General features: G+C 36.3%; 10 protein-coding genes across 26 annotated transcripts; 5 read left to right on the top strand and 5 right to left on the bottom strand.

Annotated features, from left to right (window-relative positions):
- Positions 1-15,294: 15,294 nt before the first annotated feature.
- On the top strand, positions 15,295-15,803 carry LOC129756091 (cytochrome c oxidase assembly factor 6 homolog). Its single transcript, XM_055752842.1, has one exon. It carries the CDS (start codon positions 15,435-15,437, stop codon positions 15,693-15,695), a length of 261 nt encoding a protein of 86 aa, XP_055608817.1. The 5' UTR covers positions 15,295-15,434; the 3' UTR covers positions 15,696-15,803.
- Positions 15,712-16,407, bottom strand: LOC129756090 (N-alpha-acetyltransferase 38, NatC auxiliary subunit). Its single transcript, XM_055752841.1, has 3 exons — positions 16,322-16,407; positions 16,167-16,255; positions 15,712-16,111 (listed from the first exon to the last, which is right to left on the bottom strand). Exons 2-3 carry the CDS (start codon positions 16,221-16,223, stop codon positions 15,821-15,823), a joined length of 348 nt encoding a protein of 115 aa, XP_055608816.1. The 5' UTR covers positions 16,224-16,255; positions 16,322-16,407; the 3' UTR covers positions 15,712-15,820.
- Positions 16,408-17,023: 616 nt separating this feature from the next.
- On the bottom strand, positions 17,024-162,639 carry LOC129754443 (uncharacterized). Of its 9 annotated transcripts, none has more exons than XM_055750523.1 (5): positions 162,584-162,639; positions 161,327-161,609; positions 23,356-23,595; positions 22,728-23,295; positions 17,024-18,155 (listed from the first exon to the last, which is right to left on the bottom strand). In XM_055750523.1, exons 3-5 carry the CDS (start codon positions 23,533-23,535, stop codon positions 17,902-17,904), a joined length of 1,002 nt encoding a protein of 333 aa, XP_055606498.1. In that variant the 5' UTR covers positions 23,536-23,595; positions 161,327-161,609; positions 162,584-162,639; the 3' UTR covers positions 17,024-17,901. The 9 variants fall into 9 exon arrangements, with proteins under 9 accessions (XP_055606498.1, XP_055606497.1, XP_055606501.1 ...); XM_055750522.1 differs by having other exon boundaries at positions 162,479-162,617; XM_055750526.1 differs by having other exon boundaries at positions 161,327-161,597; positions 162,584-162,616.
- Positions 51,610-77,090, top strand: LOC129753665 (uncharacterized). Its single transcript, XM_055749508.1, has 2 exons — positions 51,610-55,072; positions 76,864-77,090. Exons 1-2 carry the CDS (start codon positions 51,610-51,612, stop codon positions 77,088-77,090), a joined length of 3,690 nt encoding a protein of 1,229 aa, XP_055605483.1.
- Positions 162,640-186,775: 24,136 nt separating the features above from the next.
- On the top strand, positions 186,776-188,905 carry LOC129755501 (phospholipase A1-like). The gene is made up of 3 exons (XM_055752025.1): positions 186,776-186,905; positions 186,969-187,715; positions 187,778-188,905. Exons 1-3 carry the CDS (start codon positions 186,845-186,847, stop codon positions 188,101-188,103), a joined length of 1,134 nt encoding a protein of 377 aa, XP_055608000.1. The 5' UTR covers positions 186,776-186,844; the 3' UTR covers positions 188,104-188,905.
- Positions 188,906-195,724: 6,819 nt separating this feature from the next.
- Positions 195,725-216,894, top strand: LOC129751661 (segment polarity protein dishevelled). 7 transcript variants are annotated; one of them, XM_055747303.1, is made up of 4 exons: positions 195,725-196,097; positions 198,400-199,164; positions 202,441-203,551; positions 212,193-212,723. In XM_055747303.1, the coding sequence occupies exons 2-4, from the start codon at positions 198,592-198,594 to the stop codon at positions 212,207-212,209; spliced, it is 1,701 nt and encodes a 566-aa protein (XP_055603278.1). In that variant the 5' UTR covers positions 195,725-196,097; positions 198,400-198,591; the 3' UTR covers positions 212,210-212,723. The 7 variants fall into 7 exon arrangements, with proteins under 7 accessions (XP_055603278.1, XP_055603276.1, XP_055603279.1 ...); XM_055747301.1 differs by having other exon boundaries at positions 202,441-203,572; XM_055747304.1 differs by having other exon boundaries at positions 212,580-212,720.
- A 7,777-nt stretch (positions 216,895-224,671) lies between these two features.
- LOC129755856 (titin-like) lies at positions 224,672-726,874 on the top strand. Its single transcript, XM_055752546.1, has 12 exons — positions 224,672-225,764; positions 258,353-261,584; positions 261,658-261,772; positions 270,159-270,923; positions 271,009-271,237; positions 279,011-279,160; positions 700,281-700,478; positions 708,529-709,008; positions 710,674-713,075; positions 713,138-713,300; positions 713,365-713,533; positions 722,918-726,874. Exons 2-12 carry the CDS (start codon positions 258,361-258,363, stop codon positions 723,093-723,095), a joined length of 8,073 nt encoding a protein of 2,690 aa, XP_055608521.1. The 5' UTR covers positions 224,672-225,764; positions 258,353-258,360; the 3' UTR covers positions 723,096-726,874.
- Positions 300,910-306,417, bottom strand: LOC129755857 (uncharacterized). 3 transcript variants are annotated; one of them, XR_008739339.1, is made up of 3 exons: positions 306,228-306,417; positions 305,391-306,005; positions 300,910-301,469 (listed from the first exon to the last, which is right to left on the bottom strand). XR_008739339.1 is itself a non-coding variant. In XM_055752547.1 (2 exons), the coding sequence occupies exons 1-2, from the start codon at positions 305,316-305,318 to the stop codon at positions 301,194-301,196; spliced, it is 1,878 nt and encodes a 625-aa protein (XP_055608522.1). In that variant the 5' UTR covers positions 305,319-305,347; the 3' UTR covers positions 300,910-301,193. The 3 variants fall into 3 exon arrangements, 1 of the variants encoding a protein (XP_055608522.1); XR_008739340.1 differs by having other exon boundaries at positions 305,414-306,005; XM_055752547.1 differs by lacking the exons at positions 305,391-306,005; positions 306,228-306,417 and adding an exon at positions 303,717-305,347.
- Positions 726,875-745,174: 18,300 nt separating the features above from the next.
- Positions 745,175-746,637, bottom strand: LOC129755858 (uncharacterized). The gene is made up of 2 exons (XM_055752548.1): positions 745,510-746,637; positions 745,175-745,451 (listed from the first exon to the last, which is right to left on the bottom strand). The coding sequence occupies exon 1, from the start codon at positions 746,475-746,477 to the stop codon at positions 745,650-745,652; it is 828 nt and encodes a 275-aa protein (XP_055608523.1). The 5' UTR covers positions 746,478-746,637; the 3' UTR covers positions 745,175-745,451; positions 745,510-745,649.
- Positions 746,638-746,644: 7 nt separating this feature from the next.
- LOC129753664 (uncharacterized) lies at positions 746,645-751,784 on the bottom strand. Its single transcript, XM_055749507.1, has 2 exons — positions 751,707-751,784; positions 746,645-751,648 (listed from the first exon to the last, which is right to left on the bottom strand). The coding sequence occupies exon 2, from the start codon at positions 751,268-751,270 to the stop codon at positions 746,645-746,647; it is 4,626 nt and encodes a 1,541-aa protein (XP_055605482.1). The 5' UTR covers positions 751,271-751,648; positions 751,707-751,784.
- Between the last annotated feature and the right edge of the window lie 92,186 nt (positions 751,785-843,970).

Below are 843,970 nucleotides of genomic sequence, written 5' to 3'. Positions count from 1 at the left end.
ATACGTTCTGAAATATGTTATCAGTATGCTAGAAAGCTCAGAATTTCAAGAATTGTAGTATAAACAATGACAAACAAGTTTTTAGAAAATTATGACGCAATACGAGTTGACTGTGATGAGTTATCCGCAATTGAATGTGTGATTTTTTTCTCATTTCATTGATATATCGTGAACGGTGTATGGGCTAATAATCGCACTAACTTGACCGCGTCGTCGCACAATGCAGCAGTTTATAGTTTTTCAAACCTTTCTTTCATTTATTGCAAAGATATTTGTTATAAAATAAGCTACAACTTTGACGAAGACTCAAACTTTCAATCTGTAATTCTCATTGTGTGTGATCGCTTATGATATATATATACTGCTTTATGAATGTTACTTTCCAAAGTTATTAACTTTTGCATGGTTTTGTTTGCATAATTTTTATATTCACAAAAAAACTAAGTGTTACACAAATATTTTAACAGTTTGGCGGAAAGAAATTTTTAGCCGAAATGTTGCCGTGACCCACTAGCGGCTGCGTCTGATCCTTCAATCATAATATCGAATTGATTAATCACTCTGTTAAATATAAAAACCCGTTAGATTATTTATTAGTCAGTATTAGAGCACCGGAAGTATCCCCGAAATTGAGTCGTTCTATTTTTACTCAATTGAATTTTGCCTTAAAAAAGAAACAAGTTCCGAATCTGAAAGATCGATTGCTGTTTTTCCAACAATTCGGATCGTTCGCTGGAAAACCAGCAAAATAAATAATGTTTGCTATGATTTCAAAGTAGTCGAAGATTCCTTTGAATTCAGCTACAGTATTTGAACGACCCAAATACTAGTATTTCACTAGCTACTTGCTAGCATCCTCAGTGGGTTATCGACTCAAGAAAGTGTATCATTTCCCTCCCTTAAATTGTCCAAGCTAGGTAGCTCTGAATTATTTGTAGGTAAAAAGAACCTTCGAATACTCGGCAAATGTGCCGTTGTCAGTTTCTTGGGCCTACCTTCCCTTTTCTGGGTGTTGTCAGGTAGATTATTATTGTTACCCGCCCTATTTTGGGCGTTGTCAGGTAAATTATATTTCTTCTTACCTAAGAACTTGAACAGCCAACTATGGCCTGGTCCGTTGTCTCCGTTCAACAGATTGGCTGAATTTTGATTGAAAATTTCAATGCTTTCCGCTACATCTAACTTCAGCGAATTGCTGTTCAACGATCGAAGTAAAGAAATATTTTCTTGATCGATCAAATGGCCTGTTTCACAGATGTGTAATGCTACTGAAGATCTAGGATTCTGTGAAGGAAGAACTTTTTTCTTCGAATCAGATTTGGCAATTGCCAAATGTTCTTCGAATCTATCTATTAACTTCCTTTTTGTTTGTCCAATGTATACCTTATCACAGTCAGAACAACTGATCTTGTACACACCGGATCTATGCAGAAGTTCCACCGGATCTTTTGTTGATCCTAAAATGGATTTCAATTGATTGTTGGAACTACTAAAAACCAATTCAATATCAAATTTTGTTAACTTGGATCGTAATTCAAGAGCATTAAAGCTATTAAATTCCATCGATCTCCGTTGAAACTCGTTTTGAATTGGAGTTAAAGTAGTGAAGGATTTTCACTGAAGAATTTTTTGCATTTTGTTGATGATGGCTTGAATAGAACTGGATTGATATCCATTCTTATTAGCCGTTTGGAAGATATATTGTAGTTCCTTTTCTTCCCCTTCTTATGAGAGAGGGATCGAATTCATTCTGTGGATCATATGATGGAAAGCGGCCATCTTATGTCCAAATGAATGATTAGAGGTGCTCGGGATAACCCTCATAGTATTGGTGGCTTTCCTGTAAATCTCAAAATTGAAAAGATTTTCTTCTCTCTTTATAAGAACGTCCAGGAAAGGGATTTTCTTATCCTCTTCCACTTCACAAGTGAACTTGATATTCTTATATAAACCATTTATGGCTGTCAGAAGTTCATCAAGAAAATCTTTGTTTACTACACAGAAAATATCGTCGACGTATCTCCACCATTTTTCGGGAAGTAAATCCTGCTTTTCAAGAGTTTTCTCCAAATGAGCCATAAACAGTTCACAAAGAAACGGAGACAACGGGTTTCCCATTGGAGCCCCTTTTGTCTGTCTATAGAACAGATCCCTAAACTTGAAATACTATGTCTGTCCCATACACAAGTCAACAAGTTTCTTGTAGTTTCGCACTTTGAGTCTCCAAGCGCTGCCACTATGTTGTTGAAGCAACCAATCCTCTAACAGATTAGAAGCTTCTTTAACTGGGACGCTTGGAAATAGTGCTGAAACATCAAATGAAACCATGATATCATCCTCATCTATGTTGCCTGAGGCTTGAAGTCTCTTGACAAATTCCAGAGTGTTGGTTACCGATCTAGTTCTAAATGCTGAGGATGCTAGCAAGTAGCTAGTGAAATACTAGTATTTAGGTCGTTCAAATACTGTAGCTGAATTCAAAGGAATCTTCGACTTCTTTGAAATCATAGTTTCATTCAGCTAAGAGGTTCTTCAAACCTTTGATTATAAGTAATGTTTGCTGGTTTCACGCATTGGTGATGCTAAATTCGCTTTCATCGATGGTTAAAATCATTGAATTTGTTTTAGAGTCTTGTTGATCAAACTTAGTTGACTCTGGGCATTAAGTAAGCTAAGTCTACCATTTCCAAAAAAAACTTATTCTGAACTCAAATCAAACAATCCCAATCTTCCAAACTATTCTGTAGGGGAAATAAGGGCATAACGAGCACCCGAGGCATAATGAGAACTGCGCTTTTCTACGAAAGTGCGTATTTTCTTAAATAAATTTTCATGAGGATTTGTTTCGTACTTCCTATAGTATTAATTTTTCACCAAAAAAGAAATATCCTTTTCATATTTACAGAGATATTTAAAAAAAAACTAGCTTGGTTCTCAAGTTACGAAAATATTATAATTTTTGAGCACCACGAAATAAGCTCTTATGATCTTAAAATAACCTTGATCTATAATGTACGCACTGCAACATGATGTACACATTCCCAAGCAACATTTTAAACTCTGAATGGTTTTATAAAAAAAATTAGCTGTTGTAAAAGGGATTTATAAAGTATTGTTTGCTTTGTAACGTAATTTATTAAGATCTCTATATGAATGCCCTTTAAGATAGCTTAAAAGCAACTATATAATCTTTTTATAGAACTCCTGTGTTAGTATTAAGACAAATTCGATGGTTGCAAACTGAGCGTGAAGATAATCAGCTGTTATGGCTCAACATAAACAGCCAGTCTAGAAAAACCAGAAAAGGTTTCGCACGCTCCTTGTTTCAAACTCAAAATTAAGTAGTTTTGGTTCAAAACAGCACTTCAGTTGCAGCCCTCAACTTTGAGTAAGATTGAGCAAACGCAAAAACTAAGTTCTGACTGGCATACTCAAACCTAAGTTCGAAAGCGAGTTCCATTTTTTGAACTTTCTTTATGCCTTTATTCGTAGCTACCCAAAATGCAGTTCTCGCAGCCGAACTCGCTAAGTGCTTTCAGTTCAACACACGCGAGGAGGGTTCAATTTTTAGTTCATTAGATCGATCTCAGTTTTGCTCCTTCGCCGAAAGAAAAATGGGATTAGTTTGAGTTCGCAGTTCGAACTTCCTTTTGAACCATCGCAAGGAGGGAAAAAGGAACTCAACTTTAGTTCATACAATCGAACTATGATTTGACCACGGTCAAACAGCACTTCAGTGGCAGCCCTCAGCTTTGAGTTTGATTGGGTAATAGCGAAACTAAGTTCTGACAAGCATACTCAAAACTAAGTTCAAAAGCGAGTACCATTTTTTGAACTGTTTTTTATGCCCTTGTTCGTAGCTACCTGAAATGCGGCTCGGCAAAAGTGGCACGAATGGGATTAGTTTTGAGTTCGCAGTTCGAACTCCATTTTGAACAATCGCGAGGAGGAAAAAGGGTACTTAACTTTAAGTTTATAGAATCGAACTATGTTTTGAACCTCGGTCGTACTTAATTTTGAGTTTAAAAAAAGGAGCGTGCGTGTGATCTGGAGAATAAAGATTCTGTCTCTTTGGATTCAGACCTCAAACTAATCAGAAGTGTTTTAAGTTAACATAGAGAAAACTACCTAAACTTACAGTGGCGAACGAGGAGAATTTGGTAAGTTCGAAACAGTGGAAGAAAGTTTAATTTGTAAAAGTGGTGTTACGCTGTTAGCGCTAATTGTTTACTACGAACCAACAAGACGCCAAAGTGTTTTGGACGTTTTTTTTTATACATTCAGTGTTTACTGTTTTGGGCAGTTTGTGCCAACAGATTGGATAATTGATATTGAATACGGGTTCTGAGGAGTGTATACAATTTTTAATTGTGTTCTTTAATACGAAAAGTGTCATAATTATTGTTTTCTTGAACTGATTATTTTATTGGCAGAGTAGCCGGTCAATTTAGACGCTACCCGAGGCTTTTGTGTTTGGAAGCTTTGTCGACGCCACCCATCGCCATTTCTGACGCCGCCATTCGCCATTAGCGACGCCGTTCACCATAAAGGGACGCTGGTGTTATCGTATTTTAGAATTGGAATTTTGTTTATCGCCGCGCCGAATTGGGGTGCCGGAAGTTCGTGGTGTTGTTTTTCGATTTATTCGACGTTGGATTTTGAGAACATAGAATCGGGTAACGATTCGTTGGTGAGTGCACATTTAGCTTTTCTTGTATTTTATTGAGGTATCACAGAAGTCAGTTATTGACTACATTTTGACTACATTATTGATTGATTTCTTTGTGTTTTTTTTTTTATTATTTCTTTTTGGGCCTTGTAGTAAAACACAATGGCTATGTTTGGAACAATCGACCCGTACGTTCCGGGAACCTCCTTTTCAAACTACATTGAGAGGCTGGAGTATTTTTTCTCTTGCAACAATGTCGCAGATGATAAGAAAAAAGATCTTTTTCTTAGCTTCTGCGGCATGGTGGTTTTTGATGAAATCAAATTGTTGTTTCCGGCAGTCGATTTGAAAACGTTATCTTACGAGGATATTTCAAAAAAACTTAAGGAACGCTACGATAAAAAGGACTCCGAGTTGCATGCTTATTGTCGGTTCATAAACCGAAAGCAAGGGCCGAATGAATCTAACGAGAATTTTATTTTGGCGGTCAAATTGTTAGCAGAGGCGTGCGAATTCGATGGCTATCGTGACAGAGCCATACGCAATAAGTTAGTCACGGGAATTCAAGATAGGGAGTTGAGGCGCAGGCTCTTTAATGAGGAAAATTTGACGCTGAAGACAACAGAGAGGATGCTTAAAAGTTCAGAGCGGACTTTCGATAATGATAAATTTATGGAGGCGGAAAACATAAACTCGGTTAAATTCAGATTAGGCGAAAGATATGAAAGACGATATTCGAGAGGACCAGAAAGGAGATCGAGATTTGATGGCAGGTCTCAGAGTCGGGATCATGGTCGTTTTCACAGTTCTCATCGCAACAGATCTCCTTCAGGAAGTCAGTCTAAGACTAGAGGACGTTATGCTAACTTTAAATGCAACTATTGTGGAGAAATGGGGCATGTTTGGAAATCCTGTTTTGAAAGGAAAAGAAACCATAGAAGTATGGTGAACTTTGTGGACGATAAAACCAAAGATAAACCTAAAGAAAATGTCCACGACTATTTCAAACGTCTCAGAGTAGATTACAGTAGCAGTGATGAATCAGGTGACTATTATTGCATGATGATTAAATCAATTACTGACATAAGTGAACCTTGTCTTCTAAATATTCAAATTAATAAGAGATTTATTAGGATGGAAATTGATAGTGGTTCAGCAGTTTCTGTAATGAGCAAAACAGATTTATTAAAGAAATTCAAAAATCTTCGTGTAGAAAAAAGTGACAAAAAGCTTATGGTTATAAATGGTTCTACTTTGAACATTTATGGAAAAGTTTCGGTTGATGTCACGTTTCAAGGAAAAACCGTTTGTTTAAATTTGGTAATTTTGGATGGGGATCATCAATTCATACCACTGGTTGGCCGTAACTGGCTTGATATTTTGTGTCATGGTTGGAGAAGAAGAATTTTGAATTTTGGTGATATTAATAAAATTGAATTGGGTAATAATGGAGAAAAATGTATAGCGGAGGTCAAATTGAAGTATCCGAACGTTTTTGATAACAATTTTTCTTCTGCCATACAAGGTTTTGAAGCTGATTTAGTGCTCCGGGAAGACAAGCCAATTTTTAGGAAGGCATACGATGTTCCTTATCGGTTTAGAGACAAGGTTATCGAGCATTTAGAGAAACTAGAAAAGGATGATATAATATCACCTATTAAGACTAGCTTATGGGCCTCACCGGTTGTCGTGGTAATTAAGAAGGATAACGAAATCAGACTTGTGATTGATTGTAAGGTGTCAATTAATAAGGTGCTTATTCGGGACACCTACCCTTTACCGACTGCTCAGGATTTATTTGCTTCATTGGTGGGCAAAAAAATGTTTTGTGCTTTGGATTTAGCGACAGCTTACACCCAGTTAAGCCTTTCTGAAAGGTCTAGAAAATTTGTAGTTATAAACACTATTCGTGGACTTTACAGTTATAATCGTCTTCCCCAGGGAGCCTCGTCAAGTGCTAGCATTTTTCAGCAGATTATGGAAACAATTTTACAAGGAATTGAGCATGTTTTTGTTTATTTAGACGATGTATTGATAGCTGGGAAAGATGAAGAGGAATGTCAGATGAAATTATGGCTGGTAATTGAAAAGCTTTCTAAGGCAAATATCAAAATAAACTTCAAAAAATGTAAATTTTTCGTGTCTGAGCTACCTTATCTGGGACACATTATCAGTGAACAAGGGCTTAAACCAAATCCGGAAAAGGTTGCAACAATACAACAGGCTAAAGTGCCAAAAAATGTGTCGGAGCTAAAAGCTTTCTTAGGACTCATAAATTATTATGGAAAATTTCTAGCAAAGTTGTCGATTCATCTAAGTCCGTTGTATAATTTATTAAAAAAGGATTCTAAGTTTATTTGGGATTCTAATTGTGAAAATGCCTTCAAAAATTGTAAAGCTCAATTACTTAAAGCTGACATTTTAATATTCTATGATCCTAATTTGCCAATAATAGTTTCAGCGGACGCTTGCTCTTATGGTCTTGGAGGAGTTATTTCTCACGTTATTGATGGAGTTGAAAAACCAATATGGTTTACTTCCTTTTCACTGAATTCAGCTCAGAAGGGATATCCGATTTTGCACCTGGAAGCAATGGCAATAGTCTCAACTGTAAAAAAATTTCATAAATTTTTGTTTGGTAAGAAGTTTACAATTTATACAGACCACAAACCTTTGTTGGGAATATTAGGAAAAAATGGTAGAAATACAATATTTGTTACAAGGCTTCAAAGGTTCATTATGGAGTTATCAATTTATGAGTTTGATATTTTATATAGACCTTCAGAAAGAATGGGAAACGCAGATTTCTGCTCGAGATTTCCTTTGGAAGAAGGAGTGTCTAAAAAGATTGACAATCAGTTTATCAAAAGTCTAAATTTTTCAAATGAATTTCCAATCGACTTTTCAATGGTGGCTGCTGAGACAAATAATGATAGAGTTTTGCAAAACATTAAACTGTATTTAAAAAATGGCTGGCCCGATAGAATTGATAAAGAACTGAAGGACTTATATTCTCAGCATCATGATTTAGAAGAAGTAGATGGCGTTTTGCTTTTTCAAGAAAGGGTTTTCATACCTGAAGTTCTTAAACAGAAAATTATCAAACTTTTACATTCTAACCATGTTGGTATTGTTAAAATGAAGCAATTGGCTAGAAAAAGTGTTTACTGGATTGGAATAAATAGAGACTTGGAAAGATTTGCGGAAAGTTGTGAAGTTTGTGCGAAAATGGCGGTAGTTCCTGGAAAAAATGAAACGTATAGCTGGATACCAACTGCTAGACCGTTTAGTAGAATTCACACAGATTTTTTTTATTTTGAAAGACAATATTTTCTTCTTATTATTGATAGCTTTTCTAAGTGGCTTGAAGTTTACTTAATGAATTTTGGAACAGACTCAAATAAAGTTTTAAAAAAGTTTACGGATTTTTTTGCGAGATTCGGGTTACCGGATGTAATTGTTTCTGATAATGGGCCACCTTATAATTCGCAACAGTTCATTTCTTTCATGGAAAGACAAGGAATAAAAGTGTATAAAAGCCCTCCTTATCATCCACAGAGTAATGGACAGGCCGAAAGGCTAGTGAGAGTAGCCAAAGAAGTACTAAAAAAGTTTTGGTTGGATTCGGATATGAGGAATATGGATATACAAGATAGACTTGATTATTTTCTTTTTAACTACAGAAACAGTTGCCTATCAGAAGGGGAAGATTTCCCATCAGAACGAATATTTAGGTTCAAACCGAAAACGTTGTTGGATTTGACAAATCCTAAAAATGATTTTAAAAATCAACTTGCTCCGATTTCTGATAACAGAAGCAAAATAGTGGAACGGCCACAAAGAACTGAAGATGATTTTGGCTACACTAATTACGAGAAAGAAAAGTTAGATCCTATTTCTAATTTGAAAAGAGGAGACAAGGTTTTTTACAGAAATCCGAATGCTCGAGAGATTGAAAAATGGTTAAATGCAATTTTTATTAAGAGACTTTCTTACAATGTTTTCCAGATCGCTCTGGGAGCACATGTGATCTCGGCTCACAGGGGGCAGATCAAAAAGGCGCAAAATGAACATAGGCGCAATGCGGCGCTTCAATTTCCGAATCCTTCATCGACGGACAGTCAAAACGGAAAGAATTCACAGAAAAGACGTCGAGAGGATTCAGATGAGGAAGTCTTCTATGGGTTTTCTCCTTCTCAGCAGCGACCCTCTACATCAAGAGCAACGGTTCAATCCAACGGGAGCGACGTTTCTCTGGGCCCTAACGTGTCATCATCGGAGCCTAAGGCCATCAGGAGATCTGAAAGAAGAAGAAAATTGTTGAAAGCTAATGACTTTGTTTACTTCTAAAGGCAGTTTTAAATAATTTATGATTATTAGTTAAGAGTAAGGTGAAATGAATTGAAATTTATAAAGTTTATTCTAAAAGAGGGAGAATTGTTAGTATTAAGACAAATTCGATGGTTGCAAACTGAGCGTGAAGATAATCAGCTGTTATGGCTCAACATAAACAGCCAGTCTAGAAAAACCAGAAAAGGTTTCGTGTGATCTGGAGAATAAAGATTCTGTCTCTTTGGATTCAGACCTCAAACTAATCAGAAGTGTTTTAAGTTAACATAGAGAAAACTACCTAAACTTACATCCTGTCAAATTTTGTGTTGGTTTTATAACCATTTATTTTTTTGGTTCAGAAGAGTGCTAAAAAGCAATTATTAAACCTCTCTAGAAAACCAACCTTGGAGAAAACCACAACAAAGAATGTTTTATAACCATCAATTTTTTTGGTTTAGTAGAGCACTACAAAGCAATTATTAAACCTCTCTAGAAAACCAACAAAGAATGACAGATGACAGTCCGATCGAAATGTAAACAAAAATGTGCGTGTGTGCCATCGTCTCAAAGCTTTACTACCAAATGGAGTTTTTGAGCTATTATTTCCCCCGCCCCGATGATGGAAAAAGCTGTTCCGGGAGACAACTGAGATCGAGTTTTGGTCACCGAGCACCACAGTTATATCATCTAATTTTCTCCTGGAAGTAGCTTCGTCATCAGCTTCAACGTGTGCCACTATGATTAGGAATCAATCCATGGCAAATCAGAATGTATGAGATACTAAGCCAGCGAAAGTTCCTTTACTTTTCCGTTCTTTCAAACTCTTTCCATCTTAATAAGCTTTGGAAACATTTCTACAAAGGGTGTGCTGGCTCTTGCTATTGAATTGAAACAAACATGTACAGACCCAATTAACATTTTAAATTCTTGATGGTGTTGCTTGCTTTTGATTAGTAATTATACATTCTTTTTGTGTTTCATCGCTATCCGAAAACCCATAGAATCCTTGATGAACAACTTTCAGAAACAATTTACGTAGTATTCAAAAGGAACATATATTCATTTTTTTTGTTTTATTACTACATAGCACTTCTTTAAATTAAATTACATTCCATACACTTCATCATCATTTCCGCTTGATGTTCTCCGACTGCTTTAAGCGTCAACGTTTTTCCGTCAGAATTTGACGATGCTAGTAGCGGATTTTAAGCACTATAATTTCCAATAACAGTCACTTTGTTGCTGCCTCGAATAGACTGCTTCCGGCTTGTTCCACACAACCAATTAGGGATCTCTCTGCCGGTTTTAAATACATCACCTTTTGGAAGTTGTGTTGCTCCATCAACAGCCGAACCTACAAACAAATTAAATCATGTTCCTGTCCTCCATTACATCTCATTTCAGCATATTTACCTGTGGTTTTAGAATCTTAAGATGACAATTGTCATTCATATTCGCAGCTTCCTGGTCCTGGCCGTCACCTATAGAAAAAATATTCCACAGAAACGGCATTTTCGGATAGAGGATTTTTGTTCGTGAAATTTTAACCTGTTCTGCAGAATTTTGATTGAATGTTTTGTATGTATGTATGTATTGGTTTGGCATTATTTTTGGCCCAGAGTATTATACTCTATATAACCACTTTCGTCCTATAGTATTTTTCGAAAGACACAGTGTGTCGATGATGAACTTATGTTCAAATATTAAATCTGGCTTTTTCTAGGAAACTGAGAACTTCCTTTATTTTATCTTCGTCAAAGTTCTTTATGAGTTCGAGTAGATTTGTAGATCTCTCCCAATCGTAATGGTTTCGAATATGATTGAATTGTATGCAATCAAACAGAGCGTGTTCGGTCGTAAAGTTCACCGAGCACATTCCGCATAGTTTCGATTCGTTTATCCGCATAAGGCCAAGATAATATGGCGAGTAATCGTGTCCGCTTAACAGTCTGTTTGCTTTTCGGATTTGGACATTATTCATTTCTGTATTAAAATACCATGGTTTTGTTACAAAGTTATTTTGAAAATGATAAAATTTCAATCCCTTGAGTTTGTTTGTGGCTATATCTTTGTACCATTCATTAATTTTTTTGATGTGGTCTATTTTATACCGCCTGATTGCGTCGTCTAGTCGCAGTTTGTTCTCTAGAATGGCCGGGGAAACTGTTCCTTGTTTGGCTAGTTGATCTGCATTCTCATTTCCATCTATTCCAACGTGTGAAGGTAGCCATTGGATGGTCGCATTTTTGCTTGTTGCTAGTGTGCAGATGTCATAGGTTACGTTGTCAAAGATTTTGGCTTTTTTATCCCTTTTTAAAATTTTGCAAGCTGCTTGTGAGTCAGTGAATATAACTGCCCTCCTTGTACTGTTTTCCGCTATTTGTTCGAGTGCAACTCTTATTGCTAAGAGTTCAGCCGAAGTTATACTTACTTCCTGTGCTAAGGCAAGGCTTATACTTATATTTGTAGTATTGCTAAAAATGCCAATGCCGCAATTGGTTCCAGATTTTGAAGCATCAGTGAACCAATGGTCATGAAGAGGATATTTTGTTCTTATCATTTCTTCAGTAAGTATTTTCAACACACTTGGAGACGTTATTTTTTTCCTCAGAGAGGATCCTGTGATTTGTTCTTCAACTGTGAGTTCAATTATGCTACAAGCCCTTGTTTGAATGTATAGTTTTTGAAATTCATCGAAATTTTTTATATAGGTTTTTTCAATGAAGGAGTATTGTGTTTCTTTTTTAAGAGATTCCATATCGAGTGAATATAACTGTTGTGCAATAAGATCGTTTTTAAAGATGTGATGGATTGAATGTTTTGTTCGTTTTGTTGTTGTTTCGATCTGTCATCCTGCACTGAAATAAATACTCTTAAAGAGATCCGACAAAAGATCATTTGGTTCTATAAGTTGTAAAACTGTTTTCCAAAAGAATATCTGCTCCTGGAATGACATTCCTTCAGAACAGTTGGTTTTATAAATGGTTTCTTCAAGCTAAATTGGAATTTTTAATAGGAAGCCATTTTTTTAAAAGAAATAATGGAAATATTAGAAAATTCTTCATAAAATATTATGGTGCATATGCATTAATTACCAAGAAAGTATTTGAAATACATGTTATTCAAACTAATTATTATAAAAAAAATCGGACATTGGGCAGTAAAATATAGATATTGAATTTCATCTTAATTACCTTATAACAAAAAGAAACCATTTGTGCTCCTTTATTATGTAAAGTTCGAGGGGGGCTCTGTTTATTTGTCACTATCTTGAAAAATTAATCGAAAAATTTAAAAGCGCAACAACTTTATCGATTAATATGGTGAAAAAATAATTAAGATGCAATAATATATATCAGTATGAATAATGTCATCCCTGAATCCTGACCGAAAAAATTCTAAAATTTATTTGTAATTGCGTCAGATTATTTTATTTTGAAAAAAGCATTTAAAAAACTCTTCTCAGAGTTTAGTTTTTCCATGTGTCATTTTTTTATCTGCCTCTAGGATTGATTGTCTTGTAACGGCTCTAAGCAAAACCCTTTTGAGTCCATATGGTTGTATAAGGTACTGATAATGTTTTCTTCAGGACCTTCTGTAGGTGGGCCTTTTTACACTTATAGGTGTTTTATAAATGTTTTAATGCGGTTTATAAAACTAATCGTTGTTTTATAACCAAGCATTGAGGCTCCCTTCCAGATTTTTATAAACTAAAATTGTTACTTGGGATTGTTTCTCAATTTTTACCATCAAAAAATTTTTGATTTTTCACTTTTATCAATTTTAAAACACGTTTTTACTTAAATTTGTTGACTTGGGGCATATAGAGCACCATATTATCGAGGCATAATGAGCCTTTTCTGCCGTAGAATCTAGCAGCGAATTAAAATTGATTTATAGCGCCACACCTTGACTAGTTTTCATCCGACAATTTAGCCTATTGGTAAGGTGTCGGAGAGGTTATCAAAAGACTACACGCAAAATAATCTGTGCGTAGCTGCTACGTGAAACCAACATAATTTTTATCCAATTGATTTTCACGTAATTTGTACGAATAAATTAAGTAAACGCTCCCCCAATAGGAATTTTGCTTTTTGAACATCATGTGCAACTTACGTGAATTTTTAGTGCGTTCAATATGTTATGAGGATGAAAGCTACGTAAAATGTGTTTAGTATAGAAATGATATTTGGATCCTTTCTACAATTTTTTCGTATTTTTCTTTTAATAATAAAATTAAAACAAATAAAATTTCATCAAAGATCAAATTTATTTTCACTATTATTTGTCACACTGTCACTACACTGATTAAAAAAAACAATAGCGAGTTGGTTTCCAGCGAGTTGGTTTGTTGAATCCTGTAAAAATGGGAAAATATTTATTTATTAAAAATAGAATCATCACAATGATTAATGATTTACCTTGTTAGAATCAGCAGACACTAACTTCCAACCAAGCCGCTTGACTAGATACAGATGTGGTAAATTTCCTTCTCGCCGGGTGTCTTGAAGCTTTCCCCTAAGCTGGAAACAACACATACCAAAGCTTTAATTGTATTAAATTCCAACAGGGTAAAGAATTTACTCTTACCACCTTGCTCCCGAGGCTCAGATTTGTATTTCTCATGTTTGGAACCCGAAAGGACGTCCTATGTACTGCTCGTTTTCCGGTACGAATGCTCTTGAGCTGCCACATCCGAGAAAAATCAAGTTAGCTAACTGACAAATACCCCCTTTTCTAATAGGAATATACTACCACAGGCTTGAGAAAATTGCAAAAAAAGTGTTCAAACTCATCCACCTAGACTTTACGTGAAAATCATTTGCAAGTTGCATGGAAGTACAGTATCTACTACAAAGCACACGTAGAATCGATGGGATGCCACAAAGACTTAGTTTACGTGAAAAATCCCGTATTAATAATTTCTAAATTATTTTGGGTGTAGAGTTAGATTTCTGTTCGAGGTGATTTTTTTCCATTCACAATTCATGATCGATTTTTTTATTGTTACATTATACGGCTAGTAGCATCATCCTCCGAACAAAGCACTTAATGTATGAGCATGCGTGAATTGTTTGTATTCTACAAACAGACCTAGATTATATTGTTATTGCTTTGTTTGATGAATCTACGACTCACCTGACTTCATCGAATTGAATTCGCTGCTAGATTCCCCGGCAAAAACGCACATCTTGCTCTGATTAATGGTGCTCATACTGCCTCAGGGGGGGTTCTCATTATGCCTCCACAGTGGCTGGTTTTCAGCTTTTGGCAAAAAATTTCAAAATGCATTTTTTAACGTTTTCATCTAGTTTTTCACGTTTCAGCCCGTTAGGGAATAGGCTTTTCAAGTGTCTGAACACGAAACAATAATGTAACCTCCATATTATAGCTATTTTCTATGGTTAAATAACCGTTTTCCTTAAGGTGGCCATTATGCCCCCATCTCCCCTAAATTCAAAGATTTTAACCTTTAATGTAAGTTAATCAAATATTTTAATTTAATGATTAATGGCATTTCGGTGAATTATACATTCTAATAGGAAGAATTTAAAATGAAGGTAATGAAAATTATAGACGGATAGATTAGATTAGGAAGCATGAAAAGTGTTGAAAATGAGCCAAGAGCGTGATTTGAGAAAACTTCTTGCCGCACAAGACCATTTGTCCCACATCGTATTATTGTCTAGAAGAAGCAAAGTCGATAGGCTGACTTTGTATTGATCTATACAATGATACATGGATGGATCGAAGCACGTGTTTTTCGTACCCCGATCGCTTCTTCTAGACAATAATACGGTGTGGGACAAATGGTCTTGTGCGGCAAGAAGTTTTCTCAAATCACGCTCTTGGTTCATTTTCAACACCTTTCATGCTTCCTAATCTAATCTATCCGTCTATAATTTTCATTACCTTCATTTGAAATTCTTCCTATTAGAATGTATAATTCACAAATAGGAGTTTCCAAAGATCTGAATCTGACTTTTCAATTCTGCATTAGTGTGAAAGTTTGGATCGATTTCAAAGTTATGAATTCTCAGATTGAAGTTGTATCAAAAGATATCAAATAAAATTTATATAGAAAATTGGTCGGAAAAGTTATAATTGAATCTTGTGCTACTTTTATTCTAATCCCCTCATATTTCAGAAAGGCTCCTAGCGCCTCTAGTGTTCAGTATTGTAAACTGCATAAGGTTGTTATCTTTGCTACTTTCTCCGTCCCCCTTGCTCCTTATAAACCAACCATGGTTTAAAGCTGGAATGACAGCAACAAAATTCCCGCACGCGATGTAAACAAATTTCTGTCCGGCAAGTTTGTGATGACATAAGACCATCGCATTTCAAATTTGGCCAATAGTTTTTTAAATTAATGGTAAATTAAACACGATAAGTTTCTTTTCATCGATCGCGCATTTCGAAACCTGTAAGTAGAATGTCCTACCCAGACAAGGAATCGAGAGCCGCCTGTTGGGCCGCCCGGGACCAATATTGGAGCTGTCTGGACGAAAAAGCTCCCCAACATTGCTCCACTAGTGGTCAACCGGAACCAAAAGAATGCCTTGCTCTGCGAAAGTTGTTCGAGAAAGGATGCCCTGGCCAATGGGTGAAACATTTCGATCGGAAGCGAACATTCGAACAGTTCAAAGCGAAAATGGCCAAAGGTTACGAGCCGGTGGAAGCACAGCAGAAATAATTGGAACTGAAACATATTTAGATTGCTTGAGTTTAACATTTAATCTTAATCATTAAAACTACCGATGTACAGTTGTTGAAATAAATAAGAATTCCTTACATTTAAAAGTATTCCCTAGTATAAAATTAGTTCCAACCACTAGCAGCAGTATTTGGCTCGTTAATTTCAATAGAAACGATATATCTTCCGGGGATCATGACCAGCCCCAACACTCTTTCCTCGCCACCGTTTTCGGTAAACTCACTCGTCAACGTCAGAATGACATTGGCATCGGAATCGGTACACACAAACAACCCGATCAGAATCCGCCCATCGGTCATCTTCACTCGGAAAGTGTTGTTCAGCCATGATTTTAGCTTTTTCCGGCTAGGATTCGTCTCTTGTGCTACCTCCACTTGTTGGATGTTACGGTTTTCCTACGAGGGAAAAATAAGATAAAATCTTCAAAGTTTGAATTTGGTGATATTATACCTGAATCTTTTCCCAAAACTCATCGGAGCTGTCCTTTTCATCGGTGCTCATGTTCATTATAGGTTTCCTGTTGTCTCCGGGGGATAAACCTTAAAAATGAATGGAACATACGAGAATATTTCAATATTCACACCACTTTTGTTATAATAACTTACCAAGGTTGAATTTAGCTGATTGTAAATAAATTTCGATTTCTTGAACTCACACAAGATTGGATTGTTTTCTAAGGAACTGTAATTCAAAAAGACGAATTCATAAAAAAAATCATTTGTTTCGAAATGGTTCCTATCATTTCATTGCATCATTTTGATTTATTTTGAAATTATCGAGCTTATTGTTGAAAATATTTTTATCCCTTGTTTCAGAGAATTGTGAGCATGCTAATGATTTTATTTTAATTCAATATTTTGTATTTTCGCCCCTATGATTTCGAACCATAATGTTCAAAATATGTAAACAAATATGTACGCTAGCGCCAAAAATTCAACAGTGGTCAGTTTATGTACCATTTTTTCAGAAGGTTTAGAAAACCATCAGGCGTTAAGAAAGTGGCAGTTAATACGCCACCCGAAAGGTTTTTGAATTAGAGGATCAAGTTTTAATTTACCAACTTCTCACAGAATCTCTTATCGAAATTGATCCTTTCATTTATGAGAGTGAGAGAACATGTCCCGCTTTTGCGGGACGGATTCAAAATGTACGCTTTTCGCTTCTTAGTGAAACTTCGCTTCCGTGACTTCAAAACATTGCAACTAATCCTAAACTGGAATATGTTACTTTTACATAATAATCTAGAGTTAATAATCGTGATCGGAATTTCTTTTCATTCTATTCAATCAAAACAGAAAACACACAAGTTCTTCAAATAGAAATCTAATACGGTTTTAATCTTAGCAATTCAAATCTTTCTTTTTTTTTTATTCATATAAAGTGGCGCTCGATAGAACTAATGAAAAACAAATCTTTACAAGGAAATTGCATTTATCTGCATATTCATCCACACGAAATCTCTGTTCTCCACAAATCGATCCCGAACGTGTGTCGTCCAATAGTTTAGGGGTTCCAGTCGAGGAGTTGTCAAGGGGGATACGATTTAAAAAAAAAATATAGGCACAAGTTGAAATCTCTCTTTCGTCCGTTTGCTTCTATCCTAATTGTTCGACGCTGCGAGAATATTGTTTGATTTTGTAAAAATAAGCCAGAAAGCGACATAAACTTTTTTTTTCCAAATTTCGTTGTGACTTGAGCGGTTGTCCAATGGCTGGCAGCCATTTTGGAAAACTAAGAAAAGCAGACTTTCCTCTCTGGTTTTCGTTTTTTTAAGTAAATTCAGCAAAGATTGCTCTACGTTTCGGTCACAAAACAATGAGCAACGAGATAAGTTAAGAATTGATTTGTTTGAGTCTTTTTGCTTTTTGCTGAACATAATTCATGCGTGTGGCGCATTCTCTCGAACACAACCTGCCAATATGGTAGATTTGCTCAAGCATTTTCCTGCCATCAATCTTAGAAGAAAACGAGAAAACCCTGCTTTTGACATCATTTCCAATCGGCTGCCATTTTGTGTTGACTTCCACTTTCATAGTTAACTTTTATTTTTGTTTGCACTTTAGAAAAAAACAGCGTAGGAAGAAGAAAAGGCACAATGCCCTCATGAATCTCTAGGAGGAAAAGGAAATGGGGCACAATTTTATGAAATAAATTTTTACATTGAGCAATTGAGCTTTGCACAGATTTAAACGTTCTGAATCGGTTTGGGTCCGGTTGTTTGCGGTTGGTCCTGTTTCGTTTGCGCGTTTTGGCCACCGGTGATGGCCTTGAAGGACGATCGACATGGCAGCTTGACCTGGAACTTGTTGGCGGGAACCGAAAGGCAGTAGGTTTCAGCCGGACGATTGTCGTACAGGGCCCGTTCGATGACCCCGAGGGCAGAGTTGGTGAGCACCTCGGCGCTGTACTGCGTCGGGACGCCCTCTTCGTCCGAGATGGCTGAAAGATGAATTAAATGTTAAAAGAAATACATGCATATGAACGTATAGTTCCTGATTCAAAACTCAGAATGTCTTACATTTTTTATTTATACTGCAGGGAAACATTCTTGGATGCTGAGAGGATTTTAAGAACGTTTGAAGTAAATTGTAGAAATGAATCAAATGGAAATCCTGCAAAGTTTTGAAATCAAAAATTGAAAAAAATCTATGCCCACGCAGAATTAAAAATATGGGTTTCAAAATTCGCAATACTAATGCTTAAACAAAGTTTTCAATGGTATTTCGGACTCTAAAATGATAATTTCAATAATTAATGGAACTCAGCCTGAAACTATCTGGATCTAAATTGATTTAAATCTGGATCTGGATCTAAATTAAAATATTTAAATTAAAAATTTAAAACAAACAACAAAATATGATTTAGAAATAAAAACTATTGAAAATTGAATTTTACAAAACGTGGGAAAAAACATCCTGAGTTTTTTACCCAAGCAACCGAAAGTCTCGTTTAAAACGTCGAACACAACTTAATCAGCATAATCAATGTGCTGAAGTTCGTTTTATTCAGTCCAAAATTTAAGTTTCATTACAGATTTGAACGGATTAGGAGTTTAAATACCCCTTTCCCGCTCGGAGATGTTTTCCAAGAAAAAATTTCAGGTCACAAAATTAATACAACGTGATAAAGGGAAAACACTTGATCGCAAAAGATATTTATATATAAGTATTAACACATTGCGGGCTAACTACGAGATATATCTCGTTTTTTCGCTTTACGCGAATCCTCTTCACTGAACAGCATAACTCAAATGTGTACATCGCTTTCGATAACTCAATGATATTAAAATTGAAGAATTTGGTTCAGTCGTTTCTGAGATGAAGAATGCAAAATTTTGATGTTTTCGGCCTTAGATTTCTGCGCGGCCTTAATGTGTCAACAAACATATCAGAAAATCGGCTCGCCTCCTGCAAAGTTTAATCCTATATCGCTCAAAACCGAAGGCATTTCATTCAACGACACTAAATGACTTTCACGAATTGAAACTTATTTCTTGTAAATATCAAACTTTTATTTATATTGTAAATTAACTTAATTTTTTGTTAAGAAATAAAGATTAAATTTGTTAAATTGCAATAAATTTTTTATCAGTTCTTGGTAAGAGGTTAAAAATAATTTAAGAAATTTCTGCACATTTTTGCACATAACCAAAATTTTTAAAATAAAGTGTTTAATTCAAAAAGTGCAAAATGCGAAATTTTTAGGAGTTTATAACCAAATTGAATTTAAAGTATTATTAAGCATCAAATCAAATCATTTTCCGGGTTTTAACAAATTTGTTAAACGAAATAAAACCTTTTGATTTCTTTCTCCGGTAATGTTAGAGATACTTGTAATGATATCTTTATAAATTTTAAGATAACTGTATTCCCGAAATTAGAGTATCTAGGCAAAATACTATTTCTTGATATATAAACATAATTCAGAAAAAATATATTTTTTTCATGTTGGTTTGTTTCTTCATCAGTTATCAGTTATCAATAAATGATTTCACTTATATCTGATTCATTTTTAAGCTGATAACCTCCATACCATCAAAATAAGAGGAGATTCAGAATGTCTTACAAAGATTCTCGTTCAGGACGCCAAAATCTTCCAAATCCATCATCAAAATATAGGCACAAAAAATGTCAATCTCTTGAGTTATCAATTAAATTCTACAAATAAGAGTTTTAAACGACAATTAGATTGAAAAAAATCCTTTGAAATGTTAAAAAACCAACCTTTTCCATTTTTCTATGTCGTTTTAATTTTCAAACAAATGTTCCGAAATTGCTGGTTTAGTTTTTTCATATTTTCGAATATATTTACCAAATGTTATAGTCGAACTACTTAAATTTAAAAAAAAATTAAAATGAGTTCGAAAATAATTTTTAAGGTTCATCGTAACACTAGTCAAAAGTGTCTCCCAATCAATTCCTTCAACCCCTCTCCCAGCCAAAATTGTTTTGCTAGGATGCAGAGGTAACCTCGGTCCTAAAGCACAAAATAGATCTTTCATCCTTTTCTCTTTCTTCCAATCTATCCATTGACTACTAGGACGTAGCCGGCGCCGTTATTGACGTTAAAAGAGAGAGCATCAGTTTTGTGCAGAGTGAATGAGCTGTTAATCCCAAGCATCATTCATTTGACCTCTGATCAAAATTGATGGCCTCGGTCAATCACGGAGTAGCAACCATTGGCAATGTGGAACTAGTTCTACTGAGCCACGCCAGCGATCGTGGACCTCGAAGTGATTGTTATCATATGTTTTTGGAACCAGCAATGCATACATTTTCTACAACCATGCACTTCGGGTTTTACGGTTTAAGGTGGATGTGAGTAGTTAATCAAGCTAAGCTAAGCTAAGCTTAAAAAAAATTAAAATGAGTTCGTCTTAGTTTTCCATTTCTTTTCTAAACACAAACATCTTTGGAATCCTATAATGCTGTATTTAATACCTAATTAAATCAAAGTTTAAAACTAGTCTGGCTTTCAATGATGAATCGAACATGTTGTATTAAATATATATCTAGTTCAGATTGTGTTATCTTGAAGCCTTTTATTTTGATTTCTGGAAGAATATGAATATTTTTTTTATCTTTAACTTTGATCACTGCCATTCTTGAAATAATATATTTTTCTTTTTGTTTAAATTAAATAAAATTGTTCCGGATCGTCCCAAGAAAATCAAATTGTTCATCAGAGTGAACTGTATTTTCACTCTTGGGAACGACCTGGGGAACACTTCACAAACTAACACTTAATTTTGTCCACCGTGGGTGCAATTAAGGCTGCCCAATCAAGTAAGTTCTTTTAAGCACAGTTAAAGTGCTGTGATATTTATCACCATGAACTATTTCTTCCACTAATAAGTACGAACCGATATGGGATAATTCAGCTTTCATTCCCAAATTAAACCGAGCCGATGGGGGTAAATTAATTAGCCAATGTTGTCTTGTTGTCGAACTGATTTTATTGACCATAGTAAAGGGCGTTATTTCTTTCGGATTCCGTAACAATTTCAAATCGGGAGCAGTAGGTTGTTAGCCTAAAGTCCCTATCCCGCGATAGTAAAGGGTGATACAGTAAAATTTTTGTCAATATCAACTTGACGTATTTCTTTCAATTTTGCATTTAAAAAACTTAAACACCCCTCATTTTGAAGGTGTGTGTGTAGAATGTTGCTCCTATTTTGATTTTGGAATTCACTCTTCAGTTGTCAAAATGCCGTCCAAGGAAGAAGAGCAGCGTATCAAAATTTTGCTCGCGCATCGCGAAAATCCGAGCTACACGCACGCAAAGCTGGCAAAATCGCTAAAAGTTGCCAACTCAACCGTTACAAATGTAATTAAAGTGTTTGGGGAACGTTTGTCGACAGCCAGGAAGTCTGGATCGGGGGGAAATCGAAAACCGGAAGCCGCTGAGACGACAAAGAGAGTTGCCGGTAGTTTCAAGCGAAACCCTAACCTCTCTCTCCGAGATGCCGCAAATAAGCTGGGTGTATCGTCTACAACCGTGCATCGAGCCGAAAAAACGAGCCGGACTATCGACTTACAAGAAGGTAGTGACTCCAAATCTCCATGATAAACAATATCCGACGGCCAAAGCGTGATCCCGGAGGCTGTACACGACGATGCTGACGAAGTTTGACTGCGTGGTAATGGACGACGAAACCTACGTCAAAGCCGACTACAAGCAGCTTCCGGGACAGGAGTTTTATACGGCAAAAGGAAGGGGAAAGGTAGCAGATATTTTCAAGCACATGAAACTGTCAAAGTTCGCGAAGAAATATCTGGTTTGTCAAGCCATCTGTACCTGTGGCTTGAAAAGCAGCATTTTCATAGCTTCCGGGACTGTCAACCAAGAAATTTACGTGAAAGAGTGTTTGAATAAACGTCTGCTGCCTTTCCTGAAGAAACACGGTTGTTCCGTACTGTTTTGGCCGGATTTAGCATCTTGCCATTACGGTAAAAAGGCCATGGAGTGGTTCGCCGCCAACAACGTGCAGGTGGTTCCCAAGGACAAGAACCCTCCCAACACGCCAGAGCTTAACCCAATTGAAAAATACTGGGCTATTGCCAAGCGGAACCTAAAGAAGACCAAAAAAACTGCTAAGGACGAGCAGCAGTTCAAGGCAAACTGGCTTTCTGCGGCGAAGAAGGTGGACAAGGTGGCTGTACAAAATCTGATGGCAGGAGTTTAGCGTAAGGCCCGGCAATTCGGATTTGGAAAAGCGGAAGCCTTACTGAATATTTTTCCTGAATTTTATACTAATTAAACTTGAAAAAGAAATTTAAATTTAATTTTTTAAATAAACGATTTCACCGATTTACACGCGTTTTCCCTTGACCAAATTTTGACCGTATCACCCTTTAAGCCAGTTGATCTTTCCAAACATAATACTGCAGGGAAGTATTTTTGACATTTATGAAATATTGGTCGACCTGAAGTCGTACGTTAGTTCTTGTTATGGCTGAAAACTTTCTAAAATTCTTAAAAAACATTAACGATAAACAAATTTATACGTACTGTAAGGAGTCGGTGCCTTAAACAACGCTTCAGCCGGAACTCCTCGAGAGTCCAGCGTCACAACATTAACTCCGTATGGCTTCAATTCCTTGCGCAGCGCATCGGCACATCCCTGCACCGCATTCCGAGTAGCCGTAAATACCGTCAATCCATCGTCCTCGTTACCGGATCCCAGCAGGATCAACCGACCCCGAGTTGGTCGCAACAGTCCAATGAAAGCACGAGCCGTCCGGAGGCATCCCATAACGTTGTTCTTGAACATGTTTTCCCACTGAAGTGAGTCCTGGGAATCGATCCGTCCACGATACACCGAACCTGCGGTGTTAATCACGGCCAGGATGCCTCGCTCTCCGGCATTCAAATGGATACCCATTGCTTCGGCTGCTTCCCTAAGGATGTCCTCCCGGGTGACGTCAATTCGCAGTGGGACTACCGATCCCGCTATCGGAGCTTCCGAACTCTCGCGCATTTTCATCCATCCCCTGATCAGCTTAGCCGGAAGTGACTCGACCGGATCCTTCATACCGGCAAACACCCGATGGCCTTTACTCGCGAAGAAGGTGCATATCTAAAGAAAACAATCAACATATGTAAACTTCCTCTCAAAATTAGAGAACACCAATCGAACCTGAAGTCCCAGGGCGGTATCGGCACAGGTCACCAGAATCGAACCCTTCTGGGGTCCTCCGAAAGCACCATCATTGCGGGTGCCGCGAACCTTGCACAGCAAATACAGCAGCAGAGCGCCAGCAATCGAGAACAGCGCAATCAGCTGAATCGTTAGCACCAAGGCCGTTTGGGCCTCCATGGTGGGTGGCCACTAGAGCACGTAGAAGACCTCAGCAGCTCTCTGGTTAGAAAATTGAATCTGGAAAATCAAAACAAAATAAACATTGTTAATGTAATGTTTTATCTCAGGTTATTTGTAGTAATTGTTATTAGGGAAAATTCAAGCATTTGGATTTTGCATAGATATTCTAGATTCATAAATACAACGCACTTAAAAATAAATTATTTATTTTTTTAATACAAAATGGCAAACTTTGCTGGAATCACTTAAGAAAGTCTTTGGAAATTTAAAATTAAAGATTTCATTTCATTTCATAATTTTGTTGAAGACTGTGTAACGATTTGAGTTCCACTTTAAAAAATATTAAAGTTTCAATTTTGTTTGTCAACTTCTATATTTTTTTTCCACCGGATTAGTTGTTTTGAGAATAAAATAAGCTTTTTTAGGTCCATTAAAACAAAAAACTTTTTCTATATTCTTATCAAACAATCCCAATCTTCAAAACTATTTTTCAAATACAAATTTAACCTGTAATGCAAATAAATCAAATTTTCAAAAAAAAAGTAACAGATAAAAACCATCAGATTTTTGGATCAAATTTGATTAATGCAAACTTGCACCAAATCAATGATATTAGGTTGAAATTTGGCTTTAAAAATATGCAATATTACTACATTTCGAAGGGTCAGGAGTCGACCAAAGAGGACGTCTATGTTAACTATTCACTGTTTTTTTTGCGATATTGACGTCATTATGCAAAGGATCCGTTTGAAAATTGGCACACGGGAGTTTTGAAGGAAGGGCAAACGATTTCAGAGATCAAAGTTCGGAAAAGAGGCAACCGATCTGCAATGATCGAGTCGAAATTTATACACGGTTTATTGGGGTTGGGACGGTCATTTGATTTCTGATTTCAATATTTGTATCAAACGACAAAAAAGGGGTCTTATTAACCGTCAAATTTGATTTGCAATAATTACGTGAGTTTGTATCGCATCGAAACGAAAATTCATAAACGGGGGTGTTTTGGCATGGTCAATTGATTCCTGATTTCAAATTTAGTAGCAAACGACAGAAAAAGTTATCGTACATATAACGTGTTCAACATTTTTGCAAATTATTGCTTAAAAATGCATTCCGAATTGCATCTGGAAAATGCCTGTAAATTGACATTCATTCGAACTGTTAATGACATATTCTAAATTGAAAGCGGAACCACAATTGGCAAAAGGTTAGCTGAGGAAATTCCAATTGACTCTGGCTCTGACCATTTATCCTGTATTGAACATGTACAAAAAAAAATAAAAAATTCTACATCCAGCTACTGTGAATGAGGTAAGGGTAGTCATTCTATCCCTTTAAAATAAGAAGGGCTGTGGACCTGATAATTTCCCAGTGGGTGTCTTGAAAAATTACCATGAAAAATTCTCTATCATACTTAAGGAATATTTTAATTACATTTAAGAGACTGGAATTTATCCTGAATGCCTCAAAATCGCAAAAGTTATTCTTGTTTTTAAGGCTGGCGATTCCCATGATGCAAACAACTACCGTCCAATATCTACTTTAAGTGGTTTTAGTAAAGTGTTTGAAAAACTTCTTGTGACCAGAATTGTAAATTTCCTGAACCACCATGACATACTTTATAAGCTGCAATATGGTTTCAGATCCGGCTCGAGCACACTAATTGCCATCTCAGAACTAGTCGACTCCATTATATCTAAAATTGATTCCAAAAATATTGTGGGAGCATTGTTTTTGGACCTTAAAAAAGCTTTCGATACATTGAATCACGAAATATTACTATCCAAACTAGACAAATATGGAATAAGAGGAACAGCTAATAATATCCTTCGCAGTTACTTAGAGGGGCGGAAGCAATTTGTAGTGATTGAAAATACCAAAAGCATGTTAAGAAATATTGATATTGGTGTACCACAAGGTAGCAATATAGGTCCGTTACTTTTTTTGTTGAATGTTAATTATCTCTGCACACAAAAAATCTGAGTTTTACATTTGATGTAAAATTTGATTTCATGTTAAAATCAGTCAGATCTGTTGTATATTATAACGCAGCCCTGAAAAAAACCATGCGTTTCCTCATTCGGGTCATTTTGTTGTAATTTTACATGACTTTTGCTTGAAACGATGTTTGGAATCAGAAACGATGCTTTAACGCACAGGGTGTGTCTTATTGTTTGCCAATTTTAATAAATATAAAAAAGTGAAATCCTTTTAACAACTTTCACCAAAAACAAATTATGTTTTATTGCTTATTGCAAGAATAAAAAAACCCTTTAAAAATAGTATATTACTCGATAGAATTTTGTAGACTTTATTGGAGAAGTGATATTTCGTTCTAAGCAACAGTTCACCTCTTGTCTTAGATTCTTATTTTTTTTAAATATAGTAATAACTCTAACTGATAACATTGATACGAAATCTAACAATTAAAAATAAATGACAACAAAAAGTAAACAACCTTGTGATTAAAATAAATATTGCACAAAAAGGTCAGCAATATTTCAATTTGTTGTTACAAAAGATTCAGCACAATAAAACTTTTTTTCTCTATACTCTTCGATTTAAGTATAAACTTGTGAATTAAAAAAATCAGGTTCTTGGATTTATATACAAATGAATCGTTTTGAATTGTTTAATATTCAGTGTTCGGCATCGCTAACTGAAAAATTAGCGCCGCTAATTAAATCGCTAACTCAAACAAAGTTAGCGATCGCTAATTAAATACGCTAAAAGTGCCAAAAAAGTTATCGCTTTAAGCTTAAAGCGCTAATCGCTAATCGCTAACTGTTTACCAACATGAAGGCTGGAACAAATATCAAATTTTTCTTTAGTCAGACACTTCCCCCTTTCGATTTTTCCCCAAGGAGGAATTAATGAAGTTTCAAGTATTTAATTTAAAATTAGATAAATTGATCGTATTTTCTAATTTTATGAACAAAACCAAAACTGCCAAAGATTGGAGTTTTAACGAGTCTCTGTGTTCTATAAATAAAAACAAACGATTTTCGAACAATTAAAGAAAGAGCAAAAGAACAGAATGTGGAAAATGGGAGCTATATCTTTCTTTTTTTAAATTTAAATTTTGGTTTAAAATTCACTCGATTTATCGGTTTTGTGCAAAGTAGATTGTATGCATTTTTGTTGCAAATATTATTGTGTGTTATTCATTTGCTTTGTTTTGGCATTATTTTACAGAACCTTCATTTAAAATCTTTAACCTGTTTTCCTCTTTTTCAAATTTGCAGGAGCATTGTCAAACGTGAACATTTATACAATTCCTATTTTTTCCTTCGTTCTAAGGCTACAATAGTGATTTTATCTTATTTTTATATGAACTAATCTGTAAAATCTCTAAAAAACTGTATTGTGAAAAGTAAATAGCTCAACCACTTGAAAACAAATGCTGATGAAGAGATGCTGTAAATAGTTTTATACTATTTAACACCTTTTATTGTTATCTTCCTCTGTAAAAGTTCCTAAAAAAGTGCTTAAAGGGAGAAAAATGACTCTAAATACATTTTTTCTCTAACTCTAGCACGCTTTCCTCCAATGAATCTAATTAAGCAATCAGAATGATGCACAATGTCACTTTGACTTGATTAATGAAAAAAAGTTTATTCTATCACTAAGAATTCGAAAGAATGATACAAATATATGGGAGTTAGCGATCTTTACTTAGCGGAACCAAAAAATAGCGGAACTTTTAAATTCGCTAAACCAATGCAAACTTAGCGGCAAAATTCAACCGCTAACAAAAAGTTAGCGGACTAACTAGCGAATAGCGGATTAGCGCTTTCGTGCCGAACACTGTTAATATTTATACAAACAAATTACAAGCTTCATTACCCCTTCCTCATATTCCATCATTTAGCAAAGGACATTTCAATGTACAACGAACAAATTACAAGTATTATTAATCAAAAAACATTCTAGATAAACTAAGTGCTACCTATTTTGAATAGTAATGAAAAATTATTTTCAAAATCATCCATCCAAAAAGTATTAACGAAACTATAAGAAAATTCAGATACACCCTGTAGCAGGATCGTTTCACAAACAAACACCGGACGGCCGAACTTGCTGCTTGTTCGATTTGATGCGCGAAGAAAATGCTGTTTCAAATCTGGAGCTCGTGGAATTCAAGTTATCATAAACATTATGAACATCTTTTAAACGATAGATATGCTTTGTTATTAAGCTGATGGCAAGAATTTGATAAAAAATCATTCAAAAACTAAAAAGGGATAATGAGCCGGTACGGTTTCATTGTTATGGTCATGTAAATTCACAATAGCATTTTTTTCTTTACGGGAATTTACATTACATCATAAATCATGTAAATTTAGTAGAAATAACTTGTTCCAATTATTTGCAGGTTAAAACATGTAAAAATTTAATACTGTGTGTAACTTACTATTAAAAGGCACAGCACGCCTATTCGCTGATGATACAGCAATTTTCTACTCAGCAGCATCTGCTGATATTATCATTCAACAAATTGAAAATGACTTGAAATTGTTATCTAAATATTTTAATATTATATTCAAATTATGCTGTAGGTATTTAAGTAATCCATATGAAGCGTTTGGTAGGGAACTCCACGCTTTATTCCTCCCCTTGCTATACACAGTATTAAATAATTACATGTTATAACCTGCAAATAAATGGAACAAGTTATTTCTACTAAATTTACATGACTTATGACGTAATGTAAATTCCCGAAACGAAAAGAATGACATTGTGGATTTACATGACAATAACAATGAAACCGTTCCGGCTCATTATTCCTTTTTAGTTTTTGAATTATTGTTTTATCAACTACTAGCCATCAGCCTTGTAACAAAACATGCCCATCATTTAAAAGATACTCATAATGGTTTACACAACCGAAATCCACGAGCTCCAGATTTGAAACGGCATTTTCTAGGCGCATCAAATCGAACTTGCTTCTTACCGGTCGGCCGTTCGGTGTTTGTTTGTGAAACGATCCTGCTACAGGGTGTATCTAAATTTTCTGTTAGTTTCGTTAATACTTTTTGGATGGATGATTTTGAAAAAAGTTTTTCATTACCGTCAACTGGGGCAACATGCAACAATTTTCAACTTCAATGGCTTCTAAAAAACTTATGTTCACAATTAATCCTACCCCTTATGCATCAAAAGTTTTAAGGATGCTAGGGCATCAAATTGGCGTAGTTAGAAAAATTATAGGTTTCTTCAGTTTTATTAAATTTTCTAAAAACATGCGATTTTCACCCTCCTTAGAAAATGGGGTAACTTGCAACAAACTTTGTTTTTAATGAAAAATCTTATGAACATGTAAGAAAATTTATAGTTTTTAATATATTAGCGATGCCTAAAAGATCATTACGCATGACAACACCAATTGCAGTAGTTTTTGGGTCTGTAATTACTAATTTTCACATTTTTTCTGAAAATATCGATGCTGCATACATTTAGGGGTTAAATGACACTACGAAAAATTCTAAAAGCTGAAATCATTAAAATAAAAGTTTGTATGAATGAAATTCCAATGTTTACAAACGCGTGATGCGAAACATTCATATTCCAACACATGGAAACGAGATTTGCAAGGTATTTCTTTGATTTGCATTTTGTTGCATTTAACCCCAGACATCTAACGGAATTTTAAAAATATTTATTTAAAAAAAATGGGTGATTCTTCGAAAAATATTTTTACACCAACAATGTTGGTATAACATGAGGAAACCAGCTAAAAGTTTGTAGGTAATATTATCAAGCCGATCCGTCATACTGGGTAAAGTTTTTTTCGGCATAAAAAATGTTAAAATTTGTACATTTATTGCTCGATTTTTCAAATTTCACATAAAAATAAAAAACTTAAGAAAACTAGCTTAAGATGTGAGAAATTATGTCATCATCATTTTGTGATCATTAAAAGATAACTTTATTACAATACATTAAATAAAAATCTGATTTAATGTAGTGTTATATAAATGTTGCATCGAACCCCGCTCTTGCATGATGCCCCGTTTGACGGTACTTTTCAAAATAGGTAGCACTAAGTTAATCTAGAATGTTTTTTGATTAATAATACTTGTTATTTGTTCGTTGTACTTTGAAATGTCCTTGGCAAAATGATGGAATGTGAGGGAGGGTAATGAAGCTTGTAATTTGTTTGTATAAATATTAAACAATTCAAAATGATTTACTTGTATATAAATCCAAGAACTTGATTTTTTTGAATTCACATATTTATACTTATATCGAAGAATAAAGAGAAAAAAGCTTTATTGTGCTGAATCTTTTGTAACAACAAATTGAGAATATTTTTGACATTTTCGTGCAATATTTATTTGAACCAAAAGTTTGACTATTTTTTGTGCTATTCATTTTTGATTGTCAGATTTTGTATCAATGTTATCGGTTAGAGTTATTTCTATTTTTTTTTAAATATTAAGAATCAAACTGTTGCTTAGAACAAAATATCACTTCTCCAATAAAGTTTACAAAATTCTATCGAGTAATATACTATTTTGAAAGTGTGCTTTTTTACAATAAGCAATAAAACATAATTTGTTTTTGGTGAGAACTGCTAAAAGGATTTCACTTTTCTACATTCATTGAAATTGGCAAACAATAAGACACACCCTGTGCGCGATAGCAACGTGTCAGATTCCAAACATCGTTTCAAGCAGAAGTCATGTAAAATTACAACAAAATGACCCGAATGAGGAAACGCATGGTTTTTTCAGGGCTGCTTTATTATATACAACACATCTGACCGAATTTTACATGAAATCAAATTTTACATCAAATGTAAAACTCAGATTTTTTTTGTGTGTAGAATCTTTTGCGGTAGTTACACAGTAAACGAAAATTACCGAGTTCGGTAATTTTTTTACCGAAATCCTAACATGTGTAAATCGTTAAACTGTTCGGTAATTTTTTCGGTAAAAAATAAACGAACATCGGTAAATCGATTCTTCATTTACCGATGTTCGTTTATTTTTTACCGAAAAAATTACCGAACAGTTTAACGATTTATACATGTCAGGATTTCGGTAAAAAAATTACCGAACTCGGTAATTTTCATTTACTGTGTACCACATGGTTGGCCTGGCCGTAGTTATCTTTGCAATGCATGTTTTATGTAACAGAGATAACGTTGAAAAGAAAAATGAAGGACGCAAGTCTTTTCATTTTCCAAGATGCTTACACGTTTTGGCTATGTTGGTAAAAGAAGAAGTAGAAGAAGAAGAAGAAGAAGAAGAAGAAGAAGAAGAAGAAGAAGAAGAAGAAGAAGAAGAAGAAATTGTTATCTAAATATTTTAATACCAACTTGCTCTCACTCAACTAACGAAAACCAAATACATGTTATTTCATTCTTCACATAAAAGATTACCTCCGAATATTGACCCAACGATAAATGGAAATCTTATTGAGAGGAAAAAATGCTTTAAATATTTAGGAATCTTCCTAGATGAAACTCTTTCTTGGAGTCGTCACACAGAATATCTAGAGAAAAAAGTTTCTCCTCTTTGTGGTATGCAATGGAAATTGAGAAATTTTGTGCCTCAACATGTTTTATTGAAATATTACTTTGCGTTTATTCACTCTCATATTAACTATCTTATTATGATATGGGGAAGAGCTTCCTTGTCAAATTTACAAAAACTTCAAACTCTCCAGAATAGATGCTTGAAAAATATTTGTAGACTCCCGTTGCTCTTTCCTACCCAACAGCTCTACACTTTAAGAGCCCATAAAATTCTTCCATTAAAAGACCGTTGTGATTTACAAACTATAATATATGTCTACGACAATTTACACACAAGTTGCAGTAATCAAAACATCCATTTTACAACGGGATTGCGTACTTATAACACTCGCCAGTCAGATATTCTACAACGAAGCCGACCCGTGACATCCTTAGGTCAAAAAAGAATATAATTTATTGGTCCAACTAAGTACAATGCCTTGCCTAATGAAATAAAAACCATCAACAACCGTTCCACGTTCAAAATCGAAGTAATACGGCTATTAAAAGAAAAAATGAGTCGTTAAAAACCGTCGATCAGTGAACAGTTTTCTTCTTTTATAATTAATTTTTTGTGAATTTTTGTAGCAATTTAGTTTCTTTGTGCGTTCCTTTTTTTATTAATTATTTAAATTATAATGTCTTATTTTATTAAATGTTTGCTTAGTAGTATTAATATCAAATAGTGGATCTCTTTAAAGGAAATCTGTTTTCCATTGAGATCCATGTAGTTTTTAACTTAGTATTATCATTACATTCCCTCGCACTAAATTTAAAAATTTCAGTTCTCAGCATGAGTAAAATTGTGCTCGCGTTTTTTATTATTTTTTGTTGCTGCCAGACATGCTGAGAACAGTAGCGTCCATTACCAGGGGGCTCTAATGAGCTTTTTGGTGTGGGGAAGCGTGGTGGGCCGCTACATTATAAAAAAAAAACGAAGTTTGTATGGAATCAGCTAGTACATATATAATTTAGCATGATTCATTTGATCTCAAATTTCTATTCTTAAAGAAAATGAATAATTTCGAGAAATTCAATTCAGAAAACGGAATTTTTCAATCTAACTACAACATTTTACTTTGAAAAAATGTGAAAACCACGACGACTCCAAAGATTTTTGGAGGGGACAAATATTTACGAATTGGCGCTCGGGAGGAAGAATTGAGTTGCTTTGATTGAAAAATGTGAGAAGAACGTACCGCAACGGATGACAAATCGTGTGTGTTATGTCATATACAACACTCCTGGACGACGAGGGACTTTTGGTGAGATTGTTTCATGTTTCATTCATTCTATCATTCATCAATCCTATCTGCCAAGTAGGATTTCCTCAATTGATCCTTCCGATTCCTATCTGAAACAGCTTCATGGGTCGTATGAGTTCTCTGCACCTAAAGAGTTATTTTGCTGTTTCAGATGTTTCCTACCATGATTACATTGACTTGTCACGGTACAACACTAATCTTCAAAATCAACATTTGAAATGAGAATTGAATCCAGATTCTCATTTTGGCATCTTATGCTGGTTTTGATTATTAGTTGTACCATGTGTATCAGCCAATGCAAGATGTGTGTAGTCACCTCATGCTATGCTATTTATGCTATGCTATGCTAACTGCGACATTTTACTTTGAAGTGCTTGAAATGCAATTTGGTTTCATACATTTATTTCAAATGGAAAAAAAAATTAAAAAAATATACGAGTTGTTCCTTTTGAACTACGTTAATTGTTAGATGATTATTTTTTCCATTCAAATCGAAACAGATTTGAATCTGTATAAGGCATCATGCTTTCTTATTTATAACCCCCTGTCAGCTCGTGCATCGGACTCCATAGCACAAAAAAAATAATTACCATCAACTGGGGCATCATGCAAAACTTTCCAACATCAATGGCTTCAAAAAACTTTAAGTCCACAGACAATCATATCTCTTGTACATCAAAAATTGAACTAATTCTAAAAAATTGTTGGATTAACCAGTTATTTTTAAATTTTAAGAAACATGCGATTTTAACCCTACTAAGAAAAAGTGGTAAGTAGCAACAAACTTTGTTTATTTTGAATCGTCAAATGAAGTCGTTAGAAAATTTAAAGGTTTTGATATATTTGTAATGTCATAACGCATAAAGCACCAATTGAAGTATTTTTGTTTGTGCTCGAATTAGATTTAAATTTTTCTGTAAAAAATAGAAAACGAATAGATTTAGGGGTAAAAATGGTGAATCTTTGATTTGCATTTGGGTGCATTATGGGCTGAGAACTGAATTATAAAAATATTTATTTAAAATCATTTGGTAATTGTCCAAAAAATATGTTTACACCAGCAGTACCGTGAAGGACCCAAGGACCGCGCATTTAAGCAATGATTTTTTTTTTTTTTTCAGGGATTTTCATCCTATTGGATGATTCATCCCATAAGCCCATTTAAGCAGTGATGAATGTTCTCTGTGCCGTACAAAAATCGTTTTTTGTGCGATTCCGAAAAGAAAAACACTGACACGTAGTAAAACTTACGTTCTTTAAGGGAAAAATTTAAAAGTGAGAGATTTTTCATTGTAACGTCACAAAAAAAGCGAATTTGTAAAAAGTGTTTGTGTACCAATGGCCGCGCACGCTTATGATGCTTGTTCCAATCGCCGCTCACAAGTGTACCAATGGCCGCGCACTTCTTAATTTGGTTTAAACAGTGAATAAGGTATCCAAACAGTTCAAAATGCTGTTTAAATGGCTCTCAGGCTCATTGCGATTATTCTCAGGTAAGGATTTTAAAGATTCACACATCAAATACTGATTTGTCGTAATTGTTTTGTGATACAAGTCTAGTGCAAAATTAGTATGAGGCGCCATTTTTACTAAGCATTATTTTGCTGGAAGATATATTGGAACAATGTTTTTGGTCCCGATTTCGGTGAATCATCACAAATTCGGCGAGCTGTCTGAAAATCCACGAGGAAACTGACCAACTAAAACGTAAACAGATCCGAATTGCTATCTAACCTCAAATTTCCAACACTTTGTAGCAATTTTTATTAGATAATCCTTTCTTCTGACACTGTTTCAAAGAAATGTGTTTTTTCAGCCGGTTTTATGATGGAAAACATTGATTCGAAAACTTGCCTGTGAATCTTATATAACCTTTGTGAAATTCCGAAGAAGTTCTCTAAGATTAACTGCTTATAAATACTAGAATACTTTCCGTGCGCGGCAATAGAAACATTCAAAAATCAAGTGTACCAATGGCCGTGCACAAAAATATTGTCATTTTTGTCAGCCACAAATAACTTACGTTCGAAATTTTTTGCCAAGGTGCTCGAACTAAACACAAAAAACTGAATTTCAAAAAGGGACCCGTTTAGCTCACTTGCTAAGGACAACAGAAAAAATGGCATCCGACAAAAACGATGTTTGTTTTTATTTTTTCCTGACCTCAAAAAGCAGAATAAATTTATTTCTAGTATGGCAAGTGAAAGATACCTAGCGGAGGTATCCGAAAATGCGAAACATAGAAATTTTCGTTGTTGAGATTCGGAGAAAATAAAGATTAAAGTTGAAAGTGCGCGGCCATTGGTACTGCGCGGCCATTGGTGCTTTCACGGTATTAAGTTTGTAGGAAATATCATTAAGCCAATGCGTCAGACTGAGTTGAGTTTTTACGGCATCGAATAATATGTAAAAATTAGTACATCTATTGCTCGATTTTTTTAAATTTTCTATGAGAATCAAAAATAAAAAAAAACTCACAATGTTAGAAATTATGTGATCATCATTTCGTCATCATCAAATGATCATTTTATAACATTATATTAAAATAAACTTGAATAAGTGTTATGTTATAAAAATGTTGCATCTAACCCTGTTGTTGCATGATGCCCCTTTTTACGGTTCAGTTCAGCACAATTTAAATATTTTTTTACAGACACTGCAAACTTGTTTTTTCCCAATTCAATATCAACGGAATGCCTGATCAGTCCAACAGGTTCAATGTTTGACTAATTGAAGCCACTGCAATTGATCCATTCGATACTTTCTGCGGTATAAAACGTGCGTGAAAATCGCATTTTTCTATCGAAAACAAACCAAACAAAAGTCATTTGCTTTAGCAGCGGTTGGACAATCGTAACTGCTGCCTTCTGATACCGAATCGTTCCAGCTGCTCGAACCATTTAATTGTCGATTCACTCCACCTGGCGAGTTCGTGAAGGCATCTTGTACCAAACCTAGTAATGTATGGAGGTATTGGATTACACCTCAATAAATAACTACACTACAACGCCGTTTAGCTTCGCTAATCCAGCTAATCCAACGCCAATTGTCCACAAAGTTTGTACGATTCCTCGAGGGTATTGAAGGCAATTTGTCTAACTGGGTATTTATGTGCCTTCCTTCATATATGAATCATAAGTTAATGACATCCGTTCGGTTTTCCGTTTGAGCCATTAAGCACAAAAATAATTTGTGCTCCTAATAAGTTAGTTCAATGTTCTGCCGATATACTCATTAACTCTAAAAAAGTGGTAAAATTGCAGTATCTCACGTCAGTCGGGCGTCATTAAACGATCGTGATTGGTTAAAAAAATAGTTTAAACCGAAAACCTGTCATCGAGTCAGACATGTGACGGGCAATGGAAGTGGGTTCGTTGTTTTTTTGCTACTAAAATAAAAATCACTCAGCCTCGCTGCAATTCACGACTTTTTTTTTATCTGTGTGCTACTTGCATGGTGATAAAATAAAACTAGCTAGTCGAAAACTATCTTGAAGCACTCCGTCTTGACAGAGAGATGCTATTTCGTAATAGCCGCCTAAAAATGTGGTAATAGTTAACTTCTCGTGAGGCGAAAATCGCGTCACTTTTTGCGGTGAGTGGTGAAGATGAGCGCTCAAAGTAATTTCGTTTTATGGAATCGACCACTTGAAGGTGAAGTAATCAAGTGCAGAAACGACAAACGGCAGGGAAATAAACTCATAAGTGGACAGTTAGGGTTGATTTTCTAGTTGAGAGCGATGAAACTTCAAAACGATTTTCCGACTTTACATGGGTCTGACACAAGTTGGTTCTTCACATGCAATAAATTGACATATTAGATGTTGTACTAGTATTCAGAATCTAAACACATAAATTGTAATTACGAAAAGAAACATTCATAAAAAAAGACTAGATTGACATAATTCAATGGATTTTTATATACTAATAAAAAATTATTAAGGAGGTATGTCAATTAAAATTCTGCCACACAAATTCACCTATCAGAACACCTAGAAGAATTTCAATTAGTTTCAACAATGGAACAACACAGCAAAAGTTCCCATAAACTAATAAACGGCGGAAAACGAAATCGCTAACGATGATTATAATCGGTTGAGACGTTTGTTGCCGGCCATATCGTCTAGGTAGGTATATGAATTCATATTTGCTTTAAAAGCTGTTGTTGAATGACAATCACCGGCAGCGCGGGAATCTCAAGTTAGAGCCGCCTAGATGACGTGAGCTGTCATCAAGACGGTGACTTCTCAGGAACCGCACCCTTTTTTGTTTATCTGGATCCGCATGATGGCCTTGACAATGAAGTCGCGTTACCGACATTGATGCCTGTTTTGGTTGTGTGAACAATTTTTTTTTAAATGAATCTATGGGTCAACTGAAATTTAAAATTTTCAAATATCAAGCACAGTTTGAACTCAATTCTACGTTCATTCCAATTTTTATTCCGTACGAATAATCGAATCCGACCGAAATAAGTCATAAAATTTTACCAGCGGAATCTTTTTTTTTACTTTTTCTGAATCAGAAAAAGGCTGCGTTTCAAAAGTACACCTACAGTATCTCCGCAGGATTGGATTTTGAATCATCTTACAAATATTAATCTCCCAAAATATGACGTTCCTAAAATATTTGTGAGCTAAATGAGATACAACAACTCTTCGAGAATCGAACTTTTCGGCCTCTACCATTCAGACTACAATATATCAAAAATCGGGCTACTGATAGAGTTAAAAAAAATAATTCATAAAGCTTCGTTACTCAAAAATTATCATGGAAATTGCTTCACAAAGAGACTTATTTCGACGACGAGGACGAAATCAGATGATGGTTATGAGAGAGCGATTAATATCAATTTCACAAAAGTTGATGGAGCAGACAAAGTAAAACAAATAGACGCCCAGATATTGCCCTGGGTCGGAAAGAGATAATATTTTTCAAAACATACATCCTTTTTTGCGTACTGATCTCTCAGTTCATTTCGATCATTTTCTTTTACTGAATTCTGGCTGATTCCTCTCAAGTTCTCTTTAAACTTTTTAAAGCTTCAAGTTATTTTTTTCCATTGAAAAAGGGTTTAAATTTATTGAATTTTATAATTTCAGTAACATTTTTTTAGTTTTTTTTTATTTCAGTTATCGATTTTTTAAATTTTTTGATTTGTTATTTGACATATTAGGTAGTCATTATTCTATTTCTTTCTACGGTTAATAGTTTCACGCTAAACAGTTTCAAAAAAGTTGTTCCAAGATTCCGTAATGATGACAGCTGTTTGACATGCGTGTGGCATTTGCTATAGCTAAGAGAAGCTTTAAAAGCAATACAAACGAGAAACATAAAGTTTTCGTTATTAAAATAATATGTAGCCTTAAATGTAGCAAACGTGCTGGATTGATTTTTTTAATTTGAAATTAAACAAAAGTTGGTTAAAAATTATGAAATAAATATTTGCCTACAAATATTTTTCTCTTCATTCTCTTCATTCTCTTCATTCTCTTCATTCTCTTCATTCTCTTCATTCTCTTCATTCTCTTCATTCTCTTCATTCTCTCCATTCTCTTCACTCTCTTCATTCTCTTCATTCTCTCCATTCTCTTCACTCTCTTCATTCTCTTCATTATGTAGAATATCTTAATTCTCTACATCTTCTTCTTCCTTTCCATTTTCGTGATTATCTTCATTCTCTTAATTCTTTCATTCTCTTCATTCTTTTCATTCTTTAGATGTATTTTTCCTATTATGTTTATCTGCTGTATCAATGGTACCTTTATATTCTTTGTTTTCTACAGTTTCCCTATGCGTTTGAGTTTGTTATTTTTTAACTTCTCCATTCCTTGAGTTCAATACACTTATTCCTTTGTTTTTTTTTGTCAGTAATGTTCTCGACATTTTACAAATAAAAAAAATTTTTTTTTGTCATTTTCTTCAACTTCTATGTCAATCTAACCTTTCCTGATGGAATCATTAAAAATTATTAATTATTTAACTTTATACTATTTTTCACATTGAAAAGATCCGCACGATTAAAAGTTTTCCAGGGAATCGTCCATTTTAAGAATAGCAACTAGCGTCCGAGTGCTTAGGATATCCGATTTAAAGTGTCTGAATGACTAGCGACTGTTATACTTCAAAACCAAAATAGTACGACCATATTATTTGCTTCACCCTTATCCGTCCCTGAAATTTACTCGTTACAGTCCCTGAAGTGTCAATTTGGCACTCCCGATTAAAACCAACAGAGATTGTTTCTCAATCGCTTCTTTAATTTATAGCTTTAGGAACCTCGTATTGCAACTCAAAATGCTTACCAGACAATAACCAGCTTTAACACTCCAGTTTTCCGTTTTCAAAGTCTAAAAACAAATCCGAAAACATGCTTCGGAAAAAAAACTGTAGATCAGATAAGGAATGCTTGAAAAAATCACTTAGTGTCCAAGAAAGCTGAAGTTAGAAGCTATACGTTGCACATAAGGATATAGTTTTTGAAATTTTTTGAGACCATGTCCACAAAATGTGTAAAAAGTGGTATAAAAACCTTACTTTTTATTCAATGAATCGTCAAAATTGTTTAAGATACACCAGATAAATTTTGAAAAAAGGATTGAAATGTTGACGTTGTTTGGCACATTTTTTGCATTTTTTTATTTTCAAAATACGAAACACAGAATTTTTGACGAACTTTCAAAAGTAGTTGTTTTCCGGACCTTTTGGATTGGGAAAAAGGTTTACATCTTTGAAAAAAGGTATGAATTTGTTCGAGCCCAACAAATTGCAAGATTGGAAATGCCGAAACTTAATTCAAATTGTGATTGGAACAATTCATACAAAGTCAAAAATATACAGTTCTACTTGATTCAAGTTTAATTTTGAAAAAAAAAGGAATCTGATGATTCTAAATTCCTTCACACATTCCACGCGCTCACACAGCTCACAACTGATTTTTGTCCGTTCTAGAATCAAAAAATCTCAAAACAATAAATGAGTTTGATGATAAAAATCACAAAAAAAACCATCGGAAAAAGAGAAAATAAGTTTTAACATGTTTTGCATAGTTTTGAATATCATAATCCAGGGTAAGATTCATCACTTTTTTCGATTTTTATCGATTATTTTTTTCTGTTAAGGCGAAGTGGCATGTTTCATGTTTTCAAACCATTACTGGACTTCTATGAACGTAAAACATGGTTGCAGAAAATTTTTAGACTACTTTAAATATTGAGCAGTCTCCATTTGAACGGTTTTAATGAGTTTCCTTGATCGTAAAGGATACAAAACACCTTCTGAATTTCTGTGTTTCTTGCTTAAGATTTCTTTGAAATCCAAAAAAAAACAACATCGTGGTCCTTCATGTGTTAAGGCCGAACAACAATTAAAATCGAAAGATGGACAATAATGTTACATAAATTTAGGGGCTATATGTTTAACATTGCTAATAAAATTTTAGTAGAATTTTAAATCTGGCTTTTTTCGGTCTTGGATGTAGATCAAACAACTATTGTTTTTGAAATACCCGACGTTTCGACCAGTTTTGTTGGTCCAAATTTAAAATTCTATACAGCATCTACGGTCGAAAACATAAACCTAACCATAAAATTTTAACTACAATAACAAATGAAATTTTGCCTTCATTCAATTCCCTAGGCCCTTGCACTATTCCCCACTTACTTTTTCTTTAAACTTCAAGATTTGATAAAGTTTCTAGCCTTTTGTCCTAGATTGGCTAACTCTTGAAAAATTTCCTTATTTTTTAAATATCAAAAATTCACCTCAAACTACAACAAAAACTATACATTTACTTTGAAAAAAAAAATGAACTCTCTCATAAATCAAGCTGTTTGCTTCAAAAAACTTTAATTTTATAAGGAAGGGTGCTTGTTTGGGAGCCTTCCAAAAATATATATTTCAAGCATATAAAATTACATTTTACTTGCAGCTGAAATTTTCAAAAACAAACCAAGTTTTTCTCAAATTGAAACTCAACTTAACCCTTCGATTCACAAAGTAACAAATTTGCAACAATTAATGTATGAAAAAAGTGAAAAATCGTATTTTATTTTAATTTTTTTTATGTACTCTAAATGATGAGTTGTTGTTAAAAATGATTTTGAAGGAAAAATAAAAAACCATGAAGTGAAGGTTTTAGGTTTTAAAACGTAGAAAAAAGTTTTGAGATATTTTAACTTTAGATTTAGTTATTGATTAGAGTTCGGATAAAGGTGGTCAAAGGTGGGGTAAAAGTACGAGTCGGGTAAAAGTACGTTTTGAGATTATCGCAAACCGAGAACAGTAAAATTCAAAACTCTGGCGTGGATTGATAGAGATTTGGACTGCCTACATCCAGACATAATTTGTTTTCGTAGAAGTTAAAAATACTCCGAAAAATGAGGTAAAGTAGTTTTTTTGTATAAATGATGTAATATTTAAAATAACTGCAACTATGTTTGAGCAATCAAAATTCTGGCTTTCAATGAAAGTTTTAATGTGTCTGTTTAGTTGTTTTCAACCACTATCAAATGCCGAAGAAAGAATTTCATCAATATGTCTCTATTTTGCACAATAAACTGTGAATCACAAGAAACCTTGAAGGGGGAAAAGTACGAACTGCAAATGGGGCAAAAGTACGAATGATATAAAGGGGCTACTGAAATAAATCTGACTGGAAAGTTTTAACTTCGTTTTAAAATGCATTGGGGACATCAGCGCATATTTTCGTTTCTACAAAGACTTGCTCGCACAAAAAATTCCTCAAATACGATGAGAACTGTATTTCGTTAACCTGTTGAATATGGACAATTAGTGGAGAACTCCAAATTTGCGCACGCTGTTCGCCTATGTATAGAATTTGTATAAGAAGTGAATACAGAAACTGCTGCTGTAAGTAAAGATTGTAGGATGATTTGCCAATCGTTGTCCTCTACCCCATCGTTGCACAGGATGACTTAAATTGTTAATATTTCAGCCGGCTTTCAAAATTTACCCAAAAATAATACTGAATCATTTTAATTGGAATGTTTACTGATAAACTTAGGCTTTTTACGATATTTTCTGCTGAAAATTAGGCACATAACGACTTTTTCTTGTTTTTTTCGCGCGGTTTTTGTGCAAATTGTTAACCGAAACCTTTAAATTCCTTCAATGGCAAATAAGGTTTTTTGTCAGAACAAAACTTTTTTCGCATGGGTTTTCTTTATGAATCGTATGGTTGGACTATTTTAAAGCCGTGATTTAAAAAATCCCGATCCCTATAAAAATAAAGAAAATATCGGATTGTGCAACAATTGGTTCGCTTAATCTTCTCTTGTCCAATTATTGAACATCACATCATTCTTTAGCTGGCTGCATAACTAATACCAACGCTTGCAATAATTGACTTATTACATGATACTGATAAAATTCGATTTAAATCCATTTAAAATGTAACACTTCAAGGGGGGGGGGGGGGGGTACGGGTTTTTTGGAGGTAAGGTGAATAGCTTGTTACTATTGGTTGATTTTGGTTATAAAATCTCAAACGGATTCGTTACGTAGGTAGGAAAGGGATCGAAAATGATCAAGGATTGTGTTACGTAATATTTGAACGGCCGCTTAATATGACATGTTTTCTTTTTCTGCTAAATAAGCTGAAAACTACGCTTAAGAAGTGATTTAAGTGATTTCCGTGCTCTGCTCAACCGTTTTTCACTTAGAAATTTCATATTATTTTCACGTTATGTTGTTTTACAATAACTTAACTTGATTTAAAGACACTTTAAATACGATTTTAAAAAAATCAGTGATATTTTACAAATTCTTTTATTTTAAAATTAATTATGACGAATATTTCTTCATAGTTCAAAAACTATATTTTTCTTATCGTCAAATCTTCAATTGGAAGTATAGAGTTTATTAAACTGTATGAAAAATTTAAAAGTAACCTTAAGGCAATTAAACTGCCTTGGTTTTGAGGGACTACTTTTATATCAGATTTATTTTGAAGCTCTTCGTCCTGACCGATTACTCAAAATTTCATGCAAATAATTTTAAGATTGTTCTGCATAACCAATTTTTCTCACAATTTGGGATTGCCTGCTGCATCTACAGATTGGACGATCTGAAATGCCTTTTTATCTCATGGAATATTTTCTCTGAAGTTCAAATCTGTCGTCGGGTAAGACTCACTACTCAAAAACACAGTCATAACTTCGAGAAACTGAATTTTATCAAAACTGTTTTTTCAGCTGAAATGTTATTGGGAAACATTTCAATGTGATGTACATCTTATATATAAAAATGAAGGCGTTTTCTTTGTAATACCATCACGTATTAACGATCGGGCTGAATGAAGTGAATTTTGGTATCTGAGGGTTTTCCGGGTCAAAGATGGTTTGTATAATAGTTTCAAGAATGTGTATATTTTTATGGCAGGGGACCAAACAAAATCAATTTTAAGTGGGACAGAAGACATAAAATTTTGTAACGATTTTCATAAAAATCGATTCGCGAGCCCGATGAAGTTAAGGACGTTTAAATGAAAATAAAACATTAAAATATTACGTTAGTTTATTGAAAGGTAAAAAGAAGTTTACCGGGTCAGCTAGTGTTTTATGAAGATTGATGAAATGCTACAGGAGTTACATTCATTACAAATTATCCCATTTTTGCGTTGTAAATATTTTAATCAATAAATTTTTTCTTATTCAAAACTGCATATCTTGGTCATAAATCAGTCGAATGGTTTGAAGCTTTGGGCGTTGCTGAGAGCATTTCTAAGCTTTAAATTGATATTCAGTATGTTGAAATAAATAAACTTCTTAGTGAGATAACAAACAATTTAAAAAAAAATTACATTTTCTTCAGGGATAAAGGGGGGCAAAACAGATCTTGTCCTTTTATCCTTTCATCAACAAATTGTCCTTTTAAAATATATAACACGTTCGAAATCCTTTTAGTTCGTTTTATGGAAAGGATTTAAATTTCATGTTGCAAGAAGATATAAATAAATAGCTAATTAGAGGGTAAACAAGGTCAAAAAAACACTCTACTCAGATAACTACGGTCTAGTCTGACGGCAGATTTGAATTTTTGAGAAAATTTCACATAAGAAAGGTACTTTTCCATGCTCAAAAACTCGTGGCTTCGATTTTTTTTGGATTATGGGTCCAAATTTCCCCAATGGGCATCGGACGGTTCTTATGGACGAACTTCTTCAAAAGGGGCCATCTCCAAATCGGATTGCATTTGAACTAGAAGTTCTCATAAAAAGCTTTCATTTCAAATATCAGCTACTTAGACTACATGGTACATGGTACCTGATACCTGATACATGGTGGCTGAGCCTTTGAAAGCCTTTTAAGATGTGCAACCATTTGAAAAAATCGGACAACATTAGGAACGACATCAGATTTGCCTGTGCAACTATTGGACGAAAACAGCATGTTTTAAATGATTTTTTAAATTTCGATGTCACTTTTTTCGTTTCACTTTCTTGGTTTTTTGGAAAAACAACTGCTAATTTCTCTAAAAATAAAATAGCCCCAAGGTCGTACTTTTACCCCACCATACTCTATGTGTAAAAATTTCATGTTGATCAAAGCTACCCCGGTGATCAATGTTACCCCGTTTTACGGTATCAATTTTTTTTTATGGATAATGAGTTTATTTGATCATTTTTTGAAAAATAATGGACTAAAAATATATGAATTAATTTTTACACTATTTGCATAATATGTTTTGAAGCCAACAAATCCCGTTAATTTGCATAAAAAAACATTGCATTTTTAATGTTCAAGGGAGTTGTTTTAAAAAGCGATCACAACAGTCGCAAATGAGTGAATTCACGTCACAAAAAAAAAACCTTTTAAACTTCACGGGGAAATTTAAATTTTTTCTAACAAAAAACAAAAGAGATCATAATTGAAAATGACGAGACAATTCTGAAACACTAAATTTTATAGAAATCAGTTGAAATCCAGCTGAGTTACAACAGTGCGAATAAGTCAATGCACGTCAAAAAATTTTATAATTTGTAAAAATTTCTCAAGAAGGTATGTGAATTTTGAAAGAATTCACGTCACAACTTTAAAAGAAGCATCACTTTGTGTGTTTTTGTTCAATCGAAAGCTACGTTTATCAATTTGTGGGTATTAAATTCGTTTACAACTTGCTCTAAGAGCTGAATATTCTATTTTTTCAGATGGAACACGAAATTTAGATGATATGTACTGAAATCCAAAATCATCAATTTTAACGTGAATTCGAGTCACAAAAGTAATCGATCACAACTCAAACACTTTAAAGTTTTTAGTGAAAAAATCATACTCATTTCATAGTAAATTTATTTTGTGTCCGTTTTTAACTATTTTTTTATAATGGAATAAGTTGGTGGATTTCTAGAATGATAACAGCTCAGAAAAGTCCGGAAATGTGAATTTACGTCAGGATGGAATATGCCTTAATATTTCTTGGAAAAGATAAAGAATAATTAGCTCCATTTATATTAATAACTTTTTTTACATATTTTTGTCAAGCATTGCACCGCCCATGTAATTATATCACTATAACCGGTATGAAATTACCTTTCTTGTTTTATTGCCTAAATCTTGCGTTAACATACTCAAAATCCAGTGCAAAGCCGAATAAAGGTGTAAGAATAGTCTCAGAAAATGCAGATTGATGAACCTTTGAATTGTTGTCAAAAATTCTGTGTTTTGCGATTTATAAGATGCCAAAATGTCACAAATTAAGTCATATTTTCTATTGTGAATGGAATAGCCTTGGCGGATGATTTTGTAGCACGGTTTTAAACCACTTTTTTACATTTTTGTGACCATGATCTTAAGAAAGTATAAAAAATATTTCCATATGTGCAACATATAGAATCGAGTTTCAGCTTTCTTAGGCACTATTTAGGCGAGTTTTTTTTTCGAACACCTAATAACTGACTGACACTGAATAACTGAGTAAGTTTATTTACATTTTTGTAGCTGAATATTGTCTGAAAATCATATTTGAGTCACGATACAAGCTTTCTAAAACTATACATTTTATAAAAATTTTTTGGGAAACAAGAGAGTTTAAGCAGAAAAGGTGCTGCATTTGACCCCCGGAGGTATAAATAGGTATAGAAAGTGTTATGTATAGTGTTAAAAATCCTAAAAAGAATCTGTCATTTGTTTTGACCTAAGAGTTTCAATTCAATGTGCAATATTATAAATTCGAGATAACAAAAAATCTGTATATATTTCAGAATTGAACGAGATGAGGTTTAATAACAAAAAACGATTTCTGTGTGTATCCAAATAATTGTTGACCGCCAAAGTTCACAAGTTTCAATATTGTAGGTAGTGGTTGGAACTAAGTAGATACTTTGTTATTGTAAAAAGTAAAAACTAAGAGATAAAAATTAAAAAATAAGCCATCATTCTTTGTGTGGTTCTTTTAAAAAATATCAGCAATGTACCAAAACATTGCTCAAATGTTTAAATTGCACCAATAGTTCTACCACAATTATCTAAAGCATTTGAATGCGTAACTTCATAGTTTCCTCATTCGTGAAATGATCCCTATCAGACACCACCTGAAGGTGTAAAACACACGTGTTTAACTCAAAAAAAAAAAATAGAGTTTCTCATTTTAACCTTACAAATGAACAGTAGCGGCAGCTCACTCGAGACGTCCAGCTCTAAGTAGCTCTGAAAGCATGCCAATGCCAATAAACACGTCAGAACTGATCGCTGCTGATGACCCTCCATGGCAAATATGAAGCTAAGCATTGAGTTTCTGTTTCTTCTGCTCAGGTGTGAAACGACTGGAGTGTGGAATTTTAATTTGCATTTTTTGTTTCAGAACTCAATTAAGCTGTTGGTTTTACAATGTCGAAAAGTTTTACGATCTTATGAGAACTAATTAACATATTATTCTTTAAAAATTTTGCTTAAAGCTTGAATATGAGTTCAACTTTTAAGCTCTTAAAAAGGAAGTCAGTAGGAGATTCTTATTATTTAAACAAAAATTTGAATTCAAATCATATCAGAACTTCAGGTATAATAGAAACAAAATTTAATTCAACGTTGACATTTTGTTTTCTGAACCGTCATCGCCATCAACTCATTTCCATTTTTATTCCGCTGAGAATCGAGCTGATACAAAGGATGATATCACTTTGGTTGGAGATATTTATTACGCTCGTTACTCATCTCTGTTTATGTTCCTGCAAAGTTTCCCCGAAGGTGTTTCGATTCGTTGCGTTTCAATTTTGTCATTCATAACTTAATAACTTCATCGATTGAAAAATTGAATTTAAAAATGCACATATCAATAAGGGACTCGATGTTGGTGTAACATGTTGTCGAAAAACTTATCACGTCGTTTCCGGTTTTATATTTCGAAGCAAAAAACCATCTTCACTCATCCATAACAGGAGTAGTTGCTTCCAAATTGTCGGCTATTAGAAGCTCAGCCAGCTGTAACAGAAAACATTATAAATACGACCTGATGAGAACCTTGAAGGTGATCGCTTGCCTCCTCTCGAAGCGCGTAATTCTTCACGGTAGCTCTCAGCGAGTACGCTGAACGAATCCCATCATTAGTATTATTTCCGCACATAAATGTCAAGCCCTGTACTTGGCATTGAGGCACTTTTGATGGGAAACTTTGGTTTTTGTCATTTTAGCATTTGAAAGGACCAGAGACTTCTAACTAAAACATGGATTACGATAATGTTTTTTTTTAAATAATTTGAAACGCTTTGTATTCTATTCCTTACTAAAATAAAATTATGACTGACATTTTTTCAAGCATCATTATTGGCTGAAACATTAACATTAAAAACAATTGCAGAGGGCGTAAAAAACTCAGCAATACTGGTTTGAAGATTCGTGCCATGCTGTAGGACATGCGAATGAATATTCACATCGGAATGGCCTCAATATGTAGTTGTTGGTTTGACTCGCCTGAGAGTAAACCGCGAACAGGTTCAACTAACTATCATTAAACTACATTCCGCCGGGCCGGGCACACTTCGCATTCTTAGCATCTTAGCAGGAAGGAGCTTGGATGGGTCTAGCCCGAAACCTACTTTGAGATTAAATGGCACCGCAAATGATGGGTCTGAGAGCACCATGGTATGTTACGGGCATCAGTTATATGGGCGCCTAGGATGGAAAGAAGTATTAAGATTGGTAAATATTTTTGAAGCACTTCATTGTATTCAAATGAAATAAAATGTGGAGAATATAAAAAATCTTGAATCACAAATTTTAAGATATGATTTTTTGATTTGTTTTTCTGTAAGTGCGATTCAAAACAAAGGAAATTCAAAATTTAATCTGTTAGAAGAAAAGGATGTTCTGTAAAGAAGTGTACGCTAAGTTTAAAACTTTTTAATTCAATAAAACTTTAATTTTTTTTTTGAAATCCAGTAAATAACAGTTATAACAGTCACATCAAATCGTTATTATTAATAGAGACATCCATACTGAATGTGTATCGAAAGTTTTCTTGGTAATGTTTTAACAGCAACATTCACGAAGCGATTAAATCAAAAAGTTATTCTTTCTCTCCTTAATACATTGCGGATCAAATACGAGATATATCAAGCATAATTCAAATGTTATAAATTTAACAAAGAAACTTTAATCGGTAAAACTAAACACAAAATTTTGGATAACTCAATGATGCTAAGTTTGTACAATTTAGTCCTGTGATTTTTGATATATTGGGTGAAATTGTAGCTGCATCCCTATTGCACGAAGAGACCGCATTCTGCAGCACTTCCATCGCTTACGGGTAATTCTTAAGGAGAGAAAAATAACTTTTCGCTTCTATCGCCCATTTGATTTAAAATTCGTTTGTTTTTTTAAAGGTGCCATGCGCAATTCCGATTAGCAACCTCAACACTCAAATGAAACTACCTTTTTTTCATTTTCTGAATTCTACAACAATGCCAATAATGTGCGGTTCCAAAACTTTAAGGTTTCCATAACTATTGGTTTTGTGCATTCCTAAGCCTCACGCCTTATTAAAATCGATGATAAAAAAAACCCGAAAAACCATTATAAGTGTATATATGTAAATGAATACTTGTAGTTTTCGCCTTTTCATGGATTAGGTGCGTTAAAATCATTATAATTTAAATATAGGTACTTTCTTTTGAATTAAGCTTCAACATAATTTAAAGCGAACTACTTTTCATCGCACCTGAGCTTCTAGATTGTTTTGAGTCTAATCATAACTTTATAGTTTGAAAGTTGAAGGAACCACCCTTAAAAAAATAGGAGAGATCTATAATACAATATTACTAAGACACTAAATGCTGAAGCATTAATACATTGTTTTTGTTTATAATATGTATGTTACATTTATTGAATATGAGTGTTGGAAACTGGTTGCACTGGAGTTTGGCGGCGACGCTTCATCGGTGTTGCGGATTCTTCAGCGTCGCGACATATGAGATTTTGACGTCTCTTCAAGACATTTCACATCCGGTTGTAAACTAGATTAGAAGCTAGAGTTCCTGAAATTAGAAAGCCTAAAATTATTATTATCCTTCCACAAAGTTATACTTACCTTCAAGTTATACTTACCTTCAAGTTATACTTACTCCTAGTTATACTTACCTCCAAGTTGTTGTGCTAAGATAGCTACTCGTAGCTTATTTATCCGGGACTGAACCAGCAAATATTCCGCGAGCAGTATACCAGGTTTGACTCATACTTACCACATGTAAACGTAGAGATTTATTCGTAATTCTAATCTATAGCCACTGGAAAGTTCGGATAAAACCGTTAGGAGAAAACCCGTTTCGGTAGTTGAAAAGAACAAGCGATATAAGCGCACTAAATTTGTAAGTGTTAAATAGTACTTTCTGCTTAAACCTACTTTACTTAAAATAACCTTAAAATAAATTGCAGCTTGAAGCTGTCGTTGACAAGCTATCTAGATTGGTGAACCTTTTTTTTCAATACCGGAACATTCTTCAAGAAATTTACTTTCGACACCGCGAGAATGGCAGCTGTTGACAAAAACGCGCCTTCGCCTGCGACAGATACCGAAGGAACATCTAGCTGTGTAGCTTGCGATAAGCCGGACGGCGCTGGGAACCTTGTCCAGTGTGACCAATGCGACGATTGGTGGCATCAATCTTGCGCTGGTGTCACGGGGTCCATCAAAAGCAAGCCGTGGACTTGCCGTAAGTGTGTTCCAGCTCCTAGTATCGCGAGTAGCACCACCACAACCAGTTCACACAAACGCATTCAACTAAAACTAGAGAAGCTGGCTGAAAAGCGCGCTCTAGAGCAAAAAGCTCTAAAGGTTAAACTGGATGCAATCCATGCCGAACAGCAGATGGTTGATGAGAAGTACAAACTTCTCCAAGCAGCTGTCGAAGATCCGGAAGAAAACGGCAGCCATCGAAGTCGGGTAACTAAAAGAAGCAGTCTTCAACGAACCAATGATTGGCTCGACCAAATCTCAGAGCCCGAGAACGACGTGTGCGATGTCATTGGGCTCGAATCCGAAATCAGTCCTACGATTCCACAACATCCACCAAATTCTTTTGCCACTCTTCCACCCGTCCGAGCAGCAGGAATGCATTCCGGAACCACGCCCAAACTAAATCCAACCAACAAAAGCGGAAGGGGAGGACATTCGAGGAAATTGATATCAACATCGAATGCTGACGTGCAACACATCGAGCAGCTGCAGAAAAAACGCGCCGGTTTAAAACAGCATCCGAACGCTGGGTTACCATCTGCCTTTCCTCTCCCGGAGTTCAGAGCAGATCAACAGGAAAATTATTTTGTCCCCAACGTCATCATCGAAGACGGAGAAACCGAACAGCCTTCCCCTCCGACCAAGTATACCTCCAACCAACACCAACAAGGTAAGCCCGTTCCATCTACTGATTTGAATTGCCAACCAATGTCTCCCATAACAAATATAGACCATTATGAGTCCCTGATAAGCCAATTTGGACACATGTCGCCAAGTGAATCAAATATAGCCCAATTTATGACTGACTATAAACCCACTCCCTCTCAACTTGCTGCTCGCCAGACCATGAATCGTGACCTCCCTACCTTCACTGGGAACCCGGCAGAATGGCCTATGTTTATAAGCATTTTCACAACCACAACATTGGCCTGTGGTTTCAATAAAGCCGAAAATCTTTTACGCCTTCAGCGATGCTTAAAAGGCGCAGCTCTTGACTCGGTCCGGAGTCGCCTTATGATGCCGAATTCCGTTCCGAGTATTATTGATACACTCCGAAGCTTTTATGGAAGGCCTGAGTTATTAATTAACGATATGCTAGCCAAAATTCGTTCTATTCCCCCACCTAAAAATGAGAAACTTGAATCGTTAATTGAATTCGGCATTATCGTCCAGGGTTTTTGTGATCACCTCAAAGCTGCGAATCAAGAGAATCACCTGTCAAATCCGTCACTACTTTCTGAATTAGTACAACGTTTACCTGATAATTACAAGATGCAGTGGGCGGATTATAGTGTAGTGAAAAGTGATGTTGATTTGCATGATTTTGGAGAATTTATGAATAAATTGATTACCTCCGCCAGTCGTGTTACCTTGTACACGGGACCAACCGGTAGATCGGAAGATCGTAGCAAACCGAAGCGCGGTTTGCTTCATGCGCACGTGGACGTCGGTCAAACAACTAGCCGAGTTCTGACATGCGTTGCATGTGATGGGGATCATCGTCTCAAGGATTGTGCGGAATTTGCATCGTTCAACATAAACAACCGTTGGCAGCTGGTACTCAAAGAAGGACTTTGCAGGAACTGTCTTAATTTCCCATGGTCGTCGTTCCTGTCGAGTGCGTGGTCAATGTGATGTGAACGGTTGCCAGCAGCGACATCATCCTCTTCTACATTCCCCTCGAACCCCTCCTCCTTCTAGTGATGCTTCGAATAATTTTGTAAACCATCATACCGTTACGTCAGCTGAAAATCACTCACATCGGAGTTCGACCTCATCTCATCTTTTCCGTATTTTGCCGATCACGGTGTATGGAAGCGGAAACCGAAAGCTAGATACTTATGCCTTTTTGGATGAGGGCTCATCTCTTACACTCATGGAAGAGGCGTTAGCTCATGAGCTTGGAATCCAAGGTGATCCTCAAGTTCTCTGCTTAAAATGGACTGGAAACGTGACCCGAACCGAACGCAGTTCACAAAAAATTGAATTAAAAATATCCGGAATTAATCTTGCTAAATATCAATTACAAGATACCAGAACGGTAAAAGCTTTGACACTTCCGCAACAGTCATTGCAATTTGATTCACTGTCAACAATGTTCCACCATCTACAAGGTCTACCAATCTCAAGCTATACTCATGCAGTGCCCCGAATTTTAATTGGAGTCAATAATATCCGGTTGACAGTTCCTCTTCGAGTTAAAGAAGGCAAGCTCAACGAACCAGTTGCTACCAAGACACGCCTTGGTTGGTGTGTTTATGGGGGAACAGTCGATGTAATAGAAAAATCAACAGTGAATCTTCATACATGCGTGTGCATAACCGATCGAACACTCCATGATACGGTAAAAGATTACTTCGCATTAGAAGATACTGGTATTGCGGCTTCAAAAATGTTAGAATCGGCAGATGATATCAGAGCAAATAAGATTCTGGAAGAATCAACTATTCGCGTTGGCCAACGTTTTCAGACCGGTCTACTATGGAAATACGATCCTGACCTAATTGAGTTTCCGGACAGTTTTCCTATGGCCATGAAACGATTCGAATGTCTCGAAAGAAAGCTGGAAAAAAACCTGAAAATAAAACAAACAATTGAACAACAAATTAAAGATTATGTAGCAAAAGGATACGCTCGTCGAGCTACTACAGATGAACTTGAAAATAGCGATCCTCGGAAAGTATGGTACTTACCGTTGGGTGTAGTAGTGAATCCCAAGAAACCGGGAAAAGTACGTATGGTTTGGGATGCATCTGCCATGGTAAAAGGAGTGTCGTTAAATACAATGTTGTTAAAGGGACCTGATCAGCTCGTTGCATTACCAAGAGTTCATTTTCGATTTCGCCAGTTCGCTATTGCAGTAACGGGCGATATAGCAGAAATGTATCACCAGATTCTTATCCGCCCCCAAGATCAACAATCTCAACGATTTCTTTGGCGATCAGTCCCGAACAAAAATCTAGAAGTTTTCGTTATGCAGGTAGCGACGTTTGGATCCACTTGTTCTCCTGCATCCGCCCAATACGTCAAAAACCGGAATGCCATGGAGTTTTCTGAGAAATATCCCCGAGCTGCAGAAGAGATTATAGATGGTCACTATGTAGATGACTATATGGGAAGCTTCGCCAGTAAAGAAGAAGCCAAAAAAGTTGCTGTTGAAATACGTGATGTTCATGCTCATGGTGGATTCAAAATACGAGACTGGAAGTCAAACTGCCCCGAAGTTATCGATGTACTGGAGAAACAAACAATCAGCAATCCGTCGTGCATTGGGATCAACTCGACAAGTAGCGAGAAGGTGTTAGGCATGCAATGGTTCTCCGGAGAAGATCTCCTAGCCTACAGCACCTCTTTTCAACAAGATTTGCAGAAGCTTATCACTAGCAAAAATAGACCTACAAAGCGTCAAGTTCTCAAATTTCTGATGAGTGTGTTTGATCCTCTGGGGCTTTTAGCAGCGTTCGTGGTGCAAGGGAAAGTGTTGTTGCAAGACATCTGGCGTGCTGGGACCAAATGGGATGAAGAAATCGACGACCAAGGTTATGCGAAGTGGATACGATGGACTGACCTCTTCAAAGTGATAGCGGACCTAAGAATCCCCAGGTGTTATTATCCCGGTGCAACAGCTCAACAGTACAAGTATTTAGAACTCCACGTATTTGCTGATGCAAGCGAAGACGCTTATGCTGCAGTTGCCTTCTTCCGTATTCCTGTTTCCGACGAATCTTTCCAGTGCTCCTTGGTTGCGGCTAAGACAAAAGTAGCCCCTCTGAAACACTGCTCCATCCCTCGTTTAGAACTGCAGGCGGCCGTTCTCGCAACACGTTTAGCAACATTCATCAAAGAGGGGCATACTTTGACAATACACAAAACAGTCTTCTGGTCAGATTCAAGCACAGTTTTGGCATGGATACGCTCCGATCATCGGCGTTATAAACAGTTTGTTGCCTGTCGTGTTTCTGAGGTCTTAACAACAACTACGATCTCTGACTGGCGGTGGATATCGACGAAACTAAACGTAGCAGATCTAGCGACAAAATGGGGTCAAGGAGGCCAACTGAATACAAACAGCTCATGGTTTCAGGGTCCCGAGTTCTTGAAATTAGGTGAAAAGTATTGGCCTAGACCAAAATCAATCTTAGCTACCAACGAAGAGATGAAACTTTGTGGAATACATCATGGTATTACTGTTCCGGTACCGGTGATTGACCCTTCACGTTTTTCACGGTGGACTAGGATGGTAAGAGTGACGGCGTACGTTTTACGGTACTTTAACAACGTTCAAAAGAAAAGATCAAAGCTGAATAGTTCTTATCTCACTCAAGATGAATTGCAGGAGGCTGAAAATTACCTTTTTCGCATTTCACAATGGGAGGCTTTTCCAGAAGATATGTCAGTACTGCTGTCGACTACCAATGTTGGTGTAGAAAAGAACAGTCCTTTGTACAAGTTATCCCCTTACTTAGATGAGCACGGAGTGCTCAGAGTGGACGGTCGAATAGGAGCGGCTAGGAACGTTGAAGAGAGAACCAAGTTTCCAGTAATCCTGTGCAAGCAACATCGGGTTACCGATCTCCTGATCGATTACTATCATAGTAAATATCATCACGCAAACTTTGAAACTGTAGTGAACGAAATAAGACAATTTTTCTACATCCCTCAAATACGATCGCGAGCCAAGAAAATCGTAAAACATTGTCAATGGTGCAAAGTGTACAAAGCACGCCCTCAAGTTCCCAGAATGGCACCGCTTCCTGAAGCAAGATTAGCATCATTTACCCGACCCTTTAGCTATGTTGGGCTAGATCTTTTCGGACCGGTTTCTGTTAAAGTTGGTAGAAGCGCAGTGAAGCGATGGGTAGCCTTGTTCACGTGCTTAACCATACGCGCAGTACATGTGGAGGTTGTGTACGGTCTGGACACTCAATCGTGCATCATGAGTATCCGTCGGTTTGTCGCTCGTCGTGGCTCTCCGCTAGAATTTCATTCAGATAACGGCACAAACTTTCGAGGTGCAGATAACATACTACAGAATCAGATACGTAACATTCAAGAAGGACTGGCGTCAACGTTCACAAATACCGTAACGAAGTGGATTTTTATTCCTCCTGGAACCCCGCACATGGGAGGCTCCTGGGAGCGTATGGTGCGCTCGGTAAAAACAGCGATGTACTCAAGTATTGAAGCCGGACGGAAGTTGACCGACGAAGCTCTATTGACCCTGCTGGTTGAAGCCGAAAGCATAGTAAACTCAAGACCACTGACGTATCTTCCGTTGGAGGCTCCAGAGAGTGAAGCTCTTACTCCAAATCACCTTTTGCTTGGTAGCTCTAGCGGCATAAAACAACCTGGAATAGAACCGGTGGATGAAAGATTGGCGCTCAAGAACTCCTGGTATCAAATTCAACATCAAGCTGATATCTTCTGGCGTCGTTGGACTCGTGAATATCTTCCGGAACTGACTCGCCGAACAAAATGGCTGGGAGAATCGCGTCCAGTTATTGAAGGAGATTTGGTCATAATCGTAGACGATGGAAAAAGAAATGGTTGGATACGGGGTAAAGTCATAAAGGTCATATCCGGGCAAGACGGGCGAGTTAGAAGGGCTTTGATTCATACTCATAAAGGGATCTCTAAACAATCAGTCTCAAAGTTGGCAATTCTAGATGTGGCTCCAGAGAGTAACACAGGATCTGCTTGACCTGTGTTACGGGGGGGAGGCTGTTGGAAACTGGTTGCACTGGAGTTTGGCGGCGACGCTTCATCGGTGTTGCGGATTCTTCAGCGTCGCGACATATGAGATTTTGACGTCTCTTCAAGACATTTCACATCCGGTTGTAAACTAGATTAGAAGCTAGAGTTCCTGAAATTAGAAAGCCTAAAATTATTATTATCCTTCCACAAAGTTATACTTACCTTCAAGTTATACTTACCTCAAGTTATACTTACTCCTAGTTATACTTACCTCCAAGTTGTTGTGCTAAGATAGCTACTCGTAGCTTATTTATCCGGGACTGAACCAGCAAATATTCCGCGAGCAGTATACCAGGTTTGACTCATACTTACCACATGTAAACGTAGAGATTTATTCGTAATTCTAATCTATAGCCACTGGAAAGTTCGGATAAAACCGTTAGGAGAAAACCCGTTTCGGTAGTTGAAAAGAACAAGCGATATAAGCGCACTAAATTTGTAAGTGTTAAATAGTACTTTCTGCTTAAACCTACTTTACTTAAAATAACCTTAAAATAAATTGCAGCTTGAAGCTGTCGTTGACAAGCTATCTAGATTGGTGAACCTTTTTTTTCAATACCGGAACAATGAGGGTCTTCTTTTATTAAAATAAAAGCGTCTACCAATACAATATATTATTCAATTTAGTTAAAACTTGTATGTTAATTCATTCAATCGTCTCATTAAGTCAAAACGCTTATGTTTATCAATTTTTAACAATAATCCTCGAGGATTGGTAAAATGTTGTCAATTTTTTATTAATTTTGTATTAGAGCCCCCTCCCTCCCCCCTCTTTTTGGATTTGGAGGGGTTTGAAACTATTATAAAACCCATTCTCGGTCTCGAAAACGGCTACACACAAAATTTCACATTGATCGGTTCAGAAGTTTCCGAAAACTGTTCGAATTGTGTAAAATTTCTGGTTATTTTGTATGGGAGCCCCTCTTTTTAGGATTCGGAGGGGTTTGAAAGTATTATAGAGACCATTCCTGGTCTCGAAAATGGCTAGACATCAAATTTTACGTTGATCGGTTCAGAAGTTCACAAAAATTGTTTGAATTGTGTCAAATTTATTATTAAAACCATTTCCGGTCTCGAAAATGGATACATATCAAATTTCAAGTTGAACGAAATTGTCTCTAATGCAGGAACGCTCGGTCATTACAATCGGTTCAGTAGTTTACGAATATTGTTCGAACTATGTAAAATTTTTGTTAACTTTGTATAGGAGCCCCCTATTTTTGGATTCGGAGGGGTTTGAAAGTATTTTGAAAACCATCCCCAATCTTGGAAACGACTACACACCAAGTTTCACGTTGATCGGTTCAGTTGTTTCTGTAAATTGGTCGAATTATGTCATACTTTTATTAATTTTGTATGGGAGCTCCCCTTCCTCAAAGTAGAAACCAATGCCGGTCTCGAAAATGGCTACACACAAATTTCACGTTGATCCCCAGTCACTACAATCGGTTTAGTAGTTTACGAATATTGTTCGAATTGTGTAAAATTTTTGATAATTTTGTATAGGAGCCCCTATTTTGGATTTGAAGGTATTTTGAAAACCATCCCCAGTCTTGGAAACAGCAACACACCAAGCTTCACGTTGAAACCGATCAACGTAGTTTCTGTAAATTGTTCGAATGATGTCATATTTTTATTAATTTTATTTGGGAGCCCCCCTTTCTTTAACTCGGAGCCATTAGAAAAAAACCTATAAATACAAATTTGCACAATGATTGGTTCATTAGTTTCCGAGTCTATAGGGGACAGACGGACAGACAAACATTCATTTTTAAATATAGATTACATCATAAGGTAGAGAGCTTATTCCAATCTTTTTATTAACAAACCGTTCCCTCTTAAAAACTCAGAGCGTGTACACGAAGAAAAAGTGAACACCTCTTGTTGTGAAGCAACAAACAAAAACATTAATAAACAAAGGAAACAAAATTTCACTTTGGCAAAGTTGGCTGCTGTGGAGCTGTCAATAAATTTATTTCCGGAAAAAGAGTTGAATAAATCGGTGGTGGAAGCAGCTCGTCGGCAATCGAGCTTTCTGTCTCCGACGGAAATGTGGGAAAAACGTACGGTAAGCGAAAACAAAATAGCGTCACTGAGCGCGTACTCATCGATCTATTTTTACAGATTGCGCTACAGGACCATTTGAAACTTGCCAAAGGGGCCGTGAACACACGTGAGTAACTAGATCCCTCAAAACTGAAACTGTTTTCTGACCGGAAGTTTGTTTTCCCGTCAGGGCCCCTTTCGTTTGCCGCTTCGGCTTGACATCTGACTTCCTTGCAGACTCTTGGGAAGATTTTGATTTTTATTCCGGTTCCGCACGAGGTGGAGAGGATTTGTTTTCCCAGATGAGGGAGCAGCATTATCGAGAGCCAGAAATTCTAGATGGTCTGCCTCGCTGGCTGTCCTCATTTACAGCTCTTTGGTACTGATGACAAGGCGTTCACGAGGATTCTTCTCTCCACGATCAATTGGTTGTAAAACGTCGATTGTCGGAGTGGCGAGAAACAAAAGCTGTCGGAGTTACATCCAGTCGCAACCACAGGATGATACGAGTTTGGCGGTCGCTGGGCGAGTCCATCCGGAGTGCAGTCGTGTGGGTTTTCCCGTGTTCAACCAAAATGTATTCGACGGAGTATATCTGGAAAAAGGTATTGTGGGCAGCTGTCAGTCAGCGCATCTAGCGCTCACAGGGCATCATATTCCTGGACCGGATAGCAGCAGAAATGAAGGGGATGAGTACGGTTCTTATCGGGCTTGATCAAGGAGCGTCCACTGATTGGAACCGGAATCGAAGAGGATGTAGTGGTCGTAGCTTTGAACGACTACTGCCTACAGAGAATCGTGTGTTCTTCCATCTTTAGGTGGATCATTCGCTTAGTTCGTTTAGTTCGAATCACATCCACAGGTACCATAACAACTCCCCGGAACATCGGACAAGACAATACGACAAAAAAAAGGATGGAACCCACATAAGTCACACAATGCTTTGTTCTAAGGGGGGCAATAAAATGGGTCAAACCTAACTGTGCAACATTTTGTTCCCATAATAATGTTCACGTTGTCTTTAATTCCGGGCACCAAAAGCCTAAGTCCTTTTAGCTATACCGCATATGTGCACCAAGTTTCGCACCCGTATGACAATACGGATTTGACGTTGAGTTGAAGATTCGGATTTTCGTTCGTGACCTCCAAATGTTTCGAAGACTCGTAAAAGCAAATCGGGCTTTTCTGATACGGGTTTCGATGTTTCCTTGGTACCACCCAGCAAACATAAAATCGTATCAGAAATGATAGCTTAAGTCGTTTACAATGGTACTGCGAATCGCAGTTCCAACTGAATAGTGGAATAGTGGTCTTATTCTCAGTGTGCAACCAGATGACTAAAAATCAATAGTGGATTGACTAATATTGACAAATAAAAGAAGTGATTAATCAATTGATTAATTGATTAACTGGTTTATCGTCGTGATGATTTGTTTGTTGTTTCTATCGACCTTTTTCGGCGGAAAATTATGAAAATTTGGTTTTGTTTTGAATAAAAATCTCATTTATTCAATTAAAAAAACGTTATTTGAAGTTAAATACAAATTTCGGTTTTAAAACATAGGAACATTCTTTATTATTTTAACCCATGATTTAATTCCTGAATCGTCCAACTTCAAACACTTTTTATTTGAACGTCTAACATAAAACTTGAGACGAAGATTTTTCGTCTTTAAAATTTTGTTTTTTTTTTTGCAGCATACAACTTCGCGAGTTTGAACCCAATAATTTTCTTATTTTGATCCACTTTTGAACTCGATATTAAACTTCACTTATTGCTTTAAACGATAGTTCGCAGCATCAGACTCGCGTTTGACAGTCCATAGAAAAAATATGTTGGATCGAAAACGAGAATGCAATATTTGTTCGTTAGAACGATGTTCGAAAGACCGAACTGTTCTCTTTCGTTCGAACGAAAACAAGAATACGAAATTGCAAAACTTTCTAAGGAATGTCATTCGATCGAAAACAAGAATAAGGATGATAGATTCTTGAATAAATAAACGCTATATTTTTTATAGAATTCTCACGGGACTTTTCTGTACTCTTTTTACGACCGACTCGAATATAAACTAACATCAAGTTTTCTGTAAATCAATCGAAATGCTTTGAACAAGTTTTGTTTTGTTATACATTGATTTTTTCTTTTCATTGTGTTTTTTCAAAACTTTTGGAACAGAAATCGAGGAAAATTCATATTTCGTTGCTTTAATTTGCGAGGCTTCAGTCCACGTTTAGTGAATTTTGAGGGAAAAAAAAATCACTCGCCTTATTAGTCCCAGTGCTAAATTAAACGTCATTAAACCTAATCAAGATTGAAAGTAGGGAATTAAAGTTCTTTAAATCAAACTAAATGTAAGGAATTTTTTTAATTCTTAAGTTCCAAATTATGCATTATTTTAAGACAATATTTTTACTTGAACTAAAATCGTGACCCTGATTGATTTTAATTTCATGCAGATTTCTGTTCACATACAAGATCACACACACACACACACACACACACACACACACACACACACACACACACACACACACACACACACACACACACACACACACACACACACACACACACACACACACACACACACACACACACACACACACACACACACACACACACACACACACACACACACACACACACACACACACACACACACACACACACACACACACACACACACACACACACACACACACACACACACACACACACACACACACACACACACAAAATCTTACAGATATTTTTATTGTGTCGGTCATACAATTGTTTTCTTAACTTAACACTTGTTTATTTGAAGTTTAATGGAATAAAATGGAAATTAAGCCAAGTCATGCTGGTTTTCAAATATTTTAATATTAATGCTTATTCAGGAAAATTAACACTTTTAAAGATATAAATACAATAGGGTGGCCCCTAACGACATCTTGTCCGGGATTTTGAGGCTTTACTTTGAAATGCTCTTGTAAGATTTTTGGAAAAAGGTCATTTTCCCGATACATTTTTCAAATCAAATCAACATTTTGTAAATCTAACAAAACGTGTTCTAAATTTTCTTCGTTAAGTGAGTTTTTTCTGTGTCGCTGAAGTATAAAAGTTTGTTTTTTTCTCCCCAAGCTATGATTTCAAATTTGAGCCCTCAGATTTCCAAACATAATGTTAAGTTAGATCATCCTTACACTTAAGTTGGATTTAAAAAAACTTGTTCTAGTGCAACTAATAAAAAAACATCGTATGTCCGCAGACTACTCTACTTATGTAAAAGAAGCTGTTGCAAAAAATTACCACAAGGTTTAAAAATGTATTATATTAAAAAAAAAGTAAATTGAACATTTTATTCATTTGAGTGATAAATAACTGTCCTATTTTCAAGCATTCGACTAAGAAAAGTCTTCCAAACTATTCATCAACCGTTCCAGAACTCATCAATGGGTTCCGCTATTTGACTCATAAACCGCGGGTAAAGAGTTAAGAAAAAGCAAGCAAAAAAAATGGAACCGTCAATCACCTGGAGGAACTCTAAACGTTTCCCAGCGTACCAAAGAAAGATTGCACGCAGCATCTCATCTCATCTCAGTACATCAGCTGATGCGCATAAGTTCCCTCCCATCTAAGTATTTAGGGGTAGACATGCTCATGCTCAGCACACGGACATCAAAGCAAATAACTAAGCCGGAGGGCAATGCTTTGAGTTTAAGATGAGGGAAGAATGGTTGGCTGGCTGGCTGCTGATGGAAAGATGAATGGCATCCTCCTATCCTAGGTTTCGAGTGAATAAGAAATAATAATATAACGCTAAGCTCGTTTGTTGGGGCGTTTAGCGTTTCGTGACGATGGCAAAAGCTGCGAAGTTAGGGAAGAGGAACGTCGGCTTAATCTCCGTTGCGGAAAAGATTATCCCGTCGTTTACGAGGGGAAAATAAAGTAAAAGGCCGTTGGCGCGTTTAAGAGTAAGAAATAGCACAAATTAGCAGTTGAATCTATTTATGTAAAGCGATTAAGTGTATGACTCTGATTCAACAATAATGCCTGCAAAAAATGTTTTGTAAATACTACTGTGCAAAAACAAATTTTAATTGAACGATAACTATTACAAGATTAAGCATGCCCTTAGTTTGCTCCAATCTACTGATAGTTATTTTGTTTTTCTCATTCCATAAAAACTCATCTGCAAAGCTTTTGTTGAGTCACCAGGTGATGCTCGTGTTTAGTTTCGCCCAAAACTGTTCCTCCAAACGGTTTCTTTCGGTTGCCGAATCAAAGATGATCCAAGCCAAGGTGTAAATGGAAACGGATTTTAGCATACCGAAAAATAAATATTGACCCACCTCTGAATAGCCATCAAACTTGAACCGTTACTTTGAGAGCATTCTTGTTAGGATGAAATGTTTTTAAGTTTTTTAGGTCATTTCTGTTGGGAGAGCTTTCGAAAACGAATGATAATTTAAAAGAGTATAGTCAACCGAAAACTGTTCACGATAAGCAATTTTAATCCGCGTGGAACTCAAATGATATATGAGAATTTTTAATTTTTACCGCAACAATCTTACAATGTTAATCGAAGGAAATTTCGGGTTTTTTTATTGTAACATTTAAAAAAAAATAGAAAACATTCAATCTGAACAGGAAAATATGATTTTCCATTCTCTTTTCTGTTCAGTGATTATCTAAATAAATAAAAATTATATTTGCTCCAAACTCTACAGCCGACGGTCCATAAAATTGCTGCTAGCTGGTAGAGCGAATTTCAAATTAATTAATTTTTACACAAAGTTGTTTAACAGGGGTATGTCTTTTGGCATTGAAAAACAATAAATTAAATTCATATCACCGATGATGCCTCGCGAAGTATTGCATGAAAATTTGTGATGCAGTACCTCGCTAGGCACCCAGCAGTGATGTCAATTGATTTTATTGTTTTTCAATGCCAAAAGACATACCCCTGTTAAACAGCTAATATAAAGATTTTTGCCTAATAAGATACGAAGTTATTGTTTTGATCAAAGTTTTTTAACGGAAAATTTTCTTGAGAGAATTTAAAAATTGGCACAAAAACCATAAGCAGGCATGGTTTCACAAAAGAAATAAAAATTATGTTGAATTTTCAGTACAAAATATTCAATTTTCCCATACAAAACTATAAGCAACTATAAGTTAAAATTTAAACTTGTAAACGTTACTTAAAAATTCTGCAGAAAATCATTGACGAGTTTAGAACCAAAACCTAGCTTTTCAGACCCCAGGGTTTGACAAATTCAAAAATAACCCCCCGTCGACTCAGTCGACTGGGTATAGCAATAAATCATAATAAAAAAAATTAAATACATACATTTAAACACAATCTTAAAAAAAACGATTATTTCAGAATCTGTGAAACTCATCACAGACTATTCGATAACAAATCAATCAAACAATCGATAACATCTTATTAAAAATAACTTGATCAATATAACCACTAGAAATTCTTGATTCACTTCTTGTTTATACAAATTTTATATTTTTTACAGAATTCGTCACAAATTAAATAACAAAACTAAAGAAATTTATGATGGAAAACATAGTTTTGAGCAACCTCAACTGGAAGTCTAATTTCATCACATAAATACGCTATAAAAATTACCTAGTAAACTGATTTTTTCCAAACTTTCAGACAATAAACTTTTAACTATTTGTGTTTTGTTTTTGGTATTTTGACTTGGTTTTAGTTTAATATCATATTCGTATAATCGTAAATTAGGCCAAACTATACCCAAAAAATGCGCAACATCTGAAAGCAGTTTATTTTTTACGGAAACCTACTTTTTCGTCAATTGTTCCTGAAATTCAACCTCTTTGAGCCGCTCACTGAGTGTCTGCTTGAAAATAGCACGTTATTTTTCAATGAGTCTCAGTTCGGGTGCTTAAGAAGAATTTATGTTTTTGGATACAACATTTACTTTTTGGCCTTATATCACTTCAGGGCATCCCTTGAATAATGGAACGATAAAAAATAAGTCGTAATGGTATAGAAGACCACTTTTCAACTGGCCGAAGAATGAAAATCCAGCTGTAGAGAGCTTTGGAAGAAAATTTCACAGTAAATCGAGTTTTTGTTAAAAACAAACATTATATTCGGACCATTTTGAAATATTCTTAAATTTTGCGATCCTTTTAACATCATAACAACAAAGTAGCTATAAAGACGACTTCAAAATGCTGATTGTGATGAAAATCGGTTCAGTAGTTTTGCAGATGAAGCCAAAAGTGTAATACGTTTTGAAGTCGTTATTTTGAGTACATATTATAAAAGTTATAGCCCATCAAAGTTGAAAAATAATTTTCGAGGTTTCTTATTCATTTCAAGACGATTTTGCGATTTTCTTCAAAACCTTGTTAATTGGGTGCAGGAAGGTGTTTGTAATTGATGGAGATTAAAAAATTTGTTAGACTTCGCAAATCTGAAGCATTAACACCGATTTTTCAAAATCTACTTTTTTCAAAAAAAAAAAAAAAATAATAATAATTTGATTTTTGCAATTTTTCCACATTTTTTGTTTGATATCTTTCATATAAATAATAATTCTGTGATAAAAATACCTTGGGCTAATCCTTTTATTCTCTAGAAAAAAAAATTGTCAATACATTATTGAAAAATATCCACGCGTATCCGAGATATTTGGATTTTGATTAATGTTGTTTTAAAACAACACTATGCATTAAAAGGTTTAATCGCTTTCAAATGCTGTTAAAATTATATTTATGACAAATTTTATCAATAATCTGACGAAATATGTATTATCAAAAATGAAAAAAAAGTTGGAAAATTGTTTTTTCCTGTTAAAATTATATTTATGACAAAATTTATCAATAAGCTGAAGGAAAATCATCAAAAATGCGAAAAAAAGTTGGAAAACAGTTTTGGTCAAAACATTGTATGGAGCGGTTTTGTAGTTTCCTGCGCAAAGTATAGAGATTCTGCCTAAAACTGTATACACTCGTTTGGAGTTACTAGCAACTTGTAAAAAAACCTTTCTAACCCCTTATCTTCTTCTGTTGATTTTTAGAATTTTCTAGAAACATTTAAACAAAAAATTCACAATTGCAGTACCACTACAAGTTGATTTTGAACGTCACGTTTGAAGAATTAAGTTTTTTTAGTGCAAAATTAATTTGCCTCAATGCTCTTTGATTGGCTATTTTTTCATTAAAAAAAAAAAAAATAAAAAATACCTTGTAAATTATACTCTTTCTGTTTCTTTGTGCAAATTTTAAAGCACAAATGCCAAATGAGTGATTTCCTGCAGCATTTGTAAATCGATGCATTTTGATGGGTAACAACCCTCCTTTTCCACACACTTACTTACTATTTGAGATTTTCGACTTGTCATACCTGTAACGAAAAAAATTAAAATACAAATATTAGTTAATTTTTACACTAGACATTCAAAAATATCTCAAGAATATTACAGAAAATTTAATGCTTGAGTGAATTATTATTAACGTTTTTGAAAACAAAATGAATATCTAAATCGATAGGCAAAAATCTTAATTTTGGTTATAATAAGGTAATTTTAAAGGCTGCGATTAAAATGCAACTTTAGTCGAGATTTTATATGTGCAATTTAAAATCAGTATTTGAAATTGTATCGATACAAAAACCCTTTAGGGCCGAATTTTTCCTGTTGAAACCAAAATCTAAGTAATCAAAAAATATTTTCTTTTAATGGGGAAATAATGGCATAATGGCTGATTAGACTGATCAAGGCGACGATGGATGGAACGCAGTGCTGTGTGCGGATTTCGGGTGAATTGTCGAGTTCATTCTAATCGCGCAGGGGGCTTCGACAAGGTGATGGTCTATCCTGCATGATGTTCAACGTGGCGCTAGAAGGTGTTATTCGACGAGCGGTGGGCGAAATGCGGGGCACGATTTTCAACAGATCCAGTCAACTTATCTGCTTTGCCGATGACATTGATATAGTCGGCAGATCATCTGCGGGGTGGAGGAGATCTACCGCAAACTGAAACGTGAAGCAGGAAGGATTGGGTTGATGATTAATGCGTCCAAGACGAAGTACATGCTGGCCTGCGGATTCGAGACCGACCGAACCCGCTTGTCCAGTAATAACAAGGTCACGATCGACGGCGACGAGCTGGAGATAGTCGAAGACTTTGTCTATCTCGGCTCACTGGTGACCGCAGACAATGACACCAGCCGTGAGATCCGGAGGAGAATTATCAGCGGAAGTCGTGCCTACTATGGACTCCACATGCAACTGCGGTCGAGTAGCCTTAGCCCTCGCACGAAGTGTAACCTGTATATGACGCTCATTAGACCGGTTGTTCTCTACGGGCACGAGACATGGATATTGCTCGAAGAGGACCTGCGTACACTCGGAGTATTTGAGCGAAGAGTGTTAAGAACCATCTTTGGCGGCGTACAGGAGAACGGAGTGTGGAGGCGAAGGATGAACCACGAGCTGAAAATCTGTTACTGTAGGAGCGTAATCAGAACCCCCACTAGGGCACGATGAGCATTCTCTACCGTAGAATCTAGCAGCGAATTCAACTCGATGAAGTTAACTGAATTCTAGAGCTACTGCTTAACTTGTTTTTTGTGACGATTTGGCCTATTGGACTATTGGTTAGGTGTAGGAGAACTTGGTATTCAGAAGACTTGAGAACCTGGTTGGTTTATTTTGAATATTTTTGTAAAGATGAGTAAGAGATTTCTTTTTTGCGGAAAAATTAATACTATAGGAACTACAAAACAGTTCCTAGTGAAAATTTATTTGAGAAAATTCGTGCTTTCTTCGAAAAATGGAGTGCCTAATATGCCCCGGGTTCTCGTTATGCCCTTATCTACCCTTCAACTTATTTGTTTGGAAGATGAACAAGTTGATCTTTTTAAAACTTAAATCTCCTGTTACAAGTAAAAGCGGGTTCGGGTGAATGTGTAGAATGATGCTTCTACTCGGATTAGGCATTTCCCAGCTTGTCAAACGGACAGCTGATTGGTTACAAGTATTTCGGCAACTTCTGGTCCGCTGAATAACAACAACATTAAGCATGTTCAGTAATGTGCTGAATTTAAACGTGTTTCACGCACGTGCCACAAGAACGTTATTTTTCTGGTAGATATGAGTTTCTATAGATTCATCACATTTAAAACTGACAAAAAATGAAATGTTTACTGATAACGAGGATGAAATTTAATCAAAATAAAATTTATTTCGAAAAATCGTTGAACAAACCTAATCTTCACATTTCAAAATAAAAATCAACTGTGATGTTATTTTTTTTCGTTGTAAACTTAAGTGAAAGAGTGTCTTCAAAAGCGTTTACTGCCTTTCCTGAAGAAATATGTCTTTTCTGTGCTCTTTTGGTTGGATTTGGCATCCTGCCATTATGGAAAAAGGCAATGGAGTGGTATGCCGCTGACAATCTTCAGGTTGTGCCAAAGGATAAGAACCCTCTCAATTCACTAGAACTTCACCTAATCGAAAAATATTGCGCGATAGTTAAGCAGAACCTTAAGAAGACCCGAAAAACTGTTAGCAGCTGTAGAGAATAAAAGTAAATAGTAGATACATAAGAAAATAATATCGAGAAATTGAAATAACAATTATTTACAAAAAAAGAGATTTAGTCAAATTCCTAACATAGAATCAGTACGATGCGAGAGACATTCATTTTCCATCTTATTCACAAAAATCAGGGAAAATCTATCTTATTTCCGAAAATCAGGGTAAAACGGAGATCAGGTTATCAGCTTTGGCTTTAAAAATCAGGCAAATCCTGAAAAATCAGTCACATTGGCAACCCTGATTGTGAGTGTGATGCCCGATAAGAGAACGAACACTCTCATCTCTTCGAGAAAAAAAAAGCCAACGGATTTCGGCTGATATACTATAGTTGTGACGGACGGTCGATCATTTTAATCAACTATATTTGAAGAACAAATCAATCGAGTCCGATAAAAAAAAAGGTTTCTTGTGATCCACCGGACTCGACAACAGTAAGATGCAGTTCAAAGCAAATTAATGTTCTACGGCGAAAAAAAAATTTACGGGACTACCTTCACTACGAAAAATTGTAGGTCAGCTTTAAGTGGTGTTTCAAAAGTACCGTTTGCATCACTGAATAATCTGCAAAAATACCATAGAATAGCCCAACTAATGATACAAGTTTATTCTGAAGACACCAAAATGAGTCAACAACTCCTCTAGAAGTTATGAAAAAAAATATGACAATAAATCTCTTTTTAAAGACATTTATTGTCATTATTTCTTTAAAAACTCTTGAAGGAGTTGATGGCTGATTTATATGTCTTGGGATGGAAGTTGCATCATAAATAAGACTACTAAACAGTATTTTTTTGCAGAATATTCAGTGATGCAGACGGTCCTTCTGGACACCATTTAAGGCTTATTTTCAATTTTTCATGTTCAAGGTTATTACCCTTTTTTTTAAATATTTTATTTAGAAAGCTGATAACTGTTGAAAAATAACAGAGTATATAATGTAGTTTTGAAATATGGTTTCATTTCAAGGGAATTATCTGCTTGCTGTTATTGTCAGCAGACAGTAATTCCCTTGAGAAAAACCACACAAATGGTCGAAACGTCGGGGTTTTCAAGTGAAGATTTGTTCGATTGAAATCTCATACCGTAAAAAGCCCAAAAACTATAAGTTAAAACATCTTCCAGGTCGAAAGAATAAATCTTACCTAAGTGTTATGCTATTGACAAAAAAAAATATTTTTAAGTCGTTAAAATGAGCCAAATTTTCAATTTCAGAGAGAATCTGACCCATGGCGCAAATCCGTCTGATAATTAAAAAAAATCCCATAAAAAATTGATAAATAATTGAGGAACGCTTCAAATTCAAGAACTTAACTGATATCAGCTAAATTGCTGAAAAATGAGCTTAAAAATGAAGGACCTTTTGAATTTTTTTAAATGTATCAATAATCCCAAATCCCCCATTTTATTTTAACCTATGTTAATTTTGACATTCTGCTCCAGTATTTGAATATCTTGAAATTTATCTATATTAATTTAAAATAAACTTAACATTAATGTATTTCATCTACAACATATCCCTGACGTTGACTGTATTTCGCTGGTCAATAATTTTATTTCACTAAAATTGTTATTGACCGAGAAACATCAGCTTCGTGAAGAGCTTTCTGGATTTTATTGGACAATTATTTCCATATTCTCTGTCAAGGCAATCGCAAATATTTGGAGATCGTGATTTCAGTAACTTCTACCGACCACAATTTCTGTCCAGCCCAATCTTTTGTCATTGAAAAAAATTCTCAATTACATCAGTTTTTTTTTTGCTATTTTCGAATGACCAAATTTTCAGTTCCAAATTGAGCTATCCTCGCCGCAGGTTATCGGAAGACCACTTTCCTTTTTCGGTTCCCCAGAGCGCATTCATTCACTCACGACGATCATTAACATTCTGATCATTAATGGTCCAAAAGGCCGCGTTGCCGATTTTTTTGTTTGTTTTGGGCACGCAAAGAAGTAGGTTTACTTTTGGAGAGTAGTTTTTTTTCGTTTCTTGCAATGCCGACGCATTCTGTTTGCATGGGTGGCAGTATTTGGGTATTGAGTGTGACCTTCATGCCCAAAAAAATCGGCACATTTCGTGAATGAGTTGCAAATTGCAATTCGTTAAAGCTTTCAGAATGAAAAGAACTTTTTTGGTAAACGGCCATTACCAGCCTGTTAATGAGTTGACTTTTTGAGAAGTAAATTGGCTTGAGTCTTAAGAGAAAAAGAATGATAGAGTTATTATAAAACCATTATAAAATCATACTAAGTTCGGAACATGGTCTAATGACTGAATCTTTAATCCAGTCTGAACATGGATTATTTGGTTGTCGATATCTCTTTTCAATTTTCTTTGACCCTACAGCATTACATTCAATGATAAAATTTGGGCTTGTGATATAGTTCAGTTGGCAAGTCAGTTGCCTCCTAAGCCGATGTCTGTGAGTTCGAGCCCAAGAGTTTTTGCAATAACTGTCCGCCAACTGCAACGTTGATAAAACGTTGATAAAAAGTCGCGAATGCCATAAAGAAGGTAAAACGACTTTAATCGAAAATAAAATCAATGAGAAACGATATTCAAATAAACTTATACTTCCTTACGCATTCAATTCGCTCAAAAAATATCACAGCTGATGGCTATTTCCTTCCCTGTGGGGAGTTTTTTTTTATCCGCATTCATTATTGGTGTTTATAGGCTAAACAGCGCGGAAAGATGCACTGCACTTGTCCGAAATGGTGAGATGTAAGCAACAAAAATAATACCTAATAAAAAATCAACAAAAAAGTAATTAAACTTTATGCGAATCAAAAAGACCCGAAGATTGCTCATACCGTGTCAAGTTATGTAACTCTACTCGATCATAAACAGCTGGTCTAGAGAAAGAGCCTACAGAAGGAAAAAAAACCTGCGGAATCGCAAACACCTCAAAAGTGGAGTGTATCGAATTAATCTTCCTCTTTGCTCGTTTCTTCGAATTTGGTCATTACTTTGCCCATGTATCTCATCTTTACCCCGGAGAGCTGAGGTGAGGATAATTATTGGGTTTTATTTTGATTTTTGTGCTCTCTGAATGAGCCGTTCGTACCGAGTCATGATCATCTTCAGCAGCAAACTCGAGGAGGTCAGTTGGTTTTGCTGGTCTTTTCGCCAGCAAACTCGAATCATCAAGAAGACACACCCGCCAAAAGTGAAAGGTGTGAACTGAACCATAAACGATTGCAGATTCAGGAAACCACTTGCAGATACTTGAATCGAAAAGCGAAGAAGTTTATGTCTTTTCCTATGAAGCGTGATAAGATTCACCCTCCTTTTTCTGGGGCCACAGCCGATTCAAGATTCTAGTAATTTCGATTTCAACCTGTCCAATAAAATCAAAACAACTTGAAAAAATACTTTCGATTTTTACCTTCGGTAGCTACCATACTTAAAATTTGAGACCCGAATCAAAACCGGTCAATAAAATCGGGGGATATAAACCACCCCTTCTAGCTCGTTCGACTTTTTTTTTCTTTCATCGATGCGGAAAGGTCAATTTGTTGCTGGACAGGTTGTTGTTCGGTGTTCGGTGGGTTGTTTTCGTTGTCATTCGTTTGTCAATACACGGCCTCTTCGAGTGGAACAAGGTGTTGTAGTTCAAGTTGTTTATTTGGAATTCTTAGTTGGTTAAAAAAATGAATATAAACACTACTACGGAAAGCATAAACCAGTCTGTTGAGATAAGTCGCGAACTTGTTTGAATAATTTTTGCTGTCAAACCTGTTGCATATTGACAAAATCCTGCCTTGGCGATAAGATATAATTTGGCTTGAATATATTTATTCAAACATTTAAAGTTGAGATTCAACCGACGCAGTCTCAATGTTATCGTTCATGCATTGAGAATTTTATGAATCTTTGAGTTATCCATTCAAAAGAAATAACAATATATTCCTATCTACCCTATTTCAGAGAAAGCCAGCTTGACACAATTATCCACCAATATTCAAAACAAAGGCTAGTGATTCAAACCGCGTTTTACAATGTGACCAGCAACTTTAATAGCGCCATTAAAAACCACAAAATCAATAATTTTCTTAATCACGTTCCCATGAGAGGCCCCGCCAGCAGCCAAGTGTGAGAGCCAAATTTGTGCCAAATGTGCAAATAGCTACCTAGCTTCGAGCAATGGAAAAAGCCTTGTTTTGCATTCGATACACTTAACGGTTCCATGAATCGTCTTCGGGTAGCATAGCATAGTATGGCGTGGCGAGGTGTTTGCTAAGGTTGCAATTCACATTTTAAAAATAAAAATTCTTCATCAACAAAGGTTCCAACGGAATAAAAAAAAAGTCAAAAAGAAATTGTTCGGATAGAAATCAAACTATTCCTTGAATCAGCGTTTACGTTGCAGATCAAAGCTAGAATATATTTTCGGTTAACATTAATTGGCATTTTTAAAATATATTGTAGATATGAAGCTTACAATTTTAGTTTCTCCTACGCGCTATCTCTCGCAGACTACCTGACCTTCGTGGTGGGTGCCGAAACTTCAACTAAATTACCAAATACTTAGTCAGTGACGATAATTTTATCCAGCATATTAAGCAAATACTTACATAGTTTTTTAGTAAACTAGCTCTAAACGATTATTTCGCGCACCCGCGTGTTATGTGAGCTTTGAATAATGTAAGTATTCCTGCAAATTAGACAATATACTATTTGCCACGTATTCTTATAATCCATTACGAAAATACCTCTTCAACTCCACTATTTTCAACTTTGACCAAACTGTAACTTCTATCTAATTTTCTATTTTCAGTATTTCAACTATCAAAAACACGTTTTTCCAATACACTTCAACTAGGAAATTTTTCTCTTCTTAAACTTTCCTCTACTTCCTTTAACAACTGGCCTTAGAATGACATCAATTTTCCTACTCTCTCTTTTTCTTCCGATTTACTGCTTTTCTTCCTCTCTTATGCCATTCGGCTGACATTTCATCTTTTCGACAGGGCCGTCCGTCGTACCCAGCGGTGTTGATCGTAACAGAAATAAAATTACAAAAATATTTCAAAATCATGTTACAACGAATAATATCTCTTAAAGTTAATAATGCTGTGTATAAACAAAGCTTGCCACATTGGTCGGTTTTACTCGGACTTGTCCGGATATTTGATATAAAATTTGGGTAAAATCCGGTTCCGCCCGGATTTTGCCCGGACATACACTTTATTCGCAAAATGATAAAAAAAAAACTCAAAAAAAGTAACTATAATTTTTGAATTTTGTTTTGGAAGTTTTGAGAGAAGGTTAAATTTAAAATAATACTGACCGGTTTTTAACAAGCTCAAAATACTATTTGAAATCTGCTGATGTGTTTCGAAAAAAAAAGGTTTTAAGTGTTTTCCTTCTAAGTTTTTGTTTCATAGTTCCTGGGTTTTGACCAAATTTTTCTGGATACTGCCCGGTTTTTGGGTTGCAAATTTTTAAATCCAATGCTCGGATTCTGCCAGGTTTAACGATAAAATTTCCCAGATTGGCGCGGCCCGGATGCGTGTATGAAAAATTCAGGCAACCTAAATATGAACGCATTTACTAGCACTAGTTTTATGTACATTTTAGAATCAGATTTGCCTACAACAAAACCCCTCTAATGAAACAGTTCTCCGCATGACGAGCAAGTTTGTCGTATTAACAAGCTGTGATTTATTCACAAACTTGAGTTGCCAATATTGAGGATCATCGAAGGAGCGTGGGCAGTTTTGAAGTAAAATTGTGCCGGAATTTTATTTGAAGTCCCTGTTGGTGATCGAAAACAAATATTATTCGATGATTTTTTCCGCATATACTAAAGATCGAAAAGTGAAAGTAATACTAAACAATCGATGCGCTGGAAGAAAGTAACTAAATGTACAGCTACTGTGAAGAAGTTTTGAAAAATTTATACATTAGTTTGATTATCCAAATCGTGTGGAAAAGAGTTTGATGATCGATATGGTTTATATTCCTGCGAGTAAGCAGATTGACTTTCCGAGGGTCGAGTCGCTAATTGGAAAGAAATTTGGAAAAAATTTCTAAGGATTTGTTTGTTCTGGTTCTGAGTTTAGAACGAAAAAGATGGTTTTGGTAAAAGTGATGACGTGACGATTTCAAAATATGTGTCCGGATGGAATCATCATCCAATGTAAGCAGAAAGTTTATGAGTTTTCCATGAAGTTAAAAGAGTGTGAGGAAAAAGGGGCGGCTTTAAAGCGGTTCTCTATTCCCTGTTGTAATTCTCGTCTTACGAGCTGCATGGCAGAAGGATAGATAGAATTGCAGTTAGAATGGATCGGTTGCTGCGATTGACAGAAATTTTATGGTAAAACGGAAGTGCGGTATAGTCATTTCAAATATAGAATTTATAAAACAAAGGAAGTGCGGTAGTTAAGAGGAATTAGTGTTAATGAAAATATTCAGTAGCAACCCAATTCAAGATTACCAGTACCAGGAAGAACTGGGAGATAACAACGGCGGAAACCTAGCACCTTTTGATGAAATTTGGTGAGATCGTTTCTTTATTAAAATTTATGCTTTTACATAATTATGTTTAATTTTTACTGGTTACAAAAAGTGTTTTTTTAGTAGTTCAATTATTAGATTTGGTGAATTATTTCTTTTATAAATGCTAAATTCTTTAAAAAAAACCTTTCGAGTTCTAAACAGGACCCGAAAGGTTTCATGTTCTTTTAATGTTTCCCGTTTCCCTTTTTATTTTCAAGATCGAGTAAAGGCGCTTTATCCTTGGTCGATGACCAGAAATGATTGTGCATTGAAATTCAAAACAGTTGAACGAAGAATAATAATTCTTAGATTTTTTAAATCATTATATTTATAACATCCCATTCTGTAAAATGACTCTATTCTCAAGATTTCGTGATTTCTATGTACAAAATAAGTCATTTTCAGCCACTGACGAATGGTCCTTGCGATTGGTGGAGCTACTTTGCATAGCGCATAGTCATCATCATCATCATCATCAAGGAGCATTTTTCTTAGCATGCTTTCAACGATATTGCCCATTTGAAACGTATGGTACTTGTGGTCCACGTTTCTTCCTGTTCCTGTGTTCCAGATATCTCTGCGTTCTTTGCTCCATGGTAGGCCCAACCACTTTATGTTTTTGATCATTTTAATATTTTTATTTATGTTAAAATGGTTGAAAGCATGAACATAGACAAGATGAACAATTATTAGCTTTTATTGTTCTTTGGAACTCAGACATAAGTTCTGGCTGTGGAAGTATGATTAGTGATTAGTGATTAGTGAAACTTGAGTTGCCAGTATTGAACTCAGGTTTTGGGCTGGGAGACTGGGTATTTTCAATTTTCAGTGTAAGGTCGTATATCGAAACTGTGCCATAGTTAAGGCCGTTAAAGTAAAAGACCGTATAACGAGGAATGAGTGTATTGAAATAAGTTCGGGAAATTTGAAATGAATCAATGATTAATTCGATTTCATTATTTTTGATTTGTTCAGTAACTTTTTTATAATTATAAATGGGGTGCAGTTGTTTTCTCGTTTGAATTTTCATTTAATTTGAATGAATTGAATAGTTTTGTTTCCAATTCTTCTGATATATATCATTTAAATTAATATATTTATTTCAAAGTTTGTTCAATCTAGACAAAAAAGCTATCACATATAAAAATAACTTCATCAAACCTCGCCGTTCTAAAAGATTCTTCTTAATTTTATATTTTTGAGACAACCTTAGCCAAAATGTCAAAATATGCTATTCCGTAACACAAACCCAAATATCATTCGAATAAGAAGAAAATTGAAAGAATTGAAAGAAAATTTGGTTGTTGGCCCGCTTGCATATCTCATTACTAAAATGAGGCCCGCCTGTTGAAAATCTTGGCTTCCCATGGTTTTAAGTGTTCTATTTCTAAGCCCCAATTTTCTAGGGTTTCTAGGGTTCATATTAATTTTATTTCATTTTAGGAAAAAAAAAACCCTTTAAATGTTGGCTTCAATAGTTAAAAACGTGATCTTATTTTTTTTCATTTTGATTAATTGGAAAGTTTTGGATCTATCGAGCTCGATTCAAAATAATGTTACGGCCAAGGATATCGAAGAGCTCGTAATGGAATGTGTCCAATGCGAATCAGCTGAAGTTCATGCCCTGATCCGAAAGGATGTTAATGTTTCTACGCTTAGATTAATTTCTTTCAAAGTTGGGGTGGATCTTAAGTTGAAAGACACTGCGCTTTCCCCAAAGACTTGGCCTTCTGTAATATTATTTCGAGAATTCGAGGATTTTGGTTAAAAAATTTCTTTGACACATGCTGTCACTTTCTCACCAGTTGCGTCATCCACGAAGACTCCCGGCTTTTCTACATCTCGTGTGGCCCCAATTCAGTGAACACCTCTACTGATGGTTCACCGAGAATGGACAACGAGTCTTCCATAGCCTCGACTTCAAGCAAACACACATACTATCGAGTTTCTCGTCGTCCGAACCTTCCAACAGAGCCCTCCGCTACTACATGAGGCACAAGTCTCTTCACGCCAAAAACCAATATCGCAAATTTAACTCAGCTTAAAAAAAAGTATGCACGCGCAGTATGAAGTATGCAGGGATACCTTTTCCGGATACAGCGTGGTTTTAAAACTAGACCCAAATCACTTTGGCAGTACATTAAGAACCAAGGAAAATAATCCGGCTTACCGTCCTATATGTTTGTAACCTCTTCGCTTACAAATTCTGTAGTAGGACTTTTGATTCTGGTTCAATATCTTCGGACCAGTTGACTATTGCGGCTAGTAACGTCCCACTTCAGAGTACTTCCTTCCATCATATCGTAATCGATGACGATACCATCTTGAAGGCGACTGCTAAGCTGAAATCCAGTCTTTCTGCAGGTCCGGATGGCATTCCAGCGATTTCCTAAAACGATATATATCACATATGCTGACTCCTATAAAATGAATCTTCCAAGCATCGTTCACGGAATCAACGTTCCTTCCATTTGGAAAGAAGCTTACATGTTTCCGGTCTACAAAATGGTGGTAGGAAAAATGTTAACAATTATAGCGGTTTTTCTGTCTCATGTGCGATTGCCAAACTGTTTGAGCTAGTTTTATTAGATTCATTTGTCTCGTATTGCAAATTTTATTTCTCTAACGAACGACATGGATTCATGCCTAAGCGCTCTACGACAACAAACCTGTCGACGTTCACATCTTCCGTGCAAGACAGCTTTGCCAGAGGATCTCAAACCGACGTAATCTACACCTACCTTTCCGCGGCTTTCGACACCACGAAACCACGAAATAGCCATAGCCAAACTAGATCGTATCGGTATTTGCGGCTCTCTACTGGAATGGTTCCATAGCTACCTCGTAGGACGGAAACTTATTGTACGAAAAGGTGAATCATTTTCCAATCAATTCCTTGCCTCTCTTGGAGTACCTCAAGGGAGCCACCTGGGACCCATAATATTCCTAATCTACTTCAACGATGTGCTTTTGCTTCTCGATGGACCAAAACTGGAGAATGCCAACGACTTAAAGTTGTTATAACCCATCAACAGCGCCGAAGATGTCAACGTCTAGTAGAGCCAGTTTAACATCTTCGCCGCCTGGTGTGATATCAATTGTCTTCCCTTGAATCGCAACAAATGCACGGTAATTTCGTTTTCACGCAAGCGGCTCCCGCTAACGGCTGATTATTTTCTTGGAGTTGCGTGAGTTGAGCATGTGAAAGAACTTGGTGTGATCTTGGACAAACGGCTGGGTTTCAAGATCCACACAAACTACATCGTTGATAAAGCTTCCAGATGCCTGGGTCCTCTATTCCGCATGGCAAAAGAGTTTTAAGGATTATTATTGTCTCCAGAATCTATAGTGCAGCTTGGTTCGAGCGTGCCTCGAATACGCCTCGGCTGTATGGTGCCCCTTCTACCGAAATGGCTCGGAGCGTTTTGCTCTCCGGAACCTGAACTGGCAAGACCCGTTACGACTTCCCAGCTACGAAAACCGCTGCCGCCTACATCGACACGCTGCAGACACGCCGGGCCGCAACATGGGCCTCTATTGTCGCCGATCTGCTTTCGTCGAGAACCGACTGCCCCGTACTGTTAGAAGCACTCCAATTCAGCGTGCCATCTCGAGGCTTGAGGAATCGTGGTCTTCAGCCCTTTGCTCCTCTTCGACAGAAAAACTACGAAGCTAATTGGTGCAATAAGGACATTTAACTGCTTCCCTGATCATTTGGATTTTTATGTTTGGAGGGAATTATTCCGAAGAAGAACTCTTAATGTTTCAAGTACAGTGAAGGGAAAATTCCGTGTAATTGTAGTTTGTCTTTAGTTTGATAGGTTATATCATTTGGATCAATAGCATTACATTTTATAAAAAAAAATAGCAGTATGATAGGGTTAAGGAAGAATTAGGAATCCTTGTACGCATAAAAATATCTCAAATCTATGAAAAATGAATAATGAATTATTCAGAACTTTCGACATTTTAGGCCTAAACTGCCGTTTCATGCCTTAGTGACGTATATGCCATTCCCAGATTTTGCTAATAAGAGTGTCGTTCTCCCTTTCTCCACCCTCCATATCTCTGGGACCCTTCATGAAATGTGATACTGTATTAACTGTGAGAGAAATGACACTCCGTCAAAGTTGGCAGCGCTGCTCTGCGCGTTTTATTTCTTTTTAAATGCATCTGTACATAACATCTCATTATTAACATTATTTGTTGTTCTTTATTTAATCTGGTTCAAATTGACTTTTAACGAAAATGAATTCACACGCTTTCTGCTTCAACAGTTCTTGCTAACGCTCTTCTGATGGCTTATGGTTGTGTGAGGTGTTATAAATTTAATCTTGAACATGTTTTACGATGTGTTTCTACAAAGATTTAAAGCGTTTTTTTTAGATTTTCACAGAATCACGGTACTTGGTATAATGAATGCGTCAAACTAACCATCTACGTTCTACCATCTTTATTGCACTCGCGACTTTATATTATCGTTGCAGTTGGCGGACAGTTATTGAAAAACTTATCTGGTACAACTGTGTTTGATGTTCACTCTTGGGCTCATCACACAGATGGGCACAGATTGATCATTTTTTTTCTATTTTTTTCGATTATTGTTTCTGTTAAGAGGAATGTGGCATGTTTCATATTTTAAAAACCAGTACTGGACTCCTAAATATGAACGTAAAACATTTATTAGACTACTTTAAATTTGATTTAAATATCGATTTTGTCTTTGTTCAGAATTTGATGCTTTAGGGTTACATTGATCAGTCTCTGTTTTGACGGTTTTATTGAGTTTTCTTGATCATAACGGTTACGAAACACCTTCATAATATTTACAAATGCTAGTTTATCAATTTTACTTTGCTTTTTATCGTTTTCTTTAAAAAAAATTTAAAATCGAAAAAAGAACAATGATCCTGCATACATTTAGTGGCAAAAATTATAACAATTGGTAAATAGTTTTAGCTTCAAAATACAAATAAAACTTTGCCTCCAGGCATTCTCCTAGGCCCTCCCACTATTTTCATTTTCATTTTTTCTTCAAAGTTATTGATTTGATAGGGTTCCTATTCATTTTTCCCATGCTCAGGAGAGGTGTTTGTTTGCGATCCTTGGAGATAATAGATATTTTAAGATTTTGAAATTATATTTTTACTAACAGAAAAAAAAATTCAAATACAAACCAAATTTGAAACTCAATTAATAGGCTTCAAACGTAGAAAAATGTTTTCAAAAATTCAAACTATAGACTGAGATATTGATCATAATGTGTGAAAATTTATTGTTGGTTAAATTTACTCCGTTTTACGGTATTCGTTTTTTTAATTCATATTTAACGATAACGCCTTCAATCGTAAGTCATTTTAAAAAAAATCATTCTTTCAAACCAGAACCTATGGATTCAAAGTAGCAATCGAACCTTTCAATCAGCACTGCCCCCCGCAGCAACGATTCGGACCGCATTAACATGGACAACTTGCTCAATGGTGTTGTTGTGATCGTGTCGTCGCCGATTGGCCACTCATAAAAGATGCAGCCAGGTAGGTATGCACAATCACTGACGATTTCGTCGCGGTGGATTTCATCGAATGCAGCATTGCATAGAAGCACGCTGACAATAGTGCCATGGTTTATAAGAAGGCATACGGAATCTGATCGCGAACTATGGATTCGGAATGAAATTTGATTTGACTGCTTGTGAGTGGAAAAAATTAGTAGTGGTTTTACTGCTAAATCGTGGGTACTTCTCCTTAGCTATTCAAGACCGGTGTTCTCCTCGTGACTGACTCGTGTTGTCCTCCACAATCATAAGGGGGAGGTTTTCTGAATCTATAGAGCAGAGGGTACCGGAATCGTGTAGACGAGGAGCTTCGGTATGCTGAAGTTGGTATGCGAGAGATTGTCACATGGTGCTTGTTATTATTGCTATTTTTTCATATTCAATACAATTGTTTATTAGGAGCCATTGGAGGTGAACGAATCAGGTGTTGCACAATAACGTAAGCAGGTTCATGTATCTACTAAGACTTCGAATGGACAGGTCGTTGGACAGCATATTAAATTTCTTAACACTGTGTCAAATATGGTGGAAGGGACGGTGTTTCCTCGGTGTTTATGTAACGTCTAAGTTTAAGCAATGATGTGATTATCACCTACTTCCACATTCCAAAACAAATATCTCAATAGCAAACGTCACAAAGTGAGATGGAATCCCTACGATGAAAAAGTAATTAACGAGCTACTCACGCAATTACTTAATCCGTAGGTACCACATTTCATATCAATTACAGGGCAATCAACGGATGAACAACCCACCGAGAGGAAAAATAGCTAATGATCACATTAATGGACACACATCTAAGCACAACCTTTCCAGAATCAATTTTCTCAGCCATCCCCCAAATTAGCCCGCACACTCAAAACTCCGAAGAAACCACCAATTCTCCACCAATCAAACGGATCGTTCACGCTTCGAACTTCACATTCTGATGTTGTTGTCTGCAAGGCAAGTTAAAATGACCCGCATGATCTGTGAACTCTAGAAAAAAAAACATGGGTTTCGGTTTTCGGTTGTCGGACTGTAATGATCTCTCTGCAACTTGTTTTGTAGCGGCTTCATTTCTACTGGTTGGTACGGCCGGCGGTCGGGCAACAACCTTGAGGTCGACCTTTATTTACTAGTAGGTAGAGGCAAAGGCCCAAAGGTGAGCATGGCTAGGCTTCAAACGTGCAGGAGAATGTTTCTGTTCGACGCCGACAAGCGCTAACCTTAGCTTTAAAGTGGCAAAGGGATGTATTTATGCAGTTAAGAAGCATTAGCAAAACAGGTTTCGGTCGTGTTACATCATGTGCGAGAAGCTGTCGTTTTGCGCTCTTATCGGGGAATCCGTGCAAAAGTTGTTATTGAAATAATGAATATTCCTATGGAAGTAAACATTAATTTGATTATTTATAAAATTATATTGCCAAAATATTGCGATTTGTTTTTTGCTTTTTCTCTGCAAAGTGTTCACAAAATTTATTTTTCACAAATTTCCCCCTTAAATTTCACCCTTTTTTCATCGTAATATCATTTGAAGAGCGTTCTATTTGTTCATGTTGAACAAACTGATTGGTTATAAGAATTATTCAATAATAATACGTTAAGAATTACACAGGGGGAACAATTTTTTGTGCTGATCCATTGATACTGAGTTGCTCGAAATTTTCCAGCAATGGCATACATATGTTTGTTAACCTAATATGTCCCAATCTTTTCTCAAATAAGGAACTTTTCCAAAAATCCGCACTCAAAATTCAAACCCGTTCATCTCAATGCGCACATCAATTTTATTCGAAACTAGCTGAACCGGTATGTATTGCAACACCTTCCAAAAGTAAATCAAATTTTAAGAAATTATTTAAATAGATATTATAAGTGCATGGTTTAGGTCTAAAAACTTGTATAACGCTCTCTTTCCCCTTCTCATCCGCAAAAGCTAGAAGGAAGTTGGGATCCAGTTTTTTCGTAATCAAAAACTCTCATATCAAATTTGGTTGTATTGGTTGATAGGTTTTAAGTAATACATCAACATTTATATGGAACATCCTCCGCTCCTCACCTCTCCCCTCTGCAAGGCAAAACGGTCTTTAAAATTCCATACAAACACATTTGGGTCTCAAATACCTTCCTAGGTCAAATTTGATTTTTTTTTGCTTTATTACTTCCCAGATAATCAGAAATCGTAAAGTAGTGTTCATTGTTGATTGAATAAGCATACAGTTTAGATTGGAATTGTATAAACGTCATGTTGTAGCTAAACCAAGTTATATTTTATCGTTTATGGTTTGTATAGCTCATTATATTCAATAACATTTTGTAAATCGTATAGAAAGATTAATAAAGTTGTTTTGAATCGCAGTAGCATTGTGTAAAGCTCAATATTTGATCCCACAGTACAATTAAGCAATCTTTCATGCTTGCGATCTATGATGACATATTATTTCCATGAAAGGTCGTACAGTAATTATAAGAACATCGTAAAATGGAATTTAAACAATCTATTCGTACTTGTCTTTCAAAGTCGCTTATTGAGAAAAACTTAATCGGTAAATAATTGTTAATAATGCAATTCCAATTCTAAGTAATATCGTAATCATCTTATGTCAACAATTGTAAAAATTGGAAATCCTTGACGAATTTTGTTGCAAAAATGATAGCAGTTTTAATTAAGAAAAAAATTATAAAAATGAAAAAAGTGGAACATTCAGTCAGCGTTTACAAAAACACTGGCGACGCTTCAAAATATCCGGTTCTGTTATAAACGATTCCTTAAAATCAGATGCTGCTTCTAAGACATCTCCGACAGAAAAACATTCACTGTTGTCCCACAAAGTGTCCCATGGCATCTATGTATTGCAGATTGTCGAATCGTTTAACAGTACAGTAAATAGCTAGGTAAGATCGCACAACGCTGAATACTATTATTGATTGTAATAGAATCGTCTATAAGATAGGTTAAAGTTGTATATCAAAAAACGCCATCTATAAATAGATTTGGAGTCCGAAATGATGCAGTCAGTGGTATTTTATACGATAAACTGATTTTTAAACGGAATTCTCAACTGTACATGAACAAATTTGCTTGTTCGTATCAACATGAAATGGCGCCGAGTAAGCATCGAAGGACAGGGATCGGAACGTTGGGATTTCGAGACTGAGGGAAAAGAGACCCATAAAGTTGTATATGGTTCCTTTTTTTTCGCAGTAAACATTATATTCTATTGTATTTATGTTCACGGCGATTCATAGTAAAATCGTAATAAGCGAAAAAGAAAAAGTAACAATAAATTGTATTAAATTGTGAAGAAAGTTGTACAAACCTCAGGCTACCTGCAAAAGGAAATTGTAATCAAATTGAAAGACAGGCAATAGAAAGTACCCAAACAATTTTATGTGAGCCCCTCAGTTCCCCAACTTTATCCCCAATTGAAGAAAAAAGGCGTCTCGAATAAGCATGTTACCATTTATCGATTCCAAATGCCCTCCCATATAAAATTTGTTTCCATTTGCTTGATAAGCTCTCGAGTTATGCGAAAAGTTGTAATGGAGTCCCCTTCTCTCCTTCAAATCACCCCACTGCACTGGGAGGAGGCAGTGGTACCAAATATTCATAGAAACATCCCTTCCAAATTTGGTTCCAATATTTCTATTATTTTTCGAGTTATGTTAAAAATTGTAAGGTAGGCCCCCTCCCCCCTTCCTATCTCCTTACAAAAAGAGGGGGGGTATCTTATATTCGAAAAAAAAAACATTCCTCGTACCCAAATACCACCACATGCCAAATTTGATACCATTTGCTTGATTGGTTCTCGAGTTATGCAATCATTTTTCTTTGGTTTGGGAGGCCCCTACCCCCGTTCATGAGAGAGGGAGGGGTCTCAAGCCATAAAAAGAACCCTCCCCTGCCCTCAATACTCCCACCTGCCAAGTTTCACGCAAATCGGTTCAGTAGTTCCCGAGACTATAGGGAACAGACAGTCTGACAGAAATTCTTTTATATATTTTGTATAACTAGATATATTTGTTCGATCACGTGAATAAATAATTAATACTAGGAAAAATTTCTTCGTAAAAGCGCTTTAATGGGTTTCTGAAAATTTTTAATATTGAATTGCAAAGGAAAGGAAAAATACATGATAATTTTGAAGGCCTTCGATCTCTTAAAAGTTTGTTAATGGACACTAGAGTGCCCAAATCAACCGACTTATGTAAATCTTATAAGTTGCAAGCTAATATTGATCCTGAGCCTAGCACAAGGTCCAATTCTAAATTTGAAGGGTCAGACCACGGGAAAAGATGAGCCTGGAATTTGTAAGGAATTATAGAAAATTTTGGTTGGAAGGAACATGTTAACCCAGTTTTGCACCAACTTCTAAACTCTATAGGCCGATTTCCACGAAGCTGAAGTTATGACAAATATTTCATCCCAGGTCCCATTTCGATAAGGGTACGATAAAAAAAAAAGATATTGAGTTTCAAAAATTAGCTCTTGAATGGCCAATTAACCAAAAATACATGAATGGTCATTAATCGACGCTTATGAACCAGTGTTTAGAGCTTGAAAATTGTTTAATGATAATTTTATTCGAAACGCTTTCGCCAGTTGGTATAATGTCATAATTAAAGCTTTAAAAACACTCAAACGACTGACAAAGACCAAAATTATTGATGAAAAACTGTTTTCTTTTGTTCATCCCGAACCAAATGCACACTATTCCACACAAACTTCAGGTTTATTGCGCGACCCCTTTCCGTAGTATTATTTTTATTTTTTATTTTTTTAATTTTGCATGGGACCTTGTGCTAGTTTACATATTTTAAATTGCTTAATTACATAATTTTGTAAAACGTCTCTTTTGAAGGATTTTATGTGAGTTTGAATCTTCCAGTAACATTCTGTAAAGTGGAATTTTCAATAAAGGGCAGTCTATGAAAGTCTTATGAATTTGTTTGATAAAAAATGTTAATCGTTCAAGTATACCATATTCGAAGATTTTTTAAATCTCATTTCATTTATTTCTTGGAAACTTATTTTCTTTGAACATAATGCCAGCAAGTAAAAGAAGCTATTGACGGTTTTTTTTTATTCTAATATTGATATATAAAGAACTTGATCTTTTCGCAAGATTTATATTAAAATCACATATAACTACCTGTTCTAAGATTCACAAAGATTCTTTTAAAACATCGATGGGGATTTCATTTCTATGAAAGTTTGTTAGTTCTTGAATCAAGTGTTCAACAAGCATTATTTGAACAACTTCGTTTAAGCAAAAAAAGTTTGTTAGTTTTGTTAAACAATTTTTCATAACTAGATTTTTGACAATGTTTCAAATAAAAAAAAACTGTTTGAATCAATTTATTTTTAAATTTTTTTTTTTTTAATTTCATCGATTACATAGTCAATTCTTAGAAAAAGGTAACTAAAAATCTAATAAAGGAAAATAAAGCTCAAGATATAACTTTTTGAATGGTGTGAAATTTATTATGAAATAATTAAAAATGATAATCGGTTCTCTTGTTGAGAAGTGCTTGGAATGGGTATTTTTCAGATAAACTTCTTTAAAATTTTAGCTAAAGTTCGATCATTTCCTGATGTTCACCAAATAGTCCAGCCGTTCAAAAACTACATGCAATCTTTTTTCGATCATAACTGTGTTATCAAACAAGTTAGTGCAGATCGGTTTGGCTTACGAAATGCACCTAATTCATAAATTTAGGTTGAAAAAATATCATCTATATATATAAAAAGCAATTTCTGTATGTTTGTTTGTTTGTTTGTTTGTTTGTTTGTTTGTTTGTTTGTTTGTTTGTTTGTCCTCTATAGACTCAGCCGTCTTAAGAGCTAGAGAGGTGAAATTTGGCATGGATACTCATTAGGACCAGGAAGGATGAAAAAAGTTTTCAGATTTTTGGATAACCCCTTCTGAAGGGGGTCGTCCATACAAGACAAATATTGTTTTCGCGATATTGACGTTATTTTTCGTCGGATTGTGTTGAAAATTTGCACATGGATGTTTTAAAAGATGAGCAATTGATTTCAGGTGTTAAATTTTGCGTAAGGGGTCAGCCAAAGGGGTCGTCCATATTAACTGTTAGCTGTTTTTGCGATATTGACGTTATTATACATCGGATTCAGATGAAAATTGGTACACGATAGTTTTGAGTGACGTGCAATCGATTTGAGGTATCAAATTTAGTGTAAGGGGTCGGCAAAAGGGGTCGTCCATATTAAATTTTCAGTATCTTAGTGATATTGTCGTTTTTATACATCGGATTGAGATGAAAATTTTCACATAGCAGTTATTAGGGACAACCAACTGATTTCACTTATCCAAACTAAAATCATGGGTCGACCAAAGGGGTCGTCCATATTACCTATTCACTGTTAATGTGATATTGTCGTTATTGTACATCAGATTCAGATGAAAATTTGTACACGAGAGTTTTGAAGGACGAGCAATGAATTTCAGGTATTAAATTCAGTGTAAGGGGTCTTCGAAGGGGGTCGCCCATATTAACCTTGCAATATTTTTACAATTTCGTCGTTATTTGACATCGGATTTAGATGAAAATTTACACACGGTAGTTTTCGGGGAAGGGCAATCGATTTCAGATGTCCAATGTTTTGCCAGGGGTCGACGAAAGGGGTCGTCCATATTAATTAATTTTTCACTGTTTTTAGCAATATTTACGTTATTATGCAATGGATTGCTTTGAAAATTTTCACACGGGAGTTTTGTGGGAAGGGCTATCAATTTCAGATACCAAAGATTGTACAAGAGGCCACCGTAAGGGGTTAAACTTTTTGGCAACAATTGCGTTGTTATGCAACGGTCGAGTCGAAATTTATACACGGGGTTTTTTGGCACGGTCAATTAATTCCTGAATTTAATTTTAGTAGCAGACGACAGAAAAAGTGATCGTCCAATAGTTTTGCGATTATTACTGAACAATGGATTCGGAAGTGCATCTGGAAAAAGCTTGGAAATTGACTTTCATACTTTCATGTTCATGACATATTCCAAGTTGAAAGCGAAACGGAGTTCGTATGGGATCAGCTAGTAGTTTATAATCACTAGACGTCTGATTATGGTAAGAACATTAGTGTATGACAAAAAATAAAGTTTTAATTATATTGTTCTTATGATTTTCAGATGCTTTATATGCAATAACCATAACCACTGTCTAGACAAGTTCACTTTTCGGCTTTTTTGCATCGGTTTGTTCCTCAGGCATTTGCAAATATTTCTGCCAAATTTGAGATCTTTTGAACTGATCCCTGTTCTTCGGATTCGCAGAAATACTTCAAAAGACATGAAGAACAACCCATATGAGTCCAGCTTTGATCGACAAAAAAAAACGAAAATGAACTTGTCTAAGTACACCCATAGAAGAGGTTTCATAAATCCAATGCCTATTAAGCAAATATTTTTGCAGAAAATGCCCTGCAGAGTGTACTGTATCAAAGATGATAAGATTGGAAAAGCACTAGTGGCATTAAGACTCGAGCTCCCAAGCTAAAGATGCATGACCACTACATTCAAGCGAAATAAGAAAAACATGTAATGGGATTTTTACGCTTTTGGATAATTAATCCCAAAAAAATAGAGAGAATTTAACTCACTGCAACATCTCATCTCGGCTTGCAAGTCCGATTTCTTACCCAGTTTACCATCCGAGTAGGTTAGCAAATGATAGTTTATTGTCATAGTCTTTCTGCCACCGCCGATTATCAAAAAATACACTGTATTTGACGTATGTCGTTTGGTCGGTGTTTTTTTCCTCATCCTTCTCCTTTTATTGGTAAGGGATAAGAAGAGGATGGGAATGGGATGGGAGCAGGAAACTAGAAACTGATTTCTATTGCCGGTCGGTTAACATATATACGGACAGCTCATCTTGGCCACATCCCGGCAATATCATTCAAACCGGGAGCACATCTCTCAGATTTCCCTTTTTTTGACAGATTTAAGCTTTTTTCCTCAGATTTAAGCTTTCATTCATCTCCTATGCTCTCAAGGCAAAAAAAGCTTAAATCTGAGGAAAAAAATGTTTGAAAACTAGATTCACGACCACTTATTTAAAAGATGTTCGTCACGCGATACATAGACAAATCGTGTAACGTTGACGGGATCTGGATGGGATATGGAATGTATTATTTGGTTTCTTTCAGACAGATGCAATGCGGTTGCACTGGGACAATACCAGTCATTAGAAAGTTTGTTAATGCCAGCCCGGCATAGAATCTTATGCCGATAATTCCACCTCCAAGGAAGTTCATCATTGGAGTATAGTCTGATTTGTAAGTGTGGACAGATAATGCTGACGGCTTGAAAAATCGACTTTCTGCCAGCTTTTCTGGGTTTTGACGACTGTGTGATGGTACAGCTACATCACATGCCTCCAAGGTAGGAACTCTAGGAATTAGCCTTTTTTAACCGACACCTAGTCCGTGGTACAGCTTAGTAATATAGAAAGCCGTACCCTCAGGAAAGTTATGTTGCGGAAAAAACAACATGAACATAGGTAAAAACAGCACCTTGTAGCCTAGCAGCTGAAACCAGACAGTAGTATGCGTGTGTGTTAAATGTTCAAGTAGCCAGTTACGTTGATTTCTTTTATTGCTCTGATTTTTTTTAATACCCTCATACGGGGCTTCACAGCCTGTAAGGGCATGGTTTTTTCAGTGGGTACAATTTTTTTCTTGCGCTTCATCCAACACTTTTCTGGGTAACCGAGTGTCGTTCCTTTGGCATTCATAAATATGTAAGATAGAAGAGTCTTGTCGAACGGGTTATGTCTTGAGCATGGTAGAGCTCTCTTGATATAATCATTATCGTCGAACAGGTTTCAACTAGATGTGGTCACTGGTCAGCTTCCATTTTTTTTCTGTGAGCAAATGATAAAGATATTATAACTTTTTGAAGTCATACATCAGGTGAGTTGGACATCTTTAATTTTATTATGAACTTCGAAGGTTTATTTATTTTATGACTAGAATTGAAACACTTGATTTATACAAACATTTCAATCATTCCGAATTTTTATGCTTGAGAATGAGTTCAACTATTTGCCTAATTATTTAGTCACTGTTTGAACAAAGCACTTCTGTGTGTTTGCCTATTTGCACGTCAATTTGCCAATAAAACAACCCGACGTTCAATGACAGAAGTATGCCCACAGTGTGCAGTATCGAGCCGGTCGACTAGCTATTTGTGTTTACCGAATCCGCGAAATCACATTTGTTATGTTTGCAAGTTTTGTGGTTGTTGGTTTAGCTGATTTTTTTTTATTTTGCCCGGTCTTTGCCGTGGTCGTTAGAGTCAAGTTATTTTTTGCTCTACATATCGATGCTTTGGACCAACTAACTAACCAAAGAAAGTGAAAGGTTTCGGTTTCGATGTTTTGTTTTGAATCATATCTTTACGGTTCCGTTTTCGTAAATCAACATTCCAAATAGGTTTATACCTCGAACAATGGGAAAGGTGACCTGAAATTTTTTTTCAAAAATTGTACTACCTCTTCGACGTTTTTTTCCATTAAAACTCTTTTTGTTTACTTTTAACAAAAAAAAAAAAAAAAAAAACAATGTAACCAAAATTAGGATCGCACCCACTGTTTTTGAATCGACTATCAAAGCCGATTTGGCATAAATGGTATCAAGCTTTGGGTAGGAATGCAACGGTTAGCAATTTTCGCTACGTCTAGCAGACTTCATGTACCATGTGCTATGGTAAAAATTCAACCTGTATTTTTTTTATGTTTACTCATATAGGTGCAGTACCTGTTTGGCTAGGGTTTTGTTTTGTTTGTGTTTCGAAAAACAAAATTTGCACGCAATCAAACGCCAATTTTATCGATACTTCGACTGCAACCAATCGTTCGATATCGGTACTGCAAATACCTTCTGCTCGATTAGTTCTTTGATGGCTGTGAAAGTGATTGATAAGCCTTTTTTTATTTAGAACATGTTTGTTTTAAAAAAAAAAAGATGAAACTTTTATTCAAGGCTTCGAAGAATTACAGAAAGATGTTCAAAAAGTCAACTTCATTAATTGAGATTTAAATATTTGTTGATATACTAATGAACGAGACATCCAAGGAAAACTGTCTTTTTTTTAACTTCTCTAAATCAAGGTGTCTACTTTCCAAAAAAAATATATAAAATAAATAATATTGGTGACAATCACTTTCCCGGTTGTTGTCCTCCTTATCTCCCCTGAAGGTATGTTGATATACGGAAGTAAGTAGGTAACCAGGTTCCGATCCTATGACTTATAAAACAGGATTAGTTTTAAGCTTCCTATATCTCGATCACCGCATATCATATTCATGTACTCTTATTATCACGTTATCATATTTCAAAGTCTTCAAAGCACATAATGGACAGTCTCTTCCATGAATCATCGGCCAAGGAAGTCTTTTGCATATGATTGAAATTCCAGTCGGTCATAAAATTTATAGGTTCAGGCATGCATTACCGGTAAATTACAGTGGTGGCATATCATCGGGTTCTCACATGATCATGAAACCATACTATTAAACAGGTTGACATCCGACTGCAGTATGACTATAATCTAAAATACGGTCACAGCATAGGTTATGCTGAAAAACTAGTGTGTGAGTAGTGGTTAAAAAAATGTTCCTTATTTTGGTGTTGAAAACTTCTGATAAATAAATAACATTGAAAAAAAAATTCTTCAAATATTTCAATTTAATCGGAAGAAAGTTCTATTCTGAAGTTAAAGTAGACAAATCTTTCTCATTGTAAGTTATAAAAAATTAAATTTGACAGCAGCAGTATTCTGGATGGCGTTTTCAATGCCAGAAAGCAAAGAAACATGTCTTCAACAATGAGCTGTTGTTTGCCTGATAACAGACTTACTTATATTCTTGGAGTAAGTTGTTCAGCAAAATAATTCTCTTTAGGAATTTATGAAATTCTGAAAATAAAAAAAAAGGTGGAATTATACGAATTTAAAACAAAACAGTGCGCTTTATAGCACAATACGTCTTAAAAATTTTGGAATAGAATTTTGAGCTAAGAATTTGGGAAGATTTTCTAAATTTAATTAAAAAATTTCAATAAATTGTTAGAGTTATGTTGGCTGAGATTTATTTTTATTATTATTCATAACTTTACAGATTTTTGTTCAATAAATTTGTTAATTTATCTTGATTTTAAGGTTTCTAAGAAGTTTAAGATCTATAGAGATTTTGACATAAGAAGTTTAAAAAAAATAAAATTTTGATCCTGTTTGTAAGGCAGAACAGAGTTCATTACAGCAGATGAACTGATTAAAAAGCACCATTGTAATCAATTGAAAAACATAAAAATAACATAAGCCAAAGAATTAGATAAGAAAATCTAGAATAGACACCTGTCATGGCGTGGGGGATCAGCTCGTGCGAAGGACTCGTCTAAGGAGGGCAGGTTTCGAATTTGAAATTTAGTGAGCAAAAATAGCATTATCCAAAATGCTCAATGAAAATGGAAATCAATTCCAAAACAATTCTTCTACTTGAAACCATCAGACAAATTGGATAAAAAAAGATTTAAATGATATAATAGAAAAAAAAACCAAGTGGAGCGTTGTCTGGCGAACGTGGGGTGCCCGAGGAATTGGAGAACGGTTGCCATGGACCGAGTGAATTTTAGGAATTATGTTCGTCAAGTTATGTCGTGAGACGGAATACTATGTTAATAAATAATAGAAAAAAAATTAAGTAATTGAAAAAAATATAGTTAATAAATTTAAACAAAAAACAGCGACTCATGTTTCAAATCAATTTTTATATTTGTCAATTCATTTTAAACTATGCAAATTTATATTCCTTATTCTTAAATAGAAAATTCCAGTATAAATAATTTAAAGCAGCATATATCCAAATATATCAGGAACACCATAAAAGAGTTCAAAATTATTATCAAAAACTTAAGTTTTGAACAAACCAAAATTGTTACATAATGCAGGCAATTTAGTGCACAAAAATGAAATAAACTTTGCAAATTTCAGCAGTAATAAAAATAATTTATATCAAAATTTTCTTGTTTAAAAAAAAGAATTCCCTGTTTTGGTTTAAATATCAAATTAAGAAATTGATCAGTTTAGAGTAGAATTTTTCGTTGATAACTAATAAACAAAACAATATGCGTGAAAAATAAAAACAAATTATGATTTTTTTTAAATATCTTTTAGCTTTTCAAGAATTCAGATCTCGTTTAGATATTGTAGTTTTCGAAATTCAACGCTTTGAAAAAATTGAACACTGCAATTTGAAGAGATAAGATTACAACTATTTCTGACACCATTCAAGAAAGTTTTCAAGTACCTATTTGATAACTCTATTAAAAACTTTATTCAACACACTCCCCGATAGGACTTATGCTTTAAGAAACATCAAGAATTCTAGTCGAATAAAACCTTTAAAATCGTCAAACCTTTCGAATTTTGCAGAATTGAGAAAAAATGATATAAAAAAAACTTTATCTTATTTTTTTCTCAGAAGTCAAAATTCGAGAAACTTGATCATTAGATTAAAATCATCATTTTCAAAATCTTTGTAATAATCACGTATTTATATCTATGGGATAAACGCCATGAAATTATTCAAAATAGGCTCTTATATTCATTGACTTATTAAGTTGATTTTAATGTTGTTACCTTAGAAAATCTAATTTTGTTTAGTATCAAGAAGAAAGAAGACTATTCTATACTTAGAGTGCTCTTTCTAATGATTTAAGTCGGAGTTGATTTATTTTATCATCAAACCCTTACTGAAATTAAAATAAAGTATTGAAATTTTTTTTTACATTTTAAATACATGTTATTTGTTGAAATCATAATTGTAACTTATTTAGAAAAATACCTACATGTTTTAAAATTTGAATTGAAATTTTATGAACAATAAAAAATTGGTAAGACATAATTAATTGAGGAAATGTGACCGATCCAATTTGAACACTGTACTTCGAATCATTTTTCGCTATTTTGGTTAATGAATTCCAAGATTATGTTAGATTCGATAAACGAAGATTTAAACAAAAAATTAATTTATTAACCTTTGATTTGAAACTCAGGTTCATAACTTAATCTTCTTAAATTTAGATTTTTTAAAGATTTTATCTGAATATGAGTCATTTTGTCTTTGGAACAAAAAAAAGGCCCCCTTGAAATAATATCTCGAAGAGTTTCACTCTAGTATAAGTTAAGGGAGCCCTTAGTGCAGTGGTTTTCAAAGTGGTCCCTACAGGGGGGCGGTGAGGTCGTAAATCACATTTTCACAAATCACGAAAAAAAAGTTGATTTGAAATAACATCGAGTAAGTTCGATGCAAAACAATTGAAACTAGGCCTTCGGCTAGCTCAGGACTCCAGCCAATCTCAGGGTCGGCTCGTCGTAACTAGGAAATCACTCACTTACCTGTTCGATATTCGTTTCCTCCCACCCCTGTTACTACCCGTATTTCAGATATTTCGGTGCACGCAATAAAGTAAACAAAGATCTTTAAAGGGCAATTAAACTTTTTATATTAAAGAAATTTAAGAGAACTAAATAAGGAACAAATTCTAATTTATTTACAAAAACCCTTTTTTTTGACTCACTGCTTTTCTGCTACTGCTGCTGCTGCTGCGGGTCCCCGTCGACGCTGCCAGACACTACGGTGCTGGATCTCGCTGCCGTGGTACCACGTGGGCTCGGTTGTGGTTTGCCGGGTCGACCGGGTTTCGGCCGGGATAGCGGACGCACTGGTGTGGGCCGGCGTTTCTAGCCTGCCTTAGGCTTTCAGGTTGGGCCTCGGATTCCTTCCGACGGCTCTTAGAGAGTTTAGCTCTGAGAACCGCAGTTCTCAATGGTTTCCTGAACTGTTTGTTGTCGTGGTTCAGGAAACGTCCTTGCCGTATGGTGACGAACGGCGTGTCCTGGAAGCCGTATGTTGACGGACGGCTGTTCGGTCTTCTTGGGACGCGGGCACTGATAATGGCTACTGTGCCTTGCACTAAACGCACTTATAGCAACAACCAAGGTCCAAATAAGAACCGACACTTGGTTGGCGGAAACTGTGTTGGCGGATAAAAAAGGCGCGCACAACTACCGAACGACACACGGACGCGTTCCCAAGGGATAAGAGGCCGGCCCATTGGTGCGTCGGTCTTTTATCACCTCCTTCGGTAGGACCAATCGGTGACGTCGACGCTTGTGATTGGGCCACGTATTCTCCACAGTGTTTCCGCATGTGGCGCGGATTCCGTCTGGCGCGGTTTGTGTCTCGGCTACATAAATTTTCTAGCAGTGAAGTCAACCTACACTAAAAAAATTCTCTATTCTCCTATTCAAATTTCAAAGCCCAATTTATTTGAAATATTAATCTAATTTAATATAAAACAACATCTTTACTGCGTGTAAATTTACATTTACTGTCATTTTGTATTCAGGGCAAAACTGCCACCGAAATACCCAAAATGCCAGTTGTAACCGAGTAGGAGGTTACAATATCCACCTCTCCGGGAGAAAAAGGGGCATAAATTATTATGAACCCTTTTTCTGTTCATCAGTGATAACACAAGAACTCAAAAATAATTCGTTTGTTTCCAAAGCCATAGATATCTGGAATTGCGAAACGTAGTTTTTCATTTATCCTGATTTTAAAGTTTGAAGCTCATGATGTGGCTACATCTTTGCCCTCTTTTATTTACTTTTCAAATACGCTCATTTTATTTCATTGGTGTAATTTTTTTGTTTCTTTTTTTTTGGTTGCTCTAGAACAAACAAGAGTTAGGCAAGACTTCAGTAGTTCGGGGTCATATATGTTCATCGTCATTTCTGACTCCATATCTATTTGGAGGGTCAAAACAAAGTTTGATACCTTTACTGACCATCAGCGGCGCTGGGCCTCCGGTCTCCAGCGAACACGTCGGTCAAGTCAACTTTGTTGTCTAGAGATAGGATACTTATGAGTCAATATGAACTAGCGGCAATTTAAAAGAGAAAAAACAGTTATAACCAGGATATGCGTGATGTGGAATTGTGGCGGATTGTTTACTCCCTCTCTTATAATTACTCGAGTTACCCTTAAATCTACAAAGTTGTCCTTATCCTATCCTACGACTATTTGTTTTTCTTATCCTATCAGTATTTACAAAAGAAGTTGCAGTAATGAATAAATTCAGCAACAAAATTTCTCATAATTATAAAATATAAGAAAAAATCACAAATTAAAGTAATATGTACAACTTAAACAAAATAAAACAATAGAAAATATAAAAAAAATAAATTGTAGAAAAAAAGTTAAAAAATGGAAATAATATTAAAGCTTCAAATTCAATACAGCTTTAAATAAAATATGATAGTGAAACTAAATTTATTTACAAAGATATGAAAAAAAGATTTTAATTTCCTAAGCTTAACCTGGCTTGAGGTGAGCTGCTGGCCACACCCCTAAGGACTTTCCTTGAGGGTCCTCAATTTCGTACGAAGAGGATCCGACTTTGGAAAGGATTTTCGCGGGAAGATACATTGATCCGTATTTCGCATTGTAATTCTGAGCTGCATTTGACTGTCTCATATTCCGATAATAGACCGCTTGTCCTACCTGAAACGCATTTGCGTGGACGCGATGACGAAGGTTGTATTGAGTTTTGCGAACTTCATGTGCTGCCTTAAGATTTTTCTGAACGAGTTCGAAGATACGATCGAACATTTCTTTTTGCTCGTTTGAACGAACCTCCTGTGATTTTTCGGATTCTTCTGACCCTACCTTGTGATCTGACCCTGTAACGAACATTTCGTGACCGTGCGTGACGAAAAAGGGAGTGAATTTTGTCACCGTGTGAACGGAATTATTGATGATTGTTTCAATCTCTGCTAACCTGCTGTCCCAGATTTTCTGGTCATCCTTGACATACGTCCTAATAGCCGCATTCACAGTGCGATTCACTCGCTCGACAGGATTTGCCTGCGAGTGGTACTTGGAATTCAACCAGTGTCTTATTTTAAAGCGATCAAGTAAAGTTTTAAATTCCTTCGATAAAAAGCATGAGCCATTATCTGTGATGATAACCTCGGGAGTAGAATTGCGGAAGAACCATTGGTTTCGAATAATCTCACAAAGAGAGCTACTGTCAGTTCTACGCATGGGGCTTAACATAATCCACTTGCTAAAAAGATCCAACACTACCAATATGTATTGGTAACCCTTTTTACTTCGGGGAAGGGGTCCTATAAAATCAATTGCTATAATCTGCCACGGATGCGTAGTGATCCTTTGCTCACCCATCAGCGGAACTACCGGTACACATGCTGCCTTAACCTCTTTACAAGTGGTGCAGCGACTGACATAGTCTTTGACTTCGATTGCTAATCGTGGCCAGAAATAACGTTGTTTGATGCGTTCCGTAGTTTTATCTACGCCTAAGTGCATCGCTTCGTCGTGATTCTGACGAATAATTTGCTCACGATCATCAGGGGAGGGAACAAGTTTCCACTCGAACCGGTGGTCGAAGGGTAAGTTAGGGGTAGATACAAATTTGAGAAGCTGACCGTTTTCTATGCGAAAGTCCACGTAGTCATCTGGTGACTCTGAAACCTTCTGCAACATTTCCGTGTACCACTGAGAAGTCTTTCGAGTAGACACTACTGCGACGCTTCTCGACAAAGCGTCGGCCACAACGTTCTCCTTTCCCTTTCGATGGCGTATAGTAACATCGTATTGTTGTAGCGTCAAGCACCAACGACTACAACGCGACGCAGTTTTCCACTTAGTGGTCATTATGTGTGAAAGAGCTGACGAGTCAGTTATTAGGGTGAAATGACTTCCCTCGACATAGCATCTTAATGCTTCTATTGCGAGAAGAGCAGCTAACGTCTCTTTCTCGCACGCGTGGTAGTTACGTTGAGGCGTAGTCAACTTATGGGAAAAGTAAGCCACGACGCGTTCTGTACCGTCGTGCTCTTGGGTGAGTATCCCTGCAACAGCGACGTCGCTAGCGTCGGTCTGTATGCAAAATTCTCGAGAGAAGTCAGGGCTAACAAGGATTGGGGCGGAAATGAGTTTCTCTTTAATTGAACTGAAAGCTTCTTCTGCGCTTTCGTTCCACGCTAGTGTTTTACTTTTTGTTTTTAGCAAATCTGTGAGGGATGAAGTAATACCACTAAAATCGTCTATAAAACGACGATAATAATTACACATGCCAAGAAAACGGCGCAATTTGGTAAGTGTGGTCGGTCGTTCATATTCTACGATCGCTCTAACCTTTTCGGGGTTGGGACGTAGACCATGAGTCGACAATAGATAACCAAGAAAAGGCAATTCTTGCACTCCGAACATGGATTTTTGAATGTTAATGGCTAAATTTGCTGCTGATAATCTGCGCGCTACTTCTTTGAGTAGCCTCACGTGCTCGTCGAATGTCTCACTTACGATGACTATATCATCTAAGTAGACGAACACGTGAGGTTCTAACTCGCCGTGTCCTAGAATAGTGTCCATAAGATACGATAAAACCATGGGTGAATTTACTAAACCGTAAATAAGGCGTGTAAACCTAAACATTCCAAGACCCTGAACGCAAAACGCGGTATAACGTCGAGACTCGGGGTGCAGTGGTATTTGGAGGAAAGCTTCTGAGAGGTCGATGGTACTCAGAAATTGAGCTCGCGGCAACTGTCCTAATATTCGACCGGGATGCGGTAACGGATACGCGTCGCGAACTATGCGCTCGTTCAATTTTCGCGCGTCGAGACATAGGCGGACCTTACCGCTCGGCTTGATGACGGGGACAATATTTAGAGACCAATCTGAGTGGCATCTCTCAATTATTCCGATTTGAAGTAACCGATTAACTTCGTCGTGCACTTTTTGCTGAACTTTCGGCGATAGGGGGTACGGATATTGACGGATCGCGGGTTTATCCTTCCAAATTTCCTGAATCTCGATTTTATGCTCGAGTAAGTGTGTATGCGTAATTTCGTCCGGAACTGCAATTTTAAAATAAGATTTGACCGATTCTAATTCATTTAATTCGGTTTCCGATAATGTACACGGTATTTCATTCAACGACGCGGAGTTGGATTCGAGAGCAGCGCATTGATTTACGGTTGGGATAATATTGAACTTTTTCCAAAAGTCCATTCCTAATATACAATCTAAAAATAAATCTTCCACAACGAGCGTGGGCAAAATTTTCATTTTTCCGTCGAATGAATACGGTATATAAATTTTTCCTAAAATAGTTAATGGGGTTCCACCGGCGGTCTTTAATTGAATGGGAGTACTCAAAGGTTGGAGTTTAGGGTGATTCAATTTATCGTAGATTTTCCGATTGATCAGGGACAAATTACTCCCTGAATCAAGTAAACCTTTGACCGGAAGGTCATAGAGTTTCACGTAACCGTAGGGACGATTATCTTCGGGTTCGGATAGCGAGATTTCTGAAACGTTTTCATTTATGTACATTTGAACGCGAGTGGGTTCCCAAAATTCGAATGGGGTGGTTAATATATCGGATAAATTTACGCGCGTGTCGACGATCTGCGGTTTTAAATCGTCTGCAACCCGTTTTTTCGACAGAAGGGACAGTTTTGTGTGTCGAATCCTCTAAATCCGCAAACGCGACAAATTAAACCGCGACTCGAACGACATTCTTCCAGAGAATGATTTTTGCTTCGACAATAAAGACATTCATCGGAATCTGGGGGATTGTGTGCGGAAATAAGGTCGGCGAAAGATCGTGGTTTCTTAGAAGAACCTTCGCGCGGGTTTTCCGAACCAGGGACGGTCTTGGATTGTTTAAGATTACCGGAAGTTTCTGTTTTAGGCTTAAAAGGGTTAGTTCGATTTGGGTTATTTACAGATCTATTCACAAAATTGTTGTCCTTTTGTTGCCGTTGATTCTGATTATTGTTACTAGGAATATTAATTTTGGGGTTCGATGTGGGTGGACTTTCCGAAATCGCATTGGTGAATTTTTCGGAACCAAACATTTTATTGTAAAGAGAGAAATTTGAAGCATCCATTTTTCTACCTGCTTCAACTAAATCTTCAATTGTATCGATAACTTGCCATAAAATTTGCTTTTTATAATCCCCTCGCATATTATGTTTAATAACGTTCAATTTTTCCGGTTCACTCATTTGAAAAGTCATAGACCTTAAAAGTTTTTCCATATCAAAGAAATAATCTTGAAACGTTTCGTTTCGCTGTTGACGTCTTAGATACACCCTAGAACGGACAAGAGAATCCAGTTCGGGGTGAACAAATGCTCTTCGCAATTCATTCACTAAATGTGGCCAATCTCTGAGCTGACCTTTAGAGCTTAACGACATGAACCAATTTAATGCGGGGCCTGTGAAAAGGTGAAAAGCAGAGTCGAATAATTCCTGTTCGGAGATCCTCTCCGCAAGCGAAAGTTGCTGAACTAGCACCAAGAACTCATTCAAGTTGCTACCCTGATCGTTCCCTGAGTACTTGTTGATCTTCCATTTAGATACTGGGAGAGATTTGTGGCTATAAACAGGCCTCGGTGCCTGCGATTGCTCCTGAAAATTATTCGGGTTCAGAGCAGCGGATGGAAAAAACGATGGATATCCGGTGGGATGAACGGTCGAGGTTGTAGGGGCAAAAGATGGAATTTGCTGGTAGACTGAGTGAGCAGGTGCAAACGGATCATTAGGGTGTAAAATGTTCTGAACAGAACTGCTGGGATAGATTTGACCATACGGTAGACTATGTGCTGGTAGTGCACCTGGATTACTAAAATGAGGTATTGGAAATGTCGGGTTCGAATACGTTGATAAGGGCCATGCTCCAGTTGAATTGCGAGTACACGCACTACAACTTGCTGGATAGTTATCTGGGAGAGTTGTCTGTCGGGTAGGTAAATACGCACTAGATGTGGGAATAGGTAAAATAGAACTGACAGTGGTCACCACTCGGGGGACTGACACTGAGTTCGTAACCGAGGTTGGTGGATGAAAGCTTTCGCTAGAGATACCAAAATACGGCATGCTTGCTGATGTTGATTGGGGTATGGGAACTCTGGGAACCAATTTCTGAGGGTTATTCTCGACAGAACTCTTAAATTGTCTGAGAGCGTAAAGTTCATGTTCAAGAGTTAACATGGTTTCTCGAAGTTCTTGTTTGGGATTTTCAAAATACGCGCTAGTGTCACATCCTAATCTCAACAAACACTGGGTTATATCATTCTCGATCTCATCGTCTTCTTCTACTTTAGCTTGTTCTTGTTCGGTGTTTACGTTTAATGTGATATTATCAAGTGAAGTTGTTGGTGTCGCAAACAGTGAAGTAAGCGTGATTTTTCCCGGTAGTAGTTTCGTGACGTCGTGATCTTTATAGAAGAACCGGTTTAATAAGTCTATCACTTCGGTAAATAATCTTTTCGCGTCGTTTTGAATTTGTTCTTCGGGTACTGGAAGTAATCGCGAAAATCTGACGGCCAAGTGGAGCAATGATGTTTGGTACCGAGCGAGTTGTGCTGGTTGGCAATTTTTGGCTAAGCTGTCTTTTAAAAAGGTAAGTTTCTCTGAACAAATCTGAAAATCAATTAGTGGATCATAGTTATATTTGATCGTTACAAGTGTGTTTTGTGATTTTTCTCGTTTCAGGGTTTCTCGTAAGATAGTTTTCTTTCGAGAGGTTTGGGCGCCTTCTTCGATTTGGATTTCCCTAACGTCAAGCTCATAGTCGAGCTCTTCGTCGCTGAGGAAGTCAACGCGAAGATCATAGAATCTTTGATGAAGTGATTCCATCCTGGTTATAGCCTGTGTGTTGCTAGTGGTGCTCATTGTGTGAGCGATATATGAGTGTTTTATGAATGAAATGGGTTTGCTTTAATAAATACACGTATGATGGATAAAAAAGTTTACACCATGAAAATAAATGAGCGTTTAAATTATTTAATTTTTTTTTTTCGAAAATCAATCACTTCAAACAATAAAACCAAAATAAAAGAAATTAACTTCGAATCAAGAAATCGAATAGAGATAAATATCACATCCGTTTCTTTTATCACTAATTCGCAGAACAAACTATTAACAGTGAAAGTTAGCGAATTTTTCTCAAATTAATGGTTAATCACTGTAACGGAAGGAGATCAGTGAGTCTCCCCTAGCTACGAAGAAAATGTGAAACTAGTTCGCATTTTCTTTTTACGAGTGGGCGCCAATTGAAACTAGGCCTTCGGCTAGCTCAGGACTCCAGCCAATCTCAGGGTCGGCTCGTCGTAACTAGGAAATCACTCACTTACCTGTTCGATATTCGTTTCCTCCCACCCCTGTTACTACCCGTATTTCAGATATTTCGGTGCACGCAATAAAGTAAACAAAGATCTTTAAAGGGCAATTAAACTTTTTATATTAAAGAAATTTAAGAGAACTAAATAAGGAACAAATTCTAATTTATTTACAAAAACCCTTTTTTTTGACTCACTGCTTTTCTGCTACTGCTGCTGCTGCTGCGGGTCCCCGTCGACGCTGCCAGACACTACGGTGCTGGATCTCGCTGCCGTGGTACCACGTGGGCTCGGTTGTGGTTTGCCGGGTCGACCGGGTTTCGGCCGGGATAGCGGACGCACTGGTGTGGGCCGGCGTTTCTAGCCTGCCTTAGGCTTTCAGGTTGGGCCTCGGATTCCTTCCGACGGCTCTTAGAGAGTTTAGCTCTGAGAACCGCAGTTCTCAATGGTTTCCTGAACTGTTTGTTGTCGTGGTTCAGGAAACGTCCTTGCCGTATGGTGACGAACGGCGTGTCCTGGAAGCCGTATGTTGACGGACGGCTGTTCGGTCTTCTTGGGACGCGGGCACTGATAATGGCTACTGTGCCTTGCACTAAACGCACTTATAGCAACAACCAAGGTCCAAATAAGAACCGACACTTGGTTGGCGGAAACTGTGTTGGCGGATAAAAAAGGCGCGCACAACTACCGAACGACACACGGACGCGTTCCCAAGGGATAAGAGGCCGGCCCATTGGTGCGTCGGTCTTTTATCACCTCCTTCGGTAGGACCAATCGGTGACGTCGACGCTTGTGATTGGGCCACGTATTCTCCACAGTGTTTCCGCATGTGGCGCGGATTCCGTCTGGCGCGGTTTGTGTCTCGGCTACATAAATTTTCTAGCAGTGAAGTCAACCTACACTAAAAAAATTCTCTATTCTCCTATTCAAATTTCAAAGCCCAATTTATTTGAAATATTAATCTAATTTAATATAAAACAACATCTTTACTGCGTGTAAATTTACATTTACTGTCATTTTGTATTCAGGGCAAAACTGCCACCGAAATACCCAAAATGCCAGTTGTAACCGAGTAGGAGGTTACACAATGGAATTACGTTACAGAACTAAACATCAGGTTCAAAACCAAAATATCTATAATTTCACAGAGCTGCAAGCAAATTTTTGTTCCAGTATCTCAATTTTTCTTCTTCTAAAAATGTATCTAAATGATTTTTTAAAATTGTCATACATTTTTTAAACGCTTTACATGTTGATCTTGTTTTGCAAGATTATTTTGGGTTATGCTAAATAGGATTAACTTTAGGTGGCTTGATTTTGAATAGATTTTAGAATGCTTGATGATATTTACAATTTACTGTTTCAAATAATCTGCTAACAGAAAAATCCTTCGAAAAATTACGAAGGCGTCTTCTGTGATTTATTGATTGATTTTTGATAAGAAAATATGAAAGATTGTTTTTAGTTGAGAGAATTTTTATTTTAAGTTCTTATTTATTTCATCTATTTAAAAAAAATCGATTGCGCCATTTGCCATGGAAAAACTTTCAATCTATTCGGATATCACTTACATTGCTGAAATTCAGTTTTTAGAATCTAATTTAAACTGTAAGACTCGTGAATGCTGCATAACTTTGAACAGGACTCAAATGCAAGAAATGATACATATTTTTACGTTTTTTCACTGGCTTGACAGTAACCAGTTTTTATCCTATGATGCAAATTATTGGTCAATATTGAATTTTGTTTACCAAAATTTAAGATTTATGATTTAACATCAAAACAAACTAATCAATCAGTTTAAGTAGTTGTACCGGAAATTTTACATAGAATTAAGTGTTTACTGGAGGTATGAAGCAATATGAGGCCTTGGAGCCAAAATGGTATAAATGCATAAAAGCAAATTTCGAGCAAACACGCTTTTGTTATGTTTCGTAATTTTCCATATATTTTTCGATTATTTGAATTTTGCATTCGAACGAAATAATATGTAAATAAAACTCAAAAAATCTGAAAAATCACGAAATAAAGTTTTAAGACTAAAGCATCGTATGACATTATTAAATCAAAATCGAGTATTTTTACTCTTTAAAACCCCCCTACCCTTTGAACCTCATATGAATTATAATTAATTTTGAGTTAAGACTTACAACAGCATAAAGCCAAAAGCAAATGGTTTTCTCAACGATTCAGATTATTATATTTTGAAAGATTTTCTAAAAATTCACCCAGGAGGGCGCTGAGCTCGAAAATTTTGCAAAAGAGGGCGGTGGGTGAAATAAGTTTGAAAACCCACTGCCTTACTGCCTGCCACTACTTGCAGATTTTTTTTTCGCGCATTTTTTTGCTGAACAAATTTGCATATATTATTGACATTACCGGGCAATATCTGGGCATTTGATCACGAATTTTTCAACGAACAATCCGGACAAATTAAGCAGAATTTGGTGATAATGCAAAAAAAAAATCTTTTAGAAATTTACTAAACCACCTCAAATTAGGTATCAATTTTTTTTCAATAAAATTTGTTTCAACAGCATTCAAATTTCTTTTCAAACTAAAAAAAACAACTTTAATAATAAAAGCACAAAAATAATAAGACTAATTGAGACCTTATGAAAATTAAACTGTTAAACTGTCTGTATTTCCATGGAATTTAAATTATTTAAATTCTGTTTTTATTATTATGGATTTTTTGTTTGAAGTTTTAATTTTACTTCCCAACAGTCATTAGGGAAATATTTATTCTGTTTCCAATGAACTGATTAATGATCAAAAGAAAAGAGTTTGAATATATAAATTATTCAATTTATTAAATGTGGAGATTTCTGGTTGATGATAAAGTTTTTGAACTTTGCATTTAACAGCTCTAATTGGCATTTTTTTCTCGATTAGTTGATTAGTGCTTCCGCTTTGTTTGAATGTGATAGATTCACAATTATTGTTTAAAGATATCAGACAAGAGATGTTATTCATTTCTACCAAATTCAACTTATTAGTTCCAGTAATTGTTTTCCTAGTTTGAATAATTTGAAAAATTGAATTTGAATAAATTAAAAAAAAACTCTAACACTTAATCAATAAATTAAATACTTTTAGCGTTATGTAGAAAAAGTAATTTTTATAAAAAGAAGAGTATTTTCAAGCATTCAAAACTCTGTTAGTTCCACCGATTCCACCTCTAATTTTCAATGGAAATGGTTCCGCTTATCATAAAAATATTCTCAAAAAAGGCCAAAAAATTCAATAAAGCATGTGTGGCCAAAATTTCAACAGGCGGGTCAAACTTCAGAAATGAGATTGGCTAGCGGGCCAATTCTTCTGGAGTGTTCAAAGAAAACAATTTTGTTTGGTTTTTTTATGACACTTTACCCTTCTGTGGCACTCGTGTCTAAAACAATATAAATAATAACAGATGTTTGGAAACGCTTTAAAATCATGTTTCTAGTTCACATCCAGAATAGACTTATCTTTATAAATTATGTTTGTTACTTAAATATTTTAAAAATTTTGCGCCATTTGAAAAATAGTAAAAATATTACGCCATGCAAAATGAATTATCCCTCCCAGTTTTTGTATGTACGTCAATCTTTTCAAGGAATTTAAAACCTCTTCGGTTTATCCAACCCAGAAATGAAAAAAAAGGCATGATTTCAATGAACATTAAGCCAATTTTATGGTCTTCAAATATTAAAATTGACCGCCCATTTTTCCAAAGTTTTCAAGTACACCATTCTCCTTAGAAAAAACTGATAGATAAATAAAAAAAAAACCGTTGAATGAAATTGTTGCAAAAAAGTAACGTTCACAAGCTTTTGACATTTAAAAGAATAATTTTTTTTAACGAACTTTAATTATATCATAAATACTGTAGATTAAAAAATATATATTAAATAAAAGAGATTTAACCTCAACTCAATCCAACTCTTTTCACATTTTCCACTATCTCGATTTGACAAGTGTATTGAGAATGCCTTCTATAAACAGGATGAAGAAGAATCTGATTGTTTTATAATCATTTCACTTTTTTAAGTAAAAATTTTGCCAAAAAAGTGCTTCTTCTGGGAGATTTATCAGTACCAAACCGGTTCTAATTGAGTTATACTACTCAACTGTAAATTCTGCCTAGACTTACATTATTGATACAAAAATACAGAGCACGTTACCAACTAAAATATATTTGAATTTGGTATAATTTTCATAAATATATCTTTTTTCTGTTTATGCTTAGCAAAAAAAAACAAATTAGAAATAATTACAGAGCAAGCTTTCGATAATTTACATAATTTATTTACAAACGTTACTGTAATTTGATGAACGAAGTTGTAGAAAAAGAATTCAACTAACAAATAGTTGAAATTGTTGTAAAAGTATAATTTTTATTGTGATGTTCATATGATTCGGTTTGTGTGATGAAATTTACAAAAGATGTTTCAAATACCGTACAATTATGAAAAATGAAATATTGTGATTGTAAATGTTTTTTTGATCAGTAAAATTATATGAGGTCCTCAGAGCTAAAGAGGTAGAAGTGCAAAAATGATGAGTAAATAATGCTAAACGATTGTCCATGTTCCAAATTATATTTATTGAGTGTTTCTGATTTTTTAAATTATATTAGTATACTTTAACGTTCGAAAGAAAATTGCAAATGTTCGGAAAAAATAATGGAAAATGGACAAAAACAAAAATTTGTTTTCTCGAAATAAGTTTTATACTCTTTTACCCCATTGAGTCATATCAATCAAAGAGATTTTCAGATCTTTGTTTTGAATTAAGTTAGTGTAAATTCATATATATATATTTATCCAAATGATATATGCAGACAAAGAAAAATGTCCAATTCTAAGACTATGGATTTTCCGAAAAGAGCTTTGCGGGCCACAAAAAGTCGGTAGCTGGTCACATGTGGTAACAGATGCTTTCTATGTAGCTTTAGAAGCTTTCAAAACCATCACGATGTATAAGACAATTGTAGATCTTGGCTTGTTACAGCGTTGTTTCGAACACAGCGAACCATTTTATCCAATCTACAACTTGTCAGATTCAAAAAAACTGTTTTTTCAAGTTATTTTTTTAACTATAACTGTAACTCCTGAGGGTGATGTAAAATGACTTTGGGACCATTCAAATATTACGTAACGCTTTAGGGGGAGGGGGGGGGGACAGGGGGTATAGCAGTTTTTTACGATTTAACCCTCATCCGCATTAGATTTCATTACCCTAATCAGCACTTGTGGTGTCAATTTGACACCATAAGCTCAAATCGTTATAACTTTTGGCGTGTTAGACCGATTTAAACAAAACTTACATCAAAAGAAACCTTGTAATGTCAGTAAAATATGTTTAGAACATTATATACAGCTAAAGTTACAAGTTTTCTCATTATTCAGCATGAAAGAAAAAAAATCCGAAAAAACATGCCTCACGAAAACTGCTGTAGTTCATATGTTACACGTCCAAAAAAATATTTGCCTTATGCATATGAAAGCTGAAGTTAATGCCTACATCATGGAGACAAGAAATATTTTTTTAAATTTTTTTTAATGAAATGGTCACAAAAAGTTTAAAAAAGTGGTCTAAAAAACCTACTTTTCATTCGATTGCTAGTAAATACTGTTTGAGCGATGGTAGAGTTTTGAAAAAAATATAACTACAAAATGTATTAAAGTTCCAACATTTTGCTGTCTTTAGATTTTGGATGCAACAAAAATTGAATTAACTGGAATTTTTCAAAGTTCACTACTTTGCGCGATTTTTTTACAAATTGAAATTTCATCTGTTTTTGTGGTCCACTGTCAGGTTGTACCCAGATTATCAGTGCTATTACTTTGTTTGGACCAATCAAGAGTATATTCATTGGAAAGCACATTTAATCTACATTCTAGTGAGGTGCTACAATTCACGCTGTGAGATTTCACAAAAATATGAAAATTATAAACGTAAAATCATTCCTGAATTTCTAGAACTACAAGCACCGCGTCCAGCAAATCGTGTTTGTTTGCTCTCCGAGTAGGTACGGTGGGTGGTGATTTGGTCAGAGAGCGAAGCCGACAGACGAAATAATGATGCGTATCGTGACAAGCAAACGTGAACTACTATCAATAGAAAATTTCCAACCAAGAAACGTACGACACGCATCATTATTTCGTCTGTCGGCTTCGCTCTCTGCCCAAATCACCACCCACCGTACCTACTCGGAGAGCAAACAAACACGATTTGCTGGACGCGGTGCTTGTAGTTCTTGAAATTCAGGAATGATTTTACATTTATAATTTTCATATTTTTGTGAAATCTCACAGCGTGAATTGTAGCACCTCACTAGAATGTAGATTAAATGTGCTTTCCAATGAATATACTCTTGATTGGTCCAAACAAAGTAAAAGCACTGATAATCTGGGTACAACCTGACAGTGGACCACAAAAACAGATGAAATTTCAATTTGTAAAAAAATCGCGCAAAGTAGTGAACTTTGAAAAATTCCAGTTAATTCAATTTTTGTTGCATCCAAAATCTAAAGACAGCAAAATGTTGGAATTTTAATACATTTTGTAGTCATATTTTTTTCAAAACTCTACCATCGCTCAAACAGTATTTACTAGCAATCGAATGAAAAGTAGGTTTTTTAGACCACTTTTTTAAACTTTTTGTGACCATTTCATTGAAAAAAATTTAAAAAAATATTTCTTATCTCCATGATGTAGGCATTAACTTCAGCTTTCATATGCATAAGGCAAATATTTTTTTGGACGTGTAACATATGAACTACAGCAGTTTTCGTGAGGCATGTTTTTTCGGATTTTTTTTCTTTCATGCTGAATAACGAGAAAACTAGTAACTTTAGCTGTATATAATGTTCTAAACATATTTTACTGACTATACAAGGTTTCTATTGATATAAGTTTTATATGAAGTTCATAATAATTCAAACGACTTAAATAGATTTTACTTTTGTGGTGTCAAAATGACACCAAAAGTCGGAAAAGGGAGTTTTTTTGTCCAGGCTTCCAGGGTTCGTCCATAAAAAAAGTAAAGATGCAATATTGAAGAACTTTTGAATTCATTTAGGGTCCCCGAAGAAATTTTTGTATTTTGAAGCTTCTGAAAGAAGTTACAAGCCTTCAAACTTGCAATGGTGTCAAAATGACACCCTAATGCGGATGAGGGTTAAGGATTTTCTTTCGAATTTGGCGACGAATGTGTTTCGTAGGGGGGATGGTCGTGGGGGGTTGAAAATGCTCGAAAATTGCGTTACGTAATATTTGAACGGCCCCTTTGCAATATTAGACAAATTTATGTATATTGATCAGATAATCAACTTTGTTGACATCAAAGCCTTAATTTGAATAACAAAAAAGTTAGCATTATTATCTTGCTATCGGTGGACCCCTCGGCAAAAATTTTACACAAGAATATGCTTTATGTAAAACTGAACAATTTTGCTAAAGGCATCAAAATGTCTAACTTTTCATCCCTAGGCGCTATTAATTTCGTACAGCTAGAAAGATGTTCTGGAGCACTGTGCAGTTCGATCATAAATATTAATTCAAAGAAGAAAATATTGTAGCAGAATTGAATTTCATCTAGTTCTATGCGAAACTGTCCCATATAAAAACTGTGTATGTAGTTAATAAACATTTCTACTCTGAAATTTATATAGATATATTAAAGATGCCCACGATCCCCCGCTCTCATCACAATATAGCTTTAAAAAAAAACAACTAGGTATTCTTCGAAAGTGTTTATAAATCAAGTTATCTCAATAAACGATAAGAAACAAGGGTGATCGTTTGAAGTTTGTTCACGCCCATGTAAAAATAAATTGCGCTAGTTAATCCGCTCCGATGGGGGGTGGATTTTTTTTTCAACTTCACTAATGCCTAATGTAGGGCTTCTTTCTCCTGATCTGCACGCATGAGGTGCAAAAATAACTGCCTACAAGATTAATTTTGCTTTGAAAAGACATTGGTTATTGGCCTACCGGCCCGGCAACTTATAATGGTTTTCCGAAATGCCTAGCTGTTGCCTTTACTTAAATCATGCCGCAATTGCACCCTGCACGTAAGGAAAGTTTGCCACGTTCAGATAAACGAGAAAGATACATGAAGGTTCTTGCGCTCGGGAAGGATGTAAATTTTGTGGAATTTATATTCAAAGCTGCTACTTTCTATTTCATATGTTTCTACCCCAGAGGGAAACTTCAAGGTTGAAATAATTCCCATTAATCGAACCGATTGTACGAAAGTTCCGCCCAATCAATAATGGTACCCCTCAATAAAAGCTCTGTCAATTTTAATGGCATTTTCACCGATTGGTCGCGGTTCGAAAGCTCCCAAACAAATGACTATTGAAATCGATTGGAGAGCACAATATCTAAACACCAAAAAAAACTCCACCTTAATACGTGATTATGATCGAAAGACCTTCGCTAAGCTAATGTGTTAAGCCGTAATGAAGACACCTTCCTGAGTAAGTTTTTCCATTCGGTATACAAATGTCCAACCATTTTTCGGCGTCTATTTACTAAACGGCATCATTTGGCTGATTTTTTTTTCTTCTGTTCATTCATTCAGACTGTCTTTCTTTCTTTAGGAAGGTCTTCTGCGGGCAACAAAAGAAAACTTTTTCGAGTGTCTCGTGACTTAATCGTTTCCGGCACTTGGCTTAGTTCGTGTGGCTCGTGAATTCTCCCTTGGAGATTCGGCAGATAGTTGTATATATATAGTCGGTTAGGTTGATATTGTTTTGCTTTAAGGCCTTTGGCGGCTTCGAAGTCGTCAAAGCATTTAGTGAGACCAATTTGGATGTTTGGCTATGCGTAGCCGATTCGAGAAGCAGTAGTCGTCGACTGCAGGGTTTAGCCAAAAGGGGACTTCTTCGGAGATATTGAGAGTACAGGGTTCTTATCTTCTTTTCCATCTTCGAAAATGTTTAATGGGTGCTGTTACGTTTGATCGTCGATAAAGATCGATTATTTGAATGAAGGTCCACAGTGAATAGATTTGCTGTGAATTAACGAATCACGATTACTGAATATGTATTTGGATCACTTGATTTTTTTTGTTTCGATTATAGTCGTTTTACCATCTTTATGGCATTCGCGACTTTATCAACGTTGCAGTTGGCGGGTCGTTATTGAAAAACTATCCGGTACAACTGTGTTCGATGTTTACTCTTGGACTCGAACTCACGGACATCGGCTCAGGAGATGACAGACTTGCCAACTGAGCTATATCAAAAGCCCTTGATCGCTTGATGCTAAGTAATTGGCCTATATTATAAATCAGGAAAAAAGGAACAAAAAAAAAACATCGAAAAGACCGTGCATTATCTACACCAAAATTAATGGCGATTCTTTATGTGTAAACAACATTAAAAACAATTTTTTATAAATTTTATAAAGAATTTAATCATCGTTACTAACATTTGTTAATTAGTTTATCAGCCTTATCGATGAAAGTGATGTCTTTTCAAGGTTTCTTCGCACAGCAAGTTTTTGTTTGTGGGGCGAACCACGCTTGGCCTTCTAATATGTGGCGGTAAATTCAACTCTATCTATTTCTACCATTTCACAGTAGTTGGTCCGTGCCGAACAAACATTTGGTATGTGATGAAAATGTTTCTAAATAAATTCTACCCACTTATTTTCATTATCTTTCATTTTTTCTAACTTTCTATCCGTCTATGAAATTTCATGATCTTGAAATGTTCTTAATAAAAAGGATATCACTTTCACCAATAAGGCCGATAAATAAATTGACAATATTAAAAGTCGTCATTCCAAAACGAAATGATATACTGCGCGCAGCAGTCTTCTACATTTAATTGACCTTCCTTCTCGGTTAGGGTCTGTATTACCCGAACAGTACATACTTGAAATGTACTTTTCCTGAAATGGGAAGCTTCACATTTCCTCATTTTTAGATTTTTCAATAGGGTTACCGGAGTCACTTTGCAAAAACAACGGACACATTCCACATGCTTGTACCGCTCACAAGTGATTTTTATCCGTTCGCGTATAAAAAATCTCAAACTTGTCAATAGTTTTGATAATTCAAATTTAACAAAACCAATGGAAGAATATGCAAATAGTTTTCGGGGTGGGGTTGGGTTCGAATTCCATAAGTGGCCGACAGATAAGATTTCCTCTTATAACTTAGTATTTAATAAGAATGTTCAATCAGTTTCCAGCTGGCCAGGTATATATACGGATGCCGGAATACCTGTAAGTAAATTAGCCCACTCGTTCATCCAAAATAAACCTACATCAACACAATTCATTCACTCCATAACAGTTCATACGAAGCCATGGGGTCCGGGTATGGTGTACGCGTTGCATTGGAAATTTGTCGAACATAATTATCTAAGAATGCATGTGAGCACATACATTCTTAGGCAGAATCTGCGGTTAATCCGTGCACCCATCGTGGATAACCAACATACATACATACATACATACATATTTTATATAAATTTATTTTGGAATTTTTTTTATACGTTTTGAAGCCAACAAATATCTCGTCATTGTGTGGGAAAAATAATTTGTTTATACCCAATGGAATTGTTTTAAAGGCGAACAAAAGCAGTCACAAATAAGGTAATTCACGTCACAAAAAAATGAAAACTTTTTAATGTTACGAAAAATCTTTGAAATTTCATAACAAAAAAAAAATATAAATCTTCTTTGAAAATGATGAGAATCTTAGAAGCCTAGAGAGCCTAGAGAAGCTTAGAGTTACAACAGCGCCAATGAGTGATGGTCGGATTCATACAAATCAAATAAATTTAGTTGATTTTTTAAATAAGTTCGTATTTTTAAATAAAAAACTAAAAAAAATTTTTTTGTTGCTGAATCTTTAATTAAAGATTGTGGGAACAGTAGTCATTTTAACATACGATTCCTCAATATTTTGATATTCAAGTGCCAGTCAAAATGAAAAAAAATAAGGAAAAGATACTTAAAATTTATGATCGTACAAGTCGGAATAGTAAAATATCGTTATTAAAAGTGTACATAAATTTTGAAGGCTCTCAAGAATGGTTCAGAATAGCATGAAATTTCGTGACATAGATTTAGTCCACAACCCAGCTAAAACTGAGTGAATTCACTTCAAAACTTTTAAGAGGCATTACTTTGTTCTCTATTGCTCAGTTAAGAAACTCATGTTGTGCGTAATTGTTTTCTCTACAACTTATTTGATGACACCGAAATTTTATTTCCATAGAGATAACAGGAAATCAAAGTGGTATGTACTGAAGTCAAATACGGTCAATTCTAGTGTGAATGCACGCCATAAAAGTAATCGATCACAGTACACACAGCGCAAATTTTTAATGACCAAATAATATGTACACAGCAAAAAAAGTGTTGCGATATTACATCGAAAACGTGCACATAACTTGAGTCGCCAATGCTATCTAATATTACATTTTTTTTATGTACAAGTTGGCTACGTATATTTGATGTAAAATTTTACACTAAATATATGTATCGCAGTAAACGATTACGAAAATGAAGGCGACGCAGTGCTGTTAATGTTGTTCAAGAGCCATATTTTAAACAATTTTTGCTTAAAAACTTCCTCATGTTAAAAACATAATCGTTATTATCAATCAACATTTAAGGGTACAATAATCTCACATTTAGATTTAATATTCAGAATAGGGGACTCTAATTCAAGGAGATTATATTTTCTTTATTCGGTCTATATTTCATTGAAAGCTCTCAACATTTCAATATCTTATCAGCATAAAAAGATTATTGTCATATTTTTTAATTGAATAAAATTCAGCGACCTCATGGGTTGAACTAATTTTAATGAAAAAAAACTTGTTCGTACATTGACAACATAAAAATTTTTTTTAACAAGACTTGTTTCTAGTAAACGTTAAAGGCATCTCACATCTTACATCTTACATCTTACATCACAACACATTTGAATCTATTATAAAAGCGATCCTTTCTTTTCCTTTCCCAAAAACCATCTGATCTGGAAGTAAGGGACTTTTTCGCAAACAACTTTTCTCCAGAAGTTGGTCAGCGACAATCTTCTTATTAGTTCTTCAGTGCATCTAACTTGGTGACTCATTTTTGGGATGTCCTATTTCGAGAACGCGGACTTGCTCTCAAATTTCTTTCTCGAAATTTCCGAAATTCAGCTACCTTTCCGAAACAATATTGAACTCTCATCGCGATGCATCGGCTTCATCATCGGACGGTAGCCGGATCACTTATATTTACGTTCCTCCGTTAATTCCTGAAAGGATTTATAAAAAAATCGTAAATGGGAGAAAGATTCCAACACAAAAACCTACCTTCACATTAGTTTGTTTTGATTACTTCGAATATTTTCTTCGCTCAAGACTACGGGCAAAATTTCCTAAAAATGGAAATGTGATTAAAAATAACATCACCGATGGTTTTGCTTACGTTTAAATTGAACATCAATCGCGCTTACCTGCAAAACAAATCCTCCAGAGCTTCGCAATTCGTTTTCAACTTTTCCACATGATTACACTATTGAACGTCAAAAAAATCAACAAGGGCTGCTTTGCTGGAATATCACGTTAGCAGGTTGTGATATTACACTACACGACATATTCGCATTGCGTACATCGTTCAGATGTAATAATAAGCATAGACCAATAATATTAGCATCAGTCTGTCATATAATGGCGATCATCTTCAATAATACATCCGATGCCTTACATCTGCTTAAATTACATCGTCCAGCCTTACATTTTTTTTTGCTGTGTACACATTTTGAAAGAAACTCAATTTAAGACCGTTTGCTGCTATTTTTTTTTTCAATTAAATTGGTTGACTTCTAGAATGATAACAGTTCAGAAAAGTCCGGAAAAGCGATTTCACGTCACGGTGGAAATCGTAGTAAACAAAATTTTAATTTTGATGCCAAATTTTTTGGGCCAACCTAAGAAATTTATATGGTCGGTTTTTTAAATTAGACATGGCTTATTTGGCTGCCACCAAGGCCGTATTATAAGGGAGGCAAATGCACGTGGCCTCCCGAACTAAAGGGACCCGAGTGAAAAGATTAAAATTATTTTGAGCATACCAAGTACTATAAATCTAGGAAGGGGAATAGACACTAGTCAATTGGAATCAAATTCCAGAGTACGCATCGATCGATTTGAAGAAATGGTATCCCAGTTAGGAAATGCCACCCAGCTTTAAAAAAACAGGCAATTTCTACGATAAAATCGGGCTAAACAGGTACGTTTTTCCTACAGGGCATTTTTTGTCAGATTTTTAAGGCTCGCCACCTGCCTTCGGTCTTGCGAACCTACAAAATCTGACAAAAAAATGATTGAATTTTTGTTCGATGTGTCATGTCAGTGTGATCAGTGGTATAACAGCTATAACGTAAAACAAGCTAATAGCTTGAATAGTTTCACTCAAATATAAGCTAAAAGGGCCTCCTAGAGTGAATATTGCAATATTTTTTTCCGAATTTATGAAGTCTGAGGAAATCAGAATTATTTCTATTAAAACTTGGTAAAATTTGAACTTATGATTTGGATTTGTTTTTAAACAAAATCCGAAAAATTCTAGGCAGAATTTAGTGATAAATCGAAAAAAAATAAAGCATTCTCGATTGTAAAGTAAAATACTACAAATTTAAATTGTTTTATCGAAACACGTCAGCAACGTAAAAATATTTTTCCAATCTTCCAAATAAAAACTCATTTAGATAAAACTATTTAAAAAAAATTCAGCCCAACTTGAGTTTCAATTTTTTCCTGTGCATAAATCCTGGAAAATAAGGACTAGTTTATACAATATTATGGCAACCAGCCAGGCCGTTTTTGGCTTTACTCGTTGCCTTTACTTTAAAAAACCGGGTTTGTACGAAAAAAAATCTGGAAAATCTTGAGTGTCTGCCCACAATAAATAATATTTCACGAATCTTTATTGAATAATGAATATTTTTAGGAGTTCCTAGCGAATGAAGCATTATGTTTTGAATATGAAATATTTTCACAACAGTAAAAAAAAATGTTAAGGCTATTACGGCAACTGGAATTACTTTTTGTTAGCTGTGTCGAGATTTAAACAAAAAAACAGTACCTAATTATTAATTTTTCAATGAAGACTTGGTAGAACAAAGAAAAACATCACCTATTTTGATTAAGTTCGAATGTCTTGCACAATTGTAAGGTAAATTGCTTTTAATTAAAACTTTACCGTTATTTCAGAGAAATTTATAATTCATGTTTACCTAAATTGATTTTAAGGCTTCACAAAAAATATTCCTGAATTTTATCCGGACAAAATCTGAGCAAATACCGGAAATAAGTGAAATTTAAAAAAAAAATCTTGAACAGAAAAATTGAAAATCGATGGGAATTAAATATATAAAACTGGGCAATCTAGAATGCTTACTCAATAAGCATGAGTATGAGTATCAACATTGCAAAATTATTGTTAGCTATTTTACTATCCTTGAAAATTGCGAAAATCAACTCAACCGATTAAAATCATATATCAGAAAATCAATTAAATCAAATAGTTTAAAATGGTCCCATCGACCATACTGAGATTTTTTGTATTGAATTTTCATTCTAATTTCTATATTTGTTTGGAAATTCAAATTGAAACTTTTTCAACTGAAGTTTTCTTATAAAAATTTTATTTACTGATGTAAATGTCCTGAATTCAGCATATTATTTTCAGATTGGAAATTCTCAAGTTTTTTTTTCAATACAAATAGACATTCATTTTATTGGCATTTTCAAGTCTTGTGTTGTTATTTTAAGTTGCAGGGTTTCTAAAATATTTTGAACCCATGATCTCAAATTGAAACTCTTAGGAGAGAAACCCTGAGAGAAAAGCATTTTTTCTAAACCGAGAAGAATGGTTTAGTTATTAATCCCAATTAATTTTGTTTATTTCATCTTTACACTATTGGAATCAAAGACTCATAAAATTTTCAATTCCTGAAAACAGTACGTCATGTAGTAAAACTTAAACTAGGGAACGAGCAACTAGTTATAGATTCGTTTTAATACTTACTTACTAAGGTTTCTGAATAGAGATCCACATACCTGGAATGATAATAAAACAATCAAAACATGTGTACACTATTGGAAAAATGATATTTCTGTAACTGTGAATGAAAAAAAATGATTTCGATAAAATTAGAAAGGAAAGGAAAAAAAAATAAAATTTTTTTTGTATGATAGACGAAAGTTTTGACAAATGTTCTTAAGTTCTTTTTTTCTGCAAACAAATGAGAAGTCGGTTTGAATTGTTTAATCGATTATTCTGTGTTATATGGAACTGAGGAGTTCCAGTTGGTTTCAGCTCAACTCGTATTTCAATTTTCCAAAATTTATTGAACCATATTAGGCTGGAACAATTATAAATTTCTTCTTTTGTCACCCCCCCCTCCCCCCCCCCCTTCGAAATTTCCAAAAACCCGAAAGAGAAAATAAATAAAGTTTAAAGTAATTTATGAAAATTTCGATAAAAATTTCCAATATCTGAAAGATTACAAGACCAAAAAACAAATTTCAGAAGATGGGAGTTATTCCACCTTTTGTTTTCTTGATTTGATTGAGTTATATGATAAAAATTTACTTGATATAGAGGTTTCGTGCAACAATATAGTATGTAATTTTTGTTGCATACAAGCTTCCGTGCAATTTATTCCAATTTATTTGTTTTTCGCTTTATTTTTTATTGTACCCCCCCCCCCCCCCTCCCTCGCGATGTTGCAACTCCGAGTGACAAAAGAAGGATTTGAAATTTGTTCCGGCCTTATTTGATAAATTATTTCATTTTGTCAATTTAAATTAAGATTACAAAACCGGTATTTGAGCTCTTTTATCGAAAATTATTTACTTTACAAGTAGAGGCAAGCTCATGAATATTCAATATCAGCAATAACAGCCCATTCGATAAAAAAAATTATTTCCGATTTCGGAGTTATCAGTTTTCTGTACATGTGTCAAAACTTATCGGGTACAATTTGGAAGAGTTCGGTTGAGAAAAAACAAAAAAATCAACCTATTGAGAGTAAGGTAATTGTTATCAAGTTTTTAAGGCTTTCCAGATATATTCCAGCATTTGTTTTGAATTTAGCAAGAGCTAGATTAGATTTTTTATCTAATTAGAATTAATTACATGACATTTTTTTCTTACTAGTGATTCTCGTTTTGATTGTGAACTTCATTCATTATTGAAGAATAATATTCTGGATTTAGAAAAAACTATGATTGCACACATCAATTTTTAAAGAAAAGATCTTCAAATTCGAATTCTTAACGTTTTTTTTTATTCTGCGAATATCTAAGACGTGAGTCTTAAATTAAAATTTGTTATAGGTCTTACCAGTTTTTGAATTACTGGATCTATTTCCTGAAGTCCTAAATTGATGTATTAAATAAAAGTATTGTACCAATTATGTTTCTTTATACAAACATAAATGTTTGAAAATCTAATACAATCTTAAAAATCTAAGTGACATAAAATTAAAGATGGAATGTGTAAACAGTTTTCTGAAAAAGAAACGAAAAACTTGTTCAAAATAAATGTTTCTAGGAATAGTATGGGAAAATCGTTTATTTTCCGAAGTGAAGTTCTGTTTTGATATTTTTTCCGAAATTTAAAATCAAATTAATAATTCGTAAAGATATATTTCTTTAAATAAATTTCTTCATTTTATCTAAATATATTTGAAAAAAAAATTGAAAAAGTAAACATTTGTTGCTTAAGTGTTGAGAAAAGTCCGGAAAAACTGAAGAGTGAAGAGTGGGGAAACGTGGGCCACTCTAAATATCTCAGCTGTTTGTAGGAATAAAGGAAAGATAATTAAACTAGCATCCACAAATGGCATCCGGTGGACATCTTGAGAACATAACTAAAATATGATCATACGCTTATGATCTTAGTTTTTTCATGTTCTTTCACGTGGAAAAGGAATTTTTGATCAAACATAAATAAGTCACACAAACGCAACCAATTTGCAAATCATAGCTTGTGGAGAATCGTGGGCCACATTTTGTGGGGTATCTAGGGCCACCTATTATTGGATGTTTTTATACACATTCAGAACTTTACATACGTTATTCCTCTTTTGTCCATTTTTTCCAGTGCGATAGAGACGAAAATAAAGCCTATAACTATAGGGGAGAATGAGGATACTTGATCCCTGAGGATACTTGATTCCTTAGCTATATCTCGAAACTGGATTGTCTTACAAAGATCAAATGTTCTAGAAAAATGTGCCAAAATGAGCAAAATAACAATGCTTGTAGTTTAAAAAATTTTAACAAAATTATTGTTTGACTAATTGAACTTTGTTTGAAAAATTTCACAAAATATAACTTGAAGATCTTTTTCCATCTCTTTAAAATGTCCCTTACATGGGAAAATTATGAAAAAAATATTTGTTCCAATGTATCAATCGTTTGAGCGTAAAATGACTTCATAATGCCATATTTTCAAAGCAATGGAAAACTCTCAACTTTTTTTCAGAAAATGTTTTCTAGAATGTTGATTATGGGTACAATTGATCCTCTAGAGTTGGGTACAATTGATCCCCCTTAGAAACGGCATATTTCTCTTCTGAATTGATCGTTATGATTGCTGATTACGAAATTACTAATATTTATCCAAAAACTAATATTTATCAAACAATTGTCTGAAGAAAAGAGCAAAAATAATTATTTTTCTCATAATTATAAAAAATAGCGCCTTTAAGTATGCAATATTATTAGCGTTGAGACAAAGTTATAGAATTTTCTTTTTATGTCTGCTATAAATTGTGAAATGAGAACAAACATGACCAAAATAGTCTATTAACATTCTATCTTGGGGTTTTGTTTTATATTTAATACAAGGATTAGAGCTTCCTGAATAAAAGATCAAGTCTCCATAAATAGGGGATCAAGTCTCCCCTAACTTCAGAAAAATCGCAATTTTTTTACTCCCACGAAAATGCTTCTAGTTCATCAACGGGTTCAAGTATCGTTCTAATTTTTGAAGCATAGAAACTTGAAGTTACAAGCTGTTAGAAAATGTCAAAGACGGCGAGTTGCTAAATTTTGCCAAAAAGATATGGTGGAAATAAGAAAAGGGGATCAAGTATCCCCACTCTTCCCTAAGGAAGATTGCCGAAACGTTCGCGAGCCAGAAATTAAGAACTATTCATGCATACAAAACTCTCTTTTAAATACCCTCATCTGAAATTGCTTTAAAATAACTAAATGAATTATGAAATTTCAGTTTTGGGCCAACTCATGAACTTTGAACGTTTTCTAGTCAATTTGGATTTGGTGGCCCACGATATCCCACAGTTTTTCCAAATTTAAAAAAAAACCTCTTTAAAACAGTCAAAATTTGAGAAATTAATGTAGGTTAAAAAAAAAAATGTCTAATGATACCTTAAAAATGTAGAAAACTTTTCCATATATTTTTTTCTTTTATCTTTTGTAATAAAGAAGTTATGAAGCAATGCAAAAAGGTGGCCCATGATACCCCATTCTCCACTAGATATGATACCAAACATCCCCAACTGAGCAAATTCTGAAGAAACTTATTTTAATTAAGTATAAAATATTACATGAAAAATACTAAAATACTTGAATAATTAAAAATTGTACCACCTCCAACTCATAACGATGAAAGGAAATTGGTCGACCAAACCTTGTTATTAAACATGGAACCAATTGAACTGTTACAGTTCGCATCGCTTAGCGCATTGGCACACCACACGATGATCGTTTGCCCACCATCTAAGTATTTTCCTACGAGAGCAGAATTGTCATGCTCGATGCATCCGAAAGGGGTGCAGTTTTCTTTCGCAATTTCAGGGGATTCATGAAAGCGAAAAAGAAAACTGCAACCAACATCATCAAACATTGATTACATGCATTATTCAATAGGTTCTTTTTCTCTCAATGGTATCTTTTCGGTCCTTCTTAGATACCGATTTGTGTTGAATCGAATCTATCTGAAGCAATCTATCTTAAACGGCAAGTTGGAAGATTGTTTCCATTTCATCTTCATTGTGTCATGCGATCATCGATCCAATATGACTTTCCTTTGGACTTGCAGTTTGTTGCAGTTACTTTAGTCAAATTAGCATAGCGCAAATGTACTCTTTGGTGCATGAAACAGTACGTTTGTTTGGAAAGAAATGGTACATTATGCAACTCGTCTTGATTGAAGAACCTAAGTTCAAATTTCAGTTCAATCATTCTTGTTCTTTAACCGCTCGTAAAAGTTTGCGCAGTTTTCAAATTTGCAGAAATAAATTAACCATTGAACCTTTTGAGCAGCAGTTCATCAAGATACAACCAAAGGTTGCAAAAAAACTGTTGCTGCCCCATAATGGCCTAATATTTGTCATGGATTGGAAGATTGATCGAGCATAAAAGATCGTGAACTAGCATTAACGAATGGAAGTTTGCTGCAGCATTGTGCTGTCCATTAATGAACAGAAAGAAAAAGGGAAAATGGGTACAATACCTAGTCTAGTCTAGTAACTCCTGCTCCGATCTTAATATGGTTATGTCTTGAACTGAAACGTTGCGCTCTTTTAGATATGGAAAGACTTGCGACATTTAAAATTGCCCTTATTTGCTACCGATAGTTGTCCCTAGACTTTCAATCGTTGGTTCAGAAGTTCTGCTTTATTTCTTTAAAGAGGCTAAGTTTGATAAAGTATGTAAAATTTTACGTTGTATTCGCATTTTTATTCTGAAATTTTAACTTATTTTTTATAAAAATAATTCAAACTTAGACTAAATTTTCAAAGTATTTCTTGGATATTAGGGCATCACGAAAAATGCATAATGTTTAAGATACAGAAGGCTCAAACTTTTAATAACAACATGAGGTGTAATAAACAAACATTAGAATGACATTCTAAATTTTTGTGTCATTTTTGAGCCATTTTTGAGCCATTTTTGTGTCTTCTTGTGTCCTCTTTGTGTCATTTTTGTGTCATTTTTGGGTCATTTTTTGTGTCATTTTTGTGCCATTTTTGTGTCGTTTTTGTGTCATTTTTGTGTCATTTTTGTTTCATTTTTGTGTCATTAAATGTAACTTTTGTGTCATAATTGTGTTATTTTTGTGTCGTTTTTGTGAAATTTTTGTGATATTTTTGTGTCATTTTTGTGCAATTTTTGTGACATTTTGTGACATTTTTGTGCAATTTTTGTGTCATTTTTGTCGTTTCTGTCGTTTTTGCCATTTTTGTCATTTTTGTCATTTTTGTCATTTTTGTCATTTTTGTCATTTTTGTCATTTTTGTCATTTTTGTCATTTTTGTCATTTTTGTCATTTTTGTCATTTTTGTCATTTTTGTCATTTTTGTCATTTTTGTCATTTTTGTCATTTTTGTCATTTTTGTCATTTTTGTCATTTTTGTCATTTTTGTCATTTTTGTCATTTTTGTCATTTTTGTCATTTTTGTCATTTTTGTCATTTTTGTCATTTTTGTCATTTTTGTCATTTTTGTCATTTTTGTCATTTTTGTCATTTTTGTCATTTTTGTCATTTTTGTCATTTTTGTCATTTTTGTCATTTTTGTCATTTTTGTCATTTTGTCATTTTTGTCATTTTTGTCATTTTTGTCATTTTTGTCATTTTTGTCATTTTTGTCATTTTTGTCATTTTTGTCATTTTTGTCATTTTTGTCATTTTTGTCATTTTTGTCATTTTTGTCATTTTTGTCATTTTTGTCATTTTTGTCATTTTTGTCATTTTTGTCATTTTTGTCATTTTTGTCATTTTTGTCATTTTTGTCATTTTTGTCATTTTTGTCATTTTTGTCATTTTTGTCATTTTTGTCATTTTTGTCATTTTTGTCATTTTTGTCATTTTTGTCATTTTTGTCATTTTTGTCATTTTTGTCATTTTTGTCATTTTTGTCATTTTTTTTTTCATTTTTGTCATTTTTGTCATTTTTGTGCCATTTTTGTGCCATTTTTGTGTCATTCTTGTGTCATTTTTATGTCATTTTTATGTCATTTTTGTAACATTTTTGTGTCATTTTTGTGCCATTTTTGTGTAATTTTTGTGTCGTTTTTGTGTCATTTATGTGTCATTTTTGAGTCATTTTTGTGCCATTTTTGTATCATTTTTGTGTCATTTTTGGGTCATTTTTGTGTCATTTTTGTGTTATTTTTGTGACATTTTTGTGTCATTTTTGTGTCATTTTTGTGTCATTTTTGTGTCATTTTTGAGTCATTTTTGTGCCATTTTTGTGTCATTTTTGTCTATTTTGTGTTATTATTCTGTAATTTCTGCGTTATTTTTGTGTTATTTTTGTGCTATTTTTGTGTCATTTTTGTGTCATTTTTGTGTCATTTTTGTGTCATTTTTGTGTCATTTTTGTGTCATTTTTGTGTCATTTTTGTGTCATTTTTGTGTCATTTTTGAGCCATTTTTGTGTAATTTTTGTGTCATTTTTGTGTCTTTTTGTGTCATTCCTATGTCATTTTTCTGTCATTTTTAAGTCATTTTTGTGCAATTTTTGTAACATTTATTGTATAATTTTTGTGTTTTTTTCGTGTCATTTTTGTGTAATTTTTGTGTCATTTTTGTGTTATTTTTGTATTATTTTTGTGTTATTATTGTGTTTTTTGTGTGTTATTTTTGTTTCTTTTCTGGGTCATTTTGGTGTCATTTTTCAATCATTTTCGAATTATTTTTGTGCCATTTTAGTGCCATTTTTGTGCAATTTTAGTGCCATTTTTGTGCAATTTTTGTGCAATTTTTGTGTCATTTTTGTATAATTTTTGTGTATTTTTCGTGTCATTTTTGGTTAATTTTTATGTAATTGTTGTGTAACTGTTGTGTCATCATTTTTGTGCAATTTTTATGTCATTTTTGTGTCATCTTTGTGTCATTTTTGTGTCATTTTTGTGTCATTTTTGTGTCATTTTTGTGTCATTTTTGTGTCATTTTTGTGTCATTTTTGTGTCATTTTTGTGTTGTTATTTTGTCATTTTGTGCCATTTTTGTCATTTTTGTCTTTTTGGTCATTTTTGTCATTTTTGTCATTTTTGTCATTTTTGTCATTTTTGTCATTTTTGTCATTTTTGTCATTTTTGTCATTTTTATGTCATTTTTGTCATTTTTGTCATTTTTGTCATTTTTGTCATTTTTGTCATTTTTGTCATTTTTGTCATTTTTGTCATTTTTGTCATTTTTGTCATTTTTGTCATTTTTGTCATTTTTGTCATTTTTGTCATTTTTGTCATTTTTGTCATTTTTGTCATTTTTGTCATTTTTGTCATTTTTGTCATTTTTGTCATTTTTGTCATTTTTGTCATTTTTGTCATTTTTGTCATTTTTGTCATTTTGGTCATTTTTGTCATTTTTTGTCATTTTTGTCATTTTTGTCATTTTTGTCATTTTTGTCATTTTTGTCATTTTTGTCATTTTTGTCATTTTTGTCATTTTTGTCATTTTTGTCATTTTTGTCATTTTTGTCATTTTTGTCATTTTTGTCATTTTTGTCATTTTTGTCATTTTTGTCATTTTTGTCATTTTTGTCATTTTTGTCATTTTTGTCATTTTTGTCATTTTTGTCATTTTTGTCATTTTTGTCATTTTTGTCATTTTTGTCATTTTTGTCATTTTTGTCATTTTTGTCATTTTTGTCATTTTTGTCATTTTTGTCATTTTTGTCATTTTTGTCATTTTTGTCATTTTTGTCATTTTTGTCATTTTTGTCATTTTTGTCATTTTTGTCATTTTTGTCATTTTTGTCATTTTTGTCATTTTTGTCATTTTTGTCATTTTTGTCATTTTTGTCATTTTTGTCATTTTTGTCATTTTTGTCATTTTTGTCATTTTTGTCATTTTTGTCATTTTTGTCATTTTTGTCATTTTTGTCATTTTTGTCATTTTTGTCATTTTTGTCATTTTTGTCATTTTTGTCATTTTTGTCATTTTTGTCATTTTTGTCATTTTTGTCATTTTTGTCATTTTTGTCATTTTTGTCATTTTTGTCATTTTTGTCATTTTTGTCATTTTTGTCATTTTTGTCATTTTTGTCATTTTTGTCATTTTTGTCATTTTTGTCATTTTTGTCATTTTTGTCATTTTTGTCATTTTTGTCATTTTTGTCATTTTTGTCATTTTTGTCATTTTTGTCATTTTTGTCATTTTTGTCATTTTTGTCATTTTTGTCATTTTTGTCATTTTTGTCATTTTTGTCATTTTTGTCATTTTTGTCATTTTTGTCATTTTTGTCATTTTTGTCATTTTTGTCATTTTTGTCATTTTTGTCATTTTTGTCATTTTTGTCATTTTTGTCATTTTTGTCATTTTTGTCATTTTTGTCATTTTTGTCATTTTTGTCATTTTTGTCATTTTTGTCATTTTTGTCATTTTTGTCATTTTTTGTCATTTTTTTTATTTTTTTCAGTTTTTTCATTTTTGTTATTTTTGTTATTTTTGTTATTTTTGTTATTTTTGTTTTTTTTGTTATTTTTGTTATTTTTGTTATTTTTGTTATTCTTGTTATTTTTGTTATTTATGTTATTTTTGTTTTTTTTTATATTTTTGTTATTTTTGTTATTTTTGTTTTTTTTTTTGTTATTTTTGTTATTTTTCTTATTTTTGTTATTTTTGTTATTTTTGTTATTTTTGTTATTTTTGCTATTTTTGTTATTTTTGTTATTTTTTGTTATTTTTGTCATTTTTGTCATTTTTGTAATTTTTGTCATTTTTTTAAAAAAATTTTATTTTCGTCATTTTTGTTATTTTTGTTATTTTTGTTATTTTTGTTATTTTTGTTATTTTTGTTATTTTTGTTATTTTTGTTATTTTTGTTATTTTTGTTATTTTTGTTATTTTTGTTATTTTTGTTATTTTTGTTATTTTTGTTATTTTTGTTATTTTTGTTATTTTTGTTATTTTTGTTATTTTTGTTATTTTTGTTATTTTTGTTATTTTTGTTATTTTTGTTATTTTTGTTATTTTTGTTATCTTTGTTATTTTTGTTATTTTTGTTATTTTTGTTATTTTTGTTACTATTGTTATTTTTGTTATTTCTGTTATTTTTGTTATTTTTGTCATTTTTGTTAGTTTTGTTATTTTTGTTATTTTTGTTATTTTTGTTATTTTTGTTATTTTTGTTATTTTTGTTATTTTTGTTTTTTTTTGTTATTTTTGGTATTTTTGTTATTTTTGTTATTTTTGTTATTTTTGTTATTTTTGTTATTTTTTTGTCATTTCTGTCATTTTTGTCATTTTTGTCATTTTTTTAAAAAAATTTCATTTTCGTCATTTTTGTTATTTTTGTTATTTTTGTTATTTTTGTTATTTTTGTTATTTTTGTTATTTTTGTTATTTTTGTTATTTTTGTTATTTTTGTTATTTTTGTTATTTTTGTTATTTTTGTTATTTTTGTTATTTTTGGTATTTTTGTTATTTTTGTTATTTTTGTTATTTTTGTTATACATTAAATTAAGTAATTTGGCATTAAAAAAAAATCAATTTCCTAGATTTTCCATTGGTGATTTTTCAGGGTATTCAATTTCATTCTAAAGCACTCTTTGGCACCTATAATTATGGTAAGATCAAGCTTAAATTTGCTCGAAGGAGGATTTTGGGCAAATCAACAGAGTGTATAAGTTAGCTTATGTAAATTGTCATAAGTTTTGCTGCTGCTAATTTGCCAAAAATGTTGATTGAGGTCAACATTTTAGACAAATTTGAACACTAATTCCTTTTTGAAATATTTTATTGGATACTGGAGTTCATTGACCCAATGCACCGTGCTTGTAAATGAAGCACGAATTTTCGAAGACGCAATCAAGCTTCTGCATTACCAGGTGGCTCATTCAATGGCTCTCTCTTTTATTCCGACTCACGCACAATTTAACGTGCACCTCAGCTCCACCCAGGGGGCATACCCTCAACCTCTGATGTGCATTGTAGGAAAAAAAAAACGATCCCAATCTTAGCAGGGTCCGATGCTTAAATGTCAAAGAAATCGCTTCCCTGCTGCTTTGCGCATCGGATCCATTTGGACCCGAAAACGGCGTTTTTTTTTCTTCTAAATAAAGAGGCAGCGCGCAAAAATGCTGCCAAACGGGTTTCTGTTTTATTTTTGTCGCTGACTTGCCAAAAAACGGCACACCTGCGAAATTTGTCATCTCGCGCTGTTAGCATAAGATAAACCCAAATTGAGGAAGATGTTTTTTCGTTTGTCCCCCTGAAGGCAATCAAACGATGGACAGATGTTTATAAACTGATTTGCATTCCAAACAAAAAAAAAACAAAAAACAAGACGCTAAGGCTTTCTTTATTTCAACATTTTTGGGGAACTTGTTTCGAAGCTTCGAGGCATCGGAATCAGTTCTTCAGCCGCCATAAAATGTTCAACCTAAACGTTCTTCTTGTTCCATGTTTTTTGCACACTTGTTCGACAAAACTTCGTTGGATCGCATGTCATGGAACGAAATCGAGCGAAAAATTTGATTCAAAAGATAAAGATCTGCCTGCGCTAGTTTCTCATCGCCCAAGGACGACTAGTGGTGGGTTGGATCGTTGCAACGCGTTGGTTCGATTGGCTGGAACAATTTGGATTACAAGAGTTTGAAAATGGACATCGGAACTGAACTAAAATGCAAAACACAGAATGTATTTCGTAAAATCGGTTGAGCCATTTATTTTCTTAAAAATAAATGTTTTTTGTTTTTTTTATATTTTACACCGAAGTTGTACCAGATAAGTTTTTCAATAACTTTCCGCAAACTGGAACGTTGATAAAGTCGCGAATGCCACAAAGACGGTTAAACGACTACAAACAAAAGAAAAGTAATTAACTGGGCGTGAGGTTTCAGATTTTTTTACTGAAAGATTCTGTTATCTATTTATTTATTTATTTATTTATTTATTTATTTATTTATTTATTTATTTATTTATTTATTTATTTATTTGAAGTCTTTGACTCCTGTCATACAGACCGAATACATAACGTAAAACATAACGTATAACCGTCATACGGGGCATCATGCAACAATGGGGTTAGATTCAACATTTGGATCAATGGATCAATTGTTTACAAAATTATAATGACATAGTTTCATACATCTTAGACTAGTAATTTGATTTTTTTTTTAAATCGAGCATTAGATGCACAAATTTTAACATTTTTCGATGTAGTTAAAAAAAATTTCGCAGTATGACGGCTTGGTTTAATGATAGCATCTATAAATATTCTATATTGGCTTTCCTATCCTTTACCAATACTGCTGGTATAAAAATATTTTTTGGACAATCACTAATTAAAAAAAATCAGTTACCTAATTTATGAGGCTAAGATGCAATAAAAGCAAATCAAAGAGCATCTTGTAAATCTCGTTTTCTTCTGCTGAAAAATGATTGATCTTCATTGCGCGTTTGTTTCCATTTGAATTTCATCCATCCAAAAATTGGGTCTTCCGGAGATATATGCATCTGCTAAGGGAAATGAACGAGTAAACAGAATACATAAGCCGAAAACCCGAACGTATTGTAACATTAGACTGAGTCGATTTGACGTCATTTTTGAATTTCTCGAAGCCTGGGCTCTAAAATGCTTCGATTTGGTTTACTCATCCATAATTTTTTGCAGAATAATTAAGTAACGTTAACAAGAGTAAATTTGAACTTCACTCAAATGTTAAATTCAAATATTTTAAAGGATAAAATGTCCCTCCCACTTCTAAAGAAGCGTATGGTGTGGAGAAAGGACCCAAATGGGAATAAAGAACCATCACAAAAAAAAGTTGAACTATTAGGTTTGTATGAGAATATTGAATATTTTGTACTGAAAAATCAACATCATTATTGTTTATTCTGTGGAACCTAGCCTGCGAATGGTTTATGTGCCAATTCATGAATTCTCTGAAGAAAATTTTCTGCAGAACAACTTTTACGAAGACCATAACTTCGTATCTCATTAGGCAAAAAAGTTAAAAGCTGTTCAACAACGAAATGTAAACGTGACTTCAAAATTTTGCAAAAAATCATGGGTGTGTTTTGAAACAAAACGAAGCTTTTTAGACCAAAGACTTTGAGAAATTAAAAAATGACCCCAAATCGACTCAATCTTTTACAACATGCTCTTCGTATTTCTATCTTCTACAACAAAGGTTCTGTAAACAAAAGTTATTTGTTTAAAAATTTCAAGTCCGAACATGCTTTTCCCTGAATTGATTGAAAAAAATTTAGGGGAATTGAGGTTTAGGCCATATCTCCAACTTTTCGAAGCGTAATGCTATTTATATTTACATTAGAAGATACTTATTTTAAAGTCACATTTATGTAAGAAGAATTCCCTTAAAAACATTACAAATCCTTAAAATTCATTTCAAAACACATAAAAAATTACTAAAATTGGTGTTTGTTATGCCCTATGACCTAAAGGGCGTAACAAATTTATCGAAAGCTATTAAATTTCATACGTTTACATTATATTTTTCATGAGTAGAATGAAAATCGCATGTTTTTAGAAAACTTAAAATAACTGAAGAAATTGATACATTTTCTGATTACGTCAATTTGATGTCCCATTATGTCATGTCCGGTATATGTCATCATATGTGGATATAATTGTTTAGAAACCATTGAAGTTGAAAAGTGTTGCATGTTACCCAAATTGACGTTATTTATTGAAAACTCCATTGGTAAATGTGAATCAAATCTATAAGAATTTTTTTACATTTCAGGTTAAGGTCCATAAATCGCCTCCTTTTGAAATATCTGAAAACTCTAAAATTATATCAACTTCATTATTTGTAGGAGTTTTCTCTTTCTGTGCTTGAAAAATATTGTGTTAAGGGTACCGGTGTTTCATGCATTCGACCCGATTATTCATGACTTGAAAATCCGTGTAGCAACAAAAAAAAGTGTTTTCGAGTGTTCATCTGCTATTCGTAAAGGCAGGGTTAGCTGCCCCACATTGGACCCCTTAAACGGTGGTTTATGTATACCCATGTTTTTCTCAGACATGAACGGGTGTTTTGTGGTTTTTAGAAATCCCATTCGTAGTTAATGTTACGAGTTACGAGTTTAAATGAGAATTTATGTCCTTAATTTTGCCGTTTTTGATAGATTCACAATGATTTGGATGATTACTTTGAACTTGAATCATGTGAGAGCAAAAAGTCATTTTTAGCAACGGTCTAATGTATTAACTATGTTATATGTAAAATGCAATATGTATTATGTATAATGTAATACGTGAAAGTACGAGTTAAATTTTAAGAAGGATTAATCACCGTAATTTATACTTGTAGATTTAATTTATCGGCCTAGCGGTGAAAAGTGATGTCCTTTTTAGTAGGCCCGCGAGGAACAAAAATTTGATATGTGATGATATGCTTTATTTTATTTAAATTCTACCCGCTCATTTTCAACATCTTCCATTTCATCTAACCTTCTATCCACCTATATAAAAACACTTCATAATCTTTAGATGTCCCTACTAAAAAGGACATCACTTTTCACCGCTAGGCCGATAAATTAAATCTACAAGTACGAGTTAAATTCATGTAAAAGAATAAACAATATAAAGTAAAATGTTTATACAAAACTCGAACGAAATCAATTGTCTTTTTCGGCTTTTGATAAAAAATAGCCCAATATATTAAAAATTGAATACCATGAAGACAGTCTTCAAATCATGTGGTAAGTTTGGTATAAATAACTTTTATATCATAAGTCAAATTTAAATGCAGTCTTCAGATGAAATATTTGTAATAGTTTAGGTTTAAAGAAAACCCGTTTTCAAAAGAAATCGGCCGAAAGGGACCAAAGTTATTCATGAAAAACTGAATTTTCATTTTCCTCCCGAACAAAATTTCTCAAAATCCTATACAAACTTAAGGCTTGTTGAGCGACCCCTTCCCGTGATCCGATTTGGCCCAAATTTGGCATGAGACCTTGTACTATGCCTAGGATCAATTGAAACCTGCAGCGCATAACATTTCACAAGTTTGAAATCTCCCATACAAATTTGGGGCAGTCTACTGAATATGAAATTTTTTCATCATAACTTCTTTATACGTAAGATATTTACAAAAACTAAAATCAACATTCTATGCGATTTAAATCAAACATTACATTTATTTTCATTGCCAAAAAATTAATCATACGAAAAATGCTATTTAAGCGTTGATTAGTTTTCTTAAATGAAAACTATGTGTTTTTCGATTCCACTTGATTATTTAAATATTGTTAAATCTTATTTTTTCAAATAACAGAAATTAAATTCGATTTTATCCATGCTTGCTTGCAGTTTTGGCATTTAATCCGTCAGTGTTGAAATCTTGAAGATATAATTTTAGCATTCTTCTGTTTCGAGTTTTAGAGACTCCTGTATTTTTGAATTAAAAAATACTTTGCTTTAAGTTTTGGTTTATTCAGTTATAACTACCCAGTTATTAAAAATTCTTCGAAAGAAAAGAATGGGTTCCACTATTTCATATCAGATCACCATCATCAAATCATAGCATTCCAAAATTGTATAATTTTCAAATTATGCATTGGAGTGAATAAGAGGTGAATTACTTTGGAAAAGACTTTCCCGTGCTTTCTAATAATTATCAATTTATCAGGATACGTAATGTATCCTGTAGCATCTCATTATAATCCTGACATTTTTTTTTTTAATAATTCACACTCACTTACACTGTGTACGTTTATTCAGGTGGTTCGTAAATAGAGGTATCAAAACCTCGAGGGGCTAAAACAAATTTTTGGCCTGCCAAAAAACTTCATGGAAAATTTCAGTTAATTTCCGTCAATTTCGGTTAATTTCAAGGCTCACTCAAGTTTGAAGGGAATTTTGAACTGATATGTTTTAGCATAACTTCGAAATCCACTTGTTTGGCTCTAACTTGTATCCATATGCGTTTGTTGTTCTATACATTAGGTTAATCTTATCATAATTAAAGTTTATTTAAGGTAATTTTTTTATTTCTTGGGCCCTTACTCATTCATGATTTTATGCAACCAAATTTGGAACCAAATCATCTTGGAGCCAATTAAGTTAAGGGAGCATTCAAATTCTACGAACCACTTTTAAGAGAGAGGGGGTATAACGCTTTGTAGATTTTGCTTAAAAAATCTGATAAGAAATTTTACGTAGGGAGGAGGGGGTCGAAAATGATCGAAAATCGCGTTGCCTAATATTTGAATGGCCCCTAACCAATCTTAGCAACTAAGCAGTGTAGTGAGTATAAATTGATTTTTTTTATGTCAAAAGGCTCATCCCCCATTCGCTTATATGTTAGTAGTTTTCCTGAATAGATACGAAGTCACGTTATTCAGCAAAAAATTTATAAATTGCCTTAAAAATTATAAAATGGTTTGTTTTCAGAGTACAAAGAAAAACCATCTTCGGTTTTCCGATTTTTTGTATCGTGTAAACGTCTTTTTAAAAAAATCTCAATTCTTTTATTATAGGTGAGTTTTGAACTAAAACGAAATTCATTGGACTTCAGGCGTTTAGAAATTCAAAAATGAACCTAAAACAATGCGATTTCATTTTCAGATCCATCCACAGTTTTTAACGAATACTCTTAATATGTTCAATTATTTATAGTCTTTGGCGTTTGGTATGATTGGCGTTTGGAGTGATGTTCTTTTAGGTGATGTTTTCAATAAAAACATATAAATTTCTCACTCTCAATTTTTTGTTTGTTAATTGTATAGAGTAAGAATGTTTAAAACATGTATTTTTAAAGCATGACGATGCAATTAAGTATTATTCTTCCCCACTGGTAAGCTATAATCTACACCTCATTTACAGTGAATCATCGATCATCCAGTTCCTTCTAATTGGTGATTCAAAGACCGCATGCCTTAGTTTCAGGTAAAGATAGGTATACCTTTACTCAACAATTCAAGCCTGGCAGACAGCAAACGCACATGTGCAACTCAAGAAGCCGTGCAGCAGGCGCCCATCCAAGAAAGGTACTTGGCCTTATCGGCGGCGGTCCCAAGCCCTGGCCCAAGTAACGCAACTGCAATCCAATGACCAGTAATCGATGGTCGTTAATTAAAAATCGATTTCCTTTTTCGAGCCTCTAAAACATGAAAGCCGTTTTTCAGCCGATCAGACGGGCCATATGGGCTGATTCACTAGAAAAGGGTACCCGGTTTGCGTAGTTTTACGTGAGTCCGAGCAAACTTTCGGTTGTAGGGGAAAAGTTCATATAACGCCCCATTTGGCTAATACGCGCCACCTTTGTTTTGAAGAATCTGAAACATTTGAAGCCTGCAAAATATTACCAATTTGTTCTAAATGCTGTGATTGGTCATGGCAAGTATGAATTTTTCCTTAAAATGCCCCTGTGTCATGATAATTTCACAATTTAGGTTTTTTGTCATTTTGATCTAAATTTTAAAACACTTTCAATAAGGTGTCATCAAGCAGAGAAAAACGAATAAGACAATATTTTCTGACACATCGATAGAGGAGAATCTAAACTATGATTTTATGCTAAAAAATCATACTGAACTCGCAAAGGTATACTTTTTGTGGGTATGTTCTATCACGGCCCATGCGCTCGTTATAACGCGCCAATCGTAGTAGGCTGAAAATAGCATGAATTTTTCAAAATGGCCAATTTTCATTGAAAATGAACAAAAAGTCTAAAACCATATTTTGAGCGTTAATTCAGCCCAAAAAATCTACTTTTCATTTTTTTCAAAATTTTGATTAGTCCATTTTGATTTTCTTTTCAGTCAAAGTGTCTGTAAGTATTGGTGTGTTTTCGGTCTTCGGCTGCTTTCGGGTGTGTTCGGCTGCTAGGCGCATATTGAATACACAGCGGCGCGTATTTGCAACACAGTTTTGTTCTGTGGCTTTGAATATGGTTTTTAAATATAAAGTTTTTGAAGCAACTATAGCAATTTGAGCAATAAAATATCATAGGCATTTGTAGAAAACACTTTTCTTCAACGATTGCACCCATTTTCAACACAATTTGTACGTGGAATACATAGAAAATCAGCGATTCGCTTAGGTGGCGCATAATAGGGCATGTTCCCCTACTTCGATTGGGTTCCTAATTGTGAGGCGTGCGCATGACTCCGAGGGTCTCCATATTGGGTGGTCAGCTCAGGTGCAATTATCTAATTCGGTAAATGCTATTGGGAAAACTAAAAGTAATGGTCTACGGTTCTTGGGCATGCGGCTATTCGTTGGTTTTTCTAATTGGGAAATAATTCCCTAATGACCATTCGGTTTTAAGGCATTCTAATTGCGTTTAGTTCAGTGTTTAAATACATACAACCTTTTATTTAGGAATGAGTTTATAGTTACAGTTAAATTTGTTTTTAATTTAGCGCACGCGTGAGGGTTTATTATATAATAATAATAAACCTAAACCTAAAAACTATCCTGAAATAAAACTAATTATAGAGAGAGCGAATCTCTACGATGGAAGACTGCATCGATTTGCCTCTTAAGTTGGAGATGATTTTGTTGGTCTGAATCGAGGTCCGCATGAGTAACTAATTGACTACAATGCTCGCCTAAATCCGTTTGAACCAAATCAATCGTGAAGGGATTTCAAGTTGAAGAAAAACAAGTATGTCCATTAGGATATTCAACAGTATAATAACCTGCAGAGCAGTCATTAAATAAAACATTTCCATTAGAATTCGATGAAGTATTATTCCAATATCGGTGTTTTGCTTTAAAGTCACCAATAATAAAAAATAAGATTTATTTCTGGTGAGTTTTTGTAAATCTCCCTTCAAAAAATTTTTCTGTTCACCGCTACATTGGAAAGGCAAGTATGCAGCAACAATTATAATTTTCCCCATAGACGTTTCTAATTCAATTCCAATTATTTCCAAGACTTTTGTATTGAAAGTAGGAAGAAGTCTAAATTTGAGACGACGATTGACGAAAATAGCCACCCTCACCTTGTTGATCAAGTTGATAATTTCGTAAAATTTTAAAGAAAGCATTGCTTTTCAAGTATTTGTCTGGCTTTATAAAAGTTTCAGTGATGGCAGCAATATGTATGTTTTGAGATTTCAAAACAAAATGAATTCATCTTGGTTAGCCAGCAAAGATCTAGCGTTCCAATTCATAATATTTAAACATCTATTTGGATCCATGAGGTAATCGTCAAGTCATAATAGTTCTGTTAGCATAATTAAAAAAAGTTTGGAAAGCTTCAAACATTGAATTTGCTTTCAACATAAGTTGCATCATTTCCATTAAATTTTGATGCAGCATTTTTGATTTTTCGTCAGTAAGCTCACCCAAATCAACAAAATTGTTAGGATGAGAAAATGAAGGAGATGAAATGGTATTTGTATTTGAATTTCGGGGATTTTCGCAAGCCTTCGCATGAACGCTGGGACTTTGTTTTTTCCCAGTAGTTATACCCGAAGCAGGCAACCTATTTTCAACCACCTCTGAGAACGTTAAACAACGAGTCTGTGGCGCTGAATCAGCACAGGTAACATTAAAATCTTCGAGCATTACCAAGACATGATTCCAAGGTTGACCGAGGCTGACCACGAACAGACAGATTATTTGTCGGCCTTACGTGTGAAGACGAGAAAGAGAAAGGACAACTTTGGGAATTTTCCTGGAAGCAATAGTTTTTTTCCTAAAGGGACATTCTATTGAATTGGAGTAATGATTACCTGCGCAATTCGCACACTTGAATAATTCTGTTTTTGGTTTATCACCACCAAAAAGGCATTTAGATTTTTCATGATTGAATGACCCGAAAAGCATGCATCTGGCATTCATTCTACAATTTTTAGTGCCGTGACAAAAAGCTTGACAACGACGACATTGCGTGATATTTTTTAGAAAATTGGTAGAATATTTTCGAAAAGGTTCAAATTTGACTCGACAATGAAACATAAGACGAGCATTTTCAAGAATTTGCAGATTACTCACCTGATCGTTTTTAAAATGGATCAAATGAAGCTCAGGAGCAAAACAAACACTACTATGGTATTATTCGTGTTGGCTTTTTTTTCCTCATTTGAATAACTTATATCGGAGAAAACCCTAACAAAGAAATTGATTCAGTTGTGATTTCATCCGGTGTCAGATTGCCGGTGAGACCACGAAGTACAACTTTGAAAGGACGATCACTTTAAGTGTCGTAAGTAAAAAATTGATGTTTTGATTAAAATTTTTTTGAAAATCGAACAGAAATACGATCAGTTTCCCTTCGTCAAGCGATCTAAAAAGAAATCTTCACATCCTTGACGGAAGTGACGATTTCTTTTCGAAAGGCATTGAAGTCTGAAATCGTGACCGTAATTGGTGGAACCTTTTCGTTTTTAAGAGTATAAGAAGAAGAAGGTTTCTTAATACTCTTATCAGAATTGAATATGAATATCAAGCTTAGTTCTTTTAGAAATGGGACAGTTACAAATGTTTGTATCTCAAAACCCATTCGTTCGATCTTAATACTTTCTATGAAGGAAATGAAGTTAATCTTATGATAATTCATGAAAAAAATTGAAAAAAAATATTTATCTTTTTTGTAAGAAAAATTTCAACTTTATTCTTGGTACCCCCCATCGACCGGCGCACACGTTTTTCAGCCATGATATTGATCAGTTTTTCAAACTTATTCTTTGTCTAATCTGTATTTTAGATGGCTACATCCTCTTCCTTCGATTTATGCTACTTTTCGGTCCAATACTATTTTTTAAAAGAAACTGAGGCCAATTTAGTGGATACAGCTGTTTCGAAATTGACAAAACTTGATTATTTTTGAGCTACTTTAAAGCGTTTTCAATGGAATTTCTGCTGGCAAAACCAGACAATAACGAAGTAAAACCATCATGAGATTGAAATTCTTGTATAATCGGTTAGTATAGATCGTAGGTTGCGAAGGGTTCATACAAAATTACTCTTTTTAAGCTTTTGAAAATAGCGAAAATCGTAATTTTTGTTTAGAAAATTGTTGTTTTTTCCACAGGAGCAGAATTTTAGCAAATCATCACATTTTATAAAAAAACAACCAACAAATATATACTTTAATATGCTAGGGACCTTGCCACGAGCAGACATGTTATAGGATTCAGACGCTGGAATTTGTTTGTAATAGAATATTTCTAAAGTTTTGTCGTTCATCAGGAATCATCTGTCCCATAGTCTCGATACAGGATTTACAGCTTACGAGCTCTGGACCTAGCAAAAAATTGTTGTGTGAGGTTAGGTTTGAATGACTCATCATCAGGCAACACTGTTAGTTTACCGGAGAATTTTTTTTTGGAAATTACAGCGATCTACACTTAGTTTTTCGCTTATTAATCAATAAAAAATGCTGGTATAAGCTTTGACTTCCCTGATGACCCTTAACCGTAGTTGCCGATCATGTGCTTCACTCTAATGCTTGATTTGAACTTTGTGGACATTTTTTGACAGTGTTTGCATACTTTTCCATCACTCACACACAGTAATTCCTTGAATCATCGACGTTTTTGTCAGCTATGAATATGATAATGATGGATTTTGAAGGAAATTGTGCAAAATTATTTTTTCCTTTTTCTCTTGCATCGTGAATATCTCAAAAACGTGTAAATTTAAAATTTTGAAAAAAATAGATGGGATAGTACTTTTCACAGGCAACAAAATGCTGTCAAAATTTTGAATGTCCGATCACTAGTAAACGAGTTATTAATTAACAAAAGAAAGTGTCCCATTTCAAAAGAACTAAGCTTTATCCTCATCACCGATGTTAATGAAGGACATCGAATGAGTTGGAAATTTCAACTTTTTTGGGCGATGGACCTGAATTAGGTTCGGCAATCCGTTTCCTTCCGACTTTGACGCCGGTCGATGACTTCCCTATGCTGGAAAGAATAGGGAAAAATATGAATAAACAGACAGGTAGATACAGATGGAAGTGTGGATATCGATTATAATTATAGATGTTACTCTTGTTCAGCTTCTGAAAATCAGCTTCAACGCATTTTTTAAAGAAAGAAATGATTCACTCTATTATTCTGCAATCCGAAGATTTTCAATTTCTATCTTGTTCAACTCGAGCTTAATGAAGATATTTTCAGTATCTTAAAGAAAAAATCTTTCCACCTTTCTTTCATGACGAAAATTATACCCAGAGAATTTTGCTGTCTATCGAATAAATCTTAATTGATTACCTTCTAAACGTTATGTAAGGGCATTTGGCAGTCAACTTGTAATATACAAAATCAATCAAGATACATATGTATTTTGAAAGATAATTAAGGTTTTATTATGAAGTGTCAAATTAGTTTTTTGGAGCTTCAAAATAGAATCTTAAGAGAAATATCAGCATCAAGAGATTCTTAGGAATCAATAAATGATAAGAGATATCAGCAAAAGCAGATCCTTTTATCGAATTTTTATTTTCTTCTTCTTTTGGCTCTTTGGTTCGTTGCACTTTTTGAGTTGTAGCTTGTAGTTTTTTCACCAAACACCATTTTTGCGCTTTTTTTTCTTCAGCAGTATGTTTCTTGATCAGTAGACCAATTACAGATTACGCGATGTCTGCTGACCGTAGGGTGCACTACTGTTGAATGGCTGTGTTGTATATCTACATTGGCTTTGGTTTTCTATTATTTTTTTTCGTTCATCTTTTCCTTCGAATGAGTTCGGCATGAGGGGTCGAAATTTCATCACACACCCCAGTAGGACATCGCGTGGATGCTCATCAGTTAGATAAACTTTTGTGTATCGGGTTGGAGTTTTTTTCATCTACTCTCGTTTATCGATAAATGATTTGAGCTGCGCTCATCTGATTGAACCGAAACTGGGTTATCGGTTGCAACATCGACGATTGGTATCATTATGATTGAAAATTGAAAAATGAGTTTAAAATGCATTTAGTTATTTTCTCATAAGAATAATAAAGTTTTAAAGAACCCCGATGTTCACACAAAGACAATCGCTTTCAAAATAGATAGAATCATGCAGAAAATCTTTTAGAAATTTAAGTTGTATGAATTTAAATTTCAAAATATTCAATTAAAATTCATAACTTTTTAAGCAAAATAAATGCACCATAAAGATTGAATTTTCAAACAGCGGAGCTTGGAAAAGCTCTCAGCTAAATTAATTCTTGTTTAGTTCAATTTTCAGTTGCATGTTAAATTTCCCCGGCTTGCACCACAACATTGATTCGTTTAATCCGTTAATTGATTCAATTATCCAAACACACCCATCCATCATATCATTTTCGTGATAAAATCGTTCGGTCCATGAATTTTCCTCTTGCATACTTGTGTGTAGCGCTGTCTGTCGTTTGGCATTAGTATCGAAAGTGGAAAACTGATTTTCCATCTAGATGATCTCGACGAGGACCGAATAGCAGCTAGCTGCTGCAGTCAGTGAAACTTTACTTAATGTGGGGGTGGTTGATTCAATTTCAGTGCGGAAAATCATAGTAGCAAAAGTCTTGCTGCCGATGGAAAACAAACTTTTCCTTTCGAAATCATCTATTTAGGGTTGATTTTTCTTATCGAAAATATTCAAGATTTACGAAATTTTTCAACCATATTATCTCCTTAGATTTTGAATCGAAAAAAAAAAATTTAAAAGAATTGATTTTATATTTGTGTCAATACGACTTTTTGAGATCTATCATTCGAATTCTTTCTCTCATAAAACGAATCAGTTCTGGTTTTCTACACATTCGTTTGGATCGACTTAAACAGCTTTTAGTCAGCTCACAAACGATTCGTTTCACTTGAAGGGGATCAGAAAAGTGGCTAGACGGCTATGGAGTTTCATACTATAGATACATCATTTTGATTCGATCATGTAACTCTGAAATACCTACTTGAAGATAAAAGCATTTTTGGCACGGGATTGAAGGTATGATTCACTTTTGAAATGTCCTTTACAGAAATCAAATCCATCATTTGAATCAGGGATTCCAAACTCTTACCTTAAAATCTTTCATCTCTAGTAAAAAATCCTGATTAAAAAAATGAAAATCGAGATTTTTTGTTCAAACCTCTTAGCTTTCAATTTTTATTCTATTAACAGCAGCACACAGGATGATCTCAGCTCAGCTCACCGAAGCTGTCAGTTTATTGAATTCAATCCGTGTCAACAACTTGTCAAAGTATATCCGAATCGTGTCACCGGCATCATTAAGTGGCCATCCCCTCGACGACGACGGCAACAACGATTTTGTTTGATCGTCCGCGCCATCATCATCCCACGAAGAACATTTTTGTAGGTTGGGTTGTTGGACATGTTAACTTATTAGGGTGGCAGCCAAATGGGTCATGTCGAATTTTGCAACCATATACACTTTGTAGATTCGCTCCAAACAACTAACCTGTGCAAAATTTCAGCTCAATCTGACTAGATTTAAGGGTGTCGCGAAGCGCTCAAATTTTCGAGTTTTTGACCCTATAAAATCACTGAAGGGGGGATCAAAGGAAATCGGAATAATCGTAGTTTTAATTCTGATACCAAATAACTAAGAAATGCATGAAATGTTGAAATCTGTTATCTTAAAACAAAATTTTGGTCAAAAACCGATTTTCTGGGACATTTTGTTTTCCAAAGGACGAGTAAGTTTCAGACATTCTTTTTTTGACAAAAAAAATTTTTTTCGAGATAACACTAGATTTTGAAATTTCAAGCATTTATAAGTAATTTGGCTTCAAAATTAAAGTTTCGATTTTTCTGATTCCCTCTATCCCCACTTTGGTGATTTTTGAGGCTCAAAAATCGAAACTTTGAGCGCTTTGAGGCACCCTTATGTCAAGTACGATTAACCTAAAATTTTGCATAGGTCAGTTTCTTGGGCCACTCTAAAAACTAAATATAGCAGGTTTCCAAAATTCCATTTTAAAATTTTCCCCATACATCCATTGCCACCCTAATGTTTATCTCAGCTGCCGCGCTGAAACCTAACGAGCGACCATTGGCACACTTTTCTATTCACGATCGCACCTTTTGGGAGCCACGGCCTGATGTCACTGATGTCTTATGGCAAGCACATTGGGTCATGTAAAAGTACTCAAAATTAAAACCTTCTGTATAACTACACAACAGGTTAAAACAATGTGTATTCGTATCTACGATTTTGGAATTTTAGAATTCTGAAGTCTGAAGTCTGAAATCTGAAATTTCCCTTCAAATACTGAATTCTCAATTTTAAATTCTTAATTCTGAATTCCATAACCTGAATTCTGTTTTCTGAAACTCACTGTGCCAAAGCCTGGACTCGATAATGTATTCGTGGTTGACATACATCTTGCCCATCAAAGCGGACGTATGCACTTGGATTTGTTTTTATTTTGTCCATTGAACCACCTTCCCTAACCTTCTTCTTCGACTGGCACTCGGACCCCAATCCCTACTTCCTCTCTACTCGGGAGATCATCTGGAGGCTCAGTTGGATCAAAGAAACAAGCACCCGGGCAGCTAACTAATGGCACCTGAATGTGAATGAGTTGGATAAAGCTTCGGTTTTCTTACTTCCACACTTAGTTCCCCACTCTAATCCCATTTCAAATGTTTGTACCCCTTGAATCGACTTTCCTTTGATTATTTATTCGAGTTTCATATTAGAAATAGTTCCTGAGGCAATCGGCTGAGATACCTGCCTCAGTCTGTTGAGCCTACGGGGTGAGAAAGTTGCCTGTTTCTAGAAACACACGTAGAATAATATAGAGACCCAATAATAGCGTGTTCCATTATGTTTAAAATGAACAGTATAAAAATACATGTTAGGTGCCAATTAAATTGTTTTTCACTTTTATTTTCTCTATGGTCATATTTTACAGTAAATTAATACAAAATTAGATTCCAGTCAATCGTAGACCAGTGATCGAACTTTTGATCGAAGACTGCTCATTAGCTTCAGCACAGACTGATTTGCGATGATTCTGGCCACTTTGTTCCAGTCTTTTGCGAAATTTTCGGCGAAATTTTCCGGCCAAAACAGTGCTGTTTGATCGTGTGTGAGGATCGTAGGGAGCAGGTGTGGCAAATTGATTTTTATTTTTATTTTTTTTAAATTAATTCTTGGTTTCCACTATATAGAAAATATTCTCAAAAGAACGATTCACGTATTCCATCAAACCTTTCTGGGTCAAAGTATGTGAAATGAAGTTTTGAAAAGAAAATGTTTAAAAAAAATTATTGAGAAGGAAAATATTTCATAAAGGAACATCAACACAAGAAATTTTTCCCTATTTTTCGATTAGATAATATTTTCTAGAACCAAAATTAACTTCGGCTCTGGAAAAACAAAATTGTTTCAGTTGAGATTTCTTAACAATACTAGACATTCTCAAAATGTCTTCAATTTTTCTGACATTTGAATGTGGTTAGTTATGTTCAATTTATTTTGTACCCCGAAGATGCGAGAAGGCAGATTTGCTCATTCTGCCACCGATAAATATTTTATTGTTAACAATTTCATTTATTGCTAGACGGTTATTCGACCGAAAAGTCTTATAGATGCATATGTTTCTTTTAAACGAACGCATCTTTAAGTTATTCACTTGAATTTTTAAAACTTAAGCGACTTGTAATGACTGAATTAGAACACTAATGAATGCTACGAGGTTGTTTGAAAGGGTTTTCATGATTTGTACAGATTCACAGGAAGATATTCAATCATGCCTTTAAATCATTTTTTTTTTTCAAACATGGAAGTAAAGTGGGCACTCTAAGTGCCTATTGAAAATCAATGAACTTTTTTGGTGTTGTTTTATAAGTAGGAATAGCAATATGCATGTGTATAAACCTAAAACTAGTTGTTAAAATTTTTGAGACCTTTGGTTTCAAAGGGGTTTAAGTGCATAAAAGCTTATTTTGAGAAAACACGTCTTTAAGCTGTTGTTTGGCAATTTTCCATACATTTTTTGAAAGTTTAGTAGTATGTTAATAAAATTTAATAAATCTGAAAAAAATCAACAAATATAAGGAGATTTTTTTGAAATCATTAACAAGAAATCGACCATTTTTATCACTTATAACCCTTAGGCTCTGAGGGCCTCGTTTATAAAAATTTATAAAAAAAAAAAAACAAATGGAATTTCGAATGTTACTTGGGTAATAATACGATTATCGGCTAAAAATAAGATAAAATATACAACACAATATAAGATAAAACAATTTTTACTGTGAAAGGGTTATTAAGATATATTTTTTTAAAAATTCAACATTTGAAGGTTATAGGCACATTTGGTGCCTTTCCTATTCAAGAAAAATTAAACATTTTTTGTTGGGCATAAACTTGTAATATGAGGAAATAGGGTGCGTGCTCCTACTTTGAACCAAGAGCCTACTTTGGACCTAAAATGCCGAAAATCGGAAATTACTCATTTTGTTGGCATGTATTTAAGACACTCTTACGCCAATAAGGAACTCTTATTCTGCCTTTATCCTATCATATTGCTATTTGCTTTTAAAAGTAATTCTAATCAAGTTTGCAACGTTTTTAAAAATGTACTTTCTATTCAGCGGTAAAACAGACAGCTCAATAAGTGGAATACTTTTGAGAAATCATAGAGATTCAGAATAAATCACATTTTTGAACAGGCCAAGCCTAAGTTTAAAGCTGTGATCAATGTAAAGTAAACTACCTTTATTTTTTTACTGGAATAATAGGAAATCAAAAAATGTAAAGGATAGGACACTTTTGACCATGATGATCCATGTTTAGACCTGACATAATTTTTTTCTATACTAACCAATCAATCAAGGTGCAAATTTTTCAAGAATAAGGTGCATAATCAAGAATCTATACTGAGCTTCCCTTCATTTTTGGACAGTTTTAGGAAAAAAGCTGCAACAAGTAAACACAAAATAACCTTCTTAGTATGATCCTTTTGTGAAATGTACCGATGAGGAAAAAGTTTGAGATATTTATAACAGAAATGAAGGTGGTTATTTTAATCGTTCAAAATCTTAAATATTAGTGTTTATTAATTTAAAATAAAATATTTTCTTAGGTTTTTGATGAATTTTTTCGACAAATCTAACTTTTTACTGGCATTTTAGATCTAAGTCCAATGAAGGGTACCTACCATAACAGGAACAGTAAGTTCAAAGTAGGAATAAAGTAATCATTCATGTATTTCGATACCTTTTGGGTCACCATGCATCAGTGTAAAATTTGAGATGATTTGCTAGATTCTTGAGTAAGCGCAACGCGATTTTTGAATAAAAAATTTTGTTTTCTCATTCCAATTTTCATACATATTGCTATTCGTGGTAACCACATAAAAAAGTTATGGGAGGTGTTTTAACTTTCCATACAAAGCTTGCAGCAGTCTTATATAACATATTACATATTATATATGTTATTTACATATGTAATTCACATATTTCTTCCAGACTCAATTGAATTTCGATTGGATTCAAGATAACCTCTATAACGAATAGGATTGTTCCAGAACATCTATAAACGAAACTTGGATAAGTGGGAAACCTCTATAAGCGAGAAAAAAAGTTCGATCCCCTGTACTCTCACTCATTTAAATTCGACTATATCTAAAATTGAACACATTTTTGTTTCTGAAGTGTAACTAATTTAAAAAAAAATCAGCTTATGTTGTCTGAAATTAAAAAAAAAAAAGTTGAGAGAAGAAGCTCAACAATTCTTAAATCAATATTCAATGTTTATTTACTTATCTATAAACTGATGGAAGATGAGAAAATCCATTGTTTGAGAATCACGCTCTTGATGAAAAATGCCATTTTTTTGACGGCTTAGTGTTTTGGTTCAATTTTCAGACGCTACTGAATCTTGTATATATAAATTGAATATCTCTCTGTCTGTCTGTATGTCTCCTCCCTGTAGACTCAAAAACTACTGAACCGATTTACGTTAAACTTTGTATATGAGGGTATTGGATGCCGGAGAAGGTTCCATAAAGGTTTGGGACCTTCCCTCTTCCTGGAAGGGGGGAGGAGGTCCCTCATATAAATGTAATAAATCTTCATAACTCGATAACAGATCAAGCAAGTCAAACCAAACTTGGCATGGGTGAGTACTTGGGTACAAGGAATGTTTCTAAGAATATTTGGAACCTCTCCCTCCTTCCAGTTGGGAGATAGGAAAGGAGAAAGGGGCCTACCGTCCAATTTTTTACATAACTAGAGAACTACTCAAGCTAATGGAACTTGGCATGGGATGATAGTGGAATACGAGAAATGGTTCTATGTTTATTTCAGACCTATCTCTCCTTCCAGTGGAGATACAGGGTGGAAAGAAGGGAGCTTTCATAGCTTTCATTTGACGTGGAAAGATATTTGATTACGAGAAATGTTTTTTTGATATTTTGAGAACCCTCCTTCTTCCAGTCGGACAAACATAAGGGAGAAGGGTGCTCCAATACAATTTTTACATCGCTTGGGAACTTACCATGCAAATAGAACGAAATTTGGCTTGAGAGGGTATTTGGGCAAAAGGAATATTTCTGTGAAAATTTGGTACCACTGGCACTGTCTGCTTCCAGTCGGGTGATAGCAAGGAGAGAGGGGGGCTTGTTTTCAATTTTTTGCATAACTCGAGAACAAATCGAGCAAATGGAAACAATTTTGGCGTGAGAAAGCATTTGGTACGTAGAATGGTTATTTGATTTTTTAAGACTTCTTTCTCCTTCAATTTGGGATTAAGTTAGGGAAGACGGGAGTTCACATACAATTATTTTGCATGAATCAAGAACTTATCTAACAAATGGAACCAAATATGACATGGGAACAATAATACAATCGAGTATATGGAAAAGAATTTGGCATATGAGTGTATATAAAAATTTTCATGTTTTTTAAGGGGTGATCTCAAACTTTTGGCCGGCAGTGTATTTCAATTCAGATTTAAAAGATGGATTGAAAATGAATTGAAACAATGAACTCCGATTGAAATCCAAAACTTCAACATTTAAACTATAGATTCTGATTGAAGGCTCTGAAATAAATCATGGCTCATATTTAAAATTCTGATCTGGAATTTAGATGAATGGTATAGAAATTCGGAAACAAATTTGAAATTCGAATTTTATTGAAGAATTCGAAATACAAGAGACTTATAATTTTTATTGTTTATTCAATTCCGAAATTTCAGCTGAAAATCACGACTTGTTAGTAAAATATATTTTATAAGCTGTTTTGTACATATGTAAAAGCCAAAAGGTTATGGTAAAAGTATCCTTTTTCATATGTGATGAAAGAAATTAGAGAAACATGAACTATCAAAGAACGAAAGAACATAAGCCGTAAATATCATGAAAATTTCGAAAAAGATACAACGGCTCACCGACAGGACTTGAACCTGCAATCTCCGCTTCGGTACAACGGCGCGTTAGCCAATTCCACCACGGTGAACGTGATGGAACCGGCGAACACGAGCAATCGAGCTCTGCCGATCAACTGCTGGACCTTCTATCGAAACACCATGTATATCCCGCATGTGATCTTTCCCTCTATTGATCTCTCTTGTTTCTCTAACCCCACCCCAGCGATGCCACACATACCGATTTTCCGGTATTTATACCGATTTTTGAGCAAAATTTTGACCAAGAATCGGTATATACCGATTACAGATTTTTGGCAAAACATACCGATTTCATACCGATTTTAACTCAAAATTCATTCCACTTCAACATTTCCACTTCATTCAAACTATCCTCGTAAATGTCCGGTAGAAAGAAGACAAATTACGGGATTAAGAACCCACAATACCCGTCAAAATAATTACTTGCAACGATGCCGATCCATGACATCTTTAGGGCAAAAAAGAATTTCTTTTATAGGACCTACAATATACAACGCTTTACCTACTGAAATAAAGACCATCAACAACCGTTCCATGTTTAAAGTCAAAGTAGTCCAGTTATTAAAAGAAAAATTGAATCGTTAAAAAAGTCGATCAACAACCAGTTTTTTTAAATCAAATTTTGTTTGTTTTTGTAGCATCGTAGTTTTCTTTTGTCGTATTTTTAACTATTAATAAGTAAACTTAAGTAAATGTAGCATAATATTTGATTAGTTAACATTATTAAAAAAAAGAAATGGATCTCTTTAAAGGAAATTTTCTTCCATTGAGATCCTTATCGTAATATTGTTTAATTATAGCATACATTTCCTCGCAGTAAATAATAAACTTTTGTGTTCTCAGCATGATTAAAATTTTGTTCGCGTTGAAATTTCTTTGTTTTGCTGCCAGACGTGCTGAGAACAGTAGCGTCCATTACCAGGGGGCTCAATTGAGCCTCTTGGTGTGGGGGAGTGTGGTGGGCCGCTACAAAAAAAAAAAAAAAAAAAAAATTGCAATAGCTGGCGTGGCGTAACTTTAATCTGTAAAACTTTTAAAGTATTCTGCAAAGATCTCCACGGCTCACTCTCATAATTCGTTCACTTGTTCGCGCTGTTTTGTTCCTTTGTTCTGTCAAATGATGCACTATTATGGTACTCAACCTCAAAGTCAATGGACTAAGCTCAAGGCTGATATTTGACCTTCTGCGACTGCCAATAGAAGTTCATTTAAAGGTCAATCTCAATTGACGATCGCATTAAAGCTCTTGTCTCGTGAGATGCTAACTTTTCAAGGAAATACATACACCGTATGAATATAATCATAATCCTTGTTCAACTCGTCGCCAGATGGGGTATGTCGAGATTTGAAGTGCAATCAGATACACGGTATGTAATATCATCGGTATAATCTTCAATCCTTCTGCATCTTGTTAGCCAAATAAATTATATCATAAGTACCTAAACTGCAGAGGTCGCAGAATTAAAGACCACGCCAGGCAAAATGGGATTCAGTTATAGTAAAACCACTGAACATACTGACTGGACACTCGACACTCGTTAATTTTTCCAACAGTACGCAATATCGATTCCAGAGTGCGCATCGATCAATTTGAAGAAATGCTATCCCAGCTAGAAAGTTCCACCCAACTTTCGAAAAAAAAATTGTTAATTGAGACAAAATCTGGCTAAACAGGTACAATTTTCCTACAGGGCATTTGTATCGGAAAAAATGGTAGGTTCGCCACCTACCGTCGGTATTGCGAACCTGCTAAATGTGACGAAAAAAATTAGCCAGAAAATGATCGAATTTTTGTTCTAAGTGTCCTGTCAGTATGATCAGTGGTAAAACTATGTGTTTTTTAACACACACCTTCTTTTAGAGCACATTTCTCATTTATTTTCGCCTAAAATTCTTGGATTTTCATATGACTAATGCGTGATTTTTCATAAAATAAAATTAATTTTTTATTGGCTATTAAAAATTGAAGCAACAACTCTCTCAACTTTCTGCAATCATTTCTTTTTCTAATCGCTAGAACTCATATCTAATACTTAAAGCTGAATTGGCCATATTGGCAAAAAATCCATCAATAAAACGAAGAACATCAACTTGGGCCCATATTTACCTCAAACGTCAAAAAGCCGTTGGGTTTGAAAGTGCTCACTAAATTAAAATTTCCTTTAGGATGACCTGGTTGTATTATTGCCTTATCGAATTTATCAAATTTACATCCCACTTTAGCCAAACATCAAAGTCTCAAGTTTTTACTTAATTTATATGCTTAACCAACGTTTCTTATCAAACGGTAGCTTTTAAAATAAATTTCCATTCAGGGATAAGTACTGGAAAGAAACACTTATTTCGGGTTTTCTGCTGAATTTTCATTTGTGATTTATGCTTTCGTCAGCAAAAGCAGATAGTTTTAAAATTGAAAAAAAAATGTACAAGTCATGGCAAATATAAAGTTCTGTTAAAATTTCAAAACCGTCACTTAGTGTAAACTAGTGTTACTTAAAACCAAGTTACGGAGAAAATGCAATAATATATACTTAAACACATTTAGTCAGTTTTGAACTAAAAATGAACATTCATAAGAGTTCTTTGACTTGCTGTTTATTGCAAGTTTCTATTTAAAGAAAAATACGTTAGGAAGTTGAAAATGTAAGCATTTTTTAATATCCTCGTCAAATACCGATTTTCATACCGATTTTTAGGATTTACATACCGATAAAAGATTTTTTTGGGTTTCAAAATACCGATAGAAATGTGGCATCACTGCCCCACCCATCGACTCGGGATTTTAGCCGAGCGAGCACATGGTCGATTGCTTCGGGTTTGCCGCAACTTACGGTCAGATGAAGAAGCAATCAGTGCCGCTCAAGGTTCCGAGCAGACCAGTTACACAGGGAGGTGTTGCTCTGTTGAAATCAATACTGATGTTATGAAATCGCTTGGTACATCTTTGTACCTGAAAATGATCACATTTTCATATGTGATGAAAGAAATTAGAGAAACATGAACTATCAAAGAACGAAAGAACATAAGCCGTAAATATCATGAAAATTGAAATTTTCATGATATTTACGGCTTATGTTCTTTCGTTCTTTGATAGTTCATGTTTCTCTAATTTCTTTCATCACATATGAAAATGTGATCATTTTCAGGTACAAAGATGTACCAAGCGATTTCATAACATCAGTATTGAAAAGTATCCTTACCCGGATATAAATTTTTGAGCTGATTTTTAAATAAAAATATTTGCTGATAAAGAAACATGTAATCTCCACGAACAAGAATACAAAGAATTTTACATTTTTTGGTGTATTGTTTAACATAATTTATATTTCAGTTTAAAAATTATCAAATTTCAAACTTAAATTTCAAATTTGAATCGAGTTTGCAAGAATTTCCAACCGCAACATATTAATCTCTTACTTATACTTTTCAAATTTGATAATTTCAAAGTCGATGGTTGATATCTTAGAATTTGCTTAAGAGTTTGGTAGATTCAGCTGATTAGATTAAGACATAGATTCATTTTTTCTTAAATTGGAGGCTTTCTGAAAAAAAAAACCTATTTGATGGTCGAATTAAATAAACTAAATCTTCGAGAATCTTCAACCAATTCAAAGATTCTTATTGTTTAAAATTTTATTTTTATTCACACATTGTTTAGGCAAAAATATCATAAAAATATCAGTGACCCGTTGAAGGTTCTTCCTACGGTTCTATTTAGGGTTTAAGTCTTACTTTTCTTAACCCAAAAGTAGGGTAAACATATTCAATCTGTCAAAGAGAAACACCAACTATCTCCTCTCAAAGTACGTTCTTTATTCCCTTGGAAGATTTATATTTGTTTTATTCAAGCAGTTTTTCTATAAACACGTGCCGACTTGTGGCTTTAAATCAATTATAAGTTTAAATTTCATAACTAAACCGGTAGTGTGTGCTTGAGCCAACACGACACGGGCACCACGCAGACTTCCGTGCGTTCTCAAGCATAAGCCAAGGCGCAAGCCGTTTGACGCGTTTTCGACTGTTTTCCTTCAATGATTCCATAAACGACAACACCTAGCAATTGGTTAACCATAAACATACCTAAGTTATTATAATAACGTTTTCGTTCGGATTCACTTTCAATTGGTCAGCAGTTTGTTCGCACTTGGGCTAAGAGTCAGGAAAAAAACAAAAGGGAAACCATTTTTGTTAGCAAAGGTTTTTTTTCTTGTCAGACATACATATATGTCAATGTTACTCGGTGTCAGCTCAAAACAGAAAACTTATGGGCTTGCATAAATTAAACGCATCACATGACTGAAGGTCGTTTCGATGTTTTTTACACCATAAAGGTTGTCCTTTTGAAGGAAATCGGTAGCAGAACAGAAATTTCTACTAATACCGAATGGAATTTTGGAAAATTAGGAGAAAAATCAAAATTAAGTCGTTTTGATTTTCTTTTTTTCCTTTGGTTCGGCTGAGCAAATAAATTCCATTCGAAATACTTAAAGTTTGCCGAATGACCGACTGAAGGCAGAAAAAAATCCCATTCAGAAACCATGTTTACGACTAGCAACTGACAGCAAGCAAACTGAAAGTGATCGCGCCTTCGTACAGGCACTTGACTACTCCATCCCTGAAGGTATGTTAAGTAAATAATATAGGTAGGCACGACCAGCTAACGTGGTACAACTTCAAGAGACACGTTCGGTTTTGTGGGAAAGAAAATCAACTGACACACATTTATTTCTGCCGATGGTCATAAACATCAGTAGGTAAGTCAAGCCTCCGGACTTAAGCTGGGTCTTCTCATAAAAACCAACCATACCTACTGGATGAAGATTCGTCGAATGGCCACCGGTTGAGCAGACATTTTCCCATTCGCTACCCATTCTGGCCGAGAAACATGCGAAAATGACAAGATTGTACCCAGTGATTTAAGAAACGACTTACATTCACGCTTGGAGACATTTTTGTCTTCAACAAAAAAATGCTTAAGTTTTTTGAAGAAGTTTAAAATTAGGTCTAGTGAATGAAGGAAAACAATAATTCAAAACGAATATCTGAACTGATTCAAAATTCCTCAGAAAAACTTTGTTTCTGTTCATTTGCATAGAACTGTACACGATCACTTGACACGTCGCCTCCAGCAAATATGCCTTCACAATAATAATGATGTGCGGAACTTGCTCAGTTGCTTGCGCTAAGCGTAGATATACGCAAAAGTCCTTGTACGAGTTGGATCATTCGATTTTTTTCGCTGTCAATCTTGGTTGTTACTAAAAGTATTTTCTAGGGTATCTGATTCTGTACTTCACGCAAAAGTTAACTACATGGATTTCAAAGCTACGATGATGTCCCTTCTCTTCGTATTAAGCGTTTAAAAAACAAACTTCATCACATTGTATTGTATTTTCAAAAATTATTAAATGGGACGGAATTCCGAAAGTACTTGGACAACTGCAGGAATTCAAACCAGTAGACTGCAGAATGCTGAAGGTGAAACTCAAGAGCAACCTGATTCCTGTACCTACAGCAGAAAGAAGAGAATGGATTCCGACGATCGCCATTGAGACAGAAAGGTATTTACCTCGCAATGGATGGAATTTGTTAATCGATCAAGTGCTAACAATATTGCTCCGGGCGTTGAAAAACGGAAAGGTGCAGGTTGATCCAAACAGTCAGATTGCAGGTGAATTATAGAATGTTCGAACTAATTTTCGACAACTGTGCTGATACAGTCAATCAGAGGAAAATGATAGCTTGATGCAATCGATATCGAATAATTTGGTCGATTGGAAAACGAGCAATCAACAAAATGAATAAATTTTTGCTTGTATGTTGAAATGAGTGAAGGATAAATTGCAAAGTAAATTGGGTATGAATTTGATCAATAAATTATTAGTTCATAAACTATTTTCTTGTTCCGGTAACTACATCAGATAAGAAAATAGTCATATTTATTCCCGAAATTCAATTAAAAGTATTTGTGAACATGAACAAGAAATAGACTTTTTCCGTTATATATCACGACAATGAAACATAGCTTAGTTTAATAAAACTTAAATTATAACCGGACTTGTAAGTTCACGAAATGTTTTGAGTTATCACGCAATAAGATTGTTGACGTTAATTCTCATAAAAAACTGTAAACGAGAATTAACTTACGGAGGTGTTTAAATAAAATTTTATTAGTTTCGCAAACATTTTAAAACTTTTACACTTCAAGAAAAACAGAATAATTCAAAAACCTTTTGAAATATTATTTTTTTATCTCGATTTTCAGATGGCTCTCCCAATTAACAAAAGATCGTATTAGAAATGATAATCCAAATCGGCAATAATACTTTTTTGGTAACACGTGAGTGTCTCAAAAATGGGTAGTTGAGTGTTGTGTGATTTTCAATCGTTCATTCACGACACGCTTAGCCCAAAACAAAGTGTTTGAATACGTTAAATGTTTCTAGGATTGTTTGAGAACGCCTGAGGTTTTATTATAATATATTAAAGTTATCAATTAATGCTAACAATATGATGATAAAGTTTTTGGTTCTCATAAAAATTATCACAAATCGAGCAATAGATATACATTTATTTTTACATTTTTCGATACCGTAGAAATCTTTTTCCAGTATGACGGATTGGCTTAATGAATCATATTAATAATGATATCACCAACAAACTTGATATTGCTTGCATTATCCTTTATTTTTCATTTCTTCATATTTTTCGGACAATCACCTATTATTTTAAAAAAGAAATATTTTTATAATTCAGTTACCAGTCTAGACTTAAATGCATTAAAAAGCAAATCAAAGATTCACCATTCAAATCTGAAATTTTTTGAAGTATTTTTTTCCCCTCAATGTATGCAGCACCGAAACATTCTTGACAGAAAAAATGTAAAATTTGATTCAATCAAAACCAAAAATTGCAATCGATGCTTTAAACGTTATGACATCACAAATATATCAAAAACTATAAATTTTCAAACGTTTCGTTTTTGTTTTTAGAAGCCAATGAAGTTTAAAGTGTTGCATGATGCATAGGAAACTAAAAATATAAGAACTTATCAAGCATTAAAAAAATCCATTTATATTTTATTTGAACTGTCAATTCAAAACCATAATTTAATTTTTTTTTTCGATTTACATGATTTCGAATATTAAATATTGCAGATTTATAAATTCACACAAGAATAAGGTTGCCAGAAGTTTTCGTGAGCCGGACAAATCCGGGCTATTTTGACAAAATCAGGGCATTTGATTTAAAAAATTCAAACAAAAAATTTGGAAAATAGGCGAATTTGGTCAAAACCTAGGATTCACCTAACAAAAACGAAAAAAATACAAAACATCTTTTTTTCGTCTTAACATATCAGCTGATCGTTAATCGTACCGTTTATGGTAATTCTCTATGGCTCAAAAACTTTCGTTTCTGGATGCAAAAATCAAAATTTTTAATTAGGTTAATGAGTTTTTTGTTTAGTTTTGCGGGCCTTTTTTTCAAAAAAAAATCCTGGCAACTGGGCCAGACCGGGCTAGACCGGGCCATTCCATAATTTTGTATCAAATATTCAGACAAGTCCGAATAAAACCGAGCAATCTGGCAAGCTTAAGCCAAGACAGAATCTCTATAAAATTCCAGCAACTATAATATGATTGTGTGTTTTATAACTATTGTGAACATTCACAGTCAAGAAGGGATAGTCAGTATTAAATACTGACGCTAATTTAATTGCAAGAAATTAGTGCTTTATGATAGACATTAATATTCCCCTCCAGAATTTAAAATACTCACTAACAATAATAAATTAAACTAGACACCCAGTGATCAATCGACTATTATCTCGAATATGATTTTTGATTTATGATTTTCGATAAACTCCGATTGGTTTGAAGTTTCACATCAATCATATCGTCAATATTGTTTCCAGATCATTCACTAAATGATAATTAAAATTTAGTAAAAAAAATATAATTCAGTTTTACATTTGACAAAAATTTTGTGTTACTTTAAAGAATAGTAGATATTAACTACACTAGAGAACATAAGTTTTGGTGCCTATATTTTATACACTGATTTTAAAAGATTTTGGCGTCATGAATTCGAATATTTCGTCGCATTGTGTCTATCACCTCTTGTTTTGGTGCATTGGTTCGTAAAAAATTTAAAATTTACCAATAAACAAACTGATAAACTAGCTATCCTACATAAAAACTAAAAACTGATTTTAGTTTTTTTATTATCTAAATCCAGGTTTTCTAATTTCAGAGATACGATAGTTTACAAAATAAATGTAACCCTACCATTTTTTGAAAATTCAAATGAAAAAAAATATTTCTGAGATAACAAAAAGTTTTCTGAAGTGTTTGATATAAAAGATTTCAATTTTTTGGCAACTTTTTTGAAGATTGCAAACGTCTTTCTGATTTAAAATTTTTCTTAAATTTCATAAATTTCTTTTAACTTCTTAGCATCAAAAATCAAAACGAAAACTTATAACTACATGTAACTTTTTCTCTTACTCGCATTCATCGAGAAAGTTGGTCATTAATTTAAAACCATTATTTTCAATATCTTTGAAGCATTTTTCATTTTTTATTTAAAAAAAAGTGCACAATAAAATTCTATCATTTTTTACCTATATCCAATGTTATCTTTGAAACTCAGAAACGAGAAAAGATATTCAAAGTTAAATGCATATTAGCATATTGATCTATCATTTCATGATTTATTATTCTTTCATAAAAATCGTTTAATAAATAGGAAACAATCTGCCCTTGAAGGATTAAAAAAACAATTTTTCACTTTATTCATACTTTTTTTGATGCAAATTTATTACTATTTGAAATGTAGAGTAAAAATTTCAATTGTTTTGTTTCAGTTAAGTTAAAGTTAAAAATCTGGAATGAGTGCTCAAAATTCAAAAGCAAATCAATGAAGGTAGTGTTCAAAATGCTCCAGAATTCAGAATATTTAAAATTATTTCATTTAAGAAATAAACTTTCTTTTATAAATAAAATGCTTTGACCACAATTTACAATGAGAAAAAAATTTAAGAATTGATAAAAACAACACGATGTTTCCGATTCACTATTCAGAAAATGATAACAGAATAATAAAAAATACCAAATTATTAAATCGCTTTCAAATTTATAGTAACTATAATCAAAAACGGGGGGCGGACATTCGGCCGAAGGCCGATAGGCCGAAAGATGTTAGGCCGAAGGTCGCTAGGCCGAATGGGTTGAAAGGCCGACGGATGTTCGGCCGAATAGGACAATAGGCCGAATGCGACATTAGGCCGAAGGTTATTTGGCCGAATATTATTTGGCCGAATGGTCATCAGGCCGAATGGGCGATAGGCCGAATGGTCATTAGGCCGAATAATCACTAGGCCGAATGGTCGTTAGGCCGAATGGTCATTCGGCCGAAAGGTCACTAAGCCGAATGGTCATTCGGCCAAATGGTCGTTAGGCCGAATGGTCATTAGGCCGAATGGTCATTAGGCCGAATGGTCACTAGGCCGAATGGTCATTAGGCCGAATGGTCACAAGGCCGAATGGTCGTTAGGCCGAATGGATGCTAGGCCGAAAAATCGTTAGGTCGAATGGTCATTAGGCCGAATTATCGTCGGGCCGAATGGATGCTAGAAGGTCGTTAAGCCGAATAGACACTAGGCTGAATGGTTGTTAGGCTGAATGGTCGTTGGACCGAATTTATGCTAGGCCTATAAGACATATTATCGCTTTCTTGCATGTCGGGCCGCCCAGTAGTTAGGCCGATCAGTAGTTAGGCCGAATGGTCGTTAGGCCGAATAATCATCAAGCCGAATGGTCATCAGGCCTAATGGATTGCCTTGTGATCATTCGACCTAATGACCATTCGGCCTTATGAACATTCGGCCTAACAGCCATTCGGCCAAACGACCATTCGGCCTAACAGCCATTCGGCCTTACGACCTTTCGGCCTAGCATGCCGACATGTGTAAAAGATTTCTTATTGACCTAGCAACCATTCATGACAATCATTCATCCTTATGGCCATTCGGCCTTACGACCATTCGGCCTTACGACCTTTCGACCTAGCATCCATTCGGCCTTACGACCATTCGGCCTTGCGACCATTCGGCCTTGCGACCATTCGGCCTTGCGACCATTCGGCCTTGCGTCCATTCGGCCTTACGACCATTCGGGCTTTCGACCATTCGGCCTTACGACCATTCGGCCTAATGACCATTCGGCCTAATGACCATTCGGCCTAATGACCATTCGGCCTAATGACCATTCGGCCTAATAACCATTCGGCTTTATGACCTTTCGGTCTAGTGATCATTCGGCCGAACATCCTTTCGGCCTAACAACATTCGGCTGGATAACCGTCGGCCGAATAACCCATTCGGCCTAGTGGCCTGTTCGGCCAGATAGCCCATTCGGCCTAACGTCCATCGGCTGAATGACCTTCGGCCGAATGGCTTTCGGCCTCCTTACTTTCGGCCGAATGACCCAGCCTCATCAAAAACATATCAAATATCATACCGTCCAAAACCGTTAAGCCGAATATTCGGCTCACCGAATAGTTGAGCTAAGTATTCGGCCGAATAGTCCGAATATATTATATCTTTAAAATTTATGAAATTACAGTTTTGTTATTTTTTTCAAATGATTTTGGATAATTTACAAAATATCCAACATTAATATTGAAAAAACTACACAATCATCAAAAACTTATGGATTCAGTAAAACATCCAAGTTGTATCCGGGTTTCTTTCACTGTAGATCGTACAAGAGAAGTATCGTTTCATACTTTGATTATCGTTTATTTTCTTGATATGTCCAGGCTTGCCCAGAAATCAAATAAAGAATTTGAAATAAGTCAAACCTCACCGGAATGCCAAGATATTCTTTAAAACTTCCAGAATTTTTACCCGATCATTGGCTTTATTCCAATGCTTGATTTGAACGTTGTGGACATTTTTGACAGTATTTGCATACTTTTCCACCACTCACACACAGTAATTCCTTGAATAATCAACGGTTTTGTCAGCTATTAATATGATAATGATGGATTTTGAAGCAACCTTTGCAATTCGTATCGTAAATATCTCAAAAACGCGTTAATTTTAAATTTTGAAAACCAAAAATAGGTCAGCTAGTACTTTTCAATGGCAGCAAAATGTTGTCAAAATTTGGAAAGTCCGATTTCTAGGAGTAAGCCAGATTAGGACAAAAGGCCCTATCAAATGGTAAAGCTTGAAAGAAAAAATCAAAGGGAAATATTTCGAGGACCTAGAGAATATTATGAAGGCCAAATTTAATTTTTTTAGTTAAAATTTTATAAGTAATGTAAAAAAATTAGCCCCTTAATTTATGCAGCATCATTGTCCATCTTTTGAATTTAATTGTTATTTGGTCTAAACACCAGGGTCGGATTTAGCCATCGGGAGGCCCGGGGCAATTTTACTCGGGGGCCCCAATAATCCGATTTTTTTTTCAAATGCTATCCAGAAAAAACAAAACCTTTCAAACGTGTAAAAAAAACTGGAGATTAATGCAGTATACTATCTTCAAATACCCATGCTGTCTGCGTAGAACATAGCTTCTGGTATCTTCAAATAAAAATTAGAAATCAATTACAGTAAACATTGGGGAAGAGTTCAGAAATTTCTAAGAAATGAAAACTCTGATTAAAGCTGCAAAATTTATTTCTCATTTTTTTAAACCCTTATCACTAACTAAAATTCTCTAATTTAAAAAAATTACCGGATGTATATTTTAAATGATTTTCATATCATCATTGATCGTTTGGTTTGTGCTTATTCGAGAAATATTTTCCTAGTAACAATTAGGAACTATCATGAAGATTCGAAACATAGAAAACAAAATTTAAAAAAAATAAACAAAATAATTAAATTCACATTCCATAGAGATACAGATATAAGAGTTTAAGAATTCTGAACTTTAAATCACGTAATATTATGAACCAAAATTAAATGTTTCAAATCTTAATCATAATTTCAAATAAAGTTTTGAGAAATTGAATATGAATTAAATTTAAAAAAAGATACAAAGTTACAATCAGAGCAAAAGCAGAAATTTCACCAAATGTTAATTTCAATTTTATGTCTTCGAAATACAAGAAAAATCTTTTCTTGAGATGTTTTTGAATAGGATTCTCATCAGATAAATTTTTTTTTATAAAATTTTTATTCTAAATGAGACGAAAGTTTCATTCGATGCCCTCAAAGCCAAAGGGGTATTAGTGCAAAAAAGATCGGTTGAAGAAAAATTGAAAATAAAGATTAAATGTTTAAAACACAGAATCAGTTATCATTGAGAAAAAATCAGATAAAGAATCCAAATGAGTTTAGTACCTTAACTCAGAATTCAGGATATTCACTTCAGTAGATGATAAAATTTTGGTTGAATCAGTTGAATATGTTCCAATACAAATTTCAAGTCTAAGACAGAAATTGGGATGGAAATTCAATAAAGAAATGGTCCAATTTAAGCAACTACAGTTTTTTTTAATACATTACTTTCAAAAATAGGTAGGGAAAAGGGTTTAGAATTTATAAAGCAATGAAAATTTCAATAATAATGATTGAAAGTTGAAAAGTTATTATAATACGCGGCAAAATTAGCTGCTATTTTAGTGCAGTAAACCTTTACTTGGAAACTTAACCTAACAACAAACTTTATTGTTGTGCAGAACGTTTGAATGTAATGAAAATGAGAAGATATTTTTTCTTTATTTTACCTGTTCTGTACAGAATATCGTAACTGATATGTTTCGAAAAAAAAAATGAAAATTTGAGGTGTTTTGCATCATATTTTTCTTAGTTTTTATTTCGAATTCGGTTTTGTCCAGGAGGTTTTGAAATTCTCAGCTTGCAAAATGTGGGAGAGCTTCTTCACTGCTTAAATACTCTAGGAGTCCCCCTTAAATTTATTAAGACAAAAACTAATCTATATATTATTTCACGGGGGCTCTTTAGTTTTTATATTTCAAGTTTTCATCCAGATTTTCTAGTTTTGATTTCTTTTCATGGATCTGTAGTAGTATGATTAAAGTAATGTTAAAACATTTTTCCCTAGGGGGCCCCCTGAGCCGGGCAATTGCCCGGGGCCGGGGAAATTGCCCCTTTCGCCCCCCCCTTTAATCCGGCCTTGCTAAACACACGAACTGCCTTAGTTTATCAATGACTCATATAATCATCATATAATTTTTGGCATTTCGGCAAATTATGAAAATCACAGTGAATTCGTTAGATAGTAATGAAATCATTTATAAGGGAAATAAATCTTTGTGCGCTTTGGGCAGAAGAAATCTATTTCTTTTTTACAAAAGAAAGGAGTTTTGATACGCTTTCTGCCTAAAATCTGTGCTAGCAATGAAAAAAAGTATCATTTGAAATATTATTTATTCAACAGTTATCTTAAAAAAACAAATTGAATCTCTTAATTCATTTTTTTTTTCAATTTTCTCTAATTAATTTATGTTTGAAAAGATTAACGTTAATATATTAAAAAAAAATGAAATAGCCTTTCTGTGTTATATACAAGTCAATTTAAAATTTATCACTTAAAAATAAAAAAAAGAAAAAATTCAATTTTATTTATTTTCTAAAAACTAAACCTGCCTTTAGACGAAGTTAAGTGAAATTAGCAAAAAACCAATTCATCTTGGCCTTGTATTTTGCGATCAAAAACAGCTATTGATAGTTATCAAACAATTTTGTTATTCTCTTCTGATCGTGGAATGTTTCGATGATTATTTGGTACCCTTCTTCCCTCCTTTCCCGTGATAAGATAGAAAGGGAAGAGGGGCCTTTCATACAATTTTTGCTTATTTCAAAAAAATAATAGAACAAATACAATCAAATTTTTCTTGGGGTATTTTTAGGTACGAGGAATGTTTTTGTATAAGTTGGTATCCCTCCTTCATTTAATGACAATATAGAAAAGGTAGAATAAATTCTCTTATATCTTTCTACATTACTCGAGAATTATTCGAGCAAATGGATCGAAATTTGACATGGGAGAGTATTTTGATACACGAAATGTTTCAATGAATGTTTAAGACCCTTCCCTCTTTCCAGTGCGGCAAAAGGAAGAAGAGAGGGGGATTTTAATACATTTTTTTTGCGTAACTAGAGAACTGACCAAGCCAAGGGAGCCAATTTGGCATGGTAGAGTATTTGGATACAAGAAATATTTATACGATTTCCTTTCCGTTCTCCCAGTGAAAAGAAAGAAAGGAGAGGGTCTTTCATACATTTGTGCAGGACTCTAGTAATTATAGGGCAAATTGAACCAAATTCGGCATTTGCGGGTGTTTGTTTACGAGAAAAAGTTTGATGCCCCTTCTTCTAAATATCCAAAAGAGTGATGATAAGGAAGGAAGGGGACTTTCATACAATATTTGTTTAATGTTCCTAGAAATTTGCAATCAAAAGGATTCAAACTTGATTGGGGAGGATGTTTGGCTACGAGAAAGGTTTCCATGAAACATGAGGAGATAGGACGGAGAAGGACAAACATTTTTTTTCAAAAACCAAAAACTTAACTAGTAGTTTGGTACTGGAAGGAGAGGAAGTAAATAAGCGAATGGAACAAAATGATTAAATTGTATCTCAACAAAAAACTACATTCTGTCTTTCGATCTTTTTAGAATTTACCATTTTTGCCTTATTCATTTATTAAAAATCATTTTTACCAAAAAAAAAATTAGTTCTTATTTATTTTTCAAGGAATCTCAACACATCTTAGCTAAAAAATGTGAAATTTGAAAGTTTCAGGAACCATTATTCGACAAAGTTATAAATTTGTTTGGTGTTTTTTGTTTGCAAGTCTTCAATAAATAAAGTTGTTCTAGATCTCCGATCGATTATTTTCCCGAATAGTGCGTTGGATAGGGGAAAGTTTTTTCTATAATGTGGCAAGTTTTGAGTGTTTTCTTGAAATTATTCTGAAAACAATCCGGAATAACAATCATTTTGCAACAACAGATGTTGATCCTCACCAAGGTTTTGAGTAAAGGAGGAAAATATACTTATTTTTTCAAATTTCCTTGCATATCTTGATGAATTTGTCAAACTTTGTTTCAATGTTTATTAAAACAATTCTCACACTCTTTTCAAAGATTATATAAAAGAAATCAAAAAACAAATTTTGCGGCATATTTGTTCAGTTTTATTCTGCGCTGCTAACAGCAGTTGAAAAAATTACCTTCAACCCTTTACACATGCATAACCATACAAAATAAGTCTTATATATTCTTTTTTTTTACTACACATCTACAGTAGTTTCTCGATTTTATCACTATTCGATTTTATCAATACTCGCCAAATTCACGCTCGATTTTATCACGGTTATTGTTTCGATTTTATCACGCTTTTTAAGAAATCATTCAGAAACCATTTCCAGGTCCTTTATTTTTATTCAAAAGCATAGAGCGTCTTTGTTTATGATATTTTTTATGGTTTATGTTATAGTATATAGGTATCCAATAATATGAAAATACCATTGAACTGCTTATTTTATCTGTATAGTGTTTAAAATCGTCATTTGGATTTTAAAAACGTTTGTAATAATCGACATAAGTATTTTAACGTCACTCTGATGCTAGTGTTGTTACTTGTTTTGGTTAGTCGCTTTAAAAAATTTAACTTGTTTGGTTATGCGAATCATATAAAAATGTGGGTGAATTTAAGCGTTTTTGAAAAGAGATAAGTGTCTCTGATTTCTTTGATGAATTTGTTTATTTTAAAGGGTGGCTTGCGTAATCCGTTAGTATTGTCTGAATGGATAATTTTGGAAGACCAAAATGAAATTCTGCAAGCTTTGTCTGAAAATATGACTAAGATTTCTGTTTTTCTACATATAAAGACAAAAGACTATCTGCCCATAAAGCAAATTTCGAAAAACACACTGTGAAAGTCTTAGTTGAGAAAACTTTAAAATCTTTTCCGAATAAATATACTTTTTAGTTCATCAAAGGTGTTAAGATTAAAATATTGAAATTTGAAATTAGCAGAAAAAATTTTCTGATGCTTATTTTTTTGAACTTTTTTTCAAAATCGAAGAAGAGATAACGACTGTTAAATTTCCATCAAACCAAAATAATTCACTTTAATTAGATGTAGACTATCAAATGGATATACAACACGGTTTCATTTAAAGAAAAAACCTAAAAATTTGCTTTAGTGAAGAATAATTTCAACTGAAAACGATCCTTTTTGTTTAGTAATCTTTGATAATTACGCCCTATGATCAAAATTTATTGATACAAAACGTTTCCACTACTGAAAAAATTATAAATTATTGATTAAAGACAGAAAAATACTTTTTTCTACTTCAATTTTTAGTTTCGCCAAATTCACGGTTTCGCCATATTCACGGTGAAATTTTTTTTGACCGTGATAAAATCGAAAAACTACTGTATATAGAATGTTTTGCTAATGAATCAAATTTGTGTAATAGCACTGTTATAGTCTTTCTTAAGGTTGATTTTTTTTTAGCACGTATCCGGGCCGGACAAATCCGGGCAATTTTATATAAAAACTTGGCAAAATTCGGGAATTTCAGAATTGCAAAATTTATAATTATTTATATTCCAGTGTACAAAAAAAAATCAATTACCCTTTTCCTTAGAAAACTTATTTGTGCCTCAACAAAGATATGGATTGTTGTACATTCGTAAAATTGCACACCTTCCGCTGCTTTTCGAAGTAGGTTCCTAACTTATTATCCTATCATTTCAGGGAGAGGAAATGGCACAAACAAAACATTAATCAGATTATTTTAAGTTTGCAGTTCACCCAACCCAACCCAAAAATTTAATTGCCAAAACGAAAAAAAATACAAAACAAAACAAAAAACGCAAGGCTTACCTTCAAGCTAACTTTTGCAATTCACCGTAATCCAGGGGTCGGTGTTTATGATTATTGCTCAGCTGTTGGCTCGTTAAACCCTCGAGTAAGATTTGCTCTCCCTCCGAAGTTGGTTGGTAAGTCACCGATTATCACTGTTTCCGTCACGTGGTTTCTTCACTCGAACAAACATTCATAAACACACTATTCACCAAACACTAGAGGAAAAAAGCTTCGCCTTGATTAAATTGAGCGATTATATCATTCACATAAGACCTCTACAACACATGCGCTGAAAGAAAAACTGACATTTTTTTCGATGGTTTCATTATTATTTTCCCTTAACTAAACAAAAACTTTTTCCTATCTACTGTTTGCGCCAAAACAATTTGAAATTTAAAGAGCGACAACGTGGAAAAAAGTAAACACATGACTTGTAACGCGATAGGAAACTTTTCTCCGAAATCAAGACGATTTTTTCGCGCTTTTCTGCGCACACATCAGTGATTTTGTTAGGCCTTGGGCGCGCCTTTTTCTGCTTTGATTTGCGGCTCTCCTTGAAAAATCTTTTATTTTCCATTCACTGATCACGGGGTGTGTGTTTGATAAAATTCGACATAATCAATTTTTCTCGGATTTGGCGCTGGTTGTTTTTCACATTGGTATTATAATTTATAAGCGATTTTGAGTGATGTTTTTATTTTTGGTTTCACCAGTAGTAGCAGATATCGGGATGCCAAATGGCTGTTGAAACATCACTTGAGTTGTTAAAATAATCAAACTTTTATCAAACTTTCCCCCGGGTGGTGATGAAGCAAGTTTAAATTTCTGCACTCTTCAAAGCAAATTTCGCGGACATTCCAAGTGATCCAGGAAACCAGTTTTCGAACTCCTAAGATCGACTTAAACCAAACTCACATTCACACACTCATCCTCAAACAGGCTCTTGCATTCCTCCTGAGGTCTCAAAACCCAATATCATTTGGACCTCAAGAGCCTCCTCGCACACACCAGAAGAGCGCCCCACGAAACAGGAAAAAAGATTCAAATCCGTAGGCTCCATAAACGTAATCATAACACATAACACAAACGCGATCGCGAACACAGGTAACGAAACGAAAGACCCACCAGGAAGCCTAGTCGGTCCTCCGAAACGAGCAAGAGACCACAAACCGGTCGGTGGAACCTCCTCCACCTCTTTTGGCCCTTAAAAATGACGTCGGCAGCGGCGTGACGACGAAGACGCAAACAAATCAACTGATGCCTCTTGGAAACTACCACAATCTTGGAGCAATCCAGCCACACGAATCGGTCCGATCGGCACGAACGTTCAGGCACTACTGACGAATGGAGTCATCATGTGCCAAGATCGTTTCGCTTACTGTTGACGATCGCGACGTCGACGTCGCGATGTTGGCGTCGTCGTGGAAGCCTTCGGTTGTGCCTGAGGATTTCGCGAATGTCCAGTTTTTGTGCGTGTTCGGTCTCGGACGATTGCAAACTCCATTCGGAGATCACGCGACGTCCTTAAACCACTCGGGGCGTCTAGCTTAAACGACGCTTTCTAGAGCAACCAGATTTCAAAATTTAAGCAAACGGCAAAAAAATTAACAATGTCTTCAAAAAATATCTGTCTGTCTGTCTGTCTGTCTGTCTGTCTGTCTGTCTGTCTGTCTGTCTGTCTGTCTGTCTGTCTGTCTGTCTGTCTGTCTGTCTGTCTGTCTGTCTGTCTGTCTGTCTGTCTGTCTGTCTGTCTGTCTGTCTGTCTGTCTGTCTGTCTGTCTGTCTGTCTGTCTGTCTGTCTGTCTGTCTGTCTGTCTGTCTGTCTGTCTGTCTGTCTGTCTGTCTGTCTGTCTGTCTGTCTGTCTGTCTGTCTGTCTGTCTGTCTGTCTGTCTGTCTGTCTGTCTGTCTGTCTGTCTGTCTGTCTGTCTGTCTGTCTGTCTGTCTGTCTGTCTGTCTGTCTGTCTGTCTGTCTGTCTGTCTGTCTGTCTGTCTGTCTGTCTGTCTGTCTGTCTGTCTGTCTGTCTGTCTGTCTGTCTGTCTGTCTGTCTGTCTGTCTGTCTGTCTGTCTGTCTGTCTGTCTGTCTGTCTGTCTGTCTGTCTGTCTGTCTGTCTGTCTGTCTGTCTGTCTGTCTGTCTGTCTGTCTGTCTGTCTGTCTGTCTGTCTGTCTGTCTGTCTGTCTGTCTGTCTGTCTGTCTGTCTGTCTGTCTGTCTGTCTGTCTGTCTGTCTGTCTGTCTGTCTGTCTGTCTGTCTGTCTGTCTGTCTGTCTGTCTGTCTGTCTGTCTGTCTGTCTGTCTGTCTGTCTGTCTGTCTGTCTGTCTGTCTGTCTGTCTGTCTGTCTGTCTGTCTGTCTGTCTGTCTGTCTGTCTGTCTGTCTGTCTGTCTGTCTGTCTGTCTGTCTGTCTGTCTGTCTGTCTGTCTGTCTGTCTGTCTGTCTGTCTGTCTGTCTGTCTGTCTGTCTGTCTGTCTGTCTGTCTGTCTGTCTGTCTGTCTGTCTGTCTGTCTGTCTGTCTGTCTGTCTGTCTGTCTGTCTGTCTGTCTGTCTGTCTGTCTGTCTGTCTGTCTGTCTGTCTGTCTGTCTGTCTGTCTGTCTGTCTGTCTGTCTGTCTGTCTGTCTGTCTGTCTGTCTGTCTGTCTGTCTGTCTGTCTGTCTGTCTGTCTGTCTGTCTGTCTGTCTGTCTGTCTGTCTGTCTGTCTGTCTGTCTGTCTGTCTGTCTGTCTGTCTGTCTGTCTGTCTGTCTGTCTGTCTGTCTGTCTGTCTGTCTGTCTGTCTGTCTGTCTGTCTGTCTGTCTGTCTGTCTGTCTGTCTGTCTGTCTGTCTGTCTGTCTGTCTGTCTGTCTGTCTGTCTGTCTGTCTGTCTGTCTGTCTGTCTGTCTGTCTGTCTGTCTGTCTGTCTGTCTGTCTGTCTGTCTGTCTGTCTGTCTGTCTGTCTGTCTGTCTGTCTGTCTGTCTGTCTGTCTGTCTGTCTGTCTGTCTGTCTGTCTGTCTGTCTGTCTGTCTGTCTGTCTGTCTGTCTGTCTGTCTGTCTGTCTGTCTGTCTGTCTGTCTGTCTGTCTGTCTGTCTGTCTGTCTGTCTGTCTGTCTGTCTGTCTGTCTGTCTGTCTGTCTGTCTGTCTGTCTGTCTGTCTGTCTGTCTGTCTGTCTGTCTGTCTGTCTGTCTGTCTGTCTGTCTGTCTGTCTGTCTGTCTGTCTGTCTGTCTGTCTGTCTGTCTGTCTGTCTGTCTGTCTGTCTGTCTGTCTGTCTGTCTGTCTGTCTGTCTGTCTGTCTGTCTGTCTGTCTGTCTGTCTGTCTGTCTGTCTGTCTGTCTGTCTGTCTGTCTGTCTGTCTGTCTGTCTGTCTGTCTGTCTGTCTGTCTGTCTGTCTGTCTGTCTGTCTGTCTGTCTGTCTGTCTGTCTGTCTGTCTGTCTGTCTGTCTGTCTGTCTGTCTGTCTGTCTGTCTGTCTGTCTGTCTGTCTGTCTGTCTGTCTGTCTGTCTGTCTGTCTGTCTGTCTGTCTGTCTGTCTGTCTGTCTGTCTGTCTGTCTGTCTGTCTGTCTGTCTGTCTGTCTGTCTGTCTGTCTGTCTGTCTGTCTGTCTGTCTGTCTGTCTGTCTGTCTGTCTGTCTGTCTGTCTGTCTGTCTGTCTGTCTGTCTGTCTGTCTGTCTGTCTGTCTGTCTGTCTGTCTGTCTGTCTGTCTGTCTGTCTGTCTGTCTGTCTGTCTGTCTGTCTGTCTGTCTGTCTGTCTGTCTGTCTGTCTGTCTGTCTGTCTGTCTGTCTGTCTGTCTGTCTGTCTGTCTGTCTGTCTGTCTGTCTGTCTGTCTGTCTGTCTGTCTGTCTGTCTGTCTGTCTGTCTGTCTGTCTGTCTGTCTGTCTGTCTGTCTGTCTGTCTGTCTGTCTGTCTGTCTGTCTGTCTGTCTGTCTGTCTGTCTGTCTGTCTGTCTGTCTGTCTGTCTGTCTGTCTGTCTGTCTGTCTGTCTGTCTGTCTGTCTGTCTGTCTGTCTGTCTGTCTGTCTGTCTGTCTGTCTGTCTGTCTGTCTGTCTGTCTGTCTGTCTGTCTGTCTGTCTGTCTGTCTGTCTGTCTGTCTGTCTGTCTGTCTGTCTGTCTGTCTGTCTGTCTGTCTGTCTGTCTGTCTGTCTGTCTGTCTGTCTGTCTGTCTGTCTGTCTGTCTGTCTGTCTGTCTGTCTGTCTGTCTGTCTGTCTGTCTGTCTGTCTGTCTGTCTGTCTGTCTGTCTGTCTGTCTGTCTGTCTGTCTGTCTGTCTGTCTGTCTGTCTGTCTGTCTGTCTGTCTGTCTGTCTGTCTGTCTGTCTGTCTGTCTGTCTGTCTGTCTGTCTGTCTGTCTGTCTGTCTGTCTGTCTGTCTGTCTGTCTGTCTGTCTGTCTGTCTGTCTGTCTGTCTGTCTGTCTGTCTGTCTGTCTGTCTGTCTGTCTGTCTGTCTGTCTGTCTGTCTGTCTGTCTGTCTGTCTGTCTGTCTGTCTGTCTGTCTGTCTGTCTGTCTGTCTGTCTGTCTGTCTGTCTGTCTGTCTGTCTGTCTGTCTGTCTGTCTGTCTGTCTGTCTGTCTGTCTGTCTGTCTGTCTGTCTGTCTGTCTGTCTGTCTGTCTGTCTGTCTGTCTGTCTGTCTGTCTGTCTGTCTGTCTGTCTGTCTGTCTGTCTGTCTGTCTGTCTGTCTGTCTGTCTGTCTGTCTGTCTGTCTGTCTGTCTGTCTGTCTGTCTGTCTGTCTGTCTGTCTGTCTGTCTGTCTGTCTGTCTGTCTGTCTGTCTGTCTGTCTGTCTGTCTGTCTGTCTGTCTGTCTGTCTGTCTGTCTGTCTGTCTGTCTGTCTGTCTGTCTGTCTGTCTGTCTGTCTGTCTGTCTGTCTGTCTGTCTGTCTGTCTGTCTGTCTGTCTGTCTGTCTGTCTGTCTGTCTGTCTGTCTGTCTGTCTGTCTGTCTGTCTGTCTGTCTGTCTGTCTGTCTGTCTGTCTGTCTGTCTGTCTGTCTGTCTGTCTGTCTGTCTGTCTGTCTGTCTGTCTGTCTGTCTGTCTGTCTGTCTGTCTGTCTGTCTGTCTGTCTGTCTGTCTGTCTGTCTGTCTGTCTGTCTGTCTGTCTGTCTGTCTGTCTGTCTGTCTGTCTGTCTGTCTGTCTGTCTGTCTGTCTGTCTGTCTGTCTGTCTGTCTGTCTGTCTGTCTGTCTGTCTGTCTGTCTGTCTGTCTGTCTGTCTGTCTGTCTGTCTGTCTGTCTGTCTGTCTGTCTGTCTGTCTGTCTGTCTGTCTGTCTGTCTGTCTGTCTGTCTGTCTGTCTGTCTGTCTGTCTGTCTGTCTGTCTGTCTGTCTGTCTGTCTGTCTGTCTGTCTGTCTGTCTGTCTGTCTGTCTGTCTGTCTGTCTGTCTGTCTGTCTGTCTGTCTGTCTGTCTGTCTGTCTGTCTGTCTGTCTGTCTGTCTGTCTGTCTGTCTGTCTGTCTGTCTGTCTGTCTGTCTGTCTGTCTGTCTGTCTGTCTGTCTGTCTGTCTGTCTGTCTGTCTGTCTGTCTGTCTGTCTGTCTGTCTGTCTGTCTGTCTGTCTGTCTGTCTGTCTGTCTGTCTGTCTGTCTGTCTGTCTGTCTGTCTGTCTGTCTGTCTGTCTGTCTGTCTGTCTGTCTGTCTGTCTGTCTGTCTGTCTGTCTGTCTGTCTGTCTGTCTGTCTGTCTGTCTGTCTGTCTGTCTGTCTGTCTGTCTGTCTGTCTGTCTGTCTGTCTGTCTGTCTGTCTGTCTGTCTGTCTGTCTGTCTGTCTGTCTGTCTGTCTGTCTGTCTGTCTGTCTGTCTGTCTGTCTGTCTGTCTGTCTGTCTGTCTGTCTGTCTGTCTGTCTGTCTGTCTGTCTGTCTGTCTGTCTGTCTGTCTGTCTGTCTGTCTGTCTGTCTGTCTGTCTGTCTGTCTGTCTGTCTGTCTGTCTGTCTGTCTGTCTGTCTGTCTGTCTGTCTGTCTGTCTGTCTGTCTGTCTGTCTGTCTGTCTGTCTGTCTGTCTGTCTGTCTGTCTGTCTGTCTGTCTGTCTGTCTGTCTGTCTGTCTGTCTGTCTGTCTGTCTGTCTGTCTGTCTGTCTGTCTGTCTGTCTGTCTGTCTGTCTGTCTGTCTGTCTGTCTGTCTGTCTGTCTGTCTGTCTGTCTGTCTGTCTGTCTGTCTGTCTGTCTGTCTGTCTGTCTGTCTGTCTGTCTGTCTGTCTGTCTGTCTGTCTGTCTGTCTGTCTGTCTGTCTGTCTGTCTGTCTGTCTGTCTGTCTGCCTTTTTAAAACCATAACGAAGTTTTTTAGACCCCAGGTTTTGGGAAATTCAAAAATGACCATAAATCGACTCAGTCTACTGTAATAATATAAAAACTAGCCTGAAGTTAAATGTTTTTCATTTGAAATTAATTAATCAATAACATCGCTTCGACTAAATGAAAGCTGCTCAAATTTCAACACTTTAGAGGGATCTCTTCCAATTTGCCCAGGAAGGCAGGGGTTATTCATAACGTGTCAATGAATCTGTTTCAAAACAGATCTCTTGGGGTAGGTATTATTTTTCATCTCACGCATCACGTATAAATTACTTTGAAAGTGGAACTTGTTTCTCTAAAGTAACTTGTCTCAACTCAAGCGCCTGCCATGCGTAGAAAATGCGTAGGATTGAACAGATTGAACTGCTTTGAACCGACCGATCGGTCGTAAAGAAAATATGGGAAGGTGTGAAAGAATCGTTGCTCGGGTCGAAACCGGAGGCTCGTAGTGTGTCTGTGAATGGAAGTGTTGCAACTTTCCGTAGGACGACTGGTTTTTCCTTTTCAGGCGAATGAATATGGGTCAACGACACCCCTTTCAACCCGCGACTCCGTAGATGGGTCAATAGGAATCGAAAGTGGTTTGGAATTATCATTTTACTCTTGAGTTGTGCAAATTTTTGATTAAAAAATAATAATAACAAGCTTTTTTTAAGCAAAATGGAATGAAATGATCATAAATCCCAACCATCATCAATTTAGCAATAATTGCACTGTGGAACATACATTAAGAGTTAAATAAAAAATATAACTCCAAAATTTAAAAAAAAAAATGGAAAAATACTGTATCTTGGTTTTAGAAAATCACTTGACTTATCATAACTCTTCGAAAAAAAATCGCAAAAATTCGATTTCAAAAACCTCTCTGGGGAATGACAAAATACACATCTTTCTGTGAAAAACAGGAAAAGCTTCATAAAATAAAATCGGAATCAGGCTGGTTGGGTCAATAAAACCGTTCCAAAATACACCAAAATTCTCAAACTTTTATAAAAATTCAAACCTTTTCCTAGTCGGTAAACCCTTCATTTTTCAAAATTTTCCACTTCGTGGTAAACATGTTTAAACTGTAGTTAAATTTTCTTTTGGGGCAATCATTTTTTCAATGAGCGCTTCAGAAGTGTAGGACTTCTACTGCCAATCATCAAATATATTGATTTATCAAACATGGGCTTAAGAACATAAATTCATTTATATTAAATACTTTGTCGCTTGTTTAATGTTTAATGTTTAATGTTTAATGTTTAATGTTTAATGTTTAATGTTTAATGTTTAATGTTTAATGTTTAATGTTTAATGTTTAATGTTTAATGTTTAATGTTTAATGTTTAATGTTAAATGTTAAATGTTAAATGTTAAATGTTTAATGTTTAATGTTTAATGTTTAATGTTTAATGTTTAATGTTAAATGTTAAATGTTAAATGTTAAATGTTAAATGTTAAATGTTAAATGTTAAATGTTAAATGTTTAATGTTTAATGTTTAATGTTTAATGTTTAATGTTTAATGTTTAATGTTTAATGTTTAATGTTTAATGTTTAATGTTTAATGTTTAATGTTTAATGTTTAATGTTTAATGTTTAATGTTTAATGTTTAATGTTTAATGTTTAATGTTTAATGTTTAATGTTTAATGTTTAATGTTTAATGTTTAATGTTTAATGTTTAATGTTTAATGTTTAATGTTTAATGTTTAATGTTTAATGTTTAATGTTTAATGTTTAATGTTTAATGTTTAATGTTTAATGTTTAATGTTTAATGTTTAATGTTTAATATTTAATGTTTAATGTTTAATGTTTAATGTTTAATGTTTAATGTTTAATGTTTAATGTTTAATGTTTAATGTTTAATGTTTAATGTTTAATGTTTAATGTTTAATGTTTAATGTTTAATGTTTAATGTTTAATGTTTGTTCTGGAACGAACGGGTCAACATGAACCACCCTAAGAAGCGAAATGACCCAGTAGCAACATGGCGATGCTGCGCGCATTAACGGCGGTAATGCGCGCCAAAATCATCGGTTTTCCTCGGACACGAAGAGGTTTTTCCGAAGGATCGAGCCACCGTCGATCCTTGAATCGGTCTCTTTTCTCGACCAACCACCAGCGAAGACAGATCACGGTAACAAGTTAGAGGCCCTTGTGGCCAGAGTCAGAGGCCTGAATGGCCAGAGTCGGAAGCCCAAAGCGGCCAGAGTTTTGCTTGTTTGTCGGTCTATAATTGTTAGTAGTTTAAGTCTATCGGAGTAAAATACAGTCCACTAAAGTTGTTGTAATGTTTTGAGAATGAGTGAGTTTATTCTACAAAGAAAATTCTGATGCTATCGATCCAGCCATCAGGGGCGATCCTGATCATGGTCCTATCGAGCCGGATCATCAATCAGCAGATAGCATCAGATGGTATGTATGAGCGTTTGAGCGTGTGTGAAAATAGTGATATCCAATTCAATCGTTGATCGAGAAATCTCATCCACCCTACGTTCAAATCAAGACGTGTGAAAAGCATTCCCAATATTAAAGTAAATTTCGATGAGTATGAGAGAGTGGAGATGTGCGTGAAATTATGTGCTGAAAACAATACCAGCATTCCTCCAAAAATCGATTCTATAATCGTGCGTATGTGTTATAAATCGCCATTGCCTTTCCACCAAGCCTACGAAATTCCAAATCTGCTGAAAATCAGTTGCAACAGTCGTCCTATCAAAGAATAAGTTTATGTTCACGAATATGTTTATGTTGCTCAGTTATTCCATTCATTTCATAATAATGACATCTAATCCAATTCCACTCGCGTCAATGGCACTCACTTCACCTGCTGGTTGAAAATACAATATACCCGAATACTTCATTGTCATCTTGATATTTATGTTGTGTGCAGGCAAATATATCGGCAACGTTATGATTAATAAACTTCGTTAATCGGCTACCAGCAAAACAACAACAGTTGATAGAAAATGACAAATCAGAAATTCACCACAAGTTACTATAATTGATCAGCCATGGTCAGTTACCCAATAGTAGCCCTAATCCCTAAATACGTTTCAAGTTTGAAACAATAATGTGTTCGTATGCCTAACAGTTATTGTGTGGTTTATTACTTGGTTTTTTCAAGAATTGAATTGCCATTCATCCATCTCGGTGATCAGTTTCCGCCTGAAAAATTGCATCTCCACATTGGTCCAGTCTTCAGAGATCGACAGTCTATGATTGATTCACCACTCTCATCAATTTTGCAGAATCCATCTACTATGATATAAAAATTGGAACTAAATGGTAGACGGAAACTGTCAAAACTATCTAAACAAACTTCGTCGTGTTCGGTCCCAGCATGTTTGGCAAGTTTTTTCCCAAAAACCCGGTATTCAGCTCTACGGTCGACAGTCTAATACGGTTTGGACTTGAAGAATTCATTCCCAGTGTAATTTCCCATGTGTTCGGAATGAAACATAAAACAGCGGACATGGAATCAAAACGAAAACCATCGTGTTCAGCTTTCGGCAAGTTTTCTCTGAATCCCCGCCCGAATACGGTATTCAGCGTTTACGGTTTGTTCTCAAAGAAACAAATTTCCCTTGTTCGTTCGTTCAAGTTTGCCTTGTTTTTGTTGAATTTGTTCGAAGATCAATTGAGAAAGTGAATTAAAGTAAGAAAAAAACACTGATGTTTCGGATGTTTTAGTTGTCTGGAGTCATGGATCATTCCACACTTTTTCGTTGGCGCAACCATTTTTGACCAGGGCTGTCCATAGAGGAAGTGGTGATAAGGGAACCATCATAATTTAACTTTGGAAAGTTTAACTGGACATCACTGATTGTGGAGAGAATTCATGACATATCATTTCTAATGAGATTCCAAGGTAGGTGCCTTTTTTCACGCTTATCAGATGCACTCGCTTTTTTTTTAAATTGTGTTATGACTATTGCTAAAAACAGTAGCATATTTCGATCGATGGTTGTTCAATGATAAACTTTCCGAAACAAAAGCGTGAATGAGAAGACACCATAGGTGGTGACGTCATGAATATTCAAATCTAAATGCTTCACAATCCGCATTGTTTGCAAAACCAAGACTTACTACATCGGTTTTGAAACCTAAGAAAATCCGTGGATTGTATTATGAAGATGATGTGCTGATGTTTGCCTGTTACGTTTCATGATATTCAAAGAATTGTCCGAGTTAGTGTGGTTCACACAATGAGAATTATTTTCATTTGAGGTTTGAAAAACAGTTAATTGAAAGGTTGGAGAATCTTATTTGTACGATTTTGCAATTGGATGCTAGTCATCGTTGTTTTTTATTTTAATGTGCTTTTCCGGAAATTTACATGGACTTAGATCAAGCGGCCAGGTCAGTGCAAACCAGGTGTGCCTTGAATACTTCAGAGCAACATCTTTTAATCGATTTTTAAGTTTTCTACTCCAATTACGTTCAGTCGCTCATTCAGAAAATCGTTCAGTCGCTCATTCAGAAAATCGTTCAGTCGCTCATTCAGAAAATCGTTCAGTCGCTCATTCAGATAATCGTTCAGTCGCTCATTCAGAAAATGGTTCAGTTGCTCATTCAGATAATCTTTCAGTCGCTCATTCAGAAGATCAGTCAGTGTCAGTGGGCTTCTGATTCAATCATTCAGATGTAACAATTCGTTTCATCACTGGTACTTATTCCTGTATACAGCTCATTTTTCGGAGTGCAACAGCAAGACCATGCGGCCAATCTTGAAAACAAACTTGGGATCGAACGGGCAGGTCGGAAAACAAAACGGTGGGATTAAGAAAAGGACTGTAACTTTTAGCAATGCGAACGGTCGCTTTCGCCATTTTGCACACGAGTCCCGGCAGCCGAGAGACAACAACATGGAGCGGTTTCACCAATGCCTCTTCGAAGCATCTCAAGCTGCAGCAAGTGTGGCAGCAATCGACAGAACTCTTTACAACTTTTTGCTCGCAACAAAAGAACTGTTGTGCGAGCAAATGGTTGCAAGCAATCGTGCAGGGAATAACATTGGCGGGTATCGGACGGCACTTGAAAAAATCAATATGAAAATTTTATGTTTCGAGTCTCACCACAACTCCAACCGGATGAACGATTTACGGATAACAGTGGGTAACCAGGCAAAATGCCACTTTTGCAAAGGACAGCATTACTTGTTCGAGTGTGCTTCCTTTAAGGCCAAAACTGGATCCGAACGGTTGGAGTTTGTTAAGGCAAGACGACTATGCTTTAATTGCTTCAGTTCAAAACATGGCATGAGAGTGTGTGAGCAAAAGGGCCGTTGCATGTTCTGTTCGGCTACCCACAATAGCCTTTTGCATGCGGGAATTATAGCCTAAATGAATAATTTTGAACAAGCTTTTTGAATTGAAAACAAACCTATATATTTTATTTTGAAAAGAAACTCAGTTGATCATTTTGTCAGTTTGTTGGAAAAATGGTTAGTAAATCATTTAGCAAATCATTCAGACTATGTCACACAACCATTCAGTATAGAGGGGCCTGAATCAGGTTCGCCTCGAATATGTCAGTAAATCCTTCAGAGTTTTTTTTTCGGGTATCAATGAGATTCAAATCGGTTTCATTCACACAATCATTCAGATCCAAAAATATGTTGGAAATCGGTTGGATTTATAGTCAGAAAATCATTCGGAGACCCAGTCAGATAACCTGAAAATTCGGTATTCAGCAAATCATTTCATACACTTACAATTTACACTGGACATCATTGGGTAAAAATCATAAAGGGAACCAAACGGGGTTCCATTCGGTAATAATTCAATTCGGAAAATCAATCATTTGGTCATCAATCGGTATTTACATTCGGAAATGTTCGGAGTAGGCGTTGGAATTCGTTTTTCGGTTAACCTGATCGCGGGATCAGGACATTTATGTGACGGTTTTTTTTTTTTTTTTTTGCTGTGTCATTTCTGCTGCAATCGGGCATGGCAATACCAGGGCTTTCCAGCGCGCCTCCGAACACACAAAAAACTTTCGAAAGTTTTTTTGTGCAGTCACTCCGCCATCAGGAGTTATCGGGAATCAAAGGGATTCAATAATTCGGTATCAGTCGGTTATATCATTCGGTACATTTCAGAGTTGCGTTGGATTTCGGTTTACGGATAGTCTGATCGACGGGATCAGGACTAGCATTTGGCGGTTTTTCATCAAGCATCATCCTGGATTAAGTACCAGGACTCTCTAACGCAACTCTGCATCACACATACACACAAACACTCACACATACAATCAATCAATAGGAATGAAGCTAGCGGAGTATGAGTCAGTGACGATACGGTTTGACTTTTGGACAGAAGTCACTTGGACATGTGTCTGTTTTTTTTTGAGTCTGACTTTGTCAGAGAACATTTGGTATTTTGTCGGAAATCCATTCAGTTATTCAGTCAGAAAGCCATTCAGCTACCCATAAAGAAAAATGGTCTGTGAAAATTGTCAGAAATCCATTCAGAAACACGTTCAGAAAAACATTAAGAAAAATTGGACAGAAAAACAGTCTGAGAATATTGTTGGAAAATCATTCAGAATTGGTTGTTGGATAAACATTTTGAGAAAGGGTCAGCAATTCATTCAGAAAACCTGTCAGAAATGAGTCGGAAAGAAATGTATGTTGAGTCAGCTTTCATGTTAGTTGTATGTTGGTTATAAAGTCTGAGTATGTGTCAGAAGAGCTTGGGAACTTGGTTGTTCGGCTCATGTCAGTTTTTTGAAAGTCAGAGAGCTTGGACAGCTCAGAGGTTGAACAGTCAGAAAGGCATTCGGAATCAAGTCAGAGCATGAGTTGGAATCACAACGCTGGTCGTGGCAAAGGCCAGCGCACGCTCAGAAAGTTAAGTATACTGAAATATCAGGCAAAATTAGAAGAGTGATACTTCCTTTCCCAAGCTATCAGGCACCTACCAGGACTACTATCGGACGAAGGCGGACAACCAGAGAGGTTGCAATCAAAAAGGGCAAAAGGCAACGGCATAGGCGAGGTCGAGAGCGACGTGGGTCAACGGCGGGCGGCAAGCAACGAGCGCAGGTCGTCGATGTGCCAACAGCGAGAAATACAACAACGGGAATTTTGAAATGCCTACGTTCCGTCGCCTTTCAAGGCGGGCGGCATGTTCTGGAACGAACGGGTCAACATGAACCACCCTAAGAAGCGAAATGACCCAGTAGCAACATGGCGATGCTGCGCGCATTAACGGCGGTAATGCGCGCCAAAATCATCGGTTTTCCTCGGACACGAAGAGGTTTTTCCGAAGGATCGAGCCACCGTCGATCCTTGAATCGGTCTCTTTTCTCGACCAACCACCAGCGAAGACAGATCACGGTAACAAGTTAGAGGCCCTTGTGGCCAGAGTCAGAGGCCTGAATGGCCAGAGTCGGAAGCCCAAAGCGGCCAGAGTTTTGCTTGTTTGTCGGTCTATAATTGTTAGTAGTTTAAGTCTATCGGAGTAAAATACAGTCCACTAAAGTTGTTGTAATGTTTTGAGAATGAGTGCGTTTTTTTTATTCGGTAAAGAAATTCTGATGCTATCGATCCAGCCATCAGGGGCGATCCTGAACAATGTTTAATGTTTAATGTTTAATGTTTAATGTTTAATGTTTAATGTTTAATGTTTAATGTTTAATGTTTAATGTTTAATGTTTAATGTTTAATGTTTAATGTTTAATGTTTAATGTTTAATGTTTAATGTTTAATGTTTAATGTTTAATGTTTAATGTTTAATGTTTAATGTTTAATGTTTAATGTTTAATGTTTAATGTTTAATGTTTAATGTTTAATGTTTAATGTTTAATGTTTAATGTTTAATGTTTAATGTTTAATGTTTAATGTTTAATGTTTAATGTTTAATGTTTAATGTTTAATGTTTAATGTTTAATGTTTAATGTTTAATGTTTAATGTTTAATGTTTAATGTTTAATGTTTAATGTTTAATGTTTAATGTTTAATGTTTAATGTTTAATGTTTAATGTTTAATGTTTAATGTTTAATGTTTAATGTTTAATGTTTAATGTTTAATGTTTAATGTTTAATGTTTAATGTTTAATGTTTAATGTTTAATGTTTAATGTTTAATGTTTAATGTTTAATGTTTAATGTTTAATGTTTAATGTTTAATGTTTAATGTTTAATGTTTAATGTTTAATGTTTAATGTTTAATGTTTAATGTTTAATGTTTAATGTTTAATGTTTAATGTTTAATGTTTAATGTTTAATGTTTAATGTTTAATGTTTAATGTTTAATGTTTAATGTTTAATGTTTAATGTTTAATGTTTAATGTTTAATGTTTAATGTTTAATGTTTAATGTTTAATGTTTGATGTTTAATGTTTAATGTTTAATGTTTAATGTTTAATGTTCAATGTTTAATATTAATGTTTGATGTACATGAGGCTTAGAAAGGCCCGAAATTGCATAATGTCTGGGAATCTGGGGGCTAACCCTCCAAATGGTAGTTCAGGTTGTGGAGAACAAACTTTTGTAAGGGGCCAACTAAAAATATCATGTTAAGAGATTTCGCAAACGCGATCTTTGAAAAAGTCCACTTTTTGAAGATTTGGTTTTAAATAAATTCTGGTTCTGAAAATTATCATAAATTTTGAAAATTTAAAATTTTCATACTATTTTCTTGATTTAAAAACTAAACGTGAAAAATAAAAAATGGACTGAATTTTTATCAAAGTTTAAAGTGAGCGAGAAAAGAAATCCCAGTAAACATTTGCGTAGGTACATATGTTTCTCAATAACCTTATTATACGTTTCATATACTTTATAGAATGATCGTATGAAACTCGAAAAAATAGCATTAACCTTCCAAAGTGGAGGCAATATTGTGGTTCCACTCTTTTTTTCTATTTCTACGATAGCTGATTTGGGTTCCCGGAGGGTACCAGTAAAAAGAATTACAGTATTCATGAAAAAAGTAAGCATTGTTCTTCATAAGGATTATTTATCGACTGAAATTAAATCGGCTGAACAAACGAGAAACATTGAAAGATGATTTAATATTGTGGTTACTGGGATAATTTCTAACCGCGCGACCGGTAGCCTACCGTGCGGTTGGCTAACCGGAGCTGTAAACACAGTTAAAAAATTCACTTTCACTCACTAATTTTATTGAAGAGTTTAGAAGTAAATTTTTGAATAACAAATATGTATTTATTTTGCAAGAGAGGACAAAACATGAAGTCATCGGAATGAAATATTATTATTCTTAATATTCACTGAGATTGAATTAATTACGGGCGCGCCGAGAAAAACAGCATAAGCACACAGATTTTTGTATTTATTTCCAAGTTTCATTTCATTCAAGGTTATCCATTATCTGCATTCATAAACACACACATGCGCGTGCGATGGCTACGTGTGTTGCGAATGGAGAAAAGCTTGATTTGCACACAAAGAAATGGAAATTTTCCATTCATCGTTTATCGGTGAATTATTGCATGTTCTATTATAGGAAATATAATTGTGGCATCCCGAATTGAGTATATCCTTAACGTAGCATGAGTTCTTGGAGTTCAGAGTGTAGTAGAGTCTAATAAAGAGGAGGTCTGTTTAACGGAGTGAGTTTGATCTTATTAAAAGTGATTTAGGTGAAATATTACATTGGCGATCCTGCCAGGAGAAATAGGAAATCATGGAGAAATGGTATGTTGCCCCAAAACTTCTTGAGAAAAGGGTATTTACGCGGAAACAATCAGGGAAAACTATGCTGGGGATTTTGATGACACTGATCAAAATATCAGGTACCGTTTCTATTTGTTTTGAGTTGGAATAAATTTAATGCACCTGACATAATCAACGTTTAGCATTCTAATGTAAGATGCGATATTGCTATTCTAAAGAAAATTAGTTTTTAGTTGATTTGATAGGAAAATATTTTATATAACCAGTTAAAAGTTCATTTAGTCTACCATTGAATATTTAAGCAGATGTATAAAATATTATTTTTTTTTCTATTTGAATTGTTTATATGAGTTTTAGAGATGGAAAAAACAAACAAATAAAATTTTATTTTCATACACATGGTTGCTATTGAATTGGAAATAATTGTGATTATTTATATACGATAGTTATACGATAGTAATAACTATTTGTTAACGTTAAAAATGTCCATGATTTTTAATCAAAGTCAAATGTCAAATTTGACTGAATTTGAAAAACAGGCAATTAAAGAGCTCAACTTGCGCGGATTTTGTTTCCTGTAAAAAAACGGAATATCGAATAATAAATTGAATATAACAGAAAACCTTGCATAATTAAATCGTATTGCCAACCTGAGTAGAGATTTACTCATAAACAAATTCATCACAGTATCATAACCATATGGTTTCTTGAGTAGAGTTCAGTTCCTTGCCAAGAAATATATGTAACACTTGAATGAAGTTCAGTCTATATAACATAACAAGCCTTGAGTAGAGTTAAGCTCCTTGCCAAGGACTTGATAACAATTGTTTGAAACTAATGAAGGTAACGAAAACTGTTTAATGCCTTGAGTAGAGTAAAGCTCATTGCCAAGGATATGTCGCTTATCAAAACAGATCATTAAACATCTTGAGTAGAGTTTAGCTCCTTGCCAAGAAAAATGCTTAATACCTTGAGTAGAGTTAAGCTCATTGCCAAGAATATTTAACTGATCAAAACAAACAATTAAACATCTTGAGTAGAGTTCCGCTCCTTGCCAAGAAAAATGTGATACCTTGAGTAGAGTTAAGCTCATTGCCAAGGATATTTAACTGATCAAAACAAACGATTAAACATCTTGAGTAGAGTTCAGCTCCTTGCCAAGAAAAATGTGATACCTTGAGTAGAGTTAAGCTCATTGCCAAGGATATTCAACTGATCAAAACAAACGATTAAACATCTTGAGTAGAGTTCAGCTCCTTGCCAAGAAAAATGTGATACCTTGAGTAGAGTTAAGCTCATTGCCAAGGATATTTAACTGATCAAAACAAACGATTAAACATCTTGAGTAGAGTTCAGCTCCTTGCCAAGAAAAATGTGATACCTTGAGTAGAGTTAAGCTCATTGCCAAGGATATTCAACTGATCAAAACAAACGATTAAACATCTTGAGTAGAGTTTAGCTCCTTGCCAAGAAAAATGTGCTCAAGCTCATTGCCACGGATATATTGCTGATCGAAACAGTTAATTAAACATCTTGAGCAGAGTTTAGCTCCTTGTAAAGAAACGTGTTGAAAATCTTTGAGTAGAGCTCATTACCAAGAAATAATTGTGCATTCAAATCAAATTTTTAGAAGCGTCTTTGGCAAACGGCATCAAAACAAAGACTTCATGCAATCTAGTACATCGTTATTGTTTGTCGGAAGTCGAAATTCCGGACTTCCGAAGTAAAGTTTAGAGGTGGTGCGATTATATTACTAGAATTGTTAAAACCCTTGTAAACATTGTCAAAAAACTAAAAGGTTATGGAAATCGTTTAAAAATAAACTGATCAATGAGTATGGAAATGAATTTCCTCAGTCGATGCTTTTACGTTCCAAAGTACATATTGTTTCAGTGTACAGTTCAGAGTGCAGAAAAACAAAGCACAAAACAGCCGATATTTTCGGAAGAAGAGTTCTCTTAAACGAATTCAAGAAAACATTGTCGAAAATTTGCTCTGCTCTGATGATGTTTGATAGATGAAGTAAAAGGCAGAGCAAGTTGCAAATAAATGTGTTTTGACATCTTCATGAGCGGTAGGGTCACTCCATATCAGCAGACCGATGTACTGATTCCCAGATGGAGTAAGGATCCGCGGAATCTTATTCGTCACCAAAATATTGCGACTCGCGCAGGCAGGCTGAATCGTCGGGACACTCCGCATAGCAGTTAAAAAAAATAAAAGGGATGAGCATGTTATGTTGTAAAGAAACTTTGATTCAAATGGTTGTAAAACAGTGTGGTGGTTTGTGGATTTAATCATCACATTTGTGGGAGAGGGGTGGTTGCCGTGCTTCTCTCTCTATTTCTTATTTGTTTTACTGGACATACGATATGATTTTGAAGTTTTGTTTTTGAGTTTCAATCGGAACAGAAATAGCTAGTAAATGTTTAACTGAATGTTTTGTACAACTGTAATTTAAAGTCATGAAAATCTCATTATAATTAGGAGGGGTGGTTTGAATTAAATTTATTGGACTTTGGTTGATTATCCTGGAGAACTTTAAAGATTTGTATGAGTAAGCAAACCTTAGACATATAAATAGAAGAAAGCGTACAATATAAATGTTTAAAAAAAATCTTAAGTTTACCACATTTAATTATCCTTAGTTTTGTCTGGTTTTGAAACAGTATTCATTATTTACCTGTCAGAAACTACAGGATCAAAACATAAATATCACTGAAGTAGAATCGGTGGGTATATAGGTGCATCACACATGTTTTGAAGACTGGTTGAAGACTGTGGTGAGCTGGATTGTCGAAAGTACCAATTTCAAATCTCTTTGCTATCCACAAATATTCTACCGACTGAGTAGTTTGTGAATGAAGATGAGGGTTAAAAGGGAATAACAGATTTTTTAAGCAACGAGGAGATCGGGTGCATGAGTTGTAAGCTTCGTAGAATCGATATGTAGAACCATGACCTGATTTAGATTACCAAAAAAGTACAAAGTATTAGAGAACTGAAAGAAAACTATTATGGATTTGAAAACAACGCAGATGATGTATGATTGCATTCTCAGACATTTCTCGAGCGGGAGTTATGAACCATTAGCCTATAACGAACGAACGCAAGTTTATTGAAGGTAACCTGTTTAAGAGTGAACTGTTAGAGGTCGTGATACAGTGTAGACTTTTGTTTAAACCGTTCGGGTACAGCAGTCTAGTTTTTAGAGGTGAATACTGTTACTTTTGCATTGCGGGGAGGATGTGGCATCCCGAATTGAGTATATCCTTAACGTAGCATGAGTTCTTGGAGTTCAGAGTGTAGTAGAGTCTAATAAAGAGGAGGTCTGTTTAACGGAGTGAGTTTGATCTTATTAAAAGTGATTTAGGTGAAATATTACAATAATATCATACGAATCGCAAAAAATTGGACTGCGTACTCATAACTGCGAAATTTGTGCGATCTGTCAAATCGGTATAAAATCTGTCAGATTTCTACACGCTAACCGCTTTTCAGTTAAATTTTATACGGATAACTGGAACTGCAAAACATTGCACGAAATCCAACTTTCAATGAAAGGGACAATATTCTTGAATACATATTTTTATCGCCTCGTGTTCAGCAGACAATTTAATTTGTAATTGATGTGGTGAATGAAAAAGAAACATAAAACAAAATTCTACCACTTATTGCATTAGATCACTACCGTGCCGTCAAACTCTTAAATTATTTAAACAACTTCAGGTTTTTATTTTTTTCGTGATTTTGTTCACTGATTGACTAATCCCATCGCACACATTTTTTTTTATAAACAATAGATGGCCGTGCTTCGACCAGACCGAACTGAGCTCCATGAAGAAATTTAAAAACAACAGAAATGAGATTTCGTGTTATTTATATTGTAGATCCATAAAACTAATATGGTTGACTGGAATGAATTCCTTGGATTATAAACTGTTGTTTCTGGGTCATAAACACAAAAAAATTCACCTCTCGATGAAAATATTTTCACATAAAGTTCAAGAGTTTCGAAAAAATGCAGATGGCGTTCAGTTCGGTCTGGTCGAATCCCTACCAGATCGGATAATAATGTGTAGCGTATATGTTTATTTTGACATTTTTTTGTTATTCATTTTTTCCATGATTTTGACCGCTGATTGACCAATCTCAATGCAAACACAATTTTTTTTTTATAAACAATAGATAATCTGATACTTGGTATATATGTTTGTTTTGAAAACTTTTCATTAAATCATCTTTCAATGTTTTTCGTTTGATCAGCCGATTTAATTTCAGTTGATAAATAATTCTAATGAAGAACAAAGCTTACTTTTTTCTTGAATACTGTATTTTTTTTCACAGTGGTACCCTCCGGGAGCCCAAATCAGCTATCGCTGAAATAGAAAAAAAAAGAGTGGAACAACAATAAAAAGTTGTCAAAACAAACATATACGCTACACATTACTATCCGATTATCTGGAAGGGATTCGGCCAGACCGAACTGAACGCCATCTGCATTTTTTCGAAACTCTTGAACTTTATGTGAAAATATTTTCATCGAGAGGTGAAATATTTTATGTTTATGAACCAGAAACGACAATTTCTGGTTCCAATCTACAATATAAATAACACGAACTCAGTTCGGTCTGGTCGAAGCTCGGCCATCTATTGTTTATAAAAAAAAATTGTTTGCGATGGGATTAGTCAATCAGTGAATAAAATCACGAAAAAAATAAAAACCTGAAGTTGTTTAAATAAGTTAAGAGTTTGACGACACGGTAGCGATCTAATGCAATAAGTGGTAGATTTTTTTTTGTGTTTCTTTTTCATGCACCACTGCAATTACAAATTAAATTGTCTGCTGAACACGAGTTTATAAAAATATGTATTCAAGAATATTGTCCCTTTCATTGAAAGTTGGATTTCGTGCAATGTTTTGCAGTTCCAGTTATCCGTATAAAATTTAACTGAAAAGTGGTTAGAGTGCAGAAATCCGACAGATTTTATACTGATTTGACAGATCGCACAAATTTCGCAGTTATGAGTGCGCAGTCCAATAATCAAATAATAGAACTTGCAATAACTCACCGATAAACGATGAATGGAAAATTTCCATTTCTTTGTGTGCAAAACAAGCTTTTCTCCATTCGCAACACACGTAGTCATCGCACAAGCATGTGTGTGTTTATGAATGCAGATAACGAATAACCTTGAATGAATTGAAACTTGTTAATAAATACAAAAATCTGCTGTTGCAAAAATGCTGTTTTTCTAGGCGCGCCCGTAATTAATTCAATCTCAATGAATATTTAGAATAATAATATTTCATTCCGATGACTTCATGTTTTGTTCTCTTTTGCAAAATGATTATTTGTTATTCAAGAATTTACTTCTAAACTCTTCAATAAAATTAGTGAGTGAAAGTGGATTTTTTAACTGTGTTTACTGCTCTGGTTAGCCAACCGCACGGTAGGCTACCGGTCGCGCGGTTAGAAATTATCCCAGTAACCGCAATATACATACAAATTTTCAACTTCTGGCTTAAGCGATAAGAGTATACGATTTCGACACCATATTCATACATACTGAAAAAATGCAAGAGAGCATAAATTTTCCTCTCAACGCATGCGAACCGTTGCCAGCGACAATATTTGCTGCTTCTGCCATTGGGCAATTCTTGCAAATACACCATCTGATTTTTAGCAGGCTTCTTCGATTCTCTTAATTTTTGCTCACTTTTTCTCATCTGCTTGTTAAACGCCTAAGAGAAACATGCTTTCTCACATTGAAACTGATCAAGCAGTCCACGTTTTGTTGCAGAGCATTTCAAAAACGCAGTCACCCAATTTCATTCTCGAAGGGAGAAATGTTCATCAGCTTCTCAGTTACTGGCTGAGAAATCAACGACCGAACAGAGATGGACGCTTCGGTTGTGGTTTATTTCAGCACTTGCTGGGGCCAATGTTCCATAATTTCATATAGAAAGAGGACGGTTCAATCCCACATTAAAGCTGTCCACGTGATTTGGTGAAACGATCAAATTTCATATGCGATTTGCATTTCTTTTTCTCTAAGGAGCGATGAGAATAGTAAAACTATGCCCTTGCCTTCACTGAGCAATTCATTTCACTGATCACACGTAGCGCTGATGAGGTGTTTTCAGAGTCACAAACCAACAGTGCTCTGACAGTAGAAGAGTGATCATTCGTTAGAGAAAAAATTTCTCTTGGCTCTCTCAGCAGCAGATGATGAAATGCTCATTTAAAATCTCCTCACAAATATTAGGAGCGAAAAAGTTCACCGTCTCCTTTTGGGCAAGATGAGCAAAATGAAGCCTGATTTTTAGCAATCTGGTTGCACTGCTGGTCGCAAAGAGAACAACAAAGCTGTGCTCTTTTTTAACCCACGCGGGAGAAAAAAAAGGAACGAAATCGCCTTCCAAATCTGCAAACATGGCGGACTTTTAATCATATCTACTCAAACCATCTAATCCGACTTCGAGTAACGATTTTTACGACCTTTAATTTGTATTAGTTGGAATTACGATTCGCAGTAACGTTTTTAATGACTTGAGTTATCATTTTTAATGCGATTTAATGTTTGCTGGGATTGTATTTGTTTTCCAAAAAAAAATTTTTAACTGCCAACGAAAGATGCAGATTTATAGGCACCTAGACTTTGTTGAACATAATATGTAGTTTTTATTATCGTGTGAAGAGCTATTTACGGTTCAATCCTTATTAAAAATCACAATTTTGGATATTTTTAATTTAATTTAATAAATTCGCTCCGCAAACGCGATATTTGGAAAAAGTTGGAATGAATTGATTTTAAATAAATTCTGGGTCCGAAAATTTTCATAAAATTTGTAACAAAATTTAAAACCAGCATGTTATTTTCTAGAATCACTCAAGACTGCAACTCGATTAAATTTAAAACAAAAAAGTTTTTGCGATTTAAAGATTGTGTTTTGGTCGCAAATAGTTGTATAAAATGCAATGTGTAAAACGTACTCATTGAATGTTAAACGCCAATTTGCGACCAAACTACAATCTTTGGACCGCAATCAATCGAGTTTCAGTCTTCAGTAATTCTAGGAAATAGCATGCTGGTTTCAAATTTTGTTACAGATTTGGTTCAATTTTTATTTTTAACTTTTAACATTTAATTCAAACAAAATTTAAAAAAATAGAAAATATGGAAATGTTGTGAAAATTTTTGGACCGGGAATTTATTTCAAACCAATTCTTCTAAACTTTTTCCAAATATTGCGTTTGCGGAGCCTCTAAACATGATTTTTTTAGGTCGCCCCGTACAAAAATTTGTTCTCCACATCCTAATCTACCTTTTGGAGGGTGAGTCCCCAGCTTTTCAGACATTTTGCAATTTTGGTCTCCCTGCGGTAAGTTTTAAAAATAATTATAATTCATCCTGAATCAGAATCCTAAGAACTAGAGATGTACCGAATATTCGGTTGGCCGAATATTCGTCGCCGAATACCGCCAAAAAACCGTTAAGCCGAATATTCGGCTCACCGAATAGTTGAGCTAAGTATTCGGCCGAATAGGCCGAATATTTGTTATTTAAAATTTATACAAAAACACACTTCTTAAATTTTTCAACTGATGTTGGATAATTTATTAAATATCCAAAGGTTTTGTTGAAAAACCTTCAAAATCATCAAAAACTTATGGTTTGAGTAAAAAATTTTAGATAAATCCGTGTATTTTTCACTGTAGATAGCTTTATACTTTGGTTATCGCTTATTCCATATTTTCTAGATATATCCATGCTTGCCCATAAACCAAATAAAGCATTCGAGAAAAGTTGAATTTGACCGGAATGACCACATATTTTTTTAAACTTTCCTCAAACTTTAATTTGTTTCCTAAATAAAATTTAAAAAATCAAATTGCTCTTTGAAATTTTGGTAAATTTTCTGTTACAAAACGATTTTTAGAGTAAATTGATTCGTAGGATACGATTCGAACACTACTGTTGTAATTCGATAAGAACTTTAAATTTAAAGTAATTGTATTTCTTTTTCCTCTTGAATGTTTAAGAATAATGCCTAGTTTCTATTCTAATGTTCCCTTTTTTTACAAGTTGTTCAAAAAAATCGTTCCTAGGCCGTGTGGATACGTGTCGTAGAAAGTATTGTATGCTTAAGGTTAAAGATCATCGTTCTTTTTGGCAACTCTTTTGATGACATCAACCAAAAATTAGACATTCATCCAATTCGACTTAAAAAAAGCAATTTCAAATAGCTCAACACCGATTTTGACATGTTTTGTCCCAAATTTCACTGGAATTCAATCTCTTTTGTGATAAACGTCCTAGAAGCGACAAGTCATCTGATGTCCTTTCAGCTAATGGTGACATTTTGAAAATCAAAATACCTCTACTTTAAAAAAGATCTGATACATCTGGTTGGAAATAATCGACTTTAAAACATGAGGGGCATTAAGACGGCAGAAATAGAAGATTTTTATTAGAAATAGCAGTAAAAATAGAAGTATTTCTATTGAAAACTCAACAGATTATTCGACCGAATATTCGGCCGAATATTCGGCCGAATATTCGTTTGGTCGAATAGTTGAAAAGGTCAATATTCGGTATTCGGCCGTTCGCCGAATACCACTATTCGGTACATCTCTACTAAGAACCATATTGATTTTGATCGCCGGATATTGATTGTGATCGTGAAATTCTATTCCGAGGTACAGGTATTCAGACCCAAAGTTTTCAGTTCGGAATAAAAATTCAGATTCCGGTATTTTTCCTATCCACTGAGATTTTTTATTTTCAACTCCAAAGTCTTAATTCTATATTTAAATTTAAAACTTATCCTGTTCAATTGACTTATTGAGCTATAACATGTATTTGAATACCTCGAGGACAGCGAAAAATTTCCAGAATAGTAACAGAATACTGTACTTTTCAAATTAATTCTCAATCACAGGCGTTTTAAAACTAGAGAAAAGTTGTAATTTGAAACACCCTATCGCATAGTAAATTAATATCAATAAAAACCAGAACGAATCATTAAAAATTGATTCCAGGGCAAAAGATATTAAAATATCAGCATGAACATGAGATATATTTTCTTACTTAGATTATAAAGTTGATTGGCGTTAAATTTTTTTTTTTGAAAATTAGCTCATCCGAAATCTTCTCAGAAATAATATTCAGACGTATAAGGGTTGATTGAACATTTTATCGGATTTTTTTATTGCATCGGAACTTATTCGATCCTCTGATCTCTATTTTAAGTTCGACGTTGACCCCAAATTAAAAAATAAACTTCCTGTGGCAGAAATCCTTGCGAAAATGAGTCATAGCGTGAATACTTGATCAGTTCCATTTCATCCTTCACTAGATACAAACCGATAGCGGCGAGAGGAAATCCCCGACTTCTGGTTGACCGGCTCCGTTTTTCAGCACCGTATATTTAGCTGGACGAATGAGTGAATGAATGAATCCTCGATTGGGAGTCCGGGGATTTACCCGTCACCGTTTGAGTTCATTTTTTCTTACCGTTCGCGAATTTTCTTCTGTAAGCCATCCAGTCTTAAAACGCAGACGGTTTGGAACGGCGTGCAGCGAATAAATGTTTAAATAAAACTGCCTCCTTTTGAAAGTCCAAGTCTCAGAGTGGTTCTAGAATTGGTGGAATGAAGAAGTTGATTGTGATTGGCACTTTGTTTTTGGCGGCTTGCGTAGCGGCCAGAGAAGGTAAACAAAAGTTTGGATGATAAAATTTTGATTAGTAACTAATTTGAGTGATGTGCTTTATAGAACATTTCAGTAGCAATGAGGTGGGAATGGATTACGAATTCGGTTGCGATCGGCACTATCTTCGAGCAATGGAAGAACACATCAGAAATCCGATTAGGCAGAAGCGTAACGTGCAGATAGATCCTTTAAACGCTTCCTTCCATCTCAATACGAGATTGAACGTGCACGAGACTCAAGTCCTGAACATAGGAGACATTCAGTCGGTGATGTCCTCCAACTTCAACGCCTCGATTCCGACTAGGATCATTGTCCATGGATTCTGCAACTGCCGGCATTCGGATTTCTGTCTCACAACCAAGGATGCGTTCCTGGAACGTGCTGAGTACAACGTGATCACGGTAAACTGGCAAAGCGGCAAACAACTCAACGACTATTGGATAGCTCGAAAAAGGATCCACCCGACGGCCGAGAAGTTGGCAAAGCTGATCGACTTTCTGAACGAAAAGGCCGGCCTGCGGTTTGAGGATCTGTACCTGGTGGGCCACAGTTTAGGGGCTCATCTTTCCGGACTAACCGGGAAGGCAGTTCGGCGGGGTAAAATCAACACGATCATTGCGTTGGACCCTGCAAAGCCCATGTTTGACATGGGCAAACCTACTGATCGACTTGCTGAAACGGACGCAAACTACGTCGAAGTGATTCACACCAACGGAGGAAAATTGGGTCTATTCGATCCAGTGGGACATACGGACTTCTACCCGAATGGTGGCCAGAAGCAACCCGGTTGTTGGGGTTGGTGGTTTGGATGTGAGTAAAATATCTTAAAATACTTATTTTCAACCTCTAAACCGAGCTTAATCTGTTCACAGCTTCCTGTTCCCACGGTCGGGCTTGGGAGTTCTATGCGGAATCAATAGTGTCGATGGTGGGTTTTTGGTCGACCCGGTGTGATAGTTTGAACCAGGTTAGTCCGGCCGGATGTCGAAGTCCGAAGGCTAAGCTCAAGATGGGTGGGGAGCCGATTGTGGCGCAGAATCGAGGAATCCTGACGGTTGAGACGCATGCTGATGCTCCGTATGCACGGGGTAAGCTGGACATAGGGAGCAAGCGATGGCGGTTGGAAAAAAAGAGAGCGCAGTTCTATGCCGACAAGAAGAGAAGCAAAAAGCTGAAGATGATCAATGAGATTTATTAGTAGTGGCGTTCTTCAAATTGACTTTTTAATCAATATTTCTTCATGACTTTAAGAATAGCATTTTTTGCGTGTGCTACAGTGTTCAAGATTATAGTGCTAAGTAGTTCGCTCTGAAAACACAATATTTGTGTCGAAAATTATTCAGTTTTTATCGTAATACAACGAAAATGATAAGCCTAAGACAGCAGTGGAATCAAAATCTCGCAAATTTCACCGAATGTTTCTAAAATTATATCGAGATAGAGAGGCACTGAGTGAAAAAAAGTTTCAAAACCACTGAATTAGATACTATCCAGTTATGAACAACTGGACTAAATATAAGGGAAGCCCATAATAGCATTACGTCTGGGATTCTAAGGGCTCAAAACATTTTTTCGCTTTATTCATACATCCGTTGTTTGTAAATTTGGAACGAACAGCTAAATTTCATTCAATTCATTACTGATTAAATCCAGTAAAGATGAGAGCTTGAACCTCAAGAGCAAATCAATGGATGTAGAGTTCCTAAAGCTCCAGAGTTCAGAATCATATTTCATTATTTTATTTTAGAATTAACTTGTGATTTGTAAAAAATAATTTTTTAACATAATTCACCATGAGAAATAAATTTCAGAATGAATCACGATATTTCCGAAATAGTCTTCAGAAAAATATAGCCGAATTATAAAAAAAAATCAAAGATTTGAAATCAGCCATTACTTCATAGAAATTTCTATCAAAAATTTAACTCAAATATTTGTTTTCTGATCGTTTGCAAAATTAGAATCATTTAAATTTTGTTGTTAAACTTGCGCGAATACGGTGAAGCTCAGAAAAAAAGATGATTAAAAAGTTTATTAAAGTTTTATTATACAGGCCCCTTTCGTTTTGGCAACAATCTCGAGAATTTTGTGTTGTCAAAATCGAACCGTGCCAAAATCGAACGGATTTTTCCATCAACATTTTTTTTACCCTATTAATAAATATAAACTATTGTTATTATTATAAACTCAATTTTTCATCTTTTTTTTTTTGATAATTTTCAAGTCATTTGTTGTTATTTTGACGTAGAATTACGTCTTACGGCAACACTATAGGGGGGCAAATTGAAATTCGCGAACCGATCTCGCGTCACGAAAAACGCCTCTTTCAAAGACATCTCTCTTAAAAGACATACCAAGGCTGCTCAACGTTGATTGGCTATTCGATAATGGAAAAAAAATTAGACGCCCCGCCCCTTCATGAGTTTTGTTATTTCCAGCCTACGAAAGGTATAAAACAAGGGGTCAACTGACGGTTTGGTTCATTGTATCAGAGAAATTGAAACTAGGGAAGCGGGCAGTAGCAGAGCTGACCAACAGCGGCGGAAGCAAGATGTGTTGTGACAGCTCAGAACCTCACAAACCCACCTCACTAACCCATCACACACACACACACACCCCCTACACACACACACACACACACGCACACACACATACACACACACACACACACACACACACACACACACACACACACACACACACACACACACACACACACACACACACACACACACACACACACACACACACACACACACACACACACACACACACACACACACACACACACACACACACACACACACACACACACACACACACACACACACACACACACACACACACACACACACACACACACACACACACACACACACACACACACACACACACACACACACACACACACACACACACACACACACACACACACACACACACACACACACACACACACACACACACACACACACACACACACACACACACACACACACACACACACACACACACACACACACACACACACACACACACACACACACACACACACACACACACACACACACACACACACACACACACACACACACACACACACACACACACACACACACACACACACACACACACACACACACACACACACACACACACACACACACACACACACACACACACACACACACACACACACACACACACACACACAGCCGCAACCCCCTTACCACCTTCACCCACCGCACTCCCCATCCCCACCCTTCGCTTAACACCCACCATCGCACACCACCCGCACGTAACACACCACCCGCCCATCAAATACCACCACCACCCATCCATCACACACCACCCACCCATCACGCACCACCCACCCATCACGCACCACCCACCCATCACACACCATCCACCCATCACACACCACCCACCCATCACGCACCACCAACACAACGCACTCGTCATCCACCTATTGTAAAAGAAAAGTCAAGCGCAACTCTCTTTAAGATTTTGGCCCTGAAAAGGGCCTTTTTTTGTTATTTGTAGATATGAAAACATGATGGTCAATCTAACGCTTCCTCGGGAATCTCGTGTTTAAGCAACAGTTTAAGCTAGTGATTGCTATGTGATCTTAAGGGAAATGAAAACATGATACTGATTCCAATCCAACGAGACGCATGAGACTAAAAACAGTTTAGAGCTTTTGCCCTGAGTCAAGCGTTTAGATCAAAGCAGTCATTGTAGGCTTTTCTCGCAAGCGTTTGATACAAAGCTCATGTGTTTATCACATTATTTGCATAACTGCCGGGCGCATAATTTCGACGACATCGGCCTTGTTTCTGCTTATACTTATATTTAATTCGCCTTTTGTTATGCAGTTGAAAAAGCTGCATACTATCTTTATGGGTCGATTTAGACCATTAATAGTTATTAAAACGACAATTTATGGAAGAATGATTTTTTTCGAAGTTAAGTTCCTTTAAAAAATTCGACATACTTTATTCAAGAATGCTTATTTGAAACGAAAAACACATTGATCGGGATAGGCTGTAGTAATTCTACGTGAACTTCTCGGTCGTTTCATATATACAACCACTGTAACTTTTTTTTAACATGTTTTAGACACATTTAGAACTTTTTTGTTATGTTTATAATGTTTGTTATTTTTGTTATTTTGCTCCTTTTTTAGATATTTTGTGTCATTTCTATTCTTTTGTTTGTATTTGTTTTTGAGTTTTTTTTAAATTTTTATGTTTTTCGTCATTTTTGAGTGTTTAATAATTTTTTTTTTAAATAATTTGTAATTGTTGTTGTCATGGCCGTATGAATGGGGGTTTGGGAGTTAAGTTCAAGTTCATAGAAAGCTGTTTGAGGAACCTCTTGTATCTTTCATGCTCACATTCGAGAACTTCGGTCACTTTCAAATTAGATGATTCTCTTGTTTTATCCCGACCATTTTGAATCAATTTTATGTTTTCTGGTTAAACCACCAGATTGTAGTGAATAGAATCGAATGTGAAGAAATTAAAAGAAAGATATAATTGAATCATGCTAGTAAATAATATTAATGAATTTATTCTAAGAGTTGAACTTCAAAATCTTTTAAGCGTGTAGAAGCTTGAAAATGAGAAAGTGAGAAAGCATTAAGGCGCCCGCACAATAGCACGTCGGACGTCGCGTCGCGTCAGCTGTCAACGCTGTCGTTGAGTACTAAAACGCTGACGCGACGCACTGGGAATTTTTTGCAGCACAATACAGCGTTCACTGACAAGGCTTTCCAGAATTTTTGAGACATAATACGGGGTGCCTAACATTACAAAACACAGAAATATGACGATTATTTTATTTTTGAGTATATTTGTGTCACACTTTGACAAAAAAGCATAAACAAGGAATATTCAAAACCCTGCTGACGCGCTGGAATTTTGATTTATTTCAAAACAAAAACGTCGACGCTAGAGAACGCTGCTGTTTAGAACAAGTTCAGCGTTTTAGAACAACGCTGTCACTGATGCGACGCACCATTGTGGTGGCTCAAACGGAAAACGGTATCCCCAAAATGAAATGTCAACGCGACGCTGACGCGACGCGACGTCCGACGGGCGGGCACCTTTAGAATGAAAGAGAGCGACGTCGGAACGCGTGAGAACGGAAAAGGTTACGTTCGTCATTCTGTTAACGAATGTTGCGACGAAAGGTAATGGCAAGCAGGGTTGTTATACTCCTCAAAAAACACACACTGTGTTCTAAAAGCACAATGTGAATGCAAGCTTTCTAGAACTGCGAGCTCGGCGATAGAATATCTACTGCTCGCTCTCTTACTGCGCGCCGATAATCCAATTTTCTGAGAGGTTTCTCACAATGATGAAAAACACAATGAGCTGATCCACTCTGCTCAATGTGCAGCTCAATGTGAACTCTAGCTTTAGAAATTTGCCAAGCACTCTTCTTTGTTATATTTTTCCTTCTCAACAAAAGAAAATAAAAACGACCATCGTTCGTCCAGCCCGGGACGAAGGCACACCGGCTGCTTGCAAGAGAGAAAATAACTCATAAACAAGCAACAGCAACAACACAAACGAAATTCGGTCGGGCTCGGCCTGCCGGCGCCGAGCAGCGATGCCACGAAAATCTGTACCATCCGTGTATTTATTTCTGTTAAATTGGGACACGTATGGACGAACATCAGACTCATTTATGATACAGATTTTTTTGTGGCAACGGTGTTCGGCAGCCGGCAGGCCGAGCCCGCCTAAATTTCGGCTGTGTTGTTGCTGTTGCTTGTTTATTGGGAAAGAATTAGCTTTCGTTTGTTGACTTTAGCGTTGTGGTGGTGGTGGTGGTATACTGGTGCACATTGTGCAGCTCAATGTGCTAAGGTCTACCGCTGCGTAGCTCAGTGATTTGCTTCGATGTGGCACATTGATGGACAGCTAGCTCAGGCAGTGCTCGGATTTGCTCTCTCAATGTGCTATGAAAAAAATGCACATTGAGCTCATTGTGTGAGCGAATGACACCCCTGATGGCAAGTGATTGTTGGCATCAGCGAAAAAAAAATGATAAACGGAATTTGAAGAAATGGCTTTTAAGTACGACACAGATGTCTAGAAGGAAACCAGAGAGAACTGTCAAGAAGATAGTGCCATGTTAACAAAACAAAATAACAAACTCTTAGTCAGTTATGTGAAGTAACTCATCATTACTAGGATTTATCACTTATTATTAGGGACACATTCAAAGGGGTTTCTTGTATTTTAAATAAATGAGACGACACTGAGACGACGGATAGCATTTGATATTTTGCACCGATTTCTAGAATATAATCCAAGCTCGACATCTGTTTGTTATTTCGACAGTCATTGCAGTAAAAAAAATGTTTCTATTTTCCTCAGCTTAGTTATTCGTGGTTTATCTAACTGTAGAGAAAATTCATCTTATTGTATTTGAATTTATTTATTTTCGAGTTCAAATACCATTGCGCCTTTTCGAAAAATTGTAACTTTAAAAAGAGCTACCTAGAAACAGTGCCATCTATTGCATCGTTCAAAAGTTACAAATCAAGCAAGAGATAGCACTGTTTTTCGTCATTTATCAATGGCTTCTTTAAAATAGAGCACTGGAAATTTTACTCAAGTTTCGAAAGATTTTTGTTCGAGCTTGTACATCTGTTCATCTGTGATTTAACTTCCATTTGAAGTTGCATATGAAATTCACATTATGTTATTTTTCTGTCCTGAAATTAAAATGATACAATGAGCAATAAGTCAACAACTTTTTTTAAATAACCCATCCCACACTAAAGCTACATCACCGTGCAAAACATTGAACAGGCTTACGTAAAACAGGTCATAGACTACACAAACGGCATGTGCAAATTCGATGATTCCACGGCGATTGTTTGATTCTATGCACGCCCACACACGATACAAACATATTTCACGCGAACACTAACGATTGCTGGCGACAACAGCAAAAGCTTCAACAAAAACTCTCTCCACCTCATCTGGGGTTTAGTAAATGGCCTGAGTTTTGTACAAGCAGCACCATACACCATGTCACAGAGGGTTGCTTGTGCAAAAAAATTTCGATCCCGATTGATTTTACTCAAACCGTTTGCGCGATCATTCAAGCAGTAGTCTATGGCCCACTTAAGAAACAAACCCATGCAGAAAATATTCAGCACACAATGGATAGAAAGAATTCCAGTTAGGATTGAAAAATGTTAAGCGTGTATCAGAGAAACTGTCATCGATCATTCCCGCGTGGCAGTGGAACAGAAAAGGAACCGCGAAGTGAAACACCATTTGCAAAGTGCGCGCAGGTTACTTTTCCGGACTCTTCCGGTGTGACGAATTTCCGCCTCATCCGAATCGGGATTTCGTTTAGAAAAATAAGAGTTGCGTCGCAAGCTTCGCGTTTTCCGATAACATCCGGACAGCAAGAGGAGGCTACTTCGGAAGGCAAAAGGGAGACAACTTAGCACCTCGGGCCTCGGAGTACTTCAGTCGGAAGGCCACCAAAAGGAACGGCCGGAAGGAAGACAAGCTGCCTTGAAAGGCATTAGCAAAGCCACTAAGTACCACAGGCAACTTCAGTCGGAAGACCACCAAAAAGAACGGGCGAAAGGTAGTACAAGCTCAAGGAAAAGGGTCGCATTGCGGCCCTTTCTTGTTATCTGTGTTTAAATCATCAGCACGACATTGCTTTTCCGGCACAAAGCATCCAGGTAGCTTCATTCGAACAAGTCTGGCCAAAATTTGTTCATCGTTTCGTATTGGTTCCACGAATCCGGTGAACTCCACGGCGCGAAATCAACGACAGTTCCACAACAATAGCAGGAGCGACGGAGTCGGGCACCACGAGTGCTACGATCGGCAGCACTAGCGCAAACGAGACGCGACAAGGTTGCGTATGGAAAAGCGGTACGTGCAAGAGGCGTTATCAGCACGACAGGCGCTCAAAGATAGAGTGCTGCGACCGACAGCACCAGCTACTCTCAAGCGAGACGCGACGAAGTGTCCAAAAGAGGCACCATCAGCAACAAGAAGCGCTAACGGAGAGGAGCTTTCGGAGCGCTGCACTCAGCTATATCAGTTGCGCTCCGATGAGGCGCGACAGGGTTGCGTGTAGCGGCCACCGCCTCCTACGGGAAAGCAGCACCGCTGATTATGAGTGAGGGAGTCAGTGGTAAAGCTGGATACGGAATCTTCAGTTCGCCAGAATTCGTGGAAACAGGAGCTAATACAGTGCCCGGCGCCGCTCAAGGTCGTCGGCAGCGTCGGCAGAAGACTCAACCGGTCGCGTAAACATGAGACGATACTGTGAGATTCACGACAGGTCCCGGCTGATAACCCCAACGAAGCGTAAGTGAAAAGTCTTTGTGAAAGGAGACACATATGTTGTAGCTAAGAAAAAGGGGATTTAAACATATTGCCAAAATTGAAAATTTAGTTCAATTTTTCAATTATTTATTTATGTGTCTTTGACCACGGATCCGCCCTCACAATATTGATTTTGGCGTCAAACTCATTTCAATACTTTAGTGATGTTATTATTCCAGCGGGCCAAAATATGACAAAAAATGTGTAAACAATCCGAAATCAGCTGTTCGTTTCAAAAATGAGGATATAGCTGATTCCAACTGACCTAGTGGCAAGTTTTGGCACCAGTCCTCCACCGACAGATGTCTCTACCGACGACAACAGGCGAAAACCCGTGTAGGACTTATACGAAACGTCAAAAACCTGCTCTCTGCTCCAGCCACAGTCGGAGTTCTCGAACGCAGCAGCGAAAGAAACAGGGCGAGCCATCAATCATCGCTCGGTCGGGTAGCAGTAAAAGAAACAGAGCGCTGGCGACGACGAACGAACGGGAGAGTTCCGTAGAAGAAGAAAGATTGATTTAACTTAGCTGACGAGTGGTGTGTAAAATTTCGCAAAAATAGGGTTGAAATTTAGTGAATTTGGACCTGGAAGTAGTCGAAAAGAGTGGCGAAAGGTTATCTGCAGTGGATGCGCTAGTTTTCCGGTTGCCATGGGCCGGGTCCAGGCCGGAAAAAGCGTTTTCCCCTGAGGAGGAAAATGTTCCAGAGGAACCTGACGTCAAGCTGTAGCAGCATCAGCCTCTTTTCTTGGTCGTCTTGGTTTTCGTCGCAGTCGTCGTTGTCGTAGTTGTCGACGTCGTTGTTCTCGAAAGGTGTGTATTGTGTGTTGAGCTCCATCCATGTTGTGTGTTTGGTACCTACATCGATATATGGCCGCCTGCGATCCACACCGGAGTATATTTTGTACACACTCCCGGAGGACGGTGCTCTTATTTTTCCACGTCCCGGAGTCGGATGCCTGTGGGTGTATGGGTGCGCGTATTTTGGTGTTTCCTCTCAGTTCAGAAGCAGCAAAATCTAGAGGAAAAGAAGATGAGATCGAAAAATAAGTGTACACCGAGAGGCAGTCTTTTTTTGCTCTGCTGCCATCAATTATAATACTTGTATTTTTCTTTTTGGAGTTGTCTCATTCGGTCCGGAACTATCCGTGGTAATTTTTTTTTCCTCTGGTAGTGATATTCTGTGTAAGACAATTTTCTGTCAAAAATGAGTGAACTTATGCCTATGAGGTCCCCGGACTTTAAAGGGACTAGACAAATTTGTTTGTCGTTTGTTAGCAGGTTATCACTAATTTTTTATTACTATTTTGGACGTTCCTTTCTTGATAGCTTCCGTGATTATCGTTCCAAAATCAGACGGCAAACGACGACGAAGACTACGTAGTCTCAGTGCGAGGGTGTTAGTGTGCATGGGCCAGCATTAACTTTTGAGTGTGAAGTAATCTGACCTCGATGGTAGTCTAGTGAAAGAATCATAATCTAATCAATGTGCGAAGAAGTCTATTGTTACAAATTTACAAAGTGTTAATAAGCACCGGGGTCAAAAATCACAACAAACAACAAAAACCTTTATAGAAAAATAGTGGAAGGTCGAATCAATCCAGTGACGATGGCACAACTACATACATCCACGCCGAACCAGATACGGATACACTTCTAAGTACCTACACTTAATGGGTATTTACTGGGAAACAAAAAAAAAGTTCACTGCTGCTGCATCTGGCGAATGACAGCGAATGGTCGGTCGGCTCCATTTCCACAGAATGTAATCAAACGAAAGCTGCTGCATTGCACATGAATATCTCAAGCCCCACAATAATGTAAATTTAGTTCGACTCCAGATATGGCTAAAGGTTTTGAATATCATTTATCACCGAGAGCAATTATGGGCTTTTTAAAGCAATTTGTTATTCAAAGTTATGGGATGTTTGCCATTGAAATTATGGATCAAAGAAAAAATTAGGGAAGGGGAGCTTACAATCCCCATTTTATGATTTGTCATCGGAACGATTACTGGGCTGACTGGATTAACAGAAACATTCCCAACAAATTTTCAACAGGGAAACAACTTAACAATAGTTTGTTTTCTTCACAAATTTATTGATGCTAACACATTCTTGTAAACTAATCACCAAAGTGCTTTATAATGTCAGTGATTTCCTAAAAAATACTTCAAAACAATTGATGATTTATCGGATAGTGATAAATATCATTGACATTTAATCATATTGTTAATCTTGCTTTTCTCTAGGAATGTTGATACAGTACAGAGTAAAATTTTGTTCCAATTTTAAGATTATTGCTCAATTTATATTACTTAAGCCTGACTCGAGTTTTGCTCATCAGGTCAGGCACTGTAAATGTGTCTCTAACACTAATTCTGAGAACAGCACAATATTTTCTGAAAAGCTGTCAAATAAGAGCAATTTGTGTATACCGAACGTATCAACATCAACAAACAGCTCCGCATACGAAAGCGCTAAAAAAAGTCTCTGATGCCGTCAAAATGCATCGATTGATCCAAATAAGCACAAAGTTTGCCTGCAGCGCTGAAAAAATACAGAGCAGAAGAAATTAGCACGCGATAGCAGAAGAAGGAAATATGCAAAGCTTCAGTCCGGAGGAAAGACGAACGAGATGATAATTGCATCTCGATGGGTAGTGCAGTCCGGTGTTATTTTGTTTTACCTATCTCTTTACTTTTTGCTTCATTTTTTTCCTGTTTTGCTAATGGTACTCGCAACAGCCGGGCTGTTTTCATTTTTTTTTCATCTGTCTCTTGTGAATCAAAGATCCAGTTAGCTTTTTTTTTCTTTTTTCATTGCATATGAATTGCTCTCTCCAGGTATCGGCAGATTAGCTTTTGAACCGGATTTACTTAGATACCATCATTGGTTGATACTGCGCTACAAACAAGCAACCAAGCTAACTAATCTCGTAAATATGCCTCCCGGTATTGATTAGATTTTCTACATCCTGCCCCAAGTGGCAACTCAAAAACAACTTGGCTAGGTCATCTATGGTTGTGGTCTGTTTTGATATATATTTATTTTTCATTTTATTTTGAGAAATTATTATTCATTTGACTAATGATCAATTTTTTATTTCATTCCAGATTCAACTAAACACCGGCTTCAAAATGACTCGAAAATTTTAGAATAAACAGTAAAAGTTCAATGGGACATTAAAGTTTAGGGAAAGAGTGAAGTCCAATCTTCCAGTAGTGTATTGATCAGTGTTTTATCCTATATACGTAAAAGTTGTGTGACTGATTTTAAACGTAAAGTTAAAGAAAGAATATCTCGCAATGTATTCCATGGACGATAAAAATTCAACCGGAAGTGGCGGGGGAGGTAGCAATAGTGGAGGTGGTGGGGGAGGAGGGGAAACGAAGGTCATCTATCACATCGACGACGAATCAACACCATACCTGGTGAAGATTCCGCTTCCGTCCTCACAGGTCACCCTGAAGGACTTCAAGCTGGTGCTGAACAAACAGAACATGAACTACAAATACTTCTTCAAATCGATGGACGCGGACTTCGGGGTGGTGAAGGAGGAAATTGCCGACGAGTGCACAATTCTGCCCTGCTTCAATGGAAAGGTTGTGTCCTGGCTGGTGACGGCCGATGGATCCAATCAATCCGATTGTTCCGAGATGCAGCCTACGGAGATGATCGACGGTAGACCGACCCTTGCTCAGCTTCGAACCATGAACAAACCTATGAATAACATGATGAACATCCCGATGAATCCTCTGACCTACCAGTCGGCGTCGGTCGTTTCGAGCGATCTGGATTCGACCAGCCTCTTCGAGACGGAGAGCGAAATCACCCTAGATAGAGATATGACTGAATGTAGCAGCGTACAACGATTACAGGTAATTATTAAAACATTCGTTTTAGGACCCTCGACATTAACGATCCTTGAACATAACGATCTGTAGATCCTCGGTTTGGCGATACTCGGCTTTAACGATCATCGGTATAGACGATGATCGTCTTTGATGATCTTCGACCTTGATGACCTTCGACCTTGTTGATCGTCAACCTTGAAGATTCTCGGCCTTAACGATTATCGTTGATCTACAGCCCTGACGATGCTTAGGATTGACGATCCTCAGCCTTGACAATCCTCAGTCTTGACGATTTTCAGCCTTGACAATTCTCACCATTGACGTTCCTCGTTCTTGATGATACGCAGCCTTGACGATCTTCAACCTTGACGTTCCCCAGCTTTGACGATCCTCAACCTTGACAATCTTCCACCTTGATAATCCTCAGCCTTTACGATCATAGGTTTAGACGATGCTCGTGCTACTCGTCATCAACGATCATCGTTGATCTACAGCCTTGACAATTCTTAGCCTTGACGATCTTTAGGCTTGACGATCATCAGCCTTGACGATCCTCAGCACTGAAGTTCCTTGCCCTTGACGATCTTCAATCTTGACGATCCTCAGCCTTGAAGATCCTCAGCCATGAAGATCTTCAGCTTTGACGATCCTCAGCGATGTCGATCCTCAGCTTTGACGATCCTCAGCCTTGACGATCCTCAGTCTTAACGATCATCGGTATAGACGATGCTCGTCCTTGATGATCTTCGACCTTGATGATCGTTAGCCTTGAAGATTTTCGGCCTCAACAATCATCGTTGATCTACAGCCTTAACAATTCTCAGCCATGACGATCCTTAGGCTTGACAATCCTCAGTCTCGACAATCCTCAGTCTTGACGATCTACAGCCTTGACAATCCTCAGCATTGACGTTTCTCGCCCTTGACGATCTTCAACCTTGACGATTCTCAGCCAAGACGATCTTCAGCATTGACGATCCTCAGCCTTAACGATCATCGGTATAGACAATGTCCGTCCTTGATGATCTTCGACCGTGATGATCTTCGACCGTGATGATCTTCGACCTTGATGATCGTAAGCCTTGAAGATTCTCGACCTAGGTGATTCTTGGCCTCAACGATCATCGTTGATCTACAGTCTTGACAATTCTCAGCCTTGACGATCTTTAGGCTTGTAGATCATCAGCCTTGACGATCCTCAGTCTTGACAATCTTCAGTCTTGACAATCCTCAGCCTTGACAATCCTCAGCTCTGAAGTTCCTTGGCCTTGACGATCTTCAACCTTGACGATCCTCAGCCTTGATGATCCTCAGACATGACGATCTTTTGCATCGAAGATCTTAAACCTTGACGATCCTCAGCCTTAACGATCATCGGTGTAGACAATGCTCGTCCTTGATGATCTTCGACCGTGATGATCTTCGACTTTGATGATCGTTAGCCTTGACAATTCTCGTTCTAGGTGATACTCGGCCTCAACGATCATCGCTGATTTACAACAGCCTTGACAATTCTCAGACTTGACGATCCTTAGGCTTGACGATCCTCATATTTGACGATTCTAAGCCTTGAAGATTCACGGTTTTTTAGATCCACGGCTTTGACTATTCTGGGCTTTAAATATTCTCGCCCTTACTTTCTCGATGATCATCCGTATAAATGATTCTCGTTGTTGATAATCCTCGACCATCATGATCTCTTGAAGATTCTCGGCCTAGGCGATACTCGGCCTCAACGACCATCGGCCGCGATTACCTTCAGCTTTGACGGTTTTCAGCCTTGACAATCCTCAGTTTCGACGATCATCAGCCTTGACGATCCTCAGCATTGACCTTCCTCGGCCTTAATGATACTCAGCCTGGACGATATTCAATCTTGATGATTCGCAACTTTGACGAGCATCGGCCTTGACGATCCTCAGTCTTTAAGATCCTCAGCCTTGATGATCTACGACTTTGACTATTCTAGGCTTTGGAAATTCTCGACCTTGACGATCCTTTGAAATGACGATCCACTGCCTTGACGATCCTCAGCTTGGACGATCATTGGCTTTGACAAACCCAGGCCTTGACAGTCCATGGCCTTGACTGCCCTCAACCTTGACAATCCTCATCCTTGTGGTTTTATGGCTTTGACTATTCTAGGCCTTTAAAATTTCCGACCTTGACGATCCTCAATCTTGACGATCATTGGCTTTGACAAGACTTATTTAAACCTTAACAATCCTTGACCTAAACGGTTTTCGGGCTTAGGGTCCTTATCCTTAAAGATACTCGGCTTTGACGATCATCGGACTTGTCGATTCTTGACATTGACGGACCTCAACCTTGACAATCCTCGGCCTTGATTAATTTCATCATTTCATATTCTTGGCTTTGATGATTCTTGGCCCTGATGATCCTTTGCGTTGATTATTATCGGCCTTAACGATCTTTCTGATCAATCCTCGGCATAAACGATCCTCAGCCTCCATTACTCTCGGCTTGAACAATCTAAGTAATTAACGATCCTCAGCCTTAGCGACCCTCGACATTACTACCCTCTACCTCACGATCGCTTCTTCAACGGCACTCAGCGTTGAAGACCATTAGCTCGCTTTCTAATCAGTCCTTGGCATTAATGGCTATCAGTTCTAACATTTCTCGGCCCCAACAATCCTCGGTTCTGAGAATCCTCGACTTTGATGATCATCGGCCTTAAAGATCCTCGACCTTGATAATTCCCGCCCTTGACGATCCTCGGCTTGAGCGACCGTCGCACTCTTACAGTCTTAGGTCAATCCTCGTTATTCGATATCCTTTGCCTTAACACTCTCTACCTTATCGACAGCTTCCTCATGGAAGTTGACCCTAAGGACCCTGCGCCTTAACAATCTTCTCGAGGACCGTCGACTTCGATGATTCTATGCCTTGAAGATCTTCTGCTTTTAAGATCTTAAGTCCTGAAGACCCCTTCGCTCTCACAATCCTCGTTGGGGGTAATCTTCCGCCTTAAAACCCTCTACCTTACGACCTATTTCTTTAAGGACCATCGCTCTTTACAACCCTTGACTTTGGCAAACTTCTATCTCTACTTCTACAAACCCTCTTCCTAACAACTCTCTACCTGACGACTCTCAATTATAACAAACCTGGGAATGAAAAACTCTGGACCCATTGGTCTTCTTGCCTTTATAACCTTTTAGCTTACCTAAATCTTTTAATTCTGGATGTTTGACTAGATAACTTGACTTGTCAACCCAACCATTTCGAACTACATTTATCCTTATGTTTGGTTCATTTAGCACTGAAAGTTCACAGCATTCCTATTTGCAGGTACGGAAAAAGCCACAACGACGCAAGAAGCGAGCCCCCACCATGTCCCGAACATCCTCGTACAGTTCCATCACAGACTCCACCATGTCCCTGAACATCATCACGGTTCAGATCAACATGGATACGGTCAACTTCCTGGGGATATCGATCGTAGGACAGTCGAATCGGGGAGGTGATGGAGGAATCTACGTGGGCAGTATAATGAAGGGCGGCGCGGTGGCACTGGATGGACGCATCGAACCCGGTGATATGATTCTTCAGGTGAACGACGTGAACTTTGAGAACATGACCAATGACGAGGCCGTTCGAGTGCTACGGGAGGTGGTTCAGAAACCGGGCCCCATTAAACTAGTTGTAGCCAAATGCTGGGATCCCAACCCCAAGGGATACTTCACGATTCCTCGCACCGAACCCGTTCGACCAATCGATCCGGGAGCATGGGTTGCCCACACCGCAGCCCTCCGTTCCCAGGACACCATCAATACCGAGCTTCCAGAGTCCGTCATCGAAAGGCTACACATAGACATGGACATGAAGGACATCGTACGTGCAATGACCAAACCCGACAGTGGTCTCGAGATTCGAGATCGGATGTGGCTGAAGATCACCATTCCGAACGCGTTCATCGGTGCCGATGTCGTTAGTTGGATCCTGGAGAATGTGGACGGTATCGGAGATCGGCGGGATGCTCGCAAGTACGTTTCGCTGATGCTGAGGAGAGGTTACATCAAGCACACCGTCAACAAGCTCACCTTCTCAGAACAGTGCTACTACGTCATTGGGAACGGCATCCGGCAGGACATCTCCAACATGTCCCTGGACGATACGGAAAGCATGCTCAGCGATATCGCCCCACTGCCAAACCCGCCCATCTACATGACCTATTCGGGCAATTACAACCCGTCGCTTGGCTACCAACCGATCCAGTATGGCTGCACCGGAGAGCGGCATCCGTCGTCCGGCTCTAGCAGCTCGGACATCTTGACCAGCAAGGACACCTCGGCTTCGCAGAGTGACATCGCGGCCGTGATCCAGCAGACGGGCCAGATGACCCTGGCCAATGCGTCCAACAAGTCGTCCGGATCCTCGAACCGCGGTAATGAGCAAGATATGTCAGGTACATTGTTTTTGACGATTCATTCGCTTGTGGATGTGGATTTAGACGAATTCGGTTCCTTATCGTAGCTGTGGTGGTTTGTTTACTTTCGGTTCGATTCGTTAAGTTTTTCTTACCTTTCATTTAAGAAATAGTAGAATACAGAACGACTTCAAAGTGATTTTTTTCTAAATGTTATGTGTATTTTGGTAACAATATTTATTATTTTAATTTTTGTCTCAGAAAGGCGAAGCCAGAAGTTAGTGGAGACACTATCAGACTTTTGTGTTATTTTTTTCAATTGAAATCTACCATTGATTTGATTATGTCTTTTTCTGCGAGTCTAGTTGATCCTAATTCAAGTGATTGACAAACAGATTTATGTATGTTGCAAAGTAAAATTTGTGAAAAGAATTGATATTTTATCTGTAATTTAGATTCAGTTAAACATCAACCAATTATTACCGGTCAAAACCGAAATTCTCCAAAAGATAAGCCATGAGTTGAGTAAAGATTTGATCCAAGGCAATCAATGGTGGTGGCAAGATGAAAAGTAAATCGAGGAGGACAAACAGCTTACTGAATAAATCTTGCTCCGAGCATAGACGTAATAACTAAACTTTCTATTTTCTACTCATTCAATTTTAAAGCTTTACTGCTATAAAGCTGCAAATTCGAACGGGTATTTGGCCCAAGAAGCAGTTGAACACTTTTAAGAAGTGAGAAGCACAATAATTTTCATCAAATTCCCTCGGCGAAAAAACCTTAAAATTTTACAAAAAAAATGGATTTTACAAATTTTAATAAATCGGCCAATGAACAGTAGTTAAAAATCTTGTGAAAAAATGTTCATTTTTGAAGACTGAAGAGAGCTCTTCTCCAATAAGATCTCATTGAACTTATTCAAAAAAAAAGAAGAAATTGAAACTTTTTCAACCCAATTCTACAGAAACTTTTTTCGATATCAATGATACAACTTCAGAATACGAATCTATAATTTTTCATACGAAAAAATGTTGATAAAACGAATATTTTCGTATGTCGTATGATTAAGTTAGAGATACAAAAAAAAATATCGACTTGTGACCTCATTAAAAAATCTCTGATTTAAAATGTCATTGATAAAATAACAAAAGTACACTTGTTGTTGTTGAAGTTATTTTTCAATCATTTATTTTTCTAGATATCAGCGCTAGGTAACCAAGGTTGTCGAAAAAAATTCTGTGTTTTGACGAAAAAAAGTTCTGACTTTCTGTGATTTTTCCCAATATTTCTGTGACGATTTTCTGTGATGCTTTTTCCATTAATTTCATTCAAAAGTCATGTCAAATTGCGTCTTTTTAACATTTCAATTCAAAGATAATTTTCCAAAATTTGAATTGACATAAAAGAATTAATTTTGAAAAATTGTCCAAAATTTTAAAATTCTGTGAAATCTGTGAATATTCCAAAAACTCTGTGTTCTGTGACACAGATTTTGTGATAAAATTTGGCTCAAAATACTGTGAAATTATAGATTTTTCTGTGATTTCGGCAACTTCGTAGGTAACCACAAAGAAATTTATCCATTTCATTTTGCGTTCGATAATGCAAATATTTGGGTAAACTTTTTGACCTAATAATTTTTATGAATTTCAAACTAATGTTGAAATTCCGATTTTTTTCTTATTGTTTTATGTTTTTCTGAATAGTGATTTTTAAATATCAGGTTGATTTTATCAAATCTGCAATTCATTTCTTATTGCGAATTGCCGTCAAAGAATTTTATTTCTAAATCGAATAAAGTGATGCAATTTGATTCTTAACTCTGGAGTCGTTAGATTTTTTACTTTTTAAGCTGTTACAAATTTAATGAAATTTAAAATTTTTCAAATCGAATAGCACAAATTGGCATCAAAGAATGTTTGAATATAGTGATGTTTTTATTCCTTAAAGGACGCATTATTCCCATTTATTTTTAAAAAATAACTCAGAGAAGCAGCATTTTGTGCCTAAGCTTAAATAGCTAATTTTAGAAGATTCGGTTTTCCTGTATTCAAAACATTTGTGAGATTTGACTTATGATGTCTAATTTTGATGATATGGCGTGTGAAAATTTAAAAATTGGTTAATTTTGGATTAATTCGATCTTTGGTATAACTGATAAACTTTTAAATCTACATGAAAACTGAAAGCTGATATCTATTTACTGCATCATTCAATCGATGATTCAGATCTCGCCGAGTTAATTTTGTTTCGGAAATATTTACATCGATTAAAAAATATGTTACTTTTTTTTTTAGTTAGAATAGATAAGGTTACAACTTTTTCTGACATCATTTATGAAAGCCACCCGAATAACCCGGGTGGTTAAAAGGTCTCAAATAAATTATAAATATTTTTGGCTTTTTCGGTCTTTTTAGTATATCAAACAACTTTGTTTTGAAATACCCGACGTTTCGACCAGTTTTGGTGGTCTTTTTCAAGGGAACTAGAAATTTATTATAGATTTACAAATTTGTTACGGAGCGTTGTTAATTAATAAATTATGTAGTGTGTAACTCACTTATCAGTCTGTTGTTCTTGTCAGTGTCGTTTTTATCCAACGGTTAGGAGTCCAGAATTTGCTGCTCGTCTGTGGTAGACAACATGTTATTTTAGTACAATAGATTAATTTTAACTATCTTACATTTTTGCACGGATAAAAAGTAATAAATTTCATCCGTTTTTCTACGGTCCCACTGCACATCAACGTTAGAATTTAAAATGGTGTCTGAGATGTGTGGGACGTGTGGGTATAATCATATGTTGAATTTTCTGGTTCGGATCTTAGGTGTGGAAATGATTGGTTGTGTACAGTGTGTGGGCTAAGTGTGTTTGTACTATTTCTATTGCTGTTTTTTGTTTTGGTGTGTGTTTTAACTGAGTGTAGAATTCCTGCGTATGTAGCACTAAGTCTGGCGGTGTCGGTTCTAAAGTTTACGGCATTCTCGGTGTTGGTTATATGGCAGAATGCCGTAAACTTTAGAACCGACACCGCCAGACTTAGTGCTACATACGCAGGAATTCTACACTCAGTTAAAACACACACCAAAACAAAAAACAGCAATAGAAATAGTACAAACACACTTAGCCCACACACTGTACACAACCAATCATTTCCACACCTAAGATCCGAACCAGAAAATTCAACATATGATTATACCCACACGTCCCACACATCTCAGACACCATTTTAAATTCTAACGTTGATGTGCAGTGGGACCGTAGAAAAACGGATGAAATTTATTACTTTTTATCCGTGCAAAAATGTAAGATAGTTAAAATTAATCTATTGTACTAAAATAACATGTTGTCTACCACAGACGAGCAGCAAATTCTGGACTCCTAACCGTTGGATAAAAACGACACTGACAAGAACAACAGACTGATAAGTGAGTTACACACTACATAATTTATTAATTAACAACGCTCCGTAACAAATTTGTAAATCTATAATAAATTTCTAGTTCCCTTGAAAAAGACCACCAAAACTGGTCGAAACGTCGGGTATTTCAAAACAAAGTTGTTTGATATACTAAAAAGACCGAAAAAGCCAAAAATATTTAATGAAAAACATCCGGTCGTAGCATAAAAATAAATTATAAATTATAATTTAAGAAAGCCCTTGAGTATTTGATAATATAGATTTAAATTCAATCAACAGCTTGGTTGACGGCTGCGGAATTATTTGACACTTAAAAAGCAAAGCATCAATTCTCAGATGAGCTGTCATTACGTCGTATGAAACATCTTAAAAACTCACAGAAAATTGCTGCAAAAGTTATCCAAATAGCTATGAAATTTGTATTTGACATATAGAATATGTTGTCCAGACTACAAATATTTTTAATGGAAAGAAGTTGCGTTAGTGTGGCTAGTTTATGTCAGTTTTTGTATTACTTTGTAATAAAACGGTTTGTTTACATTTTGTAACATACGACGCAATGAAAGCTCACGCGAGGATTTAGTTTTAATTTTGTATAAAATTCCAGCAAAATTCCCGTTTTTCACATATTTGGAAAAAACTAACATGAAAAAATCTTTAACAAATTTTTCCTTAATAGGGAATCTATCGCAGTCGAAAAATTTATTCTAGAGTTAAAACCTCTATTTTAAAAATAACTGCCGAAACAGTTTTCTTAAAAAAGTGCGAAAATCTACCTTTTTTCGCTTAGATAACAAGACCTAATAGAAAAGACATAAAAATTTGGAATCAGCGCCCAAAAATTATTCTAATATGACTTTTATATTCTTTGCACGTCTGAAAATGTGAATTTTGTTCCTTTGTGAAGTTTAAAACACATGAATCAACTTTTGATGACACGAGACATAAAAATCACATTTTTTCAAGGTGCAAAAAACTCAAAAGCTGATTTCGGAATGTTGAATTCAAATATGCATTTAATTTTATTATCTCAGCTTTCATTTCTGAGATTCAAGGATAACATTTGAAAATGCTGTAAATATTTGAAAATTAAACTTTTGATATCACTGGCAACTTTCTCGATGACTGCGAGTAATTTGGACATCTGAGAAAAATTACATTAGGTAGTTTTCTTTTTTTCCGATAATCCAGGAACTTGATAAAATTTCAAAGATGTTTCAAATCGAAATTATATTTGTAGACTTCAATGAAGATGTTAAATAACTTAAATTCTTCATATCAAATATTTTTAAACGTCCTTATGTATCGTCAAAAATAGTTTTTCAATTAATTTTTAAAATAAATTAATGCAAGATTACAATTATTTTCTGAATTATTGCAATGCATTGTATCTCTGAAACAACTTTGGAGGCACGCGATTAAGTAGATATGGGACTTTACGTTGCTTGGGTAATATCTATCGCCAAAGCACTTATTTCTTGATATTAAAAAAAGTTAGTTTTTAAACTAACGAATCCCACTTGACTTGAAAACTTTAAATGAACACAATAGTTCTTACGCTCACAATCAAATTATTGTTGCAAAAATCTCTAGAGGATCAACGTTCTTATCTCTTTTTGTAAATCCTTAGTATTTTTTATTTTATTTCTGTTTTACAATACTGTCATATAAAAAAATGTGGTAGATTTAAAACGGTAAAATGTTAAATGCAAACTTAAATGCATCTTTTTAGTTAAAATTATCTAGTGAGTCAAATTTCCTTTTATTTTCAAATAGAATAAGATTTATGTACACATGCCATCTGTCAAAATCTTGTAAAAAGTTTATTATGAAATTCATAATTGAACTTTATTTTAAGGTTATAACGAAACAAACAAATTGAATCTCTTCATTACAAACCTTTTGAATTTTATTTTTCTATCATATTTACCATGAAATGATTTACATTAACGAAAAAATAATTGAAAAACTTTTGTTGCCTTTCCATGCTAACATGTCTGTTTCAAATTTGTTTTTATTTTATTAACCCTTTAAAAACGAACCCCGACTTAAGACGGGATTTTTGAAAATCATCAGAAAATCAAAGCTATCATTATTTAAAATTATTTTTTGAGTTGCATGTTTCAAATTATGTAAAATTGGCTATCCATTCTAATGGCCGCTGTTTGACTGTTTGAGCAGTTGTCAAAAACTACATCTAAGAAAAACATGAGAAAACTGGAAATTTTAGCGCCAAAAATCTTTGGTCCCTGTGTTTTTTAATGCCAAATTACCACATATTGACAGTAAGGTCTAAAACTTACCATCATTCTGAATTAATTTTAAAAAATGATCGTAGATTAGGTAGAAAAGAAGAAATATAAGGGCCGTCTTAAAAAGGGATTTGAAAAACCGACAACAAACTGACACTTATGTTCAATATTTGAAACTTAAAAGAAATCTGAAATTAAGTAATTCAGTCCATGTGGTAAGCAATTTTCGTAGAACTAAACTGCCGTTGGACGCATAATTGTCACATGTGACATTTCGACGTTTTTCACTTTTTGATGCCAATCGTTTCATTGAGATTTCATATTGTAGTCAATTTAGTTAAATAATACATTTCCTCGCACGACATTATAAATATTTGTGTTCTCAGCATGATTAAAATTTGCTCGCGTTTACTTTTATTATCATTTTGCTGCCAGACATGCTGAGAACAGTAGCGTCCATTACCAGGGGGCTCAATTGAGCCTTTTGGTGTGGGGGAGTGTGGTGGGCCGCTAAAAAAAATCGTCATAATTTGATACGTATTATTGAAGTTCTTTGTCGAAACATAAAGTTTATTCTAGAAATTTCAAGAAAAATTCAAAGTCAATTTGTCACACTGGGACAAATGGACGCATAACTGTCACACTGAGACGATTGGACGCATATTTGTCACACTCAAGAAATGAACGTGTTATAACTTCGGAACGTCTAAATAGAATTTCACCAAACTTGGCATACGAGTCCTTGATAGTCGGGAAGGGATCGCGTAGATATGAAGAGGGGGAGGGTCACTGTTATCGCGACATCCCAGCATGTGCAAGAAAAACTCTGCAAACTGCTTCGGGTTCGTTGCTGGCGCTTGGAATAGTGTATGTAAACATTGTATTAGTCAAATTATTACTCTTCCGGCGCCGTGTAACTGTAATCCACAATTATCCAGGATGGCCATATGTGGTTGTCGGTGGTTTTAGCAGACCATTTTTTTTGTTTTGCTTTGAGTTTTAGATTTTGGCGCACTTCGCAAAAAAACCCGAAGACGTCTGTTTTTAATGTTTACGAATTATTCCGCCAGAGTTACTTCATCCGGAACTTGTCCCAGGACCGTATTCACTTCAAACGGATTGATTGTCCTCTTCTGGTATCGCTTCTCTCGTGGTTGCGACATTTTCAACACGGCAGGTTACAATTAGTTGAAGAAATGTTGCTTCCTGTTAAGTTAGTGAGCTGCCGCAAATTGCTCCTCCGACCCGTTTTATTGATCGAACACGTTAAAGACTTCATGTTTGTCACTAGATAATGTTCGCTTTTAAATAATCCGATTCAGACATGATTTTTTCAATTTAAGCTTCCATTCACAAATAAAACACAAGAGCCACACACGAAATACCAAACCAAACAACTACTGGGAAAATGTTCGTGGTGTGACAAATATGCGTCCATTTTTCGACTTTTCATAGAATTCCGCGGCATAAATGTCACACAAGGATTTTCATTGAAAAAACAGTTCATTTTCGAAAAATTTGATCGAGGCTCATATGATAGGAGTGTACTTTAGAGATCAACGGCATTGGAGTCAACTAAAATTGCGAAACTGTGCGATAACAGCGAAGTGTTTTTGTGAAACTTTGATTGCGTTTTTCTCGCTTTGCCTTTTTGTAACATGTGACAATTATGCTTCCAACGGCAGTAAAGTGGTATGTAATCAGAAAAACAACACTTCTGTGAATTTATTAGCAAAAAAAAATGGTTATTCAATGTTTAACTTTCAATCATGGTTACAATGATGAAAGAGAGATAAGAAAGTTGGACTGCCAATAGAAGTCCAACGTCTCAGAAGCGCCTGTTGGAAAATTGATCACCCCTATGGAACAGAACTTCTTTTGTTGAAATTTTGAAAATAAAAAAGTCAACCGACTAGGAAAAGTTCTAAATTTTAATAGAAATTCTAGAGTGTTTGTGTACTTTGTACCATTTTTTGTTCACTTAGAGGGAGGGGGTGGGATCACTTCGATCTCCCTCTCGATAGGACCGCGCATACAATCATATCGGTTGCCATGAGCGGCTTTTGATTTTTTGCTCTTATTCTAAAATAAGTTTAAATGTTATAATTTCCATTAAAGACGATCGAACAGCTCTTGCTTCCTTCAAGGCCTTTCAAATCCCTTTTGCACTCTTAGAATACCTACTTATCTCTCCCAAAAACTGGAACTTTTTGAATACGTCTACTGACAATTGACACTCTTTGAACACATCTGTGCAAAGGTCATTTTGAGATACTAGGACTAGACACCTAAGGCTTCCCAGGCAAGAATCGCCAATGTGGAGTTTCAATAGCGGACCTTAAATCAGGTTCACTTTCTCCTATTACCCGATGGTATAAATCATCCAATAGGATGAAAATCCCTGAAAAAAAAATCCTATTACACAGTTGGAATCAACGATGATCATGAGGGGTCAGTGGTGCTAGCAATTGCTACAGCCTATGTTGAAGCATGTTCTCCATAATTTCTCATATGGATGTTAGAGCCACAGAAACTTCGCATCAGAACTCCATATCAAAACCTGAATAACTTTTTTTTATAAAAAAGGAAACTTGTTAGATCCAAATAAATTCTGAATTTAACATACTCTTTTCTAAACAATCTTCTTTAAACACTCATTTGGGAAAAATCGTATGGCAAAGTTATCGTTCTGGATTACCAAAATACACATAACTGTCTTAAATGATTACAAAAGTCAGCTCAATATTTCAAATTATTATTATTTCGTCTTGCACCAATGTATCCCTCTCGCAATCATTCTCATTAGACTAAGTTGTCGTAGTATATAGATGTAGTGTAGAATCCTTATAGCTACAGTTGGTAATATTCAAATATGTACAAGATTACTCATCACTAGTCACTAACTCGTCGTAAAAACGGCATGCAAGTACACACTCACATCCCCACATTCACACCGAGTTTATATTTCTTTGTTTACTTTCAGTTTTGAGCTATTTATGAGTTGTTTTAACCCTAGTTCTCTTTGTACTTCCCCGACTCCTCCAAACTACCCTCTCGAAAAACAAAATTGACACGTACCGAAAAAAAATCCTGAAACTTCAACTACAACATGCTTACCAATCTATCGCCAACAACTATCATCACCACCACCAAAACCACCATCATCATCACGAATCAACAACTATCTACAACAACCGGGAATCCGTGAATACCTACCTTGGTCACGTGACACAATACCCTTATATGTATGCACACCCATCTTTACGAAACACACACACACATCTCGATGTTCAAACCGTGTATATGTATCTCTATGATTGTGTGTAATACGTGTGTATGTGTGGACACTGACGTTCCCGTTCCCACCAAGGCAGAGTTTAAGTTTGGTGGTGGCCGCGGCGGTGGTACCATCGGATCCGGCGGCGGCGGCAACGGACTCGGCAAGCTGCAGTACCCGGCGGCTCCGGGACAGCTCCAACAACACCAGATGAACCTTCAGCAGCTTCGCGGTGAAACGATGAACAACAGTGCCAACGACGACGAGGGCTACGAGGAGAGCCTGTACTTCCAGCCGGTTATGACCACCCAGCAGACCCTGAGCAGCCGGGCTGCCCTCGGGAAGAAGCAACAGCAGCAGCAGCAGCTGGACCAACAACAATTGGCACCGATCTACTACAACAGCAAGTAGGTATGTACTGTAGGCTGGGATGGGTTTCCTGAGGTCATGACCTTACGGCTTCGGGAGGTAGTTTCTGGTTGAGTTTTGTTTTGCTTAGAGAGGGGTGACACTAGGGAAATGAGGGGTTGGGTGGATCGTACTAGGGGCTAAGAACGAACACTGTTATATTGAATCGCTTCTCGAGCAAACAGTTTTTACTGGAAAGTGATCGAAAAAAAAAATCATTTCAGCCTGTTTAATGCTCTTTTGCTGTATATTTTTGTTCTAAACAGCCTTATCTATGTTGCAAGTATTGCTAATGTTAAATGAAACACGCGATTAAAACGTTAAAAAATGACGGGATTATGCTTTGCAAGTCTCAAATGTCAATTTTATTGACTTCTATTCAACTGGCGGTGTCTCCTGGTTGTGTTTGAGAACAGAGAGTTAATGAGCAGAAAAAGAGAGAGACGAGAAAGCTCGGAAAAACCTATCGGGTAGGCCGTAGATGGTGTGTTCGTTGACATTCGCAATTATCTGCTACACATCTCCCCTCTACACAAAAAAATTAAAAACAGAAACAAAAGCTTTTGGTTGCAAGATTCCAAGCTGGAACATGCAAAGACACGGGTATATGGTTTTTTCTTTAATGCCTTGGCTAAGGCATATTCCACAAACATCATGGGTGGAGGTGTCAGCGGACAAAATCGAAATCCCACGTTGTGTCTTCCATACTCAATGTCCCTTTCGATAGAGCAAAGAAAAATGACGTGGCAATCGGCATATTTTGCGTCGATAACCCTGCGAGAGCGGTATCTTTCAGGAATCTGCAAAACGGCCATGACGGTTGCAAATGGGTAAGCTCGAAGTGAAAAATTTCCATTGAGGGAAGAAAGCTGGGGCGTTCTCAGAATGGGGCACAAATTTTTCCTTCGCGATCAAGCTGTCTGGAACTATGCAGAGCTCCTGACCGGCTGGTCCCACTTCTTTTATATAAAATAGCACTGTTATATAAACTGGACAAACATCCGTGGCAACAATTCTGGCACAAGAGTGCCAGGCGAAAAATATTTGGGAGTAAAATCCAATGGAGGGCTAATGAATTTAGGTGTTTGATCGACAAACACTAGATATTACAGGGTCCGGCAATTGAAGTGCTACATTGAAATAAACATATAAATTGATCAAAATAACAACTTTTTATATATAATTCGTTCAATTCTCTTGAAAACAAATTACTTTTTCAAAATTCACTGGTAAAGTTCGACTTGTTCGCCCTTGAGTTTAACCACTCGCCACAGACAGTCGAGGAACGCATGGTATGAGGCTCGCATTTGCTTTTGTGGTATTATATCACAGGCTGCACGAGATGTCGCTTCAGGATCTCCACACCTTCATGTTTCTTAGAGACTTCAGCCTCCAACATACTCCCAACAGCGAAGTCCATAGGGTTCAGGTCTGGCGAACTCGCCGGCCACTCGGAGCTCGAAATGAACCCTGGAAAATGTTGCGCAATCCAAAGTTGGGTTTTCTTCGCTTTGTGAGCCGGCGCCGAGTCCTGTTGGAAAACCCAATCCCTGGAACCAAAATGTCGACGTGCCCAAGGTTCGACGACATTCTGTAGAACTAGTTCCCGATATGTATTTTGGTTGATCTTCACTCCTTCAGGGACAAAAACCAGCAGAGTCCGGCCATCACGGGTGATTTCGGCCAAACCATCACCGATGCTGGTTTCTGTCGCCTGGTGGCCATCAGCAAGTCAGCATGGCTTCGTGATCTGTCTGCCAACTAACTCTGTTGTTCTGCTTATTCACGAACCGTACAGCAGGGTTAAGAGTTTCTCGTCGGTAAACACGATATTCTTCAACATTCCTTCCGCGGCCCTCTTCAGCAGCGCCTTCGCTCTTTTTACCCGTTCTTGTTTCTGCTTCACCGTAAGGTCTAGAACCTTTTTGATCTTGTTTACCTTTCAGGATCCGACGGAGACTTTGATCCGATATGTTGAGATCCTCTGCCAACACGACGAGGATTTCTCTTAAGGCGCTTCTTGACGATCTTAGCCATGGCAGGTGTCACCACAGTAGGTCGGCGTCCCCCACCATACCGTTTATTGGCACTTCCGGTCTCCAGATATCTTTTGACTGTACGGTATACAAAACTTCTGCACACACTTATATCGGACAGCTCACGAATTATGTCCTTCTGCCATTTGCCATATAGGAACAAGTCAACCACATCGCTACGTTTCTGGTCGAGATCAATTTTTCCGGATAATATCTGACTACAAAAGTAACACTTACATCCAATGATAGCTAAGACTTAATGTAAACAAAGCGACGAGGAGTCGTTCAATACTGTTTCGTGTGCAACGAAATAATTACTGTTGAAGTAATGTAGCAGTTCAATTGCCGGACACTGTATTCCTCAGACCAACCTGTCGGAACAGACGCGTTGGAAATCTTTTCCGGGGCTTCAAAGCTTCATTTTCAAAGCTGTGAGAGCTTCGTAATCCAAAAATCGATTCATGGGTGTTGGAGAGTTCTAATTTTGTTCTTCCAGAGTGTAACCAACGGGCTAGCCTGCTGCTTAGTCGAGCAAGAACCTCCCCTCTAGGCCTCAGGGACGCGACTTTATTTTCCGTAGTACTTTAAGGTCGCGACACTGTTTTTTTGGTCCTACCTTATAAGCTAACGTACTGTGTGCAACAAATACTGTTTTTTCATTAATAACTTTTTTCTTCACCTGCCGATTGCTTTCTTACTTTCTTAAAGCCTTAATCAAGTCAATACCTTGGTCAAAACGGCGGTTTGGTGTGGCATTTAGGCGGTGGTGGGCTAGGTGGAGGGGCGAGAACGAAAAAGTTTATTTTTGCAAAGTAGGTTACTTTTTCCCGTATTCCGTCCTTACTCGGGACAGGCGGAGATGATTTTCATTTCTGGACAAACGGTGGGACGTCATTCTCTCGAGGCGCAAATTGTGGTGGGCTTCTCTGCTTGTCAGGAGTTTGTGGGTAAACATTAGAGTTTGGAACTCCTGGGCACCTGAAGACAATCTTGAGGACACGGTTTTGCATGGTTTGCAGTTCCCTAAGGCGGCTTATATATGCTTTGCCCCACAGCGATATTAGGTATTGTAACTGTGCAATAGCTAATTAACTACGAGAAATCACCCGAATCACGAGACCACAATACACCGCGTACACATGACTAGCTCGTTCAACTGCTGACATACGAAACGAGGAGGCGACGCTGACGAGAGAGACAAGAAGCAAACGTCAGAATGTATTTGCACGCGCCACTCACGGTTATTGCGATCTATGCAGTATATGTCTGCTGTTAACTCGTGCATCGCACAGTAACCTCGAGAGAAACAGCGCAAAATAAACGTTTTTCAGCCAGTGAGTAGGAATAAACGCTGATATTTTCCATATTGCACCACAGACCGCAGCGAGTGTTCTTTTCAGTTGCTCTATATGGGCTGACCAGAAGTAATCCCAAATATTTGAACTGGCGCACTCGTTCAATTATCTTATTGCCTACTCGGATTAATGGCAGCAGTGGTATGGAGCGACGACCGGAGCTGAACAACATGTACGAAGTATTTGATAGGTTCAGCGAAAGCAGGTTACATTCGAAGTATTGCTGAAGGACTTGCAGGTCGTTACCAATCCATTCCATTATCTGGAGGGGGTTGGAGTGACTATATGAGATCATGGTGTCATCGGATAAGAGCCGAACTTTGCCAAGTAGGTTTATTTGTGGAAGAACGTTGATAAAAACTAGTAACATTAGCGGCCCTAGGTTACTTTCTTGTGGTACTCCCGTTGTAATGATTTTTTTGCCATTTGAGTATCCTTTCAGAGGCACGAATTGCTGTCGATCTGTTATGTAGCTTTCAATTAACCGATGAGGTTGACCTCGTACACCATACCATTCCAATTTTTGCTACAGAAAAGCGTGGTTTATTGTGTCGAATGCTTTTCTCAGGTCCAAAAACAGGGCACCAGCGTAGTTACGATTGTCCAGGTCATCATATACATCTTCCAAGAGTTCAGTAGTTGCTGTTAAAGTACTGCATCCCTTTCGGAATCCATATTGGCGTGGACTTCTAAGGTCGTACTTCGATAGGTAGTCACGCTTATTCTAGTGACGAGAAGAGTTTCCAGTATTTTTTTCAAACTGAGAGCGTTGAGATTGGGCGGTAGTTTGAAACGTCTGAGTTGTCTCCAGACTTGAAAATTGGAGTTACTCGGGCTAGTTTCATAAACTCATAAACTCCGGTCCCGACTATTTCATTGAAAATATCTGTCAGGATATTGGAGAGCGCCAAGTGATGTGTTTTTAGTGTTTGTTGGAGTCGAGATAGCTAATTTCTAACAGTACCTCTGAGACGGATGCCGGTCTCAGAAACAAAGAAGGCGATGGATGCGAACGAAGTGAATTGTATAGTTGAATGTCACGATTACTTACGATGTTAGTAGCCAATTGGGGGCCAATATTGCCGAAGTAGTGTTTAATGCTGTTTGATACTTGTGCTGGATCCATCTGAAATTCATTTCCAATCTTGAGCGTAATATTTTCATGCGATTTGGACTTATGACCAAGGGCGTCATTAAAGTATTTCCAAAATTACTTTGGTGTTGCTGTTTGCAGAAGTTGAAGAAAGTGACTACAGTGACTTTTAAGCTTTGCCAGTCTTCAGAAGATGTCTTTTAGAATTGCTTGGAGTGTCATCCGAAGGATAACGCTTGCAAAACTTCCAAATCTTGCCTTTTGTTGACATTAGTTTCCTGAATGTCTGAATGTGAATCTTCAGAATGTGAGGGGATGAATAACACGAGAGTGTTAAAATCCCAGAAAAACAAAAAACAAAAAAAAAACGTGAATCTTCAATGATTGGTAGATAAGTTCAGATGTTCAAGACTAACTTCTTTAAGCAAGACAGCATGGTTGGGTATCACAGATTTGGGAGGCTATTGAAATTTCCGGACGATTTTTTTTAGTTATTACAGGAGTCAACTCGATTGAATATACTTTTGTGGGATGAAACAGTCAGGTATATCTACCAAAAATCCATCTAAATCAGATCGACATATAAGTGAAACGGTGAAAAATTTATGAGAAAATGACCCAACTTTTAATTTTAGTATGAGGTATCTTGGTTGGGCGAGGCTCATTGTACGATCCATAAAACCCATTTTGTCACGATGAACAGTATCTGCATTTGAATAATTTTTGCCATAAAGATATAATAAAAACTAAATATTAAAAAAAAGAGAACAGCAAAACAAACAAAACCAAAACTACCATGGGGAAGAGTAGAAGCTTTTGCTTAGACTTGAGTATTTGTAAAGAAGAAAGCTTACAACAAAACAACATGTTCAACAAAGATAGAAAAAAACGGAAACCTACAAAAACAAACAAAAAACTCTAAGGGAGAGAGAAACACCCAGAAAACGATTCATCCTCCTGATTTATTTTATTTTTTATATACAAACATATTTTATTTTATGTTTTTATATGTATAGTTTTAACGCAAAGCAGCTGGAGCTAAATAATAAAATGTGTATTCAATTGCAAATGATAAAACGAAACATGATGAGAGGAGTAAAGCATAAAAAACCTATACGAATGCTATATTCTAATATTTTTACGGAACCATTGTAAATGCGTTTTTTTAAAAGCTACTATTTATACAAGCAATCGACTTTCGACTGTTTATCTCCAAGACTATTGAATATGATAAGAAGTGCGAACTGAAAGAATGAATAAAATTCTAACTGGAAAAGTAATAATCAATCAATTGAATGTAAAAACGCAAAAACAAAAGTATTAGCAACATAAAATTATTCTCTGACCTAATTCGTTTTGTTCTGTTTGAATCCGAAGATAAGAAAAAAAAATTTAAATTTTTTTTTAAATATGCCAGCCTTTAGCTGAGGCGATTGTGTATAGGTGTAAAAGTGTAAGAAATTGGAAGATAAAAATCGCGTGAGAATAGACGTAATCAAACAATACAGGTACCGTTTTATCGAAACTAATCTTTTGGTTGAAATCGAATGTTTTCGTTGGCTTTTTTAGGTATGGATCATAGAAACTTCAAACGGTGTGTGCGTTGTGCGACGGGAAAACTTAACCTATAATAAATGAAAGTATTTCTCGGAGCAGCGCAGGAAAGTCGTGTAGAAAACACTGAATATCTGAGTAAATCATTCAGAGAGATCACTGTTAGACAAATTAAAAGCAGCTTAACGGAGCTAAAAACGAATTTATACGAATGTCAAAAATTTGAACCCTGGCAGCAGGGTTTGAGCATGCATGCATAAAATGAACATGATACAAAAAGAAAATCAACTATGCTGTATGATGTAAAAGTGAATGGAATAAGCGGCACTTCACGGCAGCAAAAACAAATACAAATCTGTAAAACCTAACTATACAAGTAAAGTATATTAACTAAAACAAAAATCTTAAAGGAAACAAATTTCTGAACGATCTATTTAAAGAAAGAAACAGAAACGAATGGGATTATCTGAAGGGAAAAGAAGGCAGGCGAAGTGAAAACAAAAACGAAGAAGGAGATAATTTGAAATAAACAAAAAAATATAACATTCTACTGCTGATATAATTGAAGAGTATCCGAAAGTCCGTGTTGCGATCTTATTTTTCATAATCCTTTTTTCTAAGGTAAGGTTTCTCGTGACAAAATTTACATTGTTTTTGGTTAAAAACATTTTGTACTCTTCACATGATTTGGTCTCTTAGAAAATTCATAAAAAGGGTATCAAGACTTTCAATTACTTTGATTGATTGAGCATATTGACTCTTCATCTAAAAAAATGTGCAAAAAAAATATTGGAACTCCTGTCCTGAATCCAGAACTTCTATTTTAAATTAAAGTACCTATGCATTCTTTTGCTGATAACTTTTGATCTCATGAATGGGATTTTTAAGCATAATTAGTAAGCTATGTGGTGTTTAAATATAAAAAAAAAGGGAGACATCTAGTGTCAAGTAGTTTTGAGATAGCTAAGAAATATGAAGAACGAAAACATCAAATCATCTTCAAAATGTAACTCAGACATTTTACTGAGGCATAAGATTGATTATTTATGATTTTGTTTATGATTGGGCATGTTTAAAATTTTACTCTTAAAAGTTGATTGATAATTTCAGAACGACGCAATATAAGGAATGTTTCAAGACAATTTTTATCATATTTTTTGTATTATAAGCATTTGAAATTTTACAAACTTTTCTGAAGATTTTTTGTTCGAGATTGTACGTCTCTGTACCTTAAATACGCTGATGTGTTTTGGTGGAGAAAAAAGTACTTATAGTGATTTTTATTGATTAATTCCGTATTTTTTTTACAAATTTTCCCAGATATTGCCCGGGATTTTTGTTCAATATTTTGAAATCAAATGCTGGTTGTTTTTTGGTTGTTTTTGCTAGTAATAGAAATAAAATTTTTGGAAGCGATTGATTCAGTCCTAAATTAACGCAACGAGTTTTAGTTTTATATGGAAATTTGAATGAAAAAACAAAATTTTTCATTCAAAAATCGTCAGAGATGGGAACAAAAAGTCATTTTTTGCAGGGCGGGACATATCACGAAAACAGCGGGACATTGTAGCGACTTTGAAAAACCCGTATTTTAATAGCTAATTATACACAGTACAGTTAATAAAAATAAAATGCAAACGCACTTTACATTAAATTTGAACTTCCATGTCTTTTTAGTTCACTTCATCTACTAATGGTAGTTCAACTATTATCACAAGAAATTTGTAGCCTCTAAAATATTTGTGTTCGAATCTACAAATCAAACCGTAATATCTCAGGCTATCTTCCTATAATATTGTTAAAATTTTGCAGAACGATTTTTAAAAATCAATTAAACATAAGTAGTGTTTTTAAAGATCTATCGACTCGATCAAAAGTTTCGCGAAGTACAATATTTCAGGCTTAAAAAAACATACGATTTCTATTTAAATTTGGACAAATGACTTTTGCAAAGCATATTTCTATCTAAAAGTTGGTAAATTTTGTTCATTTTTTTTAAATATAGGATTTTGCTTTTCAACTCAAATCAATCATACATTCCTTCTTTCCTTTTAGTTGTAGTTTTAAATAGAAATTTATTGATTGAATAGTGGATGGAAAAAATGTTATTCTGATAAACCGGTCAGAATTCTATGGAAATCGCATTCCTCAGTTCAAGCCTAAAATATTGTACCTCGCGTACCTTCCCAGCTAACATGAAATCGTAATAGAAATGATAATCCAAATCGAATATTAAGACATTTTCAATAACTATCGTAAACACGTTGGTATTGAGTGATTTTCTATCATTCATTTACGACAAGCATTGCCCAAAACAAATTGAATCGGATAGCAGTGTAATCAATTCGTAAATATGTCTCCAAAAAGTTAAGAATATGCTAATTCGACATTTACGATTTGAGTGAACTGATTTACGATAAATGGGCGGTGCTTCAATTGATACTCTCTGGTTTCTTCCTTTGACCGGTTGGTAGAAAAAAAAATCTCACCTATAGAGCTGTAGCGTGTACAAAACCAACTGATGAGTTGGTGTCGTGGTAAGATACCGGACTGCGAACTCGGAGGACTGGAGTTCAAATCTCGGTCGAGGAAATTTTTTTTTTCGTTTATTTTGTTTTTCTTTTTGGAAAATCGAATCGCTGGAATCTTGCCAATGTAGATATATCGCCTCCACTTTTGTAGCTATATGCTATTTTGGTAAGTTTAATACAATCTTTTTATCTGGTATATTTGTTTGAATAATTTTGTTGTTCCTGCGTTATACCTTCATAAATGTTTGCTGGGTTTAGATTCAACTGATAGAACTTTTCATAAATTTATTCCATGTTCGCTTTATTTTTGAACAATCATTCTGCAAAATTTCGAAAATATGCGTTACGTTATTTTTTAAATATTGCAGTTTGAGTTGAAAAAAACTGATTTTCGAAGAATTTCTGTACCTCAGGTCAAAAATAACTTCAATTTTCGTAAGACAATAGTTAAACTTCATTGAAAAAATTAAAGTTGAACTTAAAACATTACCAGAGTAAAAAGTTGAAGTTACAGTGCGCATTCATTCCGTTTTTAATGAATTATGAACTATATTGTAAACCTTCAGCCATACTTGTTAAGATCTAGTAATAATATCCGAATATTCAAAAACAGTTTAAACAAATTCAATACTCAATTAAACTTCCACCTTTGAATGCTTAAGGCTCTGGAGTCGTAAATGTCGTAGTTGAGAGAAATTGTAAAGAGAAATACCGATTTTTATGAACAATTTTTAACAGCCATTTTGGATAATCTACCTGGTAGGATATAAGCTTATTAATTAAAAATCGTTAAATCCTATTCAAAACCGAATAACTCTCAACTTTTTATACATACATTTGTTTATTGTACGGTTGAAAAAATAACAATTGTCCTGTTTTTTATACAGAATTTTAATCTTTTCTTGAATTAAAATTCGAGAAAATTTAAAATGTATTGTGAAATTTCATGAGATACTTTAAGATTTTTCCGGCGAATTTTAATAGTGCTCAAGTCACCTGGAAGTAACTCAAAGCATAATTTCTTCAATCGAAAGTAATTAGAAGCGGTTGAATAACTCAAAGAACATTGAACAGAACCAGAATCTTAATGGAGTGCTAAGATTAACTCGAGTTGTCTAATCTCGTGTTAAAAAAACGATGAAAAAAATGTTTTAAATTTTAAAAAAAGTTCCAAAAAACATCATATTTGAATGATTTTAATTTGGATTTTTAATTTTTACCAATAAACTGAGTAAAATTTGGAAAAAATTTCTTAAAAAATCGGGATATTTTGTGAAAAATGCGGGACGGATGGCAACCCTTGATTCGTTTTTCGTCATTTGCATAAAAAAAAACTTCAGTAATAAGTGTAAAACAGGGGTGAACAACCTTTTGAAGCAACGGGCCACTTATAATTTGAAATACTTTCGGCGGGCCGCATTAAAATTAAATTCAGGTAACGCTTAACGTAATTTTTTATAACGACAAATTTTTGACAAAAAACTGAAAAAGGATAATTAAACGAATTCATGTACTTGCATAAACTATTTTTTAATTAAAGGCGATTAAGCCAGCCGAAATTGAATAAGTTCATTACTTAAGCTTGATCATTTTTCAATAATTGAAATGTTTATTTTTTTTGGAATGTTTAGTAAATATTCTGTTTTGGACAAAGAGAAAACATCATTTGCTTCCCTTTTATTCATTAAAAACTAAAAAATTTGAAAATTCTTCTATAGTTCGTAAAAAGATTTGAACCATTTTCTGAGAAAACCCCTTTTTTGTTCAAACCAGTGCGATGATATTTTTCATCATCACTTTTCTTTAAAGTTTCATGAAGCTTAACCAAAGCGATTTTTTCCTGTGCCCATTTTCAAAAAGTTTTTTCATCATTCATTTAAATTTTGTCGTACAGCCTCAATTTTATTTCTATAAACTGAAATTTTACTTAAATTTGAAGTTCCGTATGAAATCATTGTATTGAGATGTTGAGCAAGGTTTCAAAATCATGAAAAATTCCAAATTTCACGAATTTTTAACCAGTTTTGTCAATGTTACAGTTTTTATTTTTGATTCTAGAAATTTTTTAAATATTTCAAAAATCTTATTAACTTAATTTAGATACCTCTGGGATAGGCTTTCCCACGCCAAGTCATGATAATCTTATGATTTTACTAATGTGGATTGCTAATTTTGAAGTAAAATTACTCAATTTAATCAATTTTTTGCATGATTGGCTATGAAATTTTCTGAAAATTGCATCAAACATAACACCAAGATTCAAATTTTTCCGAGGACCCAGGAATCTTAGAACTGATATTGACTTATTCGGGCGCGCTGAATCCAAATATTCAATTTTTTTTTTGTCAGCTCTGGTTTTCGAGATTACTTTTAAAAATAGGTAAAAAATTGGTTATTCAATTGGATTACTTTTTTGACAAAACTTTAAAATACAAACACTTATTGGCTCAATAATCAACTTTCCCAAAGACCGCGAGTTATTTTGAATTCTGAGAAAAAAAGTTATGAAAGTTTTTTCTAAACTTGCAAAAACCGGGAATTAAGACGAAATTTTGAAGACAATTAAACTGAATTGAATCTTAAATATTTAAAAAAAACCGTAAGTCTTCAACAAAGTTGTTGAATGAATTAAAATCTATAATATCCAATATTAGACAACTTTCTAATCAACGTTTTTAAATTTTAATGTCCCGAAAGAAAAAAAGTGATATTCAAGGAATTAATGACAAATACCAGGTAAAAAAGTTATCCAATTGCGTTTTACAGTTGAACCACTTTTTTTTTTAATTATGAAAATTCGATCTGAGGTCGATTTTCAGTTCCTCCGAGATACATTTATTTTTTCGATAATCACCTATTCCAGTGCCTATTTCTGTTTTTCTTTTTTTTTTTTTTGTATAGAGCAATGTTTTAAGTAAAATCTGACGTGAAGACATTTACAAATCAACGATAATGATCGTTCGGTTTTTTATTTTAACAATTTGAAACATAACTCAAACTCCTTCGATACACGTCCCTATTCCGTAGCCAGGACGCAAACCTTCAGCCTAACCCCGACCCGCAGGCTTTCTCCAGTGCCGACTCGGCTAAGTTCTGCCAAAAAGATTCGACCAGCGAAAAAACGCGCTCACGCACACATCCACACCTTCCGTTGCGCACCCGAGAAAAGCCCTTCTCAACCAATCTTCGGCAGAAGTGTATTGTTCCCATTGTCGAGGGCAGATCCGTGCTCGTTTGGTCCGCGAAATTTTCGAAATTGTGCAATTTTGGACCATCGGACAGGCCAATACGGTGCTTCCGGGCCCATCGGAACCGTTTCCGCGTCGGTACGCCATCGAGTACCCGGTTGTGGTGCGCTCGGAAAGAAAATTTCAGTGAAAAACAGTGAAAAGTTTGCGTAGCTGTCAAAGGTTTTTCGAGTTTTCCACCTTCTTTTTCTCCAATCCGAGGGCCACGGATCCGTGTTGTTGCGGTGTGTGCGTGTGACGTTGGACGCCTGCTTCTCGCGTCGTTCGTCGTCGGGTCAGACTCGTCTAAATTCGTCGTTCGCGGTCGTGTTGCGGCTTGTTCGCGGGTGTGTGTGCGGTCGTGCTGCCGAGTGGTGCAATTTGTTTACAATTTTTTGCTTCGTGTGGGCGAAACGAGACAACATCGGTTGTTTATTGGCGTTCGGGTGGTGCTCGGCTCACCCGAGCCAGTTTCGGTTGAACCGAAGTAGTTGAAAACAAACTCCCGAACAGGGTTCGGGTTCTGGTGTTCGGCTTTCATTCGGGATTGTTCGGATAAACGAAGTTAACCATCCATGCAAAACTCTGTAAACAGTGTGAGATAAGTGATTTAAACGATTTTGGCACCAGGGGTGCCTACGTGTGAGTTTGTTTGTTTCCATTTGGCTTGATGTGATTGTGTTGTTATTTCGGTGGTTGACGGATTTGTGAGGGTAAATACCGAACTTTCCGTTCATCTCGAGATTGCGTTCCATCGTCGCCGAGGGAGAAGAAGAAAAAGAAGATAAATAAAAACATCTCAATCTCTACAAGATTCATCAACGGAAGCCATCGAAATTTAACCTTTTCGGACAAGTGGAAAAGGTCGTTGGGAAATCCCTTTCGGTTAAGACCCGTTTCGCAGAAACCGACACCTGGGGGCAGAGCAAAGAATCTTCTTCGCGCAGCATATTGTCAACTTCTCTCGCTCCCCGTTCAAGGACGGTCATTCAACGGGTTCGTTCGTTGAGATTCATTCATTCGAAGACGACCAAAATGGATGTCATCATTATCAGCACCGACACATAATTCTAGGTACGACTATAGTGGATAACTTTTTTGTTCCCTCAACAGAAGAAAAATATATTCTCCCGATAGATACCATCTCGTGACTACACAACGGCAGCACCAGAATGAACGAAAACTGCCAGCGGGAAAATCAATAACACCTTTTCTTTGCTGTCACCGATGTCACACGGGGACTTATGTTGGAGAGCTGGAGTAAAAAAATCGGGGACATTTGACCGCAAAAACAGATAGCTACTTTGTCCTCTGGGAGGGCGAACAATGGGGCGAGAGATAGAGAAAAGCTAGCTAGCTATTCAGAAACGAAATGAATCATCAACACTGCTTTGTGATTATCAATTAGTACTAAATTTGGCTTTTGCTGCTCTGAGATGAAGTTTCAACCTTTTGTAGGTTACGCTACTAGGAGCGAAAAACTGAATTATAACAAGATGAGATAATTTTAAATTTAATTTTATGAAGGGATAATCACCGTAATTTATATTTGTAGATTTAATTTTAGCGGCCTAGCGGTGAAAAGTGATGTCCTTTTTAGTAGGGACATCTAAAGATTATGAAGTGTTTTTTATATAGGTGGATAGAGGGTTAGATGAAATGAAAGATGTTGAAAATGAGCGGGTAGAATTTATTTAGAAGCATATCATCACATATCAAATTTTTGTTCCTCACGGGCCTACTATTATGAAGCGGTAGATACAGATAGAGTTGCATCTACCACCACACATTAGTAGGCCAAGCGTGGTCCGCCCCATAAGGGAAAACTTGCAGTGCGGACGATCAAAAAGATGATATGTAATCGCTCAGATATACACCCTTTAACTCAGAAACGCATCTATCGATGTATAGTCTTCTCAGTTTGTTATCATCGCGTTTTTGTTACATCCGGGGTTTGAATGCGAAACAGTACGGTCGATAGTCTGATAGTGACCTATCACCGATGCTATGGTGTCGTGTATTTTATTTCTTTTTTGCCAAAGTTATTTTAATTTTATGAAGGATTAATCACCGTAATTTATATTTATAAATTTAATTTTATCGGCCCAGTGATGTCCTTTTTAGTAGGGACATCTAAAGATTATGAAACTTGTCACAAAAACCAAAGTTTTTCGTCCGCAGCTGCAAATACTTTACCAGATCGAACACTTTCACAGTTTGCAAACTTATCGGCAAATACGAATTTGAACTTGCCGAGGACATCACCCCGACTAGTGGCTTTATAAAATTGTTGGCCAGGAAGCTGCCCCAAATCCATATTCGCGTGCGTTTCGTCATCCATGAGAATGAATCCGTTTTACTTCGTTAGAACCTTGTTGTATAACTTCCGGGCCCGTCCATTGGCTTCTACATTCTTCTTCAATGTCCGGTTTGATTGCTTACTGGCCCGATAAGATCGTTTTCCTTCGAGCAGATGAATCCTTCTGACGGTTCACCGGTCGGCATTGAATTTCTTGGCGATGTCATAGTCCGACTGCCCTAGGTTTACCTTGATCGTTCTCAACACCTTCAAATGCAGTTCCCAACCCTACCCCTACGCTTGGTATGAACCTGCCGATCATTAGTTTGCATCTCACGGAACCATTTAAGAACGCTGCATACGGTCGATTGGACCATTTTTAACGATTACGCGATTTTAGAACCCGACCACGCCGGCTTTTTGAAGCAGGTGTCCAAAATAAATTTTCGTCTCGCGGCTTCCATCACATGTAACTTTATGGAAACAAAACGATTCGTAATGATAGAGAAAACATTCCAAAAACAAAGTACTGTTAAAACATTCCAGATCCGACAATTAGGAGCGATATGGTATAATAAACAGTGCGTCCAGATTTAAGATGATTCATGCTTTTATTGTTAAAAACTCCACCGGAAGGAAATAAGGTGACCTCTTGTTTGGCTTCTTCCGGAGATTTCCACACATTCGGATCGATGTCCAAATGGTCAAAACTGACAAGTAACAGGTTCCCAACGATGCTCACGAAACTTTACACGATTTATCGTTTTTTCCACAATTTATAACAATTATATTTGATTTTTTTTTAGAAATTTTGGCAGGAGAAAAATTTTTCGTTGCTTATTTCCATAGCGGATGAGGGTTAACAAGCATAGATATACTCATAATAAACGATGAATACCTGTGAACAAATTATTTACAGTTTGCTAACTGCTAGAAAGAAATCTGGATTGATGTGAACTTCAATAGTGATGATCAGAAAACTTTGTGATATCAGACATTTGTTAAGTTTGTTAAAAATTATAAAATTGCAATCCGATAAATTGATCGAATGTCAATATAATTTTACGTTGAAACTTTTTCCAAAACTTCTAAAATAAAAATTATAGAATATGTAATGAATAAGGAGGGGTAGGGGGATGTATCCTACAGACATATTCCTTGCGCTTGTACCGCACACAAGTGATTTTTATCCTTTAGCGTATCAAAAAATCTCGAACTCTTATGTAATATCAATAGAATACGCTTTGAAGCCCTCAAATACTGCCTTATTGTGTACAAAAAAGATTTTATTTTATTTCCTATGAGGGTTGTTTTAAAAAGAGAAAAAAAACAGTCGCAAATGAGCGAATTCAGGTCACAAAAAAAGGAAACTTTTTAATTTTACGAGAAAACATTAACATTATTTAGTAATAAAAAATATGACCTTCTTTGAAAATGCTGAGATAATTCAGAAATACTAAATTTTATAAAAGTCGGTTTTAATCCAGCTGGGTAACAACAGCGCGAATGAGTGAATTCACGTCACAAAATTTGATTTTTTGTATAATTTTATAAGCAAAATATGCTCTTAAAGCTGTTTTGACCCTCCAGATGGTCGGATTTTTATAAATCAAACATAATTTAATTGATTTTTGAATTTTTTCGTTATTTTCAAGTAAAAAACAAAAATATTGAAAAATTTGAATTTTTCTGGTGAATCTTTAAATAAAGACTGTGAGAAACACTAGTAATGTAAACGTATGATTCCTCAATACATTGCTTTTAAAGTGCCTTTTAAAATAAGGAAAATGTTAGGAAAAGATACTGAATATTTGTGATTGAACATGTCGGAATAACAAAATATCTTTTTTAAAAGTGTACGTATAATTTGAAGGCTCTAAAGAATGGTGAATGATTCAGAATAACTTCATGTATCCTGACGTTTATTCAGTCCACTACCCTGTTCTGTTTAAACTGCGTGCCTTTTGGTAGAAATTCAATTTGCGACCTTTTCCATTTTTTTTATTTTCATATAAATTGGTTGACTTCTAGAATGATACCGGTTTCAAAAAGTCCGGAAAAGAGATTTCACGTCACGATGGAATGTGTCTATGGATTTTTTTTAGCAGAAATCTAAATTACTTGCGGTCATTGGGAAAGTCGCTAATTGATTTAAACATTTATTTTCAAATATTATTATTGTTTCATAGTTTTTTCAAGAATAGCGCAGAAAATTTATTAAACTATCTAAACCTATTTTTAAAAGTTTATTTTGAAATAAATGCTGATAGAATAAAATAAGTTCATATATTTCAAATCAGCGCCCCCAAATTAATCAAAATTGGGGCTTGTGATATAGCTCAGCTTACACCATTTGGAGCTACCATTTGGAGGTTGAGCCCCTAGAATTCCAAACCAAAGCCAATTTTGGGCCACCCTAGTGTCCATTACCGGGAATCTCGAGCGGGAAATTCCGGGAATCAAGGATTAGCGGCGTTCAACCATATATTGCACCTCCTTGTAAAACAGAAAACCAAAATTCATACATATTTGCTAAGTGTCATTTCCAGATATTTACACGACTTTCATAGGAAAAATGTGTTAGATCCAGCAAGGAAATGATTGTTCTACCTTGATATATGGATAATATTTTGAAGAATATAAAACAAATAGTTTTGTTCGCCCAAAAACTGAGTATGTTAAGTGAAAAACGACCAATGGTTTCAAATAACAAAACACAATTGAAATGGTCCGTTTTGCAATACTCATCGTTTAATATTTTCGATTTGGTAAAAATTATTGGCAAAAAATTACACTATTCGTAACAAATGGGCATTTACCGAAGAAATTAACGAGATTTAATGGATAACCTTAAGTTTACCCAACCAACTTCTTCCGTTATTAAAAATATTTCTCAATTTTGTCAATTTCTTGCAACAAGAAGCAGTCAGTTTTGTAGGTTGATTAACTCCTAAACTTAATTTATTTTTTGGATTTTTACTTTTCTTACTACATTAATTAACTTTTTTTTGTAGAGAAATGAATCCAACTGTAAGTTGAAATTTCAGGGACTAAACAAGATGAAAATTAATGTTGAAAAACATGCGAAAAAAATTCGCCTTGTCTTCCGGTAGGACTTGAACCCACATCTTGCGCCTCAGTTGAATTCATTTCACTACAAAAAAAGTTTCGCTGACTGAATGTTTGAGTCAAGACCCATCTCTGGGTCACAGTTTAAAAAAACACTGATTAACTTTCTGCACTTTTTTCGAATAAAAAGCCTGTAACTTAGCCGTTATTGGATTTGACGGTTACAGCATGAATTATGACAGAAGTTTAAACTTGTTCGGTGCAAATACCTTTATCCTTTAACCCTCATCCGCATTAGAGTGTCATTTTGACACTATTTCAAGTTTGAATGCTTGTCACTTTTTTCAGAAGCTTCAAAAAATAAAAATTTCTTCTGGGACCCTAAATGAATTCAAAAGTTCTTTAATTTTGCATCTTTACTTTATTCATGGACGAACCCTGGAAGCCTGGACAAAAAAACTCCCTTTTCCGACTTAGAGTGTCATTTTGACACTCCAAAAGTAAAATCCATTTAAGTCGTTTGAATTATTATGAACTTCATATAAAACTAATATCAATAGAAACCTTGTAATGTCAGTAAAATATGTTAAGAACATTATATATAGCTAAAGCTTCTAGTTTTCTCGTTATTCAGCATGAAAGAAAAAAATCCGAAAAAACATGCCTCAGGAAAACTGCTGTAGTTCATATATTACACGTCCGAAAAATATTTGCCTTATACATATGAAAGCTGAAGTTAATTTCTACATCGTGGAACAAAGAAATATTTTTTAAAATTTTTTTAAATGAAATGGTCACAAAAAGTTCAAAAAAGTGGTCTGAAAAACCTACTTTTCATTCGATTGCTAGTAAATACTGTTTGAGCGATGGTAGAGTGTTTTAATAAAAATGACTACAAACTTTATTGAAATTCTAACATTTTGCTGTCTTTAGATTTTCGATGCAACAAAAATTGAATTTACTGGAATTTTTCAAAGTTGACTACTTTGCGCGATTTTTTCACTAATTGAAATTTTATCAGTTTTTGTGGTCCACCGTCACGTTGTACCCGGATTTTCAGTGCTTTCTCGCCGTTTGAAGCAATCAAAACTATATCCATTGAAAAGGGAATTTAATCTACATTCTAGTGAGGTGCAACAATTTACGCTGTGAGATTTCACAAAAATATGAAAATTATAAACGTAAAATCATTCCTGAATTTCTAGAACTACAAGCAGCGCGTCCAGCAGAACGTGTTTAATTGCTCTCCGAGAAGGTACGGTGGGTGGTGATTTGGGCAGAGAGCGAAGCAGACATACGAAATAATGATGCGTGTCGTGACAAGCAAACGTGAACTCCTGTCAATAGAAAATTTCCAACCAAGAAACGCCCGACACGCATCATTATTTCGTCTGTCGGCTTCGCTCTCTGCCCAAATCACCACCCACCGTACCTACTCGGAGAGCAAACAAACACGTTCTGCTGGATGCGCTGCTTGTGGTTCTAGAAACTCAGGAATGATTTTACGTTTATAATTTTCATATTTTTGTGAAATCTCACAGCGTAAATTGTTGCACCTCACTAGAATGTAGATTAAATTCCCTTTTCAATGGATATAGTTTTGATTGCTTCAAACGGCGAGAAAGCACTGAAAATCCGGGTACAACGTGACGGTGGACCACAAAAACTGATAAAATTTCAATTAGTGAAAAAATCGCGCAAAGTAGTCAACTTTGAAAAATTCCAGTAAATTCAATTTTTGTTGCATCGAAAATCTAAAGACAGCAAAATGTTAGAATTTCAATAAAGTTTGTAGTCATTTTTATTAAAACACTCTACCATCGCTCAAACAGTATTTACTAGCAATCGAATGAAAAGTAGGTTTTTCAGACCACTTTTTTGAACTTTTTGTGACCATTTCATTAAAAAAAATTTTAAAAAATATTTCTTTGTTCCACGATGTAGAAATTAACTTCAGCTTTCATATGTATAAGGCAAATATTTTTCGGACGTGTAATATATGAACTACAGCAGTTTTCCTGAGGCATGTTTTTTCGGATTTTTTTTCTTTCATGCTGAATAACGAGAAAACTAGAAGCTTTAGCTATATATAATGTTCTAAACATATTTTACTGACATTACAAGGTTTCTAGTGATATAAGTTTTATTGTAATCGGTTAGATATAAAAAGAGTTATGACGATTTTAGCTTGGAGTGTCAAATTGACACTCCTAGTGCTGATTAGGGTAATGAAATCTAATGCGGATGAGGGTTAAGAAGTTTATGTAAGAAAAAAAAACGATATCAAAATCATAAGTTTTAGTATTTGAATGGTTTTAAATTATTCTAAATTTTTCATTATACGTAATCAGGGTAAAACATCTAAAAAAACTAAAAACATAGATACATTTGAATTTTTTTTGGTTTATTTATTACACTTTACCACCTTGTGGCAATCGTGTCTAAAAATACAGTGAGCGAAATAAGAATAGCACCACTATGTGTTTTGCTTGTTAAAATGTGAATCATTGAAAATTACGAAAATTTTCTTCCAGAGATTGTTCTGCATTGCTTAACGGATAAATCAAGCATAAGTTTACTTTTTTTGGACGTAGCAATTGGCGTTGAGAACCAAAAATGTGGAAAAAGGGTGCGAAATACGAATAGAACCACTTAAGTTTTTCCAACAAAAACTAGATTAGGGTAAGTGAGCCCTATTTTGGCATGGTCCTTTTCTTGGCATGCCAACATGTCTTTTCATGTTTTCAGGTCCAAATTGAGCTTGAAAAATTTTGAATATGTTTTCATTGCGAAGAGAATAATTTGTTTCAAATCTGTGCATACCGAATTTTTTGATTCTTTGTACTTCAATAAAGAAGTTAATTTTTTTCGATCTGCATCCGAGGAAATTATGTTGAAAATCATCGTATGAAAATCAGATGAACTCACCTTTCTAGTGCAACTGTTAAATTCACATGCGATTTCAAACGCGGACATTCATTTGAAAAATTTGCAATAAATACTCATGCTTACAGTTAAACTCGGCAAAAAATCAAAAAATACTAGAAAGACCAAAGAGTGAATATTTATTGAGGTTTTAAATAAAAATTTGAAACTAATTTTGTTCCTTTTCTTGGCATGCAACTTCAATAGAAATACACCACCAGTGTTGGAAGCTGGGAAAAATACATGTTCATTAAAGAGGTTTTTTGGGCTGATGTTTTCCCCAAAACTTCATTTAAAACTACGCATAAATGTTTTCATACTAATTGGGTTGTATGATAAGACCGTTTCTATCAACTTAAGCTTTGAAATAAGCTGGAGAACATAAGTAATTCGACTACCTAAAAGTCATATCCAAGCATTGAAAATGCAAAAATCGCTATTTGGGAACCATGAATCGAAGGTACATTGGTATGCGTGCTAACAGCATTTGCATTGCAGTCTGCCGAGCAAAAGCCACGTGGTCTCCTACAGAACACAGTGGTTTGAAGTATAAAAAAAAACTAAGTTAAATTAAGCATATCACAAGACTAAAGATGTTTTTCTTATCCAAAAATTGTTAGACGGATGGCAATTTATGACTTTAGTATATAAAATACACAATTAATTGAGTTTTGGAATCGTTTTCTATTGCTCGGGAACCATATACTCAGAATTTATTTTTTGGATTTTTGTTCTATTTTTTTCTTGGAAACAGAAGCTGGAAATTCAGGAAAATATCGTTTTCTATCCAATTATTCCTTAAAATATGCGAGTCGATTTAAAAAATGTTTTAGCAAGGTTTACATTATAACATCTTTTTGGCGTATCAATCCACTGCGCAACGCCCCGGGCATTCGAGATGGCTCTTGCCAGAAGCTCATAATCTCAGCTAACAAATTCAAAAGGGCAAAATTTTAAAATATCATTCAAGGAATTTTTCAATTTCTTACTTTATGGAGTCAAACTCCACAATATGAAGACAGTTGTTTGGTAGTGAAAATAACCCTATGTGCGGAATTTCTGGACTTCCGACTTTTTGAAATGAAAGCTTATTTTGTGCTTCCCTTCCAACCAAGTTCATCAATGTTTTCAAAAGCCTTTTTGTTGTATGAGTGGCGCCCGGTGTTCATCGTCGCATAGAACTTTACGTCCAGCTGACGTCATTCTGTCAGTGGCCTTATATTCAGAATAGCCAACGATTCTGTTAACTGTCAATTGAGCCTTGTTGGTAAAGATCTATTGCACTCTGCTGGTGGCCAAGAATCGGATCATAGAAACGGAAAACAATTGGTACGGCGGCCAAGTAATTGGAGCACCGCAGTGAGTACTTTGCATGCATTTTGCTCACATTAATGAAAGTTCCATAGAGAACACATATTTTTGTTGAACTCTGAGCAAGTTAGCAAGTAAATTCTTCAAAGGATGTTCTATAGTACACTCAACAGGAAGGTTGGAATGTCGAAAAAAAGGGTAAACCATGCCTTAGGTGCCAAGGTCGGGTACGTTTACCCTAGTTTCAAAAATTTACTGTGTAAAAGTGAATAATAATGCTTCTACGAGTTATTTGAATAGATAACTGCATTTAAGGAGTTTCCAGAATTCCAAAGGTTTTCCAAGGTTTTAAAACGGGGTTTTTAAGAGATGCTCCTCTAGCGTTAAGGAACTAGATATTTGAGCTATAAAACTTTATCAAACTGCTTGATTTCTTCATTTAAATTCATAAACATGATGCAAAATGATGAAACATAGATTTGAGGCTGAGTTTGAATCCAAAAAGCAGGTTGGAATTCCAAAATACTAATGTATTTTTAATAATCAAACTCTATTTCTCTAGTTTTAAGTCATAGATGGCAGCACTATCTTGTAATTTAACCAAATTCATGCCCATTTTCGAATATCCGGGATTAATTAGTGATAGTTGGATGATTTTGGTCAAGAAATAAATACATGTACCGTGTGAACGCTATGGAAATTCTAAGATCACTAAATCCAAAAAAAATAGAATTGCGTCAAGGTCACTAAAAGTGAATTTTTTGGACCGATAATCAGAATAAAGTTATACTTTGGGATGCAGATTGATGGACCAGACGGCTAACAGTATTATTGGTATGATTAGCAATTGAATGGGAAGTTGAGATGAGCAGGAATTTTGGCGGTTGTTCATTTATGTGCTGGTGATTCTTTTGGAAATCCGGAAAAACTTTCTGCAGCGTAAACTTCCACAAAACTGTAATGGGAAAATACCTCAAAATGATGAATATGGGCTTAAATAAACCTAGAAAATCAATATTGAGACAAAATTTGGTTTTAACTGCAAGATAGTGCTGCCATCTACGACTTGAAACTGGAAAAAAGTGTGGTTTACTGAACAAAAACAAAGTTTTTGATTTCCAACCTATTTTTTCTGATTAAAAATTAATCTCGAATGTTTGTTTCATCATTTCTCGTCATTTAAATGAAGAAAGTTAGTAATTTGATAAAGAATTACTGCTCAAATATTTAATTCCTTAACGCTAGAGGAGCATCTCTTAAAACCCCCATTTTAAAACCTTTGAAATCCTTTGGAATTCTGGAAAATTCCTAAAATGCAGTTATCTATTCAAATAACTCGAAGAAGCATTATTATTCACTTTTACACAGTAAATTTTTGAAAATAATCTAGTTTTTGTTGGAAAAACTAAAGTGGTTCTATTCTTATTTCGCTCCCCTTTTTCACATTATTGGTCCTCAACGCCATTTGCTACTTCCAAAGAAAGTAAACTTATGCATGATTTATCCGTTAAGCAATTCAGAACCATCTGTGGAAGAAAATTTTCGTAATTTTCAATCATTCATATTTTAACAAGCAAAACACGTAGTGGTGCTATTCTTATTTCGCTCACTGTACATATGTTTGGTTTCATTTGCTTTCGAAGAGGGTCAAATATCCTTGTCCATTTATCACGGAATCTCGGGAATTCTCGGGTAAAGGATGCTCAGATTTCCCGATTCCCGGGAACACAAAAATGGTAGGGAACTGGACACTCTCAAGTAATTCCCGCTACTTCAATTCTTGATCTGAAAATCTTATATCATCAAAGAAAAAGTAGGTATAGGGTTTGTCAATGCCCATCGTGAAGGGGTTTAATTCGGTTCGAAGGGCTGAATGATTGATGATTCATCTTCAACATCATTGATTCCAATTATCAATTAGTGGTAACGTTAACTCATCTGTTTCAATTTCATTATCCATTGCTTCTTCCGGGCTTATGGAAAACCCGATGAAACAAATCCGTTTACAACATGAATCAAAAGCTCCCTGCAGAATGGTAGCAATTTTTCATTTCCGATCTGTTTTACTCCTCATTTTACGATTCCTCCCTCAATTCCGTCCCGTTTCCAAAAGTGGTCACAATAATTAAAAGCCATCGGATTTTTTATGTGCGATAATTATTCAATTATTCATCCAATATGTATCCGGATGGGGTGTCTCCAAGAATCAGAAGCCATGTTGACATCGATACATTTTAACCGTCGTTTTAATTTTGTTAAAAGCTACTTGCTTTACATTTCGTAATGATTCATACCTTCAAAGCATTAACAGAACACTGAGAAACAAAAAAAAAAACTGTTTGACTCCAATTGCAATGGGTTTCAAAATAAGTAAATTTTTGTATGAGCTATGTATATGTTTAAATTTTGCCTGACAAAATCGTGATTTCAGAATTTGAAAGGAAACGGTTTTACGAATCTTCAAAATCTGCAAACAAATTATAAATAATTAAACAATCTATATCAATTGGAAACGCATGTTCTTGTAAATAAAATCGAAATTTATGTCTGAATAACCGTAACTCAAATAAAACTTCCTCAATATTTCATAAATAAAATAATAACTGATCTTCACCATTTCCAGTAATTAATATAGTCCTACTTAAATTAAACTAAGTGCCCCGATTCCGTTAGGCACGCCAAAGGTCCACAATCATGACTGCGGCTGTCAACAGACACCGGAAAAGCTACTTGCTGTGGTGACTTCTCCATCAAGCGATGAAAACATGTTTGCAATTTTGGGGTTTCACGCCAGAGGCTATAAATCAACATTTTACCAAGCACACATACACGGTACGCAAACACACCCACGCACAACCATCGATAGATACACGAGCAAGCAAGTGGCGACCACGCAACAGACGGTTTTCCGGATCGCGTAAGCGTATGCATAGTCAAACACGCACGGACACACGCACAGACACACAGGTCACATGTGGACACGTGTGCAAAATCCACCGGCAACTGCCGGAAAATCCGGGCCAAAGTTGGCGGACTTAATCCTCTTTATTGGAAGGTAGAAAAAGAGATTGGCGGTGGCACTTTTCAGTTACTGACTTCCCACTCACAGATATGCATGTTTGGTGGGAAAATCGGTGCGTCATTTTGCGTCGCCGGAAAATATCTCCATATACAGTTAAGCCAAGTGCCACCCCCATCGAGGAATATTGAATGGTTCGAATCGAATGAAAATATGCACATAACTGAACCAATAAAGGAAGCGGCCATTCTATGACGATGGTAGGAGATGTGAAAATTTTATTGGCATAAGGAAAATGATACGATTGTCGCGCTCGGTTCCAGGTTTTCGGAATGAAATGAGTTAATATTCATTTCTGCGAATTTTACGTCAATAAATCCAATGAATGTTTGGGCTTCGGAAGGGAGTGATGACCATGACCTCGTATGAAAAAAAGAGTAATCTAATAATTTAGAGAAAGGCATTAAAAGGCAACAATAAATAGGGGAGAATGAGGATACTTGATCCCTGGGGATACTTGATTCCTTAGCTATATCTCGAAACTGGAATGTCTTACAATGATCATATGTTCTAGAAAAATGTACCAAAATGAGCAAAATAACAATGCTTGTAGTTTAAAAAATTTTAACAAAATAATTGTTTGAGTAATTGAACTTTGTTTGAAAAATTTCACAAAATGTAACTCGAAGATCTTTTTTCATTACTTTAAAAGGTTCCTTACATGGGAAAATTATGAAAAAAGTATTTGTTCCAATGTATCAATCGTTCGAGCGTAAAATGAACTTCATAATGCCATATTTTCAAAGTAATGGAAAACTCTCAACTTTTTTCAGAAAAAGTTTTCTAAAATGTTGATTATGGGTACTATTGATCCCCTAGAGTTGAGTACAATTGATCCCCCTTCCAAACGGCATATTTTTCTTCTGAATTGATCGTTATGATTGCTGATTACGAAATTACTAATATTTATCCAAAATCTAATATTTATCAAACATTTGTCTAAAGAAAAGAGCAAAAATAATTAATTTTATTTTAATTATAAAAAATAGCGCCTTTAAGTATGCAATGTTATTAGCGTTGAGACAAAGTTATAGAATTTTCTTCTTATGTCTGCTATAAATTGTGAAATGAGAACAAACATGACTAAAATAGTCAATTAACATTCTATCTTGGGGTTTTGTATAATTTTTATACAAGGATTAGGGCTTACTGAATAAAAGATCAAGTCTCCTTCAATAGGGGATCAAGTCTCCCCTAACTTCAGAAAAATCTCAATTTTTTACTCCCACGAAAATGCTTCTTGTTCATCAACGGGTCAAGTATCGTTCTAATTTTTGGAGCATAGAAACTTGAAGTTACAAGCTGTCAGAAAATGTCAAAGACGGCGAGTTGCTAAATTTTTCCAAAAAGATATGGTGAAAATAAGAAAAGGGGATCAAGTATCCCCACTCTCCCCTAAATAAAACAAAATAGACAAAAAACATTTGAAATAAAAATAAACGAACAAAGAAAGATGATAAAACTTTAAAAATACATCGACAAAACTTCTTAATTGTTTTTAAATCTTAATTGAAAGACAAAAAAAGGAGGACAGAAACTTATAGAAAATCATAGTCATACAAAAAACGACAACCAGATGAAAAAACGCAAAAATTAGAATACAAATTAAGGTGAACAAATAGTATTGAGAAACAAACAAACCAGACCAATGAAACAAAACAATTAGGAACCAATTAGATAAGTATGTTTAAAGAAAACAAAAGTCAATAAATACTGAAAAAAGGCAATGCAAAAATAGAAAAAAATGCATATATAAAACAGAATAAACCCGAAAATAAAGCAAAACTAAAAACAATTAAATAAATTAATGATGAGTACGTTCGTCTAAATAACCAAAACTATATATTGTTGTTGTTTCAATATCACCTTTTCTTTGGGTTTATAAGCTTAAAAGGATTAAAAATTCCTCTACAAATCTACCAATTTTGTTTTTTTATCATTGATGTATGCTCCTTTCACTCAGGTAACAAAAGGTTAGTTAAAAAACGGCAAAAAAATACAAAAAGATAGTATAGTTTATTCTGCAAGTCACGTGACGTGAGTCCAGTAATCATTTCAGACACAATTTTTTTTAGCTCGAATGAGCTGCGATCAGCCTTCGGAGTTCATCCTGAATTAGGCTCAGCCGAAAAAAGCGAGACATTTGAGAAACACTTGATAAGCTTAATTCTGAATTGTAAAACCAAACTTAGTTGCCATCAGCCAGAGTAGATCATAGAAAGTACACTAACTTTTTTTATGCGGATTGATTTTGCTAAGTTTTTTTTTTACTTGACTTCTATTTGCACAGGTTTTGACATAAGCATGTTTTTAATCCACGGCTCTCAAGAATAAACACGTTATTTGAGAGAAAATATTTCAAGTCCTACATGTAAAAAGCGGATTTAATATCGGGTATAGCACCTTTGTGTAATTGCAAATATATTTCAAATTTGTTTTAAAAATTTGAAAACTTTGATCATTGTCACTTTAGAAAATTGAATCTAAAAAAGTCGTGTATAATATAAGGCAATTTATTTGAGATTTCGGCGAAAAATTGAGATTTATGATCATTTGAAAGCACTTTAAACGATATTTTCTTCTTACCAAAGTTATTTACATTGAATTGGTTGAACGTGCTCTAAGAACAATTAACTGAAACAAAATCATTCTGTTGTTAAGAAAATTAGAGTTATTCAGCATTGTCTTATACAAACTTTAAAAATTACTGCTTATTTTGGGAAAAAATACGAATTTGAAAGATTTCCTGTTTAGAAACAATGAATTAAAATTGAGACTAAAGCTTATTTTCTTCTAATGTAAATCAGTGAACTTTGTAAAAGTTTTCCAAAAAAGCGGAACATTTTGAGGAAAACCCAGGAACTTTCCTTTCTTCTCTGAAGCAATTACTGAAGTCAGCACGAAGTGAAATTGCGAGAGTCATATCATTCAACTCGCAGAATAAGTTCCAGTATGACAAACAATAAAAAAATAGCTGGGATAAAAAATGAAAAAAATAGATATTTGAAAACAATTATGATCATAAATATTATCGAATTCATGAAAGATGCAAAAACGGTTTCATTTCATTTCATTTTCATTTATTGATAGCGTAAGGTTCTACATCTTTTTAATGCTACAACGCGTAGTATTGTGTATCATTAATATGCACCTCAAGAAAAAAAAAGTTTATCTCGCATTACACTATTTGTTCAAAAAAGAAAAATTTTAATTACGATTAAAACTAACCAAACATTGCTTCTTAAATGTATTCAAATTCATATTAGATTTTAAGTGACTGGGTAATGAATTCCAATTTACAACAACTCTAACAAAAAAAGAACTAACGTATGACGCAGTCGTGTAAGAAGGAATCAAAAAATTTCTAACATGCGAACTTCGGAAAGGCTGCAATTTTGAATGCAAATATTTGGGACATTTTGTAGTTATTATTTGTTTGAAAATTATACACGATCGAGCTTTTATGAAATCGTAAAAAAGGAAACCCAAAAGTTTATGTTGCAGATGTGAGACTCTATCATATCGAGAAAGGTTGTAAACAAAACGCACACAGTTATTTAAAGCAACTTTAATTCTATCAAGTGTTTGCGCTGTAACGGAAGGCAGAAGAAAATCGATGGATATAAAGTATGGTAATATAAACGATTTAAAAAGTTTTAGCTTAACATTCTCATTTAACAGATCTGCTTTTAGTCGTAAGTTTCTCAACGTGCCGTAAACTTTTCCGCACTGAACAAGAGCATGGTTATCCCATGAGAACTTTTTGTTTATTGTAAACCCTAAGCTGATTGCTTTTTCGACGTACGATCATTTCCAAGTTTTATGATTGGGCTTTCTGATGCGTTTCCACGCGAGATAAATAAGGCATTAGATTTGGAGGCATGTAATGTTAAGAAATGAGCTGATGCCCAAGAACGCAATGATTCTAAATCGTTATTTACAAGACGACTTATATCATGCATATTCGCATCTTTGCAAGAAATATAAAGCTGAATATCGTCTGCAACAATTTGGATGGAACAAAACTGGATTATGTTAGGAAGATCGTTGATGTATAGGCTGAATAAAATTGGTCCTAGAACAGAGCCCTGACACTCCGGAACTCACTGATAGAAAACTAGATAATTTGTTGTTACATATGACTGCTTGTTGTCTGTTTTCTAAATAGGAAGAGATCAATTTAGAGAGAAAAAAAAATCAGAAATACGGGAAAACGAAAAGACAGGAAGGCAAAAAGGCAAACGGATTTTTTATGAAAAATGGATAAAAAAAAATTATGAATAAACGCAATATTACATTTTAAAATAACAGAAAACCACAAAAGATTGCATTTTGTCATCCCCGCCTCTCCTTCGAATTTTCGAAAATCCCGATGGGGGGATTGAATAAAGTTGAAGATATATTAATGAAAAATAAGATAAATTCTTCGATAATTCAAACAAGTGTAAGAGCGAAAGTCAAACAGTAGAAGTTGGAAATTGTATCAACTTTTGCATTTGAGATTTTAAGCCTAATTCAAAACGGTTTTCCGATTTTGTGCAATATAGATTATTTGCTAGTTTGTTGCATGCAAGCTTTTGTCCAATTTATTAAAAATTTGGATTATTATTTATCATCGCCTTCGTCGTGTTTGAACTTCCAATGACACAATAAGAATAAATAATTTGTTCCGGTGTAACTGATTTTAGAAGATTTTGGAGTTCTCAACTAGAATCATTTGTCAGATATTGTCAAACAGCTCTCGTTTTGGTGAAATACCATGTGAAAATTTAGTAGTTAGTAGTTAGCCAGTTTTGAGTAGCCGTTCTTTGATAACTGACAAATTAATAATTCTTCAAGAACACTAAAAGATGATTTTTAATCAATTTACTTATCTTCATTCAATCAAGGATTAAAGTCATGCCCTGATATTCTAATTAGTTTCAGAGATACAACGCTGTAAAAATATAATGTTCATATGTTCTAGAAATAAGAATTGAAAAGTTGACAACTATTTTCTGACATCATTCAAGAAAGTCTTTAAGTAGCACAAATTACAGATTTATAGTCATCAGCAACTTTGATGAAGACAGCAAAACGATTTTACGCGTAGGTTCTTTTAACTTTTATTTTTAAAATTTTGTAATGATCTTTGGTTTTGCTTAAAAATTTCACAAATTTAACAAATGAATTAGGTTATCTCGAAAACAGCAGCTAATAAAAAAAAAAACTAATTACAATAATGAAATCAGCTTCTAAAAGGTAGACAATATCAGCTCTTAAATGTTTTGTTCCTCGGATAGATGTGAATTTTGTGGCCTTGTGTTATATAAAAAACCAAGGTTTGCACACAATTACAAGAAATTACAAAACTTTACAGAAACTTACAGGAAATCATAATGAAATGATATTAATAAACGTTGAAAAAATTAACCGTTGAAAACAACTTCATAACGATAACAAAACAGAAAATTGTACATCATTTAAATTTAATATAGGATTGAAGATTAAACAGAAAACTCTAGTACGGTAAAGAATACAACAGAATTATTCAAAAAGAACAACAGAAAATATTAAATCTAGCGAAAAATTTGCGATAAATTAAAAGTAAACTAAATGCAAGAACCTAACAAAAGAATTTTGAAACATTGACGAAGAATAGGAGAAACTGGCTCAAAATACTAAAAACGACAAAAATGAAGAGCATGACAGATAATGGTTAAAAACGACCAAAAAAAGCAAAATCATAAAAATAATGACAGTGATTTACTGAAAATTACTAAAAATTATATGAAATAACAACAAATTGCTGCTAAAAACGACAAAAATCTCGAGTTCTTCTTTAGCAACCACCCCTCCCCCCTCGTTTTCGATTTTCCCGAAAAATTCTAAGGAAAATATAAATAAAGGGTGATACGGTTAAAATTTGGTCAATATCAACTTGACCTATTTCTTTCAATTTTGCATTTAAAAAACCTGAACACCCCTCATTTTGAAGGTGTATGTGTGTAGAATGTTGCTCCTATTTTGATTTTGGAATTCACTCTTCAGTTGTCAAAATGCCGTCCAAGGAAGAAGAGCAGCGTATCAAAATTTTGCTCGCGCATCGCAAAAATCCGAGCTACTCGCACGCAAAGCTGGCAAAATCGCGAAAAGTTGCCAAATCAACCGTTACAAATGTAATTAAAGTGTTTGGGGAACGTTTGTCGATAGCCAGGAATTCTGGATCGGGGGGAATCGAAAACCGGAAGCCGCTGAGACGACAAAGAGAGTTGCCGGTAGTTTCAAGCGAAACCCTAACCTCTCTCTCTCTCTCTCTCTCTCCGAGATGCCGCTAATAAGCTGAGTGCATGCCAAAAAACGAGCCGGACTATCGACTTACAAGAAGGTAGTGACTCCAAACCGCGATGATAAACAAAATACGACGGCCAAAGCGCGATTCCGGAGGCTGTACACGACGATGCTGTCGAAGTTTGACTGCGTGGTAATGGACGACGAAACTTACTTTTTTTTTCCTTTTTTATAGGAATTTAACCCATTAAGGTCATTCTTCCTCGCCGAAACCAACGTCAAAGCCGACTACAAGCACCTTCCGGGACAAGAGTTTTATACGGCAAAAGGAAGTGGAAAGGTAGCAGATATTTTCAAGCACATGGAACTGCCAAAGTTCGCGAAGAAATATCTGTTTTGGCAAGCCATCTGTACCTGTGGCTTGAAAAGCAGCATTTTCATAGCTTCCGGGACTGTCAACCAAGAAATTTACGTGAAAGAGTGTTTGAATAAACGTCTGCTGCCTTTCCTGAAAAAACACGGTTGTTCCGTACTGTTTTGGCCGGATTTGGCATCTTGCCATTACGGTAAAAAGGCCATGGAGTGGTACGCCACAAACAACGTGCAGGTGGTTCCCAAGGACAAGAACCCTCACAACACGCCAGAGCTCCGCCCAATTGAGAAATACTGGGCTATTGTCAAGCGGAACCTAAAGAAGACCAAAAAAACTGCTAAGGACGAGCAGCAGTTCAATTCAAACTGGCTTTCTGCGGTGAAGAAGGTGGACAAGGTGGCTGTACAAAATCTAATGGCAGGGGTTAAGCGTAAGGCCCGGCAATTCGGATTTGGAAAAGCGGAAGCCTAACTGATTATTTTTCCTGAATTTTATACTTATTAAACTTCAAAAAGGAATTTTTTTTTTTTTTTTTTTTTTTTTATATGTAGCGGCCCACCACACTCCCCCACACCAAAAGGCTCAATTGAGCCCCCTGGTAATGGACGCTACTGTTCTCAGCATGTCTGGCAGCAAGGAATAATAAAAGTTAACGCGAGCAAATTTTAATCATGCTGAGAACACAAAATTGTTTAATGTCGTGCGAGGAAATGTATTATTTAACTAAATTGACAACAATATGAATCTCAATGGAAAATAATTTCCTTTGAAGAGATTCATTATACTATATTTACTATTACACTAATTATATTTACTAATTTTATCAAGTTACGTTCAATAATTTAATAAGATAAAAATACAAACTACAATTTTTTAAAGAATAATAATATTAGAAATTAACGCTACAAATATGCAAAAGGTAAGCAAAACAAAGACTGGTTGATGATCGACTGTTTTAATGGTTCAATTTTTCTTTCAAAAGCTGTATCACTTTGGTTTTGAACATGGAACGATTGGTTATGTTTTTAATATCAGTTGGTAAGGTGTTGTATTTAGTAGGTCCAATAAACGAAATTCTTTTTTGCCCTAATGATGTTGTGGATCGGCTTCGTTGCAAGAAATCTGACTGGCGAGTGTTATGAGTTCGCAACCCCGTAGTAAAATGGAGGTTTTGAATATTTTCAGTTGAGTGTAGATTATCATAGATATATATAACAGTTTGCAAATCACAGAGTTCAGATATTGGAAGAACGTTATGCGTTCTTAAAGAGTATAGCTGAAAGGTAGGGAATAACAAAGGGAGTTTTAAGATGTTTTTCAAGCATCTATTCTGGAGCGTTTGAAGTTTCTGTAAGTGAGACAAAGAAGCTCTTCCCCATATCATAACAAGGTAGTTCAAATGAGAGTGAATAAGCGCAAAATAAAATTTAAAGAGAACATGTTGGGGAACAAAATTTCTCAGTTTCCAAAGAACACCGCAAAGAGGAGTAATTTTTTTTTCCAGGTGTTCAATTTGACGATTCCATGAAAGAGTTTCATCTAAGTAAATTCCTAAGTATTTGAAACAACTAACTCTCTCAATCGTATTACCATTCATAGCTGGGTCATTAGTACGAGGCAGTTTTTTATGTGAAGAACGAAACAACATGTATTTGGTTTTTGTATAATTTAGTGAAAGTAGGTTTGAATTGAAATATTTTGAAAGCAGTTTTAGGTCGTCTTCAATGTGCTGAATTATAATATCAGGTGAAGTTTCTGAATAAAAAATTGCTGTATCATCGGCAAATAAACGTGCTGTGCCTTTAAGTTGAAGGTTACATAAATCATTTACATATAAGAGGAAAAGTAATGGCCCGATATTACTCCCTTGTGGTACACCGATATCAATATTTCTTAATTCGCTTCTTGTATTTTCAATAGCCACAAACTGCTTGCGATCTTCTAGGTAGCTACGAAGGATATTATTTGCTGTTCCTCTTATCCCGTATTTATGCAATTTGGACAATAATATGTCATGATTTAGAGTGTCGAAAGCTTTTTTGAGATCCAAAAACAATGCCCCAACAACATTTTTTGACTCTATTTTACATATGATAGATTCCACTAATTCTGAGATGGCAATTTGAGTGCTCGAGCCTGATCTAAATCCATATTGCAGTTTATAGAGTATATTGTTCTGATTTAGAAAGTCTACAATCCTATTAACAAGAAGCTTCTCGAACACTTTACTAAAAACGCTTAAGGTCGAGATAGGACGATAGTTATTGACGTCAAGCGAATCGCCAGCCTTAAAAACAGGGATAACTTTCGCAATTTTTAGACAGTTCGGGAAAACTCCTGACTCTAATATTTGGTTAAAATATTGTGTGAGTATGTACGAGAATGTTTCATGGTTGTTTTTTAGGACATTAACAGGGAAGCCATCTGGTCCATGACCCTTTTTATTTTTAAGTGAAAAAATAACTAATCGAACCTCGTTTACATTAGCGGGTCGTAAGAAGATTGTATTTTCTACCTGTGCGATATGAGACAAATGATCATTTTCAGTGTCTATTGGAATCTCTTTAGCCAGGTTCTTTCCAATTGTGGAAAAATGTTTGTTAAATTTCTCACAAATCTGTGTACTATTGGTTATAACACCTCTTTCATCTGAAAGGTTGATTGAGGAAGTCGTTTTAGATTTACCTAAGAGCGTATTTATGTTTTTCCAGAGCTTAGAATGCGGAGAATTATTTAATAAGCGCTCGTAATAGAGCCTTTTACATTCTTGTTTTTTTGCACTCACTTTTTTATTTAAATGAATTAACATCTCTTTCAAATTGTTATCATTAGGATGCTTTTTTGATCGTTTTAAATAATTATCTTTTATTTTGATGAGTGTCCACAGGTCAAATGTCATCCACGGACAGCAATTACCTTTAAGTTTTACCCTTTTATTAAGTGTACGAGTAGAAACTTTCACAAAACGATTGTAAGTTGATGTGATTTCTTGTAGGCCTTCATCAACACTTTCTGGTAGTTGAATACTGTTTAAATAATTCACAAATAAGCTGTTTAGTTTAGCGTAGTCAACTATCTCTTTTCTTAGAATTGTTACATTTTTATCACCTAATAAATTGAAGGACGTGAGTATTTGTAGATGGTCACTAACATCAGAAAAGATTGTATCATTTTTCAATCGATCTAAGTCAATTTGCTTCGATATTACGTGATCTAGAATATTCCGAGTTGTTGGCCTAGTAGGAAATGTGTTTGTACAAGCGTATCCAAAAGATTCTAAGATAGATCTATATTTTGCTACGGTATTCAAATTAACCAGATTCACAGGAACGTTTAAATCACCTACAATAAAGCAGGAGTGATTATCAGCAACAGACGTTAGAAGAGATTCAATTTGATCACAAAACTTGTTAAACGAAAATGCAGGGGGTCTATATACGCCATGAACACAAATTACTTGACCACTTGTACAGATTTCGACACTTATTCGGTGAAAGCCATCAAAAGTTATATTTTCAGTAGTTTTAAAATTCAAATTTGTTTTTATATACATAGCTAGGCCTCCATATGGTTGATCACGGCAAGAGAAAATAGATGTATATCCCGGAATGTTGTAAATACAACAGTTATCTTTACCAAGCCAAGTTTCACAAATAACAATAACATCGATACAAACATTAAAATGATCAATAGTTTGTAATATGCAATCAAATTTATCTAAATTATTCATACTACGTACATTCCATTGCAAAATTCTAAAGGATCTTGAATCATTATTAAAACTACTTAAATTAAAATCTTCTACATTTTCGTGGTATCTATTAATTAAACTATCCATTGAATAAAATATATAAAAGTTTCAAACAGTTGTAGATTTAAGATCTTATTTTGATCGTGGATCAGCATTGTTCCTTTTTCGTTTGGGTGAAGGACTTTCATTTGGAATCGTAGATGTGTTATTTCCTTGCTGAGTGACATGCATGCTCATATAACGATTCATTTCGAGTTTAGTTTTAATTATATCAGGTTTTGAATTTTCTGTTTGTTTGACCAGAATGGCACCATTTCTTCCGGGCCAGATGTATTTGGCTCCAATTAAATCTTGATATTCGCGCAATTCAGTTAGAATTTACATAGATAAGGGCGTCAATTCATCCCTTATTGTGACGTTAAGCGCTTTACCATCAACTACTAATAAAGGATCTATTGAAGAAGAGGCAAGTTTCCCAAAAATTTTTTTTTTTACTAAAAATTTCTTCTTTTATGACTGTATCTTTTAATAAAACTTTGATCGGTGGACACTTTTCATTGGGTTTGTTCGAGGATATTAACCTAACAGCGTTTAAAATGGACTCAGTTTTAAGCTCGTAGCCAAAAGTGCCACATGTTTTGCGTACAAGTTCTTGTGTATTTTCTCCATTTTTGTATGGCATTCCGAAGATCATGAGGTTTTTAGAAACAGCTTCCCGGTTAAATCGGTCGAGGTTTACTTCTAATTTAAGGACCTGATTAGAAAGATTTGAATGCTTAGATTTGAGGTCAGTTACTTCTTTTTCAAGAGCATCGTTTCGGAGTTTTATGTCTTTGAAATCAGTCTGAATTTCATCGAATTTCGTGGACAAAAATTCCTGCGAAGCCTCTATCGCAGTAGTAACTGATCTCATATCTGTTTTGATTGAGGTCAATTCATGTGAAACCACATTATAAACGGTCGTTTCAATTTTAGTATGGATATTTTCGATAATAGTTTCATGATCTTTCCGTAAACTTATTATTTTGGCGTAAATACATGCACAGTTGGCATCGCAAAAGTATTGCTGCGCTTTCATTTTGCGAGCTGCACTGCCAATCAAATTTTTGCACCGAAGATGAACGCTCTTGAAACAATATGCACAAGTAAGTATTTTATCAAGATTATTTTCAGTATTATTACACTCTATACAGATAACTTCGTCATCACATTCCATGTTCGCCATCGCCATAATACAACGATTAAAAGCTAAAAGGAACTAACTCGTTTGATGAAACGCACAACTAAAGCTAGAAATTATTAAAATTAAGAAATAAGAGACTTATAAATTTATTTTTAATAAATGCACAACTAAAACTAGGATTATTTAAGAAAACAACACAATAAATATTAAAAAGGAAAGACTGTTATGAAAAGAGGAACAAAAATTTAATTAAAAAAAACCCTAAGCTATCTTAAATTATATGTATGTACGGAGATGAGAACTATTTAATTAAAAGCGTTATTTAAAAGGGTTCAATGTCAAAATCGCAACTCAAATTAAATTTTAAGGACAAAGACAAACCTAAATAATGTGTGTGTACGAAATTAAAGATAATGTAATTTAAAGCGCTTGAAATAAAAAAAAATTGATTACATAATATTAAACGCACAAAAAAAAAAATCTAATAAAAATCTAATTTTAAAACAAAAGAAAAATCATTGCTTTCCAAAAAGAACAATTTTCAAGTTTATGTTGCACTGTGTACGACTATCAAGAATACAAGTGACGAGTCACCATTAAAACCAGCACACGCTAGTTCCAACAATGTGTGCTACTGACGGAAGCAACAATACTTTCGTACCTACTCATGTGCGCTGGCTGCGTTTGCCTAATCTTCACCGCTAGCGATCGAGATTGACTAACAAGCTAGCAAGTGTAAGAACACAACCCTTTGAAGTGCGCTAATAACAGAGACACACACTTTCGCACTACTTGCAAGTGCCCCGAGGTTGGCCAAATACTACACCGCTCAGCGACGAGATTTACTAACAGCTGAGCAAATGATAGAACCACAAGAAGTTGAACAGCGGCAGTTTTTTTTACTCAGATAGACCGACAAACGGTGGACGCATGCAGATACGGTTGAGATATATGCTTGGTCAACGATTTGTTGCTGTGCAATATACTCTTGAGAATGTTAGTTGTGAAAAGTAATAAGAAAGAAAGTTCACTTTACTCACCAACCTAGAGGAGTGACTTTCAATACACAGCTCACTACACGAATGCTTGGGGTATGTTTTTTTTTTTACGTGTTACGGCACAAAGGAAAACTCAATTTTAACACATTTAGGACAATTTAAAGTAGAAAATCATAGTACGGTTTTGCACACTGAACACTAAATAACGCCACTTAAACTCATCACAGATTAAAAAATACGTATTTCTAGTAAATATTTCAATAAAACTGCGGGACAATAAAACAAGACGGTCGATCAAAAACCAGCGCTGCCAGAAGAGTGGATTTTTTGATAATTTGATTTTTTAAATAAACGATTTTACCGATTTACACGCGTTTTCCCTTGACCAAATTTTGACCGTATCACCCTTTTATGTTTTAAGTATTTTGTTTAAAGTTCGTTAAATTCAAACTGTTACAAGAACGAAAATCAAATTTTGGAAGCTTGAAATTTGAAAACCATATTTATTCCAGAATATTTCAGATTTTCGATCCAAAATACTTCGATTTTGCAAAATGAATAGAATGCAATTTTGTGGCATGCAAGCATTGGTACAATTTATTCACGTTTTGCAAATATTTTTATTATCTTTCTTCTCGAGATGTTTCAACTACGAGTTACAAAAAAAGGATTTAAAATTGGTTCCGGCTCAAATAATATTTCAAATCAAAACTTATTAAGAATAAGAAAACGTTACACAAAATTCCAGGAATAAACAGCTGATTACGAAATAATATCAGAATAGAAAGAAAGTGTTTAAAAAAAAAGTAATAAAATAAATTCAAAATTTTATGAAATGCTATAAACAACAGCAAGAATTGTCATTGATAATATGGGGAAAAAATCCGAAACAAAAGCCACAAATTATAGTTTTTATTTTACACTAGCTGACTCGTTCAACTTCATTTTACCTCTCATTAAACAAATTAAATGTTTAACTTTATCTAAACGTCCTCAAATTCTTTGCTATAGGAAACTTAGAGGTAGCATTCCATGTTTATGACCGTTGAAAAACGAGACCACGTAAACTTTTGGAAGCTGAAGAGGTTTTTCAATACAGATTTTTTTCGATATTTCAAAACCGAACCGAGTTTCATGGAATTCAATGATTGAGTTCAAACATATTTGAACTTGTTTTTAGTATAAACTCGGGCTGAATTAAGCTATAGGGGGCCCTATAAATTGATTTTTTTTTACAAATTCCATCCCAGAAAAAAAAATTAAAACATTGAAAGAAACTGGAAATATTCGATATATTGCTTTCATATAATCATTATATCTGAAATTAGTTTCTGAGGGGTGCATGCAAAATGCGCAATGTATCTGTTACTAAAACTTGCTTGTCTAAATAGAAAAAATCAAGAAAAGATTATTAAAGATTAAGATTATTTCAGCATTAATCGTATAGTTTGAACTTCATCGAAAGCAGCGTGAATATTTTCCTACAGACAATTGGGAAGAATTTTGCAAGAAACCTTAATTAAAAACTTAAACAAATGTTTTGAAATCAAATTTCACAGAGACACAGATATAAAATTTCAAGAGTAAATTCAAAAGTAAAATCCCGATTATATTCAGAACCACAATTCAGTGTCTCAAATCACAAAATTTGAGAAACAAATTAGGAATGATATTCAATTACAAAACTGGAGTCAAAGGTACAAATTGAAAACAGGAATTGAACATTTTAAAATTCACATTTCATAACTTTGAAAAACACAAAAATTGTGTTTATGTAATATGCTAAAAATTTCAAAATGTAATGTAGATTACAATTTCGAATTAAGAATGAGATTATCATCAGATCGAATATAAAAAACAGAAACTTTTGTGGAATATTTGTTACTGAATTTATCAACGTTATCGGTGAATAGTGATGACCTTTTTAGAAGGGACATCATAAAATTGAGATCATGCTTCTAAATAATTTCTACCCGTTTATTTTTACCTTATTTCATTTCTTCTAGCTATCTATCTATCTATAAAAATTTCATAATCTTAAGATGTCCCTACTAAAAAGGACATCACTTTCCACCAATAAGGCCGGTAAATTGTAAAGCATCTTGTAATGCCAAAACTAGCATGTTTACCAAAGTTCATGAACATTGTCTGAAAATTGCAGGGTGGCCGTTTCACAACTGTGAAGTTTTAATACGTTAAGTCTTGGTAGTTAACTTTTGTAGCGTTAAGGGGGAGGGGTATAGGTTCTAACGGGTAAAAAAAACACCATTTTCACGATTTTTTTCCATAGCTATCGTTCAAACAAATGTATTCAAAATTTTACATTATAAAAAGCATTGTTAAAAGAACATTTAGTAATTTTTTCGTAGAAAAATATTGAAAAATGAACCGGTGACTGAGCATTTTCGAGGATGCCTTTTAGAAAACAGGATTTGCGGTGGACACTGTATCTCAGCACAGAATCATCTGAAGTCACAAAATCAGAGCAAAATATTTTTAATAGATGTTTTTCTGGACACCAACGTTTTTATTTAACTTAAAAAAAAATTTTATAACATTTTTATGGCTGTTTGAAGTAAAAACTACGATTTTTCACGAAAACATCCGCCATTTTTTATCTGTGAAATCTCCCAAAGGTAAAAATAAAAAAAACGTTGGGGTCTGGTATTTTATATGTAGAAAATATGTTCCAAATTTGAAAAGAATCGGATAAGTAGTTTTCAAATGACGATGTCCACGGACTTTATAAATGTGCTTTCGAGAAAAACGCGTTTGAAGTTTCTGCTCTTGATTTCTTGCAGTATTAGATAGGAGGAGATAAAGGCGTATAATTTCTACAGTTTTGCTTCAATTGACTTGAAAATTTGGCGCAACATTCTTGAAATGTTTTACAATAAGAAAATAAAAAAATAAAAAAATCGATTTTTTGAAAGTGTTCGAACCTATCGCCCCCCCTCCTTAATTAATTAAAGATTTTTACCATTGTGCACTTTTTTGCAAATATCTAGAAAAAATAGAACTTAAAAGCTGAATGAAGAAATATAAAAATTCAATTCAAAATAAAAAAAAAATGAATTGTGATGTGAATTCATATGTTGAAATCAGAAATCAATTGAATCCACATTTAAAAAACTAAGATTTAAGCTTATCATCAATCTTATAACTGGAATTATACACTAGTCCAGAATTGACGAAGTTCGAATCGGAATCAGGAGCTCATTATTGTTTACAGAAAAACACGTTATTCTGAAAAGAAACTTGGAAAAATTAGCAGAAATCTATCAAACACATCATCAAACACATCTATCACACACTGGGGGAGTTATTTTGAAGAGTCCGACTAAAATATCGGATTATTTAATTTATATTATTATTTAAATTATTATGATTATTTAAATTTAATTTTCATAGAACATTAAACGGTCGACAAATTTACTGAAAAGCTATTTTTACAAAAATCTAATGATCAATGGTAGTTTTTAAATAGATTGAACAATGAGTTTTTTTTACGTGACTTTACTTATTTTCAGCTGTTTTCAATTACGTTTACATTACATCTAAAATCAAAAATAATCATAACCATACTTCAAATTTTCATTTGATGAATAAAACATAAAAAAAATAAAAAAAAAATCAAATATTTTGTTTGCGTCGAAAACCTGTCAAAAATGTAAGTTCAAAAATCAAATTTCTGACAAACGACATGACCTCAAAGAACTTATTTTATTTGGTTGCGAAAATAGTTTCTTTAAATATTTAGCTCAATTTTAACTTTTAAAAACCGGAATTGTCCCATGCGGGAAAAATGATTTAAAAAAGATGTCACCATTGTATTTGGTTTATTGATAAACGCACAGAAGACAGAAGATCTAACAACAAGAACAAGTTTTTGTGTGATTCTTGTATACATTACATAAAAAATCGAATAAAAACATGCATTTTTGAGACAGGACATATATAATCTAGAACTCAGCGCATTCTAATAAAAATGTTAAAGGTATCCAATTGATTCAGTATTCAATATGAGAACCGAAATAAAATATCAGATAGCTTATCATGAATAAGGTTCATCTGAATCTGTTTTAAGAGCTTTAAAAGAAAATAATATCAGAATGTCAGTCAGTAGATTTCAATAGAAAAAATTTAAGTTTCAACTTGAAATTTTAAAAGTATTTAATGGCATCATATAAAAACTATGATTTATCATTGCGAATAATAAAAATATTGCAGTTTCTTTAATAAAAAACGAAGATGGTATGAAAGACTGAAAAAAGTAACAATTTTCGGTTAAGGTTCGGACAACAAATTTTATTTTTCTTACCGTATTACAATCACCATAACTCGAATAACTTTTGAGTTTCAAGATTGAACTAAGTCCTCTCAAACTTTTACATTCAACTTGCATAAACATATCTTCAGTTTTGGTCAAATGGACTTATTTATTAGCGCATTTTGAAACGAAGAAAACCATAAAATTTCATTCGAGAAAACCGGGATAGAACCGGGAATTTGAAAATGGAAACTCGCTGGCCACCCTGAAATTGTATGAAATAATGTCTCAAGTAATGCTTCTACACTAAGGTTGCCAGATTGCTCGGTTTTATCCGGGTTGTCTGAATATTTAATACAAAATTTAGTAACAGTCCGGCCCGGCTCTGGTGCCTAGATTTCATTGAAAAAAGCCCGCATTTTGCACGGATTTATTCACTTTATTGGACAAATTAAAATTATTAAACAAACGTATTACCAAGTATAACTTTTCTTCGACAGCTGTTAAAATGATTCAATCGTACCTTCATGGCCGATCGCAAACAGTTTTTTTTGAACGACTGTTTTTCTGATTTCACTAATATTGGCTCTGGAGTTCCTCAAGGATTAATTCTTGGACCTTTATTTTTATCACTGTTCATAAATGATCTTCCATCAGTTCTACAAATTTTTGCAGACAATGTTCAAGTATATCTTTGCCAGAAAAATGATGTTAATCTTAATGAATTCCTTACGAAAATAAATGGAGATCTTGCAAAAATAAATGAATGGTCCGATTCTAACCTCCTACCAATAAATCCCTCCAAAACAAAGGCTCTGTTCTCTGGAAGACTGCTACCCTTCTCAAATTTACAACCATTAGTTCTCAATAGTACGGTCATTCAGTTCGTCGATTATGCTGAAAATCTAAGATTATTTTTTTATGGGGATCTCTCCTGGAACCGTCAAGTCAATGTTCAATGCTGCAAAATTTATGGTTCGATAAAAAGGTTAAATTTAACAACCCATCATTTGGACGCACAAACAAAACTTAAACTTTTTAAGACTTAGGGGAAAGTCGGGTAAAACGGACACCCTAAGGTAGAATCGCATTAGAAAATCAGTTATTGCCTATTTCATCGCAGTCTTCGGTCAGATGGGTAGTTTAGGTTGTTTGCTATCACATTAACCATTGCCATTAGTAAATTTCTTTCATCAAGACTGTTTTTATAGCAATCTAAAACATGCTTGCTAATTACAGTTTTTCAAAATGATCGGGTAAAACGGACACTGCGTAGAAAAGGTAGATATTGCCGGATAAAATTGTGTTCTAGTACATTTTTTGTGAAACAAGCATTTGACAATGTTTTTTAACCAAAATGGAGCCAACTGGTCTGAATCCGGTAGCGGAACAGTGAGGTTTTCGTAATTCCGTTTTTAACAGGGCTGTTTTCACCAGGGATCAATTTTAAGCAGTTTTAATGGCCTATTTGAGATACTGAGTACTTTTTGACAGACAATTTCACTTCTCAAAGGTCTTTTGAAAGCATATGGAAGCTCAAACCGATAAAAATTTTGAAATATCTGGAGAAACTTCTGTGTCCGTTTTACCCGAGCTTGAAGTGTTCGTTTTACCCGAAGAAGCAACTTTTTTTTCAAGCCGTTTGTAGTTCAAGCCCATCGTCCAAAATTCGATGGTTTTCCTCCAGATGGCCAATGAGAAGCCTAATAAAGATTCCACCGTTGAAAACGCTTTAAAATTCCGAAAATGTTGCGAGTTATGGACTATTTTCTGAGTACAAAAAATTACATCGAGTGGTGCAGCATGAAAGTTTTTGTTTGTTTTGTTTACTATTATGAGACCTTGCTAGCTACAAATCAACAAAGGGTGTCGAAAGTATTAATACACCTAAAAAAACATATTCCCATCATTAGATTTTTTCCAAACATTGTAATTTCCGAAATACTGAAAGTGTCCGTTTTACCCGCTGTGTCCGTTTTACCCGACTTTCTACGTATACCCTCTATTTTTATATGGTGATTTTCTGTATTCGAATGCCTCTGAAAGATCCTTGAACAAAATACGCATAGCCCTCTATTCTTGTGTACGATATGTTTTCAAACTATCTCGATTTTCTCGAGTGTCACATCTACAAAAACTTCTCATCGTTTGTTCATTTGAAAGCTTTTATAAATATTGCTCTTGTGTAGAATCTTGAAAACTGGTAAACCTAATTATTTGAAAACTTTGCTCACGCCACTAAAAAACTCAAGAACCAGGAATATCTTGATCCCTTCGCATAGTTCGTCTTACTATGGAAGAACATTTTTCGTCAGAGGTATTGTCAATTGGAATAATCTTCCCAACAATTTGAAAATAATTATTAATATATCAGAGTTCAAGAAAAGGTTGCTTGAAGAATTCATGGAGTAAAACGAAATAGAAAGAAAATTTATACTAGAACAAATTGATGGAACAATTAGTTGTTAAGAAGAAGAAGAAATTCAAGTTAAATATGTACCCGCAAATTGTGACAAATTAAAAGATTGAAATCTTACGTTGCAAGAATAAACAAATCTACAAATCTACTAAAAAATACAAATTGTGATGTAAAAAATTTCTGTTTCTGCGTCCAAAACGGAATATTTTTGGGTGGGTTTTACAAAAATAGTCATAAGATGTTTTTTTAAGCTTAAAATACGATTTAAAATCTGTCAAAAGATAATTTTGGAAAAATTTATTTTTTCAATTTTCTATCTTGATTTTTGTTGGGTTTTGACAAAATTGGCTCGGTTATTGCCCAATTTTTTGTCCAGGTTTTTATATAAAATTGCCGGGATTTACCCGGTCCGGCTACGTGCTGAGAAAATTCTGGCAACCTAATTCTACACTCATTTTTATGAAAGGCACCTGAAAATTGTTCGAGCCATGCATGTCATATATTTCAAGTTGGAAGTCTCTTTAATGATTGAATTCATCGAGAAGAAGATTTTTCTTTTTTTTGTCACTTTGAATTTTTATTTTTTTGTTTCGATTATAGTCTTTTTAACATCTTTATTTCATTCGCTACTTATATCTACGATGCAGTTGGCGGACAGCCAATGAAAAACTTTTCCGGTACAACTGTGATCGATGTGTACTCTTGGGCTCGAACTCACGGATATCGGCTCAGGAAGCAACTGACTTGCCAGCTGAGCTAAAACACTTTTCCCAAATTCTTGAAATGCCGTAAATTCTTGAAACAACAAAAATTAAACTTAAATCATAATAGTTTTCATCTAGAGCAATACCGTTTACTATATTTTGCCAACGAGTCTTCGTGAACGTTAAAATTGTTGTTGTTTGCATGAATTGCAACTAGTTAAAAGGACCGGAAACATATCACACTCAATAAATGCACAAATGGATCGATCTATTTCTCCTACTGCATCCTATTCCTGGAGCCCCAGTAAAAAGCAAACTTCTCTTCTCCGGACCAGTTGTTGAACTCAACAGGCATACATAGGTACAACAAACATTCAGCCAGTAGTTTTTGATGGGCTTTCGCTTCAAAGGGGTGCGCGATGAAATGGAATATGATTTGCAACAATTCCATTGAAAACTGTAAATATGCAGTCGGAGCTCTTTTGAAGCCTCCCTGGAGAATCGATGGAATTGACACTGAATGGTGTATGACTTTTTTTTCCCTCCCCCCTCCGGTTCATCCTTTTTCACATTTATGGTGGGCGGAAATCGGAAATACCTTCTCTGAAGCTATGGGTGTGTTGCTGTTGCTGTAATTAATTTCAATTATCTGAATCGGATTGAATTGACATACGCACTCATTCGATTATGAAAACAATCATCAATATTGATTCGTCGGTATTTGTTGAAACTTGGATAAAAACTCAGTTTCAGGGTTCATTAGATTTCAATATAGAATTCTTTGATAAATTAACATATCCTGATTGCATTAAAGTAGGTGAAAGAAAATTGAAAAAATATTCGCTACCTAAATATGTATGGGATATTTTATCTTTAAAATAAAAGAAGAACCCTTATCCGGGTTTCCGCGTTATCCGAGCAAAAATTTTCATACATAAACCACGTAAAGATGTACAACAAAAAAAACCTTTTTTTATACAATGTTTGTTTTATTCTATATTTCGGTTACAGATAATCGCATGAAGACGAAGAAACAGTTGGCAGCGGCCGCAGCCGCTGCAGCAGCTGCCGACAAGATAACCCCTGGGGTCTCGACTTCAGCATCCTCGACATCCGGTACGACAACATCCACTACTTCTGTTACAACACCAACCCGATCGCTACCCCTCAAAAAGGCAATTAAACGTTTACAACCAAAGGGCAAAGAAAGTCCTCCGAAGGCAGTAAGTGGCCTACAATTGCCCGGAACTACTCCTAAGGCAAAAACCGGTGGTAATCCAAAGTCTCCTCCACCAAGTAAGACAAGTGACAATGCTCGAAGTGACTCATCGACTGCCGCTGGTGCTAGCGGTGGCTCCAAAGCCAAAAAATCGACCCCAACTAGGAAGGTTACTCCTTCCAGTTCCAGTGGCAGCAATGCTGCCGCCGCCGGAGAACGGCTCAAAATTCAGAAGGAACTCAAAAGTCTCGGTCTAACGGCCATCAATCAAATCGGCACCCTCGCCTCGCTGGTCGAGTGTAAACCATCAATCAGCGAAATGGTGAAAACCAAGTCGCGTGCCACGGTTAGCGCCGCCCAAAAGGATGGATCAACGACGGCAGCAGCGTCCTCAACGGCCGGTTCTAGTGCCGGCGGTGGTACCCCGACCAAAAAGAAACCGACTGGTGGCGGTTCTCAGAAGCCATCTCAAAAGGTGCAAGAAGAATGTGGTGCGAAAAACAAAACAACTCCGGTCACGGTTTCGGCACCCATGGTGCCGTCGTCATCTGGATCAGCTCAGGTGGCGCCCTCTTCTTCGGTCGGGAATAAAGAAGACGTCAAAATCCCGGCTACGAAAAGTTCTCCCACCGAGGCCAAAGTGCCGCGGACGAAAAAGATCGAAAACAAAAACCAAGATAATGAAGGATCCACTGCTACTGGAGCAACAAAAACGACGGCGACGGCAGAACAGAAGCCTCAGCCCGCGAAAAAGGTTCCCGGGTCGGCGGTTGTCGTGAAGCCTAAATCGAAAAAGGCCCTCCTGTTGGAGGAGCAGAAGATGGCGGCGACGGCGGCGGCAAAAGCTGAGGAAGCCCTGGCTAAGCAGATCTTGGCCCAAAAGCTTAAGGAGCAGCAGCAGCAAGAACAAGAGAACGACAAATCGTGCCCACTCGAGTTGGAGGCCGATCATGATAAAAGTGATGACTCGGAGGAGGTCCAGAGTCGCATAGAAGATATTATGAAGACGCTGGAAGAGGACGACGATGATGAGATGATGGGGGATTCGAGTGTAGTTAAGATTTTGGAAGTCAAGCTACCGGTCAAAGATCAACCCGAGGAAAAGAAACCGCCAATGGCAAAGGTTGAAAAACCTAAAACGATCGCCAAATCAAGAAAATCTCCTCCTAAGAAGCCCGTTGTTAAAAAATTAAATACAAAATCAACGGTTGAAGAAAAAATTGATACTAATGAGACAGGTGAAACAAGCGATACGACCAAACGAAAAAGTAATTTAAAGGATCAAGAAAGTTCTAAAATTTTAACAGAAGACATTAAAACGAATGTTCCTACAAATAAAAAGAAAAAATCTGAAACTAAGCCTAATAATCAAGTTAAACCTAATCCTGTGGAGACACTTTCACTTGAAGTATCTACGAGTAAGGATTCCACTATTGAAGAAGCTATTGACTCATCAGATCCCGTTAAAACAATTCGATCGTCTACCGAAAACGATGATGATCTTCCGCTAAATTGCTTGAAAACAGATCAAACTACTGATAATCTCGATGGTTTTGCGATTCCAAAAACTCCAGCATCCGCCAAATCAACTGGAACTCCTTCAACTACTCCTCAGCAAACTACACCCAAAAGTAAGAAAAAATATGTTCGCAAACCTGCCGGATCAATACCTCGAAAAAAGGCTCCTACCAAATCAAAATCGGTCTCCAGTGCCTCCCCGAAATCTCTCGACAGCGACATCAAACCAGAGAAAAAAGACATCTATGATTTCGATGACTCTGAAGACGATTCCGATAGCTCACTAAAGCCGGGAAAACCGAGCTTCAAACGGAAACTTACGGAATCCTCAACATCTTCCAAAGCTGACGAAGAAAAGCCGGAACCATCCGAACCTGGAAAGTCTCCAGTAGTTCCTCAAGAAAAAGTTCCTTCGAGCGAATCTGAAAGCGAAGAACCAATTAAAAAACCACCCACCAAGAAAGCTCAACCCAAACAAATTTCCAAAAGTAAGTCTCCTGCTACAAAAGACAATCAGACGGAGGTTAAGGAAAAGTCCGACTCAACCGACTCCGAGGATCATGAACCCATAAAGCCTAAAAAGTCCCCAGCCAAACAAAAGCCTCCATCACCGAAAAAGGAAACTCCTCAACCGCGAAATACTCGCAAAATTCGCTTTGAAGAAGGCTCCGAAGATGATGAAGACGAGGAAGACGACGACGACAAAGACCTTGATCCGGACGAGCGTCGTCCAACCCCGATCAGCAAACGCATCAAGCAGGAAGTTCGGGACACTTCATCTTCTTCCGAAAATGAAGACGAAGACGAGGACGACGATGACCCGAACAACGAGGAACCTCTCGGCTCAGATTCCTCTCAAGATTCCGTAAGAACCCGAATCGTTAAAAAGCGCCTTACGGCCAAAACAAGGCACCTCAAGCTGTATGGATTCTGGTCCGGTCCGAAACGGCATCGGGTGGCCTCTCTCAATGCCATCGCCAAGGTGCACTGTTTGTACGAAAACGAAACCCGATCGGCGCTGGAAGCGAATCTGAAGCCGGTGCCGCCGAAGGCCGCCAGGATCATCGTTATTAAGAAGGAGGAAAGGGTTGAGGAAGCTGTCGTCGAGAAGAAACCAGCGGAACGGAAGGAAACTGCAAGTGTGGAATCGGTTGAAGCGGGCCCTTCGAAACCTATCGAGTCTAAGGAGAAGGTGGATGAGAAGAAGGTTGAAGAGAAGAAGAAGATTGATGAGAAGAAAGTTGACGAAAAGAAAAAGGTTGAGGAGAAATCTGATAAGAAAACCTCAGATGATAAACCGAAAGTTAAGGACGAAAAGAAAAAGGTCGTCAAAAAGGTTGAGTTCAAGGAAGATGTTAAGAAGAAGGAGAGCAAAAAGGTTCAGATAAAAACTGAAAACTTTGAAGAAAAGAGAAAAGCAGATCGCATGAAGGAGAGAGAATTGCTCCGGGAAGGAACCGAATCAGAGAGTGAGAGTGAAGAATCGGAAGAAGAAGTTATCACCAGGTAATTTTTTTAAACAGACTGATCATCTTAAAGTTATTAACAAATATTCACTTTTTTTCAATTTTCTACACAGAACTCTCCGATGTGTACCGGGTCTGCGGGGGGCTGGAAAGCATTGGGACCCGAATGCCTCCAGCATGGAATCGGAGGGCGATGAGTTGCCCGACTCAGATGATACATACGCTCACGTAAGTTAAAATTTACATTTAAAATCCTAGTTTATGGCACACAGATTTCAAATATCAGCCCAAGCAACCAAAAGTTTCTTAAACAGTTCCAAGAGAGCTTAATCAGCCAATTCAGGGAGTTGAAGTGTATTTAATATAGCCCAAAATTGAAGTTCTTATTGATGCTTTAGGTTACAAAATCAAGCTGAAGAGAACGCTATTCACCTCCCATAGAGCATACAAGAAACCTTGAATTTAATTTTAAAAAAATCTTAACGAAGGTTTAAAACTATTTTACTCCTTTAATATCAGTTCTAAATATGAATATCTACCTCTGATCCTATCTGTATAATTTAGGTGTGTGGAATCAGTAGGTTATGATTTCCCAAATGAAAGTTGCTAGTAAAGCGCATTAAAATTGGCAAGGTGTTTGATTTTGTAAACATATTTTTCAAATTTAAGCAGTTCGCACGAAGTGTAACCTGTATATGACGCTCATTAGACCGGTTGTTCTCTACGGGCACGAGACGAATCATACCTAAGTAGCTTGCCGAATCGTGACTTCAACCTTCCTGTGCTGAATTTCTCCTCGAGCGACGTCTTCACTCCAATCCTCAAATCTGGCGACTTGCATCAAGTGGAAAACTACCGAGGGATTTCGATTCTAAGCTGTTTGTCTAAGGTATTCGAGGGCCTCGTTTATGACGTGCTTTATCAATCGGTGCATCACTGTATTTCTAAAGATCAACATTCATGAAACGTAGATCTACGACCACCAATCTCATGACACACGTTTCGAAGTTGGTTACTAGGCTGGGTAAACGACATCAAGTCGATGCAGTTTATGTAGACTTGAGCAAATTTGTCATCGAAAAAATGCGTCGGGTAGGACTACCTGATTGGCTTTGCATATGGATCAACTCTTATATCGTAGACCGGACTGCTTACGTACGACTGAACAACGTGAACTCGACACCTTTTCGAATCACTTCTGGAGTTCCACAAGGAAGTCATCTGGGACCTTTGATCTTCGGTCTTTTTTTGAACGATCTATGCACTATTATTGAATCGGAAAAGCTGTTGTACGCCGACGATCTCAAAATTTTTCGTACCATAGATTCACTAGTTGACTGCTGTGTCCTCCAAAAAGATATCGATTTAAATCTAACATGGAGTCATCAGAATGGTATGGCTCCTAATGTTTCCAAATGCGTCATATCTTTCACTCGTAAACGTCAACCTTTGAATTTCGAGTACAAAATATCATCGACTACCTTAAGCCGCAATTCCATCGTCAAGGACCTTGGCATAATGTTGGACACCAAGCTCACTTTCTTGCAGCATCTCAACTACAACAGCTTAAGGGCTTTGCGGTTCTTGGCTTTATACGACGAAACACGTAATTTTTCAACGACTACTAGGGGAAAGGTTTCCTAAATGGGCCTATTGGGTTAAATGACCCTACGGCTGTTTGATGAAATGGCTGACTAGACAGCTGATCTGACCAATGTATTTTGAGGGTGATACGCTTAGAACATAAGGCAAGAAAGAATTTTATGAATTTACAAACTCAAAAAATTTTAAAAAATCGTACAAGGTTTTGAAACAATTTGATGTAATATTTCGACTTTTAAAAATTATACGTAAAGAAGCTTAAAACAAAAACTAGGATGGTTTTTGTTTCTTATTCAAATGAACTTAAGAAATTAAACATATTTCAGCTTTTGTGGAAGTTTAATAATGATTATATAGTGGAATAATAGAGTGTTTTTGTATGCCCCCATCATGTTTGTAAAATGCCCACATCCTAAAATAACAGGTTAAATAGAATAAATAAATGATTTTTATCATTAAAACTTAAAATCTAAGCTCTGAAAAACGTCTTAAGAGAGAATTGACGATCTAAAAACAGATTTGATAAAGTTTTTCTCATGGATGAACTGCCCCCATAGTATGGCAACACTAACTTTTGTTTTATTCCATAAAATTATAATATACATAGATTTTTATGAAATTTTAGCTTTGTCGTACGGAAATTATTACTTTCTAGCAGTTTCAATGGAATTATACGGAAATATTGCCCAAAAAACAGAAATTTTGTTCAAAACATAAATAGGCGCATTTAGCCCGCACGGTTTGAGGTTCGGAATTTTAGACAACACTTATAATAAAATCATTTTCTTGGAAACAGAAGAAAATTTTAACATAAAAATTACTCCAATGTATAGAAAACAGATGCCTGCACACGTGTATATAGTTTTTGTACACATATTCGATGTGATATTTGATTTAATCAGTGTTCTGCTTAATAGGCGCATATAGCCCGCTCCTCCCCTACAGCCTAAAAGCACTTCATTGCGCTCTTGTACGCAGCATTGTCGAATATGGAGTGCAAATCTGGGCTCCATATAAGGTTGTACAGGCAAACCGGATCGAAAGAGTACAACGATGCTTCCTCAGATACGCTTTGCGTCAGATACCATGGAACGACGCCTTGAACCTCCCGCCCTACGAACAGCGCTGGTTGCTGCTGAATTTACCGACGCTGGCATCAAGACGCATTCTCCTACAACGGCTCTTCGTCTTCGATATTCTACAGAATAATGTGGACTGCCCAGAAATGTTGTCGTAACTTCCGTTTAACACTCATGCAAGATCAACTCGGACGCATGAATTCCTCAGACATACTACTAGACGAACCCGATACGGACAAAACAACTCTTTGGATACATGTTGTGCTCGTTTCAATGAAATAGTTAGTAACTTTGATGTTGATATTTCTAAGGCTGTGTTCAAAAGTGTAATAAGATAGTATCTTTTTGTTTTGTGTAAATATCTCAAAATACCTGCATAGATCAAATAAATAAAAATGTACGACATGGGTATTGCTCGAGGAGAACCTGCGGACTCTCGGAGTATTCGAGCGACGAGTGTTAAGAACCATCTTTGGCGGCGAGCAGTATAACGAAGTGTGGAGGAAAAGGATAACGAGCTCGCGCGACTCTACGGAGATCCCAGTACTCAGAGGTGGCGAAGGCTGGATGGATACGCTGGACTGGACATGTTGCGAGAATGCCTGTCCTTCAAAACAGGTGTTCGCTACGGTTCCAGTAGCAACTAGACGAGCAGAGGCGCAAGGAGCGAAGTGGTTAGAACAAGTGGAGCGTGATCTGGCGCATGTAAAACGCCAGAGAAGTTGGAGAACGGTTTAATAGCATGCAACAACTCGGACGATCTACTCGAGAATAATCAGAGATGCCAATTGCTTGGCATGGAAACCCTCCAGGAACGCCATATTATAGGACGGGCCTTATTTGTGAAAAACATTCTGGATGGCGAAGCCACTTCCCCCGCCCTCCTTCGTCGAATAAACATCAACGTTAGTCCACAGATATAAAGAGGCCGAGAGTTCATCCGTATCGATTTCCAACGAACGAATTATGATCAATGTGAACCACTTCGGATGATGTGCAGAATCTAGAAACAGTTTTTTTTAAGATAGTAGAAATATCTGCAACAGTATTTAGACGGCGCCACCAAAGGGCCTCTTGGATGGTTTTGGACAGCGCAAGATACTCCGCCTCGCATGGAGACAACGCAACAGTTGCTTGCTGCTTCACATTCCTCGACACAGCTCCTCCCATCATGGTGAAAACATAGCCAGTTGTGGATTTCAGGCTTTCTGGATCTCCTCCCCAATCCGCATCTGCGTATTCAACTAGATGAGCTTCTGCTCGGCTTCAGATACTTGAATATCTTCTTCTCAGCTTCCCAGCGTTGAAGACCAGGGTTACTGCAGAATTGCCTTACCTGATCCAATCCGAGACAAAGTTGTGCTTCTCCAAAATCCTATATTTTTGAACCACCTGACAAAGAAATTCCTCCAGCTTCTTCTTCAGGCTGGAGAAATCGTCAACGTAAACTGTGACGAAAAGCATTTTGCCACACGCCAGCTGGTAGTACAGGCAATTGTCCACCTTCGATTGCGCTAAGCCAAACTCCTTCAGTGCTCCATCCAGTTGTGCTTTCCTCACTCGTCCGAATTGCTTCAAACCATAAAGCGCCTTCTTGAGCAAACAGATCTTACCGCTCGTATGGCCGAATCTTTCTGGAAGATCCATGAAGATTACTTCATCTCCGAGACTTCCTTGTAGATACGCACTCAGATCTGCTCGATTTAAATTTCGCGCTCCTCTGCAAGGCCCAATAGATATCGGATCGTTGAATATATCGAACCACCGGTGAATAGACCTCGTAGTAGTCGGTTCCTGAACTTTGCGAACACCCCATTGTGGAGAATATGAGGAAAGGAAACCAAGAACACGACACCCATCACGACAAGACGCATTTTGTACTTGTCGATTCGTCCGTCAGCATCCCGTTTAGTCCTAAACACCCACTTGTTGCGTATCTGTTTTCGGTTTTTCGGCAAATCAGCTAACTTTCAAGTTTGATTCTCCTCCAAAGATCGAATCTCCTCTCGCATGGCGGCCAACCATCAACCTAGGTCCGGCCTCGCCATGGCTTCAGCGTAACCCACGGGATCGTCAGTAGCACCCAAGAATGTCTGTAGGGAATTTTGCAGAACAGTAAAAGGCGTAAAAGTAACGATATCGGAATATTTGCCTGGATGTCGACGCTCCCGACCGCTGCGCCTAAAGTCTATCTGCTGATCATCCGGTCTACTAAGTTGCGGTGGAAACGCAGAGTCAGCATCCTCAGATTGAGTAACAGGTTCTTCCATCCGCATCGTTGTCAATTCCATGAAATTGACAAGATCTGGCTTGAAGAATTGACCAAAGCTGTCGGCTTTCCCTCTTCTACCAAAATGACAACACGGCTGATGAACACTTCGTTGCGGACCGATTCGTAAAACCTGTATGCCTTGGATTCTTCAGCACACCCAACGAAAATGCATGCCTGGGACCTTGGATCCAGCATCTTGCGTTTTTGTTTCACCACATGGGTTATCGCACGTGAACCAAAGACCTTTAGATGATGCAAGTTCGCATGTTTTCCGCACCATGGTTCCTTGGGTTTGATGTTCTCCAACGCTCTTGATGAACACCGATTCGTGATGTAAGCTACCGTCAAAATCGCTTCAGTCCCAAAACTTCTTCGGCAATTTGGAATCGTTCAGCATCGCAAGGGCCTTATCCAGAAGAGTGCGCTCTCCACCAACCCATTTTGTTGCGGAGTGTATTGGCAGGTTTTCTGGTATATTACTCTTTCTTTCTCGAAACTTTTTCGCATCTCTCCGTTGACGTACTCGGCTCCGTTGTCGGTTCTCAACACCTTAAGTTTTCGTCCAGCTTGCCGCCGTTCGTAGGCTTTCTTCACCTTACTTTTCATTCCCAGGAAATATAGGAAAACCTTCCTAAAGGATTTGGAAACTTTTTTCACTCACGTGTCGGGAAATTCATTACCTTTCACCGTGTATTTATGTCATAACACCAAACGATAGCATTTTGTAAACAACCGCCATGGAAGCCGAACGGAGAGATCAAATTGTGCACAGTTTTCTTGAAAATCCATTGTTGTCGGCATCGAAGCTAGCTAAACAGCTTAAAATGCCCAGAAATACCGTATGGCGTGTTATCAAGCAGTACAAGGAAACATTGACGACGGCTCGGAAGCCGCATTCGAAGCGTCGGAGTGGAACTGTTGACCGGAAACTGCGTGGGAAAGTCATCAAGGCCGTCAAGAGGAATCCCAATCTTTCAGACCGCGATTTGGCCAATAAGTTCCAGGCCGCTCACAGTACGGTGCGACGAATTCGTCTCCGGGAAGGAATAAGGTCATTCCGAGCCAGCAAACAGCCAAATCGGACGCTGAAGCAGAACAATGTGGCCAGAATCCGTGCACGAAAGCTGTACGACCAAGTGCTGACCAAGTTCGACGGATGTATTCTGATGGACGATGAGACCTACGTGAAGGCGGACTTTGGGCAAATCCCAGGTCAAAAATTTTATTTGGCGACGGCTCGGGGGGATGTACCTGCAAAATTTAAGTTCGTGTTTGCGAATAAATTCGCCCGCAAGTACATGATTTGGCAGGGGATATGCAGTTGTGGACAGAAAACCAAAGTCTTTCTCACTGACAAGACAATGACATCAGAAGTCTACAAAAAAGAGTGCCTACAGAAACGGATTCTGCCGTTTATTCGTGCCCACGACCGTCCAGTAATGTTTTGGCCGGACCTCGCAAGCTGCCATTACAGCAAAACGGTTATGGAATGGTACGCAACGAACGGAGTCAGCGTAATACCGAAGGACCTCAACCCCCCAAACTGCCCCCAGTTCCGGCCGATAGGGAAATATTGGGCAATCACGAAGCGGAGGCTTAAGGCAAAGGGAAAACTTGTTAGGAACATGACTCAAATGAAGAACTGGTGGAATCAAATCGCCAAAACGGTGGACGAAAAGGGTGTGCGCCGCCTAATGTGCCATATTACGGGAAAAGTACGAGAATTTCTTCGAAACAGCAATGAATAATTTTTTTAATTTTTTTTATGAAAGAGTAAAGAAAATGCTACATTTGTATGAAAAACAAATTATGAATTCGTTAATAAATGACTGAACTACACGCAATTGTTTGTGTTCCAATATTAAATGAAGCAGACTTTACTGGCGTCGTCTATGAAAGTGATGACATAACGACTTCCACCCAGTGGAGGAACCTCGATCGGGTTTTACAAGTCTGAGTGCACCAGATCCAGCAAACCTTTCACCTTGAAACAACTTGAAGGAAACGGATTTTGGATGTGCTTCCCATTCGGGTATCGTTCCGGACCATATGAAACCGGCGATCAGCGATTGCAGTTTCGTCATGTTCTGCTGACCGAGATGAGCTAAGCGTTTGTGCCACACTTTTGTGCTTACCGTCAGCAACGAACCATCTATCTTGCGGTTGAGTTGATATAGACCTTCTTGATGAGTTCCAGAAGCTGTTGCCGCTCCTCTCGCGAAACTTACAGCCTTCTGCATCAAACAAAACCGTTAGTCCTTTCTGTCCTATTTTGCTCACCGACAGCCGATTTGCTGCCAGTTCAGGAATCTGCAACACCTCTTGAATCTCGATAGAACCTTCGTTGACTTCCAGCTTGACGAAACCTTAGGACACAGACATCATTGAATCATTGTTCACTGTTCCGAGCGGGTGAGAAAGAAGTTGCTGCTTCACGAAACTCGTACCACTCAGCCAATCGAAAACACGATGCACATTGCCTTGTTGTCCGTCATCTTCTGTATCTTGCAGTATCTTAGTCTTTACCGCATCCGCCGTCAGTGCTGCTCCCGAAGCCTCCAATCCCATGATCATCGGATCGTTATCGCGGAGAGTCCCATCAACAAACATGCCGCCAGCCACGAGTCGTCTACTCGAAATCCAATCCCAAGCATATGGACTGTAAACGTCAAACTATCGACATATGATTCCACGCTTCCGCATTCCACCAGCCGTACCGATGTCAGTTTCCGCAGCAGACCGATTTTCCTCGTCAGACTGTCGCCCTGAAAAGCTTTTCGTAGCTTCTCCCAATCGTGCGTCCTGTACTGACTACAGTTCACCGACTTCAAACTCAGTCAAATTGTAGCGAGTGCCCAAGCTCACTTCCTCGTCGACTCGTTGACCTTCTCCGGGACAAGAAGCGAACCACGTGCCTTCTCGAATCAGTATCATTTGCTTGCCAAACGCCCACATTGAGTAAATCTCGCGACCTTTAAGTTTTCCAGCGTCGGGAGACTGACTTGTCCGAGAACTTGAACGTTTCCGCCTGCGAACCATCGCCAAACCCGCTGTTGATTTGCGAAAGATTTTGACTGCGCACTCCGCTAGCACCGCCTTGTGCTGCTGGACCGCTGGAGGAATCTCTTTCCACAACCATGACTCCTTGAAAACTACTTGTAGAATCTTTCGGGTTTCAGTTATTCAGCTGGGCTCATAACCAATTGAGCAGAGTAAAACAGAACTGAACCAACTTGCTCAAGTCCTCGTAAAAAAGTGATAAGTTTTATTTTCCTAACAAACTAGGTAACTAGGGATACAGAGGTTACTATGCTTCGCACCATAGGAGTCGCTGATTACTACGTCCCATGAAAAGTTAACTTTTCACTCCTCATAAGATCTGTCAAAAGTTGGGTGAACTTTTATCTGCATCTCACCTGGGCCAGTACAAAACCATCACCCAAACTGATTAGCGATTCTATCTCCTTCTGCTTTTCTTTTGGCATAAACTTTAAAACGCCATGATCGAATTGGCACCTGATTGAATAAGAGGTCAGATCTTTTCTTGCCGTAAAGACGCTAACTATGAAGTCATTAAGTTTTCTTATTCCGACAATCTTGCAATTTGATGATCTCAATAACTTTAGTTAACTAATTACAACATTTTTTTCTCCCTTCACAGGGAAAGGATACCGATCCAGCTTCGGTGAAGAAGCGCAAAGTCAAACGGAAAGTCATCAAGAAAACAAAACCAAAACACGAAAAAACCGAAAAGTCTGAAAAATCAGAAAATCCGGATGAAAAGGAAGAAGGTCCTCCCGACAAGCCACGCAAACCACCCGCTAAGAAGATTAAAAAGGAAGCCAAACCTTCCGGCTCGGATGGGGAAAAGAAAGGTGAAGAGGCCAGCTCCTCCTCAAATGAATCGGGTGAAAAGACTTCCGTTACTCCAAAGGAGGAAAAATCGGAACAACCGGCTCCGGTCAAGAAAAGGCGCAAGCGGAAACCGAAAGAGAAAAAAGAGTTGCTGGAACCACTAGGGAAGAAACGAATGGCCAGCCTGAATGCCACTGCTATGATGGCTGCAACTTATGAGGTGCAGCGGATTCTGTATCGTAATACCGATTCGGACTCGGATGCTGAAAAACCGGCCGAGAAAGTTCCGAAGACAGCTAAGAAGGTTAAGGAACCGAAAGCTCCCAAAGAGAAGGGAGAGAGTGAAAAGAAAGAGCCTAAAGAGAAGAAGGAACCGAAAGCTAAAGCCGAAGGGGAAAAGTCTGCTGAGAAAGAACCTAAAGAAAAGTCTAAGAAGGCGAAGGACAAAGAGAAGGAGAAAGAGAAGAAGCAAGATGACGAGAAAGTTCAAGAGACTCCTGTAATAATTAAGAATGAACCGATGCGAGAGAGGAGAGAAGAGACAACCGAAGTCAAGCGGGAGATTGAAGAGGTGAGTTTGAATCTTTCCTTGAAAATGGTGGCTTCTATTGTTGAAACGTTGAAATTTTATTTTTTTTATTTTTTTTTACCAACAGCCTCGACCGATGTCCAGCAATTTGGTCATCGCTCAGGACACCGAAGTGACCATAACTGGAGTTTACGTAAACTCCGCACTCGGTACCAATCAGGAGGCATACTGCAAGATGCAGTATCGCGTCCAGCAGAGCGTAACCGAGGAGCGAGTAGTGCGACCGGGGGAAGCTCCGCCCAAATCCTACACTCCTCTGACGGCGCTCTCCAGCATGCGGCCACCAAACGATCAAGGTAAGTTAACACCTTCTGTTGTTGTATTCCTATTTCCACCCAGTTGCTAATGAAATTGAACCATCAATCACACCATTCGGCGTTCAATGACAAAGTAAAAAATTAACACCGTCCGGAATCAACTGCAGCCACCCAAAACTGCATCACTCGACAAATTGAGCATTCAGCTCAAATCGAGTGCTGTGAACAACCATAACAACAACTTTGGTCGGCTCTATTATGTGCTACGGAAATAAATTTTAACCAATATTGTTTCGGTTAGCCAAACAGCAGAAAGCCAAAGAGATTAGGTTGTTTTTTTTTTTGTGTGTGATTCCATTCCGTTCCAGAGCACATGTTTCTATCGGAAAGAGTCAGTTCCGGCCACACTTTCATTCTATTTTATACCGACAGGCTCAAATATCTACTAACTATTGCACCATTTATCGGGGCCTCTATTCATTCGATTCGACTGCAATTGAATGCAGGAAGCTTTTCGAGATAAAAAAAATACGTTATTGTTGAAGGCTTTGTTCGGCTTTTCCGATTTGTAGTTTCATGTTTCATTTTTTTTTAAATTCATTTTGTTCTTAGGAAGAAAGATTATTTAAACTGATCCATTTTACAACTGATTCATCATATCATTTATTGGTTTATGAAGATTAAATTGAAAACCTTTGAAACTTGTTTTAAGGTAAGCTACACTTCAGTAATACAGTTCATATCTCGGATTTGATTTCATTATATACTTTCGTATATGAATCTACTGTCAAAAACGAATTTCTGTAATGGTTGGTATCGTAAAACGAGGTAACATTGATCACCGAGGAAACTTTGATCAACATGAAATTTTTCCTCATAATCATAAATAACTGAGTCTAAAGATAAAATATCTCAAAACTTTTTTCTACGTTTAAAAACCCTTAAGTTGAGTTTCAAATTGGGAAAAACTTGGTTTGTTTTTGAAAATTTCCAATGTAAGTGAAAATGTTATTTCAAAATCTTGAAATATTTATCTTTTCTAAGGCTCGCAAACAAACACCCTTCCGGATAAAATCAAATTGATTAAAAGAAGCAGGATGATTTATGTGAGAGTTCAACTTTTTCCTTAGTAAATTTATAGTTTTGGTGTAGTTTTTTGTCGTAGTTTGAGGTAAATTTAAAAAAATAGGGACATTTTCCAAGAGTAAGCCATCTGGACCAAAAGCTACAAATTTACAAGTATCTTTGAGCCATCGAAAGTGTTTTGTTAAATTTTGTAGAATTTCATGATTAATTTAATATGATTTGAGTATGCTCCGAGTTGCCTAAGCAATTGATAAACTAGCATTTGTAAATATTATGAAGGTGTTTTGTATCCTTTATGCTCAAGAAAACTTGTTGAAACCGTCAAAATAGAGACTGATCAATGTTACCCATCAAATTCTTAATAAGGACGAAATTGATTTTCAAATAAAATTCAAAGTAGTCTAATAAATTTTTGCAACCCTATTTTACGTTCATATGAGCCCAGTTCTGGTTTTAAAAATATGAAACATGCCACATTCCCTTTAACCTTCCAAAGCTGTTCGCAAAATATGCGTTTCGGGGAAATTTGACTTGTAATTTGTTGTTATTCCCGTGGCCGCAAACGTTAACCAATTTTTATGATATTGGATACATTGTTTAGTTTATTCATTCTGATTTTCAAATATTTTAAAATAAAGTGAATTTGTTCTCTTATGTTGTCTGTTCTTAATTCCGAATGAAAAAAGTCCCAAAAATCAATTTTATTTTTAAATTGTTATAATTTCTAACAATTTGCAATATTTGGGTGCTTCTTTGATTTCTGGAATTGTTAAGAATACATCTATCCGACAATGTATAGATGTGTGGGAGTCCAATGAATACTTTGACCGCAATTTCGGATTTTCCGGTAGAAAAAAATCTAACTGAAAACAAAGACATCCAATTTTGTCTTGGCATCGCTGTATCTCATTTCTCAATGAACCGATTTCACAAATCTAATTTTAGTTTTTTCACGTTAATTTGATTAACATTTTCATAGAACATATTTGGTCTCTCAAAATTCTCAGTTCCTCAGTACATTGGAATGATGATTGAGATGCTTTGAATCTGCGCTTCGGGTCATATTGACCCGAACGGCTTTGGAGGGTTAACAGAAAAAATAATCATAAAAAATTGAAAAAAGTGATCAACCTTACCCCGTTTTACGGTAATCATTTTATCAATGATCAAACATAAAATATGTTTTAAATGTAATGATAATCCAAAAATTTTGCTTGTAAGAGACTAGAGCAAACAAATTGACGCCATCTTATCCCTTTCAAAACAACAAATTCAGCAACCATGCTGCAGTGTTTCAAGATTGTCATTTATAAAGCATCTCTTGATTGTGTTTCTGGATTAGCAGCAAATTTGATCAATAGCCTTTGCTTATTTTAGTCTGTTTACCTTTATCTAAAAAAAACCTTTAAAATCAGTTCATAGCTCTCGTGTCCTCAGAATGTCAAAACAAAATGTATTTTGGATTGGTAAATGTACAAAAATAAAACAGTTAATAAGAAACGGAGAATTTTGAGACTATACGAGTTTAATGAAAGGTTATTGTTCGAGAAAATAGTTTTCAAAAAAAGTATTCCTTATAGGACAGATTGATGCAATGCTATTGATTTCTTTTGGAAGTAAATAAAGTTCAGTTATATTTTACGGGATCAGTTGTTAATTTTGTTTCTTTTCTTTTCTTGATAACTGCCTAAAATTATTCTGTTTAATAATTATATTAAAAAATCTAAATGTTTTTATTTTTAATTTAACTGAACGTTTGTGCTGGGTGTATCTTAAAACAGGGCCATAGGGAGTACAGGGGGTGGTGTTGAATTTTTTTTTTACTATAACATTTTTGCTTGAACAATATTTACATACACAAATGATAAAATTTATATGTACTAAGTACAACTTATTCAGGTTAAAGTTGTTTTACATTAACAGTTATTGATTTTTGTAAAGGACTTGTAAATCACAAGTTGTGATATCGGTCAGTTGGTAAGTCTGTTGCCTCTTGAGCTGATGTCCGTGAGTTCGAGCTCAAGAGTAAACATCGAACACGGTTGTTTCAGATAAGTTTTTCAATGATGAATCACTGATAAAAGTCGTAAATGATGTAGAAACGACTTTAAACTGAACAAAAAAAAAGAATTTTGACCGCTTTATTATAATAAAAATTTTTTACTCACTTAAATTAGCAAGTTAATTCTTTTTAACCATTTTAAGCATGGGTGAAAAAGTATCAAATATTTAGAAATAAAAGTAAAAAATTAGGTTAACGGTTCAAATGAGAATAATTTTCTTTTCTTGAAAACTTGATTGAAATTTAAGATTTTAGTAAGAACATTTGATTTTAAAGAATCTTCAGAAAAAATAATGTAAAATAATTCCAGCTGAGGATAAAAAACAAGCTAAAAAGCTATCATCTATTATTTTATATTTCATAATTTAAATCCTGCGATTAGAGTTTTCCAAATTAAAATCTATATTCCCAAAAAACAAATTCTTTAAGATGAATCCAGGTTTGTGTTTCTAAACTTCCTTTGATTAATTTCAAAATTTTATTTTTAAATCAAAGTTATGAAACTGCGATCTCTCTCAGTTAAAATCCTTAATGAAATATCAACATTGATATTTTAATATTGATAATGAAACTTAAATTTGAGCTCAATCTGAGTACGAACCTTGGATTTTATTTCCAAGTCTGAATTCTGCATTATGAACCTAAATTCGAAACCTGAATCAAAATTCCAGATAAGAACAACTATGAATTAGAAACCAAAAAGTGAAATTTGTATCAGAATCCTCAACCAGAAATCTCCAATTTCTCCATATTCCGAAATTATGAGTTTCGAATATGGAAAAATCATCATAGTTTGGATCCAAATGTCACACCAAGGTTAGAAGCAGGATTCTGTACCATCCAATGATAATTCAAACTGAAAATCAAGAATTATAAACTGGATACTTATTAGATATTCAAATTATAACACTTAAACACATGGAAAACTGTTTTTATTTTATCGAAACACATTATCCGATTCAGAATCATATTTAGGGCTTCCAAAAAATCGTTCATGTTAAATTTGACAAAATTCCTTTAAAAAAATTAATTCGACGCAAGACACATAAATCTGAGAACTCAATTGAAATTTTCGTATGATTTTTCAAATATAGTGAAAAAAAGGTCATAATTCGAACAATCTGGTAAACTTAGTCTAACTTTATTGGGGCTCAATTACTATCAACAAGTGAGACTTTTTTTTTGAAAAACTGTTGTACAATTGTGCTCCTGGAAAGTTTTGGGGTTGAGATTGTCCCACTTTATTTCTCAAATTTTACTAAGCATTTTTGAACTTTAATAAGGTGGTTTAACTCCCAAACTTAGCCCCCCCCCCCCCCCCCCCCGTTCCTATAGACATGTTTTCACATCATAATCATAATAAATAAAGTTCTGTGATTTCCTTTTTACGTATTTGTTTGCAGTGAAATTGATCTATCTTTAAAATTACAGCCCTAATGGATTAAAACAGGATGCTAAAGCGATTCAAAGCATTGTTGAACCTAGAAGATCAAACGTGGTTTTATCTCTTGAGTAAATTGTAGATGTGAACTTTAAAAAACAAAAATAACTGAATTGTTCTTTTGGAAAATAACTTTTTATTGAATACGAATTTTTGTAAAAAAAATTAACCAAGTTAAAAAATTGTTTTTTTCTTTAAATTTAGCTTTTTTTTAGTTGTAATTTTCAAGAATAGACAAGAAAAAATTTAGACTGGCAAACGGCTAATTCAAAGCTGAGATTAAAATTTAAAATTATGTCTTGGAAATTGAATATTTTCGAATAAAATACTAGAAAACCTGAATAACAAAGGAAGAAGTTTTGTTTGAACTGAGCTACGTTTTAAATTTCGAATTGAATTAAACCCATTTCGATGGTTCTGATTCCATAATTCCTAACACCAAAATTGTATTCTTTTTTTTCGTATTAAGGCTTCTGATCCAGTTCAGGATTCTTGGTTTTCAGTTCGAATAATCATAATAAATTAGAAATGAGAAGCTGCTTTGAAATTTTCGTTCAAATTAGGTTTTGCATTTCATATCAAATTTGAGCCATTTTTATCGGGATCATATGCATTTTCACTGTTTTGATAATAGTTTTCCTAATATGGAAAAAATTGTTTTATATGCAAATTCGAAGTTCTTGAACTTAATTTTTACACAAAATTAAAGAATTGAAAGCTTCGAAATGGCAATATAAAATTGAAAAATAAGATGCAGCTCGTTGTAAATTTATATTTTAATTCTTATTCACAATACAGACCAAAAATAAATATCCACATGATTTTCATTATGGAAGTGATTCTTTATCAAAAATATCTACTGATAAAGAAAAATCTTAACCTGCACAAAATTTCATATTTTCCCAGTGTATTGTTTGACATTATTCACACATTAAGGACACCAAAATTTGGCATTTTATGTTTCAGAAACCAATAGACAAAATTATGCTTTGTTAATATAGATATTTGAGTAACGGAAGTGTTGTGTTACATTTTATGGAATGATGTTTAATTATTAGATTCATAACATTTGAATTATGCTTTTTAATGGAGCATACTAGCGGTTAGCAAAAAAAAAGAGAAATATCGTGTTTGGTCCGCAACGTGTTATTATTGCAGTTTTTCCAAAGCCAAATTTCATACTAGCTCATTTTATGCCCAAATCAACAAAGTTTGATTTACCAGACTCTTAAACAAATTCAAAGATTTTAACCATCGGTGAAAGCGAATTTAGCTCACCTTTTAGGTTTAGGACCAATTTTCTAAAGTTACGATTAAGAACAAAAACTTTTAATGTCAAAGGACTTAAAAATAAATAATCATATAGTAACAAACATAATTTGTATTAATTTGTTTGTATTCGTGCATTATTGTTCAAAAAATCATAGGTAAAAATCAGTCAACAACGGCCGAATACCGAATATCAACCTTTTCAACTATTCAGCCAAACAAAACATTCAGCTGAATATTCGGTCGAAAGTTCTATTGAGTTTTTAAAAGGGATGAAAAAGCGATAATTTCATTTTTCTTCTATTTCTTCCATCTTAATGCTCCTGAGGTTTATGAATCGGTTATTTTCAACCAGATGTATCAGATCTTCTTGAAGTAAGAGCCTCTTTGATTTTCAAAATGTCACCAATACCAAGATGGACATTAGGTGACTTATCGCTTCTATAGGACGTTTATCACCAAAGAGATTGGGTTCCAGTGAAATCTGGGATAAACCATGTAAAAACAGGTGCCAAGCTATTTGAAATTTTTTATTGAATCAGATAAATATCGAATTTTAGCTAGATGTCTTCAAAAAAAAATGTCAAAAATGATGATCTTTAACCTTAAGCACACCACACTTTCTCTCTGGACGATTTTTTGACAAATTTGAAAAAATAAACCATATTTGAACAGAATCTAGGCATTATTCTCAAACACACAAGAGGAAAAAGAAAAAAAATACTTAAAATTTAATGTATTCATCGAATCACAGCTGCAACAGTGTTAAAAAAATTTCTAATCTTTTGAAAAAATAATTTTTTTTTTTATTTACTTTAAAAATCGTTTTGAACGCAAAATCTACAATTTTTTAAAGAAAAATTTGAATTTTCATTTCATTGAGCAAACAACCTGAATAAACCCGGGTAAAATCTGGAAAGTTTCAAACAATATCTGGTATCCACGTTCAGATTTGACTTTATTAGAGTTCTTTATTGGATCTATGAGCAAGCTTGGATACATCAAGAAAATCTGGAATAAACAGTAATCTAAGTATAAAGCTATCTAAAGTGAAATATACACGGATAAACCTAAGATGTTTCAGTGTAACTATAATTTTTTGATGATTTTGTAGCTTTTCCAATATTAAATTTGGATATTTTACAAATTACCTAACAGACTTATTGTATAAAATTTAAAAAATAAATATTATGCTCAACTATTCGAATATTCGGCTTAACGGTTTTTTGGCGGTATTTGGGACCGAATATTTGGTAAATCTCTAGTTGTAGAGAACGCGATGATAATAAATTGAGAAGGCTACATCGATAGATCCGTTTCTAAATTAAAGTGAGCTTATTTGAGCAAAAAAAAATCAATCAAACACTGTCTTAGAGCTAAATCAACTTAGCTATTTTGAACCTACTACACATGAGTCTTTCACTTTTCTCATAAGTGCATAGATGCTCTTTCTTAAAAATCACGCATGAAATTTTTCATTATTCCTTATACCTTATTTTAACGTGAAACGTGAGGAGATTAAGTTTTTGTAATTGAACCAGATAACCTCTCTTGAGTCCTAAATTCGTTTGCATAACACAAGGGGTTAAGTGTCTATGTTTTGATAACTGATTTTAGAAGATTTTGGGGCCCCGAACTCGAATCTCAGACTTTGTCTATCACCTCTAGTTACACCATACAAATTAAGTTTATACAAATCCAAAACAACAACTTGAATTGTCAAAATTCGACAAAATAACTTGATTCTCAAAAATATTTAACACCTTCGAACTCGAACCGCCAAGAAGGATAGCATTATAAGTTTGTCTTGAAACAATGTTTCGATTTACTGATTCTTGGGTTAAACAGATTTCATTTTTTTTATAAACTCATCATTTAAGCCCTTTTCTAATATTGTCACATATCTATGTACATGATCCTGTAACTAACAGCGTATCCTTTTCCGTTTCAACAGTTCTCACCACGCCCCCACTATTCGGATCCCAACCCTCTGGTTGCGATTCACCGCTTGGGCTGGGACCTCCACGTTCGTTTTACCCACCGCCCACATCGTCCTCGGGCAGTTCCAGCGCATTCTGTGCCCCGATTCCTCACGATAGTCCAGGTAAGTTTGACTTTGATATATATTTTTTGTGTATGTTTATTTTCAAAATGTTTTAAAATTTACTTCATTTTGTAATACAAAAGATTTTTTTTTAAATATATACCATCATTAAGTAGAGAATAAAAAAAAAATATTAGAAATTATCAAGGTTTACCACTGCTCGGCTACAAATGCAGTGACATAAACCTGAATCACATCTTGTAAAGTACAATTTTGCTGCCTCGTTCAAAGGATATCGGCAGTGGTTGTTGGGCTTGTTAATACAGCAGGAATCCTTACCTCGAATTATGGCACCCGCAAAAATATGTCACTTTTCATCGATTTGAGCACATGCAAAAATATGTCACTGAACATACTCTAGTCGTATGTATATTAATGGCATGTGTTTGGTTGCTTCGAAGGAAACCCCTCATCATCGTTTGCCTGTTACAGGGCAAGTGAGTTCAGCCCCATATAAGAGCGTCTCTTTTCTATCTAGACTTCATGAAGACGCCACCAACCGCCACGAAGCAATAAGCTCGAATGTACCAAAGTTTATCTCCTCAAGCGGTTTTCCGTGGCCTCGGCGTATAATGAAGGATGTGCCAGGTTTTCCGGTGCTTGTGGAAATTAAGCGACAGTCCAGTGAAGACGAAACGAGTTTTAAATTTTCCATCATCTGTATGTATCTTGAAAAACAAAAAACAACTAACATTTATAGTTGAAATAACTATAAATCATAGTCGATACAAACCATTTCGTAATCTCAACCCATTTCATTCAATAAGCAAGGAAGTCGCACTTCATTCAATTCCATTCAATTTTCTATGCTTCCATGGCAAAAGTAGAAGAAGTGCACAACGCCCACCGAGTGAAGGAGCTTCTTCAAAATCGGTGACACATTTTCCCCCCACGAGGAAGTGGGCTGCTAAATTATGCTGCACTTTTGCTACAGTTCTCGTCTTGGCTGCTGCTGCTTCAAGCGATAGCGATTTTCCTGGTGGCCCAGATTAGTCACAGGAAAAGGCTGACAATAATCCCCGAGGATATTGGAACCGCTGTTCTCTAGACATTGCTTCACAAAGTGAGAAAATTGTGTTTCATTTTTTAGTAGTTGATGTTGCATTTTTCTTGGAAACGATTTTGTTTCCTCTTATTTAAGTAGGAAATTTGGAAAAAAAACATTAAAGGGACATATGACTTTTTATATGAACCACCTTTAATTTTTAATCAAATTATCAGACCTTCATCAACACATTGCAATAAATCGAGCAGCAGCAAGGTTACTCCATAAAAGTTCTTGCTTCATTTGGTTAGATATTCACGTAGGAAGTTCGAAAGGTAAGGAACAGACCATGGCCTATAGAGGATAGGTTACTTACGTCTCATTAATCGTAATTAACGGAACTCAATGAATTTTTAATTCCCACTGGTCATTGTGTGAAAAATGTCTTATTAAAGTGGTCAAAATTTTAATGATGAAAATTTTCAGTAAACAAAAATTCTTCCCAGGATTATTTGAAAATTTAAATCGGGATTCTTTTATCAAAATTATACCAGAACTATTTGTTATTTAAAGCTTTGAAATTTTTTTCGAAGCGTGAAAAACATTTAAATGTACAATATTATGACATCAAGCAGCAAATAAACCCTCTCACGATAATTTTTTATAGTCAGAACCCTGATTGGTTTGAATATTTGATACCTTTGTATTAAAGAACTAACTGTTCAATGTTTCAGTTTGAAATATAATTATATTTATTCAATTCAGTAGCATCAGAAGAATGCCGGGCAAATACTTATTGCCATTTTCTTTCCAATTTTCGCAAAACAATTTTGACAATAAAATTTTCGTTTAGTGCGCAAAGATGAGCTAATTTAAGTATGAGACTAACGGCAATAATTTTATTTTATATTTTCTGCGAAAATACCATTCCTTCAAGCTCAAAACTTTTTCAAATCATCATACGGTTTTGACGGACTTGATTCGAGTTCTGTATAGTTTTAGTCAACCATATTTTGAGATTTGTTAAAGCATTCGCACATAAATAAGAAGCATAAATTTGGTTTGTTGAGAATTCGATTGAAGGGTTTATAAAACCACATGTTCGATTCGTCATTGAAAGCTTAAACTGATAATGTACAGGATGTAAAGATTTAAAATTAGGGTTCCCAGTTTTTTTTAATATATTGAAGGCACGAAACGTATACTAATTCAGTGAACGTTGGAATGGAAATTGTATCACCTTTTGTATTGGAGATTTTTCCAAGTCTTCGATTTAAAATAACTAGATTTTTTGATGTTGTGTGATGAATATTGTATGCAAGTTTTTTGCATGCTAGCTTTTATTAAATTTGTTCCAATTTATTGAAAATTTTGATTAGTTTTTTATTATCCCTCACTTGGTGATGTTTCAACTCCAAATGACAAAAGAAGGATTTCAAATTTGTTCCCGGCTTATAAAAATTAGTAAAACATTTTTTATTTTCCTGCGCAAATTTTGTCGTTTGAAATTTTTAAGCTCTGAATACTTTGTCGCTGTCTCTTGTAATATAAGACCCTAGATAGTACAAAATGTAGAGACAATGTCATCAATTCCGATTTAAAGATTACTTTTTCAAATAAACAAATTTAAGGATTGATATAAAGATGAAAAAGGTAAGTTATTTTTCAAAAATTTAGATGAATATTTTTCAATAAAAATAATTTACCATTAGAATTTAAAATATTTGAAGAATTTAATTGGTTACTCAAGAAAACAGCGTATCGGCGTAACAGCGTATGTTTAACCCTTTCCTTCCCATGGTAGCACAGGTGATCCACAACTTTGCACAGCTCGCAATTGAACTGGGCGCTTTGGATCAACACCATTTTTTCATCGAATGTGTAGATATGAGTGAAGAAACATTGCACAAAATTTGAAGAAAATCGGTTCGCTAGGTTTTGCTTGGCAGATCAAAAGCTGCAAAAAAGTCGCATTTTTTCGAATTTAAATCAAGTCGTCATTTGTTGCTCAATAATTTGATAAGTTTTTATAATTTCCTCCAAATAAAAATACTGACGTGCAGAAGGTTGCTTATGCTAGCAGAATCAAATGATGGTTTGTTAGATTTCAACTAAAACATATAAATTTTTGAGTAAGTAAGGTGGATCACTGGTGATACACTGGGAACAAAACGTACTTTTCTTCTTGTGAAGCTTCTTATCAATACTCAAGAAAATCATTTCGTCAACAAAAACAATCGCTCCAGGATAGTTATTTCATCTGCTTAAATGACCACATGTCTCAAAATATTTGTAAAAGTTCGAGATTTTCTCGAAAAACGGCATGTTTTGTTTCCCTTGCGCAAAGTGTCATGGCGGCCAATTGTTCAAGGCAAAATTAAAATTTCAGATATTTCAATAAATAGACTTTCGAGGGATGTGTATACCAAAGAAGTTTTTCATCAAATAGGATCGCTTTAGTTTGTGAACAATGAAGTGATGAAATTCCATTTTTTTTGCAATTATTTCCTGTTTTTCATTTGCACCCTTTGTTTTGTTATCTTCCCATTGGGCACATATGATCCACCTCAAAACCCAAATTTATCAAATGGATCATTAAAGTAGGTTTAAATTATGCATCTTTTGTTCTAGAACTTTAACTGTAAATCAATATTCCTATTTCTAAAACGTGAAAAACCTCGTGGGAAGGAAAGGGTTAAAAATTTGCAAAAGAAAAGTATGTTTTCATAGATTTGGTTGATGTAGGAAGGAAGATATTGCAGTTCTTCGCTGTTTTTACATTGTTTTCCCCTTTGGGCAATGGTCGTGAGATCAAATCTCGGTCACGGCATAAATAGTATTCTTTCTGGGGGTTGGTGATTTTAGCATTTGTTAGATGCTAGCCATCATATCATCGAAAGATGTAAGCTGAGAGTTAAGCAAAAAGAATTAAATAAAATTAAATAAAAAAAAATCGAGGGAACATCAAGTTGCATTGCGATCCCGTATATAATTGTGTTCGTTTTTTTATGACACGATATATTGACATAAGAGACCTTTTACTCTTTTCAAACGAGGAAGTCCCATACAAAATTAACGGGTTTTACGACACAACTCGAACAATCTTTGAAGGATTCTGATTAAATTCGTTTCTCAACCATGTTTTGACGTTAAATAAGATGTAATGAATGACTAAAGTGTCCCACCCAGGATTTTTCAAGAATAAAAATAAATTAAATAAAAATAAATAAAATTTTTGAGGCATTAAAGAAGTTTGAAATGTTTTGCAATGCTACTAGCTTAGCTTAGCTTGGTTGACAACTCACATCCACCATAAATCATTGAACTCGAAACTATTTTTATATGTTTTTGAAATTGATACACATAGATATTCGTACAATTCAGTTTAAATCCTATATTTAAATTTCTGTTACATTTCTTAATCTGAATTTAATAATTTCGAATTCCATGATCTCAGGCGTGGCTCAGTAGAACGAGTTCAACATCGCCAATGGTTGCTCCTCCGTGATTGACCGAGGCCACCTATTTTGTACAAGGGTCAAAAGAATGGTTCTTGGGATTAAAAGCTTATTCTCAATGTACAAAACTGATGCTCTCTCTTTGAACATCAATAACGGCGCCAGCCACGTCCTTGTAGTCAATAGATAGTGAGGAAAAATAGAGAAAAGGATGAAAGATATAAAATTGCGCTTTAGGACCGAGGTCACCTCTGCATCCTAGCAAAAAAAAATTTTTGGGTGTGTGAGTGAAAGGATAAGATCTGGAAACACTTTTGGCAAGTGCATGGATCTTTTTATTTCAACCTGTTTTGTTAACTCCTACCGTTTTACTAGAAAATTTTAAGTAATGATTTTACCGAAATTCTCCAAATTTCCTTAAGAATGAGGTCGTTATCATATTTTTAGCTATGAAAAAATAAAATAAAATCGGAAATAACATACTTAACAAATAGCTCAAGAATTACCATTAACCGATATTTTACTGTAGGAAAGCCTGAGTTTCAGTGTTCTGAAAAACTACTGTTGTGAGAAAGATTTTTTTATGTTGTCTATTAAGGGGAATATATCTGAAACATGATCAAATAGAATATGAAAAAAAAACAGAAAATGTTTGTGTTCTTTTAGAATCGATGAAAAGCCATGAATTTCAGTATTTATCTGCATTACTTGTCTCAATTAAATTTGCGAACAAATGTTTAAAATTGCAAATACCTATGATTAAAAAAATATATGAAACGAATTAAAGATTTTCGAAATGTAAGTAGATTTGTAAATGTTAGTTTCAGGTTTCAGATTCACATGGTTCTAATTAACCCGTCTCCTTCAGCAAAATGAGGTCAAAATATGATAATTTTGATTTACTAAAGTATCGTACTCAATGAATAACGATATGACAGAAGAATTTACACCACTTCAGATAAACGAGAAAGTTTCCTTGGCAGTGAATTTAGCTGAAAGTGCTTTTGAAAGCTTTTTCTAGCGTGATCTGATGTGAGCTGAATATTCTTGGCGAAATATTTTATGAGTTGCTATAAAGCATTTTTAAATAAAAATTAAATGAAATTCTTCGATAAAGTAAGGGGTGTGAACAAAATATAACAATATAAGATAAAACAATTTTTATCCACTTATCTTGAAATCCATTGCGATGCTTCCTGGCTGGACCTCAGCTTGATCGAGCAATATACTTGCGATCCAGTCAATTTTTCAGATCACATCTAACCACTTTTAACTGATTGATATCACATTTCTAAATCTTGTAGCGATAAAAAAAATCGTGCAGTTTCGATAAAAAAAAACTTTTTTCACGACAACGATTTTGACACACGCAAGAAAAAAATTCTTCGTCCTGTTCGTTCCAGTTTGAAATGTTTTGCAATGCTACTACATAAAAATTAAAAAAAATACCATATAGATTGGGTCGTCTCTTGATATTTTAAATCGACGTCAAGAAGATGCTTCTGGTCAGCCGTCGTCTCGATGTGCTCCAGATTCGTTCGTCGTCGGCTTGATTGTTGGTTGGATCGTTTTCTTGAATTCGGCCGTCCCTCTCAGCTGTTTATCGAGAGCGTTGTGTATGCTTGAGATTTCCATGACATCCAGTGTTGCCAACATTGTTTTACCAAAATCAGAGTAACCAAAATGATGTTTTACCAAAATGATCGAAATTAGTGCCTTTTTGGTCACCGTTGTAAAATGTACACAGTACCGCAAATTTTTTTTTGTTCAAATTATAGTGAATACTCACTGTCATTTCAACCATTAAACGCGATATTTTTTGTGTTCATGCCTTTTATTCACGTTTCCTATCAATGAATTACCAGCTATCACACGTTTAAATGATGAAATATAACGTTGTTCAAATATGTGATTCAGCAGTTGTTTGAAAATGTATCTTTTAGGACTTGTTTTATTCAAACTGTAATATTTGGGATACTTATCAATTCCTTTTGCAAAAGTTCTTCATACATGTTCTCGCGAAGTTAAGCTTCAATGTGGCAAATTTCAAAAGTTTTCGTAACAAAAGATATGCAAGATCAGTTTTATAAACAAAAATTCAGATTTCTAGAAAAATGTGAATGAATGTTAATCAGAAGTCAATTAATTTTTAAAGAAAGTACATTTGTCTAAGTTTCTGACTTTGAAACCCCAATGAATTATTCATTCCGTTTCTACTTATTATTTTGAACGTTATGCAATTGACTGAGTGTTGGGCAAAAACATGATATGTTCTCCGTAAAACGTCCAGCTTTTACGGAGTTTTGCAATATCTAAGATAAATATTGTAGCTTGAATCAATTATAATTAACTTACAAGTATTGTAACAAATAAAGTCATATATACTTTAGAACTGTCAAATTGACTCAGATAAAAGTGTGATAACACCAAGCAACAAAATTTTAATTTTCCCGAGGTGCCAAAACTGGGAAAATAGGTTTTGGCTAATTTGGATTAAATATCCAAATATCAATTATGTATTTTGTTTTTCTATCAGCTCTGGTTTTCGAAATAACTTTTGAAAGTAGGTGAAAAATTTATTCAACCCTTAATTTCATAAAGTAACATATTTGCTACAATTAAAGTATGGAAAATGTGAAAAGTCGTATTTTTTTCTTGATGTGCACATCATTTCCAACTGATTAAAACAACTTTTTAAGAAAATTAAAAATTCATGAAATGAAGGGTTTAGAAATAGTGCACTTTTTTGGCAAATCTGTAAAATAAAACACGTTTTTCAAAATTAAAGTTTTTACGCAATAATCAGCTTTCCAGAAGACCGCAAGTCATTTTGATTTTGAAGTTTTAGAAATGTAATTAATTTTTTTGTTTTTCCGGAACGGAATTGAAATGAAATTTCAAACCAATTTTTTTCAGATATTTTTCAAATAATAAGTTAAAACGATTTGCAGTCTTTAACAACGAAGTAAAAAAATAATAAAAAGATATTATTGATTGATTTACCTTAAAACTGTTTTTTAACCGCCTTATCAAAAAGACTGGATGCGATAGGCATATTCGCGAAAAGATTCGATTTCAGGTCACCAAAATATTTTTAATCCAGTTATAAAACATTGATAGAAGATGATTTGAATCCAACAAAGTGGAGTTATTGAGTTCAAGGTTGGAGTGACGACTAGCAAGTACTGAATTTCTATTGAGTTTTCAACGGTTCTGTACAAAGTTCTGCATACAGTAACATTCAATTTTTGTAAAAACCGAAAAATAACCCTCAAAATCAGGATTATTTTCAAAAATAAAGGAAAAACGAGGCTATAAGTTATCTGGATGGACCTTCAAAAATAAAGCAAATCCTGAAAAATCATTTCATCATCGTTGAATTTGACACAACATGAACAAATTTCAAGTGATTTTCATAATTTATGTAACGAAAGCAATTTTTGACTAGATTATTTGTTGTAAAAAACTCGATAAAAAATTCGTCATGATTTGAGCAAATCGCAAGTTATTTCCATAAAAATTGAAGTAAAGGTCATTTTGACAAATCGAGATTAATTTTTTTTACTAAACGGCCCTCTATCTTTTAAAACAAGGGACATCCATGTAAAGTAAAAATAACAATTTTAAAAGAATTTCATCAAATTTGGTGCGCAAGCAGTTGTGAACATTATATGAAAGTTTATTGTATTGAATGACTTCTCCTCTCTTCAAATAAACATTTGCAGTATTTTTTAACAAATTCGAAGTTAAAAATATTTTGAGTTTGATTTTAGCTTAATTTTTATGCGAATTTTCCATAAAAAAACAAATACTATAAAACAGCAAGGAAATTTTACAATTTATTTTTATTGGATTTGGTATATGTACCAGTTTTGACATGCAAGATAATCTTGACCGATCTGAAAATTGAACTAAAATTAAGTTCATTTTGCGATTTTTTTTCCTCTAGATCACTGTTCATTGAGGTGATTAAGTTTCACTGTTCCTTTGTCCATGAACGAAAACTTCTTCAGCAATGTTCTCCTGACAGGAGAAAAAGAAAAAAAAAACATTTCAAGAAAAAGTAATTTTCATCACAAAATATGTACAGCATAGGATACATGTGTATATCTTCCCACTTCAAGGCTCGGTCTATGTACTTAGTTCTGCCAACCCAAAGTCGAGCATGTAATTATGCAAAGTTGGCGCTTCGATAATAAGCAAAAGACTTGAAAAGATGGAGCCGAGTGAAATTAAACGAAAAGCGGCAAAAAAACGGTGGATAGGAAAACGGCAGCGAAAAAACCCCTGCTCTGTTTGAAATGACCAACTGCTGCCGGGCACGGTGGCGGTGAGAATCACAAAACTAGAGAGGAACAGGAGAATTATAATCCGGAACTGAACCGAAACAACAGCCAAACCAAGCCAAGTCGCTGTGAGGAAAAAGCTGCGGAATGAACTCATTTCTGGTGCTAGATTTGCATAAATGTGGCTTTCAGACAATCGTTACGGAGGAGTTATCTCGGAAGGTTTTCTTTTCTTTTTTTGGGTTGTCTCCCCTCAAAAAACTGACAAGGCTCAACTGAAAATCAGGTCAACGTTTGCATGATTTTACATTAAGATGAAATTAATTTAAGCTCAAATTAAAATATTCATCTGATCCATGAAAGTTAAACAGCTCAAACGATAACTAGAACATATTACAGACAGCAAACAATAATAAACCAGCAAATGATGAACATTCAAAAGTTGTCAAATCAACCCAAGAATAGTGAGCAATCATACTGACACCCTCACTCGAGTTTGTATAACCATCTGAACTCCCGGAGCACGTTCTAAATATAAATCAAAACTCCCACGCTTTTCGTCAACGCAAAACAACGACGCTACTCTAAATACTGCCCAGATTAGCTATCCCTCACGTCAACGGAAAACGGAAAGTCCCGTAAATAAACAAGCCCAAAATTAAGGGGAAAGGTTCCTAATGTTTGCCTGGAAACAGTGTCTCGTTAATATTAAAAAATTTAATCGATTTGGAAAACATTTTTTTTTTATCATTTTTGTCATTTTTGTCATTTTAACGTTTTAGTCTTTTTTGTAATTTTTTATCATTTTTTTTTGTCATTTTTGTTATTTTTGTCATTTTTGTCATTTTTGTCATTTTTGTCATTTTTGTCATTTTTGTCATTTTTGTCATTTTTGTCATTTTTGTCATTTTTGTCATTTTTGTCATTTTTGTCATTTTTGTCATTTTTGTCATTTTTGTCATTTTTGTCATTTTTGTCATTTTTGTCATTTTTGTCATTTTTGTCATTTTTGTCATTTTTGTCATTTTTGTCATTTTTGTCATTTTTGTCATTTTTGTCATTTTTGTCATTTTTGTCATTTTTGTCATTTTTGTCATTTTTGTCATTTTTGTCATTTTTGTCATTTTTGTCATTTTTGTCATTTTTGTCATTTTTGTCATTTTTGTCATTTTTGTCATTTTTGTCATTTTTGTCATTTTTGTCATTTTTGTCATTTTTGTCATTTTTGTCATTTTTGTCATTTTTGTCATTTTTGTCATTTTTGTCATTTTTGTCATTTTTGTCATTTTTGTCATTTTTGTCATTTTTGTCATTTTTGTCATTTTTGTCATTTTTGTCATTTTTGTCATTTTTGTCATTTTTGTCATTTTTGTCATTTTTGTCATTTTTGTCATTTTTGTCATTTTTGTCATTTTTGTCATTTTTGTCATTTTTGTCATTTTTGTCATTTTTGTCATTTTTGTCATTTTTGTCATTTTTGTCATTTTTGTCATTTTTGTCATTTTTGTCATTTTTGTCATTTTTGTTATTTTTGTCATTTTTGTCATTTTTGTCATTTTTGTCATTTTTGTCATTTTTGTCATTTTTGTCATTTTTGTCATTTTTGTCATTTTTGTCATTTTTGTCATTTTTGTCATTTTTGTCATTTTTGTCATTTTTGTCATTTTTGTCATTTTTGTCATTTTTGTCATTTTTGTCATTTTTGTCATTTTTGTCATTTTTGTCATTTTTGTCATTTTTGTCATTTTTGTCATTTTTGTCATTTTTGTCATTTTTGTCATTTTTGTCTTTTTGTCATTTTTGTCATTTTTGTCATTTTTGTCATTTTTGTCATTTTTGTCATTTTTGTCATTTTTGTCATTTTTGTCATTTTTGTCATTTTTGTCATTTTTGTCATTTTTGTCATTTTTGTCATTTTTGTCATTTTTGTCATTTTTGTCATTTTTGTCATTTTTGTCATTTTTGTCATTTTTGTCATTTTTGTCATTTTTGTCATTTTTGTCATTTTTGTCATTTTTGTCATTTTTGTCATTTTTGTCATTTTTGTCATTTTTGTCATTTTTGTCATTTTTGTCATTTTTGTCATTTTTGTCATTTTTGTCATTTTTGTCATTTTTGTCATTTTTGTCATTTTTGTCATTTTTGTCATTTTTGTCATTTTTGTCATTTTTGTCATTTTTGTCATTTTTGTCATTTTTGTCATTTTTGTCATTTTTGTCATTTTTGTCATTTTTGTCATTTTTGTCATTTTTGTCATTTTTGTCATTTTTGTCATTTTTGTCATTTTTGTCATTTTTGTCATTTTTGTCATTTTTGTCATTTTTGTCATTTTTGTCATTTTTGTCATTTTTGTCATTTTTGTCATTTTTGTCATTTTTGTCATTTTTGTCATTTTTGTCATTTTTGTCATTTTTGTCATTTTTGTCATTTTTGTCATTTTTGTCATTTTTGTCATTTTTGTAATTTTTGTAATTTTTGTAATTTTTGTCATTTTTGTCATTTTTGTCATTTTTGTCATTTTTGTCATTTTTGTCATTTTTGTCATTTTTGTCATTTTTGTCATTTTTGTAATTTTTGTAATTTTTATAATTTTTGTCATTTTTGTCATTTTTGTCATTTTTGTCATTTTTGTCATTTTTGTCATTTTTGTCATTTTTGTCATTTTTGTCATTTTTGTCATTTTTGTCATTTTTGTCATTTTTGTCATTTTTGTCATTTTTGTCATTTTTGTCATTTTTGTCATTTTTGTCATTTTTGTCATTTTTGTCATTTTTGTCATTTTTGTCATTTTTGTCATTTTTGTCATTTTTGTCATTTTTGTCATTTTTGTCATTTTTGTCATTTTTGTCATTTTTGTCATTTTTGTCATTTTTGTCATTTTTGTCATTTTTGTCATTTTTGTCATTTTTGTCATTTTTGTCATTTTTGTCATTTTTGTCATTTTTGTCATTTTTGTCATTTTTGTCATTTTTGTCATTTTTGTCATTTTTGTCATTTTTGTCATTTTTGTCATTTTTGTCATTTTTGTCATTTTTGTCATTTTTGTCATTTTTGTCATTTTTGTCATTTTTGTCATTTTTGTCATTTTTGTCATTTTTGTCATTTTTGTCATTTTTGTCATTTTTGTCATTTTTGTCATTTTTGTCATTTTTGTCATTTTTGTCATTTTTGTCATTTTTGTCATTTTTGTCATTTTTGTCATTTTTGTCATTTTTGTCATTTTTGTCATTTTTGTCATTTTTGTCATTTTTGTCATTTTTGTCATTTTTGTCATTTTTGTCATTTTTGTCATTTTTGTCATTTTTGTCATTTTTGTCATTTTTGTCATTTTTGTCATTTTTGTCATTTTTGTCATTTTTGTCATTTTTGTCATTTTTGTCATTTTTGTCATTTTTGTCATTTTTGTCATTTTTGTCATTTTTGTCATTTTTGTCATTTTTGTCATTTTTGTCATTTTTGTCATTTTTGTCATTTTTGTCATTTTTGTCATTTTTGTCATTTTTGTCATTTTTGTCATTTTTGTCATTTTTGTCATTTTTGTCATTTTTGTCATTTTTGTCATTTTTGTCATTTTTGTCATTTTTGTCATTTTTGTCATTTTTGTCATTTTTGTCATTTTTGTCATTTTTGTCATTTTTGTCATTTTTGTCATTTTTGTCATTTTTGTCATTTTTGTCATTTTTGTCATTTTTGTCATTTTTGTCATTTTTGAATTTTTTGAAATTTTTGTATTTTTTTTGTCATTTTTGAATTTTTTGAAATTTTTGTATTTTTTTGTCATTTTGGTTATTTTTGTAATTTTTGTAGTTATTGTCCATTTTGTTATTTTTGTCATTTCAGACATTTTGTCGTTTGTGACATTTTGGACATTTTGGACATTTTGGACATTTTTGACATTTTTGACACTTTTGACGTTTTTGACATTTTTGACATTTTTGACATTTTTGACATTTTTGACATTTTTGACATTTTTGACATTTTTGACATATTTGACATTTTTGACATATTTGTCATTTTTGTCATTTTTGTAATTTTTGTCATTTTTGACATTTTTGACATTTTTGACATTTTTGACATTTTTGACATTTTTGACATTTTTGACATTTTTGACATTTTTGACATTTTTGACATTTTTGACATTTTTGACATTTTTGACATTTTTGACATTTTTGACATTTTTGACATTTTTGACATTTATGACATTTTTGACATTTTTGACATTTTTGACATTTTTGACATTTTTGACATTTTTGACATTTTTGACATTTTTGACATTTTTGACATTTTTGACATTTTTGACATTTTTGACATTTTTGACATTTTTGAAACTTTTGACAATTTTGACATTTTTGACATTTTTGACATTTTTGACATTTTTGACATTTGTGACATTTTTTACATTTTTGGCATTTTTGACATTTTTGACATTTTTGACATATTTGACATTTTTGACATTTTTGACATTTTTGACATTTTTGACATTTTTGACATTTTTGACATTTTTGACATTTTTGACATTTTTGACATTTTTGACATTTTTGACATTTTTGACATTTTTGACATTTTTGACATTTTTGACATTTTTGACATTTTTGACATTTTTGACATTTTTGACATTTTTGACATTTTTGACATTTTTGACATTTTTGACATTTTTGACATTTTTGACATTTTTGACATTTTTGATATTTTTGACATTTTTGACATTTTTGACATTTTTGACATTTTTGACATTTCTGACATTTCTGACATTTTTGACATTTTGTACATTTTTGACACTTTTGACTTTTTTGGCATTTTTGACATTTTTGACATTTTTGACATTTTTGACATTTTTGACATTTTTGACATTTTTGACATTTTTGACATTTTTGACATTTTTGACATTTTTGACATTTTTGACATATTTGACATTTTAGACAATTTTGACATTTTGACATTTATGACATTTTTGACAATTTTGACATTTTTGACATTTTTAAAATTTTAAACACATTTTTAACACATTTTTGACATTTTTGACATTTTTGACATTTTTGACATTTTTGACATTTTTGACATTTTTGACATTTTTGACATTTTTGACATTTTTGACATTTTTGACATTTTTGACATTTTTGACATTTTTGACATTTTTGACATTTTTGACATTTTTTTACATTTTTGATATTTTTGACATTTTCGACATTTCTGACATTTTTGACATTTTTGACAGTTTTGACTTTTTTGACATTTTTGACATTTTTGACATTTTTGACATTTTTGACATTTTTGACATTTTTGACATTTTTGACATTTTTGACATTTTTGACATTTTTGACATTTTTGACATTTTTGACATTTTTGACATTTTTGACATTTTTGACATTTTTGACATTTTTGACATTTTTGACATTTTTTACATTTTTGACATTTTCAACATTTCTGACATTTTTGACACTTTGGACATTTTTGGTATTTTTGACATTTTTGACATTTTTGACATTTTTGACATTTTTGACATTTTTGACATTTTTGACATTTTTGACATTTTTGACATTTTTGACATTTTTGACATTTTTGACATTTTCGACATTTTTGACATTTTTGACATTTTTGACATTTTTGACATTTTTGACATTTTTGACATTTTTGACATTTTTGACATTTTTGACATTTTTGATATTTTTGACATTTTTGACATTTTTGACATTTTTGACATTTTTGACATTTTTGACATTTTTGTCATTTTTGTCATTTTTGTCATTTTTGTCATTTTTGTCATTTTTGTCATTTTTGTCATTTTTGTCATTTTTGTCATTTTTGTCATTTTTGTCATTTTTGTCATTTTTGTCATTTTTGTCATTTTTGTCATTTTTGTCATTTTTGTCATTTTTGTCATTTTTGTCATTTTTGTCATTTTTGTCATTTTTGTCATTTTTGTCATTTTTGTCATTTTTGTCATTTTTGTCATTTTTGTCATTTTTGTCATTTTTGTCATTTTTGTCATTTTTGTCATTTTTGTCATTTTTGTCATTTTTGTCATTTTTGTCATTTTTGTCATTTTTGTCATTTTTGTCATTTTTGTCATTTTTGTCATTTTTGTCATTTTTGTCATTTTTGTCATTTTTGTCATTTTTGTCATTTTTGTCATTGTACGGACGCAGGATTCCGTTCTTAGTGTCCCACGAATTGGGTCCCAAACGGCTGACGAAAACGGGTGAGCAGGAAGCAACAATGGGTCATCAACTTGACCAGCGATGGCGGAGCGAAACAAGACCAAGAACGAACGAACTTTCGGGTGGTAAAACACGTCCGTTGCGCGCGAGTAGGTTTGAAAAGTGATTTTATTGTTGCAAATAAATATTTGACATGTCACTTAAATTATAGCGTTTCACTTCACGTATCACTTTTTCGTCAAGGTATTCTCACTACTTATTCTATATTGTGAGTGTGCAGTGTTGGTAATTCATTTTCGTTTTATAATGTGTGTTGTGTGAAGTAGTGTAATGTGGAATTTATGTTTGTGTATGATAATTACATCGTATTTCTTCTCTTACAGACTATTTCACTTAACATTCGTAATTAGTAAATTTCATTTCTTCGTCAAATTTTATGTATTTCATTTTGTGTCGATGCCGAATCGCTGCAATGTGACTGCGTCGGAACATGCCGCCCCCCTTGAAATGTCCATTTCAACATGACCTCGAACGGATGGAACGGTTGTTACACGATGGCTGCGATGAATGACCGATGGTAATCTGGTTCGCCACCGATTTGTAGCCGTCGCCGTCGGAACCAATCGTGTTGTCGGAAGAAGCACGCATTGAGCTGCAGCCGGAAGTGTAGATGATGCCTGAAGATCAATTGTGGGAGATGGTTGGGGAGTGCAACTCGGAGCGGAAGGCTGACGCTCGGATTCCGTGACTGTGGAGGATTCGGAGGCTTCGCAATGTGGGAGCGGGCACATTTTGCGGATTGAGCAACGGCGGATTTGATTTCCATCACACAGCACGTCTGCAACTCTGCCACACGCATCGTCGCCAACAATCGTCTTCAGGACTCGAGCGATGGACCATTTTATTGGAGGCAAGGTGTCGTCTTCTACCAGAACCATGTCACCGACGGATGGATTCGGATATTGAGCGGGCCATTTTTGAGAACGCTGTAGAATGGGCAGGTAATCGTACCAGCGATCCCAAAGCGTTTGGAGAACACGCTGTTGGTCTTGCCAGTGGAAAGGGTGATTGGATGGTAACAAGGTAAGGTTTGGATCGGAAAGAGCTTGGATTGGACCAGCGATGCGGAAATGGCCTGGAGGTAGGGCCTCGAGGTCCGTAGGATTATTGGAGCGGGAAGTAAGCGGCCGGGGTTTGAGGCACGCTTCGATTCGTGTGACCTTAGTGGCCATTTCATCTAGCGTCTGAAGGACAACAAGATTCGGATGCGGGTGATGTTCGACGATGTATTTGTGGACTGTATTTCGGGGTCTGTACGGACCATCTATCGACCAATCAAAACGACGAACTACAGTCAATAGATGCGGAGGTCCAGCGTTAGGCATTTCTTCGTGAGCTGTGCAGGAGAGATTTTGAAGGCAACTGGAGAAACTACCGAGGTAGCCAAACGTTTCTAGGATCCAATACTGGTGGGTGCAGAATGCAACGATGTATTCTGGAGACAGACTACGCGAAACTTGTGTAGCCAGATTATGTTCCGTACGCAAATCCAGCCACGCAGCGTTTTCAGTAAAGAGGCTAATAGTTATCCGGGGATAAGTTATCCTGCAAGTGTACTAAAAATATTTAGTACAACTGGTGCCATCCTGCGCATTTAGTACAAGGCCATGTCCCGGCACATTTAGTGCACTTCACTCGAATGTTTTGGTTTTTAATTGCTTTGTTGTCGTTTTCACAACATTTCGATTTGGGAGATCCATAGAACCCGTCAAATCTGAGCACAACGTACGTTCAGTTCGAAAATATAAGCTGTCGTTCCCAAAAATTCTTTTCAGTCAAACGTTATCAGCGAAGAAAATCAACAGGAAATTATTGGGTCAATCGGCAGGAGAGAACCCCGTTAGGGAGCACTAGCAGAAAAAAATACGTTCGAAGTCCTAAATTTATTTTTTGTGCCATTGCAAAACCCTTCTATCTATTAACTTGCATCCCCTGAAAACAAAATATTATCGTTAATGTTCACCTTTTTTTTTTAATTCGGATGTCGGTTCATTTTGAAAATTTTTTGAAGCTTCAACCGACTTCCATCAAGTCGTCTTTCACTACCTAGACACCATTTACCACCCAAAAAACTTGAATATTGATTTTGAAAACATGAGATTCAAATACCTCTTTTGAATTAAATGAAAAAAAAAAAGATTTTTAAATGAGCAATTGTTTTTTTAATGTTTCAACAATTTTCCCAAACAAAACAGATTCTAGGTTTCTTCTTATTTTTTGAACATTCAAATGTTGGCCTTATAATAGAGTTGAATAAGTGATATCTGAAATTGCACAACTACCTGGTAATGTTGTCTAGTTTCAGTACGCTAGTTTAAAATAAAACAATAACTTCTCTTCATTACATGCGAAATATGATTTTGATTTGAATCAGGGTTATCGATTTTGGCTTCTTGCCACATACGAGTGTCGATTTCTTTGGTTGGAATGTAGAGGTATTCTTTCAACTAGTTCTCCTCTGGTAAGACGAGAGCGACAGCGACAACTGATTCAACACCAATCGTGAAGAGTTGTGGTCGATTGATTAATACAGTCCGATATCTCCGCGACACGTTTTATATCGTTGGTAGTGATAGATTTTTTCTCAACATACATAATGCTCTGACCCTGACCCTTGTTTTATTCCAAAGATTGAGTTTATTGCCGAAAATTTGACCCAAACTGGTGACAAAATGCAGCTGCCGATCCTTTATTTATCCTGCGGATAAACTCGTGGTGAGTCCAATTCCAGGCTAGTTTTGTTTTCCTCACCGGGTAGCATTGGTTTAGAAACAACAAAAGTTGTAACTAGGTGTGATGTCCTCCGGTGAATTGGTGGGCGATTAAAACTTTCTCGGTGCCCAGCATGGCGTGCAAATAATTCCAGTTAACGAAGAGCGAAGATCGAAACATTGAAAATCGGTTGGACCAAAGCTTCTTTTTTCAGATTTAGAGAGTGCTGACACTAAAACGTTAGCACGATATCTATCCATTTTCTGCCGGTTGTTACGCGAAAGTTCCCGCTCCGAAGGAGCTACTAAATTCTTCAAAACCGGTGTTGGTAAAAGTATTAATATGCTCGAACGGGAACGGCAGCCAACTGCTTCTGATTGTTCTTTCCGGATCCTCCGATTGCATCAAAAGAAGGAGCTACAAACAAAAGGCGTCGTTAGCAATATAAGGAAAAAATTAATATTTTTATTGCATTACCCAAGTGGCGGGCGTTGTCCCGAAACCTCCGAAACCCGCTGCAGCCAAAGTGGCAGCTATAGCACCAAATCCTCCGAATCCAGCCGTGTCCGCCTTTGAGGTTGCAGCCGTTCCGAATCCCTCGAAAACCAGATCTGCAGCTGCTACTTGTGCTGTGTTGGTTCTGCTCCCTCCAAACCATCGAAAATCGTGTTGGTTGTGGTGTTGGCAGCATATCCATGGCTCGTCACCGTCTGGGTTGTACTGAAAGCCGGAGTCGACGTGGGCGAGTAAAGTCTTTCTCGGTGCCCAGCATGGCGTGCAAATAATTCCAATTAGCGATGAGCAAAGATCGCAACATGAAGATCGGTTAGGCGAAAGCTTCTTATGCCAGAATTAGAATCGGTTGTTGCTACGCGAAAGATCCCGCTCCGAAGGAGCTACTAAATTCTTCAAAATCCGTGTTGGTAAAAGTATTAGTATGCTCGAACGGGAACGGAAGCGAACTGCTTCCGATTGTCCTTTCCGAATCCTCCGATTCCTTCAAAAGTGGGAGATACAAACAAAGGGCGTCGTTAGCAATATGAGGAAAAAATTATTTTTTTTATTGCATTACCCAAGCGGTGGGCACTGTCCCGAAACCTCCGAATACCGCTGCAACAATCGCACCAAATCCTCCGAAACCAGCCGTGCCCGCCTTTGAGGTTGCAGCCGTTCCGAATCCCTCGAGAACCAGTGCAGCTGCTACTTGTGCTGTGTTGGTTCCGCCTGATTGTCCTTTCCGAATCCTCCGATTCCATCAAAAGCGGGAGCTACAAACAACGGGCGTCGTTAGCAATATGAGGAAAAACATATTTTTTTATTGCATTACCCAAGTGGCGGGCGTTGTCTCGAAACCTCCGAAACCCGCTGCAGCCAAAGTGGTAGCTATCGCACCAAATCCTCTGAAGCCAGCCGTGTCCGCCTTTGAGGTTGCAGCCGTTCCGAATCCCTCGAAAACCAGATCTGCAGCTGCTACTTGTGCTGTGTTGGTTCTGCTCCCTCCTAACCATCTCGGGAGTTAAAATTTCCGAAACCAGCTGCGAATCTGACAGGCGATGCAGGATGACACCGATCCGTACTAAATAAACAAATTCTCGCTCACACGCTTACACTGGACTAGGCTAAAATGACGCATGGTAGAGTCTTTTTTTACATAATTTTCACCGCATTTCGTGGTACCCGTTAGGCGTTTTAGAACATTTGCAGGATGGCATGGATTTATAAATCCATGCCATCCTGCAAATGTTCTAAAATCAGTTAGTACAGATATGCCATCCTGCAACTGTACTAAATATTTTCCATACGTTTGTTTTGATTTTGAAATTCGTATTGCTTTCGGTTATACGACATGTGCGGCCAATTTGAACTCCGTCGGAAGCCGTTAAGTTAATTTTATTGGTTTCTTCGGGACTTGGTGCGGTATTTCGGTCAAACCCCGGGTGTTTGCGCGACCATCGTTACCGGTTTGTTGGGCCGCCTCGGTCGCTGTAGTGGATTGGATCACGCGAGGTTGATCATGGTTATGCCTTTTCGGAGGATCGGGAAGGCTCACAAGGGGCACAAAAAGTGAACCCAAAAAGAAAATGAAAATAGTTGTTGGCCATTAAGCGGTGTAAAATGCCTTAAAGTTCCGGGAGTTAATTTCCCGCACCGGTGCGATGAAAATCTTCGTTGTACAGGAAGAAAAAGAGGAAACCATCAGCAACACCAGCATAGCAAGCTTTTCTAGTTTTAAGTTTGGCCGAATAGGCAAAGTGTAGGGGTTTCTCCACAAAATATATCGGGGTGCTCTCGCAACTATCGTTGCTGGTTCGTTTGGTTGCCTCGTTCCTGAGTATGGTGCGGTTGATCGGGGGAAAAGGGTGAGGGTAGGATTTGATAACTGGTCGGGTGTGAGTGATTCTGCCGCTCGTAAAGAACCGGAATGGCACTGAATGAAGCAGCTTCCGGAAGGAAAAGTAAAAAAACCGAAATAAAAAAGTGAAAGAAGACAAGTGTTTCTGGTGTTTTGGCAAAAGTTTCCAGGTGGCATACGAATCGCTGACTGTCCAGACCGAATTGGAATCACGGCAAGTATTTGTAATTTATTAACTTTAACGTCTGAAGTTACAATCACCTATTAGTTCAGGTTATGGAAAAAACTTATGTTAAAAAACGTAAGAGTATTAATAAATATTTTGTTTGTCTTGTCGCTTCCAACAGGAGGCGCCATACAGGATGCTCTTCCTTGAGGTTGTGGTATGGTTGATGGAGATGATGAAGCGTTTCGCTCGATCGTTCCTTATTTTGAAGCAATGTTCAAGCCGTAGCTCAAAACTAAAAGGATATTTATTCATGAGTTTTAAGAAAGAGATTGTAGAGGTAATTTGTTCGGCTTTTAATGGTTTTTTTTCAATCCGAACACGCTGCAAAGAGTGCCTTCGGCTAGGCTGGCCTGAGTAACAGTATAGTTTTTATTATTATTATTATTATTATTTTTTTTGAGAAAGTTAGATATTCGCACTTGTTACTCCTACTACTACTGTTTGTATTTTCTTGCATCAGGAACGGCCGCCAAGAGCACTAGTCGAAAAATCGATAAATGCTGCAGTCTGGCCACCTTCGCCTTTGCAGCAACAATAGCACAATGTTCTTGACCGTTGATTTTGATCCGAAATCATGTTGCGCTTCCATATGCGTTTTCACTAGCAACTGAGAAGATGTGTAATTAAATTGGTTTCCAATCTTGGGCAGCCGCTGAGAAGAAGTAGCACTATTGAATCTTGAGCGCCTCAACTTCTGGCAGTCCTTTGTTATACCCTTTTGGCTGGAATTCGATCGCTAATAACATCGTCCCAACCACAGTTTTCATGTCACCACAAGACTGGCGTCCATGAACGGCTCCAGATCATTGTAGAGTTTGTCAAAAACATCCTAGCCTGGAATTCGCTTAATGGAGATTTTCATCTAGGAAAAGTACCCTGATTTATTTATTTATTTATTTTATTTATTTATTTATTTATTTGTTGTTTTTATCATCTGACATTAATGTCTCCATGACAGCAATTGAAAATAATTTAAACAATTAAAATCAGACTATTCATCAAAGAGATAAGTTCTCGTAATCTTACAGATTTTCTAATTTTTGATTTGTATGCAGCAGTGGACGTGTCAAAAATCATAATCTTCATAAAAGCAATTAAAGATTCTGCACATCATTCGAAGCAGTTCGCCTTGACCATAATTCGTTCGTTGGAAATCAATACGGATGAACTCTCGGCCTCTTAATATCCGTGGACTGACGTTGATATTTATTCGTCGAAGCAAGGCGGGGTAATCGGCTTCGCAATCCAGAATTTTCTTCACAAATACGGCTCGTGCTATTATACGGCGTTCCTGAAGGGTTTCCATGCCAAGCAGTTGGCATCTCTAGTGATACTCGAGGAGATCGTATGGACGGCTTCGATTCGATTAGACCAAAACTTGGAATTTGGACTCCAAACTATTGTGTATTCACTTTAATTACTTTTAGGAAAATTATTAATATGAAACGATAAAAATACTTTTGAACTATTAGGGGTTTCCGACACTTGCTAGGAATAAAACTCTTAAGTTTGTTCGCCTCCACCTTGACTGATGGCTAGACTTAGACTGATCTTCAATGATCGTTTATTCTTTTCGTTCTCGTTCGAGTTCTCTCTCGAGATGATTCACGCTTATTATTATTTATGTACAATTGGGTAAGTATAGGGATACTAAAGTTCTCCCTTTTTTTAGAAAATTCTTACAGGAATTGTAATCATGATAATATTAAACTTGAAAGCATAACATGCTGAATATTTGAATATAGTTTCGAACACTCGAAATACTTTCGAGTACAACTTTTCGATTGCAGGTTTAATCAATGAGTCTTGTTTTCCTGGACCTCGTCACGATCGGACTCCTTTCGTGAACAAACCGTCGATCTGTGGTCGGGGCCCCCGCGTCATGCACAAATCGTCCATCCGGAAAGCCTCGGAATGCTGGTTCCTCGTCGCAAGAATCTCGCCTTCGCTTTTTGTTGTCATTCTGATTGTCAGAACTTGGTAGAAACAGCCGACTCATTCTCCTCGGTTTGTAGGCCATTTTCAGCTGATGCCTATGTGCTGTAGTTACGTGCCTCCCCAACGCAATCTGGAAAATATTCCTTGTTAGTTTCTTGATGAAAATTGCGTCCAACCATCTAGGCACATCATGTAGATGATTGTTCTTGTAATACAGCTTATCCCCTTGCCTCAAGTTGTCAAATTGATCTGGAGGGATGACTTTTTCATTATTTAAAACCTTTTGTTCAACAAAGGATTTTTCTAAATGTTGCTTATATGTTTTTGTTGGATTAATTAAATCCATCAGCATTTTAGGTCTATACGAAAATACTCGCTCAGATGGAAAATTTGCTTCTGTTCCGTTGCAAGTATTCCTATAGTTAATTAGGAACAAACTCAATCTATCGTCAATGTCCAAAGATTTTGTTTCATCATCAAGCAGAAATTTCTTTAAAACATCCTTCACTACTCTGACTAGACGTTCAGCTTGACCATTGCTACTAGGATGATATGGTGGGCTTTTTAATACAAGAATTCCTTGCCTTTTAAGAAAATCCGTAAAATCATAGGAATTGAAAGGAGGACCACCATCAGTAACCACCACATCCGGAAGTCCAAAACGAGCAAACATGGTTATAAATTTTTTTATGACAGTTTTGGCAGTAGTCCCATAACGCATATGCTCTACCTCAAGCCATTTCGTATGACTGTCTATTATCAGTAAGAATACATTTCCATTATAATGGAAAAAATCCGCATGTATCCTACTGAAAGGACGTACAGTAGGAATCCATGATGATTTTTCTTCTGGGTTTTTAACATTTTCCATCCTAGTGCAAATATTACAACTTTTAACGAAATCCTCAATATCTGGATTTATCCCTGGCCAATAAACTGTCCGCCTGGCCAGTTGTTTCATTTTTATCATACCTCCGTGGTTCCTGTGCAGCATATGCAGAACTTTTGGCCTCAACAGTGAGGGAATTACTACTCTCTCATCCAACAGTAACACTTCGTCAACTATTTGTAATTTCTCCTTTTGAGAATAATAATCTTTAAATTTGTTGTTCACATTTCTTGGCCAACCTTCAACAATATATTTAAAAATTTCCAACATAAACTTATCATTTTTTGTTTCTTTTGAAACCAAAGCGAAATCTAAAGGAAATTCTGTCGAAAAATTTATGCTATTGACATTTTCTCCGTCAAGGCTCCTGGGGACCGATTGTTGCAATGGAAATCGGCTACAAAAATCCGCGTTTGCCAATTTCGATGCAGGTCGATATTCAATCTCAAAATTATAAATTGAGAGCTCCATGATATATCTTTGGAGTCTTGTAACATATATTGCATTTCTACCCTCTTTTCCAAATATTCCCAAAAGAGGCTTATGGTCAGTGAATACCTTAAAAGGTTGTCCAAAAAGAAATTTGTGAAATTTTTTAATAGTGCACACCAGAGCCAAAGCTTCTAGGTGCAGTATTGGATACCTCTTTTGTGCAGAGTTGAGAGAGAATGACGTGAAACATATTGGCTTTTCCAGACCATCTTCTATCTGTGCCAAAACTCCCCCCAAGCCGTAGCACGAAGCATCAGTTACCACGACAAGTGGTTTACTAGGATCGTAGAAAGTCAACAACTTAGCATTTAATAAACTTTTCTTGCTATCTTGAAAAGCATTTTCACATTGTTGAGTCCATTTGAAACTTACATCTTTCCTAAGCAGCTCGTACAAATATTTTAAATTAGCAGACATGTGAGGTATGAATTTATTGTAGTAATTTATGAGTCCAAGGTATGCTTTTAACTCCGTAGTGTTTTCTGGAACTTTAGCTTCGGATATTGTCGATAGTTTTTCAGGAGAAGGTAATAAACCTTTATCGGTAACTAAATGTCCAAGGTATTGTAAAGATTTAACGAAAAATTTACATTTTTTAAAATTAACACGAATATTAGCCTTGTCAAGTCGTCCAAGGACTTGAACCAATTTGTCTTTACAATCTTGAAAGTTTTTTCCTGCTATCAGCAAGTCGTCCAAATAACAACAAACATTATTTAATCCCTTAAGAATTTGGTCCATACAACATTGGAATAAGGAGGCAGAAGAAGAAGCTCCCTGTGGAAGTCGATTGTAAGTATATAAACCTTTCAGTGTGTTTATGACTACATATTTCCTTGAACGTTTTGATAATTGCAGCTGAGTGTAAGCACCAGCTAAGTCCAAACAGCAAAAAACTTGACAACCGGCCAAAGACGCAAAGATATCCTGCGCCAATGGAAGAGGATAAGTGTTTGGAATTAAAATTTTATTCAAAGAAACTTTGCAGTCAATTACCATTCTTATGTTACCATCTTTTTTAATAACCGCAATCACTGGTGACGCCCACTCGCTGGCGCCTACGGGAGTAATCACCCCCAGTTCTTCCAACATATCCAAATGTGAATTAAATTTATCTCTAATCTTGTAAGGAACTTCGTATGCACGACGAAATATTGGTTGATATGATTTGAATGTTAAATCTGCTTCGTACCCTACAATCGGTGTAGAAAAATCTTCTGTGAATACTTTTAAAAATTGTTGTTTTAACATACATACTGTAGAATTGTGTTGATCTTCAGAGTTTAAGTTATTGATGCATGCTGATCCTACAAAACTGGATTTCCAATTTGGAAAAAAGAAATCAATCCAGTCTCTGCCGAACAACGGTGTGAAATCAACATCACTTTGCAAAATAATCAAATTAAGATTTGCATTGATGTTGTTAATTTGAACTTCCACCCAAATCTGTCCGAAAATAGTCAACTTTGCCCCATTTACGACAACCAGTTTCTTTGAGCAATGATTAATTGTGGAAGTATTAAAAAACCTTTTATACAAAGGAACGCTTATGACTGACGCTGCCGATCCTGTGTCAACTTCCATTGATAGATTTTTGCCCTCAATTGAAACTTGAATCATGCATGGTTCATTAAAATTGCTTTCAATTTTCATACAATTTATGTCTGAATCGTCACTTGAAGCATGCAAATTCAGTCGATTGAATTTGTCAAATGGAACAACAGATTGTTGCTGAACCTCTTGTTCCACAAATTTAACTGCTTTTGTGTTGTATCTAGTTCCGTTAATAAGTAAAGGACAGTTCTTTCGTATATGTCCCCTTTCTCTGCAATTGTTACAAATCGCGTTGTTGTGCCCGTTCCATTCCCTCTTATCACGTCTCGAATTGTAACCATGTCTATCCTTACTATCTTCTCGAGGTCGACTACCCGGAACAAAGCGGTAATTATCTCCCCGATCCCGACTTCTGCTTCTAGAATCTGACCGATATCTACCCGCAACATCTCTCCGGTATGGATAACGCTCATCCTTTCTTCCCAAACGATGCTTTATCGAAAATACATTGCCTCCTGAACTTTCCCCAATCACCTTGGCCCTTTCTACGGCTAACTCGTTGCTGACTACCATCTTTTCCGCAGCCTCTAAGGTCACATCATCTTCCATTAACAACTTATGCTGAAGCTCTTTATCCCGCAAACCAAAAATTAACCGATCGCGAATAGCCTCATCCTTGAATTCGCGAAAGTTACAATTTTCAGCAAGCATTTTAATCGCTAAAATAAAGTTCTCGGCAGATTCCGTGTGACCTTGGTCCCGTTTACTGAATCTGTAACGATTCATTAACGCCGGCTCAGATTTGTCAAAACGCGATTTCAGTTTTTTAATTATTTCTTCATACGTCAAATCATTCACGTCTTTTTTAGGGAAAAGTAGCTTTATCTCGTCGAACACATCGTCCCCGCTCAACGAGATAAACCACGACTTTTTAACTTCTGGCTTAACAACATTCAATTGGCAAAGTATTTCGAATCGTTCTACATAATTGGCAAACGGTCTGCCAACCCTGTAGTGGTCTATAGAACCGATGATTCCAGCCATTATCAAGTATCGCGTAAAGTTTACTAAAATTGTCAATGCACAATGCAATCAATTCAGGTTAAGTATACTCACGGTTTTTCTTTTTCAGCACAAACCTTTCTCCTTAGCAGCCTATACCAGACCACAACAACAGCAACGTTAATCGATTGGAGCAGCAGCAGCAAAAAACAACAGCAAACAGCAGCAACAGTCTGTCCCAGACCTTTCCAGCAACAATAAAATTTACACCAGCGAGGCAGCAATCCCGGCGGTAATTTAACAGCAGTCTGTACCAGACAACTTCAGCAACAACTTAATCCGCAACAGCAGCAAAAAAAAATCAACAGCAGCAATCCTCTGATGCAAAATAGATATGCAGTATCACACCGGTACTCGTCATCAATAAAACCAAATATCGTCTGAACCTCGATCCGCGTCTCACAACAGCCAACAAGAAATGATTTTTTTGCTCACTCCTCACCAACTCCGGCTGTCAGTTGTCGTGCTCTCTCACCGGTTATTTTCTCGGAGCTTTTTATTGTTCGGTGATGAGGATCCAGCGCTAGATCAGGATGACACTCACTCACTTCTCTCCCGCAGGTGACTCCCACTTTCAAACGTTAGCGTTTGATGAGATGGAGATTAAACCGATTCGGCTCCAGTGATGCCGAGAAAGCGGAAGCTCGAAGCAAGGAAGAAAATAAAGAACTGTGGAAGAAAAAAACAAAAGGAATTAGAACAAAGCAACCATGCGGTGAAATTTAAGCCGCTTCAATTGATTTTAAACATCAATTTCAACACAAAATTGGCTGTATTTTATGTCTCCTTCCAAGAAACCAATATTCGTTATGCGCAGTTTTACGCTTCAACAGCAACTCTAACCTTTATAACTTTTTCTTTTCAGGTTTTCAAGTACGCCGTCTTACTTACACTTGCTCACTCTTAAAATCCGACGGATTTTGTTTGAGCTCCCGTTTTCCTCGTCACCACTATTGTGTATTCACTTTAATTACTTTTAGGAAAATTATTAATATGAAACGATAAAAATACTTTTGAACTATTAGGGGTTTCCGACACTTGCTAGGAATAAAACTCTTAAGTTTGTTCGCCTCCACCTTGACTGATGGCTAGACTTAGACTGATCTTCAATGATCGTTTATTCTTTTCGTTCTCGTTCGAGTTCTCTCTCGAGATGATTCACGCTTATTATTATTTATGTACAATTGGGTAAGTATAGGGATACTAAACAAACGACAGAGGCCGTTTCCAGAATAGAACGGACTAACGAACAGTAGAGGGATCGCAAACAATAGGGGTCACGAAATTGCTTAGAAATTCTTGTGATGAAGCCGAGGTTTCTATTGGCTTTCGCAATGATGGTCGAATAATGTTCAAGAAATGTTAGTTTTTCATCTAGAACCTAAATCGTTGAAAGACGTGCAGCGTTCAATAGGTGACCCAGATATGTTGTAGGGCCAGCTGATGGTTTTAATCTTGCGGCTGAAGGAAATGATAGCACATTTTGGAATACTGATAGCTAGGCAGTTCATGTAACACCAATCGCTGAATTTGTTAATATAACGTTGTAAGTCCTGACAGTCGGTGCTCGTTTTTATCTTGCTATAGATTTTAGGGTCATCCGAATATGCCAGCCGACACCCTTCGGGGAGTGCTAACAGGATATCGTTGAAGAAAATAGAGAAAAGAAGCGGACCAAGGTTGCTCCCCTGTGGGACGCCTGAGTTGTTCTGGAATTCCTTAGATTCATGAGACCCAATTTTCACTGATACTCTTCTGCCGGTTAGGTATGATTCCATCCACTTTACCATAACGTCTGCTACACCTAATTTGTCTAGCTTAGCTAGCAAAATTTTGTAGTTGACGCGGTCGAAAGCTGCTTTCAAATCGGTGTAAATGGTATCGATTTGATAACCTTTTTCGATGCATTTTAGAGAAAAAGATATAAAGTGCGTCAGATTCGTGCTAATAGATCTTCCGGGGAAAACCCCATGCTGGTCAACTGATATGTGAGTCTTTGCTTTGTACATTAAGTCCTTCGATACAAGAATTTCAAGGAGTTTTGATCCTGCACATAACGAAGTTACCCCCCTGTAGTTCGTTATATCCTGCTTGTTTCCTTTTTTGAATGCGGGAAACATGACTGATTTTTTCCAAAGGGTCGGGCAGCAGGCAGTCGACAGAGATAGATTGATTAAGTAAGTCAGTGTTCTACATAAACTTTTTGCACATCTTTTAAGCACCAGTGTCACAACCGTTCGGAGTGAAGCACCTTTCACTAATAGCCACCTTGCCACTTGCCGTCACTTAGAATTTGAATCACGAAATGTGATCAAAGTAACCACAGGTCTTTTCAAACGAAAAATCAGAAGCAGAGCAGTGTGCTAGTGAATTGTGTGCCGAGGTAAAATTGTAAATCTTTTAAACAAATATTGTATTCAAATCCTAATTTTCCTAATTTAGTGAGTTAGTTTAGTGAGCTTCAAGCAGTTGTGAGTGGTAGGAACATTTGTTAAACCATAATTATTATATGTACTACCAATCAGGTAAATTCATGCAATAGCATATAGATAAATTATAACCTAACCTAAAAAACCTTCCCAGCTCACGTGCTGCGAAAGCATACATAGTTGCGAGCACAGATTAGGCAGAAGGAAACTAAACGTAAGTCATCCATTTTACTATACTAAATTATAAACAAAACGTATTTATCTACATGAAATCCTAGATAATGTGGCAGTTAATGTAGGAGCTTTTCTTTGCAATTCTATCATTTAAGGAATTTATTAACGCCATCGAATAAACATACATACTGTTAAATAAAGGTCGTTTTAACAAATCGGATAATTCTATTCCTCTGTCTGTCGCTCACGCAACAATTTTAATAAATTCGTTCACGATCGGGGCTCATTCTGTCGGTATGACTAACAAGCAGGGAACTGTGGAAGTGAGTTGCAATGTGTGCCGTCAGCCGGACGATAGTCGCATGGTAGCATGCGCTTCCTGTGAACTGTGGTTTCACTTCGCGTGTGTAAAAAAGGATTCAAGTGTTCAGGATCGGGAGTGGAACTGTGAAAAATGTCTTGTCGCAGCTAATCAAGTCCCAGCCGGCACATCATCACCAACTAACAACACCGGAGCGATTCCAAAGTCGGGGAACATGCCAACGGATTCGAGGCTGGAGGAATATTTGCAGCAGCAACTATCCAAGCAGTTAGCGGTCATGCAGGAGATGTTCGACCGAATGATGCGTGAAAAGGAAGAGCAACAGGCGAAAGAGCTCAACGATCAGCGAAACATGTATGAGCAAAGGTTGAAGGATGCGGAGCGTAGAGTGATGGACCAAGTTTCTTCGAGGCCATTTGGTGGATCAGCAGCGGGTTCCAGGGTAGAACAAACATCGCAAATGGCCAACGCTGGACCGATAAGAGGAGATGTTCGTAGTCCGTCATCTGTATGGCCCCTAGGGTGCGCATCGGCGGTGAGTGCATCAGCCTATCAACAAGCCATCAGAGATGAAGCATTGCCATGGCCAATAGGAGTTGGTCCTACGGCAAGCTCGACGACAAATCCACTACCACAGGTGAATGTAGCTGAGTCAAGCCACGGATACGATGTGCTCGCGCATGAGCTAAAGTTGCTGGAGGACAAACAAGCTTTGGAGAGAAAGCATGTGGAGGAGCGTCGTCAACTTTTGAATGTCTAATGTCTAAGGGTCCAGCGCCGATTGACCGGTGCATAGGGCTGAGATAAAAGATCTCCACTGCTGGCGATCCGGAGCCAGCGTCTTCACTTGCTGCCAGCCAAGGTTCTCGTCAACTGTGCGGATTTCAGCGGCTAGACTTCGCCGCCACGAGCTTTTGGGCCTGCCTCTTCTTCGATGCCCATCTGGATTCCAGTCAAGCGCTTCTCTGCAAATCTCGTTTTCATCTCTTCGCAGCGTGTGCCCAATCCATCTCCACTTACGTTCCCGAATCTCGATTTCTAGCGCCTTTTGATGACACCGGCGATGAAGTTCAACGTTTGAAATCCAGTTGCCAGGCCACCAAGCGCGGATGATGTTCCGCAGGCAGCGATTCACAAAAACTTGCAGTTTTCGCGTCGTCACCGCATATGTGCACCAAGTTTCACACCCGTACAGCAATACGGATTTGACGTTTGAGTTGAAGATTCGGATCTTAGTTCGTAGAGAGATCTGGCGTGACCGCCAGATGTTTCGGAGACTCGCAAACGCAAATCGGGCTTTTCTGATCTGGGTTTCGATGTCCTTCTTGGTACCACCATCAGGCGTAATCTGGCTACCAAGATACTGGAAGCACTCCACTGTCTCAAATTGTTGTCCAGCTACCACGAAATTGGAACGATTTTCTGTATTGATTTCCATCGACTTGGTCTTTCCGACATTGATTTTGAGACCTGCTGCCTTGGAGCTTTCGGTGAGGTCGTCGAGTTTGCTCTGCATGTCTTGTTGTGTTTGGGCGAGCAAAACAATATCGTCTGCCAGGTCAAGGTCGTTCAGTTGCTCCATGGTTGAAGGATTCCACGGCAATCCTCGGTTTGGTCTACAGTCAATCGATCCAGTCAAGATCTCATCCATTACGATGGGAAAAAGCAGCGGTCACAAAATACATCCTTGTCTCACTCCAGCAGTTACCGGGATTGGTTCGGACAAGACACCGTCGTGCAAGACCTTGCACGAAAATGCCTCGTACTGTGCTCCGATGAGATGGACTAGTTTCTCTGGGACCCCTCGTCGTCTAAGAGCAGCCCAGATGTTTTCGTGGTTCAGTCGGTCAAATGCTTTTTCTAAATCAACGAACACCAGCAGAAGAGAGTCCTGGAATTCGTTGATTTTTTCCAGTATGATTCGTAGCGTTGTGATGTGGTCCACACATGATCGTCCGGATCGGAATCCAGGTTGTTGCCGTCGGAGTGTAGCGTCGATTTTCTCCTGGATCCTGTTCAGGATCACTTTGCAGAGTACTTTGAGGGTTGTACAGATTAAAGTTATGCCACGCCAGTTACCGCACTCTGTTAGGTCTCCTTTCTTTGGGACCTTTACGAGGATAACCTGCATCCAGTCGGCCGGGAATGTTGCAGTATCCCAAATGTCAGCGAAAAGACGGTGCAACATTTGTGCTGACAAGGCAGGGTCGGCTTTGAGCATTTCAGCAGGAATGCAATCGATTCCAGGCGCTTTGTTGGATTTTATGTTTTTGATTGCCGCTTCTATTTCAGCCAGCGAGGGCGCTTCCGAGTTGACGCCATCAATGCGACTTACTGTGGGCGCCTCGAGCTGCGGGTTCTGTTGACCATTGCTATTTGTAACTCGGAAAAGTTTATCAAAATGCTCAGTCCAACGCTTGAGCTGATCTGTTCGATCTGTCAGCAGCTGACCTGCTCGGTTTTTCAGCGGCTTTCTTGCATTAGTCCTTGCACCACTAAGGCGGCGAGAAATATCATATAATAATCGGATATCTCCAATGGCAGCGGCTCTTTCTCCCTCTTCGGCTAGGGAGTTTGGCTCTCTTGTCTCGTCTACAAGCTCGTTTAACTGCCTTTTCCAGCTCCGCATATCGTAAGCGGGCGGCTGCTTTGGTTGGCTGACCCGGTACATGCCTGCTCAATTCCGACTTTCGCCTTTCTCCGATCATCGATCATCCTCCAGGTTTCATCCGAGATCCATTCACTTCTTCTTCCACGAACTTTACCGAGAGCACCATGGCTCGTCGTGATAAAGGCATTCTTGATTCCACACCACTGTTCTTCGACTGTTCCGTCTGTCGGCAATTCCGAGGCTCGGGATTCTAGCTGTTCAACGTATGCCCTTTTCACCTCTGGATTCTCCAACCGGCGGACGTCGTATCGACACCCGACTTTCTCCTCGCGCCGTTGGACACGCGCAACTCTCAGTCGTATCTCGCCAAGGACGAGGTGATGGTCAGATGCAATGTCTGCGCTTCGTTTGTTGCAGACATCAAGAAGGCTCCTTCTCCATTTTCGACTGATGCAGATGTGGTCAATTTGATTTTCTGTTCGGCCATCTCGGGATACCCAAGTGACCTTATGTGCTGGTCGATGGGGGAAGAGCGATCCACCGATCACCATGTTGTTGTTGCCACAAAATTCTACAAACAACTCTCCATTTTCACTCATCTGTCCTAGGCCATGGCGCCCCATGATGCGCTCAAAGTCCTGATTATCGGAGCCAATCTTTGCGTTGAAGTCGCCTAAGTAAATTTGAATGTCACCCTTCGGAATTCTCTTAACCACGCTGTTCAATTGACTGTAAAACTGCTCTTTCTCCTGCAAATCGGCAACGTCAGTTGGCGCATAACACTGGACCATTGTAAGGTTTCTAACCCGTGTTCTGAATCTGCCTACGATTATTCTTTCGTTTATCGGTTCCTATCTTATGAGGGCCGCATGGGCCTGCGGGCTTAACAGGAAACCAACTCCTCGTTCCCGAGTAGCATGTTCTCCTCGTATGCCAGAGTAAAGCAGTACTTGCCCGGACTGTGTCTTGTGTTCTCCAGTGTTAGGCCAACGGACTTCGCTCAGTCCCAATATCTCTAGCTTGAGGCGGCTAGCTTCTCTAGCAACTTGAGCCAGCTTTCCTGGCTGGGCAAGGGTCAAAACATTCCAAGTTCCAATTCTAGTCCGTGTTTTCATGCTAAAAGTCGTTGCCAAAGTTCCAATTCGGTTATTTCTTCTCTCAGTTTCTGTAACAATACAAGATATCAGGAGCCAAGATATCTTGGCCTTAGCTGGCGGGAGCCGCATTTCATAAATTCAGCCGCTCGCTGCGAGACAGACGCTGCTTGAGCCGCCCCTGACCTGGAGAACAGACGCTCGGTTGTTGTTGCACGCCGCCCCTGACCTGGGGAACAGACGCGTGCGGCCACCTTCTCAGTCTGCATGCGACCAAAGCATCCACCGGGGTTGGGTACCCGATCTCCGCTTAGGTTACTCGCATCCCAGCCGATACCACGGGGAGGTAGAGATAGGAGTTGTGAATAAGAGGTGATATGACCACTATGGGGTCTCGAGTTGCACATTATCCACCGTTTACCAGCCAATTGAATCGGCAATCAGTAATCGACGGAAGCGCGATTGGCGGTGGTGCCGGTTTGAATTCACAACCAACAACATTCCAGCCGAATGTTAGCAGCTTCAGTGGTACGATTGGTGGTGGTGCAGACCGCATGCTCAAGCAACGGCGTTCCAGTCAAACTATGGTGGTTCCTTCGGAACGAATAGTTTCGGAATTGGAATTCATCCTCAAGCCAGGAGTGCTGGTGGTTTTGGTGGATTTCCCATGTTGAACCAGAATCAGATTTCAGCGCGTCAAGTTTTGAATAAGGAGCTTCCCGTGTTCACCGGAAATACAGAAGAGTGGCTTCTTTTCATTGCGAGCTTCGAGAGTTCAAGTCGAATATGCGGATTCAGCGAGGAGGAAAATATGCTGCGGCTCCAGCGAAGGTTGAAAGGCAAGGCTTTGGAAGCGGTACGATGCCGTTTGTTGCATCCTCAAAATTTGGCAGGTGTGATCGAGACTCTTAGAACTCTTTTTGGAAGGCCCGAAGCTATCGTCTACACGTTCATACGCAAAATCCGAGAAATGCCAGCACCCAAGGAGGATAAGTTACAGACAGTCATCGACTTCGGCGTGGCTGTCCAAAACGTCTGTTCAGCCATTTCAGCTTCAGGTCTCGACGAGTATATGTTCGACGTAGCTCTCCTACAGGAACTAATAAGTAAACTGCCGACATCCATACGAATGAACTGGGCGTTCTATCGACAAGGACTGGCGAGAGTTACTCTTTGGGAATTCAGCGATTGGTTAGGAAAGGTGGCTACAGCGGCGAGCACCATAACGTTGCCATCGATTAATCCACCTAAAATTGAAAAGCGTGAAAGAAAGAATGAGAATTTTATTAATGTGCATACGGAACCCAGTGGAGGTTTTGAGAATCCTGTAAAAGAACGTTCGGTTACTGTTTCGAAGGCGAAAGGTTGCGTCGCGTGTTCAGGTGAATGCAGTGGTCTTGAACAGTGCCGGAAATTCCTTAAATTGGACATCGGGTCTCGTTGGACGATCGTCAAAGAGCAGAATTTGTGCAGGAAGTGTCTGCGGAAGCATTTTGGTGCTTGTAAGGTGAAAGAACCATGCGGAAGAAACGGTTGCACGCTCAAGCACAACAAGCTACTCCATGACGATAAGCACTACAGCAAGCCAGCGGCTTCTGAGTCAACAAAGTTAAGCAACGATAACTCGCCCTCGAATTCTACAACGCAGAGCTGCAACACCATTCAAAGGCTACTCGGAGAGTTCTGTTTTGGTATGTGCCTGTGACAATCTACGGGAAGGGAATGTTGCAGCGTGTAAGCGTCTGTTAGGTTTGCGACATCATTTGTGTCGCGCAACAAAGCAGCTGAACTGAATTCAAGTCCGTTCATATATAAAAGCAAGCTGAAATAAATTTTATGTCATTTATAGTTGTATCGTCAAACAGATTGGTTGTTGTTATTTAGCCCTGAAGTATTCCCATTGCACCTGAACCTCTATCAGGTTATGGGCCCAGGTGGAAACTTCTCAGGAATCAGAAAGAGTTTAGTCATTTTTCCGAGAAGCGATGGAGTGGGCAAAAATTGTCAAGTTGAGCAATTCGAACTACCAATCATGGTCGTTCTCCGTGAAAGCGTTGTTGCGGCGGGAGCAGCTCTGGAAACACGTAGAACCAGGAATTCCCCCACAACCGATGACCGAAGCGTGGGAGGACGGCGACGAGCGAACATTGGCCACGATTCAGCTGATGCTGGATGAGAGCCAATATGCGCTGATTCGTGACAAGTTGACGGCGAGGGAAACGTGGATGGCGCTCAAGGCGCATCACGAGAAAACCACGCTGGGGCAGCGCGTGACTCTTCTCCGGCAGATTACGAACCAGAATTTTAAGATAGGTGACAACATGGAGACCTATCTGGCTGAAATCGAGAAACAGTATGTTCGATTGGAGAATTCCGGATTTGAAATGCAAGAGTGCCTCAAAGTTGCCTTGATATTGAGGGGTCTTCCGGAGGCGTTCAATCCTCTGACAACGGCCTTGGAAGCGAGGAACGAGGAGGAACGAGTGCAGAACCTACCGCTGGATCCTCGCATTCTTGAAGCAGCTTGGTTTTGATGAGATCGCCTTTGATCTCGATGCCGGAATTTGAAATCGGGCGGTATTCGGAGGAAAGGCCAGCAAGCAGCAATGCTCCAACTTATTCGTCGCTGACGTTGAATCCTATGCCTCTCAGTTGGTGGGACGTTGACATGATTCGATTAACGTACTCAGCCATCGAACCACAGTTCTCAAGCTGAATGAATTTTTGTCTGGATCTCATGCATAATAAAACAATTATTGCAAAAGCATTAAACAGTAAATGTGGACAACCCCTTTTTCTGTCGTCTAATAGAAAATTTGTTATCAGGAATCGATTCCGCGTCCTGCAAAACTCTTGTGTTTAAATTTGTGCCTCGATATGTTGCCTAGCAACGTAATTATTGCAAAAAAAAAATCGAAAATATTAAGGCGAACCCTTTTACTGACTCCTCGTCAAAATTTGACACGTGAAATCAATTACCTGTGCTGTAAAACTGCCATGTACAAATTTTCATTAAAACCCGATGTATAATGAAGACAATGGGGCTTATTCTGAGAGTCACGTGACGTGATGTGCCAAATCGTTGTGCCTACTCCAGAAACCACTCTAAGCTAGAAGTTTCAGCTCAAATGTTCTGTGATTGATTTTTGGAGCTCATTCATACTTTTTGGGCGACTTCAACGCAAAGATTGGCTCCGACAATCAGGACCTTGAGCGCATCATGGGGCACCATGGCCTAGGACAGATGAGCGAAAACGGAGAGCTGTTTGTAGAATTTAGTGGCAACAACAACATGGTGATCGGTGGATCGCTCTTCCCCCATCGACCAGCACATAAGGTCACTTGGGTATCCCGAGATGGCCGAACAGAAAATCAAATTGACCACATCTGCATCAGTCGAAAATGGAGAAGGAGCCTTCTTGATGTCCGCAACAAACGAAGCGCAGACATTGCATCTGACCATCACCTCGTCCTTGGCGAGATACGACTGAGAGTTGCACGTGTCCAACGGCGCGAGGAGAAAGTCGGGTGTCGATACGACGTCCGCCGGTTGGAGAATCCAGAGGTGAAAAGGGCATACATTGAACAGCTAGAATCCCGAGCCTCGGAGCTGCCGACAGACGGAACAGTCGAAGAACAGTGGTGTGGAATCAAGAATGCCTTTATCACGACGAGCCATGGTACTCTCGGTAAAGTTTGTGGAAGAAGGAGTGAATGGATCTCGGATGAAACCTGGAGGATGGTCGACGATCGGAGAAAGGCGAAAGTCGGAATTGAGCAGGCAAGTACCGGGTCAGCCAAAACAGGAAAGGAAAAGGCAGTTAAACGAGCTTGTAGACGAGACAAGAGAGCCTGGACAAACTCCCTAGCCGAAGAGGGAGAAAGAGCCGCCGCCAATGGAGATATCCGATTACTTTATGACATTTCTCGCCGCCTCAGTGGTGCAAGGACTAATGCAAGAATGCCGCTAAAAGACCGAGCAGGTCAGTTATTGACCGATCGAACAGATCAGCTCAAACGATGGACTGAGCACTTCGAACAACTCTTCCGAGTCACGAATAGCGATGGCCAACAGAACCCGCAGCTCGAAGCGCCAACAGTAAGCCGCATAAATGGCGTCAACTCGGAAGCGCCCTCGCTGGCTGAAATAGAAGCGGCAATCAAAAACATGAAATCCAACAAAGCACCTGGGATCGATTGCATCCCTGCTGAAATGCTGAAAGCCGACCCTGCCCTATCAGCACAAATGTTGCACCGTCTTTTCGCTGACATTTGGGATACTGCAACATTCCCGGCCGACTGGATGCAGGGTATCCTCGTAAAGGTCCCAAAGAAAGGAGACCTGACAGAGTGCGGTAACTGGCGAGGCATAACGTTGATCTGTACAACCCTCGAAGTACTCTGCAAAGTGATTCTGAACAGGATCCAGGAGAAAATAGACGCTACACTCCGACGGCAACAAGCTGGATTCCGATCTCGACGATCATGTGTGGACCACATCACAACGCTACGAATCATACTGGAACAAATCAACGAATTCCAGGACTCTCTTCTGCTGGTGTTCGTTGATTTCGAAAAAGCATTCGAACGACTTAACCATGAAAACATCTGGGCGGCTCTAAGGCGACGAGGGGTCCCAGAGAAACTAGTCCATCTCATCGAAGCACAGTATGAGGCATTTTCGTGCAAGGTCTTGCACGACGGTGTCTTGTCCGAACCAATCCCGGTAACTGCTGGAGTGAGACAAGGATGTATTCTATCACCGCTACTTTTTCTAATCGTAATGGATGAGATTCTGATTGAATCGATTGACTGTGCACCGAACCGAGGATTGCCGTGGAATCCTTCAACCATGGAGCAACTGAACGACCTTGACCTGGCAGACGATATTGTTTTGCTCGCCCAAACACAACAAGACATGCAGAGCAAACTCGACGACCTCACCGAAAGCTCCAAGGCAGCAGGTCTCAAAATCAATGTCGGAAAGACCAAGTCGATGGAAATCAATACAGAAAATCGTTCCAATTTCGTGGTAGCTGGACAACAATTTGAGACAGTGGAGTGCTTCCAGTATCTTGGTAGCCAGATTACGCCTGATGGTGGTACCAAGAAGGACATCGAAACCCAGATCAGAAAAGCCCGATTTGCGTTTGCGAGTCTCCGAAACATCTGGCGGTCACGCCAGATCTCTCTACGAACTAAGATCCGAATCTTCAACTCAAACGTCAAATCCGTATTGCTGTACGGGTGTGAAACTTGGTGCACATATGCGGTGACGACGCGAAAACTGCAAGTTTTTGTGAATCGCTGCCTGCGGAACATCATCCGCGCTTGGTGGCCTGGCAACTGGATTTCAAACGTTGAACTTCATCGCCGGTGTCATCAAAAGGCGCTAGAAATCGAGATTCGGGAACGTAAGTGGAGATGGATTGGGCACACGCTGCGAAGAGATGAAAACGAGATTTGCAGAGAAGCGCTTGACTGGAATCCAGATGGGCATCGAAGAAGAGGCAGGCCCAAAAGCTCGTGGCGGCGAAGTCTAGCCGCTGAAATCCGCACAGTTGACGAGAACCTTGGCTGGCAGCAAGTGAAGACGCTGGCTCCGGATCGCCAGCAGTGGAGATCTTTTATCTCAGCCCTATGCACCGGTCAATCGGCGCTGGACCCTTAGACATTAGACATTCAAAAGTTGACGACGCTCCTCCACATGCTTTCTCTCCAAAGCTTGTTTGTCCTCCAGCAACTTTAGCTCATGCGCGAGCACATCGTATCCGTGGCTTGACTCAGCTACATTCACCTGTGGTAGTGGATTTGTCGTCGAGCTTGCCGTAGGACCAACTCCTATTGGCCATGGCAATGCTTCATCTCTGATGGCTTGTTGATAGGCTGATGCACTCACCGCCGATGCGCACCCTAGGGGCCATACAGATGACGGACTACGAACATCTCCTCTTATCGGTCCAGCGTTGGCCATTTGCGATGTTTGTTCTACCCTGGAACCCGCTGCTGATCCACCAAATGGCCTCGAAGAAACTTGGTCCATCACTCTACGCTCCGCATCCTTCAACCTTTGCTCATACATGTTTCGCTGATCGTTGAGCTCTTTCGCCTGTTGCTCTTCCTTTTCACGCATCATTCGGTCGAACATCTCCTGCATGACCGCTAACTGCTTGGATAGTTGCTGCTGCAAATATTCCTCCAGCCTCGAATCCGTTGGCATGTTCCCCGACTTTGGAATCGCTCCGGTGTTGTTAGTTGGTGATGATGTGCCGGCTGGGACTTGATTAGCTGCGACAAGACATTTTTCACAGTTCCACTCCCGATCCTGAACACTTGAATCCTTTTTTACACACGCGAAGTGAAACCACAGTTCACAGGAAGCGCATGCTACCATGCGACTATCGTCCGGCTGACGGCACACATTGCAACTCACTTCCACAGTTCCCTGCTTGTTAGTCATACCGACAGAATGAGCCCCGATCGTGAACGAATTTATTAAAATTGTTGCGTGAGCGACAGACAGAGGAATAGAATTATCCGATTTGTTAAAACGACCTTTATTTAACAGTATGTATGTTTATTCGATGGCGTTAATAAATTCCTTAAATGATAGAATTGCAAAGAAAAGCTCCTACATTAACTGCCACATTATCTAGGATTTCATGTAGATAAATACGTTTTGTTTATAATTTAGTATAGTAAAATGGATGACTTACGTTTAGTTTCCTTCTGCCTAATCTGTGCTCGCAACTATGTATGCTTTCGCAGCACGTGAGCTGGGAAGGTTTTTTAGGTTAGGTTATAATTTATCTATATGCTATTGCATGAATTTACCTGATTGGTAGTACATATAATAATTATGGTTTAACAAATGTTCCTACCACTCACAACTGCTTGAAGCTCACTAAACTAACTCACTAAATTAGGAAAATTAGGATTTGAATACAATATTTGTTTAAAAGATTTACAATTTTACCTCGGCACACAATTCACTAGCACACTGCTCTGCTTCTGATTTTTCGTTTGAAAAGACCTGTGGTTACTTTGATCACATTTCGTGATTCAAATTCTAAGTGACGGCAAGTGGCAAGGTGGCTATTAGTGAAAGGTGCTTCACTCCGAACGGTTGTGACACTGGTGCTTAAAAGATGTGCAAAAAGTTTATGTAGAACACTGACTTACTTAATCAATCTATCTCTGTCGACTGCCTGCTGCCCGACCCTTTGGAAAAAATCAGTCATGTTTCCCGCATTCAAAAAAGGAAACAAGCAGGATATAACGAACTACAGGGGGGTAACTTCGTTATGTGCAGGATCAAAACTCCTTGAAATTCTTGTATCGAAGGACTTAATGTACAAAGCAAAGACTCACATATCAGTTGACCAGCATGGGGTTTTCCCCGGAAGATCTATTAGCACGAATCTGACGCACTTTATATCTTTTTCTCTAAAATGCATCGAAAAAGGTTATCAAATCGATACCATTTACACCGATTTGAAAGCAGCTTTCGACCGCGTCAACTACAAAATTTTGCTAGCTAAGCTAGACAAATTAGGTGTAGCAGACGTTATGGTAAAGTGGATGGAATCATACCTAACCGGCAGAAGAGTATCAGTGAAAATTGGGTCTCATGAATCTAAGGAATTCCAGAACAACTCAGGCGTCCCACAGGGGAGCAACCTTGGTCCGCTTCTTTTCTCTATTTTCTTCAACGATATCCTGTTAGCACTCCCCGAAGGGTGTCGGCTGGCATATTCGGATGACCCTAAAATCTATAGCAAGATAAAAACGAGCACCGACTGTCAGGACTTACAACGTTATATTAACAAATTCAGCGATTGGTGTTACATGAACTGCCTAGCTATCAGTATTCCAAAATGTGCTATCATTTCCTTCAGCCGCAAGATTAAAACCATCAGCTGGCCCTACAACATATCTGGGTCACCTATTGAACGCTGCACGTCTTTCAACGATTTAGGTTCTAGATGAAAAACTAACATTTCTTGAACATTATTCGACCATCATTGCGAAAGCCAATAGAAACCTCGGCTTCATCACAAGAATTTCTAAGCAATTTCGTGACCCCTATTGTTTGCGATCCCTCTACTGTTCGTTAGTCCGTTCTATTCTGGAAACGGCCTCTGTCGTTTGGAGTCCAAATTCCAAGTTTTGGTCTAATCGAATCGAAGCCGTCCATACGATCTCCTCGAGTATCACTAGAGATGCCAACTGCTTGGCATGGAAACCCTTCAGGAACGCCGTATAATAGCACGAGCCGTATTTGTGAAGAAAATTCTGGATTGCGAAGCCGATTACCCCGCCTTGCTTCGACGAATAAATATTAACGTCAGTCCACGGATATTAAGAGGCCGAGAGTTCATCCGTATTGATTTCCAACGAACGAATTATGGTCAAGGCGAACTGCTTCGAATGATGTGCAGAATCTTTAATTGCTTTTATGAAGATTATGATTTTTGACACGTCCACTGCTGCATACAAATCAAAAATTAGAAAATCTGTAAGATTACGAGAACTTATCTCTTTGATGAATAGTCTGATTTTAATTGTTTAAATTATTTTCAATTGCTGTCATGGAGACATTAATGTCAGATGATAAAAACAACAAATAAATAAATAAATAAATAAAATAAATAAATAAATAAATCAGGGTACTTTTCCTAGATGAAAATCTCCATTAAGCGAATTCCAGGCTAGGATGTTTTTGACAAACTCTACAATGATCTGGAGCCGTTCATGGACGCCAGTCTTGTGGTGACATGAAAACTGTGGTTGGGACGATGTTATTAGCGATCGAATTCCAGCCAAAAGGGTATAACAAAGGACTGCCAGAAGTTGAGGCGCTCAAGATTCAATAGTGCTACTTCTTCTCAGCGGCTGCCCAAGATTGGAAACCAATTTAATTACACATCTTCTCAGTTGCTAGTGAAAACGCATATGGAAGCGCAACATGATTTCGGATCAAAATCAACGGTCAAGAACATTGTGCTATTGTTGCTGCAAAGGCGAAGGTGGCCAGACTGCAGCATTTATCGATTTTTCGACTAGTGCTCTTGGCGGCCGTTCCTGATGCAAGAAAATACAAACAGTAGTAGTAGGAGTAACAAGTGCGAATATCTAACTTTCTCAAAAAAAATAATAATAATACACGCAGAGAAAACTAGTGCCATTAAAACAAAAGAAATTCGTTTTTGAATCAAAGTTCTAGTGTTATTTGAATCTAAATCTTATTTTTTTGATTTAATTTTTTTTTCTATCAAAAGGAAAGAAAATTATTTTGAGTTGGTGTACAGGAATTTTGAATTGATGTACTGTACTTGAAATCAAAAGACAATAAATTCGTGCTACAATCAATGAAAAAATTCTTTGATTTTGATTAATTTTTCTTCGAAACCAACAACGATGGAAAACATTGTGGCGGAAAGTTCTCAATGCCGTGGAGGATTTTTGGTGAGTTTTTTCAAATATATCTGGAGTGAATTATTAAATTTTTGGATTAGTTTTAGGTCAACTATTCAGCCGACGAAGACTAGTTCTAAAGAAGGAACGAATTGAAAGCTGCGAAATTCCAAGTTGCCCAGTTTATAATATGATCCGCTTGTTTGCCAAAAAGTCGTCTACAGATCAATGTTAGCATGTTGAAAAGTGAGTACCTTCAATATTATATATTGTCAAACTACGATCTTTAAATTGCTAGTGCTTAACTTCCTTCCCCACATTTCATTCAATGTTTTTAAGGAACATATTTTTGTCATTCATTTGTGTTTTATTAATTTGAATTTTTTCTATTTTCCTCTCTTCTTTACAGGTAGACTTCCGGAAACAAAACTTTAAATAAATAAATTATTTGAAAAATAAAATGTATTACCCATTATTCTTCGAAATGAAACATTTGTGGTACCTACTATTTTGGTAGAAAGGAAAGTAAATAATAAGAACAAAGAAAAAATGTTTTCGAATTAAAATCAAAATAACTTGGAAATAAAGGAAAATGTTATAGCATCAAACGGAAATGCTATAGGTTCAAGGGATTTAAGATTTTGAATCAAAGTATTTCAGATTTTGAATCAAGAGACATTCTTTGACTCAAAGGAAAACATTTCTTTGAAACAAAGGAAAATGTTTTTGAAACTAAGTAATTTTTATTTGTCCCAAAATCAAAGGAAAAAATCCTTTGTTTTCGTGGCACTTTCCTTTGAAACTAATTTCTATTTTTCTGCGTGTAATAATAATAAAAACTATACTGTTACTCAGGCCAGCCTAGCCGAAGGCACTCTTTGCAGCGTGTTCGGATTGAAAAAAAACCATTAAAAGCCGAACAAATTACCTCTACAATCTCTTTCTTAAAACTCATGAATAAATATCCTTTTAGTTTTGAGCTACGGCTTGAACATTGCTTCAAAATAAGGAACGATCGAGCGAAACGCTTCATCATCTCCATCAACCATACCACAACCTCAAGGAAGAGCATCCTGTATGGCGCCTCCTGTTGGAAGCGACAAGACAAACAAAATATTTATTAATACTCTTACGTTTTTTAACATAAGTTTTTTCCATAACCTGAACTAATAGGTGATTGTAACTTCAGACGTTAAAGTTAATAAATTACAAATACTTGCCGTGATTCCAATTCGGTCTGGACAGTCAGCGATTCGTATGCCACCTGGAAACTTTTGCCAAAACACCAGAAACACTTGTCTTCTTTCACTTTTTTATTTCGGTTTTTTTACTTTTCCTTCCGGAAGCTGCTTCATTCAGTGCCATTCCGGTTCTTTACGAGCGGCAGAATCACTCACACCCGACCAGTTATCAAATCCTACCCTCACCCTTTTCCCCCGATCAACCGCACCATACTCAGGAACGAGGCAACCAAACGAACCAGCAACGATAGTTGCGAGAGCACCCCGATATATTTTGTGGAGAAACCCCTACACTTTGCCTATTCGGCCAAACTTAAAACTAGAAAAGCTTGCTATGCTGGTGTTGCTGATGGTTTCCTCTTTTTCTTCCTGTACAACGAAGATTTTCATCGCACCGGTGCGGGAAATTAACTCCCGGAACTTTAAGGCATTTTACACCGCTTAATGGCCAACAACTATTTTCATTTTCTTTTTGGGTTCACTTTTTGTGCCCCTTGTGAGCCTTCCCGATCCTCCGAAAAGGCATAACCATGATCAACCTCGCGTGATCCAATCCACTACAGCGACCGAGGCGGCCCAACAAACCGGTAACGATGGTCGCGCAAACACCCGGGGTTTGACCGAAATACCGCACCAAGTCCCGAAGAAACCAATAAAATTAACTTAACGGCTTCCGACGGAGTTCAAATTGGCCGCACATGTCGTATAACCGAAAGCAATACGAATTTCAAAATCAAAACAAACGTATGGAAAATATTTAGTACAGTTGCAGGATGGCATATCTGTACTAACTGATTTTAGAACATTTGCAGGATGGCATGGATTTATAAATCCATGCCATCCTGCAAATGTTCTAAAACGCCTAACGGGTACCACGAAATGCGGTGAAAATTATGTAAAAAAAGACTCTACCATGCGTCATTTTAGCCTAGTCCAGTGTAAGCGTGTGAGCGAGAATTTGTTTATTTAGTACGGATCGGTGTCATCCTGCATCGCCTGTCAGATTCGCAGCTGGTTTCGGAAATTTTAACTCCCGAGATGGTTAGGAGGGAGCAGAACCAACACAGCACAAGTAGCAGCTGCAGATCTGGTTTTCGAGGGATTCGGAACGGCTGCAACCTCAAAGGCGGACACGGCTGGCTTCAGAGGATTTGGTGCGATAGCTACCACTTTGGCTGCAGCGGGTTTCGGAGGTTTCGAGACAACGCCCGCCACTTGGGTAATGCAATAAAAAAATATGTTTTTCCTCATATTGCTAACGACGCCCGTTGTTTGTAGCTCCCGCTTTTGATGGAATCGGAGGATTCGGAAAGGACAATCAGGCGGAACCAACACAGCACAAGTAGCAGCTGCACTGGTTCTCGAGGGATTCGGAACGGCTGCAACCTCAAAGGCGGGCACGGCTGGTTTCGGAGGATTTGGTGCGATTGTTGCAGCGGTATTCGGAGGTTTCGGGACAGTGCCCACCGCTTGGGTAATGCAATAAAAGAAATAATTTTTTCCTCATATTGCTAACGACGCCCTTTGTTTGTATCTCCCACTTTTGAAGGAATCGGAGGATTCGGAAAGGACAATCGGAAGCAGTTCGCTTCCGTTCCCGTTCGAGCATACTAATACTTTTACCAACACGGATTTTGAAGAATTTAGTAGCTCCTTCGGAGCGGGATCTTTCGCGTAGCAACAACCGATTCTAATTCTGGCATAAGAAGCTTTCGCCTAACCGATCTTCATGTTGCGATCTTTGCTCATCGCTAATTGGAATTATTTGCACGCCATGCTGGGCACCGAGAAAGACTTTACTCGCCCACGTCGACTCCGGCTTTCAGTACAACCCAGACGGTGACGAGCCATGGATATGCTGCCAACACCACAACCAACACGATTTTCGATGGTTTGGAGGGAGCAGAACCAACACAGCACAAGTAGCAGCTGCAGATCTGGTTTTCGAGGGATTCGGAACGGCTGCAACCTCAAAGGCGGACACGGCTGGATTCGGAGGATTTGGTGCTATAGCTGCCACTTTGGCTGCAGCGGGTTTCGGAGGTTTCGGGACAACGCCCGCCACTTGGGTAATGCAATAAAAATATTAATTTTTTCCTTATATTGCTAACGACGCCTTTTGTTTGTAGCTCCTTCTTTTGATGCAATCGGAGGATCCGGAAAGAACAATCAGAAGCAGTTGGCTGCCGTTCCCGTTCGAGCATATTAATACTTTTACCAACACCGGTTTTGAAGAATTTAGTAGCTCCTTCGGAGCGGGAACTTTCGCGTAACAACCGGCAGAAAATGGATAGATATCGTGCTAACGTTTTAGTGTCAGCACTCTCTAAATCTGAAAAAAGAAGCTTTGGTCCAACCGATTTTCAATGTTTCGATCTTCGCTCTTCGTTAACTGGAATTATTTGCACGCCATGCTGGGCACCGAGAAAGTTTTAATCGCCCACCAATTCACCGGAGGACATCACACCTAGTTACAACTTTTGTTGTTTCTAAACCAATGCTACCCGGTGAGGAAAACAAAACTAGCCTGGAATTGGACTCACCACGAGTTTATCCGCAGGATAAATAAAGGATCGGCAGCTGCATTTTGTCACCAGTTTGGGTCAAATTTTCGGCAATAAACTCAATCTTTGGAATAAAACAAGGGTCAGGGTCAGAGCATTATGTATGTTGAGAAAAAATCTATCACTACCAACGATATAAAACGTGTCGCGGAGATATCGGACTGTATTAATCAATCGACCACAACTCTTCACGATTGGTGTTGAATCAGTTGTCGCTGTCGCTCTCGTCTTACCAGAGGAGAACTAGTTGAAAGAATACCTCTACATTCCAACCAAAGAAATCGACACTCGTATGTGGCAAGAAGCCAAAATCGATAACCCTGATTCAAATCAAAATCATATTTCGCATGTAATGAAGAGAAGTTATTGTTTTATTTTAAACTAGCGTACTGAAACTAGACAACATTACCAGGTAGTTGTGCAATTTCAGATATCACTTATTCAACTCTATTATAAGGCCAACATTTGAATGTTCAAAAAATAAGAAGAAACCTAGAATCTGTTTTGTTTGGGAAAATTGTTGAAACATTAAAAAAACAATTGCTCATTTAAAAATCTTTTTTTTTTTCATTTAATTCAAAAGAGGTATTTGAATCTCATGTTTTCAAAATCAATATTCAAGTTTTTTGGGTGGTAAATGGTGTCTAGGTAGTGAAAGACGACTTGATGGAAGTCGGTTGAAGCTTCAAAAAATTTTCAAAATGAACCGACATCCGAATTAAAAAAAAAAGGTGAACATTAACGATAATATTTTGTTTTCAGGGGATGCAAGTTAATAGATAGAAGGGTTTTGCAATGGCACAAAAAATAAATTTAGGACTTCGAACGTATTTTTTTCTGCTAGTGCTCCCTAACGGGGTTCTCTCCTGCCGATTGACCCAATAATTTCCTGTTGATTTTCTTCGCTGATAACGTTTGACTGAAAAGAATTTTTGGGAACGACAGCTTATATTTTCGAACTGAACGTACGTTGTGCTCAGATTTGACGGGTTCTATGGATCTCCCAAATCGAAATGTTGTGAAAACGACAACAAAGCAATTAAAAACCAAAACATTCGAGTGAAGTGCACTAAATGTGCCGGGACATGGCCTTGTACTAAATGCGCAGGATGGCACCAGTTGTACTAAATATTTTTAGTACACTTGCAGGATAACTTATCCCCGGATAACTATTAGCCTCTTTTCAGTAAGCTGCTGAATCTGTGAAACCCGAATGGCGACGAAAGAATTGGCCGCGTGACTGGCGCACAACTCAAGACGCGCAATGGTCGCGCATCTGGATTTCTTCGTAAGGGCGATGCTGGATGTAGCTGTCGTCAGGTAGACCGTGAATGCACCCGATGTTAAAGTCGAACTATGGCAGGCATCGTAGACACGCAGCGACGAATAAGCAAGTTCATTTTCCGGCAACACGAAACGAGCAATCGAAGGCAAAGTCGGCTGACCGATCATTTCCGGTTTTTTGGGCAGGCTGACGTTGTATTGCGCGGAAACATCCTTTCGTGTAGCTGATTCTAAATAATTCTTACAAAAGCGCCCCTCTGGTGATGATGAATTAGTCTGCCCCTTTCCACTTACATTATGTTCGGAATCGTGAAATCTTGAAACATTGCAATGGACTCGAACTGTATTCTTACTGGAACCGCAGTCGTGAATACCGGATACGAGCCAACCAAACACAGAATTCTGGAGCATCGGTTTTCCTTCGCCAAGTTTGAAATGGCCGCTTCGCAAGAGCTCGAAGAAAACTTGAGCACCAATCACCATATCGATAGGAGCACGTGTAGCAAACGATGGATCAGCGAGACGAACGTTCTTCGGAATCATCCAATCGCTTACATCAGCGGTGATTGTTGGAAGATCGCTTGTAACCTTCTCCAAAACAATAAACTCCAACGGAACTCGATACAGATCCCGTTCGATTTTGGCAACATTCGATTTTGGCAACATCCGAGCAAAAACCGTTCGATTTTGGCAACATCAAAAAAATACGGTTTTTTTTGTCACTTGTTTATTTTTTATTTTCATTTCAAATTAATCATAATATATGTAAAACGTAATATTAGCATGAAATTTTTCAATCCGGCTTATTTATAATAGTTTTAAACTGTAAAAACACGAATTTTTCCATGTTTTACTGCTAAAAACTAATATAATTGAGCCAAATTGAAAAATTTCATGCTAATATAAGGTTTTACATCAATTTTGACTAATCTATATATATAAAAATGAATTTCTGTCTGTCTGTCTGTCTGTCTGTCTGTCTGTCTGTCTGTCTGTTCCCTATAGACTCGGAAACTACTGAACCGATTTGCGCGAAACTTGGCAGGTGGGGGTATTGGAGGCAGGGGAAGGTTCCTATTGTGGTTCGAGACCCCTCCCTCTCTCATGAAGGGGGGGAGGGGCCTCCCAAACAAAAGAATTTTTTTTGCATAACTCGAGAACCTATCAAGCAAATGGTATCATATTTGGCATGGGGTGGTATTTGGGAACAAGGAATATTTCTATGAATATTTGGTACCCCTCCCCCTTTCAGTGGCGTGATAGGAAGGGGGAAGGGGGGCTACCTTACAATTTTTCATATAACTCGAGAACTAATCAAGATATTTTATCCAAATTTGGCATGGGAAGGTATTTGGATACGAAAAATATTTTAATGATTATTTGAGACCCCTCCCTCTTTCCAGTTGAAAGGGGGAGGGGCCTCTTTCATATTTTTTTACATAGTTCAAAAACTAATGAAGCAATTGGAATCAAATTTGGCATGGGAGGGTATTTGGATACTAACAATATTTCTATGATTATTTGAGACCCCTCCCTCTTTCCAGTAGGGAGATATAAAGGGGGGAGGGGCCTCTTTTATAGTTTTTGACATAACTAAGAAAGTAATTAAGCAAATGGAACCAAACTTGGCATGGGCGGGTATTTGGGAACGTGACATGTTCTAATGATTGTTTGAGACCCCTTCCTTCTTACAGCGGGGAGGAAGGAAAGAGGGAGGGGAGTTTCATACAATTTTTACTGCATAACTCAAGAACTACAACAGCAACTGGAACCAAATTTGGCATGGAACGATATTTGGGTACGAGAAATGCTTCTATGAATATTTGGTATCCCTCACTCTTTCGAAGAAGTGGATGAAAAGGGGGAGGCGAGGTCTCCCTTACATTTTTCAGTATAACTGGAGAGCTGATCAAGCAAATTGAACCATATTTGACATGTGAGTGTATTTGGACACGAGAAATGTTTCTATTATAATTTGAAGCCGTACCTTTTAAGCTGTAAAATATAAAGGAATAAGGAGAGGTCTCCATTTTTTTTTGCATAACTCGAGAATTAATCGAGCAAATGAAACCAAATTTGGCATCAAAAAGTATTTGAGTACGAAAAATACTTTTATGAATATTAAGTTATCATCCCTCTTTTGAAAGAAGAGAACGGAAAGGGGGATGGTACTCCCTTTCAAGTTTATACATAACTCAAAAATTTACTACGTAAATAAAACCAAATTTGGTATGGCATGGAATATAGGAAGGGAAGAGGGAAGCTTACATTTAACTTTTATTTTACAAAATCCGAGAAATGGACAATACTTAACATGGAAAATCATGTTGGTATGACTCTATGATTATTTGACACATCATCCTCCTTTCAGTGAGAAGGTACATGGGATGAGGGAGGTAAGCCCAATACAATTTTGTTAGCATATGTTCTCAATTTATGCTAACGAAGCCAACAAATGGAAACAAATATGGCATGGAAAGGTACTTGGTTACGAGATATGTTTCTACGATTGTTATAGACTCTTACGATTTACAGTGTAGAGAGGGGAAGAAAGGAAGGGGCTCCATATAAATTTTGTTGTAAAGCTCAAAAACTGATCAACCAATGGAACTATATTTGATATAAGAGGTTTTTTTGAAACAAAAAAAAATGGATATGATTATTAAAGATCACGATCTCCATTCAGCAGGGGGTTAAGGGAAGGACAGGGAGGGGCTCTCTAATCAGTTTTTTAGCATAAATCCAGAACATTTCAAGCAACAACAACCATACTTTATAAGTTAGATTATTTGCGAACGATTAATTTGGGACCCTTCTTTTTTAGGGCGAAACTTAAGGAAACAGATGAAAATTATCAGATCTTTAAAACAAATTTATAGATCAAGATTCAGAATGTAAGTTATGGTTTGTGTTGCAATTTGAAACTCCAGCTAAAGCTCTCATTTTATAGTGGTTGCTTATTAATTTCGTCATAATTTGATTTAAAATAATACCAAAAACAATAAAAATTTGAATGATTTCTGAAAACATCATTTGATTCTGAAAGGTGTAGCAAAGCACACCGGGTCAGCTAGTTTGAAATAAAAATAAAAAATAAAAAAATGACAAAAAAAACCGTTCGATTTTGGCAACATTCGATTTTGGCAACATAAAATTTACGGGCGTGTTGCCAAAAACGAACGGGGTCTGTATTTGTTGAACCGTGAGACAACCGTGGCGGTAGTTGAATATAGCGAAACTGCAGAAATATTTCCTCCTATTCCAGCAATCTCCGTGTTACCAGGAGTCTTTCGCGAATTGAGAAGACGATGAAATCTTTCGGTCATGAGATTCGGCTGCGAAGCGCTATCAAGCAGCACCCGGGCGGAGAACGAAGTACCCATTGGGCCGAGAACTTTCACTACAGCAGTGGCGAGAAACACTTGATTCGAAGGGGAGAGGTCGAGACGTTTGGTCCCCGAGTGCGTATGGGCGGAAAGGCTGAGCGGAACAGGAACAGAAAGCGAACGATCAATACCATCGAAATTCAAAACGGATGACTGCTCCTCGCTGCGATTTGTGCCGGATCCTCGAGCTAAGTCCGAATCTGGATTGTGTAGGAGGGTGTGATGCTTGGAATCGCATACTCGACAGGTTCCGTACTTGCAAGTGGCGGACGAATGTTTTCCGAAGAGGCAATTTACGCACAATCCAGCATCGTTCACGATCGCAGCTCGTTGAGTAACCGGCATTTGTTTGAACTGGGCGCAAAAATATAGGCGATGTCCCATACCGCACGCCACACAGTTGTCTTGGGATTTGATGGTGGTTCCAGCATTCATGATCAAGGGAGCAGGTCTGGAGTCACACACAGGTCGATCTGGCTGCAAAGTCTCCAACTCCATCACGTATTCACGGATAAACGTAATCAGCTCATCGTAAGTAGGCATCCTTTTCTTGTCCGCAGCTCGCTGCCACTCGCGAAGTGTATTGTGATCCAAGCGCGCTGATACCATACACACCAGTAGTGAACTCCAGCCTTTTGTGTTTTCACCCAGCTTCTCCAGAATTCCCAAGTTGTTTTCAAAGTCACCAAGCAAACTGGTTAATTCCCGAGGACACTCATTCTGCACCTTTTCTACCTTGAATAAAGCTTCGATGTGACTGCGTACCAGGATGTTGAAGTTCTGATACCGATCAGTCAGTAATTTCAGCGCCACAGAGTAATTACTTCCCGTAACAGACATTTTTTCCACTAATTTTAACGCCTCTCCTCGAAGAGTCGACTTGAGGTAGTGAAACTTTTGTACTTCCGATAGTTCTGCATTGTTATGTACTAATGAGTCGAACGTGTCGTAATACGAAAACCAACGTAAAATATCACCACTGAACTCCGGCAATTGAATATCCGGCAATTTCAGGGCCTGAAAAGGTTGACCCGTTGTCCCTGACGATGGTGCTGGCGTGCGGGGTACCTCTAGCGATGCGTAAAACGCTTTAAGCGTGAAGTAATCCTCCTCGAAAGCAGCCATATCCTTTGCGAAATCTGTCCCAGTATTTTCCTCCTCCTCAAGGCTCTCAAGATTCAATGAGGCTTGGCAAAATTTCTTATAATTACTCTCAAGAGCATTTTTCCGAGCTAAAGCTTGCTCAACTTGCGTATCCGGGTCGAAATTTTGCATGAAATTCATGGCTCGTTCCATTGAATCTCGAGCCTGGCGATAAATCACCAAGTTTTTCTTAAACTCCACTTCTTTTTTCATAGCTTAGCGGAAAAAATTTAAAAAAAACCGCGAAATACCGAAAAAATATTTTTTTTTGTTTTCAAATATTTTTCAGTGGTACTGAGAGGGTTAAAATACCCGAAAAATCAATAATCGCAATCGATTCGCAAAAATTCAAAAATAAAAAAAACTTTCAAAAATATTTTTGAATTAGGCACTTTTTGTGCTACTGGGACTTGAAGGGTTAATAGTGAGCTCCAAATTGATCTTCTATGGCCTACAGCAATGGCCGACGAACAATGTTCGATGATAAAAAAAATATCCGAAATATGCACCAATTGTGCAAACTTTTTACATGGAACCGTTTCCGGCGAAAGAATAGTGGGCATATGACTTACCGGACCGGTCCAACCTACGGTTTGTTGATGTTGACAAATCGGAAAAAAATCACCCGGGAAGTTTCCAGCGAAGTTGAAAATGTTCCGTCGGACGTCGAATATTACGAAGAAGCCTCAATCACGCACTCGGGACCGATGACCAACCCCCCTGGAAGTCGAAAACAAGTAAGTATTTTTGAATTTGAACTACCACAATGTACTGGAACGACGATTCCTTTCAGGATTGCTGTTGATTCCACGGTGATTGATTGCTGCTGCTGCTGGTGCTGATGAGCAAATTAATTGCTTCTGCTGCTGCTGATCGAAGTGCACTTTCTGCTTCTGATGCTGGTGGTGAATGCCGAAGATGATTCCCCAGGCCTGGCAGGTACGTGCGCAATTCAATCCGGGATGAAGGACCATGTACGGACGCAGGATTCCGTTCTTAGTGTCCCACGAATTGGGTCCCAAACGGCTGACGAAAACGGGTGAGCAGGAAGCAACAATGGGTCATCAACTTGACCAGCGATGGCGGAGCGAAACAAGACCAAGAACGAACGAACTTTCGGGTGGTAAAACACGTCCGTTGCGCGCGAGTAGGTTTGAAAAGTGATTTTATTGTTGCAAATAAATATTTGACATGTCACTTAAATTATAGCGTTTCACTTCACGTATCACTTTTTCGTCAAGGTATTCTCACTACTTATTCTATATTGTGAGTGTGCAGTGTTGGTAATTCATTTTCGTTTTATAATGTGTGTTGTGTGAAGTAGTGTAATGTGGAATTTATGTTTGTGTATGAAAATTACATCGTATTTCTTCTCTTAGAGACTATTTCACTTAACATTCGTAATTAGTAAATTTCATTTCTTCGTCAAATTTTATGTATTTCATTTTGTGTCGATGCCGAATCGCTGCGATGTGACTGCGTCGGAACAGTCATTTTTGTCATTTTTGTCATTTTTGTCATTTTTGTCATTTTTGTCATTTTTGTCATTTTTGTCATTTTTGTCATTTTTGTCATTTTTGTCATTTTTGTCATTTTTGTCATTTTTGTCATTTTTGTCATTTTTGTCATTTTTGTCATTTTTGTCATTTTTGTCATTTTTGTCATTTTTGTCATTTTTGTCATTTTTGTTATTTTTGTCATTTTTGTCATTTTTGTCATTTTTGTCATTTTTGTCATTTTTGTCATTTTTGTCATTTTTGTCATTTTTGTCATTTTTGTCATTTTTGTCATTTTTGTCATTTTTGTCATTTTTGTCATTTTTGTCATTTTTGTCATTTTTGTCATTTTTGTCATTTTTGTCATTTTTGTCATTTTTGTCATTTTTGTCATTTTTGTCATTTTTGTCATTTTTGTCATTTTTGTCATTTTTGAATTTTTTGAAATTTTTGTATTTTTTTTTGTCATTTTTGAATTTTTTGAAATTTTTGTATTTTTTTGTCATTTTGGTTATTTTTGTAATTTTTGTAGTTATTGTCCATTTTGTTATTTTTGTCATTTCAGACATTTTTGACATTTTGTCGTTTGTGACATTTTGGACATTTTGGACATTTTGGACATTTTTGACATTTTTGACATTTTTGACATTTTTGACATTTTTGACATTTTTGACATTTTTGAAATATTTGTCATTTTTGTAATTTTTGTCATTTTTGTCATTTTTGACATTTTTGACATTTTTGACATTTTTGTCAGTTTTGACATTTTTGACATTTTTGACATTTTTGACATTTTTGACATTTTTGACATTTTTGACATTTTTGACATTTTTGACATTTTTGACATTTTTGACATTTTTGACATTTATGACATTTTTGACATTTTTGACATTTTTGACATTTTTGACATTTTTGACATTTTTGACATTTTTGACATTTTTGACATTTTTGACATTTTTGACATTTTTGACATTTTTGACATTTTTGACATTTTTGACATTTTTGACATTTTTGACATTTTTGACATTTTTGACATTTTTGACATTTTTGACATTTTTGACATTTTTGACATTTTTGACATTTTTGAAACTTTTGACAATTTTGACATTTTTGACATTTTTGACATTTTTGACATTTTTGACATTTTTGACATTTGTGACATTTTTGACATTTTTGACATTTTTGACATTTTTGACATTTTTGACATTTTTGACATTTTTGACATTTTTGACATTTTTGACATTTTTGACATTTTTGACATTTTTGACATTTTTGACATTTTTGACATTTTTGACATTTTTGACATTTTTGACATTTTTGACATTTTTGACATTTTTGACATTTTTGACATTTTTGACATTTTTGACATTTTTGACATTTTTGACATTTTTGACATTTTTGACATTTTTGACATTTTTGACATATTTGACATTTTAGACAATTTTGACATTTTTGACATTTATGACATTTTTGACAATTTTGACATTTTTGACATTTTTAAAATTTTAAACACATTTTTAACACATTTTTGACATTTTTGACATTTTTGATATTTTTGACATTTTTGACATTTTTGACATTTTTGACATTTCTGACATTTCTGACATTTTTGACATTTTGTACATTTTTGACACTTTTGACTTTTTTGGCATTTTTGACATTTTTGACATTTTTGACATTTTTGACATTTTTGACATTTTTGACATTTTTGACATTTTTGACATTTTTGACATTTTTGACATTTTTGACATTTTTGACATTTTTGACATTTTTGACATTTTTGACATTTTTGACATTTTTGACATTTTTGACATTTTTGACATTTTTGACATATTTGACATTTTAGACAATTTTGACATTTTTGACATTTATGACATTTTTGACAATTTTGACATTTTTGACATTTTTAAAATTTTAAACACATTTTTAACACATTTTTGACATTTTTGACATTTTTGACATTTTTGACATTTTTGACATTTTTGACATTTTTGACATTTTTGACATTTTTGACATTTTTGACATTTTTGACATTTTTTTACATTTTTGATATTTTTGACATTTTTGACATTTCTGACATTTTTGACATTTTTGACAGTTTTGACTTTTTTGACATTTTTGACATTTTTGACATTTTTGACATTTTTGACATTTTTGACATTTTTGAAATTTTTGACATTTTTGACATTTTTGACATTTTTGACATTTTTGACATTTTTGACATTTTTGACATTTTTGACAATTTTGACATTTTTGACATTTTCAACATTTCTGACATTTTTGACACTTTGGACATTTTTGACATTTTTGACATTTTTGACATTTTTGACATTTTTGACATTTTTGACATTTTTGACATTTTTGACATTTTTGACATTTTTGACATTTTTGACATTTTTGACATTTTTGACATTTTTGACATTTTTGACATTTTCGACATTTTTGACATTTTTGACATTTTTGACATTTTTGACATTTTTGACATTTTTGACATTTTTGACATTTTTGACATTTTTGACATTTTTGACATTTTTGACATTTTTGACATTTTTGACATTTTTGACATTTTTGACATTTTTGACATTTTTGACATTTTTGACATTTTTGACATTTTTGACATTTTTGACATTTTTGACATTTTTGACATTTTTGACATTTTTGACATTTTTGACATTTTTGACATTTTTGACATTTTTGACATTTTTGACATTTTTGACATTTTTGACATTTTTGACATTTTTGACATTTTTGACATTTTTGACATTTTTGACATTTTTGACATTTTTGACATTTTTGACATTTTTGACATTTTTGACATTTTTGACATTTTTGACATTTTTGACATTTTTGACATTTTTGACATTTTTGACATTTTTGACATTTTTGACATTTTTGACATTTTTGACATTTTTGACATTTTTGAAATTTTTGACATTTTTGACATTTTTGACATTTTTGACATTTTTGACAGTTTTGACATTTTTGACATTTTTGACATTTTTGACAATTTTGACATTTTTGACATTTTTGACATTTTTGACATTTTTGACATTTTTGACATTTTTGACATTTTTGACATTTTTGACATTTTTGACATTTTTGACATTTTTGACATTTTTGACATTTTTGACATTTTTGACATTTTTGACATTTTTGACATTTTTGACATTTTTGACATTTTTGACATTTTTGACATTTTTGACATTTTTGACATTTTTGACATTTTTGACATTTTTGACATTTTTGACATTTTTGACATTTTTGACATTTTTGACATTTTTGACATTTTTGACATTTTTGACATTTTTTACATTTTTGACATTTTCAACATTTCTGACATTTTTGACATTTTTGACATTTTCTACATTTTTGACATTTTTGACATTTTTGACATTTTTGACATTTTTGACATTTTTGACATTTTTGACATTTTTGACATTTTTGACATTTTTTTCAATTTTTACATTTTTTACATTTTTGACATTTTTTACATTTTTTACATTTTTGACATTTATGACATTTTTGACATTTTTGACATTTTTGACATTTTTGACATTTTTGACATTTTTGACATTTTTGACATTTTTGACATTTTTGACATTTTTGACATTTTTGAAACTTTTGACATTTTTGAAATTTTTGACATTTTTGACATTTTTGACATTTTTGTCATTTTTGACATTTTTGACATTTTTGACATTTTTGACATTTTTGACATTTTTAACATTTTTGACATTTTTGACATTTTTGACATTTTTTACATTTTTCACATTTTTGACATTTTTGACATTTTTGACATTTTTGACGATTTTGTCAATTTTGTCAATTTTCTCAAATTTGTCAATTTTGTCATTTTTGTCAATTTTGTCAATTTTGTCAATTTTGTCAATTTTGTCAATTTTTTTCAATTTTGTCATTTTTTTTTCAGCTTTGTCAATTTTTTCAGTTTTGTTAATTTTGTCATTTTTTTCATTTTTGTCAATTTTGCTTTATTTTATCGTTTTTGTCATTTTTTTTGTTGATCAGGCTTCTTTCAATTTATTTTTACCTAACACTTTTTATTATGGAATATGAATGTTTAGAATTTTTGTTATTACCTACTATATTTTAACTTTGAAATTGTTTCAATTCAAACTTTTCAATGACGATTTTTATGCTTTTACCCTACCATGAAAATGTAGCCGAATTGAAAAAAAACCCTGTACCAGTTGCGCTCATTTTCAAAGTAGCGCGTTTTGGATCAGGAGGCGAAATAGTGGAGTAAAACGGTGGATGGATGGGCAAACGCCAACAACAACCGTGTCATCATCCGGAGTTTTGTCGTAAAATGGGTTTATGATTTGTGGTAATTGCCATGCGACGGAACATTACAATCTCATTAATTTTCCACACACTCACTCCGATTCACTTGGGTGGTGGTGGTGTTTTGGATGGAAAATATAAGGAGAGAGAAAAACGTTGTTTGGGGCTTGTCAGAATACAAATATGAACATTCTGTGGCATTTAGTGAGTTGAAGAATGCATTTCCGTAGCGGAAATCTTCTTCTGGGAGATGGACATGTGATGCTGATTCTGCAAATACGTGCTGTAGGATAAATTTTTCACATCTTACTACAGGTGTAGATAAGTTTCAGAATATATGTACCTATAAATTTTAATTTCATTTTCATCCAAGAATTACGATGATGATGATGATGATAAATGTCATCCTAAAACAGGGATCACACAAAAAGGAACAAACTATAGAATGCCAAATTAAATTTCCCAGGAGGAAATGATAACTCTATACCTATATATAGAACGAAAAGTTCTTTCCGGGTGACTGAACATTTATTTACGCAACCTTCTGGATCTGCCCGGCCCGGTTTAAGTTGTTTGCTCTTGAGGGTTCCGGAAGGAATAACAGGAGAATTTAATAACAGCAATTTACAGGCGATTATAATATTAATTATTTGCACGACGGAGTTTTGTCCCTACCTTTCTTTGGGTTGGATTATTCCTTTTTGTAGAAGATCCGAATGATTCTACCAACCCATTGTAAATGTTTAAAAATAGTTAAAGAAAAATTTCAAACATTTCTTCAGTGTCTCACGATTTTCAAATTATTTTAAATGACACTAACGATTACTCAAACAAGCTACATATAAACATATGTTGACAAATAAATTTGTAAAACCCATGCTCATAACCCCTAAATTGGGCGTTGAAGTGTTCGTTTATGCTAATTACGTCCTGCAGCAATTCACTACTCATCTTGTGCTTAACGTAATTTAATACCCGTAAAATATAAGCCACGATGTTAGTGGCGTTAGCGCAAAACGCTCGCTTGAGTTAAGAAGTCTCGTCTCGCGATGAAGTTGCTCAGTGGGTGGTTACGTTTTTTCAATCGGTAGATGATCATCAGTCTTACTTTTATGTCTTTCGGAGTCGATCATAAACGGAGAAGATTATTATTTTTTATTGAGATAGCCATAAGCTTCGGTTGAAGGCTAATACTTTACCTAAGCTCAGAAGAATCATGTTCCAACGACAGTACCGTAAACTGAGCCAAGGTTCCATATATTAATTCAATTTCACGCGGGAGCGGCTTGCAATTACAAATTTAGACATCATAACACGTGCTCACATTCTCACATACCTACACACATGCTCGCAAAAGCATCGAGAAGTCGATCCGGAATATGAACGAACGCCATCGGGAGGGTTTATTTCGCCTCCCTCGGGTAAAACAGACTTACGATTTGTGGAATGACATTTTCATACTTCTGTTTCTACACATGTTTTCACTTATGTTTGGCTGGTGTTTGCCAATTATTATTATTGTTGTTGGTGCCAAATCACGACTTTGTTCCCATCTATTAGCATCTGTTTGTGTGTTTTTGCTGAGGACTAAGTTGTTATTTTTATCAGATGATTTTATAACCACTTTCGTTCTTAACAAAAGTTGTTCTGCTGAAAATAAATTAAAAGATATGATTTGAGAAAAATATAGTTAATTTTCACAGAACATGACATTCTTGAATTAAGTTGATTGTTATAAATGGTAAAAAAAAGAGTCTAAGACCTTCTCGGAATTTTCCATGATCCAAAATTAGTCCATGCTGACTACATTACCCGAATGGAACGATATGTTTGTCACGGTCGTATCGGACTGGGGGAGGAAGACTGAATAAAAAGGAGAAAAAAAAATCAAACGTCAAATTCCTCTCACCATCTACCGACCAGTGCGAAAGTTCAAAATTTTACTTTCTTATTCAGAGATTTTCAATAAAACTTTTTTGATGCTGAAAAGCACTTGTTTTGCATTAAACTATCATTTAATTAGGTTTTGTTTAACTCAAATTTTTGCTTTGTTTCGCTCAAATTTTGTTGAAGTTTTTGAAGCTGATAAATAAAAATTGTTTGATTAATTGTTGTTCTTGAAAATAGCTTAAATAACAAATGGGAATCATTTGTTATTCGTATGCAAAATCTCAAGTTCTAAAAAAAAACAAATATAATTTCCTTAATTCCTTATCATTGTTCAATTAGGTAAAGTCTGTTTCACATAGAATCTGGTCGGATAAAATAGATCATTTCTCCGCAAAAAAATAACGTACAACAAAAGTAAAAATGTCATTTTGTAGCGTTTTATTGCACTTTAAGGAGAAAAATACATAAAATCATTTGTTAGCTTTTCGGATAAATTTTCGAACTTTTTTTGTAATACCATCAATAATTTTCTGCACAGTACTGCTGGTAACCTCATTCGCCATCTTGTTCCACCACTTTTCCATTTGAGCGGGGTTTTTCATGGTTCTGCCACATTTCTTCAGTTTGCTCTTAACTATTGCCCAATAATTCTCGATGGGACGAAAATCCCAACAGTTTGGTGGATTGATACTTTTTTCAACAAAATCGATCTTGTTCTCCTTATACCACTTAACGACATCCCGGCTGTAGGGGCAGATAGCCAGACCCGGCCAGAACTTCACCGGACCTTTGTGGGACCCAATGAATGGCAAAACCCTCTTCTGGAGACATTCTTATTTGTAAACATTTCCATTCCCCAATGATGAAAATCTTAGTCTTCTTCTCACAACTACAGATCCCTTGCCAAATCATCAACTTACGAGCAAATTTATCTGCGAAAACAAACTTGAATCTACCCGCAACATTCCCTTTACGCTTCGCAAGGTGAAATTTGTTAGCGGGTATTTGTCCAAAATCAATTTTCACGTAAGTTTCGTCGTCGATCAAAATGCATCCGTTGTACTTGGTCAACACTTTCTCGTACAACTTCCTTGCCCTGGTTTTGGCAACCAGGTTTTGTTTTAGCGTCCTGTTGAGGTGTTTGCTTGCATGATACGACCGCAAGCCTTCTCGCAAACAAATTCGTCGAGCTATACTGTGGTTCGTCTTGAACTTTTTCGCCAAATCACGCAAAGAGATTCCTGGATTATTGTGAACTGATCGAATTACTTTTGCTCGCAGCTTCCGGTTCCACTTTTACACCTTGTTTGTTTTGCTCGATCCACCGTAAGGGTCTCCCGGTAACATTGTAGCACCGAATTTACAGTTGATTTTGGATATTTCAGGAATTTCGCGATCTTTACCTCTGACCACGTCGGTTTCTCTACGTGAGTGTGCAGAATTTTCTCTCGCCTTTCGCGTTCCATCGTCGATAACTTTTGACTGACTGCTTCAATCTTGATGAAATTTTCACCACTAAGACCAAGCCCACCGGACGGTGCTATGTCGATTGGTATTTGAGATGTTTTGATTGGTTGCGTTTTTATCTACCTTCTGATTTTCGAACCCATTGTTGCGATCCAGGTTGGTATTTGTGTTTGTTGATTTTCTGATAGCGACGACTGACTGCGTTGCTACCGGGTTGCTACATAAACGCATCCTGTAACAACCTACTGCTCGAATGCTATTTCTCGAATCAAGTTAACAACTGTTGGTGCGATGATGGGTTGATAGATATGTTGCTGAATGTACTCGATTCGAGGTTTAGCAACCATTGGTGGGCCTGGTCTAATTAAACAAACCATCTGGATCAAAACACTGTCAATATATTCGCAAAGTGACAACTGAGGCGCTGCAGTAAATGAAAGGATGCGACCAGATTCTATGTGAAACAGACTTTAGGGACATTATTTCTTCTAAGACAAAACCTTCCTCTTTTAAAAACCAATCGTTCCCTTGATTCTTTGGGTTGAAGTTTATATGAATTTTATTTACATTTCTGGCTCGAATAAATAAATTGAAAAGAAGTAATTTTCACTGGATAAAATCACCAGTTTTCATACCATAACAAGTGCTGTTTGGGAGCACTTCAAGTAGTAATGTCTCATGTCTACAAGTTTGACATATTGCGAAACATTTTTTAACATGTTTTTGGTGAAATAAAGTACTTTTAATTAAACAGTTTCGACGGGCGAGGATGATGAAAAAACTGTTTGAAAATGATTAATAATCTTCTTCACCGTTTTTTCTGTTTCTATAACTTATTTGTTAAGCTAAAAAAACACCATCTCCGGATCACCTATTGTATGTATACAAAAATGGATTTCGGTCTGTCTGTCTATCTGCCTTCTATTAACTCGGACACGACTGAACCGAATTTCTTGAAACTTGGCAGAGTCAAATATTAGAGGCCTTGAAAGGTTCCTTTTATGATTTGAAACCCCTCCCCCTCGCATGAAGGGGGAAGGAGACCTCCCAAGAAAAGCTTGCGTAACTCGAGATCCGATTAAGCAAATGGTATTAAATTAAACATGGGAGGGTATTTGGGTACGGGAAATATTTCTATTATTATTTGAGACCCCTATCTTTTTCCAGTGAGGATATAGGGAGAGCAGGATAAGGGCTACAAGTTTTTTTCATAACGCAAGAACTAATCTAGCAAATAGAACAAAATTTGGCATAGGATAAGGGTACCAAAAATGTTCCAATGAATAATGCATGGATCTTCTTAAATCTGGACGCACTGTTTATTATACCATAGCGCTCCTAGTTTTCGGTTCTGGAATGTTTTAACAGTACTTTGTTTGGAATATTTCCTCTACCAGTGCTCAAAATTTCATTACCATTCGTTTTGTTTCAAAAAAATTGTACGTGATGGAAGCCGCGAGCCGAAAATTAATTTTGAAAGCCCACGTCAAAACCCCGACGCCAAAGGACATGCCCGGTAGTTACACAACTAGGTTCTAACGAAGTACGACGGATGCATCCTTATGGATGACAAAACGTACGTGGATGGATGGATTTTGAGGGGCTCCCTGGCCAAAAATTTTATGAAGCCATTGGTCGGAGTGATGTCCCCGGCAAGTTCAAATTCGTTTTTGCCGATAAGTTTGCCAGTTTGATCTGGCAAGGTATTTGCAGCTGCGAACGAAAAACCCCGATTTTTGTGACAAACAAGTCCGTGGACTCCAAAGATGTACAAGGAGGAGTGCCTGAAAAAACGTACTCTTCCGTACATTAGAGCTCACAAAGGACCAGTAAAGTTTTGACCAGATTTGGCAAGCTGCCACTACAGCAAAGAGGTACTACAGTGATATCGGGCCAAAACGGGTAGATTTTGTCGAAAAGGACATCAACCCACCCAACTGCCTACTATGGGGAAAGTGGTGGCCAAAAATTGAAAAATTTACTTGCTTTTAATGACGTGTCGATTGCCAGAGAATTCAAACCTAGATTCCCAAAATTTCGGCTGTCTGTGATGAAAACTCATTGCGCCACCTAGCACAGACCTAGCAAAATTGTGAAAATTGTACAAAAAAATGCATTTTAAACAAATGCAATTTTCTCAGCGAATAATGGTCCAATTTTTAGATGTAACACACCGTTGGAAAGGTAATTGTCTGAACTTTGAAATGGTTTTGATTTAAAGGATACATGGTTAATTTAAATTAACAAAAAAATGGGTAATTATTGAAATAAATGTATTTTTTGGCTTAAGTTGGTCTATATCTAACGAGCAGTCTCAAGAGACCACCATCACAGTTTAGTTTGGAATCTAAACTAACTGCGGAACGTTAGTCCAGCTGCGGATAGCTGCGGATGAGCATTTGGCACAAAGTCAAAAAAATGTTGTTTTTCTTTTGTTTTTTTTTTGTCAGTTATGATTATCGATTATCCAAGCATAAACCTAAAAAAAATCGAAACTACTAATTGTTACGACCGTTTTTGTAATTAAACTACCTAAAGGAAATGTGCCTATTTACATTTTCTACCAACTAAACTCAGGTATATTTATTATGCTAAAAACTGCACTGCACTGTACTAGATGAATTAATTGATGATGTTGAACAACTGGATTTAGCTCTTGCTGAAGATGTAGAAAATGAATATAATTGGTGGGAGGGTCAGATCTGGGCTTGAGGGGAGGGGGTGTTCAGATAGTATTCGACATCCCAAGCAACTTTGCCGAGGACAATAACCCTCTAGGATTTCAATTGGCGGAGATATATTTTTGGCCACCAGTTTTCATGGAGATACCCCATAGTGGCTGCCCTCAACACCACCCTATCGAAAAAATGGGCAATTGTCAAGCAGAAGATGAAGAAGAATGGTAGGACGACTCGGGATGCAACAGAGATGAACAGATGGTGGCAAAAAAAAAATGGCCGCTGAGGTCAGCGAACAGGGTGTCCAAACTATGATGAGTGGTATTCGACGAAAGTTCAAAACTTCATCAAAACCACATATGAATATTTCTCTTATTTTTTCCCCTAATTGCAGTAAAAAATCTACGTTTTGAGTACAAAACATTTTAATTTCGTTTACGTAGCTCTGAAATAGACCCTTTTTAATGCGTCCAGATTTAAGAAGATCCATGATTTATTTAGAACCCCTCTCTCCTTCCAGTGAGGACACAGGAAGAGGGATAAGGGGCTTCTTTATAGTTTTTGCATAACTGGGAAATATATCGAACAAACGAAACCAAATGTTATATGAGATGCGACAGCGTGAAGAACAAAATGTCTCTCATGACAAAATTTTTTCAGGAGTCGAATACTAAAAAGGTTTTTTAAAGGACCATGGTTAGCATTAACTCAATTATTTAAAGTACCCAAAACCATAAACAAAGCACAATATTGGTTCTAAAATAAGTTTAGTTGGAAAATTTCAAACCTGTAGTTTCATTTAAAAAATCATTTTGAAAAAATAAATTTCGAATCATATGAAATTGACAAGAATTCATTTAAAAAAAACAAATAAAAATACTAGAGGAAAAAATCTGAGATTTGTGCCATTCTGGGAAATGTTCCATTCTGGGGGAAAAATCTGGGAAATGGTTCATTCTGGGAAACAAATTTCTGGTAAATGGTGCGTTCTGGGGAATTTATTTTCTGGGAAATGGTTCATTCTGGGGTTTGATTTCGGGTATTTGTCATTCTGGAAAAAAAACCATTCTGGGCAAAAGTTTTCAGGTAAATGGTATACAATCGTTTACAGGTGAAGGAAAAAATTATAAGAGATCCCCTCTTATTTACTATCCCTCTACAGGAAGCCTGAAGTGGTACCAAATATCAATAGAAATCTTTTTCGTGCTCAAAAACTCCTCCATGTCAAACTAGGTATCATTTGCTCGAAAATCTCTCCAGTAATGCATTTTAAAAATGGTATGGGAATCGTACTCCTCTCTTTCTGTCTTCCCAATGGAAGAACCTGGAATAACTTATCAAGCAAATAGAACCGAATTCGGCATGGAAGATAATGTGTTATGAGACCACTAATGTGTTTCGAGACCATAATGGTTGAGACAACTCCATTTTTTTTATGGGACATAGAAAGAGGGAGCTTTCCATTTAATTTTTTTGCACAATTGAATATAATTTTCTTGAGCTCGCCTTGTATAATTTTGTTGTTTATTATATCTATCATCCAATGGTACCAAATTTGTTACCAGAAGGTTTTTGAGAACAAAAAAATGGGTATGGTTGTAAGATATGCTTTCTTGTTTCAAGCAATGAAGCATGGATAAAGAATGGGGGAAGGGTTGCTCCTAAGTAAGTTGCTTTGGTTCTCATCGAGAACTTATCGAACAAGTTGAGCAAAAAAGCCAAGTGACGTTATTTTGATATCATCAATGTTATTATGGTAGTTCGTAGCCTTTTCCACTTTGGTAGAGAACCCATACCAGTTAAATATACTTTTTGGCATAATCTCATCAAATTTCAGTAAATAATATGAAACCGTTTTTGTGTTGCAAATCTTAATTCCAGCTGCAATTCTTATTAAAGAGTTGTTGCTTCTGAATTATTTTTTAATTTGGTTTAAATTACGCCTACAAAAATAACCATTTTTAAAACTTTCTTTTTTATATATATTAGGAAATGGAAATCTTTCATATTGCATTTTTCCATTACTTTGTTTCCCTTCAGTGTTCCGAAAATCATTCATTTTCAATGAATGTTCCTGATTGCACTTCGCAACTGAACGTACAGCGATCGGGTTTTGTTATTGATTGCTACTGGACTTATCCGATAATTGATCGTTCTATTAATCGCTAAAATAAAGATCACCTCGCACGATGTTTGCTGTCAAAACAGTGCAGCACTTTCATCAAATTGGAATCTCACCATTGAGCGATGCATACGGCGAATCATGTTGGGCTAGGATCAGGAGTGAATGGTTCAGGCAGTGAGCGAGTGATACATGTAACCGATCATTAGCAAATGTTGTTTGATTTTAAACATAGCCAATTAATAAATTTATTTGATTTTACAGCTTTTTTTTACTACAGGAAGAATAAAATCAAACTGTAGTTGTGTTTGTGATGGAAAGATAGTCACTTCCGCCGTCTTTTCAATTTCTAATCAGCCAGGCGGATACTTAGTGAGAGACATTCAGAATGGATCAGTTGGTATCTCACTCATCTCCGAAATTCGATGTTTGCAAACCCGATGATTCTGAATGATGGGACTCGGTTGGCATTGCTGAGTAGAGCGCTGATCGAGATTGCATACCAGTCGGGCGAAGCAGTTGCGAGAGGCGCTATCCCATTATACAATCAGAATGTATCCAACAGGAAACGCATCCTGAGTGTTTATTTTGATTGATTTTCGGAACATTGTTTCCCGTGATAATTTTTTCTTTTGTTTGCAATTTCCAATAACCAATATGGAATTATAAACACTCTAATAAAAAAAAACTTTTACTCACCTCGAATGAGAACCAAAAGGTTCTAAATAGTTTGCTCTCCTCTCCATGCACCTGTTGACGAATGCAAAGTGTTTCAGGTTCATTGAGCAGTGTACCACCCCAAAACCACCCATCCACCCTCAGCCAAATTGTTAAGCTCCACCCGGTCATAATACGTTACACGTCGTCGTTAATGATGTTTTTACTGCAAATGATAGGGTGTATGTTTCCCAAATCCATCATTACCTGACTGCTGTTGGCCGACAAAGTGTAGAACCTAAGTGTTTGTTTCTGGCTGCTCATTTAGATTCCACTTTGTTGTCGTGGCTTCAACGATGGCGCGAAAATGGTGTTTGAAAGTTGTAAATTATTCAGCTTAATTGGCCGGTGATTAGGTATTTGCATAATGTGTTACTGTATGGCGACCGTGATAAAGTTTCGTGCTTAAAGAGGGAAGGTGTTTACAGATTGAATTTTTTTCTCCAATGTTTAGTTACCCCTTACCAGACAAGTGAAATTCTTTCAACTTTTCTTTTTATTTCTCTCTCTTTTCTAGGTAAGTACAGGTTCCGGCAATCTGTCACAACCACTCGGCTGGGTTGACTTTCATCGACCGGAAGGATAACTCCGGGACCGAGAAAAGAGCAAATGTAAGCATCAAGTCAGAATAACTTTGGATTTCATAGTTATGCAAAGAAGGAAGAGAGGAATGCAAGCATGAGTAAGTACATATTCCTGGGATCAGTTTTCACCTTTCCGAAAGTAGGTAAAATGTATGAAGGTGAACAGCATTCTGTTGAATATTCTATCGTCACAAAACAGACACAACCCGGAATTAATCTTTGTGACCCACCCAAGATGTGTTTTTGGGGGCGAGGGAAAATCTTTCAACAACACCCACTCACACATAAGGATTGGAAAAACATACAAATGGTTCTGTCCAAATGTTCTGATCTGTTCCATTCTGGGTTGGCTTCTGAGTGAAAGAGCCGAAGTGGGGCAAACAATTTTCCCAGGAAAATGGATTTACCATGTGGGTGCCCTGGAAGTTTCTAAACTCAATTTCCACCTTTCCTGCATCAACAATTTGGGACCGACACCAAATGGAAGCAGCTGCCAGTGGCTTTGCAGGAGCAAGAAGTTTTTCCCTGTACCGAAACGCACTGAAACGTTAGAGAGATTTTGCTTGAGGTGCAAAAGTGAAGGAATTTCCGAGCTGAATGTTGTACCTATGTTTTGCCACAGCACTCACTGTTTTTCCAGGGTAATGTATGAAGATTAAGTTCTTTCGAGGCGATCACTTCAGCAACTTGTTGTTGACGAAAGTAAACTGTGTAAATTGAGGGGTTAATCCAGGTTAAGGGAATCAGCATAATGGTACGGAATTGTGTTACTGCTTGATGTTTTTGTTTGGATTCCTAATAGCCTAATTTATGATGGTGCACGTTTGAGGGGGAAAACATTTCAATATTTCTCTCAAATTTGGTAGAAAATTTCGAATCTGATGACACTTTCAAAGATAATGTATTAATCTTGGGAATATTCAAACTGAAAAACATAAAAATCGTATTTAATTTTGATAAAGACTTCTTCATAATACTTCTAATTTGACAACACTTCCTCTTAAAAATAGTGAAAATCGAAAAGATTCAGTAGCATCTGCTAAACTTGTTGCTGATTATTAAGCGATAACTTCCGAATCCAACTGCAACTGCACTTTCTCGGAAACTGTTGTCCAGAAGCTTCAACTCCGGAAAGCAAACATTCGGCCGAAGAATCCACAAATCCACAAAAAGTTCTTCCTTCTTCAACAACATCCCTCATCTATTTATTGGCTGCAAATAACCACCGTCTTATCTGCTAGTATCTTGTTCCGGAAATAAACTTCCGGGGCAAAACTAACAAATTACTGGCGCTGCTCTTTTGAAGTTAGAAGCCGGCGTTCATTCGACGAACTGATGTACTTTTCAGAAAGGTTACTCGGCAAGAAGATTGTTTGTCGAATGAGCAGAGGATAATTTCTGCTTGATCGCTTGTTTGAAAGCCTCTTCCAATTTTATGTCAACATATTGAGTAATTATTTCCTCATTTGTATATAGTTCTATAAAAAGCCACAAACGCTTTTAGTTTTGCACAATGACAGATTTTTTCATGTTACGCTTCCGAATTGTTTGTATTATTATAAAAGTGTTAATACATTTCACAACTCAAATATATAATATTGTGAATATTGGAATCCTACATAAGTTACGGTCTTCGACAAAGTTGTTCAGAGAAAAATTTCCTTTGATGAATATAAAATTTTGCGCAAATACCATATGCAGGCTCGGTTCCACAGAAGAAACAAAAATGATGTTGATTTTTCAGTACAAAATATTCAATTTTCCCATACAAACCTAAAAGTTCAAATTTACTCATGTAAACGTCTTTAAAAATTCTGAAATTTTTTTTTTGATGAATTATTAATCAAAACAAAGCTTTTCATGTCCCAGGGTTTGAGAAATTCGAAAACGACCAAAATCGACTCATTCTAATGATCAGTTCGGTAGCAATATAATCGACAACTTTTCAAACTTGTTTTTTTTTTTAATATTTTGCAAAAGATTTAGGATTTAGTTTTGCAGTGAAAATCTTAAAAAAAAACCATCACTCAAATTTCAACAAAATATTCAAACATTTGAAATAATGAATCGAAATACATTGGTTAAGTTAGATTTCCATGGATAATCAAAATAACATCAAATGACACATTCTTGAAACAAAAAGGTTACAACGTTTCAAAAGAACAATAAAAGACTCTCGATTTGAATCCGAGTCCCAAATTCTCAACCTGAGCTTCTGACTTGTAATAACTAGTTCAAATTGAAAATTTCAACCTGAAATCGCAAATCGCAGATAGCAAGTCTGCATTTTGAATGATAATTCATACAATTTTAATCTAAATTTTATGATGAGCCTCCTGGGTTGATTAATTTGCAATTTAATTTTCGATTTTTTTTCAAAAGAGATAGAAAAATAAAAAACTTAAATCCTTTTGGAATTTGTTTTGTTTACTCTTTAAAATTTTCATTCAATGGAGTGTTCTCATCTCTAAAAAATACAATATTTTATTAATAAAAATTATGTATTTCACTTTGGGGCATACAATTTTCTTGGTCTCACATATTTGTTATCATTCACTTTTTTACCTTTTGCTTCTTCCATAGTACCGGATCCAAAGCATAGTCATTCATTCACTGCCTCTAATTCTCGGAAATCTCCATGATCCAGCTGATAAAATTGCTTCCTCAAATCTTACAGCAACCCACTTTGATACACGATTTTACTGAACTTTTTGTTTACATTTGTCTTGTCCTGAACTTGACAGTCTGTAATTTCTGCATCTGATCTTGACAGTCTGTAATTATACATGACATTTTCACGTTCAGTGTTTTGTCCTATTTATTGAATTCAAATTCAAAGTCTTTATAATATTTCATGTCTTGTAATCTAAAATTAAATCGCATATGATGGAATTTTCGGAGCGAGTTGAAATTACACGCCTGTATCCTTCAACAAACGTATAAAATTTAAAATATTTAATATTTATTTAATTTAATTTATACAGAATATTTCATCATATATAATGCTTTTTTTACATCATATGTGATGTAAATGTACATCCAATTCTCGCGTTCCGATTCAAGCAATTTTTGTGTCGTTAGAGTTCAGTGCTGTCAAGGATTCAACTTTTTTCAATCTGTGAATTGAAATTACTTAATCGCGTTCGACGTCAGGTAATGTTAATGGTTTTCAATTTCAGTGTTGTTAAGGATTCATTTATCTTTGTGGCCATCATTTATTATTAACATATGTACTGTTTAATCATAAAATATTTAGATCTCTGATCTCATTGATCTATAACAGGGGTGAACAACCTTTTGCAGCAAAACGGGCCAAATTGAATTTGAGTATAACGCCATTTCATTTAACGACAACTTTTTGATGATAAATACTGAAAATAAAACGAATTTATGTTATAAAAGAGAACAGAAATTTTATATCGTTTGTTTTTAATACAAGGTGAATAATATCAGCCAAAATTCAGCAAGTACCTGCATAACTAAATCTTGGTATTATTTTTTTATTAGTTTTAATCTTTTGATCGATTAAAACTTTTTCACTGATCTTTGAACAAACAAAAACATCGCATATTTTCTTTTTTTTTTAATAGAAAAAAAATTCTTATCTTTTTCTTTTCTTAGTTGTGTTTCTGTGGTTTGAAAATGGGTTTAAACCCTTTTCTATCTGTCATCACTTCAGTTCAAACTGGAAATATGAAGCTAAATCACAGCGAGAGAGAGAGATGAGAATTTTTTTTTTCAGTGATTAACTGCCTTCCCAGCGTTGGACGTTGAATCACTATAAAATTGGAAGACCTAGAATACTTCTTCTGTTCCCATTTTCGAAAAGTTTTTTTTTTCAATTCAAATTTTGTCTTCGATAAAAGTTTCTTTTCTACAAACGATGAAAAAACCTGCTCCGCATAAGATATTACATTGCTCCATTTTGAACAATATTATTGAAATCACAGAAAACTTCAAAAATTCACAAATTTTTAAACAGAGAATTTTTTTAACAGATTTTATGGATTGTCATAAGTTTAATTTAGATGCCAGATTTTAAAGCTGATTCATTAAAATCTGATGAGTATGGTAATGTCGATTGCCTTTTTTCAAGAAAAAAAAAGACTCAATTTATCGATACTCGGCATAATTTTTCTATGAAATTTCTGAAAAAAAAACATCTCAGATAATCGTCACAAAATTTTTGGGTCGAATCACAGAATTACAAATGTTGTTTTTGGCGAGAATTCAGAATTTTTGCCGGAGACTTTGATGCTTAGTCATGTTGTGAAGAAATCTGAAATCGTTCTCCAAGTCTTTATTATTCAAAAATAAAAACGAATCACTTTGATATGGTTTTATTTTTATTTTTCCAGTATTTGCGTGCTAACAGAACATTTCTGTTTTTTTTCATTTTTCCGATTTAAATGAAAAAATTCAAATTTGAAAAAAATATCTCCTGAGCATATTAATCATAAATCATTATTTTATATTGAAACGAAAAAATTAGAATCTCAACAACGGACTTATAAATGCCGGTTGTGATCATCTGTAGCCTAGCATTTTTTGATAACTCTCCCGATCCGCTTGCATGGATTTGAGTTATAAAGTGGTAGTTAAATAATTAGGAAAAATGCAATCTGAACAATAAAAACTCCAATATTACTTTTTTCCAATAGATTAATAAGATTACATCAATGCCTTTACTAGAACATAATAAATGCTTAAAATTATAGGCAAAGTTAACAATCTGAGTGATTTTTGGGCAAATGCAACTGCAAACAAAAGATGTTACATATCACATTTTTTTGAATTGGTATGGACCAGGTGTTCTATATTAAGTTAGCTCTAATTAATGATCCAAACTTTAATTTAAAAACTTAATCTAAATTCAAAATCTTTATGGAATCACTTTTTTCTGGAGATATGAAAATGCTTTATTGCTGATTTTAGAATACAAGAATGAGAATAATTAAGGATTCTTTTCCCAACATTGCAAAATTAATTTAAAACTTTTTAGAACGACATCTGAATGTTTGTATTCAGAAGGTTAAAATAAAAAAGACCTTTTTAAAACCTTAAAAGAATTACATGAAAACTAACCCAACACTTTTAAAAAATCTGAAATAATTTGTAAAAATAATAAAAAATCAGCTTTCTTCCCCAATTCAACTAAAAGTTTAACCATTTAATTTGTTTCACGCTCTTTGGAAACAAAAGGCCATTTAACAATATAACAGAACACAACATAGTTACAGATTTGTGTTACTAATTGCAAATTTTGATAATCGAATAAAAAATTAAAAAAAAAGTCCCTAAAGAGTAGTCGTTGTATGAAGAAAAGGCTATCAAAATTATCAATAAGATTTAAAAACTTTTACATGCCGAGGTCACAAAAATGAGTTATGCTCTTTAATTGTGAAAAAATGACTTTTTTCCAAGGAATCTTTAAAGTTGCACACAGAATCTTTAAAGTTAGATCCCAAAAAAAAATCCAAATACAAATAAATAAAAAAAAATCCAACTGGTTCAAAATTTATCATTCTATAGATTTAAAGCTTGGTGAATTAAAATATTTCATGAAATTTGTGTACTATTGGGTCATTCCATACTAAATGACCATGAAAATGCATCAACCCTTTCCGATTTGAGAAGGATGACTTACTGTGATGTAAATAAGAAAAATCTCAAGCTTTGTGTGAATCGGATCACCCCCTCCTTTTTTTCCTTTTTTCCCAATAAACAGCAATTTTCTTTTTTAAACATTTCAGAAACCCTTGTTTCGAAGAAACAGCTATTTTCAATCAAATTCTACTATTCGCCGATGTCCGCGAGTTCGAGCCCAAGAGTAAACATCGAACACAGTTGTACCGGATAAGTTTTTCAATAACGATTCGCCAACTGCAACGTTGATAAAGTCGCGAATGCCATAAAGATGGTAAAACGACTATAATCGAAACAAAAAAAAAAATCAAATTCTACAAAACAGAGTTGCCTGACTCAAGATTTATGCGTTTTAGAACTTAGAAAGCGATGATCTCGGAATGCCTCACTTTTGTTTATTTTTTTAAGGTGCCATTGTGTTTAGCGTAAAATTTTACATAAGAATCACTTATTAATGGTACAGTTATAAATTGATTTTTTTTTCTTGAATTGATTTCTCGATTAACAAAAAAAAAACGATACTAGAGGGACAAAGCCAAGCCATATTTTTTCATGCGTTTTCATAGGGAAAACAGTGAAATTTCTCGAACTTTTCAGCTTAAAAGTTGAATAATTCAAGACCGGCGAATATTGTTTTGAGTGATTCTTGTGTAAAATTTTCAGCTAAAAACACGGCGCCGGTCTGGCCACACTGTACATTAAATTCAACAATGACCTTCGATTAACAATAACTTAATCATCAAAACAAGGGTCTTACCTCATCTGTAGCCTCTATGTCATCTGAGATGTTTACCTAAGTAAATTGCTGTTTTTGGGAAAAAAGGTATAATTATTAAGAAAAGGGGAGAGGTGCCCAGTGGTTTAAAACTCGAAAAAAGTGATCATGGGCTTTTGAAAGTTTAAATGTCAAAAAAACATCATGATATGTTCTACAATTTTTCATTATTTAAATTACGCATATTTTATTGAAAATTATTTTCTGATCAATTCACCTATGAGTGAGATAATATTTCTTTTTTTTGTGTTTATCATTTTATCACTATGACACCTTCATAAAAGTGGTAGACCATCAAATTAAAAAAAACTTTTATCAAGAACGTTGAAGCTCTGTCTTTCGAAACATTATGTTTTAAAGACATTTTTTTCAAAATCTAACCTCAAAAAATGAAAAATACTTTAAACTTTTTTCGAAGCGAGTTTTCAAACCAACTTTGTATGAAAGAGTTGTGAAAATTTTAGAACTACACAACTTCATTGAAGGTGTCTACCCAAGTAACAATTTTAGCTTTATTATGGTCAGCAAAATTTCGTTTGGACTATCGCATTAATCTTCATAAAAAGCTAAAGCGCATTCTATAACATCACCTGGACTCTAATGAAGCCAAAATCAGGCTATTTGGCCCTACCCTAGAAACGTCATTAAGACGTATCATTGTTGGTCATCAATGTTGGTCACCAAAGCTTTTAAAAAGCTATTATTAAACATGTTAGAAATTTTTGTTTTTTTCGATTCTGTGAGTTCTCGGAGTTTTTTTTTTTTATTTTTTCCAGCAACCATAATGGTTGATGAATGATGATTGCATTATTCAGATATGGTCTATTAAAATTAATAGCTAAAAAACCAATGTTTCAACCATATAATGAGCGTCTTTTCTACTGCCAGTCAAGATTTTAGGTAAAATGTATATGAAATAGTATCTTAAAATAAATGCGCCTCGTCAAATTTGATGGTCAATAATGATGGAATTGATGAAAAAAGGCCTGAAAAAATATTTTCCAATGCTTGCATTGTGAATCCATCAACATGGCGTCATTTTGTGCCCTTCGATTTTGCAACCAACATGGCGTGAGTCAATTCATAGTTTTATTATGGTTTAATGATGACCCCAAAAAAAGCTACGATTTGACGTTTCTCTCGCAAGCCAACCAATTACACGCTAAGGTTGAGTTCCTCATTTCTGAGTTGTTAATCATTAGTACAGTAAATGAGGACAGACTTTTTGAATGAAAAGGGATTGGTTTTGAATGACCCGTGGAATAAATCATGAGTTGAATTCAAATTTCGTTGTCTGACGCCATCTTGAAATCCAAGATGGCGGCTTCCGCTGAACTTTAAAATGGTGTAAATGACTTGAAATCGCATGAAACCCCAACAAAATGGGTATCGGGTGAAAGGGGTAAACGAGTAGAAGTTGAATTTCGCTATCAGACGCCATCTTGAAGTCCAAGATGGCGGCATCCGCTCTACTTTTAATGCTTAATGCTGACAAAAAGTCGCATTAAACCACCACTATACGGGTATTGAATGAAAAGGCTAAGCTAGAAGATGTCGATTTTTTTTCTTTCCGACGCCATCTTGGAATCCAAGATGGCAGCTTCCACTGAATTTGAAATGCTGTTAATGAATGAAAATCGCTTGAACACAACTTTTTTTCATGTAATACTACACTAAAACTACTATTTTAAGACAATTTAGATCATTTTAAATCACTTTTATTATTTTTTCATTATGTGTCTAATGCATTTAGAACTTTTCTTGTTTTGTTTATAGTTTTTGATTTTTTTGCCATTTATGTAATTCTATTATGTCTAAATTGTATTGGTCTTATTCTAGCGAAAACTATAAGGTTATGTTGTTTCTGTTAACCGTCTGATTTAGGCACATGTGCCAAATTCGATGTTGCCAAAAACGAACGGGTCTGTATTGTGGTGGTTTTTGTGGGATTTTCAGTCACTTACAGATGTTCAGAGAAACGCGAAAAGAGATATTTGACTTCTATCATTTAGCCTTAGCACCCAATACAATATATTTTGGAGTTTCATGCTATTTTCATTCATTTACAGTATTTTTAAGTTCAGCTGAAGCCACCATCCTGGATTTCAAAATAGCGTCAGAATGCAAAAATAAACTTTTTTTTAGCTTATCCCAATTGACAAACACCCATATTTTGGAGGTTTCATGCGATATTCAATGATTTAGAGCATTTTTAAAGTTTATAGAAAGCTACCATCTTGGATTTCAAGATGGCGTAAGATAGCAATACTCGACTTCTACTCGTTAAGCCCTTTCACCCACTACCAATTTGGGTTTCATGTCATTTTAAGTCATTCACTACATTTTAAAGTTTAGCGGAAGCCGCCATCTTGGATTTCAAGATGGCGTCAGATAGCGAAATTCAACTTCTACCGGTTGATTTCTTTCAACTTATACCCCTATAATATAGGTTTTATGCGATTTTCAGTCATTTACAGTATTTTCAAGTTGAGTGGTGTGTAGCATCATAATCCACGGGAAACCACCCATCGAGTTATGCCGCCTACAAACCACATCACTAGACCGTCGCGTCTTGACTGGCTCACTCACTTACAGCGGCACTCAAGCTGCTCGACTTGGCTGGCTGGTGAGTGGTGAGGTAATGTGCAATCGTACTCACTTACACATTCATCCATCCCATATGTACTCCACACATCCTCCTTCTTCTCGGGAATAAAAAAAAATTGGAAGACAAAATCAGATAAATCCTGAATCCCTAAGCTGCAATGAAAATGAGAAATTTTCGACCTAGTTTATAAGTAGCAAATAATTGAATAGGGGGGGAAAGGAGAAATTGTACAATAATACTCCATTTATCTGTAAATCGAATCTGTTTTTATTCAATCTACTGACATAATTCGAATGGTGCTATAAAATGGAGTTCTATCGGGAAACTCAACATAACAATTCTAGGAATAGATTCTAAACCATCAGAAATAAAACTATCCCTTTTGTTTAGGGATTTCTCATCATTAGTCCAATCGTTTGCATTAATCCACCCGAGTTTCTACTGTCATTAAATTCTTTAAACGCCGGATTTTCCATTTTGTGAATTTCAAATCCGCCTAAAATGGCGTAAATTAATTCAGCGGAGTCTTATTCCGAATGCATCCTGATAGATTCTTTTCGATCTACAATTATACGTTTTATGATAAAAAGGGAGCGAACTATTACACGTATTGTCATCCTTGTTAAGCTTTCTGGATCACCAACCATACTGTAACAGGATACCGAAACAAGAGACCATGCGTCCGTAGTGGTGTGGTGACCGCTAAGTTTTTTTCCCTTTTTAATTTGTAGCTCACGCACGACAAGGAAATGACCGTTACTTTTCCCAGTTTGCTATTGCTGTAGTCGTGTTACCTGCACTCACGCTCTTTCCATAAATAACTCACAATACACACACTACAATAATTAACGCAACTTTTGACTTTCCGCGCATTTTGCAGACACGAATACATTCCCGTAACATCTAATGCTTATCGAATATTGAGGCAAGCTCTAGAGTGATGCCAAACCTAATTTTCTTACTCGTTTGTTGAAATTCTATCATAATTCAGGTTTAGCATAGCAGTTGTTTTTTTTTCGCGCGCCCTGTTCCCGTCTATCGTTTATGTTCATGTAGTGGCTTTTGAATAGGGGAAAGGTTTCCTAAATGGGCCTATCGGGTTAAATGACCCTACGGCTGTTTGGCGCAATGGTTGACTAGACAGCTTATCTGACCAATGCATTTTGAGGGTGATACGCTTAGAACATAAGGCAAGAAAGAATTTTAGGAATTTATAAACTCAAAAAAATTAAAAAAAACATACAAAGTTTTGATACATTTTGATGTAATATTTCGACTTTTAAAAATTATTCGTAAGGAAGTTTAAAACAAAAACTAGGATGGTTTTTGTTTCTTACTCAAATGAACTTAAGAAATTGAACATATTTCAGCTTTTGTGGACGTTTAATAATGATTATTTAGTGGAATAATAAAGTGTTTTTGTATGCCCCCATAATGTTTGTAAAATGCCTCCATCCTAAAATAACAGGTTAAATAGAATAAATAAATGATTTTTATCACTGAACCTTCAAATATAAGCTCTGAATGATATCTCAAGAATGAATTGAAGATCTAAAGACAGATTTGATAAAGTTTTTCTCATGGATGAACTGCCTCCATAGTATGGCAACCCTAACTTTTGTTTTATTCCACAAAATTATAATATACATAGATTTTTATAAAACTTCAGCTTTGTCGTACGGAAATTATAACTTTCTAGCAGTTTCAATGAAATTATACGGAAATATTGCCCAAAAATCAGAAATTTTGTTCAAAACATAAATAGGCGCATTTAGCCCGCACGGTTTGAGATTCGTCATTTTAGACAACACTTACAATAAAATCGATTTCTTGGAAACAGAAGAAAATATTAACATAAAAATTACTCCATTGTATAGAAAACAGATGCCTGCATACGTGTATATAGTTTTTGTACACATATTCGACGTGCTATTTGATTAAATCGGTGTCTGCTTAATAGGCGCATATAGCCCGCTCCTCCCCTACCTAAAATCTCATTCTGAAATTTTACCTGAAGTCCAACCAACCATTTCGAAATTTCAAGAGCCGATATTCATATGAATAATGTAAGATAATCAGTCACAGTTACCACTTGAACCAACTAATATTTTTCTAGATTCTATTAGATTCCTCCATGCAGAAATATAGTTCGCTCGTAATCTTCCTTACTCCTTATGAAAACGATATATTTTTTTTCGACTCGCTTTTTTGTTATTTTAATCAAGTGTTTCCAACAATACTTCTCTTTTGACTCATTTGTAAATGTTTTAATTTTCGACAAACAATTTGTTCTTCAGGCAGAACATTTATCATCCCTTTTTAAACTGACAGAGTCACTCTTCATACATTCGTCATAATTCTATCAAACTCGCCTTTTTGTGTTCTCAGTGCGCTTCCATTCCAACGCTTTTATTAACAATATCTTCCCGACTCGTTACACTATCACTCTTTTCAACGAACAGATTCTTCACTCAAAATTTATCCTCAAAAATCCATGATTAAAGTGGTTCTCTCAGTAAACTCATAAAGCAATTATTGCGACTAGCTTTCCTTTAATGCTAAGATTAAGTAGTCCTTTCAACACAGTTTTGTTTGCAATAAGCTATTTTCCCTTCCGAGAAGAGTGTTCGTTCCAACACACTCAATTTTAAGCTGTACTGCCGACTGGCTTTTCTTTAGTACATAGAATAAGTGGTCCTCCCAACACACTTTTCTTAACAAAGCAGTTTCATCATTCTCTAGTGTAGTTCTCTCAACACATCCGAAATTTTAGCTGTTCTCCCGACTCGCTGTTTTTCTTCCTTAAAATAAGTGGTCCTCCCAACACACTTTCTATCGATGTAGCACAAGCTATTATCTTTTCAAAAAGAGTGGTCCTCCCAACACACTCATATTCTAGCTGTCCTCCCGACTCGCTATTATTTCATACTTAGAGTAAGTGGTCCTCCCAACACACTTACATTCTAGCTGTCCTCCCGACTCGCTATTATTTCATACTTAGAGTAAGTGGTCCTCCCAACACACTTACATTAACAATCAGCAGTTCCATTATTCTCTAGAGTGGTCCTCCCAACACACTCAATTTTAAGCTGTCCTCCTGACGCGCTTTTAAATGTTCCTTGCGGTCCTCCCAACACGCATCTTTCATAAGGCTTTCGAATTCTTCCATCTGCGTAAACTTTCATAGCTCACATAATTGCACACTGAAATGATTTTTTTTAATTAAGATTCTCTGTGAATTTCACCATTCTGTATCAATTAGAAAATTCTCACCTAATTTTCACTCTCATCTTCTATCATTCACATCTGCCTACTTGGCAACACTTGTCACTTTTTGGTTTCTTTGCAATTCTAAGGCCTGTTTTTTATTTCACGTTCACATTTTCCAGCCAAATCTTTTGGATGGGTGGTTTCCCTACTAGGTTCGCTATTTCCTAAAATTAGAATCACCTGTCGGTCGCCAAATGTGTAGCATCATAATCCACGGGAAACCACCCATCGAGTTATGCCGCCTACAAACCGCATCACTAGACCGTCGCGTCTTGACTGGCTCACTCACTTACAGCGGCACTCAAGCTGCTCGACTTGGCTGGCTGGTGAGTGGTGAGGTAATGTGCAATCGTACTCACTTACACATTCATCCATCCCATATGTACTCCACACAAGTGGTAGCCGTCATCTTGGATTTAAGATGGCGACGGGCAACGAAATTTGACTTCTACTCGTTTATTACTTTCACCTAATAACCATGTTGAGAAGGTTTCACGATATTTTCAGTAATTTACAGCTTTGAAAATAAAAGCGGAAGCCGCCATCTTGAATTAATGATGGCGTCAAGCAACATTTTTTTTCCTACTATTTGGACCCTTTCACTCAATACTCATATTGTAAAGATATTCATACCACTTTCGGTGATTTCAAGTTTTCAAAGATGTATTTTTTTAATTTTAACTCAAAACCAACACGCATAACTTACCAAAAATGTGTAAAAATGGGAGTTCCAATTCAAATATGTGCTATCTAATCTGAGCGTGTCCTGTTCTGACATCTTGATCGAGAACTGTCGATAAGTTATATGGCGGTTTAATAATCAGGCACTGAGTGCTATTATAGAACATGCAAAAGAAAGCTTGGAGCAAACTTCTAAGTTTGTGTTTTATTATAGTTTAAAAAGAGCATTCATAACTCTTTCAAAATAACTAAAACAGTATGTTTAATAAAAGTTTTATTAGCGTTTTCAAAACCATCTGAAAACATATGGTCGAAAAAAAATATAAGCATTCTGCATGACCATAATAAAACCGTCATAAAACGAGCTGCACAAAAAATGCCATAATTAAACCATAATAAAACTTCCTAATGCTAGTTGGCACAATCTGTGTTACTTGGGTAGTCACTATTTTGAATTTTAATGATACTTTTAGGTGATTTTTAATTAACCTTCCGGAGCTGTTGGTAAAAACATCCGTTTCTGGGAAATTTGAGGTTGCAGTTTGATGACGTTCCCTGGCAGTAAATGTTATCCGATGTTTATGATATTATATTCATTGTGTAGGTTATTTATTCAAGCGACTCAACGTTTCAAAATTAAGGCGATATGTATTACCAGCTTTAAAGAAACTGGTTCAGAAAAAAAGGAAACAAAAATTATATTTTTGAAACACTAATAACTTCTGACAGCTTTTCTGTATTTGAATGTTTAATTGATGTTTGGACTTGTCAAGAGTACACCTATCCGACAATGTTTGGATATGTTAGGATCCAATGAAAAACGACATCCAATTTGGCTTTGCTTGCCTGTATTTCTTTTTTGAGGAACCGATTTTGTTGAATTAAATTTTAGTTTTTTGTCGTTAATTTGATTATCATTTTTAAAGAACCTATTTGGTCTTTCAATAATCCCACTTCTTGGGATGATGTTCAAGATGTTTAAAATATGCACCTCGGGTTATTTTGACCCGATTAACTTTGGAGGGTTAAAATTGCATGTTTTCATTGTTCAATATCTCTGAAAGTTACAAACTATCAAAACAAAAGTAAATGCAATAGAAAGGGCCATCTTTCAACATTTATCGACATATAGTTTCATTTATTTGCATGAAGTGAAACAGAGTGATTTCGACAAGAAATTATATCAGCAAAATTTACTTCTACAAATAATTATAGAATTTATCCGATAATATTCGATAGTTTTTTTTAAACTCGTCAAAAATTATCGCGAGCTGCCTCGAAAGTTAATGCCAATAAACAAAAAAAAAATCAATAACCATCCTGGATGACTAACTTCGAATCGAAATAAAAATTGAATTTATAATGATTTAATAATGATTAAGTCTTGATAGGACTAAATTGGTTTGTTTTTGAAAGTTTATGGATAACGCCAGGGAACAGATTTTTTACGTAATATCTCCGAAAAGATTTTTTTCTAAATACAGAAATAAATTCTTCAACTTTGGCTGGAAGTTTTATTTCATTAAAATAATTTCGGGTTGAAGTCTCTAAACTTCATCTTTCAAGATTTCTGGAAAGTCTTCTCAATCCTGATTACTTCAAATTGTTATGTTCGAAAATTAAAGCACAGTTCTCTTCTAAATTTGAGAAAACAGCTTTTTTATTTGTATAGCGTACTAAAATGGTGTTACTCAATATCTGAAAACATCAGAAACTTATAAAGAAACTTAATTGTTTAATGTTTCAAGCAGAAAATATAATCATTGTTGTTTTTTTTATTATAGAAACAAAATTATTTTTTTATGAAAGTTTAATGGCATTGCGGTGAACTTGATACTACGAAAATTCTTGATAGAAGAATTAAAGATTGAAATTAAATGACGGATAGACAAAGCAGATGCTTAATAGAAGAAAATTGAAAGATGTTGAAAATGAGCCAAGAGCATATTTTATGGAAAGCTTCAAAGGTGCGTTCTAGACCCTTTGTCCCACATCAATTGAATGGCTGAGAGAAGTAATAGCGAGAGGCGCAATTACGTTCACCCATACATCCAACCCGATGGATTGGTAAAGCACGTGCTTCCCAATCGGACAAAAAGTCTAGACCGCATGGCTCTGGTGAAGCTTCCCTTTTGCTGAACCAGTTCAAGCGATGTGTTATTGGTTGTTTCGGATTCCGTTTTTATCGGCAGCGCTACTTATTGTTTTCACGCAAGTACCGTAAACGTCCCTACTTTTTAATAACCAACGGTGACTATTCGTTAAAAAGAATAAAATCATTTGGCTTTGGGGGGTTTAAATAAGGGGTAAATATTTCGAAATACAGTTCAAAAAATTAAATAGTTGGCAAAAGTAGGGACGTTTACGGTACTTGCGTGAAAACAATAAGTAGCGCTGCCGATAAAAACGGAATCCGAAACAACCAATAACACATCGCTTGAACTGGTTCAGCAAAAGGGAAGCTTCACCAGAGCCATGCGGTCTAGACTTTTTGTCCGATTGGGAAGCACGTGCTTTACCAATCCATCGGGTTGGATGTATGGGTGAACGTAATTGCGCCTCTCGCTATTACTTCTCTCAGCCATTCAATTGATGTGGGACAAAGGGTCTAGAACGCACCTTTGAAGCATTCCATAAAATATGCTCTTGGCTCATTTTCAACATCTTTCAATTTTCTTCTATTAAGCATCTGCTTTCCACTAATCCACTAATTATGGCATTTGGTAAAAGTTTTTTTTTCCGGAGATTGGTTTGCTCCGCTCAAAAAAAAAATCTCCATCGGCAACATGCAAGAAATGCAATTAACTATAAATGTCCATTTTCCGGAATTTGGTGTATGCGGGTGGGTGGAGAAATTGGGGTGGTTTTGAACAAACATTGAAGAATCATAAAATCCCTTCAAACTAGCGTGCGAACAAACGAAAGAACCGCAAGCTAGAAAGAAGGCTCCTCAAAAGTTGGTTGGTTTCGAAATTTGATTCCGGGGGAAAACTTTTGGCTCCAGGCAGTCAACCCACCATTCTATGCGTTCCGTTTTTCCATGTGCCCATTTTTGGGGAGGGAAAGCTTAACACCCCTTGTCCTGGAATGATCTGTTGGTGGTTAGGGGGGATGTATGTGCGGATTCATCCCCCCATACCACCATACCTCATCGGGTCTTTTTTTGTGGAACATTTCAGAAAAGCACTTTGTTGGTTTGGAAGCTGATGGAATTGGATTTTCAAATCTTTTCACCGGAGTTTTCCCCCGGTTTGGGGATCTTCGGCTTGGAAGGGCGGGTCGGGATTTTTCACCACGACGCAGTCGGATTTCGAGTATGGCGGTGTGGATCGTATTTCAAAGTTGAGTGGATTTTCATTTGCATAGCTTACAGACGTTCGTTGGGATTGATTTTTTTTCCCCTGCCTCTTGTACGAGTGCTTGAGATTCGAACTCCCGAACGGAGAATATTTTCACACAAAGACGTGCCGGGAATGAATTTTATTAAAATGTACTTTTACTTGACTGGAATTGGTTCGGGATTTGTTGATGTTGTTTTTTCCCGTGACAGTTGGGGAAAGCTGATTAGGCGGGTTAAATCAAAAACGAAGGAACGCCGTGATGTTTTCGATAAACGGCTAGCGTTGAAAATTTGCTGTCGATTAGCAGCGGATTACGTTTGAACGCAGATAAAGATTTATTATAAACATCATTTAAAGGTTATAAAAAACGAAGCGGATTGTTTTATATCAGTTATCTGAAATCAGTTCAAAATAAAGAATTTTATTTAACAGAATATCGGAAACCAAATTTCGAAAATTGGTTTTTTAATCTTATAAATCAACTCAAAAAAAAATTATCAGATCTAATCTAGCATATTTTAGTGAAAGTTCAAGATAGTTCCAATTTTTTTCCCATAAACAAAAATTCCCCCTGGCGATCGGTTCGGAAAGCTCTGGATCGCTTCCAGTCAAGTGGGTCTACCAACTGCGCTCTGTTGCCGGGCAGATGACTTTTGAAGAACCGCATAATGCGCAATAGTTTTAAATTACCAACCTACCGCAGCAGTTCTCCTCCACAGATCGAGTTCGCAAGCTGACTCGCTACTACTCGAAAACTACTCATCACAACAACGTTGTCTTCCTGGAGTCTTGTTTGGGTGCGAGAGTCCAACATGAGAAAAATGTGCAAAAAACAAGATAAAATAAAATTAAAGTATTGCTCCACTGCACAGGAGCAGCGAACCCTGTTTGATAGTGGGTGAAAGTATAAATTTTGATGCTTTATTGATTCTTTAATTATGCCAAAATGTATGTTTTACTGGTATGGATTTCTCATCCTTCCCCCCTTTCGATGCGGGAGGGGCTCACTAACTTCTTTTATTTCTTAATAACGTCACATTTTGCTACATTCGTTCGATCAGTCTTCGAGAGTCTTACATATTTAATATGGTCTCTATTGCATGAAAAGTACTTAATTAATGCCAAAAAACTGGTTTCGAGGCCTCCCTTTCTCCTGCTCATTCTCCACTGCTGGAAGGATGTAGGGATCCCATTTTTTCGTAATCAAAATCTCTCTCAAATCAAATTTGTTTCAAATGGTTGATATATTCTTAAGCGATACAACGACATTTATATCAAGCATGTCGAACTGGGGCCCACGGCCTAGGTCAATGCGGCCCGCGTAGCCCCGTCTTAAATTGTCACAAAAAAAGCACCACTGATTTTTATGTAAAATATTACTGCAAAAAAAAACTAAAGCTGAATGTACCAATTTAACTGATTTTGGCTGCGGCCCTCTACGTCATAGAAAATTTTTAATGCGGCCCGCACACCTAAACGAGTTTGACATGCCTGATTTACATGGAACCCCGTCTGTCCCTCCCCTACCCATACTTCATGACAGAAGGGTTTGTAACATTCATAGAAACATATCTCGTGCTCAAATACCTTCCCATGTCAAATTTAATACTATTTGCTTAATTACTACTCCAGTTATAACAACAAAATTGTATTGTGCTCCCTTCCCACTTCCTACGAACCTTCAGGCTGTTTAAAATAATCATAGAACCATTTCTCGTACTCAGATGATTTCCCATGTCACATTTGATTCCATTTATTCGATAAGCTCTTGGTTTATGCAAAAATATTGTATGGGAGCTCCCCTCTTACTCAACTATTTTGCCAATTGAAGAAGAAAGGAGTCTCAAATAAACATATGTTTAACCATTTCTCGTATCCAAATACCCTCTCATGCCAAATTTGGTTCCATTTGCTCGATTAGTTCTCGAGTTATACGAAAAATTATAAAGGGGCCCCCCTCACTTCCTTTACCCCACTGGCAGGAGGCAGTAGAATTAAATATTCATAGAAAAATTCATCGTTATCAAATATTCCTCGCACTTAAATACCCTGGGAAAGGAGGAAGAAGTATCAAATATTCATAGAACCATTTCTTGTACCCAAAAATATCCTAACAAGCCAAATTTGGTTTTATTTGCTCGAATAGTTCTCAAGTTATGCAATGTTAAATTAAATGTTAAATCGACTTTTTATAGTCTTCGATTCTTGAAGCAAGTGTTTTGTTATAACTTTTGCGAAATTTGTTGATTGAACAGTGAATGGAAAACATGTTGTCCCCATCGTCAAAAATTCTTTAAAAAAACTCATTTTTTGTTAAGTTCAAATGGAAATATAGCTCGCGTCATATTTGATTGAACTAAAAAAAAACTTTTCAATAACTTAACGCATGTTAGTTTTTTATTTCAAAAATCATCTAGAAAGTTTCGATACTATGATTTTCGTAATTTCTGAGATATGGTTTTGTGAATGATAAATGTTGAAAGAGTTCGATTTTCGTAGAATTGCTGTTTCTCAGGTCACAAATATATTAAAAAAAAACTTCAAGTTTAGTGAGATTATAGCGTGAATGGGCTGCTGATCATTACTAAAGGTTGGTCAGAGAAAAGCGCAAACCGGGAAACACGGGAATTCAAAAATAGCACCGGAAAACTCGGAAATAACCAGAATTTTCAATCAAAACCAGGAAGAATTTTATAGAATTTTCTTTTTCATCAAGAGAAAGCCATTACTCAAAAGTTTGTCATGACCGTTATTTGTTCTTCTTTGATGAACATACGGGAAGTTGAAGTGAATGTTTTTGCAAGATTTCGTTCCCCAATTAGCGTTTGTTGAACAAATTTGAGAAATAATTAGCCATATTCGAATCAATGAATCGCATTTTCAAATAATAAAATGGTATATAGAATTAAAAACTCAAATTAAAAATTTTAATTCAAGATTCAGTTTCAATATCGTAAATTTGAATTTGTATTTCGATCTTACTTATTTTAATCTATTGAACAACTTTGTTGGAGACCGCGGAAATTGGCAAATCATAAGTTTTGGTTATTAATTAACTTAAAATTTCTTTAAAACTCTTTTATTTTACCGAACGGGGAAAAAATAAAATTTATATAATTAATATCCTAAGAAGTTGAAATTCTCGCATACCTTGAGGTCTTAGATATAGTTGGTTATTAGTTTAAATCTTTAATTTGAATTTTTTAAATATATTTTTCAGAATTTATTTAAAAAAACTAACAGTTTTTTTTAAATGAAATAAACCCTTGATCACAAAAACAAAACAGTTAGAGAAAAGAAGTCAAATTTCCTTTTTTTTTGTTATGATTTATTTGTAATAGAGAGAACATGGGTGCCTTTTTTTCTAATGCTAATTGAAAGAGTTCAGTAAGTTAACAAAACATTTACTTTATAATGTGGAATTAAAGTGATTGAAAAATTCCCTTTAATTCAATCACGGTATCAGAAAAGTTCAGATACCGGTATTTCGGTAGCACCATACTATCTTCTTCATTGAGTGTTTTCGAAAACGCTCTCTGAAGAAAATATTAAGTTTCAATCGAAATACCGGTATCTGAACTTTTCTATTACAAGAGGATATTAAGGGTTTGAATAAAGGTTAATTGAACTGAAATATATCTAAAATTATTTTTTGCTCTTTATTCGCAGCATGATGATACTTGATTTTCTACATCAGATAAAAAACAAATGTCGCGTGAGCTTCCATTATGTCGTATGAGACAAAATTTAAACAAAAAGTTATACCTTTATGTGCAATAAAATTTTTAAAGTTGATTTGATAACTTTCGCGGCAGTTTTTGTGAATTCCTAAGATGTTTCATTCGACGTACTGAAAGCTCACGCGAGAAATATCGCTGTATTTTTGAAAATTTGCATACTATTTCAACCCCATTTCGCTGACAAATTTGAGTCATTGCACACTCTCTTATGAAATTTTTATAAAATGACATGGTTTTATTTTCGAAAAAAAAAGCAACACTTTGTTTGGTGAATAGCTTTTGAGTGCATGGATGTAAATTGATGAAATTTTCAGTAAAGCTACCTAGTAAAGTAATGTGTATGTGCACAACATTTGGTGACAATATTTCAAGTGGTTTATGAGAGAGGATCAAATACTGGAGTTCAATGACATAATTTTTTGGGCAGGATCGAAAAAAATCCCAAAAAGTCCCATTGGGAAACAGCTGGAAATCAACTATTTGACCAAAATTTACATGGAAAATTGTTTAAGAAGTCCTAGAGGATCCAATAGGCAGCCAAAATTTGAATAAAAGGGAAGATAGTTGGTTCCATGAAGCGAGAGGTATGTATAAGGTTTTTTCAAGCTCAATCCGAAAATATGAATGAGGAAGTGATGAAAAAGTTAATATATTTCTGACTGATTCGTCTAGTTGACTTATAAATAGGCTAAACTTCATTTCTACAAGGTAGAAAAGCTGTCCACCGGTAAAATAAAAAAAAAATACGGTGGTAAAAACGTGCGCAAAATATTTGGACTGCTTGTGAAGAGATATTTTGAATAAACTTCGTAATGAACAGCAAAACGAACTCTTTAGCGAACACCTCGCAGGTTTCGAACCATAAACTTTTCGTCGACAAGTTTCGTCTATATTTTCCCAAGATAAACAAGAATTAAAAGTGCTTGAGGAGGCTTACGATCTGCGGAAACTGCAAATTACTCATTCTTTCACAACGGTTGACAGGATGAAGACTGCCTCCAAATGCAACCGTTTTCTTTGCAAAGCTCTTCAATAGGTCCGACAATGTTTAAACTCTGTTTAAATTGGATCTGGATTCGTGCCATTACGCAAAAATGGTGGTGGAGCGATAAAAAGTCAAATATTTTGTTTTTGTGCCGAAGGAGAAAAATCGGCTTAATTTGTTATAGCTTCGACCAAATTGAAAATTTTGAGTTATTTTGAAGGTCAAGCTTCAGGAAACAGCAAACGTAATAAAAAATTGCCTTGATTTTAAAAAAAGGTGGTTTATAGCATGCATTAAAGATGGCGCACGTGTTGCCCAAAAATTAAAGTCGGAAAATTTCTTCATCGGACGCTAACTCAAAAACAACTAGACAGAACATCCAAAAAATTCGCAAATGTAAACATGACATTACCAAGTAGCTTAGCTGAAAGTTTCATCAATTTCCATCCATGCAAAAGTTATTCACAAAACCAAGTGTTGCATTTTTTTACGAATACACTTTTTATAGGTATGTTGAAACCGGAAAAAATTAAAAGGTCGGTAGAAAAACCGAGAAAAAACTGAGTATTTAAAAATGACGATCTGCGGGTACCCTGTTGTTAGTACAATTTTATGCAAAAATTTCATCAGAATGAAAAGTTATGGAAGTTTTTAGTTGCAGTGACATTTCATTTCTTTAGAATTATGAACGGTACTGGTTGTATATACTAGAAATTATTGAGACATTTAAAAATAAATCTTGACTTTATTATTTGTGTGTCAAATAGGCAAAACAATAAGGCCACTTGTTGCAGAAAACGTTTTAAGTTCAAAATCACATCACATGGCGACCGTGAAAAATGCAAAATGAAGCTATAAAATTTCATCAGCATTATTGCTTTCGAAAACCCGATGTTCAACTAGTGGGAGCTAAACCAAACAATGTTTTAGTTTCGAAGACGGAGCAGCAGAATCTTCTGCTGCCCGGAAAACATTTGCTTACCTCCGGATGATCCGAACCAAACGATGAGTTTCAACAGTTTTCTATGCAATCATATAGGTAAGAGATAAGCTTATGTGAGCGAAATCACGGAGAAAAAATATAATTAACCCAACAATATTCCGCCTTTATTCAACTTTATTTCTGGTTGAATCTCAATCTCAAGTTGAAAATTTCAACTTGATATACAAAAGATAATGTAAACATATAATAGATTCAACTAGAGTTGTATGGTTGATATTAGGCATTCAACTATAAATATATATTCAACTATAATCATATGATTGATGATGTGCATTCAACAATAAATAAAGTAAATTCAACTTTGCTGGTATAGTTCATTAATATTTCTATAATTGATTTTATGAGATCAACTATAGATATTGTAGATTCAACATATGTTTTTATATTTTAGAAGTCATAATATTTATTGTTGAAGATTTTCTTTCTTGTGGGTAGAATTTTTTTTTTCAATTTTTGTAATTAATATTGATTATTTATTAAAACTCTCTATTATAAACACTCGTATTATGACTAACTTCCTCCAGAAACTGTCTATTACTACTATTAAGGGGTCCGATTAGAATGTACAGGAACGTTTTCTCAATGCCGGGCACTCGCTTCTATGTGATAGATCGGGTTGATCGGAAACATACCATGCAGAAAAAAATCTTGTTATAATTGTAGAAACATTAAAAAAGAACATAATTCACCACATTTAGAAGGGTGTCATCGTTGGGAACATGTCGATTGAGTCGCGATTCTAGTCAGACTCTGTTCACGAAAATAAAAATGGCTTTTTGCTGGGCACTTGGTTGCAATTTTTGTTGACACTCGCCGATCCCCGGTTCCGGTTGATTGATCGAAGTCTCGAGGGAAAGAAACTTCCTCCTAGGGATGTCTTCGGAAATCTGCTACAGGGGAATGACCTAGAAAAGAGAAAAAGTAAAGTAATTGATAGACTAAATCTTTGTAAATTCTACAATTTTACCTGCCCATTCGTGCCGATTTTTTCTGTTGTGAAAACTTGTTACACGCTTACCTGAAAATACTCAATGTTTTGTTAAAAAATAGTTCGTCAGAAAAAAAAAACAGTCAAGTCTCTGAGAATCAATCATAGATATAAAGTTTAATTTACTTTGTTCATAGTTCAATGCCAACATGTAGTTGAATCTAACATATTTACAGCTAAATCAAATATACCATTACAGTTGAATCTATCATATTTTTTATTGAACTGTAAGAGATCAATCAGAAATGTATAGATGAATGTATAATTCCTTCGTTGGAAATTTTCTATAGATAGTATTTCGCGTTTGGTAGTCACGACACGCATCATTATTTCGGCTCTCGGCTTGGTTCTCGGCTTGGCTCTCGGCTTGTTTCTCTGCCCAAATCACCGTACCTATTCGGATAGCAAACAAACACGTTCTGCTGGACGCGCTGCTTGTGGTTCTAGAAATTCAGGGATTGATTTTACGTTTATAATTTTCATATTTTTGTGAAATCTCACAGCATGAATTGTTGCACCTCACTAGAATGAAGATTAAATTTGCTTTCCAATGAATATACTTTTGATTGGTCCAAACAAAGTAAAAGCACTGAAAATCCGGGTACAACCTGACGGTGGACCACAAAAACAGATGAAATTTCAATTTGTAAAAAAATCGCGCAAAGTAGTGAACTTTGAAAAAATCCAGTAAATTCAATTTTTGTTGCATCGAAAATCTAAAGACAGCAAAATGTTATAATTTCAATAAATTTTGTAGTTATATTTTATTTAAAAACTCTGCCATCGCTCAAACAGTTTTTACAAGCAATCGAATGAATAGCAGGTTTTCCAGACAACTTTTTTCAACTTTTTGTGACCCTTTCATTAAAAAAAATTCAAAAAAAAATATTTCTTGATTCCATGATGAAGACATTAAATTCAGCTTTCATATGTATAAGGCAAATATTTTTTTGGGCGTGTAATATATGAACTACAGCAGTTTTCCTGAGGCATGTTTTTTCGGATTTTTTTCTTTCATGCTGAATAATGAAAAAACTAGTTGCTTAAGGTTTATATAATGTTCTAAACATGTTTTACTAACATTACAAGGTTTCTATTGTTATAAGTTTTGTTCAGATCGGTTGAACACGCCAAAAGTTGTAATGATTTGAGCTTGTAGTGTCTAATTGACACTCCTAGTGCTGATTAGGGTAACGAAAAATCTAATGCGGATGAGGCGAGGGTTAATGTAAGTTAACAATTATGAGCGAATTTATAACAAAAAATTAAAAATAACAAACGATTAAATTGACGTATGTTTTTTTTAATTGTCGAATGGTTTTGACTGTTGATCCAAACTTTTCCTTCATGCTGGTGATATCAAAGTTTCTATTATGTTGATTCCTCGAAATTTGCCAGTCAAATTTCGACCACCAACTCCCACTGTCTGGTCGCCTCCGAACAACGACGACCGGAGGCCCCCGCAGGTGTTGACCCTCGACTTTCGCGGCTCACGGTGTGGTGGCACCAAGATCGCAAAGATAAACAATTTCGCCGGGAATAAATTTCGCATTCATTTTCATTTATACCGTTTTAATCTCATCTTTCCACAAGTCTCTTATTTTTTTGCGTTTCGTCTTTTTTTTTTAACTCCCGCCCCACCATCTCGATTGGTGAGGAAGGTACCTCTGATTCGTCTCCAAGTTAAGAGTTTCATTTCATTTCCAGCGAGCCGAGATTTCGCTCGGTCTGGTCGGGCCAATCCATGGTTCAGTCGTTGTTGTTTGGCGGCGCGGGTTTGCAAATAGCCATTCATGATGATTTTTTTTTGCTTCATTTTACCTACTTCAATGTTTAATTCGTTCCTTCACGCTTGGTTTTTGGAGTGACCTCAACTTGCTGGCACTAAAGCAAACGGATCTCGGTTTAATGTATCCTCAACCTGGGTAAAGCTAAGCCAATGCATACACGAAACGAAACTTGTAATTTTTCCTGCAACGTTTATTTACTTTTTGTTTTGGTAAGGTTTGCAACAAAACAAAAAATTAACACCATTTTCATGCGTTTCGTAACGGTGATATTTTGGATGCAGAGGGCCAAAAAAATTTGATTCAGAAGGCAGAAGTGGTTTTTATTTGCTTTGGTTCAGTCAAAAATCAGTGAACTAGTTTCCTTATTTGATCAGCACTTTGTCCTTGTTCAGTCAATTCAGTCTCATTTTCATGGTTGAATTTGATCTGCCATAGCAATAAGTTGAATTTTTGAAAATGTTTGGGCACTTCCTCAGTTTGATAAATGACGATATTAGAAAATAAATTCAAATCTACTAAAAATCATCTTCGAGATTTATGATAAATTCAGTATTCTAATGAAATATTTCGAAGAAATGAACCTTTCCAATTCGCACCCATTGAGAATATACAATCCGAGTGACTGAGAAATGCAATCGCTTGTTAAGTTTCCCATTCAGCTGTTTGATTTTCAAACATCTATATGGAAGTAACATCTGGAAAATGCCACAAAATCACCAATAAAATTCCTACTTTCATGAAATGGAAAAGGGCAATCGACAAACCGGATGTTGTCCGATTTGTTTAGGGCACATTGTGTTTCGAAATCCAATAGAAATACGAATCCCTTTGCAACCATGACGATTCGAAATTCACCCCCACACAACAACCATGTTCTTCTTTCTGTTGTCACTTGATATCGATGAGCTTGTAAATGATCTGTTTGCGATTTTGGAAACCGATTATATCGGTAACTACACCCTGCTGATATTATTATTATAAGAATCGGAATGGATTTGGATGGTTGTGGAATTGTTTATCAAAACAAAGCTGTTTGAGGTCTTATGTGTGAGTTCACTTGTAGGTGGGATTATTTCACAAATTGAATCATCCTTGAATGAGCCTTGAATCAGTTAATTTGGAGCTTCTTCACAACTTAGCACTTGAAATTATGGTTTTGAAAAAGAAGCGGTTTAGCTTTCTTTTTTAACATTCAATGCATATGCAAGCCAACAGTTTTGTAGGTTTGTAGGGCGTCCTCGACCTTAACTTCAAAAGTTAACATTTGAAAAGAGAACTCTCATCTTAATGACTCGAATATTTTCTGAATTTCAATCGTCATATTTCATTATGAGACTATTGTCGATCTTCACTCCGAGGTCGAGAATAGACTTCACATTCTCCAGCCTAACTTCGGTTAATTGGTAATCAAAATGGATCGTTGTTCTTGCACGGGAAAGGTTTATAATCTTTAATTTAACGTTTACTAGTATTCCTTTTAAGCGGCACTACAAATCTTGTCTTGCGAAGTCAGAAGGGCCAGACAGTCAACGATGTTATGGACCTTTCGAAGAATTTTCAGATTTTTGGCATGAGAGAGTGTATCGGACTGAAGTGTTAAACACAGGTCATTCAAGAATATTATAAACAGCAGTGGTCCGAGATGGCTTCCTTGAGTAGCTCGAGACGGTGTAGCAAACATTCGTGAGCGCGTGTTTCGTATTCTAGTAAAGGCCTGAAATGTTAAGCAATCCACTCGAGTGCCCTAATCGGAAATCCTAGTCGATTCATTTAACTATGAATTAACTAATAAATATTAACTGAATCCACCTGGCTCCACCATAATTTGTAACTGTTGACCTTTTCTCGACGAGTCCATGTTGATGTTCCGAGATCAAAGGTTCGTGCATAAGGATTTCGAAGATCAACTTTATTGAATTTAAAATCGATATTGACCGGTAGTTTCCACGCTGTGAGCATTTCCAGATTTGTATATCGGAGAAATTGCCGCAACTTAACAGGGAAGGAAGACGATTGTTCAGTAATTAAAATTATCTATTCAACATTAAAGTGGAAAGCTACCATTATAATTTTGCAATTTTACATTAATAAGTTTTATTTCGCATTGTATTTAATGTTTTTTATAGCAAATTTTTAACAGTTCAAGTGTTCTGCGGATAGGTAACTCATCTTTCGTGTTTTTCAGTTACATACATTTAGTTATGCCTCTGCAAGTAGCAATAGGATGGCATATAGGCATCCTATTGCTCCAGATAGGCATTGAATTACCATAATGTTATTTTGAATTATTTAAATATTGCTACCTACTTAACCTAATTAATTTACCTAAGGTTTCCAGTTCTCGGTTGATAGCATGTTGAGAGGCGAGGCACCTCTTTCCAAATATTGCGTTGTAATTTTGAAAATTCGTCTGTAGGGTATCCAGGCATTCCTTACTTTCTATAAACAACTTTGGCAAACTGTGACTTTGGCTACGTAAAAGTTTAGCTACACAACTAATCTTTTGAAAAAAATTCTTAAATGTCCCGCTTTTTTCAACTGTGTCCCGCTTTTTTTCGTGAAAGTCCCGTTTTTTTCTGAAAGTAGCTGGCAAGTCTACCATAGCAGCTTTGCTACTAGCTACACGTCGCATAGACGTTGCTACGTTGAAAATCATAACGACGCATCGATTGATGCGATTGATGGCCTATGAAATGAACAGTCGTCAGCGAATAGAGGGAACACGCAACCATCAGGAATCGTCGGGATGTCAACAGTGTATATATTATACAAAATGGGTCCCAAAATGTTTCCTTGGAGGATACCAGCCGCAATTTTGTATTTCTCTAAACAGGCTCGATGAAGACTCTGAATGCTCGACTAGATCTGTAACTTTGGATTATCTTGATAAGATAGACCGAAAAATTGTATCGCTTCCGTTTAAAGATCAACACTTCATGTCAGGCCCGTGCGAAGGACCCGTCCATGGGGGGGGGGGTTTCGAATTTCAAATTTAGCTAAAAATAATGGCAATGCCAATAATAAACAATAAAAAAAAGAAATTTCTAACACCGTTTTTCACATAAGACTCACCACACAAACTAAAAATAAATTGGACTGATAAAAAAACAAATTTTCAAATCATACCAGAATGGCAGTTTTAAATTTTTGGAATTTTTTTCTTAAAATTATGTTCTTTATTCTGAACTATAAATTAGTTTTAAAAGAATTTCTAAGCTAATTTAAAATAAACGTTTTCAAAACACAGAGCTTAAAAGAAATCTGGATTCTAAAATAAATATCCAATCAGGTAAAAAACTAACCATGATTAGTTTTTAAGAAAATGATAATAATTGTTAATTTTTATTCATCTTTATTAAAATTTTGTTCTTTATTTTCAACTGAAAGGTGATTGAAAAAAATTCACTGTAGTGTTTTCAATTTGAACCAAAAATATTCAATCGCGATTAAAAATGGGAATTTTCGATTACTAAAAAAACTAGTTTAAATTTGGAGAATTTATTCAATGATTGATGGTTTAATTTAATTCGATAAAAGGAAGAATAGAAAACCTATTTATAGCAAAAATAAAAGGCTTAAATTGTTCATTTTGGAAGTTCAAAATAATAACTTAATGTTCATTTGTTGCTTACAAGGAAATGTATTGATAAAAATTGAAAGATAAGGAGTTCCAAGATACAACAATACAAAGTTGGTTAAAATTTTGCATTGAAATTAAGTTTAAAGTTGCTACCTACTTCAAATCATGTTTCAAACTTTTAAAGATTAATTCAAAAATCATGATTGATTCATAATAAACGATTTTATCTAAAAAAAAAACTATTAAAAGTTTTTAAATTTTCAATCACCAGTTTTAAAGTTTAAAATTACAAGCTTTGAGTATTTGGTCACTTTTGATCAGTGATTGAAATCCTCACCAATTTTCTCATCAGAGGCATTCAAAATACACACTTTGAGGCCTCGCATAGCTATACAGGAGACGATACATATACATTCATTCAAACCTCCCCCCATGAGGAGGATCTGCTCTGAGAGACACTATCCGTTTGCTGCCCCGAACGAACTCTCTCAACGTTCGGTTGCTACATGATGCATGAAGAAGACGAGGCACACATACTCATTTACGTTGTTGAATTTGAATAACTCGAGCCGACCGCAAAGGTTGAGGCAACAACAAAAACAACCGAACTTATTGCGTTGCACGGCCCGCAACGTATGGTGAAAGAGGGGGGAAGAAAAAGAAATGAAAAAACTAGCTGCCTGCGTGCGGTTGCTGTGCAATAATAGCAATAGCAAAAAAACCTCACGCATTCGATCCAGGCACAAACGAGGAGACTCGGGTTTGTTCTGCCTTTTGAATTCGGTTCCCTCAAGGTTGTGACAGGAGATGAGTGAGAGCCATTCGTTTGGTTTTTTGGATTCGCTGCCTCGAATGTATATTGCTTCATGAAGGCGGCCATGTTGAGAGCGTATACATCATCGGTTTTGTCGTTTTCGCTGCCTCAAAGCAACCTTTGCTTCCGAGTAAAGCGTTGAGCGAGAGATGGTTGATCAACTCATGCTCAGCAAAATTCAATCACTGCTTTTGATTGAAATATTGGGTCCTGGAAAGAACAGAAGATTGAAACTTTGTTTTTCTTACTAAGAATTAAGACTTAAGGGCTTATGTGTCAAGTACACAAAAATTCAGAATTAAAAAAAAAACAAATTTGTACAAATTTTTTCTAAAATTTAAATATTTCGACTAAAAAATTCGGCAATTTAAAAAAAAGAATTGGAAAAAAAACTATACTTTTAAATTCCGTTAATTTATTTGAAAATTTGAACAAAATATAAATTGAATAAGATAAGTTTTTTTTAAACATTTCAGGAGGTATTTTTTAATAAACACGTTTCACCATAAGAATTTACATAATTTTTTTGATGACGCAAGACAACAGCATTTTGATGCTTTTTTAATGATTGATTTGGTAGATTTTAGCGTTATGAACTCGAATTTTTTATCAAATTTGGTCGAACACTTTGAGTTTTGGTGTTAAGGAGTTTTAAAATGTATCAGTTTGAAGTTAAATCAAACATAGAAAACTGATAAACTAACAAACCTACATATACGAAAAAATCTGATTCTGATTCTGTTTATCATACTTCATCCAATTAAGGGATATTATTATGATGAAAATGATGCATGATCTAAAAAATGTAAATTCAACAATTTAAAAAAGTTGGAAAGATATCAAGTTCTTTTGACATAACTGTAGAAAGTGTAAAAAAAAAACTTGATTTTATTTAAGACATTTGTTGAAACCTGCAAAAAAATTACATGTTTTCAGAAAAATGTCTAAAATTTAGTTTAGTTTACTTCTTTAAAAATTGATAAATGAAAAAAAGTAAAAAAAAAATAAAACTTCTTTAACTTTTTGAGTTTCTATAAAAAAGATTAATTGAATTGTAATTTAGAAACAAAGTTATTTTCAATTCGTAAACGTCGAATAGTATCGTAGATCGAAATGTCTCAAGCCAAAGGTGATTAAAGACTAAAATTTCTGACTTTCTTGTTAACACTCATTTTCAAATACATTTTAACATCAAGTAATTTTCCGTTACTCCGGTGAAAACTTTACTTGGAAAAAATCTTCATGGGGGGGGGGGTTTAACCCCTAAAACCCCCCCCGTTCGCACGGCCTTGCTTCATGTCACACATTGTCGATTGGAAGGATCTTTCCCTGGTTTCAGAACTGAAATTACTTTAGCCAACTTCCCCTCTGAAGGAAAGAAGGAAAGTTCCCAACACCGGCTATATATTTTGGAAACGAAAGCGAATAAGTCACGGCTTAAATATTTGAGTTCGATGTTGAATGTATTGTCAAAACCAGGGGCTTCATATTCTTAAACATTTTCACAATCCCATAAATTCTTCTGCAGCGAATAGAGATCCCTGGGAAACTAAACTGTGCCATAGGTCGGCGAAGAAGTCCCCTTCAGCAACGTCCCATTCGTGAGGACAAGAGATGTGTTGTTCTAGGTTGTGCGACGAGACAAACTGTTGTGACAATGCATTTGCTTTTTCTTAAGGGAATACTAAAAGATAACCTTCACCAGAGTCTCCAGACGACACCAGAGGAGAGACTGGTTTTCGTTTCTTTTTATAGATCTTTGTAAGCATCCATAAGGGCGTAGAAAACGGGTGAATTTGGCGAATTTTTTGTTGGAACTGCTTATTAAGAAGATCTTTGATCCTCACTTGGATGACTTTTGTAAGCTTACGAGTCCGGATATTTTTATGAAGGTCACCAGATCTCTGGTACTGACGCCGATAAATTTTACGCAATCGAATAAGGTGTTTCGGTGTGCTACCGATTTCGAGAAATGTAATCCCATGGGCCTGTTCTGCTGGAATCGTCCTATTCTGGGCTCATAGGACACTGCTGGATGGATTCCAGTTAGTTAAGAAGATATTCAAGGTACTGCGGATCCTTGATCTAGAAATCCCGGTTGGGTTTTCAGGTGCCGAGATGTTGTAGTGACCAATTACAAAATCCTCCGCTAAAACTAGGCCATTTTAATTTCGACGATGGATGCCCCAAACTTCGAATCGAGCATTGAAATCTCCTGCTATGATGAACTTCGATCTACGTCAAGCCAGGTTGGCCAAATCGTTGCGTAACAGAAAAGAAGAGCCGTCTCTGGTTCTGGCTTGCTTGAGATAGTATGTTCTGATGATTGTGATCGAACTAAGCGATGTTGATACTTCCACTCCGATGGCTTAAATAATTTTAAGATTGAAGCTTGAGAATAAGCGGCAGTCGATATAGCGCCCAGCGATGCCACACATATCAATTTTCCGGTATTTATACCGATTTTTGACGAAGTTTTTGACTAAGAATCTCTATTCACCGAATACCGATTTTTGGCAATACATACCGATTTTTGAAAAATTCTTTTAGAAAGAAAAATAATTTCCAAAATATAACTACATATAACTATTGTTTTTTTCATGTTTTTTTTTCAATTTCAACCAATGTTACCCTTAAGTTATATTGCCAGCAAGTCTGAGCGTAGTCGATAGCATCTTTGTCTTCTATGCCAAATTGATTATAGTAGTTTTATTTAAAGATTGATAGATCATATCTTAAATTTGTATGTATATATATCTTTGGAACCAAAATAAGTGCATGCACGTGATAAATAGTACATGTCAAAAAAATTTAAAAAAAAAATCTAAAGGGCAAAGAATACAAGAAGTAACTTTGATCAATTTTGAGGCGCTGATTCCAAATATTCATCTTTTTTCAATTGTCTGCTCTTGTTTTCGAGATAACTTTTGAAAAAAAGGTAAAAAAAAATCTTTAAAAAAGTTGTGTTTCATTTACCGTGGTTGAATTAAAAGGAATCTTTCGATTGCTTTGATTCAGTTGAATCATTCAACCAAGTAGGCTCACAACAAAACAGACTTGAATGCTTATTTTTATGAAACTAGATAAAAAAAAATAATTTTGGAGGCGTAAATAAGAAATTTTAAACACACAATTTTATTTTTTATGTTAAGTTTGCCAAATAAGGTGAACAAATCCGGGCACAATCCGGGCATTTCATTGAAAATCCGGACATCCGGACCGGGCCGTACTGCTCCTAAATTTCGTATTAAATATTCGAGCAAACCCGGATAAAACCGGGCAATCTGACAACCTTATTAAAGCCACAGTGCATTGTCTCTTTAACATAAAATATGATGTTTTATAATCACATACTAGCAAAAAAAGCAATTTGTCAATATTCTCTCAATAAACTTGGTTCAGACAGCTTCGGAAAAAACGGTATTTATACCAATTTTTTTAAATTTCGTACCGAATACCGTTTTTTTTCAGGCTTGAACATACCTATTGAAATGAAGCATCCCTGGTTGCGCCTCACTGCAACAGCTATCCCTCCACCCCCGGAGCTAGTTCGATCAAGCCTGACGAGCCGATAATCCGGAGGAAAGATGTTAATATTGGGTTTGAGATGCGTTTCGGTGATGGCAACAATGGAACTTCCTTTTCCATGAAGAAGTCGAGATGCTCAAATTTGCTGGCACATTTCGTTCCACTGTCTTGCTCAGGTTGACAATTAGCAAGAAAGGAATGTAAAAACCACTCTTCTTTCGATCCGGACTGGTAATGAACGAGAAAATTTATAGCATGAATTGCCTCCCAGAAGTTGCGTAGTTCATCAAGCAAACAATTCATAGAAATTTCTGGGCAAACCGGCCGTTACGTAATTTTTGGATGCCACCTAAGTAATTTTCTGTTTTGAAACTAATACAATTAATCGCTGGTAGGGATTACTTGAAGTATAGAAACTTCAGAAGAGAAAACAGAAATCAACTCGATGAAGCTGTCCGATCAAACCATTCGAAAACCGCGTCAAAGAAATTGTTCCGCTTACACAACAACCGACCTTTTCTGGAGAACGATTCACCGCGTCGAGGTCGGCTGATTTCCGGAATAATGGATATGTTATAATCATAATATTTTATTATCCTTGGCTCACACACACACGAAGTGGTAAACACAAACAAGGTGGTCACACATACATCTAGGCGCACACACGAAAATCCGGATCGCTTGCCCCCAGAAAGCAGCAGCTCTGATGAAAGGTTATGTTTTTCTTCTGCTTATGGTAATGTGTACTTTTCGGTTATTACACCACTGAGTACCTCTACTCAAACCTCAACGCAATACATATGTTGGCAAGCCTGGTTTTGATAGACAGGCGGCCTTCCTTCCTTCGGGTTTTTTTCTCTTCATGGGAAGAGGGGAGGTTGGAGAGCCGTATCAAGGTTATTCCTTGCCCGGGAGATGAGATCTTGTCGCTTCATTTCATATCCCAATTTTTTTTTACTCTTGTTGCCGCTTTCCGCTTTCTTCGGTCCCGCGATACTTTCCTATCTGATGGGGACAAGGAGCAGAAGGAAGACAACTGGATCGAAATAACCAACGAATCAACCAACCAACACGTTACACGTTGATGATGACGATGACGATGACGACGACGACAACGCATCTGACAATTTGATCTTCTGATGTTTGCGGTTCCGGATGGTTGAGGTAAAGCGCTTGCTGTGAAGCATTTACCTCCATGTATGTATGTGCAAGTTTGTTGGTGTGCTGCGGAAACCGACAATGTTCTGCATTGATTCGCACGCTATTTTTTTCTGTTGTGGCTCCTTCTCCACCATATCGCTGGAGCAAATTGAAGCGTGTTAAATCATTCAGAACAAAGCCTTTGCCTGTTAGAGTTGTTCCGTTTCGGCTATTAAAGTTTTATGCTTTTATTTGCATTTCGTTGTTGTGGTCATGATTTTCACACCATCTCTCCGTTTTATGGAGTATTTTCGAGTAGTTTTTATTCTGTGGGAAACGAATGTTTTTTAGGCATATGAAGTGGTCGGAGATAATTAAAATCCTCTGAAAACGCCTTCGCTACATAATGGATGAAACAATATACAACAAAAATGATCCAGACCGGTTTCTTAATGATTGGCCAACAATGATTATGATGGTTTAATAAAGCTACAGAAAATGTTGAGATCAAGATTTAACAAAATAATCCTAACATTTAAGGTGACTAGCTCTGTCTACATTCTCAATAACAGAGAAAATGGCCCACACTGTAATGCAATCTTTTCAAACTGTTCATCGGCGACGAAAGTCCATATTAACTTTCCAAATAGGCACAGTGTCGACACCCACAAATCAGACTCTACTCCAATAATGATCTTCCTTGGATGTGAAATTATCGGTCTATGATTATATGCCGGACCGGCATAAACAAGCTTTCTAATAACTGGCATTGTCCTCTCAGCGCAACCGCATTGCATATGAACCAAATTACCAAAAACCAAATTAAACATATCCCATATTCTATCACAAGACAAAGCAGGATGGAAACAATCAACCAGCAAGGATATTGTCGAATGATGACCAACCGCTGTGTGTGTATGTAAACCGTCATTAGGAAAAAAACAATCTTTGTTTCCAACTGACCGCAAAAAATCACCAACCAAGATAAGCTGTGCTTGTGTATGTAAACCGGCCGAGAAAAAAAACATTTTCTGGTTTCTGGTTTCATTAGGTTGAAGGTTCACTTCATGCATTTTCGTTGGATCGGAAGGACTGACATGCAGCGTGTTCTGAAGGTTCAAAAGGTCATCACTTCAAAAAGTAAGCTATCCAGACATTTCCAAACATTTCCAGACAATTTTCAACATCTTCCAGACAGTTGACAACACTGCGGGGGATTGCAATAGAGAGAGAGAATTCTCTGCATTTGAAATGTTAAAGATAAAAATCTCGCAATTGCTCCACAAATGGCAACAATTCGCACATTTTCTCTGTTAATGAACACTGGTTTCTCTCATTTCAACTCAAACCTTCTCATTTTTCCTCACAAATTGCCACAAATTACCACAATTTCAATCATTGGCTGCACAACTTTTGTGATCATTGACGCACTTTCTCCTCATATCGCTTTAAAAAAAGTATAACAAACAGTGCTAATTATGGTGATCAAAAGTAAGATCGCAAATTATTTCTACATAGTTCAAAACTTGTAGGTATAAGAAAAAATGTCAACACAAAGGAAGAAGAATATTGACTGTGATTGTTTTTTATAAAATGAAATAAATATTCCCGTGTTCAAATGAATCACATGAAACCTTCAATTTGAAGACTTTTCTTCTTGTCCTACCTTGTGTGTAGAGGGGAGATGTTTTTTTTTTAGTTGGTAACCACAGGTGGTAAATCCCGGTTTACGGATTGTATTCCAAGACACGGCGAGCCACCGCGTCCCCCCAGTTTGCTACTCTGGGTCCACGGGTACAATGGGAAGACTCATGATATACTCCGTGTATACTGTATACCCCCTACTCCCTAAACTCCAGGATGACCACACCGCACTCGCAGACCTGGTTCCCACCTCGAACTGTTTAGTACACTATACTTCAATAGTGGGAGGTCTATTCGCGCTAATGCGCTCCAAGGCAATACTCATTAACGAGACCACTTTCAGCAAAACCTCTCATCCTTACGACTCGACGCCTGAACTCTCCTCTAACGACTTGAGAACCGACATCTCCTCGCAATGACTCGAGATTTCCACACAAACCTCTCCTCTTCGCGACTTGAGGCCTGATCTCTCCTCTAACGACTTGAGATCCGACCCCTCCTCGCATTAACTCGAGGTTAACCTCTCCTCTGCACGATTTAAGGCCCGATCTCTCCTCTAACGACTTGACATCTGACCTCTCCTCGTAATGACTCGAGGTGACCACTTGTACCCCTCCTCTTGTTGATAAGGGGCCTGATCCCTCCTCTTACGACTCGAGACCCGACCCCTTATCATAAAGACTCGGGGTTGACCACACAAACCTCTCCGCCTGAAGGTTTGAGACCTGACCTCTCCTCTAAAGACTCGAAGCCCAACCTCTTATCTTCAGGGTTCGAAGTTTGCCACCTTGCCCGTCGTGTGCCAGATCGAGAGCAGCTTATCCTAGACTCGCGCCTGTCCCGGCACACGCGCGGGACTTAACGCAACGATTCGGATGATTCCCGACGAAGACGTCATCCTACTCCGACTCGAATGGCTCACCCGGCGTCGAGAGCCACTCTACCCGTGTGTATTCCCCGAACGTGGAATAACCCTTTCCCAACAATTTCCACTGCGAAGAAGGTCATGTCTTATCTCCGCAGCTTTTGTCGTTGAGAACCGCTCTACTCGGATACTCCCCGAAGGTGGAGCATCCTACGCACGAACGCGGCGCTCCCACGGCATCCGCTACGCAGAAGGTATTGTCTTATCTTTGTAACTTCAAACCGCGGGGTCGGACGCACTCTACTCGACAGCCCCCCGTCGATGGGGTCAGTCTACTCCGACCGTTGTCCGGTCTTCTTTATCCCCCTTGGCCGGCAACCCTAGGATTTTTGGCCCGCGGATTATTCCTGCCCGTTGTGTGCCAGATCGAGAGCAGCTTATCGTAGACTCGCGCCTGTCACGGCACACATTCGGGACTTGGAACGCTACGACTCGGATGTTTCCCGACGGTGACGACATCCTACACCGACTCGAGAGGCTCGCCCGGCGTCGAGAGCCTCTTTACCCGTGGGTATCCCCCGACAGTGGTTAACCCTCTTCCCTCGAGATCTGCTACGAGGAAGGTAAAGTCTTATCCCCGCAGTTTCCCTCTTAGGAAGCGGCACTACTCGGATACCCCCCGACATTGGGGTATCCTACACACGTTCGCGGCGCACCCCTGACCTCCGCTACGCAGAAGATGTTGCCTTATCTTTGTAGCTTCGAGCAGGGGATCGGACGCACACTATTCAGATGCTCCCCGCCGATGGAGTCATCCTAAACCGTTCGCGAACTGCCGTTGGTTCCAGCTCCTCTGCAGGGCAGTCATGATCCGGGTGAACCCATCGCTGATCGCATGCCAAGTGTTGGAATCCGCACACATCCTCTGTACAACGTTAAATATCTGCTGTCGTGTCGGGCCCACAGGCGGCAAATATGGAAGTACGTACCGCCGCAAACCTCGGACAGACAAACACCACATGCTCAGGTGTTTCCTCTTCTCCACCACAATCTGGGCAATATGGCGAAGCCACATGTCCAAACCGGTAGTGGTACTTCATGAAGCATCCATGACCAGTCAGGAATTGCGTCATATAGAAGTCCACTTCATCGTGCCTTCTTCCGATCCAGCTCCCGATGTGCGGGATCAGACGATGGGTCCACCTTCCTCTCGTTGAGCTGTCCCACAGCTGCTGCCAGTTGGACAATGTCTTCTTGTGTTTGCCAATACTTTTCAATCAGGGATAATGTCTTTGTCTACTTATCATAACACCAACCATCCTAACGAATGTTTAATGCACTTCAGATAATGAAAATGTTCTTCTTTTGACAGTATCTAGACTATAACAACTCGTAACTAACGCCTCTGATGTTATTGTTTGTCATCATCGATTAATTCGTTACTACAAATTTTATCACTCCTCCTCAACACACGCATTCGCAGTTCTACGACTGCATCCGATAACTCCTCTTTAGAAGTACTACTTTGTCCCGAAGATCTTCCCTTCAAGAAAACCTCAATTATGGCTGCCGATTCCAAGTTCTTCCAGAAGGCAACATCCCAAGAGCTTCAGCCGAACGACCTTCGCGGCTTCACGACATCCCCATAACTTTAAGTTCAACTACTTTTCACTGGTCGTTGACTTTCGATTGGTTGCTTATTGATTTTGCACTTGTAGTTCTACTTTTCTTATCACCCCGTAACCAGTTCAAAGCAACTAGAATGGTAAAACCCGTTCTTCGTTTGATGGTAGAAACTGTAATTATTTTATAAACACAATTCTTTTTGTGGTAGAAAAATTCGACTGGAAATATGTTTTTCGGGGAGTTTTGTCGGCTTGCAGTCTTGTTTTAGCAAGAACGACGTATTGATTTACGTTTCCAACGTTTCGATCCTTATTGCTTCTTCTTCAGGGACTAAAATAGTGTTAATTTAGTAAGTTCTGCTGATTATATTTTATGCTTTCTAACCGAAAAGATGCCGTTTTCTTGTGAGTGTCGACTCGGTTGGTCATGTATAGCTGTCTTTTGATTTGTTTTCCGAATAATTTAATTTAATTCGTGTTTTTAGATATAAAATGTAGTGTATCGACTAACTGCGTACCGATGTTTGCGGATAAAAATCCGTTTTCTAGTGATTAATTTTCCACAGCATCGAACTTTTAGCACAGTCTTCACTTTTCATTCATTTTGTTATGATCAAAAATCAGTTGTTGTTTATGTGAGGCAAGAGAGCGTATGTTTTCGCTCTCGACGCATAGAAACCGCCAGCGACAGTTTTTGCTGTTTCTTTCATTGGTAAACTCATGCAAACACACCATCTGATTTCTAGCAATCTGGTTGCACAGCTGGTCGCAGAGAGAACAAAAAAGCTGTTTCCTCACATGAAGCCCGCGCGGGAGAACAAATTGAGCAAAATAGTTTTCAGTATCGGCGAACGACTTCAAGTAACCATTTCTACGATCGTTTACTTGTTCAGTGGGAATTGCGATCCGCTTTAACATTGTTAACGACTTGAGCTATCATTTCTAATGATTTCTAGTGCGATTTCATGTTTGCTGGGGTGGCATCTTAGAATATACGACCAAAGTTCTCTCAACATGAGAATAATATATGAGAGACAAACGACGTTAAGCCAGTGTAAGTTGCTCCCCCCGGTGGGGGAGCAAACTTAGTTAAACGGGGTCACCAAAATGTAAGTTGTTCCCCCCGGTGGGGGAACAAACTTAGTTAAACGTCCCGATCATCACGTCGGGTCACCAAGATGTAAGTTGTTCCCCCCGGTGGGGGAACAAACTTAGTTAAACGTCCCGATCATCACGTCGGGTCACCAAGATGTAAGTTGCTCCCCCCGGTGGGGGAGCAAACTTAGTTGAACTATTAAAATGTAAGTGGAGCAACTTCTTTAAACTACACTGGGCTGTGATACTTTCTTTCGGCTGACAACCGAACACACTCGATTCTAACTTGCAACTGAACTATATTTTCTGAAATATTATTAACACTTACTTTTCACACAGTTTACTGCTGCTGACATCAGCAGTAAATGTGCGGCCCGCGTCAGCACTAAATGTGCGCGGGCTCCTTATACTTGAGCCAAGCCAAGCTTCGCGCGCTTGGCCTGCTCCTCTAGTTGGCGCAGCCGGCGTTGGCTGCGCCGCCAATGAAAGATGATCGCCGCGATGATAAGGGCCACGATGAAGGCCCCATCCATCGAGTACGATGCCACATCGTGCATCGTAATGGAATTTTCCACGTTGGTGTCGCCTCCGAATGGCCACATGCTTCGTCTGGGTGTCGAATAACTGACCAATAAATCGAGTGATCAATTCGATTTATTGGATCAATTTGCTGATATGGTCATTCTGGTGCTCCTCGTATCCATTCCCTAAGGAGTCACCAGGCGGATGTTACACCAACCACTTTTGTGAGATTGGGCCAGCGTTGCCCAATCTTTATGAAACTTCCATTTTTCTCCCCCCTTTGGGGCGCAGTCTGCCGCCCCAAATCGAATCAGTAGACCTTGGGGGTGGATCCTCTTCAAACTCAGCTGCTTGCTCGCAGTCTCATAGGTAAAAAATTGTCCATGGCTCTGCGTAGCCATGCAAAATGCCGTCGGGTTTTTTCAAACGAATTGTGGTATTTATACGCAAGAATGAAGTCTTCGTGTATTTCTGGTATTGCCATGAAGATGCTTATCTTTTTAGTTTGTTCCTCATTGGTGTGATACTCTGGAGTATTGGGCCAATTAGTATGGCGTCCTAAGAATTCCGGACCATGTGTCCAGAATTTTCCTTTCTTTTCAACGAGCAGGCGCGTTGTGATTCCTCGAGAGATCATGTCCGCAGGATTTATCTCCGACGGCACATATCCCCATTGCTTTGGTGTAGTGTGCTGCAGAATTGCGATTACTCTGTTTTTCACAAACTGCTTCCAACGATCTGGCGATCCGTGTATCCACGCGATTACAACTTGTGAGTCACTCCAATAATACTCTTTGGATATACGTTCTCCGAAAAGTTTCTTGGCACGATGACCCAGCTCTGCCATAAGCAGTGCTCCTTTGAGTTCGAGTCGAGGTAGCGATATCTCCTTTAGTGGCGCCACTCGAGATTTTGCACAAAGCAAGTTCGTGGTAATGTTTCCTTCTGAGTCAATGTGGCGCATGTAAATGCATGCTCCATAAGCCTTGGTTGAGGCGTCCGAAAAGCCGTGGAGCTCTAGATAATGCGGCTTGCTCGGAATCGCCCTTCTAGGAAATTCCATTTCCTGCAATTTTGGCAATTCTTTCTTGATGTTTTGCCAAGCCGATGTGATTTCGTGGGGGATTTCGTCATCCCAGTTTAACTGATACTTCCATAACTGTTGAAGCAGGATCTTGGCTGACACGATTACGGGTTGTATCAACCCCAGTGGGTCGTAAAGGCGAAGGATTTCCGAGGCCAAGCCCCTTTTAGTCATAGTTTTGAACTCTTCTTTGAAACCTTCCGCTTTGAAGGTGAAGGTATCGTGTTTCGGCGACCAATGTAAGCCGAGTGTTTTGATCGCTTCGCGATCTCCAATTTGGATAGTTTGTTCGCGATCCTCTGCTGAGACCCTATCTAATATCGTTTCGTTGTTCGATGCCCATTTTCTTAATGGAAAACCTCTGTTTAAAAGCGCCCTTTCTAGCTTTTCCTTTATTTCTTTGAGCTCTTCTACGGTTGCTGCTCCCACCAGGAGGTTGTCCACGTAGAAACATTGTTGTATAATGTTGGCAATTTGCTGATTGACCGCTTTCATTTCCTCTCCCACCTGGTGCAACGCGCGGCAGGCCAGGAAGGAGGAAGACGCTTCACCGTATGTGACCGTCTTGAGTCTGTAGGTTTGAACCTTTTCCTGTGGGGTAAACCTATATAGGATACACTGAGCCCAGGTGTCATTCTCGTGTAGTAGAATCTGCCTGTACATCTTGGCGATGTCTGCACTGAGAACGTAATCTTCTCCGCGGAAGTCTAGAGACAGGTCGAACTGGTCTCGTTGTATAACCGGTCCAACTGCCTGGATGTCATTCAGCGCCATACCCGTGTTAGTCTTAGCGCTGGCGTCAAAAACTACCCTCAACTTAGTTGACGTTGAGTCGGGCTTTACCACGCACGAATGTGGTATGTAGTATCTGACCTTGCATTGGTCCCTGTTTTTGACCAGCTCCATGTGGTCTAGCTCCAAGTACTCCTTCATAAACTTGTCGTACTCTAGCTTCGTTTCCATGTTCCGAGCGAGTCGTCGCTCTAGAGATAGCAGTCGTCGGTGCGCTTGCGTATATGAGTCCCCCAAGCATGAGAGCTCCCTTGTCCATGGGACTTGCACCACGTATTTTCCATTTGAATTGATTCGATAAGTCTCCCTGAAGTGTTGCTCCACTTCATTTTCCGTTGGGCAGATGTTCTCTCTGGCATCTGGTTCATCCCCTTGGAAGAATGTTTGAAAAAGTTGGTTTAGCTCCTCGTTCGAGCACTTTTCCTTCCTTGATTGTTCGTGTGCTAGCATTGCGCTAGGCTTTATGACTCCACCTGTATCCACGTAACAGGTGGGTTCCTTTTCAACGAGCAGGGGCGTTGATTTTACACTTGATTGTGCTAGCATTGCGCTAGGCTTTATGACTCCACCTGTATCCACGTAACAGGTGAGTCCCTTTTCAACGAGCAGGGGCGTTGATTTTACACTTGATTGTGCTAGCATTGCGCTAGGCTTTATGACTCCACCTGTATCCACGTTACAGGTGAGTCCCTTTTCAACGAGCAGGGGCGTTGATTTTACACTTGATTGTGCTAGCATTGCGCTAGGCTTTATGACTCCACCTGTATCCACGTAACAGGTGAGTCCCTTTTCAACGAGCAAGGGCGTTGATTTTACACTTGATTGTGCTAGCATTGCGCTAGGCTTTATGACTCCACCTGTATCCACGTAACAGGTGAGTCCCTTTTCAACGAGCAGGGGCGTTGATTTTACACTTGATTGTGCTAGCATTGCGCTAGGCTTTATGACTCCACCTGTATCCACGTAACAGGTGAGTCCCTTTTCAACGAGCAGGGGCGTTGATTTTACACTTGATGGTGCTAGCATTGCGCTAGGCTTTATGACTCCACCTATATCCACTGTTTTTGAGATGGCTGAGGTAACAGTGTTTACGCTAGCCACCTCCCCTTGCGTTATGTGGTGCCGCAGTACACCTGCGGCTAGCCACCCTAGTTTTGATTCATAATAGGTGGGTCCCATTGGAGTGTTGATTCTCTTTGAGCCTAATATCTGGTAGAAAACCTTAGCTCCAAGCTATATTAGGATGGGCCCTTTTGTGAAGAAGGTGGGATCTGCGAGTTTGATCCCCCGGGGAATGCTTAGCCGAGAGCTGCTTATAGTCTCCGTCGGCTGCTGGCATAGTGTGGTCGGCAACACAATCAAGTCTATGCTTTGCCGAATCCCATCCAAATCGAGAATTACCTTTATTTTCTCGCGTGTTTGCACGGTACCATTTATTCCGTGCACTATCATTCTGTCTTGGGTGCGCGGCACCTTGAACCTTGCGGCTGCGTCTCCACTGATAGCCTCTATCTGACTACCGGAGTCGAGCAGGCACCTGAAATTACACGTATGCGTGTCATCCACTGCAATGCGCACAATTGCAGTGGCCAAGAATACGTATTCTTGGTCTCTTAGTCACTTGTTTTTGTGTATCAGGGTGTGATGTCGGCCCTGACACTCGCGACACCTGCCATTTGAGGGGCAATCCCTTGCCCCGTGTGCCATCCCGAAGCAGTTAAAGCATAAATGCTTCTGCTTCACTGCTTCAAGTTTGTTGTCAACGGTGAGACCATTGAAGTCCTTGCATCCGTAGATACTGTGGTCTTTGTTGGAGCAAAATGCGCATCCCCTTTCACGTGGATCGGTTGCCTTTTGATCGTTTCGCGGTCCCTTGCTGACGTTGAATGTTGCCGCTCGATTTTGAGCCTTCGGAAAGTGTGTGCTCTCGATCGCCGTTTTACAGGTGAGCTGATTTGCTATTTTTTCCAACTCCGATTTTAACTCCTTCCAGGAGTAAATCTTCTGCAGATCGAGCCGTTCCTCCAGCTTAGTCAAGGTTCGCTCGTCTAGTCTCTCCTTGACTACGCAGTTCAGTAGTCCGTTGGCTACCCAATCAAGCTCTGATGCTTGAAGCGCTATCTGCTTGGTGGCTGATAGCATCGTATCCACCGCGTCAATCAACCCAAGGATGCTTTTTGGGTTTTGATCGCGGGCTCGTTTGATCCGCAGCAACTGGAAAAAGTACCCCTCAAAGGCAATCCGTTTTTTGTAGAATCGCTCTTCGAGCTTCGTCCATGCTGCATCAAATGGCAGACCGGAGCTTTCAAACGCCTCGCTCGCGTGTCTGGCCGGGTCAAAGTGCTCGAAGCACTTTCCTAAAAACGCGTACTTGTCAGCGTCCTCAGTAAGTGTGCTGATGCGCTTTTCGAAGCGGCCTTTGAAGGCCAACCATCCGGTGGGCGATCCGTTGAACCGCGGCAGCTCAATCCGCGGTAGATGATCAGATCGACCCAGGCCGGCTGCAATGGTTTGATCCAATATGTTGTTTCTGCTCCCAGATGGACCATCGTTCTGGAAAGCTCTTTCTCGCTCGCTTATCCAGCCCAACAGCGTGGCCTTTGTTTCGGTGTAGCTATTCGTGAGGGGTCCCCTTCGTTCGGGGGCACCGTCGATGCCCTCAAGGGTCAACACCACCCTTGAGGCTTGCTGGAAGAGTGCTTCCAACAAATCGTGCTTTGCGCGTAGTAAGGAGACGTCTGGTACGTCTCCTACTCGAATGGCAGCGGCATACGTATTAATTTCTCGAATCGATCCTTCGAGCGCCGTCAGTTGTCTGGCATAAACCAAAATTTCTCCCGCCTGGGCCATGATTATTTTCCGTACTCACCGAAATCCAAACACCTTTTGCCTGATTTCGAAACGCCCAATATTCACTACGTGCTACGTGCCCAATTTACGTGCTGTGTACACAATGCAACGTCTCAGAACTTTTACTAAATATCACGACCACTATTTCAGTTACTTGTGATTTAGTCAACGGTGGGTCTTTCTAACGAATGCACTTCACAAAGTTTGGTATTCTTGCACATGATCAGTTGGATAATATCGCAGATTACCAACGTTTGTAGATCGACCAAGATCCAGGAAAATTCACTTTTATAAGCGATGCACTTTGATCAATCACACCTAACAATGAGCCACTACAAACTGGAATGCTAAAACAAATACAAAAAACTGGGCTGTGGCTGTGATTAATTAACTGTATCAAATCTCTGTTGACATTGCACCGTTTTATGTTCGCCTCTTTAAGCACTAACGTCCAACTCGCACGAATGTCTCAATTCGCAAACACTTAAATCTTACCTCCCCCCGTGGGGAGTGACTTTTTCTTCAACTCTCGCGCACACGATGGCCAAATTTACTTAGCTCCCGCCGCAAGGGGAGTGAATCCCAGTTTTTACTGGTTGCGCACAGATAGTTCAAACACTTAACTCTTACCTCCCCCCATGGGGAGTGAATTTTTACTTCAACTGGCGCGCACACGATGGCCAAATTTACTTAGCTCCCGCCGCAAGGGGAGTGACTTTTCGCTTCAACTCGCGCGCAAACGATGGCCAAATTTACTTAGCTCCCGCCACAAGGGGAGTGAATCCCAGTTTTACTGGTTGCGCACAGGCAATTGAAACACTTAAATTTACCTCCCCCCGTGGGGAGTGACTTTTTTCTTCAACTCGCGCGCAAACGATGGCCGGGAAGTTCCGTAACTTCCCGACCATCACGTCGGGGTCACCAAAATGTAAGTTGCTCCCCCCGGTGGGGGAGCAAACTTAGTTAAACGGGGTCACCAAAATGTAAGTTGTTCCCCCCGGTGGGGGAACAAACTTAGTTAAACGTCCCGATCATCACGTCGGGTCACCAAGATGTAAGTTGTTCCCCCCGGTGGGGGAACAAACTTAGTTAAACGTCCCGATCATCACGTCGGGTCACCAAGATGTAAGTTGCTCCCCCCGGTGGGGGAGCAAACTTAGTTGAACTATTAAAATGTAAGTGGAGCAACTTCTTTAAACTACACTGGGCTGTGATACTTTCTTTCGGCTGACAACCGAACACACTCGATTCTAACTTGCAACTGAACTATATTTTCTGAAATATTATTAACACTTACTTTTCACACAGTTTACTGCTGCTGACATCAGCAGTAAATGTGCGGCCCGCGTCAGCACTAAATGTGCGCGGGCTCCTTATACTTGAGCCAAGCCAAGCTTCGCGCGCTTGGCCTGCTCCTCTAGTTGGCGCAGCCGGCGTTGGCTGCGCCGCCAATGAAAGATGATCGCCGCGATGATAAGGGCCACGATGAAGGCCCCATCCATCGAGTACGATGCCACATCGTGCATCGTAATGGAATTTTCCACGTTGGTGTCGCCTCCGAATGGCCACATGCTTCGTCTGGGTGTCGAATAACTGACCAATAAATCGAGTGATCAATTCGATTTATTGGATCAATTTGCTGATATGGTCATTCTGGTGCTCCTCGTATCCATTCCCTAAGGAGTCACCAGGCGGATGTTACACCAACCACTTTTGTGAGATTGGGCCAGCGTTGCCCAATCTTTATGAAACTTCCAGCCAGCACTAGCAGAACTAATCGTTCCAACATCTAGTTAGCAATCAGGTTAGTTAAGCGCCGTTAGTGATGAACCCTGAAAAAGTACTGTCCGTTTGTAGTCTGATTTTCCAGAACCTGCATTGCATCATTCTTATTTTTCTCTACTTAAGAAACAAGTTGCAATATTTTAAATGAACCTTCATTGTGAAATTCCAAATATCTAATCTGTGTCGAAAACTTCAACTGTACATTGACAATAACATGAAGGTCAAATTTCGTCCATTGCGTTGCCTTGATTTCAGCAGACTTTTGCTATTATAGTTAGGCTGTGTCTTATTGTTAAGTCTAGAAAAAAACAGTTTACACATACTCCTCAATAGCCTGCTCCTTAAAAAATGTTGGTTTTCCTCGAGAATGATTCATGTCCAGTGGCTAGTAATATAGCTCAGTTGACAAATCAATTGCTTCTTGAGCCGATGTCCGTGAGCTTGAGCCCAAGAGTAAACATCGAACAAAGTTGTACTAGATGAATTTTTCAATAACTGTTCGCCAACTGCAACGTTGATATAAAGTTACAAATGCCATAAAAAATGGTAGAATGATTATAATAAAAAAAAGCACTTTTCAAAACCATTTTAAAACAAAAACACAAATTCCGAAGGCCGTCTTTCAGCATTTGAACAATCTATGTGTTGAGGACGGACCATCTTCAAGCTTCTGAAATACAAATTCTGATTATTAGCTTGTCTAAAGTCTCTCTTGCTGACTGTTCGGTCGTTCATCAAAATCATATTCGTCTAATTGATCGGCCCGGTAGGACTGTCTTCAACCAAAATTGTTTGAATTTCCAGTAGGTTGATTCCGACCATTGAAAATTTCGTGTCTCAACATCCATTAGGATAATTTGCTCAAATGTTCGCTGCCAAACTGCCCATCGACATGAATGGGACTCGAATCGCACTTGCTAAGGAACTTTTACACACGTTCTAGAAGCTGGTGTGGAATCAAACTTAAAGTTCCGACGTCCCTGGCGGAAGATGTAGGGAAGAAAAATTGCAAACTCGCACGACAGCCAAGTGTTTTCCGGAACAAATTGTTCCAGCTCCTCCTGCCCGTTCATTCATTCATTCGACCTTTTATCGAACTTCGTGGAACCGGAACGACCCTCTCATCGCTACTGACTGGCTGCTCGCATACCTACTCGTATGAACTCATCCGAGGAGAAAGAATCCAAAACCACATGAAAATGAATTTTGAACGAGAAAAAAAAAGTTGAACCATGAAGCATGCTCACCGAAAAAAGTGGTTGTTCCCGAAGAAAATAATTTCACCATCATCATCATCACCATCTTTTTGGTTGAGACAGCCACTCGTTGTCCGTGAGCCTACTCTAAGCTACTTTCCCACTCTCCACGGTGCGGTGTAGCAAAGTTGGCACCATATGGAGATAGTACACCCGAATCATCATTTGTTCGATCGTTAGTCGAAGTAAGTGACTAGGTATCTATATAGCTAACTGCTTAAAATATCACATTCGGTTCTATGGTTAGAAAAAAAAAAATGAAAAAGGGAAATTCGGTTCCGTTTGGAAGTGACCACTTGCTGTCACTCTCAGTGGTCCATCCGCGAAGGGCCGGTCTGATGCACATCCGATTTGCCTCCGTCGTTGGTCGTAGAAAGTGGATCAATGTCTCTCTTGGAAAGAAAACGGCGAGACGTCGCCGAGCTGATTATGATGATTGAATAGAGCAATAAAATGCATACCTCCATTCAAACTCCAAACCAATCCAAACAACACCTAGCTAGTTAGTTAGATGGTCGGGTCGGGGTAATAGGAGGAAATTATGTTGACCGTCCTCTAAACTCGGGAAGCGAAAACCCGAAGCGAGACTTCGGGCAACCGAGTAGCTGCTCGGTTGCCGTTCGGGTTAGCGCGTGCCAAGCCGAAGCCCACTCGGATAGCCGAATGCGTTCGGGTTCGTTCGATGGACCAATCAACGACGCGCTGCTACGGTTCGATTGAACGAATCGAGTCGACCATTCAGTCGAGTTTTGTACGCGAAGCGTTTCGCAAGTGCACGTTCGTTTGCGCGGTTTTGCGTTGGATTTTTTTGTTCGAACTCTTGCAAAAGTACTCTCTTCTGCGCGTCAGTGTTGTGTACATACCTAGTATTGTCACCGCATTCGCTGATGTTGTGTATACTTATATCCTAATATACATTTCGGCGAGACAAGACGGTGCGGTTCCTAACTAACGTCGCAAAAGATTCCGGAGCGAGCCGATGATTCCGAATTTTTGTTATTTTGTTAATGTTGTGGAAGAAAGTTATTTGCCGTGTTGTTGTGGGGTCTTTTGGGAGGGTTGTTTAAGCGGAGGTCTAGAGGCTACTTGTTAACCTGTTTGTTATGGCTGATGGTTGTTAATTAGTTAGTCGTTACGTCCAATTTGTTGTGAGATCTGTCCGGTTTTTTCTCTGAAGGTGAATTTGTTTATTTTTCGCTGAGGCTGCGGGGTATCTGTTGACATAACAGTGTCCGTCTGGGTGGCTAGAGGCTACGAAAAGAAGAAAGTGTTGAACCGCGACAGAATTCCGTCCGGGTAGTAGAGAGTGAGCGTGTGTGGTCGGGTCGCAGTAGGCCGCCGTGAAAAGAGTGCGGTCGGAGGAGCCTGAATTCCGGCCGATATCGACCCGATTCGAGACCCGAAGAAGATAGAAAATATCGTGACGCAAAAAAGTGACGGGCGGCACTTGTTTTGACAGCTGCCCGAGCAAAATTGGATAACGAGAGTATAATCGATGTTTGCCTTAATTCCGGTTCGCCGGAAGCCGGTCGCTTTTTCTGCTGAGCCCCGAGTAGAAGATCAAAAAGTCGGAAAATCTCCATAAATTTGTCCACCCGGAGCGAACCGGAGATAAATAGTGTAACGCGAAAAGGTAGCACGGAAAATCGATTTTGTGCAAATTTTTCCGTCAAACTGGTTTAATTCGGTTTCCCAGTATGGGTTCCGAATCGTGAAGAGTCCACGTCTGAAACAGTGAAAGGAATCCGACGTCCAGAACCCTCTCCAAGTAGGACGGGGTTGTGAAATATTCATCACTACCGTCGGCTGCGAAGCGGAATAAATCAGAATTGAATTCGAGAAGGAAAAAAAATCCCATCTCACCGGAATCCTTTGCGAAAGTGAGCGGCCAGAGGAAAAAAAAGTTATTTAATTATTTAAGTGAGGATTAAAATTTATGAAATCCGAACCACCTTACAACGACCGGCATCCTCTAAGATCTTTGGAGCGAATCCTATGAGAAGAAGAATGAGCGTGAGCAAAAAAGTGTCGCAAAGTGGCTTACCGGATTCCGTAATCGGCGAGATTCGCTTGACGCCCTGAAGGGAGGTGCCAAGCAAGCAAAATCGCGTCGCCTTCGCTTTCGCCTTCTCGGAAGCAAATGATTGAGGTGAAATTGAATTAAAAATTAATTTCTCGCTTCTCAAACCTTCCGCAATCTTCCTGGGAGTGTACGGAGTGTAATAACCACAACAACAAGTGTTTCTTACAATCTACTCAAGTTAAGCTGGGAGTTAAAGTTGGAATACGTGTGGTGACACCTTGGAGTGCCAGAATTTTCCAAAGGAAAGGAAGAATCACGTGGGTCAAATCCTTGGTGTAACACCCAATTTGTGTGTGAAATTCCACCGTTGTTAAAAGTGAAGTGAAGACACACAGCTAGGCTAAACCTGGATTAAAGCTGACGCTGATTGGTTTTGTTGTTCACCACCTGGAGGAATCACATGGGAATGGTGGTAGTTTTGTAGCAGTAACGTCTCAGTGATTACGTGACCAACCCCGGGCGCTTACACGTGGATTATGGTAGATATCACATTGGTATTTCTTTCTTGCTTTAGCCGTTTTTAGCCACTGTGGATTTGTGTGTGTCCAAGAGAGAGCTTTGCCGACGACTTATTTATTTGGGGCAGGATGTCCCGTTTCGACCGTTTCCTTCCCTTCGATAACACGTTGCATGCTACTGCTGAAAAGGAATCAGTATTGGTTTTAGAAGATTATGTTTACACAACTTTACAAAACGGTGGGTTTAAGTATGTTGAGCTTTATACGGGTATCGAGCAATATATGGGAACGCTTTCGTTTCGTGGACTGTTCTGACCATATAATGATGAAGGATTGACTTTCGTTATATTAATTTACTCGAAAAAGGAGGAATCTATAGTTAAATAAACAATTATCCATTCGTATCACGTGTATTGTTATTATTTTAACACTCATTGATTCTTAACCAACTGTTAATATTTAAATTGGACCATGCTGTTAAATTTGTACAGCTCTCAAAACCATTGTCTATTGAACTAAGAAAGGAAGCGTCATTAAAATTATATTTAGGTTTTTAAAAAAGTATTCTCATTCTGATCGTTATGTTAGGAAGAGTATACCAATAGGGTCTCACAATGTAATCTCCGTGTTTGTGATAAATTCTCTCAATTAAACTTATCCCAAAAACATTTGAGGTTCTATAATATTCTCATTCGATTTATCATCAAATTTTATCAAGTTTTACAAATACTTATTAAAAAAATGGGCTTTTGGTACAGCTCAGTTGACAAGTCAGTTGCCTCCTTAGCCGATGTCCGTAATTTCGAGCCCAAGAGTAAACATCCAACAACGTTGTACTGGATAAGTTTTTCAAAAACTGTAAACCAACTGCATCGTTGATATTAAGTCGCGAATGCCATAAATATGGTTAAACGGCTATAATTAAAAAAAATTCTTAAAAATAGTATCAAAAATCGTAAGCAAGCTCATTAGTTTTAAATTGTTCTTTTTTAAACTGTCTTTGAGTGCAAAGTTTCAACCTTTACAATGTTTCAATTTTATGATGAGTCTTATCTTTTCATTGCACAATTTTTTTTTCTTATCTCCTGTTTAACCTTTACATAGTATACTGAGTTGATTGGGGCTCATCCATTTTTTTCAGAATTTTTTGGTAACATTTACATGAGACAATTTTAGTTTTTAGGTTTGTATGGGAAATTGAATATTTTGTTATCAACTTTGTCGAAGATTGTAACTTCGTATCTTTTTAGGCAAACAAGTTATAAGCTGTTGAATAGTATTGTCTTTTAGTATTGAAAAATAATCAATTCAACTTAAATCACCACTTGTGCTTAGCGGAGTATTGCATGGCAACTTTTCAAGCAAGAGTTAAAAAATTAAAAATTACTTCTGTAAAAGTTACTTAAAAATTCTATAAAAAAGAAATCATGTAGGAGTTTTGAAGCTTTTTTGACCCCAGGGTTTTAAGAATTCTAAATTGATCACTTATCGACTCGATCTGTTGCACAGTGATCAAAAAAGTGTAGGTATATGTGAATCTCGAAGAAATTCAATATTTCAGTTCCTTTTAGAAAAAAAATCTGTGCTAAACAATTTTTTTTAAATAAAATAATTCAATAAAGGTAATCGGAACCTCCACACGCTTCGGAAAGTGGATATATGGCTGTTTTCAACCCGTTTTTTTTAAGTTGTTTTTTTAACTCGGTAAGACTAGTGTGTCCTACCCGGGATTTCCCGGTCGTGAATTCCCGAATCCCGGAAAACGCTTAAAAATCCCGGGTATTCCCAAGCCAGTAAAATGTGCTAAATTAATACAAATTTACACGATTTAAATTGCAAAAATTAATCAGATTTAGCAAGGAAAATGATAGTTTTTCCACTGACCCCAACTTAAAAAGAAATAGGTAATTTCTACGATAAAACCGTGATAAATAGGTAAATTTTTCCTACAGGGCATTTTTTGTCAAATTTTGCAGGTTCGCAATGCCGACACCACCTATCGTCGGTATTGTGAACCTGCAAAATATGACAAAAAAAAATTCGCCAGTAGAATTTTTGTTCTAAGTGTCATGTCAGTGTGATAAGTAGTTCTACCTTGACGGCTTAATCTTAAATTATTTTTTCCTCAAATCTGGTTAATACATCGAATTTGATGAAAAAATGTATTTCCATCTGAAAAATTAGTATAAACGTGAAAAACGACAGAGAATCTAAATCCAAACAATTCTAATAATGAAACGCTACGGGAAGAATCATTTAGAATTTTCGTTTCGGATACAGTTTACAGTAACAAAATCATCAGCAAAGAAATGACATATTGTGCAACAAATGGATAGTTATCAGAAACTTTACGATATTTGATGAATAACCTGAAGTCTAGGTAACTAGCTTCCAATGATAGTGAGAAATTTTCCTCAATTACTTCAAATTTTTGCAGCTAGACCAGTTTGTCGGTTAAAGTTCTTTGCTTTGGGACTTTGGTTTGTTTATAGAGTTTTTGAGGCATTAAAAAAGTTTCAAATGTTTTGCAATACTAGGATCACCTTCAATTTTAAAATACCCTATTGATAAGAATTCGTACGCAGTAGAGAGTTGTGATCTTCAATTTTTCCGGGATCCCGGGAATTCCCGGCAAAAGGATCGTCAGATTTCCCGATTCCCGGGAACGCTAAAAAGGAGGAAAAATAAACACTCTAGGTAAGACGGTGTATGTCTTTTTAGACTCACAATTATGCATATTCAAATTGATACGAGATTGACAAAATGATGCCAATCTTATGTGATTTTTGCCAACGTTAGAATCGAATGAAACCTGTTTATGCCAAAATCACGTACTTTCAGAAATATGTATATCGTAAATGATTTCGGAATCATTTGAAAAAAAAGTGGTATTGGCTGGAAAACGGTTTGGAATTTTCACAAAATTTTCTGACTCTGATAAAGATCGAACAGGCAATAAAAAGGCGCAAAACATCAGGGTTACCAGTAACCTAGATTTCTACATTGCAACCAATTCTTCAACTCGAATATTCTAGTAGAATGGAGCACATTTTTAACATTCGATATCGTAAATCATGTTCTACACACAAGAATGAGCGAGAGCGTTCACATCTGCTGATGAATTCCGGAAAATTCTTTTACACATTGTGTAGAGGAGAAATTTGAGAGCAAACCGGGAGTTTGAGTCGGCTTTGCTCTTCGTGTGAGATGATGATGTAAATATTTGTACGAGGAACTAGAATAAAGAGAAAAGATACGCCAATGATTACACAAATTGTGCAGCCAATGATTGAAATTGTGGAAAATTATAGCCAATTGTGCGGGAAAATATGTAAATTTGAGTTAAAATGAGAGAAACCAGTGATCGGAGGGAGAGAAAATTTGCGAATTGTGCAAATAGTTGGACGTTGTGATGCAGTTTTGGAATTTTGATTATTACCACTTCAAATGCAAAGAATTCACACTCTATTGCAATCCCCCGAAGCAAACACATTTTTCTTTTGTAGGCGAGAAGGACACGCTGCTAGGAAGAACTCTTTCATTCATTTTTTGAAGAAAAAAAATCAAAACAGCGAGCTTAGGTGATTGAGGCTTTTCTCGATAACCAACCGCTAGGCGGTGTACACAGCAAAAAAAGTATTGCGATATTACATCAAAAACGTGCACATAACTTGAGTCGCTAAATGTATTTAATATTACATTGTTTTGATGTACCAAGCAACTACATTTTAGAAGTAAAAAAATACGCAAAACATATCAAGACAAGATCGATCACAGAGATAAAATGCATCTTGTGATGAAATCACTAACTGATATATAAAATTTGAATAAATTTTTGATATGTTAAAAAAATCGAAAACTCAAATTAAAGACTCAGAATTAAAGCTTTTACTTTTACTTGTATAAAGGGTTCAGAATTTTTTTCAGACTGAATTCAACCATAAAACTGAAGAAATTATTTCATTCCATGAATTATGACAAACTAAAAACTAACTTACTCCATGAAATGTGACAAACTGAAGAATGGAACCATCAAAATGCATTCAGTCACATCTGCTTCGCTGAACCTTTCAGTATCCTGTTGAAATGTTTGATCATATCCTTCTTACTTTGAATGAAACTGGAAAGATATCTGGGCATTCTACCTTCAGCCAGACATTCACACCCGTAAGAAACACTGCTTGGCAAGGTTCCGTATCCGACTATGCTGTCCCTTTGATGGCCATTGGTCATACAACTTAGCATTTTCAAACGGTGTCAATCTATTTCTGTAAACATTAAATAAAAAAGTTCACAGGGAGAATAAAAAATTTAACGCAGAATACTCACCTTCAAATACAACTTTCTTTATTTTCTTTTCTCCGGAACTCTTTTGTATCGCTGATAAACGATGACCAAAATTCCTGAAAGAGCAAAATTATGTTAAGAAATTATAACCAACTAGCTGATTTTACCCGGCCTTGCTCGGGTTAGCATAAAATATAAATCAAAATGAGTCATTTGACTTTTCAAAATTTTGGAAGCTTTATATTCATCATAATTAAAAATTTGGCGCATGTTTAGCCATGCATGTTTAAAGTTGGTTAGTCTTTTTAAAGTTTTTTTTAGATTATCACTGTGTTTATCGTTTTCATATTTAAGAAAAACTTTTAACGAGGTTTTAATTTAAAGACATTCAAAATAATTTTCTCATGAATGCTTATTCATACTATCATGAAAAACATTTTTTTCACCCACCATTTTCAAGGAAGCTTGAATGGATTTGGCCTTATTTTTTTTTATCTTCAAATGATAATTTTTCTTATATCTTTCCTTTCCCTCATCTAATAAAAATTTCTTTTGGAGCTCATCCCCCTTTTCAAAATGGACGATCTCCCTTTACAATGGTATATTCAAGGTTCTGTGCTTAGAAATTTCTAAAGAGACTTTCGAATCTGAGTTTATGAGTACTTTTACTTAAATGCTGAAAGTTCCACAAACAGTTTTTTGAAGTTATCAAAAACAAATCATCTCTAAACCTGAAGTTACCATTATAATGTTAGGAGAAAGGTTTTATTTAAATTAAATATCAATGTTTCTTTTCTATTCTTGGGCACAAACAACCCATTAATTTGGGTGAAGGGTGATCACTGTTAAAATTCTTAGATATCATGTGTTTGAATTCGCAGTACTAAACGGTTCTACCATAAGTTTTCTCAAAATTGGATGATAGAACTAAACACATTGATGACCAAAAATGATTCAAAAGTGACCAATTTAATTGAATTGTATAATTCTAAAAATCTCAGATTTCTTATATTTATTATCTTATTCATTTTCATCAAGCTATTTTTATATCTCATCTATTTTCTAATTCCCCGTTTAAGGGGGGAGTAGGGTCTAACGGGTAAAAAAAACACCATTTCACAAATTTTTTTAGGGCTATCGTTCAAACAAATGTATTCAAATATTTGCATTATACAAAGCATTGTTTAAAGAACATTTAGTAATTTTTTCGTAGAAAAATATTAAAAAATGAGACGGTGACGGAGCACTTTCGAGGATGCCTTTCAGAAAACAGGATTTGCGGTGGACACTGTATCTCAGCACAGAATCATCTGAAGTCAAAAAATCAGAGCAAAATATTTTTAATACATATTTTTCTGGACCCAAACGGTTTTATTTAACTTAAAAAAAAATTATGAAATTTTTGTGGCTGTTTGAAGAAAAAACTACGATTTTTCAAGAAAAAATACGCCATTTTTTATCTGTAAAATCTCCTCAAAGTAAAAAAACAAAAAAAGAAAATCGTTGGGGTTTGGTATTTTGTATGTAGAAAATATGTTCCAAATTTGAAAAGAATCGGTGAAGTAGTTTTCAAATGACGATGTCCACTGACTTTAAAAATGTGCTTTCGAGAAAACCGCGTTTGAAGTTTCTGCTCTAGAATTCTTGCAGTATTAGATAAGAGGAGATAAAAGCTTATAATTTCTACAGTTTTGCTTCGATTGACTTGAAAATTTGACACAACATTGTTAAAAGGTTTTATAATAAGAAAATAAAAAAAATAAAAATCGATTTTTTGAAAGTGTTAGACCCTACTCCCCCCTTAAATTCCCCGACGGCTATCAATGCGTTGAAATCGAAGCATTCAACTTATAGATCAGAATCTTATTATTTTTCTTTCTTTGTGGGGGATTCCAAAAATATGTTGATTCTTTGATGCTAGAATTTATTAAAAAATGTTCATTCGTTTTTCATCATTGATTCCTGAAAGTTATTCAGCTGAAGAAGACAATTCACTGTTCACTGATCAGTTCACTGTACCTTCTTGTAGTCTCTCAAATTCCCTTGGCGGCGGTAGAGAGCACTTTGAAAACCACTACAATTCAAGTTAATATATTTCTAACAGGCTTGTTGTTTTTTTCAATGCAAAATGTAGACTCATTATTTCATCCAAATATATCCACGTGCTTTGAACAGTAGAAGGACAAAAAAAAACCGCCAAAGTTTCCCCTTTCAAATCCTTAAGGCTCAGCAAGCTTTGATTTGCTGTCCAGTACACGTGAACTCTGAATGGTCGTTTCTAATGCCTGGCCCATGGAGATGGTGAAAAAAAAACCCGCCAAAGGAAACGAAAATCTGTTAGCAAAATGTGTGCCATCACTTTTGGTTTGTGTGAATAAAACCGAAAGTTGTATGGGAGGGTCCCTTCTCTTAGGTGGGAGGAGCTCATAACTATTACTAAAACCTTACCCTGGTTCAACTACATCTCTGTACCAAATTTCAGGCTGATCGGTTCAGCGGTGTGGATTTGTATAAGGTGCATACAAACAAACAAACATATATAGTCCAACTCATCTTTATATATTAGATAGTTTCGCTTAGATGTATTTCAATATTGATATAACTTATTAACAGAACAAATCCTCCTGAGCTCCACAATCCGTTTCAAACTTTTCGAAAACTATTTAAAATGTCAATTGGAATAAACATTGAATACTTGATGTAATACTTTATAGTAAGTTGGAATATTGCACAACATGACGCGTTCGGATTGTGTACATCGTTTAGATGTAATATTTTAACCAAAATCAATAAAAATACATAGGTTGTCTTACATCGTCATAAATTACATCGTCCAACGTTACATTTTTTTTGCTGTGTACATCATTCGGTTCGGTAGAAAATAAAGCACCAGATCTAGTAATTTTTTGACTTGATTTATTGCATGCTCGTTTGGTACATAAATTTATTTGATAATATCGCATTAACTTGGGAAAATCGAGGCAATTGAGGTTTTTTTCCTTGGCTGATTGCTAAGCGGTGTACATAATTCGATTCAGCAAAAAAATAGGCACCAGATTCAATTATTTTTTTACTTATTTTATTACATGCTTGCTTGTTACATACATTTCTTTGAAAATATCGAATATTTTATGGGAAATCGGAGCGATTTGGGCGTTTCTCGTTGGCTAATCACTACGCGATGAACACCATTTGATTCATCAGATAGTTAGGTACCAGATTCAATCAGTATTTTACTTGTTCTATTGCATGCTCGTTTGTTACATTAATTTTTTCGATAATATTGCATAAACTCGAAAATCGGAGGCATCGAGGCGGAAATCGAGGCAATTGAGGCTTTTCTCGTCAACAAAACATTTTATGAATTTAGGGGGAGGTGGGGCAATAATGGCTATTATCACCGTTTAAATTTTCGAAAAAAAGATAACACTAGATTGATCAAGAAAAAATCTACAAAAAAGTATAATTCTAGGAGGTTCACAGCTGCATTTCATTCTGTTTTACTCCATTTAATCAACAATTTTTTTTTAAATTTAGGGGAAATTGAGCAAAATGAGCCATTCGGGTGTATAAAGAATAATTTGGTCTACACTAATCGATTCAAAAATCATTTTAACATAAATTGGCATATTTTGTTTGATTTTTTTCAGCGATGTGGATTGCTACAACGGGAATTATACCGTTTCACTTTAAAAACGTAGAGGAAATCGGGCAAAATGAGATTTTTAAAGTGATTTAATCGAAAAGCGGTTAGTTCATTCGATTCCTTGTTTTTTACATAAAAAATGATGATTTTTTCGAGCAAGAACGAATGGACTGAATTGGGTACCTTTTTTGGCACGAAAATCCCCACTGTGTGCAGCGATACTCATCAAGGAATATTTAAATAAGGTAGTGCCGAGAGCCATATTGGATTTGTTTTGTGACGTCATAAAAATGATTGTTTCGAAGTTGTATATGAGAATGGCAAAAATTTCCAAGAAAAACACGTGTTAGAACGAAAATAAATTCCAATTCCATTTTGAAAATGTTGTAAAGCCTCTATTTTCTTATGATATGAAGTTTTTTAGTCCTTGGAAGATTGCATTATGTTTAATCTTATTTTTTTACTTAAACAGCACTGACTTGAACGTTTTCATGGATCACTTTGAACTTAATTTTAAAGTTTTGAAAATTTGAGTTTTGAAAATCCACCATTTTTCGAACTTTGATGATCTATTTTATAGAAAAGTTACTCGAAACCCCTACTTTTTGTGTACCGATCTTGAAGAGCAAGAATACTTCAAGAATGAAATGTTTTAAAAGTGGAAAATTCCCAACACATTCTTCGAATTATCAACGAAAATGGCAAGTTTCCTAGTAAATTAATAGATTTTTGTTGATTGTGACGTCACAGTCTGTACCAACACCAGAGCAGGGATGCCTTGGCACTACCTTCTTTAAATATTCCTTGGGTGGCCATATTCACCCCGCAAGTACAGATTTTTTTTGGGTACAGATTCTGTACGTACAGAAGATGGTTTTTAGGATTTTGTATTTTTCACCCTTTTGAAAAAAAGACATTTTTGTTGGTTGTGTGAAGCGATGCCATGTGGTTCTGTCAAAAATCAGGATACAGCGAAGAAAAAACTAGGATTATTACCATGCCTCAACTGTATAAGTTAAAGCAAATCGCCTCAACATATGCAACTGAAATGAATAGGCTGGCCTGCAGTTTATATCGATTAACACCACTCCAATATCATCTGAACTGAAAATTATCATCGTTTTTTTAAAATAAGATCACCTTTAACCAACCAGGTTAACCATTAAAAAAATCAGGACGGCACTCCAAAAAAAAAACCAAATTCTGAACAACCATGACACTTGGCACCTCTGGTTGTGTTGAAAAAAGTGAAAACCATCTACCTGTCGTAGTGAAACCTACGTTGAGTTGTATCCTTGTGGCGCTCTAGGCTAGAATTATTTTTCACTCACCGAAATGCGAGAGCTCTTACACTTAGGGTTTCCACATTTTTTTTTTTTTTTTTGAGAAAACATGGACTGGTGAAATAAAAATCAGGCTACGTCAAAGTAACGGAAATTTTGCTCTGAGTGATGATCCACATTTTCACTTCAGCAATGGTATCTAATGATATTCCTAACAACCTATCTTGCATCACATTTTAAAAGTCAGACAAAATCAGGCTTATTTTAAAAAATCAGGGAAATCCAATGGCTTATTATCAAGTTGTCAGGCTGAGCCTTGAAAAATCAGGCACATTATTGGCATCTCAGCTTACGCTAGCTGTCCGAGTCGCTTATAGCTCGCGTAAACTCGGATAACGAAAAAGTATTGCATTCGGAGGCCAACTTCCCCCCTACCTTCACACCTATTCAGTGAAATCAACAATCTGGTTAGAGACATTGTGTGGCAATTTTCAATAATTCAAGTTCTGAATAGTTCGAGTTAGTTTCTAATAAAGATATTATGAAAAAAATCGAGTTGCCTCGAATTGTTTACAATGATTTTGCATGGGAGCCCTCTTTCACTCAAGTGCAAGGTGGTTTAAGCTTTCTTGCGAACCCTCTCTGGTTCCTAAAACCTAGGAAAACTTGTTAGTTTGGTTTGGTACAAATTTAAAATCGAATGTGATCATTTAGTAAGGGAAATTCCCTTCTTTTTTTCAGAACATGCTTGTGAAACAATTGAAAATCTTAGAAATCATCCGATGCGTGTCTTAATCAAAGTTAATTTCGTATGGGAGCCACCCGTTTAAAAGTGGGAAAGGGTGCTGAATGCAATAAATCAACTTGTCTTGTCTGAACTTGTACGTATACCAAATTTAATGAATGCCACATGAAAATATAATAAGTTGTATCATATTTTGTATGAACTTTGTGTGGAAGCCCCCTATTTTATGGCAGTAATTTTGTTACTCACGCATCGATTTTTCTACAATTTTGGTATAGGTAGAATGTGCCCTCATAAAACACCGTATTCTGAGAATGAAATATTTGCCAAACGAATTCTATGTGATACATTTCACTCACTCAACGCCTCTGTACTTAGTCTCCAACTAACAATTTCTCAGGAGCCACATTGTCATTGTTATTTCCCCAGTTTTCTATTTATTTGCTTCTTTTTTTCTCTCAAACGTCCAAGCTCGTCAAAACCCACAACAAACACCCTCAACGACGATACGACAGGATGATGGTGCTGATTTGTGAGTTCCGAGAAAGTTTTTTTCACCACTTCCTAGGATTACCAACATTTCCCTTGTCGTTTTCACCTACCCTGCCCTGTAGTATGTCCGAGTTGGTATGATGATGATGACCAGGACACAGGGAGTAGGATTACACCAATTTACGTCAATCCCAAGCGAGCAGCAGCGGCATTGGGGATGTGGCTTGCTTGACATTTAGCATCTATCTATGTGTGCATGTGTATGAGTGAATGTGGGGTTTCAGTCCTGGGGCCACTACTGTTGTCAACCGGGGTTTTGAATTTTGATCCAGCTTACGTGTAGGCTGCCGGCAAAGGTCACACGTGGATGCAGGATTCACCCGGATCCGACAGGTGAAACACTTGACGAATGACCGCTTACGGATTGTCGTCCTAGGATGTTTTCGATAATTGCATCGGATAGGATTTCATCCGAATGGCTCTTGGATCCTAGCTATTTCAATTAAGTACTGATGGTTCTTTCAGCACAATTGATTAAAAGTCTCCCTCAGCATGTGAGCATCTAGCAAAACCACTTAAATAGCTATAACTTGTTCTGGTAGTATTGTTAAGAAAATTTCCTTGAAAAAGTTCACGAAAACTGACCGAAACGTTGAACATTTGATTCCTGAAAAATTGTAGGATCTTAACACGAAACTTCACCGTTAAACGATGAGCAAAACTTAAAGCCTACACAGCTTCCCAGGCTTACAAAGTACAATACAAGTACCAAAAAGGCTTCAAAGAAAGGCATTTTCTCCGCGCCGGCGGCAATAGGGAATATTTTGTTTTTTTCGCCTTCATTCCTTGTCGTAATTTTATCTGTACACAGTCAGGAAAATTCCTGGCCCGGCCCGGTCCTCCGGAAGGAAGTCTTCCGTGGAACCTCTGCTAAGAACCCTCTCACGAACAGCACAACAAGAAGAAGCAGCCGGCAGCCGGCAACTGAACGGATTTTCCGCAAATTGAAATTTTTTGCCCCGGGACCGTAGTTCCGAAACGACAGCCAGCCGGCAACCAAGCAAAGATGATACGGTATGTGACAGATTCCAGCTGGGAATGTTTGTTGCTCGCTCTGCCGCCGCCCGGGAGGTTGGAACGTGTATATGATAACGCAACCGGCAAGCAAGAAAAAAACTGGTTAAAACAAGCGAAAACAATTTCATGTTCGGTGAGATTTCATGCCGAACAGATTCACGCTTGGGCAAAGGTTATGAGCTTGCGGGAATTTTTTTTTTTCGAGAGGCCAAAGGCAGTTATTACGCTGTTTTTCGGGATTCGGGAGATTATGGTGTTTTTTCTCGCAATCTGAGAAATCTGAGTAATTTTAAAGTTTTAATGCTGTCTACTTAAGCTTGATTATGCGGAATTGCTGTCACAGAACAGAACAAATGTTGTGGATCTTAAAAATCTTTCGACTTACAACAAAACCGGCTACTAACTAAATTTATTAAAATCATTCGCGGACTTGAAGAAGCACAAAGACAAACATTCAATCAACTTCATGAATGAGTCTAATCAAGAGCGTCACCCCTAACAAGCCGCCAGTTAAAGAAAAGACGACGCAATTACCGAAACCAAATTATCACCTAGAGCCTGAAGCATAATTGAATCCAGCCGAAAGGCGTTCAAAATTAAACAACGACAATGACGGCAGACTCTTTGAAATGGGGAAGAAAATCGATTAAAAACAATAAACCTTCCAAATAAAAATGGAATCAAAAATAAATTCCTCTTGTCGTTGATAAGATAAAGCGGGCGAGGTTTTGCTTTTGAGCGATCGGGCGATGGGGAAGAGTTTAAAATTTAATACGTCGCAGAATCTAAACAATAAAATAACATTTTTACTAGCATTTTTTATCTGATTTGGAAGGAAAATTTGGTGATCAAATTATGCAAACATTTCAAATTTTTGTATTTCATTACTTACATGCTAGGGTAACGTTGCCAGAATTTTTTCCACTCCCATCCGGGCCTAGCAATTCCGGGCATTTTTTCAAAAAAACCTGGCAAAATCCGGGCATGGATTTCAATTTTTCAAATCCAAAAACCGGGTAAAATTTAGGTGTTATTATATATAAAAGCAAAGAAAAGATGCAAAAAAAATAAATTAATATTTTATTAATGTAATTGCAGACTTCCAAAAACTTTTTGGAACACTTAAATATTTAGAGGTTTATAAAAGTAAATCAGCGAAATTATTTGAAACAACCGTTGAAAATGTCCATACCGTTAATCGATTTTGCTGAAACTTACTCAAAAACTTTGATTTTTTTTTGGTTTCTTTGTGAAAATTGTGAAAAAATCCGGGCAATATCCAGATTTTTTTTACGATATCCGGGCAACCGGGCCGGACTGGACTTTCTCGAAATTTTGCATCAAATATCCGGGCAAACCCGGATAAAACCGGGCAATCTGGCAAGCTTATGCTAGGGTCATTAAGTTCTTCGTAAACCGAGCTAGTGCTTTGCAGTATAAAGATATTTAATTTAAAAAATAACGATAACCAAAATACGGCGGAAAATATAATTTAAAAAAAATTAAAAAAACGCACCAAGTGAAGTTCTGTTAATTCACAATCACCAATCCATTAATCAAAATATGAAGGATGCTCGAAAAACTATCAGTAAGCTGTCCGTAATAAATTTAAACTTTTAAATTCAAATTTAAAATATTCAAAAACCATATCTAGTGATTTAAGATGAGCTATCTAGGCAGCTTAAAAATTGAAAAAAGGTGAATGCTCATTTAAGAGCTTACAAATGTTACGTGTTCGTATTAAATTTCATAAATTTGGCATTTTTTGAACAACATCCTCCTTTATTATTTCTATCTCATTCTATTTTTCTTTCAGCCGAAATAAAAGAAGTAATCAAGATTTCTCGCATTTAGTCCTAAATGTGTGGAAGCGTTTCACAAAACAGTTTTATAAGAACTTTACCGTCAAACAAATATGACATTCTTTTTTGATCCAAGTTCAAGGTATTTTCTTGAAAAATTTGATTAATTTTTCGAATTTTCAAACAGTTGAAAAAGCGAAATTCAAACTGTACAAGATGGAAGTTGTAACACCTTTTGTATTCGAGATTTCTTCAAATTTCCGATTAAAATTACTCGATTTTCCTATTTTGTGTAATGTAGAACTGGCATACAAATATATTGCATGCAGGCTTTTCTCCAGTATGTTGCAATTCATTGAAAATTTGGATTAATTTTTATTTACCTACACCAAAATTCAGCCTTTGCTCCAATCATGAGTTCTCAATATTTCAACGGCATTGGCATAAGATGGAACGCCAGCGGCAATGATTCGATTTTAGATAGCATTAACATCCCAGCGAAACCGCATTGCGTATGACTGAATGAAACAAAATAAAAACATTTTCCTGTCGCTCCTTATGCCATCACAAGTAGAAGGATGGAAACAAACTACAGGCAGCCACACTCGAATGAATTGATCCGCTCGGTCAATGCTGTGCGTGTGTATGTGAGGCGGCATTAGGTAAACAACAGAGAAAAAAAAACATTTAAAACGTTTCAACCGGCAAACAACCAAGATTGCCGAAAAAAAATCTTTGTTTTTGACTAAAAACATTCTCGAATTAGACTGGAGCAAATGTAAAATTCTTCTTGAGAGTTACTCGTGAGACATCGGCGAGGGGGGAATAATAGAAAATTAAGCAAAAATACAATAAATTGCATTAAATTTAACAAAACTTGGTACGCAATAAAATTGCAACAAAACCTAATATGAACCGAATCGAAAATTGGATTATTTTACAACAAACATTTTTGAGAAAACACGAAAGATGAAAATATCCCATCTTCGCCGGTTTGCTTTTTGCTCTTGGAATTGTTTGAATATTCTACTAATTCATTGAATTTAATGGTTCCTTAAAACTTTATTTATTCCTCCCCTCGGGCTTTCCGAAAATTTTTAAGGGGAGGAGATGACATTAGAAAGTTTTTCCGGCCTTATTTGAACCATAATTTCTGTGATGCTATTTTTATGAAATTCATAGGGAAATCATGTGAAACATTAACAAATTGAAAACTTTTTACAGTTTTAAAGAAAAAAAATGAATTTACATAACCTTTTTAAATATTTTTTTGAGTTAGAGTCAGATATACAAAAGTTGAAAAATACAAATTTATTATTTTTTCAAATCTTCACCAAATTGAGAAAATCTGTGAATTCTGTGAAAATTTCGTCACAGATTCTGTGACGAAATTTTGCTCAAAACTCTGTGATAATACAGATTTTTCTTTAATTTCGGCAACCTTCCAAACAACCTCCGGTAAAGCTGCCGGGCTTTGCCTGTGTTTGTAAACAGGAAAGCAAAAACAGTTTCTCGTTTCAAATTATCTTTCCTACCATAAACCCTACTGGCAAACCCCGAGCAAACGTCATATACTATGCGTTTTTTTTATGGTGCTGGGTTGTTGTACAAGGAGTATGAAATTTAACCCTTATTCCCCATATGTCTAAAGTGGAAAACTGGTTAAGCTGTGTACCAGTTTAGTCAGAAAGTTGTGAGTTCGGATCCTACCGAAGGCATTTTTTTATTTACTTGTTTCTGGGATGAATTATCCAATAGGATGAAAATCCCATAAAATGTTTATCTTGTTTCGCTTTTATTTTCCCAAATTTGTTTAAAATCTCAGGGCAAACCCGGATAAAACCAGGCAATCTGACAACCTTATCCAATTAGGATAAGTTTGCCAAAATTTTTCTCACGCGTATCCGGGCCAGATAAATTCGAACGATTTCATCCACAAACCTGGCAGATATCCGACAGATATGCTTAATTTCAACTTCTATCAAGCCGTCTTCTCAACCCGAATGATCACCAAACAGTCCTCTCAACTCGCTGAATGGTAATTTTTCAATTTATATCGAGCTGTCCTCTCAACTCCCTTATTGGTGTATTTTTTTTTTATTTCTATCAAGCTGTCCTTTCAACCCACTTGATCATCAAACAGTCCTCTCAACTCGTTTATTGAGATTTTTTTCAATTTCTATCAAGCTGTCCTCTCAACTCGATTGATCACCAAGCTGTCCTTAAGACTCACTTATTGGTGTTTTTTTTCAATTGCTTTCAAGCTGTTCGCTCATCCCATTGGATCACTAAGCTCTCCTCTCAACCCCCTTGATCGCCAAACAGTCCTCTCAATTCGCTTATTAGTATTTTTTTTATTTTTATCAAGCTGTCCTCACATCTCGATTGAATATTTTGATCCAACTTAGCAGTCTTTCGAACTCGCTTGTTGGTTATTTCATTTTTAAAGAATGATGCTCGATTTTAAAAAAAACTTCTTACTCATTGGACAATGATAAGTTATCTACACGAAAAAATCAAATATTTTACAAACAACCCAACAAATGGAAATGGAAACCTCATTTGGTACTGAAATCGAGAAAAAAGGTGCACAAACTCGAAAAGGTGTTGCCAAAGTGGCCAATCTGAAACGTTTCGCAGCAAGGTGATGAACCTGCTCTGCCACTTGCTTCTACTTTCTGGTGTTGATGATGACGGATGACGTTCATCGCCACCGGAGTGACGAAAGCCCTTCTACCTTTCGACTTTCACTCTCTCAAACCTCTAGAGTAGACCAAGCGAAAAATTCTTACCGTCATCCATGTACGGTTAGTAAGTACCTAAGTGTCGGGTGGACCGACAGATCGACGGAAAATGGGGGGGGGGGGGAGAACACAACTTTGCTACGGGCGCACATGCCAGCAAAAATAAAAACATAGAGAAAAACAAGAAATCAAACGCGATGCCACTTGCGTTGGTGTGAAAACAACGTTACTCGGGCACCGGGAAACATGTTTTATGTTTTATTTATAATTAAGTCCACTTTTGGGTGTATTTAGGTGTTTTTTTTTCTTTTCTTTTTTTCAGGGTTCAGGACACAAGTAGATAATGAGATAATTAATAATATTTTTTTTAAATTTTTCTGAAAGAGAATGTTTTCTTTCAAAAAATTTTAGCACTACAGTTACCAGCAACTCTAGCTAATTTTATAAACTAACATTTAGGAAAAAGTGATAAGTCGATGGTATAAAATTCGACCTAGCTGAAGTCGAAGTAGCTAAAGTCGAAATAGCTAAAGTCGACATAACTTAAGTTGAAATAGCTCAAGTCGACTTAGCAGAAGTCGATATATTTCAATTCAGAAATTCAAAAGTCGACATGTCTAGAATCGACATTGTTAAAGTCGACATTGTAAAGTCGACATTGTTAAAGTCGACATAGCTAAAATTTTCCAGACAAAAAAAGAAAAATTCTCGGAAAATTGTGTTGTTTCGATTTTTCTTAAATATCTGACTCGTTCTGGATGTTTTTTTTTTTGCCATCGTCTTTCTTCCTGTCCAGAGGCGCTCGAAGCTCACCTTTGTGAAGAACAACGAGAATCAGGATAACATATTAACATAATGACGTATTTGTATGTCAAGTTCCTTCAGGTAGTAGAACGATGCCAAAAATCTTCCATCTTAAAATCTCTAACGAGTCGTTTATAGGACGCTTCCCCAGAAAACCCTTAAGAGACAGTCAAAGTTCGAATTCGAACGAAACAGCACCAGAAGCAATAACACAAACATACACGTCTGGCAGCTTATTGTTACAATTTTCACTCTGTTATTTTTCTGCTCTCTTACTATTTGGTCCAACGACGGCTTACATCTTTGCCAAATGGTGGTTGCTAGCAACGCATTCGCGTCGACAGCAATAAATCAAAAATACTCTGCTACAAGAACGCCGTCCTGGTCGTCGTTCATGGGTGGAGATTTTTTTTTTTTGCTGCTCCTGTTATGCTTTGCTCTGGTTGGTTTCAGAACTGTTCCCCACCAAACTAAAGCTAGAATATGCTAGTTCCACCTTTTGAAGACGGATTGGTGTGAAAAGGGATGGAACGGGGAAGGCGTCGTCACGTCTTCCTCCTGCGTTCTGACTCCAGCTCTTCAAACCCCAAAGAGTAACAACTACTTGAGGAGCGATGATGCGAGGTGTCGGTTCTTGGGTGTTTTCCTTGATTTTTTTTTGCATTTCCACAGTTGAACCTCAATGGTTTCGATACAAGAGTTGGTACGTAAGTTTGAGAAAGTGGCAAAGCACGCTGCAAACAGATTCTTAACTGGTCATTATTCTTATTTTTCTACTTGTGTGTTTATGTTTTTTTTTTCGCAGATGCCCGGGGTCTCCCCCTTCTATTCTGGAAACCAGCTTACGTGCTGACTGGAGTGTGTTTGATGTTTTGGATACTTGACCGGGCCAACTTAACTCAGGGAACAGGTGGATTGGGGATAGTTCGTGGGTTTTTTTTCTTCGACAAAACTCTTCGTTGGTGGCTTATAAGAATCAAAAGTGAGAAAGTTGTTCAGCTATTTTCTTTCTTCCATAAGCTAGAACCTTTTTCAAAGCAATGGAACTCTGGTAAGGGGACTAAAAACGTATTTGTATGGAAAACGATAATTAAATTGTGCATTGTCTGCAAATAAGAAAACCGAAGAAAACCCCTAAACTTCGTTTCAAATAAATTATGTTTTGTACAATTTTGTTCTATCAACTCGATCCTGTTGGCGATTATTTAGTTTTTTTTATACATTGCAAACGACTTGTTTATTAATAAACGCAATTTCTCACTGACGGTAGTTGAAAAAACAAGCGGAATGTTTTGAACATTCGATAAATTCTTGATTGTTTAACAGATTTTAAAGATAGCACCTTCTAAAAATATGTTACCCTACACACTAGAGCTTATTATAAAAATCATGAGAACCAAAATTTTAACAGATTTTTCGCTGCAAATTAACACTAAACATACTGACACTTTACTTTGGGATTTTGTTGAAATTGTTCGGTGAAATAAATGACTATGTACTTTGTTCTTTTACCTTTTGATTTACTGTTATTTTTAAATCACCTTCAGATACTAATTTCTATTCGCCTATCTATCCGCATGGGGCCACAGAAATAGGCTCATCAACAAAATCCTAAAGTTTAATCAAACGGTGATCGAAATACGTCGAAAATACCGAAACTTTGTTTATACCTAATTATACCGCTGGGGGTCAAATTACCCCTAACACTTTTTCCGCTAAAACTCTCTCTTTTCTCAACCAATTTTACAGTTTCTAGTTTTGGAAAGCTTGTAACGTGACTCAAATATGATTTTTGGCAGCATTCAGCTTCAATCATTTATTTCAAAATTATTCAAAGCCGAAGAATTTTTTTTTTTAAACTTGCTTCGGGAAAATTGCTATAAGCCAATTACTAAGTGCTCGAAAAAAAAATCACTTATTGCTTGAGGAACCTGAAGTTCCCAATCCGCATTTCAAATAAATATCTAGGTACTGAAACTGGAACAGCTTTGGGGGCCAGATTCAACGAATGACTCAACATTAGACCGAAGGTTGCCTCCCGAGGAGAGGTAACGACTTTTTACATTGGCGATCCTGCCAGGAGGCCTCCATTTTAAAATATTTCGGGGTTGTTTGAAATACGAAAACTGGAGGAAAGTGTCTGGCATCTGATAGCAACAAAATGGCCGCCATTTTCGTTAAACTGTCCAAATATTTAAACGTTTCTGAAAAATACTTTTAGTGAGCAAAAATAATGATAGTTTAATCAGAAAACAGATTTTTGGCCCCTTCTGAAGGAGAAAATTTAAATAAGGTGAGTGATCCTAAAAGAAAAGGTTTCCCTATGCTATTTACTTTAGTTTAAAAAAAATCCTTTTGGGCTAACAACGCTAGTTTTTTCCCCGATTCCGGAGGGTATAACGGTGTAGTAGTAACTGATGCTGAACTGTGTTGGCCTGAGGATCCGATGTAGCATCCTTTTTTGTTGTTGACGGCTTAAGATTGTATTGAGGTCTTTGATCTTTAGGTAGTGAAAGAGGCAAGTACGCCAACTAGAATTAACATTCGAAGAAGGTCCGTACGCAAGTTAAAATCATTATTCAATCTGAGGCGAGTTCGGCCAGCAGTACCAGGCAAATACGCCAGCTTCTGTTATCAGGCGAGTATGCCAGCTTCTTTTATCAGGCAAGTACGCCAGCTTTCCTTATCAGGCGAGTACGCCAGCTATCTTAACCAGGCGAGTACGCCAGCATTCACAATAAGGCTAGTACGCCAGCAGTCCTTACCAGACGAGTACGCCAGATTCCCTTATCAGGCGAGTACGCCAGCTATCTTAGCCAAGCGAGTACGCCAGCAGTCACAATAAGGCGAGTACGCCAGCAGTCCGTACCAGACGAGTACGCCAGCTTCCCTTATCAGGCGAGTACGCCAGCTATCTTAACCAAGCGAGTACGCCAGCAGTCACAATATAGCGAGTACGCCAGCAGTCCTTACCAGACGAGTACGCCAGATTCCCTTAACAGGCGAGTACGCCAGCTTCTTTTATCAGGCGAGTACGCCAGCTTCCCTTATCAGGCAAGTACGCCAGCTATCTTAACCAAACGAGTACGCCAGCAGTCACAATAAGGCTAGTACGCCAGCAGTCTTTACCAGACGAGTACGCCAGATTCCCTTAACAGGTGAGTACGGCGGCTTCTTTTATCAGGCGAGTACGCCAGCTATCTTAACCAAGCGAGTACGCCAGCAGTCACAATATGGCGAGTACGCCAGCAGTCCTTACCAGACGAGTACGCCACATTCCCTCAATAGGCGATTACGACAGCTTCTTTTATCAGACGAGTACGCCAGTTTCCCTTAACAGGCGAGTACGCCAGCTATCTTAACCAAGCGAGTATGCCAGCAGTCACAATAAGGCGAGTACGCCAGCAGTTCTTACCAGACGAGTACGCCAGATTCCCTTAACAGGCGAGTACGCCGGCTTCTTCTATCAGGCGAGTACGCCAGCTTCCCTTATCAGGCGAGTACGCCAGCTATCTTAACCAAGCAAGTACGCCAGCAGTCACAATAAGGCGAGTACGCCAGCAGTCTTTACCAGACGAGTACGCCAGATTCCCTTAACAGGCGAGTACGCCGGCTTCTTTTATCAGGCGAGTACGCCAGCTATCTTAACCAGGCGAGTACGCCAGCAGTCACAATAAGGCTAGTACGCCAGCAGTCTTTACTAGACGAGTACGCCACATTCCCTTAATAGGCGATTACGACAGCTTCTTTTATCAGACGAGTACGCCAGTTTCCCTTATCAGGCGAGTACGCCAGCTATCTTAACCAGGCGAGTACGCCAGCAGTCCTTACCAGGCAAGTACGCAGCTTCCCTTATCAGTCGAGTATGCCAGCTATAAGTCTAATAATCGGGTGAAAACGCCAGCTGAATTGTAACTAATATCAGGCGAGTACGCCTGCTAAAATTCTCACTCAGGTTAGGCGAGTACGCCAGTTAAATTGGTTAAGCTGTCACCAAACCAAAGCAGCAAAAGAGGAAAAAACATCAACAGGAAATATCGTTTTGGCAAGCGAACGGAGAAGAATGTGGTTATAAGCCGAAACAATTTTGAATTAAAAAAAAAACATATCTCTAAATTGCTGTTTCGCCTGAACTGGACTATAAGTCCTTATCTGGACATTAAGTCCTAACTGGCGATTTCGCCTGAACTGGACTATAAGTCCTTAACTGGACTTAAAGTCCCAACTGGCGATTTTTGCCTTATCTTACAATTGGCGTTTCCGCTTTACAGAGAAATGGAATTGTTTTCAAACTACTCACCTTTTAGCAGATTTGCCCGTTCTTTTTCCAATGAACTGTGTGGCACTGATTAAGAAAAATTATCAAATAAATCGATTGCACTTGTCGTCTGGTAGGTATACTTGTAGGCTATAGAAAGCGATAGATTAAGATAACTTAAACTTTTCCAAGTGACTGAAAAAAATGTCGTCTTCGAAAGGCTTGTGATTGGAGAAAAAAATGGCTGCCATATTCACCAACCAGAGATTTCCTTTTTGTTTCGAATTATTCATTCCAAGGAAATAGATGATGCGGTACAGCCCTGGCTGGATCGCCATTGTGAAAAACTAGTATTTACCTCTGCAGGGAATCTTTGGTCACCATATAAACGTACGCTAGATCACTCGCTAAGTAACTGTCGGAGACGCTCACTACTGGCCGTTGAAACTGGCTGACGAAAACTGAGGTGACGATTGGCGAGGCGCAACCGAGGGGTACGACGGTATGCGTGAACGTGTGGTATAAAACTGTCCGAAACGTACAACGATTGAACGAGGGGCGATCGGATGTGATTGTGGAAGGACCAATGAAATATAGGTATCATATCCATTACTCACACTGATGGTCAGGCTGCAAAACCCGAAGCAGATTACGGACCAAGATTGTCACCTTCAGTAGAATCCCGAGAGCGCTAAGCCTATCCTCAACTTTGGGAAAGGTTTTGTCGGCAGCTGCTCGATTGATAGTAACAGAAACACTGGCCGATAGCTATTTTGAGGCGCTCCGAAAAGCGTCTGCTCACTTGATAACGGTGTCAAGGTAAACTCAAGTACTTAGTTTGTAATTTTACTACTAAAAGATCATATTGAAATTGATTCCGAATAGAAATAACAAATGGTTTGAGTTTTGTGTGATAAACAAAGTGTATCACTTTCACGTTGCCACCCTGTATATGATATCATAAAAACATGAAAATTTTCTAGTAAATAAGGTTTTAAGTCTCAAACCTGCTCTCTCATAGTATGAAATTCAATAACAGGTGTATAAAAAAGCTATATCTGCACTACTTAAGGAGCATAAAACGTCCAAAATGATGTCACAAAGAAATTATAAAAAAAAAGAAAAAACATGCAACCAGAAAGTTAACTAAAGGTTTAATTGAAACGCATTTAGCGCAAGCGTTATTTCAAATAATTAGCTCATTCAAAAATACAGAAATTCTGAATACAACTTACAACTTACTGAATAGTTTATTGCTGTTATTGTGTAAGAAATATTTTAATCATCCAACCATACTTCCTATCTTTTCAAACTTGTAAAATACCGTCAAACGGGGCATCATGCAACAGCGGGGTTGGATGCAACATTTAGATAACACCACACTGATTCAATTTTTAATTTTATGTAATGAGATAAATATATCTTTTAATAATTACAACATGATGATGACATAAATTCTAGCATCCTGAGATAGTATTTTAAAGTTTTTTTATTTTCATATAAAATTTAAAAAATCGAACAATAAATGTACAATTTTTAACATTTTTCGATGCCGTAAAAAACTATACCTAGTATGAAGGATTGGATTGATAATATCACCTACAAAATTTATACTGGTTTCGTCATCCTATACCAACACTTATGATGTAAAAATAGTTTTTGAAAAATCATTCAATTTTTTTAAATAAATATTTTTATAATTCAGTTACCAGTGTGGGGTAAAATGCAACAAAATGCAAATCAAAGAAACACCTTGTAAATCTCATATCCAAATGCTGGAATATGATTGTTTTGCATCACGCGTTTGTCAACACTGAAATTTCTTTCATCCAAACATTTTTTTTAATGATTTCGGCTTTTTCAATTTTTAGTGCTATTGTTTTACCCCTAAATGTATGCAACACCCTAATTTTCAAAAAAAATGTGAAAATAAGTTTTCACAAAACAAAAAATCACAGCAAATGGTGTTTTCATGCGTAATGATCTTGAATTCATCGCAAATTTATCAAAAACTATAGGGGAGAATGGGAATACTTGATCCCTGGGGATACATGATTCCTTAGCTATATCTCGAAACTGGAATGTTTCACAAAGATCAAATGTTCTAGAAAAATGTGCCAAAATGAGCAAAACAACAATGCTTGTAGTTTAAAAATTTTTAACAAAATAATTGTTTGAGTAATTGAACTTTGATTGAAAAATTTCACAAAATGTAACTTGAAGATCTTTTTTCATCACTTTAAAATGTTCCTTACATAGGAAAATTATGAAAAAAATATTTGTTCCAATGTATCAATCGTTCGAGCGTAAAATGAACTTCATAATGCCATATTTTCAAAGCAATGGAAAACTCTCAACTTTTTTCAGAAAAAGTTTTCTAAAATGTTGATTATGGGTACAATTGATCCCCTAGAGTTGAGTACAGTTGATCCCCCTTCCAAGCGGCATATTCTTCTTCTGAATTGAGCGTTTTGATTGCTGATTACGAAATTACTAATATTTATCCAAAAACTAATATTTATCAAACAATTGTCTGAAGAAAAGAGCAAAAATAATTAAATTTCTCTAAATTATAAAAAAAATAGCGCCTTTAAGTATGCAATGTTATTAGCCTTGAGACAAAGTTATAGAATTTTCTTCTTATGTCTGCTATAAATTGTGAAATGAGAACAAACATGACCAAAATAGTCAATTGACATTCTATCTTGGGGTTTTGTTTGATTTTTATACAAGGATTAGGGCTTCCTGAATAAAAGATCAAGTCTTCTTCAATAGGGGATCAAGTCTCCCCTAACTTCAGAAAAATCGAAATTTTTTTACTCCCACGGAAATGCTTCTAGTTCATCAACGGGTTCAAGTATCGTTCTAATTTTTGGAGCATAGAAACTTGAAGTTACAAGCTGTCAGAAAATGTCAAAGACGGCGAGTTGCTAAATTTTTCCAAAAAGATATGGTGATAATAAGAAAAGGGGATCAAGTATCCCCACTCTCCCCTACATTTTCATACGTTTTCATAAGATTTCTAATCAAAAACATAGTTTGTTGCAAGTTACCCCATTTTCTGAGGAGGATGAAAATCGCATGTTTTTAGAAAATTAAAAATAACTGATGGAACCAATAATTTTTCTGACTACGCCAATTTGATGTCCCGTCAACCTTGAAACTTTTAATGCATAAAAGGTATGATTAACTGTGAACATAAAGTTTTTAGAAACCAATGAAGTTGAAAATTGTTGCATGTTGCCCCAGTTGACGGTACTGCTTATTTTGTGGGCTTCATTCGACGTCAACCGAACACTTGTCTCGAACCACATTCCCCAGATTTTCACAGCAAATAAATGTTTGAAGCAGCTCTCGTTTAAAGTCCCCTCCCGGGCTGAGCTAAGTAGAACATCCGGCGGCTGCTCTGTGGGGACATTGCAGTTGCATAGTCATCGCTGTTGACTACATACTATGGATATGGCGCTTTGCTTTGCCACCCGTTGAGAGCCGATCTTCTTCATCGTTTTTGCAGCAGCGCCTTTTCATCTCGATGTCTTCATAGTTTGTTTTCGTCTCTATCCCGGTTGAATTCCTCTGGACCTGGACCTCCGCTCTTCTGGGGATATCGCCCGAAATGAGGGTTGGGGCAACGAGATATTAAAAGGTACAAAAGACTACTAGGACATGAATGCTTGATGCTGCTGCTGCTGCTACTCAAATCCCTTGCTGGTTGCAAGAAGAAAATGGAATAGTAAAGCGCAGCAAAAACATACTTTCGAAAGTATGGGGTAGGATTTTTTTTCGCTCGTTTTGAAGTCTGCTTTTTCGCTGCATCCGTCCACCCTTGGGACTCGGCTCCCAGAGAAAGGATGATGACGACGATGTCGACGTCGTCGACGATTGCACTCTGGGATGGAACCTACTACTCCATACACTAGCTGTTGCTGTTCTTGGTTTTGGTGGCAGCAGCAGCAGCAAAAATACTACTAGTAGTGGTAGTAGTAGAAGTTGCATGAGTAAAAGTTGCAGCCAGCTCCCCACAGCGAGAAGAGGAAAATCGAGGCCGAGCCAGGACTTTGAACCGACTGGCTGCATCAGCAACAGCAGCACCAAGAATTGGAACAGTAAGCACATTGGTACTTACACATATCTATAAGTAAACGAAGACGAGTTGCAGGATGCATGATGTAGCTACATGAGTGCTCCACCGTCGAATTGAAGCCAGGTTAAAGTTTTATGGAAATTGGATAAATTTGTAGCCAAAACGAGTGAGTTTTTGGGCAACGAGAGATAGAAAAGAAGTAAAAAAAACGGACAAAAAACGAGTCTGCTGCATTCAGTAGTGGTGGTCTGAAGAAAAGTTTTCTCGTGTGCTAACGGTGTGTGCTGTCTGCAACTCTGCACACGAAAAGGGTTGGACCATTGGCGGGTCCCAGCAAAAAAAAAACGATGACGATGCAGTGTCTGGAAAAACCCGTCGATGACGACAACCTGTGACGGTAACCACCACTGAGTATATGGAATCGAAGGACTGGGATAGCAAGATACGGGTTTCACAAGCGAAAAATAAGTCCAGTTGAATTGCTAGTTTTATAATGTTTTCTTTAAGATTTAAAATTTTAAAATAAAATTCTATTTGATTTTTCATAGGCTGTGATTTATTAATATTTGAAGCATAGCTATAAAAACACTAGTCTAAAAATCGAAACAAAAACCTTACAAGGAGGGTTTTTGTTTGCAAAATATTGTTTTTCAAGATCTGGAACTAATACTCTGTTGTTATAAGCTTCATGAGTTCTTTAATAATGCCAAATTGTATGTTTTACTGGTATGAATTTTTCAGTATGGCTGCCCTTCGATGCTGGAACATGTTGGGGTAACTAATAATGACATCCATTTTTTTCGCACCCAGAAACTCCCTCAAACTTTAGTTTGATTTCATTGATTGATAAGTTCTGCAAGGCGGAGGGGTTGAAAATAATCATAGAAACATATCTTGTATTTCAAATTCTGATTCTCAAGTTATTTCAACAAAATTATATTTCAGCCATCTCTCTATGTACCCACTAAAATGAGGGTGGTGTCATAGAACAAGTAATCATTTCTCGTACCCAAATGTGTTCCTTTTGTTAGACAAGTTCTCGTGTCAGGCAAACAATTGTATGGGAGCACCCCTCCTTTCTTCATGTAAAGTCTGTTTCACATTGAATCTGTTCATATAAAATAGATCATTTCTCTGCAAAGAAATAACGTACAAGAAAAGTAAAAATGTCATTTTGTAGGATTTTTATTGCACTTTAAGGAAAAAAATACATAAAAATCATCAGCTTTTCGAACTTTTTTTGTGATACCACCCATTATTTTCTGCACAGTACTGCTGGTAACCTCATTCGCCATCTTGTTCCACCACTTTTCCATTTGAGCGGGTTTTTTCATGGTTCTGCCACATTTCTTCAGTTTGCCCTTAACTATTACCCAATATTTCTCAATGGGACGAAAATCCGGACAGTTTGGGTAATTGATACTTTCTTCAACAAAATCGATCTTGTTCCCCTTATACCACTTAACGACATCCCGGCTGTAGTGACAGCTTGCCAGGTCCGGCCAGAACTTCACCGGACCTTTGTGGGACCGAATGAATGGCAAAACCCTCTTCTGGAGACATTCTTCTTTGTAAACATTTCCATTCATTGTGTCCCCAGTGATGAAAATCGTCCACAACTACAGATCCCTTGCCAAATCATCAACTTTCGAGTAAATTTATCTGCGAAAACAAACTTGAATCTACCTGCAACATTTTTTTTACGCTTCGCAAGGTAAAATTTGTTACCGGGTATTTGTCCAAAATCCATTTTGACGTAAGTTTCGTCGTCCATCAAAATACATCCGTTGCACTTGGTCAACACTTTCTCGTACAACTTCCTTGCCCTGGTTTTGGCAACCAGGTTTTGTTTCAGCGTCCTGTTGGGGTGTTTGCTTGCATGATACGACAGCAAGTCTTCTCGCAAACAAATTCGTCGAGCTGTACTTTGGTTCGTCTTGAACTTTTTCGCCAAATCACGCAAGGAGATTCTAGGATTATTGTGAACTGATCGAATTACCTTTGCTCTCAGCTTCCGGTCATATGTTCCACTTTTACGCCTGGTTTGTTTTGCTCGATAAGGGTCTCCCGGTAACGTTGCAGCACCGAATTTACAGTCGATTTTGAATACTTCAGGAATTTTGCGATCTTTACCTCTGACCACGTCGGTTTCTCTACGTGAGTGTGCACAATTTTCTCTCGCCTTTCGCGTTCCATCGTCGATAATTTTTGACTGACTGCTTCAATCTTGATGAAATTTTCACCACTAAGTAAACAAACCATCCGGATCAAAACACTGTCAATAGATTCGCGATGTGACAACTAGGGGCGCTGCAGTAAATGAAAAGATGCGAGATTCTATATGAAACAGACTTTACCCCAACGGAAAGAGGGAGGGGTCTCAAATAATCATGCAACCTTTTCTCATACCCAAATTCCGTCCTATTTCAATTTAGAACCACTTTTTCAATGAGTTGTCGAGTAATTTAAAAGGAAAAGTGGACGATGGGACGCCCTCCTTCTTCCCTATCCTAAATAGGATTGGTAAATTGCCTAAAAATGTATGCTTACAAAACAAAACTTGTGGTCAAATCACACATAAGAGACATAAACGAATTATTTATTTGACTTTAATCATATAATCTAAAATACCATAAACACTCCGGCAGCGATGAACGTCATCCGTCATCATCAACACCAGAAAGTAGAAGCTAGTAGCAGAGCAGGTTCATCACCTTGCTGTGAAACGTTTCAGAATGGCCACTTTGCCGACACCTTTTCGAGTTTGTGCAACTTTTTTTTCTCAATTTCAGTGCCAAATGAGCTTTCCCTTTCCATTTGTTGGGTTGTTTGTAGAATATTTGATTTTTTTTTTTCGTGTAGATAACTCATTTTTGTATAATGAGTAAGAAGCATTTTTTAAATTGAACATAAAATGAAATCACCAGCAAGATAGTTTGGAAGACTGCTTGGTTAGATGAAAAAATTCAAGCGAGTTGTGAGGACAGCTTTATAAAAGGTAAAAAAAACTCCATTAAACGAGTTGAGAGGACAGCTTGATAAAAATTTGGAAAAAAAACACCAGTAAGAAAGTTGAGAGGACTGTTTGGTGATCAAGCGGGTTGAGAGGACAGCTTGATAGAAATTGAAAAAACCCCCAACAAGCGAGTTGAGAGGACAGCTTGATAGAAATTGAAAATACTCCTATAAGCGAGTAGAGAGGACAGCTTGATTGAAATTGAAAAAACACCAATAAGCTAATTGAAAGGACAGCTTGATAGGAATTGAAAGCACACCAAGAAGCGAGTTGAGAGGACAGCATGATAGAAATTGAAAAAAAAAACACCAATAAGCAAGTTGAGAGAACAGCTTGATATAAATTGAAAAAACACCAATTAGCGAGTTTAGATGACAGTTTGGTGATCGGTTGAGAGGACAGCTTGATAGAAATTGTATAGATTCCAAAAAGCGAGATGAGAGGACAGCTTGATAAAAATTTAAAAAAACATCAATGAGTGAGTTGAGAGAACAGTTTGGGGATTAACCGGGTTGAAATGACAGCTTGATAGAAATGAAAAAACACCAAAAAGCGAGTTGAGAAGACAGCTTGATAAAAAATGAAAATTCACCAAAAAGCGAGTCGAGAGGACAGCTTGATGAAAATTAAAAAAAAAACACCAATAAGCAAGTGAGAGGACAGCTTGATAGAAATTGAAAAAAGCACCAAAAAGCGAGGTGAGAGGACGGCTTGGTGATCAAGCTGGTTAAGCGGACAGCTTGATAAAAATTAAAAGAAACACCAATAAAAGAGTTGAGAGGACAGTTTGGTAATCAAGCAGGTTGAGAGGACAGCTTGATAGAAATGGAATAAAACACCAAAAAGCAAGTTGAGAGGACAGCTTGATAGAAATTGAAAAACACCAATAAGCAAGTTGAGATGACAGCTTGATATAAATAATAAAAACATCAATAAGCGTGTTGAGATGACAGCTTGATGATCAATCGGGTTGAGAGGACAGCTTGATAGAAATTGAATGAATTCCAAAAAGCGAGATGAGAGGACAGCTTTGTAATCAACGGGTTGAAAGGACAGCTTGATAGAAAAAGAAAATAAAACCAATTAGTGAGTTGAGAGGACAGCTTGGTGATTAATCGGGTTGAGAGGACAGCTTGATAGAAATGTAAAAAACACTGAGAAGCGAGTTGAGAGGACTGTTTGGTGATCAAGCAGGTTGAGAAGACAGTTTGATAGAAATTTAAAAAACACCAATAAGCTAGTTTGCTGATCAAGCGAGTTGAGAGGACAGCTTGATAGAAATTCCAAAATTATCCACCAGCGAGTTGAGAGGACAGCTTAGCGATCAAGCGGATTGAGAGGACAGCTTAGTGATCAAGCGGATTGAGAGGACAGCTTGATAGAAGTTGAAAAAACACCAATAAGTGGGTCTATAAGCTTCACATAATTTGCAAAAAACGCCAATAAGCGAGTTGAGAGGACTGTTTGGTGAACAAGCGGTTTGAGAGGACAGCTTGATAGAAATTGAAAAAAAAAACACCAATTAGCGAGTTCAGAGGACAGCTTGATAGAAATTGCAAAACACCTATAAGTGAGTTAAGAGGACAGCTTGTTGAAAATTGAAAAATCAACGATAAGCGAGTTGAGAGGACTCGGAAAAAATAAAATATTTAAGGAAAAATCATCATTGGCGGATTTTTAAAGCCTAAAATGAATTTTGAAATCAAATAGCCGGATATTGCCAGGTTTGTGGATAAAATAGCCCGGATTTGTCTGGCCCGAATACATGCGGAAAAAAAAATCTGGCATCCTTACCCTAACAGGAAAGACAATTCTCTTAAAAAATTGTATGCTTCCCAAACAAGATTTGAGGTCAAATAACACATAAGAGAAATAAATAATTTATTTATTTGAATTTTTATCATAGCATCTAAAATACCATCGTCAAATTAATCAGACTGAGAAATCCTGCATTGCCAAATCAACCTCACATTATGGTTGATTCTGCAAAATTATTGATGATGGTTATATAAAAATTGAGTTCTTATCACATCACTACGACTATCTTTGACAGATCTCCATCTGTTTCAAAATGTTATCCATTTTCTACATCAAAAGTCTTAAAACTTTCACAAGAAACAATCAAACATTACTGTAGCTCAATTCTAACAACCTATAAATTGGGACAATACATCAAAAACATATCGCCCCGAATGCAACAGTTAATTACTGAACCATTCGTTTTCCACGCCATTTGATCCCTCGTTTAAGCTTCACCCATGGGAAATTCAAACAGCTGAAGGGGTCAAACGGTAGAGTAGAATCAACGCCCCCAGCCCGGCTGAAAGAGGGCCTCCAGAATATTTACATTCGTACAACATAAATACAAACATACGCAATAAATAAACACAAACAAACCCAAACACCCACAGCAGAATATGGGCGTGCAAAAATTCAGTAACCCATATTTTGGGGTGTTGATAAATTACACACGGCAGCTGACAGAACCGGGCTTTTCCCGGAACTTCCGAATAGTATTTTGTTGTTTCTGCGCAAAAAAAGGCCTCTCTACAAATGCAAACGGAAACAAATTGACAGTGGCAAAGCATCCGGGGCATCCAGGGACAGTTGTGTTGATCAATACGAAAAAAATCGTCCCTAGCGGCTACTTTCAATTGATCATTGAAATGTGCTCAATTTTACTGTTTCCGATTTTGGAAGTCTTTGAGAACCACTCCAATATGGCAATGATTGATTTGAGTTAAAGTTTCTGACCAAAATATGAAAATTTCTTCGATCACAGATGAATGTTTGTGAGACTTCTTCTAGTTCCCTAAGGAAGTAATGTACCCCCACTACAGTTCTCAATATTAATAACTAGTTTTTTTTATTTTCGCCAAGCTACAAAAATTAGCAAATCGTATCAAATGGCTTTGCGAATTAGGAACTCATAACCAAATTATGAAGTTTCGGCCCAATTTACTTTTTTTCCCTTAAAATGTGGCACCTTCTTATGGGAACCAGTTTCCCATTCGGCTTTTGTTATGAATTTTCTGGTCGGTTGATTACAAAGTGCTGCTAGCTAGCCTGTCTGGTATCCTTGCTCATCGCTAAAGAAAGAACAGAACTACTGGTAAGAAAAATAAAAAAAATCTACGATTCTAATCTTCTCAACCGAGCCCTTCGCCTTTTTTTCTGGCAGCGGCTGTTCTTGGCAGAACAGGAGAAAACACGTCTTTGAAACGAAAACCGCACAGCCCCCGGCTGGCACAACAAGATGGCGAGAAAGAGCTAGAAGAACAGTATTCGTTGGATGAACCGAGCTGGAAAAAGGGGATAATTACAAAATATCCGCGCGTACTTTTTTCCATTCTCTAACTATACAATTGTTGAACATTTTACTCAATGGGGAACCCCGCATGTGAACGACAAATCCACACACTGGCTCACAGCCGATTCACAAAGAAAAGAAATCTTTTTTTTTTTCGTTCACTGGATGGGTGAGTAGTATTTACGCCGCCGTTTTCATTTGCTTTATTTTCCCTGGAGCTGGTTCTTCTTCAAATAAGTGAAAGAATCGGTGGGAAAATGTGTGTGTAAGTACACTAACTACGCCGGAATATTTGCTTTCCAGGCGTCTTGAATGGGTCTTTTCTTATTGATGTTCCTCGAATCTAGAAATCTCTGTTCTCAAGCCGCACTAGAGATTAACTCAATCTGTTGTTGGTTCGGTTGTTGTTACACGTCTGCTGTTTTTTTGTTGCTCAAGCCGTGTTCCGTTTCCAAATGAGATCATCAACAACTCCGACTCCAAAACCGGCTTCGGAAGTACGTTCTTATTAAACTTTTAAACCATCCTTCAAGCGGAAAATTATTCAATGAACCATTTTTGACACCTTTTCAGCGACGGAAGAACGTCGTCGCTTGGGACTGAAAGAGGAAGAAAAAATCTGCAATCCGGAAAAGAGAACACTCATTAAAATTCAACCAACCACCAACGTGACTGTCGTCTCGTCATTGAACATTTGGAGTGGTGTGATACAAATCGTTGTCCAGCTTTGCTGGCTAGTGTCCGGATCGGGAAGTAGAACTCCAAGCTGGTTCCGCTAAAGACTTTCCATGTCAGTGAGCAGAAGGTGAGGAGGAAGAGGTGCGGACAAATTTATGCTAATTATTTCTCGACGCTCTAGACTTCATCGTTCTCTTTCTCTAAGGTCCCAATCTACTCGAGAGATGTTCATTCCGGTGTGGTTGGTCGTTGAGAAGATTTAAAAACTGTTAGAAAAGTTGAACCACGATAGTGGCCACCCACGGATTGCTTTCAACTCTTCTCTGAAAGAATGTTCTGTCGTTTGTCTTTTCTCTCTGTGGAAGTGTTTTAAATAGATATCTGGTGCACTGGTGACAGCTTGTCCGGTTACAAATTATACATTTCAACGCTTTCGATTGATGAAACTTGAACAGGAGTTAAACATTTGAAGGATTTCTTTCCCATAGACTGTTTATATTATGTTTTACAAGTTCAAAAAACTGATAAAGCATAAGCATATCAAGAGTTACTTTTGTTATAAACTTAACACTATTTTAGTTTTGCCACTTTACAGATCGAACTATATCCAATCATGAACGACAAAACACATTCGTAACTGTGTGAACGGATTAAACCGACACCGAGTAATTCTCCACAAGCGTGCACTCAGTCAGTCAGTCAATCGTCGAACGAGTGAGCGAGTCGAGTAGTGTGTGTCGTTCCCTCCGGCATTTCGTGATCCGGGGGCTCTCCAGTTCTGTTTCCGAGCTTTGGAGCTCCGGGCAGGTCTGCACATTTAGTGACCGTGACAGGTTATTACTCGTAAACCTCGAAAACGAGAAATATAAAAGAAATTGAAGAAAAAAAGGTAAACAAAGGCGAGAACCGATTCACGTTCAAAAAATTTCTTCAAGCTTGCTTAAAAATCAAGCAGTTTTTTAATTACCCAGTACGAAAAAAGTGGTTGAATGAGTAAATAAAATCAAACTAAAACAGATAGCGAGTCGTAAGGACAGCTTGACCATGTTTACAATTTTATGTGGGTAGAGAGGACAGCTTGAAATGGGAAGGCAAATTTAGAAGACAGTCTGTACAAATCGATTGAAATTTCAAGCGAGTTGAGAGGAAAGCTTGACATTGAAAAGCGAGTTGAGAGGACAGCCTAATTGTAGTGATAGAAATTTCAAGCGAGTTAAGAGGGCAGCTTAAAATTGAAAGGCTAATTAAGTGGGCAGCCTGAACGTATCGATTGAAATTTCAAGTGGGTTGAGAAGACAGTTTGAAATTGAAAAGTAAGTTGAGAGGACAACCTAAACGTATCGATTAAAATGTCTATGAGTTGATAGGACAGCTCGAAATTGAAAAGCAAGTTGAGATGGCAACCTATATCAATAAAAATTTCAAGCGAGTTAAGAGGACAGCTGGAAATTGAAACGCGAGTTGAGATGACAACCTATCGATTGAAATTTCAAGTGGGGTGAGAGGAATTTGAAGGCGAGTTGAGAGTACAGCCTAATCGTATCGATAGGAATTTCAAGCCAGTTAAGAAGACAGCTTGAAGTTGAAAGATGAGCTGGGTGGACAGTCTGAAGGTATCGATAGAAATTTCTAGCGAGTTGAGAAGACAGCTTGAAATTTAAAGGCGAGTTGAGAGGACAGCCTGATCATATCCATAGAAATTTCGTGAGAGTTGAGAGGACAGCTTGAAATTAAAAGGCGAGTTAAGAGTGTGGACATATCGATTGAAATTCCAAGTGGGTTAAGGGGACAGCTTGAAATTGAAAGGGGAGTTAAGAGGACAGCCTATACCGATAATAATTCAAGCGAGTTATGATGACAGCTTGAAATTGAAAGGTCAGTTTAGGGGACAGCCTTAACGTATCGATTGAAAATTCAAGTAGGTTGAGAGGGCAGCTTGAAATTGAAATTCAAGTTGAGAGGACGGCCTATATCGATAAAAATTCAAGCAAGTTAAGAGGACAACTTGAAATTGAATGGCAAGTTGAGAGGACAGCTTATAACGATAAAAAATTCAAGTGAGTTGAGAGGACAGCTTTGGATAAGATTCAACCACTGATTCCACTGACATGACACCTATAACAAAAATTCGACCATTTTCTGATTTATTTTTTTGTCAAATATTGCAGGTTCGCAATACCGATGGTAGGTGGCGAACCTACCATTTTTCCGATACAAATGCCCTGTAGGGAAAATGTACCTGTTAAGCCCGATTTTATCGCAGGAATTGCCTTTTTCTAAATTGGGTGGAACATTCTAACTTGGATGCGCACTCCGGAAACGATATTGAGTACTGTTGGAAAAATTATCCAACAAACGAAAACGAGGACAACTTGAAATTTGAAAAAAACAGGGTCGAGAGGACAGCTTTGATCTCTTATCAAATTGAAAATCAAGCGGGTTGAAAGAACAGCTTTATGTACATAAGATTTAACTTTTGAGTGAGTCGAACAGCTGGATATTAAGAAAAATGCGTCGAGAGCTTGAAACTTGGAATAAGAATGAACTATATAGTTAAAATTTATTGATCAACATATAAAACGAGTTGACAATATAGCTTAGGATCGAAACTGCTTTCCCTTCAAGAAATAAAATAGAATTAAATTGAAAATCAAGCACGATGAAAGAACACTTTGAATATGAATAAATTTTTAAGCGTTTCAAGAGATCACCTTGAGTGAATATTTAAAATTCAAGTGAGTGAATTTCCACTTGAAACTGGAAATTATGTTGAGAGGACGAGTCTAGAGGAAGACCTAATTTTTTTGTCAAATTTCTACCTAGTTAAAAAAAAATCAAATTTTCAAGTATAGTAGGCAGTATGAAGATGAATAAAATTCATTTATAGCATGCTGAAAAAACAGCTTTAGTTTAATCTAAAATTGATTATCAAACGAGTTCCGAGGCCAGTTTGAAGTTAGAGTAAACAGGGATGAACGTTGAGGGACCTTTGTGAATCCCGGATTGTAAAACTATAGCTTGAAAATTAGAAAAAATACATTGAGAGGATAGCCCAGCCAAGGTTGCCGAAAAAAAATCTGTGTTTTGGCGAAAAAAAATCAGAGTTTCTGTTATTTCACCCAAAAAATCTGTGATGGTTTTCTGTGACGATATTTCCTTACGTTACATTGAAAATTCATGAAAAATTGAATTTATTTTACATTTTACTTGAGCAAAATCAATTAACCTTACCAATCGTATCATATTTCCAATCTTAACTTAGAAATCAGAAAGTTATATTGACATAAAAAATTAAAATTTTGAAAATACGTACAAAACTTGAAAAATCTGTGAAATCTGTAAATATTTGTTATGAAAATTTGCTCAAAATTCTGTGTTATGTGAAAAGTTTGAGATAAAAATGAATTTCAAGGTGAGTTGAGAATAACACTTCAAATGGTACTGTGAGTTAGAAGAAAAAAATATGAGAGAGGGATCATTTCATTGATGATTCCAATAACGATCAGGATAACTGACCTAATGTTGTTCTCTATGAGCTGCGTTTATCCTTAACATTTGGTATGTGGAAAGATGAATTTTGACCGAAATGCACAATTTGTGGAAAACATAATTGGTCTGAACGGGTTAATATGTCTTTTGCTTGGGAATGCTTTCTGTTAACGAGGAATGACATAAATGGTGTTACAAATAATATGTTTCACAAACAGTTATTTTGAGTTTGCTGAAGATTCACACAATTTAATATGTACAACGCGTTTCTCGTTAATTTATGGAGGATATGTACCAATGATATGCAGTCGCCAGCTTAGTTGGTGATCCAGCTAGAAGAGTCCTTATTCTATGGAAATACTAAGACTATTTCGTTAAACGGAGATTGAAAGAAAGATGAAATTGGGATTTGTTAGCATCGGCTACGAAATCTAGCGAAATTTTTTATCAAACTTTTTTACTTAATATAATGATCGAATTTCAGCAGCCTGTAACGATAATTTCCCAAAAAGATCTATTCTAAATTCATTATTATAGAGCATTATCGATGTCTCAATGTGCAATTTTTATCCAGATATACATATTATGACTGTTCAATGAAGTCTGGTTGTAACAAGTAGAAATGGATTGTCAGACAGTTGATCACCTGTTTCTTTCCAATTGACTTCGACTGATTTCTGCCAAAAATGAATCCACCAATTGGGCATTATCCGGCACCTTATTCGTATTTATCTAACGGAAGAAGGCAAAAGAGCGCAAGATTTTGCTCTCATAGCCTTTAAATCGTTGCCAGCGATGATATTTTCCAGTTTTCTCTTTGGTCAATATTACTCAGTTCCCATCTGATTCATCAAAACCATTTCAAAATTCGACGACGACATTTTATACGAACTTTTCACTATGCCGTTGGAATTGCGACTCGCAAATTATGTCTTTTCAATGAAGTCCGGTCGTAACAAGTAGAAATGGATTGACAATTGATCACCTGTTTCTTTCCAATTGACTTCGACCAATTTCCACCAGGTCGAAACGAATCCTCTTGCCAAGCTGGATATGTATTGACTTATAGTTTCAAGTTGAAACTTTCAACCAAGGTTTTTAGAAACACAAAGTTCTCTGACTTTCACAGTAAGTAGGCGAGGAATGCGCGGGCGCTCAATGAGTTTGTTTACAAAAATAAGGACCCAGCAAACCTTTTTTTAGCTATATTCTTATGCTGTTTTGATATAAATCCTATATACATTATAGAATGATCGTATGAAAGTTGAAAAAACAGCATTTACGTTCCGAACTGGAGGAAAAATACATTCATAAACTTCTTGTATTTCTAAAGCGACGAAATCTACACCAATTGGGCGCTTTCCGACACCTTATTCGTATCTATCGGAAGAATGCGAGAGAGCGCAAGGTTTTGCTCTCATATTTAACCTTAAAATCGTTGCCAGCGATAATGTTTTCCAGTTCTCTCATTGGTCAATATTACTCAATACTCATCTAAGTTTGAGCCATCTGGTTGCACTGCTGGTTGCAGAGAGAACATGACGGTGATTTTCTCACTTGAAGCCGCGCGGGAGCAACATCATGAAATTTTATACGATCTTTTCACTATGCAGTTGGAATTGCGACTCGCAACACCATTGTACACGACTTAGATTATCATATCTCTTATGATTTCATGTTTGCTGGGAATACTTGCTCATCTGTTCAGTGGTTGGACCGAGTGAATTTTAGGAATTATGTTCGTCAAGTTATGTTGTGAGACGGAATACTAAGTATATAAAATAATATAATAAAATAACTTTTCAGTGGTTTGTTGGTATACAAACTCCATGAGTTCCGCAGTTGCAAAACCAAAATGGGCAAAATGGCTCAATAGGGAATTTGACATACGGTAACACCTCTTATATTTCAACACATTGGTTTTGATTTGCTACGTTGAACAAACTACCTGATTAGTTTCGACCAAAACATTGACTCATTAAACATTTTCCAGTTGACAGAAACCAAGTTGAAACCGTTGAAAGTTTCTAACTTCAGACTTTCAGATGTAAGAAACTGTTTGACCGCATTTATCGCTGCTTTTTTACAGCTACAGAGTTAAATTACATAAAAAAGTATGTATATTGATACGATAAAGATTTTCTGAATTCATTTATGGTCTCAGAAAAAATATTCAAATTAATGACATTCAACCAGTAGGTATAACTATCATTCTTGTCTCCTGGAGAAAAATGTAAATAGTCTATTTATCGTAAAATTGTTAGTTTACTACAGTTAAGGGTTGTTTACATGGGCCTTGGAGAGGCGCAAGATGTGGGTTAAAGTTCTACCGGGAGATAAGGTGAACTTTAATCGCATGTTTTTCAATTTCAATTTTCATCTAATCTGAATCTAATCCCTGAAATTTCAAATTGTAAAGTTAACAAAAAACTTATGATAACTTATTCCGGAAAAAACATGGTGTAAACGTTAGGAGATTAAATGTTGGTTAACACTTCCGAACCCTATATCATCTGGGTGTACCATGAAGATTCATCCGAAAGAAAACCGCACAGCAACATCTGGTGTTTCGTGGTCTCCCGTTTAAATTGGAAAGCCCACATTCCACCGCTTATTAGGTATTATCGGAGGTCGAGTAAGGCGTCCTTGCGTGAAGTTATTCGCGAGCTCCACTCACCGAGCTGGAGCGATGTTCTTCGGGATTCTTTTCCGCTAAGCATTCGCGCATTGTTTTTTTTTGCGTTCAGTTCTCGCTGCTCGTTGCTGCATTCCTCGTGCTGCGCTGCAGTAGCAAACAACACCACACGGTCGGTGTGGTTGGAACCGAAAATTACCCGAGTAATTGAAACCACGCCTCCCACAGCCTTCGTGCCTCTTTTGTTATGGAGCGGTTACTCTTTTGATGAAAGGCTTGAGGAAAATGACTACCTTACGGTATGGTACCTTACAAGCAATTGTGTGTAATCGATAGGTTGAGGAATGCTAGGTTTATTTAGAGTTAGGATACAAGCGTAGGTTTAAAAGGTCAGAATACACCGGTTTTTCGCTTAAAGAGTTTTTAAGATGATTCTTGGGGGAGATCCAGTGAAAATTGCTATTTAAAACTCTGATCTCAATAAATGAATATCGTTTACCTACAAGCAGCTAAATCATTTGAAACAAGAACGCGAATCATCAAGGGGGAAAAAACTGCTGAAGCTGAATACTAAAAATCAGCTCCCAAAGGTGTTGTGGGCGTCCTTTATAATTATCGATTAATAACGCAAACAAACATCAACGGCGAGAGGCGTGATCGGATTTATCGCGCTTGGATACAGTGAAAAGGGGTTCGATCATAAATTGAGTAGATGTTAGCGCTCCGAACAAGTATTAAAACTGCGTTGTTGATGTGTGACGTTCTTTATGGCCGCTGTCCGGATCAAGTGATCCGGTAAGCGGCGAGCGAGTAGCAGTAGTTTGTGGTCAGTTCAAACATCGCTCGTCGATCCATAAAATAACAAAAAAAAAACATCACCAACAATGTCATCGGAGCCGCATTTTAGAGAGAAGGGGTGGTTTTCCTTGAGTTGGCGTGGTTGGTTTGCTGGCGTGTGATCGATGTGCGGTGATATCGAGGCAAGTGTGCCTGTTCCTAGAGGTTTCTGTGTTTTTTTTTGTTTGCGTTTAAGATTTTTCCAGTTCAAGCTTGGCTAGGCGTAGAATGGAAAGACCTTCAGCCGCTGTTTAGCGACGACAGTTCAATGGAACGGTCCTCGAAATGTATGCTACGACACCGGGTGCGTGTGAATGTTGTTTTAGGGTATCAGTTCTTTTGATAGGCATCCTCATCATCGAACTCAATGCTTAAGTCGTGATTATTTTGAATTTGATTCAAAAATTGACGATAAAAACTCTGAGCAATTTCCCCGAGCAAATTGGAACAATGCCCAGAAATTACTCAACAAAAATCAAGGAAAAAATTTAAAAAAGATTGTTTTCATCAAAACTCATCTACAGATTTTAAATGGCTTTTTAAAAATATTTAATGATTGTTTTCATAAAACTTCCGGTTCGATTCCCGATAACGACTAGAAAACTTTTGGGTTCGATTCCCATAAGTTGCCGACAGGTTCGATGTGTTTAGTCTTATCACTGACTATATAATAAGAATGTTCAATCAGTTGCCAGCTGGCCAGGTATATACACAGATGCCGGAATGCTACGTCAGTTATATAAAGTTTTGATTCTAAAGTTTGGAACAGATCTCCATGAAGCCTAAATCTATCTACAATTTACATATTATTTTGGCCCTAGAATCTCAATTCTCAATCTTTTGTCAGACTAAAATAATTTCTTTCAATTTAATATTTTTAGCATACTTCTTTAAATGGAGATATCATAATCTTTAAGAATCTTTGCGGATTAAAATCCTAGAAAAAAAATGAACTAGTACTTATCAGTATAATTAACAAGTTAATCATAAGCTGACAGTATGCAGACCTGTAGGGAATAAAGGTAAGATAAATAGCTAATATTAAAGAAATAGATATAATCAATTTAAGAAATATAAATAACATAATATAAATTGAAATTGAAAGGTATGAATGGCAACACTAGCAATACTAAGAGAGAACCTCTTTTCTCATAGAGAGATAGCAGCAATAAATGAGAGAGAACTGTGTAGACTATTGGGAAGAACACACATTGAGCAGAGAAAATGGACCAGTTTACAGACGAATTCTACAAGAGATGGATGGAGAAAAAGCCGTGTTCGAAAAAATCTAATGTAGGTTATGGAACTACGCGAAAATGGTGGTAATTTCACCGAAGAAAGTACAAACCGATGAAAGGGGCAGTGCATTGACAATAGAGTGCAAACCCATGAGAAGTGCAGTACATAAAAAGGGAACACAGATACAAACCTCTGAGAGAGATTTTATGAGGCTGTAGATGAAGTATAATGCCCTGAAAGGGGTAGCACTTAAGTCAGGAAGTGTAGATACACACCTCTGAGAGGGGCAGTATCTTACTGAGGACAAAGAAAGTACAAACCTATGAGAGGGGCAGTGCATTGACAATAGAGTGCAAACCCCTAAGAAGGGCAGTACATAAAATAAGGGAACACAGATACAAACCTCTGAGAGAGCTTTTATGAGGCTGTAGATGAAGTATAAACTCCTGAGAGGGGAGCACTTAAGCCAGGAAATGTAGATACACACCTCTGAGAGGGGCAGTATCAAACTGAGGACGAAGAAAGTACAAACCGATGAGAGGGGCAGTGCATTGACAATAGAGTGCAAACCCGTGAGAGGGGCAGTACATAAAATAAGGGAACACAGATACAAACCTCTGAGAGAGATTTTATAAGGCTGTAGATGAAGTATAAACCTCTGAGAGGAGCAGTACTTAAGCCAGGAAATGTAGATACACACCTCTGAGAGGGGCAGTATCAAACTGAGGACGAAGAAAGTACAAACCGATGAGAGGGGCAGTGCATTGACAGTAGAGTGCAAACTCCTGAAAGGGGCAGTACATAAAATAAGGGAACACAGATACAAACCTCTGAGAGAGATTTTATGAGGCTGTAGATGAAGTATAAACCTCTGAGAGGAGCAGTACTTAAGCCAGGAAGTGTAGATACACACCTCTGAGAGGGGCAGTATCAAACTAAGGACGAAGAGAGTACAAACCGCTGAGAGGGGCAGTGCATTGACAATAGAGTGCAAACCCCTGAGGAGGGCAGCACATAAAATAAGGGAACACAGATACAAACCTCTGAGAGAGATTTTTATGAGGCTGTAGATGATGTATGAACCCCTTAAAGGGGCAGTACTTAAGCCAGGAAATGTAGATACACACTTCTGAGAGGGGCAGTATCATACTGAAGACGAAGAAAGTACAACCCGCTGAGAGGGGTAGTGCATTGACAATAGAGTGCAAACCCGTTAGAGGGGCAGTACATAAAATAAGGGAACACAGATACAAACCTCTGAGAGAGATTTTTTGAGGCTGTAGATGAAGTACAATCCCCTGAGAGGGGCAGTACTTAAGCTAGGAAATGTGGATACATACTTCTGAGAGGGGCAGTATCAAACTGAGGACGAAGAAAGTATAAACCGCTGAGAGGGGCAGTGCATTGACAATAGAGTGCAAACCCCTGAGAGGGGCAGTACATAAAATAAGGGAACACAGATACAAACCTCTGAGAGAGGTTTTATGAGGCTGTAGATAAAGTAAAAACCACTGAGAGGGGCAGTACTTAAGCCAGGAAGTGAAGATACACACCTCTGAGAGGGTCAGTATCTTACTGAGGACGATGGAAGTATAAACCGCTAAGAGGGGCAGTGCATTGACAATAGAGTGCAAACCCCTGAGACGGGCAGTCATCAAAAGAGGGAACACAGATACAAACCTCTGAGAGAGGTTTTATGAAGCTGTAGATGAAGTAAAAACCCCTGAGAGGGGCAGCACTTAAGCCAGGAAGTGTAGATACACACCTCTGACAGGGGCAGTACATAAAATAAGGGAACACAGATACAAACCTCCGAGAGAGGTTCTATGAGGCTGTAGATGAAGTATAAACTGAGAGGGGCAGTACATAAAATAAGGGAACACAGATACAAACCTCTGAGAGAGGTTTTATGAGGCTGTAGATGAAGTAAAAACCACTGAGAGCGACAGTACTTAAGCCAGGAAGTGTAGATACACACCTCTGAGAGGGGCAGTATCATACTGAGGACGAAGGAAGTACAAACCCCTGAGAGGGGCAGTGCTCAGGTTCAGGCAATACAGATACAAACCTCTGAGAGAGGCAGTATGAGGCTGTGGATAGAGAAAATACAAACCCTGAGAGGTGCTGTATCATGCTGCGGACAAAGATATTACAAACCCCTGACTTAAAATTAGGAAACACAAGTTCAAAGAGGTAGTACAAAAAAAAACTTGGGATTAAGTTAATACAAACCTCTGGGAGGGATAGTATTACGCTATGTTCACCTCTACAAAGGAGATAGTTTACTATACTTGGGGAGATAGTGTCCAAGAAACAAATGTCAACTTTTGAAAGAGGAAAGAGGCATAATTTGTCAAAAATTCTAAGAAATTTTAACAATTTAAATAGCTTCTAGGGAACTCATAAACTGTGAATAACGATACCAAGCTAAACGAATAAATGGTTCATGTAAACTCCTGAAACTAGCTATTTTTCGTGTGCCTCTTAGGCATTTCTGAAATATGGATTTGAAATAAGTTCAAATTATAGGATATAATCTACTTTTCAAAAAGTCTTGTTACATTCATATTTTGGTTAAAAAAATTAATGAATCTAACTCTAATCGTAAAAAAATTATCAGCCGGACGACTAATTCAACCACACCATTAAAAGCAGCACCTTCATTTTAACATTAAAAAACACCCGGAAGGGTTGCTCTCCATCAAAATCCAATTATTTCTTTATTAACTGCGGCATAAATTATCACGAATTAGTTACAGTTTCGACTGGGCTGGCGAGAATCACTCCACACCACACCGGAAAAGTCCAACGACGACGACGACGATACAGGCACAAATTTTTTTCATCGTTATTTCCGTTCGGAAGTGGAAGTTGAAACCCTTAAAAAAAATTACCCGGGATAGATACTCCATAATCGACACGTTTTTTTTTACCTTTTTGCCCTAAAAGCAGCTATCTCGTAATTGATTCCGACCCCTCCGATCATTACTTGGGTTCTTTTTTTTTGTTGTTGGGATAATTCAAAAGGGGCCAACCCAAGGTGTGTTCATCGTTTTCGGGAAGAGATAGCCCGGGTTCAAGATTTCAATGAAAATTGCCTGTGGTCATAATATTGAATCCCTTTTTGCCTGCTGCTTCTACATGTCCTGCACAAGTAGTTTGGGTTTGTCCTGTTTTTCTCCGTCTCACTATTCGGGATCATCATCGATGTCGATGATGATGAAGATGAGGGCAATCGATATCCCCGAAAACCTGCAGGAAGACAGGATTTTTAATGAATCGTAAAATATGAACGGCAGGTGCGTGAGACGTCGTTCTTAGTCTTTTTTAAGGTTAGGATATTTTATTTTCTGTTGTTGTTCTGTTCCGCATGTTACTTTGTTGTTATTGTTATTGGTAAGTGCAGTTGTTTTCGTTTCGAGAATGAAAAGTCGACAGCTGCTGTTGGAGAAGCTGCTGCTGCCAGAAATGGTTTCTTCTCTATTGGTACCTATCCTCGGTAATTATGGGTTCAAATTCGTTTGCGATTGCCACAAAAGCGAGGATGGATTCTTTTCAATATGATTATAGCCCGTTCAAACCATTTGTCATAATTGGATTGATGAAATTGATCCATAATTGGAGGCGTCATCTGACTTTTTGTTTCCTTTTTTTTTTGGAGAGTTAAAAATATCGAAAACAACTGACGCAGAATACATTGATCTTGAGAAAACTTTTGTTCATCCTTTTTGTTTGACCCTTCAATCGAGGACAATCTGGAAAAAGGTTCAATGGGTCATAACCGAAAAGTGTTTGTTTTTGCATGATTACAGCAAACATCGTGTTGTCCCATTCATCCATCCATCTGTCATCGTTTGATTCATTCCGTTCTTGATTGCTTCGACAGCATTCAACACAGTAATTAAATTTCCATGTTCACATAAACGAACATGTTCATCAGTCAATCTGCTCGTCGTGTCAGTGCCAATTTCAAACAGCATCAATCTGCCGGAATTTGAGCGGGATGCTGAAGAAAGAAGGGAAATGGGAAGATCACTCGTAACTCTGCATTTTTTCACTCTTCGAAGGGACGGATTCAAACGGCAAAGCTTCACCATTCGAACAAATCCAAATCAATCACAATCCGGAGAATCGAAAGTCATAAATTTATCACTCGCTCAAATACCTACGCTCCAGCCCCAGTGTAGTAGCTACAACGTATCAACGTATGTTTCCAGCTGAGTTGAGAAAAAAAAGTTTGGTGAGGGAATCGGTAAAATTTGAAAAAAAAATACGATAAACATCGAAACATGCTGCCGTTTTCAATCTTGCGAGAACGTTGAAACACTTGTCACAAATGTGTGTATTTCTGTTCGATTAAACTTCCCCTATTCGGGTTACATTGGAGCGAAATCGTCTTCATTTTGGTTGAATAACGGGTTCATATTTTCAAACTTTAAGAATTATTTTCGGTAGGCTAACATTTTATTCCAAGGGGTTTTCTAATCCGTTTTCCTTTTGACAAACTATGGTTCGAATTCGAATACATGCAATAGTTATTATACCCACTAAGATATTTTTTTTTATTTTAACAATTTTTGCTTTCTATCTTTCTCAAATATGTACAAAAGCACACAACCCCGAGATCTGACAGCCCCTCTTTGCAAGCTACCCTCCCAACACGCTCTATTTTGCAACTTCAAGCTGTCTTCTCAGCCCTCCAGAAATGCTGAAACATTTTTCAACTGTCCTCTCGATACGCGTTCTTCCCTTTGTTCCAAGTTTTCTTGTACCTGATTTGGAAATGCACAAATAAATTTATTTTTTTAAGATTTTGAAAGAAATTTAAAAAAAATTTACAAGTGAAGAGAACTTAATTCAGACGTTCTCGTGACTCTCTTTTTCTTGTACTTGAAAAGTTCCTCTCAATCCTCTTGAAATACTCAAATAGTGTCCTTTCCTTCTATGACTATTAAGGATTTGTTTTTCAAGCGTTAGATAGTGATCCTCAGCGCTGTAAACAGCTTCAGGAGTATTTGAAATGGTTTAATTTCATTTTATTGTCTTCTAGTTAGCTGACCCGGTGTGCTTTGCTACACCTTTCAAAAATAAATAATATTTGTAAAAAATACTATTTTTTTTGTGGGTATCATTTTATTCCATTTAAGCAAAAATCAGAAACAACAATTTAAAAATGAGAACTGCAGGTGGAGATGATTACATCTTATTCAGTGAAACTCGATCAATAAATTTGTATTTCATGATCCTAAATATTTACATGTTCAAAACATTGCTATTGTCTAGATATCGTCACATGCCATATTCGGCTCAATTTGTTTGATAAATTTTCGAATTATGCCTAATAAATCATGAAAAAAAACTTTTCTTCTTTCCTACTCCACTTTGAAAAAAGGAAGGGTCTAAAATTATTCATACGCAAAAAACCTCTCTTTCTCTTTCCCATTACCCACTTCTTGAAAGAGATAGACGTTTCTAATAATCATACCCATTTTTTCGTACTCAAAAACTCTCCATCTCTTTGATAAGTTCTTGAGTTAAGTTGAAGTCCACTGGAAAGTAAAAGAGAGACCAAAGATACAGGGAAGAATTTAATACCATCCCATGCAAAATTTGGTCCCATTTGCTCGATTTGATCTTTATTTATAAAAAAAAAATGTATTGAAGCCCCTCCCCCTCTCATTTTATCCCATTGGAAGGAGGCAGGGGATTCAAATAATCATTTAAACATTTAATATTCCATTTGCTTGATAAGTTCCCCAATAATGGATACAACTGTAAGAGAGCCCCCCTCTTTCTATCTCCTTATTTGGAAAAAGCGTTCCCAAATATCCTCCCACGCCAAGTTTGATGCCATTTGGTTGATCGGTTCTCGAGTTATGCAAACATATTTTTTTGAAACAAACTCACACGTATAGGATCTCAGTGAAACTTCATATTTCTTTGAAGAGATCTAATTTACTTGACGCTAAGGCGTACATCTTTCAAGGATAAGATGGCTAGCATCTTACAAATGCTAAAACCACCAGAAAGTGTACTATGTTTGCCGTGACAGGGATTCGATCTCATGTTATCTTTTTAAATTGATATTTTTCGGTGATTATCGAGTCAAATAATAACAATTCTTACACGTTTCGGCCTACTGGATAATTTCAGCCATCTTCAGAAAAACTGTATTTAGATAAAAAGCTCTCACGCTTTTAATTTGGTGGGGTTTGAAAGTATTATGGAAAACGGCCACTCGCCAAATTTCACGTTGATCGGTTCAGTAGTTTTCGGAAATGGTTCAAATTGTGTCATATTTTTATTAACTTTGTATGGAGGCCCGACTTTTTTAATTTGAAAGGGTTTGAAAGTATTATAGAAACCATTTTTGGTCTTTAAAACGGCTACACACCAAATTTTACGTTGATCGGTTCAGAAGTCTCCGTAAATTGTTCGAATTGTATCATAATTTTATTATTTTGTAAGGGAGCCCCCAGTTCTAAATTTGGAGGGGTTTGAAAGAAATATAGAAACCATTCCCGGTCTCAAAAACGGCTACACACCAAGTTTCACGTAAATCGGTTCAGTAGTTTCCGGAAATTGTTCGAATTGTATCATAATATTATTATTTTGTATGGAAGCCCCATCCCTTAATTTGGAGGGATTTGAAAGTATTATAGAACCATTTCCGGTCCTAAAAACGGCTACACACCAAATTTCACGTTGATCAGTTCAGTTGTTTCCGGAAATTGTTCAAATTGTGTTTTTAATTGATTTTGTATGGGAGCCTTCCATCCCCTTCCTTTAAGTCGAAGTGGTTTGAAGGTATTTTAAAAACCATCTCCGACCACTAAAACTCGTACATATTTTAAATTGATTGGTTCAGTTGTTTTCGAGAATATATGGAACAGATAGACAGACAAACAGACAAACATTATTTTTTATGTATAGAATGATTTTTAAAACCCCAGAACTATTTTCTGTACTTTTGCTTAGCTAGAGTAGGTATTCTGCAACCACTCTCTTAACACGTTCGTCGTCACGCTCATTTTGGTAGTTTTACTAGCTGGGCCCAAAGATTATTTCGTGGCACTCACCTAAGGCACGCGTATGGTGTGTTCTTCTCTGTCGATTAGATAACGCAAAATCGCCAGAGAGATCGTTACGATCCCTCTATCGATTAGAGCTACCTCTCTGCCGATTCATGTTTACTGTCATGTCATGTTTATGTCATGACGATTGTTTAATCTATGCTCGCCCACACACGATACAAACATATTTCACGCGAACACAAGCGATTGCTGCCGAAAACAGCAACAGCAACAAAAAAAAACCATCTCCAACCCGGCTTGGAGGATGGTTTGTACAAAATATTTCGATCCCGACCGATTTTACTCCAACCGTTTGGGCGCTCATTCAAGCAGTGCCATACACGATGCAAATCGTGTTCACAGCGACAAAATTTCATCGAGTTTCATCGCATTTGTACAAATGTTGTGTAGTCTGTGGCCCGCTTAAGAGAGCGTCACACGTTTTTGATGTGACGGGGCCTCCCGGGAAATACAACCGTCACACGAATATAAGTCCCATGGCGACGAACGTGTTAAAGCCGCTGGATATTCACCCATCATCAATTCTTTTTCAATTTTTGATAAAAATCCACAAATACGATTTTTTAAGCTACAACCTCGACATGTTTGATATCGCACAACAATAAAAATGTTCGTCTTCCGAAGTTTCAATCAATTTTTTAAACGAGACCAAAATTATCAACCCACCTCACTCGGATAGCGTGCAATGAACCAGAGTAGTTCGTAGGACTTGCTCGTGACCTTGAATCGCAACTGCACACGAGCTAGTAGCTGCTTAGTTCCCTGATGGTGTGATTTGATTCGCATTAGCTAGGCACCCCATGCTCTGCAATTGAACCGAAAGAGAGTGAAAATCGCTCACAAAAGTCAATTTGATACCTACTCTTGTTGCTCGATCGGTGGGTCGGTTTCAAATTTTCCAACCCAAACATCAACAACGATTTCAAACGACGAAGGCAACCTGTATGAGTCCTGATTGACGGTTAATCGTCGTTACACAAAAAAAACAACAACAACGATCAAACAACATCCGTTTCGTTCCATTCTCATGGAATCCCAACTGGTGTTGGTAAGTCACGTGTTCCAGTCCATTCCCCGGTCGGTCGTTCCGTTTGTTGTTTACCTACTGTGTGGCCGGGTGGCTGAAATCGCGAGCGTAGTCGAATTGCGCCCGTTTGCGTTCTATTTGTGTGTGAAATGACTGACATTACAACAAAAGAGGGGGCCCTCCCTCCATTGCATCGTGAGCAAGTGCTATGCATTGGGGTATAATTTGCGGGCGGAACGTGTTGTTGTTGTGCCTAGCCGATATCACGTAATTAACGATATGATAATTGTACAATTTGACACCGCTGCGCTGCCGAGCACTGATAAACGCTTCCACCCACATACCTAAATACACATATTGGTACTTAAGGCATATACATTCGCAAACCGTTGACAGAATCAGCGAAAGAAGGGGTTTGTTATTATTTTGACGGCTGCAGCTGGTGATGCAGAAGAGAGTTGCCGTGTGCCGGGGCCAAACACGTGTGTACACGTGCTTCCGATTCCGATGCGCATTAAGTCGAAACGGCTGCTGCCAGCACCAGCAGCGATTATTGTGGCCAAGCAAAACAGGTTGTAAATCTGATCACACACAATCGCGTTGCCCCATGCTAGCTTTCGTGAAAGGGAATCATGACCATTGCATTGAATTGGTTTCGGTTTTGTGTTTGGGTATGAATGCATGTGCTTGTGCCATGATGATGATGATGTTGGCTGGAAGAGAAAGTGAATGATGATGCTTGGCACCCATGGTCGTCGTTGTTGTTTGGAATGGAACGACTTTCCAGGGTTCCTTTACAGAGATGCACCATTGTTTGCTTTCTGATGGCTTTCATCGCAGAATAATCGATTTTATCACTGCATGGGATCGTTTTTCATTGTTTGGAATCACCAACTGCTGCGGCGCTCTAAGAGGTCATCAATGGGAAAAAGAGGAGTTGACGTTTCAGAATAGTTCAGAAAGTTATTTGAAAAATTTTCTGAACGTTTCAAAAACGAAACAACATTTATCAGTTATTGTAATCCTACCGTAATACAAGTAAGATCAATTAAACTCATTGAAAACTAGCCATAAAATCTGTTATAAACACCCCATTAGAGTAAGCCCATAAAAAGTTATTATGGAACAGCCAATCTAAAGATTATGCTGATTGAACATTGGCTTTGACAGCACAGACCCCAAGAGCATTTGTGCTGTCATTATGATGATGATGACTTTATAGATGCAATAGTTTTGTGATGAAAATTGTGTATCCCACGTTCTTCTTGCAGTGAACCACTTGTTTTGAATTCAGTAAAGGTATTTTCTATAGGATTCCGTTAGCAAACCTTTGAACAACCCTTTTCTTGGTACTTTGCGTATTCTTGAGGTAGACACCGAAAACTCCTGTTGCTAATGAAAAATTGATCATAGTACTATAGTTCTATATCAAGTTTTACAAAGCTAGTATTGAATCCTCATAACAGTACAAAAAAATGAAAAACTCTAGTACATACGAACCCATCTATAAAGTTGTTTTTGAAATATCTTACGTACACTTGCTGAGACGGGTCAATTAACCTCAAAAACTCTCGGAACAAAAAACGACTGTTTTTTTCAGGATAATTTTCCGAAAACTGAAAAGTGTTTGTGAAAACAACCAACATAATAACACCAATATAACAGTTCATACGAAGTCATGTCGATGATTTGCCGAACATAAAAATCTAAAGAACGCATGTGAGCACGTACTTAGGCAGAAACTGCGATGTAACCGTGCACCCATGGTGGATAACCGTCGAAGACGACAAAAAAATAAAAATTATCATTTCTTAAACTATTTGAGCAATTGAAACTTTCCAAAAAAGGTTGTTTTTTGGGATACATTCATAAGTTGGAGGTTTTTAAATTGAAGCCTTTTGGAGCCAAAGGGGTATGAGTGCATAACAACTCATTTTGAGAAAAATGTACTTGAACTTCGTTGTGTTCCAGTAAATTCCAAAGATATTTTTAGTAAACTGTTTTCATGAGAATGCACAAGCCACATTTCAGGTTTTATAACCAGCTACATGTCCAAGTTAAAGTTTCATGATAGGCCTGAAGGGTCTTATAAACGAATCAGTGTTACTTGGAATGATGTTCCTAAATGAAAACAAAGCATTTTTCAACATTTTCCCTTAAAAACAAAAATTATTTGGCGTTAATTGAGGCGACACATATTTTTTTATTTTGGCACTTATACCCTTTTGACTCCAAACACATGCCACCAAATAAATTCACTTATATCCCTTTGCCAAGGTTGCCGAAAAAAATTCTGTGTTTTTGAGGAAAAAAATCTGACTATCTGTGTTTTTACCAAAAAAAAATCTGTGATCGTTTTCTGTGATGCTATTTCCTTTAATTTGGGTCTAAACGGGTCTTTTTACATTTTAGTTGGGAAAAACCAATTAACATTACCAATTTTATCATTCCTTTCTAATTGATAATAAGATATCTAAATTTTACGTTAGCCAACAAAATTATAACTTTGAAAATCCATTCAAAATTTAAAGATTTTGTGAAATCTGTGAATATTTCGAAGTTCTGTGTTCTGTATCCTTGCTTTTTGCCACCAATAAATTTTCACATCCAGGCGTTTTGAAAACATCATTTTTATTTCTACAAGAGTCAATTAATTTTAGTTTGAATTAATTTTTTGCTGTTTTGATGAAAAATATACTCTGGAACAGTAAATTAAGAGATTTTGTGCCTGAAGATCGACCAGGTCTTGTCAATTTCTTGTCAAACTCTCCAAACAACAATTTTTCATCAGGATAAATTTCAAAACAATTCGTGTAAGGTATTTTTCCAGTTAATTTCAATCACTGCATGAGTTGTGCGCCTTTGCCTGATCAATTGGGTATTGACAAGAGACTTGGAATCACTATGAGTTGATTTTTAACAGTGGATTGTAGGAAGCTTTGAATCCGTAACACACTCCATATATCCAGAAATCAAGAATTTGTGATCTACTCGTTGGTTGTTAAAATTGAGAGAAAAAATGAATTTAGAAATATTTGTCCAATAGATTTATCCCTAAATGCAATCGATGAATCAGCTATTCAAAAGGAAAATTAATTACATTTTTTTTTAATTTTTTAGACCCGACCAACATCTTGCACTGGCAACTTTGCTCTTACTGGACCGATGTCCCCGACTTGTAATTTTGGCTTAACTGGACTAAAGTCCTAAACTGAACCAAAATCCTAGACTGGCAAATTTGTCTTGACTAAACTGTACTAAACTGGATCGAAGTTCCCGACTGGCAATTTTGCCTTATTCGTGCTAATGTGCCAATGACCAAAATCAAAAACAGACAATTTAGCCTAAACCGTACCGAAGTCCAAATTAAACCAAATAATCCACTGGCAACTTTGCCTTATCTGAACCGAAGCCCTTAACTTAACTGATCCGATGTCCTCTACTAGCAACTTTGCCTCAACCTGCCTAAACTGGATCGAAGTTTCTGACAGGCAACTTCACCTCATCTACATAAAAGTATTAAACTGGACCGAAATCCTAACTGGACCAAGGTCCTAAAACTGGACCGGAGTCCGAACTGGAGCGAAGTCCTAACTGGATCGAAGTCCTAACTGGACCGAAGTCCTAACTCGACCGAAGTCCTAACTGGACCGAAGTCCTAACTTGACTGAAGTCCTATCTGAACCGGAGTCCTAAACTGGACCGAAGTCCTCGACTACATTACCTACATTACCTTCACTATTGGTATCCGCTCTTAAACCACTCTGCACTTTCACACATTTTTTTTTTTTTGAATACAAAATCGTGAAATTTTTCAAAAAATTCGAAAAATCTTTATCGCTTTTCGAAAAATAGTCTTTAGTAATCTAATCACGGGATTGATGTTGTAACCCAAAAGCACTTTTAAACTTTTCGATTTATTTAGAAAAAACAATCTCTAATCACAATTATTCCATCGGAGCAACCACAGATTTCCTCAAAACTCGACATTTTTGCATTTATTTAATTGGTGAAAATCTTGGGAGGATCGCTATTGTGAAAAACAGACATCAAACTACCAAAGAAAATCCCTGATTGCTCGATTGACTTAACTCGAGAATCTATCGAGCATCTTTACTGCTTGCCGCGTGGACGCCGACTGACGCGAACCCCTTCAACGGTTTTTACTGACGTGACAGGTGGTCCGAGAGCCCGTGTTAGTCGGATGCCCAGTGGGAGAAATATTCGATATATTTTGACACATAACGAGGGGTGTTCGAATGTTCGTCGATTTACACACTGAGATTAATTAATTCTTACAAATCAACTCCTCACAATTACCAATCTTTTCATAAAACTCTAATTCGTAGTAAGAAATCTAAATTTTAAATCTGAATATAAAATTCTGTGAAATCTGTGAACATTATTACACAGATTTTGTGATGAAAGTTTGTTCAAAATTCTGTGAAATTACAGTTTTCTCTGTGATAGCGGAACGCTTGTTTAAAAGGACTTTGGAGTGCTGCACTTATACCTCTTTGCCTTCAAACAAAATGATGTTACAGTTGGTAGAGTTTTTTTTACAGAGACCAAAAAAATAAGAACATAGTTGAATAAAATTATGTTTTAAATAGCATATGATGTTTGGCGGTCAAGGATTCGTTCTAGATGCTTATCTCAGTTTTTTTTCAAATTGTCACTTACACATTGGGAGGCTTCTAACGGATACTGAGGCGCTACTAAAAAGAGGCAGAGCGGTAGTACAATTCATAGAGGAGGAACTCCCAAATTCCTGGCAGCAGGGTTGCCAACATTTTTATTGTAAAAACCAGGGAACTGGTGAAATAAAGTCGGGTTAAATCAGGCTACGTTAAAGAAACGGAAATTTCACTCTAAGTGATGAACTTTTTATCGTCATCGCTCCTCATTTTCACTCTAATATTTGTTGTGAGTCTACTGTGTTGAATAATTCAACTGAATCGAAGCAATCGATAAATTTTCTTTAACTCTCTTTTTTTTTTCAAATAAGAATTGAAGAGAATCTTTCGATTGCTTTGATTTAGCCACATTTTCACTTTTCCACATCAGCAATGATCCAGTTCCTTACTACCCATTTTTCATCACATTCGCAAAAATCAGGCAAAATCAGGCATATTTTCAAAAATCAGGCAAATCCTGAAAAATCAGGTACATTAGCATCTCTGCCTGGCAGTGGAAAGTTACTCTCTCTTGCTTCTCCTACCGCCAGAATTGCTTAGAGCACCAGTCACTCTTTGCTCCCTCAGCAGAGGATCTCTACGCTACTCTTGAAGAGGCCTCCCTGGAAGAGCTCACTTTGCGTGTGACGATCTGAGTTGCGTTCGATGTAGGAATTTGCTTGCTTCAATTAGCTCACGACTGAAAGGCTAATGGGGTGGCTGTGCAACGATATAAGCAGAACAAATTTTAGACTTTTTTCTAACCTTAATAACTGCTACATAACAACTCTAATTAACATGCAATGTTTGGAAAAAACGTTTTCTACAGTTTTAGGCTTTCAGACCATATGTGATACAAAGAAATCAGCCGGTGTTGAAAGGAGAAAATTGATGAAATAAAAGCTACCCGAACAAATTTCTTCACAAATTTGAGGCTCATTGCGTGATCCATTCTTGTTTTGCTGTCGGACTTTTATTTTGCGTGTAGCTCTACTCAACAAACTAATCAGCGGGGACACGTTCAATTTAAAGGGAAATCTTTTGCTTTCCTAAAATTCATGCCCCAAACAGAAGTGAAAAAATGACGTCACTAAAAGGTTTAAAATTGAGATATATTGATATCTACGCTGAGAACGACAGCTTTTCGTATTAAATCATTTCTAAATGACACAACTGGCGCGAATCAAAACGCCTTTATTTATGCAACAGCAGTGCGCAGCTTCTTGGCTAGCATGCAGTTCATATAGAAAAACACCATTTAAATACCATCGGAACCGAAGATTACCTTATGCTAAATGGGTTTAGGGGAGATGAGGGCATAACGAGCACCCGAGGCATAATGAGAACTACGCTTTTCTACGAAAGTGCGTATTTTCTTAAATAAATTTTCATGAGGATTTGTTTCGTACTTCCTATAGTATTAATTTTTCACAAAAAAAGGAATCTCCTTATCATCTTTACAGAGATATTTAAAAAAAACTAGCTTGGTTCTCAAGTTACGAAAATATTATAATTTTTGAGCACCACGAAATAAGCTCTTATGATCTTAAAATAACCTTGATCTACAATGTACGCACTGCAACATGATGTACACATTGTTTCTCAATTTTTACCATTATAAAATTTTTGATTTTTCACTTTTATAAATTTTAAAACACGTTTTTACTTAAATTTTTTGACTAGGGGCATATAGAGCACCATATTATCGAGGCATAATGAGCATTTTCTGCCGTAGAATCTAGCAGCGAATTAAAATTGATTTATAGCGCCACACCTTGACTGGTATTCATCCGACGATTTAGCCTATTGGCAAGGTGTCGGAGAAGTAATCAAAAGACTAGAGTTATTTCTGTTTGAGGTGATTTTTTTCCATTTACAATTCATGATCGATTTTTTTATTGTTACATTATACGGCTATTAGCATCATCCTCCGAACAAAGCACATAATGTATGAGCGTGCGTGAATTGTTTGTATTCTACAAACAGACCTAGATTATTTTGTTATTGCTTTGTTTGATGAATGTACGACTCACCTGACTTCATCGAATTTAATTCGCTGCTAGATCCCCCGGCAAAAACGCACATCTTGCTCTGATTAATGGTGCTCATACTGCCTCAGGGGGGGTTCTCATTATGCCTCCACAGTGGTTGGTTTTCAGCTTAGTTTTCCACGTTTCAGCCCGTTAGGGAATAGGCTTTTCAAGTGTCTGAACACGAAACAATAATGTAACCTCCATATTATAGCTATTTTCTATGGATAAATAACCGTTTTCCTTAAGGTGGCCATTATGCCCCCATCTCCCCTACCTATTATAATACAGATTTATTTGATTTTCTCATAATTGAACTACAAATTCGATAAAATTTTAGAAGTTTTTATGAAAATCAGAACAATTCAAGACACTTTAGAGACCAATTTTCAAAAATCAGCATAACTCGAGAGGATTTGAAAAATCAGGACGGTCTTTAGCAAATCAGGACAAATCCTGATAAATCAGAACACCTGGCACCTCTAGCCAGATGCCAAGCACATAGAATTTCTTCACAAGCGTTTTTCTAGATCGGAACTCCCGTAGAGTGCTTATTTCTTTTTCCAGAGCAGAGTGAGATGTAAAAAGAACTCTCTAGGAGCATTCCATATTTGAGGCAGATGATCACTATTCTTATTTGGTCTCAAGGAATCCGGAGCCCGTTGGGAACACATGTTACAGCGATTCAACTCTAGATTGCCGCTGTTTGTTCTCAGAGAAACTACTAGAAAATCTTAAGATTGTTAATGACTTCTTAGTAGTGTTTAAGTGAGCATTTCTGAACCATAGGTACCAAAAAAAATACCACAAACAATCTTATAAAAGTATTATTGGGAGTATACTTCCATATAAACCTACACTATTCAATTCCTAAAAAAAATTCCAACTACTCGATAGCGAAATCAAATGCTTGAAAAGCTCTAATAACGCTTCTTGTCCACAGGGACTTAATCCTATGCAGGAAATATTTAACAAGAGGAATGGATTCGTGATAAAGCTTATGCTTTCTTATTAGAGAGTGATAGTTCTTGTATAGTTCTAATATCACACTGAAAGTCTTTTAAAGTGACATCAAAAACAGTTTATTGTTCCGCAGTACCACTGGTTGTCTTTAAGACAACTCTTAGTATCTCCTTTCAGTGTTTTGGTATTTCTTCAGAGTGCCACTTGTACAATCAAGGATGCCACTGGGACATCCCGAGTAGCTAAATGTTCTTCAGAACAAGTTGTCAAAAGCTTGTCTCTGTGTCATTTCAACATACTGGATAAGTAACTCATGACAATATACAAAACATTCAGGAAATTTTCAAGAAAACGGGTTTTCAACACCCAATCACAGATGCTTTTCAGAGGTCTATCGACAAAACTCCCTTTAAATACTCAACGTATTCATGATATTCGTTTAAAATGCACTCACCTTAACAAACTCATCAAACGACCACGTTCATCTGAGGGCACCCAAGCGTATGTCGGTAAGCCGCTGAGAACCAAAACATCCTATCAAACTATCATCGTAGCAAACATGAGATTTTGAGGTGAGAACATGAGTGCAAATCCATCATGTGGCAGACCGCAACACGTAGGAGGTATATGGCGCTAAATTCTAGGTAATTTACTCACCCGTCGATAGTAGGTTTTCTCTCTAGTAGAGTATTTTCGTTTTCTTAAGGAAAATTTCAATTTCGGTTACTGTTTTGGCGTTTAGCGTTCGGCGGCAGTACAAAACCAATGTAGATATTTATAAATAAACGGCGTCAGCGCGATGTGTTAGTTGTGGCGGCCGCAGCAGCGATGTTTTCCTTTTCCCAAAAGGCTCAGTTGTATTGATGTTATTATTATTGACGACGACCAACGCCGACGGTTATCGAGTGCGGTGTAGTTTGTGTGTGCGCACGAGGGTTTGTTTTTTTTTTTCCTTTTTTTCCCGAATAAATTTAACTTAATCGTTTGTGTAGGGTACTTTCTCGTTTCTAACCGAAAGCTGGCCGCGATTGTTTTGGCTGGTTAAGAGATTGGTCGATCGTCGGTTCGTTTGGTTGGTTCTACATCAATGCGCACGACTATTCTGGCTATTCGGTGTTTTTCCGAGTGCCCCTCTAATGGGACTCTGATGAGACGGGTGAGCGACGTTTTATTGCGCGTTAGTGGAATCCATCTATGACGCCTTTTTTGAGGTAGAGCCGGCTAAACTCGAGTGAACTTCACATTGAAAACCAGTCAACAAAAACAAATGCGTCACGTGGCTAGAATAAGGAACCACGGTAGGTTGGTTGATTGATTTGGTGAGAAACACGTAACGTGCTTTCAAAGTTCCATATTGGCTGAATAAAGATTTCGATGGAAATTGATGGAACATAAATTGTGAGTTGTTTCAGCCTTAAGGGACAACCATTTCCAACCATCTAGCTTAACGTTTCTAGAATGTACTTAGTCACCTTCATTCGATTTGACATCATCATTTCAAGTCTTTCCCTGCTGTTGATCGATTAAATCGTAACGCTTAGGGGCATGAATCAGAATCGGGTGGAAAACAATTATTATGCCCGATCCATTATCCGGAAAACAAGCGAAAGGCACCAGTCCTGTATTTACGTATTCAGATATTGCACAACTGCTGTTGATGGTAGGCCAATGACGCATTAGATGAATGGTGGTTGCGTAGTTTTTTTGTGCTCGCTCCCTCAGCAAAATCGATTGCCATTGGTGCCAAGATAAAATGCCCTGGTCGCTGGCAGCATCGTTTCCGATTCATTGACGTCACTTGGCTGCCCGGTGTCATGTATCGACATAGTTATTGAGAAATATAGTCCCATTGGGGGCCCCTCCATTCAGAAAAGATCGTCGTCATTCGGAGAAACCGTGGCAAAATATAAGCAATCGGAAAACTTTTCGTACCGATTCTTTTTCCACCAAAAAGTGGCTCCAGAGCTTTTGACTCTGAATACTAGGTTGTATTGTTTTCCATACTCTTTTTTCAGCTACCCGCTGCGCAGTACAAATTGCAACAGAACAAACTTTAAAATTCCGAAACGGCTGCAGCCCAGCAAAAACTCGATGGTCGAAGTAGTTTTAATTATTCATAAATTTGCTCGGTTTCATTGGAGCGAAGGCGACTCGTAAAAGAACCGACCCCGAATGATAACGGTCCGTGGCACCATCGAAATGAATATAGAAAGAAGGGAAAAAACTGTCTAGTTGGATCATTGCCACCCACAAGCACCGCAGTAGAAGCACCAGCACCACAGAATGGTGGTTGGATCGATAGTGACATGTTTCGATTTTTTGCCCTCCTTCTCGAGCTTTTTTTTGTTGTTGTACCAATGCACTTTTGATTGCTGCTGCTGCTTCGGGAAAGCTTTCCATTGGGAGAAACTTGTTCGGAAATACCCTACTTCTAAACCGGTGTTGGTATTTGGTTCAATTGTTTAAGACATATTTTGCTGTTTTATTAAAGCACTATCAAAGCTTTGTTCAATTATAGCACTATCAACTCTCAATACCTTAAGAACTGCGATGTAATCTAAACGGAGGAATTTTAAAACGACAAATGCAAGAAATTCTGTAAATTAAATATTTTTAATTATGTAGAATATTATTGGATCTAATGTTTGGAAATTTTTGAGCTTAACTTCTGAGTTTAGAAACCAGGAAGTAAACGAAAAAGAGAATGAATGATGTCCTATTTGGTCTTCAATATGTTTGCTCAAACATTTTGTACTTTTAATATGGTAAATTTTAGGTTTAGAATTCAAAATTCTTCAAAATTCAGAGTGTCACAGTCAAATTTTTTGAGTTTTAGTCGAAATCTTTCATTGAGTCGAAAGATAAAATATTTTTCTGATTCCACTTGTCAGCTTATTCCAATTCTAGTAAGGGTTCATCAGAGTTCCACTTAAACTCATTTTTGCACTTTTATCGAATATTTTATAGTAGAAAGAAAACTTAACAAATAAAATGCTCAATTGAAATACATGTCATTGATTTTCAAAATTTCATTGTTCAGCGCGTTTATGTTTCATTTGTATTTATTCAAAAAGCCCCTGAAATTATTCTGAGAAACCCTTCAGCGAGGTATTGAACCTTCCAGGACCTCATAAGAATGTTACCAGCATTTCAGAAGATTGCACTACCAACAAGGCTTTAAAGTTTACAGATTATCTAAGATATCAACGATGCGAAAACTACAATGAATTCCAACCTTGAATTTGGAGTAACTTGATCCAAATCATTAGAAAATACACTTCCAAAAATTGCAAAACTATTACATTCAAAACTAAACATGAAAATCAAATCGTCACATTTGGCTGAGTATGAGGTATTCGATCCAATCTATTGTATGTTGTTAACCTACTTGATTGAATAATTCTACTGAATCAAAGCAATCGAAAGATTCCCTTTAATTCAACCACGGTATAAGAAAAGTTCAGTTAGCGAAAACGCTCACTCAAAAAGAAAGTAAGTTGCTATCGAAATACCGATATCTGAACTTTTCTTATATCGTGATTGAATTAAAGGGAATCTTTCGATTAAAAATCTACGTTCTTTTTAATATCCAGCACACTTTTTGGCTCCATAGGGCATCAATATAAATCATCAAGTCCGTTGAACTGATTAAAGTTGTCACGTTGGCTCTGCGCCATGATGGCTAATGATAATTTTCAATATTTCCAATGTAAGAAAAATTTAAATGCATTCATTATTTTCCGTAATCAGCAGTAACCATCATAGGAATTGTGAGTAACAGTGACATTCTAGAAAATATCCAGAAATATTATCGATGTCAGTTCACGGAAAGAAAAGTATAGTATCTCCAACAATAATCTACTTAACTTCAACCATATTTCTGATTGATTCTCGACCAATTATAAATATGAAGCTTTCAACTATAAATTTAATTGACTATCTGTTTGTATTTTCGCATTTAACAATGCGTATGATACATTCAACTATTTGTGTATGATTGATTTTAGGCATTCAACAATAAATATAATAGATTCAACTATAATCGTTTGATTGATCTTCTGCATTCATCGATAAGTGTAGTTGATTTAACGATAGATTCAGTAATATTTTTATGATTGATTCCATCAGGTCAACTATAGATATAGTAGATTCAACTATAATGGTAAAGTTGATTTAACCAGAGATATAATCGATTAAGGTTGCCAGATTGCCCGGTTTTATCCAGGTTTGCTCGGATATTTAATACATAATTTGGGAACAGTCCGGTCATTGAAAATTGCCCGGGTTTTGCCCAGATTCATTCACCTTATTTGGCAAATCAAACAAAAAACAACAAATAGTGTTGTAAAGTTTATTAATTTATTCCTCCAAAACGAAATTGTTTTAGCAAGTTTTAAAAAAATAATCATGAAAGGTTTTTCGGAAGCCTTAAATGCGATTTGAAATGTATCGATGAAATTTGATGAAAAATTTTTTTTGTGTATATTCATTTTTTTGATTTTTGTTGAGTAATTTCTAGATTTTAACAAAATTTGCCCGGATGCTCGGATTGTTGTTGGTCGTCAATTTTCAAATCAAATGCCCATATCTTGCCAGGTTTTTATATAAAATTGCCAGAATTTTTCCGGACCGGATAAGTACTGAAAACATTCTTACAACCTTATGATAGATTCAATTATATTTTTATGATTTATTTCATGATTTCATTCATAGATATTGATTTCTCTTGTCTATTAACCTCAACTACATTAAATTTTCAGTGTAAGAAATATCTTTTTTTCCCACAACTCATAAATTTATTAAATCTCATTTTCACTTCCTTTCATTTTTGGTTGTATTGGTAGCACCCGGCGAGGATAGACCTGAAGGCACAATGGGGGAAAGTTATATAAAAAAAAATAGATTATAAACTCTCACCTAGCGGAATAATTTCAGATGTTCAAACCAACCATATTGGAAAACTATATTTTCTGCAGTCAACTACGTGACCTTAATCTTTTTGTTGTCTCTGCAGCACCGAAACCTGATCCAACAGTGCATTTCCTACTTCGAGAACTAAAGATTCCCGGAAAACGGAGCTGATAAAATCACCTGAAACAAATGGAAAGGGGAAATCTTTATTAGTATAACATAAACAACAATAACGACAGACTTGCGCAATTTTTCGCGAAGGATGATCTGTCCCGCAAGGGAACCGGCACAGATCCGTCCTTTTCAACCATTTTCGATTAGACAAAAAACCAAATACATTTTTTTTTGGTTTGTTTTTTTTTGCGCTGGACGAACAAATGACACTACCGTATAAGGAAATTGAAGTTGATATCTAGCAAAATGAAAACATTAACCGCTTGTTGATTTTTTAATATTTATAGTTACATGCTTAGAATCAATCATACAATTGTAGTTCAATCTATAATATTAACAGTAAGATCAATTATGCTTTTATAGTTGAATCTATTATATTTATAGTTGATTGCAGGGAATCAATCATCCATTTGAAGTTGAATCTATCATATTTATAATTGAATTGATTATACCATTATAGTTGAATCTATAATATTTATAGCTGAAGCAATAATATTTATAGCTGATTGCTTAAGATCAACCAGCAGTTTATAGTTCAATCTATTATATTTATAGTTGAATGCAAAACTAATCTACTATATTTTGATGATTGATATAACAAGCTTAATTAATTGAAACCAACTGTCGTTTTTTTCTCCGTGTAGTTTAAAAACGCCATGGTGGGTTTCTTTTTAAGATTTCAACTGCAACTGCAAAGAAATAATAGAAGATGCACTTTTGAGTGATACTAGTGCAAGAAGTTATTAGAAGTACCAAAAACAATCACCTATCATCAACAGTTATAGATTAAGAATAGTTGTTAAAAAAGCAATTCCAACCCAATAAGTAGAAGATCGTAAAAATGGTTACTTGAAGTCGGTTATGAATAGGATATGATGAAAAGTCCGTCTCGTTTTCAAATTCTGAAGACAACTTTGCACAATTTGCTCTCCCGCGAGGGCTTCTAGTGAGAAAATAGCCTTGTTGTTCTCTCCACGACCAGAAGTGCAACCAATATGTAGTGTAAGAGTAGTCTAATGGCACTTTAACTGTTTTGGCTTTGAGGAACTACTTTGATCAGATTTATTTAAAATCCTCAATCGCGATCATTAACTCAGAATTTTAGGCAAAAAATCTTAAAGAATGTTGATTGTTCTGCAAAACCATCGTATTCCAGATTGTTAGGCTTATCTGTTGCATCTACACAACAAATCCTGGAGAACTTTATTTCCTATCAACAGCGAACACTTTGATTTTGTTGAATATATGTTCAGAATCTTGACAAATCCGACGACTGTTTTGAATTTTAAGAATAATCTATATATATAAAAAGCAATTTCTGTATGTTTGTTTGTTTGTTTGTTTGTTTGTTTGTCCTCTATAGACTCAGCCGTCTTAAGGGCTAGAGAGCTGAAATTTGGCATGGATGCTCATTAGGACCAGGAAAGATGAAAAATGTTTTCAGATTTTCGGATGACCCCTTCTGAAGGGGGTCGTCCATAGAAGACAAATATTGTTTTCGCGATATTGTCGTTACTTTTCGTCGGATTGTGTTGAAAATTTGCACATGAGTGTGTTGAAAGACGAGCAATCGATTTCAGGAGTCAAATTTTGTGTAAGGGGTCAGCCAAAGGGGTCGTCCATATTAACTGTTCGCTGTTTTTGCGATATTGACGTAATTATACATCGTATTCAGATGAAAATTGGTACACGATAGTTTTGAGTGACGTGCAATCGATTTGTGGTATCAAATTCCTTTTAAGGGGCCGGCGAAAGGGGTCGTCCATATTAAATTTTCAATATTTTAGTGATATTGACGTTTGTATACATTGGATTGGGTTGAAATATTGCACGTAGGAGTTTTTAGGGACAAACAACTGATTTCACTTATCCAAACTAAAATCAGGGGTCAGCCAAAGGGATCGTCCATATTAACTATTCACTGTTGATGCGATATTGTCGTTATTATACAACGGATTCAGATGAAAATTGGTACACGAGAGTTTTGAGAGACGAGCAATGGATTTCAGGTATTAAATTCAGTGTACGGGGCCGGCAAAGGGGGTCGTCCATATTAACCTTTCAATATTTTTGCTATATTGTTGATATTATTCATCGGATTGGGATGAAAATTTGCACACGGTAGTTTTCAGGGACAGACAATCGAGTTCAAATGTCAAATATTTTGCCAGGGGTCGACGAAAGGGGTCGTCCATATAGATTAATTGTTCACTGTTTTTAGCAATATTGACGTTATTATGCAACGGATTGCCTTGAAAATTGGCACACGGGAGTTTTGAGGGAAGGGCAATCGATTTCAGATATCAAATATTGTATAAGAAGCCACCGAAAGGAGTTAAACTTTTTGGCAATAATTGCGTTGTTATGCAACGATTGAGTCGAAATTTATACACGGGTTTTTTGGCACGGTCAATTGATTCCTGATTTCAAATTTAGTAGCAGACGACAGACAAAATGAGCGTCTAATATTTTTGCAATTGTTACTTAACAATGAATTCAAAAGTGCATCTGGAAAATGCTTGGCAATTGACTTTCATGCAAACTGTTCTTGACATATTCCAAGTTGAAAGCGAAACGGAGTTCGTATGGGATCAGCTAGTTTCATATAAGATAAATACTATTCCCGGTTCCCGAACCGAGGAAAGCTAGCGTTGCAGAGTTACGATGTTTGATCGATCTTCTTTCAAAAGGAAAACATAGTATTTAAAAAAAATCGTGTGCGTTCAAAATTATAGCAATGTTGCTGCAAACTTGTGCAATCTTGTTGATAAACTAAATTTCAAAAATTTAGTTTAAAAATGTTTTTGATATAATCTGAAATTCAAGATGATTTGTTAAAATTTTAGAATACTCTGAGAAGTCAAGGTTTGATAAATTTGTCCCTAAATGGAACCAACCGAATTCACTGTCCGAGTATCTTTTGTTTTATAGGGAAAAAAACGCTCCTCAGTCCAGAACTTTCAATAAACCGACCTGATCGAAACTGACGGATCATGGAGAGCCAATTTTCTTCTAAGTGCCCCCGCCGGCAATCAATCTTGGACCGGCCCCTGATGATGTTCCAGAGCTGGCTTGAACTAGCTTCCTAGTTTCAGAAAATTAATCACATTTTGTTCCGACCCAACCAACAACACCTACATAAGTCCAATGGTATAGGGTCGAGCTTCATTGAACTTCGAGGTTTTTGTTTTTTTTATATGGAATCCTGAAAGAAGTTATTGTAAAAAACTTGCTGGTTATTGGCCTCTTTACCGATTTCTTACCGCGGCTCCCCGTCGGATCATCGCGGGAGATTTTTTTTACTGTTTTCAAATATTTTTTTTTCTTCTGCCGGCCGGCCCTCGCGGATGTTCGAGGTGAGAATTTGAACGATTGTTTGTTCGCACCCGGTTCGTAGAAAAACTCAATATCCGTGTTAGCAGCGATGGGGCTGGTGGCCCCGAGGCACGGAGATTCCCACCGTTCAAGAAAGAGCCTGGTCACATTCAGGCAACATTTCCCGAAGAAGTTAACGCTGAGAGTCTATTTTGGTTCTTCCCTTTTTTATCTGATGTTACTGAATGATTTTGCGCACCTTCTGCTACTGGTTAAGTGTTTTCGGTAAATTAAGTCAAGAGGAGGGCACCCGAATAGTTCATTCCAGTCGTTCTCGAAGCGTTTGGAAGGCCTGGGGAAGGCGGGGAGCAAATTGGATGATTTGCCAAAACCACTTCATTTGGTTATCTTAAGCTGTCCCCAGGCGCGCTCCTCAACTCAATATACACAAGGAGGAATAGTCGAAGACGTTTCTCGTTCAAAAACATAATGGAACAGCAGAATAAAACAGCTCACTCAAATCACTTTAGCCAATAGCTTTGCCTGGTGAAGCAGAAAGATTTGCTGCCATAGGCCACGATGACAGCTGAACTTGAGCCATCATCAGTAGCTATCCGGACATCAGGCCATCAGGCAAGGTCAAGTGGTCTTTGATCTATGGTTGAGTTCCTGGAGCTGTTGTTAGATGGACAGAAGCAAAAGACGGACATGATTTGTTGCCGCCTTTTTGGTGGGATCCTAGCCGCATAGTTGATGGACCATTCATCATCTGTCCGTTGACAAACAACCATTTGGGGAAACTAATCCGCCAGCCGGTGAATGAAGTGACAGTGACAAAACAATTTTCCGGATGGGTGTGATGAGGTTTCCTTTTTTTTATCAGGGGACAAATTCAAGTGGTCAATTCTCAGATCCTTTTGAAATCCAATGAATGATAGGATCATGTTTGCTGTTCATTTGTATGTTGCCGGAATGTGAGCTAAAGGGTGATACGGTCAAAATTTGGTCAAGGGAAAACGCGTGTAAATCGTTGAAATCGTTTATTTAAAAATATCAAAATTTATTTCATTTTCAAGTTTAATTAGTATAAAATTCAGGAAAAATATTCAGTTAGGCTTCCGCTTTTCAAAATCCGAATTGCCGGGCCTTACGCTTAACCCCTGCCATAAGATTTTGTACAGCCACCTTGTCCACCTTCTTCGCCGCAGAAAGCCAGTTTGCTTTGAACTGCTGCTCGTCCTTAGCAGTTTTTTTGGTCTTCTTTAGGTTCCGCTTGACAATAGCCCAGTAAATCTCAATTGGGCGGAGCTCTGGCGGGTTGGGAGAGTTCTTGTCCTTGGGAACCACCTGCACGTTGTTGGCGGCGTACCACTCTATGGCCTTTTTACCGTAATGTCAAGATGCCAAATCCGGCCAAAACAGTACGGATCAACCGTGTTTCTTCAGGAAAGGCAGCAGACGTTTATTCAAACACACTTCCACGTAAATTTCTTGGTTGACAGTCCTGGAAGCTATGAAAATGCTGCTTTTCAAGCCACAGGTACAGATGGCTTGCCAAACCAGATATGCTTCGCGAACTTTGACAGTTTCACGTGCTTGAAAATATCTGCTACCTTTCCCCTTCCTTTTGCCGTATAAAACTCCTGTCCCGGAAGCTGCTTGTAATCGGCTTTGACGTAGGTTTCGTCGTCCATTACCACGCAGTCAAACTTCGTCAGCATCGTCGTGTACAGCCTCCGGGATCGCGCTTTGGCCGTCGTATTTTGTTTATCATCGCGATTTCGAGTCACTACCTTCTTGTAATTCGATATTCCGGCTCGTTTTTTGGCTCGATGCACGGTTGTAGACGATACACCCAGCTAATTTGCGGCATCTCGAAGATAGAGGTTTGGGTTTCGCTTGAAACTACCGGCAACTCTCTTTGTCGTATCAGCAACTTCCGGTCTTCGATTTCCCCCCGATCCAGACTTTCTGGCTGTCGACAAACGTTCCCCAAACACTTTAATTACATTTGTAACGGTTGATTTGGCAACTTTTAGTGATTTTGCCAGCTTTGCGTGCGATTGATACGCTGCTCTTCTTCCTTGGACGACATTTTGACAACTGAAAAGTGAATTCCATAATCAAAATAGGAGCAACATTCTACACACACACACCTTCAGGTTTTTTAAATGCAAAATTGAAAGAAATACGTCAAGTTGATATTGACCAAATTTTGACCGTATCACCCTTTATGTCTTGAAGAAGAATTTCGTTAGCTTTTCCACACGTGGTTAATTTAAACGATTGATTCATATGAAAATAATTGTATTTAAAAAAGAATAATTAGGTATTCGTTTTTTGTAAAACGTAATTTAATAAAAATCCATGGGGTTTAAAAAAATAATTATTATCCGAACCAAAAAAAATGTACTTAAAAAAAGATGAATCAAGCATCATGGTTGGTCGGTTTCTCCCTAACAACAAAGAGCCGGGAAAAAACAACACTGTTTTCAGTCCGGCTTCCGAGTGTAATCTTCTTTAATGCTTCACTCGTTATCCGAGTTAACACGAGCTGTAAGTGACTCGGAGAGCAAGTGTGAGAACTTTGGCATCTGAGTGAGAGAAAGAGAACTCTAGCAATGAGCGCCATCAGTGTAGGTAAATAAAGGAAAATAATATTTAAACTCTAGACCACACAACGTTCACAAAGCAACAACAATAGTTTTGTCAAAAAATCAGGACACTGCGAAGAAAAAAAAATGGATTAACGTTCAGTTCAGTTTCAGTTCAGTTTCAGTTCAGATTCGAAAGGTAACCGAAAGCCAAATGATTAACTAAAAGACCCACAATGCAGTAAAAAAACTCATAAATCATACAATCGCCATCGCTGGTGACATCGATTCCGCAAATATTTTACCAACCGAGACGTGTGAGATTTTTGAGAGCTTTGTGCGAAACAAATTGAAAATCGCGCGCCACACACGACGACAATTTGTCGCACATATCGTTCGAAAACACGTTCTCTAATCGATTAACCCGGGGAGCCTTCTCGAATCGAAATCCAGAAGCCGTAAAACTACCGAAATTTATAATAAGCCGGGAGCTGACAGAAGGTAGAAGGAAAAAAAACGATCCAAACACTTCATATCCAATCCATTTCGGAATTCCACGGCTAACGAATTGGGTTGGTATATTTCTCTTTCTGTTCGTTTGAAGTGGTTTTACGCGTGTTTTTGAGGGTTGGATAAAAAAAAATCCGAAAAAGGTTTTTTGGGTTTGTATACATGAAGGAAAGATAGATTCACTCCTGTTGTTCCTGTCCGTGGTTTGCCATTTGCCGGTCACGCCTCCTCGAGTGCTTTATTTGACATTCGTGCTGGCGCGCTTTGCTTTTATTCAGAACATCGACAAAGCCTTTAGGTAGGCTTCAGGCTCCATCAACATATACTAAAACCATAAAACAAAACAATCATCATATCACGCACTACTAATTTAATGTCGAGCATATTTCTTTGGTTGTCTTCTTCCGCCTTCATCGTAACATCCACTGAACGAGGACGGGTTTCGACTCTTCTTTTGCCTCTACGTTCGAAACTCGATAACTCCCGCACAGCACGTCGAGTCAATCGTCGGAATCGTCGTCCACAGAAAAAAAAAAGTTGCCAATGCTGCGCATAGGGAGGCCCACAATAAAAACACCAGCTAAAAGAGTGATAAATAACACATAAAAAGGGGTTAAAAGCGCACACGTCGTCCGTCGTCTGTCCCGCGGGTTCTGGTTTCGGCGCAACTGGTCCGGCAAGCTTTCTCGCCGGAGTCAACTCTCACTCGGCTCAACGATTTGACTCTTGATGGCAGTCTCGTGGAACACACACACGCGTCCTCAAGCGGCGGCGTGGCGGCTTATGTCGAGTCAATGGATTCCACCTTTCACTGATAAGTAGGTGTTTGCTTCCTGTTTGTTGTAGAACATGCTCACCGCATATTTTGAGATTAAATATAATGTGAACAGAATGTAACTGCTGGTGGATTGAATCAATAAGAGATTCTTGGTTTTTAATAGATAAACATTGCGAATAGTTCCGGCTAGAACAATTATGTTTAATATGGTGGAAGGTTTCACTAGACCTGAGGAGTAGACTGAGTCGATTTGGAGTCATTTTTGAATTTCTCAAACCCTGGGGTCTAAAAAGCTTCGTCTTGCTCCAAAACTCATCCATGATTTTTTGCAGAATTTTAAAGTAAAGTTTACATGAGTAAATTTGAACTTTTAGTTTTGTATGGGAAAATTGAATATTTTGTACTGAAAAATCAACATTATTTTTGTTTCGTCTGTGGAACCGTGCCAGCTGATGATCTTTGTCAAATAAGATACGAAGTTACGGTCTTCGACAAAGTTGTTCAGCGGAAATTTTTTTTAAGGAATTTTATAAATTGGCACAAAAACCATCAGACGAAACATAAATTATGTTGATTTTTCAGTTCAAAATATTCAATTTTCCCATACAAAACTTAAAGTTAAAATTTACTCATGTAAACGTTAGTTAAAAATTTTGCAAAAATCATGGATAAGTTTTGGACCAAGACGAAGCTTTTTAGACCCCAGGGCTTGAGAAATTCAAAGATGACCCCAAATTGACTCAGTCTATTGTGGAGTGAACGGAAATAACTGTTTAACCCTCACCCGCAAAAAGAGTATTTAGGGGAGATGAGGGCATAATGAGCACCCAGGGCATAATGAGCACTACTCTTTTCTACGAAAGTACGTATTTTCTTAAATAAATTTTCATGAGGATTTGTTTCGTACTTCCTATAGGATTAATTTTTCACAAAAAAAAAAGGAATCTCCTCATCATCTTTACAGAGATATTTAAAAAAAACAAGCTTGGTTCTCAAGTTACGAAAATATTATAATTTTTGAGCACCACGAAATAAGCTCTTATGATCTTAAAATAATCTTGATCTACAATGTACGCACTGCAACATGATGTACACATTGTTTCTCAATTTTTACCATCATAAAACTTTTGATTTTTTACTATTATCAATTTTAAAACACGTTTTTACTTAAATTTGTTGACTAGGGGCATATAGAGCACCATATTATCGAGGCATAATGAGCATTTTCTGCCGTAGAATCTAGCAGCGAATTAAAATTGATTTATAGCGCCACACCTTGACTAGTTTTCATCCGACGATTTAGCCTATTGGTAAGGTGTCGGAGACGTAATCAAAAGACTAGCGTTAGATTTCTGTTCGAGGTGATTTTTTTCCATTTACAATTCATGATCGATATTTTTATTGTTACATTATACGGCTAGTAGCATCATCCTCCGAACAAAGCACATAATGTATGAGCGTGCGTGAATTGTTTGTATTCTACAAACAGACCTAGACTATTTTGTTATTGCTTTGTTTGATGAATCTACGACTCACCTGACTTCATCGAATTGAATTCGCTGCTAGATTCCCCAGCAGAAAACGCACATCTTGCCTGATTAATGGTGCTCATACTGCCTCAGGGGGGGTTCTCATTATGCCTCCACAGTGGCTGGTTTTCAGCTTTTGACAAAATTTTTTAAAATGCATTTTTTAACGTTTTCATCTAGTTTTTCACGTTTCAGCCCGTTAGGGAATAGGCTTTTCAAGTGTCTGAACACGAAACAATAATGTAACCTCCATATTATAGCTCTTTTCTATGGTTAAACAACCGTTTTCCTTAAGGTGGCCATTATGCCCCCATCTCCCCTACTTATAAAATTTCAGCTACAAAAACTGAAATTTTGCATTCATTCCCTAGGCCCTCGCACTATTCCCCTCTAATTTTTTCCTTCAAACCTTACCATTTGATAGAGTGTCTAGCCTTTTATCCTAGACTGGCTCACTTTTGAAAAATGACGCTTTGATTTCATGAGGAAGGGAGTTTGTTTGCGAGCCTTCGAATAACATATAGGTAATGTAAAAAAAATTTAACCCCTTTATTTATACAGCAGCATTGCCCATTTTTCGATGTTATTTGTTGTTCGGCCTTAACACATTAAGGACCGCGATTTTTTTTTCTGGACCGTGAAGAAATATAAACCAAGAAACAGCAAAATTCAGCGAAGTATATATCAGATTTCACTGGACCAAAATTTATAAATTAAGAATCTTTAAGCCACCGTATGTGTTGTGTTCAATTTTGTAGAGTTTCATGATTAATTTTATACCATTTGAGCTTGTTCCGAACTGTCTTAGCAATCTATAAACTAGCATTTGAAAATATTATAAAAGTGTTTTGTATCCTTTATGATCAACAAAGTCAGGAGCTTGTCGTTGCAGCACATGCAGCATTTTTATGAAGCGGAGATTTCGGGTTTCAGTTCTGTTGGTGAGCCGTTGTATCTTTTTCTAAAATTTCATTATATTAACGGCTGAGAAGTCCTGAAATACTTCGCTAGGCACCAGCAGTATTGCATGTTAGGTTGAGTTTATTTCAGTGCTATAAAAACAAACCCCTTTTTACAAGCTTAATTTTTTTTGTTAAGAAATGTGTGAATTTCCAAAAAATATGTTTTTTTCCTGGAATTTTCCGAAAGGGAAATAAGGAATGTGTTTGCAGTTTACTTTTTGCAGTCAGATATAAGAACTTTATAGAGAGAAAGTTTCAAATCTTATTTTAGAAAAAAAAAACTAAAGTAACAGAATTCAGATAATCAATTAAATCGAAGAATTCTAAGATTAAAGTTGGAAGATAAAATTGATTGACAACAAGAAAATAACAAAACTGTATAATTTAAACTTTATCTTAAAGAACACTTTCGGTAACTCAAAGATATTAAATTTGTTAACTTGGAAGTGCGAGTTTCTTCGAAACGGAATGTCGAATTTTGGTATTTCTCGGCTGAAATTTTGACGCGGTTCTTAATGCGTTATTAACTTATGAATTTTACCATTGAAAGTTAAATTTGTATGTAGGTACATTGTTTATTTTATGAAAAGAAAAAAAACACTAATCTAGATGTTTTTAATGAATGCTTTGAAAGTTATTAACTGTCAAAATATTAATTGATATGAAACCCTCAAAGCCAAAAGGGTTTAAGTGCAAAAATGATTGATTTTGAGATACTATCATAATATCGCCAAATGGTTCTTCATATTTTAGGCTATTTGTGTTGACTATTTCAAATTTTCAAAATTAAATTTTCATACTGTTACGTTTGAAAAAAAAAACAAAATATCAACAAATATATGGAAAATGACCAAACTCAAGAACTTAATAGCTTGTTTTCTCGAAATAAGGTTTTATGCACTTACACCACCTTATGCTCAAAGGGCCTCAGATTCGGAACATTTTAAGGTATGAAAATGTTGCTATATACATATATCAATTGTATTGCATCCTGTTAGAAGCATATTTACATAAGCTTCATATCAATATACCGTAAAACAAAGAATTTGTGAAAAACCAAGTAAATTTGAAGTCCTTCATAGAGAGGGGATAATAAAATATAATCCAAATTTTCAATAAATAAAAACAAATTCGACAAAAGCTTGCATGCAACAAACTCGCATAACATCTACATTGTACAAAATCAAGTTATTAATCGAATGCAAAAACGGTGCGGTTATGTGGTATCCACAAAAAATCTGTTGTCTGTTGTGTAAATGTTTTGTAGCAGTTGGGAGCAGCCTGTGTTATTCATTAACAGGTCAAAGATAAACATTCTTTGAATGTATGTCTGTCTTCAACGCAGGGTTTCGAGGGATAATGAAATGCATTGTTCTACGCAAGGTGGAAGTCTAACGGCATCATTTTTTTGCAGTCGTCGCAGTACATATCCTTAAAAACTTCATCTGTACCCTTTCAATCCTTATGATTTGTACTTCCTGATAAGGTGTCCAGAGACTCCAGACTACATTCCAATATACTATGAACCGAGGCACGGAAAATCGCTTTGAGGCAAAACATATTTTCAAAATTTGCGGTGTTTCTCCGGATGAGACCAAGGATTAAGATGTCAGCTTGAAGTGTTGCCCAGTCCACTAATCCGGTATATTTTAAGATCGTCTGCTTGATGTACGCATTCCAAATGTATGTACATAAGGGTGGTAGCCAAATGGGTCATGTAGAATTTTGCCAACCGACCATATACATTTTGAGATTTGCCAGAAAAAAACTGACCTAGGCAAAATTTCCGCTCAATTGGACTAGATTTAGGGGTGCTACTAAGCCCTCAAAGTTTCGGGTATTTACCCTCAAAAATCACCAAAGTCCCCCCCTTTGGAAAACGGCAAATCGAAATTGTTATTTTTGAAGCCGAAACGACTTAAAAATGTATAAAAAATCAAAATCTGGTGCTATCTTGGAAAAAATTTGTTGTCAAAAATTAATTTCTAAATTTTAAAAATCACGTAAGAGAGGGCCAAAGGAAATTTGAAAAATCGACATTTTAATTTTGATGCCAAATGACATAAAAATGCATGAAACGTCGAGATCAACTGGTGTTATCTCCAAGAACAGTTTTTGGTAAAATATCTACTTTTTGGGACTTGGCCCTTTTTACTGGAAACGAGCCAATTTTCAGAAACCCGACTAAGTCCCAGAAAGGCAAATAAAAATTTTGGAGGTTACACCAGATTTTGAGGTTTCCTGATTGTGTAAGCAATAAAAATCAAAATTCCGAATTTCCCGATTCCCTTGGCTGATTTTTAAAGGTAAAAAACCGAAACTTTGAAAGCTTTGAGGCACGCCTAATTCAAGTCCGATTGAGCTTAAATTGTAAACAGGTCAGTATTTTGGGCCAATCTTAAAAAATGTATTTTAGGGGGTGTTTTTACAAAATCTTCTCACTTAAGTTACGAATGATTTTCAAGATAGTGATGTCTGTCATCATTTTCATAGTATGCATGCTAATATATCAAACTCAATAATGATAAGCGACACTTTCCGCAGATCACATTTCACTGTTCACTTCATCGAAACTTTCTCAGTTGTAAGACAGGATCATCTCAAGAAGTCCAAACATGGAAGAAAAAATAAATCAAACGAGATTGATGGACAACGTGCGCATTGCGGTTTAACTAAGTTCCGGCTTAGTCTGGTCTGGTGTGCTCCCATACGATTGTCCACATAAAATCTAAGTAGAACCGAGTGGGCGTCCAATGTCTTCCTGGAACGGGCGACCGACCGGTCTACGACGCAAAAGAATGGGGGAACTCCCCTTCTCATGTGTTTTATGGCAGAACGGATGCTCCGCTCACGGAAATCTTGTTCTTCGGCCAATGAAGTGGCTCTATAATAAGTTAGCTCCCCCGCTCGAATCTGGAATAAATGGAAAAGGGGTGGACGATTCCAACCAGCAATGATTTGTGACGCTCGCGCGGAATAGAATTGTACAGTGAACTTCTCCCCGCATGACTGGTTCTGGATTGGTTTTTACTGTAGCTGAATGAGGTAGAATTTTTTACGCAGTTTTATAACGTACGAGTAGCGAGCGACCCGCTGGGAGTTGTAATATATTCTGCCAAGCGCTAAGCAGATTACCGTCAGCCAAGTGCCATCCAGTTTGACAATAAACTTCAACACCTCGAGTCGAGCGAGGGTTGTTGCTGCTGCCGGAGGTCTTGCGTAGTGCTTTTTTGCGCTTTTAAACGCGTAAAACTCTTCCGCGACTGCCGGACTCTACCGTGAGGCGTGAAGATGAAATACGGTTACGCTTCGCGCTATGCTGTAAGCCGAAGGGATTTGCAAGAAGATTACTCGCTCTTTATTGGCAACGACGGGCCGCGGCGTTGGCTTTTCAACTATATCTGCTTCCATAGACTCCCGGAATGAATACTACACACACTCTTGGAAATGGGAACGTATAGGTGATGAATCGCTTCCGGCTTGCCGGATTTCTACTTCATAGTCTTAGTCGCGAGAGCCTAGGCATGAAGACAGTGCGTCGTTCGCGATTGCAGTTTCGAAAAACCTGTTTTTATTCACAACTTCGAAGTCGTTCAAGTTTTTTTTCCCCGCATCTACTTGTCCTCTACAAAAGCGTCCACCTAAAGTCGCCCCTATCAGTAGTGCCTAGCCGCGACTTTTTTGTCGCTCTTTCAATGTTTTTAGGGCAGTTGCATAACCGGTTGGATTCGGGGTTGCGTCGTCTGAAAGTTTTTCTCACAGTCATCATCGAGCTGGTGCGGATTTCTTTCTGAATCGATTTCAATCAGGCAGCGTAAACGCGCTCTTTTGGGTTGTACGGATTATTCGACTGGAGGTTTGCTCCGCTAATCGATTAATCAAGTGTGGGTCTTGGTTACGCATGTAGGCCCAATCCGCCTGTTGTTTCAAGGGAATTCTGCTTGAAAATGAAGCTTAAGATACAGGTACTGAACTGATAAAATTTACGTAATGTCGTGTTTGTTTGAGTTAAGCAGTAGGATTGATCCCTAAATTTTTTTAAGCGAATCAAACAGAAAACACTCAATTTGCTGGTGAAGAAAATTACTGCCTGACACACTCATTGATTGTTGAATTTTTATATTTTTAAAAATTTAAAGAACACAATTTCTTAAAAAGTGAATCGGGGCTTTTTCAGTTTTTTTAAATACTGTATTTTAATTTGAGAGCAATTTAAAGTTTACTAATCACTTATCAGTAATCGTACTTCCACAGCCAGAATTTATGTCTGAGTCAAAAGATTAATAAAAGCGAAATATTATTCTTCTAGTCTTTGTTCATGCTTTTGATCATGTTAACATAAAATTTTTAAAATAATCAAAAACATTAAGTGGTCGGGCCTACCATGGAGCAGAGAACGCAGAGACACAGGAACAAGAAGAAACGTTAACCACCAGTTCCATATGTTTGTAATGGGCAGTATCGTTGGAAGCATGCTAAGATAAATACCTTGAAAATTCGCTCTTAATCACCAGCTTTCAATTTTCAACGTAATTGTTAAAAAATTGTAATTCAATTAAATTTTTAACATGAAAACAAAATATATAATGTCTAGTTTCCCTCGCGCATGTAAAATATTATATGAATTATAAGACATGATTTGACAAATATGTTAAGGAGTTTAAAAGTTTGATACAATAGTTTCATAAGTTCGGCATTGTTCAAAAGATGAAAAATCCTTTAAAAGCACCTTATTGCAGGAGTCAAAAATTATGAATCGTTATTATCATTGCGCTACTCGTCTGCTTTAGCTGTAGAAAATGATACAAAAAGATCTTCTTTCACTTCTCCAATGAAATTCGCAAGTGGGGATGAGTAAACCAAACGTATTAAAATCCCAAAAAAAGAGTTATGGGAAACTTTACCCGCATCTCACTCGGGCACATGTAACATCATGAAATTAATTTATTAGCGATTTCGTAGGCATTTTTTCATCTTCCCTAGAATTGAATTACGCAGTGACTACAGAAAAAGTCATAGGAAGTTCTAAGCAGGCATCGTTCACTTAAAACCAAAAAACAAGCTTCCGAAAATCACATGAAATCCAATTTCTCGGCAAATAACAACGACGACAACTAATGTTTGCGATTTTCTATTAAAATGACATTTTAAACATTTTTGACTTTATTTGGTACTTTTTATTGTGAAATATTTTCATTTTCAAAAATTATTTCGAGCGCCAAAAACGTGTGTGATCGGAATGATCGTTTTGTATTGAATTCACTAATAAATACGTTAAACTAGCTACATTTTCCCTGCTATCACAGATTTATTTCCAGTCGCAGCACTTCAAAAAGTGTTCACCCAGTGTTGTAAACCTTCCAGATTTTGTCTGGATCTTCCAGACTTTTTGGACCTTCGCTATATAGTCTTTTTAGGTTTCCAGACTACCAAACATTCCATTCATCCAGACATTCCAGATTTTTTTAGTTTTGACGTGATCGTTTTTTACAAAACAGTCAAAGTTCAAAATTTTCGTGGTAAAATGAAATGGTGCGAATTCATTATTAAAAAGTGTGCATGTAAAACAGGGAGTTAAGCATAGAACGTAGTAAGTAGGTACTCTGGCATTGATAGTTTATAGAATGTATTATTATTATCAAATAATGAGCATCTGAAATATTGCGATCTGGCGGTCCTTACCTAGAAAGTTCGCCATCCACACTTTTCCAGATATTTTTTTCAAAATCTTTCAGACTTTTCTAAAAAACATTTGCCACCTCAGTTCACACCCATGAGCTCATGGCCCACATAGAAGTCTTTATATTGAAATAAATAAAATGCTACCGCCCCACATTGATCCAAAACCCAGAAAAGCTAGCAGAAAGTCGATTTTTGAGGTCAAGATTATCTATCCATACATTTCACAGTGATCCGGCATTTTCAGACTACCATGAAGATGAAGATGAAAAAAAGGCTAGGCACAATCTTCCCGTTTATTTGGATAACGTGCCGCTTTAAGCCTACCTCTTTTCTGATACCTTATGAAGATGATAGTCATAATATTACTCGTTCAGGAGTTCTCAAAGAAATGCTAGGAAGAGTTAGAATATTGTTTAAAAATTACATAATAATTTGCTTACATTAATGACGAATAAATAATAAAATCATGAATGTATTTTGCTTTGCAATAATTTTTTATATTTTTGCTAGGCATACTTTACACCTAATTGAATGAAAATATGTTTGATTTGATAAAATTGAAACTTTTTATATGGAAGTCATTCTCAAAAAACGATAAAATTTTTTAAATTTCAAAATTCAACTAGAGATTTGAAAAAAAACGCCACATAACTGAACTCTAATTTAATGTTGGATAGATTCCCACATTCCAGGACTAAAACATATCGCAAATTGGGCTGCCTTTTTTGTCATTTATGGAGAACGATTCCTTAAATCTGACTGCTGAGCAAAGAATCTTGCAGATCACTAACTAGATTGATTTCTCATTGAATTACAATTTAGTTTTCTAGATAATTCATTCAAGAACATTTCTTTCATATTTGAAAGCAATGTCAATATAAATTTCTGTTTATTAGCAGTAATTAGTATTCAGAAGTTATCAGGAATTACTACCAAAACACGGTTAAATCACGGTTTATCAAATTACTGCTTATTGATCAAATCATAGAATGAATTTGCTGGTAAAATAATGGAAACCAATGGGATTAATAGTCATATTTTATGGATACGAAACATGAAAGTAAGTTTAAGGTAAAATATTAAAAATACACATATATTTTTCGCAATAAATTTAACATCAAGTGTTTAGAGATAAAATCCACTATTTATCGAAAAACACTTCTTAATGCCTTTATTTGAAATTGATATAAATATTTGAAAAATTGTATAAGTTTATTTTCAAAGTTTGTTATCAATCTCTAATCTAACCTAAATTTTTTATATTGTCTAGTAATCAAGAATACAGTTAATTAAAAAAAATTAAGTGTTCAGCACCAGATCAGGAATTTATGTAAATCTGATATAATTTAACTTCATTTGTGTTAAATTTTAGTTGATTTTAGCTTTCAGCGAACCTTTCTAGGATATAATCCATAATATTTTTTAGTAAATATAAGAGTTATTTTCAAAGAATTTTATTTAATTGAACATTTTTAATAAGTTTCCAGGCCAAAAATTTTGAAAACATACTTTTTTCATGGATTTTTGGGAATTGCACTGTGCGTCCACTTGAAATAAAAAAAAAAGCATATAGCTTAAAACCCTTAATAGTCATACCTTCACTTATGTTAAGGTTGCCATATTGCCCAGTTTTATCCGGGATTGCCCGGATATTTAATATAAAATTTGGAAAAAAAAAGTCCGGTCCGGCTCGATTGCCCGGATTTCATTGGATAATCCCGGATTTTGCCAGGGTTTATTCTCATTTTCATCTTTAAATGACACTTTTAAAAACAAATTGTGCTATTGATTTTTTTCATTGATGCGTCGAAAAAGAAACTTTTTGAGCAAGTTTCATAAAAAAAAATCATGAAAGGATTTTTGAAAACCTAAAATACAATTTAAATTTTTTGGATAAATTTTGATGAAAAACAATTTTTGCAACTGTTTTTTCTTGATTTTTTATGAGTTATTTCTAGGTTTTGACCAAATTTTCCCAGATATTTCCAGGGTTTTGCTCGACCATTTTGAAATCGAATGCCCGGATTGTGCCAGGTTTTTAGATAAAAATAGTTCGTTTTTTCCGGCCCAGATACGTGCTGAAAAAATCTGGCAACCTAAACTTATGTAATGTTTTAGTAAAAATCCTGAAACGTTTATTCGGCTTTACAATCATTCGGCCTTAAGTTTAATCAGCATTACCTCCATTCAACCTCACATAGGGTGAGTGCTCCTACTTTGAACTTAGAACCTACTTTAGTCCTAAAATGCCGAAAATTGTAAATAATTCATTTAGCAGGCATAGAATAAAGATATTCCAAGGCACACAATATACTCTTATTCTTCCTGAATCCTACAAAAACCGTTTTTTGATATTAAAAGTCCTTCTCATAAAATTTTCATCGTTTTTAAAAATACACTTCCTCATCAGTGGTAAATCAGACAGCTCAATTAGTAGGGCGCGTATTGAGAAATTAGCGTGAATAAGGAAAAATTACAATTTTTTACTGTCCAAACAAAAGTGTAAAGAAAAATTACTTTCACTGTGAAGAATATGAACCTTATTACCTATTTTCCCTAAATTCATGAAAATAAATGGAAAACTCAGAAAATTTGCAAAGGGTCCAAATATATGAAACTTTCGACTTGGATGTTCCATTTTTTGACCTGAAATCACCAACACTTTGTATTAATACCAACAAATCAACAAAGGTGCGAATTTTTGATTGGGGCATAATTCAGAATTAATATTAAATATTTCTAACATTTTTTTTGCAGCTTTACGCAAATAAACTACAAGTAAGCAAACACAAACAAATTTCAGCAATTGTTTTACTGATAGAGCTGACGGGGAATGTAAGTGTTTGTGATATTCAAAACAGAAATTAAGTTCTAGGTCCAATGGAAGGTACCGGTCCAGTACCAAAATAGGAACAGTAGGTTCAAATTTGGAAATTTCTTTGCAAATCTTTCATTATCGGCAAGACCTATGTTGAAAATTTTCATTGAAACTTGCAAATAAGATCATGAACTATTAATGAATTTCTTGAAGATATAAACTTCTCGTTCATTTATGGGAAAAACATGATTATTTAAAAACCACAAAGGGTCTAAAGTAGGGCAACTAACCCTATATGTAAACTTACGGCCATTCGGCCTACCGTCAATTCTGCGTAACGACTATTCGGTCTAACGAACGTTCGATCTAACGCACATTTGATCTAACGAACATTCGGCCTAACAACCAGCCAATGTTTATTCAGCCTATCATCCTTTCAACCTGGCGACTTTTCGACCTAACATCTATTTGGCCTTGCATACTTTAAGCTTAACGACCATTCGGCCTAACAGCCATTCGCCTTACATCCTTCCGTCTGTTAGAACCATTCGGCCTAACGACTTTTTTTATGTTTAACGCAGCTTATGGTAAGGAAATTTATTTTAATTTCATTCTAATACATTATACTGTTCTTAACCAATTAGTGAAATGAAAGAAACAAGTCACTTAACACGTTCGTCGCCACGTCACCCATATTCGGCAGACGGGTGAATTTCCTGGGGGGCCCCGTCACATCAAAAAGCAGGTGACGCTCTCTTACTTGAGTATACCGCTCAGCTTTGCCACACGTTTCAAATATGGGAGTTCTCCCTCTTTGCTTTCTCTCTCTGAAAATTTCGTTGGGCCCGGCTAGCAAAACTACCAAAATGAGCGTGGCGACGAACGTGTTAAAATCGTTGCTAATGGGTTTAATCTCCGGATGCATTGAGTTTGATTGATCATCGACGCCGATAGAGCGCGCACAACTAGTTGTATGCAGTGATTATGATAGTGTTTCTAATCAATCAACAATAGAATATGACGTTGAACAAACAGACGAATTGTGATTGATCGAATAATAGATCGATACCTTCACTTGAATGAAACTATTTCTTATTACGTTATTGAAATTTCAGGTGCAATGAAAATCGAAAGACCGACATGAAACATAAACGTTTTTGGACAATGAATGAATTTTTAACCTTTCAGAAGACGCTTCTCATCCGTATAAAAGGGGTTGTGGTTGTGAGAAGAAACTCGGGGTACCGTTGTTGGGTTCTACTGTGAGAAAACTTTATCAATAATAACACTATGTAGCGGCGGCACCAAATGTTTCGTCTTGTTTACCGACAGCGATAGTGAATTCCAATCACGTTGCATTCTCGCCTCTTAATGAGCTATCTGGAACACTTGCAACGCCAGAGTTTTTGAACGTTTCTTAGATGGGGAGCAGGAAGAGATGGTGTGTAATGTTCTGAAAACTTTTGCAATCAATTTTTACGGCAGGGACGCTCACCCAGGATGCAGTCAATGAACTGACGTTGGTGTGTAAGACCACGTTTTATTGGGATTTTACTGAATTTTTGTACAATTTTGTCCTGTTTCGAAAAAAATCAAAATCGATGAAAATTACTCAATCTAATTGATTTTTTAATTCGACTTTAGCTCGAAAAGCCCATTAAAAATGCGGATTCAGATTGTTCAGACTTTTTCTGTCACAAATGTCAACGGCTGTGATGACTGATGACGAGAATATTATTCAACACTATTTAAATTTTCGAGGTTTTTTCCTTTATCAGTGCTCATTCTTTACTTCAACGATTCGTCGACGACACGGTCGAAACTTAAAACGAAAAACTCAAAACGAAGAAGGGGGTGAAATCTCTCATGAGCTTTTATATCTGGACGCTTATACGACCAAATATATTTTTCCCGTGTTCTTGCTTCTTCCGATAAGATGAATCCGGAGGAGACTTGTGTCCCGGTTTTGGAGCAGCAGACACAAAAATTAAGACAGACACGATTTTGAAAGTCCCAAATTGAAATGTCGTTTGCCGCTTTGTGAATGTGAGCATGTCATTTTTGTTGCTTTCTTTCGGGTGGTCGTTAGAGAGAAAAGTTTTGGAGAGTTTTAATTTCTTCATCATCTGCATACTGAAAAAATTGTCAAAATTGTCAAAATTATCAAAATTGTTAAAATTTTCAAAATTGTCAAAATTTTCAAAATTGTCAAAATTGTCAAAATTGTCAAAATTTATAAAATGGATAAAATTGTAAAAATTTCGAAATACGACATAATTGCACAAAATTGTACAAAATTGTACAAAATTGTACAAAATTGTGCAAAATTGTACAAAATTGTACAAAATTGTACAAAATTGTACAAAATTGTACAAAATTGAACAAAATTGTACAAAATTGTACAAAATTGTACAAAATTGTATAAAATTGTTCAAAATTGTACAGTATTGTCCAAATTGTTAAAATTGTAAAAGATTGTACAAAATTGTACAAAATTGAACAAAATTGTACGAAATTGTACAAAATTGTACAAAATTGTACAAAATTGTACAAAATTGTACAAAATTGTACAAAATTGTACAAAATTGTACAAAATTGTACAAAATTGTACAAAATTGTACAAAATTGTACAAAATTGTTCAAAATTGTACAAAATTGTACAAAATTGTACAAACTTGTACAAAATTGTACAAAATTGTACAAAATTGTTCAAAATTGTACAAAATTGTACAAAATTTTACGAAATTGTACAAAATTGTTTAAAATTTTATAAAATTGAACAAAATTGTACAAAATTGTACAAAATTATACAAAATTGTACAAAATTGTACAACATTGTACAAAATTGTACAAAATTGTACCAAATTGTACCAAATTGTAAAAATTGTGCAAAATTGTACAAAATTGTACAAAATTGTACAAAACTGTACAAAATTGTACAAAATTGTCAAAATTGTACAAAATTGTACAAAATTGTCAAAATTGTACAAAATTGTACAAAATTGTACAAAATTGTACAAAATTGAATAAAATTGTACAAAACTGTACAAAATTTTACAGTATTGTCCAAATTGTTAAAATTGTAAACAGTGGTCGGAAAATCGCTCAAGAAAAGCAATCAGGAATGGTTTCTAGCTAGAATGATGCTACCTCCGAGTGCTGTGATACGCACGTGGTAAAAGTACCCATTGAATATATGTCGAAAATCAACACTAACTTGATACAAGAAGATATACCATGCCTCACCGGAGGCTACCGTTGCTATTCGTCACGTGGCTAATCGACGGTGATCGACATACTTGGTGATACATTTTGAACGTCGCTCCCTCAATCATTCCCGAACGTCTATCCTCGCATCATTGTTGATAATGCTCGTTATTGATAGACGATCAACTGTCAAGTTGAGGAAATTTCTCCATTGATACAGAACGAGGCGCATCATAAAGCAATGGGGATAAACGTCAGTATAGAAATACTTCAGTACACAGATGTCCCACCAGCCCAGGAACACAAAGAAAAAATTGACATGAAGCATTATGACGAGGTTGCTGTCTCTCGAGCATTGTTAGAAGTCGATTGGAATACAATTTTTATATCGGAAGACGCTTACAACTTTGAAATCGCTAACTCAACTGTGCGAAATATGCTGGATTTCTTAAGCAGGTTTGGAGTATTCGACAACATTTGCGAAAACGACCGCTCAGTAGACTGCGCTTTGGATTTTAACGTCTTGTCGTTCTACACTGTGGTTTATAGCATATTACTTGACCACTGTAGGAAGCTCAGAGTAAAATCGTCTCGCTCCAAATATCCAGAATGGTTTGACGCTGACACTATCCGACTGCTTAAAGACAAGAGGAAAAAACATAACAGATACCGCAGAAGCAAGACTGATCAGGACAAATCGGCATACCGAATAGCGGCTAACTTGTTTAATAGGTTGCATAGAGCTCAGCGATGTACGTATTTAAATGATCTTCAGAAAAATATCCAAACTGAACCAAAGTGTTTCTGGAAATATGTGAACTCCAAGCGAAAGTCGAACTTGATCCCGAAAAATGTTGCATACAATTCGAAAAAAGCCTTATCGTTGGATGATGCCTCTGAACTTTTTGCTGAATTCTTCCGCAGTGTGTATACTTCGGATTCTCTAAGAACAAGTCAGGAATCTTTTCTGCCAGCCGAAACTTTTCCTGATCTTACAATTTCAATGACAGATGTGCGACGTAAAATTTCAATGCTCGACGAATCCAAAGGATGCGGCCCAGACGGAATCCCGAACTCACTCCTTAAAAAATGCGTGAATGCACTCGAAGAGCCCCTACTTTTTCTTTTTACTGCCTCGATTCATGAAGGACGTTTTCCGAAGTTCTGGAAGATTTCACATATAGTGCCTATACACAAGAGCGGTTCTAGGATCTCCGTCGAAAACTACCGTGGTGTAGCAATCCTTTCAGCTATACCCAAGCTATTCGAAAGCATTGTCTATGACCAGATGTACCCATGGATAGAAACAAAAATTTCCGATGTTCAACATGGCTTCCTTAAAAGGCGGTCAACCGTGACGAATTTAACGGAGTTTGTCTCAAGAGTCTCACAATGGATGATGGAAGGTCTACAAGTCGATGCTCTATACACCGACATGTCCAAAGCTTTCGATGTGATCAACATAGACGCACTTCTGTCGGCGCTGTGCAAAAATGGAATAAGCGGCACTTGCCTACAATGGATTCGCTCATACTTAATCGAAAGAACGCAATACGTTAAGCTGGAGAACGTGAGATCCAGGACTTTCTCGGTAAACAGTGGTGTACCACAAGGGAGTCACTTGGGACCCCTTTTTTCACCACTGTTATGAACGAGTTTCCTGGAGTGCTGTCTGATGTGTTCGTGCTTGTGTATGCCGATGATTTAAAGATGTTTCTGCCAATTCGTCACCCAAAAGATTGCACGACTCTGCAAAATGCTCTATACAGGTTTACGGAATGCTGCAGCAGATTTGGATTAAAAGTCAACGACTCTAAATGAAATGTGGTTACTTTTTCTCGGAAAATGAGCAACATCATGTACGAATACCGCCTGGGAAATGATTTGATTGTTGCACGGCAAGCTTCAATAAAAGATCTGGGAGTTGAGTTGGACTCAGAGCTAAACTTTTCGAAGCACATAGAAAAAGTGGTAACAAAGGCTAATTCAATGTTCGGAATGGTAAGCAGAATTAGTCAAGAGTTGAGTGATCCTTATACGATTGTGTCAATTTACGTCGGATTGGTTCGGACCGCAATGGAGTACGCGAGTATTGTTTGGCGTCCATACTATAACATTCATATCAACAGACTAGAGAGAGTTCAAAAGAAGTTCCTGAGATACGCCTTGAGAAACCTTGGATGGCAAGCAGAAATGCCGGAGTATCAAGTGTTGTGCATGCTGGTAGGATTGGACTCCCTGGAAACCCGCAGAAAATCGATTGACGCACTGTTTTTAAAAGATCTGACCAGTGGAAGATATTATTCACCGTATTTAACATCTCAAATATGTTATAACGAAGGCCGCAGTAGTTTGCGTAGCGTAAGGCCATTCCAGTTAGCTAATCGGATTCAAAATTATGCTAGGAATGAGCCTATGTATCGAATCATGACACTTTATAATGCAAACGTTGATATTATTAAATTAAATATGGCCAGAGAACAAATTAAGATTAGAAGTAAGCAGTGTTAATTTATATTAATTGTTCGTGTTGTTCATAATATTAATTATACTCTAGATTAAGATAAAGGGCTGAAGCCTAGGATCTAAATAAATAAATAAAAAAAAAATAGACGATCATTAATGTTTCAAAAGGAAAAATCTGAATAAATACCAGGACCACATGTTCAAAAAAGCTGTAGCACATGCTGGACAGTTCATTGCGGTTACCTAGTCATGATTTTGTCCTTCTAGGTAAAACGAAAAATAAAAAATCATCTGATAGCCTACATTGATCGCTCAGAACTGATACATATCAATTATGATCCTAAAGGTTGAAAGTCGTTAGGGGAAGGAAATCAGCATCGAGACGTTCGTTGCTGATAGTCTGCGTCCTTTTTTACCTCATCATGTATCGCAAAATTGTTTCAAATACAGAAGCGTCGTTGTCATGCATGATTGTTTGTATGATTTGGTGGAAGAAGGAAAATTTGACTGCTTTGATTTTTTGGCTCTGAATGTAGTCAAGCATGGCTCAGTGAAAATGATTGATTTTCGGAAGCATGATTGTAAAAGATTGTACAAAATTGTACAAAATTGTACATAATTGTACAAAATTGTACAAAATTGTACAAAATTGTATAAAATTGTACAAAATTGTACAAAATTGTACAAAATTGTACAAAATTTTACAAAATTGTATAAAATTTATAAAATTGAACAAAATTGAACAAAATTGTACAAAAAAGAACAAAATTGTACAAAATTTTACAAAATTGTAGAAATTGTACAAAATTGTACAACATTGTACAAAATTGTACAAAATTGTACAAAATTGTACAAAATTAAACAAAATTGTACAATATTGAACAAAATTAAACAAAATTGTAAAAAATTGTACAAAGTTGTACAAAATTGCACAAAATTGTTCAAAATTGCACAAATTTGTACAAAATTGTGCAAAATGGTACAAAATTGTATAAAGTTGTACAAAATTGTACAAATTGTACGGTATTGTACAAAGTTGTATAAAATTGTACAAAATTGTACAAAATCGTTCAAAATGGTGAAAAATTGTACAAAACGGTACCAAATTGCTCAGAAAAATTGAAAAGAGATTTATTGAACAAAAAATTTTCACTTCTTCTCTATCGAACAGAGTTACTGTCACGGCTTGTTTCCATCATCCAAGTGCGAAAACCGAGACCCCATAATCACGGGTTAATGTACTCCTAAAAACATACTCTGATCATCATCAACTCCTTCACTATTATTATCATAGATGAATGAGAGAGACGATCGGGGAGGAAGCTAAATCGAGACAAAGCTGAAGAGACCTCCTTATGGCACGGATTAGACTAGCCTAGAATCTCAACGAAACAACGACCAGTCAGTCAGTCAGCTAGCCGATTGGCCTATTCGGCACAGTTCAGTGTTCTGTCAATGGCCTAGGTACCGGGAAAGACCTTGGACACTCTTCGAGCAAGAAGGCAACGACGTCAAGTCCATGAACTCTCTGCTTAGATAGGAAAAAAAGAGGAGAGAAGACCAGGCGCTCGTAGAAGTAGAAAAACCATTCCGACTCGTTTGTTTCGCGAATTAAAGTTCCATTAGCAAAATTTATGCTCGTCATGCCCACACGATTATTGGATCTACGCTACCATCTAGGCGGGTGTAGAGAGCAGAAAAAAAAATAACAACACGGCTGGGAATAGATTAGATTTTACGACTTGGTTGGCGGTTTTCTTGTGGCTGCTTCCTCTTTATTGGATAATTTAATACAAAAGCCACGCTCTTCCAGGCATCGTAGGGATAGTTTTCTTATCCAATAACACAAACTAATTTAAAATAATTACTTGACCTGACGGGATTTCCTAAGTTTTTTTTCTTCCGCAAAGTTTATTTCAGTTATTAAAACAGCAAACTTCGGAGGAAACTTTTCGATTAAACATCAAAGCTCAAATGACTCAATCTGAACGGCTCCTTTTTGAGCCAAGGAACAGAATACGAAATCGAAACATAAAAATTTAACCACATCATTGTAGTTGTTGTTTTTTTTTTGTTGCGAGAAACATACGTACTCAACTTCTGAAAGCCATAAGTACCATCCGCAGAATCATTCCTTTTGGGGCCAGCCAAAAATAGAATCGCTTTTCTCTGGGCTCGGCTTCCAAAACCAAACGAGGATTCGGCCAGCTGCAGATGAAGGAAGCGGAAGCTGAAGTCAGTGCTCCATTTGAAGGAGAAGTTTGTTACGTTGGTTGCCGGTTTTCCGGAGCTCTTCTCCAACTTCAGCTCTACCAATTGGTACCAAGCACCAAATATTGATTTTTCGGTCGGGATTCCGGACGATTGCGGCTAACATCTTCTAAGATTATGGCTTGTTTTTAGAGATCTGACAATTTTGGACAATTAAAACCTTCGTAAAAATTTTGAACAATTTGAACAAATATGAAAAGTAGTGAAAAATCCTAGAAAATTTTGGACAATTTCTAAAAACATTCATCAATAATGACAATTTTGAATAATTTAGGAGAATTTCGGACAATTTAAAAAAAAATTAGATAACATTCGACAATTTGTCAAAATTGTCAAACTTTGACAACTTTGACAATTTTGACAATTTCGAAAATTTTGACAATTTTGACAATTTGGACAAATGGACAATTTTGACAATTTTGACAATTTTGACAATTTTGACAATTTTGACAATTTTGACAATTTTGACAATTTTGACAATTTTGACAATTTTGACAATTTTGACAATTTTGACAATTTTGACAATTTTGACAATTTTGACAATTTTGACAATTTTGACAATTTTGACAATTTTGACAATTTTGACAATTTTGACAATTTTGACAATTTTGACAATTTTGACAATTTTGACAATTTTGACAATTTTGACAATTTTGACAATTTTGATAATTTTGACAATTTTGACAATTTTGACAATTTTGACAATTTTGACAATTTTGACAATTTTGACAATTTTGACAATTTTGACAATTTTGACAATTTTGACAATTTTGACAATTTTGACAATTTTGACAATTTTGACAATTTTGACAATTTTGACAATTTTGACAATTTTGACAATTTTGACAATTTTGACAATTTTGACAATTTTGACAATTTTGACAATTTTGACAATTTTGACAATTTTGACAATTTTGACAATTTTGACAATTTTGACAATTTTGACAATTTTGACAATTTTGACAATTTTGACAATTTTGACAATTTTGACAATTTTGACAATTTTGACAATTTTGACAATTTTGACAATTTTGACAATTTTGACAATTTTGACAATTTTGACAATTTTGACAATTTTGACAATTTTGACAATTTTGACAATTTTGACAATTTTGACAATTATGACAATTATGACAATTTTGACAATTTTGACAATTTTGACAATTTTGACAATTTTGACAATTTTGACAATTTTGACAATTTTGACAATTTTGACAATTTTGACAATTTTGACAATTTTGACAATTTTGACAATTTTGACAATTTTGACAATTTTGACAATTTTGACAATTTTGACAATTTTGACAATTTTGACAATTTTGACAATTTTGACAATTTTGACAATTTTGACAATTTTGACAATTTTGACAATTTTGACAATTTTGACAATTTTGACAATTTTGACAATTTTGACAATTTTGACAATTTTGACAATTTTGACAATTTTGACAATTTTGACAATTTTGACAATTTTGACAATTTTGACAATTTTGACAATTTTGACAATTTTGACAATTTTGACAATTTTGACAATTTTGACAATTTTGACAATTTTGACAATTTTGACAATTTTGACAATTTTGACAATTTTGACAATTTTGACAATTTTGACAATTTTGACAATTTTGACAATTTTGACAATTTTGACAATTTTGACAATTTTGACAATTTTGACAATTTTGACAATTTTGACAAATTTGACAATTTCAAAATTTTTGACAATTTTGACAATTTTGACAACCTTGACAATTTTGACAATTTTGACAATTTTGACAATTTGACAATTTTGACAATTCTGACAATTTTGACAATTTTGACAATTTTGACAATTTTGACAATTTTGACAATTTTGACAATTTTGACAATTTTGACAATTTTGACAATTTTGACAATTTTGACAATTTTGACAATTTTGACAATTTTGACAATTTTGACAATTTTGACTATTTTGACAATTTTTGACAATTTTGACAATTTTGACAATTTTGACAATTTTGACAATTTTGACAATTTTGACAATTTTGACAATTTTGACAATTTTGACAATTTTGACAATTTTTACAATTTTGACAATTTTGACAATTTTGACAATTTTGACAATTTTGACAATTTTGACAATATTGACAATTTTGACAATTTTGACAATTTTGACAATTTTGACAATTTTGACAATTTTGACAATTTTGACAATTTTGACAATTTTGACAATTTTGACAATTTTGACAATTTTGACAATTTTGACAATTTTGACAATTTTGACAATTTTGACAATTTTGACAATTTTGACAATTTTGACAATTTTGACAATTTTGACAATTTTGACAATTTTGACAATTTTGACAATTTTGACAATTTTGACAATTTTGACAGTTTTGACAATTTTGACAATTTTGACAATTTTGACAATTTTTACAATTTTGACAATTTTGACAATTTTGACAATTTTGACAATATTGACAATTTTGACAATTTTGACAATTTTGACAATTTTGACAATTTTGACAATTTTGACAATTTTGACAATTTTGACAATTTTGACAATTTTGACAATTTTGACAATTTTGACAATTTTGATAATTTAAAAAAATTTGTAATTAAATTCTGTTCTGAAATTTTTAATCGTTTTTTCGAATGACTATCAAATGGAGTTTTCTTCACGATTTTTTTCGGTGAAAATGTTCCCATTTCAATTGGAAAACTTTAAATTCCCCCACACTGAGCTCATTCAACACTTGAAATGCATAAAGGGCGGCAGAAGCTTGTTGACTGAGGAGCCCCACTTAAGAGAGTACTTCTAGTATGGGTCCAAACCACCAGTTTTCGCCAACCACAAACCATCGCGCTGTGCTGCCTTCTTCGGCTTCAAGGCGGTACTTTCATTTTGTCTCTCGTTGAGTAAAGCCGTTTTTCCTTCCTTCAGTCAGTTTTAGACGCGTCCTTTATCTCGTTTAAGACGAATCTCAGGGACAAGACCTAAAGGACTAAAAGAGCGAAAAAAGTAGAACCGAAATGAAAACCACCGCTGAAGACGAGAGTTGGTCGACTGGCCTGCGGGGGCCTATTCAAGAAAACGGAGAACCTTCGTCATACACTTACCTTGGATAGCTATACTTACATGTGTCCCTCGCTAAGGATAAAGATGTGCTCTGGTTGTGCCGGATGTACAAAATTCGCTTTTTTGCTGCTGCTCAGTCAAGAAAATCGACTCACTCAAACATGACGACGACGAGCGAGACGGAAGCACATCCAGAGAACATATCGATTCATTGCGGCCCGTTTAGTGGAGGCTTTTTAAGGGGGCACATTTCCGATGAAAGCTCGGTAAAGTACACTGAAAGCTCTTCAATGGATTTTTGTTTTGTGGAAATTCGGCTGAGAGCTAGTGAAAATGAGAAACCACACACTGCAGATGTTTTTATTTGATGTTTTGTCTTTTTCAATCAGTGTCGTTTTTTATTCTTCCTTCATTAGAAATCTATTTTGGTGTGCTTTGCCCCCAAGACTAGAAAACTGAACCTCAAAGTTAAAGGTAGCTCTCTTAATAGGGAAGATCTGAGTCTAGGGACTTTTTTTTTAACTTTTTGGACTAACCACTGAAGGTCTGAAAAACAAACGGGCCTAGAAATACACACAAAAATGAGAGCTTGAGGAAAAATGTCAAGACTTATACCTACACAGTAACCTATCAAATCCAGAAGGTTTGAAGGAAAAACTCCTTTTATTTTTCCAATTTTTTTTCCTGGCGTTCCCAAACCAAACGCCAACCATTTGATCCGTTGTTCAACTCGGTGAGTCACTGCGAATTATTTTTTCTTGGAGTTTGTTTTTCCTCAATCGGTCACCCCATCCGGTTCGTTGGAAAAGAAATCTAAAGAAAAACAAACCACAATATCACCCAACCACCCACCTAGACCGGTGAAATTTTCGAAAAAGTAAACAACAACAACAGCAAACCTTCACCTTCAGTGCTGAAAGTTTTCTCTCGTCCTTTTTTCCCAATTTTTTTCTGAAAACAGTTTGTTTCACCTTACCATGAACGAACACTTTCTGGCAACTTTTGCTTTCGCGGTTCGAAAGATATCGTGCTGATTGGATTCTGTGTAGTTGATAACTTTCATTGGAAATTTAAAAACGTAAAATAAGTCTCACCTACCTTGCAGCTTTGTTAGATAATATCTTAGGAAATCTTCCTTCAACGGATTACAAATCTTGATTAAAAATTGGAAGATGATTAATCTTAGTCTTCCAGAAGACTTCTACGTAATATTAATCACTAAATCCATCAATGGTTCTGGATCATCACCCTTTAATTCGAAAATCCTACTTCTGAACCAAAATAAATACATGCTACAATCAATAACCTGAAAGGTAGACTGATGGTCTGCCCAGACTCAAACCAGCCTCCGTGAATCTGGAACGCTTCACCCTTTTCTCGGTTGACTTCATGCGACTGATGGGGATCCCATTAATATGGCGTATAATCTTTGACTTCCGGTAATCAACACGCGCCCGCGTTCCGCGATTCTGTTATGGCACACCTTCTGGTCCGAAGTCAACCGGGACGCTTCGGCCTGGTTTCTGGAGGGCGGCGAGGGATGAAGATTGTAACAGTGTTGCACTTATTTTTAGATATTGATAAATTAAAACATTAACTGAGCCGAGTTTCTTTCCTTGCGTTGATTTTTTGTTAGCTTGAATAACACAAATTTTAAAATATCATTTCTACCACATCAGTTCCGAGCAGAGTTATCAAATCTCTAGAATAATTTATATATGTTAAGTTAATGCAAACAGTCAAGTCAGTCAAGTCAGTCAAGTCAGTCGAGTCAGTCAAGTCAGTCAAGTCAGTCAAGTCAGTCAAGTCAGTCAAGTCAGTCAAGTCAGTCAAGTCAGTCAAGTCAGTCAAGTCAGTCAAGTCAGTCAAGTCAGTCAAGTCAGTCAAGTCAGTCAAGTCAGTCAAGTCAGTCAAGTCAGTCAAGTCAGTCAAGTCAGTCAAGTCAGTCAAGTCAGTCAAGTCAGTCAAGTCAGTCAAGTCAGTCAAGTCAGTCAAGTCAGTCAAGTCAGTCAAGTCAGTCAAGTCAGTCAAGTCAGTCAAGTCAGTCAAGTCAGTCAAGTCAGTCAAGTCAGTCAAGTCAGTCAAGTCAGTCAAGTCAGTCAAGTCAGTCAAGTCAGTCAAGTCAGTCAAGTCAGTCAAGTCAATCAAGTCAGTCAAGTCAGTCAAGTCAGTCAAGTCAGTCAAGTCAGTCAAGTCAGTCAAGTCAGTCAAGTCAGTCAAGTCAGTCAAGTCAGTCAAGTCAGTCAAGTCAGTCAAGTCAGTCAAGTCAGTCAAGTCAGTCAAGTCAGTCAAGTCAGTCAAGTCAGTCAAGTCAATCAAATCGGTTTAAACAATTTTGAAAATTTTGAAAATTTTAAAAATTTTGAAAATTTTGAAAATTTTAAAAATTTTGAAAATTTTAAAAAATTTTGAAAATTTTAAAATTTTTAAAAATTTTAAAAATGTTGAAAATTTTGAAACTTTTGAAAATTTTGAAAATTTTGACAATTTTGAAAATTTTGACAATTTTGACAATTTTGACAATTTTGACAATTTTGACAATTTTGACAATTTTGACAATTTTGACAATTTTGACAATTTTGACAATTTTGACAATTTGACAATTTTGACAATTTTGACAATTTTGACAATTTTGACAATTTTGACAATTTTGACAATTTTGACAATTTTGACAATTTTGACAATTTTGACAATTTTGACAATTTTGACAATTTTGACAATTTTGACAATTTTGTCAATTTTGACAATTTTGACAATTTTGACAATTTTGACAATTTCGACAATTTTTGACAATTTTGACAATTTTGACAATTTTGACAATTTTGACAATTTTGACAATTTTGACAATTTTGACAATTTTGACAATTTTGACAATTTTGACAATTTTGACAATTTTGACAATTTTGACAATTTTGACAGTTTTGACAATTTTGACAATTTTGTTCAATTTTGACAATTTTGACAATTTTGACAATTTTGACAATTTTGACAATTTTGACAATTTTGACAATTTTGACAATTTTGACAATTTTGACAATTTTGACCATTTTGACAATTTTGACAATTTTGACAATTTTGACAATTTTGACAATTTTGACAATTTTGACAATTTTGACAATTTTGACAATTTTGACAATTTTGACAATTTTGACAATTTTGACAATTTTGACAATTTTGACAATTTTTACAATTTTTACAACTTTGACCATTTTGACTATTTTTACAATTGTGGACGACAAATTTTCGAGTTCTTCTGACCATGGAACGTTACATATTGCTTCATTATTTTTTATTTACAAATCAACTTGTTCGTTCTAGGCGATATCTTTATTAGGGAAAGGTTTGATCAACACTTTAATACTGGCCTTTATTTTGACTGGTTCCGTTCCCAAAGTTTTTCCATCATCAGACAGCCCTTTTATTCACTATAGTTCAACCTTGATAAAAAAAAAACTTAACTTGTTATACATTGGCCCCGTAACTGCTGCAAGTTGCTTCAAGTAGAAGTGGAAGAACGAAATGATTAACGTTCATAAATTGCAGCTCACGTTTCTGCGTCATACTCTTCTGGAGCCGACTCGAGGATGATGTTGTGCAATGAATGCATCTGAGCCCCGGTTCAAGAATGGAGCTCGCGTTTTGTTATGTTTTATGTAAGGCTGTTACACATAGTAAAGCCCCCATCATCCGTTTAGTTTTCACAGAGAACCTGGGTCCGCTGAAATCCCGGCTGCCGGCTAAAAGGGCAACCCGACTAGTGGGGCTCAGTGGCTGGATCACTTAATTACTTTTCTTGGGATTTTGCTCACTTTAGCCCGTTTTGCTTCTTTTGCTCTTACCTTTTCTAGAGGAAAGAAGCTTTTCGACGAAGCCCAGCCAAAGTGTCGGTTCAAGTGTCGTTGCAAAGTTTCTTCTGGTTGATTATAAACAATAAGGTTCATGTTACATGTTGGCCGCTTGTTTCGTATCTTGGAAAGGTGACACGATCCGATCTCGTGGGATTTCATTTTGAGTTTGTTTAGACATTTTTAAACATATTGTTAAAAAAATTTAAAAAAACAAATTAGAAAAAACGATTATATTATATCGACTCGTAAGACTCCTTGAAAAAGATGTAAATAGTCGTCGAAACGTTGAATTTTGTACTTTGTACAAACTTCAAACATTTTTGTGTAAGCAATGGCAGAAAAAAGGTCCATCATTAAAATTTGAATTTTCCAGAATATCCTGATAACTATTGACGAGACAAAAGTTTGAACCTGGATAGCATACAAAGTCCATTGCAACGGAGGTTTTCCCTTCGATGATCAAAGAATTTCTTTCTCTCTCATATGTGATCATCCGTCGATTGAATTGCTGTTATTAAACCATAAATTTGAGTTTCTGACCATTGACGCTTCCATTCATTTTCCAACTGACAGCGTAGCAATGAATAAATGTGACTCGTCGTCCCAGAAGCCTCGGGTCAATTGAGCAACTGACCAACATACCGACTGGCTACCAGTTTAGCCGAGGGCGCTAAGAATGTCATAACGACGAAAATTTTGATAGTTTGCAATTAGCTACGTAACGCCTGTCTTTTTGCCATGCACAAGACGTCGCACCTGATAAAAGTGAACAGAAACAAAACAACCCGAAGACATCCGCGCCAAAGATGACAGGTTTTTTTTTGTTGGGTAGCGACGCAATTTTAATTCGCGGTTTCAAGACGACAGGACCGTAGCCGAGGGGGCAAAATGCCCCCACCCTTTGCCTGTTGGACTTTTAATTGAAATGTGCCGCACCAGAAAAAAGTAAGTTTTTACTTTTGTCCGACAAAAAAACAAAACAAAAAGAAGTGGTTGAAAATTATAATCATTAATAATGTTCAGCTTCTCTCAGCGTTGTCGTTCATTCAATGATCGCGCGCGGTTGGCTCAGGAAAACAGATCATATTTACCAATTCGATGATGGGGAGCAGAAAAACTTAAAGGGTGTTCTGCTAGTAACCAAACTTGGCGCGGCAGCTAATTGGGGGTTAGCGGTCGTTGAATATGCAAGCTTTCGGTTGCATCGTGTGTTTACATTTTTTCCCCTTAACATTTGCCTTTTTTGCAGTTCAGGCACTGTTCGACTAATACGGGTTATTAGCGATCGTGTACAACGGCAATTTTTCACTAACTACTTTCCGTTTTTGTTGAAATTTGAATAATCATTATTCGTTGGGGTGCTTCAACTGAAAAGACAGCTCAGGAATATTTTTGAAATTTCTGAAAATTTACTGTTTCTGTAGGTCCTCGGAAAACATGTATTTTATTCAAAGTTCTACTATGGTTTTAGAATGGTTTTAACAGCATATTTTCAATTCATCATGAGCAAGCTGAGATAAATAAATCAGACTAGACTTTCCAGTTCAGTCGTTTAAACACATTTGACCCATCCATAAATGTTGTTGAATTATGCAGCGCAAAATAATCAAAATTGTCAAAATGCTCAAAATTGAAAAAAATTATCAAAATTGAAAATAATAAAAATTGTCGAAATTGTCAAATTTGTCAAAATTGTCAAAATTGTCAAAATTGTCAAAGTTGTCAAAATTGTCAAAATTGTCAAAATTGTCAAAATTGTCAAAATTGTCAAAATTGTCAAAATTGTCAAAATTATCAAAATTGTCAAAATTGTCATAATTGTCAAATTGTCAAAATTGTCAAAATTGTTAAAATTGTCAAAATTGTCGAAATTGTCAAAATTGTCAAAATTGTCAAAATAAGCAAAAATTTTCAAATTTGTCAAAATTGTCAAATTGTCAAATTGTCAAATTGTCAAATTGTCAAAATTGTCGAAATTGTCAAATTTGTCAAAATTGTTAAAAAAAGCAAAAATTGCAAAAAATTTCAAAACTGTCGAAATTTTGAAAAATTTCATAATTGTCAAATGGAAATTGATGAAATTTTCAGTGAAGCTACATAGTAAAGTAATTTGTAACGTGTACAAAATTGGTGACAATCTGTTAAGGTGTTTTTGAGATAGCGTCCAATGCGAGTTCATTGGCAATTTTTTTGGACGGGATCGAGAAACATCCAGAAAAGTCCTAGAGTGAGACAAAAAAAAGCCGGAAATCAACTATTCGACCAAAGCTAAACAAGGTAAATCGTTGAAGTTGTCCTTGATGACCCAATAGTGAACTTAAATTTGAATTAAAATGAAGATTACTGATTCCATGAATTGAGAGGAATGTGCAAGGATTTTTTCCAAGCTGAATCCGAAAAAAATGAATAGAGGAAGTGATAAAATAAAAGTCAAATTTTGCTTATTGGTCCGTCCAGCTCTCTTTAAAATATGCCTAACTTCATTTTTTTAAGGTAAAAAAGCTGCACACCGGTAAAATAAACAAAATACCGTAGTCAAAACGTCCGCAAAATATTTCGACTGCTAGCTGGGAGATATCTTGTAAATTTTCGTAATGGATAACAAAACGAACTCTTTAGCGGTCACCTGGCAGTTTTCTCACCAGAAACTTTTCGTTTGCAAGTTTCGCCTGTATTTCTCGGAGACAAACAAGGAGATGTAAAATTTAATGTATAATACTTGAGGAGGCTAACGATCTGTGGAAACTGCAAATTATTCAGTCTTTCATAAAAATTGACACGATGACTGGCTAAAATTACAAAAATAAACTGCCTCCAAATGCGAAAATTTTCTCTGCTAAGCACTTTAATAGGTCCCACAATGTTTATACTCTATTCAAGTTGGATCTGGAAACGTGTCATTACGCAAAAACGGTGGTGGAGTGATAAAAATCAAATTTGTTTTTGTGCCGAAGGAGGGCAATCTGCAAAAATTGTTATAACTTCGACCAAATTCAAAAGTTTTCTGTTTTTTTGAAGGTCAAACTTCAGGAAACAGCAAATGTAATAAAAAATAGCCTTGATTTGAAAAAAAGGTGGTTCATAGTATGCATTAGTATGCACTCCTTACTCGATTGGAACAGGAATTTAGCTTAAATCATTTCACCCCTGTTGAATAATTTATTAAAGAAAACCATTACCGTCTTAGCTCCAATCATGATTTCTCATTATGCCAACGCCATTGGCATAGGCCGTGAACGCCATTGCATGCTTTGTGCTGAGTCAAATGAGAGCCGAGTGTGCTGCGCCGAATTGCGAGCTGAAAAAGCTGCGCCTGCGAGACGAGTGTGTTGCTCCAGATTGCGAGCTTTGTGCTGCGCCAAATGAGAGCCGAATGCTAAGCGGAATTGCGGGCCGAGTTTGCTGAGCCAGATTGCAAGCATTCTGCTGTGCCAAATGAGAGCCAAGTGTGCTGCGCCGAATTGCGATCTGAAAAAGCTGTACTTGCGAACTGAATGTGCTGCACCAGATTATGAGCTTTCTGCTTCGCCAAATGAGAGCCGAGTGTGCTATGCCGAATTGCGAGCTGAAAAACTGTGCCTGTGAGCCGAGTGTGCTGCGCCAGATTGCGAGCTTAAAAAGCTGTGCCTGCGAGCCGAGTGTGCTGCGCCGAATTGCGAGCTGAAAAAGCTGCGCCTGCGAGCCGAGTTTGCTGCACCAGATTTCAAGCTTTGTGCTGTGCAAAATGAGAGCCGAGTGTGCTTCGTTGAATTGCGAGCCAAGTTGGCTAACGCTTGAATGCGAGCTTTGTGTTGAGCCAAATGAGCGCCAAGTGTGCTGCATCGAATTGCGAACTTTGTGCTGCACCAAATGAGAGCCGAGTGTGATGCGCCAAATTGCGAGTTTTGTGCTGCACTAAATGAGAGCCGAATGTGCTGCGCCGAATTACGAGCTAAAAAAGCTGCGCCTGCGAGCCGAGTTTGCTGCACCAGATTTCAAGCTTTGTGCTGCGCAAAATGAGAGCCGAGTGTGCTATGTGGAATTGCGTGCCGAGTGTGTTGCGCTAGATTGCGGGCTTAATGCTCCGTCAAATGAGAGCCGAATGTGCTTTGCCGAATTGTGAGCTGAAAAAGCTAAGAGAAAAAAAAAGCTGAACTGAAGAGAGCCGAGTGTGCTGCGCGGTATTGCGAGCTATGTTGGCTACGCTTGAATGCGAGCTTTGTGCTGCGCCAAATGAGAGCCGAGTGGGTTGCGCCAGATTTCGAGCTTTCTGCTGCGCCAAATAAGAGCCTAGTGCGCTGCAACAGATTGCAAGCTTTGTGCTGCGCCAAATGAGAGCCGAGTGTGTTGCGCCGAATTGTGAGCTAAAAAAGCTGCGCCTGCGAGCCGAGTTTGCTACACCAGATTGCGAGCCTTGTGCTGCGCCAAATGAGAGCCGAGTGTGCTACGCGGAATTACGAGCCAAATGAGAGCCATGTTTGCTGTGCCAAATTGCGAGCTGAAAAAACTGCGCATGCGAGCCGAGTTTGCTGAGCCGAATTGAGAGCTTTGTGTTGCATCATATGAGAGCCGAGTGTGCTGCGCTAAATTGCGAACTGAAAAAGCTACGCCTGTGAGCCGAGTGTGCTGTGAGAGATAGCGAGCTTTGTGCTGCGCCAAATGATAGCCGAGTGTGCTGTGCGGAATTGCGAGCCGAGTGTTCTTCGCCAAATGAGAGCCGAGTGTGCCACACAAGATTGCAAGTTTTGTACTGCGCCATATGAAAGCCGAGTGATGTGTGGGTAAGGCTCAAAATGAGAAGCGCAGATCATCGATTATAAATTAAATTTTTTGTTTAACATGCACAATCTCATTGCGAAAATCGTTCAGAGAAATAATACTTTCCAATAAGATTAACAAATGAAAAGCTTTGAATGAAGAAACATTTCCACAAATAAATTAGGAAAACATCATTGGGATTCAGGTTTGGGACATTTGTTTAAAAAATTTATAAGTCCGTATGTCCTCAAGTTTATATCTCCACGAAAGAAAAAACATTTGAAATGGTTAAACTGAAGCACCTCCACCTCCACTTCATTTTAACTCACCTGTACCTAGGTGGTCTTTGAAGGGGAAAACTTGGGAGAGCACTTTCCCATCCTTTCTCTTCCTGGACCCAGTCAACAATCCAACCCGATGGTGATCATCGCTGTTAAGGTTAGAGTTTCACTGGGAACTCGATAATCTCACAACATGACTACATCAACAACCGACTGAATAAGTGAATGGGGGAAAGAGCCTGACTGAATGAACTCGAACTTGGCTAGAGAATGAAGTAGGTACCTTCGAATGAGTGCAACACACTTTTCCGGAGAAAACTGCGGATACCGGAGGGTGGTGGTAGGATGACTCCGTCCGCACCGCTTTCATGCAATTAAATTAAAAATGGCAGCACAAAACGACTTTGATAACTCGTCTTCCACCAGTTTGTACCCGGTGCTTGGCTGCTGATGAAGGCTTTAGCAGCCAGTCGGCACTTATTTGTGTATGGAAAGCTGCTAAGTGTCGGAAAGTGGCATATTTTCATTAGTGCTGCGAGAAAACTCGCACCTGCCCGACTCAGCTAGTTGTGGTTCTTGTGGTTTCCGCTTTCCAATTTTAATCTCTGTTGATTGAGATTTGCAGCAAATAAAATCAGTTTAGAATTTGAAATTTTTGAAAAAAAAATCTTTTCTAAAAATATAACGTTTCGTAGTACTTGTCATCTTTTTCAAGAAAATTCTAAGATGAATTGAAACTTTGACTCGTCATTTCGACATTGGTATTTATCTGGAAAATTCTGAAAACATATTTAAAAAGAAGTTTGCATTCAACTTTAGTCTTTTAAGAAGAAATTGTTTTAGACCGTTGTTTCAATTTTATTTCAACTTATCGCCCTGATGTCGGCTGTTTATCTTTAGTAGCGGCTTCTTACAATTAGAACCGACCAACTTTTGGGCTTATCTTGGCTTTGCACATTCGATACCGAAAGCGAAATTTCATCATCTGCGGCCTCGTAGAGAGGTTTTTCTTATCTTTCGGTTCGGAATAAGACAGTCCGCATAACCGAATCTCGGCGATTACCGGCTTCTTCAAATTTTTCTCTTAATTTACAGTAAAAATAAATTAAAGTACAAGGAGATATAAATCAAACAAAATACAATAACAATAAGTTATCCAAAAATGGAACAAGATTAGATTTCCAAACAGCAAAATGTCGCCAATTTTGTCCGTCAATTGTAAATGTCAATTCGTTGGATCATCATCGGAGCTCAATCCGAAATCAATTTCGTGACACCATGTTTGGCGACAGACTCGTCCCCTGGCTAACCTTCCATCCTAATGATGAACTGGCCAGCAGCGCAGAAAAAAAAGATTGAAAAAAACCAGAAATCACTGACCATGGCATTTTGTCGCCAAAGTCATCGCGCCGCCAGCCGCCAATGGTCATAATTTGTCAAGCGCTAAACCGAAACGCGATCCGTCAGTCTGTTGTCACCCCACTCGCTCGTTTGTGATCTATTTAGTCGGATCGCGTTTGTTGTGGTTTGGTTTCTGGCTTTTTTCGGGACTTTTTCGTTCGTTCTGACATTGCAACTTCATTCATCCAGAACGGAACTGTGAGCCGGTAGGAAACATTCGCGTCACTTGGTGACACTTGCTTGGCCGCCGGTGGAAAATTTCCTTCCTCCTTAGAGCGTTAAGCTGAACATATTTCTGTCGGTTGCCAAGCAACAAATGGCAACGACGGCGGCGTCAACTCAAGTTAGATGAGCGGAAAATTACGATTATATTTTATACTAGCTGCGCTAGGGTTGGCGCAAGAATTATTGTTCAAAATTTGGGAATATGTTCGTTATTTAATCTGAATACGTGAAGGTAAACAAATAAAACCAAAAAATAACCGTTTTCATCCTTGAAGATGATGTTGTTTGACACTGAAACGTCGGTATTCTAAAAAATTGAAATTAGGCTTATTGTATACCACTGTTACTAAAACTAAAAGAATATCATCCAAAAAAACAGTTTAAATTTTAAAAAAATATTCCGTTAAAGAATAAGGACTTTGGACTTTCGGCACCTAAAATTCCTTCAATAATTACTGTTCAACTCACTTTCAATGAAAATCAAGCGAAGAATTCGTTTGAGTCATCGGTCGACATTTACGACTGACAACTAATTTTTCTTCAAACACATTCCGACCTTCCGAGAGGATTACCATATGCCATGACACCAACTGTGAAACATCTCCTTTGCAGATACTCACTCACCCGGTTCGGTGTACCGATACAATTGAAAGACAACAAAATTTCACCGCGCCCGCCACAAAAATTCCAACAAATTTCACTCACCCCCAAGCTTGGTGGGATCACGTTTTTTTTCACCGATTTTTTTCCTGCCTTTCTATCGACCCCCAAATTTTTGGCACACGCTCTAAACAACACACGGATAGTTTACAATTTGGGACGTGTCTGCTTTTGCTGCCAAAAATCGAGCGAAACCGAGAGAAAAAAATGAATAACATAACACCAATTCACACACCCATGAACCGGCAACCGCACAAGGTCACTTAAATTTAAATCCCATCATCATCAGTGGAAGCAGAAGCAGTATCATCTGGTGAATCGAGGGAAAAAGTAGACAACATAAAAAAATAACAAAAGAAGAAAACCGTTGCCGTCGTTGTCGTGACTCTCTGCGAGGTGTCTGATTTCCTTCAGAAAAAATGTGATATACTTTCTGATCATCATCATCAGCATCATTCGCATCTCTTCTGATTTTTTATACCTACTCTTCTGTGCCGTCATCAGCATCTCCGGATCAATGTGACACCCGGAACGTGTGCGATGCGACGCGACTTAATTATGAATCTGGCAGCCTTTCTTGTACTGCCGCGCCGCCGCCGCCGCCGACGTTCTTCCTTGGCAAACAAACGAGCTAGTGAACACGCAAAGGCGGATGTTTAGAGAGATTTGAGTGGGTGATCCTAGCCGTTGCTAGAGTGGACCAATTTGTTAGCTTGGTTGTTGTTGGTCCGATGGCTTTGGCTATTGGACTTTGATTTGAGAATTTTGAATGGGCTTGGAAGTTTTTGTTTATAGGAGTTCCCATTGTGGTTGTCTCGTTAGGTGGTTGTGGTAAAAGCTATCAACATCCACAAATACCTTTTTCTTCTAGCTCGTTTTTCCTTTATCGATAGCACCTTAAAATTTGTCTGCTAGATTGATATCTCCTAAATACGTTGAGCAAACAAGTAATCATTACGAAGAAGATTTTTACCTAACTGCACTCACAAATCAGACTCTACTCCAATAATGAACTTCCCTGGAGGTGGAACTTTTGGCATAATATTTTATACCGGACCGGCACTTACAAGCTTTCCCCTCCTATTATTATCCCTTTCTCATCAACGACACAGGAGGATGAAAAAAAATCACCGGCCAAACGGCAGTCGACCAATGCAGTGCATTTTTTGGTAATCGGCAAATAAACTTTCGTTTGCTAACCGACTCAGATGGTGCACTGGGTAAGAATGAGATATTTCAGAGAGTTCGATCCTCACTATATTTTTTTTTTGATAAATTATCCAATTGGATGAAAATCCCATAAAATGTTTTTTCATGTTTCTCTTGAATGTAGTGGTCATGCATCAATTAGAGTCTTTATGTCAGTTGTGCTTTTCCTATCATATCATCTTTGGTACAGTACACTTTTCAGTGCATTTTCGGCACAGAGATTTGCTAAACAGGCATTGGATTTTATTACCTACCTGGTAAAACGCACGGAACCCCTTTTAGTTTCCCCTAGATTCGTCCTCTTATTATGGGATTTTCTTTCTTTTCTTTTTCAACACTTATTATCTTCATTTTCTTAACCTATATTTTCACTTCTTTTGTCATTTTTAGTCTGTGCACACTTCCGACGTCACAAGTTGGGGCCAACTGCTACCACCTCCTAACTAGGAGAGATCCCCTTCCGGTACCTTTCCATTCCGCTCAATTCCCTCCGCATTCTTCCTTCCGCCTTCCTCTTCCGACCTTCTTCCTTCGTCTTTCTTCCTTTCTTTATCTTCCTTCCTCTTTCTTCCTTCCTCAATCTTCCTTTCTGGGCCACTTCCTTCGCACTACTCTTCTATCCTCCTCCCGAACAACCCCGGCCACGCGGTTTCTTTCAGCTGACTTCTTCTTCTTTCTTTTTCTCGGCCGCGTGCCGAGCTAAACCGGAGCTCAACCGGAGTACTGCACCCGGGAGATAAAGGCACTTTTAACTGGGGCCTCTCCTGCTCGACCGGAATAATTGACGGTTCCGGGAGCTGCGGGGATGACACGTGGTTCCCTTTTGATGGATCACAAACAGTTGTTCCTGACCCGAACCGTCCCACCAAGTTGGCCTGACTTACAGCCTTTGCCCTCAACCCTAGAGTTATCCACTTGGTTCCCCTCGGGAACCGGTATTTCGAGCCGTTCCAAAAAATCCACTTTTACCACTCGACCGAACACAAAATGGCCGTCTGGACAAAATGAGCCTTATTTGTAACCGAGGGATCACAGTCTGCGACAATCCCGACTGGCTTCAACGAGTGTAAAAGTTCGACTCCTGAGCTGTCGTTTGTTATTCGTTTTCGCACCCCGCTTGCTATGTTGAGTCTGTGTGTGTCTTCGAGGGAATCTTACGGACTGGGGATCTCTCAGCCTGGGGATCTCTCTTACTCTCCTTTCCCGATGATGTCTCCTCTGGCTGCTCCCTTACCACTAGGGGGAAGTGTTCCTAATTGCGCATATTGGGTAATATGCGCATACAGCCGATTGACGATATGGCTGGAAATTCATCATATCTAATCAGTTCAGTTTGAGGGTAATACGCTTTTTACACATGGCATGAAAAAATTAAATGGTTATATAAAGTCGAAAAAATTTAAAAATTTAAACAAGGTTCTTGTCAGTTTTGTTATAATATATTGAACTTTAATTATCGTGCGTACAGATTCTGTGAACAAAAGTTTTAATGGTTTTTCTTTCTTATTCATCTGGAAATCGGAAATTCAACAAATTGAAGCCTTTGGCAAGGTTGTAAATGATAAGATATTGGAATAAGAGACAGTTTCTGAATGCCCATATCAAGGCAGGTTAAATGCCTATATCAAGAAAAATAGATAAGTCTTATAAATTTTTTACTTTTTATCATTGAAACATCAAATCTATGCTCTATCCACGATCTTATAGCGAAAAAAGAAGAACTTCATACTGATCCGATAAAAATACCATATGAACAAAATATTACCATGAAATATGGCCATATGGCATACCTAACTATGTTTCATGCAAAAGAACTAATGATGTAAAAAGTTTCACCAAAATTTCAGCCTTGACGTATGCTCAACATCCGTTTCTACCATTTTCAATTTAATAATATCAAAATATTGCAAGTGTTAATGAAATATAGCTAAAAACATAAATATGCGCATTTAGCCCGCCAGTTTCGGAAATCGGCTATTTTGACTTCTTTTATTACAAAATTATTTTCCCAAAAACTGTAAGAGATTTTAACAGAAAAATTGCTCTAACGTATATAGAACAGATGTCCGCTCATGTGTATATAGATTTCAGACTCCTATCTATTGGGATATGGGAGAAAATGAGTGCTTTCCTTAATATGCGCATATAGCCCGCCTCTCCCCTACTTGTTAGTTTAAATCTATTCTCTCGGTCAAACACCAAGGACGGAGGACCTTCAGGCCAGCAACAAATGTATCAATAGGTGTAAGTTTTTTTAACTGGAACCCAAATGTACCAACAACAGAGGTCATTCAAATCAGAAATCAGATCATGCGCGGTCCAATGGAGGGGGGGTTGATCAGGGTGATCAACCCCCGCTCTCCACCAGACGTTAACAAACCATTACAAATTACTCGTAGACGCTGGAATTTCTGTAAAAACATAAAACTTGTTCTAGTTGATGTTCTTTACAATTTTTAAATTTTCCATGTTTGTTGATTAAAAGTGTTTCATAATCACTTAAAGACGGGCAAATTCGGGCTACTTGAACAGAAAACTTAACAAATTCCAGGCAGTAGATTTCAAAATGTTTAACTAAAAAAAAACGGGTTAAATCTAGGCCAAAACCCAGAAAATAGAAGAAGAAAACAACTTGAAACATTTTATTTTTATCAAAATTCATAATTTTCAATTGTATATTAGCTTTCATAGAATGTTTATTTTGAAAAATGTTGGCTGAAAATTTTCATGTTTGGACCCAAAAATAATAAAAATACTACTCGATTGCCGTTTTTTTTATTTGCTTATTTTTGCAAATAAAGCGAAGAAATCCGGGCATTTTTCAACAAAACCCGGGCAATCGGGCAGAGCCGAGCAATTCTTTTATTCTGTGTTATATATCCGGGTAAGTCCGGATAACCCAGCAAACATTTTTCAAGGTACATATATTTCGTAACAAATTTTGATATACGCTTCATATACATTATAGAATCATTGCATAAAAGTCGAAAAGACAGCATTTACCTACCAAAGTGGACATATTTTCAACTTATACCTTAAGCGATGAGAATTATTAAAATTAGACGATATTCAACACCTTATTCGTACATCCTGAGAGAATGCGAGAGAGCGCAAGTTTTGCTCTCAATGCTTGCGAACCGTTGTCAGCGACAATATTTGCTGCTTCTCTCATTAGACCATTTTTCCAAATGAACCATCTGATTTTTAGCAATCTGGTTGCCATGCTTATCGCAGAGAGAACAACAAGGTTGTATTCTCACGTGAATCTCGCGCGGGAAAACAAATTTTAAACATGGCGGACTCTTTATTATATCCGATTTATACCGACTTTTATGTATGTTAAAAGAAAATTATACTAAGCTTCTGTGGAATACTTGAGATCTGTAATTATTGAAGGCATCTTAAACAATATTTTCTTCAAACCAAATATGTACATATATTTACATTGCACTGGTTGAACGTGCTCCAAAAACGCGTAGCAGAATCTGTAACTTTAGGGTTATTTAGTTTTGTCTTATGTAAGCTCTGAAAAATTGATGCTTTTTTTGCAGTAAAAGTCGTAATCAAATTATTTTTTTATTATTGTGCTTGTTTGAAAAAAAAAGCGTATTCGAATGAATTTTTGTTTTGAGCCAATGAATTGAAATTGAGGATAAAGTTTGGTTTTTTTTCCAGTATAAGTCAGTGAACTTTGTAAAAGTTTTCCATGGAAAATGCGGGACAGCGAGACACTCAAGAAAAAACGGGACATATCCCGCTTTTGCTGTACGGATGTCAACCCTATGTTGAATGAATCCACATATCTTGGCTTTATTAGAAGTTAAAGAGACGTTGTGCCTTCAAGTGTAAAATTGCCCACATGGTAAGAAATTTTAAATGCAATCAAATTTTCGACTGTAGGGATTAGTTTTCCAGTGAGCACTTCAGAAGTATAGGACTTCCACAGGAAAAATCTATCTTTCGCATCTTTTTCTTCAACATTGTAACCATTTTTTCATAATTCATGATTCAACTTCTGATTATGAAAATTCACAAACATATATGTATAACATACAAAAAGCAACACCTTTTTTCAATATTTTTTTTCGTTGGTTTACCAAATTACGATGAAAATTATGAAAATAAATTTCTATTATAGATATTTCACAACAAAGTTTCGATGGTCATTCTTAACTAATGTTAATGTCGTATTGAAATTTTTGAGAACGAAAAGTTCCCTTTAAAGATTTTCCTTTATTTTTTAGATATTTTCTAAAGAAAAATCACGAATTCAAAATCAAAATTAAAATATTATATTTTTTTATTTCAGAATAAAAAGCCAATGAATATGTAAATAAAAAATAAAAAATGGGGTTTAAATTCTGCAATTCTTACTGTTTAACTAATTTACAAAGTCATATTAGATTTCTCAGATTTTAAAAAAAATAAAAAGCACTTGTATCAATGCTATTTTAACTTGCGTTCACAATGAATTCATGTTTAGATTGCAAAAATAAGAAATGAGACTTGAATCCAAGTAAAGATTCTCTTGTATGAATTTATTTCACCCTCATTTGTCATCGTTCAAAAGTGAGTTGTGAAACTAGGAGCGAATTACGTTATTAAAACATCGTGGACTAAATACGAAATATCTCTGCTCTCTTATCTCTTACCCTGAGAAGCATAACTCAAATGTTTTAAATTTAATAGACAATGAAACGTTATGCTAGACTATAAACACATAACTTTCAGCAACTCAATTTTTTTTAATTTGTAGAGTTTGGTTCGGTGGCTGCTGAGATATGGAATGTCAAATTTCGGACTTTCTCGGCTTAGATATTCTTCGCGGTCCTTAGAGCAAGTTCACTGGTGTTGGGAAAAAGTGGTAGAAATTTTGACACTTACGGCGCATTTTGAAAATTTTGCCATTCAAAAACATTTTCAAGATCTGTGGCCTTCGAGTTTTTTACAACACATGTTGTATTTTCGCATTCTGTGATGCAAAAATAGCAATATTTCTATCACATACGGCTGAAATAGAAACAGTTTTGTAAGAAAATACAACGCCGCAAGATCTTGAAAACATTTTTGCATGGTAAAATTTTCAAAATGTTAAAATTTCTACCACTTTTTCCCAACACCAGTGAACTTGCTGTTAGTGTGTTTAAATCTAAAGATCGTAATTTAAATTTGGAATCCAATTTAATTTCATTCCGTTTCGAATCCATCACATAAAAGATGCAAATTATGAATGACAGTGAAAAATACAGGTACTGCAAACAAGAAATCGAATATAAAATATTACGGAGTGAAGTTTAAAAAATTCGTCAACAGAATTCTAAGTCTAAGTTCAAGATAGAAAGGAATTAGAGATTCCAGCAACAATAAATCAGAAGAAAGGGCTTAACAATTCTCATATTAGGAACTAAATTCACATTTTTCCGAGGTGCCTAAATTTGAATAAAACTGATTTTTACTATTTGTAGGAGCTGATTTTAAATTTGTTAATTTTTTTTTTCATCGGCTCTAGTTTAGAGTTTCTAAAAATTCTTCAAAAAATTTGCAGGCTTTTTTGGCAAAAGTATAAGTATTTATAGGATTTAAAATATATCAATTTTCCCATAAACCTTGAGTAATTAGACTTCTGGCCCGTTACGGGAAATTTGAGAAATTGTTCTGAACCAAAATGAATCTTGGATCATTTTTAAAGCCTTAGTAAAAATGCTTTGCGGTTTTCAACAAAGAAGTTGTAAAAATTGAACTGAAATCTTTAGTGCGTATGAAATATTAAACTAAAGAAAACGTTATTTTTCGATTTCAGAAATAGTTATAATTATATCTCTTCAAATATACAGAAATTATTAAATTGCTTTTTCAAACTTTGTTGAATCTCTGAAACAAGATTATCGAGGCAAAATCTGTATCGTTTTTTTTTTTGTAGGAATTTACTACCTCAAGGAATTTTTCCCAATCATCTGTGTTATTAAATGAATGAAGGTGATTGACCAAATCTGACAAAAGGCTTAAAAAATGTGCCTTTGTTTAAATATTTCCCTTGGAAATCAATACAATCCCTTTACAAGTTGACATTCGACAACAAGGTTGTCGTACTTGCAATCATATTGTCACTAAAAATTACAATCGATTCGTGAAACCAACGATTTTTTTTATCTCCTAAATGCACGACAGTTAATCCCAAGATTAGTTAATAGACTGACTCAACTCGTCATCGTGATACGCTTTTCTCTTTCTTTCGTCGCCAACTTGCTATTTTCGCTTTCGTTCTCTCAATCTGTTTCTCCCGGGCGCGTTTACGCATTTTCTGAGTCATACACGCTAAAAGGTGTCTACTGCATATTTCATCATATCTTATAGATAAAAAAGGAGGCGTTTTCTTTGTAACAACATCACGTATGAATGGTCGGTCGGAATGAAGTGAAATTTGGTATTCGAGGGATTTTTGGGTCAGAGATGGTTTGTATAATAGTTTCAAGAATCTCACTTTTTATGGAAGGAAGATTCCCATACTAAATCAACTTTAAATGGGACACAAGTCGTACAATGTAATTTTTTTACGATTTTCATAAAAAGCGATTCGCGAGCACGATGCAGTGAAGGACATGTAGATGAAATAAAACATTTATAACGATTTATTTATTAAACGGTAAAACGAAGTTTACCGGGATAGCTAGTATGCTCATAAATATAGTTTACAAAAATTTCATGATTTTCTCTGATATTTTCTATTAGCTCCTACAATCACTACAAAAGTCAACAACTTGTGGACAACTTGTGGACAACAAATTGTACATTGGGAAGATCTTTTTGTGATTTTTTACAAACACGGCTGGATTTCAATATTCATCAAAATCATATCGCCGATAATGTTTCAAGCTCATCCACACAAAAATAATTGAATTTTTAAGTAAAAGTCAACCTTTTGATTGAAGTATAATACCCACTATTAATCAAAAAGTTAGGTCATGTCACTTGCAATGAATTAAGGCTCTTCATTAAAAATATAGTATTAACCATCAAAAAAAAGTTTTATATATTTTTTTTTAATTATAAAAAAGTTACACAAAAATATTGGAATAAAGTGTACATACAAATAAAAATACGACTTTCCAATTTTTTTTTATAAATCATTTGAAGCAAATTTCTTACTACTTCTTTTGTTTCAGATCAAATAAAATTAAAAATCAAGTATGCTTCATACCTCAGCATCTGATTTTGATAATCATATTTTAGATTTAAATTTGAATTTTAAAATTGAAGAATTTTTGAATATTTCAAATTCATTGCAATTAATAACAAGCCTTGTCTGAATTTTTTTAACGTATGGATGCAAAATAAGAATATTCAAAATTTTATTGTGAGCCTAGTCCTGATATGAAGAAGTTCCGGAAATTTTTTATTGATAACTTGAGGATTCGTTTCTTCGCAAGACGCACGCAGATCAGCATATTTTCGTGATCTACCAGCCGTTAAACAGCAATCGAGCGATATCAAAATAAGTTTAATGGTTTGAGTTTTTTACAATAAACAAAGTGTATCACTTTTACTTTGCCACCCTGAAGTAGATCGTCGTTCTGAAGCATAATGGCTTAATGTGATAACCTGTACGCTAAAATAAAAAAAAGTCTTAAAACCGACTTCCTCTACATCTGCCCTCTGGAGGTCTTGAATCGATCGCTCAAAGATTTACGATTTGGAGAATAATAATCAAAATACTGGTTGCCTGAAGACTGAGTGCCTTAAAACCTTACGAACTGAAAACTAACAAGCCATCGACCTTCAGAGATTTTCATATCATCAGGTTGCACAATAAGAAAATGAAGACCTAGAGTCTAGACTAAGGTTGCCAGATTGCCTGTCTTTATGCGGGTTTGCCCAGATATTTAATATAAATTTGGAAAAAGTCCGGTCCGACCCGGTTGCCCGGATTTAATTGTAAAAACCCGGATTTTCTCAGGGTTTATTCTTATTTCCAAATCAAAATTTGAAAAAAAATGGCTTAATGTTTTATTTTTTATATTTATTCATCCAACACGGCTTATGAAAGCTTAACATACGAATTAAAATCTGCTGATAAATTTTGATGCAAATTTTTTTTTCATGTTTATTTTCTTGATTTTTGATAAGTAAGTAATTCCCAGGTTTTGAGCAAATATGCCCCAATATTGCCCGAATTTTGGTCGACAATTTTGAAATCAAATTCCCTGATTTTGCCCGATTCGTAGTTAAAATAGCCCGGATTTGTCCGGTCCGGTTACGTGCTAAAAAAAATCTGGCAACCTTAGTCTAGACCCCCTACATAGATCAACATCTTGAAAACTGACATTTTGAAGAAAGAAGCCTCACTGCCTAACTTCCAACAGTTTGAAGATAGATGCTTTAGATCGACACATTTATCTCTGACAACCTGAACTTTGACGTTCTGTATGCTCACAACTAATTGAAACAATTTCTGTCTAAAGAAAGCCGAATAAAAGTGTTGATGCAAACTGAAAATCATTGATTTTTTTTTTTAAATTCAGCATTGTTAATTCCAGACAATCCATTCTGTTCAAAAGCCTAGGATCTACACACTTAATCTTTTCTCCTGTGATCGGGACGATTTCGTCCTGTATTTTCAACAGCTGAAATTACAGGACGATATCAGGACAATAAAACAACTCAGGAAAACAGCTGTCAAATTCGCCTATAAGTTCGAAACGGTTTTCCCCTGTGACTTGCAGGGACTTTTGAAATTTTCCTGTGAGCCCGAAACGGTCTCCTACTGTGATCTGTTGCGAATTCTGGTTCCCTTTCCCCTGGTTCGATTTTTTTCATATTGAAAAAAAAGTCAATGCAATGTTCAGAAAATGAAACACAGTTGTTGTTTAAACAAGTTCAATATATTTCAAGAACTTTTTCTTCTTTCATACATTTCTCGTTTTTTTGCACATTTCACCATTCTTAACAATCATAATGCGCCTATTAAGCAGAATATTGATTTAATCAAATATCACATCGAATATGTGTACATAAACTATATACACATGTGCAGGCATCTGTTTTCTATACATTGGAGTAATTTCTATGTTCTATGTTAAAATTTTCTTCTGTTTCCAAGAAAACGATTTTATTATAAGTGTTGTCTAAAATGCCGAACCTCAAACCGTTCGGGCTAAATGCGCCTATTTATGTTTTGAACAAAATTTCTGTTTATTGGGCAGTATTTCCGTATAATTTCATTGAAACTGCTAGAAAGTAATAATTTCCGTACGATAAAGCTGAAGTTTTAAAAAAATCTATGTATATTATAATTTTATGGAATAAAACAAAAGTTAGGGTTGCCGTACTATGGAGGCAGTTCATCCATGAGAAAAACTTTATCAAATCTATTTTTGGATCTTCAATTCTCTCCTAAGATGTTATTCAGATCTTAGATTTGAAGGTTCTATGATAAAAATCATTTATTTATTCTATTCAACCTATTATTTTAGGATGGAAGCATTTTACAAACATGATGGGGGCATACAAAAACACTCTATTATTCCACTATATAATCATTATTAAACCTCCACAAAAGCAGAAATATGTTTAATTTTTTAAGTTCATTTGAGTAAGAAACAAAAACCATCCTAGTTTTTGTTTTAAGCTTCTTTACGTATAATTTTTAAAAGTCGAAATATTACATCAAAATGTATCAAAACCTTGTATGACTTTTTAAATTTTTTTGAGTTTGTAAATTCATTAAATTCTTTCTTGCCTTATGTTCTAAGCGTATCACCCTCAAAATGGGTCAGATAAGCTGTCTAGTCGGCCATTTCATCAAACAGCCGTAGGGTCATTGATCGATCTCATCGAAAATGGTCACCGTAAATTCAACGTGAAGTTAGCCCCTCAATTGTTGTCATGTTAGTGTTTTGCTGAGTGTTGCCAATTAATTGATTTTAATGTAAATTTGCCGTTATGTTTGAGCGGGAAAAAGTGTAATGGATGATGTATTGGAAATAAATGATCTCTTCTGTTTTATTCGTCGACAAATCGAGACACATTTTTCTTCCATCCGAAAAATGGTCTACATCCAACATTTGGTGCCGTGACCAGGATGTAGGAAGCTTTCGCCAGGAGCTCGTTACCCCTGCTAAGCGTTAAGAAATCCTGCCCTGGATAGCCCTACGACGAACCTAGCTACAGTACCTGATCATCGGAAAACGTTTGCCTTCAGAACCTGCCTAGCGACGATCCAAACCACCCTCCAATCAACCGATAGCGCTTGTTCCTGTCCCATCATGCAACCCGGATGGATGGTACTGGTGTCAATGGTCCGACACCAGCCATCCGGGACCTGCCGTACTGGCTGCCAGTCAGTGCTTGTCCCGAAATTAAAAGCGCAAGGTGTACGTGTCCCCGAATCGGTTCATTCTCATGATCCCTACCCAAAATTGGACCGCCGTTGCATCGCAGTTCCATCAACGTTCGAAGTCACTCTGTTGCCGACTGATCCTGTCCAGTTCCCGTTTTGCGTCCCGCTGGCTGCCAGCCAGTTCTTTGCCGTGAGTCGGTAACACGAATCGTTATACCCCTGACGATTGGTCCAAACTATCTCCCGCTTCAACGTTATTCTGATGCTGAGGCAGGTTGCTGATCGTTCCTGGTCCGTTATATGTACCTACCGATCGGGCCTTATGTTTTCGATGATCCGTGAGCAGTTTTTTAATCCAGCCTGTGAGTACCGAACCGATGAATCCATTTATCCACATCGCAGAAAATGCCTTTCCCACGACGATCGCGCCAAAGATAGCTGTAAAATGGTTTTGTGTTTGTTGTGAAGATCATTACCAAAACAAATTTAGAGTTACCAGCTATAAAACAATCGTTTTAGGTGGCCGGTATGATCGATCTCATCGAAAATGGTCACCGTAAATTCAACGTGAAGTTAGCCCCTCAATTGTTGTCATGTTAGTGTTTTGCTGAGTGTTGCCAATTAATTGATTTTAATGTAAATTTGCCGTTATGTTTGAGCGGGAAAAAGTGTAATGGATGATGTATTGGAAATAAATGATCTCTTCTGTTTTATTCGTCGACAAATCGAGACACATTTTTCTTCCATCCGAAAAATGGTCTACATCCAACAGTCATTTAACCCGATAGGCCCATTTAGGAAACCTTTCCCCTAGATCAACATCTTGAAAACTGACATTTTGAAGAAAGAAGCCTCACTACCCAACTGCCAACAGTTTGAACAGTTTGAAGACACATTCAACTCTGACAACCTGAACATTGACGTTCTGTAGGCTCACAACTAGTTGAAACAATTTCTGTCTAAAAAAAGTCAAATAAAAGTGTTGAACTGAAGATCATCGATTTTTTTTTAAATTAAATATGTTGTTCCAGGCAATCCACCCTGTTCAAAGGTCTAGGATCTATAGCCTGAAAACTATTTTTTTTAAGTTATGGCCTGAAGATAGATATGACGACCAATGCAAAATTATTAGACCGGTAGTTTGAATATCAGGGGTCTTCACTCCACATATTATTTTTGGGGTGATGAAATTTCACTAAAAGTCAATATAAGTTCCAGGAATTTTTGCAAAATTTTGAGCCTTCAATAATCTTGTAGGACCTCTCCGATTCCTCTCAAATATCAATCTACATTTAAAAAAACAGACACATGAATTCCTTCCAACCTTGTCGGAATGTTGATACATTAGGCCAATCCAATTTACACAGATTGCAATTAATAAACAACAAAACCAGATGAAATAGTTGTCATAAAACAGACACCAATCAATTTAGTCGGCTACCACATTTAGCTACGATAGGCAACAAACGATAGGACTAGAGTAGATCCAAAATAAAAAAAGAGAAAAAAAACAATCTCGGTCCACTAGCAATATCTGAGAATGAAAATCATCCCCCCTTACCAGCGAACGGTTTGACTCAATGAAACAAAACACCTCTGTCAGTATCACTGGACTACTGTGTTGATGTTGTCATTTTTCCTGCTGCTGTTATTGGTCCCGGGCAAACAATTAATCTCATAAATATTTACCTTGAAACCATCCATTTACATAAATACTCGATCCGCGCGGAGTCAGTCAGTCAGTCTCTGTCAGCTTGTTTTTTCCTCTCTTTTTTTCCTTCCTACCCAAGTGTGGGTTTTGTTTTGCAAAACTTGAGACAGCACCATCGACCACCATTCGTTCTTGGGAGTTCTCGGTTCGCATCTTGTTTATCGGTGTAGTCAGATTCTTCGATTTTGCATCTTATCTTTGTCAACTTTGAGGAATTTAAAATTGGAAAAATTTAAAATTTATTATAATAAATCGAACCATTAGGCTTTTGGACAAGTGTAATTGGTAAAATTTATCTTTCTCCAATGAACTTTCGAACCTGAAACAAGATGAGAAATGTACTGCTGGGTCAAAAGTGCCTTACAAAAGCAATAAACAAACGGTACCCTGACAGGATTTTGGTACCGTTACATATTGGGTTCAAAAAAAAATCCAGGCAAAATAAAGCGTAAAATCCGACAACAACCAGTGTATAAACTTTTCCAAATGGCGACACCAGCAACACGCAAACTTACTACTGGTTGCAAGTACTACAAAATAGAGGTGTTGGCAAACCCGCAAATGGAAAATTTAATTTCATCGCAAGATAGCTCAACTTGTGGGGGGAACAGAGAAAACTTTCCCCTTTTGCTGGTGCGAAAAGGGGGGATGAAAATCCTTTCCCACCAGCCACAACTATTGCATATAAATTTTCCCACCCGCGTATTTGAAAGCTGTCTGACGTAATATTCCAGAAAGTAAACGAAATGTTGGTGGATTGTTGTTTTTTCTTCCACAATTAAGAATGTTAGTGCTGTAGTTGGAACATTCATGACTGAATTTTTCCGGAATAATTTTGAGATATGCACATCTAACTACTTACTATTTGACAAGTTGTTTTGCATTATGTCTAAGAGCAATCCAAAAAACAAAAATTATTAAAACTATCTCTAAATTAGTAAACCAAATTATATTTCAACTTCTTTTTAAAACATTCAAGTTCCAAAACAAGCTTATAGCCAAACAAAAGACTCGTGGAAACAAAGTTGAATTTTTCAAAACATATCACGATCTTCAAAATCTATTTCTCATTTTTTGAAGTTCATATTGAGCATTTAAAACAATTGAAGAGCGATTAGCTTTTGAAATCTTTATTCTGACTGTATGGAACTTTTTAATCCCGCATTCAATTTTGTTCGTAACTGTTGAGAGTTATGGTTAAAACCAAAATTATGATTTCTTAACAATGTTTCCAAATCTCATGAATCATATTTTTCTCGAAAAACTTATTTTCGTGAAATTTTAGGAAAAAATACCGGAAATCTTCGTCTAAAGTCAATCAAAACATCGTTTATTAGATGGGAAAAATTCCTCTTTCTGTTCTGTCTTCCTTTTGCTCAAAACTTCATCCATCCGGATTAAATTATGGAAAGCAAACGGCAACGGCGAGTGTTCCTTCGAATCAAATTGAAATTTTATTAGATTTTCCCGAGTCTCCTTTCACTATTTCTTATCCCAAGTAAGACGAAGGAAATCGAAACGGGAGTCACTTGCTTCACAATCAGCGGAAAAGATCGAGCGTTATTTGTACCAAGTTTGCAATCTGATCACTGGCATGATTTTCTTTCCCTTTTTTCTGTATTTGTTCTACATGGAAACGCTTAAAGTGATAAAAATCACAAGCAAACCGATTCAATAACAGTTTTGAAAGTGTGCCAAATAAAACAGGGACCAAGTTCTGAAAATCTCTGTCAGACTAGACAGATTTCAGACAAAAACTTAAATCTGGTAATATAACAGCTCCAACAAACACTTTTAGGAGGGACCATTTATTTCCATACGGACGAGGGGTTAGCAGAAATTTCCGGCTGATGTATGCATCTCCATCTTCTAGGGGCAGGAAGAATTGCTTCCGGTGAGTTTGTCTGGAAGATTTTATTTGCAGCTCGGATGCTGCGGGCCAGTTGTCAGGTTGATTATTTATGCATTTGCTGCTGCTCCTCATGTGTCGAGTTGATAAATTATCACAAATTTCTACCGGAGAGCTCGGAAAATTTATCGGTTGGTAGTTGGAAAAGCTTCCACCGCAATTTAAATGAAATTTTTTTTCTAAAACAAACCGACACATATTTTTCTTCTAAGTTTCGGCCACTAATAGCACCTTAAATAAGCCTAAGCTCAGAATGAACTGATGACTGCAATTTCTGATTATAATTTACTGGAACGACGTCATAATTAACTGGCAATCGAATGACTCCATCACGTTCGTTCGTTTTTTCATTCAGCTAGTCAGCAAGTGTAACCCTTTAATAAATATAGAGCCATCATTGACGAGGGGCAAACTCCGTCGTCGTCGCCGGCAGCCGCGATAGAATGGGGACCAGTAAATATCAATGATTGACTGGCTAACCGATCCCCATTCAGCTCTAGCTCCAGCATAAAGTCTAAACAGAAACACCATCAACAACAGCAACAACAAGTTGATAGTCGAAGCGGGGCGATAGAGAAACGCACGGAATAAATTATATCTAAGTCGTGAAGCTTAGTCTTGTTCAGTTCGTTCCTTATAATAAGCAGCAACTAGCAGCAAAGAGGTGGCTTCCGAAAGACCACACCGAGAGAGACTGTCCGGGACCGACTTCTCGTAAAAGTGGAAGCGACTTGTGCCGCTAACATACACTGCTGGTCACATCATACCTACCGACTTGATTCGGTCGACGAAACCGTAAACGCTGGCGGTCAGGTGGTCAAAATTTCTGACCGAAGACAGTAAATCTTAAACTTAGAAATATAATTCATCTTCACCGAGAGTTTTTTTTCTTCTTATAAGTTAGAATGCCGAGTAGAGGATGTAAGGAAAGACACTTCTCTAAGCGAGAAGATATTTCCAAACAAATTTGATCCATTTTGATAAAAATTACAGAAGTTCTATAAACTCTACAAATCATTAAAAAAACATTAATGAAACCTAATACATTATCGATAGTTCTCGGCCTTGAAGACCTTCCCGTGGCCTTGAAGACCTTCCTATGGCCTTGAAGACCTTCCTCGGCCTTGAAGACCTTCCTCGGCCTTGGAGACCTTCCTCGACCTTGAAGACCTTCCCGTGGCCTTGAAGACCTTCCCGTGGCCTTGAAGACCTTCCCGTGGCCTTGAAGACCTTCCCGTGGCCTTGAAGACCTTCCCGTGGCCTTGAAGACCTTCCCGTGGCCTTGAAGACCTTCCTGTGGCCTTGAAGTCCTTCCCGTGGCCATGAAAACCTTCCCGTGGCCTTGAAGACCTTCCCGTGGCCTTGAAGACCTTCCCGTGGCCTTGAAGACCTTCCCGTGGCCTTGAAGACCTTCCCGTGGCCTTGAAGACCTTCCCGTGGCCTTGGAGACCTTCCTGTGGCCTTGAAGTCCTTCCCGTGGCCATGAAGTCCTTCCCGTGGCCATGAAGACCTTCCCGTGGCCATGAAGACCTTCTCGTGGCGTTGAAGACCTTCCCGTGGCCTTGAAGACCTTCCCGTGGCCTTGAAGACCTTCCCGTGGCCTTGAAGACCTTCCCGTGGCCTTGAAGACCTTCCCGTGGCCTTGAAGACCTTCCCGTGGCCTTGAAGACCTTCCCGTGGCCTTGAAGACCTTCCCGTGGCCTTGAAGACCTTCCCGTGGCCTTGAAGACCTTCCCGTGGCCTTGAAGACCTTCCCGTGGCCTTGAAGACCTTCCCGTGGCCTTGAAGACCTTCCCGTGGCCTTGAAGACCTTCCCGTGGCCTTGAAGACCTTCCCGTGGCCTTGAAGACCTTCCCGTGGCCTTGAAGACCTTCCCGTGGCCTTGAAGACCTTCCCGTGGCCTTGAAGACCTTCCCGTGGCCTTGAAGACCTTCCCGTGGACTCGAAGACCTTCCCGTGGACTTGAAGACCTTCCCGTGGACCTGAAGACCTTCCCGTGGACTTGAAGACCTTCCCGTGGACTTGAAGATCTTCTCGCGGACTTGAAGACCTTCCCGTGGACTTGAAAGATCTTCTCGCGGACTTGAAGACCTTCCCGTGGACTTGAAGACCTTCTCGAGAACTTGAAGACCTTCCCGTGAACTTGAAGACCTTGCCGTGGACTTGAAGACCTTCCTCGGCCTTGAAGACCTTCCTCGGCCTTGAAGACCTTCCTCGGCCTTGAAGACCTTCCTCGGCCATGAAGACCTTCCTCGGCCTTGAAGACCTTCCCGTGGACTTGAAGACCTTCCCGTGAACTTGAAGATCTTCCCGTGAACTTGAAGACCTTCCCGTGGACTTGAAGACCTTCCCGTGGACTTGAAGGCCTTCCCGTGGACTTGAAGACCTTCCCGTGGACTTGAAGACCTTCCCGTGGACTCGAAGACCTTCCCGTGGACTTGAAGACCTTCCCGTGGACTTGAAGACCTTCCCGTGGACTTGAAGAGCCTCCCGTGGACTTGAAGAGCCTCCCGTGGACTTGAAGACCTTCCCTTGGCCTTGAAAACCTTCCTTTGGACTTGAAGACGCTCCCATGGACTTGAAGACGTTCCCGTGGACTTGAAGACGTTCCCGTGGCCTTACAGATCTCCCTGAAAGACTGATTGTCTGAAGACAGCTTGTCCTGAAAAATAATTGCCGGATGATCGATTATCTCAAAACTGGTTGTCTTAAAACTGATCGTTACAGTATAGAACAATGATTGCCTGAAGGCCAATTTCCTTTGGAAAACTGCTTTTGATCTTAATTTTGTTGAATTAAAATAGCTGGCTTCAAAAACCTCAAAACGGGTGTCATTGAGACCGTTATTGGTCTTAAAAACTGATGACTCAATACCGAAGGACTAAACATCGATGGCTCTAAAGACCGATTGCCTGAAGACCTTAAGCTTGAAGAATGATTTTTTGAAGGTCAGTAATCAAAGGACGCATTGCTTATTGGCCATAAGTCGGTTTGCTCAAAATTCGGTAACCAGAAGACCAATAGCTTGAAAACCGTTGGCTCGGAAACTGCAGGTTTGATGAAAACAGATGATCTTAAAATTTATGTCATTCTAAAGACTCATGACTTGAAAACTGATGTTTTAAAGGCCGATAGCCTGGAAACTTATGGCTTGAAGACGGATGTCCTGAAGACCAACGGCCAGAAAATTGTTGGCCTGAAAACGGGTGGCTTGAAAGTCGATGGCCTGATACCCTCGACCTGACTCGACTGTTCTGTAGATCAATGGCCTGCAGAATGTAGCCTTAAGATTGATGGTTTGACTAATGGCTTAAAGTCCGATGGCTTTATACCGATGACCTGCAGATCGATGGCCTTAAAACCAATGGCCTGTAGACCGATGGCTTGTAGATCAATGGCCTGTAGAATCATGGCCTGTAGATCGATAGCCTGTAGGCCAATGGCCTTTAGGCTGATGGCCTAAAAAGTGATGGCCTGATGTCTGATGGCCTGATGTCTGATGGCCTGATGTCTGATGGCCTGATGTCTGATGGCCTGATGTCTGATGGCCTCATGTCTGATGGCCTGATGTCTTATGGCGTGATGTCTGATGGCTTTCAAATCAATGACTAGCTGAAGACGAATAGTTTGTAGAGTAGAGACCTGAAGACTGAGAGGCTGATGATCTTAGACTAATCTTTAGTTTTAGTCCTGAAAAACGATTGTCCGATGGCTTGATACCGATGACCTGAAGATCGATGGCCTGAAAGCCAATGGCCTGTAGAACGATTGCCTGTAGATCAATGGCCTGTATAATGATGACCTGTAGATCGATAACCTGTACATCAATGGCCTTTAGGCTGATGGCCTTAAAACTGTCTAAAGTCTGATGGTTTGATAATCAATGACTAAACAGAAGACCAATAGTTTGTAGAGTAGAGACCTGAAGACTGATGGGCTGAAGATCTTAGACTTATCTTTAGTTTTATGTCCTGAAAAATGATTGTTCGATGGCTTGATACCGATGGCCTGAAGATCGATGGCCTGAAAACCAATGGCTTGTAGACCAATGGCCTGTAGAACAATGCCCTGTATAATGATGGCCTGTAGATCGATAGCCTGTAGGCTAATGGCCTTTAGGCTGATGGCCTAAAAATTGATGGTCTGAAGTCTCATGGCTTGAAAATCAATGGCTAAACAGAAGACCAATAGTTTGTAGAGTATAAACCTGAAGACTGATGGGCTGAAGATCTTGGACTAATCTTTAGTTTTATATTCTAAAAACGATTGTCCGATGGCTTGATACCGATGGTCTGCAGATCGATGACCTCAAAACCAATGGCCTGTAGACCGATGGCCTGTAGATCAATGGCATGTAGAATGATGGCCTGTAGATCGATAGCCTGTAGGCCAATGGCCTTTTGGCTGATGGCCAAAAAACTTATGGCCTGATGCCAGATGGCTTGAAAATCAATGACTAGCAGGAGACCAATAGTCTGTAGAGTATAGACCTGAAGACAGATGGCCTGAAGATCTTAGACTAATCTTTAGTTTTATGTCCTGAAAAACGATTGTCCGAATTGAGACTAATTGACTTATGGCTCAAAGTGCGATGGCTTGATATCGATGGCCTGAAAACCAATGGCCTGTAGACCGATGGCCTGTAGACCGATGGCCTGTAGAATGATGGGCTGTAAATCGATAGCTTGTAGGCCAATGGCCTTTAGGTTGATGGCATTTAGGCTGATGGCCTAAAACTGATGGTCTGAAGTCTCATGGCTTGAAAATCAATGACCAATAGTTTGTAGTTTGTAGAGTAGAGACCTAAAGACTTATGGGCTGGAGATTTTAGACTATAATTCTTAGCTTTATGTCCTGAAAAACGCTGGAACTTATATTAACGTCCATAAGCGTAAGATTTTAAACATGGTCTGAGCTCCTTAAAATGAAAGGAAAATGGTTCTAGTCCCGCTGCTAAATAATGCCGAACTACTGGTCTGTAGAACATAGACCTACGGAATGGAAATCTGAAGTTCGTAAGTCTGTGGTCAAAAAACGACAGCTGCAAGTCTTGCAAGGTAAACACTAAAAGACTGAAGTACGATGGCCTTAAGAATGATCTTGAAAACTGACAGCCTTAAGATGGACAGCGCAAAACCTTATGATGATATGGAGTTATTCTGCCTGAATACCAAGAATCAATGGCTTGAAGATCAAAAATGGGGTAACAGTAGGATAATATGTAAAGAACGTCAACTGATGATCTAAATCTTAAGACCCTGCAACTGACAGTTCATAACAGTGTCATAACTAAGGTGTACAGACCGATATTTTAAGAATCGATGACTTAAGAATCAAATCCCGGAAAACCGGCGACCCAAAACTACAAGCTTCAGGACCAGGTTTAGGTTGTCGAACTTAATTCTGCCTGATTGTTTACTTAATAGGAGACAATCCAAGTTTTAATAGCAGAAACTGGTTCTGATTCTCTGAATGAAATTCCAAATATTTGCCATGTTTAGTTTTACAGCCCCAAACTGTGCAGGTTTTGTTGTGAGTAAATCATCAGTCTTCATAACTGTTGAAAAAGATATAAACCCAGTTCAAATTAAGAAATCAGTTTAAACAACCAACCAAGAAAAAAGCTCCAATCTTGTTGTTGCATTCGAGCAGATTCTCACACAAAAACCCAAAAGGAGACCCCCAGTTGGAAGATTTATGTCTGTTTGCATTAATATTATTAAGTGTGACAGTTTTATTACATTAACTATCTCCGCACTGCCAAAAGCTGCTTCTCCGGTTTGTGTATATAAATGGCAACTTTACTCGATTCGCTCTCTCGCTCCGTTCATTGGAACCTTCAGCCAGATTCTCTGTAGGGCAGTGGTTTTGGTTGCAACTTTGTCAATGCTCCTGGCCCTTAACGGCAAACTCTCGGTTTGGGGCAATGAGAGCGAAGAAGACAGCTTGGAAAATTTATTCCACCGCAACGATCTTCGTTCGGAAAACTTATGCGATGGGGCTTCTCTGGTTGGCTAGTTGGGAAGCTTTCGGTTAAAGTAATTAACTAAATAACTCTCGATGTAGTGTAAGATTTCCGGATTAGTATCCGATGAGTTTTCAAAACACTTGTTGAAAAAGTGTATGGCGACCGTCATAAATTCTGAGTAATTGGAAAAATTCATAACAAATTAAAACTCATCGAGTTGATTGAAAAAAAACGGACACAATTTCAATTTGTTCAACTTTACCTATTCAAAACGACTATCGAGATGAATTGATATTTCAACTGCAGGAGAAATACCTCCCGCCTCTCGATTGCAAACTTTCGTGAACAAAAGTTTCGAACCGTGGTGACACGAAAGTAAACAGAAATTTCAATCGAACGACTTGGGATCTTTTCGAAGGAAGCAAAAAAGCATCTAAAGAAACCGAACACGAATCAATAGCTTATTACAGCCTTACAAAAGAGCAGAGCTCGCTTTCCTTGGCTGCCGTATCCATCACCAGCCAATCCCCAGTAACATAAAATAGCATCAGGAAAGAAAAAAAGGAAAACCAACGACGACGACGCCTTAACGCCCCCGCACGGGTCGATCGATTGAGAAGGTAAGGCGAACTGGCAAAGATTAAAAATTGAATAAAGGTAGCCAAGTTTCCCGAATAAACGCTCTGCCAATCGAAAAATATTTTGTGGAAAGGTAAAAGAAAGCCGGGAAAACCGATATCTTGAACCCGTGAACCTGCAACGAAGCAACACAAAAAAATTGGGCCTTTTCATAATATAAAATGGGAAAGGAAAACCTTCTCTTTTTCCAACTCGACGTGCTATCGGGAATCTTAGCGCGAAAACGAAAAAACCTCGGAAACTGCTTGGGAGTGATATGGTGGCCTTTTTACCAGAAGCCTAGATCGGGCTATGCGCTCGGAATACAAATTGAGTAATAATTGGAGATTTTAATGCCAACCAACGGAAACGTTGTGGTAAAATTCCTCCGGCTGAACGGAAATGATCCACCGACTTCAGTGTCCTCCCAATCGAGTGGCTTTCTCCGATGGCATAGGTCCTGTTTCCGCGGCTTTTTAAGATAGGCTGGAATTTCCATTTTTTTGAAAATTTTAGACTAACATCAACATGACTCCAAACTAATAAAATTTTCATCAACTTAAAGATACTTAGCCCACAAAAAATGCAGCCAAAACTAAGACCTAAAGATCAAAAAGGTACATAACAATGTTTAAAGAAGTGTGTGCCAACTATTCAAGGAATAAATTTCAAAAACTAATGTATGTAAATGCTTTAACTAAAAGTCACTTCAAAAATTTTAGTTCTAAGCTCAAAACGGTGAGAAGTGGTTGTTGATTTCATTATTTAAGAAGTTCTTAAGATTTCTGATTCCTATTCCAATAATATTGAGTACCTAACTATATAAGAACCTCAATTATCACGGTCGCCATATAAACACAAGCATTCTCATTGGAAAACCCAACAATATTGACTCATTAACCAACCATCGCACCAGTCAGTCAGTCAGTCATTCAGTCGTTTTCTAGGGAGTTGGGCAATAAAATAAAAATCAAAGCCGTAGCAACGTCGTACGACGACTTTGTCCCCTCTTCAAAACTAATTCTAACGGGAAACCCACATTTAGTTGATTCTTTCCCCGGCGGGATGCGTTTTTGAGGGGGCACCTAAACAAGCTGTGTTGCGCTGTGGGGATGTGACTGCAGCAAGAGCAAACAAATTACGGAAGTTAAATGACGCGTTAATTTGTTGAAAACTGTTCTCAAGACGGGCGCGTCACTCCGCCAAGATAGGTCATTAAATTTCCGTTGAAGCGATTTGTGTTTTGGAACAATTCCTAGAGCAGCCTTAGGGGAAATGAAGTGAAATATTTAAGACAGGTTTAATTGGATTGAAGAAGACTTTATACTCCGGTGCTAACCTGGAAAACGTGATGTTGTTGAGCTTTGTTTTTATTTTTAGTTGATCTAGAAATATGAAGTTCGGGATTGAAGTCAAGGAGTGTCACTCCCTTTGGAATATTTGTAGATTGCTTATCCAGAAATGGCAGAACTAACTTCAACACTAAACTAAGTGTGTGACTTGATTAGTATAACTTGGCTCAGTTTACTTCTTTTAGTCTTTCTTAACTTCATGGGTTTTTTTCACAAGTTTCTGAGTCCAGTAAGAAACTAATAAGATTATTCAAAAAATGAAGAGTTCCTTTAGGAACCGATGAACTCCTTCGAAAATTAATGAGTTCATTCAAAAAGTGATGAATTTCTTCAAAAATGAGGAATTCTTTCAGCAACTGATGAGTTCTTAAAAAAGCAGAGGTGTTCCCCAGTTAGTGATGAGTATTTTCAGGTACTGATGAGTTCCTTCAGGAACAGATGTATTTCTTCATGAGTTTTCAGGAACAGATGAGTTCCTAAAGCACACATGAGTTCCTTCGGAAACTGATAAGTTCCTTAAAGAACTTATGAGTTCCTCCAAGAACTGATATTTTTTCAGGAACTTATTAGTTCCTCCAGTTACAGTCCAGTTAGTGATGAGTTGTATCAGGTACTGATGAGTTCCTTCAGTTCCTTCAGGAACAGATGAATTTCTTCATGAGTTTTCGGGAACAGATGAGTTCCTAAAGCACAGATGAGATCCTTCGGAAACTGATAAGTTTCTTCAAGAACTTTTGAGTTCCTCCAAGAACTGATGAGTTTTTTCAGGAATTGATGAGTTCCTCCAATTACAGTCCAGTTACTGATGAGTTTATTTCAGGTACTGATGAGTTCTTCCAGGAAAAGATTGATTAATCCATGAGTTTTCAGGAAGAGATGAGTTCCTAATACACAGATGAGTTCCTTTGGAAACTGATAAGTTCCTTAAAGAACTTATAAGTTCCTGCGAGAACTGATGAGTTCCTCCAGTTACTTTCCAGCTAGTGATGAGTTTTTTTCAAGTACTGATGAGTTCCTTCAGGAACAGGTGAATTTCTACAAGAGTTTTCAGGAAAAGATGAGTTCCTAAGGCACAGATGAGTTCCTTCGGAAACTGATAAGTTTCTTCTAGAACTTATGGGTTCCTCCAAGAACTGATGTGTTTTTTCAGGAACTGATGAGTTCCTCCAGCTACTATCCAGTTAACGATGAATTTTTCAGGTACTGATGAGTTCCTTCAGGAAACGAATGAATTTCTTCATAAGTTTTCAGGAGCAGATGAGTTCTTAAAGCACAGATGAGTTTCTTCGGAAACTGATAAATTCCTTCTTGCATTTATGAGTTCCTCCAGGAACTGATGAGTGTTTTCAGGAATTGATGAGTTCCTCCTGTTACTGTCCAGGTAGTGATGAGTTTTTTTTCAGGTACTGATGAGTTCCTTAAGGAACAGATGAATTTCTACATGAGTTTTCAGGAACAGATGAGTTCCTTCAAGCACAGATGAGTTCCTTTGGAAACTGATAAGTTCCTTCAAGAACTTATGAGCTCCTCTAAGAACTGATGAGTTTTTTCAGGAACTGATGAGTTCCTCCAGTTACTCTCCAGTTAGTGATGAATTTTTTCAGGTACTGATGACTTCCTTCCGGAACAGATGAATTTTTACATTAGGTTTCAGGAAAAGATGAGTTCCTAAAGCACAGATGAGTTCCTTCGGAAACTGAGAAGTTCCTTCAAGAACTTATGAGTTCTTTCAAGAATTTATGAGTTTTTTAGGAACGGTGAGTTCCTTCAGTTATTGCCCAGTTAGTGATGAGTTTTTTCAGGTTCTAATGAATGCCTTCAGGAACAGATAAATTTCTCCATGAGTTTTCAGGAACAGATGAGTTTCTAAAGTACAGAGGAGTTCCTTCTGAAACTGATGAGTTTCTTCGGAAACTGATAAGTTCCTTCGGAAACTGATGAGTTCCTTCGGAAAATGATGAATTCCTTCAAGAACTAATGAGTTCCTCTAAGAACTGATGAGTTTTTTTCCGGAACTGATGAGTTTTTTCCGCAACTGATGAGTTTTTTCAGGAACTGTAAGTTCCTCCAGTTACTATCCAGTTAGTTAGTTTTTTCAGGTACTGATGAGTTCCTTCAGGAACAGATGAATTTCTTCATGAGCTTTCAGGAGCAGATGAGTTACTAAAGCACAGGTGAGTTCCTTCGGAAACTGACAAGTTCCTTCAAGAACTTATAAGTTGCTTAAAGAACTGATGAGTTTTTTCAGGAACTGATGAGTTCCTTGAGTTACTGTCCAGTTAGTGATGAGTAGTTTTTCAGGTACTGATGAGTTCCTTCAGTTCCTTGAGGACAGATAAATTTCATCATGAGTTTTAAAAAACAGATGAGTTCCTAATGCACAAATGAGTTCCTTCGGAAACTGACAAGTTCCTTCAAAAACTTATGAGTTCCTTAAAAAACTGTTGAGTTTTTTCAGGAACTGATGAGTTCCTCCAGTTACTGTTCAGTTAGTGATGAGTTTTTTCAGGTCCTGATTAGTTTCTTCAGGAACAGATGAACTTCTTCATGAGTTTCCAGGAACAGATGAGTTCCTTCAAACACATATGAGTTTCTTCAAAAATTTATGAGTATCCTTAAGAACAAAGGAGTACCTTCAGGAACTCGTGAGTGTTTTCGGGAACTGATGAGTTCATAAGCTTATGAATTACTTCGAAAACTTATGAGTTTTTTCAGAAAATGTGAGGGCTCCCAAGAGCTGGAAAAATTCTCTTGAGTTTTTTTCCAGAACTGATTATTTCTTTTAGAAACTGATTAACACTTTCAGAAAGGGGTGAGTTCCTTCAAAAACTGACGAGTCTCACCAGAAATAAGTGAGTCGCTTCAACAACTGATGAGTTTCTCTTCACGGAGAAAAAGGACAACAGTTGTTCCAATTATTTCAGCTGTTTATATCAATCATCAAAGTGTAGTAGATTATTTCGAGTTCAATTTTAAATAAAATCGATTCAATTATATACTGCTGTTTGATCTTATGTAGTCAACTATGAATATTAAAGATTCAACAATATGGTATGATTCAACTATAAATATGATAGATTCAACTATAATTGTAAAATTGAATTCAGGCATTCACCCATAACTACAATAGATTCTACTACAAACTGTTGATTGACCTGCTGCAATCAATCATAAATATATTAGATTCAACTATAATGATATAATTGATTCAACTTTTGATGTGATAGATTCAACTACAAACTGCTGATTGACCCCCAGCAATTAATCATTAGTATAATAGATTCAACTATAATGGTACAGTTGATTCAACTATAAATGTGATAGATCCAAATACAATTGCATGATTTATTTGAGGCATTCAACTATATATATATATATATATATATATATATATATATATATATATATATATAATATATATATATATATATATATATATATATATATATATATATATATATATATATATATATATATATATATATATATATATATATATATATATATATATATATATATATATATAAATATATACACATATATATATATATATATATATATATATATATATATATATATATATATATATATATATATATATATATATATATATATATATATATATATATATATATATATATATATATATATATATATATATATATATATAATAGAATAAACTTCAAACGGCTGATTGATCTCCTTCAATCAACTATAAATATGATAGATTCAACTAAAATATTATTGATCAGTCTCATCATTATTTGTCACCCTGACATGATACCTAAACGCCTGAAAGTATACAAGCTGCCTGAATTATCCGACTACCGTTATGTTGCCTGTTTTCGTACTATGGCGGATTTATTCTGATTTTTAAGCGCGAAAAATTGTAATTATGAGAGAAGACCAAATAAACAATCTTTTTAGTTCATACGTGAACGTGACAACAAGTGTTTTCTTCTTCTGTCTGAAATGGTCTGGACACAACAATCATAATTTACTTAACTGTAAATATGAAAGTTTGAACTTCAATTGTATGGTAGATTCTACGCATGCAACTATAAATATAATAGATTCAACTACACTCTGTTGATTGACCTTCTGCAATCAATCATAGATATAATAGATTCAACTATAATGGTGCAATTGATTCAACTGTATATGTGATAGATCCAACTACAATTGATTGATTTGAAGCATTCAACTATAGATACAATAGATTCAACTACAAACTGCTGAATGATCTCCTTCAACCAACTATGAATATGATAGATTCAACTAAAACAGTACGATTGATATAATTGTAAATATGATAGATTGAACTTCAATGGTGTGATTGGTTCTACGTATTCAACTATGAATATAATAGATTCAACCAGTGATTGATGTTATCATCTTCAGGAATCTTTCTGCGGGGAAATGTCCTATCATTTATTCGACCCTTTAGGCCGCCGGGTGAAACAGCTTTTTGTTGTTCTGCCTAAACCTGCTGCAAAGATCTGTGCAGCTCTCGGTATGGAAGCAGCAGAACAGAAAAAAAAATTTTTGGGCAAGGCCAGCAACAGTAGACAAGTAAAGGTAATTGTGATTTACGAATTTCAGCATCATGGCGGTGACAAAAAATCACGCAGGCAGAACCGAAACGAATAAACAGTTCAATGTCATATGTTTAAAAATTGTGTGATAAAGTAAAATTCGTATCCTAAAAAATGCAGTAGCGTTAAATATACAAGGCGAATCTACAATTTATATAGTTGAACTCACAAAATCAATCATAAAAATATAATTGAATCTATCACGTGTATAGTTAAATCAACTATATCTTAATAGTTGAATCTACAATATCTATAGTTGGCCTCATGATCTCAATCATAAAAACATGATTGAATCTATCATATCTAAAGTTTAATCAACTATACATTTATAGATGAATCTACAATATCTATCTCACAAAATCAATTATAAAAATATGATTGAATCTATCATATTTAAAGTTAAATCAACAACTTTTATAGTTGAATGTACTATACTCAATGTTTAATGCAGAAGATTAATCACACGATTATAGTTGAATCTATTTTGTTATTTGTTGAATTCAAAAAATCATTCATACACATTTGAATGTATTATATGTATTATTGAATGCAAAAAAAAATGATTATCAATAATATATAGTTGAAAGCTCAATGTTTATAGTTTAATATAAGCAGATTTATGTTGGGAATGCTATACTTTCTTTCCGTTTAGGAATATGCTCAAGTCCGTATCAGTTTTGTCAGAGCTCATATTGCTTAAAAAAAATTAAAGCTAAAACCTACAAACGAACAACTTCCTCAAGTCAACTGCAACCAATTTCATGTCGATCAAAATGCAACCGATTGGGTTAAAAATCCGTCTCACCCTAAAATCGATTGTTCGGTTCAAGTGAAAGGCATGCACTCGATAACCTCCCAGGGAACGTTACAGAGTCAGGGGAGAGTCGGTAGTAAATATAAAAAGTAGCACAAATCTTCGGGATCGCTGCCATCCATGCAAAACTTCGCGGTGAAAGTTTACTAGACAGTTTCTGCGAGGCAATCGTCGTCGGTGGAAGGTTGAAAAGATAAAAAAAACATCTCCTCACCGCGCAGCATAAATCATAATCGCGTAAACTGGACGCGAGCAGCCCCGTGAACATAATTTGCTTCATCTGCGGGGGTTGTGCTTCTCTACCAATATTACTGGTAGTAGACTCACATCGTTCCGCTCAGTAGGGTAAATGACTTAATAGTTGCCCTCATGAAAATGCATTTTCATGCTCGTTTCGGTAATTGAATATTTATAGACCGAAAGGCGGCGGTCATGCATCGAGAATTTCTCTCTATCGCGGCTCTCGTTCGTCAATGATACATGATCTTCAACAGCGAATTATTTTTTTCTGAATCGAATCAGAAATCTTATCTGGCGAACACGAGTACAGAACATGGCTAGGCCTCGTCTTGGATGAGAAGATCATGTTACACCTTCTTCTTCTAGCTAGCAGTTGCAACTAGAGAGATGTTGTTGGCTAATCCGCGAAACCAAGTACCTACCTTCTTTAAACCAAAGTGCTAGCAAGTGCTTTGGTCGATCGACTGGTAAGGTGGGAAGATTTTCTTCGAAAACAGGGATTGTCTGCTAATGTGCAGCTGGGATTGATGATGCGACGACTCTTGGGCTGTAAGGCAGTTGCACTTTGCACATCATTTCAATAAATTTGCCGAACATGATTTGGTTGAGGAAAACCTGTTCTTGCATTGGCTAAGATGATTGTGTGTTTGATCTGCTCGGGTGTTCATTTTTTAAATTTGCTTGTAACGGTTTAAATTTCAGTAAGAAATTCACAATACCTAAAGTTGTTTTCAGCGCTGATAACGGAAAAAAATCAAGCAAAAATCTAGAAGAAAGAAGGAACCGTAAGCACTTCTTTTAAATCTGGCTTTCAGTGTTGTCTTTAATCAAAATTTTGAACCCTTAACAAATACCTAAATGTTGCATTAACAAACTTCAAAAGCCAAACCTTCCCATTATACACCACGCCCCTCAAACCGCAAAAAGATGTAAGAAAATTCTTTACATTTGCATAAATTTTTAAGGTCCTCAACGTAGTTTCTAATGTGTTCGGGCAAAACTAAACAGAGTATTGTGTGAGAGCTTATCATATTTTTAACAGTCCTCATATGAGTATGAGGTTCAATATAAAATTTGTTCTGATTCCAAGACGCTTAGAATTATTTCTTCAAGTCGACATAACCCCAAATTGAAAAAAAATCTTGTAACAAATTGTGTTGACACTGTTGACAGTGTTTCCAATCCGGGAACCAAACCCCAATAACCACATCGAGATAAGTATTATGTGATTTATATCGTGATCCTTGTCCGGGGTACCATTCGTTACATCGAATGGAGGACCTGCTCGAAATCGTGTGCTGGAATGTACGAAACGAGAACGAACTTCTATCTATCGCGAACGAGACTTGCTCCAGGGCCACTTAATACGGCCAATAAGATGTGTTACTGTCGTTGTTGATACTCGAACCCGACTTCGACTCGAATTTTACTTCAACGAGCATGGAACGAGATGGCCAAATTATAAAAGTCAATAAGGAAACCGGTTCGCGTTTTTTTTTCAACCGGCAACATAGTTGCGGGCTGCCTTCTAACTACAGTACAAACTACCAACCTATTACTAACTAACTACCAACTAGTAAGTTTAGAGGAACAACTCCTAGAGGGAGCTCACGAATGAATGGAATGGATGAATGGAGCACGGCACAAGAACTAAGAGCAAGGGTACCCCATTTAATTAAGACTGTAATCAATTGTGTACCGAATTGGGTGAACCGTTTCATTTTTTTAGCTCTTTCGGTGTAACTTTTTGCGCCCGTTTGAAATGTTCCTACTCTGGAGCCCTCGCCACAACCGAACAAATTGGCCATTTTGTTTGACGTGAGTTTGCTGGATGTGTACCGGGCAATTAGCCAAATTGAATTAATCTCAACACGAACTTTGACTGCGGCCTAACTAGTCTTCATAGCATGGGCTTAAGCTTCTGGTGATGGATCGCACGTTTTTAACAGGCCGATTAACTGTTTCGATATATTTTGATTGAAGTCGTGAGTAGTTTGTCAATGAATAAATTAACACTTAAAAAACTTTCAATCTTTTATTCTTTGGAGAATAATTCTTAGAAGGACTTTCCTCACCGTTTGGCAGAAAGCGTTTTTTTCCTTCCAGAATTTCTTTAAAGGTCCCAATTTCAAACAAAAAAAAATGGAACTTCCCCATCTTCGATTGATTTGGTTGGCGTTTTCCTCGAACGAGCATTAGGACGTAATTTTTCCTTTTTCACTTCCCAAAGCCCTAAATAGGAAGTGAAAACGCCCAAGCTCGGAGTCAAAATCCCGGGCCTAACAGTCGATTAGGTTCGGGTGTTTTCTCTTTCCAAATGGTGGATGTGCTGTTAAAAATGTCGACACAACCTTCTGCCCCTCCAAAAAAGGAAGGTGCCGATTTTCCGGATCAGTTACAGGTCGTTGCTGCAGAAAAAGGTCGTTCGTTGCCGACCTCTTCTGAGAATTGAGTTCTCTTTTTTATTTTCTCTGGAGTTCTTCAAATATCAAACTGTCATCGTTTGATGGTTGTTTTTCTTCTTAAAGAGATGGGTCCTTCGAAAAATTGGAAAGAATCACAGTAAAAATCATTTCTATTCACAATCTTGAAAGCTTTCAGATACCTGAACTTTTTGGAATTCTAGACTCTTCCAGGAACACTATCTAACAAATTTAAATGTTTTTACATAAACATGAGTTCCAGCGCCCTTTCGGATTAAGGCATTCCTAGAAATCAAAATACACAACACCGAAAAAATCCACCCAGGCCATTTCCAGAATGGCCCTCTGGAATCCATTTATCTCCCGCATAATTTTGTTTCAATCGGAAACTTTGGGGCTTCCTATCTTTCGAATAAGCCGCCCACACAGACTGTTTTTTCCATGCTCTTTACGAAATCCCCACACTTTTTTTTGGAAGCGGGATTTCAGCTCCAAACCAAACCACTCAAAGTCATTCGGGTCGTTTTTTTTTTGCTTCCTTCCTTCTATCTCACACCGTTATCAGAAATCACTCTCGTCTTGGTGCGGGTAAAAGGCCGCTTTTGACCCTTTTGAAGTATTATTACTAACTATACGTTACGAGCGAGCGACGATAGGCGATGTGTTGGCGCCTCGGAAAAGCCCACCCTTATCATGAGGCGGGCGGCGGCGGCGGCCTTGATTGTCCGCCCCAAAAAGGCCGACCCATGGATTTTTTTTTCTTTTTTTCTACTGTTTGGATTTTCAGGGCTTTTGAGGTGTCGAAAAGGCGTTGAAATAGTACTTCTTTTTGGTTTAGGAAAAAATCTGTTCCACTTGAAGGTTTTTTCTTGGGTAAATTGCTTAGACAGAAAATAAAGAAAAAAAAACAGTAAGGGAGTAACGTTCATTATAAATCGTGCTAAGACATAATGGGACACCGTATATGTACTCTAAATCTGCAATCCCAATTTTTGAGACTGTGTGTATACCATTTTTCGTTTTTATCTCGATCTGTTTTAACATAAAAAAATATGCCAGAAGTCTCAATCTGCATTGATATTTATAACAAAGCTCTCACCTTTCCACTTTTTCATACTGAATGAGTGGCAGTCTCAATCTACTGCGATTTCAAAAAGCAGAAGTCTCAGTTCGTTTACTTTTCAGCATTATTATTATCTTGTTTTCATTGATGTAACATTTATGTAAGTCTACAATATCGTGATGAAAGTAGAAGTCTCCATCTGCTTTCATGTTTTCATCAAACAGAAGTCTAGATCTGCTGTTGCATGTTTAACAAGTATAAGTGTCTATCCATTTTTAAGGAAGAAGTTTCAATCCGCTTTAAGACAATCAAGTATTTGAATTTTTTACCAGTTTTCACATTTCAACGAGAAGAATCCGCTTATACTTTTTCATCCAAAACAAGTCTGAATTCACTTGTATATATTTAACAAGCAGAATTCTCTATCTGTTTAAATATTTTCAAAAAATAGAAGTGTCAATCCGTTATTCTATTATCAACAAGACAAGTCTAAAGCATTTTTTTTTCTATTTCATCTAGCAGAAGTCTCAATCTGCGTTCATGTTTTCTACAAACAGAAGTCTCAATCCACTTTTTCATACTTAACTAGAGGAAGTCTCGATCTGCTTTTATTTTCTCCATTGGAAGACATTTGATTCTGCTTTTAAATATTCAACGATTAATCTCGCTTCTACATTTTCAACAAGCAGAAGTCTCAATTCTTTTCAACGTTTAGAACAATTTTAAATTTTAGGCTTAAATCTCTTTCCGCATTCTTATTTTGAACGAGAAGAAATTTCAATCCATTTTCAACAAACAAAAGCCTCAATTGGATTTTTCATTTTCAACCAGCAGAAGTCTCAATCTGCGTTCATATTTTGTACAGACAGAAGCCTCAATCTACTTTCAAATACTCAACTAATGGAAGTCTCGATCCGCTTTTATTGTTTTCCATGGAAGAAATTTGAATCCGCTTTTAAATATTCAAGGAGCAGTTCTCGCTTCTACATTTTCGACAAGCAGAAGTCTCAATTTTTTTGTACCTATTCAAAAGCAGAAGATTCAAACTGCTTCCATATTTTGATCAAGCAGAAGTCTCAATCTACTTTTTCCATTTGTAACCAGCAAAAGGTCCCTCTGTGTTTCAAACAGCAGAAGTCTTTAAAAACTTTACAATTTCACAAAACAAAAGTGCCAATTCGCTTTTGCATTCTCAATAAACAGAGATAGTTTGTTTTTGCATTTTCACAAGTAAGAAGTCTCAAACCGCTTTTTCTATTCAACGTGTAGAACAACATTGCATTTTTTAGGAAGAAATCTCTATCCACATTCTTATTTTGAACGAGAAGAAGTTTCAATACATTTTAAACAAACAAAAGCTTCAATTGGTTTTACAATTTTCAACGAGCAGAAGTCTCAATCTGCGTTCATAGTTTCCACAAACAGAAGTCTTAATCCCCTTTAACATATTGAACTAGTAGAAGTCTCGATCCGCTTTTATTTTTCCATTGGACAAAATTTTAATACGCTTTAAACTATTCAACGAGCTTGAGTGTTTCAACAAGCAGAAGTCTTGAAAAACTTCTTAATTTCGCAAAACAGAAGTGCCAATTCGCTTTTGAATTTTTATCAAACAGAAGTCTTAATTTATTTTTGCATTTTCAAGAAGCAGAAGTCTCAAGGTGCTTCTCCTATTCAACGTACAAAACAATTTTATTTTTTAGGGGAAATCTCTATGAACATTTTTATTTTGTACGAGAAGAAGTCTCAATCCATTTTCAACTAACAAAAGCCTCAATTGGCTTTCCAATTTTCAAAGAGCAGAAGCCTTAATCTGCGTTTATATTTTGTACACATAGAAGTCTTAATCTACTTTCACATACTTAAACAGTAGAAGTCTCGATCCGCTTTTATTTTTTTCCGTTGGAAGACATTTCAATCAGCTATTAAATATTCAACGAGTGGTTCTCGCTTCTACATTTTCAACAAGCAGAAGTCTCAATTCTTTTGTACCCATTCCACAAGCAGAAGTGCTTTCACATTTTGATCAAGCAGAAGTCTCAATCTACTTTTCCAATTTTAACAAGCAGAAGGTCTCTCTGTGTTTCAACCAGCAGAAGTCTTGAAAAACTTCATAAAATCAAAAAACAGAAGTCTCAATCCGGTTTTGTATTTTCAACAAACAGCAGTTGCAGTTTATTTTTGCATTTTCCAGAAGCAGAAGTCTCAAAGCGCTTCTTCTTTTCAACGTACAGTACAATTTTAATTTTAAGGAAGAAATCTATATCCACATTTTTATTTTTAACGAGAAGAAGTCCCAATCCATTTTCAACAAGCAAAAGTCTCAATCGGCTTTCTCATCTTCAATTAGCAGAATTTTCAATCTGCGTTCATACTTCACTAGTAGAAGTCTCGATCAGCTTTTATTTTTTAACAATGGAAGAAATTTCAATACGTTTTTAAATATTCAACGAGCAGTTCTTTCTTCTACATTTTCAACAAGCAGAAGTCTCAATTCATTGGTACCTATTCAACAATCAGAAGTCTCTATCTGTTTTCGTATTGTGATCAAGCATTCCATTTGAAACAAGCAGAAGATCTCTCTGTGTTTCAACCAGCAGAAGTCTTGAAAAACGTTATAGTTAAAAAAAAAAGTCGTCTCAATCCGTTTTACATTTTCTACAAACATAACCAAAATTCGTTTTTGCATTTTCAAGAAGCAGAAGTCTCAAACCGCTTATCGTATTCAACGAGCAGAAGAATTTTGCATTTTTTAAGCAGAAATCTCTATCTGCATTTTTATTTTTAACGAGAAGAAGTCTCAATCCATTTTCGACAATCAAAAGTCTCAATTGGCTTTCTCACTTTCAAAGAGTAGAAGTTTTAATCTGCGTTCATATTTTGTACAGACAGAAGTCTTAATCCACTTTTATATGCTCTACTAGTAGCAGTCTTGATCTGCTTTTACTTTTTTCATTGGAAGAAATTTCAATTCGCGTTAAAATATTCATCGAGCAGTTCTCGTTTCTACATTTTCAACAAGCAGAAGCCTCAATTCTATTAGACCTATTCAACGAGCAGAAGTCTCTATCTGCTTTTATTTTTTGATCAAGCAGAAGTCTCAATATACTTTTCCAATTCAGCAAAAGGTCTCTCTGTCTTTCAACCAGCAGAAGTCTTGAAAAATTTTTAAATTTCACAAAACAGAAGTCTCAATCCGGTATTTCATTTTCAACAAACTGAAGTCGCTATTTGTTTTTGCACTTTCAAGCAGCAGAATTCTCAAACCACTTCTCCTATTCAAAGTACAGAACCATTTTAATTGTTATGCTGAAATGTCCTCCCACATTCTTATTCTGAACGAAAAGAAGTCTCAATATAATTTTCAACAAACAAAAGTCTCAATTGGCTTTCTCAGAAGTCGAGAAAAAGTCTCTATCTGCGTTCATATTTTGAACAAGCAGAGGTCTCAATCTACTTTTCCATTTTAAATCAGTAGGAGGGCTCAGTGTGCTTTTACATGATCAACAAGCAGAAGCCTTGAAAAACTTTTGAATTTCACAAAACACAAGTCTCAATCCAGTTTTGTATTTTGAACAAACAGAAGTCGCAATTTATTTTTGCACTTTGAAGCAGCAGAATTCTCAAACCGCTTTTTTATTCATCGTGCAGACCATTTTTTCATATTTTTAGGTAGAAATCTCTATTCGCTTTCTCATTTTGAACTAAAAGAAGTCTCAATCCATTTTCCACTAACAAAAACCTTATTTGACTTTCTCATTTTCATCGACAGATGTCTCAGACGTCTTATACATATTCGACAAAAAATGTTATTTTAAAAACAAGCAGAAATGTCAATGAACTTGTAAATTTCAACAAGCAGAAATCTTAATCCGCTTTTATGTATAAAACAAGCAGAAGTCTCACACCACTTTTATTTATTCGACTTACAGAAGTCCTAATCTGATGTCAATTTTTTTTGTGGTTTCTTTTTTACTAATTCTGAATCCTCAAATCAAATAAGTGGGCTATTATTGACAAATTTGAACCATATGTGCCTGGTATATGAAAGATAGCTTACAATCAAACTCTTGTGTAATCGATGAAGCTAGTTTTCTTCAAATTTTTGAAAGCTTGGTTCTAAAAAGTTCCCACAAGAAAAAAAGATTTATCTTTTTAATTAAATCTCATACTTGAAATATATTTTAAGCCCAAAATTCCCTAAACGCACAAGCCATCAACCTTTTTTTTTCCTTTTTCCGGAACAAACATAGTTTATTAAACCATCCTCCTTCTAACCCCAGCTAAAGCACTCAGCGGATATTCGTCGGCAAAGCTCAGACACACACAATCCTACGGTGACGACATCGGGTTATCTATAGATTTTTTCACTGTTATTCTTTCTCCCGCGTGTTCTCATTTTCTCGATAGCCCTCGTTCAACGACGAAGACGTGACCCGGAAATTTGGAAGGTTGAATGATTCGACGACGGCGATCCCGGTCGCAGCTTTCTTCCCAAACACACCTGATGACACCTGATGGCTGCCGGCAGAACCTGCTCCGAATCCAGAAAAGTAGCAAGCCGAAGAGAGGAAACCGATTGTGATAGAGTTGTTTAACGGTTACTTAAGGTGTTTTTATTGTTCTAATTCCGTTCCGGCGCCTACTAAGTTGCTGGCCTCCACTGGTCTGCGAATGAAGTGATAGAGTTTGTGTTGTTTACTTCTTCGTGAAGCTTGTTTCTGCTAGTTCCTTAATTAAATTGTTATTGCTTCGGCAAGTGCTCAACTAAGCCAAAATGGCGAATCTGACGGAGTGAAAACAAAGTTTTCACGCACCACCCTTAAATTTGTGCCGAAATCAGTCAAGAGCGTCGGTAATCTAATTACCGACCAGGGTCCTTCTACCTACTATTTATATGAAAAAATATCCTCTACCCACACAATCAGAGAGAAAGAAATCTAGTGCTTTACCTGAATCAATAGAAAATCGTAAGCGAATGAGTGCATGAGTGCTCTCCACTAATTTGAGTGCCAAAACGTAGTATTTTAAGAAAACACCAATCAATCCCATCCAGTTGCACCATCCCCACGCAACGGATTGTGAATCCGTGAAGCTCACCATGAAACAATGCAAATGGTGCGAAGAAGCCGATTTACAGCCAACAAGAAAAACGCCATCTTTGGCCGAACACCCGAAACAGTCACTCGGCAAGGGTGACACCGAAGTCAAATGTATCCATCAACAGCAGCAGCAACAGCAACAACAACCTGTACTGGTTGATCCGGGATCAAGAAACCCCATAAGCAGTAACATCAACCAAACCCCAACTATTCCAATAGGGAAATTACAGGGATCTCCCCTGACCATCGGTGGCGCATTGACGACGCCCTTATCGACGACGACGGCGACACCGACTCCACCCGGAAGTGTTGACTCGTTGACGGCGCTCAATTTGCTTCCGGCGCACTTTCGCGATATGTTCCTGGCGGCACATTTGTTGAGAGGTGAGATGAAAAGTTGGTAACAGGAGGGGGATGAAAGTTCTTTGTAACCTAGGTTGAAAGTGGGGGAGGTAAATTTTCATTTATTTTGGCCCAAACTGGAATTATTGTTGTTGAAACTTGATGCTTACAGATATGCTCTTGTTAGGTTTATTTAAATCGTATTTGTTATGAGATATGTTTATTAATTTTAATCTCTCTCCACAGGTATGTCTCCTTAATAAGATGTCTTAACTGATATGATCTGTAAGTACAAACACTGTTTAAAAGTTCCATTTCGGGTTTCCTATTCATGCTCAGTTATTAGGGAAAAATTGGGAGACTTGATATAATTGTTTATGTTTTCATCATATCTTTATAAAACATACAAAAACTCACCGTTTCATATAGTTATAGTTAGATTCTGGTATTTAAGCGCAAAAAGGATTTTTTTTTCTTCATCAAAGTGTACAATAGTTTTGATTCCTTGTAGTCATTTTTGTTGCAGTCACTTTTTTCACAGAAAAAAGAAATTTGATCAAACTTTTAAACAAATAAAGCTCTGATTTGAGCCAGAGGCAAAAATGTGTTGTGTGAAATTTATTCTTTATATATTCTTGTTTAAATACAACGCACAGTGGGCATTTTTGATCAAAAAACGGTACCTATTCATATGACGATCGCCTAAACTGTACTAAATTCTGTAAAACTATCATTACTAATGCAAAAAGCACGAGGAATCGATGCCGTTATCTGTTGAAACGATTGGTGTACTTCAATTTTTGTTTTACTACGAAAAGTGGTTCATTTTGCCTCTTTTTCCCTAGAATTTATTCATAGAAGTTATTCATCCTCAAGCTGATCGTGTAGGTTTTTTGCAATAGAATTAACAGAAACGACTAAATGTCCCCAACTTCCCCTAGCTTTTTCAAATTTGTGCATAAATTTTACTGTAAGAATCGAGTAATTCACATACCAAATGCAAAAACCAAGTGATTCAGAGCAAAATTTAACGCTGAATCGAGAGACGCGCAAAAATGTATGAAACAGGTGTAAAATTCATTGCTGAATTGAATGATGTACATCGCTTAGCGTTAAGTTGACGAGAAGAGCCTCAATCACCCCAAATTTCCCTAAAATCAGACGATAAGTACAAAAATTCGTAGTTTAAAATGAGAAGGCATCATATAATGCACAAAAATGAAAAAATCAGGTTATAAACTTATTGCTTAATTGAATGTTTCATTCAGTTCACGAGACAGGTCTCATCTCCTTCAATTTCCCCTAAATTAATTCATAACCTTAGGCAATCTAATTTAAAATATTCAAACGAGAAAGCAAATGATAAGCATAGTTTAAAACTCAGTTAATGCAAGCAATCCCAATTGCCCCGATTTCACCTAGAATCATACCATACACACAAAATTTTCGAGGCCGGAATTTAGCAAAATTTTGCTCAAATTTGATCAGCTAGAAATTTAGCAACCAATTTAGCAATTTTTTTTCTACCTAAATTTTAGCAAACCAGAGAAAAAGTTAGCCGCCAGAATGTTTTACTAAAATTTTAGCAAAAACCGGTGAAAAATTTAGCGCCTAATCTCAAATCTCGATTTTTTTTTTCTACAAAAGCGGAAGGAATGTTTGATTATTAACTAGAATACACAAATCACTTTACTTTTAATTTATTTTTAAATTTTTTTTCGTGACAATATTAAACACTTTTTGTAAAATGGGTTTACATAAGTGCCGTTCTTAAAAATGTACCTTCCGGCAAGCGAAATGCCAAGTTTCCGATCTTCACTAACGAAATCACCGGATGCAACCCTCGAAATTTCCGGACGGTTTAAAAAATCCGTCGTTTTCGCTGGCAGTTGTAACCTGTTAGAAAAAACAATAAATTTAAAATTCAAAATTTGCACTTTATATGATTGGCCATTACCCGCCATTTTGTCGTTAACTTAGCCACCACAAGAACCGTCAGCATCGGACTCCGGAACCGCACTTAATCGCGTCAGGTTGTTATTTTTTCTCAACCGGCGGCGGCTGCTGCTTGTAAACAAAGCGGCTAGAAAAACTTTGTTTTGCTAAAATCAAGTAAATTGAACCTTTTTGCTAACTCAACAGTAAAAAAATATTTTTGCTAAGAGAAATTAACAGCCAAATTTTGCTAAGTGGAGCCCCGAAAATTTTGTGTGTATACTTAGAAAGAACTTTGTAACAATTGAGAATGCGTCAGAAAACGCACAAAACTGATTGAATCATGCATCAAACTGACTGTTGAATAGGAACTAGTACACCGTTAAGCGTTTTGTTGACGTTGAGTCTAAAACTTCCTGATATATTATATGATGAGTACTGTTCAGCGCTCTGTTGATGAGAAGAGCCTCAATCGACCCAATTTCCTCAAATTTCATGAAATATCAAAATAAAAAGTCCTTGGATGAGATTGGTTTGAAAGTTACTGTTGAATCGACGAGAAGAGCCTCATCGTGTTAAAACCAATATCAATTATCAACCCCAAAAAATATCATTTAAACTTGTTAGGGGAAACGGGGGCAATTAGTTTTTCACATGATTCAATTGTTTCTGTGCGCTTTCTGGTGCATTCTCGAATGTTTAAAATATTTTTTCAATACATTGCAAGAATTTTGGGCAATTAGGACTGCATTCATCTACATAAATGAGGCGGTGTCCATTATTTTATTCAACAGTAAGTTTTACACATGTTTAAATGATTTTGTACCATTTGTGATGCTTTCTCATGATGCTGCTCATTTTTTACTACGATTTTTTGGTACAAATTGTATGAGTTTATGCATGAATTTATCGAAAATTGGAGAAAATTAGGCTTTTCTTGTCAACTGAGCGCTGACCGATGTTCTTCATTCGACTCAGCAATGAGTTTTCCACCAGATTCAATGTTTTCTGCATCTGTTAAATAGCATTCTCGTTTGTTACAATGTATTTTTAGGAAAAATTGCATGAATTTAAGATAAAACGGGGTGATTGAGGCTCGTCTTGTAAATTTAACGCTAAGCGGTGTACTTCATTCGATTCAGCAATGAATTTTACACCTGTTTCATTCATTTTTGTGCATTTTATGATGCATTGTCATTTGTAATTTTTTTTTCAACATATCGCTCGATTTTAGGGGAAATCGGAGTGATTGAACACACACAATTTAGGGAGAAATTCTACATTGAATCACTTGGTTTTTGCATTTGCTATGTGAATTGCTCGATTTTACAGTTAAATTCATGCACAAATATAAAAAACTAGGGAAAGTTGAGCATATTAAGTCGTTTTTACTCATTCTAGTACGAAAAAGCGACACGGTCAGCTTGAGGGTTAATAAATCTACCAACAATGGTCATTCATGGTGAGAAGTACACCAGTCGATTCAACCGACATTTTTACATGGTAAAAGTATGGTTAAGCAAGGCAGAATGCTACAATCGGAAGTATACCTTTACACCAAAAAAATAGGGGAAATCGGACAAAATGAGACGTTTAGAATCATTTTATTAGAAAGAGGTGTAGACCATTCGATTTGTCGTGTATTTTTTACATAAAGAATGGTACCTTTTATGGCTCGAAAATCCTCAATGTGCAACGTTTTAAAAATAATTAAATTTTGCCAATATAAGAAATTTTTGAAAACAGCATTACAACTCTTTATGACATCATTAAATTAAGTTTTTGAGTATTTGAAGCTTTTAACTCATTTAAAAGCTTTGTTGAAGACAGCTAAAGGATTTGATTTATGCTTTAAAAATATCAAAGATTCGATTTAGTATTAATATTTTTAAAATAAATTCCCAAATTTTCCAGTATTGGAAACACGTTACAAAAACTTCTTCAACTTTTTTCTTCGAAGTCAAAGGTATCCTGGGTTATCCAGAAAGTTGATTATTGAGTTAAAACCTTTAATTTCAAAATCTTTTTAAAGTTACATAGTGTTGCAATGGAAGAATTCAACGCAGATTTCCATGGTGGAATAGAGTTACTTCTATTCACATTTTGTTTTCAATTCCTTATACAACAAACTTTCACAATAGGGTTTATCCAATTGATTTTTAAATAATTTGTACGAATAAAAAAAGTAAACGCTCACATAGGAACTTACGTATATATTGAGTGCGTTCAAAGTTTTATGAAAATGTAAGCGAAGTGAAATTTGTTAAGTATCGAAATGATACTTAACTTCACGTACTGGATCTTTTCTATTTTTTATTTTTGGTGTTTATTTTTGATAATAAAATGAAAACAAATTGAATTTCATCCTTAATCAAAGTTATTTTCACTATCATTTGTAATACTGTCACTACGCTTAATTCATGATTGTCTCGACTTTTGACAGGTTTTTTCATTAATTGACAATTATCCAATTCATATTCATAAAGATTAATAAATTTCCTTTCCGAAAAGCCAATATTTGTCTTTTTTCGATTGGCGGTCTCGAAGTGCGAAGCTCATCAGTTTCTACACAGTGCATTCTCCGCCCATTTTTACCACGGTCAATCTTTTCTAATTTTTTCAACACAACGTTGAAGTCTTGTGCAAAACGTGTGCTCTAACAAATGTTTAGAGCCTCTCATTCATGTAAATCCTCATCTAACTCAAGCTAAGATTAAAAAACTCCTTTAAAGAAACTTTCAAAATCTTTCAAAATAAAACTTTAAAAACCCTGCTCTGAACAGAGATAAAGTTTTGATATTTTGAACTAAGTTTGATTTTTTTTACGTATTCTACAACTTAGCAGAAGAAAATTCTATTTTCTGAAACACAAAAATTAGAATTCTCATTTTTTTTATAGTAGACTTTGACTTATTTTTTATGCTTTCTAGTTATGAAACATCTTTGAAAAAGCAAGGGTTCTGAGGAAGCTTCAGAGCTAAAATGAGAGACAAAGGCGCTAGGAAATAAGTTCCACTTTTTGCCCATTCGGATAACTGCACAGTGGTTTAAAACTCGAAAAACGTGATCACGGGATTTTTGATTTTGAATGCTTACATATTAAAATAGGTTTATGATTTGTTCTACAATGTTTCAATATTTTGAAATTGCCATATTTTGTTGTAATTGTTTTCCTGATCAATTCACCTAAATCGTAGATAATTTTTCTATTTTTTGTATTTATCATCTAATCACAGTATCGTTTTGATAAAGGTTGTAGATCATTCAACTTTCAAAAATTTAGTTGAAGACCTTTGAGCTTTATCTTTTAAAACTACGTGTTAAAAAAATTATTAAACTAGCTTTAAAAAAAACGAAAAAATCGTTTACCTTCTTTCGTTACGACCTTTAAGGCCTATGAGAGAGTTTTGAAAAATTGTAAAATTAACAGCAAAGTTAATCAACATTTTATATTTGACTACATAAAAGAGAATTTGAAGCAAAATGTCATACTGAGTAAACTTAAGTATAACATATAATGCATCAAATCGCCCTGAAATTCTTTGAACAACTGAAATATGATGATTGTTCGAATATATAAAGTCACAGGAAAAAGTTTATAAAACTAAGTCATTTTACATAAATTTCAAAGTTTGATTAATGTTTTCTTTAGAAATTTGATGTGCCTCCGAGGAAGATCAGTTTTCCAAAAAATAGTATGTTTCTTGCTCTTTCAAAACGCGAGATTCTTAAATCGAACCGTCTTTCAGCGAGACAATTACATAGTTCTATAACTCTGAAACTATTAAGGTACGTTCAATTCTGAGAGAAGGTACGCATACATACCTAACTTTTTGGTAGATGTCGAAAAACCTTATTTCAGGTCAAAATTCGGAAATTGTCCCGCTGAATGGATTGACGTCAAGATCCATGTTTTTATCGAGCTATGGGTACAAATGAAACTATACGCTTATGAAAGTTGAAACGTTGCCTTTTCAATTGCATAATTTTTTTTTATTTTCAAATGCATTGCCTTCTTTCCTAATTTGTCAGTGTGATGCAGGAACATCCTTTACCTTCGGTGAGGTATAAAGTTTTGGTCCAGGCAGAGCTTTTTAGTGAATTAAATCTGGGTAACACAACCCAATTTCTTGGTCAGTATATTTTATCGTAGAGTTCCGTGCCCTCGGTTTCACGGATTCAGCCTAATTGGTAATCTTTTTTTGGCTGCTTCGGCTTCCGATTGGTCTGCTGAAGTGAAATTCTCTCTGTGGCACGCATAACAGTAGTCGATGAGGTGCCCAGTTTTTAAGCCATATCCTGTACTGATGCCCAAGGATGTCGTTTGTAGTATGTATTCCTTGATTTTCCTATCCATTGTAGGGTCAAAAGAGCCAAATTTTCTACCGCGTCTCGGTGATTTTGCGAAAATACACTGTTCTCCATACATTGGCAACGCGGTTTGAACTGCTTCGACACTCACACCATCTTGCTCAGATAGTTTTCTAATTGAAAGAGGTTTCTCACTGTGCCCCATTTGAGCAGGATCCCTTATAATTACTCGGGAGTCAGGCCTCGCATTGTCAGATTTCTTCGGAAAAAAACGAAAAAAAAATGACAACACTTACTTCTCTTGGATGTAAACAACAGTACGCAGCCAAAATTTGGCTGAACACTACAAAATTTTTAAAATAACGGTTATTCTATAGTGTATTTATATTTGTCGGAACAGTCTATAAAAATAATCATATGAGCAAAAAAAAAATCCATTAGAACCAAAATAGCTGTACCATGTTGTTTGTGGCAAGATTTGTGCCACTTCAAACCGGTCATCAAACTCGAAAAACACATCTATCTCTCTCTATTTTCAATTCAAACAAACATGAACAGATGAGCTAGTTAATTGCCATGCAAGTTAGTTGTATTGTTGAAATTGTTCTTGTTTTTGATGCTTATAGCCGGAATTTATCATGACGTTTGTAGCATTCTAGAGAATCTGAACTTCAAATGATCTAATCCGATTGCCCTGTATTGCACCATATTGTATCATCATATATGGCATCAGAGAGTCTCTCTGATGCAAGTGATGATGATGCACAAAGCTGCTGCCACTTTTCGACCTGATTTTATTGCTCAATTATTCTACAATATTTATGATTTGTAGAACGTTCCATTGCTCTAGGTGTGTGTTTGTGATTGTAGTTGGATGCTGGCTGATGCAATTTACACTTTACCATTATGATGAACTTTGTGATGTTATTTTGGAATCATAAACCCCTAAATAAATGCCATAAAGCAAACAAGCTGTTGTCGTTTTATGTTCATTCTTCAGTTTATTTGATTTTATGATTTGATGAAGTCAATTGTATCTGGTACAATCAGGGGCGGTCCTAGACCTGGCTCTTGGGGGGGGGTGATTTTCCAATTTTCAAAAATCAGTCTGTGCAGACCTGTCCGGAGGTCTGCAACCCGGAAGCAACACCGGTGAGCAACCCGATCTCGAACTGCCGAGGAAACTGTGCGCTACTCGGCTAGTACGCTTGCTGGCCGACTGACTGACCGACTGACTCGCCGCACGCTTGTGACGAATGACGCGGTATCGGGTTAATCCATTCACACATCCCCCTCCTATCCCAAACAAAATGATTTAATATAATTAAAAAGAAACTGTTTTGAAATCGTTTTTTTTATTAATTAAAAAAAAATGCAAATCGACAATAAGTTTGTTTTTGTTTTAGAAAACTCGTCTACTTGGCATTTGCCAGGATGCATAGATGGACTGATGTGAAGTAGGAACAAACAACTTGCGCTACAATTCATGGCCGATGCTTTCATATCTCATTTCCACCTCTCTTTCAATTTCCGTTGAACGAAATCATCCTTAACACTTCGATGAAATTAGATCTCTATTTGTACATCGACTAGCTAAGCGACAATTATTCAAAAAATTGCGAACTATGAAAAACTCAAATAGATATTTTATAACACTATGCAAGCAAGTTGAGTTGTAGTGGTTTCAAACTTAGTCACACGTTTGTTTCTATATTGCATTTTTTTTTGTTTGCGTTCCACAGATTTGATACACGGTTAACATATAATCTATAAAATGGTATTATAAATCAACGATTACTCATTTGAAATCTGAGTTTAATCGAGAAAACCTATTTTCCATGTTTCTTTTATTCATTTTCTCATTTTAACTGCATATCACGAAACTTTAAAATTTAATTGCGGGCAGTTAGAATGAATATGATAGATCTAAGTTTAACGTGAATTTTAGCTATTGTCGCTGAATCCTAAAACCGGAGTTTTTGTTTGAATCAGCACCGGCGACATTCATTGACGATATATCATGTTGACCAGACGTCTAACAAACATCTTCCAAGTATCGGTACCGGACAACAGCGAGGGCTGTCGACTGCCAAAGTGTTTGTTGAATTGATATATATTTTTTTTTTGGTTGGCAAGATTGTAAACTACCAGCGTTAAAGCTTCAGTTATCAACTGCATCAAAATATTATTAAATCGCGATATACAAAAACTTTCGATAAAAACTGCCGGGGAAAACCCCGTGTGATGAATTTCTAATTGGCTAATTGTGATATCTAACGAACTAATTGTGTATTTCGATCCAAATTCATGAGAATAAGCTCAAAGCTCACGCACAAAACAAGGTTTATTTTGTTTTGTACTTTTGTATATTGTAAGTACTCATCTTGTATTTTTTTCTCAATCTTTCCTACAACCCGCTTGGTTCAAATCGGTAAAATTACGAAATGACCTCTCGGCGCTTTAAAAAACTATAACTGTTCCCTCAAGATGCTATCGAGGTTTGCTATTCACCCTTTAAACTCGACATACACTTTTTCATTTTTTTTCAATTGTCAACTCAACGCGCTAGAAATTTCAAACTATTTGTTCAGGCTGTTTTCTAGACTTTCTCATTGTTTTCTATTATCTCAAGCTGTCTCCTCAATCAACTTGATTATTAATTTAATGAGATACCGAAACCGTCCTCTCAACATACTTTTCGTTTCCAGGAGCAGTTATTATTCAGTTGAAATCCTATCGAGCTGCTCTCTCGAAACTTTCCATAGTTCTTATATCAAACTGTTTAGTTCAAATTTATTCCTTGAATGGGAAAACTGTTCTTTAAATTGTGTTTTGTCAATTCAAAACTCTCCTGTAAGCTCGCATGAAAATCAATTCATTAATTTATACGAGCTATCACCACATCATCGGACACGCTTTATTGTTCATTCTTATTATAAGCAATCTTCAATCTGTCCTCTTGATACCCTTTCTTCCTTCTTTCAAGTTGTCCCCTCGACACGCTCATAGGTGCATCATTTTTCAAGCTGTTCTCCGAACTCGCTAGATTTTCAAATTAATTTCAAAAAGTCAACACGATTTTTTTCAAATTGAAAGTAGTCCTCTCGACTCGCTTTAAATTTCAATCTTATTTCAAGCTGTCATCTTAACCGACCTTCTAATTTCAAGCTGTTCTCTCAATTCGCTTGAAATTTCTATTGATGCTTTCAGGCTGTCCTCTCAACTCGCCATTCAATTTCAAGCTGTCCTCTCAACTTGCTCTAATTTCTATCAATACGTTTAGGCTGTCCTCTCAACTCGCCTGACAATTTCAAGCTGTCCTCTCAGCTCGCTTGAAATTTATATCGATACGTTTAGGCTGTCCTCTCAACTCGCCTGTCAATTTCAAGCTGTCCTTTCAACTCGCTTGAAATTTCTATCGGTACTCTCAGGCTGTCCTCTCAACTCGCCTGTCAATTTCAAGCTGTCCTCTCAACTCGCTTGAAATTGCTATCGTTACTTTCAGGCTGTCCTCTCAACTCGCCTTTCAACTTCAAGCTGTCCTCTCAACTCGCTTGAAATTGCTATCGATACGTTTAGGCTGTCCTCTCAACTCGCCTTCCAATTTCAAGCTGTCCTCTCAACTCGCTTGAAATTGCTATCGATACGTTCAGGCTGTCCTCTCAACTCGCCTTCCAATTTCAAGCTGTCCTCTCAACCCGCTTGAAATTGTGAACATGATCAAGCTGTCCTCACGACTTGCTTGAAATTTAATTTTGATTTCATGTTGTCTTCTCAACGAAACTTCAATACTTAATTCACCAATTCCAGTTTAAGTATTATTTCACAACCCGCCGGTAACTACATTTCACTTAATGAGTATTCGAATTACTCATTTTATCACGGTAATTAACAAACTGATTGATTTTCAATCAAGTTTGATGAAAATAAACTCAGCGTGAATCGATGACCACGTTTGTTTACTTTTTCGGTTCGGTATTTTTTCGGTTTTTATAATTTCTTGTTTTTATGCAATGTAACAAGAAATTACCTGTAACGGTCGCCAAATGTGCAGACCTGTCCGGAGGTCTGCAACCCGGAAGCAACACCGGTGAGCAACCCGATCTCGAACTGCCGAGGAAACTGTGCGCTACTCGGCTAGTACGCTTGCTGGCCGACTGACTGACCGACTGACTCGCCGCACGCTTGTGACGAATGACGCGGTATCGGGTTAATCCATTCACACACAGTCAATATAAAAGAACGTTAATATCTGGTGAAAAAACAATCATTTGACTGAGCGAAAGGAGGGGGTAGGGGTTGGGGGGAGGTGGGTTGTGGTCGTTTTAAAATGAGTCTAAAATTTAAGCTGCACACTGCTCCTCCTTCCTCCATGAATTTCACTGAACAACATGTATATAAAAAAGTTTGAAACAAGAGATGAATAATGAAAACTTTATCTAAGTTTCCCTTTATACTCATTTCGATATCCTTCTACACAACTTACACATCCTTTAATAAAACAACCCGCAAATCTATCCTCTGCAAAAAAATGTTGATAATTTTTTTTTATTTTTAGATATATCTGGTATTTCAAAATTGTCGCTTTAAGAGCTTTTTATAAAATGTCTCGGTATAAATGTACTTTTTTCAATGAAAAATTAAACACACGTTGTTGAGAGATGAAAATGTAGAAAAAAAATTTTCAAGCTTGCTTAATTTTTTCCTAAGCTCCTAAATATCAGCGCTCTGATATTTTAAAATTTTTCGTAAGTATTTTACTTTTTACCGATAAGGCTAATAAACTTATTAACTAACATAACTTACGTGCAATAAATTCTTCATTGGGGTATTTTTCTGAATCGTGATTTGGAAATTTAGTATTCTTATTTTCAAATTTGGAATTACAATATATAAAATCAACACTTTTAATATAAATTAAGTAGAAAATCCGATTGTAAAAGTCAGTTTCTGAATATGAAGCTTCTGGAACCTAATTTAATTTCATTTGCTCTTGAATTTAAAGTTATCATTCAAAATTTTCAATTTGAATTTTACTACAACAAATAAATTATAAAAAAAGTGGTTAGTCTTTTTTATTGTTCATGTAGGTACCTACACATAAATTTTTTTAAATAATTTTGAATTATAATAAAAAAATATTAAATATAGGGTTAAGAAAATTAATAATTTTTTTTAGTGAAGAATCTCAATCATTTGCAATTGAAATAGCCAAGCTTTCAGATTCAGAATATCAAACCTTAAGCTAAATTTTAACTTAAAATTTCAACATTATTGTGTAGATGAACTAAAATCAGTATCGGTGACATAGTTGCTGTAGATCTTGAAATCCAGGAGTGTTGGTTAAAAATCACTAAAAGATCATCTGACTGTTTAGCATGATAGATTGCCTTGTTGCCGAAAAAAATAGTGGAATAATAAGGGGAAAGTTTTAATTCACAAGGGAAAAATTAAAACCGAGGCAAACTGATTTTGGAAGATTTTTGCATCCTAAACTCGATTTTTTTGTCAGATTTTTTTCTCTCCCTTCTTATTTTCTGACATTTATTAATTTTAAAACTAAGCAGTTTAGAATGAAATCAATCAATGATAATTGATGAAGTAACTAACCTACATGAACAACAAAAAATATGTAAAATCTTTCCATTATCCTTTATTTATTCAACGATGCAGATAAGAGGGAAGAATGCCAAAAAGTGACAAATTCCCGAAAAAAAAAACAATACAGATTTCGTCTAGATAAATCATCTTCGTATTTTACAAAATGGGGGAACATATTTACTTCTATATTTTTTTCTTGTGGTAAATTACTCACAGTCTTCGTGAAAATTAATCATTAATTTTAAACCTTTCTTTCCTAAATCATTGTGATATTTTACACTTTTGTTAAAAAGTGCATGTGTTCAATTAGCCTGGTATTTTCAAAATTTATACCGAAAACAAGAGCCAATAAAAAAAAAAATTTACATTTAGTGCTCTCAAATGAGTCGAAATCAGTTTTCAAATTCTGTGCACCTCGGAAAATGTGAATTTTGTTTCCTTGTGTTTTAGTTTTGAATGCAGATTTTGGGTTCTGAATATGAATTTGAATCTCTATTGCCAACATCAATGCTTCATTTAGAATCAGCTTTTATGAATATTTTTCTGTTCCTTTTTTTCTCTTCAAACTCATAGGGAACGCAAAATTCATAACACGTTATCTCTTTTTTTGATTTATTGTTGCTGAAATCTTTTAAGAAGATTTTTTTTTCAATTTAAACTCTTACTATGAATATTTTCTATTCGATTTCTGTTTGGCAGTACTTGTATTTTTTTCATTGTCATTCATAATATGAATGTTTGATGTGATACATTTCAATTTCAAATAAGAAATTAAAATTTTTGTTTTAGAATTTCATAATATAGGTTATTAATTTTAAATTTATAATTCAGATTTGAATGGTAGAAAATTAAGGGTGAAGAAAACTCTCGAAAGAGAATCTTTACTGTGATTCAGAAACTGAATTCTTATTTTGCAATAGGTCATGAATTCCTTGTAAACGCAAGTGAAAATAGCACTACTTCATATTTCAAAATGAGGTTAGCATTAGATAAACATTGACTTTATAAAGTTTACAAATTCTCATTAAACCAGCTGTAAACAAAAGAATAGAAACAGAATTTTAAATTCAAATTTATATTTTAATTTCAGATATGTATTAGCTTTTTATTCTTAATGTCAAGTTTAACTAGAATGATTTTTGCTGATTTTGAATTGATAGTTTTCCATTGGTGGCCTGGCAACTGGATCTCGAATGAGGAACTACATCGCCGGTGTCATCAAAGGGCGCTAGAAATAGAGATTCGGGAACGTAAGTGGAGATGGATTGGGCATACGCTGCGAAAAGATGAAAACGAGATTTGCAGAGAGGCGCTAGATTGGAATCCAGAAGGTCATCGAAGAAAAGGCAGGCCCAGAAACTCGTGGCGGCGAAGCCTAGCCGCTGAAATCCGAACTGTCGACGAGAATCTTGACTGGGACCAGGTGAAGACGCTGGCATCGGATCGTCAACAGTGGAGGTCTTTTACCACGGCCCTATGCACCGGAGGATCGGCGCGGGATCACATAATCACATAACACATTGATTTAAAAAATATTTTGAAATACAAAAAAATCCTTATGGGAAGCTTTTCGCTGCTTCAAACTTCATCAAAAATGAATTTTATGCGGCATAAACACTTGTTGTTTATTACGATTGAATTTGTTTAGTGAAATTAGACGGTCAATTGAAGTCATACGTTTCTTAGAAGCCTACTGGAAAATTGATCACTCCGATGGACAATTTGACTAAAATTTGAATTTCATGCAATAAAGGCAATTTAACGTTTGATGGTCAAAGGTTTTTTCTACATCTTAGAACGACTAAGATCTGTTTATCCATTTAACATGGTAGAAATTTCTAAAGATAAAGAAAATTGAAAATCACATGATGTCGTACGTTTATAGTGAAATGATTTTTTTTATTGTTTCTTTCTTAATCTGAGCAAATAATAAAGAAACTGCATATTGAAGGCAATTAATATATGACGACATCAGAACAAATACTTCAAGTATTTCAGTGTTATATTCACCCCCCTATATGACTTTTTCCATTTTGTTATTTCAATAAAATTCAAACCAAAATCAAAAATTTAGAAGCTCTGAATTTGAAGCAAACATAAAATTTGTTACGATTTGCTCGTATTAATTTAGGCATTTGAGGGAAATTAGTGACAATAAAAAAAATTTGTCCTTACATTTCATTAATAGCAAATTTAAAATCAACACTCAACAACACACTTTTGTTGAGTCACTTATCAACAAAAGTTATTTGGTATATTTCAGTCCAGATAATCGCAAGTAACAGCTGCTTGAGTTTGGTGGACCGACATTTTTCAATATTCAGCCTTTAAAGTGATAAATTAACTTTTTTGTTGAATAAACACCCCCACGGAGTGGAAAATTTTGAAAATTTAAAAGCACATCTCACGGTGTGCCAAAATACGTTATTAAAAATAAAAAATGACCACCAAAACGGCACTCGACATTCGAAAGATATAGTATTCAGGCATCTATCCTGAAGATTTGGAAATGTTTCATCGGGCTTTTTTGAAATTAGAGCTATTTTAAATTTTAAGTCAATTTGCATTAGATCCAATGGGGTTTTTCGACCTTATGTTCTATGACCATGGATTTTTCTGACTACACATATTTAATGACAATCACCAAGTTCAATGACTTTATAGAAAATTTCATGCCCGACAACTTTGTGGAAGACCGGAAAAAGATTTGAGTTGATCCTGAAAAGTTATTGGAAATTTTCTAAAACTTTATTAGACTGATTGAAATTTTTCCATGTTTCTTAAGTTTTTTTTCAATTCCGCTTCACTAAAAAGCGAATATCTTTTCAGGCGTAGTTTGAATCATTTTTGGGTCTTCAACCATTTTTTCGTGCTTAAAATGTGCTTAGTCGAACAAGGTAAATAGCGTATTATTGGCTTTAAAATAGTCATTTTTGATTACCTTCTTGGATTCAACAATAAAAATAATCAATATTTTTATTTAAAATTAAAAATCAACACAGATGACCACTGTTATAGTCCACTACAGCATTTAAGAGATGATCATAGTACAACTTCGATGTATCGGGGGTTTGATATCTTTTCCACGTTTCTGAAAATCGTGATGAACACTCTCCGAGGCTTTCTCTCCGAATACACCCAGTGATTTTCCGGTGTAATCGCAAAAATCTTTTACATAGAATCGTAGAATGTGGAATTTGGAAGAGTTTGGCAGTTTAAGATTCTCCCACACTGTAGAAAATTCATCAATGAGTGATGTGTATTCGGAATCTAAGTTTTCCTTAAAGCATGCCTTGTAAATCTCCTGGAACAGCTTCAGTGCCTGCAATATCGGTATTTTTACAGTTTTAAGTGTTTTTTTATTTATCTATTTTACTAACCTTTAAGTGTTCTTGCACATCAAAATTACCTTCAAGCACATCTGAGGAATCCATTAGATTATGGCAAGTTTTCCGTGTGAAACCAAACGTTTGTTTGAGATGCCTCACTCCTGCCTTTGCAGTCCACGATTCTGCTAGCTCTGGATTCGTTGCTTCAACTGACTTTTAAATCTCCTGCAACATATCCATCGATGTCTTGCAACTGTAGCGCGTTCCAAATTGGAGCAAAATTCTCATATTTTTCTTCCAGTTTTGGAGCAAGAGCAAGAATCAAAAGTCTAATAGTTGATTAAATAATTTGACGTTATTATACTAAAAGCCTAATGTTCATAACTATTTCTAAAATACCTTCGAACACCGCCATCCTTGAAACGTTCAGCTTTGGACTGCTGTCCCAGTGAAATCACCGACAAAGTAATGTTAAAAGAACCCCCTCCACCATCCATTCCAAATTTAAAAATTAGTTCTTCATCAGTCATATTTCGCGAGTCTCGAATCTTTTGAATAATTTCTTTTACATCGACGCAGTATACTACAGGTGCTTCTCTGACGCTTTCGTTTCCTCCTATATCACCCAACTTCTTGATTTCGAAGAAATCCTTTAATTTCCTGTTATATGAGCCTTACTTTTCTTTAAGATTAAGCTCAAAATGTATACCCATTTTACGGAAGTTTCGTGTAAAACTAAGGGTTTTCCTCACGCTTAAGTTGTTGTCAACTTTCATTTCGAACACATTCTGGGCAGATACAGGAGCAGTTGGTTTCAAAGAGCTGTGAGCTCGTATGATGACTATTACCCATAAATTTACTATAACATACACATTTGTGCTGAAAAATCTATCCAAAACAACTTTATCGAAGACCCAAAAACGATTCAAACTACGCCTGGAAAGAAATTCGCTTTTTAGTGAAGCAGAATTGAAAAAAAACTTAAGAAACATGGAAAAATTTCAATCAGTCTAATAAAGTTTTAGAAAATTGCCAATAACTTTTCAGGATCAACTCAAACCTTTTTCCGGTCTTCCACAAAGTTGTTGGGCATGAAATTTTCTATAAAGTCATTGAACTGGATGATTGTCATAAAATATGTGTAGTCAGAAAAATCCATGGTCATAGAACATAAGGTCGAAAAACCTCATTGGAAATCTAATGCAAATTGACTTAAAATATAAAATCGCTCTAATTTCAAAAAATCCCGATGGAACATTTCCAAATTTCCAGGATAGATGCCTGAATACTATATCTTTCGAATGTCGAGTGCCGTTTTGGTGGTAATTTTTTATTTTTAATAACGTATTTTGGCACGCCGTGATCTACTAAGAAAAGTTCTAACTGTTTATAGAAATTCGTGCTTTTGCGGGTAATTTATAACGGTTTTTTGCCGCTTGGGGGGGGTGATCACCCCGATCACCCCCCCCCCCATAGGACCGCGCCTGGGTACAATAAAGTCTATCAGGACAGTAAAATGGATTTTCCTGAAATTGTAACACAATACTGCGTCATTTCAAATGTTTAATCTAGAAGTGTTCAATAACAATAAAAAAAAAACAGTTATTTTTTTATTTCACCATTTAGAATTGGGCCTCAGAACTTCAGCTTTCAAAAACAAATAAATTATTTCCTTTCAAATTCGTATTGCTATTCTCGATTCATTTCATTGGTAGTCAAGAAAGGTTCCTTCTTTTTTCGAATTGTTTCAAACAATCCCGAAATTTGCCTCGAAACAATCGATCGGAATCGGTACCTTTCCGACGATTTTCCGTTTACCGTCGTGGGAAAACTTTTCGAGTGAAAATTTATTGCTTCCAGACACTTCCAGGGTTCAACGGAGAAGCAAACTTTGTCTTACTGTGGAACAGCCAGCCGCAGCATTACTACTACAACACCTTACACAAAAATAAAGCAATCAGCAGCGCCGCGATGCTCTCGATAGAAATTAATGATAAAGTTTTTCCCAGTAGAAGCAGCATCCGGAAAGGAAGGTTTTACTTTTCCACCACCAGCAACCGGAAGTGGAAGTGAGAAAGGGAGTTCAACTTTTCGAATATGCCTTTTCGATAATCGTAGAAGTTTTCGGCTGGAGCTGTGTGCTTCAGAAAACAAAAGCCGCGGTTGATATAAATTAGCCGATACTCAAACAAAGGATTCTTTTGTTGGGGTTTGAAATTTGCTATCTTTCACGATCAATTGTTGGGTGGTTTCAGGAAAAATTAAATCCATGTATTCATGAAATCGTATAAGGCTAGTATTCAGTTTTTATCAGGCATGTTTTAAAAGAAAGCAGCATGCTTTCTGAGTTGTAAAATAATAAGGAAATCGCGTATTCCTTAAAAAAAACCAACAATTAACGTAAAAGTTTCAAAGACAAGATACCGCGAAAAAATTCCTTCAGAAATTTTTTAAATTGGTACAAATACCACTACATAGCAGGCTTGGTTCTACAGAAGATTAAAACATTGAATGTTCAATGAAATTTTCTGTAAAAATTGATGTCTCCATCTCGTCAACACTTTGGCCATCCCAAACAGTGTGGTTTCCCAGAAGCGTTTCGTCGTCGATGATATCGAACACGGATTTTTCCACACAGCAGTTGATCAGATAATTTACGAGCTCTTGTTTTGATAGAAGCAGCGTGTTTTTGACTCCGCTTCGGCTTATTCTGCTTCTTATATGTCTTTAGACCCAATCTTAACTTGACACGATGAACGGTGCGGAAGGGGGATCCCACTTTTTTGACCATATCCCAAACTGAGGCAGTCTTACTACTGGCGTAAGCACGCACGATTTTCCGGTCCAATGTTTTATCCACCGGACCCGGTTTCCGCCCAATTTTTTTTTGTTTTGTCCACGAAGCTGCTTCCCTCTTCAGTCTCCCGAATCCTTTTTCGGATCGCTACAAAGCTTACTTCTTCCATTTTCGCCAACTACAAATCCCACTATGTTACCCAGAAACAAGCTTTTTATACATGGACATTTCAATTACTGCAAATACACAACAATGATACCTACTTTGAAAGTTGTGAATAAAAAACTCTTCAATTAAAAAAAATTCATTTTTTCATGAAATATCTTATACCTCACTGAGATGTTGATCGCTTTTTTATAAATTTTATATTACCAACTGAAAAAATCACTTCAATCAACTTTTGGACACAAAATCTATGAACAATACAGAACTTTTTCACCCAATTGTAGTGTACAGCATTGATAGTAATAAATAATGATAGGTTATCATTAAAAAATTAAAATATCGATACCTCACAATATCAGTGCTATGAAAGGTTAGTAACTTTGTAAAGGAGATGTTTCTACGCTAAGCGTGAATATGAAGCTCAAAATGATACAAATACAATTTGAACTTAAAGTTTAAAACTTTAAAATTAAGGATGTAATTATAAATCTCGAACTTTTTATGTAGAATTTCCCAAAAAATAGATTTGACGCTTCTCTTTTCCTTCCTTATTCCCCACTGGAATGAGGGAGGGATACCGAATGCTCATAGAAAAACTGCTCTTACCCAAAATCCCTATCATGCCAAATTTGATTTGCTTGATTAGTTCTCGAGGTATGCAACACAATTTATATGAAAGTCTCCCTCCTCCCTTGCCACCTCCTCATTGGAAGGAGGAAAGTGTCACATATAATCATACAAACCTTTCTCGTATTCATATATTCTACCACACCAAATTTGTCTCGCTTTGTCTGATCAGTTCTCTAGTTACAAAAAAAAAATGTAAGAAAACCTCCCTGCTCCCATCCTACTTCCGCACAGGAAAGCTACCTGTTTATCATTTCTCGTATCCGAATATCCTCTTATGCCAAATTTAATTCCATTTGCTCGAGTAGTTCTTGAGTTACGCAAAAAATACATGAGAACCCCCTTCCCACTCTCTCTATCTCCGCAGGAAAAATGTAGAGGTACCCAGCATGTAAAAAAACATTCTACATTTCAACCAAACAAACTTCCATGCCAATTTTGTTTCCATTTGCGTGATCAATTATCGAGTTATTCGAACACATTTTTTTTACTTTGGAAGCCTCCTCCCCTTCAAAAGAGGGAGAGAGGCCAAAAACTACTATTCATAAATCCCCTCCTGCCGAGTTTCACGTGAATCGGTTCAGTAGTTGCCAAGTCTATAGGGAGACAGACAGACAGAAATTTATTTTTATGTATGTAGTATATAAATATATTAAACATTCCATATATAAACCGACCTTTCAAAAAAAAAGTCCCAAAAAGTCGACATTTGGCTAGCTTTTTGGTTTTACCTACTTAGTCCCAGTTTTCATTGAGTTATCTAATAGTCATTTGGCGTCAGCAAAATTTTCACATTTTCCCTCAGAGTTTGCAATTTATTTGCCGATTCCTAAATATTATGTTCAATATTTAGTGCTGTTCCCCTAAGCTTGTAATATAGCCCGGTTTTATCCGGGTTTGCAAGGATATTTTCTACAAAATTAAGAAAAAAATCCGATCCGGTCCGGTTGCCCGAATAACATTGAAAAAAGCCCGGATTTTGCCCGGATTTATTCACTTCATTGGTCGTATCAAACAAAAAAAAACAAATTCTGTTGGGAACTTTTTTTATTTATACTTCCAGAACGAAATTCTTTGAACAAGTTTTATGGAAATAATCATGAAAAATTTTTGGAATCCTGAAATACATTTTAGGTTTCCTAAAATAACATTTTAATGCATTTTTCACATTTTTTTTTTTCTCTTAATTTTCGTTGAGAATTCCTGGATTTTGACTAACTTAGCTCGGATATTGCCCGGATTTTGCCAGATTTTGCTATGATCTTATCTTAACTCTCAACATAACTAAAATTTTGAATTCTTTATCAATTTTTGATGAACGGCCAAAATGATTCAAGAGTAACAATCTCGACTCGGAACTGAAGCCAAAACTCGAGAGCTTATCCCAAGTCCACAATTCTACTACAGTTTTTTTTCTCACTTATTAAAACTTAGTCCCAAATATTGAATTTCAATATCATTAGAATTAGCTTGTCAGATAGCCATTTTCAACTTTTTTATGCGAAATCGAACACAAATTTGCAAAATTTGCAAACTTTTTTGAAAAACTTTCAGATATTTTAGATATGCCTTGAGAAAGGCCAAGATCAAAGGCCGAAACGTCGGGCCAATTCTCAATTTTGTATTTGAAGGTTAAGAAAATTGAGCTATTAAAATTATGTATTGGGTGCCCAAATTTGTTGTGAAAATTTTAACTAAATTAAAATGAACGTTTTTTTTTTAGGAACTTAAAATATGAGTGACTGATGTGTTCGATAAAAAAAAGTTTTTAATTGTTTTAATCATACATGAAAAGTGTTTTCCAATAAAGTTGAATGTGCATTTCGTAAGATTTCATCAAATATGGGGTGAAAAAAATGTGAAATATTTTTCGATGGAATAAACCATTTGAAGAAGTATTGATGGCTCGAAAAACATGTTTTTCTGGTTTTCTGTACGTTCTCTGAGTCACGGCTTACTGGGACCAGCAAATTTTCTGAAGTTGCCACTCGAAGATAGGTATCCTTTACAAATTCTGTTACATTGATGGTACGGTAAGTAGAAATGATGATCAATGATATAAATTATTAAATATATAATAGCTTAACTCTATTACATGGTTAAGATCACACTAGTCAAAAGTGTCTCCAGATCATATCCTTCACCCACCCTCCCAAACAAGATTATTTGCTAGGATGCAGAGGTGACCTCGGTCCTAAAGCACGAATTATTTCTTTCATCCCTTTCTATTTTTTCATACCTATCTATTGACTACTAGGACGTGGCCGGCGCCGTTATTGACGATCGAAGAGAGAGCATCAGTTTTGGGCAATGTGAATAAATGTCAATCCCAGACACCATTCATTTGACCATTGGACAAAATTGGTGGCCTCGGTCAATCACGGAGTAGTAACCATTGGCAATGTGGAATTCGTTCTACTGAGCCACGCCTGCGATCATGGGATTCGAAATGCAATTGATTTAGTATAATTTTTAAGTAAAATCTTCTGAGTAAACTCAATCGAAATGTTAAATATTAATTAATTATAAAAAAAATATAACAAAGCATTTCGGGTTCAATGTTTAAAGGTGGATGTGAGTCAAGCTAAGCTAAGCTAAGCTAAAGAAAAAGTTTTTAATTGCTTTTCTTAAAAATTTAAACCGAATGTTTTGGATATTGACGGATTTTGAGGAATCAAGCCCACATTTGCACGGCTCAGATATTTGCGGAAAAAAATCTGGAAAGCTTAGGTAAGGGGGCATCCATAAATTACGTAACGCTCCTAGGGGGGGGGAGGGAGTGAGCTCGAGCGTTACAAATTGTGACATAGGGGAGGGGGGGAGATATGCTCATCGTTACGTAACGATTTTTTTCTTACAAATTTCAGTTTCATCGCAGCTATTTTGATGTCATGCAATTTTAGCAGATAAGAAAACCAAAATCAGCCTTAAATTTGTGAGCTTCGACATGAATGGAACTGGATTGTAACCTTTTCTCTTTAAAGATTCTGAGATAGATTCCTTAAAATGTGTATTGAATATCCGTGAAATAACTGTTGGAAAACCGATTAGGTACATTTATCCCCAAGAACTCAATCCATCCTAAAATACGGAAATTTTACTATTTTTTTCTCAAGTGATTAAAAAATGCAATTTTGATTATTCCGACGAATATTACTAAGTGGAGTATATCTTGCGTAACAAGTTATGCTTCTTGAACAAAATGAAGTAAACAAGGTAGATCATCAGTTACCAAGGACAAAGCAACTCGTAATAAGACATTCAATTTATTTTATCAGAGAACTATCATCAATTAGTACTAAGAAGCGATTTGAATAGATATTGATTCCGTTTTCAAGAACGTTATAAAAGTTTATTTTAAATATTTACCTTCGAAAATCAGTATTTAAAAATATGAGAAAAGGGGGGGGGGTAGTTATTAGCGTTACGTAATTTTCATAGGGGGGTACGTCGAAGCGTTACGATTTGTGACATACGGGGGGAGGGGGTCAAAAAAGTGCAGTTTTTGCGTTACGTAATTTATGGATGCCGCCTAAGAATCATTCCGGAATTTGTGATTCCAAATTTTATTTAAACATTAAAATGCATTGTCTGTGATCAGATTCCGAATTCTGTATAAAGTGTATTGTTCTTGAATTTCAGTATGGATAATCATTCGTACAACAATCTGATGCAAATCTTGGTTTTACTTTTCAAACTTAAACTTATTGCATGTTCCATATTCGAAACTCATAATTCAGAAGTTTTAACAGTAAATATTTAAAACTGCGAACCATTTTTAAAATTATGATTTGAAATTTTTATACATTTTTAAAATACAAAGTTTTAAACGAAAATCTTGAATTTTAATCAATTTCGCAAGGGTAGAAAATAAATCCGATTTGAATCACGAACTTATCTCTCATATTTGAAAATATTTGATAAATTTAGCATAATATGGTTATCTTCGTAATTAAAAAGTATTTGCTCGTTACATGTATTTGCTTTAAAAGGAAATCTGCGTGATCCCTTTATTTTGTTTTCAAAATTTCATATAGAAATTGACCTAGAACTTTTTCTCGAAAGAAAAGATTTGAAATAAATACTTATTGAGGCACTTAGGATCAGAGGGGTGCAAGTGATTTTTTATCAAAACTGAGATAAACAGTTTTTTGGATAGTTAAAGTATAGATTAACATTCTGTAGAAGACACAGGTCAAAAGAAAAATTATTTCGATATTTTTAAGCTATTTATAAAAAAACGTGTCAATGAAAATCCTGTTTCGTTTGGTGTCAGAAGGGTGCAAGTGCACTTGCACCCTTCTGACACCAAAGGATTATACTTTTAGGCTGATTTCATTAGAACGTATACATTTTTGTCAGTTGAAAACAACATCATCTGGCTCCGACTAGGATTTTCTACTGGTTCTGACTAGGATAATCCAAAGTCCCCAGATAGAAATTGATGAAAATAGATTCAGGTGTAACTTCGTCGGCATGAAAATCTCATTGTTATGTATACAAAAAATTCTAAATTATTTTTTTATGGCAAATTTAGCTAATGCTAGGGATAAAGGGCAAACACAAAACGCACTTAACAATAATTTTTTGGCAAATATATCTAAGAAAAATCTCTCGGATAAAAGCTTAGAGGATTCAGAGTTTTCGACAGGCTCTGATCATGATGTTACATACTATCCCACGGAACAAAATGAAACTTCGAAAAGTTCAGATGAGTCGTTGCGACAGGTAGTTTATAAAAAATTACATCAAGTCTTTTAAGGAATATTTACATCACTTTTTAGGAAAGAGGCCTGGTATAATTAGACCAAAAAAGAAAAATTAAACATTCACGGTTCTTCTGGAGAAACAGAAGTTGCTGCTGCTGCAGTTGCTAGCGAAAATGAGTCCATTCCTGGAGAGTCAACTGGCCATTCATCAAGACCCCAAAAACGCCAATGAAATCAGGCAGTCTGGAAACTCATCTTGCGAAAAAAGCTACGAAACCAAGGGGAAGCGTACGTTGGTTCTACCGGAAAAAGCGACCAGCTAAACAGTTAATTCCAATGAATGAACACATATTGAAAGATTGAAAGTTTTCAACAAATTCTGGGAATTAGGATAGTGGAACTTGCAAACCTCGTTCATTATGAGTTGCATAGAAATTTGAAGCCCGAAAACGCAGAAAATTAAATGTGTGAACAAAAACAAAACATCTAGTATCATACTGAAAATACTCGTTACATACAGGAGGTTCCAAAAGGATGCTATCATATTGTTTGGAGTCAGAGGAGTGCAAGTGTCATTCTTGGGATCAGAAGGGTGCAAGTGAAAAATATCAATAAAAGTCGTTCGCCGTTTTAACATAAATATCGCAAAAACTTTGGTTTTTCTTTCAGAATCGTTCATTTTAGACCTCATGAGACACACTCCATCGAAAATTTAGTAGAAAAATTGATTCGATAATTTTGATTTAGAAAAAAAAACTTTGAGGCCCGTTTTCTCGAAATCGTCATTTCGGCACTTGCACCCCTCTGATCCTAAGCGCCTCAATTATTATTGTAAAATAACTCAAACCTGAGTTATTATGTAGAATATATGTACATTTTTTTACAATTCGTTATGCATGCATTGTTCAAGCATATGCATGCATTGTTCAAGCATAAATGTTATAGAAATAAAATTTTAACCGAAAAATTCCCCTTTCCCCCCATTGGTTCTTCCTAAGGCCCTGGTTCAGCTGAAAGCTACTATAGATTCAAAATTATTGCAAAGCTGCAAAAATAACGCATTTTAGTTTTGTTTTTTTTTTTTCACTCAATCGTTCAATCTTGCCAGAATCTGAATTCTGAGACTGAGTTCTGAACACACAATTAGAATACTGGATGCTGGGATTGAATTTAAAAACAATCTGAATTGGTAAACCTAATCTGAAATCGGATACTTTTGTTCATATTTACTTGAATTCGGATCGAAACCTTGAATGTAAACTGTAACTATTTTCTATTTTCTTCGATTTCTAGCACAGTCTAACCATGAAATGAATCTTCAAACATTCAATAACAAAAGATGGAGGTGTGCCACGAATTGTGAATTCAAAGTGATTTAGTGTATGCTCATTTTTATGATATACGTATAGAAATGCTTATTTTTGAGAAACATTATCATTAAGGAATGAGAAGTTTTTAAAAAAATCAGATTAAGGGAAATGCAGTACGCGATAAAATAAATAAGGGAGACTAGGGGTAAGACGCCAACGTTAAGAATAATCTTTTATACCGTCAATTGAGGCATCCTGCAACACTTTTCAACTTCAATGACTTCTAAAAACTTAATGTCCTCAGAAAATCATACCACTTGTACATCAAAAGTTTTAAATCTGATGGGGCATCAAATTGACATATTCAGAAAAATTATTGGTTTCACCAGTAATTTTTAAATTAAAAAAACTGCGATTTTCAACCTACTAAGAAAAAGCCGTAAGTTGTAAAAAACTTGTTTTATTTAAATGAAAACGCTTGAAAATTTATATTTTTTTGATAAACTTATGATGTCATATCACATTAAGTACCAATTGCTGTAGTTTTTGGTTTTGCATTTTACATTTTTTTCTGTCAAAAATGTTTTTGAAGAAAAGGCATATGGGTGCTGCATACATTTAGGGGTAAAAAAATACTTCAAAAAATTCAACTAGCTGAAATCATAAAAATAAATGATTGGATGGATGAAATTTCGAAATTAACAAACGCGTGATGCAAAACAATCATATTCCAACATATGAAAAAAAAGATGAAGCTTTGATTTGCATTTTGATAGATTTCAGCCCAGACTGATAACTGAGTTATGAAAAAAAAAATTAAAAAAAAAAGGTGGTGTCCCAAAAATATTTTTTCATCCACAGTATTGGTTAAGGATAATAAAAGCAATATAAAGTTCGTAGGTGAAATCATTAAGCCAATCTGTCATACTGGGTAAAGTATTTTACGGCATCGAAAAATTAAAAAAAAAAATGTACGCATATTACTCGATTTTTTTAATTTTCTATGACAAATACTTTTAAAAACTATCACACGATCTGAGAAACTATGGCATCATCATTTAGTCATCATTAAATGATAATTTTATTACAGTATACCAAAATTAAATTTGCATAAGTGTCATGGTATACAAATATTGCATCTAACCCTGCTGATGCATGATGCCCCGTTTGGAAAAATGCCATCCAGTAAATTCTACAATAGTTTTGAAAAGGGGACTGTTTTTCACCAGAAATAAATAAACAGGAACACTTAAATCAATAATATATGTCCTAATCGTTAAATTTTGAAAGGCTTTCTAAAGTAAGATTTCCATTCCGTTAGGGGCAAAGTGCGCATATGTGTGTACCACACATGGAAAAATGTATTGCTACGTGCAGTGCTGCCAGATATACTGGCATTCCCCTTGCCCTGCCTCGACATGTTTATTCAAAATCGCTGAAATAATAGAAATAGAAGTTTTTCGTTTTGTGATGAATGTGAAAACCAATGTTCATCATTAAAACAGATTACAGGTGATTTTTTTGCTTTAAGATGCCGTAATTTCTTAAAAGAAAAGTTTTAAAGAAACGCATAAAAGTGTTAATAGAATAAACTTTAGAAATTTTGAAAAATGTTTTTTAGTGAAATATTATGGTGGCGCATCTTGCTAGCTTTGCATATTTTGTACCCAGTTTCTCTACGCACTTGCTATCAAAATTTTCAAACCACTGTATTTGTTTTATATATGGGATATAAATTTAAAATATTCTGATGATTTGTAATATTTTCAATACACTCACGACTGGTGGAAAAGTCAGTTTTCTCATTTATAGAAAACATTTAATCTTTCCGATAGCTGAAAAAAAACTAAACAAAATTTATTTCCTATTTTATGTAAGCTGAAATTAAAAAAAATATATATATATTATTTTCTAGAAAGATAGAATAACATGCAACTTTGAAGCCAGTTTTTTCTCTGAACCACGTCAAACACACAAATATACCTTTTCCTAAAAGCTATTGTACTTCGTCTATAATTCTTTTTGTTTTCATATTTCCCTATCTATATATTTTAATTGAACTAGATATGAACACATAATTGCAATCAAACAAAACGAGTTTGGCTTAAGCCTAATGGTATGAGCCGTTTCAAACAAAGAATTTACAAAAAAACGTCAAACACATTTTTAAAAACGAACACACACATATAGGATCTCAGTGAAACTTCAAGTTTCTTTGAAGAGATCTAATTTATTTAATTCTAAGACGTATATATATCAAGTATATGATGGGTAGCATCTTACGAAAGCTAAAACCACCAACCCACAGAATGTTTACTAAGTATGCCGTGACCAGGATTTGATCTCATGATCTCTTGCTTAGAAGACATGAACGCTATCCTCTAAACCACGGTGGGCAACGGCGGTCGGCGAAACATTCTTTAGTGTTAAAAAGTACAGTGAATAGTTGATTACTGGCCTCTGTTAATTTCACGATTTTTTATTTACGTTTTCAAAAGCTTTTTGATCAAATAACGCCCTATGATCAACAAGTGAATACATGAATGGTCTTGATTGATGATTCAATAACGTATGATCATGTCTACATCATTTCGATTGCAGCCATTACTTCCTTCAGCATACATGGTGATAAAGTGATCAACTTTTATTGATGCAGTTTAATAAAATCCAGTAATCAGTAGAGCTTTTGCGATTCAAATTCGCTCTGAACGATTGCGATTATTTTTACGTCGATCATCAATTAGTAGAGGTGGCAAAAGCTCAAAAGTATTTACAACGTTAAATGCATGCTACAATCAGCCGGATCACCCACCCAAAGGCATTCAGTTAAATAGTTAGCATCTACAATTGTTGTTGATCATCATTTGACGCGACGAAACAAATCATATGATTGCATCAGAGTGAGCAAGAAGCAAACAAAACCACATACAATCAGTCACACACAGGAAAAAAACACGAATCGTGCTAACTAGACAGGAATAGTCTGGAATAATTTCGATGATTCATCAAAAACTTTGCTACAGAAAATCAGCCGGCCAGCTAATATGTATACTAGCTCTGTCGAGCTGAGACCGAGTGAGTGAGTGAGTGTTTACTTCCGAACAGTCCGAATCAGTCAGTCTCCGCGTTTTTCGTTTCCAAACTAGACGTTTAACTCGCCGGCTGCTGCTGATAGGCGCTATCGTTTTTAGATGCCTTTTTTTCTTGGTTTGCAATTCTGTGGATTTTCTTAACGGGTGAAAGATTGTGCGTCATCCTTGAATCGAGTGATTCTTTTTTATGAATCGTCACAGAAAACCTACGAGTGTAGTGACTACTATAAAACTCATTAGATTTAAAATAGCCTTTCTCGAAGTGGAGTGATCAAAGGACGATCCTTGCTAAAACCACACACACGAAGTGCAATCACGACATCAACAAAACGTACAACAAACCACTAAACTCGATCGCTTTCGGCTCTCGGGAGTCAATCAGTTGAATCCGAACCGGTCGGTCGCAAACTTGGACACATCGTTTTTATCGTCACCAACTTTTTCCGAGAGTTTGTTACCGATAACAAGCTAGCTAGAACATCGATTTACTTCGCAAAGCCGTTGTTGTCGTCGCCGAGTGACAATTTTTGTAGTGCAAAAAAATGAGTGACGTCCATTGATTGAGCCGGAGGCGCCGGTGCTAATTTTGAATCTTTTTAAGGGGATTTGATAATCGTGTCTGGAAGTACATAAGGTAAAGAAAAGAGTGGAAAACCAGCGTTGAAGCGAATTTTGTCCCGGGAAAAAAGAAGCAGCAGCGAAAAACATCTTTTGTCGGTTGTTTTGGTTGTTTCGAAGGTGAGTCACATGTTTGTAACGGTTTGGAAAACTAGGAAATATAAGTACATAACGCGCAAACAGTGAAAGGTGATTCGGGAAAACTTCGATTATTCCAATTGTACGAATATGCAGCAGGGTGCTTCCAAGTAAATGGCTTCCAAATTTAATGTCTACTACAAAACGATATAATAAACGGCAGCACTTTGAGAAACAGTGAAAACTCAAATTTTACAGAAACAATCAAATTTGGCTTGGGCAAACTAAGGTATGTGGTTAAGTTTTCATTTATTGGATACTCTTTTTCCTTAAAATTCACTTGACGATTTCGTTTTCTCAAAACTGTCTCGACACATTAAATAATAACACGAAATCAACAGCTGTTTATCGACAGTTGTTTTGAAGTTGTTTACAACTGCGTGGAAGAATTGCGGAGGATGACTCAACTTGTTTATGTCTTGCGCAAAACAACATCCTCTAGCTTGTTGACAAGTTTTACGTAGCCCAAATTTTAGCTGCGCGTATCAAATTATATTATGCATAGAGCTGCTTTATTATATTTCCATTTTTAAAGAAAATTTACAAACTTCCATTTGAAGAAGTCGTTTTATTTTAAAAATTGTCTGTATTCCAAAAATGGCTTTTCTTTAAATCAGACTGAGCTAAAGAATGTTAAATTGCATTATCTGAACGTTGATTACACAAACCGCGCTTGGTGGCCTGGCAACTGGATCTCAAACGTTGAACTTCATCGCCGGTGTCATCAAAAGGCGCTAGAAATCGAGATTCGGGAGTGGAGATGGATTGAGATTTGCAGAGAGGCGCTTGATTGGAATCCGATAGGCATCGAAGGAGAGGCAGGCCCAAAAGCTCGTGGCGGTGAAGTCTAGCCGCTGAAATCCGCACAGTTGACGAGAACCTTGGCTGGCAGCAAGTGAAGACGCTGGCTCTGGATCGCCAGCAGTGAAGATCTTTTATCTCAGCCCTATGCGTCGGTCAATCGGCGCCGGACTCTTAGATAGGTAGGTAGGATCACACAAACCACATTATTACTGTTTTTATAGCAGGATGCCCAATCCTGGAAGACAGAATAAGAATACTTTAGCTAATGTTAGGTGAGGCCACTTTCAGCAATACATCTCACCATTACGTATCGAAGCCTGAACTCTACTCTAACGACTCTATAACCGACATCTCCTCGCAATGACTCGGGGTTCCCACATAAACCTCCCCTTTTCGCGACTCGAGGTCTGATCTCTCCTTTTACGACATGAGATCCACCCCTCCTTGCGTCAACTCGAGGTTGACGTACTCATAACTCTCCTCCGCACGACTAAAGACCTGATCTCTTTTCTAAAGACTCGAGATCTGGCCTCTCCTCGTTAAGACCCGAGATGTACACGTATACCCCTCCTTTTAGAGACACGAGGCCTGACCTCTCCTCTTCGAGGTTCGCCATATTTTCCCGCCGTGTGCCGATCGAGGGTCACTCTACCCGTGGGTAATTCCCGATCGTGGAACAACCCTTTCCCAACAATTCCCACTGCTAACAAGGTAAAGGCTTTTCCCCGCAGCTTCGGCGGTTGGGAACCGCACTATTCGGATACTCCCCGAGGGTGGAGCATCCTACGCACGAACGCGGCGTACCCGGGGAATCCGCCACGCAGAAGATGTTGCCTTATCTTTGTAGCTTCAAACCGAGGGATCGGACGCACTCTACTCGATAGCCCCTTGCCGATAGGGACAGGTCTTCTTTCCTCTCTTTGGCTGGTTTCCCTAAGCTTTTTGGCCCTGCGGCTTATTTCTACTCGTCGTGTGCCAGATCGTTTGCAGCTTATCGTGAACTCGCACCTGTCATGGAACACGTTCGGGGCTTTGAAATCCACGACTCGGATGTTTTCCGACGGTGACGACATACTACACCGACTAAGTGGCTCATCCGGCATCGAGAGCCTCTTTACTCGTGCGTTACCCCAACAGTGGTTAAATCCCTTTCTACAAGGTCCGCTGCGAGAAATGTATTGTCTTATCCCCGCAGTTCTTCCGTAGGAAGCGACACTATTTGGATACTCCCCGGCGTTGGGGAACCCTACACACTTTCGCGGCGCATCTATGACATCCACCACGCAGGAGATGATACCTTACCTTTGTAGCTAAAATCATAGGATCGGACGCACACTACTAGGATGCTCCACGACGACGGAGTCATCCTACACCTTCGTGGGCTGATGTTGACTCCTGCTCCTCTGCAGGGTAGTCATGATCCGGGTGAACCCGACGTTGACCGCATACTAAGTGTTGAAATCCGTACACAATCTCTACATCGCGTTATCTAATGCCGTGTCAGAACCACAGGCGGCAAATATGTTGGTACGTACCACCCCGATCATCAGACAGAAGAACACCACATGTTCGAAAGTCTGTTCTACATCACTACAAGCTGAGCAATATGGACAGTGGGCTTTAGACTCGCCCATAACAAAAAAAAATCCTTAAATTCCACGCAGCACCCCCTAGATTGGTGCCATGAGCTGAAAAAATGACTTTCTGAAGGTTTCAGGTCATTTGGCAGAAGCATTTGGCAGAAGCATTTGGCAGCTGGCGCAAAGGATTCGAAATTTGTATGTAGATTTTCGGAAAAATGTAAGAAAAATCGACATACATTCACTCTTTGTGTTCGAAAATATATTTTCAGTATTGTAAATTGTAGTTCAAACAATGACAATCAAGTTTGTAGAAGATTGTGACGCGATACGAGTTGACTGTGATAAGTTATCCGCTATTGAATGTATGATTTTTTTCGCAATTTCTTTCATATATCGTGAACGGTGTATGGGCTAATAAAATCGCACTAACTTGAGAATCTATATCTATACTAGCAGACCCGGTAAACTTCGTCTTACCATGTGAAACTTGGCGTCCATTTTTCATTTTTTTCTTCGCTGTTTGACTTTAAAAAAGCATCAAATCTTGATTGTTAATCGTCTCGCTTTCGTGAACATGTCCTAGTTTTTCTACATATTCTTCTTTTCCGTTTACTCGAATTGTCCCTCTTAAATCTATTGGAATCAAACCTAAGAATTTTAACTCAATTCTACGGGTCTTTGCATAAATTATCAAAACATAACCTTCAGTGAATCTTACGTGCATCTTACATGAATACTTTTCATTTACTTTTCTTTGATTTGTATGCTTTGAATATTCCCGAATGGTATCAGGTATCAGCTTTCCGTTGCAAATTTGATTTTTTCAGCACTCAACCTAACCATCAAACTTGGCAAGACTCATGCTAAAAAAATCCACTTTTTGTAACTTGCTCCATTAATAACTATATGTTGAAAATATCTATGTTTCATTTATTGAATACTATTTAGTTGATTTACTCCGCTTTGCTCGAGTTCACTTTAAGGTTGAAATCAAAATCAAAAGTTTTTCAATAATTGAAATTTATTGCATATGATACTTTATGGAAAAAGAATTTTAAATTTTGGGACCATTTTTGGAGTATTTGCCCAATATTCTACCTATCGCAGCACTTTCAGCTCCCGAGTAACTTTGGATGGTATATTTTTTAAAACTGCAGAAATGAAAAAACATTAGAGGTGATTCTTTACTGACCATTTTCAAGCAGCAGTGGAAATTAATATCCATATGTTCATCAAAACCATGTCCAAAAAAAAAGTTCGCCGTTTTATTATTTGTTTAAGCAAAAAAATTCTTTATACATTTACCCAATTTATCAAGAAAACTATCAGTTTTGAATGGGGGAAAAAGTGTTTAGATTTTTTACTTAAACCGAATTACAGCATTTTTATTTGGATTTTTATCCCAATGGACATATCTGCCAATTTAAACCATTGTTTTTAAAGATTCTTACTGAAGCATTGGGGTGTTCTGATTTTAAAATTTCCTGAACAGTGTTGGAGGTGATCTGCTATTTTATTTAAGATCATGTGATATTTTCAAGATTCAATAAAGTTTGATTGAAATGCAACCTGCAAATTTACCCTGCAAAACCTGCAATTTAAAAATTAAAAAGACCGAAAAGAGGTAACCTGTTAAGGCTACGATGACTTCATGAGTTCATTCGTTTTCTCTGGAAATTTTCATGTAAATATACCTCGAAATCTTTGAAAACATTAAAGTGTCTTTCGGCTATCATCACAGCTCAACTTTCATATTCCTTCAAAAAGAAATATCTTAGTATACATTTGTCCCATTTATTGACGCAAGTGGAAACACTTTACTCTTTTTTAGATGCGTCAGTGTAAAGACTTCAAAATGAATTAAATTCTTGTTCCTGTTTGTCTTTTTAATCAACTTTTATTGATATATCTGCAGTTTTTCTCCAAAATGAAATAATGCTTGGTACTTCAATTTCACTGAATACTGTTTTACCATATGACCTTCATTTACAAAGACATTTAAAAATTTTGAATATCCGCTTCAGATTTAACACTCGGGATACCCTTTCTGACCTTCTGGAAAAAAAATTCTTGAAAGGTATATCTTTAATGGCTGAAAGGCGCATTGCCACTTGCTTCACCGTGTGAAATGACAGGAAAGAATGTTATTTTCGGCAGGTTATAATTAAAAAATTATCAGAAAAAAATTCTGCTTCTCCTATCAAAAAATAATGTTTCTGGAATATCAATCACAAAAAAGCGGTTCTAAATTCTTGTCATTGTAGTCAAAATATAGTAAACAAAAACACACGTTTAATTTAAGTACGTACAAACAGTGAACCTGTAAACAGTTTTTCGGTGAATGATTTGACAAAAAAGTTGAGTTTTTTTAGTCCGATTTTTGTTTGGGCTCAACCATTTATAGATGAAGAAATAATGTATACCTTTTTTTTTGTAAATGTTGAACGTTTGCACTTGTTCTAAATAAAAGCCTCTAATGTATGTTTTAACTGAAAATTCTTCTTATTTTATTGATAACTTTCACTAAAGCTTGCATAAAATCAAAAAAAAATCTATGCATTAGACCTTCATAAACTTCAATCGTGTATAATCCATTTTGAAGGACAGGCTCTTGTTCAGTTCAAGTGTGTGTCTTCAACGGATTTTGTTGTTGTTCGGTAAATTGTAAGCACTTCATATATCTTCAGTTGAGCACAGTTGTACATGTTCGAAAAATGATTCTAGGGGTATTGGATAATAAAATTGTTTGTAAATTTTCCCACTTTCATTATTTTAAATGTCCGCAAAGAGTCGTACCATTATTTTATATGTATCAGTACTAAATTCATATTTTTCAGACAACAATTTCTTCTGAACTAAAAATAATTTCATTTTTTTTAATCGTTTAAATGGTTTTGATTTGATCGGTAAAATATCAATCTGGGCGTCATGCATTACCATGTGCTGTACAAATGATGTAGGAATCGTGTAGATAAAAACACATCTAGGCTTCATATCGCCACCACATGCATTGAAATTATGCTTGGTTTAGAAATGCGCGCCCAAATATTTCAACTAATCAGTATGCTATGCCTTCGTTACTATCCTTTCTCGACGTTTGCTGGCGACGCCTCAACCATGGAGATGAAAAACAAACCGCCCGCCCGGCGCCCAATGGAAAGAAAATCTCGAAAAAAATTGAAGGCCATGACTTTAATTTGATTCAAAAAACTACAAATTTAATTATTACGGACAATTGATGCCACTTTTTGTTATTTTTATTCAATATAAACCGATTCGCATGCCTACAGAATATTCCAAAAATAATTTCATTCGAATCGTTTGGGCCATTTCGGAGGAGTAGTACTACAAACACCGTTACAAGAGAATTTTATATAATAATAATAGATATATAAAAAGCAATTATCTGTATGTTTGTTTGTTTGTTTGTTTGTTTGTCCTCTATAGACTCAGCCGTCTTAAGAGCTAGAGATCTGAAATTTGGCATGGATGCTCATTAGGACCAGGAATGATGAAAAATGTTTTCAGATTTTTGGACGACCCCTTCTGAAGGGGGTCGTCCATACAAGATGTATACTGTTTTCACGTTATTGACGTTATTTTCCGTCGGATTATGATGAAAATTTGCACATGAGTGTTTTGAGAGACGAACAATCGATTACAGTTATCAAATTTAGGGTCAGGGGTTGGCCAAAGGGGTCGTCCATATTCACTGATTAATATTTTTGCGATATTGGCGTTATTATACATCGGATTGTGATGAAAATTTGCACATGAGTGTTTGGAGAGACGAGCAATCGATTACAGTTATCAAATTTAGGGTTTGAGGTCGGCAAAAGGGGTCGTCCATTTCCACTGATTAATATTTTTGCGATATTGGCTTTATTTTACATTGGATTGTGATGAAAATTTGCACATGAGTGTTTTGAGAGACGAACAATCGATTCCAGTTATCAAATTTAGGGTCAGGGATCGGCCAAAGGGGTCGTCCATATTCACTGAATAATGTTTTTGCGATATTGGCGTTATTATACACCGGATTGTGATGAAAATTTGCACATGAGTGTTTTGAAAGACGAGCAATCGATTTCAAGTTTCGAATTGCGGATCAGAAGTCGGCTGAAGGAGTCTTCCATATCCAACCTTAAATGTTTTTGCGATTTTGACGTTATTCTACATTGGATTGAGATGAAAATTTCCGCATAGCAGTTTTGAGGGACCCTCTTTTGCTTTCAGGTTTCTAATCTTGACTCAATTTGGGACAGAAAAAGAGGGTTTTATTGAAAGTTCAGTATTTTGTGCAATAATTTTGTTGGAGGCAGCTAATTGATACCAATTTAAGTGTGAAGGTCAAGCAAAAGAGTCGTGCACACAAACAAATAGTACATGTTTCTGCCATAATGTCTAGATTTTGCAACCGATCGAGAAGAAAACACTCTCACATAAATTTTAATAAAAAGCCAATCAACCATTTAATTTGAATTTCAAGTAATAGTAATAGTAGCGACTTTAAACACTGTTGAATTTTTTCCCCAAAATTGTCGAAAAAATGTTTCGAATTCATTTTCTAAACTCATTTTGACGTACCAATGATTTAAAGCGAAACGAAGTTCGTACGGGATCAGCTAGTAGGTATATAAAAAGCAATTTCTGTATGTTTGTTTGTTTGTTTGTTTGTCCTCTATAGACTCAGCCGTCTTAAGAGCTAGAGAGCTGAAATTTGGCATGGATAATCATTAGGACCAGGAAGGATGAAAAATGTTTTCAGATTTTTGGATGACCCCTTCTGAAGGGGGTCGTCCATACAAGACAAATATTGTTTTCACGATATTGACGTTAATTTTCGTCGGATTGTGTTGTAAATTTGCACATGAGTGTGTTGAAAGACGAGATTTCAGTTGTCAAATTTGTGTAAGGGGACAGTCAAAGGGGTCGTCCATATTAACTGTTCGCTATTTTTGCGATATTGACGTTATTATACATCGTATTCAGATGAAAATTGGTACACGATAGTTTTGAGTGACGTGCAATCGATTTGAGGTATCCAATTTAGTGTAAGGGGCCGGCAAAAGGGGTCGTCCATATTAAATTTTCTGTATCTTAGTGATATTGTCGTTTTTATACATCGGATTGGGATGAAAATTTGCACATAAGAGTTTTTAGGGACAAATAACTGATTTCACTTATCCAAACTAAAATCAGGGGTCGGCCAAAAGGGTCGTCCATGTTAACTATTCACTGTTGATGCAATATTGTCGTTATTATACATCGGATTCAGACGAAAATTGGTACACAAGGGTTTTGAAAGATGAGCAATGGATTTCAGGTATTCAATTCAGTTTAAGGGGCCGGCAAAGGGGGTCGTCCATATTAACCTTTCAATATTTTTACAATATCGACGTTATTATACATCGGATTGAGATGAAAATTTCCACACGGTAGTTTTCAGGGACGGACAATCGATCTCAGATGTCAAATATTTTGCCAGGGGTCGACGAAAGGGGTCGTCCATATAAATTAATTTTTCACTTTTTTAAGCAATATTGACGTTATTAAACAATGGATTGCTTTAAAAATTTGCACACGGGAGTTTTGACGGAAGGGCAATCGATTTCAGATATCAAAGTTTATATAAGAGCCCCCGAAAGGGGTTTAGCTTTTTGGCAATAATTGCGTTGTTAGGCCATGATTTAGTCGAAATTTATACACGTGGTTTTTGATTCCTGATTCCATATTTAGTAGCAGACGACAGACGAAGTGATCGTCCAATAATTTTGCAATTATTACTTTAAAATGAATCTGGAAAATGCTTGGCAATTGACTTTCATACAAACTGTTCATGACATATTCCAAGTTGAAAGCGAAACGGAGTTCGTATGGGATCAGCTAGAAATAAATAGAAAGTTTGTGTCCTCGGCAAAGTTGCAAAAAATCTATGACAAATATTATTGTGGGGCATTCAGACCATCTTGCATTCATTATTATTAAGTGGTAACGTTCGCATTATGTGACAATGCGATCAAGTTAGTACTAATAATCCAACTATACACCGTTCACGATATATCGATGAAATGCGAAAAAATAACACATTCAATTGCAAATAACTCAACACAGTGAACTCGTATCGCATCATAATCTTCTACAAACTTGATTGTCATTCCTTGAACTAAAACTCCTTAAATTCTGAGCTTTCTAACATACTGGAAACATATTTTAGAACACAAAGAGTGAAAGTATGTCGTTTTTTCATACATTTTGCCGAAAATCTCCATACAAATTTCAAGTCCTTTGCGCCAGCTCGTGCTTCTGCCAAATGACCTGGAACTTTCAGTAAATCATTTTTTCACCTAAAGGCACCAGTTTAGGGGGTGCCGTGTTGAAAAAAATGTTGTTAAAATCATTGCATACAAATTTGGGCCAGTCTAGTGGGCATGTCCAAACCGGTAGTGGTACTTCATGAAGCATCTTTTACCAGTCAAGAATTGCGCCATATGGAAGTCCACTTCACCGGTTTCCTGTGAGATGAGTCCATCTTCCTCTCGCTGAGCAGTCCCACAGCTGCTGCCAGTTGGACATCGAGTCCTCATTGGTGAGATCTCGTACGATTTGTGTCGTAACAGTAGACGTACTCCTCTAACAAAGCCGAGATGGGCATGACGCCCGCGACTACACAGGCGGCTTCGGACCGGACCGTCTCGTCCAACTATAATCCGTAGGTTCATCAGCCGCTGAACGCTTCTAAGTCTCTGCTGTGCTGGGTCCACTGTCGTCCCAAGGCCTGCCGCTAGACCACAAGATTGACGTGGTTTCGCTTGACAGTATCCTCCACTTTCTGATACTTATTGCCAAGGAGTTCGACAGCATCCGTGTGAGTGCCGCTCTCTTGCACACATAATCGACATGACCCCTAGATACTTGATTGCTCGTTTGGACCCGATATCACACGGTCCAACTGCAATGGTACCTGTTTGGGGTGAGATCCGATTGATGATCGGCACCGGCTCGGTTTTGAGTTGAGTTTAGTTAGACGTAAGCTCTTTGAGCGCATCCAGCTTTACACTGCCTGGACGACTACTGTGGCTAGTAGCAGTGCTTCCGCTGTTGGGGAGCCTCTCGTCAAGAGGACTACATTATCCGCAAATCCTACGAGTTTAGCTCTCGTTGGGATGCTCATCCGTAGTAGCTATTCCACAGGACCGGGCCAAGTATTGACCCCTCTTGTAACCTCTTGTGTATGAGTTCCCTTACCGGTAGAGTGCGATTTTGGAAGTAGCAACTGACACTGTTGAAGACGGTCTTCACATCCAGAGTGACAAACGCACAAAAGCAGAGCCCTCTCCTTTTTGCTAGCCGGGCTCTGTCCGTTGTTTCAATAAAAGAGCGGATGGCATCTACGGTGCTGCGTTCTCTCCTGAATCCAAATTCGCTCTCGGAAAGTCCGCCCTCGCTTTTGGTGTACCTCAGGAGCCGGCTCTGAATCCCGGCTCCACGCTTCCACGTCTCTTATCTTTGCAATGATGGCCGGAACTGTTTTCACTGCGACGTTCGGAATGCCGTCCGGACCGGGGGCCTTCCTCGGTTGAAGAGATTTGGCGATATCGCATAGTTTGTCAACCGTCCCAGTCGTACGGCACTGATGGCCAGTGGGTGGCATCGTACTATGGGAACAGCTCGTTGATGATCACTCTTAGTTTTTGTGGGCACGTTTCAGGTGGCGCACCTCCACTTTTAGTTTTGGCCATAACTATCTGATAGGCATTGCACCATGGACAGTCCTTGGAATCTCGGCATAGTTTCGTGAAACGTTCCCTCTTACTAGCATTGATTGCCCTGCGTAGGGCTGATCTCGCGCTTGGGAAGAGCGGCCTAAGCTCCTCTCTCCCTTCTTGGGTCCTTGCGTTCTGCATGTTGCGCCTTGCCCTATGGCAGTCGGCACGCAGACATGCAATTTTCTATGTTCACCACACTTGGCCCTTCTCGTCATCGCAACATCACAAACGCTAGCTAGTATCCTCGTCAGTTCTTCCACGGACATGTTGTCCAGGTTCTGTTCCCAATTTGACACCTCGACAAAGACGTTCTGATGTGTTCTGATTCCAGAAGCGTACTCCTGTTGTCGTACCCCTTCTACTTGTCCGCGTACTTGCGCCCACACGATAACGGACCGCAAAGTATTGGCTATGGGTAATTTTCATAATCTGGGATTCATTTGAAGACAAGCTCTAATCATAACACCCTTTAAAGGACAATGAGCTCAATTAGGTAATTTTATGAAGATTTCACATTCGGTTTCTGATTCGTGCCTCAATCTCTTGGGCTTAGAAGATCTTGACAAGTTATTTATGATGAATAAAAATTACACCATCAAAAAGTTGAAAATCCAAAGCATGTCTCTCATTTTTAACCATTTTTTTATAATTGGATTATGTATAATACCAACCCGGTAGCAAGGCACCGCCAGTTGCAGCGATCAACTTTAACTCTGTAACTTGTTCAAGATTCGTCAACTCGATAAAACAAATTGTCTTTGAATGGACTGTTCCAAAGGATAAAGAATGTAAACCGACTTATTTTTTATAATGGTTTTGAGCATAAATGATTTTTTTCATAATTCAAACTTCAAACTGAGAACAAGAAATCAATATTTAAGAATCATTCAGTTTAGGAATTCAGTTTCTTAAGTAATTTTTGCAAGTTCGCTTCGACACACAAAACCAAACTGAAGAGTATAAAGCCAGAAAATGAATATTCAAAGTTCAAAGCTTTGGTTCAATTTTGCATTATAGTTTTCTAAAGACAGCATACGAAAAATTTTGTGGCGAGTTCGTTGACCAAATTTGTTTAGCAACTTATGCGCCACTTTCATTGCATACTGTCAACTGGGGCAACATGCAACATTTTTCAACTTCAATGGCTTCTAAAATCTTAATGCCTACAGATAATCATTCCTCTTGAACATCAAAAGTTTTAAGGTTGATGGGATACACAATTGACGTAGTCAGAAAAATTTTTGGTTTTACCAGTTATTTTTAAAATTTAAAAAACATGCGATTTTCACCCTACTAAGAAAAGGGGTAAATTGCAACAAACTCTGTTATTAATGAAAAATCGAACGAAAACGTGTGAAAATTTAAAGATATTGATACATTTGTGATGACATAACGCATGACGCACCAATTGCATTAATTTTTTGTTTTGTTCGAATTAAATTTTACATTTTTCTATCAAAAATGTTTTTAAGGAAAAAGTGTAATTTTGCTACATACATTTAGGGGTAAAAAAATACTAAAATATTCTATTAGTTAAAATTATGGAAATAAATAAATGGATGGATGAAATTTGAATGTTAACAAACGCATAATGCAAAACAATCATATCTCAGTATATGGAAACAAGATTTATAAGGTTTTGTTCCGATTTTCATTTTGTTGCCTTTTGCCACAGACTGGTAAGTGAATTATAAAAATAATTATTTAAAAAAAAATGGTGATTGCCCGAAAAATATTTTTATACCAACAGTGTTGGTATAGGATAATGAAAGCAATATAAAGTTTGTAGGTGATATCTTTAAGCCAATACGTCATACTGGGTAAAGTTTTTTAAGGCATCGAAAAATGTAAAAATTTGTACATTATTGCTCGATTTTTTTAATTTTTTTATGAGAATCAGAAACTTTTAAAAACTTTTTCAAGATGTTAAAAACTTTGTCATCATCAATTTGTTATCGTTCAATGATATCTTCATTACAGTATATTGAAATAAAAATTGAATGAGTATTGTGGTATACAAATGTTGCATCTAACCCTGCTTTTGCATGATGCCCCGTTTGACGGTACTATGCAGTACCGTTTTTCTAAATCAAGCCTTTTTTTACGTTTGCTTAAGCTTACCGATAAGTACAAGTATAGTACAAGATATAAATTTAAAAATAGTTCTTCACCTTCTTTTCCGGAACATTCAGGAGAGACTAGTCAACGGATAATTTCCGACAGAATATGCGCCTGATGCACGCAAGAAAATTCGTTCCAATATTCACTATTTTGCGCACGATTCGACCACCGTATTATGTTTCTTTTCTCGATGAACACCTTTTTCTATCTTCAAGACACGGTGTTTGGTCTGGTTTTTTGTCAGTTGTTGTAATCAGACAGAAAAATTGATCTACTTTACCACTTCTCCAGCTGGAAGGTCCGGATTGCGTCTAATTTAGACCTTTCACATCCCTTACCTTCCTCTAGGACTTTTAGATCGATTAACTTGATTAACTTTGCTTGTATAATTGATATCCCAGTGTTTAGGGGTCTCTTAATAGAACTTTCCTAATTTTTTCATGACCCCACTCAAAAATGTTGGTCAATGAACTTATTCATCAGATGCTATCTCAAAAACCACTGAACAAATCGCCACAAAATTTCGCACAAGTGAAAATTACATCACTAGATAATATCACTGAAAATTTCAATTTTTATACATCTATTCAAAAGTTATTTACATATGAAAATTTTGCATTTTTTCGAATACTGTTTTTTTTTTAAATTAAAATTTCAATTTATGGAATCAAATGTACAAACGAATTCCGCATGCTCATTCAGAGTTAAAATTCGGAATGCATATTCCAAATTTCAACCAAAAACCAGAAACAATCCTCATTAAGACTGGATGAAAGGCTGAAAATTTCCGAAAAATGCATGTTTGGACTTAAAAATTTAAAACCAAATGAGACTTACCTCGTGTGGTATTTTCCGAGGAATCGAATGAAGGCTATTTGAGCCACTGCATGCTCCAAAAATTCAAGTCATGGCTAAACTATTTGAAAAATGAAGGGGAATTGAGGGTGAAATAGCCAAAACTTCATTTTCCGAAGCGTGCGGTGGCTCAAACAGCCTTTTTTCGATTTCTCGGAAAAAACACACAAGATCAGTCTCAATCGGTTCAAACTAACATCCTTCATGAGTAATTGAAAAGTATAGGGGAATCGAGGGTTCGAACAGCCATAACTCCATTTTCCGAAGCGTGTAGTAGCTCAAATGCTCTTCATTTGATTTCTCGAAAAAAAAATCACACAAGATAGGTCTATTTTATCAAATTTTTCTAGTCCAAAACACTGTTTTTTCTGGATTGTATACAAAATATCTGAGAGGAATTATGGGTAAAAAGCACTGTATCTCCATTCGTAAGCTCTTGCGGCGTTTAAAACTATGTCCGATTTTCCGGACATTTCTTCTTTGTATGGTTTTGATCACCGCACTTTTCTATGGTTTTTTTTTATTGATAATTTTTCGGTGATAAATATTAATATTAAGAGACGGCCGTTAGGGAAACACGCGGAAAAACAAGTTTTTTTTCTGAAGATGGCTGAAGCTCAGTAAGCCGAAACGTAAAAAAACAGCAGTTTTAATTTCGTCCTGAAAAAATCACCGAAAAATTATCAATCAAAGAAAACCATGGACATTTTTTCTAAAGAATAGTATATTTTAAAAGAGTTGGTTCGTACAAAAGGAAAGATATGAATTTTTTTTCGCGAACTAAACACTTTTTTCCCCATCGTGAAAAAATTGTTTTAAAACTATTATTAGGGATCTTCATAGAGATTTGGATAAATCCTCTCGTGACCCTTTAACTGGTTAAACGAATTCGATTAGCAAAAATTCCACCTGTCCCTTTCAACTTGATATGTACAGAAATTTATGTCCTTTTTTCAACGACTTCGACGGTTCACTGGCAAAGGAAAGAGGTTCCTCTTTCCAAGTATGCACAGATTTCGGGAAGCCACATTGGCAAATGTTGTTTAATCCAGTCAACTTTTGGCAGGCAGCTGCAGCCCTAATGTCGGGTCTTGGTCTTGATATTGCGATTTGTTTTTTTTTTCCTTTTGCTCCGCGATTTATTCCTTCACTCGTTCGGAAATTGAGGCGAGCCTCAGCTACTGCTGCTGCTGGTCTGCCTAATGTTTTTCCCTGATTCTCCCATCACATCCTGAAGCTATTTTTCTTTAACTTTTTTTTTTTTTGGTCGCGAACCAGAAGACATTCTGCACCAGTCTCGTTGCTGCAAAATTGAACTCGAAAGAATCCTAATCGTTTCTCTTCGTGCGATGCTTGGCTTCCAGTTCTTCCTCCTCGAATTGGTATCAAGCAAAGCGAGACAGATTCGTTTTGTATTTTCCAAGGCTCGATTCGTTCCTTCGCTGACGGAATTTCCCAGGCCCTGGGAAACACTAGGACAATGTGTATTAGTGAATTTGAGGTTTTTTAAATTAAAAATTAGATTTGAAAATCTGCGAATACCTTTATTTACATACAAATCCTTGTGTACTTCTCAATAAAGATTTTTGGTGAAAATGTTAAAAAAAAGATGATGCCAAACCTTAGAAAAAGTCTTCAAAATTTGGAAAAAAAAATCAACACGCCTCAGTCAAGCTACAGGGCTTTCGTTCAAGGGGAGACTGCAGTAAATCTGATCTGATTTAATCGCTACATCATGTCTGTAGCTGTATAGCAATAGATACATATAATGTCGTCATTCATTGCGGGATAAATGCAATCTCTCGGAAGATTTTAGCCGGCAAAGGCAGATTTTCGATGGTCCGCCAATGTTCTGCTGCAGCTTGGTTGGTTCCCATGGAAAAAGATCTGGTTTGCAGTTTAAACACCTGGCACGGTCATTTCTTTTCGGTTTGAAATTGATTTATTTTTCAAGGGCCTTTCTTGCTAATTGATCATTCAAACTTAATGAAAGTCGACTTAAAGACATGTGCTCAAATCAAAGCCATTTCTTGAAAATCTGTTTCAAAAGAACCGACAACATCTGGAAATTATTGCATTAAAATTCTGCAACATTGTAACGAGAGGTCCCAAGACAGATAATTTTCCAGTTTAATGAACCGATCGAAATGAGTTGATTAAATTCACACCATCAAATCGACTCCTCACGGTACTTTTTCATTTGCTCTCCAAAGTCACGGGACCAGAAAACATTCCCAAAAACCAAGGGCGGCGGCCAAAGTGGTCGGTCATGTGAGAGAGTTAGTTCAAAGATTGATTGATTTCCTTCTCTTTTGACACGACAGTCTTCCCGACCGCTTCCCAATCTTAGCTCGGAGCATCAGTTTTCATTGATTCGCTCGAGGCAGCGGCTTTTCGTCTAACAAACAAGATAAAGTTCTACGGACAATTCACACCTCATCCTGATGGGTGCCCTCGAGTTGTGTAGGATCCCTCCTGAAGAGGCGGTGGAAGTTCGTTTTTTGTCTTATTTGTTTTTGTTGCTGATCTCCTCGAAAGAGGATGGTCCACAACAATAATGATGCCCTGGGAATTTTTATTCGTATTTGTATTTCTTTTCTTTTATCTTTCAAACACCTTCTAACCAATGCAATGACTTGACCGGGGGAAAAAATTATGTCCAGTAGATGAACCCTTTGCCAACATTGTGATGAATGTTGATTGTTGAATGTTTATTGTCAAACTTACAAAGAAAAGAGCATAGAAAAGTACAGAAGAGTAGAATAGTGTATAGAGTATGGAACAGTAGAGTAGAGGAGAAAAAAGTAGAGAAGAAAGAGGAGAGAAGAGAAAAAAACTATAGAAAAACAATAGAAGGGAAGAGAAAAGAAGAAATGAGCAGTGATGAGAGGAGAAGAGAAGAGAAAAGAAGAGAAGACAAGAAAAGAGATGAGAAACGAAGAGAAAAGAAGAAAAGAGAAGGGAAGAAGTGAGAACAGAAAAGATGAGAAAAGAAGTGAATAGAAGAAAAGAGAAAAGATGAGAAGAGAAGAGCAGAAAAGAAAAGAGAAGTGAAGAGATGGAAAAACAAGAGAAGAGAAAAGAAGATAAGAGAAAAGTTGAGAAAAAAATAGAAGAGTTGAATAGATTAGAAAAATTAAGAATGGAGTATAGAGTAGAGGAAAGAAGAGAAGAATACAGCAGAGTAGAGTAGAGTAGAGTAGAGAAGAGTAGAGTAGAGTAGAGTAGAGAAAATAAGAGTATAGTAGAGTATAGTAGAGAAGAATAGAGTAGAGTAGAGTAGAGTATAGTAGAGTAGAGTAGAGTAGAGTAGAGTAGAGTAGAGAAGAGTAGAGTAGAGTAGAGTAGAGTAGAGTAGAGTATAGTAGAGAAGAATAGAGTAGAGTAGACTAGAGTAGAGTAGAGTAGAGTAGATTAGAGTATAGTAGAGTATAGTAGAGAAGAATAGAGTAGAGTAGAGTAGAGTAGAGAAGAAAATAAGAAGAGAAGAATAAAGTAAAATAGAGTAGAGAAGAGTAGATTAGAGTAGAGTAGAGTAGAGTAGAGTATAGGAGAGGAAAGTAGAGTAGAGTAGATTAGAATACAATACACTAGAGTAGAGTAGAGTAGAACTCTACTCTACTCTACTGTATTGTACTCTAATCTAGTCTACTATACTATAGTAGAGTAGAGTAGAGTAAGGTAAGGTGTAGAAGAGTAGAATAGAGTAGAGTAGAGTAGAGTAGAGTAGAGTAGAGTAGAGTAGAGTAGAGTAGAGTAGAGTAGAGTAGAGTAGAGTAGAGTAGAGTAGAGTAGAGTAGAGTAGAGTAGAGTAGAGTAGAGTAGAGTAGAGTAGAGTAGAGTAGAGTAGAGTAGAGTAGAGTAGAGTAGAGTAGAGTAGAGTAGAGTAGAATAGAGTAGAGTAGAGCAGACTAGACTAGAGTAGAGTAGAGTAGAGTAGAGTAGAGTAGAGTAGAGTAGAGTAGAGTAGAGTAGAGTAGAGTAGAGAAGAGAAAGAGTAAAGTGAAGTGTAGTAGAGTAGAGTAGAGCAGAGAAAGTAGGGTAGAGTAGAGTAGAGCAGAGAACAGTAGAGTAGAGTAGAGTAGAGTAGAGTCGAGAGGAAAAAAGTCGAAAAGAGCAAAAAAGAGTAAAATGGAAGAGAGTAAAGTAGAGAAGGGTAGAGTACAGTAGAGTAGAGTAGAGTCGAGTAGAGTTGAGTAGAGTAGAGTCGAGTAGAGTAGAGTAGAGTAGAGAAGAGAAAAAGTAGAGTAGAGTAGAGTAAAGTAGAGTAGAGCAGAGTAGAGTAGAGTAGAGTAGAGTAGAGTAGAGTAGAGTAGAGTAGAGTAGAGTAGAGTAGAGTAGAATAAAGTAGATTAAAATATAGTAGAGTAGAATATAGTAGAGTAGAGTAGATTAGAATAGAGTAGAGTAGAGTAGAGTAAAGTAAAGTGTAGTAGAGTACAGTAGAGTAGAGTAGAGTAGAGTAGAGTCGAGTATAGTTGAGTAGAGTAGAGTCGAGTAGAGTAGAGTAGAGTAGAGAAGAGAAAGAGTAGAGTAGAGTAGAGTAAAGTAGAGTAGAGCAGAGTAGAGTAGAGTAGAGTAGAGTAGAGTAGAGTAGAGTAGAGTAGAGTAGAATATAGTAGATTAAAATATAGTAGAGTAGAATATAGTAGAGTAGAGTAGATTAGAATAGAGTAGAGTAGAGTAGAGTAAAGTAAAGTGTAGTAGAGTAGAGTAGAGCAGAGTAGAGTAGAATAGAGTAGGGTAGAGTAGAGTCGAGTAAAGTAGAGTAGAGTAGAGAAGAGAAAGAGTAGAGTAAAGTAGAGTAGAGCAGAGTAGAGTAGAGTAGAGTAGAGTAGAGTAGAGTAGAGTAGAATATAATAGATTAGAATATAGTAGAGTAGAATATAGTAGAGTAGAGTAGATTAGAATAGAGTAGAGTAGAGTAGAGTAAAGTAAAGTGTAGTAGAGTAGAGTAGAGCAGAGTAGAGTAGAATAGAGTAGGGTAGAGTAGAGTAGAGTAGAATAGAGTAGAGTAGAGTAGAGTCGAGAGAAAGAGAGTCGAAAAGAGCAAAAAATAGTAAAATGGAAGAGAGTAAAGTAGAGAAGGGTAGAGTACAGTAGAGTAGAGTAGAGTAGAGTAGAGTAGAGTCGAGTAAAGTAGAGTAGAGTAGAGTCGAGTAGAGTAGAGTAGAGAAAAGAAAGAGTAGAGTAGAGTAGAGTAAAGTAGAGTAGAGCAAAGTAGAGTAGAGTAGAGTAGAGTAGAGTAGAGTAGAGTAGAGAAGAGTAGAGTAGAGTAGAGTAGAGTAGAGTAGAGTAGAGAAGAGTAGAATAGAGTAGACTAGAGAAGAGTAGAGTAGAGTAGAGAAGAATAGAGTAGGGTAGATTGGAGTAGACTATAGTAGAGTTGAGTAGAATAGAGTAGAGTAGAGTAAAGTAAAGTAAAGTGTAGTAGAGTGGAGTAGAGTAGAGTAGAGTAGAGTAGAATAGAGCAGAGTAGATTAAAGTTGAGAAGATTAGAGTAGAGTGAAAAAGTCGAGTAGAGGAGAGTCGAGTGAAAAAGAGTAAATAAGAGTAGAGTGGAGTAGAGTAAAGAAGAGTTTAGTATAAAAATGGTGAGTCAAATAAAGATGAGCAGATTAGAGTATAGTATAGAGTAGAGAAGAGAAGAGAAGAAAGGGGAAGAGAAGAGAAGAGAAAAGAAAAGGAGTGAACAGTAGAGTAGTGTAGTGTGGATTGGAGAAGAAGTAGCAATAGAGCAGAGTAGAATAGACAACATCAGAAGAGAAAGAATAGAGAAGAGAAGAAAGTAAGGAAAAAGAAAAAAATAAAAGAGAAGAGAAACAAAAGCGAAGAAAAGAGGAGAGTAGAAAAGAACACTTAAGAAGAAGAAGAAATAAGTAAGAGAAGATGAAGAGTATAGTATTTTTTCATTTTTTTGTTTTCTGTCATTTTTGTCATTTTTGTCATTTTCGTCAATTTTGTCATTTTTGTCATTTTTGTCAGTTTGGTCATTTTTTGTCAATTTTCTCAATTTCGCAATTTTTGTCATTTTTGTCATTTTAGTAATTTTTGTCATTTTTGTCATTTTTGTCATTTTTGTAATTTTTGTAATTTTTGTAATTTTTGTAATTTTTGTAATTTTTGTAATTTTTGTAATTTTTGTAATTTTTGTAATTTTTGTAATTTTTGTAATTTTTGTAATTTTTGTAATTTTTGTAACTTTTGTAATTTTTGTAATTTTTGTAATTTTTGTAATTTTTGTAATTTTTGTAATTTTTGTAATTTTTGTAATTTTTGCAATTTTTGTAATTTTTGTAATTTTTGTAATTTTTGTAATTTTTGTAATTTTTGTAATTTTTGTAATTTTTGTAATTTTTGTAATTTTTGTAATTTTTGTAATTTTTGTAATTTTTGTAATTTTTGTAATTTTTGTAATTTTTGTCATTTTTGTAATTTTTGTAATTTTTAATTTTTGTAATTTTTGTAATTTTTGTAATTTTTGTAATTTTTGTAATTTTTGTAATTTTTGTAATTTTTGTAATTTTTGTAATTTTTGTAATTTTTTGTAATTTTTGTAATTTTTGTAATTTTTGTAATTTTTGTAATTTTTAAAATTTTTGTCATTTTTGTCGGTTTTGTAATTTTTGCCATTTTTGTAATTTTTGTAATTTTTTTCATTTTTGTCATTTTTGTCATTTTTGTCATTCTTGTCATTTTTGTCATTTTTGTCATTTTTGTCATTTTTGTCATTTTTGTCATTTTTGTCATTTTTGTCATTTTTGTCATTTTTGTCATTTTTGTCATTTTTGTCATTTTTGTCATTTTTGTCATTTTTGTCATTTTTGTCATTTTTGTCATTTTTGTCATTTTTGTCATTTTTGTCATTTTTGTCATTTTTGTCATTTTTGTCATTTTTGTCATTTTTGTCATTTTTGTCATTTTTGTCATTTTTGTCATTTTTGTCATTTTTGTCATTTTTGTCATTTTTGTCATTTTTGTCATTTTTGTCATTTTTGTCATTTTTGTCATTTTTGTCATTTTTGTCATTTTTGTCATTTTTGTCATTTTTGTCATTTTTGTCATTTTTGTCATTTTTGTCATTTTTGTCATTTTTGTCATTTTTGTCATTTTTGTCATTTTGGTCATTTTTGTCATTTTTCTCATAGGTAGGATTTCGCTATGAAGAAAATCGAAAAATTTCCCATAACTCACTCCATCATCGATCGGAATTCCCCGTCACGTCACGACCCGGCGGAAGAGTGTGTCAAATGTAGAGCAGCCAGGCAGCGGTTGTTTGTCTGAGCTCTCGGCATTCTCGCGAGTGCAGCACACGACTCCTGCATAACGAGAAGTCGTGAGAATGTTCGGAATCTTGATAGGATCGTACGGACCCGAGAAGACGCAAGACCAAGACACCATCTTGCCCGGGAACCATGTAGCGCCATTATGGGGACCACACCGCGCCATCCATCCGGACTTAGTGTTTGTTTCTGTTTTTTTTTTCATCTTCAAGAAAGTCAATCGATTGAAAAATGATGATGAAGATGGCGAGATTTCCAGCACGTTCCTGGCTTTGATAGCCGAGGGGGTCATTTTTCTCTTGTTACATTCTTCCTGTGCCGGAGCGATTTTCTCGCCGGTGTGGTCTCCTAAATTGGTGAGGCGTAGTGGTTGCTCGAAAGGAAATGTGAGTGAAGGAAAGGTGCAACGGAAAATCAGATTTTTCATTTTTCATTTCATCTCTTTCTTCGTGATAAATTGAGTAGCAAATAACGCAAACAAGACCGACAAATTTCATCCATTCATGAACCATCAATCAGTTTATCTGAATTTAAAATTGAAGTTTTTGAAACAATCACTCACACATATGGCATCTCAATGTCCTTGACGAGATCAATTTACATAACACTAATGGTAATTCTTATAATTTTTTAAAATTCTAGAAGTATATGTTATAATTTCCCGGCAAAAATTAGAGACTATTGGTGCTCATTGCTTCATTTCTCATTGTACAATTCAATTATTCACCTATGAGTTTTTCTAATATTGGTTTTGATCCGTGACAAAAAAATTTGAAATTTTCAAGGTGATGGAAAATTTTAGAAAATATGAGGGTCAAAGAAAAGATAGAACATAAGCCTTAGATATTAGGAATTTTTCGAAAAAGATACAACGGCTCACCGACAGGACTTGAACCCCCAATCCCCGCTTCAGTACAACGGCGCGTTAGCCAATTACACCACGGTGAACGTGATGAAATCGACTGACACGAGCGTATAAGTCGAGCTTCATCTGTCGGCTGCTGCATCTCACATCGATACTTTTTTCCGGGATTTTAAGCCCAATGGGTTTATTCATCCCAACTTCTATCGATACACTCCATGTATATCTCAAATGTGTTCTTTACCCCTATTGATCTCTCTGGCTCTCTATTACCACCACTCATCGACTCGGGATTTTAGATTTAGTCGATGGGTGGTAGGTAATAGAGAAACAAGAGAGATCAATAGGGGTAAAGAACACATGTTAGATATACATGATACACTGATAGAAGTTGGGATGAATAAACCCCATTGGGCTAAAAATCCCGGAAAAAAGTATCGTTGGAAGATGCAGCAGCCGACCGAAGGACCTCGACTTGTACGCTCGTGTCAGTCGATTCCATCACGTTCACGGGGTGTAATTGGCTAACGCGCGTAGTGAAGTGAACATTGTGGGTTCAAGTCCTGTCGGGTGTGCCGTCGTATCTTTTTCGAGAACTTCTTGTTATTTCCGGCTAATGCCCTTTCTTTTCTTTAACCCTCATGTTTTTCTAAAATTTTCCCTCACCTTGAAAATTTGATAGTTTTTAGGAACGAACTGTACCAAGACAAAATCACAAGATTTGATTTAAAAACTGGTTTTTCGAAGAGTTGAGCCTTCAAAACCTGACCCTGAAACCATTCAATTTAAACTGGAACTTTGATTAATCTTATCACTTTTAGTCAGAGTCGTTAAAAAATCATACTATACATTAGGCTGGCAGCCATACCGGTCATGTCGAATTTTGAAAATTGACCATATACATAATGTGAATTAGCCTAAAAAACTGACTTGTGCAAAATTTCAGCCCTATGGCACTTGATGTAGGGATTGGCCCTCAAAAATCACCAAAGGGGGGTCGAAAGTAAATCAGAAAAATTGTAGTTTCAGTTTTGATGCCAAATGACTTAAAAATGCATAAAACGTCGAAATGTGGTGGTCTCTCAAAAAAAATTTTTTTTTGGTAGAATATGGACTTTCCGGATTTTCTTTGGTCCCCTTTTAGGTGATTTTCGTAGTCCTCCAGAAAGTTGACTTGAAACAAATTTTTTTTTTTCGAGTTTACACCAAATTTCGTACGCCAATTCGTACGCATTTCTAAATCATGTGTCATTCAAAATTTAGAGTTTTCCGCTTCCTTTTGGTCTCCCATTTGATGACTTTTGAGGCCACTCCTAAATCAAGTCCAAATTTTGCACAGGTCAATTTTTCGGCCAATCTACAAAATGTATATGGTCGGTTTTCATAGTTCTTTTATGAAATTTTTCCCTCAAATCCGTTGCCACCATAATTTTACATTCAGGCCCGTGCGAAGGATCCGTTCATGGGGAGGGGGGTTTCGAAATTCAAATTTGGCTAGAAATAATGACACAACACCAAAAATGCCCATCAAACAGGGAAATTGATTTCGAAATCCATTTTCTTACTTTTTTACATATACGATTCCAAATGAATCAAAATCAAAGTTTCGAATCAATGCTGTTTTCGGTAAGTCATAAATAAATTATTTAAAATGAGGTTCCTTATTCTGAACTAGGAATTTGCTTGGAAAACCCCCAAAAAAGGACATAGAATTGAAATTAATCAAAAAAAACTAAAAAAACCTTTTATATAAGAATCACAAAAATAAAATACAACTAAATCCGAATGCCTAAATAAATTCTAGATCAGGAAAAAAAATAATTGTGATTAAAAACTGTTCGGCCAAATGATAATAACTGTTGTTTAGTAATCGTCTTAATATCATTCATTCATTTTCATTCATGAAGGCTTGGTTGAAAAATTCCGGTGTAAGATTTTGAATTTAAATAAATAATTCAACACGCTTTGAACTGTGAATTATTGATCAGAAAAAAAACCATTTTGATCCTGAGAAAATTTATTCAAAACACATACTTGAAGATTAAATTTATTTTGATACAAAGAAAAAAATATTGTTATTTCAAGTGTGCCAGTTATCAAAATCAGAGATAAAATCATTTTTGATATTTATAGGTATTTTTTTAGTAATCCAACAAAAAACATTTCATATGATAATTTCAAATATTTGTAAAAGAACATGTTCAATTAATCATTGAAACCTGACAAAGTATAGGCTGGGAAACAAGTGATTTATTCAATGAAATATAAAAAAAACTGATAAAAATAAAATAAGGAATTCGAAGCTTTGTTTCAAATATTGAAAGCACATAGAAAAAGATAATTGTGTAAATGTTGCGCATAAAACTTAAGCTATAAGCTTGCTACTTCCATCTAAGATCGAAGATAAGAAAAAAAAAAATGAACGATTCGAAAAAGGTTAATTAAAGTAATAAAAATTGATGAATCATTTATAAATTTTCAAGCGCAGGTTTCATTGCTTAAAACTCTCAATATTTTGTCGCCGTCAAAATACTGGATCCTGGAGGAAAGGGCAAAAGGTTAAAACTAAGACTTTCTTATTAAAAAGTTAGCTTTATGGGCTTTAAAGAAGACTACGTTATAAAACACATTAATTCAGAATTGAAAAATAGTGAGAAACTTATTTAAATTATTTTAAAAAAAATAAATAGTTTTACTCCTAATATTCGGTGAACTTATTTCAAAATCCTATATATAAAAATGGAGGCGTTTGCGTTGTAACACCATCACGTATGAATGGTCGGTCGGAATTTAGTGAAATTTGGTATCCGTGGGTTTTTCGGACCAGAGATGGTTTGTATAATAGTTTCGAGATTATTACTTTTTATGGAAGGGAGGCTCCTATACAAAATCAAGTAGAAACGGGACTTTACTCGAACAACTTGAAGACGATTTTCATGAAAACTGATTCACGAGCACGAAGAAGTTAAAGAACTGTAAACATTTTCCAACGATTTATTAAGTAACGAGTAAAACGAAGTTTACCGGGTCAGCTAGTAAAAATATAAAAAAATGGTACATTTATTTGAATGTATAAACAACATAAAAAGATTTAAAAGCTGCATTCTTAGTTTTGGTAGTATGGACTTTTAAGTTTTAAAATGAATCAGTTTTGAGTGAAATCAATCTTTGATGCTTTAACAAATCTACATGAATGTTAAAATAACTGATTCTTTATTTGTTTGTTATACTTCATTTAATTAAGAAATAATGATGATGATGATGATCTTGTTGTTGATGAATGATCTTAAAAAGTTGATTTCTATAATTTTAAAAAATTGGAAAGATATGATTACAAACATATCCGACACTACTGAAGAAACTTATAAAAAAAGGTTTAGTTTCATTTGACAAATTTGTGTTGAAGCGTGAATTTGATTTTTGCTTTAAACGTATCTGAAACTCGATTTAGGTTAAGTTGCCATCCGTCCCGCAAAAGCGGGACATGTCCCGCATTTTTGTTGAATGTCCCGCTGTCCCGCTTCTCCTCAAAATGTCCAGCTTTTTTTTCTTGGAAAACTTTTACAAAGTTCACTGACTTACACTGGAAAAATCAAACTTAAGTCTGAATTCGAATTCATTGGTTCAACACAGAAAATCTCAGAAAATATACAGCATTTTTCGTAGTTTATATAAGGTCTTAGCATTACAGTAAGATTCTGTTTCAGTTAAGCCTTCTTGGAGCACGTTATACCATTGTATAAAGAACATATCTAGAGTTTGTTTTGATTAGGTCGTATCAACCACTTGATGTGTTTCGAGAAAATCGATGTTGAAGTTTTGAATAACAATTTCAATTTTTATTTTATGACTGTTTGTCATATTCATCCGCAAATCCTAACTTTAATGCAGAAGTAGAAGGAGAACATGTTGGTGTACTCAAAACTTGCGTTAGTTTAGTTCTTGTTAATGAAAATGTACTTACGACCTATTGCATTTTTCTTTAGGCGCAAACGTCCTTTTCGCCAATCGATAAGTTTTATTTCAAAAACTACTTCCTTTGGCCCGATTCTATGCTTTGTCCATTCGGAGTTGTCTGAAAAAATGTTTGAACAAAACTCCTATCCGATGGTTTCATGGGATAATGCCGCTCTAAGACATCCGGATTTATTCCTTATATATCGACTATCCATTGCAAATTTAATCGGACGTTTCCGGCCATCACCTTCGACACCTTTGTCCGTTCAAGCAGTGCGAGAGTGGGTATCGTCGTTTTTCATTATTTTGGTTGTCCCTGTAATGAGGAAAGCACTATGGTTATTCACACAGCGGAAATAAAACTTTATAGTACTCACCTAACAACAATTTGTAGCCATTTATTATGCTAGGATAGTTGTTATCACTCTCAATAACAGTTCAATAGTTCTAATAGTTCATTTGAACATAAATTTTCCTCAATTTTCAAAGCGAATTCCGCGACGATGCATAACGCCGTACAAACCAAATCGCCGAAATGTTTTTTGCGTCGTTTTGCATCACGGCAATACACGGTAGCGCAAAACGACGCAAAAAAACAAATTGCACTCAAAAATTAGAAATCATCATACGACCTAAATTCAAATTGCCCAATGATGAATTTCTCGGAAAATGAGGTCTACATGAAATTACGTTCCATCGATTCATCCAAAAGAGCAGGTCCAGACGATATTCCGCCTTCGCTGTTGAAGAACTGTGCAATTTCACTTGCCTTGCCCATCAGTTTGCTTTTCAATCGCTCTTTGAATGAAGGTACGTTTCCGTCTCTATGGAAATCAGCTTACGTCACACCGATACACAAATCAGGAAACCTTCAAAATGTCGAGAACTTCAGAGGTATATCTATACTGAGTTGTATTCCGAAATTAATGGAAATTTTGATGCACGAGAGAATTTATCAAAGTGTTCAACATGTTTTATCACCTGATCAGCACGGTTTTGTAAAAAAAAAGATCAACTTTGAGTAACCTGATGTGTTATGCTTCAACGTTGATAAATAAAACAGAGAAACGATAACAGGTTGATGCAGTCTACATCGATTTCACAAAAGCGTTCGATAGAGTTCCACATGAACTGTTAGTAGAGAAATTGAAGAAGATAGGTCTTCCTACTTGGCTCACAAAATGGATAAGATCGTACTAAGTGAATAGAACAGCTTACGTTAAAATAGGCACCGTTGTTTTCGAAACTTTTCAGATATCCTCAGGTGTGCCACAAGGAAGTCATCTTGGCCCCTTATTGTTCGTTCTCTTTATAAACGACTTATGCTCTCTAATACACTCATCGAAACTGCTATACGCTGACGACCTGAAAATATTCAGAACGATAACATGTCCGTTAGACTGTTATGTTCTTCAAAAAGATATCGACACTTTGTTGAAATGGTGCAACACAAACGGAATGCAAGCAAATGCTGGGAAATGCAATAATGTGTCTTTTACTAGAGCACGAAATCCAATCTTATTCGACTATAGAATGGATCAAACTACGCTTCAACGGAAGAGCGAGATAAAGGATTTGGGAGTCGTTTTTGACTGTAAGCTGAAGTTCACAACGCACATTGGAGCGATCACAGCAAAGGCGTTCGCTACTCTAGGATTGATACGTCGTAATACGAAAGATTTTACGAATATCTTCTGTTTGAAAACGCTGTTCAATTCTCTTGTCCGGACCGTGTTAGAATACTGTGTTCAAGTCTGGGCCCCCTACCATGACGTCCATGCTAACCGCATCGAGCGAGTCCAGAAAAGCTTTTTACGATACGCACTTCGAACGCTACGTTGGAACGATCCTGTCAACTTACCGCCATACGAGCAGCGGTGCAGGCTCATTGGACTGCCGACACTCGCTGAAAGGAGAATTCTTCTACAACGTTTGTTCATTTATGATCTTCTGATGAGCAACATAGATAGCAGGGAGTTGCTCGAGAAACTACAGATAAGTGCGCCGTCTAGAACATTACGCCATTACTATTTCCTAAGACTCCCAACTCATCGTACGCAATATGGCCTTAATAACCCTCTGGAAAATTCATGTCGCCATTTTAATAATGTTTATCACCTTTTCGACTTTAATTTAAGCAAGTGTTCATTTAGATTAAGGATTAGTTAATAAGTACACATCTGAGCGACATAGTCGAAGGTGAAATAATAAATTAAATTAAAAAATCAGTCTGGTAAAGTTATTCATTGATCAAATGAAACCAAATTTTTACAGATCATAGAATACATCTTTGTCAATCGTTTGAAGTAGATAACTCAGTTTTGTTTATATTGGTTCATACGACCTAATCAAAACAAACTCTAGATATGATCTAATTCACATTTTTTTCGACTCAGTTGTCTAAAGTATGAAAACATGGAAATTTTCTTGAGTTTTCAAATTTTCAAACAAATCACTAATCAAACCAATTTTTATACAAATTACACAAAGATTTTTTACGATGTATCGAATCTGCCGTTTACATGTACGACTTAAAATATTTTCTCTAAAAGATCGTGTTGATTCGGGAGAACTGTGAAAAGTTATGGTGCATATGGCAAAAAACGTATAAATTAATAGAAGTCATTTAAGAAAAAGGAGCAAAATCAATTTACGTTGAAAAAATCCTTAGTGTACTTTCTATGAACAACTTTGACTTATCGTATACGTATACGTTTGCCTATACAATTAAGCTTTTTTAAGAGTTTCTTAAATGTCCCACTTTTTTCGGCAATGTCCCGCTTTTTTTCGTAAAATGTCCCGCTTTTTTCTGAAAGTATCTGGCAAGCCTAGGTTAAATGGAGTTACATAAGTGAGCAAGTAGGAGACTTCTATAACCTTTTTCGCTGAAATCGAAATAACTTGCGTTCTTGAGGAAAGTTGACAATTGACTTGAAACATTTATTTTGATTTTTTTATGTTTTAAAGTTTTATCAAAACAATCAGTTGAAAAAGACATTTCTTAAATGTGTATTCAATACCTGTTATATGCCAACCAACGTGTGATGTGTAAAATTAGCATAGGATGAATTAATTTTGAAGTTCAAATGGTTGGTTTAAAATTTTGAGCTTTAAGTTACACTTCTTAATAAAAAAAAAATTTTTTTTTGCACACAAGGTGAGGTTTTTGTGTCAATATTTAAGTTTCAGTTCAAAAGTTTAATTACAAATCAACACGTACAATTAAAAATTACTTTAAATTCGTGCACATCATATTGAGTCGTGCAATTGTCTTTCTTGAGTGATTTAAAACTTGATTCAGCCGGAGGCGAGCCAATTTTCTGACATGTTTGTTAAAACTATTTTCAACATCTTTTTAAATCAAATCATTTTCCGGTAAATTCATTTCTTGTACTGAAAATTTTACTTGGAAAAATTCTCTATGACGGGGAAGCTATAAGGGGGAATAATACAAATTGTGTTGTAATTTTTTTTATTCATGCCTCCAAAGCGAAGTTTTTTATCAAGTTTAATAAAAATAAGCATGCAAGGTTTTCTGGAAGCCTAAAACACGATTTAAAATCTGTCGATAGGTTTCAATGAAAAAAAAATATTTTCTTAATTTTTTTTTATTTTTGTTGAATAATTTCTGTTATTTGAAAAATTTAGCCCAGATATTGCCCGGATTTTCGGTCATCAATGATAAAATCAAATGCCCGGATTTTGTCCGGGTTTTATAAAAAATTGCTCGGATTAGCTTGGCCCGGATAGCTGCTGAAAAAATTCTGGCAACCTTAAGATAGATCCAAATGTGACATTCGGTTACGAAATAAGTTTCTATAGCTGTTCGTAGACCCTCGCCACATTGCAAAGGAGAGAGGCAAACAAAAACCATTTCTCTTGATTTGCGGGATTGCGTGATTAAACTTCAGATAAAGTTAAAAAAAAATCATTTCAGAAAATATAATCTTCTTTGCATTGCAATTCTAATTTGATGTTACAGCTCTCGCATTGTAAAGATATTGAGAATTAATATAAAATGATTTTTTTTTTCATACATTTTATTGATTTTAGAAGGTGTAGCAAAGCACACCGCATCAGCTAGTATAAAATAAATCTTCCAATTTGCCATAACAATTGTTGCTGAAATGAATTAAACTCTACATTTTGTATTGGAAGCTCTGAAAATCTCTAAGAATCTCATAAAAACGTAGATTCGGGTTCTGCTCCATTTCATTGCTCCATTTATCTTCCGAGATTAAGATATGTCGCATTAGACTGAGTCGATTTGGGGTCATTTTTGAATTTCTCAAACTCTGGGGTCTTAAAAGCTTCGTTCTGGTCCAAAACTCATCCATGATTTTTTGCAGATTTTTTAAGTAACGTTTACATGAGTAAATTTGGACTTTTAGGTTTATATGGGAAAATTGAATATTTTGAACTGAAAAATGTTAGACAGCTAAACTTTTTTTGCTTAATAAGATACGAAGTTGTGATCTTCAACAAAGTTGTTCATCGGAAAATTTGCTTAAGGAAATTAATAAATTGGCACAAAAACCATCAGCTGACTCGGTTCCACAGAAGAAGCAAAAATGATGTTGATTTTTCAGTACAAAATATTCAATTCTTCCATAAAAACCTAAAAGTCTAAATTTACTTATGTAAACGTTACTTAAAAATTCTGCAAAAAATCATGGATGAGTTTTGGACCAAAATGAAGCTTTTAAGACCCCAGAGTTTGAGAAATTCAAAAATGACCCCAAATCGACTCAGTCTAATATCGCATAGATACTAATCTTGAACAAAATTGAAACAGGTAAGGAGAGATCCTCTACCCATTCCTTCGTCTCACCAGATGATGACGGTGGTTCGTAAAAATTTAATTCATTCCACCTCTTTTAATGAAGTGCCATAAACTCACCAAATCGCTCCTGGCTGCTGAACTAGACTAACTGATGTTGATGTTGTGTCGCTTCACTTACCTACCTACAAAATTCGGCGACTACTTCAAGTCAACCCACAGAAAAGCATTTATTATTTATTGAACCATCCCTCCTTCTTGGAGGAAGAACACGCGTCTTGACAAGTTGCTTTTTATCAAGTGTTTTCAGTTGAAGATTTTATATTCCCATAAACCAAAATGATGGGTCATTTTTGACGACTTTTTACTTCTTCTACTACAATTGATATTATCAACTCCTGAAAAATTGTTTATCGTTTGCTTATGACGGGCCAATTTATTGACACATTTTTTTCTTTCTTCTCGTTTCAGGTATGACCATGAAATTTTACAATCTTTACGGTAAGAACAAAACATTCCAAGTTATATAAAAAAACACCATCTAAGCAATATGGCAATTCAATTTTAAGAATCTCTGATTTTTTTCAAAAGATCCAGAAATAGGTTTATCAATCTGTAACATGAAACGGCCATGTACTAGTAAGAAAATCAATTTTCAGCATTTTAGGCACTAACGGGATATTTACTTTATTCTACGTTTCGGAACTGTTGTCGTCATTTTCAAGGAATATTACAAAGACAATAATAACAAGTGTCGAATACCAGTTGAAGTTAAAAAGATAGTTCTCAAGTGAAAACCATAAAGAGAATTGTCTTAAAAAATTTGCCTTGTTGAACGCCCTTAGCAATGTTTTTCATATCTGAATCTACCTCATGAAGGTTCCTGACCATTAAGCTACAAATATGACACAGGAGGAAATTCGTTCTAAGCCAAGATTTATCAAAACGTAACCCAATGCCCACCGCTCCAAAGGGGCGGATCGTTTATGGCCGGAACAATTTGGATCATGCTTGCTCGTATGTTCCCTCAACCCACGAAACCGGAGCAAGAGAACAGAAAGTTTGCGTGTCCAGCGGTATGTTGCTTTCACCATCATCACTGGAATAGGCAGCAGCGACACTCCATTCATGCCGGGGCATTATCAACATCATCAGAGATTGAGCCGGAATTGTGGAAGGAACCAAACGACCGAGAACAAGTACCCACAACCTGCCTACCCACACCTAAAAGCAGCAAGATTTACGGTTCGGCATAATCGGTTCCTAATGTTTGGCCGGGTTCCCCCGGATTACGATACCATCTGGAGCCCGGGCTCATAATCAATTATTTATCGAACATGACTTTGGCGTGTGTTTTTGGTCCAAGAGCCTCCACACCCGGGTGGAGGTTTTTTGCTAATTAATTTCAAATTATATTGGGAACCATGTTCCGATTGCCAACATTTGGCACATTGGCTTCGAATGAGGGGATTTTTCCTCGGAATCAAACAAGACGTCGTCGTTTGACTAAGCTACATATCTCTATGGGTACATTTCTCCTTGGAATGGATTCAGATATTTCTGGTCCTCGGCCCAGTTGGAAGAAATCCACATTCAATCTGCCGGAACTGGCCCCAGAAAAGTCGTCTGACTTTTCTCCGGCAACCAACAACACGCTTTAGCATTCGGGTTCGTTTGTAATTGACCTCTTTGCATAACCTGATTTCTCCTGATACGTACAGACTTTCGTACCTACGACGTTGGCACTGGCGCAAAAGTTGAGGACGATGATGCTGATGATGGTGATCTTTTTTTCTTTATTTTTCTCTTTCTTTAGCAGCAAACCTCACCTTTTCACCATTGGTTCACTTCTTTTTTGTTGCAGTTTTTCCCTCGACTGGCTGTATAAGTCTGTTTTACCTTGCTTCATAAAGACAAGAAGAAAATAAATTCAATGCATTTTATACTTACTTGCTGCTGGTAACTGAGCGACAGTTCGTTGCGATTTCGTTTTGCCTGGGATAATATAGTACCTCAAGGTGTGTCATATGCCCACTTCCTTATGTCGGTTTTAGGTTCGCGAGAAAAAAGTAGGGTAATGGTGCTGTTTGAGAAACCGATGACCTGTTGAGAGGTTATCTCTTGTAGTAATCTGATCCTTGTAGCGAAACTTTCTGTAGACTACAAATAGTTTTGATCATGTTTTAAAAGATCGTTCCGACAATAAGTGCATCAATGTGCTTGTTTTAAAAATCCTTCAAGAAATTCGATGTTCTACCATTTTAAAGCTGTTATGAGCACAGTTTTACCTTGAAATTTTTAGGAATGAGTATGTCTTGCCATTTAGCGGGTGATCAATAACTCTCTTCGGCTCTAATCGATATATTCATATTGTATAAGCTTGCATCGTCTAATGGTCTTCTGAAGACTTGTTTGAAACTTCATATATTGTTGAATGGCCAGCTAATTAGCTGTCTTGAATGGATGATAATTCATAATTTCAGTTCAAAATTCCTCTAAACACGTCTGTTACTAACAAGATTAGTGACTTATGTTTTGTTCACACTTTGCAGGTTCTCTTTCAGTCTTCCCACACATTTGTCGCAGACTTAAAAATCTACGCTTCCCAAATGAATTCGTCTTTATAAACGGAAAGCCGATTCAAAATAGAAGTAGCAGCAATCTTGCTTCCTAAGCCAATCCGTCTTTTGAACCGGAGAGCCGATTCAAAACTAATCAGGCACAGCAGCCTCAGAAATCTGCGCTTCCTAAGCCAACCCTTTTTTCACCGGAAGTCCGATTTTAAACTTACATTCAGGAGCAGCAGCAACCTTTAAAATCTGCACTTTCTAAGCCAATCCAATTTTCACCGGAAGGCCGATTCAAAACAAACAATAAGTAGCAGCAGCCTTGAAAATCTGCGCTTCCTAATCCAATCAGTCTTTTCCACCGGAAAGTCGATTATAAAGCAGCCTTAACAATTTGTGCTTTTCCAGCTACTCCGTCTTAATGAACCCGAGAATCAGCTTTGCAAATCTGTGCTCATCTTACCAACCACAACATGGTTATGAGTTGACGATAATTCTGAATCTCAATTCAAAATTCTCCTAAATATGTCAGTTACAAAAATTTGTGCTTCCTCAGCCTTCGGCTTTTCCACCAGAAGGCCAAATCAAAACAAACAATCAGCAGCAGCAGACTTTAAAATCTGCCCTTCCTAAGCCTCTGCACCCATAGAAGAGGTTGCAAAAATCCAATGCCTATTTAGCACGTCTCTGTGCCGATAATGCGCTGAAATGTGCACTGTGCCGAAGATGATATGTTTGAAAAACCGTAACTGGCATAAGGACTCGGCTCCCAACTAAAATGATGCATTACCATTACATTCAAGCGAAACAAGAAAAACATTGGCCCTTATTCTGCGCCGCGCGTGACGTGAGGATTGTCACCTCACCTCGGAGTCACCGTGAGTTCTGTCACCTTATTCCCGCAGTCGATGGGGGTGAAGTGACAGAAGTGAGTGACTGAATGAACCCATGTGTCAAAATGGCGAAATTTGCGCTGATCGCTTGTGCCGGTGTTTACATTTCGAGTTTTGGAAATTGAATTTTAAAATAACGAGTGAAAATTCCACTTCTTCCGAGACCAGTATCGGATTGTACGGTTTCAGCAAGCTGATTGGAACGAAAAATGGGACAAATTTTGCTGCAAAAAGTGTAGTTTTGATCATAATTGCTGTACATGCTCAATGTGGGCCCGGAAACAGCACCGAAATGGAGAAAAAAAATCCACATAAACGCAGAAGTGGATGGCTGTTGCCTTAAAAGACCAGTGTTAAACTTTCGGATATCTACGAAACCTTAGCTGCTGTTTCAGGTTGGTTAAATAAGTTGCTGTTTAGTAAAACAGTTTAAGTAAAATTGTCTTTTGTTTTCATTTCAGCAGTATGTGGAAAAAACTATCCAACGCTGGTAGGAACCAGTAAGTCAATCAACTATACAGGCACCTGGTGGAGGAGTTTTGCATGGACCGAATACATTAATAGATGATGATTCAAAAAGGCAACCGGCGCTTTTAGCCTAGTGAAAATATTACCGACTCTTTCAGCAACGCTAATAGGCCAATGCATCTTTTGTCGGTCAGCAACATCGCAAACGAGTTTATTTTCTTGGCAGATTTGGATTATCTAATGAGTGTAGAAATTACTAATGTTATTTTGGAGCAGAATTTTTCTTGATTTGATTGCTGAAAAATGATTTAGCTGATTAGCCTAGATTATTTACGGCGTGTTCGTAAATTGATTTTTTCTATCGAAGTGATTTTTTTTATCGATGCTGGCGTTCGTAAATTCCAAACAAACGTATGCAAAAGCATATGGAAAGTGATTTGACATCTACCAAACAAATCAATCGACTGATGCATCACCCAAAAAAAATCAATTTACGAACGCGCCGTTATTGTTAGGCCAATTTCATATTTTCAAATCACAGTTTGCAAATACAGTTTGGAAACAAATAAAACAAGATTTCTCATTTCCTGCTGGACATTTGTGAATTTAATTTATTTATAGAGATGGGGGGAAAATTACGAAAAAAAATTTTTAAATTCAAACTTCGCAAACATATGCATTTTTGTATAAAAATTTGCCTCCTCTGACAATTCTCCTCTTCTGCGAATAAATTAATCAGATTGTTTTTAAAATCGTCATACTTTAACCTGATTAAACATGAAGAGTCTAATTATTCAGTTTTGCATTATTTTTCTCTTAAATTTCTATCTCGTCGCCACCTGAAAAGGTACCGACAATTCTCACCTAAATTCGTCACCCGAATGCGACAATTCTCACCCACGGTGACTACGAGAATGGGGTAAAGAACTCATAAAGTTCATCCGACGTGACGTTCCTCACCTAAACCGACTACTGGAATAGAGTGACTTGGGTGACTCGACTATCGTCACGTCATGCGCGGCGCAGAATAAGGGCCATTTTATGGGATTTCGTTCCTATTGGATAATTCATCCCAGAAACAAGAAAAAAAAATATTAACCACAGCGCCCGTAGGGAGAATCGAACTCAAATCACCAATCTAATGGTTTTGCCAGACCGACATCTTAACCAGTGTACTATTTGAGCTTCATGCAGGAAGAGGGATATTTGTCATAGGCATTCTGCCACCGATCAATCACAAAAGAAACGCACGACAGTGGCTTCCCGGCGTTTGGCCTCCTTTCAAGGTATTCATTTGTCTTGCGATGGAAACGGGAAAGGGAACAGGAGTGAAGGAACGGGAAAACCATTGAATGAGAACTGTGCTTTGCTTACTGCCTGCTATTACATACACACGCTACATATACACAGCTGCTAAAGCCGGGCAGCTTGGCCGGTGCTTGTTTGCCGGTGAATTGAAGGAATATATTCTTGTTACTTTTGCTACATACACACGCACAGCTTAGCCGTGGTTGTTTGCCGGCAAATTGAATTGAAGGAATGTTTTTGTTTTGTTGCTTTTACTGCATACACACGCACAGCTCGGCCGTGGTTGTTTGCCGGTGGATTGAAGGGATTGAATTAGAAGGATGTTTTTGTTGTTGCTTTTGCTACATTCACACGCACAGTGCTCGGTTCGCTGGCTGCCTGTTGTTGGCCGGTATTTATTTCCATCCTTCTTCGTCTTGTGATGCGATAGGGAGGGACGTGAAAGCGTTTTTATTTTGTTTCTTTCAGACATACGCAATTCGGTTAACTTGGGAGATTTATGCCGGTGGGAGCAAATCGAATCAGCACCAATCGCGTTATCTTCTTGTACCAATGATGCTATGTAATTGACTACACGCCATTGGCACAGAGGCTGAATTTTGGGTGTGGTTTTCCCACTAGAAGGCCAAATCAAAACAAACAATCAGGAGAAGCAGCCTTAATAATTTGCGCTTCCTAAGCCATTCCGTCTTTTCTACCGTAAAGCCGATTCATTTCTGTCTCTCCATCTTATTCACCGGAGGAACAAACAATCAGAGAAGCAGCCTTAATTATTTTCGCTTTTTTAGCCTCTCCGTCTTATTCATCGGAGGAAAAATAATCTGAGCATCAGCCGTGCAAATCTGTGTTCAACTTACCAACTACACCACTGTGGTGAGTTGAATCACTGAATCTCAATTCAAAATTCTCCTTAACATGTCAGTTACAAAATCTGCGCTTCCTAAGCCTCTGGATTTTCCATCAGAAAGCCAAATCAAAACAAACAAACAACAGCAGACTTAAAAATCTGCACTTCCTAAGCCCATCCGTCTTTTCTACCGTATTCACCGGTGGAGCGGTCATAGCAGCGAAACAAATAATCAGAGCAGCAACCTTAACAATTTGCACTTTTCTAGCCTCTCCGTCTTATTCACCGGAGGAACGATAATCTGAGCATCAGCCTTGCAACTCTCTGCTCATCTCTGGCTTTTCCACCAAATCCAGGCCCAATTTAAAACAAGAAATCAGCAGGCCTAGGAATTCTGCGCTTCCTAAGCCAATCCATCTTTTCCATCTTAAGGCCGATTAAAAACTGTCTCTCCCTCTTATTCACCGGTGGAGCGGTCATAGCAGCAGCCTTAACAATCTGCGTCTTATTCACCGGAGTAACAAACAATCAGAGCAGCAGTCTTAACAATTAGTGCTTTTTCCGCCTCTCCGTCTTGTTCACCGGAGGAACAATAATCTGAGCATCAACCTTGCAAATCTGTGCTCATCTTACCAACTACACCATGGTTATGAGTTGACGATAATTCTGAATTTCAATTCAAAACTCTCCTAAAAACGTCAGTTACAAATATCTGCGCTTCCTAAGCCTTCGGCTTTTCCACCAGAAGGCCAAATTAAAACAAACAATCAGCAGCAGCAGCAGACTTTAAAATATGCGCTTCCTAAGCCTATTCGTCTTTTCCACCCTAAGCTCAAGTCAAAAAAAATCAGCAACAGCTGCCTTAAAAATCTGCGCTTCCTAAACCAATTTATCTTTTCCACCGTAAGGCCGATTAAAAACTGTCTCTCCCTCTTATTCACCGGTGGAGCATTCATAATAGCAGCCTCAATAATCTGTGTCTCATTCACCGGAGGAACAAACAATCAGAGCCGCAGCCTTAACAATTTGCGCTTTTTCAGCCTCTTCGTCTTATTCATGGGAGGAAAAATAATCTGAGCATCAGCCATGCAAATCTGTGCTCATCTTGAAGATAATTATGAATTTCAATTCAAAATTCTCCTAAACGTGTCGGTTCCTCACAAGACAAGACCAATAATCGACTTGTGTTTTTGTTCACATTTTGTAGCTTCTCTTCCAGTGTTGTCACATATTTGTTTTATTTATTTTCATATCTTTCATTATTTGATTTGTTCATTCTTTATCTCATAATTACTCTAGCGTTGCCCAAATGAGCTTCAATTTGGCATGATGCCTTCTGGTAGCCCAAAAAAAAATTAACCACAAATTCTTCGTTAGTAACTAGATTGATATCTTTATTTCCACTGTCATAAGGAATTGTTGGCAACTTTTATGTAGAAAACTAATTTCTGGGTGTTCGATTAACATTTTTGTTTAAATGGTCAATTCTAATTTATCACAAAAACTTTCAAGAAGCTATGTTTGAATTTAGAACCAAGTTCATGGGTACAATGAAACGACGCACGCATACCTCCCCTCATCTTAAAACCCACTTGAAGCCTTTGACTTTGTTCCCTTTCGGGTACTACCCTAATACATTAGGTAGGATAGTAGGCCATACTGCTTCACAGTAATACTGTAAGGATCGGGTAGGCCTAGATAAATTCAAGAATGTTAGGGGGCAGATCACTTCAAGATGTCTTGAAGAAGTCTTGAACAAGAGTCAAGAAGACTTGAAACCGAACTTGGTCTTTTAGTATTATCGACTTCCTATAATCTTCAGAAGGGGGATGGAAGTTTCAAGTTTCAAGAGCCCGTGTTAGAAACCCTAGAGCCCACAGAAGTTTTCCCGGGAATCAAATCACTTAAATTTGGATCGATCATAGGGTAAATGATCTTGAGCGGAACTAGTCGAAATCTGATCTTGAGCGGGACCATTTACTTTTCTTAAGATCTAGGCAATGATTATTAATGAATCTTATCTAAATGTTGAAATAACACTTTTTCAAGATCTTTTCATACAACCTTTGTCATTTTTGCTCAAATTTATGAAATGAAATAATATTATTATAAGCTTTAAAAACATACGCATTTCTGGTGCAATTTTCACCAAACTAAGCTGACTTTGAACGTCAACTTATGTAACCCTTGACCGCTATAAACTGATTTTAATGACTAAAATGGTAGAAAAACTCATAAAAAAGCATTATTCGGGTTTAAGTAACAAATTTTCCATCAAAATATCAATTAATCGCGTGGTTTCCAAAAGTAAAATATGATTTGAGTGGAACCATCTTTGATCTTGAGCGGAACTACTAGCTTCCGAAATTAACCACTAGGTGCGCTGCCTTATGCCTTATGTCTCACACGGGGTTTTTACCCCTTAATATATGCAGCATCTTTTATATATTAACTTTAGGGATAGAAAAGATGTAAAATTAATTTCAAATAGAAGCAAAAGTTACAGCGTACCAAACCAGGCACACAAAAATTGATACTTTCTTTCAGAGGGACGACGGGAAGGAGAAGGAAGGCTTTCTACATATTTTTTGTCATAGTTCGAGAACTAATGATACTAACGATTTAATTAATAAATAATAATATTCAACGATTCACTTAGTGGTCTGGTATTCATAACCTATCCGATTCCCTAGTGTTTGATGTTACACTTGAGCTCGAACTCATGGAAATCGGTTTGAAAATAATTGTTTTATCAATTGAGCTGAATACTTAATGTATCCATATATTTTTAATTTTTAATATATATAAAACAGGGAGAGAGACAGCCCATACAGAAATGTGCGAACACGCAAAACTCTTCACGGGATCATCCGATTTGCATGCAATTTTTTTTGTTGTGTTCGTCTTCACGCGAAGAATAACACAACGGAGAGATAATTTCGAAAATGTTTTTGTGGAATTTGAAAAATAATTTTTAGTTTTTATTCGTATCAAATAAAAGTCATGGCACCCGATTTCATTTTTTTTTTTTTCATTGGAATCACCCAGAGTAGGAAGGCGCCAAAAGCAATCAAGGCTTACTATGTGCATCCATCTCTCTATAGGAAGTTTTGGCGCCAATTTTCATTGCAAGTGTACTTTTCACGTGGCACCAGTAAAATGGATACTTGGATGTAATTGTTCACCTTCCATATGGGGTGAAAAAAAAAAGAACGCAATAAGCCGGCATGGAGTATACTTATTTTCGAAAATTGTCATTTTTTCCTCAACATCAAGGCAACTTTAACATGTTTTAAGCAAATTTACCCAAAGCTAGCCGGATTGCCCGGTTTTACCCGGACTTGACCGGGTAATTGATAAAACAAAATTCAAAGGGCCCGATCAAGTCGTCCAGCCCGGTTGTCCGGATTTTGATAAAAAAAAACCCGAATTTTACGTATTTAGTCATTTCATTTGCCAAATAAAAAAAAATCTCTTATTAAGTTAATTTTTTTTTTAATTTTGCGTACTAAAACGAAATTTGTTGAGCAATTTTTAACATAATAATCATGCACGGTTTCTGGATGCTTTAAATACGATTCAAAATTGTCGGATTCTTCTAAGGCATCTTCCAAAATTTCTGATGCGTTTCGAAGAAAAAAATTTAGTAAAGTGCTTTTCGTTTTATTTTTTTTTTTTGAGTAGTTTCTGAATTTAGCCCAAATTTGCCTGGTATTGCCCGGATATTGTTAGGTTTTAAGATAGAATAAATTTGCCTGACCAGGATACACGTGGGAAAAATTCTGATCTCTTTTATTTACTCCGTTATTTTGTTTTGTTTATTTTCCGGTAAAATGAAAGACTGTCATATTATTCAAGAAAAATAATATTCTACGTATGACTGTGGAAGTTTTGACATATCCAAAACAACCGAACAGATAACAATGAAATATTCCATTACAGAATCTTCTGTTCATATTTATGGTATGACATCAAGAGAACGTATATTTTTTAATTAATAGAAAAAGACGACCATAAATTGATTTACTTGGTTTTTGTAAACGTCAAGAATGTAATGAGTTAGTTCGAGAATAGAATGATATTAACTTTGTAATTCTATGTGAATTTCATCAGAAAACCAAGGAAATGTTAGATGCTATCCACTTCTTCCTTTCATACTAAGGTGCTAAAAAACTAAACAAAATTAAGGATATAAATAGGGTTGACTTTGTAAAAATAAAATTCATAATTTGATCTAACACTCAGTATCAGAAATCAAGAACAGATAATTGGTTCAATAACATCTTCAAATACAAGAAGCTTGAAAATAAAAATTTTAGTCTCGACGAAAATATGATTCAAGATCCAAAACAGAGATAATGAAATCTGAATTAGATTTGCAATGACTTTTTTGAATTTCATTTCTGATTTTGAATTCAAGATCTCAAAGTAAAAAAAGATTTCATAACCGTTTGATTTGAAATTGCTGTGAATAAAAATTCCATGTACATACACATATATTGAATGTTCTAATTTTCTTTGTTCAGTGCTTAAGCATCCATTTCTCGATAAATATGATAAAGTTAAAGTCGATATAAAAAAGATGATTTAAAAAATTAAGAGGAGATTATCTAATATTGAGAACATATCAAATGCATGAAAGATAACGAAAAACAGAATGGTATATGAAAATTTGTTGATATTTATATATTTGCAGCATAAAAAAAATCGCGAAATTTCATACCATGAAAAGTGTTGTACAATTTCTACAAGTTTGGTACCTATACGATAAAGAAAATTTCAAACATGGTTTTGGCGAAAAAGGAAAGACAGTTGATCAAAACTGCTTAAAATGACAACACATTTCAACAAAACACTTTTTGGCACTTATCTTAGGGTTAATAGAAACTGAACATATCGGTATCAAGGATCCTCTGTAAATGAAAAAAAAAATGTAAAACGGAAGAAAATAGATTTTTAACTTTATGCCAGAAGATATTCGCTTTCCAGTTTTGTTGGAAGTCAATCTTCTTCGAAGATTTTTGCCCCTGGAGGTAGGCACAACCATAATATGACAAAAGTATTACGAAAATAGTCAAAAAACTGCGCCGATTCACTCCGTTTGAAGGTAACAATCCAGTTTCATGAGCGTAAATAATTATTTACCTATTTTCTGCTTATTTACATGTTCATTATTTTTGCGAAATTCAAAGGCTTAACGAAGTTTGCCGGGTCAGCTAGTTTTTAATATAAATAAAATTTTATCGTGATCCATAAGAAACTGGAACTTATTATAAACTATATTCTTTGAAAAAGATTTGCTTAGAGAAAGGTTGCCGAAATCTCAGAAAAATCTGTAGTTTCATTGAATTTTAAGCCATTTTTTATCACAGAATCTGTGATAAAAATCAATAAATTTCGAGATATTCAAAAATTTCACAGAATTTATAAATTTTGAATGGATTTCCAATATTATTATTTTTTTGGTCAATATGAAATTTCGGTTTCTTATTTAGAATTAGAAAAGTATGATGAGATTTTTAATGTAAACTGATTATTCCCAACTAAAATGTAAAAAAGACCCAATTTATCATGAATTTTCAATGAAATTAATGGAATAAGCATCACAGAATATTTGAATAAAATCACAAAAAAAAACAGATTTTTACTCAAAAACACCTTGATTAAAAGAAATGTACAGTTTTTTCTTTGCTAAATCTATAATTTAAGGCATTTACTTTTGTATTACCTACTGACTTTGTCGTAACCTTCAAAAGTTGTTCGAGGCAATATGACCCTAAACGCGCACATTCAAAAAGTCATTTAAACATACATACCTACGAATTGAATTTTTGAGATAAAAAAACTAAAATTTGAGTTTAGAGAATCGATTCTTTCGAAATAAGGTACAGTGAATCAAAGTGAAAATTATATATCTTTTTTGAAGTAAGAAAAAAATTAGAACGGATATTTTGATATCAACTTGAAGGTAAAGTTTTTGTTATTTACGTGAAAACATTATTTTTTTAACTTTAAAATCTTTAAAGATGAAATTTAGTTGTAGTTTTCACAGCTACACAAAGGTTAGGAACGAGAGCTATTAAGGAAATCATTCAGAACAAAATGGTTCCGCTCAAGATCACATTTTAGTTCCGCTCAAGATCAGCGTGGTTCCGCTCAAGATCAGAATTCTTACTTTAGTAAAACAGCTCTAGAGTTATTAGGATTAACACTAAAATATTCTAAAAGTCATCATTAGAAAGCAGAAACCAAGATCTATCCGCTGAACTAAAAAAAATCGTTCGGATATAACCCCTATCCACACCGCTTGATCAACTGTTCCGAGTTGCATCGAATTGGGCCATTTAGTTCCGCTCAAGATCATTTACCCTAAACTTCTGCCCCTAAAAGTATCGAAACATTCCGGATCTATCGGTAATAGCTGATGGAACTGGCGCTGCCTAAGCAGTAGGCGGTGCTGGAACCGAAAATGCCGGAAGTTTGATTCTTCAAGTTGATGATGGTGATGATGGCAGATAATTCTGGAGGAGACCTCAAACGTCATAGAAGACAGAAAACACTCAGGATGGTATCGTAGGAGCTGATGGGCAGCTTTCCAGGCTCATGATGCTGTCAAGATGACAGGCAGGACTGGAGCCAGAGATCACGGTAGTGCATTTTCTCACCAGATTGGCGATGAGACTCCAACTTTTTTCGAGTCAATCATAATCCAGGAAAACCTACGGCTGATGTATCGTCCGTTTTATCGTAAATCGAGCTGCAAAGCGAGGGAATATGTTTTAGCCGGTAGCTCTTGAGGTATTCCAAAGCTCATTAAGTTCATAAAATATCATGAAATATTGGTGAACAGTAGGGAGCTGTGTCACGTTTAAATCCACTTCACCATGCTTTTTTCCCGATCCAATTTCGCCGTTCGGCATCAGCAAATGGATTCAACATCCTCTCTCTGAGCTGTCTCACAGCTGCTGCCACTTCGGCTATCAGGGCCTTTCTAGCATATGTATTTACTCACCGAAGTGCTAAATGTTTGTATGATGGATTAACTTTCCTATCTGTGGTTTGTTCTTATTGAATCTCACCAGGTCTTCTTTCAGCATAACCAGTGGTTGAAGCAGACTTTGAGCTCTGAAGTTTGTAAGCTTTCTCGGCCCACACGCTGAATTGCCCGGTAATGCGATTTCTGTGAGACTATGATTCTTTTTACCGTAAGCCTCTCGTCTATATATCATCCAATATTGGCTAACCTCTCCAAAGGTCAACGTCCAACTTTTCTTCAACCGTCATCTGCAGCAACATGCGGTGTGCTATTTATGAGAACTTGTGGTCAAACGGAACTTGTGGTCAAACGGAAGCACATTTCAGGTTTGTTCGAAGCTGAATAACTTGCTGATATTGTAATACCCACGTTTCAGCTATAGGACGGCCATCTTCGACCAGCTGGTCCTCTGATTCTAACCGATTTTACACTTATCGCTCATCCAGGTTGTAGACCTAGTGTCGATTACTAATTGTTGAGAATGCGCACTTAAGTTACCAAGGTTATCCGGCCACTATGGTCCGTTGAACACCTTGGAATACTTGAGCGCCAAACACTAGCTCGCCACCGTCCAGGTGGTTACATCGTACGGGTTCCAACACTTGGCATGCGGTCAGCGATGGGTTCACCCCAGAGGAGATGGAGTCAACGGCAAGTCTGCGAACGGTATAGGATGGCCCCATCGTCGGGGAGCATCTGAGTAGTGTGCGTCCAATCTCTTGATCGAAGCTACAAAGATAAGTTATCATCTTCTGCGTAGTGAAGATCATGGGTGCGCCGCGAATGTGTGTAGGATACCCCACCGACGAGGAGTATCCAAGTAGTGCCGCTTCCTCGGGGAAAACTGCGGGGATAAGACAACACCTTCCTCGTAACGGACCTCGTTGAAAAGAGGTAAATCCCTTCTAATGGAGAATACCGACGGGTAGAGAGGTTCTCGATGCCGGGCGAGCTTCTCGAGTCGGTGTAGGATGTCGTCACTGTCGGGAATAATCCGAGTCGTAGCGTTCAAAGCCCCGAGTGTGTGTCGTGACAGGGACGAGTCCGGGAAAAACTGCTCTCGATCTAGCACAAGACGGGCAGAAAAGCCGCAGGTAAAAAATTCTAGGGTTTGCCAGCCCAAGGGATACAAAAAGACTGTCCCCATCGACGAGTGACTGTCGAGTAGTGTGCGTCCGACTCCACGGTTTGAAGCTACAAGGATAAGGTCACATCTTCTTCGTAGCGGATGCCGCCGTGGGTACACCGCGTTCGTGCGTAGGATACTCACCCTTCAGGAAGTGTCCATGTGCGATTATCAACGACCGAAGCTGCGGGGATAAAACTTGACCTTCTTCGCAGTGGAAATCGTTGGGAGAGGGTTATTCCATGGTTGGAGTAGAGTGGCTCTCGACGCCGGGTGAGCCATTCCAGTCGTATAGGATGACATTTCCGTCGGGAATCACCCGAGTAGATGCGTTAAGTCTCGCGCGTTTGCTGTGACAGGCGCGAGTCAAGGATAAGCTGGTCTCGATCGGCACACGACGGGCATAAAGGTGGCAAACCTCGAATACTGGAGATAAGAGGTCTGGCTTCGAGTCGTTAGAGGAGAGATCAGGCCATTAATCAACGAGAGGAGGGGTATAAGTGGTTATCTCGAGACCTTACGAGGAGAGGTCAGATCTTGAGTCGCTAGAAGAGAGATTGGGCTTGAGTCGTGCAGAGGGGAGATATGTGTACGTCAACCTCATGTCGAAGCGAGGAGAGGTCGGATCTCGAGTCGTAAGAGAAGAGATCAGGCCTCGAGTCGCAAAGAGGAGAGGTTTTATGTGGAAATCTCAAGTCATTGCTAGGAGATGTCGGTTAGTGTCGTTAGTGGAGAGTTAAGACTTCGAGTCGTAAGGATGAGAGGTTTTGCTGCAAGTGATCTCGTCTATGAGTATTGCCTTGGAGCGCACTAGCGCGAATAAACCTCCCACTATTGAAGGATAGTGTATTAAGCAGTTCGAGGTGGGAACTGGATCTGCGGCCCCGGGTGGAGTTTAGGGAGTAGGAGTTATACACGGAGTATATCATGAGCAAACTGGGGGGAAGCGGTAGCTCGCCGTGCCTTGGAATACAATCCGTGAACCGGGATTAACCACCTGGTGTTAGCAACCAAATAAAAGGCCATAGCGTGGACCAATTGGTGGGGAACTGACCATATCCACAGCTCTGTAGAGCTCCAAGCTAGTAACCTTATCAGTGAAGTAACCGTTAGCTTTGACGCCACTTCCGATAAATTTCCAGTCATACCCTGAGACACTGAAATGAAGACGGCGCGAGAATAACAAGATTTATTCACCTTTTACGCCATGTCTCAGTGTCCCTGAGAAGTAGTTACTTCTTGCACTGCTACCTCCCAGTCGATCGAAATCTGATTATGATTCTGAACCTGATCCTGTAACGGGTGCATTACATTTCTGTTCACATTGTCCAGAAGATTAAAACTATGCAATTCGGTAGCATAAGTAGATAGGTACGGTTTTTCCAGTTGTTAAATTTTTGTTTGAAGTAGATGCCTTCATAAGGTTACTTTTCTCGGTGGTACACGCAGAAAAATAAAAATTAGTTTCAAAGGAAAGTGCCGCAAAAACAAAGGATTTTTTCCTTTGAATTTGGGACAAATAAAAATTCCTTTGATTCAAATGCATTTCCTTTTGTTTCGAAGAAATGCTTTCCTTTGAATCAAAACTTTTTCTTTGTTGCAAAAAACAAAATGCTTTTGATTCAAAAGACTTTTCGTTTAATTTTAAGAATTTATTCTTTATTTCAACGGCATTGGATTTCAATTTAAAAACATTTGTTCTTGAATTCTATTTCTTGTTCCTAAAAAATTCTAGTACTACATATGGATTTTCGTCCTATTGGAAATAAAAAGAAGACAATTATGGTTTAAAAAAATTTTATTTCTCTGTAAGTTCATGTTCACATCATCGATTTTCTCCAGGGTTAGAGTTTTGAACCGGTACATCTGTAAATAAAGAGGAGAACAAAATGTACACATAATGTTTCTACATAGCGCACATAATACAAATTTATGACAAAAATGCTTCTCTTGTTATGAAGCTCCCCAAAAACTATATTTAGCAGGAAAGTACTTACTGAAAGATGTTTGTTGGCGGACAGTTCCATTCGAACAGGGTTTCGGCACCAGATGTCTCCTTGGACCGGATCCGAAGCATTTAGTTGGATAAATGATTGCCCTGAAAAAGTTTGTTAGGTTGACAGTTTATTTGAAAACAAATTGATTTTGAAAGACCTACCTAGGAGTTCACTATCGTTTGTCCTCTTAAAGCTCTCGAGACTTTCCTACGCCGTATCTCGTGATTCCGGGGTGCTGTCTGGCTGTTGCGCGGCAGTAAGATTTCGCAAAAAATAAACAGGACTGATTATCAGAAAAGCTTCTCGCCAACCCGTTCACCAAACAGAAAATAATGAAGATGTGTCGACTGTTTGACGAAAAAATACTTTGATTCAAAAGAAAATTCATCTAAATCAATGAATTTCCACATTGATTCAGAGTCAAAAAATAAATTCTTTGATTTCAAATTAAATATTTTTATTCAAAAATTTGGAACATTGGTTTAATGGAAAAAAAGTTCGGTTCAATATAAAATTTACTTGAATCAAGGAAATTGGATTTTGTTTCAATGTACACAAGGTTTTTGAATCAAAGATGTATTTTTTTTATCTCAATGGTACTACTTTTCGCTGCGTGTAGGTATTTAAAAATTTTCTCTGACAAAAATCAAGTTATAATTGCTATTTCTCAAACAAATTGCTTCATAAGAGCATCAGTATGTCCTTTGTGGCCATATGAAACAGTAGAGGTCTGAGAGAACTACCCTATGAAACTTCGGCGGAGATTGACTGATAGCTCTCCAATGCATGAGTTTTTTTAAATCCATGAAGAGAATGATTAAAGGGTGATACGGACAATGTTTGGTTAAGGGAAAACGCGTGTAAATCGGTGAAATCGTTCATTTAAAAAATCAAATTAAATTTCTTTTTCAAGTTTAATTAGTATAAAATTCATGAAAAATATTCAGTTAGGCTTCCGCTTTTCCAAATCCGAATTGCCGGGCCTTACGCTGAACCCCTGCCATAAGATTTTGGACAGCCACCTTGTCCACCTTCTTCGCCGCAGAAAGCCAGTTTGTCTTGAACTGCTGCACGTCCTTAGCAGTTTTTTTGGTCTTCTTTAGGTTCCGCTTGACAATAGCCCAGTATTTCTCAATTGGGCGGAGCTCTGGCGTGTTGGGAAAGTTCTTGTCCTTGGGAACCACCTGCACGTTGTTGGCGGCGTACCATTCCATGGCCTTTTTACCGTAATGGCAAGATGCCAAATCCGGCCAAAACAGTACGGATCAACCGTGTTTCTTCAGGAAAGGCAGCAGACGTTTATTCAAACACTCTTTCACGAAAATTACTTGGTTGACAGTCCCGGAAGCTATGAAAATGCTGCTTTTCAAGCCACAGGTACAAATGGCTTGCCAAACCAGATATTTCTTCTCGAACTTTGACAGTTTCATGTGCTTGAAAATATCTGCTACCTTTCCCCTTCCTTTTGCTGTCTAAAACTCCTGTCCCGGAAGCTGCGTGTAGTCGGCTTTGACGTAGGTTTCGTCGTCCATTACCACGCAGTCAAACTTCGTCAGCATCGTCGCGTACAGCCTCCGGGATCGCGCTTTGGCCGTCGTACTTTGTTTATCATCGCGATTCGGAGTCACTACCTTCTTGTAAGTCGATAGTCAGGCTCGTTTTTTGGCTCGATGCACGGTTGTAGACGAAACACCCAGCTTATTTGCGGCATCTCGGAGAGAGAGGTTAGGGTTTCGCTTGAAACTACCGGCAATTCTCTTTGTCGTCTCAGCGGCTTCCGGTTTTCGATTTCCCCCTGATCCAGACTTCCTGGCTGTCGTCAAACGTTCCCCAAACACTTTGATTACATTTGTAACGGTTGATTTGGCAACTTTGAGCGATTTTGCCAGCTTTGCGTGTGAGTAGCTCGGATTTTCGCGATGCACGAGCAAAATTTTGATATGCTGCTCTTCTTCCTTGGACGGCATTTTTACAACTGAAGAGTGAATTCCAAAATCAAAATAGGAGCAACATTCTACATACACACACCTTCAAAATGAGGGGTGTTCAGGTTTTTTAAATGCAAAATTGAAAGAAATACGTCAGGTTGATATTGACCAAATTTTGACCATATCACCCTTTATTGTTACCGTTTTAACGATTTCAGTTTCTGTTACATTAGGTTATGAATTTGCTATGCAATATACCTAGTCGTTTTGTATGCGAAGCAACAAGCACGTACCTACATAGCACAAGTCGTGGATATCAATGTTAACCTCGGTTAGCAAAAGCAAAAATGTGGGGAAAGGTGAATTCGCATTCGCTTAAAAGTGAAAGAGCGCTTATGCTGCTGGAAAGTATTTAATTTTCTCACGGGCACGGATTTTCACCGTCGACATTGACAACGACAAGCTGGGAAGCTAGAAACAGATATAACTGTTGTCTGTCGAAAGTTTTCTAGGCTTTTTGAACTACGACATTGACATTTATATATTGACTGAATTAGGAGATAAACACATAAAACATTTGTATTGAATGGTTTTATTATTCAATATTCAGCTCAATTAGTCTCCGTCAATTTATACTGTCTGAGACTACCGATTTGGTGAAACAAGTTCCTTCGAACGCAGTTCGAATTGATTTGTTTCGCCCTGAACTCTCGCATCACATCACATCGCATTCCTTCGTTCGATCCAAAGTAATTTAGCATTAGCGGCAATAGCTCAGAACAACCTCAAACACCACATGTCGCTTGGATGAATTCTTAATTAAAAGCAATCCCATTCGTACCTACCTACTGCAAAAGCCATAGTGAGATCGAGAGAATCAGAGGAATGTCAGAATCTTAAACCAATACTAGGTATATGGGTTCGGAAAATCATTCGATTCCTATTACGGTTCAAGCACAAAGAGAGCATTCGGCAACATTCCGCCATTAAGTAGTTGCGCCACTTTGATCCTCGCCTCGGGCGGGCAATCGTTCGGCAGCAATCACACAAAAGCAATAGCACACATTCTCGATTATCGCCTCGGATGATCTCGTTCGGAGTCGGACTGCTAAACGATGACGACGACGGGTGGTGGCAAAAGGCAATCGGTATGGTGATTGGTGACACGAACACGTTCACATACTATAGAGCACCAGTCGCCACGTATGGTTTCAATCGGATTTTCCTCGAAGTGGAGGAACCCCACAAAGTCAATCGTCGTCGTCGTCGTCGTCATATGCGAAGCCAACCTTCTCACCCCAACAGCATCGTTCCAAACTTCAATCCAAGTTCCAACAAACTTCTCACTCAAGCCGGCAGCAGCAACGAGAGAGAATCGGTCTGACTGAAGACTGAATTTCAATTAGACGCAATTAAATTCCAAACTCGGGCTATGAAACGTTCGATTAATTTGCTTAATCTGATAATTAATCATCTCGACAGCTCTCTCTCGCTAGCGCGAGCAAACGAACGCTCGCTTCAGGTTCACTTGGTTCTTTGGCTCAAAAGTTGTTATCCCGAGCCAGAGTTCACTCAAGCTTTCGAAGATTGGGACTTGGCAAAACACGGGGTGGAAAGGTGAAAAATGTGGGATGGTACGAACTGTGTCAGCTTCCATCTGGCCTTTTCGCCTGTTCGGCGGCTTCGCAACAAGTGATCCGCAACAACACTTACCGGGATCAGGATGGGAGGGATTTACGATGAACTATGGGACAAAGTTGAGTGGTTTGCTTAAAAAAATCATTTTATATGAATAAAACAGGCCCGAATTGAGATCCCTAATGAGCACCAAAACCAATCAGTTGTTTTGCATGCTTTTCCGCTTGATTAAAGTTTGGTTTGTGGTAAAAGATTTGTTAAATTGGCTTAAATCACGAGCCTGGCTCGTGAAACACATTAATGTCATAAAAAACCACGAGTCAGACTCGTCGTGATGAATAATTGTCTTAGATCTCAGAGTATTGATATTAGAACGAGTAAAAGACTTTAAAACTTCAACCCACTTAAACTGATATTGAAATTCCACTTTTCCACAATATTGTGACACTATTGTTTTAACGGTATTATCCAATACAAAACTGCTAATAAGAATTTCAAATTCTGGTCAAAATAATTGAAGAAAAACCTGATGGCGCGGAAGATGCTGAAGCTCCACATCTCTTTGGTAGATTCTCCAGCTGAAGCAATATATCACATCTATCTGCCCGATCAGGTTTGATTGCAATCAAACACGGGGTAGCACTCATAGTTCAAACATGGATAAAATATACCAATAAATTTCACCGCTTCGTGCTGCACTAGAGCGCTGAGAAAACAACTCCAAACCAAGCGGGAGTGGAGAGCTTGTCTGTATCTTGGCGGGCAACAACAGCGACTACAACTTGATGGGGGCGGTTTTGCAGAGTTCACAATTTCAGATCTCGCGGATCCGATCGTGACCAACCTGTCAAATGGGTTGCGGTGTCGGTGGCTTGGAAACAACTGCATGTATCCTACAAATCCGCGATGCAGCCGTCAAGACAGGCAGACAGACAATGCCACCGCCGCCAAGTGTTAGCTGCTTAAGCTCTCTTGAATCAAGATGGGATCTGTGCAGACGTTTAATTGTGTTTGACAAACTTTTTCGTACGGGAAAATTGTTCCAATGATCTGAGAAAAACCGACCCATGTTTGACAAACTGCTTGGCAGTGAACATCTCGCTAAATTAATCCTGAGGAAAACACGAAAGCGGTGTGATGAATAGTGAGCGTAGAGGGAAAAGGAGACACGAAAGTTGGAAGTGACTTGCATGTTATTTGTAATTCATACCTTGTTCGATTCAGTATCTGGTACAATATTCGCGCACTTGGCAAATTAGTGCATAACGGGAGAGAAGCTCAGATCACTTTGAAACAAATTAAACAATTTTGTTAATTTTGACAATTTTGACAATTTTGACAATTTTGACAATTTTGACGATTTTGACAATTTTGACAATTTTGACAATTTTGACAATTTTGACAATTTTGACAATTTTGACAATTTTGACAATTTTGACAATTTTGACAATTTTGACAATTTTGACAATTTTGACAATTTTGACAATTTTGACAATTTTGACAATTTTGACAATTTTGACAATTTTGACAATTTTGACAATTTTGACAATTTTGACAATTTTGACAATTATGACAATTTGACAATTTTGACAATTTTGACAATTTTGACAATTTTGACAATTTTGACAATTTTGACAATTTTGACAATTTTGACAATTTTGACAATTTTGACAATTTTGACAATTTTGACAATTTTGACAATTTTGACAATTTTGACAATTTTGACAATTTTGACAATTTTGACAATTTTGACAATTTTGACAATTTTGACAATTTTGACAATTTTGACAATTTTGACAATTTTGACAATTTTGACAATTTTGACAATTTTGACAATTTTGACAATTCTGACAATTTTGACAATTTTGACAATTTTGACAATTTTGACAATTTTGACACCTTTTGACACTTCTCACAATATTGACAATTTTGACAATTTTTCAATTTTGACAATTTTGACAATTTTGACAATTTTGACAATTTTGACAATTTTGACAATTTTAACAATTTTGACAATTTTGAAAATTTTGACAATTTTAACAATTTTGACAATTTTGACCATTTGCCACAAGGATGTTAAAATAAAACTGAAAACCACACTGAATTGAAACAAATTGATACTGATTGATTGAGTACAATAACAAAAGTGGATCCATAACAGTAGATTGAAATTTCTGGTGAGAAAAAAAAACCGTAAGGAAAACAAATCGAGACTTCCTTTGTCAACAATCTTTACTCTAAATTTTCTTCTCAGAATTGAAAAATCTTTTTATTAGGGAGACTTCAGTTCATATAAAACTGCTACATTTTATTCCGATTGAGACTTCTGCTTGTGATTTCACATAAGAAGCAGTTACCATGGTTCGAGATTTCTGGTGTCAGAAATTGCTCCATTGAGGATTGAGACTTCCGCTTATAAACAAACTGCCTGCTGGAGCTACTTTTGATCTATAAGAAGCTCCAGATCATAAGTAGCTCATATCATTAGAAAATTATGCAGACAACTGTGACCTCTGTTTTATAATTAATCAAGCTCTAGAGTCATTAAGTCTTCGGTTTTAGAAAAACATGTGCGACATATACACCAAAGGTGCTGGAAACACAGAAAACTCTATAATTGCACAGAATTTTGAGCAAATTTTCATCTCACATCCTTTGTCACAGAACACAGAATTTTATAAATATTCACAGATTTCACATTTTTTTTAAATTTTGTACGATTTCCCATTATATAATTTTTATGTCTACAGAAATTTCAATTTTGAACTTTTTTTAGGGAAAACATAATAAGATTGGTGTTGCGCCCACTGCTAAAAAACCGCTCCTGCGGTGTAAATTGTAGGTAGAATTAGGAGACCGAACCCCATCAACTGACAGCTGCGGAAAACGCTTGCACCAACACAAGCGCGCACTGTCTGTTAACGCGGGTCGGCGGATAGGAACTAGCTAGTCTAGCAGTTTCCGTTTTGTCTGTCTGTTTCGTTACGTCTATGGCAATAAATCGTGTCTGTTCACTATGTAGAACACAGTTTGTTAGTCGTGCGTTTAAATAAAGTTAAATCCGTTGCGCAAGTCGTGTGTCGAAAATAAAATACATCCGGAAGAAAAATTATCACAACGTAGGGTCCGGTTTATCGCTCGACGGTACATATGGTGCCGTGACCAGGATCGTTCTGGAAGTCGCCATTACGATCAATAGAATACTCGACCACGTTTTGCGCCAGCCATCTTTGGGGACAGATGAATATTTTATTATACAAGGCCTTAATCCTTCTGGCCGACGGTTAGAAGCTGTCCAAGATGTCCTGCTAACCCCACGGGTACGCTTTAGATGTTTTTTCTATTTTTTGTTCAACAACATTCGTCGCAATACACACATTGCAACCACGTCACTGAGTCACGTGTCTAGTTCCGGCTTACCGTTACGCCCGTTGGACGAACGATTCCAAAGTAGTGTCCCGGATCATCCAATTCCATTTGCGAACAACCATCGTACATTATCGAGCCGCGATGCTCATGCCGAAACCTACTGGGGTACCGAACCACTTTGCAACTACCTCGCTACGTGAGGTTAACGGTTGCTAACTAATATATTAGTACAAGGCACGAATTGCCTTGGACCAGGTGAGTACCTGTCCAAGAAGTTTATTTTTTCTCCCCGGAGCTACTTTGGTCCCTTTTTGCAGAACCATCGATCGTTTATCGTTCCATTCATCCGTTCCGTCGACCGTTGGTGAAACGACAACTACAAAACCGGCTTGCAACTACCTCGTTACTTGAGGTTAAGGGTTGCTGTCTATATAAAATAGTACAAGGCACTGATTGCCTTGGACCAGGTGAGTACCTGTCCAAGAGGTTTATTTCTTTCTCCTCGGAGCTACTTTGGTCCCCATTTTGCAGAATCTCTTCGACCGTCTTCGCCGACCGTTGGTGACACGATGGCCCACGAGCTTCAGAAAGCCCAGCTGCTTTCCCGGAGGGACACACTGATCGCATCCCTGGGTCGGGCAGAGGCATTCATCGATAGATACGACGAGCAACGAGACCAGCAACAAGTGAGAATACGTTTGGAGTACTTCGATTCCATGTGGACGGCACTAGAGCAGGTGCAGGGTGAACTGGAGGACACCGAAGCAACTGAAGAAGGTAGGACACAAAATGCAGAATTGCGAGCCAATTTCGAGCCTAGATTATTTAAAGTTAAAGGAGACTTGATGTCTAAATTGCCCGCCACTACTTCCTTTGAAACGCCAAATCCTCAACCCTCTCTCTCAACCACACATCTCTCTGGAATCAAGCTACCTACAATCTCCCTTCCCGAGTTCGATGGTGACTACGAGCAATGGTTACCATTTCATGACACATACGTCGCTCTCATTCACAATAATCCCGACCTACCACCCATACAAAAATTCCATTATTTAAGGGCAGCTTTGAAGGGGGAAGCTGCCCAGTTAGTTGAATCGATCTCCATTTCTTCGGCTAACTACAATCTAGCATGGAACATGCTTACTGGTCGGTATGCTAACGAGTACCTTCTAAAGAAGAGGCACCTACAGGCATTGTTCGACATACCACGCGTGAGAAAGGAGACAGCAGCTACGCTTCACAGCTTGGTCGACGATTTTGAGCGCCATACGAAAATCCTGCATCAACTGGGGGAGCCAACCGATAGCTGGAGTGCGATTTTGGAGCATCTACTGTGTACGCGATTGCACGACGACTCTCTTAGGGCCTGGGAGGATCATGCGTCCACCATCGAGAACCCGAACTACGCCTGTATCATCGAATTTCTGCAACGACGAATCCGTGTGCTGGAATCAATATCGGTCAACCACCACCCGTCAAGCTCAAACATCGTTGCGCCACCGCAGCATGCAAAACGATTTACCAGCCACCAGCGTCTTTCATCTTTTTCGTCAACCACAGCCACGAATTGGAACTGCCCGGCGTGTCATCAGCAACACACTTTGCTAAAGTGCTCGAAATTCCATCGACTGCCTGTCAACGAGCGCCTGAAGATAGTCACCACCAAAGGTTTCTGCATCAACTGCCTGCTCCCAAACCAGACAGGACACAATTGCTCTACCCACAATTGTCGACACTGTGGTCGAAGACATCATTCGCTTTTACACATTCACCGCTCTGATGAAGGAAGGAGAAACAACAGTGAACACCAGCCGAACAGCTCGACACCTGTGGTAGTCCAAACAAATTCATCCTCCCCACGAGCCGGTCCGGCTCAGCAAACATCCGCAGCAACTGCTGCAATCGTTCCACACATCGAAAGCAGCACACCCATAAGCCAGCCGAACGAGACCGTTTTCCTTATGACTGCTATCGTTAATGTCGTCGACGCCTTCGGAAAACCTCACCCAGCCCGTGCGCTTCTGGACAGCGCGTCGCAGCCTAACTTAATCACCGAACGCATGGCACAGCTGCTACGCGTAAAACGACATAGGGTAAACGTGACAATTATGGGCGCAGGTCAACTTTCGAAACCAGTTCGCGAATCAATTTTTACCCAAGTTAAATCTCGCTCTAGCAACTTCTGCTGTGATGCCAACTTTCTTGTGATGCACAAAGTAACCGCTAATCTCCCTGCACAAGACGTATCCCAATTAGGCTGGAAACTTCCGAGGGAAATCTCGCTTGCTGACCCCTCTTTTCATCGAAGTCAACCGATCGATCTCGTCTTAGGTGCTAGGCATTTTCACGACTTCTTCCCCACAGCAGCTCGTCTACAGATCGACAATCGACTTCCTCTCCTTGTCGATAGCGTTTTTGGGTGGATAGTATCAGGTTCCGGTACATACGTTGGTCCCGATGGTGAGAAGGAGGTTGACGAAAGGCTACAAACAACTGTCGTGTCCATGGTTTCCCTTGAGCAGATCATCGAAAAGTTCTGGACGACTGAAAGTCTGTGCATCAATGACACATATTCAGCGGAGGAGAAATTTTGTGAAACTCTGTACGATACTACCACCACACGCAACGAAGAAGGACGATATTTGGTACGCTTACCCCGAAAAGCTGATTTCAACGTCATGATTGGCAACTCGAAAGCGAGCGCGCTTCGCCGGTACCAATTACTGGAACGCCGATTGAATAGAAACCCGGAACTCAAGGAGGAATACGACAGATTCATGCGGGAATATCTCTCCCTTGGCCACATGAAACTGGTCAACGCGGACGACGATCGCTCTCCCGTATCCTATTACCTGCCACACCATCCCGTAATTAAGGATTCAAGCACGACCACGAAGGTCAGAGTCGTTTTCGACGGCTCATCAAAAGCTTCTGTGGCATCCTGAAAAATAGTATAAACACACGCAATCATAAGAGTGAAGGACGGGTATTGAAAGCTATAAAAAGCTAGGACTGTTAGAAGGCTGGCTCAGTCTGGAGAAAGCTGTCGACCGGTCAAGGTCAGGATATTATATTGGCGATCCGTGCCAGGAGTACTACCCCTACCCTCGAAGAGAGTTTAGTTTGTTTTTGTCCGAGGGAGGGGTAGTGGAATATGGAAATGACAAGACCAGTTGCGAAGCCAGTGTGCCTGGCGATAAAAATTTGCACTTAAGTGTGGCAGTTCCGGAGATGGTCCGACGTCGAATATGCTGAAGGTGTTGCGGTTCCTTTGGTTCGTTTGGTTCAGCATCAACTCGGGAGAAACCGCCCAGCGTGTCACACACCTTCTCACCTTCACGTCCTACGAAGAGATGTACGATTTGTTGCTCCATTACAATCGGCTCGGTGACGGTTTGCTGTGGCGGCGCCAAAGATCGCGTCGGCGACGCAGTGTTGCCGGATTGTAGCCGAAGTAGGATCGGCTTACCACAGTTCTGGAGAAGGAGCCGGATTGATTTAGTGGGCTCCTTGTTGCGTTATGATGGTGAGAAAGAGATGTTGAATATTTTGGGCCCAGCAAAGAAATAAACTGGCCAACATTTTGCTAAAGCACTAGTCGAGTTAGGCTCAAGGCAGTGCTTTTATTTTGAAACTGTTGCAGTCGGGGTAAGCCCAAGGCGCAAACACTAGTCGAGTTTAGCTCAAGGCAGTGTTAAAAATAGATGCAGTCCGGGTTTGGCCCATGGCGCAAATGAAAATAGAAGAAATTGTGAAACCCTGAATCCGAGTATTAGCTCATGGTCAGGCAAAGATAAGTGAAAAAAAAAACCCTGAACCGAGTTCAAGCTTATGTTCAGGTAGTCAATATATCTCTGAAAAATAATAAAAGCCAAAAAACAAACAATGAGGAAAAGTGTTGCAAATCAGATAGTGAAACATATCTGAACTTTAGTTAAAAAAATTAAAAAAGGGCAACGGCGTGAGAGTTGATGGAAAGCAAAAACATAGGACCTGAGAAATAGTTTTTCAAATCAAAAACTTTAAAATGAGATGTTAAAAAACGAAATTGCAAACAGAGTCACACCAACTATAAAAAATAGAAAATTTATAGAAATTTTGCGCGAGTAGAAAAGGAGAAAACGAATGGAAATTTAAAAAAAAGAGAAAAAAGGGAGAAGAGATGACAATGAAAAAAAGAGGAGAACAATGATTATAAAAGAAAAAGGTTGAAATGAATAAGGCAAAAAGTGAGAAATGAAACAGACTTTAAAAAGAGATAAAAATAGAAGTAACGAGGAAAAACAATATTGGACAGAAATGATGAAGAATATATTTATGAATATAATAGCACAAAAGTGTCTAAAAGAAGTGGAGTGGAGAAAAAGGAAAATGAAGGAAAATGTCCATTGGAAAAGCGAATATATTTCTATTAATCAAATTTCGTGCAAAGGGAGGATGTGGCATCCTGAAAAATAGTATAAACACACGCAATCATAAGAGTGAAGGACGGGTATTGAAAGCTATAAAAAGCTAGGACTGTTAGAAGGCTGGCTCAGTCTGGAGAAAGCTGTCGACCGGTCAAGGTCAGGATATTATAGCTTCATCCGGCTTCTCACTCAATGAAGCCCTTTGCGTGGGTCCTGTAGTGCAGGACGACTTGCTTACGCTCATTCTCCGCTTCCGTACCCTGCCAATTGCTCTCGTAGGCGACATAGCAAAAATGTATCGACAGGTTCTAGTACACCCGGAAGACACACCCCTGCAGAGGATCCTCTGGCGTTTCACCAACCAAACTCCAATCCAGACCTACGAGTTACTCACCGTTACATATGGTCTGGCCCCATCATCCTTTCTCGCGACCCGTACACTGAAGCAGCTAGCGAAGGAAGAAGGTTCATCGTACCCCCTGGGCCAGGTGGCCCTCGAAAAATGCTTTTATGTGGACGATTTCATCGGAGGAGCCCAATCGATCGAAGAAGCCTTACGTCTGAGGAACGAGCTATCTGAGCTACTGTCGAAAGGAGGATTCGAGCTGCGTAAATGGACTTCGAACCGCCTCGAGGTACTTCACGGTTTGAACGACGACCAAATTGGGACACAATCTTCTCTGCAGTTTGGCCCGAACGAGACGGTAAAAACACTGGGAATTAGCTGGGAACCCGAGGCCGACTTTCTTCGATTCGATTCACAAGTCGAACCAAACGAAAACCCGTGGACCAAGCGAGCAATCTTGTCCACTATCGCCAAACTCTTCGACCCGATGGGCCTGATCTCTCCGGTGGTGGTGACAGCAAAGATGGTCATGCAGCAGCTCTGGCTACTACCATGTGGATGGGACGATCCAGTGCCAGAAAGCCTACAAGAGAAATGGAAAAATTATTGCCAAGATTTGCCTAAAATATCCGCATTCCGTGTTCAACGATACGCCTTTCTGCCAAACTCCAAGGTACAACTGCACACATTCACCGATGCTTCCGAAGCCGCATACGGGGCATGCGTTTACGCACGATGTGCAGATTCCAGCGGCAACGTCAGAGTTCAGCTACTCGTCTCAAAGTCCAGAATAGCTCCACTAAAGAAATCAAACATTGCTCGCCTCGAATTATGTGCTGCAGCGCTCGGCGCTCACCTTTACGACCACGTCAAACAAGCCCTCAATCTGGAAATTGAGGCTTCCCACTTTTGGACGGATTCTACAGTTACGCTGCATTGGCTGAAAGCTCCCCCACACAGCTGGAAGACGTACGTGGCAAACAGAGTAGCTGAGGTACATCATCACACCCAAGGTTCGCAGTGGCGACATGTTCCGGGAACCGACAATCCAGCTGATTTCGTTTCGCGCGGCATGACTGTTGACGAATTACTCCGCTCCAAATGCTGGAACAACGGACCTAACTGGTTAGCTCTCCCTTCGTCAAACTGGCCTGTTTTCGATTTACCAGGAGCACCTGAGGCTGCACTAGAAGCGCGCCAAGTCGTAGCCACTGTTCAGATTAAGAACGATATCAACCCACTGTTCCTACGCTACGATTCATACACCCGTCTGCAGTGCGTTACCGGTTATTGCTTGCGTTACCTCTCCAACATCCGAGCCGCGATTAAAGTAAGAAAGAATCCGTCATCATCGCCCAGTCCTCCCCTTAGCCGGTCCTTAACAATCGACGAACTGCGAATTGCAAAAATACGCCTCACTCGTTTAGCACAGGAAGATACCTTCAGCGATGAAATTCGGGAACTTGAAAAGGGAAAAAATGTGTCAAGAAAGTCCTCCATCCGGCTGCTGAATCCTATCCTAGACTCCGAGAGAATATTGAGGGTTGGAGGTAGACTAAACTTGTCCCAGTTGCCCTATCACACCAAACACCCTGCCCTGCTTCCTATCAATCATCCCTTCACTCGCATAGTTGCCCAATATTACCACCTTAAGCTCCTTCACGGCGGCGGGCGTCACTTGCTCGCTACGATTCGCCTAGAATTCTGGCCACTGAATGGCCGCCGATTGGTGCGAAGCATTGTACGCAATTGCTTTCGCTGCACCCGTTTGAATCCAGAACCAGTACAACAACAAATAGGCCAACTACCGGCACAGCGAGTAGTTCCAGGAAGACCGTTCGAAGTCACAGGCGTTGACTATGCGGGCCCGCTCTATCTCAAGCCAGCACATTTCCGAGCACCAGCGCTGAAAGCGTACATCTGCATTTTTGTATGCTTCACAACGAAGGGCGTCCACATAGAGCTCGCTAGCGATTTGTCCACCCACACATTCCTGAATGCTCTTCGCCGTTTCATCGCCCGACGCGGCAAGCCTGCCCACCTACACTCCGACAATGGGAAAAACTTCGAAGGTGCAAAAAATGAGCTCATCGAACTGTACCGGATGCTGAACAACACCAAGAACCGGGACCAAATCGAGAACGTCTGCGCTTCCGAAGGAATACAGTGGCACCTTACTCCCCCGAAAGCCCCACACTTCGGCGGATTGTGGGAGGCGGCAGTGAAGGTCGCCAAGAAGCATTTGTTTCGCCAGCTCGGGCCCACCAAACTATCGTTCGAGGACATGGCAACCGTACTGGCAGAAATCGAATCCATAATGAATTCACGCCCACTGCTCCCGATTACTGATGATCCAGAAGACCTCGACATCCTTACGCCCTCGCACTTCCTCATCGGCACCACAGCAACAGCCTTGCCCGACCCAGACGTCTCCACTGTTCCTGTTAACCGGCTGACCCACTATCAGCAGCTCCAGCAGCACGTCCAGCAGTTTTGGGTCCGTTGGCGAGACGAGTATTTGGCCGAGCTTCAGCGAGATTCCAGGCACCGTAGCAGAAACGACGAAATCACTCCGGGACGAATGGTCATCGTAGTAGACGAGTTGCAGGCCCCCCTCAGGTGGCCACTTGCGAGAATCACAGCAGTCCGACCAGGAAAAGACAACATCGTCCGGGTTGTCTCACTTCGCACAGCAAAGGGAATCATAACACGACCAGTCACCAAAATCTGCTTGCTGCCGTTCTCCGATGCCACCACCGACGCAGAAGGATGTCCAGCTACCAGCAACCAACCAGCGAAAGAGTCAGCAGCATAATTTTGTATTGTGATCCTAGAAAATAATCCAATTCCTTGCCGCATGTTTAGGAGATAGTTTTAGAATGATGAAGTTGATGTTTACGTTAGATTAGAATTTGTAAACAAGTTGTATTAGTATTTGTGTATTGAATCGTATTCAAGGCGGCGGGTATGTTGCGCCCACTGCTAAAAAACCGCTCCTGCGGTGTAAATTGTAGGTAGAATTAGGAGACCGAACCCCATCAACTGACAGCTGCGGAAAACGCTTGCACCAACACAAGCGCGCACTGTCTGTTAACGCGGGTCGGCGGATAGGAACTAGCTAGTCTAGCAGTTTCCGTTTTGTCTGTCTGTTTCGTTACGTCTATGGCAATAAATCGTGTCTGTTCACTATGTAGAACACAGTTTGTTAGTCGTGCGTTTAAATAAAGTTAAATCCGTTGCGCAAGTCGTGTGTCGAAAATAAAATACATCCGGAAGAAAAATTATCACAACGTAGGGTCCGGTTTATCGCTCGACGGTACAATTGGTTATTATAATTTATTTTTCTCAAGAAAAACAAAAAAAATCAGTTTTTCATGTCTTTTTGAAGAAATTTAAGATATTTACATCACAGAAAACCATCAAAGAATTTTTGAGTAAAATCACAAAAAGTCATCTTTTTTCGCAAAAACCCAGAATTATTTTCGGCAACCTTTATATAAAATTCTGCTTTCAAATGGAAATATTGTAACCATAGAGTCAGACTTCAGTGCGATAAGCATTTTGGAATGGATTATGACTACAACGGACTTTCGATGAGAATTTTATCATGTCAAATCAGTGTGAATCCGATAGGAACTGTTGGGTATTAAAAATTAAACGAACTGTAATGTGAATTCTGTTTATATATAATTTGATAGAGTTGATTCCCGCTTCCGAAGAAAATTTAAAAAAAAATGAACTGACGTTAAAAATGTATCAGTATCTTCATGAATAAAGAATAAATCGTTGATTTTGGTTGTTTATGTAACCCCAGATCTTAACAGTTACTTGTGAAAGTATGAACATTGAAATTATATAGCATATAATAAGGTTGCCAGGATTTTTTCAGTACGTTCCAGGGCCGGAAAATTCGGGCTATTTTCCTCTAAAAACCTGGCAAAAGCTGGGCATTTGATTCCAAAATTTCGACCAAAAATCCGGGCAATATCCGGGCTATTTCGGTCCAAATTTAGGAATTACTCAACAAAATCAAGGAAAAAACATGAAAAATATTTTTAATTTATCAGCAGTTTTTAAATCGTATTTTACTGCCCCTACTTTCATAACAGTCCCATATGCAAAAACAAGTAAGCGAGAAAATCAGCTTTTTCTGTTTGGAATATATTTTGAAATTGAAAATCAAATTTTCGAAATCGGGTCATTGGTAAGGTCGGGAGCACCATTTTTTTTGCTATGGGACTGTTGTGCGAGCATATTTCAAACCTTTTTGCCTTTCTTCCAGAAAGGTATAGTTATCGGTCGATTTGGGAGATCATTAATTATGGGTCTTAGATATACTTTTATAGGTACCTATCGAATCAGCTCGACGAGTTCAGACGATGTCAGTGTATCTGTGTGTATTGGTGTGATTTTTTGTAAACTTTGTCCACACGTTTTTGCGAAACTGGGAAGTACAAAAAAAAATGATTTTTGTCTTAGAAAATTTGATTTTTTTCCCTCTTCAATGTATAAAAGAAGTGAATTTTCACAACTCGCCGAAATGCCAAAAATTAAATAAGGATGTATAAAAGAAAGAAAAAAAAACAAAATAGTTTGAAAAATAAATTTTCATAGTAATTATCATCAAATCATCACTCCAAAAAACGTGACAATTTGGCTTGCTAGCCACAACCAGCAATCACTAAAATCAAGATTATCGTATATATGACGTCAAATTATACATGACGTCATATACACGATGGGCGCGCTCGCTGTGTATAGTGGTAAAAAAAAGAGCCTCCACTCCCACTCATAATGTCTTGATGACGACAAAACGAGCGGGAGGAAGGAGTTGAAAAAGTTAATTAAATTATGGCAGGTAATTAAGATTAATTCTATACCAGTTCAGTATTATCCGAACTGGTTTCAAAATTTTGGAGCCGAAGCTCCAAACCATATAATGTTAATATGGATATTCATATAGGGGTACAACCCCGAACTTACCATATTCAATCGATGGGTGTAGGGTTCAACTCCGCATTTTTTGCAGCGATGGCTGGCTTCGATACTACGAAGCAAGCGGGAGATAATTTTGTAGTAAGTTTGAAGAAGGGCGAACGCGCCAAATGTAAACAAACCTAGCGTAACATTTCATAAGGACGAAACTATCAGTTATCTCGAAAAAAAAACGCTTTTGAAATTTCAGAACATCTAATCAAATCCTATTTTAAAAATCGACGCTATCTATTGGCCCTACCCGGATAAATAAAAATCCCATTTTAAATAGGCGTAATTTCACGTTCCAACGAAAAAGCATCAACAAAAAGTTTCACCCAATTCAATTTTATCAAATGTTTTAAAGTTTAAAGTGATTTTTTTGTACAGACGCGTTAATTTCAAGATGTTGAATTCCCTGGACTTTAAAATATTTCTGATTTTAAACTTTATTTAAAAAAAAACGGGTCCAATAGTGAGTTTCAGAATTCTGATTAAAATCCAAAAATTCAGATGCAATCCAGCGCTAAACGTTTTACAAAACCGACATAATTGACAAAAATGTCAAAATAGTCAATTACAACAAAAATGACATAATCATTTAAATTTTCTTAAATTACAAAGTGGACCAAATTTACATAATTGACAAAATTGATAAAAATTTCAAAATACACAACATTTACAAACTTTTATCAAGTTTTGACAAACCTGAGAAATTTCGCAAATATGGCAAAAATTGACAAAAATTTGCCAAAATTGAGGAATTTTGAATGGCTTGATAAATGATAACATTTACAAAATTGGAAAAACTGGATAGATAAAATGAATATATCATACAACTGAAAAAGTTTTCAAAATATGCTAAATTGACAGAATCAATATAGAAAAAAATTAAACAAATTTTCAAAACTGACATAATTTACAAAAATTTCAAAATAGTCTATAATTACAAATATGAAATGATTGTTAAAATCATCAAAAATTACAAATTGAACCAAACTTGCATAGTTGACGAAATTGATAAAAAATACAAAAAAAATGACAACATTCACAAACTTGATAAATTTTACAAACCTGACAAATTTTGCAAATATGGCAAAAAACGTGCCCTTTTCAAAAATCGACCTTACGTTGCGCGTCATTCGTTGGCATACCCAGTATCCCATTATTTCTTCCAATAAGATTCTATGTTCCCTACCCAGCATGAGAGCAGCAGTGGTATCAATTTTTTCAAAAGGGCGTGCGGCCAAATGTTAACAAATCGAATTGTCAGCTTGGTGAAAATGTACCGTTTGAAGACCTACATTTTAAACCTAAATACTTTCAACGCGATTTTCTCGAAACAGCTTTCACCCTTTACAAAAATGAATCAACATAGAAATCAAAGTTTTTAGCATACCTATCAGGGGCATTCTTACTTGTATACTAGAAAGAATGCCCCTGGAAGGTATGCTAAAATCATGTCATTTCTGTCATTTTTATCATTTATCTGTTATATATCTATAGTTAATTCGATCGATTATTATAATCTACGTTGAAGCATCGTATTTTAGTCTAGCAGTTGTAAATTTACTTGATTTTTTCCATTTATTCGCTTCCTTTACTTGAGGTTGAATTATTTGAAACACATGGTTAGGCATATTTTTCAAAAATTATACTCTTCATTTTTAGACCTCTTTTATTTTATAGATATAAGATCATAATGTCATAAAAACGGGATCATACAAGATATCCCAGAATTCAATCATTCAAAAATTTTCAATTAGTTTACAGTTATGTTATTATTTATGTGAAAATTATAATTATTTCAAAATACCTTCATCTTATAAAAAAAATTGAATCTTAATTTCTTAAATTGATTTAGGATTTACTACGTTCGAAATACTTTAATCATTACTCAGAATTTATAAATCTATCATTTATTTATTATTTTGTGTCATGTGTATCCAAATATAATTTTTCGACTGTAAGAAAGGCTACAATCCACTGTTAAGTGTATTAAATCGAGTTTTTAAATCTACTCTCATAATAGTCCCATACAGAATATGTTTTTCTCACCAAGCTTCTTTCTAAGACTTAAATTTGATCATTTTTGAACCTTTAAATACAATTTTCATTAAAAGAAACATACTTTTGGAAAGTATCGTGAATTCCTCATTGTAAGTTGAATCTTTTTTACGATTTTTGATTGCATCTGATAGTTTTTCGCTTTCGCATTCCTTCCTTCTTACTGACCTGGCTTCGAAAACTAGGGTGTATAATTCGACATCAAGTGAGTTAAATCTTTTTTAAATGATTCAAAGCAATAAATCAAAGACTATTTCGCCGAAAGAAGCATTGAAAAGTAACCCGCGGTATTTCACATATGGGACTGTTATGCGGGTATATTCCATATGGGACAGCCACAAGTTGATATTTTTTTCGAAATTTCTAGAACAAAATCTCTTTTTTTATTGTTTTATATTGAAGCCCTATGTTAAAAATGACGAACTGTCAGGTTCGATGAAAAAATGACGCAAATTCATATGGGACTGTTATGCGAGTATGCGGGCAGTTTACGCTTTCAAAAAAATGTCATGGCTATTTTTATAAAACTTGTTCAAAAAATTTGGTTTGCGACGAATAAATAATAAAATTTACAACACAATTTGTTTTTTTTTTGTTTTGGCAAATAAAGTGAATAAATCCGGGAAAAATCCGGGCATTTTTAACTGAAATCCGGGCAACCGGGCCGGGCCGGACTTTTGTCAAATTTTGTGTTGAATATCCTGGCTAACCGGGCTGGACATCTCCTGGCTATTTTATCTATAAATCTGGTAAAATCTGGGCATTTTATTTCAAAATTGGAAACCAAAATCCGGGCAATATCCGGCAAATGTGGTCAAAACCTAGGAAATACTCATCAAAAATCGAGAAAGGAAACATGAAAATAAAATGAAAACACTGGACCAAATTCTACAAATTTAGTGTCTTTAAATTATCGAAAGTGTTCTTTAAAAATTGTGTAGAGTAAAGTTTCTTTATAAAATGTATCACATCGTCTCTCGTAGTTGGTCTGAATCCTGATGAAAATTGGATACCAAATCATGCTATCTTTTTTAACTAACTTTTCTAATTCATAAATTTTCTAATTCATAAAAGTAAATGAAACCTTCAGCATTTGGAGTAAAATCAACACCATATCGTGCTATCATTTAGCTATTGATGCTACACTTTGGTATTGGTTTAATGAAACCTTAATTTGGCTAATTTTGGCTACTTTTTGCTATCGAATGAGGAATCAAAGTCTGCCGGGCTGTTTTCCCCAGAAGCAAGTACAATCTTAAACAATTCTGTACCGAAATATGGAATCGGATAGAAAAAATAGCTCAGAATGCAACTAAAAATAAATCTTAATTAACCCTTCGTTTTATAGAGTAACAAATTTGCAACAATTAATGTATGGAAAAATGGAAAAATCTTATTTTATTTTAATTTCGTTTCTTGATGTACTCATCATTTTCAACTGTTTAAATTGATTTTTGAGGATAAATAAAAAATCATGAAACGAAGGGTTAATAGTAAAGACTGAAATTTAATCAAACAGTTTGATCGAATCAAGCTGTTATCGCCATTTAGCGTAAACACCCATTTGCGAAGTCAGCCCAAAAACCTCGACCGAGCAAACGGGTTTTAAGTTACCCCGGAATGGTAAAACCAATTTACAAGTGCTAAATAGCATGGTACTCGTGAATTTAACCATTAGCGCCACTTGCAAGCAAGTGCCACGGTTCCATTATTTGGGGCTGGAGCTGGAGCCATCTAAATACAACGAGTAGTATTTGCTAAATGTTTATGCAGCTCCGCGAAACTTCGTCTCCGAGTCCGAGTAGCGCGAACAAGAGGCAGAAGTTGTCCTCTTTACCCCTGCATTTTCTCTTCGCCCCTTTAAAAGTGGAAACTTAATAGTGGGGGGTTTTTACATTTAACGGTTGTTAGTCGCGGCTGGTTTTAGACGGTGCAAGTTTCAACCTTTTGCTTAGCGCGAAAGCCCACTAGCAGCAAAAGCCCATCTTCTCCTCTGGGGTCTGTGGTTGGCCTGGTCCCGAACAGCGGCTGGAATCAGAATAAATTGAGTGTCTGTGCATTGAAAACTGTTTGAATAATAAAAAAAAACTTTCAAACAGAAGAAAGCCGTCCAGCAACAAGCCCCCCCCATCAGCACCAGCAATGCAATGGGGGGAGATCGTGAATAAATGTGTGCCCGGCGCAGCATAAATTCAAACGTGCCATGAATTAGCATCGTAATTATGTTATTACCCTCCCCCTGTTGCTGCCGGGGCTGCCAGCTCACGATTCGCGCTTTTCTTCATGGGGTATTGAACACTTCCACCCCCTGCCACCTACCCTGTTCAACAAACGGGTAGTGCAAGTGTAGCTGATTTTTCTTCGCGGTTGCCCTTCACAGATTTCGTGTTCGCTTGGTTATTCGCATTCGCGTGGATCTTGGGGCTAAATGAAAGAAGTTTACACAGACGACAAACTTGAATCGGGCGAAAGCGATTTCACCTTTCCAGTGTGTTGTCGTCCGCTCTTCAATCATCCGAGAAGTAGAGAAGTCAAGTTTTTAGAGAAACTCGCTTGCGAGAATTGATTTGAGTAAACTAAATTACTAGTTGACTCGGTCTTCTGAACAAGATTCCTGAAAAAAATTATTTCACTTGAACTACTTTGCGCATTTTATCAGATTTAATCAATTTGATGATTTGTGTATGGACAACAAATACTAGGACTTCAACATGAGTTCTGTTATGAGGATTTTTAATTTTCTCATAAAAATCCAAATGTTTAAATGAGCGAAACCAGAATAGTACCACTATTATGACCGTAGGAACGAGAGGGAAATTTGAGGGTTTAAGTATTTCTCTATTGGGCGGAGCTCTGGCGTGTTGGGAGGGTTCTTGTCCTTGGCGTCCTGCACGTTGTTGGCGGCGTACCACTCCATGGCCTTTTTACCGTAATAGCAAGATGCCAAATCCGGCCAAAACAGTACGGAACAACAGTGTTTCTCAGGAAAGACAGCAGATGTTTATTCAAACATTCTTTCACGTAAATTTCTTGGCTGACAGTCCCGGAAGCTATGAAAATGCTGCTTTTCAAGCCACAGGTACAGATGGCTTGCCAAACCAGATATTTCTTCGCGAACTTTGACAGTTTCATGTGCTTGAAAATATCTGCTACCTTTCCCCTTCCGTTTGCCGTATAAAACTCCTGTCCCGGAAGCTGCTTGTAGTCGGCTTTGACGTAGGTTTCGTCGTCCATTACTACGCAGTCAAACTTCGTCAGCATCGTCGTGTACAGCCTCCGGGATCGCGCTTTGGCCGTCGTATTTTGTTTATCATCGCGATTTTGAGTCACTACCTTCTTGTTAGTCGATAGTCCGGCTCGTTTTTTGGCTCGATGCACGGTTGTAGGCGATAAACCCAGCTTATTTGCGGCATCTCGGAGAGAGAGGTTAGGGTTTCGCTTGAAACTACCGGCAAGTCTCTTTGTCATCTCAGCGGCTTCCGGTTTTTGATTTCCCCCGATCCAGACTTCCTGGCTGTCGACAAACGTTCCCCAAACACTTTTATTACATTCGTAACGGTTGATTTGGCAACTTTTAGCGATTTTGATTTTCGCGCTGCGCGAGCAAAATTTTAATACGCTGCTCTTCTTCCTTGGACGGCATTTTGACAACTGAAGAGTGAATTCCAAAATCAAAATAGAAGCAACATTCTACACACAAACACCTTCAAAATGAGGGTTGTCAGGTTTTTTAAATGCAAAATTGAAAGAAATACGTCAAGTTAATATTGATAAAATTTTGACCGTATCACCCTTTATTTTGAAGTGATAAAATCGGACAGGGTTAAGTCTGTTCGTTCGTCTTGCAAGTTTCGCGGTTCGAAACTCGCAAGTTCAACTATTGCTCTTTCAGGCTTATTTTGGATTTTCTCAACTTTTCCTGGAGAAGAAGAAGCACTACTGCAAACGTCAAACATGGAAACCGAACTTTGGAACTGAAATAAATTTTCAGAACACTTTCATGCGTTTTTTACTAAGAAAAACATCATGTTTCAAAATCAATCATGATTTTTCAGCAACATTTCAAACCATTTAAAATGATTACTGCACATGGTGACGTTCTGATTGGAACATTGTTTACCTATTTAAAGAACTTTGGTAAACTTGATTTGAAACTTCAATCAGAAGGAAAAAGAAGAAAGAATGCAGAGCTTATTTCGAATTGTTCTTCTCCTTTTTTCGAAGGATTAATATACAATATAAGAAATTTTTCTTTCAAACTTTGAATATTTTGCAAATTTTTGTGTTCGGAACAAATTGTCAAAAACTTATTCCAGAGTTAAGTTTCAGTAAAAATGAACCTAAAGTAGTTAAACTACTTTTGCCAGCTTTCTCTAAGTTGCTGTTTTTTGTGATTTTCATCCGCTAGGATGATCCAGTTCTCAAGATTTTTCAATCGTTATTTAAATAACGATTTAAATAACGACTGAAAAATCTTGAGCGATGAATTATCCTTGCGGATGAAAATCCCAAAAAAAACGACTGAAAATGATGCTGGCATGCAACCTTAATGATTACGTAGTATTTTTATCATGTTTATTCAAAAATTGTTCTATGAAAAAAATCTTGAAACCGTGATTAGTTATTTAAATATTTAGTAAAACCCAATAACTTCAAACAGCTTTGTTGCAAATCACCATTCGACTCAATCAAACAAATATTTTGCATTATTTGGAAACTAACAACACAAATACTTCCGACAATCTAGTACAGTATTCTCATTTCACACTTTTTTCTTATTTTTAGTCCTCAACGCCATATGCTTTTTCAAAAGAAAGTAAACTTGATTTATCTGTTGAACAATTTAAAACAAATTTCAGAAGAAAATTTAGGCGATTTTGAGTTAGTCATATTTTAACAAGCAAAACTCATCGTGGTACTATTCTTGTTTTCTCACTGTATTTAAGTTTAGTATCTACCATGATAAGTTAAAATAGCCAGTTCACTCATAGCCTTCGTCGGTGTCGGTTGTATTTTACCACAGAGAACAGACGTACAAGCTTTAAAAAAAATCTTCAAACAAGTGTGTAAAATATCAAATGTTCTCATCAGAAAAATACGATACAAACTGACTAGAAACAGTGCCATCTATTGCGCCGTTCAAAATTTACGAATCAACTTTCAAAGTACCGAGTTTTCAAAAAGGCGCAGTCATATATAAACTCATAAATAATTAAACTAAAATATCCAACATTTCAATGCCTCGACAAATATTCGATAGACTTCGATTCAATGCTAAATCAATGCAATTTGCAATTTTTGACTGAACAAAATTTTACTTCCTTAATTTTTGTACTACTGAGGCAGTCAAAGTAACTAACCGTTTTGGAATAAGATTTTGCACTTCTTGAACGGTTATCGGAGTCAGAGGACACATCGGCGATGTCCAATATAATAAATACATATGTACACTCTCTCGCAGCAGTACTGATTCTCAAAATATCACAAAACGGTTTGCTTTCAAGTATCACTTTTGCATTCCATTGATTGAAATTGAGCACTTTAGCACTAAGCAGTTTGGAGGAAATAGCGGATAAATTTTAATACATTTTTTTATAATGCAACATGAGGAATATATTAAGCGGGCCACAGACTACACAACATTTGTACAAATGCGATGAAATTCGATGAAATTTTGTCGCTGTAAACACGATTTGCATCGTGTATGGCACTGAGCGCCCAAACGATTGGAGTAAAATCGGTCGGGATCGAAATATTGTGTACAAACCATCCTCCCAGCCGGGGTGGAGATGGTTTTTTTTGTTACTGTTGCTGTATTCGCCAGCAATCGTTTGTGTTCGCGTGAAATATGTTTGTATCGTGTGTGGGCGAGCATAGATCAAACTATCGTCGTGTAATCATCGAATTTGTACAGGTCATTTGTGGAGTCTATGGCCCGCTTTACAAAACTTCAACAGCGATTTTCTCGAAACATTCCTGGATCATACGTTGTTTAAAACCGACGGAAACTTTGTTTTTTTTCTCAGTTTTGTTTTGACAGTTTGGAGACATCTGGTGGCAAAGCCAAAAAACAAAAATTTATTTCAAAAAGGTCATTGAAGTTTTTACACAAGTTTCGTGTGCTGGCTTGTACGTCTGTTCTGAGGCTTGGTCATTTGGCCGAAAGTCATGAAGCCGAAAGCCATTCGGCCGAAGGTTATTCGGCCGATGGGCGTTAGCCCAAATGAGTTATCTGGCCTAATAGGCCACTAGGCCGAATGGGTTTTCGGTCGAAGGCTGTTAGGCCGAAAGGACGCAAGCCCGAAAGGATGTTCGGCCGAATGGTCATTAGGCCGGATAGTCATAAGGTCAAAGGTTATTAGTCCGAATGGTCGTTAGGCCTAATGGTCATTTGGCCGAATGGTCACTAGGCCAAATTGTCGTAAGGCCGAATAGTCATAAGGCCGAATGGTCGTTAGGCCGAATGGCTGTTAGGTCGAATGTTCGTAAGGCCGAATGGTCGAATCCGGCCTTGCATCCATTCGGACTGATGACCATTCGGCCTAGTTACCGTTCTGCCAAATGACCATTCAATCTTTCAACGATTAGGCCTAATGACTATTCGGCCTTTCGACCATTCGGCCTATCGTCCATTCGTCCTGATGACCTTTCGACCTAACATCTATCAGGCCGAATAATATTCGTTCAAATAACCTTCGGCCTAATGCCCCATTCGTCCTATTGTCCATTTCGGCCGAACATCCGTCGAAATTTTAACCCATTCGGCCTAGCGACCTTCGCCCTAACATCTTTCGGCCGAATATCTGGGCCACGTCTGTTATCTATGATTTTACTATCGCTCTTCGATCAAAAGGCAGTGAAATTATTAGGACTTAGACAAGGTTTTTGCAGGATGGAAAAAACATCGATTCTAGAGAATGAAATGTGTATGTTCTCAGGACATCGAAGATATGATCTTCCCCAATTTTAAAGTCTCACTTGTATTTTAGATATAATGCTTGACTGAATTGAGTGAAAGAAATAATACTTTTCAAAAATCTTCATATAACACAAGTAGGTGAAACAACTGAAAGAAAGATTGAAGCACTACATAAGTTTTGTTTGTTTGTTTTGTTTATTTTTATAGAGACTTTAAATTTAGAATTCATTCGCCTCTTAGCCACTACATTAGTTATGGTAAATACTTATAAGCAAATAATTGACGTTGCTACAATAAAACATTCATTACGTAGATATCGGCATGAGCAAAATCAATCAAAATTTAATCTACAAACCACGCAGTACAGCGATTCTTCCTGTTTGCTGCTGGGAGGTAGGATTGGTGAGCGACAGGAGAGCTAAAGGACTTCGTTTCTCTTGAGACTACGCGAAGGGGTGTTAAAATAGTAAGCCAACGACGCCAACCATCTGAAAATGAGTGCTGGGCTGGTTGAAATCTGACAGCTTTCAGTATATTGGAAAAATGTTGTTACAATTTTCTGAAAAACTTCACAAAAAGTTTACCAATCGAAAGGGCAGATTCGAATAAATCTACGGGTGTATTTTCGAGAAATCACGATGACAAAACCCCGAAAACCCATCAACCCGCGGGAAAGTTGGAAAGATGTCAAAAAAAAAGTTGTTAGTTTCATTCAGATATACTGAAAAACTGAATTTTTCTAGAACCAAAGTTAGTTCTATGAAAATAATAATCAGGTTCACATGAAAAAACTGAAAATATATGTAGAAAAATCGGTTCATCTAAGAGTGAGATACAGCTATGTAATACCAAAGACGGATGATTTTTTTTTAAGTTACAGTTTTTTCTACCGGAAGCTTTGGAATAGCGGCCAAACCTTCCACTGGACCCCTACATATTTGTACATCTGTAGGGAAGGTTAATTCTAAACAATTTCGAAACTCGTTAAGTTAGATCAAAACAAGAGATCATACAGAAGTTTTAAGCATTTAAAAAAGAGCTCTTTTTTAGACTTTTTTATTCGGAATCGACTACCGGTAATTTCCCAAAACACATTGACTTAGAAACATGTTTAGAAACAAGCTTAAATTACCTAAACAACGAATATAGTATCATCAAAATCAGTTATAATTTGTGGCCAGGGCAGCAATAACAAACTGCAGGTCAAATAGACCCGGAAAAATATTAACAGATATTTTGCAAACGGCATGGAAAAGTTAATATCCTTTGAATTACACGATTAAATAGTTTATTGTGATAGGTAGTTGCTTAAAAATTAGTGTTTTGCAACAACATAACTCGTTTTGCTTAAGTCGCATTGAAAAACTTTTGATTGATATTTTTTGTTTCGATTTTAATCGTTTTAACATCTTTATGTCTTTCGCGACTTATATCAACGATGCAGTTGGCAGGCAGTCATTGACTTATCCGGTACAACTGTGATTGATATTAATTCTTGGGCTCGAACTCACGGACATCGGCTCAGGAAGCAACTGACTTCCCAGCTGAGCTATTTCACAAGCCCTATTTGATTGATATGATTTTGGATAGATTAAGCGCTCATAATTTCTGTATGGTTTGAAATTATGATTTTATTACTATAATTTCATGAGAATCATAGAATTTTGTTTGAAAAAATTGCTTTTCTGTTCATTTACATTTATTTCTAATCGAAAAAGAAAAATCATTTATTTATTTTATTTAATTATTCATTTATTTATTTATTTAATAAATTATTTATTATTGAAAGACTGATAGGGTCACCAAGTTGAATACTAAATTATAGAATTTCATCATAAATATTGAGGACCAAATATGAGGAATATAAATTTTTGCTTCAGACTTTTCGTTGCACTGCGCACAAATACTCTAAAACTTTTAATTTAATTATCAAATTTTATTATCAGGAATGATAAACGACCGTTTGATTTAATCAAGAATATAAAATCTGCATATTTGGTCCGTTTTATTTCGAAAAAGGCACGGCGTTCTCTGGAAATCTCTCTTTGTGTGTTTTTCGCGGTTATAAATGAGATAAAAACTCACAAAAAACTCGGATTCAATGATTTTTAATTGATTTTGATGTTTATCATTTATCAATAAATTAATCATTTAATTCATTTATCAAGCCACTTTTATTAATGTGAGCTAATTATTAACAAAAACAATGGTTTTCAACAAAGAAGTCACTGATTTTTCAGTTACTTTTAAATTTCCATTCATGGCGCTTGATATTGGAAACCATTTTTTTTTCTTTTAATAAATCTTTTAATAAGCCGTTATCTACATAGTCACGATCTTTATTCAAAAACGTCATCTTTTTTCGGCCATTTTGTCTTCCGGCTCAATTTGCAGACGCTATCAAAATAATAATCAATGTTTTTCTTCATAAATAGATAGATCGTGTATATGATTCCAAAACGGTTATAATTCATGAAAATCGGTTCAGTAGTTTTGAAGATACAGCCAAATAGTATTCTAGGTCTATATGACCCTAACCGGCTAGTTGCACTTTTTTAACCGTAAAGGCAGGTTAAACTTTTCTACAGCTCCCATCCCAAAGACAGTTAAGTAATTCCAAAAGATAATATTTCTTAACAAGTGTGCTTTCTGCAGACCATAATGACGATACGATTCGTGTTCTATTACCATAGAGAGTCCATCTACAACAGAGAAAAAAACTGAAAATATATTATGAAATTGTAAATTGTGATTCAGGGAGTACCTACAACTCTACTACTGCAGGCAGCGAGAAGATCCAGAGAAGATTGATGGATGATTAGTCCACGCTGTTAATTGGTTGATGGTTTCATGAAGATGAGCAACCGGGATAGATACACACGTGGGAAAGAGAGGTAGAAAAACTAGTTACCTAAGTGAGATAGGTTTGGATAAGTTGTGAAGAGATGATGAAGGGAAAGAAACAAACATAACTTAACTACAAATTGCAATGAGCATGCAAATTTTCTTTACTTCTCTCCGTTGGCTAACGGGAAAGGTAATTGCGGCTAATGGAAATTTGATGCTGCGATTTGAATTTGAGTTCTTTGTAATTGTCATTTCTAGTTGGGAACGGAGCAACGGATCTACCCATAACAAGCTTTCCGCACTTACACTTGAACCTGGTAAATACCTACATTCATGGAACTTTTTTTCTTAATTTAAAAGAAGATTATTATCAATAGACTTTAAGCCTCTACTGGAACATGAACTGATAAAAAATAATTCTATCAAAAAATAACACAACCTGTTGCAGCTGCTCAGTAATTTGTGGTTTCATGTTATCCTATTGATATTGGATTATGCCACAATCTAAATATACCATCCCCGGCACATATGTTCTACCTATATTATGTGTAATTTGTAGCAACAGGTTGGGGGCAAATGTTCCACACAAAGAATGGCACAAAATAACCATAAAAGCTATCATCAACAAACCACAAAACGACATAATTGGAGGTGCTAGGGAAGTAAGCTATAGTGGAACCACAAGTTAGAATCAACATATGACGATTGATGTTGCATGTGTTCCTACTATTATTCTTAAAAATGCCAGCTCAAGTTTTCTTTTCTTCTTTTTGTTTTCAATTTTGTATTTATTAAATATAATAAATCGGTTGATAAAAATTGACTTGTTTTCGGGTAATTTGAATCAACTCAAATATTAAAATCAAAACAAGGGATCACTTGACTTCTAACAATCTCCCGAAGCCCTGCAAGGTGCTACGATTCCAATAATGAGTGGGTAAACATCATCGGGTGTTGTTAAAGTTGTCGGTGTGTCGTCTCGTCTCTTCGAAAGCTTGTTAACCGAGTCGAGTGACTTCTTCCCAACAACAACCCAAACCCAAACAATCTTCATCGGGATGAACGAACATGGAAATGTTTAAACAAAACAATAACATCATTTAACCCCAAAATGGGGGGCGGGAGCAAACAACAACCAAGAAGCAAGACCTTCGATCCGGCTCCGGAAAACGAAGGCTCTGCATGTACCCAAGCTCTTGAAGTTCAGGGTGGCCGCCTTCCAATCTTTTCCCGGGATCAAATCCCACCAGCCGAACCAAACGTGCGAAACAAACAGCAACAAAAATCAACAGTGCTGCGACTTGCCGCGGGAGGAGAAGGCTGAACAACAATAACACATTTAGCGCTTATAAACATGCTAATTTACATACACGGACTGTTGTTGTTTTTGGTTGTGTTGCTGCTCTTGTTGTTGTTATTTTTTCTGTTGCTTGCTGGTTGCAGAAGGTTCTCGTGGTTGGTGGTTAGTAAGTGAGGCTCTTCCAGCACCTAAATCTGGACCGTCCAGCCCAGTCGAGTAAAGTCGAAGGCTCTGGCTCTGACCTGGTGGAGTGAGATAAATAGTTGTTGTGGTTGGGCTTGCTTTTTTTCCATTCTTGTTTCGATGTGTTAAGCAAATGAATGGCCTATTTTGTAAAACTTACTGCCGGTTGGTCCCGGTTGGAATTTTTCGATTGAAATCGGGTTGAGTTGATAAAACAAATAAAAACCAAGGCTGAAACTACTTTACCACTTCACAACAACTCCAATCTCAAATATTTTTCAAAGACTGGAAAGTTTTGTACAAAGACTCACAAAAACACAAAAATGAGAAAAAAAACTCAAAAATTACATTAAAATAACACAAAAATTATTCAAAAATAACTCAACATTGACACAAAAATGCTTCAAAAATTTCACAGATATTGCACAAACATGCCATAAATGAATGAAATGACATAAAAATTGCACAAAAATTACTCAATATTGACAAAATCATGACACAAATATGGCACAGAAAGGACAAAACAAAAGACTCAAAAGTAAATCGAAAATTATACCAAAATAACTCAAAACTGACACCAAATACGTACAAAAATTACACCAAAAATGATCCGAAAATTACTCAAATCTTACACGAACATTACAAATTGCACAAATATGACATAAATATATAGCACAGAAATGACATCGAAAACAAAAAAATTACACAAAATATTCAAAAACAAATAACAAAATTACTCAAAAATATAACAAAAATTACGCAAAAAATGACAGAAAAACGACACAAAAAATCACACAAGAATAGAACAAAAATGAAAAAAATGACACAAAAAGGACACGAGAAATGACAAAAAATGAATGTCGAAATGACACAAAAATTGCACAAAAAAAATCAAACAAAAATGGAATAACATTATACAGAAATTAGCTAGCTTAGCTTAGCTTGATTAACTACTCACATCCACCTTAAACCTTAAGTGTCGAAATCTGTACAAGTGGTCAAGTAATTTGTGTTCATGGCGTATATAGACCCCCTGCATTTTCGTTTAACAAGTTTTGTGATCAAATTGAATCTCTTCTAACGTCTGTTGCTGATAATCACTCCTGCTTTATTGTAGGTGATTTAAACGTTCCTGTGAATCTGGTTAATTTGAATACCGTAGCAAAATATAGATCTATCTTAGAATCTTTTGGATACGCTTGTACAAACACATTTCCTACTAGGCCAACAACTCGGAATATTCTAGATCACGTAATATCGAAGCAAATTGACTTAGATCGATTGAAAAATGATACAATCTTTTCTGATGTTAGTGACCATCTACAAATACTCACGTCCTTCAATTTATTAGGTGATAAAAATGTAACAATTCTAAGAAAAGAGATAGTTGACTACGCTAAACTAAACAGCTTATTTGTGAATTATTTAAACAGTATTCAACTACCAGAAAGTGTTGATGAAGGCCTACAAGAAATCACATCAACTTACAATCGCTTTGTGAAAGTTTCTACTCGTACACTTAATAAAAGGGTAAAACTTAAAGGTAATTGCTGTCCGTGGATGACATTTGACCTGTGGACACTCATCAAAATAAAAGATAATTATTTAAAACGATCAAAAAAGCATCCTAATGATAACAATTTGAAAGAGATGTTAATTCATTTAAATAAAAAAGTGAGTGCAAAAAAACAAGAATGTAAAAGGCTCTATTACGAGCGCTTATTAAATAATTCTCCGCATTCTAAGCTCTGGAAAAACATAAATACGCTCTTAGGTAAATCTAAAACGACTTCCTCAATCAACCTTTCAGATGAAAGAGGTGTTATAACCAATAGTACACAGATTTGTGAGAAATTTAACAAACATTTTTCCACAATTGGAAAGAACCTGGCTAAAGAGATTCCAATAGACACTGAAAATGATCATTTGTCTCATATCGCACAGGTAGAAAATACAATCTTCTTACGACCCGCTAATGTAAACGAGGTTCGATTAGTTATTTTTTCACTTAAAAATAAAAAGGGTCATGGACCAGATGGCTTCCCTGTTAATGTCCTAAAAAACAACCATGAAACATTCTCGTACATACTCACACAATATTTTAACCAAATATTAGAGTCAGGAGTTTTCCCGAACTGTCTAAAAATTGCGAAAGTTATCCCTGTTTTTAAGGCTGGCGATTCGCTTGACGTCAATAACTATCGTCCTATCTCGACCTTAAGCGTTTTTAGTAAAGTGTTCGAGAAGCTTCTTGTTAATAGGATTGTAGACTTTCTAAATCAGAACAATATACTCTATAAACTGCAATATGGATTTAGATCAGGCTCGAGCACTCAAATTGCCATCTCAGAATTAGTGGAATCTATCATATGTAAAATAGAGTCAAAAAATGTTGTTGGGGCATTGTTTTTGGATCTCAAAAAAGCTTTGGACACTCTAAATCATGACATATTATTGTCCAAATTGCATAAATACGGGATAAGAGGAACAGCAAATAATATCCTTCGTAGCTACCTAGAAGATCGCAAGCAGTTTGTGGCTATTGAAAATACAAGAAGCGAATTAAGAAATATTGATATCGGTGTACCACAAGGGAGTAATATCGGGCCATTACTTTTCCTCTTATATGTAAATGATTTATGTAACCTTCAACTTAAAGGCACAGCACGTTTATTTGCCGATGATACAGCAATTTTTTATTCAGAAACTTCACCTGATATTATAATTCAGCACATTGAAGACGACCTAAAACTGCTTTCAAAATATTTCAATTCAAACCTACTTTCACTTAATTATACAAAAACCAAATACATGTTGTTTCGTTCTTCACATAAAAAACTGCCTCGTACTAATGACCCAGCTATGAATGGTAATACGATTGAGAGAGTTAGTTGTTTCAAATACTTAGGAATTTACTTAGATGAAACTCTTTCATGGAATCGTCAAATTGAACACCTGGAAAAAAAAATTACTCCTCTTTGCGGTGTTCTTTGGAAACTGAGAAATTTTGTTCCCCAACATGTTCTCTTTAAATTTTATTTTGCGTTTATTCACTCTCATTTGAACTACCTTGTTATGATATGGGGAAGAGCTTCTTTGTCTCACTTACAGAAACTTCAAACGCTCCAGAATAGATGCTTGAAAAACATCTTAAAACTCCCTTTGTTATTCCCTACCTTTCAGCTATACTCTTTAAGAACGCATAACGTTCTTCCAATATCTGAACTCTGTGATTTGCAAACTGTTATATATATCTATGATAATCTACACTCAACTGAAAATATTCAAAACCTCCATTTTACTACGGGGTTGCGAACTCATAACACTCGCCAGTCAGATTTCTTGCAACGAAGCCGATCCACAACATCATTAGGGCAAAAAAGAATTTCGTTTATTGGACCTACTAAATACAACACCTTACCAACTGATATTAAAAACATAACCAATCGTTCCATGTTCAAAACCAAAGTGATACAGCTTTTGAAAGAAAAATTGAACCATTAAAACAGTCGATCATCAACCAGTCTTTGTTTTGCTTACCTTTTGCATATTTGTAGCGTTAATTTCTAATATTATTATTCTTTAAAAAATTGTAGTTTGTATTTTTATCTTATTAAATTATTGAACATAACTTGATAAAATTAGTAAATATAATTAGTGTAATAGTAAATATAGTATAATGAATCTCTTCAAAGGAAATTATTTTCCATTGAGATTCATATTGTTGTCAATTTAGTTAAATAATACATTTCCTCGCACGACATTAAACAATTTTGTGTTCTCAGCATGATTAAAATTTGCTCGCGTTAACTTTTATTATTCATTGCTGCCAGACATGCTGAGAACAGTAGCGTCCATTACCAGGGGGCTCAATTGAGCCTTTTGGTGTGGGGGAGTGTGGTGGGCCGCTACAAAAAAAAAAAAAAACCGTAAAACCCGATGTGCATGGTTGTAGAAAATGTATGCATTGCTTGTTCCAAAAACATATTATGATAACAATCACTTCGAGGTCCACGATCGCAATAACATTATACAGAAATTGCACAAAAAATACATAAATGACATTCAAATGACAAAAAACATATTTGAAAAATGTTTCAAAAATAACATAAAAATTACTCAAAAATGACACAAAAATGACTCAAAATGGCCCAATGACACAAAAAGGACACGAAATTACATAAAAGGAATCTTTCGATTGCTTTGATTCAGATAAAAAAGACACCGAAAATTACCAAAGTTGCAAAAAATTACACAAAAATGATGTTTCTCAAAAATAACACAAAAATTATATAAAAATGACACAGCACAAATAACAGTGATGACACAAATATGACACAAAATTCAACAATATTGACACAAGAAAGACACAAAAATTAAACAAAACTGAAATAAAAATATCAGAAAAACAAAAATTTCGTTACAATGATACAAAATTTACTCAAAAATTTCGCAACAATCATAAAATATAACACAAAAAAGTACACTTGAGTGACACAAAATTTATACAAAAAAAAGATGTCACAAAATTTACACAAAAATGACAATTACAAAAAATGGCACAAAAATGACAAAAAATTTCACAGATATTGCACAAAAAGGACATAAACGACACAAAATTTACACAAAAATTCAAAAAAATGACAGAAATGATATAAAAATGACATAAAAATACACAAAATTGCCACAAAAATGATATAAACTTATACAAAATTGACACAGAATTGCCACAAAATTCCCAAAAATTGACACAAAAAAAAACGACACAAAAATGACACAAACATTAGAAATTGCCCCAAAAAATGATATAAAAATAACACTAAATTTACATAAAATTTACAAAATTTACTCAAAAATGAAACAAAAATGATATAAAAATGACACAGCACAAATAACAGAGATGACACAAAAATGACACAAAATTCAACAATATTGACACAAAACAGACACAAAAATGAAACAAAAATATAAAATAAATTATACAAAAATTTCAGTACAATGATACAAAATTTACTAAAAAAAGCCGGAACAATGATATAAAAATAACACAAAACAAAAATGACAGAAATGAAAAAAAAAAAATGACTTAAAATAACACAAAACTGTCACAAAAATAACACAAAAAATTACACTAGGGTGACACAAAATTGATGCAAAATTGGCTCAAAAAATGACACAAAATTTACACAAAAAATGACACAAGAATGATATAAAATTACATAGATATTGCACGAAAATGACTTAAACGACACAAAATTGACAAAAAAGTCACATAAATTTCACAAAAATTATACAAAAAATGACTCAAAGATCACTTAAAAATTACTCAAAAGTGACTCCAAAATTACTCCAAATGACTCAATAATGACACAAAAATGATACAAAATGACATAAAAAACACAAAAATGATACAAATTTTACTCAAAAATGAAACAACAGCGAAACAAATATTAAAGCTACAGAGATGACATAGAAATGACATAAAAATACACAAAATTGTCACAAAATGACGTAAATTTACCCTAAATTGACACAGAATTAACACAAAATTCACATCAAAATGACACGAAAATTACACCAACATAAGAAATTGCAAAAAAGTCATTTTTGTTTCATTGATACAGAAATGACATAAAAATATCACAAAAATTACTCAAAATTTACAAAAAATAACACAAAAATTTAACAAAATTACACAAAAACGACACAAAAATGACACAAGAATTACAAAAGAAATGACATAAAATGACACAAAAGGGTCACAAAAATTAAACATAAAATGACACATAAATGAGATAAAAATGACACCAAAATATCACAAAAAAGGACACAAAAATGATTCAAGATTAAATGACACAAAACTGACACACAAATGAAACAAAAATTATGTAAAAAATACTCAAAAACACTCAAAATTATCAAAAATAACACAAAAGTAACTCAAAATTATCAAAAATAACACAAAAATTACCTAAAAATAACTCAAATAACCCAAAAATGACACAGTAAAGGAAACGAAAAAAACACTTAAAATTACACAAGAATGACTCACAAATGAAACAAAAATTATAAAAAAAAAACTCAAAAATTTCTCAAAATTATCAAAAATAACACAAAAATTGCCCAAAAATAACTCAAATAACCAAAAAATGACACAGTAAAGGACAAAAACACTTAAAATTATTCAAAAATGACACAAAAACTAAACCAAAATTACACAAAAATGATGCAGAATTTATTCAAAAATGACACAAACATAATACAAAAATATTAAAGAAATGTCTCCAAAATTTCTTAAAAATTACTCAAAAATTACTTAACAACTACTCAAAAATGACACAAGAATGACTCAAAATGGCCCAATAATGGCAAAAAAGGTACACATAAAAGACACCAAAAATTACACAAATATTTCACAAAAATTATACATAATTTACTCAAAAATAAAACAAAAATGAGACGAAAATGACATAACACAAAAATAATAGAGATGACACAAAAATGACATAAAATAAAACAAAATTGATACAAAAAAGAAACAAAAATGAAACAAAAATGACAAACCATCAAACAAAATTTTCACTACAATAATGCAAAAATTACTCAAAAATGACGAAACAATGATAAAAAATAACACAATACCAAAATGACAGAAATGACAAAAAAATACCGAAAAATTGAACAAAATTGTCACAAAAAATTACACTAGATTTAAAAAATAATACAAATGATAAAATTGCCCAAAAAATGGCACAAAAAAGATACAAAATTACACAGATATTGCATAAAAATGACATAAACGACACAAAATTGACACAAAAAATCATAAAAATGTCTCAAAAAGTATACAAAAATAACTGAAAAATACTCAAAAATTACCTAAAAATTTCTTAAAAATGACACCAAAACTGCTCACAATGATTCAATTGTCTTACAAAAATAACACAAAAATGATAGAAAATTCACTCAAATGTGAAACAACAATGAAACAAACATTTAAACATTTAAAAAAATACACAAAAAATGACACAAAAAACGACACAAAAATGACTCAAGAATGATTCGAAAATGATACAAGAAATGACATAAAAATGACACAAAAATAACACAAAAAATGTCACCTGAATGATACAAAATGACACCAAAATAACACAAAAAAGGACACAAAAATGATTCAAAACTAAATGACACAAAATTGACACAAAAATGACACAAAAAAGACACACAAATAACAAAAAAATACACAAAAATAACTTAAAAACTACTCAAAATTATCAAAAATGACACAGAAAACAACTCAAATTACCTGAAAATGACACAGGAGAGGATACTTGAAAGAACACCAAAAACTGAACAAAAATTGCACAAAAATGATACAAAATTTCTTCAAAAATGACACAAACATGATTCAAAAATAACACAACACAAAAATGACACAGAATTACATAAAATTACACAAACTGACATGAAATTACATAAAATTACATAAAGTTACATAAAATTACATAAAATTACATAAAATTACATAAAATTACATAAAATTACATCAAATTACATAAAATTACATAAAATTACACAAACTGACATGAAAATGACACAAAAATTACAAAAAAAATACACAAAAAATACACAAAAATGAACACAAAATGACACAAAAAAGACAAAGACATGACACAAAAATGAGACAAAAATGACCCAAAGATAACATAAAAATGACACAAAAGAAACATAAAAATAACACAAATATGACACAGAAATGATACAAAATTTACACAAAAATGTAACATAAATTACAAAAAAGCTATACAAAACTTATAAAAAAAACCAAAACTAGCACAAAAACTACAGAAAATAAACCCAAAAATTTAGAAATAATTGCTCAAAAATTTAACAAAAAAAAAGAGATTAGAGACACTCGTAAAACATATGCTTTACTTTTGCAAACTTTACTTTTGCATAGATAATTTTTGGGACATTGTTTTTTTTATTATTAAGACTTTTAAAAACAATAAACTGAACCTACACGGAATTCAACATGGTCATTTTTTTTGTGTATGGAAAATTATAAGCATATGAAAATTAGATTCAACTTTATGAAAAAAAAACTCTTCAGCCTTAAATGTATGGAAACGAAAAAATCTGGGGAAAAATCATGTGTATTAGCTCGCAAAAATGAAACAAATTTCAATTTTTAAGTGGATAATCTATAGACCCCTGGCGTAAATTGTTAGATAATGATTGTGATAACATGGTTGTTTTACATGATTATTTTATACCAACACTTGGATTTTTTGGTTGAAAGCAGGAATGAACAAAAAATTTATAAATATGAATTTGAAAGATTTCCTTTAAAGGTTGTTTGTTTTATAACATGTTCTGGTCTGTTTTCACGCCTTCACCTCAGAAGTTTATAGTTTTTGATACTGGATACGGTTTTTAGTGTGACTACGTAGGCTATCATGCATTATGTTAGAATAAAGAGGCAATAAAAACTTCTGAAGTTAAACGATTTGACAATTTCTAGCTGGAATCTCAGACGACTTCAGAGGAAAATTTTAAACTTCCTTTGGAATTTCATGTTACAAAAATTGAATGAAAGATGGTTTTTACGTGTTGCAGGTTTAGAATTATTCACTTTTCTAAAGTTGGTGATTCGAAAACACTAACCTGAATCAATCGAGCTAGCTCATTCATCCAGGGCATCCATTCCGGACAGCTCAGCAGTAGATAAAACCACGGGCAAAAAAAGGAAGCCAATAGGCGTCAGTAAGGCCGTATCTAGTAACATTCCTACCCCAACTGGATTCTTCCGGAATGTTGCCACGTGATCCCAATTTGGGCGGTTTCCTCTTTTTTGTATGACTGGTGTAATTTCGTTTCCTTTTTTTGCCCAGCAGATAGACGTGCATAACTATCTGTAACTGACTGATGGATAGTTGATTGGGCTAGATTTGCTGCGATAAACTTCACTAGCTGAAAAGAGACTGTTAATGAAAACGATGATGAGGGATCTCGATTTGATTAGTTTTTTATTGGATTCATTAGTTCATTAGGAATATAGTATTTTTGCGAAAAAAATTTTCCCATTAGGACAAACATAAATTGAACTTTTTGATCTTCAAAGATCAATAATGTCAATTGAAAAATAAAAATGTAGTTTCTAATTTTTTTTTTCTTCTATTTCAGGTAAGCTTAATAACAAGGAGGACATAACTATTCAAAAGCTTTGTGAGTATAAAACTTGTGACTCGATTTTAAAATCAATATTTAGAATCAGAATTAAAATTCAATATCGAATTTATTCATCAAAATGTATCGAAAAATTTCAAAACAGAAATTTTCCCCACAACTCAGAACCTATTTCAAATTAACTTCCACTTCCGAAAATTGAATCAATAATCTACTTAATTGGCACATTGGTAAATGAATAGATGTAGGTATGAATAGACGCTCCGAAATCGTAGCTCAGCTCCGAAACACACATTAAATCAATTAACATCGATACCGGCAGCTGGGCTTGGCTAGTTGGAACCACAGCTAACGAGTGGAACGTGGCCAAAATTTTGTTTCAAACCGCACACCGTCCACAAGCCGTGTGGAATGCGATTTTGAATGCAAAATTTCCGATCTCCCAGTCCGATCCGGATGGCTAAATTTATGTACGCCAAAAATTTTAACCATTCCAGGACACGCCTGAGTGAAATATTAATTAGCGGTAGCCAAATGCTGCTGCTTTCCTGCCTGAGTTCGGTTTCAACAAAATGGAAATCTCCCTCGAACAGTTGCAGTCGGATGTGTTTGACGGCTTAAATAAACCAAATGTCACGTGCCGCGCTGTCACACTTGACACACAAAGTCTTGGGAGACGAAAAAAGAATGTTTGAGCATTTCTGGCGCAGGTTCAAACTTGTGCCAGTGTCGTTACTCGAACGTTTTAAGGGCTTATTATTATTCTGAAAACGCAACGGTGAAATGTGTTTTCGTGTCACCTGTGTCCTGCTGCTAACATCGGATTGTCCAACGAATTTGAGATGAGTGTCGAGATAAGAAAACAAGTGTTTCATCCAACACTTAGAATTATTCAAAAAAGTGAACGAAGTAACAGAAAACTGAACATGAAAATCATAAAAAGACCTTTAGGAGTGAGTACATGAGAACATGAAGACTCGAGTACTGGAGATCTTGAAGAGTTGAAACCATGAGGACTTGAAAACTTCAGGGATTGAACACTTCAGGATTTGTTGACTTGAAAATTTGGAGAATCCAGGGTTGTAAGACTTAAGAATTTGATGGTAAGAGCAGAGAGCCTGTGAGATTGAGCACTGGATATTTCAAGACTTAAAGGACACGGGAACTTGAATACTGGAACATGAGCTATTGAAGTCTTGAGAAATTGAGTACTTGAGCAGTTAGGTATTCAAGGACTTGAGAGCTTGATGACTTGTAAACATGACGAGTTGAAGCGTTTTGTTGAAAATTTTAACCAACATGGTCATTCCTTTTCCTTTTCACTTGAGAATTTGATGACTTCGAGACTTGAGGACAAGAGGATCTTAATCCTGTTGTCCTCAAGCAACGCCACTCCAAAACTTGAAGACTTGTGAACTAGGAGACTCGAGAACTTGAGAACTATTGGACTTACGAACTAAAAGACTCGACAAGTTGAGGACTTGAAAACTTAAGGACACTGTAACTTGTGTTCTCAGGCCATGGGACTTTAGAACCTATAGACTCAATAATTTGAAGACTTGGGGTCCTTAGGGCATGAAGACTTGAGAATTTTAGGGCATGATGAGAATTTGCGGACATGTGGCCTTGAAAACTTGGGAACTTGGATTTGAGGACTTGAGGACTTGTGGACTTGAGAACACAAGGCCCCGATAACTCGAGGATTTGAGGACTTAGGACTTGAGAACATAAGAACTTATGGACTTAAGACGTGAGAACTTGAGAATTCGATGACTTGAGGATTTGAGGACTTGAGAAATTGAGGACTTGAGGACTTGAGGACTTGAAGACCTTAGGACTTGTGGAATTGAGGACTTGAGGACTTGAGAACTTGAGGACTTGAGGACATGAGGACATGAGGACTTGAGGTCTTGAGGACTTGAGGACTTGAGGACTTGAGGACTTGAGGACTTGAGGACTTGAGGACTTGAGGACTTGAGGACTTGAGGACTTGAGGACTTGAGGACTTGAGGACTTGAGGACTTGAGGACTTGAGGACTTGAGGACTTGAGGGCTTGAGGACTTGAGAACTTGAGGACTTGAGGACTTGAGGACATGAGGACTTGAGGACTTGAGGACTTGAGGACTTGATTACTTGAGTACTTGAGAATTTCAGGACTTGAGGACTTCAGGACTTGAGGAGTTGAGGACTTGAGGAATTGAGAACTTGAGGACTTGAGGACTTGAGGACTTGATGACTTGATGACTTGAGGACTTGAGGAAATGAGGACTTAAGGACTTGAGGACTAGAGGACATGAGGACTTGAGGACTTGAAGACTTGATGACTTGAATACCTGAGGACTTGAGGACTTGAGGACATGAGGACTTGAGGACATGAGGACTTGAGGACTTGAGGACTTGAAGACTTGATTACTTGAGGACTTGAGGACTTGAGGACATGAGGACTTGAGAACTTGAAGACTTGATGACTTGAGGACTAGAGGACTTGATAACTTGAGGATTTGAGGACTTGAGGGCTTGAGGACTTGTAAACTTAATTACTTGAGAACTCGAAGACTTGAGGACTTGAGGACTTGAGGACTCGAGGACTTGAAGACTTGAGGACTTGAGGAATTGAAGACTTGAGGACTTGAAGACTTGAGGACTTGAGGACTTGAGGACTTGAGTACTTGAGGACTTGAGGCATTGAGGACTTGAGGACTTGAGGAATTGAGGAATTGAGGACTTGATGACTTGAAGAATTGAGAACTTGAGGAATTGAGGACTGGAAGACTTGAGGACTTGAGGACTTGAGGACTTGAGGACTTGATGACTTGAGAACTTGAGGTCTTGATAACTTGAGGACTTGAGGACATGAAAACTTGATTACTTGAGGACTTGAGGACTTGAGGGCTTGAGGACATGAAAACTTGATTACTTGAGGACTTGAGGACTTGAGAACTTGAGAACTTGAGAACTTGAGGACTTGACGACTTAAGGACTTGACGACTTGAGGACCTGAGGACTTTAGGACTTGAGAACATGAGGACTTGAGGGCTTGCGGACTTGAGAAGACTTGAGAACATGAGGATTTGAGGTTTTGAGGACTTGAGGACTTGAGGACTTGAGAACATAAGGATTTGAGGGCTTGAAAACTTGAGGACTTGAGGACTTGAGGACTTGAGGACTTGAGGACTTGAGGACTTGAACACTTGAGGACTTGAGAACTTGAAGACTTGAAGACTTGAGGACTTGAGGACTTGAGGACTTGAGGACTTGAGGGCTTGAGGGCTTGTGGACTTGAGGATTTGAGGACTTGAGGATTTGAGGACTTGAGGACTTGAGGACTTGAGGATTTGAGGACTTGAGGAATTGAGGACTTGAGAACTTGAGGACTTGGGACTTGAGGACTTGAGGACTTGAGAAGACTTGAGAACATAAGGATTTGCGGAATTGAGGACTTGAGAACTTGCGGAATTGAGGACTTGAGGACTTGAAGACTTGAGGACTTGAGGACTTGAGGACTTGAGGACTTGAGGACTTGAGGACGACTTCAGGTCTTGAGGACTGAATTGAGAACTTGAGGACTTAAGGACTTGATTACTGGAAAACTTGAGAACTTGTGGGCTTGTAGACTTGATTACTAGAGGACCTGAGGACTTGATGACTTGAGGATTTGAGAACTTGAGGATTCGAAGACTTGATTACTTGAGGACTTAAGGACTCAAGGACTTGAGTATTTTAGGACTTTAGAACTTGAGGACTTGAGGACTTGAGGACTTGAGGACTTGAGGACTTGAGGACGTGAGGTGTTGAGGACTTCAGGACTTGTGGACTTGAGAACTTGAGAATATGATTATTTGAGGACTTGAGGACTTGAGGACTTCAGGACATGAGAATTTGAGGAATTGAGGACTTGAGGTCTTGAGGAAATGAGGACTTGAGGACTGGAGGACTTGAGGATTTGAGGACGTGAGGACTTGAAGACTTGAGGTTTTGAGGACTTGAGGACTTGAAGACTTGAGGACTTGAGGACCTGAGGACATGAGGACTTGAGGACATAAGGATTTGAGGACTTGAGGACTTGAGGACTTGAGGACTTGAGGACTTGTGGACTTGAGGACTTGTGGACTTGAGGACTTGAAGACTTGAGGTTTTGAGGACTTGAGGACTTGAGAACTTGAGGACTTTTGGACTTGGAAACCTGAGCTCCTGGGAAATTTAAAAGTTGAGAACTTGGATATTTGAAGGTTTTATGGTTTGGAGGAATTGAGAACATAATGACTTGGAAACATTATCAATTCATGGTTTGAAAACTTGAGCACTTGAGGACTTGAGCATATGAACACATGAAGGATTATGAACTTATAGGCTCGAGAACTTCAATATTTGATCATTTGAAAATTTCAGGGTTTGCAAACATGAGGACTTAAGGCTTTGATGACTTGGAAACTAGAAATCTTCAAGACTATAAGACTTCAAAAACTCGGAGACATTAGGACCTGAGGTATAGAGGACTTAAGCATTTTTTACTTGAGGAACTACTAAAATTACTTGAGACCTTTATTATTAAAGTACACGATAACTTGAGAACTGTTCCACTGTCTTTTCTCTGTTTTGTTCTCTGTTCTGTTCTGTTCTCTTTTCTATTCTCTGTTCTGTTCTCTGTTCTGTTCTCTGTTCTGTTCTCTGTTCTGTTCTCTGTTCTGTTCTCTGTTCTGTTCTTTGTTCTGTTCTCTGTTCTGTTCTCTGTTCTGTTCTCTTTTCTGTTCTCTGTTCTGTTCTCTTTTCTGTTCTCTGTTCTCCCAGCTAACATTGGTATTGAGTGATTTTCCATCATTCATTTACGACAAGCTTTGCCTAAAAAAAGTTGAATCGGATAGCAGTTTAGTCAATTCGTAAATATGTCTCCAAAACATTGAGAATATGCTAATTGAACATTTACGATTTGAGTGAACTGATTTACGATAAATGGGCGGTCCTTCAATTAACACTCTTTCCGGTCTCTTCTCATAAAAAGAGAATCTCACCCATAGAGCTATAGCGTGGATCAGATTAGTTAATGAGTTGGCATCGTGGTAAGATATCGGACAGCCAACTCGGAGGACTGGAGTTCAAATCTCGGTCGGGGAAATTTTTTTTTTCGTTTATTTTGCTTTTTGTGGGAAAATCGAATCGTTGGAATCTTGTCATTGTAGATATATCGCCTCCAATTTTATAGGTATATGCTATTTTGGTAAGTTAAATACAATCTTTTCATCTGGTATATTTGTTTGAATAATTCTGTTGTTCCTGTTTTATACCTTCATAAATGTTTGCTGGGCTGTTCTCTGTTCTGTTCTCTGTTCTGTTCTGAAATGCAGTGAATTTGTATCCTGTAATGGATATATCTGTTAGGTTTCGAAGCAACAAGCTCTACTAGCTCAATGAAATCTAACTCCTCATATGTCCCGAATCCTTAAGGTTCCAATCCACTGCCGAAAAATGATCTAAATTCCCCTCTTCGAGCGCAGTGGCTGACCAACCAAAAGATATTCAATCCAATGCAATCATTTTAACAAGCGCACATTCTCAACGTTTTGATTACAAGCGTGTCGGATTACCACCACCCATTTCGAATGAAAAGCATAGTCGGCCAGGCAAGTGAGCAGCAGCTATTCGAGGCGCCATCCACCAAACCAGCACCAACAATTCATCGCCTTTCGGCCAGCCAACCGGAAGGCCCCCGGTGATACAGCTTCTACATATCTATCTGGTAGCATCTTCGTTGTTGTGGTGCCGGCCTTCTTCCTTCTCCTGCCTGCCCAGTCGACCAATTCCGGAGCTTATCCGTTTAACACGATCACCGTCAGAATGAATCTGCACTATTTGTACGTTTCTCGGCGCGATTCCCTTTTCCTCGCCACACAAGAAGCGAGCTAGCTAGCGAATTCAATGCAGAGAGCTTGGCTGACACTCAATGGAAAACGATAGACTCGAATTGTCCGACCGTTGTTGTTGGCCATTGGCACCCATGGCTCAAAGTAGGAGCAGCAGCACCCGGTCCCTAAGCTCTCTGGCCAACCTAACCTCAAACTGGTCGCTGCCGCAAAAAGTGGCAAGTGAACATCTCTGTTGAACACATACGGCCGGACAGCAGCGCCAGATAGAGACGGACTCGGGCAGCACAGATAACCGGGCTCGTTCGAATACAAACTAGGAACTACCCGAGTAGGGAAAATGTGTCTAAAGATAAATTTGAATATACCATTTAGTATATTTTTTCAAAACTTCACTAGAATATTTATGTTTTCGAAATTAATCAAAAAGCGACAGAAGAATTTTTTCCGCCATTTTTGTTCCCACTAAGTGTTATGATTGTAGCACGTCTGAACTCGGGACAAGGCAGTTCGCCAAAAGGCATCATATTGTGTAAGAGCCTTTTGCCAGTTTCAGACTGCCAGTTTTGGCACATACCGACTAGGGTCGTTCCGATCGGTTCCAAAACAACGCTGAGCGCTGTGTTTCGTTCAGCAGAATCCGGGTGAAAATGAAATTTATGACCCTCCGAAAGTGCATATCAGGAACCACGCAAAGGTACCTGCAGAGTTGGCTTGGTTTCTGAGCTGGCTGGCTACTAGTTTTCGGTTAGTCACTTTTGGTTTGGAGGAAACACTTCCAAAAGATACTTCTCCCGGTACTAACTACGAGTTCTACGGTTGGTAAACGTACGCCCCAGGATAGGTGAGTGGAAACTTATGGCCTGAACAGAAGCTTCCAGAAAACCGTAGCGCGGAACGGAACTCGTGGACCCCAGTTTATTTCGTATGACAGGGTCAAACGGATGGCGGACACGGTTGACATAATGGCCATGCATCAAGAGTCAAATAGCCTCTGATTTTATTTGTGTTGATTTATCTTAAGCCGCAACTCGGGAAAATAGACCTCCAAATCAGTCTTTGATGGAATTTAAATTCAGCTTTTCCCGCGTTCCATTGAAAACAAAGTCCCCGATAAGCGATGGGATCAATCCAGTCGTTATGTTTTCCCAGAAAAAAAAGATTGCGCTCAATCAGTCAATTCAGTATCATCACTTACATTGATCGAACAACGAATCAAAAGCAGAAAAACAACATCGCTATTTGCCAAGACTAACCACCCGGTTGAAAATCTAGCCGTCAATTTTTCTCCTCTAGATGTTTTTCCCTTCATGCAAGCGCCAGCCGCCGTTGGAAAAATCAATTCCGAAAAAGGCGGGAAGAAAATCCGGTCGGTGCAAAGAAACATTCGCAGTTCATTGGAATTAAATTTTCATTGCTTCCTTACAGCTCCAGCGAGCGGGAACTGAATTCTAAATCCACTCACACACACCAAATCCATGTGAGAGTTTTCCTGGAGCAGCAAAATGAAGGGAAGAAAATCGACGGAATCGAGATGGATTCTTTTTTTTTTGGTCCCAGAAGACGAACTGGAGCTGTGCCATAGAGTCTACAGTCTACAACATAAGGGATATGGGTTTCCATTTTCGTACAGCTTATTTACTCATTCATTCAGTCATTGGAAGTACAAATTGAGACAGGAGAATTGAGGTTAGAAGTGGAAGTTGGCTGTGGGGTACATCGATTGAAATCCGAAATCAGATCAGAGACTTTTTATGCTGTTACCCGTGGGAAAATAAAGCTGAAGAGATTTCATAAAAATATTCAGCAGAATTCAAACTGATTTTTATAAGCAACTTTGAAATCTGGAAAAAAGAGAACATTGTTGAAAATTGAAGAGAGAACAGAACAGAGAACAGAACAGAAAACAGAACAGAGAACAGAATAGAGAACAAAACAGAGAACAGAACAAAGAACAGAACAGAGAACAGAACAGATTACAAAGCAGAGTTGAACAGGACAGAGAACAGAACAGAAAGCAGAACATAACAAAAACAAAACAAAGAACAGTTGCATCACAAATACGAAATTGATTGTTTATTACCTTGTTCTTAAAACGCATCAAGCGTATCATCGATATTACTGAAAAGAATCATCTCACATATGGCGAAACTATAAATGTCTCCAGAGTAGAATGAGACATTTGGTCCGCATTTTGGTCCTTGATAGTAAGTGATTTTATGGTGCGGTTTTTTGTTACTTTTTTTGCAGACAACAAACGAGAATACAGTCTGACAATGCGAGCTGTCTACAGATTCGGTGTATGAACTCATGAATTGTCTGTCATACGTCCATATCTGCTACTAGTAAAAAGTTTTATAGTACGGTCGTCCACGCCCCTCGTCTCCAAAAGGGAACCGGTCGCTGGCTGGCTGGTTGATTCATAATACATCTAGGCTGTAAAGAATCGCCGTCACCATTCGAGGCGTAAAGCCGGATGGAGGATCCGTAACCGTGTGTGACGCACCGTAAAATGTCCTGTTTGTTGCTTCTTTGTTTTGAATACAATGTTGTCTGTCTGTCTACGTTCTCCATAGACTGCGGCATGATGGGAGTACAAAACGGTGTATGATGGAAACTTTACGAGCTTCATAACCGATTTATATCTATCAGATTTACACACACGAACTGGTGCACACACAGAAACGAGCAAACTTACAAGGGCGCCCATACATTGTCCCTTGGCATGTTTCGGCCACAGTCGAAGGGATTTGTCGGGTTGGAAATTCGGGACGGACGAAGAAGGAAAAGAGTTTATTATCATCATGATCATGATTGTGTGGTGTTATGATACCAGTTGATTGTTGTTCCTGTTGCTACACTTGATTAGAGTCATATTTCACCAATTATGAGTATGACTGAGCTATTTTGAAGGAGGCTAGAATTTTACTTGCGATACTTGAGTAGAACACATGCTTCGAATCACTTTGAGTATTACGTGAAAGAAATACCCACTTCACTTCCAGCACATTTGCCGAACTGTTTGCATAACATTTTGATTTCTCTAACTGTTGTTTAGAAGAAATAGAACAAAGAGTACCAGACTACAATATGATTGAAGATTAATTCTTACATGTAATTATATTTGCCCGGATATTGATTTAAAAATTTAGCCAAAAAAAGCCCGGTCCGATTCGATGACCCGGATTTCATTGAAAATTCCCGGTTTTTTTTCCAAATCAAACAAAAATAAATTGTGTCGAAAATTTTTAAATTTTTTTTATAAAAATAAGCAAGAAAAGGTTTTTTGAGAACCTAAAATACGATTTAAAGCCAACTGATGAGTTTTGATGAAAAAAATGTTATTTCAAGTTTTTTTTGTAAAATTGTTTTGTTGAGTAATTCTTGCTTTTTCACTAAATTTGCCCGAGTTTTTGGTCGACAATTTTGAAATCGAATGCCCGGATTGTGCCATGTTTTTAGATAACATAACTAAGATTTTCTCGGTCCGGATACGTGCTGAAAAAATGGAAATATCAGTACCTGGATGAGTTTGAACAAGAATATGAAATTGAATATCTATAATTTTTTTCATTATTTTATGATTAAAAATAGAGTTTTCAGCAAAACTGAAAAAGTTGTGTGTCAAGTGTACTTTGAAAAGATTCTGTTATAATTTAGAGGGCGATAAGGTCATGAGACAATAAATGGCAATGCAAGAGTATCATTAAATTTGAAACAAGTACAAGCCCAGCAAAATTTTTGTAGCTATAATCTGGTGCTGTTTTGATATACGTTCCATAAACATTATTAAATGATCGTTTTAAAGTTGAAAAAACAGTGTTTACGTACCACATGGAGGCAGTATGCATACACAAACTTTATACAACATCTTATTTGTACCTTTCGGAAGAATGCAAGAAAGTGTAAGATTTTGCTCTTATAGCCTTCAAATTGTTGCTAGTGACAATATCATACAGTTCCCTCATTGGTCAATATAACAGAATTATCATTAAATTTTTAGTCATCTGAAAGCACTGCTAGTTGCAGAGAGAACATGACGATGATTTTCTCTCTTGAAGCCCGTGCGGGAGCAAAACCATTTCAAAATTTACAAACATGGTGAACTTTCTATCATATCCGATTTAAACTGACTTCAGACAACATTTTATACGATCTTTTCACTGTACAGTTGGAATTGCGATTCGCAACACCATTGTAAACGACTTAAGTTATCATTTCTGATACGATTTCATGTTTGCTGGGAGACTGAAGTTTTTTTTTAATCTTTATCATAACCCGTGTCATCAAATGCATATTTTGTCAAATGTTACAAATCTCCCATAATTGGCTCACAAATCTTTTAAATGCATTGTTATTTGCTTTATGTACGAGCAAAATTAAAAACAATCTTGACGCAGAATTTGAAGAAGATTTTCGGGTGGACAGTTAAACTAAACAGGCGTTACAAGTTTTGTTTCTGAAATTCAAGGAAAAAAACAGATTTAAGACTTTTATCGGCTTGTTTTCCAGCAACCGTATGAAATTAATGGAAAATGATGCAAATCAGTATTTCATGTGAAATTCTCTATCAATGTCTGTATATAAACTTTATTATCAGTTCTTGTTTTCACATTCGAATCAACCGTATGTGGAGTTTGAGACCCTAATTTTGGCATTGTATCACTCGTATTCGGAAAAATGATACAGCAGCGATTTTCTTTGTTAATTTAGTTTGTTCGTCGGTTTATTTCAAAATAAACGCACTTGTTAGTAGCGTAGGATTATACGATTTAGAATATTCGATCACACTACTCAAAAATTTATCGTTATAAAATTCTTGCACCCACACTCCAAAACTATCTATTGACTAACTGTCTATCTATTGACTGCTATCTTTTGACTACTAGGACGTGGCCGGCACCTTTATTGATGTTCAAAAAGAGAGCATCAGTTTAGTACAATGAGAATGTGCTACTCATCCCAAGTACCATTCTTTTGACCTTTGATGGCCTCGGGAAGTCCTGAGAGGACTATTTCTAGACCTTAAAAAGGCCTTTAAAAAAACAAGCACACACACATAGGATTTCTGTGAAACTTCAAGTTTCTTTGAAGGGATCTTCTTTCCTTAACTCTAAATAAGCGAACATCTTTCGAAGTTATGATGGCTAGCATCTTACTAATGCATGATCGGGAATCGATCTCTTGAACCTTGGCGTAGAAGAGTTGAGCTCTAACCACTACGCCAAAGCCGCTGGCCTTCGACACTCTTAACCATGAAATATTACAAGAAAAAATCGGAGTAATACGGCATAAGAGGCTTAGCCAACGATCTTATTCGTAGCTATCTCGCTAACAGGAAACAATTTGTTATCCAAGGTGAGGCAATGAGCTTTCTAGAAAGCTTGGAAATCGGTGTCCCACAAGGCAGCAATGTAGGACCCTTACTGTTTTTACTGTACAATAATTATCTCAGTAAATTACCGTTGCGTTGTATACCTCGCCTATTAGCTGATGATACAGCATTATTCTTTCCCGAAAACTGTCCAATGTTGTTGTACCCAATATGGAAGAAGACTTAAAAGTTGTTCATAAATATTTTTCAGACAACCTCCTAACCCTTAATCTTGCTAAAGCAAAGCACATGATTTTTCACTCTCACAGAAAAAAAATTAACTTCATTTGATCTCAAACTTTCTAACATAACTTGCAAGGAATTACTAAATTCAACAAAGCAGCTAAGAAAATAAAATAATAATAAAAATAATGATATTATTCAAGTATTCAAGATATGTTCTCAAAACACGTTCAGTATATAAAAAAGTAGGTTCGCTATATTTTGTCAGGGGTTTTTAGATTTGATAAGAGTAAGCCAAATCTACAATTGTAAGACATAATTTTTTTTTTGGTAACGTAGTTCCAAATTCGTATATGCACTCGGTTGAAGTTAGAAATAATCATTTTAAGCTTTAATTTTCGAAAACAAATGTGTTTTTTTAAGTGTGTCGATGTTCCTAATTTAGCACTAATGGATCCTAATTGTTAACATATGTGTTCCTTATTATGAAAATGTAAAGGAAAAGTGCATCAGCGTACCGAATATTACATTATTTGTTCCTGTTTCCTGTTCCTGATATGATCATGTTTCTTATTAGTTCAATGAGGAAATTCTTAAAACATTCTTTTTTATCATAACTTTTATAATGTTTTTTGGAATATGACTGAATATGAATATGTTGTGAATACAAATAAGTTTAAAGATAACGTATTTTATTCATTTATTTTTCATTTATTTACTATTTCACGTGGAGGTTTCTCAAATTGGTTTTTGATCTGAGGACGAATTGAGAAGCTTTGGACTATCATCGCCCATTACATGTGACAAATTTCGATTATGCTGGTTTGTAGCAGACTCCAAGCAGTTTTCCTGTTGCACTTCTATCATTATTGAAAAATGTGTATAAAAATTCTAAATACACATGAGCAGATAACAGTTTTCTATACATTGGAAGAATTTTTAAGCTGAAATTTCCTGCAATTTTCGAGAAAACAATTTTATTGTAAAAGTTGTCTTAATTGTCGAACCTCAAATCGTGCAGATTTAATGCGCCTATTGATGTTGTTAGACAAAACATACTTTCTTTGGCAATATTTTCATGAAATTTAATTAAAATCGCAAGAAACTGATATATTTCATACGACCAAGTTTTAATTGATAAAAATCTGCATTTTTTTATTTATAGAATAAAGCAAAAGTTGGGATTGTCATATTTTGAATTCAGTTCATCCATTTTAAAAAATTATAAAATCTGCTTTAAGAACTTCTGATCGCTTTTGGGATGTTGATTACAGCCTAGATTCAAAGTATAAATGATAAAAATCTTAAATTTATTCCGTTTTTCCTGTTTTTGGATAGTGAAATTCTACAAACGCCCGTACAAAAACATTCTCTTATTTGCTGTTCGCGGCGATAAAAAAATCTCAATTATTCTACTTTCTAATCATTACTAAGCCTTCATAAAGACCTTAAATTTGTTGTACTTTTGATGTACAGAAACCAATTTTTTTTAAGCTTCAGTACGCATAATTTCTGAAGGTCAAAATATTTTGTACATTTTAAAAAGCCAAATATTATATCAATAGCAAGGTTGCCGAAAAAAAATTCTGTGTTTTGACGAAAAAAATACTGACAATCTGTGATTTTACCTAAAAATTCTGTGACAATTTTCTGGGATGCCTTTTCCATTAGTTTCATTGAAAAGTCATGTCAAATTGCGTCTTTTTTACATTTTATTTAAGAAAAATCGTTAACATTACCAATTTTATCATATCTTTGCAATTCAAAGATAATTATCTAAAATTTATATGGGAATAAAAAAAAATTGGCTCAAATTTCTGTGAAATTATAGATTTTTCTGTGATTTCGGCAACCTTGATCAATAGTTGTGTTAACCTTTTTTTTCGAACATTTTTAAATTGTATTTTCGCAAATGGTTCAATGGTTCAAATAAGTTCTTTCGAATTTTTGAACAACGATTTTCTTAGAACTTTTGTAAAATGCTCGTGCCCATCAAGTCATGAATATGGATAAGTATGTATTTTAGAATAGACATATAGCTTTTATAAAAAGCTTCCTTAATTTCAATTGTAGCCATAGTTTCTTTAAGCTGTGAAACTTTATGCCTGTTTCCAGGGCTTCTTCGGGTTTCTTATAAAAATATTCTTTCAAAAATATATTTTCGACATACAGATAACGCTTTGAAATACACTAAAAGTAAAAAAAAATTATCGAGTTTTAACTTATAACCATTTTTTTACAGTTCCTTTAAAAAAAAGTTAAGATAAAATTAGTTTTTACCACCTTGCGTCAATCATATTCATTTCAAATACACGCTATAACTTCAATATACTTTGGAAAACTTTGACTATATCGAACATTAGGAAAATACTGACAAAATTTTACGTAATTATGCTCATAGTATTTTTTTTTTGTTTTTACTTGAAAAAAAAAAACATGGTTATAACAGTGTAATTACAAAAATCATTTTGATTAATAATCCGACACAAATTTTTCAAAAACATCGGTTGAAAAATTCAGTTTAAGGTTCACCGGGGCACAATGGTTCAAAATAAAAAAAAAGTGGGAAAAAAAATTTTAAAAAGCTATTTTATCAAAGATTATATGCGAAAATTTGAAAAAAAATAATAAATTAGATTTTTTTTTCAAAATTTGCTATACTGGGTAATTGAATATTTTTCAATTAATTATAAATATTTTTGTTAAAATTAAGTATGGGCTCCTAAGTTCCTGTAGGTTGGTTGGACAAATATTAAAACTGATGTTTTAAGGTGAATTTGCTTATATATCGAAGCAAACAATGCTTGGTTTACTCTGTCTAAATACTTTAAAATTTGCATTTCAAAACCAAACAGCGTTCCACTCAATGATATCGTTTCCAAAATACAGCAAAAACTAGCAGCTGATTTTAAGATATGTTTTTGATGAGACATCCACCTATCCAACGGTGTATAATTTACCACGGCGATTGGCAGCGCAAGCTTTATTTTTGCTTCCGAAAAATAAACAGGGTAAATCGAAAATTTTTTATCATCTAATTTTGGGTTTTCAATCAAGCGAAACTTAATTAGTTCATGATATTAAGGAACTTTTTTATCTCCAAACTGTGAATAAGATTATAATACATCACTTCGGTATAAACATTTATAAATTTTTAAAGAAGATTTAACTTTAAAAAATCATTAAAAAACCAGCAGTGGATCAATTTTGATAAAATTACGTTCAATGTGATGCAAAACATGTTGTTTACAAACGCTGAAGAGATGAGCTCGATAGGAGCAAAGCGAAAAAAGTTATCACGTAAATTGTTTTGGACTGCTGGTGTCTTCACTTACCCTGCTTTTTGGGGTAAGTGTGGACGATAGATTTTCCCTTTGATTTCTCAGGAAATTTTCAAAAAATTTGTGTTTTCTTGGTTGAATACGTTACTTTATTGCTCGACCCGCCCAAAATTTTGAAAAAAAGTTCATGATACTATTAGTAAGGCATCTTTCAATAATTATTGTGTGTAATTTATGTGGCAACACACGAGATCCGATTTTATTAAAAACACAGAACAAAGAAGTACTTTACCCAACTTTTCATGTTCTGAATGCTAAATATAGCTAAATAATACAATTCATGAAGAATGAAGGAAAGAAAATTGAAAAAATGTGAAAACATCAAGTCTTTTTAAAGCCGTCCACACTTACCCCAGGTAGGGGTTTGAGACAAAACTTTAATTTTTTGTAAATAAACTCTTTTTTCTTCGTTTTTAACCGCCGTTTCTTTTCCTACCTGGTTGTTTGGAATATAAGGATTGTTTCAATGTAGAGTTGTTCATGGAGATCCAGCTAGTTTATGAGAAATTTGCAATTGAAAAAGATGCACATCAATTCAACATCGTAGTTGAAAATAGAAAATTCCAAAAACGTCGCTGTAAACACCCGTTACTGTACGAATCGTATCTTTTTCACAGTTTTTGGATAGATTGCAAGTAAATTGAACATTCTGTATTAAAAGTTTGAAAAACATGGTGCACAGCATTGTTTCAATAGCCATCGTCCACACTTACTCCGCGTTCACACTTACCCCGGTGTACCTTATATCTTCCATTTCTTAAACAGTATTTTAAGAAACGTGCTAAGAATCCCGTTCAATTCGGACATTCTTTGATTGAAACAAACCGGTTTTTTCTTAAAATCTTAGGCGTTAGAAAACTAAATTGTATGTATGATTAAAGTTCAGATGATCCATTACATTATCAATTGTTTTGTAGTTGTAATAAGTCGAAAATAACGTCACAAACTGTTAAAATCAAGCGGTATATTAACATTAGGCACACATGCCAAATTAGGAACACTTATCCTACCATATACAGAATTCGAGATTTTTTTTCTCAAAGCCAATTATGGAGCATTTCAAATTTAGTAATTTAAGTTGGATGTGAGTAGTCATTCAAGCTAAGCTAAACTAAGATCTAGTTTGCACATCCGAATCAGTATTCAGAAATTGTAAAAAAAAATTCGAAAACTTTAAAACATGAACCATTAAACAAGTTGCATTTTTTATAAACCTAGGTACTACTATGGTCACAGAGAACATACGTTGAATCGCTAACGAAAATAGAGTTTAAAATTTCTAATGCTATCATCAGAAAAATACGTAAAATATAGACTGGAGACAGTGTCATCTATTGCGCCATTCATACCTTGCAAATAAATTTTTTCTTTGGTCTGTTTGGAGACATCTGGTGACGCAGCCAAAAAACAAATTGGTTCAAATTGGTCGTTAGAACTTTTACAAAAGTTTTGTGGGCTAACTTGTACGTCTGTTCTCGGTGCTATAATTTTTAAATAATACTTTGGAAAGATAATTTTGTTTGCCATCGGCATGTTGCTCAGGATAAAGGCCACGCAATTTCAGATTTCTACGCAAAAACGACAAAAAAAAATGATAACTCCTAACTTGTACCCAACAGTACGCAGCCAAAATTTTGTTGAATACTACAGGATTTTTGAAATGACGGTTATTTTATAGTGTATTTATAATTATCGGAACAGCCTATAATTGAATTTAAAAGTTGTTATCGTTCTAAAATCTTACGCCATTCTGTTTTTACTACCATCCTGAGTGCCGAATGTTGTAATCCCTTTTTAACTTGTAATTGCAAACATAATGGTAATTTTCTTGAATCCATATTTGTATTTAAAACAACTTCCCCAACTATTTCGTTTTTGGATTTTTAAATCTCGAAAGTTTTCCCAATAGTCGATCCAAATTGTAGCCCGAAATCATTCCGGATTCCAAATAAAATCAACAAGTTTTAGATTGCTTTCGCTGTGTGGATGGGTTGTGAATCGTTCCAATTGGCCTCGGATCATTGGAACTGCTGTAGTGTTAGCTGTTGGCAAAAGGGGGATTGGTTGTGAAATCGCTCCCTGAGTGCTGCTGCCATATTCACCATTCACAGCCAATGAGCTCTATATGTTGATAGTAATCCTGCCCTAGCAGCTTCGCTCCATTTGGTTGTGATGTTGGAGGAGGCGCTTCCAGAATGTAAATACACATATCTGTCTGTAGGCGAACCCCTCTGATTTTAGCATCAGGATATCAGGGAAGAAGTACTACTCCAGCTGCCATTGACAATTTCAATATTCGCATCGGATGATGATGGGAAATGAAAATGAGGTCAAATTGCCTATTCGAAAACGGTGATTCTATTTCGGCAGTCGATTAGTTTCGAAATTACCAACCCAATTATGGGTTAATGAGGTGACTGGAGGGTGTCTAATAGTTATTTTACATTTATCGAAATGCCATGAATGGATGAGATTCGATATGAATAGTTTGCTTTGGAAAAGCTTCGAGTTAATTTGGTGGATTTGTATTACAGAAACCTAGTCATGTCATGTTTTTTTAATAGTCCTTAGAGAACAAACTGTAACCAAAAAGGCGCATAAACATAAGGAAAATACCATCTCTAGAAGCAGCTTCTCGTTATGGCCCGAAACACCACAAAATTAAGATCAAATCCCGACAAAGCTCATCGAAAATGGGCGCTTACGAGCGGATAATGATCGAATCAATGGTTCGTATAACGGCAGCCTGTACAACCGGATAGAAGATTTTCTTCCCTGCTGGCAGAATATTGGCGAAAATGTCGCAAGAAGAGCTCCCGGAAAGGAAATAATCAGTGTCAGTTTTTTTTTCTGTTCCTGGCTCTCCGGCAACAACCAGAAAGGAACCAGGACAAAGATCTTGACAATTCTACTTGTTTCTCGTTGTTGGTTTTCCCATGCAGATACAGTGTCCGGAAAAAATAGACGGAAAATACACAGATTTGCTGATGTTACTGAGGGGATTGTACACGCCAAAGTCGCTTATCAGTGTTCCGAAATTTATTTCCATCATCATTTACTGACTTGGTTATTATTTTTTTCTGGATTGGAAAGCTTTTTTTTTTTTGGAAATTTCTTATTGGAACCTTGTACAAAAACATTGTCATAGCACCTTGGAAGTTTAAGAAAATCTTGAATCCCTAGATGTTCGAATCGTAACATCGTAATGATTAAGCTCTTTTACCTAGTAATATAAAATAAATGTTGAGTACTGTGTGCTCATTTGAACCAAAGAAAATAATTGCTACATTAGAGATTTCCTTTCGGCAAAAAAGGTTAACCTCAAGCCAGGATCCCACTTGATTTACCAAATACTCACCCCGGTGATGCGGTGATGCATCATCCAAAATCATTATCATCAATCAATGTGTCCCGCACAATCGTCTCTGAGCATCGTGCGCTAATCTTATCGTATCGTTTCGTGAATGTTTCACCATCACAACACAAGATGTCTCTCGAAAGTGTCAGCGCGAGTCGCGCGAGATTTGCAAAAGTGAGAACTACCATAATCATGTAATCAAGTGCCAACAATCTTTACATAATCGCAACAGCAGAGAAGCAAGTTTTCTCCCATTTTATTTCCCCCTTTGAGCCCGAACTGACTGACTAACTGGCTGGCTGAAGGCGGACTTTGTCGACGACCAAATACCGCCCTCCCTCCAGTTGCCCCGCCCCGTTCCGCCCACCCCTGCGAGCCCACTCTTCTACAACATCTGCTGGCTGATGCCGGAGTTGAGCTTTTCGGTTATCTCCGACCCGTTTTTTTTCGCCATGTTGTCGTCGTCGTCGTCGTTGCCGTTTTACGCAAGCATTTTGGATTGGAATTTCAACACTGCACCAGCTTAGCTTTCGTTTCGAGACCTTTACAGAAGAGAGGACACACCGCAAATTGGCTCTTCTTGAACCGTTCTAGCAATCTTTCGTTCGAATGTTTGAAGCTTTGGCGGAGTCTTCTTCGAAAGAAAGAAAAAAAACGATCATTTGGTTACAGGTGCTGTCGTTTCGCGTTTTTCGATAATTTATTGCAAATAATATGCAGGTCCTCGAAACGAAACATCAGCGAAATGGCTTGAACTTTTTTCGTTGTTCGATGCCGTTGCATAATATTGGTGAGGCTTGATTCGGAATGCTTCGGGGGCTGTTGAGGTTGTCACTAAATCGGTTATGAAAACCAGGTAAAAAGTAAGTAGGTCCAGGACTTACAGTTGTCGAGAGTTCACATGTGAGGTAACAGATAATTTAAAGTGACATTTCCTAAATTAGTAATTGTAACCACGTGGATAAACATAAAGGGAAATCGGTTTAAATGCACGTAACGTATGTCTGAGCCTTTAACTTAGTGAAACCTAGCGAACATAAAGTGATGTTTGAGTCGGCCAAAATTCACGGCTGATTTGGATTTGAATGTTTGAAACTTCTATTAAGGCTAATTCAACTCGATGCCTGGTTGATATGGTTAATTCAGGATCAGAAAGAGTTTTATCAGCATATCGTCTTCTGAGTTACAAGTAGCTCAGGATTTTCGTGCAATTAGAAACTTTTTCAAAACATTAATTTTTTTCTATTCTGAATTTATTAAAACAGATGTATCATTCTCACTTTCGAACACTTTTAATCGGGTCCGATGGACAAAACTTTGGACCGGAAAGTCATGCTAGCTTACGCCAGAAGAAGACTGCCTCGGTTTGGAATGTGGTCAAAAAGTGGGATCTCCTCTGAGCACCTTCCGTTGTACTGAGGTGAGATTGAGTCTAAAGACATATGAGAAGTAGAAGAAGCCAAAACGAAGTCAAAAACTAGCTGCTTCTGTCAAACCAAAAGTTCGTAGAGTTCGAGTTGATATGCAACCATCTGTCTTGTGCGCTTATTAACTTTACTCCAAGAACACGCTCTCTCCTATTAAGGAGGGCACAGCAGTTGCATAAAAGATGCTCTGCAGTTTCTTGTTCAAACCCGCAGAACCGACAGTCGTCGTTTTGAATAATGTTTATCCTTTCGAGATGCTGTTTTGTTGGACAATGCCCGGTCAAGAGACCATTGTAAGTACTTAACTCGTGCTTACTTAGGTTCACATGTTTTTGGAGAGTCGTGCACTTGATTCAATGAATCTTTTCGCCTGAGCCTATCCCTCTGCTGTTCTCCAATTGGAGAAAATAATGGCGCTTTCCCAGTTCTTGAGTTCCATATTCAAGGAACTCCTCGATACTCCGCAGAAAGGTTCAGTTCCAATTACCAGGCCCTGGGATCCTTCCCTAGCTAGCTGGTCTGCTTCTTCGTTCCCTGGGATACCGCAGTGGCCTAAAAACCAGAATAAAAATACTCTGTTCCGTATGGCCAGGTTTCTAAGTGCAACAATACACTCCCATACTAGCTTGGAGTAACATGTGAACGTACTTAGTGATCGAAGAGCGGCCTGACTGTCAGAGAATGTATAGATACTTGTGTACCTGTAACCTTTTTTCAAACAGGCTAAAGTGCATTCTAAAATGGCTTGAACTTCTGCTAGGAACACTGTTGGCCAGTTTCCCATAGGAATTGAGATCCTGAGTTTAGGTCCGAACACCCGTGCCCCAGTTCTATTATTCGTTTTTGACCCATCACTAAAGAGTTTTATCGATCCGGAAGTAACCGCAGGCCCACCTGACTCCCACACGTCCCTATCGTTGATAGTTACATTGTATGGTATGTCTAGATTGAAAACGGATTCCATTCAGTCATCGTTCTTTACAATAAGTTAGTTTATTTTAAATATCTTTAGGATTTTTAGATGTCCTGTAAGATCCCCCTCATAGAGAGTTTTATTTTTGGAGATTCTCAAGGCACTACGTTCTGCCTCTTACTCAATAAATTGATGTAGCGGCAGGATATTTAGTAGTGCATTCAGAGCCTCGTTTGATGTGCTTCGCATAGCGCCAGTTATAGCTAGGGTTGCTATTCTTTGAAGCTTCGCTAGTTTCTTCCGGGCCGTAGAAGTCGCGAATGACATAAAGATGTTAAAACGACTATAATCGCAACAAAAAAAAATTTAAAAAAAAATCCGGGCCGTAGCTTGCACAGTTTTGGTCCACCATACTAAAGAAGCATACGAGATTTTGGATCTTATTATAGCTGTAAATATCTAATGGATAATTTTCGGCCTTAGTCCCCATTTTTTCCCTACTCGTTTGAGGCAAACCTATAGAGCTGTTGTAGCCTTGGCTATTACATACTCTATCTGCGGATTCCATGATAGCTTTGAATCTAGTATGATCTCTAAGTATTTCACCTGTGATTCGAAGTTTAGCACTTCCCCGTCTAATGTTAGAGGTTTTAGTGCAGTTTTTCGTCTCATAGTGAATGCTATCACAGTAGTTTTGGAAGGGTTGATGTTCAGTCCCTCTTCCCTGCACCAGAATAATGCGTAGTTAAGTGCAGATTGCATTCTGTTTGACAACACATTCTCATGTTTTCCCCGAACTATTATTACTACGTCGTCTGCAAAGCCAATAACTTCAAATCCTATAGATACAAATTTGTTAAGGAGGTCGTCCACGATCAATGACCACAACAACGGTGATAGAACCCCACCTTGGGGACATCTCTTTGTTGGAGTGGCTTTGATTGTAAGTCCTCCCAAGCTTGTATAAATGGTTCTATTTATGAGCAAGAGACTAGTTCAGTCAACAATTGCCGAGTGGCATCCTCGTCTTTTCATAGCTATTTCTATTGAACTATGAGATTGTCGAATGCCCTTTCAATGGCAAGAAATGAAGTGAGTATTATTTCTTTTGCCTCTAGGGTGTTTTCTTATTTTTGTGTTAAAGTATGTAAGGCCGTAACCGTCGTCATACCTTTTTTGTAAGCGAACTGAACATAATTTAGCTTACTTGAGCTGAGATACTGCGATTTAATGTGCTCATCAAGTATCTTGTCCATTATTTTCAAGATAATGGATGTCAGACTTACAGGTCTGAATGGCTTTGGTTGAGTTTTATGTTTTTTTCCTGCTTTTGGGATGAAGATAACACGCACCTTTTTCCACTAAGTGGGAATATGACAGAGGGTCATACTGGCCACGAACATCTCTACCAAGGCAGGAGTTACCATTAGTTTTGCTTGCTGTATTTGGATTGGTATTGGTATCTTCGCCAGCAGCTTTAAATGGCTCGAATATACTTATCGACCAGTCAACCATTGACGGTGTAGAGATTGCACGCGATTTGCGGAGAGCTTTCTAGCGTCTGACATTTCGTCTGGGTTTTCCAGCCGGAGTGTCCATAATCTCTATCCCTTCGATGGATCCTGGGAAATGCTCACTTAGTAGTAATTGAAGTGTTTCTTCTGGGTCTGTAGTGAACTCCCCTTTATTTTTCTTCAATTTGTAAGCGTCAGATAACACTTCCATCGAGGTTTCTGAGATTTGTCGCGAGTAGAAGTAGGTTTTGCAAAGTTGCAAAGTTTTTCCCAAAAAAAAGCCTTCAATGCGCCGACAGCGCCACAAGCCATAAGCCTAAGCAAAGCACACATCAAGCCTTAGCACTCCACAATCAGAGGGTCAACCGTAGTAGCCGAGGCTGTTGGTAACTGTTTTGGAACCGGAACACTTTTCGGACGCGATTAGAAAACCCGGTTATTAATTTGCACTCAACTTAAAACTCAACTTTATTTTGCGGTTTGATTTCGGGGGATTTTATTAGACGATGTATACACGGCGGTGGTTTCGTTTGGACTGAGTCTACACTTGTGTTGTATCAAAAGTGGCGAATGGTGGAACAGAATACAAATTAATAAGATTTCACACATCTACATTTTGTGAATATGAAATGAGAAAAGAGCATAATTTTTACTCTGTGTGCATATTTCTCCCTGTACTGAACAGAGCATAAGCTCTTTTAGATTGCTTTCGGGTTGGTCTAAATTCCCGTCAAAAGATGTCAATATCTTTCCCTACCACTACTATTGAGCGCACGGTGAGTTTACACTCAAACATGCCGCCCGCCTTGAAATATCATTTCAAAACAAAACTCCTAACGGTACTTATTTACATGTACCTACAGTTTGTTGCGATTACTTTTCTAGTTCATTTGGCAGTTCTGTTTTGATAACTGTTTCGTTCTTAAATACTATCGAGTTTGTGTGTGTACATACCGTACGAAGACGGCTAAATTATTGTGTAGTGTAGTGTCGTATGACTTGTTGTTGCTGGTAAAACTGAACTGTTTCTGCTGGGCTGAAGATGCTCGAACAATTCGCTGAAAATTCGCTGCTGTTGACCGCTGATTGGCTACTTCTAAGAACCATAAATTACCAAGGTGAGTATCAAATGGATCGTCTTCTACGAAGTTTCGCGAAAACGGCCCTGTAGAGCATGTTTTTGTTGGCTTGTTCTTTCCGATAACGACCATGATGAGTGATGACGATTGTTATTCCGATTTCTTTTTAGCACCTCTTCTCGTCCCGTTCCCCGATGCTAGCTTGGCTGGTCGCTATTTTCAGATTACTTCGGGACGTGGTGAAATGACACGATTTGCCCAGGAATGACCAGGAGGAACTTGCTAGATGGAGGCGAAATGTGTGCGCATTGCCAGGTGAGTACGACAAATATCATTTGTGTACTTTCGACGAGCCGCAATTGCAATTTCCATCATCTTTGTAGACCCGGTGCTGAGTGGATCGATGAGTTGATAGCTGATTTCGGTTGCTTCGGATCTGTCGGTCGTATGGGAATGCTGATATGACGAATCCTCCCGCTGGTGTGCCGTTCCCGGAATGTAAATGGCCTCCAGGTGGCTGTGATGAACGAAGTTGACTATCGTCGATGGATCCAGTTCCCTCTCTGTTGCGTTGGGTGATTCGAGAAGTGTGAGGCGCAGTTCCTACGTTGCAGAATTGACTTCACACTGCTTAATGGTCGCAGGGCTCCTGACCGGCGTGATGAGTAACCATGTAGGACTAAGTCTGCCCAACCAGGGACTGGCGGTGTAGAGTTGCTCAAGACCTGGGTGATGTTCGCTGACGAAAGAAGCTAGATTAGCAGCACTAGAAGCTACGCAGCGGGACACGTGCAGGGGACTGTGATGGATATGGCTGACTGCAGGTTCCTGTGTCGTGTGTGGTTTACAGCTGACGGCATGTAGCTGCAGTAATGCTTCTGGCGGATCGGACCGGCACATGAACCTCGACTTGGCCTCAAAATGTTCGATGATATACTTCGATGATTGCCACTGTTCGACCAGTGTGACGACCAATGGAATTACCTGAGTGTGAGGGAAGTGCTTAACATTTGAACGAATGTTTAATAAATATGGGACTTCCCTGGATGCGGAGGCGCTGGGCCTCCGCACGCGCTCCAATGACCTCTGAACCCTCTGTTCGAATGATGACACCCTTAAACACGGTACAGGTTAGTGGGTGACGTGATTGGCAAAATTCCTTTGGCTATGAGTAGGTGATTGGGATGATTCATTCTTAACGATAACGGAATGTCGTTCAGGCACTAAAGTAGTTGAATCGATAGGACCTTTCAAAACCTTTAAGATTTGATCCCTCAAAGGTTACGGACTCTTTCTATGGTTTGAGTTGGATTAGAATGCGAACTTTAACTGATATGCTAGGGTAGTTCGAGCGATGCGAAGGACACATCTTAATACGATAGAAAATAGTAATATTCTTCAATCGATGTGCTACTTCAAGCGATTTGAAAAAACTTGACGATATATGGCTAAGATTCTTCAAAGAACATGATTTGGGATGAAAATTACTTAAGCGGACTTCAATCAAACACGTATTCCATCGGAGCCTTCATGCTCTCATGCGAACTGTATAGCGCACAGTGAATCTTAACACGATACGAGAATAGCTTCAAGTTTTGTTTGATTTCTTAACTACGATTTGACTTAAAGGGAACACGATTTGTTTAAGGATCGACGACGTCTACCTAGCATTCTGTTTAATCCAAATATTCGTGTTGTGTTCTCATTCTCCAACATTTTTCTCAATGAATTCTCAACTCAAACTAATTAATTCTGACATAGCATATCTGACGCAAACCGACTCATTCTTGCGTAGGGCAATGACAAAACGTTCCGCTTCATTTCTAACTGTGTGTTCATGGAAAAACTTTTCGTATACCAATTCTTCATTGGAGTAGATGGCCGTAACCCGACATGTTTTTGGCATCTAGAACCACGTGAGCTACTTCTGCTAGTGCTTGTAGAACAGGGTAAGGAAGGAGAAACTTTTTGCGGAGATTCGACTACTCGACCTGACACAATCCAACCAAAAACAGAATTATGAATCGTGGGACCATTCTTCGTGACTTTTCTTCCTTTGTTCTTCAACAACTCCAAGTAGTACTCGGCGCCAATGACAACATCGATCCGCTTTGACTCGTAGAAGTAAGGATCGGCTAGCAACGCGGAATCTGGGAGTGACAAGGACGGAGGATCAAACGATGTCGATGGTAAATGTGGGGTAAGTTTAGGCAATACGAAGAACTGTATAGTTTCTTGGAATTTGGAGATTTTTGGTGCACGTGAGCAGACTTCAGCGTGTATGATCTTCGTTGACACTGACTCAGACGACCCAATACCATGGACTGACAAAACCGTGGGTGTTTCTTCGAGCTTCAGCTTTCTCGAAAACTCTTCTGTCATTAGACAATGTTGCGAGCAAGAGTCCAGCAGGGCTCTAGCAATCAGAGCGTTACCGTAGCGGTCTTTGATCTTGACAAGAGCGGTAGGAAGCAGAGTATTTGATGCAGGCTTAACAGATAGTGCTACGTAGCTTTGGCTTGTGCTTGGCATAGGTGAATTGATTTGTGTGGTTGTGTTTGGTGAATTGTGTGTTGCATGTTGTGCTTGAGTGTGTGTTTCCGTAACTATTGGCATGGTTTGTTGTCTTTGCTGTTGATAGGCTTGCTGTGGATAAATATGGGTGCTTTCTTGAATAGGTTGTGCGTTTGACAGTTGACTGAGTCTCGGATTCGATGGATTTGGAACGGAGGATCGCGTAGCATGCAACATAGTGTGATGCTTTTGTTGACACAACCGACAACTGCTACGAGTGCAGTTCGTCGCAAAATGACCTGGCTGCAGGCAATTTCTGCAGACTCGACTTCGATTGGCGGCTTCAACACGTTCAGATATCTTCAATCGAAGGAATCTCTGGCAGTGAAACGGTGAATGCCACGTTTCATGGCAAAACGGACATAGGTTCGGTGACATAAACGTAGTGAAGCTCGCTGATTGGATTCTCGGCTGACGATGGGTTGCGACGTTGAAGTGGGGTTCTTTGGCTGGAGCAACTGACTGCAGAACGGAACAGTAGTTGCGCAGAAACTTCCTCATGTCCTCGTATTTCGGTGCTTCTTTGCTGTTGTGTTGTGTTTCCCAATTCCTCAGAGTGACAGAGTCCAGTCGCGAGCAAAGCATGTGAGCTAGTATGGTGCTCCAACCATCGGTGTCCTCGCCAACCTTCTGCAGCATCAACAAGTTCTTCTCGAACTCACTAATGAGATTGTTGATGCTCTCAAAACTTTCTTTCCGGATCGGCTCTAGAGAAAACAGTGCGTCTAGGTACGCCTTCACTATCAGCTTCTTGTTCTCGTACCGTTCTGTCAGAATCTCCCAAGCGACACTGTAGTTAACGTCTGACAGCTCGATAGAGAGGACTTCTTGAAGTGCTTCGCCGCTTAACGATGACCTGAGGTAGGAGAACTTCTCCATGGGGGTGAGTTGTCCGTTATTGTGGATCAAACTTTGAAAGCTGTCGCGGAATGAGACCCATTCGCGAAGTTTTCCACTGAAACTGGGCAATCGAATTTCTGGCAGCTTAACTCTAGAACCCATGTTCGCATGTCCTTGATGGTGAGAGGAGTTGTCGTCGTTTGGAGCTTGTTCATGTTTGTGTTGAAGTTTCGACAGTGCACCCTTCAACTGGAAGAAACGTTCTTGGAAACTCAGCAGCAGCTCGTCGTTTTCTTCTTCACGTTGGGCTTCAGCTTCTTCCTTTGCTTCACCGTAGAGCTCCTTGCCTTTTTTCTCCTCACTTTCTAACACAATCATTTCAATTTTGCTACGCACTTCTTGAAATTCGTCGAACACAGGCTCCAAGGCTCCGAGCCTTGAAGCAATCTGACACTCATCACGATCTGGTTCATAATTCTGCACGAATCGGTCAACACTGTCCATGAGAAGCACTATTTGCCTCTCTCTCTTTTGTAGCAACTTCAACTGAACGTTTTTCGCCATTCTGACTGGAAATACTGTCAACTTCTACTTAAATTTCAATAACTCTGACGTTTCAGAGCTGAAAAAGCAGCGATTCAACCCAAATTGGGGAAATGTAGAGAATAGTTTCCAATTTTCGAACAATCTGACACCCTCGGACCAAATTTGTCCAAAACTGACGAAATTCTGACACAAAAACTGACGGAGGCGTAATAACTGTTGAAGTTCAGGAGTTGATTCTTAAATTCTGACAAAATATCGAACGATTTTCAATTTCTGACAAATCAGACACCTTTGGACCCAATTCGTCCAATACAGAATTAATAATTGCTGACTCAGGCTTGAAATTTCTGACGATTTCAGACAAGTTCTTAAACTGACGCTTCGTTTTCTGACACAGGCTTAATATTTGACAATTCTTCATACGATTTGTAAACTGACTCAATTCATGACAAGTTTCAGACAAAATTTCTCTGACGATATTTCTGACAATATTTCAGACGAGATTTCTGACAAGTTGTAGACAAGATTTCCGACAATATTCTCTTAAGAATTCTGACACAAGCTTAGTTTCTGATTCAGACTTAATTCTGACAAGATCCAGAAACGATTCCCAGAACAAACTTAATTTCTGATTCAGACTTAACTCTGACAAGAGTTCCAACTCAAACTTAATTTTCTGACAATTCAGACTTGATTCTAACAAGATTTTCAACTCAATTCTCAATTCTTCAGCAAACTTGTATTTTCTGACAAACTCAAACACCTTGGACCCAATCCGTCCAGTATTGAATAGTTCTGACCAAAAAATCTGACTTGCACCTTCTGTGCTTCTGACTTGCACCTTAATGTGCTCTGACATGCACCTTATGTGCTTCTGACTTAGGGTATTTGCACTTAGTTTTGATCAACTCGACGTTCCATCCGATAGCGACGCGAATTATGAGACTTAGCAACCCGATATTGACAGCAGCGAATGGGCACAACCAGTGTAGATAGAAAGCAAAGTAAAAATTCCAATAGAATACCAAAGACCAATTCTAGTTAAACGGACAGGGCACACACTTCATGCAACTAAAAACAATTCAATCTCAATTCTAATTTTTATTAGCACTTTCTTTCGGCCGCATGCATCAAGCCAATATAATACTTCCTGCAATTTTTATTCCGGAAAACTGCTCCTTCAGACGTTGCGTCGTTTGTTGGTTGCTCAAGATCAGCTGATGTCCTCTGTTGCGCTGCTGGTCAATCAGCTGTCCGCTGCTTCGTTCCTGTTAGATCAGCTGTCCTATGTATCGGCTTCACTTCACCAGTATGCTTCAGGTAACCGGTGGGCAATTGTTCCGAAATCGCGATGGCTGACACTAAAGTCCGATGCACTTAATTGCATCCAAGCCAAGCGTTCAAAAATGCACTTGCTTTGTTAGCACAATCACTTCGGCTCAATTGTTCAGTAGCGCTATGGCGATTTTGTGAACACAAAATGGTTCACACTTTTGCTGCTGTCGAACAAAGTCCAAACTTCACTTAAGTCCGATTTTTATGTTCCGGAACCACTTTCCGGACGGTCATCCGGCTCGAAGGACCAAATGTTTTTGAACCGGAACACTTTTCGGACGCGATTAGAAAACCCGGTTATTAATTTGCACTCAACTTAAAACTCAACTTTATTTTGCGGTTTGATTTCGGGGGATTTTATTAGACGATGTATACACGGCGGTGGTTTCGTTTGGACTGAGTCTACACTTGTGTTGTATCAAAAGTGGCGAATGGTGGAACAGAATACAAATTAATAAGATTTCACACATCTACATTTTGTGAATATGAAATGAGAAAAGAGCATAATTTTTACTCTGTGTGCATATTTCTCCCTGTACTGAACAGAGCATAAGCTCTTTTAGATTGCTTTCGGGTTGGTCTAAATTCCCGTCAAAAGATGTCAATATCTTTCCCTACCACTACTATTGAGCGCACGGTGAGTTTACACTCAAACAGTAACCAAGCCGAACGACAGCGACGCCCCGACGCAAAGACGAGCGCGAAGAGAGCATCGACCTGACTGCTCGGATCAAGGCCGGTCAAAGGCGGCTTCCTGGTGCTGGCTCACTTCTGTATTAACCACAGACGTGTGGAAAGCTAAAACGCTATACTTAGCTAAGAACCCAATATATCAGTTAGTGTGAAAAGCCAGACACCAGGTAAGCCAAGAAGCCGTCTCACCGACATTTTGGTCATCGCCAGGATATGCCCGCTTATGCATCTATTGTTCCATCATAGGACCCCTTGGTTTTCGGCAAGAATTCCGGAATTGCTACGTGGCCGCGGAAACAAGACGGACGAAGGTGTTTGGTCGATTCCGATTCCAGAAGCCATCGGATCGACAACCTCCCCGTTGAAGCAGCAGACGTCCTACAAGCCCGTGGTCCACAAGCTTCCAACCCGGCGGACCTACTACCTTCGAAGAAGCCAACAGCCTTCAGCTTAGCAGCAACACCAGGGCATTGCCCTCCAGGTTTGGCCTAGTTTTAAGAACGTGGTAGTAAGGGAGGTGTGTGCAAATAGAAATATACTCAGTATTGAGAAGTGCATCTTTTGGGATTTTTTTATGGATGTAGTGGCATTCCCTGCGATTTTGGTTTTGTAAGCGTGCCGCCCTGAGGCCAAACAAAAGGAGTCCCATAAACGTCGGTGGGAGTGGTAAAGAAATCTTACAAATTGACCCAGTCCATTTGAGTGTTCTTTAGATAGAACTTTCTGGAGCCTGGCAGCTTCTGGCGTAGATTTAATGAATTCACACTTGTGCCTCCAACTACTTCTCTTAGCTCTTCGAATATTTTTATTGTACTAAGTTAAGGACTTACGATAGTCATCCCAGTTTGAATCAGCTTTTGCTTTGTTGAAAATTCTCCTTGTTTTTTTCCTTAATGGGCCTAAATGGGCCCTTACCAAATCATATTCGAAAAAACATGTAAAGCCTGCAAATTGTATCGAAAGCTATGCAAAAGACTAGAAAAAAATGGTCAAAATCATCTGAAACCTGAGACCTGAGACAGAAGAACTGAGATATGAGAGCTGAGACTTGAGAAATTAAATATGAGACTTAAGCATGTGCCCTCTGAGACATAAGACATGAGACATGAGTCAATGGACATGAGACCTGAGACATGAAATCTGAGACATGAGACATAAGACTTGGAACTTGACATCTAAATCCTGAGATTAAGTATATTTATTCCACTGAAAACAAGTACCATGAAATTGGTTGAATCGGGACAATTATTGGATTATTTTTGTAATATTCCCGTCAAATTCTGCACTTTTAGCACCCATTTTGATTAAGGTGACTTATTGTTGACATAGGCCAAACCTATTAGAAAAAATAAAGTTGAAAAGCTTCTTTACTATCAATTTTTGAAAATGAATTTTTGAATAGGTGATAGTTGCTTATTTATTGAGAAACTCATGTAGTAATCCTGCTTTGTAGTAGCCCTACTTTGGCTCGCATTCGCAGCAATGAAAAGTCAAATGTATCCGTGCCGCACAAATCCAGGCTATTTTATCTTAAAACCTGGCAAAATCCGGGCGTTTGTTTTAAAAATTATCTACCAAAAATTCGGCTATACCTGGGCAAATTCTGTCAAAATCCAGGAACTATTTAACCAAACTCAAGAAAAAAACTTAGAAAAAAATGTTTTTCAACAAATTTTTAATCGTATTTTAGGTTTTTACCTTTCATGATTATTTTTATAAAATTTGCTCAAAGAGCTTCGTTTTGAAAACATATTTGAATAAAAAAATTTTAGAACACAATTTTTTTTTTTGATTGAGTTACCACATAAAGTGAATAAATGTGGATGAAATTCGGGCATTTTTCAATGAAATCCGAGCACCCGAGCCGGACTGGAATTTTCCCAAATTTTGTATGAAATATCCGGGCAAACCCGGATAAAACCGGGAAATCTGGAAAGCTTAACTTAAATCCATAACCACGAGTCAGACTCGTCAAATGTACGTCATACAAATTCTTCATCACGTGTCAAACTCAAACTAATTACATCACACAAATTATTCATCACGTATCAAACTCAAACTGATAAGAGACTTTTGGTTATGAAACAAATGAAACAAACTGATTTGCAGCTTGGTTTTGTTATTTTTAAATTTGGAATATTGTTTATCGCCGCGCATTAATGTAATTTGAATCATCGACGTTTTTCGGCGGATTTTAAAATCAAAAACGTTATTACCAGTTGTCCAGACGTTTCGAGCTACTATGGCTTTCGCTCCTCTTCAGTGGACACTAAAATTATATTTTAAACAATGAATTTTTATCTAAATTTACGATATTTAAAATCTTACAAAGGCCAGTAGTTTGTAAGATTTTAAATATCGTAAATTTAGATAAAAAATCATTGTTTAAAATATAATTTTAGTGTCCACTGAAGAGGAGCGAAAGCCATAGTAGCTCGAAACGTCTGGACAACTGGTAATAACGTTTTTGATTCTAAAATCCGCCGAAAAACGTCGATGATTCAAAATAAATTAAATTATATTTTTAAATTTGTATTACGAGTTACCTTCGTGGTAAAAGACTGAAAACAATTCGCCAGGATGGTTTTCTAAACTATGGGTGGCTGAATACTTCCCTCAAAATCATTGTTTTAAATAATTTTAGTAACAAAGTCCTTCAAAAAGAAAAGACATTTCCAAAGGCCATTCTAAGATTGCAAGTTGTCCCGGGACAGACAGGCGTTTTTGAAAAAAAGCAGCTTATCGCTAAACCCCAAAAATCTGCTAAAGTTGTGAAAAACTTGACCAAATCCGGTCATATAATGTCGTCATCGTTAGATAACAATCCCAGGGTTCGGGCAAACTTAATTGCGAAACCTTCTCCTCGAAACAAAGCTCTTACTCGACTTCTTTATGGGTTAGAGAGTCGACTAAATTACCTACTGTTCATAAATACTCATAAGCACGTTGTTGTTCTTTTCCGGGGTTTCCTTGGCTTTCCGGGGAAGGACAATGAAGCGGGGGTGGAAAACGATTCACGACCGGGAGAGGAGCCTGAAAAACTTTCTTCAATCCAAACTCCAACCGCTACGGCTATATTTTATGCGCCTTTTTCTAGTTTAGCAACTACAAAAAAACAACAACGATAGGCCTAATCGAGAGACAAAATAAGCTTGCGGTTATATGATGGTTTATTTTGTAAGAACCGTTTTGGCTCATGATGACTTTTTTATGGGTCATTTTCTTCCCGGCATCAGACGGATCAGAAAATGACCAGACTTTCCCGGGCACAGACAAAACTTCCTTGAGGGTAGTAAAAAAGAAAAATTTCGAAGTTTTTCCACCCCTTGCTGTGACCGAAACTGTATTTTCATCTCCGTTCGCATTTTCTTTTTTTCCCTACTTTATGACTGCAATCATCAACAATGTGATTATCTTTGTTGAAACTATCGAGTGATGAAAGATTAAATTATCAGATAGTACTACAAATTCGGGAACTAAACAAACTTGGAACTGAAAAAATTAAAGTTTGCACTCTTCACTTTATATCCTGATTGCAATTCGTGAAAAAAATCAACTTTGTTGTAGGCTTACTATGCTTAATCAATAAAAAAAACTCTACTGATTTTAGGAAAACTGAAAAACAAATTTTTTTGCTGAAAAGCCGGCAGTTTTTTTGCCGAAATATCAGTAATGTTTGCAAACATCATAGTTCTAAAAGTGTTAACCTCCAAAAACATTTTCACTATCAAATATTGTGCAAAAAAAACACTTTCTTTCGTTTGTTGTTTCTCTCTGTTTCCGGTTCTGGCAAAGCCTGTCATTTCTCTGACATTCCACAGTGGAATTTTTCCTTAAAGAATGAAAACCACCACAATGTAAAAAGTTTCCTACTGCTATCCAGTGTACCTCGTGTCGTTTTCTTTTTCATGTCTTCAAAGGATATAGGACACTTGCGATTCGTTTTTCCCTGATTTCTTCCTAGTATGAATTAGCTAGGGCTATGTCCATCCCCAGGCGGGCGGGGGCGTGTAAGTGGGTGGTTTCGGAAGGCCGGAATCTCACCCTCGTTGAGGGTTTCTGCCGGAAGTTAGGTACTTGCTACAATATGGAAAGCTTTGGTTGCCCCACTCGTTTTCTTTTAATGGTGCAAGTATCGCTATTCAAACAAGAATGATTCAAATTTTTGTTTTAATTTTAAAGTTGAAATTTTTTTTTCAATTCTTTATTGTAGTAACTATCTAAGTCAACTTTTCTCGAAAATTTATACAAATTTCCAGATATTTATTCTAGAAAACAGAAAAAAATCTCGAACCTCATTCAGGCAATCTTAACCAAAAATCTCAAGATTCTCATAACAAAAATCTTGTACGATTTTTTAAAAAGTGGAAAGCACAAATATTGAGCTTATTCTAGCAAACTGTCATAGCGCTCCAACAATCTGCCCCTCCTGGTGTGGCGACGTCATTCTTCCGGATCCCGGAGTGTATACGTAAATAGTTATTTACTCTACTAAGGACGATGGGTTTGTGTGGTGAAATGGCACTGTTGAGGAATCCTCAAACCTGCACCATTCCTCACGGAGTTGTGTCATAACGAGGGGGCCACGCAATCCACAGCCCCCAAGGGAGCAGAGGGGGGAAGGACCTGTTGTGGGATGTCGGTTTCTTGCATTGATCCCGGAAAACCAACCACCCACAACAGTTTCGCTTTCTATCGCAGCGTCGTCGCGTCGTGGCGCGCTATCTGTTTGATGGTTTCGATGGAACTGCAATGACGCTTGGAAAATTTCTATGAATGGCTCCGTTTTAATGGATGCTTTCAGGAAATTTAAACGGTAGATTTAACCGAGCTGTTGTGATGATGGCACTTTTTTTTCGGAACTAGGCGAACGTTTGGATTCCGGATAGAAAGACACTAAGTGACGGAATAGTGGAAAACTGAAGTCTTGAGACATACTAGAAGAAGAGAAAAGATGTCAACCTGACGAGTCTGACTCGTAACGACGAATTAGGGCATAAGCAAAAGCTACGAATATCTAACTTGGAATTTTTGGAAAAGTTTGTAAATTGACGATTCTGATCGGTTTGGGCCAAAATGTTTATTTGACGAGTCTGACTCGTTTTGTAAAATTGCATAAAAAATACGAGTTTGACTCGGTTAACGACTAACGAGACTGAGATCGTTTAAGCAGAAATGTAAATTAGACGAGTCTTGCTCGTGAAACTAGATTTTTTGAAATAATAAAGAGCCACGAGATCGTTTGAGTCTGAATTGCGAAACGAAATTTGAATCTTGATTTTAAAAATTTCTAGCAAAAAAGTAAATTTCACGAGTCTGACTCGTGACTCTGACATTCTGTTAAGAATAAGCATTCCAGTTCTCCCGATTTTATCCAGATTTTCAGAGGTAAAACGAGGAAACGTCCAGTCTAGCCTGGTTGCCCGGATGTCGATGAAAATTGCCCAAATGTCAATGAAAATAGCCCGGATTTATCCACAATTTAAACGGTTATTTGAAGAGTCTGACTCGTTTTGGAAAAAATAACAATTTTTTTGATAATTTTGATAATTTTGATAATTTTGATAATTTTGATTATTTTGATAATTTTGACAATTTTGACAATTTTAACAATTTTGACAATTTTGATAATTTTCACAATTTTTACAACTTTGACAATTTTGACAATTTTGACAATTTTGACAATTTTGACAATTTTGACAATTTTGACAATTTTGACAATTTTGACAATTTTGACAATTTTGCCAATTTTGCCAATTTTGCCAATTTTGCCAATTTTGTCAATTTTGCCAATTTTGACAATTTTGACAATTTTGACAATTTTGACAATTTTGACAATTTTGACAATTTTGACAATTTTGACAATTTTGACAAGTTTGACAATTTTGACAATTTTGACAATTTTTACAATTTTCACAATTTTGACAATTTTGACAATTTTGACAATTTTGACAATTTTGACAATTTTGACAATTTTGACAATTTTGACAATTTTGACAATTTTGACAATTTTGACAATTTTGACAATTTTGACCATTTTAACCTCTATACAAATTTGGACCATTTTCAAAATTTTGGCAATTTGTACAATTTTGACAATTTTGACAATTTTGACAATTTTGACAATTTTGACAATTTTGACAATTTTGACAATTTTGACAATTTTGACAATTTTGACAATTTTGACAATTTTGACAATTTTGACAATTTTGACAATTTTGACAATTTTGACAATTTTGACAATTTTGACAATTTTGACAATTTTGACAATTTTGACAATTTTGACAATTTTGACAATTTTGACAATTTTGACAATTTTGACAATTTTGACAATTTTGACAATTTTGACAATTTTGACAATTTTGACAATTTTGACAATTTTGACAATTTTGACAATTTTGACAATTTTGACAATTTTGACAATTTTGACAATTTTGACAATTTTGACAATTTTGACAATTTTGACAATTTTGACAATTTTGACAATTTTGACAATTTTGACAATTTTGACAATTTTGACAATTTTGACAATTTTGACAATTTTGACAATTTTGACAATTTTGACAATTTTGACAATTTTGACAATTTTGACAATTTTGACAATTTTGACAATTTAGACAATTTTGACAATTTTGACAATTTTGACAATTTTGACAATCTTGACAATCTTGACAATTTTGACAATTTTGACAATTTTGACAATTTTGACCATTTTGACAATTTTGACAATTTTGACAATTTTGACAATTTTGACAATTTTGACAATTTTGACAATTTTGACAATTTTGACAATTTTGACAATTTTGACAATTTTGACAATTTTGACAATTTTGACAATTTTGACAATTTTGACAATTTTGACAATTTTGACAATTTTGACAATTCTGACAGTTTTGACAATTTTGACAATTTTGACAATTTTGACAATTTTGACAATTTTGACAATTTTGACAATTTTGACAATTTTGACAATTTTGACAATTTTGACAATTTTGACAATTTTGACAATTTTGACAATTTTGACAATTTTGACAATTTTGACAATTTTGACAATTTTGACAATTTTGACAATTTTGGCAATTTTGACAATTTTGTCAATTTTGTCGATTTTGACAATTTTGACAATTTTGACAATTTTGACAATTTTGACAATTTTGACAATTTTGACAATTTTGACAATTTTGACAATTTTGACAATTTTGACAATTTTGGCAATTTTGACAATTCCAACAATTTTGACAATTTTGACAATTTTGACAATTTTGACAATTTTGACAATTTTGACAATTTTGACAATTTTGACAATTTTGATAATTCTAACAATTTAGACAATTTTGACAATTTTGACAATTTTGACAATTTTGACAATTTTGACAATTTTGACAATTTTGACAATTTTGACAATTTTGACAATTTTGACAATTTTGACAATTTTGACAATTTTGACAATTTTGACAATTTTGACAATTTTGACAATTTTGACAATTTTGACAATTTTGACAATTTTGACAATTTTGACAATTTTGACAATTTTGACAATTTTGACAATTTTGACAATTTTGACAATTTTGACAATTTTGACAATTTTGACAATTTTGACAATTTTGACAATTTTGACAATTTTGACAATTTTGACAATTTTGACAATTTTGACAATTTTGACAATTTTGACAATTTTGACAATTTTGACAATTTTGACAGTTTTGACAATTTTGACAATTTTGACAATTTTGACAATTTTGACAATTTTGACAATTTTGACAATTTTGATAATTTTGACAATTTTGACAATTTTGACAATTTTGACAATTTTGACAATTTTGACAATTTTGACAGTTTTGACAATTTTGACAATTTTGACAATTTTGACAATTTTGACAATTTTGACAATTTTGACAATTTTGACAATTTTGACAATTTTGACAATTTTGACAATTTTGACAATTTTGACAATTTTGACAATTTTGACAATTTTGACAATTTTGACAATTTTGACAATTTTGACAATTTTGACAATTTTGACAATTTTGACAATTTTGACAATTTTGACAATTTTGACAATTTTGACAAATTTGACAATTTTAACAATTTTTTTCAATTTTGACAATTTTGTTAATTTTGACAATTTTGAAAATTTTGACAATTTTGACAATTTTGACAATTTTGACAATTTTGACAATTTTGACAATTTTGACAGTTTTGACAATTTTGACAATTTTGACAATTTTGACAATTTTGACAATTTTGACAATTTTGACAATTTTGACAATTTTGACAATTTTGACAATTTTGACAATTTTGACAATTTTGACAATTTTGACAATTTTGACAATTTTGACAATTTTGACAATTTTGACAATTTTGACAATTTTGACAATTTTGACAATTTTGACAATTTTGACAATTTAGACAATTTTGACAATTTTGACAATTTTGACAATTTTGACAATTTTGACAATTTTGACAATTTTGACAATTTTGACAATTTTGACAATTTTGACAATTTTGACAATTTTGACAATTTTGACAATTTTGACAATTTTGACAATTTTGACAATTTTGACAATTTTGACAATTTTGACAATTTTGACAATTTTGACAATTTTGACAATTTTGACAATTTTGACAATTTTGACAATTTTGACAATTTTGACAATTTTGACAATTTTGACAATTTTGACAATTTTGACAATTTTGACAATTTTGACAATTTTGACAATTTTGACAATTTTGACAATTTTGACAATTTTGACAATTTTGACAATTTTGACAATTTTGACAATTTCAACAATTTTGACAATTTTGACAATTTTGACAATTTTGACAATTTTGACAATTTTGACAATTTCAACAATTTTGACATTTTGACATTTTGACAATTTTGACAATTTTGACAATTTTGAAGATTTAGTAATTATATTCTATTCATACTAAAATTTAGACAAAATTTTGACAATTTTGACAATTTTGACAATTTTGACAATTTTGACAATTTTGACAATTTTGACATTTTTGACAATTATGACAATTTTGACAAATTTTTAAAATTTTGACAATTTCGACAATTTTGACAATTTTGACAATTTTGACAATTTTGACAATTTTGACAATTTTGACAATTTTGACAATTTTGACAATTTTGACAATTTTGACAATTTTGACAATTTTGATAATTTTGACAATTTTGACAATTTTGACAATTTTGACAATTTTGACAATTTTGACAATTTTGACAATTTTGACAATTTTGACAATTTTGACAATTTTGACAATTTTGACAATTTTGACAATTTTGACAATTTTGACAATTTTGACAATTTTGACAATTTTGACAATTTTGACAATTTTGACAATTTTGACAATTTTGACAATTTAGTAATGATGTTCTTTCTCTTTATACTAAAGTTTAGTCAAAACACTGAATGTAGAACATTACGAATGTTTTAAACTTATGTTTCCTTTTGAATATTCCTATTCAGACATCTAAAAACAATGTAGATTTGTTATTTAAATTCACAGCGCTATAAAAGAGACTCGTAAAAGTTTTTTCATCCCACCAAACACCAAATAAAATTGCAACAAATCTCCTCGGAAACCCCACTTGATGGTACTCAAATTCAACTTTAGGTTTAGCGCCGTTTAGCAAAGATTTAATTTACGCTCTGTCTCTAGCAAATCTCGTCGTCGCCTCCCAACTGTCATGTTCTAATTTTCTTACCGCAGAAAAGTTGACCCCAGGGAGACGACGAAAACGGGGCGGCACAAATAAAGCAGCCGAAAAGTTGACAAGATTGTTGGTAATTTATTCGGCTACCTTAATCACTTTCTTCCTTCTTTCCTTCCTGAACATCTTTTCGTTCTCGAAGAATTCTTCAAGTTGTTCCCAGCTTGGCAAATGGCAGTGTCAGTGTCTTTACTAGCTCCGAGGCAGTAGAATGTTAGAACGTAAATCCTCAGCTCAACCGCCGTCGGAGACTTAATACTGGGAGGAAAGTTAACTCCTCCCCTTATTTTATGTCTTGCATCCAACAAAGATCCTTGGGTTCCGTTTTTGTGGGTTCGGGTGAAGGCGATAAACATTATTACTTTAGCGAAAGTTCCCCGGACCCAAGGAAAGAATGGGAACTAAACACACTGACTGACTGTGTGCCATTTTACCATAATTTCTCATCTTGCCTTCTGGCAGACAAGCAAGCTAGCAGAAGGACCAGACTAGACGAAAAGGATAACTTAATTAATTCACAGATTATGATCTTCATCTCTAACCCCTGGCTGGCTCGGTGACCAGCCAGCTCGCGGTCTGGGTGACTTTTCGCTTTCGGGAGGATAAATGGTTCAGGTTGTTTAGCTGAAAAGAGTGAAAACTGAAAGTTAGGGCAGTAAATTTTGGCAGTCGAAATTATTTGGACAGTAAAACTCCTAATAATAGTAAAATTTTGCATTATGCCAAAATTGACATACTTTTCTTGCCAAAAGTGACATAGATCATGTCTGTAAATTGCGTCACCGTGTGTGAGGAAATTTATATTATTTTTGTTACGCTTTTCTGACGAATTTGGAAGTATTTTATGTCAAAATTTCAATAAATGTGTGTCATTTTTGACATTGGTTGTTTATTACTTATTCAAATTTCTGCATCCACAAGAAAAAAAAAGTTATATCTACATCGTGAAATCTCATCTTTCGTTAGGTCACAAAAAAATCTTCCAACCTTCCTTATTTCTTCACCCTTTTTTATCAAGTCAACTACCGAAAAGATCTAACTAGTTTCTATTACTGTCACAACATTTTTCTACGTCAACACCCCCGCCTTCTCGCGATTACAACTTCAATTTGTTTTCAAATTGTCACTTCCGACAACGACTTCTGGTGGCTCCTGGTTAACGAGTGTGCTCCAGTTGCAAAAATATACATACTCATCCGAGCAATTTTCTCTTCCTGCCAACAGTCGGGGAACAACTACGCTCGACAAAATGTTCTAGTTTTTCGCGACACGAAAAAAAATCTGCTGGAAAATAGTATTCGACTTCTTCCTGGATTTTTCCCTCATTTTAGTCCCAGAAGAGAGTGGTTTGGAGCTTGGAGAAAGGAAAATAAAATAACATTATAGCGGAAAAGGTGCTTTTCCAGCGACGGAGCAAAAAAAACCTGGCAAACAGAGCCCATTTTCGAACGAAAGGTAGAGCGCTGGGAAAACTTCCGCTCATGAAAACCAATGTCACATTCATGGGAAAAGTTATTCCGATGCCATTTGCCGGGAACCGAAAGGTTTTCTTACGGAAGAAGGGTTAAGATTTTTAACAATTTGCGGCAGCTTTCGGGGGCATTATGTGTTTTTCCTGGCAATAGGTAGGTATTCTGTGGCAGATAAGCTCACGTTTTCGGGAGATAATTGAATGAACATTTCGTGGTTTGATTTATTTCTCTATATTATTTTAAAAAAAGGCGTGGAGCTGTGAAACAGAAAATTTTTAAGATAGGTATGATACCTACACGTTTTAATTCGATAATAAGCTATCAAAATTGCTAATCCTCTCAAAGCTATAAAATCGGATGCCTGCAATTCAAAATGAAATCATCAATTCGAACACAAGAAAGAACACCGAAAAAAGCATTCTCATCACCATTATATGGTTATCGATTATCTTAATCTGGCATCCGGAAACTGTAAGAAGAAAACGATACCGAAAGTAGGAGGGAAAAAGCGCTAACATACGCACTTCTAATAAGCCGCTGCTCAGAGCTCAGAAAAAAATCCCTATTGAATGGGATAACTTTCGAAGCCGAAACACACGGATGTGGTTGATCACAGCTGAACATTGTTTGTAAATCAGATTTAATTAACATTACAAAGATTCCATAACGCTAAATTTTGTTCAAAACAGTTGAGATTAAAGAGAAATACAGAAATTTGAAGTTAAATATTCGTGTCGAAATGACACTCCAAAATTGGTTAGGAAGTTTTTAAGTTTTATGGCTCTAGTATTACTAATTTTTTCAACTCGTGAGGAACAACTTTTCATAAAGTCCCCTGAAATAAATAACATATCATCCAAATTTCAACCGTGTCAAATTCACGCTATAGTTCAAATGAACCCTGAAGAAAGTGTGTTAAACTACATTTGCCTGCAAATTGCAAAGTTTTTAATCCTAGGATCGAAATGTTCGATTTATGAGTCAATAACAGAAATTCCGCTATCATATGTGTCAAAGCTTACCATCGTTTAAAGCTAATGTAAATTCTATGCTTATATTCGAGATTTTATGCCAAATGCGCAATAAAATAAGTGACATCACAGAGAAAAAAGTATAGTATTGTTAACAATATTCCTCTTACATTCAATCATATTTCTGATAGATTCTCGACCAACTATAAACATTAAACTTTGAACTGTTTGATATTGTGCTTTCAACGATACATATAGTAGTTTCAACTATACGTGTATGATTAAATTTACGTACTCAACAATATATATTATACAGGGTTGCTAGCGATTTTTCGTTTTGAAATTCCAAAGTTTTTCCCGGTTTTTCCCCGGTTTTTTCCCGGTTATAAAAGATGGTTTTCCATTTTGTATCCTCGTTTTTTTAATTTAAAATCATGGTGAATAAAAAAAATTATTGTAAAGGGCTTCAAATTTCTAACAATTGTATCCCAGAACTTGTTAACCGGTTAGAAATCATGACAAATACTTTGGCGTCTTTTAACAGTCTTTTCGTATCAAATTGATAGGTTTTCATGATTTTTAAAACGAATCTAACGATATCTATTCGTTGTTTTGCTCCACAATTTCATAATATCAAATCAGGTTGTCAACTTGAATGGGATTTTGTCTTACAAAACTTGAAATCATTAAATTGCAGGAAAATATTGAGTTATTTTCTGAATGCAGTTATATTTTTTGTACAAATCCAAAGACATGTTTTAGAAAGAAATGTTTTTTTTTTTTCAATACAAAACAATGAATAACTTGAGTAGTGCCCTAGTCATTTGAACTAAAGATTCGTGAAAATATAGATAGAAACCGTGTATAACCCTGTAGACAGGGCTGAACTTTAATCGTATGAATGTAAGATATTATGTTGTATTAGGGTAAAGACCTTAGATTTGTTTTCGATACACTTTTAACATAAGACACACATATATTCCAGCTTCCAGGGATCACTCAAATACATTTGTATGTTGCTGACCCTCTATAAAAGAGAAGCTGATTAAGCTAGAAATCTCTTAAATGAGAAAAGATGTTCAGTTTTTTGGGCTCTTACTTATCCAAGTTCGACTGTAGTCAGTTTGTGTTTAGTTTTGTCGATAATAGTTTTGTTATAAAATTTATAACATTTGAGTTATGCTTGTAAGTATAGCACACTTGAGGAGAGCTAAAATAATAGTTAATATTGCTCCACAATTTGTTAAAAAGGCGATTCAAACTTCGTTTGTGTAATAAAGAACGAAAAAAAGCATTTATGAGACAAATCTATATCAAGACTGTCAAAAACTATTCTTATATTTAGAAATAATTTTGAAAATATTTTGAAATTCCTTGAAAAAATCTTAAGCATGACAATTTTCCCGGTGACGAGATGAAATTCCAAAGTTTTTCCCGGTATTCCCGGTTTTCCCGGTTCGCTAGCAAACCTGATTATAGATTCAACTATAATTCAATGGTTGGTTTTCCACATACAACAATAATTATAGTAGATTAAACTGTATTGGTGTAGTTGATTTGACTATAAATATGATAGATTCTTCTAAATTTTTACAATTGATTTATTGAGTTCAACTATAGATATTGAAGATTCAACTTATAGTTATGTTAGAAATCATAGTATCTATTGTTGATTGTTATCAATGGCCAGTTGCTATAAAATATTACTATTCTTTTTAATTTTTGTAGTTAATTGTTGTTGAAAAAAAATTATTACAGCTTTTAAGTGTCTTAAACACAAGCCAATTAATATTAAATTTTCCGACTCGTACTACCAGAAACCGGCCATAGCTGCCTTCGAGTGGTCCGCTTTACGTATTCAGTATTAGGTATTACATCGGAAACCTGTTTCGTGGACTAGCTTGTACTGTACGTCTGTTCTCTGTGTAATAATCCTCAATTCGTTATAAAACATGTATAGTATCTAGTTCCAGGACTATTGCCTTTATTTTTTTATCTTACTTTTTAATCTAAAACCTATTTCAAAGTTCTTTAAAATATCACGTTCAATATAAAACTTTTGAACACTCCGAAAAAAATATCTGAAATTAATGGAAGTTGTAAAAATTTTCCTCGAAAATTGTTGAAATGGTCCACAACTTAATCTAGAAACGGTTCGAACAAAAGGTTTATTGTTTTACTACTGGAGAAAAAACTTTATGAAAGATGATTGATTTTTGGTAGAACTAATGAACCTCTGGTCGTATTTTGGTAACACAGTGAAGACGAGTAACTGATTTTTATAATTGGCTATTCGAATTGTTTCTAAATCTAGTCATGGAATAATAACTAGCTTTGTTTGAACACTAAACTACCTTGTACTTAAATATCCAATTCAGAAAGCATGTTTTTAGAACGACGCAAAAAATGAAGACTTATTACATCATTCTTAAACCTTTTTGAAAAGGTTGTGGTTCTTTGAAAAGGCTTATGCATACAGAAAGTACATTATTGTGAGAACATTTTAGAACCTAAATCTTTATACAAGTCAAGTGCAATCATAAATAAAATTATGTTCACGAATACAATATCAGTTTAACTGTTTTGTAATGATTCCTTTAAGTTTTCTTTCTTGATAGATTCTAAAAATACCTTAAGACTTCTAAAATTCAATTATTCTCAATAATTCATTCCATTCATTTCATCTAACGTTCTATCCATCTATAAAATTTCATAATCTTATATGTCTCCACTAAAAAGAACATAAATTTACACCAATAAGGCCGATAAATTAAAGTAACAAACATAAAATTACGGTGACTAATCTCTCCATAAAATTCTCAATAAAGTTCCGCTTTTGAATAAATGCAGGATTTTAGAGATCATAGAAATTTTTAAGTGTTCAGATGAGTATTTTAACAAATGCATGAACGAAGAAAGTTCAAAAAGATGAAAATATTAAAAATGGTTTTATCTTTGCACAATTTCTCAAGGTAGGAATTCATTTTGAAATTTAAAGAAAAAAGTTAAACCGGTGAAATTTAGACTTATTTTCAAAAAGCCGATGATTTCACTCGATGAGTTCAACCATTTTTATAGGCAATTTCGAAGGCAAAACTACGAAATAATGCTGTCAAAAAAACACCAAAAGCTGAATTTAATAGGTTTCTTTATTTTGATTGAACAACTTTACGAGGACCCTGAAATGATTTGAAGTTGAAAATTGGCGAAAAAATTATGAAAACTCATTTAAATATCAGTTTTTTTCTGGCAGCGCTGTATAAAATTCACAAAATTAGTGAAAATTGATATTTCATGTTAAAACTTATTCAAAAAGGACATTTTGAACTTATTTCCAAATCCTCTTTGAAGGTAGAGAATAAAATCGAAGAAAAAAAATTTGTTTTAAATCTTTTTTTGTTTTACTAATTTTTGAAACTTTTTTGACAATATTTATTTGTTCCTAAGTTTAAAAATTTGCTCAAGAAAAATGTAAAAATGTTCAATGTTTCGAAAATATTTGTGTGATTTTAATTTGCATTTCCTCTTGATACCGTTTCTTTATTTATAAGTTCAAAACAGTGTGTCTTGAAAACCACCACACTGAAATCACTTATTGACAAGGCCTCGTATGTTTCGTATATGAATTGTAACCGGAATTTCGACTCAATCAGCCATCTCCGTATATACCCCTCGAACAGAATTCTGTATGGGGAAATCTGTATCGGCTCCGTATCTTTCCCGAACTGTTCGTTGAACCTTTCCGAATCTTGCCATAGCAATCCAAATATCTTTATCGTAAATCTCAGGTGACAAGTTGATCAGTATTACGTAGCGTTCCACAGCGTTGGCAACTCCACTTCTGATACTCGTCGGACATAAAATCGTTTTTATTTTGTTGTCTCCGAATAAAACTAGGCACATCAAATTCCGCCTTGAATTTAATTAGGTATTACCGAGAGTTCCACTTTTTTCTTATACACTGCGAGTAAATCTTCAGGTTTAAGGCACTGTTTAGTTTTTCATGTAATCAAAGATCCGTGGAAAGCGGATACGTATAGAATTTGATTTCAATTCTAAATTCGCCATCTTCCTTTTTTTTGAACACTACTCAAGCACTTCAATCTTCAAAATTTTAGTACAAAGAGCAATAGCGTTTACAATAGAAGCTCCAGCTAGCGGTTTACGTCCGACTAACACGAGCTCAAAACACGAACTGTGGTTAGTGGTTGAAGATTCGGATTTAAGGTACATAGCTAAAAAGTGAAGCTCACCCTTACGCTTAGTTGAGTATTTTTAAAATTAAATGTGTTTCACCAACCTTTACATTGTAACCAACAGTTTCCAGACTTCTAAGCCGAACAAGAACCCCCTCTCTCAGCCTCAGAGTCGGCACACCCGAAGATTTCGGAACAAGGAACACCTGAAATGCGCGTTGTAGGATTTCCATCATTATTTCCCTACCTTGGGCTCTCTCAAAAATAGGTTAACAAGCACTTTCCCCTTGGAGAGGGGGGCGGTGGTTCTGCGCTCGTGCGTAGACTTCTTCACCTTCAGGGAGTATCTGAGTAGTGCGGTTCCCAACGACCTAAGCTGCGGGGATAAGACCTTCTTCGCAATGGAAATCGTTGGGAAAGAGGTATTCCACGAATACTACGGGTAGAGTGGCTCTCGGAACCGGGTGAGCCATTCGAGTTGGAGTAGAATGACGTCTTCGTCAAGAACCATCAGAGAAGTTGCGTTAAATCCCGCGCGTGTGCTGTGACAGGCACGAGTTAAGGATAAGGGTGGCAAACCTCGAATCCTGGAGATAAGAGGACGGGCTTCAAGTCGTTAGAGGAGAGGTCAGTCCTCGAGTCTTCAGAAGTAGAAGTTTGTGTGGTCAATCCCGAGTCGGGTCGAGACGATAAGAGGTTGGGTCTCGAGTCGCAAGAGCAGAGATAATGCCATTAATCAACAAGTGGAGGGGTATAAGTGGTTACCTCTAGTCATTACGAGAGGAGGTCAGATCTCGAGTCGCAAGAGGAGAGATTGGATCTTGTGTCGGACAGAGGAGAGGTTAGTTTACGTAAACTTCGAGTCGATGCGAGGAGGGGTCGGATCTCGAGTCGTAAGGTTGAGAGGTTACACGCGGTCTTTAACCCCGATCTGAATCAAAGGCTCCATCCTTGAACTCCTCCCATCATGTCCTATTGTCATTGGATGGGAACACTGTACCTCCTACACTGAACGAAATCGGGCGATTAATTTTATAGGGTCATTACAATAATTGTTATAATTTATGGTCCGCATACAAGCTAACGATTTATTCACTAAAAAAGACCGGGAAATACAATAAATTTTACAGTTAGGTCCTAAAAGAGATTGACCCATTAAAATTTATAGGAAAATCCAATGAATCTTGCCAGCCACACTCGATCGGTAGAATGTATAAGAAAATCTAATAAATTATACAGTTTCGATAAATAATACATTTTAAGTTTGCTCAGAGGTTTTGTTCGTTTTTTGTGTCGCTGTTCAACTGAATTTGAAGTTTTTTAATTTCAGCTCATCCGTACAAAAAGTGAAGATCAACAAATAGAACGGTATGTATTTTGTGTATTTTTAAAAGATGTCTGCGAATTTTTCTAATGATCAGAACAGTTTCTATTCAAGCAACATTTTCTTATTTCTTATTTTCAGAATATACAATTAAGCAGTACCAATATGAAAATGGACGCCTTAGATCCCCAAATGGTTTTTTCGTTTCCGGAAATTGGAATTCACGGAATCAACTCACCCATCAATGGCATATATTGGCCGCGGAATTTCGAGTCTCTGCCCAAGCATCCAGAATTCCCTTTAGAAGGGTCTGTGCTAACGAGAAGAAAGGTGAGATGATGTGAAACTTTGTTTTCAATATCTGAAATTAAATCATTCCTCTTGATTTCAGGTTTGTTTTTGTTATTACCAACTTTTCTAAACCGAGGACCCCTTCAAGCCGGAAGTTTGGGCTTCGGATCATCACCATTCTAACACCAGTGCTAAACACCTTGCCTGTGCCATAGTGAAGTGTTTAATTATTCTAAATTTGATAGCGGCTATGAAAGAAACAATAAAATTTTCAAAAAAAAAACAAAAATTAGCTGTATCCCACTTTTTTCGGAAAGAAAATACGAAAAGAAATCATAAAAAGTAAAACCATAACACAACACCCCATCAATTTATATTCCATCATTTTGAACTGTAATTATTATAAACTTGACGTTCTATAACGTTCAATGGATTTTCTGATAAATTTTATTAAAAACTAAAACCATGCAATTGTATTCCATGAGCAAACTTGTAAAAAGTATTAGATTTTCTATTAGTGCAAAAACACTAGAATTTCCGATATTCTTCATAGCCCGATTTCGTTCAGTGTACGCCATAAAGTCCACCTGGGGCCACTGACCTTTGTTCCCACCTCGAACTGTTTGACACACTTTGCTTCAATAGTGGGAGGTCCATTCGCGCTAGTGCGTTCCAAGGCCATACTCGTTTCCGAATCCTCTGTCAGCAATACCTCATTCTAACACAACTCGATGCGCAACCCCTCCTCTGACGAGTTAGGACCCGACATCTCATCGTGTGAATGAGGTCTCCACGCAGCGCAATTACTAACTTTGTGAATCCAATCTAGGAAGTCCGGAAACACAAAACGAGTTGTCGACGACACTTTCTCTGTTTTAGGGAAGAATGCCACCTAGTGGTAAATTCCTGACAAAAAAAAAAAAAAAAAAAAAAAAAGAAAAAAAAAAGACTTTCTCTGTTCAAACACACGGGTAGGGGGGGTAAGCCTCCTAAGCCACGTGTAGGACTCAGACTCCTCCGAACTCACAAGTAGTGTTGACTTAAGTCACCACTCATCGCAACTACTCAATCTTCAAGTCGAGTGCTTTACTCCCCGAAGCGCAGATCGAGCTATAGACCGCCCTCATCAGATCACACTCGCGGTTCAAGCGCAACAATTCCCGAAACGCGTGTCGAACCCTGACACCTCCGGCAAACCGTGCATCTCAAACACTGACGTGTAAAACACGTCCCAAGTGATCGGCCCACCATTGGCCACCATCTTGCGCATCTACTCGTTTTGCGAGTCTTGTCTATACCCACCGAAGCGCAAAACGAGTTGGCGATCGCTCTCCCTCCGGCCACGTCCGCATATCAGGGTCATGACACCCCGAAAGCGTGTTGGACCATCACGCACACACCCAAGTACTGGTACCTAAGTACCCGGGTGCACCACTTCTTCCGCACGGGTTTGGTAGACCCGTCGACAGCCTCTAGCTAGTGGGTTTGGTGTTAGTTCTCATGGCCGTACATCTGCAATACGCCGGACTTGCAGACACGTTTCCACTCTGCACCACAAGGAGGTGGAACTACGTCGCAGAGTCATGGTTGGTGATGGTGCTACTAAGACGTACAGCACCATCTATTCGCCAAATACATGCACGTTAACCTAATCGCGCTGGTTGTTGGTGCGCTAGGAAATTTCGAGAAGTCCTCCTTCGTTGCTCACTAAGGCGCTTCCTTACATAGTGCGCTTTTTTTACTTTAAGATTTTCTGCTAATCTAGGCAGTAAAGGTTATGCTGGTTAAAACTTACCCCTGAAAATAAGCAATTTTGAATGCCTGTCTAAGTACACTCACACACCAAGATTCCATTTATAATTTTAAACAAGTACCTTTTTCAAATATATCTAAATCAAAATCACCCACTATTAGATTGCTCACTTTCATTCCCATGGCTTCCGAATGATGAATAATCTATAAGAGGACTACCTACTATATTCGATATCGATAACGATACCGTTTGTTCTTAGTTTGTTTCTTTTTTCTCTCTGTAGCTAGCTATTCAGCTAGCTAGCTGGCTAGCTAAATCGCTTTGATGAGGCCGGAATCGCCCCAGATACATCCGAATCTCCAACCGAAATCGAAGAATGACGAGATAAAAACAACAAAATTATTGTGGGATTTTCTTCGCGTTAGAAAAAGCGAGCGTTCGCTGTGTAGCGGAAACTGAAACCCGAAAAAGGGTGAATAGAATCTGGGGCCTATCGATTGTTGGTGATGATGAGATGATGCTGTATCGAAATTTAATCGATGGAATCACTTTCATGATGAGCACAACACAACCGATTGTTGTTGTTTTTCTTCCCACTTGCCGCTCGCTTGGCTTATTATTTGTGAAGAGGCTATTTTCGGAGAGGTGAAGAGCTTCTACGAAACCGACTCCTCTTCCTAGGATGATCGATCATAAATCATTTAGCGCGTTTGATGAAGATTATAAGATGTTGCCCTATGGGATGGGATGGGGATGGGTTCTTAGAGCTGAACTGCTCAGAAACACCGGAATGGGGCGGAGTTTGTTGGTGTTTACTGCATCGGAAGATAGGCATCACTGTGTGAAAATTATTACGTTGTGCGATGATTTAGGTTATTATTGATGGGACTTGATGATTGAGGCATCTTCATTCCTCTTTCTCTCTCGGAGGCAGCTATTTATTTAATGGGTTTATTGACTGCCTGCCTGTATATTCTCATAACAATGGAGCGTCCCACTGAGTAGTTAATATTCCTCGCGAAATGATTCCACGATACGATCTTTTAATGGCAATATTTGAAGGCACACCGATGAAAAGTGGTATTAGGAACTAATACTTGGGAAATACAAAATAAATAAATTTATCGGATAAGCTCCTCTAGATGAGGAAAATAACTGAAAGTGAAGTGGCATTTTAAGTCCCTCTTTTACGAGAGAACTTTAAACGGAATCTGCCAATGAAACGAACGTTGTCGGTGAAAGCAAATTTACTCTTTCAAATCCGAAAATAAAAAGCAACGAGCATCGTTCAGCAGAATATCCTCTCTCTTTTCTCTACTTTTCCTTCGACAAGTTCAAACGAGGGCAAAGTTGAATTATTAAATACCCTGAAAATGACTTACTCTTTGCTGTTTTCCACTGGGTGGTGTTTCATTTTCTGTTCTATAGCCTTCCCCTACATAATAGAATCCTCCAGTGTACATGCAGTTTTATTCAGTTTTTTTCCCCAACTTCTATTCCATTCATGATCCTGAGCTGCCGCCTTCTGGCCACTGCCCTATACACACTCACTAGAGCTAGAGCTGGCAGCCAAGCAGCTGAATGGTGCAAAGTGGTACTTAAAACCTGATACTTGTACAACTGACTTTTGCGGGAGCGTTAAATTGCAAAGCACCAAGCACCAAGCACAGGAACAGCAGCAACAACACAGAACGGGCAATGAAAAATGGGAAAACTTACACAAATGCTCTTATTTTAAAAACCCATTTGAACTTAACCATTTAATGCTGTTAGTGTGGCGATTGCTAATTGCTTCACACGTTTATCAGGGGTCAAGTAACATTCTAAGCCTCAAAGGAGGAAGGGGTTAAATATGTTTCAACATTATCACAAATTCAACCAACATAAACTGTGATTCTAATCCGATTTATCTCTCGATTTTATTCACAGGTTATTATCAACCGGCCGGTCCGTTGATATCTCCTCATCTGTTATCGCACCCGGGGCCAGGAGGACCATCGAGTGCTAGTAGTTCCAGTACGATTACTAAGCAGCAGCCACCGGATTCGGATTCACCGGTCCAGTCGCTGCAGCAACCGCCCTCATCGTCGACGGCCGATAGTACAGATAGCGATGTGCTACTGACAGGTAAGATGGTTTAGTAAATTTAGATCATATAATACGTTTAAATTCTTAAGTTAACACTAACCTGAAAAGTTTAAGACCCAAAATACCAGCTTTTTACCATGAAGCAATATTTTGCAAAAGATATCTGAATACGTGTGTATGACAAAAATGACAAAGTTCGGACCCGAATGCCAAAAAAGGTCCTGAATAATTAAATAAAAAATGACAAAAATGACAAAAATGACAAAAATGACAAAAATGACAAAAATGACAAAATTGACAAAAATGACAAAAATGACAAAAATGACAAAAATGACAAAAATGACATAAATGACAAAAATGACAAAAATGACAAAGATGACAAAGATGACAAAAATGACAAAAATGACAAAAATGACAAAAATGACAAAAGTGGCAAAAATGACAAAAATGACAAAAATGATAAAAATGACAAAAATGACAAAAATGACTACTGACTGAGTTATGAGCCAAGTCTGATTTCATAAATTTATTGACTCATCAATTCTGCAATTTCAACATACTGTGTATACCTTCATCTGCATCTGCATGAGCATTCCAATTTTTCCATTTTGAGAATCGTGAAATTTTATTGGATGTTATAGTGGCTCAGAATTACATCTTGTCTGGGGTAGGTGACAAGCGCTGTATTCAGGGTGTAAAAAAAACAAACTTTTATGTTGTGGTTATCTGAAGTTAAAACTCATGTAGTTTTTGAAAAACATTTTCATATGAGATTATTTCAAAAATAAAAATGTTATGGTTCAACTATGCAAAAAATACAAAAAGGCTTGAAAATCAACAGGATTTTTGAACCTTGTACTCCCCAAAACAGTTGATGATTTTGCCAAATTTAAAAAAAATACTAGAGCTTGAATTATTCGGGTAGCAGCCAAAAGGGTCATGTCGAATTTCGCAAACCAACCATATACAGTTTAGAGGCGAACCAGCCTGTGGCTGAAAACCTCTCAAATAAAGACAATAAAAACCATATACAGTTGCGTTCAATTCATTCAATGAGTTTTGAACATTTTGCTGGCACTAGGAAGAGCGATTCCCTCATAAAATTGGCTCACAAAAGCTGTAAAGGAAAGGTTTCCTAAATGGGCCTATCGGGTTAAATGCACCTACGGCCGTTTGACGAACTGGCTGATAAGACAACATATCCAATCAATGCATCAATGCAATCCAAAAAGGAATTTTATAAATTAACCAACTCAAAAAAAATTAAAAATTCATACAGGGTTTTGATATCTTTTGATGTAATATTTTGACTTTGAAAAATGATACGTAAAGAAGCTCAAAACAAAAAGTTGGGTAGTTTTTGTTTCTTATTCAAATGAAACTTAAAAGTAAAACAAATTTAAACTTTTGGGATGTTTTCATAATGATTGGAAAGTGAAAAAAGAGAGTGTTTTTGTATGCCCCCATCATGTTTGAAGAATGCCGCTATATTAAAATAACAGGTTGAATAGAATAAATATATGATTTTTATCATTAACCTTCGAATTTAAATTCAGAAAGAATTTGTAGCTTCTCAAATGAAATTATACGGAAATATCGCCTAAAACACAAAAATGTTGCCTAAAACATGAATAGGCGCATTTAGCTCGCACGGTTTGATTTTCGCCGATTTTAACCACAGTTAGAATAAAATAAATTTCTCAAAAACTGAAGGAGATTTCAACATAAAATTTACTCCAATGTATAGAAAACAGATCTTTGCCCATGTGTATATAGTTTTTGTACATAAATTCGATGTAGTATTTGATTAAATCAGTATTCTGCTTAATAAGCGTATATGCATAGCCCGCTTCTCCCCTACATTGTCGAATTTTACGTTTTCATCTCAAGATTGGGTGAAATTATGTAAAAAAGTACATTCTAGTAGTCTATATGGTCAAATTTTATCAAAATCGATCCACGCAATCGAAAGTATAAGCGGTTTGAATAAGAACTTGGTTTCGGGGTAACAAGCGATTTCATTCCTATGGACGGAAGTAGTGTTCGGCATCGATAACTGAAAAAGTAGCGCCGCTAATTAAATCGCTAATTCATTCAAAGTTAGCGATCGCTAATTAAATACGCTAAATGTACTGAAATAGTTATCGCTTCAAATTTAAAGCGTTAATCGCTAACTATAGATTTATAGTAACGTTAACTGAAAATTTTTATATGCTTTAGACTTCATGTTGTGTGGATTTACAGTACATTTTTTTAAATTATTTATTAACATGATATGCAGTTAGATCAGTCAACAGATAATTATCAATTAGTGATTCGACAGATGTCTACGTCAACACTTTGACACTTTACACCAGAAAATTAAAATACAGTTAACTATAATTTTTAACAGCAACATAAAAATGGTCGTATCTCAATATTTTTTGACTCAAATACTTTACAATTGGCCATAATGTTTATTAGGTCTAATTCCAAATCTTCAACGTGTTTTCACCTTTTTCAAACCTGCAAGAGCATTGCCAAACGTGGACATTAATAGTCAAACTTTAAGCCAAAGCTTTAATAAACCTTTGACAAGTTATTAATCATATTTTGATATGAACTGATATGTCAAACCAGTAAAAAACTATATTGTGGAAAGTACAGACCTCATCCACTTGAAAACAAAAATGATAATTAAAGGAAGTTAAATAGTTCAACCCTTTAGTTGTTTTCTTCTTTTGTGAAGGTTGCAAAAATGAGTGCTAAAATGAGGAAGAAAGGTTTGTCTTGTGTGTGGCACGTGACGATGGTGTGACTGCGTGAGATGACCCAAAACTCCTTTTTCTCTGACTACAATACGCACTCCCTCCATTGAGACCTTTCGAAGAGGAAATTTTCGCCTGAAACGCATTTTGTAGTCAGAATGATACCCAATGTCACCTTAACATGCTTATTGACAAAAAGTATACTTCTTTCAGTAATAATTCGTGAGATTGATACAAATACATGGGAAATAGCGGTCTACAATTAGCGGAACCAAAAAATAGCGGAACTTTTTAATTCACTAGCCAACAATTCGCTAGCTAACAAAAAGTTAGCGGACTCATTAGCGATTAGCGGATTAGCGTTTCTGTGCCGAACACTGGACGGAAGCATGATTCTAGACGTCTTTAGATACAATCTATTGGAAAAATTACACAAGTCAAACCATCAATATCATCTTAGATCAATGTAAAATTGAAATTTGCATGTATTTAAAGCCATTCGAGAATGAAAAAATCCAACTGCGAAGAAGAGAACGCAAAAACATTGATTCCATACATCCAACCATCAAAAAATAAATAAATAATCGCCTGTTACGCCAACCTTCGTATTCAATCCGCATCAACTTTTCATTACGTTGATCGATTTTGATAAAATCTAGCCACATACTTGAATGTACTTTTTCACATTATTTCAAAAAAAAAAATTTGAGATGAAAACGTAAATTTTGACAATGTTACAGCGGTGAGGAAATCTCAATTTTTTCTATGTTTTCTAAAATAGCTTTATCTTCCTTGCCTGCAAAATGTTCAAAACTCATTGAATGAAGAGTTCATGAATTTATCTAGCTTGTCCGAATGTTGCGTGAAAAAGTATCAACTAAGAAAAAAATGGAATTCTGACAAAGTTGGAAGTTGCTTTGCGCGATTTCATTCTTTTTTGAACGCAACTATAAGGGAGAATGAGGATACTTGATCCCTGGGGATACTTGATTCCTCCGCTGAAACAACAAGGCTGTTATCTCAACAAATTTTCAAAAAAATATTTTTCGTGTTTTTGAACTTTGTTTGGAAAATTTAATAAAATGTGATTTGAAGATCTTTTTTATCACTTTTATCACTTTAAAATGTTTCCCACATGGAATGAAATTATTATGAAAATATTGAATCCAATATGTCAATTGTTAGAGTGTAATCTAAAATTCATAATGCCATATTTTTTCAATTTTGTTAAGAAAAAGTTTACCAAAATGTATGTATGTAGTGTGTTTAATTGTTCTCTAGAGTCCAAAAAGATATATTTTTCTTCTGAATGAATCGTGATTATTGGTTATCACGAAATTACTAATATTTATCCAATAACTAGTTTTTATCCATTAATTAAACCTTGTAGTGAGCATCTCCTTTCAATTTGGATTCCTGCAGTAGTCGTCGTCCAGTTTTATCTGTAAAAAAGTTCTCAAAATACTGAATTTATCTACAAAATAGAAAATAGCGCCTTAAAGTATGCAGGGTAGTAGACAAACTTTTAGAATTCTTTTTGTCTGATACTTTCAAACTGTGAAATGAGAACTAATACGGCAACAAATAGTCAACGGACCTATTATCTTTGGATTTTGCTAGACTTTTGCCTAGGGTCAGAGCACCTCGAATAAAGGATCAAGTCTCCTTAAACTTAAAATTATCAATTGCCTCAAGAAAATGCTTCTAATTCTTCTACGGGTTCATATATCGTTGTCATTTTTGGAGCGTATAAAGTTGAAATTACACGCTGCCAGAAAATGCAAAAGACGGCGAGTTGCTAAATTTTGCCAAAAAGATATGATGAAAATAAAAAAGGGAATCAAGTATCCCCATTCTCCCCTACATTGGCTACAGATTGGCCAAAAAAAATTACCTGTGCAAAATTCCAGCTCAATCGAACTTGATTTAGGGATGCCCCAAAGCGCTCAAATTTAAGGTTTTTTGCCTCCCAAAAAGTCCCAGAAAATTAGCTTGTGCCCAAAAATTTTATTTTCGATATTAAAACCGGTCTCGACGTTTCAAGCATTTTTAAGTCATTTGGCATTAAAATTTCGATTTTTTTCGATTTCCTTTGGTGATTTTTGAGGGTCAAAAACCCGAAACTTTGAGCGCTTGAAGAACCCCTAAATCAAGTCTGATTGAGCTGAAATTTTGGCACAGGTCAGTTTTTTGAGCCAATCTATAAAAGTGGTCATTACCGAAAAAAAATTCTGTGTTTTTGACAAAAAATTCTAGAATTCTGTGATTTGAACCAAAAATTCTGTGACGGTTTCCTGTGACGCTATTTCTTTGAAGTTTATTGAGAAATTATTTAAAACATCAACTAATTGGAAACTACTTACAGTTTTAATATGAAAAAAAATCAATTTGCATTAACTTGTTTTCCATATTATTATGAATTTATTTAGTCTTATTTAGTCTTATTTAATTTTTGGCATTTCGGCGAGTTGTGAAAATTCAAGGTAGAATATTTAGAAAGAACATGAAAGTATTATAGGTGGAAAGATCAAAGCTAGAGCGCTTTGGGTAGAAGAAATTGAATAGTTGGTGAAAATGTGAGCAGGGCTTTTGTTTTGTGAACAGCTTTTGAACTACTTGCGTGATTCTTTGCCGCGCGCCGTTTCAATGTTGATAGGAAGCGATGAAGAACAGCACATGTGAGCGCTGCTTGGGTGATTTTTTGCCCGGTCGGACACAATCTCATGTGTTCGACCCGTCCGTGTTTCAATGTGGGTAGGAATGCGATGGGTTTCTTCATCGCTTCCTATCAACATTGAAACGACGCGCGGCAAAGAATCACGCAAGTAGTTCAAAAGCTGTTCACAAAACAAAAGCCCTGCTCACATTTTCACCAACTATTCAATTTCTTCTATCCAAAGCGCTCTAGCTTTGATCTTTCCACCTATAATACTTTCATGTTCTTTCTAAATATTCTACCTTGAATTTTCACAACTCGCCGAAATGCCAAAAATTAAATAAGAATATATCCCGGCGGCGATTAAAATAAGATAACATGAATTAAAGTGAAAAACGAAAAGCCGAAAGTGACAAAAATTTTATGATTTTGGAAATCTGTACAAAATTTAGAAAATCTGTGAATTCTGTGTAAATTTTAAAAATTCTGTGATCTGTGACACAGATTCTGTGACGAAATTTTGCTCAAAGTTCTGTGATAATACAGATTTTTCTGTGATTTCGGCAACCTCGGGTCGGATCCGACCATTATTTTTTTTTATAAATCCATTGCCACCTTTATTAACATATATTTAAATTTATTCATAAGAAAACAAGAAAAACAAAGAATATCATATTTCTAACTGTAAGTAAATTTTGCATTTGACAGCTGATTTAATGATATTTTTCCTAAATTCTAGATTTTAGATCAGGCATGTCAAACGTAGAGGGCCGCAGCCAAAATCAGCTAGAAAACATAACATATTAGTTTCCCGAAGATTAGATACAATACAATGGAATATAGTTAAAAGAAAACTTGGAATTAAATTTTGCGTTAAATTTCTATTAAAGCTTTTAATGGTTAACATTCTTATATTATAATGCATTATATCTATTGTACTGATGCTTGACATCTTTTCTGAGATACTAGTTCATTAATATCAAGTTGAAGTTTATTTGTTACTGACACTTTTATTATTGATGATAAATTTGTATCAGATAATTTCGAACAATGAGGAGTTTTCATTATGGAAAAAACTGCTCACATAGATAGGTACTTGCAAACATAGCAAGAATTCCGGCAACAAATTTCCGTTGTAAGCATCATTAGTTTTTTTTGTCGCTAGAGTAGTGTCCTTTGACATTGTACTATTTTGGCACACTTATGCAGAAATTACATATCAAGCAGATTATTTTGTTTAATATCGATGTGCAAAAATAACTCAACTCCCATTTTGCCTGAAATATTTTTTTTTCGTCCTGAATTTTTCTCCTGCTAGTAGATGGTTCTGTAGTAACTAATTCTTTATCTGTATTAATTTCCATTTTTCTGAGAAATTAAAAAAAAGCACTGACATATTGGCTTATATATGAGGCTCTTGGAGCCAAAGGGGTGTAAGTGCAAAAATGAGCATTTTTTAGATAATCACTTTAAACAATTAGTAGTATTAAAATCTTTATTCAGTGCTTATTTCAGATTTTTATAATTTTATCTTCATACTTTTTTGAACGGAAAACACTAGAGTGAACTTCCCAAAAAGTATATGGAAAATCGCACATCAAAGAATCTTTGAAGCGTGCTATCTCGAAAGTAGCTTTTGTGCACTAATACCCCTCTGGCTTTGAGGCCCTCATATGATGTGAAAGCAATTGTTTACAAAAAACTTAACTTCATTTATTGACGTCAAGTTTCAAATTTAAAATCGATCTCTGAATCCGGAAAGATGTCAAAAAAATATCTGCGAAGAGCAGTTTATTGGTCAGATTATAGAAAATGATAATTTTATGAACAGTAGCTGAAGATATTTTAAAAAAACACAATTATTTTTTTTTTAAATTTTACAATATTTCAAAAACTGCTATAATCAGAATTTTCGATTTTTTTTTTTTCATTTCAGTGACCAGTATGGTATTAAAAATGACTCTCAATTTACGAATTAAAAGAATTGTTAACAAGTGTTATTAAAAATGTATGATGTTTATAGTCACGTATTCGGATAGGTTTGAGACAATAAAAAGACTCCAGCGGTGGGATATGTTTTTGTTCAATTCCGGTGCAACCAACAAACTTACCGCGAATTTAACTAAACGTTAGACAAGTGGTCACTGAAATAAAATTATTCAGAGCCACAAATCTATTTACGGAAATTTTTTGATTATTTAGCACGTGCTTTTTTACAACGAATAATGTTTTTTTAAAAAAATATCACAATATGTCTGTTGTTCCTTCGGTAAAGCAATAATAATAATACCAAAATACTTGGAAGATATTTACGTTGTTTACGCTATGAATGTTTACGCACAATCTTACACGGAAGCGGAATCACACCTCAATCTGTGGTTCAGAGCAACAATGTTACACGTGTTTTTCTGATAGGATATTTGAACATCGAAAAACATTTGCATTAAGTTGAGAACGTTACATTCAACTTTAGTTTTTTGGGGTAATATTTGACATAAAAATCAGTGGTGTTTTTTTATGTGACAATTTAAGACGGGGCTACGCGGGCCGCATTGACCAAGGCCGCGGGCCGCATGCGGCCCGTAAACCCCAATTTGACATGCCTGTTTTAGATCATGAAAAATCTTTACAGACTTCGAATTAGTTATACTAGATTTGACTTTAAACATGCTCTTTTTCATTTCAGGTGGTGACCTCACGTCCCGATCGCAGGCGTTCCGGTTCGGCCCAACAGGACCGCAGAACCTGTATCCGCGGCCGGTTCAGATGCACTGTCCCCCGCCTCATCTGCCACCGAACTACTACGCAGCGCCACCCTACAGCCAGTACCCGCCGGAGATGTACTACGCCCACGCGTACCCACAGGCGGCTCATTTCTATCCGAAGTTCGCCCACTACTACCCCAGCCGACGGTACTACCCGGGACATCCGGGACCCCCAGAGGCGCACATGTACGAACAGGCGCCACCGCCCTCGAGTGCCTCGGTCGTACCACCCCCTCCCGGTGCCCAATTGGTACCTGCGGGTTCCCAGGGACCCCCGCAGCACCTGGAACACTATCCGGGACCGCATCCGCATCCGTATCCCTATCCCGGCTACGGAAGTCCTGGCCCGGGGCCCGGTGGGCAGTGTTACTCGCGTAACCTGCAACCCCCACCGTATATGGGTAAGCCAATGTATGGAATCATCTTTCATCTCATCCCCTCGTGAACGTGTGTGATACAAAAAAAAAGCTGTCAGCGTGTCCTTCATTTTTGGTTTTTCGAGAGTGTTTTTTTGGAATCGCAGAGCATGTATGCAGTCGTCGTCGTCGTCGTTCTTCAGTTCATTACAGATTTGGAGTTGTTCTTGTAGCTGTTTGGAATTATATTGTTACACCCAGAGCCGGGTTTAGTCTATCGTTGGTCTCTCTGTATTTAGAACCTTACTAGTATCTGACCAAGAGTTCATACTCGGGTTCAGGATTTATTCCAGTGTTCTGAATATCACTCATTTTCAATGAATGTTTCTGATTGCCCTTCGCACCTGAACGTACAGCGGTCGGGTTTCGTTATTGATTGCTACTCGACCTACCCGATCATCGATCGTTCAATTCATCGCTAAAATACAGATCACCTCGCACGATGCTTGCTGTCAAAACAGTGCAGCACCATCATCAAATTGGAATCTCACCAATGCGCAATGCATATGGCGAATCTTGTTGGTCTTCGATCAGGAGTGAATGGATCAGGCAGTGAGTGAGTGATACATGAAGCCGATCATTAGCGTATTTTGTTTGATTTGATATACAGCAAATTAATAAATTTATCTGTTGTTATAACGTTTTTTAACATCAGTATGATTAAAATCAAATTGTAGTTGTGTTTGTGAGGGAAAGATGTTCAATTTCGCCGTGTTTTTCAATTTTTACAAGTTCTTTTATTAAACTGTCGTCCGTCACGTTAAAATTACTGAGAATTTATGGTGTTCCTCACAATTGTTTGATTTTTCTCGTCCTGCAAAAAATAATTTTGATTTTCATATAATTCAGGCAGATACTGAGTGAGCTACATTCAGAATGGATCAGTTTGTATCTCAATCATCTCCGATATGCGATGTTTGCTAAACCGATTATTCTGAATGATGCGACTCGGTTTGCATAGCTGATAGGAGCGCTGATCGAGATTGCATACCAGCCAGGCGAAGCAGTTGCGAGAGGCGCTATCCCATTATACAATCAGAATGTTTCCAACAGGAAACGCATCCTGAGTGTTTGTTTTGATTGATATTCAGAACACTGATTTATTCAAATTTTATTTGCTAGTTTGACCATGAACGTTATATTTGTCTTATAAATCCTTAAAGGAAGTGTTTCAGGATGAGTTTTAGGTGTTAAATTTTCCATATTTTCACCTCACCCTTTGACAATCATGTCAACATTTGAGATAAGTTTTTCAACAATTGATATTTTATTATGAACTTTTTTTAATGCCAAATTTTATATAAAAGTGAGCTTAAGTGTGTATGCAATCTAATTTAAGTTTTGAGTAAAAATCACGTTATGTACCTATGTATAAATAATCTTTTATTGCAATTCTGAATTTAGAATCAAACACTATATTGAAACGATGCTAAAAATATTTTAAAGGCTTCAAACCGATCTCAATTAAAAATTTTAATCCCCAAAAGTCCCTATTAATCCATCCTTCCCCCTAAAACCGGCTCTGATTACATCTTATTCATCTCATCTTCATCTTCATTCATTGAAGTTGGTTAACCGTTCTGTTGAAACCGGGACGGTTGACCAAAATCAATTCGTAACACACTCTAACATACTTCAATCTCATTCCAGATGCACACTACACGACGAATTGTCCCTGTCCGATGCAGTCGTGTCCAAAAAACGTCAATGCTGGGTCCCTTATTGGTATCAAGGCCAGTAAGGGCCCAGTAACCACCGCAACAACCCCTAACCATCATATCGAAAGTACGACCGCAGTTGGATCGCTGTCCAGCTCTGTTCTTACCAATGCCAACACCAACACCAACACCACATCTAACACCACAGAACCAATCATGATCTCTTCCGGTTCTTCGACGTCTTCGTCACCTCCAGCTTTAGATATTCACTCGCCAATTGTGCACCCGCCGCACCCTTCGGAAGTTGTATCATCTTCCGGCACCACTACGACTCTTTCGGTTACAACGACAACCGTGAGCAGTGCTCCCATCACCATCACAACCACTACCCACTCTACCGAACCAAAGGTTAAACCTGAAAGTGACCTGAACCTGTACCGAGATAACTATCATCTGCTTCATCATCACTACTACCCGCATCACCACCATCATCGTCCTTCGGCTCCTCTGCCCACACATCCGATGAACAACTTCGATCCGAGCGCCACGATCAAGGAAGAACCTTCGACGCCAACGCTCGAATCCGAGTCAAAATCGGTTGGCAACATTCCAAAAATGTTACCTCTCACTTCAGTTGCGACAGCGATCGTCAAGCAGGAACTGGCCGAGGTCAAACGGGAACCCGAGCTACTGTCCATTGTTACCTGCTGCAAGAAGGAAGACTTCGAAGAAAATGGACCGGCCATGACCCCGGATCTGCTGCTGGATGAAACCCTTATCAAGAAGGAAACTTTGGCGGATTGTTTGGCCGATCCTTCGAAGCTGGACGCAATTCTCCAAGAATCGATCACCAGCGATAAAGCTAGTATTAATAATGGAAAAGTACAATTAATTGATAGTGCCCAGCCAGATATTCCTGCGTCCACCGTCAAGCGGAGATCGCTACTGGTGGCCTGCAAGAAGAACAGCCCGAAAAAGTCACCTCCCAATAGCTATAAGAATCTTATAAAACGTACAAATGAAACCGAGAGCACCATCACCGTACTAAGCGACGACGAGGAGGAAGCCGAAATGGCCTCGGCCGTCGTCACGCATAACCTAATGCCGAAGAAGAAACCCATAAGTGTAAAGCCCAGACGTTTACTCAAACGAACGCGCCGTATTTTCGGTGCCGAACAGCACCTCAAGAAGTATTCGAGATCGTCCGTGGTCAAGGCTCGAAAGGTTCAGAGGGTGCAACAGAAGCGACCCTCTTGTATTCCACGGATTAACACGAATACTCCTGAGGCCTTAACACCCTCAGAAACCATTCTATTACAAGATGATCGTTTAGCGCAAACGAACTCTTCCACATCACTACCGATTGAGGAGGTACCACGCCCTATGTCAAACGTCGACCTAACGATTGATCTAGTAGCCAAGGGATACTTCTCGGAGCCCGAACTCAAAACAACAACAGACGCCAAAGTTTGCTCCCGGGCGCTCAAAAGGCTCAAACAATCGGATGGTCGATCCCAGTCGGAACAAAACAGGCGGAAACGTGATCGCAGCACCGATCAAGCCAAACCAAACACAACAACCATTTCTAAAAAAGTCAAGAAAGTTACTGACCAACAAAACAACTTCGATTTTGACAAACGAAAGAACAAAAGCAAGAAGGTCGACCCCGTTGAAACGGCCTCAGAAACCCCAAAAATGCCTAAGAAGACAGCTGACAAGAAGACGAAGAAGAATGATACCAAAAATCGAAAACCTAGCGGATCCAAAACGCCCAAGCGAGCTACCTCAACTCCGCTACCTCCTGCAGTGGACCCGATCGGCCCAACCGAAGTTGTTGCGACTCCGGTCGACAACGAAACCCTTCTGGACATCAGCGGCATCGATACGGCCGACTCGGCTACGATCGACGATCGGGAAACCGACTACGACGATGCGGCCACGATGCTAGTGGACGACGATATGATGAGCGTGGACACCAACACGATGATCAATCGACACAATAACAATAACAACAGTGCGGTGGAAAACAAAAATGCTCTGGAGTCGGCTCCGGAAGATGATGATCCTCTACGAGTGGATACACAAACCGAACAGGCTGAACCGGAACAACTTCCTTCAACGGCTATAGCTCCTTCAACGACTACAGAACTGGACGATTTCGACGAAGACGTGGAAGAGATCATGCTAGCCAAACGTAGCTCCCTGGCGCTAAAACGATCGTCCCGATCTCGCTCTAAGACTAAATCCCGTAAATTTAGCACCCGTAAGCGGCACCGGGTCCGGTTGGCTCAGATCGAAGAGATCATTGTCCCTCGGAAGAGTACCAGCGTCCCACGCTGGAGCAACGGATGGATCTGGGAGGGGCAACCCTTCCAGGGAAAAGTTTTCCTTAATGTAAGTTTTAAAGAAATTTTCTTGAAAACTTGTTTTAAAAAATCAATTTCTTACCGTTGCAGAGCGACGATTTGCCGGTGCTGCGCACCTGCTACCCAGCGATGCGCCACTCGGAAGGTGACGTTATACGACCCAGGGATTGTGTGTTGTTAAGAGCCGGGAGCAAACGGGCTGAATTACCTTACGTGGCCAAAGTTGCACATTTGTGGGAAAATCCAGAAGATGGTAACCTTCCGCAAAAACAATTCTAAGTGAGACCAACCATCTTTAATCGATGATTACTTTTTAGGTGAAATGATGCTGTCGCTGCTGTGGTACTACCGGCCGGAACATACCGAGCAAGGACGGCAACCGGTCGATGGACCGGACGAGGTGTTTGCATCCCGCCACAAGGACCACAACAGTGTGGCCTGTATCGAGGACAAGTGCTACGTGCTGACCTTCGCCGAGTATTGTCGGTAAGTTTAAATTTCTTTCTTTATGACTATGGACTCAGATTGAACCCCATTCTAAAGACGGTACATTCAGAAAGAATCAAAGACTCCGGCATTTTCGAAACAGACCATGCGGGATTTGCAAAGCTCGAGATTGGCAATGTGGAGAAGCCTAGATAAAAGCCATAGGTATTCGATAGGACAGCAATAGGCCAAAAGATAATCGATCGTTCATAAATACCCCCTTATTCTGCGCCGCGCGTGAGGTGACGATAGTCGAGTCGAGTCGGAGTCACGTGAGTCTTGTCACTTTATTCCCGAAGCCGATGTGACAGAGCATACGATTTGTCACTCACAGTGACTACTAGATTAAGATAAGTTTATTCTAAAAGACGTTTCTCACCTAAAGCGACACCTGGAATCGGGTGACTCGACTATCGTCACATCACGCGCGGCGCAGAATAAAGGGGATAGTCTAAGAGGTATTTGCCCAATAAACATGTTGGCTGCTTAAGAACGACAATTTGCTGAACAAAAGCTGAGCTAAAGCGAAATTGCTGCTTCAGGTTACTGGTTGAATAAAGACAAACTGTAACCATGTTTCAGCGTTTAAAGAAGTCTCAGTGTACACAGCAAAAATTATTACCTGTAAAATTACGCAAATGTCCGGTAACAAAAAGGGACAGGACATTTACCGTATTTTTTCAGGTCGAAAACATGATTCCGTGACATTTAATTTTTAGTGTACAACTTTTGTACAGGACATTTGCAGTAATAATAAATGAATCTTCGTTAACTTTCAAGGAAAACAAGTGAAAATTACAGGTTTTGTTAATTACAGGTTGATTTATTTTAAAGGTTGCAGTTTCAGTGACACGTAATAGTCAAAATTTTTTTCTGTGTAGCCAATGGGAGGCGTTGAAGAGTTTCTTCTATAACACTCTTTCAGCATTTGTTCAACCATTCGGCTTGATTGAAATGAGAGGGTAATTTTTTTTTTCCTTGTTCAATGACATTTTTTATGATATCTTATTTTGCTTGATTTTGAAATAAAGAGTAGATTTTCTCAAAAATTTGATATTTGGTGCCCAATACTGAAAATAGATCATTTCTCTTACACTTATCTAAAATAAATCTTCGGTTGAGAGGTGTTTTGGTCGCTTAAGGTGGCTTAAGATCGACAAATTATCATCGCGCCGGAGACTTCATGATTGGTTCTGCGTACTGCGGCATGCGCGAATCATCAAAGTATACCATCAATATAAAAAGAAATTTGGTTGCTGATGAAACAATTGTATCCAACTCGTTTGATAACTTTAATCTGGATGTTTGTGATTCAATACCTGAACCATTAGAATCACTAGCTATGAACAGTGATATTTCACATACGACTTTTAACTTTTCTTTTGTTCTGTAAGATCAAGTATCAAAATTCATTGATGAGCTTGATAGCAATGCAGCCACTAGCTTTGACAAAATATCCACCATGTTTAAGAAAAAATATAAAAACCTTTATTTATCAAAATATACGACCTTGGTTAACGACTGTATAAGAACCATTTTTTTTTTTTCAAATATTATGAAGCTTACAAAAGTAATTCCAGTTCATAAAATGACTGATAAAACGATTCTTGGTCATTACCGCCTCATTATTTATTTATTTACATAGTATTCCGTAAACGAATAAATAATGAGGCGGTAATGACCAAGAATCGTTTTATCAGTCATTTTATGAACTGGAATTACTTTTGTAAGCTTCATAATATTTGAAAAAAAAAATGGTTCTTATACAGTCGTTAACCAAGGTCGTATGTTTTGATAAATAAAGGTTTTTATATTTTTTCTTAAACAAATTACCGCCTCATGTGAAGGCGTTTTCGAAACTTATCGAAAAAGCACTACACGCACAGATACAGGAGTTCTGTTTAACGAATAATATTATGCATCCTAACCAATTTGGGTTTTCCCAAAATCTAACACCTTATCTGCTGGTGTCAACCTAATTGATGGAATCTCTAGTGGAATAGACAACGGCAAAGTTTTAGCATGTGTATTTATAGATGTGAAAAAAGCGTTTGATTCAGTTCACCATAAATTACTGGTCAAAAAGCTCTCCGAAATAGGTTTTTCCTATGCTGCTCAACTTTTCATGCAATCGTATTTTCACGATAGGCAACAATCAGTTAAAATTAACAATACGACTAGTTCACTTCAAACGATTAAGCACGGGGTTCCGCAAGGATCTATCCTTGGGCCATTGTTATTTATAATTTATACCAATAATATATTTTCGCTGCCACTGAAAGGAAAACTGCAGCTCTTCGCGGATGGTGCAATAATTCTATATGTTTCTAAAAATTTGACGTTGGTGAAACAAAATATTGAACACGACCATGTGTTACTGGTTGATTTTTTTTTTCTATCAAATAACATGGAGATGAAATTGAAAAAAAAATAATTTCATGATCTTTAAACATCGAGGAAATTTTCAAACTCTTCAGATCTCGTTACAAAGATCTCCAAATGAACAAGTTGATTCAGTAAAGTACTTAGGTTTGTTAATATATGATAATATGAAATGGAACGTGCACACGAAAACGTATGCTCTAAAATAACACCGTATGTATTTGCTTTGAGAAAAATACGCTCAATAATTACTGAGAATACCGCATGGAAAATTTATTTCGCTTACATACACTCCCATATGATATTATATTATTACCTACGACTGCCCCAAATTTGAATGGGAAATTTCAAGCTTGTCAAATGTTATGCGCTTCAGGCTTTAATTTATCCTAGGCCTAGTATAAGGTCTCATGCCAAATTTGGGCCTGATCGGTTCACGGGAAGGGGTCGCTCAACGATCCTAAAGTTTGTATGGGATTTTGAGACATTTTGTTCGGGAGAAACATGAAAATCCAGTATTCCATGAATAACTTTAGTCCTCTTCGGCCGATTTCTTTTGAAAACGGTCTTAAAGCCTAAACTATGAAAAATATTTCATCCGAAAACAGCATTTCAATTCGACTTATGATAAAAAAGCTATTGGACTTCAAAAATGGGGTAACTTTTTCAGGGTGATATTCATCACTGTTAATGCTGCGTCAAAATGTTCGAAGCCGTGTCTCTCATTATAAGCCATGAATATCACCCTTAAAAAACATAGCTTTTTAAGCAAAATAAATTTTTTATCTTAACTTGAATCGAAATGCAGTCTTCGGATGAAATAATTTTCATAGTTTAGGCTTTAAGAAAAACCATTTTCAAAAGAAATCGGCCGAAGGGGAAGTTAGTCATGGAAAACTGGATTTTCGAGTTCCTCCCGAACGAAATACCTCAAAATCCCATACAAAATTTAGGCTCGTTGAGCGACCCCTTCCCGAGATCCGATCTGGCCCAAATTTGGCATGAGACATCGTACTAGGCCTGGGATCAATTTAAGCCTGCAGCGCATAACTTTTTCAAATGTCGGGTCATTTGTGGCACTCTCCATTCCTTATGGGGCAGTAGTGCCAATATTATTTTGCAACCTATTCGAATTTTACAAAATAAAGCAGTCAAGATTATAAGAAATCTTCTTATCTTACATCCGACTTCACTGCTCTACAACTCAAAAGTGCTATCTTTAGATATACTTAAATAATTTTTCCGACCGGGATGATTTTAAGGTTATGTAATGGCTTTCGGTCTTATCGGTAAGTGATTAAAACACTTTTATTTATTCCCTATTCAATTTTAGTTCTTGAGAATGAATAGATACATAGTATTTGAAACGTTGGATGAAGCACAAATAAAAGTGTTTTAATCACTTACCGATAAGACCGAAAAGCCATTACATAACCTTAGATATACTTAATATGTTCGAATTCCGCCATAATACATATACTGCCGTTGGACGCACAATTGTCGCATGTGACATTTCGACGATTTTGAGTTTTTGATGGCAAACGTATTAATTTGATATGTATTTTTGAAACACTTTGTCAAAACATCAGGTTTGTTCTAGAAATTTCTAGAAAAATTCAAAGTCAGTTTATCACATTGCGATAAATGGACGCACAAATGTCACACTGGGACGATTGGACGCATATTTGTCACTCCGAAGAAGTAAAGTACTAAAACTTCGGAACGCTTAAATAGATTATCACCAAACTTGGCAAACGAGGTCATGCAGATATTACGAGAAGAAAGAAGGAGAGGGAAGTTCTCTTTTAAAAGATGTGGGGGCGGATGGGTCAAAAATCGATTCCAAAGAGATTTCCATATGTGTTGCGTGCTTTAAGAAGACAACAGAAAGAAGCACTTTCAAAAGGGAACTTAATAATCTACTTTTTTTTCTTTGCTTTGCCAACCGCCTTAAAATCGTCAAATGTGACGACTCGTTGAAGCTCATTTTTTCAGATAGGCGTACCTTTCAATCACTCTATAAAAGCAACTTAGAATGTCACTCAAGCAGAGCCAGGCTAAACCATTAATGTTAATTAATTAATGTTTGAAAAATAACCATAATGATAGTTTTCCCGGGTTAACTCATTGTTGCGCCCACTGCTAAAAAACTGCTCCTGCGGTGTAATTCCATGGTAGAACTAGGTAGCCGAACCCCATCAACTGACAGTTGCGAATATCACTTGCACTAACACAAGCGCGCACTGTCTGTCAATGAGGGTCGGCGGGTAGCAGGATACCTAGATTCTTTAGGTATGCTACTCCGTTGCTTGCATATGTATTAGTAGGCCAACCAAAAAATAGTTATAGAAATTCCACAAAAATGTATGGAATTTTTTTAAACTATTGGTTTTCTAGAAAAACTACTAATTTTAAAATTCTGCAAAAAATATAAAAATGTTAACCAATGTATTTACAAGTCATTAAGTGCTTATGCGGTTGAAAAACATAATTTTTACGTGAATTTTTAATTGAGTTAAAAAAATTGCTTTTTGCTAAATTCCTAATAGCTGATTGTTTTTAAATTTTGTTGGACCTAAAATAAAGTAGCATTCATTACAAGTTGCAACAAGTCATTTTTTAGCATAACTTTACAACTATATTTGCAAAAACGCTTTCCGAAATTCGAATGTTTTGCAAAAATACTGCTAAATTTCCAAAAAAATACTGTATCGTAGTCAGAATATTGTAAGCATTAGAACATAAATTTTACTAATTTCAACACATGTTATTTCAAAGAATGCGACTGTATACTTATTTGAACAATAAGACCTCGCAATTTTCCATAAATTGTAATTTTGTTTCAAATCCCATACATATCGTTCGAAATTCCATAACTATTTTTAACCCTGCGTTTACACGGCTCTGTCGATTGAGGTTAAGCGCAATGTTTTACCTTCTTCTCTACCTATCTTGGGCGGGTAGGAACGAGCTCATCTAGCAGTTTCCGTTTTGTCAGTCTGTACTGAGAAGTCTTTGAGAATAAATCGAGCATGTAAAGTCTAGAACATAATTTGTTGTCTCGGTCAAATAAATTTAAAATCCGTTGCGCAAAACGTTAGTTTCGAATTGAGTTGATCCGGAAAGCTTAAAATTAACACAACGTAGGGTCCGGTTTATTGCTCGACGGTACACTCATTTTATGACTTTACCGTGAATACTCATAAAATGAGATTTCAAGGAGAACTTGGATTATGGTTATTTTTCAAGCAAAATCAAAAAGTGAAAATTTGCAGAAATTGTAGGGATTTTCCTTGGTTTCTATGTTTTTTTTCGCTTAAAATTCAATAATTAAGGGAAATATTCACCGAACAGGAATTAATCTGAGAGTTTTTCGTAGGATCTTTTATTGGTTAATAAAAACGTTTCCATTATGAACTTGTTCCGGTAACCTCCACCGGTATCTCCACTATCGGATGCTGGCAATGAAGAAGATATGAAGTGAGGAACCGGTCGATTAAATGGTTCTCAGGTATTCAGTCGGTCACTGCTGCCACCACTCCGGATAAGCGCTACTGCCTTTTCCCCGATGAATGTACCTGATCCTGCGCCCTTTGCTCTATTTTTTCCAGTGTCGGGTTGCTACTGAGCTTTTCGAATCGGACAGACTCGGAGGAAGTGCCCTGCTGGTCATTTCTGAAATGGCAAATTTGAGTACCAACCTTATTCTTTGTTTTGCTCTAAGCAGCCACCTTCCGCATCGCTATCGTTGGTATTGCTGCCATCTACCATTTCTGTTATCTGACTGGAAGCACCTGATCCAAATTCTAGAGCCGATCGGTTGTTTTCCCTCAAAACAGCTAGCTATTTCAGGGCTTCCGCCGAGGTTCCGGTTGTTCTGTTCAGTATAAAAAATATAGGTTAGTTCCGCGTTGATTCAAAACATTATTTTTATTTTTCATTAGTTGAATTCAGCCGATGCTTACCCGTATTGTTATCAAATAATTAATACTCCTGGAGCTGTACAATTCTTCAACCAACTAAATTCATTCGAACTCAACCAGCAGCGCGTAAGGCCGATGACATAGTGAATACGATGCGATGCGATGCGGTGAATGCGGTTCAATGCGGTGAACCACATTTGATGAAAATGTATGTGAATCGCTTAAACCTGACATACTCAACGCGGGGAAGCAGATGTCAATTTGTTCCGCCGCTCGAGTTCGCGTAGGCTGCGTCCGTAAATTTTCCGCCAATTCGCATCGCATCGCACTCACTATGTCATCGGCCTAAGAAAAACAAGCGAACTGTGCGTCCAAAGATGGCCACTATATTGCAACATATTGCGGTTGAAATTTAACACATTTAAAAAATTTTCCGTTAGAACTTTGGAATGCTTAAAATTGAGCCGTACACTACGGTTAAAAATCAACATTTATGGCAGTTCTTTCTGAAATCTCATGAAATGGTTCAAGAAAAGTCATTAATGGTTAATAAAATATGAGCGTGCTGGCACTGTGGCCACTGACAGACTCCCACCAAAAACATGCTGACACAGGAAATGATTTTCCATATGCGCCAACGGGTGCAAAGCTCTCGTTGAACACGAGTAATCGTTGAGAAAAGATGACGGTCTTAAATCCATCCAACCGCGCTTATAACCTGGAAATTGATACAAAGATTGATTAAAAAAATCCTTATTTTCAAGAACTTACTTTTTGTAGGTCAACAGAGAAAACTGCTTCATCCGGTAGTACGGTTTCGCCAGCAGTCCGATAGGCTAGTCTGGATTCGTTTGCACGTTTAAGATGTTGTGCATGGTCAGAGCAAACGGTGCAAACCTCAATTTCTGAGAACTCATTTTTTTGTGCTGCTCTGCAGCAGCACAGGTCTCACTCTCTTCGTGCTCTAGCTTGACGAATGAAACCTTACACTGTTTGACCACCTTGCAGTACAAAGAATAGGATTTCTTCAGGATTTTCCTTGGCCATGTAATCATCATGTAAGGATTTTTCAATAAGATCAGATGGTAAATATAGCTGATTCGGAGCATGTGCACGACGGTAGTGGGAGATAGTTGGACAATACTCAAATGTTCCTTGATAGCCTCACGTGCTTTTCGATTCCGTTGATATTTCCCACGTCGTTGCACTGGAGGTCCATCCTGCGCAGCCCGAATGCATCTATAAATCACATTACTGATTTTCAAATTAATGAATGAATTAACTATAATAATGCATTTTGAATCTTATGTACAGTTTTCGCGGAATCCAAGCGAGTTCAAAAAAATTTCCTGCAAACTGCTACGGGTTCGTTGCTGGCGCTTGGAAGAGTGCATGTAAATGCAACACGCTTCACCACGTCTGTCGTCACGTTACGCTTCCGGCGCCGAGTAACAAGTGTTGGATGGGCGTATTGTCAGATTAAATTTCCTTGGCCGATATTATCCAAATCCCAAAATGCCTGATGGAACTGTAATCTGTTGTCCCGCGTGAAATTCTCGTTACACTTTTTCCGGTATTCGCAAATGTCCAATATGGCCATTAGCGATTGACGTCATTTTTTTTTTTGCAGACCACTCCCGCATCCTTGCATTTTTGGTTTTGTTCCCGGGTTTCCTATTTGGACGCACTTCGAAAAAGCTACTAGAGCTATCTGTTTCACAATATTCAGTATCCATTAATAATATGTCGTTGCACATTCCACCGGAACTTTCCCCAAGGCCGTGTCCGGATTGGTTGACCTCTTCTGAATCACCTTTTTTTACGGTTACAATACTTTCATCACCTGCCGAAAATGCGTTGGAAAAAATTTGCTTCGCTGCAAACTGTCTGCGCTGCCGGAAATTGCTCTGCTGTTCCGTTTTCTTGGTCGAAGTCATCTTCTTCGTCACTAGATTGTCCATAAAGCTTCAAATAGTCTAATCCAGACATGTTTGCTTTCATTTAAACTGCAGATCACGAGAAAATAATACCATCAGTATATAACACAAGCGTCGCGCACGAAATGCCATAATAAACAAGAACAGCTTTGAAAATATTCGCGGTGTGACGAATATGCGTCCTTTTTTCGACTATTCATAGAATTTAGCGGCATAAAGAATGGATCTTCTTAAATCTGGACGCACTGTTTATTATACCATAGCGCTACTAGTTGTCGTATCTGGAATGTTTTGACAGTACTTTGTTCGGAAATGTTTCTTCTATCAGTGCTGGAAATTTCATTACGATTCGTTTTGTTCCAAAAAAGTTACACGTGATGGATTTAGGACACCCACGTCAAAAACCCGACATGGTCGGGTTCAAAAATCGCGAAATCGTTAGAAATGATCAAAGCAACCGTGTGCAGCGTTCTCAAACGTTTCCGTGAGATGCATACTATCGATCGGCAGGTTCATACCAAGCGTTATAGTGGACCTAAGGATCGGAAACTGCATTTGAAGGTGTTGAGAACGATCAAGGTAAACCCAGGGCAGTCGGACTATGACAGGCTCAATGGCGACGTGTCGTGGCCTTGCTATTCGCCGCACAGAGGCTGCAATTGAATTGCAGTTTAAATTCAAATGCGAGAAAATAATGTGCAACGTACCTCGAATTTGGAGCTCTCAGGCATACTTTGTGGCCTTCCCATGCAATTTCCCCGGGCGACTTTTTCTAGCTAAGAACTTGCGCGGCGATCTGCACTTTTTTCACCCCGGAATCTCGGAAGCAACAATGACGTTTCGGTCGTTTTTTCCCGATTTTCTCACGCTGATCGTAGTTTACTCACTCCTTTTAAACACGGAGTATTTTTTTTCCATATTTTAGGTAAATTGTTTGAACAGGCTTACTGAAATCTACACGGGGATGAGTTTTTATGTGTAAATTTTTCCAAACGCTCGTATTGTGTTTATTCTAAGGACTAATGTTAGCAACACAGCTTATGTAACAGGTTTTCTACAAATCGGAATCAGTCCAATTCAAACAAGGTGCCACAATAAACAGAAAACCTAAACACGTTTTTTTTTTCTATTTCTACCCTCAGATTCCGCCGGCAGTTGAAGGGCATCGAGGAAAGCATTGACGAACATCCTTCCATCGTGCCACCACTTCGGCGAGAAAACCCTCGCCTTCCGCCACCGCTCATTTCGCCCGAGTTGGTCATGTACTGTCAGCGAGTATACGAGTTCCGGTTGAAGCGGCTACTGAAACAACCCTCCTAGTGCCGGCGTCTGGTGGTAGTAGAACGGTCAAGCCGTAGTAAACCCATCCCGGGAAATCTGTCTACCACCAGCACGACGACACCATTGCCGCCAAATCCTCAGAAGCAAATAGAGCAAACCACAAAAACAGCAGTGTCAACGATAACATCATCAACAACAACAATGGTGGAACAGCAACAATCAACTCACATATCCACAGATGAATAGGCGATTTTTGAAAAATTGTGGTCCCAGTTTTTTGCAGGAACGCCTACTGCGAGCGCTTGCCCTATACACACACACGTACTAATACATGTACACAAACAATAGGTACTAAAAACTCTAGGAAACATACACACACAAAAATAAACACACAACAGAAAGACCCTGTTGAGCATATATTTATTAGTATAGGAGTAGTCATTTATCGAGTTCTAGTCCCGGGAGTATGCGCGAAACAATAGTTATGATGATGAGCGGAATGACACAAACACTAACTTACACAAAACAACAACTACATCTAAAGTAATTCAAATTCCAAGCCTACTGATTGTGTTTTTATGTAGGGAAACGTACTTTTTACACGCTGATTTTTTGATACCTTTTATTTGGGAAAACCGACTTTTGTTAATGTATTATTATTTTTTTCTAACAATTTATTTAAATATCTTTATTATTTGCTTACCCATGTGTATAACTGATAAGTGCTGCAAGTTTACACACGCTGATACATATTTCTTTACCTCTTTATTTCATAGAACAAATGAAAGTTTTGTTATAATTTATACCAGTTAATAATATTATTTGTACATACTTACTACATGTAGAGCGTTTTTCCTTCCTCTGTTCGAAAACATCAATAAATCTGATTTACAAGAAAATGCACCATTAGCTAAAGCGAAAAAAGCGGAAAACAAGCAAACTAAATGAATCAAAATCAAAATCTATTCTAAAGGAATCAGTAACTCTTAGAGTAAACGAGTTGAGAAAACCATACAAAAAATAAACTATACCTACTACTAAAGGAAACAATCGAAACTTTCGAACAATATTTATTGTGCTACAGTAGCGAACAAAAACAAGGCGCCACATTAAGTGAAAAGAAGAAGAAGAAAAAACATCATCATTGTTGTGTAGGTTTTGGCGTAACAAAAAAAAAGGTAAACAATTGAACCGATAATCTTTAGGAACCGAGCAGTGTGTGTGTAACGAAAAATAAACAAACAAAATTATAGGGAAAAATATTGTAACCATTACTTTGTTGTGAGTCGCTAAAAAACTTTAGAGCAGACTGTTCGGAATGTTTGTTTTCTAACTTTGAATCAAACGAAACGCACTTTTTGGGATAGATTTTCAGTGGATTGGGAGTGGTGGAAAAATGAGAACCAAGAAAAAAAATTTATTTACATTAGCAAAAAATTATATGTTGATAATTCACAACTATTGTGAGTTAGCAAATAATCTAAATTATGAGTAATCTGAATTTTTCGTAAACTGTATTCTGAGTAAACTGGATTCTGAGTGAACTAAATTCTGTATTTTCTAAGCAGAGATGTTAGGTGTTCTGATTAATCAGGATTTGTCTTGATTTTCGAGAACCGTTCTGATTTTTGAAAACCATCAAATTGTTCTGATTTTTGAAAATTTGTCATAGTCCTGATTTCTACTGATTTTTAATAAACATCTCAATTTTGATTAAATTTGTAATTAAACAATATGAAATTAGAAGAAATCTGTAATAAAATATTTAAACTCGTTTCACCGATGATAATTTTCGGTTCAGATGATATTTATATGGTGTTTCTCGATATGAACCGCAAGACAGCCAAGCAAGACAGCCCTTGTATTTCGCTTTCATTTATGCAATCCACACAGAGCTGAATATTATTATTCCATGAATTCAAAGCTGTCCTGGAAAATCCTGATTTTTTTCTTTGCGGTGTCTGATTTTTGATAAATCCACCTGGCACCCCTGATTCTAAGGTAAATGTTTGAGTATCTTGAATGCTGAGTAATCCAATTATGAGTAATCTGGGTTCTAAATTACCTTAATTCTAGGTAGTATGAATTTTGGGTAAACTAAATTCCGGATAAACTTAGTTTTGATTAAACTGTAATCTTCTTTCTGAATGGACTGAGTTCTAAGTAATCTGAAACTTGAGTTATCAGAGTTTCTATTGAACTTTGATTAATCTGCTGAGCTCTGATAATTTTAAGCTTCGATTTTGAACAATCTGAGTCCAAACAATCCTGACCCACTGAAAAATCTGTCATATACTTAGAAAAGAGTTCCACAAACTTTTTAGTGAATTTTGAATAAGTGAAACGATTTCAATTTTTAGCGTAAAGTAAGTGTTAGTTATCTCAAATATTTTGAAGAGTATTTCAACTATATTTAGAATTTCCCCAACAAATGAGTTAGTTGAGCTAATAGATTGAAACGGCTGCTTACGTATTTTGCAGAACCTTATCATTTTACTAAAAATTTGGAAACAAAATAAATAAACACAAATACCAATCAAACTAAGTGCGGAACGTAAGAAATTAAATGGTATACACTGAGTTGATCTAGTAAAAACAAAACATTACCTACTACTCCAAATATACACACATTTAAAATATAAAACAAAATTGGCGGAAAAACAACTATTATAACTAACAAACAAAATTAATAAAATAAAATCATACCATATACACTTTTAGGAAACGATACACAAAAATGGTTTAAAAATACGGCTCATACACACATGCGAAACAAAAAAATAAAACAAACAAACACTGGCATAGAAGATCAACAAAATTTACGACAACAACAACTACAAGTGAACATTATCGTGTAAGTAGAAAAGGTGCAAATTATTTCATATGGAGGAGTTCCCACAAAACCCAAATCCAGAGGAAAATTGAAATTCACTGTTTTCTAATGTTTCCCAAAATTTTCACTGGAAGAAGATTTAATTTGTTTCGTTTCCTAAAACGAATTCTTAACACATAATCTATGATGAAAATTCCATCTTTTTGTATGACGATGTTATTAAATCTTTACATCACATACTTGGTTTTCCTTCCGCGTCGATTCTCGATTAGGTTTTCAGACATTAACAAATTAATAACAAAAACTCCCTTTAGAAAGTTGTTGTTAGCTTTTATTTGCTTGTAAGAGAGAAAACACAAGTAGAAACTATGGGTTTCATTAAGATCACATAAAAGAGAGAGAGAAAAACACAATCGGTCTACAAATAAAGTACCCTAGCGATTACGTTTAGACTATAAGTTTGTACTTTTTGTATTATTAACTTTTATCTAGTTTTCGTAGCGTTACACAAAATATTCAGAATATCTCTCTCGATTTTAGTCGCGCTTTCTGTAATTAAAATGGATGCTTTTTTCCTTCTGAAGTTCTAGTTCTAGTAATTTAGCAGTTAAGTCCTGATTCTAAGTGCTCCCTCGAAGCCCTTTGTAAAGAGTACACTTACGATTAACTATTATTGGTGTAATTTTTTAAGTGATCCAACCCTTGTTTGAGTGCAGGAATTAAGCAAAATACAAAAATTAAGAAACCACAAACAAACAAATCTGGCTAATACTAAAAATATACAATTACTATGCATATGGTTCTGACGCGATAAAAAATAACTATTGCGCGAACAATGAAAATGAATTGTTAGATTGGAATATGCATAAGTACATACATATGTAGCCGGCTAGTGGGAAATTAAGCAAGCAGGTTAATCCAACAAACACACACACGAAATACTATGTGACAAATGAAATTGGAGAAAAAATAATCAAAAATTCAACAGAAATCGACAGGAGTTTACTTTTAAATACATCCGAAACAACCTTTCGACAGTGTTTGTTAAAAATTTATATAAAACAGATTTTTGTACTGATGTTTAGCCTATTTTTCGCATCGCAAAATTCTTCTGGTAGTGGCTCCAGAGAGTTGGTCAAACGAATCTGGATTTCATCGATCAAAAGGTTTATTTTGAGTATCAATGTGAATTGAAATATGTTGTCAATGTTTTTCAAAGTCCACTGTGCGCAATAAAAAAACGAAAAAGTCTCATTTTTCATATGCGGATAGCTTAATATTCATTTCAAAGAAAGCTTAAGAATACCTCATTAACTAGCTTTTACAAAAATGTTTTGATAGTACAACGATACCACATTTTCGATGTATTAGAAGTAAAAAATTAGCATCGTTAGGCTCTCAAAACATTTTTTGAAAGGGTGGCTAAACGAAGTATCATTACCAACCTACACAGTAAATTTTTGCCTCGATTTCCAGCAAAAAAAACTGCTGGAAAAGTTCAGCCATCCAATTTTTGCTGAAAACCAGCAAACATTTCTCGTTTTTCTGATTTTTCCAGCACTTGATCTGCGTTGCTGAAAAATCTGCAATCGGTCTGTCGAACTCGAATTTGTTATTGTTTTTGCTAGTTATTTTTCGTTGCGCGCGAATAGTGTTAGTTTGTTTTTCGTTTCTGCAACGGTCAACGAATTTTATTTCCTTCCATATTCCAGCGACGAACCATCAACCAAAGGTGCGAAAAGCGACCGACCCACTGGCAAATATTATTTTATTTTGTCGCTCAAGAAAAATGAGCATACCAATTTCACCATGAGCGTATTATATTGAAATTTTAAATCTAATTTAGAAACCAAAAATTTCCAATTGTTTTTTGAAAGAAAAAAAAAACTGATTTCCAGCAAAATAGATAGCTGGTTTCCAGCAATTGAGATTACTGGATTTCCAGCAATTGAGTTTGCTGATCGTTCTCAGCAATTCAAATTTCTGGAAATTTTGTTGGAAAACCAACGGACAAAAATCAGCAAAATTTTGTTGTGCCTCAAATGTGGTATCCATTTATGAAAAGTGAGACCCAAATTTTGCCATTTTAACACCTTTATTCGGGCAAAATTATACCAAATTTTACTTCAAGGTATGATAACCAAATTTGCCATGAAAGTCTGCTGAGGTGAGCTAGCAAATAAACTAATTTCGAACTCCTCAAAACTCGAATTTGTGCAGAAGAGAATGGCTTGATACATGATCGAGCAATGAATTCACCAACCCGAGGAGTCGCACCCAGTTCTCACCCTCAGCACCCTCCTTCCAGTGGGAAGATATGAAGAAGGGAGCGTGGCTCCCACACAGCTTTTTTATGCTTAAAAAAATTAAAATAATTATATTACTAGAACCAAAATTCGAAAAATAGAGTCTTACCTTGCTTCAGCGTACGAAAACTAACAGACACCAATTTGACACCAATTTTTCAGCAAAAATGAAAAGAACACGACCGAATGCTGAAAAATTCAAAACCGATTGCTGGTTTTCAGCAAAAATTTGGATTGCTGAACGTTTCCAGCATATTTTTTTGCTGGGAATCGAATGAAAATCTCAGTGTGCATACAATTATTTTACATAACTTTAGAACTAATCGAACGGAATTTCTTCTATCAAATTGTATCATGATGTTTCGCGATTTGGTAAAAGATGGTAATATTTCATCGATCCATAGTTATACGGCTTTAATTTTTGCAGATAACTAGGTCATCGTTTTTGCCATAGAAAATAAGTGTGAAAATTTGATCTGATCATATTGAAGATAACTGTGCAAAAATGCTAAATGTGGAATAAGAAATTTTTAAATTCAACGATTTTCCAAATTTTTCTCTCGCATAAGATGAAACAGTGGCATATTGAAGCGCAAATTCAAAACAGTTAGTTTTTTGCCGTCGGGTTGAAGTAATACTCGAATCGTTAGTTGAGAAAGAAAATATGCTCTGGAAAATTGTACATTTCTTCGAATGCGTCGAATTAGTGGTTAGTGCTTAGAAAAAAAAACGAAAGATCGGGTCGATTAACGTTTAACTCCGGATGTCAACCCGGGTTTTTTTCTCGTAGCTTGCTGTGATTGATTCTTGCGTTGTGCTGTTACGTTGTACGCGCGAAAAAAAGTCTCACCTGAAAAGAAGGTGTCGAATAATGCGATTTCGATAAAAATTCAAATGCTGGTGTGATGGAAAATTTAGACGAGTAAAAAATGGATAGAATATTCGAAATTGAGAACAAATGGAAGTGAAAGCGATAAGCAGTTTGGATAACTGGGGGTACTGGTCGGATCTCAAGTCGCAGTTGGTCGAAATAAATATTGTTTTTATATTTAATTAGCTGACCCGGTAAACTTCGTTTTACCCGTTACTTAATAAATCGTTGGAAAATGTTTACAGTTCTTTAACTTCTTTGTGCTCGTGAATCAGTTTTCATGAAAATCGTCTTCAAGTTGTTCGAGTTTTGTACCGTTTCTAGTTGATTTTGTATAGGAGCCCCCCTTCCATCAAAAGTGAGATTCTTGAAACTATTATACAAACCATCTCTGACCCTAAAACCCTCGGATGCCAAATTTCACTTCATTCCGACCGACCATTCATACGTGATGTTGTTACAAAGAAAACGCCTCCATTTTTATATATAAGAAGATGAGAAGAAAGGATAACTTTGTATGGGGACTCCCCTTTCATAAAAAGTGAGATTCTTGAAACTATTATACAAACCATCTCTGACCCAAAAAACCCTCGGATACCAAATTTCACTTCATTTCGACCAACCAATCATACGTGATGTTGTTACAAAGAAAATGCCTTCATTTTTATATATAAGATTTGGTCGGTAAAAAATACAGCTACAGGTAAACTTTAAGTGACATGAGGTAAGATTGGCAAGAAGGTAAGATTGCTTTATTAACCAACTATATGCCTTTAAAATATATTTATCAGAACGACCAACCAGTTGCCAGCTGGGCAGGTATCTACACGCATGCGGAATACCTGTCGTAGATTCATAACACTGAGAATGTTATGAATTTTATACGGTTGCGAAACTGTTTGCTCGTTCTACAAATAAGAAACACACATACACGAAATGCATTCATTACATGACAGTTCACACGAAGCCATGGTTTCGGGTATGTGGTAATTTGCATCGAAGATTGGCCGAACTTATAATCTAAAGAATGCAATTTAGCGCATGCGTTGGCGAAACTGCGGTGAATCCGTGCACCCATGGTGAATTATCTACATACATACATACATAACTTTAGAACTAATCGAACAAATAGAACCTAATTCGGCATGGGAGGGTATTTGGAAAGGAAAAATGTTTTTATGAGTATATCAGAACCCTTCCTCCTTCCAATGGGGAAATAGGAGAGGGAGAGCTGTCCTTTTTTACGAAAAAATCGAGCAAATAAAATCAAATTTGGCATGAAAATGTATTTTAGAACAAAAAAAAAATCTATCGATAGATATTTAGTACAACTCACTCCTTCCAGTGAAGAGATAGGAAAGGAGCTCCTTTACATTTTTTTTGGCATAACTTGAGAATTTATCAAACAAATGATATGAGAAATGGTTATATGATTATTTCAACCATTCTTTCATCGGGGATATAGGAAGAGAGTAAGGAGGCTCGCATACTAAACTTCACATGGAGAATGAGAGTACGAGAAATGATTCTACTAGAATTTAAGACACCACTCTTTTTCCAATATAAGTTTATAGGAAAGGGCCCTTAACAATTTCGTTGGCTTAACTTGAGAATTAATCATCAAATGGAATCAAATTTGGCATGTGAAGATATTTGATATCAGAAGATAAACCCTTCCGCCTTGTAGGGAGGGAAGGAGGGGGTTCCATATTTTTTTTTTATTCGCTCAAGTACTTATTAACAAATGTAACCAAATTTGATATGAAAGGGTTTTTCCCTGCCTATTTACCAGTTGGTTCAAATAAAAGTGTAAGTTATCAAGCGACAATAGAAAATTGGCGAATATAAAATAAAATGAAAAACTAAGTAAAATTAAGATCTGATGTCGAAAGAGAGAAGAGGAAAAATGGTTAGTGATTATGTTGTTTTAAAAATATGATGAAAAGATAATTGATGCAAATTCAAAAAAAATAGATGGATCAAAATTTTAACAAAATAATGGAAGAAGCGAATGAAATGAATCCATCTATCCGACAATGTAAAGATATGTAGGTGTCCAATGAACATTTTACCCGCTATCTCAGATCTTCTGGTAGAAAAAAATCTTACTTTAAAAACAACGACATCCAGTTTTTGCTTTGCTTAGCTGTATTTCATTCACCAATGAACCGATTTTCAAAACTCAAATTTAAATTTTTTGTTGTTGATTGAATCATTATTTTCATAGATCATACTTGGTCTGTCAAAATTTCCAGTTCTTCAGTATATTGGAATGATGGAAACGTGCGCTTCGGGTCATATTGACCCGAACAGCTTTTGAGGGTTAATAAGATGGTGCGTAATTCAAAACGTTCCAGAAAAAAAATGTTGAGCAAAAATTAATCGACCAGAACAAAATAAAGAAAGCTTTTACCAGTTGAAATAAATTGAAAAAAAAGTAACAAAAAAAAGAAAAAGGCTAGACGAAAATTGGTAAGACAAAATTCAGAAATAAAAAATGATAATAACTTCAACACAAACTTTGCGGAATTAGACTTGCAAAAAAAGAGATACATAGAGAAGAAATGATTATTAACTGGAAAACGAAATTGTAATAGAGAAAAATTTGATTCGAAAGAGATATAAGATTCTTATATATCATATAAGAACAAAAAGATATATGATAAAAAAGTGGTTAAGGTATGTATATGCTCAGAAGATGTGATTCAGAAGAGAACAACTTTAAATAGTAATTGAAAAAAACCAAAAAAGATGAAGTGATGAAAGATGAATTAAATCGAACAGAAAACGTAATTTCAAAAATTATTGACGGAAACATGTGAACGTAGAGAATATGAAAAATAAGATAATATTAAAATAGAAAAATTGACAATGAGAAATGGTTTAAAAGAAGAAATAAGATGGGGTTTTAAGTCAGGCACTGAAAAGAGATGCGATCGAAGATCATTAAAAAAATAAAGGATAAAAATAATAATAATAAATAGAGGAACAAACGGACTTAAATAAAAACTAGTAAAAAAAATTAAAGTCAGAAAGGAAGACTCGTTGTAGGCAAAGAAAATAAAATTAAAAGAAATAACTTAAAGGAGATGTGAAACGGAAACAATGATATAGAGATGTGAAATTTTAATAAAATGACATGAAGATAAAAAAGAAGAAATCGATAAAAATTATATGGAGATAAAAAATCAATGCGAGTTATACAGAAAAAGCAAGTGAAAACAAAGAAAGGATAAAGAAGTTATAAGTAATTTAAGGTAATAAAAAGAAGAACATAATTTGAAAAAACGAAAACTTGGTTTTTGGTGAGCAAAGGTGAATTAATACCAATTTAAATACGAAAAAAACATACGAAGGCAAAATCTTAAATAACATCAACACACGCAAAACATTCACTCCATAACAGTTGATACGAAGCCATGGGGTCCGGGTATGGTGTACGCGCTGCATTGGAGATTTATCGAACCTAATAATCTAAGAATGCATGTGAGCACATACTTAGGCAGAAACTGCGGTGAATCCGTGCACCCATGGTGGATTACCAACATACATACACACATACATACATACATACATATGTACATACAGTACCGTTCATAATTGTATAGAAATTGGAAGCACGCGCACTGCCACTTCGACTTTGAACTTCCATAACTTTTGACTCTGATGATATTTTTTGATCAAATTTTCTGAGTTAGATAGATCAACTATCACACTGTTATACCACAAAATTTGAGCTTTCTGGAGTTTGTGTGGCCTGAGATAAACTAATTCTACGAAAATCGGACTTTTTGGACTTTTCTCATTCAAACTGCAATATCTCAGGAACTAAACTACATTTTTGTTAAAATTTTGCAGAGTGATTGTTGAAATATAAAGTAAGCATGTCTGAAGTTTTTGGAAAGTTTTATTGATGGGATCAAAAGTTACGGGAGGTACAATTTTTAAGACATGAACCTAAAAATGCGATTTCTATAGAATTTTGGACGATTCATGAGAACATAATCGTTTCCATCCACAAATCAGTCAAAAAATGTCTGGCAAAAGCAATGATGAAATGATAAAATGAAATTAAATAACTATTTGTGTTTTGAAATCAGAATCTCACAATATTGTTTTGGTTTTTTGGTTGAAATAGATTCACTGGTTGTTAAACATAAAATAGGAGTTTCCTATGAAAACAATCGTCCATAATTCTAAAGAAATCGCATTTTTAGGTTCATGCCTGAAAAATTGTACCTCGTGTAACTTTTGTTCCCGTCGATAAAATTTTTCAAAAACTTCAGACATGATAGCTTTATGTTTCAACAATCACTATGCAAAATTTCAATAAAAAATGTAGCGTAGTTTCAGAGATATTGCAGTTTGAATGAGAAAAGTCCAAAAAGTCCGATTTTCGTAGAATTACTGTTTCTCAGGCCACACAAACTCCAGAAAGCTCAAATTTTGTGATATAATAGTGTGATAGTTGATCTATATAACGCAAAAAATTTGATCAAAAAATATCATCAGAGTCAAAAGTTATGGAAGTTCAAAGTCGAAGTGACGGTGCGCGTGCTTCCAATTTCTATACAATTATGAACGGTACTGTACATACATACATACAGTGAGCAAAATAAGAATAGCACCACTATGTGTTTTGCTTGTTACAATATGAATGATTGAAATATACGAAAATTTTCTTCCACAGTTTGTTCTGAATTGCTTAACGGATAAATCAAGCATAAGTTTACTTTTTTTGGACGTAGCAATTGGCGTTGAGGACCAAAAATGTGGAAAAAGGGTGCGAAATAAGAATAGAACCACTTGAGTTTTTCAACCAAATCATGATTATTTTTAAAAATTTACTGTGTAAATGTGAATAATAATGCTTCTACGAATTATTTGAATAGATAACTGCATTATAAGGAGTTTTCCAGAATTCCAAAGGATTCCAAAGGTATTAAAAGGGAGTTTTAAGAGAGATCCTCTAGCGTTAAGGAATTTAATATTTGAGCTATAAAACTTTATCAATTTGCTTGATTTCTTCATTAACATTCATAAGTATGATGCAAAATGATGAAACATAGATTTGAGGCTGAGTTTGAATCCAAAAAGCAGGTAGTAATTCAAAAATACTAATGTTTTTTAATAGTCAAACACTATTTCTTAAGTTTTAAGTCATAGATGGCAGCACTATCTTGCCATTTAACCAAATTCATGCCCATTTTCGAATATCCGGGATTAATTAGGGAGAGCTATATGATTTTGGTCAAGAAATAAATACATGTACCGTGTGAACGCTTTGGAAATTCTAAGATCACTAAATACAAAAAAAAAATTAGAATTGCATCAAGGTCTCTGTTCGAGCCAAACTCGAAGAATTGGCAACGTAGCAATTGCGCCACCAACGAAAAAAATCATCACCGATCACCGCCTGCTACTTTTGTGTGTTGTTCGTCCATTCAAGGCCATGCATTCATACGTGTGCATAAAAAACGCCGGTAAACGCCGGCCGGCGTACAACAACAATTGCATGCTGTTGCTTCAGCCAGCGGACAGTGGAAATTTCCATTGCGCTCACAGATGTGTGTGTGCGTGTGAATGAATCGATCATCCAAGTAACCGGCGTGTTCGTCATTCATTTCAGATCCTTTCAAGTTTCCGGCCAGTTAAGACGTGGCTCCTTAAGAAGTTAAGATTCCTTCCTACAAGTTTAAGTTTTTTCCTACGAGATTCCTTCCTACGAGTTTGTTCCTTCCAAGTTAAGTTTTCATTCTTTGAGTTATGTTTCCTACAAATAATTTTAAGTGTAAATAGTGTAAATAAAACTGTACATAGAGAACAATTCAGTGCCTCGTTATTAGTCAAATTTCCCTCCAATTAACATCCGGTGAATTGTGTCTTCGGACTTTTCGAACGGTCCCCAAAGTCGAGCAAAATTACAGTCCACGGCTCTTTCAGTCTCTAAAAGTGAATTTTTTGGACCGATTATCAGAATAAAGTTATACTTTGCGATGGAGCTTGATGGACCAGATGGCTAGCAGTATTATTGGTATGATTTGCAATTGAATCGAAAGTTAAGATGAGCACCAATTTTGGCAGTTGTACATTTTTGTGCAGGTGATTTTTTTTTTGCAAATCCGGGAAAGCTTTCTGCAGCGTGAACTTCTACAAAATTGTGATGGGAAAATACCTCAAAATGATAAATATGGGCCTAAATAAACCTGGGAAATCAATATTGAGACTAAATTTTGTTTTAACTGCAAGATAGTGCTGCCATCTACGACTTGAAACTGGAAAAAGTGTGGTTTACTGAACAAAATCAAAGTTTTTGATTTCCAACCTATTTTTTCTGATTCAAAATTAATCGGGAATGTTTGTTTCATCATTTCACGTCATTTTAATGAAGAAAGTAAGTAGTTTGGTAATGAACTACAGCTTAAATATCAAATTCCTTAACGCTAGAGGAGCATCTCTTAAAACCCTCTTTTAAAACCTCTGAAAACCTTTGGATTTCTGCAAAACTCCTTAAAATACAGTTATCTATTCAAATAATTCGTAGAAGCATTATTATTCTCATTTACACAGTAAATTTTTAAAAATAATCATGTTTTTGTTGAAAAACTCAAGTGGTTCTATTTTTATTTCGCACCCTTTTTTCACATTTTTGGTCCTCAACGCCAATTGCTACGTCCAAAAAAAGTAAACTTTTGCTTGATTTATCCATTAAGTAATTCAGAACAAACTGTAGAAGAAAATTTTCGTAAATTTCAATCATTCATATTGTAACAAGCAAAACACATAGTGGTGCTATTCTTATTTCGCTCACTGTACAAACATACAGTTATCATAAACGACGTCATTTAAACCACAAATCTAGAGAATGTAATAAAAAATTAATTGAAAAACCCATCCATGGCTAAACTCAAATGGCTAAACGCAAAACTAAAAAATTTTTTCGTTTTCTGGCATTTAAAAACGACTATTCTACTCAACATTTCCTAATTTTAAAAGGATTTTAACCTTCCTAGTCATGCGTCCTCTGTAGGAATTATTTACATTTTACGTGTACACTAAATTGGTCGTAGTAGATTGACACTTTGAAAAAATTTCAAAGCTTTTCTTTTTTGGCTGGATGCAAAGATTGTCTGTCTGTTGTCTGAATTATTTACATCTATGATTCAAAAACCACGTAAACTTGTATTCAGTCTGGCAATCACTAAATTTAGATGACCCCACAAATTTGTCACCAGAATAATATTGAGGAGATTTTAATTTGAATACAATGATTATCAATTTTATTCAAAATATTAAACATCAAGATTTTCCTATCAACTATCATGCTTCATATTTCTAATCAACTTTTGAGTGTAACAAAAAAAGAAGCGTTCCAAAATATTAAAAAAGAATTAACTGACCTCGCTCAGTAGCTGAGCCTCAGTTTATGGTAGGTACCTACATGAGCCGGGTTTCAGCATAGGTGCGAAACAGTCTAGTGGCTCCAGAGACAAAATCATCCATATGAAAAATATCAGCAGTCGGTAGCTTATCGTCAGAGTTGATTTCGCTATTGTAAAAACATATTTATGAATGTTCTCAACATTTAGTCACGGAAACTCTCCACCGAAAAAACTTTTCACATGAACGCTACGTGAAAATGTACATGGATTTTTGCCACCATGAAAATCACGTGGAACCTACGTGAATTTCAGGTAGCAAACAGAGCTCGCGCAGCAAGCAGGATTCACGTAAATTTTATATGAGTTGTATGTGAGAAAAACGTAGATCGAATGTAACAAGGGATTCGTTCTGCTACGTGTGATTCACGTAGAATTCAGTAAACTATAAACTAAGCTTTTTTTCGGATCTTTAAAATAAAAAAATGTGTTTATTTAGCAGGATTCTATTGTTTCCAAGACACAATACACTATTTAAATTCACTTTAGAATTTACACATCAAGTATTATTTTAAACAATAATTGTACTTCTCTTATAATTGAACTTCACTTAAAGAAAAAAATAAAATCCTTTCGAAATTGGCATTTGGGTTTCCTCCATAGTGGTTGTCTGGCCGTCCTCCCGATTCCAAGCTCTGTAAAAAATAGCAGAATATTCAAATAACGAATACACAACCAAAATTCGTTTACTCACGTAAAATCAGCTTCCCCATCATCTTAAATTTCTTTCTTTGATAGCACCAACTGTTGTATCCGCGCCATATTTAATACTGTATTCTTTCACATAGATTTTACGTGAATAAGTAATTCAGGGCTACGTGAACATCACCTAGAATGTACTAAATCCCTTTGTACTTGGCGGACCACTAGATTTTCACGTAAATCGAATGTGTCTTTGTTTTGACAGCAAACGGCTATGTGAATTTCACGTACGGATCAAGTGAATTTGTATTAACATCCAAGTGATTCACGTAAGTCAAGCAAAAATTCACGTAATCAGCGCCTACGTGAAAATCCAGGTGAAATTAAAGTTTGCTTTTCAGATGAGTGTATATGTAGAATATTAGAGGTTTAAAGCCAGGGGTTGACCCAAAAATTATAAATTTTCAGATAATTATACAAATCAATTCTTCAAAACTCAAGGTTTGCATGTCTTAAGCCAGTTTCAGGTTGCTAAACACATACCTAATTGTTTTTTTTTTTGTGAATTCTTTATTTGAAATGGCTCATACCTACCTAATTGTTTTCACAAACCATAAAAATCTAATAGGTAATCTTGGGATGCGATCCAAAAGAAAATGTGTCCATGTGCAATTAGCACGAACAGTTGCTAGTAAAAAAAAATGAAATGCAGTCTTTTATTTCGTTTTCTTGATGACTCTTTGTTTAATTCAATCGAGGGATATAGTTTTAGTATTTTGTCCACCCAACAGTTTTTAAAGTTGTTTATTTGTTTTGTTACCAAGTGCCCTTCCTTAAAATCTCAGGTTAGAATAATTTTTTCAACAGTGCTTTTCTCTTTTAACTCTGTTTTAAGACTTATTTATACCACTTATAAGCATACTCATAGTGAAGGTTGCCAGATTGCCCAGTTTTATCCGGGTTTGTACGGATATTTGATAAAAAATTTGGAAACAGTCCGGCCCGGCCCGGTTGCCAGGATTTCATCGAAAAATGCCCGGATTTTGTCAGGATTTTTTTTACTTTATTTAGAAAATCAAACAAAAAAAATGAGATGTAATTGTTTTATTCAGTCATTAAAACAAAAAAAAATTATCAGATTTTACATAAATAATCATGAAAGGTTTTTTCGACGCCTAAAATGCGATTTAAAATCTGTTTATGAATTTTGATGAAATTTTTTTTTCGATTTTTTTCGGATTTGTTCGGATATTGCCCGGATTTTAGGTTGTCAATTTAGAAACGAAATGCCCGGATTTTGCCAGGTTTTTATAGAAAATTGCTCGGTTAGTCCGGCCCGGTTACGTGCTGAAAAAAATCTGGCAACCTTTCTCAGTTTTTAAAAAATAGGTAGTAGTTTTAAAAAAAAAAAGGTTTCTAGTTTGTTTAATCTCAGGTTCAAAATTTTACAATTACCCGTCCTGCATGATTTTTTTTTTCCAGAAACATACATTTAGGGGTAAAAAAAATTAAAAATAAATTTCCGCTCGATTAATTCTGATACGATGAAACTAGATTATACCGTGCAGTTATACTTTTGAAGCGTATGAATTTGAATCCTTTTAATCTTTGCATTAAGGTTTGATTTACAACTCAATTGAAGCTGAATGAGGAAAAAAGAACTGTTCGTCAAAAAATCAACAACACATTTAATTTCGGCTTTTATGTTAAAGGTGATGCAGAATCAATGATAGAATTTATCGCAGAGTCGAAAATATTTTAACAAAACAAAAAATCTTAAGATCTTGAGGTGTTTCATTTTCTAGAGAAGTCAAATTTGAGTTTTCAAAACATATTTTTAATGAAAATTGCAAAACAGCACAAGAACTGCAAGTTAATTTTCATTCCATTCTGAGAGGGTCATAATTATATCTTGTTGAATTGTCGCAAAATCCTACTTATAAATTGATGCTTATAAATTATGGAGTGAATCCTTCACTGACGAGATTTTTTTTCGAGGACATTGGAAAAGTTAGCAGGCCTATCAAAAAAGTATTTGTCATCCAAAATCTTGCATTTTCTTACAAATTTTTTTTAAATGCGTAGTTTGGACTTCTCGAGCCATTGAATACGGCGAACTTTCCTCACGACGTCGTTTTGTAAATACCTGATTTTCAATTCAAATGCAATAATTGTATTTTTTTTTTGTTCCCATTTTAAGTTCAAAATTGAGTACAATATACCTCTAAATTCAAAGCTAAAGCTCAAAGTGCACGGAGAAAAAACACCACCCTGTATCAAGCAAACATTCTACTTGACATATGCTTTCAAGCCAGAAAATATCCATCTGTCAAAATGACATTTGTTTGGTGTGGGTGTATTGAGAGAGGAGAAAGTTCAAATTAATATTCTCCTTTTCTCACTCGAAGAGAATCATCCAGCACGTTGGCTCTCCCTCTCCTTGTGAGTTCTATCAAACACGACAAAGTAAGTTGAATAAAGAGGTAGGCGATATTGAATATTGACTTGAAGAAAGTCTATTCCGCACAAAACATGTAAAATCATAGCCTCTATCATTTCGATTTTTTTTATGCAACTCTGCATTAAATTGTTAGTTTTTTGTTACGCAGTTAAGTTTTTCAAGAGTCTGCTTTTCTTACTGAAAAAAACAGTGTCCGAAAGTTGTTCTTTTCGATACAGTATTCAAAACAGTGTCAAAAAGTGTTACTTTTGGACACTGTTTTGTTTTCGAAGAAAAAGCTACATTTGTTGTACACATGTTTCTTTACTTGCTTCCGATTTTTTCATCAATCAAACCACTTTGGATAAATTTACGACTCGTGCAACTTGTTGCAAAATAACTATTTTAAATTTATAAAATTTACGAATGAAATGCTTTCTAAAATCTCTCTTATGGAGTCAAAAAAATGTTTCAAAACAAACTTTTTGATGCTCATTCTGGCTCTATGGAATTGTTTTACTTTTTTGTTTTTGTTTTTGTAAGACATCGTTTGAAATCTTTGAAATCATTAAATGATAAAAAAGAAAAAAAAAAGGTGTTAGTCGTGTCTTCAGAATTATAAAATAGCATACCACTGTTCAACATACTTTGCAAGTCTGTCCTCTCGCTCTCAATTTCACATCCGCTTGATTGTGTTTGTGAGCATCAGCACGCAGTGAGAGAATTTAATCGAACCATCGCAGATTTTCGCTCTCACGACGACGACAACGACGGGCAGCAAGCAAGAAGCAGTGGAGTGTCAAACCGAAAGAAGCAAAAGTGTTCGACGAACGACGACGGTGGATTCCTTTTTCTTTCCCGTCGCGGTTGGTTTTCCGAGTTTTTTCTGGCCGTTCAGAAAAAAGTGCTAGTGTGTGCTAGATTTCGTTCCGCTGTTACGTGTTTCGGGAATCCGTGGGCTTGAGCCAGGAATCTGTCCGCTAAAAGGAAGTGACCGGATGCATGTCCGGTAGGCAGCGAGCTGTCTGTGAAAAAACGGTACCCTTCTTGAAGATTTTTTTTTGCGTTTCTGTGGGATTCTTATCCGTGTGTGAAAATCAATTTTGTGGAGGTGCCCCACAAAGTGTGTGCAGGTGGAGATTAAATTTTCTAGGGCGATTTCTGGCCGTGGCAATAATGGCCTCCGCCCGCTAGTGATTACACGGTCAGTGCTAAAGGAATTGAACCTGCAGCCGTGGGGCATTTCCAATTTGTTGGAGGATAGCGAAAAATGTTAAGCTGGAAGAAAGAATAAATTGCTGCCTGCAAGTGACGTTTCCATTTTTGGGATCAGCTTTTTGACAGCTCGGGATGCAAGAACGAAAAATCAAAATGACAGCAGCTGTCACAGGCAAGCTGTGAAGGCATCCGGATTGATATTTTGTAAAAATTACAAATAATATTCATAAAATATTGTGCTAAATCCGTGCCCTACAAGTTCAAAACCAAGTGCACGTCAAACGGGAGAGAGAAACCAATTAGGCAAAAAATGGTTCCCTTACTTCATACATTGTGAAAAATTTATTTGAAAAAATAATAAACTATTCAAACACCCCACGAAAAAGATTATGAAAAACAAACAATCAAATTTCGATAAGTTAAAAATTCCTAAGAAAAGGGGCCTATCTGTTGCAGTAATGTGTTTTTAATCTGTTTTTCAAACATCAAATTTGGGCAACATATTCAACAAACTTTTCCATGCGAGTTAAATTGGAAGAAGTGAGACGACGAAGACGAGAGAATTTGTATTGCTCTTAATACGCATCACCAAAACGGGCCGCGTGAGAAGTGAATCGTGAGCGAGAGAGCGTGTGGATTTGTTCTCATTCTCATTTTGTTGGAAGCTAATTCAATTCTCACTCACCCATCTCATTATATAGAAGAGTGGTGGGTGTTTTCTCCCTGTCTTGCCTCCGGAAGCAGTGCCGCCAGAATTGTTGAAACCTCGAGAAACAGACCATGACCTGTTTGAAGAGAGCATTTCACAAGACGAGGTGCTGAAATGTTGAAGAATTTGAATATAATGGATCGTTCCGTCGTCAAAGGTAATGTTTTGATTTTGGTCATCTAAGGGACTTCTGCTGTCCGTTTTTTTCCTGTTCTCGTAGCGACTATCCTCGTTCGTTCGTTTGGGTACTCTTTTATAACTTTTGGTCTATTACACATATTCTCGAAAAATTTTGAGGAAAAAATGTTTCCTCGATCACTGGTGATGGTTGTTAAAATATTTTTGATGTCCAAGCTACGACTATGTTATATTATAATATAATCTCATTGGCAAAAGCATAAAAAATACATTAAGGCTGATGTCATGCTGAAACAACTAGCAACGCAACGCAACGCAACGTTCCAATAAGATTGCGTTGCATTGCATTGGTATGTCATGCTGGCGCGACCTGTCACTTTGAAATTCCCTTCAAATCATCACTTCTCTACATCTGATAATGCTTTGCATCGTCTCCTTTCTTTCCGGAGCCATCAAAAACTCATCAAATCACGACCCGGATTGCAAGAATGCCGAAATTTGAACCGACAAAATTCCTTGTTTTTTTTCCGGAACTAAGAATTCATGAAAATTTTCTCGCCGATTAAGATAGTTTTTAGTTTATTATCACAAGTTCGGACAGATCTTGGTACTATTGTGCTTAAAACCCGGAATCACTGCTTCAAATCGAGAAAAAACAATGTTCCTATTGGATTTCCTACTAGTCGCGCTACTAAACACATTGGCATCAGATTGGTCGCGCTACACAAAGCGACCAGTATGACAGGTCTGCGCGATTTCCATGGAGATCAAATGAGAGCTGGTTAGTCGTGTGAACGTTGCGTTGTAGGTCGCGTTGCTAGTTGCTTCAGCATGACATCAGCCTAAGAAACGAAAAAAATGAATTTAAATTTTAAAAACATTCGCAAATTCAAGCTGTGGTACTATGTCACCATCTACCGCCCAGCTTAGCGGTTTTTTAATTTCAAACATGAGTAAGTAACAAAAAAAAGACTTCAGATTTTTTTTTCACTTTTCCAATACCGATAATAATTCTAGAGTTTGTTTTGATTAGGTCGTATGAGCCACTAAACACGTTTTGAGAAAATCGATGTTTAAGTTTCGAATCATATTTTCAATTCTCATTTTTTTATTGCTGGACATATCTGTCTGCAAATTAGAAAGTAAACGTAAAACTGGCCGCAGAACATGCTGGTGTACTTGAAACTGGTGTAAATTAAATTATTTTTAATAAAGGTGTACTTACGACTTAATGCATTTCTCGTATGGCGTAAACGTCTTTTAGGCAATCGATAAGATGGATCGCATAAACTGATTTGATAAGCCCAAATTTTCCATTGTTCTTTCGGAGTTGATTAAAAAATGGATAAACCAATAATCTTATCCAATAAATCCACGCAAATCTTCATCCGACGAAATCTGGAATTACTGCGTGGCGGAACTGGCTGTTGGTAATCCACCAGGACATTACCGGGCAATACTTGTGACTCCACTGGCCGTTTGAGGAATGCCTGAAAGTATTCATCGCTTTAATTGTTTTTGTTTCCTCTGTAATGAAAGAAATTGAAAATTGCTATTCACACGTTGAAGAATGAAGTTCATAAACAGTATATTCAACTCACCTGACAACAATTTGCAGTGTTTCGCCATGCTTAAATCGATAGTATCATTCCTGTAAGGCAGTTTTGTTTAGTAAACTAAGGTTGCCAGAATTGTTTCCACTCCCATCCGGGCCTAGCAATTCCGGGCATTTTTTCAAAAAAACCTGGAAAAATCCGGACATGGATTTAAATTTTTCAAATCGGGCAAAAACCGGGCGAAATTTAGAAGTTATTATATATAAAAGCAAAGAAAAAATACAAAAAATGGAAATTAATATTTTATTAATGTAATTGCAGACTTACAAAAACTTTTTGGAACACTCAAATATTTAAAGGTTTATAAAAGTAAATCAGCGAAATTATTTGAAACAACCGTTGTAAATTTCCATACCGTTAATCGATTTTGCTGAAACTTACTCAAAAACTTTGGTTTTTCGTGGGTTTCTTTGTGAATATTGTGAAAAAATCCGGGCAATATCCGGACTTTTTTCACGATATCCGGGCAACCGGGCCGGACCGGACTTTCTCGAAATTTTGCATCAAATATCCGGGCATACCCGGATAAAACCGGGCAATCTGGCAAGCTTAATGTAAACTTTATCACTTCCCGAAAAAAAATTCGTGACGATGCACAACGTCGTATAACCAACTCGCTGAATTATTTTTTTTGCGACGTTTTGCATCACGACAAATGCACGCTAACGCAATATGACGCAAAAACCAAGCTGCACTCAAATTTGCAAAAGTCATTATACGTCCTAAATTCAAACCATCTTGGTAAGGTTATTCATTGATTAAATAAAACCATGTTTTTATCAAACACAGAATGCATGTTTATCAATCGTTTGCAGCCAAGAACTCAGTTTTGTTTATATTGGTTCATACGACCTAATCAAAACAAACTCTAGAATTATTTGTTTTCAACAAATTATCCCGTTAGAGTAGTATTAAGTACTGTACTTAAAGCTTCTTTCTAAAAAATACGCTCTATTCAATGGTGAATTTTCCTAGATAATAGAAAGAATCTTCCCCAAACATACAACAAACACTATGTAGCGCGAATTTTTATACGAGTATTTCAGGCAATTTTGTACAATTTACAACAAAATTTGTCATTATTTTATCAAATTGATTTTTTTAACATCTTTATTTGAAATGGCTTATACATTTAGGCTATAAGGAGCCAAATTCGTTTTGTTTGTTTACAATTGTGTGCTTAGATCTAGTTCATCACAATTTATTTGAATATAACAGAGAATAGATAGGGTAACATAAAAATAAAAAGAATTATAGACGATGATCAAGAGCTTTTAGGAAAAAATTGATGATTTTTGCACTTATTAAATATATTCAGTTCTGAGGGATTCAATTGTTTGTTGTACAAGTACCTAAATGAGTTTGAAAAGGTGCGACGACGCACATTTAAAATAAAACATGTTTCTGCTATTTTTTTGCGGTCATGATCTTAATCCTTGAATCAAACGAAAAAGGAAGAGGAAACCGCGAGAAAAAGTCCGCGTTGCCCATTTTATTTGATGGTCTGTATCTAATCTCAAAATCATATATCGAAAGTTTCATGACATATCTCTGTAAACGGGTTACAAATATAGATTGTTTCCCTTCTTTGCCAACTACTCCAAGTAAAGGTTTATTGTCAGTGTATAAAACAAACTTTTGAACGTATAAATAACGGTGGAATTTCTTTACACAAGTCATCACAGCCAATGCTTCCAAATGTAAAATTGAGTACTTTTTTGTGAATCGTTAAGGCTGAAATAAGTAAACATCATAGGTTTTGCTTGATCACCTACACTATGGGCTAAAACACCCCCCAGACCATAATTACAAGCATCTTTCACCACAGTCCACAACCAGAGTGTTGGAATATAATTCACTAAAGGTTCTCGCAGCAGCTCTAGTTGGAGCAGGAGCAGGAGCAGCTCAAAGCTAAAAAACAATGAGTTTATTAGGGCAAAGTTTTACATAGGATTTTTTGTTTCTTACATTTGTCTCCTTTAGTACAAGAGGAGTATCCGTGTTTTGATGCCAAGTTATACAAATAAAGAGCGTAGATTTCTGGCCTAGAGTTCGAGAAAATGCGCATTATTACAAATAATTCTGATACCAATAAAAGAGAATCTAACCTATATCGGCCCTTTTGAAAGGGATGCTCGACTGTGCGTGGTATCAGCCTTAGATCGGGTTTTTACCGGTGTGCGCTAGATATTACAAAAAGTTAGATCGAACGAAGTGTACAACAATTTAAAAGGTACTCACGAATGGCACAAACAACTTTAAAAAACTAAAACTATCGGTAACATATAAATTTTACGCAGAGCGTCTCTAAAATCTTTCTCAGTTCGTCGTAAATTTTCACTTCTAACCGTTTTCTGGTTTGACAGTTCGTAGCGTGGCCGTTAGGTCTGTTCAGATGCAGCGACGTCAGGGATGCCAGAACATTCTCCACCCCGTGAATCCGGAACGGCCTCCGCATCGCCTTGCTCGGATTCACCGTTACCTATCTCCATAACGGCCAGCTTCGCCACCGGTCTCTCAAGTCGTCCAGATGCCGTTTGTACTGCAACACGTCTGATCCTTCCATCCTTGTTCGGGATTAGCTCCACGATCCTTCCTCGGATCCAGGTACGCCGACTGCCTTCCGCAATATACACCAGGTCTCCAAGTTTAACCGACACCACATCTTCGAACCACTTGGACCGCTTGTTCATATTAGGAAAGTATTCCTTCAGCCATCTGTCCCATGTAGCATCAGCTAAATACTGCGAACGAAGGTAACTGCTTTGCAGTGCTTGGCTAAGACTGATTGGATCACGCATAGGGTCCTGATCTCCCGTGGAGTTACCCAAAAAGTGGTTGGGTGTCAACGCTTCGTAGTCGGCCGAACTTTGAGGCATGTACGTCAGTGGACGAGAGTTTATAAAAGCTTCTGTTTCCGCCAACACCGTCAGCAGAATCTCGTCGTTGAGTTTCCTTCCGTCGTCGAGAGCTCTCATCGATTCTTTCACGCTTCGCACCATCCGCTCCCATACTCCACCCATGTGGGGAGCGGAGGGCGGATTGAATAACCAGCTTGTTCGGGCGTTGGTGAATGTGTCGGAACAGTCGACGTTGATTCTCTTGATCTGTCGTTTAAGCTCGCGATCGGCACCGACAAAGTTCGTCCCGTTGTCGGAAAATATTTGGCGTGGGGGACCTCTTCTTCGCACAAATCTCCTGATCGCCATTATGCAGGAATCCGTCGTTAAGCTGTACGCCAGCTCCAGGTGAACGGCACGGACTACCAAGCATGTGAAGACCGCTACATATCGCTTTTCCTTCCGCCTGCCAACGGTTACCTCCAACGGCCCGAGATAATCCACACCGGTATACGCAAAGGGTCTGGTATACGGTGTCAATCTTCCACTCTAATAACACCAAATTCGTCAGCAAACGGGGAGAGTTGATACAGGCAACTAGTTTTCTCAATCTTGATTAAATCCTCTAGGGCTCTTTCACGATTTGATATCAGCACCTTCACCTCATCAGGGTAGTGCTCACTTTGAGCCAATCGCCAAAGGATGTTCTCGGCTGATTGGTATTCGGATTGCTTCAACGGTGTTTCGATATTCGGGATGGTTCGCATTACGTATCGCTTCACATTCTCTACGGAAGGTACCGTCTCGATGGGCAATGCTTTCTTTCGTCGACGACAATTCGAAATAAATCGCATAACCGTAGCCAGTATGCGTACCAATATGGTCCATTTAGAGATTCTAGCAATGTCAATTAGCTGAATGGGAATATCAATGTGGTGGAAAAGGTAGTGGGTTCTCAACTCTTCGTTGGTGCTTTCATTCGGTGATTTCTGTTGTGGCCATCTATCAGCAGGTTCGTACAGGAATGATGGGCCATTAAACCAACGACCATCCGGTTTTGGATCCGTATCTTTATTCCACTTGGTCAAACAGTCAGCGATGTTCTCTTTTGAAGGGACCCAGCGCCACTGATCCGAATCTGTTAAGGTCAGAATTTCTCCGATGCGAACGGCTACATATTGCTTGAATTTTCGGTGGTCAGATCTAATCCAGGACAAGACGGTGGTAGAGTCCGTCCAAAGAAATTTCTCCTTAATTTCCACCGTGTGGCTAGAACAAATGTTTATCATCATCCTAGCACCCAACACAGCGGCTTGAAGCTCTCTTCTGGGAATCGATTGCACCTTGAGGGAGGCCACCTTAGCCTTCGCCATCACCAAGCAGCATTTCACTTTTCCATCCTCGATGACACGGAAATACGCCGCGCATCCGTAGCCCAATTCACTGGCATCGGTGAACACATGTAGCTGCAATGTTTCGTACCCTCCAGCATGATCTCCACCACAGTAGCACCTGGGGATCTGAAGGTTGTTGATTTCTTGGAGAAGCTTTGTCCATCGGACCCATTTCTCGAAAGCTTCATCCGGAATGTCGTCATCCCATTGTATGCCGCATCTCCAAAGATCTTGGAACAGCATCTTCCCGTGGATTGTATACGGGGACAGAAGACCCAATGGGTCGAAAAGACTCATAATACATCGAAGAGCCATTCTCTTAGTCGGTCGTCGTTCGCCGCAAACATACGGCGCCAGCTCACCACGTAGGCTGGTAGGAAATTGGAAACAATCCTGCCGTGGGTTCCACTCCAGTCCTAGGACCCTCTCGATGTTATCGCTTCCCATGTTACTGATAAGTGAGAGCGATTTCTGTTCCGAATTCTCTCCGACTGCTTGTAGCACCGATTCATCGTTGCTGACCCAATTTCTCATGGTGAATCCGGCCCGAGCAAGGGCTCCTTTCACCTGAATCGCTCGATCAGCTGCTTCCTCGGAAGTGGGGGCACTATCGAAATAATCGTCCATATACGTTTTCTCCTTGATAGCTGTCGTAGCTTTCGGGAAATCCTCCCGACACTCGTCCGCTATTTTGTGCAACACGTAGATCGCCGAACAGGGCGAGCACGTCGCTCCGAACGTCGCGACGTCCATAATATAAACGTCGGGCGGTTGTGTTGCGTCGAATCGAAACAGGAATCGTTGGTAGTTTTTGTCTGCTGCTCTTATTCGGATTTGGTGGAACATTTCCTTTACGTCGCCACCAAATCCGATGCGCCACTCTCGGAACTTGCATATCACTGAATGCAGGGGGACCAGTAAATCCGGACCTTTTAATAGTTGATTGTTGAGGGAAACTCCACCCACTGAGGCAGCCGCGTCCCACACCAGCCGTCTTTTGTTCGGTTTCTTCGGGTGCGACACCACATTCAGGGGGAGGTACCAGACGCGCTCAGCACTAGTTTCTGCCAACTCTTCTTCGGTTGCCTTATGGGCATACCCTTTTGTCAAATAGTCTCGTATTTGTTGGTGTACGTTAGCCTGTAGTTCGGGGTCTTTTGACAGCTTGCTCTCTAGACATTTCAGACGCCTCTCAGCCATGTACCGGTTATCTGGGAAGCACACTACATCTGCTTTCCACAGCAATCCAGTTTCGTATGCACCGTCACGGAACACCGTGGTTTCCTCTAGGATCGTTTTACTTCGCTTGTCTTCGGCAGATTCAAGAATCGGCGCAAACGGGTTCTGCGGTTCCTCCAGAACGAAATGTTGTCGGATGAGGTCGTTAAGCTCTTGATCTGCGTCGCAGTGATGGAAGTTAACTCGGACCGAGTTCTTGTCATTTCTTTCTCCTGCCTCGTTAGGCCCATAGATGGCCCATCCGAGCAGTGATCTCACGGCAACAGGTTCGCCAGGTTGACCTTGCCGACTTTCGATTGGGGTTAAAATGTCAATGTTATCTAACCCAATAAGCACTTCAGGCTGAGCATCGTTAATTGAACTGATTGGGATATCTTTCAGATGTTCATAACGATTAGCTAATTCGTCGTAGCAGAGGGTTTGCTTCGGTAGCTCAAGTTTCGAAACCGTGTGTGCGGTAAAAGAATGTTGTTTCGGATCTCCTAACTTCGAGATCATGCATTTAATGAGCTTGGATGAATCTTCGTTCCGGGTTACACCGGAAGTCCACTGCAATTCCAGCGGATGCCTCTTTCCCTCTATTCCTAGGCGGCGTGCTAATGACGATTCCATCATGGTCAGTGATGACCCTTCATCGTAGAATCCAAAAGTATCGACAGTGCGATTTCCGTTGTGCAGGGTAAGTGGAACTATTCGAAAGAAAAACGCTTTTCTGAATTCGTTGTGGGAATTACAAACAGATTTAACGACTGTTGCTTCTCCCTTTTTGGCTTGCGCCGGAACATGGAGCAACGGATGGTGCTGAACTCTACAGCCTTCGATGTTACATCGGATTCTTGATTTACACTTCCAATTACCGTGCTCATTCAGGCACATTTCGCACAAATTCCACTGGCGTACTGCACGCTTTCTTGAATCGAGATTTAGTTCTTGGAACTTCGAGCAGTTCCGAACCCGGTGATCTATGCCACCACAGATTGGACATGGCTTACGTTGTCTATATTCTTCCTGGTTTCCATCACTGTTAATGTGAGCATGGAAATGTCCCTCTTTCTTCTGCGACAGTTTTGCATACTTCGCTGCCTCAGGTTTCGGCGGTACAAGCGTGGTAACCTCACAGGCGTCCTCGGCCAATTCCTCCATATACTGGCCAAATTCCTTCAGCGTAGGCTCGGGGAAGGAGCGTTTATATCTCACCCAAGCAAGCTGATGATGAGCAGGGAGCTTCTCAACCAATTCGCTGAGCAAATCGGGATTCGATAAATGAGCTCGTAGACCTGCAGCCTCTAGCTGGTCACAAAGGTGCTGTACAGCTGTGGCAAACTTAATAAGGCTATCTAGACGCTCAGATTTTGGCGATTCGAGTTTGCGCACTTTAGCCAGCATGTTCCTTACAAGAATTTCGGGCCGTCCATAAAAACGTTTCAGTGTTTCCATTATCTTCGGCACGCTGTCAGGAAATGTCAATTTTGTTCTCACTGCTTCTCGAGCCGCCCCTCGCAGGCTTTCTCTAAGACGGACAAGATTCTCAACGTCTGAGAAACCGCAGGCAGCATTGGACGTTTCGTAACTATGGAAAAATATTGGCCACTCCTCAGGCTCTCCGGCAAACGCAGGTAATTTTCTGGGCCAGACTTGGCGAGCCAACACTTGTTCTGCAGACGGACCAATATTCAGGTTGGCAAACGCTACCGGTTGTGGGAAAGGATTCATGGGTTGCTTTGGAGGTGGTACTTCAGGAATCAGGTTCATAATTGGCACACGGATTCGTGCCGAGTGACTTCTAGGTTCGGAATGAACTGAATTCGGATTACCCGGTTCGACTATCCGAGGAAACACCTCTTCCGGATCGTTATTATTTTCCTCCAGCTGATTGCGCAACCATTCCTCAGCCTTTTGACTTCCACTTGGCGCTGATTCGGAAACATTTTCCGATCCCGACTCTTCGACTAATTTCTCTTCCAGCTGGTGCTTCTTCTTTAAGAAGGATTCCTCAGAAGCAAGCTCCTCTAACCGGATAGCCCGTTCCTTTTCTCGCAAGGCTCTCTCCTCTTCCAGGAAACGCATTTCCTCTCTCATCCGACGACTTTTAATTTCTTTTTCTGCTACCAATCTGGCCAACTCAAGTTCGGTCCGGATGCGGGCGCTGGATGTAGTAGATCTCACAGACTTGCCGGCACTTCTCACGGACGAATCTTTGTTGGATTCCGCACATTTCTTCCTAGCTCCGTTCTCAACTTCAGCCCTTCCTATTCTCGTTGAACTGGAGTGAGGAGCCTTTGATCGCACAATGGGTGTGCTGAAATCGGCGGTGTTTACGGACTCTGACGGGTCTGCAGAAGGTGATGTGCATTTAGTGCATCTCCATGGGCGATCCTTTACGCCGGGAGATTGATTCGCACAACTCAGATGCCACCAGCCTAAACAATTATCGCACGACACCATTCTCCGTTCCACCGAATTAGGTCTGTTGCATCCACCACAGTCGAATCCATCTTGGCAATCAATTTCCTCTTCCGAATTGACCATCTCGAAATCTTTAGGGTTTTCGAAAATCTTTGAGGATGTTGGAATATAATTCACTAAAGGTTCTCGCAGCAGCTCTAGTTGGAGCAGGAGCAGGAGCAGCTCAAAGCTAAAAAACAATGAGTTTATTAGGGCAAAGTTTTACATAGGATTTTTTGTTTCTTACATTTGTCTCCTTTAGTACAAGAGGAGTATCCGTGTTTTGATGCCAAGTTATACAAATAAAGAGCGTAGATTTCTGGCCTAGAGTTCGAGAAAATGCGCATTATTACAAATAATTCTGATACCAATAAAAGAGAATCTAACCTATATCGGCCCTTTTGAAAGGGATGCTCGACTGTGCGTGGTATCAGCCTTAGATCGGGTTTTTACCGGTGTGCGCTAGATATTACAAAAAGTTAGATCGAACGAAGTGTACAACAATTTAAAAGGTACTCACGAATGGCACAAACAACTTTAAAAAACTAAAACTATCGGTAACATATAAATTTTACGCAGAGCGTCTCTAAAATCTTTCTCAGTTCGTCGTAAATTTTCACTTCTAACCGTTTTCTGGTTTGACAGTTCGTAGCGTGGCCGTTAGGTCTGTTCAGATGCAGCGACGTCAGGGATGCCAGAACACAGAGGCTTTTTTGGATCAAAATATTCCAGAACATTAGATTTAAGAAGGTATGTTTTACACTTTTCAAATTGTTCGCTACAATTTCCATCCCAATTGTATTTGGAATCTTTTTTTTTAAGTTTATAAAAGCAGTTCAATCGAGAAGACAGGTTTGTTATAAATTTACCGTAAAAATTTATTAATCCAAAGAATGACTTAAGTTCATTGGGATTACTTGGTGGTTTAGCATTTGCAATCGTTGATATTTTTCAGGACAAGGTTTAAGTCCATCTTTACTAATGATGTGTCCTAAGAACGTATGTTCCTCTAATCGTCTAAACAGCATGACACTTTTTCTATGCCATACAAAATTTGGTCCATCACCGATTGGTTTGTGTCGCAAACAGCGAATGAGGACATTCCCTTTGGTAACCGATGATATTTGTAAAGACCTCTACTTGTGTTAATAATCATAAATTTTTTAGAAGATTCAGTTAATTCCAACTGTGTGTAAGCACCTGCTCAATCGAGTGAGCAAAACACTCTTGCTCCTGATAAAGTTGAAAAAATATCTTGAGCAAGCGGAAGAGGATATGAGTTTGGCACAATAATCTTATTAACCGAAAGCAATTTATAACAAGCCTGAAATCATTGTTTGACAATAGCTATCAAAGGTGATGCCCACTCACTAGCTTTCACCGCTGTTATTATACCACTTTTTTCAGGGGAATTTAAATGCTCAATAACTCTTTCTTTTAGCCTTAACGCTACTGGCTTTTTTAAAAATAGGACGATCTTTTTTAAAAACTAAGTCACCTTTGTAACCTTTAATTGGCGTAGAAAAATCCTTATTGAAAATTCTTTTGAATCTTTGTTTAAAATTTTCAATATTCGTTCATTTTTGCTTAAAAATTAACATTATTAATACTCAAATAATTTGTGAAATTCGCTCTGCAGTTTCTGTAAAAAAATATCAAGCCAATCACGTCCAATAAGAGGAACGAAATAGCTAGATTCTTTTAACACAATCATTGTTACGTTATCTGTTAAATTATTCACCGAAACTAACTTTTAGACTTTTGTTGATAAAGTTTCTCAAAAAACATTTGCTCACTGATCACTGAAACAGCTAATCCACTGTCGACTTCCATCCGAAAACTTACCCCATTAATACATACATATACAAATACAGGGTCATTTACCTTAATAGACATACAGTGTAGCTCATCATCCGAATCACTGGGGTCAGGCTTTTTGGTGCGTTTGAAGTCGAAGCTTGGGATTGTGTTTTCAGTAAAATCCTCCAAGAACCGAATTGATTGTTGAGCCCTTTTTGTTTCAAAACAAAAACATTACATTACAGAAACTGCAAACCACTCCGCCTCTTGATCGATTATGGGAGTACGACCGATCCCTCTGGTTGTAGCTGAATCGATTTTGACGATCGCGAGAAGGATAAATCTCTCGTCTACCACCATCTCTGGACCTTCTCCAATTGTCGCGATCATCGTTCCAGCGTCGACCAATCCGTTCGATGGCGCTTACTCTTTCAGTTGTTTCGTTTCTAAAAGAATGTTTTGCCAACCAATCTCAAGCGATTGATATTCTTTCAATTTCTTCCAAATTAGGATTCTCCAGCTCATAAATGCGCTCTCGAGCTTTCAAATCTGAGGCACCGAGGGCAATATGATCTCGGATTTGGTTATCTTTTTCCTCAGAGCCAAACCCGGAGCTTTCAGCCAACAATTAGAGATCTAAAATAAAATTCTCGACCATTTCGTCCTTGCCTTGCGTTCTTCCATAAAACTTCTTCTTTCGTTTCATTTTTCCATCAATTTTGTCGTAACGGGTTTTCAATCGATTAATTACATCAATATGTGGTAGCGAGTTTAAATCGACGCCAGGAAAAAGTTTTTTATTTCGCTAAATACGGTTGCGCCTCCCACCATGATAAAAAGTGATTTTCGACTGGATTCCGGTACACTGTCATAATTGAATACATATTCCAGGCGTTCCGCATAATCAGCTAAAGATGTACCTGGTCATATGGTTCTACAGATCCAATGAACGAATTCATTGTTTCTTAACTTTTGCTGTCGAAAAAAATAATCCTCAGAGAAAACTCAATCAACTGTTTATGTCGCGCGACACTGTGGAACAAATTGGTCAGTTTTTTGTTGTTGCACTGTTGAACACGACAAAATATCGATTTACTGCAAACCAGTGTTCCGAATATCACTCATTTTCAATGAATGTTTATGATTGCCCTTCGCACCTGAACGTACAGCGTTCGGGTTTTGTTATTGATTGCTACTCGACCTACCCGATCATCGATCGTTCAATTCATCGCTAAAATACAGATCACCTCGCACGATGCTTGCTGTCAAAACAGTGCAGCACCATCATCAAATTGGAATCTCACCAATGCGCAATGCATATGGCGAATCTTGTTGGTCTTCGATTAGGAGTGAATGAATCAGGCAGTGAGTGAGTGATACATGAAGCCGATCATTAGCGTATTTTGTTTGATTTGATATACAGCAAATTAATAAATTTATTTGTTGTTATAACGTTTTTTAACATCAGTATGATTAAAATCACATTGTAGTTGTGTTTGTGAGGGAAAGATGTTCACTTTCGCCGTGTTTTTCAATTTTTACAAGTTCTTTTATTAAACTGTCGTCCGTCACGTTAAAATTACTGAGAATTTATGGTGTTCCTCACAATTGTTTGATTTTTCTCGTCCTGCTAAAAATAATTTTGAATTTCATATAATTCAGGCAGATACTGAGTGAGCTACATTCAGAATGGATCAGTTTGTATCTCAATCATCTCCGATATGCGATGTTTGCTAAACCGATTATTCTGAATGATGCGACTCGGTTTGCATAGCTGATAGGAGCGCTGATCGAGATTGCATACCAGCCAGGCGAAGCAGTTGCGAGAGGCGCTATCCCATTATACAATCAGAATGTTTCCAACAGGAAACGCATCCTGAGTGTTTGTTTTGATTGATATTCGGAACACTGCTGCAAACAATCTTAAATGTTGCAAAAAATAGTTGAACTAAATAACAACCGAAGGTAAATCACCTCTCTCATTGCGCTTGCGAGAAAATTCTCGCTTTACAGCTGAAACAAAATTACCACCGAAAAATGCAATGGTGACGAAGGAACGCTTTCAATCCCAAGATGTCCTATACGATCGTAAAAAAACTGCGGTTTTGAACAAAATCCGGTTCCACAGCACAGTCCATCTTCTCAATACTTCCTTCAAACCACTATTTAAGCACAAGTTATTTGTTGAATATCTGGCTATACTGTTCTTTGTTCCAACACTAGATGATCAGAAACGCACAATAATGGTTTACGGCTCCACACAATCCGCATTCAAGCTTTGTGTTACACTGTTTAATAAAATAGGAGGCGTGTAAGGCTTTATTGTCCTCGTCGTCACTCACTATTATAGACGAATATTTCTTTGTAAGTCTCACTTAAATTAAAACACCAATCTTATTCTCGTGACAGTCTGATCCAAACTGATCATCTCCTTTATTTCTAATCATCTTCTCCTTGTTGCTATTCATCTGTTCGTGTACCGTAGGGGATTGAATACTGACACGACACCAACCAGATTCCTATTGGGTTTTCTAGACCAATTTGTGTACAATATCATGATTTTGCAAAAGTTTTGCACCTGTGGTAAAAATAATAGATCAATAAATGAATAAAAAAGTGTGCAAAAATAAAAAAGAGATTTTATGATAAAGTAAGAGTATTTCTTGTAATTAACTATAATTTTCTTTTATATTAAATATCATATTAACACCTTCATTACCTTCATAGAAAGTTTTTCGATCAAATGAATGGTTTTTGAAATACACACGTTTGTAACTGCCCGGATTCTAAATGATCATAGCCTCATAAGTATACCTGTGTATTTTTCAATAAAATTTCTCTGGCCAAATGAACTTACAGTGACCTTTTTATAGCTCTGCAAAGGGTTGTGGTCTATAAAACCTGGTGGTGTTAGCAAAATAAGGGTGTTTGTGTCTGCCCATTGCCAAACAGCTTTTCAAACCGATTCACTTCTTCGGTTCTTTTTAATAGTCCTCATTTTCCTCCGATTTTGTATGTAGTTTTTTTCGACGATAACATCATTCCAACAGCGATCGTAGCGCATTTGAACGTGTTTTCCAAACGGCAATCTACTACTAATAAAGGCCATAGCATTCGTTTTTTTTTTTTTGTTTTTTTTGAAGACTTTATAAGACCAAAGTTGCTTAGTTAAATACTTTATCATTTTTCGTAATCAAGGAGGTTTTACCGTAGTAAAAGCGGTTTCTAATTATATGTTCTGATTCATTAGAGGAAATAAGGGTATAATGGCCACCTTAAGGAGGACGCTTATTTAGCCATAGATAACAGCTATAATATGTGAGCTTTCACACATTAAAACAGTGTAAAAACGTTTAAAAATGTATTCTAAATTTTTCTACCGAAAGCTGAGAATTTGTCACGTAGGGGCATAATGAGAACCCCTCCTGGGTCAGTATAAGCACCATTGATAGGAGCACGATGAGCGTTTTCTGCATTTTCGTCACTTGTGCATCACGCTGGTTTTTTTAAATCTTATTTATAAAAATGGAGGCGTTTTCTTTGTAACATCATTACGTATAAACGAGCGGTCGGAATGAAGGGAAATTTGATATACGAGGGTTTTTCAGGCCAGAGATGGTTTGTATAATAGTTTCGAGAATCTTACTTTTCATGGAAGGAGGGCTCCCATACAAAATCATGTCTTTTTGCTATCCTTTATATAAAAATGGAGGCGTATTCTTTGTAACACCATCACGTATAAACGGACGGTTTGTATAATAGTTTCAAGGATCTTACTTTTTATGGAAGCTCCTATACAAAATCAACTAGAAATGGGACACAACTTGAAGACGATTTTCATGAAAACTGATTCACGAGCACGAAGAAGTTAAAGATGTGTAGATAAAGTAAACATTTTTTAACGATTTATTAACCCTTCATTTCATGATTTTTTATTTTTCCTTAAAAATCATTTTTAACAGTTGAAAATGATGAGTACATCAAGAAAAAAAGTGTAAAATACGATTTTTCACTTTTTTCAGACATTAATTGTTGCAAATTTGTTACTTTATGAAACGAAGGGTTTATTATAAAAAAAATTTGAGAAAATACGTAATTCTGTAAGAAAATAGGAGTGCTTACTATGCCCCGGTGGTCGTTATGCCCTTATCTCCCCAACTTGAGGAGAAAACATTTTAAGATTAAATGGTTTTTGAAAGCTTTTCGAAATTAGGGTACTTAAAAATTTTACTAATAAAACTATACCAAAATATTCGATTTCCAAGAATCTTCGCTGGAGACCCAAGTGCTAGTTATAAGGTACATTTCATGACTACCTGAATTTAGAAGAGACGAAGAATTATGAATGTATTGAACTTTAAGTATTTTAAAGTTTTATTTTGATATGCAGAAGCAAAATCTATGTTGAATGTAGTGTGTTTTCCCTATCCTCATTGAGCTTTCTTCCATATCAAATATCGTGCAGGTGACTTTATGCTTATGATACATACACAGCCAGATCTTGTCAGCATCCCGGTGAGTAGTAAAAGTACATTTACTACTCATCTTAACTCGGCCGGGCCCACTGTGCAGTATTGGACGCAGAGACAACTGGTACACAGGGAGGAAGAAACGTGGACAACAGTACCATACGTTTCCATGTTTATCAAGTGTTGAAAAAGTTCACGTTGGAAGCACATTTGCTAAACTTTACTGTGCTTCTTGATGGTGACCCTTGTGAGTTCGTCCTTCTTTGGATGGAAATGAGGTTTTTCTGCACAGAAATCCAAAACATCTTTATTTAGTCAAACCAAATGTTTCGGATTTTTGTACACCATCATCTCTGGTCATTGACCTTGGATATAGCGCCGATACTCGCTCTTGAAAATAAATATCGAAAGAACAGAGAAAAAATTAGTACTACCACAAAATCTTTTGAAATGAACTCTTTCAAAAGATTTTGCGCAATAAATGTGTAAGTTTCAACATCGAGACAAAATTAAAAGTTGGTGATTGTAGCCATACATCCATGACTTATACAGTATTTGGCCAACATGAACTACATGAAACTTGATCATGTTTCCGACATTGTACTTCTTTAGCTGAGAGTAAGATGCAATAAAAAAAAACTCCCCTGTCTTCTCCACAAAATGCGGGATCAACTCACGTCTCCTAAAAAATCAATTATAAGAATTTTATAATTTCTTAGGCACTTGAGAATTCCAAGGTACAATTTTCCGGATTTCAACATCAGTTCAGTAATCATAAATAAGAAATATCATGGAACGAACTCACCAATTGTAGAAGAGGAAGTCTGTTTCCACTTGTAGCGGATCATTCAACGATGTCAACAGCAATCTGCATTTGTACCGATAATCTTGGAATACGTGGGAACCAATATTTCACTTACGTTTACACAAGTTTGAACGAGTTTGAATCCACTTCTGATACGACCTTGTGAACTTTGGTAGCTGCAACATGTGAAAAACAAGCCTAGTCCCCTAAATTTACCCGCACTTCGCTTTTCCGTGTGTGCTTCTTTTTCCGTTCTGTTAAGTATTCGCTGTACTAAGTATTCCAAACTTCTTTTTCAAAATCACATTCATCCACTTAACAATCAAAGTAGTCCCCCACCATTCAAACGCAAAACACGTGGAGACAAAAAAACAAGCAATTTTCATTTTCCCATAGTTTCCCATCATTTGGCTTCGTACACAATTGAAGAACACACTCCTTGTTCAATTATTTTCTGATCATTAACTTCCTAAAATCTCACAGATCGACACTTATTTTCTAACACCCAACTAGGTGCAAACCATAAGCCTTCAGACCGAAACAAACTAGCATTTAGCTAGAGAAACTAGAGCTATCGAAGAATAATCACAAAACTGAAGTATTGGACGCCTCGGCCGAATCTATGCAAAATTAAAAGCACTTTAAAACGAAATATCCTCGTGTTTTACCGCCTCTTTTAATATCATCTTGTGATGATCACTCCCGGCTATCCTATGGTAATGTTATCCTCAAATCCCGTCTTTTCTTAGCAACAAAAATCAATGATCTGTATATAAACTGGGCCTTCTAATTAAATGAAGCCGATCTTGATGGAGAGCAAGAAAAACAAAATAACTTACTTGAGAGGTACAATTTTGATACCGGTTTACCTACACTTTCACTTTACAAGTGCTTGAGTTTCTTGGTAGATGTTTTACAAATCCGTCTCTGTAGGAATAGAATCTTATATTGTCCTGAAATATAAAATATCATTAAAAAGGTTTATAATAAACAGGTCAAACAATCACTGCTGATCGGACCATTGAGCTTATGGGTGGGCGTTCGTTTAAAGCCGTGGAACCAGCACCGTTGTTTTCCGTTTCACTAAAACTCATATAGTGATCCGTTGGTACTTATGAGAGTTACATTGTGATATTTTACTATCAGAATATAAATTTCTCATACAACAAGGTAAACTCATTTATATAGAGGTGCAGATATAAATGAGCCCCCACCCGCGTCCACGGAGTTTTTCAAAAGCCAAATTTATAACTTAAATCTATAATTTTAATAAGTCTGCAAGAATCAGATATGAACCGCATTTGAACCGTTATGCTGAAACCAAATAAGCTAAACTCACCAGATTTTTTAGCAAATTCAAAGATTTAAAGTTACCTTTTTTGTTACTGAAGTAATCCTTATATAAATGTAGCTTAACATTTTCAAAGATTTAAGGATGTATTTTCAAAAGTTTCTATTCAATACGAAAAACTGTAAATGCAAAAGAACTCAAAAATGAATAATGAAATATGTATTGAAAAAAAAACTTTTTAATTTATATTATTCGTGATTTTTTTGGGCAAAAATATCATAGTAAAAAATTGGTGACGACTTAGAATTTTTCGAAGCCCGTAATGTGTTCAGACGTCACGTGAGGAAAGAAATTTAAATGGATTTTGAAGTTCAAATTCTGGTTCTTATATCAGATTCTGAGCCCGGGTTTAAAATTTCGATTTTCAATTTCAAAATGCTGAATGAAATATGAATTTAGAATTGGAATAAAAGTCTGCAATTTGAATAAAACCTGGTGTCTTCTGTCCTCCCATACAAATTTTACCCCTCGAGGATTCTTGGTGTGTATGAAAAAAAGTTTTGACCACTGGAAATGACCGCTCGGACCTCTTCAATTATTCTTCCGTGTTGGGACCTCTGAGTTTGGAGTTGACTACCTTACAAGAAAATCTCCCACATATCAGAAGAGAATCAAAGAGACGCGCGAGAGAGAACGAGAGAGTTTTTCCAACTCCAACCAACCCTGGGGGAGTCGGAGAAGCCTTCGTCGATCGCAAGATCAACCAGCATGATCGCCACTCCGGCCGGTTGGGCAGGTTAAATGCTTGTTGTGGGCTCAAATATCGTGCAGGTGACTTTAAGACTAAAACTCCTCCGACTCAGCTTAAGGAAATATTCTACCCGCAATGGTTCGTTCGAATGCCATTCGGTTGAAACTAAACACCCATAAACAAAGTATAAACAGTAGGAAAAAATTCCTCCACTTTCAACAATTCTACCCGCCCCGTCGCTTTGCTACCCTGTCGGAAACACCATGCTAGAAACCATCGAATTCAGTGCACTGCTGCGTAAATCACCGACCGGACTCGACCCGACCGATGATTGCTGCAATATCCGAGTCCGAGCAAAAAAAAAAACGAATGAAAGATAACAAGTCTACTCCTAATGTTCGAAATGAGAGCATATCGACTCGAATCGGTGAATTGCTATGTGTGGTAAGTGAGTGAGCTACCCGCTACGTTCATACGTGTGTCGACTCAAGTTCACCACACATCGTTATCGGATCGAATTTAGGGAAAGAACATTGAATGCTGACTGGGACTTTGGTGGCCCTTTTGCCGATTCTACTCGCGGTCTTCTCGATTCGAATCAAGTTTTTGATGTTGTTGTTGTTTGCTGCTCTAGTATGTTTTTGGTTAAAGATTCTCTCTCTTCGGGTCTCTCATTCGTCCGTTCTTCGTACGACGAACAAAGATGATTGTGTTTTATGTTTGTGTCTCCACTTGGTCGTGTCGTATGTATATGCTTTATGCTGCCTGTTCCCAACTCAACATCATCATCATCACGTAAGGGCGGACCGCAGTCAGTCAGTTTCAACAGTTTCTTGGTTGTGATCTCACTTGGAATCGTCAAACGAACAAACGAACGGGGGTTCTACTCAGTGCATGTGAAATTGGGACTAGTTCATCCCAAAACCGAAGTGTGTACCCAATAATAATTTTTCCGATAAATTGCTCGGTTTTCGATCGTGATCGGATCGATTGGTCTCAAGTAGTTCACGGGCGCGATTTCGAAATACTTTCTCCAATTGGGGAGAGGTGTTTCTAGGCCAGTCAATCGAAAGAAAACCTTATTTTCCAATAATTCCGACAGCAGTTGGATCGGGAAAAGTGGGGCTTCCAAAAGAAATCTTTTTTTCTTTTCCTCCTTCAATTTGTTATACGTAGATTCTCTCGTCGTCGTCGTCGTTTTGCTTGTCAGTCTTCTTCGCACTTCACTTCTCGGTGCGTCGGGTGTGTGCGTGAGATCGTTGTTGCTGGACTGAAGTTTGGTTGGTGTTTGTGTGTTTACTGTTGAGGGTAGTCGTGTCGTTGCTATGCATCCCGGCAGCAATCCCCGCAGAAGTGTTTGTGATACTTGCTCATGCTGCTGGTTCATCTAATCATTTTCAACACAATACGTAAATTTCATGCTCCTTTTTTTTCGCTTTCTCTCTCTTTTCGCTCTCTTCGGTGCGGATTCGACAACACGCTACCAGAAGAGTAGTTATGCTCTCGTCGTGAGACATATTGTTCGATCGCAAAGTGACAGCGCAGTGATGATTACGACAACGAAGGCGATAATATGATGGTAGTGTGTGCAATCTCGATGTGAGCGCTGTGAATGAAGATTTTAAGGCCAAAATAGAGATCTTCCTCGGGGCTATACAGAAGAGTGTTTCTAACTGGTCCAAATCCGCTGACCAAAACGGAAACCAAGTGAAGTTCCATTCGAGAGCCGTAAAGTGAAAGAAAATTGTGAAAATATTTGGGCTACCCCGTCATCATCATCGATTGATTGACCCCAAGTTCTTTTTGTAGTGTGTGGTGCTCCGAGGGAAGTTATCCTCACCAATGATTTTTTCGAAATACAAAGTGAAACGCAATAGCAACATCAGCAACAACAACAGCAAGGGTCTATGCCAAAGTGAAAAGTGTGTAAAATTGTGAATGAGGTGAACCATTATCATCTACGTCTCGCCTTAGAGTCTTCTAGCGAGCGCTATCTAAGCAGAGTGTGTCCATAGGAAAATTGTAATTACATACCATCTAGGGGAAAAATAAGTTAATACACATCAACACATCACCAATAGTGCTAAGCAATAAAAGTGAGCAGAGAGTAGTCGGAAGCTGTCAAAATTTTTCTTTAACTAAGAAAAGTTTTCCCCTAAACTACACAAGAAAAAAAACTAGTGCCAGCGATCCATTTCCGCGTTCCGTTGTCGTCGAGGCGTTTTTTCTGTTTTTTTGTTTTCTATTTTTTTGTGTAAACAAAACAAACAAAAAACGGAGCCGAATACAGCACTCGGGGCAGCAGCTGAAGCAACAGCAACAGCAGCAACGACAACAGTAGCAGGACCAGGACCGGGCAGCAGCAGCAACTTCGACGAAGAAATGAGCGGTCGGCCTAGGACCACCTCGTTTGCGGAGGGCAACAAACAGCAAAACTATCCCGTCATGGGAGGCATGAAAATTATCAGTAAGTACACCCGATACAACCTCTAAGCTTTCGTCAAGTGCATCCACCCTTTTTTATTTACGTGAAGTTCGTCAAGTCCCAATAATTAGCACAACCTTGTCAAATCGGTCGCCCATCGACAGACGACGGATCTTCTGCCTTGTTGTTGTTCCAAACAAAGAAAAACTGCCATTGTTGTTGTTGTTTTCCTTCATTCGATGACGACGATGAAGTCGACTGCAGTTTTGTTATTGCTGCAGTCGCGCAAATCGCTCGTTGTGTGTTTATCCGATTACACTAGATAATGAAAATGACACTGGCGTGACGTATCTACAGGCGTACGTACTAGCGAAGAGGGGAAAATTTGCTGACACAGGGTTGTTTTTGTTTTTCGTTGGGTTTTTTTTGTGTCGTTAAATCGGTCAAGTTGTTGATTGATCGAGTGCCCAAAGGAGCATTAAAAGTCCATTGTTTACTATATGCCAACAAGCGCACTATAACCAAATTACAATAAAAAAAAGACACGCAAATTTCTTCAATTAATACGAATTTGATGATAGGATTTCCTCAAGGCTTACATTTGTTTCTGTCTTACTATATTTAATGAATTTATTATTGTTTACTTCGTTGAAGACCTAATTCAATACAAAAATATCTTCAAACTGTGTCCGGATGGTCCATTTAAAAGATGTTAGTTCCTTTCCTTTTTTGAAAGCTTTTTTTTTTGTTGAACCAAGAACATTTTCTTGTCACTCTTTGATTCTTTCTGAAATAAATTTTTGCAACACGAAATAAGGATCCCCAAAAACTTCATAAAGACATTAGTTCTTTTCAGTTAGTAGTCCAGCTATTTTCATTGGAGAATAGGACTAGTGACAATCAATTCGATAGTTCATTAGTAAAACTATGCATTAACCCTCATCCGCATTAGTTTTCATTACCCTAATCAGCACTAGGAGTGTCAATTTGACACTACAAGCTCGAATCGTTATAACTTTTGGCGTGTTCAACCGATTTAAACAAAACTTATATCAATAGAAACCTTGTAACGTCAGTAAAATATGTTTAGAACATTATATATAGCTAAAGTTACTAGTTTTCTCGTTATTCAGCATGAAAGAAAAAAAATCCGAAAAAACATGCCTCACGGAAACTGCTGTAGTTCATATGTTACACGTCCAAAAAAATATTTGCCTTATGCATATGAAAGCTGAAGTTAATGCCTACATTATGAAGACAAGAAATATTTTTTTAAATTTTTTTTAATGAAATGGTCACAAAAAGTTCAAAAAAGTGGTCTAAAAAACCTACTTTTCATTCGATTGCTAGTAAACACTGTTTGAGCGATGGTAGAGTTTTGAAAAAAAATATGAATACAAAATCTATTAAAATTCCAACATTTTGCTGTCTTTAGATTTTTGATGCTACAAAAATTGAATTTACTGGAATTTTTCAAAGTTCACTACTTTGCGCGATTTTTTTACAAATTGAAATTTCATCTGTTCTTGTGGTACACCGTCAGGTTGTACCCGGATTATCAGTGCTTTTACTTTGTTTGGACCAATCAAGAGTATATTCATTGGAAAGCAAATTTAATCTACATTCTAGTAAGGTGCTACAATTCACGCTGTGAGATTTCACAAAAATATGAAAATTATAAACGTAAAATCATTCCTGAATTTCTAGAACTACAAGCAGCGGTCCAGCGAAACGTGTTTGTTTGCTCTCCGAGTAGGTACGGTGGGTGGTGATTTGGTCAGAGAGCCAAGCCGACAGACGAAGAAATGCACGACACGCATCATTATTTCGACTCTCGGCTTGGCTCTCTGCCCGAATCACCACCCACCGTACCTACTCGGAGAGCAAACAAACACGTTTCGCTGGACCGCTGCTTTTAGTTCTAGAAATTCGGGAATGATTTTACGTTTATAATTTTCATATTTTTGTGAAATCTCACAGCGTGAATTGTAGCACCTAACTAAAATGTAGATTAAATTTGCTTTCCAATGAATATACTCTTGATTGGTCAAAACAAAGTAAAAGCACTGATAATCCGGGTACAACCTGACAGTGGACCACGAAAACAGATGAAATTTCATTTTAAAAAAAAATCGCGCAAAGTAGTGAACTTTGAAGAATTCCAGTAAATTCAATTTTTGTTGCATCAAAAATCTAAAGACAGCAAAATGTTGGAATTGTAATAGATTTTGTATTCATATTTTTTTCAAAACTCTACCATCGCTCAAACAGTATTTACTAGCAATCGAATGAAAAGTAGGTTTTTTAGACCACTTTTTTGAACTTTTTGTGACCATTTCATTAAAAAAAATTTAATAAAATATTTCTTGTCTTCATGATGTAGGCATTAACTTCAGCTTTCATATGCATAAGGCAAATATTTTTTTGGACGTGTAACATATGAACTACAGCAGTTTTCGTGAGGCATGTTTTTTCGGATTTTTTTTCTTTCATGCTGAATAACGAGAAAACTTGTAACTTTAGCTGTATATAAAGTTCTAAACATATTTTACTGACATTACAAGGTTTCTATTGATATAAGTTTTATATAAAGTTCATAATAATTCAAACGACTTAAATAGATTTTACTTTTGGAGTGTCAAAATGACACTCTAAGTCGGAAAAGGGAGTTTTTTTGTCCAGGCTTCCAGGGTTCGTCCATAAATAAAGTAAAGATGCAATATTGAAGAAATTTTGAATTCATTTAGGGTCCCCGAAGAAATTTTTGTATTTTGAAGCTTCTGAAAAAAGTTACAAGCCTTCAAACTTGCAATAGTGTCAAAATGACACTCTAATGCGGATGAGGGTTAAACACTCAAAGTTGTTGTTTTAAAAATAGAGCATTTATTATTTTTATTATTTATTTATTTATTTTTTTTTTTTTTGATTAAGTGAAAGCTAAATGGTTGAGCTGGCATCACTGCAATTCTGCGAATCATGTATTAGTTTTTATTATTGGTAATTCCGGGAGGTAAATTTATAATCATTTTTCCGACGTTTATGTTCAATTTTATACCTTTCAAAAATTAATCAAAGTATTGACGTAAAATATCATCGATGAAATAGCTTTTATAGCCGAGAACATTTCATCCCAAGGCTTCAAACCAGGGTTGCTAGCGAACCGGGAAAACCGTGAAAAACTTTGGAATTTCATCACGTCACCGGGAATTTCGGCACCTCACCGGGAAAATTTAAATTTTTCAAATTTTTTCACGAAGTTTCAAAAATATTTTAGTATTATTTTAAAATTTAAGAGTATTCTCTCTCTCTCTCTCAGAGACTCTCAACTCTGTATTTGAAGATTTATCTCATAAACGCTTATTTTCGTTCATTAGTAAAATAAGCGTTTATGTTATCACTTTATGTTATGTTATGTTACGTTTATGTTATAACTTATTGCGGAGAAATATGAGTTATCTATTTTTTTCGCTCTCCGCAAGTGTGCTACACTTACAAGCATAACTTAAATGGTATTAATTTAATAATGAAACTATTATCGACAAAACTAAATACAAAACATAACTTTTTTCTTTTTTAAAGAGGTTTCTAACTTAACCAGGTTCTCTTATAGAGGGTCAGCAACATACAAATGAATTAAAGTGATCTAGGAATTCAACTATTCAATATGTATTTGATAAAAATCCACCTGACACCAGTTGATTCATCAGTTCAAAGTTTTCTGAGTAAGTTTCAATATGGTACAAAAGTGTTGTTTTCCCTAATTTCCTTGGTCTAGTCAGGAAAACGACTCTAGGTTATGGAGGTATTACACTCTCACTTGAAGAAGTTTTGTGTTTTGCAAATCTTGAGACTTGTTGTTTTCCCCACTATAGAGGTTTATCGCACCTCCAGGTTCGGCTGTACCAGTTTCAGTTTCGACGTAAAATTATTCAGTGTTCGATATACATATGTATTTCATAAAATTATTTTATGCAAAAAGCAAATAATTTGGCAGCGTGAGATGTTTTTAAGCAGAGTTACACCTCTTTTTCATCAGAAAAAAAAATTGGTTTTTCAATGTTGTTGTTGTTGTTGTGTATTTCGCTTGAAATGGCCTTAGGAAGGAAGCATTACATCTCAAGTGTTAAGTTTTTAATTCATTCTACGTTAAGCTGTTGCTTAAAGTTTCCGAAATCTCTTAACCCTGATAAAAAATAATATCTTACACTCATACAAATAAACCTTAGCCCTGTTTTATACACGGTGGCTATATTTTCACGAATCTTTAGTTCAAATGACTTTTACTATAGTTATTCATTGTTTTGTTTAAAAAATTTTTTTTCAAAAACATGTCTTTAGATTTGTACAAAAGAATATAACTGGATTTAGAAAATTACTAAATATTTTCCTGCAATCTGATGATTTTAAGTTTTGTAAGACAAATTCCCATTCAAGTTGATTTTATAGTATGTTGTGATGTATTGTTAACATATTTCTATATAAATTATACTTTTTTTTCTAGAACTCTATAGAAATTCAAGAAAATTTATATTGGCTGAAAAGTACTACATCATAGTTTCAAGATCAGTTTAACCGGACTTGTTTTTGCAAAATTGTTAAAATTGTGAAGCAAAACAACGAATAGATGCCCAGTTCGTTAGATTTGTTTAAAAACATCATGAAAACCTGTAAATTTGAAACGAAAAGACTACGTGTTTCAAGACGCCGAAGTGTTATTACCATGATTTCTAATCGGTTAACAAGTTTTGGGTTACAATTATTAGAAATTTGGAAGCCTTTTATATTGATTTTTTTTATTCGCCGTTTTAAATCAAAAACGAGTATAAAAATAACGGAAAAATCATAATTTATAACCGGGAAAAAACCTGGGAAAAACCGGGAAAAACCTTGGAATTTCAAAACGAAAAATCGCTAGCAACCCTGTCAAACCTTTATGAGTTGATTTAAAGGAGTCGAGGTTGCGAGGTTTAGTCAAGCACAAAGAAGGCTCTGCCCCACTGTGCGTCGTCGAGAGAATGGCAAGTGATTTTTTTCGGTGCTTTCCGTAGAACAAGCAAAAATTCACATAACGAATGTTTATGTGAAAATACAGGTGAATTTAACTTTTCCTTCTCGTCTGAGTGTAGTGTTAGTTTCCAGGTACTTTTAACAGAGTTCTTATTGCCGCGCCTTAAATAGATTTCTTTAGCAAAAATTTGGGTTTTAAGGTTGACAAATTTTACTAAACTTATTTGACCCTTATCTTTAGATTATTAGACCGATGCCAGCAGATAAAATTTCAAATTTATAAATTTTGGAAGCGATCCATTCAGTCCTGAATTAGCACAACGAGTTACAATTTTGTAAGGAAATTTGTATGGGAGAACAAAATTTAAAATTCCAATGTTTCTGTTTCAGTCCCAAAAAATTTTATACGTATTTTAAAATAACGAAACGTAGCAGAAAAATTTCTCGTGAATAAACTATTTCCTTGCATGTGAATAGTAAAAAATGTGTTTTGAATGAAAAAAGAACTCAAATAAATGTGAAGCGTACATCTTTTTAATTAACTTTATTAGCGTTAATTAATGTAAGAATTATATATTTCATACCTTAGTGCACTTTCTCTATGAATCTGAACGAAACCTGCATGAAGAAAAAAAAATCAAAAATAACAAACCATCAAACATAACATTCATATTTTGATAGTTTTTTTTTTTCCTGAATTCTTATTTCGATACTTGAGATTGATGCTTAAAGCCATTCTTACAACTGGACGAGAATTTAGGGGAACTGGGTATAAAATGCGCAGTTGGGGCAAGATGAACCATTTAAATATTTCACTGAATATCAACTTTTCAACACTCAAAATGATGCCAATCGCTAGAGTTTTACACTTGTACGTCTACCTAAAACTTTGAGGACAAATGAGCTTTGTATTTTGATTAAATCTTACTTTCAAGTTAATTATTTTTTTCAAGCATATTTCTTGTAACTTTTAAAGCTCTCCTCGTAAGATATTATGCCACGAGTAAAAACTTTTACTTACCTGTGAGCTGTTCTACATATTAATAAAAGTCTTTTTATTCATCAGCCATTGAAAAAATATTCTTTCAATGATTTTTTTGTATCATTTGAAGGATTTTTACAAAACCTGTCGATTTGGGTCAAAAAAGCCATGAAATCCTCGAACTAACAAAACCTAAATTTAACAGAGCAGCCAAGACACATTCATGTTTTTATGAACGTTCGTCTACCAAGTTGCTACAATTATGTATGAATTTATGCTCAAATAAAAAATAAGCTGTAATGAAATTTTTAAAATGTTACAATGTACAAAAATTGCTTTTTAAACGCCATGAAACAACCTTTTATAATGGATTTAAAATCAATTAACTTTGCTTATAATTGAACAGTTCGCAGATCTAGCCGCACTGCGCGTAGCAATACACAATTCTCATGCTCGTGTTGACAAACAAAAACTTCGTTCGAATTTGTGTTGTTTTGTTTTCGATTCAGTGCGGGAATTATTTAATCGCCGTTATGCCACGGAATTACGTGCGGAAAACCAATCGTCGGTTGTGGACAGCGGACACCCTAGCAGCTGCATTGAAGGCGATCCGGAACGGGTTATCGAAAAGGCAAGCTTCCATCAATTTTAAAATTCCGAGAAAAACCCTATTGCGATACCTCGGCATGGAACAGGCCAGTGAAGATGGGCTTTTGCCATCTCTTCCACCGCTCGGAAGTTTCGCTCCCGTCTTCAATGCCATCCAAGAAAAGGAACTTATCGAGCACATCCTCCAAATGAACCAGTACGGCCTTGGATTGACAAGAACGGAATTGCGGAGCCTTGCATTCCAACTAGCGGAAAAGAATAAATTGAATCATCCTTTCTGTCGAAAGAAACAACTCGCTGGTCGTGATTGGTTAGCTGGGTTCATAAAGCGACATCCGGAAATTTCTCTGAGGTCAGCAGAGCCAACATCTCTTGCTCGAATGAAAGGGTTCAATCGATCCAGTGTCGAGCGATTTTTTGAACTTCTTCAGGAGATCTACAGCAGTGATAAGTTCCCTCCAAACCGAAGATGGAACGCAGACGAGACTGGTTTCAGTACCGTGAGTTTTTGTTTTTTATTTTTCTTACTTGAAGACCTTGTTAATTTTTTTTGTAATAGGTTCCTACAAAAGCTTCCAAAGTTTTTGCCAAGAAAGGTGCACGACAAGTAGCTGGAGCAGTTGCCGCAGAAAGAGGTATAAATACAACAGCCATAATAGCTATGTCCGCAGCCGGAGAGTTTATACCTCCAATGTTGATTTTCCCCCGAAAACGAATGAATCAGGCTCTTAAAATTGGAGGTCCTGAAGGATCGATTTTTGCGTGTTATGAGAGCGGTTGGAGCACTACCAATACGTTTTCCATATGGTTTGACCATTTTTTAGCCAATACTAAACCATCAGTAGAATCTCCAGTCCTTCTTATCCTCGATGGACATTCGAGCCACACCAGGAACGTGGAAGTGCTTGAAAAGGCAAAAAATAGCCACGTCAGGATTCTTTCAATACCACCTCACACATCGCATAAGCTGCAGCCGCTGGATGTGTCTTTCATGGGACCACTCAAGTCGAATTACAACGAGGCTCTTAAACAGTTCCAGAATGACAATCCTGGAACACCTGTCACGATTTTCAACGTGTCCGCTTTAATTAATACCGCATACTCCGCAAGTGCTTCTATCTTGACTGCAAAAAATGGATTCAAAGCAACCGGAATAAGTCCTATAAATAGACACATTTTTAAGGACGAGGATTTCGCAGCTTCTGATTTCCTGAACGAAGATTTTTCCGACCGTGTCAGTGTGGAAAACAGTGATCCGAATGTAGTGGCACCAAGGATCATTGCAGAAGATCCTAACTTTCAGAGTGCAGAACCTTCTAACTACGATGTGAATTACTATCCAGCTGATGAGAATCGGATGATAAATTACATGAATGACGTAAATGCCACCGAACCATTTGACCAAAGTATTAATAAATCGTCGGAAGGTAGCCTTCTCTTATTTTTAATATCTTCTGGTGAAAAATTTCTCAAAAAAACTTCTTTCTTTTTTACAGGTAATTCAAGTGCTAATCAGTTCGATGCTTCTGAATTTCTTATAATAGATCCGAATGTGTACTACAGTTTACAAGAAAATGGAAATATTTCTGTACACACTTTTATGTCCAATGATAATACTATTGAAATCAGCCCCGATAGCACTATCGTTCAGGAGACCAGTACAATTAATCAAACTATTCAAAATAATTCATCCGGATTCAACGATAGGTCTTCCGTGCTGGGAACAAATGAAGACAACCAACCAAGGCGATGGGATTTCGGGATTCGGGTTCCAACTAAAGGAGAGCTCAAGGGATTCGATATGCCACCTACCGTTACAGCACCAATACCTAAAAGAAATGTTAAAAAACGTCAATCACCTAAATCGGCACAGTGTGTTGAATTAACATCATCACCATATCGTAAAAAGTTATTGAAGGATAACGCTGTTAAAAACATCAAAAAGAAGGATAGTGTTCGGAAAGGCCGACAGCGTAAATTTGCTGCAGATATCGTTGAAGATAATCTATGTTCATGTTGTGGGATTTTGTTCAGCATGTCTGAAAATGGAGAAGGATGGATGATGTGCATTCAATGCAAAACATGGTTCCATATCGAGTGCGCAACCAACCCGTCTTCAATAACTTGCGATATGTGTAAATGAAGGCCATTTTTCTACTATATTTTTATAATTAAAAAAATTAAAAGCTGAACTTCCAAAGAACACAATTTTGTTTTTATCTTTAAATAAAACCCTTTACTGAGTTATGTGTCTTTCATTTTGCATTCAAAAGAAAATTTTCATTAAAAAATGGAAATTTTTCATCCCCATCCATTTCTGCTTTGACAAAACCCGTAGTTGATCGAACCATCCATAAAAAACTTCAAGGAAACAACAATATCAGAGAATTTAAGGTTCATGATGAAATTTTGCATTCTTTTCTCTATTTCTCTTCTCCAACCGGTTCATTTAGTCTAAGGATAATATATTCTTCCAATATCGAATGTCAACCAAATTTTATTTGCTAACATTTCTGGTAGATTTGTGTTGACTGATTCTACTTATCAAAACTGGATCCACCATCGGAAATCAAATTCAATTATCCTAATTTCAGCGGTAAGTTTCGGTTCTATGTAAGAATGCAGGAGCTGCGCATTTTACCTCTTTGTTGTGGTTCATTTTGTACACACATATGGTCATTTAACCCCACACGGTTAGAAAATCAATTTTTTGAAGGCGTTTTGAAATTTTACGATAAAGACGTGTTTTGTTGACTCTAATGCTTCTAAACGCATGAGTTTTGAAGAAAACTGATTTATTTTCATAACTAGCGTCGAATTTATGAGATTGGATTCGTTATTGACGAGTTATTTAAGGTTTCCCTTAACGTGTGCATCTTACCCCCAGTTCCCCTATTAGTTTCAAAACTTCTTCAGAAACATGCTATGCTGAAAAAAATCAAAATGAGCAGAAATGTAAAGAAAATGAAATGAGGACTAATTTTCGGCTATTTTGAGTTGGGAATACGTAAGTTCACGTACACGTTTTTATCTTAACCATACTCAGTAACATTCAGCAAAAGGCAGAAAAAAAATTAACAAATTTCTCATTGGAAGTTCAACTTGAAATTTTCAGATCACATGGCCTTATATCAAAGCAATTTTATCAAATCCAAATCATAAAAATAAATTTTGTAAAAAGTGAAGTTGTTGGAAAAAGGTAGCAATATTTGGCAAATTTCACAGGAAACTGGAATTATTTTCTACTTTATTTTTTTTTTAAGTTTTGCATTTCAATTTATTGATATTTTATTTTCTGTAAAATATCCAAACAAACATTCATACACATAAATGTCTACTGATTTGATAAAAAAACGATGTATAGATTTCTTCAATCGGGGAAATCATAAAATATCTTACGGCAAACCGGGAAAAACCGGGAATTTGAAAATGGAAACTCTCAAGCCACCCTGTTAATTCAGTAGTTATAAATACTTCTGGCTTTACTGTTTTTTTATTCATCTTATTAAAATTTGTAACTTTTCTAGCCGTTTCGCCCAAAACCGCAAGACATTTGGGTTCAAGAAGGAAACAAAAATATATCTCCGACGAAATTATTTTCTTAAGGAATGTGTTCCCCGATATAGTATTTTAAAAATGAAAAATATTATATAGTTAAACTACTCAGACTGTTAGTGCCAAGAAAGAAAAGTTTTGTAAACCTGTGTAATTAATCTTATTAGTTTGCATTTGCAATCACCCTCGTTTGTTGGAAAAACATACCTAGCGTAACATTCCATAAGGGCGAAACTAGCAGTTAGCTCAAAACGAGAAAATCCCGTTTGAAATTTCAAAACATCTTTTTAAAAAATCGACCAGTTTTGTTCAACACAATAAAAAAAAATGTGCATTACATTCACTTATTGGTCGTTGGTGTTCAAGTACTTTCTTTTTTCACTAAATTTCAGAGATTTTCGAGTTTCGCCCTTTTTTGTTTTCGATTCCAGCTACGCCTGCAATATTTGTTGTTGTCTTCAGCTGTTTTTATAAATTTGCACACACCGGCCAGTTGCTCTAGACATTTGGAGGTAATTCTTGGGCTTCGGCTCCTTTTAGCTGAACCTAAAAATTGGCTAAAATGATGCTGCAGTCCGTATCAAAATTATTACCTTTTTGTTTTATTGACATTTCTTTCACATTTTAGTAACTATAAAAAAATTTGATTGGATTTCTAGTGCCCAGGGCTAATGCATTTCTCGAAAGATGAGAGGAAAGAATAGAGACTAGAAATCGAATTTTGAAACAGGTACCTTGAACTTAAACAATTTTTTATTACTATTTCGAAGGATGAAAGATGATTAGTGATAGTGTGATGTCTTAACCCTTCATTTCATGATTTTTTATTTTTTCTCGAAAAAATTTACAATAGTACGCAATGGTGAATACATGAAGGGAAAAATAATGAAAAAATATTATTTTCACATATTTCGGTTATTTAGCAAAAATATTAATTGTTGCAAATTTGCAACAACATGAAACGGTTACACCTTTTTGTTCTTCACACTAGACAACTGGAAATAAATGCTTATTCCTAATTTCTTTTGCATTTATCATAGTTTCCGCGCAGGAACTTCGCCAATCTAGCTTTCTGGACACCGTGATTGATTAGAATTTAGCTGGGAGTAGTTATGTATGTTGGTTATCAACCATGGGTGCACGGATTCACCGCAGTTTCTGCCTAAGTATGTGCTCACTCACATGCATTCTTGGACCGACCCCATGGCTTCGTATGAACTGTTATGGTGTAAAGTATTGTGTTGATGTAGGTATATTTTGGAAGAACGAGTCAATCAGGTTACTTAGAGGTATTCCGGCATCCGTATATATACCTGGCCAGCTGGCAGCTGGTTAAACATTCATATAATCAGTTATAAGAGGAAACACATCTTACCTGTCGGCCACTTATGGTAATCGAACCCAAAAGTTTTTTCGCCGATACCGGGAATCGAACCCAGCCTGGCACATCGGAACCAGACTCGCACCAGCTTATCCACTAGACCACAAAGGCTCTCGAGAAATTAGCTAGGAGTAGTTATGCGATAATATACCACCTACTGAGGAACTTATTCCTTATTTATACCTATACAAATTTTCTGGACATAAACTTGAACAAATCAACACAAATAAATTCCGAAAACGTATTCAAATTGGTTCCAATAAAGATTCTAAATCTTAAATTATACCATATCTATATGCCAGTTTTAATAAACAAACTTGAGTATTGAAGAGCAAAGTCTAAATTTAGTTTTGAAGGAATGATCCAATTACAAATTAAATTAAACTTTTAAATATCATTTGTTGGCAAAATAAAGGAACAATAAAGATTTATTCGGAATGAGGATTAGAATATGGAACATGATTCTCAAATTAGAATTCAAACTTGAAATCAGTTTAAGAATAAAATAGAAATAAAAATAAAACAAAATTCAATAACATAAAGTTTCAAATTAAAATCCACTTCCAGAGCTTCCAGGAAAAGGTTGAATAGTATAAATAAAGAGCATTTTTCGTCGATTCATTATAAGAAACGGCTCATACTTTAGTAAAAAATAATGAGCATTGTAATTTTCAATCAAATCATTGATTCATCTCTAAGAAAAAAAGGAAAACAATACTTCAAACCTCGGTTATCGAATGTTGGCAGATAGTACTGAATGTTCAAGTCGAAAAATGAAAAAAAGTATACGTTGTTTGCTATTAGATTTTTAAACTCTCTAGATAAAGCCCCGAACTTGAATTTGAATCATGATCAATATTGTAGAACTTTTGAAAATTAGTGTATGCTTATTTTGCAAGTTATGAAGGCATCTGACAGTTTTTTTATTCAAAATATGTATTTGTTATACCAACGGGTCGTGGAAAATAATAAAAAAAATTGTTTTACACATTACGCTTAATTACAAATCCTAAATAAGTTAATTATTCGGACCCGTCCTAGTTTAAGATTTTAATAATATTTTTCTAGTTTTGATAACGGTTTAGAGCAAAACCTTTATTTTTTTAACCTCGGGGTCCTCTTTATCCAGGGGGGGGGGGGGGCGGTTCCATTTTCCCCATTCCCCCCGCCCTCTCTTAATACGGCCTTAACATGATAATAAATCATTAATAACGAAAACACTTTCACCGGGAAACGAATACTCTGTTTAAACGATGCAAGTTTCGAAAACACACTATGGAACCCATATAGCTAGCTAGGGTACTACCGTTGCATGATGTTGCAAATTTGCAACAATTAATGAAAACCCATTATATCAGAGAAAAAACAAAAAAAAAACAAATTTTGTTTATTATGTGAATTACTTTAGTGGGAATACGAAAATATTTTTTTTGTGTCGAAAAAAAATTCTCAATATGAATTACACTAGGGCAAAAATTTGAAAAATAAGGCTTTTTCCACATTCCATATTTTTTAGATTCAAGTTGATTTTTTTTGTACCTTTAAACACTGAAAGTAATTTTTTTTTTAATTGAACGTGATCTTGAAGTTAGAAATATTATTCCCATCGAAAAAAAAATTGACTTTTTGGCTAAATGTGAAATTTAGAACAGTTTTAATTAATTGTTGCAAATTTGTAGCTTTATGAAACGAAGGGTTAATAAAGTAAATCATTAAAGACTGTAGTAAATTTCTTCCGACCTTACTAAGATTTATAATATCTGTTGTGCCATTATTTTATCTACACTAGTTTAAATTTAATTTATATTTTGGGTGTTCAATAATTTCGAATACAAATCTAAATCACGATAATATTTGATCAACTCGTCGGAATTAATATTTTTTTATTCAAATTGACAGGCAATTTAATAATAAGGCAGGTTACGTTGCTCAAGTCCATCGTATGCGGCACTGTCCTCTGTTACGTATATTTGAGACTGGGAAACTTTAATTTTTAGCAGATATGTGCGAAAACCATTTTTTTTGTGTGAAATGGCCTATAAAGTTGGAAATTTTATGCAAAAGAATCCAAAAGCACAATTAATGACAAATGTAAATTTAATAAAACCTAAACTCTTTTTTTTTCACTTCCATGTATAATGTTCAACAACTCTATCCTCCAACATTTTGACAAGCTTTTTGATAAACTTCAGTTGGCACGCAACTGTTTTTCGGGAATCCGCTCATTTATTCTTTAAAACATCAATGATCTTCAAAATTAAATCAAAAAAGTCATACTGGAGGCCGTTCATTTTGGTTGAAAAATCAGGTCAATTTTCCTGTAGAAATACTTGTGGTGTTTGAAGGCCGATGCAAAATGAACACTTCTTGATACCACACTATATGATAAATAATAATGGATTTTTTTCGAATGTTGCCACTATTTCGACAGCAATTGGTTCATGCGTATGATTTAGTCAATCTTTTTATTTTTACTCTTGTAATCAAGTTTTGTTTCACGTAATTATTCCACTAACCATGTTTCTTTAACTTTTCCTTAGCTTCTTTTTACACTTGTTTGTTGGATATTTAGTACTACATACAACCATCTGTTAATTGTTTGTACAACTATGCTGTAAAACAAATGGTGATAAGAAGATGTACCTATCAACTGGAAACTCCTTCTTTTATATAGTTCGTTTCAAATGTTTTGGAAATTCCAAAAGCACACTGCGATCTCGACGAAACTTGTTGTGCAGTGAAAAATACCGGTCAATTTTCTGTGGCCAGTTGACTTAATTTCAGGATCAAATTTTAAAATACAACACAACTCACTTTCAGGCAATTAATGATAAGTTAAGAAAGTTCTTCATCATCAGCTCCGCGACACTGATTGATTTATCTCAACTTCTCAAACCTAAGTAGAATTGGTTCGGTTTCAGTGCTGTATCGTGCCTACATAGATTCAAGCAAATTAAATCCTTTCAACCTTCTCTATATTTTAACGACTTTAACTGAAGTCTTAGTATTTTTTTTCTTCTAAAAATGAGTCCATCAGGAAGGGTTAGATTGACAGAGAACTTAAAGAAAACGAAAAACTTTTTATTTGGATAATGTCGAAAAAATACTGACTGCACTGTGTAGGATTTGAACCCGCTATCTGCGGCTTTCTAGGCTTACGCATTATCGCCTATTCTTATAGCATAGTCGGCAATGCGTTGGCCTAGACTGCCGAAAATTTCGGGTTCAAATCCTCGCAGTGCCGTCAGTATTTTTTTTTTTCGATATTATCCAAATGAAAAGTTCTTTAATTATCTTTAACTTATCAGTCAATTTCACCGTCTAAAAACCTTTTGTTCACTAAAAAAAAATCACAGAACTGACTTTCATGATTACAAACTACTTTTGTTTTACAAAAATCCTTGACGTTGAGGGAAATTCAAAAACATTTTTTTTAAACTGCATAACTACAGGAGCTGAAGAACTATACTTTCAGTACTATCTCGGTTGTAGTTTTCAAACATTTTAAAAATTTGTTTTCTATAGTTTTGAAACATGGTATAGGTATGCTTTAAAAATTTTTCCGCAAATAACTGAGATATTACAACTTATACAAAAATTAAACTATGTATGTATTAGACCACTGCAAAAATGGCTTTTTGCTCCCATATGTTTTTTCCGATGCCCTTTGGGTCACCAAGCATCAGTGTAAAATTTGAGATGATTTGGTTGATTCCTGAATAAGCGTAACGCGTTTCAATTTTGTATGGAAATTTGTATGGAAGAAGAAACTTTTGCACATTAAGTCATCCAGAATATTCAAATAAGCCGAAATGAATATGCTCTTTGATTTTTGGTTTTGATAATTCTTAAGCTTAATTTTTTGCTAACATGATCAGCTGCTAAGAATTTCATGAAAAAAGTTATAATCATTTCAAAATAAAAAATCTGAATCCATAGAAAATCATTCAAAAATGACAGACTTTGCTTGCTAGAGCTTTTAATAATTTCATGAAATGTTTTTGCAAAGGTTATATAAATCAATAAATTCTCTAGCAATGCAATGCAGTTTTTTGAGATTTTTTATTGCCATCGTACGGTTTACACATCATTCAAATAAGCAGACAAAAACGCAAAAATTTTAAAAAAATATTTTGAATTTTTTTTGTATAACATCGAATAACTTTTCTGGGGTACAAGATAGGTTTGTGCTTTGTTCACATGAATTGTACTGCAAGAATCAAGGAATATTTTTCATCCAAACTTGATTTTTTTTCAACTTTCAGTACATCTCTAACGATTTTTTAATGAAAAATTTTGTTTTCCCATACAAATTTCCATACAAAAGTAAAAATCGTTGCGCTTATTCAGGACTGAATGGATCGCTTCCAAAATTCTTCTTGCTGTTTCTGGCAGCAAAAACAATCAAAAAAACTTATGGGAGGTGTAAAAATTTAAGAAATTGAAAGCTTGCAGCGGTCTAATGTACATATTTGTCGATTTGTTTTCGTGTTTTCTCAACTCCGCCTTTAGATGGCGTTTATATTTTACCACTTCAACCTAAATAAGGATCATATTTTACTCAAAAATCAAGCCTAAATGGTTGTTACTTTTTGACCTTAATGTCAATATTTTTTTTAAATGAAGCTTCCAAAATATTAATTTCCTTAACATAGGTCTATTTCCAGATATTTTATGTTCTTTAACTTCCCTGATCTGTAGCTTTTGTGATCTGTTTGTCAAACAGCTGCTATAAGTATGGATTGAAGGATTTACATGTTTTCACACAGTCGGCGCAAAAAGTAGGTTAAAATAATGATTGACTTTGGACTTTATGCCGATTATAGTAAACTCCGTCTTAAGGTGGGCCTGTGTTTAATAGCATAATTTTAATTTTTTTTTATTAGCGAATGGAATAGTGTACACCATTCTATTCATATCGTCGTTCCACACTTCTTATGTTCATGAACTTTCAACAGCAAGTTAATATCCTGGTTTGGGTGAGTGGTCCAAAATAAGTCCATAAGGAAATGAGTAGGACCTATTTTCGAAATGGGTCAAATTGCTATTCAAACAAGCTTTTTTTTCTTCGAGCTTGCAAACTAGTTTTTAAGTGTTTTATCATAGCTATGAACATGTTTGAAATTGTTGAATTCATCACAGCTATGTAGAAAACCTTTTGAAAGTTGACTCCATTAATGGCACGTCCTGATAGACATTGATAACTTGTTTGAAATATACCTTTTTCTGAAAGCTATTGATCTTCATTTAGAATTCTTTTTATTTTCATATTTCCCTATCGATTTCCTATTCCTAACATATCCTTTTTTCTTCAAAAAGTGTTGACTAGGGTTACCATATCCTTCAACGCCAAAAAGAGTACGTTGGAATCATATTTCAAATATTTGGGAGAAACGGGAAAAACAAGGAAAATTTATGTTTATTTATTCAAATATTATTCAAATAGTGACAATTAGTTGCTAGTTATGTGACTTACCTGGCAAAAATGTTTTTCAAAAAATACTTTTGCAAATTGAAAATTTTCGTTTTTAGTTTTTCTTGCAGATTTTTAGTGAAAAGTCAAAGGGTCGTTGGATTATTCGAAAAGATAGAGATAAGAACATCGCAAACATGAGAAAATGTTGTATTTCAAAAAGAGCTCAAATTGCTGTTCTTCTCTTTGCCAACTGCTTAGGCGCTTATTGCATATTCAAAGGCGCTGATTGCCTGCATAGTTTATTTTGACGCATGGGAAAAGCTTTTCTTAAAAGCGGTCTTAAAACGTTCGAAGCTGTTGTATTTTACTTATAGAAAAGTACTGCTGATGCAATAGCAAACTTGTTTTTTTTACGAAAAATTTAGATGTTAATCGATTTGTGATGCTTTTCATTTTAATTCATCGTTTGGAGAACTCAACAAAGTAGAGAAACCTGAAATACCGTGCCATGAATGAATAAAGTGTTGCATTTCTTTCGGACATCATGAACATATAGGAACACAAACTTAAGAACTGGATAAAAAAAAATCGTTTATCTGATAAAATATCTTTTAACAAAAAAATATTACATTCCTCAAGATTTCACAAAAAGCAGAGTGCGCTCATTTCTCGATCGAAAAAGAGTACATGTACTCTTAAAAGAGTACGTATGTTAACCCTAACTAGACCTAAGTGAACAATTGTAAACATTTGTAGAGTTAGGCTCCTTAAAGCATCAAGGTATGAGCCGTTAAGAAGAATAAAGAAATTACAAAAAAATGGCACGTCCTCCTGAAAAGGGTTTGATTCGGCTCCTGTGAAGTATAAAAAATATATTTTAAATATTCTATCTCTTATCAGCTTATTTAAATGAAATGTTAGTTATGATTATAATTATAGGAAGAAGAATTAACTATGTTCGTTAAACCTTTTCATGAACTTGATTTAAGAGTGAAATATTGGAAAATAGTTGCAAGGTGGTCCAAAAATGCACCCGGCCCATAATAAGTTCGTTACCCTTTGCGCTCTTATGTAGTAGAGGGTTATGTTAGTTTACTAGAAACTTGAAAATTTTAGATTACATATTTGATTTATGAATCCTAAAAGGATATTTCAGCACCTAGAATAACAAACCGTATAATATTCGAACCATGCAAAGGCGATGTCATTCCACTTCTATAAAATCTAATTCCAACACTTGAAATTCATAACATGAATAATTGCACTAACCACTTGATAAAATTATGCACTTGTTTTATTTATCTTCTCTGTTTTCTCACCCCTTTCTTACAGGGCTGGTAGCGAGTCACTTTTTAGTGACTTGGTCACTTTTTTTGGGTCAGTCACTAAAAAGTCACTTTTTTCATCATTTGGTCACTAAAGTCACTATTTTCCGAAAAATGGTCACTTTTATCACCAAAAGTCACTTTTTTCACCGATAATAAACCAATGAAAGAGTAATTTGAATTGCGCGTGTTAATATTGAGGGTAGTAACGGTAAATTACTTGATCAGTCAGTCAGAAATTTTTTTCGCCTCCGGCGGAATTTCGGCATGAATCACCCTTGGCTTGAGACATTTCGATCTACGACATTATTTGACGTTCGTGAATTGAAACTAACTTTGATTGTAGATTCTAGTTTTTAGTTCAATCAACCTTTTGTATTGGAACTCAAAACTTGATATACAAAAACCCTATCTCGTCTTTAGTTAGAATGGGTTTTTATTAAAGTGTAACTAAGATTGAGATTGAAACGAAATTGAACGAATTGAAACGAATGAAAAAAAAATCTTTTATGTCATAACAAATGTTATGATGATATGAAATATTCTTTAAAAAACAATTTCAGACTCAATTTTATTTCGTGTTTTTTGTTTTTCTAAATACTTAAAAAAAAGGGTTGTAAAAATTTACACAAGGCCACAAAAATTACATTTTTTTTAGGTGCAATGAATTTAAACGGTAATTTCAACTAATTTGGGTTCCCCGAATCTAAATATGTATGCAATACTTCTATCAGCTTTTATATTTATTATTATTTATTCTGCTTTGGCTTAATTACCGTACAGACTGATGACTTAAAAACTAGGAAATTCTTCTTAAGCCTATTTTAAAACGACGTTTGCACATATTAAAATTAAACAAATTATACACTAAATTAAAAAGTTCACAACACTTGTCAATAGGGTGATTTTGGCCATAGGCAGTACGGTGGTGAGGAATTGAAAGAAACTGACGTTGTCGAAGTGGTCTCGTTGGTACATAAATGTTAACACGTTGTAGAATGTAAGCACAGTCAATACGGTTGGTCAATGTGTCGAATAAAAAACCTTGCTGCCGTTCGACGCGCCGCTTTTCGAGTGAGGTTAGACATATCAGAGCACACCTTTCCTCGTACGGTGTGTTTGTTATTGAAATGATAATAATTTAAAATGTTTAGAGAAGTTTCTGCACTTTCTTTTTACAAAACTCAAATCAAAAACATATTATTTAGAAATAAAAGTTTTATATGAATTAATGAGCTTTAAATTGAATCAAGTTTTTTTTACACTTTCTGCTGTGATGTCAAAAATACTTGTAATGACATTTTTCCATAACCAGTTATCTATCAATGTTTGCTTTTACTAGTAATAAACTCTTTATCACCAAAACTAAATGGCCGAATTTGACAAAATTTCTAGTTGAGGACACTATTTACCAAATCAATAATTGAAAAAAATAAGCACCAAAATGGTTATGATGAAACATGTTTATTAAGAAAACTCTTCCTGAAATGTTTTTAAAAACTAATCTTTTTTATTTCCATACTGATTTTTTCAATTTTTTAAATAAATCTACCGAATTTTATTGTACAGTTTTTTTTTTCAATTTTATAATCAACTTGCCGGATTTTTTTTTAATCAAACTTTTTAAATTTTTAAGACATATTTTTAACAATTGTTTCCTTGTTTTTAAATTCTAAATTTTCGTGTTGTTAAATCATAAGCCTTTAACTCCAAATTTTAAATAAAAAAACATAATTTCAACCTTATGTTCCTTCAGGACCCAATATTTTAATCAAAAGAGACAAAATACTCAGAGCTTGTAATTCAAAGCTTAAAAACCTGCGATTGAAACTTTATAAACTTTTTATTAATATTTTTTATATGAAATCATATTTTTAGATCGATCATGATTTTGAAATTAATCTAAAAAGTTTGAAAAATTGTTCTAAGTAGCTACTTTCTAAATAAATTTTAATACGCAGTGTTAATAACAAAAGTTTTGAACTCATTATTTTTAATTTTTTATCAGTTTTTATCATTCACATAATTACTCATTTTCTAACATTTCTTTGTCAGTGTAGTTGAACATGGAGGATTTTACTTTATTAAAGGTTTTATGTCTGGCTTCTATAACTGGCACTTTTAAAATAATTATAAATATATTCTTCTTTTTATAAAATTAAATTAAAACATCAAACATTGAATAAATTCTGTTCAAAATTCATTTCTTATTCAGTAATCGGTAATTTACATTTTAAATCGTGATTGAATATTTTTTGTTCAAATTAAAAAATTACAGCGGAATTTCTCACTAAACTTCCAGTTAAAAATGAGGAAAAGAATTCCAAATTTAGATGAATAAAAATTAACAATTATTATCATTTTCCTAACATCTATTCATGCTAAGTTTTGTACAAGATTTGACATTTATTTTAGAATTCAGATATTTTTTAATTTTAAATTTGCTAAGAAATTCTTTTGAAACTAATTTATTTTTTACTTTCTTGACTTATCGAAAATTTGAAACATTCATTGTAATATGTTTCCAAAATTTTGTTTATCAGTAATTTTTTTAGTTTTTGTGTTGAACATGAGTGACAAATGGTGTAAGAAAACCCTTTCCTTTTCATTTTTGGTATTGTTATTAATTTTATCTAAATTTGAATTTTGAAAACCCCCCCGGAAGGGTCCATCGCACGGGCCTGACTGGTCACACTTTTTGTACTTCAAAGTTATTTTTTCGTTCTACATAGTCACTATTTGGTCACTTTTTTCGGTCCTCAAAGTCACTATTTGGTCACTTTTTTTCAAATTTTGGTCACTAAAGTCCCTACTATTTCATTGTCAAACCGCTACCAGCCCTGTTCTTACGAAACAATAAAACTCATTATTCTGGCAGCACGCCGCTGCCCACCATCATCTGCTCATCTCACTCGTCGGAAACTCCTCGTTCATGTTTTTCCTCCCATTGAAAATCTCTCCTCGGTTTCACTCTCTTTTTGTTTAAATTGAGAGACAAGTCTCGAACGACCCAAACCATCAGCTGAGTGTAACTGCACTTCTTCGGTACGGTTATTATGTGTACGTTCGTCCATTCGTTGATGATGTGATGTATGAATAAAATACCCCGTTTTGTCGTTCGTTCGTTCGTTCGTTCGTTTCCTTCGCTATGGGTTGATTAGTATTTCCAAAATGGCGATCTCGCTACGGCGAGAGGGTAGATTTCATACTTCTCGGTGCCTGGTGCCATTCATGGCCCATGGGTGGTTTTTGGTGAGCATTCGCTTTTTCTCACCACCCGAAAACGAACAACTCGAGTGAGTTGGTCCATGTTTTTGCGTTTCGCTCCATATCGCCTGCTCAAGGGTGAGCTACGGTGTGTGCGATAGGTGAATTATATTTTTTTTTTAATTTGCTGTTGACGAAAACTTTCCAAATTTGTGTTGTTTTGAAATTTGGATTTTTGCATACTTATTTACAATATAATTCTCATTTCTTCATTGATGAAAATAGTCTATAGTCGTCAGAAAATATTCTTACGCTAAATTTACGTTTGTCATTCGATCAATTCTAAATTTAATAAAATTTAACTATCCAGAATTTTTTTTTCTCTAACCATTTGAACCAAACCCAAATTTCGTCCAAATATAAAGACCGATAAAAAAACAACTCTCGATTGTGTCCCACAAAGTAATGCAATGTGTTTTCGAATCGAAATCCAGTCATGATGAAGGAAGGAATAACGCGCTGGCAAACGTCATTTCCAGCGTTGGCACTTGCTGCTGATGTTATGACCTTCGTGCTGGATGATGATGCACATGAAAGTGCACATAATGCATGTACGAAAAAAAAAAAATGGGAAAAAATGTGCATCGGCATTCCTACAAAGTGGTAAAATATGTTCTTCGAATGGATAACGTTGTATCGAGGCACAGTGGGTATGAGAGAAATTATACATGAAAGAAGTATGTCAACAATCATCAAATATGTACTAATCCATCAGAAAATCTAGTGAAATCATAGAAAAAGCTTTCGTTTTCCTGCCTGGCCTCAAGAAACTCAGCTATCAGTATCCTGCCATTGCGAAACATGCATTTTCGTCGTTATGGGAGTCTCCCATACCAAATTAATCCAAATATAGCAAAACTCGAACAATTTTCGGAACTACTGAACCGATGCACGTGAAATTTGATGTGTAGCCTGGATGTTTTCAAGACCTGGAATGGTTTTTATAATACTTTCAAACCTCTCCGAATCCAAAAAGAGGGGGCTTCCATCCATACAAAATTAACAAACATTTGACAGAATTCTAACAATTTTCGGAATTTTTGAACCGATGTACGTGAAATTTGGTGTGTAAGCGTTTTCAAAACCGGGGATGGTTTTTATAATACTTTCAAACCTATCCGAATCCAAAAAAGGGGGCTCCCATACAAAATTAACAAAAATTTGACACAATCGAACAATTTTAGGAAACTACTAAACCGTGACATTTGGTGTGTAGTCGTTTTCAAGACCGGGAATGGTTTTTTTTTAAACCTCTCCAAATCCAAAAAGAAGGGGCTTCCATACAAAATTAATAAAAATATGACACAATTCGAACAATTTTTGGAAACTACTGAACCGATCAATGTGAAAGTTGATGTGTAGCCGTTTTCAAGACCGGGAATAGTTTTTATAATACTTTCAAACCTCTCCGAATTCAGAAAGAGGGACCTCCCATACAAAATTAACAACAATTTGACACGATTCCAGCAGTTTTAGGAAACTACTGAACCGATCAACGTGGAATTTGGTGTGTAGCCGTTTTGAAGACTAGGAATGGTTATACAATACTTTTTTTAGTTCTCTCATATCCAGAAAGGAGAGACTCCCATACAAAATTAACATAAATTGACAAAACATTAACAATCCCCGAAAGGTTTATGTTAAAAATTGATAAACGTAAGCATTTTGACATAATGAGATGATTAATTGTATTGACAAATAACCATTTTCACGAATGAAGACTCTCATATTCAATAAATGTAACATACATATAATTAACAAAACCAATGTCTTAGTGTTTATAATGTTTGGCACAGTTTTTGATTATGTAAAAATTTGCGTGTATTTAAATACTACTCCCGCATCAAAATGGAGCGCCAAAATAAAAAATTGACAAAAAAAAATCATCACAATTTATCGGCAGATTTTAAATCGTATTTAAGGCTTCCAAAAAACTTCATGATTATTTTGATAAAACTTGCTTAAAAAATTTCAGTTTTCGAGGCATAAATAAGAAAAAATTACAACACAATTTGTTTTTTTTTTGACAGAAATAGTGCATAAGTCCGATCAAAATCCGGGCATTTTCAATGAAATCCGAGCAACCGTGCCGGGCCGGACTATTCCCAATTTTTACATTAAATATCAGAGCAAAACCGGTTAAAACCAGGCAAACTGGCAACCTTTTGACACTAGAAGTGATGATGGTTTCGATCATTTTTGTTTAATGTGAGTATTTCACCATCACCATTAACAGCTCAGAGAAAAAACGATTTGGTGCATAAGCTAATTTTTTTATCGTTTCCAGAGATGTCTACGCTCTATTTGCAAAGTCATGAGACACCATGCCCCTTATAGCAAAGAAAAATATAAGCAAAATTTTCTCATTCCCGATTAACCTTAATTAGCAAAAAAAAAATAAGACGAGTGTTATAAACCCTTGCATAAAAGAGCTATCAGTTTATTTTTTTATTTTTTATATTTTGAACTTGAGCCCACTGTGAAGCCTGTCTATAATCACATTCAACTGCACTCCGGATTTCGTCATAGGCTTCGGCGGATCGAACATTCGACAAAAGCGCACCACGCCTTTGGGACGCAGAGATGATTTGGAAATCAAATTTGCATGATTTCATTCGAGAAGACGCTGTTCTGAGTAGTGTCTTTCTTTTCTTCGATCAGATTCCCTTTTGCTACCGTACAACGAAGCGTAAGCCAAAGTTGGTTTTGAATAATGTAAGGAACGAGATTATTGGAAAAAGTCGGTGGATACTTTTACTCATGATCTTTTTTTTTTCTTATTTCTAACCAGAAGTTTGTTTTAAAGACCTCTATTATTCCATCATTTGATTATGAAAATCATCACAGGTAAATGGTGCAATGATAAACCATTGCCATAAACGCTACACTGCATCCACCAGGAAAAGTGTCACCAATAAAGCGGAGTAATTGCAAGATGTCGCCTGTAATTGGTAATAATAGCTTTTGCCTAGTAGCGAGCGCTTGTCATCACCTGGAAACTGGGTTTCCTACCCATATTATGCCGGGACGCACTTAGTCAAGCAAATGTCACTAATTACTTCCACTAAGCAGCACTAGTGGCGGCAATTAAATTGAAACTCCCCTTCGACGGCAAATAGGAAGCCAACCGCCCGGCTTCTAGAAGTTCGGAGAAGAGAAGGAAGCAGCTGGAATTCTTATGCATAAATCACTAATTACGCACCCCTACAACACAGCCATCAGTCATTCTCAGAGTCGGTATAAAACTGCCTTTAAGTTCTCATCGAAGTCGTTGGCGTTGTTGTCGTCGTCTTGGTTCGAAAACCTTCAGGTGACCTTGGCGGAAAACCGCGCCGCGTCGCGTTCGTGATTCTAATTCTACTACTAGAGAGAAACGCGTGCCGCTACCGCCGCTGCCAGCTCATATCGTGCGTGTGAAATGATGGGCACCTTGAGGAAATTCCCGGCCGGGAAATCGAAACCGAATGGGCGAACAAAAAAAAATTGTACAAAAACAGTGGTAGAGAAGTTGCTTGGTGCGTTGTTCTTTTCGTGTATATTTGATTTTTTCAGAGATCTTTAAAATAAATCCATTGATCTTATCGAAGCAAGAGACGTTATCTAGAAAAAAAAAACTGCCCAAATAACTTTAAATAACCTTTGGTTATTTAAAAAAAAACTCTGAAAATTCTGTGTTTCGCAAAACAGTCTCATAAATATTTGAAGCAATCATTCGAAATTTAGTTCACAAAAAATTAAGATCACAATCTATGTAGCGAAATTATTCAGTAATACTAGTGTAAATATTATACTGGATCACTATTACGAACAGTTGATGTAATCAGCAGTTGGGTTCAAACGTTTTACTCACTTCTGATTTTTGTAATCAGGAAGCAATTATAGCAGATGTTTTCATTAATTTTCAATGTAGACCAGTCTGAGTTCTAGAAGATAGACGTTCGATCATCTATTTTCAATTTTCAAACCAAATATGACACGCCTTTGAAATTCAAGTATTTTAGTAGAAACCCTCGGTCTCATTTTATACTCACAATCAATCAGAAAGTCTGTATTCTAACAAAATCCATCGGTATCCTAAACCGTATATTTAGATCGTTGATGTAGTATCAGAACAGTAGTGGTCCTAGAACTAAACCTTGGGATATGTGAGATTTTACCAAAGTACTTTTCTCAGATGCTTTATATTTCATAGTCGTTTATTTGAGAATGGCCAACCATTCGGGAAAAGCGAGAAAGATTCGGGATTCAAATGCGAAAGAAGTCGAAAATCTGGATTTTTGAACTCAGCGCATACATTTCAGTTCTCTGAAGTATTCCAGTTCATTTCCAAAATAGAGAATAAAAAATTTAAGCATAAACTATTGCTTTGGTTACAGATATCATGCAGTGGCTATTGAAAAAAAAAATCGAATCTTAAAAAATTGGAATTCAAACGAGAAACATGTATAACAGCTAAGGAGCCCCCGTGAAATATTTCAAATTAAAGGGGCCCCTAGAGTAAGCATTGCAGAAGTTTTCCCGTTTATTAAGATCAAATCAGGACAATTTTTTTCAAAACCTGGCAAAATTTGGGCGTTGATTTCGAGTTTTTCAACACAAAAATATCAATGTTTTCATCTTTCCACGTCAGCGGCGTTCAAATCGTTTTTCGAACTAAAAAAAACCGTAGAATTATAGAGAAAGATAGCTGAAAAATGCTGATCTTTGAATGCTACATTTGCCTTTTGATATGAAACTGAATTGTATTTTTTTTTAATTAATGCTAATGTTTGTATTCTGCAAATGAAGAACACATGTTCATCTTATTTCGGTTTTTTCAATGCGTCCCTGGAATTATCAAAATGTTCTATTTATTTAAGCCCAATTTGAATGTTCATTTTTTTAAGTAATGTGAAAAAATCCAACATAATACATTTTTCTACAATATTCTAATAATCGAGCCAGATTGGTTTACTTTAGTTGTCCACTTTTTTTTTCAAAGCCCGAGTATGTTGGAGCAAAAACTGGAATGCAGGATCGCCAGCGAGTTTCGATTCAAATTCCCGGTTTTTCCCGGTTTTTCGATCGAGATTTCATGATGTTCCCAGTTTTGAAATACATGAATGTGATAAGCAGGGTTTTTTAAAACCAAAATATGCCCTTTTTTGCCCAACTTTGAGTTAAGTAGGGGAGAGTGGGTTATCGTGGGCTATGGGGAAACGTGGGCCACTTTTAATATCTCAGATGTGTGTTGAGATAAAAATCTCAAACCAACTCTCATCGTCGTCGCTTTGCGTGAGCATATATTTTTATATGTTGTTGACTGAAATACGTTTCATATGCTTCTTTTATTTATCAAGCTAAAAAAAGTTAGAAAAATTTACTTACATAATTAAAAAAACACCCGCTAATTTAATCGATGGGGAACCTAAAGTGCATAACAAAAATATGCTCATACGCTTATGATCTTAGTTTTGTCATGATCTTTCACGCAGAAAAGGAATTTTTGATGAAACATCAATAAGTCACACAAAAGCAACCATTTTGCAAATCATAGCTTGTGGGGAATCGTGGGCCACACGTCTTGAACCACCTATATTTTTATGATTTTATACACATTCAGAACTTAAAATACGTTTTACCTATCTGTATAGTTTTCTTATGCCAAATGAAGAGTTATGAAAAATATTTTGTTTACCTATATAAGAAATTTTGCCAAAACGTTCGCGAGCCAGGTTTTGGAATCTATTCGACCATACACAGCTCTCTTTTTTATTTCATCATCCAGGGTGGCCACAGAACCGGGAAAACCGGGAAAACCGGGAAAAAACCGGGAATTGAAAATCGAACCGGGAAAACCGGGAAAAACCGGGAATTCAGACCCAAAACCGGGAAAATTAACAAAAGGAAACCGAAATTCAGTTTTGGTTCTAAGATCAGGGATTCGACCAAAAATTCAAAATTCAATTTTCAAGTTAGAATTCAAAAGTTCAAAAATGTATAAGAAGAATATCATAAGTTTGAAAATTTTTAAACTACTCTCTGATTTCTCTTCAACTACATCTAAATTGAGAAAAAACTCACTAATTTTAAAGGAACCTACAGTTCAAAACTGTCTCGAAGAATGAGATGAGAAATTCAAAAAGTCTCTTAAAATTTGTTCAAGTATCGCACATCATTACAATTATTAGAAAAACTATCAATAATATAAAGCAAGCAAATTAAAGTTGAATTTCGAATCCAGAACTCTTTGTTGCAAATTTGGAAATGTAAAAAGATGCTTATATTATAATTTTCCAGTGATAGTGTTTAATTAAAGAGTTAAACACAAGACAATCATCTTTATGCACGAACGGTTTTTTTTTGTAGATCACTGGTCATACTTTATTCAGAAAAGTTCAAATTACACTTTTTAAAGCTTGAATATGTTAAGATCCCTTTGATAATTTGCGAAAATTTCGAATGAACTGATTTCTAACCTGATGCGTGATAAAAATTTAAATGATTTTTTTTTAAATCCCGTGATTTTTTTTCCTTTATTCATAAGGGTTCGTAGGTTTCGAATCAATGATCAACTTTTACGAAAACAGTTGAAACTTTTGAGAAAACTGAGGCCTTCCTTTAAGTTTATTTTTCACAGTCTGCTGAAATATGAGAATTTAAGGATATTTTGGAATATTTTTTCAATCAAAATGAATCAAATATTTTTTTTTAAAACATAAGTCAAAAAAAAAATTTGAAGTCTTCGACAAAGTTCTAAATAGAACTTTAAGCTTTGATATCGAAAGCACATAAATGTTTTTCAATGATGCGGCAAATAATTACATTTTTTCTATTGCATTTTTTAAACTTGAGGTTTTTTTTGAGCATTGTTTCCTTGAATCTAGAATAGCTAGGTAGTATCATAATCCTCTATCAAATGGAGGATAATAAATAGATTCGAAATCTGGTTTTGTTTTTATATAGGGTTGTCGGTTTATTAGTTATCAATGATTTATTTTACTCAACACTTTTTTATTCAAACGTTATTTTTTAATTTCAGAACCCAATGTTACCAAAACAACAAAATCTGACAAATAATTCGAATTCAGGACGACACAAAAAATTCGTGAAACAAAGACTTTACAGATTTAAAAACATATACATAAAATGTATAAGATGTACAGATTACAAGTATTTTATAACTTAGCTCATAGTTTCTAAAAATTGTATGTACACTGTTGAGTCTCTTTGATTTTTTAAACCTTACTTGTCCACTTTTCAACTTGTTTTTAGCATAAACTTTTAAAGTTTGTCTTCGCTTAGCATGTGTTCGAAGAAATTTATAAGATTTGTTTTCCTGATACAGGGGTTGTTTCCAAGCATAGATTACGAAATACGATATAACTCTATTATTAACCGGAACAGTTATCTAATTTTTATAATTTATCCCGAGAAATTGACTCAAAAGAAAAATATATGTTGAACAATTAACTCTTACTTTTTTCTTTTTTATTTAATCCACATCTAATCCAAAGCTATTCCTCTACTGAATGAAACATGAAAACGTTTAGAATTTTTTTTTATGGAAATATTTTATTAACCTGTTACTATGACATTTATGGCAAAAAGTAGATCTGTTTTTCAATAATTTTAATTGGTAAAATAATGTACGAAATTGCAATCAATTGCAATGTTTTACAGAACTAAATTATTCTAAAAATATTTTTTTAAAAGTTCGAAACCAAATATGAAGTCGTATGCAGTAGTGGATTTAGATATGTTTATTTTTCAAACTTTTTATGGCTACAACAAAAAAAATACATTTTTCCTTTTAAAATTCCTTTCAAAATTTGCAGCTTCAATGTATTCAAATGTTATCTTGAGCTCAAACTCAAGTCCTGAGGTTCAGATTTTTTTAATAGTATAGGTAGTTTAATTCGAGTATCAATCAATTCAAATTGCAAAATTTTGAATTACAATTTTACTACACTTTTTAAATAAAAAAATAAATGTTTCTTATTTTTATTGATTTACGATACTTTTGATAACAAATTTCTATATCATAATTTTGAATTTCTTTTGCAATTTTTTTTATATTTATTTCGAAGCCGAAATTCCTTAATAAAACAATCGGTGAATTTGAATTGAATAAATGTTTTAAATTTCGTCTATATCTCAAACTTTGATATGATTATCCTCAGATAATCCTCAAAACTCATTAATTAAGACTCTGTAACTTTTTGCATACATTTTTTTTAACTTTGGAAGTCAGAATTCAAGATGCAAAAACAATGTTTGGTGAATAGTTTCTAATTATTTATTCATTGAAACAAGCTGCAAAAAGTTTATTTCTTTAGCACGAGTCTTAAATTTATCCAACGGGGCATGCCGAGTTGGATGATAACGTCAAGTGCTTAAAAAATCGAGTTTTGCAACACAATTTTATGAAAATTAGGAAAATCCTTTCAAAATCCATTAGTTGAGCTACAAGAAGTGCATCTTTAATACAACCACATATAAATGACTATGCCAAATGACTGAAAATTTGCAATGAAGTAGATCGTGGACTGTACTTTTGCAGGGAAAAAAGCAGTTTGTATTGAAAATTATCGCTTTTCGATAATATTTTCAGTGTCTAAAAGTGAACTTTTTAGTACTGAATTGCATAAAATACAATTATAATAACGATAAAAAAATTGGATGAGATTGTTTTGTGCAATTATTGACATTTTCAATATATAAAACATCTGTTCTGAATTCTAAAAAAATATATATTTAAAACTTAGCTAAAACAGAAGACAAGTTTTTCGGAAAATTGTAGGGTCAACTAAAGTTTTCATGAAAAAAATCATTCTTTTTTGTTCTTATATCTGTTCATAATTACCCAAGTTAATATGGGGAAGTAGTGAACACTGGTTAGATTCCTGTTACGTAAAAATTTCTAGTGTTGGCAATATTTCTAGAGGAATATAAACACTGCGTCTAGAAACGATTTGTGGTCTTAAAAAAATACCCTTAATAAGTCATGGGGAATTTTTGTATTCACAACGGAACAAGGAATCCTGTCCATACAATCTCATATTAACAGATTTAAGAAACTGACAAAGTTATGTATGACGGTTTATTTTCAAGATCTTGACCGTTAATGGTGTTTTAAACATTAAAGATAAGTTTAGATAATCAAATAATGCCTAAAAAAGTGTTTATAACTACCCCGTATTTTGAAAAACAAGGACAATTATAAACAATCCTCTGTGAATCACTATGATAAATGTTTAGAAAAAAAATTAGATTACACTTGAAGATGCATTGATTACTGACTGTAAAAATTTTACTGAATTTACTGTGAGTTAAATGATTAAACGCCCTCAGAACAATCTTAAATTCAAGAGACGTGGACTTTGTGAGATGCAGTTAAAAGATGCACATTAAAAAAATGATAGCATGACGAATGATTGACTGAAAAGTCCTGTTTAACACACCATTTATAATATTTTAGGATGTTTTTTCTATCATTTATATAAATGTGATGAAAACCTTAAATTAGAATCTAATTCGTCTAAGTGTTCAATTATTTGAGTATTAGAAAGCATTCAAATCAATGAAATAAGTTGAAAATTTAGCTATATGCTGACGAAAATGGACAATCAAAGTCTGGAAAACCTTGAATTTTTTCAGGGAAAACCGGGAAAAACCGGGAATTTCAAAACGAAAAAGTTGTGGCCACCCTGAATCATCTGAAATTGCTTTAAAATAACGAAATGAATCAAGAAATCACAGTTTTGGGTCAATTCATAAACTTTGCATGTTTTTTGGTCAATTTGGATTTGGTGGCCCACGATTCTCCACCATTTTTCAAATTCCAAAAAATATTGCTTTTTTTCAAACAGTCAGAGTTTGAGAAAAAAAACTTATTTAAAATTTTGAAAAAATACCTTATGATACCTTGAAAATGTAGAAAACCATACCATATTTTATTTTCATTTTATCTTTTATAATAAAGAAGTAATGGAACAACGAAAAAAAGTGGCCCATGATTCCCCACTCTCCCATACATATACCAATCAATTCTTCATATTCCAATCTACATCTGCTGCAAAACTTTGATTTTTTGATAATTTTGGCAACACTTTTTTGATTCAATTAAAACGATGATGTTCCAATTTTAAATTACTTTATCGCACACAGAATTTAATGATTATTGAGCTCTGATTTCAGAATTATGAAATTTGAAATATAATCATTGACGATGAATTTTGGGTGAATTACGGATCTATACATCAAAATCCATGTTAAGTTTGGATTCATGATTCGAATTTCAACTGTTTAATTAATTTTTAATTTTTTTTTACGTAATTTTGAGAACAGAATCCACTTAATTCTATTCCTCCTATTATTTGAAAATTTTGATTTGATTCTCGTCTTGAATACTGAGTGAGCCTGAGCCTGAGTTCTAAGAGCTTGACTTTGAACTTGGCATGTTAATCTAAACTCTGAGTCTGAATTTGCAATCCAACCAGAAAATTTGAATATCGTAATTCAAATTTTAAATTTGAAGTTCTAACACAAATATTGAAAATTATTCTAAGGCTTGAATTTGCTTTTCAAATAAGCCTTTTTATTGTGATAATAGCTTAATGTAATGCTTACATTTTAACAATCTGTATTTTTCAAAATTTTAATCAATATAGAATGCGATTACCAGTAAAAGCGCAAAATGTTAAATAGAATCACACAAGTATCTCGTTCTACCTTTTGGGCATTTTAGGAATGAACCATGTAACATACTGGCAACTTATTTTAAATTTTTCTGTTTTCTCGCATTTTCACCGCAGAAAGCCCGGCTCTAAAAGGTTAAAAATTGAATTAATGTGTGAAAAAATTTTTTTTTGAACATATGAAAGATAAATTTTTCGCGCTTTTGATGCTTATAAAAAATTTGTAAAATTGTAAATGTCAAAAATTAGTAAACTAACAAAAGAAAATCTCAATATATTTTGGAACTCGAACACTTCAGAGCACTAAAAGGTATGTGCTGAGCTAAAAAATCTCGATTTTTCAAGGAATTATCGACTTTTGTCCACATTTTCTCCATGGAATTAAGATCTCAATTTTATTTCGCCTTTGAGAAGAAAAAATTAAAAAATGAATTAATTTTAGAATTCAATTGGTTTATATAGGGGAAAAATGGTCCATATAGAATTTTCCCGGTTTTGATTTGAAATTCCCGGTTTTCCCGGTCCCATTTTCAATTCCCGGTTTTTTCTCGGTTTTCCCGGTTCGCTGGCCACCCTGAGTCCAATACCTTAATTAAAAATCTCGAGTTTTCAAAAGTCAGAAAAACCATGAAACTGGAGAAACAACACAAAACTGAAAACTCCGATTTATTGAATCTCTTAATTTTCAATCTGGAAAACGATAAGATAAAAAACATAAAACTATTCATGTGTAGAGAAACACTCAATGAAATTTGCAATTCAACTATGAGATTGTTTTTATGATAAAATATTTTGGGATCGGTCGATTGGAAATAAAAAGCTGAATTTTGGATATTAACTTCAGCAGAGGATAATTTTAAAAGCAGAAGTATCCCAAAATCATGTATATTTTATTGTTGGGTAGGCATTCAGGGTGGCCAGTGAACCGGGAAAACCGGGAAAACCGAGAAAAAACTGGGAATTGAAAATAGCACCGGGAAATAACCGGGAATTTGACATCAAAACCGGGAAAAACCGTATGCAGTGCAAATCACTTTTTTCTAGATAAATTCTTCGTATAGAAAAGGTTGAGTTAATCAAGAGTAATTTTGTATCAAAAATTTGATAAAGATGTTAATTGTAGTTCTTTGGTGAAAATACGAAATGGGAAAAGTTTTGCGTGTTTCCATTCTTCAATGTTCGCTTTTCCACCGAATGTCAGAAATTAAAGCCAGAATTGTTTGCAATTTGATAAAAAATTCAGGCTCAGTATGACATTTCAAATTTAGATTCTGAATACAGATTTTATTCAGAACTCAGAATTAAGAATGTCAAATTATGTTTTCTGTGCTAAGACTTGAATCATGCATTCAGTCAGAAGTTGGACTGAAAATTCAGATGGACTCAAAATGAAATTTTAAAATGTAAAAATAAAACTAAACTTGAGATTTTAAATTCAGACTCATTATCTGGATTTACCATATTCATTTTAGAACTGAAATAAAACTCAAAAACCATGAAACTAATAATCTATGAAAATCCATAATTTAGTGACCAGTACACAGTGTTATGATTACAGAAATAATTGTTCAAATAACATTCTAAAATTATATACCCATATTCAGAATAAAAAAGAAACAAAACAAAAAAATAGTAATGCTGTCTATGCCATTATTATTAATCTAAATTTCTAAGTTCAAATCTTAGGATTAGAATTCAAAATTGAAACTCAAAGTTCATATAGGTAATGAAAGTTTGAAACTGATATCGACTTTTATGAATCATAATTTCAATATCAAGTTGGTATTTCAGAATTTGAGTACAGAATCAGTCAGAGTTGAGAATCAAGTCCAAGTTTAAAAGTAAAATACATAGCCAGCACAAAATAAGCTTGAATATTTATCTCATTATACTGATATGTCACAATTTAAAAAAAATGGGTTCATTCTGGCGATTTTTATAAATTTTATAATTTGAGATTTTCGAGATTGATGAACCACTTTTCAAATGCACATTTATAACTTTTTAACTTCCCAAGTGAAATCAAATAATAGCATTGTAATTTTCTCAAGTTTTGAATTAAAATATAGAAGACTTCTACATGAGAAAAGTATCTCCAGTGTCATCGAATATTCGGCAAAATATATCATTTTCCTGCCATTTTTATGTTGAAGCTTTCATTTTAAGACATTATTATGGGCTTTTCGTTCTTTTTAGAGTTGGTATGGAGGAAATTATGTCAATAAATCTCTATTTTTGCGTTGAATTCTTGCAAATCTAACATGCTTTTTGGAAGAATTCATAAGATTTTTCAATAATATACCTTAAACTTCATTATTTCTCCCTGCAGTTGAAACATGACAAAACATTGGCATTTCAAATATTGTTTAATATTTTCCACGAAAAAAAAACCAATCTAAAATGGAAAATATATTTTAGTCACAATAGTTTGAAATATTTTTGAAACCTTTGAACACAAAGTTGTTTTATTGACAAGTTGAAGTTTCGATTCTAAATAGTTGGACAAATTTTGAAATCTACCAGAGAATTTGAGATCCGGAACGTCAACTTAGATGTACCACATGATATCATAATGTGGTTTTAAAATGATACAATGCGGTGCTTCAAGACTCCAAGATGAAGTTAAAAAATTCAAATTAAAAAAGTAAAGAAATGTTTCCGTAATAAAAAGTTATCAAAGTTGGAAAAAGTTGTTGTCAAAGACTAAGATGAAGGTGGCATTTTTCGTTGGACAAATGGAATACTGGAATTATTTTCTTACCCATTTACATTTCCACATTTAAATACTTTATTATCGGTGCGAAATCCAACAAGTTTCACTGCTATTTTTGCAGTCGTGAATAACTTTCGAATTACAAAATTGATTCACGGAAAATTTTCAGTTTTCACACACTTTCACATACGAATATCATAAAATGTCTATTTGTTCGGTCAATAAATCCTGTAAAAGATACAGTGAAAACTTAAAATCTCACAAGGGAAAACCGGGAAAAAACCGGAAATTTGAAAATGGAAACTCGCTGGCTACCTTGGATTCATTTGCATGATTAGTTATCGAATAATGCATTAAATTGTATGGAAGACCCCCTCCTTTTTTTATCTCCCAAATCGAAGAGGGTTGAGTCCCAAATAATCATAGAAACATTTCTCGTACCCAAAATAACCACCCAAATTTGGTTCCATTTGTTTGATTAGTTCTCGTGTTTTGCAAAAATTGTATGGGAGGCCCCTCCCCCTTATCTATCTCCACATTGAAAAGAGGGAGGCGTCTCAAACCATCTTTAACATATTCTTGCTACCCATATACCCTCGCATGCCAAATTTTATCCCGTTTGTATGATTAGTTCTCGAGTAGTGCGAAAAATTGTATGATAGCCCCCTCTCCGCTTTCTATTTCCCCATTGGAAGAAGGGAGGGGTACCAAACCATTTTAGGAAAATTTCTCGTAACCAAATACACTCCTATACCAAAAAGTGTCATGTCAGTGTGGTCCGTGCCTTCACTTTAAACTTTTATTAAAATGTCTACTGTTTATGGTAAAAAAGCTGATAAGTGTATTTATTTGTGTATTTTAAAACCTGGTACATCTCAAAATCTCAATCGAGAAAACCGGTATAAAACCGGGAATTTGAAAATGGAAACTCATTGGCCACTCTGGCTAAACAAAAACTAAAAATTGATAACATACCCTTGGGTAGTTATGAGCTATGTACTTAAAAATTTCTCTTGTTAGTCGTTTTTTTTTATTTATTTGACGTGAATCATATTAAGATTGAAGTTGGTTATAAACATTCACAGGGGAAAAACCAAAACTAACTTCAAATAACAACATCTCATCATCGTAACGTTACCACTAGACCACGGAAACGTGCGTCTACGAGAATTTTGCACTTGACGTCCATCTGGCCCCCGTTCGATCATATGGGACATCGTAAGAAAGATACCTACACAAACTGACTTTTGGTACAAAAATAACAAAAGAAACCAGACCAATGTCATCGGAAGAAAAGCGTGACTTTAGCCTGAGCTGTGTTTGCTTTTTGATTTTTTTTTGCTCTATCCTTGTCTATTTATTTACTTTTTATTTTACCACTGACTGACTGACTAGTGCCGGAACGTACAAAGAAAGAAACCAACAACAACGAAAACGTAACACGTAGAAAGACCCTAAAAATATTCGCACTTTGTTTGGCTTCTCTTCGGAGCTGTATCTTCCCCATCCATCCGGCACATGTTGTTCGGTTGTTGGGGCCTATGGATGTGCACTTGTATGTATCATTTCTCGAAAACCTTCGCAAGCTACATTTATACGCTTTCTTCCGCTTTCTCGCGCGCACCGGGGAAATGTCATATTTCGTACATCTGTCTGCTTTCGGTTCCGCAAGTTCGATTCCATTCCTCGACTTCTTGTCTCCTCGGAGATGCCTAGGAAGCCCGAGATTACGTCGTTGTCGCCATCATTGTCTTCGTTCGTCATCGCAGCAACGTTGACCTTTCTCCGGTGAGATAGCACACTGCCTGTATGTCGCTTTTGCGAAATGTCGCAGCACACAAAGAGTGACCATCGTTCGGGGCAAAGGCACAACAAAAGTAGAGCAGAACTCGGATAAAGTCGTCCGACCCTCGGGGGAAAACCCCGACCCAAGATACCTGCTACCTACTAGGAAACGAGCTGTGTCATCACCACTTTGGGTCGAATCTGGAGGGTCTGCTCGTTCAGCCCATTCCGGAAACTGGATTGGTTGCCGAAAATTGTCAACTCATGACCTTTCCGCACCAATCTGGACACCAACACTTGACAGTGATGATGACTTATTTTGACATTCCTGAAGAATCTTCTTTTGAAGTAGTTGGATCGGAAATCGGGAAGCTCAACCTTCAAGGGAAATATAAAATCTCTCAAGAACAGTAAAAAAATCAATGTTGTGAAGAAGTTTGTTTGGTCAATATTTGAACACTTCATACCGGGCGACACTGATGATTATTATTGGTGCTTCAACAATTGATTCGTCGTTTCATTCGGATCGGGATTCTAATCTTTCTCCTCGCTCGGGTCAAGTTCACTTTGAGTCGTCTGATTTATTTATTATTTATTGTTAGCAGCTCTACCTAGTTGAGTAGCCGTTGAGCTCATCAAGTATGGCCGCGAACCTGTTTATTTTAATACCCTAATAAAAGTTGCACATCAGAAGGAAAGCGCGCGCAATCCTATCAGTCAGGCAGACACAGAAACCCCGAAGAAAGCAATACACAAACAACATCCCCGAGAGCTGATAAATACCCTGTCTCTAACTCTAACCAGCTAACTGGCTAATCAGGTTGGCTGCAATGCTCTGCTTTTCACATCAGCGCAGATTCGATCCTCGTAACTTGACGTACTATGTGTTTTACGTTGTTGTAGTATTTACGCCGTTAGTTAGCTATGTGGCAGGTTGATTAGTTGGTGATCTTGTATGACGTCAAACGGACCACTCCTCCATCGGTTACGAATCGAGGTTTGCGATACGAAGCTTAGGAAATGAGCGATAGAGATGCCCCTGTTTTTTTCTTTCAATTTCTTGATCGCTTAGAAACAATTGTTGCATTTTCGGATTCATATCCATAATTCTCGTTCAAATTTCAAAATTTATTTTCCTCTAATTTTTCAGGATTTAGGATTTTATTCTATAAATAGATTTTTTATTGTGATTTATTGTGAGAGAATTTCATTTTTGAGTTTATCAAGAAATCGTACTTGTTAACTACGTTCCCAGTAAATGTTGATTTCGAACATTTTTTTTAATAATATCTTAATCCAGATGTCATTCTTAAGCTGAAATTAATCCCGACCGATGTTTGGGAAATCTACACCCAAAGGAGAGGTTGCAAAATTAGGAGGTCGATGGAAGCGAACTCAATGTCAAAAATGTGCAAGTGCATTGCACCAAAGATGACGTAATTACCTTTTCGACTACTGGCAAAAATACTCGAGCAAAAATACTCAACTGATGCATAACATACAAACATTCAAGCGTAACTGGAAAATGTTTTCAGGGATTTTCGTTCTTTTGGATATAATATTAAAAAAATCGAATATTCGGCGCAAAACAACACCTTAAAAACGTTCAATCGAATAAATGAGGTTATTTTCAAAGTTTATAAAATAACAGTTTTGTCAGAAAATTTTAAATTATCTGGATAATATGTAAATGAAATACCTAAAATTAATTGCTATAATGCTTTTAGTTAAACATCTTAAATGTATCCGTGTATTTTTTACTGTAGATCGTACAGAAGGATGCTGACAAATGTTGCTTTATACTTTGATTATCGTGTATTCCATATTTTCTTGATATATGCAGGCTTGCCCATAAATCCAAAAGATAATGAATTCGATTTTAAAAGATTTCAAAATGAACATAAACTATTGTTTGATCCTCAAATACAATTTTAACACTGCTTCTGTGATTCAATGAAAACTTTAAATTTCAAGTTATTGTAATTCTTTATTCTCTTGTATGTTTTAGAATTGTAATGGCCCTGGGGGGCGTTGAGAGCTTCCAGGAGGGCGGCAAATGCAACTTTGAAATTTGGGGGCATTTGAAGGGCTCTGGGGGCGATGAGGTCATTTTAAAAATCACATTTTCATAAATAACGAAACAAAGTGGAATTGAAATGACAACGTGCCCAACAATGAAAAGGCATTGTAGAACTCTAAATGCCAAATTATAGTCAGGTTTAGACTAAAATATCAATTTCGTAGTTGTAAAGCAAGTTTTTGCCTCTGAATTTCCAATCACCGCTAGATTTTTTTTAAATTTGTGACTGATTTTTAACGATCTGTACATTGATCTGGTTTTGCAATCATGAAAATCTTGAAAATGTATCGTCTGAATAAATTTGATGAACAGAAAAGGCTTTCGTATTATTATCCGTTTAGAACGTGTTTTACAAAGGCATCACTGATTTGATCATATTTCAGAATTCTGACAAGCCAAGCGAACATTCCTTCGAATTTGTTATTAGTTAATTTTCGATTTAATCATTTCAAAAACTAAATTTTGCACTTTTCCGTCGTCACACTTTAACTTTTATAAGTTATTCGAGCATCTTAAAAAAATTCGAAATTGATGTTAGGTACTATGTCAAAGTTAAAAACTCGTGAATGTTTCCGAACTTGGATTAGGATTTTATATTCATTATATCTAGATTTTATACTGTTATACTTTTTGAGTTATTTAATGTATTTTATGCTACTGTAACCTGCTTATTTTGTTTACCATAATGGCAAATTTTATCGTTTAAATAAGAATTGTGTTTATTGAAATTGGGAAGGGCGTTCTGGATTTGAGATAAACTGATAGTTTTCAAATTTAAGTGTTTGTTCTGGAAATATTTTATTTTATTTCATTTTATTAAGTTCTTACTCAGGGTTTGAATCCATATAAATTTCAGCGCTTTACCAATGAAAATTGTGGAATGTTGTAATTGAAAAAAAATCTGCGAGGTACACACCATTTAAAACTGTTTAAAATGATTTTATTTGCCATTAAGTGAGTTTTTTTTTAGTTTTGTCTTACTTCAATAAAATGCCAAAATATATGGTTTTGGAACAATTCATCATTTTGATTGTCTCAAACTTGCTCAGGGAGGCGTTGTGCTCAAAAATTTGGCCAAAGGGGGCGTTGAGTGAAAAAAGTTTGAAAACCACTGTTTTAGAATAATGCCTAGATTTTTTTTCAGATTTGTATTATGTTTTTACAAATTTTCCAAAAATCGACATTTTTTTCCAGATTTCTCAGGAACCAAATCTTTTCGGTGATTAACGCCCTAGAAGCGACAACAAGTCATTTGATATCCTTTCAGTTATTCGTGACATTTTAAAAATCAAAGAGACCTCTACTTGAAAAATAACTTGTAATAACATCATCTAGTAATATCATCTGGTTGAAAATAAGGAGGAGGTATTTAAATGGAAGAAAGAAACAGAAGGAAAAAAACCATTTTTTCATTAAACCCCCCATCCAAATCCCCATTCTTTCAAGAACAATCAATTTCAGATGGTAATATATCACTGATTTTGACAAATTTTTATAAATTACTCTAACCGGTACCAACATAGAAAAATTTCTCATTTTGGTTTGGCTTTGTAAATGTTTATTTATCTGAAAATTGTTTTTCTTGTTAGCGAGATATGCAAGTGCGCGGAAATAGGGCCGGTCACAGAAAAGTTTAAAATAATTTAATTCGTCTTATGTGCTATGATCACATTTAATTTATTGAATAAAAAATGTATTACTTAATAAAGGTATTAAACCGTTAAGTTGAGCTTTTGTGAATATTTTTTTTGTTTTTGTGAATTGGGAGCGGAAAAGTCGGGAAAAATGCGGGAAACCATAATTGGAATTTGAATGAACAACCTGCATTTATCTATCAAACGAACATCCCACAAACTAGAGGTCTTAAACAGAATCTAATAGCAGATTTTAATTGAAGAAATCAAATAATTACAAAATCAGTTGAAGGGTGTCCCACATGAAATTGCATCGCCAAAGAAACGCTGTAAAAAAATACCCAGTTGACTGCTTCTTTTCAAACTTTCAGACAATAAACTTTGAACTATTTGTTATCTTTTGGTATATGTACTCAATTCTAGTTCAATACAAAATTCATACGATCGTGCATCAGGCCCAACTCAGCTCAAAATCTCAGTACAAAATCTGAAAGCAGCTCCTTCTCCGAAACCCACTCTTTCGTCACTTCTTTCTCAAAATTGATCTCTTTGAGATGCTCTCTGATTGTCTGCTTCAAAACAGTACAGTATTTTTCGATTGATCTTAGTTCCCATGCGTTGGGAGAATTTAAGTTCTTGCATATAGAAGTGACTTCTGAAGCTTAATATTACTTCAGGGCAAGGTTGCCGAAATCACAGAAAAATCTGTAATATCACAGAATTTTGAGCAAATTTTCATCACTGAATCTGTGTCACAGAACACAGAATTTTGTGAATATTCACAGATTTCACAGATCTTTAAATTTTGTACGCGTTTCTAAAGTTTTTATTGTTGATGTCAATCTAAATTTCGGATTTCTAAGATTGGAAAAATATGATAAGATTAGTATGGTCAATTGTTCATCAATTTTCAATGAAACATAATGAAATATCGCCACAGAAAACCAGCACAGAATTTCTGAGTACAATCACAGAATGTCTAAATTTTATTTTTGACAAAACACAGATTTTTTTTGGCACCCTTGCTTCAGGGCATCCTTTGAATAGTGGAACGTCTGAAAATGGGTCTAAATGGTGCCCTACAGCTTAGTTTGGACATTTAATTGACCGAAGAATGCAGATCTAGCTTCAAAAAGCTTTAGACGCCATTTTTCTGGTAAATCGGGTTTTCGCTAAAGATCAACATCATTATCGCAGGGTTGCTAGAGAACCGAGAAAACCGGGAATACCGGGAAAAATTTTGGAATTTCATCTCGTCACCGGGAAACCGGGAATTTCGACTCCTCACCGGGAAAATTGGAATGCTTGATAATTTTTTATGTAAATTCAAAAATGTTTTCAAAATTATTTCTTTACCCTGATATGAAATAATATCTTACATTTGCACGATTTTATATAATTTCACGAATCTTCAGTTCAAATAACTAGGCACTACTGAAGTTATTCACTGATTTGTTTTGGAAAAAAAAACAATTTTTTTTAATATGTCTTGGAATTCGAACAAAAAAAAATAAAACTGCATTCAGAAAATATCTAAATATTTAATTGCAAATCTGATGATTTTAAGTTTTGTCAGACATATCCCTATTCAAGTTGACAAGTGTCACAACTGAAATTTACCTTGTTAAATATAATCTTTGACAAATTCTAGCCAAAATTTCGGATTGCTCATGCATAACACGCCTTTTACATTGAAGACTAAGAATGTGACTGACTTTTTTATAGCTAATTTGTTATTGTATATATTAAGTATAGAATTATCGAAAAGAAAGCTTTCTAGCAAAAACTTGCTCTCTCAACAAGCTGATTAGATAATATTTTGGGATTCAGTTTTTACATATTTCTAAAAAAACTATACAATGTTTGTCTAGAACTAGAGAACAGACGTACAAGCTAGCCCACGAAACTTGTGTAAAAATCCCAATATCCTTTTTGAACCAATTTTTGTTTTTTGGCTGGGCCACCAGATGTCTCTAAACACACCAAATAGATCTGTCAAAACAAAGCTAAAAAAATGACTAAGTTTCAGTTATTTTTCTATAGGTCGTATGAGCTGCTTAGCATGCTTTTTTTTTCTTCAAATTTGTAAAAAATACAAAGTTCAAAACAGCTGGATGCTAAGGTAATATGTGAAAGTAACCCGCTCTGAGATGCCTAGAATCAGTACTGCTGGGTGAGACTGATCGTCAAGAATGTTCTTGTATTTGACTGGACATAGGTGATGCATTTTCTAACATAAATTACTGTTCAAGAAGTACGAAACTTTATACCAAAGCTGTTAGTTATCTTAACTGTCATAGTAGTGCAAACATAAAGAAAGTGAAATTTCGCTCAGTTAAAAGTTACTCTGATTTTATTTATTTAGCAATAAATTAAAGTCGCCCATTTTACTGAGACATTGGACTGATTTTTTGTGAGTTCATATACGATTACGCCTTTTCGAAAACTGGGCACTTTCAAGTTGATTTGTAACTTTTGAACGGCGCAATAGATGGCACTGTTTGTAGTCAATTTCTAACGTATTTTTTTGGTGATAACATTTGAAATTTTACACACTTTTTTAACGATTTTTTGTTCGAGCTTGTACGTCTGCTCTCTGTGATTATAGTTTCAAGAGCAGTTTTTCCGGAACAACTAAAAGATGCCAATTTCTTTAGATACGTTTAAAAAACATGAAAACCTGTGAATTTGATACAAAAAGAATACGTGTTTAAAGGCGCCAAGGTATTTTTCATGATTTGTAACCGGTTAACATGTTTTGAGACACATTGATTTTTTTTCAACATGATTTTATATTAGAAAGAAACGAGTATTTTAAATGAGAAAATCATAATTTATAACCGGTAAAAACCGGGAAAAAGTTTGGAATTTTAAAACGAAAAATCGCTTGCAACCCTGTTATCGGACCCTTTTGTATTTATCTTAAATTTTCCTATGCCACCAAAAGTATAAAAACTTGATAACAACAGGGTAGCTATGTTTGATGAAAACCGCTACAGTAGTTTTGCAGATTGAGCCAAAATTTAATTCCTCCTTATATAATTATCACCAATTGATAAGCTTTACTAATAATATTTTTTCTCCTTTTTTCCAGGTAAGTGAAACCCCCTTTGAAACTTGGTGTGCTGAAAAGAACCTACAGGTGATATTGAAAAGATTGCATTCAAGATTTGAAAATGTTGAGTGAGTTAAAATAGGTGTACATATAGTATACACATTTCCCAAACTCAAATGATTTAATTGAACCATCCGATTACAAAGTAGTTCGAGGGGAGAGACAACTTAAAAATAATTCTTTGCCGATTGGAGGCTTCCCTGATCGACGACAGACGAATATGTAGTGCAGCTGTTACGCTCGGAATCCGAAAGAATTTTCGGCCCAGCCCCACGAAGATTTTTGTCATCCCGGGAAGGCTCCTACAATTTAGCTCAGTTAGCAAATCGACGCGTTCTATTCGGCACGTTTTCCTACTACTGGCTCCTGAATGTGAGTTGATACCTCCCGCGAAAGCACGCGACTGATTTTTCACCGCCCTCCATCTTTCGCATTGCGAAACGTGCGCCAGCCCAGGTTTTCTCTAGAAAGCTTCAGCACAAGCAGCAAGGTCGTTGGCGCCGTCAAAGTTGGATTTTTTTTTTGAGTTATGCGGCTGGCCCCTGATCGAAAAAAAAAACAAAAAGTTTCCATGATCGACGGTTGCCGCTTTTTATTTGTTCGTCTTTTTTTATTATTATTCTATTTCATTTGCGCGTGCCACCAGTGAAAAATATATGTGCTATTAATTGGTTCCCCGGTTCGAAAAGGGGCGCTAAAAACCTGCCGGAAATTTTTTTTTATCGCTGGGGTGGTTCGGGTTGAAGAATATTGACGTTTTTTTTTTGTTGCTGTACTGGAAAACGCGCTTCAAATCGGAGATTTGGAAAGGGGAGCGCAAACACAGAGAGGGGAGGTGTTTACCAATAATAAATTTAGCTCGCAAAAGGGTTTAGCTTCTAAAACACGTGCAAAAAATCATATGCTCATCGAATTCGTTTTTCCAACCCTAAGTTGTTTGGCGCTATGAGAGAAAAAATGTATACAAGAAAAACGGCTAACAAGGGTCGATTGAAGGATTTGGACCACATGAAGCGGAAGGAAGAGGAACCAATGATCGAATTACGGCGGCGGCTCTAGGAAAGTGCCACATTAGCCGGTACTAAAGTGTGGCCAAATGGGCTGGAATTCATTATAAATAGTTCGCGCCCGGTTCGGTGTCGGATTACCGTTCCTATTGGGGAATGTTTAGTTGTTTAGTAACGTATTTAGTGGTGCCTTGCTCTTAGATCAGAGAGCTGCATTTGTTTTGTATCATTTAACGAGCGTCTCGCGGAAATGGTTTGGCGAACGGCCCACTAACAAGTGCAAATTATTTGGCAGGGACCAAAATAGCTGCAAACGCGAGGATTGGTGATTTACTGGCTTTAGCAGCGCGGTTAACAATGATGATGATGTGACTGTGTACCTGCTGCATTTGCAGCTGCACCCCCACGTATGATGTAATGATGAGTGCTGCTCAGCTGATGCCGACCCGAAAATAACCCGGGCTGTTATGAATAATTTCCCATCGGGAGGAATGAAGACTGTTTGTCTACCGTGATTTTCGCGAAACGCTTCATCAATCCTGCAAACCCCGTGGGGTTAATTTAGTTACATGAAGTGTCTGATTTTACATTTCGGCAAATTTAGTTTCCGAACATGATTTAAAACTTTTTTTTTTACTATATTCGACGTTTCGGTATTTAATTACGTCTTTCTCAAGGCATGCGACAAGCGTAAAGTAAGCCTTAAAGTGAAGTCATGACTTTAAGGTCATCAGGCTTTTGAAGATTGTCTATGCTTTAAGATCGCCTAGTCTTTTAAGGTCAGTAGGTCTTTAAGGTCTTTAAGGTTTTCAGGTCTTTAAAGTTGTCAGTGTCTCAAGATCTACAGACCTTGAAAGTCGCCAGACCTTCAAGGCCGCCAGAGCTGAGGACTGGACTTCGAAGTCAGGCTTCAAGATAAGCAAGCCTTCAAAGGTAATGAGGCTCTTGAAGATCACCTGGCTCCGGAAACCGTCAAAACCTTTATCATGGTCAGACTTTTATAGTCTTCAAGCCTTTAAGGTTGCAAGGACTGATATCAGGTCTTCAAGATCTTCTGGAATTCAAAGGTTTCTAGATCGTCAAGCATCCATAATCGATATTACCTTTAAGGTTGTCACATTTTTTAGTCTTCAAGTTTTCAAGGTCGCTAGGCCTTTAAGGGGGGGGGGGGGGGGGTAGGGTCTAACACTTTCAAAAATTCGATTTTTTTATTTTTTTATTTTCTTATTGTAAAACATTTCAAGAATGTTGTGTAAAATTTTCAAGTCAATTGAAGCAAAACTGTAGAAATTATAGGCCTTTATCTCCTCCTATCTAATGCTGCAAGAAAGCAAGAGCAGAAACTTCAAACGCGTTTTTCTCGAAAGCACATTTTTAAAGTCCGTGGACATCGTCATTTGAAAACTACTTATCCGATTCTTTTCAAATTTGGAACATATTTTCTACATATAAAATACCAGACCCCAACGTTTTTCTTTTTTGTTTTTTTACTTTGGGGTGATTTTACAGGTGAAAAATGGCGGATTTTTTCGTGAAAAATCGTAGTTTTTACTTCAAACAGCCACAAATATTTCATAAATTTTTTTTAAGTTAAATAAAAACGTTGGGGTCCAGAAAAACATCTATTAAAAATATTTTGCTCTGATTTTTTGACTTCAGATGATTCTGTGCTGAGATACCGTGTCCACCGCAAATCCTGTTTTCTAAAAGGCATCCTCGAAAGTGCTCCGTCACCGGCTCATTTTTCAATATTTTTCTACGAAAAAATTACTAAATGTTCTTTTAACAATGCTTTGTATAATGCAAAAAATTTGAATACATTTGTTTGAACGATAGCTCTAGAAAAAAAAATCGTGAAAATGGTGCTTTTTTATACCCGTTAGACCCTACCCCCCCCCCCTTAAGATCATCAAACTTGCAAAGTACTGATATCAAGCTTCAAGATCTTCAAGCCTTCGAAATTTCATCAGATTTCCAAGTTGTCAAATTTTCAAAATCGTTAGGCTAGATCTTTGAAGCCTTTAAGCCAGACCACACCAGGCATTCTTTTCTAGTCTTCAAGTCGTCAGGACTGACATCAAGTCTTCAAGATCTTCTAGAATTCAAAGATTCCCAGATCGTCAAGCATTCATAATCGATAGGACAGATCTTAAATTTTGTTAGGCCTTTACGATCATTAGACCTTAAAGATCTTCAGATCTTTAACTTTGTCAGATTTTCAAGATCTTCAAGCCGTTGAGATCATCAGACTTTTGAAATCTCAGGTGTTTAAAATCTTCAAGACTTCAAAGTCATCAGTATTTTGAGGTCGTTAAACTGTTAAGATCAGACCTTGTTCATCAGCTCATAATCGTTAGGCCTTGAAGTTCTTCAGGATTTCCAAGCTGTTTGGCTTTGAAAGTGATCGACAGGTTTTCAAGATCATTAGGCTTTTCAAGTTGGCAGGCCTTTTAAGACCATCAGGCATTTAAAGTAGGCAGACCATAGTTCAACGGGCCTTTGTAGCTGTCTGATTTTAAGGTTCGTACGGCCTCAAAGGTCTTCAGATCCTATAGGTCGTCAGAACCTCAAGATAATCAGGAATGGCATCTGGTTTTCAAGGTTAGGCCTCCATAGGTCATAAGACCATCATGGTCATATCCTCAAGACCTTTAAGGTTGTCAAATTTTCATAGTCTTTAAACCTTTAAGATAACCAGGCTTAAAGGTCGTCAAGTCTTTAGAGCCTTTAAGTTCATAAGACTTACAAGATTGTCGTGTTCAAAATTTTAAAGTTATCAGGCCGCCATGACTGACGACTGGTATTCAAAGTCAAGCTTCAAGATGATCTGGCCTTCAAAGGCGATGAGGCTCTTGAAGATCACCTGGTCAGACTGTTATAGTGTTCAAGCCTTTAAGGTCGCCAGGACTGGCATCAGGTCTTCAAGATCTTCTAGAATTCAAAGATTTCCAGATCGTCAAGCATTCATAATCGATCAGGTGTTTAAGATCGTCAGGACTTCAAGGTCATCAGGATTTTGAGATCGTCAAACTGTTATGGTGTGTCTTCAGATCCTAAAGGCCGTCAGAACCTCAAGATTACCAGAAATGACATCTGGTTTTCAAGTTCAGGCTTCCAAAGGTCATAAGACCATCATGGTCAAATCATTAAGACCTTCAAGATAGTCAGATTTTCTTAGTCTTCAAACCTTTAAGATAACCAGGCTTAAAGATCGTCAAGTCTTTAGGGCCCTTAAGGTCATAAGGCTTACAATATTGTCATATCGTTAGGTTCGTCAGACCCTAAGATAATCTGGCCTTCAAAGGTAATGAGGCTCTTGAAGATCTCCTGGTCAGACTCTTATAGTCTTCAAGCCTTTAAGGTCGCCGGGATTGATATCAGGTATTCAAGATCTTCTGAAATTCAAAGGTTTCTAGATTGTCAAGCATTCATAATCGATAGGACAGATTTTTAATTTCGTTAGGCCTTTACGGTTATTAGACCTTCAAGATCTTTAGGTCTTTAACGTCGCCAGCCAGACTTTCAAGATCTTCAAGCCGTTAAGGTCATAAGGCTTTTGAGATATCAAGTGTTTAAGATCTTCAAGACTTCAAGGTCATTAGGATTTTGAGATCGTTAAACTGTTAAGGTGGTCAGACCTGGTTCATCAGGTCATAATCGTTAGGCCTTAAAGCTCTTCAGGACTTCAAATTTGTTTGGCCTTGAAAGTGGTTGTTAGGTTTTCAAGATCATCAGGCATTCAAAATAGACAGACCTTATGTCGACAGGACTTTGAGGTTGTCAAACTTTTTAGTCTTCAAGCCTTCGAGTTCGCCAGGCCTTAAAGGTCATTAGACCTGCAAAATACTAATATGAAGTCTTCGAGATCTTCAAGTCTTCAAAAGTCATGAAATTTCCAGGTTGTCAAATCTTCAAAATCTGATATCAGGTCTTCAAGATCTTCTAGAATTCAAATATTTCCAGATCGTCAAGCATTCATAATCGATAGGACAGATCTTTAATTTCGTAAGGCCCTTAAGGTCATTTCAAGATCTTCTAGCTGTTGAGGTCATCAGGCATTTGAGATATCACGTGTTTAAGGTCGTCAGGACTTCAAGGTCATCATGATTATGAAGTCATTAAACTGTTAAGGTGTCAGACCTAGTTCATCAGGTCATAATCGTTAGGCCTCAAGGTTGTGTGGTCGTTAGGTTTTCAAGATCATTAGGCTTTCAAGTTGGCAGAACATCAGGCATTTAAAGTAGGCAGACCATAGGTCGACGGATCTTTGAAGTTGTCAGACTTTTAGGTTTGTCCGGCCTCTAAGGTCTTCAGGTCCTAAAGGTCGTCAGAACCTCAAAGTCGTCAGAACCTTAATGTCGCCAGGAATAATGTGTAGTTTTAAAGGTCAGGCTTCCAAAGGTTATAAGACCATCATGGTCAAATCATCACGACCTTTAAGGTTGTCAAACCTTCATAGTCTTTAAACCTTTATGTTAACCAGGCCTAGCAGTCGTCAAGTGTTTAAGGTCGACAGGCCCTCAAAGTCGTTAAAACTGATGTTAAGTCTGCAAGATCGTCAGTGCTTCAATGGTCATCAAATCTTCAAAAGCGTCAGACTTTCAAAGATATCAGGCATTTGAAGTTGTTAGTGTTTCGAGGTCTACAGGCCTTCTAGGTCGCCAGGGATGACAACAAGTCTTCAAGGTCAAGGTCAAGGTCAAGGTCTTTCAAGGTGATCAGACCGTTACAGGTCGTCAGGTCCTTAAAGTTAATCAGATTTAGGAAATCTTAAAGACCTTTAAGGGTGGTCTCACTTTTAGTCTTCAAGCCTTCAAGGTCTCAGGCCTCCAAGGTCATCAGACCTGCAAAGTACTTATATCAAGGCTTCGAGAGTTTCAGGCGTTCAAAAAAATTTCTGGTCAGATTTCCAGGTTGTCAAATCTTCAAAATGGTTAGTCGTTCAGCCTTTATTAAAGGTTTATTGTCGTCAGACCCTTAAGGCCGACTTTTATTGTTATCAGACCCTTTTAAGGTCTTTGATGACCAGGCATTCTAAGTTTCCAGGCCTTTAAGGTCATAAGGCCTACAAGATCGTCATACCATTAAGGTCGTCAGACCCTTAAGTAAAGTCACGCTTTCAAAATTTCAAAGTTATCAGACCTCAATAGGTTGTCAATTTGCAAAAATACTGAAACGTTTGGTGTAGTCTAAATCATCCGTGAAATTTATGGTTTGATAACTAAATTTAAACAGACATAATCCTTCGGATATTAAGAGAGACGTGTTCCTATTTCAGAAAATTTCAAATCAGAGACTTTACTTAATCATCTCTCATTGTTCATATTATAATCAGCTGCAACGCTAACAGCAAGAAAAGTGAAAAAGTGAAAATTCGGCTGAATCCAACAATTTAAAGCAGCCACAAGAAAAATCAACAACGGAGCAACCCCGCTGGGCCACATTTCCGCAGAGTCGCCGAAAAAGTAGCATCACCGAACCGACCGGACTCGAATTCATGGTTGAGGAAATAAGTTTGTATCGCACAAAACTAATGGAAAATAATTTTCTTTCGCTTTTTTCTGTCCGTTTGAAATTTTGGATTTGATTGACTAACGTTGAGAGTGTGTGTGTGTGTATCCGTTACCTGTATGCATTTCCACACTTTTTATTTTTTCTGAATCGACATCAAGTGATAATAAAACTTTCATATTTTATTTGATGCGTGCATGATTCGTGTGGGTCCGAACCAAAAGCTGCGCGTCATGACTGGGCACCTTCGAGTCCAATTTTCTCCGTTTTGCAGTTGGGATTTTGTTTGATTTATCATCCATCTAGCTTTTTAATCGGCGCTCATTTGTGTTGTGGTTTTTGCTCCCTCTTATTTAGATTTCAGCGATTAGTGATTGCGTTGTTTATTGGTGTTGTTTTTTGTTGTTGCTTCTGCTTATGGTTGTCATTGTTTTTAGAAATGTGTTGGCAGTAATATCTTAAGCGTTTCAGTATTTCTTGGTCGCATTTTTATTTTTATGAACGGGTCTTTAGAAACGATAAAAATCTGTTTCAATCTACCGATTCAATATGGATCTATTTTGATCACATAAATTAGTCACTAATCTATTTTATGATCACAGAGATTCCGTAACGATTTTGAGATTCATTTTTGAAGATCCTACTAGCTACGTTCAAAAAACCAATGGCTGAATAGCCTATGCGTGGTACTCATCTGACCTTGAAATCGAAGTATTTGGATTTTACCATGGGTTCAGAAATTCATTATTTCTCGGGATATGTGTTCTTCAAATAAATTTTCATTTTTCTTGGTTGAGAAGTTTTCAATTCTTTAAAAAATAGGTTAAAAAATACGAAGAATATCTGCTTAAATGTCAATAGTTTTTGAACTGACAAAAAGAGGCACCTATGCTCAATTTGAAAGGGTTTAGCTATTAAACCTTTCTGTAGGATGACCAAACAGAAATTGTGGCAAAAATACCGTAATAAACGCACGAATGCTACTGAATTCCAAATAAGCTGTTGTCGACAAAAAAAAACGGTTGAAAATTCCATTCGTATTTCTTTCATACCACTGAAAATAATAAAAAATGGTAGAAATGGCATTTCTTAGCAATTAGAGTCTTTTTTCAATTAAAAAAAAACAAGTTTATCGTTCGTTATTGATTTTGTTCTAATTCGATTGAGTCGATTTCTCGATCAACCTTTTAAAAGCAACATCATCCACCCGTACTGAATGTACACCGGTGTGTGAATGACTCACTTGTGCAGTATGTGAGACACTTTGCACCGAAACCGCAAAGTCATACCAGGAAATAATGGGGCCTCCCACCCCCTCTTTGAATGCAACTGTAGCAGCACCTTTAGTATCATTCTAGAACAACCGGTGCGCTACTAGTGTACTGTAAATCGAGATGCATATGTATTTTCTCGAATGCCATTGAAGCTGCATGCAGCTTACTCGGAGCTTGTAGCTGTTCCAGTGAACCGGCGATGTGCCAAAGATTTTATAATCTACTTTAATTTTAGGGAGGTTGCCAGAGGGGGACTTTTCCAATTAGGCTAGTTAAGTCTCTATTTAGTCCCCTAGCAACAAACGATGATGAGGTTTTTGGACAAACCCTTACTGACTACCCCATGTAAGACGTACTGGCGAACGCAAAGGAAAATTGAGTCAGATAGCTACAGGTATTAAACCATAGGATGATGGCAAGGCCAACCTCGGGCCGCCTCGAATAAATCAAATGGCAAATTTACTTGACAACAACAGCAACAACAGGTTGGCACCCAGACAGACACATTGTAGCAAAGCTAGGAACTTATGTCAGAATCGATCAATTACTTGAGTTGAGCGGGGTTAATGCAAGTCGGTGATTCTCACTTGAATTTGCACCCCATTATGGATTGCATTCAAATTGGGATTGTCTACATCAACGACGGCCATTAACGCTGCATTTCAATTTGTTAATAGCTGAAGCAGTCAGACGAAAACGAAACTTTACCATATCGGTAGAAAAATTGAGCAGTTAAGCGCTCCCGGAGTCGATGTATACGAGCATCTTTTCCCTGTTATCGACTACGGCATGACTCAATCGAGAGCTTCAAAGATAACAACAGCCAAGGCTGGTTCGTTTTGGTGTGTCACGTCGATTGTCTGGAAAAGGAAGACGACGACAAATTGATTTACAATCAGGGAATGTTGTTAATGGAATATTTGATGCAGGCTATGAACTCCTGGGTCATCTGCATGGAGATATTCGTTCGATTGTTTGTTTTTTTTGCATTCTACCAATTTGACTTCTAAAGGTTGTCTGATTCTGTGTTTCGTCAAATGAATCAACTCGGAGGCACGACTTCATCAGAGGCTATCGTTTCTCCTGATCTTAGGAACTTAGCAATTGAGTGTATTACTTTCTGTTGTCAATAGACAAATCATCAGCTTCAACCTTACAAATCGATCCAAAGAAAATTACCCTTTGTTGGGTTACTTATCCTACTCGAAAATGTATAACTGCTTACAGAATGACCCATAAAAAATGAAAAATTTTAGGATTTTGCGTTGTTTTTGACTATTTTTGAGGTTATTTTCATGTGGGTGTACCCTAACCTTCATCAGTCAATTCACGTAAACAATGCAGTAGTACTGTCTACGCTGCACGGCAAGATAATCACAAAGGAGGTAGTGACCAGTTTGCTTCTCGCCCAACAATCTTCCAAGCAAATTGAGGCGGCTGTAGCATGCCATCTAGCGACTGTTTACCGCGTGAAACGGTCTCTCCCTGATGGACCATGTCCACGGAAGCCGGAAGTGAAAGGCGACGGTCTTCATGAACTGTAAAAGTGGTAGATTTGGTAAAGTCTGGACGTAAATTAACAGTTCGCACGGGAGACTCTTTCTCCAGACAATTCTCTGTTTTTTTTCTGGTGTACCTTAGGGAAGCCATTTAGGACCGATCATCTTCTTAATCTACTTTAACGATGCGCTCTAACTCCTTGACGACCCAAAGCTATTGTTTATTGTTGCCGATATGCCGACGATTTAAAATTATTTACAAGATCAACGGCCAGGAAAATATTGATTTCCTACAAAATCAATTTAACCTTTACGCACACTGATGTGACATAAACTGCCTGCCATAGAATCGCAGTATATGTGCAGTTATTAGATGTTAAAGTAGGCGGCAGACTTTTTCCGCTGAGTACTCCCTTGGAAATAACCCAAGCAACCAAAAGTCACATTTTTACTTAAAGATGGAACTCCAAAGTTCACATTTGACTGAAAAAATGTTTTACGGGAATTTCAGGTGACTCTTGTCGCGTAAAAGTTACTCAGGAACTTCCACCGCCCTTTGAAAGGTTAAACTATCGATAACGGAACTTCTAAGCGCTTTTAATGGAGCTCTTTTCAAGAAGGTCGATAACGTTCGCGTAACATTCTAAAACGCACCATTAAGATACTTGAAGGTGTTTTAAAGAACCTTTATGGGAATTCTAAGCGACATGTCGAAAATGTCTTTCAAGAAGGTCGATAACGTTCGCGTAACATTCTTAAACGCACCATTAAAATACTTGAAGGTGTTTTAAAGAACCTATATGGGAATTCTAAGCGACATGTCAAAAATGTCTTTCAAGAAGGTCGATAACGTTCGCGTAACATTCTAAAACGCACCATTAAGATACTTGAAGGTGTTTTAAAGAACCTTTATGGGAATTCTAAGCGACATGTCAAAAATGTCTGTCAATTTCTTGTCATGGTATTTGTTTTGTTTATATCTGTACTGATATTTACAAATGGAATTCAAGATTTTTTCGAATTTTTCTCATAAATGTTAAGATATTCGAATAAATTTTTGATGATGCGAATTTTTGCTACTATTCATATTGTGTACTGAAGTTCTTCAAACGAAATAAGGTACTATTGACCAACCTATTCAATCATCTCAAATGACATTAAGTTTAGATACTAATTATTACAGTGTCATTGAACTATTGCTGGGTTGGTCGAGAGGCTGGTGAGTTTCATTGCAACCTAGAGAGCAGCGGTTCAATTCTCTAGGCGTAAGCATGCTTTTGTAATCAAAACAAAATAATTAAAACCAATGAGATTGACCATGATAGACCGGCAACCTAAGAATCTGACATCTGGTTGTCAGAGCAATATGTCAATCGGAATTTTTTTTTCGGCGCGTAGAAGTTTTTTGACATTCTCTTAGAAGGTGAATAGCGTTCTCTACAGCCACCTAAACGAACTTGAAAGTAGCTTTAAGAACTTAAATTTTGGGCTCATTAGCATTCTCTTCAGACACAAACGAGAGCTTCTATGGAACCTTTTTAAGAGAATTTTGGTTGCTTGGGAAGCCAATTAAACGCGTAGATCACATCAATAATCTGGCCGTAATTCTAGACCGGAAGCTGGAATTCAGGACCCACACAAACTATGTTGTCGACGTTCTTATTTCGAGTGTCCAAGAACTTCAAAGATGTTTATTGTCTGAAAAGCAGTTATTGCCTGTATTGCAGTTTTGTTCGCTCTATCCTTGAATACGCATCAGCTGTTTGGTGACCCTAAACGGCCTCGAATACAATGCCACTTCTTCCGATTTACCCTTAGACACCTGCCTTGGCAAGACCCATTTCATTTGCCAAGCTATGAACATCGGTGCCGACTCATAGACATGAACCTCCTTCGTCGCCGATCTCTTGACATTGCGAATCGAGTGCCCTAAGCTACTAGAAGCCATTCCTCTAAGTGTGCGATCCCGTGGACTTAGAAACCAAGATCTGTGACACACTTATCTGGACAGAATCGAGAAACACCCGAGAAAGTCCCAGTGGAAGATCCAAAAACAGCTAGAAATCAACTATTCGATCAAGTTCATGTGGTACATTTTTAAGGAGTCTTAGAGAGAGCATCAGTTTTGGACATTGTGAATATGCTGTCAATCCCAGATACCATCCTTTTGACCTATGAAGTCTCGGTCAATCATGGAGTAGCAACTATTGGCAATGTGGAACTCTTTCTACTGAGCCACGCCTGCGATCATGGAATTCCAAATGTATGTAACCTAAATAAATCTTGGAACCAATAAACAGGCCTGTCCTTAATTCTACATGTTAAAAAGCTACCCACCGGTGAAATACACAAAATACGGTGGTCAAATCGTTCGCAAAATATTTGGACCGCTTGCGTGGCAAAACCTTTGAAAGAATTTCGCAATGGACAGCTTAACGAACTCTTTAGCGAGTACCTGGGAAGTTTCCAGCCAAAAACTTTTTGTTGACAAGTCTCGCCTGGATGTTCCGGAGATAAACAAGGAGATTCACCACTGAACGGTAGGGATGTTCTAGAGAATGTGGAATTCAAATGTACTACCAAGCATCCAGCCGGAGTCATGGTATTTGGAGCGGTTGGATTGAAAATAAAAGCTGGAGTAAAAGTTTTTTATTACTATGAGCAGGGAAAAGCCCGCGGGAGTGTGTACCTCATGTAAGGTCCTTCTCCAGTGGGCGCAAAACCTCCTCACAACTCTTTATTTTTTATTTTTAAAGTTAAGATGAAACTGAAGTCTACATGGACATTTTGAAGGATCAGATACTTCCGTGGATTCGATGAACCCGAGAATGTTGTGTTCCAACAAGATGGATCCCATCTTGTAACTCGAAACGGACCCAAACCTGACTGGATAGAATATAAAGTTTTGGCCGAAGGATTTTTGGCCGTCGAGCACTCTCGTGCCTTAGAAGCCTGTGGATTCCCTCACCCAAGTATCGATTCTCTTAAGGCTTCCATCTCTGAGGCGTGGACTTCAATGTCAGAAGCAGGGATGTCATTTTTTTTGTCAAAATTCAGGTGAAGTTAAAATCAGGATACTTTTAAGTAAAGGTAATTTCGCTCAAATTAGTGACCTTTTTTTTGGTCGCAGATCCACACTTTCACTTCAGCAATAGTATCTAATGCAGTTCCTTACAACCAATTTTTCATCACATGCTTAAAAATCATGTCATGCTTATTTCTTATAATCAGGGAAATCCAACGGCTTCGATCCACACTCACTTCAGCAATAGTATCTAATGCAGTTCCTTACAACCAATTTTTCATCACATGCTTAGAAATCATGCTTATTTCCTATAATCAGGGAAATCCAACGGCTTATCAGGTTGTTAGGCTGATAATCGAAAAATCAGGCAAATTCTGAAAAATCAGGCACATTGGCATCTCTGGTCAGAAGCTTATGTTTCGTAGGTGTGCTCCCGATTCAAATCTCGCCTGGAGAGAGCAGTTGAGAACAAAAGTAGTGATACGAGAGCGCTCATTTGAACCGGTTCTTCAAAAAAGAACGAACGAACCGTAGGTCTTTAAAAAAGTACCGAACGGGCCGTAAGACACCGCTCAACAAAACACAACACAGGTTGAAAAATTTAACCGCAAGAAAATGCAAGAGTGGTTCGTGCGAGCCACGGTTCGTTCGTTCTTTCTCAAAGAACTGGTTCCTATGAGCAGCTCTAGGTTGCTCTCTCATCACGAGCAACATAAACTGAAGAGCGGAAAACAGCAGTTCGTTCCTTCTCTCGAATCAAAAGAGCCTTGTGTGGTGGTTTAAAAAAGAGCCACGGCTCGAAAAACAACAACGGTTCGAGAAAAAAAAAGAGCCACGGTTCGAAAAAGAATCGAGCAGAGAAAGGCGGACCGAAACGAACGGCTCTTCATACTCCGCTCTTATCGTTCAAATTACTAGCGAGAGTCGAGCGACCCGTTGCGGCTCTTTTTCGAACCATGGCTCTTTTTTGAACCACCCACCACGTCTCTTTTGGTTCGAGAGAACGAAGGAACAGATTTCTGCTCATCTTCGCTCTTCAGTTTACGTTGAGCTCAGCGTTGTCAGATCTACGGATTTTAAGCACTTCTACGGAACTACGGATCGATGCTCGAAATCTACCCTACGAATTATGGTATAACAGGGATTCTGCGGATAAACGACAATTCTACCTGACGACCAAAAAAAAAAAAAAAGATCATCAAGTTTCATTTTGCCAAAATCGGTGCGTTTTTCGATTTTCGTCAAACCTACGGACTTCAGCGGTTTGCAATCTGGCAACGCTGAGGTGAGCTGCAGGCACAGTTTAATTTCGAGCCGCTCAAATGAACCGGCTCTTTGATTTAAGCGAACCGATCTGAGCCGCTCATTGAAATGAGCCGTTCTGCCCATCTCTAAACGAAAGTGGACGTATTGAGTTATTGGGGCTTATTCTGCGACGCGAGTGACGTGACTCACGAAATTTCATATCGTTTTGCTGGCTTAAATAGCCTCTCTAGTCTCAAAATTTTTGTTCGTGTGAGCTGCTATTGGTCTTCAGAACTCATCGATACACAAATTTCTTTGCTAAAGCATTTTCTGGAGTCAGGACGAAGAAGTGAAATTTCGTGAGTCACGTCACTCGCGTCGCAGAATAAGCCCCAATGGGCTAGTATGTTTATTTACATGTTTGAATGAAAAAAAGTTTTTAAATCATATTAAAAACAGAAATTTTTTTTTAATCCCTGGAAAACAGATTTCCGCATTTTTTATGGGTCATACTGTACACCTCACCTTAAAATTATGGCAAGGATTTTTTTGTCATTTTTAACCTCAATTCAAAATTACAATTCGCTGCCATTTCATGAAATTGTTATTGAAAATCGCCAACCTTTTCTTGCTGCTACTAAAAGCCGGGCAGCTCCATTTCAGGCCGCCCTTTTTCCGTAAGTGATTCCATAAATAAATACGGAATGTATCCACTCCACACACGCACACACGTCAAGGACGCCCGTTTTTCGCCTGTGCTTCTCCAATTGATGTAAGTGCACATGTACTCACTCTTAAATGCGCCGCTGGGTAGAATAAAACCAGCCACAGGTTGGCAGCAGGAAATTACGAAATTTTGTAACCTGGGGGCGAACCGAAAAAAAACATCGGTGCGTGAGTGACGATGAATTATTTTTGGATTCTCTCTATGAATATATATGTTTGAATGCAAATCATTACCGAGCAATCATAAAACGCGGGTGCGGATTACATTCGATCAACAACAACGCACGTGTCGCAACGCAGGTGTGGGCGTTTGGTATTAGCGTGCTGATTTTATGATTCTTGGGTTGGTATTCATATAAAAAATAGATCATATTCTACATCAGTTTCTCCTTGCAGCTAAATTTTGATTTATGACTGCAAAATTCTACGCTTCCAGCGTTTCTAACGGTGTCTAATCAGTTGTATCTAAGTGACAAAGCTGCTCCACCAAAAAAGGAGGAAAAGTGTTACACGAATCGCATGTCAAAGAACAATTTCGGCAGAGAAAAATGAAAAACATGTCTCAACAAACGTTAGAGGGAAAATAAGAACTGCAAAAATCGTTCGAAAACTTCTTTGGTATTTTTTTAAGGAATCCTCGAGAAAGCCTTAAATCGACCACGCTTAGGGGAGAACCTGTTTCGATGGCTTCCACCTTTTCTTCCTAGCGCCGAGTTAAATTTAGCATATTTCAAAATCAACGAGTCCGTGGTAACTTTCCTCCCGCTCCTTGAACGGGTTGACGTTTTCCTCCGGATTTTGTTTCCTTTTTTTGTTGCTTGATATAGTGCCCCGGAAACCTGACAAACAACCGGCGCGTTCTTTGGGAGGGAAGTTACCTGTTTGTATGTGTACAAGTTTGCTGCCAAAAAAAAAACCAAATGTTTTCGCGAACTTTGGAGGTAGCTTTTGAATATTTTTCTGCTTTCCTACAGCTGAACCTTCGTAATTTCTATCGAAACTTATAATTACCTAGGAAATGCATCAAAAGTTTAATTTTTAGTTGCATTAAAAAATTGATTTTTTTCGGATGACGACTAAAACAAACCAAAACAGATAATTGGGTTCTGTAAGTTTTCAATGGAAAGTCATAGTTTGAGTTAACTTGGTAAAATATTGAAAACTCTTCCAAGTGGCATTCCGTCATTTAATCGGAAAGTCATGAAAATCGTACGTATGTTTCTGTACCAAAATTTCAATGCCACGTGTTTACGGCGAAAGTGTGTCAATTTCTCGTTTAGAAATAAAAAATGTGCGAAGTTATCAAATCATTCTTGAAATTTGATAGATTCTCCGTTCAGGGTGCTAGCTAAAAAGCTTATGTCGAATTTCTAAAACGGACCATACACATTTTGTAGATTGATATTAACCCGTGCAAAATTGCAGCTAAATCGGACTTGATTTAAGGGTGCCTCAAAGCGCTTGAAGTTTCGGTATTTTGACCCTCAAAAATCACATAAGAGGAGGAACCAAAGAAAATTTGGAAAATCAAAATTTTAATGTTGATGCCAAATGACTTAAAAATGCATAAAAGTTCAAAATCTGGTGATTTCTCGAAAAAAAATTGTTTGTCAATAATCAAAAATCGACACACATAATGTTAAACAAAATAAACGTAATTTGTATTTTTTCGAAATATCCAACCCGAATTTTCGGTAATTTAACCAAATTGTGAAAGTTCTGTTATGTTTACCAAAAAAACTGGTTTTGTTTAGCAATGTAATCGTGATTAATTTTTTCCGTTTTTTTATCTCAAGCGTTTGGAATTTTTTTTCGGTTTTTTACTCTCAATAATCACCTAAGGGGAGACCAAAAGGAATCGAAAAAATACAAGTTTAAATTTTGATGCGAAATTACTTAAAAATGCATGAAACGTCAAAATCAGATGATATCTTAAAAAAAAAGTTTTTTGTCAAAAATCGACTTTAAAATTTAAAAAATCACCAAAGAGGGGACCGAAGGAAATTCGAAAAATCGAAATTTTAATATTGATGCCAAATGACAAAAAAATGCATGAAACGTGGAGATCTGGTGTTATCTCGAAAACAAAATTTTAGTAAAAAATTGGCTTTCGAAGAACGGTTTTCCAGAAAACGATTGATTCCCAGAAAGTCAAATTACGGGTAAAATTGTTTTTCGAGATGACACCAGATCTCCACGTTTCATGCATTTCTAAGTCATTTGGCATCAAAATTTGCTGATTTTTTAAATTTTAAAGTCGATTTTTGACCTAAAAAATTTTTTTTGAGGTATCACATCACCTGATTTCAGCGTTGTATGGATTTTTAAGTCTTTTGGCATCAAAGCTAAAATTTCGATTTTTCCGATTTTCTTGCTGTCCTCCGTTTGTTGGTTTTTGGAGGTTTAAAAACCGAAACTTTAAGCGCCAGGTCAATCTACAAATGTATAAGGTCGGTTTCCAGAATTCGATCATGAAATTTTTCCCATACATCCATCGTCACCCTAGTGAACATCTACAGATTTTTGGTAAACGCGACAAAACATTTACCACATATTCGGTAAGATTTATCGGTTTGCGGTAGAATAACCGAAAGTTATAGATGAAAAATCTCGTTAAATATAAATCATGGTTATTTTTTAAATTTATATAGTTTTGGTAAACATTACCGATCTTCGCTTTTCGGTAAAATTTTCGATCAAATATTACCAAACTTTCTTCGAATATTCGGTGAATATATTGGTTTTTTTTTTGTAAAATTTCCGAACGCTTGAGATCTGGTTTTGTTTACGATTACATCAGTAAACAAAACCAGATATTTTTGTAAACCTTCATCATTTGGCAAAATTGCCAAAAATTCGAGTTGAAAGTTTCGACACGTTTATTTTGTTTAACATTATGTGTGTTTAGTTAATAAGATGAAAATGATCTGTTTTCCGGTAAAATTACCGAACGTTCAATCACGATCATTACCGTTAACATCACCATTTTTCAGTACAAATTTCCAAACTTTCCAAATGAATTTTGTTGAACTAACTGATTTTAGGAAAAATAGCCGAATGTTCGGTAGAATTATCAATTGTTCGAAAATAATGAAAATACTTCGGTAAACTTAACTAGTTTCCCAATGTTTTATGCAATTACAACCGAGTTTTCGGTAAAATTACCGAACGTTCGAAATGAAATTCCCATAAAAAATTCTTCAAAAATTTTATAATTTTTTTGTGCACGGAAAACGGAAAAAATAATCACGATAACATCGGTAAACAAAACCAGCTTTTTGCTAAACATTACAGAACTTACACAATTTGGTAAAATTACCGGAAATTCGAGTTGAAAAATTCGAAAAAGTACAGATCACATTTACTTTGTTTAACATATGTGTGTTTCAGTTCAAATTATCGAACTTCTTTAATGTAGTTAATGAGATGAAAATGATCGGTTTTCTGGTAAAATCACTGAACGTTCGGAACGAATATCCTGGATGACAGTCATCAACATTTCCAAACTTTCTAAATTAATTTTGTTAAACTAACTGATTTTCGAAAAAATTGACCGAATGTTCGGTAGAATTACAAATTGTTCGAACATAATGAAAACCCTGAACATAGGTAACTTCGGTAAACTTGACTAGTTTGTAATGTTTTACGCAATTCCAATCGATTTTTCGGTAAAGTTACCAAATGTTCAAAATGAAAATCTTAGGAAAAATTCGTATAAATTTTATTAGATTTTTGTACACATCACCAAAACTTTACAACGTGTAAAAACAACCATTTTTTTTGTAAAATGGTCGAATGTTAGGTAAAAATAAACGATCGTGCGAATTAATATCCTGGGAGAAATTAGTTATCGTTATTTTGGTTACAATTTTCAGTGTTTTGGTGAATATTTCTGAACTTTCACAATGTATTCGGTAATAATAACCGGATTTTCGTTAAAGTTACCGATCATTCGAGTCGAAACACCCAGGAAAACTCTAAATGTTTTAGTAAATATCACTTTTTTTTGGTAAATACTGCAAATTTTCGTAATTTATTCGGTAATAACAAATCGTTTGGATAAAATAAACTATTATCGCCTCGGAATGGTTTTGAATACCACGGAAATATTCATGGAAGAAATCGGTAATAACGGAAGCAATTATTCACTTTCAAAAACAACTGAAGTACTTTTAAAGTTCTATTAGAAACTACATTTTTTTGCTACTTTTTGAGGTATTGTTAAATGTTGGCCTATCAATTTTTTGATCTTTCTTTAATGTTTAATTCTCAACATATTTCTGGTTGTTCTAAAAAAAATTCTTCATATTTACAATCATATTTTATCCAATTAGCGTCTCATAAAAGGTTGATTTTAATTTAAACACGTGATACACAGTAAGCATTGAAAAAACACTTAAAACGTCCATTCTTCATACGCAAACATTTTCCAATTACTCGGAAAAATAAGCGAACTACCAAATAATAAAAAATACACACAAAAAACTACACCATCAACACAAATACATAACAACTGATTTTTGATCAAAACAAAATAAGTGAAAAGTGAAGACTGTGCTAAAAGTTCGATGCGATGGAAAATTAATCCCAAAAACTCTAGACAATCGGATTTTTATCCGCAAACATCTGTACGCAGCACGTCGATACACTACACCTTATATCTAAAAACACATCAAATCAAATTAAATATTCTTTAAAATTTAAATTGGCATTTCAGTCAGCAGGAAGCAAATACTAAAATTTACAATTTGCAATGTAAGTACAACATTAGACAAAACTTTGTAAAATTCACAATTTCATATTCAAAACAATTTTCAAAAAATAAAATAATTTTTAGACATCCCTTGAGGAAGGCCAAGACCAAAGGCCGAAACGTCGGGCAAATTGTAAATTTTAGTATTTGCTTCCTACTGACTGAAATGCCAATTTAAATTATAAAGAATAATCATCAGTCGTTAAAAATTACTTAAAAATCAAATTATTCGGAAAACAGATCAAAAGACAGCTTCACACGACTAGCCGAGTCGACACTCTCACAAGAAAACGGCATCTTTTCGGTAAGAAAGCATAAATTATGATCAGCAGTACTAAATAAATAATCAATATTTTAGTCCCTGAAGAAGATCCAATATGGATCGAAACGTTGAAAACGTAATCAAATACGTCGTTTTGGCTTAAAACAAGACTTCAAGCCGAAAAAACTCCCCGAAAAAAGATACCCCAAGTAACAATTTCAGCTTTATTATGGTCAGCACAACTTCGTTAGAGCTAAAGCATTGATTTCCATAAAAAGCTAAAGCGCATTTTATGCATCACCAGAACTCTAATACAGTTAAAATCTAGCCATTTGGCACTGTTGTAGAAACATCATCATAACTATTTTTTTAATCTTCGATAAAATCATTATGCTGTATTTTGGTCACCAAAGTTTTTATAAATCTTTTATAAAACATGTAATAATTTTTTTTTTCTTTCGTGAGTTCCCCTAGTTTTTTTTTTCCAGCAACCATATTATAAGCATCTTTTCTACTTCCAGTCAAAATTTTAGGTATGAATTGGTATGAAATATTATCTTAAAATAAATGCGCTTCGTCAAAACTCTAGAGTAAAAAAATTTTAATGAAATGTTCATTTTTATCGGAAGAAATAAAATAAAAAAAAAAATTCGCGAAAACATTTTCCAATAAATCTAATTTTTAAACATGACATACTGACATCGCAAACATAATAGAATTGATTGCAAATAAGCTTGAAAAACATTTTCCAATACAGGCCCCTTTCGTTTTTGGCAACACGCTGGAAAACATTCTGTTGCCGAAATCGAACAGTTTTTTTCATCAACTTTTTTCCCACAAATTTCTTAAAATAGGCCATTGTTATTTTTAAAAACACCGCATTTCTTCTATTTTTAAAACTTGTTATTCAATTTAAGGTATTTTTATCATGTTTTAGAAGTATTTAAAAGTATTTTTATGTTTAGAATAAGTTTGCCGGACAATCTGGCTTTTATCCGGGTTTACCCGAATATTTAATAAAAAAATGACAAAAGTCCGGTCCGGATGCCCGGATTTCATAGAAAAAAGCCCGAATTTCACCTGGATTTATTCACTTTATTTGCCAAATTAAACCAAAACAAAAACAATTTTGTTGTAATTTTTTTTTATTTATGCGTCTAAAACGAAAATTTTTGAGCAAGTTTTATAAAAATAATCATGAGAAGTTTTTTGCAAGTCTAAAATACAATTAAAAACCTGCTGATGAAAAAAAAAATCCAAGTTTTTTTTACTTGATTTTTGTTGAGTTATTCCTAGATTTTAACAAAATTTTCCTGGTTATTGCCCAGATTTTTTGTCGACATTTTAAAATCATATGCCCGGATTTTGCCAGGTTTTTAGATAAAATAGCCCGGATTTGTCAGGCCCGGGTTCCTGCTGAAAAAATTCTGGCGACCTTAGATTAGATTTTTTTTTATCAAATTCGTTATTTTTGTCATTTTGCATCTTCTTTTTGACATTTTTTGTCACTTTTATTCTTTTGTTTATGTTTATTTTGGAGTTTTATGACATTTTTATGTTTTTCGTCATTTTTGAGTATTCTGTAGTTTTTTTGTTTTTGTTGTTACATTTTATCAATATTCAGGAACGTTAAAACATCGTTAGAATGTTTATCAAAATGATAAAGGTCCAAAACCTTTCGATTTTGGCAATGTGCTAAAATTCTCAGTAATTTACAGCATTTTCAAGCTTAGCGGAAGCCGCCATCTTGGATTTCAAGATGGCGTCAGAAATTAAAATTCGATTGCTATTCGTTAAGCCCTTTCACCCAATACCATGGATTCCATGCGATTTATTGCATTTAAAGTTCAGCGGAAGCCGCCATCTTGGATTTCAAGATGGCGTCCGATAGCGAAATTCGACTTCTTAAATTTAGCTCTTTCAACTTAAATCCAACTTATATTATGGGGTTTTCAAACGTTTATCAATAATAATCAGGTTTGAAAAGAAAAGCCGAAGCCGCCATTTTGCATTTCAAGATAGCGTCAGAATACCAAATTTCCCTTCTTGTAAAGCCCTTCCACCAAATACGAATATTGTGGGAGTTTCTTTTGATTTTCAGTGATTTACAGCATTTTAAACTTAAGCTCAAGCCGCCAATTCGACTTCTTCTTGTTTAGCTCTTTTCCCCAATACGCATATTATGGGGGCTTCAAGCGATTATCTAAAGGTTTGAAAATTTTCAAGATTTCAAGATGGCGTCAGATAGCAAAATTCGACTTGCATTCGTGGAGCTCTTTCACCCAATACCCAAACTGGGAGTTTGCATGCGATTTTCAGTGATTCATAGCATTTTTGAAGTTAATCGGAAGCCGCAATCTTGGATTTCAAGATGGCGTCAGATAGTGAAATGCGACTTCTACTCATACTCAAGCAACTTTTTCTTTCCTACTAGTTGGCCCTTTCACTTAATACTCATATTTTATAGATATTAATACCACTTTCGGTGATTTGGAGTTAGGAGTTTCAAAGATTTTTAGATATTTGTACATTTTTTTTTAATTTAATACACATGACTTATAAAAAATGTGTATAAATGGGAATACCAATTCAAATATGTCCAATCCTGAGCGTGTCCTGTTTTGACACCTTGATCGAGAACTGTCTCCTAATTTTATTACGCTTTTAAAATAAGGTTGCCAGAATTTTTTTCCCGGCAATTTTGTATTAAAATCTGGCAAAACCCGGGCAATATTTGGGCAAATTTTGTCAAAACCCAAACATTACTCAACAAAAATCAAGAAAAAAAACTTGAAAAAATTTTTTTTTTCATCAAAATTTATCAACAGATTTTAAATAGTATTTTTCGCTTGAAAAATACATTTTATGATTATTTATGCAAAACTTTCTAAAAAAAAATCGTTTTGGACGCATAAATAGAAAATTCTTACAACACCATTTGTTTTTTTGTTTGATTTGTAAAATAAAATGAATAAATCCGGGCAAAAATCGAGCTTTTTTTCAATGAAATCCAGGCACCCGGGGGGGAATGTTCCAAAATTTTGTATCAAATACGCGGGCAAACCCGGTTAAATCTGGCAATCTAGGAACCTCATGCACTGTGTGCCTTTATAAAACATGCAAAAAAAAGCTTGGAGCAAACATCTTAGTTTATGTTTTATTGGAGTTTTAATAAAGCATTCTTCAGAACTACCGAAAAAATATGGTTGAATCAAAAATGTAATCCTTTTTCATGACTATAATAAAACAGTTATAAAAATAGCTGTATATAAAATGCTTTCTTATGTTAGTTGGCGTAATCGGTCTTACTTAAAACGCTTCCAAATCTTCTATTCACAACTTTTGTTTTTACTTGTTCAGAGATTCAATTAATAATCTTTTTATAAATTAGTTGCGGTTTCCATGTCGATTCATTTGTTGTTAACGTACACATATCGTGACTACTTCATAGCGTTGCCATTTGTTTTCATTTTTTGAAAAGGCGAGCATCCAGGGGCAACTAGCTAGCCTAGACTAGGTGACATTTACATTTTTTCGCTCGCATTTTTTTTTTCATTTTTGTTTGCTTCCTTCCAACGATTGCAAACCGGCATTTGTAGTGTTTTTTTTTTTTGTTGCTCTCCTCTCCACTATACGACAATGTTGTTGAGTGGGCTTCGAATGGCTGGCTGCTTTCGAAGGTGCTTCAAGGTTTTATTTTTTTTTCGTTTTTTTTTTCCTGAACAAGTTGTCGCTGGAACAGTTTCAATTTGCTACTTTTTACTTATTCTTTCCAAGGGATAGAATGTTTTCATTCATCTCAAGTATGTTAATTTCTGTTTGGCTTGTTACGATAATATGGGTGTTACAATTGTGTGTTATACTCGTCAATTCTAGGTTAAAGCTTTGAAAAGGTTCCTTTTACAGAATTTAACTACATGGACTTAAACACGAATTCAAAAAAATTTATGCAGCCATTTTTCTGTACAAAAGAGGACAAATTCAAAAGCCGACTAATTTCGGCGGTGTCCTAGTTAAAATGTTTCTACTCTAGAGCCCAGCTCAGGAACCAAGCAAACACAAAAGTAGAACAAACTTTTAAGCCGGGAACACGAAGTTGTGCTTGAGAAATATTTTGATAGGATTAGTGCGCCTTCGAATCCAGCCTGAAACGAGCGAATATGGAGGGGACCCAGTGAGACAAACTGGTGGAACTTTTTCGTAAATTTCAAATCCTCACGAACCTTCCCTTGAATGAAAGTCGGTGCATAACTGAATAATTGTATCTTCTCGGTGAAGTTTTGATCCAGTTTTACCTTTTAAGAATTCGAACAATGCTAAGATCAAGCAGCAGTTGTACTGTTTCAGCAATTTTTTAATCTTATCTTTCCAGCCTATTACAAGAAACGAATCGATACACCTTTGGTGACCGAAGTCGGTCTTGTGAACTTGGTCCCCGGGAATGATTTGAATAATATATTCTTGGTACCACCCAGTTTGTCGAGGTGGAGAAACTACATTGTGATATTCAAAAACAACAACAGCAGAAACGGAGCAAGTGGAAGAGAAACGAAAACGTTGCCCAGGTCGCGAGCAAAGTAGAGAGAATTGTTTATTCAATGGCCATTAAATAAAACATCATAATCGCAGTTGCTTGGTTAGGTTTTCTTCGGTAGCGCGGAGTCGAAACTTGAACAAATATTGATGAAATGCAAAGGGACAAACTATTTAAAGAACAGTTCGAAGCTTCAACTTTCTTTAAGATTGAGTCGACCCGTTACTCATATTAGAATCGAAATCGTAGCAACCCAATTTTAAATTTGTAACCGAATCCATCAAAAACTGACCGGAAACTGCTCACATGATGTCACTCAAATCACAACCCCATCGCCCAATCGAGCACGCAGAATCAACCTTTTTCCAACAAAATAGCCCGGAATTGGTTAGAAAAAGGAGTACAGGGAAAATCTCCCGGACCATGTTTTACGTTTTCCGGCAAAGAGCCCCGGATAGGCTACTTGGCTACAACAAACTGGCAGTCTTTATGTTCTTGACGCAAATCACGCCAAGGGAATCGGAGAAGATAAATCCATCTGGCTTTGTTCGGAGAGCTCCCTTTTTCCCCCTGTCAGGGACCGTTTGATTGGTGGGTCTTAAAGGATTCTATTTCCGTCCCAAGCGTCGTCGTCGTCGTCTTCCTCGAAATCGATGGATGGAAAACGGCCCCGGCACGCGGACGGAAAACGTTCGAACGATTTCCCACGGTTTCTGTTGACAGTTCCATTAACCCGGCGCGCGTGGAACGACGAAACGCGTATACATGTCAAACCATTCTTGGACCGGGCACATTTATCGAACTGGCTCTATCAATGGGATCTGTGGAATTCGGAGAGGAATAAAAAAATAGAACCTACATAGACATCCATTGAAACGCGTTGACGCATTGTAATGGTTATCGACCATGTAGGTGGAATTTAAGGATGCTGTTGAACTTTTTGTGTATGACATAGATCGTATAGTTTTTTGTTTGATTGGCTCAATGTGATGATTACAATAGTGAAAAAGGAAAAATACGGGACAAGATTTGCATTTTCAATAAAAATGACAGCAAAAATAAATTAAAAATACAGCACCTGAAATTATTTCCGCATCATGACCATGAGGTTTTACATCAAAAGACGTTAAATCCACGAGATATCACATATTACAAACGTAAAATTTATGCCAGTTTTGCTCGAGTGCAAACTACATACAAGTCTTTCAAAATGGATGTCCGTGCTAGGGAGCATCGACATGAATCAGCAATATGAAAAGAAAGTGGTGGAACTTACGTTAGTTTTATTGTCGAATAAGTTTCTTTTAAAGCGTGTTCTAGAACAGTAGAATTTCAAATAATATTTCAGAAAATCAAAAACATGTGCAAAAAGAAATTTTTGTTATCCTAGTAACACAAGTAGGATGAATGTTAAACAATTTTGTTTCGGAACGTCGAATAATTTCCAAAAAAATCTGCGAATGAAGCAATATCAAATGGTAATGATCCACAGAACCCGGTGACACTATTTCACCCAATCCTGGAGGTTGCAGATGATCCTTAACTTTCAGTAAACCTCTTTTAAAAAAGAAGGATTGTGGAACAATATGCTTGAGCAATTTAAGGTAAATTCTGTGGAAACATCAAAGGTTGGCATATATTTTCCAATGTTAATTTACAGCTGGGCTGATGCTGATAATCAATATCAACCCAGATGTGTCAAAGGTTGATATTGATTATCAGCAGCATGGACTTTTTTCGTTGCGAAATGTATTGCTACCAGGAATGGCTTTGCAGGAACTGTTTTAAATCCGATCATGCCAAAAAATGCAGATGTCGCTAATCTAATTGTTTGTTTTTAACAAACAAACACCGGTTTCAGTGATCCATCGGTAACACTCGTGGATAAAAAAAACAGGGTAACGTTACCCGGTAACTTTTATCGCACTACCTGTAATTTTTACCAAAAACCATGTAAATTTTGGTGATTTTTACCGACTCCATCGATTAAATTTACATCAATGCCTGTTATTTTACCTAAAATCAACAAAGCTTCCTTAAATTTTCTCAAACTCACTGTTATCCAATATTTATTGAACGAACTGTGGCGTTAGGATATTTTTTTACCGAATGTTCGATAATTTTAGGTGATAAATTGAGTACTTTTAACGAATAAACGGAAATTTTTACCAAACAAACCTTAAAAGTTCGGTAAAAAAACTAGTCGGCAAAAAATTCCGAAGTTTTCTGATTACTGTGTGTAGTATCAGTTCGCTTTCAAACTTCTCGAACGAATTATAGTTGAACCGATTTGATGTTACATTGACTTAAAAGTATTTTTCATCAGACCAAAAATAATTATCAATGAAAAAAATATTAGGGAATGTTCCGAGTAATTTTTTATCGAACCATCGGATTTTTTTCCATAAAAAGTTCTAATGTTCTGGTATATTTTCCCTTACTTCTAATCATTTTACTAGACTAATTTTCAAATTTCAATTGACTTTTTTGTAATTTTACTTTACAAACGATACATATTCGCTAACTTTTTTTTACGGTAACATCATTAAATCCAAAAATCAATATTTATTAATATTAAATCGGACACTTTTTAAACTAGTAATAAATAAGATTTAATGTGCATGCAGGGTGGCCAGCGAACCGAGAAAACCTGGAAAACGGGAGTTGAAAATAAGACCGGAAAAAACCAGAAAAAACTGGAGTTTCAAATCAAAACCCGGAAAATTAGTTATGGTTTTTTCCATATATAAACCTATCAAATCCTAAAATCCTTTGATTTCAGCATGACGAAACTTTGGCTCAGAAACTTTACAATCCATAGCCGTTTATTTCAGGATTGTAGAGTAAAAGTTGTAAAATGTGGGGATATTACATTCCTGAGTAAAATGCCGGAAAAAGTCTGGAATTTCACATAAAAAATAGATTTTTTAGCTCAGCGCATGCATTTGTCGAGCAAATAATCGTCGTAGAAAAAATTCTCGACTATAAACTATTACTTAGCTAACGCATATTGTGCACTGCGAATGTAAAAAAAAATTTTTAAATAAAATAAACTTTTCACAACTGTGACGTTTTAAAACGTTAAGTCTTGGTGGTTAACTTTTATAGAGTTAATTTATTAAACATTTTGTACCGATGTGCACTTTCTTTACAAATATCTGGAAAAAAACTGAATGAAGAATTAAGTGAAAGGAATTCAATCTAAACTCTAAATGCTGCGACTTTTTAGTTCTGAGAGATATGAATTTAGTTATTTATCCTAACTCGGTCAATCTGTTTTCTAAAAAGCGATTTTTTCCAAAGATTTTATGATCCAAGGTGGTTTTTAAATAAATTGAACACGTGACGTGACTTTACTTATTTTCAGCTGTTTTTAATTGACCTTAACTAAACGACATAACCTCGAAGTACTTATCTTATTTGGTATCGAAAATATTTTCACCTAATTTGGCTCAATTTTTACTTTTGAAAATCGGGAATTATCGCATGCGGGAAAAGCCGGAAACAAAAAAATAATTTGCCACAATTTTATTTGGTTAATTGTTACCAAGTTTTGTGTTAATCTTGCATACATTTTTTCATTTAAATCAGTAGGATTTCAAGTTAAAAATCAAATAAAAATATTAATTTTGAGATAGAACTGAACATTTTAACTAAAATTTTAGGTAAGTTTGCCAGAATTTAGGTAAATAGATTCAGGCATCAAGAACTCAGCGCATTTAAGAAATATTTAAAGGTACCACATAAAAACATGATTCAGTACTCAATATGAGAACCGAAATAAAATTTCAGATTTCTTAGCATGAATAAGCCTCATCGGAATCTGTTTTAAAAACTTTAGAAGAAAAATATTAGAATATCAATAAGTAGCTTATGAAATTAAACTTGATTTTTTATTCCTAAAATAAAATAAGCGTCAGAAATTAAAATTAAATCAAAACTATAATTTTTCTCATGCAAATAATTAAAATATAGCATTTTCTCTTCTAATAAGCGAAGATGGTGTGAAAAACTGAAAAAAGGTAACAACTTTCGGTTAAGATAAAAGGACATCTCGAATTCTTTTCTTACCGTATTACCATTACTGAGGTTGCCAGAATTTTTTCAGTACCTTTCCGGGACGGACAAAAGCAGGTAATTTTTTATAAAAACCTGGCGAAATCCGGGCATAAGATTTCAAAATTGACGACCGAAATCCGGGCAATATCCGGGCAAATTTTGTCAAAACCCAATTTTTTTTAAATAAATATCAAGAAAAAAAATATTGAAAAAAAAGTTTTTTCATCAAAGTACATCCACAGATTTTAAATCGTATTAGAGGCTTTCAAAAAACCTGTCATGATTATTTTTTTATAAAACTTGCTCATAAAATTCGCAAAGCAAGCGATGAACCGTCGGCGAAAGCTGAAACGGAGTTGGTGCTACGTTACTTTTGCAAATTGAGCTTGCAAGGTTTAAGTGCTTAGTGAAATCTCCGAGTGCGAGTGTGATAGAATTAGCTTGAAATGCATTCGTTGGAAATGGTGTTATTTACGTGAAAGAAGAAGCAAGGTAGTTGAGGCTAAATCATGACAAATGGGTGAAATTGCAAAGAAATACTAAAAAAAGAAGGGAAAAGTTCATACGAAAGTGCATATTTGTGAAAGAAAGTAGAATTCAAGAAGAAAATATGTTTGATTTGCAACAATGATTAGGTTAGGAGTAGTGAAGTGAAAAACAAACGAGCTACTAAAAGGGAAATCTGAAGAGTTGGAAAAGGTGGCTCAGTGAGGGTAAATTGGTTGAAGTTTTACTCTTGGCAAAGATTGAAGGGTTGTGACGAACTCAAATTATAAGCAGATTGGTAAGATGTATGTTTTTATAGAAATGTGAAATCCTCAGGAGATTGGTAAGATGTGTTTTTACTGAAATAAAATAAATAGGAATGTTCAATCAATTGCCAGCTGGCCAGGTATATACACGGATGCCGGAATATCTGTAGTAAATGCATAACATTTAAATTGTTTTACATTTTGAACTGGCTGTGTACTTGATTGATACATTCTACCAATTTATACGGACACATACACATAAAACATTCACTCCACAACAGTTCAAACGAAGCCATGGGGTCCGGGTATGGGGTACGAGGCATTGGAAATCTATTGAAATTGTCGTCTAAAAAATGCGTGTAACCCCATACTTTGGCAAAACTGCGGTGAATCCGTGCACCCATGGTGGATAACCAACATACAACATACATACATACAAAACTTGCTCATAAAATTCGTTTTGGCGGCATAAATTATCAATTTTTAAAACACAATTTGTTTTTTTTTGTTTTATTTGCCAAATAAAGTGAATAAATCCGGGCAACATCCCGGCATTTTCCAATGAAATCCGGGCAACAGGGCCGGGCCTAAATTTTGTATGAAATATCCGGGCAATCTGGCAACCTTAACCATTACCATTCTGAATAATATTTGAGTTTCAAGATTAAAAAAAAACATTAACCCCTCTCACACTTTTACTTTCAACTTGCATAAAAATATCTTCATTTTTGGTCAAATAAAATATTCCTGATAACCCTCTTTATTTGCGCATTTTGAAACAGGGAAAATCATAAAAACTCATTCGGAAAACCGGTAAAAAACCAGGAATTTGAAAATAGAAGCTCACTGGTCACCCTGATGTTACCAAATTTAATTCCGTTAAAAAAGTCGTTTTCCTAATATATCTAAAGTGTGGATTTGTTTCAAAGTTAGTACGAGTTAGAAGCGATTCTCGGGATCATTCAACTCTTAAAATCGGTTAAATTTTACAGATCAATAAGTTATTCCGAAACACGGATTTTGTCGTTAATTTATCCAACATTAGAGAATATACTCCTCATTCTACCTGTTCAAACTTTGCCAGAATTTAGGTAAATAGATTCAGGCATCTAGAACTCAGCGCATTTTTAAAAAAATTAAAGGTATCACATAAAAAAATGATTCAGTATTCAACATGAGAATCGAAATAAAATTTTAATTTTTTTCAGCATGAATAAGCCTCATCGGAATCTGTTTTAAGAACTTTAGAAGAAAATATTAGAATATCAATAAGCAGCTTATAAAATTAAACTTGAATTCTTATTCCGAAAATAAAATAAGCGTCAGAAATTAAAATTAAATCTAAACTATAATTTATCTCATGCAAATAATAAAAATAAAGCGTTTTCTCTTCTAATAAGCGAAGATGGTGTGAAAGACTGAAAAAAGGTAACAATTTTCGGTTAAGATAAAAGGACATCTAGAATTCATTTCTTACAGAATTACCATTACCATATTCTGAATTACCTTTGAGTTTCAAGATTAAAAATAAACATTAAGTCCTCTCACACTTTTACTTTCAACTTGCACAAAAATATCTTCATTGTTGGTAAAAAAAACCTGATAAACCTCTGTATTTGCGCATTTTGAAACAGGGAATATCATAAAAACTCATTAGGAAAACCGTGAAAAAACAGAAATTTGAAAATGGCAACACGCTGGCCACCGATGTTGCCAAATTAAATTCTGTTAGAATAGTCTATTTCATAATATATCTAAAGTGTGGATTTGTTTCGAAGTTAGTACGAGTTAGAAGCGGTTCTCGGGATCATTCAACTCTTAAAATCGGTTAAATTTTACAGATCAATAAGTTATTCCGAAACACGGATTTTTACATTAATTTATTCAGCATTAGAGAATATACTCCTCATACAGGGTGGCCACCCATTCGGGAATGGCGGGAAATGCGGGAAAAAGCCGGGAATTCTTTCGAAAATTCGGGAATTTTTGGCTAAGTGAAAGTCTGTTCAATGAAGTTTGGTCTAAATCGGTCGGAACAAGTAGAAATGGGTTGACAGTTGATCACCAGTCTCTTTCCAATTGACTTCGATGAATTTTACCAGATCGAAACGGATCTTCCTGTCGAGTTGGATCGGTTTTGACTAGTTTCAACTTGCTTCATTGAACAACGGGAATAACCGTAACGAAATCATCAATGCAGTATGCTCGCAATTCTCACTCGAGGTATATGGAGTCCTTAAAAGCAAAAAATAGAGAAGAATCTGAAACAAACTATTGCAAAACGGAAGCGAGAGGCAGAAAATAAGGCAAAAGAACTGGAGGTGAAAAAATTGAAGATGTTATCTGAAACTCAGAGAGAGGCAAGCTTGATGGACGAAAAAATTAAAATACTTAAAAATATCTGAGAAACAAATACAGCGAAAAACCGATTATCACACACATTTTAATTAATATAAGGTTCATTGGGGTAAGTGTGGACAGTTTTTCGTTTAGTTCAACTTGAAAAAAACCATTAAAAATCAGCAGTGGTTCAATTTTGATAAAATTACGTTCAATTTGATGCAGAACATGTTGTTTACAAACGCTTACGAGATGAGCTTGAGAGACGCAAAGCAAGAAAAGCTATCTCGTAAATTGTTGCTGGTGTCTTCACTTACCCCGCTTTATGGGGTAACCATCAAAAATTGAAAAAAGTTCATGGTACTATTAGTAAGGTATCTTTCAACGATTATTATGAGTAATTTATGTTGCAACACACGATTTTATCGAAAATATATAAACATATTCCAGAACAAACAAGTTCTTAACAGAATTTTTCATGATCCGAATGCTAAATATAGCTTAATTGTATTGGATGAAGGACAGAAAATCGAAAAAAATGTGTAAACATCAAGTCTGCATAAAGCCCTCCCCATTTACCCCAGGTAGGGTTTGGAGACAAAATTTTAGTTTTTGTAAATAAACTCTTTTTTTTTCTTCATATTAAACTGCTGTTTCTTTTTCTAACTGGTTGTTTTAAATGTAAAGATTGTTTAAATTTAGAGTTTTTCGTCAAGAGCCAGCTAGTTTACGAGAAATTTGCCATTGAAAAAGATGCACATCAACTCGACATCGTAGTTAAAAATAATAAATTAACAAAAAGTCGCTGTAAACATCAGCTATGTTCGGAATCGTATTTCTTTTACAGTTTTTGGATAGATTACAAGTAAATTTAACATTCTGCATTCAAAGTTTGAAAAAATAGTACACAGTATTTTTTAAACATCCGTCAACCCTACTTACCTCACGTTCACACTTACCCCGGTGTACCTTACCCTTTTTCTTTTATGAACAATCATATTTGTTCAACATTTTTGACTCGAGTGACGTAGTTTTAAAAATTAAAAAAAAAAACCCTGCGTATCAATTATCAATCTAATGATTTGTAGTTTAATTGGTAAAAATAACCGAAAAAAATCATTAAAAGATCATTTACCACTGAAAAAAAAATTCTGAATTTTGCTTGATCTCTGTTTTACAAAATCGGGAATTTCGTGATACCAAGCGGGAAAAAGACGGGAAAAATGCGGGAAATCTAAAACCGATTTTGAGTGGCCACCCTGCTCATATTACCTGTTTAAGCTTTACTCTAGATTAAGGTTGCCTCAAAATCTAGGCAATATCCAAGCAAATTAGCTCAAACCCCCGAAAATTTTCAGCAAAAATCGAGACGAGAACACTTGAAGTATTTTTTATCATCAAAATACATCATATTTCAAATCGAACGCCCATTTTCCAAAATTTTGAAGTTCTAAGTTTTTTCGAGAAAAAAATGATAGACAAATAAAAAAAAGTAGCGTTCACAAGTTTTTGACGTTTACAAAAATAATTTTCTCAACAAACTCTTGCTACATCATAAATAATATTGATTGGAAAGCCTTCTATGAACAGGATGATAACGAATTTTAGTCTTATTCGACCACTACACCAAATCAAGTAAAATTTTGCTAAAAAGAAATCGTTGTTCTGAGAGATTTGTCAGTACCAAAACGGTTCTAGTTGAATTTTACTACCCAACTGTAAATTATGTCTAGTTTTTCATTATCGATGTTCAAAATACAGAGCAAAATATATTTGCATTGGGTTTTATTTCCATAAATATACTCTTTTCTGTTAAAGTTTAGCAAACAATATAGAATTGTAAAAAATTACATAGCAAACTTTCGATATTTCGCATAATTTGCTAAAGTTTTTAAATTTGGATGGATGAACGACGTTGTAGAAATAGAATCCATGTTACGAATGGTTGAAGTTGTAAATTTATAATTTTCATTATGATTTTGATATGCTTCGGTGACTTTTTACGATTTTTAAACGATTTTGATACGATCTTACTATTTTTCATAGGCTATCCAAGCTCCTCAATACTTAAACTAGAGTCTGCTTGAATGTTCTTCATACCAATGATATGTAGTCACTAAAACCCAATCGGGAAAAATTTAAACATTTGTGATAGAATTTACAGAACATGTGTCAAATGCCGTACAAATTTGATAATTTAAAAATTGTAATTGTAATTGTAATTTTTGTACAGTGACGGTAATCTTTTTTGTAAAATTATATGAGGCCCACAGAGCCAAAGGGGTATAAGTGCAAAAATGATCAATTTTGAGTGAATAATGCCAAATGATTCTCTATGTTGAATTTTTTAGATTTTGAAAATTATATTCGCATACTTTTACTTTCGAAAATTGCAAATGTTCGAAAAATGTATGGCATGTTCCAAACACAACAATTTCTCGAAATTAGTTTTTATACACTTTACATTTTTTCAGCTTGTATCCGAGCCGGACAAAGTTTTAATTTCAAAATTTTTGACAATTTTGACACAAAATCAGGGCGATATACGTGCAAGTTTGGTCAAAATCTAATAACTCAGCAAAAATAAAAACAGAAAAAAACATCAATAAAAAATTTCCATTAACATTTATAAGCAGATTTTAAATCGTATTTAAAGCTTCCAAAAAACCTTTCATTATTGTTTTCATGAAACTTGCTCAAAAAATTTCGATTTTGAAACAGAAATAAACAATTTGTTTTTTCTAGTTTGATTTGAAAATGAGAATAAATCCGGGCAAAATCCGAGCTTTTTCAAAGAAATCCGGACTTTAACCAAACCCGAATAAAACCGGGCAATCTGGCAACTTTACCCTAGATGTTTTATTTATCAAGTTTTGGAATGTTTAAATGTCGAATATTTGCTATTTCTAACTGTGACATAAGCATCTTTTACCAACAGAACTACTGAGTTTCGGGAATAATTTTTGCAGTTGAAAATTTTCCTTGCTTGTCGATGGCCATTTTAATTTGAAAAATAAATCCATGTTGTAACAATCATTGGTATATCCAGAAGCTGTCAGACGAACTTGGAACTGGTTAAATATATTCGGATATCAATCAATACACTGTCACCGATGTATTCTAGTACCGCATTTTTCCGCTACAAAAAACAAACTTTGTGAGAATCTCCAATGTGTAATGACAATCGCCTTGGCCGTCATGTTTTTTTATGTCTATCTTCCAAAAAAGTCTAATTTCTCTCATCCAAAATTCATTCCCCGAAACAGGTAAAGCTTTGAAGCTTCAATCACCACCATCCTATACAATCAGCTTGCTAGCTCCTACAGTACAGACCGGTAGCCACCGATTGTAGAAGCATATGTTTGTGGGATTATATTGACGTGACGTCCTGGTGCTGTCGGTTAGGAATCCGGGGAAAAAAGCCGCAGTCAAACCACCGAAAGCCTATTTTCCCCGGAGAGATCGGACTAATAAAATATGGATGCACCAAAAGTGTGTCCCGGACTCGGGCTGCGGGTTCTTCTCTCATAGCGCGCGACTAATGGCGGCACTGGTTCGGGGAGGAGTAACGGATGGAAGGAAACCTGTTACCGGAAATATCGCAACGGAAATGGGTGGGGGGAGAGTGAGGTAGGAGAAAATTATGGGAAAGGTACCGGGAAAATCGGGAAAACTTTCAATGTCGTATCGGCCGCGCCGCGCCAAATCGATATTGCACCATTAACATACTACTAAATTCAAGGATGTGCGGATGTTCTGTTCAGCCGTCCCAGTTTGTGTGGTTTTGAAAATGGCGAGAGTGTCTTTCGAGGAACCGGGAGCACGAAATGAGAGTCTGCTAGCAGCTACATGCTTGAACTTTCCAGTTGCCAGGAAATTAGGTTATAAAATGTTCCCGAAGGAATGATCAATTTTGGGGAAATGCTTTCGAGTGGGAAAAAAGTAAAACTGTTTGAAGAAAGGATACCGAGAAATAATTTTGATAGAAAAAGCGTATCTGTTTAAAATAAAGTGAAATTTCATGTAGGTACATTGAAAGGTCCATGCATATAAATTCGAATCTCAATAAATTTAAAAAAAAATGTGAATAATACAGGCTTACAATGACAGTCAATTCCATATATATTTCGAGCCCGAAATATGATTGAAAAGGTTATACACAGCAACACTAATAGTGATACCTTTAACTTTAGCATGAACTTCTCAACTTAAATTCTAAAAAGAAATCATTTTAAGTTTGCAGCTCTAAAAAAAATTTGGTATTCCAGTGCTGTTGGCGTTTAATATCAACATACAGGTCCCTTATAAACGATGATGCATCAAACAGAAAAATTGGGATGGGTTATTTTACACAAAACACTACACACCCTGACAACAAACCTCAGCCCTACAAAGGCTACTTTTTGTTGCTCACTTCACATGACACAATACTACTCACTGTGACAACAAACCTCAGCACTATAGACGCTACTATGTGTTGCTCACTTCACATAACACAATACTACTCTCAGTGACAACAAAACTCAGCCCTACAAAGGCTACTATTTGTTTCTCACTTCACATGACACAATGCTACTCACTGTGACAACAAAAATCAACCTTTCAAAGGCTACTATTTGATGCTTACTTCACATAACACAAAACTACTCACTGTGACAACAAAACTCAGCAAACAAATGCTGACACAATACTACTCATTGTGACCACAAACCTCAGCCCTCCAAAGGCTACTATTTTTGCTCACTTCACATGACACAATACTACTCTCAGTGACAACAAACCTCAGCCAAACAAAGGCTTCTTTTTGTTGCTCACTTCACATGACACAATACTACTCTCAGTGACAACAAAACTCAGCCCTACAGAGGCTACTATTTGTTGCTCACTTCACATGCTACAATACTGCTCACTGTGACAACATACCTTAGCCCTCCAAAGGCTTCTTTTGTTGCTCAATTCACATGACATAATACTACTCACTGTGACAATAAACCTCAGCACTACAAAGGCTACTATTTGTTGCTCACTTCACATGACACAATACGACTCACTGTGACAACAAACCTCAGACCTCCAAAAGCTACTTTTTTAGCTCACTTCCCATGACACAATACTACTCACTGTGACAACAAACCTCAGCCCTCCAAAGGCATTTTTTGTTGCTCATTTCACAGGACACAATACTGCTCACTGTGAGAACATACCTTAGCCCTCCAAAGGCTACCTTTGTTGCTCAATTCACATGACATAATACTACTCCCTGTGACAACAAACCTCAGCCCTACAAAGGCTACTATTTGTTGCTCACTTCCTATGACACAAAACTACTAATTGTGACTACAATCCTCAGCCCTACAAAGGCTACTATTTGTTGCTCACTTCACTTGATACAATACTTCTCACTGTGACAACAAACCTCAGACCTCCAAAGGCTACTTTTGTAGCTCTCTTCACATGACATAACACTACTCACTGTGAAAACAAACTTAAGCGCTACAAAGACTTCTATTTGTTGCTCACATCACATGACACAATACTACTCACTGTGACAACAAACCTCAGCACTATAGACGCTACTATGCGTTGCTCACTTCCCATGACACAATACTACTCATTGTGAGGACAAAACTCAACCCTACAAAGGGGACTATTTGATGCTCACTTCGCATGACACAATACTACTCTCAGTGACAACAACACTCAGCCCTACAGAGGCTACTATTTGTTGCTCACTTCACATGCTACAATACTACTCACTGTGACAACATACCTTAGCCCTCCAAAGGCTTCTTTTGTTGCTCAATTCACATGACATAGTACTACTCACTGTGACAACAAACCTCAGCCCTACAAAGGCTACTTTTTGTTGCTCACTTCACATGACACATAACTACTCACTGTGACAACAAACCTCAGCCGAACAAAGGCTACTTTTTGTTGCTCACTTTACATGACACAATACTACTCAGTGTGACAACAAACCTCAGCCAAACAAAGACTACGTTTTGTTGCTCACTTCACATGACACAATACTACTCACTGTGGCAACAAACCTCAGCCCTACAGAGGCTACTATTTGTTGCTCACTTCATATGACACAATACTACTCACTGTGAAAACAAACCTCAGCCCTACAAAGGCTACTATTTGTTACTCACTTCACTTGACACAATACTACTCACAGTGAGAACAAACCTCAGCCCTACAGAGGCTACTATTTGTTGCTCACTTCACATGACACAATACTACTCACAAATTAAAAGTTTAAAATTAACAATCAAGTTTTACAGAATTAAGATTAATTATGTGTCTAATGTGTCTAATGTGTCTAATGTGTCTAATGTGTCTAATTTTCACTCGAATAGATAGAATTATTTTTCCACAACAATTCCATTAAATTACTGACTACAGAACCTTCAGGACTCTATTAAGTCTTTATAAAATATGAGATTTGAACAGGATTCCTAATGTATTTGAACAATAAGGATTCCAAATAGTGGATAATTGTTTATAGTATTTTATACAAAACAATTTAAACTGCTTTTTAGCACTCTGGATATACAGAAATTAATAATAAGTTTTATAAAGGTTTTGTATAAGTCTTGAATAGCCGTTATGAATTTTGATATAGGGTTTATTCTGCGAGTCATGTGAAATGCTAAATTTCTCTTCCACATCCTGACTCCTAATAACCTTTAAAAAAACGTG

Source organism: Uranotaenia lowii, chromosome 3, assembly GCF_029784155.1.
Source record: "Uranotaenia lowii strain MFRU-FL chromosome 3, ASM2978415v1, whole genome shotgun sequence".
NCBI classification, from domain to species: domain Eukaryota; kingdom Metazoa; phylum Arthropoda; class Insecta; order Diptera; family Culicidae; genus Uranotaenia; species Uranotaenia lowii.
This window is presented reverse-complemented; position numbering and strand designations above follow the sequence as displayed.

Bases quoted from the DNA above. Each gene is read 5' to 3' on its own strand.
- LOC129756091 (XM_055752842.1), top strand. From the start codon at position 15,435: ATGTCCTACCCAGACAAGGAATCGAGAGCCGCCTGTTGGGCCGCCCGG.
- LOC129756090 (XM_055752841.1), bottom strand. From the start codon at position 16,223: ATGAACATGAGCACCGATGAAAAGGACAGCTCCGATGAGTTTTGGGAA. The intron at 16,112-16,166 runs GTATAATATCAC...TTTCCCTCGTAG, and splicing joins AGTTTTGGGAAAAGATTCAG to GAAAACCGTAACATCCAACA.
- LOC129754443 (XM_055750523.1), bottom strand. From the start codon at position 23,535: ATGGAGGCCCAAACGGCCTTGGTGCTAACGATTCAGCTGATTGCGCTG. The intron at 23,296-23,355 runs GTTCGATTGGTG...TGTTTTCTTTAG, and splicing joins ATACCGCCCTGGGACTTCAG to ATATGCACCTTCTTCGCGAG. The intron at 18,156-22,727 runs GTACGTATAAAT...TTCATCTTTCAG, and splicing joins TAAGGCACCGACTCCTTACA to CCATCTCGGACGAAGAGGGC.
- LOC129753665 (XM_055749508.1), top strand. From the start codon at position 51,610: ATGTTCCACCATCTACAAGGTCTACCAATCTCAAGCTATACTCATGCA. The intron at 55,073-76,863 runs GTAAAGTCATAA...ACGACTTCCCAG, and splicing joins AAGAAATGGTTGGATACGGG to CTACGAAAACCGCTGCCGCC.
- LOC129755501 (XM_055752025.1), top strand. From the start codon at position 186,845: ATGAAGAAGTTGATTGTGATTGGCACTTTGTTTTTGGCGGCTTGCGTA. The intron at 186,906-186,968 runs GTAAACAAAAGT...TGTGCTTTATAG, and splicing joins TTGCGTAGCGGCCAGAGAAG to AACATTTCAGTAGCAATGAG. The intron at 187,716-187,777 runs GTGAGTAAAATA...ATCTGTTCACAG, and splicing joins TTGGGGTTGGTGGTTTGGAT to CTTCCTGTTCCCACGGTCGG.
- LOC129751661 (XM_055747298.1), top strand. From the start codon at position 198,592: ATGTATTCCATGGACGATAAAAATTCAACCGGAAGTGGCGGGGGAGGT. The intron at 199,165-202,440 runs GTAATTATTAAA...GAAAGTTCACAG, and splicing joins GCAGCGTACAACGATTACAG to CATTCCTATTTGCAGGTACG. The intron at 203,573-212,583 runs GTACATTGTTTT...CCACCAAGGCAG, and splicing joins TAATGAGCAAGATATGTCAG to AGTTTAAGTTTGGTGGTGGC.
- LOC129755856 (XM_055752546.1), top strand. From the start codon at position 258,361: ATGAAGACGAAGAAACAGTTGGCAGCGGCCGCAGCCGCTGCAGCAGCT. The intron at 261,585-261,657 runs GTAATTTTTTTA...TTTTCTACACAG, and splicing joins GAAGAAGAAGTTATCACCAG to AACTCTCCGATGTGTACCGG. The intron at 713,076-713,137 runs GTAAGTTTTAAA...TTACCGTTGCAG, and splicing joins AGGGAAAAGTTTTCCTTAAT to AGCGACGATTTGCCGGTGCT.
- LOC129755857 (XM_055752547.1), bottom strand. From the start codon at position 305,318: ATGGCTGGAATCATCGGTTCTATAGACCACTACAGGGTTGGCAGACCG. The intron at 301,470-303,716 runs GTAATTGACTGC...AATATTTTCCAG, and splicing joins AAGATGGTAACATAAGAATG to ATTGCGTTGGGGAGGCACGT.
- LOC129755858 (XM_055752548.1), bottom strand. From the start codon at position 746,477: ATGGCGATCAGGAGATTTGTGCGAAGAAGAGGTCCCCCACGCCAAATA.
- LOC129753664 (XM_055749507.1), bottom strand. From the start codon at position 751,270: ATGGTCAATTCGGAAGAGGAAATTGATTGCCAAGATGGATTCGACTGT.